This window comes from Schistocerca gregaria, chromosome 3, assembly GCF_023897955.1.
Source record: "Schistocerca gregaria isolate iqSchGreg1 chromosome 3, iqSchGreg1.2, whole genome shotgun sequence".
Taxonomy (NCBI): domain Eukaryota; kingdom Metazoa; phylum Arthropoda; class Insecta; order Orthoptera; family Acrididae; genus Schistocerca; species Schistocerca gregaria.
The window spans coordinates 595,404,714-596,384,488 of record NC_064922.1 but is presented as its reverse complement, the minus strand read 5'-3'; the positions used below and the strand labels follow the sequence as shown (position 1 = coordinate 596,384,488).

The window sequence follows — 979,775 nt, the reverse complement described above, 5'->3', positions numbered from 1 at the left end:
GGGGGGGGGGGGGGGGGGGGGAATGTGCGGTGGCCACTTTTCCCATCATGGCCATTTTACCATCCCATACCTTATCTTAACCATATTACCATCTATCGGTAATCTTCATAAATTGGTGTGTTATATTACTTAACAACAGTAATTGCAATATTAGAAACTATCATAAATGTTTACTAAGTGTTTTGAATGTACATTTTATTTTACTCTTCGCACAGGATTACAGCAGCCTTAATTTGATTTCATACGACTTGCTACAAATATGTACCAAATCTGAAGACTACAGTCTCCACAGTGCGCGTTCATGAATCCATGTTATTTCTTTTTGACATTTACACGATAACAGCCCATGGTTGCTAGTGGCGCACGCTCGTGGGATGTCACCATTGAAAGGCGAACACTGAAATATTCCCCTCGCATTTCTATTAGCACTGCAGTGGCCGCGCTACATACCACTCTGTGCCTGACGTAACGGCAAACTTTACTTAGCTCACGGTCATATCCACCAACGTCAATTAAAATTGAGCATATCTTAAAATATTACTGTCTTTAAGTATTTATGTTTGTTACCCAAGAAGTAAAATACACTGTTAAGAAGCTCTTAATGTTAGTTGACGTTTTGGAATTAGTCAGTTAGTTGCTTGATGCATACTGTTATAAAATACGGCTGAGAGCCGCAGGCCGCACAAACACTTGCTCCGGGCAGCACGCGAGCTTTGGGCTGCAGTTTGACGACCGCTCATCCAGAGGATTTAGATCAGGTGATGCGGGAGGGCAAGGAACTGGCCCCGTTCAACCCATCCATATTTTAATATATTGGCGCGTTAAACGTTGTCTTACACCAGCAGCAAAATGTACTACACCATGCATGTACCACATCTTGGGGGGCAATGGTGAAGTTTGAGGAAATCAAAAAAAAATTTGTTTTTAAAATACACTGCTGGAAGAAATGTGACACCCTCCACTACAAGGCCATTTTATTGACAAGTGAGGTGTACATTTACACCTCAGAGCCAATATCAGTTAACTTATGTTGTTGTTGTGGTCTTCAGCCCTGAGACTGGTTTGATGCAGCTCTCCATGCTACTCTATCCTGTGCCTGCTTCATCTCCCAGTACCTACTGCAGCCTTCTTCCTTTTGAATCTGCTTAGTGTATTCATCCCTTGGTCTCCCTCTACGATTTTTAAACTCCACGCTGCCCTGCAATACTAAATTGGTGATCACTTCATGCCTCAGAATATGCCGTACCAGCCGATCCCTTCTTCTAATCAATTTGACCCACAAACTTCTCTTCCCAATTCTATTCAATACCTCCTCATTAGTTACGTGATCTACCCCTCTAACCTTCAGCATTCTTCTGTAGCACCACATTTCGAAGGCTTCTATTCTATTCTCTTCTTGCCTAAACTATTTATCGTCCACGTTACACTTCCATACAAATACTTTCAGAAACAACTTCCTGACACTTAAATCTATACTCATTGTTAACAAATTTCTCTTCTTCAGAAACGCTTTCCTTGTCATTGCCAGTCTACATTTTGTTGTAACACCCCACCCGTCACTTATCTGGTTCTGGCGTGTGTTCGCCCCCAGCTAATTGACTAACAGATCAACAGAGAGTGCAAAACTGCCGCAATATTGGATAACGCAAAAAAAAGCAATATGGCCCTGTGACTCCTGACTGAACTGTGGTTGCAGTGTTGACATTAATTGATTCAGAATTGATCACTTTTAATTAAAAAGGGGTGCACATTGATGTTGTATTCAGGTATTGAGCACAAGATGCAAATGTTGAAGATAAAATTAATTAAGAAAGTGACTTGGGATTTCAACTACTTGATTGAAAACAAATGCAGTCGATGAGCACAAATTTATTTTAAGTCCCGACCTTCAATCATCACATTACAAGACTCTCCTATCAGCCAGTGGTAATAAACTGCATTTGCGTCAAGTAAAGTGCAATAACTCAAAAGTAATTCCTATCGACTGACCCAAGCGTAATGCGAAGTGCGAGAAGAATTCTACAATATACGGCCCATGAAACCTTCGAGGAAACTTCGTTGACGTGATCCAACAAATTAATCAGTGGCCGGAACGGGCGCAGTATCACCGAATACAGCGTGGCGGAGCGGCGTCGTGCGGCCGTCGGCCGACCTCGTGGTGCTGCAAGGTTGAGCTCGTCTATTCACTCCTAGCTATCTTGCTCAGCACATAGCTGAACCAAAACTTCCTATCTCCAAGCTCAATCGTTCCATTTGCTAAGTCCTAAACTGTAGAGATGCTGATTCTTTCTCAGGCAAGCTGAGTCAAGAACGCCACGTCCGCACTCTAGGCACGCTGGGAACGGAAGACTACTATGGGGACTTCTCTCAGTCCACTCTTCGCCTCGGTTTCCCCTCCAGCAAAATCATTTACGCCAATTGCAGCGCAAGTCCCGTTAATTATGCGTCTCTTCCCAGCACCGACCAATACCTGCTCTGGGAAGTGAACAAATTCCCACAAAATTTCCCTTCCTCTCAACTTCTGCTATTTAGCTCTTCCCAGGCCACCCATCAAGGTTAGCGTTTGCACAAAACACCAATTTCTCCGGAATTCTGACTCCCAGAGAGTACTTCAAATTCCTCGGTCCTATGCTCCCATCGGAGGCCGGCGTATTTCATTCTGTCACTCTTCACCTGATTTACTTCAGACTCTGCGGACCGTGAATTCAGCGTGAAGTTGCTATAGTCACGAACAGGCATATTTTGGCCTCTATTGACCGCTCCACCGTAGCTTTGCGCGGCTTACTCGCATGTTTCATTGAAAACGGGACGACGGACATTTACCAACAGGCGTACAAGTTCTCCGTCTGCTTCCCGGTACACCAGCATGGAGTCAACCACCCACTCACTGTCACTCATGTTAAGGCAGCTGGAGGCCGCGCCCCGTTACCGCTTTCTCAGAGCTTGAGCCCCCCTAAGCTGCCTATTGTCGCTTCCCTTCGCCGCTCCCCAGCTGGCCACGGTCAACTCGAATACTTCCCTGGGATAAACTAGCCTCCAGTAAATCCACGCGTTTCCACAATGTTTTCATGTCATTTGAATTACTTTAAAACCGTCACCCGACATTAATTATTCCAATACGTCCATACTATACCCTCTACAAGATGTATTGTTCCTTGTCAGTCATTTTTGTTCAGCCCTACTGTTCGCTCAACGTGAGTTAGGTGATCTTTAATGACTTCATGTAAGGGGCATAGTTCTTGCCATCTTACATAGCCCCTCTCTTCAAATCAATTTTGTAGTACAGGTGATGACTCCTATGGTGTTGCCACCTGTGGTACAAAATTAATATCACCATAACTGGTATTTTTAATCTGTTCGCGTGATTAGTTACGGGCTATTGATTACCACTGCCTCCTCTCTGATGCAAACTCCCATTCATTCCTAGGCTACCTGCCTTCAATGACTGGATTTACTGGTAAAGATGTGGTCATTATTTAGTCTTAATTTTACTTTAATCTCTGCCGATTCCTGAGACAATTGTTGGTTAGAGTACTCAAAAGAAAACTAAAATTATATTAAAAGGACACACGTTGCAAAGGGTACATACACGTTCAAGCACCTCTGTGCTTGTCATTTGAATTGCAAGACCCACAATTATAACTTAAGGTCCATTCACTCTCAGTTAACCATCCCTACTCGACTTAAATTACTAAAAACATACATGAACAATATTGGTGTAACATTATGTGAAGTTAATAGTGGTTGCTCTCATTCAATTATGTGAACGCCTATTTGACGTTTTATAAATAAAGGTGTTTTTTTGGGACGTTTATATTGTGCATGGTGTGTCATCTTTACACAATTCAACAAGGTCTGGCCCAGTCCAGTGCCTGGATCGTGTACACACATGTACCTTTATATATATAGGGAAACATTCCACGTGAGAAAAATATATATAAAAACAAAGTTGATGTGACTTACCAAACAAAAGCGCTGGCAGCCCAAACTCTTTGCCTTTACAAATCTCTGCTTGTGTCTGGGTATGTGCGGGGTGGATATGTGTGAGTGTGCGTGTGCGCGTAGGTGTATACCTGTCCTTTTTTCCCCTTAAGGTAAGTCTTTCCGCTCCCGGGATTGGAATGACTCCTTACCCTCTCCCTTAAAACCCACATCCTTTCGTCTTTCCCTCTCCTTCCCTCTTTCCTGAAAAAGAAACCGTTGGTTGCGAAAGCTTGAATTTTGTGTGTATGTTTGTGTTTATCTATCGACCTGCCAGCACTTTTGTTTGGTAAATCACATCAACTTTATATATATATATATATATATATATATATATATATATATATATATATATATATATATATATATATATATAACCAAAATGACAAGAATTATTGTGTACTGAGCAACCACTGTTGTGTATTTGTAACAAGGTATAAGTACGAAATCTTATTCTAACACAAAGAGATGTGCATGACAAATATGACATTTTAACAAATGGAACATTTATAATATCATGTTGTTGTTGTAGTCTTCAGTCCTGAGACTGGTTTGATGCAGATCTCCACGCTACTCTATCCTGTGCAAGCTTCTTCATCTCCCAGTACCAACTGCATCCTTCTGAATCTGCTTAATGTATTCATCTCTTGGTCTCCCTCTACGATTTTTACCCTCCACGCTCCCCTCCAATACTAAATTGGTGATCCCTTGATGCCTCAGAACATATCCTACCAACCAATCCCTTCTTCTAGTCAAGTTGTGCCACAAACTTCTCTTCTCCCCAATCCAATTCAACACTTCCTCATTAGTTATGTGATCTACCCATCTAATCTTCAGCATTCTTCTGTAACACCACATTTCGAAAGCTTCTATTCTCTTCTGGTCCAAGCTATTTATCGCCCATGTTTCACTTCCACACATGGCTACACTCCATACAAATACTTTCAGAAATGACTTCCTGACACTTAAATCTATACTGGATGTTAACAAATTTCTCTTCTTCAGAAACGCTTTCCTTGCCATTGCCAGTGTACATTTTATATCCTCTCTACTTCGACCATCATCAGTTATTTTGATCCCCAAATAGCAAAACTCCTTTACTGCTTTAAGTGTCTCATTTTCTAATCTAATTCCCTCAGCATCACCCGACTTAATTCGACTACCTTCCATTACTCTCGTTTTGCTTTTGTTGATGTTCATCTTATACCCTCCTTTCAAGACAATGTCCATTCCGTTCAACTGCTCTTCCAAGTCCTTTTCTGTCTCTAACAGAATTACAATGTCATCGGCGAAACTCAAAGTTTTTACTTCTTCTCCACGGATTTTAATACCTACTCCGAATTTTTCTTTGTTTCCTTTACTGCTTGCTCAATATACAGATCGAATAACATCGGGGAGAGGTAGATGATTACATCTGGTTCTATTAACATGCACTGAGTGCGCTAATTCACGCAACTCCGCATAGCTGTCCACGTCTTATGTATTCAGGGGCATACGAGATGCGTCGGTGCGTCCTCGTAACGGCCTACGGGAATGGCCACTTTAAATATGTTCTCCAGTGACGGAGATACGATTACGGGGAACTTTTCTGTAGTTTACAGAGTTCCTAATCTATATTTTTCTAGTGGTACGCGCAGAAATACTTGTTTTCCATTCTTTAATCATGTGTCTTTACAAAATACCTTAGTGCACCTTACTCTCACAACATATAGAGATATCATTATTAATAATAAAAACGCAAAATATCGGCACATATAAACGAGACATTCTACCACTAAGATCAGTATATACACAAACAAACTAGACACTTTAACAAAAATCCTTATTCTAAGCCTATATTTACTACAATTCCATGTACAAAGTCTGCAGTTCATCATTCCACAAATGCCTTTACATGTGCTATCGGATACACTCCCAGCCATTTTCCTGTTCTTATGGATTCTACTTCCAATGCGTTGGCATGCGCTATTCTCCGCACGCGCACAGGCCCACTACACGCGGCGAAGAATTTGTGGCACAGCTTCCTTTGCTTGTTTGACAGCCGGTGTGTCTTAATGGGTACCTTTCCCCCAAACACAAATTGTCGTACTCGCGCCCCTTTATCCGCTCGTGCTTTGCGCTTCTCGCCCGCACGTCGGATATTTTGTAGGGCTTCCTGCACGACGCTCCCATGTCGCTGCCTGTTCTTGGAGCAAACTCCACTGACTGACGGAGCCTGTCCGGCGGGTCCCGGTTCTCTAGTACGGTAGTTGGAGCTAACAGTGGGGTGCTGTGGGGTATCTCATTAATTACTTCCTGGAAATCTTTGATGAAGATGTCCCACGCGGCGTGCTTCTTACTGCAGTACAATCTGCAAAGGTTTCGTAAATCCTTCATTGTTCTCTCAGAGAGATTAGAACTGGGGTGGAAGCAGGATATGAAAACTGGTTTAATTCCGTGACTTTCAAGTGTTCTCTTCCATACCTCCGACCTGTACTGTGGCCCATTGTCTGACAAACTATACTCTACTGGCCCTACATGTGCCAGGAAATCTTTACGTAGCGCCCTGCTCACCGTTGTCCTGGTTGCTCTTTTCAATGGTGTCAGGGTGACGTACTTAGGCGTTAATTCTAAGACCACCATGATGTATCTATAACCCCTTCGTGTGGTTGTTAACGGACCCATCAAGTCCGTCGCCGCTGTTTGTCTTAATTTCTCAGGAATAATGGGGTACAGCGGCGGCTGCATGGCTACAGTACTTGTTTTCGCCTTCTGACACTTCTTACATAGCGCGAGAACCTTGCTTATTCGTCTCTCCATGTTTTTGAAGTGACAGACGCTTTTTAGTTTCAAGAAGCACTTCCTGGGTCCGAAGTGAGCATAACTGAGATGTGTATACCAGATGAGCTTGTTTATTGCTTCCTCTGGCACACACACGACCCACAACGTCCTACCCGGATTCCTTCTGTAAAACAGGACCCCCTTTCATAACAGATAATGCTGCCTAAGCCTGGCTTGCGTTCTATCTTTCCACTTTTCTTTTCTTTTCTTCCTCTCAGCAGAGGATCTTTGTCTTGTTCTCGCCCAATATTACGCATTGTCACTGTGATATATTTTTCAAATGCCACTTTTCGTAGGAGAAATGTTCTTGTTCCAGTTCTTCAGCCTGATAATCGCTTATCCCCAGAGGGGAACGGGATAGTGCGTTCGCTATTACATTTGTGGCTCCCGGTACGTAGACTATTGTGAAATTGAATTCCCGGAGGACAGCAACCCATCTCGCAAGCCGCCCATGCGTTAATTTGGCCATAAGTAAGAACTCCAGAGCTCTGCGATCGGTATGAACATGTGTCTTACGTCCGAATAAAAAGTACTTGAACTTCTGGAACCCCCACACTATCGTGAGGGCCTCCAGTTCGGTTACTGAGTAGTTCCTTTCGCTTTTACTCAATACCCGACTCCCGAACGCGATCGTTTTGTGTATCTTTACTCCATCTTCTTCATATTCTTGGAAGACCATTACGCCTAGCCCGGGTTTCGCGCTATCCGTGGCCATACAGAAGTTATGCGCCAGATCAGGATGTGACAGAAGCGGCTCATTTTAGCATACTGACTTCGCTTTCTGCCTCATTGTCCCACACCCACGCCGCATTCTAACCGGTTAATTGACACAGTCGTGGTGTCACCAATGCCTCTATATATATATGAATTTTTTGTAAAAATTCACGACACCGAGAAAGCCTCTCAGCTGTTTCCTTGTGGTTGTTGTTGTTGTTGTTGTTGTTGTTGTCTTCAGTCCTGAGACTGGTTTGATGCAGCTCTCCATGCTACTCTATCCTGTGCAAGCTGCTTCATCTCCCAGTACCTACTGCAACCTACATCCTTCTGAATCTGCTTAGTGTACTCATCTCTCGGTCTCCCTCTACGATTTTTACCCTCCACACTGCCCTCCAATGCTAAATTTGTGATCCCTTGATGCCTCAAAACATGTCCTACCAACCGATCCCTTCTTCTAGTCAAGTTGTGCCACAAACTTCTCTTCTCCCCAATCCTATTCAATACCTCCTCATTAGTTACGTGATCTATCCACCTTATCTTCAGTATTCTTCTGTAGCACATTTCGAAAGCTTCTATTCTCTTCCTGTCCAAACTAGTTATCGTCCATGTTTCACTTCCATACATGGCTACACTCCAAACAAATATTTTCAGAAACGACTTCCTGATACATAAATCTATATTCGATGTTAACAAATTTCTCTTCTTCAGAAACGCTTTCCTTGCCATTGCCAGTCTACATTTTATATCCTCTCTACTTCGACCATCATCAGTTATTTTACTTCCTAAATAGAAAAACTCCTTTACTACTTTAAGTGTCTCATTTCCTAATCTAATTCCCTCAGCATCACCCGATTTAATTTGACTGCATTCCTTTATCCTCGTTTTGCTTTTGTTGATGTTCATCTTATATCCTCCTTTCAAGACACTGTCCATTCCGTTCAACTGCTCTTCCAAGTCCTTTTCCGTCTCTGACAGAATTACAATGTCATCGGCGAACCTCAAAGTTTTTACTTCGTCTCCATGAATTTTAATACCTACACCAAATTTTTCTTTTGTTTCGTTTACTGCTTGCTCAATATACAGATTGAATAACATCGGGGAGAGGCTACAACCCGGTCTCACTCCTTTACCAACCACTGATTCCCTTTTCTGCCCCTCGACTCTTATGACTGCCATCTGGTTTCTGTACAAATTGTAAATAGCCTTTCGCTCCCTGTATTTTACCCCTGCCACCTTTAGAATTTGAAGAAGAGTATTCCAGTCGACATTGTCAAAAGCTTTCTCTAAGTCTACAAATGCTAGAAACGTAGGTTTGCCTTTTCTTAATCTTTCTTCTAAGATAAGTCGTAAGGTCAGTATTGCCTCACGTGTTCCAACATTTCTACGGAATCCAAACTGATCCTCCCCGAGGTCCGCATCTACCAGTTTTTCCATTCGTCTGTAAAGAATTCGCGTTAGTATTTTGCAGCTGTGACTTATTAAACTGATAGTTCGGTAATTTTCACATCTGTCAGCACCTGCTTTCTTTGGGATTGGAATTATTATATTCTTCTTGAAGTCTGAGGGTATTTCGCCTGTCTCATACATCTTGCTCACCAGCAGGTAGAGTTTTGTCATGACTGGCTCTCCCAAGGCCGTCAGTAGTTCTAATGGAATGTTGTCTACTCCGGGGGCCTTGTTTCGACTCAGGTCTTTCAGTGCTCTGTCAAACTCTTCTCGCAGTATCGTATCTCCCATTTCGTCTTCATCTACATCCTCTTCCATTTCCATAATATTGTCCTCAAGTACATCGCCCTTGTATAAACCTTCTATATACTCCTTCCACCTTTCTGCCTTCCCTTCTTTGCTTCGAACTGGGTTGCCATCTGAGCTCTTGATATTCATACACGTGGTTCTCTTCTCTCCAAAGGTCTCTTTAATTTTCCTGTAGGCAGTATCTATCTTACCCCTACTGAGATAAGCTTCTACATCCTTACATTTGTCCTCTAGCCATGCCTGCTTAGCCATTTTGCACTTCCTGTCGATCTCATTTTTGAGACGTTTGTATTCCTTTTTGCCTGCTTCATTTACTGCATTTTTATTTTTTCTCCTTTCATCAATTAAATTCAATATTTCTTCTGTTACCCAAGGATTTCTACCAGCCCTCGTCTTTTTACCTACTTTATCCTCTGCTGCCTTCACTACTTCATCCCTCAGAGCAACCCATTCTTCTTCTACTGTATTTCTTTCCCCTATTCCTGTCAATTGTTCCCTTATGCTCTCCCTGAAACTCTGTACAACCTCTGGTTCTTTCAGTTTATCCAGGTCCCATCTCCTTAATTTCCCACATTTTTGCAGTTTCTTCAGTTTTAATCTACAGGTCATAACCAATAGATTGTGGTCAGAGTCCACATCTGCCCCTGGGAATGTCTTACAACTTAATACCTGGTTCCTAAATCTCTGTCTTACCATTATATAATCTATCTGATACCTTTTAGTATCTCCAGGGTTCTTCCACGTATACAACCTTCTTTCATGATTCTTAAACCAAGTGTTAGCTATGGTTAAGTTGTGCTCTGTGCAAAATTCTACTAGGCGGCTTCCTCTTTCATTTCTTAGCCCCAATCCATATTCACCTACTATGTTTCCTTCTCTCCCTTTTCCTACACTCGAATTCCAGTCACCCATTACTATTAAATTTTCGTCTCCCTTCACTATCTGAATAATTTCTTTTATTTCATCGTACATTTCTTCAATTTCTTCGTCATCTGCAGAGCTAGTTGGCATATAAACTTGTACTACTGTAGTAGGTGTGGGCTTCGTATCTATCTTGGCCACAATAATGCGTTCACTATGCTGTTTGTAGTAGCTTACCCGCATTCCTATTTTCCTATTCATTATTAAACCTACTCCTGCACTACCCCTATTTGATTTTGTGTTTATAAACCTGTAGTCACCTGACCAGAAGTTCCTCCTGCCACCGAACTTCACTAATTCCCACTATATCTAACTTTAACCTATCCATTTCCCTTTTTAAATTTTCTAACCTACCTGCCCGATTAAGGGATCTGACATTCCACGCTCCGATCCGTAGAACGCCAGTTTTCTTTCTCCTGATAACGACATCCTCCTGAGTAGTCCCCGCCCGGAAATCCGAATGGGGGACTATTTTACCTCCGGAATATTTTACCCAAGAGGATGCCATCATCATTTAATCATACAGTAAAGCTGCATGTCCTCGGGAAAAATTACGGCTGTAGTTTCCCCTTGCTTTCAGCCGTTCGCAGTACCAGCACAGCAAGGCCGTTTTGGTTAATGTTGCAAGGCCAGATCAGTCAATCATCCAGACTGTTGCCCCTGCAACTACTGAAAAGGCTGCTGCCCCTCATCAGGAACCACACGTTTGTCTGGCCTCTCAACAGATACCCCTCCGTTGTGGTTGCACCTACGGTACGGCCATCTGTATCGCTGAGGCACGCAAGCCTCCCCACCAAAGACAAGGTCCATGGTTCATGGTTCATGTGGTAGGCGTTGCAAATTCTGCGATTGCCCTCATCTGCTCTGGGTCTGGCATAATTCCTTCCCCTGAGATGACATGACCCAAAAGATGTACTTGTCTTCCTCCAAAACAGGACTTTTTATATTTACCGCCACCCCATGTTTTCTTAATTTGGAGATTGTTGTGAGATTCACAAAGGGGAGTCTCTTAAATTGATAGCATCTACCAAATGCGATGAACGCCGTGTACCTTCTACATTCTGGATCCAACTCGATTTGCCAGAAGCTGGATTTCAAATCCAGAGAGCACACACCGAAACTCCATGGAATTTCTGCAGCAACTCATCGAGCCTCTCCGGTCTGTCGGTTTCCGGAACTATGATCGTATTGATCTGCCGGGAATCTAATACAAGTAGAATTTTCCCGTTCCTTTTGTCAACGATCCTGAGGGGGCTGTTACATTGTGACTTTGCTGTCTCTATCACATCCTCCCTCTGCATCCTCTGTAGTTCGATAAAAACACGATCTCGGTACGACCACGGAATCGGGTACGGCGGTACTCGAAACGGTTAGTACCTCTTTATGTCAAATTTATATTGATAGCCCCCTATGAAGCCTGTCTTGGGAAGAAAAATTTCAATATTCCTTCTTAGCACATTGTCTAACCCTTCTTTGTCTGCGTCCCTTATGACCTTCATGCCATGCAATTTCTCGCTTATTTCCTTATGTATTTCTGTGCTTCTTTCGAAGTACTATCTCGATTGCCCTGTCCGCCGTCGGCTTCACGTGTTGACTCCTCCTGGTTTGGAAACTGTAGCCTGAGACAGCTCTTTTGTACCTGCCCTGGGATTGCCTGTTCATCGAAACGAAGATGGATTTTGCCACCCTCTCCTAATGTGACTTCTCCTCGACCCAAATCGATTATGGCTTTGTTCATTGATAGGAAATCCATACTAATGATAATATCGGTGGACAGTTTAGGAATGACAAAAAGATTAGCAGTCAACTGATGTCCCTGACATTCGAATTGTAAACGTGTCTGTTGAGATATTTCTATACTCTTTCCAAGTAATGTACCCCTGACCTTCGTCTTTTGTGTGGAAAGAGTTGGTGGGTTCAGCACATTCTTACATGTCTTAAATACCTCTTCTGAGATCGCTGAAAGCTGGCTTCCACTATCAATTATAGCGGCCACCGTTAAGTCACCTATTTTGATTTTGACTACTGGGTATATTTCTTTATTTTGTTGCGCTTCCTTTTCTTCGAGGAGTAACTCGGTGAAATCCTCGTATTCGACAATGTTTATGTTACTGACTATTTCCGAGGTTACGGACCTTTTGCAACTCCTGTCCGCGCTCTGATCTAGTCATTCGTAATCCTTTCCGTTAAGGTGGGATGGACCAGTCTTCGGAGGGCGGACTTCGACCTCTTCCTGGTTGTTATTTTGGTAACCATAATTCCTGTTCCTTCCCAATTGCTGATTCACACCAGGTCCTTTGTGATTTACTATGTTGCACCGGAGAGTGTCGCTCTTCTTCCGTGTACCTTCTTTTCGAGTTGCCATTACTCTTATTTTGATTGTGACCGTTGTACTCGTAGTTCGGTGCTGGCCTACTATCCCACTGGTGTCCATTATTGCGACGGTTGTTATTTTGTTCACGCTGTCGGCGTTTCTCCCGCGCCTGTTCTTCTTGAAATGCGAAATCCAGTTCGCGCAGAATGCCCCTAAATACCTCAGTATCGCTATCACAACGATCGGCAAGTGATTGTTGATACGAGATGGGAAGTTTCATGTGGCATAATCCGATGATTTCCGCACCGCTACATGGGTTGTCTAGGTACTGGTTCCTTTTTGTCATATTTTCAAAAAATTTGACCGGACTCCGGTACCCTGCCCCTTCCATATCTCTGGACATCATAATTTCTTGTTTGATCCTTTCTTGGGTTTCTTTAGACCAATACTTGCCCAAGAAGGCATTCTTGAATTCTGCGAACGAGACGCTCGTCTGCGCTACATTTCTCATGTACTCAGTGGCCGAGCCCTCCATATGGGAGCACACAAAATCCAGCTGGTACATCAATGGCCAGTGTAGAGGCAAAGATAACTCGAATTGTCCCATAAAAGTTTTTGGATGCAAGCTATTACCTTCATCCTTGTAGTGATGGAACTTTCGGACTGATACAAAATGCTTGTAGTCAAACAGGTCATCATTCCAGTTATCATTTCGCCTGTTCTTACGATTAGTATGAACTTCGGGACGTGGACTAATTGGTTCCGACACGCTAACGTCATCTCTCCCCCTCTGTATGTTCGACAGTTGTTCGGTGCATCTAATCAGCCGACAGCAATTGTGCTCACTGGACTGCTGCGCGCCGTCCGTGTTTACCTCGGTCGTTGCCTCAGAGCTGTGATTGAAGGCGTGGCTCCCGTTGTTTATAGTGTCAACTTTGTCCCACCTTGAAGCGGTTATCTGTGTTATGGCAAGTGACGGTTCAGTCGACGCAGCAATTGCACCCTTCTCCTTTCCTGATGTCTCTGTAATGAGACGTTTTACCTCGTCCTCTAAATTTCTTTTGAATGTCGCCACCTCCTATTTCAACATCACGTTAGGCGTTATGTCTGGTTGCTCCTGTTGCTTTTCTTCGACACGTTTTATCCGGTTTTGTAGCCTTGATAACATGACCCTTCCTACTTTTGCCGTGCTTTTCGTAGAGTCCCGAGTTTCTCTCGCTATTTTCCTTGCACCTTTCGCAATTAATTTAGCTTCAATTGCCGTTCGTTTGATGGTGGCAATCTCTTTCTCTATTTTGACCCCGAGATTCTTTACCTCCTCTTTTACTTGCTCTTTCAACTCCGAATTCGCCTTTTTTATTTCGGCATTAAGTTTGGCGCTCTGCTCTTTCAGCTCCGAATTCGCCTTTTGAATTTCGGGATTAAAGTTGGCGCTCTGCTCTAAGTTCACCATTTGCATCTGTTGCAACAGGTCCGTAATGGTTTTGAGAGTGTTTTTGAGAGTAGCCGCGTTTTGATCCTCGTTCTTTTGTGGTTGAAAATGCGACTCTTCTCCTCTGTTCTGATGAAGTACCGTCTTCGCGCCCCCGTCGGATCACTTGTGAATGAATCGTTTTATAATGGTCGGATACCGTTTTGTTCCAACACACTCTGGCTTCTTAGGCTGGATCTTCCATACTTATGGATTAATCCTGTACTCCCTGCGTCCCCAGAGCCCTCAGTATCACTGCCTGAATCAACGTCCTTGCTATTCAGCGGACTAAACCAGTCGTGAGACGCTGTTACAGGAAGTTGCAAATCGCGTTCGTCATGCTCACCGATAGAGCTTTCCCTACTATAACCCATGTTCTCCCGAGTAACAGTCTGATTACATTCTGCCGTTGTCTTGGCTTTTCTCCTCGTTATCATTTGCATTTTTATGTTACACGAAAACCCAAAACCCAGGTACCCCTTACACTCAGTAATTAGATAACGCAAAACATATATCAGGACACAAATTGATACAGTGGGTGTGAGCAGTGACTCGACAAACAGTTCATGAAGAAATCCCCCAAAAGGGATAGTACCAATAATTGTGTTCTATGTGCTCAGCATCGGCTGATTACGGCACTGCACATCATAAGAACTCCAAAAACTCACAAATACATACAAATACAATGCATAGTCACCTATAAACGTCAAATTAAAAGGACAGTACATGAAGAAGACAATGTAACTTATTGTAACTAATGCTACCCGTTTTTCAATTAAAAATGGCTAAACAATGGTTCACGTGGAAAAATTTCCTTATTCAAGACTACTTCGTAGTAAATCCCAAAGTATCGTATCCTGGCATGCGTCAGCCATACGTAACACCCCACCCGTCATTTATCTGGTTTCGGCGTGTGTTCCCCCCAGCTAATTGACTAACAGATCAACAGAGAGAGCAAAACTGCTGCAATATCGGATAACGCGAAAAAAAGCAATATGGCCCTGTGATTCCTGACTGAACTGCGGTTGCAGTGTTGACATTAATTGATTCAGAATTGATCACTTTTAATTAAAAATGGGTGTACATTGATGTTATATTCAGGTATTGAGCACCAGATGCAAATGTTGAACATAAAATTAATTAAGAAAGTGACTTGGGATTTCAACTACTTGATTGAAAACAGATGCAGTCGATGAGCACAAATTTATTTTAAGTCCCGACCTTCAATCATCACATTACAAAACTCTCCTATCAGCCAGTGGTAATAAACTGCATTTGCGTCAAGTAAAGTGCAATAACTCAAAAGTAATTCCTGTCGACTGACCCAAGCGTAATGCGAAGTGCGAGAAGAATTCTACAATATACGGCCCATGAAACCTTCGAGGAAACTTCGTTGACGTGATCCAACAAATTAATCAGTGGCCGGAACGGGCGCAATATCACCGAATACAGCGTGGCGGAGCGGCGTCGCTGTGCGGACGCCGGCCGGCCTCGTGGTGCTGCAAGGCTGCGCTCGTCTATTCACTCCTAGCTATCTTGCTCAGCACATAGCTGAACCAAAACTTCCTATCTCCAAGCTCAATCGTTCCATTTGCTAAGTCCTAAACTGCAGACATGCTCACTCTTTCTCAGGCAAGCTGAGTCAAGAACGCCACGTCTGCACTCTAGGCACGCTGGGAACGGAAGACCACTACGGGGGACTTCTCTCAGTCCACTCTTCGCCTCGGTTTCCCCTCCAGCAAAATCACTTACGCCAATTGCAGCGCAAGTCGCGTTAATTATGCATCGCTTCCCAGCGCCGACCAGTGCCTGATCTGGGAAGTGAACAAATTCCCACAAAATTTCCTTCCTCCCAACTTCTGCTATTTAGCTCTTCCCAGGCCACCTATCAAGGTTAGCGTCTGCACAAAACACCAATTTTTCCGGAATTCTGACGCCCAGGAGAGTACTTCAAATTCCTCGGTCCTATGCTCAAATCGGAGGCCGGCGTATTTCATTCTGTCGCTCTTCACCTGATTTGCTTCAGACTCTGCGGACCGTGAATTCAGCGTGAGGTTGCTATAGTCACGAACATGCATATTTTCGCCTCTGTTGACCACTCCACCGTAGCTTTGGACGGCTTTCTCGCATGTTTCACTGAAAACGGGACGACGGACATTTATCAACAGGCGTACAAGTTCTCCGTCTGCTTCCCGGTACACCAGCATGGAGTCAACCACCCACTCACTGTCACTCATCTTAAGGCAGCTGGAGGCCGCGCCTCGTTACCGCTTTCTCAGAGCTTGAGCCCCCCTAAGCTACCTATTGTCGCTTCCCTTCGCCGCTCCCCAGCTGGCCACGGTCAACTCGAATACTTCCCTGGGATAAACTAGCCTCCAGTAAATCCACGCGTTTCCACAAGGTTTTCATGTCATTTGAATTACTTTAAAACCATCACCCGACATTAATTATTCCAATACGTCCATACTATACCCTCTACAAGATGTATTGTTCCTTGTCAGTCATTTTTGTTCAGCCCTACTGTTCGCTCAACGTGAGTTAGGTGATCTTTAATCACTTCATGTAAGGGGCATAGTTCTTCCCATCTTACATTATATCCTCTCTACTTCGACCATCATCAGTTATTTTGCTCCTCAAATAGCAAAACTACTTTACTACTTTAAGTGTGTCATTTTCTAATCTAATTCCCTCAGCATCACCCAACTTAATTCGACTACATTCCATCATCGTCGTTTTGCTTTTCTAGATGTTCATCTTATACCCTCCTTTCAAGACACTGTCAATTCCGTTCGACTGCTCTTCCACGTCCTGTGCTGTCTCTGACAGAATTACGATGTCATCAGCGAACCTCAATGTTTTTATTCCTTCTCTATTTATTTTAATACGTACTCTGAACTCTTCTTTTGTTTCCTTTACTGCTTGCTCAATATTCAGATTGAATAACATCGGGGAGAGACGACAACCCTGTCTCACTCCCTTCCCAACCACTGCTTCCCTTTCATGTCCCTCGACTCTTATAACTGCCATCTGCTTTCTGTACAAATTGTAAATAGCCTTTCGCTCACTGTATTTTACCCCTGCCACCTTCAGAATTTTTAAAGGGAGTATTCCAGTTAACATTGTCAAAAGCTTTCTCCAAGTCTACAAATGCTAGAAACGTAGGTTTGCCCTTCCTTAATCTAGCTTCTAAGATAAGTCGTAGGGTCAGTATTGCCTCACGTGTTCCAACATATCTACGGCATTCAATCTGATCTTCCCCGAGGTCGGCTTCTAATAGTTTTTCCATTCGTCTGTAAAGAATTCGCGTTAGTATTTTGCAGCTGTGACTTATTAAAGTGATAGTTCGGTAATTTTCACATCTGTCAACACCTGCTTTCTTTGGAATTGGAATTATTATATTCTTCTTGAACTCTGAGGGTATTTCGCAAGTTTCATACATATTGCTCATCAGATGGTAGAGTTTTGTCAGGACTGACTCTCCCAAGGCTGTCAGTAGTTCTAATGGAATGTTGTCTACTCCCGGGGCCTTGTTTCGACTCAGGTCGTTCAGTGCTCTGTCAAACTCTTCACGCAGTATCGTATCTCCCATTTCATCTTCATCTACATCCTCTTCCATTTCCATAATATTGTCCTCAAGTACATCGCCCTTGTATAGACACTCTATATACTCCTTCCACCTTTCTGCTTTCCATTCTTTGCTTAGAACTGGGTTTCCATCTGAGCTCTTGATATTCATGCAAGAGGTTGTCTTACCTCCAAAGGTCTCTCTAATTTTCCTGTAGGCAGTATCTATCTTCCTATGACCTATGTATCCTGACCGAATGCACTCTGGAACAGGTTGCTCGCCACGTATGTGCCGTACACGTGTGCATCCATGACTCACATACTGGCATCACTGAAGGCAACAGAGGGTCATTACACTCTCGAGTCAAATATTTCACGACACCAAAGTAGCCGGACGCTGTGACCGAGTGGTTCTAGGCGCTTTTGTCCGGAACCGCGCTGCTGCTACGGTCGCAGGTTCGAATCCTCCCTCGGGCATGGATGTGTGTCATGTCTTTAGGTTAGTTAGGTTCAGGTAGTTATAAGTCTAGGGGATTGATGACCTCAGATGTTAAGTCCCATAGTGCTTAGAGCCATTTGAACCATTTTGAACACCAGAGTAGCCGCCATTTGACGGTGTTATAGTGTCAATGGTAATCTGGCTAGAGGCGCACGTGATTTTAATCGTGCTGCAAGCAGACGGCTCGCAGTGGCCCCTGATGCCGCAGCTGATGCAACATGTGCCCGGGTTTCAACCTTGGTTTATGTTCATCCGGCCACCACTGCTCACTCAGAGTGTCAATCTTGATGTGTATCTGTATTTCACAGATATAAAGCATCTTGTCTACAGATGTGGAAATGTTCCACGAACTATTGAAAGCAGCGATACATCACTGATACACTGTGCCCAACATCTACTGTAGTCTGTCGATACGCTAATCAGGTTCTGAAGGCCCACCATGCGAAGTGACTGAAACTGTTCAAGAGTATATACCTGTCAGTGGGGTATGGTTCAAATGGCTCCGAGCACTATGGGGCGTAATATCTGAGGTCAGTCCCCTAGAACTTAGAACTACTTAAACCTAACTAAAGTAAGGACTTTACACACATCCATGCCCGAGGCAGGATTCGAACCTGCGACCGTAGCGGCCACGCGGTTCCAGACTGACGCGCCTAGTACCGCTCAGCCATACCGGCCGGCTGGGTGGGGTATGATTCTCCCCTAGACTGAATCTACCAAACACTGTTCATTTCTAAACTCACCACAGTTACAGCCTGCAGAATCAAAAGAGAGAGTGTACAGTTAGATCCTCTGAGCACCTACTCATCGACTTTGACCATCAAACATAATCCACTAACACTACAATCCCTTACTATGCACGTATTTAACCCAGATACCACTGAACACATTTTATGAAGGTGCTGTATTTTTTCCAACACTGTCCATTTGTACTAACTAGGACAATATTTCATACTGACGCCTGGTGCGCCTCGTAAGCAAACAATCGCAATTATCTCGCAGACAGCTCATTTGCGGACTCGTGCTTACTGGAATGCTTTTGATTCTATGATATTATTTTGATAATAAGCTGCCGATGCAAACAATTAGAACGTATGATGACACTATCTTAACTACGGTCATGGGATACTGTGCGAATGCTTTGGTCCAAAGACTTCTGCTTGTAACACCAGCACAGATACTTAACAGGGCGCCACGTGGAATACTCCTTCGTTTGACAGGAGGTTTTTGCACTACGTCAGTTTAGGCGTTGCGAGTAATACTAAGAGTATGTCCACTTGATCTCCAGATACGGCAGAAAGCGACAATGTAGTGGCTGAAGAAGGAAATATATCATGAAATCCTGATCAGATCTCCCACCTGTGGCAGAAACGGATGATGCCCAAACAGTGAGGCGCACCTATGGCTTTTTGCCAAATATAAAACAGAGACCAGGAATGAGTCACATGAATCCCTCAACAGGCCTAACACACTGGTCATGGGCCCTATGCCACCTGCTGGCATCGAACTGATAGAAGACAGACCTCCTAATGTGCCTGTGGAGAAGACGGTACGTCAGAACTTGTCCGCTGTATGCCAAAGTGCTGATACTGACCAACTGAATCGGCACGGAAGACTCGATGTCAAGGAGGTACTGCATTGCGAGACAGAGTGGCACACCTTGGACAACATTGCTGGCGCTGTTTCAAGAAAGGCTTGGGCAGCGCGTGATCTTATCAGTCAACCGGCGTCTACTACACTACCAGAGGCAGAGGCTGTGACCAAAGTTCGAGAAGCAACGCAGTGAAGGCAACTGAGGTCTGCGGTTGCGGCATAAGAACTGCCAACACTGTATGCGCAGCCTTCGTAACAAGGCCAGAGGGAAACCCAGCCGTGGGCCGTGTCTCGCCATCCAACGAACTAGAGACGGGGTAACTTGGATCGGCTTTGGCTGCGCCCCTTACCAGCAACAATGACATTCTCTTGGAACAGGGAAATCCTTCCCTGTAACCAGGGAGCCAACAAACAATGGAAGAGGCAGATACACCCTAACACCACCCAAGAGCTCAAAGAACCAGCAGGGCATGCCTATGGATCAGGGAGCATGGAACGCATTGTGGAATGTGACAGACAAAAACTGAAGTTATTATGATTGTAATTGATATCGATTTGGTAGTAGATGTAGTTTTTAATCATAGGAGAATAGTATTTTAAAAATATTTTTATTGTTATTAATGGGAGAAATGGTCATGGTGACTGGAAGTAGTGTTGTGTAAGATAAAATTAAGTATTAATGTGTTTTGCATAATTTGTATAAGTATCAATACACCTTGTTTGTAAATTATAGGTAATAGGCAGCCTTAGAATGAGATAAATAAGTGAATGCTTACAATCTCGACAGTAATGTGCAGAACTAATATACAAATATAAACACACACACACACACACACACACACACACACACACACACACACACACACACACACACAGGAAGAGAGAGAGAGAGAGAGAGAGAGAGAGAGAGAGAGAGAGAGAGAGAGAGAGAGAGGGTGGGAGGGAGGGGGGAAATAAAATAATATATTTTGTACTGTCAGTTAATAATGAACATTTTATTTGAAATACATAAGGACTGAATTTATACAGTAATGCTTCTTTTGTGATGCTTTCTCTGGTATGATTTGCGGCGCCGGTTTAGCGCTCCACCTCACTGCATGGGAACTGTTTACATTTTCCCGATGTCAAACCAACGTCCGAAGCTTGGGTGATCCTCTTCTTGACAGCGTCAGGAACAAGTTCGTTTGAGAATATCTCTTCTTTTATGCTGAAAAAGAGACAATTTTTTATACAGTCATTGGTGAGAATATGTAGTGTCCCTTTTGCGATGTTTAAGAATAATGCGTGTGAAGTGCGTATAAAAATATTGAATAACACCAAACAGGCCAGACTGAAAGTCAGTTGTGAAAAAAATATAAAATTAGTTACAAAAAATACACTCCTGGAAATTGAAATAAGAACACCGTGAATTCATTGTCCCAGGAAGGGGAAACTTTATTGACACATTCCTGGGGTCAGATACATCACATGATCACTCTGACAGAACCACAGGCACATAGACACAGGCAACAGAGCATGCACAATGTCGGCACTAGTACAGTGTATATCCACCTTTCGCTGCAATGCACGCTGCTATTCTCCTATGGAGAAGATCGTAGAGATGCTGGATGTAGTCCTGTGGAACGGCTTGCCATGTCATTTCCACCTGGCGCCTCAGTTGGACCAGCGTTCGTGCTGGACGTGCAGACCGCGTGAGACGACGCTTCATCCAGTCCCAAACATGCTCAATGGGGGACAGATCTGGAGATCTTGCTGGCCAGGGTAGTTGACTTACACCTTCTAGAGCACGTTGGGTGGCACGGGATACATGCGGACGTGCATTGTCCTGTTGGAACAGCAAGTTCCTTTGCCGGTCTAGGAATGGTAGAACGATGGGTTCGATGACGGTTTGGATGTACCGTGCACTATTCAGTGTCCCCTCGACGATCACCAGAGGTGTACGGCCAGTGTAGGAGATCGCTCCCCACACCATGACGCCGGGTGTTGGCCCTGTGTGCCTCGGTCGTATGCAGTCCTGATTGTGGCGCTCACCTGCACGGCGCCAAACACGCATACGACCATCATTGGCACTAAGGCAGAAGCGACTCTCATCGCTGAAGACGACACGTCTCCATTTGTCCCTCCATTCACGCCTGTCGCGACACCACTGGAGGCGGGCTGCACGATGTTGGGGCGTGAGCGGAAGACGGCCTAACGGTGTGCGGGACCGTAGCCCAGCTTCATGGAGACGGTTGCGAATGGTCCTCGCCGATACCCCAGGAGCAACAGCGTCCCTAATTTGCTGGGAAGTGGCGGTGCGGTCCCCTACGGCACTGCGTAGGATCCTACGGTCTTGGCGTGCATCCGTGCGTCGCTGCGGTCTGGTCCAAGGTCGACGGGCACTTGCACCTTCCGCCGACCACTGGCGACAACATCGATGTACTGTGGAGACCTCACGCCCCACGTGTTGAGAAATTCGGCGGTACGTCCACCCGGCCTCCCGCATGCCCACTCTACGCCCTCGCTCAAAGTCCGTCAACTGCACATACGGTTCACGTCCACGCTGTCGCGGCATGCTATCAGTGTTAAAGACTGCGATGGAGCTCCGTATGCCACGGCAAACTGGCTGACAGTGACGGCGGCGGTGCACAAATGCTGCGCAGCTAGTGCCATTCGACGGCCAACACCGCGGTTCCTGGTGTGTCCGCTGTGCCGTGCGTGTGATCATTGCTTGTACAGCCCTCTCGCAGTGTCCGGAGCAAGTATGGTGGGTCTGACACACCGGTGTCAATGTGTTCTTTTTTCCATTTGCAGGAGTGTATAACGTCGATACTACGGTACGGATAGACAATAACAATAATTAGCAATATCGCAGTAAATAATACGGTGAAATAAAACATTTATATCTTTGTTTAACTGTAGAAAATGGAAAAGATAAGTTATTCCTCGCTCTTCTGCTGTTTCTGATTCTCATGTTAGTATTGGTAGATAGATGTGGTGGTGGTGGTGGTTAGTGTTTAACGTCCCGTCGACATCGAGGTTATTAGAGACGGAGCGCAAGCTCGGGTTAGGGAAGGATTGGGAAGGAAATCGGCCGTGCCCTTTCATGGGAACCATCCCGGCATTTGCCTGAAACGATTTAGGGAAATCAGGGGTAACCCAAATCAGGATGGCCGTAGACGGGATTGAACCGTCGTCCTCCCGAATGCGACTCCAGTGTGCTAACCACTGCGCCACCTCGCTCGGTGGGTAGATGGAGATTGTGTGTAGCGTTGAACGCTATCAGATGTTTCTTTTGTTCTTTCGACTAGACGATAGAAAAGGTGTGTCTCAGGTTACTGGTGGAATTATATGTGTAACAGTGAGTTCATTGTATTATTTCAAGAACATGCCCGCGACTAATCGTATCGTTTTAATTGAAAAGAGAGAATAATTAGTATTTTTCAGCTATCAAGAAGCCGAAAGCATTCATCGCTGACTAGCAACAATTGGCCACCATTTCGCGGCGGACTTAATGTTAACTTTTTTTACAGCTTTCCACAAGAGCAGAAGTGATAAAATCATTTTAAGACATTATTTAATTTAAATCTGTATAGTTCCATGAGTTAATTTTGCGAGAGTTCAAATACTTGCAGAGATACCATTTGTTGTAGGTCTGTGAACTTTGGCCTTGACTGTAGTTATATGAAAACCAGTTATGATAATCTTGTAGGTAGCCTATCGCTCATTTAAATTGAAAACAAACAATTATTTTCGCCTCCTACAAGATACTCTGCTTCTAACGGTCTCACCAACGTAAAGAGAATAATTAATGCTAACCTGTTATCTTACGTAGCATCAAAAAGCATAAAACCAATACAGAATATTAAAAGAGATCCGATAGAAATGGTGCCCAACCTGGGGTTCAATAATATAATAGTAATTATGTATACCTATCTATTGACTTAAGTGTAAATGTATATTAATACAAGACAAATTTTATTGCATGTATAAACGTTACGAACTTGTGTTCCAGAGAAGAACCTTAATAGATCCTGAGAGGACGGAGAAATATTCATACAAAAGGAAAAGTGGAAAGGTAAGGACCACTAAGCATCAATTCTTGCTGCATAGGCTTGGTATCAAGGTACAGGATAGTAGGTGGTACATGGTGCATAGTGGAAAAGGACATAGTTTGTATGTGTGATAGTACTATGAGTTGAGAGATATTACTGTAAATTAGAACTTGTATTGACAGCAAGTAGTTATACTGTGAAGGATTATCCATAGAAAGTGAATTGCTTGTTAATATGGGTAAAGTTGGACGCGTTATGGAGTCACAACAGAATCAGGATATAGATATGCAGGACAATGTCCAGTGGTATGGTTCGGGATATGGAGATGGTAGATGTTACTAGTAATCATAGGAGTGGTAACGTGGATGAACTATTTTCAAGTGAATCACGAAGATCTAGTCAGCACACGGAAGTAACAGAACAGATAGCCGCTACTAGAGCAAGCAGCAGTATCACAATGAATAGATTGACGACGACGCCTGTATGTTCGTCGATCCCTACCCGTTTACGGAATTTCGTAGGAAGTTGGAAGAAAGGGACAGGTTACGGGAAGAAGAAACGAAAGAAAAAGACAAATCCTTAATAGAGCGTGTAAATGAGCAGTTTGAAAAAGTACAGTCGGAGATAAATGCAATAAAACGAGCATACACTGAATTGCCGAACATAGTCAGCAACATAGCACAAGATGTGCAAACAGCTCATACCGTTATAAAAGACGAGGTCGAACAACTTACAAGCTGTATGGAAAATCTTTAAGTAGTGCAAAAGGAAACTACAAAAAAAATGGTTCAAATGGCTCTGAGCACTATGGGACTTAACTTCTGAGGTCATCAGTCCCCTAGAACTTAGAACTACTTAAACCTAACTAACCTAAGGACACCACACACATCCATTCCCGAAGCAGGATTCGAACCTGCGACCGTAGCGGTCGCGCGGTTCCAGACTGTAGCGCCTAGAACCGTTCGGCCACTCCGGCCGGCAAGGAAACTACAGACCAACATTTATGCGAGCAAGCTAAGAAAGTAGAACAGGAATTCCAAGATTAGCTAACGATGAAGAAAACAGTACCTGTGGGTCACATGAGCCCGTAGTGAACTCGGATAGAATAGACTTAAATGTACAGAGGAGTATAACAGTACAAAATCACATGGGGGCAACTTCTACATTAAGTAACACTATTGACAAAAATCTAATCAAACACCGTCAGTTTGAAACTTACAACGCAGTAAAAAAAAACCGGTACACCCTGTGATATTTATAAAGGGATTCAGAAATGTTTTACCAAGCGCGTGGAACGAACGACAAAAGATTCAATTTATATTAGCGTATATCCAGGGTGACGCTGTCCTGTGGGCGAATGAAATTATAGGCAACTGTCGGAGCGTTGCACAATTTGAAAACGCATTCTTAGACTGATATTGATCAAAGGCAATACAAGAACGCCTTAGGCTGGAAGTATATAATCCACAGGTGTACAATTGAAAACGAGGTACCCTGCGAAAATACTGTGAAAAATACATTAATAACACAATATATTGGGATGAATCCATATCGGCACTGGATGTGATACGTATTCTAAAACTGCGCTTACCAGGTCACATTCGTGATAAATTAATTAATGTTGCAGAAGACGATCTGGAAAGATATTTATCGGTGTTAGATGAGATAGACTTATCACAAGAGGAATGCAGGACGAATCGTGACCGGGAAAACGGGAACTTTTCGCCGAGAAAATGAGAACCGGAATAATAACCCCAACTTTGGAAACAACAACAGTAAATGACGAACAGAATAGGAGAAATGGAAATGGGAGGATGCCTAGAGCAAAAATCGTCGATGTAAAGATCGATACCATCCAGGATATGACAACAGTAACGGTAATCAGGATAACAAGCGTAGGACGAATGAAGCGCAATGGCCTAATCAAAATAATTGTCCGAATAATCACAACTATCCGATACAGTAGATGCATAGTTCAATGCCGCCGCCACCGACAGTAAACCATAACAATTACCACGGCTTCAATCGGAATCCGATTCCAAACGCAAATATAATACCACAGCCGTGGGCGGATAGTAATAGTAGGGCGAGGATCGCTGAAATGACAGGTGATGGAAGTAATAACATTTCGCTTCCGTCAAACGAGAATCGACCGCAATAAGCTCCCAATTGTCGGTCGACGGACGGATCGGGGACACATCTCAGAAACATTTACAAAACAATATCATTCTGCTGAGATATCAAGGAGGCAATACCATGCAACAGGATTTATTAACAGAACCACATTACTGTGATAACAAGAAGATAGAGATAGTGCAAACCATATTAAAAGCACGAATAAATAACACTCCCATAGAAGTATTTGTAGACACCGGAGCTACAATTAATGTACTGAGCTACGATCTTTTTAAAACTAAGGCATAACCGCAAATTGCCTATATACCCAGTACAAAACTGTCATGTTACTGGAGCCGTTTGTGCACAGACACAGACCATTCAATACCGGATGTGGGTGGAATTATGCTTCAGAAAAAACCATAAAATGTGCTTTTCTAGTGGTAAAAGGATTATGAGTGGCCTGCATCCTGGGGTGCGACTTTCGTAGCGAGAGAAAGGCACAAATTGACCTCTCAAGCGGAAATGTTAGCATGTTGAATGAAAATACACTCCTGGAAATGGAAAAAAGAACACATTGACACCGGTGAGTCAGACCCACCATACTTGCTCCGGACACTGCGAGAGGGCTGTACAAGCAATGATCACACGCACGGCACAGCGGACACACCAGGAACCGCGGTGTTGGCCGTCGAATGGCGCTAGCTGCGCAGCATTTGTGCACCGCCGCCGTCACTGTCAGCCAGTTTGCCGTGGCATACGGAGCTCCATCGCAGTCTTTAACACTGGTAGCATGCCGCGACAGCATGGACGTGAACCGTATGTGCAGTTGACGGACTTTGAGCGAGGGCGTATAGTGTGCATGCGGGAGGCCGGGTGGACGTACCGCCGAATTTCTCAACACGTGGGGCGTGAGGTCTCCACAGTACATCGATGTTGTCGCCAGTGGTCGGCGGAAGGTGCATGTGCCCGTCGACCTGGGACCGGACCGCAGCGACGCACGGATGCACGCCAAGACCGTAGGATCCTACGCAGTGCCGTAGTGGACCGCACCGCCACTTCCCAGCAAATTAGGGACACTGTTGCTCCTGGGGTATCGGCGAGGACCATTCGCAACCGTCTCCATGAAGCTGGGCTACGGTCCCGCACACCGTTAGGCCGTCTTCCGCTCACCCCCCAACATCGTGCACCCCGCCTCCAGTGGTGTCGCGATTGGCGTGAATGGAGGGACGAATGGAGACTTGTCGTCTTCAGCGATGAGAGTCGCTTCTGCCTTGGTGCCAATGATGGTCGTATGCGTGTTTGGCGCCGTGCAGGTGAGCGCCACAATCAGGACTGCATACGACCGAGGCACACAGGGTCCACACCCGGCATCATGGTGTGTGGAGTGATCTCCTACACTGGCCGTACACCTCTGGTGATCGTCGAGGGGACACTGAATAGTGCACGGTACATCCAAACCGTCATCGAACCCATCGTTCTACCATTCCTAGACCGGCAAGGGAACTTGCTGTTCCAACAGGACAATGCACGTCCGCATGTATCCCGTGCCACCCAACGTGCTCTAGAAGGTGTAAGTCAACTACCCTGGCCAGCAAGATCTCCGGATCTGTCCCCCATTGAGCATGTTTGGGACTGGATGAAGCGTCGTCTCACGCGGTCTGCACGTCCAGCACGAACGCTGGTCCAACTGAGGCGCCAGGTGGAAATGACATGTCAAGCCGTTCCACAAGACTACATCCAGCATCTCTACGATCGTCTCCATGGGAGAATAGCAGCCTGCATTGCTGCGAAAGATGGATATACACTGTACTAGTGCCGACATTGTGAATGCTCTGTTGCCTGTGTCTATGTGCCTGTGGTTCTGTCAGAGTGATCATGTGATGTATCTGACCCCAGGAATGTGTCAATAAAGTTTCCCCTTCCTGGGACAATGAATTCACGGTGTTCTTATTTCAATTTCCAGGAGTGTAGATGGGCTGTACTGGACTTAGTACGAAAAGAAAATGTACAAGGTAAATATTGCCGAAGTATACAAATTAAATGCGGGGGGCTGCAGATACTACAAATACGCAGCGTCTTAAAAGGACAAGAAGAGTATTACTCAGGCACAGTTCAAGGTGAATTACTTAGCTAGACAAAAATTATTGACAGTAAAGTGCGAGAGTCAGATTTTTTAACAATATCTCAGCGGCAACATCTCATTCAGTTGCTAACACGTTACCGAGAAGTATTCTCAGAAAAACCGGGGATTATGAGATGGTATGTGTACAACATAGAGGTGGTACCCCACGAAACGTACTGTCATGCTTCATACTCTGTTCCGTGGACCAAGAAAGAAGCGGCGAATAAAGAAATACCTTGTAGAAGATATAAACGCAAAAACAAAAGGATTATATCCTTACAAATATTTAAAGAGATTCATTCCAAAAGACATTGTATTGTAGCATAAGAAATTTCATGTGTTATATGTCTAGCATGTAAGTTACGGACAAGTTTTAGTAGGTATTTTCATGTATCTATAAAGAACTATTTAACATTTTGTAGTTGTTAAATAAAGAATATAATCAATCATGTTGAAATGAATACTGAAGTCTTGAAACATTTGAAAACGTAGGAAAGTGTAGAGAAGATAAGAGACCTTAAGTCCACTACTAAATTTTTAATTTTTTCATGTTATTGTGTTACGTCAGTTACTCAATAATAGATTTAGTATGTATAAAATTCTGTAGGGTTCATTCGCAATGTTTAATTGATGATTATCCTGAATACTTAAATGTGACACGTAAAAATATGTGAAAATACAAAGATTTTTGTTTTAGCTTCTTGTAAGCAAACACCATGTGGCATCTATGATGCTGTACTTTGAGACAGAGAATTAGGTATAGTTTTCAAACATGCCATTTATGTGCATGACGTTGCTCACCTTTGGAGCTTTTCAGATAAAATGTTAACGTTAATATAGGATGCGCATTTTCGCTGCTTGTTTATGAAGCAAGAACATGCTTAGCGGTCCTGATCATAATATAAATGAGTAATGCAAATGAATTCGTTGGCTATAAACATGCACCATGAACCACAGACCTTGCCGTTGGTGGGGAGGCTTGCGTGCCTCAACGATACAGATAGCCGTACCGTAGGTGCAACCACAAGGGGGGGGGGGTATCTGTTGAGAGGCCAGACAAACGTGTGGTTCCTGAAGAGGGGCAGCAGCCTTTTCAGTAGTTGCAGGGGCAACAGTCTGGCTGATTGACTGATCTGGCCTTGTAACACTAACCAAAACGGCCTTGCTGTGCTGGCACTGCGAACGGCTGAAAGCAACGGGAAACTACAGGCGTAATTTTTCCCAAGGGCATGCAGCTTTACTGTATGGATAAATGATGATGTCGTCCTCTTGGGTAAAATATTCCGGAGGTAAAATAGCCCCCTTTCGGATCTCCGGGCGGGGACTATTCAAGAGGATGTCGTTACCAGGAGAAAGAAAACTGGCGCTCTACGGATCGGAGAATGGAATGTCAGCTCCCTTAATCGGGCAGGTAGATTAGAAAATTTAAAAAGGGAAATGGATAGGTTAAAGTTAGATATAGTGGGAATTAGCGAAGTTCGGTGGCAGAATAAACAGGACTTTTGGTCAGGTGAATACAGGGTTATAAATACAAAATTAAATAGGGGTAATGCAGGAGTAGGTTTAATAATGAACAAAAAAAAAAAGGAGTGCGGGTAAGCTACTACAAACAGCATAGTGAACGCATTATTGTGGCCAAGATAGACACGAAGCCCACGCCTACGACAGTCGTACAAGTCTATATGCCAACTAGCTCTGCAGATGATGATGATGAAATTGAAAAAATGTATGATGAGATAAAAGAAATTATTCAGATAGTGAAAGGAGACGAAAATTTAATAGTCATGGGTGACTGGAATTCGATAGTAGGAAAGGGAAGAGAAGGAAACGTAGTAGGTGAATAGGGTTTGGGGGGAAGAAAAGAAAGAGGAAGCTGCCTGGTAGAATTTTGCACAGACCACAACTTAATCAACTTGGTTCAAGAATCATAAAAAGGTTGTACATATGGAAGAAGCCTGGAGATACTGACAGGTTTCAGATAAATTATACAATGGTAAGACAGAGATTTAGGAACCAGCTTTTGAATTGTAACACATTTCTAGGGGCAGATGTGGACTCTGACCACAATCTATTGGTAATTAACTGTAGATTAAAACTGAAGAAACTGCGAAAAGGTGGGACTTTAAGGAGATGGGACCTGGATACACTGGTAGAAACAGAGGTTGTACAGAGTTTCAGGGAGAGCATAAGGGAACAATTGACAGGAATGGGGGAAAGAAATACAGTAGAAGAAGAATGGGTAGGTTTGAGGGATGAAATAGTGAAGGCAGCAGAGGATCAAGTAGGTAAAAAGACAAGGGCTAGTAGGAATCCTTGGGTAACAGAAGATATACTCAATTTAATTGATGAAAGAAGAGTATACAAAAATGCATTAAGTGAAGCAGGCAAAAAGGAATACAAACGTCTAAAAAATGAGATCGACAGGAAGTGCAAAATGGCTACGCAGGCATGGGTAGAGGACAAATGTATGGATGTAGAGGCTTATCTCGCTAGGGGTAAGATAGATACTGCGTACAGGAAAATTAAAGAGACCTTTGGAGATAAGAGACCTACTTGCATGAATATCTAGAGCTCAGATGGAAACCCAGTTCTAAGCAAAGAAGGGAAAGCAGAAAGGTAGAAGGAGTATATAGAGGGTCTATACAAAGGCGATGTTCTTGAGGACAATATAATGAAAATGGAAGAGGATGTAGATGAAGATGAAGTGAGAGATATGATACTGCGTGAAGAGTTTGACAGAGCACTGAAAGGCCTGAGTCGAAGGAAGGCCCGGGGAGTTGACAACTTTCCATTAGAACTACTGATAGCCTTGGGAACGCCAGCCCCGACAAAACTCTCTCATCTGATGAGCAAGATGTATGAGACAGGCGAAATACCCTCAGACTTCAAGAAGAATGTAATAATTCCAATCTCAAAGAAAGCAGGTGTTGACCGATGTGTTGCTGAACTATGTGTTTAATAAACCATGGCTGCAAAATACTAACACGAATTCTTTACAGACGAATGGAAAAACTGGTAGAAGCCGACCTTAGCGAAGATCAGTTTGGATTCCGTAGAAATGTTGGAACACTTGAGGCAATGCTGACCCTACGACTTGTCTTAGAAAATAAATGAAGGAAAGGCAGACCTACGTTTGTAGCATTTGTAAATTTAGAGAAAGCTTTCGGCTGGAGTACTCCTTCCAATTCTGAAGGTAGGAGGAGTAAAATACAGGGAGCAAAAGGATAATTCCACTTTGTACAGAAACGAGATGGCAGTTATAAGAGTCGAGAGGCATGAAAGGGAAGCAGTGGTTGGGAAGGGAGTGAGACAGGGTTATTAAATCTGTATATTGAGCAAGCAGTAACGGAAACAAAAGAAAAATTCGTAGTAGGAATTAAAATCCATGGAGAAGAAATAAAAACTTTGAGGTTCCCCGTGACATTGTAATTCTGTCAGAGACAGAAAAGGACCTGGAAGAGCAGCTGAAGCGAATGGACAGTGTCTTGAATGGAGGATATAAGATGAACATCAACAAAAGCAAATGTAGTCGAATTCAGTCGGGTGATGTTGAGGGAATTAGATTATGAAATGAGACGCTTAAAGTAGTAAAGAAGTTTTGCTATTTGGGGAGCAAAATAACTGATGAAGGTCGAAGTAGAGAGGATATAAAATGCAGACTGGCAATGGCTAGGAAAGCATTTCTAAAGAAGAGAAATTTGTTAACATCGAGTATAGATTTAAGTGTCAGGAAGTCGTTTCTGAATGTGTTTGTATGGAATGTAGGCATGTAAGGGGGTGAAACGTGGACGATAAATAGTTTAGACAAAAAGAGAATAGAAGCTTTCGAAATGTGGTGCTACAGAAGAATGCTGAAGATTCGATGGATAGATCACGTAACTAATGAAGGAGGTACTGAACAGAATTGTGGAGAAGAGGAATTTGTGATACAACTTGACTAGAAGGAGGGATCGGTTGGTAGGACACGATCTGAGGTATCAAGGGACCACCAATTTAGTAATGGAGGGCAGCCTGGAGGGTAAAAATCGTAGAGGGAGACTACGAGATGAATACACTAAACAGATTCAGAAGGATGTAGGTTCAGTAGGTACTGTGAGATGAAGAAGCAGCTTGCACGGGATAGAATAGTATGGAGAACTGCATCAAACCAGACTCTGGACTGAAGATCACAACATTATTTAATTTAAATCTGAATAGTTCCATGGGTTAATACTGCGAGAGCTCAAATGCTTTCAGGGATATCATTTGTCGCAGATCTGTGAACTTTGGCCCTGACTGTATTTAAATGAAAACAAGTTATGATAATCTTGTAGGGAGACATGTGCTCATTTAAATTGGAAACAAACATTTATTTTGGCCTCTTATAAGATACTCTGCTTCTAATATAATTAAAAATAATTAATGCTAACCTCTTACTTTACGTAGTATCAAAAAGCATAAAACCAATATAGAATATTAAGAGAGAACCGTTAGAAGTAGTTTGTGACAAGGGAAACAGTGGAATTTCCTGGACAATACGTGCGTTTCTTGCGTGGTGAGTGGCCTGTCAACAAAGCCCACAGTTACGCCTTACCCTGCGAATCACCGTAAAGTGTGCGGCATAGAATTCCTTTTACTGTACTACGTATTACGATATCTTCCTCTTCCATTCTCAGATGGAATATTACAAGAAGAAGTGTGTACATCTCACCTTCTGTTTCCCTTATTGGTCATTTCATTCCTCTCCTTCCCCAAATTGAGAGGGGGCTGGTGCCATACATATTGGTGCTACTCATCCATATAATAATATATAAACGGAAGTTTTTGTGTTAAAAGATTAAAATAATAGGATTAAAATGGAATCATATCATTCCTTTTGGAGATTCACTACAGACCACAGTTAGCGACGGCATAGCTGGTGCTGAGATAATGAGAATGACGACGATGCATGTGGCAAGTCCCTCGAAGTCCCAGAAAATGCCGTGGGGGTAGGAAGGAAGGAAGGAAGGAAGGAAGGGAAGAAGGATGGGGAAATAGGATAGTGACAGATGAGTGGGTTGCTTTGCGTGTGGGAGTGGGGGCGTTGCATTGGCCTGGGAAGTGGGATATGTAAATGTAGGTAGGAACAAGAAGGGGCGCTGGTGGGTCAGGGGGCGGGGGAGGCCTTAATCAAAGGGAAGGATATGGGACTAGGGCTGTAAGCTGGAGGGATGGGTAATTGTTATGGGGGTTTCTGCACTGAGAAGAAGGGGCTGTGGATATTGCCTTGGTATAGGACGTGGAGGGTAATGTACCCCTCTGTGTGAAGTGCTGCGAGAGGTTTTCTTTTTTTTTTTTTTCAACGCCCGATCAGGCGCGAAATTAAAACCACAGTGAAAATAGTGAACATCCGCTGAATCTCCGCACGTATGTATTACTCAGTGTCTCCAGTATGCCCATTTATCGCATCAAGTAACGCTTTTCAGTTCTGAGTGCTCAGTGAACACGCAAAGACGCCGAGGAAATGACGTCTTCCGCCAGGTGTTAGGTGCCTGCTGAGAGGTTTCGCCTGATTTCTCGCAACCCACACCACAATTCTCGGCCAAACACTGCAGGGGCAGTCCTCCTCCTTGCAGCGTTTTCGATGGGAAGTGTTTGATCACCCACGGTACAGCCTGAACTTGGCTCCCTCTGATTTTTATCTCTTCGCTCACTTGACCGTTGGCTATGAGGACTGCATTTTGGCACGGATGATGAGCTGCAGGCCAGTGTAGGGAAACGGCGGAAAGCACAAGTAATTGCTTTCTACGACGAACGTATAGGGATGTTGGAACCACGCTACGACGAATGTCCAAGTCGGAGCGGCGACTATGAAGAGAAGCAGCTGGAAGGTGTGGCTAAATGTTGCAAACAAAACATCTTTTATTTTTACTGCGGTTTCCAAAAAGCAACCAATTGGAGGTTGAAAAAAAAGCCTCCATATTAACTCAATTTTCTTTTCACTCTCCGTAAAAACACGATATATGGCAGGTGAAGAAAATTCGTTGATTTGTCCTGAGTACAGTTTCTCAAAATCTTGTTAGTAGAGTTCCGCAAATTACAGTGTCAGCTGTTTTGTTACAAGCGTCTTCTAGTAAAGATCTTGAAACGTTTCTATACACTTTGTCATGAGTGAAACAGGCTTGTGACTCTTTCGAGTTACCCTTATTTGTGTACACTCAATATCGTCTGTTAGACCAACCTAATTCATTTGTCTGATGTTAGGATATAATTCCGTTGTGTTTTGTAAGCAGTTCCTTGATTACATGTTCCACACGATACTGTTGTATCTCACATCAGTACCCCTGCTGGGTAGTCTGCAGTTCTGAGGTAGCATCGTGTCACCACGCCTATATTGAGGCGAGGACGTCGGCGGTTGTCTCCAAGTGCCACTAGGGACGACCACACTATTTCGTCATGCCTCGTCTCGCACGCCAATCGCGCATCATGATGACCTCACCCCTCTCGTAGTCTGGGCGCACGTTATTGCCTACAGCACCAGCCAGTGCGTGGATGCAGTGTAGTAATGTGTGAGGCTTTATGACACGCCACTCAGCGAAAGTTCATCGGAGTTCATCTTCAGCGGAGCCAAGAGTTGACGGTTTCTCGACAACCAGCAGCTTCTCATCGGCAGCCAGGAGTCTGCCTTCACTAGTACTTGGTCAGATGGCATCAGCTACATAAGCTGGCGCTCAGATTAGCAAAATGCGGAAGAGAGTTGCCACCAGTCCGAAATCCGCCATCCACAATTAAACTCCCCGCGAGGATAGTGATCACCACAGTTTGGGCAGCGAGGTGGTAACTGATTTCGACTAGACAGCTGTTTACTTTTGAAGTGACTGTACGTTTGTGGAACATAGTTCTCGTCCCGGACAGTCTCAGAGGTGTTTAATCTGAACTGGATATACGTTTGTGTGGATGCTACAGTAAACAGATGTTCATGTGCTTGTTTTAATTACTTATGTGTAACGTCATGCAAAAATGAAATGCTCGTATGGCACTGTTGGCTGGAAGGCCCCATTCGGGAAGTTCGGCTACCAAGTTCAAGTCTTATTTCAGTCGACGCCACATTGGGCGACTTGCGTGCCGCTGATGAAGATGAAATGATGATGAGGACAACACAACACCCAGTCCACGAGTGGAGAAAATCTCCAACCCGGCCGGGAAACGAACCCTGCTGTAGGGGAGGCAAGCACGTTACTACTCAGCTTAGCAGGCGGACAACGTGATGCAGAACATATAGCACGATACTGCAGTCGTACGGATTAATGAACTTATGCAACAGTCGCAGTCAACCAGATACTTTGAACCGGGAAGAGCAGTCACTGGCAGCCATTGTAGAGGAAATAGGGTGCATCACACTAGAGATGGGTCGTTCACGAACTATCGGGTCCAAAGGAACGGTTCATCAAGATGAACGGAACGAGTGATGAACGGAACGAGTGATGAACGGAACGAGTGATGAACGGAACGAGTGATGAACTAATTCTAAAGAACGGTCTTTCATAGCTCACTTCGCTCGCGGTTTTCTACTTATAGTTCCCGGAAACGGGAAACGGTCGGCCTCGTTCCCGCAACGGCATGTCGGCCGGTCTCGTTCCAGCCTCGGTCCCGTTCCCGTCGGTCTCGGTCTCCCTCGGCCGGACTCGTCCTTCTTCGCGTGGCCACTCATCGCAGTTCCACTGCCGACTGCTCCTCGATAGTTCAGTAATGAGATGTTTTTCGTTTCGTCCGCTGCTCACGCCCATTCCAGATCTGTTTCAAGTCTTTTTAGAACTCTGAACTTCTTGTTCTTTTCGTATTCTATTCAGCGTCCATGACCGGTAATTAAAAGGTATTTTATAGTTATGTAAATTACATAAAATTACGTTGTATGTAATACATACATCTTTTCAGGTAACAAAACAGCATATCTGCTTGCTTGACTTTTTCGATAAACAGCACAAGAAATACTTGTAAAAAGGCAAGATTTTTTGTTACACATACAAAGAAAGTCTGCACGGCGCGTACGAGTGGCCATTTTCCGACTTTTTTTGATCCAAGGTGAAAGAGCATGTTCATTGTTATGGAAGGCAGACCGACTTACAGCCGAATGAAGTCCCCGTTCCATAATAGAGTGCATGGTATCACATTTTGTAAAGAGAATAATATTATTTCAGTGGTACAGGGTGGCGCACGAAACATCGGCCCCGAGTACTAGACTGCTCATTGTCGCCTACCAATCGTCATCTATTGTTTCGAAGGTAATGTTTGCATTAGCTTATTTGTTGTTTCTTCACTGACTAATTATTACATGTTTATCTGCTCTGCTCGTAGCGGTCAACATATCGTGTGTAATTGGCGAGCAGTCTGTACTCGGGGCTGGTTTTTCGTGCTCCACCTTATTTCACTGCGATCAGCCACATAACGTTACAGTTGGCTAAACTAGAGGTTTTGCAGAATCACGAAAATTACAAGTGTGTGAGAATTCTGTTATGAATAAAAACTCTGTACTCCAGGGCTGAACAAATTCTCATAGCTCTTAAGGCTCATTTTAGAGCCCATGTTTAATAGCGGGGTGAATACTCAAACTTGAAAAAAAAAAAAAAAAAGGTCTCTGAGAATTTCCCCTTTCCTCTAACCTGAGATAAACTACCCATAAGCAGTAGTTTAACCGCAGTTTTTAAAACATCGATAATTTATACGGAATATTATTCATATAATTATTCATATAATTAACACACCTTGAAATACTAAATGGGTTATTTAAACATTTAAGATTTAGAAAACTGAATAATTAAATATCAGTGCAAGGTTACAAACAAAGAATTCCCTGAGATTTCCTTGATATTTCCAGGTAAAATATAATTCTCGGATAATACCAGGTTTTCCAGAAAATCGCTATCCTGTATAGACAAATTTTTCTTATTTTGGCCCATACAACCTCTTCTCAGAATGTGGAAAGCAAAGAGATTGCTGCAGGAGACACCTACTGCCAGAGGTATCAGAACGATTTTCGCTTGTATCTTTCGGCTCGGTCATTTCCGGGCCAGGATCCCTTACCTCAAATTGAGACATTTACCCTTCTCCATAATCCTTGAAAATTTGTAACATAATCATAGAATCACTCTGTATGCTCATTTTCATGCTTCAGACGTAGGAGTGCGCAGTGATTTTATTCGCTTGAGTAATCCCACGTTTGCAGAGTGTTCATCTGTTACTCAAATGTTTGAACAGACTAAGCAAACGAGCGAATTCTCTAACACAGAGGACGTTCAAGGCGGCTCACCTCTCAGTCAAAACGGTCAACAGGACGGCAAAACCTGCCATAGGTCTTAGAACAGCTCCGCTCCTCGAACTGGAGGCCAATCAAAATCCTTGGGACCTCCTAAAGTTAAATTTTGTGTTCAGAGCGTCCTGACCCATGATAGTTCCGTTTTTACAAAAACGTGGAGTACTTATATTGTCAGAAACAATGTCAAAGGCATTGTTTACCGAAACAAAGACGAACTGTCAAGAGCTCTGCTTGTACTGGCGATGAGTTTGAACCTGAGGTTCGCTATTTTGAAAACAGTGTTTTCATATTCTTTTTTACATCAATAAAGCAATGTTAGTAGGCGTTGACTAAATGGGCGCAACATTCAGTTCCAACTTGACACCGGTTCCGCGAAAATCGTCATAAGCAGCCATAAATTTGCTTTTATTGGTGATCCACAGTTATCCAATTTTCACAGCATGCCAAAGAATTATAGTGATCAGACAATTAAAGTCAAAGGGATTTCTATGGTGAATGTCATGTATAAAAACCAAAAAGTGCACAATCCGCTTCTAGTAGCGAAATCATACGTGTGGTACCGCGCACTGCGGAAATTGAATGCCCGCCAGACGTCATGGACGTCTGAGACCCCTAGAGGTCTCTGCACCATCGCGCCGTAAGCTGTGGCGGCACGCGCCTCCTGGCCCGCATTTAGCACACTGGAACACGTGGTTCCAGCTGCCAATAACGGCGCCCCCGATAGAGTATTTAAGCGTCTCTGGTTGTCTCTCTCTCTCTCTCTCTCTCTCTCTCTCTCTCTCTCTCATACTCTACACCTCCCGCCACCTTGATACCCCTCAGCCCCTAGTTGCTCCTCTCTTCTCCCATCCCCGCCCCCTGCCACGTCTTCACTGCTGTGTCCTCCCTACCCTCCATCTCTACACCCTTCATCTTTCTCAAGGTGGCTTCCATCAACTCCCCCTCCCAGATGATGCCCTCTCTCCCTCCATTTATCTCTCCTATCAACTCTGATCCTCACTCCCCCTCCTTTCCTCTGTCCTTTTCCCAGGCTCCCTCTCCCCCCTTCCTTCCTCTTTTTTCCCCACCTACCCTCTCTCTGTCCCCCTTCTCCCCTCCCCCCCAAGTCCTTTCCCATTCCCCTCCTCTGCCTTTTCCCATTCCCTCTCGTGTCTGCCCTGCCCCTCTCCCACCTTATGAGTCCTCTCCCTCCTTTGGTTTCCCCCCTTTCGGTTTTTCCTCTCCTCCCTCCTCGTTTTCCCCCTCATCCAGGTCCCTCCACCCCCCATCTGCCCTTGGTTAGGGCACATCTTTGTGCCAACATTTTCGTGCAGTGTTTTACAGTGAGTGTTTTACAGTGAGTGTTCCATGTTGTGTGTCTTTTGGGAAGTGTTGCGAAAGACCATCATACTGTCGCTGGGTGTGATTTTTTATCTCTTGCGAACAGAAACCAGACTGTCGCCATGTTTTTTAATTGTGTATCTACTATGTTACTTATCTGATTCCTCTGTATTTTATCAACATTGCCAACCCCTTTGCTTTCTGTTTTAACTTTCCACAAGTTTCCGCCGTTTTACAATTTAAGTCACCGTTTTATCGCCTGTTTTTCTTGTTTATTTTCTTCTTACGTTTTTAAAAAGTCTGTAGGCTGTAGAGCAGCGTACTAAGCTGCTGCCAGCCCGCCCCCCTTCAGGGGGGAATCGAAATTCAATAAAGGAAAAAAAAATCTCTCTCTCTCTCTCTCTCTCTCTCTCTCTCTCTCTCTCTCAGCCAACGAGTCTAATCGTTGCATGAGTCTTAACATATTGCCTCGATAAGAGATAGCATGTTTACCATTCTTTGTTTCCATTACTAGTGGACGTCTTGGATTCGTCTGGTTGTCTCTGTCACTTCGTTGCTTCTTGCGTGTTGTCGTCGTGAGGTTTCTTTCCATTGTCTGTCGTTGTTTTGTGTCCGTCCTTTCCGTTTGTTTGTTCACGAGCCGCGCTCTGTTTGGTTCTGCCGTGTTTTCTTGGCCACCCCACGACCGTTCCAGTCGCGGGTACAACAGGTTAGAACAATATGATGTAGCTAATTTCATGGGATTGGACTTCTTCCCGCAACTGAGATTGCGTACTTTGCCTTGGCTTGAGGCAACAGAACCCTGGAGTCGGCTTCAGTTCCATTACACCGTGTGCTGTATGAGAACGAACTGGCTCGTTCTTGTGGTCTGTGGATACCCACACCAATTATTGCTATGTTACAAGGATGAACAGTAAGAGGAAACCTCAAACGGTCTGTGCTCTGGAAGAGATTTTCGCCATGGAGGGTCTCCCTACAGCCATTGTTACAAATTACGCCACACAGTTCATTAGTCAATAATTCGAGTCTTTCTGCATGGCCCTTAGTATACAGCATCTCCACAGTATCATTTCAACAGGGCCAGATGGCGAGGTTGAATGCTTCATTTGGACATTCAAGGAGAAAATGAAAAAATTCATGACTGATTATGCTTTGGAGGACTTTTTACAAATTTCTTTTCGTTTTAGAGAAACTCGCTCCACAAGGACACATTTTGAGAGCATATGTTACCTAGTCGGCAGATGAAGTCCGTCCTGTCCCTCGTGGCACCCTGCCCATGGGGGAATACAGTCATCAGAGGATTTGGCAACAGAAAACGGTCTTCAGGCTAATGCCAAGGTCTCAACTTCAGAGGTACAGTGGAGAAAAGAAGAATGATATCTGGGGATGGTGGTTTGCCATCCAAGCAACCCATGTACTTTGTATTGATGGCAGATGGAGACACACTGTGAAAACATGTCCACCAGCTCTGGACATGTGCCAGTACATCTCTTCTTTCCGAGATCTAACCACATTTCAGTCCCACGTGCCAGCAATGCGACTGTCTCAGAAGGGGAAAGGGAAGCTTCAGCAATGGAGCAGCCTCCCAGTCATGACACTCTGCCACCATCTGAGCCCTTGGACGCAGACTCCAGGAAAGTCAACACAGTGACAGGGTGGAGGTGAACTTTGGTCATTACACCACAGTACCTGCCAAAGAAGAAGAGGCTTCTCCTCCCTCTATTGAAGGGGAGGGATGCTATATCCCACATCGCTACCCCTTCTGTGTAGTCCAAGTGACAGGATGCCAACATTTGGGCAAGGCCAAGGACAGCGAGAGTCACTGAAATTGCCACTGGATGCGGCCAGTGGGGAATGCAGTGTTTCGCTATACTTCGTCACGTCCATCAGTCATGCGCAATGGTTACATTACTCCATCTGCGGAGCCAATGAGCTAGGCACATGTTATCGCTTGCAGCGACTGCCAGTCAGGAAGATTTAGTGTAGTAACCCCAACTGCTTTATTACTTGTGAACCAGCGAGTCAGAACCATTCCTTGGAGGACTTCGTCATTGTCAGAGCCAAGAGCTGAGGAGTCCTCAACAACCAACAGTTTATCATTGGCAGCAAGGAGTCTGAGTTCACCAGTTCTTGGTCACAGAACATCGGCTATGAAGGTCGGAACTTATGTTATCAATAGTCGGAAGAGAGTTACCACCAGTCCGGAATCTGCCTCCCTCAGCTAAACTGCCCATGAAGATAGTGATGACCACAGTCTGGTCAGCGACGGGGTAACTAACATTGTCTCTGGACAGCTGTTTACTTCTGAAAGATACTGTTAATTTGTGGAACTGAGTTCTCAGCTTGGGCAGATTCATATGCGTTTGATCTGAACTGAATGTACATTTGCGTGTGTGTTGCAATAAGCAAACGTTCATGTACTCGTTCTAATTATTAGCACGTAGTAGTGTTGCAGAAGCCATACATCAGATAGAAGCTTGTAGTAAAGAAACGTTATTGATTAAACTATTTTAACTTTTTTGGGATTATTCATTATGAAACAGAAAGTATGAAGTTAGGGGGATGTGGTTGATAGGAAGTCGATAGCAGTGGAGTTTTAAGAGGAGACTGGAATGCCAGAGAGTCATAGGCTTTTTCGATGTCTCGGGGCAGGAAGAGAGAGAGACGGCTCGTAGCGTCGCAGCTATTATGCGACTACAAATTGTTTCAGTAAGCGTGTTACGTTATGGCAAGTTGTTTTGGGACTTCGCAGTACAGTAGCATTCGGTGGCGGCCGGCATGTGGCCTGCCGTATGCGCCATAGCCCCACCTGTCGCTAAAGTGGACCGTGAGAATGATCGCTGTGGTGCGCACTAAAACCACTTATTCACCTCACCTAAGAAACTAAATAACTACGTTAAATATTAGCTGTTTTATTCCAAATTACGTACATGACATTTGTTATTCAGACGAACTTTGTGTCGAAATTTGATGCCACTACCTATAATAGTTTCAGAGATATAAAAAACCAATTGAAAAATGCTTAACTGACACTGAAGAAAATAAATTCAGAAGTAACAATAACAGTTTATATTTCTTTTGTTATTTGAAAACTGTAATAGCACTCTTAGTGTGCCAATTTATTTTATAAAGATCTTCAGTTCTAAACTTTCGATAACAGTTTAAAAGGTAATAATTATATTTTGTGTTAGGGTGAGAGTAAATGGGAGTGAATGTGAGTGTGTATGTGGGACATACGTCAAATTTCAATTCTATATTGTATTACACCTTATATAACTAGCAAGTGTTACGCCACCAGGATGTCATGAAAAAACTGTGACACCCCCTAACTGGCGGATGACATATATCTATGAACGTTTGCCTTTTGTAATAAGGCAGCCAGAAAGGTAGTAAGAGGATAATCAGTTCTAAAGTATATTATAAGTATAGTTTTCCCTTAGCTTTCATGTAGTTTCGTTTGGTGGAACATTTGGTTAATACTTGCAACATGAAATGACGTAGATGCATCTGCGAATGTTGATTGGAGTAAAGCAGATTGAGCGCGAATATGATCATGAAAGATTAATCTGATTGGCTGTTCGTTCTGATCAACCAATGAGAGTAAAGTCTTTCCCACGCATGGGGATGAGTTATATGCCCTGAAAGCAATGGCATTCAGCCAGTCGTGGAACTATTGGCCTTTGTAGAGAATTCTGCATGGCGTATTCAGTATGAATTTACAGAACATTATTGGCGAACATCTTCATTTGAAGAATCCACTGGAAAGGACCGAGTGTGAACTCATTTCGTAATAGAGTATTGACTTTATTAATCTGGTAATATTTGGGGTTGGACTTGGCACATGTCTGGCTGTCCTGTGTGTGGCATAAGCTGCGTGAACTAGTAGTGGTTGTGCCATCGACCTAAATGTGGGCTTGTTGACACAATAGCTAAAAGACAATAAAAAACATTGGTATCGATAAATGGACATTTTCAATGAAGGAAGGAATCATCCCCTTGTGCCCTTTTATTTTGTTACCTGAGTTACATGGAGTATGCAATCGTAAGTATGGACGATGGTTTTATTCGACACTGCTTTTAACGTCGTCTGCATAGTACCTACGAATGCTGAGAAAACGGACGGCGAACGAACGCTATACTGAGGTAGGTGGACATTAATTTTGCAGCTTGCTTCACTCAGTGCTAGCGACCATAGTGGCGAATCGCCCCGCCGCAGGCTTTTGTTGTGTTTTTAATACAGGAGGTATACTAGGTGAAGAACCTGATCATCAGAAGGGAAGTTAGCAACGCATGAAGATTTTTATTTGTTTGAGCTAAATCCTTCTACACATAACAAGAATGAAATGGCAAATAACAGCTGAAACACCAAAGAAAATGCTTCTACCGAGTTGTAGACACCTGGGAGCCAAAAGGATGTTGGGTGTAGTATGTATGATAGTTGCGTACTTACATATCCATGACTCGGCGATCGAGTTCTGGAGCGTCGGGGCGCTGCATCTCGCAGACGAGTCGCTGCAGACAGGAGGACTCGCGCTGCCCTGAGCAGCTGAGCTAGCTGGCCAGTAGGGAGCGCTCAGCCCTCTCCTGGGGGCCCACCTGAGACACCGGAGAAACAATGTGGCTGAAGCATCGGGTCACCGTCTACTGCGCCCCAGTGCTCGATGTATAACAATCGAGGCGGTGGTAGAAAAAGTGAAAAGCAGTCGTGGATCAGTTATCAACGCCTTGCACGACATTTTAAACATCATAAAAGTCACTGCCCACTGGGTCCTGTGAATGGTCATACCCGTTGGAAGAGACCGTCGGACTGCGGCAGCAATATTGCCGTTGTAACAAGCCAGTCCAGAGAATTTTTTCAGCAGCCTAATCACCAAGGACGAGTGCGGGGTGCATCATTACGACCCTGAGACAAAGGAGCGTAGCAAACAGTGGAAACAAGTGGCTCATCACCGCCTAAAATGGCGAAGTCCCAAACATGATTGGTCAAAATGCTTCTGTCGTTTTTATCTGTTGGCGTGGTAGGACTGCCATGGTGTGGTGGTAACACATTACGCTCTTGAGGGACAATCTGTCACACTAGCATACTGCCGAAATCTTCTGATAAGGTTACGTGAAACAGTCAAGACGAAACATTGCGGGAAGCTGTGCAAGGTGGCGTTTTTGTTCCACGACAAGGCCCCAGGTCTTTCTGCACAGGATACTCATACAAACTGATTCTTTGGGATGTTCAAGTATTCTCCTGTCATGGCACGAAGTGAGGTCTTCTCTCGGATGACGAAACCAGACTGTGACAGGCATTTTAAGAATGACATTGAAGTAATTTTCGGGATGCAATGTTAACAGAAAAGCAAAAATACAGTTTTGACAACCAAGATGTCCCCACCAAGTTATCCATCGTTGGGAAGAACGTCTCGGATTGAAGAGCAAATATGCAGGGAGAGACTAACATCAAGTTTCATGGCCGTATCTTGATTTGTCTCGAGGTGATAATTAGAACTTTGTAACTACCACTTGTAATTAATTCACGAAAGAAGTAGCTTACAAAACGATCGTTCAACCTATTCTTGAATAGGAAACAGTGTGGCAAAATTGCCCACTTAAAGACGTAATGAGCGTGTACTCAAGGAAACTACATCAATTATAATAACACTTTAACTGGCATATCCCCTGAGTATACCGAACAATGGGGTAAGAGTGCATTTATAGTGGTGTGAAACTGAGTCTGATTAAGAAACAATTTCATTTTCCACCTTGGCTTTATTATGATCGCAGTCATTTATTTCACACGGTCAACTGATTTTTGCATTTTCAAGTGCTTCCTCATGTTCGTGATAACGTGAAATTATTAGGATATGCGTAATGAGTTGAAAATGGTGCAACTCCGAGATCAACTGATAATATTAAATTATTGATTGTGATCATAACACAGCCAGGGTGGAAAATGGAATTGTCTTTTAATAAATTTATATCTTCTTCTACATTTTACTTCGAGTACAGTGCACCTTTATATAACGTATATTATTTCTCATCATATAATAGTTACTATTAACACAAAATTTGGTTTAATGTACACTACTGAGACTCGTCAACAAGACAGAGTAAAAAATTCAAAAACCTACGAAAATATTCCTGTCAGGGGCAATGCTATTCAACAGATATCACCACTTCAACGACCAGAACCTTCAGAATAGCAGCCAGATCCTTGTCTCCGTCTACATCTGCATGGCTACTCTGCAAATCTCATTTAAGTGCCTGGCAGAGGGTTCATCGAACCACCTTCACAATTCTCTATTCTTCGAATCTTCTGGTAAAACAGCTAATGTTGAGGGCAAGTTTGATTCATATGCCGTGCAGTTGACTTCGTTTAGGCATTGTAATATTGAGGATGAAACTGTATTTTTCAGTAACAAGTATCAGCATGTAATTATTAACAAGGTGAAGACCTATATATATCGTGTGAATGTTAGGATTGAGAGACTAACGTTGGATAACAGTCCTAACAAAAAGTGTTTTGAGGAACAAGACAATACGGAAAAAGTTAAATTGTGTCTCAGTAATAAACTAGTGGTTTTAGCTGTCAAGGTTTCGATTCTACTGTGGTTCCTTGAAAGAGGTATACTGGTAAAAATTCGTATCGTTTTGTTACCTATAGTAGGCCAGAGAAATCAGTGCCTTTGGATAAAGTAACAAACTGGACTAGTATTGAGAAACAATGTGGTGCACGTAATACTGTATTTCAGATTAATTCATTTTATGTTGGAGTACCTGTTACTGGTAGTGAACCTAAAGCAGACGATAATGTTCAGTCGGAAGTTAAATATGTATCATTTATGGCTAAAAATATTGTTACACTAACGTTTTGTAAAAGGAGAGGGAATGTGTCGTTCTAAATAAATGTATATTGTTCCAGCTTATGTCGACGTTATTATTTTTTTACGAATACTGGAAGCACATCAGACACTACCCTGATTCACTCCTGCTTGCATTCCTGGTACCTGACACGAAGGCACGGATTGATATCTTCGCAAGCACTTTTTATGGAAACAAAATAAATGCGTCGGCTGCAGTTATTGTATTAGAAGAGTTGTGATACTACAAACCTAATCTAGAACAGTTGTTAAGACAGTTCAGGGACACATATAGAGAATATGTGTTTATTCCTAATGGTATAAGATGTGCTGATAGTTATTATGATTTTAGACAAGGTCGTTATCGGCCTCTGTGGTATACATATTAGGACCTCTATCTCTCTGTACGAGCTCTGATTTCCCTTATTTGGTTCTCTCCCATATTTCGCGATAATACAAAACTTGCTGCCCTTATTTGAACTTTTTCGATGTACTCCGTTGGTCCTATCTGGTAAGGATACGACACCGCGCAGCAGTATTCTAAAAGAGGACGGACAAGCGTAGTGTAAGCAGTCTCCTTAGTAGAGCTGTTACATTTTCTAAGTGTCCTGCCAATCAAACGCACCATTTGGTTAGCCTTCGCTTCAACGTTTTCTGTGCGTTCCTTCCAATTTAAGTTGTTCGCAGTTGCAATTCACAGTGTTTAGTTGAATTTATGGCCTTTAGATTTGACTCATTTTGTCACCAGTCCTCTCACTCTATACATAGAATCCAATCTTCTGATGATGTGTTACTGTAGTTTTCACTACAGCCTGATTAGTGATATGCTCGTAGAGTTTTCGTCGATCTTTATTTATTACTTCACTTGATCAGAATCAAACGGTTTCCATTTTGTTTTCGCTCTTCCGTGTTTTCTTAATTGCGATTGCAGCTGATTTTTTAATGGGGTCACTGACGCCATTTGTGACGTATTTCCTTTTTTCTGTATGTTTTGGCCTCCTTTTCTTCATTTGGAGAAACAGAGGTACCTGGTCCTGTTTGTGGGTTAATTGTAGATGCCTATCAACTTTGGCTCTGGAGAGATCCAGTTCCAGCTCCGGATGCACAATTAACTCACTGATAGGAAATCTTTCTCGGTGAAAATGCACATCCGTGAGATAAATCATGAGCTTCTTTCTTGCAGTCGTCATTGTAGCCCTGCTTTGATAAGCAGTTCCAAAAATACGACAATACATTCTTGCGCAAATAAATATCCAGATGGTTAATGAATTATGATCCTTCAATGGCTTGAAAAAAGCAGAAATCCGGTGGTATGTGTTGTGGCTGCTATGTGGACTTTTCGGGAAATTCATGAAAACTGAGGTCCCTGCAATAAAAGATAGCGTCCATACTCAAATGTGGTAAGTGATTGTCCAAGATCAACAAAAACTGATTTTCCTCAGTTGGCTGTCTGTATTTCTTAATATATTGTAACCATGTGAGATATGGATCTGAGTTGATGCATCCAGTACGCGAACACATCACTGGTGAATCAGAAGGGATGCCATTCTTGAAACAACCTTCCATCCTTTTCCGAGGAAATATTATTCCTGGAAGGGCGTGTCCTCCCCCATCCCCTGCAGTCCCATAAGACATACGACCATAATCAACTGACCTCTTTCTGTGGCGTATTCCTGATGCTTGTTTCCTGACTGTTGGAGCCCATCACTAGTTTTGTGTGCGATCCTAAGGCTAAATACATGAAATAAGAAGCCCAGTCCTTCCCAGCGATCTAAATGTTTGTGAAATACATTTTCATTTTCTTCCTGGTGGTGGTGGTTAGTGTTTAACGTCCCGTCGACAACGAGGTCATAAGAGACGGATTTTCTTCCTGTCAGAATAATCATAAACTAATCTTCGGAGGTCTTTGAGGGTCACACAACAATATTATCTGTCCAGACATTTGCAGTGTGCCGCGCTTTTCAGTTCCTGCTCATCATTAAAAGTTATTCCGAATCTTCCCAGTTTGTTTTCTCAACTCACTGCGAAAAAAAAACAGACGTAGGAGTTTTAATTGAAAGCTTGAGTTTACATAAGCAAGAAAATAGGAGTAACTAGATCTGAAATGGCCTCGAATCTTTTTAAGCAGGTATCTGTGTGCACCTTCACTTATTTTTACCCCCTCGTTCTTGTCATTGAGACTTCCCTTTTTTCAGGACCTCTTTTGAAGCTTTCAGCATTTGTACAGTCTCCGTTCGTTTTTTCTTTTGTAAATGGAAAAGTTACCTCATAGAAGGTATATAACATCCATTGGTAACGCTTATAGACACTTATAGATTTATACCATGAAAAAATATAATGGTAACGCGTGCAAGATTATGCACTGGGCAAGTTTGACTCACTTGCAACGCTTAAATTTGCCCCGTTTTCCACGACTGCAGTTTATGTCTGCTTTGTAGCAACATTGGTGTGTTAATATATCACAAGAATGACATTGTAGTACATGACAGTATGGAGTTAAATTTCGTAAGCACATTATTGCCTGAGCTATAGCCTATTTCCGTAACACAAAATTTTATATGAAAGTAAAATGAAACGGATCTTGAAGTGTTGCAGAACGTTTAGCGCCAGGACAATAGCCAAACTAGGGAAACAAAGAGACCAGCACAGAAGTCATTTTATTCCCAGAAGAGTAACTAAGTGCTGCGTGATTACAAACTCTGATAGAGGCTTTGTGCAGACTTACCCGCCACTCAGACGTACCCCACTCTGCTCTACCAACACACTCAATTCTTTAAAGAATGGATCTCCCATTCCTAAAGCAGCTTCAAACCACTGATTATTGTGTAAATGAGTTAATTTGTTAAATATCTGATGTTAAGCATGCAAAAGCTTTATATTTGAAGACGAAAAACTCTAATTAAAGTTGTTTTTATTAGTTTCAGATTATTCATTTTGCAATGATATAATTTTTAGGCAGATTCAGTGGTATACGGAAACACGGCGTGCGAAATTTGTTGCGAACAGAGTTAGTAGTAAATAAACAAGAAATTAAAGCGACATGTCTGATGATGAAATTTTAGTGCATGAACAGCGAAAGTGTATAAGAGCGATGAAAAAGCTTCAGTTCGAAGGCCGTACAGCACAGAATCGGTATGCCAATCAGGCAAAATCGCTTTGGGCATTGAGGCAATCATTCCGCTTACGCAGCATGTTGAAGATACCCGTTCGATAAAACACCCTGTCCTGCTGTGTGGGGAAGTCCCAAATTGTCTACTGCACATCCTCGTCCGACAGGAATGATCGTCCATTCAAGGCCTTTTTTAAGAGACCAAATGCTTGACAACCGTATGGAGAGGGATCAGGTCTATAGGGCGGGTGCCCGAGTGTCTCCCAGTTCAGTTGGAGTCACTTCTGGGTTTCCACATTTGCGATATGGGGACGTGCGTTAACAAGAAGCAGTAGCAGACATTGTCGCTCACCATTCCACAACGGTGGTTTTCTACAAACATGCTGTCCCATACCTATTTGTTGTTCTCCTGTAGTTTGTTACCTATGTTTGTCCTTTGGCAGCTAAGAAAAAAATAATAGCACGTTGGCCTTGTGCGGACGCATTTGATAATGACGTCGCCTTAGTTGACGTTTCCACATTTACCGCAAGAGCGTCGGAATGTCACGAATGCCACACTAGTTCCTTGCCTGAATACAGGGCGATTCAAAAAAACGTTTACAAACTGACATGGCACCACAACAAGCACCAGTAATCACATAGGAACCGAGGGTCGCAAACGTCACGAGAGAGCTCTACGGTCACGAGGTCGAAGTTTCACAGCGAGTGTCCTCTTCACCTATGTGCCTGCGTTCTCACTCGGGGGTGTGGCGAACATTCGCAACCCGCATTCATAGTAGGATGTGAACCCACATGCCACACGTACGCATGCCTCACAACACAAATTTACCCTTAACGTGAGGGCTGGCATCGCGGAGACAGTTTAATTTGGCTGTACTTTCTCCCGGACCGACTTGATGGTAGCACCTATCTCATACTCCTGCGGAACGTTCCTATTCGTCGCCGCATTCAATTTCAGCACGACGGAGTCCCCGCGCATTTCAGCAGACGGGTGAGGGCACATCTGCAGGTAACCTTGCCCGACCACTGGATTGGTCACGGTGGGACAGTTGCATGGTCATCACGATTACCTATTCTGTTTGCAATCGATGTTTTCTGTGGGGGGTAGCTGAAGAGCCTTGTGTATGCAGCTCCTGTTACATCGACGGAGGACCTTGTGGGCAGGATTGTTGCGGCAGCAGAATGTTTTCTAGATCCACGAGGTATCTTTGAGATGGTGCGCCGTTCAATGCAGTGTCGATGTCAGGCGTGTCAGGCATCAGGGCGAAACTTTGAACATCTCCTGTACCGCGCGTCAATTTTTAGCATGTTACTAAATAACTGCAACGCTGTCAATGCTATTTAGTAGCCCCGGAAGGCCTTTGTGACTCCCCACCCCCGCTTCCTATTTGATTACTGATCTTTATTGTATGTCGGATGTGGCATGCCAATTTATAAGCGTTTTTTGAATCACCTGTATATCAGCATCGTAGTCGCGTTACGTTGCATATACGCTGTGGCAACAACTTCAGATGAAAATTTTTTTATCTCTCCTTATTATAAGCGATAAACTTTTTTCCTTTCATTATTCTGTGAGGGATGAAAGAGAGGAAAGGTTCCGAAAACGTTTAAAATTAAGTGTGTAATTTTTGGAAGTCGCTACGTTCATTCTTTTCAAATATAGGATGAATGCAGTCTGCTTGATTAGCGCTCTATGAGTTACGCTGGCTCAGAACATATACACAGTTTCTAAATATTTTGCTACGCCTTGATCCTCTTAATGAGTAGTTTATCACGGCATTTTAATTTTTTTTATTATATGATATAATGAAAACCACATATCCGTTGTTGTTAAATAGAAAACCGTCAACTGGAAGCTGGTGACCGTTTTAGACGTTTAGTAGTACACATTTCTTGACAGTCTTGGAGGGTTACCGGGTAGAATCAATAGAAGAGGCAGAGAAGATCCAAAAAAGATTAATTTAGCAAGCACAGGTTGTTGCGATGACAGTCCAGTGCCATACTGTACAGTATAAGAGAAGCACCGTACATCAGGGTGAAGTTGGTTATTGAAATTCCGAGAGCGTTTGTGTCAAGAAAATTCAGACTGCAAATTACTTCGTCCCACATAAATCTTACGCAATGCTCATGACGAGAATATAAGAGAAATACGGAGTTCAAATGGCTCTGAGCACTATGGGACTTAACTTCTGTGGTCATCAGTCCCCTAGAACTTAAACCGAACTAACCTAAGGACATCACACACAGCCATGCCTGAGGCAGGATTCGAACCTGCGACCGTAGCAGTCGCACAGTTCCGGACTGCGCGCCTAGAACCACTAGACCACCGCGGCCGGCTACGGAGTTCATGTGGAAGCATCCAGGTCGCCGTTTTTGGAGACTGGTCGAAGGAAAGGGGTAACGATAGTGGTATAAGAAGTATTCTCCATCACAGATAGAAGGGTGACTTACGTATTAACGTATTAACGTATAGATGTAGGTGAAGAAGACTGCGGAGAACAGCAAGCATGTTAATTTCAGGTACAGAATCCGTAACTGGAGATGGTTGAGCTGAAAGCCTTAAAGTGAAACGTTTTATAGGGTAAACCAGCCAAAGGAATACTAATACCTAGAAATCATTGTTTGTACGTGGTAATGAACTGCATTTGAATCCGAAAAGTAATAAAATAATTATATGATGCAATACATTGTGCTGTGTCGCGAAAGTTAGTTACAACATGTGAAACATTTTGAATAACTTGGCTGTGGGTTCCTAGCATTATTACACAGGGAAACACATTGTATTGCATTTTTCACAACATTTTATTTTACACGTCACAGGTTTCGAGTAACAAGCCAATTTTATACTTTTATTGTTTCATATATCCTGTGTGTAGTATTTTGATACAGCTCTGGACAGAGAGAACTGATACTTTTAGGACCTGAGACATTAATTTAAAAAAAGGTGAGAACGGCATCAGAATAACAACCCAGAACTGCTACAGAACGACCAAATATACTTTTCTTACTAGCCACATCTCGATACTGTAAAGCAAAGAAAAGAAAACCTCGTTCTACTTGTTCCCTCTCCCATTCTTCCTGTAATGTTCTGTCAGATTATTGGTACCAAGATCTTGATCCCTAGATACTGCGGTTATTACTCAAACATTCTTTACTAATTACTCTGTAGTAAATGGCTCCCCATTGTTAATGTTACATAGTGAGACACACTTATTTAATCTATAATCTACACTCCTGGAAATGGAAAAAAGAACACATTGACACCGGTGTGTCAGACCCACCATACTTGCTCCGGACACTGCGAGAGGGCTGTACAAGCAATGATCACACGCACGGCACAGCGGACACACCAGGAACCGCGGTGTTGGCCGTCGAATGGCGCTAGCTGCGCAGCATTTGTACACCGCCGCCGTCAGTGTCAGCCAGTTTGCCGTGGCATACGGGGCTCCATCGCAGTCTTTAACACTGGTAGCATGCCGCGACAGCGTGGACGTGAACCGTATGTGCAGTTGACGGACTTTGAGCGAGGGCGTATAGTGGGCATGCGGGAGGCCGGGTGGACGTACCGCCGAATTGCTCAACACGTGGGGCGTGAGGTCTCCACAGTACATCGATGTTGTCGCCAGTGGTCGGCGGAAGGTGCACGTGCCCGTCGACCTGGGACCGGACCGCAGCGACGCACGGATGCACGCCAAGACCGTAGGATCCTACGCAGTGCCGTAGGGGACCGCACCGCCACTTCCCAGCAAATTAGGGACACTGTTGCTCCTGGGGTATCGGCGAGGACCATTCGCAACCGTCTCCATGAAGCTGGGCTACGGTCCCGCACACCGTTAGGCCGTCTTCCGCTCACGCCCCAACATCGTGCAGCCCGCCTCCAGTGGTGTCGCGACAGGCGTGAATGGATGGACGAATGGAGACGTGTCGTCTTCAGCGATGAGAGTCGCTTCTGCCTTGGTGCCAATGATGGTCGTATGCGTGTTTGGCGCCGTGCAGGTGAGCGCCACAATCAGGACTGCATACGACCGAGGCACACAGGGCCAACACCCGGCATCATGGTGTGGGGAGCGATCTCCTACCTTGGCCGTACACCTCTGGTGATCGTCGAGGGGACACTGAATAGTGCACGGTACATCCAAACCGTCATCGAACCCATCGTTCTACCATTCCTAGACCGGCAAGGGAACTTGCTGTTCCAACAGGACAATGCACGTCCGCATGTATCCCGTGCCACCCAACGTGCTCTAGAAGGTGTAAGTCAACTACCCTGGCCAGCAAGATCTCCGGATCTGTCCCCCATTGAGCATGTTTGGGACTGGATGAAGCGTCGTCTCACGCGGTCTGCACGTCCAGCATGAACGCTGGTCCAACTGAGGCGCCAGGTGGAAATGGCATGGCAAGCCGTTCCACAGGACTACATCCAGCATCTCTACGATCGTCTCCATGGGAGAATAGCAGCCTGCATTGTTGCGAAAGGTGGATATACACTGTACTAGTGCCGACATTGTGCATGCTCTGTTGCCTGTGTCTATGTGCCTGTGGTTCTGTCAGTGTGATCATGTGATGTATCTGACCCCAGGAATGTGTCAATAAAGTTTCCGCTTCCTGGGACAATGAATTCATGGTGTTCTTATTTCAATTTCCAGGAGTGTATTTACCAATTGGCAATATTGTGTAATGAGAGTATTTTTCACGAGCAGTCTGATAGATTGCACTTCAAACTTCTAGGCTGATGGCCACTGGTTGATGCAGAAAACTTTCCCCTAGCGTTTCACCTCCGACTATGGAAGACATCTTCGCAGGTAAAATGGCGAACTGCAGTTCGCCGCTTTACTTCTGAAGATGTCTCTGACGATCGGATGTGAAACGTTAGAGGAAAGTCTTTTGTGCTGACCACCGCGTACCAGCCTGGAGCTTTTAAGTGATGTCAGTACCGGCCGTGAAAGCCTACACTGTATAATCTGTTAGATATTACAAAAACAATGATTCATATTATTATTTAATTTTTTGTGATAAATTGTAAGGTGCTGCATACCGAATTACCCTTATATTTACCAAGACAGAATAAACACAAAGTTGAAAACAGCTTTTTCTGTCAAGAAATAAAATTGTTCAATAAATTGTCCAAGAAGAGTAAAGAGGCTACTAAAACAAATTTAGTTTAAAAATGTGGTTAAAAGTGTCTGTTAACCAATGCAGTCTATACATTGAAGGATTAGTTAGGCACCAAAGGTTCCCTAAAAAAGCAACACATATAAATACTAATAACGTTAATAAAACATATATCATTTCAGCTACCACTTTCACACTGTTTTTTTTGTTTCCTTTTTTTCTGGAAAAACTTGATCCCAAAGCTATCCAGTGTATAATACGCACGCCCTTTTCTCTTTCTTAGGTTAACATTTAACTCGCTATAAAGGAATGCTTACTCAGTTTTTTCAGACAACCGAATGGCAGTTGCAATTCACAAAATGGAAACGGACATCGTCACTATGACCATGACATTAGCTGATAGTGTGTGTAGTGATATGTCATGAAACAATATGTGTTTAGAATGTGTAGGGTATGCAGCAACTGGGAGTGAGAAATGAATGAACAGTGTAGCACTGGTTTTTTTCTTAATAAATAAATTCTTTGTAAAACACTATTATATACTAGGGATAGCCCAAAGGAGGTAGAACTGTTTTAAACATACTGTTCTTACATTCGGGATGGTGTAACTCCAGTCTTCATCTGGCCATCCTGATTTAGGTTTTTCGTTGTTTCCCTAAAGTACTTCAGGCAAATGCCGAGGTGGATCCCAGTATAAGGCCACGGTTAACTACCTGACTCTTGCTTGTCAAACTAGACCTGTAAGTATGTATACAGGGTATACCACAATTAATGGCGCAAACGCATTCAGTTGATACTAGAAACAACAAAATGTAGAAAACACAGACTCTAGAATTCACACCTTAAGAGCTATGAGCACTTCTGCATCTTATGTACTATGAAACAAATCTCGTCTATTGCAATCTCTTTGTTTTCCATACTTTGGGTGGCGGCAAAACATACCAAAACAAGAAAAAACTGTCAAGTAAACATGGGCTCTAAACTGTATACCTTAAGAGCTACGAACACTTGTTCAGTAGAAGGAATATGTTTCACAATAACTAAGATGAACAAATGTGCTCACAACTCACATGGCATGCTCATATGGCCCAGCTTTGTTGGACGTTTTCCTCTTGTTTTGGTCCATACTACCTCTTCCCAAAATATGGAAAACAAAGAGCTTGCAGTAGGAGATTTAGATGAGATTTATTTAAGATGAAGAAGTGCTCGTATCTCTTAAGGTGTGCACCTTAGAGCCCACGTTTTCTAGATCTTTTTGCTTCTAGATTCGTGTATTTTCAAATGTATGCGGTTACGCCATTTGAATTATATTATTACTGCTGTTCTAAAATTGTAGTACCAAAACATGTCCAATATTCTTCCAAAAGTGATTTACCGATGAATAAAACTACTGTTACGGTGTCGTAACGGGAGGAGCGGTGTTCCAACATGGCGCATCCCAGGTTGCGAATAGGGGCTCCTCAAGAGCTTTGCTGGAGGACTTGAGCGAAATAAGAAAGCGCTCACAGATTAAACACAGATCGCATCAATCTCATTTTTCATCCTTCCATATTTCATCCGTCACCGTTCCATATCACATCTGGAATTGTAAGCCCTGACCTTGGAAAGACACTTTAACGTCGATCAGATAATCAAATGAATATGAGGAGCCGTCTATCGAAAGAATCCACCAGTTTGAACAGTCACAACAAAATTACCCAGGTGAAGACACCATTGCGATACAATGGGGCGTCACCTAGAGGACTAAGGTGATTCGGGGCGTCTAGCGACGCATTGAATAAACAAAGAAATATGCAACATATTACATGCAAGAATAGGCTATAACAAACTAGGAAGTTTTTCGTATTTTGCAACAGTAAGAATCATTTCTTTAAGGAAAGTCTGTAAGACGAAACAAGATAGTTACCAAAGCCCTTCAAGAGTTATTCGTGCGTAGCACTGATCAGGACACGATGAAATCGGGAGGATATAGGCTTTATGAGGGACTACCAGAAGAAAGGGTACTAGGAAATGTTCCTCTGTTAGGGGTGGGTACCTTGGTACACAATAGAATTTTGGAATCCATTGAGGGTTTTTCATCTAATCCTCCGCGAATGGAATTGTTAACAATTAAGGTGGACACCAAAATCTACACAGCGACAAATGTTCACGCTCCAGCTAATGTTAAAAACAGAACTGATGAGGATGGAACAGAAAACGTTTGGATGACCTTGACTAATTGATGATGATGATGATGATGATGATAATATTTGGTTTGTGGGACGGTCAACTGCGCAGCCATCAGCGCCTGTAGAATGTCTCAATATCATCACACTCCAATTTTTTACACAGTCCAATCTAGCCACTATCACGAATGATGATAACGATGAAATGAAGATGACAAAACAAACACCCAGTCCCCGGGCAGAGAAAATCCCCAACCCGGCCGGGACCAATTGATAACAAACGTACAGGAAACTGATATCAAAATTCTGCTTGGAGACTTTAATGCGGTAATAGGACGAGAGAAGAAATTTCGAATTGTGGTGGGGCGATGAACAGCACATAAACCTACAAGCAGAAAAGGAGAGCGGTTAACCGAGTTTTGTACTACACATGGGTTGGTTTTGGAGACAACAAGGTTTAAGGGAAGACCACGTAAGTTAATGAGTTGGAAATATCCCAAAGTCAAGCTAGGAAAGTTTTAGATAGAGCATATGGTCATGGATCGGAAATCTTGTACAGAAATATAGAATGTTAAAGTCCCCCGTGGCGTCAATATTGATTCAGAGCAGTACAGGTAAAAATACAAAATCAAAGTGACGTCGAAAAAGGAAAACAAACTTCAAAAGTTAGGACGAAGGAGATCTTATGTCCTAGTTATATTATTAATAATCCGATTCATTACGAGAGATCTAGAACAGCTATAAGTGACAATCTAGCAGCAATTGTCAATTGATTAAAAGTTTTGGTTGAAGAAGTTGCTCCCTTACGGAAACGGAAGAGACATGCTTGGTGGAATGAGAAAAGCGATATGGTAATCCTGCGCGGGCATCAAGCTTGGTTAAGCGACCAACAGAGAAAAACTGAAAGTTTCAGTGAGAAATTAATCAGCGCTAGACGATTCACGGTTATAGAAGTTAGAAGGGTCAAGATGAAATTTCAGCAGGACTCGCTAAAATCTGTCGAGGAGGCATTCAGTCGCCATAAGGAGAGAGATTACTATCAGGTATTTAAACAGTACCAATCGAAATAAACTCCATCTGCTCTTATCATGAAAGATATTAACGGAAATGTAGTAAATAACAATTATGACAGTTCAACGATTTTGGCTGAATACTTCAAACAGTTACTACACTACTTTCCATTAAAATTGTTACACCAAGAAGAAATGCAGATGATAAACTCGTATTCATTGGACAAATATATTATACTAGAAATGACATGTGATTACATTTTCACGCAATTTGGGTGCATAGATCCTGAGAAATCAGTACCCAGAACAACCACCTCTGCCCGTAATAACGGCCTTGATACGCCTGGGCATTGAGTCAAACAGAGCTTGGATGGCGTGTACAGGTACAGCTGCCCATGCAGCTTCAACACGATTCCACAGTTCATCAAGAGTAGTGACTGGCGTATTGTGACGAGCCAGTTGCTCGACCACCATTGATCAGACGTTTTCAATTAGTGAGAGATCTGGAGAATGTGCTGGCCAGGGCAGCAGTCGAACATTTTTTGTATCCTTAAAGGCCCGTGCAGGACCTGGAACATACAGTCGTGCATTATCTTGCTGAAATGTAGAGTTTCGCAGGGATCTAATGAAGGGTAGAGCCACGGGCCGTAACACATTTGAAATGTAACGTCCACTGCTCAAAGTGCCGTCAATGCGAACAAGAGGTGACCGAGACGTGTAACCAATGGCACCCCATACCATCACGCCGGGTGATACGCCAGTATGGCGATGACGAATACACGCTTCCAATGTGCGTTCACCGCGATGTCGCCAAACACGGATGCGACCATCATGATGCTGTAAACTGAACCTGGATTCATCCGAAAAAATGACGTTTTGCCATTCGTGCTCCCAGGTTCGTCGTTGTGTACACCATCGCAGGCGCTCCTGTCTGTGATGCAGAGTCAAGGGTAACCGCAGCCATGGTATCCGAGCTGATAGTCCATACTGTTGCAAAACGTCGTAGAACTGTTCGTGCAGATAGTTGTCTTGCAAACGTCCCCATCTGTTGAGTCAGGGATCGAGACGTGGCTGCACGATCCGTTACAGCGATGCGGATAAGATGCCTGTCATCTCGACTGCTAGTGATAAGAGGCCGTTGGGATCCAGCACGGCGTTCCGTATTACCTTCCTGAACCCACCGATTCCATATTCTGCTAATAGTCATTGGATCTCGACCAACGGGAGCAGTAAGATAAACTGCAATCGCGATACGCTAGAATCCGATCTTTATCAAAGACGGAAACGTGATGGTACGCATTTCTCCTCCTTATACGAGGCATCACAACAACGTTTCACCAGGCAACGCCGGTCAACTGCTGTTTGTGTTTGAGAAACTTTCCTCATGTCAGCACGTTGTAGGTGTCATCACCGGCGCCAACCTTGTGTGAATGCTCTGAAAAGCTAATCATTTATATATCACAGCATCTTCTTCCTGTCGGTTAAATTTCGCGTCTGTAGCACGTCACCTTCGTGGTATAGTAATTTTAATGGCCAGTGGTGTAAATAGTGCGGAATCTGAACATTATTTCGAATTTGACCCTTATCCGAGAAATAAAAGACACTCAGAAAAAAGTTACACCTGCCACGAAGTACAAGCAGCGATTAATTCGCTTAGAATTTATGCGCGAATGGAACAGGATAAGATTATTAAGATTGGAAGAATGATTCGACTTAACTGTCTTCCATTTGCAGACGATTTTGCATTGTTAGCAAACAATATCGATGAAGCAAAGTTTCAGATAGGAGAACTAGAACCATTAGCGGCAAAGGTGGGGTTGCAAATTTATTTTGAGAAAACAGAAATGATGCCCATCTTTCCATTTGGCATACTTAAATGGTTCAAATGGCTCTGAGCGCTATGGGACTTAACTGCTGTGGTCATCAGTCCCCTAGAACTTAGAACTACTTAAACCTAACTAACCTAAGGACACCACACACATCCATGCCCGAGGCAGGATTCGAACCTGCGACCGTAGCAGGGCATACTCCATAATGCTCAAAAAAGTAAGGTGGTGAAAAAGTTTAAATACCTTGATGAGATTGTTATTTGCCATGCCAATGAAAAAGCGTTAATAGGTAATAGAACATTAAAACTACAACGAGCACAGAGAACTACGTGGCCATCTTACAAAAAAGATCTGTTTCGTTAAATGCTACACTTCGGTATTATTCCAACGTTGTTAAACGACAGGCAACATATGCAAGTGAAACGTTATTTAAAGAAAACGCTGAAGCAACAACTGATAAATTACAAGAAGTTGATAGAAGAACGAGTATCAATAAAAAACACAAAGTTAATGGTAAATGGAGATTCTTGCCCAGATCAGTGGTTTACCAAGAAAGTGAATCTATTGCTGATACACTGCGAAAAAGAAGGGTTGCATTTTTCGGACACATTCGTCGTTTACCGAATGCTATACTCCTGAAAATATTTTTAACTACTTCTGAAACAGTGAAACAAAATACAACTGGTTTAAAGAAGTACAAAAGAATCTAAATGGAATGAACATTACCAAATGTCAGATTGAACATAGAGAAGAGAAGCTGCAGCTGAAGAACAAATACAATCGACTTACATTTAAAATATCACAACGTAAGAAGTATGTCACATCTGCAGAAGAGTGAGCCTCCAGATCACTTCGTATGAAGAAATTTTGGGATAGGAATAAAATATTGACTGCTAAGATCTAAACTTATTCGTCAAAGATTATGTTATGTAATCTTTGATTTTAGTGCTCCAATGTGGGCGAAAAGTATGTAAATACATAAACAGTAATAAATATAATCTTGTATAGTATGTGAAACATGTTATCTTGGTTTCTGTTCCCTCAAACTTTGCAGTTACCTCTACTGTAGAAACTTTATGAATCTATTCGCTTCTGCAGATCCTCGATTTGGTTCTTACTTTCGTAAGATTGTAGGATATCAGCCATGAAGAACCAGGGAATTCTGTTTTTCAGAGACATCTATGGCCTATCCAAGTCTTAGGCCAAACAAAAAAGCCGCAATACGTTTTGTGAAAAGAAATGCTCCTAATTTCTCGAACTTCCCCGAGGTGCTCTCTTGAGTACACGGCTCGGAATGTAGCTGCGAGGTAGTCACGTGAGCTGCGTGTCCGCTGTAGACGGCACACAGTAGCGGGCTGTGTGACGCGATGAGAGGCGCTCTGTGGCCGTCATCTCCGGACCGTGACGTGGGTCCTGAGTGTGTCGCGGGAGGGGCTCCACACTCCAAGAGTGTTTCCAGCTTTTTACTGCCGGTAATAACCACTTTTCTTGCCATGGTTGCTGATACCTCACAAAACCTGAACAATCTCGAAATGGCGACACCAAGGAAGAAGCAGTCGAAGGTGACGAGTATTACGAAACTTTCAAAGACGGACTCGAAGCTATAAAGAGCGTGCATGAGTTAAGCAGTGCTTGCTAAAAGACCGTATTAGGCCGATACAGGAAGTTTAAGAAGAAATTCGAACTGAACAGTGGGCTTTAACGCACCGCCTGTGATGAAGTAATTAAAGACGGAGCTCAAGGTCAGAGAGAAGAACGTATAGCTCGTTAACATAATTCAACTCCGTAATAAATGAACTATATGACTAACCTTAGACTGTGGCGAGAACTTTTACCGCAGCTTCATTTGACATCATCTTCTTTTTCTTTTCCCGTTTCTACTGCGGGGTCGGCATTGTTATCTAGGATGAGGCAATGTTAATGTCTCAATGACCTTCCTGACGTTATCACTCCCCCCTCCCATACACACACAGCGCACACATACCGGGTCAGAATCTGTGTACTCCATCTTCCGGCGTCTAGAGTAAATCCATGCTCAAGTGAGGATGTTTTCTAAATGTATGTGTAGCGTGTAACTGCAACGGAACGTGGGTACTAGGCAAGTATTTACCTACTTGCATGTCTGAACCCGCATATAAATCACATCTAGGCTGGCTGGTGAGCAGCCATCGTCATTAATCTGCGAGGCGTCTTCAATCCAAAGTAGGCTCGCCTCCCTGTCTTCTAGAAGCGGCGCTTTAACGCGCTCGGCTATTATGAGAGAGGGTTTCATTTGATATCCCAATGTGGTAGAAATGATCAGCATTAATTATATCAGGAAGCTGTAGCATTCGGCAAGGATTACGGAATGACTTGCTATGTTGTATTAACATGTGCTCTTGATCGGTTTCTGTGTTCTCGGTCAAGTGAATGTAAATCAAGACGAAAATTTACAATTACGTCAGAGAACGCGCATACCGAACAAATTAAAATGGTTTACAAGTATGAAATAGCCAGAGATGCATGGGAAGGGTTTGCGGATGCGGTTAAGAGGCTTGCAAATATAATTTCTCTTACCTGCGCAGATCTATAACTCACAGGTACTGGCCAGTAACCCACTAAAGCGGAGATATTTACCGGCGGTAACATATAATTTTGAAATGGCGTTTAGTGCATCCTACATATCACGGAAGTGGACCTTAACTAGCAAATCACAATGGTTTTGCAAGGGTGACTTGTGTGTCGTAGCGATAATTTTATTTATGGGGTTCAGAGAGCAACGTTAGGCAACTGAACAAAGTCATTTTCACTTATACTTCTGCCATTGACCGCTAGATGACAATGACTTCGTATTCATAGCGCCAGCTGTCTTTAATTCACCGTAGTTCAGCCAATTTGCACGAAATCTTGATAAATTACATACACAAACCTTTCTTGTAAATCAATCTACCTGTTAGGGGGAGAAGACCATATCAAAACCCTGTTTCTCCGATATCCTGAGATTAGTCTGAACATACGCATAAGATTTCCATTTATTGTACATATGTAGAGAAGAAGAAGAAGAAGAAGAAGAAGAAGAAGAAGAGGAGAAAGAATTCTCACCCGTCCTCACCGACATCGAACACCTGCACATTTCCTATTCTGGTTTCAAACTAGATTCCAGTAACCCATCGTTTCATCTCTGATTTCCAACCCTGGTATATTGCATCGTCTTCATAAACACATACACTCCTGGAAATGGAAAAAAGAACACATTGACACCGGTGTGCCAGACCCACCATACTTGCTCCGGACACTGCGAGAGGGCTGTACAAGCAATGATCACACGCACGGCACAGCGGACACACCAGGAACCGCGGTGTTGGCCGTCGAATGGCGCTAGCTGCGCAGCATTTGTGCACCGCCGCCGTCAGTGTCAGCCAGTTTGTCGTGGCATACGGAGCTCCATCGCAGTCTTTAACACTGGTAGCATGCCGCGACAGCATGGACGTGAACCGTATGTGCAGTTGACGGACTTTGAGCGAGGGCGTATAGTGTGCATGCGGGAGGCCGGGTGGACGTACCGCCGAATTGCTCAACACGTGGGGCGTGAGGTCTCCACAGTACATCGATGTTGTCGCCAGTGGTCGGCGGAAGGTGCACGTGCCCGTCGACCTGGGACCGGACCGCAACGACGTACGGATGCACGCCAAGACCGTAGGATCCTATGCAGTGCCGTAGGGAACCGCACCGCCACTTCCCAGCAAATTAGGCACGCTGTTGCTCCTGGGGTATCGGCGAGGACCATTCGCAACCGTCTCCATGAAGCTGGGCTACGGTCCCGCACACCGTTAGGCCGTCTTCAGCTCACCCCCTAACATCGTGCAGCCCGCCTCCAGTGGTGTCGCGAGAGGCGTGAATGGAGGGACGAATGGAGACTTGTCGTCTTCAGCGATGAGAGTCGCTTCTGCCTTGGTGCCAACGATGGCCGTATGCGTGTTTGGCGCCGTGCAGGTGAGCGCCACAATCAGGACTGTATACGACCGTGGCACACAGAGCCAACACCCGGCATCATGGTGTGGGGAGCGATCTCCTACACTGGCCATACACCTCTGGTGATCGTCGAGGGGACACTGAATAGTGCACGGTACATCCAAACCGTCATCGAACCCATCGTTCTACCATTCCTAGACCGGCAAGGGAACTTGCTGTTCCAACAGGACAATGCACGTCCGCATGTATCCCGTGCCACCCAACGTGCTCTAGAAGGTGTAAGTCAACTACCCTGGCCAGCAAGATCTCCGGATCTGTCCACCATTGAGCATGTTTGGGACTGGATGAAGCGTCGTCTCACGCGGTCTGCACGTCCAGCACGAACGCTGGTCCAACTGAGGCGCCAGGTGGAAATGGCATGTCAAGCCGTTCCACAAGACTACATCCAGCATCTCTACGATCGTCTCCATGGGAGAATAGCAGCCTGCATTGCTGCGAAAGGTGGATATACACTGTACTAGTGCCGACATTGTGCATGCTCTGTTGCCTGTGTCTATGTGCCTGTGGTTCTGTCAGTGTGATCATGTGATGTATCTGACCCCAGGAATGTGTCAATAAAGTTTCCCCTTCCTGGGACAATGAATTCACGGTGTTCTTATTTCAATTTCCAGGAGTGTATTTCCGTCCCTACACCTACACACACTCCATATCCCACCCCAACACAACTTCAAACAACTCCTTCTCCCAGACAATGAGATCCGCTCCTACATTTACCCCTCCTAAGAACTTTTCCTCTCAATCCATCCCAATCTCCTGTAGCCACTATCTTAACCACGCAACACACTACTCCTCACGCAGTGTCCCACCGACTGTATTTACCACTATCCACCTCAATTTCTGTCTATTACGTTCACAGTTTTCCTGCCTGACAGCCGGCTGCAGTGGACGAGCGGTTCTACGTGCTTCAGTCCGGAATCGCGCGACTGTTACGGTCGCAGTTTCGAATCCTGCCTTGGGCTTGGATGTGTGTGATGTTCTTTGGTTAGTTAGGTTTAAGTAGTTCTAAGTTCTAGGGGACAAATGACCTTAGCAGTTAAGTCCCACAGCGCTCAGAGCCTGCCTGACAGACTGCTACCTTTTTATCCACAACCCTCACTCTCTCCTCTGACAGAACTTCTCACCCAGTGTAGCAGTTGACGCTCGTGGAGTCATATCACTTGCTCCGTTCGCCGCCACTGCCTACCATCATGGTGTGACGGTCTCAGGATGGTCAAATACCGGCCTAAACTGGTTACCATGGAAAAAGTTTTCGTGGTCGAGACTGCTTATAATCCATTTTTAAAGTACTTTTAATCAGGTAGCTGTTTCTCCAAAAGATAAGTTCACAAAAATTACTTCATATTTTAAGAGAAAGTACAGTGCTTCAGTGCTTTTTTTCGCAAGAATTTCACCTTCCTGGAACGCGTTTTTAAAGTATATATTTTCGGTTTTTAACTGACAGCCCCAAATTTTGTTTCTATATCTCATTATAATTTTTTTTATTCGTTTGGCTGAAGAGCAGGGACTTGTGCCGCTGACAGCCAACTACCACATCATACGGGGCAAGGGGGATGAACTAACAATAAACAACGAAAAAGAACAAGAAGAGGGAGAAGAAGATGCGAGCAGCGCAAGTGTGATCAGTAAGGCGCCAGCGCTGAGAGTTGGCAGCCACGGCCGGTACTCACGGAGGCGAGGAAGTCCTCGAGCAGCCGCAGCTGCTGCAGGCGGCGCTGCGCCTCGGCCCCCGCTGCGGCGTCCCTCCGCCTCCGGCGCCGCCTCCCAGAGATGACGCCTATCTGCAGCAGCACCGGGTTGGCCGCCAGCGCCGCCGCCGCCCCCAGCAGCGCCGCCCCCGCCAACGGGATGAGCAGGCCCTTCAGCACGGACGCCTGGGACCGCACACGGAATAACACTCTAAGGTAAACAGCTAATTTCTGATAATTGTTTTCTGACTTACCTGTACTGCAGCGATGCAGTCTCTGGTACACTCGTTCATTTGTGACCCGTAGTGTGTTCTAACAGAATATAGACTGAGAGTAAACCAAAGATGCGAAATTAACGCTAAACTCAATGTAAAAGTGGGAGACCATTTGGTAGACTTAGTGATGGGATTCTGATACCTTGCAAGGAAATTAACCAGTAACAGAAAAAGAAAGGGTGGAAACAAGAACCAGATTAGCACAAGTAAACGGACATTCCTTGCTAAAAGAAAAAACGTAGGTCTTAATATACAGAAAAAGATTTTGATAATGTAGGAAGGCTAATTGTTTAAAGGCCGGATCGATCGCGAAATGGAAACCAAAGTGATCTCAAAAATGTCTTCTTTACAACATTTATATGCACCTTCCTTCTACTTCTCTACATAGATGTCACTGCAACTTTGACCTCTGCTGTAGTGTTGTACCAACTTTCCAATACTCTCATTATAGAAAGTAGCCTCCTATGCTTTCTGCTCTTTGTCTAGGCTTGTCTTCAGCTTACTGTCTGTGACAAAATGCTTACCTCATAACCTGCCGTTCATGTGAGAGAAGAGATGAAAATCAGTGGCAATAAAGTCGATGCTGTATGGTGGGTGATCAAACACTCTCCATCGAAAATACTCCAGGAGTATCTTGGTGGCAGCTGCAGTGTGCGACCGAACAGTGCCATGAAAGCGGACAATGCGTGATGGTAGTGTTCCTTTAATGCCCTTTGTAGACGATTTTCTCGAAGCACCTGGTCCACTCGCTGAATAGAATCATTAATTGACACTCGCTTCCTTCCCTGAATGCCTGCATCATGAACCTCTGTAGGTCTTGCTTGAAAGTTCCTGTACCATTTCCACACTTTGCCGTCTCGTATGACAGTTACGCTACGCGGGTTGCATGAAATCGAGTGAAACCCGTCATAATGATGAAATCGAGTGACAGCACGCACGTCATAATCGGCGTGGGACTCTATTGCGCTGGGCGTGCGACGACACGCGATCGACGGACACATTAGGGGCACTGCACAATCCGTGTAAAACATCGGCTTTTCAATGTGTTTTTAATTTCGCAAATAATCGGACCTTCAAACAAAATATAGCCGTCGCACGTCTGGAGCACAGCATCGCATCGATATGAATTTGCGGGAAAACCGGGAAACAAAAAGAAACGAAACGTTTGAGGTGTGGTGTTAGAGAAGGACGCCAAAAGTCGAGTCAGCTTATACCAGAAGAAGACGTCCTCCGCGTAATCGGCGAACGTATGAAATATACGATAAACACAGACAAGATGATAGTGCATTTATTAAGACATGGAATAACTTGCATAATTTTAGAGAAATTTGTAGAGGGCAGAACTGTAGAGGAAGCCAGAGATCAGAATGTAAATATCCTAGCGCATTGGGTGCGAGGTTACTCGGAGATGAAGAGCTTGGCGCAGGAGAGAAGCTGTTCAGGCCGCCATCTAACCAGTCAGAAGAACTAAAAAAAATTTAAAAATACATCTATGAAATTTGCCCTGCCACTCCATCCTTTATTGACGTGACTTGTTTCGAAAGGGTAATCTTCCATCTTCAGACATTTGGGTTTGGACAATTATAGCTCCATTGGGATACGGCAGATGGTGTTATTGTTTTGGACGGGTTGTATGGAGTGCTGCACTGCATAACGATTGCACTGTCTCCTCTCTCTGATCCCACAGCACATATCATTGTAGGCATGTAACACATCCTATGACATGTGCTTAGAATTATGCAAAGACAAATGCCTAAAGATGCAAGTGTAATCTTCCGAAAACAGACGCGTTAAGTAGAGGGAAGTGTGCAAGAGACGAATTCTAATTATTGTGTTTTCTGTGCTCCCCGATAAAAAATTCTTTCTCGAAGTCTTCTGAAACAACAGTCCGTGATCATTAGAGATTACAGACTCGAACGAAATCAAATTAAAGACCTCTCAATTGGTGGATTCGTGACAATAAAAGATTTTCTGGAAAAGGTATCTAGAGCTGCTATAAATAAGGAATTAAACAGAATTGATGTCAGAAGTAAAAATTACGCTGTCCAATTTCACAAGGCTATATGAAGAGTGGAAGTGGGAAACGTTCTAAGTGCCAAGTCAAGAGCATCAAAACACAATGTATGTCTTTATGTACATATTTGTATCCAAAAAAAAAATAGAAAATATTCTAATACCGAATAGTTTTGCTATCCACCTCGTCACTGCAAAAACTAATGAGGTAAATTTGAAAACAATTGATTTGTTAAGAACGTTCTAAGTATCTTGCCAGTAAAGTGACTAAGAGCCAGTAAGAGACTTTTTGTTTCAAATGCCATTAATACTGAGGCACTACGTTTTATTTGTGACAATACAAGCACAGGAACACAGCAGAAATATTTGAACTAGTAGTATTGTAGTGACAAAAATCATTTTTCATTTCTTTTACATTTTATGCAAGAGATTAACGGAAGTAAGTTCATGTCAATGCTCCCTTAGTACTGACTTGTGTTTCTTGTGCAACTATATTCTTGGGGTCGGGTGTTACAAATATCATTGTAAAACTTCCTGTGCTGTTGAGGAAGAAATGGCAAAATTGTCACCAGGTCTTTCTGTTAAGCAGCTGATAAACACAGCTTGTCTTTCAGATTAAGAACGGCATGGCAAACATATGTCATGGTGTTCCCTCTTTTGAATTCATTGACATTTTTCAAGTCTGCTGTTTCAGAGTAAGAACTTTTAATTGCTATTCTGGTGGATAAGTATGGCACACTTTCATCGTACTGCATTTGGAGATCTTACACGCGTGTACTGACAAGAAGAGGCCCTATTCCTGCAGCATCTATAAAATGAAAGAAGTCACTTGTGTGCATTGGAATGACATTTGAAACTGCCGAAGGATGCGCTGCTTGGGACAGAGACCACGCACCTTCTGATAACTAATCTTCGAAATGTTTTTCTCCGTGATTTGACACTTGGAACAAATCTAGGGACATGCAACAGAGTACCGAGAACACGACATCACTGAAAACGCCTTTCTGGAAGAAATGGCTCTAGAATATTCTCCATTTTCACTCCTCATATCTTCTACATGCATGAAGATGCAGGGGATGCACGAAGATATGCATGCCTGAACATAAGCCTGCATGTTGCGCTGTTATATTTGATGACGAACGGGTCCTGTGCCACGTCCTGTAACGCGATCAAATTGTTGGTGTTTTTTACAGTGCGTTCTTCCGTAACCAAGGGAGCCGAAATGTTTGGTGTTTCATCAGCACCGTATCTGAGATTTATACCGCATGCTGGGGTAGCGGAAAAACATCATCCGATAAGTCACAAGGCGGACGAAAGTGTGTGTCGAGCGATCATCACAGACGGCCACTGTAGACAGGACTTCGCGAGGACTCCCCTCATCCCTGGTTGTTGCGGAGGTTACGTAGGGTTGCTGTTCCTCCCGTTATCTGCTTGTTGTGTGGAGCGTCAGTACGATGTCCTTCTCAGGTTCATATGTCTTCTCTTTGCCAGCGATGCCGGCAAGGAGCTGTGCTGTCTTCAGTGCTCCCCACCACAGCTCTGCTGGTGTCTCCCTAAGGAGAAAACTCGCAGGCCGTCAGGCGTGCCACCACGACAGCGCTTTCTGGCGTCTTCTTCCACTTCCTGGTGCAGATGCGGTGTCGACGGCCGTGCTGTCCGTCTTCGCAGCCTCGGTGTTCGCTCTCTCCACAGCCTGTGAGCCTGGGAGCGGACGTCGTTTGGAGTGGGCAATCTTCGGCTTGTGCGGCTCGATGCATTGACGAGCCGCTGCAGCTTTCAAGTATTCACAGCCACGGTAGCTTGCCACAGTTCTAGTACTTTGGTTCGTGCGTCCTCGGAAGCGGACATTATTTGCTGGTGCGCTTGCCTGCGCAACTAGTGCATGCGCCGGGCAACGAGCAGTGGTGAGCCACATGCTCCGCCCCTGGCAGTGAAAGTACTGGACAACTCATTTCTGTCTTAGTGGCCCCACTGTGTGATTGCCCTGCGGGTCTTCTCGTCAGCTGAAAGAGCTTCCTGTTCTCCAAGTTGTCCACAGCTATAACTAGGAGAGACGGCAACTCTTTCTGTGATTGAAGATCTTTGACGCGCGAGACAGTAGGCAGCATGGAGCCGAGCTCCTTCAGTTACCGACTGCCGAAACCCCTCGTACATTGCCTTGATCAGTCGTTGAGGCACGGTGGCGTGTGTGTAGATAGGCACCAAAAGATTCGACACCTCCTTCGTCACCCACTGAAAATTCTCCCTTTTGGTCAACTGTATCCTCACAAAGTACAGGCCTGGTGTCTTCACAATGAAGTCCGCTGTTAATCACTGTTTCAGACGAGCCCGAAACCCTTTGTAATCGTTTTTGACTTGCAGGACGATTGGCAGTGGTTTCAGCTCATAACGCCTATTTTCTGTTGCCGGCTAGGAGCTGCTCAGTTCTTCATTTGCAGCTATGTTTTCCTGCTGTTTTGCGGCTGTTCCAGCACGAGATGTGGATCCGTCAACGCAGTAAAGCACTTGTCTTTATTGACGCATCAGTTTTCGCGGCTGGCGCGGAACGAGCCGCATACCCCTTCTTCACTTTTGTCCAGCCATCTTCGCAGCATGTGGCGTTATTGGCTACCACAGTCGCCCATGCTCGCCCCACCACCCTCGTGCCCACCACCGCCCACTTCTTCCTCTAGTCGTCCATAACTCGAGCGGTCCCGGCTTCTCACTGTAGGCGTGTTCTTCCGTCCTCCAGTGGCTTCTCTGCTCCTGGTCTAGGCGGAAGGGCGATGCTGCTGCCTTACTTTTCTTTCACACTTCCTCGGAAAGACTGCAAATGCGGCACGGCCCAGGAGGAGGTTCCTCTGTGTGGCTATTCATCTCAGATGAGTCGTCCACGTACATCGCCGTAGCAGGAAGCATCGTCTTCCTGGGGATTCAGATGGTTCCACCGACGGAGCGAGCCTCGCCAGTAGGCGATCTGCCATGCCATTTAGTTGGTTCGGTGCCCCTGTAAGCAGCAGTCGCACCCACACCACCACTGAGTCAGGACGAGCGGGAGCACACTCCGGAAAGGCACGTGCCACATCGTAGGTGTTGTCGCTTCGGCTGAAACTAAGTCCGCAGTCGTACACTTTGCTCCCGAACTCATTCCCACTCAGATGCTGTGCCATTATAGAGCGGTGTGACCCGTGGTCTAGGGGTAGCCGGCACGGTAGCTCAGCGTGTTCGGTCAGAGGGATAGCTGCCCTCTGTAATAAAAAAACTGAGTTAATCGATCAACAACTACCTTCAACGGATGTCCTACGTCGTCCGCCCTGAGCAGAAGCAACGAACAAAAGCGAACAAAATGAGATTTTAAAAAAAACGGGGGGGGGGGGGGGGGGGGTAGCGTCTTTGATTCATAATCAAAACGTCTTCGATCCCCGTCACTGTCTAAATTTTGAGAAATAATCAGCATTGGCGGCCGAAGACTTCCGGCATAAGAAGTCAGCCTCATTCTGCCAACGGCCTTGTCAAAGAGGGCGGAGGAGCGGATAGAGGTTCAGGGCACTCTCTTGTCCTAGGGGTGGGAAATTGCCCCTAAATGCGGAAGAATCAGCAATGATCAACGACATGAGGATGCAGAAGGCAATGGAAACCACTGCATTAAAGACACGTAACGTGTATCCACAGGACATGTGGCCTGTAGTTGAAGAAGTGTCATGATGATCTCTCCATTGGCAAAAGATTCCGGAATAGTCCCCCATTCGGAACTCCGGGAGGGAACTGCCAAGTGGGAGGTTACCATGAGAAAAAGATTGAATAATCAACGAAAGGATAACGTTCTACGAGTCAGGGCGTGGAATGTCAGAAGCTTGAACGTGGTAAGAAAACTAGAAAATCTGAAAAGGGAAATGCAAAGGCTCAATCTAGATATAGTTGGGGTCAGTGAAGTGAAGTGGAAGGAAGACAAGGATTTCTGGTCAGATGAGTATCGGGTAATATCAACAGCAGCAGAAAATGGTATAACAGGTGTAGGATTCGTTATGAAGAGGAAGGTAGGGCAGAGGGTGTGTTACTGTGAACAGTTCAGTGACCGGGTTGTTCCAATCAGAATCGACAGCAGACCAACACCGACAACGATAGTTCAGGTATACATGCCGACGTCGCAAGCTGAAGATGAGCAGATAGAGAAAGTGTATGAGGATATTGAAAGGGTAATGCAGTATGTAAAGGAGGACGAAAATCTAATAGTCGTGGGCGACTGGAATGCAGTTGTAGGGGAAGGAGTAGAAGTAAACGTTACAGGAGAATATGGGCTTGGGACAAGGAATGAAAGAGGAGAAAGACTAATTGAGTTCTGTAACAAGTTTCAGCTAGTAATAGCGAATACCCTGTTCAAGAATCACAAGAGGAGGAGGTATACTTGGAAAAGGCCGGGAGATACGGGAAGATTTCAATTAGATTACATCATGGTCAGACAGAGTTTCCGAAATCAGATACTGGATTGTAAGGCGTACCCAGGAGCAGATATAGGCTCAGATCACAATATAGAAGTGATGAAGAGTAGGCTGAAGTTCAAGACATTAGTCAGGAAGAATAAATACGCAAAGAAGTGGGATACGGAAGTTCTAAGGAATGACGAGATACGTTTGAAGTTCTCTAACGCTATAGATACAGCAATAAGGAATAGCACAGTTGAAGAGGGACGGACATCTCTAAAAAGGACCATCACAGAAGTTGGGAAGGAAAACATAGGTACAAAGAAGGTAGCTGCGAAGAAACCACGGGTAACAGAAGAAATACTTCAGTTGATTGATGAAAGGAGGAAGTACAAACATGTTTCGGTAAAATCAGGAATACAGAAACACAAGTCGCTGAGGAATGAAATAAATAGGAAGTGCAGAGAAGGTAAGACGAAATGGCTGCAGGAAAAATGTGAAGCGATCGAAAAAGATATGATTGTCGGAAGGACAGACTCAGCATACAGGAAAGTCAAAACAACCTTTGGTGACATTAAAAGCAACGGTGGTAACATTAAGAGTGCAACGGGAATTCCACTGTTAAATGCAGAGGAGAGAGCAGATAGGTGGAAAGAATACATTGAAAGCCTCTATGAGGGTGAAGATTTGTCTGATGTGATAGAAGAAGAAACAGGAGTCGATTTAGAAGAGATAGGGGATCCAGTATTAGAATCGGAATTTAAAAGAGCTTTGGAGGACTTACGGTCAAATGAGGCAGAAGGGATAGAAAACATTCCATCAGAATTTCTAAAATCATTAGGGGAAGTGGCAACAAAACGACTATTCACGTTGGTGTGTAGAATATATGAGTCTGGCGACATACCATCTGACTTTCGGAAAAGCATCATCCACACAATTCCGAAGACGGAAAGAGCTGACAAGTGCGAGAATTATCGCACAATCAGCTTAACAGCTCATGCATCGAAGCTGCTTACAAGAATGGAAAAGAAAATTGATAATGCGCTAGGTGACGATCAGTTTGGCTTTAGGAAAAGTAAAGGCACGAGAGAGGCAATTCTGACGTTACGGCTAATAATGGAAGGAAGGCTAAAGAAAAATCAAGACACGTTCATAGGATTTGTCGACCTGGAAAAAGCGTTCGACAATATAAAATGGTGCAAGCTGTTCGAGATACTGAAAAAAGTAGAGGTAAGCTATAGGGAGAGACGGGTCACATACAATATGTACAACAACCAAGAGGGAATAATAAGAGTGGACGATCAAGAACGAAGTGCTCGTATCAAGAAGGGTATAAGACAAGACTGTAGCCTTTCGCCCCTGCTCTTCAATCTGTACATCGAGGAAGCAATGATGGAAATAAAAGAAAGGTTCAGGAGTGGAATTAAAATACAAGGTGAAAGGATATCAATGATACGATTCGCTGATGATATTGCTATCCTGAGTGAAAGTGAAGAAGAATTAAATGATCTGCTGAACGGAATGAACAGTCTAATGAGTACACAGTATGGTTTGAGAGTAAATCGGAGAAAGACGAAGATAATGAGAAGTAGTAGAAATGAGAAGAGCGAGAAATTTAACATCAGGATTGATGATCACGAAGTCAATGAAGTTAAGGAATTCTGCTGCCTAGGCAGTAAAATAACCAATGACGGACGGAGCGAGGAAGACATCAAAAGCAGACTCGCAATGGCAAAAAAGGCATTTCTGGCCAAGAGAAGTCTACTAATATCAAATACCGGCCTTAATTTGAGGAAGAAATTTCTGAGGATGTACGCCTGGAGTACAGCATTGTATGGTAGTGAAATATGGACTGTGGTAAAACCGGATCAGAAGAGAATCGAAGCATTTGAGCTGTGGTGCTATAGACGAATGTTGAAAATTAGGTTGACTGATAAGATAAGGAATGAGGAGGTTCTGCGCAGAATCGGAGTGGGAAGGAATATGTGGAAAACAGTGATAAAGAGAAGGGACAGGATGGTAGGACATCTGCTAAGACATGAGGGAATGACTTCCATGGTACTAGAGGGAACTGTAGAGGGTAAAAACTGTAGAGGAAAACAGAGATTGGAATACGTCAAGCAAATAATTGAGGACGTAGGTTGCAAGTGCTACTCTGAGACGAAGAGGTTAGCACAGGAAAGGAATTCGTGGCGGGCCGCATCAAACCAGTCAGTAGACTGATGAGCAAAAAAAAAAAAAAAAAAAAAAGTGACGAAAAGAAAAGGTCGCCACCTGCAAAAGTTTTCTGCAGAACTGGATAATACGCTCGGGATCTCTGTCAGCACCAAAGCAACGCGAAGGCATCTCATTAAGGAAGGAACTGCAGGGCGAGTTGGGATAGCAAAACAACTCATCAGTGATGCAAATGCCCGGAGCAGGAGAACGTGGTGCCGAAGACATGAAACCTGGGCTATGCACCAATGGAGGAATGTCTTGTGGTCGGATGACTCTTGTTTCACACTACTTTCAGTTTCTGGCCGAGTTTCCGTCCCAAGAGCAGCACATGGCGGGGATTCGGTTATGAATTTGGCAGCCATATCGTGGTATTCTACGTGCCCCACGGTGACTCTGCAAGATTGCATTACTGCCAAGGGTTATGTGACCTATTTGGTTGATTAGTTGTACACCGTAGTACACTGTTTACTGTACTACTCTCCAATGGTGAGGCTGTGTTCGAAGACGATATTGCCCCTGTTCAGACTGCTCACATCGTATAGGACCGGTTTTGTGCACACGAGGATGAATTTTAGTATCTCCCCTAGGCACCACAGCTACCAGACCTCAGTGTTATTGAGTTTTCGTGATCTAATTCGGAGGAAAATCTGCGCCATCTCTATCCACCTCCATCATCGTTACCCAAACTTGTCACTATTTTACTGGAAGAATGGCATAAGATTCCCTTGAAAACCATGCAGCATCTGTAGTTATCCATTTCGAAACGATTGGAAGCTGTGTTGACTACCAATGGTTTGGCTACATCATATTAGGCATGATAATGTGTCGTGTTTTGCTGTTTCCGTATTTTTGTCCAAACCTCCTAGAAACTTGCATAGATTCTAACTCACGCATTTAAACTAAAACTTTACGTTGACCCCACTCGTTCGATTGTCACTAGGAGTCTCCCTGGTGCAGCTAGCTGACTTGTTCCTTACCCAATTTGAGTCAAGTCGAGGCTGAGGTGACATAACAGCAAAACGTGTTTTGCGTTCTCCGTTTCGACGGGTGCAATTCTCGATTTTCGTAGAGAGTACGGCACTAAACCTGTGGCTGTTATGGGCGCACAGATCTCGCATAGTATCAGTAGCCTTCAAGGTCCTAATTGCAAAAACAATCCGAAGGTTGTATGTGCATACACATAAAACACATACCCTTGTAAAATCAGATGATTCTTTTGAAAAGAAATCTTTGAACCCCTGGTTCAAATGGTTCTGAGCACTATGGGACTCAACATCTTAGGTCATAAGTCCCCTAGAACTTAGAATTACTTAAACCTAACTAACCTAAGGACATCACACACACCCATGCCCAAGGCAGGATTCGAACCTGCGACCGTAGCAGCCCCGCGGTTCCGGACTGCAGCGCCAGAACCGCACGGCCACCGCGGCCGGCATTTGAACTCCTTTGTGTAAGTTAAAATTACTCCACGTATCTACGTACATTTATGTGGAACATACCTGTTGTGAAATCGGAGGGTCCTGTTTGGAGCAACACGTAAGTGTTTTTCGACATCGGCAAGCAGTGATGAAAGGAGTGTTTAGCCTTTGACGCTGGTTCAGAAGGCTACGTTCCTACATCAGGAGTTGTGGAATAAATAATTAAACTATAAAATATATTCTTCTTATGACACCTTATGTCCGGAGCTAGTATGTTGAAACAGGTAGTGTGAAGAACTGATTACGTCCGTGACAGAGGTTGAACATTCCTTTTACCACTGCCTACTCTTAAGCTGCCACGGTGGCCGCCATTTCTCCATTTCATAATTATAACTTTCTGAAAAGTGTCATTGTGCTGTAGAGCGTATTTAATGTTTTTTTTATCTACTCATTGGCAGTGAAAATATTTGGATCATTGCTAGAAGTACATCGCTAAAAGCTTGACATAAAAAAAGAGCGCAGAGTTGGCAGATCTCAAGAATACGTCTGTAGTAGACAACTCGTCCACCAGCCCAGAGTTAATCTAACAATCAGCTGCCGGCCGCCGTGGCCGAGCGGTTCTACGCACTTCAGTCTGGAACCGCGCGACCGCTACGGTCGCAGGTTTGAATCATGTATCGGGCATGGATGTGTGTTATGTCCATAGGTTAGTTAGGTTTAAGTAGTTCTAAGTTCTAGGCGACTGATGACATCAGATGTTAAGTCCCACAGTGTTCGGAGCCATTTTTAACAATCAACTGAAGCTTGCCTTAATTAAGAACTCAGTCCAAGAGCGAAAAACAGTCTTCTAAGAGAAATACCACCTTTGCGATACACTGCCGGACATAAGAAATGGAGCACCTAGAAGACACGGTCGAATATCGATGTATTTGTATACAAGTACACACCATGGGCGCATACGTAAATGAAAGCAGTTGTTAACCTCTGTGACAGGCAGAAAGCCCAGCAGTGTCCATGAGGCTCGACGCACGCGAGCAATTTATGATGGCGAGTGTACAGCGTCGTTTTCTCACGCGTTTCTATGTGAATCTGAAGCAATGGAACCGCGCACATTACGGCAGTGGTGCTGTGGACTCGCCGCGTCCAGCCAGTGCTGCATCGCAGGAGGTCTTCCGGACTGCCGCGAAGCAGCAGTCGTAGGAGGTGAACGGGGCAGTGCGCACAGCTTTTGCAACTCTAGCCGGTTTGAAGGTGTAATTTTTTGATTGAAGAGTTGATGCAATACCCTGAAACGTGGGAGACAACTCGCAAGGAGTGTCCTGATAGAGTTAAGAAGCAATCCGCATAATTTTAAGTCTGTGTAAAGATTTTTAACGGTTTTGCTTCAAAACCGCAGCAAGAGGGAAACCATATAGGTTTAAACTATTTTGTGTTTGTTTTCTAGAGGTGGCGTTTCTGTTCGAATGTGGCAATTTAAAAACTTGTAACAAGCAAATGCCACCCTTTCATCTGAGTGAACAAATCTTCAGGTAATAATAAAAGTTTAAAGTAAATTACTTTAGCTCAGTTGGTTCAAATTAATCGATGCTTTATTGTGTAGCACCCACAAAATACATAATTGTACACATTTAAGTAGTGATATAAACTGTATAGTCTTTCATGTTCAGGAATAAATTTATTCAGTGTGCACTACTATTGTTACCGACCAGATTTAGTTACGTTTGTGTTGCTGTGGTACCTCATCAGAATAGTCTATGAAATAAGCGGAGGAAACATTTGTTCTACTGTTAAGAGAACGTAATTTTTGAGTTCACGGGATTTCATTGTCCACATCACATTGCATTCTTTTCAAATCCCCTAGTATTTTTAAGCCGCTTTTGTTCTGTGAATTTAGGTATGCACTCCTTGTGCAAGACTTCCCTCACAGATCTACAAGATTAGATGGGTAGATCACGTAAGTAATGAGGAAATACAAAATAGAACTGGGGAGAAGAGGAATTTGTGGCACAACTTGACTAGAAGAAGGGATCGGTTGGTAGGACACATTCTGAGGCATCAAGGGATCACCAATTTAGTACTGGAGGGAAGCGTGGAGGGTAAAATTCGAAGAGGGAGACCAAGAGATGAATACACTAAGCAGATTCAGAAGGATGTAGGTTGCAGTAATTCCTAGGAGGTGAAGGGTCTTGCACAGGATGGAGTGTCATGGAGAGCTGCATCAAACCAGTATTTGGACAAGAAGAACACAGAGTTTGAAAGGCGCCTCATTGTGGTTCTCCGTCCGGCGAGCTGGTTGAATCGTGCGGTGCCCACACTGGTGGTCCATATTCGGCACTCGTCGTCAAGATCCCGGTGGACGACGTCTGAGCACCACTATCGAGGTCCGCCACATTGTGCACCAAGCACGTCGTAACGCCTTCACAAAAGAAGAAGGTTAGTGCTTTGCGTTCCGTCGACGTGGAAGTCATTAGAGACTGAGGACATGCTCGGATTTGGTGGAAGATGGGGACGGATATTAGCTGTGCCTTTTCATACGAACCATCCTGGCATTTGCCTGGAGCGATTTAGGGAAATCATAGAAACTCTAAATCGCGTATTTGAACCGGCTTCCTCTCGAATGCGAATCCAGTGTGGTGACCAATGCGCAGCCAAGTTCGGTAACACCTTTACGTCTGCGGCTGTCATTCGACAAGAAGTGGTGGCCTCCCTGCAACATTCTGTCCCATCGTTACTATTGGTGGACACTAGGAGCAGCCGGAAGAGCGAATTGCCGTCCCATGCGCAGACTTGCTAACGGCTGCATTTGGATCGGTTCCGTGACTGAAAAGCATGAACTGCTGATGAATGGCGTCGCACTGTGTTCAGCAATGAATCGCTGTTCTGCACTGCCCCAGGTGGCCGTCGTCAGTAAGCATGGTGGCGAACTGGGAGAGATCCCATTCTTCGAGTGTTCTGAAGAGGCACAGCGGTGTTACTCCTGGTGTCACGGTGTGAGGAGCCGTCAGGCATGACTTCGTGTCACGGCTGGTGCTGACTCAAAGAACTATGACGGCACAACTCGACGTTACATACATCCTGCATCCTCACGTGTTACCCCGCTTGCGTCATTATCGCTGTGCAATTTTCCAACAGAACAATGCCCGTCCATATGTGGCACATGCTATGAACTCCTTGCGTAACATTGAGGTAATCTCTCGACCGGGAACATTCTCAGATCTGTGTCCAATAGAACATGTGCGGGACCACCTCAGACGACATCTCCATCCCAGTGCCTCTCTACTGGGTATAAAGGAACAGTTAAAACAATTGTGGACCAGCTTGCTTCAGGGGAAGATACAACGGCTTTCTGACAACCTTCCCAACCAAATCAGTCATGGATAGGCCACAGGGGATGCAACGCCGCACTGATAAGTGGGCTCATACTGCCAAGTTTTCTGTAAATTGATTCAGTTTGTAATCTCTGAAATGACGTGACATACCATCTAAACCCGTGATGTTTCATTTCTTTTCCTTTTTTGTCAAACAGTGTTCGTGCCGTCTCGTCTGTTTTTTGCAGGTCCATCTAGAGAATACAGAGTTAACCAGATCAGCGCGACATCAACTGTCTTAATAAAACGTCACTTTCTGCTTATCGCTACAGAAGTTTTCATTCCGATATGGCTCAGAGCGAAATGGCGCAGTGGGTAGCCCACTGGTCTCGCATTCTCAAAGACTGTAGTTCATTCCGGCTGTCCACATTGAGGTTTTCAGTGATTTCTCTAAATTGCTACAGACAAATGTCGCAATGGTACTTTGAAAAATGCGCGGACGATTTCATTCCTCATTATTCGCTAATCCGAGCCTGCTCTCCTTTTCTATTGAACTCGTTGTCGACGGGATGCTAAACACTGGTCTTTTTCCCTTCTGACATAGCAGTTTCGGCATTACGCCACTCTCAAGCATAAATGTTCGATGCAATATCACGGCACAAGCACAAGTTATAAACAATTGTACTCTTGTAGTGTTGTGACCTACTTTATAGCAATGGAGGCAGTACATGATGTCATTGACACAAATAACCTAGTCTGTAAACTTGCGACATTTACTTGAGAAGTAGAAATACAACAGTTCGTAAGGGGGCACAACGTCACATGAGGATAGGGGAGGGCGTTATTCTAGGGCACACTTTTCAGACTTTCGTCTCTACCCAGCTCTTTAACGGAATTTTAATTGACCGCATGCGTATCTAATATGTTCCAATCCACCTTGCATAAAAACGGTATTTTCCAGTGGTCTTATTTCAGGCCATATTGGCGATAAAAAGGATTTGGACGCCCCGTGGGCTAGGCACAGATTGTATGCCGAACAGAAGGGTCGTTTTAGTGTCGCTGTCCGTCAGTACAAGGTGAAAGTATGAATATTACACACTTCCTCCTACATAGCAAAATGGAGAAAATCGATTTGTTCTTGAACTTGATGTGGTTTACGGTGAGCTCTATCGGACTTATGGTGTCACCATTAGTTCATCGGCGGTTCCTCTGTAAACCACACAAGAAGGGTTTGCTTACTATATCTTCGCCGTCACCAACGGACCAAAACTCAGCCAAGACGGCTATGCATACCAAATGGTTGAAATCTATACTATATATTCCTAACAGTCCGATCTCGAGAAACTGTGAAAATTTTCTTAAAATCTTTACGCCTTTCCGAAATAGTCTACCTACACACATAAAACGCGCACGTAAAATCCGGTGTGAGACGAAAATTTAGAATATAAAGTGACGTAGCACTTAGAAATGTGCTGTAAGGGTACCCCATGTTGCAGAACTGAAGCACATGCAAATGTTTTTGCACGTAAAATCCGATATGTGGTGTAAAATTAGTTTTGCGCTTTTCCATTTTCTCATAAGTAAACTATCTAAATTTTGCTGACCAATACATTTCTTTCATCTGAGTTTAATGCGCTGCTGAACCGAGGAAAAGAAGGAAAACAGGGGAAAAAATGAGAATACACTCCTCTTTACTTAAAAGACACCAACTGAAAAGTGGGGTACCAGCTTCCTCATTCTACCTTCCACAGCACCTTCAAAATTTTTCCAAGAATTTTGGCATGCGAATGTATTCGCGCTTTTTTATTCCGAGAGAGAAGAAGACAGTGGCAGTGGCAAAAGAGACGGAGAAGTAATAAATACTGGGAGATACTAGATGGCCGGCCGGTGTGGCCGAGCGGTTCTAGGCGTTTCAGTACGGAGCCGAGCGACCGCTACGGTCGCAGGTTCGAATCCTGCCTCGCGCATGGATCTGTGTCATGTCCTTAGGTTAGTTAGGTTTGAGTAGTTCAAAGTTCTAGGCGACTGATGACCTCAGCGCATAGTGCTCAGAGCCATTTTTTGAAACCCGAGCAACACGGTCGATGCATGGCAGTGAGTAAAGCCGAGCTTGATAGTAGCGAGATAGCGGCATCAGAAATCGTTTTAGTTCTCACACGGCGGCATCGCAGCAATAATCGCATAGCATTACTAGATTGGAAGCAACTAGTATGCACGTTGGCAGAAGAAAGCAGGCAGTGTTTGCTTTTTTCGTTTATGAATACATTAAGAAACGGAGCACGAGGTTTTGAACTCATCCAATTATTAGTTCATAGCTGCTGAAAGGAGCGTTCATGACATTCTTTATGGATTGAAGAGAAGGCGAAAAAAAATTCCTTAATTCCCAATGAATGTACAGTCATCTGACGTACTAACAGTAAAATAACAGCTATCTTTTTTCGGATTTCCGGATAGTAGCTGTACTCTAATTGATCTCCTTTCTCGGAACGGTATCTGCAGCACAAGACTGAGTAAAACGGTAAGGAAAGTTGTAGACCTGCGAGGGAGGTCTTAAGCAAGGAGTGCATACCGAAATTCACAGAACAAAGGCGGCTGAAAAGTACTAGGGGATTTGAAAAGCGTGCAATTGGTCTGGACAATGAACTCCCATGAACCCAAGGAGTACGTCATCTTAACAGTAGAACAAATGTTTCCTCCGTTTACTGCATAGACTATGCTGGCGACGTACCACGGCAACACAAACGTATGAAAATCTGGTCGCCGGCCGGAGTGGCAGAGCGGTTCTGGACGTTACAGTCTGGAACCGCGCGACCGCTACGGTCGCAGGTTCGAATCCTGCCTCGGGCATGGAAGTGTGTGATGTCCTTAGGTTAGTTAGGTTTAAGTAGTTCTAAGTTTTAGGGGAATGATGACCTCAGATGTTGAGTCCCATAGTGCTCAGAGCCGTTTGAACCAAATAATAGACGGTGACTGTGTTACAGAAAGAGCGAAGGAGACAATGGCTGTGTCAGAGAAAGAGAGGGATGAAGTGGCTAAGGAACATTGCTGACAATGACAGAGCACTGCTAGGAAAAGAGTCAAGGAGTCATTACCAGGTGGGATGTATAAAGAGAAGGGCATTGTGGAAATGGGCGAGAGTTAGTGACAATAAGAGACAAGATGTATGACAATGACAACCAAAGAGAAAGATAGTAACAATGAGAAGAGACAGCAGCCGTAGCAATGAAAAAGATAGCAGCAGTAAGAGAGAGCAGGAGGGGTACAGACAGTGAGAGGAGACTTCAGTAGGATAGAACAAAAAGTGGGCTTTGGCTGTGACACAGGGGCCAAAGACAGAGAGACACAAAGAGAAAATGAGCATGAGCTGGACTGAATGAGAGAGTGAGAAAAGGGAACTTAGAGTGAATGGCTATGAGCGACTAACAGTGATGGACTAAAGGTTGTGACTGAGTTACAGTTAGCGAAACTTGTGGAAGTCTGAGGTGACATGTATGTTAAAAAAGAGCGAATATGTTCGCATACTGAAATCAGTGGGAAAATTTTAAAGGTGTTGAGAAACATAGAATGAGGTATCTGATACTCCACTTTTTATTCAGAGTCTTTTAAATAAACAGGAACATATTCTAATTTTTTATGCTTCAATAGGAGCATTCCTCCAGTGGTATATTTCTTATTCCATATTTAATTTTTTTGTTCTGCAGTCTTTTTATGAAATTATAACAATTACTTTGTAAAATAAAGGTTTTTCAAATATGAATCATGTTCAAAAGTGCGTGGTCATGTACCTTGGAACAAATATTCTATAGCAATTTAAAAACTTCGCAGTAGAGAGAAAATCTTGTCAATACTGTATTTAATACTATTTTGTTACATTATTGCTCTACTACACACCAACTATCAGCGAGATAAATCAAACTGAGCAGAAGTATTATCAAAAACATGTTACAGGATAAATAAATTTTGAAATAGGAGCTGTAGGGAACTAACACAAAATTCCTTTTTCAAGGATGGTAAGATTCTTAAGACATTAAAGAAATTCATTTCTTTCGAAGTATCATATGCTCCACAGTAAGAGCTTCGTCTGTTCGAAGGTACAAGAAGGCGCATGATGTACGAGGTATTGATAAACCGTCCACAGATCATATAAAATAGTTCTAAAATTATAAACATAGCACTATAAAACATGTTGTTGTTGTTGTTGTTGTGGTCTTCAGTCCAGAGACTGGTTTGATGCAGCTCTCCATGCTACTCTATCCTGTGCAAGCTGCTTCATCTCCCAGTGCCTACTGCAACCTATATCCTTCTGAATCTGTTTAGTGTATTCATCTCTTGGTCTCCCTCTACGATTTTTACCCTCCGCGCTGCCCTCCAATACTAAACTGGTGATCCCTTGATGTCTCAGAATATGTCCTACCAACCGATCCCTTCTTATAGTCAAGTTGTGCCACAAATTTCAATTCTCCCCAATTCTGTTCAACACCTCCTCATTAGTTATGTGCTCTACCCAAATAACCTTCGGAATTCTTCTGTGGCACCACATTTCGAAAGCTTCTATTCTCTTTTTGTCTAAACTGTTTATCGTCCACGTTTCACTTTCATATTTGGCTACACTCCATATAAATACTTTCAGAAACGACTTCCTGACACTTAAATTTATACTCGATGTTAACAAATTTCTCTTCTTTAGAAGCGCTTTCTTTGCCATTGCCAGTCTACATTTTATATCCTCTCTACTTCGACCATCATCAGTTATTTTGCTCCCCAAATAGCAAAACTCCTTTACTACTTTAAGTGTCTCATTTCCTAATATAATTCCCTCAGCATCACCCAACTTAATTCGACTACATTCCATTATCCTCGGTTTGCTTTCGTTGATGTTCATCTTATATCCTCCTTTCAAGACACTGCCCATTCCGTTCAGCTGCTCTTCCAAGTCCTTCGCTGTCTCTGACAGAATTACAATGTCATCGGCGAACCTCAAAGTTTTTATTTCTTCTCCATGGATTTTTCTTTCGTTTCCTTTACTGCTTGCTCAATATACAGATTGAATAACATCGGGGATAGGCTACAACCCTGTCTCACTCCCTTCCCAACCACTGCTTCCCTTTCATGCACCTCGACTCTTTATAACTGCCATCTGCTTTCTGTACAAATTGTAAATATCCTTTCGCTCCCTGTATTTTACCCCCGCCAATTGCAGAATTTGAAACAGAGTGTTCCAGTCAACATTGTCAAAACCTTTCTCTAAGTCTACAAATGCTAGAAACGTAGGTTTGCCTTTCCTTAATCTATTTTCTAAGATAAGTCGTAGGGTCAGTATTGCCTTACGTGTTCCAACATTTCTACGGAATCCAAACTAATCTTCCCCTAGGCCGGCTTCTACCAGTTGCTCCATTGGTCTGTAAGGAATTCGTGTAGTATTTTGCAGCTGTGACTTATTAAACTGATAGTTCGGTAATTTTCACATCTGTCAACCCCTGCCTTCTTTGGGATGGGAATTATTATATTCTTCTTGAAGTCTGAGGGTATTCCGCCTGTCTCATACATCTTGCTCACCAGATGGTAGAGTTTTGTCAGGACTGGCTCTCCCAAGGCCGTCAGTAGTTCTAATGGAATGTTGTCTACTCCTGGGGCCTTGTTTCGACTTAGGTCTTTCAGTGCTCTGTCAAACTCTTCACGCAGTATCATATTTCCCATTTTATCTTCATCTACATTCTCTTTCATTTCCATAATATTGTCCTCAAGAACATCGCCCTTGTATACACCCCTTATATACTCCTCCCACCTTTCTGCCTTCCCTTTTTTGCTTAGAACTGGGTTTCTATCTGAGCTCTTGATATTCATCCAAGTGGTTCTCTTTTCTCCAAAGGTCTCTATAAAACATAGCACTATAAAATTCTGCACCTGAAGAATTAACTGTATGTACCAGATTGCTTTAATATGCACTGAGGTGACAAAAGTTATGGGATAGCTCCTGATATCGTGTGAGACCTCCTTCTGCCAGGCGTGGTGCAGAAATTTGACTTGACATGGACTCAACAAGTTGTTGAAAGTCCTCTGCAGACGTATTGAACAACGCTCTCTCTATAGCCATCCGTAATTGCGAAAGTGTTGCCGGTGCAACATAACCTCTCGATTATGTCCCATAAATACTCCATGGGATTCGTGTCGGGCCATCTGGGTGGCCAAATCATTCCCTCGAACTGTCCAAATGTTTTGAAACGAGTGGAGAACAATTATGGCCCGCCACTGTCATCGATAAGAATTCAATCGTTGTTCGGGAACATGGAGTCCATGAATGACTGCAAATGGTCTCCAAGTACCCAAATATAGCCATTTCCAGCCAATGATCGATTCATTTGGAGGAGAGGACTCACCCCATCCCCTGTAAACACATCCCACACCATTACTAAGCCACCACCAGCTTGCACAGTGCCTTGTTGACAACTTGAGTCCGTGGTTTCGTGGGGTCTGCATTACACTGGAACCCTATCATCAGTTCTTTACAACTGAAATCGGGACTTATCTGATCAGGCCACGGCTTTTCAGTCGTCTAGGATCCAACCGATATGGTTGTGATCCCAGGTGATGCACTGTAGGCGATGTCGTCCTCTTAGCAAAGGCAGTTGCATCGGTTGTCTGCTGCCATAGTACCTTAGCGACAAATTTCGCCATACTGTCCTAACGGATACGTTCGTCGTACGTCCTACATTGATTTCTGCGGTTATTTCACGCATTGTTGCCTGTCTGTTAGCACTGACAACTCTACGCAAAGGCCGCTGTTAAGCGAAGGCCCTCAGCCACTGCATTGTCCGTGGTGAGAGGTAATGCCTGAAATTTGTTATTCTCAGCACAGTTGTGATAATGTGCATCTAATAATATTGAATTCCCTAACGATTTTCGAAATGGAATGTCCCATGCGTCTAGCTCCAACTTCCATTCCTTTTTAAGAGTCTTTCAGTTCTTGCCGTGAGGTCATAATCATGTCTCAAACCTTTTCGTATGACTAACTTGAGTACAAATGACAGCTATATCAGTGCACTGCCCTTTTATTCCTTGTGTACGAAATGAAACCGTCATCTGTATGTATCTACATCGATATCCCATGACTTTTTCACCTCAATATGTTATACATCACTCAAGAATGTAAAGCGGAAATAATTACAAATGCTACACAAAACACAACGTCATGTCTAGCAGCAAGAAAAACAGTAAAGAAATGGTGGAACCCTGCTTAAGGTGGTACCTAGTTCACATTCCTTCATGTGGTTCTAGAATCAGTCACTAGACTGAAGTACCGATCAAAAAACATCATGTGTTCCTAGGATCACTATCCTCTAGATGCAACATTCTTTCATACTGCCGAAATATCGTGTCGCGGTAACGGCAGTGTTATACGCTGCGAGAGCGCCCCAGCCTATTCCACCGTACTCTCTTGACATGGTACCTTGCGTCTTCTCTCTCTCTTTCTCAGGGTGAAGAAACTATTGCGTCGCAGGCATTTCAAGAATGACGACGATGTCATTTTGGAAGTGAAATGTTTCCTGAATATCCAAAATACAGACTTCTGCAATGAAGATCGTTGAAATGTCATCCATCGTTGGGAAATATATGCTGCACTGACGGGTGCCTATGTGGAGAGGGACTGACACCTTCACCAAATTTCATCGTCGGAGCCTGACTTATTCGAGGAGATAATTAAAACTGACGAGTTCTTTATGTTACCCGAAGTGAAGGAGGGCGCTAGACGCTACAGTGAAAATATGTCTCGGCCCATCTGCTATGAAGTGTGTAATACCTAGTAGTCGTGATTGATCGAAATCACACTTTTCTGGACTGACATCAGGCGAATACTAGGGTAGTTCCTGTAACAAGACTCCGTCCGTATTTGTTCCCCCATCCTCACCCTGCAGGTCTAGTGCTCCTTCCGTACTGAAATCTACGTCAGTGGGACGCTAGATCTTGTTTCCGACTCCTCTAGCTGTGCTCAGAGTATTAAATGGGAAAAATTCTTATTATTGTCAGAACCGAATTCGTAGTTGCCCTTGCGAAGCAGTATACATTGATGATACAAAACTTAATAACAGTCTTAATGGCGTGTTGATTCACCTCTGCAACCCAATATAGTCGAGGCCCTGCGTATTCGGCAAGTTCTTGGTAGGCCTTCAGAGGTACGTGGCACCGTATGTGAATGCACAGGTCACGCAGTTCCCGTAAATTACGAGCTGGTAATTTATGGGGGCAGAGCTGGTGTGCATTAGTGGTCCACATGTTCAGATGTGATCCATTGCGTTCAGATCAGGTGAATATGGTGCCAAAAACACCAACGTGAGTTCACTGTCATGCTGTTCAAAGAAATGTAGCACGATTGAGGCCTTAGGACAGGGCCAGTTGTTCTCTCGAAAATGCCATCGATGTAGGGGAAGACATGAAATAGGTTATTCATAATAATGGTATGTAGTCCACAACTGTCGTGGTCCCTACATAATGTGAACTGACGGGTCTATGGTGCATAGTAATGTTCTTATGTTATTTGCGTCATATCTGTCATGCGAAGTGAAAATGATGCTTCTCTTATTGAATGTGCATATGAAACACAGACTCATATGTATCAAACAATGGAAAATCCAGGATGGAATGTAATTGAATTTACCTGTGAAAACAATCATGTGGTCTACAAGCTAAGCTGCAACCACTGTGCTGCATTCTATGTAGGCATGACAACCAACAAGGTGTCTGTCTGCATGAATGGCCACCGACAAATTGTGGCCAAGAAACAAATGGAACACCCTGTTGCTGAACACGCTGCCAAACATGATATCCTTCATTTGAATGACTGCTTCACAGACTGTGCCATATGGATCCTTCCCACCAACACCAGCTTTCCTGAAATACGAAGGTGGGAACCTTCCCTGCAGTACATCCTATCTTCCCATAACCCTCCTGGTCCCAACCTTTGGCAGTCGCTGTCCTCACCCATCCAGCCCCTTCCCTGCTCCCATTGCAGCACTATAGAGCCGTCATTCCACTGTCACACCCAGTCTTTCTCTCTCTCTTTTTTTATTTTTATTTTTTTTTTAAATTTTTCTCTCTCTCCTTTTCCACTAGTTCCCCCGCCCTCTTCACCTCTTCACCTCTCCCCTGCCCGTCGCCCAACCTGCAGCACTTCACTGTCCGCCATCCCCACCATACTATCCCTCCCCCTCCTCCCCCCCCCCCCCCAGCCACCTTTCCCACACCCAGTCGCCACTCCCAACATGCACTGGTGCTGCTCCTCGCAGTGTGGTTTCAGTCAAGTGTGTGAGTTGCGTCTGCGTGAGTGTGTGTGTATGTGTGCGTATGTGTGTTTATTGTTGACAAAGGCCATTGGTCGAAAGCTTTAAGTGCGAAAATCTTTCTGTTGTGCCTATCTGCGACTCAGCACTTCCGCTATATTGAGACTCATATGTATGTTGTTAATGTTGTGAATGAAAAAAAATGCAGTGGTGCAATTAATTAATATTATTGTAACATTCCAGCTGCGAGTGCCAGCAATGATGCGCTACCATAATTGAGATGACATTGCTGTTTGCTATGAAAAAGAGCATCTATGGTTCAAATGGCTCTGAGCTCTATGGGACTTAACTTCTAAGGTCATCAGTCCCCTAGAACTTAGAACTACTTAAACCTAACTAACCTAAGGACATCACACACATCCATGCCCGAGGCCGGATTCGAACCTGCGACCGTAGCGGTCACGCGGTTCCAGACTGTAGCGCCCAGAACCGCACGGCCTCCCCGGCTGGCGAGCATCTATGCCTTTTGTAATTTTGGAGATGAGGAATGGCGATTGGGCATTGTTTTTTGGGGGTCAGATACATAGTTTGCAGGTAGATGTAATTTGAAGTGCAGAAGAGATACAACTTGTATTCGCAGTTATCAAGAATAAAAAATTTATTTTATGGAGAAGGTAAATATCATCTACTAACCTTTATTCGATGTTAGATCCCCGGGCCTTCATAAAACGATTAGTGTGTTTTGCAAACCAGTGCATAGTGATTTCTTCACAAATTAACAATAATCTGCAAATATCACACTCCAAACGACGCGAAATATTTCTCCATCAGGTTGTGTGTTAAAGACTTTCCCTAAGCGACCAATTTCTTAGTAAAAAGATAGCACACTGCTACTGCTGTTCAACCTTCTCATTCTGAATGTCTTTCCAAAAAATCTTATGGCGATGCGAGTACTTTAGCTGTCATGAGAGACGGGGTTTTCATCGCGAGCTGTAGCAGTTTTATCCAACTTTGCCTGGCATTCTCTGAGAACCAGAGAGACCAACTCATCCTGTACCTAACCTGTTCTCTCCTTACAGCAGCCATGAAAAAAAAAACATATTAATTTTTTATAATTGCGTAGGCTTCCGCGGCCAGAGTCAGTTGACATAAAAGTTTTCTGGGTATGGTTCCGTGTCATAATGTAAAAAACTACTGCTGCTGGAGAAAACCAACGTTTCGGCCACGGTTGCAGCGGCCTTCTTCTGGGTCTAATGGTGCATTCTGGCTATGCAGTGTCCTTTGTATTTTATTGTCACTGTTCACTGCGTATGCCATTACGTCATAATTTTGAAAGGTAGTTAGTTTCATTGGTCACTTAATGAAGAAGGAGAGGGAACTTTATATTAATAGGTTATTGCGGTGGAGGGAGAACGTAACCTCTGTTGTCTATTGGCTCTTGTGTTATGTGCCATGATAGGTGGTCACCGTCGAATGAGAAGTTGGCTGCTGTTTACCAAATGCTGGACGTCGGCCGCGCGGCGGCAGTTACTCGCTGGCAGTGCTCGTGACTGGTGTTGACAGTGCGGTCTGTTGGGCTCTGATTGCTGGCAGCCAAGATGGGGCAAGCCTGAGTCCATCCTCCCTGTTCATGTTATTAGGGTGTTTAAGTATTTCGATGGCCTCTCTGATTTTACGTTTCGTCGTAACTGCATAACTGGCTGCTTGGCCAACATCCAGGCTTCGCTGAATTTTATTTCTTTTCCGCAGTCTTGCTGATGTTCTGCCACTGTGGATTTGTTGTGGTGCCCTAGATGAATATAGCGCTCGTGTTCTCGAATGCGCATTGCTATTGGCCTACCAATTTCGCCCATGTATGCCTCTCCACATCCGCATTACACCTTGTAAACGCCTGCAGTGTGTAATGCATCCACCTTGTCCTTAGTGGAGCCTAGCACGTCCTGGATCCTACGACCACTGTAGAAGACAGACTGCACCCCAACGCGGCGAAGGTATTTGCCTATTCGGTCAGTAACACTCTTCACATAAGATAAGCGCACTGTTGGCTGCCGTTTGTCTATTTCTTGCTTATCTTTCTTACTTGTGTTCGTCGACAAGGCTGTGTGGATCGACTTATGGCTGTAGCCATTGGCTAGAAACGTTGTGCGTAGCCTTTTAAGTTCAGGTGTGATGTTTTGAGCATCGGTGTAGGCAATTGTTTTCACAGATTTTTATATTAGACCCCTCAAAATTTTAAAATCTGTGCATCTAGGAAAAAAAATCAAAAGAGAGTTTAAACGCAGTTGCTGTTTTGCCTGTGTCAAATTCAAAGGTAAAGTTATTTAATTATACTTGTGAAAGCCCAAGGGAATGTCTCCCACGGCATAATACTACCTCCACCAGAGTGCGTCTGTGGCACGGTCCACGTTTCGAGCAGCCGTTCTCCAGAATAACGGCGTCACAAGATACGACCATTGACCTGGTATAACAAGAGTCAATCATCTGACCACAGTCCAGTCTCGATGACCCCGTATCCACTGCAACCACAGCTGACGAAGTCGTTGGATTGAGCATAATATTCTCTCGTGGGATATGACACAGATCGCCGCCTCTCCTGCATTACAGAGCAGGCATGGTCCGACCTCCACGTTCTGCAATGAACCGTGGACATCCAACAACCTGTATATAATCTATTCGTGGTTTCACCATCCTTCAGTCCCTTTCCATAGGTGCTGTCTACTGTAGCTCGCGAACAGTCGACCAGCTTTGCCGTTTCCGAAGGGCCCGTTTCCAGATGCCGGGCCATAACGGTCAGTGGACATCTGGCTTGTGGCCCGTATCATCACTAGAATGGTTCTCCACTGGTTTCTGCTCTGCTTGTATAGTTTCCTTAGGGCATCAAGTGCTCGAGGCAGTACTCAGTGTCGCGATGGGTAGTAGCCATAATGTTTGAGGGTCATAAATGTATCTACTAATGTAGCAAAAAACACACATGTACAATAGAGTATCTGAGAGGAGCAGTCACTAAACTAGTTGAAGTGTCGCTTACCGGGTAGTGGGAGTGATGGCTCGGGACGTGAGGATGCGGCAGCGGCAGGGGCTGGTGGTCAAAGCCACCGTGAACGCTGCCCCCGCCCTCCACACCATACGAGCCATAGGAGCCGCCGCCCAGACCAGCGCCACCATAGCCCACACCTGTTCCCGGACCACTGACGAAGGAGCCGCCATGTTCCAGCCCGCCGCTCCCATACGCTCCATAACCGCCAGATTCTGTAACATCAGTACATAGAGTATAGTCAGAGCCAGACCCACATTCAAATAGTGTAGATTTTGAAAAATGAAGGAACCGCAGGACAGCTGCTTAACCCACAATCTTTTACTGTGTACACGCACAGCTTCGGAACACTTAAAGTTCAATCACCTGGTGTAGAAAACTGTTCCAGAACTAGTCGTGTACGCAATAAAAGATTGTCGATCAAGCGACTGTCCTGTGGTTTCTTCATGTTTCAAAATGGACTTGCGCAGTTGCGGCTGCCCCTTAAGAACTCGAAGCAATGTGCGTTTGGGGCAGCTTCTGTCCTGGGCAGGGCCCTGATGGAGATGGTTCGCCATTGTTTTCTTCTTGCGAAATAATTCTGTATCTGCATCACGGGGATGACTTATGCAACAGCAACAATTACAATTAGTACCGTATAACCGAGCTGGGTGGAGCAGTGGTAAGGCACTGGACTCGCATTCGGGAGGACGACGGTTCAATCCCGCGTCCGGCCATCCTGATTTAGGTTTTCCGTGATTTCCCTAAATCACTGCAGGCAAATGCCGGGATGGTTCCTCTGAAAGGGCACGGCCGACTTCCGTCCCCATCCTCCCGTACACCAATGAGACCGATGACCACGCTGTCTGGTCTCCTTCCCCAAACAACCAACCAACCTAGTACCGTATAAACGTTTGTCCCCTTTTCACATATACTATAAAAGTAGAAATAAAAGTGTATGTATGTATGAAACTTTCCTGGCAGATTAAAACTGTGTGCCCGACCGAGACTCGAACTCGGGACCTTTGCCTTTCGCGGGCAAGTGCTCTACCAATCTGCCAGGAAAGTTTCATATCAGCGCACACTCCGCTGCAGAGTGAAAATCTCATTCTGGATGTATGTATGTATGTTCCACATCTCATAAACCACTGGATCAATTTCAACTAAATTAGGTACACATATTACTAACTGTCTGAAAAGAACTCTTGTGGGGGTAAGTATCACCTACCTCTCAAAAGAATGGATCTGGGGGTGAAAAGAACGTAGTTCACGGCGTGTGAATAGTCAGGGTATATTCATCCAATATTGGAGAATGAGAACACCTAATGACTTACAACAAAGTTGACGCACAGTTTCAAACCTTTACGAGACTTTTTCTCGTTGACACCTTTCACTAAATGATGAAATGAAATGAGCGTATGGCATCGTTGGACGGGAAGCCCCATCCGGGGAAGTTCGACTTGCGCGCCGGTGATGAGGATGAAATGATGATGGAGACAACACAACACCCAGTCCCCGAGCGGAGAAAATCTTCAACCCGGCCGGGAATCGAACCCGGGCCAGTTTCTATGCGAGGTGGAAATGTGATGATGAAAGGAAAAACAAAATTATCGCTTACTACATTCTCGCTGGTTATGCAACAAAACTGTTCTATCAGGCATGAAGTTTTAATTTATTACTTCTTTACCACTAACTCTATTCGGGGAAAAATTTGCAGACGGTATTCACATATACTACTGACTGTATTCATGCCATATTGGCAACAAACTTCACACGTAATTTCAAACCTTTACGAGATTTTTTTCTCTTTGACATTCTCTACAAAATGATGAAAGGAAAGAAATGTTGCTTACTACATTTTCGCTGTTCACGCAGTAAAACTGCTGCACCAGACATGACGTTTTAATTCATTACTGTGGGACACACATACATACATATATACATACATGTATAGATACGCACACTACTAAGACGCTACTACAATCGAGTTAATTTAAGGAAATCCTTGACATCTGGCAGGTTTTTCACAGGTTTCAACTGCGGGCGTGAACGGCTCTATGCGAAAACGAAAGCCATCTACAGAGATACGAAGGGGCGTTGCCATAGAGACGTTTATAAAATCGCGTTGTAGACATGCGAAGCAGCTGCACGCAATATACAGGAACTGTCCGAGGTCGTGTTCCTTAATATGGTTATATGGATGCTGTACCTCGTTTATATCACAGCATATTTCTTTTTATGACCGTTTCATAATTTGAAAGGTGTCTTCACGATTACATGACAAAGAATTTTTTACGATGCTGCACTACAAACACTATTCACTTTTTGTTTTAGTTCCTAATGGAAAACTGCCAGAATGAATCCCCGAGCAACCTTGGGTGTGTCAGCTAGTAATCAAATACGTTCAGACATCCGCGGGGGCAGTTTGGCGTTCCTCGTTCGCCCGCTGGATTAAAGTCGCGCTGCCGGGTTGCTCACTGTTGCTGCCTGAGTGACAGCATAGCTGTAGCAACTACAACGTTCTGTGACAGTTTTAACACCTTAGACTCTCTCCCTTTTCGGTAGTTCGTTGGCCTCTGAGCAGTCCTGTTATTCAAAAACCTGGGAAGTAGATCGTATACTCAGATATTAAAAAGTAGGTCTTGGCGGTCGACATAAGCGATTTGTCCCTCCTCTGGTGCAAGGACTACTAGACAGGTCTAAGAGATTCCTATCATGTCATTCCTCTTGCTGTAAAGACTCGATGTTTAAAATCTTCTTGGATCGTCAGAACCTGTGAACAGTCTTCGAGTTTACCCCAGAATAAAAGTTGACAGACGTCAAGTGAGGCGAACGTGTAGGCCAACTTATTATGCCTTTATGTCCTATTTAGAGACCAAGAAAGGGCTGGGCGAGCACTTTGCCAGCCACAAGCGAGCAGTGAGCCGGGCAGCCTCCACCCATCGAACTGGCACCACAACCACTTACATCAAGTATTTCAAGTAGTACTTCCTCCAGGACAGCCGGTAGCACTTCGGTAAAATATTGTGCCTCTCTTTTAACCATTAAAGTTTCTTCAAAGAAGTAATGACCAGTTGCGTAGTCTCAAATAACTCTGTACCAAACATTCAGAATCCACTGGATGTGGAGTTCAAACTCCTCAGCTAGTTTGGATTCTTAGCGGACCGATAACGCATATTTCTTATATCTAGCTTACCATCATTCTCATGGTAACCAGAAAGAATCTATTGTCCTGATGTCGCATCAGAAGCGAGCGACAGAATTCCGTGCATCTTCTGTAGTTACGATGGTTAAGCCTCTGGTGAAGTGATCCGCGACACGAGTAGAAGCTGTCTGAGTGCAAAATGCAACAACGATGGCCTGATTTTGTCTAGAATCAGTCGCCGTTTCCCTGGAGCTAATATAGGGATTATGAGCAGTAACTGCCGGTAAGACAAATTTTTTCGTTCCGCTCGTTGCAGGCTTTCTGCTTAGCCTCAACATTGTGTTCCAGTGCTCTTACAATAACAATTTCCAGAACATTCGCTGAATTGACACCATCTGTCGGGATGTATTTTTGAGTACAACTTAACTGTAGTCTTGGCGTTCCTCTAGTTTCTCTTGTTTTTTTTTTTTTTTTTTTTTTTTTTTTTTTTTTTTTCCAAATTAACCAGCAAGCAACACACATGAACGATACAGGCAGCTCCATTTTTTCTGTGCACCTTTTATGCCGGTATCATCCATTGTGACGTATTTCCTTATTTAGGTATAAAATGACGAACTTCTGCATAAGATAGCAATCGGTTTCATCTTAAAAATAATCAAATCTCATGTTTTAAATGGTGTACTTACTCTGAAACTAGCAATCGGTATTTAAAGAGTGAAGCGCTGTTGAATTCGTCTCTTTTCGAACAACGAAAGTAGCAGCAGAAATTATCAAAGTTCCACTTGAAAATGTGATACTGAACCGGTATCTCTGTAATTAATACGGCTATGAAAAGAGACTATACGACGTTTAGACTATGACTAATAGTTTGCACATAGCGAGCGAGAGAGTACGAAAATCTTTCGTGTGGCTTATGAAGGCCAGCTATAACATTGTTGGTTGCATAAAGCGACATAAGGCGACAGTTGAATCACCCTACGAGGGTTACCCGGATAGTAATGTCCTATTTCACATCAAACATAAACCATCACAGATTTTTTCAAAAAAACTGTTTTATTTAATTCCTTACACGTTACTATATTTTTCTACATAGTTTCCATATTTGTTGAAATATGTGTCATAACGTTTTACAAGCTTTTGCATCCCTAAGTCATAGACGTCTGCTCTTGTAAGGGTAACCAGTCTTTAACTGTTTCCTTCACCTCGTCATCTGATGCGAAGCGCTTGCTGCCGAGAAACTCCTTCAGGTAACGGAACAAGCGAAAATCACTCGGCGCCAAGTCTGGACTGTACGGTGGGTGGACAATCTGCTCCCATTAAGATCTGATCAGATTTTGTATAGTAGAATGGGGTCTGGCGTTGTTATGCAGCAAAAAAACTCCAAATGTCAGCAAGCCACTTGGCTTATTCTGTATTAGACGTCGAAGCTTGCCTACATAAAACCATCAAGCCTCCATGTCTATCCAAAACATGGTTGCCACAACGTGGCATGCTGAGATTGTCTGCCTGACCTTGACTTTGACTGGTGATGGCGTGTGTCGCCTTTCCGTTGACTGATATTTAGACTCTGGGAGTCATGTGAGAAACCCACGACACGTTCCCTGTGACACCGTTATCTAAAAACTGATCACCTTCCTTAAGACATTGGTCCCAAAAATAAAGAGTACAAACCAAGATTTCCATTTTGTTCTTCTCAGTAAGCAGCCTGGCAACCCAACGTGCGCCGAATTTGCAAAATTGCAGATATTGTTCAAAGTTATTTTACCCACATTCGAAAATTCCAATGTTAAAGGTGAGATTCGCCGGTCTTTACGAGTTTCTCATCCAGCAGCTATGACCAAATCTTCTGAGGTCACTGACAGGCGGCATGATCGCGGTTCATCATTGATATTCTTCTGTCCGCCCTTGAAAGCTCTCACCCACTTACGCACTTTGCTGTCACTTTTAGACCATATGCCTCACTTACCTGTCCACGAACTTGCATTTCTGCAACGTTCCTTGTTGTCAAAAATCAAATCTTTCACACGTACTTTACAGTCGGTGGACTCATCAGTTGTTTTAAACATTTTGAACTGACGCAGTTAACAGTACACTTAGACATTACCAACGCAAATGACATCGTTTGCCAAGCAAGGCATACATGGCCTCTGGGCACAAGCGCATTTCAGTGTTGGCGTGACATTCGATTAGCTACAGCGATTTGGGCCCTACTTTCAGAATAACCCTCGTATATACACTCCTGGAAATTGAAATAAGAACACCGTGAATTCATTGTCCCAGGAAGGGGAAACTTTATTGACACATTCCTGGGGTCAGGTACATAACATGATCACACTGACAGAACCACAGGCACATAGACACAGGCAACAGAGCATGCACAATGTCGGCACTAGTACAGTGTATATCCACCTTTCGCAGCAATGCAGGCTGCTATTCTCCTATGGAGAAGATCGTAGAGATGCTGGATGTAGTCCTGTGGAACGGCTTGCCATGTCATTTCCACCTGGCGCCTCAGTTGGACCAGTGTTCGTGCTGGACGTGCAGACCGCGTGAGACGACGCTTCATCCAGTCCCAAACATGCTCAATGGGGGACAGATCTGGAGATCTTGCCGGCCAGGGTAGTTGACTTACACCTTCTAGAGCACGTTGGGTGGCACGGGATACATGCGGACGTGCATTGTCCTGTTGGAACAGCAAGTTCCCTTGCCGGTCTAGGAATGGTAGAACGATGGGTTCGATGACGGTTTGGATGTACCGTGCACTATTCAGTGTCCCCTCGACGATCACCAGAGGTGTACGGCCAGTGTAGGAGATCGCTCCCCACACCATGATGCCAAGTGTTGGCCCTGTGTGCCTCGGTCATATGCAGTCCTGATTGTGGCGCTTACCTGCACGGCGCCAAACACGCATACGACCATCATTGGCACCAAGGCAGAAGCGACTCTCATCGCTGAAGACGACACGTCTCCATTCGTCCCTCCATTCACGCCTCTCGCGACACCACTGGAGGCGGGCTGCACGATGTTGGGGCGTGAGCGGAAGACGGCCTAACGGTGTGCGGGACCGTAGCCCAGCTTCATGGAGACGGTTGCGAATGATCCTCGCCGATACCCCAGGAGCAAAAGTGTCCCTAATTTGCTGGGAAGTGGCGGTGCGGTCCCCTACGACACTGCGTGGGATCCTACGGTCTTGGCGTGCATCCGTGCGTCGCTGCGGTCCGGTCCCAGGTCGACGGGCACGTGCACCTTCCGCCGACCACTGGCGACAACATCGATGTACTGTGGAGACCTCACGCCCCACGTGTTGAGCAATTCGGCGGTACGTCCACCCGGCCTCCCGCATGCCCACTATACGTCCTCGCTCAAAGTCCGTCAACTGCACATACGGTTCACGTCCACGCTGTCGCGGCATGCTACCAGTGTTAAAGACTGCGATGGAGCTCCGTATGCCACGGCAAACTGGCTGACACTGACGGCGGCGGTGCACAAATGCTGCGCAGCTAGCGCCATTCGACGGCCAACACCGCAGTTCCTGGTGTGTCCGCTGTGCCGTGCGTGTGATCATTGCTTGTACAGCCCTCTCGCAGTGTCCGGAGCAAGTATGGTGGGTCTGACACACCGGTGTCAATGTGTTCTTTTTTCTATTTCCAGGAGTGTAGAAGAAATACTGGCTTTTCAAACGGCAAAGGACAAGCTCAAGAGAAATTTATTTCATTCTCTTTGTACTGAAGGTAGTTCTGACTATCCGGAGTATGCAAAGCTATTACCTGCCGTTCACGGGATCGAATCGGCTCAGTGGTAATACATCAACGTGAAGAGAGGCCCTATAAATACTATGGACAGTAATTCCACCCCTCGAAAGGGGCGTTATATTCTGTGTGCCCCGAAGGTGGTATCTGAGAGTCAGCCATATACGACACCACCAAGGTACACTTTCTTCTTTGATTTATCACATATTCAATCAAACCATGACTATCACAACAGTATACTTCATAATCTCAAGTATAACTCTTTTACGCGATAGTCTAATACCGGATGCATCCTCCACGAGCACGGATGAAGGCAATGGCAGGCATATACATCTACGTCTATGCAAACGACTGTGAAAAGCATAGCATAGGGTACTTCCCAATGTGTCACGTATCATGGATTCTTCCTGTTCCATTCATGTACAGAGGTTTGCCTCCGTAGTCGAGGTAGCTCGAGACGGGGTAAGCCGGTTCAAATCCTGGTGGTGAATAAAATTATGTGGCCAGCAAGGAGAGAGAGGAAGTGGCGTAAAGACTTTGGCCAGTGCCTTGGATTAAATACCAGACAACTCCTTGTCATCTCATGAAGTGAGGATATGCGATACTTTTGGCGGTGATCCGTCGCTCGGATGGGGACATTAAGCTTGGTGATCCCCTTGGTACTTTTCGAGAGGAAAAGGCTATTTACCGGCGGAGGGTTTACCCTCTCTCTTCTCTCACCATTTTGATACAACACAAACATACCACGACACAATACACGTATCCATTACATCCTCTCCCACTTTACAAATACACACGAGACGCAGCTCTCACATACCCGCAAGGGAAGGGAGGAACATGTTCGGAGGAAGGACGCCCCATCCGACAGACGAGTGAATCCATCCCGTTGGATATCATAGCCAACAATATCATACCACACTTAACATTTTTACATGTATGGAGCGTGGGAACAGTAGTTGCTTAAATGCCTCTCTGCGAGCTGTAATTACTCTAATGTTCTCTTCGCGGTCCCTACTATAGGGACACGTAGAGAGTTGTCATATATTCCTAGATTGCTCACTTAAAGCTGGTTCTTGAAACTTTGTGAGCAGGCTTTCTCGGGACAGCTTGCATCTATCTTAAAATGGCTGCCAGTTCGGTTTTTCGTTTTTTCTTTGTTTCTTTTCTTTCTTTCAACATTTCCGAGACGCTCTCACATCGGTGAAACAAACTTGTGACCTTCGTTGCGGCCCTTTTCGTACGCGCTCAATATCGCCTGTTTCTTCTATTTGGCATGGGTCCGACACACTTGAGCAATACTCTATGTTTGTTTTTAAAACAGTCTCGTTTTTAGGCCAGTTGCTTTTTCATAGTATCCCACAAATGAACCGAACTCTGCTACCTGCTCTACCTACGACTTAGCCTATGGGATCGTTCCATTTCATACCCCAATAAATTGTTACTCAGATTAGCGAAACCAATGGGGACGCACAGATATTTTTAATCGTATGACACCACATTTTTATTCTGTTTTTGAAGAGCACAGTTTTACATTTCTGAACATTTAAAGGAAGCTGCCAATCTTTGCTCCACTTTGAAATCTTATCAAGATCTAACTGAACGTTTGCGCAGCTTTTATCGGACAGTATTTACAGTATTTAACAAGAAATAAAAATGCTGTCTTAACACAAAAAACGCGAATATGCGTTGGACAGAGTTAGGGATGTAAAAGAAGGGAACTAGCTTTTCGACGTATCTGGAAGCTTCGAAGACATTTAAATCAAAACATTTTGACATATTCGAGCTTTTATAAGAGTTAAACGTACATCTCCAGCGCAGTGAGCCCTATTAGCTGCAAGGTGTTGACACACCTGCATCTTGTAATTTGTAGGGCAAAGCTGATGATCCTATGCCCAAAATCAAGAAGATTCGCCAGCCGTAATAAACAATAAAGATCATATGGCTGATGAGCATATATGGAGTGGATTTGTTCCTGGAGGGTCGTTACCACATTTTTTTTTAATTTCTGGATTGGGGTGGGGGGGTCGATTTTTTTCCCCGAGGGGACCATTTCTACCCCTGTAAACACAAGTTTATGTCCTTCTGGGGAGTGGGTTGCATCTACAATAGGAAGTATCCCAAGGTGGGTGTGCATCTATAATAGGAAAAATACCAGAATGGAAATGCGCCCACGAGATGATAAATGCCATGTCAGATGACATGACGGCATGTGTCATGTTATACGACCTGAGATCATGTATCATTTTACTTCATCTGACACGATGAGTTATATTACGTCACATGGGTACTAATGCAACACTGAAGCAAGATATAGCAAGAAATGTGTAAACTGGCAGAACACGGCGCTGCGATGGGCAACGCTGATATAAGACAACAAGCGTCTGACTCAGTTGTTAGATCGGTTACTGCTGGTACAATTGCAGGTTACCAAGATTTAAGTGAGTTTGAACGTGGTGTTATAGTTAGCACACAAGCGATAGGAGACAGCATCTCCGAGGTGGCTATGAAGTTGGGATTATCCCATACGACCATTTTACGAGTGTACCGTGAATATCAGTAATTCGACATAGCCGCAAGAACGGGACCAACGACGACTGAAGAGAATAATTCAAAGTGACGAAAGTGCAGCCCTTCCACAAATTGTTGCAGATTTCAATGCTGGGCCATCAACAAGTGTCAGCATGTGAATCATTCAACGAATCATCGTCTATATGGGTTTTCGGAGTCGAAGGCCCACTCGTGTACCCTTGATGAAATGAAATGTCGTGTGGCGAGGGCCTCCCGGCGGGTAGACCTGATGGACTGTTGATGATTGGAAACATTTTGCCTGGTCGGACGAGTCTCGTTTCAAACTGCATCGAGCGGATGACGTGTACGGATATGGAGACAACCTCATGAATCCATGGACCCTGCATGTCAGCAGCGGACTGTTCAAGCTGGTGGAGGTTCTGTAATGGTGTGGGGCGTGTGCAGTTGGAGTGATATGGAACCCCGGATACGTCTAGATACGATTCTGACAGGTGACACGTACATAAGCGCCCTGTCTGATCACCTGTATCAACTCGTGTCCATTGTGCTTTCCGGCAATTCCAGCAAGACAATGAGACACCCCACATGTCCAGAATTGCTACAGCGTGGCCCCAGGAACACTCTTCTTAGTTTAATCACTTCCGCTGCCCACCAAACTCGCGATACATGAACATTATTTAGTATATGTGGGGTGCATTGCAACGTGCTGTTCAGAAGATATTTCCACCACCTCGTACTCTTATGGGTTTATGGACAGCGCTGCAGGATCCATGGTGTCAGTTCCCTCCATAGGTACTTCAGACATTAGTCGAGTCCATGCCACGTCGTGTTCCGTAACTTCTGCGTGTTCGCGTGGGCCCTACACGATATTATTTAGTTGTACCAGTGTCTTCGGCTCTTCAGTGCAAGACGAAAAGATAATTCCTTTTTCTACACCCCTAACCCTGCCTCGGACGTATTCACCTTTTTTGTGCTATGATAAGAACGTTTTTCATCCTGGTTCCCAACATTACTCTACCAAAATTTTTACATTAGCCCACCATAGCTTGGCAACCGACATAGATTATTGTTGACTCGAGTGGCGACTGTCTTTCGAACCATATAACTTACATCCTAGCAACGGATAAGGCTCTTACAAAACAACAGGAAGACCATTCATTAAACGTATTTATTTAACTTCTTGCAGAATTTAAACCGATTCGCACAAGTTTGAAACATGGAATTGTGCTATATAAGAAAATCACAAAAAACGTGTTTTTGCACTTAAAATCAGAATGAAACTAGATTTTTGAAAGCGAGTTTTCAATTTTACCGTAAAAATCCACTCGAATTTAAACAGTAATGTGTCGACAAGGGATAGAGATTAAACGATAAAAAAATGCATTCTTACTTTATCCATTTATATACCTTCTGGCAAAATTTGAACCGATTCGTACAAGTTTAAAGTACAGAAGCAGCGGGCTTCAGAAACCTCTCAGAAAAATTGCGTTTTTTGCACGTAAAATACAAATTAAGCAAAATTTTTTCAAACGGTTATGACTTATCTTAGACCAAAGTCAGATACACAGTTGGACCAAATATTAACTCTCAGTCTCGCCCCAATCCGTAGTTATTTCAAGTATTCAAATGGCTCTGAGCACTAAGAGGCTTTACATCTGAGGTCATCAGTCCCCTAGAACTTAGAACTACTTAAACCTGACTAACCTGAGGACATTTAAGGGTGACTGTTTTCGCATGTAAAATCCGAACGAGGGTGACTGTTTTTGCACTCACAATGCGAACAATGCACATACACATGGTGCTGTTAGCTGAGCACTAATTTCAGCAAAAGGAATTAATCAATTCGCACAATTTACATGGTCGCCAGCTGCGGCTGGTCGTTCAAACCTGGCTTAATATACTGTAATATAACTACAGTAAAACAGATGTTCGAACGGCTATAGAAATGGCCGCTGGTCCGGGCCAAACGAAAAACTTTTTAGCTCGTGTTCCTAGCTCACAACCTGAGTACCAAGACCCCCACAAACCGCGATTCTACACGCAGCCTTTTCAGGCATATTTGTTACAGCGCTTCCGCTCTGAGACTGTCATAAATAACTGCGCAATCTGCGAAAAGTCTGAGGATAGCATTAATATTGTCTGGAAGGTCAGTAATGTGCAATATGAACCGTATTGGTCCCCACACATATTTCTGGAGCGCAACTGAAATTACTTTACACCTGTCGATGATTTTCCTTCCAAGGGAACATTATGTGTATTGCACGAAATCCTCAATCCAGTTACAAATTTCGCCTTATACCCGATATGACCGTGCTTTCGATAGCTCAAGGTGTGCAGATATTCATGGGCGCTTGCAGAATATCTACGGAGACCTGGCGGTAAACAAATGCACGGTGAGTTGGTGGGGAATGAAACATGGTTTCATAACATCGAACCGTAAAGAAAACGGCAATCCATTGAGTGAGGCCACATGACGTTTCCTAAGAAAAGAGTTCAAACCCGCACCTTCAGCCGGTAAAGTCGTGGCGATGCTCATCTAGGACTCTGAAGCGGCTATTCTGTTTTATGTCCTCCCTCAAGTTGCAACGATTATCTCTGAAGTATATTGTGCTTCCTTCAGGAATTGAAGAAACTACTTCAACGTGTTCATCGCCACAAAAATGCAAACGAAATTCTCCTTCTACATCTACATCTACAACAACATTTATATTGCGCAAGCCACCCAACGGTGTGTGGCGGAGGTCACTTAACGTACCACTGTCATTACCTCCCTCTCCTGTTCCAGCCGCGTATGGTTCGCTGGAAGAACGACTGCCGGAAAGCCTCCGTGAGCGCTCGAATCTCTCTAACTTTACATTCGTGGTCTCCTCGGGAGGTATAAATAGGGGGATGCAATATATTCGATTCCTCGTCCAAAAACGCACTCTCTCGAAACTTGGACAGCAAGCTACATCGTGATGCAGAGCGCCTCTCTTGCAGAGTCTGCCACTTGAGTTTGCTAAACATCTCCGTAACGCTATCACACATACCAAATAACCCTGTTACGAAACGCGCCGCTCTTCTTTGGATTGTCCCTATCTCCTGTGTCAACGCGACCTGGTACAGAACCCACACTGATGAGCAATACTGAAGTATAGGTCGAACGAGTGTTTTGTAAGCCACCTCCTTTGTTGATGGACTACATTTTCTAAGGACTCTCCCAATGAATCTCAACCTGGCACCAGCCTTACCAACGAATAATTTTATATGATCATTCCATTTCGAATCGTTCCGAACTCATCCACCCAGATACACTCCTGGAAATGGAAAAAAGAACACATTGACACCGGTGTGTCAGACCCACCATACTTGCTCCGGACACTGCGAGAGGACTGTACAAGCAATGATCACACTCACGGCACAGCGGACACACCAGGAACCGCGGTGTTGGCCGTCGAATGGCGCTAGCTGCGCAGCATTTGTGCACCGCCGCCGTCAGTGTCAGCCAGTTTGCCGTGGCATACGGAGCTCCATCGCAGTCTTTAACACTGGTAGCATGCCGCGACAGCGTGGACGTGAACCGTATGTGCAGTTGACGGACTTTGAGCGAGGACGTATAGTGGGCATGCGGGAGGCCGGGCGGACGTACCGCCGAATTGCTCAACACGTGGGGCGTGAGGTCTCCACAGTACATCGATGTTGTCGCCAGTGGTCGGCGGAAGGTGCACGTGCCCGTCGACCTGGAACCGGACCGCAGCGACGCACGGATGCACGCCAAGACCGTAGGATCCCACGCAGTGTCGTAGGGGACCGCACCGCCACTTCCCAGCAAATTAGGGACACTTTTGCTCCTGGGGTATCGGCGAGGATCATTCGCAACCGTCTCCATGAAGCTGGGCTACGGTCCCGCACACCGTTAGGCCGTCTTCCGCTCACGCCCCAACATCGTGCAGCCCGCCTCCAGTGGTGTCGCGAGAGGCGTGAATGGAGGGACGAATGGAGACGTGTCGTCTTCAGCGATGAGAGTCGCTTCTGCCTTGGTGCCAATGATGGTCGTATGCGTATTTGGCGCCGTGCAGGTAAGCGCCACAATCAGGACTGCATACGACCGAGGCACACAGGGCCAACACCCGGCATAATGGTGTGGGGAGCGATCTCCTACACTGGCCGTACACCTCTGGTGATCGTCGAGGGGACACTGAATAGTGCACGGTACATCCAAACCGTCATCGAACCCATCGTTCTACCATTCCTAGACCGGCAAGGGAACTTTCTGTTCCAACAGGACAATGCACGTCCGCATACATCCCGTGCCACCCAACGTGCTCTAGAAGGTGTAAGTCAACTACCCTAGCCAGCAAGATCTCCGGATCTGTCCCCCATTGAGCATGTTTGGCACTGGATGAAGCGTCGTCTCACGCGGTCTGCACGTCCAGCACGAACGCTGGTCCAACTGAGGCGCCAGGTGGAAATGGCATGGCAAGCCGTTCCACAGGACTACATCCAGCATCTCTACGATCGTCTCCATGGGAGAATAGCAGCCTGCATTGCTGCGAAAGGTGGATATACACTGTACTAGTGCCGACATTGTGCATGCTCTCTTGCCTGTGTCTACGTGCCTGTGGTTCTGTCAGTGTGATCATGTGATGTATCTGACCCCAGGAATGTGTCAATAAAGTTTCCCCTTCCTGGGACAATGAATTCACGGTGTTCTTATTTCAATTTTCAGGAGTGTATTTTACAGAAGTAACTGCTACCAGTGTTTGTTCCGCTATCATATAATCATACAATAAAGGATCCTTCTTCTCTATGACAAAGCAAGGCCTCACACGAGTCAGCGCTCCCGAGAGGAGCTCACAAAATTTCACTGGACTGTTCTTCCTCACGCACCCTACAGTCCGCATCTCAGACCTTCCAACTTCCGTTTGTTGGTCCAATGAAGAATGCATACCTCGAGAGTCAGTACGTGGATGATGGGAAGGTTACTGATGCGGCAAGACCTTGGCTCCGACGTCGACCAGCAGAGTGGAACCACTCCGGTATACTGGCCCTCCCAGTAAATGAAAATGTCGTGTGACTAGGGCCTCCCGTCGGTTGGACCGTTTGACGGTTCAAGTCTTCCCATTTGACGCCACTTCGGCGACTTGCACGTCGATGGGGATGAAATGATGATGATTAGGACAACACAACACCCAGTCCCTGAGCGGAGAAAACTCCGACCCAGCCGGGAATCGAATCCGGGCCTTTAGGATTGACATTGTGTAGCGGTGACCACTCAGTTACAGGGGGAGGACGCCCTTTCAGTAAGGTGGTGTAAGGCCGTCGTGTTGAACGGAGATTATGTTGAGAATCAGGGTTCTGTAGCAATAGAGTGGGGAATAGTATGGTATATTGAATTAACCCAACCAGCTTTCACGAAAAAGAGTTGCACTGCATATTGAACGTCCCTGAAAATGTTCATTAGAATCTAGCCCACAGAACACTTCGTTGTTCCACACTCGGGCCATTCACAAGGAATTCTACTGAAATGCCACGTACCTGGGAAGGCGGAAGCGCTCCTGTGCGAGGAGGGGAGCTGCTGCAGTTGGTCCTCGGCAGCCGGGGGTTCGCTCACGGAGTCGTTGGTTGCCGTGCCGGCCACGATGGCGCGCGCGGGGCTCGAAGCCAGTAGTACCGCTAGCAACAGCGCCGCCGGCAGCTTCCCAGCAGCCATGGTGCAGCAGAAGCGCTCCCGCGGCGGCAGGTGGCCCTATATATGCGACAGACACTCTCTCCGCCGCGACAAACAGAGCGGCACCGACCGCCACAATGCACAATGGCAGACGAGGTGCTCGCGAGACGCACGGCACGACGCTGCCCGCCGGGGCCACGCGCTTCCGTGTTCCGCAATCTGCTGTCCTCGGTCTCCATCACTCACCGCGCCTTACCGTGCCTGGTACTTCCATGTATCTCTCTTTTCTACTCTTTTATTTAACTTTGCCCTTCCTGTCATCACGGTCCTCAGTTAACCTACGAGAGGTAATCAGAAAACTTTAATTATCATCTCCAAAATCAAGTAGCAAACATGAGACTTGGTGTTTTATACAAGGTGATTCTGTGATGATGTTACAGACTTTCGGGAATGATAAAGAGGGGTAAATTATTTGAGATAACGGACCCTAGTACGGTAACGATGGCTGCAAGCACTATGGGACTTAACATCTGAGGTCATCAGTTCCCTAGACTTATAACAACTCAAACGTAACTAACCTAAGGACATCACACATATCCATGCCCGAGGCAGGATTCGAACCTGTGACCGTATCAGCAGCGCGGTTCCGGACTGAAGCGCCTAGAACCGCTCGGACACAGCGGCCGGCAGTACGGCAACGACCAAGACGAAAGGTACACGAGAAAAACTAGTTAAGCTCCTCTTTAGCCTCGTGCAGCACTCAAACAGAGGATTCCCACTCCCCAACCCCGATCATGACGTAAATAATTGTCGCTTAATAGTCTCCAATACCCTCAGATAATTTGCCGTGCTGATTGTCTATTAACGGCGCGCATGACTTGTTGTCAGAGTCGAAAAATTCTGAGTGTATGGTACATTAATTCGATTTAACTGCACAAGTTTCAAAAGCTGCAACATTTACGGCAGTTGTTCGAAATGACGTTCCCTTGCGTCAAAGCATGCATGGAATAGTCGCACGAAGTGGCGTAGTACCCGTTCTTATACCTCCGGCGTCGTTTGAACAGTTCGCAGACAGCGAGAATTCTTACCAGTTGATCCCCTTCAGTCTCGACTGGCGTCTCGTACCGGAGACGTGACCCCACGAGAAGAAATCAAAGCCGCGAGGAGTGGCCGCGTGGTTTGAGGCGCCATGTCACGGACTGCGCTGACCTTCCCGCAAGAGGTTCGAGTCCTCCCTCGGACATGGGTGTGTGTGTGTTGTTCCTAGCGTTAGTTAGTTTAAGTAGTGTGTAAGTCTAGGGGCCGATGACCTCAGCAGTCCTTAGGAATGCAACCATATTTGAAGAAATCAAATGGGGTGATACCAGGTGGAAGTGCTGGCCACGGAATAGGATCTCCTTGGTCTATTCACTTTCCAGGGAATATCTGATTTAGGCGCCCACTAACCTTCAGTCCAAAGTGAGGTGGGACTGCATCATGTTGTAACAACATCCATCGACGAATAACATATGGGAAACGTTCCAGGATCATACCTACCCTGCAATCTTTGCACCAAGAGTACCGGTCGTGTATTCCAGTGTCAGAAGAATCAAAAAGATTTTCGCTTATAACTTCCGATTTGGCCGTTTCTGGTCGAAGATCCATTACCTCAAATTGATACACTTACCCTTTTCCATCATTTGTGAAAGTTAGTAATATCATCACAGAATCACCCTGTACATATTTACCCTTATACGCGACATGAAGTCACCTATTGCTGGGAAAAAATCTGTTCTGGACTACTTGGTGGAGACGTCAAAGCGAGCTTTCTGGCCGATCGGGGAAAGTTGCACATCGAAAATTACTTCGGAGAAGGAGGAAGCAGTCGCTGGGTGCCATGGCAGGAGATCACGATGTCGCTGGGGAGTTAGGCGAAGATCAGTAGCACGTTTGACTGAGCAGAGTGAACTGGGGCTTTGTCGTCGGGGAAAACCAACTCCTTGGAAAGCTTCCCTCGACACTTGGTCTTGAAATCCTTTCTTAACCTCGTCAAGAGATTTCCGCACTGCGCTCCTGTGATTGTTTGCCTCTTACAAGCTCAATCTGCAGGGCCTCACCACCGTAACCTCCAAAAAAATACTGAGCGTCAGCTTGCCCGATGCCTGAACCGTCGCGTTTTTAGGCTATGGTACATCCACTTACTGTACTGCTACTTAGCTTCTACGTTTACCCGTGGTGACAGGCAGCGCTAGAGGTCATCAGGCTGCAACGCAGCATTTCCGCTGCTGCCGCGATTCGGCGGGCTTTCTTTGAAAGAGTGTCAGCAGTCGCGGAACCCATCGAGCGGCGACCTGTATCATGCTCAAAATATCGTCTTAGATGCCGATACAAAACTGATTTTTACTTTTTCCACCATCACCACAATTATGACCCTTCGCTCTTCGAGGTCCAGGGTTCCAAACCTCTTGCAATTCGAGATTCTGCCACTGCAGTTCTGGATTCTGCCACATCACTCTTCGCCATTCAGACTAGTCTCACCACAGTGAATTGACTGTGCCACCCAGCCACTGTAACATTTGATTTTGCGTTGTTGTTGTACATTTTTACCATTTCATGGATTACTGCAGCGTCGCTCCCTTTAAATTTAGGTGACGAATTACCGCACGCTACTCCACATAGGTGAGTGTGGACTGCGGGAATTTTGCAGAGCGCTAACACTTTGATTTAAGAATCATGAAAGAAAAAAATGGCTCTGAGCACTACGGGACTTAACATCTGAGGTCATCAATCCCCTAGACTTAGAACTACTCAAACCTAACTAACCTAAGGACATCACACACATCCATGCCCGAGGCAGGATTCGAAATTGCGACTGTAGCGGCAGCGCGGTTCCGGACTGTAGCACCTAGAATCGCTCGGCCACTTCGGCCGGCAGTAATGAAAGAAGGATGTATATGTCATAGAGACCTAGAGACACCGGAAGGTTTCATATTGATTACATAACGGTAAGACAGAGATTTCGGAATCAGATTTTAAAATATAAGACGTTTCCAGGGGAAGATGTGGACTCTGACAACAATTTAGTGGTTATGATCTGTAGATTAAAACTGAAGAATTTGCAAAAAGTCAGAAAATAACGAAATGGGACCTAGATAAGTTTAAGGACCCAGTAGTTGTTGGGACTTCCACAGGGCATTAGGCAATGATTTACGAGAACCGGGGAAAGGAGTACAGAAGAAGACAGACGAGTAGCTTTGAGAGATGAAATAGTGAAGGCAGCAGGCGATCAAATAGGTAAAAGGGCAAGGCCTAGTACAAATCTTTGAAAACGCTGGCGATATTGAATTTAATGGATGAAGGAAAGAATGTAAAAATGCAGTAAATGTAGGGGGTGAAAGGGAATACAAACGTCTAAAAAACTGAAATTCACTGGAAGTGCAAATGGTTAAGCAGGATGAGCTAAGAACAAACATCAGGATTTGAAAGCATATTTCACTAGGGGAAAGATAGATACCGCCTACAGGGAAATTAAAGAATAATTTAGAGAAAACAGAAGCAACTGGATGAATATCAAGAACTTAGATGGAAAACCAGGCCTAAGCAAAGAAGGAAAAGGTGAAAGGTGGAGGCTTGTATATAAGGTTTAAGAGATATGCTTGATGACAATATTACAGAAATGGAAGAGGACGTAGATGAAGATGACATGCGAGGTATGATCCTGAAGAAGAATCTAAGAGAGCACTGAAAGACCTAAGTCAAAACAAGGCCCTGGGAGTAGACGACATTCTGTCAGCTGCTGAGATCCTTGGGAGAACACATCATGACAAAATCTTTCCATCTGGTGTGCAAGATGTATGAGACAGGCGAAATACATTAGACTTCAAGAAGAATATAATTATTCCAATTCAAGACAACTGTAAAAATTATCGGAATATCAGTTTAATAAGTTATGGTTGCAAGATGCTAAAGCTAATTCTTTACAGAAGAATGGAAAAATTTACAGAAGCCGAGCACGGGTAAGGTCAGTTTGGATTCCAGAGAAATGTAGGGACACACGTGGCAATACTGACACTATGACTTATCTTACAAGACGGGTTGAGGAAAGACAAATCTACGTTTTAACATTTGTAGACTCAGATAAAGCTTCTGACAATGTTGACTGAAATATTTTCTTTGAAATTCTGAAGGCAGCAGCGATAAAAATACAGCGAGCCAAAGGATATTCACATCTTGTACAGAAACCAGACGGTAGTTATAAGACAAATGTTTTTTATTCCTGACTTTGATCACAATATGAATTCTTTAGACGATGACCGGTTTCAATCCGTAATTACCATCATCAGATCTTTTTTACACCATGTCCTAAAGTGATAAGTGGTGTAAAAAAGATCTGAGGATGGTCATTACGGATTGAAACTGGTCATTGTCTAAAGAATTCATACTGTGATCAAAGACTGCAAAAAAAAAAACCATTTGACAGTATTGGATCACTGTTTGTATACGCGACCATGTCGCAGTTGGTGAAGGCAGTTATAAGAGTCGAGGGTCATGAAGAGGAGGCTGTGGTTCAGAAGGGCGTGAGACATGCCTGTAGCCTATAGCTGATGTTTCTCAATCTGTACAATGAGCTGGAAGTAAAGGAAATCAAATAAAAATTTGGATTAGGAATTAAAGTTCAGGGAGATGTAATATAAACTCTGACATTTGCCGATGACATTGTAATTGTGTCAGAGACAGCAAAAAGTTTGGAAGAGCTGTTGATCGTACTGGACAGTGTCTTGAAAGGAGGATGTAAGATGAACATCAGTAAAAGCAAAATAAGAGTAATGGAATGCAGTCGAATTAAGTCGGTGATACTAAGGAATTGGATTAGGAATCGAGACACTAAAAGTAGTAGATGAGTTTTGGACAGCAAAATAACTGGTGATGGCCGAAGTAGAGAGGATATAAAATGTAGACTGGCAAGGGTAAGAAAAGCGTTTATAAAGAAGAGAACTTTGTTAAGGTATAATATAAATGTAAGGGCCAGGAAGTCTTTCCTCAAAAGGGGAGTAGCCATGTATGGAAGTGAAAAATGGGCGACAACAGTTTATATAAGAAGAGAATAGAAGCGTTTGAAATGTGGTTCTACAAGAGAATACTGAAGTTTAGATGGATGGATCAAGTAACTGATGAGGAGGTACAGAACAGATTTGGGGAGAAAAGAAGTTTGCTACAGAACCTGACTAGAAGAAGGAAACTGTTGATAAGACGCATTATGAGACACAAACGATCAACTGTTTAGTACTAGAAGGAATTCTGGGAGGTAAATATCGTAGAGGGAGACCAAGAGATAAATACATTAAGCAGATTCAGAAGGATGTAAGTTGAAGTAGTTATTTGGAGATGAAGAGGCTCACGCAGGATAGAGTTGCATGGAGATCTGCATTAAACCAGTCTTCAGGAAACTGCTCAAAGACATGAACTGGATAGATGTTTACAATACTTCTGACTCAAATGGAAAATACAAAGCATTCATTGGTAAAGATACCTTCACTTTTGAAATTTATTTTTCCAAAAAAAGTAACTCAAATCACACAGAAGTCAAAAAATGAAACGCAGATTACACAAGGAATAAAGACATCATGTGGTACAAAAAGAAGACTTTATCTACTATCTCGGAACAGCTCTGATGTTAGAATTGTAATGCAATACAAAAAATACTGCAAAATATTGAAGCAAGTAATCCATAAATCAAAGCAGCTTTATTATGAGAGAAAGACAATAACATCAGGCAACAAAGTAAGTACTGTATGGGATGTAGTGAAGACAGAGACAGGCGGGCCCGAAAAGGAAGAGGAACAGATAGCTCTAAAAATAAATGAGACTTTAGTAACAAGTGTATGTAATGTTGAAAACCTATTAAACAAATATTTCATATCTGTTACTGACCATCTCTGAAGCTGTGGTGGCCCATGTTCCCACCGAACCTATCCACCCCCCTCCCCCCTGTCCTACCCTTCCTCCACAGCCCATCCTGTCTGTGAATCCCACCGGCTTTACCGTTTTTTCCACTGTACTCGTGACCGGTACACATTCCTCTGCCACTGGCAATTAGAAAGACACATTCGAAACCTTCTGACAGCAAAGAAACGCCAGGGATGGCGACATACATGCACATGATTCAACGGCACCCTCCCTGTCAACTCCTCGAAGTGCTGGTGTGAGTCCCCCCACCTTACTGGTAGCCATCCTGCCCCACATTACCCACTCCTCCATAACAACTGCCCCTTCCCTGACGTCAGTAAGGCTAACCATTTTGCTTCCCACTTTCCCAAGTCTTTCCCATGCCCAATGACCCTCACTTTGATTACTCGCTCTTCCCTGATGTCCTTTACCACAGTGATACAACTGTCCCGCCACTGGTTCTTACTTGCTAGTACTTGGACTAGTTATGACTCTCACAACTGAACAGCACACGACATTAAACTCATCCTACACTCCGAATGCAACATCGCCCATGTTCACAACTGCATGACCTACCGCCACCTCAAGGAATGCCTTCACACCGTCCTCCCGGTCATTAGCACTCTGTACAACACTATCCTCTCCATTGGCTTTTATCTTGACCTATGGAAGATCTCCTGCATTCTGTTGTTCCTTAAACCCAATAAATTCCTTTATGACACCTCCTCCTATCGCCCCATATGCCTCACCTCTGTGTTCACCGAAGTCTTTGAATCCATCCTTTGCTGCCGTATCCATCACCACCTAACTCAACACCACTTTTACTCAATCTAGTTTCCGGCCCTCCTTCTGTGCCGACAACCAGCCCCCTAACGTTACCCATCTCCTTTCCCTCTGCCCAAACTCCCGTCTTTCTGCAATTTTTGTTTCTCTCGAAATCCAGAACGCCTATAGCTATGAATGGCGTTCTGGGCTCTATTTCGAGCTGCAGACCTATGCCCTTTCTATCAACTTTATCTATCTCATGCCTCCTTCCTTTCCCACTGTCCTTTTTACATCACTGTTCATAATAAAAATTCCCATACCTTCTACCCTTCACAGGTAGGGTCCATCCTTTCTCCTCTCCTTTATCTCCTGTACACTGCTGATGTGCCCAAACTACCCTTGCCTGTCAATCTCCTTCAATATTCTGATGACACTGTATTTCTTGCCCTCCATTCTTCTCTTCAATGGCCCCAGTGCTCCCTATAAACTGACCTAGACAGTTTACCACTTGGTGCAAATAGTGGTTCCTTTGGATCAATCATTGCAAAATCCAGGCGATCTTGAAATACTTTGGCTTCAACCTTGACCATAACTTCACCTAGGCTCCCCATCTCCTCAACCATCCAACGCAAAACCCACAATAGACTCCACCTCCTGAGCCTCCTGTCTGGCCAGACATGGGGATTGCATCTTCCCATCATCCTTCATAACTACAAATTCTTGAACTGTCCCATCCTTTTTACACCACTGTTGCCTGGATCTCTGCCCCTGCTAAATTGTATAGAGCCCTCCAAATCCTTTAACGCCATGTGCTCTGTCTCCCATTCCCCATCAGGATCCTCTATGACCTCATCCCTTTCCCACATCTGCTCCTCTTCCTTGAACATGTTTTTATCCTCTACACCATCTTCGATCCCCCTCACTCCCTGATGTCTCCTTTCCTCTCCACCCCATGCCTGCTGCTGCACCGCTACTGACGTGTCCCAACCTCTCTCCATCTCCACACCCTTCATCCCCTCTCCAAAGAAATCTAGGATCTCCTCATCCCAGATGATGTGTTTCATGGCAGGAAGTCACCGTTATCCAGCTGCAGTCCTGAAACTTTATGGAATACACTTTACACTGGGAAAATTTCAAGAATAACATCATTATTGGCTGACCACTGCGACAACACATGACAACCTGTTACTACAACATTTAATTCTTTGTGGACGACAACTTCTCACCAGAGTTGAGACATTACTTACGACGAATAAAGTGTAACTACATAAATATTTATTTAAATATAGAACATTTCAGCGGACTGAACAAATTAAGATTTAATCAAAATGTTCACAGCCTAATGTAAATATTCTCTCACATGCCTGGAATGTGAGCCATGAGTGTATTACTGATTATGTCTTTTATTTACTGAAATAAGTCTTACTATAATTTTCTTCATGACATGTAGATCCCACATGGTCTGTAGATGCATAGTAGGCAGGGCATGCGCGGGGGGAGCGGCAGAGGAGGGGGGTGAGGGATTACTGACAGGTGCTTAGAGGAAATGCCGAGCGCTGGAGGGGAAGTGCCGCTTTAAACTGAAACCCCCCCTCACATTTTTCCTAGATATTAAGTGGAGCCCTTCCATTCACACACTTGCATGGTGACCATTCAGAAAGATCTGTCACCTCTGCTTTGGTTAGTACTGTATGTAAAAATAAATTCCACTGAAAATGCAGCTATTTATTTTCGCCTGAGTAGTTAACTATTTGTAACTTTCAGAGAAGCGTCACGAGTGGAAAATTTGGAGTAAAATCTACACGTTTCTATTGTTGCCATCTTAAAATTGCTTCTTTTGCTAAAACGGTGGAGTTTACACAGCCTCACCTCACTAAGATGTTGTGCAGCCGCAATTGCGAGAGAATTCTGAAACAGTGGTTTATTAAGTGAGAAACTGAGGAAATGTAAGGTTAGTAGCTTATGAAAAATCACAACATCGGAACAAATTAAGTTTTCACTTACGTTGTTTCAAATCACCTTACCACTTTTCGTTTCAACAGGTATCGATGACACTTAAAAATTAATTCTTTCATCAAAAAAGTCAGTAGTTGATGAAGTAACACACTAGGTAATTAAGTATTGCATAATAACCTTATGGCAAAATACTCTCCTCTTGGTGTGCTATCACATACTAAAATCTCATTTCGATATGTCAAACAATTTATGAAATATTAAGAATGTTGTGAATATTTCACTCTAGCTGTACCGCTGGCGCAGCGCGTTGGCAAATTAGTGTGCTACATCACATTAATTTTCTCGAGACTGGTGATAGATAGAGACTTCCCCGTAATTCTAAAGAAAAATTCAGTATGTTAGCTAAATATAATACACAGCAACATATTATACAACATGCACCGAACGGAAATCATAGCGACTCCTACTTTTCGCTGCAAACTTTTCCCAATATCGCGCAGTGCCTTACTTCCATATTTATATCTCAGTAACCTTGACCGTTAACGAAATGATGGGCACATCATCATGAATCTGGCATATGAAACTAGAAGTAACGTAAAAACGAAACTTTTTGCCGAATAGTTACTGTAAAATCGTTTGAGAAAGACTGCAGACTGTTCATTCGATTTTGTCATCGTTGACCCACCGAAAGGTGGCAGACACTGATGGTCTCCCCTTCCAAACAAACGAATGAACTCGCCTAGAGCTTTGGACGAAAACTGCTCACTGCACATCGACCTCTGTATACTGCGTGGATTCTGTCAGAGGCTGACTGAATCACTTATCCCAAATTGATGCGTTTTCCCTTCTCCATCCTCAGTGAAATTTTGTAACATTATCAGAGAATCACCCTGTAGGTACTATTCTGACTCCCAAAAAGTCATTATTTGTGAGTATAAAACATATTTTTAAGTTTTAATAAATGATGGTTCTGCTGGAGGCTCCTTAATAATAATCTTTAATAATAATAATAATAAGACAACAAGCAAGAGATGTGTTAACAGGCAGAACACGGCGCTGCGATCGGCAACGCTGATATAAGACAACAAGCGTCTGACGCAGTTGTTAGATCAGTTACTGCTGCTACAGTGGCAGGTTATCAAGATTTAAGTGAGTTTTAACGTGGTGTTATAGTCGGCGCACGAGCGGTAGGACACAGCATCTCCGAGGTAGTGATGAAGTGAGGATTTTCCAGGACGACCATTTCACTAGTGTACCGTGAATATCAGGAATCCGGTAAATCATCAAATTTCCGACGTCGCTGTGACCGGAAAAAAATTTTGCCAGAACGGGACTAACGACGGCTGAAGAGAATCGTTCAACGTGAAGGAAGTAAAACCCTTCCCCAGGTTGCTACAGATTTCAATGCTGGGCCATCAACAAGTGTCAGTATGTGAACCATTCAAAGAATCATCATCGATATGGACTTTCAGAGCTGAAGACGCACCACACGTGTACCCTTGATGACTGCACAACATAAAGCTTTGCGCCTCGCCTGGGCCCGTCAGTACCGATTTTGGACTATTGATGACTGGAAACATGTTGCCTGGTCGGACGAGTCTCGTTTCAGGTTGTATAGAGCGGATGGACGTGCACGGGTATTGAGACAATCTCATGGATCCATGGACCCTGCCTGTCAGCAGGGGTTGTTGAAGCTAGTGGATGCTCTATAATGATGTGAGGCATGTGCAGTTGGATTGATATGGGACGCCTGATATGTCTGCATACGACTTTGACAGGTGACACGTAAGTATGCGTCATGTGTGATCACCTGCATCCATTCATGTCCATTGTGCATTCCAACGGAGTTGCCACTTCCAGCAGGACAATGCGAAAACCCATACTTCCAGAATTGCTACAGAGCGGCTCCAGGAACACTCTTCTGAGTTTAAACACTTCCGCTGGCCATCAAAATAGCCAGGCATTAACGTTATTGAGCACATCTGGGATGCCTTCCAACGTTCTGTTCAAAAGAGACCTTCACTCCGGCGTATTTTTGAGGATTTATGGACAGCCCTGCAGGATTCATGGTGTCAGTTCCCTTCAGCACTAACACTGACATTAGTCTATCCATGCCACGTCGTGCCCTTCTACGTGCTCGCGGGGGCTCTTCACGATATTAGGCAGGTGTATTAGCTTCTTTGGCTCGTCAGTTATATCGCGTCGGAAAGCAGCTGAGTTCTTGCAGTCAAGCTGTGCAGATCTAGATTTACGAGGCTTTCCCAAATCACTAGAGGGAGGTACCAGTGTAGTTCCTTAAAAAGACCACAACTGCTTCGGTCCACCATCATGTGGATTAGAGCTGCGTCACTTTTGATTTCGAGGGGAACTAAAGACCGTAGTGCCCTTAATGCTGTTAGCAGCCTCATTTAACTACTTCGGCATCTATAATAAGCTAGTCTGGAATTTTTCTACTTTCTTCTCTTCATTTGTTCATAGCGCGCCATTTTCTCTGCCATGTAAATTGTATTTGACACTTTATACTTAGTGCGGATTTTTCTTTTCTCTCTCTTGTTTTTAGCAGTTTGCGTTTATTTGGTTCGTCTTAGTCGCGCCAGTTGCCTTCTCTGAAACATTCTTAAGGGCCCTACACACGAACGAGCGTGGCATCGATCCGTCGCATTGGCAACCGAAATCCTCGCAGATCGCAGCAATCGGTCGGTAATCGCTGATCGCATGGAAATCACAGGCAATCTGATGAAGCACGGCGATTCGTGCACACAGTATGGCTGGCTCGCTGGTTAGCAGCGGTTTGTGACAATATGGCTGCGACTGGTTTATTTATTAAGCGTGGATGTGCAGTTCTGCCCACATCGAGTAAGAAATGTACGTTACGATGTATATTTATCCAGAGACCACGAACTACTCTGAGTAGTGAAGTGGAAGCCGGAGTTGCCGTTATAAGATGTAATATAAGATGCACTCTCCAACTTAGCAATGGTTAGCATGTTGAAGCTTGTGCTATAGAAGTAGATTTCATAGTAATAGTCGCGATACAATGGGCTCGCTCTTATGATTTTTAATTATTTATGAAATAATTATATGGATTTTAAAGTCTGTAACTTCTAAACAGAATGACATAGATACACTCTGTAATGTTTAGAGGATATTTTAATTGAAATGTTAAGGGAAAATCTATTACACAGCTATACTCAAGTCCTTTGTTATTTCATATAATCTGGTCCTCCTTCATACAATTTATAACAACAGTTATGGCAATCAGTAGTGCTGCTATTGATATCATCTCTGTAGATATATCGAGTAAACTGTGTAAATACTTGGAGTTAAATTTGAAGACTAATGAATAAAAACAGGAACTGAGGACTAATAAATGTAGAATAAATTGTATTGGCACGCTTTACAGATGTACACAACCCATTTGCTGTCAGAGAAAAACGTCATATATTCTACAAAGTAACTTATAGATCCAGAAAAGTGTTTCAGAACCGGATTAATAAATCATAACTATAGTTTACTTCTAATTTGTGTTTCGCAAGTATCCTCGGGAATACGGAAATCACCTGCAACTGATACTAAAAGCAGAGGTTCATTTTACATAGCGGAACTTCTCGACGCAGTGACATTTATTATACAGTTTGAAACTTCTTGGAAAACTGGCCGTGTTTGGGACGTCCAGGCGAACGACCGACTGCAGGCGATATCGCAGGCAACGAATCGCTCAGATCCGTCGTTCGTGTGGGTGCTCTTAAAGGCACATACACGCAATGCCTGTCAAAGATATTTTATTATTCGGGCGAACACAAAGTGTGTTGTCTCTTTGCCTTTTCGCTCGTTGTTTGTTTACGTCTCACTGTTATAACGGAACGGAGCGATACATCGTCCCCTATCAGCGGCTGTTGCGTCTGGTCAGCATGTGTGCACACATTTAGTGAAATAGCTATTCCTCTCACCTTAAAAGGTTTGTCAAAAGACTGCAACACTTCTACAAGTACATGTAAGAAGCCTCGTTCAATCTATTGTATTTGTTGTGAAAATATAGTAAACAGTGTAATTGATTGCTTCGTAACGTAACGTAGGTGCTGTGTTTCCATTAGCGATTATTCAGTAACAAATTGACAGGTGCTGGAAGAAACAACGCTGAATGGCTATTAATCAGGAAGAGTTTGTGAATACGCTATTATTTGAAAGACTTCACAGGGTGCTGAGAAATAAAGCATGACGCACAAGTAAACAGTGGTTTCAAATATTGAAAAATTAATCGACTGAAAGACAACAGAAACAAAGTCGACCATAAATTTTACAAACAATACAGGTAATACTATGAACATTCTTATCTAGATACAATGAAATTGTAACTAGATATACACATAAATCTGAATGATTTAATAAATGCGAATAGCTAACAAAACAACTTGATCAATATTGAATGCGTCTTACATTGAGTTTTAGAATACTGAAACCGTTAATTTCTTCTCATAATCTGCTTGTTGAACAATAAATTTAGCCTAATGTAAATAGTATTCATAGCTTCAGATGTCTGGTGACGAGTCTTTCGTTTTAGGTTAAATTTAAGTCTTCTCTTGGCTAATTACTATTCCACTGCCACGGAAAAGTAATTGATAGGCAAGTATGATTTAATGAAAAACATTGGTTAAGGAAAATAATAATATGAAATGCATCGCTGACATCGTTTGGTAGAGCTGTGCTGTTAAGGTACGATGTAACAACGTTCTTCGCCTAGGATGAGTAGCAAATGTGATGAGCTAAGATACGATATTGCTTATTAAACACCAAGGACAGTACACTATACGGTGCAGATGGAAAATGACAAAGCATATCTCGAAGGATTCTGGAAATTATCGGTGCATTTCTCGTAAAGCATGCCTTCAGAGACTCGGGAACGTTAAGACACTACTAACGTTACGATTCTGGGGTACTCTTTGACAGTCTGTGGAAACAATAGGGTCGAAATATTTGTGAAATGAGCAGATACGCTGGGTCGTAAATGTAGCTGTGGCCTTTTTTCCACAGGGAACAGCATATATTTAATCTGCAAGGCCTGCCTACAACGCAAATAAACACGAAAAAAATAATCCATTTCTTTTTAGCAGCATTATTAATTAGTGTGAGTAGGAAATAGCTGCACTAAATGCTGTACTGTACATGTTGATGGCAAATTAAATTATGGGCCTGTTAATATTTCACGCATATCTCGTAAAATAAAGTGCAGTGTCATATTGGGTCCTGGCGTACTATGTTTTAAAATCAAAATATAACGGGCGTTAGCTCTTCTTTGCAGGTTACTAGAGGAGGTACAATTAATAACAACAGTATGATAGAGCCTACTCATTTTCTGTGAGAGAAAGATATTTTTTATGTTCTTTGGGAATAAAACTATTTGAATGTGTTGACATATGTAAAGCAGCATGTACTCGATTTCCTTTACGGTAGACTTAAGCAGTTACTATCTTACTAATATATCTCTTCTCAGTCTACATGAACACTAAGTATAAAATTTATTTGTCAGTTGTATGATCCTTCGATCATTTTAACGATTCTTTTACCGAAACACCTTAAAGAACACATAATTGTTATGTCCTAATTATGAAACTACAACTTAATAACTTGCTATTTTACAATCTACCATTGTCTACATAAAAATTCTTCTGTGGAATAGATGAAATTCTCTAGGATAAATTATTTCGGTTAGATTACAGACTTGCTTTGCAACCTGTCAGACATTTTATGGTAATAGGCAAATGATAAAAGATTTTTTTTGCTGCATATTGAACTCCTTTCTGTACACTGACAGCTTTAAAAATAATGGTTAATAAGGGTCAGTATTTACTTTAGTGTTGTAGATAGTGCTCAAATTGTGGTGCATTGTTTTCGACGAGTATCATTAGGGAATAGATGTGTTGTGATGGTGCAGATAAAATGCCTGATTCGTTGAAGAGGTGCCTACATGACGACAGTGGGTGAACACCATATTATTCTTACAGCTCGCGTACATACATATATATACAATAATCATTGTTCCATAGATCATGAATATGACAGTTTGTTATGATGTGGAATGTGTCACTTTAACATAAGTTTTCTTTACACATATAATGAGTGAATTAATTAATTATTTTTTTGCAATTACTACTTCGTATCTTAGAATTCATCCATTGAGTAGAAGGAGTTGTCATTCCAAAATAATTTTAATTTGCTTTTAAATTTTGGTTGGCTATCTGTCAGACTTTTAATACTATTTGGCAAATGACCAAGAATTTTTGTGGCAGCATAATTCACCCCTTTTCCCCAAAGTGAGATTTAATCCAGAATAATGAATATCATCCTTTCTTCTAGTGTTGTAGCTATGCACTTTGCTGTTATTTTTTGAACTGGGATGGATTATTAATGACAAATTTCATAAATGAATGTATGTATTGCGAAGGTACTGTGAATATCCCAAGTTCCTTAAATAAATGTCTGCAAGCTGATCTTGGCTGGGCTCCAGCTATTATTCTGATTACATGCTTTTGTGCAATGAATACTTTCTCTCTTAATGACTAATTGCACCAAAATATGATGCCATATGAAAGGAGTGAATGAAAATAGGCACAGTAGGCTAATTTACTGATATGTTTATCACCAAAATTTTCAATCACTCCAGTAGCATAAGTAGTTGAACCTAACCGTTTCAGCAGATGTGTTTCATCCAAATCAATTTCTCATGAATGCATGCACTGAGAAATTTAGAGTATTCCGGCTTAGCAACAGACTTCCGTTCATAGTCTATATTTATCAGTGGTGTTATTCTATTTACTCTACAGAACTGTGTAAACTGTGTTTTCTCAAAATTTAGTGAGAGTCCATTTGCAGAGAACCACATAATAATTTTCTGAAAGACATTATTTGCAATTTCTTCAGCTGATTCTTGCTTTTGGGTCTTGTATCATCAGCAAAAAAAACTAGCTTTGCATCTTCATGAAAATAAAGTGGCAAGTCTATTGATAACAATAAGGAACCCAAGACTGAACTCTGTGGGACACCATTCTTGATACCTCCCCAGTTAGCGGACTTGCTGGGTTTTGCAGACTATCTATAATGTTAATTTCAACATTCTGCATTCTTTCAGTTAAGTATGAATTAAAGCATTTGTGCACTGTCCCACACATACCACAATGCTTAAGCTTATGTAGAAGAGTTTCATGATCCACACAATCAAAAGCCGTTGAGAGATCACAAAATATCACAATGGGTGATGTTTGGTTATTCAGTGTATTTAATATTTGATCAGTGAAAGCTTGTATAGGATTTTTGTTGAAAAGCCTTTCAGAAAACCAAATTGATATTTTGTTAGTATTTCATTTTTACAAATATGTGATGCTACTCTTGAATACATTACTTTTTCAATAATTTGGAAAAAGCTGTCAGAAGTGAGATTGAGATTGGAAGGTAGTTGTTAGCATCAGATGTATCCCATTTTCAAGCAATGGTTTAATAATAGTGTATTTCAGTCTGTCTGGAAAAATGCCATTTCTGTGAGCTACTACATATGTGGCTGAGAATCATACTTATTTGTTGGGAACAAGCTTTTATTACTCTGTTGAAAATGCCATCAATTCCATGTGAGCTTTTACTTTTGAGTGAATTTATTATTTTGCTTATTTCAGTAGGAGGGGTGGGTTGAATTTCGAATTTATCAAATTGCATGGGTACTTCCTCTTCTATATACTGCCTTGCATTTTCTAATGCATACCTAGATCCTATTTTCTCTACAACACTTAATAATGATTATCAAAAATGTTTTCTACTTCTGACTTCTTGTTAACAAACTTTTTGTTGTGTTTGATAGAAATACAGTCTTCCTGTGCTCTCAGTTGCCCTGTTTCCCTTTTTACAACATTCCAAATTGTTTTAATTTTATTATCAGACATAATGCACATACTTCTAGACTTTTTAATAACTTTTCTTAACACAGTGCAGTAGTTTTTTCATAATGTTTCAGTGTTTTGGGATCATTATTGCTCCTAGTTATAAGATACAGTTCCCTTTTCTGTTTACAAGATATTTTATTCCCTTTAGTAAGCCATGGCTTTTTACATGATTTCTTACAATTATATTACACTGTTTTCGTAGGGAATCTGTTTGAAAATATACTCACAAAGGTATCATGAAATAGGTTAAATTTTAAATTAGCATCATGTTCCCTGTACATCTCAGCCCAGTTTAACTTTTGCAAGATTTCCTAAAATTCTGAATTGTTAAATCATTATGGAATGCACTGTTTTGGAGGACTGTTTTGCATTAATATATGGAGCTATATCATATACTGTAACTAGCTGTGCATCATGATCAGACAGACCATCCTTAACCGGAAAAGGTTTTATTTGATTAAATTTATCTCGGTCTATGAAAACGTTATCTATCAGTGTGCTGCTTTCCTGTACCACCCGAGTAGTAAAATCAATAACTGATGTCAAATTGAAAGAACTAAGTAATACTTCAAGGTCAAGCTATCTATCAGACTCTTTCAGAAAATCTACGTTGAAATCCTCACAAATTTGCTTTCCTAATTGTAAGTAGTACAACAAAGATTTCAAGTTTTTCATAAATAGTTGAAAATTCCCCAGTGGGTTCCTATACATCACTACATTTATAAAAGTGCCATTATTTAGTATAAGCTCAAGTGCACATGCTTCTATATGTTGATATATGCAAAAAATTTTAGTTTCCTAATTTTTGACGATATGACAGATTTTAACATGTATGGGAACTTATCCTCTCTCTATAGTGTCTCTAGTTACATGTGCTGAAGGATTATATTCATGTACATTTACCATTTGGATACCTCTGACTATATGTTGTTCAGACAGGCGTAGTACATCTATTCCACCCTCAGTTTCTAAATCTTCTAAACAAACAAGAAGCTCATCTACTTTGTCTTTTAATTTCCTGATATTCTGATGCTATATATTAACATTATTTTTCACTGTACTTTTGTGTGAATCTTGTGACATATTAACATTATTTTCCACTTTACTGTCACTAGAATCTTGTGATATTTTCACATCTCTAGTACCTGCCTGTCTGAACTTCTCATTAAGCTTAATTTCAATCAATGTGGGACGACTGGACACTGATCTTAGCCTAAAAAAGTACTCCCATGAGTTTCAGTGCCCCCTTAAAGATTTTGCTATCATCCCAGACAGTTTACACTTACATTTCCTATTGAGATGCTGGTCATGTCTCTTGAAGTCCCAAATACCAATAACATCAACGGGAACCAAACTTATGCCTGACAAAGTAGCCACCCAAAGCAGCTGATCTAGCTCCATATTGAGCGTCCTGATAGAGTTGTTCAGTTGGGGCCAGTCATACGGCAATAAAGTGGGAACCAAGTCAACATTTGTATGGTTCGTTGGAGATGCTATTTTTACCAGCTCACATTCAATAATGTAGCCCTGATCCCTATCGATACTGTTTCCTGCTCCACCCACTACCACAACATGATCCTGCTTTGTAAAACATACTATGATCCTACATCCTCTACCAATTGGCTAAGACATGTGCTGGGCTTGAAAATACTCGTGACCTGGGTACCTGTCACCTGTTTTTTCCTGCAAGATCTGGTCAACACCTCTTCCATGGCTAGTGCCTAACAACATAACGTTCCTCCTATTTTCTACTTTTTGCAACAGTTCGTTTCTTAGTGAAAGTCTGTTGACTGCTGACTACACTTACAACTACTTGAGCCTCTTCATTTGCTGACTGAGGTAGCAAGACGAATCTATCGTTTGTGCCAATGATGAAACTCTCTGATGCTGTTCTCTTTCATGCGATCAGTACTTTCTTTTTAAGTGATGAGTTACCCAGAAAATTATTGCATAAGACGTTACTGTGCGGAAATAAGCAAAATGTATGAGGTGGTTCATTCATTGGTTTAAAAGAATAGCAACTATAAGAGGAGTTAAAGCAGCTGAGCTCAACTGTTTGAGCAGCCCAGTAAAATGCTTCTTCCAGTTCAAATCTTTCATAATATGTAAATCTAAAAATTGGACCATTCTGCCCTATTTACTGACGTCTTTTCATGTGTTATATCAGTTGCTGGTGTGCAGCTATTTGTTGTACAGATCCATATACAGTGTGTTTTCACAAAATCAAGCGAGACTCCATTCACAAAAAACCACTCAACAGTACATTGGAAAACTCAGTAACAGTCTCTTCTATTGCTTTCTCCCTAATAGGATTTATTACAACACTAGTATTGTTTGCAGAATGAGTCAGTTCTGCTCGATGAGCTTTAAATTGAAAGTCAGTCATATATATAAGAAATAAGAGTGGACCCAGAACTGCACCTTGCAGAACTCCCTTCACGATTTCTTGCCATTTATTAAAATTTTCTCTCCTTTCAAAGTTGTTTCAGTTATTCAGCATGTGTTTTCTCATTCAGTTTGTTAAGTATAATTCAAACCAGTTTTGTAAATTCTTCAGTTAAGTTTTTCTAAGTTTTTTTTAAAGAGAGTAACATGAACTACACAATCAAACACATTGGCGAGATCACAAAATTTATTATTTGTTATTATTTAAGGATTGTAATATTTAGTGAGTGAATGTATGCATAGCATTCTCAGTAAAGCAGCCCTTTTGGAATCCTAAGTGTGATGTACTTATTAAGTTGTTTCTATTTAAATGCAGGACTACAATACTCTTTCGAATATTTTGCAAAAATACATCGGTAAGGAAACTGGATGATAATTATTTAAGTATTTCTTAGCACCTTTCTTATAAGGAGGCTTAACTGCTGCATATTGTAAGCTGTCTGGAAAAATCGCCTGTGCGTGTAATACGTTGCATATACTGTATTACTAAGGACATTGCTTGTCAATTTAAAATTCTCTTTCAAAATTACATCTGAAATTCTATCAACACTGTATGAGCTTTTGTTTTTTAGAATTTCTACAATTCTTTTAATTTCAGTGAAGGGTTTAGGTGTTTTTATAGTTGTTTAAAGTTATGTGAAACGATATTTTTAATATATTCTCTTGCTTTGTCAATGGAATCATTTAATCCTATTTTTGCTGCTACATTTATAAAATTATTATTAAAAATACTTGCAACTTACGAGTTATCACTGATAACTCTGCCATTTAGTTGAACTCGTTGGTATCTTGTACACTAACTGGCTATCCTGTCTCCCATTTCACAATACCCCATATAGTTTTGATCTTAATATCTGTATTATTAATTTCTTTTCTTATTTCTGAACGTTATAATGACTTTCCTTAAAATATCACAGAATTTTTTATAGAATGCTAGTAATTTCGGATCTTGACTTATTCTGGTCTCTATACAAATTCCCCTTTTCCTCTTACATTAAGGTTTAACCCATTTAGTTATCTATGGTTTAGTTGTTTTCTTAATGTACTTTCTCGATAATGGAAAGCTGTTTCCAAATACTGACTCACATATTCGACGGAATATACCAAATTTCACATCAGCATCTCTTTCTACATATATCTCATTCCGCAGTACCTCTTTTAACTCATTCTTAAAACAGTGTACCCTGTCCTCATTAATAAGCCTCATTGCATTGTATGAACATGTCTCACAGCTGTAAAATCCCACATTGTTTATTTCCATTAACTGTGCATTATGATCAGATAGCCCATTAGCAAATGGGCACACATTAATTGTTTCAATCTGCAGCCTGTGTAAAAAAAGTTATCATTTGGGGTTCTGCTACCTTCCTGCATGCGAAATGGAAAATTTCCAACCACTGAGGTCAGACTGAAACGGTCAAACAATGATTTGAGTCCATTTCTCTTGTCACAATTTTTTAAGAAATCTATAACACATTGAAATCACCACATACATCTAACGATTTCTTCTTGTCTGGCAGCTCAATAATGTATCTAGATTCCTCATAAATAACTGTAAGTTTCCTAGAGGGGATCTTTAGACTGTTACAGTTACAGTGGAAGTATTCTACAGAAACAGTTCACAAGCACATGCTTCTAGGCTCTAATTTTCACAAAAACTGCTTGTATGAACATTATTGACTTTGTGTCCAACATTTACATTGTTACAACTCGTCCTTTTCCCACGTTACTCTACACGAAAATGATGCTAGTCTCTAACCTTGGTAGCTCTTCGAGACGTACAAGGAGCTCATTTACCTTGTTTTCAGTCCCCTAATGTTCTGTTGAGACATACTAATTTTACTTTCCTGGAAACTGTTAAATAATTACACGAACAGACTTCGATGGGATGTAGAAGGTGTCTAGAGGGACAAAATGAGAATAGGAACCCGTGTTCGGAAACATCAACCAACGCCACTACAGAGAGTCGAAGCTATAGGTGCCGACTCCTGTACATGTGTATATATACAGGATAATTCCTTGATCGTGTTACAAACTTTCCGGCATGATGGGGAAGGATAAATGTATCAAGGTCAAGTAAGAGACACTGGTACAGAAACGAATGAGGCGAAAGTTATCAGCGAAAAATTGTTCTCATAACTCTGACACTGAAAAAAAAAAAGGTAACGGTACTGTTGTTGCTGAGATTGTAGGGCAGGCAACTTTCGGAGGCGGTAGTATGGATCAAAACAAGAAAAAAAAAATCTAGTACACATGGGCTCTAAAATGCATACCTGAGGAGCTATCAACACTTCTGTGAAACCCATCTCCTCTACTCAACAAACGCTCATAGCTCTTAACGTAGGTGTAAGTTTTTAAAATGTTCCGCAAATTTTCAGCATATTTAAATTAAGAGACAGTGGGATGTTCTGAGCTGTTTCAGAGTGTTGTTTAAATGGTTCAAATGTCTCTGAGCACTATGGGACTTAACATCTTAGGTAATCAGTCCCCTAGAACTTAGAACTACTTAAGCCTAACTAACCTAAGGACATCACACACATCCATGCCCGAGGCAGCATTCGAACCTGCGACCGTAGCAGTCCCGCGGTTCCAGACTGCAGCGCCTAGAACCGCAAGACCACCGCGGCCGGCTCAGAGTGTTGTACTAGATCAGTGGTTCCCAACTTCTCTGAGGCCATTACTCGTGAACTACATCATATAATAGTCAATACCGCGCAACAGCATTTCGTACCTTATTAAATTTTACAGTGAAAAGATATTTGAACAGTCCTATTTTTATAAGTACTAGAAACATATAATATTTCATTTTCAACATCGTAATCGTGTAAAAAGTTCAGTCGGTTCCTTGCTTTTAGAATCACTACTCTTAAAGCTTTTTCACATGATACTGCATACTCTTCACCAATATTTCTCCTAAATGTTGCTAGTTCTGTTTTTGGTAAACCTGTTTTCAGTCTCTTGTCTTCACATCGTCTAAGAAATTCTGTTTTTGTTTGAACTTCAGTATCTTAAGACCGAGGCAATTATTTGTCGATTCTGCAGTTCATCAAAGTAGTTATCTGTACTGGTAGAATTTCTTACTGCTGATAAGTGATGACTCATTTCATGTGTGACTGAGCATGTTTCACTGTGTGAGCGTCGAGCTTTGCTATCAGTACTGGGAAAATCGAAATGTCCTGAACTTCAGCCCTACGTTGGTAAAGCTCCAATCCATGAGGAAAACTGGGAACTTTGTCCTGTGCTGTCAAAATATTCACCATTTATCCTTGCAAGATATGTCACCTTGGAAATAAATATGTTATCTACTGTTTTTGTATGTGAATCTTTCTGTTTTTCCGACTTCGCCCTTTCCAAAAACAAAGAAATTTCGTGTCGAATCTCGAGAACTCTATGATACAATTTGCCACGTGATAGCCATCTTACTTCTGTGTAGACCAAAAACACATCATTTTGGCTCCAATTTCTTTGCACAACTCTTTCAGAACCTCTGCCGTTGTTACAGTTATTACTACATGAGTGAGTACGTTCAACAGATAAGGAGGAAGTGTTTTCACTGCCAAAGATATAACTACACTCCTGGAAATGGAAAAAAGAACACATTGACACCGGTGTGTCAGACCCACCATACTTGCTCCGGACACTGCGAGAGGGCTGTACAAGCAATGATCACACGCACGGCGCAGCGGACACACCAGGAACCGCGGTGTTGGCCGTCGAATGGCGCTAGCTGCGCAGCATTTGTGCACCGCCGCCGTCAGTGTCAGCCAGTTTGCCGTGGCATACGGAGCTCCATCGCAGTCTTTAACACTGGTAGCATGCCGCGACAGCGTGGACGTGAACCGTATGTGCAGTTGACGGACTTTGAGCGAGGGCGTATAGTGGGCATGCGGGAGGCCGGGTGGACGTACCGCCGAATTGCTCAACACGTGGGGCGTGAGGTCACCACAGTACATCGATGTTGTCGCCAGTGGTCGGCGGAAGGTGCACGTGCCCGTCGACCTGGGACCGGACCGCAGCGACGCACGGATGCACGCCAAGACCGTAGGATCCCACGCAGTGCCGTAGGGGACCGCACCGCCACTTCCCAGCAAATTAGGGACACTGTTGCTTCTGGGGTATCGGCGAGGACCATTCGCAACCGTCTCCATGAAGCTGGGCTACGGTCCCGCACACCGTTAGGCCGTCTTCCGCTCACGCCCCAACATCGTGCAGCCCGCCTCTAGTGGTGTCGCGACAGGCGTGAATGGAAGGACGAATGGAGACGTGTCGTCTTCAGCATTGAGAGTCGCTTCTGCCTTGGTGCCAATGATGGTCGTATGCGTGTTTGGCGCCGTGCAGTTGAGCGCCACAATCAGGACTGCATACGACCGAGGCACACAGGGCCAACACCCGGCATCATGGTGTGGGGAGCGATCTCCTACACTGGCCGTACACCTCTGGTGATCGTCGAGGGGACACTGAATACTGCACGGTACATCCAAACCGTCATCGAACTCATCGTTGTACCATTCCTAGACCGGCAAGGGAACTTGCTGTTCCAACAGGACAATGCACGCCGCATGTATCCCGTGCCACCCAACGTGCTCTAGAAGGTGTAAGTCAACTACCCTGGCCAGGAAGATCTCCGGATCTGTCCCCCATTGAGCATGTTTGGGACTGGATGAAGCGTCGTCTCACGCGGTCTGCACGTCCAGCACGAACGCTGGTCCAACTGAGGCGCCAGGTGGAAATGGCATGGCAAGCCGTTCCACAGGACTACATCCAGCATCTCTACGATCGTCTCCATGGGAGAATAGCAGCCTGCATTGCTGCGAAAGGTGGATATACAGTGTACTAGTGCCGACATTGTGCATGCTCTGTTGCCTGTGTCTATGTGCCTGTGGTTCTGGCAGTGTGATCATGTGATGTAGCTGACCCCAGGAATGTGTCAATAAAGTTTCCCCTTCCTGGGACAATGAATTCACGGTGTTCTTATTTCAATTTCCAGGAGTGTATATAATGTTATAATGCACTGGCTAAATGCAGTGTTTGGTAAAACTTCTTTAATCAATATGCCTAATCTAGAGTGAACGTCCCACATGGAAGGTGCTTCGTCTGTACATACACCTACCAAATTCGGCCAATGTATTTTACTTTTATCAACAAAATTCTTCATTGTTCAGAAAACACCTACGCCAGACACTCTGGGATGATGATGGCATTGAAGCAGAGGATGACACGCGTAAAGCTGAAATACTAAACACCTTTTTCCCAAGCTGTTTCACAGAGGAAGACCGCATAGCAGTTCCTTCTCTAAATCCTTGCACGAACGAAAAAATGGCTGACATCGAAATAAGTGTCTAAGGAAGAGAAAAGCAACTGAAATCACTCAAGAGAGGAAAGTCCACTGTACCTGTCGGGATACCAATTCGACTCTACACAGAGTACGCGAAAGAATTTGCCCCCCTTCTAACAGCCGTGTGCCGCAGGTCTCTAGCGGAACGGAAGGTTTCAAATGATTGAAAATGAGAACAGGTAGTCCCAGTTTTCAAGAAGGGTCGTCGAGCAGATGCGCAAAACTATAGACCTATATCTCTGACGTCGACCTGTTGTAGAAATTTAGAACATGTTTTTTGCTCGCGAATCATGTCGTTTCTGGAAACCCAGAATCTACTCTGTAGAAATCAACATGGATCCGGAAACAGCTATCGTGTGAGACCCAACTCGCTTTATTTGTTCATGAGACCCAGAAAATATTAGATACAGGCTCCCAGGTAGATGCTATTTTCCTTGATTTCCGGAAGGCGTTCGATACAGTTCCGCACTGTCGCCTGATAAACAAAGCAAGAGCCTACGGAATATCAGACCAGTTGTGTGGCTGGATTGAAGAGTTTTTAGCAAACAGAACACAGCATGTTGTTCTCAATGGAGAGACGTCTACAGACGTTAAAGTAACCTCTGGCGTGCCACAGGAGAGTGTTATGGGACCATTGCTTTTCACAATATATATAAAAAACCTAGTAGATAGTGTAGGAAGTTCCATTCGGCTTTTCGCGGATGATGCTGTAGCACACAGAGAAGTTGCAACATTAGAAAAATGCAGCGAAATGCAGGAAGATCTGCAGCGGATAGGCACTGGTTGCAAGGAGTGGCAACTGACCCTTAACATAGACAAATGTAATGTATTGCCAATACACAGAAAGAAGGATCCTTAATTGTATGATTATATGATAGCGGAACAAACACTGGTTGCAGTTACTTCTGTAAAATATCTGGGAGTATGCGTACGGAACGATTTGAAGTGGAATGATCATATAAAATTAATTGTTGGTAAGGCGGGTGCCAGGTTGAGATTCATTGGGAGAGTCCTTAGAAAATGTAGTCCATCAACAAAGGAGGTGGCTTACAAAACACTCGTTCGACCTATACTTCAGTATTGCTCATCAGTGTGGGTTCCGTACCAGGTCTGGTTGACAGAGGAGATAGAGAGGATCCAAAGAAGAGCGGCGCGTTTCGTCACAGGGTTATTTGGTAAGCGTGACAGTGTTCCGGAGATGTATAGCAAACCCAAGTGGCAGACTCTGCAAGAGAGGCGCTCTGCATCGCGGTGTAGCTTGCTGTCCAGGTATCGAGAGGGTGCGTTTCTGTATGAGGTATCGAATATATTGCTTCCCCCTACTTATACCTCGCGAGGATATCACGAATGTAAAGTTAGAGAGATTCGAGCGCGCACAGAGGCTTTCCGGCAGTCGTTCTTTCCGCGAACCATACGCGACTGGAACAGGAAAGGGAGGTAATGACAGCGAAACGTACACTGCCCTCCACCACACACCGTTGGGTGACTTGTGGAGTATAAATGTAGATGTACATGTAGATGTAGTGGCGCCCAGTGATTCCGTGAATAAGTATTATTCTTCCAGGCCGTCGTCTTTTACGCGTGGAATATAGACAAGAAGCAGGGAACAAGTAGCTCAATTCATGTAACAAATCAGTGACCTGATTTTATTTCGTTGAGTATGTGTTCAAAATACCGAATCTCTTGTCTATGATACCTCTTCTGATTGTGTTGTTAGAAAGAAATCCTTGTGTCTTGGCACTAGATGCAAGGTGGCAAGCCCTCTGAGCCCTTCATACACTTATTCAGGCCCCAAAAAAACAGCCTACCTTGCCTTTCTAAAATATGAATTTTCATACATGCGTATTAATGTCATTTCGATGTCTTATTACACTGTTACGCAAAGCATGCAGGAGGTGGGAGGATGTCCAGTCACTGAGATATTGCGCTTAGAGTCACGTCCTCTGGCTAGCGGCTTTCTCTTTTGATGCCTGGTCTCAGGGGCCAGAGAGACGGAAGCTCGCTATTTAACATTGGCTGTGGGCAGTTTTCCCACGAATGCCTCATTTTTTACATTGGAAAGCGCCAACTCGACGACACGGCTGTGCTGTTGTCTGGGACGCTTCAGAGAAATGGTTGCGGAACACCATGGGATAGCCGACAAAAAGGCGCGACACAAAGCACCTCAAATCTCATATTTCGTTGACACTCACCGTCAGTAAGTTTTCCGCGCAAAGCTCTGGCGGAGGCTATGATATGCCTTTCGACGTTACGTCAGCATATGTTAGCAGTCTTCGTCGGTAATTGGTGGGAAGGAACGTTTTGTGCCTAGTCTGGCGGATTACGCTTGTGGGAATCTAGACAGTTTATTGTAAGCGAAAGTTTAGTTTATTGGCGACGACTGGCCGAGTTCTGGCACAAGCAGAGAGCGCGCTGTCTAGGCACGGCGCGGAAGAGGATTCCTGGCCGCTGCAAGAGTCGGTCGCGTGCTCTGCCGCCCTTGCTGCAGAGTAATTTCATGCAAGTTTCACTTATCCGGCCATCGCGACAAACACTTAGGCTTTTTTTTCCTTTCGCGTGCGTGCTTCGACCGGTCTCCAAGGCGGAGACCATCTCCATGCAGCGCAGCCGACGACAGATTGCAGCCGTCGTCAGCACGCCTTCTTGCGCCGTATTGTCGGTAATATACGCAGCTCCTCTAAAAACTCGATTTGAGATTACTCAGCAATGGCATCCATAGAATCACTTTGCCTCATTAGGTCATATCGTGGTACTGCATCCGATTACCCACTTATTCTACATTTCGCTTTTTATACTTGTTATACATATAACTTGAAATGTTATGCATTTCACTTGTTCGTTTTGCTTCCCCTTCTCGTAGTAGAAAAGCACACTAGATCCATTCATTGTCGTTTGCACTAGTTTCTCACCGACACCTCTATCAAATGAGGACTTTTTACATGTTGATTTTACATTAATGTACGTGACTATTCATTGTACGAATTCGTGATCAGTTTTGTGTTCTGTTAAAGTAAAAATAAATGTAATTATAAATTCTTAGAACAGCGTTTATCTATTAAACAGTCACACTCACCAGAAAGCTTTCTCATCGTCGTTTCTGGAGTGAAACTTTGATAATGTAATTTAATGAATAAATAATATGAGAGGCTAGCCACCCCACGTAGGATTTGTATCGGGGCCATTATAAAATTGCATTACACACCTTGTGCAGGTTCACTATAAACCCACTTGGGTGTGACCTGAATAACGTTGCGATTCTGCCCTCTAACTTGCATATCAGTTAAGGGTCCCACGATAGTAAACATGCCGCTAGTTGTCAAGGAGAGACAGAAAAATGGCTTAAGGTCAGTCTGCAATTTCCGAGCATTTAGGAGCAAATGCAGAAAGACAGACTTCCAGTGTATCACTGCCGCAGAGAATGCACGAGAGGCATGGATTTTGGGGCTCGATGGATTACTCGCAGCAGATTCTGAGGACTCAAGTATCTGAATAAATTTACAATTATTTATTTCCTTCAGACTAACTACCACAGTCATCGGCCAATCTGATGTACGGCTCTGTACCTCCCTTGTACCTCTGGCCAAGCATATTCAGATCCCTCACCCTCTCCTACTATATAGATGGGGATGTTCCTGGCTTTTATATTGGCAAGCTTCAAGTTTGGTAACAACAGCATTCAGGTGAAATCTAGACGTCACTGCCCGTCCTATTATGGCTGCCAACAATATTTTTTTTTACGTCACTTGGTCCCATTTGGAGGCCTCTCGTGAGTTGATGCAGCTGTTTCAGCAGCTTTACTCATTTCCTATCTCTCTGTAATCCACTGACGTCGCTGGTTTCCGGAGCAAGTATCAAGCTTGCTGCCTGTGCTACGACGTACCTGAGACCATCTTCTAATGTTACACCTTACAACAACGACCAGGCCGTGTATGAAGTTACCAGTTACGTAATTCTCTGAAGTGAAACTTGTATTCTGGAACAGCTGCCCGGACCGTTTATAGCTTCGCAGGCTTCTGCCGTTACCGTTTACCTCTGATAACCTAACCGCTGTCAATTTTTCCTGCTCTCTGCGTTGTGTCTGATTCCCCAGCTCGGAGTGCCTTCGTTCGTTTCGAACAGCCTCAAGCTTAATAATGCACAAGTCAAGAAGTCATCCTTACATGACAAGACATAATGTTTATTCTTTCCACACGATGCTCTCCTAGAACTAACTTCACAGCAAGTAGTAAGGAAATCTTGATGAAATCCTGTCCTATTGTAAGATGTTTCATGGTTTCAGCGACTTCAACAGCGATGAAACTTTAAGACCACCTTCCGTTGACTGAAAAAAAAAATAGCGCGAAGAATCCATACGTTAACTTTTCAGTGTAATATCTTTGCTTTCGAAGAATTCAATGTCTTCCCTGCAAACTCTGCATGACTTCTTTTTTAAACGGTTTTTTAAATGGTTGCTGTTAGCACCTCACTGCACAGAACATGTAGAGGTTTCTCATTAGCTTTTATAAACTATTATGGTAAAACCCCATGACCAAAAAGTATCTTTCTATGATTTTTTACCCGGTGACATGACTCCTGAAGGAAGAAAAAACTGTCTGAAGCGAGCGTATTAAAGAGCAAGAGGCACATCAAAACACATTTTTGAAAAAAAAAAAGTCGAAAAAATGTAACATTACAAGTATTAGTTAAGATCACGTTATGTCTATTTGCGACTGAATTAATGTAATTTATATTTCGCAATATACGTTTCTTCTCAATTATTATGAAGTACCTTCAGTAGCAGGAAATGTATATATATTTGTGAACTGCTCACGTCACTTATTTAGCTGTACATGAACATAGCTTCAAAATCATCAATATAGTTTTGCTATACTTTATTCAGAGTAAGTCTAACACGGATACCAATATTGCGCTATGTTTTACCTGGCAAAGTAAGAGAAGACTTGAGATAGGTTGCATCACTGTGTTTACTTCCGACAAAGAGATAGCCGGAGATTATGAAAGCGTACCCCGCAGTAGTCTGAAGCCCGTTTCGCACTGCGACGCAAAGCTGCGACTCACTGTTGCAGACCTGCGTATGGATTGCAACCCAGACGAGTTCGTGACATTGCATCTGGAATCTGGTTTTTACGAGACAGTGTTTTGCATGCATTTTGAATCCTACAAGAAATTAGGTTCTCAGAGTCAGTGCCGAGTCCAACCAGAATCAGTGTCTATTTCGTAATCTGCTCCGTGGCTATAGGCGTAGAGGGGTTAGCTTCCTAGTGGCATCTGAATAATACGTAGCTGAAGTAAGTAGATTGTTTATGGCCTCGGGCGCCGTCTTTATAAGGGCACTGTGGTTCTGGCAGTGACAATGCTTGACTCAAAAATATTTAGTGACAGGAGGTAGCAGCACTATTGACATTCTCGACACTGCCGGTATGGTGTGGGAGGTCGTCTACACAACTACATAGTTTAGGTACTAATGGGTCTCATAATCACGTTCCTAACTTAGGATGTATACACTTTAGTCACATGTGTGAGCAGTGAACACATAGCATATAATATAGAATATTACGCGTGCAGGAGAGTGAGTGTTAATGTGTTAGCGTGAAATAAAAGAATAAAGGATACATCTTAGAATGTATGGAATGTTAAAATCCTTGAGGAACTCTGCTTATCATGTTAACTAATTTCTCCATCGGCTTTTGATAGAACAACGTGATTATGAATGAAGTGGCACAATTTTGTATATGTTCTATGGGATTAATTTATTTAGTTAACCGGTTGTCGGCTTACAAGTCCATCATCACATTTTAAGGCTAAAGTCTGATGTTGGTCTTGTAACCTGGAAACCGATTAACTAAACAAATTAATTCGGTAGGACATATCCAATGCCATTTATTAATTCTCCTGATATTTTCAAATATAATGCAATGTTCTGGCTGACTGTCTCATTATTGACCAGCCCAAACACCTTAGGATCGAAACCTGAAATTTTGAAGGGGTGTTAGGCTTATAGTGCAGGCGTTGTTTAAAAAGGAATTTTCAGAAACTCCACCCCAATAGGGTGAAATAGGGGATTAAGGGTTTTTGAAAAATGTTGCTTTTAAAGCAATATTGAATATATACTTACGAAGATTGGTATTTGGTTTCTCGTTAATAAATGAAGAAATACGTGTTTGAGCATTTTTGGAATTTTAATCCCTAAGGGGATGAAATAGGAATTGAAAATTTTTATAAAATCTATGAAAATTGGTACTCCATTTTTCAATTAGAAATTAAAAATACGTGTTTCACTGTTTTTTGGAAATTCAACCCCTTAAGCGATTGAAATAGAGGATGAAAACTTTTATGAAATTATTTCATTATGAAACCGTTTCAGAAGCTAAATCTATGAGAAATTGCATTTGGCCTCTCTGTTAGAAATTAAAAAATACTTTTTTCGTTGTGTTTGTAAATTCAGACTTTAAGACGACGAAATAGAAGATAAAAATTTTATGAAAATATTTCGTTATATTAAAAAATTTTAAAGCTAAATCTATTAAAATAGGTATTTCATCTTTCAGCTAGATATAAATAAACATTTGTTATGGAATGGAAGTTTGTATGAAAATATCATCATGAGAACGCAGAAGCCATGGTAACAAAAACCTTTGACTGCAGCTATAAGGATCACTTTTTGGTCAGGGGTACATTCGGAAAAGACCATGCTCCTATAGCCTTAATTAGCGTGAAAAGCTTAGAAGGTGTTGCAACTTGTGACCAACATAAAAATTTGATTAAAGGAAACTGAATTCAACACAGTCTACAAGAGTGAAACATTGGGTGCGAAGCTAGTGTAAATATAATTTGCATTGAATGACTCATAGTACAAGAAAAAATGGTTACTGATTCAAGACTAGTCTCGTGATTGTGTTCATAATCATAAGATTCATCCATATCCACCGTTCGTTCATAGCTTACCTAGTTTTGCCCCATAAACAATACACCTAATTCAGCAAAACATAGCTACACATAAATTGTTTCCTAATGGTGTTGTTACACACGCTATCGTATGCTGGATATCACTTCTGGGTCATCCCATAATTACGGAATATACATTTGTACAATTTGCAATGAATTATTAACATAGAAATAAAAATCACGCATCTGAAATCTGAATATGACACTGCATTAACGCGACTATACCGACCTTAAATCGAGTATGTACTATAGTCGGTTGAAAAAGTCGTAAATTTTACGCTTTCTTGAATAATTTATTCGTTGTGTTACAAATTTTAGGAATGTATAAGTTATTTTCCATGTAGCTCATAGGTGCAATAAGTATGTGGTAAATGTCTCGCCAGATTCCTGTAATTTAGCTCTTTAGATCAGTAAGCGAGAATCTCATGGTATCAGTTTTTCCTTTTTGTTTTAGGATGGCAAAAAATATTAAAGAATAAATCTTTTAGTCAAGCATAATTTCATTAATTTCTGTAAAAAAATTGCAAATTAATTTTATCGGCATAATATTAAAGTTATTTTGTTATTTGCTTAATAGGATGAGCTCAGGAAGGAACACGCCACATATCCAGGAGGAAGGTAAGCTCTAAAAAACAGGTAACAACTATCGATTTGTATGTTTCTTGCCAGTCTGCTGCAATTAAGTTCTACGTTGAGCTGAAAATATTCTGAAATTTAAATAAGTGTTATTACGTGCGCCACGTGGCATATATTGCTTTGATTAGTTACGTGCGTCCTTGGTAACTGGTCATTCATGGTTGCTTATGTGTTCCACATCAACAGATGAAGGTGATATCGAGCCTGATGCTGTAACACATAACCATCTCATGAGAAGCACAAGGGAAAATACAAAGCACTTAATATAAGAGTGTCGTTGGGCTTACTGCGCACTGTTAAATAACCACACCGATGGGCTTGTAAACTGGACACAGTGCATAACTACTGCCCACACATTTAACGTATTGGCTCGTCATCCAGTAATAGATGCTGTAAATGGATCAAAGAGTCTACCCCTGACCCTATCAGGTGTGGCGTTTGCTGTGTAGTTTAGTTTCTGTCAGCATGTAGTGATGCGTCCCTACACCTGCGTATCAGCAAGGCTGTATCTCTTCTGCTGGTTGCTTCAAGTATGTCCTTACCTCTCTCCTCTTGTTGCCAATTGCTCTGTATTATGATTAACTACTTGTGTTTCTGATTCAGCTCTCGAATTATGTCAATATTTAAAGAATATCTGAAATGCTTGTACAATTTTCTCTTATTTGTTAATTATCTACTGCCATCTTGTCTGATGACATGTGGGTGTTATGAACCAAAAAACCTGTTTTTTGATTTTTATACTCTTACTGTTTTCGACTCGAAACTTTCATTTCTCATTTCACATCATCTCTAAAACATTTCCGAATAGTTTTGTTCAATTCAGTATCGTCTTACTACTGTTATTTTGAAACTCGCGCGTTGTCATTGAAAGACGCCACGTTTTATTTGAAGTTTGTTTCTCTTTTGTGTTCTTCATACCTTCAACATTTCTTGCACTTTTGGATGTCCTTTTCGTCTTTCCAGTACTCTAAGATTGTTGCTTAATTTAATATGGTTTACGTTCTTATTCTTAAATAAATTCTCCTACTCTACATTTTTGACTTCATGTTTGACAAATACATACGCATGTTTCCATCTATTTTACGCTGCTTTAACTGTATCCATTTTTACTCTATGATCTCTTGGAGTTTCTGACATGGTTTATGTCTGTTACATTTTTTCAATTACCTGTACTGTACTGTTTGATAAAATGTAATTAGTTTCATTTTCAGTTTCACTTGGTCCTACCCAAGTTATCTTCCTTTTATCTTTTTCCGAACGACGAGCTCAAGATGAAAAAAAACAAACGAAAATGACGTTTGAATGTAGGAATGTACAAGATATTTTCACTAAACTGAATATATCACCTACAGAACACGACTCATTCGAAATGGGTGTCACTGTATTCTCTGAAACGAAGCGGGACGGTAATGGAGAGGAAGATCTTGATAAACACGTACATATTTTGAGACAGGACATGAAACACTCCCAGGAACAAAGCATCCTGATAAAGAAAATATGGTGAAAAAATCAAGAATTTACTAACGTACGTATTATTATACACTCATGCACATAAATTAAGGATAATTGCAGAATGTGGTGCCACACAATGTGCCACTACACAAAACTGGTACAGATCTGAAGTCCACGGTATTCATCTACATCTACATCTATGTGATTACTCTGCTATTCACAATAAAGTGCCTGGCAAAGGGTTCAATGAACAACCTTCATGCTGTCTCTCTACCGTTCCTTTCTCGAACGGCACGCGGGAAAAATGAACACTTAAATTTTTCCGTGCAAGCCCTGATTTCTCTTATTTTATCGTGATGATGATTTCTCCCTATGCAGGTGGGAGCCAACAGAATGTTTTCGCAATCGGAGGAGAAAACTGGTGATTGAAATTTCACGATAAGATCCCGTCTCAACGATAAAACGCCTTTGTTTTAATGATTGCCACTCCAATTCACGTATCATGTCTGTGACACTATCTCCCCAATTTCGCGATAATACAAAACGAGCTGCCCTTCTTTGTACTTTTTCGATGTCATCCGTCAGTCCCACCTGATGCGGATCCCACACCGCACAGCAGTACTCCAGAATAGGACGTACAAGCGTAGTGTAAGCAGTCTCTTTGGTAGACCTGTTGCACCTTCTAAGTGTTCTGCCAATGAGTCTCAGTCTTTGGTTTGCTCTACCCACAATATTATCTATGTGATCGTTCCAATTTAGGTTATCTGTAATTGTAATCCGTAAGTATTTAGTTGAATTTACAGCCCTCAGATTAGTGTGACTTATTGCGTAATCGAAATTTAGCTGATTTATTTTACTACTTACGTGAATAACTTCGCAATTTTCTTTATTCAGGGTCAATTGCCACTTTTTGCACCATACAGACAACTTATCTAAATCACTTTGCAAGTCGTTTTGATGATCTGATGGCTTTACAAGACGGTAAATGACAGCATCATCTGCAAACAATTGGTGATAAGTCGAGAAAACGGTCCCGAAACACCTGAGTTACAAAACGCAACTGTTTCCTGAGCATGTACCCCGACATCAATATGGGATATGATCACCATGCGCACGCACACAGGCCGCACAACAGGTTGGAATACTCTGGACCAGGTGGTCGAGCAGCTGCTGGGGTGTAGCCTTCCATTCTTGGACAAGTGCCTGTCGGAGCTCCTGAAGGGTCCTAGGGGTTTGAAGACGTGCAGCAATACGTCGACCGAGAGCATTCAAGACGTGCTTGATGGGGTTTTGGTCCGGAGAACAGGCAGGCCACTCCATTCTCCTGATATCTTCTGTTTCAAGACATTCATCAGGAGGAATGTGGAACCCATTGCGCCCATGAAAAGGAGGACATACTGGTGCAAAATGACTTCTCGATACACCTGACCTGTTATAGTTCCTCTGTTAAAGACATGCAAGGGTGTACTTGCACCAGTCATAATCCCACCCCACACCACCAAACCACGACTTCTATACAGGTCCCTTTCAAGGACATTAAGGTTTAGTATCTGGTTCCCGGTTCACGCCAGACGAAAACCCGGCGAGAATCACTGTTCAGATTATACCTGGACTCGTCCGTGAACATAACCTGGAAGCACTGTCGCAATGACAACGTACTGTGTTCTTGACACCAGGCCAGGCGGGCTCTTCTGTGACCAGTGGTCAATGGATTGCATCTTGCTGGTCTCCGGCCGAATAAACCATGTGTGTTCAGTTGTCTGTAGACTGTGTGTCTGGAGACAACTGTTCCAGTGGCTGCAGTAAGGTCCCGAGCAAGGCTACTTGCAGTACTCCGTGGCCGTCTGCGGGCACCGATGGTGAGATATCGGTCTTCTTGTGGTGTTGTACACTGTGGACGTCCCGTACTGTAAAGCCTGGACACGTTTCTTGTCTGCTGTATTTGACCAGCCTCCAGTTTCCCTAGTATCTTACCCCTCATAACGTCATCAATATGTGTTCTTTGAGCCATTTTCAACACACAGTCACCATTAGCACGTCATAAAACGTCTGCACACTTACTCGCTGCACCGTACTCTGACATGCATCAACACACTTCTGCGTATATGGACTGCTGCCAGCGCCACCGTGCGACGACCACAGGTTGGATGCATCGCATGGTCATACCCTGAGGTTATTTAAACACGCAGACCGCCCACCAGAGCGTTGTTTCACCATGTATCAGCATTATCCTTAATTTATGAGCATGAGTGTAGTTGGAATGACATCGTTCACCATGGAAGTTATTGGAACAGAAAAATCAACGAATGATACAAACGATTTAGAAAGATGCTTTCCGGGAAACTACCATATTATAAAATTACCCGGGAAGGAAAGAATTTATGGTGGTAAGGGATGAGAATGCAAGAGTAGGAATAAGGAAACCGTTTGGGATAGTGGTCAAAAACGGTGCGGCACAGTGTAATGACTCTGAAGAAGGGTTGGCTGAAATTGGTGAACAGTTAAATTTACAAATTGCCAACACATTTCTCGAATACAAAGACATTCGTAAATATCCGTGACATTAGGATTCCAGAGACCTACAATCAGTGATAGACTATATTATCAGTAAACAAGCAAGTAATTTTAAGGTAAATGTCGCAACATCTTATAGAGCAGCCGAATGTGGATCAGACAACTATCTAGTAAAACTGAAATGTTTTGGGCGTGGAAACGTATAAACAGTAATAATGGTAACATTGTAATAACAGACTGCACTGAGATGGATCGAAATGATTGTTGTAACATTTGACAGTATACAAGATGAAAATGTGAGAACGTCTTCACTACTAGAATGTAGAGGCTATAGAAAGAATCATCTGAAGTAAATACAGCGGCAGTTTTTGAATACATGAAAGATTTTGTTAAAAACATAGCATTTGAGGTGCTGATTGTCAGTGTAAAATAAAATATCTACAAGAAGACAGTAACTGTGAGGCCAAGATTGTCTCGAGCAGAAATAGAAGTTTCGCGGGGATGATCGTACGCAATCACCATACAGTTCCGATCTCTTCAACTTCGATTTCCATATTTCTGAAGCCCTGAAAAAAGACATTCGTGGCAGTCGAATGGCTGCAGACGAATTGGTGAACGCTAGTGTACAATCACGGTACCGTAGGCGACCGCAGAAGTTTCCCATGAAGGCACTATCACACATTGGGATTAATGTACTAACAGTTTTGGCGATTACTTTTGAAAAAGTAGTCTACTTACTTTTTCCCCATCTGTCTCTTTTTCATTTCGCTGACCTTTTGAATGTGTCTGGGTTGTTGTCTATTTGACTACACTTAGTGTGTAACGTAGTACTCTCAACCCACTGCACCTGGATCTATAATTGGCAAGCTACGTTGTGGTGCGTGGCGCGGGGAATGCTGTGAGGCACGTTCACTTGCCCCCTTTCCCGCTCCAGTCCGGAATAGTCTACCGAAGAACAATTGTTAGACCTCCGCGTGGCTCGAATCTCCCTAGTTTTACCCTCGAGAGATGTGTGTTAGACGAACAATATGTTTGTTGGCTCTTCCAGACCTCAGAATCTTAGCAGTAAACCACACCTTGATCCACAATGCCTCTCCTACAGCTTCTGCTAAATGACGAAACTTGCTGCTTTTCATTCCCTGTTTCCTTTATCAATTATATCTAGTCTTGATCTCAGACGGGAGAGCATTATTCAAATAGCAGTGAAACCAGGCTTGTGGAAGCTACGCTAGTCGAGCGAGTATTTTATAAACTACCTCCTCCGTAGGTGCACTACACTTCTTGGAGATTATTTCAATAAATCTTACTGGCAGATCCTTCCTACGGTTAGTTTCATGTGGTCGGCACACTTTAATTCGCTCCGATGTTCTGCTATCAATAACTGAATTTTAATGATTCTTTCTGTCTAATTATGCACAAGAAGTTACATTTGCTTATGCTGAGGCTCAACTACCAGTCCCTGCACCGAGTGTCGATTCTCTGTAGCCCTCTCTGTATTTCTGTACATTTCTGTAGCTTTGCAACTTGTGTGTATGTAGCAGCATCATCCGCGATAGACCTCACGGAACATCCAACTTCATTCACTAGGTCATTTGCAAATGTTATAGTCCTATAACACTTCCCTGGGTACATTCAAAATTCATTTTGCGTCGCAGATTTCTCTCGGTTGAGAATAACACGGTGTCTTCTGTTTACTAGGAACTCGTCAACCCAAGAACAAAAAATCTGATCTGATATTTTGGTCATCAAGCGACAATGCAGAACTATATCGAATGCCTTATACAAATAAACGAACACGGCATCAGCCTGGCCGTCGGTATCTATTGTTATCAAGATCGCCGGGACGAACGGAGGTTTCATACGATTTTAATTTACGGAATCCATAAAGATTTCTAGAGAGGAAATTTTTAGTTCCCATAAATATCATACATAAGCATAAAACCCTTGAAAAATTCTACTATATACCTCATACCTCATGATTTAAAAAGGAAGAACACATTTTAGTTGTTTATAACAGACTAAAAGTAACAGATATAAACACATTGTGCATGTCACTGGATAAAGGAAAGTTCAAAGCTTTTTTCTTTCCGAGAAACACTACTGAGAAGCTAACTGCAGAACGATTCTGTTGCCTCCAACATATATTGCGCGTAAGGACCACAAAGACGTGCCACGATAAATTAAGACTTATATGGAGGCATATAGATAGTCTTTTTTCCTCGTTCTATTTGCATGTAGAACAGGAAAGGAAATGACTATCAGTGGTAGGGGTACCCTCTGCCACGCGCCATGAGGTGGATTGTTTAATATCGATGTAGATGTCGATATAGAGGTCGTTATAGAGTTGAACCGCTGCAAGGAAAGGTAATGCAGAAGGTGCAGGAAAATTACTGGCGCATTTACCTGCTGCCAGCATTCTCAAAGATAATAGAATCAGTTATGAAAGACGGATTAATGAATTGCTTGAATACATACAACCTCTTAAGTTGGTTTCCGAAGTGGTATATGTATGGAACCAGCCCAGTAGAACCCACAAAAGTGGTACTTGATACTCTTGACAAATGAATATGTCACAGGAACATTTTTAGAATTTTCTAAGGTTTTTGATAATATTGACCATAAGATTGTACTAAATAAGCTATAAACATTATGAATAAGAGGGCTAGCTAACGACTGGTTCCAGTCATGTGTAGCACATAGATTACAAAGGGTAAAGATAACACATACTTCAAACAAGTTTAAACTTTTAATAAAGCACCTATTAGAACCAAAATATATTAATGAGGGAATTACTCAGGGTGGCATTTTTGGGTCAGTACTGTATATGATATACATCAATTAATTTTTGCAGTAGTGTTAGCCACAGGTAAAAAAATTCACTTTTCTGATGACAGCTAGTCACTGAGAAAACAAGTGAACGTATTGTAGAGAAAGCAGTTGAAACCATTAAGGGAATTTACAACTGGTCAAAAAGCAATGATGAACAGAAATAAACCAAATGCCACGAATTTCAGCTTCATGAGGGAAAATTACACTCCTGGAAATTGAAATAAGAACACCGTGAATTCATTGTCCCAGGAAGGGGAAACTTTATTGACACATTCCTGGGGTCAGGTACATCACATGATCACACTGACAGAACCACAGGCACATAGACACAGGCAACAGAGCATGCGCAATGTCGGCACTAGTACAGTGTACATCCACCTTTCGCAGCAATGCAGGCTGCTATTCTCCCATGGAGACGATCGTAGAGATGCTGGATGTAGTCCTGTGGAACAGCTTGCCATGCCATTTCCACCTGGCGCCTCAGTTGGATCAGCGTTCGTGCTCGACGTGCAGACTGCGTGAGACGACGCTTCATCCAGTCCCAAACATGCTCAATGGGGGACAGATCCGGAGATCTTGCTGGCCAGGGTAGTTGACTTACACCTTCTAGAGCACGTTGGGTGGCACGGGATATATGCGGACGTGCATTGTCCTGTTGGAACAGAAAGTTCCCTTGCCGGTCTAGGAATGGTAGAACGATGGGTTCAATGACGGTTTGGATGTACCGTGCACTATTCAGTGTCCCCTCGACGATCACCAGAGGTGTACGGCCAGTGTAGGAGATCGCTCCCCACACCATGATGCCGGGTGTTGGCCCTTTGTGCCTTGGTCGTATGCAGTCCTGATTGTGGCGCTCACCTGCACGGCGCCAAACACGCATACGACCATCATTGGCACCAAGGCAGAAGCGACTCTCATCGCTGAAGACGACACGTCTCCATTCGTCCCTCCATTCACGCCTGTCGCGACACCACTGGAGGCGGGCTGCACGATGTTGGGGCGTGAGCGGAAGACGGCCTAATGGTGTGCGGGACCGTAGCCCAGCTTCATGGAGACGGTTACGAATGGTCCTCGCCGATACCCCAGGAGCAACAGTGTCCTTAATTTGCTGGGAAGTGGCGGTGCGGTCCCCTACGGCACTGCGTAGGATCCTACGGTCTTGGCGTGCATCCGTACGTCGCTGCGGTCCGGTCCCAGGTCGACGGGCACGTGCACCTTCCGCCGACCACTGGCGACAACATCGATGTACTGTGGAGACCTCACGCCCCACGTGTTGAGCAATTCGGCGGTACGTCCACCCGGCCTCCCGCATGCCCACTATACGCCCTCGCTCAAAGTCCGTCAACTGCACATACGGTTCACGTCCACGCTATCGCGGCATGCTGCCAGTGTTAAAGACTGCGATGGAGCTCCGTATGCCATGGCAAACTGGCTGACACTGACGGCGGCGGTGCACAAATGCAGCGCAGCTAGCGCCATGCGACGGCCAACAGCGCCGTTCCTGGTGTGTCCGCTGTGCCGTGCGTGTGATCATTGCTTGTACAGCCCTCTCGCAGTGTCCGGAGCAAGTATGGTGGGTCTAACACACCGGTGTCAATGTGTTCTTTTTTCCATTTCCAGGAGTGTACACTGTTAAATTAAATGTAGATGACACCGCTAGAGACTGCGTAGCAAACGCAAAATTTCGAGGAATCGAAACTGATTCTCAGCTGAGGTGCTAGGAACGCACAAAGATACTTACAAACAGAATGTCATCAGCATGTTATACCCTTAGAGTACTGTTGTCAGTGTATAACAGCCAGTGTCTCTTAGTTTACATACTATTCATATGTCACTCAGTTCTTAACTGTGGCGTTCTTTTCTGGAAACAAATGCACAAAGCATGAACACAGTTTTCAGACTGCGGAAAACGGCCATAAGAATAATAACAAGAAATAGTAGTTCAGAACACTGGGAATTTTAACTGTACCATGTGAATACATTTACCAATCAGTTGTACATATCAAACTTAACCTTGATAATTACTGCACAGACAGCTCTGTCCATAAGCTTAGAACAAGATCTAGGCTGATCTTACACTTGCCAAGAAAGAATAAACATAACCGTCAAAACAGTTTTCTGTCAAGGAATAAAACCATGCAATACATTACCAGGGGAGATTATAGAATTTGGCAGAACAAACTTATTTAAAAAGACAGTTAAAAGGTAGTTGTTAAGCAATACATTATATGAACTGAAGGGTTACTGAGCGAACACAGAGTATGGGTTTGTAAAAGGTGTAACACATATAACTCATAACTACGATAATAAAACATTTAACATTCCACATAACACTTCCATACTAGCACCATAATTTTCCTTTTCTGGAAAAGCTTACTCCCAAAGCTAACACTTTATCCTCTTTTTGAACGCAAACCTCACTCATTATAAAGGAATGCTGATTCAGTTTTTCAGGCAGATGGGAAGTTGGAGTGCACAAGATGGTCTTGAAATCACCTTATAGTGTGTGTAATGTTATGTAACAATGTGTACACAGGGTGTGTAATGTGTGCAGTGACTGGGAGTGAGAAATGAATGAGCAGTCTTTTTCGATATTAAATAGCTTATTTGTTAAGTGGTATTGTACACTAAGGGTAAACCGATTGTTTTGAAGAGAGTAGCCTTGTAAGTGGGAGGGTGGAGGTTCCAGTCTTCATCCATTCATCCTGATTTAGGATTCCGATGGCTTTACTAAATTATTTCAGGCAAATGCCGGAATGGTTCCTAATATGAGGCCACGGCTGACTACTCGTTCCATCCTTGTCATACTAGACCCGTATGTCTGTAAATGTTTATATAACATGCACTCATGTTCAGATAAAACAGAACACCTTGAACGACTAGAGATGCGACGTTCATATTCACAGGGCATGTACATTAGTATGTTCTGCTGAAATGATTAGCATTTGAACCATGTCGGCCCGCAGTTCAAGGTCAACATCGATATCACGGCGCAACATCACCCACTGCTAAAATGTGCCTTTGACTCTCGTTGTCGCTATAAACTGAAGGTAAAGGATCAGTGTGACTTAAGCAGACGTGTAGCATGCCTTGCAGACATATGGGTAAATCGTGCCGTCAAATCAGTGAGTTTGAAAGAAGGTGCATTATTGGCATGAGAGAATGTAGTGCATCCATGAGGAACATTGCCACTCGTGTAGGACCGAGTGTTTCGACAGTACAGTAGAACAACACGAGATGGGTCAGATAGTACCACCGAGACCATCCTCGAAAAGATCGACACCGCATCCGAATAGCATTGCAGGATAGATCTTCTTCCTCTTTGGTTCTGGCGCAGTATTGGAACAATGAAACACATCGTACGCTATTAGGGGTAACAGTCGGTCGCTGTTTATTACGGCACGCGTTACGTGCGCGTCGTCCACTTCTCCGCCTACCTCTGATGGATTTGCAGAAAAATTCTAGACGGCAGTGTTGTGTGGAATGACGTCACTGTGGACAAGAATAGCATCGCATAGTGTTTTTAGACGAATCCAGTTTCTGTTTGTTTGAAAATGAAGGCCACGTTTTGGTTCACCGCTGACTAGGGGAGCGGCATCACAGCGACTGCATTTGCACAAGACATACATCACCAACTCGAGGCCTTATGGTGGGGGTGCTGTTGAGCACAACCACAAATCACAGTTGCTGCGTGTCTTGGGCACAGTGACCAGTGTGACCTACATGAATGACATCTAGCGACCCCTACCATATTCATTCTGCACAACACCACAGACGCCATTTTTCAGCAAGCCAATGCACGACCATATGTTGCTCCATGAACACGTGCCTTCTTGGTGTCACAGGAAGTCAGCCTTTTGCCCTGGGCTGCCAGATCAACCAAAAATGTGTAGGATTTGGTGAAACAACGAGTGCAGTGCTGTGACCTAATGCCGACGACCATAAATGAACTTGGGAACCAGGTGAATGCAAAATGGACGGCTATTCCAAAGGAGGCTGTGTTAAGGGGACATTGTATGTCCTATGCCGCCAATGTTAAATTATCGAATTTTGTGATCCATTATCTTGGAAACTTTTTAGGACTTCAACTTAACAATTTTCCATAATTATTGGATGCACCTTTCAGATACACTGAACTAGAATTATTAATAATATTATATTATGGGGCATGTTATCTTTTTTTTCAAACTCTCATTTTTTGACAGAATTTTGTCAATAAATAAACATAAAAGAAAACAACTCAGGATATTTTAATTATTCTAGTTCCATATGTGTTGAGTCTTACACTTGGCATTCTGTGAAAATTTCATGTCTCCATGAATACAGGACATTTGTTGCAAAAACCGTAATTCAGAGATATTGAGGTTTAAAACTTCTTTATTACAAACCTTTGCCTTTCGCGGGTAGGAGACGAGGTACTGGCAGAAGTAAAGCTGTGATTACCGGGCGTGAGTCGTGCTTCGGTAGCTCAGTTGGTAGAGCACTTGCCCGCGAATGGCAATGGTCCCGAGTTCGAGTCTCGGTCGTGCACACTGTTTTAATCTTCCAGGAAGTTTCATATCAGCACACACTCCGCTGCAGAGTGAAAGTCTCATTCTTCTTTATTACAAATTCTTATTCATACATTACTGCGTCTTTTATGGACTAGAATTTCCCTGGTCCATTGTCTGTGTCTTCTTCAGTGTCACAACAGCCCAGTGCTTGCCTCCTCCTTTTCTTTCTTGATTCTTTTGTAATTTGTTGAGCGGCTAACTCTGCTTCACGTACTCGAAGCTCATCCAGTTCCCGCAGTCCTTTAGCTGTGTTCTGTCCAAATCTTACCCCTAACTTCTCCAGAACCTTAAGTCTTTCATAGTTCCTACCATTAAAAGTCATTACAGCATCAGATACTGCTAACTTTAGACTCATAAGGCCAACAAATACCTTTTTAGGCACACTTCACCACACAATATTACTGAAGGACTGAATGACATTCTGGGTCTTCCCATGTAAACACTTATTTAGTAGCTCAGGATTTTTCAAATTTCTGTAAATAGGTTTGATCGCCTCCATTACTGCCAAAGGAAGATAATGTTTATGTGTAAATTCAAGGAGGGTGCCAGAAAATTCAGCTTGTCTATATTTGCACCAAGTGTTTGGTGGAGGTGGACACAAAGCATGACATGGCTTTTCATCAGTTGATATTCGATGAAAGAAAGTGCTCCACACAGTTCTTTTCATCTTCTCTAAATTGTCACAGTTATTCTAATGGCCTTCTTATAATATTCTTGTCATTCATCAATTACTTTGCCCATTAGTCTTCCAGCACATTTTGTTGTCTTGCAATCAGACAGTTTTGAGTTACCCATCTTGGTTTTTAGGTTTATGTGTAATGCCAACTTCTGAGATGCAGCAGTAGGCACAAAACAAAGCAATTCACAGCCTTCTAGACTGTGTAGTTCCCAAGATATGACTGCTCAACTGTTGTAGTATATGCATAGCCACTAAATTTGACAGTCACACGTAAAGATTCAAAATGTTTTTGAAGGTCTCACAGTTGTCTGATTTTAATGTATTGTATACCAAAATGTTCAGGAAAGTGCAAAGTACATTAAAGAGTAGAAAACAGAAAATGTCAAATTTCAACGAATTTCATGTATAATGTCTCTTTAAGGGTAACAGGAGGCCATTCGCGCCTTATATGCGCCGATGTCATCACACATGGAACAAGTGCCCATTGCGCACCCTGTGCCTACTAGGCAGTAAGACACATGCTGAACCGAGGGGATTGACATACTAATCATTTCTGCAGAACATAATAATGTACATATCCTGTGAATATGAATGTCCTATTTCTAGTGTTCAAAGTGTTTTGTTTATTTCTGAACATGAGTGTAATTTAAAAACAACAAAAATAAATCAATGCACATATTAAGTGAATTACTTAATTTTTGTTGTTCTTTAATTGTAATAACACATGTCCAATATCCTCATAAAAGAGAGCACCAGATGAATAAAACTACTACAACAACTACAACTACACTAGATAGTTCCACTCATCTACTGTCTAGTTGCTGTCTTGTCTTGGGCATTGAGGAGGCACAACTTATGTCTCTCTGCGACCAATGATACTCGACTCAAATTGACCATCACATGCAATTCTCTTCACGATGTTGGCTCCGAAACTGGTTATGGTGGACCTGCATTCACTGATAACAATAATTCCTAGCCATTGTGAAACTGATTCACATTGAGAAGGCCCTGCCAGTTAAGATCTTTTTACGACCACTGTACTCGCACTGTGCTAAATAGTTGCACGTGGTGCTCCATTATTTGAAGATGCTTTGGACAGCCTGGTACACCAACAAATTTGGGATCTTCATTCATGGTGTGGTCATGAGCATGCCCAAATATGATAGCTCCTTTCTGCCATTCTCTCATGTCTCCATTTTGATAATTTTATGGCGCCGTTTCTATATTAACCGTTTAGTACATACACACCACTTCCATCTCTTGAGTTACATCAGCAGCGGCAGGCACATGACCTCTTGGTACCGGTTCTCCAACACCTGCAGCGCACGTTTAAGGAGGTGACTAATGTTTGTTTGTTGAGCTAATCAACTGAACAGTCCCTGTGTTAAGACGATTATTTGTTTTACATGTGTAGTTACCGATTTCGAAGTCGCCTTTTGGAAAAAAACTTCTTGTAGTGGGATTATGCAAGTACTATGTCTTTAAAATTGCACACATTTTTCACCAGCGCTCTGTTTTCAAAATGCTTTCGATAGTTCAAACTTAAAAATGGTAGTAGGTAGGGGCTTTTTCTCTGCAGCAATAAAGAATTGTATAACATTCAAGTCTAGGATCGACAACTTATTTAACAAATTCGGAGATGTGTTTTGCCTTTGCATTATTTCATTGGCGTTAATGCAATGACGTATCACCACACTCGTTGGTACAGCGAGTGGAATAGCATTCAGTGGTGCTCTCTTGCTTAATCTGGGACGTGAGCACGAAGCCTGTGGCACTTAAGAAGCGACTCACCAGAAATTCATGCGACACATGCATCCTACAAGTCAATTTACGGAATGTAAAAGAAAGGTACAAAACTATGGTACAAGGTATGACTTAGGAAGTAGTGGCGAGAGGAGATACCAACACCTTACGATGGACACTTCCGTATCAAGTTTCCTTCAGGTAATAATTTATTTCAGACACATTAAGTTTCACATCCTCAAAAAAGGAAGACTGCAATTTAACAATGTCATTAGAGATGGAGCACAAGCTTATTCAGGAAGAAAATAGGTCATGCCCTTTCATAGGAACCATTCAGGTGCTTGACTTAAGCAGGTTTTGGGAAACCATGGAAAATCAAAATCTGGATTGTCGGGTTTCAAAATACACTGTACGATTCGACACCAAGCTGTAAACTGGTTTTTGTACAAGAAAGATATCTTGTGAAGGATACTGCTGAAACCTTCTGGGAACAGATTCCTTCAGTGCGGATATGTCATCATGATGGATCAAAGGGCATGAGTGTACAAAATGCAATTGAAAGTAGTTACTGATTTCTGGAAGGAAAGTTATAGAATTTTCTGTAATAGATATTTTTATGTTCTGGACCACTAGACCAATCTTATAAAAAATAAAAAAAATTACTCACTAACATGAGCAATTTTTTATTTTCCATAAGATTGATGTAATGATCCAGGACATACAAAAGGTATGTACTATTCCAATAATATAATATAATAAAATAATATAATTATAGCTATAATAAAAAATCATTTATTTTACATACATTTCCCATAGGTGAACGTAATGTAATTTAATATATTAGAGAATTAAGTATAGTTTTTTAAAAATTATATTAAAGAATAAGTATATAAAATTATTTACTTTCTGCTTTCACAGACATAAGATTATTATGAGTTGCTGTTTGTAATTGCTTTTTGAGATAAGACTTAGTTACAGTTTTACCACATTCACAAGTAACTTTAAATTTCTTGCAGTCTTCACATACATAAGAATGTCCATCAGTTCAATATTTATCTTTATAAAATTCTTCAATACTTTTTTTAATCATACATTCACTACACTGTCTTAATTGTGGCTTGGCACAGCCTAAAGACTGCTTTAGCTGTCACTTAGTGTTTTCCATTTAAAGAATATAATTTTTTTCACTATCTGAAAATTGTAAAACATCTAACACAATTTCCTACACATTTTCTGTGTTTCGGACTTCTCTGACCCTATGTACACAGCACTACATGAAGACTAAGTTCTGAATTAACATAACTGCTTCTTTTATTTGGGATGTTTTTAAGTACATAGGCGAGTGTGTTGAATATTTTAGCCAAATGGCTAACACTTTCCACACAAATACGTTATAATGACCTTTGATATGCACACTCTAATTGGTCAATGACCGTGTGAAATTTGGCTGAAATAAAGGAGCTTGAAGAATGTATATATAGTTGGAGTTCTACTAACAAAGTATCTTCTAAAAATCAACTTCTTCATCAATTTATTTGAGGCTCAAATTCATTATTTTCTTAAAATTATTCCATTTTAAAATTGGACAACAAGCCTGAACAATTGATTACTGTTAATCCATTAAATTTTGGGCATGCAACCGCGCAAATATAATTTCCTCTACTGATATTTTGGCTACGTATCGTCCAGCCATCCTCAGAGTGAGTCACAAGACTGACGACAAGGTGGCAAGTGTGGCCTTATATGCTCCACCGCAGTGGTACTGCGCATGCGGGTCACAGATGCTGGTTGGCGGCAGAGACATACACTTACACATGTGCCTCCTGTGGCGAAGGCGTATAGACATTTGATTCGCTTATCAATGTTTGATCAGCAGCGATGACAGGATGACGACTTCTCTGCAGTTTAATTATTCCAAGAGTTGGATTCCATACTTTGTCAACATTAAAACCATTACCTCTGTTTATTAAATTGTTAGCTAATCGAATTTCTATAGTGTCCTTGAATACAGATTCCCAAAAAGAAGAGGTGGATGTTAAAATCTTCACATCATTGTAATTCATGGAATGATCCATATCAATACAATGACTTATCTGGTTGTAATAGGCATGTATATCTTCGATGCTCCACGCACCTCTAATGAACGGTGCATGTTGTTTGACTTATGTATGACTGCTCGCAATTTCTGCAAGGAATCTGGTACACACAAGTTTTATGAAGCAGTAAATAGTCCTTCACAGAGCCAAGTAAAGGTGCAATCTCCATGGGTGGCCGGAAGATGACCTTAACAAAGTATTTCTCAAGAATACAGCGTATCTTTGAAGAAAGAGCACCCACATAGGGCAAAAACGCACTAGATCTGAAGAAATTACTATCTTCTTCCCAATCACATACCTGCTTTTTAGGTTTTGCATCGTATGCTCTATGAATTTGTTGTGGAGAATATCCATTCGATTTAAAAAGTGCTCTTGAGATATGTTAGCTCTCCTTGCAAATTGTCTTTATTGGATATACATTGCGCCTGATGCACTAAGATCTTAAGGACACCTATGGTCTATGGTTTGTGAAAGGTGATGGCAGCTACTGGCATGAAGATATAGATTTGTGTGCTTTGGTTTCCGATATACGGCAAGTCCTTATGTGCCATCACTTTTACGGTCAATGACAACTATTTCCATAGGAAATTTAGTGCTAGTGTGGATGGAATTCAAATGCTCAAGAAATCGATGTAATTCACCCATACCATGGGGCAATACCACGAATGTGTCATTCACGTACCTCCAGAAGACCGTAGGTATAAAACTTGCTGAGTCCAGTGCCTTGTCCTTGAATTCTTCCATGAATAAATTAGCTACCAGAGGGGCGAGGGGGCTTCCCATGGCAACACAGTCAATTTGCTCATAACATTCACCATTAAACTGAAAATAAGATGATCAAAGCATATGGTCAAATAAGGCTGTAACATTCTTATCAAAATATTGGCTGATAAGAGATAAAGAGTCCTTTAAAGGTACAATTCTAATAAATTTTTTTCCATATAAATGGAGCATGTTCAAGTTCAAGAAGTTTGTTCCCCAAAAACTTAAGTTTGTAAATATTGTAATACAGAGAAATCAATAGATAATTTCACTTTACAAGAGTATACAAAAGAAGGCTATAGAACTATATGTAGACAATGTTTGAATAAATATCAAGTAGAAACTTACAATAAAATCGAATTCCTTGCATATGTGGAAAAAGTGTGGCTAAATATTATTTTAAAGAATGTTTAAGATGAAATCCGAGTGAAGAACATACAAAAATAGAAAATGAAGGAAAATCTAAATCTATGATGAATAATGAAGAAGTCATAAGTGAAGAAAAAAAAGAAATGTAAAATTTGTCAAGAAATTAAAGATTTAAATTGTTTTTATATAAATCCATCACATAAAGATAAACATAATAATAAACATAAGAAATTTACTTTTGAATATATTAAGAATAAGAAAACTTTAAGTAATAATCCTTTATGGTTAATTATCTATCCATCTATAAAATAATTATCATTTTATTTAATAAAATTAATTTTTACAAATCTAATGATTTTTTTGTATTAAGCAGAAGAGCAAAATAATTGATTCTTAAATTAAATAATCAACTACTTGTTTAAAAACTGATTGAATGTTAAACTAAATTATAAACAAATTATTTAAAACCTAATTGATTGTTAAATTAAATAATAAACTAATTCTCTTTTTGATTAATAATTTTTAAATAATAATCCTTACCTAACTATTAAATAATTATCATTTTATTAAAAAATATGTTATACAAATCTAATAATTTATTTGTAATAAATAGAAATGGTAAATGGGAAGATACACTGCTGTTCAATTAGAAGAAATTGCTTATCGACTATAACAACATATTGTTGGAAGACTTCGTGAATTTTGTAAAGAAAATAATTTACGAGGATATTCAAATTTATGTAAAGCTGATTTAATTAGATTTACTATTAGTAATAGTTCAATTATTTTAAGCAATCATCCAAATGTTTTTAGAAATAATATAGCTGAAAATAATACAAATATTGTTCAAAATAATACATCTGAAAATGATACAAATAATGCTGTTGAAGTAAGTAAAAATTATTATAAATGAAGCAAGTAAAAATTATAAAAATTGTTGTTAATATTTATATACCTGAGTTCTAAGACTGCGACAGCTGTTACTGAAGAAGTAAGTGATAATCAAACAAATATTGTTAAAAATAATAAAGCTGATCCTAGTGAAAATCTTTGGAAAAAGTAACCATTTTGTGATATTTATGATGATTTTCTCACTAAAGAAGATAAACCATTTAATGGAATATTTCCATTTACTACAAATATTTTTATAAAACCAGAAGATAGAAAAACAATTAAAGATTACTTAGTTGAAAAGACATTTGGAAACAGATTACAAACTATAAATTTAGAAAATAATAATCATGTACTTGATCCTAATCATTTCTTAAATGCTGTAAAAACAAACACATTTTAAATTGTTAAAGACTATTTGAAAAAACATCATGGTGTAAAGATAAAGTATAATTTATATTGTGAATACAAATTACAAACAGGCGAAATAAATGAGAAAGTTCAAGATTTTGGACAGCAAACACCAGACTATACTATTTTAACAGAAGAAGTTTTTAATAAAAAAATTCAAATATGGTAAAAGAAATATTTTAGAAAATATATCTTATTTTCAAGCACAGGGATCTGGGTGGTCATTTAATAGAATTATTGCTTTACAATCAGCAAATAACGAATTTGTTCCACTAAGACCACCATCTTATATTGAGTTAACAGATAATATTAAAAATAAAAAAAGCAAGTGTATATGTGAAAAATAATGATGAAAAATGTTTTCTGTGATCTATAAAATCAGCTTCGTTTTCTGTAGATGATCATTCTGACAGAATAACAAAATATAAAAATGGTGAATTTGATCTTGATAAAAAACTTGAAAATATTGGATTTCCTGTACTAGTTGATCATATTCCAGAAGTAGAAAATATAATTAATGTACCTAATCTTTATTCATATGATGATGAAGATGAAAATTATCAAGTGTATTCATTAAAAATTACAAAATGTAACAAGGAAAAACATGTAAATCTACTTTAGTTCAAGAAAGATAATAATTCACATTACTGTTATATAAAAAATTATTTAGACATGTATGAAGTCAAATTACTAAACATACTGAAGTAAAATTTATTTGTTATTTATGTTTACTACATTTTAATAGTAAGGAAAAATTAGATAATCATACAATAAACTGTTTAACTAACAAACCATTAAAAGTTGAAATGCCAGATGAAGTAGAATGTATATATTTTAAAAATTATCAATATATACAAAAAGTTCCATTTGTTTTTAATGGTGATTATGTAAGTTGACTTTTAAAAATGGATAATTGTGAACTAAATCCAGAAACACCATATACAATGAAATATCAAAAACATGAACTAAGCGGATTTTGTTATTATATTAAAGATATATATGGAAATTATAAAGATCGTTTTATTTATAGAGGACCAAATTGCCATAAAATTTGTAGAATGTATAAAACAAGAAGTTGAAGAAATTGCAAGAATTTATTCTGAAAGTGAGGAAATGAAATCACTTACATTTGATGAATATAAAATGTTTCAAAAATCTACAATTTGTACACTATGTAAATGTCCTTATACAAAAAAGAATACAGACGTAAGTCATCATGATCATTTAACTGGAAAATATATTGCTCCATTATGTAATAATTGTAATTTAATACAAAAACAACCTGTTTTTGTACCTATGTATTTACATAATTTATCTGGTAATGATTCTCATCTTTTTGTAAAAGAATTTCGTTATGATGATAAAGAAATAGAACTAATACCAAATAATGAAAATAAACATTTTAATTTTTTTAAAAACAAAAAAAATTGAAAATTAGATTTGGTGATAGATTTAGATTTATGGCTTCTTCACTTGATAAACTTTCATCAAATTTAAAGTAAAATCAATTTAAAAATATTAAAAAGTATATTTCTCCCAAATTATTTAACTTAGTAATTCGAAAATGTGTTTATCCATATGATTACATGGATTCTTGGAAAAAATTTGAAGAAATACAATTACCAACAATTTTATAGTGAATTAAATGATTGTGACATAAGCGATGAAGTTTATGAACATGCAAAATTAGTTTGGGAAAAGTTCAATATTAAAAATCTTGGTGAATATCATGATTTATATCTTAAAACTGATGTATTATTGATAAGTGATGTTTTTGAAAATTTTAGAAAGACATGTATAAATACATATAATTTAGAACCATCTTGGTGTTTCACATCACCAGGTTTATCTTGAGATGCAATGTTAAAAATTACTAATCAAAAATTTGAATTATTACATGACTATGATATGCTTCTAATGGTTGAAAAAGGAATAAGAGGTGGAATTTCGCAATGTTGTAAGAGATATGTTTTTTAAAAGTAAATAATAAATATTTAAAAGATTATAATAATAGAGAAATATCGAATTATAATATGTGTCTAGATGCAAATAAATTATATAGTTATGCTATGAACCAATATTTAGCATGTGGCGGATTTAAATGGGATGAACCAAATAATTTTAAGGGATATATATTTGAAGTAGATCTAGAATATCCAAAAGAATTACATGATTTACATAAAGATTTCCCACTAGCTCCTGAATCAAAACTTGTTCTAGGTGCAAATGAAAGTAAATTAATAACTACTTTAGATAAAAACATAATTATGCAGTACATAATACAAATCTTAAACAATTTTTGTCTTTAGGAATGAAACTTACAAAAGTACATAAAGTTTTAAAATTTAAACAATCTAATTGGCTAAAGAAGTATATAGATCTAAACATACAGTTAAGAACAAAAGCCACAAATGATATAGAAAAAGATTTCTAAAAATTAATGAATAATTCGGTATTTGGTAAAACTATAGAAAATATTAGAAATATACAAGATATAAAATTAGTTACAAATTGTAAAATATTTGATAAACTTTCAGCTAAACCAAACTTTAAACATAGACCTATATTTACTGAAAATCTAGCTGCTATTCACATGAATAAAACTAAAATAATATTTAATAACCTATTTATGTTGGATTAAGTATGCTTGATTTACCTAAAGAACTTATGTGTGATTTTCAGTATAGAGTTATGAAACCTAAATATGGGGAAAGTATAATATTTATAATATTAAAACTGAAGATTTCTATGAAGATATTAAATCAATGCTTGATTATTTTGCTACAAGTGACTATCCAACAGATAATATATATATATATATATATATATATATATATATATATATATATATATATATATATATATATATATATATATATATAAAATAATCCAAAAGTAAACAAAAAAGTTGCTAGTAAAATTAAAGATGAATGTAATGGAAAATTAATGGAAGAATTTTGTGGTTTAAGAGCAAAGATTAATGCTTATAAAGTTGGTAACAAAACTGAAAAGAAATCTAAAGGAATTAAGAAATGCTTTGTTAAAAATATTTAAGTTGAGAAGATTATAAAGATTGTTTATTTAATAATGTAGAACAATACAGGAAATTTAATTTAATTAAAAGTGAAAAACATGAAATATATACATTTCATGTAAAGAAGAAAGCACTAAGTCCTCATGATAATAAAAGATATGGTTTAGAATATAGAATAGATGCATTACTATATGGTCATTAATAATTACTGAAAAACTAATAAAAATTATTATATATAAATCTAATAAAATTTTTTCTATATAAATCGACACTATAATCAAGAAGCTTAATCATGTTAGTGTCTTGAAAGAGATAAAAAATAGCTGAAGTAGAGATTAATGCTTAATATAATGTTACTCACTATGAATATTTAAATACTAAATATGGATAAGAAATATGTATGGAACTTAATAATGATTTTAAACTTATTTTACCAGATAGATATTACAAATTAATTGGTCCTTGGGAACTTGAAATAATTAAAAAAGGAGAAATGAAACTGAAATATAAAGGGATGAAGAAACTTAAAAATAGAAATAATGAGTTTCATGTTATATAGTCATGATGTGAAATTTTTAAAAATACATTATTTTTCTAATTTATTTTATTTTATTTAAATGCACAACACTAAGCGACAGCTAAATCAGTCTTTAGGCTGTGCCAAGCCACAAATAAGACAGTGTAGTGAATATATGATTTAAAAAAGTATTGAAGTATTTTATGAAGATAAATATCGAACTGGTGGAATTCTTATGTATGTAAAGACTGTAAGAAAATTAAAGTTACTTGTGAATGTGGTAAAACTGTAACGAAGTCTTATCTCAAAAAGCATTTACGAACAACCACTCATAATAATCTTATGTCTGTGAAAGCAGAAAGTAAATAATTTTATATACTTATTCTGTAATATAATTTAAAAGAAAACAATACTTAATTCTCTAATATATTTAATTACATTACATTCACCTATGGGAAATGTATGTAAAATAAATGATTATTTATTATAACTATAATTATAACATAATATAATATAATATAATGTTATATTATATTATTGGAATAGTGGATACCTATTGTATGTTCTGGATCATTAGATCAATATTATCGAAAATAAAAAAAATACTTGTGATAGTGAGTGATTTTATATTTTTTACAAGATTGGTCTAGTGGTTGAGAACATACAGAAAGTATCTACTTGCTGTATCTAGTTCAAATCAAATGACCCATTACAGACGGTCCAGAATTCGATTACGCTCTCTGGAAAGTTGTTGCCGACAGTTATTTGTAACATTCGAGAGGCTGAAGGGCACTTTGGATCAAGAGTTGGGAAAAAGTTTCAGACGCAGCAAGATGATTTGGGCAATGTGCATGTGGGATGCACCAATTGCGGAAAATTAAAGGCAAAGTCTTATGAAAAATTATTTACAATTGTTCTAAAACCCTATTATTTTAATGAAAGCCTAGCAATGTAGATCAAAGAACTCCCATTTCATACGACGAATTGTTGTGCAATCTGGGAGAAGAAAAGTGTCGACCTGTACCAAGAAAGTAGAATCTGCTTTGTGTCAGCTATGCAGCGCATTTTTCAACTGGCGAGTGAGAAAAGGCTGCAGAGTTAATTATCCAAAATAAAGAAGTTACAGGTCGAAAAGATGCAGATACTCTTATTAATTCATCATTAGCTACTATTACCTATAGCTATAGATGGAGAGCATAGATATAATGGTTACAAGAAGGAAAAGAAGAAAAATACTTCTGTGACATTTCAGACGTTTATTGCCCTGCAGAATCGTGTGCACTAAAATGCAGATATAGAGAAGTCTCTTTAGCATTCTGTGCACGCTGTAGTACACTCCATTACTTTACCTGATTTTGATACATCAGCTGACAGTTATCCAGACCGATCTGACAATACCAAATATGCAGGATATGATCACGATCTTTTGACATTAAACAGTTTCATTATGATAGTCGTCTCGTATAAGTACCCACAGTTTAACTTCATTCGCAATAAAATACTGCGAGTGGAAGGTCGAAGCGCTTGGTTTACGCATTGTGTTGACATTTGTCTTCAGAAGCCGAGTCACTCATCCCATGGCTACACGGCCAGCTTGTCGCTCCGTTAATGTCCATGACAAGAAGAAATGACGACTGTCCCTAGACAAAAATATAGTTATTCTTTCTTGTCCATATCGACTAAATCTAACTTTATACGAAAACTCGCGACGAAGTTTGAATTTAAACAATTAAACGTGTCTTGTAAACATATCGATTGTGGAAAACGTCTACGGTTTTGCAGATATGGTGCTTTCAAGATTATCTACATGCGATTCTGTTTAGCATATTTGAAACAGAGGTCACAGTCCAGCAATCCCCTTCTTAGTCTCCAATATTAGACTGAGAGGACAAACGTTATGGGATACCCCCTGATGTCATGTCGGACCTCCTTTTGTCCGCCGTAGTGCAGCAGTTCAGTTGGACAAGAGAACCCAGTCTGTTATATGTAAACACAGTCCACGCAATTAGGGAGCCACCACCAGTTTGCAGAGTGCCTTGTTGACAACTTGGCTCCATGTTTCGTGGGACACTCGAACCGTACCATCAGCTCTTACCAACTAATGTTGGGACTCATCTGAGCAGGGCACGGTTTTCCAGTTCAGTTATCTATGTTCCAATCGATACGGTCGCGAGAACAAGAGAGGCGCTGCAGGTGATGTCGTGCTGTTTAGCAAAGGCTTTCGCGTCGATCGTGTGCTGCCATAGCCCATTAACGCCTGATTTCGCCGCATTGACCTAACGCATAGGTTTGTCGTACGCCCCACATTGATATCCGTGGTTATTTCATGCAGTGTTGCTTGTGAGTTAGCACCGACAATTCTACGCAAACGCCGCTGTTCTCTGCCGTTAAGTGAAGGCTATTGGTCACTGCGTGTCGGTGGCGAAAAGAAATGCCTGAAATTTTGTATTCTCGGCACACTCTTTGCGCTGTGGATTTCGTGACGTTGAATTTCCTAATGACTTTCGCAATGGAATGTCCCATGTGTCTAGCGCCATACTAGCGCCGGACATCTTTTGACATGAATCACTTGAATACAAATTACCTTTCCGCCAATGCACTGCCCTTTTATACTTTGTGTACGCGATACTGCCATCGTCTGTATATGTGCATATCACTCACCCATGACTCATTTCTGTATACAACAGAAATTGGAGATTTGTTATAACTTTCTGTTTCAGAATAAAATTTCAGTCGTCAGTTGCTTTCTCAAGGACGTGAATGGTCTTTCTTTAGGCACAAGATCGTAAATAGCCATTTGTAACCTATTACAGTACAATAATGACTCTACCCCACAGTGACAGGCTTTACCATACGACGAAACTAATTTAACTACCTTTGCTATATGTTACATTCTGTATTGTAATAATTTCGAATACTACATCACTTAACGGGCGCGTTATCGTTATGTGCCAACTGTTTTATGTCACTGACAGAAGAGGACAGCCCCCTCCAAAGGCTGATATAACTCATTATTGGGTCTACATCCTATTGAATAATTCGATGCACGGTGTAGTTTCTCCGATTTTCGTCTCATAATTAAACATATGGTGCAATGTAGACACTGTACATACCTCTTGTCGTTTGTTAACGTTTTAGCATCATACTGGTCACACGTACACATGAAAACTGGAATTGTTTTGGTTCACTGGAGGTAATGAATGACCAGTTTTAAAAGTAACTATAGGGAGTTTGATCGTAAATTGTGTACAATTGTACACTTGTTATTGTGGTCTTCACTTCAAAGACTGGTTTGATGCAGCCCTACATGCTACTCTATCCTGTGCAAGCCTCTTCATCACCGAGTAACTACTGCAACCTACATACCTCTGAATCTGCTTAATGTATTCATCTCTTGGTCTCCTTCTACGATTTTCACCCCTCTCCCACACCTCCCTTCAGCAGTAAATTGGTGATCCCTTGATGCCTCAGAATGTGTCCTACTAACCGATCCATTCATTTAATCAGGCTGTACCACAAATTTCTCTTCTCACCAGTTCTGTTCAGAACCTCCTTATTAGTTATGTGGTCTACCCATCTAATCTATTTCATAGCACGACATTTCAAAAGCTTCTATGCTCTTTTTGTTTGAACTGATTATCGTCCATGTTTCACTTCCATACATAGCTACACTCCATACAAATACTTTCAGAAAGGTCTTCCTGACACTTAAATCTATACTCGATGTTGACAAATTTCTCTTCTTCAGAAACGCTTTTCTTGCCATCTAGTCTACATATTATGTCCTCCCTACTTCGACCATCATCAGTTAATTTGCTTCTCAAATGGCAAAACTCATTTACTACTTAAAGCATCTCATTTCCTAATCTAATCCCCTCAGCATAACCTGATTTAATTTGATTACAGCCGGCCGGGGTGGCCGAGCGGTTCTAGGCCCTACAGTCTCTAACCGTGCGACCGCTACGGTCGCAGGTTCGAATCCTGCCTCGGGCATGGATGTGTGTGCTGTCCTTAGGTTAGTTAGGTTTAAGTAGTTCTAAGTTCTAGGGGACTGATGACCTCAGAAGTTAAGTCCCATAGTGCTCAGAGCCATTTCAACCATTCTGAAATTGATTACATTCCTTATACCCTCCTTTCAATATACTATCCATTGCGTTCAGTTGCCCTTCCGAGTCATTTACTGCTTCTTACAGAATTATGATGTCATCGGCAACAACAAAGTTTTTGTTTCTTTTCCCTGAATTTTAATTCCTACTCAAAACTTTTCTTTTGTTTCCTTTATTGCTTGCTCAATATACAGATTGAATAACATCGGAGATAGCCTACAACATTATCTCACTCCCTTCTCAGACACTGCTTCCCTTTCGTGCTCCTCGACTCTTCTAACTGTCATCTGGTTCCTGTACAAATCGTAAATGTCATTTCGCTCCCTGTATTTTACCCCCGCCACTTTTAGAATTTGAAAGACAGTATTCCAATCAACATTGTCAAAGTTTTACTCTTAGTCTACAAATGCTATAAATGTAGGTATGCCTTTCCTTAACCTATCTTCTGTGAAAATTCGTAATGTCAGTATTGTCTCACGTGTTTCTGCATGTTTCCGGCATCCAAATTAACCTCCTTCAAGGTCGACTTCAGCCAATTTTTCCATTCTTCTGAAAAGGATTAGTGTTATTACACTCCTGGAAATCGAAATAAGAACACCTTGAATTCATTGTCCCAGGAAGGGGAAACTTTATTGACACATTCCTGGGGTCAGATACATCACATGATCACACTGACAGAACCACAGGCACATAGACACAGGCAACAGAGCATGCACAATGTCGGTACTAGTACAGTGTATATCCACCTTTCGCAGCAATGCAGGCTGCTATTCTCCCATGGAGACGATCGTAGAGATGCTGGATGTAGTCCTGTGGAACGGCTTGCCATGCCATTTCCACCTGGCGCCTCAGTTGGACCAGCGTTCGTGCTAGACGTGCAGACCGCGTGAGACGACGCTTCATCCAGTCCCAAACATGCTCAATGGTGGACAGATCCGGAGATCTTGCTGACCAGGATAGTTGACTTACACCTTCTAGAGTACGTTGGGTGGCACGGGATACATGCGGACGTGCATTGTCCTGTTGGAACAGCAAGTTCCCTTGCCGGTCTAGGAATGGTAGAACGATGGGTTCGATGACGGTTTGGATGTACCGTGCACTATTCAGTGTCCCCTCGACGATCACCAGAGGTGTACGGCCAGTGTAGGAGATCGCTCCCCACACCATGATGCCGGGTGTTGGCCCTGTGTGCCTCGGTCGTATGCAGTCCTGATTGTGGCGCTCACCTGCACGGCGCCAAACACGCATACGACCATCATTGGCACCAAGGCAGAAGCGACTCTCATCGCTGAAGACGACAAGTCTCCATTCGTCCCTCCATTCACGCCAATCGCGACACCACTGGAGGCGGGGTGCACGATGTTGGGGGGTGAGCGGAAGACGGCCTAACGGTGTGCGGGACCGTAGGCCAGCTTCATGGAGACGGTTGCGAATGGTCCTCGCCGATACCCCAGGAGCAACATTGTCCCTAATTTGCTGGGAAGTGGCGGTGCGGTCCCCTACGGCACTGCGTAGGATCCTATGGTCTTGGCGTGCATCCGTGCGTTGCTGCGGTCCGGTCCCAGGTCGACGGGCACGTGCACCTTCCGCCGACCACTGGCGACAACATCGATGTACTGTGGAGACCTCACGCCCCACGTGTTGAGCAATTCGGCGGTACGTCCACCCGACCTCCCGCATGCCCCCTATAAGCCCTCGCTCAAAGTCCGTCAACTGCACATATGGTTCACGTCCACGCTGTCGCGGCATGCTACCAGTGTTAAAGACTGCGATGGAGCTCCGTATGCCACGGCAAACTGGCTGACACTGACGGCGGCGGTGCACAAATGCTGCGCAGCTAGCGCCATTCGACGGCCAACACCGCGGTTCCTGGTGTGTCCGCTGTGCCGTGCGTGTGATCATTGCTTGTACAGCCCTCTCGCATTGTCCGGAGCAAGTATGGTGGGTCTGACACACCGGTGTCAATGTGTTCTTTTTTCCATTTCCAGGAGTGTATTTTGCAGCCGCGACTTATTAAGCTGTTAGTTCGGTGACTGTCACGCCTGTTAGCACCTACTTTCTTTGGAATTGGAATTATTATATTCTTCTAGATGTCTGAGGGTATTTCCCTTGTCTCATACATCTTGCTCACCAGATGAAAGAGTTTTGTCATGGATGGCTCTCCCAATGCTATCCGTAGCTCTGACGGAGTGTTGTCTACTCCCGGGGCTTCTTTTAAACTTAAGACTTCCAGTGCTTTATCAAATTCTTCACGCAGTATCATATCTCCCTTCTCCTCTTCCTCTACGTTCTCTTCCATTTCCATGACATTGCCTGCAAGTATATCTTCCTTGTACAGCCCCTCTGTGTACTCCATCCACCTTTCTGTTTTCCCTTCTTCGCTTAGGCCTTGATATTCATAAAGGTGGGTTCTCTTCTCTCCAAATGTCTGTTTAATTTTCCTGTAGGCAGTACCTGTCTTACTCCTAGTGATATATGCTTCTACATTCTCACGTTTGTCCTCTAGCCATTCCTGGATCACAAAGGGAGCGAAAATAATAACTGAATTTATTTAGCAGAATTTATTCAACATTAGTAGTCAGCGCACAAATGACGTGTGTTGTCCGTGGGCGGTGGTACTTGCTTGGCTCAGCACTTAGCAGCAGGATACAGCCAGTGATACGAAGATGCCAAGGCGAACAGGCCACTGCAGAATAAGCGCAGAGATATGTCATACATGCCCATGCCAAACACGCAATGGCAGCAAACGCCGTTGTAGGCGGTCACGCCGTTTGTGCTCGTGCAGCGATCAGCGAGGAGCACCTCTCGGTGTAGGCGACAGACACTGCAAGGCTGCGGTTGACTGTATTTATGGCCGCTCGACCTGGCTTTGTGATGATGTGACGTCCTATGGCCTGTGCACAACAGAAGTCAAGCACCGCTAGGCCCCGGCATAGTGTAATCCAGTTCACCATTTCGGCGGCTTGGCCTTCTCAACATGCTGCGTCGACAATATTCCAGCCGTGGCAGCATGAATCAGGGCCCGGTGTGTGACAACTGAACTCAACCCAATGCCGGAACGAAGGATTCTGTTATGACAGCTCAGCGCATTCCAGCCATTACAGCGAAATGTGGTTGGAACCATTGAAGCTGGCCTGGCTGCAAGTTACGGATGCTGATTTGAAAAGTTATTGGCATATAATATGAGTTGACTGATTCTAACTGACTCATTGATGTTGCGGTCATAAGACATTACATTATTTTGTTTTGTTAAGCGTACACATGTACATTTTTGAACCGTTAAAGCAAGTTGTCAATCTTTGGATGATAGTTTGTACAGCTTTATTCAAATGTATGTCTTCGATATGGATAACTGCATCACCTGTGAATAGCCAGAGATTACTCTTAATATTGTCTGACAGGTCGCTGACTCGAACGTGTAGTCTTTGGGTGTTGGTCGATATAACTGAAGCAGATTAGCAAAGAAGGGGCGACTAACATTGCTCCCTAGCAGGTCACTCACATGCGGATCTTCTGTCCCAGTTGTCAGACTTCGTCCCTTGCAGCAGGTCTTTCATCGCCTAGTAAGGAACTGATTTACAAAAGGTTCAGCAGGGAAGCTACAGACAATGAAAACTAGGATAATCCGGAGAAATATAGATTCAAAAATGAACACGTAAATGAGAGGTAGCCGTGTCACAAATTCCCATAAATCATCACTCACAGAATGTAGCCGCCGGCGAGCAATTAACTTGCTGCAAGCCCAGTCGAAAGTCCAGAAGTTCACACAACAAAATCGTCTTCAGAATAAAGACCAGTCCCCAGAGAGAGCACGCAGAAATGAAATATTTGGTCATGCTTGCGGTAACACTACCAGCACTACCAGGGGTCGGCCAAAACAGCTTACCTCGATCTACAGCGCCAGTATCTTGCGGCGCAGACGTAGCGATAGTACAGTCGGAACCATTGTAGCTGCGACGTGCTTAGTAGCTCTAAGCATCACAAGTGTTTCGCGGATGACTAACTTAGGCTGTTCCCAATATAATCGGAAGCCATAAGCACTAAATGGCAGTAATTGGCGTACAACGGACCTCGCGATGTTGATACCTCCAAAAGATGCAACGAAATGGACTGGAGACTTGCCCCCCAGTTTATTTAAATACTCTGGTGATGAGCTACGGCGCACCTCCGCGGTTCACGAAAAGGTTCTTGTAGCCAACCTTTCCCAATGTCCTGGCTGCCTGGAGTGGCATAGTTCCGGCCCTCAAGCAGGGTGACCCGAAATGGAACGAATTCTCAGAAAGTGGCAGAACTTTGTGTGCCTCCGCCACAGTGTCGCTTGAACGACGATTCGAAATAAAGGACAGAAAACCAAACTGGATTTCACCACCGTGGTCGTTTACTGTATTGATGAAACGGGGATTTAATTTTTCCTGTCCCCTCCAACCACTGGTCCTCTATGTGGACAGTACCTCGGTAGTGTCTGTGGACTTCTGAAAATTACTTTAATAGTATCAATTCAGTAATTATGTTCGATGAACTGTTAATTAATCGACTAGTCTGAGTTAGGCATTAGTTTACTCAGAATTTTATTTGGAGTTCGAACCGGTTTTCAGAATTAAAGGATTAATTTTATTACTGTATCTTCCTTTGTGGTGAGGACTGGTCTGGACGGATGCTGCTGCCTTGACATGTGCGCATTAAGCCAAATGATCGTCGATGCGGTACAGAGTGAAATGCTTTTCGGAAGTCAATAAATATTACGTCTACCTGTCTTTCAGGATGTCACGTGAGAAAAGTGCATGTTGGGTTTTGTATGTCTGTTGTTTTTGGAATCCCTGCTGGTATACATGGACGAGATCATTCTGCCTGAGGTACCTCATTATGTTTGAACTAATAATATGATTTATAAGATTCTACAACAAATGATTTTAAAGATATAGGACATTGGATGGCTGGTATCAGTGATGCAGAATGCCCATTTCGGACTCCAGATTGACATGTACAGGAAGTTGGAGGAAGAATTCTCCGGTAATGCGTTGATTTTGGAGTCAAGAATGTTCTCTTTTTTTAAATACAGTAGTAATTGCCCTGATACAGCACTCTGATGATACTGGTCCAGTAGTCGGTCGAGGCTATTAGCAGTGGGTGACGTCCCCAGCATAATGCTGTGGCAGTGCCGCATAGTCTGGCGCCGTCGGTCCTTCCTGACACAAGTCTTGCATCAGCAGTGTGACAGAGCTAGATTAAGCAGCTCGACTTATGATTATCATGTGCAGCCGAGGTGTCTGGCAGAAATGTGCGGACACCCTATGCTAAACCCTGAACCCTCGGAGACTAGCTGGAGTGTCAGGTGATGGCATCCATTAGCAGCCTCACCTCAGCGGATCCATTTAGAATACTGGAACCACAAGGGCTAACTGATGAGTCATAGTTCAGTGGCTTCGTCTTGCTGATGACGCTGCCCGATGAGGCTGTAGTAGCTTGGATGCGTATTCAACCGATGACGGGAATGGAGACTGCGCCAGTCCAATGCACAGTGCAGATGGAATGCACTTCCAGCTGAGATGGGAGCGTTTATACTCACTTTGGCCGGGTGTGTTACGATAGGAGCTAGGCACCCGTCACATAGAAGGCTCTGGAAGCACCACATTGTGCTCCTGGACGTAGTAATCCTGTCCACCTCCGAGGTGGAACGCCGTGTTGCAGGGTGCTGCTCCAGTACTGTTGCAGCATCCAGCTGCGGAGTTACACTGAGCTGACAAAAGTCATGGGCTAGCAGTACAGATGGCGGTAGTATCGCACACAAGGTATAAAGACGCCATTGACAGAGAGGTAATTTGTACTCAGTTGATTAATGCGAAAAGGTGTCCGACGTGATTATGGCCGCACGACGGGAGTTAAAGGCTTTGAACGCGGAACGGAAGTTGGAGCTAGGCGAATGGGACTTTCGATTTCGGAAATCGTTAGGGAATTCAATATTCCGAGGTCCACAATGTCAAGAGCGTGACGGAAACGCCAAATTTCAGGCATTACCGCTCAGCACGGACAATGCAGTGGTCAGCGGCCTTTAGTTATCGACCGAGAGCAGCGGCGTTTGCGTGGAGTTGTCAGTACTAACAGACAAGCAATACCACGTCAGAAATCAATGTGGGACTAATGAAGAACGTATCCGTTAGAACACAACGGCGAAATTTGGCGTTAACACGCTGCCCCATCAGATGACCGATGCGTGTGCCTTTGCTTAACAGCACGATCCCGCCAGCGCCAGCTCTCCTGCACACGTGCCCCTTTTAGTTGGGTCCTAGATGACAGGAAAACCGTGGCTTGGTCAGATGAGTCCCGATTTCGGTTGGTAGGAGCTAATGCTAGTGTTCGAGTGTGGCACAAACCCCAAGAAACCATCGACCCAAGTTGTCAACACGGCATTATGCAAGCTGCTGTTGGCTCCATAATGGTGTGGGATGTGTTTATGATGAATGGCCTGCCTCCTTTGTTATGATGATTTATTATAATTTAAAGAGGAGCAAATTCAACTAAAAATTCTGTCGAAAATCTAGTAGGATTACATACACCCCTCGAGCCTTTAATTTTAACCATTTCAACTATTTCTCAACGCTATGGCGTGAACAACATTTATTTAATAGTATCAACTCTGGTTCTAGTTACGGATTCCAACTTAATAATTTGTTAAATACAATATATGTCTGTTTTTACTTGATTTCTGGAATCTGGTAAATTTCGCACCTATTTACATTTCAAAATGATTCGTTTTACCTCCCTGTTAGCTGAATTTATATTATGTAGTAGAGGCTAAATGTTCATTGCAGCAGTTGATCGTAATGTTGACAGTGTTGAGCTAGTTATTCCTCAAGAACCTAAAAGGACGCACACGTCGAAAGATGTCTACAAATGTATTATACACGTTCAGCAACAGTGAAACGTCTGTATGCCTTATTTTGTTTTGTTTATTTAACGGAGACTAAAACAAACAAAACTATTCTTTGACTGCTTCTCTATTTTAAGACCAATAGGTGCAGTTTCTATGGAAGTAAAACCATATTTCATAGTGCAATAAGATGGAATAACTAATAAAATTTTGTACTTGATTTTCATGTAACTAATGCAGTACGAAAAATTTTTTGAAGTTTTTCGAAATAAATGATTTGTGATTGATGTTTTCAAGAAATTCTGTTGTGGATTACAGGCAAAGAGTCAACACTCTCTCTCTCAGAAGACCCGCCAGAAACACATATGAATGTGCTCCACGACCCAGCGTCGGAAAATGGTAAAACTGAGAATAGATCAGGGCAAGAAAAGGAAGAACGAAGACAAAGACAAGGAAAATGTAAAGACGAATTGGGACAAAGAAAAGGTGAACAGAAATCAGTATTAGAGAAAGAGGAACAAGAATTAGGACAAAGAAAAGAGCGAGAAAGACAATGGCCAGAAATAGGAAAATGGAGGTTTTTGAAGAAAGAGGGAGGTATAGTGAAAGGTAGGCTAAAAGAGCAGGTCGGAATGCATTGTTCTGTATCACTTTCAGAAGCTGAGCTCAGCATGGGAATAATGGAAAAGTTGGGGATTATAAAACGGAGAGGGAAGAAAATGAACTTAATAGAAAGGGAAGGAGAAGCAGGGGCAAGGATAAGGCAAGAAGAGCGTCACACGAGTCTGGGGCAAAAGGATCTCGAGCTACGGTCGGGACGAGGTGAAGCTAAAGTGGGCCACGGGCAGCGTGTAGTGGGGACTGCCACAGGAGAAGGAGAAATGGAACCGTGTCGAGAGAAGCGAGGTCAGGCAAGTACGCCGAAGGATAGCGTAGGGGCAGTTGCAGGTGAGGAGCAGTTGGTTGTAAACTTAACACAAGAGGCGAGAGCACGTCTACACGAACAGCAGGTGGATGCAGTGGTTAGCCAGACAATCAAGGAGGAAGGACTGGTCCACGGAGAAGCACAGGCAGGCTTTGAGCAAGAAATAGCGGGCACAGAGCGTGGAGAAGCGGAACCAGAAGCATTCGTGGAGAAGGAAAAATCTATCGAACCATTACAAAAGGAAGAGAAAGAGGTAAAAGAAGAAAAAGAACTTCACTAACACAAAAAATAGAGTATTAGGTGCGTCGTTCCTGTTTTGATTCTGAGATACCACACTTGTTTGCAGGGCCGCAGACGTGTCAGGAGTATTCTTAACCGATTGTGGGAGCGAGTGGTTCATCGACCCCATTCCACAGATCAAGCAACAATTCAGTTATTGAGTGAAGATGTTGTGGCAATGGTTTGGGCTCGATGGCGCACAACAAATGTACTGTAGATATAGTTACCCTAGTTCGCTGTCCGCTAATCTTGAGTATCACAAATTATGGCAAGTATAAATATAACGCTAATTAACTTAGAAAACTGTCGTAGATAATGTCGATACAGCGTTCTTGTTCGAGCTGTAGATCAATGACCTATAAATTTAAATCAGACAGTTAAGAATCTAAGAGAAAAGCAGAGGAATAGTATAGCGGAAGCGAAATTGATGTCTGGAGGTGCATTACAGTTAACGATATGGGAGATTTCCGCAAGATAAGGTAAACAAATACCATCCCATGAGCAATATCATACATCCCAAAAATTCACTATTATTATTATGTAGTGTTTTGCCTAGTGGCAGGTCCATGTCTACGTATGGAGAATTTCTGATTCCACTGTTCCCTGTCTTCATCTTCTTCCTTCAGTCTGTTGTATCTCCTTCCATCTTTCATGTCATCCAGATGTTGAATTCTTCTTCTTCCTCGTCCTGCGTTTCCTCCAAGTTTCCCTTCGATGACATCATGTATGAGTAATTTGTGTTTAAGTACATGTCCAATCCAGTTGGCCTTTCTCTGAAGAATTGTACGCAGAATACTTCTCTTCTCTCCTACTGTTCGCAGTACATCGTCATTTTTATTCGATCTGTCCACTTGATCTTTTCCATTCTCCTTCAGCACCACATTTCAAAGGTCTCTAAGTATTTTTCCTCCTCCTTTCTCATGGTCCATGTCTCTGCCCCATACAGTGCAATGCTCCAAATATAGCACTATACGATAATTAAATAGCTGATACAAACAACGTAATACCGCGTGTCCTCTGACTCTATCGCACGCTTGAATAAAATCTTCAAGGTTTTCAAGACGCTTCATTTCGAATAAAATATTCAAGATTTCGACAGCTGTCTCCGCTAATGTCATGGGTGGCACAGTGCTCCGTATATACAGGGTGTTACAAAAAGGTACGGCCAAACTTTCAGGAAACATTCCTCACACACAAATAAAGAAAACATGTTTCAGTCGAAGTGTTCGTACGCTTCTCAACAACAGATTCGGTGACCGATGGATTGGTAGAGGCAGACCAATTCCATGGCCTCCACGCTCTCCTGACCTCAACCCTCTTGACTTTCATTTATGGGGGCATTTGAAAGCTCTTGTCTAAGCAACCCCGGTACCAAATGTCGAGACTCTTCGTGCTCGTATTGTGGACGGCTGTGATACAATACGCCATTCTCCAGGGCTGTATCATCGCATCAGGGATCCCATGCGACGGAGGGTGGATGCATGTATCCTCGCTAACGGAGGACATTTTGAACATTTCCTGTAACAAAGTGTTTGAAGTCACGCTGGTACTTTCTGTTGCTTTGTGTTTCCATTCCATGATTAATGTAATTTGAACAAAAGTAATAAAATGAGCTCTAACATGGACAGTAAGCGTTTCCGGACACATGTCCACAAAACATATTTTCTTCCTTTGTGTGTGAGGAATGTTTCCTGAAAGTTTGTCCGTACCTTTTTGTAACACCCTGTATAGGAGCGATTGCATTGTCTGGAACCTTACAGAGAGGGCCGAAGTGACGCCTGCGTTCGGGAAGGCGTGTTGGGGATCCCATAGTAGCTACCATTTTGGATGATGTTCAGGAGAAAGCCGGCTTGGTCAATCTGTGTGCAGTAAACCAACGCACACTGACAGGTACTTGAACGAAAATAGTTTTCACTACACTGCATACAAGAAGGCGGTCCTGAACTTGTTAGTACACAGAGCAAGGATTATGTCTAACGACCACCATCTACAGTCTCTATTGCAACATTTGAGACTCGTGTTCAGAAAAAAATGGTTACAACAGCGATGAAGGGCGCATCGTGAATTGAGGCAACGACTAACGACATAGTACGCGAGCTGCACTGACACTGCACTAAGACCAGTGCTTTTGTCTGCCTCCAATATACGGGAAATGTTTCTCCGTGTTAAAGAGGACGAAAGTCTTAGAGTGCCCAGAGTGTGTGGTTTCCTCTGCGAATGTGGCAGCGTCTACGTAGGCTGAACTGTTTGCAGCGTTATTGAACATTGTGCTGAGTACACGAGACACTTTAAGAAAAGGGAGCTTGCAAATTCAGCTGAAAAGTGCCTGGAGAACAGACACAAAATACTATTTCGAAAGATGAGACTCTTGACGGATGCCTCATCATACTGTGACCCCATCGCCGATTTCCTAGAAACCTGTGGTGTATGTAGGACTAGAGTGCCTGTTTCCTCTTACAGCACTTAGCAGCGTATACTGTGCTACGCAATGTAGTGATAATTTTACTGACAATTACTAATTTTGTGCCAGTTCCAACGTCTATTATTTTTTATGGTTTAAATGTTTTTCCTTATAAAGTGTTTTATAAGACGAGAGCATTTTGTTCGTAAATCTATTCATTTGTTACTACAGGTAATTGTTTGTATTTTCTGATGAAGACACCCATTGTTGGATTCGAAACGAGGTTAAAGTAAAATCTTGTCGCAACCATTTGGCTATATTATACAATTCAGGAATCGCAGGATTTCTCAAGTTGGGTACACTTGAGGTGAAAGGAGGAGGGGGGAAAGATCACTTTAATACTGCACGATGACAAACCTTCTTCATCTTAAAAAACCTCGTCGTGTAGTTGTGGATTTGTTTGTCTTCCCCAATAGTCAATTGACAGGAGAAATTTGTTCTCCTTTACGTAGGTCTTCATCACATCAGTCAAAAAGTTTTTGTACATGACTGGTTTGGTTTGATTTGGGGGAGGAGACCAAACAGCGATGTCACCGGTCAGGTCGGATTAGGGAAGGATGGGGAAGGAAGTCGGCCGTGCCCTTTCAAAGGAGTCATCCCAGTATTTGCCTGAAGCAATTTAGGGAAATCACGGAAAACCTAAAACAGGATGGCCGGACGCGTGATTGAACCGTCGTCCTCCCGAATGCGAGTCGAGTGTGCTAACTACTGCGCCACCTCGCTCGGTGTACAAGACTGTGGTAAGTTCCCGAATTTTGACGAAGTAATGATGTCATTTCTATACTTTTCCGCGTACTAATCGGCTGTTTTCTGAATCCTCAGTTCCAATGAGGCAGTGCTTATATGTAAGCATACGTACACTTCTGAGAATAATTTTGCAGAAAGGGTTATAACATATTGCGCTGTACCTGAGTGGATTACTTTATCATATTTTAGTTTATTTGTAACATAATAACTGAAAATAAAATAATAAAATGAGTTTACGCATAAGGACTCGAACCTCCGATCCCTAGATATCCGTTCGATGCGTTTCCCTCTGCGCCAATGGATGTCATATAAATGGCTAATGCCTCCTCCGGCCAGCGCCAAGTTATCTATTTTTTTTTCTAAACACTTGGGCGTCCGAAGACCCAACTTTCGTCACTTTAATTTTGGCCGAGTCCTGCATATACCTCAAATTCGGATGAAATCGGTGATGACGAGTGGGCGCGGCCCCATTGTGAGATTAACACAGATTACAACAATTGTAAATGAGGCCAGGGATACACCCCGAGTAGTACATGGGATTGGGCTTTGGATTTCGAGTGGAAGAAGAGATGGGTACCTGATGCATGTGCGGAGGCGGGAGGGACAGTTTCAAACGTGGCGGCGGCCCCTCGCACTACATAATGTCACTTGGTCCAGCCACGGGCCGAAGTTCCTATGAGTTGCTCAGCTCACCTTTCTGCTCATATGTGGAAGGTTCACTCCTGATGACAATGGTTGTCAAAAGCTCGAGTTTTTTATTCGAAATTTCGCTGGTTGAAAACTGAGCTACGAACTGCGTCACATTCGTCCTTCCAGCAACGGCAGTGGCAAATTGATCTGGCGGTGGACCACGCGGAAGATCGCGGGTAGACCGCAGCAAATGATCGGATCACCACCACTGGTCGGGGACAGGCAGCCGCGGTGGAGCGGAGGCAGCTGGGAATCGGCCAGCGAATGCAACGCTACTAGATGCTTGAGGGGTGATGACCGTCCCATGGAGCGACGAAGTGGGAAACGTGTGGCGGAGCAGCGAGGCAGCCTGGCGGACGGACGGCCGAGGCTGATAGGCGTTTGCTGTCAACACGAGGGACCATTGTGGCTGGAGCAGCAGCCAGCAGACGGCGCTGGGCATCGCGGATCCAAGGAATGTCTTGCGACCGGGAGTGAAGAGCAGACTGCAACGGTGTGTTTTCGGAGCAGAGTGCTGCGGTGTGTTTTCGAGCACGACAGCTACAGGAGTGCGTGATTGTGTGATAAGGCTGGCTGTAGTGCATGCCAGTGAGGCAGGGCCCGTCTACTTGTGTTGCCTACCGATTACAAGGTGAAACACAAGGAGGCCTCTACTGGGCCTGGTGTATTCTAGTTGTAGTGAATATTAAATTGTCATTGCTGTTGGACTACATTGTTGTACCGTTCAGGTATTCTGTGAGCTGTGGAACGTATAGATCGTTGCCCTATTGTGAATTTTGTCTCTCTTGTTTCGTCTGTTTGGTATCAAGCACGGCGTCGGCTTCCGTTCGTTATTTTTGGAATTGGGTTTTGAGATGATATCTGTTATTTAGTGCATTGTTCTATCTCACTGTGCATTGTTATTTCTGTATCTTAAATCAGACCCTTTGAGTGTAGCCTGAATGAACTCTGACGGTCTGATTTATTTACATTCTGTCTACTGTATTAGATTCTATTGTTTCGGTAAACTGAATATTCATTTGTGTCCTCTTTTTCTGTATTATGACGATGGTGATGTTTGGTTTGCGGGACGCTCAACTGCGCGGTCACGAGCGCCCGTACGAAGTCCCAATTTTTACACAGTCCAATTGTTCTCACAGTCCAATCGAGGCACTGTCACGAATCATGATGATGAGGATGAAATGATGGGGATTAAACACCAACACCCCGTTCCCGGACGGAGAAAATCCTCAACCCGGCGGGGAATCAAACCCGGGACCCTGTGGTCCTGAGGCAGCAACGCTAACCACTAGACCACGAACTGCGGACATTTATCTATATTAGTGCGCAAGTCATATTTAGTTTTCTGTGTGCTGAGTTCTTTGGAAGTTGTTTATTCTGTATATTTTCTGTATTGTTTGAACTTATTAATAAACTAAATTCCATTTGCTTAAAAAGTTATGAAAACGCTACCCCCCAGTCATGAACCACTCCCATTAGCACCTGCCCCACAATACCGAGACGTTTTTATTCAAGCATGCTAGTGAAGGCCTAGAAAGTGAAAAAAATTCTTGGTCGAATGCATGGTCTCACGACAGTATAAACAAAGTACCACGAGCTTTGGGACGCATGCTCCTCGGCCACTGTCAAGTGGTGACTATCAAAAATACACATGACACTAGGCGTTGTCATGTTGTTTATTTTAAAGTCTGGCTCTCCAACTGTATTTCAAGAATGTACGACCAACATAAGTTTTGAGTGTAACCAAATATGTTCGTTTGAAGTGCTGCGCTATACTCTCAAATATTGTTGCACAGCCGAAATATTGCAGCACAAAATAAAATTATATTCAAATCCAAGTAACGACAGGCATTGAGGCAGACTTTCTTTCAAAAGATGGTTTATATATCTTTCTACGCACATGTTTCAATTAATTACCAATAGGAACAAATACTGGAAGAAACGTTTTTGCTTTTTGTAGGAGATGTGACGTATCTTTTGAAACTGGTTTAAGCATTTCCAACGCATTTACAACTTGTGTCTTCACTTATGTTGTCGAAAAACCCTTGCAACGAATAACACATGATACATCTTCAATTGTCTTCGCAGTCCCTAGATGTGACAGTGACTTGAGTTTTATCCTTACTGTTGGTTGAAGTCGACACATACACTCGAAAAAAATGTACAGATAAACAAATGATTACAATTTCAGAAAAACTGAATGATTTGTTGAAGAGGAAGAGCTTCACAAATTGAGCTAGTCAATAACACGCCTGCCCAACTGTAGCCCTTTTGCGAGGAGCTATTCGGCTTGGCATTGACTGACAGAGCTATTGACTGTCCTCTTGAGGAATATCGTGTCAGATTCCGCCCAGCTGGCGCATTAGATGATTAAAGTCCCGAGTTGGTTGGAGGGCCTTGCTCAGGATGCGCAGGGGGGCATTATCTTGCTGAAATGTAGGCCTATGGTGGTTTACCATGGATTGCAACAAAACGGGGCGTAGAATATCGTCGACGTACCGCTGTGCTCTAGGGGTTCTGTTTTAAAAGAAATGACACCCCAGACCAGTATTCCTGGCTGACGGGCGACAGTCAGGTTGGTGTCCTACCGCTGTCTGGGTCGCCTCCACACCCGTCCTTGTTAGCCATCAGGGCTCAGTTTCAAGCGGGACTCGTCACTGAAGATAATTCTACTGCAGTCAATGAGATTCCAGGCCGAAGATGAATCTGTAGACGCCTCGAACAGCAATGGAATACCAATGCGACGTTCTCCCACTATACGGTCCAACAACATGGAGTGAAGGTTTGGGCAGCCGTTTGTTTTTTCTTAGCGGAACCGCTTTGGTTGTCATTCGCGGCATCCTTACAGCACAGTGGTTATCGACTATATCCCATGTCTCGTTTTGTTGCTCTTCATGGTAAGCCGTCCCGGGCTTACATTTCAGCAAGATAACATCCGACGAGAGTTTCTACTCCTTGTCTTCGTGCTCGCCAAACCTACCTCGGCCAGCAAAGTCGCTTGATCACTGTCCAGTTGAAAACATTTGGAGCATTGTGGATAGGACTCTCCTACCACCTCGGGATTTTGACGATCTAACGCACCATTTGGTCAGAATTTGGCACTTTGTCCCTAAGGAAGACATCCAACAAGTCTGATAATCAAAGCCAAGCCGAATAACTGCTTGCATAAGGGCCAGATTTGAACCAATGCTTCATGATGCGCTCAGTTTACAAAGCTCTTTCTCTTGGACAAATCATCAAATGTTTCTCAACTTGTCATTTGCATTTCTGTACATGTACATGACAAATACGATTTCCGAACCATTCAGATGATTCCTTCGTGGTGCGTCGTGTTTTTATCTCAGAGAGTACTTCTGTGGATAGTTTTTGTACTTAATGTTCTTGGCTAATTTTTATGTCGTGAAATGAGACATTTCTTCACTTCTGAAATCGTCCACTGTCTGTGTCTTTATACTTTTCTAGAAACGTCCTTCCTGTTCTCAGATTATTGGAATTTTCTAGATTTTTTAGATTTATTACTTCAGATAAAGATAGAATGTTCTGGTTATCAGTATTTTCTCAGCTGACAAGGCCCTCTGCATCTTCTACTAGTCAAGTCATGTTCTTCAACCACACCATAATTACCCGTTATAGTCTGTCGGAATCCGTTGACTGTAGTTTCAAGTGGATAGCTTGAATTACGATACATAAATAAAAACGCTCCGTGAAAGAATACGAGACACTCAGTAAGAGCCCTCACCTCGAAACCAAATTAAAAATATCCAACCAAAACCGACATCCTACTTAGTGCCAAAAAGACGAAACAAGGGAGACAAAATTCGCAATGGAACTAACTCTGTACTTGTAGTTCTCTCACACTTGCATTTGTGTTGGAGACCAAACATTGACGAGAGAACAAAAATGTTACGTTAAATGTCTGCTGACCAAGAATGGAAAGCATAGGTATGTCTCCTGTCTAGTCCAATCGACCAACTGTAATTTTCTGATGTTGAAATAGTGTCCACCTAAAATGAGCAGTTGGGCTCCTATTTTGAAGATTTCGCAGTACAAATGCAATTTTTAGGCCACTTGAGGAACAGTAGCCCACTTCAGTCCCAACATAACTGTATCTACTCTGGAGGATCTCTGTGAAGTGGCTTTTCGGGCATAGTTGTGTGTCTTGTCCTTAGCGTAAGTAGTTTAATTTAGATTAAGTGGTGTATAAGCGTAGGGAGTGATGACCTCAACAGTTGGGTCCCATAGGTACGTACGACAAATTGCCAAAAGTGTCTCTCCCTGCACCTTTACTGTGGAAATATTGTCTGAGGAAAATATAGTCGCCTGCAGCAGACGCAAAGGTAATCAACGTGGACTATACTCCCACGTACCGTCTCTAGCCTGATGACACACCATAGCGTCATCTGCACTAAACATTTTTGAGGTTCAAAATATATTTTTTCAACTTCAGGCTTTCAGAACGTAGAAATACCTAGTGTAGTCACTGATATACTATACAGTCGTTCAGAAGGCTGTGAATGACATTTAAAAAGTGGTCCAACCCTAATTTTGGTGGCAGACCATGATTTTCTCGATAAAAGGATATTCAACTGCAAAAGCAATCGTTTCACGTCGGAAAGCGTCAGTTCATAGCAATGCTGTTCCATACCCAAACAGTGTCCAACATTTGCCTTACGTTCAGCGGAAGCAATTGAATTAATGTGGAAAAGTTGCTCACGTGTCCCTCAGGTGCTGTCACAGTACGTCAAAACTTTATAGCCTGTGGAGCAGCATCTGAAAAACAAGGTAGGGGTTATTAGTAAGCTTCGCATTTGTTTACTAAGTTATCTTTGTCATTCGTTAGCTACTTTATAGTATTTCGCTTCCGTTGAGTTTATATACAGATGGCTAATACTACTCTAATAATTACTTTGATTATTGTAGCTATAAGTTTGTCTCCACATTTTGGAAATTTTAGTACCAATAGTAAAATACAGAGTTGTTAAAAACATTTATCAAATAATCGATGACTGACTGTACATCAGTCTACACTCACCTATATGCCCAGTGAAAACTACAATATATCTTAAGAAAAATACAATGCGAGTATAAGACTGTAGTTATAAGAAAGTGGGTCTGTTTCCAGGGCAGTTAGACGATAGTACCCGTTCCATCCCAACATTTAAGTAGCGATGTACAGTTATTAATAGCTAATTAATGTAATTAATGATCAAATACACTACTGCCTTTTAAAATTACAACACCAGGAAGGATAGAAAATAACGAAATTTTATTTTACGTGCATGTAAATAGTGAAACAACCACTTGATTGAACCTGTAGCTGACTGGGTGGAATACAGTCGAATTGAGGTTGAGTGACAGAAATAAACTGATCTGTGCTTGTTCAGCTATCTGGTGCCAGTCTTTCTATTTAACACATCTTCGGTGACTTGAGTGTCTTTGTGATGAAGATGAGGTAAAGCGATTAGAACACGAATACGCAGCCCAAAGCGAAGAAAATCTCCCATCCAGTCTGGAATTCCGGGACCCTGTGGTCTGGGGGCAGCGTCGTACCACAGTAGCGACTGGCCAATGGATACGTGGGAGTCTCTTGTCCTGCCACGTTTTCAGTGGGTGAGAGATCCGGAAAACGTGTTGTTCTGCACAACACCATCTTTATCCAGCTAAGTGAGCAAAGATAGGCAAAATGCACAAATATAAAATTCCGCTTTTAAAAATGTATTCTCGCAAGAGGATGCCACTGTATCGATGTTTCACAGCCGGGTAGACTCACTAATGAAAGCTGTCTATATTAGCAAAATTCACACTAATAAACAATTAAAACCACTTAGCGTAAACAAGACACCAACCCGTGATGTACTCCAGTTAGATTCTTCGATGAATATGCCGCAGAATTATCTCTTTCCCGGCTCATATTCGTAATTACCGAAAATCTCTTGCACAATGAGTAGTTCCGTCTGACAGCAAAAGAGCAACAGGGTAATAGATTGGATAGACGGAATTATTAACATCCGCCTGTTGCAGTATCCTAAAGTATATTCTAAACTAAAAAATCACGACGTTCCTGGAGGAAAACCAACTAATCTTAAAGAATCTATACGGATTAAGAAAGAAAACACTCATGTGAACCACAGCTTCCTGAATTCATACACGACTATCAACGGCCATGCGGAATATCTTCTGAAATATGCGATTGACCCTCTGAGTATTTGGCTAATAGAATCTAGTACTTTAAACTGGACGACGAATATTGCACAGAAAAGAAAATTATATAGGTTGTGCCTTATGGATGCGTAATAGGACCCGTCATGTTTTCAATATAATAAACGATTTGTCAGATATGATCGGCATCACTATTAGTGTTTGCTGCCCGCGCAGCTGCGTACAGGAAAATATTGTCATAGCACAATTGCAGGGATTTGCAGAAACAACTGGACAAAATTAACACTTGGTATAGTGAATGGTATCTTTCTTTAATTGCGGATAAGTATAATACGATGGGAGGTAAAAAAGAAAAAAAATGCTACAGTATCTCATTACAAGAGTAATGAATACCATCTTAAGCACATTACCTATAAATTTTTATGAATATGAAATATGATGATCATCTAAAATATGTATCAGGAAAGACGAATGGAAGAATTATGTTTGTTCGAAAGGTTCATGGAAGAAGCAGTGAATCAGAAAAGGAAATTGCGCTTAGGACATTAGTCAGTGCTACAAGTTTTTTGTCATGTCTGCTTGAGAAGAACTCCATCGGTAAAAGGAGTTCTTTTCAAGCAGACATGACAAAAACATGGATAAAATTTCGAGCCATGCTACTATGATCCTAACAGGGCGTTATAGGTCATAAAAAAGTGTAACGATAATGCTCGGGAACTTAAATCAGAATTCTTGAATAAAAGACATCTCGTAAAACTTTGTTGAGTAGATCCACAGTTTCTCTTCATGAAGAAGACTGATCGTTATACCATTAACATCGTATACATCCCGTAGGGACAACAACAAAAAGATGAGGGAGATTAGGGTCTGAACTTCCCTTATATAAGACTGGAAAAGAAAAGGATACATAGAAGGGTGGACCCACGATAATCGCCTCATTGGACAGTTCACATTTATTTACAGAACTCATTACACTAACAAACCGAGTACAATATTAACTATGCCAATGAATGAGCAACAGGATTTTTTTACAAGTAATTAATTTAAACCACTGATCAAAGGACCCAATCCACAGGCAAGAAATCAGTAATAAATACAAAACTAAGATAATAAGGTAAGACATATCTTAATTAAAACAATTTGGCTTTGGAATAATCAAAACAATTTCTCTTCCAAAATTTGAGAACAAATCGCCATTTATGACTGTAAAAGTGATTTTAAAAATTTAAATTAATTCCAATATTAATCAACTAGCACTTGAAAGTAACATCTGCTCCTGTGATTGCTAATTACCAAATCACAAGTCCAAAATTCAATTTTCGGAACAGACCAACCGTGAATGTTAAGTTACCTGCCAACGGTTACGATCCAGAAAGATTTTCTTCACTTAATGACATAAAACCTTCAAATTTGCCATAACAATCAAACGGTAACGTTACCTCAAATGGCGAAGAGCAAACACCGCTTATTAACATAAAACTGTAAATTGATGACGTAATAAATGTCTCTCCCAAAACAATTTAATTAAATAGAGGGAGATCACTAATCTCAGAGAGTTACTTCTAACTGATAAACAGTCAGTAAGTCACTTAGACTACGCAGCCAGAAACTTGTTTGAGCCAAACTGAAATTTCTATGAGAAACAGAAGCTTACCTCTAAGCGGCTCTCTTCTATGGCACTTAGATTTCAGAGCGATCCAAAACAGAATTTTACAGCGTACATTAGTTCGACAAATTTCCTTAAAACAATGAAAAGGTTAAATAATAATCTCCAAGAAAATATCCCAAGGCGAACAACCACTTAAAAAGCCAGATTTCTCACAGGACTTATAAACAATTTGACAGCACTAAATACCAAATTTCATCAAACAGTAAGGTAACAACATATGATCTGACGGTTGACAGGAAAACAACACTGATTTGAAAGCCTCCAGATTTAAAGTACCAGATAGCTCGTGGCGTAAACATGTAACGGTAAGACAAAAGTTGAGGTAGCACCAATCATGGGAAGGAGCCACCGTTACACGTGTGGAACAAGCACTAATCATTAAATGGATCAAACTCAGACCAGTAGTAATTAACAATTGTTACAAAGAGTGAAAATTTTTTGGGATGCATAGAGGCGGGCATATCACAACGTGAGCGATAACAACCATTGCTACGTCAAGAAGTCGTCATTCCATAATTTGACCTCAATGCAGAACGCCAGCTTCCAAAATTACATAGCATGGACATAAGGGAAAATAATTCAGCTGAAGAAGACTGAAGAGCGTGGTGAAAACTCCGATGCGCCACTAACGGTACTCTCTTGACTACCCTGTCTCCGAACAAACAGAGCCGACGGCCCACACAGACGACGGACCGACCACTGTCGCTGTTGCCCTCTCGCCACGTACCCGGACACTTCCTAACTCCACACGCTCCGGCGTGTTTTCTAGACTCCACACCAGCGGCAACACACAGGAAGCTAAGGGTAATTCGCGGCACTTAACGGCGCGCCAGCAAATGAAGGAGGAAGAAAAGATGAAATGAAATCACCACGGCTCATGGTCTGTGCGAAACTTTTAATATTTTTCTCCTCACTCAGTACACGAATGTAGTAAGAAAGAAATACGATGTACCCTTCGCAGTCCACCGCGCAGTGACTTGCGGAATAGTTACGTGCTCTAGTGTGCAAAACCCAAGGACGAAATAAATTTCGCACGATGTGATCTCTACCACGTAACATAGCTCGATGAGTCTTGGGCTATAGACATGCTATAGTATAGTACAGAATATAACTGAAAGAAGAACACAATGACACGAACAGAAATGACAGTTTTATTAAAAGACAATAATTACATTGATGTCACCGCGATTCATGATGGTCACGCGGACATTACAAAAGGCGGGACATGGGTCTTAATAGGGTGTGTAATCACTACTGACGATAATGCAACGTGCTCCCATCTGAGCCACAAGGTTAGTAGGGCGTACTTGTCGTAGGGCATTCCATTTCTGTACCACAGCGGTTGACAAATGCTGGATGATCATTGGTTCAAATGGCTCTGAGCACTATGGGACTTAACATCTATAGTCATTAGTCCCCTAGAACTTAGAACTACTTAAACCTAACTAACCTAAGGACAACACACAACACCCAGCCATCACGAGGCAGAGAAAATCCCTGACCCCGCCGGGAATCGAACCCGGGGAACCCGGGCGCGGGAAGCGAGATCGCTACCGCACGACCACGAGATGCGGGCGATGATCATTGGCGCATGTGACGTGCTGCCATATGTCTCCCCAGCCTATCCTGCGCGTGCTATATGGGATTTATGTTGGGACACTGCTCTATTCGTTGAATATCCTCTCGTCCCAAGAGCTTCTGTACCTGCGTTATTCGATGGCTTCGCGCATTGTCGTCCATACAAGTTAAGTCAGGAGTGAATGCACCGCTCAAAAGACGCAAATGGGGAAGGAGAACAGTACCATAATAACGTCTAGCACCGACCAGTGAGTGTCAAAAGACGCAAATGGGGAAGGACAACACTACCATAATAACGTTTAACGCCGACCAGTGAGTGAATCGTACTCAAAGACTTGGAGGTCTGAAGGCCCGTGCAACGTTTGCCTTCCCACACCACAACATCTGGACCATCAAAACGATCAAGTTCTACAATTGTGGACGTACCCGGCTGAAGTGGACGAGCGGTTCTAGGCGCTACAGTCTAGAACCACGCGATTGCTACGGTCGCAGGTTCGAATCCTGCCTCCGGCATGGATGTGTGTGAAGTCCTCAGAAGTTAAGACCCATAGTGCTCAGAGCCATTTGAACCATTTTGAACCTAGTACGGCAAGAGCTGTGAGCGCATGATGCACCCAGAAACATCGTCCAGCGTGATCGTTACGGTAGTCTAGTTGCTATAGTGTGTGGAGACATAATGTTGCATGGACGTACTGAAATATAAATCTTTGAACACGGTACACTCATCGGTCAATGTTATTCTGGCACTAAAACCCTTCCAGTGTCTGACTTTTCAGGGGTGCACGCGGCCCTGATGTCATTTTTGTGAGTGACAGTGCGCGACCGCATCGATCAGAGTAGCTCTTGGAACAAGAGGATATTCACCGAATAGAGTGGCCTGTGCGTTCCCTCGACTTAATTCCCATCGAGCACGTGTAGAGTGCGTTGGGGAGACGTATCGCTGCACGTCCAAGTGCACCACTGATCATTCATCGCTGGTAGAGGAATGAGACGCCTGCCACAAGAACTTTCAGCAACGTCGTGGCGAGCATGGGAGCACGCATTGCAGTCGTGATGATGACTCACCCTATTGAGAGCCATGTCCAGCATTATTTAACGTCCTGGGGATCACCATAATCATGCTGACTTCAGTCTAATTACTGTCTTTGAATAAAAGTGTCATTTCTGTTTGTCTCTTTGCGTTCTTCTTTCAGTTACATTTTATACTATACTATAAGGTCTACAGTAAGCTGTGTGATCAATTACCTCCCATCGAAAACGCTGCAGGAGCATCGTTGTTGCACCTGCAGTGTGCGGCGGAGACGTAACTTGAAGAAGGAAACATATGACACTTACACTACCCCTCAGAAGACACTCAACACTTCGCAGAAGACTATTACAAGCGTCTTTACTTGCGGAATGTGTGCTCAGAAATGAAAAGTGCGGCGTTACGCAATAGACGGGCATATTAGAGACACTGGACAACATAGATATGAAAAGCTACATTGGAATTTCACTGTGGCTTTAATTTTTCGACCGATAGAGGTTGAAAAAAAGAAAACGGACTTCGTAAGAATTATATTATTGCTTCCCAAAAGCGAAGGATACATTTGTTGTCTAAATGGGGTGTGATTGTTATAACAAAATACAGCCTTATTCTGACTTAGCTTTCTTTATTCCGGGTTGGGACGCGGTGGCGACCTTAGCATTTTATTATTTCCTGCTGATGTTTATACACATGCTGGAGGTGGAGTCCTAGGTGCATTCATTGTGCGGTATGGCACATAGGTGAAAGTATAGGTTGACCACATTTGTGCTTCCCCATTACAAACCAGATTTAGATCCGCTTGATTACAATGGAAACTACGTGCACTAGCACATCACAGTAACGGCATTTCATTCTTAAATTTCACATGCAACTTATAGCACGGTCAGCTAAGTAAATCATTTCCTAGGAGAAATTTTCAGAAAAATACACTTTCCGATGTTGGATCCTCTAAGCCGTACTGATTATCAAACACAGACACGAATGAAGGTACCATAATTACTTCCGCTGAGAGGTAAATTCCGACGTTTTTTGATTCAAGACGGAAAGCTGTTGTTATGAAACTTTCAACCATTGGAGAAATCATTCATGGGAAAACACAGGGCATGTGTAGATATAAGTTATTGGGGAATACGTCGTTGTCATCAATCAGTAAAGGCAATTACTGGGGATTCTGTATTATAAAGAAAGTGCATAAGGTAGAAGATAGTAGATAGGAAACATGTGTAGGACAAAATACAGGGAGTGTGCAACATGGCATATACACCGTGCAAAAAGTGTAACTTTTCGAACACTCTAGTTGTCTCCCCCTTTGATACGTCTTCGAAATTTCTCTAAGCCAATCACCTGAGGGCATAAAACACAGACCTAGGTGTGGTTGCCTGCCACCAGGCGCTAGAGCAGCAGCAAAGAGCACCACTCAGCTTAATGGGTATCGAAGTTTCTGACAGCACAAAAAGCGGGTCACCCCTGAATTCCAATGTGTAGGCCGCACCTGACGGTATGCAACCAACTATACACGATTGGTACTACAGAAAACCACTAGAGAACACTGCCCTTTACAACAGTCAGACCAGATGTAACCAATACCATACTCCAAATATATTAGAAAACACGTTGTTAGGGATGAGACAGCCCTTAACTCTCGTAAATTAAACTTCGTTGCAGTAAGTGACACTGCAAAAGAAATTAAATGACATGAGTAGTTCCTATTTGTAATACGAATCTGAAACCACAGTTAACCAAACAAAGCTTGTATGTCTGATTGAGCTTGGAGTAGGCCTAAATAGACATAAAATGTCTAAGTCTTCACCGTTACCAGTTTACAAGGCTGAATATCAGAACTTGGAAATAAATGAAGATACGTTTAGCACCGCACTGGGAATCCTATGAAGCTTATTTTGACCCCAATAGGTAACCACCAAAATGTATGTAATAAAGTGGAATGCACAAGTGTGAACTGCCTTGAGGAAAAGTTGTGGGAACATTGCAAATGAAGCAGGAAGTACCTCTATCTATTCTACTGTGTTACTGATGTCAACGTGTATGGTGTACAGCAGTTGTTACTGTTTTGTACAAGTGTCAAATATCCTACCCATAACAACGGTTTCATTGCCACACATGATGTTCTTTGGTCCTTCAAAATGAAACACCATTTTCTCCAAGAAACTGTTATCTTCAACTAATTCCAAAACGTGAATCTCCATACTAGTGTAGGTTGATCCCAAGAGCTTTCTTTTTTAGTTTACATGATACAGTCTGGGAATCTTACAATCTGGACTTTTCCTACGAAATATAAATTTTTAAGCTTCAAATGCTGAAATTTCTCTTTAAACATACTAAGACAAGCACAGTCTTTTCTTCGTGGACTATTTCTCTCTTTAAACATTCGTTTCTTAATCAGCACATCTGGTTCGTTTGGTGGGGAAGGATGTATTTACTCAGGCATGTTTCTTGCATTTGGAATTTTTAAACGGAGTTAGCACTTACTCGAGACGAAATTCACGCACACCGGTTCGTATATTTGCAATGTGCCTTCACGTCAGAGGAAAATACATCAAAGGATATATCCTGCATTCTTGCGCATTTTTGTACATATTTTGCCGCACATCGTGACGTGTAAGTAATTTTACATATAGCAGTTTTTACACAACAGTGTCTTGATAATTGACGATGGGCCTTTTCCTGACAAAAGAAAATGAAGTTTGGTTTAGAAGAACTGGAGGATATCATGTGTAATAATGACAGCAAACTGTTCAAAACAGTTCCAACTGCTGTACAACATGCACATTGACATCAGTAACATGGAAGAATAGACAAAGGTACTTCCTGCTTCATTTACACTGTGACCACAACTTTACTTCATGGGGGTCCACAATTGTGCAATGCAGTTTATTACCGACTTTCGTTCGGATTGAAAATTATTATACATGGGTGGCCACTGGAAACTACAGTACTATACTTCGAACTGGCTACAATAGAAGCTAGGAAACAATGAATCCCGAAACTTCCCATTCTGTCTTCACTTCTCACTTCAGGCTATGTGTGTTTAAGAAAATACAATATGTGGGATTAATGGAGGAATGGATTGATAGAGAAGAAGACCGACAATTTTGTCGCATGGATGTCACAGTGACACACCTTCCACTATACAGAATGATGAGATGTAAGTGATACTAATGAACGGAATGCCCACTGGAGAAAAGGTACACTTGACACAAAAAAAAAGTTCCACTGTTGAATGCAACCAATATATCTGTGTCGCAGGTCCTCGAAACGCTCGAGCACTATGGGGTACAGTATTTGGTTAACACAATGGTTACCACGACAGACCACTAGAGAACACTTTTCATTATGGCAGTAGGTTCATATGTAAACTAATACCATGGTGCAACAAATATTAGAAAATTTATTAGAGATGAGACAGTTCCTGATGCTTGTAAATTTAACTTCATTACAATAGCTGACACTTGAGAAGTCTTATCACACCAGTTAAGTGACAGGACAAATTTTTGTGCACGATTCGAATTCGACCGCTCTTCTAGCTAAACAGGGCTTGTGTGTCTGTTCAAGACTGGACAAAGAGTAAGCAAATATAAAATATCGAAGTTTTCACTAGTATGAGGTTGGGGGTGAATGTCTGAACATGGAAATAAGTGTCTTTATGCTGAGCATTGCACCAACAATCCATGGAAGCTCGTATTAGCCGTGAGAAGGAACCGTCGTAGGTATGTGATAAAGTTCAACGCACAAGTGTGAATTGCATGAAGTAAAGTTGTGGTAATGGATGGGGAATAGCACCCACTATCTAAATGAGTTGTCAACTAAGCTCAATCAGATATTAAATATGTTCACCAATAGTGTCATATTGCAACCTCAAATGGCGATAGAAATGATTGATGCATGGCAACGTATCGAAACACGCACCTTTCGCTACTGTCTTATAGGTACGAATACACATGAAATACTCCCAGTAGTGAGATGTGCACTTGTTCGCCTAGAGAGGCCTGGGACTCGAACCCCACACACATCGTCGTTGTCGACCACACACAAAGAGGTGTCAACTATTAATTTCCCTTTCACTAGTAGTTAGGATCACGCCGTTCGTAGGGACCTGGAGGAGATAATGAAAAACATCTAAATGAAGGGACAGTATCATCTCAAAGGGTTCAAATCAAAAGAAAAATTGGAATTAGAGGTCTAATCTTAGTCCAGTGCCTATAATTTCAAAATCTCAATGTCACATACAATAAGAAATGAAGGTCCTAATACCTTACTTGATGACTGGTTCATGAACTAAAATAACATTATTAGTATAAGAAAGCTTACTAGAGACCGAGTTTCTGCAAGAAGAGACTTCCGCCTCGACAGCCAGAACTAGTCCATCTCTGTTCCAGTCGTTAGCGAAAGGACACGTTTAATGTTGATTTGGAACCGGGACACAGATCTCTGTTCTTTACTTGTCGTTGCTGACGGTGAAGAGGCATATTTGTGGCTGTTAAAAACTGGCAGCACCAGTGGTAATCGAACACACACCTTAGCTGTTACAAGCTAGCCTCAGTCCATCCAACCTCCGAAATCCCCCTGTGTTAGAATCATGTTTTTGTCATAATGGGATACACAGGACAAGGTACGAGAAGTGTTGGCTACCACTTGAGTTGTTGTGAATAATCTGTTTGTGGTCTGGTAGTTATCTTCATACTGAGTGATATCAAATATATCTTGTTCATTTCTTTTTTAGTCGTATTCCGTCTTTATGGTAAGAGCATCAGTCTGTCAGGAGGTAACAGGCGGATTCGTTCGTGTCCTAACGAGTCAGTAATAGAAAAATCTAGTAAAAATATGAAATGATCGTGTGACATTGTTGACCGTGATGTCCCTTTCGGGTTCGGCCCCTAGGTGCAAGTCTTAATTCATTCGGCACCACATTGCGCGACTTGCGGCCGATGATGAGGAAGAAAAGATGAAAAGGACAGCACAACACGAGCAGAGAAAATCTCCGACCCGGCCGGGAATCGAACCAGGCCCAGTGCATGGGAGGCAAACACCAAGCTAAGCAGGCGGACAAAAAATCTTGTGGAAACATGTTTGTAGAAGGCCTCGTGGGTGTCTGTCATGGTAAGACTAATTTCAGCGTCATCACCCAGCGGCTGCTTCATACGGACTGGCGTCCGTCCAGCATCTAAAATGGAGTAAAGTCTAATAGTTGTGACATTGTGTTTTGTATGTGTTTAACAAAAAGATGAAAGCAGTAGAGTCGATTTGAAGTACCAGTGCCCTTTATGGTGTGACTGCTATCGATGAAGTCAAGATGTATCATTTCAAGTACGATCGTTTTGAGATACATTTATCACCACATTCAGAAACACAAACAGGAGTTGATGAAGGACGTTTCTGCGTTTTACTACTAAGGCCAATGCTAGTGTATCCAATAAATGGCAAATGTGACGACCAGTTAACCTTTGTCCAGAAATTCCCTTCAAAAATCACACTGAGGTTAAGAAAAAGGAAGGAGGATTAGGGTACAACGTCTCATCGAAAACGACATAAGATGCGAAGCAGAATCTCGAACTGGGAAACATGCTAAAGGAAGTCGTCTGTGCCCTCTGAAAGGGCCAGTCCATTAGAGGAATGTTATTGTCGTGTAACGACTCCGCCACAGGCCGTGCATTATGAACAGGTGCTGTATCGTGTTGAAAGATGCAGTCGGCATCCCCGAATTGCTGTTCAACCGTGGGAAGCTAGAAGGTGCTTAAAACATCATTGTAGGCCTGTGCTGTGATATTGCCACGCAAAACAAGGGGTGAAAGCCGCCTGTATGAAAAACACGACAACACCGAAATACTACCGCCTCCGAATTTTACTTATGGCACTACATACGCTGACAGAGGAAGTTCACCAAGCATTGGCCATACCCATACCGTATCGTCGGATCGCCACATTGGGTATCGTGTATCCTCAGTCCAGACAATGTTTTTTCACTGCTCAATCCTACAATGTTTACGCTCCTTACACCAAGCGAGGTGTCGTTTGGCGTTTACCGTCGTGATGTGTTGGCTTATGAGCAGCAGCTCGACCATGGAATCTTAGTTTTCTCACCTCCCGCCTAACTGTCATAGTACTTGCAGTGGATCCTGATGCAGATGGAATTCCTGGGTGATGGTTTGCGTATTACACATTACGACCAACTGTCGGCGGTCTCTGTCAGTCACCAGACTAGGTAGGCATGTACGCTTTTGTGCTGTACGTGTCCCTTCACGCTTCCGCATCACTAACACATAGGAAACAGTGGACCTAGGGATGTTTAGGAGCGTGGAAAAAATGGTTCTAATGGCTCTAAGCACCTTGGGACTTAACATCTGAGGTCATCAGTCCCCTAGACATAGAACTACTTAACAGAACAACTTAAACCTAACTAATCTAAGAACATCGCACACAACCATGCCCGAGGCAGGATTCGGACCTGCAACCGTAGCAGCAGCGCGGTTCTGGACTGAAGCGCCTAGAACCGCTCTGCCAGAGCGGCCGGCTAGGATTGTGGAAATCTCGCGTAAAGACGCATGAGACAACTGACACCCAATCACCTGGCCACATTCGAATTCCGTGAGTTCGGAGGAGCGCCCCATTCTGCTCACTCACGATATCTAATGACTACTGAGGTCGCTGATATGGAGTAAGTGGCAACAGGTGGCAGCACAATGTACCTAATATGAAAAATGTATGTTTTGGGGGGTGTCGGATACTTTGATCACATAGTGTATATTGTATTGCGCCATAATCTAAGGATTAAACTAAAAATTAAAGTTGCTTTTCCAAGCTTGTCAGCTTATGCTTCAGTACATTAATATTTAAGTCGTTAAATCTCGGAGTGATCATATGAATATTTTTCCCTAAATACATCGTTTTAATTTAAATACATGTGGTGCCAAATAATAAAGCTGGAAAGTAAAAAATTGGTCAGCATTTTCCTGATAATAATGATAATGAAGCAGTGTCTATCACAAACAGCACTAGGAGCAGTTGACCGGCGACCTCTACGATAAGTTCTCATTAAATGGTCTTTCATCCTGATAATCAAAGTTAATAGGTCCCACAAAAGTAGAAAAATAATATTACCATTTTCCACGGGGTTTTGTTAGCATTACGGGCGGAACACATACAGTTGATTCCGCGAAATCTAAGCGCTCCAGGACGGTGCACAGTGCCTGCGCTTTCACGTCCTATTTGTACCGAAACATGCATTTAGCAGCAGCATAGCTATGACATCACTCGGGCAGCGCGTAAGTCGTCGTCTGACTGACGCGGAACTATTGATAGCTGGATGCGAAGTGAGGTCGTCACTGCCTCTCAGGCCGCGTTTATATATGGGCGCTGCGGACGGCCGAAGGGATCACCTGCCGGCATCCGCTCCATGCCCCGGCAGCAGCATCTAAATGGCTGCTTTCATGTTATTTATGAATTTCTGAATGGATGGGGTTAATCTGGCTTTAAACACCAAAAACGGTTTTAGGTCACGTGAAATCAAGTGTTGTCATCTAGAATTTTTAGAACGGAACTGACAGTGGAACATGACCTCTGAACTTCAGGGGACGCTGTATTGATTGGTATTTGCATCACAGTCGTGTAACTTGCCGCAGCCCTGTTGTTTAATGGGTTTCATCAGATGCTGTAATCAAAACTTTCTGTCATTAATATAAATGATAATCTATTACAAATAAGGACGTCTTTGTTCCAAATTTAGTTTTCAGTAAATTACTTGAAAACTATTAGAGGTAGCTTAATGGAGACTCTTAGTTAATGTTTTTACATCAAACTTAAACTTCATACGAATGTTAATCTTTCTAAGCCTAACATCTAGCGCCTTCGTTTTTTCGTGATAATGTGTATTTCGACTAAAATATTGTTCCGATCAAGTTGATACTTGCAACAGTTGACTTGACATACGTTTGTACAGTTTGACCAATTCTTGGCTTTCTAGCTTTAGCTTTATTACTTAAAGCCACATGTTTTTTTTAAATTTAAAACAATGTATTTTGGCAAACATATTCATTTGATCACAATGAGATTTAACAATTTAAACGTTAAGTACTAGAGCATATGTTGACAATGTTTGGAAAAGGAACTTTAATTTTTAATTTCGTTCTTAGATTTGGGCGCAGTACTTTGTGTGGTATGTACAGGTTCGTGCGTTGTTTTAGTAGCAGTGAACTGCGGTAATTCCCAGCACACTCGCTGGCCTCTGTATCTCTCAAATCATACAGCGCTTGCATCACCACACAAGCAGGAAGATTTTGTTTCTACAGTCAATCTCTTTCTTGAGTGGGCTAACAATTTAAGAGGGCATCTTGTACATCACCGATGCAGTGACTTAAAAATTTTCCTACAACTTCATGAAGAGTGTATTACACTTAGAAAAATGAAAATTCGAATGAAGTTTCAGTTTCATATAAGAACATTAGGTACCTCTAATAGTTACGCTACCTCTAGTAGTTTTCAAGCAATTTACGGGAAAATAAATTTGGAACAAAAACGCACTTATTTCTAATAGATTAAGTATAATTTACGTTAGTGGCAGAAAGTTTTGACTACAGCGCCTGATGAAACCCACTAAATAATATAGATATGTAATATTAACAAAACTGCGTTGCATGTGGTGATATAATTTTTCCACTTTTGTGGCGAGCAATTAACTTTGACTATCAGAAGCCAGGGCGTAAGATGATTTAATGAGAACTTACCGTAGAGGTCGTCTCTGAATTGCTCATAGTGGTGTTTATTATAGAAACATCATCATTATTATTATATTAGGATTATTACTACGTCACACGTGTGAAATTTTCTTAAATACGGGGCGATCAAAAAGTCAATGTAAATTTGAAAACTTAATAAACCATGAAATAATGTAGATAGAGAGGTAAAAATTGACACACATGCTTGGGGTTTTATTAGAACCTCCCCATATTGCTAGACGCGTGAAAAATCTCTTGCGAACGTCGTTTGGTGATGAGCATGTGCTCAGCCGCCACTTCCGTCATGCTTGGCCTCCCAGGTCCCCAGACCTCAGTCCGTGGGATTATTGGCTTTGGGGTTATCTGAAGTCGCAAGTGTATCGTGATCGACCGGCATCTCTACGGATGCTGAAAGACAACATCCGACGTCATTGCCTCACAATAACTTCGGACATGCTTTACAGTGCTGTTCACAACATTATTCCTCGACTACAGCTGTTGTTGAGGAATGATGGTGGACATATTAACCATTTACTGTAAAGAACATCATCTTTGCTTTGTCTTACTTTTTTATGCTAATTATTGCTATTCTGATCAGATGAACGCCATCTGCCGGACATTTTTTGAACTTTTGTACTTTTTTTTTTTGTTCTAATAAAGCCCCATGTCATTCCAAGCATGTGTGTCAATTTGTACCTCTCTATCTACATTATTCCGTGATTTATTCAGTTTTCAAATTTATACTGACTTTTTCATCACCAGGTATAATTGAACCAATTAGAAACCAAAATTTTTATTTATAATTATAGTTTTTGATCCTACTGAGCAAACAGAGAGTCTAAACATTTCTATTGGCGAGTATAAGAACAATGTGGACTTGTTGACTGGAAATTACGGTCAGTATGTTCTCCATCGCTTTCTGGCTGACCGCAAAAATAGTTTTCAGGCTCTCGAAAAAGACGGCGTCGACTCCCCACATATGGTACATCGGCTGGGAAATTCAACGGTGAAAGTGATCGATAGCAAACAACGAACTCGGTAAGCACTAACAGGATGCTGAAGTGAAACAGGCAGAAACCAGCGTGAGAACAGTGCTAGGATTTATTCGCGAGTGTTGGAAGACAAGCTGTGAATGCTTGCCACAGTAACCTTGATCGTGGCGGAAGGAGGGAAGAGGACGACACTAGATCGTGGCTGCCACCGGCGCTGAGGTTGGAAGAAGACGCTTTGCATCATCGCTGAGCTGCGTGGACCTACGAGTCACCTGCAGCTGCTCACCAATACCCAGCCTCCCTGAAGCTACCGCAGTAGGCAATACTCGCCGCGATTCTCACCGCCACAGTCGCTGCTGTTCTTCACATTACGTCGCGATGCGTCGCATGACGTTCGCTGGTACCCAGCACTGGCATCATTCGTCGAGGTCAAGCAATTAGGTCAGGCCAAGAATATTTAAAGTATTTGTTAGTTGCTGCTAATAGGCTACAAGAAATGGAAAATATTGATGAGAATAACGTGAAATGTAAGATGGAACCAGACCATGAGGATGAATACTGAGAATGAGAAACTGAAATTAATGAGCATGGTTCGGCCGAAGCAATAAATCGAAAATCGGCGTGTGATTTGTGAAATGTGGAATCTGAATTGAATTTCAATGTTGCTGCATACTTAGAACAATTTTCTGAGGACGAGGTAAAGGAGGGAGAATTCAAAAAGGAAAGGGTAGAATTAATTCAGTCATCAGGTAATGAAACATACATACGCGGGTGTCAGATCAGAAGACGCACGGTAGGTGTGATTGCCGACAAAGCTCCTTATGCTGTCTTCCACGTCTCATTTGTTACACCACGACTGTAAGACATCGGCTGCAGTGAATCAGTTTGTAACACAAAACACCTTCTGGATGCCACCAGATGTATATCAATAACAATACACTTTGTGGACATGTACACACCATTTTTCAAGGTAATATTTGTTTGGCTTACCCAATAGTTTCTATTTATTAAGTTACCATACTGTACTTCAGTCGCCATCGGGCCGCACTGAACTAGGTTTACGGTAACTTCCTTAAATCTATTACCGCAAATGCCTGCATCAACCCTTCCAAAGGGCACAGACGACTTCCTTCAGCATGTTTCCCAGTTCGAGATACTACTTCGCATCTAATGTCGTTTTCGATGAGACGTTGTACCGTAATCCTCCTTACTTTTTTGTAACCTCAGTATGACTACTGAAGGGAAATTCTGGACAAAGGCCAACTGGTCGTCACACTTGCCATTTACTGGATACACTAGCATTGACCATAGTAGTAAAACGCAGAAACGTCCTTCATCAACCCCTGTTTGTCTCCCTGAATGTGTTGATTAATGTATCTAAAAACGATCGTACTTGAAATGATACATTCTGACTTCGTCGATAGCAGTCACACCATAAAGGCCACTGGTATTTCAAATCGGCTCCACTGCTTTCACCTTTTTGTTAAACACATACAAAACACAATGACACAACTGTTAGACTTTACTCCATTTTGGACTCCGTTTCGTAATGCATAAACTACGCTCTTCGTAACGTCAAAAGTGAAAAATATTGAAGTTGTCATGGCGTAAGCCACACTACAAACTTGAACAAAACGACAGCATAGACAAAGACACTTAGAGCAACATGCCAAACAAACCAGCCATGGAGCATGCTGGAGCGTATTATATCATACACGAGTTACAAAATGTTATATTTGCTAATTCGAAAACAGAAAAGTGCGCTGAAGATGCCCAATCACATGGCCAGAAGCCAATCCGTGCCAAGCACCCTCTGGGTGATGGCGCTGAAATTGGTCTTGCATGACAGACACCCACGAGTCCTTCCACAAACATGTTTCCGATGAACGATTTTGTATGTGACCTTCTGTCAGACTGATGCTCTTAGCAGAGAGAAGAAATATGTCTTAAAAAATGAACAAGATACATTTGATATCACACTGGATGAAGATGATTGCCAGACCACAAATAGATTATTCACAACAACAACTCAAGTGGAAGTCAATACTTCTCACACCCTGTGCTGTGAACGTCATTATGAAAAAAAAAAAACATGATTCCAACACATGGGAACTTCGGAAGTTGGATGGATTGAGGCTAGCTTGTAATAGCTAAGGTGTGTGTTCGTTTCCCACTGGGACTTCCAGTTTTTAATAGCCACAAACATACCTCTTCTCCGCCAGCAACGACAAGTAAAGAACAGAGATCTGTGTCCCGGTTCCAAATCAACATTAAACGTGTCCTTTCGCTAACGACTGGAACAGAGATGGACTAGTTCTGGCTGTCGAGGCGGAAGTCTCTTCTTGCAGAAACTCGGTCTCTAGTAAGCTTTCTTATACTAATAATGTTATTTTAGTTCATGAACCAGTCATCAAGTAAGGTATTAGGACCTTCATTTCTTATTGTATGTGACATTGAGATTTTGAAATTATAGGCACTGGACTAAGATTAGACCTCTAATTCCAATTTTTCTTTTGATTTGAACCCTTTGAGATGATACTGTCCCTTCATTTAGATGTTTTTCATTATCTCCTCCAGGTCCCTACGAACGGCGTGATCCTAACTACTAGTGAAAGGGAAATTAATAGTTGACACCTCTTTGTGTGTGGTCGACAACGACGATGTGTGTGGGGTTCGAGTCCCAGGCCTCTCTAGGCGAACAAGTGCACATCTCACTACTGGGAGTATTTCATGTGTATTCGTACCTATAAGACAGTAGCGAAAGGTGCGTGTTTCGATACGTTGCCATGCATCAATCATTTGTATCGCAATTTCGGTTCACAATGTGACACTATTGGTGAACATATTTAATATCTGATTGAGCTTAGTTGACAACTCATATAGATAGTGGGTGCTATTGCCCATCCATTACCACAACATTACTTCATGCAATTCACACTTGTGCGTTGAACTTTATCACAAACCTACCACGGTTCCTTCTCAGGGCTAATACCAGCTCCCATGGATTGTTGGTGCAATGCTCAGCATAAAGGCATTTATTTCCATGTTCAGACATTCACCCTCAACCTCATACTATTGAAAACTTCGATATTTTACATTTGCTTACTCTTTGTCCGGTCTTGAACAGACACACAAGCCCTGTTTGGCTAGAAGCGCTGTCGAATTCGAATCGTGCACAAAAATTTGTCCTGTCACTTAACTGGTGTGATAAGACTTCTCAAGTGTCAGCTATTGTAATGAAGTTAAATTTACAAGCATCAGGAACTGTCTCAACTCTAATAAATTTTCTAATATTTGTTGCACCATGGTATTAGTTTACATATGAACCTACTGCCATAATGAAAAGTGTTCTCTAGTGGTCTGTCGTGGTAACCATTGTGTTAACCAAATACTGTACCCCATAGTGCTCGAGCGTTTGGAGGAACCTCGACACAGCCGTATTGGTAGCTTCAGCAGTGTTTTTTTTTTTTTTTTTTTCGTAATCCGTTTAGTGGAATCTATGGCACTGCGCCAAAACAATCGGTCTTCTTTATCTCTCCATTCTTCTGATAATCCCAGTTGTTGTGTTTTCTTAAACACACATAGGATGAAGTGAAAAGTGCAGCCGGCCGCGGTGGCCTAGCGGCTCTAGGTGCTTCATTCCGGAACCGCGCGACTGCTGGGGTCGCAGGTTCGAATCCTGCCTCGGGCATGGATGTGTGTGATGTCCTTAGGTTAGTTACGTTTAAGTAGTTCTAAGTTCTAGGGGACTGATGACCTCACATGTTAAGTGACATAGTGCTCAGAGCCATTTGAACCATTTTTTGAAAAATGCAGCCAGAAGCGGATGATTCGGGAGTCACTGTTTCCTAGCTTTAATTGTACTTACTTCAAAGTACAGTACTGTCGTTTGCAGTGACAACGCACGTAAAATAATTTTCTGTCCACAAGAAAGTCATTCATACGTATTTTGGGTTTTGTCTGGGAACAATGCAAATGTATCAGAAAGTAACTTTGTCTATTCCTCTGTGTTTCTGATGCCAACATGTGTGGTGTACACCTTTTGGAACTGTTTCGAAAAACTGTCAAATATCCTGCCCATAGCAACGGTTCTCCAGTATTTCAAAACCAAATACCATTTTGTTTCGTCAGGAAAAGCCCCATCGTCAATTATCAAGACACTGGATAAGACACTGTTATCTTCAGATAATTCAAAAACGTGAATCTCTGTACTGGTGTCAGGTTCATTCCAATAGCTTCCTTTTTCAGTTTACAGGATACAGTCAGGGAATCTCACAATCTGGAATTTTTGCTATGAAATCTAAATCTTTATCCTTCAATTTCTCTTTAAACATACTAAGAGCAGTCACTGTCTTTTCTTTAAGGACTATTTCCCCCATTTATACATTAGTTTCTTAATCAGTAAATCTTGTTCGTCTGGTGGGGAAGGATGTTTTTATTGAGCCATGGCTCTTGCATTTTCAATTTTTAAATGGTCTTGGCACTCACTCGAGTCGAAATGTACAATCACCAGTTCATATACTTGAAATGTGCCTTTGCGTTAGAGGAAATTACATCAAAGGAAAAATCCTGCATTCATGCAACATCTTTCGTACATGTTTTGCCGCACTTAGTAACATAAGAAACTTTGCACATAATTTCAAAACATTATAATTTATTACTTCTTTACGAATAAGTGTATTCGTGACACACTTTACAGACGTTATGCGCACATACCACTGAATCTATGTGCAATATTATATCATTGCACGATACAAATATCAGGATATATGACGCAATAACCAATGAGATGCGTGAAAAACAGCAGCATCATGCACGTCGTTTAAAGTTATTATTAATTTGTCACTAACAAATTTCGCTGAGAGTATCCACTGAATGTATGTACAATATTACTGTGACCAGCCAGAACATTATGACCTTCGACCTACTATCGATGTAAGCCCGTCCAGGTGAAACCAGCGTCTTCTGGCGCGCCGTTAGGCTTCCCCACGCACGATGCTTGTAGTGTCATAGGGCGCGTTGACTGTGTGTAGAACGTGCAATGTGCAACCACCTCCAGACGGCGTGGTGCTGCGCGGTCACCCCTCATTACTGATATCAGACCTCGTAGGGTTGGTTCAAATGGTTCAAATGGCTCTGAGCACTATGGGACTGAACTCCTGAGGTCACCGGTCCCATAGAACTTAGAATTACTTAAACCTAACTAACCCAAGGACATCACACACATCTATGCTCGAGGAAGGATTCGAACCTGCGACCGTAGCGGTCGCGCGGTTCCAGACTGTAGCGCCTAGAACCGCTTGGCCACTCCGGCCGGCCGTAGGCTTGGCAGACTGGCAAGCAGACCAGGCTGAGAACTGCGCCGGCACTAACATCAGATGTCAGACTTTAATACTGAGGAAAGCAGAGGTGTGGCTGGAAACACAGTACACCGAAAACTCCTAAAGATGAGCCTCCGCTGCAGACGACCCATGCATGTGCCATTATTAACACCACGACATTGGCAACTGCTTATAAAGTGGGCAAGTGACCGTCAGCACTGGGCGTTGGCGCAGTGCCAGCACTTTGCATGGTCTGATGAATCGGCAAATCAGGTTCAATCCAATAGCTTCCTTTTTCAGTTTACAGGATACAGTCAGGGAACCTCACAATCTGTAATTTTTGCTATGAAATCTAAATCTTTACCCTTCAATTTCTCTCTATGGTGACCTCAGCAGTTCAGTCCCATAGTGCTCAGAGCCATTTGAACCATTTGAACCAACCCTACGAGGTCTGATATCAGTAATGAGGGGTGACCGCGCAGCACCACGCCGTCTGGAGGTGGTTGCACATTGCACGTTCTACACACAGTCAATGTAGCCGATACATTCTTCATGATGATGATCGGAGGGCGCCAATCCGTCGTCATTGAAAGGAACAGTCGAACTGGCAGCTCCTCGACTATGCTTTGAGGAACATTCAAGTCGGCATCATGGGTGCAGGGGAGCTCGTGCGAGGTACCATGGCGGCCAAGGGGTATCGTACTCGGGTTGCAGACCATGTATACTCCTTTAAGACGATCATGTTTCCAGCTTGCAGTGGCTGTTTTGAACCAGATAATGCGCCATGTAACAAGGCTATGAGTGTGACGGAGTGGTTCAATGAACACAATGGCGTGTCCCAATTGGTTTGCTGCCCCAGAACTCGCCAGATCTGAAGCCGATCGAACACGTCTGGCATGTGATTGTACCTGGAGTAAGAGCTCATCGCTGCCTCCCCGAAAGTTACAGGAATTAGGTACTTGTGTGGGCACATGTGGTGCCGATTACCTCCAGTGACCTTCTAAGGCGTCATTGCTTCAATGGCACTACATGTCGCAACTATTCTGGAGGCTGTTCTACGTGTCACACGTAATGACAACTCCAACCATTTACATACCCGCCGATGGTAGGGAAGGTGTGCCAAGTTTCAATGACAACCAACCATGTTTTCTGGGTGTCTCACTTTCTTTGTAAGCAGTGTGCATAATGCAGGAGGCAATACTCCTAGCTACTTCCTGCGGTTGTACTGAAACGCTAATCGTTTGCATTTCCAGGCACGTCAGTTTGAAATTTGTTATAAGCTGTATTCATCATGTTACAATTTTAACGGCCAATAGTGTAGATTTGATTAACAGGATATAGTTGACTGTGATCATAGAATTAATGCGCTTCCAAGTGTTTGATCTGAACGAGGAACGAGTAATTGACTGTAAAGACCCAAAGTTAGATTTCCATTGTAGGCTGCTAGATTTCGATGTACAGCATCTCCCTTGGCTTTCGTCACTCGCAGTAACCGTCAGACACTGCTGTTGCCCCTCCCAGGACCAGTTTGCATCTAACCGCCGAACTGATCGAGGCCTCCGTTTACAAGCAGTAACAGGTAGGAGGCGGGACTTTGCGCTGGCTGCTGGGCGGCTTAGCGACGACTGCTCCCGTGTTGCCTTAATTAAGCGAACGGGACACGCGGTAGGGGAGGCTTGGCTGCTAATAAATCAATACGCCACGCTCCCTTCACGCCGACAGCCATCAGCCCACCGGCGCCCGCGCTCAGACCCGCATGGGCGCTGTTTGTTGCTAAACAGAGCGCCTCCATTTCCACCAGGTCCTGTGCGCCTGTACCGCAATTGTGTCCGGACGCCAGGCACGTCTGGTCGTAAGTTGGCGGTTTTAGTCTTTGGCAGAGTGACTGTCTCATCCTTTTTTCTCTGGTGATCAGCTAGCCACATATACCTCCCATAGACTCGTAATTACTTCTGCGTCGGATATGTCTCTTCCTGAAACCAAACTTTTAACAACCGAAATAGGAATAGTTTTTGTGTTGAATGCTTGTGTGTGTGTGTGTGTGTGTGTGTGTGTGTGTGTGTGTGTGTGTGTGTGTGTGTGTGTGCGTGTGCGTGCGTGTATGTGTGTTTGTGTGTGTCTATGTTTGTGTGTGTATGTGTGTGAGAAAGACAGAGAGAGCTTGCGTTTAGCATCCCTATAGCTACACGCAATAACCTTAAACAAACAAAATTATTCTTTATTTCAGTGCAAATATTCAGCCTTAAAGCATTACAACCTCACTCGTGTGATCAGATTTTCGTACGAACGCTAAAGACCATGACATTGTGTGGACAAATATCCTGATATCTTATCAGCTGTTGGTGGGGATTGGATTCTCAAAAATATGTTGATACAGAAGGCATTAACTACACTAAAGGGAACAAAGCAGGTATAGGAATTTAAGCTCAGGGAAAATAAATATAAAATTAACGGTTTGCTGATACCCTTGTAATTTTGCCAGATATCGGCAACGGTCTTGAAAGATCATTATAACAGAAGAGAAAACAAGTTATAAGATGAACAAAAGTAAAATTAATGGAGTATGATCAAATTAATCCGATTAAACCCAGAGAATTGATTAGTAGTAGACAGGCTTTGTTATTTGCGTAGCAAAATAACTAACGACGGCTTAAGCAAGAGCATTTGAAATGTAGGCTGGCTATAGAAAGAAAAACTTTTCCTGAAAAATTATATGGGTAGATCGGATAACTAATGAAGATATTCTGAAGCAAACGAGGTACATCCGAGTGTCGTCCAGTAAGTAATGCAACACATTTCTTTGTCGGCCAATTTCCGTTAAAAAATGCGGAATCTGTTGTGGAACAGTGCGGAATATTGCCGCTTCAGTCCCTATAGTTTCATGTAGTTCTGACAGGTGGTGGACCTGTAAGTAGCTCTCAAAATGGCGTCTGTAACGGTGGTAAATTTCAAGCAGAGAGCCGTCATTGAGTTTCTTTTGGCGGAAAACCAGAGCATAGCAGATATTCAAAGGCGCTTGTGGAACGTCATCGGAGACCTGGCGCTGAACATAAGAACCGTGAGTCCTTGGGCGAGGCGTCAATAGTCATCGCAACAAGGTTGCGCGAACATTTCCCATCTCTCTCGTGACGGATGTAAACGAACTTCTCCAGCTCCGTGACAACTCAAGCCTTGACCCAAGTCTGCTCATTCGAGAAGAACTCATAAAACTTCACTGGACCGTTCTTCCTCATCGCCGGCTGCTCCGGCCGAACGGTTCTAGGCGTTTGAGTCCGGAATCGTACTGCTGCTACGGTCGCAGGTTCGAATCCTGCCTCGGACATGGATGTGTGTGATGTCCTTAGGTTAGTTAGGTTCAAGTAGTTCTAAGCCTAGGGGCTGACGATCTCAGATGTTAAGTCCCATAGTGTTTAGAGCCATTTGAACCATTTTTTCTTCCTCACCGACCCTACAGACTGGATAACGTACCTTCCAGCTTCCATCTGTGTGATCCAATGAAGGATGCACTCTTTAGTAAGCAGTACGTGGATCTACATGATTACTTCGCAATTCACATTTAAGTGCTTGGCAGAGGGTTTCCGAAACACAATCATAGTATCTCTCTACCATTCCACTTCCGAACAGCGCGCCGGAAAAACGAACACCTAAACCTTTCTGTTCGAGCTCGATTTCTCTTATTTTATTTTGATGATCATTCCTACCTATGTAGGTTGGGCTCAACAAAATATTTTCGCATTCGGAAGAGAAAGTTGGTGACTGAAATTTCGTAAATAGATCTCGCCGCGACGAAAAACGTCTTTGCTTTAATGACTTCCATCCCAACTCGCGTATCATATCTGCCACACTCTCTCCTCTATTACGTGATAATACAAAACGAGCTGCCCTCTTTTCCACCCTTTCGATGTCCTCCGTCAATCCCACCTGGTAAGGATCCCACACCGTGCAGCAATATTCTAACAGAGGACGAACGAGTGTAGTGTATTTAGCGTCAACTGCCACCTGCTACACCATACAGCAATCTTTTCTAAATCGCTTTGCAACTGATACTGGTATTCGGATGATCTTACTAGACGGTAAATTACAGCATCATCTGCGAACAACCTAACTGCTCAGATTGTCACCCAGGTCATTTATATAGATCAGGAACAGCATAGGTCCCAGGACGCTTCCCTGGGGAACACCTGATATCACTTCAGTTTTACTCGATGATTTGCCGTCTATTACTACGAACTGCGACCTTCCTGACAGGAAATCACGAATCCAGTCGCACAACTGAGACGATATCCCATAGGCCCACAGCTTGATTAGAAGTCGCTTGTGAGGAACGGTGTCAAAAGCTTTCCGGAAATCTAGAAATATGGAATCAACTTGAGATCCCCTGTCGATAGCGGCCATTACTTCGTGCGAATAAAGAGCTAGCTGCGTTGCACAAGAGCGATGTTTTCTGAAACCATGCTGATTACGTATCAATAGATCGTTCCCTTCCAGGTGATTCATAATGTTTGAATACAGTATATGCTCCAAAACCCTACTGCAAACCGACGTCAATGATATAGGTCTGTAGGTCGATGGATTACTCCTACTACCCTTCTTAAACACTGGTGCGACCTGCGCAATTTTCCAATCTGTAGGTACAGATCTATCGGTGAGCGAGCGGTTGTATATGAGTGCTAAGTAGGGAGCTATTGTATCAGCGTAATCTGAAAGGAACCTAATCGGTGTACAATCTGGACCTGAAGACCTGCCCGTATCAAGCGATTTGAGTTGCTTCGCAACACCTAAGGTATCTACTTCTAAGAAACTCATGCTAGCAGATGTTCGTGCTTCAAATTCTGGAATATTCCATTCGTCTTCCCTGGTGATGGAATTTTGGAAAACTGTGTTCAATAACTCCGCGTTAGCGGCATAGTCGTTGGTGACAGTACCATCGGCACTGCGCAGCGAAGGTATTGACTGCGTCTTGCCGCTTGTGTACTTTACATACGACCAGAATTTCTTCGGATTTTGTACCAAATTTCGAGACAATGTTTCGTTGTGGAACCTATTATAGGCATCTCGCATTGAAGTCCGTGCCAAATTTCGCGCGTCTGTAAATTTTAGCCAATCTTCGGGATTTCGCATTCTTCTACTTAACATGTTTTTTTCGCTGCCTCTGCAACAGCGTTCGGACCTGTTTTGTGTACCATGGGGGATCAGTTCCATCTCTTACCAATTTATGTGGTATGAATCTCTCAATTGCTGTTGCTACTATATCTTTGAATTTGAGCCACATCTCGTCTACATTTGCATAGTCAGTTCGGAAGGAATGGAGATTGCCTCTTAGGAAGGCTTCTAGGGACACTTTATCCGCTTTTTTAAATAAAATTATTTTGCGTTTGTTTATGGTGGGTTTGGAAGAAACGGTATTGAGCCTAGCTACAACGACCTTTTGGTCACTAATCCCTGTATCAGTCATGATGCTCTCTATCAGCTCTGAATTGTTTGTGGCTAAGAGGTCAAGTATGCTTTCGCAACCATTTACAATTCGCGTGGGTTTGTGGACTAACTGCTCGAAATAATTTTCGGAGAAAGCATTTAGGACTATCTCGGAAGATGTTTTCTGCCTATCACTGGTTTTGAACAAGTATTTTTGCCAACATATCGAGGGAAGGTTGCTGATGCAGCAAGGCGTTGGCTCCGGCGTCGACCAGTCGCGTGGTACCGTGCGGGCGTGCAGGCCCTCCAGAAAGGCAGCGTAAGGCCGTCTCATTGAAACAAGATTATGTTGGAAAATACGGTTTTGTTTTCAAAATGCTGGGGAATAATATGGTGGATTGGAAACCTGAATAAAACCAAACCGCTTTTAGAAAAAAAAAAAAAACTACTGCATTACTTATTGAACACTCCTTGTTGTAGCTTTGTGGCAAAATTTATTTAAAAGAAGAGACAAGTTGATAGGTACAAGTAGAGGTGACAATGTCCAGTTACTTTGGTAATGAATAGAAGTGGCATGGAGAGAGAGAAAAAAAATGGAGGAGAGAACCAAGACTTGAATAAAGCAAACAGGTTTAAAAGGATGGCGACTGCAGCAGTTAAACAGAGATTAAGAGATTTGCATGCGGGTCATTATCGTGGAAAAAGGATGGAAAATTGGGGTTTAACGTGCTGCCGACAACGAGGTCATTAGAAAGGGGGAACAAGATTGGATTACTTCTAGATTAGAGGAAGAATAAGCTGTGCCCTTTCAACGGAACTATCTCTCAGTTTCCTGGAGCGATTTGATCTAGCGTAGAGAGATACATCGAACCGTTCATCGACCTGGTGGCTACATCAACGAAAACAAATACGTCAATTTAAATATGCTTTAGAAATCACGAAATAGTTGTTAAGTTTTTGGGGTTCGTGTCAAAGGTTAAGTTCGTTTTTCTAAAAGCTGCAAACCTTCTAGAATATTCCTTATTGTGTGAGACCCGTAGCAGATAAGACTAACAGGGGAACTGCACTATACAGAGTTGGGCCGCACGAATTGTCACAAGTTTGCTTCGTCACTGGGGGAGTGTCACCTGACAAATAAAATGAAAATTTCGGAAAGAAGTAGCGATAATTCTACATCTACATCTACATCCATACTCCGCAAGCCACCTGACGGTGTGTGGCGGAGGGAACCCTCAGTATCTCTATCGGTTCTCCCTTCTATTCCAGTCTCGTATTGTTCGTGGAAAGAAGGATTGTCGATATGCTTCTGTGTGGGCTCTAATCTCCCTGATTTTATCCTCATGGTCTCTTCGCGAGATATACGTAGAAGGGACCAAATTACTGCTTGACTCTTCGGTCAAGGTATGTTCTCGAAACTTTAACAAAAGCCGGTACCGAGCTACCGAGCGTCTCTCCTGCAGAGTCTTCCACTGGAGTTTATCTGTCATCTCCGTAACGCTTTCGCGATTACTAAATGATCCTGTAACGAAGCGCGCTGCTCTCCGGTGGATCTTCTCTATCTCTTCCGTCAACCCTATCTGGTGCGGATCCCACACTGCTGAGCAGTATTCAAGCAGTGGGCGAACAAGCGTACTGTAACCTACTTCCTTTGTTTTCGGATTGCATTTCCTTAGCATTCTTCCAATGAATCTCAGTCTGTCATCTGCTTTACCGACGATCAACTTTATAAGATCATTCCATTTTAAATCACTTCTAATGCGTACTCCCAGATAATTTATGGAATTAACTGCTTTCAGTTGCTGACCTGCTATTTTGTAGCTAAATGATAAGGGACCTATCTTTCTATGTATTCGCATCACATTACACTTGTCTACATTGAGATTCAATTGCCATTCCGTGCACCATGCGTCATTTCGCTGCAGATCCTCCTGCATTTCACTACAATTTTCCATTGTTACAACCTCTCGATACATCACAGCATCATCTGCAAAATGCCTCAGTGAACTTCCGATGTCATCCACCAGGTCATTTATGTTTATTGTGAATAGCAACGGTCCTATGACACTCCCCTGCGGCACACCTGAAATCACTCTTACTTCGGAAGACTTTTCTCTATTGAGAATGGCATCCTGCGTTCTGTTATCTAGGAACTCCTCAATCCAATGACACAATTAGTCTGATAGTCCATATGCTCTTACTTTGTTCATTAAACGACGGTGGGGAACTGCATCGAACGCCTTGCGGAAGTCAAGAAACACGGCATCTACCTGTGAACCCGTGTCTATGGCCCTCTGAGTCTCGTTGACGAATAGCGCGAGCTGGGTTTCACACGACCGTCTTTTTCGAAACCCATGCTGATTCCTACAGAGTAGATTGCTAGTCTCCAGAAAAGTCTTTATACTCGAACGTAATACGTGTTCCAAAATTCTACAACTGATCGACGTTAGAGATATAGGTCTATAGTTCTGCACATCTGTTCGACGTCCCTTCTTGAAAACGGGGATGACCTGTGTCCTTTTCCAATCCTTTGGAACGCTACGCTCTTCTAGAGACATACGGTACACCGCTGCAAGAAGGGGGGCAAGTTCCTTCGCGCACTCTGTGTAAAATCGAACTGGTATCCCATTAGGTCCAGCGGCCTTTCCTCTTTTGAGCGATTTTAATTGTTCCTCTATCCCTCTGTCGTCTATTTCGATAACTACCATTTTGTCATCTGTGCGACAATCTAGAGAAGGAACTACAGTGCAGTCTTCCTCTGTGAAACAGCTTTGGAAAAAGACATTTAGTATTTCGGACTTTAGTCTGTCATCCTCTGTTTCAGTACCATTTTGGTCACAGAGTGTCTGGACATTTATTTTGTTTTGATCCACCTACCGCTTTGACATAGGAACAAAATTTCTTAGGATTTTCTGCCAAGTCAGTACATAGAACTTTACTTTCGAATTCATTGAACGCCTCTCGCATAGCCCTCTTCACACTAAATTTCGCTTCGCGTAATTTTTGTTTGTCTACAAGGCTTTGGCTATGTTTATGTTTGCTGTGAAGTTCCCTTTTCTTCCGCAGCAGTTTTCTAACTCGGTTGTTGTACCACGGTGGCTCTTTGCGAAACAAAAATCAAACTACTATGAAAGTATGGAAATACTGGTGTAAGTAAAAAGCCTTTGACACTTTACCATGTATAAGTCTTTAGTGAGGGCTGTTTCTCATCCTGGAACACCGCAGTACTCCTTGTAGCAAGTGCTCTCAAAAGCATACGCCGTCGTAAAGAGTCTCGCAATTGCTCTACTGGCATAAAGTCGCAAGGACGTACCAACCAACGAAAACTGACTGAGCAGTGCAAAACGCCGTTCGCCGTATGGAGGTGTGGAGGTATGGAGGTGTGGAGGTATGTTGTGTTTTCTGATGAAAGTTGCTTCTAATCCGGTGCCAGTGATGGCCGTGTGTTGGTTAGAAGACCATTTGAGGGCCTTCAACAATGTGTCTGCTTGCTAGACGTACCGGAACTACACCTGGAGTCATGGTGTGGGGTGCGGTTTCTTATGACAGCAGGAGCGCTCTCGTGGTTGTACCAAGCTCCCTGAATGCAAATCTATACGACAGTCAGGTGATTCGACCAGTTGTGCTACCATTCATGAACAGCATCCCGGGGAATGTTTCTCAACAGGATAACATTCGCCCACATACCGCTATCGTAACGTAACATGTTCTACAGAGTTCGACATGTCTTGGCCTATTAGATCGCCAGATCTTTCTCCAATCGAGTACATACAGGACATTACCGGACGAGAACTCCAGCGTCATCCACAACCAGCATTAAGCGTACCTTTATTGACCGACCAAATACAACTGGTATGGAACTCCATCCCACAAACTAACATCCGGCGCCCGTACAAGACAATGCACGCACGTTTTCCCGCTTGCATTCAAGGATACACGTGTTATTAATGTACCAGCACTGCACACTTGCGATGGCTTATCTCGCGCTCGCATTAACTTGTGATCTTGCGATTTAATCACTTAAATGTGTTACCTATACAAATGTATTCCCCAAATTTCATTTTTTTATGGTGCGAGTTTTTTCCCGTCAGTTTATATTACTAAACCTCTATCCCGGATTGCAGACTGACTATCTAACGGCTTCCAGGGGCAACAAATAATTTATTTTTAATATGTCATATAATTAGTGACCAAATTAAAATTTTAAAATCATATCAGAATCTACTCATTAAGAGGCATAATCGTATCTCAAAGGTGTAACACAATAAGACAAGTTACAGTTAGAAACTACATGTTCGTATTAAGGCAGCGTAACTGACGGCGCCGTAAATACCCGAACTTAATTGATGCACTATTTGAGATTGAGAGTACTTAGCGACTTCTAACAAATTTTGCCCATAATTTCAAACCTCTACGAATCCTTTTCTCTCTGACGACCCCAACAATTGATGAATGGAAAAAAGTTTATTGCTTACAAAGGTTTCGTTATTCATGCAGTCAAATTTCATCACCATGCATGACGATTTTTTTGTTACTTATTTACTACCATCCATATTGGCAACACACTTTGCAGACAGTAACTGCATGTATCACGAATGTATCTGCGTAAATATATCATTGTACGACACACAGTTCAGGAGATAAGCGTCAAAAACTTTGAGATGCGTTAAAACCTAGCTTTGCTTAAAATGGAACGGACATTACCACGAGTATATTCATCCAGTATTTCATAATGAGAACACTTTGCGACCTCCAAAAAACTTTAAGTATGATTTCAAACAATTCCTACAATTTTTCTCGCTTAGTTAGTGAAAGTCAAACATTTAACATTGTAACAATAAATCACACGTGTGTATCTATTTTATACATGAGATGGCTCGTAATGGCTCTGAGCACTATGGGACTCAACTGCTGAGGTCATAAGTCCCCTACAACTTACAACTACTTAAACCTAACTAACCTAAGGACATCACACACATCCATGCCCGAAGCAGGATTCGAACCTGCGACCGTAGCGGTCACGCGGCTCCAGACTGTATATACATGAGAGTTCGATTATTTAAAGAATCAGGGATTTACTGCTTGGCAAGGAATATTAATCCCAGCCACGGTCTTAAATGGTCAGAGGGTAATATGGATTCCATTATCTCGCAACAACGAGGTCCAGTCGACGTATAATTATCCCTGGCTCTCTCCAAGATCGTTACTAATAGAGACAAAACCGTTCCTGAATTAATGCTAGGTAAGCTGTAAGGAGCTCCCCTGTTCTGAATAGTTCAGTTCTCCTGTTAGTCCTATTCGCTACGGGACCCACACAATTAAGCAATATTCTGGAATGGGTCACACGAGTGATTTATAAGAAATCTCCTTTGTACGCTGATTGGGTTTCCCCAGTGTTCTACCATTAAACCGAAGTCTACCACTTGCATTACCCATCACCTAGCCTTTGTACTAATTTTATTTCATATCCATACAAAATTTCACACCCAGGTATTTGTATGAGTTAACCCATTGCAACTGTGATTCACTAACATTAGATTCATAGGATACTATGTTTCTCGTTTTGTGAAGTGCACAATTTTACATTTTTCAATATTTGAAGTAAGTTGCCAATCACTGCAGCACTTTGAAATGTTATCGAGATGAGACTGAATATTTGTACATTTCAGTTCAAAATGTACTTCGTCGGAGATAACTGCATCATCTGCGTAAAGAATAAGGTTACTATCAATATTGTCTGCAAGTTCATAAACGTCCAGCATGAACAGAAAGGGTTTCAAAACACTTGAAGTTACTTCCATTTCCGTCGATGACTGTCCATCCAACATAACATGTGGCGGCCTTCCTGCCAAGAAATTCTTAATTCATTCACAAATTTCGCTTGATACCCAATATGATCCTACTTTCGATAGTAAAAATAGGTAAGGTATTGAGTCTAATGTCTTTCAGATAAAACGAATTATTGTTTTTCCTGACTACTTTGATCAATAGTTTCAAAGTGTCACGTGGAAAAGTGTGAATTTGGTTTCATATTATTGATGTTTTCAGAATCCATGGCCGCGTGGGGTAGCCGCGCGGTCTGTGCGCCTTGTCACGGTAAGTCGGAGGTTCGAGTTCTCCCTCGGGCATGGGTGTGTGTATGCGTGTGTGTTGTCAATAATGTAAGTTAGTTTAAGTTAGATGAAATAGTGTGTAGGCTTAGGGACCGATGACCTCAGCAGTTTCGTCCCATAAGACCTTATCACAGATTTCCAAATTTCGGAATCCATGCTGGTTGTCCTGTTGGAAGGCTTTCTGTTTGAGATATCACGTTTGAGCCCAGCTTATGTTCCAATATTCTACAACAAATTGATGCTATGGGTATTGGTCGATAGTTTTGTGTATCACTTCTGCGTACTATTCTTCTTGTGCGAGTAAAAGGGTGTGACCTGTGCTTCCTTGTAGCTAGTGGGGACGATTTCTGTTCTGGGATCTACGATGGAATACAGACAGAAGGGAGGGCTAACTGAGCCGTAAATTCGGTATAGAAGCTGATAGCGATTTCATCGGGTTGTGGAACTTTGTTAATTCTAATGATTTCAGTTGTCCGTCAGTGGCACTAACACTTATTTCACTTATCATTTCAGTGGTTCGAGGAATAAATTGGGGCAGTTCCCCCTGGTTTCCTTTGCAAAGGTATGTCTGTAAACAAGCATTCATGCTTTTGCTTTGCTGCCCTCAGTTTCATTCCCGTCTTATCCTCATGTGCCTGGACGTTAACTCTGGTGCCACTATCAGCTACTAAGAGTCTTCCCCATTGCCAACTTTACACATTCGTCGAACCTAACATCGTTCTTGTGATACTCCATCGGCGTATCCGGTCGATAATTATTAGGGCAATCGGAAGACGCAGGCATCCCTGATCCGGGGAAGCGTTGGAATGACGTTCGTCCGCAAAATGCCCTCATAGCATTTACCAGTGATGGTATATGTAACAGAATCCGAAGGACTCATCTCCTAGAAAATATGTGGCCATAGGATAAACGATGCGTTTATCAGCACTACTCAGATACCTCTGCAGAATGAAGCATTACCGGTTGATGTGCGAGATTTTCCGTTGCCCATATTCTGCAATTCTGTTTACTGGCATATCCTTGGAGGCGGAAACAGGCATCATTTGTTTATGGCCGTTCATTGTCAATTTCTATGTGAGCAAGAAATTGCAGAGAAAACGTTGTTTGCGTTGCTGGCAGGTCAGCTGGAAACAACTTCTGAACATGATTAATTTCTTATGGATAACAATGTATGATATTTCATAAGAGTGTATACAACAAATTTACAGGCATGTCCAAAGTTCGGGCTGTTCCCCGTGCACTGCAGATCCCTACACCACCGCCCGACCTCTAATGCAGCGCCAGTGGTCACATCGTCTGCTGAAGTCGGATCACTTGTTTTGCTCCATCTGCCACAATCCACTTCAAAAGAGCCTGTCGTTTCGAATTTCGTATCCATTTTCTCGAGATGCTTATCAGGCTCGCACCAATGCTTTTTTTCACACCCCTGAGTGTCCAAAGCTTCTGCAGGGCTACTGGTGCACAGTCAACGTTCTTGTGATAGAGCCTTACCAGCAGCACGCGATCCTGCGTTTTGCAATCACTCCAAACGTCTCAGACGGAGATTGAAAAACAGAATCGTACCTCGCACTTTTTATTTAGCGTATTCTGCTGTTTACAACACTAGCTAGCGATAAAACTGTCGTTATTTTTTGTTTCCATAACCCTTATTCCTTCTACGATCATATTCCGCTCAAATTTGACGATATTCAGAGCAGTGTATTTGCCCGTTGGATAAAAATGGTGTGCTCTGAATCCGTACTAATCAATACTGCACCGAAGTACACTGGCCAGTGTAACAATGTCGAACTATGCAACACACCCGCTCAGCCAATCCGAAGGTATGCTATACTGAACAATCTAATGTCGCTCAGGTATAATGGAGCGTTAGTATATCTGATCCGCCATAACACATGCACTCAAACAACCAAAACATTAAATTTGCACGTATGAGGCACTAATAAACTTAAAAATTAAAAAAAATACTAAACCCCTAAGTAACTACTGCCTATACTATACAAATAACGCTGCTCAACAGAATTAAAGGATCACTTTTTCGAATCCCCGTAATTACCTCCCATTGCGCCGCATAAATTTAAAATTTCGCTCGAAGGTGGCTAGATACTTCCACTGCAATGGTGCAAAAACGTGGCGTTTGTGACGTCACTCTTGGGCTCGGCGATGCTTCAGACAGCAAGGTCTCGGAACATGCGAAAAATACCAGGTGGCCGAGTAAAACATTTCAGGCACACCACCCCTCATAATCGACACGAAACGACCTCAAGTGATGGCATAAAGGGTATCAATGAAGTCACCCCTTCCCTTGAGGCGTTGGTTCCCACACATTTCGCGACCTAAAACGACAGTTGGCAGTGAGAACGTTCTTGACAACATTGGCACTGCTGCCACCGCCTGGGCGTTTCAAGCGTACTCTAACGATATCGTGAAGCAGCAGCCACAATGAGCGTGATCTCAACCCTCTAGAGCGTAGTGAAAGCGAAATTTGTGGACTGGAATACAGGGTGGAACCGCTAGCGACCGTACAAAACCATTCTACGAAATTTGAATGTGATCCGAAGCAACATAGAGAGTTTTTTTAACCGTCCTGTTTCGCCAGATGTATGAAAACCGTCCCACACCCCCTCCCATCCCTCTCCCCACCTTCGTCCCGTTCCCACCGCGATCACGCTGCAGAAGGGCGCGAAACAGGATGGCTGGATAAGCATAAACACTTGTTGTTGCTTCGGATCACTCTCAAATTTAATTAATGGTTGTGAACGGTCCCTAGTGGTTCCAGCATATATACCAGAGTAAAAATTGCGGTAACACTGCAGGGGCAGCAGCCTCAAGATGTTGTTAGACTTGAAACCCCCAGGGGGCGGCAGCAAGGTCGAACGTTGTCAAGAACGTTGCCCGATTGCTGATCGCACTGCGAGCTGTCGTTTTCGATCTCGAAATGTGTGGGAACCAATGCCCCAAGAGAAGTAAGTGGTGGTTTCATTGACACCCTTTATGTCGTCACCTGAGACACTTTCGTGTCGATTCTGAGAGGCGGTGCGTGTGAAATATCTCCTCGGTTGTCCGTAAGAAAACAGTGTGATTTCAAAGATGGGTGTCGAAAGAAGGGTTAAATGCTGGTAAGACGCGGTGTGACGACCTTCCCGTCATGTCACACGTCGATGGTGGCGTTGAGCAGAATTGTGGTGAAATTTGGTGCCAATGTGACGTCATCAAACCTACCGTACAGCTCGCCTGAACTTTAGAGGTATGGGTGTAGCCCTTTTCTTTTTCTTTTTTTTCCCGAAGCGTCACCAAGCCTGAAGGTGACGTCGCAGCGGACACGCCACGCTTCAGCACCATTACAAAGGAAGTTTGTGGACACCTTGGAGCGAATTTTCAAGTTTATGCATCGCAATGGGAGACAATTAGGAGGTTTCAAGAAAGTAATCCTTTAATTTTGTGGTACAGTGTACACAATCGTCATCTGCTTCCATTTACTGGCGTCGCTATATTTTGTACATTTGGATTTATCTTTGTAGTTTCTTACTTATACCTTAAAAATCAAATGAAAACAGTGTTAATCACGTTTTAAGATTTTTATTCGTTAGCAACCCTTTCCTCAGACCTTCTTAATACTTTCCCCCGCAATAGTAATAATAACACATAATCAGTATAGAGGGATGAAAATATCGCTAACCAGTGTCTAAAATACAAACTAAAATACTTAAAAATACGATGTTATATCCATTATGGCTGCTGGTGTCGCCAGACGGAACGAGATCCTTAGAAGCAAGGATGCCACTTAAACGTTTTACAGTTTTTATGTCCTCATCATATTAGGTAGACTGGTGGCGGTTAAACGTGAAACAGAAATTTCATAACATGGTTTAGTACATAATATTACAAATACTGCATTGTGCATAAATTAACTCAGAAAACACCTCGAATCCGAACACTGCTGGCCGGCCGGAGTGGTCGTGCGGTTCTAGGCGCTACAGTCTGGAACCGAGCGACCGCTACGGTCGCAGGTGGGTATTCTGCCTCGGGCATAGATGTGTGTAATGTCCTTAGGTTAGTTAGGTTTAATTAGTTCTAAGTCCTAGGCGACTGATGACATCAGAAGTTTAGTGGCATAGTGCTCAGTGCCATTTGAACCGAACGCTGCTGTCGTAACCTGTCACTGTGGCCCACTACAACACATATTTATTGCAACTTTACATCCTCCTAAAACTTTGTTGTGTAGTCGAGGCAGGTGAACACACTCACTTGTAAGCAGAAAAAAGATATGGATTACCAGTGAATAATTTAGCCCAGACATGATATTTAACTCACCAGTTTATATTTGGTTCATCAGTACGTAATCCTCTGTAAGTACAAGTATGTCTGCTTCATTGAAAGAGAGAGATGGAAGTGCTACATTTCCGTTTTTATCATTTGTTTCCTTATATAAAGCTAGAGACAACAGTTTGTCTGAATATAAATTACACAGATAACTAACTGATCCGATCTAATTGACTGATCTTCAGTATCCTTAGGTAGCGCTAATTTCTGTTGTTTATTGTCCACGTTTCACTTCCGTACAGAGCCACATTCCAGACAAATCCTTTCGGAAAAGACTTCCTAATACTTAAACTGGATATTAATATATTTATCTTTTTCATGGAAGCCTTTTTTTCTGTTTGCAATTCCAAGTTATATCATCTTGGTTTCGTCATCAGCATTTATTTAATTGCCAAAATAGCAAAATTCGTCTCCTGCTTTTAGTGTATCTTATATGAATCTAGTTCCCTAACTTCGCCTCATTTAATTCTACTACATTCCATAACCCTTATTACTTGTGTTGATGTTCATCTCATAATGTTTTTTCAAGGGACTATCGTGTCCCTTCAACTGTTGTTCCAAGTCCTTTGCTGTTTCTGAAAGAATCGTAGTGTCAGAAGCAAATCTCATCACTCATTGTTTTTTGCACCCTGAACTTTAATTCCTTAACAAAATTTCTCTCTTGTTTCCTTTAGAGTCATTATTGTCTTCTATAGAAATGTTGATTTTAAAACCTTGAGCGGTAAGGACGAGTCGATGGAGGAAATGAAGTAGAGGCCGTTGGCATGAATATTACGTCTGGCAGCTCGTTTAGACAACTCGAACACGACACAGATGCAGAATACTTGACGGAAAGGGTTTCTTTTACTGGTCGCTCAATGTACAGATTATATAAAATGAGGGATAGATAGCAACTCTGCCCCACTGACTTCTCAGCTATCGCCTACTTTTTATGTCCTTCTGTTCTTATAACAGAAGTTTATAGTTTCTGTATATGTTGTAGATAACCTTATGCCCATATTTTATCCATATTATCTCCAAAATTTCGAAATATATAAAGCAGTTAAAATTTTCAAAAATGTTATCGAAACTTATAGATTCTATAAACATAGCTTTGCCTTTTATAAATCTTTTTTCAAAAGTAAATCGTAGATACAGTACTGCTTCGCTGGTTCCTCGATTTCCGTGGCCCACAAACGTATCTTTCTTGACGTCCGTTTCTAGCATTTTGTTCCATTCTTAAAATCATTTAACACTTACGAATTATTATATACGTACAGAAAAAATGACTTTATGCTTAATGAAGTGATGTGTGCGGCCTTGAAATCTGTAAAGATGGTGCTGCTGAGTACTACTGCTAACATTTTTTAGGCAAGAGATTGGAATGCGAATAGGACTGGAAAGGAATCAGTACGAAGAGGGGTGAGGGGTAATTAGTGGGGAGGGTCTAGAGATGGAATGTAGGTCGTGGCAATTGAGTAAGATTGCAGTAATGCAAGTAAAGATTCGGCTGGAGCCATCGTATGGAAAAGGAAGAGGTGTTATAGCAGATAGGATGGATAGATTTTTTCAGAGGGGGAGAGAACTGGAATTGGAAAGGGCAAAAACTGAACAACAGGACAGCATGGGCAACATGTGGTCTTTCGTTATCTTGTAGAAAGCTCACGCAACAGAGAATTCGTAAACAACGCGCAGATGCAAGCCCATAGCATGACAGAAGTGTAATTGCTGATGTCCAAATGACTTACTAAGGGAACTAAGGTCTGTTATAAATCCAATGGCAACAGGCAACATCGCGCCAGGTGCTGGCCCCGTTTCACGATGGCGAATGCAATCCAGCAACGTTTGTACTCCTCCGAACAACAGTGCGTACACTGATACGTCCATCGTGCCGTAATGCTGTATGCAGAGCCGTTACCGTACCACAAGAAATCGTGACACCATTCAGGTGTCTAATTTTGTCTTTAGGCGTACCACCGCTGGCCTACCTCTCTCCGTTGCTGTGTCAAGGGACGCTACAATTGTCGCTGATCCGATAGTCCATGGTAGTCCATAAGTTGTCGCACTGACCATGTGGAAATTTGTCTTGTTGCAAACAAGACCGTTTCTTCACGCAGTGTACGTGATGCGGATTACGTTCCCTCACTGCAAAGCAAACAATACGTCTGCCATCTTGGGTGTTAACTAGTGTATTCTGAAAATAGTTCTCTAGATTGTAGCCATGTGCGGAATTGAAACGTGGACAGAAACAGTTGAAATATGAGGAGAATAGAAGCTTTTGAACTATGGCGCTACAGAAAAACATTGAAGATTAGATAGCCGAGTATCTAATGAAGAAGTACTGAAATGAACTGAGGAGAAATGAAGTCTGAGCTCAGTTTGGTTAAAAGAAGGGATCGGCTGACAGAACACACGCTGACACATTAAGGAAGTGCCTGTTTGGTAATGAAAGGAATCATGAAGGGTAAAATTTGTAGAGAGAGACCAAGGCTTGAGTAAAATAAGCAGGTTCTAATGGCTGTACCTTGCTGTAGTTATGCAGAGATGAAGATGCTCGCACTGTAGAGACTAGCATGGAAAGCAGCATCAAACCAGTCTGAAGCTAGGAATACACCTAGTGTAATACACGTCGTGTAAACAGCGGCGAGAACCAGTTCACCGGCAGTGTCCGAGAATGGAGCAAGATACATAGTGGCTCTCTGCGAATTTAGACCTCTCGTGTATACAGCAACCTCCATATCTCGGTATCTGCTCATTGTGGCTATCGGACAAGAAAAACTATACCGGAATTATCGGGAGAACTGAGAGCACTCGGAGAGCGTTGAGCAGCCATGTTGTGTCCCAGATTTGTGCCATTTTTCACACTTTGTACACTACCATGTGTCTCTAATATATTTTGCCGTCCTCATGCACACATTAAATAAAATTGTCAACGAAACTGCTTGTTTTGAGCCATACCATCTAGCCGTGGCAGCTTTCTGAGCGAAGAGACCTCCCGTCATAAACAAATAGTATGAGCAGTTAGGCTATTTGGAAGGTTCTAAACTTAAACAATGTCACGCAGCAAATAACGTATGAAAATATCATAGACATATTATTTAGAATTAGCAAACAAAGACAAATGAAATTGTCACTGATGAGACTCGGTCCCATGTGAAAGTGAAAATACGAATTTAAGACTTTAGCGCCATCCATTGCACCACTTGAGCGCTATAAGTACTTTCTCTATAAATATGTAGCGGCAATTACGGGACAGGTGAGAGACTTGTTGCGAAGGATTCGCACTGTAAGTGAATGTCAGCAATGTGTCGGGAAAAGAAAGCTGCCAGGAAGTGGATACAAGACGAAGTTTTGTACTTTATTAGTTCTTACACCCCCCCCCCCCTCCCCCCCATGAACCATGGACCTTGCCGTTGGTAGGGAGGCTTGCGTGCCTCAGCGATACACATGGCCGTACCGTATGTGCAACCACAACGGAGGGGTATCTGTTGAGAGGCCAGACAAACATGTGGTTCCTGAAGAGGGGCAGCAGCCTTTTCAGTAGTTGCAGGTGCAACAGTCTGGATGATTGACTGATCTGGCCTTGTAACATTAACCAAAACGGCCTTGCTGTGCTGGTACTGCGAACGGCTGAAAGCAAGGGGAAACTACAGCCGTAATTTTTCTCGAGGACATGCAGCTTTACTGTATGATTAAATGATGTAGGCGTCCTTTTGGGTAAAATATTTGGGATGTAAAATAGTCCCCCATTCGGATCTCAGGAGGACGTCGTTATCAGGAGAAAGAAAACTGGCGTTCTACGGATCGGAGCGTGGAATGTCAGATCCCTTAATCGGGCAGGTAGGTTAGAAAATTTAAAAAGGGAAATGGATAGGTTAAAGTTAGATATAGTGGGAGTTAGTGAAGTTCGGTGGCAGGAGGAACAAGACTTTTGGTCAGGTGAATACAGGGTTATAAACACAAAATCAAATAGGGGAATGCAGGAGTAGGTTTAATAATGAATAAAAAAATAGGAGTGCGGGTAAGCTACTACAAGCAGCATAGTGAACGCATTATTGTGGCCAAGATAGACACAAAGCCCATGCCTACTACAGTAGTTCAAGTTTATATGCCAACTAGCTCTGCAGATGATGAAGAAATTGGTGAAATGTATGATGAGATAAAAGAAATTATTCAGGTAGTGAAGGGAGACGAAAATTTAATAGTCATGGGTGACTGGAATTCGTCAGTAGGAAAAGGGAGAGAAGGAAACATAGTAGGTGATTATGGATTGGGGCTAAGAAATGAAAGAGGAAGCCGTCTTATAGAATATTGCCCAGAGCATAACTTAATCATAGCTAACACTTGGTTCAAGAATCATAAAAGAAGGTTGTATACATGGAAGAATCCTGGAGATACTAAAAGGTATCAGATAGATTATATAATGGTAAGACAGAGATTTAGGAATCAGGTTTTAAATTGTAGGACATTTCCAGGGCCAGATGTGGACTCTGACCACAATCTGTTGGTTATGACCTGTAGGTTAAAACTGAAGAAACTGCAAAAAGGTGGGAATTTAAGGACATGGGATCTGGATAAGCTGAAAGAACCAGAGGTTGTACAGAGTTTCAAGGAGAGAATAAGGGAACAATTGACAGGAATGGGGGAAAGAAACACAGTAGAAGAAGAATGGGTAGCTCTGAGGGATCAAGTAGTGAAGGCAGCAGAGGACAAAGTAGGTAAAAAGACGAGGGCTGCTAGAAATCCTTGGGTAACAGAAGAAATATTGAATTTAATTGATGAAAGGAGAAAATATAAAAATGCAGTAAATGAAGCAGGCAAAAAGGAATACAAACGTCTCAAAAATGAGATCGACAGGAAGTGCAAAATGGCTAAGCAGGGATGCCTAGAGGACAAATGTAAGGATGTAGACGCTTATCTCACTAGTGGTAAGGTAGATACTGCCTACAGGAAAATTAAAGAGACCTTTGGAGAGAAGAGAACCACGTGTATGAATATCAAGAGCTCAGATGGCAACCCAGTTCTAAGCAAAGAAGGGAAGGCAGAAAGGTGGAAGGAGTATATAGAAGGTTTATACAAGGGCGATGTACTTGATGACAATATTATGGAAATGGAAGAGGATGTAGATGAAGACGAAATGGGAGATAAGATACGGCGTGAAGATTTTGACAGGGCACTGAGAGACCTGAGTCGAAACAAGGCGCCCAGAGTAGACAACATTCCATTAGAACTACTGATGGCCTTGGGAGAGCCAGTCATGACAAAACTCTACCAGCTGGTAAGCAAGATGTATGAGACAGGCGAAATACCCCCAGACTTCAAGAAGAATATAATAATTCCAATCCCAAAGAAAGCAGGTGCTGACAGATGTGAAAATTACCGAACTATCAGTTTGATAAGTCACAGCTGCAAAATACTAACGCGAATTCTTTACAGACGAATGGAAAAACTGGTAGATGCGGACCTCGGGGAGTATCAGTTTGGATTCCGTAGAAATGTTGGAACACGTGAGGCAATACTGACCCTACGACTTATCTTAGAAGAAAGATTAAGAAAAGGCAAACCTACGTTTCTAGCATTTGTAGACTTAGAGAAAGCTTTTGACAATGTTGATTGGAATACTCTCTTTCAAATTCTGAAAGTGGCATGGGTAAAGTACAGGGAGCGAAAGGCTATTTACAATTTGTACAGAAACCAGATGGCAGTTATTAGAGTCGAGGGGCATGAAAGGGAAGCAGTGGTTGGGAAAGGAGTGAGACAGGGTTGTAGCCTCTCCCCGATGTTATTCAATCTGTATATTGAGCAAGCAGTAAAGGAAACAAAAGAAAAATTTGGAGTAGGTATTAAAATTCATGGAGAAGAAATAAAAACTTTGAGGTTCGCCGATGACATTGTAATTCTGTCAGAGACGGCAAAGGACTTGGAAGAGCAGTTGAACGGAATGGACAGTGTCTTGAAAGGAGGATATAAGATGAACATCAACAAAAGCAAAACGAGGATAATGGAATGTAGTCAAATTAAATCGGGTGATGCTGAGGGAATTAGATTAGGAAATGAGACACTTAAAGTAGTAAAGGAGTTTTGCTATTTAGGAAGTAAAATAACTGATGATGGTCGAAGTAGAGAGGATATAAAATGTAGACTGGCAATTGCCAGGAAAGCGTTTCTGAGAAATTTGTTAACATCGAATATAGATTTATGTATCAGGAAGTTGTTTCTGAAAGTATTTGTTTGGAGTGTAGCCATGCATGGAAGTGAAACATGGACGATAACTAGTTTGGACAAGAAGAGAATAGAAGCTTCCGAAATGTGGTGCTACAGAAGAATGCTGAAGATAAGGTGGATAGATCACGTAACTAATGAGGAGGTATTGAACAGGATTGGGGAGAAGAGAAGTTTGTGGCACATCTTAACTAGAAGAAGGGATCGGTTAGTAGGACATGTTCTGAGGCATCAAGGGATCACAAATTTAGCATTGGAGGGCAGTGTGGAGGGTAAAAATCGTAGAGGGAGACCAAGAGATGAATACACTAAGCAGATTCAGAAGGATGTAGGTTGCAGTAGGTACTGGGAGATGAAGAAGCTTGCACAGGATAGAGTAGCATGGAGAGCTGCATCAAACCAGTCTCAGGACTGAAGACAACAACAACAACAATAGTTCTTACAAGGAAAGGCCAGCGTTATGGTATGTACAGCTACGGAACTATGGCTACGATAGTAGTTTTATAGGATAGATTAATGAACATAAAGAAACAAGTGAAATTATGTTTGAAAGTAATCGTTTTCGAACTCGGAAAATTGCCATTTCATTTCAAGTAACTGAACCGTATCAGTAATTGTATATGATACATTTACTGATTATGGTATAATATTAGGTATTGAAGAGCAGATCTTCAGGGATTTACGAGTCATTCCTTAAGTCAATACATGTGAAAAAGTCCGAATAAATGCGGGTCCAGCAGTGCTTCATTCATCAGATACCCACCGTAATTGACGTTTGAACGTCTATGGGTATCAACATGAAATTGGTATAATGTCATTTCTTCGTAATTGTTATTTTACTCACTAACAAAGAGACGTAGCCGATGCAACACTTTTTTTTACACTAATGAATAATACTCATACTAGTATCTGGAATGGAAATTTTGGATCCAGTTATAAAGAGTATTTCTTCCATCTCCATCGCTATCATTCTCGTAAAATTTCGTGTTGTGGATTTTTCATCATCAGCTGTGCAATGTGATTCTTGCATGCTCCAAAATAATTCTGCTGCCTAATCCGCTCTGTTATGCAACACGAACAAGGTCGTTTCCGTTTTTCTTTGCCAATAAAAGTATTGAAAGTGCAGCTGCAGCCAAATGGAAGCGCTCTTCCGTCGGATCCCCTTCCTTTACTAACAGATCTACGACAGAAAAATCCCGCGGGAATGATCTCTCAGCTGTCATAAGACACTTTCACACTGGTGTGTGTAAACGCTTCCGACATCCGCTCTTGCAAGACTCTCTGTACTTCAGTGAAGCGCTTCCAAGAAACCGTCAGACAGTAACTACCAGCGAAAATACGCCCCTTGTGTATACTGTCTGCGAGTAATATGTGAGAGTACCACACTGTCTGAGAGTAAGAAACTCTCCCGTGTATCCCTACCAGAGTTGTAAAACTACAGTAGGCTATCGTAGACTGTCGTAAGCAAGCGTAGTCTAAGGTAGTTCTCCTAGTAACACTGGTCATTTAGGAACCTGACTGTGTACCTATCCGTAAGGTGTGTTGCATACTTATCCGGCGTTCTCTCATTGCGATCGCTTTGTGTGCGTACACCATCACTGTCTCACACGATTCCCCTAGAAACCGGAAGTGGTGAACAGTCTAGAAACTGAGTGTGGATGTATGAGTGAGTGAAAAAGGAGTTCACAACTTTGGAATGATAAAGAAATTTATTGAGATTACTTGTAGACTAAGTAGATGTGTCATTTTGTGGCAAACAACCTCAAGTTTGATTCACATAGCGCATCAATACCCCATCCGCCACGAAGAGAGACAGCGAAGTGCAAAGTTAAAATGGCTTCTTTCACTGGTGCGGGGCGTACTCGCTATGCATTTCGACTTCATGAAACGAACTCTGTAACAACTTCTCGGCGTAAATTTCGCACCGAGTTCTCTAGCGAACCTCCAAGCAGGCCTACAATTTATTCTCAGCACAAGAACTTTGTTGATGTGTTTTGTGCCCCTAGCAAATCAGAAGTGTGCGGTCATTTCTTCTTCATGGAGAAAACCGTAATTTTGGTAGAGAGCAACTGTAATCCCAACCATTAGGACTGAAGATCACAATAACAGACGGCATTACTCCTGCTTACTTTATACTACTGCGCTCGTGGTCCTCCCGCCGGAGGTTCGAGTCCTCCCTCGGACATCGGTGTGTGTGTTGTTCCTTGTATGAGTTAGTTTAAGTAGTGTGTAAGTCTAGGGACCGATGACCTAAGCAGTTTGGTCCCTTAGGAATTCACAAACTTGAACATTTAACTGCGCCAAGACACTGATCATTAGCATATTCATTTACGTAGTACACTTGGCGTCAATTTGACGCTTGTTGCATTCGGCATCACGAGTTTGGTTTAAGCAAGGACGGTTTCAGAAAGTTTTCAGTGCATTTAGCTGTATCGAGCCACATTACCCTTCGTATTCTTGTTAATTCTCTGTAATGGAACGGAGAGCAAAACAAGTGAACGCAATGCGTGACGACGACGCGCATCGACTTTGACGGCGCCGCCGCCAGGGGCGCTGGCGGCGCGGGTTGGCGACCCGCGCAGCGGCGGCGCGGTGCGGGCAGTCGGTGTGTGAGGCGCGGCACGTGAGCACGCCTGTGCGTTGTGAGCGACGCGGCCTGCGGGGACCAGCCTGTGCCGTGGGATTAGCCGCGCTGTCGCGCCCTGGCGGATTCCGTCGCCTCAGGCAGCAAGGTGAGTGAACGGTGGGAGGTCGGGCGTCTGGCCGAGCTATCCGACACAACACCGAACTCGCACGGTGTTTGGCAGCGAAGTAATCTGAAACATCCCGCCTGGTCGGTTAACGTGTTAGGCGATCCAGGCCATTTGTTATTCTGCCACGTATAGTTACAACAGAAGAGTTAAACAGCGTACCAGAAACCACCCCCAAACATGAATTAGAGAAGCAGTGTTTAACAGATGTGTTTGAAGGATAGCTTGTAAACCTCTGAAATAATTGGAACCCTAAAATGACTTCAGCTGTATACTGAGGGAACGTCTAGGTGATTTTGCGGTTTTCACGGATAATTTACGGAAGGAAGCGTTTCCGAGGCTTTCTTATGTCAGCTTCTCAGAAGTATGTCAACAACCGTGTGGTAATTGACAGAGACTTTTAAATGAGATTGTTTCACTAAAACATCAACTGATGATGAGTAAAAAGTAAAAGATGGTAATTTTTATTTTTATTTTACCTGACAACACGTTCAAAATGTAACGAACCCACTGACAAGTCTGTTCAAGGATTTTTTCTATTCTCGTATAAGATACTCATAGTCTCTGGTAGTTTGTTACAGAGTAATAATGGAACTATGATAACAGATCCACTCCACTTCCCTTTGTTTCTGTAAAATATCTTCACAACAGTAAAAAACCTGTAATAACTAATCAACGAAACATTCAACGAGAAACGCAGAGTGATCCAACAACCCTCAGGTGCAAAAGTACTGTAACGACGCTGCAGTCGTTGCGGGAACCGTTCAGCATAGCGTCGTTTTGTCGCTGTTATGCTGCATCCAGAGAAACCGCACACGGTGTGTATATAAGCCAACTGTTCATTAATGAGCTCACCCATATATGATGGTCACCATGCGACTAACACTGAATGGAAGCGTTGAGGGTGATGACTAAAGTGGACGTTACTGTTGTCCACGGCATGTCCCACGATTGAATGGAGCACGTTTATCTTCGAAACATGACACACAACGAATACCTTTGACATTTGGACTGTTCTGCAGATACTTTCAATGTAATATAGGGATAAAAGGGTGTATGGAATCGAAGGAAATTAAATTACTCTGTAAAGCGCCACCGAAGGCGATGGGTCCCTTGTCTCAAAGTACTCAGAAAATGCCCCGGACCAACCTTGGAAATTTTGTGGGCGTAATTCTGGTGTACCGTGTATATCACACATACAGACTGAGAAGGATGTAGTTGACAAAGTGTAGCGAAGAAAAGTGTGTATCATATAAAAATACGTGGCTAGCGACGCCAACTGTTAAGTAACTACACTTTCTATGTGGGGTAACAAATATTTCGGTATGATTCATTAAAACACTTTCTTGTGTAGGTACCAGTACGTTATTTCAGTTTTGAGTACGATGGGTCAGAATACGCGTTAACAAAGAGATTTAGCGATTGTGAAATAAGCTTTGTCTACTTTATTAACAACTGTTGGCACTGATGGACGATTTATGTTACGAATAATGATAATATCGGTGTCGCGTTTTTCACATGATGCTGAGGACCGGGTACATATTGGGAGTGAGCGAATCATGTAAATTGTGTGTAATAATTTCGTTAATAACAGAATTATCGCTTCTGTATTACTCATATTAGGCAATAATGTCGCAACCGTTGAACATTATTATTGGCCTAAACCTTGAAGTAATAAGAATTAGCATGTAGAACGTCGTGCATGGGGCAGCTTTTGCACTTAGTTGGGGTCATTCAAGGGCGCCTTTCCATTATTCACTAGAAAGGAACAGAGAGGATATTCATAGTATTTGTGAACTACTGCACGCAAACAGCTGACCGCAATCTCTTTGCTATCGATGCGTTCAAACAGAAAGCGAAAGTGTGTATTTCTGTTGGTCCGGTTTCTCCTCTAAGCTATATTCGGACGCTCGAGACAGGAATATTACAGTGGGATTTTAACATGAACAGCAGTAAAGAGGTATATAGCTAGTGAAGGTAAGTTTGCTAAGGAATTTGGGTTGCTACAAATATGAGGCTGTAAGAACAACACAGCGACGTAGAAACTACAAGTATTGAAAAGCAGGTTAAGTAACGTAGAAACAATTAAATAAGTCATGACGCTAGAAGGAGAGGTAAGATTCTACCGCAGTAAATAATAAAATGCCATTCCATCAGTAGCATATCAATAGGTACAACCAGGAGTGGAGAGAAACCCGGGTGTTGTAAATAATACATGTAACAGAAGTATATACTAATATAACAAAAGAACGTAAGGAGTTAAATCCTATAAAGTTCAAGTTCAAGGCCAACGATCTGCGTTTGACAGTACTTCATAAATTCTTCACGACTTTCGGAGATTTTCTAAGACATTGGAAAACTCGGTGTTCCGGAGACAATGGTGTGTGTGTTTCTGTTGGTGTATTTCTGTTCTGAGTGTACTTCAAGCGTACAGAGACGCGACCATGTGTTTTTAGACCCCCTCAAAGAGTTATTAACACACTGTATGATGTCTGTTGCTAGAGAATTCTCCGTGAAATGGTTTGATCAAGTGGTTTCTAAAGGCTATGATAGTACTGTGTACCTTACGTAGTATTTCCGTCATGGAGGAAGATAATTTTAACTGCTTCTCAGGCTACTAGACACTTATTCCAAAGGAAAAAAAGAAGAAGAAAGTGAACACAACATCCATTAAGTAGTAATTAGTCGCCAACGTCTAGCACGGATGCAGTATTTTCCAGCGAATGTTTCGCTAAAAGGGATGTCCGCCACCGTAGGTGAGTGAAAAGCGCGCCTGCTTGTCATGACGAGGGACCAGGGGTTGATTCCTGGCTCGGTTGTAGATTTTCTCCGCTCCGGGACTGTGTGTTTGTGTTTGTGTCGTATTCATCATCATCATTTCACCCTCGTCGACGCAAAAGTCGCCGAAGTCGCGTCACCTCAAAAGACTTGCAGCAGGGAATAAGGTCTACCCGCAGTGAGGCCCTCGCCAAACGACATCTCTCTCTCTCTCTCTCTCTCTCTCTCTCTCTCTCTCTAAAAAGGGTTAATATTCTTAAAGCTGCGTAGGATTATGTCCATAAATTTAACTAAACTTATAGAGTATATTTGGATGAACAATTTTAGATAGCAAAACGTACCGCATAAATTCATTCAGCGCCGCGCACCTATTAATCACATTAGGATTCTGTTACATCCTGGAAAATTATCTCGTACTCTACGGCGTTAAGTGCTCTGTAAAACCAGTCAGCGACGTACGTTGTATGTGTGGACGTTCCTGAACCTTAAAGCAACGTATCAAGCGGAAAAATCACAGTTTTCTGAGAATAGCTGTAATTTTACGTGTAGTTGGTCTATGTACAACCTGCGTTTCGTACTGTTAACTGTTCGATTACAAAATCGGCTTTAAGGAGATGTACTCTTGATCAGAATTCCGTTGTGCTGCCTCATCACCGCTAATATATCCAACTGAAGCTGCGTGGAACCATACAGTCAAAATTTCTCTGATATTCATGTTCTTTTAAAACGATTCTATTTCATCGTCTCTGAAGAAATTATATTTTTCATCTGGCTTTGAATTTACTTGGCAAGTAAGTAGGAATATAGTCCCAAAGTTTTACAAGATAAAGCTGATGAAATTTTAAGAACATTTAAAAATGAACATACTGTTCTTGAACAATCCATGTTTTTATGGCTCGCATTCGGGAATTTTTTATTTATTATTTAGCCTGACTAGAACAGGGCCTTAAGAGCATTTTACATCTGATCAGGAGCAATACATACCAAAGATATTGCAAAACTTTCCCCATAATAATGTGCAACGTTATCATAACAGGTTAATCCAGCTTCGCAAAATATACAACTCATACTGCGATGAAAATATCAGCAATAAAGAAACAATAGGCGCTTTAATCACATATTCACATGAAGAGTAAAACAGTTGTTTAAACAAGTCATATTCGCATGTTGTTGTTGTTGTGGTCTTCAGTCCTGAAACTGGTTTGATGCAGCTCTCCATGCTACTCTATCCTGTGCAAGCTTCTTCATCTCCCAGTACCTACTGCAACCTACGTCCTTCTAAATCTGCTTAGTGTAGTCATCTCTTGGTCTCCCTCTACGATTTTTACCCTCCACGCTGCCCTCCAATACTAAATTGGTGATCCCTTGATGCCTCAGAACATGTCCTACCAACCGATCCCTTCTTCTGGTCAAGTTGTACCACAAACTTCTCTTCTCCCCAATCCGATTCAATACTTCCTCATTAGTTATGTGATCTACCCATCTAATCTTCAGCATTCTTCTGTAGCACCACATTTCGAAAGCTTCTATTCTCTTCTTGTCCAAACTATTTATCGTCCATGATTCACTTCCATACATGGCTACACTCCATACTAATACTTTCAGAAATGACTTCCTGACACTTAAATCTATACTCGATGTTAACAAACTTCTCTTCTTCAGAAACGCTTTTCTTGCCATTGCCAGTCTACATTTTATATCCTCTCTACTTCGACCATCATCAGTTATTTTGCTCCCCAAATAGCAAAACTCCTTTACTACTTTAAGTGTCTCACTTCCTAATCTAATTCCCTCAGCATCACCCGACTTAATTCGACTACATTCCATTATCCTCGTTTTGCTTTTGTTGATGGTCATCTTATATCCTCCTTTCAAGACACTATCCATTCCGTTCAACTGCTCTTCCAAGTCCTTTGCTGTCTCTGACAGAATTACGATGTCATCGGCGAACCTCAAAGTTTTTATTTTTACTCCATGGATTTTAATACCTACTCCGAATTTTTCTTTTGTTACTTGAATGGAAAAAACAGATAGCTCTGTCAGAAATGTTTTTTAATTATCATTTGCTTCACCCGTCAGTCGGTCATCATCCCATCACCTTTAACAATAACAAAAAATGGTTCAAATGGCTGTGAGGACTATGGGAATTAACATCGGAGGTCATCAGTGCCCTAGAACTTATTTTCTCTGCCTCGTGGGGACTGGGTGTTGTGTAGTTCTAAGTTCTAGGGGACTGATGACCATAGATGTTAAGTCCCATAGTGCTCAGAGCCATTTGAACCATCTGAACCCTAGAACATAGAAGTACTTAAACGTAACTAACCTAAGCACATCACACACATTCATGCCCGAGGCAGGATACGAACCTGCGACCGTTGCGGTCGCGCGGTACCAGATTGAAGCGCCTAGAACCGCTCGACCACACCGACCTGCCTTTAACAACAATTTTCTTTATTTGTACGAAATTTTTGTATTCGTTGCACATACCATACAAGAATACAGTCTTTCTTGCTTTATTAAAACGTATTCTTCGTTTATCTGTGCATCAGAATCTCCGAGGAAATGTGCCGGCCGTAATTTAGAAAGTGTGTACGGAAAATTCGTAGAAAGAGGTTGGGATATTGAAAACTGATTTTCAGTTTTCAATATAACTTTGTTAGTGACATTTAGTTCACTAATTCGAAGAAACCCAGAGGAGGTATTTAGCCATAAACAACCGTGCGTCTTGTTCGTATTAAAATATTTTTCACGATCCAAAATAGTCTCCGCAGCCCATTTTGCAGTGGCATGGAAACTAACAGGAAATCCCAGAAATGTGAAAGTGCTCTTGAGTGACCCGAAGCCCTCCTGGTGCTGCTTTAGCGTGCAATCTTATTTAAGTCAGACACTGAAGCAGCCTATTTTTAGAACATAAGTGCCTTCCAGAGGAAGTTTCACAAATACCACGCCTGTGAACAAGGAATATGGAAGACTGTTGGCGAAGCGTAAAGCAAAAGAGTGAAGGATGATCACGGTTACGCGTCGTGTCTACGACTGGGTCGTTAGGGATGGAGCACAGACTGGGAGCGGGCGAGGCTGGCAGGGGATGTCGCGCGCGTGTTTTACGTGGGAGTCACCTCGGCATTCGCATTAACACGCTGACTACCGCACACCTAGTGACGGATGTTTCACCGCCATGCAAGGACAGACCACAGCGTCAGGCATAAAGCCTCTGCTGTAGCCCTCGGCAGCCACATGGCAGTCAACGTGTTACATGATTTAGAGGAACCACATTAAACTTAAATCTGGATGATAGACGGAGATGTGAAATCACTTCCTCCCGAATGCGAGCGCAGTGCGTTAGTTACTGCGCCACCCCGTCCATTGGAGCAGAAAGTATAAACAGCTCAAACTAGATCTGCGTATAGAAGTTCATTCAATATCTTCATATTTTCCTTGTGAGACAAGTAGGATAAGCACATTACATGTTACCAGCAGAAATACCTTTTCTTCATTTATCCGTATAATGTATTTCTCCACAACTGTACAATAAGGAGCGGTATTATTCTGTTTTAGCAATAAATACATATTAAACTTCAAAATTTCTGTCGAAGACGGGAAAAAGACTTGGAAGATCAGTTGATCGAAACGGATATTTTCTTACAAAAAGTTATCAGATGAAAATTAAGAAAAGTAAAACGTGAGGAATGGCATGAAGATTAATTAAACCACGCAATGCTGAGGGAATTAGACTAGGAAACGAGACACTAAACGTAGAACATTATTTTTGCTGTTTTGGCAGATTTTCTGACAAAGAGAATTTTGTTTACGTCGAATGTAAACTGAAATGTTTCAGAAAGTATTTGTCGTATTTGTCTGAAATGTAGACTTGTACAAAAGTCAATCCAGGATGATAAATTCAGACAAGAACACAATAAAAGCTTTTAAAATGTGGTACCGTAAAAGATCTACTGAACCGAATAGATTGAACTTGACTAAAAGAAGCGACTGGATGATAGGATATACGGTGAGGAATCACGGAATATTCATTTTGGTAATGGAAGGGAGTATGAGGTTTTCGAAATTGTAAAGGGGGACGAAGGCTTGAAACAATAAGCAGGTTCAAATGGTTGTCCGAAATGTTTCTATTGTTTGCTCCGATCCTTGGACTACCTTACCTCGCCGTTTATAGGAAGATCTAAAGTTCTGCAATGTCGCCTAGTTGCGGAAGTGGCGCCCAATAGGAAGACTGCAGCAGGCTGCGCAACAACCCCAGACTGCCTCTCCCGGTCTATAATAGCACACCATCATTTCATGTTTGGAAAAAGAGGAGATTGTGTTTTGCAGAAGGCGGTCTTTAAAAACCCAAATTTATTAGAAAACAGGAGAACAAATTCGTCAACAGGTGCTTCCAACTCAAGTACGATGGTCGATGATTAACTTAATTTGACGCATTCAGGATACGGCAAACGTGTCGTACTATTTGTAATAGTTCATATTATGGATTTTACAACCGGCAGCTAGTTTACTGTAGAATATTACAGTAACAGTTCAGTATTTAGTGAGATGCGAATTCAGAGACAGGCGACTGAAACTTTGGCGAAGTAATCATACCGTTGTAGCAATGTCCTCTTTATTGACAGTTTTGGCGACTAGTTCTGATGCCATACAATGTAGACATTGCATTTCATGTCAGTTTCGTATTTTTCCGACTTGAGAAACTTGTCTAGTTGTAGCGAATAAATATCGTTATTTGTAGGTAAACAGCGCCTTCCTTGATAAACAGTGATTTTTGTTGCTCACTGTCCATTTCAAGCTACCGAAAAGAAATAATCTACGTCTTTGCAACGCTTACGGAGATTACTAGTGAATTTAAATTTAAATTTTCAGTAATGTGACGATGTTGCTTAACTTTCAGCATTGGGAGAAGTGCGGTAAAACGAATTTTTTTCATGTCAAAATATATCTGAAAGTTTTTTTGAAGTCAAATACAGTGTGCGTATCCTACTGATTCGACAGCGTAGGCTGTAACAATTATTCAGCTCGGGAACTTATTCAGAAAATGATTCAGAAGTTTCAGTTCCATTCACGCTTACTCTAGGATCGTCCAGGTATCCTGATTTCAGGAAATACTGAAAAGTAATGCCTTTGAAACTTTTACGTGAAAACTCTTAAAGCCTTTTCAATTAAACACATGTTATTCACATTTAGATCTTTATTCTTCATTTATTCATACATCAATGGAAAAAATCTGAACACCAGAAGTAATTAAAGTAAAGTAATGAAATTTCGGGAATACATTTCAGTATGCAACACTGCAAGATCACAGGTTGATGCAAGTGTGAGATAAGCCACTGCAAACGTGAAATTCTGGTACATTTAATAACAGACGTGACCGCCAGAATGTTGAATGCAAGCATACAGACATGCATGAAGTGTGTTGTACTGGTGCCGATGTCAGTTTGTGGGACGGAGTTCCATTCCTGTTGCACGTGGATGTTACCGGAGTAGTCATCCAATAATGTGTCATATGTGCTGGATTGAAGACAGATCTGGCGATCGAGCAGGGCACAAAGCACTGTGTGGAGACTCTGTGGAACATCTTTGGGTTACAATAGCGATATGTTGGCGAGCGTTATCCTGTTGGAAACACCTCCTGGAATTTTGTTTATGAATGGCAGCACAACAGCTCGAATGACAAGAGCGAGGTACAGATCTGGCCAGGGTGCGTGGGCTAACCACGGGAGCGCTCCCGCTGTCATACAAAACTGCACCCCAGATCATAACTGCAGGTGTAGGTCCAGTGTGTCTAGCACACAGATGGGCCGACAACAGGCTGTAAACGGGCCTGCTTCTAACCAACACACGGCCATCGCTTGTATCGATAAAACCAGCTTTCATCAGAAAAAAACTACAAATCTCGACCCTGCCCTCCAGTGAGCTCTCACCTGACACCACTGAAGTCGCATACGGCGACGGTTTGGGCCAATGGAATTCGCGCTACAGGGCGTCACTCGGAGCTGTCGTTGAAGTAATTGATTTGTTACAGTTCGTTGTGTCACTCAGGTGCGAACTGCTGCTCAAATTGCTGCTGGAGAGGGAGTAGGATGTGCGAGAGCTGTACGCCGAACACGATGGTCTTCTTCCTCAGCAGTGCTGCCTGGCTGCCCGGAGTCCGGTGTTCTGGCGGCCTAACATATTCGTGGCCACTGCTCCTGGAATCACGTACAGTGGCTACATCCCTGCTAAGGCAGAAGGAACATCCCGTTTCTCGTAGCTCAATCATACGACATCGTTCAAACTCAGCGAGGTGTTGATGATGGCCTGAAAAGAATTATCGACTAAACTCACCACATTGCACCCGCCCCGATAGCTGAATGATCAGTTCGGCCCTAGAGGCCGTGCGAAGCGGAGGTCCGATACTTCCGCCTGTGCGGCGTGTGCGAGTGTTTGTTTACTTGTGGACTTAGTCTGCGCGCGGGCTAGTCACAACGATCATGGCGAACAAGTACAGGAAAACTACATTACGATTCAATTTCTGCAAAGACTACGAACGACCAAAGGCTTTAGCAGTGGAACGATTCATTCGAGAGGATGTCAAGATACCGCCAAACGATATTGTCGGAATTCACCTGTCCATCGTTAGTCCCACGGTGTATGTTAAGATGGTAAATGACGCAGCATGTGAGAGAATTCTACAGGCGACAAAAGCAGGTCTCCGATTTTGCCATAGTGACGAGAATGTTGGCACTGTAACTGTAGAACATGCTGGTCTGGGTGTACGGACACTACGTGTTTTTGAGCTGCCTTTTGAGCTCCCGGCTGACGAAGTTCTCGAGGCTTTTAAGCCATACGGTACGGTACATGGTCACACAGCAGAACGCTGGACACAATTCACCACGTACCCCGTTCTTAACGGAGTGCGACAGATCACTATTGATCTGCAGAAGCATGTACCGTCCTATCTGACAATTGGTGGTTGTCGGGCGGTGGTGATTTACGATGGTCAACCACGTACATGTTGTGGCTGTGGCCAGGAGGGACACCTCAGGTCGAACTGTATGCAACGGCGGATTACGCAACTGCCTTCAGATGTGCGGGAGCCGTCGCCGGCGATGACGGTACTACCGATCACCTATGCCAAAGCCCTCACTGCGTCAGCTGATGACCGAAAGGACACAGCCCCGGTGGAAGATCAAGTTGGCATTCTCCGAAACCTTGTAGCAGACGTCGGGATGACAGAGGATGCTGCTCCATTGAGCATACAATCTACGGCGACAACATCAGATGAGACCGAACTCCCACCAAACACACCGATAGTACACGAAGCAGTTCCATCCACTACGGATGCTGTGCCGTCTGGAACGCACTCTGTGACGACAACATCAGTTTCGACCGAACACCCGCCAAGTACAACGATGCGACTCGAAACACTTCCAGTTTCTACGGATGCTTTTCTGTCGGGCAGCCGTGATTCCCTACAATCTGAGGACAAGGAAGGAATATCACGCAAACAACGTTCCCCGAAGAGGAGGAAACGGCGTCGTCGCACGACATCTCCTAGGGATGATTCCCCATGCCCCGACGAAGATTTGCCTGTGGACCAAGATGACACAACAGCCTCTACGAAACAGGATGAGGCAATGGAAACTGTTCGATCAGACCCGCAGCGGTCTGTCACATTGACGGTACCGGGACATGGTGATGCTGAAGAGGAATCACAACCAGTTGGCTCTCCAGACGCAGATGCTGTGGCTATGGACACGAATATATCACTGCCTGCAAAGATGTGGTATGACGATATTGAGGAGGCGCCGGACGTCATACAGAGGCAGCCGGCTCTCACGAAGACGGCCTAATAATTGCTGAAGGTGAAGGGAGAGGGGCGAGAGAACGTCTTCCAACTCACCCTCAGTGCCGATGCACGGAGATGTTGTTGCGCCTCGACAGAGTGGGATTCAACGCCATGCGAGCCGTATTGCGACATTAAATATAAATTACGTGCGTTCACCGGCCAAAATACACCTACTGAAGGAAACGATTTGGGCATCTCATGTGGATATTGCTTTGCTGCAGGAAGTCCACATAGCTGCACTCCCTTACATCGCAGGCTACCAATCCTATTCGTCACATGGAGATCACATTGGAAGTGGGGTGGCACTTTACGTGCGAGATGGCTTCCCAGTGGAAGTGTTATCTTCCGTCGGCCAGGGGAATGGCTTTCACGACGTTTGGGACACGCATCATCAATCTTTATGCACCGTCGGGAAACAATCGGCGGCGGAAAAGGGCGCGATTTTATGCAGAAGACATTGCCCCACTTTTCCATGGACGTTATGAATGTGTAATAATTGGTGGAGATTTCAACTGTGTTCTCAGCCAGAAAGACCAATGGCCGCAAGCAAACATCAGCCAAGAGTTGCGAATCGTTGTCCACGACCTTGTACTTAGTGACACGTTGGAATTACGACATGGAGACGCAACGGGATACACCTATGTGACAAGTCATTCAGCGAGCAGATTAGATCGCATTTATATCTCACGGGCTCATGAAAATGATGTCCAGGACGCGGAACGCTGGCCATTGGCATTTTCCGATCACAGCGCTTACATCTGTATGGTGCTTCTTCCCCGTAGAGAGGTGTGGAACAGTAAGGCCCCGTGGAAATTAAACATTCAACATCTACATTTTTCTGAATGACGTCAACGGATTCTTGAGACATGGACGATGTGCGAGCGAAGGGTTGGAAGGTATGCGACGAAGTTTGATTGGTGGCTGACTTGTGCTAAACCGGCGCTTCGCCGTACGTTCATCTCATATAGCAGGGAGATGGCAGAATGGCGTCGCCGTACGACCGACTTCTATTTTTCAGCGCTGCGCGACCTGGACGATGGTCCGTCCGGACAAGACGTCTGGATCGAACGCAGAAGGATAAAAGCTAAACTAGTGGCTTTAGCTCGGAAACATCTTCAGGGAACCATGGTGCGCGCCAGATGTCACGATACGATAATGCACGAGATTCCTTCCATGCACCACGTCGTGAATGAACGAAAGCACCGACGACGCATTTTGTCAAGGGAATTAATTACCCGCGAAGACCGAAGAGTGACGCGTCAAGCGGACATTGTCTCTGCATTCGTCGACCATTACCAACACATCTACCGGGAAGAAGCAGCCCCTGTCGATGACCTCGAACGTATAGCCAAATACGTCTCCTGTACACTGTCGGTGGAAGCCGCGGGAACCTTACTGGAAGCAATTAGCCGTAAGGAAGTACACGATGCGATCGCAAAAGGTGCGTTGTTTCGGTCCCCAGGCGTTGATGGACTTCCTGCTCAATTTTATCGAGAATTTCGCAACGAAATGGCACCGCGATGGACGGAAATGTACAACGAGATGTTAAATTCCGATGCGGCTATTCCACCGGCTTTTATGGAAGGCCTCTTGGTGCCAGTACATAAACCGAAGCCAGGAATTACGGTCACTCATTATCGCCCCATCACCCTGCTTAATGCCGACTATAAGATCTTTGCACGGTTGCTAGCGTCCCGATGTCGTATGTTAATTCGTAGCGTTCTCTCTCCAGAACAGACGACATCGGGTGTATCGGTGAATGTGCAAACAGCTACTGGCGAATGCCGTGATGTGATAGCGCTGGCGGAGGAGTGCCGGCTTAAAGCGGCGATGGTGGCCGTTGATTTTGACAGTGCTTTCAATAAGGTGCGCCACAACTATCTGTACGCTGTACTGGAAGAAATGGGATCTCCAGACCGTTTTACTGGTCTCATTAGAAGGATTTATGGGGGCGCACAATCCTTGGTACAGGGTAATGGGCGTATAGCAGGGCCCATTCAAATTCGACGATCCATTCGCCAGGGCTGCCCTCTTTCGATGCTGCTGTTCGCGATAGCGTTAGAACCATTGATTGGGAGGCTAACAAATTCTCTTTCTGGGATGGAACTGCGGGGCTACACCTTCAAATGTCGTGCCTATGCGGAGGACCTCCTGCTGCTCGTTCGTTCTGAGGAAGAGGTGAAGACGGTCCTTGAACTGTTGTTGGACCACAGTGTGACGGCGGGTAGCGCAGTGAACATGAACAAATAGGCAGCAATGCCGGTGGGAAGGGCCTTACACCGGAAGAAATCAGTCCGTTTCCTTATGTGCAACGATTCCACTATCTCGGCATAGACTTTACCTCTTCTGTAAAACATACAGCGGCAGTTAACTACCGAAGTATTTTACAGACAACCCGTACCATGGTCCGACAACATCTCCTACGGCGCCTTGATCCTTTGCAGCGAGTCGAATATCTGAATACTTATGTGGTTTCTCGAATGGTGCATATTTTGCAGATCCTGCCCCTACCACTCACGCTCGGACGTCGACTTCAATCAGCACTAGGCTATTTTGTGATGACTGGGTCGCCCCTCAAGGTGCGATACGCAACGTTCACGCTCCCTACAGATAAGGGGGGACTCGGACTTACGAACGTTCACTGCCGAGCGACGGCGCTCCTTCTAGCTACGATGTACAAGCAATGGCGTAGCGGGCGTGATTCCCTTACATCCCGCCTACTCGATCTCTTAGTTCCAGCGTCCCTCACACCTCCGGTGGCGGTGGGCAACATTACGCCACATTTTGCGCATGTATCAACATTTATCATGGAACTTAGTTATATCAGAGACGAGCTTCCGCGCACGAGACCGCCATGCGCGAAGGGTTTTTATGTTTTGCTGCTACGACGGATAAGTCGTAATGTCATTGAACTCAAACACCCCAAGTTGCATTGGCCGCAGATTTGGAGACATGTGCACCAAACATTCCTTCCTACCTTCGTTCGGGCACTGTGGTTCTCTGTCACGTGTGGCAAGTTCAACACCAACCAACGACTCCATGCAAATGGACTAGTGGTCACTCCACTATGCCCGAAATGTCGCCAAGTGGATGACGACCATCACCGCTTAACTTGTATGGCGGTGGAAGACATATGGCTTCTAGGAAGACAGGTGGTGGCTTACTGCCTCCGTGTGAACCCGCAACATATTACACCTGCTTCCTTCTTACATCCGGAGAGTGACTACTTTCCGGCGACTAAATCACAGTTGATCATCTGGGCCAAAGGTTGGACGATCGCGTACCTCTATGGGAATGCTGCAAAGTCGCGACTCGACTTTTGGTATTTCTTGCAGCAAGTCCACAATGAGGTTCATAGATGGTCGCACTATCGGAAAACCTTTGGCAACTATCTTCAGGCAATCTTCCTCGACCCCCCACGCAGTTGGGATGTGCCGGGTGCAGTCGGTGTGCATATTTGACAGCTGCTAATGAACCTCACGCTTCTCTCACCGCTCCATATATAATGCACATACTATACCATGAAATGATCCTTTTAACAGAGTGATCTTTATGGAAAATAAATAAATAAATATATAAAAACAACATACCTGTATCCCTGTTCCTTTACATTTGTGATTTGTTGTACAATGACATTTTTTTTGTTTTTTTCGTTTTTTATTGTTTTTTGCAGAGGCTGGATTTCATTTAGTGTTTGTGAACTGCCTTAATAATAAAAAAAAGTGGCTAGTGGCTATCGCACCTACCTAGTAACTAGGAGACTTGTGTTCGATCCATCGTCTTGCAACAAATTTTCACTCGTCGATTCAGTCTATATACATAAATCTTTGTGATACCAGTAAAGTCACTGAAATTGTGTCATTTCATTTGATAATGATTTTTATGTCTTATCTGTCCATATGTCAAATGAATAAATGCATTGTTGGTTTTGCTAGATGCATCTTTAAAAAAAAAAAAAAAAAGATGGTAGAGCACTTTCCCGCGAAAGGCAAAGGTCCCGAGTTCGAGTCTCGGTCGGGCACACAGTTTTAATTTGCCAGAGAGTATAAGGAAAAAAAATCGTCAGCGTGACGGACTGCCGTCCTAAGGGGCCCGGGTTCGATTCCCGGCTGCGTCGGGGATTTTCTCCCCTCAGGGACTGGGTGTTGTTTTGTGTCCATGACTTCATCGCCATCTGGCGCGCAGGTCGCCCAACGTGGCATCGAACGTAACAAGACCTGCACCAAGGCGGCCGCACCTGTCCCGTACGGGGGACTGCCGGCCAATGGCGCCAAACGCTCATTTCCCTTTTACCACGTCCAGCCTCAAAGGTAACTAACGCGCAAGACTGCTATAGCGTCTATTTAAAGGAAATATCTGATGTGCAACTGGCACCAAATCTGAATAGACATCATTTTTCAAATGTAGAAACACGCCTACCAACTTTCGTTTCTGCCGCACTACTCTGTTTTGGTGCTAATAGAACTCCTAATTGTAGCGTGTAACGTAATTATGTCAGTGCTTTGGAAACAGCTTTCTGTAATCAAATTTCGAACTTTAATGGCTTCGTCCACAAGCGGAGTACCCTCTCCTTCAGTTTGACAATGCCGGACCACGCGCAAGCTCTGCGGCATCTGTAACAATCCGACACCTTGAATTCAGTGTCATCGATTATCCTCCATACAGTCTTTACTTAGTTAAAGAACTTCTTCGAGGACTTAATTTCGATAGGGATGAAGCGGTGCAAGCGGAGTTGTGGTTGTGGATCCGTCAACAAACTTTTTACAGGGACGGTATCAATAAACTGGTCTCTTGTTGGGAGAAAAGTGTTGGCCGCCGGGGTAACTATGTTGAGAAATAAATATGTAGATATGAAGAATAAAGATGTAGAAGGTTTGTTTTATTTATACTAACGACTGGGAGGCATAACTAAAAATAAATATCATTGTGTAAATTGCACAGTAGAAAGGTCAGAGACGTTGTTAACGGATAAAAGACGTTAACAGAAGGGCTGCTTTGTCAGCAGTTGGAGCGCCAGTGTCACCCCAGCTGCTGAACGGTAACAACTTTCAAAATAATGAGCGTCGCGACTACAATAGAGCTGAACGAAAACAGAGTCGTCGAGAGTTGGTTCAAATGGCTCTGAGAACTATGGGACTTAACTTCTGAGGTCATCAGTCCCCTGTAACTTAGAACTACTTAAACCTAACTAACCTAAGGACATCACACACATCCATGCCCGAGGCAGGATTCGAACCTGCGACGGCAGCGGTCGCGCGGTTCCAGACTGTAGAGCGTAGAACCGCCCGGCCACTTCGGCCGGCCGCCCTCGAGAGTAGCGACCTGTGAGTTGGGGCGGACACGATGCTCACGCAGCTGAGGGGAGTGACGTGTGTGGAGCTGCGCCCGTCTCGGCGCCTCCACCGGGATATGGCGGGGCGACACGGCGGCAGCAGCAACGGCTGGCTGGCAAGTGGAGGCCGCTGCTTTCACAGCAGCAGTGGGGGGCGCGACACGGCGCATTCATCGCGTCCCCGTCCGCAGCTCATCCTGCAGAGTGCTGCAGCCGGCGGCCAAGTGGTGCCGGGCGGCCGCAGGTGAAGGCACCAGGAGCCAGCCTCTCTCCTACGTACACGCCTACACTGTGCACGGCGTAGTAGGGGGCACGTGCCAATGTTCCACTTATTGGGGCTTCTTACCATCCCATTAACGAATGGAGTGCGGCATGAAAGTCTCCTTAAATGCCTTTCAGCGAAATGTAATTACTGGAATCTTGTCTTCTCGATTCCAGCGGTAGCGATTGTGACATTATTTCATAATCGACTATCCATCGTCGCAAAAAAGTCGATTGCGACACCTAACGACAAACACTTTGATCCTAACAAAAAATTTATATCTAGTGAATTCTATTTTTTATTATGCATAAGACATATTAATGAGAACAGCGCAACATTTCTCATTGGTCGTTGATTCGATTAATACCACAATATTCTTGTGTTTTAGGATACCTGTAGGAGAAACTGAAAACTTTAAGAGTATAGCGGACTAAAAGGGACCCCGTTTCATCTATTTCACTTAACCTCGTCTAAGAGAAGATCGACAATGAATTTACTAAATTAATCCACAAGGGATCCAACTGCAGGACGTCAGACATTGCTAGACGTACTACTGTAGCATTAATAAGTAGCTGCAAAGCAGAGTTAGTTACAATGATGATAAATTATTACAAAATCGCTGAATGTGCGGGGTTATGTGTTAACGATGAAAAGACAGAATACCTCGTCATAAGTGAGGAAGTCAGGAATGATGCAGCTCTAGCTGTAGATTGTATTGTATTGCATGGAGCTGGCGACCTAGGAACGACGGAGAGGCTTCGTCGCCACAGTAGCCCTCAGTGGATCACAACCCTACAACAGTCCACTCACCTCACCGCGCCCCACACCGAACCCAGTTTATTGTGCGGTTCTTTTCGTCTCATATTGGATTTGTCTGGAACTCTTTGTTTCGACTTTCCTGTTTTTTTCATTTCTGTAAAGGCCAGCGACCTAGCAGTTGTAATGTCAAAGTTGCGTGATGAAGTTAAACATTGCAGTTTCTGTAGATAACGCCGAGCGCCGATTGCGTCAGCATTTCACCTCACACGTCTACGTCCTTCGCAAAGACCAGTCTTGTCCTTTAGATTCTTGTTCATCAGTTTTAGCAACTGTGTTTTAAAGAATACCGACGTCGAGAAATAATACATTAGTTGTCTTAAAAATTGTTTATTAACGCAAATTGTGTGATATTTCTTCACATCTGATATCCCTTTATTCCACTCACACCGTCAGCCACCAGTGCAATCGGACTTCTTCTGTGTGACAACTATACTTGTTTCACACTGTCAAACAGAAAGACTGGACGCAACGAAAGCTCAGAAAGTCGTAAGACTCCTTCACACAGTGAAAGTAAACTTACATTCTACTTCAATTTAAAAAAAACTATTTCCAGTATTTATCGAAAATTACGAAAAAATATAAAATAAAAATATCACCACTCGATATTACCATTTCGATATCTATATATCGGCGAAAAATATATTGCAGATATACACTGAAGCCGTGCGGGATTAGCCGAGCGGTCTGGGGCGCTGCAGTCATAAACTGTACGGCTGGTCACTGCAGAGGTTCGAGTCCTCTCTCGGGCATGGGTGTGAGTGTTTGTCCTTTGAATAATTTAGGTTACGTAGTGTGTAAACGTAGGGACTGATGACCTTAGCAGTTAAGTCCCATAAACTTTCACATGCATTTGAACAATTTTTTAATGCACTGAAGCGCCAAAGAAACTGGTAGGTCTTCGTATTCAAATACAGAGATATGTGAACAGGCAGGATAGTGTCGTACGGTCGGCAAGGCCTATATGAGACAAGTGTCTAGCGGAGTTGTTACACCGGTTTCTGCTGCTAAAATGGCAGATTATCAAGATTTAAGTGACTTCGAACGTGGTATTATAGTCGACGCACGAACGATGGGACACAGCATCTCCGAGGCAGCGATGAATTGGGGATTTTCCTTTACGACCATTTCGCGAGTGCACCATGAATATCAGGAATCCGGTAAAGCATCAAATCTCCAACATCGCTGCGGCTGGAAAAAGATCCTGCAGAAACGAAACGAACGAAGATTGAAGAGAATCGTCCAACGTGACAGAAGTGCAACCTTCCTGCAAATTGTTGCAGATTTCAATGCTGGGCCATCAACAAGTGTCAGCTCGCGAACCATTCAACGAAACATCATCGATATGGACTTTTGGAGCTGAAGGCACACTGGTATACCCTTGATGACTGCACGAGACAAAGCTTTACGTCTCGCCTGGGCCCTTCAACACCGACATTGGACTGTTGATGACTGGAAACATGTTGCCTGGTCAGACGAATGTCGTTTCAAATTGTATCGAGCGGATGGGCATGTACGTATATGGAGTCAATCTCGTGAATCCATGGACGCTACATGTAGCAGGGCACTGTTCAAGCTGATGGAGGCTCTGTAATGGTGTGGTGCGTGTGCAGATGGAGTGACATGGGATCCTTGATACTTCTAGCTAGATACCACTCTGACAGGTGATACGTGTGTAAGCATCCTATCTGATCACCTGCATCCATCCATGTCGATTGTGCATTCCGACGGACTTGAGAAATTCCAGCAGGACAATGCGACACCTCACACGTCCAGAATTGCTTCAGAGTGGCTTCCGCTGACCACCAGACTTCCCAGACATGAAAATTATTAGGCTTTTCTGGGATGCATTGCAACGTGATGTTCAGAAGGGATCTCCAACCCCTCGTACTCATACGGATCTACGGATAACCCTGCAGGATTCATGGTGTCAGTTCCCTCCAGCACTTCTTCAGACATTAGTCGAGTCCGTGGCACGTCGTGTTGCGGGACTTCTGTGTGCTCGCGGTGGCCCTACTTGATATTAGGCAGGTGTACCAGTTTCTTTGGCTCTTCAGTGTGTAACGATAGATTTGGAAAAAATATCGACATATTATTAACAGCCCTAGTGGCAACGTGTTCACGTCGCTTGAGGTGGAGGGTCAGTGTGGAGACTGGTCGAGTGGCTTCGCTCATTCACCGTGTGAGTGGACAGGCGGCCGCTTTTTCAGCAGGGTGTGAGCAGGCGCATGGGGCAGGGATTTACTATTTATCCGGAGCTCCAACGTTAGCCGCATTATGGAGCGCCTTCTTAGCTGAGTGGTAACGTGCTTACTGAACCATTTTCTCCGCCCGTTGACTGGATGTTGTGTTGCCCTCCTCATCATCACCGACTCGAAAAACCTAATGTGACCTCACCTGGGGTAACACTTACACCCGGCGTCCGAACTTCCCCAGACGGGGTTTCCTGCCCAACAATGCCACACGGTCATTTCGTTTGTTTTTCTTTAAGGCAGACTGCGTTCAGGGCTGGAAAGAAATCCGGTGTGGACGCGGAATGTCTGGTGGGGGAGGACCTCATATTAGGTTTAGAGACGGTTGGCCTGAAGCCATCGAGCAGTTATCTGCAAACTGTGGTTCATATCGGCACCAGCGAAACCTGTCGCATGGTTTGTGGGGCCACCCTCTACATCTTCCACCTACCTCATGTGTCTTCCCCTCCTCTTCTCTCTGTCCACTTCCTCCTCCTCATCACTTTGTCCATCGCCTCCTGTTTCATCTCAACCTGTCCACAGCCATGCTCATCGGCTTGTACAGCCCTTAGAATACAGCTCAAGAAAGCAGGTCAATACCACTCCTACACCATAACTGTCATGAAGGCAGATTACATGTCAGGGGTTTGAAAATTGATAGACAGGTCCCATGCAAAGCAGGCTGATAAATCAGGCTGATACTATTAAACCACAACATACCTGACACGCAGAGCACCCTACATGTCAGGGTCCAGAAAGCTGTTTCTTGCCACTGACATGTAGGCTGATCTGCAAAGTGGGTTGCTTTGGCTGGATGCTGTTCCCACTCAATGTTCCTGTCATGCAGGGGAGTCTATGCGCGAGGGCCACCCCCCCCCCCCCCAAAAAAAAACCACTGTTTTTGCCATATCTCTACTCCTTTAGGAGCTAAGAGCTTATATACCCCATATAATTGATACCTGTGAGGCCTGCAGTTTCCGTGCAAAATTTAGTTGAAATCGATACAGAAATTTCGTGACGATCCCAGATACAGATATATGCACTCTGCTTTACATATACAACAGATTAAAGAGAGTTGCCGTTCATTATTCCAAGTGGAAATTTTGTCCAAGACTTTTTGCAACTTCCTGTTGACATACAACCAAAGGCTTTCTGACAGTGCTCCCAGCCAAATGCAGACCATTGTATCTACTGTCCACATTTTAGCTGTAGACCAGAAGGGATAAACAGGTCGAACAATTTACAGAAATAAGGGTAAGATAAAGAGTAACTCGGGAATACAGAGCGAAGTTGACAGAAAAGACGATACTATTGTTAGAGTGAGAATAATAAGGAGTACTACGGTGGCCATACAGCACTGTGCTTACGTCACAGGGGCCCAACAAGAGCGACAAGTTAGAAGGGACTTATCTTTAAGTTAGCGAACTACGTTATGTTGTGAACTGATATCACAATAGATCACTCTCATCTTCTTCTACGAGTTGGACATAAAAATAGTGCTTAGTTGCTCTTACAGGACACTTCCTGGGGAAGACAATGTCATCCTATATGTCGAAAAAGATTCACCTTCACTGGTGAACTGTAAAATTATGGCTATTGCCCACCGCAAGACTGAATGCCATTTGTGGAATTGCTGGCACATGACAGGATAGGAAAAGTTTATAACACAGCAGAGACGTATGGAGAATCATTCTAGCGACGATACTGACTGCTTTGAGAAAAGGGCAGTTTCTTATGGCCCGCCACCTGGGATCGAATATCTCGGAAACGGCGAAGCAGGTCTGCTGTTCGCATACTGTTGTAATTGGCATTTATGGAAAGAAGTTCAAGGATGCTGAAATCACGAGCAGGCGACATGGTGTTAGACGTCCGCATTTTAACACAGAATGCGGAGGTCAGACACTTGCCTGCTACGTAAATTAGGAAGGCGGCGACCTGTGACATATCCGATGATGGAGTACAAAGCTGATGCAGGCATAAGTGTTCCGCTCAGTGCACATTTTGCACATGGTGTTGCACAGCAGACGACTTCTATGCATTCTCATGTTGACCCAATGAATCTGTCAGTTACAATTGCAGTTGGTACAGGATTGTCTAGACTGAACCATGGATCAGTGGGAACGTCTCCTATGGCCTGCTGAATAGCGCTTCTTGTTATAGCGTGTCGATAGTCGTGCCTGGAGGGACGCGAAAACAGACTGACCGAAACTGATACTGGTGTCTTAGCTCTGAGTAACCGATATTTTTCACTTTTTATTAATCATCGGGTAAAAAAACCCGGCATATCAATTTGCCATAGCAGCAGTGATAGGGATGGAAAAAACTGGCCAGCAAAAACCGATACCTCTATTTTACTCTTGAATAACAGATATTTCTCGTTAACCGTTTGGTTTCAATTATAACCTTATACATTTTTACTAATAACTGGGTAAGAAACAGCATATCGTTTTCTCATAGCAGCAGAGGTAAAATTTCTGGTTTTTAAAAACTAGTAAGTTTATTCATATTAATTGATTTGAGTAGATTTATGTAGAGTCCTGCAGTCAGCAGGAAAGAACTGACGATCAAGTTTGAATACAATTCATTTAACTAAAACGTCTTCTTGGCGTGCACTACTTTCCAAACTCAAGAACAACAAAAAAATGGTTCAAATGGCTCTGAGCACTATGGGACTCAACTGCTGTGGTCATTAGTCCCCTAGAACTTAGAACTACTTAAACCTAACTAACCTAAGGACATCACACACATCCATGCCCGAGGCAGGATTCGAACCTGCGACCGTAGTAGTCGCACGGTTCCGGACTGCGCGCCTAGAACCGCGAGACCACCGCGGCCGGCTCAAGAACAACAAGAAACAATAATTCTTGTGGTGGTAAAAGCCAGATAATAGTTACAAGACAATGAAAAGAAATAATAACAACCGAAATACTATGGTCCTCAATTCCAAAGTGGCGTTACCTCCAACAAGATACAAGTTTCTACAGAAGACTACAGCGACAGTCTACTGGGCTAGAGCCGGCGTAGATATTGGTCGGAGCTGTCCCAGCTGTAGGTAAACACTGCTGGTCCGACTCTGCTGGCTTACTTATAAATCCGATTCTACGGAGTGCTACACTTAGTCACGTTAGTTCCAATTGATGGATCTCTGTCACATTGCTTTTCACGAAGCAGTGCCCTTTTTATGCGTATAGTCTGTTAATGTTTACATTCACTGGCGATGTTTTGATATGAGCTCTCGAAAGGAGATCGCCAGCTCACTCTGCTTGTCAGTTGTGCGGGCCCTCTAACTGATAAGGGGCCATTACGACAGATTACATATTATAGAAACTGAGAAAAGCTGTCAGCCCTATTTTAATAACAACGTCTACAGTTAGGAACTGGCAAGAAACGCATGACGTAACAATTGGTGCAGAAGCGCAGTGACGATAATGTACCTACTGCCGTGAAGCGTCGCCTGTTAGACGCAATGGGTGAACGTGATGTGTGAACGACTTGCACCCACCTGACCAATCGAGGTGGTGCAGTGGTTAGCACACTTGACTCACATTCGGGAGGGTGATGGTTCAAAACCGTTTCTGTCCTTCCTGATTTGGATTTTAAGTCATTTCCCTAAATTGCCCACGAAAATACTGGGATGGTTTCTTTAAAAGGGCATTGATAGTTTCCTTTCCCATACCTTAAATATTCAGAGTTTGGGCTCCATCACTGATGACCTCGAGGCTGACGCTACTTAAGCCCTGCCGGCCGAGGTGGCCGACTGGTTCTAGGTGCCACAGTCTGGAATCGCGCGACCGCTACGGTCGCAGGTTCGAATCCTGCCTCGGGCATGGATGTGTGCGATGTTCTTAGGTTAGGTAAGTTTAAGTAGTTCTGAGTTCTAGGAGACTTATGACCTCAGAAGTTGAGTCCCATAGTGCTCAGAGCAATTTTAACCATTTAAACTTAAACCTTAATGTTCCTCTTGCCACTACCTGGTCTATACAGTATCAGTTGAATTGCAGAATGATACCATCCGTAGTTCGGAATATTTTACGAAGTGCGTCAGCAGTGAAGTACAATCCTCCATTTGCTTAAAAAAATTGAAAACACCAGGAGACACAACAAAGTTGTGACATCATATAAGGAAGAAAATCAACTATGTTCTTTGGAAGAGAAGGTAAGTTTGATTGATACAGGTACAATTTTATTGGCTTGCTATAAACTTGGGACAATGACTGAAGCCTTAATTTTGTGGTTGCCACAGTGTGAAATATTGATGCAAGGACGTCATGAAGTTGTGATCTTTTGCTCTCGCTGCCGCCGCTCTCGGTTCTTTCGCGTTCGCAGTTTTTGCTGGAGACAGTGAGACCGATTTCTGCCGCACTTTCAACCCCATGTCGACTGTGGTGTCGCACACCCTCACCTTTCTTATAATTTTCCTGCCTTTGTTCGAAGTCCAAGTTTATTACTGGAAGTAACAACAATAAAAATCCGAAAGTCGGTTATTTCAGAAACCGGTTATTTTGAGCGGTTTAAAAGTCAGGTTAAACTGGAGACAGAAAACCACCGGAACTGAGGACCGGTTGTTTATGCGATGACAACTGTCCCTACTCCGGATACACCGTCATCCAGGCCAATGACTACTCGAACATGGACCGCGCCACGAACGCTGGCAGGTAGAGACAGTGTTATGCTATGGACAACATTCAAATGGGCTCCCACGGGACTTGTGGCAGCAACTGAAGGCGCCGTGACAGCTGTCGACTACGTGAACGTTAATGCGCACCACCTTCATCCCTCCATGCTCGATGTCTTCCCTGAAGGCCATAGCATCATCCAGTAATACAGCCGTTCGTGTCACAAGGCCATAGTACAACTGTTCGTGCCATAAGGCCAGACGTGCCACACTGGTTTGAGAAGCACGATAATGACTTCGTCCTTATGTTTTGGCCACGAAATTCACCTGATTTGAAACCGACGGAATATTTCAAGTGCTTCAAACAGGTTTCATCTCCTCGTCCACAAACCACCGGGCTATAATTTAAGGGAATTGCGTAACTTGGACGTCGACAACTGGTGTCAAGTAGACCTAGAAACCTACCGACGACTTGTCGAATTTGTTTCACTCTAAAACGCTGCTACACTGCTTCCCGAATGTGGAACAACAAGCTATTAAGTATGTGGCCATCATATTTCGACTCATCATTATACGTGGAACACGATCACATCAGCATGTTACTTAGTCTCTTACATGCGTGAGAGAGCCGTGTGCCCATAGTGCCTTACGTGTGTCGTCATTCCTGACCACGTCTTTCCTGAAGCATCTGTCTACATCTCCACTGTACTTTATTTCAGGAGACAGCACTGTTGATGCTTTCCTTTTTCAAGACTCCTCATTATACTCCCGTTTAGCGGAATCGGACTCCTCATCGTGGGTCTGGACAAACCGAATCGTAGACCAGACCGCTGCTGGAGATGGATAGGTGACTAGGTACACCTACGTTCCAGTTCAAATTAGTGCACGTTATTCCGCCGCACAGGAACAGATCTAGGAAAATGCCCCCGTGGACACGTGCGACCCCTTCCTGTTAACGTCATTAACTTTATCGACCAACAGAAAGAGAAATGGATGAAAGTGCTAACGGAGAAGGTGACAGAACATGCGAGCAGGGTAGTGGCGTTGCCCACGTCGATGGTGTGCGAAGGCAGGAGGGACGCGAGGCAGAGCGGGTCGTTGTCAGGTATCTACCCCAATGAGGAAGAGGGAGATCTCCTACAACAAGTATTCCACTGACAGTATTTACTCATTTATTTGTGTATTTATGTGCCACAGCTTTTAAGACTACGGTCTTCAAGCGCTCTCTTACAGCTAGTTAGACATCCTTAGCAAATCTATATCAGAATTTGTGAGTTGCGTGAAATAAAATATAATAACTGTAATAACAATAACAATAATAATAACAATAACAATTGCATCCTCTGCTCTGTTGTAAACTGCAGAAGGGTGTCATACTGAAGACAAACACAATAGTTCGTCCTGTTCTTTGAGAGTGTAGCTGACTTGATATTTAAGTTGTTGTCGTTTTATCAGTACCACGTAAAAGGTAGGGAACCAACAAATGATGATGAAAATGACAATAAAATCTTAAACATGGCTGTAAATTCAGCAACTGCGCTAGGGTAAATTGTGGTAGTTGAAAAATATCAACTAACCAGTTGCAAATAAAGTTTTATTGGAACTATATAGATCAGAGCACATCTGTCATAGCGATGGCGAATTGCTATTATTTCTTTAAGGCGTCGTTAGAAAACGTCATCCTGGTACGTACCAACAATGCCGTCATCTTCCCACGAACACATCAGTGCAGTTAGATTGCACGCACTTCATGTTTTCTCTTTAGTGAAAGTAAATTTTGCTTGCACATGATATTTTGTTGTGCAATCCAGGACAAAGCTCCTATTATTGTCATCACATACGGTGATAAATGCGTCAAAAGTTTTCCTAAATGAACGAAACTAATTCCAATATGGCAGCGGGGCACAATGGCCCAATTAAATAAGGGTAACTTGCTGAGTTTTTTTTAGGTAATTACTCCCATTAACTTTAATAGGTCCAACGTAGTCAAAGTATCGATCGTATCAATGCAATTTTCAAGCAAGTAAATTGTGTCCTGCATTGATTTTAAACCGGTAACATCAATGTGACGTTTGATTCTTTTTCTTTTTTCTTGCAAAACCCATAACTTATATTTAAGTGTTCCACTAAAACGATTGTAATACTAGGTTGAAATTATTTCTTATGAAATATTGCATTATATGTATTTTCAAGTATCAGACCTACGTGTATGTTGGAATATACTAATGTTTTTACTCATTGTCGTTCTGCTGTTTTGTTTTTAAGATGATCCGAAATTATAACAAGGGAAGTGAAAGAGGCAATACTTCTGACGCAGCTACGAGATTAGTACTGACACAAGCAAAACGAAGTGAAAAATCACTTGGAAAAGTGAATAGAGATGGTCCTGTTGGGAGCATAGGTAGCGCCCGTCCCTGAGTGTGAATGACAGAAACCAGCTTCTTGAAATTCGTGCAGCGTTTCGTAATACATGTTCGATGCCCCGAAGACCATCCATATTTGGTACTAATTAATAACGATAGTTCCCTGTTAACCGCTGAAGTCTTGGATTTTTTCAAGGATATTGGTGTCACAGTTTTGCCTTTCCTACTCACTGTAACCACAAACTACAGCTCATACGAAGAAGTGTTTACACCCCATTAACAAGTTCGTAAACTAAGTGTGCTAAGCTTGGGTGACAGCGAACAAACGACCAACGGCAGTATACATCCTCCCAAGGCATTGTGAAAACTGCACTTTCAAACGCAATTACACCCAGAAATATATTGGCCAAGTGACGGGCATCTCCCCCTGAAAAAGGAACTTCTCACCGATAGTGACTTTTTAGCTCCGTACATAACAGATGTACCTGATCCAAATGCTGATTTTTGTGGTATAATTGTTGAAGCTGGCCCTTCAACTCGCCAAGAACACAATGGTAGCCCTATGGTGTCAGAAACAACGCCTGGTAGATTAAACGCCACATCACTTTACCAACCGTGCCGTCCAAGGTCCGAAAAAAAATCGGGCTACTTGAGAAATCGCAGCCAAGAAGAAATACAGCAAACACACGATACAGAACTTCAGCAACACCGGCAGATATTCCTGTAAAAGTCTCGTTGCACTGCGAATAATAAGGCTCCACAGACAGAAACGAAAACGATATAAGGATGAAAATGGAGGTTCCATTTAAAACCCTATTTTCTACAGAAAAGTGTCCGTGGTAAAACTAAAACATATGATAAAACACCTAGAATAAAGCACAGAGGGAAAGTAGGCATTACAAAATTGTTAAGGCTTTCGTGGCCACTTGTTGACAAACTGCCTATTGGCTTCTACCTCGGGTTCTTCGGCTGACGTTAGTCCGATGATTTTACTGACGTTTTGCCAGCACGAGTGGCTGGCATTGTCAAAGCTTCACCCCCCATTGCCGGTGGTGAACTGGAGCCGAGCTCGCGGCCGCTGACTGTATGTTCCTGGTGGCGCGCCAACGTCCGAGGGCTTCTCTGCGGTCATTTCCGGTGCGGTTCTCCTCTTGCTACCTGCGACGGTCCTTCGCTGCAGTACTGGAAGCCATGATCCGTTTACCTTTAGGCTTTCCTCTTTCTTGTTGAAGCTATTCGCGTGTTTTTGTATTTCTACAGATTCTCTGAACAAGCGAGTGTGATAGTGCTTCTCTACAGCCACAACTGAGTCGGCGTATTTTATTACGTTGTCGGTCTCACTCAATGCGTGCTCTTGCTCTACCACGGCCGATTTCTCCACCTGCCCCACCTGCAATGTCGCTTATGTTCTTTGATCCTGGTGTTGACTGATCGTCCAATCATTCCGACATAAACTTTTCCGCTTGTGCATGGTATGCAGTATATTCCCGACATTGATAGTGGGTCCTTTTTCTCCTTTGCCGATCTAAGACACTCTTTGATCTTCCGTGTCGGTTTTAAAATCGTCTTTACGCCATGTTTACGCAGCAGACGGCTGTCACTCTGGGAAAGTATGGCAGAAAGGCCGTACCCGACATTTCTTTTTCTGATTTCTTACTTCGCCGAGTGATTGGCTCTGTTATATTTCTTATGTAAGTTGTGGAGTACCCATTGCTCCTCAGAACACATTCCAGGTGTTGCATTTCGCGTCTGAGGTGCTGCGGCTCACATGTTCATCCTACTCGCGTTATGAGCGTATGAATCATGCCTCTTTTCTGGCTTGGGTGGTGGTTTGATAGTTCGTGCAGATATCGGTCCATGTGTGCCGGTTTTCGATACACGCTGTGTCCCAGGTTTTCGCCATTCGTTATGACCAGCACATCTAGAAATGGCAGTTTTTTGTCCTTTTCTACTTGAACGGCAAATTTTATGTTGGCATGGAGAAACTGAAACTTGCACCCAACGACGTTCTGGTCAGCTTCGATATTGTTTCTTCGTTTACGAAAGTGCTACTCATTGACGCTCTGGAGTACATCGGTTCCTTTTTCCCGCAAAACATCACAAAGATCTTTCATGCATGTCTCACCACGAGCTATTTCGTGGAATGGCGATTTCTACGAACAGCTGGAAGGCGTCGCCATGGGTAGTCCTCTTAGTCCAGTGATGGCCTACTTCTTCACGGAACATTTCGAAGCATAGGCACTGAATTTGGTGACTTGCAGACCTAAGGTGTGGTACAGATACGTCGATGATACTTCCGTTGTGTGGAGCCATGGTACAGAACAGCTCGGTGACTTTCTAAGACACTTGAACATCCACGGCAACATAAAATTTACCATTGAAGTAGAAAAGGACAAGAACTGCCATTTCTAGATGCGCTGGTCACAAGCGCGTATAGAAAACCGACACACACGGACCGATACCTGAACAAATTATCAAACCACCAACCGAGACACAAAAGAGGCATGATTCATACGCTCGTAACGCGAGCAGGATGAACATGTGAGCCGCAGCACCTCAGACGCGAAATGCAACACCTGGAATGTGTTCTGAGGAGCAATGGGTACTCCACAAATTATACAAGAAGACCGCGGAGAAGAACTCGGACGTTGATAGTCAGCGGCCGCGAGCTCGGCTCCAGTTCACCGCCGGCAATGGCGGGTGAAGCTTTCACAATGCCAGTCACTCGTGCTGGCGAAACGTCAGTAAAATCATGACGAACGTCGGCCAAAGAACCCGAGACGGATGTCAAAAGGCAGATTGTCAAAGAAGTCATTCTTAAGAAGGCTCTTCGAGGTGAAGGAGATGAGGATGAGGGGGCCCTGTGTCTTAGGTGTCTTAAACCATTTTCTCACAGCAATCACACAGTTGATGATTGGATTCAACGTACTCTTTGTAAACAATGGACACTTCTGTAACATGTTAAAAATGACTGAAAAGACCTTTTTTATGAATGTTTAAACTGTGAAGATCCTGTCAGGCGTTCAGATGAAAACTGATTAAAGTGTTGGACATACATTTCTGTCAGATTGTTGTTATAACAGTGCTAACTAGAGTGTTCAAGTAGATATATTTTCTGTTAAATGACAAAATTATACGGGACAACTGGCCCCAAATTGCTGGGCTAACTTGCTCTGTGGATGGGGTAAGCTGACCCAGGGGATATTACTGTACTAAATATTTTTTACGAATAGAAAAAGAGTGAGAAGCCTTAATGGCTTAGCGGTAAAAGTGCTGAAACAATGCGCCAATGTCTCTGCATGGAGGATCAATGGGAACCTTTATAGCAAAAGTGAGATTGAAAATCAAGAAGAAAGTATGTCAACCAGCCCCCGTCTCTTCTAATTGCAGATTGCCTAGGCAGCTATTTTCAATATTTATTCCGTTCCAAGGTATGAAATACTCCGCTAAAAATCTGTAAAAATATTATGCTAGGTAATTCTGTTTCTTCGTTCACCATATGGCTTCACTCTCTTGTGCCATGAGTGCATATTTCTATTTCCTGTAGTGACTATTACTTTCTTGCTTGTATGTTGTATTTGTACGGCTGTCGTGGTCTCTGAAACAACCTGGACAGTCTCTTTCAGATGTGCTGCCTCTGTGGAATTACGACTCTCAGTCCCTCTAGTATTCTCTTTAAACCATAGGATTGGTAAAGAACGCTGCAGTAGTTCAAAACAATGGTTTAAGCCCCATGTACACTGCGGGTTAAAAAACAGTACACCCTTTTAGAGGTTTCCAGTTCCCTCATTTATTGTTGCAACAGTGCATATTGAGTCAAGTCAAGTTCTCCTCTGCCCATCTTCCTTCCATACTGCTGCCATACACGTCTTCAATCACATCCGGACATAACGTAATCAGGACATTGTTCAACACAGCATAAAGAAGATTAAGATTGTCTATGTTGTGTGGACGTCCAGATTCTCATCTATATCTACGTACGCGAGAATTTTCACGTGACCACTGATACGAGCATCATTGCACATCTGATGCAGTACGTCCAACTTGTGTGGCAGATCTCCGAAATGACCTTCCAGCCACTCGGAAGGCCACAATACGACCCTTTCAAACTCGCTCAGTTGCCTACACGAAGCATGAGTGCGTCTCCGTGGCATGCTTGCCAGCTTGATTCACACGTTTGCACCACACTGAGCCTTCTGCCTCTATTAAGGGGTAAACATAGATGACGCTCCGGCAACTAGGCCACTACGTTGTCTGTTGGCGGACGACGTAGAAACCATTATCCGTACATCTAAAATCCTTCCAGGTGGCATATGCTATCATAGGATCAAAATCAACATCGTCTTTTCAGGTGTACTATTTTTTCCGGCATGTAGCAGACAGAATTCATGCAGATAAATTAAAGAAAAGTAAAGCGACAGCTGACACTGAAATCACATTGCCCAAAGAAGATGAAGACGTGAAGAAAACCATATACGCCTCGGTGCCGTATATTGGTAAAATTATGCGGCGTTACATTCCATAGATTGACGCGCCAGACAAACAACAAAGTGCTCTGTTTATTGACGTTTGGTATCTGGAAAATTAACTGTGACAGTTGCCAAAATTGTTTTATAGGTCCCATGGAACGTAATTTTAACACCAGATTGAAAGGGCACATTTGGTTGACTCAGAATAATAATTCTACAGTGGCAATATATTTGTAAGAAACTGTCCATACTATTTGATGAGACACCAAAGCCCTGCAAATATTGCATACAAGCAAGAAAGAAAGAGCTATGGATGCTCTTGAGGAAACAGAAATATGCAAGCATGCTAAAAGGGAACAGGAAAATGTGCTGAACCAACAGAATTACGTAGCACAGGGTGTTACAGAATTTTAGCCGAGTATTTGATGGCATGGAACGGTATAAATGTTACAAGTGATGCTTAGGCGGTCTGCAACTATGTATGTATGTTCATACGACAACTTGCCCCTTCGGCAAGCTTGTGAAACCAGGATGAAATTTTCGCTCTGCAGCGGAGTGAGCACCGATATGAAAGCTTGTGAGATTTCAAGCTCGTGAAAATTTTCAGTTTCAGTTGTTGACGATGTTACTTTTAAAGTTTCGACTTAATTTTATGGAATGACTTATTATGTGCCATGATGTAAGCATGAGCATATTTGTGTGCACGAGGTGGAACAGATGTGCAGGCTGATTCAGCAGCTAACCCCAATGGGTTTCATGCAACCCGCAATGCCTTCCAACAACGTGAGCCAAATGATCATATTCTCTCCCTCGCTATGTGTAAATTAGTAGTCCTACAGGAAAAACAGAACATGAACTTGTAGGAAATTTAATGTAGTTAAATTTTGTACTGGAATACGTTTTTCCAGTTACTTAAGAAGAACATACAAAAGTGATCTTCAAACACGCTTTCTTGGATAATTCGAAAACCCAGGGCTCCAGCAAAATCGTATCCCCGTACAAAATTTATTATACTAAATTTTCTGTAAAAAGGTTCTATTCATGTTTTCTACAGGAGTAATAGTTTGCGCATAGTGAGCGAGAGGATATGAAAATGTCGCATGAGGTTTTTGAAGCTGCTGCAGGTTGCATAAAAGTCAGCTCAAAATGGTTCAAATGGCTCTGAGCACTATGGGACTTAACTTCTGAGGTCATCAGTCCCCTAGAACTTAGAACTACTTAAACCTAACTAACCTAAAGACATCACACACATCCATGCCCCAGGCAGCAGTCGAACCTGCGACCGTAGCGGTCGCAGCTGAGTAACCCTGAATAGTAAAAAGTTTAAAGACACCAATAAAAAATATTTAACAATGAGGTACCATATCCCCGGCATATATCGATAGGTGTGACCAACTGGGCGATGGTGACTGTTCGTCGGTATATCTTTGAACAGCTGTTTACTGTAAACTGGGCAGCGTCTCATCAGCCCGGGCACGACAGTTTTCTGTGCGAGTAGTGTGGTGAGTTTTGTGTTCAAGTAAGTGTACCACTACGACAGCAGTTATTTTAGAGCTTAACACAATGGACTGTCGTACGACTGGACGACGGTTCAAACCTGCGTCCGCCCATCCTAATTTAGGTTTTTCGTGATTTTCCTAAATCGCTTCAGGCAAATGCCGGAAAGGTTCCTTTTGGAGGGCACAGCCGACTTCCTTCCCGATCCTTTCCTAATCGAATGGGACCGATGCCTTTTGTGTTTGGCTCCCCCCTCCAAATCAACCAACCAACCTGTTTTAAAGCACTGACGACTGTAGGACATTGTTCTCCTCCGTGTTTTTAATAATTGTCCTTCAGGTTGCCATTTGTCTGAAGTATGGATGAAGGGAGCAGATGCTGCTTATTTCTTGCGGTTTAACATGAAATTTTATTGCTCTAAATTAGCACGTGAGGAAGAAGCTGATTTTGCGACATAGTGCGGCTCCCGCATCCGGTGACGGTTAGGACGGGTCAGTGCGCTGTGCTCCTTCTGCGGAAGTGTTTCCGGCCGCGCCAGCTGCGGCAACCTTGCGGACACAGTCTGCTCGTCTGCTGGCTGTTGGATGTTGCTGCCAGTGAAAAAGATGAATGCCTGTAGATATAAACGTGGTTCACGTCCAAGTCGCTTTTCGTATCTTCCTCTCGAAGGTAAGTGACTACCTCGCCAACATGCGCCACACACACATTCATTTTGGCGTTCTGCGACCGCAGATTTGTGATGCTGTGCGATTCGCACGTGGCTCTTGTGCTCCTCTAGTCGTGTTCTGAAAGGTCGCTTCATCTTTCCGATGTGAACTACGCCGCACTCGCAGCTAGCGTTTTAAACGCCCGGCGTGTGCAGCGTAACGACGGCACCTTCGGTTGCCTCTTCAACAGTCTCTAACATTGTTTAATGCCCTATCGCTGGCCATTTTGACGCCTTGAACGTATGATAAGAGTGCTGCATGTTTGTTCCACCTCTTCGCCTCTCTCGCTATTGTTCTTGGCGGACGTGTGTGTGTGTTGATAGTTTATATGTTGTACCGTTTATTTCTGAATGCATCGGACGTCAAATGCTTCACGAAGATATGCAAATATTTTAATATGTTATTCTACAAGTAAAACTAAAGAAAAATGTTCGTACAAACATAGGTCCGCAAATGTTTAGTTATGGAGTTACGGCTAATAAAAGATTTTGCCTGAAATTTAGCAATTTATCTAATATGAAGCCATCGCAAAGCTGTACGAGGTTACAGTAAAGCACGATTTCCATTTATTTTGTTGTTACTGACCTGTTGAATCTAATAAAACATGTCCTAGACGTGTATCTCAAATAAGCAAAGATTAGTATACAAGTAAATTTGTTTATTTTCCATTTAGAATGTAGAAACGTTTACGTCATTGTTGACGATCGTTAGTGAGTTGTTTCAGTCGTTTCCTAGCCTTGAAACGAGTTAGTTTTCTATATTATTCAGTGAAAGAACATAGTAACAACAGTGTATTTGAGTGAAACCACGTAGTAACTATTGTAGTTTGTAGATTATATATGAAATAGGGATGCCTTTCAAATTGTTAGACAGAGGAATACGCCGATATGGTGTCTATTTATGGTAAATGTGATCGTAATGCTACGGCTACAGTTAATGAATTTCGCGTACGTTATCCATCTCGGAGGATTCCTAATGCACGAACCATTACTGGTGTATTTAGAATGTTACAGCAGACAGGTTCTCTACCTAGCGTTCATAATCAGCACGAGTGCTCGATGTGTGAAGACGATGATGAAATTATGGACGCTGTTCAACGACTTATCTCTAAACGATTAGGCATTTAACAGTCTAAGGTAAGGCGTACGCTGAAGTACAACAATCTGTATCCTTATCATAAACAAAAAGTGCATCATTTACAACCGGGAGATCCTGCCCTTCGCTTGGAGTTGTGCATCCGGTTAAACACTTATCAGAGGTTATACAAATACATTTTATTTACAGATGTGGCACAGTTTATTCGAGAGGGTATAAACAATTTACATAACAAGTATTCGGAAGCAAACCCACATGCAACAGTGCAACGCAATTTACAGCAGCGATTTAGCATAAATGTGTGGTGTGGTATAATCAACAGACACTTCATTGGACCATTCATTTTCCCAAGGCGTCTAACTGGAGAGACGTACTTACAATTCCTTCAAAAAGAAATGTCCCGTTTGCTCGAAGATGTTCCACCTGCTATGCAATTGCAAATGTATTTTCAACATGACGACGCGCCTCCACATTTCACTAACGCCGTTACTAAACATTTAAATGAACATTTTCCCAGAAATGGATTGGTCGTGGTGCTACATGTCTGTGGCCACCCAGATCGCCCGATTTAATACCAATGGATTTTCGTGTATGGGGATTGATGAAAGACATAGTTTATGAGGACAAAGTCAATACACGTGAGGCTTTACTTGCTCGCATTATGAATACCTTAGAAGATCTTAAAAGCAAACCTGTGAAACGGAAACGAGCAACAAAATTTTTTCATACACGTGCAGCTAAATGCATTGAACTCGGTTGAGACATTTTCGAACATTTATCGTGAATGTATTGTGTAATTGTATGTACACTGTAGATCTTCCTTAACAATGAGCTTTATTTTCTCCGGTTTAACATGAATTCAAGTGTGTTATGGTGTTAATAAAAGCAGATTATCTAACACATTCATACAGTTTCACTTAACGTCATCATTTTTCCAGTATTAAATTCTCTACAACTTCTATTGAGAACTTTGTGCAATTGTCTGAAATTTAAAAAAGAATTGGGCCAAGAAGTTAATAAATTAAAAATTTTAGGAAATTACTTCTTTGCTTCTCTGGATGTTCTGGAAAACTACTGCAGATACTCGTCTGGAATATGTTCTTTAGATTCACCAGATCAGTAACAAGAAATAAATGGAAATCATGCTTTACTTTAACCTCGTACAGTTTTGCGATGGCTTCATATGAGCGAAGTTGCTAAATCTCAGGCAAAATCTTTTGTTAGCCGCAACTCCGTAACTAAACATTTGCGGACCTACGTTTGTATGTACCTTTTGCTTTAGTTTTACTTTTAGAATAACATATTACAATATTTGCATATCTTCGTGAATCACCCTGTATATCGAAATAAATGTCCACGGGATAGAAAATCAACTGAAATCACTCACTGGAAGAAAGGCGACTGCTGCTGATGGGATACCTATACGCAGCAAGACCGAAGCGTTCTGAAGTATTGGAATAACGAGCACGTCATTCTCGTTTTTGAGAAATATCGTCGAACAGGAGCACAAAACATTTGGCCTGTATCTCTGACGACAATAAGTAGTAGAATTTTGGAACACGTTCTAGGCTCGAGTATTGTAACATTTCTTGATACAGAAAATTTCCTGTATAGGAATCAACATGGATTCCACAAACAGCGATCGTATGAAACCCAGCTTTCTTTGTTCGTCCACGAGCGCCAGATGGGAGTAGATATCGACTCACAAGTTGACGTCGCATTCGTTGACTTCCAGAAGGCGTTCGATACAGTTTCGCACTTTCGCCTAATAAACGATATACGAGATTATTGAATAGCAAAACCATGTTCATGAACTGGAGTGAAGGAGGTTTTCTGCCAAACAGAATAGAGTACGTTGTTCTCAACAGAGAGACTTCTTCATACATTGTAAAAGTAACTTTGTGGGAACCACAAGGAAGTGTTAGATAGAACCACTACTTTCAAAAATGTAAATAAATGTGCTGTGGAATAACGTCGGAAGTCCTATGAGGGTTTTCACGGATGATGATGTTGTATGTAGGGACGTCGAAACGCTAGAACTGATCCGAAATCCAGGAAAAGCTTCAGATGATTGACGCTCGGTGCAGGGATTGGCATTTGACCCTCAACTAACACAAGTATTGCGTACTGTGCATAAACATATTGACGGAAAAAATCGCAACACTAAAAAATAATTCATCTAGAGTAATGAAATTTTCAAAATATATTGGTCTAGGCAACATAAAAATACAAATGAGTGATTAACACTGCAATATCACGGGTTAATGTAAGCGCGAGAAAAGTCGTTGCAAATGAGAACGCGGGTACATTAATAACCAGTGTAACCTCCAGAATACTAAATGCAAGCATGCAAACGTGCAAGCATTGTGTTGTATACGTTTCGGATGTCTGGCTGTGGGATGGAGTTACATGCCTGTTACACTTGGTCGGTCAATACACGGACGGTGGTTGGCGCTAGAGTTGTCCCATATGTTCTCGAATGGAGACATATCTGATGATCGAGCAGGCCAAGGCAACATGTCGACACTCTGTAGAGCGTGTTGGTTTACAACAGCGGCACATGGGCGAGCGTTATCCTGTTGGGAAACATATACCACGGAATGTTGTTCATGAATGAAAGCATAAAAGGTCGATTCATTAGATATGTCAGAGTGCGTGAAATAATCACGAGAGTGCTAATGCTTTCACATGAAACCGCAGCCCAGGCCATAACTCCAGGTGCAGCAGAAGTTTGTGTAGAACGCAAGCAGGTTGGCTGCATGTCCTCAAGTGGTCTTCTAACCAACATACAGGGATCACGGGCACCAAGGCAGAACCAGCTTTCATCAGAAACTGCAACAGACCTCCACCCTGCCTTCGAATCAGCTCTCGCTACAGACCACTGCAAATAGCGGTGATTTGTGGTTAGCGGAATTCACATTACAAGGGATCTGACACAGAACTGTCTCTGAAGTATTTGATTTGTAACAGTTCGTGTGTAACTGCGGTGCCAACTGGTGCTCAGATTGTCGCTGCAGATGTAGTAGCATGCGACACAGCCATGCACCGAACACCATGGTCTTCCCTCTTGGTAGTGTCACGTGGCTGCCCAGAGCCCTGTCTTCTTACGGCCGGAGATTCTCGTGACCGCAGCTGGCAGCAACCATATACAGTGGCTACATTTCTCGTAGTAAACCTGGTTTGCATCCTTCTAGTGGCGTTACTAGCATCACTCTTGCGCGGCTGGCGCTAAATTTGAGTAGACGTAATCTTTCAGATGTAGAAACACGCCTACTAACTTTCGTTAATGTCGCACAATTTCTTCCTGGTGTTGCGATTTTTTCCGATAATAGCCAGCCGTTGTGGCCTAGTGGTTATAGGTGCTTCAGTCCGGAACCGCGCGACTGCTACGGTCGCAGGTTCGAATCGTGCCTCGGGCATGGATGTGTGTGATGTCCTTAGGTTAGTTGGGTTTAAGTAGTTCTAAGTGCTGGGGGACTGATGACCTCAGATGTTAAGTCCCATAGTGCTCAGAGCCATTCGAACCAATATTCCGAGAGTGTAAATATAAAGACGTGATAACGTATGACTAAACGATTGATGAACAATCACTGGAAGCAGTCACATCCAATAAATAAGTTTCCTTTAATCTACGTCTATGGTCACAAACTTTTTCTTTACAGATTACCGGTTTCGGTCTTTAATGACCATCATCAGTACATTAGGACTTTGTTTTTATTAAACAGATCTGATGATGGTCATTAAAACACGAAACCGGTAACTTGTAAAGAAAAAGTTTCTGACCATAGAGGTAAATTAAAGGAAACTTATTATATTTATATTACATATAATATTTTTTTCTTCAGCAATTCATAGCATGACAAAGCACATACACAATGGCGTTGATTGCATCGCAATATTCCCATTACATCCCGAGATATTAAGATGCGAAGTTGACGCTTGAAACACCGGACATGCGTTGCTAGCGCACGTCCTGAGGCTCAGGCGTGAACCCCATGCTGCCCGTAATCGCGATGTGATTGACATGCGTAATCAGACTTCCATACTTATCAAGAGGTCCGAAACGAGTAATACGGTCTGCTGCCATCCTGCTGTGATTACGGGCAGCATGGGGTTCACGACTGAGCCTCAGGACGTGCGCTAGCAGCGCATGTCGGGTGTTTCAAGCGTCAACTTCGCATCTTAATATCTCGGGATGTAATGGGAATATTGCGATGCAATCAACGTCATTTTGTATGTGCTTTGTCATGCTATGGATTGCTGAAGAAAAAATATAGGAGGTCCATTTAAAAAAAACATAAGTTTGAGTTAAATAACACATATGTTTTCGTTTTAGAATGTTTCCAAATATGTACATTCATGGGCCCCAGCCCTACATTGATACCGGTGAAAATCGTTTTCCAATAGCTGTTATTTTTGCAGAGATATTTTGGGTGGACAAGATAGCTGGGACACCCTGTATATAAACTGAATTGTATCTATAAGGTGACCAATATTCACTGGTAACCAGTCAGTCACTCTAATGGTATAGAATAATCGTAATGCCAGCGGTTGCGCAGCCAGCTACAATGCTGTTAAGTCCTCGGTTACTCTTGCTAAGTCGTGTACTCACTATTCTTTCTACGCGGCTATAGCGCAATTGTAGCAGACGGTAGTTCGCAGAGGAGAGTTTTCAGTTACGTGGGCAGCGACGGAGCCAGGCGAGTACAGTCTGCGAGCGTACTGAGACGACGAGTTCGGAGATGACGTCATAGGATCCGCTGGCGACTTTAAAACGAATACACAGAACTCATCACTGATCTCCAGTACCCACAACAAACAAAAAATTAATTACGTAATTTTATTTTTACGAATTGGTAATTAAAATTTCATGGCTACCCCTCGTGTAACAAATTCTTAATTCTGAGTAGTGATGATGTAGAAGTAATACTAGTAATAGGTGTACGATTTTTATAATAAATGAACATAGATAACTGCGGTGAAGTGTAACGGTGGTTACTTAGCACGTAGTCCTCGTACCTGCCGTGGCCAGGGCGGGGGACGTCGTGTGGGGGAAGCGGTGTGCGGCCCCCACGTGTGGGAGGCGGCCCGCTGCCTCCTCGGTGCAGGGCAGAGTCCTGTGCTCCACTCTGCTCTCGCCGCCAGATCAATAAGCAGCCGGCCGCACACACAGGCCGCGCCGGGCCGCCGGAGCGGGACCCCACCGCTCCATTACCGGGACCCGCGAGTGCTGGCCGCTAGCTAGTGTGGGCAGCACGGAGCACCGCCGGACGAGTGGGTCGGCGCCCGCACCGTGACGCGGCGGACAGCGCAGCCCACGCGTATCCCGCGTATCTCCGCCCAACGAACAAACTGCGAAGACCACTACTAGCTCTTAAAACAGCCATCTCAATTGTTCTTCTTATACAGTATAACTTTATTAAATTTTTAGGCGATTTGGAGTTATAAAGCGTGCACAAGGCTTGTAACGGGACGGCGATGGAGACGCTATAATCACGTCGATACTGCTGTCTCTCTCAACTACATTCATTAAGAGACAGATATAAGCCATTGATTGATGCTTTAAGCAAGCGGATCATGTCTGTATGAGTGATGTCTGTTCTTTCGGACGTGTCACTCATTTAGACACATATGCGCCATGAAGGCTAACATAATTACTCGGTGCAGCGCACTCTTCGCTCGAGCTCGTGAGGAACTTCGCGTGATGCGACGAGCAAGAAGAGGAAACAGGACTAGGGGACGGCAAATGGGAATACGGATTGCGGAGGAGGCATGCTTGGATAGTCCGTGCTGTTGTGGCTAACAGATAAGCAGGTGACCCGGGTTCGAGTCCCAGCAGTGGCGCAAAATTTCATTTGTGGCCAATGAATTCTTTCATTGCCAGAATGGCCGGCCGCAGTGGGCCGAGCTGTTCTAGGCACTTCAGTCCGGAACCGCGCGACTGCTACGGTCGCAGGTTCGAATTCTGCCTCGGACATGGATGTGTGTGATGTCCTTAGGTTAGTTAGGTTGAAGTAGTTCTAAGTCTAGGGGACTGATGACTTCACATGTTAAGTCCCATAGTGCTTAGAGCCCCACTGCCAGAATGCGACATAGGTCGGAATTCCTACTTTCTGAATGCAAGCGGATTATGTCGGCTAATATGAACAACAGTTATTATTATGAGGTTATAAATTGTACTATTAACTGTCGAAAACACGATACGGCAAGTACTGTGAAAGATTCACAATTAATTAATGTTCTTCGCGTCAGTATACGACTTCTGTCATCCCACACAGAAACTATCAAATGACATAAACTGGCGCGAATGGTTATTACCAAACACACTAGCAACTTTAACGGAAGGGGAGGTCACGACGTCTGGATCACTGAGTTACTCCAAACTTTCCACACTTGTAACAGCCCAATAGGACAACGTAATGAGCAAGTAGTAGGGCGTACTACTTAGGTGGTTTAGGCAAAATCACAAGAGAACTTTAACACTTCATTGAGGTATCTGTGCGTTGCGACTCTGAGCACGTCATGGCAGCGTTCATGTGGTTAGGGTTCATTTTATTTGATATCAAATCGCGATTTGCGAGGATCATCGACCAGTTGATCGTTTCTGGACAGCACCACGTACAAGCATTTTCTGTAGTGTTGCACGCCTGGGAATTAATATAAGTGGAATGCAAACAGCAGGGCGCGGTGACGATTACTCGTTCCTGTGAATGCAGCAGTCTGCCGAAGGGAGGTTAGTAAAGAGACTGTGTCATATTCGACTGGGAACTATGTTTTACTGCTCTGAAGAGAAGGGAGTATAGCTAACGATTTTACACGAACGGCGGACGTCAGCTCACACTTCGCAGATCTTCTCACGGGAGACGGCGAACCACGTTTCCCCCCAAAGAGCAGAGGAGTGAATTTAATAATCGGAGTCCATAATCGTAGGAGAAGTTGTAGAATGTTCCACGACAGTCTCCTATATGGAGAAAGAATGCAGGCGATTGGCTGGTGGCTTCTTCACCCACGTACAGGGATCACTGCTTTGTAATGGGCGCGGGGATTCATTGCAAAGCGTGTACTCGCAGACGCCACAAGCGTTGCTGGAAACCAGCATATGGCACGTAAGCAGGAACTCTTCTCTCGGTGTCTAAAGAAGACACAGCGGATGGGGTGCAACTTAGAGGCTTTGCTGATGACAGTGTCAATGAAGAGTCTCACAGTTAAAAGTTTCGAAATGTCGATTTCGCCACTAGGAGCAAATTAAGTCGTTTCTCTGTAATCAGAGTGACGATTCTTTGCTTCTCTGTGGTGACTGAAGCATGCTTCTTTACGAGCGAATACATGAGTTGAGTTTCTGAGCCTGGTTTATGAGCAAACAGAAATCATTAAACGTATTGGTACTGAAGTAATTTCCACTCTAGGAGTTTGCGGACAGTATATTACGCCCACTGTGTAGACAGAATTTATACATGCACCAAGGCTCAACAGGAGTTCCATTTGCTTGTTCTCTATGCTCTTTACTGTCATTACTGTCAATGTCAGACAGGATAGAGGTCTCCTGTTTCTCGGAGCTTCTCGGAGCTAATCAGTATCGGCCAACTTAGTGCGCCAGTCTAATAAACGGGGACGTGATTTCGAGGAAAGTCAAAGATGTTCTCCCAATCTCAAAGCTGGATTAAGAGTGGGATTTAACATTCTGTACCAATATTTTTGGAAATTTGGAAATTTGTCCTAAGGTTTTATGGAACCAAACTGCTGAGGTCATCGGTCCCTAAGCTTACACACTACTTAGCCTAACTGAAACCAACGTACGGAAGAACGACACACCCACCCACGCCCGAGGAGGGACTCGAACCTCCGACGGGGGAGCCGCACGGACCGTGACAAGACGCCGCAGGCCGCGCGGCTACCCCGCGCGGCTCACATTTTTGCATTTTTCTGTTGTCTGTTGTCTGTTGTCTAAGTTGTATCCATTCTAGTAGGAAATCTGTTCAACATTACCAATCTCTTAATTCAGCAAGAGCAGTGTATCATCATGACTAGATATGTCACCTAAGGTATTCCTCTAGATGTACGTTGACAATGGCAGGGCAATTTTTTTGATTTACGAGTACAATCGTGACACTTCCATTGCTGACACAACGTTAGGCAATCACTTATACACACGCCTTATGAAAACCAACACGAGGGGGTTATATTCTTATTACAACAAATGTTATGCGACATCTATTTCCATACGCAAATTAAAACATTACCAAGTGCCTTCACACTTGTTCATATCTGATTGACAACAAACGAGAAGATGCTATTAAAATACATTCGATTGTACATCGCCAATTTTCGGCACTGATATTTAGAAAAATGTTACGTTACCCATGGCTTGCACCGAAATTGTCGGAACAAAGACGCTTCGAAGTGAAGAAGGGCTTTGTTTTTCCTTAGAATCTGAAGACAGCTTGTGCATCCAGGAAAATCCAATCGTTATACACACTGAAGAGCTACAGAAACTGGCACACCCACCTAATATCGTGTAGGGCCCCCGAGAGCCCGCAGAAGTGCCGCAACACGACGTGGCATTGACTCGACTGATGTCTGAAGTAGTGCTGGATGAAACTGACACCGTGAATCCTGCTGGGCAGTCCATACAGTTCTTTGGAGTGGAGATCTCCTCTGAGCAGCATGTTGCACGGCATTCCAGATATGCTCAATAATATTCATGTCTGGGGAAGTGTTTAAACTCACAAGATTGTTTCTGGAGCCACTCTGTAGCAATTCTGGACTTTGGGTGTGACGCATTGTCCTACTGGAATTGCCCAAGTCCTTCGGAATGCACAACGAACATGAATGAATGCAGTTGATCAGACAAAATGCTTCCGTACGTATCGGCCTTCAGAGTCATATCTAGACTTATCAGTGCTCCCCTATCACTCCAACTGCACACGCCCCGCACCATTACAGAGCATCCACCAGCGTGTACAATACCCTGCCGACATTCAGGGTCCATGGATTCATGAGGTTGTCTCCATACCCGTACACGTACATCCGATCGATACAATTTGAAACGAGAATCGTTCGATTAGGCACCATGTTTCCAGTCATCAACAGTCCAATGTCGGTGTTGACGGGCCCAGGCGAGGCGGGAGGTACACGAGTGCGCCTTCGACTCCAAAGCCCATATCGATGATGTTTCGTTGAATGGTTCGCACGCTGACGCTTGTTGATACCCAGCGTTGAAATCTGCAGTAATTTGCGGAAGGGTTGCACTTCTGTCACGCTGAACGATTCTCTTCAGTCATCAGTGGTCCCGTTCTTGCAGGATCTTCTTCCGGCCCCAGCGATATCTTAGATTTGATGTTTTAACGGATTCTTGATATTCACGGTACACTCGTGAAATGGTCGTACGGGAGAATCCCCTCTTCATCGCTACCTCGGTGATGCTGTGTCCCATCGCTCGTTCGCCAACTATAACACCAAGTTCTAATTCATTTAAATCTCGATAGCCTACCATTGTAGCAGCAGTAGCCGATCTAACAACTGCTCCGGGCACTTGGTGTATGATATAGGCCTGTCTACATCTCTCTCTATTTGAATATGCAACACGCCGAATGGACTGCTCAAGATTGGCATCACGTTCTCTACACCGATGAGTGTCGCATATGGCTTCAAACAAACAATGGCCGAAGACGTGTTTGGAGGCAACCCGATTAGGCTAAACGCCTTAGACACACTATCCAGAGACTGCAACAAGGTGAAGGTTCCCTGCTGTTTTGGGGTGCCAAAATGTGGGGCCGACGTACGCCGCTGGTGGTCATAGAAGGTGTTGTAACGGCTTACGAAATGTGAATGCCATCCTCCGAACGAGAGTGCAACCATATCGGCAGCATATTGGCGAGGCATTCGTCTCCATGGACAACAATTCGGACCTCCATCGTGCATATCTTGTGAACGACTTCCTTCAGGATAACGACACCGCTCGACTAGAGTGACGAGCATGTTCTCCAGACATGAATCCTATTGAACATGCCTGGAATAGATTGGAAAGGGCTGTTTATGGACGACGTGACCCACCAACCACTCTGAGGGATCTACGCCGAATCGCCGTTGAGGAATGGGGCAATCTGGACCAACAGTGCCTGAAACCGATAATAGTGGCTAACGGGCAAAAATTCTAACAATCAAGGAAGTAAGGTGCCACTAGGATCTGGCGAGGAAGCAGAGCCAAGTGCTGGTAGAAGTAACACAACACCTTAATTCTAATGCATTTATTAAAACTAGCTAAAATACAATATACAATCTGCCAAGATAATGAATATAGAGAGAATCAAACCTTAAGAACTAGCTCATTCACAATTTAACATTGTACCTCGCAACATAGTACTGCGTATGCCTTCAGGGCTGCAATCGCAAAGAAAGCCTGAGGGGCGAATTTAGCAAGAATACATATAACGTGTTCAGCGTGAAGGGCTAGTAAATTTGCAAACCAAAATTCACTTCAAAATTTAAGATATAAAAGGCCTATACCAGAGACCACAAAGATATTCAAATATAAACGTATGAACAGAAGGTTTGACCCTGAAGGGCCACCAAAATAGTTAACTAGACTTTAGTTAAAGAGCAGATTTTCCAACAGTTTAGGCAAGGCAGTGTGAAACAATAAAGAGGCCTGAAGGGCCATGCAATTTCCAAGTAAGGGGCCTTGAAGGGCCAAATTAACAAGATAGGAAAATCTTAAAAAATATCAGCTGGGAAATAATAAGTGCTTATTAACAACTCGACCTGAAGGGCCAGTTAATAAATGAAATTAGTCAAACAAATTATGTAATAAGTAAGTAGCGGCCTGGAATTTATCAGTAAGCCGGCCTTAAGGGCCAAGTACATTTAGAATCCACATTAAGCATTAAGAACTATCATACAGCGAAGCAATTCCCTAAAACTTAGCAACCTTAAATAAATCAATTGATACTATCCAGCTTAAAACCTAGGGACAACAATACATGCATATACTTCTAGAAGGTAAACTTGCATAAAACCTAAATTTAAAATGCAAACAATCGCACACCAACATGGCCAGCAAATTTAAAAAAGTTTAACCACAGTTGCTGAGTATGAAATACAAGCAGCTGGAAGGCTGCCAATCAGTCATCGTGCGCCAATATCATGATTTACAATCTTCAGGTTGTACAAAACAGGAAAAATACAAGGCGAGCCCCAAAGAGGAATTAAATGATGCCCTTCAATTACAAATCATTAAACCGCAGCGTAAAGCTGCCACATTTCACAAACTGGCGTAAAAGCCACCAGCTCAATCGACAATGTTCATATAGGCAAACATACAAATAAAATTCTCTAACCCTGTCAAATTTTCAGTCTAAAAGGGGGCTGATAATAACATACGGTATTAAAACAATCTTTAAGATAAACACTTGCACCAACAACTTTTAAGGTGTGCACAGCCACGTACTTCACAAATTTCTTTTCTTTCTCTCACATACATAGAACACGTAGGCTTGGAACTGACTACCAAATTGGTCACAAGAATCAATAGATAGCCACCAATCCTTCAGTGCCTAATTAGACAGTCTCCTAGTGTGACATGACAGAGCAACAGTGCACATTCACAGCCTTTGTTTCAACATGTTCTACTATCCTATTGTACAGCATCGACCATGCCCGGAGTGCCTACTGCAAATTTTAACCAAGCAATTCACGCTCACGTCGGCGCCTAACCGAGGAACCAGCCCAGCAGTACAAGAACAACCTACACACTCGAAGTCAAACTCTGCAACGCAGTGCAGAACTAACATTCAACCTTTTCCTTCATAGGTTCAGAACCGGCGAGCTAAACCGGTGAGACAGGCTGGACAGTGAAGGGGGAGGCGTGTCTCAGCACCTGAAGAATAATTTGGAAAATATTTCGAGTAGATTTCCCCACCATGTTATAGTTCTGGGTGGAGATTTTAATTTGCCGGATATAGACTGGGAGACTCAAACGTTCATAACGGGTGGCAGGGACAAAGAATCCAGTGAAATATTTTTAAGTGCTTTATCTGAAAACTACCCTTGAGCAGTTTAACAGAGAACCGACTCGTGCAGGGAATCAGCGATCATAAAGCGGTTACTGCACCGATGATTTCAGCCGTAAATAGAAATATTAAAAAAGGTAGGAAGATTTTTCTGTTTAGCAAAAGTGACAAAAAGCAGATTACAGAGTACCTGACGGCTCAACACAAAAGTTTTGTCTCAAGTACAGATAGTGTTGAGGATCAGTGGACAAAGTTCAAAACCATCGTACAATATGCGTTAGATGAGTATGTGCCAAGAGATGGGAAAGAGCCACCGTGGTACAACAACCGAGTTAGAAAACTGCTGCGGAAGCAAAGGGAACTTCACAACAAACATAAACATAGCCAAAGCCTTGCAGATAAACAAAAATTACGCGAAGCGAAACGTAGTGTGAGGAGGGCTATGCGAGAGGCTTCCAATGAATTCTAAAGTAAAGTTCTATGTACTGATTTGGCAGAAAATCCTAAGAAATTTTGGTCCTATGTCAAAGCGGTAGGTGGATCAAAACAAAATGTCCAGACACTCTGTGACCAAAATGGTACTGAAACAGAGGATGACAGACTAAAGGCCGAAATACTAAATGTCTTCTTCCAAAGCTGTTTCACAGAGGAAGACTGCACTGTGCTTCCTTCTCTAGATTGTCGCACAGTTGACAAAATGGTAGATATCGAAATAGACGACAGAGGGATAGAGAAACAACTAAAATCGCTCAAAAGAGGAAAGGCCGCTGGTCCTGATGGGATACCAGTTCGATTTTACACAGAGTACGCGAAGGAACTTGCCCCCCTTCTTGCAGCGGTGTACCGTAGGTCTCTAGAAGAGCGAAGCGTTCCAAAGGATTGGAAAAGGGCACAGTCATCCCCGTTTTCAAGAAGGGACGTCGAACAGATGTGCAGAACTATAGACCTATATCTCTAACGTCGATCAGTTGTAGAATTTTGGAACACGTATTATGTTCGAGTATAATGTCTTTTCTGGAGACTAGAAATCTACTCTGTAGGAATCAGCATGGGTTTCGAAAAAGACGATCGTGTGAAACCCAGCTCGCGCTATTCGTCCACGAGACTCAGAGGGCCTTAGACACGGGTTCACAGGTAGATGCCGTGTTTCTTGACTTCCGCAAGGCGTTTGACACAGTTCCCCACAGTCGTTTAATGAACAAAGTAAGAGCATACCGACTATCAGATCAATTGTGTGATTGGATTGAGGAGTTCCTAGATAACAGAACGCAGCGTGTCATTCTCAATGGAGAGAAGTCTTCCGAAGTAAGAGTGATTTCAGGTGTGCCGCAGGGGAGTGTCATAGGACCGTTGCTATTCACAATATACATAAATGACCTGGTGGATGACATCGGAAGTTCACTGAGGCTTTTTGCAGATGATGCTGTGGTGTATCGAGAGGTTGCAACAATGGAAAATTGTACTGAAATGCAGGAGGATCTGCAGCGAAATGACGCATGGTGCACGGAATGGCAATTGAATCTCAATGTAGACAAGTGTAATGTGATGCGAATACATAGAAAGATAGGTCCCTTATCATTTAGCTACAAAATAGCAGGTCAGCAACTGAAAGCAGTTAATTCCATAAATTATCTGGAAGTACGCGTTAGGAGTGATTTAAAATGGAATGATCATATAAAGTTGATCGTCGGTAAAGCAGATGCCAGACTGAGATTCATTGGAAGAATCCTAAGGAAATGCAATCCGACAACAAAGGAAGTAGGTTACAGTACGCTTCTCGCCCACTGCATGAATACTGCTCAGCAGTGTGGGACCCGCACTAGATAGGGTTGATAGAAGAGATAGAGAAGATCCAACGGAGAGCAGCGCGCTTCGTTACAGGATCATTTAGTAATCGCGAAAGCGTTATGGAGATGATAGATAAACTCCAGTGGAAGACTCTGCAGGAGAGACGCTCAGTAGCTCGGTACGGGCTTTTCTTAAAGTTTCGAGAACATACCTTCACCGAAGAGTCAAGCAGTATATTGCTCCCTCCTACGTATATCTCGCGAAGAGACCATGAGGATAAAATCAGAGAGATTAGAGCCCACACAGAAGCATACCGACAATCCTTCTTTCCACTTACAATACGGGACTGGAATAGAAGGGAGAACCGATAGAGGTACTCAGGGTACCCTCCGCCACACACCGTCAGGTGGCTTGCGGAGTATAGATGTAGATGTAGATGTAGACGGAAGACACACAACGTCGGGTGCAGCAACATAAAGGAAGTCGCAAACACCACCCTAATACAAGGCAATAGCAAGACAAAAGCACAACTGCAATAGCGAAATATACAGTCCCGGAGGAAAACCTGCCGCCCTCAGTGCTCAAAACATTCCCGGAGTAACTGTCCTCGGCGACTCCCACTATTCTCCGGAACAGCAACATCACAGCTCCTTATTTCGATTCTCTTCCGACACGAACAAGCATAATCGGAGCTAACGGCTTCTCCAAGTCTATGCCGTCGAACCTAACGGTGGAATCAGCCGGCCGACACCACACAAACCACCGCAAGTAAGACAAACAAGCGCTTCCGGAGTCGATGGCGTACTGACCCGCTTCACGATTCAGTCACCCCACTCCACCGACCTAAAGGGCGGGGCATGAGACGAACAGAACAGACGGCGCCTCCACGCGGAAAAGCGCCGGCGGGAAGGCAAGGCGTAACTAGGGCGCGTGTTTAAACGAGACGGACAGAAGCACGTCTCAGTCCCTTGATGAACTTGTGGATAGTATGCCACGACGAATACAGGCATGCATGAATGCAAGAGGACGTACTACTGGGTATTAGAGGCACCGGTGTAGAGCAATATGGACCACCACCTCTGAAGGTCTCGCTGTATGGTAGTACAACATGCAATGTGTGGTAAAAATGGCGGAAATGACGTTTATGTTGATCTCTATTCTAATTTTCTGTACAGGTTCCGGAACTCTCGGAACCGATGTGATGCAAAACTTTTTTTGATGTGTGCATGTGACTGCAGATGGAAGCGTCCAGGTGCGAAACAGTTCTTGGTACCTTACCTGATTGTAGGAATAAGGGTATAAGAGTGGGCAGCAGTCTGCGGTTATCTGCTGATAAAGCTGTGGCGTAGGGTACGGTATTGAAGTCTAGTGACGACAGGAAGATACAGACTGACTTAGACGCAATTCCTAGTTGGTGTGGTGAATTGCAGCTTTCTCCAACTGTAGAAAAATGCAAATTAATAAAGTTGAGTATGAAAAACCAACCCATAATGTTCGGATACGGCATTAGTAGTGTCCTGCTGCACTTGTTTAAATGGATAAGCAGCAGCAGCAGCAAGTCGTATAACCCTAGCTTACTTATTTGTTAGATAGTTTAATTAATTTCTTTGCGTGTTTTTGGGTACTTGCATTGTTTAATTCATATATTTTGGGCGTATTATAGTATTTGACAGTTGTAGCATCGCGCTTTAGTGTTTACTTGGTAGATTCTTATTTAAATTGCGTGTGAGTTTCGTATAGGAGGTGCAATTTCGAGTTTTAGTTACTGTAATCGTAAATTCAGAAGATTGTAGCGCAGTCGTTAGGCATTTGTACAGGTTAGTTGATACATTCCTTGCGTGTTTCGCTTGCGTTATCTAGGCACGGACTCGTGTTTCAGTAACTGTTGTTCAATATCGATTAGAATGGACAGGGACTGCGATTGCTGTGTTCGGATGATGGCTGACTTGGCATCCCTTCGCTCACAGCTGCAATCGGCGCTGACTTCGGTCGCGCAGCTTGAGGCTGTTGCCAATGGGCACCACTGTGGGGAGCCGGACTTGGGTATCACGGGGATGTCAACCTCGTCCCGTCTGTCCCCAGATCGGTCTGCCACTGTGGTTGCCCCGGTTGCTGCCCGCAGTGGGTCTGAGCCCTCGCCTGTGGTTGATTGGGAGGTCGTTCCAAGGCGTGGCAGGCAGCGAAAGGCGTCCCCGGATGCTGATCAGAAAGCCTCCCCGGTGCGTCTGACAAACCGGTTTCAGGCACTGTCTCTGGCTGAGCCAGATGCAGCTGCCTACCCTGTTTCAGAGGATCATTCTCAGCCTTCAAGGTCCGGGCAATCGCAGAGGGTGGGCTTACTGGTAGTTGGGAGCTCCAATGTTAGGCGCGTAATGGGGCCTCTTAGGGATACGGCGGCTAAGGAGGGGAAGAAATCCAGTGTGCACTCCGTATGCATTCCGGGAGGAGTCATTCCTGTTGTGCAAAGGGTCCTTCCCGATGCCATGAAGAGCACAGCGTGCAGCCAGCTGCAGGTGGTGGCACATGTCGGCACTAATGACGTTTGTCGCTTTGGATCTGAGGAAATTCTCTCTGGATTCCAGCGGCTATCTGATTTGGTGAAGGCTGCCGGTCTTGCTTACGAGATGAAGGCAGAGCTCACCATCTGCAGCATCGTTGACAGAACCGACTGCGGACCTTTGGTGCAGAGCCGGGTGGAGGGTCTGAATCAGAGGCTCAGACGGTTTTGCGACCGTATTGGCTGCAGATTCCTTGACTTTCGGGTTCCGCTGAATAGGTCAGGAGTTCACTACACTCATCTGGCGGCTACACGGGTAGCGGAGGCTGTGTGGCGTGGACTGGGCGGTTTTTTAGGTTAGAAGGCCTCGGGAAAGTGCGGGATGGGCTGCAATGTCAAAGGGTGCTTGGTAATTACAGGACGTGCTGGGATCAAGGAACAGTCGGAATTATAGTTGTAAATTGTTATAGTTGCGCTGGAAAAGTCCCTGAGCTTCAAGCGCTAATAGAAAGCATAGAAGCTAATATCGTTATAGGTGCAGAAAGCTGGCTAAAGCCTGAAATAAGTTCCGCAGAAATTTTTACGAAGTCTCAGACGGTGTTCAGGAAAGATAGATTAGGCAAAATTGGTGGTGGAGTGTTTGTGTCTGTCAGTAGTGGTTTATCTTGTAGTGAAGTCGAAGTAGATACTCCGTGCGAATTGGTATGGGTGGAGGTTATACTTAAGTTAATAATTGGCTCCTTCTACCGACCCGCAGACTCCGATGATACAGTTGCGGAACAGTTCAGAGAAAGTTTGCGTCTCGTAACAAATAAATACCATACTCATACGGTTATAGTTGGTGGGGACTTCAGCCTACCCTCGGTATGCAAAAATACTTGTTCAAAACCGGTGGTAGGCGGAAAACGTCTTCCGAGATTGTCTTAAATGCTTTCTCCGAAAATTATTTCGAGCAGTTAGTCCACGAACCCACGCGAATTGTAAATGGTTGCGAAAACACACTTGACCTCTTAGCCACAAACAATCCAGAGCTGATAGCATCATGACTGATACAGGGATTAGTGATCACAAGGTTGTTGTAGCTAGGCTCAATACCATTTCTTCCAAATCCATCAGAAACAAACGCAAAATAATTTTATTTAAAAAAACGGATAAAGTGTCACTAGAAGCCTTCCTAAAAGACAATTTCCATTCCTTCCGAACTGACTATGCGAATGTAGACGAGATGTGGCTCAAATTCAAAGATATAGTAGCAACAGCAATTGAGATATTCATACCTCATAAATTGGTAAGAGATGGAACGGATCCCCCGTGGTACACAAAAAAGGTCCGAACGCTGTTGCAGAGGCAACGGAAAAAGCATGCGAAGTTCAGAAGAACGCGAAATCCCGAAGATGGGCTAAAATTTACAGACTCACGAAATTTGGCACGTACTTCGATGCGAGATGCCTTTAATAGGTTCCACAACGAAACATTGTCTCGAAATTTGGTAGAAAATCCGAAGAAATTCTGGTCGTATGTAAAGTACACAAGCGGCAAGACGCAGTCAATACCTTCGCTGCGCAGTGCCGATGGTACTGTTATCGACGACTGTGCCGCTAAAGCAGAGTTATTGAACGCAGTTTTCCGAAATTCCTTCACCAGGGAAGACGAATGGAATATTCCAGAATTTGAAACACGAACATCTGCTAGCATGAGTTTCTTAGAAGTAGATACCTTAGGGGTTGCGAAGCAACTCAAATCGCTTGATACGGGCAAGTCTTCAGGTCCAGATTGTATACCGATTAGGTTCCTTTCAGATTACGCTGATACTATAGCTCCCTACTTAGCACTCATATACAACCGCTCGCTCACCGATAGATCTGTACCTACAGACTGGAAAATTGCGCAGGTCGCACCAGTGTTCAAGAAGGGTAGTAGGAGTAATCCATTTAACTACTTACCTATATCATTGACTTCGGTTTGCAGTAGGGTTTTGGAGCATATACTGTATTCAAACATTATGAATCACCTCGAAGGGAACGATCTATTGACACGTAATCAGCATGGCTTCAGAAAACATCGCTCTTGTGCAACGCAGCTAGCTCTTTATTCGCACGAAGTAATGGCCGCTATCGACAGGGGATCTCAAGTTGATTCCGTATTTCTAGATTTCCGGGAAGCTTTTGACACCGTTCCTCACAAGCGACTTCTAATCAAGCTGCGGAGCTATGGGGTATCGTCTCAGTTGTGCGACTGGATTCGTGATTTCCTGTCAGGAAGGTCGCAATTCGTAGTAATAGACGGCAAATCATCGAGTAAAACTGAAGTGATATCAGGTGTTCCCCAGGGAAGCGTCCTGGGACCTCTGGTGTTCCTGATCTATATAAATGACCTGGGTGACAATCTGAGCAGTTCTCTTAGATTGTTCGCAGATGATGCTGTAATTTACCGTCTAGTAAGGTCATCCGAAGACCAGTATCAGTTGCAAAGCGATTTAGAAAAGATTGCTGAATGGTGTGTCAGGTGGCAGTTGACGCTAAATAACGAAAAGTGTGAGATGATCCACATGAGTTCCAAAAGAAATCCGTTGGAATTCGATTACTCGATAAATAGTACAATTCTCAATGCTGTCAATTCAACTAAGTACCTGGGTGTTAAAATTACGAACAACTTCAGTTGGAAGGACCACATAGATAATATTGTCGGGAAGGCGAGCCAAAGGTTGCGTTTCATTCGCAGGACACTTAGAAGATGCAACAAGTCCACTAAAGAGACAGCTTACACTACACTCGTTCGTCCTCTGTTAGAATATTGCTGCGCGGTGTGGGATCCTTACCAGGTGGGATTGACGGAGGACATCGAAAGGGTGCAAAAAAGGGCAGCTCGTTTTGTATTATCACGTTATAGGGGAGAGAGTGTGGTAGATATGATACACGAGTTGGGATGGAAGTCATTACAGCATAGACGTTTTTCGTCGCGGCGAGACCTTTTTACGAAATTTCAGTCACCAACTTTCTCTTCCGAATGCGAAAATATTTTGTTGAGCCCAACCTACATAGGTAGGAATGATCATCAAAATAAAATAAGAGAAATCAGAACTTGATCAGAAAGGTTTAGGTGTTCGTTTTTCCCGCTCGCTGTTCGGGAGTGGAATAGTAGAGAGATAGTATGATTGTGGTTCGATGAACCCTCTGCCAAGCACTTAAATGTGAATTGCAGAGTAGTCATGTAGATGTAGAGCATGTGAGGACCGTTGTAGGGTTGGTGAATGGTCGACTTCGGTTTATTAGGAGAATTCTAGGAAAGTGTGCTTCATTTGTAAAGGAGATCGCATATAGGACGCTAGTGTGACTTATTCTTGAGTACCGTTCGAATGTTTGGGATACTTACCAGGTCGGATTGAAGGGGGGCATCGAAGTAATTCATATGTGGGCTGCTAGTTTTGTTACAGGTAGTTCGAACAACACGTAAGTGATTTGGAAATTCTTCTGGAACTCAAATGGGAATTCCTGGAGGGATGGCGGCGTTCTTTTTGGAGAAACATCAGTGAGAAAATTCAGAGAATCGGCATTTGAAGATCACAATTCTACTTCCACGAACATAAATTTTGCTTAAGTACCACGAAGATACGAGAAAGTAGGGTCCATACGGAGGCATATAGATAACAGTTTTTACATCGCTCTATTTGCGAATGGAATAGGAGAGGAAATGACTAGTATTGGTGCAGGGTATCTTCCACCACGCGCCATTCGGTGGCTTGCGGCGGATGTATGTAGATGTTAATGTCATATGTGATGCAGATGAGCAACTTTTAAACGAACATTGCCGGCTCGTACGTATTCTCAAAGTGACAGGAAGAGACACACGACGTCCCGCTGCCTGCTGACTCAGGCTGCCAACTGCCAAACAGTATTTGCGCTCGACAACCGTCATCCTTTATTCAAAACATTGTCAGTCGACAACGATTACTTTAAAATTCTATCTTGGCGGGACCAGAGTTTGAGTCACTGTCGCTAAGCAATTCGATAAATCCACACTCAGTTGTTATAGGTAACAGGAAATAACTCGACAAGTGATGATATAGGATTGTCACAAGCTGCTACATCTGGCAGCAAGAATGAGTCTTAGGTGGTTAGCCACTAAGTGGAAATGAGCTTTAGTGACACGTACCAGAACTCATCAGTCGTAGTGATTAGCGAATAATGACGTGCAACGGCGCGCCAGCCTCTTGGAAACCCATGACAAAATATTTTGAAGGGATGAGAGAGTGTGATGGTACACCTCCTAGCAACCTCTAATAATATGAAACCTAAGAAGATTATGCCTTGGATGCATCAGTCTCGATCTTACTAATACAGTGAATCAATCAATCAATCAATCTGAGCATCGATTAACCAAAGCTTATCATAGGGATACAGGTGAACGGCAAAAACCTTATCGCGATCAGAACAATGGCATTAACCCTACTTTGACTCATTAATTGAAATTTATTTTGTATTTAAAATTATAACCAAACAAAAAATAAGTAATAAGCACTGCAATTTGGCACCTTTGCAAGAGACAGTCTCCTTTCCTTCCGACTATTCAAGCGTAAACCGGATGTGGATTGAATTCAAAGACACACTATCGCCGGCAGTTGAGAGATATATACCAAATAAATTAATAAGAGATAGTACATAAAACCAGACAGAAAAAAAGAGTGCCAACTTTAAAAGAACATAAAACCTCCAAAATTGGAGAAGTTTTACTGAAGCTCGAAATTTAGCACGAACTTCAACGCCAGGTGCTTTTTATAACTTCCACAACGATACTCTGTCTCGAAATCTGGCAGAAAATCCATCCTGTCATACACTGGTGTTCAAAATTAACGCAACAAATCGCTATTTCCGCGTTCTGCGTTTTATTCATGATGTAATCACACAAACTATCAACAGATGTCAGTATGATCGTGCTATGCGCGGAAGATGGCGTTCCGGTCAACGGGCAACCACGCCAACGACGACGTCAGGGCACCTACCAAAGGGGGTAGTGTCTGCCCGATAGTCCAGATGCACAATAGCTCTGTGCACAGACTGTGCAGTATGGCACAGAAAAGACGCGTACCAGACTCTCTGCTGTTGAGAGCCACAGGAAGAATGGAAGCAGCACAGTCACAAGCTGGTGTGGCCCGACGGCTTAATGTGAATCGCTTTCTTGCTTCTCGGATGTAGCGACTGTTTATACAGACCGAAACTATATCCTGAAAACCAGCGCAGAGCCGACCGTGTGTGAGATCAGAGAGAGAGAGAGGACCGATATTCGGCTGTAAGGGTACGACGGTACGGCTTTAGTATTGTACGGCAATTGGCGTCTGATCTCGAACATCCAGTGGACGTGTTGTTTCGAGGCAAACGATGTACAGAAGGCTTCGGCAGAGCAGCCTTTACTGTCGGATACGTGCTGTAGGTGTACCTCTGACGCGTTTTGACAGAACTGAACGTCTAGAGTGGAGGAGAAGGAGATGAGTGTTTAACGTACCGTCGACAACGAGGTCATTAGAGACGGAGCGCAAGCTCGGGTGAGGGAAGCATGGGGAAGGAAATCGGCCGTGCCCTTTCAAAGGAACCATCCTGGCATTTGCCTGAAGCGATTTAGGGAAATTACGGAAAACCTAAATCAGGATGGCCGGAGACGGGATTGAACCGTCGTCCTCCCGAATGCATCTAGAGTGGAGCCGTTAACGTGCCACCCGGGCGGTCGGACAGTGCGCCAATGTTCTTTTCACAGGTGAGTTCCGATTTCGACTGGAGAGTGATTCTTGACGGATTCGCATCTGGAGGGAACGTGGAACACGATTTATGGACCCATACATTGTGGAAAAAGACCGATATCGAGGAGGATCCGGAATGGTATGGGCAAGGATTACTTTGACCACTCGAACAGCTCTTCGTGAAATTTACGGGTGAATCGGCATGGTTTAACTGGTGTTAGGTATCGTGACAGGATCTTGACACCTCATGTACGGTTGCTGCGAGTCTCTGTGGGTGCACATTTCATACTGATGGGCGACAATGCTCGACCTCATAGAGCACGGGTTGTCGATGTTTTCTTGCAAGCGGAAGATATTGCACGAAAGGCGTGGCCTCCTCGCTCTCCCGATTTCAGTCACTTAGAGCATGTCCGGAATGTACTAGGGAGACGGGTTGCATCACGTCAGCATCCACCAACCACTCTCAACGACTTGCGAGCAGCTGTGGAGGAAGAATGGGTGTTATTGCCTCAATGTGAGACTGATGACATCATTCCCCGACGTTGACAGGCCTGTATTGCTGTAAGAGGTCTAAACATTCATGGTGGTGTCTGATTGTACTATATCGTGTCTCCTAACCACTTTCGCGCAACGACGCTCTGAGCGTGTTTTTTAGGAAACTAGTTTGAACCTGGGACCTGTTGCTGGTAAGGAGTCGCCAGACCACACATGACATGTAGAATTCAGAAGAGTTCAGTGAGACTAGCGATGATATAACCAAATACTAAATGATCTCAGCGTCAGCTCCACTGCACTCCCTGTAAAAGAATCTTAATTCTAACTAAATATAGTGGAAAGGGTTCAAGGCTTTCCTATTTTTAGTTAGCTGGTAAAATAACGTCGAAAAAGCAGTTAAGTTTACCATTGGAAATTTATTCTAATCACAAAACATCGTTTATAAATTGCACTATTGATAAAAGGAAATGTTTTAATACAGGATGGTAAAAACCAACAGCGTTCAACAAAAATGTGAACGAATATTCCCTAAATGGGTTCCCAAGTTCTACAAGCGATCGAAGGATGACCTATGCCATATCACATCTATAATCTAGGTTTAATTTAAGTTTCACAAAAGAGAAAACTATCAAAATGGTCTACAGTGACCCTCAATTATCTTTAATAACTTATCTAACTTGTCGTAAATTACAGTGGCTGATGTGGCTTCTCAATAACTATATAAAAGAAAAATCATCGCGTTTCAGATCTGTTCTTCAAGTGGCAAATGTGAACACCATGAGTTTTAATTAACGATCACCATTAGTTTTACGGAAAAAAGGGGTGTAACAGATGAGACTTCTGCAGTTCTGAGTGAAGCCTTTTGCGCTCAAAAATGCGGCATCGCGTGCGTTCATTACCTTGTCGGTGTCTAAGCAGCGTCAGGGCGGCAGCGGCCGCGCAGCAGCCATCCAGCCCGCCGTCTCGGAACTAACTCTCGAACTTCTCCTTACTACAATTTACCGAAGTTAGTTTAAAAAAGCTATCTGGCTGTGTTTTCATCTGACCAATCAGGGTCTCAATGTTAACCTTACGCTCCGCCTACAAAAATTCTGTCTATCCAATGAGAAACGTTATACTTTTCGTGGTGGGGCAATGTTTTTAAAGTTTGCAACGTAACAGAGACGCTAAAAAGTCTCACGCTAAAACCTGCAGCTAGTGTGGTCCTTTTAGCGTTATCGTGAGATCTATACTGCTCTTCTGGAGGGCTCTATCTTTTAACATGGGCTGGGGAGTGATCCTAATGTAACAGACACGCGAAAAAGTCTCACGCTAAAACTTGCGGGTGGTAGTGGCCCTTTTTGTGTTATCGTAAGATCTATACTGCTTTTCTGGAGGGCTCTAGCTTTTAAAATGGGCTGGGGGTTGTCCTTGACATACCTGAGACGCGAAAAAGCCTCACGCTAAAACGTGCGGGTTGTGTAGTTGTACAGGTAGGCTCGTGGCGTGGGTGCCCAGCCCCTCCCCACGGCTCTGCTCTCGGCTTCTGTCCTCGTTTCTCCCCTCGGAACTGCGTCTGCCTCACGGTGGGAAGGTACGACATGCTTTTAGGCATTCTTGTGTTAGTCTGTGGTATTCCATTTGCTCACTCATTACTCGTATTACTTTGGTTAATTTAATGTCACGATTTATTCGGAGCTATGTTACATACTAGTAGATTTGCTTATTATGTCAGGGTTTTCATGTAACGTGTTGGATTTGCCTGACACCTTACATATCACCACCCTTCGAACTTAATTTTTGCACTGAATTTGGCAATGATTGAATCGTTGTCTAAGTCAGTCAAAAATTTTCTAATTTATCTAAATTTTGTTGCATATTGTTCAGCCACGTTATTCTGTTCTATGCTAGTCTGTATTACTAATTTATGTTTTTATATTCTTCCACATTATAATTAAAAATGACAAGAGAAGAATATTTTTATGCTATTATTAATATTTAATTATTTTCTTTCTTTATTTAAGTTTTAAGTTTGTTTTTTAAGAAGTTTGTTATCGAAAGTGAGGAGTCTTTCACATCGATTTTCTTATAAATATTGTTTTTATAAATGCAGTAATTAAGTAAAATCTATTCCTATCACATTTTCTAAATATCATGTACCAGTAAAATGTTTTTGTTTCTAGACACGCATTTCTACATTGTTACACTAACAAATAAGAATTATTTCCAAGAATTGCTCTTGACAAAGAAATATACATACACAACTATTGAGATATTATCCTAATAAATGGTACAAATGTTAAAAGAAATTGCTTTGACAAAGAAATATACATACACACATATTGAGGTATTATCCTAATAAATGGTACATATGTTAAAGAAAGGGAAAACATCCAACAAGATAATTTTTTATTCCTTGTTTTTGTAAGGAGAAAATAAGTAAAATATAGTTATTCTTTTATTTTTATGAGAAGCAAATAAGTGGCATATTGTTTCTTTATATACTGTCCATTTCAGAACTAATGACTTATTTTTATCGATAGTCTATTCTTTATTGAAGTCCATAGTCAATGACTTATTTTTTTTAGTTTATTAGCTGTCTTGTGTGCTTAACTTATTTAGTTTTTCACACGTTTCTTTTACACAATTCCTACATCCTATAATTTGATTTCACGCATTCACACAATCCTATGAATGTTCAAACATGAGGTTGGCGAATGTTTTTGCATGAACGTGATGGACTTGAGCGAGATGGATGTGGGCAAGTATTTGATGTACAGCTTCGTTCGTCGTTCCTTGATGGCTTTGCACGTGTGTGTTGCTGTTGATGAGGTCCCATAATGGAATGGAGCTGTGAGTGCAGAATCTCGTGGTTTACTGGCTTTGTATGCGTGAAAGTCATCGTTATGTGTCGCTGAATGCGGTCGTTTTTCGTTGTAATACTTCGCAGACGACTAGTTTACAATAGGATAGGGATTTGGGAAGGTACGTCGTCTATTCTTCACCCATCTTCTTTCTTGGTCTCAATCTTGCGAATCTTCAACTTCTGTTCTTCCCGCTTTTTCTCTGCTTCTTACTTGCTTCTTGGTTCTTCTCTGGGCAGGATATGGAAATATTTATTGATAATTAGTCGCTTTGAAGTTCTCCTCCTAGTAACAATTTGATAAATTGTTTGGGCGCGTCATTTTTACTTTGTGGAAGTTCTTCTTCAGTTTCGTGCATCAGCGTGCGGTTTAATAGCAGTAGTGTGACTTTTACGCATATTTTTTGCCAGCGGTGGTTTGCCCAAGCGGTCTTCTCGTCCGGCAGTTTTTTGCTCGCTCCGTTCATTCGGGGCTCGGAGACCCTTCCGGCGTTCGCCGTCCCGCCGCGTCTCAGCAGGGGTCTGTCACTGTGCGGCTCGGTGTTCCATCCCTGCAGGGTTCCTCCTAGCGGGCATATTTTTTATTGCCCATTTTCGCTACAAGGGCATTCTGTTACTTTCGATTTTCCCTTCTCTCGACGCTCCTGCTATGTAGGAATCGAGTCTTGCTGATTACGTCCTTTTCTTTCCTGATACATCTCGCGTTGCAACTTCTGGGTCGTTGCATCTCTTCCTTGCTGGAGTTTTTACAATGGTTCTTACAGAAAGTTTTACTTATAATCATCTAACATATATCTACTATCTACTTGTTTTGCGCCTACTTAAAAAACTTTACAAATTTCGGCGCCCTTTCCATGTTACAATTCTAAGATATTCGGAGACTTAACGTCTACTCAAGAATCCTCAAATTCGTTTTTTATTTTTGTGTAGTGTCGTGGTGTATAGCATTTTAGTATTTCATGCTGTTAGACTATCTACGCTTTATCCCTTCACCTTAAGCTATGGTACTATCGTGTTATTATTGAAACTACTTTCTTTTTCCCACCTTCCTCTCTCTTCATTCTTCTTTCACCTGACGATCTTATCTGCAACATAATCTTGAAATATTGTACTGATTATTTACCAGTAATAAAATTAATCTTCAAACTTGTACTGAAAGTGTTTAATACTGCCAGTCTTCGGTAAAAATAACCTCTGCTTTATCTCGTAAAATACCCACCAATTTTCTTTTACTGTGTTCCGAAATACCGTGAACATCTTGCAATTTTTCGTCGATTTCTTTATGGACTTATAACATGAGTTGAGGCGATGCCCCCTTTTGTGCATACCATTCTAATTCTTTATCCTCTTTATCTCGCATCATTCTTAATTGTTTGTTTATAACTGGTATTTCTTCTAATTTTAGCTTTTGCTCAAAGAGAAGTGTGACATTCCCGAATGTTACGCTACCTTTCCCCATATCTATTATCGCTCGTCTCTCATTTAAAAAATCTGCACCTATAATCAAATCTACAGTTAGTTTAGGTATAATCACGAAGTTGGCTTCGATCTTTTGACCTTGGCACGAAAGAGTTAACCTTGTTTGTCTCGTAACTTCCGCAGCATTGTTTCTAATAGGACATCTTACTTTAATCTTACGTGTTTTCAGAACTGGCAATTCCTCATTGGCATTACATTGCGTGAATAAATTTTCTGAGATCGCAGTCAGTTCACTTCCGCTATCAATTACAATATTGACTGGGATATGCTTTATCATGGCCTTCACAATTGGTTGAATTTGAAAGGGTTGGTTCTGTTCTTCTTCTTCTTGGATCAACGAATCCTCCACTGAATCATACATGAGTCTTTTTAGGAATTTCCCTTGTGAATTCGAACTTTCTGTAGGATAAGCTTCGACTGCTACTTCTCTCTCTTTTATTTCCTCTTCTCTATTTCTTCCTCCATTTACGCTTTCTTCTACATCCTCAACTTTTTTCTCATCCTCGTCTATCTTCTTCTTCGTCGCTACTTCCACATAATCGCATCTAAATGCTCTAATTATCGCTTCATAACTTCCTTCATTGTATACGTTGGGTTGTGTGCCCACTCGTAACTTGTTTTCAACTTCTGTCGACTGCACATTATCCTCATTGAATTCGCTTTCCCTGGTTTTCTTCTCAAATAGCTCTGCAATACTCATTACTTCGTCCTTTCTTCCTACATTCGTTGTGCATGCCTCTGGTAATTCATCTTCCTCGTCAGTATTCTCCCAATTAATTTCGTCCCAATACGATATTGTTATTTTATTGTTTTCGTTTTCATCTGGTCCCTGCGGATTTTTTTTTCCTTCTTTTCTTCTCGTGATAAGATTTTTACTTCTCTGTTCAAGGTGCTGCAATTTTCCTGGGTCGATGCGTCATTCTCTTTGGCATGGGCGCTTAGCTGTCAACTCGAACGTTTATTGGGGTTTGGTGGACTTACTTCCACCTCTTCTATCTGCATTCGCTTTTCTTGTTCAGCTTGTTGATAGTGGTTTCTTTGTTGATAATTTGTCGGTCTATTGGTTCTCCAGTACCCGTTCTGGTTGTTGTTATTCCCTCTGTAATAGTTGTTGCCGTTCCTGAGTGAATTATAGTTATTGCCATATTCTCTTCTAAATCCATAACCGGTTCTTTGTTGAAATCTATTGTCGTTTCTTGGTGCGAAGTTATCACGTGGTTCGTAATTATTGTTTCTTCGTACTGTGTCTTGTGGATTCCACTTCTTTTTGCTTTCGTTTTCACGTGCGCTTCGTCTTTTTCTTGCGTCATCTTCCGAAAATATGAACTCTAGTTCCCTTAGAATACCTTTAAATGCTTCGACGTCATTGCCTCCGCGACCTACTAATGATTGCTGGTATTTCAATGGTAGCTTCATCGCGCATAATGTAATCAACACTCCGTCACTGTATGGTACATCTAAGAATTGATTTTTGTTTGCCATTGCTTCGAAATATTTCACGGGACTCTTCTCTCCTGAATTTTCAAAATAAGGGTTCTTTAATAATCCGTACTTCACTCTGTTCTGTGCTTCGCTGGGCCAATATCGTGAGAGAAACTTCTCTCTGGAATCTTCGTACGATCGGCATGTCGCTGCAACATTTTGCATGTTTTCTGCGACTGTTCCTGACATGTGTGCACATATAAAGTCTGATTTGTGTGCTAGCGTCCAGTGTTCTGGTAATCCTACTCGGAATTGATCAATAAAAGTTCGTGGATGTAATGAGTTTCCTTCTCGAAAGTGTTGAAATTTTCTGACTGTGAGGAAATGATCGTTGTCGTACTTCGTCATAGTCCCATATGAAATTCGCGATTCTTCGCCACTTTTGTTTCTGATCATTTCTTCCGTTGTTCTTTCCTGTTGTGGTAGATCCATTGGATATTGTCCACTGTAACTTTCGCGTACCCGCCGTGCAGGCTGTCTGATTTCACGTATGTTACTTTCCACCTGTGATTGGATTCGAAAATGCGTAATATCTTCGTTAATTTCTTGTTTCTCCGGTGCTGTTACAGATACGGACGTGGTTGCAGACTCAGTGCTTGTTCGGTCTTGTTCACTACGCTCTTCAATGGTTTGCAACAACTCTGTTCGCAATTTCTGAAATTGTCGCTTCGTTTGCGCTTCTATTTTGACTATGCGGTTATCATATCTTTTCAGCGCTGCTTTTGTGATACGTTTGTGTAACACACTGTTTTCAACAATTTCACGCGCTGTACTTGCTGCTTGTCTAGTAATTACATTTGTCTGTTTCTTTAGTTTCTTGACTTCTGCCTGGGTGTTGTTACGTAATGTTTTGATCTCGTTCTCAGTGTCATTACGCAATGTTTGTACGTCCGCTTGAACCTTGTCAATGTCTGTTCTCAATTGATTGTGACCTGTTATTAAGTGTCCTATCACTTCTCGAGATTCTTTTGCCTCGTCTTCAATACGACTTAGGTGTAACTGAATTTTTTTTGTTTTGTTCTTTAATCTCACGCATTTGTCTCGTGGTTTCTGCATTCTGAATTTGAATTTGGTTCACTATTTCTTTATTCTGCCTTGTCATGGTTTCCGTAATTTGTTGTAATAATTCTGCCAGATTGGTGGGTCCTATTGAATTTTCTTCCGACGTCCTTCGCTCTGCGTTTTCGCCCAAGTGTTGGTTCGCAACCGATTGCATTGAACTGTGCTGTGACACGTTTCTGCTCGCATTCCTTGTACTCTGTGCTGAGGGGGCTCTGATTACTTGTACTATGGGTTCTACGTATTCAAGAAGCAAGTTAGAATCCTCATCGACTGTCTCTCTACTTTTCTGCTCCTCTGTCGTATGCTGACCTAGGTTTTCTGTGCCTTGGCGTACATTATCCTCGTTATGGTGCGTTATATGTCCTATTTCTCGCGATACTGCATCGTCTGTTGTACTGTCCTCTATTCTCTGTCTATTTTCATGCTGGGTCTCTACCTCAATTCGGTCAAGGTCTCGATATGCCATTGCTAATCTTTCCGAATCCCTTATTTTCTGTTTTAAAAGCAGTTCACGCGCCCTACTTCGCGACAACATGCACTCATACGATCTCACGCGTTTTATAAACTTTTTGTTCACACGGCGCTCATACGATCTCAAGAATTTCATAAATTTTTTGTTCACACAACTTGACACTACCAAGACTGACAATCCATTCACTTACTTGTTGAGACAGAACCAACTTGTCAACGATGTAACCGCCACCTGTGCGCTTGCATTGGAGAGAAAACTTAATTCTAACAATTTTTAAAATTCATAACTTAATTGTGCTATTGCCACTGCTAGAATTCTCACTCTTTCTTGAATACTTTTACTATCTATCTATCGCCGCAGCTACTGTTTACGACTATGTATAGCTTAAAGAAAAAAAATTTTTTTTCAACGAAAATTTTTTAGCAGGATATTTTTCTGACCTAATTACGCATGTGGTCGACCTTCAATCATGGTATTTTACCATCCTGGCAGGGTCGCCATTTTCTAAACATTCATGGTGGTGTCTGATTGTACTATATCGTGTCTCCCAACCACTTTCGCGCAACGACGCTCTGAGCGTGTTTTTTAGGAAACTAGTTTGAACCTGGGACCTGTTGCTGGTAAGGAGTCGCCAGACCACACATGACATGTAGAATTCAGAAGAGTTCAGTGAGACTAGCGATGATATAACCAAATACTAAATGATCTCAGCGTCAGCTCCACTGCACTCCCTGTAAAAGAATCTTAATTCTAACTAAATATAGTGGAAAGGGTTCAAGGCTTTCCTATTTTTAGTTAGCTGGTAAAATAACGTCGAAAAAGCAGTTAAGTTTACCATTGGAAATTTATTCTAATCACAAAACATCGTTTATAAATTGCACTATTGATAAAAGGAAATGTTTTAATACAGGATGGTAAAAACCTACAGCGTTTAACAAAAATGTGAACGAATATTCCCTAAATGGGTTCCCAAGTTCTACAAGCGATCGAAGGATGACCTATGCCATATCACATCTATAATCTAGGTTTAATTTAAGTTTCACAAAAGAGAAAACTATCAAAATGGTCTACAGTGACCCTCAATTATCTTTAATAACTTATCTAACTTGTCGTAAATTACAGTGGCTGATGTGGCTTCTCAATAACTATATAAAAGAAAAATCATCGCGTTTCAGATCTGTTCTTCAAGTGGCAAATGTGAATACCATGAGTTTTAATTAACGATCACCATTAGTTTTACGGAAAAAAGGGGTGTAACAGATGAGACTTCTGCAGTTCTGAGTGAAGCCTTTTGCGCTCAAAAATGCGGCATCGCGTGCGTTCATTACCTTGTCGGTGTCTAAGCAGCGTCAGGGCGGCAGCGGCCGGCGCAGCAGCCATCCAGCCCGCCGTCTCGGAACTAACTCTCGAACTTCTCCTTACTACAATTTACCGAAGTTAGTTTAAAAAAGCTATCTGGCTGTGTTTTCATCTGACCAGTCAGGGTCTCAATGTTAACCTTACGCTCCGCCTACAAAAATTCTGTCTATCCAATGAGAAACGTTATACTTTTCGTGGTGGGGCAATGTTTTTAAAGTTTGCAACGTAACAGAGACGCTAAAAAGTCTCACGCTAAAACCTGCAGCTAGTGTGGTCCTTTTAGCGTTATCGTGAGATCTATACTGCTCTTCTGGAGGGCTCTATCTTTTAACATGGGCTGGGGAGTGATCCTAATGTAACAGACACGCGAAAAAGTCTCACGCTAAAACTTGCGGGTGGTAGTGGCCCTTTTTGTGTTATCGTAAGATCTATACTGCTTTTCTGGAGGGCTCTAGCTTTTAAAATGGGCTGGGGGTTGTCCTTGACATACCTGAGACGCGAAAAAGCCTCACGCTAAAACGTGCGGGTTGTGTAGTTGTACAGGTAGGCTCGTGGCGTGGGTGCCCAGCCCCTCCCCACGGCTCTGCTCTCGGCTTCTGTCCTCGTTTCTCCCCTCGGAACTGCGTCTGCCTCACGGTGGGAAGGTACGACATGCATTTAGGCATTCTTGTGTTAGTCTGTGGTATTCCATTTGCTCACTCGTTACTCGTATTACCTTGGTTAATTTAATGTCACGATTTATTCGGAGCTATGTGACATACTAGTAGATTTGCTTATTATGTCAGGGTTTTCATGTAAGGTGTTGGATTTGCCTGACACCTTACAGAGGTTGTCACACCCCGTACTAAGCACATTAACCAGTTGTCGAAACGTGTGTGCAACTGTCGGAATGTGTGTGCAAATCGGTTAAGTTGGAGAAAAACAAGAACATCTTTGTCTACCATTGTGCATGTTGCAGCTGTTTGCGTTCTGTATTCTTTAAAATGTTTCTGCTACACTCTCAGCTTTTTGCACTGTTTCGTGGCAAAATAATCGCAACCTTGCAAAATTTCCGTTTGTTGCATTAATTTAGGACATCAGTGTATGTAAAGTACGCCAGCGGCAAGATGCAACCAATACCTTCATTGTGCGATAAAGATTGTGACGTAATTGATAACAGTAGGCTAAAGCAGAGTCACTAAACATGGTTTTCCGTATTCTCTACTGGACTCGCATTCGGGAGGACGACGGTTCAAACCCGGGTCCTGCCATCCTGATTTAGGTTTTCCGTGATTTCCATAAATCGCTCCAGGTAAATGCCGGGATTTCCTTTGAAAGGGCACGGCCGACTTCCTTTCCCATCCTTCCCTAATCCGATGAGATCGACGACCTCGCTGTCTGGTCTCCTTCCCCAAACAACCCAACTCAACCCAACCCCCAAGTCTCTTCACAAAAGAAGACGGAGTAAACACTCCAGAATTCGAAGCAAGAGCAACTGTCAAAATTACAAGCAGATATCCTTTGGTAGCGAAGCGGGTTAAAATACTCAAGAAAAGCAAGCCATTCTGTTCAGATTGGGTACCAGTCACGTTCCTTTTACGGTATGATGATACAATAACTCCATACTTAACAATCAAATACCTCCGCTCGCTCGTCGAAAGATCCGTACCCAAAGATTTGGAAGTTGCACAACTCACACCAGTACCCAAGAAACGAAGCAGGAGCGATTCGCTGAATTACAAACCGATATCACTAACGTCGATCTGTAGCAGGATTTTGGAACATACAGTGTGTTGGAACATTGTGAATTACCTCGAAGAAAACGATTTATTGACGAATAAACAGCATGGATTCAGAAAATGTCGCTTTTGTAAAACAAGGCTAGGTCTTTATTCTCACGAGGTAATTAGTGCTATCGACAAGGGCTCTCAAATTGATTCCATATTTCTAAATTTGCAGAGGGCTTTTGATACCGTTCTTCACAAGTGACTTTAATCAACTGGATTCGGGAGTTCCTGTCAAAATGGTTCAAATGGCTCTGAGCACTATGGGACTTAACTGCTGAGGTCATCAGTCCCCTAGAACTTAGAACTACTTAAACCTAACTGACCTAAGGATATCACACACATCCATGCCCGAGGCAGGATTCGAACCTGCGACCGTAGCGGTCGCGCAGTTCCAGACTGTAGCGCCTTGAACCGCTCTGCCACTGCGGCCGGCGGGGTTCCTATCAGGAAGGTCACAATTCGTAATAACTGACGGCAAGTCATGAAGGAAACAGAAGTAATACCTCGCGTTCCCCAAGAAAATACTGCAGGCCGTCTGCTGTTACTGACCTAGATAAATGTTTTAGGAGACAATCTGAGGAACCCTCTTAGCTTACACTAGTCAACAGCCATTTGGCGTCAGGGATGTGATACATTAACTGGTTTGTATTTTGGTGTGTATAATCCGAATATACCTTTCAAAATGTTCTATCAATGCCATTCGCTGTTCCGATGGCGTAGTGTGAGCCTAATGAGCGTTATTCAACTGTTACTTCTGTCTTGCGAATATGTCGAGACATTCAAGCAAAACTAGACATAAAATAAAGTATCCAAATGTATCTTCAGTGCATTTGCCTGTACCCCATGACGGGTTGTCTGTTCCTGTCTGTAACTTGAAAGCCACGGAACCAGACACCATGTCAAGTGAATCAGAAAGTATTGTACACATAGAAGAGTACTGCCTCAATATCGTTACACTTCGCCTCACCTCTTTAATCAAAAGGAATTGAACTATTTGGTTAGCGATCTAAAACTTTCGAAGCAGCAAGCTGAACTCTTGGGGTCGAGACTGCAAGAAAGGAGCCTTCTGGCTCCAGGCACAAAAATTCCCTGTTTCAGATCAAGAGGTGCTTCCTTCGCTCAGTATTTCGATACGCAGGATTCAATGTGTGTATGTAGAGATGTCAATGATCTGATGATGCAGCTAGGTGTACAATATAATCCACAAGAGTTTCGACTGTTTATTGACTCCAGTAAAATCAGCTTGAAAGCAGTACTACTGTATAATGGCAATTCATTTCCATCGGTACCTTTGACTTAGGCAGTACACATGAAAGAAATTTATGAAACCAAGGCTTTGCTGCTAGCGGCAATCAAATATAAGGATCATGAATGGCAACTCTGCTGTGATACAAAAGTTGTTGCATTCCTTACAGGTTTACAGGCTGGATCCACGAAATAAAGCTGCTTTTTGTGTCTTTGGGACAACCGTGACACCAAGAACCACTATACAGTCAAGGAATGACCTATACGGAAGTCACATGTTCCCGGAAACGTAAATGTGAACAATACCTCATTGGTTGAGCCCGATAAAATAATTTTGTCTCCCCTTCACACAAAGCTCTGGCTAAAGAAGGTGAGGCCTTCAATCACTTAAAAGGAAAGTTTCCCAAATTAAGTGAGACAAAGCTGGAAGAGGGTATATTTGTTGGACCACAAATAAGAAAATTGCTGCAAGATCCAACCTTTGATACCCAACTCATAGGTATCCAGTTAGCTGCTTCGTCTTCTTTTAAAGCAATTGTGAAGGGCTTTTTGGGTAACAGAAAAGACAAAAACTATGTTACCACTGTGAATGATCTGTTGGACAACTATAAGAACATGGGGTAAAGAATGTCGCTCAAAATTCACTTTTTACGTTCTCACCTTGATGTCTTCCCGGAAAATTTGGGAGCCGTAAGCGATGAACACGGTGAACGCTTTCACCGAGACATTCACCATGGAACACCGTTACCAAGGGTATTGAAACCCTTCGATGATGGGTAGCTACTGCTGGGGTCTTGTTAGGGAGAGTGATGAAACGGCGAACAAGAGAATAGCTCCGTCGTTGCATTGTCAAGAACCAAATACGATTAAAGGTGAAAATATCTTCTGAACTAATTTGGACCTTTTATTGGTATCATGCCCATATATAGATACAAAATAGTATTGATTGCAAACGTTCGGTGTGTGTATTTTTGTTTGACTTAATTTGGCAATTTTCGCTATTACCATTTTTTATTCTGCTGTATATCTATGAAATGTGACGTCATAGAGAAAAACCGTATTTACCAGTGTATTCAGCACACGAAAATTAGGTAAATCCACCCATTTACAAACCAGAAGCAGAAAAAAGTTTAAATTTGTTAACTAGTTTTATTTGCAGATGGTCCTGTCATTTAACGTCTTGTAAAGTCATCAGATGAGCAAAACAAATTGTAAAACGATTTAGACAAGATTACTGTAAGGTGCGAAAAGTGGCAGTCGACTCCAAATAATGAAAAGTGTGAAATTATCCATATGATTACCTAAAGGAAGCCGCTAGATTCACAATAAACCACACAAATGTAAATTACTTAAGGATTACAATGACGAATAACCAGAAGTGGGAACGATCACGTAGATAATGTTGTGAGGAAAGTAAACTAAAGACTGTGATTTAATGGCAGAACACTTAGAAGACGCAATAAATCCACTAAAGCGACTGCTTATATTACGCTTGTCCACCTTCTTCTCGAATACTGCTGTGTGGTGTGGGATCCGCATCAGAAAGGATCGACGAAGGGTATCGAAAAATTTCGCCGCGCGGGATTAGCCGAGCGGGGTGGGTCGCTGCAGTCATGGACTGTGCGGCTGATCCCGGTGGAGGTTAGAGTCCTCCCTCGGGCATGGGTGTGTGTGTTTGTCCTTAGGATAATTTATGTTAAGTAGTGTGTAAGCTTAAGGACTGATGACCTTAGCAGTTAAGTTCCATAAGATTTCACACACATTGGAGCATCGTTTATCGAAAATTTTCAATGAAGGGCAGCTGGTGTAGTATTATCGCGAAATAAGGGAGAGATTTCCATGGACATGATAAGTGAATTTTGGCGGCAACCATTAAAACAAAGACATTTTTCGTTGCGGTAGTGTCTCCTCGTGAATTTTCAATCACAATCTTTCTCCTATGATTGTGAAAATATTTTGTTGGTTCCCGCCTACGCAGCGAGAAATGATCATCATAACAAAATTAGACAAATCAGAGCTCGCTCAGAAACTTGAAATGCTCATTTTTCCCGCTGGAGAGTGGAACGGTAGAGAAATAGCTTGAAAGTGTTTCGGTGAACCCTCCGCTAGGCACTAAAAAAATTGTGAACTGCAGGTACTCATACAGATGTAGATGATGAAGAACAGTAATCGGGAGGAACGAGTACACAGGTACTCAATATCGGGTCTCAAAAGTGATCAGGTGTCAACTAAAAATAAATACTAAAAAGGGGCTAAGACGAGCGAGAGAAATACTGGCAATGAGGAGCCACAGTGGAGTGTGATAGCGTGTCAGCTAGCCTTTAGATCGCCGTGTCTCGCCGTGTTATGCAGACGGTGGCCGGATTGTGTCATCCGACGACGAGAAAGACGTAGATCACTTACGAATGGGAAACATGATACTGGAATTTCAAACACTCCCACTACGCCAAGTGCGTGAAGCCTTAGGATGCGACTTCTGTCAGCATCGTGCCTACCCTGGTGTCCAGTCTGATGGACCCAGAATATATGGACGCTATGTCTCGACTGCTCGAGGACGCCGATAAAGGTGAGGCTTAGTGACCGTACTGTTTCAACTCGGTCCCAGAAAGGAAACACCAGACTGTCAGGGCAGGTACTATGTTCTATTGCCACCCTAAATGATCGTCACTCGTCTTACGAGAGAGTTCTGAGAGAACTCTGCAGATGTGTTAGGTCAGAATTACGTGGCTGCTGCTAACGGCCAACTACCTTCCCGGAAGTTATCCCTGAGCTCCTGGCTTCCTTCTTCATGCCAAGAAGTCTCTCTAACGGTCGCGGCTATCTCGATGACCAGTAATAATTACAGTCTGAAAGGTGCAGCAGTAAAATTAACCTTACCCACAATTGCTGCTTTACAGAAGGAATGTTGTTAAGTAATTTCAGTCTCAATCTCGTCTCCTCGATACCCAATAAATCTGGAGGCAAGAGTTTCTCAAAAATTGACATATTTCCAATTGGAAGTATGCCGTCTTTGTAAAGATTTGAATAATAATTTGTTATGTTACGATGGCTTATGGACATACAAAGATATTCCCTGTTTTGGCAATTAATTTCCGTCTTCAGATGTGTTTAATCCACCAAAAAGCTTCGTACACTAAATAAACAAATACATTTAGGCATTTTCAATACCATGAAGTTATTTAACATTTCCACGTAATTCAGGCCTTAACTACCTAAACTGATGGTACAGTAGCTACGGGTACTATGATAACACAAATGAAAAACTTCTTAAAAGTTAATCCACAGTCTGTAGCTCTCTTTTGTACACTGTTCAAGGCATTACAACCTTCATGTTCATGAATATCTAAAACGATGCAAGGGCATTTTGCCTGGACCTGGACTCTAAACTGGGGTTCTTGCTTTCATGAGCAGTCCCTCTGATTATCTGGCGTCCTAGTACACCTCCGGAACTGACCCAGATTCTCTGTCACTCGAATTTCCTTTCCCAAGTTCTGGAATTGCATGCACTGAAATTCATCCACCTCGGCAGCAGCACCACTGATTGGAATGATGGCGGAAGGTCCATCTGACAGCTAACGACCATAAAAGTTACATTTGTGAACAATGAAATAAGAATTTCGTGAATCTCTGCACTTGTCTTCACTGCAATAAAAATCTTCAAATGCATAACATTACCGGATCCCTGGCTAACAGATACGCTCTACGCCATCCTTCTTAGCCGCGGTGGTACTCCCGTGATGGAAGGAGCTCTGAGAATGAGTTCGAAATCGAAGAGGGAACCACGTCTGACATTGAGACCATTCCATATGATGTGGTTCAATAACCTTATGTTTAAGATGACAGCTTATGTGAAGCAGGAAACCCAGCTTCAGGTCCTGGTACTCGCACAAACTCACATGTGTCCCTTCAGATGTATATCTTTCCTTTTCCCGTCGGCTCGTAGTTTGGTTTGACAGTTGTTTCATTCTCACTGTTTAATGTACACTTGTGACCGTCAGCTGCTGGTTTTCGTCTCGCGGATCATGTAATCTATCCTACTTACACTCTACGTCCAGCTGATCTTCCCCAGTAGTTAAGTATATTTTCACTAGGTTTAACTTTTAGAAGGCTTTTTCTCACGATAAATTATACATTGTGAGTAATCCTAAACTCATACTGTGGGGCGGTGGGTGGATAATAGTAGAATAAATATTTTGTATTTATGCTGTTGTTTGCTGTTCTCAACACTGGCTCTCTAACTACAATATTGGCAACCAGAAAGTGATTAGCAAAATGTGAAGCCTGTAATTAGAATTCCTAGTGCCCACTTCATCTGAGAAATACATTTATAGCTACAGCTTATAGCTCTGAGGAATTAGGAGATTGTCTGGGACTCATAATCAAAAACCATTCTCTCTAAAATGTTCACTACCTTCTGAAAGTCACAGACCAAAAAGAATCCACACAATCCAACTACCACAGCAGTTCAGAGTATAATGCGCTGATGCAACTATAACTGTTCAAATTAAATGTTTAAGTGAATGCTCGCCATAATTTGATGATAAGGTTCATCAAAAGTCACGCTAAATAATGGTAGAATGTTTGTCCCGCGGCGGCACGTGAAAATACGATATACACAAACTGAAGATAGATCATTAAAGTCATCCCAGAAGTAACACTTCACTCGAAAACGATTTCATGGTTATGCGTGTCACGAGTAACTTATTACGGCATCCGAGGCTGTTTATAACAATGATACCGACGCGACGCGACTCCCGGCACAGGTGCTGCACTAATCAGCGTCTGGGGAGAACTGGGGCCTTTTTTTTTCCGCGCAGCGTTCTTATATATAAAGCCGCGGTGCGGACAGCTAAGGGAACGCCTGATCAAATCCGCTCTCCCGACTAGCCGCTGGGCTAGTAATGCACCACTTTAAGTTATCGAATAAATCATTGCTTCCTTTGCTGATGGCCGATGAAGCTTTCAATTTAAATGTGCAATCAGCAGACACGTAAGTAATCATAATAAAAATATGACGTGGCTAAGTCAAATATTTTGGGCGAGAGAATTAATTTAATTACACTACACACAGTAGATGAGCTCTGAACTTGCCCTTTGGAGATACGCTATCGCTATAGTTTTATAGTTTTTCTGTTGAAACTTCTCACATCTTTATCATTATAGAGGATCTCCATTCTACTTAAATTTAAACATCCTAGCTTTATTTATTCGCCTACTTAATCTATCTTGCTTCCTTAATTTTTTAAGACAAAAACCAGAAAATCATGAATTTCAAGTAAAATTTTAATTTGAGAGATCAATAATACTGTTTCTACTAACTTATTATGAAAAAGAAATCTAAATATAAATTTTTAAGTTTCTAGTACTTTTCTGTTGTGCCAATGATTTTTACAGAAAAATATCCAAATTTCGAAAATGGTTAAAGTTATTGAACTGAAATTCAACACATATTGATTTAGTATTACTCCTGATATGCTAGAAACGTTTCAGGTTATTTACTTAATTGTATTGCGCAACATTTATGACGTCAGAGCTAGTTACAGCGGCCTGGGCTGGCACACAATGGAAAGACTGATGTGAATTTTATACAGCGTGAGTAGGCTGCTTCCCTACAATACACTGATGCAAAGAACTGCTGAACCGAAAAGTAATTAATGCAGAGAAATGAAATTTCGGGATTACATTTTTCTAGGTACCTTATTTAAGTGATTAACATTGCAGCATCACAGGTTAATGTAAGCACGAGATAAGCCACTGAAAATGAGAAATGCTGAGACACTAATAAGAGGCGTAACCCCCAGGATGCTGAATGCAAGCATGCAAACGTGCATTAATTGTGTTGTGCAGGTGCTTGATGTCAGGCTGTGGGATGGGGTTCCATGCCTATTGCACTTGCTCGGTCAATACAGGAACGGCTAATATCTTTCCTGGATGATGTTGGAGTTGTCGCCTGATGTTGTCCCATATGTGATCGAGTGGAAACAGATCTGGCGATAGAGCAGGCCAAGGTAACATGTCGACACTCTGTAGAGCATGTTGGGTTTCAAAAGCGGTACGTGGGCGATTGTTATTCTGTTCAAAAGCACCCCGTGGACTGCTGTTCAAGAATGGCAGCCCAACAGGTCGAATCGCTAGACTGACGTGCAGATTTGCATTCAGGGTGTGCGGGATAAACACGAAAGTGCTCCTGCTTTCATACGAAATCACACCACCACAGACCTCCAGGTATAGGTCCAGGTCAGACAGGTTGGTTGCATGTCCTCAGCTGGACTTCTTCTAACAAACACAAGCCCATTACTGACACCGAGACAGGACCAACCCTCAAGGCAGAAACAGCTTCCATCAGAAAACACGACTGACTTTCACCCTGCCCGCCATTGGGCTTTCCCTTGACACTACTTAAGTCGTTAATGGCCGTAGTTTGGGGTCAGTGGAATGTACGCTACAGAGCGACTGGCTCTGTACTGTATTTGCTGTAACAGAACTGCAACAGTTCGTTGTGTCATTGTGGTGCCTGCCGCTCCTCAAATTGCTGCTGCTGATGCAATACGATGCGCCATAGCCATACATCGAACACGGTGGTCTGCCCTTTCGGTAGTGCCACGTGGCCGTTAGGAGCCCGGTCCTTTTGCGACCGTACATTATCGTGACCACCGCCACCAGGGACAATCCACAGTGGCAACAATCCTGCCAAATGTTTCTGCAGTATTGTGGAAGAAACACCAAACTTCTCACAGACCTATAGCACAGCCTCGTTCAAACTTAGTGAGGTGTTGACAATGGCATATTCGTCGCCTCAAAGGCATTCTTGAGTAACATCACCACATCACATCAAATCACAAAGGTAACTAACGTTCACGACTGCTACAGAGTGTATTTGAAGCAACTGTATCCCTACACAATTTTAGGAGCGAAGGAGCTTCATTACATTGGTTTCATAACTTGTATCATTTTTATTATTATTAAAAAATGTCAACAAAAGATGCAGTACTGCAATACGTCACTTTTTAAAGTGCACATCTGTAAGTGACACACACCACAACAAATCGGCTAAAGATACGAAATAAATGACGATCTCAGAGAAGCGGAGGAGTTACCGCCACCATGGGGCAAGGTAGATAACGGGTTCATTAACTGGGCAGTTTCAAATACACTGGCAGTCAGTGCTGTTCATTGCTTATATACAGTGAGAGACATGAACACAGACGAGGTTAGGGGTCATATATCAGTGTGATACCGATAATACTTAATAAACATTTATTTCGTAAGGAAAATCACCTAGTTTGTTAGCTCGTGTCATGTTCTCTTCGATTTCTTCTTTCGCTGGTATCTCCTTAAGAATCTTCTAGAGCTCCCGGTTAGCACCTCAGCTAATCGCAAAACTGTTTAGCTGATCCTGAATAAAATCCCAGCAGAGGGGTAGAAAGGTCGATCATGTAAGAAGAAACAGAAGAGAAAAATGAAGCGGGCTAACAACCTACAAGATTTTATCTTTTATAGGCGAAGCCTGCATACTTAGACAGTATTCGTTTTGTTGGGAAACTTTGTAATACTGAAATGACTGTTTTTGTTGGTTCTTTTTGTTGTCAAATAAGTTTTTCTGCTGTCAGTCACAATTTTCTTTCACTTACTACTATTAAGAGATGCTTTTAGATATAATTCTGAAGTTAAATAAGTTGAAAGTGCGATTTTAATGTATTATGGGCGTATATTTACGAATGATGTTTGCGACGTATGAGCTTCTGGATTATTCTGTTGCGTTCATTGTAGCATGTAACCACACGAAGTTTTAACCCTAGCTCTACCAATGCTTTTTCTATAACATTCTTTACCAAGGGTAGGGGGGTGGGGGGCGAGGGTTACTTTATATGCGCACCCTAAAAAAATTTAAAAAGCCAAATTTATTAACTGTTGTTGATTACGTTAATAACAAAATTTTTAAATTTGTAAATACGGTACAGGCCCTGAAAATATCCTTTAGAGCACGTTTGGAAATATCGACTTCTGACCAATAACGTGTACTGCCAAGTTGGGGTTCTTCATGACCACCACACAAAATTTAAAAACTACAAATTTCGTTAGCTGTTGTTGAGTTTTACTCTCAACATACTTTTTAGAGATCCTGACGTGAAAGTAAGATCCCGAACTTGAAAATATTGGAAGTAACGTTGATTGTAAGAAACGGCATCTACTACTGAGACTTAAATTTTTGGGATAAGTTTACCCGAAAAATTTAAAACAGTTACGGAATCTGGTAGAAGAATTCATTAAAAACAATAATTTTTTCACATTTTTAAAATATGATGTAACTGACTAAATTACAATAGTTGGAAAATGTAAGCATACAGAACTCCTTCCCTCCTTGGTAATTCGAGGGTTAAAGTGAGTAATGGGTCTTTCTACATAGTAGCGGTAAATTTGTGAAAAAAGCTTTTATTATGGCCCTCTTGTACACCTCATCTACAGAAACTCACACATGTTAAACATCACTTTCTCAGTTCACAGCACACATACACGTTAATTATAGCAATGTACAACAACAATCACACAGATATCAACGGAGGTACGATGCTACAGGTTGTCCACAGAGAATGTTAACTATTGTATAGCTCCAGGGTATTTTTCGTATGTAATGTGAATCGCCACTTGCTAAGAAATTAGTTATTGGGGTACTTATTTCTAATTCCCCATAAAAAATATTTTAAAATTAAGCCAATAGCAATTTTTCATAATTATATCACTTAAGGGAATATTTCTCTTGGTTTGTCTGCCCTCAGATGCGAAGATGGTAGTTAAGCTAACGAAAGTGGTCATCACATGCATAATTTTTTATGTTAAATACAATTAAAAGAATAGATAGAAAAATTTTGAAAGTTTTAATAGGTACTGTAGAAAGATTTTAAAATGTTTATAATTTACAGTTGACTATCACTATTTAACTTGCTTATTTAACGTAGATATCGACCATTTAAAGAAATTTACTGACAAGGAATACCTTGAGTGTGAGGTCACAAACGACCAATAATGTTAACGGCACTCGACGCACCACATATTGTCTGTCGTTCAGACACAATATTGGATGCCAATGGCCAACAGGGGACGGGACTGGAGGTACCGAACGGTGAGCACGGCGTGATGTGACGGAGCGTAGTTGCACTGCATAGTCACTGACAACAGTGCTGCACTGGACGCTACTACACGATATAAGGCGTGATCATGATCCATATCCAAATTCTGGAATATATACTCATATGTACAGAATACACACCTAGGACAAACAAGCCGAGTTTTTCACACCAGGAATACAGAGCACATTAGAGTCTATACTCACTACAGACACACATCAGAAATAGCCACACGCATACACCATAAAGGAAATGTACAGTAAATTGTCAAAGTGCCCCACCAACTAAATAAAGCTCGTAAAACGGATGCGTCGGAAGAACTAGAAATATGTTCACATCACAAAAAGTGTAAAGACAGAAAACTGGCAAATGGTTCACAAGAAACCCCTTGAGTGAGAAGTCGCAAGTTCAATCTTTAGTAAGTCTCATTTGAAAGTGTTATGCTGACAATTATGACAGGAAAAATATTAGCTGCTGGACTCACCATGTGATAGATTACGAGCGCCGGGGAGATCTGTATGTATCAATTACACTTCGCAAAATGGACATCGCCGGCATTTAAGAAATGTTAAAAACAAACCATTAACTTGCACCATGAACACTTAATGAAAAATGTGCTCCACTGTGATTTCAAAGACTCACACCGTCAAGTTCGAAGGCGACTCCTTGAGACTTTCAAACCGTGAAGGATGTTCAGCTAGGTATCCACTCTTAAAGAATGCATGTAGCATCATACTGGCGCATCGGGGTAACGAAAACTGATGGAATGTGATGGCATGCAACCGAATGTGAAGCAGTATGTCGTGGAGCTTACCGTGAAACTGGCTGTCTTTTAAGGCGTAGCTGCAGATAGTACGATAATATGTTTTATAGATAAGGAAACAACAAACATCCAGACGCTGAATTCGTCCAGTGGTTTCAGGTGGTGTGAATTACGAAGACACGCACTTTTCAGAAGGCATATTTTGCTCTAAAGGAGCATGATTTTTATAAGCAGACCAGGAATCAAGCAAAAGCATGTTGTTTTGACCAGCTATTGGCCAAAAGCAGTGTTCATACCATAGTTCTCTTATGCTCATTTTCTCCACTCTCGCTTGCTGTGACGTAAGTACTCCCTACTGCCCTTGCAAGATCACGCACACGAGAAAGAATCGTAGGGGACAGAGCACCTCCAACTTCTCGCAGCACAGTAAAAACTTTGCAGTCAATTTTCCATCCAGATTAAATGTCGGCATGCGTTAAGGCACTGATGTTAGCTGATATTGATACAATTCCTCTAATTTCCAGGGTTTCTTTCATAGGCATTTCCTCTTCAAATCACAACTGGTCGGGGTTCAAAACAGATTCCTTACTGAACGATGAGATAAGTTTGCTTGTCTCATCTGGTCGATTCCGCAGATTGCTATGTATCGTCAAGATGTCACTTTGACTTTGTGACGTGTACCTAGCATTCCGTACATTGACAACGTAAGAGGTGATCAAGAAAATTCCGTTCGAAGGCCACACAAGCCCTTTGCCTCCTTGTCGCTGTTTATATATCCACGTGGTTGCACATAAGCTGCGGCAACTTTTTAATCGCCCCTTACAAAATGGTTTTTATCTTTTTCTTTTGTGGTGTTTGGATCTCGATGTTTCTCTACTTTTTCCAGTGTGAAGCCAATCGTAAAAGCAGTATACTCATTGGTAACAGCAATCGGTTTCACTCTGTTTATTTCCCGTTGTGAGTGTGCTGCACGCCATAAGTTAGTTGTCTTTAATTCCGATACTCATAAGTGTATTATGTGATGAAAAAACAGCGTTATAAAATCGCCAATTCCATCCTTTACTTTTGAAAGACATTACATACTTTTTAAGTAATCACTCATTTCCCATATTGATCGATGGGTGTACTCAGTAACAGGAATGATAATTTATCTACTGATTTTACTTTACTGCGTTTCCCGTATATCACGAAGCCGCGTTGTGACCTCGACCAAAAAGCGTCGATATTAATCCGTCGGAACACAGTTTATTGCCCCATAATTTGCGTGGCCTGCGTCCTCGATTGAGAGCCGATTCATTTAGGGACGCGCGCCGTACAGCGCACTCTCAGCGGCCAGTAATGAATGTGGGATGCAACTAATGGCCAGTGACGGCCTGCTCTCCACCAGCAATCCCTGCACATAAAGGTCGGCATCAACGCGATCTTCAGCTACGTGGTAGCCGCGTTCAAACACGTAGAGTTGATCACAGCGTCAAGAAGTCGTTACAAATAAGCATCTTATTATACAGCTATAAATGCCATTCTAGAAACAAAATCTCGGAACTTCTCCAACGTTTTGCCTAATGTTTTATTTGTTTTAAGAATTATTATATTTGCCGCTGTTTAGAATTGTCTTTAGTGTTGCACACGGACAGAGCGCTTTATTCTGGTGTAACGTTTGCAATAAAACTCGCATTTTGAGTTTTTAAAACTCATTTCTATTCGTCAAATTTTTATTCCTTTATTTCAGTCACACAATGTCTCCCTGAGATGTGGTAATACACATTCCTATATTTACCAACCCTACTACTTATTCCCAGTCCCTGACCTCTCTAGTTCCAGATTGCCTGTCCTTGGATATTTTACCTCATGGGACTTCTACTGAATTCCTTCTTCAGTTATATTCTCTCACAACTTTACATCTCATTCTTTTACCATTATTTAATTTCTATCAAATCTAATTTCAAATGGTTCCAATGTGTTTCTTCCCTGAGGAAAACAGTCACCTCACATCTTAACCACCAACCCTCAGCCCTCTCTCACTTCGTAACTCAGGTTTGTCTCAAAAATCTTGCGCTTATTTTAACTGAGATGTCACATTTACATCGATATGACTTTAGCATCTACATCTACATCACTGCTCTGCTATTCAAACTTAGTTGCCTGTCAGAGGGGTTCATCGAACCCCTTTCGCTCTATTTCACTGCCGTATCACTCTCGAAGACCACGCAGATGAAACGAACACTTAAATCTTTCCGTGCCAGCTATGATTTCTCTTGTTTTATTACGATGATCATTTCCCCTTTGTAAGCGGCTGTCAACAGAATATTTTCGCATTCGGGAGAGAATGGTGATGATTGAAATTTCTTGAAAATATCTCGCTGCAACGAGAAACGCCTTTATTTTAATTATTGCCACCCGAACTCGCGCGTCATATCCGTGACATTTTCTCCCTATTTCGTGATAATACAAAACGAGCTGCTCTTCTTTCATCTTTCTCAATGCCCTTCGTCAATCCTACCTGGTATGGATCCCACAGCGCACAACATTACTCTAGCAGTGGACGGACAAGCGTAATGTAGGCTGCCTCTTTAGTGGATATTTTTTTCTTTGCAACCTGTAAGTGTTCTGCCAAATAAACGCAATCTTTGGATCGCTCTACTCGCAAAATCTGTGTGACCGTTCCAACTTAAGTTGTACGTAATTATAATGTCTAGGTATTCAGTTGAAATGATAGCCTCTCTATTTCTGAGCTTTATCGTGTAAGCGAAATTTAACGGATTCCCTTTAGTATCCATGTGGATGACCTCACACTTTTCATTATTTAGTGCCAACTGCCACTTTGCATACTATACAGATATTTCTTTCGAAACATTACGTAATTTTTTTTATCTTTTGATGACTTTAGTAGACGTAAACAACAGCATTATCGGCAAATAATATAAAGGGACTGCTCAGGTAGTCCGTTTAATTATTTATGTACCTTAGGAACAGCAGAGGGCCTACAACACTTCCTTCCAGAACGCCAGATAGCACTTCTGTTTTACTCGATGACTTTCTCTCATTTACTACGTTTCTGACAGGAACTCACTAACCAGCCGCACAACTGAGACCAAAGTCCATAGGCAGTTTCATTAGAATCTGCTTGTGAGGAACAGTGTCAAAAGCCTTTCCGGAATCTAAAAATATGGAATCAGTTTGACACCCCCGGTCAATAACTCTCTTTACTTCGTGAGAATAAAGAGTTAGTTGTGTTACTCACGAGCAATAATTTTTGGATCCCTATTGATTATATGTCAATAGATCGTTTCCTTCGAGGAAATTCATAATGTTCGGACGAGGTATAGATTTCCAAAATCCTACTGCAAATCGACGTAAGTAATATGAGTCTATAATTCATTGAATTATTCCTATTTCGTTTGTTGTGTGCTGTTGTGACCTGGGAAACTGTCCAGTCTTTAGGTACGGACATTTCGCAGAGAGAGCGGTTGTACGTGATTCTTAATTATTATGGAACTATTATATCATCATATTCTGAAAGCAAAGTAACTGATAAACAATTTTCACCGGAAGGATACTTTTTATTAAGTGGTTTGAGTTGCTTTGCTACACCGAGGACAACTACTTTTAAGTTATTCAGGGTGGCAGCTGTTCTTGATTCGAATTCTGGAAGATTTAATACTTCTTTTTGAAGGAATTTGAGAAATAATATGTAGTTACTCTGCTTTTGTGACACTACCGATAACATTACCGTCGCTATCGCGCTTTGAAGATATTAATTTCTTCGGATAGTCTGCCAATTTCGAGACAGAGTTTCTTTGTGGAAATGACTAATAGCATCTCGCATTGAAGTCCGCGCTAAATTTCGATCTTCCGTAAAACTTCACCACTTTTTGGTTGTTTTATATTTGGCAAGATTTTGCGTTGATTCTGCAATTTCGTTCTGACCTGCTTTGTGTACGATAGAGGATCAGTTCAGTCCCTTATTAATTTATTGGTATATACGAGGGGTGTTCGGAAAGTAGGGTCCAATCGGTCGCGAAATGAAAATCACAGTGAAAATCGAAATTTTTTTATTCGCATCAGTTAGCCACACCTTTCAGCTACCTCTCTAAATAGTCGCCGCTCAGACTTAGATATCTGTCGTGGCACTGTACAAAATTTCCAGTGCCCACCTCATATAAAAAGCCGCCTGTGCTTTCCACCAATTCTTTAGGGTGGTCTGTCTTTCGTTGTTTGTGCCAAAATTCTTTTCGTAATCATCGGATATTGTGAACAGAAATGAACAACGGAGGGAGCCAATTAAGGGCTGCATTGAGGGTGATCAATCGCGTCTTATCGAAAACGCTGCAGTAGTATCTTCATTGCCCCTGCAGAATGTGGCTGAAAATTGTCTTGAAGAAAGAAACGCATGGCATTTATGTTGTACGGGATGCATAGCTCCAGGCGAAATCTCTCACCAGATCCACATATTTGTTAGGTGAGACTGCAGTTTTGGGCATTTCTACGTGAGCACTTTGCGCTCTGAACTGAAAAGAGGCACGTGAAGCGATCGACAGGCACACTAAAGACACTGCCCAACACGTCTGTGCAATGTTTCATCGCATTTTCACAAAGGTTTCCATTTCGCGTATCGCGTATAATCGTACCTAACTTTCCGTATACGATTCGTGTTTCAAAGTCGCTCTCGATACTATTTCCTCGAATACAAGTCACATCCGTTCTACGTTTACATAGTTGACAGAAACGATCGAAAAGTTTCCGTTTGAGAACGTTGCTACAGCTTATATGTGACATAGTAAGACTCCAGTGCGGACATATAAACACCGACTGGTAGGCAAGGAAGTAGTGTGACATTCGTGTCTTTCCGACTTGTATGCGGTAAATGCGGGCACGTGCACTATAGAGACGTTATTACCAAACGCGTACAGATGGCACCAACGTGCTGGCTGCCGAAGGACACACAGCGGTAGACATCCACGTGAGAATGAAGAGTTTTTATGGGGCAGCATGTCTATCGAAAATCTCCATTGTGGAGTGGTACGCCACGTTCTGTCTAAGTCCCTGTACTGAAAATGTCGTAACGTAAAAGTTACGCCAACTCATAGGGGAGATATTTGCGCACCCGCCCCATAGTCCTGATCTCTCTCCACGCGATTATTACTCTTTCAGTTCAGCAAAAAAGATCTTAAATGGTCGACGATTCCTTTGGGACGAGGATGTGCAGTAGGCAGTTAAGGACTTCTTCACGCACAGGACACGGTGTTTTACCAAACGGGTATCTTCAAGCTGATGCGTACGTCGATGGGATGATTGCTCCAATGTTCACGGTGATTTTTCCTGACTGACATACTAATTCTGAGCTATACGACCTTCGAACGGAAATTTTTTCATATCTCATTATAGTTTGGATAGAATGAAAAACGTGTTCTAGGGAGGCGCCAAGCGAATTTTTATCAGCTTTTTTAAATAGGTGTATTTTACGTTTCTTTTTCGTGAGTTCCACACTGTTGTAACAGCTACAGGCAGCAGCAAACATGAACCTATCCCGTTTCTTCCGGACTGATATTGTTAGCTCGGGGGGGGGGGGGGGTTTAAGGGGGACTAAACAGCTAAGGTCATCAGTCCTGTTAGCTCGGAACGAAGTTTATAGCGACGACCGTATATAAATTATTCTGGGTTTTGTTTCTGCGTCAGATCTGGGTAAAACCTCAAGTTTCGACGTTCACAACAATTGTCTTCGAAAGGAACACTTTACTGCCATGACTTCTGCTGTGGAGCAATTTTATTGACAATAGTCAGCTTCTTATTCGGCGGCGTAAGTCGTCATTCGATCATGCAGCCATAGGCTGTGTGAACGTCTGAACTGGTGAAGCTACGACTACCGTGGGTGCGCGAAGAAGTCGGTGAATTTCTCTGCATTTCTCACCGATGAAAGCTCCATTCTATGCACCACTGATATTATGTCTGCTGTACCGGTTGAATTTTTGCTCACATACTCCAACTCTTACAGACTCTTTAATAATACAATCCCGGTATATAGAGGAGTGAGAAAAGGTTGCAGTATTACATTCTTACATATACGGCCGCCTCACAGCTGCTCATTTTTGCTATACTCTGCAAAGCATAGCTGCAAGGGGCCAGGAAGCCACATTTGGTATACGATATCGAATGTCAGCAAATAGTATCATTTATATTGATATGTAACACTGTTTTTATAATGGAGAGCGTATGTAATGCCATAAGAATCGACAACAACTTTAAAATTGCACCATATTTGTCTTTCTTTAGTTTCCTAGGAACCTTAGGAGAATGAAACCGTACAGTACAGAACAGTTTATTTACGATTCTCTTGTAACCTACAGATATTTATTGAAGAATGTAGTTTTCTTTTAAGAACAAAGAAATGGCTAGTAAACAGCAGAAGGCATGACTTTTTGTAGAAAGACGTCGTAAAAACGTGAAGTTTTCTTCACTGTACTTCCTGTCAAATAAGTGAATAACGTAGGAAACTTGTATGGAATACAATACCTACCACAGTTAACGTACCAAGTAAAGCAGTACACCTGAAAGGAAAGCCACACAGACGTGATAATAAAATCCCAAAAGTAATGAAATTCTACAACCGATGCTACATGTAAGCCACAGACGGCAAGTATCTTCAACACATTCGCTTTCGAGGTAAGATTAGTTCAAAAATGGTTCAAATGGCTCTGAGCGCTATGGGACTTAACTTCTGAGGTCACCAGTCCCCTAGAACTTAGAACTACTTAAACCTAACTAACCTAAGGACATCACACACCTCAATGCCCGAGGCAGGATTCGAACCTGCGACCGTAGCGGTCACGCGGTTCCAAACCGAAGCGCCTAGAACCGCACGGCCCCACCGGCCGGCTAAGATCAGTTACATTTACAACAATATGCCTTCAGTGGAAAGTCGAGTGAAGTGTACGATTGTGCGAATCGTTAGACTCTATACAAAACTGTTACATGTCATGGGAAATGTCTATCGAAATAAGAGCAAACAACTGTAATATATGAAAATTCCTGGCAGATTAAAACTGTATGCCAGGCCGAGACTCGAACTCAGGGTCATTATCTTTCGCGGGCGAGTGCTCTACCGTCTTTTCTCTTTTGTTGATCTCAATTTGTTCTACATGGTTTGTTGGCTTCGTTCGGAGCGGACGTCCGGTGACACCCCTTTAGGCTCTTCTTTGATCCATTCACTCAGTTTTTCGTTACAGAGGGTAGCTAACCCTCTGACAGAACTCTCTGAACTACCGTGCCGGCAATCATGTTTGAAACATCCTGACTGTGTGGCGGACCAATACTCGCCCGACTGAGCTACCCAAGCACGACAAAGACCCGTCCTCACAGTTTCAAGTCCGCCAGTAACTCGTCTCCTATGTTCTAGACTTCACAGAAGCTCTTCAGCGAATCTACAGAACTAGCACTCCGGAAAGAAAGAATATTGCGGAGACATGGCTTAGACACAGCCTGGGAGATGTTTCCAGAACGCAGGTTCTTCCATGTTTGCAGAAGAGCGTCTATGAAGTTTGTAAGGTAGGAGACGAGGTACTGGCAGAATTGAGGCTTTGGGGAGCGGTTGTGAGTCATCTTTGGGTAGCTCAGGCGGTAGACCACTTGCCTGCGAAAGGCAAAGATCCCAACTTCGAGTCTCGGTCCGGCACACAGTTTTAATCCGCCAGGAAGTTTCATATCAGTGCTCACTCCGCGGCAGAGTGAAAATCGCATTCTGAAAACAGAAATACATGCTCCTCTGCCTTCAACATGTGGTTATATACCCTTAATTTTAGCGATATAAGCTGCAATTGTACACATATTCTAAACAACTTCTTCATGAATGCGCTGTTGCTTACGGCACTGATTCAGTGAGATTCAGCTGTTTTTACATTTATTTCACATACATTCACATTTGTCGATAATTTGCTAATGCTTGTAACGCAAAACTATAGAATCTATTTCGTTAAGTAGAACAATAATTAAATACAAACGTTAATGTTACCGCTGCTCTCTTTTCACTTGGGGCGCTAGCCTCGTTCCAACTTTCAGCCAGTAACAATTTCACAGCAGTGAGAGTCTCGACTGTATATGTGACACTGTGATTTTAGTTTCATCAAACACTATTTCGTGTGTATCTGAGAGGCTGCGCTCAGCGGCTGTTGATTTCTCGTGTTCCCAATTTTTAACACGCCGTTGGTTTTCTGTTCAGCGATAGGAAATGGCGAGTATGGCCTGATCGATGTACACTCCTGGAAATGGAAAAAAGAACACATTGACACCGGTGTGTCAGACCCACCATACTTGCTCCGGACACTGTGAGAGGGCTGTACAAGCAATGATCACACGCACGGCACAGCGGACACACCAGGAACCGCGGTGTTGGCCGTCGAATGGCGCTCGCTGCGCAGCATTTGGGCACCGCCGCCGTCAGTGTCAGCCAGTTTGATGTGGCATACGGAGCTCCATCGCAGTCTTTAACACTGGTAGCATGCCGCGACAGCGTGGACGTGAACCGTATGTGCAGTTGACGGACTTTGAGCGAGGGCGTATAGTGGGCATGCGGGAGGCCGGGTGGACGTACCGCCGAATTGCTCAACACGTGGGGCGTGAGGTCTCCACAGTACATCGATGTTGTCGCCAGAGGTCGGCGGAAGGTGCACGTGCCCGTCAACCTGGGACCGGACCGCAGCGACGCACGGATGCACGCCAAGACCGTAGGATCCTACGCAGTGCCGTAGGGGACCGCACCACCACTTCCCAGCAAATTAGGGACACTGTTGCTCCTGGGGTATCGGCGAGGACCATTCGCAACCGTCTCCATGAAGCTGGGCTACGGTCCCGCACACCGTTAGGCCGTCTTCCGCTCACGTCCCAACATCGTGCAGCCCGCCTCCAGTGGTGTCGTGACAGGCGTGAATGGAGGGACGAATGGAGACATGTCGTCTTCAGCGATGAGAGTCGCTTCTGCCTTGGTGCCAATGATGGTCGTATGCGTGTTTGGCGCCGTGCAGGTGAGCGCCACAATCAGGACTGTATACGACCGAGGCACACAGGGCCAACACCCGGCATCATGGTGTGGGGAACGATCTCCTACACTGGCCGTACACCTCTGGTGATCGTCGAGGGGACACTGAATAGTGCACGGTACATTCAAACCGTCATCGAATGCATCGTTCTACCATTCCTAGACCGGCAAGGGAACTTGCTGTTCCAACAGGACAATGCACGTCCGCATGTATCCCGTGCCACCCAACGTGCTCTAGAAGGTGTAAGTCAACTACCCTGGCCAGCAAGATCTCCGGATCTGTCCCCCATTGAGCATGTTTGGGACTGGATGAAGCGTCGTCTCACGCCGTCTGCACGTCCAGCACTAACGCTGGTCCAACTGAGGCGCCAGGTGGAAATGGCATGGCAAGCTGTCCCGCAGGACTACATCCAGCATCTCTACGATCGTCTCCATGGGAGAATAGCAGCCTGCATTGCTACGAAAGGTGGATATACACTGTACTAGTGCCGACATTGTGCATGCTCTGTTGCCTGTGTCTATGTGCCTGTGGTTCTGTCAGTGTGATCATGTGATGTACCTGACCCCAGGAATGTGTCAATAAAGTTTCCCCTTCCTGGGACAATGAATTCACGGTGTTCTTATTTCAATTCCAGGAGTGTAGTTACCTCCAAACTCACAAAGAATGTTGTAAGTTCGAGAGATCCTGAGGCTGCGAATGTCCTTAACCGGACACAGCATCTCCGTAATCATTTGAGTTTGTTGAAAAATTGATGTTATGTTCCAGGAACCTAACTATTTTGCTAGATACAGAGCCACAGAAAGGAAGGGGCGCGATAGGGTGACTGTTTTGTATTTTTGCGTCTTTGTTTCTTGGACGGTGCCAACGTTATATCTTTTGGCTTCGGTCGCCATCGACACCAGACGAAGTCAGTCGACGCTCCGAAGTTGTCAGCAATCGCGGGACCGCACCGCCGCTGTGCGGCCGCCTCCGACGCACGCCCGCATCGGCCCGCGTGGCCAAGACTGGCGCACGGCCCTCCTGCCCACTCCAGCTGGCGGTCTACTCCTGGCGCCTCGACACTTAGGCTCAGCTACAACACTGTATATACATGCACTTGGCACGTGCACAGACTTGTACTGTTCAGTGATTTGGACCTGTCACTGGAAACTGAGTTAAGTAAAACAAAGTTTATCACACACTGCTTGTGACTCTCACTCTTCTGCTCTCTGTCATAGTATCGACTAACCCGTTGGCATCAACTGCGGGACGACAAAAATATTTCGAAATCTTTTGCGTCGTCTCTCTGTCACTGTAGGCTTGTAACATGGGAAGCAAGGAGAGGATGTTGTTTGGTGGCCGGTATCCTCTTTCTATAACACAACTGCACACATGGATTAACAGGGTTCACAATTCATAAGAAAGCTGCTTAACTTAACCTAGTTGTTGTGGTACAAGGTCTTCCGTAATAGTCCACGTTAGCCTCACTGCTGGTGAAGTACAAGTCCGCTGTGTACACAGCTCTGGTCGCTATGTGCTGAGTGACTCTGAGCTAGAGGCTGAGCTAATTGCGACTGGGACTGATGACTTGACTCGTTGACCCACTGAATGACTGACTGATGTAACACCTCGGTTCTGTTTACAGTGGTAAGAGCTATAGAAAGAATAATTTAAAATTAAGAATAGAATTTTTAGAGGGGAAAATAATGTAGAATCAGAGTTCGGTAATTTCAGACCAAAATTATAGTATATCAGCAAGTAGTTTAACGTCCAAGTACAGCAAAGCCACGGAAGCTCCGTCATGGAGAAGGCAGTGACGTTAAACTCTTGTGATGAGAAACCTATAAATAGACCTGATCGTCATTATTGCCGCCTTTTTTCCTTGATTGTTTCGTTAAAAGGCAGGGAATCCGTGTCAGTCAGCGAGGCAATAATTAGATTGGACTTTATCGTGTTACGATTCACGACAAACTGTTAGAATATTACGGAGATTAAAAGTGATGTAGTGTACGATCTCTGACTGTTGGTAGCAACGGAGTATTATGGGAATTTTAGGACTTTAGTGCTAGATTGAAACGTTACGGAGATATAGACGACAGAAACTCAAATTATCTGCTGATACTAGTGAATTCAGAGGTACCGGTGTTCAGATATTAACGTGTGGACTTTTGAAAGCGTCGTGTGCCGTTACTTGCGAATCTGGACGCAGAGCGCGTGCATGTCGGCATTTGCGGACCATTTAGATTCCTCCAGGCTAGGAACCTTTTAAATTGACTATCATCCATCACCATCTTAATCCTTGAATATAGAGTGGAAGTGAAATACAAGAGTGTTGTACTTATTTCATTTACCTAGTACTAATCAGTGAAGGTTTTACGGAACCAAAGCTATTCAGCAGTAGGTCAGCACCATCTAGCGGAAAGCGTAGGCATTAACTAACACGCTAACTGAAGTGAACGTTTACGCTTTTTACGGACTGCTTAATATGAACTTTTAGACGTCCCCACTACTCCGAAATGTGGCGCAGGCTGTCTTATTCATAAAAGGAGAGAGTGTTAGCTGGGCAAATTACTAAATAAAAGCGATATTTACAAGACTCGCAGTAATAGCAAAACACAAAGCCCGCACCTCATCGGAGAGTCGTCGCTGTCACGTCGGGAAGTAAAGCCGGAAAACCTACCGACGATACGTATCTACGAGCAGACGTCGACGTGGAGTACCTAAAAAGGGAACCACAAGAGAGTTGGGGATGCTTCACTCCGACCCTTGACGGCAATCTAAATAGTGGCGGACGAGAGGGCGTTGGCGGCGCGTTTCTTGCGAGTCATCAGTCGCAGCCCAGTGAGAGTCGCAGTTGTACTTAGCTCAGCCTCTAGCTAAGAGTCAGACAGCACATAGCGACCAGAGTTTTGTACACAGCGGACTTGTACTTCACCAGCAGCGAGGCTAACGTGTACTGTTACGGAGGAGCCTGTACCACAACAACTAGGTTAAGTTAAGCAGCTTTCGTTCTGGCTAATAAAGAACCCTCTTAATATGTGCGTGCAGTTGAGTTATAGAAAGAGGATAATAGCCACCAAACAACATCCTCTTCTTGCTTCCCATGATATAAGCCTACAGTGACAACGAGACAACACAAAAAATTCCATAGCTGTTCTTTCGGAATGTGAACATCACAGGTTTAATTTCGTTACACAAGTGGTCAGAAACTGTTATACCTCGATATACCAGTGGTTGTCAAATTGCGTAGCCCGAATCAAGTATTCGAAGAGCTCGCGGTTCTCAACATTATTCTATAATAACTTGCATCTAGCAACTTACAGTCGAATCGAGAAATGTCGGCCAACGTTAAAAGCTACTTAAGAGTGTGTTTTTCCTGCTCAGTAACAAATGGCTCAAATGGATCTGAGTACTATGGGACTTAACTGCTGAGGCCATCAGTCCCATAGAACTTAGAACTACTTAAACCTAACTAACCTAAGAACATCGCACACATCCATGCCCGAGGCAGGATTCGAACCTGCGACCGTAGCGGTTGCGCAGTTCCAGACTTTAGCTTGAGCTTTAATACGCGTAAAAAAGTTAAAAGAAACAGAGGAAGTTCAATATTCTTTTGTTAGCTTTGCACTCAAAACTTGGAGCTTAAGTAATGGACTGTACGTTTCCACAGAAGAAAACTGAAAAAAAGTATCTTTCGAACAGGAGGACAAGCCTTCCTGTCAGCAAGAATATCGTTCTCTGCCCGAATTCAGAATGGAGCGTCTCGGAAGGAAGGCCCTGCAGAATTTGCCTGTCTGCTAAGCCAGCAAACTGTCGATAGGGGAACGGGCGCATGAAGAGGCGCCGGCCGCCCTCCGCCCTACGCTGTGGGATTTAGGCCTCCATGAGGGAGAAGTTCCCTCCCTGCTCTGCGCTCTCATTAAGCTGTCATTTGTCCACTGGCCATCGATGGCACTCCTACCGTCTAAGGCAGAAGATCCGATTTGTACAATGGAAGCGGTGGACCAAGTCCTCATCATTCACGTCCGCATGATAACGATTCGTTCTTAGAATTAAGAATGCAGTTCCTACTTCAGTGGTTTGTACGCTCCACAGTATTCTTCTTTTAAGTCATCTTTCCGTGTAACCTATATTTTCTGCCGATACCGAATATGAGATTAGGTCATCCTCAAACACAGAAATCACTTTTTACGGCAAAATAAATCAGAAAGTACATAAGAGATCCAGTATGAAACGTGATGAACGTTTTTATTTGAGATTTAGGGCAGTTAGAGTTTTCATGTAACAATGACGCTTCACGTGCTGTCAGTTCTCCGTCAACCGTAATGCAGCTGATTCCTTGTTCCTGTAGCTAACTATGAGATTTACAGGCTACGTTTACATCCATACATGCACTTCATGGTAGTTATCACCCTCAGTCAGCTTGCATTTAAGCGCAAGTGCGGCAATAAGATCACTAACGTCGTAAATTATGTAACAATGTCGACCTGTTTCAGTTAGTACATGACAATAAGAGCGATTGAACTGAACAGATTATGATGATGTGTAGTGCATGCTGGTTGATGTACTCTGAAATAAGTAATAATTTTTATTGATCAGAAGATGGCTCGTGAATGAGCTGAAACTTGTAATCAGTAAAGAAATTTTAGCGACCCTGACCTGATTTTTATCCACGCATTTTAATAATGAACGTCGCAAAAAAGATAAAGCCAACAGAGAAAATACTATGGATATTGGTTATAATGAAAAATGATTTGTGCAGGTCTAAGCGAAGAATTGTCTACAAACCAAAATTAGTTGCCTTGGGTGCCTGTGAGCTGCACTTCGTTGACAAGACCATTCCCCAGCAATATAAGACTGTATTCTCCATATGGAGTTAGTTTCTCCGAAAAAAATTGTTTCAGATTGGCGTGGCGAGTTTCCAAAGAGAATCACAGGAAGCCGCCATCTACGCTTCGATCTGAGCGGAAGACATCCTTGATGCGCCGCTGAATATGCATGTCGCCTCTCCGCCACCTCGCGCAGCGTCGACAATCGCCGACTTGCCAATACTCTACGGATAACCATCCTGCCGAAACGGCCTCGATAAGGACGGAAAATATACTTGCCTATTCTAAATGGCACATAAACAGGCGCAAGTATATGAGGCAGCGTGGGTGCAAATGCTAGACAGCAAAAATGTTACAATAAAAAAAAGAAAAAAAGAAAGAAACAGGTGCAAGCACCAGGGCATTTGCATTTAGGTGTGGGACTAGTTACCTCGTGTTCAAGACAATATTTCGATTCACTACCCAAGCAGGGGCCCGTCTCTGTGTTAGGAAATTTATTGACCATTGGTGCAAGGGCCGTACGCTGCTAGGGGCTCTTAATGTATTTCAATGCAGCAAAAAGTGAGGGAGGCACATCTGAAACGTCGCTTGATCAACGTAATCCACCTGTAACTGACGACAGGTACGCAAAGGGGACGGCAACAGAGAAAAAGAAGTACATCCAATTGTAAAGAAAAACAATAATGTTCTGACTGTTAGGCACGCCTTTACTTAATATTGGCTCTCCATCTTTGTTTTCTGTCATCCTTTCATCATTACATAACCGATTTACATTTATTTATCTCTGAACTGGTACCTATTCCTCATACATTTATGTTTTCTTGCACCATTCCTTGCAAGACACTGTTTTCTTAAAGAGTGTCTTAAGGAATTATTTTTTCTCTTACAATCTCCTATAAGATTTCTTTCACCGATATTTGTTTATTCTCAACTCTTTCTGTTCACCTGTCTCAACTCTTCTATATCAACACCTCAAAAGTCTCCAATATTTCTTCATCTCCATTTTCCAATGTTCACATTTCGGCGTCGCACACACACACACACACACACACACACACACACACACACACACACACACACACACACACACACACACCTCTACGTAAAGCACTTAATCAGTTGTCTGTTCAGTTTCCCACATAGCAGCTGTTTCTTCCTGTTGAATGCTTAGTTACCCACTGCAATGCTGATTGTAATTTATTGGATGCGGGTGATATCCTGCTTTACTTAGGTGACTCAGTATTTGAATTATTTTATTTGTTCAGTTATATCCAGTCTTAACGTTAGAGATTCGTTCTTTTCATCTGCACTAGTGACCATGCTTTTCTTACTATTAATTATCATCCTACAGTGTTGGCATGCTGCTGCACTCAGCTCATCTATAATTATGTTTCCACCTCATCTACAGTCGAAAACAGCACGGAATCTGCGAGTTTTATAGATTTTACACTTCCCTTGTCGATAAATAAACGCTTGTTCCCTTCAAAAACATTTATTTCCAATTTCCTGGACATGTACAATTCCTCAAAACAAAAAATTGAAGCATTCGGAAGAATGAAGCGAAATGAAAGTTAACGGCTTGAAAATGTATACGATATCATCCCAGTGATTATGAAATCGAGTTAAACTTAGAAAGAACTTGGAAGTATGAGGCCACTTGTGAGTACGTTGCACACACTCTGGCCTACATGGTTGCACTGGTTCGATTGGGAACGGTGTCATAAATACGTTGTATCCTCCACTAAGGCAAGTTGGCCTGCAACCGTGGTAACTGGTCTTTGATATCATATATATATCATATATATCATATATATATCCTCAATATCCAGGGACGGAGTTGACGTAGGAGTTGGTCGCACACACATTCTATCGTGGACAGATGCGGGACCTTGCTCGGCACTGGAGTAACTCAACATCACAGGCAGTTCATAGAGACATGTCCAATGTGTAGACGGGCATTGTCCTCTTGAAAAATGGCACTACGATACTATTGCATGTGAGGTAACACATGAGGACGCAGGATATTCGTGAAGTACTGTTTTGGCGTCAGAGCTCTCTGAATCACTGCCAGCCGTGACTTGAAGCTGTACTCGGTGGCTTCCCACCCCACGACGCTGGGAGTATCACCATTCTGCCTCTCCAAAACGCTGGAAGAATGGGAAGTCTCCCCAGCTGCCTCCTTACTCGCAGACGATGGTTTTCAGGGGCAGGGCAGAACTACGACTCATATATGAAAACAATGCAACGTCGTTGATCAGCAGACCACGCTTACCGTCCATGGCACCACTCCGAAACCAGCCGTCAAGAGGAGACTACGCGTGTGAAGATAGTTCTGTAGTCAACCTCCTGTCAGTCTCCGACCAATAGTGCGGGATAACAACGTTCTCGGATGACAGCTACAGATGCGAAGGTGTTAGCATATGGCGACTGTGCCTTATGGTGATCAGACATGGTCGACCGGAAACTTTACGACGAGTAAGGCTGCCTTCACATCCGCATTTAGTCCAGCTTTGTGCACCGTCACATCCGAATGCCTCACAGATCCAGTAACTGCACCATTTGACCAGCCGGGCAATCGAGACACGCAATAAGGCTCTTTTAAAACTCTCTCGGGAACTGATAAAGCTATCTCATACAAGTAAGTAACATCTCCATCTCTACATCTGACGCTGTTCAAGCCCCTTATATTCCCTACCAGGCATGGTAACGACACTAAACACGACAAACACTAACAAACTCTGGTGGCCATTCTTCCTGTTACACAGAACTGCAGTTCTGATCTTTTACATAGCTCAGCAGTGACATTTGACCGTGTCTTCTTGATGCATAACTTGTTGAATGGTAGAGTGCGATGAGCTGAGAGTGAAAGCGCCAGGTGACCAAATAAACACCATTCCAGTAAAACAACCAAATCTTATTCACTCAAGCCAGGATTGCAGTAATTGAATTAATACACAAACAGCTGCCGAAAGGAGTACAAATAAAACAAAATATGCTGCACGACCGGCAAAAACTTTCACAGTAAGCTGATAATGCACCCAGCAAGAAATCGACGCTCATCACCACTACTGTATGTGTCCCTTACACGGTTTGATACATCTATTCTCTCAGTCACTGGCCCTGATGTAACATTCAGAAAGGAATACGTTAAACTAAACTATATTTACATAATAATGATGGCAATCTCTGTATTCATTCCTAATTCCCCAACATTGATGAGAATTAAAAAGTCCTTGGGAAACACTAGCAATCCACACTATTTTACAATATGATAAATGCACTAGTAAAAAAAGAAACAGTTAACACTGAACACGTTAATAAAATGGTAATATGAATTTTAAGTACAACACCAACTGTTTTGCTTGTAGGGCCATAAGAACCTCGGCAACTTTGTGAAAGCTGCTAAGAGGTTTAAATTAATCTTGAAATCTGTTAGTTGACCTGTAAGGATCCGCAAAACTATGAAATTTGATAAGAATAATAAATTCACAGCTTTGGATCAACACCATGGAATTTAGGTACAATAATCCTCAATATAGAGTAAAATAGAAACCTTCTCACTAATTTCCCTTCCTCCTGTAATTTATTTATTTATTTAATCTGATCTGATTAAGGCAAACAGGCCCTCTCTTATATCGGACCAGGTTTCCACCCATACAGTACCTTTTTTACATCATAGCTACCTAAGAAATGATAATTTTTGAATGACGAATAATATTAAAATGATTCGAGTGTCTGTAGTGACAATGTGAGTAAGTAATTCTGAGTACGAACTAATAGGTTAGTACTGGTAGTATATGTACTACTGCGGCTACTGCCAGTATAGTGATAATATTAATAATAATAATAATAATCACGACAGTAACAATAATGACACTGTCAGGTATACAAAAAGTTTTAGGTGTACAAAACGTATGTTTTCTGATACGGCGGATTCTGGGGAAAAGGAATTTTAGGAGACTGCACCGGCTAACAATATTGAGAAGATCTGGTTGGAAAGAAGGATGTGCAAGGGTAACGAGTACGTAGAGGACAATGGTAACCCTTACTCTTGTTTTAATAGATATGTCATTAAATGCCTTTTGAAACTGGAGATGTTATTCAGTTCTCTGATATAGTGAGGGAGGATATTTCAGAGTTGAGTTCTTGCTTCTGAAAAAGACATTAAGTAAGTGGCCGAATGATGGATTGGGACAGAGAAGATTTTGCTCTGATGGGAGGAGATATTCAGAACATGTTTTTCAGACAAGAGAGTTAAGCTCGAGGAGAGATATGAGGCACTGCGATCATTGATAAGACAGTAGAGAAGACAAACGGTATAGAAATCTCTGCGCCTGGCTGCACGCAGCCAATACAGCTGTGCATATGACGGTGAAATATGATCAATGAGTCCAACATCAGAGATATAATAAACACAGGCATTCGTAATACGTTCCAGGTGCTGAGAGCTTACGGAGAAAGGCCTTGCACAATAACACTGTTTTAATCAATAACTGGAAGAATAACTGTTTGTAGAAGTTCCTTCTTTAAATCAAGTGGGAAAAGCTTTTTTTATATTTTTGTAGGGCAGAACAGTGTGAGCCGAGCACGCTTCTACGTCCAGTTCACCGATGCTTCCAACCACTGCCTGCAGACCGATCGTGCCACCTAGCCCACTGCGAACTGCAGCCACGTAGCGTCCAGCCAGCAGGCCCACCTCGTCTTGTAGCGCGGCACTGCCCCGCACTGAACACAGAACCACCCCAAGCGGCGCGGCGAGCGCTTTCAAGCCTCGCAGGAGGACAGGCCGCGCACTCTCGGGAGACGCTCCCAAACCCGTTGCTAGGCAACCAGCACAGGAAACTGTGCAGAAGGGCCATCGTTATGAGCCGCCACGACGCATGTCAAAAATTATATTTTGATACTCATCGATTTTAAGTTTGGATATATTATTCGCTATAGTGTCAAGTAGTTGCTACTTTTGTACATCACTTACTATGCTGTAACACTATCTAATGTCATACCCACTCTGCCTAAATTCAGTACATGCATCACATTCAAATGAAGTATCTTCTGGTTGGTTTACCAGTCCACAGTTATCCGTTGCGTCCTAATCTTGAACATTCTAAATAAATGCAAGAATATGGGCCAAATTCTGTTAAAATGTACCTTCCATTCAGAAGTGTTTATACAGTGTAGTCACAAACAATTTCAAAAGCTTGTAAGGATGTTGCAGGGTAAGTTGTGCTGAGAATTGGTTGTTAAGAAATAATTCGGTAACTTTACGCAGTTTCCGAGTAAATTAGCAAGGAATTAACCAATCAGGCCGCTGCATGCGCAGATTCAAGCTGCCAGCATGATATAATTAGAGTCAGTTGTTCTCAAAGCGTAGATAATGGCGCTCGAAGCTGATCAGCCTTTCGCTCTGATTCGATCCTTACTGCCGTCCCATGTCCAATATTTGTATCGCTCTCCTGTTTGCTTTTGGGAAACCAAAACGAGGAACTTATGGCGACACCATATCTGGTGGGCCACTTGTATTTTCGCACGTAACAGCCTGACTAACTTCAGTGCTAATTAACTCGGAAATAGCGCAATGTATAGAATGTCTCTGACCACGTTGTATGATGTAGTTCAGGTCTTTCAAAAGAGCTTAGGAAAATTCCATGCACCAACTGTGCTGCATTTCCGATGCCCCAGTCACTTTGGCTGCAAAGCATCCATTCCTTAATTTGAATTATTTATTGTAATTTCATCACAGCTGCGTTTTGTTACGGTTGCTACTAGTTTCGAACTACCAAGCTCGTTTTCAAGCCAGGCATGCTAAAGCTCCATTAACAGTGCTTAGTTAGGCGACAATCAGTTCAAACGTGGGAAATATACACATAATAAATAACGAAAAGGCGTATCAGACCAATTTCGCGATGTAGATGTATTCATGAAGCACAGACTTCATGCATAAATCTACACTGTGAATGTGTATTATGTGCATGCTATCTATGTGTGAACTGATTATCGGGACCGATGACCGCAGCAGTCTGGTCCTTTCAATCCCACAAACCAACCAATCAACTGATTATCGCGTACCAAGAACTATTAGTGCGGCGTTAGACGGCCTGGCTTGAAAATGAGCTTGGTAGTTCGAAAGCATAAGAAAAGTCTACTGTGACGGAATTACAGTATATCTTTTTCCAAGTTGCTGGTCCTATCCTGGCTTCAAGTACGAAATATCATGTTGATGTAGATAGGTACATTCCTTAATTGTACTTTGTCAGTATTGTTCTGGCTAGTTCAGTCTTTTACTTCTGCTGCATTACTTCTATGCAACCACTGACAAGTTCCTAGATACCTTACTTTCATGTCCAAAGCGCTAATTACTGACAAAACCAGTAGTGCTTTGACTGGCGTCGTACCAAAACAACCCATCAGCTTGAGTTATATAACTCTCTGTATGTATTGGAATTTGACTGCGACATGTTCATTTCGTAATTTCGCTCCTCCTCACTTGCGCAAACCTGACTATTGCATTCGAAATGGTACCTTGACGTACTTTAAAAGTTAGTTTTCTGCAAAACAATAGAACTGAAAGCAGCAGCACTTTCATAATATACTATTTTAAACGATTTTATAAACGAGCAAACATACTACGGAAAAATTGCGTCGGAATATGCACCGATGGTGCTCGTTCAGTATCTGATAGATTCCATAGTACACAAGCACTTCCGAAAGAAAAATCTCCACAGTGTGAATGGACACATTGCATGATCCACAGAGAAACTCTGGATCCCAAACAAATGAGTTCACCAAGAATTTTTTCAGTACTTCGTTGTGTATCACACCCCGCGTTTCTATTTTATTGCGAGGGCAACTGTTACAACGTGTTTATGAATTAAGAAATGAAACTGCCATTTCTCTAGAAGAGGAAGATCGACCGGAAGCCGAGCAGTTTATAGATGGTTTATTTGTGCTGAAATTCACTTACTTGGTCGGCATATTCGAGGAATTAAATAGCTTGTATTTTCAGCTCCAAGCAGTAACTAGACATGTATAAGAAACGAGTGATAAAGCTAATAGTTTTAGTAGAAAATTGGGATTTGGAGCAGATATTTAAAGCAAGAAAACATAGAAATGTTTACAAATGTGGAGAATCTCTTAAAATTTAAAATTCTGAAGGAACATGTGTAAAAACGGTTCTTGCAACCATTGAAAATCATTTAACCACGCTCCAAAAGTAATTTAAAAATATTTTGTTGCAAACGAAAACTTGGTAGTACGTTACGAGATTGTTAGCGGTCCATTTGAAAATACTCCTGGAGGTCTCTCAACTACTGAAGAAAAAATCTTCACACACTTCACGACAAGTGGCAAAATCAAAAGAAAATGTATTACTGAATTAAATATTTAACCCCTCTTTGAATTTTCGGCAGTAGTGGATTATCAGTTTCTGTACTGAAAGCAATAGCATTTCCTTTACTAGCACCACTTATCGCGAATCTGTAGGCCAGCACGAAGTCCAAAGTGACTGGAAAAAGTGCAGGTGACTCCTCTGTATAAAAATGGCAAAAGAAAGGACTCACGAAATTACAGACCAGTACCGCTAACATCGGTTTGCTGAAGAATCCTTGAACATATTCTGAGTTCGACTACTTAAATTTTCTTGAGACGAAGATGCTTATGTCCACAATCAACATGGTTTTAGAAAGCATCGCTCGTGCGAAACTCAGCTTGCCCTTTCCTCACATGACATACTGCGAACTATGGATGAAGATCTCCCATATGACTAGATTTTCGGAAAGCGTTTGAGACGATGCCCTGTTGCAGGTTTTTAAATAAGGTACGAGAATATGGAATAGGTTCACATATATGTGAGTGCTCGAATACTTCTTAAATTATAGAACCCAGTATGTTGTCTTCAACGCCGAGCGTCATCAGAGACTGGGGTATCGTCAGGAGCGCCACGCGAAAGTGTGATAGGATCGCTATTATTCTCTATACACATAAATTATTTGGCGAACAAAAAATGGCTCTGAGCACTATGGGACTTAACATCTGAGGTCATCAGTCCCTTAGACAAAGAACTACTTAAACCTAACTAACCTAAGGACATAACACACATCCATGCCCGAGGCAGGATTCGAACCTGCGACCGTAGCGGTTGCACGTTTCCAGACTGAAGCATTTGGCGGACAGGATGGGCACCAATCTACGGTTGTCTGCTGATGATGCTGTGGTGTACGGTAAGGTGTCTCAACTGAGTGACTGTAGGACAATACAAAGTGACTTAGACAAAATTTCTATTTGGCAGATAAGGTGGATGAGCGGCAGAAACAAACACGTAATGTTCGGGGCGTAACGTTGCAAAGCGATATGAAATGGAACGTACAAGTGAGGACTGTGGTAGGAAAAGCGAATCGTCGACTTCGATTTATTGGTAGAATTTTAGGAAGGACTGGTTCACCTGTAAAGGAAACCACATATAGGACGCTAGTGCGATCCATACTTGAGTACTGCTGAAATTTTTGGGATCCGTACCAGGCCGAATAAAAGAAATACATCGAAGCTATTTAGAGCAGGGCTGCTAAATTTATTACTGGTGGGTTCGAAAAACACGCAAGTCTTACGAAGATCTTTCAAGAACTCAAATGGGAATCCTTGGAGGGAAGGTGACGTTCTTTTCGAGGAACGCTGTTGAGAAATTTTCTGCTGACTGCAGAAGATTCTGCTGCCTCCAACATTCATTGCGCCTAAGATTAGATAGGAGAAATTGGGGCTCATACAGAGACATGTAGTTAGTCATTTTTGCTGACAGTCATATTTCTTTCGTTCTGTTGGAGTGGGACAGGAAAGGAAATGACTAGTGGTGGTACGTGTTCCCCCGCCACGCGCCGTCAGCTGGATTACGGAGAACTCATGTACATGTGGAACATCCTGTCCTTGCGAAAACGGATTTTCTGCGTTGGCTGCTTTGAAGACAAATATACAGGGTGTTTCAAAATGACCGGTATATTTGAAACTGCAATAAAAACTAAACGAGCAGCGATAGAAAAACACCGTTTGTTGCAATATGCTTGGGACAACAGTACATTTTGAGGCGGACAAACTTTCGAAATTACAGTAGTTATAATTTTCAACAACAGATGGCGCTACAAGTGATGTCAAAGATATAGAAGACAACAGTCTGTGGGTGCGCCATTCTGTACGTCGTCTTTCTGCTGTAAGCGTGTGCTGTTCACAACGTGCAAGTGTGCTGTGGACAACATGGTTTATTCCTTAGAACAGAGGATTTTTCTGGTGTTGGAATTCCACCGCCTAGAACACGGTGTTGTTGCAACAAGACGAAGTTTTCAACGGAGGTTTAATGCAACCAAAGGACCGAAAAGCGATACAATAAAGGATCTGATTGAAAAATTTCAACGGACTGGGCACGTGACGGATGAACGTGCTGGAAAGGTAGGGTGACCACGTACAGCAACCACAGAGGGCAACGCGCAGCTAGTGCAGCAGGTGATCCAACAGCGGCCTCGGGTTTCCGTTCGCCGTGTTGCAGCTGCGGTCCAAATGACGCCAACGTCCACGTATCGTCTCATGCGCCAGAGTTTACACCTCTATCCATACAAAATTCAAACGCGGCAACCCCTCAGCGCCGCTACCATTGCTGCACGAGAGACATTCGCTAACGATATAGTGCACATGATTGATGACGGCGATATGCAGGTGGGCAGTATTTGGTTTACTGATGAAGCTTATTTTTACCTGGACGGCTTCGTCAATAAACAGAACTGGCGCATATGGGGAACCGAAAAGCCCCATGTTGCAGTCGCATCGTCCTTGCATCCTCAAAAAGTACTGGTCTGGGCCGCCATTTCTTCCAAAGGAATCATTGGCCCATTTTTTAGATCCGAAACGATTACTGCATCACGCTATCTGGACATTCTTCGTGAATTTGTGGCGGTACAAACTGCCTTAGGTGACACTGCGAACACCTCGTGGTTTATGCAAGATGGTGCCCGGCCACATCGCACGGCCGACGTCTTCAATTTCCTGAATGAATATTTCGATGATCGTGTGATTGCTTTGGGCTATCCGAAACATACAGGAGGTGGCGTGGATTGACCTCCCTATTCGCCAGACATGAACTTCTGTGATTTCTTTCTGTAGGGGCACTTGAAAGATCAGGTGTACCGCCAGAATCCAGAAACAATTGAACAGATGAAGCAGTACATCTCATCTGCATGTGAAGCCATTCCGCCAGACACGTTGTCAAAGGTTTCGGGTAATTTCATTCAGAGACTACGCCATATTATTGCTACGCATGGTGGATATGTGGAAAATATCGTACTATAGAGTTTCTCAGACCGCAGCGCCATCTGTTGTTGACAATTGTAACTACTGTAATTTCGAAAGTTTGTCTGCCTGAAAATGTACTGTTGTCCCAAGCATACTGCAACAAACGGTGTATTTCTATCGCTGCTCGTTTAGTTTGTATTGCCGTTTCAAATATACCGGTATTTTTTTAAACACCCTGTAGGTCTCAGCTGAACATAAGGAGAGCTCAGAATGTCTATTTACGACATTAACCTCTCCCCCCCCCCCCCCCCCCCCCTTGAATTTTGATGTGCAAGCCAGGCCCAACTCAGTTACTTAACTTTTTTTTAAGTTAATATCAAAAAGTTAATTATTAAATTCACTGTGCGATGCTCATACAGTCGTTTTTATAAGTGCATTACATCAATTTCAATGTGAATTTTAGTTATTTATTGCGTCAGATTGTGTTTTTCTTTGCTTTCCTCATAGTAAATTAATCATTTTTTGAATTCATATTTTTTTTCTTTTCAGTAAATTCGATCCCCTCTCCCATTTAGTGTTATCGTGCCGGAATCCCTCAAGCTCTGGAGCGTCTCAAAGGTTGAGAATTTCCGAACTAGAGAGCGTCCGAGTCTCGACTCTCCGGCTTTTTTCTAGGGTGACGTTCTTTTCGAGGAACGCTGATGTTCTCAACAAGAAGGGGTGTTGCATTTTAATATTTGTTTACCGCTGAGTGGCTCTTAAAGTTCTGAAAGCCAACGGGATGTAGTGGCCCTGATTCAGGTCTTACCGGTTCCAGAATCCGTCTTCGAAGACGTAAAAACGATATATACACTCTGGTAAATACAACAAAGCTAACAAGTTAAGCAGATGGTTGTTTGAACATTCAGACAAAAGACATAATAAACTGTGGACACTTAATATACACGTTGTCTTTACATTGCAGTCCAAAGCTCTGAGGTACGGGCGACACAACTACTGTGACGTCACAAGTTAGTTACGTGGCGGGGCGTATTCCCCGCGGGCCGCTGTGAGTGCCACAGTGACGGGCCACGTTAAACTCGAGTGCACCGCTGCTGTCCGGCCGTGGCGCTCAACAGGTGCCGCTTCGCTAGGTACCAGCCAAATGGCCGCGTCAATAAGCTAGTACTTGCTGTCCGGGATCAATACAGTAGGCCTAAGAGCCGGAACCGATTTCGTCGCTCGTGACAAATATTTTGCTATTTGTGAAAGCTAAGGCGCCTACAAAACGCTCCTTGTTGACGACATTCCATCACAATTATTTAGATCCTTCCGTATTTGCAAGATATATGTAACGATTTCTATTCCAAAGGCGGCAGACGCTGACAGGTTTGAATACTATAGAATTATCGATTCAGTGAGTCATGACTGCAAAGTACTGACACGGATTACTTAAATAAATGTGGAAAAACTGGTAGAGGCCGACCTCAGGAAACGTGAGTTTGGGTTCCGGAGATAAGTAGGAACACACGGCGCAATACTGACCCCACAATTTTTCTTAGAAGATTGACTAGAGAAAGGCAAATCTATGTTTAAATCTTTCGTAAATTTAGAGAAAGCTTTGGACATGGTTCGCTGGAACACACTCTTTAAAATACAGAGTTAAAAATTTCTACATGTTTTACAGAACCACATTGCATTGTAAGAGTGGAAAGACATGAAAGCAAAGCTGTGGTAGGGTAGGCAGTGAGACGTGGTTGTTGTTTACCCTCGATGTTGTTCAGTCTGTACGGTGAGCCAACTGTAAGGGAAACCAAGAAGCATTAAAGTTTAGGTAGAAGAAACGAAAAGTTTGAGAATTTTTCATGACAATGTAATTCCGTCGGATACGCATTGGTCTCAGTGTAGCTAATAAAAATAAAATACCGTTTCTTGAAAGGAAATTATAAGATGACTATCAACAAGGGTAATGGAATGCACTCGAATTAAATGAGTTGGTGCTGATATAATTAGACTAGAAAACGACAGAATAAAAGAAGTAGATGAGTTTGAATAGCGTAATTAATATGACCGAAGTAGAGAGGATGTAAAATACAGACGGTCAATTTCAAGAAAAGAGCTTCTGAAACAGCGAAATTTGCTAGCATCTAATACAAATGTAAGTGTAAAAATTCTTTTATGTACGTATTTTTATTGAGTGTAGCCCTGTATGGGAGTGAAATATGGACAAAAAGTTAGTTCAGGCAAGCAGGGAATAGAAGCTCATCAGATGCGGTGCAACAGGGCAGTATTGAAAATTAGATAAGTAGATCTAATAACTAATAAGGAAGGACTGAATCTAGTTGGGGGAAAAAGAAATTTCTGGCACAACTACACTAAAAGAACGGAGTCGTAGAAACGACACATCTCGAGGAATCAAGGAATCGTTAAAATGGTAGTGGAAGGAAGTGTGGGGAAGAAATGTAGAGGGATGCAGGCTGCTATAGCTATGCAAATATGAAGAGACTTGCACAGGACGGACTAGCGTGGTCAGCTGCATCAAACCAGTCATCGGACTGACCGCAACAACAATAACAAGAAACCTATTCGAAATGGTACACTAAAGAGAAACCGACGTAAGCCACCGCATTGAAATGATGTATGCTACAAGCAAAACATATCTTGCCCCTTTTGCAGAGAATCCTACGAGCGTAAATACGTGTTCGCCACGCTTAACTTGTGGGATACTGCCCGGAATGGGGTTAGGGAGGATATGGGGGATACAAGTTACGTCTCCTTTTTGCTCGACAGGCAGTGTACTTTAGTTGAAATTACATTGCCAGTGGGTACTACAATGCTTCGGCGAGTTATAGTGTTTAATAGCTTTGGAAATGGGCTGCGGAATATTCTGCAGAGGTCCAAAATCATCTGACTTCCACTGGTTCCTTAGCTTCCAGAAAACTGGCAAGTTATATTGCGAGTATAGTGCGAGTACACATAATTTCATTGCTATGATTTAGTCAGCGGTGAAGGATCACATTACTTACTGCTTGATATCAGTATATTCCGTCTGGTGAACTTATTTTGTGACCAAAATAATGGCGGTGAAGTGGTGTGTGTACATGTTAGCTGTAATATGGGCTGACGTTTATACGTGACAGAATAGCGGAAAGGAGTTAACGTATTTGGCCATGCATCTCACCGTGAATGAAGTGGCCAGTTTGTTGGTACAGCTACGTGGATTGTCGAATGTGTCTACAAGAAATACTTTACCAGTTGCAACCATTAAACACGAGTTGCGCCAATTCAGGCTGCAGTGAACATGAACTAGGACTTTTATTTCAACTTTTAGAGCAGCAGTTATCATCTTGACATCTTGTGGTATCTCTACGACTCTCATTGAGAGTCTATGGGATAGAATCATCAGTGAGAGGCTTCAGCTGGAATTGGATGCTTGAAGAACTTGCGACCTCTCTCCTTCGACTGTTTGAGCCCGTTATCGAGGTAAGGGAAGGTGTTATACGGTATGAGCGTGATGTCTACTGAGTGTGATAAATTTGTCATTCCATTTTCAGCAATACACAGAAAGGAACAAAGGGCGAAACTGATGGTGAATGATTCCACACATGTTGTGATTTGAGCTCCTACAAGACATGTCACAGAGAAACCGCTTTCAGTTTTTTAACACAGTCAGAAGCTGCGAGATCGATGCAGAGCGATTCTACAGATCGTCAGTCGGCATTGGAAATGGTGACTCGTATTAAGTAGAACCGACAGGCAGCCATTCGCCTTGCGTCCAGAGTTAGATTTCCCTGCAACTCTCAAAAATCGCATTAGTCTATTACTACGATGATTCCTACGATAGACAGTCAGTTCTCTCCTTATCCTCACCCAGACGAGCTACTTCTTTACCGATAAAGAGCGCGAAAGAGACGAAACGTAAAAATTCTAGCCGTGTATTTCTTCCTCCAAAGTGGTGTATATACACTCCTGGAAATTGAAATAAGAACACCGTGAATTCATTGTCCCAGGAAGGAGAAACTTTATTGACACATTCCTGGGGTCAGATACATCACATGATCACTCTGACAGAACCACAGGCACATAGACACAGGCAACAGAGCATGCACAATGTCGTCACTAGTACAGTGTATATCCACCTTTCGCAGCAATGCAGGCTGCTATTCTCCCATGGAGACGATCGTAGAGATGCTGGATGTAGTCCTGTGGAACGGCTTGCCATGTCATTACCACCTGGCGCCTCAGTTGGACCAGCGTTCGTGCTGGACGTGCAGACCGCGTGAGACGACGCTTCATCCAGTCCCAAACATGCTCAATGGGGGACAGATCCGGAGATCTTGCTGGCCAGGGTAGTTGACTTATACCTTCTAGAGCACGTTGGGTGGCACGGGATACATGCGGACGTGCATTGTCCTGTTGGAACAGCAAGTTCCCTTGCCGGTATAGGAATGGTAGAACGATGGGTTTGATGACGGTTTGGATGTACCGTGCAGTATTCAGTGTCCCCTCGACGATCACCAGAGGTGTATGGCCAGTGTAGGAGATCGCTCCCCACACCATGATGCCGGGTGTTGGCCCTGTGTGCCTAGGTCGTATGTAGTCCTGATTGTGGCGCTCACCTGCACGGCGCCAAACACGCATACGACCATCATTGGCACTAAGGCAGAAGCGACTCTCATCGCTGAAGATGACACGTCTCCATTCGTCCCTCCATTCACGCCTATCGCGACACCACTGGAGGCGGGCTGCACGATGTTGGGGCGTGAGCGGAAGACGGCCTAACGGTGTGCGGGACCGTAGCCCAGCTTCATGGAGACGGTTGCGAATGGTCCTCGCCGATACGCCAGGAGCAACAGTGTCCCTAATTTGCTGGGAAGTGGCGGTGCGGTCCCCTACGGCACTGCGTAGGATCCCACGGTCTTGGCGTGCATCCGTGCGTCGCTGCGGTCCGGTCCCAGGTCGACGGGCACGTGCACCTTCCGACGACCACTGGCGACAACATCGATGTACTGTGGAGACCTCACACCCCACGTGTTGAACAATTCGGCGGTATGTCCACCCGGCCTCCCGCATGCCCACTATACGCCCTCGCTCAAAGTCCGTCAACTGCACATACGGTTCACGTCCACGCTGTCGCGGCATGCTACCAGTGTTAAAGACAGCGATGGAGCTTCGTATGCCACGGCAAACTGGCTGACACTGACGACGGCGGTGCACAAATGCTGCGCCATTCGACGGCCAACACCGCGGTTCCTGGTGTGTCCGCTGTGCCGTGCGTGTGATCATTTCTTGTACAGCCCGCTCGCAGTGTCCGGAGCAAGTATGGTGGGTCTGAAACACCGGTGTCAATGTGTTCTTTTTTCCATTTCCAGGAGTGTATATATTTCAATCTCATTTTGTTCGTTTTCGTTCGTTGTATCTGCTCGGGGCGGACATCGAAAGGTACCCATTTCATTTCGTTGTTGATCCATTAACTCAGTTTTTTTATTACAGAGGGCAGCTAGCCCTCTGACCAATCACGCTGAGTTACCGTGCCGGCGAATATTGGCGTTCCTCAAGGGAAAGTCCCACAAACTGGACATCTCCTACTGAACATCTCGACCACTTGTTAGCAGCGTAAATTAAAGCACGGGAGCAATGTGTCAGTCATGAAGTTTTATTTCATTCGCTACGCGTTTCGATGGTTAACCATCATCATCAGCTGGCAGGCGTGTTCTACGTGGTTTTTGTTTGTGGAAAACATTGATGATTTTATTCAGTAGCCTATGAGGCGCCCAAGGGATTATGTTGTGATTTTCAAATGCTAGTTAAGCATTATTGTACAGAAACATTGTGTGATTGATGTACTATTGGAAGTAACTATGATTTTTACCGGCTTGAGTGCAGTACAAATACTGTTCCACTTGCGTTTTCAAAACAAAACATCATGGTAGCCTCAAATTTATCCGCACAAAATCATCAATACTTTCCGCAACGACATGTTAAAAACACCTTCTACCTGATGATGATAATTAATCATCGAAAAGCGTAGTGGATGAATTAAAACTTAGGGAATGATGTGAACTACGTCATTTCTATATAACAGCAACAACCTTCAAAATACTGGCCTAGAATCTGTACAAAGTGACATACACTATTGTAGTTTGTGGTCTTTAATTCGTCAACTCTCCAAATTTGGCTCCCCTGCATTCGGCAGGTCTGCTTGAGCTTGAGACGGCAGTAGTGCTTTTTTTCCCTCTGTTTCCTCAGTTCAGTCCAGGCGTGCGTACAGTGCAGTGCAGAGCAACTCAGCAGCACTGTGTAACTGCAACAGGAAGCACAGTGTGTTATTCGGCTTTCGAAAGCTGAGCCAGTTGTAACAGTAATAATCTCCGTCCGAACAGGCCTTGGAAGACCCAACGGTACCGACCAGCCGCCGTGTCATTCTCACCCCACAGGCGTCACTGGATGCGGATATGGAGGCACACTGCTCTCCTGGCTGTATGTCAGTGTACGAGACCGGAGCCGCTACTTCTCAATCAAGTAGCTCCTCAGTTTGCCTCACGAGGACTGAGTGCAGCCCGCTTGCCAACACCGCACAGCAGACCGGATGGTCACTCATCCAAGTCCTAGTCCAGCCCGACAGCGGAGGTCTGACGGGAACCGGTGTTACCACAGCCGCAAGGCCGTTGTCAGTTATAACAGTACAACGTAATTTTGGACGTCAGTATGATGGTGAACCACCTACAGCAAAAACTATCTATCATTGGTAAAGTCTTTCAAGGAAACCGGTAGTGTTTTAAAAGAAAAATCACCAGGTAGGCCGAGAACTTCTGACGATGTTGAACAGATCAGTGTTTCGTATGTTTGCAAAAGGGGCTTGTGTTTTTACGACAAGATGGCGCTCCACCTCATTACAGTAACCATCACGAAGCCCAGACTTATCCCCACTGGACATCTTCTTTCGGGGCCACACAAGAAATGTTGTGTACAGTGAAAATATCAGAGACATCAATCATTTACGGGAAGGAATCGTAGCGGCGTTTGGGAAAGTTACACCTGAAATGTTGGTGAATACGTGGCGAGAAATGGAGTACGGTCTCGACACGTGCACGGCAACAAATGGATACCACGCTGAAGTCTACCAACATTAAACAACACTTGAAGGAATTCTCTTTCATGATATGTACTCACTGATGTAAGTTTTCATTAATTTCCCCATTAATTGATACTTAAAACCAGGGAGCTCTTTTTCAAACACCCTGAATATTCGATAAGGGATATAACTGTCGAGCGTTATTAAAGGGCAGAAAATTTTATCACACTAATCTTCTTTCAAACGTGGAATTTCCCGAAAAGAATTATTATCACGTGCTATCACTGCTTACTACTTTAATTACAAAATATACAAATATGCCAGTCCAATCCCTCCTGTAGCCTCCCACCCATCCACCCACGGTCCCTTGTTCATTTACGGGAAAGAGCGTCGTTACACTTTTCTTGTATTTCTTTCTTTTCGGTATGTATTTTGATATACTAATATCATCGATTCTTGAAAACGTCGTCTTTGGTTGCAGTTCCTTACTTAAACAGATATGCGTATCTGTTCACCTTTCATTCTTATCTGCAAGAATGACATGATGGCTGCCACCTTCAGCTATTGAATTAAATCATTTTATTCTGTATGCTAGTCACCCTTCACAACCATCTTCAGCTAAGATTCATCTCATTGTGTGTGACAGTAGCATGTCACTGCAATAGGATGGATGAAGGAAGGAAAGAAGGAAGAAAGATTGGGTTTAATGCCTCGTCGAGATTGAGGTCATTGGTGACGGAGCACAAGTTCGGATTGCATGAGGGATGGGGAAGGATATCGGCCATGTCGTTTCAAAGGCATTTGCCTGGAACGATGTAGGGACATCACAGAAAATCTGAACCAGGATGGCCGGATGCGGGTTTGAACCGTCGTCCTCCAGAATTCAAGTCCTGTGACAGGCTAGTTATATATTGTAACTGGCCAACGGCTTTGGTGCATTATTATTATTATTATTATTATTATTTGAGTGATCGGACTTTTGGCTGTTTGACGTGGCCCGCCACGAATTCCTCACCTGCACCAGACTTCTCATCTCAGAGTAGCACTTGAAACCTACGTCCTCAATCATATGTTAGATGTATCCCGACCTCTGTCTTCCTCTACAGTTTTTACCCTCTACAGCTCCCTATACTACCATGGCAGTTATTCCTTGATGTCTTAACAGATGTCTCTTCTTCTTGTCATCGTTTCAATATATTCCTTTCTTCGCTGATTCTGCGGAGAACGTTCTCATTCCTTACGTTATTAGTCCATCTGATTTTCGACATTCTCCTGTAGCACCAGATTTCAGATGCTTCTATTTTCTTCTGTTCCGATTTTCCCACAGTACGTGTCGCTGCCATATAATGCTGTGCTCCAAACGTGTACTCTCACAAATTTTCTCTTCAAATTATGACCTTTGTTTGACACTAACAGAATTCTCTCGGCCAAGATTGCCCTTTTGCCAGTGCCAGTCTGCTTTTTCTATTCTCTTCGCTCTGTCAGTCAAGTGTTATGTTACTACTGTAACTTTATCTACTTCGTGATTTCCAATTCTGAAGTTGGGTTCCTGGCTGTCCTTATTTTTGCTACTTCTCCTTACTTTCGTCTTTCTTCGATTTGCTCTTATTAAATATTCTGTACTCATTACATTCAACAGATCCTGTAATTCTCCTTCATGTTCGCTGAGGATAGCAGTGTCATCAGCTAATCTTGTCTTTGATATGCTTTCACCCCGAATTTTAATCCCACTCTTGAACTTCTCTTTTATTTCCCTCATTGCCTCTTCGACCTTTTTCAATCCGCGCGCTTCGTTCTTGGTCTTTCAGTTTTATTGTTTCCTCTTTGTTCTTGTATGTATTATATATTTCCCGTCTTTCTCTAGATCTTAGCACTATTTGTTTAAGAGTTTGTAACGTCACGCATCATTTCAAACTGTCGCACACTTTTACCAAGTCGACAGTTACTATAAACGTCTCTTGGTTTTTCTTCAGTCTTGCTTCCACTACCAACCGCAACGTCAGATCTGCCTCGCTAGTCCGTTTACCTATCCTAAATCCAAACTGTTCGTCTCTAACAAATTCTCAGTCTTCTCTTCCATTCTCCCACACATTATTCTTGTCAACAACTTGAATGCTTGAGCTGTTGAGTAGACTGTGCGATATTTCTCGCACTTGTGCTCTCTTGCTCTCTAGGGAATTGTGTAGATGATGCTTCTCCGAAGTTCTGATAGTATATCGCCTATCTCATACATTCTACACAGTAACGAGAATAATCGTTTAGTTCCCGCTTCCCCCATTGATTTTAGAAATTCCGATGTAGTGTTGCCTATACTTTCTGCCTTATTTGATTTTAACTGTTCCAAATCTCTTCTAAATTCTGGTTCTAATACTGGATCCTTTATCTGTTTCCTATCTACTCCTGCTCCTGCTTCTATCACGTCTTCAGACAAGTCCTGCCACTCATAGAGGCCATCAGTGTACTCTTCCCACCAATCCGTTCTCTCCTCTGCATTTAGCAGTGGAATTTCTGTCGCATTCTTAGTGTTATCACCGTTGATTTTAATTTCACCGAAAGTTATTTTGAAATTTCTATATGCTGAGTCAGTCCTTTCGACAATCATTACTTTTTTCCATTTTTTCACATTTCTCATGTAGCCATTTCGCTTTAACATCCCTGCACTTCCTATTTATTTAATTCCTAAGTGTTTCCCTGAACACTTTTGTACTTTCTTCTTTCGTCGATCAGCGGAAGTACTTCTTCTGTTACCCATGGTTTCTTTGCAGTTACCTTCCTTGTGCCTACATTTTTTCCAGCTTCTGTGATTTCCCTTTTTAGAGACTTGGGCTCCTCTTCAACTGAGCTGCATACTGAGCTATTCCTTACAGCAGTGTCTATAGCGTCTGAGATTTTCAAGCGTATCTCTTCATTCTCTAGTATTCCCATATCCAATTTCTTTGTACATTTATTCTTCCTAGCTGTTCACTTAATCTTCAGTATACTCTTCATCATTACTAAATTGCGACCTGAGTCTATATCTGGTACTGAGTACGCCTTATAATCCAGCATCTGGTACTGTCATCCCTGTGTGACCGTGATTTGTTGTAACTGGAATTTTCCTGTATCTCCCGGCCTCTTCCAAGTATACCTCCTCCTCTTGCGATTCTTGAAAGGAGTATTTGCTATTACCTCCTGAAATTTATTGCAGAACTCAGTCTTTCTGCTCTCACATTCCTTCTACCGAGGTCATATTATCCTTAACACTTTCTTCTACCCCTTCCCGTAAAACAGGATTGCAGTCCTCCATGGCTATTAGACTTTCATCTCCCTTTACGAACTGAATTACCCATTCAGTCTCCTCACATATTTTCTTTCTGTATTCATCTTCTGCTTGCGACGGCTGTGTGTGTACCAAAACTGTTGGTGTCATTGAACTGTTTACAGAAACTCATTCTTCACCTTAAATTCCTATGTATGACGAATCCTACCCCCTTTATATTATTTGTTGCTGCTGCTGATATTACCCTATACTCATCTAACCAGAAATCATTGCCTTCTTTCTACTTCGCTGCACTGACCCTCAATAAATCTAGATTGAGCCTTTACCTTTTCAGATTTCCTATCACGTTCAAACGTCTGATATGCCATGCCTCGAATCGTATAACTTTATACTTTTGTTGGTTATTCTATCTTTTTTATGGTCATCTCTGCCTTGGCACTCCCTTCCCGGAGATCCAAATGGGGGACTAGTCCGAATCTTTTGCCAATGAAGAGATCATATCGACACTTTTTCAATTACAGGTCACGTATCCTGTGGATACACATTATGTATCTTTAATGGAGTGGTTCCCTTTGCCTTTTGTATCCTCATACCGTTGATCATTACTGATTTTCCTCCTTTTAGGAGCATTTCCCCATACCAAGGGCAAGAGAGAGCCCTGAACCTCTGTTCGCTCTTCCGACCTCTTCGTGAAGGCAGTGGGCAGATCGAGGGTGACTTCTTATAGTGTAAGTCTTTGGCTGCCATAGCTAATGATTTTTATTTAGAATTTAAGTAGTGGCGTTGTTCGAAATCAGGAGGTTTTTATTACTAATCAAAGACGCTACCTCATTTTCTTCTCGTTGTTGTTTTGAGCATTTCGTCTGGGCGGTCACCATGTGATACATCTCCACGTTAAACGTTGAATATTTCACATGCTGAACCCTTTAGACCACGGGTGCCTGTTTCAAATACGCTACTGCCATACCACGTGAGGGGCGTTACGACCTAGTATCATGGAGATAAAGTCAGTGCTTCTTTCCCTTTGAAATTATTTACAACAATACAGGGTGCTTAAAAAGGAATAGTAATTTTTTAGGAGTTGCTGGTATAGACTATTTTAAACTAATCACTCCATGAAAAATTTGTCCAATTTTTATTGGTTTGGGAGATACGGCTGTTAGAATGTAACCCAAGTTACTACTCATAGGTGTTATTTCAGCTAACGCAAATGATTAAGTTCAAAGCTAATTTTTATAAATTCAACACAATTTCGAATTCTCTTGGCAACACCCATTTAGATCTTCTGAGGTCGTCTCATCGTTATTTTATGGGGGCAAGTCTTTTCATAATACTAACGAACAATTCGTCCGTTGTGCTTACTTTTTCTTTGTAGGCCTCGGGTCTCCGTTGATAAAAATTTCAAGGGATAGTGCCCTGGGAACAAACGTGACAGTTTCTGCTCATTCATATTCTGGGGATGTTAGGTTTAGATTATGTGTCACCTGATAACTAAAATGTGCGGGGGCCCTGTAATGCTAGAAGAACATATTCATACTTCTATCCAAAGAAACCTCTTCAAATAGTGCGGAAAGTTCGTTTTCAAGAACGTCTAGATGCCAACTGATTCTCCATCATACCATACCACACCGCAGAGGAGTGTTCTTGAAAATGTGTCCCCGTAAACAAACTCCATCTATATCTCTATGATTGCTCTGCATTTCACAATTGCCTGGCAGAGGCACCTTCAAGCTGTGTCTCTACCGTTTCACTTCCGAACGTCTCACCGGAAAATCGAGCAGTGAAATCTTTCTGTGAAAGCTCTGACTTCTCTTATTTTATAATAATGATTATTTCTTCCGACTTAGGTGGGCACCAACAGAATATATTCGCAATCGGAGGAGAAAGTTGATGATTGAAATTTCACGAGAAGATCCTTCTACAACGGAAAACACCTTTATTTTAATGATTGCCACCCCAATTAATGACTAGTTTCCGTAGCAGTATCTCCCCTGTTTCGCAATAATACAAAATGAGCTGCCCTCCTATGAATTTTTTTGATGTCCGCCGTCAGTCCCGTCTGATGCGGATCCAACACCGCAGAATATTCGAACGGTATCTGAAGTAAGTGATCGTTCGACACGAAAATTGGTCTGCTTTGCTTATTTTCATTTGCTTATGTCGTGTGTTGTTATATTTTTGGGTAACTCTCCACATTCTAAAAGGATATTTTTGGCTCAGAAAGGGGCGGTTCGGGCAATGAGTGGTGTAAGTTCACGAACCTCTTGTCGACCGCTGTTCACGAGTCTGAGTATTTTGACATTAGCCTCTCAATATATACATTCCTTACTGTCATTTCTTGTTAACAATATCAGCTTATTCCCAAGAATGAGCAGCTTTCACTCAGTTAATACTCGGCAGAAATCAAACCTGCATTTGGATCGGACTTCCTTAACTCTTGTGCAGAAAGGTGTGCAGCATACTGCTGCATCCATTTTCAATTAGCTACCACTATAATTCAAAAATCTTAGCAGTAATTCAAGCGCTTTCAAACCGAAACTGAAGACTTTCCTCATGGGTCACTCCTTCTATTCTGTCGAGGAGTTCCTTGAAAAATTAAGCTGATTCTTGTTGTATTGTTGGTTGCGTTTACTTAAACGTATGGCTTGACTTTTTCTTTTTTCGGGTTCAAAAACATTTTATTTCTATGTGTTATTACTTTTATGTTGTAATTTCATGTACTGACACGTTCCATGACCTTGGAGATTTGCTCCTCAATCTGATCCTACGGAACTTGACGTGTAAATAAAAAGTAAATAAAGGACCGACAAACATGGTGCAAGGATTTAGTAGACCTGTTGCACTTTGTAAGTGTTCTGCCAATAAATCACAGTCTTTGGTTTGCTTTAACCACAGAGTTATCTATGTCATCGTTCCAGTTTAAGTTATTCGTCTAATTTATGGATTCTTTCGTTAACTCTTGGTAGAACAATACTATATTTAAGGTTGAATAACAAGTACTGATGTTGTTCTACATTAGAACAAAAACAGTGTACGTCGTATGTTTTATTGTAACTGTAATCCCTAAGTATCTAGTTGGATTTACAGCCTTTAGATTTATGTGATTTACCACGTAATTGAAATTTGGTGACTTCTTTTAGTACTCACCACGAGGATGACTTCACACTTGTCATTACTTGGAGTGTCATTACTTAGAGTCACTGCCACTTTTTGCAGCTCACAGACTTCTTATCTAAATTGGTTCTGATCATCTGACGACTTTGCAAGCTGGTAAAATTGTCTTCTATGTCATTTATGTAGATCAGGAACAGCAGAGGGTCTACAACTCATCCGTGGGTAGCACCATACGGTACTCATGCTCAAAAAAGTTCAAATGTGTGTGAAATCTTATGGGACTGGACTGCTAAGGTCATCAGTCCCTAAGCTTACACACTGCCTAACCTAAATTATCCTAAGGACAAACACGCACACCCATGCCCGAGGGAGGACTCGTACCTCCTCCGGGACAAGCCGCACAGTCCATGACTGCAGCGCCCTAAACCGCTCGGCTAATCCAGGGCGGCTAACGTTATCAAACACCCTTGAATCTCGTATTCTGAATTAATAAAATCGTCTACCGCCCTACCGTATATCTTTACATAACTTGTACACAAATACCAATTCGACATTCTCAGCACTAGTATATAAGTGAAACGTGCTTGAACTGTGCAGTGAAATTGGCTTACAAATCACAGTTACATTTTAAAAATTCATTTATATAAACTCATACTTTTACAAACTGTACTACAAAACAAAAATGACCTTCAATAAACAAATATAACAACTGGTGTATGAACTGCAAAATGAAAACCTGTATCTGTGACTAGATGCATCTCTGTAACCCATAAAAATTGCCCACATTGTGTATAGAACGTTATATTAGAATTAGAGGTTACTGCTACCTCCTAGCATATTTATTGTCCTCCCCTCCCCCCCCCCCCCCCCCCTCCTGTATACTGAACGCAGCGGTGAGCCCGGCCACACATGCTCGTAGCTCACGTGCCGCGTCGGCGCTGCGGTTAGCCGCCTGTGTCGAACAACCAGTAGGCGCCACCGCCACCTAATGGGGTCGCGATTTATTGATAGGCCGTGGGCGCTCGGGGCTGACAAGCGGAGGGCAGATCACAAAGGGCGACCAGGGGCCGCGATTCTTTCTCCTGCAGACACGGGCCGCATCACTTTACCCAGGGACTGCTCGCAAAAGGCGTTTACTTGCTAAGTTCCGTGCGCGGCAAAGGCACTGCCCTAACTTCGTCATGACTACCTTATATTGTACACTTTAACGTACAAAACTATCACCATAAGCCTCTTCGTGAAGTACTGCAGTATGTTTTTCTTCTAGTATCTGCCGCTTTTTGTATGATCACCTCTGTGATTTTCTCACACTTCTTAAGTGGACCCATGATGTAACACGCTGGTCGTCTTTAGATTTTCTCCATCTCCTCGATTAATCATACATTGTGAGTGTCCCACACTCAGGAGAATCGGTAGCGAACTCAACTTCTTCCAATTAATATGATGCTGTCAACTCCTCTCCCTACATCTCCCCTACAACACTTCGATCACTGGGTGAGGTTTATTGAACTATATGAAATAAAATCGTCTTAACTTCTGAACGGTTTGCATTAGGACTTCAGACTGCACGGTTGGCTGCGGGACATGATGGGAATTATAATGGTTTGCTTTAGCGACGAAGCCCACTTTCATTGGGTGGGTTCGCCAACAAGCAGAATGGGCTCATTTGGGGGACTACGAATCCGCATTTCGCGATCAAGAAGTCTCTTCACCCTCAACGGCTGACTGAGTGGTATGCAATGTCGAATCACGGAAAAATCGGTGCGATATTCCTCGATGGCACGGTGACTTCCGAAAGGTACGTGAACGTTTTGGATGATGATTTCATCCCCATTATCCGAAGTGACCGACAAGAAGTGGTTCATCAATGCGGAGCTCGACCCCAACGAAGCAGGAGAGTGTTTGATGTCCTGGGGGACCACTTCAGGGACCACATTCTGGTTGGTTCAGACGGCTCTGAGCACTATGGGACTTAACATCTGAGGTCATCAGTCCCCTAGACTTAGAACTAGTTAAACCTAACTAACCTAAGGACACCACACACATCCATGCCCGAGGTAGATTTCGAACTTGCGACCGCAGTGGTCTGGCGGTTGCAGACTGAAGCGCCTAGAACCGCTCGCCAGAATGGCCGGCCCACATTCTGGCTCTGGCCTACCCAGAGGCCACTGGCATTGACCTCGATTGGCCTCTATATATGCCGGATCTGAACAGGTGCGATTCCTTTTTGTGGGGCTATATTAAAGACAAGGAATACAGCAATAAGACCGTTGCTGACCTGAAAACAGCCATTGGAGAGGTCATCGACAGCATCGATACTTCAGCGGGTCATGGAGAATTTTGCTATTCGTTTGCTCCACATCAACGCCAATGATGGGAGGCATATCGAACATGTCATAACCTAAATCCAAACGTCTGTAGTGTCGTTTACATGTTTAATAAGTGCGTGCATTCCGTAGTCTGTAAATAATTTAGGTCTTCTTTTTATATAGTCCAATAATCGCCACACTGTATTTTAAGGTTGTCTCAACCTAGCAATGCATGGTTAATTCTTTAAAGGAAATAATAATGGAACACACTGCGTATTTATGCATAATAATGACATTTGTTTGTATTGGCGGTGAGCTATTAGTCTCTCCAACGGGCGTAATTTAGACGTCTGTCGTGATGTATTACGACCACTTAAGTTATTTCAGTAATTAGATTCGTATTCGGGAGGACTGCCATTCAAATTTAGGTTTTCTGTGATTTATGCAAATCTTTTAAAGCAAATTACAACAGATTTTTGTGAAAAGGTCGAACTCCTTTCCCGTTGCCTCTTGTACTTTACCACTAACGAAATTCTCATCCACAGGGCGTTAGTCTTCCTTTCTGTATTTCGGTACAATTTTCTGTCGTTACGACTTCGTGATACACGATAGCCTCAGCCTTGAACATTCTCATTGAGCATCCAATATTATCCAACAAGTCATTTATGGATATTCTGATTTATAATACCATTAAGAACGTTGTGCTCTATTGAATGCCTTCGAGATGTCCATGAATTCAGCGTCAACTAGAGAGTTATTGTACACTACTTTCTGAATCTCACGGGCAACAATAGATAGTTGATATAAGAACGACGTTTTCATGCTCAATGTAAATTTCAATAAAATCCTTTCGGGCATTAGGTCGCGTCATATTGTTAAAAAAAACACAGCAAAAACTGTGGAAATAGCAGTTTTAATAGTGATTTTTATACAAATTCATAGGGCCCAATTCCCAAAAGAGCTAACTAAGGTTCACGTCATTTTTGTGGAATATTTTGAGTTGGAAAATGCAGATTTTTTTGTGTCCAAAAAATGTTCTGATACGTCTACATCGGTTCGTTGATTCCACCAGGTGAATACCCATACAGCAGAGCGTGCGATGTGTTCAGTGTTACATGAATGTTTAGTGTTTGTTCTTTTGGACGTGTCTGAAAGAACAGAGAACACGTATTCATTTAACTGATTCGCCTAGATGGGCAATGGATCCAAATTTTTAAGTGCGGATGTACAAGTACGTCCGACCTCTGCGGGGATCTCAAAGTAGGAAACACGGAAGAAATGGTCAGCGACTGTGAACAGGTGACGCTCGGTGGGAGTGTGGGTCAGCCGTGAGGCGTGCCGAGATACGCCACGCAGCTGCTGCATCAATGTAGCGCGGATGGCGCAATTGTTAACACACCTGCTTAGCATGCAGGAGATGTTGGGTTCAAATCCCAGTGCGGCATACATTTCCACTCGTCGCCGCTGATTCTGCGTAATGTACCGATGCATCTGGCATCAATCATTCCTTTCCTCCCCCTCCCCCTTCCAAACTGGATTTACGTGTAGTGCTCAATGTTGTCGCCAGATTAGAGCTGCCACCTGGAATAGAATCTGCAAAGTGCTCATAAGGTGTGGCGCCCCTGCGAAAGCCATATTCCCAGATTCAAAGCACAATCTTGTAGGCTACTTTACTTCTTCAGGAAGATTTACGCTCTTACAACTGATGTTTAGAGATGTGTTCGCTAAAGTATTGTCAAAACAGCACCTCTGCCAGAGCCTATAATTCTAAATAATTAACTTATGTCGACACATATCATAATTCTTCAAGCACATATGTCTTGTGCAGAATCGCAACAGTCTCTATCTAGACACGTCCAGTACAAAACTTCGAAAGAAGTTAGTGTTACAAGTAAAACTAAATAAAAATTATCAAGTAATAAAAAAAATCAGCTGACGTTTACGTAGCCGGATAGGAAGCTTCAAGGACAATCATGATTAGTGTAATGCAACCGAAGCAGCTGGTCTGAAATTAGCTGTTGTGAAAGCATAGTATACAAACAATTGGAAAAAGCAGTGAGTTTAAAACAATAGTCTTTAGAAGCAACCGTACGTCCTGACTGTTACTAGCGAGGTAGAAAATTTTGTGAAAGTTCTAGTGCCGGTCGAACTTCTGACTGAGCACGGTGACACAAACTCAGTCATATAGTTTTCCGTTACATGGGTCATCTAAACAATTTATCACAATGATTTCGTCGTTTTACATTCATATTAGACAGTGAAAGGTAAATTTATATTTTTAATTTCTTGTTATACAAATGTGAATTAGTCATTATAATCCTGTCTTTTATTTAATAGACAGATAGAAATTCTTGTGCAGAATAGAAGCGGTTTTACATGAGAAACTTTCTCAGTTTTTGCTCAGATTTAGCTTTGGTGTCTGCAAGGCATTTTACATCAATGAGGAAGTGATCAAAAATTTCGGTGTCAGTATTGTGCACCCATTTTTGTGCTATAGACAACCTTTGTGCGGGGTGATGAATGCTATTTTTTCTTCTGGTAATATTGTTCTGTACGTCATTGTTACTTTTGAAGCGAAGTGTCTTATTTACAACAAACTTATGAGAGGATACACATACTTCTTAAACAGATGCCTTCAAGATCATCATAAGTGAGAACCACATGTTATTCTCACAACACATTCCTGAACAATGAAAACTTTCTTCCTTAAGCCCTCCACTGTACAAGCTGGCTTACGGGTATAGATTCCTTACAACATTATAAAATGAAAATATGCAAAATGTACTAACTTACAGATATCTCTCTCCCCAGGATTGACAATGATTCGAAGTGCAAATATGGCTACACTGATTTGTTCTAGTACTTCAGTTTTTTTCAATTTGAAATCTTCTCAGTATGGAACTTAAAATTACTGAAGTTTCCGTCATACTTATTATTTCCTCACCATGTATAATATTTATTATTGGTGTAGCTCTTCTATGTACGCAGAACTAAACCTGTTTTGTCTCTTTGAACTGGAGAATGAGACCATTTGAAGAAAACAGCTGAATAATGTTTTTAAGAATATTATCTACTATTTTTCTGTTACTGTATGTATGTTCGGATTGCTCACAGTACTGATGCCATCTGTAAAAAGAACTAATTCTACCTGTTGTATATTTGACGGAATGTCATTTACATATAGTGAATAATAGTGAACCTAAGATCGAGCCCTGTGGAATCCCAATATTGTAACATCTCTCCACCAGAAAATGTCATCCGCTTATTTTGGTTGAATTATTATGTACTACTTTCTCCATTCTCTTTGTTGGATATGACATTATCCATTGGATGACTATACCATCAATTCCAAAAACTGTCCATTTAGCTAAAAAGATATTGTGATTCACATAGTCAAAAGCCTTAGATAGGTCACAGAAATAGCAGCCGGTGCTGTCTTCTTACTTAATTCTTGTAAACTTTGGTGAGTGAATATGCAAACGACGTTGCTAGATGAGCACGATATAGGTGTGATGCAGAAGTTGTGAGAATAGTAGGAGGCGTTTACATGTTTCAAAATCGCATTACTCAGTATCTTATTAAATGATGCATTTCTCAGCCAGTTGTTAGTCAGGTGTCCACCGTGCACGATATGGCGTACCACACAGTAACGATACATTATAGTGATTAGCTATTACGTAATAGACTTAGCATACCTCAAATATATTAGGAGAACTCAGTGAATATTTTCCCAGGAGAGAAAGTAAATGTTGACCTTCCGATTTACCTGTTTCACTCATCTGATTCGATTATACTAGTTCTATTCAGCTCTAAGATGTTTGTAGGCAAACTATGAATTTTCATAGTTTCCATGTATAACAAAAGTGGGATGATGCAGTCGAAATAAAGTAAAGATCGTTTGACAGTTCTTAGCGATAATTGAATTACTATGCTCTAAAATCCCACCATGAATGTGTATGAATTCCGGAGATAAAGTGTAATGTTTCACTATTACACAACAATCACATACAACCACTAAAATTAGTTCTGCAACTTATTCTTCCCTTGAAAACGTGATCGTCATATAATTCCACAAACCTAAGCTTTTCTAGGCGGCTAATTTTACCTTCAGAAAATGAAAATGGAAGTAGTAATTTAGAAGACTAAGGAAATAAATAACTGGAAGTGAGAAACTAATTTTCAATAGCTTATTGAAGAATGCTGTGTAATTATCTTCATGGCGACTTGGTATTTGAAACTTTGTACCTACTCGTTACCTGTCTTTGCCTGGGAATCACTTTTTGCAGAGTAACATAAACTGCCACTCATCCACGGCTTTTATTTCGTAAATTTGTATTGAAAATTTCACATTAATTACGTACTTGTATAGGAGTCTCCTTCATCTTCTTTTCAGACTTTTTGTATTTGACACTGTCTTCTTGCTACGAGGCCTCAAGAGGCTAATTTCATTCCTGTTGGGTCATTTTTTGCCTCGAAGGCTAACTCTAAGAGGATTAAACCACTGACATATTTCTAGACTGAATGAAACGAAGAAAATTAAGGTGGCACATGCATCTTGGGCACCAGTTATATTTCATTAAGTGTTTAAGATATCGAAAAAAAGTTTTCAGCCAGCGAAAACATTTTAATGTATGGCAACGCGTATTTTTTATAGAACAACTTATTACGGAGTTTCTTTTACTTGAGGGAAAGATTTAATTTTAACGGAATTCCAGAGCTGCTGAAAATTGGAGTACAGTTACATTGTGCTCGTTAATGTTGGCAGCAAATATACTTTGACTACTTTGTGGACGTGTGGACCCAGGCACCAATGATGGATAACTTGTATGGTGCCACTAGTGTTACCGTTCACGCGTAGCATGTTTCTCAGCTCTTTTTGGGGGTACGTTTGGAGATAAACGACATTCAGTCTATGGAGAAGTGTGACTGACTTGTTATTATAGTTAAAAGAAAAAAAATTGTTTTTAAGGTCATGACTAGGATAGAAAAACAATGTGTTCATTACTGTTGAGACTAATCGTGATTGCGTATCCTGTAAACTGATCTGTCGACATTTCAGTGAAAGATACTGTTAAATGATCTACTCAACATGAAGCTAACTGAATAACTAACTGTCTTCCTTTTTTTTTTATTTTGGACACATTCACCTAATATAATAATTTGACCTTTGTAAGCATGTTGCTAATTTTATGTTTCAATCTTTTATACATTTTTATGTTTTGTACATCAAAGATTTACCAAGTTATGTTTTGCCGTTAGACATTCAAGAGTAAGGGTAGCGAGGCAGCACTTGTTAAAGTCGCGATTGCATCTTTTTTTTTTTATCTGTTTGCTTACCAAATGCCGCCTATGACGTACAGGTATGAGGCGCACATACTTTGTTCTTATTTTACGCTACATAAAAATGGATCTGACAAAAATTTTCCTTACACGAAATACATACATGTAATATTATAAATATTGCGTAACGGAGTATGTTGTAAATAAAACAAATAAACAAAAAAATTTAGTAATCTTGTAACGGAAGTCATGTCTGATTCTAACATAATATCATTTACACTTAAGTTGAGCAAAGGTTAATCAAAAGTTATCTGCCTTTAGCAGAATTTCGTTTACTCTTAAATTAAACAAAACTTAATACAACACAATCTACTTTTAACAGAATCTCATTTACTCTTAAATGAAACAATGGTTAATCAAATATAATCTGGATCTAATTGAATGTCGTTTTCTCTTAAAGGAAACGGAAATTAATCACAAGGTAGTAGTGAAACAAAATTAACTGAACCTCGAATTACGTTAACTGAAAGGGAGGCTAACATTGTGGGAGGAATCCTATAGAAGAAAGACTGCACGGAAGCAAAAGCACCAATATTTCCTTATCTGCACATCTTGCTCATGCAAGATTGAATAAACACCAACGTTACATCAGAAGTGAACTGGTCAAACTTCAGGTCACGTTATTACGGACTACGAAAACTTATCTCTGCTCCAAGTCAGTAATGTGTGCCAAACAGTCCAAGATGGCCGTCAGCTTCCATCTCCCACAATCAGTTACCGTGGCTGTCGAAACTCCATCCCTGGACACCCGCAAAATTCCATCCTCCTGCTCAGTTTCACGCCAACATGATGGCTGATAAACGTCTGAAAATTTTTCGAGAAATTGGGGAAGGAACAGCAAATTTCTACTCTTTGCACACACGACTCACTTTTTACCTTCAAGTGGTTGGCAGTGAATGGAAGCAATGTTGTTTGGATTTGTCGGCTCGTCGGCATCCTATGTTAGGTGACACGATGCTATTTCATAGAGTAAACCAAATGTTTGGAGCGAAAACAGACAACAACTTGTAAGGTGTCAGTCAAATCCAACACCTTCCATGAAAACCCTGACATGATAAGCAAATCCAGTAGTATGTCACATAGCTCCGAATATATCGTGACATTAAATGAACCAAAGTAATACGAGTAACATGTGAGCAAATGGAATACGACAGACTAACAGAAGAATGCCTAAATGTATGTCATACCTTCCCACCGTGAGACAGATGCAGCTCCGAGGGGAGAAACGAGAACAGAAGCGGAGAGCAGAACCGTGTTAAGCTAGAAGGCCCTACGATAAGGGACGGATTGGACACCCACATAGCCAGCCTACCGCTAAGACCACGCCACCTGCACATTTTAGCGTGAGACTTTTTCGCGTCTCTGTTACGTCAAGGACCACCCCCAGCCCATGTTAAAAGCTACAGCCCTCCAGAAAAACAGTATAGATCTTACGATAACACAAAAAGGGCCACTCCACCCGCAACTTTCAGCGTGAGACTTTTTCGCGTCTCTGTTACATTAGGACCACCCCCCAGCCCATGTTAAAAGATAGAGCCCTCCAGGAGAACAGTATAGATCTTACGATAACGCTAAAAGGACCACACCAGCTGCAGGTTTTAGCGTGAGACTTTTTCGCGTCACTGTTACGTTGCAAACTTTAAAAACATTGTCCCACCACGAGAAGTATAACGTTTCACATTGGATAGACAGAATTTTTGTAGGCGGAGCTTAAGGTTAATTTTGAGACCCTGATTGGTCAGATGAAAACACAGCCAGATAGTTTTTTTTAAACCAACTTCGGTAAATTGTAGTAAGGAGAAGTTAGGAGAGAGTTGCTTCCGAGTCGGCGAGGTGAGCGGAGCTGTGCTGCCCGCGGCCCCCTGACGAACACCGACAAGGTAATGAACGCACGCGATGCCGCATAACAGCGCATAAAGCTTCACTCAGAACTGCAGAAGTCTCATCTGTTACAACCCGTTTTTGCGTAATACTAGTGCCGATCGTAAATTAAAGCGCATGGTGTTCACAGTTGCCACTTGAAGTAAAAATCTGAAAAACGATGATTTCTCTGTTATATAATTATTGAGAAGCCACATCAGCCACTGTAATTTACGACAAGTTAGATAAGTAATTAAAGATAATTGAGGGTCACTGTAGACCATTTTGATAGTTTTCTCTTTTGTGAAACTTAATTTAAACCTAGATTGTAGATGTGATATATCATAGGCCATCCTTCGATCTATTGTAGAACTTGGAACTCCATTCAGGGAATATTCGTTCACATTTTTGTTGAACGCAGTTGGTTTTTACCATCCTGTATTAAAACACTTCCTTTTATCAATACAGCAATTTATAAACAACGTTTTGCGAGTAGAATAAAATTTCCAATGGTAAATTTAACTGCTTTTTCGACGTTATTTTACCAGCTAACTAAAAATAGGAAAGCCTTGAACCCCTTCCACTAAATTTAGCTAGTATTAAGCTTCTTTTACAGGGAATGCAATGGAGCTGACGCTGAGATCATTAAGTATTTGGTTATATCATCGCTAGTCTCACTGAACTCTTCTGAATTCTACATGTCATGTGTGGTCTGGCGTCTCCTTACCAGCAACAGGTCCCAGGTTCAAACTAGTCAATTCCCTAAAAAACACGCTCAGAGCGGCGTTGCGCGAAAGTGGTAGGGAGACACGATATAGATCAAACCGACAGCATCATGAATGTTTAGAAACTCTCCCACACTAGCTGGCTGGCATAAGGGTGTCAGAGCCTTTAGAAGTGAGCGCAGAGTACTCAAGTTGTTGTACTCTATTTGTTCCCCAGCGGTAAGGCTTAAGTAGTGCCTGCCACTCAGACTGGCGCCGCTCGCCTACACACGGTGGGCCGTCTTGACTTCCGCCAAGGCTAGTTCACCTCCGAGGAGGCGTGATTAGTGGAGTGAGATTTCCTGCCAGAGTAGCCAAGAGCGCTAACGCGCTGCTTCCTGGACTCGGGTAGGCGTGCCGGCCCCGGATCGAATCCGTCCGGCGGATTGACGACGAGAGCCGGTGTGCCGGCCAGCGTGGATGTAGGTGCTCTAACCCACATGCCACCGAAGACACACGAATTAGGGCGGCTGCGTGGACTTATCCTAAGCAGTCCCCCCCCCCCCCCCCCCCCAACAGATCCACATTCTCAACTTACTCCACACACTCGGAAAGTAGTGCTCCCCGCCCATTAATCTCAACGCTCGTGCAAGGCCTATTCCCGCATGAGTTCTAGCGTGTGTCTGCATCCGCACAGAAATGATCCTCGGCTTCGGATTTCACCATAATTATATGTATATGGTGTCTTCTTTCAGAGCGCGGCTGCCTAGTAAGCAGGAGCTCCCGGGTTCGAATCCCAGTAGGGCACACATTTTCAACTCTGCCGTTGACTTCTTTATCAATGTCCCGTACACAGCTGATGTTTGTAATTAATTGAAATGTCATTATTCACGACTGTCACGATCCACCATGATGTCTGTTCTTTTACATATATTTAATTTTACTTTACATCACTTGCAAGTATGACAAAATTTTTAGTATTTTAGTGTATCCTTTCATTGTACATTTCCTAACGAAGTAAGAGAAGTACCCAGAAGACGTGATGTCAGTTTAACTTCATACTTACAAGGACTATCCAAGCTTATGTAAATGATGAGTGAACTGAATTTTCTCATGTTGAGAAATTGCGAACACTTTGTGACAATGTGTTACTTGCACCAGAGTGCATTAGTGTTATTAATGTTTAGTGTTGATGCCAGAATTTGTGGGTATATAAGGCATGTAAACAGCATCTTATGTTGAGCGATCACTGCTGAGGACACAGAGATGCCAAATACTTGTAAGAGACAAAGTTATCAGCATTTCACAGACTTTGAAAGAGGCCTCACTGTGGGTCTGCATTAGTCCGCATGGTTTACTCATGCGATATCCAGATCTGAGAAACAGTTATATGTGACAGTGGCCCGATGTTGGACTGTTTGGGAAGGCTAGGGCAGGCATACTGTTCGTGAACGTTCCCGTTGCCCACATGGAGCATCTGCGTGTCCTAGCCCTTCACATTTGCACCTGCCATCCGAGAACAAGCAGTGGCATCCCTGCTTCATTTCAGGTTATCCGCCACCATGTGCAGTTTGCTGTTCTCACAACAACAGGAATGGCTACGATTGGAGTGGTGCCTGGAACTGCATGGACTGCTGATAATGCCGTCGCACTGTGTTGATTGATGAATCGAGGTATTGCACTACTCAGGATAACCACAGTCAGTGAGTAGGGCGGTGACCTTGCGAGAAGTCCCATTTCTCCAGTGTTTTGGGCAGACACAGCAGTGTTATACCTGGTGTCATGGTGTAGGGAGCCATCGGGTATGACTTCAGATCACGGCTGTTATTGAATGAGGGGACTCTGACGCTACAACGCCATGTCACGAACATCCTGTATCCTTATATGTAACCCTCTCATATGACTATATCATGGTGCCATTTTCCAGCAGCGTAATGCTTGTCAACATTTGGCACGTGTCTCTATAAACTGTCTCCAGGGTCATGAGGTACTCCCGTAGCTAGTAAGATCCCGATCCGTCCACGGCACAACATGTGTATGATCGGCGTGGACAATCAATTCCATCCCAGCAGCAGTAGCCAGGTTATCGGGGACCATTTACAACAATTGTGTACCAGCTTACCTCAGGAAAAGAAGCAATGGCTTTGAGCACCCTTCCCAACCGAATCAGTGCTCCAGGCCACAGGGGTTCAACGTCATACTGCCAAGTAGTCTCAGACAAGTTCTTTCTAAATTTGACTCGATTTTGTAGTCACTGAAATAACATCACATGCCCTATGATATGGTAAAGTTTCGATTCGTTTCCTACTTCACTCCTGGCTGCATCCCTCTTTTTCTCTGGAAGTGTAGTTTCTGTAGATGGTCAATGCATGGTCAACGGGTTCGATTCCCGGCGAGGTCAGGGATTTTCTCTGCCTCGTGATGGCTGGGTGGTGTGTGCTGTCTTTAGGTTAGTTAGGTTTAAGTAGTTCTAAGTTCTAGGGGACTGATGACCTAAGATGTTAAGTCCCATAGTGCTCAGAGCCATTTGAACCATTTTGTATGGTCAAAAACAGTCACGAACAGAAATGTGTTCTGTGATTGCGATGGAGACTAAATAGAAGCGTCGCGTCGAGTTACTCGTCTTCCCCTGTTCACTCACCATGTCATCTGACTGATAAGACAAACAAGAGTGTCAATGAAGGACGCTCGATGTGATAATGACGTAGAGTACCGAAGTAATTTAGTATCATCTGAACAGCTGCATCGCGACGTTATAACATGCATCAAATTCTACGCCTACCTATGTATTCAGCAAGACTCTGAACAGTGCATGTCAACGGATAAATCGCAGCATTATTAACAATTTTCCGTGATATTCCATTTGTGTACAGAACGAGGGAAAATTACTATCTACCGGTTGTCTAGAAAATAAAAAATGGTTCAAATGGCTCTGAGCACTATGCGACTTAAATTCTGAGGTCGTCAGTCGCCTAGAACTTAGAACTAATTAAACCTAACTAACCTAAGAACATCACACACATCCATTCCCGAGGCAGGATTCGAACCTGCGAGCGTAACGGTCGCTCGGTTCCAGACTGTAGCGCCTAGAACCGCACGGCCACTCCAGCCGGCTCTCGAAAATAACTAGGTATTTAATTTATTGAAATTGATATCATGCGTACAGTGTCCTACAAGAATGTGGATGCGTACTCCAAAATACAATGTAGGCGCCTGTGACGCAGACCAATCGTCTCAAACGGCTGGCTATGAGATCCCCAGTCATCTGAGGGAAGTTGCGTCGGACTTTTCTGATATGTCCAGAAGGTTTCGACCAACACACACAAATTTTTCCCAGCCTCATAAGAATAAGACATACGGTGTCAGGTCTGGACTTGTCACGTACTACTCATGAGGTCCGTGTCTTTCCAGTCAATATCCTGAAAAGTCTCATCCCTGCATCCACGACATTTTGCAGAGCGAAGCAGTGAGCCATCTTGCATAAAAATAACGTCTCCAATGCTATCCCATGAAGAAAAATAATTTTCAATCTTCTGCATGTAGCGTTTTGCAGTCATTTTGTCGCGCAGGTTAAATGGTTCGATAACATCTATGGCAGTCATTCCACAACACAGTATCTTCTGGACGAGACTGCATCTTCTCTACAGTAACATCAGGACCCTGTTCCGACCAATAACGGCAACTGTGTCGATTGATAAAACGTCCCAGATGGAATACTGCCTCGTCACTCCAGAGGAAATTATTAAACAATTGGCGCTAACCATCGTGCTAACCCAACATCGACTCCCCATAATTTATTCTGTGATCATAGTTTTTCGGTGTCAGCCGTTGCATATGATGAGGTTTCCACGTTCGATAATTCAGGGCAGCGTACACATTTTCTGGAGAGTCGCCACTTTATCATCTAATCCAGGAGTGGATTCTTCTTTCATCTTCACCAAGCCTGTGGTAATAAACTTTCTGTTACAATTTACTGTTATGTAGTGACATTCACTCCATTCACAGTATGTCCCCGTCTCTGTACCAGGACGACGGAATTACACACTTGGTAACGTGCAGCAATCAGTGCTCACTGGTAAAAAGTCGAGCGATCGGCCATCTTTTCAAGTGCTGTTTGCAGCTTCTCTCACGGCAACCATCCGTAATGCAGAAAATGTAAGAACAAGAGCTCGCCGAAGGGAAAAAAGAGGAAGTCGAGGGAGCGGGGAAGACAGAAGAAATGTCGAGGGTGGAGCACAAATTTGTCCCGGCAGCCAGATGTTTGCGCATGTATCGGTGCCTATATGGCGATATGACCTCGGAGCCAGTTAATGCATGTACGCGCTGGGACTGCAGAGATCCCAAAAGAAAATTGTTGATGTGGATAAGGGATTTGTGGATGAAGACAGCTGGCATTCAGATGGAGATACACTGAGGTGACAAAGTAATGGAATACGTCCTTATGCCCAGCGAACTGCAGCAACCCAACGTGTCATGGACTTCACGAGTAAGTCGTTGGAAGTGCCCTGGAGAAATGCTGAGTCCTGGTGCCTCTATAGCCGTCGATAATTTCGAATGTGATGCCAGTGCAGGATTATGTGCACGAACTGATCCCTCAATTATGTTCCATAAATGTTCGACGGCTGGCCAAATCATTCGGTCGAACTGTCCAGACTGTCCTTCAAATCAATGGTGAACAATTGTGGCCCAGTGTCACCGCGCATTATCCCCCATAAAAAATTCCATTGTTATTTGGGAATATGAAGTCCATGAATGGCTGCAGATGGTCTTCAAATAGTCAAACATAACCACTTCCAGCTAATGATCAGTTGGACCAGAGGACCCAGTCCATTCCGTGTAAACGTAGCCCACACCGTCATGGAGCCACCGTTAACGTGAACGGTACATTGTTGACAAGCCGGGTCCATGGCTTCGTGAGGTCTACACCACACTCAGCTCTTGACAACTGAAGTCTGGACTCATAGGACCAGGACGGTGGTTTCCAGTAGTCTAGGGTCCAACCGATGTGATCATGAGCCCAGGAGAGCTGCTGCATGCGAAGTCGTGCTGTTAGCAAAGGCACTCGCGTCGGTCGTGTGCTACCATACCACATTAACGCTACATTTCTCCACTCTGTCCTAACAGCTACGTTCGTAGTACGTCCCAAATTGTAAGGTTATTTCAAGCAGTGTTGCTTGTCTGTTAACACTAACAACTCAACGCAAACGCCGCTGCTCTCTGTCGTTAACTAAAGACCGCCGGCTGCTGCGTTGAAACTTTGCATTCTCGGGACGCTCTTGACGCTGTGGGTTTCGGAATATTGAATTCCTTGATGGAATGTTCCATGCATCTAGCTCCAGCTACCGTCCTGCGTTCAAAGTCTGTTAACCCCCGTCGTGCGGCCATAATCACGTCGGAAACCTTATCACATGAATTACCCGAGTACAAATGACAGCTCCGGCAACGCGACGTCCTTTTATATTTTATATATTTGATAACATCGCCATCTGGATATGTGTATATCGGTATTCCATGACTTTTGCCACCTCTGTAAGGGACATGCAGAGGCAGATAAGGGACATGCGCATGCACATAAGGGGCTTGCAGTTGTGGATACGGGTACTGGGCTCGTGGACGCGTCTTCGCAGAGCTCTGTTTACGGGCGTGCTTAGTTGTGGCAGAAACCGCGCCTTACCTGCTGGAATGAATGAGTCACTTTCTCTGCCAGGACCTCCTGGAAGCACTGTTCGCAACAGGTTTTGACAGGAGCGCGGGCGGCCGTGTTTGGGATCGCGTGCCGCCCACTTCGTGACCCGCGGCAGTTTGGCTGCGCTTTCGCTGCTCCAAAGTGGCTGCCCAGATACGGCGAGGGCTCGTGTCTGGCGCTGCCGAGTAGCGAGGGGGAGAACAGAGTGTTCGTGCACGCCGCCTGCCTAGTGCTGCGTCGTCTCGAGACTCCTCTCTATCTACCCCCTCTCAGGTAGCGGGCCTGAAAGCAAACAGAAGAGTAAGCAGGCGAGGCAATTGCGTAACTATGGCATTTCGACGTACTCGACCGCTTACCGACCACCGGTAAGTCTTACATACCTGTAAGAGTAGTGCACCGCCAGTGAATGGCAGAAATCAAATCAATTCCTCAGTAGTATCCTTTCTTCAGTGAGCGATAGTCCCGAAAGTTATGTAAAACTTCTATGAAGTTTGGAAAGTAGGACAGTGGTATTGGCGAAAATAAAGTTATTAGATGAATTAAATGAAGCTACACGATTCAAGAGATCTTTTGAAGTTTCAAACATCTATGACGTGAATATGCAGACTGAAGCAACGAATGAAAATTTGTACGGATGCAGGCCTTGGTACAAATTTTCAGTCTTCGTTTCAGTCTGCATATATACATCAAAGATGTTTGAGGCTCAGAAAAGTCTCTCAATCCATATAGTTTCATTTGATTGAATCATCTATGCCTATCTTTTAGGCAGGACCCCCCCCGTTTCGTTCGATGCTCAGCTGCAATTCCAATACAGTTGGGGACCCTCTGCAATGCCGTTCGAGTTTAGGGGGAACACCAAGTGGGATGAGGCGTGGGTGGGAATTAGAACTGAGGAGGGAGGTGCGCTAGGGTAGTCCGTGGAGCTGTGCGAAGCCACTGTGCCACGGTGGAGTAGCGGTAGGCGCATCTGCCCAGTGAGCACGAGACACGGGTTTGAATCCGGACTTTTACAAATTTTCATTCGTCGCTTCAGTCTGCACATGCATATCAAAGGTGGTGGCGAGTCGTATCTCTATATTATTTTCCCACGAAAGATAAAGATTCTGGGTTGAGTCCCACTACGGCACACAGTTTTCATCTGCTAGAGTGTCAGGGTTCACTGCATATCGACGCAGCTCTAAGCTTACTCTTTTGGAATTAATATATATCAGCGGTGGACCATAGCGGCTTTATGCAAAAGAGATAGTACAAAAGGGGGCTTTGTAGAAGTTGATATACTATACGAGCATTCCGTAATTTAAAACTGCTCTTTGTAATCTACAGACTGTGTAGAAGAAGTGGAAGATTATGCAATTGACAACTCGAAAAAAAAAAAATGGAGTAATCTTGTCTGTAATACAAATAGCCGAATCATCTCTGGAAATTAAATATTATTTTGTTGCAAGAAAATGATGTTTGAATTTACAAAATGGATATTGATTACAGTGTTTTGTCCGTGCAAGTATGGTACACCAGCGGAGACCATCACGCTGAATTATCGACTGTTAAGTACTGGTACAAAGGTTACCGAAATGAGAACACGCGCTAGCACACTAAGCGCTGCCAGGCAGTTTCCATTAAATTTATCAGGAAACAGAAACTTGGGAAATGTAGGCTTGAGTGCACGCAAATATCTACGCGAATCTGGGCGCTTACTCTATCAAGGTATTACCGATAGCGCCATCGGTACGGAAAACGGATGCAAAATCAAGTTTTATCCTGTCTGTAGAGAAGTCCTACGACCGACGGGAGGTCCCCAGCTGTAAGCTGTGTTCGCCTCATTTGTAGGTGGAGAGAGACAGCAGCTTTCACTGTCCCCCGGGTTCGTTCCTAGGTTGGTGTCTTAAATACCTTCCTGCCCATTTGTCACGTTCAGTTAATTCTGTGGTCAAAATGTGATACTCTTGGGAGCTATCTTTAGCATCTCTAGCAATATTTCGTTTTTCCTGGTGATCACATTGTTATAAGGGGAAATACGTAGCTCTGCTTTAAGTAAAATGATGGCCTCGTTCTTCCTAGGTGCTATCCAGGTAGAGGAACTGTGCACCATTTTTCTCTCCAGCTCGAATCTCTTCGAATGAAGGTTTATAAAACGCTACAGAAGATTACACTCGCCATGTTGGCCGTTTGTGTCTTCGGCCAGCCCTGCCCTGTTAAATAACGGAAAACTGATGAATAAGTAAAAGCTTCGAAGTCTCCACTTTGCCCACCAAAATACTTTCTATCGCGAGGACACTCATCTTTTAATGAAACTACTAGGAAAGTGAACGTATTGCGCTATTAAAAATTGCTTTTATATTACACTGTAACAGATTTGCAGGCTCAGCACAAATTGCGTCTAAATTCTGATGTTTGATCTAATTTTTATATTACTGTACCATAACCACAACATCCAGGCTGTCGGGGACGACTTTCATTGTAGTGCTAGTACAACATGGCCGGACCTGCTGACAGGATAATCAGCATCAATTGAAGGAACAGGGATACAAGATGGAAAATTTTTAAAGTAAGGCATTTGTTAATGAAAAGCAGAACTTCTTTTACAAGGAAGGATCTTCTAAACATAGATGGAGGTATTAATTATTACCATATCAGCTATCACAACGTTCTTCTTTAATCCAAGATTATCTTTGCTTCAGTGCATCAGAAGATTTACCCTTCCGCTTCCTTTAGCTATTTAAAGCCAAACGCAGTGGTTATGTAAACATTTTAATTCAATACAGTTAGTAAGTGCTATAATATAAAAAATTCGTGATTGCAGGCTTCCTCTGTGTATTTCAGTGATAAAATCTTGGGTGGTAAACGCAGCGGTGACTTCATACTGTCACAACACTTCAATGAGTTTCGCACCCATCATCTTCAGAACTTCAGTACTTCGCCTGAAGATAATAGGTACTGAAACGTTGCGACAAGTCGATGCCACTACTTAGCTGGTCACCCAAGAAGATGTTATAAAAATCTCACGATAAATAATACCGAGCGGGATGCCACCGCGGTTAGCATACTGGACTCTCAACCGGGAGGACGACAGTTCAAATAGTGGTCCCGTCCATCTAGATTTAGGTTTTCTGTGATTTCCCTACATTACTCCAGACAAATACGGAGATGGTTCCTTTGAAAAGGACACATCGGATTTCGTACCTCACCCTTTCGCAACCCGAGGTTGTGTTTCGTCCCTAATGAGCGAGCTGTCGACGTTGACACTAATCCTCATTCCTTCTTTTAAGATAATAGGGACGCAGTTCACAGCTAACTGCAGTTATGCTCGAGAAGTCTGTTCAGTTAGAAAAAATTACAGCCAGTAGAAAGAAACATTACATTAACATTTTTCTTCCTGAGCGCACCACAGTTTGACTCCAGGTGCCTAACAATGATCCGAGTCTTTGATGTTGATAAGGTACCGCTTGCAAACATTTGTTTCACGGTTCAAGGAGTGCAGGCTATAATACCTTCCTACAGTAGGCGCGTACTTTTATTTGATGTAGCCGCAGCGAATTTTTCTCCTACGCCAAACGTCTCAGAGCAGCTTTGCAGCCTACGTCCTCAGTCTCTGTTTTCCTCTTCAGTTTCTGCCCTCTTCAGCTCCCTTTAGTATCATGGAGATTGTTACCTGATGTCTTAACAGATGTCCTACCATCCATCCCTCTCTTCTTGTCAGCGTTTCTCATATATTCTGTTCTTCGCCAACTCTCCAGAGAATCTCCACATTTGTTACCTTGTCAGTCCATCTAATTTTTAACATTCTTCTTAGCATCATGTCTCAAATGCTTCGATTCTCTTCTTTTCCGGTTTTCCCACTGTTCATGTTTCACTGAGATACAATTCTGTGCTCAAAATGTAGGTTATCACAAATTTACCCCTCAAATTAAGATCTGTGTTTGATAATAGTAGCCTTCTCTTAGCTAGAAGTGGACTCTTTGCCCTTTTTATGTCCTCCTTGCTCTGTTCATCTTGGGTTATTTGTCTGCCTAGGTAGCACAATCCTTTAACTTAACATACTTCGTTATTTCAAATTCTGATGTTACGGTTCTCGCTGTTCTCATTTCTGCTGCTTCTCACTACTTACGCCTTTCTTCGCTTGTTTATCAGTCCCTATTTTGTACTCGTTAGACTGCTTGTTCCATTCATAAGGTCATGTAATTCTTCTTTACTTTCACTCAGGATGTCATGTCATCAGCGAATTATTACTGATATCCTTTCAACTTGAAACCTATTCTTGAACATTTCTTTTATTTCCGTCAATCCTTCTTCGACGTACAAGAATAGAAGGGGAGAAATACTACATCCCTGTCTTATGCCCTTCCTAATCCGGGCACTTCGTTCTTCGTCTTCCACTTTTATTTTTCCCTCTTCGGTCTTGTACATATTGCATATTACCCGTCTTTCCCTGCAACTTAACCCTACTTTAGTCAGAATTTCGAACATCTTGCACCTTTTTACATTATCCAGCGCTTTTTCCAGGCCGGCAGATCCTATGAACGTTCAGTCATCAGCGCCCATACAAAGTCCCAGTTTTTTACACAGTCCGATGTTTTTTACACTGTCACGAATGATGATGATGGAAGGATGAGGACAAGACAAACACCCAGTCCCCGGGCAGAGAAAATCCCCAACCCCGTCGGGAATCTAACCCGGGACCTCGTGATCCAGGGGCAGCAACTCTAGCCACTAGACCACGAGTTGCGGAATTCGGAACTGTGTGGATGATGGTTTTCCGAAAGTCGGAAGGTACATCAACAGTCTTATACATTCTACACACCAATGTGAATAGTCTTTTGTTACCAAATTTCCTAATGATTTTAGAAATTCCGATGGAATGCTACCTTTACCTTCTGCCTTATTTGATCTTAAGTCGTCCAAAGCTCTTTTAAATTCAGATTCTAATACATGATCCCATATCTCTTCCCTTTCGACTCATGTTACTTCTTCTATCATGTTATCAGATAGTCCTTCCTCTCATAGAGGCCTTGAAGGCTTGAAGGTACTTTGTCCGCCTTTTCGCTCTCTCCTCTGCATTTAACAGTGGAATCCCCATTGCACTCTTAATGCTACAGCCTTTGCTTTTAATTTCAATGAAGGTTGTTTTAACTTTTCTGTGTCCTGACCCAGACCTTAAGACAATCGTTTCTTTTTCGATTCCGTCACGTTTTTCATGCAGCCATTTCGCCTAAGCTGCCCTGCGCTTCCTGTTCATTTCATTCCTAGGTTACTCGTATTTCTGTATTCCTGAATTTGCTTGAAAAGTTTTGAATTCCTTCTTTCCTTGATCAGCTAAGAAGTTCTTCTGTAACCCGTCGTTTCTTTGCCGTTACCTTCCTGATACCTACGCTTTTCTTTCCAACTTCTGCGATTGCTCTTTGTAGAGATATTTACTCCTCTTCAATTGAATTGCCTACTGTGCTATTCACTATCGCATTATCTAAAGCCTTAGAGATTTTCAAGTCTAGCTCTTCATTCCTTAACTTCCGCAATGCGCTCCCAGCAAAAGCAGGATATTTACTTTACTTTTTTAGTGTGTGAGCCTTGTTCATGATTTCGCTCACTATTGACAGTATTTCTTCTGAGTGCTTACCGATCAGGTACCTTCTAGAAACGCAACAGTCTCCCTTCCAGAGTCAGTTTTAGCATGATCAACCAATGATGGGTGTTTTTAATGTTGAGGCTCAGATGTAGACAGTACCTCACTCGCACCGTCCGTCCTACTTTGCAATTTGAGAACCAGGCCTTCTCCATGTACACACAAGAGAAACTGATTCTTATACTCCAGAATTTATTTATATTATTCAGTGGTAGCTGCTCTTACTCTTTCTTATCAGAGTCAGCAACAATACAGTTAACTTGGCGCCATCCTTGCAGCAGCGGGTACCGTGTTCTTAAAAACAAAAGAGCCGGATGGCCTCTTCTCTCACCCAGTTGCACCATTCTGGTCCTAGCAACTCCAAGAATACGGGCTTCCTGCAGGACACAGAGAATTTCCATTCTGCGCTTCTCACCGTTAGCTCGTGGCGGTTGCCGGCTGCCCACATTAAAAACAGTACACAATAGCTTTCCATCGTTTAGGACGCAAAAACAGAAGGTGCCCCTCGGGCAGAGCTTAGGCCGCACGCAGTGTACTGGTCGCAACTCCTTTTCCTGCTGTAGTGGCGATGTCAGTCCTTTGAAGAGAAGTGCGCCCCCTCCCCCCGTCCCCAAATGACAGGATACGGATTTGTTGTGATATGTTCCGCTGGCCTTTGCTCAGCATGCAGTCAACGAGGGTCTCAACTACACATTTAACCAATCGTTCAGAATAAGAAATTAACATGGAAATTTAGCAGTTAGATATGGTAATCGCTGACGTTAACTTGAGCGATACTTCTACTCTCATTTCAGACTGGGAATTAATTATATTGGCTGAGTTTATCAATTTAATGGAGTTTGATTACGTTATAAGGCAGTTTTAAGAAAAACGATCAGTAACATAATTGTACAGGGGATACTGAAGAACACTCTTGTGTCTCGCCGGGATAACGATGTCGATTTGCCACAGGACATCCCCTTATCGAATCAAAGCGGTTTGATAAGCAGTGGGTGCGTACTCCAGCGACGCATCTCTCACCGAGTGAAGGCTGTTGACATCACCCTCCTAACACGTTAACAGCTGCTCTCGACTGGACTGGACTGTGGCTTATTATACAGACAATTAATTACTGTGCTGGTAATGACTTTGCCGAGGACTTACGAACCTTCTGGTATAATTGTTCCACCATCAAGTTTGCTCGCCACACCGACCCAGTGCATTCAGGTCGTCCTCAGGATTCCACTGCAACTGCACGTTGTTTTGAAAAGGTGTACTGTATACCGTGCGACCTTGCTTTTATCTACTTTTTTGGGATTCCTAATACAGTGAAAAAGATGAGAATAGGGAGAGAAAAAAAGAGAAAAAATAAATGAACTCGATTCATACCTTCAGGTCATCCATGCTTTCTAAACTTGAGGAAATTCGCAGAATTCACATTTATACAATAACTTTTGATATTTTCGACTTGCACAATCTGACTGTCATAGCCCAAATTGTTATGTATTAGAACTACACAACACACTGTTAAAATGTAATTTGAATATGTTAACGTCTTTAGAATGCGCATTTCTTTCACAGTTGATGAAGCAATGGGAAACAGTAATTAAAAGAAGGTAGTAAAGAGCTAAAGGATAAAAAAGTACAGATTACTTTCTCGTTTGTTTCATTCACGTAAGTTAAAATATTTAAAAAGAAATTATTTTAGAGACTTAATATAGAAGAAATTGTTTTTGTTTTAAATATTGAAAGAAACTGTGATTTTTTGGGCAGAGAAAAGTCCAGGAAAATAACGTAAAAGTCTTCGTTGCTGTTTCTGTCTTCCTTTGCTATACTGCTCTTCAGTTTCAACAACATTCATACTACAACGTGAGCACGAGTATATCGAAATATAATTCTAAATTAAACGACAGTTCCATGCTTTCCTTTAAAATGTTTTGCTTACGTTTCTTTGTGTTTGAAAAGTGTACTTATCCAGTATTTCCTATTCCTTAAACTAGTAGTGAGCAAATAAACCTCAGATCAGTAAGAGATATTTTCTTTGATATTTCACAGTCGCAGTTGACAGTAATGTCCAATTTACGTAAATCGGTGTTTTTCGTTACAAATAAAATTGACAGCAACGAGGCATATCCAACCTACTTCTTCAAAAGAACAGTGGATATTGTTGCTCAAAAGAATCTTAATTCTTATCTCGTTAGTATTTTACTTATTTATTTATACGTGTCCAGAACATAACATATTAAATATAATTTATCATACATAGCATATCATATTACAAGTATAACAGAAAATATGTGCATATTTATATTCCATGTGCTGCCCAGAATTCCGCTGCACAGCCTGCCTTATCATTGGCGATAATCAGATCATCCATGGACACATGTTCCGACAGTTTCCTGCAGTTGAGGAGGTGCTGACTGTCTTGAGGTTCACCACGCTCACATAGTTTGTCCCTTGAAATGTATCCTCATTTCTTCATGTTCTCCTTGCTCCGAGATACTGCAGTTCTCAGTCTATTGAGGACCTTCCATGTCGTGTATGGGAGATGATGACCTGGAGCAAGTTCTTCCTTGGGGTTGTCCCAGTATTTCTCTGATGATGAGCTACGCCTGAGTTGTATGATTTTCATAGACTCTAATATTTATCATGCAATAAATACATAAGCTGTACGATTCTCTTGTCTATAACGGTAGAGACGGCTGCTTTTTGAAACACGCCTTTTATTTTGATTGCTACTGAACAGAAAGTTTTGATATACCGGAACTGACGGTGTTATTACATTCAGACAGAAAGTTATGCTTACCTCTCCTGTAAACAACACCGAAAGGCGACTCCACCTGTAGGAATTTTATTTATTCAAAAAGCTCTAGCTGTACCAAATATAAGGCAATCAAATACTTGTCTTGCGATTATTTTCATGGATAAAATCATAGTGGTGATAAAGTACAACGACACAAAATAACACAAAAGTTGTAGTAATAGAATAACTGGGACAGTGATTAAAACACACGACAAACACGAGGAACAAGTGCCGACTGACAGAACAATGGTACGGAGCGACGGGGAAACAGGAAAGATTAGGGTACCAGCTTCCTTGACCTAAGTCAGTCAGCAGCTGTGCGTGGCGTGACTTACGATTCTTTCAGTATTTTATTAAAATTGACAGTTGTGGCGCGAACGTAAGGCTTTGAACCATTTAAGCCCTACTCTTTTTTCAAATTATTTATCGATTCGATTAATAATGGATTAGAGCTACTAATTTACATCGTGGCACGTTAAATAATACAATTACCTAGGTAAAAATGTACTTTTTTCAGATTGCTGTGAACGTACAGCGCTTGAGTAACCGATAGATATGGATCGATTTGATTTTTTTCTTTTCCTTTCTTTATGTCACTAATTTGCATCTTTTCTGTTGTATTACGATTCGAAAAACGGTTAGAAGATTTTCAGCTCAACCCAATAAATACACTCCTGGAAATGGAAAAAAGAACACATTGACACCGGTGTGTCAGACCCACCATACTTGCTCCGGACACTGCGAGAGGGCTGTACAAGCAATGATCACACGCACGGCACAGCGGACACACCAGGAACCGCGGTGTTGGCCGTCGAATGGCGCTAGCTGCGCAGCATTTGTGCACCGCCGCCGTCAGTGCCAGGCAGTTTGCCGTGGCATACGGAGCTCCATCGCAGTCTTTAACATTGGTAGCATGCCGCGACAGCGTGGACGTGAACCGTATGTGCAGTTGACGGACTTTGAGCGAGGGCGTATAGTGGGCATGCGGGAGGCCGGGTGGACGTACCGCCGAATTGCTCAACACGTGGGGCGTGAGGTCTCCACAGTACATCGATGTTGTCGCCAGTGGTCGGCGGAAGGTGCACGTCCCCGTCGACCTGGGACCGGACCGCAGCGACGCACTGATGCACGCCAAGACCGTAGGATCCTACGCAGTGCCTTAGGGGACAGCACCGCCACTTCCCAGCAAATTAGGGACACTGTTACTCCTGGGGTATCGGCGAGGACCATTCGCAACCGTCTCCATGAAGCTGGGTTACGGTCCCGCACACCGTTAGGCCGTCTTCCGCTCACGCCCCAACGTCGTGCAGCCCGCCTCCAGTGGTGTCGCGACAGGCGTGAATGGAGGGACGAATGGAAACGTGTCGTCTTCAGCGATGAGAGTCGCTTCTGCCTTGGTGCCAATGATGGTCGTATGCGTGTTTGGCGCCGTGCAGGTGAGCGCCACAATCAGGATTGCATACGACCGAGGCACACAGGGCCAACACCCGGCATCATGGTGTGGGGAACGATCTCCTACACTGGCCGTACACCTCTGGTGATCGTCGAGGGGACACTGAATAGTGCACGGTCATCCAAACCGTCATCGAACCCATCGTTCTACCATTCCAAGACCGGCAAGGGAACTTGCTGTTCCAACAGGACAATGCACGTCCGTATGTATCCCGTGCCACCCAACGTGCTCTAGAAGGTGTAAGTCAACTACCCTGGCCAGCAAGATCTCCGGATCTGTCGCCCATTGAGCATGTTTGGGACTGGATGAAGCGTCGTCTCACGCGGTCTGCACGTCCAGCACGAACGCTGGTCCTACTGAGGCGCCAGGTGGAAATGTCATGGCAAGTCGTTCCACAGGACTACATCCAGCATCTCTACGATCGTCTCCATGGGAGAATAGCAGCCTGCATTGCTGCGAAAGGTGGATATACACTGTACTAGTGCCGACATTGTGCATGCTCTGTTGCCTGTGTCTATGTGCCTGTGGTTCTGTCAGTGTGATCATGTGATGTACCTGACCCCAGGAATGTGTCAATAAAGTTTCCCCTTCCTGGGACAATGAATTCACGGTGTTCTTATTTCAATTTCCAGGAGTGTATATAAATGACCTTGTGGATGACATCAGAATTTCACTGAGGCTTTTTGCAGATGATGCTGTGGTGTATCGAGAGGTTATAACAATGGAAAATTGTACTGAAATGCAGGAGGACATGCAGCGAATTGACGCATGGTGCAGGGAATGGCAATTCCATCTGAATGTAGACAAGTGTAATGTGCTGCGAGTACATAGAAAGATAGATCCCTTATCATTTAGCTACAATATAGCAGGTCACAAATCGAAGCAGTTAATTCCATAAATTATTTGGGAGTACCCATTATGGGTGATTTAATATGGAATGATCATATAAAGTAGCTCGGTACGGGCTTTTGTTAAAGTTTCGAGAACATTGCTCCCTCCTACGTATATCTCGCCAAGTGACCATGAGGATAAAATCAGAGAGATTAGAGCCCACACGGAAGCATACCGACAGTCCTTTCCACGAACAATACGAGACTGGAATAGAAGGGAGAACCGATAGAGGTACTCAGGGTACCCTCCGCCACACACCTTCAGGTGGCTTGCTGAGTATGGATGTAGATGTAGTTGTAGAAGAGCCGCCTTGGGCTACTGGAAGCAGTTAATTCCGTGAATTATCTGGGAGTAGGCATTAGGAGTGATTTAAAATGGAATGATCATATGAAGTTGATCGTCGGCAAAGCGCATTCCAGACTGAGAATCATTGGAAGAATTCTAAAGAAATGCAATCCGAAAACAAAGAAAGTAGGTTACAGTACACTTGTTCGCCCACTGCTTGAATATTGCTCACGAATGTGGGATCCGTACCAGATAGGGTTGATAGAAGACATAGAGAAGATCCAACGGAGAGCAGCGCGCTTCGTTACAGGATTATTTAGTAATCGCGAAAGCGTTACGGAGATGACAGATAAACTCCAGTGGAACACTCTGCAGGAGAGACGCCCAGTAGCTCGGTACGGGCTTTTGTTGAAGTTTCGAGAACATACCTCCACCTAGGAGTGAAGCAGTATATTGCTCCCTCCTACGTATATCTCGCGAAGAGACCATGAGGATAACATCAGAGAGATTAGAGCCCACAGAGAAAGATACCGACAATCTGTCTTTCCACGAACAATACTAGACTGGAATAGAAGGGAGAACCAATAGAGGTACTCAAACTACCCTCCGCCACACAACGTCAGGTGGCTTGCGGAGTATGGATGTAGAAGTAGATGAAGTTAAAGAATTCTGCTACCTAGGCAGGAGAATAACCAATGAAGGACGGAGCAAGGAGGACATCCAAAGCTGACTAGCACTGGCAAAAAAATGCATTCCGGGCCAAGAGAAGTCCACTAGTATCTAACATAGGCCTTAAATGAGGAAGGAATTTCTGAGGATATACGTTTGGAGCGCAGCAAGGTAACGTAGTGAAACATGGAGTGTGGAGAAACCGAAACAGAAGACAACAGAAGCATCTGAAATCTGAAGCTACAGAAGAATGTTGAAAATGAGGTCGACTGATAAGGTAAGGAATGAGCAGGTACCGCACAGAATCGGAGAGGAAAGGAATAAGTGGGAAACACTGGCAAGGAGAAGGGACAGGATGATAGGACATCTGTTGAGATATCATGGTCTGACTTCCACGGTAATAAAGGGAACTGTAACGAGCAAAGCTGTAGAGGAAGACGTATATTCGAGTACATCCAGCAGATAATTGAGGACGTAGGTTGCAAGTGCTACTCTGAGTATGGACGGTCTTATGAGTATAGAATATGGATTGAGAGTAAATCGAAGAAAGACGAAGTAATGACAAGTAGTAGAAATGAGAACAGCCAGAAACGTAATATCAGGACATGTTCACGAAGTAGATGAAGGTAAGAAATTGTATCGCCTAGCCGGTCGGAGTGGCCGAGCGGTTCTAGGAGATACAATCTGGAAACGCGCGACTGCTACGGTCGCATGTTCGAATCCTGCCTCGGGCATGGATGTTTGTCATGTCCTTAGGTTAGTTAGGTTTAAGTAGTTCTAAGTCATAGGGAACTGATGACCTCAGAAGTTAAGTCCCACAGTGCTCAGAGCCATTTGAACCAATTTGTATTGCGTAGGCAGCAAAATAACCAACGACGTACGGAGCAAGGAGGACATCAAAAGGACACAACCATGGCAAAAATGGCATTCCTCGCCAAGAGAAGTCTAATGATATCAAACATAGGCCTCAGTATGAAAAAGAAATTTCCGAGATCGTACGTTTGGAGCACAGCATTTTGTGTTGGCGAAATAGGGAAAGAATCTAAGCATTTGGGATGTGGTGCTACAGATGAATGTTGAAAATTCATGGACTCGTAGGGTAAGGAATGGGGAGGTTCTGCGCATAATCGAAGAGGAAGGAATATTTGGAAAGCACTGACAAGAAGAAGGTACATGATGAGAGGACACCTGCTAAGACGTCAGGGAATACTTCGACAGTACTACAGGAAGCTGCAGAGGGTAAAAACTGCAGAGGAAGACAGAGATAGTTACTGTGAGCAGAACGTAGGCTGCAGGCGCTACTCTGAGATGAACAGATTGGCACTGGAGAGCAATTCTTGGTGGGCCGCATCAAACCAGTCAGAAGGCTGGTGACAAAAAAAAAAAAAAAAAAAAGAAAAAAAAAAAAGAAAAAAAAAAAAGAAGAATTGCACGATATCCTTCAGAAGGACATCCTCAGCTCTATCAATCAACGCTAAGCCCAATAATTTGTTGCATAAGAGCCAGAGGCGGTCTAACGCGTTATTGAATTACTCAGTTCGTGAAGCTCTTTCTGTTGAATAACTGATCCAATTTTTCTGAAATCTTAATCATTTCTTTGGTACATGTACATTGCACCTGCATATTTCAGTACCATTCGGATAATTCCTTCGCCTGGCGTCGTTTTTTTTTATGTCTTAGTGTGAATTTCGTGCGCAGGCGGCCGGCAAATAATGGCCCGCTGTACGACAACGAGACAAATGAAGGATTGCGCAGTATGCAACCCCGTATCATATTTTCTGCGCCAATAAACTCAGATTCTGATTGTGATTAAAAAAGGCAAACCGTACCAGCGTAGAAAGTTTCCTCTTGCGAAGTCCGTGCCTCTTTGATCCCCGCGCATTTCACGCGCTAGGGAATTCACCGCGTTTGCAGTCATCGCTTGTGAAGCGAGTTTTCCGTGCACGGCTCGGCCCCGTGCAGTGGCTCGGCAGTCAGAGTGTGGCGCGCGGATGGTTGACGCATCGAGAGCTGAGGCGGCGGGCGCCCCCGCCTGCGCGTTTAATCAGCGCCGCTGCTGCTCGCCCGCGTGGCCCTCGCACTCGCGCCAGCGGCGGTCGCTACCCTTTCAGCCCGCTACGCGTGCCCTCCGCCCTCCACGATACGCCGAAGTGGGCTTTACCGCTGGCATTAGCCGCACCCAATACGACCCGGGGGAGTTGCGTGCACTCTGTTTGAAAACATGGGCCTGGTTTTACGTCTGCATGTGTTTTACGTTAATTTAAAAGGGAAAAAAAACTGACACTAGATTCAAAGATTAATGCCTCATTACTATCGAGGACTCTGTGACGACCGCTTGCTCCATCTGTAAACCGTGGCAAGAAGTGCTACTCGTGGCCAGGTTCGGTATACCAGCACTCATTATCTGTTTACAAAACCTAAGTGAGACATACCAGGCCTAGCAGTGAAACACTGCAAACAGATCGAGATGGTGCATCCAAGGTGCACTCATAAATTTTTAATTATCAGCTCTTAAAAAAAGTTGCATAATTATTTTTTCTTTAATTACGAACAGACAAGACACTGAGACAGTGAGATAATTTTATCTTTGTATAGACCACCACATTACTACTAACCCACAGCTTACAGTGCCTCACTTGCTAATGAAAGCCTGCGGAACAGACAAGCACCTTGCAAGGTCGTGGGCGAAGCATTTCACGCACTACCTCACCCATGGCTTCTGAAAGCTGTCCAATCGCGTCTTTCTGAAGAAATACTCGAGAACGAGCCCAAATCATACAGCGTGAAAAGTATTTAAACAGACAAACTCTGGCCGGCCGGAGTGGCCGTGCGGTTCTAGGCGCTACAGTCTGGAACCGAGCGACCGCTACGGTCGCTGGTTCGAATCCTGCCTCGGGCATGGATGTGTGTGATGTTCTTAGGTTAGTTAGGTTTAATTAGTTCTAAGTTCTAGGCGACTGATGAGCGCAGAATTTAAGTCGCATAGTGCTCAGAGCCATTTTAACCATTTGAGAAACTCTGGGGGGTTGTAAGGGACATCAAAAAAAATATTTTCCTTGATGTTATTTTTTGCTATGAGGAGTATTTAAACCGGTAGAGGAAGATTTCTCTGGCGGCAAATTAATTAAACCAACAAACACTTTTCCATTTTTATGACCAAGAGACGACCCATTAACACAACCCAATTTCAATTACAGTAGATTTTCAAAAATTCCTCCATAGACACGCAAACAAAGGTTACACCGTCCGATCATGTTCTCTCTGACACGGGAAAAAACCCCAGGAGTATCCTGAATTGTTCCTGCTGCTGCTGCTACTATCCGTACAACCAGATCCTCTTCTGATGTAAAAAGAGTTGCTTAAACAATGTTGGGCATCTCTGCCCACACATAAAAGTCCAGAGGGGACATATATGGGGATCGAGCAGGCCATGGTATAGGACCACCTCTGCCAATCCACGTCTCTGGGGCCGGCCAGAGTAGCCGAGCGGTTCTAGGCGCTACAGTCTGGAACCGCGTGACTGCTACGGTCGCAGGTTCAAATTCTGCCTTGGGCATTGATGTGTGTGATGTCCTTAGGTTAGTGAGGTTTAAGTAGTTCTAAGTTCTAGGGGACTGATGACCTTAGAAGTTAAGTCCCAAAGTGCTCAGAGCCATTTCTTGGACGTTTCTGGGAACCTTCCGTGCAGGAATCGACGCACATGACGACTGAAATGTGCCGGCGCACCGTCATGTTAGAACCACATGCATTGTCTTGTAGCGAGAGGGCCGTCTTACAGAAATTCTGGCAATGCTCTGGCGAGAAAATTGTAATAGTGCCTGCCATTTAATGGCCTAGGAAGCAGATGCGGCCAAATTAAACAGTCCCCAACAACACCGACCCATACATTAACGAAGAACCGCACCTGATGAGCGCTAGTAACTGTGGCATGTGGGTTATCCTCACTCCAAACATGCCAATTGTGAATGTTGAAGACTCCATCACGCCCGAACGTTGCTTCATCGATGAACAACACAGAGGATGGAAATGTAGGATGCATTTCACACTGTTCCAGGTACCACTGCGAAAACTGTGCTCTGGGTGGATAATCAACTGGTTCCTGACTGTCGACACGCTGTAAGGGAAATGGACGTAACAAATGCTCTCGAAGGACTTTTCTTACATTCGTCTGATTCGTCCCCATGTTACGTGCAACTGCAGCATTTTTAGCCGGCCGCGGTGGTCTCGCGGTTCTAGGCGCGCAGTCCGGAACCGCGTGACTGCTACGGTCGCAGGTTCGAATCCTGCCTCGGGCATGGATGTTTGTGATGTCCTTAGGTTATTTAGGTTTAAGTAGTTCTAAGTTCTAGGGGACTGATGGCCACAGCTGTTAAGTCCCATAGTGCTCAGAGCCATTTGGACCATTTTTTTGCAGCGTTCTTAACGTGCGACGGCGTCCCTGCCCAGGTAATCTGCTAAATGACCAGGTCTCACGCAGACGTTAGTACACAGCAGCAAAGGTCGTATGATGCGGGATACGGCGATTAGACTATTGTTGTTGATAACCCCGCTGTGCTGCGCGTCCTTTGTGGTGCGCTGCGTAGTACGCACAAACCGTATCAGTGTACCCACTCCAGGTGTATCGCTCCATTAGTAAAGAGACAATGTACTACCACACTGGTGGACAGCAGTTGCCTACAGCTGAAGAACGTAACACGGCCTCTAACAACTGAAGAGCGTAATACCGCTTCCACCAGTTTAAATAATCCTCATAGGAAAAAAATGACATTAGGGAAAAATATTTGTTTTGATGTCCCCTACAACCTCCCAGAGTTTGTCGCTTTAAATACTTTTCACCCTGTATATCTGTTTCTTCAGTGGAATTTGGAGTACAATCTCTACAGCTCCGCAGGTCATAGTAGGGCGCATGGCAGAAGGCACCTAGTTCCACTACTACTAATTTCCTCTCCTGTTCTACTCGCAAACAGTGGGGAAAGAATGACTGTCTAAAAGCCTCCTAACAAGCCCTAATTTCTCGCATCTTATCTTCATAGTCCTTACGCGAAATTTACGCTGGCGACAGGATAATCGATCTCCAGGCGGCCTCGAATGTCGGTTCTCTAAATCTGCGCAACAGTGCTTTGCGGAAAGAGCATCGTCTTCCCTCCAGGGATTTCTTCGTGAGTTCATGAAGCATCTTCGTAATATTTGCGTGCTGATCAAACCCAGCGGTGACGAATCTACCAGCCCGCCTCTGACTCTTTTCGATGTCTTCCTTTAATCCTACCTAGTGCGAATCGCAAACATTCGAAAGGTGCTCAAGAATGGGAGGTACTAGTGTTCTGTATGCCGTCTCCTTCATGGACGAGCTACACTTTCCTGAAGTTCTCCCAATAAGACGAAGTGTAGCATTCGTCTTCCCTACTACCAATGTTATGTGCTCATCCCATTTCATATCGCTTTGTGACGTTACACCTAGATATTTAATATGTGTCAAACTGCACGTATTCGAACGTTGCAATACTGCTTTTTCTACTCATCCGCACTCACTCACATTTTTCTACATTTAGAACAAACTGCCATACTCTGCACCAACCAGAAATTTTGTCTAAGTCATCTTGTATATTCTACAGTCACTCAACGTTAACAGATTCCCGTACACGACAGCATCGTCAGCAAACAGTCGTAAATTGCTGCTCAGCCTGTCCAGCACGTCATTTACGTATATAGCGTTGTATTCTCTTTAGCCGCTTTTATGTCGTCTCGTTGTCTCTGTAGAGCTGTAGCATGGAAAGCAAGGAGAGGATGTCGGTTGGTGGCCGGTATCCTCGTTCTATAACACAAACTGCACGCAATTAATAACTGGGTTCTTTAATCATAACAAAGAGCTACTTAACTTTAGTTTCCATGTTCTGCGGTACAAGCTCTCTTCTGTGTAGTCTATGTAGCCTGAATGCTGTTGAAAGGTTGCTATGTGCTGCCTGTCTCTGTGTTAGAGGCTAAGTCTGCGGCTCCGTCTCGGTGAGACACTGGAACTCCATGGCGTACAGAGTCGAACTCACTGACTAAACTGACTGGCTAAACTGGCCCTCCGGTCCCCAGCGGCGATCCTACATAGTGGCGGCTGATAGGACGTTGACGGCGCGTTTCCAGCAAGTTTTGTCGTTGGCCTCTATCGATACTCCCGCAGCCTCTATGTCGCATGGTGCGCTGGCATCAGCGTACCCCTGGACCTACAGAGAACAAAAGGGGTGCTATCACATTTCCCTGCGGCACTCACGAAGATAGCCTTGCCTCTGATGAATACTCCCCATCTATGATCACTTACGTACGCATGAGTTTCTCCTCGTTCTTACAATTTCTTGGACACGCGGCGTCTCCTGGAGGATGCTACGTGTAGGCTGGATCTGCACAGAACAAATTGGAAGGGAATATTTTGGACTCTGTAGCTACAAACAAGCCTGATCATGTCGGCAATGTCAATAAAGAGACAGGGATCATAATAGCTTCACAGCGACGATGGTTTCTAAAATTTTCAAATCCAACAAAAAATCTAGAAGAGTTTCTGTGGTAAGAGAGCAGATAAGCAGTTGTTAGCATCCTACTTAGACAATGAACGGACATCATTTACTTCCAGTCTGATAGAGGTATGGGAGTTACGGTAAGTGGATTAAGTATCGAAAAGACCCGCCGCAGTTTAATAACAAAATTCGGAAAATGCAGAGGAATCACAGACTGTTGCCCTCTCGGTTCAAAAAGGAAACGCGGAAATGTTGTTATGTGCTGACGGCTCACTGAATATTGCACTGTTAAGCTCGAGGTTGTAGGAAACCAGCGAGGGCACTCCAGGACAGAAAACCAGAGAGAGAATGCAGATGGGCGCCATAGACGGTAGCGTTTAGGTGACACAAGATAAACAGCAACGGGTGGACCCTGCGAACTGCAGTTGTCCCAGGGTAGGACCTTCAGCTCAGGAAATTAATTGGTAGCTCAATACACCATCTAGACATTGTTGTAAGGTGGTGCAGTAAACGTTAATCGAAAAGAGGCACGTCTTAGCTTACACAGCAAGCATGATCCTACCTCTGAGAGAAGCGACGCAGTGACATAGAAAATGAGTAGAACTGCTGGAATAGTGGTCGCCATTCTCGTGAGAGAAGCCTCCGCCCTTCTGTAGCGGCAAACTGACGCAAAACGCTGTTCTGATAGTCATATTAGAAAGGACAGCTTTCAGCTGAATGCTGTTACCACCAAACATTCAATTTGTTAGTCTAAAGTCCAGGAACATTACTACCTATAGTGTAGGAGATGGGAGAGGACCCAAAAGTGATTGGCCAGAAGCACCCTGCAGCACGCCACATAGGCCGAGGTCGTTGAACTGTCATTGAATCGGCGGGTCGACTACGGATGGGAGGAATCTAACGCCACCACAATTCTTAGAAAAACTCCGTATTTTCGTACTCAGGAAGGTCTGTCAGGTCGTTGGGACGCCAACTCCGTACCATTCGAGCTCGGGTAAGCTCACATAGAGTGCTACTCAAATGTTTTGGATCAGACAATAAATCAAGTCACCAAAAACAACGCAAATATCTTAATAGAAGATTTTGATCCCCAACTGGGAAAGGTAAAGAAGTACAGAGATACAATTCGAAAATGGGCTCCACATAAATCAATAATAACGGACAAAGACTCGTTGAAATTTGCAGAACACATGAGCTCTTCTCTAAATCTGCAAATTTTAAAAGAGAACCAAGCAAACGTCTGACATGGAAACATCCTGTTTGGACAATAGGACAGTGGCAGCTGGACCATGTCTGCATGGACAAATTATTTCATAAAGAAATTGTAAATGTTAATGTACTGAGAGGAACAGACACAGGTTCAGATCATTATTTGGTCAAAATCAAAATTAAATTCACCCCATCAATGAAAAAAATGACAGAGAAAGTATGACTCACACAAATTAATGAAAAATAACAAATAACAGAAAAACAAAACAAAAATACCGTAGTAACCGATAATCTTGAGTAACTAATAACAATTTTAAAACAGCGTGCTGGCGAACCGGTCCCACTAAGCTAACGTAAAAAACATGCAAGGTGGACTACTAAATGTGACGAAATTCATGATGCAAGACATCGAACTTGGACAAAATTTCAAACTCACAATACAGAATAAAATGCTACTAACCTGAAAAAGATCAGAAAAAATTCTCTCAAATTACTAGAAAAACAAAGCGGCAATTTCAAAAGGATCTACTGAGAGCCACTGAAGAAAACTTCTACAAAACCAATTACAGAGAGTATTTCCAAGCCTTTCATAAACGGTGACGTAATTACAACCCTACCACACTATTGCTGAGAAATAAAGATGGAAGAATAGCCCATAATAAAAGGAAAACGCAGAAATCATGGCAGAAGCATCAAACAAGCTCTTGAACTGCGATGAACCTGAAAAGCTTTTAACAATAGACACAATCACGCCTTTAAAAACCAAATCAGAAAATATACACCCACCTACAATACAGAAAATAGAAATTGTACTGAAAGAAATGAAAAACTTCAAAACATGTGGGGAAAATCACATGTTTGTGGAAATGTGGATGTATGTTGGTAAAACAACTCGGATTCATTAAATATTATTTTACAAAATAATTGGACAACAGAAGAATTCCCAGAGGAATGGACCACAGCTGTATGTAATTAATCCACTTTGTGACAAAGGAGACAAAATTCATCCAGACAACTGTAGAGGAATCTCGCTCTTGGATTGCACGTACAAGATTTTTTCCATGTATTTACACCGTAGGATCAAAGTACAAATGGATAAGGAACTGGTGGAATGTCAAGGAGGTTTCAGACCTTGGAGAAGCTGGGTCGAACAAACAATTACCCTGAAATTAATCATGGCTTATTACCGCAAACGAAACAATCCCCTCTCAATTACATTTATAGATTTTAAGAAAGCATGTAATTTTATCCATAAACCATAACTGTTAAAAATTTTGAGATGTATTCAATTCTATCCGAAATTAATTAAATTGATAGAGCTTATCTTAACAAATACAAATTCGAGAATTAAGTTCACGGGGGAACTGTCTGAATCATTCTTGGTAAAAACTGGTTTAAGGCAGGGAAATGGCCTCACCACTTCTTTTTAATTGTGCGCTTGAATACATAATGAGGGAATGGTACAAGTACAATCAAAGAACATTAAGACTGGAACACAAAAAAGACGACATAAAATTGAACTGTTTGGAATTTGCTGATGGCGTCGCTCTTCTAGCCAGCAACATTCAAAAAACCAAACAACAAAAACAGTCATTACAGGAAATTGCCCGGAGTATTGGCCTTAAAATACCTTTTGGAAAAAAACAGAAATAATGCTCATGGATCCGCCACTGGCAAACAAAATTAGAATAGAAGAACACGACATAAATATAGCTGAAAAGTTTAAATGCTTGGGAGACATAATAACATACAACCTGAATGAGATACCGTCATGACAAAATAGAATAAACAAATTGATTAAAACACATCATGTTACCAAGAACACATATAAGAACAAATGCCTCTCAATAGCCACAAAACTGAAACACTACAAAACAGTCACACAGCCCCAAATGACATATGCTAGCGAAACTATATTTAAAACAACCAACACTGTAGGAATAGACAGAGTACTCAAAATAGAAAAAAGGATAGTCGATACATTTACATATAAAAAAATGCCACAAAGACGGAATTTGGAGAAATAGAACCAGTGACAAGTACAATACAAAAGAGACGGATCTCTTTCCTAGGACATTTGAAGAGGACAACAGAAAATAGAATTAGCAAGAGAATAATTGAGAACCTATGAAATGGTAAGAGCGGTATTAGATGGATCGCAGAGATCAAGGATGACATAATCGAATTACAGATTAAGATGGAGGATTTGAAAGACTAGACAGACGCACTCGATATACTTCAGGACAAACATATGTAACTATCAATAAAAATTAACACACAGAGGATGGGAAGGGTAATTACGGATGAGGAGGGAAGGGCACGATCTGAAAGAACGAAAAATTATTGGGTCAACAAAAAACAGAAAAACCTAGTTCATAATAATAGTGGTACAAAGAAGGCCATAATTTTTTTTTTAATTTCACTTGTTCTACATGTCATCTCAGCTCCTCAGTTGCTAATAATACACTGCCGGAAAAAATTAGTACACCTGGAAAGAAGACGTCGATTTTAATCCATTGACGGTATATGCCACCTGGAGGATTGTAGAAGTACTGATAATGGTTTCATTGTCGTCTGTCAAGAGATAGAGCAATGGCGCATCTACCATTGCGCCGTCTGTGTCTACCGTTCAATAGGGTATGCTCACAGTGTGGTGCAAACGTACCAAGCAAGCAGGCAACCATGTCACGGAGACGCATTCGTGCTTCCTACAACTAAATTAGAGAGTTTGAAAGGGATCAAATAGTGGCCTTCCGAGTGGCTGGATGGCCCTTGGAAGAACTGCCACACTAGTTGGACGTGCTGCCCCTGTTGTCCAAATGTGCTGTTGTCAGCGGTCACGTGAACATTCTCGGACCCGAGACGAGGTTCTGGATGTCCACGCAGCACAAGGATCGTCGTATTCTAACGGCAGCAGTGGCAGATCGTACAGCTACCACAGGACAGATAATAGGGCTTGTGAGCCCAGACGTGTCAACACGAACTGCTGCGAACCAGTTATTGGCAGTGGGTACTACAGACACATACATCTCTAGCCCATCTTCCACTCATGGGACAGCATCGATGTGGATGGCTCGAATGGTGCCGTCAGAGGTTCACTTGGATGACGTAATGGTGTGCCGCGATTTTCAGCGATGTAATACGATTCTGGCTGCATTAAACTGATGGTCTTTTGCATGTACGACCTGGTGAAATGGTTCAAATGGCTCTGAGCACTATGTGACAACTTCTGAGGTCATCAGTCGCCTTGAACTTAGAATTAATAAACCTAACTAACCTAAGGACGTCACACACATCCATGCCGAGGCAGGATTCGAACCTGTGGCCGTAGCGGTCGCTCAGCTCCAGACTGTAGCGCCAGGAAGCGCAGGGCCACTCCGGCCGGCCGACCTGGTGAGCGCAGTCCTCTACAGTGCATTTGTCAAAGACTCACTGCCCTCACCCCAGATCTTACGCTCTAAGGCCCTAAAAGCTACATCTCTCTTTCATCTTTGGCGTTTCTGGAGAATATTGTTAGACCGCGGCGAACATCGGTCTTCGGTGATGTAAGCTGATACTGCCTGCACGCAAGTGATGGTAATTTACACATAAAACGTAGACTGGTGAGCGTTGTCTCTTTGAGAGCAATCGTCAAAGACACACTGGTCTCATCCTAGGCCTTATGGCGTGAGGTGCGATACACTACAGCTATCGGACACCTTTGATATTTCTGAATGGAACGCTAACCAGCACTCGGCACACGCAGAATGCTGTTAGACTCGTCGTGTTGCTGTTCTTATAACAGGAAGGTGATGTATTCTTCCAGCAGGACAGTGGTCATACACACACTGCCCGTCAAACTCAACGTGGTCTGCAAGGCGTACAGCAACTTCCCTGACTAGCACGATCTCCGAATTTACCTTCAATCGAGCACGTGTGGAATATGATGGGACGAGAAATAACATGTGCTACTCGTCGACCAGCGACTTTTTCAGAACTACGTGATCAGGTCGAGCAGGAGTGGCATAAGGTCAGGACAGTACTCGCCACTTGTACGAGCTACTGGATGCCCGAGTGAGCGCCTGCGTTGCCACTGTGTGCAGGCTACACCACATGCTAACATGGTTGTTTCAGCATGGGACGACTCGTGGTAACCCAAAATCGATTGTGCTATTAATCTATAAATGTAATCATTTCGTGAAGTCTATATGCACACTTGCAACAATAAACCTTGAGTGAATTGGAAACTTCTAAAAGTGTGTACTATTTTTCTCCAGGGAGTATACATGTGTACATTTTATTCATCCCAATCGACAAGACCCGTCTGGAATATGAGTAATGTTCTGAGGTACTTCAGAATCCTAGGTACATCAGGCAAATAGTGTTACGGGCTTGTAAGAGAAGAGTAGTTTTTTTAAGCAGTGCAGGCGCTATGTCGCCTCTCGAGGCAGAGAGCAACTTCGCCGGCGCGGAGCATGTGTTGAGCAGCAGCGGCCGCGGTTTTCATCTCGTCCCTGCGCATCCCGCGGCCCGCACCCCTCCGCTGCGGCCATTACATTACCGCCCCCGCATTTAATCACGTTGTCCCCCCTGCACTGCGGCCGCCTGCGGGCAGCACACACACACAGAGAGGCTGCTATACATAGGTAGTGCCTGCCACGTGCCGCCCCCTGCTAAGTGGTGACCACTGGTGAGCTACCGAAGCTTACGGAACTACGCTTCTAGCCATTAGATACAACTGCTGTGTATTTATAGCTAGCCATCACCATAATGCTAGAGTACTATTAAATGGTATAACTCTGAAAAATTCTCTGGTGAGGATACGCAACATTCGCCAGGAATAACCCCGCCTCACGTTGTGAGATATCTTTTGTGTCGGCAGGTAGTCAATGTTGAACGCTGCTGTCTCAATCACAGAAAAGAAGAGAAGGCTGAAAGATGAAAGTAATATGTGAGACAGAAATAGAAAAGCGATCTCTTGTCGAAAATTTTGGCTTTTGAGCTGTTATAATTTTTACATTCAACGTAAAACTCTGAAAATCTGTAGAAAATATAGTTTTCTATCTTTAGATTTGAATGAGTTATGTTAGGTTGAATGTTGGTGATGGAAAATACGTGTTTTCAGATCATGCGCTTTAAAGTTTCACTTTACTACCATTGTTTAGTTTGAGATATTTGAGGAACATATTCTAAATATATATTACCCTTAAAATGTGCTTCGGCAAATGATACAGAGTTTTTTAAGTTAACATAAAAGATTGAGTGGTTAATCCCTTGAGACCTACAACACATTGTAGTGCAAAAAAACTTAAAACCAAATAAATTAACCCCAAATTGAGAAAAACTGCACAGCCTTTGTTCTGGCAAATATTATTTTTATTCTGTATTAAAGCATCATTTACACCACGTTTTGATTTAGAGGCCATTAACGGTCCCCAAACTACAAAAAATTTTGATTAATCAGATACGATGCTTTATAGCTGCCAAATGATTTGATTTTCTATTTCTAAGAAACGTGTCTCTCTAGGCGTTCGAAGTCGTTCACAAACAACGTGTTCGCCTCTTCTTTGAGTCTGGAATATCTGGCTGGTCACGTTCTCAGTATCCTCATTGTAACTGACTTGAGTGCCAGGTCCTACTTCAGCACACAGATTTTCTTGTTATTCCTCTTTGCAATGGGTGCAATATGTTTGTAAAAAGATGAACATTTCATTGTCTTGTCATTCGTGCTGGACTTACTGCGCCAGGAAACCCAACAGGTCCATTTTCTTCGGGAAAGATGCGGTGTGCAAAGTCATTTCCATCATTGTCCATTTAGCAATGTACTCTTTGTCACTAACGATGAACTCAAAATGGATATATTTAGTTAAGTGAGGTACTTTATTGGCATTACAATTCTTCAAAACATTAAGTCAGTCGTATGTTTCCGCGGAATCTTCACATTTTCCATTTCCAGCAGCAACAGCACAGTTAACAACCGTTGTAGGCTTAGGTTTCTGTTGCTACGGTAATGTCAGCTGTTTGGCGATTTAGGGGTGCCTACTGCAAGCAGCTAACATCTGTTGGCATTTATGACACTCATATAAAAAGGAATCATTTGTCTTGTTTAGTTTTACTGTATGCACAAAACATTCTTTCTACCAAGCTAGTCTGAGCTTCTTAAAAGGCACGTAAAATTTAAGAGACACTATTCTGTGAAGCACTGCACTGGTAGCTGCGAGGTTTAGGAAATGGGTCTCTTGTCTGGCCAGTTTTATTTCCCCATAACGACACATACTTTTTCAGAATACTGACATCGATTGCTTTTTAACGAAATTATTGACTCTTTTTGGATTAAGATAACTTTCAAATAGATGAAGTAAATTACTGCAATATTCACGAAACGAAAATAGATGTGTTAGACATTATCGATCGTTTTTTCTTGTACTGAAAATTTTACTTCTCCGACAAGAGCCTCCTTTCTGCTTTGCATCTCACATATATAGTAAAGCTAACCATGGGCATGGGTTTGACAATATTACAGAAAGCCAAGAGGAAATAGATAGGTGAGATATGATTCTCCTAAAAGAACTTCACGGAGTGCTGAAACGTATCATTAGCTCTGTTTTTATACATGTATCTTGGTAGAGACATAAATGCACGAGCGGATTCACCTGATTGATTCTGGTTCATCAGTTGCAGTCCAAAGACTCGTCGCACACCCCTCAAAACAGTTCCAATTTTTTTTAAAAAGTTTCAAGTTTGTGAGTTATTTGCAGACTTGTTAACTCATTACATATAAACGAAAGTAGCTGGACCTGATTATATCAAATCAACTAGGCGACACAAGAAATATCATTGAAAGTCACTAGTTTATAGTTAAAATATAACTTTTACAGCGGCGCGAGTTATCTCAGTATCTCTAGCTGACATCGAAATTCACAAAAGTGGACTAAAAGTACCCCTCATAATTCATGTATAACTGATCAAACTGTTTATTCTACAATGTGTATTGACACACATCCCTGTGAAAACATTAAAGTTCGTTTACGGTCTCAGTCGCGGAAAGATTCTAAGTCGCGATTCGTGATAGGTTACATACTCTGCTGCCATCAACACATTATCGCTCACCATATTTGACAGAGTTTCCCAGAGCTGACGTACTCACTGTTCACTTTGAGAGAGTCACTGGTGAAAAGCCCGTCACCTACCCCACTAGTTAGAGTCCCATTCGTCGCGCACCCATGATTTGTCGACAATGAGATATGTTGATAGCAGCCGTCTTACTCACGCTACGGTTAACTGTCACGCACAGGTTAGTATAACGTCTGACGACAATCGAGTCACGTGACACGCCAAACTGTTTCGTTCACCGTGCCCACATCGGCGCTCTCTTTCAAATACAGCAGATTTCTCTAATTCAAATTTATTTCATAATACAATAGAGTCAGAATCATTAAACTGTGACACAATAGAAGTGTCCCAAAAACAACTCCACCGGTTGCTCTATATCTAACAAATGTACAAAATAAAAAATAATAATAAAAGAAATGAAATGTTAATTTCTTAGAGGGAATTTTCTATGTATATCTAGTAACCGCAATGTTGTTTTATTTTCAGGTACGAAAACACAGAATTCGAAGAAATATGATAAGTCAGCGGTGGTTTCTCTCCAGTATTCCACTGCAGTAATAACACGTGACAGGAAAGTGGTAAGTACTACTAACATAATCTGTAACGCCGCTGAATGTTCTGCGTGATATCAGAATCTGAGTGTCAGGGGGTGAATTCCCGGTCTCTTACGACGGAGTTCGTATTACTCAGAACGAATACATCAAGTAGTATTTCCACTGGTATGTCTGCTAGAGGTCCTAGTCTCTTACACAAAGACGTCCTTAGGGGCTCAGAATCAACTGCGTGAGTTTGCCCTAGAAACGTTCCCTTAGTCACAACTATGAAAGTGACTTTCTCGGACTATTACTACCTGCTTTACCATAAAGTAGTAGAGACTGTAACCAAAGGTTGTATGATTAGTTGCCGCCCATCTTCCGGGGTCTCTGACCAGTACGTCATGTTCTAAGTCAAATGCTCAATTTACTTTTCATTTTACTCGAGTGTAAAATAAATAATAGAAAAGAATATTGTCAAAGTAGCGACTGTCTGCAGCAGTGCCGATATGTAGACCCAGAGACACAGTAAAGTAAACAGCACAAAAAACTTTCAATAATCTTTTAGAATATCAGGTGCACCACCTGATAATTAGGTAAAAGCCAAAATATACATTCAATCGATTCTTCAGATATTTTAAACTGTTCAGCTTGAGTAATTTTGAACCAAGACTACTTACGAGGAAAGTAAATATTTGACCACAATCAACGAATAATAAATTTCTAAACTACAAAGAGAAAGAAGCTGATAATTTTGCCTTGGTCTTGAGAACTATATGTAAGTAGGCTGTTTAGTTTTTTTTTATTGGTAACGCCGCCGCCACGTAGCGCTCTGTATAAAAATCACTGGCTGTACCGTGTGCAGTCTGTGGCTGGTTTGCATTGTTGTCTGCCATTGTAGTGTTGGACAGCGGCAGCTGGATGTTAACAGCGCGTAGCGTTGCGCAGTTGGAGGTGAGCCGCCAGCAGTGGTGGACGTGGGGAGAGAGATGGCGGAGTTTTGAAATTTGTAAGAATTGGTGTCATAAACTGATTATATATATATATATATATATATATATATATATTATGACTATAAAGCTAAATACATTGTTTGTTCTCTATTAAAATCTTTCATTTGCTAACTGTCCCTATCAGTAGTTAGTGCCTTCAGTAGTTTGAATCTTTTATTTAGCTGGCACTAGTGGCGCTCGCTGTATTGCAGTAGCTTGAGTAACGAAGATTTTTGTGAGGTAAGTGATTTGTGAAACGTATAGGTTAATGTTAATCAGGGCCATTCTTTCGTAGGGATTTTTGGAAGTCAGATTGCGTTGCGCTAAAATATTGTGTGTCAGTTTAAGCACAGTCTTGTATAAATTTTTCTAAGGGGACGTTTCATATATATAATATACAGACTTAATTCGAGTACGTGTAAAAAAGATACTTTCTAGTAACGTGGAACCTATAACAATTCGATTGTTCTGAGCTTTCTGTTTGTAAATACTGTTTCTTCTTTATTTAAATGTCCTGAAACACTCACCGAAGTTGTTTTCGTCCTTCTGTTCAGAAATTCATGTTGAATCTACGAAGTAAAATAAATTTTAATTTTGGTCTCCATATTTAATCGATGTTGTAGCAGCCAAACTTAGTTCTCAAACATTTCACTCGAAATGCTATTTCCTCGTCATCTGCTAATAAGCTAACAGTTGTATAACACATATAATTAAAACTTAACAAAGCTATCAATAATATATCTGTGAAAAAAAGAAATGATAAACTCCTTGGAATAATCTTCAGACAACTGCATTTCATGAGATAACGAAACTTAACTGACTAGGAAATGAAGTTTTGTTCGCATTAAATTCAATACCAGGTCCCTATATCAATTGAGACTTGACGTTATTAACCATGTTATCGTGTCCCCCTTTCCCCACCCTTCCCAGTGGAACCAAACAATAGCATATAACATTATCATTACACGTGTAATTTCTAATAGACGGCGCAAGTCATGTGTCACCACCGGAGATTCAAACTCCTAGGCAATGTGAGCGGGATTGCATCTATGCGGCATACATTGTGAAGAATTTTCCCCTATCAGAAGAATAGAGTAATTTTATTTCAATAAGGAACAACTAAGTGTAGCAATTAAGAATATCTTACTAGATCTACAACTCTGCTTCCGCCATTTTTTCTCGAAGTTCGGGGCTTTATTGTGAAAAAATTACAAAAAAATTATGATTCATAGTATTTCCCATCGCTTCCCACTACATTCTCCCATATTTCGGATAGCATACGAATCCCGTGGCAGAAGGACTGGGCGACTTTTGTGGGGATCCATGAATCGATTCAATTTTGCACTTGTTGATATCATCAGAAGTACTGGTGAGCCAGACTGTATGCTGCCACTGATGAAAAAAAGGTGGTAGTCAGAGGCAGCACCGTATGGAGAACACGGCGGGAGGGATAGGACTTGTCATTTCAACGTTTCTATATGTATTTTGGCGGGTTTTGCGACATGGGGTCGAGAACTGACCTTTTGAAAAATTACCTTTACCTGTCTATCACCGTATTGTGGCAGTTTGTGTTTCAGGACTGGGCTCGAACGCATCAATTGCTTTCGATAATGGTGTCCTGTGACTGTCTTTGTCTGTTTCAGTAGCTACGAAATCGTTATGTCTTCCACCGCCATGCCAGTCTTGCACATCAAAATCACCGTGCTTATGGCGTTGAAAACATTCTCTGCACGTTCTTCCACTAATAGTTCCCTCACCATTGGCCTTATCCAGCATGTTAAGAGCCACAACCGCAGATTTCTTCCTGTTAAAGCAGAAATTTAAAGCTTCCCACAAATGACTAGAAATGGGTACGTAAGTTGACGTACTTAATCGAGAAAATAACCTTATGATGCAATCGCAAATCGACCAGTATTTTTATGGCATTATGTTTACAGATGACTAAGCTTATTGCATTACACCTATGACCAACCACCCGAACCCCACTTGCCGCTACTGCCGTCTATTGAAAAACGGCGGGAACAAAGTTGTAGACCTAATAGAGTGTCATTAATTGCAGAATCTGCGGATTTACTGTAATTTTTGAAGTACCTACTTTCTATGTTGTGACCGTTCTCTCTCTCTCTCTTTCTCTCTCTCTCTCTCTCTCTCTCTCTGTGTCTCTCCCTCTCTTTCTCTCGCTCTCTCTCTCTCTCTCTCTCTCCCTCTCTTTTCCTATAGCTGAGTCGGTGTAATCTGATTCCGATAGTTGCAGTGGGCTGGGCGCAGCAGCTCTGCGCGCCCGCCTCAACAAACCACGTAACGTGATTTTGTAAACGTCTCTGTGGCAACGCCTCAATGTTGTCACGGCTCTATTGACGACTACTGCTTTCGCCTGCAACTGTTTGCGCTTTACACTCGAAAACTGCTCACAGCACTATCAGCTGTCAAGCATCACCTTACACCGACTCAACTACAAATAACATAAACTTAACACTTTGAGTGCCATGTCTGTAATGTTACTTTCTCTTCAGTGTTGGAAAAAAATGTCATGGAAGTCCTCGCTAAGATGATGTGCCTGTAATATTATGGTCATGAAATTTTTTTCTAACATTGACGACAACGTATTAAGGGCATGGTGCTCATAGTGTTAAGACAGTAAATTTTAAGTTTTAATCAAATATGGTTCCTGAGACATTTTCAAGTCTCAAACATTTGTGATGTATGAACCAGTATACACACATGTGTGGTGTATGTATGCAAGCTGAAGCAACGAATGAAGATTTGTACAAAAGCAGGGATTCGAACCCAGTCTCCTGTTCACTAGCCACATGCGCTAACCACTGAGCCACCGTAGAAAATTGGCCTTACACAACTATATGGACTACCCTAGCAGGCCTACCTCCTTAATCCAAATTCCATTCGCGTCTCAGCGCATTTGGTATGCCCTCTAAACTCTTCTCTCTTTTTGTGAATACTGCGTAACTAGCAAGTGCCAGGTAGCGTTATAAACAACTACAGCTATTGTAAGGAAAACGGTGAACTACACAGACTTCAAGTTCACTGGCACTATGGCTATGTTTTCATTCATTTACATTCATTTATTTTCTCTTGGATGGACATAGAAGGATTTGTTGTTAACATTTTTACGTAAAATCTGCATTTTTAAGAAACTGTACAATTTTCAAAAAAAAATTGTGCCCTATATCCCTTCCAGATAAAATTTAACGCTGCATTGACCTGATCTACAGAGGTTTTGAGTTTTTAGGACTAATTATATGCATCATATGATTGTTGGATTATAATTAGCAGATGATGAGGAAATAGCAATTCGAGTTAAATGTTTGAGAACTAGATTTGGTGTCTAAAGCATCGACAAAAAGAAGTTAATGATATTACCTGACCCTAGCAGTTACTGTGGTGTCAGAAAACACTTTTGAGTCTACGATGTTTTTAGCAACAGGCACACTGATTCTGAATTTTCTGGTGTTCTATGAAGTCGACGAGAAGTCTTACAGCATGTGGCTAACGTTAGCCATGTAATAAATATTATGTTATCACCTGCCAAGGATCTTCTGCATGATATTCACACAGCAGGGTACTATGGCAACCTTTATATAGCTACCAAGGCGTATGAATGTCCCAGAAAATCAGCTCCCTGCCTGAGAGACTAGGAAAGCCTCCACATGGGAATTACCCTCCACAGGGGAATTACCAGTGGTTACCTATGACTACAACAAAGGAGCTTCATCCTAAAGCTCGTTTCATAGAGTTGGAATCCACCACCGCCATTAACAAAGTAAGAACCGTTAAAAAGACCGCTGCTGTTTGGTGGACATCCCTCTTTGATTCCAGGAAGGAGTCTATCGAACTCTGCAGACTATGCATTGGCCACGTGGTTTTCGGCCATCGACTTTTTTTTAAGTGTATGAAATCTTATGGTACTTAACTGCTAAGGTCATCAGTCCCTAAGCTTACACACTGATTAACCTAAATTATCCTAAGGACAAGCACACACACCCATGCCCGAGGGAGGACTCAAACCTCCGCCAGGACCAGCCAACATCGATTTCATCTGTAGCGTAAAGACTCGTCCAACTTTTTGGCGCATACCTTAATTGAGTGTGTTACAGTGACCAGTCTTAAGAGGAAGATTAATTGCTGTCCTTCATGTTAGAAAGTACTGTAAATGCTAACCAAGAACACCTACATGTGATGAGGGAAAGCAAGCCTTCGCACTCAGTTTAAACTGGTGGCCGTACGGCGAATTATATGATGAACTAAGCATGGAGAGTACCTGCATCTGCGCTCTATATCATAACGTTTATAGTTAATATGATATGCGGAACATGGAGCTCAGTAACTGTGTATCCTATTAACTGACTCGTTAACATAATGATTTCCCCTGGCCGCATCATCTTGTAGAGAAAAAATCGTAAAATGCAACAGAAAGCACGATTAACAGCATAGTTCATTGTGCACTGGTGTCCAAAATGGAAGCAACAAACAAATTTTGCAAGGTAGCGTTTATTTTGCCACAAAAAGTGTAATCAGATGATAGTAAAGCAGCAACAATATAAAGAATACAGAACGGAAACAACTGGAACATGCATAACGGTAGATAGAAATGTTCTTCGTTTTTTCCAACTTAAACGGACTTATTCGTATGCACACATTCCGAAAACTGGGTAATGGCTCAGAATGGGGTGTAACCACCTCTGGCAGCAATGCAGGCCTGACAAATGACGGGGCATGCTATGAATGATGCTTGTTGAGGCAATAACGCCCATTCTTCCAGCACCGCTGCTCTCAAGTCTTGGAAAGTGGTTGGTGGATGCTGACGTGATGCAACCCTTGTCCCTAATGAATCCCAGACGTACTCGATGGGATGTAAATCGAGAGAGCGAACAGGTCACGCCATGCGTGAAATATCTTCCGTTTTCAAGAAAACATCAACCACCCGTGCTCAATGTAGTCGAGTATTATCATCCAGCAATATGAAGTCTGGGCTCACATCGCCCAGCAGCAACCACGTATGAGGTCCAAAGGTCTCGTCACGATACCTTACAGCAGGTAAACCTTGCTGATTTAGCCTACAATTTCATTAAGAGGTATTCGAGTGGGCAGACATAATCCCTGCTCACACCATTAGCAATCATCCTTCAACATCACCCTCTTTCCACACTGGTTGGGTCCCGAAATCATGTTCCACTATCCCTTCAGATGCGAATACGCCGAGAATAACTATCCAGACCATATCGGGTCCCATCCGTCAAAAGAACTTTGGCGTAGTGCTCGACCGTCCGGGTGGCATGTTGAAGGCCCCACTCTAGATGTCCTCTTCTGTGAAGACGCGTCAGTGGTACGCATTCAGCAGGTCTCCAACAATAAAGTCCACTCTTCCGAAGCCTTCTGTACCCCGTTTGCCTCGACACAACAGGTCCAGTGGATGCTGCGAGGTCAGATGCCAGTTGCTGTGAAGTACTAAGACGGTACCGTTGTGCCCTTACGGCTAAATAACGGCTCTTTCCCATCTTGGTCTTCGAGACAGTTTCGATCTCTAGAAACTGTCACATCCGGAAAACAACAGAACGATTCACATTAAGCAATCGGGTCACATCAGTTTGCGACTGTCCTACTTTCATTCTCCCATGACCGTCCACCACAGAGAACCTGGTAGGCGTCTTCTCTATGGCATACTGCACCGTCAACGGCTGTGTACACACCTATTGTGGATGCTGGGCCACCCAGCAAACACTATCCCATTTGAAAGGCGCCTGGAGTGGTTGTCTGTTGATGAGAACGCCATCTTCCGTGCAGGATACGATCGACACGGGTATCTGTTGACAGTTTGTATGATTATATCGTGAATTAGACACAGGACAGAGAAATCGTGGTTTGTTGTTCTAATTTTGGACACCAGTGTTTTTGTAGAATGAGCTTGGGGGCATTTATTCGGCGGGTAGCCTGCTTTTCGGTAATGTTAGACGGATCTCAATTACTTCTCGGATATATACAGGGTGTACCACCAATAGGTTTACACTGTTTGAACTTAAATAAGTGAAGAGGTTTTAAAAATAACCGGAATGACTAACTACATGTAAGTAACAAGATAGCTGGAAACTTGTTTTGGGGCAAAGGAAGTGGATTTTAAAGTGTTATTGGAAATGTGAATATATGAAGTACAGTAACGATGGGGGACAGTTTGATGCTGTGCCACCGTCACGAAAATATGAGACAAATTTGAGAGGCAAGGAAGTTTGCGCGATTTTAAGAAGGGACGCTGTGCCAAGAAGAAATTAGTAGCGGACAAATTACCGCAAATTACTGGTGAATCGGGTGTTGGCAAATCAAGTGTTCGTCGCATTTTAAAGGCAGGCAAACTGGAAACCAGGCACTTCCAGGTTACTTCACACGATGAATGGCGGATGGGAGCCTCGTATTTTGTGACTGGATTTGCGACAATGAGCAGTAGACTGGGTTGGGTTGGGTTGTTTGGGGGAAGACCAGACAACCACGTCATCGGTCTCATCGGAGTAGGGTAGTATTGGGAAGGAAGTCGGCCGTGTCCTTTCAAAGCAACCATTCCTGGAGTGATTCAGGGAAATCACAGAAAATATAAATCGGGATGGCCGGACACGGGATTGAACCGTCGTCCTCCCGAATGCGAGTCCAGTGTGCTACAGCAGTAGACTACGTCGTTGTTTCGTCTGATGAGACGACGTTCCAATTGGATGGAACCATCAATCACTATAACAGTATGTACTGAAAAAGAGGTAATTCTCATGTTGCGGAAGAAAAAGTCGTCAATATTCCCGGATTATCGGTTTGGTGTTATTGCCTGTCAGAGGACTTGGAGGGCCATTTTTGTTTTGTTTTAAGGGATGTACCTTACCATGTCACAGGTACGAATTATTCCAGCTGTTCAACTGTACCTAGATGAAGCTTGGTTTATTCAACAAAGCGGTGCACCATCACTTTACCATTGTGACGTACGGCAATTCCTGGTTGGAAAAATTGTGAGGTCGATAGGTCGACGGGGAAGTATTGAACTTCCACCTAGATCTCCCGATATAACGTCGTTAGATTTGTTTCTACGGGGATCTCTGAAGGGCATCGTCTATGCCACAAAGTAGCACGACACGAAAGAGGCGATTGTGACTGCCATTCCAATGGTAACCATAAGACATGTGTCGATCTGTTCCGCAGCGATGCAAACTACCTATGGAGGACTTTTCCAACTTCTTCAACAGTAAAAAATGATCACGTCGTGACCATCCAAGCAGTTTCGAAATTCATAAAAATTAAAATGTGTGCGAATTCCTAAGGGACCAAACTTCTGAAGTCGTAGTTCCCTAGACTTATACACTACTTTAACTAACTTATGCTCAGAACAGCCCACACAGCCATGCCCGAGGGAGAATTCGAACCTCCCGCGGGAGTGACCGCGCAATCCGTGACATTTCACCTCTAATCACGCAGCCACATGGCGCCGCTCGAAATTCATAGTTTACATTCTTGTTCAAGTTATTAAAGTGAAGACAGTGTAAACACCTTTGTGTATAGTTATCACAGAGGGTTGATTGATTCACAGCATAACGAGAATTCGCGTATGAATATGGGAACAATCAAGTTAATAGCTGTTTTAAGTGCCACTTAGTAACTATCGACAAGAAAAGCTAGTTCTTTACTGCTCACCGTCCACTCCCCCAAGATCAAAAATTTCGTTTGTTGCGAATAAAAAATAAGTGAAATAGATCATAAGTGTCGAGTTCAATCTAGATTTATGACTTGCATTCGGTACTGGACAGTAGCACTCCGCCCCTCCATCCCCCGGACCCACCCACCGCAAATCCCACACTCGACTCGCGACAAGCGCTCACCCAAGCCCCACCCCTCCCAACCGCCACCGCCCATTCCCCACCTCCCCCACCCCCCACACTCGCCACCAACAGCGCCCTTAACGATCACCCGAGAACAGTGGTTCATCGTGCAGAGGGATCGTGTCCCGATAATCTTCCGTAGTCCTCGAAGTAACGTCCGGCTTAAATACGCCTGCAGCTTTAAGCTTTACGTGCTGAGCGATAAGAGGAGTGTAAATTACCGTGGAAGCCATCCGGATTGGTAAGGAGGGCGTTCCGGAAGAGTGCGCTCTGAGTAGTGGTTGAGCGGTGGAGCGCGGCCAGACAGCGCCCGGCGGACAGCCACGGGAGGGGCTGGCGACCGCGCGCGTCCAGCACGGCTGCCCCTCCCTTCCGGCCGTGCATTCAAATCAGCGCCACCCCAGGTCCGGCTCCTGCTAGGGCTCTCCCCTTCTACCCTCGACGCACGCGCCCGCTGCTGCGCTGCGGCACGCGGCCGGCTCTCTCTCTGCCTGCAACGGTGCACGCCCGTAACAAAGACCGTTCGCTGCCAGCACAGGTGCAACACTCTACCTGCAGCCGGCCTGTGAAGCTATCCAGCGACTGCCGCAACTTGTCCGACGCAGCACGTAAGCAGTCCTCTTAGGGGACGTGATAATAGACGTGGACGAGGAGCTGGTGACTTCACGGCGTGAAATTTCAGGTTCCACAACACTGCAAAGTGTCAAATGAAGAAGCTGGCATATAAGATTTTTGGCTTATGGAGGGGAACGTGGCCAGGCAGACGCGGCATCGGATTTACGTCACAAGCAGAATTTAGGAGGCAAAATATTGTATGGAGTTAAACACCGTATTTGCTGGCTTTTTTTATTATTATAGAGTACATTGTATAAGCTGTTTCAAAGGATCCGCACGTTGACGATATCTCGAAAACGCGAACGATGTGTTATAATAAAACGACAGGAAGCTACATATCGGTAGTTAAAGGTTTACAGTGTTTCATGACTTTAGTATTATAACTTATCTGCTATATACCGATTAAGTGCTACAGGACAATGATAGTCTATCAAAAGCGTGCCGTTTTCTGTACAATTTCATAGTTAAATATCAAATAATGGCGTTGTAGATACAGCTGTTATACAGTTAAGTGTATAACAAGTTTTTTTGTATGGCCATCCTCCTCAGCAAGCATATAAATACTTGTTTGGTAAATACAAATGCCTTTTCAAATGATTCAAATGGCTCTGAGCACTATCGGACTTAACTTCTGAGGTCATCAGTCCCCTAGAACTTAGAACTACTTAAACCTAATTAACCTAAGGACATCACACACATCCATGCACGAGGCGGGATTCGAACCTGCGACCGTAGCGGTCGCGCGGCTCCAGACTGTAACGCCTAGAACCGCTCGGCCACTCCGGCCGGCTGCCTTTTCCTGCTGCTAGTTACTTTACTTATCCCATACGCGTTTCGCCTTCTGCTGTTATAAGGCTTCATCAGTGGGATGTACAACGATACAGTTTTGTTAGTTTTAAATTACTAAACAGTGCACTTCGCGATTTTTTTGTAAAAAAAAGTAATTACTTATAATTTGCTGATCAGCATTTCCTCACATTGGTCTGGAGGTCGCGCTACCACTTTTATCACTGCCATATGATCACATCTTTGTGTTCTAGATTAGATTAGTACTTGTTCCATAGATCATGAATACGACACTTCGTAATGATGTGGAACGTGTCAGGTTAATAAAAGGTGTCTATACAAGATATCCTCGCCTTCCACCCACTGTTCACCATGTTTCTCACTCTTTTTTGTGGTGGACTATTATTCTTTTGTCACTCCATATAACTATTTCTTCTTACTCTGTTTTTCAAAACGTAAATATTGCGATTCCATTACGTGTTTCATCTTCTTTCGCATGTTTACCTATTTGTTGCCAACCTAACGAAGTATACGTTCGAGACTAACTTCTATTTATGATTTTTATACCGTGTGTATGTGTATGAGTGAGAGAGAGAGGAGGATAGAGCCGACGAGTTTTTCTTTTTTGGTGGAGGGGGGGGGGGAGGGTGTACTTCGTGTTAGCGAGTGGTTGAAGACTTTGGTGACAGCTGATTTGACTTTTCGTTTCCATATTTTGTGGAGGGGTTGATGGATGAGTGAGTGTAAATATGCTGGGTTCTATTATTGTTATATTGGACAGTATTAATACAATAATACTTTTATATAATAATACTTTTGGCGAACGTTATTCTCTTGTTTTATCTATTAGTGTAAATAATGAAAAGAGAAAAACTCGTTGGCTCTATGCCCCTCTCTCTCACACTCATACACACACTCGGTATAAAAATCATAAATAGAAGTTAGTCTCGAACACATACGTCGTTAGGCTGGCAACAAACAGGTAAACATACCAAAGAAGATGAAACACGTAATGAAGTCGCAATATTTACGTTGTGAAAAACTGTGTACGACGAAATAGTTGTATGGAGTGACAAAAAAACAATAGCCCACCACAAAAAGAGTGAGAAATATGGTGAACAGTGGGTGGAAGGTGAGAACACAAAGATGTGATCATATGGCAGTGATAAAAGTGGTACTGCGACCTCCAGACCAGATGTGAGGAAACACAGATCAGCAAATCGTAAGTAATTACTTTTTTTTAACAAAAATTGCGAGGTGAACTGTTTAATAATCTAAAACTAGATCCCACTGATGATGCCTTAGAACAGGACAAGGCGAAACGCGTAATAAAGTAACTAGCAGCAGCAAAAGGCAGTTTTATTTACCAACCACTGAGGTGGATTTTGGGGGATCGTTGAGATTTTTGCAGTGTAGGGTAGGGGGCGAGGAATGTGGCTTAAATAGTATACTGTAGCACGTGGAACTGGCTATGCGTCGGTCGGCTAGTTATATGCACGCCCGGCGGAATATTACGCAATCGATTTCCAGGCTGCATGTGACTGGTGTAGGAAAAATAATTCTGTGACTGTGGCGTCCCTGGAGCAACGCTGGCGCAGCAGTGTTGTGCGGAGCTTTCCGTAAGTCTTTCGGTAAATACGCTTATGATAAGTGGCAGAAGACGTGGAGTCCAGTATTCAGCCACGATATTATTCCACTTGGCCTCCTGTGACCATTGTCGCGAAAAGTCAGTTGCATATATACCGTCAACTGTTCCAGCGTGTCCTCGTGGAATATCACGTTAATATTTTACAATAAGCAGATCGGAGTGACCTTACTCCCAAATGCAATAATACTGTGGTCGACAAATAGTAAGCGTTTTGTTATCGGGAATCGAGTTGTGGCGAGACGCTCACCGGCAGGTCAAATGTGTTGCGGTATAGCCGAACTTTCAAGGGGCATCGCACCGGTATGCCACATTACGTGTGAAGTATTTTTATGAACAGTTTTAAATCATTTCCACTTACTATTACTTGGTTGTTACCCTATCTTCTTTAATTCATACTAATATAATATATACTAAAGTAGCTCTGACTGTTACGATTTCACAACTGAACAGCTGAACCAATTTTGATGAAGATTGGTATGTAGCTAGCTTGAAAGCCGAGGAAGAGCATAAGCTACTTTAAAATGTGACTAGTACAAGATATCTATTGATTTGAAGAATATAACGTAAAATATGGAACAAAAATTACTCTTTGAAAAAGATATTTACTCTCTGACTTTTGAAATTCGTCGTGTTTGTGATAATGTTTTTATTGCTTGATACGTTGTACTGAACATAATGCGATTCAGTGTAGTGAATACAATGTTTAGTCAATCCCCAACATTTTTAGTCCTTACTTACTTAGTAATATCAGTCACAAGCCTGTCGCATTTTAGCTGCTGATCGTCGCGCTTCCCTTATGGCTTCTCAGACGCTTGAAGACACACAATGATGGGGTCATTTAAATACTGTACCACAAACAAACACGAGTCGTGGCTTTTATTGTAGAAAGTGAGAGACTTCTACAGGCAGTGAAGCTGCATTTGGTTATGATATGTGAGTGCACCCGCGGGTAACAAGCAGACACGAAACAGCAAGTGACTTTATAGCTCGTGCAAACATTATAATATTTGCTCTTCATCGAACTACCTTCCTTAGCTTACTTAGTTTCGGGCTATTTCATAATTTTAGGAAGTACACTTTTTATTTAGTATCGTCACCATCACTGGTCGTAACAAAACTACTGATACGAGTCAACAGCTCATCGTCTTTCGGTCTGTATTGCATTCAACATGATGTGCATGCATTAGGATAGCCAAAAGAGAAATAAAAAAACAGGGAAAATGCTTTTTTGAATACTGTTTCGGCCGGCTAAAGCTGTCCTCTTGTTCCTCATGCTTTCTGTAGATATTTTACTGTCACACAGGCGCAACGATATGGTTAGCAGCAACATAGGTTGGAGCAGCAACATAGGTTGGAGAGTCGAAACGACTATGGATTGTGGAGGTGTATACATTTATTATCAGAATACACAATTTATTCACAACAGAAATCGCAAAAACAACAACTGATATAGTTCTCTATAGATATAGAATCCTAAAAGAAGTGTTTAGGCAACTCACAAGAATAGCACCTTACAAGTCAGGTTTTCAGGAACAGTCCTAAAGGCTTGCCAAATAACACAGAATGAAAAGAACCAGGCCTTGAATTATTAAAATCCAAAATGAAAACAAGAAGTATAGAGAATGAAAGAGAAATACCAATAATACAAAAAACAATAGAATTAATTTACACTAGGCCACTCCAGAGAATTGCAGTTCACAATGAGTAAAGAAAATTTTATATAGAATGTCAGTACTCATCGTACCAGAGCAGCAAATCTAACTACGCCGGACCCTATCAATTAAAGACACACAGTACTCTGTCGTACTCAAAGGCCCACTGAATGACATAATGAAATGAGCATCGGAGTAACAACATAACCGTCACTACCAATTTACAACCAAAATAATATTATCTTCTAAGTGCAAGTAGGTAATTAGATCACGTATAAAAGATTTTCACCACTTAATGCTGCTGGAAGGGCTGCACAAAATACATTTACCCAGCAGATTCAAAACTAGGAACTACCAATCACACAGGAAATCAGTTAAACGTAGTGCACGAACAGGAGCGAATTTCTACATACCCACTCCCCGTATACGCTGGGTCGCACTAGTGCCGATCCTATTTCCAGTAAAACAAGGTCGGCTGTATTGTAGGAAACGTAAAAAAAAAAAAAACTTGCACCAGCTTTTGTGAAGCATTGTATGCAAGACACACACACGCACACGCACACGCGCACGCGCACACACACACACACACACACACACACACACACAGAGTCAGCCAGCCCAACACACTGCTCCAATCCGTGCTCTCCAGGAACAGGAGAGGACCAACTTTCGGACAGCAAGAAACACTGGGTGACCTGTTGTTGTAACCCTTATTGTTAGTCGCCAATCATCACTCTGCTCCATCAAGCGTCTCTTTAAGTCCGTGCTGTCGTGCTCCAGAATACCGTCTAGAGCAACAGAAAATGGTATAACGGGTGTAGAATACGTTATGAATAGGAAGGTAGGGCAGAGAGCGAGTTACTGTGAACAATTCATTGACAGGGTTGTTTTCATCAGAATCGACAGAAAACCAACACCGTCAACCATAATTCCGGTATGTAAGCCGAAGTCTCAAGCTGAAGATGAATAGACAGATTATGTTATGATACTGAAAGAGTAGTTCAGAACGTAAAGGGAGATGGTTCAGACGGCTCCATGAAAAGTGTGAAGAAATCGAAAAAGGAATGATTGTCGGAAGAACTGACACAGCATATAGAAACGTCAGGAAAAAACATCATCCAGAATCCCAAGATTGCAAGAGCTGACAAGTGCGGGAATTATCGCACAGTGAGCTTAAAAGCTCATGTATCCAAGGTGATGACAAGAAGAAAACTGGGTGTCTGTTAGATGTCGTTCAGTTTGACTTTAGGAAAGGTAAAGTCACCACCAGAGGGAGTTCTGACTTTGCAGTTGATAACAGAAGCAAGACCAAAGACAAATCAAGACACGTTCACAGAATTTCTCGACTTAGAAAAAAGTTCGGCAATGTCAAATGGTGCAAGATGTTTGAAATTTTGAGAAAAGAAGAGGTGAGCTATGGTGAAAGTCGAGTAAGATACAGTATGTTCAAGAACCAAGAGGAAGCAATAAGAGTGGGAGATCAAGAACGAAGTGCTCCGATTAAAAAGGGTGTAAACAGGGATGAAGTTTTCACCGCTACTGTTTAATCTATACATCGAAGAAGCAATGACAGAAGTAAAAGAAAGATTCAAGAATGGACTTAAAATGTAACCGAAAGGATATCAGTGATAAGATTGGCAAATGAAATTGCTGTCCTCAGTGAAACTGAAGAAGCATTGCAGGACCTGCTGAATAGAATGACTAAAGAATAACGATAGAAAGTAAATCGAAGAAAGAAGAAAGTAATGAGAAGTAACAGAAATGAGGACAGTGAGAAACGTAACGTCAGGACTGGTTATGGAGATGAAGTAAAGGAATTATGCTACATTGGCAGGTAGGCGGTTCTGAGCAGAATCGGATAGGAAAGGAATATGTGGAAAACACTGACAAGGAGAAGGAACAGGATGGTAGGATATCTATTAAGATATCACAGAATAATTTCGATGTTACTAAAGGGATCTATAGAGGGTAAACATTGAAGAGGACGACAGAGATGAGAAGACATTCAGCAATTAGGACGTAAGTTGCAAGTGCTGCTCTGAAATGAAGAGGTTGGCACAAGGGGAATTTGTATCGGGTTGGACCAAACCACTCAGAAGACCGATAAATAAAAAAACATTATGAAAATAAAGGGAAGTACCCAGCTGTCAAGAAGAAGCTGTGAGCGCACATTTCAGCGACAGTGTTTTACTGCGAGGTTGCTAATTAGAAATGTGGCGGGGCAAGAAGTTTTCATGGGCGGTATTTACTCGACAAGGGTGGTCGCTTGAAGTACACAATCAGTTGAGACCTTGCAGCAAGCTCGTCAGAGTCTCTTTGGCTGGCGAGGCTGATAGTAAATCAGTTTTTTCCCATTATTTCTGAATGTTGGAAAACTCACAATAAGCTTTGTAACTGGTAGATTACTCGCTCTAATAAAATTTGATTGAAAATGTTGCGGATATTCGTACAACACAAGCACTGCGTTGGTTTTCCCTCCGGCGGTGATTGCTACTGTTGCTGCTGCGCCTACGAGCTGCTCTTGTCTGTTCTGTGGAAACACCCCCGTGCATGTAGTGCGCCGTGGCGCGCTGTTTGAGGTGGTGATTGGGGATTGCAGAGCAAACATCCGTTCCAGAATGGCGCGCCTCCAGCGCACAAACAGGCCGGTTGGCGCCTGGTGGTTGGCGGTTGGCTGCCGCCTCTCCCCTGGAGGATCAAGCTGTTTACTCCGGCAAGGATTTTCTTGCTGAGTTGATGCTGCGGAGTCCCCGAGGGGGCCGGATCAGTGCACTGCCTACGGCGCACCTCTCAGTTTGCGATGCTGCGCAGGTCTGTGCAGTTCTCTCTGCTCTACGGATGGTATGACTCTGTGTAGTCAAATTTCGTCCTCTCTGCTCTACGTATGGTATGACACTGTGTAGTCAAATTTCGTTAGACTGGGAGTCCTGACACCACCACCTTACATCTCAGAAATTTTATCGGTGTTATGCTTCTACTACTGTAATGCCGACTAACGTAGGGCTGAGTGGTTAAATTATAAATGATGGGTAGCAATTCATGATGCTTTAAACGAATATTTATACTGCTATTGATACAGCGGTCGTAAATATTAATGTTTCAGTGGTAGTACCGAGGTCAGCCGCAACTGGGCATTGGAACAATTCAGTGGCGAAAGTTGAGAACCGGAACTCTAAACTTTTACGCGAGCATTCGCTTTATTTGCTTTGGCTATCCGATCACGCTTTCCGTCCAATCCAAATTCTCATACTTGTCAGTTCGATTGCTGTGATATTCTCAGTGCGGATGCACATTAGGGTCTGAACCTCTGACCTGAATACAGGAAAGGCTGCGAGCAAATGAGGTAAATGGACAGGGACTCTACTTCGTAGTGTGCGGTAACTTGGGAATCGGATCGGATATAAAGCGTGATCGGAAAGCCGAAGCGCTTAAGGCGATCACTCACGTGTAGAGGGAAATCCGGTTCGAATGCCAGGCTGGAACAAATTTTTGAGTCACACCAACCAATTATTTTAGCGCCTAATTGCGGCTGGCGTCGGTACCTTCCTGAGGTATTGAATTTTTATCTGTTTCATACTCAAGGTCAAATAGTTGTCGACCAATGTGATCGCTAATATCGCAGAACGACAAACCGCAGTCGCGATAGGCCACGCTCCTGCCACTGTTGAATTGCGAAACTTCCTGGTAGACGTTCCTCCTTCTTACACGAGGCATAATACGATCTTCTCACAAACAACCAACATTGTTAAGATTACCTGTTGCATAGTTTTTCCTTTATATACTAACTGTATATGGCATGGCATTATTTCTGTCCGTGTGAAACAGTTCAAGGCAATTTGGCGTTAATTATATGCAGTCTGCATATTTACCTCCTACGGCGAAAATAAAAACGAAGCACCACAAAGGAATATCCGACTGGGACGGAAATCGATAGATGTGACGTACATGTACTGACAAACGAATTATTACTGTTTAAGAAAAATTCGATGATTCGATGATTCGAGAGAAAGTGCTTCATAAACTGAACAAGTCAATAACACGTCGATTCACATCTGACCCTTATGCAAGCAGTTATCCGTATTGGCACTGATAGTTGTTGGATGTTCTAGTGAGGGATATCGTGAAAAATTCTGTCCAATTGGCGCGTTAGATCTTCAAAATCTCGAGTTAATTGGAGGGCCCTGCTCATAATGGTTCAAACGTTCTGAATTGGAAAGAGATCCAGTGACCCTGATGGTAAAGTAGTGTTTGGCGTTTTAAGGTATATTGATAATTTTTACTTTTCGGACCGTCTGACCACAACTGAATGAAACAGTATTCGTGCCTTACGCGTTTCGCCTTTATTCTCTGCAAGGCATCTTCTGTAGCAGGTTGCGTGGACGGTTTTCTACTTATTACGTTTCTGTTTCATTTTTGGTGCCGTTCCTCTTCTTCTGTTTTGATGCAATGTTTTGTTTTGTGTTGCCGACTGTCGGATCCGATGGTCAGACATGCCATTATTTTTCATAGCATGGCACCTTTACAGCACAGGGATACGTACGACGATATTCTACGGTATGTTTTGTTGCCCTTCATGGCAAGCCATCCTGGGCTTATTTTTCAGCAACATAATGCCCGCCCGCACACAGCGAGAGGCTGTACCGCTTGGCTTCGTGTTTGGCAAACACTAACTTGCCCAGCAAAATCGCTGGACGTGTGCCCAATTTAGAAAATTTCGACCATTGTGGGAACCTCCAACAATCTAGCAATTTTGAAGATTTAACGGGTCAGTTGGACATAATTTGGCACGGCATCCCTCAAGAGGACATCAAACGACTAAATCAATCAATGAAAAGCCGAGTAACTGCCTGCATAGGGGATAGAGGTAGACCAACAAGTTAAAGATTTGTTCAGTTTGTGACGCTCTTTCTCTTGAATAAATCGTCCAGTTTTTCTAAAACTGCAATCATTTGTTTGTCAGTACATGTTCATCACGTCTACCGATTTCTATCCCATTAGAGTAATTCCTTAGTGGTGTGTCGTTTTATTTGTCTTAAAGTGCATATATACATACGGTCCAGTCATATTAATGCAACCACCGCCTATGTTCGACGTCAACGTGCAATAACCACTCGGAGACGCCATGTAGCAGCATTAGCATTGGAGTGATAGAAAGTGTGTCAGGGGAACGCGGTGCATTCGTTTTTGTAATGTGGAAACGTAGCGAGTCATCTGACGTCCAAAAGTGTATTATCATTGGCATTTCCTAGGTGATATAGTCAGTCTGGAAGCTAAAATGGATCTAAATAAGTATGCATCTATGCTTGTGGATCACATCCACCCCTAAATGCAGTTTGCTTTTTCCTCGACGTGATGGCATTTACCAGCAGGGCAATGCAAAGTTTCACTCATCTCGCAGTATACGTGCGTGGTTCGAAGAGCACCAGGATGAGTTTATCGTTCTCCCCTGGCCACCAAATTCCCCGAATTGAGACCCAGTCGTGAGTCTGTGGGACCACCTCGAGCGTGCTGTTTGCAGAATGGATCCTCAGAAACTTAGCGCTGACGGCGTCGGCACTGTAGTCGGCGTAGCTCCGCATCCCTGTCAATACCTTTCACAACCTCACTGATCCTTTCCCCACACGTCTGCGCTGCGAAAGGTTTCTATTCAAGCTTTTGACAGGTGATCAGATTAATACGGCTGGATTTAAGGACAGGAGTTGCTTTCACGTAACGTGTCAGTGCGAAGTAACATTGTTCGGTCAAAATAAGACCTTACATAGAAAGGACTGTTGTTATTTAGCACAGAACGTAACGGAAACAAATACGCTATGAGACGAACGGAAATGATGCTTATATTCAAAGATAGTAATTACGCTGAAGCCATCGCAATTTATGTTGGATCCCTGGACATTACGAAAGGCAGATCATGGTTCTTAATAAGGTGTGTGATCACCATGGTCGGCAAAGTATGCTTTGCAATGTTTATAAGGGGTTTTTATTGTAGGGCATTGCTTCATTCGCGGAAATTCCTCTCGTTTCAACAGCTCCTCCAGTTGCGGTCGTGTGTTGTCATCCATAAAAATAAAACCAGAGCCGAATGCACCCTTAAAACACGTACATGAGGAAGGATAGGGTCACAGTAATGTTTAATGGTGACTGGACCGTGTTCAGTGAGTTGGAGGTCAGTATGCCGATGTCTCCCCACACCATAGCATCTAGACCACAAGACTGGACGTAGCCTAATATGGTGAACACGTCACGCATCCAGGAACATCGTCGAACAATGTCGTTTTGGCGGTCCAGATACTACGTTGTAGGGAGGCCATAATGTAGCATCGACGTTCTGTCTTCCACATCATTGGTCACGGCACATTCACCAATCGACATTATTGTGACACTGCACTTCCTCGTCTTTTCAGGGGTACGCGTGCACGTGCGCTTGCACGTGTGTTTGTATTCTTGAAGAGTTGTATGTAAAACTGCGTAGGCAGCAACTCAAATTGTTGTGAATGACGACTTTCGTCATAGTATCAATGTAAGCAAGATAATGCTCTTGTACAGGAAAAAATTGGTATTTCACGATTTCTATACATTTAATGACACTCTCACATGCACTGAATATCTAGGGTCAATGAAAAAATGTAAGATAAATTCCGGAAATGCTATAGAAGAAATCTTTCTTCTACAACATCTAGAACTTTTTTTGTAAATGTTATTTAAAAAAGGAAAAAAGAAAAATGATAAGCAGAAAGAGGGAATACATAGCCGTAGAAAGCAAAAGGACGTTCTCTCAAGGAGATTTGCTTCATAACGTTAGAGAACTTATATTTTGTCGATAACGTTTCAAAATACTGTTATCTGTTGCGTAGTTTGCAGAAAGCCTATACAACCGAGAAGATGATATAGTGCGCGGTAACGAGTGAGTAGGCGTACATTCAAACATGTTTAGCTCGTGGTCTACCGTAAAGAAGCGGAACAATGTAGTGCCACGCATCCCCCCGACACACACTGTGTGGTCCTTTCTCATCTCTGATGACGGACGCTCATTATTTATATCCGGTTGAGAACGGCGCTGTACTCGTATATCTCTCGCATATCACGGAACCGGTGCTCCTGGTGCGCTGTTTGCGAAGCCATTACGCTTGTTTGGACAGTACATCAAGCAGGAGACACTGCGCTTTACGCAGCACACTCGGCCGGTATGAATGGCTTGTGAGTGGCGATCTCTCACGTCGCCCGTGGGGCTCGCAGCCAACTTTATATGCTGACAGAATACCGCAGTCTATCACAGTGGCCTAACGAATACACGTTGTCGGTTTAAAAACCTGTGCACATTTATCGTGACTAGACAAGTCCCATTTCTCTTGGTTGACTCTCTGTTGTTTCTTACCATCAGAGCTAATATTTGTATTAGCCTTTACAGTTGGTTTGTTCACATTGATCCGCCTCGAGCGGGACGTTGCCACCTTATTTTACGCAAGTTTATTACGTAATCAAATCCGTTATCTCCTTTTTGCACAGTTTTATGTGGAAAAGGCAACAACGACGTGAATTTTAACCTTCCCATTCGAGTTCTAGTTCGTCAAACGCGGTATTGTGTGCTCGCACTGTAAAATCCACTGCGAGAAATGAAGCAGGCATTTTCCCACTTAGTCTGTAGTTATTTAGTTCTCTTCTTCGCCTTATCAGTCGTTTCAGTTTTTTAAGCTTGTATCGAGTGTTTAGCTAGAGTATGATTCATGACAGCATATTCACACACGTGCTTCCTTTCGTATTTCTTTACAAATCGTACAATTTGCAAACCATGTGAATACGCCGCTATTTTCATATGAATAGCACATTGTTCTAGCTAAACACTCGTTAATAGCTTAAGAAGGAGACTACTTTTGGAGCGAAGAAGAGCTCCAGATAAACGCAGCTTGTTTTTACTGCTGTTGATGTTGTTATGGACTTCAGTCCGAAGCCTGGTTTGAATCATCTGCACATGCTAGACAGTTCTGTGCAAGCTGCTTCATCTCTGCTGAACTACTGCAACCAACATAATTTGAACCTACTTACCACATTCAAGCCTTAACCTCCATCTACAATTTTTGCCCTATACACTCCCTTCCATGAACTAATTGACTGCTGCTTGACGCACGACGTGTCCCATCATGTGACCCCTTCTTTTAGTCAACTAGTGTCAGGAATTTCTTTTCTTCCTCTATTGTGCTCAGTACCTCCTCATTAGTAATTCGATCTACCCACGTTACCTTCAACATTTTACTGTAGCACTATACTTCAAAAGCATCTACTCTCTTCTTGTCTAAACTGCAATTCACCCACATTTCGCTTCCGCAGAAGGCTACACTATGTAGGAGTAGCCGCGCGTGATAGCCTCGTGGTTTAGGGCGTCGTGTCACGGTTCGCGCGGCTCCCCCGTCGGAGGTTCGAGTCCTCCCTCCGGTATGGGCGTCTGTGTTGTCCTTAGCGTAAGTTAGTTTAAGTTAGATCAAGTAGTGTGTAAGCTTAGGGACCGATGATCTCAGCAGTTTGGTCCCATAAGATCTTACCACAAATTTCCAAGTTTTTCTGTAGGAGTATCTTCAGAAAAGAGTGGATAAGCTTTAAATTTATCTTCGATGTTAACAAATTTCTCTTTTTCAGAAACTCTGATCTTGCTATCGCCAGTGTGCATTTTCTGTTCTCTCTACTTCGCAATCGCCAGTTATTTTTCTGCCCAAATAATAATACTTATCACCTACCTAACTGAAAACACGCGACTTTCATTTAATGAATTCATGACTGACATGCCCTCTACGAGTAGCATCCGGGAAAAAGTCTCGAATTTATCGCAGAACGTTGACGCGTGATGTACTGTTATGAAATCTGCTGCGTTTTGTCGCTGCTCACAAAACTTGTCACAGTGGTCTTCAGCTCAGATGTCGTCTTGTCAGCTTGAAGTTTTGCTCCCACAACGACCGAAGCTAAAGCATCCTCGGACAGATGTTCATCAGTAAGACGAAATACAATAAGAGACTAAAAAATAAAGAGATTACGTGAATTTTCACAGCCAAACGCACGTATCCTCGAACAACGTAAAATTCAGCGTGAAATTACAGGATTTTTTTAAAAAAAATTTGCACAGTTACTTGTGAAACACACTTCAAATTAGTTACCCAACAAAAACATCAAAACGCGGTTATTGCGTACTGTTACCGTTCTCATCAATGTATGTTGATTGCGTGCGTGTGTGTGTGTGTGTGTGTGTGTGTGTGTGTGTGTGTGTGTGTGTGAGAGAGAGAGAGAGAGAGAGAGAGAGAGAGAGAGAGAGAGAGCGTGTCTGTGCGTGGGTTTATGTATTTAAACATAGCCCATCAGTAGTTTCAGCTACCTTAGTGCTTGTAATGATTTATTCTGGCACAGATAGCTTTATGAGAAAAAAATAGCACCCTACATGTATGTCAGTCTTTTAATTATGTATAGTATTTAGAATTCTGATCTTCCTTCATATCAACAAGACGAAAACCAACCATAATTATTCTTTATTAGGTTATCAGATTTACCGCCTTGCAGAGGACATTGCTGCTTAGAGATTTCACAGTGATGTTTAATTGAATAATACAATCTTATTGTACGTTATTGAAAAGTGTGGACTTTGAAGGATAGCCACCATTCGGAAATAGGGTAGGTTGTCATTTTGTGACAAAATGCTGTTATTATTCTTTTAGTAAGACCACACACAGTGTGTCACTTACCTCTATCACCAATAACACGAGATGCTGTGTGGGTGACGTTGGCAACATACAGTTCCTCCACAAACTCCTGAATGTAAAACTTTTAATGTAACTTTCTATGTATATTCAGTACCATAAATCTGAACTACGTATCTTCGTAATTTTATTAGGTAAGGTATATAAACTAATGCTTTTACCGGAGTACTGCGACAGCACTGCTGGCCATCAATCGTTTGACTACCAACGAGATGTATGTTTCCCACGAGAGGGTATCAGAGAACTGCTGCATGTTACTGCAACGTATGTATCAATGTCCCACTGGTAAAAGGGCAGCCTACTAAAGGTTAGCAGTATTCTTGTAATTACAGACTGCGCCTAAAGGGTGTCAAATTTCATTGTTAATTCTCCTCTCCGTAATGTCACATCGACTTAGTTAGCAAGTGCAGATAGGCATTCCAATTACCAGATTCGCAAAGCGACCTGACTTCGCGCTTCCGCGGACGCATCGTGTCAAAGACCTGACGAACTAACGGTTGCATCACAAACGAATCCCATATTGAGCACCTGTAGTATGAATTACACACTTGAAGAAATACCCTGTCCATTGAGGGTTGTCTGTTTTCAGTTTGTCGGAAACCCTGAATGTACTTTGAATAATACTGTATGTCCTACCCCCCCCCCCCCCCCTTCCCTGTCTACCTGCTAGAAGCCCCTCGGAAAACTAAAAGGTGGGAAATCTTCTTATCGTGTTGTTACTTATGACTAAGACGTTACTTAAAGTAATCATACGTTAATGTTCTTGAAATAAAATTTGTAGTCAGAGGGTTAAAACTGCAACACAATAAAAGCGGCATGCAACAAATATCAAATTGGTACAAAATGTACCAAATGCTTGCATATGCAAATGATTAGGACTTCAGCGCAACCGCGCCAAGTAGGTAGGAGTAATACTACCTACATTCTGTACACAAAGAAGGATTACACAGCGGTTTTCACAATCAAAACTTGGACTGGAAAGTTGGTTCTTTGTGAGAAAATCGTATTATGCCTCGTGTAAGAAGGAGAAACATCTATCAATACATAACAGGAACGACACGGCCACACGAGGCTGCACCGTGAAAATACTGCTCTTGGCGATGGAGACCCCGCGACTGTCATGCGAATGTGAATTGGTGGGCTCAGAAAGTCCAAACACAGCACCTTGCACGACATCAACGGCCTCACACGACTAGCGGCCGAAAGGACAGACATACACCATCTCATCAAAAGTATCCTGGCATCTATCAGAGAGCATCAAAATGGTATGCTTCCACCCTTCGCCTTCATCATGCATGAAGTGATTCGCGTCTCCTCAGTACGAGGGCTACTTTTTTCCAAGGTGCGATCGGTCGTGAAATGGAAACCACAGTGCTACAAGGTCCAGCTACTTCCCTACATAGTTGCGTCTCCGACTTAGACATTGGTCCTAGCGTTGTACCAACTTTTCAATCCGCTTGTCGAAGAAGGCAGCCACCTGAGCTTTCAGCAATTTCTCTACGCTGGTCTGTGCCAAACTCGTGTCCTCATAGCCAGCGGTTCATATGAGGAAATAGAGAGAGACAAGTCCGGGATGTATGTTGGGTGACCAAACCTTCAGCATCGAAAACGCCACAGGAGCGTCTTCGTTGCAGCTGCAGTGTCCTGCAGAGCATTGTCGTGAGGAACGACAGTCCACGACAACATTCCTCTTCGCTTATTCTGAATTGTCTTCATTCACAATCTTCTCGCTGAATAGGATCATCGGTTGACACTAGCTACCTTCCCTGGCCGCCTGCATCTTGAAAGTCTGTACGTCCGGCTTCAAAGTTCCTGCACCGTTGGCACACTCTGAGGTCATGGATGAAACTTACGTTACATGGGCTGCATGAAATCTGGCGGGACGTCTCAGCATAAAGAAATCTAATGACAGCTAGCACTTCACATTGTAGTTCTACACATCTTTACGTTCTTACTGAGCGCCCCGAAATGAAAAGTGTGACGTGACGTTATCAACGGGCATATTAGAGACATTGTGCAACGCATCTGCGCAAAGCGTCACTAGACTTTCATTACATTTTAATTTCGTGATCTATCGGACCTTCGAAAAGACAGTTCTCGTATGCCAGTCGATGATCTAAAATTAACTGTGAAGTCATTGAAATTTTACCCCACTTTGGCGTGAGCACAATTAGCTGTGGATTGATAGGGCCAACCCACAACGAGTAAACAAAAATAACATTTCAAACACCGTTCATTATTAAATAAATAAATTCAGTAAACATTTATTTTAAAAGGTTACTTTACATATTACTTGTAACGAAATTACTTGCGTCTTAAGTGTAAAACTTTTTCCAAAAGAATACAATATCATGTTTAGAACAAGGATCTTTAAATAGGCGACTTACCACACAGCCACAATGCGTCGATCGCAGTGCCCGTAAGAGGATCACCCAACACGACCCACTGGTAAGGGTAGAAGGGCAGTTGCAATCAAATCACTACAACAGACTAAAACCGAAGATTACATTTCAAATATAAACAAAGCCTCAACAATTTTTTGAACCAGAAAGCTACGACGCTTTAAAATCTTAAACTATGGCATAGTAGAAAAGTGATGTAAATATTTAAAAAGAAATTCGCACACTGTGCTTGGCTTGGCAGAAATGGCCACAAATAACTTAAATACTGAAATTTTTAAAATTCCGTCACTTTAATAATATTACAATTTGTTTCTAGAGGGCCTCTAGTTTAAACGACAATTATCAAAATAAATATATTACAAATAACTATAAAGGTTAAGAACAAATACCTGCTTATCTTTGAATAACTATAAGAAATTCAGGACTGTTACGGCTAGCTGTGCCGTAAACTTTATAGTGATTTAGTTAACCACTATAAAATGATAAATGCCGTGTAACAGCCCTTTAGCGGCAACTGCCTTTTGTGAATCAAACTATTTAATGGAACAGGTATTAAACCCACAGCAGAATGCGCTGCATATACTCCAAAATGTGCACAGCGGCTTTGCAGCTTAAGAAACACATAAACTTTCCTAGGCTAGAAAGGTGTTCTAATCAATTTGTACAATATGTAGAAGCCACGCAATTCTTAAGATTACAATAATCAAAGAATGCAACAGCTTTGCTCTCCAAAATGGTAATAGACAATATACCGCGTGTTTATAATTAAACTTTCTCTTTATAACACGGAAACTATTTACCGTACGAGTACCAAACTTGCTAGCATTAAAGTCAAGGACATGGGGAAGAGGAATCAGTTCACTTGAAACACTTTTAATGTGCTGCTACCGTACATCATACCATTATATACCGGTACCATTACTGCTACAGAAGGGACTCAATACGACGCCGATGGGTGTTCAAAAGAGTCTGAAAGCGCAGGATTGCATTCTGAATAGTTGAACGAACCATGTCCGTAGGTATGCTGGCTATCTCTCTTGATAAGCTGCCCTTCAGATCGGCACATATGTCAATGTTCCCCTGGTAAACCCTGTCCTTCAGGTAGCCCCAGAACCAAATATCACATGGAGTGAGATCACGTGATCGTGCAAGCCAAGCATCTGGAAAGGACCGTCTGATAATTCTATCGTTTGCACGTGTGTTTCGGAGAAGCAGCTGACCTTCACGACCGATTTGCGGTGGGGCCCAATCTGTCATGAAAACTGTTGAGCACAATGCGTTCCTCTCCTGTATGACGGGTATGACATACTGGCGAAGCATATGGTAGTAACTCTGGCCAGTCACAATGCACGTCTTTGGTCCTTGTGCGCCAGCCTATTCAAAAAAGACTGGGTCAATGATGAACGTAGCCGCGAAGCACAGCGTACGATGACATGTTCACCATACAGAGGTTCTTCATGCACGGTAAATGGAGGGGAAGATCCGCACACTCGGCGATTCTGTATGTTCACCTCACCCATCAGAGAAAAATGAGCTTCATCTGTCTATAGGATGGTCCAGGGCCAGCCCTCGTCAGCTTCAATCCTTGCGAGAAAGTGGAGAGCAAAGTCAACACGTCTTTGTGCTTCGGGTGGTGCAAGCTCCTGTTCGAAACCGATCTTGTGCTGATAGTCGACCACGGTATGTTGAATTGTCGTGGCACAGCTCACGCCCTACCTGACGATTGGGAACTGCGAGCAGCGTTCTCTGCCATACCAATAGCGATTTCATCAACCACCTGTGGTGCAACGTATCGTCGGTCTCTTCCCCGAGGACGCCCAGTTCTCCATTTGATTCGAACTCCTTCATCATGCTACACACAGCAGGTGGAGAAAGAGAACCCTTCCGTAAACCTTTCAGCCGGCGATATTCTCGAAGTGCAGCTGCAGCATTACTGTTATTCTGATAATAGAGCTTCATCAATAATGGCGTGCTCCTTTTGTGCAAGCTCATGTTGACACATCAACAACTGTACTGCGACTCGTCATCAGACTCGTCATGAGACTGCAAACCACGATCACTGATCACGGCACCTGGTGCCCATAGTTGGAACTGGACGCTGGAGCTGTGCGCATGGAAATCATGCATCCCATACTCTGGACATTAATGCTACCAAGTTTTCTACTCGCACGGTTATTAGTTTCCGTCTTATAACGTGTTAAATAGGGACAATTTAATTATAACCAGGCGGTACTTTCATTGCTATTAGTAAGCACAAAGAAACCTGAACATACACGCTCAATAACTTTGCCTCAGTTCACATTCAAATGTTAGTTACGAAATACCAGAAACGCAAAGGTGCCTAACGTATGCCTTGCGTAGCATTCACCAGAACACAAACGCGAGCAGAATCAATTAAAATTTAAATTTGTAGAACTACTTGAACCTAACCAACCTAAGGACATCACACAACACACAGTCATCACAAGGCATAGAAAATCCCTGCCCCCGGCGGGAATCGAACCCGGGAACCGGGCGCGGGAAGCAAGAACTCTACCGCACGAACACGAGCTGCGGACAAAGGGTGGGTTATTGTTGGACTTCTTCCAATTCAGGGCCATTCTTTTGCGTTAATTATTTTAAGTCATGTTGTCACTGTAGAGCAGTCAGATTGCGTTGGGCTTGTATATTGTGGATAATAAATGAATACGTTAAGTTTGAGCTGTCATTGTCAGTGAAAATTCCGTAGGTCAGTGTTGACACGATAAAAATAAGTAACGAGACAGTAGGTTCAGTTTCACTCAGTAGTTTAACCAGAAGTTTCACCCAGTAACAGTAGTTGCACTCAGCAGTTTCAGTAAACACTAAGAAGTTTCATCTACTCAGTTATTTCAGTGGACACAGAGAAGTTTCAAACTGATGTCTCTTCGAATGCAATACGATTTCCATTTTGTGGAGAATGCTCCGCTGCCACTGGTTTCTCAGGGCACCTAAGGCTCTCGTGTTCTACAAATCGCTGTTCAATAGTACGCACAGTCTGTCCGACATAACCTGTCCGACCCACACGGTATTTTATGTGCTCCTGGAGTAGCGGAGCAAGCTCCAGTAAATTGACATCGTATTGCTTTCGAAGAGACATCATTTATTACACGGACTAGTAGTTTCTGGGATAGCGCAATTAAAAAAACCGAACAAGATAAAAATTTGCGACAACACGCTAAAAAAATGGCGGTCTGCAGCGAAGCACTGCTTGGGGCCGGGCCATCGGAAGGTTGTACCGGGCCCAACGAGAACATTACACTATATGGCGTTGCAGTGGGCACCATTGACCACACAGAAGGAAGCCCGGCTATACTGTATAAGGACGGTAGCAACAACCAAAAAATAGTGACCCCTTCATAATGGCCGAGGAGTATTCGGCCAAAAACTCTTGGTTTTAAATCACTTCACGTGGCTGGATGCTCGAGATAATTTTATCAGTACATATCGCTGCAGAACATTCCATTCATAGAAGATGATAATTTCCTCTAACAATCCGTACAACAGCCAGTCAGCGCGCAAGCAGTTTCTGTTGGGGCAATTTCCCATCAGTGCTGCTCCAAGGTTGCAGCCTGGGTCATGCTTGCCCCATCCCACCATCTACCTTGCTAAACTCGGATGTAATATGTAGAAATAAAGTAATTGCTGCAGGAGCCAGAAATGATACTTAAGGTGCACGCCATTTGAGTGCGACAGAAATCAGGGGACACGGCACACGGGAAGAGCCCTCCACAGAGCACAGAGACCACGCCCGGAGAGGAGCCGCTTGGAGCTCCAAACGAGCGGCCGGGGATTCGGCAATCGATCCCCACGGGAGTATAAATAAAGGCGGCACTCGGGGCGTCGTTCCCGCCACACGGCCCATTGTGGCGCGCTGAGCGGTCCGTTTCAATTTCACGACACCACAGCCTCTCTGCCGGTACGTCGCGGTCATGCGAGGCGGCGACGTCCGTAAACGAGCTAAGTACTGGACACCAGAGTGGGGTCCACAGGCAGCGAGCCGTGGAGTCACGTCCAGGCCCGCTTGTTCAGTCTACACCTAGATTTACATCCATGCTCCACCAACCAACTTGCGGCGTGTGGCGGGGGGTATTTACGATACCACTACGTGGTCCCTCCCTTCCCTTTTCCACTCGCGAACGGCGCATCTGAGCCGTGGTAAAACTGCTGTTTTGAAGAGCGCGCCGCAGCGCGTAGTGTGAAGCAGTCGCCCTCCGTTTCTGGCGGTGGCGCCGCTGTGGCAATCGCAGCTTTGGTGTCTCCCTCTGGTGTGAAAGTGGAAAGGTAGCCTGTTCACGTGCATTTAAGGGGCGCTATGAGCTCGCTAGAGGGCGAGTCTGGTCAGTCGTTCAGCCGGGTCAGTGTGGGGCAGTCAGTGTCTGTCCGGCCCCGGTAGCTGAGTGGTCAGCGTGACGGAGTGTCAATCCTAAGGTCCCGGGTTCGATTCCCGGCTGGGTCGGAGATTTTCTCCGCTCAGGGACTGGGTGTTGTGTTGTCCACATCATGATCATTTCATCCCCATCGACGTGCAGGTCGCCGAAGTGGCGTCAACTTGAAAGACCTGCAGCAGGCGAACGGTCTACCCGACGGGAGGCCCTCGTCACACGACATTTCATTTCAGTGTCTATCTGTCGTCCACAGTGCTAGTATGTGTTAGGCCGCCAGTCTGCTAGAGTTTGTTCAGGTAATGGTCATTGGCGGTTGGATCGATCGGTTGGTCGGTCGCGCACTTGGACACGAGATGACTTGTCCGTCTTGAACGTCGGCGCAGTCTATTGGTCCGCGCCGTAGAGCGAGGGTAGTGGCTTTGCGGCCGCCACGAGAGCAACAGGAGCCAACGCACGACATCAGTCTGGCCGGCGCGAGCTGCGACGCCGTGTGGCGGGAGATCGGCGCACCTTCCTGCGTCCGTTGAAGCGGCTGGCAGCGGACGGTTCGGGAGGGCGTTTCGGGCGTGCTGCGCCAGGTCTTCGGCAGACATCGCAGTTCATTAAAAGTTAAGTGATTCGTGATATGTTGTTTCATTTACTTGTTAAATGCTACTTGTGTGCTTCGTCAGTCTCTCGTCCCCCGCTTGCTCGTCTGTCTCTCGTCCGCATTTGTTAGGAAGTTAGTGTCTGTCTGTCGGTCTGCCGTACGTTAATAACTACCTCTGTCATCTTTGTCGGATTCGGTGTTAATGAATCTATTGCTTAAGGTGTAAAGGCTGAATTCCTGAAATATGTTTTGATCTTGCCTATCATCTTGAGAGGCGGTATATGTGTAATGTAGAGCATGTTTATACATTTTATGTAAGACTGCATTTCATGGGTTTTTATTTAAATGGTCATTTTAGTAGATAAAGTTGCCACCCTTCCACCGTAAGAGTTTTTTTAAAAACAAGTTGCCCTTTCGGTGGCAAGTAATTTATTTTTATTTTTTAATGTGTTTTGTACCATTTCCATCCCTCCTACGGGGTACATAGTTTGTGTGTTTGTGTGACTTGCTAAAATTTTTAGTTTAAAGTAATCTGGTGTGTTGCAGATTTGCACCAGTGTAGTCTTTCAGAGGCTGTTGTGAGCGGTCGTGACTACGGCCGTGTTAAAAGGGAGCGGCAAGGTTCTCAGCCCGAAAGCTCATACTGACAAAAAAATAAAAATATTATTTCTGTATCTGAATAAATTGTAACTAGATATTTAAAGGGTGCTTTCTGATTATAATTTTTAAATCTTTTTTTCTTTGAAAAAAGTTTCTTAGGAATAAAATTTCAATTTGTTGAAAGAAATTTTTCATGAGTTACCCACTGGCAACTACTTCCACGCTCACATAGTGTCATTAAATGTGTTAAAGTTCTTGGTGAATTACTAGTAAACAAAGTAAATTCCTTAAGAAAAGATTTTGAAAGTAAATTTACGGTTCATTACTGGTAGCAGAGTGTGGTTAGCGTTCGTGCTACTACTCTTTAAGTAACTGATGGAATTGTAGTTGTACTTATTTTATAATTTTGTAATATTTCTCTTGGTCAGATGTCGATAAACCTCCGTATTAGTTCTAATTTCTCGAATTTCCTCGTTGTGCTCATTTAGGAAGGAAGGAATTAGTGTGTGGATGGAGGTGGTATGTCATTCCACTCGTCTGCGAACGTACTGTCTCTGAACATCAATAATAGATTTCTCAGTGATGCACATTGCATCTCTTGTAGCGTCTGCCACTGGAGTTTGTTGTGCATATCCGTAATACTCTCGCGCCGCTTAAACATTCTCGTGACTAAGCGCGCTGCTCTGCTTTGTACCTTTCCTATCTATCGTATTAATCTAACCAGGTAAAGGCCAGTGGATGATGTTTAGTACTCCAAAATCTGTAAAACTAATGTTTTACAAGTCACTTCTTTTATAAATGAGTAACATTTACAGATAATTTTAAAATTAGGGCAGACGCAGATAAAGTAGATATGCATAACTGATTGACGACATCGAACAGTTTACATACAGTTGTTAAATCTGTTAAAATATGAAACTGAATGAAAAGTCCAACAGTCGACTGTAGATGCATTTATTTAAGTCTGTAATCCACTTAAATACCGTTGCAGAAGGCTACTGAACTTTTCATTCAGTTCTATATTTTATTAGTTTTAACACCTGTATGTAAACACTTACACACATATGAATCAATTATGTAGACTTACATTTAGTTAAGATTCTTCCGATGACTGTCAGCCTGCATCTTGTGCTAGATACTACTACTACTGATAGTGCTTTGAGATAGACACCTGAATGCCTTACACTGGAAGCTAAGCACGCCTATTATGGTTTGAGGCACAGTCTTGCTGCTTCGTTCAGCAACGTCCAAGTACTACCGTTCATGTGTTTGTACGCGGGATGGGACAGTATTTCTTCAGGTTTCGCGTGAAACGGTCATATCGAATTGAGTCGCACAAAAAATATGTGAACAATTTGCAGATGTTACGAGTTCGAAAATTTTCCGTCTAATGGTAGGGCAACAGTGAGAGATTAATCGGATTATTCGCGGAGGGTGCGCGTAATTACACACGAAATAAGTGAAATAATCAATACCGTCATTCTTAGTTTATAGTACAAGTTGGCGGGCAATGTTATTAGCTGCAGAATTATTAAAGCTGCTGTCAAATGTTATAAATTCATTAATTTGCGAAAGTAATACGACAAACTTCAGAGTGTTTATTGAAAGAAAGTTAATGGGGGTAGACCAGGACAGAAATTTTTAGCCTTTTTTTTTTTTTCATTGTCTTGAAATATTCCTCACAGAATGTATTCAAGATTCATTCATAAAAAGTTTGGCATAAATGTTAAAAATTGCTAAAACAACGATTTAATGCACGGGCTCTGTCGCATCCGAACGCTCGAATTCAATCGATGTAATGTTGTGATAGCTACAGATGCAATAGGGGCCGTGTTAGATTCGGATAGTATCACTTCGTACAGTGCCACACAGGGCATTAGTATCAACTAAAATACTGTTCTCCATAACATTTCTCATCGTACCATGATTCATTTATGATAAACAGTCTAAATGCACGTGCTTCTCTCGCATCTGCTGAACTCACTTCTCGTCCTTTTATACTAAGTGAAACGTGAATGCTTAAAAATTACAAACAAATCCATTTATACGGATAGAAAAGGTTCGAAAAGCAATCCAACAGTGCAAAAAAATGCTTCGATTGGTAAGTGTATACCAGGTAACTGATTTAATTTCATCAGAATGAGGGAGTTTCCACATCGGCGAAGAAAAAGCCCGCTGTACCATACTAGCGATGCCGATTAAAGGTTTGTTCAACTTGAATATTAAATAACACAAATTAAACCTTTAAACGCTTGTATTTTCAAAACAAGAATTTTCAAGTTGTCAGGACCTATAACTCATGTTATACCTTTTTGTATTTTGTGAATCGATGTTTTTTCTACAGTAGAACGTAGAATTTTTTCCGATATATTTTAATTTAGATTGTTGGTGAACAATTTAACGTCTTTTTGTTGGAAAAATTGACTTTTATTTCAGAATTCCACCAATTGGGTAAAACCATTTTTTAAAATATACATACGTTTTACGTTAAGCACTGTCGTCAGTTTCGAAGCAGTTTTTGGAATTTTGTCGTTGGTTGTCAGTTGTGGCGTTCAGAGCTCCCACCAGCCACCCTCGTACTCCGCGAAGGCCTTTCCCCGATTTCGTGTAGTGTTCTCCGGGTGTAATGGTTTTACTTAAAAAATACATAACCCAATCTTAAGGGCCTACTTTAACGCAGAAAGTGATTTCGAGATGACATTCGTTGCAGCAAGGCACTCAGCCGCCTGGTACGGTGGCTGCTAGATGGCTGTTTTTCTCCGCTTTGCTCACAGCACAGCTGACGCTGCCTCTCGTGAGAACTGCATAGCGTAACATTCAGTCAATACGAAGATTCATACCCAATACAAATCGAAACAATCCATATTAGTTATTATCCGATTTTGTTCAAATTTGGTACACAGCCTTTTGTTATTAATGGAATAATGTTGTCAAAATTTCAGATTTTGATTTATTATAGTTCTGGAGATTAAGAGAATAACCTAAAAGTCCTAAAACCTACGCTTGTTTTTTTTTAAAAAAAAACCAAGTTAGGAACAGTAACAGATTGACTTTCATTATCATTTGAAGCCACTCCAAAGTTATCAGGGCATAAAAATCAATTAATTACAATTTTCTTTTTAAAACTGTAGTCACTTTGCATTACTTAATACAAAAATTGGTCAAAATTATTTGATTATATTTTGCCGTGTGAGTGCGTAAGAATGATTGAGAGAGTGTATGTGGGGCATACGTTAAAATTTAATATTTCATTTTACGTAAAACCTTGTACAAACGAAGCGTGGGAAAGTTACGTTACATCCACGATTCAGGTGGTGTATGTCTGTGTGTGCGTGCTTTTGTATAAAAGTAGCCAGAATGTAAGTTAGAGGCAGAGTAAGTTTATTTATCAATTTGACTAATATTTCGCACTTTGTTTTTTTTTTGATTAAACAAAATACAAGAATTTGAAATTTTGCTGACATTAATTATTATCAAATTAGTGATCGGATAAGGCAAGATCTGCCGCGAGAATGATCTGGAAGGAACGTTCTGATTGGTCGTTTAGATCAACAGCCAATCAGAATTAAGCTGTTCCCGTGCGAAAAGAGGAGCGGGCATATACGAAAGTACCTCGAAGGGAGTCGCTTGTTAGTAGGTCTACGGATAACACGGTGTCAGATTGTTCCTAAAAAAAATACTCTGTAAGATGAGGAAATAATGAGAATTTCGGTTCGAATATATCGTGACTGAAGCGACTCGCGTTACGAACATTTTAATGAGTTTGGTGTTTCTAAATTAAATTGTTTGAGGGATATGCGCTTGTGAAATTTCTGGTCATGGTAACAAGTCCGCGTGGCGTGTTTCGTGCTCTGTACGGATTATTTTGGCGAGCACATGAAGACCACTGAAACGACCTAACCCTTAGTTCGCAAATAGTTGTGGGTCTGCGACTGGTAGACCGTGAAAGTCAGTCAGGTCGGACTTACTAAAATTCTGGCTGCTTTTCTAGTGCATATTTGTTACACACAGTGAACTTTGTATAACGTTTTACCATATTAAATACGGACTTGACAGGGGACCATGAGTAGGCCGCTACTTACTGTACTGGACGACCGTGCCTCATCACAGAACCTGGAGCTCTGAGGCTTGCCGGCCGTGTAAAGCTGAGTAAGTGGCGACATGGCCAAAATTGTGCTACACTGGTTTGAAGACAATAATAGTGAACTCTCGATAATGTCATGGCCACCAAATTTGCGTGATACGAAGTCGATGGAAGACGTCTGGGACACTATCGGGAGTCACAAACCAAGGCCCGTAATTTACTGTGCGTGGAGATATGGGTCCACATAGACCCGGAAACATACAAAGGACGTGTTGAACTCATACCACGGAGAATAGCTGCAGTATTTCGTCCTAATATGAACCAACACGCTATAAAACAGGTGGTTATAATGTTTTGACCCAACTGTCTCTTTTTCACGTCGTTCTGATGCAGTTAATTAGTTCACGTCTTCTCATACAAGCAATTCGTCACCAGTTTCTAGATATTGATATAAAAGGCTCGCTACCACATCACTCTAGCCACACAGGGAGCCTCTGTACGCTTCACAGCACGACTGCAGACAGCTTTTGTCGAAGCTGAATGCTGAGCGAGATGCAGTCGTTACCACTGGGTGCTGCTTGGTTTTCTAACGGGGCACGTGGCGGCTACGATACTCTGTAAAGGTCGGCCAGTGCGTCCCTCGCCCTTTTCCATTTTAAGAGCGATGATATTACCAGTGATGCCCTCTACCCTTTGTAACTGGCGATACCGGCAACGAAAAGGAAGAGCTTTCTGTCTCTGCCTTCCTCCCATTGCATTCCCGTCGTTGACTTTTCTTTTACGTTCATTTCATTTTGTTTTGCTGGAATCTGATGTAAGGAGACGCATATCTGAATACCGGTGATTATCTGTGCGCAGACTGATTTCATTCACGAAGTGACGTAATGTTTATCATACTAATCTAGTAACTAGTACACACGGACGGTTCGATCGTTTTAGTTAGCATGCACTGCGTCTTTACTGAGTTTATGCATACTGTCACGTAAAACTCATTTACGATATATTCTTTTGGGACACAATGACATAGTTTCCAACTGGCTGCTATTTTAACACAGCACTTTATTAAGCACTAATAGCTAGTTTCAAGCGTCGTTCATTAGTCACATCCATCTAAAAAATAATTGGAAGCCAAAATATTAAAGCCACGGAATGTTAAGAAGCAAACCTATAATAGTATCATTTATTGATTTCAAAAAGCATTTCATTCGGTAGACTTGAGGCAATAGATAAAAATCATTCGAGAATTTATTGTTAAAGCAAAATAAGCAAACATAATTCAACTCTAACAAAGACGATATCTAACATTAAATATATGGGAGAACTGTTGTCACCGCTATTTCAAATAAAAATTGGTATTAGACAAGGGGATAAGCGAATGGTTTATCACCTTCAGTGTTTAACGTCATTATAGAAAAAAACAGTGAGAATCTCGAATTTGAAGTTAAAGAATCACAGAACGGAACAATAATTCTAGGAAGAAAACCAAATGGAATTGAGGGAAACTGCGTGGAATTTGCAGACGGTTTTTCAATATTTCCACAAAATGTAACAGAAACGGTTATTCAAATAAATCTTCTGTAATAAATAGTCCATAGAACTGGTCTCAGAATTTCAGATGAAAAAATTTGCCGACAAGCATAAAAAATGCACCAAAAGTGATGGAAACACAAACAGATAAAACAGAGGGAATAAATAAATTCAAATATCGTGGAGAAACTGTACAACAGAATGGACTAGAAAATCTGCAGTAGGTGCAAAAGTTAACAAACTGGAGAGGTACTCTAGCGAATGAATGAGAACAGACTCACGAAAAGAAATATTTCTGTATTTCTGGAAGAAGAAATTGAAATAGCATGGATTTCAGATATAAGGAATGATGTAGAAAGGGATAACATCAAAGAATCGGAAATAACAAAATCTTTTCAAGAATAAAATGTTAAATTTAGAAGGCTTTTAATACAGAAGTAAGAAATCAGAAACAATATGGACATAACGAAGGAAAAGACAGCATGAAAGAGTAATGGAAAAATGGAAAAGCAAGGAAAGAAAAGGAATTGAAGTTGTTGCGTGGTCCTACTTGGTCAATAAGAAAATGGCTCTGAGCACTTTTGTACTTAACATCTGAGGTCATCAGTCCCCTAGAACTCAGAACTACTTAAAACTTAATAACCTAAGGACATCACACACATCCATGCCCGAGGTAAGATTCGAACCTGCTACCGTAGCAGTCGCGCGGTTCAAGATTGAAGCGCCTAGAACCGCTCAGAACCGCTCGACCACAACGTCTGTGATAAGAAAAAAGAGCCTCTGTATGTGCAGTGGGTGTAGCATTTTCTCTAAAACACAATAATCAGTTGTGGATATATCGTACATGTAAGCAGAATAAAACTGAAAGTAAGTGCCATCCACTTTTACGCATAGCATGGTTGTCAGTACTCACGGCCTAAAATGTTAATATGCATGGACTAATACTATGTGCAAAACAATGAAGGGATAAGTTTTTCGAAGCCTCACAATTGTGTCCCATTATGACGCAGAAGTTTGAAATTTGAATAAAAGATGAAAAACCGTATCGCCCTGTGACATCACTCCCGATCTCGTCGACACTTCAGACAGCACGGTGTCGGCCCATGCGAAGAAAGGGCCAGAGCTGAGTGGTTCATGCGACCGATGAGGAGGGTTAATGGTGTCATACCAGCACCTGATTTCTCCACAGTTTTGCCCAGCGTCACCGTGCAAGTGTCACACGATGGGCAGGCTGTCACGCCGTCTCTCGCCAACATTTCCCCCCTTCTTTTGACGTCAGAACCGCAACAACTAGCGTCGAAATCGCACGGTTTTCTTATGGGTGGCAGAGGAAAATATTTCAGATGCATCGTCGCCCAGAAGCGACACTGACAGACCTCGAGGCGTTGCATAAAGAGCATCACTGAAACCATTCCTTTCGTGGGGCGGTAGGGGCTCATTGACACACACTTCGCCGTCGAAGACGACAGTTCGCAGTACGACGAGCAACAGGGCGACGCTTTTGACGACATTTGACAGCGCTGACACCTCCGGACGTTCCAGCACTGCTCTTAGGACATCGAACTTTTGAATCCCCATTCGATGTGATCACACACCTTTGGAAAGCACCGCGTCCCAAATTTTTGCTCTCTTGTTCAGATTGGAACCATTAGGCAATATGAAAAACCATTTGACGAAATTTGAACGGTATCCGAAGCAGCGAAGGTTGTGTAACATTTTCAGCCGTCCTGTTCCGCGCCTTTCTGTGGCGTGATTACTGGAGGGTAATTTACTGTCCGTGTTCTGGCGAGATCATCTAAACTCTCTTTCTCTAAAACTCTGCAGCTTTAGCGGCCTTGTCACAGAACAAAAATTGATCTTCCGTGGTGCAAACGAATTCCATCCGTGGGCATATGAGCATATGTTCAGTGGTCTGTGTTTCTCCGTTTTCAAAGCAGTCGCACTTAACCATGTTTACTTTGCATGTTGCGACTTCTTCTCTTAATCTATTCAGTGCTCTCCATGTACTATACTGAAGTTGCTGCCCTTACGTGATTTCCTCTTCGGATGTTTGAATGTAGCGGGGAAGTTAGAAAATCTGAAAAGGGGAATGCTCAAACTATATATAGTGCAGGTTTGTATTTTGCAGAGTGTCCAACCAAAAGATAGACGGCGGGTCACAGATCGAACTTCTAGCGGTAGTGTGTGTTCGGTAGAGCTCTTCCTTGACTAAAGACGAGTTGGAATTGTTTCAAAGTCCTACATGAAATGCTGTGGGTCTATTGCTACTTTTCCTCTCTATTTACCTATTTGGCGCCTGATATTTGGTGGTGCTATGGCAAGTGGATGAATTTTGTGGGCAAGCATCCGGTGACAATCCTGACAGATTTAGGCCTCAGGCATCCGGTGACATCCTGAGACTCTCACTTAAAGCGAATGTAGTGGCTGGACAGCTCTCATACCGGTGCCAGCGTACGGTATGGGGTGACTTCCAAGTGTTTTGGTTTGATACACTGTTGTACACCAACCCCTCTCCATTCCATTTCCAACTATCTTGTAGCTTCTCCACTGCGCAAGTAGGATGCACATACTTGCGTTTTTTCTGTGTTAGGTCACAGGTGATGTTCTTCATAGTAGTTCCCCAAGGTATGCAAAACCAGTGTCAGTTTTCTGTCTAACTCTTGCAATTTTCGTCCTTGCTAAGCAATAGTAGTGTCGCCTTTATTTCCGACGGATGTGACTGATCATTTGTGTACATATTGAACAGAAAATAGGGAAAGAACACTCCCTTGTGGTGATCGCTCTAAGAAGACCCCCACCACCCCAACCCAACCCCCAGTTCAGCAACACCATCCGTGCCACCCGCCTAACTTAAATGATAATTTTAAATCCATGCCATACTGAGACAACCTGTGAAGCATTTGTAGCTCCCTGCTCGCAGGCAAACCCTCGAAAACCCTCCGATCCACCTGACGGCCTGCAGGCGTCTAGGACTACTTCGCAGAACCATTTTTAAAATTCTAATATTCTCAGTAAAGGTGGGCGGGGTACCATCGACCGTTTTGTCGAACTAGAGGGGAGGGGAGTGTTGCCTCAGAGGCACCGTGTACTGTTTCCTGTTTATTTCGTGCATGTGTTAATGTCGCCCCCCCCCCCTCCCTCCCCTCCAACTAGTGAGCACATCACAGGAGTGTGCGAAACAGGAGGAGTGAAAAGAATGCGCACCCTTTGCTGCTTGGGATCACGTTTAGACTTTTTAGAATGGGCCCTGGAGGTTCCAAACGGCACGCGAGAGCGAAAATTGCGGTCACGCTGCTTTCCAGAAGGGTCAGACCACGTTCAGTGAGCCTGCAGCCCCACGATGTTCTTAGAGTACGGCTGAAAGACCCATGGCTGGCACCAGTGTCGGATGTTGTGCAGAACGTCATCCTGTTGCTATTTGCACCGAAAAATGCCGTTCTCAATTGCCAGATTTGTGAGACTCAACTCTCCAAGGGTAGGGTAGTTTCATTGGCATCCTCAGGCGTTTCCGCGTCTATTCTGAGCGGCAGTGTGTCTGAAACGTTTTTATTGTCCACGCATAAGAAAACCGTGTGATTTCAACCCTGGCTGTCGCGGTTCTGGCGTCCATCACAGAGACGTCAAAAGAAATACGAATGAGATAGGGTGTAACGACTGTCACATCGTGTGACACGCCCACAGTGGTGCTGGGTAGAACTGTGGAGAAATTTTGTGCTGATGCTTCATCATCATTAACCCACTTTACACGTCACGTCAACTTCTGAGGTCTGGCCTTATTTTCGCATGGCTATTTCAAGTGTCGTCCCAGGGTGTCCCGCTTTTTCACCATTACACAGGAAGGCTGTAGCCACCTTCGAGCCAAATTTCAAACTTCTGCTCTGTATTGATGGACAACTACGCGTGTTCGAAAAAGTGACCCTTTAACTGTTTCGCGGAGTTAAGTAGCAGGACAACAGCGACAGGAGACAATAAGTGCATGATTAGATCTGAGGATGTTAACCACTTAATATTTCGAAATACATCCTTCATTATACATTTGTGGGGGAGCATATCACACATCGATATAGTGTTCAAGTACCACCGCGCTTTCAGAAGATGACTGCGCAGAAACCACACGACATACTGAAAAATGATCCACATCAGTGGATGGAGCACTACTCCAAGTCTCCACTTGCAATACCCGCCACGGCCTGGCTGGACTGGGAGGGGGGAGGACAGGCGAGTCAAAAAGCGTGCACAAGTTTTCTCCTCCGTATTATCGCATCGAATTAGTTGACGGCTGCAGGTAGGCAATCAGGTAAGCAGTTTCCCGAAGGGGCTGCTGTCATACGTTCCCAGACAGTTCGTGTCAGTGGCTTCAGTGAAATGCAGTGAGGTGTTGACGTTTCCAGCGTCGCAACTGGTGCCCATACTGAACACCTGCAGTGTGAGTTGAGAACTTGGAGAGATGCTCTATCATCTGATGCGTGTCCATTATGTGTATGCCTTGTAGTTTTCGTGCAATAGTCTTCCTTAACTGTAAGCGTATTTACGAATAACCCTGCATTTATGAAGGAGTGTCAAGTATAACAAGTTTGTATCCTGTCAACGGCATATGCAAATCTAAAAAATCTTGCAGTTCTAGCGTGATGCCTGATAAGTTTCTTGTTGGCAGTAAGTTTTTCTATTGACGATACACGACTGGTTCGTCGAAGTTGTGTTGCACGTACGCCACTACAAGAAACAATGAAGAAATTTACAAAAAGCAGTGACTATTTTTGAGTAGTCTACATTACCTTTAAAGTCTATTGAATAATTTCGAAGTGTGCAAACTTCTAGTACAGATAATGATTCCAGGCTTTATCCATTGTTCAATGTCATATGTCTTGATCTTGGCACAGAAGCGGGCGGAGGACCATGGGTAAGACAACGGGGTTCTCCACCCCAGTTGCTGTCAAATGTAGGGCGCGGCTCCTGGGGGGTGGGGGTGACGTCGAAGAGGGTGGGGGAGGGGAAGTCGTACTAACAAACACATTTTCTTTTTTATTCTTCGAACAATCTGTATTGAATTTCGCCTGAGGTCGTTGTTTCGTCAGACCCAGTGGACGACAATGGAACAGCGGTCATAATTTCGACATTGTTTGATATGATCGGCCTAACTGGGTGACTTTGTCGCCGGTGGAATTGCCCGTTGTCGGATGCGTTTTGATTATCCTTAACTACTGCGCGCATTGAAAGCTTTGGCTCATATATCTCGACGCCTCCTTACAGACTTTTCGCGAGGAAGACTTGACTGCTGTACGAAGCGGTTTCTGGTTGGTGGTGGTGGTGGTGGTGGTGGTGGTGGTAAGTTCCTGCTGATGTCCCCTGTCCCTGGTCTTAAACACTACTTAGTTTAAACTAACTTACACTAACGACAATACACACAACCAAGCCCGAGGGAGGACTCGGAAGTCCGACGCGGGGAAGCGTGCGAACCGTGGCAAGGCGAAAACGATAAGGTATGATGAGAACTATTTTTTTACTACGATTCACCAAAAACTACAATCAATGATGAAGAACGTCCGCAGTGTATAATTTAACTATTTTAGCCGCTGCTAGCACGAATCCTGAATTAATGGGAAAACCAGTAAAAAATTTTGTCAGGAAACTAAACGTTTTATTGTCTACGCAGAAGAACTTTGCTAAAAAGACGAATTTGATTTCTGTTTTTATTAGCCGCGTTTGATATAGTATCGAGAATGTTCGGTGAGTGCCACGATGAGCGGCGCGCACCTGAGGCCCGTAGCAGCTACATTCATCTGTGTATTCGTACTGACAATAGAGTGTCATTCCAAATACCACTGTGTTACTGACGCCTCCAGGTGTTGCACCGGGATCCGTAGCAATCTTGGCCAATCCGGGTCGCCATAATATGTCTTCGCAGTTATGGTGAGTTTCTACTATTAGATGAGTTATTCTCCTGAAGTCGACTGCTAGTTGCCGATCGACAACGAGGCAGCTGAAAGGCGGAGAGAAAAGCGGAGATATGCGTGCGCTGCCGCCCTGTGCCAGCCGATACGTGAGCGAGGGGAGGGGAGCAGGCCGCGGGCGGGGGCGGGGGCGGGGGCGGACAAAGGCCGCCGCGTGGCCGCCGGCGGAGTGTAAACACGGGGCCTCATCTGCCTGCGCCTCGCAGCCCCGCCATTCAGCGCCGCCGTCGGCAGGCGTCGGGCGTGCAGCTACGTACATACATCAAGCACTGAGGCCTCGCTGGAGCGTCTCTGTTTCCACCGATTCCTCTCGTCGAGGTTGTGTGTGCAGCTCTCGGCAGGAAACAGGAATGAGGCTGTAGCGTTCCAGAAAAAAGGCCTATCGTTTCTCATTTTCAAGAGGAAAAAATACCTGATAATACTGGGTGGTCATAATTGAAGTGCAGTTACTCAGGGTGGCCAAATTTTGGTTGTATTTATAGTATGGCAGCGAAACTTGGTACACATGCTAATATTAATGCTGGAAAAAAACTAGTTCCAATTTTGGCCACCAAATGCAATCTGGGGCCTTGAATGCAAAAAGAAATATAGAAATGCTTCGGTGCGCAAAGGATTAGGAATGGGATGCTGGCAGGAAAGGTCAAACAAGTGAGAAAAGCATAATTTTGATTTTATTATCAACTGCTCCTTACACAATTTGTTCAAAATGAGCACCTGAGACTTCGACGAGATGGTGTGCAGTGCCATATTTGCATCTGGTGGCCAAAATATTAAATCTTTTCTGTATTAATGCATTAGCATATCTACCAAGTTTCGTTCTCATCCTCTAATTACAGCTCACACCGGATCCCCGTGAGTGGTTGCATTTCAATTACAATAACCTGGTATTTCTGTAGTTCTGTTTTGCAAACGCTTACTCAGCAATAAATATGAAACAGATAATTTGACATCCGACATCTTCCAGTTACGAAAATATCTTTTTTTTTTAAAGACCTTCTCTTTCTCTTCCTCTCTTCGTTTCTGTCTGTCTGTCTGTCTCTCTCTCTCTCTCTCTCTCTCTCTCTCTCTCTCTCTCTCTCTCTCTCTCTCTCTCTCTCTCTCGTCCTTCATGTAAACAAAATCATATCCTTACTGCAGTTCTGTTGACTTGACACAGACTGCCGAAGCCCAATTGTGCGGGTCAACCATTTTTCACGTATGGGCTGTTGAAGCTATTTTTTAGTCTTTTTATAGCAATCACAACACTTCCGTCCATGGGAAATGTAATTTGAGCTATTAGTTACTACCATCAGAACATGACCAAAAGAAGAAAAGCGCACTACCCCCACCCCACCCCGTCCCACCCAGAACGTAATGGATACGTTGACCGACGCCAAATACCACTTGCTACAACATCAAACCATAAACCAACAAAACAGCGATCAAGTACTACTCAAAACAATTCATGACTCACTGAAGGTCCCACCAGAAACCAAATCCACAAAACTGTAGGTTTATATACATCTTAACATAGGAATCAAGCCCACTAATACTACAGCATTAAGGAAACATGTCTTGGAATTAAAATACAAAGATACTTTTTCTCTCAACTAGATGGACTCGCGTTGGTGGTTCACTGATCATCAATGTTATTTCTTCCAGGCACGACAGTATAATAGAATGTTCCTATCCCCTCCGCCCCCCCCCCCCTCCCCCCGCAGTACCGTTCGCTCTTACCTGCTTCCCTCCTGTACGTTTCTGGAGGTGCCCTAACATTTCTAATTTAACCGCAGTGACCTTTTCCCTGGCAGTGGGAATAGTATAGAAGGAGTTGTTAGTAGAACCATCTCTGAAGGCCTTTACTGTACGGAGGGGAACAAAAATATTCAGCTCGAAAGCTGTACTGTCCTTAATCGGTATGCCAGTCAGGCAAAATCGCACTGAGCATTGAGGCAATCACCCCAACGGCTCACCAAGGTCAAGGAACCCTTTTGGTAAAACATTGGGTCCTGTCGTATGAAGAAGTCCGTAACTGCCTGCTGTACGTGTTAGTGCAACAGGAATCGTCGGCTCTTCAGTGCCTCTTTTAAGAGAGAGAAGGCGTGAAAATCGCATGTTGAGAGAACAGAGCTGTAGGGCAGGTGCTCAAGCTTCTGTCACTCGAGTTGGCATTAGCTATATGGGAACGTGCGCCAGCACCCTTTGTCGCAGCTTCCCACAACGGTGGGTTTCGACAGACATGCTGCCACATACCCATTCTCCATTCTCCGATGGATGTCTACCGGTGTTAGCTGTTCAGCAGACAAGAAAAGAATAACACCACGTTGATCCTGTTAGGACGCATTTGGTAATAACATCGCCGAAGTTCGTAGTTCCGCATTTACACACGCACTTCGGAAAGACACGAACGCCACACTAATCACGTTTCTACACGATGGTGCGTATACACCCACATCGTAGTAGCACTACGATGTACATACGCTGCAGCAACGCCCTCAAAAGGAAACCTTTTTTTGTCGTCCCTTATATTTAAGATTTTTTTATTCATTTGGTGCAGTGTAGCTTGACAATCTATTGAACAGCTATGATGGGTGGTATTTACAACTGTTTCCGATAGCACATTTGTATTGCTTGAAGACACGTTAATGTTTCACATTAAGTGCAAATGGAAACTGAACACCATTTTTACTTGTAAAATAGATTATCAGAGAATTTTAAAGTATTAATAAATAGATATAGTTCATATATATGTTTCAATCATCCTTAATAGTTAAATGTTTAATGTTGAGACTGATTTTCATTTCTACGTTCTTGTGTAATTCTCTGTTGGAGATGTAACTGTCGATGCTAATGGAGCAGAAAATTGGCATCGTTTGGTCGTAGTTGTAGCTGCAACATTTGCCTATAAAAAGACAATTAGAAATCCAAACTTTCAACGACTTGAATTCTCAGATTTGTTTTAGAACAGGTGCACTCTGTTGCATACACTTAATAGTTTCACCAGCGCTCTACAGAAATACTACACGCAGTATCTTGAGTAATCCTACCTGTTTCATTCTCGTCTCTACGATTTGTACCAAAAGAAACGTACTAATGGAATCCTGCTTTATTTGCCCCTTCACCGCTAGCTAATAACTAGACTAACAGCTAACTAATGGAATATTGACTTATGATCACAAAAACTTCATTTTGCGGTCTGTCCACTTAATCCTCAAGTCCAGTCTCACATCACATTACACATACCTTTAGTTTTTTTTCTGGTACTCGTATTTTTATCTTCAGTAATTTAATAAGGACTTCATAAACGCTATTTTCCATGTTCAAGAAGGTGTAGTATCTATTTCTCGTCAACAGCGGTGATTCGCCGATGCTACATTAAACAGTCGGACTCTCTTCATATAATGTTATCTAAAATATCACGCATATTAATTCTTTATAACCCGGTTGTGTCTGAAAATGAGAAAATTGCAAGAGATATCGAATGTAGACATCCTAGTTTGTTTGTTCCTCGTAGCCAAATGGTTCAAATGGCTCTGAGCACTATGGGACTTAACATCTGAGGTCATCAGTCCCCTAGGACTTAGAACTACTTAAACCTAACTAACCTAAGGACATCACACAAATCCAAGCGCGAGGCAGGATTCGATCCTGCGACCGTAGCAGTCGCGCGGTTCCGGACTGAAGCGCCTAGAACCGCTCGGCCACTCCAGCCGGCTACTCGTAGCCCTGTCAGATGATTCGCTCTGTAATTGTAGTAGACACAGTCAAAAATCCAAAATCATTCCATATAAACGAACGGATTAGCGCAAGAAAATGAATAGATGATCAGCTTCTTATACAGAGAAGGCTGGTTAAAATGCTTTGACACTCCTACACCTACCGTTTAGGTTGATGGTTTCTTTATCCATTGATCCTGCTTATCTGCACTTACGTTCCATTTTAGATCACTGAAATTAGAACCACAAAAAGAAAATAAACACTAAATTTGAGAATGGCTTTGTCAAAAAAAATACCGGAACGCAATTAGCTTTTGTTGATAGCAAAGGATTTGGACGTGGTTCTTGATTAACCCCTGAACTCTGTCGAAAGTACAGCTGCCATTTTTACGATTTTATCCGCGTTTCGATATTTGCTTCGTGATTGTAGAATACTCTTCCCTTAAGAGTCAAATGAGCAAATAAGTAAGTTATTCCAGCTAGTTGTTCCACATCTATGCTAATGGTATTCTTTAAAGAACCTCACATAAGATCTCACAGACACTGCTGGTGAACTCTTGTGTAAAGATGTGTTACTTGTGTCGCCACTTTAGCCAAGTGCCTTAACCACAAAGTCACCTCTCTTGGTACGAAAATGACAGAAAAGTTTCCAGCAGGATGGGTAACATCTCTTCTTTCCATTAAAATCACATTATCTCAATTAATTCTGCACTTTCTGCACCTAGATAATTGCAGTTGCCCTGAATTCCACTTCTACCGTCCTGACTTTCCCCTAGAGTCCTTCACTGAAGCAATATCTCTTCTCAGTCTCAACATTCACAACCCCTGCTCTTACCTCCTTTCGCCAGACTTCCGCATGTGTTTTCCTTGTTTGAAGTGTTCTGAAATCTCTGAGCTGCTATTGCTGTTAACATTGTATCTAAATTATCCGTTTCACGTATTTGTCCCTTACGGAGAAATTTTAGGTACATGTGAGGAAATACTCGCCTTATGACTTATCTTAGAATGTAAACTGAAAAAAGGCGATGTTACATATTCAACATTTGATTTGAAGCAAGCTTTTGACTGTACTGGCTGTAAGGCATGATTTGACATTCTGAAAGTAGCAGAGATAAAATACGGGAACGGAAGTTACGTAAAACTTGTACAGAGATCAAACTGCAGTTATGAGTCGACGGACATGAAGGAAAGCTGTGGCTCGGAAGGGAGCGAAATATATTTCTATCCTATCGCCGATGTTATTCAATCTGTTCATTAAATAAGCAGTAAATGAAACTAAGGAGAAATTTCGAAAGGGAGTTAAAGTTCTGAGAGAAGGAATAAAATATTTGACATATACTGACGACAGATACGGCAAATGACCTCAAAGATCAGTTGAATGAAATCGATAAGATCGTGAAAGGTTATAAGACGAACGTAATGTAGTCGGATTAAAGCAGGCAGTGCTGAGGGAAATCGATTAAAAACTTGTCCACAGAAAATTGTAACAATTTTTCCATTTGGGCAGCAAATAAACTGACACTGTCCGAAGTGCAGAGGATATAAAATACAGACTGAATATAAAAAAAAGAAGTGCTAGAAAACTTTTTCTCGTGATATTTGTATGGATTGTGATCATGCACGGAAGTCGAACGTGGACGATAAACGCTTCAGACAAGAAGAGAACAGAAGCTTTAATAATTTGGTGCCGTGGAAGAATTCTGAGAATTATACGGGTACATCAGGACAAATTACTGAATGTAGCTAGGGAGAAATGGAATTTATGGCGCAAGTTTACCAAAATAAGGATACATCCTAACACATCCCGAGGCATCAAAGAATCGTCAATATGGTAATGGGGGAAAGTGTGGGAGATAAAATTGTAAAGGACAGCAAGTCTTGAATTCAGTAAGCTCTGGGTGTTGGTTGCAGCGGTTTTGCAGAGATGGTTTGCACAAGATAATGGAGTGGTGAGCTTCATCAAACAAGTCTTCATGCTGTTAGGGAACAGGGAGTAATCACAGAGAGGGTCATTGGGGATTGAGAAGATGTCAGAGAGATAGGAGGCAAAGTGGTTAACTTTGCTCAGGTTGTCAGATAAGGGATGGTAGTTCTGTAGGAGTGGATACTAAGGGATGGAATGACTGTCAGTGGATCAATGAAATACTTTTCAATACTTGAAAGAATGTGGAGTGTAGACCTGAGTCTGTTGCACGTCTGGCACCAGCCCCACTTTTGTCTAGCATTAAATTCCTGAGGTCATCTGTACTTTCTGGTCGTGTGTGAGTGTATCCCAATCTTGAGTCCTCAGGAAGAAGCAATACAGTGACGGGATTCTCAGAGAAGCGGACAGTGGGACAACAAAATACACAGCGCTGATACGGATGTGGGTTTGTATAGCATCCAGTAAGGTCTGTCGCAAGAAGGCCATGGCATGTGGTTGTATCATCAGGTTGCTGCAAGGTTGCGGTATGGCTTAGAATCTGGGTATCTAAGGATACCTTGTAGGCATTCCAGTTGGAGCAGAAGTAGTCATGGATAACTTTTGCATGGAGATTGATATGGGGTGCAGGTAGTGTGTAGGAGACGGTGTGAAGAACACGTAGGTAGTCACTTCCTAATGGACTGAGGACTTCTGCAGTGATGCATCCAAGGAGGCTGACGCATGCTAAGATGGCATCCGGATAGGTGTTTCTTCCAGGATGGATGTTCTGTGGTGGAATGGGTTCAAATGGTTCAAATGGCTCTGAGCACTATGGGACTTAACTTCTGAGGTCATCAGTCCCCTAGAATTTAGAACTACTTAAACCTAACTAACATAAGGACATCACACACATCCATGCCCGATGCGGGATTCGAACCTAGGACCTAGTGGTCGCGCGGTTCCAGACTGTAGCGCCTAGAACCGCTCGGCCACTCTGGCCGTCGCTGTGGAATGGGAATGCTGTCATTTTGGAAGAGGTCTGTAAACTGACTCAATTCCTGGAGTTTTGCAGCGGATCTACATAATTTGGTTGCTGATGTCAGGTGATAAAGTAGGTGAAAAAAATACAGTCTATGTCGGTTGTAAAAGCGTAGAGATTTGGTTACTAAATCAAATGGAGATAGTAGCGGAGGTAACAGTCAGTGTTCGGAAGAAGAGAAGTTGTTCTTTGCGATTACTGAGAAAGGTTTCTGTCCAGACGGGAATGTTCTTGTGATGGCCGATTACAACTCCAACACTGGCCAGGGAAAGGGATCATCTCTATGGTGTTTATGGAGAGAGGTTCAGATGGTTTAATAGGGTCTGAGGGACGTTTCTTTAAGGATGAAGGTTCTACGTTCCGTTGGAACAGGAAGTGTATTAAAAGGGGCTTGCTGGTGTGTTAGGAGGAGGCATCATGAAATACGATGATGTATTCCTGTCGCACAGTCAGGAGAGCCTAAGCAGTGGAATTTGATTGTGCAGAGATTTAAACACGACGGTTGATGTAGGCGAGAATAATGGACCTGGTTTCGGCATTAGGTGACTTGGGTACTGAGTTAAAAAGTGGAGTGGGCGGCAACGATCATTTGTTGCAGGTTATGCGGTCATTGGAAGCGGTAAATATTTTGCTAGATGATAATAAGGACTCTGCTAATTTCTTTGGCAATGGGAGATGGGTAAAGAGAGTTGTTGAGGTGGATACAACGATCAGTAGGATGGACAGGGACATAATTCTGGTTTGAAGAATGGGGTTTCAGCTCTGCATTTGGCGGAGTAGATTGGTTAGAAATCATTGCAGGTGTTGGAGGTGGCAGGTGAGGAAAGATTTGGACATATTTTCAGGAAGTACGAGGCTTTACAGTGAGGACAGTTGGGTGGTCATTAGAAGGGAGGCATTTTTGACAATGGCAGGACGGGGGAATGGATTTGAAAGGTTCGACTTAATGAGAACAGTTGTAAATTCAGGCCAACCCCATGAGTAGGTGATCGATGGTAGAGGGAAGAATTTGTGATGAATCACATGAGGCAAGTGGGACCTTAGATATGGCGGCCTGTGCCACATATTATTCTCTAGAAAACATTACGAGAAAATCTAATTTAACTGACAGTCTGTTTGCATAGTAACAGGCCTTTTAGATATAATCATTTATTTGAAAGACGTAATTTAATTTAATTTGAATGCCGGTGCTAAACAAGTTAAATATTGAAAGAAATTTGATTTTTTAATATTCTGTATCTCGTAGTGACTTTTAGTGGCCTGAAAGATTTATTTTTCTATTCTTTTAATTCAACTAAAATTAGATTAGTGACGTCTATGTACGGACGTGTTAGAGGTCATTTCAATGCTACAGTAATCACTGTATGTTTCATAGTATTCAGAATGTTCTTTCAAAATTATTGAGCAGAGTGATTCAATTATTCTAAATTCAGTAACATCGAGGAATATTTGCATCAACAGTGGTGATCAAAATTGCATAATCGAGCTGTATAACATCTGCAGATTACGTACGGCGACACCCGATCCGCTTTCGCGAGGATGACGGTTCATCACTTCAATGTCAGAAGGCTCCTTCGACAGGGCACAATCTATTTTCTTCCTTCATCCTAGCTCCTTCTCCGTCTCTAATGACCTCGATGTTGACGGAACGTTAAACCTAATTGTCGTTCCTTCCTTACATATGACACTGCTGTAGCAAATTGGTTTTACAATGAAGTGTGATGATTTCAGCTATCGTCCGCCCCGACAGCTGAGTGGTACTGCTTCCTGTAACGGCTGACGACGAATGTCAACACACACATCCGGCACGGCAGCTCAGAGTGTTCGTTCAGAAAACCGGTTGGCCTGAGTGGACGGATAAACAAACGAACTTCAACGGATGTCATATGACTTCCGCAACGTCCAAATACAACGGTCAATAATGAACAAAACTGAAAAAAAGTGATCAGCGTGACGGACTGCCGTCCTACGGGCCCGGGTTCGATTCCTGGCTGGGTCGGAGATTTTTCTCCGCTCAAGGACTGGGTGTTGTGCTGTCTTCATCATCATCATTTCATCCACATCCGGCGCGCAATGTGGCGTCGAATGTAATAAGACCTGCACCAAGGCGGCCGGACCTACCCCACAAGGGGCCTCCCGGCAAATGACGACAAGCGTTCATTTCCATTTTTTTTTTTTTTTTCATTTCAACTGGCGACATTATTATTTCAAAATTATCCAAGTTGTATTCAAGCAACTAAATTATTCAGGCAGTGTAAATATTTATTTCTGTGAAAGGTCAGTACCAACCGTAATGCGAGCCGGCCAGTGAGCCCAAGCGGTTCTAGGCGCTTCAGTCTGGAGCCGCGCGACCGCTACGGTCGCAGGTTCGATTCCTGCCTCGAGCATGGATGTGTGTGATGTCCGTAGGTTTAGGTAGTTCTAATGTCTAGGGGACTGATGACCTCAGATGTTCAGTTCGATAGTGCTCAGAGCCAACCAACTGTAACGCCTGTATTCATTAATATACCCAAGGGAAAAAAAATACAGACGACGCAACACGTAGGAATTATCCAAATGGGACGAAACTCTGTTGATGCGATGTACATGGATGATTTATTCGAGAGACAGAGCTTCACATATTGAGCAAGTCAATAACACGTTGATCTTATCCAAGCAATTATTCAGCTTCGTGCTCATTGACAGAGTTGTTGGATATGCTCTTGAGCGATATAGTGCCAAATTACTGCCAATTAGTGCGTTAGATTGTGATAATCCCGAAATGGTTAGAGGGCCCTACCCATAATGTTCAAAAAGCTCTGTTTGGAGAGATCTGTCGACCTTGATGGTTAACGTAGGGATTGGAAAGCACGAAGACAAGGGGCAAAAACTCTCGCCGTCTGTGCGCTGGCATTATCTTGCTGAAATGTAAGTCTGGGATGGTTTGCCATGAAGGCAAGGTGCCGCGGATGACAACCAAAAGGTTCCTGCAGTGAAAAGAAATGGCATCCTAAACCATCAGTCATGGTTATCGGGCCACATGGCGGCCGACGGGCAGGCCGGTATCCCATCGCTGTCCGGGCTTCTCCACGCACGTCATTCGCGGGGCTCACTTCGAAGCGGGACTCATCACTGAGGACTACTCTACTCCAGTCAATGAGATTCCAGGCACAAGACGTGTCTGGAGAGGCCCGGATAGCATTGGGTTACCAACCTGACTGTCGCCTGCCAGCAAGGAGCAATGGTCTGGGGTGCGGTTTCATTTCACAGCAGGACCCCTTTGGTCGTCATCTGCGGCATCCCTACAGTGCAGCGGCACGTCGACGATATTCAACGCCCCCTTTTTTTGCCCAAGATGTCAAGCCGTCCTGTGCTTACATTTCACAAAGATAATTCCCTCCCGACACGGTGAGAGTTTCTAATGCTTGATTTCGTGCTTGCCAATCCCTACATTGGACCGAAAGTTAGCCGGATCTCTCCGAACTGAGAACGCCTCGAGAATTATGGGCGGAGCGCTCCAACCATCTCGGAATTGTGAAGGTATAACTCCCGAATTGGACACAATTTGGCACGATATCCCTCAGTAGGGTATCCAACAATTGTATCAATCAATATCATGCCGAAAAAGTGCGTGCGCAAGGACCAGAGATGGACCAACGCGCTATTAACTTGGTCAATTTGTGGAGACCTTTCTCTTGAAAAAAAAAAATCATCCAATTTTTCTGCATTGTAGTCATCTGTTCGGCTGTACATGTACACCACTTCAACCATTTTCCGTCCCGTTAGGGTAATTCTTCGTGGTGCGTTCTTTTTTTTTTCCTTAGAGTGTAATTCCTTATCAAAAGTATTACTGTAGTTGCGTGAGCTGTCATTTCGTTTCTCGGCAGTGAGATGTGTACATTTCCCCATATTTACTCGGAAGTTTTCGAAACTCAGAGCCTTGCTTGCGAGATCCTTAGGTACGCGACCACACAGCAGCGTGATGTAACCACTCGTGGGGCGGACATCACAAGCTCTCTTAAAGAGTTAACGCAGATTTATATGATGTTCCCGTAGCTGTCAAGCAAGCTCTGTTCCACGCGACAACCATCCGGGTTAGAACCGGTGTTGCAGGCAGAGCTGAAAACCTTATGTGCTAAATTTCGCACCATGCGTACCTCAAATCACCTACAAATTTAATCACTTACTGTTCCTAGTACACTGTTCAACCACAACAATTAAAATTCCGTTGACACCATTCTCGATGTTGCATTTTCAATAACCAGCAGTGTAGTGTCACGTGTGTGTTTTCTCCTGTCTTGTTGGCTTTTGGGTGCCGGCGAGACGTATTGCGCACGCCGGCGTCCCCTGTCGTTAACAGGTGACGGAGGGGGGGGGGGGGGGGGGGGGGGGAGCGCCTCGGTCCGCGTAATTACTGGCGCCGTCGGCGACGGCGACGCCGAAAGCGCCGGCTGATCCAGCGTCCTCAAACAATCGCCGGCGCCCATCTCCCGAGGGAAGGAGCTCTCCTTTGTTCCAAGCTGATTACCGGCCCTCCGCGCGAGCTTCTCCTGGCGTCGATGGCTCCTTGCCGCACAATACGGAGCTGGGCCTCGTTACGTCTGCGGCAGACTTGTCCTCTTTGGAAGTCAGCATGGCTGTAAGACGCCGTGGCCAGCGGACATCTAGTTCGCTTTTTTAGTTCTCGTGGGCGTTTATCCTGCGTTCGCAGATAATACATGAGACGTTGTCTGGCAAGAGATTACAATCTGCTTCTTCCTGCATCTGTCCTTGAACGATCGTAGGAGCTTCTCTACCGGACAAATATGCCTTAGAAAATTCTGAGACAAGCGGTTCCGTTAGCCCCCAGCTTAGCTCATGCTCACACTCATATTCATTTCTAACTCAGCACATAGACCGCAGAGCTCTCTCCGCCCTTTCATACGCTCCTGAACTAAATCAGTGGTTGTTTTTCACTTGTCAGAATTATATATTTTTCTTCCTTCGCAAACAGCTCGCTGAAGATCACGTAAAATCGACATTTGTCAGACTTCCTTTTAACCTAGTATCCTTTTATGGACACCGCATTGTTTCCGTTGCTTCGTCCTTATCTGTTGTTTGGAGCACCCCTCTTCTACCTTGAAACCCAGTGTTACTTGAATGTCTTGGTTGCTTGTCTGTCCTGTTAATTTGGCGATCGTAATTCGTTAAGGTCTTTTTCTATTTGTTTGTACTCCTTGGGTCTGGTAATTCAATTTTCGTGTTACGTGTGAATCTGATAGTTTAGCTCGTTTGAATTCGTACTTCCTACATGGCCCTTGCGTTGCATTCTCCACAACAAATTATAAACGTGATTTTAGTATTGTTTAGTCGTTCATTTATTAACTTATTTAGCTCCTAGTTAGGCCCTTAAGGTCCTTTCTCACATTTGACCAGGAATAACACAAAAAAATATTACATGTCAGTACAATAATAATAATATACATTTATCGTAAAAATAATAATAGTAGCACTAATAATAAAGAAAAGATAATGGAGCAATTAAGAATGGAACTGATAAATTATTACATAATTATAAACTCTTTCTACGGGGTCAGACAATAAATTGTTCTCCCAACCAATGTCAATAACAAGCGACAAACAACCAGTCATCATTAAAGGTGGGAAAGGATTAATTCGACCCAACGCTTCACTTAAGATTTTGCATTTGTCACACCCTTCAGTGCAAACCACAGAACATGCAAGTGCAACAATGACAGAATATTTGCACTCGTAATATTTGCTATATAACTTAATAAATACTTAATAAACAATAGGACTCTAAAATTATCCCTTTTTAACAAACATATTTATAAGACCATAAACGATAAAGATCAACAGTTAATAAGGTCCCATAAACCTGAGCAAGGATTACCTTTTCAGTCTCTAAATGAAGTCAGTGGGTGACATATGGGATAATCAGACTTACATTAAAGGTTACACCATTAAGGACGATCACTCATTAAGAATTATAAACACAAATTAAAGAAGATTCATTTAAAGCAATTATCATCAATAACAATGGAGGATGGCTCCACCAAGAGGAAGAAACATTTACGCGAAGTAGAAAGGGAACTCGTCTGACACCAGCCACTAGGTTGGACGAAGTGATTCTTAATCATCAACCAAAGCTTGCTGGCCAGTGGACGAAAACTAAAGAGGCAAAGGTAGCTTTATTTGTGCTCACAGGAATTGATAACTTCTGCAAATTAGATTCCGGCAGAACTACCGCCATAGTATCAATATGGGACTTCGGATCTGAGGAGAACAAGTCAACAACGGTCTCTACCAAATATTCCCAACATTTCAGACAGACCGAGCAACCGACATCAGTCGTGGCTAGGCGGATTACCAAATTGAAACTCTAGCACTACCTTAAATAAAATTAAATAGAGCACTTATATGCCAAGGGGACTAAACTCTTTCACACAAGAATATATACACGATAACAACGACTAAAGCTAAATATGCCTACGTACTAAAACGCAACAGACATTGGCGAACATTAACGTAATCTCATTCATATAATTGGCTACAGTCCACTATATCTCTCCGCCAGACAGTACAAGGTTATTTAAAATTTCACAACGTGCTTATCCAAACAGTGACCTACGCCGTCCATGGGAAAACAGCGGCTTGAAGAAGGTCCACAGCCAATTTTTTTTTTTTTTTTTTTTTTTTTTTTTCTTCCGGCGCGCGCCTTAAGGCAAAGGGGCAGTAACACACACGCAAGGCAATTTCCAATCACAAACTCAAAGCAGAGAAACTTCGCCGCACAGTTATTAATAGCTCCCACAACACCGGGAGACTGGCCCCGCCAGCCGTTGTACTAACTAGATGAACAATCTTACTTTCAGCGACGACACCACCTTCTGGAGATTATTGGCAGCCGCAGACTGACTTCATAGCTTCCCCAGCCCATGAACGGAAACCAAACGTTGTCCACAGACTTACGGCCTCTTGTGTCCTCACGCCCCGGGTTTTTGGGCCCATCCAGACTTAGTATAGAGGGACCGAGCGCCTCGCTGCAGAACGGTCGTCCAAGTCCAAACACTCGTCTCAGCTGCCTCGTCCGCCCTCGGCACGGCACACAGCGCCTCCTCCCACCGGACGCTCGCGGAGGCTCCGCAGCGCCCTCTAGGAAAGCGCGGGAACTCCAAACAAGAGAGTAAACCAAGGGAAAAACAGGAACCGTGGCAAACGACGCGCTGCACATAACATACTCATCGCTAATAATCTACATTATTAGTAAATACTGATTGGCAGTAACAATAATAACAATAATAATAACAATAATAATAATAATAATAATAATAATAATAATAATAATAATAATAATAATAATAATAATAATGAAAAGACTTATTAGTCTAACACTTTTGAAGCCTTCTTTGACATTAGATGAACTGGAAGGGATAATGAAAAAGGCGCAGATTGAAATGAAAATGATAATGGCTGCTACGAAAGAAGAGAATTTCAGTAGAGGACTCTGAAGAGAAGGCGAGAGAAAAGTGGTAGATGGGAGAGACTTGACTAGATTGAGCTGCAGAAGAGATGGCTATTGTGATAGGTGGAGCATTAGCTGTCTTTTCAAGTTTGAAAGGGTTTTCATTACTCTAATATTCTAAGGAAGATTGTTCCAAAGTCGGGTCTCTGGTACAGAAAATGATTTAGAGAACATGACAGTCTTGTGTAGTGATACAGAGAGGATTTTACGTTGTCGAGAACGAGTATTTCTGCTGTGTTATTCAGAAAGCAGAGTAATGCTTGAAGGTAAAGAGGAAGGAGTGCAATGATTGAGAAGATGACAGAGAAAACACAGAGTGTAATAATCGCTACCCTTATCACCTTCTAGCTATGGTAACTGTTCATAGGCAGTAGTGATAAGTCGAAATAGCGTACATTACAAATGTATCACACACAAGCATTCATCGCCAGTTCCAACCCACTTGAGCTGGAGAATAGTATCATCATAATCAAGAGTGGGGAGTATTATTGACTCTACTTGTTTATTTTTCCTGAAAATTTCCTCATTGGTCTTTAGGAAATGAATCCCAACTTTTATTCTTGGCCCTTTCATATTCTGTTACTTATAACTGCTGTTTAATGTTTTGTGTTGGAGAATAAATGATGCGTAGAGCGCTTTTGGTTTAATGGCTGTTAAATAATGGTACTCCTGGGTCTTTTGAATTTTTTGCTCAGTTATACCAAAAGGTTATATTTTGATTTTCTGTGTGCCCCTTCATGAGGTTAGTAGTCCTTTGCCCAACTCAAATTGAGTGTATGCTGTTGTAGAGTACGGTGACTCGATCGTTAAAAACGGAATCTTTATAGGATCACTTTCCTGTCCGTCCGTCTGTCTACCTGACTGTCCACAACCATTTTCCTCAGGAATGGGGAAACACATCAAGCTGAAATCTGAGTCACATACTGAGGCCTAGGTCCCTTCGTGCTGTAAAAAAAACTCATGTTTCTACGTCAGTGTAGCCAAAATATACGGCCATTTATGTCACATTTTGACACTCGCAAACGCACTCATCGAAACGTATAGCGTAGTCCCCCTTAGCCTAGGATCATGAAATTTGGCAATATGGAAGGCTTCATAGTACAACCAAAACTATAAATCTGTAATTATATCAAACGAAAAAAAAAATTTTCTCGTGTCTCATCTGATACTTTCTGTTCGTCCGTCATTTAAGACATTTTTTTCAGGAGCGGGTGTACGTATCAAGTTGAAATTTGTCACGTGCTCGGGTCTGTAGTCCCTTGGCTGTATAATAAACTTTAGCTTCTAAGACAATGCAATCAAAAGGCAGGGCCGTTTATATCACATATTTTTATGTTTGCGAACTCATTCATCAAACCTTGCAGAATACTTCCCACTGAGCTACTAATGAAATTTGGCAAGAGGCAAGGTTGGACAGTAGAAGTAAAGCAAAAAATCTGAAAATTATTAAATTGTAACTATATCACACTGTTTTGTCGTTCGTTATCCGACGTCATATTTGAAATTAAAACACTCAGTTCTGTATTCAGGCTGACTGGGTCGCAATAAAAGACAAACATCACGCAACAGCCGGCCTGGATGGTCAAGCGGTTCTAGGCGCTACAGTCTGGAACCGCGCGACCACTACGGTCGTAGGTTCTAATCCTGCCTCGGGCATGGATGTGTGTGATGTCCTTAGGTTAGTTAGGTTTAAGTAGTTCTAAGTTCTAGGAGACTGATGACCTCAGAAGTCCCATAGTACTCAAAGCCATTTGAACCATTTTTTATGCAAAACATGTGTTTTTTTATGGGTGTCCGGATCTTTTGACCACATAGTGTATCTCGATGAGACTGGTATCATACATAGAACGAACTGCTACAGTTAGCACATAAGGTTACTGAAAGAAATACGCAGAAAGACGAACACCGTGCGAAAGTAACTTTCGTTCTTAAGTTTTTCACATTACTGTGTTTCAGTGAATTCTCTAGTTTAAGAATCTGTTCTATACACCGTACACCTCGTTTTCACCCAATAGAGAATCTAGTCGTTGTTATGAAAAAGCTTAGAAAAGAATTTTGTGAATACCAAAGTAGTGTTATCCTTGTTTGAGTCGGTCTTAATTCTCTTTTTTGTGTAATGGCTGGCAATAAGGAAGGCTTCATAGTACAACCAAAACTATAAATCTGTAATTATATCAAACGAGAAAAAAATTTTCTCGTTTCTCATCTGATACTTTCTGTTCGTCCGTCATTTAAGACACATTTTTCTCAGGAGCGTTCTTCAAGGATTTTTTTTTTTTGGTTTGTCAGATTTAATCATGAAATATTATTATTATTATTTTATTGCTCATGTTCTTGTTTCAAATCAGACCAACTCTGAAAAGCGCAAAACAATTTCTTATAGTGTATCCTCTTTCTTTGTGTCTTTTTTTTCATTCTTCGTAACCATTTTTGATTCTTGCATGCTGTTTCTTACCTGTTCCTCTGCTACGCTCCTTTTCCTACTCCTCTTGAAAACTTCGAGAATTATTTGAGTTATATTCTGAATACTTCTATACTTTATATGATTTGATCCAGTACAGATACCTCTTAAATTTTTGAAATTAGACAGGTCGGCTTATTCTTGCTCTCCTCATTACTGAAATACGAAAGAAATTGTTTGAATAACCGGTGTTACACCCAAAAAGCGTCTTCTATACGATTAATTCTGAGGGTTTTTTTGAGATTTCTGCGAAGTGCATCATCTCAATACGGACGTCGTTAGATCTAAATCGCTAATATGTGACAACCCCGCCCGCCTCCCCCGACAGCAGTTTGCAGCTAAGCTCGTCTGGCGAAAAGGCCACTGGGAGGTTGAAGCGCGCCTTATATGGGGCTCGACCGGGCACCAGAGACGCCACATGGAACATGTAAGGATCGTAGATGCAACCAGAAGACATTCACCATTTCTGCTTTCTGAATCTCGTTGGCAAACAAAACGAGCTGCATTTTACACGATCGTTGTTTTCGGAATTCATGTTGATTCCTAAAGAGATTTTCGGTCTCAATAAACATCACAATACACGACCATGAAATGAGTTCCAAAATTCTATAACAGTCCTGTTTTGGCGATTTAGGCCCGTAGTTGCGTGCAAGTGTGAGACTTATCCTTCCTGAAAGTGGGAGTGGCCTGGGCTTCCTTCCAATCGCTACGACGCTGCGTTCCGATAGTGATCAGTGGCACACTTCTGCAGTAAGAGGAGGGAATTGTTCCGCATACTTTATGTAGAATCGTATCGGTATTCCACCAGGTGCAGTGGTCTTTCCTTTGTTGAGCGATTGCCGTTGCTCTTCTACCCCGTGGTGTCTTCTTTCGATATGTCGCTCTGAAGTTCGAGTGACAATTTAAACACAGTGTACAGAATACAAAAATCTTTTCTATGTTAAGTTTTTCGTCTAGTCTGTTCCTGACTCTTTCAAAGAAGGTTGAATGGCTCTAGTGTTATCACAAAATAAGGGAGACAACGTCGTGGACATGATAAGCGTGTTGGGATTACAATAATAAAAAAGAGGTCGTTAGAGAAGAACTGATTAGGGGGAAATCGACCATTCTGTTTTCGAATAATGGAAGCCTTTAAGACTGAAGGAAATAGCGAAAATCCTAAATTCGGATGGTCGGGCGGGGGTCTGGACCTCAGTCGTACTGAACACGAGTCCAGTGCCTTACTATTGCACCATCTGTCTCGCTCTGGCTGTCGCTACGCTAACGTCAGCGAGACAGCGCAGAGTAGAGCAGAAACACACAGTTTATTAAGTGATCTGCCGCTACAGACTAAAATGTTATTGCGCTTCTTCTCTTGCTATCGACGTTATATAAATGGTAGTGTTGTAGATCTTCTTATTTATGGCTCGACAGAAGTTTGGTATTTAGTCCAACCGTAAGCTCCCGTGTGCTCATTTCATACATAATACCAGTTCTCCTATTCTGTCTCGGGTGAACCGTCCGCGAAAGGGGCCAAACACAAAAATCTCCGACCCAGTGTATAAATACATACTGGGGCCCTAACTCTGCATCGGCTGTAAGTTCTTCTATCTCCTACAGTAATAAAAGATCCACCGTTCAGGAGGCATAATAGTGCAAAGAGTAATCCACCACAGACTAGGAATAGTTATCTCTACCTTCATACGAAATGTTCATTAAATAAGAAACTTTATGCTACACTATTGGGGAAATGAAAGTTTACGTAGTTACCAAATCCTCACACTTTCGTTGAAAAACATCAGAAAATTTCTGCAACTAATACCCCACACATACTCTGAAAAAACGTATACACTTACTGCGCCTCGTAATATCTAACTACGAGAACTACTCAGAAAGTACCTTATGTATTAAAAAAAATAGTGAAAAGGAACATATTTTTATTACTTACATTTGAAAAGCCTGTTGCTCTCTCATTTTTCAACATGATCCATGCATATTATAAAAATTATACGTGTGTTTGTGTTTGCGTTCCACATCTCCCAAATCGCTGAACCGATATCAACGAAACTTGCTACACATATCTCATTGTGCCAGGCAACAATTGCTGTGGGGTAAGAACCACACACCTACCATAGTTCAGGAGATATGTCATAAACAATGAGATAGGTGAAAAACGGCTTTATCATGCACCACCTTTAAATTTGTTACTTCTTTACTAATAAGTCTTTTTGCAACGTATTTTGCAGCTGGTATCCACATATATCACTGAATGTACTTAAACAAATATATGATTGTACGGATTGTATTACAAGACATATGGCGTCATAAACACTGAGGGGCCTGAACAAATGTCGCATCATATATGAAGTTTTAATTCCACTAAGACACTCCTACACTCGATTCCAGGAGATCCCTGATACCGGGCAGAGCTTTTGACAGCTTTCAACTGCGCAGCGCAAAGGGCTGTAGGCATAGCCGCCTATAGAAATACGAAGAGGCGTTGCCATAGAGATGCTTACAAAATTGCGTTGTAGGCCCGCGAAGCAGCTGCGGGAACATCTCACACCGAGTCGACTGCAGGAGTACACATAATGTTTCGTTTCTGATAGAAAATTGGCAAAATAAATACTCGGGAAATGCTGGCTTTGTCAGCTACTCTCCGTATAAAGTAAGACTCTTATCACGACGTTAACCAGCTTGTTAACTGCATCGTCACAGAACGTTGCCGCCTGAGACTTCAACCAAGCACAGACGCCTGATTGTAGTTTTCGTCATTGTCGAAGCGCTGTGTTGCGAGCCAAATCTTCTAGTGCGAAACGAATAGAAAATCGCTCAGAGCAAGGTCCGGACTATACGATGGATGATTTAGCGCTCCCATCCGCCGGGTTCGAATGACTGTGTGGACTTAGGCGTTGTCATGGATGAAAAAAAAACAGGGAATGTAAGTTTCCTCGACGCTTGTTTTGTACCAGTCTTAATTTCTCTTAGGTTTCACAATATCTCTATTTATTGTTTCACTAGGTTCGGAAAAGTCCACCCGAATCACACCCTCTGTGTGCCGAAAAGCAGTCGCCATGAAATTTCTTGATGTTCCCTATAAATTTAAAATCTACTCCGTATATTTGCCAACAATCATCTGCTCGCTGATCGCACTTCAGAACTTGCGGGATTTTCTAGAGCACACATTTGAGACATTCCCAGGAACAAAGCAGAGGCAAAACGGGCTACAAATGATCACAGCTAAGAGCGTATTGACTCATTAGACACTGCGAAACCGAGACGGGGACAATAACGCTGTCTCTCGCAACGCAGCGGCGAAAGGTAATAGCCCTAGTACCTTTCTTTAAATGAAAATCAATTTAAATCGATGTCTATTATTCGCGACTGACACATGTAAAAAGTTCGTCAGTCACTAACGGACACAATACAAAGTGTAGCGTTAATTAAGTTCAACTTTTCTTTTTGAGCGGCGACAGCTTCTATACATTCTATGCTGCCCGGACAATCGTTATGTCGCCTGCACCGCTCACGCCTCCCGTGGCCAGCTACCCATTCACCTGGGTTGAAATGCTGAGTGGTGGCTCTTAAACTCAAATGAAACGGAATTTCATGAACAATTAATAAAGCTGGTAACATTTTTTGAGTGAAATGGAGCATGATGTACATGAGAAAGAAACTAAAGCCTATAGGATGCTGAAACAACAAAGGTGAAAGAGATATGGTTCAAATTAACCCCATTTCAGAAAGTGATTGGTTGGACTATTTAAAAAACTATTGACAGGTGATGAGAATGAAAAAAACTGCAGTAAGTGACGAGCTTGTTGGTCTTATATCAATGGAAAAATTAAGGTTGTGTTAAAAACATCTAAAAACAGGAAACCTCAGGGAAGGCAACCTCAAGGTGGAATTATTGAAATACACTTCGGAATCATTACTCAGGAAACCATGGAGTTTTGTAAATACTCTTTGGAAATACAGCAACATACCAGAGGATTGGCAAACAGCACCTCTTATCGCATTATTTAAAGAAAAAAAAAGTCGCAGGAAGTGTAGCAGTTATCGAGGTATAAGTTTTTTGAAACCTGGATAGAAGATATATGCAAAACTAATAACGAATAAACTAAAAGTACTTCCGGAAATATCTCTCACCGGAGAACAGTACTGGTTTCGGATGGGAAGACCTTGTTTAGACACTGTTCTTCCAGTCTGCCAAATTATTGTAAAACAAAGACAATAGAATCATCCCACATACATAGTCTTTACTGACTATGAGAAAGCTTTTGATAAAGTTAACGCACTTAAATTATGATAAATTTTATAAAAGAATGGTATTCCCTAGCATCTAATAAGTGTAATTCAAAGTATGCATACTTACAACAAAATCACGGTAGAAAAAGGAAGTCCGTTTGCAAGAAACATCTGTCAAGCAGTAAGACAAGTGTGTCTTTTATCACCCACATCATTTAATACATACATAGACGACGTCATAAGACATGGCAGAATAAAGTAGAGCACCATTATAAACTTAATAAAAAATTATACATACACTTCTCTTTGTAGACGATCAAAGAATCTTAGCGGAATCAGATGATAAATTACAGAGAGGTTTTTGGTTCCTGGACAAGGTTGCAAGTGATTACATTATGACAATATCTAAAAGTAAAACTAAGACAGTCATTCGATGTTAAGCACCATTGAAAAGTAGAAATAATAATAATTGATAATAAGCCTCTAGAACAAATAAATACTTCTAAAAACCTAGGATGAGAGGTCTTATATAACACACACAATGATAAAGAACACAAACTGCAAAACTTCGAGCAGTTGGTAGCTACTATAAATCGCACTCTCCTCAAAAATGTTAGAAAAGAGACAAATACTAAAATTTTATAATGTGATGACAGAGCCAGTTGTAATGTATGGGTAAGAGACTTGGTCTCTAGCCGCCAGTCGATGGAGGAGGATTGATGCAGAAGATATGAAACTGATAAGGCTGCTATCTGGTTACAAACTCAAAGGTTGGATGAGGAATAGTGAAATATGAAATGAACTAGGTCTCAAAAGCATACTTCAGAAAATAGAGTACAGAAAGAAATGACATGAATAGATTCAAAGGATCCCAGAAGAACGAATACCTAAAATAATATACAAATATATAGCTATAAGCAAAAGGAACGTTGGGCGTCCTAAGAAGAGATGGAACGATCAGCTGAAATCTACTTGAAATTAGAGCAGATAAGAATGCTTAAGACAAAATTGGATATGGTGGTGGTGATGATGAATTACTAACACGATAACCCCCTGCTTGCAGCCCACTCAGCAAAAGATTGTGACACATCTAACTAGCGTAAATACTCAAAAGGGAGATAAAAAAGCAAATGTACGGTGGATGTGCTAGGACCGTCACGAGCGAAACATGAACGTTGCTAATACCGGCTTCAAATATATGCAATTAAACGCGCTCTATAAACAAACCGCTGGTCGGAAACTCCTAAATTTTGCAGTCTCGCTTCGTTCACAGCGCCCTGCATCGAGGTTTTTTTGCCACTCCTTGAAGGCCGATGTCCAAGTCGGAGGCAACTATTGTAAGACTCGTCTGTTTCCGTAGCTACGAACTATCATCACTGACATCGAACGAGCAGACATATTCACGGACGACTTGTATCCAAGCGTTCACAGCACCAAGTACCGAGAGAACTGGATGACGTGTGTAGAACACACGATATCAGCTGCGGCAGTTCTGCCGCGAGACACTCCCCTGGCGGCGAGCAGGCGTGTTTGCACGCAAGCGGTGTCGAGCGCTCGCGGCCGCCTGGTCGCCTGCGCGTGTATCGATCTCTCGACGCGCACCTCTCGCACGGCGGCGTGCCGCCTGCTGGCTTGTATTTATAGCTCACGAGGGGCGCGCCAGATTGCCCGCCCTGTAGCGGAGAACGCAGTGTGGCAAGCGGCTCTCTCGCTTTTCGGTTCCCAAACCCCGAATCCCAGCACCAGCTGTCAGCGCCTCTGCAGAGTGTCAGAGAAGGGCGGAAGTTTCGCTGCTATCACGATGAAGGGGAGAGAGTGGCAAGAATGATAAGCGCATTGGGATGACAGTCAAAACAAATGCACTTTTCATTGTGGTGAAATCTTCCTACGAAATTTCATTCAAAAACTCTCTGGTTAGAGTGGAACAATTTTTACCTGGATGAGTAACGACAGCTATTTACCGGGGTACAAAAACAAAATAAAATCATTCACCGATTGCCAAGTAAGGTCGTTGTTTCAAGTTTGCTGGCGAAAAAATGCGACCACGTCTGATTCGTGCAAAACCTCCAGAGGTGAAATATCGAAAGGTAGTGTCACTACTTACGTGCCTAAGTAAGAGTCACCTGCAATACAATGACTCCCATTTACTCTTTGGTACTGGAGTGCCTGAGTTATTCTGAATTACGATGCAGTCCTTCGGATTTACACATATATCCAAAGGAAGAGGCACTGTGGCGACTACAGCCGTTATGAAATAAATTAAATGTATTTACAGTTGTGAATACTGACAACCTTCAGCTGTAGAACAAAATGACGACAAAAATTTTGTGCTGGACCGGGACAACCCGGATTTCCCGATAATTCCCAGCTGTCGCTTTACCAGTTGGCTATCCGCTGAGTAGCCGCGGTGAGGCTATGCGTCTACAACATGTCCTTATACATTCATTATGCATATTCCCGTGCGAGTGAGACATTTTACTTGATAGCCACTTCTCCAGTATCGGCGGACAAAAACGATATTGCAGCGCCTGTGTTATCATACAAGCATGTCCAAAGGAACTTGGCGTAGTAATTCAGAATAACACTTGCACTGCAGTATGGTATTTATCCACAGACACCAGGCAAGCGACTTTCAAGTTAAATGTCTCACCCATACGGGACTGTACATAAAGGATGTACGAGCACAGGTTGACAACATAATGAACTTTGGAAGTGGCCCTGAATCATGCACGAGTAGCCAAATAGTAAGGTGACCGTTCGCGCTAAGCGAGAAATTCACCTTCACGTCCCGGTCAGCAACAAATTTTCATAGACGTCATTCCATTCTACAGCTGATGGTTATTCATATTCGCAATTGTAAATACATTCACTTTGGTTCTCACTGAAAATCTGTCTACTGTAGGTGATTACCTTAAAGCAAAAGGTCATTATTCACAATGATGATAATGGCTGTGATGTGTGGGCAAACTAGGTGGTGTCCCAGGGATCAGTGTTAGAGCCACTCCTGTTCCTTACTTATATAAGTGATATGCCCTCTAGTATTACAGGTAACTCTAAAATATTTCTGTTTGCTGATGACACTAACTTGGTAGTAAAGGATGCTGTGTGCAACATTGGCTCAGTTTCAAATAGTGCAGTACATAACCTAAGTTCATGGCTTGTAGAAAATAAACTAACGCTAAAGCACAGTAAGACTCAGTTTTGACAGTTTCTGACACACAATTCAACAAAACGTGACGTTTTAATTTCACAGAAAGGGAATACGATTAGTGAAACTGAAAAGTTCAAATTTATAGGTGTTCAGATAGATAGTAATCTGTCGTGGAAAGTCTACTTTCCTTATTTTCATTTGCTTATGTCGTATGGTATTATATTTTAGGGCCACTCTTCCCATTCTAAAAGGATATTTTTTGGCTCAGAAGTGGGCGGGTCGGGCAATGAGTGGTGTAAGTTGCTGCATCCATTTTCAATAAGCTACCACTCGAATTCAAATATCGTAGCAGTAATCCACGCGCTTTCAAATCGAAACTGAATAGTTTCCTCATCGTCACTCCTTCTATTGTGTTGAGGAGTTCCTTGAAAAATTAAGCTGATTCTTGTTATATTGTTGATTGCGTTTAAATAATCTTATGGAACGACTTTTTTCGGATTCATAAAAATTTATTGTTATCTGTTATTACTTTTATATTGGAATTTGATGTACTCATACGTTCCATGACCTTGGAGATTTGGTCCTCACTGAATTACAATGAAATGAACACCCTTAGCTTCTGAAAGGCCTTGACGTACGTTAACGGGGACAGATGAAAATGTGCCCCGACCGGGTCTCGAACCCGGGACCTCCTGCTTACATGGCAGACGCTCTATCCATCTAAGCCACCGGGGACACAGAGGATAGCGCGACTGCAGGGATTTATCTCTGGCACGCCTCCCGCGAAACCCACATTCTCAAGGTATTGTCCTGCACTACATTCGTATTGCCCCCGCCCATTATACTCATTACTCGCGGCGCGTTGCCGATTCGGGCACTGTTTGTGCATTCGCACAGAAGAAGAAGATAGTCAAGTGGCCGGTGATCCTTAGTATATATATATATATATATATATATATATATATATATATATATATATATATATATATATATATATATATATATATATAAGATGGTATCTGCTCTTTTCGGACATGGACGGGGATAACAAAACACTCAATATTTGCAATGCAATATTGTATCTACCCCCTTAAGAGACAGATGGATGAACTAGATCTGGATCGAATTTGCCCATCAGATTAACGACCGTCGTTACTGCACGCTAGCCAATCTGGGGGTAACTTCCTGGCAGATTAAAACTGTGTGCTCCACCGAGACTCGAACTCGGGACCTTTGCCTTTTGCGGGCAAGTGCTCATCTGAGCTACCTAAGCACGACTCACGACCGGTACTCACAGTTTCACTTCTGCCAGTATCCGTCTCCTACCTTTCAAACTTTACAGAAGCTCTCCTGCGAACCTTGCAGAACTAGCACTCCTGAAAGAAAGGATATTGCGGAGACATGGCTTAGCCACAGCCTGGAGGATGTTTCCAGAATGAGATTTTCACTCTGCAGCGAAGTGTGCGCTGATATGAAACTTCCTGGCCGATTAAAACTCTGTGCCCGACCGAGACTCGAACTCGGGACCTTTGCCTTTTGCGGGCAAGTGCTCTACCATCTGAGCTACCGAAGCACGACTCACGCCCTGTACTCACAGCTTCACTTCTGCCAGTATCAGTCTCCTACCTTTCAAACTTTACAGAAGCTCTCCTGCGAACCTTGCAGAACTAGCACTCCTGAAAGAAAGGATATTGCGGAGACATGGCCTAGCCACAGCCTTCTGTAAAGTTTGGAAGGTAGGAGACGGATACTGGCAGAAGTGAAGCTGTGAGTACTGGGCGTGAGTCGTGCTTCGGTAGCTCAGTTGGTAGAGCACTTGCCCGCAAAAGGGAAAGGTCCCGAGGTCGAGTCTCGGTCGGGCACACCGTTTTAATCTGCCAGGAAGTTTCATATCAGCGCACACTCCGCTGCAGAGTGAAAATCTCATTCTGGAATCTGGGGGTAGTTTCCTGTGTCTTTCTTCTTTGGTCCCCAACCTCATCTTCAAAGAATAACACAAGCAGTTAAAATACGGCAACACACAAAACAAAGTTCGCATGATTCACAGACAAATGGAGCACATGACGTCCGTCTTTTAGGTTGGTTAACGACTGTGGCAGCAGGAAGGACATCAGGCCATAAATTAAAGATAAAATAAATTTTCGGAATCATGAAAAACCGCAGAGCCGCATACCATGGGATTAATGTTGTGAAAGAGAGTGTAGATGCATTTAATTCAGTCGTTCATAAACGTACAAATTGCATGGTTCCTCAGTACAATACAGAGGTTATATCTGACCTTACAATAAAATTCTTTGCACCAACATTTGTTAAAAGTTTCTATAATACCTACGGTACGTGATCAAGGATGACACGCAGTGTAATCCAATAAGAACGAATTCTCCAATGTATACATAATATCGTAGTCACGAAGATCACATCATGCTGGATAATGGAGATACCACTAAGACAAACATATGTTATGGACATATATTAACACAATACATTGAGGTGTAGCTACAGTTGTGTCGTCATTTAATTGTTTCGTGATTGATGAGAAACGTTGTCCCACTAAAGTGATACGCAGTTTTGAGCGTTTGGACACTTGTATCTGATATCTGTCTAGTGCTGGCATGCTGCAAGATGCTTACAGAACTCGGAGAAAAATACTGCGAACCGTGAGGTGGGTACATATAAGAATGTGAGTGATCAAATGGGTATGATTGTGTTTTTAGGTGGCACAGTGTGCCTATTTCGCGAAAGCCAAATCAAATCACCAAGAATGGCTGAAGTTACTAACTTAAATGGTCAAATTTGTGTGAAATGTCATGGGACTTAACTGCTAAGGTCATCAGTCCATAAGCTTACACACTACCTAACCTAAATTATCCTAAGGACAAACACACACACCCATGCCCGAGGGAGGACTCGAACCTCCGCTGGGATTAGCCGCACAGTCCATAACTGCAGCGCCCTAGACCGCTCGGCTAATCCCGCGCGGCAAGTAACTAACTGTATTTTCTTATATATCACAGTCAATGTGTTGAATTTGTATGTAGTGGGACGTGTGTGTCCCAGAAAACTTCAAAGAACGTAGAAAACAATGGTATGTGGTATGTCAACGCCATCTTCAAATTTTATGTTGAAAACCTATGTGCGAATTTCGTGTTTTCCGTTGTCAGGACAAATAATGTGTTTTGGTACTGATTTGTTATACTTTTTTCGTAATTGCCATTCTGATGAAATCATTCTAAAGTTAAAAAAATATCTCTGAATATCGTAGGTTAACATGAAAACGTGGGAGTAGTCATTTCACCGATTTTTCGATATGTCACCTAAAAATTTTTTTGGAACTGTATATTTATCACAAATTTTAAACTTGGAAGGACTAACGTGGGTATGAGGTATTCTTAAGTGTGATAACATACACAGAACTGTCCACACCAGACATATCCTAAATACAAATGCGTAAGTACTTACCATGTGAACCGTTTCATCACTGATACCTTTATTATCCACATGCGACACATCCACTCATAACAAATTTTGTTCCCTGTAACAGGTGGTTGTGAAAATGGCCAAAGCTCAAAACTAGTCAAAAAGTAAATAGATAGCAGCTTGGAAGTTAAACATTTCAAAATCTCTTTTCTTGAATATTCGAGAACTGCGAACGGAACACAGTGAAAACGTTTATAAAAGATTTATTTTCTTCCTCAGAGTGTTACCCACTGACATAGTTATATTCGTGAGCTATTCCTGTGTACGCTTTCTTTCCAGTTCATTTTAAATTCTCGTTCTACTTCATATTTCTTGATATAACTTTGTTTTCGACTTCGAAAGAGTATCATTATTCAAATTATTTAGTCGTCTTCGATTTCTTTTTCAGTTTTCACACTGAATCAGCCATTCATCGTCCATCGTCCCTCAATGGGTATGATCGTTCACCAGAGGCTACCGGTGTTATCTGAAACGAAAAGTGAAGCTTCTGAGCTCAGTAATAATATTTTACGCGTTTAGATACGTTATACGCGAAAGAGTCATGGATCTCTCAACCACCAGACATAGCCGCCCCCGCAGATAATTTGATAAACGAGGCTCGTCCATTAAGCAGTCTGCAGAGAGGTAAAGTTTCAGAGAGCACATCCCATTCTCGTCAGCTTCACTCTTCTCCAAAACCAGTCCTAACGGTATGCTCTCATAATACAACGGCTTAGAGCCATTTGAACCATTTGAATTACAACGTACTGTTAGAAACGCCCTCGCGAATCATTGGGGCGGTTAGTCAGAATGGAAACAAATGAATTTTCTATTCACTTGCAATAAACACATGGAATATTTCCCTTAACTCCTACATTTACGTCTGCGTATACAGGATATAGCAGGAGAATCGGACGATCATTCGAAGCAGAAAAGTCTAGTAAGCATGGTCTCTAAAACGCACGAGCAATTTTTTTCATCTTAGCTACTGTGGAAGTGCTTTGGTTTCCATAGTGTGAGCGGCAGTAATAGGGACCAAAATGAGAAAAAGAAGTCCAGAAACATGGACTCTAATGTTCATGACTAAGAACAACTGAGTACTTGTTCATCTTCGCTAATGTGAAACAACGCTCATAGCTATAAAGATATGCATTTTAGAGCCGACATCTTCTAGAAAAATATGGAAAAGCAAAGAGCTTGTTTCACGGTACCGCAGATGAAGAACATAGCTCTTTAGGTTTGCATTTAAGAGCCCGTGTTTACTAAGCTTTGTTGCTTCGGATGATCGTTCCTGTCATGTCCTTAACTATTGACCTGTCCTCCTGGGACAGCCTGTATAATGCACAAGCCACTCAACAAAATGCTAATTACTCCCGTTCTTGTTCCGCTTGCAAAAGTTACAAGTGAAAAATTATTCTCCGTATGCTTCTCTATGCGCCCTAATATCTATTATTTTGTGTTAACAATGCCTACGTTAAGGAAATGTTGGAGGCAATAGACTAGTTCTTCAGTTTTCAGCCTTCAACCTATCTAAACTTCCTCGATAATGGTTGGGAAAAGATCATCTTCTTTCCCCCAAGCTTTACCATCGTGACTGTATTAATATAACAATAATATATTAATATAAAAAATTTGGGTTTTGAGATTTTTACAAAAATGACTTTCAGCAGATCTCAAATTTCAAATCGGATTGTCTTGACAAACAGTCTAATTATTGGATCTGATCTTGTTCAACATTGCTTTTCCTTTGAACTGGCCCTTGCTTTACCATTCCTTTATTTAATCTTTGCACTTGTAGCTAAGTAATGTTCATTGAAAATGCAATGAAGACTAAAAACAATTACATTAGAATTAAAATGCCCCTTTTAGTATGCACTCCATAGAACTGCTATTCAATACATTGCATCATTGCAGTTTATTTCCTCGAGCATCTGACCTGTCACTGTATGACTGCAATGGATCTACTCTTCACGCTAACTACGAGAGCAGTACGAAAGATCCGTAGAATATTCCTATTCACGATGTTCACACTGGTGTGTGAAATTTTGTATGAAGGTTCTTGCCTGACAATCGTTCCCTCTCCATGATCTTCTTAAGAATGTCTCGTTTTAACTTTAAACTTACAAATAATATTAAATAAAGTTTTACATCTAGTTTTTAAACTAAGCGCACACGGCAAAAAATAGTTATGCGCCCAAAAAGGCGTCACAATAGTGCCTTGTAACACCGCCTTTAGCTTTGATGACGGCCTCGTTTCGGCGTGAAAGAGAAACCATAAGATGCATCGGGCATGCCACAGCCAGCTAAGACCACTCATTCTACCCTGTAGATCAGACAGAGTGCCGGGATATTGATTGCTGTACTATGTTTCACTCGCTCTTCCAAAAACTCTCAGACAAGCTCAGAATCGTTTAGTTAAGCGAGCTAGTCGAGATATAACAAGATGATTGAGTGTCGATCAAAACAGAAACAAATGGATGCAATCTTGTGAACACGCCTATTGTTATCTCGGAAGGCAGGAGTGTTCACAGCATAATTATTTCTGTGTTGAGTACGCATAGAATCATACAACGAGATGACAGAAGTCATGAGATAGCGATATGGACATATACAGGTAGCGTACAAAAGATATAAAAGGGCGGTACATTGTCGGACCGTCATTTCCATGAGATTCATGTGGAAAGGTTTCCGACGTGGTTACGGCCTCACGACGGGAACTAACAGACTTTGAACACAGACTGATAGTTGAAGTCAGACGCCTGAGTTATTCCGTTTCGGAAATCGTTAGGAAATTCAATACTCTGAGATCCACAGTGTCAAGAGTGTACCGAGAATACTGAATTTCAAGTATCTCCTCACACAACGGACAATGCAGTGGCCGACGGGCTTCATTTAACGACCTTGAGCAGCAGTGTTTGCATATAGTTCTCATTAAATGAAATAACTGCAGCAAGTACAACGAATTTATCTATTTTTACCGAGTGGCGAAATCTGGTGTTAATGGGCTATGACAGCATACGATGGACGCAAGTGTCTTTATTAACAGCAATATATCGCCTGCAGCGGCTCTCCTGGGCCGGCCTGAGTGGCCGAGCGGTTCTAGGCGTTACAGTCTGGAACCGCGCGACCGCTAAGATCGCTGGTTCGAATCCTGCCTCGGACATGGATGTGTGTGTTGTCCTTAGATTAGTTAGGTTTAAGTATTTCTAAGTTCTAGGGGACTGATGACCTCCAAAGTTAAGTCCCACATTGCTCAGAGCCTTTTGAACCATTTTTTTGACTCTCCTGGGCTCGTGACCATATCAGTTGTACCCTAGACGACTGGAAAATCGCGACCCGATCAGACGAGTCTGGATTTCAGTTGGTAAGAGCTGATGGCAGGTTTCGAGTGTAGCGTAGACCTCGGAAGGCATAAACTCAAGTTGTCGACAAGGCACTGTGCAAGCTCCATAAAGGTGTGTGGGCTGTGTTTTCATGGAGTGGACTCTGTCCTCTCGTCCAACTGAACCGATCTTTTTCTGGAAATTGTTATGTTCGGCTACTTGTCGACCTCTTGCAGCTATTCATAGACTTCATGTTCCCAAACAATGATGAAACTTTTATGGATGACATGGCGCCTTGTCACCAGCCGGCAATTGCTGGCGATTGGTTTGAAGAACATTCTGGACAATTCGAGCGAATTATTTAACCATCTAGAATGTCCGACATGAATCCCATCGATCATTTGTGGGACATAATCGAGAGGTCAATACGTACGCAAAATCCTGCACCGGCAATACTTTGGCAATTATAGACGGCTTTAGAGGCAGCATGGCTCAGTATCTCTGCAGGGAACTTCCAACGACTTGTTGAGTTCGTGTCACGTCGAGGTACAGGGCAAAAGGAGATCCGAAACGATATATGGAGGTATCTCATGAGTTTTGTCACTTCAGTGTTTATTATTTGCATAATGGTTCACAACATTTATTACTGTGTGAAGCATACACAGTACTTTACTCTCTTATGAAGAGCATTCGCATTGTGCACGATATGTGATTAGTAAACATTTTGGTACAAAGTCCTAATGAGGTTAAGCTGCAGTTCCAAGAAGCGCATCCATTCAATGAGCGATGAACAGGGTGCGTGTTGCGGCTGTGGCACCAACTGGCAGGACGTTGAGCCCGCAATTAGACCCACTGAGTCCGCAGTTGAACTGCGCTTGACTCCCTACTTCGCTCTGCTACCGTCCTCTAAATGCTCCGCGGACGGAACGATGCGGAATGATGCTGAGTAAACTTCTAGTTCCGCCCCTGTGACCGGCACAGCAAAATAGTGCTCCACAAACGGCGCTGTGCGTCTTTACTTCGCCCTCTGTATGCCGGAACTGAAGCACGGCGTGGTCCCAGTGCATATGCCTGCTTTGCAGACGAAACAGCTGTCGCTGCTGTACCGCCTCGCGCATCTTTGACCTGTGCATAAAATGCCCATCATGAAGATACAAAGAAATGGCAACGCTTGGTCACCGAGAATGTTGACATAATTATACTGGTCCGTGCTAAGACTAATGTTAATGAGTCGACCCGAGTCATAGTATGACAACCACACCAAAAACATCACAGAACCACACCCGGCCTAAACTTCACACTCCACGTGCTCGTGTTAAAAGCCTCATTCAGGGTCCAATGTCCTCGACACCTTGCATCATTTGAAAAGAGCCAGAATTGTGACTCGCCTTCCCACACTACAGGCCTACAGACAGCTGCTGTCCAGTTCTGTATTTTTGGCCCCTTTATGTGCTGGTGTAAGGAATGGACTTTTGCGAGGCAATCTATAGATGTCAATGCATGCAGTTCTCAGCTTAATGTCCGCTGCAAAACGAACACAAGAAATTTCTGTCGTGTTTGAAACTGTTTGTTGTTAACAGGTCGTGTCAGTTGTCTCCGGTCCCTGGTAGTTAGTATCTTTTTACAACCACTGTTCTAACGCCATGGTACATGGTTACGAATGTTACAACATTCACAGTCGGCACGTTGGACACTAAGTGTTGGTACGCCTACAAATTGGTATACTTAATTAACGGCGTTGTCATTATCACGTCCGAACGCGATAGATCGCGCAACTTCAGTTATCTGACGGGAACCGGTGTTACCATTACTGCAAAACTGCCGGGCACTTTTTCATAATGGCTTCACTAGTATTTCGTCCTGCGAGCTTGTAGGGCTTACACTACATGCAATCATGAGACAAGAAAAGCGAGGTACTCTTATTTCTGACAATACTGAAATATAATATAGATGAAACCTCATTTACCCACTTGAGAAAATATTCTAGATGCTGTCTCTAGGAGGTACTGATACTTCTTTTGATGTAAGGAGGTCTTTCCACCGTCGGCATCTGCGTCTTTGCCTGCTGCCGCATTCTTTCGTGGGATTTGGTTGTAACTGACGATTCAGTGGTAATATTGTATCCGGGCATCTGCAGCCGCCTATTCATATTATCACTGCCTGGACCATCACTACCTGGATCATCACGCAGGAGCAGATTTAGGTCTTTGCTTGAATGTTGATTTCTTAATACATTTAGTACTTCGTGCACCTCACTATGGTTTCGATGTTGTATAGGCTCTTGATTACGAGGAGAGTCTTTTTCCTTTCAGTATTTACGCTCCCATCGTCACATTGAATGCTGTGGGATCCTGATATCATCGTATTTGTGCTGAAATTCTTGCTTATTTTATATAAATGCGGCAGCTATGAGTCGTGTCAAATGATGAAATGTATCATATCCAAGAATGGTTTCGAATACGTGATTCTACAAAAGTCTGTTAAGTTTGGCAAGAACGGATTCCCTTCAACCAGTATTCCTCTAATCCTGTATCTCTTGTCACCCCTTACCGATCCATTTTCTCATATATTCCCATATTCCCATATTGATTTAGGAATTATTGCTTCCAATCAAATTGTTATTTTCTTACATCAGATGTGCGTTGTCACACGCTCCCACAATTTCACCTACGTATATCACATATAACAACAAAGTAAATCTTAAGGCACCGGTTAATCTCCAGAATCTTGGTAATATTTGGCATAGTTGCCAGGAGTACAGGCAAGTAACCATAAAATGGTATTTACACATTGTGTCAACTATAGACTGGATGTTTGACTTCAGAAACCAGTCGTCTGTTAAATTTTACTCTACAAGTGAACTGTTTACCACAAACATCCTGCAAACCTTCCACTTTTCCCCTAAAACACCCACTTTTAGATGTGTAGATTTGGTTCAGGGTAGGTTTGAGTGTTGTAAGGTTTGCAGCCATTTCGTCTCAGCTTCCCTGCATTTCCTGTTTATTTCATTCCTCAGCAACTTGTATTTCTGTATTCCTGAGTTTCCCTGAAAATTTTTGTACTTCCTCCTTTCATCAGTCAACTAAAGTATTTCTTCTGTTGCCAACAGTTTCTTCGCAGTTACCATCTTTGTTCATACGTTTTCCTTCCCAACTTCTGTGATGGCCTTTTTTATAGATATACATTCCTCTTCAACTGTACTGCCTACTGAGCTATTCCTTATTGCTGTATCTATAGCCTTCGAGAACTTCAAGCTTATCTCGTCATTCCTTAGTACTCCAGTATCCCACTTCTTTGCGTATTGATTCTTCTTGACTAGTGTCTTAAACTCCAGCCTACTCTTCATCACTACTATATTGCGATCTCAGTCTATATCTGCTCCTGGGTACGCCTTACAATCCAGTATCTAATTTCGGAATCTTTGACCATGATGTAATCTAACTGAATTCTACCCGTATCACCCGGCCTTTTCCAGGTATACCTCCTCCTCTTGTGATTCTTGAACAGGGTATTCGCTATTATTAGTTTAAACTTATTACAGGACTCAATCAGGCTTTCTCATTCCTTGTCCCAAACCCATATTCTCCTGGAACCTTTTCTTCTACTCCTTCCCCTACAACTGCGTTCCAGTCCCCAATGACTATTAGATTTTCATCCTCCTTTACATTATTACCCTTTCAATATCCTCATACACTTTCTCTATCTCTTCATCTTCAGCTTGTGACGCCGGCGTGTATACCTAAACTATCGTTATCGGTGTTGGCTTGCTGTTGATTCTGATAAGACGAGCCCTGTCACTGAAGTGTTCACAGTAACACACTCACTGTCCTACCTTCCTATTCATAACGAACCCTATTCCTGTAATACCATTTTCTGCTGCTGTTGATATTACACTATACTCATCTGACCGGAAATCCTTCTTTCCACCTCACTTCGGGCCATGTGGCGGGTGAAAGTCAGGTTGGTATTCCCCTACTGTCTGTGGAGTCTCCAGACACGTCTTCGCTGATCATCGGGGCTCCATTCGAAGCGGGAGTCATCACGGAAGACAGTTTACTCCACGTAATGAAATTCCAGGCCGAAGGCATGTCTAGAGATGCCACGGAGAGTGGTGGGATACCAACTGTCGCCCGCCATACGGGCCAAGAACCAGGAGTGATGGTCTGGGGTGCCATTTCATTTCATAGTAGGACTCCTGTGCTTGTCATTTGCGGCGACCTTCTGAGAATAATGTCCTCCCGTACACGGCGAGGATTTCTACTGCTTGTCTTCATACTGTCCAAAGCTTACCTTGGCCAATAAGTTCACCAGATCACCTGCCAATTGAGAACGTTTATTCCATTACGGGCAGAGTCCTCCAGTCTCGGGATTTTGACGATCTAACACATCAATTGGGCAGAATTTCGCACTATATCACTCCGGAGGGCACCCACTAACTCTGTAACCAGTGATCAATGCCGAATAATTGCTTGCACTGCAGACACCTCTGGTCCTTACGCGTAATTGACTTTCTCGATTCGTGAAACTCTTTCTCTTGAACAAATCATCCATTTTTTCTGGAATTATAATTGTTTGTCTGTCTGCATAAGTGCATCACATCTAGCGACTTGCGTCCCATTCGGATAATTACATCGTGGTGCGTCTTCTTTGTTCTTGTCTTAGAGTGTATTATTGCACCCGCCTTGAGTATCGGGCAGAGCACATCAACAACAATGAACGGCCATGCGAAACTCAGCCGAAAGTGAAAGTTAACAAACAGTTTGACGGTAATCACAGGTTCCAATGGTCAAAGCACTGCAGCACACAGCTACCAATCGTCGGTACTGAGCATTGGGAGGCGGGACCAGGTGTAAACGAATTCTGTTTAGTCATCAGTCTTCGAATTGATTTCATGAGGCCTGCAACGATTTCCTCTCCTGCGCCAACCTTTCCATCACAAAGCAGAACTTGTAACCTACGTCTACAATAAGAAACTTCCTGGCAGATTAAAACTGTGTGCCGGACCGAGACTCGAACTCGGGACCTGTGAGGAAGCTGTAAGGACGGGGCGTGAGTCGTGCTTGGGTAGCTCAGATGGTAGAGCACTTGCCCGCGAAAGGCAAAGGTCTCGAGTACGAGTCTCGGTTCGGCATACAGTTTTAATCTACCAGGAAGTTTCATATCAGCACACACTCCACTACAGAGTGAAAATCTCATTCTACGTCTACAATAATTTGCTAGATGTATTCCAATCTCTTTCCTCCCCTACAGCCTCCTCTTTTGCTACGGAGGTTCTTCCCTAATGTCTTATTAAACGTCTTATCATAATGGCCCTTCTTATCTGTGTCCTCCATATATTCCTTTCCTCGACGAATCTGGAGGAAATCTCCTCATTCTTTCTCTTATCAGTCCATTTAATTTTCAACGTTCTTTTGTAGTACCACATCTCAAATGCTTCAGTTTTATTCCGTTTCGGTTTTCTCACTGTTCATGTTTCTCTACAATAGAATGCTGTTCTGCAAACGTACATTCTGAGAAATTTCTTCCTCAAATTAAGGCTATGTTTGATACCAGTAGCCATGTCTTGGGCAGAATGCCCCTTTTGCCAGTGCTAGTATGCTTTTTGTGGCCCCTTTCCTCAGTACATCATGGGCCATTTTGCTGCTTAGGTAGCAGAATTCCTTACCTTCGTCTGCTTCGTGACACCCAATTCTGATGTTAAGTTTATGGCCGTTTTCATTTCTGCTACTTCTCATCCCTTTCATCTTTCTTCGATGTACTCTCATTCCATAATCTGTTAAACTGAATGAACAGTCTAGTGAGTTCACATTATATAATTCTTTTTCATTTTCACCGAGGATAACAATTTCAGCATTTCGTTCTTGGTTTTCCATTGCTCCCTCTTGGTTCTTGTACAGACAAGTTGTAGTTTAACGTTGTTACCAAAAGTCTTGAAAAGTTATTAACCGGTTTACTACAAAATTTTACTGAGTACTCTATTAAAGGTTTGAACGAACATAGGATACATATTTTTAATATACATGGTATATAAGTACGTATATACTATATAAAGGGGAAAGGTTATTAGCGAAACTCGAAAAATTCTTCAGCTAATTACTTCAAATTTCCACAAAATATTTTCGTAAACAGACGGACATGTGTCATGCATTTTCTCAAAAATAAAAATGGAAATGAGCGTATGGCATCGTTCGGACACAAAGTGCTAGTCTTATTTCATTCGATGCCACAATGGGCGACTTGGGCGCCGGTGAAAAGAATGAAATGATGATGAGGACAACAACACTCCCCCGGGGGAGAAAATTTCCAACCCGGCTGGGAATCGAACCCATGCCTGCGGGCATGGGAGGCGAGCACGTTACCACCCAGCTAAGCAGGCGGACACCCACTTTCTTCATCTATATGACATAGAAATATATAGATACTACATAAAACAGAAACGTTGCTATCAAGTATCTTGAAAAGTTCTTGAACGGTTTTCTTCTTATTTTTTTGCAGTACTCTAATAAATCTTCAGACGTACATAGGCCACATGTATTTTCAATATACATGTTACGTAAGGATATTTGAAATATATAAATGAGAAAATCTCGAATAGTTCTACACCGATTTACTTCAAATTTTTACACTATACTCCAATACAAGTTTGGAGAAACACAGACTGCATATTTTAATATATTATTATTATTGTTGTTGTTGTTATTCTGGATTGTTCCCCTTTAGAGGAGCTTGTGAATTTGAGCCAATCATAGCTTCACTTCCTTTCCTTTGTCTTTCTTCTCAAAATCTCTTCCTTAATTCACTGTGTTTGCTTCCTCTCGTCTGTCTTGTTTATTCCCGTTGTTTCTGTCACTGAGACTTGTTCAAGTTACTGGTTTTTCATTTTACTTCTGAACTGTTTTCTGTCCTGAATTTCTTCTTCTGAAATTTTCAATTGTTTCAGGTCTTCTTGTGTTTCTCTTACATTAGTGGTCTTTAATTTGGTTGCATTAACAATGTTAAAAATTTCCTTTGGGAACCTGTTTTCATCCATATTACATAGGTGTCCATAGAAGTACAGGCGTTATTTTCCTAAATTTATCTCTGATGCAGTCTGCGTGTTCGTGGAGTTCCTTTGTTGGTCGTATGACCGTAATTCTGTCTCAGAGAACAGGGCTGTAGGTTTTCCTAAGAATTTTTCGATCTTTTCTCTATGTCAGTCCTATAATAACTGTGGTTTCTGCAACATACATGGCTCGTGGTGAAACATCCGTGTTGTGGTGCCGTAGTTTTGCTTTACGAGATATTGCTCTTTTCTTGTACTGTTTCCTTGTCAGTCTGTACATCTTTTGCTCTTTGAATATTCATTCTGTGTTGGAAATTGCGTTTTTTAAAAACTGCGGCCAGACTCCTTGCACCAGAATAAGAAAAAATGTCCAGCAAACATAGTCTCTAAAATGCAAATCTTAAAGGGCCACGACCATTTGTTAAGTTGAAGAGATGTGCTTCACAAAAGCGAAGACGAACAAGTTCTCATATCTCTTAAAGCATGCATTTTAGACCCCGCGTTTATTAGACTTTCTTTTATTTCTTCAATACTTCTTCCTCCCAAAATATGGAAAGCAAAGACCCTGTGATGGAAGAGATCTGTTTGGTAGTATCGAAGATGAACAAGTGCTCATACCTCTTAAGGTACGCATTTTAGAGCCCTTGTGTATTAGACACACACATATATATGGGTACATGTGTGTGTCTCGTTGTTAGCAAAAATATTTAAACGTTCTTCATCGATTTACTTCGAATTTTCGCGCAACACTTTAATAAGCATCCAGCCGTAGGCTATGTATATATTTTTTAACAATGTACAGGTTTTCTGTTAAAGCCTTTTATTACCCGTCTTTCGCTATAGCTTACTCTTTTTTTCTCAGAATTTCGAACATCTTGCGCCATATTACGTGGTCGAACGGTTTTCCCAGGTTGACAGAGTCTATGAACATGTGCTGATTTCTCTTCAGTCTTGCTTTCGTTTTCATCAGCGACGTCGGAACTGCCTCTCTGTGCCTTTGCCTTTCCTAAAGGCGCACTGGTCTTCACTTAAAAGATCCTCAATTTTCTCCTCCATTCTTCTGCATACGAGTACTATTCTTGGCAGCAGCTTGGATGCACGAGCTGCCAAGCTGACAGTGTGATAATTCTCGCTCTTGTCGGTTCTTGCTATCTTCAAAATTGTGTAGATGATGATTCTCCGAAAGTCTGATGGTGTATCGCCAGTGTCATACATCCTACACTCCAACGTGAATAGCCGTTTTGCTCGCACATGCCACAATTATTTTAGAAATTCTGATGGAATGTTATTTGTCCCTTCCGCCTTATTTGATTTTAAGTAGTCCAAGGCTCTTTTAAATTCTGATTCTGGTGCTGGATCTCGCATCTCTTCCCTGTCGACTCATATTTCTTCTTTTATCACGTCATCAGGCAATTCCTCCCCATCATAGAGACCTCCAATCTATTCTTTCCGCCTATCCGCTCTTCTCTATGTTCAACAGTGGAATTCCCATTGCAGTCTTAACGTTACCACCCTTGCTTTTAATTTCACCAAAGGTGATTTTGACTTTTCTATATGCTGATTCAGTCCTTCCTACAATAAATTCTTTTTGATTTTCTCAGATTTCTTGTAGTCGTTTCGCCTTAGTTTCCCTGCAAAAAAATGGTTCAAATGGTTCAAATGGCTCTGAGCACTATTGGACTTAACTGCTGAGGTCATCAGTCCCCTAGAACTTAGAACTACTTAAACCTAACTAACCTAAGGACGTCACACATATCCATGCCCAAGGCAGGATTCGAACCGGTGATCGTAGTAATCGCGTGGTTCCAGACTGAAGCGCCTAGAACCGCTCGGCCACATCGGCCGGCAGTTTCCCTGCACTTCCTATTTATTTCCTTACAAAGTGACTTGTATTTCTGTATTCTTGAATTTCCTTTAGCATTTTTGCACGCCGTTCTTTCGTCAATGAACAAAAACTTAATTCAAGTAAAATTCGCACCTTACGAGTCATTGCGTAAGACAGACGTAACCGGGGAAATAGTCATAGTTTTTCCAATCCTTTACTAGTATTCTGCATGATCAGTGTTCGGATCCAGATTAATCTATTTCAGGTTCAATGTGGATTTACAGGAGCACTCAGGGCACCTGCCTAGGTGACTTCTCATTTCTCGATATCAGATAAGCGATGTAGGTTGTTCATGCCTAATGATTTCTTCATTTATAAGAAGCTTTAATTTCCTTCCTACAAGACCCAGACGTGAATATGTACATTTTCAGTATTAAAGAGGAAAACATAGTATGTAAAACTTAAAAGAAGCACCAAAACACACAAAAATAAAGTACAGTGCTGATAATACATACCCGAGTAGGAACTGCTCATAACGAGACGTCACAGATAGAAGATATTAAACTGTAAAATATGGTAGCAGGCTACTCGTGACGTGTGAAGTAATAGATCTGTCACTGAAACAATTCAATATATCACAGATAAAAAGTAAAAAAAAGGAAACGAAGAATTAAAATAATAGACAGAAAATAGGGCAGAGCCACGACAAACAGGTGGAACCGCTTCTTTAGGCCACGGCATAACACCGTTGATGACGGCATTTTTATGAGGCTTCCTGTTCGTTAAATTGCGAGTCGCGTGCGGAACACGGCTATCATAATGCTGATTATCGGCCATAGCTAGCTGGGAAGCTGTTACCGAAGCTATTAGCAAGTTGCACCTCATCAATTATAGTTAGCTCTCCCGTAAATACGGTGTTAGAGAGCTGTTCGTGAGCAAAACAGGGGAGCAGAGAGGGAAGCGAAGCGAGAAAATAATAGTATACGTACTGTTTCAATAACACATTTTCCTGAAAATTATTTTGGAATCGGATTTTGGTCAGGTAATAGACTCTTGGAGCTTCATTCTAATATTATATCGATTTCTTCAGCACATAGCAGCTGACAGATATTTTTTTACTGTGTGTTGTTTCCCAGACCAATTGAAAGTGCAATGGTATGCCAAGTTAAAAGAGATATAATTGGAAAATACTTGTATAGTAATGATAGAGCTCTACTGGTCTGGTAGCGACAATGTAAGTGTTACATAAACACTTGTTTTGTCCCTCTTGTGTGTCTAAGCACATGAAATTCTTGTTGTAGAATCCGCTCGTTATACTAAAATGTTTACACACTGCCTGAGAACAAAATTAAAGCAGCAACAAGAGGAAGAGGAAACTAAATGAAACTTCACAGGTTGCGATTGTATGTGATGTTATTTAAGTGATTACAAAGTCGAACCAAGAACTTGGCAATTTGATATTGTACCCGTTCTCGTCTTGATGTATGCACTGATTCGGTTGGGAAGCTGGCCCACAAATGTTGTAGCTGATCCTTGATATCCTGGACACCGAGACTGGGATGGAATTGATGTCCGATCCGGTGCCACGTATGTTTACCGGGGTCAGACGGGAACCTTGCTGGCTACAGGAGTATCTCAACATCACGCAGACAATTCATAGAAAGAAGTGTAATGTGAGAACGAGCATTGTCCTGCTGAAAAAAAGGCACCACGATACTGTAACGAGAGGAAACACTTGAGGACGTACCGTTGTGCCGCCAGAGTTCCTTCAATCACTACCAGACGTCGCCTGAAGTGATACCCGATGAGTGATCAGGGGTAATATCGCAGTCCCTCTCCAAAATTTTAGAAGAACGGAACCTTTACTCCAGGTGGTGTCCATACTCGCTGCTGACGATTATCTGAGGCAGCACAGAACCATGATTGATCTTTGCACGTAATGTGTCGCCATGCACCAGCAGTCCATGCTTCGTGGTTATGGCACCACTCTAGACGCGGACGTTTCTGTTATGGCGTTAAACGGAAGTCTACGCATGGGACTGTAATACCCTAGTCCTTCTGCTACTAGTCTTCTGTAAATAGTGTGGGGTGAAACAGAATGTCGCAGGGAGTCCATTACTTGTTCTCGGATGGCAGGCGCAGATGTGAAGAGCTGACGATGAGCTCGGATACCATGTGCCGATCCTTTGTGGTGGTCAGACGTGCTCGACCAGAGTCTTCCAATGCAGTCCAGCGTAGAGCCGGTGTCGTATCCGAATGCCCCTACCCCTCCTACCCCCAGATCTGATTATTGCACGGTACGATTAGTTGGCCAAATGGAGACCCAGAATCACGTCCCTTTCAAACACTGTCAGCTGTCTCATGCCAGTAAATGGCATCTCCTTCACAATGATCGTTCAACATAAGATGCTGCTCACGTCTCCGAAATACCTGTCGCAGACGTCTGTGCCTCTAATCATTTATATATCCTCGGATGTTGCGCATATTCACAAAGCTACAGTGATAGCCGACAGTGATTTCTGGGTGCTTCACTTTATTCTGGCTTCAAAAGTAGCACACGCCTTTCGCTAGGAATCTGAAGAATAGGAAAGAAAGAGAAGGTGCCCAGCATCATTGCAGTGGCTCAGTTGCGGCAGGATGTGAGAGGAAATTGGAGGTGGTTTGGTTTCAGGAACCACACAGACTATTTTTCAGTAAGGCTGTCTAAATAAGAAAATTCAAATTGCTCTGAGCACTATGGGACTCAACTGCTGTGGTCATAGTCCCCTAGAACTTAGAACTACTTAACCTAAGGACATCACACACATCCATGCCGGAGGCAGGATTGGAACCTGCGACCGTAGCAGTCGCACGGTTCCGGACTGCGCGCCTAGAACCGCGAGACCACCGCGGCCGGCTCTAAATAAGAGCCGTGCAGTAATATATAGCCGACCAGTTCCAATGGATAAAGAATTCTTTACCTATGTTTCAACAAATTTAAATTTGTCTTCTTCAGAAGGTGGCAATTTTACATTAGTAAGTACTAATGTACTATCGCCGTTTTTACAAATTTCGGCGTAGATCCATTTGTCAAAATTAAAATGTAGCCCTAGAAATAGGGTTTGTCACGTAAATATCTACGCCGACATTTGTAAAAACGGGGATGGTACGTTAGTCCTTAGTAATTTAAAATTGCCACCTTCTGAAGAAGACAAATTTAAATTTGTTGAAACCTAGGTAAAGAATTCTTTATCCATTGCAACTGGTCGGCTGTATAGGTGACTATCTTTGGGCAGTACTCTGAGAGTGTGGCCAGCCATTGCATCACACCCACGAATCAATAGTAATAAATATTAGACCCCCGCCAGCTCTCACGTTTATTCAAGGAAATTATTCTGATTTTCTTATTTGGAATGCTGGAGGTTTTAGATGCCATCTAGTCCTTATTTTTCTTTTTGTTTCGCTGTAGCCTCTTTTCTTTATCATGCTCTTTCTTTGAGCTGTGGTATGTAGGGTGAGGCATATTTATGTATACCGTTTTCTGTTTATTTTACCTTTATCCCATCTCACTTCTCTAAATTAACTCACTCGTTTCCCGTCTTTCATTTTGTTCTTCCTGTTGATGGGTTGTTGCATCAGTTCGTAGCGTTTTCCCGTAAGTTTAATAAACACAACAGAAACACATAACAGAGACTTTATTCATCAACAATGTATTCTCCTTCATTGTTTACAACAGTCTCTTTTAGAGTTCACGACTGTAGAAATCACATGGATTAGAGGGAAGAACCTGTCGAGCCATGTCCGGAGCGCATTTTCATCTAAATCTGAGGGCACAAGATCAGGTGAATAAGTTCGTCTGCAACACGTCTCAGTTGTTGGCAATAAACGTCAGCAGTGAAGGTTCGTAGTACACAACATCGCTGTTCCACCAGATCCATAACATCTTTTGTGGATTCGCACAGGTCTTCGTGTGGGGAGTTGCTGCTTTCTTTGGGCCTAACCATTCCTTTCTTTTTTTTATGTTGGCATACAAACAGAATGTCTCGTCGCCAATAACGGTACAGGATAGGAATGGTCGGCGTTATTCGCTGGCAATTTGCTGAAGAGCAAAAAGAGATGCGCATATGACTACCCGCTGATTTTTGTGATTTAGACTGAGAGAAAGAGGTACCCATGCACCTGATCTTTGAATCTCCATTGCATGCAAGTGTCGCACGATGGTGGAATGATCTTAGTTCTTCACATTTGCTAGTTCTCGAGTACACTGACGAGGACCATTGTGGATTAAGCTTTTATACGACATTAATCAAACCCCGAAGGTCTTCCTGAAAATGGAGAGTCAGTAATGTCAAGACGATCCTCCTCTAAACGAGAAAATCATTTTCTTTCCGTACTCCGCCCAATGGAATTATCCCCACCGAGGGCGCAAATGTTCCTGGCTTCTTCCGCTGATGTCACCCTTCTAGTGGATTCAAACAGAAGAGTACATCTGAAATATTCCCATTCCTACACTTGACATTCCGGTTTTCAGCGGTCACAGCTCCATTCACTATCTCCAAATGACAAAAATAGCAAACAATGAACAACAAATAAAAAAAGATATACCCATATCAACCGGAATATTAACATGCAAATAAAACCGCTACGAGCTTATACACCAACTTAATACCTCCAGTACTTCTCTGATCATTGTAGCCTCCAGCGTCTTGTAGATTGATTGAACAATGGTGACGTATTTAGTTGTTTGGTCTTGGTACTGCCTTTCTGCTGTGATGGTGTTGATCCTTTATGTACTGTCCAGCTTTCAATCCACTCCTGTTTCCGTTATTAAACATCTTTTTCAGTTGTTTTGTACCGTTCATTGCAGCCACATGTAAAACTATGTCCCTCACTGTTACATTGTATGTCTTTGTCAGCTGATACATTTATTTTACTGTTTTTTTATCTTCTACCACGCATTTCACGTTCTCTATTGTTACTTAACAACATTTTTGTTGAGCGCTTCTTTTACGGAAGCTGTTTCCTATTATTTCTTTTTTTATCAGTCCCACTACATGATTTTGTGTCTGAATTATTGTGGTTGTAATCTCTCCTCTACTGGCAGTACATCAGATTTTCAACAAGATACCGATGGGTTTGGTTGAGCTGTGAAGCTTAACATGAAGTTTCGGAGTTTAGCTGTAACAGCAGAAAAGCAAATACTTTTGCCTAAGACGGCCGCCGCAGGAAGAGGAGGACTATAATTGAATATCTTATTGGTCACTGGCCAACGATCATTGAGATCTACATCGTTAGTTAGTTAAAATCTTATCAGTCATAATGAATATGCATGTAAAGGTCTCTACATTGTTATCAAAGATATCCGGACGCATACTAGTAAACAAAAACATGGGGTTTCTTGCCCCCACCGTGTTTATGATGACTTGAACCCTGCAGGAGACACTTTCAGTGAGGTATATGAATGTCTTTGATGGAATGGCAGCTCATTCTAACTCAAGAGCGGAAACCAGAGAAAATAGTGATGTGGGACGATGGGGTCTGGAGGGAAGTCGACGTTCTAATTCGTCTCAAATATGTTCCATTGCGTTCGTGTCGGGACTATAGATAGGCAAGTCCATTTGGGGAATGTTGTTGCCCGTAAACCATTATTCACAGAGGCTACTTTATAATTGATACAGCCGGCCGTTGTGGCCGAGCTATTCCAAGCGCTTAAGCCCGGAACCACGCTACTGCTACGGTCGCATGTTCGAATCCTGCCTCGGGCATGGATGTGTATGATGTCCTTAGGTTAGTAAGGTTGAAGTAGTTCTAGGTGACTGCTGACCTCAGATGTTAAGTCCCATTGTGGTTAGAGCCATTTTTAACAGTATACACTGCCATGCTGCTGCGAAGAGTCTACGTCCTCAAACCGTGCCTCAATTGTACACAGTCAGCGGTGGTGTAAAATATTCATATTCTTCCTCATTTACCGCTTTTTAAGCGCAACAAGGGAGGACGTCCTAACCACGGAAAACACCGCTGTACGTAACACCGCTTCCTGAATATACAGTGCATGTCATAACTAATAAGGTAAACATTATGAAAAGAAAGGTTCCAAAAAGAGAACCTCGTGGGTAAAGCGGCAGGGCATCGGAGCTCCTCCGGCTGCCGACGGTGGCACAGGGCAGTCCTGGTGTGCGCTGTGGCTGCGCCTGGAGAGCGACCCTCCCGCCGTGCACCCCACGCCCGGCTGCTAGCGGACCTTTGTCGCTCCCCACTACGGCGCGTCGTTATGATTTACGGCTGCCGTGAAGCGACGCCCTCACGGGGGGGACGCTTTCCGGCCGCTGCGCGCCTTTTCTTGCGACCTAGGGTGGCACTTCTGCAAGGCCTCCTTCTGTGCTCACAGCTTCACAGAAGTTTTTTGTTAATTATTCTAGAGAAAAATATATGAAGACGTGCCACAGTCAATTACGTCTCCAACCATAGTAGCTCTCCCCTCAGGAGCTTCTTCTAGAATACAAAATCATCTTGAACGCAGTGTGCGAGATAAAGAATGTTACCCGAGGCGGTCAAGTGAAAGCGAGGCACATGCGAAAAAAGTAAGTAAACTGTTTAGTATTTAAAACTAATCACCGTAACTATTAATGTATTTGTTCTAATGTAAGACAAGATGGTCAACGCCTTCATGGAATAATGTGTGCGGTCGCCTACAGAACCGTGATTGTAACCAGGCGTGCACCATTTCACACAAAACAAATCGACGGTCACAAATGTCTTTGTGCAATGCTCCAAAAAATATGGAAATTGTATGGCGAGGGATCGGAACTGTGTGGAGGATGTGTAAGGAGTTCCCCAGTGAAACTTCATTGCAACACGTGGGCGGTCATTATCTTGCAACAGAATGAAGCCATTCGGCAATACTCCTTGTCGTTTGATCTTGATGGCGGGCTTCAGTTTATGCAAGATGCCCATGTATCCTTTATGCTGTTGTCGGGTGTTCAGCGGGGTGCAGCCATTTCCATAAGAGATTGCACTCGGCTGGACACCCGACTACAGGACAAAGTTGGCCGCTGTCGTTGAGCGGTTCTAGGTGCTTCAGTCCGAAACCACGCGGCTGCTACGGTCGCAGATTCGAATCCTGCCTCGGGCATGGATGTGTTTGATGTCCCTAAGTTAGTTAGGTTTAAGAAGTTCTAAGTCTAGGGGACTGATGACCTCAGATGTTAAGTCCCATAGTGCTCAGAGCCACTACAGGACTAATAGTTGATTCGCTAGGAAAGCCTAAGATCACATATTCGTCTCCCGCTATGCGTTAATTGTGACGCCGTGTTCCAGAAAGTCAATGAGCAGCGAGCCCTTGCGGTCAAAGAAAACGAACATCATGACTTTTCTGCAGCTGACATTCACAGCTGTAGATTTTGTCGTAGGGTACGGGGTGGGATGAGGGTGTTGATCCATGTGCTTCCATGCTGGTTCTGACGCTTGTTCTTCGGCTCAAAATGATCACACCATGTTTCATCTCCATCGCCAGTACGGGAGAGGAAGTGACATTCTTCATCGTGATACCGTTCCAAGTGCTGCAGTGATGACACTCCGTTCAGCGCCATCTCGTTCGTCAGGCTGTGGAGAGCCCACTCCGCACACATTTTCCTTAACTTCAGATACGCTGTTGTGGTGACGTGAGTGGTAGCGTGACCGATGAGCAACACGAGCTGCCGGCAGGTTCTGTCGACAGCATCCACCGCAGCAATGACAGAAGGGATAATGTCACGATGGTCTGTCCTGGCCGACTGCTGTCTTTCGGTGACACCCCATTTTCTCGAAATCGTTTGTTTCATGCTCATACAAGCGCACGTGACATACGGTACTGCGTTCGCCATGCATAGCAGACATTTGCACACGAGTTTCAGTCCCGACACTCTTTCTGCGGTCCAAAATGGCACTGCACCTCGCTGTACCTTCTTCCCGGCTTCCACAGTGAAGTCGGACACTCATGATTGGTCGAGAACGTCAAACTGACAAACGGCACAGTGCTGAACGTTCGTGCTGTTCCTTACTGATTCCCAACGCTTGCCTGCATGTGTTACCAACGTCCTTGCTATACTCGTTATATAGTATGTGTCCTCTTCATTTGATTGTCCCTTGTACATACGGTTAACAGGCTTTCGTGGTCAGAGTAAATTTCCACAAAGGTATTCTTCGTTACTGACCACGCCATACTGCGAAATCATATTCCAACGTTTCCGCCACTATTGCAAATACGCTTCTCCAGGTTATGTAATGCTACTGTGGAAGTGCAACTCTAGCCCTAATTTACTCTATTCTTTGTGAAAATTACAATACCCCGAAGGAACAGCGTGAATAAGCCGGAGGATATGTAGAACAGTGGAACCATGATAAGTGATTAAGATTTCAGGAAGATGGCGTGTCTGCTGTGTGTAAGGACAGGTCAGTGTTAGGCCACACTTTGTCGGCGCACAGCTGTCAAATGAAGTCGAAACTTGCATGCAAGTGCCTGGGTGCCTCGTGGGCTTCAAGAGACCCAATATCAGCATGTAAATGACTTCGAAGGAGGCAGAATTATGAGGGTAATCCCAAAAGTTAAGTCTCCTGTTTTTCTACAAGTACATAGACCTGTCTATTTCTACAGTGGTTTACATCACTTTACAGCTTGAACATTTACCTATTTTTCGACATAATCACCATTTCTGTCGATGCATTTTTGTAGAAGCTGTGGCAGGTTTTGTATGCCCATGTCATACCAGCTCAGAAAGTTATGAACCAGTTCAGAAAGTTATGAACCTCTTCTTTCACCTCGTCGTCAGAGCTGAATCGCTTTTCCAGCCTAATGTTCTTTTAACTTAGGGAACAGGTGATAGTCACTGGGCGCCAAGTCAGGCCTATAGGCTGCGTGGGTGATTATGTTCCACTGAAACTTTTGCAGGAGAGCAACGGTTTGCCGAGGCATGTGTGAGCGAGCGTTGTTATGGAGAACGTGTACGCCCTTGCTCAACATTCCTCTTCTCCTGTTCTGAGTTGCCCGTTTGAGTTTTTTCAGAGTCTCACAGTACCTGTCAGCGTTAATTGTGACCCTTTGCCCTTTGCATTCAAAGTCGACCAACAATACCCCTTCCCGATCCCAAAAAACGGTTGTCATGACTTTACCGGGAGACTTTAATTGTTTGAATTTCCGCGGCTTTGGCGAAGAAGGATGACCTTCGTGATTGTTGCTTGGTCTCAGGTGTAAACTAGTATCATCAGGTTTCGTCACCCATGATAACTGAGTCCAGAAAGTTGTCCTGTTCGGCTGCAAGGCTGTGAAGAAATGCAGGGGAAGCATCAACTTGTTGCTGCATGTTGTCCTCAGTCAGCATGCGTGGCACCCATCTTGGGCACACCTTCAGTAGTTAAATGTTCCCGTTAAAATTCTGTGAGCCGTGCTTTGTGAAACCTCAGGAGCCAACGTGCAGAGATCATCCAGGGTGAGTATAACGATATGTTTACGTAATGTGTGTACATAAACATACAGTTATAAATGTCCCCGTTCGAAGTCGCTAATTATAACAATATGTTTACTTTTGTGCTGTAACATATAACTATAATCAGCGGTGGAAATATATTTGCGAACGCCGTCTGTGTGCGGCTGTTTCTTGTTGGATCGTCTGATCAGTCGGAAGTTGCATTGCAGAGGAGAGTAAATGCCTATTCAAAATATAATTATTTTTGGATGGCTCAACATGAATTTCCTAAGGGACCGTAGTTTATCATGCATTTACCAGTAGAATATGGCGCCGAGAAAATATTTCGCCGCTTGCAACTTCCGTCCTATTTCGACGAAAGAATTCGTGACTGTGAACTCTCTATTTGGCAAAAACATAAAGAAAATTAAATAACTTCATGAAGGAGTGAGACATAGATTCTATATTAAATAAATAGTCCACACACCAGTTCCATTTAACTCTGAATTAATGGCAATTAATAGATAAACTTACATTGCAATGAAGGATTTAACATGGATGACGTTTTGACTGGCACTTCTTTTCTTGTAATGAAAATAATTCCTTTGACGTTTTCACATACACGTCGCACAATAAATCTACTGCTATGCAGTAGTGCACTTTTAGTATTGCATTTTTACTTTACACTAAAATAATATTATTTTAACAATAATAATACGGCGGCAAGACATCCGCGTCCGACACAAGTTACAAGAGACAAGTGAAGAATGAGTAACTGTTCATCGAGAATATCTCGTACATGAAAAAAATGTGTAAAAGTGTTCTTCTTCTGTCCGTTTTCGCGTCGCGCTTTCCAAAGTGAATAATTCACTGCATCTCTGACGGCGCTTCAACAATAAACATGTTACGTCACAGGTCGTTCACCTTTTACATTCTCGCAACATTATTTGCTAATTGTGGCTGTTGCCGAGCGACTGCTCGATTAGTGAATGATTTAAAATGATAAGACAATCACATAATGTTACATGATCCGCCGATCTTCACGCATGCTTTGCTTAACCTTCAGCACTGTCTCCTCAGAAATTGACGCTCTCCCGCTCCTTTGTTCGTCGTGAATTTCGGCACGACCAGCTGCACACCACTTACGAACATTTTTGACATCCATGCACGACTCGCCATACACTTCCGTCAATTGGCGATGGATTTCAATCACCGAAGTGCCCTTTTCATTCAAAAACCGAATAACTGCGCGCAATTCGCACTTGGCGATAACATCCAACGGGAGGTCCATTCTCAACGGCTGCGACGCCCCAGTGCGGCGTGCGCATGTTTACACACAGCGCGTAAAGCACTCTTCATAAAAGTGTGACCAACTGCCACACAAACAGAGTTCTGTACTTATAAAAAAATAGTAGACCTTACTTTTGGGATTACTCTCGTACTTGTTCCTGAAAAAAGGTTATGTTGTACTGTGACACTGCTGTTCGTACAGGGCGCGCTGCTTTGACATCCATGCGTGTGTAGAAGCACTGAACAAAAGAGGGTCGTAAACACACACACCCTGGATAACAGCTTCGTTCATAGCATTCCATCGATGCCGGAGCATTGAAACGGACGTGTTATGTCTACGTCAACGGTTCAGCGCCGTCTGTTGAGGCTAGACTTTTGGCACGTGTACGGTTGCGTCGGCTTCCACTGACCAGAAACCAGCGTCGCTTCACATTGCAATGGGCTGTGTGGCAGAATGCAATGTTTTCGGACCGTTCCTTTACATCTTAGCCTACAGTGGTGGCTGCTTACGTATTAGACGCTACCGTGACAGACGTAATCCCGCAGACAGCGCCGCTGAGCGGCTTTGCGGACAAACGCCAAGGGTGATGGATCGGGCGCCTCCTACGTACTCTGGATAGCAGCCACTACATCAAAGAGGCTTTAGCGCCCAAGGCACTGCCCCTCATGCAGGCAACTTCACATGCCTCATTACAGCAGGACAATGCCCGGCAACGTGCGGCGACGAATGTGCAAGCCTTCTTCGAAGAACGACGCGCACCGTTAATTCCTTGGCCTGCACCTTCGCTTGACATGTCACCCACCGAACATGTCTGGGATATGCTTGGTGCACAACCTGTTCGTTTTGGTCCTGCTCCAACTTCTCTCGACGCTTTGTGGCCACACATACAAAAGCGCGTGGCTGTGTTTTCTCCAGGAGCACTGATGGCAGCAAATTGTGGCTTCACACCGTATTGCATTCGAGCGGCGAAATTGTATGTGTAAGTCACTAATTCTTATCATTTTCGATTGTCATGTCACTAATCTCTGGAGTAAATTTCATTGCCGACCAGAGTGGCCGAGCGGTTCTAGGCGCTACAGTCTGGAACCACGCGACCGCTACGGCTACATGTTCGAATCCTGCCTCGGGCATGGATGTGTGTGATGTCTTTAGGTTAGTTAGGTTTAAGTAGTTCTAAGTTCTAGGGGACTGATGACCCCAGAAGTTAAGTCCCATAGTGCTCAGAGCCATTTGAACCATTTTAAATATCATTGTAATTGCTCCTATTACTATAATTCCTTACAATGATCGTAAATAAAATTCGTCGTAAGGTCGTATATCGTTTGGCGAATATGAAGGCTTCGTAACATATTCTTGAACTGTGGTACAACATTGTATAATAAGATTCGATCTACAACTCCCAAGAATTTCATAAAACGTGGTAGATCCTTTGCAATGGTTTTCCTGAAACCGAGAAAAGAAGGAAAGACTACGTGAACTAGAAACATGTACATTTCTGGATGTTAACCTTGAACGAATTTCTATGCTACTAGACTCGTTCCTGTGTGTCCAGCCATAGACGACAATATAAATTACGCTGTATTTCGACAACATATCATTCTGTTGTCATCAGTTGACGGGGGTGCGAGACGCAGCTCGAGATTTGGATGACTGACATCCGCCTTTTACTCAAACTGGTACAGAAGAGAGTCAGACCAGCCCTTACGAGATCGAGCTAGGAGGCGTATGGTATGACACTGGATTCACATTCTGGAGAGAAGCAACTCAAATCTCCATCAGGTCATCCACAGTCTGTTTCCCGTGATTTTCCTCAATCACTTAAGGCAAATCCTGGGACGGTTCTTTAGTAATTAGCAGGGCCTATTCCTTCACCACTTTTCCCCAGTTCATGGGACGTTAAACCCTAAACTTCCTTGTTTCTTTGTCAGACGCTGCCGGTTCGATACGTAGTAGAGTAGACAACTATAACTTTAGTCTCTACAAATGTCTGTATCGCATTTCTACTGATATCTAGTAAGTTTTGGCAATATTTCTATCGAAAGTATCTATTTCCAGGCAGGAGTCCCTCCTGATCACTTGTCGCCATAACCTAGCGGATTTTTATTTCTTAGATTATGCTCGAATACACTAAACAATATCTGAGCTAACACTAACTGGGGACTCCTTTTTATTCCGACCTGTTGTAAACAACTCGAAAGCTTACGGGATGAAGGGATGCACCACATCTATAGTGGCGTTCGTAATGACGAGTGGTCGCCACTGTGATGGTAGCTGAGTTGATGCTGAATGGTCTCGCGGGTGCAGATTTGCGGCGTCATCAGATAATTGGACGCGCCTTCGCACCTTGATCACGTGACTACTCCAGTGGCTTGGCGCGGCGTCCTCCAGCTGTGGTCCCTGGAGATGTCAATGTCCGGGCCAGCCAATCAATACGCCACCGCCGCTAGCGGTGCCGGAGTTGCCCGCTGCCGTGGCCGCTCCTGCAGAACTCATCCATCCGGAAGTACACAGTACCTGCAGGAACCAGGCTCCCCTGTACTTTGGAACTGGACGCTTCTCTGCCTTAAGTTGTCTATTACTGAAATCATTGTCTGCCTTTAATACACACCCGTAGTAAGTGCGGCGAACATCAGCTGCCATTCGCTACTAGTGCGCACACTTTTAAGAAATATGCAATGCACAGAGACACCTCAATATTAATCGCGTCCCTGAGTAGCCCTATGATTAATTACACTAAATAAAACTTGATTTGCTAAATTGAATAAATGCCTTCGGCAAGTCACAAAAGAGCAACCCAATACAGATTATCCGGTAGGATACGAAAAAAAAACAAGAACTTAAAAACATTAACGAAGAGATCAAAACGTATAGGAACAAATGGAAAGATGTGTTTAAAGACTGAATGAAAATACTCATAGAATAGCTATAATAATAATAATTTGTCGACTAATAGGGCGAAGATCAGTAGGTAAAACAAGAAAGAGGTGGAGATATGGATTAGAAACTAGAAACTAACCACAGACAGTAGAGGCACCTGACAAGAAGACGTAACAAGGAAATGCCGACACTTTAAGAAAGAAGCAGAAGAAGGAGGAAGAGGAGGAGGACTAGTCACGAACAGATAAGATTACTATAATTTAATAACGGCAGCAGGACTGAGTGTGCTCGAGACTAGCTATCAGCTTTTCTAGGAGGATATTACCAGCTTGAACAGAATGGAACATGAAAAAGTCTACCTCTACACATAAATCCCGCGTTCTCATTGTCCTTTTGCGAGATTCTTCCAATGACACAGCTTCCCTGGGCACTTTTGTTAAACTTTCGTATGGCCTATAGCGGCCTATTGCGATTAAGACAGCCTGTCTCCGATTTTTTTCGATGTGTGTTGTTATGTCTTCTTGATAAAAAAAATCAAATATTAGAGTAGTCGTCTAGACTCGGTCGCATTAGCGTTCTGAATGCGCCTTTCGTTATAGATTGTAAGGCAGTTGTACATGTTACGCATCGTTGGTTCTCTGGTACGTTCGTAGCTGAGCGTGTCTGTTCCGACAGGTGGCACTGTCTTTGTTTCCTTCAACAATGTCCAAGCACTGCTGCTGAGGTGCCCTTTACGCGGGGCGACATCAGACGTTGTTCAGGTTTCGCTTGGAACGACTCGCACTAAAAGTAATATACGTAAAGGTGGCAAATGTTGTTGAATACAGATTTTGAAGTATGCCATCGAATAGTAGTGCAACAGTGAGTGATTAATCGGCTTATCCACGGAGGGCGCGCTTAGTTACATACTAAATCAGCGGTTAAATAGGTGTCGTCATTCTTAATAAGCAGCAGACTTTGGTCGACTATATTAATATTTCCACTTTTACAGTTTTACTATTTTAAACATTTTACAGCTTACACATCTGTTACACTCTTAATATTTTAACGTTAATTTTTACATAATCTTACGATTTGTTTTAATAGCTATTATAATCCAGTATAAAGATTTTCACTCAATCGGAGAGAAAATTTCATTCTGTAAACATCACCTATGCTGTGGCTAAGCTATATCTCCGCAACATTCTTTCTTCCAGGTTAGCTAGCCCCGCAAATTTCGCAGAACTCTGAAGTTTGGGGATGAGGTACTGTGGAGACAGCTCGTGTGTTGTACTTCGGTAGCTCAGTCGGTAGAGAAGGCAAAGGTCCCGATTTCGGATCTCTGTTTGCCACACAGTTTTAATCTGTCATGAAGTTCCAATAATAATAATAATTATAATCATTATTATTTTACTTTTTATTTTAACAATAATTTATTACGTATTTTACTTTTTATAATTTTTTTTTTCTTACGCAAGGTACTATAATGTTTTATCGAATGTAAGTTCGTTATGCTCATGACATCCCTCTCACAGCCCCTCCCTGCATTCTTTCCATTCTCCCAATCCCCCCCCCCCCCCACTCTTATCTTTCCCCTATTTCCCCTCCCCCTCCCACCTTTCTCCACCAGTTACCTATTTAAAGCGTAGACCACAGTTGCATACCACAATATTCTAATGTGTAGTCCCGGTGACACAACTACATAGGTCAATTTAGCAGTTATGTGCAACACTATTCTACTTTTTGTAAAACTGTAGACAGTCTGTATTTAGCTTTACCTGATTTTTAGATCTGAAGGTGATTCACGGAGACGGAAGCTAGTCATACTGCAAAAAAAGTGTGTATTCGAACTGAAAAACAAACGATATAAACTTCTAAAATTTTTAAATAATTACTGTGAACTGCTGTAGCGTAGTAGTTAAACTGGAAGAGCAGAGCAGTTAGGGCAGACTTCAGCGTGGAAGTGGAGCTAAATTTAACTTCTAGCATGAGCACGATTGGGGTCTAGTCATTGTTAGAAAGTGTGTTACTTGTGAACTCAATAAACGATATAAATGGTATGGACTATCATCTTTTCAAAGCATCATTTATCGCTTAAAATTGAAGAACTCTGGTATTCGCAAACAAATGAGTAACATTTTCGTCTTTGGCAACATGGTCAGATTTCATTCGAAGCATATTCTCTCCTTTAAAGGTCCCGTACCCAAGTCCCATCGCCAAAAGAAAACTGTTTCAACTAAAAATTAGCAAAACATAGCGGGAGGAAGGTTACAAGATGTGCTGCACTTTCCCAGAACCTTTCCCAAAAATCTAGAAAATATTCTATTCGCCTCAGAAAGTAATCATTATAGAAGTCCTTCCCATTTCATATCATTTCTTAGTATTATTACTAAATACTTCTAAGAATTTATATACTCGAGGTGTTCCCAATAAATATTGTAATCAGATACTCTCGAGTCCTTTTCTATTGTTACGGGCGTTGTCACAAATTACTCAACATTTAACTAGAGCAACGATTCATTGGACCAACTTCAAATTCTGTCAAAGTTTTTCTGCATTTGATTACGATCGTCCAGAGACGGTAATTTGCTGCAGACAACACCATCTCCATCAAAAAATGTAATAAAGCTGCTGAACCTATCTTATCAGCCATTTAAATGCATTGCTGACAATAGAGCCCCGCTATGATTCCTTGAGGCACACCAGATGTTGCTTTTCCTCCACTGAGTATTGGCCATCCAGTGCAATGTACTGGATTCTATCAATCAAAAAACTCATCTTGACCCGAAAAAATCTCCACGAAACATAATGCTTTAATAATAATCTGACAGGAAAAGAGACGCAAAAAAAGTAAAAAAATAGCAGAACAACTTGTTAGCAATAATGAGCCGAAGTAACACCAGGTGACTCTCAGCACTATAGGCGTAGCAAGAGGGGGAAAAAAATTCATGCCTGCTGATACGTGGGAGTGAATCATAAACATTCATACAGGTGCTTATCAAACCATAGAAATAGTAATAAACAACATTGCTAACAGTTAATAACATTTCAGTCGTGGCTATTTCGTGTTGGTTCCCAGTTTTACACAAACCAATTTAATTATGCTGATCAGGTGCACTGAAGCCTACAAAACAGATTAAACAAATTATCGGATTATCTGAGTCTGCGCAGGAAACTTCAGCATAATTTAATTGAACGGGGCTTTAACGATAATTGCTACTTTGCAATTAAGCAACGGGGAACAGATTTTCAAACTGAACCAAATAAAGGTCCATGACGCTCATATAAAAGGGAAATTTGTAGATATTTTTCAGTTCAGAGTGTATTTTCCTTGGACGATCTGCTTTTATACACAGCCTATCAAAATTTGTTAGATGTTCTACCATCTCAGATGCAGTACAGTTGTTGCTATCGGTGCCAGTTCGTTTTAATGGCGGAGCCTGCAGTTATGCAGCAATCGTATGCGTGATTAATGTGAGCCAATGGAGCAAAGGAGACGGTAAGCCCATCGCTGGTTTTCGTCCTGCACATTCAGATAGGCCTAGGATGGAGCAGGCCTTCCTATCAGGAGTAGACGATCGCCACAGATCTCCACTGTGTGAAGAATATACCGGCCAAGGGGGGAGGGGGTGTACAAGTAAGTACACACACTATTTTTATCTGCTCTAAGAGCATTTTTCTATTTTTTCAAATATTTTGGTGATCATGGCTGGTAACTTAAGCAACGAAAATCGGAAGTGAATAATTAAACAATACTGGAAGAGTAAGAACACTGAACAGTTGCGACAGAAATGAACCGAAGAATTCAATACACTTCCAACAAGTAGGCTACAAATTTACAAGCTGAGTGACAAATTTCATCGAGCTAGGTCTATCTGTAATGATGCACCAAAGAATGGTCGACCAGTGAGTGTTATTACACATGCAAATGAATTGGTAGCTGCTTGGGCACTTATACAGAGACAAAAGAAATCCTGTGTTGAGTTGGACATTTCCAGTAGAATGTTGGACCGTCTAATGCAATGTTTAGTTTTGCAAGCGTATCGGCCAAGGTTACTTCATGGATTAGCAGAGGATGATTCAGATCGCGGTTTAGAAATCTTTGATACTCTATCAAGAAATGCAAGCTGGTGGCGTAATTTGGAAAGAGTGTTGGTGACGAATTACCCAATACGTGGAGCGGCCGACGAGGGCCATTTTAATGCCGCTTCTATCACAGGACCAAGGACTGTTTCCTTTGGGATATTACCAGAGATAAAATCTTTGCAAGAAAACCACGCACTGTCCATGATATTTGTCACTTCATAGGAGAAGCACGCAAAGACATTCGTAACAATAAAAATCTGTGACACAGTATACTTCGGTGTACAAACCAGATACAAGAATATCCTAAAGCTGAAGACCGGCAATTTGAGCATTTAAGAAATTGAACGTTGAAGACGTTGCACTTATTGTGACGTCACAAACCTATTTTCAGTAATTTTCTATACACATTTTTCCTTACTATTTCATTACCAATCTATTTTCTATAATACAAAGTAATAATAATAATAATAATAATAATAATAATAATAATAATAATAATAATAATAATGGCGTACACCTACTTGTGCACCCCCTCTGTACTCCGGTTGTGAATGTTGAAATGAATCACAAACTACGAAGTGAAGTAAAATGACTACACTTTTCATTTTTACATTTTCAACTCTTCAAATATCAGACTGTCAACATTTAACATTCATTCGCTCCATCGAGCCACTAACTCCTACTAAACACGTCTCCTTTTCATTAAGCGTGACAACATGCAACAACTTTCCGCCAGAACAGGAAGAACGACAAAAATTACATTTGAGCGCAGAGGTTAAACGATTCATGTCGTTCTCAAAGACATTGTTTCGATTGGACATAGTTCTGTATCCTGTCTAATCGGCTATTATAGGGTGCCTAGGAAGCTGTTTTCTTGGATCGCTAGACAACAATTCAAGCAAATCATGTTAATGGAGCTTATTACAGTAAGTTAAATAAACAATACTTACCTTTGCGCATTCGCAAAGGTGTGTCGCAACAAAATGCCGATATGCAAATAATCAATGTCCTTCGGTATATACAATTTGAATGCAAGCAAAACAATACAGCTGACAAGTGACTGCTGGAGCGTATGGCGGCTGGTCGCCCACTCTTGGCGCGGCCAGGCGGCTCTTAGGCGTGTACTCTCCTGGTGTAGGGCCCGCTCCTGTCTCGGTGTCGTCGTGGTCAGCGTGCTATTGGTCGACTTCGTCTCACAGCCCTCTCTGCTCTTCCGCGCTTCAGTGTCGTGGTGGCGCTTGTCGTTAGGCCGGAACACACAGTTTAGCAAAACTTTGTAAAAATTAAGTTTACAGATGTTAATGTATGTTAAAGATTCAAAATGAACGAAATACTGATTTTAGAGAAAAAAGTTTCATACTTATAAATGAAGTTACATATACCCATTAGTATCGAAGGTTTCAGAATGTGCATCAGGCTCGATTACATCACACGGACCACTGTATTTGGTTATGTACGTTTCCGCGGATTTCTGCCTATTGTCTGCATTAACAATGTCGACATTTTACTATGACCTACAAACAACTTTCACCTACATAATCTAATATATGCATTACAGTTACACAGTTAGAGTGCAGAGGTCAGTATTAACGACATTCAGAGCGATACGGTTGGAACGAGGAGCACACGTAAGTGGGAAATATTGTGCTATGAAAACCGTATCGGAACGCTAGCAAAATGATTCTCCAGTGTTTCAATGCATATTGGATTTCTCGATTAAAATTTCATTTTTGTGTGAACTTAATTTCAATAAAGAAAAAAGTATAGCTTTTCGTTGTGCTCAATGTTACTGCAACTTTTCAAGTAAAGATCGCTAAACAGGATGCCGAGAGGACGTATACATGCTGCTCATTACCATATTTCAAACTTTGAGAATATCTGGGCGTAATGTTGCAAAGCGAAATGAAATGGAACGACCATGTGAGGATTGTGATAGACAAGACGAATAGTCGACTTTGGTTTATTGGCAGGATTCTAGGAAAGTGTGGTTCATGTTTGAAGGAGACCGCATATGGGACGCTAGTGCGACTTATTTCTTAGGACTGCTCAATTGTTATGGATCCTCACCATGTGGGGTTGGGTGAGGACGTCGAAGCAATTCAGAATCGGGCTGCTAGATTTGTTATCTGTAGGTCCGAACAATACGAAAGCATTACGGGGATGCTCCTGAAACTCAAATGGGAATCGCTGGAGGGAAGGCGACGTTCTTTTCGGATAAAACTCTCGAGAAAAATTTAGAGAAACAGCATTTGAAGATGACTGCAGAACGATTCTACTGCCGCCAGTATACATTTTCCGTTAGAATCACGGAGGCAAGATACAAGGAATTAGGACTCTTACGGAAGCATGTTGTTTTTCCCGCGCTCTATCCGTGAGTGGGACAGGAAAGGATGTGACTAGTGGTGGTACAGGATACCCTCCGCCACGCACCGTACAGTTCGTTGACGGGTTTGTAGATGTAGATGTAGACGTAGACGTATACTTTTATACCAACCTTCTGCCAGTAATCTTCATCAACTGACACAGCGTGTGTTCCAGACACGGTCAGAAATTTCTCAAGATGATATTCGAATGCTGTTTTCTTACACGCCACAACGAACACAAGAGGGTATTCCTGCATGCGTGGCTCACACCTCCCGCAGTGGTTGATGATGGACGTCAGAACCGAATAGAATAAAACTTTAATCGTTTAATATCTTTTATGTAATGAACATCTCCACAAAGTTTGACAAACATCAGGCCAGTACTTCGTAGAGTAGTGTAGTGTAGTGCTTTTCATTGCCGACAGGAGACAAATAAACAAAAATAGAGGTTCATATTTTACAGTAAGTTATTAACACCAGTCTGTACAGCACATCGTTGAGCAACTACTGTGATCGCTTCCCACTCTTGACGGATACAAAAGGTATTTTAGAATTATACGGGTAATAATAAATCTGCAGACATATCTCTCGCTTAGGCCATATTAAGGAGGAAATTAGTCTTGGAATCAAAATCTGATGATGATAAAGCTTTGAGCGAAGTTTGGTGGGTTTATAGAACATTCGTGTCTTCAGACACCATGGTCGAGTCAGTGAAAGAAAGTGGCACTGTAAGGAGTAGCAAACACATTGCGTGAAACTGAAGTGAGGGCTATGCGAAAATAAGAGATTTAATTTTCACATTTCACCTTTATCATTTAGATAGATAAATCTGAGTTACTGAAGTTATTGCAGGTATGTACTGTGAGCTCGAAGATGTTTTAATATTCCAGGGCCTTCTATAAAAAACTTGTCGTTATGCAACGAGATATAACATTTGGGTTACATTCAAAAAGTACTGATATAATCAATCAAGCTTAAACAGAATAAGAAGAGAATCGAAAGTAATGGATATAATTGCAAAATTGATCTAGAAAGAGAGTTGGTGCCGATGATGCTACTATCTTCTGCTCAGAGATGATTTATTATAAATTTTGTCTTTCTTTCTACTGTAAGGTAGCAGATTTTGCACCTTACATGGTGCTAAATCAGTACTAATACACCGAATAATAATTGATAATTGGCCCACCGGTAGGAGAGAATGGACACAGGAAAGGGTGTGTGTGTCATGTCAGACTAACGAGATGGGCTCAGAGGCTGGAACACGGCCGGAACCCCTAAGGAATGTGTTTATGTCACGTCAAACTAGCGGCGTGGCTGCAGCCCGACCCCTTTGTCGGCTGGCACTTCAGACCACCAAAGACGTTCGGAGAGGCTGGGCCACCACAACAAGAAGCGAGAAGGAGCTATATGCGAAAGAGAGAAAGACGATTTCACGCCCAGTGCAAAATTTGCGGAAGACTGTGACGGGATTGGTGTAGAGCACGTAGAGATGCGTGGTAAAAGTTTGGTGGCAACAGTAACCGCGGTAGAATTCTGTGTTGTGGTTGGGTACAAACGCGCAAGCATATATGGAAGTCTGTGTCGTGACTGGCTACCAACGCGCACAGACCCATGCGGCGAAGAACGGCCAGGTTTGCAAAAACTCTGAAGGAGGGCTCTGGGATCGGCTGTGGAGGAGAGCAGTCGCGGTGTCTGGCTGCCCTGCTGGAGGGGAGAAACAGATTTGTACTAACTTGTGATGTTCATATGCAATCTGAAGTGTACCTTTGCTGCCACGCACTTGAGTCGACCAACTACTCTTGGCATAGGTGCAAGTAGCTTGAGTATTGACTAGTGACGGACTCCGAGATTGAACACTTGCGTACAGGAGTTTACGGACGCAAAACACGTCCACGTTGAAGATTAAAGGCAAACTCGCTCACGGGAAAGACGGCATCACGACGTTGGCTGGGCCCACCGTCGTCATCATCACGGAGAATTACGGGGATATTAGCAGTCATCAGCCAAAGTAGGGCACTGTGTAATTCTAAATGAGTTCTTATTCCGCTAGCTCTTTGACTGGAGCTCTCTGAGTCTGTGTCCGTTCAGGCAGAACTTCAATAAAGTCACTTGAGGGTTCACTGTTGACTTAAGTAGTTAGGAAAGTGGACGCATTGTGCCAGTGATAGACTAGTTAGGTTAGCGAGTTTATTGGATTGTCATGTTAGGCTAGAAATATTGCTCATCCTATTTTCTGAATAAATCTTAATTTGGTATCATATGCTAATAACCGCATTACTGTTTTCGTAGGCAGCAGTCATCATATTTTTGTTTAATAATTAGAGTGCAATGTTAATTTCGATGCAAATGAAACTGGGGGCATAACCGCGTGTTTAAATAGAGCCAACTTAAGTCAGATAGCAACTCGTGGTCGACTAAGACTACCAATAAATATTTTTCAATATACTGATAATTTTACAATAAATCCCCCGTACGTTGCACTAGCTCTTTCCAATGGGATAGGCAACCAGAAGACCTTTCGAGCAGCATCGTTCATTTTTATTATGATTTCAATAACTCTACCGAATTAATAACTATATAAGGTTTGTGTCGAATTATTTATTTATTCGAGTCAGAAAACAAACACACTACATGGTAATTACTAATTCGAACAAATAAAAGAAATAATTAATAAGCAACACTACTGCTGACCAAAATCTTGCAACTTCGGTGACTCCCAGTGTCGCAAGGAGAAGACCTTTTATTTGCAACATGCCGGGCATAGTTGACAAGCCAGAAAGTGCTCAATTTTATGTGGTTACTCGCTGTCATAGCTGGTGTTATCCAAAAGAAGTGACATTTCTGGAGGTTACTCCCGGATCTTCCAAGTCCGGAACAAGAACGGTTGGGTGACCTCCACACGATCCCATTTCATTTATGCCCAGGTGGGGAGATTGCCGAAATGAGAGCCCAAGCAGAGTTATTCTCACATTCAGTGCTTTACAATTGTTTTCTTGCTCTATCAGCTGTTGTCTGATGTGTCGAATGAAACCTTAAGCGACTTAACGCTGATAGATCGGGCAACTGATACATCACTTGTTTAAGCACGGTCAACTCGACTCAATGTTTTTTATGGAAACATGAGTGTCATAAGCTTGGTCAGTGTCTGTTCAGATGCTAATTTAATGGATTCTTAGGCACCATTACGGTAACAATATATGACAGTTTAGTAATATCCCAGGCTTACTGAAGCTCTCGTCCAGTTTCCTTCAAATTTTGTATTTTACCAAATAGGACACCTTAACGATTCCAGTCATTCTGCTGAAGAGGACTTCATCTTCACTATGTCTGATTATAAATGGTTTGCGTCCATCTGTATCCAACATATACAAATCGGAGTCGAGATTATCTGTACGTGACATTAGTGACATAAGAGATAATTTTTGTAAAATGTTACGAGTTGAATTCATGTATGAAGACCTGACAGTTAAATGTTGACTGGTACTTTTGTTTTGCTTCTTTACCAGTAGAGGTCCACCGTGTAACGCATGATTCATCATCTCATCAGTGACTTGAATTTTACGTAAAAGAAATAAGGTCTGCAGTACTATACTGGGGTATTTTTTTTCTGGCCCTTTCTGAAATGGAATCACTCAGAATCAGTTTCGTGATTTTTTTCTATTGTTGATGACCATCTCTGTACTACAAAATGTATAATTCCGCCACAGAGTTACTGCTTCTTTGTGTTGTTCGCAACATCGGAGGAACATCCTTAAAGCGAGTTTATGCGCGTATAGAATACTGGTACCACTTAAACCTCAGAACACTATGAGTTAATTAGTGGAACATGCCGCTTAAAGCAGGGCATTGAGACTTGTTAGGGGGTCACTATGCAAGTGTACCAGTGTCAAGACCTGGAATATTAGTTTTAACTTTTCACAAACACTTGTATGCAAATAATCGTGCAATAATAAGTGTATTTTCAAATATGCCATTCCAGGTGGAGAATTAAACCACATAATTTTCATATATTGAACTTCACGTTAATATTTTCCTAGTTATATTTTTTCTCCAACTTCGATTTAAGGTATGACGCTTTCCATTATTTGCTGTATGTAACAGTCATTAGCTAATACCACGCATACGCACTGCCATGAGAAGTTACATGACATATTAATTCCAATTTACAGGCATATTTCGTGAGAAAAGACGGACTTCAAAATATTTAAGATATGGAATCATGACTAGCTCTTTTAACTTTTCTTTCTGATTTCATTACCGTGTTTCTGAAGAACAATGGTATGGGGTTTCACCTCATTGCTAGAGGAAAGGTACGTGGCTCAGATGCAGACCAGATCAGTCCTTAATAAAGGAGCGGTCTATAGCAGTCTACTATCAATAAAAAATTTACGATTCTAGCGGACCACGTGACTCGTATATCACTCCATTGTTCCCGCATGTTCATCCCGCTGCATTATTCGTCGAGATCTCCGGGCAAATTCCGCTGGCTGGGTGTTACGGGAAACGTGACACACATCTTGGAGGGCCTTCCGCTCCCCGCGACCCCCCTGCAGCGTCAATATATTCCAGCAGTCGACGCCCCTCGCAGTCTCTGACATCAAACGCAGCCGCGCTGCGACACGACACCACTCGCTGTGAGCTCTCCAAGGGGTGACGGAGCGTTCAGTTTGACTGTGCGACTCACCTCTGTCGGCAGACACAGACACGATACTCAGTCTGGATCCCATTATTTGATCATTATTTCGTAATCAGCGGAACTGGCCATCAAGAATTCTTTCTGGCCGCATTCTGTGTAACAGCGAAACTTCACGAAAGCAGTAAAAAATCATAAATATCACACTCAATTTATACACTGTTACAAAAGAAATACTTCATAAATCTAACACATCAAACCAGTGACGCTCCATTTCTCCTCTGTCGTCTTCGAGAATAGTCGTAAAACATACAAACACAAATCAAGAGCCGGCCAGGGTGGCCGAGCGGTTCTAGGCGCTACTGTCTGGAACCGCGCGACTGCTACGGTCTCAGGTTCGAATCCTGCCTCGGGCATGGATGGGTGCGATGTCCTTGGGTTAGTTAGGTTTAAGTAGTTCTAAGTTCTAGGGGACTGATGACCTCAGCAGTTAAGTCCCATAGTGCTCAGAGCCATTTGCGCAAATCAAAACACAGACTAGCAAATGTACTGAACAAACAAGGATTACACATTGCATACAGAAGAGAAACACACTCCATTCACATTTACAGACATCAATAGAAAAACCAGACAAAAACAAGGGAATTGGTGTACACCAGTTAAAATGCCAATAGTGCAAATCATTATATCTGGGAATGACAGGTAGAAAATTCGAAATTAGATTTAAAGAACGTATACGAACTTGGAAATATGGAACTACTTTTGATGAACGCCAAATAAAGCAAGTACATGAACCATCTTACATGGAACAGGATATGAAAATTGTTAGGATGAACAATAATAACAAGAGAAAATTCCTAAAATTACAGCAACACTTTCACATATAAAGAGTAAACAAACTAAACGAAACACACTGCTCAGTGGAAACGCGGTATTATGTCGAAATGTGCTCGTAAAAAGCAGAAAAACGTACATCCTGGGTACGCAGGCCATCTAAGTAGACCTCCAGGATGGAACATGTGCACTAATAAGGTCACAAAGCGAAGCAGAAAATAATAATTCAATATCACGAAACGTGTGCTACAAAAAGTGTTTCCCACCTATACATGAATAACATAAAACTGTAATGTAGTTTATTCTCATCTAAAAACAAACGAATCACAAAAACCTGTAATCTAGTAACAAATCCGGTTATTATATAACACAGATTGTTATGCCGGAGCCAAGGTAGCCCCTGAGGGCCGGCAACCCATATTACACCACAGAGGACAGGGTTGTCTATGTCCAAGGCGTTCCAAAAGCACCATGGTATACACCGGCTATTTACATACAACATAATAGAAACAGACATTCCGTGCACTACTTCCTGCAGGGGAAGCTCGAGGCACAGCATGCAGGAAGTATCACTACTCCAAAACCTAATTGGATGGAGACAGCTATTTAGGGGCTAGAAGCAGCCCCGAAGTTTAGTTCACTGTGGCTGCCGACCTCGTGGACTTCTACCGCTGAAGATAACGTCTTCGTCTCCGAATTGGGCTCTTACTAGTGTGTGTGTGTGTGTGTGTGTGTGTGTGTGTGTGTGTGTGTGTGTGTGTGTGTGTGTGTTTTACCATGAACCTTTGTGGAAAATTGGAAATGAAGTTTTGTTTGGCTCAATTAGGAGACTTTTACTGGAATCGTTATTGTTGCCTTTCTTTTGTTGTTCAGTCATCAACCTTGTAAACTTACATAAATAAAAGTTGTGTTTGTGAAAAATTGCTAATTCTCATTCACAACACAGATGTTATAAACAAAAAGCTGTATTGCAGGCCACCAAAGTTGCTTCACAAATAAAATGAAGCGAAAAGCGCAAGGCGCAATAAAAACAAACTTCCATTTAGTTGCACTAAACGAACCACATTAGACGAACCCGTCCCAAGAAGGTACTCAAAAAAAATATTAATGAAATTTTTGTTTGTTTGTTTGTTTGTTTGTTTGTAGGTACAGATATCCATTCCTTTCAGTCCCACCCGGCGGAGTAGTCCTGGAGCTTCCGAAGCAAAATGGCGCCGGATATAGGTGAGGTGCTGTATCATTGGGTAACTGGCTTTCGCCAGTACGGAAGCGTTTCGTCTGTGTCAGGCAGATCCAGACTGTTACAGAAGTCATCCGGTTTGGTCTAGTACATCTGTAAAATTACCGCTGCTGTTGAAAACTAATTACCCAATGATATAGCATCTTACATGCAGCTTGCGCCATTTTACTTCGAGTGTTCTAGTGGTCCTCTGTGGCGCGGGTTTTTCATAGTGTACAGGACAGCAAAGAAACAGAAAATTAATTATGGCCTATAACACTTCCTCGGTGAACACCGGATATCATTCCGTTTCATGCGATGATTTCGCACAGCTCAAGCAATACTTCATAGGCACGCAATTTGATTAGCAGCCTATTGTGAGGAACGATATCAAAAGCGTTATGGGAATCTAGAAATATATGGAAACAATCTGAGATCCCTGTCGATAGCACTCTTTACTTCGTGACACAAGAACGATATTTTCTGAATTCGTGCTGACTATACTCTGAGGTAGCAAAAGTTATGGGATAGCGGTATGCAGATATACACATGCCAGTAGTTGAAATCCCTGGGCTAGCAGGACAGAGCGAATGAGATTATATTTATGGAAAGGGGCCAAAATGAGTTCCTGTCAGTTGCACTCAACATATAAACTCTATTTGTTAAAACACACAATCACACAAACAAGAATAAAAACTCTCAAGCCTTAGCTTAAATTTTTTCCATAGAACTCTGCTGAAGGCCACGCATTAATCAAGAACAATGTTACGGCTTAAGGCCGAGATAAATACTTTCAGTGTTTAATCTACATAGGCTGAAAACTCGGCTGAAGGCCGCATATCAACAAAACAATTTAACGGCTTAAGGCATAGGAAGAAGAGCCTTCAATTCCAAAACGCTGAAGGCCTTATCTTATTCGTGTAAAACTCGGCTGTCGGCCTCATACTAAGGAATAACAATCTTATGATTTAAGGGCAAGACAAGGATTTTGAATTTTTATTTTAAGGGAGATTAAAACTCGGCTGAAGGCCACAGACCATGCAGAAAACAATTTAAGGCCTAAAGGGAAGAGCTTCTAATTTTCAACTAAAATAGGCTAAAGGCTTTATCCTAAAATGCTTCATACAAAACTCGGCTGAAGGAAACATATGAAACCCAAAAAATCTCATAGCTTAAAGCTCAGACAAAAAAATTTCCAAATTTTAATTTAAGCTGGGAAAGTCGGCTGAAGGCCACATACAAATTAGAAATTATTTATTATGGCTTAAGACCTAGACAAAATTTTCCAACTTTGATCTGAAAAGGCCGAAAACTCGGCTGAAGGCCAGATACCAACTTGAAACCAATTTACGGCTTAAGGCTTAGACACAAGAAATATTCAATTTTAATTTTGAAAGGCTGAAACTCGGTTAAAGGCACGTACCAAACAAGAAACAATTTTTTTTTTAGGCTGCATAGAGTACTTAAGACTAAAAAGGAAATCACTATGTAAGACACAAGGAGCGGCGCTTACAAGATTCCAAGGATCGGCCTGAGAAGGTGACACTAACACTCGTTCAGGTGAGACAGGCAGCCAGATTGACAACCTCTTAATCAGAAGGCAACCCAATCGAATGTCAGGCGACGAACCAACCAAGAAGATGAGTTCTGCTCCACCCAATCAGCAAAACGACGACAAGATGTCAATAGCACAACGTTCTAGATTCTGGTGCCCAATTCACCAGTCAGAATAAACTCCCAAAACTACCAACAACACCTCAGCTGTCAAACTACACGCTGTTCTGGACAACATCAACATGACGAGGAAAATACACTGCCGAAAACGTCAATGACCAGGGCAGGTAACCAGAACGCCAATGGCGACAAGACAAAAGATACCGCTGGTACACTTCATTAATGAAGAAATTAATTAAATTAAGTTAAACATCACACAGGAAGACGGCCGAAATTCTAGCCGACTTCAATGCGCACACGTTGTTGCTCGCGAGAATCTCCCAGAAAGCAACAACCAGGAGCAAACGAAGAGATGTGATAGCAGTTGAGGCTTGATAGTACGTTAATTGAGCACTCAACTTTAGTGTCCAGGATCGGTGGGCGACGAACATCGTAACCCTCGCGAGAAGCGCCTCACAAATCCAACCACGTGTGCACGCCACCAGCGGCTCCGGCCATACCATGCGCCACAGAGACTTCTTCGCTGCTCTGCCCCAACCGATCTGCTGCCTCTCACACGGAAATGGTCAAAAGACCAAAAAACACGTCGGCCGATGAGATGACCGACCGGACGACCAACCAACGGTCGTTCCTGCTCCAGTCTCCTTCTGTCGGACAGTACATGTGTGTCCCCAGCGGTCAGCACCTCACTGGCGCTCCATCCCCGACGCTGCTCCGAATCCGACTGCACTCCTGGTCCGTCTCCCACTGATTTCCAGACACACGACGACCCAGAAATACTATCGGTCGCTCCAGAGATGGTAAGACAGTGCACTTATCGATAAGCGTTGCTCCTGCCACTCACAGGCAAGTAAGGCAGAAGTTAGTGACGCCAGTAAATGGAACAAGAAAACGAGGCGACAGCACCGTAAAAGAAGATGACAAACAATAAAAGACATGAACACGAGCTGCGCACGCTCAGTAGTATTGCGTAAACAAGATTTAAAAAGACAGTATATTGGCCGAGCTGTCATTTGTGCTCAGGTGAGACACTTGAGAGGGTGAGACACTTGAGAGGGATGACTGCACGATGATTTTAACACACCTCCAACGTGGAATGGTAGTTGGAGCGAGACGTTACGTTTTTGGAAATCGTTAGGGAATACAAATCCCACGATCCACAGTGTCAAGAATGTCCTGAGAATATCAGATTTCAGGCATTATCTCTCACCACTAACAACGCAGTGGCCGATGGCCTTCGCTTAACGACCGAGAACAGCGGGGTTTGGGTGGACTTGTCAGTGCTAGGAGACAAGCAACACTGCGTGACTTTTAACCACAGAAATCAGTGTGGGACGTACGACAAACGTATCGGTTAGGACAGTGCGGTGAAATTTGGCGTTGATGGGCCATCGCAGCACGTGACCGACGTGAGCGCCTTCACTAGCAGCACGACATGGCCTGCAGCGTCTCTCCTGAGCTCCTGACCACGGGGGTTGGACGCTAGACGACTGGAAAACCGTGACCTGGTTAAGTGGGTCCCGATTGCAGATGGCAAGAGCTGATGGTAGCTTTGGAGTGTGGCGCAGACCCCACGAGGTCATGGACCCAAGTTGTGAACAATACACTGCAATATGGTGGTGGCTGCATAATCGTGTGTGCTGTGTTTACATGGAATGGACTGATTTCTGACTGGAAATGGTTGTATTCGTCTACTTGGAGACCTTTTGCAGCCATTCACGGACCTCATGTCACCGGGCCACGGCTTTTCGGGATTAATTTGAATACCATTCTGGACAGTACGGGCGAACGACTTGGCCACCCAGGTCGCCCGACATGAAGCGCATTGAAAAATTTATGGGAGATAATCGAGAGGCCAGTTCGTCCACAAAATCCTGCACCACCAACACTTTCGCAGTTACGGACACCTATAGAGGCAGAATGGCTCAATATTTCTCAGTATTCCTGCTGGGGGCTGCCAACGACTTTTCGAGTCCATGCCACGTCAAGCTGCTGAACTGCGCCGGCCAAAAGGGGAACCGACCCGATATTCGGAGGTACCTCAGTGTATACATCGACAGACCGTTTTCTTCAGGCAGTTCATAATATTCGAATACAGTACATGTTCCAAAATCGTGCTGCAAATCGAGATCAGTGATATACAGTACGTCAGCGGATTACACCTACCTCGTTTCCTATACACTGGTGCTTCGTGTGCAACTTTACAGTCTTTAGGTACGGATCTTTTGTCGACCGAGCAGTTGTATACGATTGCTGAGTATGTGGCTATTATATCAGCATACTCTGCGAGTAGCCTAACTGGTTTACGAGTACAATGTGGACACGAATTTTGCTTTTATGTAGTGATCTGAGTTACTTTCCTCCATTGACGTTATCTACTTTTAAGTTACACATCTTGGCAACTTTTCTCGATTATAATTCTGGAAAATTTACTTCGTCTTCCTTCGTGAAGAAATTTCGGAAATCCGAGTTAAATAACTCAGCTTCTGAGGCTGTCATCGGTAATATTACCACTGGTGTAGTGCAGTGCAGTGTAGGTGTTGACTGTTCCTTGCTGCTGGTCTTCTTTACATATGACCAGAATCTCCTTGGATTTTCTGTCAGATTTTCAGAAAGAGTTTCGTTGTCGAAGATAAAAGCGCCTCGCACCGATACCCGTGCTCAGTTTCAAGCTTCAGTAAAATATCTCCAATCTTGGAGATTTTTATGGTCTTATAAAATTGGCACGCTCTTTTCGTTGCTTTTGCATCAGTATTCTGGCATGTTTTGTGTACCATAAGGGATCAGTATCATTTTTTATGAATTTATTCGTTATAAATCTCTCAACTTCCAAAAATACTATTTCCTTGCATTTTACCCACATCTGGTGTACATTTATACAGTTAGTATGGAAAGAGGGCAGACTCTTAGGAAGGCGTCAAACGACCTTTTATCTGACTTTTTAATTATATATATATATATATATATATATATATATATATATATATAGCGTTTACTTTTGCTGGATTTGGATATGCAGTGGTCACTCTCGCTACAAAGTCCTTTTGATGTACGAAGAAAAGTCATCGTGCGAAGGAAAAATGTGAAGCTCAGAGCCACGCGGAGTGGCCGCGTGGTTAGACACGCCGTGTCACGAATCGCGCGGCCACTCCCGCCGGAGGTTCGAGTCCTCCCTCGGGCGTGTGTGTCTGTGTTGTTCTTAGCATACGTTAGTGAAAGTTAGAATAAGTAGTGTGTAAGTCTAGGCACAGGTGACCTCAGCAGTTTGGCCCCTTACGAATTCACACACATTTGAACATTTTTTTGGAACTCAGACGATACGAAATAGCTAAATCTTCGCCCTCTGTCGCCCAGAAACTCTGCAAACAATTTAAAACTATGTCTTACGAAGCTAAAAGGATAAGAACGGCCAAGCCCTACAATGACCTCCCGTTAATTCTTATGCAACTGGTACTGGGTCTGACTACTGATGGACTATGGACTACAGATACTTGGGCCTCTAGTCTCTTCAAGCATGGGCCTAATGGGGTTGCTAAGTGATCACAGACTAATTGTAAATTGCCTCGCATTCATAACCGTTCGTAAGACTTGGGTGAATTGTATATTAGACCACAAGGCTTGGGCACAAGAAGTGTATTAAACAGATTAAACAGCAATCAGTTCACTTCAGGATGTTATCCGAACTGAATGTCATAGAGCAGTGATGTATCATAGTGGCTGTGTTTCATTACCTGCTACATATAGTTCCTTGATTTATCGTATTATTTCCATTTTACTAAAACAAAAGAAAATAAATCCTGGTAAGGAGATCATTTCAGCGGCGTATTTTCAGACTTGCCATGAGCCACTGGAAGCTGTGAGTGTTGTTTTGCTGACCTACGTCCATCATAGATCGAATATACCCCCAACAAAGACAAACTGACATTGTCGTTTGAGAAGTTGCATTCGTGTCAAATCCGGATAATTAAGTTAATTATTTGGGTACTCCAAGTAATTATACACTTTTTTGTGATCGTTAGCTTTCCCGGCGTATGTGTCGTTTCCAAGGATCTCGGGTGTCCAACCGGATGCGATCGTTGGCTTCGATATCCTGCGCTGACGGTCCGATTGCGGCCGCCGACTTTCCGATTGCGAGAGCAGACGCTTCGATTTCGGCCGCCGACAAAGAGCAGACGGACCATTCCATCAGAAACACCTTATGATGGCGGAAAGGTTATTCCCCGTAGGACTTCAACGATCGCATCCGGCTGGACACCCGAGAGCCCTGGAAACATAATTATATACTATTTAACGACAATATTAAACAGCATAAAATTATAAAAATGTATAAATTTTCACTTACATGGATGTAAAATACAAGTAGCTAGACACACACACACACAAACATGCTAAGGGTATTTCAGCTTTAAATGAACTAAACTGTATATAATTATTATGTACACACACAAATTCGTTTCCCTGATCTCCGTGGACATCGGATACGATCTGGCGTGAAGCACCATCTGTCCTCATCTTCTAAAAGCTCGCTTTTTCAGATATTACTCCCGCCAGGCTGTTGCGTGTATCGGAAATTACTGGCTCCAAAAGTTAGCAGCCGCAAATTAAATGTTACTTTAATTGCCGCTGTGGAGAGCCTGTAACCAGAAACTAATTAGTCTGCTAACTGCAGTGCGTTGTAAACAACTACTTTGTTAAAAAGTCTCTTGTTTTATACGAGGAACGCAAAACTCAGCGTTAATTATCGCTTCAAAAATTGGTCCTTTTTTTCCTATGAATAAAGTGCGGTTGTTTCGAATGTAGCACTCGCAGACAAAGAGGTCGTAAGAGACGGCCGCTGCCTCGGTTGTGGTTTAGTTTAATGAATCATCCCGTCACTCCCCACGGGGGGTTAGAGAAGAAAAAGGGAAACCTAAATGTGGGAGACCGATAAGGTATTCAAACCTCGCACTGTTACTAATAGCGATCAAATCAAAGACGGCATATAATCTAATTTTAGAATTAATAAATCCATATATCATGTCGGTAATACAGTGAAACCTCTCAAAAAGCGACCATGTTTTTAAGGAGTAGAAATAAACTTCCACAAGTCCCTTTAAGACGACCACCTTTTTTCCGGACCAACGACCACTCCTTAACTAAGAATGTCCTCCCCTTAAGTCGATCACAAACAATCACAGAAAAGGGAAATGCATTACTGTATTACTGTAAGGTTTCTCTTCGACAGTGTTACACAACTATCTCAGAGCTGTCATTGTCATTTGTAATAAACAGTTTCGACAATGTGACACAACAATCTCTAAAATTCCATTGTCGTTTGTAGTGAACAGTTCTGATTTTTCCTATTTAGTGAACAGTTGCAGGTACTTGTAATAAAACTTGTTGTTCTTTCACCAGAACAGCGAATTTCTGCTATTACAGAGAGTGAAAAAGGAAAATCTCAGCGTCAGTTAGAAGAATACAATTGCGAATCACAGCAGGTATGTTAAGGAAACATCGACAAAAAATTCAAAGAAGAGAAGGTGGCAACTATTTGAAGACGTTAATAATGCTGTTTTTGCGTGGTTTAATAGCGCACGTGCCAAAGGATTTCCCATTAGTGGACCGATGCTACAAGAAAATCTCTTAAATCTGCTTCTGTTTTTGGAATTCCTAATTTGAATGCAAGCAAAGGCTTACAACGTGAGTGAAAGTGGTCTATTTTTAAAACTATTCCAGAAAAACACTTACTGCGAACGGTGATCAGTGAGATGATCAGTTCAAACGTGGCAAAATGGCGAAACAAAGGTTAACGATCGGCCTTCGGGCTAACACCTGCTTTGAAAAAGAACAACTACTGGTGATACTTAACAGCAAATCATCCACAGAGCTTCAAAAACAATGGCATTTCCTTGCTTGGTGTCTCTTAGCAAGCAAATAAAAATGCTTAGATGACGTGTGATATTTTTAATTCGTGACTGAATAACTTCAATTCAGAAATGAGTATTCGGAAACGTAAATCCTATTTTTCGTAGATAATGCACCGTGTTAATGCAGCGAATAGTTATCAAAGGTAGAAGCAAATTTTTTTACTGCCGATACAGCATCATGTGTTCAGCCTCTTGACCAAAGTGCGAGGAATGAAGTGATAAACGAAACAATTAGGAAGTGCTTCATTAATTCTGATTTTCAGTCTTCACAGTATGTGGACGCTGGAGAAAATGAAGGTGGGGATCAATCAATAAGCATCCACAGCCACATGTGTGACGCAGTCAAAACTCAATTAGACGTTTCCGAACTGAACGATGAAACTGAATGCTTCAATAGTGATGAGAATTGGGAAATTTCGTTACGGGATTGGACCCAGACACTGAGTACAGTGATAGTGAAGATGATGCAATTCCTGTAGAGTTAACCCCACGGGGCGATGCCTTACATAGTACTGCGATGCCCAAGTTCTTTCCTTCTGAGCTTTCCAAGCAGAAACAGATGTACTTAGTATCTGAGGCGGAAAAGATATATGAAAATGTGACTTCAACAAGTGTATGAAAAGGTGTGCGCACGTGCCAACTTCCGCGTATAATACACTACTGGCCATTAAAACTGCTACACCAAGAAGAAATGCAAATGATAAACGGGTATTCATTGGACAAAAATATTTTACTAGAACTGACATCTGATAACATTTTCACGCAATTTGGGTGCGTAGGTTCTGAGAAATCAGTACCCAGAACAACCACCTCTAGCCGTAGTAACGGCCTTGATACGCCTGGGCATTGAGTCAAGTAGAGCTTGGATGGCGTGTTCAGGTACAGCTGTCCATGCAGCTTCAACGCGATACCACAGTCCATCAAGAGTAGTGACCGGCGTATTGTGACGAGCCAATTGCTCGGCCACCATTGACCACACGTTTTCAGTTGGTGAGAGATCTGGAGAATGTGTTGGCCAGGGCAGCAGTCGAAAATTTTCTGTATACAGAAAGGACCGTACAGGACCTGCAACATGCTGTCGTGCATTATCCTAGTGAAATGTACGGTTTCGCAGGGATCGAATGAAGGTTAAAGCCACTGGTTGTAACACATCTGAAAAGTAACGTCCATTGTTCAAAGTGCCGTCAATGTGAACAAGAGGTGACCGAGACGTGTAACCAATGGTACCCCATACCATCACGCCGGGTGATACGCCAGTATGGCAATGACGAATACACGCTTCCAATATACGTTCATCGCGATGGCGCCAAACACGGATGCGACCATCATGATGCTGTAAACAGAACCTGGATCCATCAGAAAAAATGGCGTTTTGCCATTCGTGCACCTAGGTTCGTCGTTGAGTACACCATCGCAGACGCTCCTGTTTGTGATGCAGCGTCAAGAGTAACCGCAGCCATGGTCTCCGTGCAGATACTCCATGCTGCTGCAAACATTGTCGAACTGTTCGTGCAGATGGTTGTTGGCTTTCAAACGTCCCCATCTGTTGACTCAGGGATCGAGACGTGGCTGCATGATCCGTTACAGCCATGCGAATAAGATGCCTGTCATCTTGGCTGCTAGTTATACGAGGCCCCTTGGGATCCAGCACGGCGTTTCGTATTACCCTCCTGAACCCACCGTTTCCATATTCTGCTAACAGCCATTGGATCTTGACTAACGCGAGCAGCAATCTTGCGATACGATAAGCCGCAATCGCGATAGGCTACAATCAAAGTCGGAAAGGTGATGGTACACATTTCTCCTCCTTACACGAGGCATCACAACAACGTTTCACCAGGCAACGCCGGTCAACCGCTGTTTGTGTATGAGAAATCAGTTGGAAATTTTCCTCATGTCAGCACGTTTTAGGTGTCGCCACCGGCGCCAACCTTGTGTGAATGCTCTGAAAAGCTAATCATTTGCATATCACAGCATCTTCTTCCTGTCGGTTAAATTTCGCGTCTGTAGCACGTCATCTTCGTGGTATAGCAATTTTAATGGCCAGTAGTGTACGTCAACGAGTAAGTACGTACTGTTTTATTATTACGGTTATTAATACATTATTCGAGTTTGTTTTTCATTGTCGCAGTTTTCGTCATTAATTGTGTTAAAATGATTATGTTCAGCGTCTCATTTTACCTTGATCACCCATTAAGAAGAGCGCCCGTGCAGATGACCACTTTCTCACAAAAATTCAAGTGGTCGGCTTAAAGAGGTTCCACCGTACTTTTTTATGAAATCTTTATTTTCTAGTGATTGAAAACTGTGTACCAGAGAATAGTTTATCTCTAATTTTTTACTTTAGAATCGTAATTACGTTGAAATCACTTAGTCATCCATTCAGTCTGCTCCCAATATTCTGAACTGCTATTTCTTGACGTTCAGAAATGTTAATCCTTCAGTGAGCGCTCTTATCGTCTCGTCCTTCAAACCTTTGTAATTGGAACTATATGTATCACACAGTTTTCGCTCGACTTCTCCATAGAACGATAGAAATTCATGGCCGGATGCCAATTTTATGATTCTTGGGTACGGCTCCAATTCTGAAAGGTGGTAAGAAGAAATGAATGTTAGGGTTCTGCGTCCTGACAAGACTGAGATCTTAACAGACGACCATTCGCGATAAACATGTGATGTGCAACGTGTCGTTCGAAACTTAATTTTATCAGAAGTCTTTAAAAAAGCCTTGATATTCCTCATTTACGGGTTTCTAATTCTGTTCAAGAATTGCTATTCAAGGATTGTGGTACAGAAACTATGTTCAAGTAGGAATAGTTTTAATCTACATTTGTAATTACTTCTGGTGTCTGCAAGACGTTTATGTCCGTGAACAGATTGGCAAAGCGTTCTATGTCTGTATATTTCATTTCCGTGCAAACGTTAGGTTCCATAAGGGATAGTACTTGAGAATGACGCCATGTCTCTCGAGCTCAAATTAATTATTGACAACAAATTTTATCAGTGAATAAATAAACAGCGGGAATGTAACATCCACAATTGTGTAAAAAGATGTACACAATGGTTCAAATGGCTCTGAGCACTGTGGGACTTAACATCTATGGTCATCAGTCCCCTTGAACTTAGAACTACTTAAACCTAACTAACCTAAGGACAGCACACAAAACCCAGCCGTCACGAGGCAGAGAAAATCCCTGACCCCGTCGGGAATCGAGCCCGGAACCCGGGCGTGGGAAGCGAGAACGATACCGCACGACCACGAGATGCGGGCAGATGTACACAAGATGTGTGTATGTGAACTATTACGGGTTACTCTGCGCAGTGATTGATCTTTTCCCAAGTCATGGCTTATTATTAATGTTAGAAAACTTGGAATTTCTAAATTACTGATTGCAACTTAATTATTAATATATTTACTAATTTGAAAGTCACGGACATTGTCAATAATTCTTATGGCGAAAATACACCTAACTAAAGATTTTCATCAATATGCACTTTCTAGCATTTTTCTTATTTCTCACTAACTGAAGATCAAATATCTTTTGAGAGTTAAAGGTAGCTTTCTAATGTCAAACAAATGAAAAACTTGCTCGGAAGCATATTGTTTTCTTTACAGATATCCGTTCCCTTTAGTTAACAATTATTGAGTCATCTGCAAAAGTGACAGATTGTGCCTTCTGACTTAAATAAAACAGCACTTCACCAACGTAGACCATTAAGAACAGTGAAGCCCAGACCGAACCTAGTAGAATCCATCCAGCGGTTACAGCCTATGTGGAACTTGCTGTGCCTGTGATACAATACTGAAGAACTGAAGTTCGCAGCTGGGTCAACAGAATGTCAAGGATATTGTTAATATAGGAGATTTTTCCAAGCTCATTTTATACTCCTATTTACCTTTCCTAATGCGTAGGCCAAGATGGGTTGTCAGAGATCCAGTCTCTTACAGAACTCTGTTCATTTCAGCTTGGGAATGGTACATACTGTAAACATTTGGGGTAGGCACTACAGATATTTGTCTTCCGACCAAGGAAAGTCTCGCAAAAATCTTTGTCGCAACCGATGGATTGGAACTATTTTTAATGAGCACCTAGCCTATCGAGGATTTCCCTGTTACTATGGAGTTCTTATACGACGGTTTGATAGATATCTAAACAGTGAGACATTTAGTAGCTACTCAGGTAAGGCATTGCCAGAACGATATTGTCTCTTGTCTCTTTTAGGCTGCGTACCTCACTGGTCAAAACGGAACCCTTATAAGATCTCTTTTATGTCTGTCTGTCTGTCTACCCGACGGTTAAGAACACTTTTTGTCAGAAAAGGTGGAGGTATCTAGTTGAAATTACTGTCACATACTAAGGTCTACAGTATCTTGGTAATGTGAAAATACACACATCAAAAAAAGTTTTGCATCACCTCGGTTCCGAGAGTTCCGGAACCTGTACAGAAAACTGGAATAGAGATCAACATAAACATCATTTCCGCCCTTTTTATTGCTCATCAAAACCACACATTGCATGTTGTACCACCACACAGCGGGACCTTCAGAGGTTGTGGTCCAGATTGCTGTACACAACGGTACCTTTAACACCCAGCAGCACTTCCTCTTACACTGATGCATGCCTGTATTCGTCGTTGCATATTATCCACAAGTTCATCAAGGCACTCTTGATCCAGATTGTCCCACTCCTCAACGGCGATTCGGCACAGATCCGTCAGAGTGGTTGGTGGGTCATGTCGTCCATGAACAGCTCTTTTCAATCTATCCCAGACATGTTCGATAGGGTTCATGTCTGGAGAAAATGCTGGCCACTCCAGTCGAGCGATGTCGTCATCCTGAAGGAAGTCATTCACAAGATGTGCACGATGGGGGTGCGAACTGTTGTCCGTGAGGACGAATGCCTCGCCAATATGCTACCGATATGGTTGCACTATCGGTCGGAGGAAGGCATTCACGTATCGTACAGCCGTTACGGTGGCTTCCATGACCACCAGCGGCGTATGTCGGCCCCACATAGTGCCACCCTAAAACAGCAGGGAACCTCCACCTTGCCGCACTCGCTGGACATTGTGTCTAATGCGTTCAGCCTGACCGGTTTGCCTCCAAACACATCTCCGACGACTGCCTGATTGAAGGCATATGCGACACTCATCGGTGAAGAGAACGTGATGCCAATCCTGAGCAGTCCATTCGACATGTTGTTGGGCCCATCTGTACCGCTCTGCATGGTGTCCTGGTTGCAAAGATGGACCTGGCCATGGAAGTCGGGAGTGAAATTGCGCATCATGCAATCTATTGAGTCGTAACACTCAACACCTGACGTCCTGTGGTTGCACGAAAAGCGTTATTCAACGTGTGGCGTTGCTGTCAGGGTCCTCCGAGCCATATTTCGTAGGTAGCGGTCATCCACTGCAGTGGTAGCCTTTGTGCGGCTAGAGCAAGGCATGTCATCCACAGTTCATGCCATCCACAGTTCATGTTTCTCTGTACCTTCTCCATGTCCGAGCAACATCGCTTTGGTTCACTCCGAGACGCCTGAGCACTTCTCTTTGGGCGGGTTTAGTGGCATCTTTGAACAGTCGAAGGGACTGTGTCTGTGTATCCACAGTTAACGTCTATCTTCAGGAGTTCTGAGAACCGGGGTGATACGAAACTATTTTTGATGTGTGTATTAAGCTTTTAAGTCAACGAACTGAAGAGATACGGCAACTTGGGGCACATAATTTGAATACACACATCAATACCTGTAGGACACTTTCCTTTGATCTAGAATCAAGAAATGTGGCAAGGAGGAATGTTTGACAGTACGAATAAATGGAAAAATCAGAAATGACTATCACATAAAAATTATTTTTGCCATTTATTGTCCTTATGGCTGTCCGTCTGTTCAAAATGGCTCTGAGCACTATGGGACTTAACAGCTGAGGTCATCAGTCCCCTAGAACTTAGAACTACTTAAACCTAACTAACCTAAGGACATCAAACACATCCATGCCCGAGGTAGGATTCGAACCTGCGACCGTAGCGGTCGCGCTGCTCCAGACAGAAGCGCTTAGAACCTCTCGGCAACTCAGGTGGGGTGTCCATCTGTAAAAACTCCTTTTTCCCAGGAACGGGCGTAGATATGAAGTTGAAATTTATGTCAGGTACTAACGTTTACGAACCCTAGGTGGTCTAAAAAATTGTAAGTCAGTGCATTGACAGATACGGCCGATATGAAACTTCCTGGCAGATTAAAACTGTGTGTCGGACCGAGACTCGAACTCGGGACCTATTACCTTTCACGGGCAAGTGCTCTACCATCTGAGTTACGCAAGCACGACTCACGACCCGTCCTCACAGCTTCAATTCTGCCAGTACCTCATCTCCTACCTTCCAAACACAGTTTTAATATGCCAGGAAGTTTCATGTCAGCGCTCACTCCGCTCCAGAGTGAAAATCTTATTCTGGAAACTTCCCCCAGGCTGTGGCTAACCCATGTCTACGCATTACCCTTTCTGCCAGGAGTGCTAGCTCTGCAAAGTTCGCAGAAGAGCTACTGTGAGGGAAGTTAGGAGACGAGGCACTAGCAGAATTGAAGCTGTGAGGACGTGTCGTGTGTCGTGCTTGGGTAGCTCAGATAGTAGAGCACTTACCCGCGAAAAACAGGTCCAGACTTCGAGTCTCGATCCAGCACACAGTTTTAATCTGCCAGGAAGTTTCATATCAGCACGCATTCAGCTGCAGAGTGAAAGACTCATTCTTAAAAGATACGTCCGTGTGTAATGACCGTTTTCTCAGAAACGGGTGGACATATCAAGTTGAAATTGATGTCAAATAGCAGGTTTTAGTGTCCTTGGCTGTGTAAGTAATTTAAGCTAAGTTAATGCGATAAAAAATATGTGGTCACATGCGTCACACTGTTTACGGAATGGACAGCCATTAAATTCCTGCGCTAGCTCTATTAAAACGGATATTTCAGCGTGCATATACCAATCATGTTGTTCTGAGCGCAGTATACATCAATAAGAACTTAAGTGTCCATGAACATGTTACAAGGCAAAAAGGACATCGACTTTTAGAAGTGCCATTACAAATTTCTATGATACAAATTTACAGCGGATCTCCAGATAAGATATAAAAACAGAAATATCATTTGGAGCGGGGGTCGGGCGAGGCGTGAGCCTGTTACGTTCAGCAACGGAAAGAGTGAAGAACGGTAATTCGAGGGTCATGAGGCATGGGCTCTGATCTGGAAACTTTTTTATGTTTTTAATTTTCAGTTGGTGAGTTTACTAGCACTGAAAATAAACGCTCAGTATAATTTATTTATTAATATTTTCACAAAAAGCACGAAAATAAAAGGCAAAGACAAATTTTTGACTGCAAATGAATTTCCAAGAAGTGATTGTAAGGCGTACACGACGACAGGGCATCTCAACTCAGATACGGGTGTACTCACTGTAAAAGCAGCGAAAGCAGAAATTCCCGACGCGCTTGCACTCGACATGAAAGCCGCCTTACATGGCTTTTTAAAGTTTCTGTTTAAACACAGGTGTGGTTCACATTCACAAAAGGCAGTAAACCACGCACAACGCAAAATTTTTCCAAATATTGGCTAGGACAGCTCGTGATTGATAATGGAATCTATTTTGATGCACTCATCTCCAAGTTCAAAATCAAACTAACGGAAGTTAATCACTGTCTCTTCTTGAAATATTATTTACAGAGTCCTTGTGAACGCTGTATGTGCAGATTTTCCTTTGCCTTTGCCTTTGCCTTTGCGTCTTACGAAACTACAACATATTGGTCATTATTTCGCTTTATTTTCGTTGTAAGTAAAAATGGTTCAAATGGCTCTGAGCACTAAGCGACTTAACTTCTGAGGTCATCAGTCACCTAGAACTTAGAACTAATTAAACCTAACTAACCTAAGGACAACACACACATCCGTACCCGAGGCAGGATTGGAACCTGCTACCGTAGCGGTCGTTCGGTTCCAGACTGTAGCGCCTAGAACCGTACGGCCACTCCGGCCGGCCGTTGTAAGTAACGTAAAAATTAAAAGTAGCTTCCAGTTAGGCACTTCACCACCCGACCCTCACATTACCATTCCGTAATCTTTCTACTGCGCCAGTTGCGGCCTAGAAACGGCGCCAACATAACTGGTTCATGCCCCACCCGACCGGTGCGAAAGATGCTATATTTTTCTCGAAATATCGGAACATATGGAGCTGCCACTTCCGTCACTATTATTTCTGACCAGGCCATGCATCCTTCTGTGTGTGTGTGTGTGTGTGTGTGTGTGTGTGTGTGTGTGTGTGTGTGTGTGTGCGTGCGTGTGTGTGCTTTTATGTTCTACATCTCCTAAACCACTGGATCGATTTCAACGAAACTTGGTACAGATATCACTTTGTGTCAGACAACAGTATCTGTGGAATGAGAGCCTCCTGAGGAAGATATGTGTGAAAAAACTGCGGCATCATGCAGGGCATTTAAATTTATTAATTGTGTAGTACAAACTGTTTTCACAACTCATTTCGCAGACAATATCGACATGTGACGCTGAATGTGCCCACATAAATACATCATCTTACGACGCATAGTCCAAGAGGCTGACGTTGTAAACGTTGAGACGGTTAAAATGTTGCATCATATATAAAGTTTTGAAACCTTTATTCTTTACTAAGACACTTCTACAGTCCAGTCAATTTAAGAAAATCCTTGACACCTGGCAGCGCCCTTGGCAGGTTTCAGCTGGGAATCGCAAACCGACAAATGGCTGTAGCCGAAAGCAAAAGCTGCACCTAGCATACAGAAAGTGTCCAGGATCCTCTCAGACCGAGTTTCCTGTAGGGGTACGTACAAGGTTTCATTTCTAACAGAAAACTGGCAGCATGAATACCCGGGCAATACTGGGATTGTCAGCTAGTACCTCATAAATTTGGACGAAAGCGGTGATGACGAGTAGGCGCGGTCCTCGTGTTAAAGTTGATGAACAGTATCCTTCAAATATTTCCTAAGTTCAGAAAATGCAAAAGGTCAAATGACTTAACATTAGCACATATGTAGCAAAATGAAGACGTGAAGCAACAGTAGCGCAATTGGTCTTCTACTTGTTAAGACGATTATGTTCGTTGCGAAAACATTGGTAGTTTGTGAGGAATTGCGTAAGCAGAGTAGCTTGGCTCGCGATCCGCGTTCACGCACGCGGTGCTGGGCGACAACGGCCAAGGAGGTCGCTGCGAACTCACGGGGCTTCTCCGGGCTCCGTGGCGCTGTGTACGGCTTCCGGCGCTCCAGTTGTAGCCGGCGGCGGCTCTGGCCGAGGGCGGCTGCCCGCCGGGGCACCAGCCGCTCAAGGTTCCGCAGAGGAGCCACTTGTTAGCACCCGATAGGACTCGTACACCACCCGACCACGACTGCCCGGGCAAGTAGCCTGCGACCGAATGGTAACGAGACGCAGACTTATTTAAGACTCTTGAACGTGTCACTTGGCAAGGATTAATTAACTATTTCATCTCTAAGTTATGTTGTCTGGGTATAAATTAACAACGTAAGTTTATTCACAGTTATTTCCGGTCTGCAACAAACACATGGAAATGCAGTAGCTATCTCCCACAAAACTCAGTGAGGTAAATATCTCACGGTCCGGTAGTCTCATTGATGTGACCACAGCTGTTATCGACGTCAACGTTATAGGAGGCAAGTGCCACTGCTAGCAGTGGATGTACCTGTATATAAAGTGTGTCGAGGGGGTGCGTATAACATTGCAGTCGTTGTCGTAATGCAGAAGCGGAGCGATTTATCTCACGTATGAAAGGGCATGATCATTGGCTTCCGGATCAGTGTCGAAGCATTTCCGAAACATCTAAGTTCGTAAACTGTTCGCGAGCAGCCGTTGGCAAAATGGCGCTAACGGAAACCGGCGCCGAGGCAACTGTTGTTCACTACGGGCCATAGGTAACAGAGGAGTGTACAGGCGAGTACACGTGCAACTGTCAGCCCGGATGAACCATGGGCCTACAACACTGCCCGTTCAGAGAACGTCGCTGAATGTGTGCCTCCGCAGCTGGTGCCTTGACAATACATCCATGCTGACTGCTGTTCGTCGGCGACGAATGCTGGAATCTGTACGCCGTTATCGCAACTGGACGTCAAGTGAGTGACGGCAGATGACCTTTTCATGATTTATGCTCCATCAGACAGATAGCCATTGACATATACAGCGTTTTAAATTGAAGCCATCTGATAGGTATACCTGTTTAAAGGGAGTCCCTCTAAATAAGGGCTCACTTTTTTCCAACGAGGATGCAGGAGAGCAATAGCACAGCCACAGACAATATTTTTATTCATTCTTCATTACTAGATGAGCATTCTGTTAGTGAAAGGCTGAATAGCCTTTCAGACCACGATGCACAAACTTTAACACTAAAAGGCTTTTGTACTCAGACAAATGTCACATATAATAATAAACCATGTAGGAAAGATAATCCAATAGCAATAGAGTTTTTTAGTGATAGATGATAAATATAATGCTTTCCTTATCATATTCCTCATGCTCTTTGAGAGTTGCTTTCCATTTGAACCTCCTGAACTGGGCGCTATCAGTAATAGGCAGCCCGGGTGGCTGACTAGTGGGACGAGGATATCATGAAGAACAAAGCGGGAATTATATCAAAATGTTAGAAATAGTCCTAATCAAGCTACAGCAGCCCCGTTACAAACAGTCTTGTAAGAAACTTAAAAATGTTATTAGGAAGGCAAAGAGTATGTGGTATGCAAATAGAATAGCTAATTCACAGGATAAAATTAAAACCATACGGTTAGTTTTGAAGTAAGTGTGTGGTCAACAGCACAAGATCGACGATATAATGTCAGTTCGTAGTAAAAATATCTGTTACTGATAAATCGGATATATGTACATTATTTAACAATCATTTTCTGAGCATTGCTGGTGAATTAAATAAAAATTTAGTTTCTACAGGGAATCATCTAACTTTCATGACAAATGCCTTTCCGAACGAGATTGATGTCTGAAATACTCCTCTGCGATACAGACAGTGAGGAGCCGGCCGGTGTGGCCGAGTGGTTCTAGGCGCATGGATGTGTGTGATGTCCTTAGGTTCGTTAGGTTTAAGTAGTTCTATGTTCTAGGGGACTGATGATCTCAGATGTTAAGTCCCATAGTGCTCAGAGCCATTTGAACCATTTTTGACAGTGAGGAGATTGAGTCAATAATTAAATCACTGAAGACTAAGGACTCTCATGGCTTTTATGGAGTACCTAGCAGAATATTGAAGTACTGTGCTGCACATGTTAGCCCTGTATTTAGCCGTATTTCTAATTTTTCCTTCAGCAATGATTAGATTCCTGAACGATTAAAGTACTCAGTAGTAAAGCCCCTTTATAAAAAGGGAGAAAGGGATAATGTACATAATTTTAGACCTATTTCTATGCCATCACGGTACTGCACTGAAGTTACTGAAAAGGCTGTGTATGTAAGGATAATTGAACATTTTATATCAAACGATTTGCTATCAATTGTACAGTTTGACTTTAGAAGTCGTTTAACAACTGAAAATGCTATAGTCTCTTTTCTCTGTGAGGTACTGGATGAGGTAAACAAAAGGTTTCGAACTCTACGCTTATTTTTTGATTTAACTAAGGCTTTTGATTGTGTTGATGACGAAATATTGCGCCAGAAGTTGGACCGTTACGGAATACGGGGAGTAGCTCACAATTGGTTCACCTCTTACTTTAGTAACAGACAACAAAAGGTCATTATTCACAATGTTGTCAACGACTGTGATGTGGGATCTGAGTGGTGTACTGTCAAGTGGGGTGCGCCCCAGGGATCAGTGTTGGGGCCGCTCCTGTTCCTTATTTCTATAAATGATATGCCCTCTAGTTTTACGAGTAACTAAAATATTTCTGTTTGCTGATGATATTAGCTTGGTAGTACAGGATGTTGTGTGCAAACTGGCTCGGTTTCAAATAGTGCAGTTCATTATCTACGTTCATGGCTTGTAGAAAATAAACTAACGCTAAATCACAGTATGACTCAATTTTGCAGTTTCTAACAAACAATTCAACAAAACCTAACGTTTTAATTTCACAGAACGGTCACATGATTAGTGAAGCTAAACAGTTTAGATTTCTAGGTGTTCAGATAGATAGTAAATTGTCGTGAAAAGCCCACGTTCAGGATCTTTTTCAAAGACTTAATGCTGCCATTTTTACTGTTCAAACGAAAATTAGTCTACTTTGCTTATTTTCATTCGCTTATGTCGCATGGTATTATATTTTCGGGTAACTCTTCCCACTCTAAAAGAATATTTTTGGCTCAGAAACAGGTGGTCCAGGCAATAAGTGGTGTAAGTTCACGAATCTCTTCTCGACTCCTGTTCACGAGTCTGGGTATTTTGACAATAGCCTCTCAATATATATATTTCTTACTGTCATTTCTTGTTAACAATATTAGTTTATTTCCAAGAATAAGCAGCTTTCACTCAGTTAATACTCGACAGAAATCAAACCTGCATTTGGATCGGACTTCCTTATCTCTTGTGCAGAAAGGTGCGCTGTATACTGCTGCATTCATTTTCAGTAAACTACCAGTCGAATTCAAAAATCTTAGCAGTAATCCACGCGCTATCAAAACCAAACTGATGAGTTTCCTCATGGGTCATTCCTTCTATTCTATCGAGGAGTTACTTGGAAAATTAAGCATATTCGTGTTGTTTTGTTGATTGGATTTGCTTAAACTTATGGATTGGCTTTTTTCGGGTTCATAAACATTATACTTTTTATTTGTTATTACTTTTATGTTGTAATTTCATGTAATGACGCGTTCCATGACCTTAGAGATTTGCTCCTCAATATGCTCCTACGAACTTGATAGGTAAATAAAATAAAAAATCTGAAAGAAAACATCCTGTAATAATCGTCAGAAGGGTCCAGGCCGGAGGGCTTTCCCTAAATGATATCGACATTCTGGAAGCCACCCTGGATTAAAGCAAGTATTCAGCTATCGTTGGGAACTTTGTGCACCACTACATTGAGTTTGTTTTTCCTCGGCGCAATTGCATCTATCAGCAGGACAATGAAACGTGTCCCACAGCTCGCAGTGTACGTACGTGGTTCGAAGAGCAGCAGAATGAGTTTGCCGTACTTCCTTGGGCACCAAACACACTGGATTTAAACCCAATCGAGAACCTATGGGAGTACCTCGATCGGGCTGTTGGTAGTATGGATCCTCAACCGAGAAACCCAGCTCAGGTGGCGACGGAAATGAAGTCGGCTTGGCTCCACGTCGCTGTCGGCACCTTCTACAATCTTACTGACTGTCTTCCTGTAAGTCTCGCAGCAGTCCGCCCTGCATGTGGTGGTTATTCGGGCTTTTGATAGATGGTCACATTAATGTGTCAGGACAGTGTATGTGGTGGCGCTAGATATTTCACTTTATCAACATCAAAGGACCAAACGAATACACAACGCGCAAGATCGCATCTCAGCTACGACTTCTCATGCCAACACACTATCACTGTTACATTATTACAGCGGTGCTTTACTTTTAACATCGGTCATTTAAACATGTTCAGATCTTTAAAGCAAGGTGGTATTTACAGGAACTTTCCAACAAGAATGGAGATGTCTGTTTCTGTGTCAGCCTTACTCGTCCACAAGTGATCATCTGATACAGTAGGAGAGCACACTGGCTGTCAGGGTCGAAGACAATATCCGTATCGCCCAGGACTGGAGTGAAAATTCGATATTGTTCTCTGACACCATAGCACTGTGTTAACGTGCCCGATGCAGCCCTGCAGCAGGCCACATAGCATTTGATTCACCAGCGATGGGATTCACGAAGTGAACTCCATTGTAAAGTGACTATCGTTTGAATAGCAATAGTTAAGAGCCGTAAACGCAAAAGTCCGAACTTCTGTTTCAGAGAAGACAGTTGTAAAGCACGACTGGTATACTGTCAAACGAACGACGCTTGACTGTCATGTCCATAGGTTGACAGTAATGCCTTGTTGCCTTTTTTCTTCCGGTTGTCGAAAATCCCGTCACTTTCTCTTAACAATACGTCCTAGGTAGGGTAACGGTTTTGAGGTTCATTGTCATCATTAGCTTGAGGTGAACTTCGAAGGCCAAGGAGTTCCCTGTATCGTTGTTTATTCAGCTGTGTTTGTTTCCTATTTTACTTCTTGTGTCAGGCAGCAAGGAAGTGTATCATTCTGCAACTACGGTGACTCAGAATCATGGACAAGTTTAGTTCTGTTTATAATTTAGTCTAGTCCTCAGTGTATTGCGTTTTTCCGTTTCTTTATCGTCTTTTCTATAGTTTCCATGTTGACGTCTTCTTGTAGATCCCTTATTATGGTCTACCTAGTTTCTCTCAGGATTCGCCTGACACCACTGTTCTACACTATTTGTATTTTATTCCTTTGTGTGTAGCTGGACACACCCCTGGAGGTGTTGCCATATACACTCCTGGAAATTGAAATAAGAACACCGTAAATTCATTGTCCCAGGAAGGGGAAACTTTATTGACACATTCCTGGGGTCAGATACATAACATGGTCACACTGACAGAACCACAGGCACATAGACACAGGCAACAGAGCATGCACAATGTCGGCACTAGTACAGTGTATATCCACCTTTCGCAGCAATGCAGGCTGCTATCCTCCCATGGAGACGATCGTAGAGATGCTGGATGTAGTCCTGTGGAACGGCTTGCCATGCCATTTCCACCTGGCGCCTCAGTTGGACCAGCGTTCGTGCTGGACGTGCACACCGCATGAGACGACGCTTCATCCAGTCCCAAACATGCTCAATGGGGACAGATCCGGAGATCTTGCTGGCCAGGGTAGTTGACTTACACCTTCTAGAGCACGTTGGGTGGCACGGGATACATGCGGACGTGCATTGTCCTGTTGGGACAGCAAGTTCCCTTGCCGGTCTAGGAATGGTAGAACGATGGGTTCGATGACGGTTTGGATGTACCGTGCACTATTCAGTGTCCCCTCGACGATCACCAGAGGTGTACGGCCAGTGTAGGAGATCGCTCCCCACACCATGATGCCGGGTGTTGGCCCTGTGTGCCTCGGTCGTATGCAGTCCTGATTGTGGCGCTCACCTGCACGGCGCCAAACACGCATAAGACCATCATGGGCACCAAGGCAGAAGCGACTCTCATCGCTGAAGACGACACGTCTCCATTCGTCTCTCCATTCACGCCTGTCGCGACACCACTGGAGGCGGGCTGCACGATGTTGGGGCGTGAGCGGAAGACGGCCTAACGGTGTGCGGGACCGAAGCCCAGCTTCATGGAGACGGTTGCGAATGGTCCTCGCTGATACCCCAGGAGCAACAGTGTCCCTAATTTGCTGGGAAGTGGCGGTGCGGTCCCCTACGGCACTGCGTAGGATCCTACGGTCTTGGCGTGCATCCGTGCGTCGCTGCGGTCCGGTCCCTGGTCGACGGGCAAATGCATCTTCTGCCGACCACTGGCGACAACATCGATGTACTGTGGAGACCTCACGCCCCACGTGTTGAGCAATTCGGCGGTACGTCCACCCGGCCTCCCGCATGCCCAATATACGCCCTCGCTCAAAGTCCGTCAACTGCACATACGGTTCACGTCCACGCTGTCGCGGCATGCTACCAGTGTTAAAGACTGCGATGGAGCTCCGTATGCCACGGCAAACTGGCTGACACTGACGGCGGCGGTGCACAAATGGTGCGCAGCTAGCGTCATTCCACGGCCAACACCGCGTTCCTGGTGTGTCCGCTGTGCCGTGCGTGTGATCATTGCTTGTACAGCCCTCTCGCAGTGTCCGGAGCAAGTACGGTGGGTCTGACACACCGGTGTCAATGTGTTCTTTTTTCCATTTCCAGGAGTGTAATATTTGTGACTGGATAGTGGCACTTTCGTGTCGGTTGGAAACCACGTATGTATACTGCACGTGTGTGTGTGTGTGTGTGTGTGTGTGTGTGTGTGTGTGTGTGTGGTAGTTTTCTTGCCATCTGATGTCACGTGCCATATGTCTCGTACATGGTTATGAAATAAAAGTTGTCTATCCAACCAGGTATCTAATTTTTGGGGTTGATGAGAGGTACTGTCCTTTTAAATTTTTGGTCTATGCTAGGGTGTTTCTCCCCAAATTTTACGGTTGTTGTCTTTTGGGGATCTCTCTTGATCTTGTTGTTGTGACAGCACTGACGTTTATATTTGCTCTGTGAAGCAGTCTGCTGGTCACAGTGGCCTTATCATTGTCTGACTGTGGCAGCATAATGTTATTCACAATCGACATGTCATTAACGTAAATTGTGTGCAATATAAACGATATGACAGGAGCTTCTAGTTTTCTTCCTCGTACTCTTGTTGCTCCTGATATGTTTCCTTCTTTAAACAGTTGGCGATGAGGCTTGTGGCTCATGTGTCTTCCGTATGTGGTTGGCTTACCAGTTCTAGTCATACGCTTTCTCGACAGCGAGGAATACTGCCGCTGATAACCTGGGAAGATTAAAGTTTCTGGTAATTTCTTCCGTCAGCCTTCGTAGAGACCAAAATGTTCATCTTTGACGAGAGGCTATTGCATCACAGCCTTGATTAATCTTTCAAACACTTTACCTAGACTGCTAAGGAGGCCCAATCGTGAATGGTGCTTGCTGCTGTGTGCCATGCGGTCGCGGAATTTACATAACTTTGTGAGAAACTATAGCGACAACGTCTCGTGCTATTGGCGCTCTTTCAGTACTGTCAGAGTAGATAGTACGTCTGTTCGACAACAGATTTGTCTCTGAACCACTGTCAAAATCCAGATGGTAGTGAAATAAATGAAACCTAGTGCTAAATATACAAACTTATGCATACATGTTGATGCCTCTTGAACAAGCTCCCATAAACACAGTATTTCGATGTAGTGATACTCTATTATATAGGTACAGATTATACAACAGAACGTATATAATTAATTATAGTAAAATAGATTACAGCTTGCATTATAATTCTGAATTAGTTAACTGACATAGTAACATTATCATAATACACATGGTTGTACTGTACTGAAACGTTAACACAGTAGAGCTGGATGATACATTCACCTTTCTGAGAGTAGAACACATGTAGAATTAGCTAAACATTGTAATGAAAAATGAAACGCGACCTGATGTAGCACTACCACAGAAGATTAATATTAACTTAAAAAAAACATATACTGTCTGAAGTGACCAGCCTCCGTGTCATCCTCAGACGTTAGCCGTCACTCGATGCAGATACGGAGGAGCGTGTGGCCAGCACACCGCGTCCCTGGCCGTTGTCAGGTTTCGTGGCCGGAACCCCTACTACTCAATGAAGGAGCTCCTTAATTGGCCTCACAAGAGCTGGGTGCAGCCCACTTGCCAACAGCACTCGCCAGACCCGCACGGTAACCCATCCAAGCGCTATTCAAGCCCAACAGCGCTTAACTTCGGTGATCTGACGGGAACCGGCGTTACTACTGCGGCAAGGTCGTTGGCTGATTTATACTAAATGCCAGGAAATAAATAAATAAAAGTAAGTAAATTGATCATCCAACAATACCAATAGACTGGTTAGGATAATGCGTTAGTCAGAACGATGAATGCTAACATTAAATAACGCTCTTTCATTAAAAGTCGTTTATGACCAGGTTAACGTGGAACCTAAGATATTTTTATTTCTTTTTCTCAGAAGCTGTTAAGAAACTAGTTTTCCATCTACACCATGTATGTACACCGCTTTTCGAAGTAGACGCCATTACTGTCAATGATTTACGAAAGTACCCCTTTGAAAGACATGCACCCTCCAAAGAGGGACACCTTAAGCCATCGATAGCAGACCTACAGGGAACGGGCAAAATAAGTTGAGCACCTGTGCATACTTGGGAATGGCTTATTAATAAGGGGCTGGACTCCCATTTGCCCGTAATACAGCTGCGATTCTTCTTGGAATACTGACATATAATGAGCGTGTAGTATCCAGTGAAATGTTATGCGAGCCTTCGATCAGAGCCTCTTCTAACTCCTGCAGTGACGAGGGAGACGGAAAGCTGCTCCGGAGTCCGAGCTCCAAGGCCGCCCACAGGAGTTCGTCCGGGGCCTGTGCTGGCTAGGGAAGACGCTGCAGTTCAGTTGCATGCTCCTCATACCACGATTGTACTGTCCTGGCTGTGTGAATGGGTGCGTTATCGTCCTGAAATATGGCATCATTGTTGGGGAACAATATTTGAATAATGGGGTACACCTGATCACCTAAAATGTTCACGTAATCGTTGGTTGTAACATAGCCTTTAAGAGTAACTATGGGATCAGCAGAATCCCATGATATGACTAGCCACACCATCACACTTTCACCTCGATGCTTAACCGTTGGAATCAAGCAATCAGGATTGTTGGCTTTTTTTTTCTTGGCATTCTCCAGAGGTAAAACCATCCCGGTGTTAGAAATAACGAAAACGTTGACTCGTCGGACCACATAACGTGTTTCCTCTGATCAGCCACCCAGGATTTATGCTCCTAACACCACGTTTTTCGCTTCTTTGGGCTGGTTGTTGTCGCTAATGGTTCCGGTAAAGCAGCTCGTCCATGAATATTCGCTTATGGAGTTCTTGGCGGATAGTGTCGGTAAAGACACTGGCTATTGAGCTTTGCAGTCATTTTAAATAATTTGTGGTAAGGTCTTACGGGACCAAACTGCTGAGGTCATCGGTCCCTAAGCTTACGCACTACTTAATCTAAATTAAACTAACTTTCGCTAAGAACATCACACACACTCATGTCCAAGGAAGGACTCGCACCTCCGACGGAGGGAGCCGCGCGGACAGTGACAAGACACCAGTCACTTTAGCCGCCGTAGTTTTGCGTTGGGTCGTGATAGGATAAGATGATCTTGGTCATTTAGTTTTGATTTCAGGCCACTATTACGTTTACACTTTTCATGTTTAGCGTAGGCTGTCATGACTGTTTTTGCTCTTGAAACATTCAATCAGTTGGCTGTCTTGGTTACTGAGGCTCCAGCTAATCGGGTCCCCACAATCTGTCGTCTTTGGAACTGTGTTAAGTCTTTCATTGCACGTTAATCTCGGCCTCTGAATACAAATACGAAGTGTGCTCGCTCGTAAACAAGCTGCACTGATGCCTAGTCCGTACTGATCATGCACAGTCCAGCGCGACACTTGTGTTACCTGCGTTGTTGACCATCAAACAAAACCATCCCATTATTAACACTATTCACATTATTTTGCATATCCCCCGTAATCTATGTAGCGCCCAGTGGTCACAGGACACCACACCGAGGCAGAAAACCGCTCTGTGCTTACGTTGTAGTTTGTACGACTCACAATTGAACTAAGAACCAAAATCCAAAATTTTTGTGAGGCTACACACCCCATTTGCCCACTGCCGAGTCTAGGTTTTCCAGCACCTATAATGGACACAGTACAAAGATCAATGCTCGTATTGTATACACTCAGTTGTAGCCCACCAACAAGAAGTGGAGCTTCTTCCACTCTCAATGACCTCTTCGTACTATCTCACTTGGACAAGCCTGCACCCCAGAACCCGAGAACCATCACTCCATCAATAGAGATATCGGTATCTACCATCTGATACATTTCATTATAGCCGGCCGGAGTGGCCGAGCGGTTCTAGGCGCTACAGTCTGGAACCGCGAGACCGCTACTGTCGCAGGCTCGAGTCCTGCCTTGGGCATAGATGTGTGTGATGTCCTTAGGTTAGTTAGTTTTAAGTAGTTCTAAGTTCTAGGGGACTGATGACCTGAGAAGTAAAGTCCCATAGTGCTCAGAGCCATTTGAACCATTTGAACCGTTTCATCATCTTCATATCCTTCCAGCAAGCCGGGTTGTCTGTTTATGAAAAGTTTGCCTCCATTTTGCTCTATTTTAATATACTTCTTGTCTTGCTACTGTTTCCCAGTTTTCTCCTGCAGTCTTCACATCTTAATGAATCTGATCCAATCTTTTCCTGGGTCGCCCTAGTGGTTTTTTCCCCTGCACATTTCTATCCACGTATTGTTTCGGCAGGCATTTATCCTTCATTCTCCTCACATGTCAAAACCCCTTGAGCCGTGCAGTATTCAATCTCTGTCACTGACAAATCTTTCCTCTGATGTCTCCATTCTTAATTTTTTCTCTGCTAGTCTTCTGCAATACATGGAAGAAGCCTGGAGATACCAACAGGTTTCAGATAGATTATATAATGATAAGACAGAGATTTAGGAACCAGGTTTTAAATTGTAAGTCATTTCCAGGGGCAGATGTGAATTCTGACCACAATCTATTGGTTATGACCAATAGATTAAAATTGAAGAAACTGCAAAAAGGTGGGAATTTAAGGAGATGGGACCTGGATAAACTGACTAAACCGGAGCTTTTACAGAGTTTCAGGGAGAGCATAAGGGAACAATTGACAGGAATGGAGGAAAGAAATACAGTAGAAGAAGAATGGGTAGCTTTGAGGGATGAAGTAGTGAAGGCAGCAGAGGATCAAGTAGGTAAAAGGACGAGGGCTAGTAGAAATACTTGGGTGACAGAAGAAATACTGAATTTTATTGATGAAAGGAGAAAATATAAAAATGCAGTAAATGAAGCAGGCAAAAAGGAATACAAACGTCTCAAAAATGAGATCGACAGGAAGTGCAAAATGGCTAAGCAGGCATGGCTAGAGGACAAATGTAAGGATGCAGAGGCTTATCTCACTAGGGATAAGATAGATACAGCGTACAGGAAAATTAAAGAGACCTTCAGAGAAAAGAGAACCACTTGCATGAATATCAAAAGCTCAGATGGAAACCCACTTGTAAGCAAAGAAGGGAAAGCAGAAAGGTGGAAGGAGTATATAGAGACTGGCAATGGCAAAGAAAGCGTTTCTGAAAAGGAGAAATTTGTGAACATCGAGTATAGATTTAAGTGTCAGGAAGTCATTTCTGAAAGTATTTGTATGGAGTGTAGCCATGTATGGAAGTGAAACATGGACGATAAATAGTTTGGACAAGAAGAGAATAGAAGCTTTTGAATTTTGGTGCTACAGAAGAATGCTGAAGATTAGATGGGTAGATCACATAACTAATGAGGAAGTATTGAATAGGATTAGAGAGAAGAGAAGTTTGTGGCCCAACTTGACTAGAAGAAGGGATCGGTTGGTAGGACATGTTTTGAGGCATCGTGGGATCACCAATTTAGTATTGGAGGGCAGCGTGGAGGGTAAAAATCGTAGAGGGAGACCAAGAGATAAATACACTATGCAGATTCAGAAGGATGTAGGTTGCAGTAGGTACTGGGAGATGAAGAAGCTAGCACAGGATAGAGTAGCATGGAGAGCTGCATCAAACCAGTCTCAGGACTGAAGACATCAACAACAACAACAAGTCTTCTACAAGGCTAATAGCGGAAACTTAATTTCGCATGCATGTAGCTTACTCAAATCTGCCTTTCTTTAATTTTTTTTTACTACACAGCACTCAAATCTGTGCGTAATAATTGGCAGAACGTACGTTTCAAACATGGTCTGTTTCGCTCCCACAGGAAATCCCTTGTTCCACAAAAAAGTTCCGTACTTGGTGAAAAAAATTTGATCAATTTTGTACTCTGTTTTGTACTTCTAATTTAGCAGTTCCGTTCCTTAATATTGTACTTCAAAAAATGGCTCTAAGCACTATGGGACTTAACATCTATGGTCATCAGTCCCCTAGAACTTAGAACTACTTTCTGACCCCGCCGGGAATCGAATCCGAGAGCCCGGGAGTGGGAAGCGAGAACGCTACCGCACGACCACGAGATGCGGGCTAATATTGTACTTCTTAGGAAATTGAAAGCCTTTACACATTCAATGTTCTCGCCATCTAGCATAAGGTTTCCCTTAATCATTGATACAGTTTTGCTCTAGCTCTTGCAGTTGGTACTCTTCAAACTTGAAGTTCCATTCATCATACGTGTATCTCTGCAAAGTGCAAGTCACACTGCTGAAAGACTTAGCACTCGTTCTGGTACACCGTTGTTGGGCGGCTTCGTGCCTGTACCTACTGATATAGAGGGAGTGAAACAACTGTTTGACTGACTAGCGTCAGTGACGAGAGGCGATCTTGGTTGCTACTGCAAAGGATAACTATTAGTCTAAAAAATATAAAGTACGTACAGACTGGTATCACCGACGTATTCATCGATACTGGAGAAGCATCGGCGAGCTCTTATTTTAAAAATCTTTGGAATAACCTCAGACTTATCTGCGTGGGCGAATATTTTCGTACATTAAGGTAACGCTAGAATGTAATCAACATATATAGCAACATACTTATGTACAGTAGAACCGTAAAATTCCTTATAATTTCATCTGATATATTTGGAAAATAGTACGTAGTATATAACAGACACCAAGAGTTAGTATAAAACTTTATGCAAAAAAAATTGAAAAGAATATCTAAGCGTGCGGCCGAGAGCTGCCAAGGCTCTACGATTACAAGTCATTTACGCTGTGTTTGCAAGATAACTGATACCCAACTGCACTGTGCCGGAGAATATCAATCTCTCAAGTAGGACGGTTTATTTTCTTTTTTGTGGAAAGTTTTTCTGTAAATAATATTGTATCTCTGTACTCTTCTTTTCAACAACTTGTCGAATGATGTTAAAAAGACACATGCGAAAAATACTGTCGTCGTTTTAGTATCCCAGAAAATCAAAAAAAGTTGCGAGTATTAACGGTGTAGCACAAATCCAGTTTGTATTCTATTATTTTCCAAAAGCATCACTTCGATTTCTCCATCAGAGCATTAAATATTAAAGATGGTATTTATTATTCCACTCACGGCGTGGATAATATGGAAATGGATTTGCGATAGTCTATTATCTAAGTGAAATTAAGCTATCTGTAAATTGAATGTAAACCCGTTGTGGCTGACATTGATTTGTTATGGTGCGTAAAAAAAACAGCAGAACGAAAGACGTCGTATTTGCCGATGTCGAGGTGTTCGGCACATGCATGAGTCGTCGGTTAGGGAGTGTCCGGTGCACTGTGTGTTCCGACGAACTTGCACTCTGCCCAGACTTAAAGCTTGATGTTAGTACCGCCACAGCTCGGCACCTGTTCTGTTTTACCAGTCTGCCCAGCCTACGACGCCCGACATCTGCAACGAGGAATGGCTGCCCAACCCAACGACGTGTGGACGTGGTTTCACCTTTCTCGCTGCGTGCTGAAGACACTCACCACAGCACCGAGAAGTCGTGCAGTTTCCGAAATGCCCATGAAGAGCCTCCGGGCCATCACAATCTGCCCTCGGTCAAACTCTGAGAGGTGGAGCGCCTTCACTATTCTACACTCGGACAACACTCTCACTGATACTATGTACATGCACCGCGTGTGTGCTTGACTGGCAGTCATTCCTCGCCGGGTGACGCTGCTGTCGTCTGGACGGGTTTATATCGATAGTAGGTTGCTGGTCATAATGTTCTGGCTGATCAGTGTAAGTCGCTTAGAAATGAAAACTGTAAGAAGTGCAAGGAGGCTTAGGTGAAATGGTTGCAGGCAAAAATATGAAAAAAAATCTGAATGGGCGTCGAAAGAACGGATGCGATGTACAAAACATTCAAAATAACTTCCAGAAACTAAAGGAGTTAAGATTAAGAACTTCTCTGTTTACTACAGAAGAAGGAGCAGATGGTTGGAAACAGTAACTGAGGGCCTCTGCGACGGCGAGAAATTGTCAGCTAACGAAAGAGATTTTCAGAGTGGAGAACGTAGGTGATCCAATATTAGAGTCAGAGTTTGACAGAGCAGTGGGACTCTAACCTTAAAGTATGCCAATGCACAATTTCTAAACCACTGGTGGGAACTGTTAACCAGATAATTATTCTAGTTATAGTGTAGAATCTGTAATACCAGACGCATGCAATTGGAAGTTATGAAGATTGTCATCCAGACGATTCAAAAGGTAGCAAGACGTAAGTGAGAGAACACAATCATGTTGACGTTCACGCGTCCACGTTACTTATCAGTATAAAATACTGAGTAATGGAAAATAAAGTAGAGGAGTTATTAGAGGTCGACTAGTATGGATTTAGGAAAGGAAAATGTACCAAAGAGGCTGTTTTGACATTATGCTAAATAGTAACAAGAATTAAGAAAAATCAGCACACTGTCATAGGATTTGCCGACCTCGAATAGGCCTTCGACAATGTAAAGAGGTACAAGACATTGAAAATCTTCGAGAAGATAAGTACACTCTGCTAGGAAAGACGGATAATGCATAGTTTTTTAAGAATGTGTAAGGAACGATGAAAAAAATTGCGTTTGAGTGCGTTGCTGCAGTGTATACGCAGCGTAGCTCTACTCCGATGTGGATATATGAGAGCCGACATATAAGAAAGGAATTAGCGTGGCATTGGTGCCTTTCCGACAAGCGGGTGGCAAATGCGGAAACGTGCATTATGGCGACGTTCTGATCAGATGTGTCCAAACATGATCAACGACCTGTTATTCTTTTCTTGGCTGCCGAAGGACAAACATCGCTAGGCATCCAACGGAGAATGAAAAATCTGTATGGGGCAGCATGTCTGTCGAAAACCATCGCTGTGGAATGGTGCTCCAAGTTTCCTGCTGCTTCACATCCCCTTATCACAAATGTTGTTAACTGAGGTGTTAACGCCAACTCAAGTGGGAGGCACTCGAACACCCGCCCTATAATCCTAATTTTATGGAACGGAAATGGTCATAGATGGAAGGAAAAACGAAAAAGAAGAGAATCGAAGTTTTTGAGATTTGGTATTATAGAAGGATACCGAAAATTACGGAAGTGGACTCGTAAGAACTGAGGACGCTCCACAGAGTCAGAAAAGAAAGAAATTAGTGGAAAAGTCAAACTAGAGGAAGGATTAGCCCAATGGGTTATTTGTTAGAACCTCGGGAAAAACTTCCACTGTGGCGTGCAAAACACGTAGGCTACGAAAAAGATTAGAATATATCTCACAGAACTTAGATACGCAGATTGCGATTACACTGTTTGGAAACTGAAAAATCAGAGCAATATCCTACCTACAACAATTAATTCAGGAGAATCACCAAAAGTAATCAAATACCAAAAATAATGACAGCAGGAGTAATTAATTTTACTAAGAACGAGTAAAAACATTGCGTAGTATAGTGACAGAGCGTTTGGCAGACTAGAGGCGACCCCGACTGAAGTTTTCTTATGTGCTACAGCATTTATCGTGTCAGAGAGCTAAGTGGCTTGTTTGAATTATAACGGACCCGTATTGGAGTTGGGTTTGACGGTCCAAATATCCTAGTAAGATTTATGGCGGCAGAAAAGTGAAGGGTTGTAGATCGTTTTGCGGAGATTAGCGGAAAGGGACACGGATAATCCTTAAAATCCATCCTCATCCTTTCCAACTCTCATCATTACCAGAACACACCCACACCCCTTTAACCGTCCACCCCTCCCCCTCCCACACACATACATAAATAAACTCCACAGTTCATCTCCACAGTTCACCTTATGTCTCAATGTAGTGGTTTACCAGTGAACACTAAATCACATGAGTCCACAAAAAGTCTACGAGTTGCTTAGAAACTGACTTCATATAATAATTGTGTGGGAGGTGCTTCTCATATTCTTATACGTATGGATGTTTATTTTTCTTTTCTTGCGAACTGATTTGACTGGATAGAATTGCCAAATCATCTCCTTGTCGCTGTCGATAGTTTCCTTTCTTGTAAAGGACATTAGTTGACGGTTGGTTTACGTCACCATTAGATTCCACTTTATCTTATTCTCCGTTCTCATTCCTTAATCTCCGACCAGTCAATCATTCTACACACATCAAAAAAAGATTTGCGTCATCCCGGTTCCCAGAACTCCTGTAGATGTTTATGGTGGATATTGTATCACAGTCCCTTTTACTGTTCAGAGATGTCACTAAACCTTCCAAAGATGTAAACCACCATGAATGAGCAGCGCCTATTAGACGGAGGGGGTCCGGCAGCCGATCAGTTCCAGTCATTCCATCAGGAAGGAGGTACACGGCTCGTGTTGTCTGCAGTTCATCCATGCCTAGACGGTCAATACCGCGGTTCGATCGCGTCCGCATTGCCACTTTGTGCCAGGAAGGGCTCTCAACAAGGGAAGCGTCCAGGCGTCTCGGAGTGAGCCAAAGCGATGTTGTTCGGACATGGAGGAGATACAGAGAGACAGGAACTGTCGATGACATGCCTCGCTCAGGCCGCCCAAGGGCTACTACTGGAGTGGATGACCGCTACCTACGGATCACGGCTCGGAGGAACCCTAAAGACAACGCCACCATGTTGAATAACGCTTTTCGTGCAGCCACAGGACGTCGTACTACGACTCAAACTGTCCGCAATTGGCTGCACGATGCGCAACTTCGCTCCCGACATGCATTGCGAGGTCCACCTTTGCAATCCCCACACCATGCAGTGTGGTACAGAAGGGCCCAACAACACGCTGAATGGACATCTCACGATTGGCATCATTTTCTCTTCACCGATGAGTATCGCATATGCCCTCAACCAGACAATTGTAGGAGACGCGTTTGGAGGCAACCCGGTCAGGCTGAACGCCTTAGACACACTGTCCAGCGAGTGCAGCAAGGTGGAGGTTCTCTGCTGTTTTGGGGTGGCATTGTGTGGGGCCGACGTACGCCGCTGGTGGTCATGGAAGGCGCCGTAACTGCTGTGCGATACGTGAATGCAATCCTCCGACCAATAGTGCAACCACATCGGTAGCATATTGGCAAGGCATTCGTCTTCATGGACAACAGTTAGCGCACTCATCGTGCACGTCTTGTGAATGACTTCCTTGAGGATATCGACATCGCTCGACTAGAGTGGCCAGTATGTTCTCCAGACATGAATCCTATCGAACATCCCTGGGATAGATTGAAAATGGCATTTTTTTGGACGACCTGATCCGCCAACGACTCTGAGGGATCTACGCTGAATCGCCGTTGAGGAGTGGGACAATCTGGATCAAGAGTGCCTTGATGAACTTGTGGATAATATGCAACGACGAATGCAGGCATGCATCAGTGTAAGAGGACGTGCTGCTGGGTGTTAAAGGTACCGGTGTGTACGGCAATCTGGACCACAACCTCTGAAGGTCCCTCTGTGTGGTGGTACAACATGCAATGTGTGGTTTCATGAGCAAAAAAATGGGCGGAAATAATGTTTATGTTTATCTCTATTCCAATTTTCTGTACAGGTTCCGGATCTCTCGAAAACGAGGTGATGCAAAACTTTTCTTGATGTGTGCATTTCTCCTGAAACTTGTTTACTATTCTCTTACTCCTATTCAGTTTTATTGTTAGCCTGCTCCTCTCTATCTTTATTCTTCTCACTCTATTTCTACTCTACTCATCCTTTGTCCGCATGACGGCCGCAAATCCTATTTCTCTACTTCTGTTACGCATTCTCACATGTATACCTGTTAATGATTTGCGCCACTTAAGACGTTCCCAGTTGTGTCAAGTCTTTGTTTGTTTATGTATTATAGAAATCTTAAAAATTTGTTTGTGTATCATTTTTCCGGAGAGAAGATTTATCTCAAAATAAGAAACAAATTTCGCTCTTTTCTTAAGCAACATTCTTAGTATAGTAATCTGAAGTACTCGCTATGTTTTCATAGTATTCGTATTGATGGGATCCGTTTCTGATAATACCCTTCCTCCTATAACCTTATAACAGCCCTGCCTGTCGAAACATATGTTCCAGAAGTTAAAGTTTGTCGCCGATTGAGTAAAGTAATTCTGACATTTTCTGTTTATTCAGAGAAATCGTGAAAAAGATGTTTATAAACGCAAAGTAAGGAAGAACAGAGTTTAATGGTCTACTGGCGGTGAGGTCATTAAAGGCGGCGCACAAGCAGGCATGGGACGAGATTGGAAAGGAAATCGACTGCGTCCTCATCTAAAGGACCATTAAGCGACTTGTTTATATTCTTGTGTCCCATAGCTCGAATTCACGTGGAGACCGTATAATTTTATTCGACAGACAGTATGTGCTATTTATAGAGTGTACACAGAATGTGTTGCAGTTTCATCTAATTAATTTCCTTCTACTTGAAAAACACTTAGTTGCAAATACATTAGACTGGTGGCTCTTTAGTTCTAGTTTAAGCAGCCGTGCATAAATTTCAGTATAGTTGCATCTCTCCCTAACAAATTCTGAACTGCCATTATCTAATGCCTGTTGATCGTTTTTTCCCTTTCTCTTAAGGTGATTCGAACGTTCCATATTTATCAGACATAGAAATTTTAGAATAAATGTAGCTCTTTGCTATGACATGCTGCTGTTGTATTTGCGTCAGCAGGGGCTGTTCCACCGTATTTTGATAATCTCCCCGTCTTTGGCTGTCCCTGCGAAAATGCACACGAGTGGGAGCCACGTTAGGAGAACGACGTTTCATTCTGTGCTGAACACCCCACTTCGTCCCTTCTCGTCCATCACATTCTTCTCCTTCTCCTCCTCATCGGCTTCCACTACTCGTCTTCTAGTTCATCCAACTCATTAGCCTCATCATCTACTGAGTCACTCCAATTATTCTTCTGACCCTTTGCCTCCAACGACAGTGATAGAGAAGAGGTTACGACACCAGTCTGGCATTTGGGTGGAGCGGGCTTCAAATCCCCGTGCGACGATGAAGATTAAGATCTTTCATTGTCTTCTTAAATCGATTGAAGTGAATTACATGATGGTTCCTAGACAAACGGTCCGCCTGCTCAGCCGAGTGATCAGTGCAGATGGCTGCCATGTGGAGGATCCGGGTTCGATTTTTGCTTGGTGGGATGATGGAACGGCACGCACTCAGTCTCATGATGCCAGCTGAGCTGTTTGACCGAGTAATAGCGGCTCCAGGTGTGCTACCGGTAGGAAGAGCAGTGTACCGACCACACGCCCCGCCACAGGGCAACCAAGTGACACTACTGGCTGATGGACGACACGGTGGTCGGTTGGGCACGATCGGCCCATCTGTTGCCAGGACTAAGGAGCGCGTATATGTCCATAGTAAGGTCAGGACCAATTTCCTATCCCATCCTTGTCCAATCTGTAATGTGTTCCATCTCTAAAGACGTGTCACTACCAGGAAATTTAACTACAGCGCCCTTAGCAATTGTTCTGTACATACGCTGCAACAGTACCAAAGATTCTGCTACTAAACAGATGCGCACTGAATAACAAAAAGCGCTGGAGATTTGTCCAAAAAATTCTGGAACATTGGTACTGCGCGCTAGAGGTGCGTTGGGGCGAAATGCGGTTGGCATCTCTGGACATGCGTGTGTTTAACGTGCGACTGCCGGAAGTTTCCTTGTTGTATGTCTATTAGTTATCACTCTGCAGCGGAATGTGCGCTGATATGAAAATTCCTGGAAGATTAAAACTGTGTTCCGGACCGAGACTCGAACTAGGGACCCTGCCTTTCGCGGGCAGGTGCTCTACCATCTGAGCTGACCAAGCACGGCTCATGACTTCGCAGAAGCTCTTTTGCGAACCTTGCAGAACTAGCTCTCCTGGAAAGTACAAGACGAGGTACTGGCAGAATTGAAGCTGTGAGGACGGGTAGTAAGTCGTGCTTGGATAGCTCAGATGGTACAGCACATGCCCGTGAAAGGTAATAGGTCCCGAGTTCGAGTCTCGGGTCGGCACACAGTTTTAATCTGCCAGGAAGTTTCCTATTAGTTATTGTTCAGTGCTGTATTGAGTAGAACTTTGTGTCGCACAATTTGTGAATTTCGAAATAGCATAGTTAGAGGGGCAATGTATCTGCATTAAATTTTGCATGAATCTCAAAAAACCTTTAGAGAGACACACCAAATGGTGCAGAAAGCCTACGGTGACGATTGCTTAAGCCGTACTCACTGTTACGAATGGTTTACACAGTTTAAAAATGGCCGGCAGTTAAAGATGACCCTCGTTCAGGACGCCCTTCTATGTGTACCGACGACGCTCGTGTCGTCGTGTCAGTAGTGTCAACGAATTTGTGCGTGCCAATCGAAGACTGAATGTCCGAGAGACTACAGAAGAATGTAACATTTCTGTCGGATCACGTCATGAAATCCTGACACATCTTCGAATGCATCGTGTTGCCGCCAGGTTCGAACCATGGCTCATGAGTCAAGACCAGAAAGACCTCCGCTTCGCAATCTGTAAAAGGCTTTTGGATCGCGAAAATGAGAACGAGATGTTCCTTAAGAAAATCATGACCAGTGATGAGATGTAGGTCTACGGTTATGATGTTGAGACCGAGGTCCAATCTTCACAATCGGTTGGGAAACGTTCTCAAAGACCAAAGCATGCTGACAGTTTTCTTTGACTTTGAAGGATTATTTCATCATGAATTCGTGCCACAGGGACAAACTGTTAATCGACGGGACTATCGGGAAGTGTTGCGACGGCTGCGAGAAAATATGAGAATGAAACGGCCTGAAATAATGCGAGAGAATCCATGGCTCTTGCATCGCCATAAACAACCGCACATTCATCCCTGTCGGTGCGTGACTATTGCACAAAAAACGAGATCACTGTGCTGCCTCACCCTCCGTACCCTCCAGACCTGGCCCCTGCGGATTTTCTTTTATCTCCAGAGTTGAAACCCCGTTGGAAGGACGAAGGTTTGCAACGATAGAAGAGATAAAAGAAAATTCGCAGAAGTCGCTTCGCGCGACTCAGCAAGAGGCGTACCAAGACTGCTTCCGTAAGTGCAAACGGCACGGGGAGCGATTTATCAGTTGCGGAGGAGAGTATTGCGGAGGGGTCCATGCACAATAACCAAACGTAAGCGTAGAAAAATTTTATGGCCAAAGTTCCGGAATGTTTTGAACAGACCTCGTAAGTATACAGCCCGGGTGTTGTATTAATGTACAAGTATGTCTCATCCACGCCAGTGAACTTGTAAGTAGGCTGCTTAGGTTTTCTTATTGGTAACGCCACATAGTGCTCTGTATGAAAAATCACTGGCTGTGCTGTGCGCAGTCTCTGGCTAGTTTGCATTGCTGTCTGCCATTGTAGTGTTGGGCAGATGGATGTTAACAGCGCGTAGCGTTGCGCAGTTGGAGGTGAGCCGCCAGCAGTGGTGGATGTGGGGAAGTGAGATGGCGGATTTTTGAGAATGGATAACCTGGAAGTATGTCCATCAGAAACAGTACATTTGTAAGAATGGATCTCATGAACTGCTATATATATTATGACTATTAAGGTAAATACATTGTTTGTTCTCTATTAAAATCTTTCATTTGCTAACTATGCGTATCAGTGGTTAATGCCTTCCGTAGTTTGAATCTTTTATTTAGCTGGCAGTAGTGGCGCTAGCTATATTGCAGTAGTTAGAGTAACGAAGATTTTTGTGAGGTAAGTGATTTGTGAAACGTATAGGTTAATTTAATCAGGGCTATTCTCTTGTAGGGATTATTGAAAGGCAGATTGCGTTGCCCTAAAAAATATTGTGTGTCAGTTTAAGCACAGCCATGTATAATTTTTCTAAGGGGACGTTTCAAACTCGCAGACGAGAGAGGAATCCCATGCAAAACATACCACTGTGAATTACAGCCCCTACCTACCGCGTTTGCGGCTACACAGAACGGTTACCTTCCCCTCCCTTTACGGAAGCAGCACCTCCATTTCAATGCTGTCGTTTTTGTGAGTCCGCGACCTCTATTCGCAACGCTCTCATTAGACGTTAATGAGCTTGCGGCACATTCCTGTGACAAACGGCTGGACGAGTACAGACGCATTGGCAGTCCAGACGGTGACTCCAGGCGCTCAACGTGCCACTTCATTGTGGTCACTGAGCTGCTGGTGAGTGCTGCGACATTACGAAAGCTACAGTAGGAACTGGAAATATGACTTTTTCGCAGCTTCCAATTATGTAGCTAATCATAAGCCGCAAGAGTAAAACATCATGAAATAAAAACGCTCTCGTAGCGAGCCCTTTTCTTGATGATGCTGTCATTATTTCATCACAGTGAAAAAGCTTTTAGATACTTAGGCGTATACATTGCTGCCATATAGTAGTCCATTGCTACTTTCTGTCTGACGTTATTACTATTTATGGGAGTACAGTACGAGATTTACGAGTTCGATGTCACGTTGGCCATGAGTCTAATGCGACACTGTCACTAGTTTGCAGCTCGTACGGAAACCAGACAGCAGTTACAAGAGTCGGAAGTGAAATGGAGGCAGTAGGTGAGGAGGGAGTGACACACGTCTGTAGCCTCGCGCCTGTGTTTTCTGTTTGCAGGTACAACGTGAAATCTCTGCCCCACAGTAACGTAACAACTCAGTGTGCTCCGCGGAGCCCCGGGACTCTGAAGCCCTCTGCGAGGGCTTCGCCAAAATATTGTCAGTGTTAAGAACAAACCACATCAAGTCTTACACACATTGAGAAAACTAACATAAAAATATCTTATCAATGTTGGGTTTGTAAAAGTTGTTTTTCTATCGGTGCTTCGTAGCCGAAAATGAGACGACAAGCAGCATAACAAATCTACAATAATGCTACGATCAAAACCTACAAGTAAAAGAATTTAGTTCATTTTTAGCAATGACTGAAGACACAGGCTTTGGTGAAGATCCCGCAGAGGTACTAAATTAAAAAAATTTATTCGCAACTGCGGAATCTTTCCCACATTAGCTGCATTATGTGTGAATATATCGTTCACTGCTGACACAGTACATTTAATACGGCTCCAGGATCGTCGTCAGTGTCTGTGATGGCTCTGAGCACTATGGGACTCAACATCTGAGGTCATCAGTCCCCCAGAACTTAGAAGGTCGCGCGGTTCCAGACTGAAACGTCTAGAACCGCTCGGCCACACCGGCCGGCTAATTGTCTGTGACTTCAAACGTTTAATGAAATAAGTATTAGGAACCTCGACGCGCAAAATGACGAGAGCAGTATCAACGTTGAATACCATTTGAATTCGAGGAACTTTGCCACGATTTTGTTGCGATACATTAATATATTTTACTTGAAAGAGTTTTTTATCTTGATCTTCAATTTTTTCTTTTCTTTATTGGTTTAAAATTTTTATTCATTTCACTATTTCAGAAGCCTTTTGTATCCTTGGTGTCCTGTGGCGGCAATCCAAGCAAACTTGCAAGCGATGGGGTTGAAGAGAGTACGATACATGGAAGTTTGTGTAGGTCCTGGAAAAGTACGGCATAGCCGATTTGGTTAAGGCGACTGCTCGCGACAATCGGGAAACCTGCGCTCTTATCCCGATCCGGTACAAATTTTCATGTGTCGTCAATAGGTAATATCTTCATACCTAATGCAGCTAATGTTAGAAAGATTTCGAAGCGGCAAATAAATTTCAAAATAATTTAACTAATATAACTTGGAATGTGTGGCCTCGATACCGGGCAGTACACGAGCACACAGCGGCGGCGCTGACGCTTTTTCGCTATCTTGCTTCCTCTCTCTCTCTCTCTCTCTCTCTCTCTCTCTCTCTCTCTCTCTCTCTCTCTCTCTACCTCTCTATACATTCACTCGAAGAAGACTTACTTATGTGCTCACCGCTGCCAATTAACCATACAAGAAGAGATATTTTTAACGTGATTAGCAATTTTTTGAAACAACCATCTCGATTGGAATTATTGTATCCATATTTGTGCGGATGGTGCCAAGGTATAACGGCAGGAGCTGTAATACCAATAAAAGTCACGGGCCAAACTGTAACTTCAGCCATTGCATACTGCACAGACAAGCACTCACGGTAAAGAAGGTGCCTCCAGATGTAAAACTAGTTCCTGACGAAGTAATAAAAATGATCAATTACATTATATCAAGCCCTCTTCAGCGACGGTTGTTTTCCATATTGCGGGAAGATTATGGGAGCAGACAAAATATTACTGCTCCACACGGAGATTAGATGGTTATCTCGGAGTGAGACGTTAGAAAGAATTACAAGCTTTTATCATTGTCATTTCTTTTAAATTAAAAGACGGTTTGAACGATGTGACTTCCTTGTTCAGACTAGCTTTTTTGGCAAATATATTTGGAAAAAATTATGAATTAAATTTATCTTTACAAGGAAAACAGGCAAAAGCTTTTCAAAATAACGGCGTTAAACTGATTAGATTTTTGGATTGTTTGTGTTGGCTACAGAGAACTAGAAAATTGGAATATGATCGCTGGTGAGACAGTAGAATCACCAACTGAAATGTTTGAAGACTTGCTCCAGTTTCTCCATGGTATGTACGCATCTTTTGAGAAGTATTTTCCTGAAGAGCGGAGTACAAAACTGAAAATGAATTCATTGATTCAGAATGATTTTGTATGAAATTTTCAGAAGGCAGAAAATATGTAAAATGACATCTGTAATTCCTTCTTAAAAAGGTCATAAGATTCAAGCATGGAATCGCTGTTCAAAACAATGTTACTTGATGATTTTTATTTCGATGTTCGTGATGAATATCCACAACTTGTCACACAGAATCTGACTGTTCTCCCGAACCCAGGAACATACTTCTGCTAGTGGAGATCTACGAAACTGGGCCCTCGGAATCACAAGTGAGATGAACATTGCAGATTTAAAGGCTTCGTCTACCTGGTGAAGCAGATTCAAGAAATCATACGCCATGGTAAGTTGCAAGAGTATGAAGTCCACATCAACTAAATGCGTGGGTGAGATGTTGTTAATTTGTAGGTGATGTGAAGCCGAAACTTGTTGTTACCACCACACCTGCTTTCCCTAACGCCGATCAGTCAAGTTTCATGAAGAACTGCGAGAAAACTGCACTTTATGAGGCGATAAAAGACTGTTATGCAATCTATTAACGCTATGACACATTTGCATACGACAATGCAGTGATGAGAATGAATGAATTTCTGTTACGGGGTTACATGTGTCTTCAGGGACCTCAAATCAAATTAGGAGCAAAAATAAAAAAAAGGCTCATTAGTGGCAAAAACCTTACACTCGGCAGATGTAAATCTGGAAAAATAGGAAAGAACAATTTTTAACATTTAATTAGTAATAGTTTGTAGCCAGTTGGAAAAATTAATTCATTGCTTTCGTTGGAGTCTTGCCCTGGAGATAACAACTCTTCTGACTTAGAGGAAGACGACAAAAAGACTATTGATATAAATCAGATTCCGCCTGGATCAACCAATGTGACTCAGCCTCGCGATAAAGAAATGTTTCGACTGTGTAAAGTATTTTTAAGGAAATTGTCAAACAACATAACTACCAGTAGCTCCGTGTCATTTGAGGTTTATCTGGGCAACGGTATTCTTAAGTCTGTCATTTTTGCATTACCAGTCTGCATCGGCAAGTTTGACGAATTTCAATTAGTGTGCCTGGTATGCAGCACAATAAGCAGTGCAACGGCCAGGTTCATTCCTTGCTCCACTGCAGTAATGTCTATATAAAACTAGCATGTTTTTGAATGCATCAGTTTTTCTGTTCCTCGTGTAAGAAAAATATTTGTTTTCGTCATTCAAATGATACTTCACTTTAATGTGACGTCTGTGTGGAATAAAAAAGGAACAGTGACTTTGTTAGTAAAAGAGACACTATTAAATAATTGTCGTAAGAAATGTGCTACAGGAATTGTTATAAAATGACGTATGTATAAGAAATATTTCATTTCATCAATCGCGATCGACGAAAGTCGTCTTTAACGTAACATCAATCACTTTTTTGGTTTATTATCCTCCGCTAGTGACCTTTGTAAGACTTACATCTGCAACAGTTTAGTTGTAGATATGAACTTTCTCTTATTCAAAAAATTAATGATACGTAAAATTTCCACATGTCACTCTGGATATTTGCACTAATCGGCGCTATGCTCTCTTGTCACGGCCGATCGTGAGCTAGACAGGGAAGAGCTGTACAAACCGCTGTCAGAAGTGGTTATTCGTGCTACAAAACGAGTAACTTCAACAGTTTAGAAATTGCGTCTTAGAAGCTAAAATTTTGACAGTGCATTTCTTTCGCTGTATTCTTCCCGTGTAAAATATTTCAGGGTGGGATTCGACCTGTCGGATGGGGCCACTCCCTAGTCATGTACGAAGCAAGTTAGGTCACGGATGTGAAAAAAGGTGTCAAAGGAGGTGCGAGAATGATTTGTGCCGGTCGCGGAGGAAGCTGTGTCTGGTGCACAGATCGCAAACCAATGGGGGCGGGGGCGGAGAAGTGTGTGTGTGTGTGTGTGTGTGTGTGTGTGTGTGTGTGTGTGTGTGTGTGTGTGTGTGTGCCGGGGCAATTTGCGACAGGAAATTGGAACGGATCTTGACTGGGGAGCGGTGGAGCTGGCTGTTACTTGCTTACGTCTGTCGGAGGAATACGGCTTTTCAAATCAGTCTTTTTTTTGACCACGTTGACCTACATGCAATGATGACCATTAAGCACGTGGAAGAACAGCAAATAACGAACCTTTACTTAATTGTACGTATATACGATTAAGTTTGTACATGATCAGGGGTGATACACGGTGAGAAGTTAGTACACAGAGCTGGTAGCAACAACGACTGTACACTAGCTGGGCACCGAAGCGAACTGACCTCGGATGTCGCATGCTTGTACACTTTTACATCCTCTTTCTGCTGCTGTCAGCCTGTGCGAACCTGCGATGGTGCTGTTGGCCACCCAAAGGTCCAACATGAAATTGCGTTCTAGGAAAACAAAATGTAGATCTACTCCAGTCACGCACGATTAAACCATTTATTTACTACATTACGCAGTTTTGATAGACGTCTCCAAGTGTGACGTGTTGCGTTCCATTATTCAAAAAAAATCATTACAAGCTAACAATAAAATCTTCTCGGATTACAAGACACGTCACTTCGAACAAAATACACGAGCTTTCGACAGCTGTCTTCATCAACGTCACCAGGAGTTTAAATGAGCTCATGATGATGATGGCGGAGACAGCTATCTAAAGCTCAAGTGTTTTGTTCGAAGTAACGCGGCTTGTAAACCGACAAGATTTTATTGAAGTATGCCACTGCGAAAGACTCCCAGGAGAAACTAGAAGCTAACATTGAGCAGGAACATGTAAGTGGGAGATATGAACCTTATACTACCAAAGGAATATGGCATGTCCAAACGTTAAAAAATCTTGGTTTGTCATTCGAGTAACGTAATAACTCATCTCAAAAATTATTTTCCGTTCTCTCCCCTATTGTAAGTTTGTTGCATTGTTCGCATAGTCTGCAGTATACGGGGAGCGTCGAAGCTGCACCGACAGACATCGAGGGTTTATAGGGGGTATCTTGAGGAATAAATTCATGTATAGAAACAAGTAACCGGAAACGTCGCACAACGACGCTACACAGCGGCGATGCTGCAGCAGAGAACTCGTGCCTCGGCGCCACCCCTTTGGCAGATAACCCTAGTTTAGTACGCTGACGGCCCACAAGCAAAACTGATTGTGAAGGGCCTGGAGCTATTCAGCGCGTTATATGGCGTCGATGCGTCCACACCTGTCACAACATCGCTGCGGCTGCGGCAGCGGCAGCCTACAAGTTACTGTACATTTGATGCTAGGGGTGTGGCCTAGCTGCAGGCGCTCACTCTCTCAACTTCGGCGCTTTGTAGCGTAGTTGGATGACCAGTTGGACGATGTTTCTGGACAGTAAGTCCTACCCTCAATTTGATATTCACGACTCCCTTTACAACTCATCTAACTTTTTCGGTTTCTTTTTTTTTCACTCTGTAAACTCCGGTGATGGTATCGTCCTCGTAAAGTCCAGTGACTGCCCTGAGTCAGTGGTATAATATCAACAACCAGAATGACCTAACCTCGTATGTATCATACTCAATGATGAAAGTGTCGTGTGGGAGCACCTAAACTGTAGCCATGGTCCGTCGAAGTCAGTTGCCGAGCTGACGCGTGGCAGACGCTGTCGGGCTTATCGGCTTTAAGCTGGCGCCGCGGGCCACCCGTCGCTATGGAAACCAGCCGCTCACTCGGCAGCGACCAGCAACCGTGTAAGAGCACAGACAGACGCGCCCTCACTCGCCCTCTGCACTGCGTCCGTTCTGCACCACTACACTTTTCTAGTGAGACTGGCAGTCCCGCCTGACCTGCTCACATGGCAGTAAGATTCTTTATGGAGAGAATGAGCACTCTTTCGCTCTCTCCTTCACCCCACGCCCTCCCCTTTCTTGCAAGCGTGCGTCGGGATGCGTGTGTGAGGGTTAGATAAATTGGAAACTATGTTATGTGTTACGTTAAAAAGGATTTTGACGTCAACAGTTAATTCGTAAGCATTTTATCTCTTTTTTTCTTTTACAAAACGCTTTAAATGGACATCAAACACGAGAAGCTATTGGATGACTATAAGATCATATTACAAAAAAATATAAATACTGTACGTTGATCAGTGTGGGTGACAGGAAGATGATGAAATGAAATTAGCAAGAGTCTGTATTTCTTTTAATGTACTTTTATACACACACACACACACACACACACACACACACACACACACACACACACACACACACACACACACAGACACACACAGTTATGACATATAATACGCTCTTAACCTTTCGTTTCTCTTAGTTCCTCGCTATTGTTGTTATTATTATTATTTTTGTTGTTGTTATTGTTGTTGTTCCTTTCCGGTTAATGGATGCAATGTAAACTGCTCGTCTCTCCCTATACCTCTTCACTAGTCTACCCGGAATACGAAACATCTAATTTTACTTTGACAAAAAAGACACTTCGAAACTTATCTTGGTTCTTTTTAGTTCATGCTACTAATGCGTTGTAAAAACTTCTAATTTCTTCAAGGATACCTTGTAAGGAAACGTGATCTGCTTTTACTGGAAAAAATTCAAAAAACCGTTTAATGAATTGTTCTGCTATATTTTGTCTTCACTAAGCATTTTGCATTATTGACCTAGTTTCAGCTTCATATATATGCTGGCCGCTGTGGGCGAGCGGTTCTAGGCGCTTCAGTCCAGAACCGCGCTGCTGCTACAGTCGCAGGTCGAATCCTGCCTGGGGCGTGGATGGGTGCGATGTCCTTAGGTTAGTTAGGTTTAAGTAGTTCTAAGCCTCAGACGTTAAGTCCCATACAACTTACGACCCATTTGAACCATCTGAAGACAGTAAATTCCGTTTTGCTCCAGTGACAATTCGTAGTGTGGAGTTTTTTGTGCGTCATCATCCTTCTCATTTTAGACTGTGGCCGGGTGGTTTTCAGGAGGAGATGGCAGAAACATGTTGGTTACGGTATAATGATAGTTTGCAGTGCTGCCTTTCCTAATCCCTTGAATAGATTTAGGAGTTTTTGAAAGTATTTGGATTTCTAAAAGACATTTGTAAACTTTCAGCCAGTAATTTTTAGAGATCTAGCCGTGAACAAAGTAGATGGCTTCAGCCTTGATGACTTCTTGATGATAAAATATGTAATGTTCCTCAGAAATAAAATATGCCGTTCTTTAACTTAATTTATTCATCTTTACAGGATATAAAACACACCTAACCGCACTGTATCACAGTGATTCACTTTGTTTAAATTGACAAATTCCAATAATCCAAGGAGAATTCAGCGTTCCTTTTCCAACGAAATATTTCCCTTAATTTATTATTAAACGCTTCGCCCATTTCTGACTCGCGGCACTCTTTAAATCTTCACTCAACTTGGCCTGACAGCTTAGCACGATACCAAGCCCGAATTGTCGGCGCGACTGGACAGTGCCTAGTACGCCCGAAAACGCGGGAGATTACAGAAGGCTCTAGAAGCTTATAGGCTTGCCAACTGACGTCCGCTGCTACGGCCGCGTCCCACGAGCCAACGAGAAGCGCTTCTCTGTAGCGCACGGTGGATTCACACGGCGCTGCGCAGTGCGGCGCTACTGGGAAGAGAGGCGGCTTCTTTGTCATCGCTCTGCACCGCTTTGATATGCAGCCGCTGTGGCATCGGCGTGTTTCGGTTCTGTCATGGAAAATGATGAGCAGGATGCCTCTCTTTTACTTCTCTCACTAAATCCGTAAATGAAAAGAGGTTATGTAAAAGTAAGTCCTGGGAGCCACTAGTTCTCGAAGGAAGCTTACGTGCAGAGGTTTGCTAAAAGGGCAGCCAATTTATGCTGCTGTGTGGCCGCTACAAACGGTTAACGAATATTTATCAAGTCAGGTGACTGTGGTCGGCTTTATTACAACACCAAAAGCATCTCCATTTTGCTGTTGGTTACGTATGTTTCCCACCTCACAATATGTTCATTGAAAACGTTGGAACAAATAGAAGTTCGCCAGATTGATCTGTGTTCAAGAATTGATTGCTTCATAATAAGTTAATTAACATTTCCTCAAAGCGGGCAGTTGCACAAAGGCTACGATTATACACTACTGGTTCAAATGACTCTGAGCACTATGGGATTTAACTGCTGAGGTCATCAGTCCCCTAGAACCTAGAACTACTTAACAGAACAACTTAAACCTAACTAACCTAAGAACCTAAGAACATCGCACACAACCATGCCCGAGGCAGGATTTATAAGCAACATGCCATTAAAATTGTTACACCACGAAGATGACGTGCTACAGACGCGAAATTTAACAGACAGGAAGAAGATGCTGTAATATGCAAATGATTAGCTTTTCAGAGCATTCACACAAGGTTGGCGCCGGTGGTGAAACCTACAACCCGCTGACATGAGGAAGGTTTCAAACCTATTTCTGATTCACAAACAGCAGCTGACCGGCGTTGCCTGGTGAAACGTTGTTGTGATGCCTCATGTAAGGACAAATGCGTACCATCACGATTCCGACTTTGATTGTAGCCTATCGCGATTGCGGTTTATCGTATCGCGACATTGCTGCTCCCGTTGGTCGAGAATAGCAGAATATGGGATCGGTGGGTTCAGGAGGGTAATACGGAACGCCGTGCAGGATCCCAACCGCCTCGTATCACTAGCAGTCGAGATGACAGGCATCTTATCCGCATGGCTGTAACGGATCGTGCAGCCACGTCTCGATCCCTGAGTCAACAGATGGGGACGTTTGCAAGACAACAACCATCTGCACGAACAGTTCGACGACGTTTGCAGCAGCATGGACTATCAGCTCGGAGACCATGGCTGCGGTTACCCTTGACGGTGCATCAAATACAGGAGCGTCTGCGATGGTGTACTCAACGACGAACCTGGGTGTGCGAAAGGCAGAACGTCATTTTTTCGGATGAATCCAGGTTCTGTTTACAGCATCATGATGGTCGCATCCGTGTTTGGCGACATCGCGGTGAACGCACATTGGAAGCGTCTCTTCGTCATCACCATACTGGTGTATCACCCGGAGTGATGGTATGGGGTGCCATTGGTTACACGTCTCGGTCATCTCTTGTTCTCTTTGACGGCACTTTGAACAGTGGACGTAACATTTCAGATGTGTTACGACCAATGGCTCTACCCTTCATTCTATCCCTGCGAAACCCTACATTTCAGCAGGATAATGCATGACCGCATGTTGCAGGTCCTGTACGGGCCTTTCTGGATACAGAAAATGTTCGACTGCTGCCCTGTCCAGCACATTCTCCAGATCTCTCACCAATTGAAAACGTCTGGTCGATGGTGGCCGAGCAACTGGCTCGTCACAATACGCCAGTCACTACTCTTGATGAACTGTGGTATCGTGTTGAAGCTGCATGGGCATCTGTACTTGTACACGCCATCCAAGCTCTGTTTGACTCAATTCCCAGGCGTTTTAAGACCGTTATTACGGCGAGAGGTGGTTACTGTGGGTACTGATTTCTCAGGATCTATGCACCCAAATTGCGTGAAAATGTAATCACATGTCAGTTCTAATATAATACATTTGTCGAATGAATACCCGTTTATCATCTGCATTTCTTCTTGGTGTAGCGATTTTAATGGCCACCAGTGTATTTTCCTCTCGCAATCGCTAGTGAAGAAGTTTCTGTAGGTTACCTTTCTTAATGCGCTAATGCGGAGGCAACTTCTTTCAAAAGAGTTTTCAGACACAGTCTCTGTAGGTCCAGAAGATATGTTTCATGATTTTTGGCACTCTTTCTAAAGGGAGCAGAGTTTTTGATCGGCCTTTTTATCTACATCCAGAACTTGCTGAAGATATGACAAAAACATGCTGTGTGTTGCACAGTTTTATTCGTGACCGTGACAGATAAGGATCTGAAGACACTTTCAGTACCCATGTATCAACAGACCCAACACAAGCGGGAAGAAATAGGAGCATCCAGCGAAAACTTTAATTTTCTGCAGTTTATCTGAATATTCCTCACTCTGCATGTTCCATACAGACAGCGCAGAAGATTTCGTATGTGAAAGAGCTGACTTCCATCTCTAGGTAACAGTATGTTGTATATGACAAGATTACCAAATAATAACGAGCAGCAATCGCAATACTTTACGAGAAGACTTTTAAGGTGGAGTGTTACCCGCTGCTTGGCTGATTGCTGTTGGAAGCAATGTTCCACCAGCGGTGGCCCATTGGCGTTTCTAGTCCGCCAATTACGACCACAGAAGAGAGGGGGCGCTGCACCACTGAAGGCTATATTTTAAACCCACGCTTTGTCAGCGGAAGCACCATTGAGAAGTGCTTCCCAGTGGCTCCGTGTGATTGCAGCCTTAGGCCCCTCTCTGATAAGGATGTAGATTACGGTATCCTTACGTAATGATTAACTTTATAGGGTGTATGCACTGCATTGCATTTGTCTTGAAGGAGTAACTGGTTACGTGCGGAGCAGCTGGCCAGTGTAAAGATGATTTAATTCTGTCGTTGTTTGAGACTTCGCATGTAGCAGCTTCACTCCTGAAACCTTCTTCTGCCCAAATGAAAATCGACACACAACTGGATAGAAGGCTAAGATCACGTCAATGAAGAATAATACAGGCGTTAGTCAGATGAGGACTTGTGCAAAACATTCTTGGATTTGTAGTCGTCATTTCTACAACGGTATGCCCACAAGAGAACCAGACTGCCCAGGATGTGTACCAAGATGGCATACGACAACAAAACTGTCTTGCCTGGGGATTGCAACAATGGTATCACTGCACGATTCGAAAGAATAATAGGGAGCCACAGCAGGAAAGACGAATCTGTCGGGAACTAGAACTACGTACTTTTTGTGAATTTGAAACATCCCGGGCAAGTACCCAGACGGAGTACAGTCATTTAAATTCTTCTAATAGTATAATCATACTCTATCGCGAGGCAGAAGTTCAAAGCAATTTGCAGTTACAACTGCTACATGAACACTGCATGACAGTGTTTTGAGTTAAGACTGGTTTGGTGATCCAGCTGGGTTAATAAATCCAAAACCATTTCGAGGTTACGTGTCTGTAGAAAACAAAAAGGAAAACGTCACTGCCACAGCTCGTGAAAATTTAAAAGTGTTGCATATTTTACTTTCATTGTTACCGTGTGTGTGTTCACCCAAACTATACATTACGCAAACGAACACGCTCCTTCTCTTTTAAATTAAAATTAATTACGATTTGATTTTGCTGTTCTTGTAGCGTTTCTCAGTGTCGAAGAGCTTCAGATTTATTGTGTGCTGCTTGCGTGATAAGACTGTCCGTCTGAACGGGTCTCGGGAGATTCAGCGGTACTTCCTAGCCTAGAGGCGTCGCTGCACGCGGATACGAAGAGGCGTGTGGCCAGCACACCGCTCTCCCGGCCGTTGTCAGTTTTCGTGACCGAAGCCGCTACTTCTCGCTCAAGTAGCTCTTCACTTTGCCTCAAAAGGGCTGAGTGCGCCCCACCTGCCATCAGCGATCGGCAGACCGGACGGTCACCCATCCAAGTGCTAGCCCAGCCCGTGAGCGCTTAACTTCGGTGGTGTGACGGGGACCTGTGTTACCACTGCGGCAAGGCCGGTGGAGCATGATAAAACCAAGGAGTGGAAATTTCGACCTCGAAAATTTACGGTACACTATGCCAGATTCATTCAACAACGTTTTGAAAATTCTTCTTTTATGATAGACTGCAGTGAAATTGACTGTGAAAGGTCCACAACTGTGCGATGATTCACCTTAATATTCTCTCACTACAGAAAAATATTCACAATAAACTTCCATGTTGCTATCATACCATCAGAATTTACATGTATTATTTCCAAATGTTGTTGTGCTAGGGTTAGTGATAGCTATAGAACCACTAATTCTGATATTCTGAAATTATTGAACCAGATGATGTTGTTATATGTGGTAAAGGTTTCCCTCAGATTGAAACTCGCCTAAATGAAAAAAAAAGACTATAGTGGTGCCACCAGTTACAGATAACCCGCAGTTTTCTGAAGAAGAAGTTAAAATAGTGATAATATAACTTCTATACGTATTCATGTGGAATGAGCTATCTAGAGAACGAAAACATTTAAAATTTTAAGGAAAAAAATTGCTATTGCGTTACTGCTACATATTGCTGGACACTTCCTTCACCAATATAAGAGCCGCGAAGGTTCACCGGCATTTTCAACGTTATGAATGGCCAAGGGCTACCGTTTCTTCTACAGTATACGTACTGTAGATGGGTATACTGTGGATTCACCAGCTGCGTGTTCTTGTGTCTACATGGATACGTTCATGGTGTAACGAATAGTGAGGCAGTCTTTCGACAGCCCCAAAATCTCCCTTCTTAATCCCACATATACATTGAAGTGACAAAAGTCAAAGGATACTTTCTAACATCATGTCAGGCCTCCTTTTTCCCGGCGTAGTGCAGCAACGCGAAGTGGCATTGACTCAACAAATCGGAAATCCCCTTGCAGAAATATTGGGTCATGCTGCCTCTATATCCGTGCATAATTGCGAAAGTTGTAAGATGGCAAGAACTATGCTCCTTACATGAAGTCATTACATATCACCAAACTCACATTGAGCAAACAGTAGGGCTGAACAAAAAATAACTGACAAGTATGGGCGTATTGCAGTAATTAATGTTGGGTGATGTTTTTAAAGTAATTCACGCAACGTGAAAATTTTGTGGAAACGTGTCGATTTATTGGAGGCTAGTCTATCCCAGGGAAGTATTCAGGGTTGACCGCGGCCGGGAGGCGGCTCGCAAAGGGAAGTGACAATAGGCAGCTTAGGGCGGCTCAAACTCTCAGAAAGCGGTAACGGGGCGCGGCCTCCAGCTGCCTTAAGATGAGTGACAGTGAGGGGGTGGTTGACCCCATGCTGGTGTACCGGGAGGCAGACGGAAAACGGTATGCCTGTTGATAAATGTCCGTCGTCCTGTTTTCAGTGAAACAGGCGAGAAAACCGCACAAAGCTACGGTGGTGCGGTCAACAGAGGCCAAAATATGGAACTTCACACTGAATTCACAGTCCGCAGAGTCTGAAGTAAAACAGGTGATGAGCGACAGAATGAAATACGCTTGCCTCCGATGGGAACGAACGACCGAGGAATTTGAAGTACTCTCCTGAGAGTCAGAATTTCGGAAAAATTGGTGTTTTATGCAGGCGCTAACCTTGATGGGTGGCCTGGGAGGAATTAAATAGCAGAAGTTGAGAGGAAGGGAAATTTTGTGGGAATTTGTTCAGTTCCAGAACAGGGATTGGTCGGCGCTGGGAAGCGATGCACAATTAACACGACTGGAGCTGCAATTGGTGTAAGTGATTTTGCTGGAGGGGAAACCGAGGCGAAGAGGAGATTGGCGGAAGTCTCTGTAGAGATCTTCCGTTCCCAGCTTGCCCAGAGTGCGGACGTGGCATTCTTTACTCAGCTTGCCTGAGAGAGAGTGAGCATCTCTGCAGTTTAGGACTTAGAAAACGGAACGATTGAGCTTGGAGATAGAAAGTTATTTGTTCAGCTATGTACTGATCAAGATAGCTAGGAGTGAATAGACGAGCGCAGCCTTGCAGCACCACGAGACCGGCCGACGTCCACACAATGACGACGCCCCGCCACGTTGAATTCGGTGATATTGCGCCCGCTCCGGGTTGAGTTAGGCCACCGGTTAATTTGTTGGACCACGTCAGCAAAGTTTCAACGAGGGTTTCATGGACCGTGTATTGACGAATTCTTCTCACACTTCGCATTACGCCTGGGTCACTCGATAGGAATTAATTTTGATTTATCGTGCTTTACTCCATGTAAACACAGTTTATTACCACTGCCTGTTAGGAGAGTCATGTAATGTGATGAATGAAGGTTGGGAGTTAAAATAAATTTGTTCTAATCGACTGAATCTGTTTTCAATCAAGTAGTTGAAATCCCAAGTCACTTTCTTAATTAATGTTATGTTTAACATTTGCATCTGGTGCTCAATAGCTGAATTTAACATCAATGTGCATCTCTTTTTAATTAAAAAGGGATCAGTTCTGAATGAATTAATGTCAACACTGCCACGACAGTTCAATCAGGAGTCACAGGGCCTTATTACTTTCTTTGCGTTATCCGACATTGCGGCAGTTTTTCACTCTGTTGGTCTGTTAGTCAATTAGCTGGGGTGAATACACGCCAATACCAGATAAGTGACAGAAGTCTCCTGCAGAAATATTGGGCCATGCTGCATCTATATCCTTTAATAATTGCGGAAGTGTTGTCACTGCAGTACTTCGAGCACGAACTGACCTCTCGATAATGGCCCATAAATATTATATAGAATTCATACCATGCGATCTGGGTGACCATACCATTCGATCGAATTGTGCAGCCTAAATGTGAACAAATGTGGCCCGCTGATATGGCCTATTATCATCCATAAAAATGCCATCGTTGGTTGGGGTCATGAAGTCCATGAATGGCGACAAATGGTTTCCAAGTAGCCGACTAGAGCCATTTCCAGTCAATGATCAGTTCAATTAGAACAAAGGACCCAATCCATTTCGTGTAAACACAGCCCATATCATTATGAAGCCAACTTGTACAGTGCCTTGTTGACAACTTGGGTAAATAGCTGCGTGAGGTCTGGTCCATATTCGGACCATACCATCCTCTTTTACCAACTGAAGTCGGGACCCATCTGACCAAGTGACCGTTTTCCAGTTGGCTAAGGTCCAACCGGTGTGGTCACGAGCCCGGGAGAGGCGCTGCAGACGATGTGCCTGCCAGCAAAGGCACTCACTTCCGTCGTCTGCTGCCATAGCCGATTAAAGGCAAATCTTGCCACACTGTTCTAACGAACACGTTCGCCATACGTGCCACATTAATTTCTGTGGTTAGTTCCTGCAGTATTGCTTGTCTGTTAGCACTGATACGTCTTGCTAACGCCGCTGCTCTCCGTCGTTAAGTGAAAGCCGTCAACCACTCTGTCGTCTATGGTGCGAGGTAATGTCTGAAATTTTGTATTCTCGGCACACTGTTGACACTGTGGATCGCGAAACATTGAAATACCTACCTTTTTTTTTCGAAATGGAATCAAGCGTCTAGCTACAACCACCGTTCCACGTTAAAGTCTGCTAACTGACGGCGTGCAGTCATAATCACGTCGGAATCCTTTTCGCATGTCTTACCTGGGTACAAATGACAGCTCTATCAACACGCTGCCCTTTTATTGTTCATGTACTGCCGCCGTCTGTATACGTGCATATCGCTATCTTGTGACTTTTGTCAACTAAATAGAAAGCCGCAGGTTATTTGGAACAGCGGATGAGACGTAAGAAAAACTCCCTGCAGCCTGATGGCTCTGGAGTATTTGATCACGGATGAGTGGCTCCGACTAGATATGGCATAGCTAATGAAATGTGAGGATTCTCTTCTTCGCCGAACTTAGACCGTTATGAAGGCTAGAGTCGGTATTACATGGTATTAGCGTGATACGTGCTGTAGTATGGCTGAATAAATAAAAGTAACTCTTTATGTTGGTTGGTACCGATTTAACTCCACAGTCTTGGTAGTATGTGCCATGTTTACTCGGTGTAACATTAAGTGGTGGGAGAGAAGTATGTGGTATGCAGTCTAAGCTCCAATGGCTCTGAGCACTATGGGACTTAACAGCTGTGGTCATCAGTCCCCTAGAACTTAGAACTACTTAAACCTAACTAACCTAAGGACATCACACACATCCATGCCCGAGGCAGGATTCGAACCCGCGACCGTAGCCGTCACACGGTTCCTGACTGACCGCCTAGAACCGCGAGACCACCGCGGCCGGCCGCAGTCTAAGCTTTAAAGTGGATGGCTGTCATCCTAAACCTGTAGTTTGTTTAATTTCACTGTGCATGCCAGACTAATTCCGGCGTGTGGTTGCGATTTCTTTCCTGAATCTTGGTAGTGTTTGCCACGTTTGCACGGAGTAACAGCAAGTGGTCAGTATGAGAGACTCAGTCTTAAAATGGATGATTGTAAAATGTTTCTGTGGTAGTCAGTGTGTGTGCTGCGTACTGCCTCTACAGTCTCCAACTGTTGGACTAAGCGAGCACCCCGTAACTTTTTCCAGTGGCAGTAGGAGCACGGCTACATTTCCCGAAAAACCTTTCGACTGGAAAAAAAAAACAGCGGCAAAAAACGGAGGTAGAGAGTTGCATTATTCCGTGCGGATATCGCGGATTGGATCTCAGATAGGGCACGGAGTTGGGAAAACAACATCCGTCTTCTGTGGCGACGTAAGTGTCGGGGGTGGAGACGGGGTTGGGGAGTGTGAGACGGACGGAAGACAAACGGTCTGTCGGCGGCCACCTTCCCGCCTGCTGCCCCAGCAGGCCTCCGCGCCTGTCCCTGCACAGGGGACAAGTCGTTCACAACGCGAGGACAAAGCACGCCTCAGATGCCCCGAGTGGTGTTCGCAAGACGAGCGGCCGGTCGAGATACTCGGCCGCCGCAGGCATAACAACTTCGATATGATCGTCGTCATCAGCATCATCAACATACTGAAACTGGTGCAGTAGCAAACAACAGACTCGTATCGAGGTCTGGATTTTCTCTGTTTAGACCAAATTCGCTTAAGGCGTAGTCCGGTGTAGCGCCTTTGAAATGGCACAACCGATTTCCCTCCGCAACCTTTCCCAGTCCGAACTTACTCTCCCTCTGTAATGGTATCGTCGTCGATTGCACTTGGTACAGTAATCTTCCCTTCTGCATACGGAGGATCTACTTCTGCTCGTGGGTGATAAACACATTGCGGTTCGCAAGCGGACAAAGGTAAACGCATTATTGTGTACCTTTTGACTGACATACTGGTTTCCCGCCTGGCAACGCGGACGAAGCCGGCCGTATGCGATGTATGTCGTGCAAGACGACTGTGTGACGTCACAGGTTCGTTGCGGGACCCATATTTCAAGTGAGCCCCGGTGTGACCTAAGTTTTGTGCAGTTTTCCCATTAACCTCACCTATTGGATGACAGTAAAGAACGCCATTGAGCGGCACAGCACAGAGCCATCAGCCTAGCTGTTGTGATATCTGACGACGTCCGATAAACCCAGTTTCTTGTATGTGTATGTATGTATGTGTGTGTGTGTGTGTGTGTGTGTGTGTGTGTGTGACTCATGAGATGGACGAGGAAAACGTTAGCGGACAGCAATTAATCGCAAGTATATGTACAACACCACCTCAGCTACTGTCAGGAAATCCTTTGTTTTCCTCTAACGGATACATGAATGAACGTCATCAGGCAGCAGCTGTCACGGACCGTGTCGAGTGCTTTGGTACACGTGGGAACAGTGTCAGCGGCATAAAAACACGTGCTACTCAGTCTCGCCAAGGCCCGTGGAGCCTGCCGCCTGATGATTTTCAACGAAGGTAACTGGCACTGGAAACTAAAACAGAAGTTGAGGTAGTATCTTATACATACCACAAAGTACACGGGTGGGCAAAACTATAGGAAGAAAGTAACTTTCTTGCACGATGTGTTACTGCAAAGTAACATAGTTGCATGAAACTAGGACCTTACGTACAAAGAATTGTTCAAAAATGGTTCAAATGGCTCTGAGCACTATGGGACTTAAATTCTGAGGTCATCAGTCCCCTAGAACTTAGAACTAGTTAAACCTAACTTACCTAAGGACATCACACACATCCATGCCCGAGGCAGGATTCGAACCTGAGACCGTAGCGGTCGCGCGGTTCCAGACTGTAGCGCCTAGAACCGCTCGGCCACTCTGGCCAGCTAAAGAATTGTTCAAAAATGTTCAAATGTGTGTGAAATCTTATGGGACTTAACAGCTAATTTCATCAGTCCCTAAGCTTACACACTATTTAAGCTAAATTATCCTAAGGACAAACACACACACCCATGCCCGAGGGAGGTCTCGAACCTCCGCCGGGACCAGCCGCACAGTCCATGGCTGCAGCGCCCTGGACCGCTCGGCTAATCCCGCGCGGCTACAAAGAATTGCTACCGAACACTTCAGTACGGTATAGAATGTAAACACGCAATGAGACGAACACAAATGACATTCTTATTAAAAGACAATAGTCACACTGAAGTCACACCGGTTTATGATAGTCCCCTAAACGTTAAAAAAAGGCGTGGTTCACGTAGACGTACTGCAAAATGCCTGCCCAACTCATCCCACACGCTTTCGATGGGGTGCAAGTCAGCAGAACGGGCAGGCCAGTACATTCGCCGAATATCCTCTTTTTCCAAGAACTCCTCCACCTCCACTGTTCGATGCAGTAGAGCACTGTCACGCATAAAAATGAAGTGAGGGCCGATTACATTTCTGAAAAAAACGCACAACGGGAAGAAGTACAGCGTCCCAATAACATTGACAGGTGACTGTACCACGTTAAGAGATTTGGAATTCAGTACGCCAATGCAACACTATTCTTGCCCACACTATAACACGTGGACCATCAAAACGAAAATATTATTTCGCAATGTCCGTTGGGGCGTTACGTGTTCCCACCTCTCGTCATATGAGGGTGCTTCCAACTACAGCATCCAACTGCGTAATCAAACAGACTGATTTCATGAAAACAAAAGTAAATTTGGACAGGAGGGGTTTCTACATCAACATATTTGGTACTCAACATTTCATTGATTCACTATAAACTGTTTAACGTTACTATTTATCACCATTAATCATCAACTTAGTATTTCCTTTCATTAATACGTAATGCGAAAGCAGCAAACAATTTATCTAATGTGGTCTCTGAATCTGGCATAACCTTACGTAATCATTTTAACACTGAAAATCATAGCAATGTTAATTATGAAATTCTTATTTATTCTTTCCATCGATTATTTCAGTGATTAATCACTGATTTGCCAACAATATATTAAAGATTTCACAGTCTTGGCTGAATACAGGTCACTCGGAATTTACATTTACCAGGTTAGGATCATGCTTGGTTAATGAGCGAGATGAATTACCAGGTGGACACAATTGTTAATTTAGATGATGGTTATTATTCTTAAAGCACATTTCAACTTCCTGGCACACACTATAATACATAGCTAAAATGTCGTACGTACCCTGTAAGCTGTGATCAGTGACGGTGGCGTTGGTGGTAACAACTGCATTAATATCAGAACGACCAAGAGCAGTTATCCATGTCGGACTTATTTCCTGTTCATAGCGATTATCCATCTTATAATCAATAGCCCGTTTTTCTCCCCATACCAGGCCGTGATAGACTGCACTTTCCAACCGAGGCAAGATGCAACAATATGACGCACTCCACACTACGCTGACGCTGTACGTGCTGCCTCTAACATCACTGGCCACCGACTGACTTTGTTCGCGCCCGCCAAAGCGCGCCAAACGTTTCCGCTCCCACCTTTCCCTACGCTTACACAGATTTTCGTTCCTGACGGAACTACTCCATCTTTTATACTACACATATCTCATACAGCCCTAAGTGAGTGGCAGTAACTATTACATACATAATTACATTATAGCACCTTTTACATTTAATAATTATAACAAATAGATATCTTTACAATATTTAAAAGTTAATATTACACCCTTTTTCTTAATATGTACATTCATTTTAATCTTAGCAAAGAGTTTCAGTATCGATTTCGCTTCAAACAAGATGTCTCTACTTCTGCTTTAACAGTTTCAATAAAACATTTACAAAAATTAAAAAAAAAAGAACAATAATGTCACAGTATGTGCGAGTCGTCGGGAAGAGAGACCAAAAACATGCAGTCGCTGTACCACTGTGAAGCTTGAGACTGCGTGTCATATAGTCCTGTGAAATAGGGTTGCAAGTGCATCCGCGGTTTGGACGTGAGTCCCTTCTTGCGTGTTGCACAAGATAACAGTCACCTGCTTCTGTAGTCGACCGAGCTCTACCAGATCCTCTTCTTCGAGCAGCAGTGCGTGTGGTTCAGAACGCTCCCTCGCACGTGAAACAATGCTTTGAGCAATCCAAACTCCTGGGCTACGCTCCTCACATTTCGTCCTTCTTCCAGTCTCCTGATGTGTCATCCGGGTGAAATCAATCATCTGTTGTCTCCGAGCCATGTTGTAATGAAGAACACAACCACAGCGCATCTTAACTGCTCGCTAGCTGACATACTCTGTCTTTCCCGTTTCTTCAACTGCCTCGTGTTGCGAGCCAGCCGCGCGGGGTAGCCTCGCAGTCTGAGGTGCTTTGTCATGGTCAGCGAGGCTCCCTCGCCCCCCACCCTCCCCCCTCGGACGTTAGAGTCCTCCCTCGAGCATAGGTGTGTGTGTCGTCCTTAGCGTAAGTTAGATTAAGTAGTGTGTAAGCTTAGGGACCGATGACCTCAGCAGTTTGGTCCCATAAGACCTTACCACAAATTTCCAAATTTTTGCGAGCCAGCCCCATTTGGCGCAAGAGTCACGCTGACCTCACGTCATATGAAGCCCAACTTTCCGTGCACGACTGAGAGACCTCTAGCATGCTCCAGTCCTTCCATTTATTTCCACCGAATAGTTAATACTTTATGTCATGGTACTTTATGCATCTCGCCCTCATATTTTACGGAGCAGTATATTAACAACTGTACAGCCACAAATAGGAAAAAATCACTTAATTAAACGATAGTTATTAAATTTCCTAACAAACCTGGTTATTCAACGCCAAAGACATTTTAAAGAGATCGAGAAAGTGTAGTGAGTCAGAAATATGTCGGCCAAACTTTTATAATGGGGGCAATTCTTTTCATTTAGCGTCGATGAGGCATTAGAGACCAACGGACGTAGTCTCACTCGACGCAAATTAAGCATCGCAGTTGGCGCGAAACTGATTAAAGAGGATGATAGAGAGACAGTTGGATGATAGAATAATTGATAAACATACCCAAAAGACTTTGTAGAGTACATGAATATTTTAACTATTGAAAGCTCTCTGAAAGATTTGTTCCACATTCGCTAACACGAGAGGAAACGGACCATTGAAATGAGTCGAAACTTCTTATCCATGATCGATAACACCGACAACATTTTTTATCAATTTTTTTATAAATTAATATAAAATACGATAATGCGTTCCATGCAGAAAAATTATTAAATGTTTTGTCATATTCATCCCATTTATTCAACGAACATTATACATACAGTATTATGTGCTTTATTATTCACGATAAATAAAATATTCTTTCTCGATAGGAAGCTATCTATAATCATTTTGTTTTTGCCGACGCTTCAACACTTGCCGATAATGCGACACAGAATTATCAAGAAATAAATTTGTAGAGCTCGTAGCCAGTGCTTTGTTGGGTGATGATTTTCAGTGTACGATGTAACCGATTCCCATACTTTCAACATTTCCTTTACTGCGCCAGAAGATTGCGATTTTCTGTTACCGCCTCCTCCTCCTCCTCCACCTCCTCTGATAAACTCCTCTCCACAACTTCCTGCTGCGAAACACACTGCAACTCCATAAGCTGTGGGGTGGTCATTTATTGGCTGTAATCTTCCGCAAGCTCACCGATATCATTGTTTTCCACTTTTAGTTCCACGCTCTCGGCTACGGAGACAATCTCGTTGACTATCAACTCCACAGGTACCGACTCAGATGCCTCGGAGACATTCGACATTGCCCTCCGGCCAAAGCTTCTTCCAAGCAGAAGTGAGAGTTCTCTTGCTAGCCCCTTCCCAAGCCTTTTCGATCATCATGACGCAGGCGACGATGTTGAAGCGATATTTCTAAAATTCTCTAGGAGAGAGATTCGTAGCTTGAGTCAAATCATTGCTCGAAGAGTGCTTTAGTGTAGCGCTTCTTAAACTTAGAAATAAAGTGCTGGTCTATAGGCCGGAGTAACGGAATGGTGTTGGGAGGCAGAAATTGGATCTTGATGAATTGAAATTCTTCAAGGGGGCGGTGTTGTAGGCCTAGAGAATGGGCAGGAGCGTTGTCCATAACAAGCAAGACTTGGATTAGCAGACTCATCTCAAGCAAATATGTTTTCACCGGAGGACCAAGTAATTTATTGATCCAATCACAAAAAATATAATGTGCCACCCAAACCCTGTTGTTGGACATCCACATCACATTTCATCTGCTCTTTTGGACATCACAGTTCTTGAAGGCGCGGGGAGTTTCTGAATAGTAAACACTTAGATGTTTATTTCTCAAATCGCCGCTTGCATTGGCTCAGAATAGCAGCGCGAGGCGATCTTTCATTGGCCTGTGATCGGGCAATGCATTCTCGCCTCCTGCTACAAAGGTAAGCTCAAATGATTCAAATGGCTCTAGGCACTATGGGACGTAACATCTATCATCAGTCCCCTAGACTTAGAACTACTTAAACCTAACTAACCTAAGGACTTCACACACATCCATGCCCGAGGAAGGATTCGAATCTGCGACCGTAGCAGCGCGGTTCCGGACCGGAGCGCCTAGAACCGCTCGGCCACGGCGGTCGACAAAGATAAGCTTTCCCCAGAACAGACCCGTCCCGTCACGATTAAAAACCTGTTGCGAAAGATAGCCCTCAGAATCTACGAAAATCTTTAAGTTGCTGATGAAGTTCTTTACAGCCTTTGTGTCAGAGCTAGCTATTTCACCGTGCCCCACAACGCTGTGGATGGCGGTTCTTCTCTTAAACTTCTCGCATTCTCACAAATGATGTCCTCGTTAATAGTGTCGCCTAGCAATTGCTTTGCATTTATCCATATAAAGAGTAACTTTTCGACATCGTCCAGAATACGAAACCGTTGTTTAGATACTCTTGTCGCTCCCTTTAAAAAGTCGACCTCCTTAATCTTGTCCTTGTTTTTGATAGTGCAAATAGTTGATGTAGACCTATCGTATGAGCTTGCTAAATCTGCAAATCACACCACGTTCACGTTTTTCAGTGATTTTACGTTTCAGTTCTAAGGTCACTTTCTTTCTCTTACGGTAGTCTTCTTGTGGCTTTATCTCCAGGGACGTTCTACGAAGGTTATTCAACTTTGCACACAAGAAAACACTGTGTGAACACAAGTTTCGAAAAATGTGTGCTTATAAGGTGCAATAAGATGGTAGCAGGAAGAGCACTAAACTCAGACTTCAGTATGTACTAAAGACATTGCTCATATGCTGCTGTCGACTATGAAAGATTGTCACATTGATGAACGTTTCACCCGCACCGCGCGCCAGAGGCTTGTGACGTCACACTAAACCGTCGTCCCTTGGTATGGTTAACATCGCTCGATCAGCGAGTCATTTTTTTACAATTTGTTTTGTTCGTTATGCGAACTGCGAGTTATGGGAAGTATTCGTTAAGCGAGGTTCCACTGTATAGCGGAAGAACGGAGCAAGTCTTCGACAGTATTCGACGGCTCACCTGAAGTTGGCTGTCAGTTGTATTACACCAAGCTTTGTGGTACATCCATTTACAGTGTGCTTAGTGGAATAATGATGGAACTAGAGAAGTGCCGAAACTGGTAGTTTAAAGAAAAGTTAATAACAACTGATTGGCTCAAATGGCTCTGAGCACCATGGGACTTAACATCTATGGTCATCAGTCCCCTAGAACTTAGAATTACTTAAACCTAACTAACCTAAGGACATCACACAACACCCAGTCATCACGAGGCAGAGAAAATCCCTGCCCCGCCGGGAATCGAACCCGGGAACCCGGGCGCGGGAAGCGAGAACGCTACCACACGACCACGAGCTGCGAACAACTGATTGAAATACAGCTACTGTTTTCTTTCCGTTCTGCATACTAGAATGGATTAATTTGTGTGCATGCTCTGCAATTTGCCTAATAGACTAGAATCTTCTCCTGAATGAATCTCAGCTCAATTACCCGTGACTATACGACCGACGATTGATAACCCTCTGACACTCCATTCCTTTTCACATTTCGTCAGGCATCATCAAAAACACCCTGTGAGTGCTTTAGCGTCACTAGAATAATTACTGAGGTTATGAGTGGACCCTTATTCTATGACAGAGCACCTCGATGTTACCTGCATAAAATTTGTTTAATTTCTGTATTGTTGTCAAAGAAGCACACGGGTTTACATAGACTGTGACATGACAAATTCAGGATAGTTGTCAAGATAACGTATTATGTCCTGATTAGCAGAAATAACACTGAACACAACAACATCAAATTTAAATAGAAGGTTCTCTTTGAGATTTTTCTTACTTCTTGACAGCGAAGCACTGTCTGTTGGTCAATATTACGAGAAATTACCTGATTCTGGTTCTAAGTTCAGTACCATTTAGGATGACAAGCAAGTCTATGGAGAATGGTTAGTTTTTGTGACAAGATGAGCAGAAGATTACTTAAGGTTGCTGAAGTTCACAGTGGACACAAGCTGGGGGTCCAATAATTTTACGCCTCTGTGAGCGGCATTTACGTTTGGTTTCTACATGTACATCCACACTCCGCAAGCCACCTGACGGTGTGTGGCACAGGGTACCCTGAGTACCTCTATAGGTTCTCCCTTCTATTCCAGTCTCGTATTGTTCGTGGAAAGAAGAATTGTCGGTATGCTTCTGTGTGGCCTCTAATCTCTCTGATTTTATCCTCATGGTCTCTTCGCGATATATACGTAGGAGGGAGCAATATACTGCTTGACTCTTCGGTGAAGGTATGTTCTCGAAACTTTAACAAAAGCCCGTACCGAGCTACTGAGCGTCTCTCCTGCAGAGTCTTCCACTGGAGTTTATCTATCATGTCAGTACAGCTTTCGCGATTAATAAATGATCCTGTAACGAAGCGCGCTGCTCTCCGTTGGATCTTCTCTATCTCTATCTCTATCTCTTCCCTATCTGGTACGGATCCCATACTGCTGAGCAGTATTCAAGCAGTGGGCGAGAAGCGTACTGTAACCTACTTCCTTTGTTTTCGGATTGCATTTCCTGAGGATTCTTCCAATGAATCTGTCTGGCATCTGCTTTACCGACGATCAACTTTATATGATCATTCAATTTTAAATCACTCTTAGTTCGTACTCCCAGATAATTTAAGGAATTAACTGCTTCCAGCTGCTGACCTGCTATTTTGTAGCTAAATGATAAGAAATCTATCTTTCTATGTATTCGCAGCACATTACACTAGTCTACATTGAGATTCAATTGCCGTTCCCTGCACCATGCTTAAAAAACAAATTGTTCAAATGGCTCTGAGCACTATGGGACCCAACTGCTGTGGTCATGAGTCCCCTAGAACTTAGAACTACTTAAACCTAACTAACCTAAGGACATCACACAAATCTATGCCCGAGGCAGGATTCGAACCTGCGTCCGTAGCAGTTGCACGGTTCCGGACTGCGCGCCTAGAACCGCGAGACCACCGCGGCCGGCCACCATGCTTCAATTCGCTGCAGATCCACCTGCATTTCAGTACAATTTTCCATTGTTACAACCTCTCGATACACCAGAGCATTATCTGAAAAAAGCATAAGTGAACTTCCGATGTCATCCACCAGTTCATTTATGTATATTGTGAATAGCAACGGTCCTATGACACTCCCCTGCGGCACACCTGAAATCACTCTTACTTCGTAAGACTTCTCTCCATCGAGAATGACATGCTGCGTTCTGTTATCTAGGAACTCCTCAATCCAATCACACAATTGGACTGATAGTCCATATGCTCTTACTTTGTTCATTAAACGACTGTGGGGAACTGTATCGAACGCCTTGCGGAAGTCAAGAAACACGGCATCTACCTGTGAACCCGTGTCTATGGCCCTCTGAGTCCCGTGGACGAATAGCGCGAGCTGCATGGTTACTCTCGCCCTCTGAAAATCCAATTGAAACCTAATCAAAATCTTTACTGATTTCGTTAGCTGAAACCTTCCTCTGTTTCTCGTTAGGCGAGAAAACATGTGCTCATCCCTAGTCTGGAAAATATGACGATATTACTCGTGCATAGATGTGCAACATGTGTACTTCAACGCCCTCTTAGTTAGAACAGTTAACTACGAGACTGTTTAGTTTCTCCGCTGTTGGAGCTCAACGACACTTCATCTAATTTATAGCTGAGTGTCAGCCAAAGTGAAGCAGCGTTCATACAAAAATCCTCTTTTGGCGTCGTACAGAGCGTGATGTGCCCTGTTCTACACTTTACGCTGGTTCAAAGGAGAGTCCTCAAAGTTTTTGGTAATGTGTCTTTGTAAGTAGGCTGTTTAGGTTTTTTATTGGTAACGCCACGTAGCGCTCTGTACGAAAATCACTGGCTGTGCGGTGTGCAGTCTGTGGCTGGTTTGCATTGTTGTTCGCTATTGTAGTGTTGGGCAGCTGGGTGTTAACAGCGCGTAGCGTTGCGCAGTAGGTGGTGAGCCGCCAGCAGTGGTGGGTGTGAGGAAGTGAGATGGCGGATTTTTGAGAACGGATAATCTGGACGTGTGTCCATCAGAAACAGTACATTTGTAAGAATGGTTGTCATGAACTGCTATAAATATTATGACTATTAAGGTACATACATTGTTTGTTCTCTATTAAAGTCTTTCATTTGCTAACTATGCCTATCAGTAGTTAGTGCCTTCCATAGTTTGAATATTTTATTTATCTGGCAGTAGTGGTGCTCGCTGTATTGCAGCAGTTCGAGTAACCAAGATTTCTGTGAGGTAAGTGATTCGTGAAAGGTATAGGTTAATGTTAGTCAGGGCCATTCTTTTGTAGGGATTATTGAAAATCAGATTGCGTTGCGCTAAAAAATATTGTGTTTCAGTTTAAGCCCAGTCATGTATAATTTTTCTAAGGGGACATTTCATAAGTAATGAATATGACAGAGACAATCATAGAAACAGACAATATGGGAACCAAAATAATTATATTCACGGGAGACAGAATAACTTAAGACGCAACGGTCAACCGTGCAGTGCTAATGCAGGGAGAAATTCTCCACCACTTAACCGACAAGAAAGAAACTACAGGAACTACTGACATGACGACAGACAACATAAATCATAACGACAGACCTGAATTTCATCGCAACTGGCGGGATTCAAACAGGGCTGGGCCCTTTCGACAAGGTGAATTTGTAGGAGTTAGGTCTCCTAATCCCAATAACGACCCACGCCAACAAAGAGATAGCAGACAATGACTCGCACCGCAGGCAGCCACGTGCGCAGGCTGCCTCAGAGAAAAATAACATAGACGCTAACCGTCAGAAAAATTTGAGCATTCTTTACCGATGTACCATATACCACACGATAATTCCGTTGAAGCTGGAGCTCTGCATAGTAGAAAGGGTAAAAGATTGCACCACATTTCACATGTAAAACCATTTATTGAGAGACAATCTGGTTTTTAACTTTGTCTTTGCCACATAACTTTTCGCTTTACATTACTAGTATGCTTTATCAGACTTAGAATCTGTTAACATGCAACAATGCTTGAAGTTAAATACCCAGTCAAGAACCAAGAGAACTTATTTAAACAGAAATTACGAATGCATTGTTATTGTGAACAGACGTCGAAGTGTTATTGTGTGTGTACATTGTTGCTTGTTACTTGCACGATTACGTAACGACTATAAGGCTTACATACTTAGAACATATACCGGCACTGCTAATGAGATTTTCATGCAACATTTTGGTTTACTTGAAAAGACATTCTTTATTTGAAGTACTTTCTGTGGGATTAAAGATGACTTAGCATTTGGTTTCTTTGACAGCTACACAATTATATCACGACACTACTAATGTGTGACACAATTTACATGGTTGCTTTTGTGCTGCATCTGCTTTATATCTGCACAGTTTTTCTGAATTCTTCTGGAAAGTAAAACATGTGTTAGAAGTAACTTTGTGGTATAGCTACAATAAGACGGTCTTTTTTGTAGCACAACAATACGTTACAGTGTAGTACTGTCTTGATCACGGTACTGTACATAATACCTACGATATCTATATGCGTAGCATTTCGCTTTTGTTTATTACGAGGTAAGTACATTGACTTCCACAGAACTTTACTTACGGACGACGATAATTACGACACTTGGCACATTTTTTACCCTTAAGTAATGACAGAGATTATGTTACAACAAGACGCACAATTTAGCGCTACAGGACACGCATCTGAGTGATTAATTTTGTACTTAAAGCATTTATTTTAAAGATTTTTGAATTACAAAGAAAGTTTTCCGTGATACATTTCATTCCATTGCTGTAATCTGTAACACCTGAGGGTATAATTACATTAATCCTCAGGGGGGTACACGCTTACTTTGTGTACCATGTGTTTGGCAAGCACAAGGAGCCTATCTAATATGGTATTTACTTATACAACTTTACACGTTGGTAACATATTTCTCTAACATATAATTACACAGCTATATGATCATTTAACTGAGAGAGACAAACATTGTTTTTTTACTACGTCAGTGGCACATGTTTATGCAACTACACAGTTGAATAACTTCACACTTATGAAATTGTACTTTTGTCTGTACTGTGTGATATGTTCACATTCTTTTTGGAACCACTGTGATATCATGAGAGCTTTGAATGATATGTGGTATGGGATCATTATTTTTAAAGTACTTTTGAGGTAGATGACACTATTGAAATGAGCAGAGAATTTTCTTTAGGTTTTGAAATTATTGCAGAAAGCTACGACGTTTCTGAGATTTGACTGAGGTGTTATGATGTTATTATTACGACGAAGATGTGTATTATGCTGTTGAGGTATGTTTATGATCAATAAGCTGATGCTATATGAGGAATTTGATTATGCTATGTATCTGTTATGATGAAATATTGAAGAAGTGTTGACGAATATGTATATGTGTAATAAGGTAAGGAATGATGAGTAGTGGTTAGGGACTCTGACTTGTGAAAAAGGATGTTGGAAACCAAGAATCGTAATTTCAGAGGTATGAAATGTGTGGAAATGCGTGAATGTATCACAATGCCGACGAATAGTTTTTGGACACTGTTGTATTTATAAGATTTTGTTTCTACAGATTTGCAACGCAAATTCTCGACGTGTGAAATTTTTATATGAGCCTGTCACTGTAGTGCAAACTGGTGTCTATATTTCAGTAAGAAAGTTAAGTGACCACCCTCACGTAATGCGTCATGGGCTCCCAGCTGCGCGACAGTCGCCTGGAAAAAAGCGATTAGTGTGTGCCTTTCACAGGCACAGGTGAAAAAAAAGAGGCCATTATCCTTGCTATTGACATTTCTTTGTAGAAAGCATCGCAAGTACAACACTCTCAGACTTAAAAACATATGATTACACTGTGGAGCTCTTAATTTACGATATTTACTAAAATGCCTAATGAAATGATGAGAAACATTTTTACATCTATTGTCTTTCTAGTTGAGAGATTGCTCAATTTGTTTAATATCTAGTTTCTAGTTGCACTGCAGCATTGGTTAAAATAAAATTTAATAGATGTACTAATATAGATATTTTATGCCTACAGATCTAGTCAATAATAATTTTATGATCTACTTCCAAAAAAAAAAAAAAAAAAAAAAACGAGAGAGCACAAAAAGACATTTTCCTTCACAGGAATTGCATACATAATTTCCTTTTCAAGTACTTGGTAATTTTTTGTAGAACAAGTTTTTGTGGTGCACCACTATAATTACATAGACATTAAGATGTGAATATACATTTCCCTTATCTGTATTGTTGTCTTTAGTGTACTATTTTTTCTGCATGTGGGTTTGTCATGGTTTAGATTTAAGTTATTACATTTACTGCTGCTTGCTTTGCCAATTTGCCTTTTTTTGTCATTGCTGTTTGTGTTAATTGTTTTGTGCTGCTGCATTGCCTCGTCCCTTAGTTTAGCATCTGAGCTCAGTAGATTTAAGTTAGCTTAAGAGAGGGTAGACTATATAAGAAACTAACTATGATGAATTGGAAGAAATTCATTGAGAAGCTATAAGAAAATGGTTTGGCCAAAAAAAGTAGTGTACAGTGGAGAAAAACTATTTTTGAAAGAGGATGTGAACAGAATGCAGGAAGCATGCTTGGATTAGATTTTTTTTTGGGTGGAAACAAATGTTGAAATAAGAGGAAGGATCTACAGAATGGAGTTTTTGGATGGACTGCAGTACCAAATGTCACACTGAAAACAAACCCTGTCCTATACTTTTGTGTTATTACGCTATGTGAATTTGTGTTTTTCCTATCTTTATGTGTTTAGTTAATAAGATTTATGTTGCAGAATTTTTCTAATACTCAGCTACATTCACTATGATGAGGAATACTGTTATCCTCAAGTATAATTTGCATTAATAATATGTTATTTACTTTGTAAAGCTGTTTAGACATTATTTATTCTGTTTTGTTTTGTTTTAATACTCATGTGTGAAGTTGATGTTTCAAAAGTTATTCTGATCTTTTATGTATGTACTTACGTCATAATTCCTGTAACACTGATGTATATGTTATTTCGATTCTTTTGTAAAGCCCGTATTACTACAAATGTTATCTCTATTGTTATGTTCTTTAATGATGTATTTTGTACCTTTGTTATTGTATTCTCATGCTATAAAATTGTAATTGACACCAGTTTATCAAATTAAGTAACTTGTAAGCATTCATTTCACTGCACATATTTCTGTTGGTCATAGTATATGCACAAGATGTGAAAAAAAGAGGACTGTTAGTGTTTGGACGTGTTAATAATTCAGCAAGGGACTGATTAACAGCATTGCTGGTTCTAAGGACAAGTGGTGAGTGCACAAGTGGTGGTTTATGGACTTGCTATATTGTCCTCAAGACTCTTCGATGATGATTGTGCACCTGCACAGTCGCAACAGATGGCTGCTGGCCGTCTCTACAAGGACTACAGTGGGTCTGCATCTTTGATGGCCCACCAATACCATTATTTCTACAAGGACTACAGTGGGTCTGCATATTTGGTGGCCCAACAATACCATTATTTCTACAAGGACTACAGTGGGTCTGCATCTTTGATGGCCCACCAATTTCATTATTTCTAGAAGGACTGCGGTGGGTCTGCACCTTTGGTGGCCCACCAATACCATACTCTCTGCCAAGACTATAGTGGGTTTGCTCTGAGATGACCTAACTACCAATATTCTTCAAAACTTCGAATGACTCTGCTGTGGGTTTGCTCTGTTGTGGACCATTACCTGTCTGCATGTCAAGAGTCAGCACTGTCTTTCCGTTGGAAGGACAACACTACTTCTTCAAGACTGCATGGAAATCCACTACTTCCGTGTGCATTTTCTTTTAATGCAATTTTACTGTGATGAATGATCAGGACTTTCTTTATGGACTATGAGAATAATTTAGCTTTTGACCAACATTGTATCAATATGTGTGCGTATTTGGTATCTTTGTTATTGTAATAATGAAAAATTTCTTCAAATCATTATTGACCACTGCCTAAAACAATTTGTAAAATTTTTTATGGCGAGCATGGGGGCTATGTAAGTAGGCTGTTTAGGTTTTTTTATTGGTAACGCCACGTAGCACTCTGTATGAAAATCACTGGCTGTGCGGTGTGCAGTCTGTGGCTGGTTTGCATTGTTGTTCGCTATTGTAGTGTTGGGCAGCTGGATGTTAACAGCGCGTAGCGTTGCGCAGTAGGTGGTGAGCCGCCAGCAGTGGTGGGTGTGGGGAAGTGAGATGGCGGATTTTTGAGAACGGATAATCTGGACGTGTGTCCATCAGAAACAGTACATTTGTAAGAATGGTTGTCATGAACTGCTATAAATATTATGACTATTAAGGTACATACATTGTTTGTTCTCTATTAAAATCTTTCATTTGCTAACTATGCCTATCAGTAGTTAGTGCCTTCCATAGTTTGAATATTTTATTTATCTGGCAGTAGTGGTGCTCGCTGTATTGCAGCAGTTCGAGTAACCAAGATTTCTGTGAGGTAAGTGATTCGTGAAACGTATAGGTTAATGTTAGTCAGGGCCATTCTTTTGTAGGGATTATTGAAAGTCAGATTGCGTTGCGCTAAAAAATATTGTGTGTCAGTTTAAGCACAGTCATGTATAATTTTTCTAAGGGGACGTTTCATGTTTCGTAGCAAACTGTGTCCCACCTGTGTCCTTTCACGCTTTTGCAGACCAATAGGAGCGTTCCTTTCATCTTGTGGAAACTACCCATCCAATTGCAAAGGACCTACGTTTATACTGCGTCGATGTATCGCCACTTTTACTCCTTCCAAGTTTATTTCAGCCAATCGGATATTTTGTGCCCGCTCCTCACGCCTTAAAGTTACAAACGTACATCACAAGAACACCACGGATCTCTCACGTGGTCAGCTGCGTGTCTGGTCTGTTTGTATCCATCTGTAAATTCCCCAACGCTGTTTTCTAAAGAATTCCTCCATCGCAGGCAGCGCTGGGCCGCTACCTGCTCCCCTCGACGTATCGCCCGGCTCATTCGTTGTCTCTCTCGCCGCACGTCACCAACCTCTGTTAGAAGCCTTTCTTTGTCTCCAGGCCGTTACAGAGCATTTCGTGTCTTCCCCCAAACTAAAATGTTTCTTCCAGCAGCTTTTTTCACCTTTTGCTCTTTGCCATGCGGGATTTGGGTTAGGTGTGTTAATACCGTCCAATCGTGTGTCTCCCTTTTGGCATTACATACTATACATTTTGATAAGCAAATTTGCTCACTATCACCGAAGTATGTCAGGTGACATATCCACCTACTTGTTAAGATGTATAAAATCTCACATAAGGTTTGAAATTAACATTCATTCAAGCTGCCACCTAACAACCCCTGTGACCTTTCTAGCATTCTCACTTTCTGTATCCCTTGGGTGATGTATCACCTCCCCCCTTTAAGTGTGAGGTGAACATTCAAATGACTTGTAGGGTTTGGAAAATTTCTTCCTCGTCCGTCTTGTAAGAAGTTCTCTATCATCTATCGCCTATGGCTCACAGGACGTGCTACCTGTTACCTGTTAGCTCTCATTCGCCAATCCATTTCTTATCTGCAGCGATTAAACACTTCTGGTAGCCACCTCATACTGGATGAGTTGTGAACCAAAATAAAATTAATATCAATTAATATTGTACACACATCAGTTTGCCTGCATAGAGCACTGGTCGAATAGATGAACCACAAAGAGCGAAAGAAAGGGATAGGGAGAAAGAAAGAAAGGGATACGGAGGAAGATATAGGCATTCGCAGAAAACGTGTATAGCAACAAGGGAAGGATTTGTGTTCCATTTCCGGTCCAGGAACACAGAATCTTTCAGAAATTTCATAATGTGAGATTTGCAGTCTACATCTGCATTTACATACATACCCCACAAGACGCCATATGGTGAGTGGTGGCCTTTCCTGTTCCACTCTCGGACAGAGCGAGAGGAAAAAGTCTTTCTATAGCCTCCGTACGTAAAATGTACGTTGGTGGCAGTGTAATCGTCCTCCAGCAAGCCTCAAATACCAATTCTGCGAATGTTCTCCACAGTGCTCCTGGAAAATAAAATAAAAAAATTAAGAAAACGTTGCCTGCCTTCCTTCATGCAACAACTAGAAATTTTGTCTAAGTAATCTTGTATCCTCCTACAATCACTCAATTTAGGCACCTTACCGCATATATACCACAGCATCATCAGCAAACAACTGCAGATTGATACCAACCCAGTCAGCCAGACCATTTATGTATACAGAAAATAACAGCGGTACTATCGCACTTCCCTGCGGCAGTTGTCTCTTACGAACACTCGCCGTTACTTAAAAGTCTTCGAGGCATTCACATACCTGGGAACCTATTCCGTATGCTGGATTCTTCGTTAACAGTCGGCAGTGCAGCGCCGTATCAAATGATTTACGGAAATCTAGGAATATGGAATCCATCTATTGCCCTTCATCCATAGCTTGCAGAATATCGTGTGAGAAAAAGGTAAGCTGATTTTTGGACAGAAACTTTTCCCTCTCTAGCAAATTTATTGTATTTGAACTGAGAATATGTTTAAGGATTCCGCAGAAAACCAATGTTAAGGATGTTGGCCAGTAATTTTGCGAGACTGTTCTTTTACCCTTCTGATCTACGAGAGTCACCCGCGTTTTTGTCCACTCGCTTGCGAGTTTGCGTCGGGCGAGCGATTAGCGATAAATGCGAGCTAAGTAAGGAGCCAGTGCTGTAGAGTACCCTTTGTAAAACCGAAATTTGATTCCATTCGGAGCAGGCGACTTGTTCGCTTCCCACTCTTTCAGTTGTTTGTCTACGTCTGAAATGCTCATTAGTGTGTCTTCCACACGGGAGTCACTGATACTGGAGTAAGGTGAGTGTCAGTAAAAAAGTTTTGTGAAATAGTCCAGCACTTTGTAATCAAGAACAGGAAGAGCCACGCGAGTGAGTGTGTGCTGATGTGGTTGTGTTGGCTGTGTTGCAGGTCGGCGCCGAGCCGAGGGCGGCGGTCAGCGCGTCCTGCCAAGTGCATGCGGCCCAGCAGCTCGCGAAGGTCAGTCCAGCCGCACACGCCACCTGCTGTAACCACACCACACACTTCACCCACGTACCCGCCTGCATCCCCTGTGGGCGCACTGGTAAAGGGGCAGCCCATAGTAGTTGCAGGCACACGTGCGTCAAGCCTCAAGCTGTGTAAACGTCTCAAATGAGCTTCCTACGCGCAGCTGAAAGACAGCTATGCTAAGCTGTGCTTGCTTCGTCGTGGTAGCTGTCTGTTGAGCTCGGATGTCGACTAAGCACGACTGTGTGCGTTATGCGCTCTCTTTCGGTGGTCAGCCTACACACGTCACCATACTTATGGCCGGTTCCCACAGAGGGCTCCGCATTCCGACTGTGCTTCGACTGTGCTCCTGCTGTGTCGTGCCGCGTGCATTCCCACATAACTCACCGTGCGAGAGCTGTGTTCAGTCACCAACGAAATAAATAGACGAGGGTGCTGTTGGGGTTCTTGGGGCTTCTTTTTTTAAGGTAAAACAATAGCGGAAAAGAAAGGAACGTTACTGGGTCTAACTGTAATAAATAAATTGTGATCAGGACTGTTTTAATAAGTATTTGTAACACATTGATCACTGTTCACTCCCATAATGTATTCAAGAGTAATTGTTTAGAATGAGTTTTACGATATTCAAGAATTTGTTGAAAGCCCTTCTCCCTGAGCTTCAGAAAAAAACGTGCGTAATTAAGAAAGTGTATTTTAGCTGAGGAAAGACCAGCTGTAAGGCTAAGGTAAGAACGTCCAACTGCATTACCATTAACTCCATATATACTTAGGCATTATTTATTTAAATTTTATCTTTAACTTCGTATTGTTTTGTGCACGCCATTCATTCGTCTCTAGTTACTGTTTTGTAGATATCCTGCTAATGGGGATTTTGAAGTTTCTAAGATCTTCACTTACAGAATATCACCTGCATCTGTAAGCTTATCTGGAAGCTTCTGTCGCCTGTTGAATTGGCCCTGCTAACTGAGGTAACCACCAAAGAGCTTCTACAAAATTAGTCAGTGCAGTTTCCAGACTGTTATCAGCGCTTCTGTATGAGGTCGAAGACTCTTGTCTTCTGTTTACCTGCCAACACCTCTTAATGCTGTACAACCTGCACGAGAGAAGCACTGCGATCCATCGAGGATGGACCTACGTCAACATCCTCGTTTTCTTCTCCATTTATAACATCATCTAGCGAACTTTGAACGTTGTTAAAAGTCTAAAAGTTATGAAGAAACTGAATTTAAAACTGCATTTTATCTTCTATGAGCCATTTCTTCACCTTTTTTACAACCTGGACAGTTATTCTTTTGCGTCTAGCACGAGGTGGAATAAAATACGACCAGAGTAGCGACCATTTCTTTCTGCATTCATCAACAAGTATAGCTGAATGTGAAAAGTGTTATCACTGTTCTCTTCAGCAAGTAAAACAGAAGGTAACACGAACAGGAAAACGAAACCTATACTTACTGGATTTGTTTACCTTCACACCAATGTCCCTCCATATACTGTTTTTGGCAAGAGTTTTGTGCTAATCTTTACGCGACAGATTGTAGTTGTGGATGCTACTGAACAAGTATCACAAGCTCCTCGTCCGTGCTCACGAAAACACGCTGAGCCTAGTGTGACGTCAGTCAGGACTAGAGATTGGTCGTTTGCGAACAAAAGGGACCAAAGGAACGGTCCACCAATATGAACGAAACGAGCGAGGAACGAATTCCAAGGAACGGTCTTTCATAGTTCACTTCATTGGCGGCTTTCTACTTATAGTTCCCGGGAAAGGGAAACGGCCGGTCTCGTTCCTGAACGGCACGTCGGCCGGTCTCGTTGCAGCCTCGGTCCCGTTCCCGTCTTGTCTCGGTCTCGCTCGGTCTCGCTCGGCCGCGCTCGTCCATTTTCGCGTGGCCACAGTCGCAGTTCCAATGCGGACTGCTCATAGTTAGTTCAGTGTCGAGTTGTTCGTTTCGTTCGCTTTGCACGCCCATTCTAGATCCGTTTCAAATCTTTTGTGAACTCTAAACTTCTGGTTCTTTTAGTATTCTATTCAGCGTCCACGACCGGTAACTAAAATGTATTTTATAAGCCCCGTAAATTACATAAAAATTACGTGGTATGTAATGCATACATCTTTTCAGAGAACAAAACGGCGTATCAGCTTATTTCAACATTTCGATAAACAGCAGAAGAAATACTTGTAACAAGGCAAGATTTTTTGTTATTACACATGCAAAGGACGTCGGCACGGCACACGCGAGTGGTCATTTTCGGGCTTTTTTTGATCCAAGGTACATGAGCGTGTTCATTGTTATGGAAGGCAGACCGACTCACAGCCGGATGAAGCCCGCGCTTCGTAATCGAGTGTATGGTGTCACATTTTGTGAAGAGAATGTGGTATATCCGCAATATTATTTCAGTGGTATAGGGTGGCGAACGACAAATCGGCTCCGAGTACCAGACTGCTCATTGTTGCTTACTAATCGTCATCTATTGTTTGAAATTGCTTGCTGATACGTCGTGGTATGGGAAAACTTAACCAAAATGTAAGGTAAGCAGAGCTCAAAGGCTGCAGGACGTGAAAGCGTAGACCCAATGAGGTTACAGTTTCAAACACAATTTAATTTTATTAAAGATTAAAAAACATTATATATATATATATATATTGTGTTTTGTGATATATATATATATATATATATATATATATATATATATATATATATATATATATCACAAAACACAATAAAATTTTTTGAACTCGAGGCCTGAAGGACCGCTGAACATTCACAACTGTAATGTCAGAATGACAACCTTAAGATTCAAGCATAAGAGATAATCACGGTCTGAAGGACCCAAAACTTTTGATTGATTAATTATTGACCAATACAATAAGTTACTAAAAGGAATGACTAATCATTCGGCCAGAAGGGCCAATCAAATAACCACAAATGCTGTTTTGATAATGCTACAAGAATGCAAAACCAACAGTTAATTTACTTTGTCCAAAGGAGCAGTAAAGACCAAAAGACAAATTCATATACCAAAGTTTTTTTTTAATGAAACACGCTAAGAAGATAAAATTAATAACCAAAAAGGGGTAGTGACGTCGCCACTCGACCTGAAGGGCCTGAATATCAGCAGTAATGAATATTTGAGAATGGTTGAAGTTAGTGAGTTAGCACTTAAAACCAGCCCGTGCTCCTCACCACTAGTACTGCCTGCTTTAGCAGTATAGCACAGACCAGCAGAACAACTAGAAACTCCACCAACGTGGTGAATCGTCCACATAGGGCATAACAGCAACTCCCTATAACACATAAAATAAAAATTACTAAACATTAAAACACATGGTTCAAAATATAACGTCTATCTGGGCAGGAACTGCTAACGACGCCCACTGACCTTCGTAAATCTTCGACTTAATAAATGTGACGGCCAGTACCATATTATAATACTACTCAAATGGTAAAATACAAGATCGTTATTGCGTTTTGGTCAGAATAAAATTTCAATCACACACAATATATTAGGTTCAGTTATTAAGGCACAAAGAGTTAACACACTTTTCTAGTGTTAGTTACACTTGACAATATAACAGCAGATCATTGAATCGGGATTTCGGGTACGTGTGAGCCTACTAAAATTGCGAAACAGCATGGCACACGACCGTAGACCAAAACACACCCGACGACACGGGCCGAAATTGAGTGAGACACATCAAGTCAAGAAATTCTCACCGTTAGTCCAGAAGGCAGACAAGCATTCGGGGACAGATTCCAACCAGCACCAACCTGAGTTATGTCAATCGCCCCAGTTCCGCCATAGCAACGCGGACACGCCGCGTCAACAGTTGTCACACCGAGCTTCCTTATCACACGGCCCGTCCAGAACGACTGCCGCCGTCCCGAGTACACACGCTCGCAGTAAGCATGTGCATTCACAGGAAGCTATACCACCTTTCCCCAACATTGCGCTGCCACGAAACAGGAAACTGAACTCCCCGTCTCACTCCGGTAGCAGTAATCAATACTCTCGTCGTCAGCATGTCTCGACCATAACGCAGCGCCCTCCGAAATTTAAAACCAAACAGATCAATCGTGGCAGAGCAAAGCCAACGCTCCGGAAGACGGCACACCACATCTAGGCAAAGATGAAGATGATACGGTACACTTGCATTAGCTTATTTATATCTTCACTGCCTAATTATTACACGTTTATCTATTCTGCCCGTAGCGGTCAAAAAATCGTGCGTAATTGGCGAGCAGTCTGTACTCGGGACCGGGTTTTCGTGCGCCACCTTATATTATTTCACTTCGATCTGCCACATAACGCTACACTTGGCTAAACAAGATGTTTTGCAGAATCACGAAAATGACAAGTGTGTGAGAATTCTGTTATGAATAAAAACTCTTTACTCCAGGGGGGGAGACAAGTGCCCCTCATAGCGCCTTCCATCTTCAGTCACCTATGCTACTAATTTTCAGTTTTTCATAAGAACCATATACCAAGCAAAATGAACGGTGAACGAGTAAAAATGAACGGTTCCCAAAAAAGAGCGATCACCAGTGAACTAGTTTCCAACGATGAACGACTTTTCCCATCTCTAGTCAGGGCACGTGCGTTCGAGAGAGATTCTTAGTACTCGTGGTTCGGGTAAAGCCGGAAGCAGCCGAATACCGAACGACAGCCAGTGGGCGACGTCCCGGCGCTTTGACCTAAGTCCCCGCTGTGCATCCGTCATCTGTCGAGGAATCGCTCTTCCGATGGATAGCTCACAGCACGACAGGAGCACGGCACTGACACAGCAGGCTATGTTGACGCCTGTGCAAAGTGAATAGGACGAGTGCTGTCGCGATTCCACGCTTCGTGACACAGTCGAAGCACAGCCGAAACGCAGCCCGAACACTGTACCCTATGTGGAAACCAGCCCTTAATAGTCCTTTTTGTCTTTGTGTCTGCAGCTAGAACCGTAGTTGCGCTAAGGAATAGGAGCCAAAAGTTTGTGTAGTGTATTTCCTTAGTTAAATAAGTTTAGAGACACCATTTCGTAAATTTAATTTTGTTAATTTTTTAATTAATGCGATATAATTACATTTTCCAGGAGACATTATTAGAATATTAGATATGTTTTTAAACCTTAAAATTATCGACACAAAACGACCGTACACCCAACGGAAAATCATAGGGCAGACTTGCACCAGCCACATAAGCACATGTCATTAACACTATTTTCTGACAATTTCGAGAAATGGAGGTTCAATGTTTCGCGAGTCTGTAGAACGCAATACCACAGCGCCAGGCACCGGGCAGCGGCGTTAGCGCAGCCGCCTGGGACGACAGACTGGGAGTCTGTAGGTACAGAGACCGAGGCGCGTCATTCCTTCTCTGTTCTTCCACCAAACAATTGACCCATAAAACCAGTCCCATTTCTTAGGAGATGAACGTCATAATGATAATCATAGTGGTACATTAGTGGCACGATATAAACGAGGTATAATAAGAAAAGAATAAAATGAACATTTATTTATCGATACACTGGTCCATGTATTAAAAAGTGATCGCAGTGAAGCCTTTGGGCTTTATAATTCTTCATTGTCAGTGGTAGACCGACAGCAATTGGAGTAATATGCATCACAAAACAATATCACAGTGCAGACTTGCATCAACTATATAAGCAATTTTATTAATTATATTTTCAGACACATTTTATTTTTAATAAATATGCTAGAATCGCACTTTTTTATCGCTTGGGAAAAGTGGATGTTAATAAGTAATTTTAGGCACGTACCATTAGGGTGATAAAATTCAATCCACGGTACTGAATGAACGCTTACAGGAAACCAGTGTGACGATAGTCAGTGTCAGGTCCAACAAGAGCTTTGCGTATTCATTCCGCGTGTTCCCATTTGCACCGGAAATTCGGGACGCATCAGGAGCATATTTGTGTTCTGCCGCATCAAAACAGAACACTGAAATTCTTATGTCTTCTAAAGATTTGGTCCTTGCCCCAATGTGAGACTGTGAAACTTACTAGTAAGTTCACTAAGGCTCACTAGGCTACTAAATCCAGAATTGACTGGGATGCCAATGTCTGATATTCTCTGCACATTGAGAGGCTATCTAGTGTGACTATCAATGAAATCTGAGTTATATATATTTTTTAAATGTTAATATATGAAAATTAGAGGTTTGGAGCGCTGACTCAAGTATAATCCCTACATGTCTTGTTATGGTAGCAAATCACGTTATACGAGTACTAAATTCGTCCAATTTCTCATGGAATCGGTACTAACTGTAACAACTGCACCTCACTCCACTTCTTTTGTCACACATCAGCTAATGCAATCCCAACTAAATTTTTGAGCTCCTAAAGCCAGAAATGTTACACCATGCATAGATTATTATCGTTCCTGGTGAAGATCTACTAACGCCTTAACTAATTTAACTGACGACGATTTGAAAGCCACCCTCGTTCCTGGCTCGTGCGAGAACCACATGCGTTGCGTAACAAATGGTCCGTCTCAGTGGTCCACGTGCGATTCTAAGCACCAGCAGTACCCAGACTTCTCGCAAGTACACAAAAATTTCCACGTCTGTATTTACGTGGGGTTGCGATCCAAAACACTCGCTGCTGAGAGTTGCTGGAAATCTACGTCATGACTTTCCTACTAATTCTCTACACGACAAGCTCAACACCAAGATCGTACAGAAAAAGAAGAAAACAAGTCGCCATGCTCAGTCTTAAAGGGCTACTTCAAGTCAGACTAAAAAAATCGCTTTTGCAACATGATCCTAAAACGTTTAACTTTCTGAAATTCAAGCACTCGTTCCCTCCCTACATCATTCTCGAAGCCCAATGAGACTCACTTCACCACAGTCCTCTGGATGCTTAGTTAGTTAATTACGTGTTCTATTGATCAGTCTCACGGTAACCGTTATGATGTGGAACGTGTGACGTGCATAAGAAATGCACATATGAATCAAGGGTTTTCTTTCTATCTTTTACTTCTTTTTAACCCTGGAGATCGTCCGTAGACCAAAGACACAAGTACTGGGGCTGATTTAGTAGTATGATATAGAAAAAAAAGAGATCAAGCAATACTACTTCAAACAATTTTTACAGAACGAGACAAAAATTTTCTACATACACTAAATTTTCAGGATCACAGTGATAAAGTATCAAGAGCTCAAAGAGAACAAGAAGAATCATACGCCGGGACACCAGACCAGCAGGTTTTTCCCTCAGCCGTAAAGCGAATGCCGAGATTCAGAACAAAGAAAACATAAATAAGAACGTCTACCTCCCACCTATTCATCCAAAAAATGTATCACAATTAAATCAACACATATCCTACATGAATTGTGCCACCACTGAGAAAATTACAGCTACTGGCTGAAAAGGGCTAAGCATTCGTTCAACCAACCGCCTCCCTCAGAGATGGAATGAAAGATAAAAAACACATCGAGTTCTCCTAAAGTACACTCCACATGTTGAACAGGTCATCCACTTTATATATGCTTTTACATACACTTAGGGTTCATCTCTTTGTCGCAGACATATTGTTCCAGAATTAAGAACACTTCGCATCTTCCGGTTCCCACGAAGGTATTGTCGGGGGTTTCCTTTGGTTGTAGGACCAATGCCAAAGCTGGATAACCCCTGCTGGTTGAATGAAGAGCTCCAGTCCTCAGAGACTCTACCTAGGGCAGTGGTCCCCAGCCTGCAGATAACTGCTCTCTGAGGTGTACAATGTAATTTTCTGATGAGTAAAAAGAAAACACTTTTATTGTCTTTCGGTCCCGAACACACATTATGTTTGAAAGATCGTTACTACTATTTCGAAATAGTGTAGTGCTGGTTACAAAAATTACCAGTAATTATATTTCTTATAAATACTGAGATTAGCGAATAACATAATGCGGCGTAGGTTACAACTTGTGAAACGTCTGTACGAACGTTTTCTTCCATATATAGTCCATCCACAGTACACATATTTTGTACTCTGTACCTCACCTTAAAAGTGAGACATATACATGACATACGTTTAAATATCCCATTAAAATACTTTCTGCTCTTACAATACGACGATCCTGGGGAGCGTCTGTCCTGAGTTAAAGCCCAGAACCTCGACTACGTATGTGAGAATGTTCACGCAACCACTGATACCAGCATCTTTGCACAATTGACGCAGCATGTCCAAATTGTATGGCAGTTCTCCGAAAGGCCCATCTCGCCATGCAGGAAGCCACAATTTGGACCCTTTCAAACTCGCTCAGTAGGCTGTAGGAATCATGACTGTGTCTTGCGGCATGGTTGCCTGCCTGCTTTACATCCGCCACATTGAGCCTTCTGTCTGTAAGCATTCCCTGTTAAAGGGCAGACGTAAATAGCACTCTTGCAGCTGCCACTTCTCTGTCTGTTGGCGGACCACGTTGAAACCATTATCAATGCGTCTGCTATCTCCAAGATGGCATATACCGTCATCGGAATAAAATCGACGTCATCTTTTCAGGTCTACTAATTTTTTCCGGCAGTGTATTGGAATGTAAGGTCACACACGCAAACAAACATACACAATATAAACGGTCATGCAAGAAAGGCTGACATTTATCTGGGGTAATGGATAACATTGTCCCAAAAATAAACTCTACACTGAAGTGCCAAAGAAACTGGTATAGGCATATGTAATCAAGTACAGAGATATGTAAACAGGCAGAACACGGCGCACGGTCGGTAACGTCTACATAACAAGCGTCTGGCGTACTTGTTAGATAGGCTACTGATGCTACAAAGGCATGTTATCAAGATAATTTAACTGAGCTTTAACGAAGTGGGAATTTTCCGGTACGACCATTCCACTAGCGTACAGTGAATATCAGTGCCCGGTAAAATAACAAATCTCCGACATCGATGCTGTCGGGAAAAGATCCTGAAACAACGGGACCAACGATGACTGAAGAGAATCGTCCAACTTGACAGAAGTACAACCCTTCTTCATATTGCTGTAGATTTCAATGCTGGGCCATCAACAAGTGTCAACGTGCGAACCATTCAACGAAACATAGTCGATACTGGCTTTGGAGCCGCAGGCCCAGTCGTATACTCGTGTACCTCTGATGACTGCACATACAAAGTTTTGCGCCTTGCCTGGGCCCGTCAACATCGACATTCGACTGTTGATGACTGGAAACATGTTGTTCAAATTGTATCGAGCATCCGACGTGTATGAGTATGGACACAGCTCATGAATGCATGGAACCTGCGTGTCAGCAGGGGACTGTTCAAGCTGGTAGAGCCTCTGTAATGGTGTGGAGCGTGTTCAGTTGGAGTGATATGGTACGTCTGATATGACTAGATACGACTCTTAGAGGTGACGTGTGTATATAAGCATCCAATCTAATCACCTGGATCCATTCATATCTATAGTGCACTCCGACGGACTTGGACAATTCCAACAGGACAAGGCGACACCCCAAAAGTCCAGAATTGCTGCGGAGTGGCTCTTCTGCGTTGAAACACTTCCGCTGCCCACCAAACTGCCCAGACATGAACATTATTGAACGTATCTGGGATGCCTTGCAACGTGCTGTTCAGAAGAGACCTCCACTCCGTCGTCTTACTGATTTATGAACACCCTTGCAGGATTCGTGGTGTCATTTCCCTCCGGCACTACCTCAGGCATTAGTCGAGTCCATAGCAAGTCGTTTTGCGCCGCTTCTGCGTGCTCGCGGGGGCCTTACACGATACTGGGTTGGTGTACAAGTTTCTTTGGCTCTTCATTGTAGTTTCAGTCACCTACCTCTGGTCAAGATTGGAGACCCTTCAGCCCTCCCGCTAGCTCAGCTGCTGACTGGTTGAAAATAACCGTGACCTTCACTGTCTAATGGGACGGATATAATTTTTAAAAAAGTGTCACATCTTATACACTTCAGGGAAGCGTCTGTTGAGTGGAGCCAGGTATTGGTCGTTCCATACCAAGTTAAATCTGAAAGTTCAATTGAACACTCTCGTGTGCACAAGTCGTTTGTGGAACATAATTTCTGAAGACTTTGTAAAGCACTGGCTTCACTTTTCCCCTTCGCATTTTGCTATCTCCGGAACAGCCAGGAGGTCTGTGATCGTTATGGTTTCCTGTAGCATGATGTCAGATCTCGTAGACTTCCACGAAGGACAAATTGCCCATGTCTAATAAGTTTCTGTAACGGCAACAGCAGACCCAAAAATCTAATGTCGTGTCACCATAGGAGCTTCATACAGAAACTACTAAATGTGTCGATGGAAAAAATATTAGCCTTCTAGCAGATATTTTAATTTATAATTATCGAATGTTACCCTGTTATAAACCAGACAAACGCAAAGATGAAGCCTAACTTTGGCAACTAAATGAAAATCCTAACAAGTAATCAACGCAAGCCTCTTAGAGTATCCAACAACTTACTGTATATTATTCAATACCGCAAGAGTTGCACACATGTCAAATAAAGTGGGACTAGGGCTTCCCGTCGAGTAGACCGTTCGTCGGGTGCAAGTCTTTCGATCTGACGCCACTTCGGCGACTTGCGCGTCGATGGGGATGAAATGATGATAATTAGGGCAACACAACACCCAGTCCCTGTGCGAGAAAATCTGCGACCGAGCGGGGAATCGAACCCGGGTCCTTAGGATTAACATTCTGTCGCGCTGACCACTTAGCTACCGGGGGCGGACACACACGCCTCCAAGAACTAAGATAACTAAACTACATTTTGTCTCATTGTGATAAAGACTCAGTAAAACTTTTGGAATTTAAATCTTGGTTTTCAGCGAATGCCTTGCTAAAATAAAATGTGTATACCAATATTAGTGAAACCATTTCAGGCACTCATGTTCTTTAAGTGGCGCTGAAATTGCCTCCAGAAGATATTCCAGTCGGGTCACAATGCGCCATTCGTTCGGCTACAAATTGTTCGTTGAGTATTGGTGGAGTGAGATATCTTTCTTGACCCCCCACAACCACAGAATGCAGGAATCGCTGCAGTCTGTAGTGAAAAAACGACAGAGGTACCGTTATTACACTACATCAGTGCATCAGCTCCCGAAGTACTGGGACATTTCCTTCATGAGAACAGATATAACATCCATTAAAGAATAGTGTGCCTCGATTCTCAGCGGGTTGTAGCCCGTTTTAACGTCTTAGGTATCATATTTGGTGGGTGTCGATATTATGTCGTCCATCTACTCCGTTGTGCATGCGCATCACTTTCCAGTCCCTCTAAATGCAGGCTTAGATTACCTGTAGTTGCTGAAGTTAAACAACTGGAAGGGACTGCTTACGAAATATACATCAATAACCACTCGTCAAGATTCTCGCTAAAGGCACACTTCTATGTATACAAAGTGGAGTGCTGACGAAGGAAAAAATACACCCCTGTCACAAGTAAGAATTGAGACCAAATGATTCTGAAACCAGAGATCATTTCTGTCCAAGACTCTTTTTTTTAACCTAGGCATTGCTGCTGGCGATCGTCACTTTGAACAGCTGCAATGACCATAAATTGCTAAGGTATAATTTATTTATGCCAATATACAAATATCTATACATATCCGAATACTATAAGGACAATCAAACAGTTTCCGTTTAAGGGCTTTGCTGCAGCGTATACGCAACGTAGCGCGACTCTAATTCGGGTAAATAAGCACCGAAACGTAGGAAAGAGATCAATTCTTTCTGACGTGGGTCTGGTAAATGCAGAAAGGTGAACCATGGCGACGTTATCACCAAATGCGTACAGACAAGACCAGACTTCTGTCATCCTTTTTTGGACTTCCAAAGACAAACACTGGTAGAGTCAGAAGAATGTGTACGGGGCAGAATGTATACCGAAAACCATCGTTGTGAAATGGTCCGACAAGTGGCGCTGCCACTTCATGGTAAGGCACGGTCCCATAATGCAAATGTCGTAACATCAGTTCCGTCAAATGAAGTGGGCGACAGCAGAGCATCCGCCCATTAGTCCTGATCTCTCTCCAAGCGATTATCACGCCTTCGGTTCCTAAAAAAGTCTCTGAAGGATCAACGATTCCTATCGAACTATGATATGCAGCAGGCAGTTACAGACTTCTTCACGCAGCTGGGCAAGATGTTTTCCAGTCGCTTATCCTCAACATGGTGGTCTGTGGGATGCCCACGACGGGTTTGCCTGAGTGGCACACCGATACCGGACTGCACGGAGTTCGAAAGGAAATTTCATGACCGCTCCTTATATATCTTTATATCAAAACACTCTGATCAGAATCCTCTAACATCTGCGTAACTTAGCCAATAAAAGTTTGGGATATCCTAAATAGCCCTGATGCCCGCTGTTACAACAACAATTGGAGGCATCATTTCATGGGAATTCTGGGTACAGGAAAGACAAACTGCTGCCACACGTTTATTTGTAATACGGTGTAATACGCGACTAGATACACTGAATCCAAATTTCTCCGTTGGCGCCCGGTGAAAATGAGTTGTTGCAGAATATGTACATACATCTGTCCCAAAAGGCGTGCAGTCTTCAGAAAGTTCGAAATCACTTTCCTCGTCGTCTAGGTTAGGCTCATTCTCATTACATAATTCGTCAGACGAGGTTAAGTCCTCTTTCTTTTTCTTCATTGGATTTTTTTATTTGTTTCTCTTGCCTTCGTTATTTGATTTTTGAATCTGCTTGAATTTCTGATCAGGGAAAGTTACCGTCTCTTCCTCTTTACCCATCTGTCCAAGGAACTTGTGAGCTCTTCCTTGTAGGGTGATCCTGTAATCAAGCAAGCTTTTACGGATTTGCTTGTTTTCTTTGCAAATTGTGGGTGGTTGGGAAATGTCAAAAGCGCTAACAAGAGTCGGAGTTTCTGCTTGGCATGTGATGAGAAAGGAATGAGCGGAGGTAATTCAGAAAACGTTCCTGGCTGAGGAGAAGAGAACCTGAGTCTGTTGGTATGTTTGCCGATCAAGGTTCTGTGTTATTCCTGGCTGAGGGTCGATCGATAAGCGAGATGAATGGCGATTTAGAGAAAGATCTGCCAAACTCCTTGCAGATGCGTTAATGGTGAAAGGTGCGTCAATGCCATTCCTCTATGCTAAACAAACACAATTCGTTTCAAATCAGATAAAGATAACCAAAAATCCTCTGTTCCATAGTAAACAAGTAAGAAACAAGCTCTCCTTCGAGACGTGATGTTAAAATAGAACGCCTGCCTAGCTTAGCACTGGTAGCACCAGTTGAAGTGAGATCCGTTTTCTTATTTAAAGTCGGCAGAGTAGAGCGAAGTGCATCATATCGTTTTGCAGCCTTTAGAGTTCCCATTTTCTTCTCCCTCACAGCAGTGATGGCTTCAGCCAAAGAGTCCCGAATCTTCCTTATGCCCTTGGCTTGGTATTTAGGCTTATTACGCGTCATTCTGAAAGACAAATCTTGAGTTGATGTCAACCAAAATTATAAGAATATAAATTGGTCAAAATAGCGGCTAGCCCACAATTACACCCTTCATGGTATCCTATATTTGGACGATACTGTGGTTCCTGTAACATGGCTGTAACGATCATTACGAAATACAGGCAGCACAATGAAAACGGGGAAACATATACTTCAAAATATCACTACCCAGTTCTTCGAACAAACTGCAAGCATAGATAAGTAAAATTCTAAAGAAAAAGGTTAAGCACATACCCGTTGATAGAGTGCAGTCCACAGATTCGAGGTTATCGAGCACAAAGTCTCACTGCAGCGATACAATATGCGTTCGCGCAACCAGTTGTTTACAGTCGTCCTCGGAGGCGGTGTATGGCAGATATACAAGCGCCGCGGCCAGGTGGCAGCACTTTCTGCACTCCCAGGCCCCCTAGGCCATATTTACACAACTGCCCATATTTGGACCTTCTCCTCTACATAAATGTAATTAGCATAAGGAATTTGTTACGAAATATACGAAGTTCTCATTGGTAATTGTTGTACGTGCAAAGACGTGGAAGAAACTGGAGGAAACTTCAAATTAAGATTTAAAGAAAATCTTAACGTAACTGGCGTGAACCTGTCTTCGTTCAGTACACACTTAAAAGAACAAAGTCACACTTCCAGTGACATGACACAGTGCCTATCAGTTCAACATGCTGCTGGAAAAGACAGCTTGCTAAATACTTTGGAAGAAACAGAAATTGTCACATATGCTAACGAAACATCCTGACACTGTTTCAAACGAACAGACCGATCTAAAAGCAGAAAATTCATCGAGAATTTCGTTAGTACACTTTAATGGAAACACATTTCTTGTTTCTGCTAACACAGACAATAAAAATTAGAAGTAGCGTTATATATACATTCTGTCATACACCAAAAATAACCTGTGTATATCATGGAATTCCAATGAGGACTTCATTTATTTCGTAAAAACATGCCTTACGCGGATTGCATTTATGTATATATACATCATGTAATCGTATTCTGACGTGACTGTTACATGAACAATACGAAGTACTGTCATAGAGATACACTAGAGAACAATACATAAAAGGCAAGTCGAATTACAATGAAAAAATCATATGTATAACTCCACAACATACACTGTAAGTAACTTCTATTAAGAAATTTGTGTCTGTTGTGTAATACAGGTATCGCTAGTGATGGACAATACCTGAAACTAGTCCAGTGAAATAAAATACTACCACAAATCAGCTTTTGTCGATAACTAAATTAATGAGATGCCACGTTTATAATTTCTACAAACTGCAGAGCACGTACAAAACATCCTTACCAATAGATCGTTTGGAAGAATCATTACATCTACATCTACATTTATACTCCGTAAGCCACCCAACGGTGTGTGGCCGAGGGCACTTTACGTGGCCCTGTCATTACCTCCCTTTTCTGTTCCAGTCGCGTATGGTTCGCGGGAAGAAAGACTGTCTGAAAGCCTCCGTGCGCGTCGAATCTCTCTAATTTTACATTCGTGATCTCCACGGGAGGTATAAGTAGGGGGAAGCAGTATATTCGATACCTCATCCAGAAACGCATCCTCTCGAAACCTGGCGAGCAAGCTACACCGCGATTCAAAGCGCCTCTCTTGCAGAGACTGATACTTGAATTTACTAAACATCTCCGTAACGCCATCACGGTTACCAAATAACCCTGTGACGAAACGTGTCGCTCTTCTTTGGATCTTCTCTATCTCCTCCGTCAACCCGATCTGGTACGGGTCCCACACTGATGAGCAATACTCAACTATAGGTCGAACGAGTGTTTTGTAAGCCACCTCCCTTGTTGATGGACTACATTTTCTAAGGATTCTCCCAATGAATCTCAACCTGGTACCCGCATTACCAACAATTAATTTTATGTGATCATTCCACTTCAAATCGTTCCGCACGCATACTCCCAGATATTTTACAGAAGTAACTTCTACCAGTGTTTGTTCCGCTATCATATAATCATACAATAAAGGATCCTGCTTTCTATGTATTCGCAATACATTACATTTATCTATGTTATGGGTCAGTTGCCACTCGCTGCACCAAGTGCCTATCCGCTACAGATCTTCCTGCATTTCGCTACAATTCTTTAATGCTCCAACTTCTCTGTGTACTACAGCATCATCCGCGAAAATCCGCATGGAACTTCCGACACTATCTACTAAGTCATTTATATATATTGTGAAAAGAAATGGTCCCATAACACTCCCCTGTGGCACACCAGAGGTTACCTTAACGTCTGTAGACGTCTCTCCATTGATAACAACATGCTGTGTTCTGTTTGCTAAAAACTCTTCAATCCAGCCACACAGCTTGTCTGATATTCCGTAGGCTCTTACTTTGTTTATCAGGCGACAGTGCGGAACGGTATCGAACGCCTTCCGGAAGTCTAGGAAAATAGCATCTACCTGGGAGCCTGTATTTAATATTTTCTGGGTCTCACGAACAAATAAAGTGAGTTGGGTCTCACACTATCGCTGTTTCCGGAATCCATGTTGATTCCTACAGAGCAGATTCTGGGTTTCCAAAACCGACATGATACGTGAGCAATAAACATGTTCTAAAATTCGACAACAGATCGACGTCAGAGATATAGGTCTATAGTTTTGCGCATCTGCTCGACGACCCTTCTTGAAGACTGGGACTACCTGTGCTCTTTTCCAATCATTTGGAACCTTCCGTTCCTCTAGAGACTTGCGCTACACGGCTGTTAGAAGGGGGGCAAGTTCTTTCGCGCTCTCTGTTAGAATCGAATTGGTATCCCGTCAGGTCCAGTGGGCTTTCCTCTGTTGAGTGATTCCAGTTGCTTTTGTATTCCTTGGACATTTATTTCGATGTCAGCCATTTTTTCGTTTGTGCGAAACGGTAATCATTGGTTAGTCTAACACAGAGAAACGTGTATCGTAAAAAAGATGTAATTTTTAATTATAGTATCGGAAAACCCAATTTGAGGCCATGAACGTTGGTGGCAGTGATGTTCCTTATCTGCACATTCTCTCCTCAGTTCTGCTCATTTTCGTCAACGATGGATGACTTAAAGGGGTCTTTGGGTGTAGAGTTTTGAACTTTTACAGCTCAGGAAATACCCCACGTCTAAAATCTCCTCGTCATCCCTCTACTGCAGCGTAATAATTTCCTCGTGCGAGAAAAGGAGTAACTTTGTTGCATGTCAGGAGCTTATGGTGTACGAGGCAAAATGCGACCCCAAAGAAGCAGCATGCGTTACTGTGTGCTGTGCACAATGACCGAGGGGCTTTGTGGTAAAGTATAAAAAACTCGCATAGAAATCTTCATATGACTCTTCTTCCTCACAGCCTCTCGTAATCTGCGAAGACTTTGGCAGCATACTCCTTAGATAGGTTCGCCCTTTACTTTTTTTTTGGTCATCAGTCTACTGACTGATTTGATGCGGCCCGCCACGAATTCCTTTCCTGTGCTAACCTCTTCATCTCAGAGTAGCACTTGCGACCTACGTCCTCGATTATTTGTTTGACGTACACCAATCTCTGTCTTCCTCTACAGTTTTTGCCCTCTACAGCTCCCTCTAGCACCATGGAAGTCATTCCCTCATGTCTTAGCAGATGTCCTATCATCCTGTCCCTTCTCCTTGTCAGTGTTTTCCACACATTCCTTTCCTCTCCGATTCTGCGTAGAACCTCCTCATTCCTTACCTTATCAGTCCACCTAATTTTCAATATTCGTCTATAGCACCACATCTCAAATGCTTCGATTCTCTTCTGCTCCGGTTTTCCCACAGTCCATGTTTCACTACCGTACAATGCTGTACTCCAGACGTTCATCCTCAGAAATTTCTTCCTCAAATTAAGGCCGGTATTTGATATTAGTAGATTTCTCTTGACCAGATATGCCTTTTTTGCCATAGCGAGTCTGCTTTTGATGTCCTCCTTGCTCCGTCCGTCATTGGTTATTTTACTGCCTAGGTAGCAGAATTCCTTAACTTCATTGACTTCGTGACCATCAATCCTGATGTTAAGTTTCTCGCTGTTCTCATTTCTACTACTTCTCATTACCTTCGTCTTTCTCCGATTAACTCTCAAACCATATTGTGTACTCATTAGACTGTTCATTCCGTTCAGCAGATCATTTAATTCTTCTTCACTTTTACTCAGGATAGCAATGTCATCAGTGAATCGTATCATTGATATCCTTTCACCTTGTATTTTAATTCCGCTCTTGAACCTTTCTTTTATTTCCATCATTGCTTCCTCGATGTACAGATTGAAGAGTAGGGGCGAAAGGCTACAGCCTTCTCTTATTCCCTTCTTAATACTAGCACTTCGTTCTTGATCGTCCACTGTTATTATTCCCTCTTGGTTTTTGTACATATTGTATATGACCCGTCTCTTCCTATAGCTTACCCCTACTTTTTTCAGAATCTTGAAGAGCTTGCACCATTTTATATTGTCGAACGCTTTTTCCAGGTCGACAAATCCTATGAACGTGTCTTGATTTTTCTTTAGCCTTGCTTCCATTATTAGCCGTAACGTCAGAATTGCCTCTCTCGTGCCTTTACTTTTCCTAAAGCCAAACTGATCGTCACCTAGCGCATTCTCAATTTTCTTTTCCATTCTTCTGTATATTATTCTTGTAAGCAGCTTTGATGCATGAGCTGTTAAGCTGATTGTGCGATAATTCTCGCACTTGTCAACTCTTGCCGTCTTCGGAATTTTGTGAATGATGCTTTTCCGAAAGTCAGATGGTATGTCGCCAGACTCATATATTCTACACAACAACGTGAATAGTCGTTTTGTTGCCACTTCCCCTAATGGTTTTAGAAATTCTGATGGAATGTTATCTATCCCTTCTGCCTTATTTGACCGTAAGTCCTCCAAAGCTCTTTTAAATTCCGATTCTAATACTGGATCCCCTATCTCTTCTAAATCGACTCCTGTTTCTTCTTCTATCACATCAGACAACTCTTCACCCTCATAGAGGCTTTCATTGTATTCTTCCCACCTATCTGCTCCCTCCTCCGCATTTAACAGTAGAATTCCCGTTGCACTCTTAATATTACCACCGTTGCTTTTAATGTCACCAAAGGTTGTTTTGAGTTTCCTGTATGCTGAGTCTGTGCTTCCGACAATCATATCTTTTTCGATGTCTTCACATTTTCCCTGCAGCCGTTTCGTCTTAGCTTCCCTGCACTTCCTATTTATTTCATTCCTCAGCGACTTGTATTTCTGTATTCCTGATTTTCCCAGAACATGTTTGTACTTCCTCCTTTCATCAATCAACTGAAGTATTTCCTCTGTTACCCATGGTTTCTTCGCAGCTACCTTCTTTGTACCGATGTTTTCCTTCCCAACTTCTGTGATGGCCCTTTTTAGAGACTTCCGTATCCCACTTCTTTGCGTATTGATTCTTCCTGATTAATGTCTTGAACTTCAGCCTACTCTCCATCACTACTATATTGTGATCTGAGCCTATATCTGCTCCTGGGTACGCCTTACAATCCAGTATCTGATTTCGGAATCTCTGTCTGACCATGATGTAATCTAATTGAAATCTTCCCGTATCTCCCGGCCTTTTCCAAGTATACCTCCTCCTCTTGTGATTCTTGAACAGGGTATTCGCTATTGCTAGCTGAAACTTGTTACAGAACTCTGTTAGTCTTTCTCCTCTTTCATTCCTTGTCCCAAGCCCATTTTCTCCTGTAACCTTTTCTTCTACTCCTTTCCCTACAACTGCATTCCAGTCGCCCATAACTATTAGATTTTCGTCCCCCTTTACATACTGCATTACCCTTTCAATATCCTCATACACTTTCTCTATCTGTTCATCTTCAGCTTGCGACGTCGGCATGTATACCTGAATTATCGTTGTCGGTGTTGGTCTGCTGTCGATTCTGATTAGAACAACCCGGTCACTGAACTGTTCACAGTAACACACCCTCTGCCCTACCTTCCTATTCATAACGAATCCTACACCTGTTATACCATTTTCTGCTGCTATTGATATTACCCGATACTCGTCTGACCAGAAATCCTTGTCTTCCTTCCACTTCATTTCACTGACCCCTACTATATCCAGATTGAGTTTTTGCATTTCCCTTTTCTGATTTTCTAGTTTCCCTACGACGTTCAAGCTTCTGATATTCCACGCCCCGACTCGTAGAACATTATCCTTTCGCTGATTATTCAATCTTTTTCTCATGGTAACCTCCCCCTTGGCAGTCCCCTCCCGGAGATCCGAATTTTGCCAATGGAGAGGTCATCATGACACTTCTTCAACTACAGGCCACATGTCCTGTGGATACACGTTACGTGTCTTCAATGCAGTGGTTTCCATTGCCTTCTGCATCGTCATGTCGTTGATCATTGCTGATTCTTCCGCCTGTAGGGGCAATTTCCTACCCCTGGGACAAGAGATTCCCTGAACCTCTATCCGCTCCTCCGCCCTTTTTGACAAGGCCGTTGGCAGAATGAGGCTGACTTCTTATGCCGGAAGTCTTCGACCACCAGTGCTGATTATTTATCAAAATTTAGCGGTGGCGGTGATCGAACCCAGTACCGAAGACGTTTTGATTATGAATCAAAGACGCTACCCCCCTTTTTTTTCTTCTTCATTTTCTTCTATATTGTTCGTTGACTTCGTTCGTGGCGGACGTCCAATGACACTCGTTCAGCTCGTTCGTTGATCCGTTCACTCAGTCTTTTTATTACAGAGGGTAGCTAAACCCTCTGACCTAACACGCTGAGCTACCGTGCCGGCAACCCCTAGACCACGGGCCCTTTGCTATTGGCACATATAAATCACGTAATCGTTTTATTACGCGATTGTTAGGTGAACATTGGGAGACGCTAGAGTAGATTACATGAGAACTTTCTCGATAATGGTTGGGTCTTCGCCTATTTCAGCGATGGTGAGTGCACATAAACCGCCGGAAAGAAAAATATGCTGCATCTTCAAGGGCTGCATTCACTGATACCAGAATATATCATGTGAAATACTGTGGGGTTCATTTTCCATGGTCATCAGCGATTCGACGGCGCTCAGGAGGCCTGTTGGTGAATCCTGTGTTTTGACTCTGCACACAGTAACCTTACTGAGTTTCAACACGAACAGTGTTTGCAACATTCATTCTAGAATAGCTTACAACCATGCTCCACCGACGAGCACATACTCCTATTGAACAGCTTCAGCCATTTGAACAGAGTCGCATTTTGAGCCAGCAGGAAACAGGACAGATGTACCGACGGATTTCTTCACATGTCGTGCACAATGTATCGGTGGTGAGTCCTTTATTTCGTCAGTATTCTGTGCAACATACCAACATCTGTGGACCAAATTTTGGACTTCCGCGTAGTACAGATGCACATCGAGATCGACGAGTTGTGCGAGCAGCGGTCGCCGATCGAATATCATGCAGGGACGAAATCTGGTCTCAGGTTGCACCTGCTGCGTCAACAGAGATCTCTGAGAACCGTCTGCTTGCACCAAGACTAAGAACATCTGGCCAGGCTACAACTGACACAACAAACACTGCCAACCATGGCTACTCTGGTGTCGTGAAAGAGTTGAGTGGAGAGTGGAATGGCACTCTGTTGTCTTCGGTGATAAGAGTATATTCTGGTATGCGGGCGACGAACGTACATGTGTAGGGTGTGGATCTGGGCAGCTGCCTGTTCCTGAGAGCATTCGCCCGCGACACTCGGGTTCCATCCCAAGCTCCATGGTATCTGTGAGGGGGAAGGGGAGGGGGGAAGGGGCATCAGTTACAACTCTCGGTCACATTTCGTGTCTCTGCAGCGTAAATTGACCACCGGCCCCTACACTGCACAGGCCGTTGTCCGTGTGCTAGTACAATCTGTTTTTCCAGCAGGACAATGCACGTCCACATGCGGCTGCTGCGACGAAACGTGCTCTTCATGGCTGGCAAGATGAGCAGATCTCTCACAGGTTAAACATGTATGGGACATGATGAAACGGAATCTTAGTCATTCTGAAGTGTCAACAAGAACCTTTGCCATTGCAGAAAAAGACGTAGAATGCTTGGAAGCCATCGCAGGATGCCATTTAGCACCTTTATGATAGCTTACATGCGAGAATATACGACTACGATGGCGCCAGAGGAGGGGGGCGCCCTTTACAGAGACATCTGAGTTTCATTTGGCCTGAATTTGTTATTATATATTTCTACAATGGTAAACTAGCTGTCATCTCAATTGACAATAAAATGACTTCATCCTGGGAGCGTTACACTTTTTTTCCAGCAGTGTATTTCCACTGCTTGCTTTGATCCTTTATCTTGGGGTCACAGTAGTACACCCAGCAATCGTCATTGGTGATTAGGTGGTTAAAGAAAACATCTGCACTGCCCTGGCTGGGCTGCAATTTTTCCCCTGCTGCCTCATTTCGGCAGGCTTTTTGAATGGGTGCAAGTAGTCGCAGAACCCAACGTGTAACGATTTTTGTCGTTTTCAGAACATAGTGAAAGGTGTTGAAAGCTGCAGCACGACTGATTTTCCCTTTTTGCACTATAGCCACATTTGTAACACGCCTGTCTTCGATGGCCGTGGCCTCTACTTGCGATCACAGAGATGGTGTACCAGTTCGTTTATCATCGTTCAGACTGTTTTGACCAGGCTGCGTCATACCATGGTGTATTGTTCTCGAGCACTTGCACTGACACAGCAATGCTTGTTGCAGCGTTGTTCCCCATCAGATTAAGAAAACGGATTACCGCACGAAGATCCACGTTATCAGTGGGCTGCGACATGTTGTTGAGAACCCTCTAGCGGCGTACTGTGGTAAAATGAAGCAAGGATTCCAGTGTGTACATTCACGTCAGAAGGTACCCGCAACCAAGCAAAAGCTTGTGATTCTTGAGTTTCTCCCGGCGTATTTGCTAATCAAAATATCCACGGGTGTACTGCCGGTCTACAGTGTCCAACGGGCACAATATTTCGGCGATCATACATGTCGCCATCATCAGACAGAGGGTATTTAAATCGGCCGCCGCCGCGACCGAACCCAGTTCCCTCTGAGCAGCCATAGCGTACGGATCTCCGTGCCGGCACGTTCACAGGAGCTCAGTCCGTCAGTTCACCAGCTTAATTGTTGTTGTTGTTGTTGTTGTTGTTGTCTTCAGTCCTGAGACTGGTTTGATGCAGCTCTCCATGCTACTCTATCCTGTGCAATCTGCTTCATCTCCCAGTACCTACTGCAACCTACATCCTTCTGAATCTGCTTACTGTATTCATCTCTTGGTCTCCCTCTACGATTTTTACCCTCCACGCTGCCCTCCAGTGCTAAATTTGTGATCCCTTGATGCCTCAAAACATATCCTACCAACCGATCCCTTCTTCTAGTCAAGTTGTGCCACAAACTTCTCTTCTCCCCAATCCTATTCAATACCTCCTCATTAGTTACGTGATCTACCCATCTAATCTTCAGCATTCTTCTGTAGCACCACATTTCGAAAGCTTCTATTCTCTTCTAGCCCAAACTAGTTATCGTCCATGTTTCACTTCCATACATGGCTACACTCCAAACAAATACTTTCATAAACGACTTCCTGATACATAAATCTATATTCGATGTTAACAAATTTCTCTTCTTCAGAAACGCTTTCCTTGCCATTGCCAGTCTACATTTTATATCCTCTCTACTTCGACCATCATCAGTTATTTTACTTCCTAAATAGCAAAACTCCTTTACTACTTTAAGTGTCTCATTTCCTAATCTAATTCCCTCAGCATCACCCGATTTAATTTGACTACATTCCATTATCCTCGTTTTGCTTTTGTTGATGTTCATCTTATATCCTCCTTTCAAGACACTGTCCATTCCGTTCAACTGCTCTTCCAAGTCCTTTGCCGTCTCTGACAGAATTACAATGTCATCGGCGAACCTCAAAGTTTTTATTTCTTCTCCATGAATTTTAATACCTACTCCAAATTTTTCTTTTGTTTCCTTTACTGCTTGCTCAATATACAGATTGAATAACATCGGGGAGAGGCTACAACCCTGTCTCACTCCTTTCCCAACCACTGCTTCCCTTTCATGCCCCTCGACTCTTATGACTGCCATCTGGTTTCTGTACAAATTGTAAATAGCCTTTCGCTCCCTGTATTTTACCCCTGCCACCTTCATAATTTGAAAGAGAGTATTCCAGTCAACATTGTCAAAAGCTTTCTGTAAGTCTACAAATGCTAGAAACGTAGGTTTGCCTTTTCTTAATCTTTCTTCTAAGATAAGTCGTAAGGTCAGTATTGCCTCACGTGTTCCAACATTTCGACGGAATCCAAACTGATCCTCCCCGAGGTCCGCATCTACCAGTTTTTCCATTCGTCTGTAAAGAATTCGCGTTAGTATTTTGCAGCTGTGACTTATTAAACTGATAGTTCGGTAATTTTCACATCTGTCAGCACCTGCTTTCTTTGGGATTGGAATTATTATATTCTTATTGAAGTCTGAGGGTATTTCACCTGTCTCATACATCTTGCTCACCAACTGGTAGAGTTTTGTCATGACTGGCTCTCCCAAGGCCGTCAGTAGTTCTAATGGAATGTTGTCTACTCCGGGGGCCTTGTTTCGACTCAGGTCTTTCAGTGCTCTGTCAAACTCTTCACGCAGTATCTTACGTCCCATTTCGTCTTCATCTACATCCTCTTCCATTTCCATAATATTGTCCTCAAGTACATCGCCCTTGTATAAACCTTCTATATACTCCTTCCACCTTTCTGCCTTCCCTTCTTTGCTTAGAACTGGGTTGCCATCTGAGCTCTTGATATTCATACACGTGGTTCTCTTCTCTCCAAAGGTCTCTTTAATTTTCCTGTAGGCAGTATCTATCTTACCCCTAGTGAGATAAGCTTCTACATCCTTACATTTGTCCTCTAGCCATCCCTGCTTAGCCATTTTGCACTTCCTGTCGATCTCATTTTTGAGATGTTTGTATTCCTTTTTGCCTGCTTCATTTACTGCATTTTTATATTTTCTCCTTTCATCAATTAAATTCAATATTTCTTCTGTTACCCAAGGATATCTAGCAACCCTCGTCTTTTACCTACTTTATCCTCTGCTGCCTTCACTACTTCATCTCTCAGAGCTACCCATTCTTCTTCAACTGTGTTTCTTTCCCCCATTGCTGCCAATTGTTCCCTTATGCTCTCCTTGAAACTCTGTACAACCTCTGGTTCTTTCAGCTTATCCAGATCCCATGTCCTTAAATTCCCACCTTTTTGCAGTTTCTTCAGTTTTAACCTACAGGTCATAACCAATAGATTGTGGTCAGAGTCCACATCTGCCCCTGGAAATGTCCTACAATTGAAAACCTGATTCCTGAATCTCTGTCTTACCATTATATAATCTATCTGATACCTTTTAGTATCTCCAGGATTCTTCCTTTTAGTATCTCCAGGATTCTTCTTTTATGATTCTTGAACCAAGTGTTAGCTATGATTAAGTTATGCTCTGTGCAAAATTCTACCAGACGGCTTCCTCTTTCATTTCTTAGCCCCAATCCATAATCACCTACTATGTTTCCTTCTCTCCCTTGTCCTACTACCGAATTCCAGTCACCCATGACTATTAAATTTTCGTCTCCTTTCACTACCTGAATAATTTCTTTTATCTCATCATACATTTCATCAATTTCTTCATCATCTGCAGAGCTAGTTGGCATATAAACTTGTACTACTGTAGTAGGTGTGGGCTTCGTATCTATCTTGGCCACAATAATGCGTTCACTATGCTGTTTGTAGTAGCTTACCCGCATTCCTATTTTCCTATTCATTATTAAACCTACTCCTGCATTACCCCTATTTGATTTTGTATTTATAACCCTGTATTCACCTGACCAAAAGTCTTGTTCCTCCTTCCACCGAACTTCACTAATTCCCACTATATCTAACTTTAACCTATCCATTTCCCTTTTTAAATTTTCTAACCTACCTGCCCGATTAAGGGATCTGACATTCCACGCTCCGATCCGTAGAATGCCAGTTTTCTTTCTCCTGATAACGACGTCCTCCTGAGTACTCCCCGCCCGGAGATCCGAATGGGGGACTATTTTACCTCCGGAATATTTTACCCAAGAGGACGTCATCATCATTTAATCATACAGTAAAGCTGCATGCCCTCGGGATAAATTACGGCTGTAGTTTCCCCTTGCTTTCAGCCGTTCGCAGTACCAGCACAGCTAAGGCCGTTTTGGTTAATGTTGCAAGGCCAGATCAGTCAATCATCCAGACTGTTGCCCCTGCAACTACTGAAAAGGCTGCTGCCCCTCTTCAGGAACCACATGTTTGTCTGGCCTCTCAACAGATACCCCTCCGTTGTGGTTGCACCTACGGTACGGCCATCTGTATCGCTGAGGCACGCAAGCCTCCCCACCAACGGCAAGGTCCATGGTTCATGCTTAATTATGCAATTTTATTTTTTCGCGACGATACCTAAAACTTTACGACTACTCCTCGTACACTACTCTAAGAGGCTCCTATGGAGTGACTACAGGTGAACACCATATATTAGGAATGTGTGGAAGTCTTCCATGCGGTCCCCTCTCAGGGAATCAGTTGTCCTCTGCCGGCTCTACATTGGCCATACTTGGCTAACGCATGATTACCTCCCTGTCGCGAGAACCTACCTCGGTGTCGCTGTGGCTCACAAATTACGGTCGTCTACTCTTGCTGGACTGCCTACTTTTAGGCGCTCTGCGGCAGACTTTTAACTTTCCCAGCACCCTACCTTCAGTGTTGGGCGACAATGCCTCAACAGCAGCTTTAGGTCTACGTTTTATCCGTGAGGGTGGGTTTCATCATTTGATCTAAATTTTAGCGCATGTGCTTTGTCCCTCTGTGTCCTCCACCCTAGTGCTTTTAGGGACGAGGTTTTAATGTGTTGCAGAGTGGCTGGCTTCTCCTTTTCATTCTCATGGTCACCCAGCCATTGTAATCTGCTCTCTTGTTTTGATCTCTTCTGTATGTTTCTTGCGTCTCTCTGTGGTTTCTTGTCCAATTTTGTCCATTTTAGTGTTTGTTGCCCTTCTGTCACTCTTGTGGTTTTCTCCCGTCTTCCAGCTGTGTTTTGTATGTCTCGAGTATTTTTCTCCCACCCTTGGCCTAGCAGTTTGGTCCCCCCGCCCCCTCCCCCCAACCACATATTACTGCCATTCCATTTATTCATCTGCTGCAGTCATTGGTTTTACTTTACTCGCTGTGCAAAAATTGATATACTACGCTATATCAGTGTAATAGGAGAGTTCATTTCTAGAAAACGTAATTGACAGCTTTTTTCGGTCGCTGTCTCGCTTACATGACTAATAAGAATAGTGTCATCTGAAAAACGTACGAATTCTGATCGTTGCTCCTTAGGGAGACAACTACAGAGGAATTGCTTTACTAGATGTCATTTATAAAATCCTAGGGAAATGCCTATTGAACAGACTGATTCCAGTAACTGAAGAACTAATTGGTGACTACCAAAGCGGTTTCCGCAGAAATATATACACGTTAAATCATTCATTCATTCACTCTAATAATCATAAAGGCGTCGAAATTCAATGCAGATGGCCACATGTTTCTTCTAGGTTTCAAAAAGGCGTACAGTAGCATACGCGGCAACACTTACACATAGCGCAGGCGTCTGAAACACCATCAAGCTAATCAGATTAGTAGAAATGTTTATAGACGTAACTTCGTGTCGTAGAAAGAAACCTATAGGAGAAACTGGAAATTTTAAGATGTTCACTGGATTGAGACGCCATTTCACCTATTTTGTTTGACATCATGCTAGAGAAGATCAAACAAGTGATCCAAACGCAGGGACTGGACATTACTAGACTTGCCTGCACAGATAACGTAGCATTAATAAGTATTTTCAGAACAGAATAAGAATGAACCAAAATAATTTAAGAAATCGCTGAGAAAAGGGGACTACATGTTAATAACGAAAGTAGGAGAATCCAAGGTGATGCACCTTTGGCTGAAGTTGGATTCAGTTTCAAGACAGTTCACCGCCTAAAGCACTTAGAGATTCTTTTCAGAAATAACAGCAGAATGGATGTAGAAATAGATGCCTATCTAGCAACAGCGAACAAAACATTTTTTGTTTTATCAAAGTTATAAAGAAAAGGTCGCTTAGTACTAACTTCAAAATCCGCTTGTATCAATCGATTATTATATACGGGTAACTCTATACGGATGTGAAGCATTAATATTTAGAAAAAAGAGGAAAATATATTAACATGGGAAAGAAAAATAATAGGAAAATGATGAAAAGAAAATAGAATGGAGGATAAGAAAAAATGAAGAATTAAGAGAGCTGCACAAACACCCTGACATCGTCGAAGTACTAAAGAAATGAAGGTTGAAAAGGGCAGGCCATATGGGAAAAATGTCGGAGAACAGGCTTCCTAAAACAGAGGAATATCCAGAATTATGCGGCGAGATGACACAAGGGAGGACACAGCTAGGATGTGCATCAGCACCGAATGGATAAACAGTGCATTCGACACAAAAAAAAGGAGGTGGCTCGTTCAGCACGCTTTGGCGGATAAGGCCCGTACCACAAGAAAAATAAAGTAAGTACTTTAGGGGGAAATCATACAAACACACACACACACTTTATAAATAACTATTCGAGAAGGAATTACTTAATGACCGTTTTGGAGTACACCGTTAATTACATACAGTAGATGTTTGTCCTTTTATGTAATTTTATCCACGCTGGATCTTGTGAGCTCCGCCACCGTTAATGACAGTTAGTGGATGACTCATTCAATAAAAAACATCTATATGCAGCCAGAAGATCAAGAGATGGGAAGCAATCTTGTAGGTCTTTTAGCTGACATTTACGTTAACCACCTGAAAAGGGATTTTTCAGGCCAATAACAATTTAGAAAGTAAACTGATTTATTACAGAAGGTATATTGATTAAACAGTTATCTTGTTCAATGGTACAGTAGATGAAATAGAATCGTTTGCAAATGCCATGACTAACATGCTCCCCAATATCGAATTTACGGCTGAGCTTGACACAGAAGTGGGTATCAGTTTTGTTGATCTTAGAACAAAACAGTTAAATCAAAACGATCCATTTGAAATTCATAGAAAGCAACCACGACAGATCTAATTATAAATAATTCTTCATGCCATCCAGCACAGTACAAAATGGCACATGTCAGATCCATGTTAGACCGTATAAATAAAATTCCCCTCAGTTCATCCGCCAATGAGAAAGAAATAAATATTATCAAAACTGTAGCTAAAAATAATGGCTATAATACACAAATAATTGACCGTTTACGCAACAAAATTAAAGATAGTAAACCACCTGCAGAAACTTCACAACCAACAGCAAAAACGGAACTATTTTCATGCATTCACTATCTAGGTACAATCTCATACCAAACTGCCAATTTTCTTCGAAGGACAGGAGTTCAAATACGTTTCCGAACCAATAACGCTATGCAACATAACATCATCCACAGTGCAAAGACCACCAGCCTAGGCGTAGAAAAACCAGGAGTTTACAAGACTATTTGTGAAAAATAAGCCAGCTTTTATCTTGGACAGACCGGCAGAATCATGAGCATAAGATATCGAAAACACATGGATGCCTTTAGACGAAAAAATTTAAGTAAATCAGCAATAGCCACTCACATGATGCAGTATGGACACACTGCTTCTAAAATTAATGACAGCTCACATATATCATATACCACCAACAATGGCAAGAAGATGGACCTTTTATATAAACTGGAAATATACACTCCTGGAAATTGAAATAAGAACACCGTCAATTCATTGTCCCAGGAAGGGGAAACTTTATTGACACATTCCTGCGGTCAGATACATCACATGATCACACTGACAGAACCACAGGCACATAGACACAGGCAACAGAGCATGCACAATGTCGGCACTAGTACAGTGTATATCCACCTTTCGCAGCAATGCAGGCTGCTATTCTCCCATGGAAACGATCGTAGAGATGCTGGATGTAGTCCTGTGGAACGGCTTGCCATGCCATTTCCACATGGCTCCTCAGTTGAACCAGCGTTCGTGCTGGACGTGCAGACCGCGTGAGACGACGCTTCATCCAGTCCCAAACATGCTCAATGGGGGACAGATCCGGAGATCTTGCTGGCCAGGGTAGTTGACTTACACCTTCTAGAGCACGTTGGGTGGCACGGGATACATGCGGACGTGCATTGTCCTGTTGGAACAGCAAGTTCCCTTGCCGGTCTAGGAATGGTAGAACGATGGGTTCGATGACGGTTTGGATGTACCGTGCACTATTCAGTGTCCCCTCGACGATCACCAGAGGTGTACGGCCAGTGTAGGAGATCGCTCCCCACACCATGATGCCGGGTGTTGGCCCTGTGTGCCTCGGTCGTATGCAGTCCTGATTGTGGCGCTCACCTGCACGGCGCCAAACACGCATACGACCATCATTGGCACCAAGGCAAAAGCGACTCTCATCGCTGAAGACGACACGTCTCCATTCGTCCCTCCACTCACGCCTGTAGCGACACCACTGGAGGCGGGCTGCACGATGTTGGGGCGTGAGCGGAAGACGGTCTAACGGTGTGCGGGACCGTAGCCCAGCTTCATGGAGACGGTTGCGAATGGTCCTCGCCGATACCCCAGGAGCAACAGTGTCCCTAATTTGCTGGGAAGTGGCGGTGCGGTCCCCTACGGCACTGCGTAGGATCCTACGGTCTTGGCGTGCATCCGTGCGTCGCTGAGGTCCGGTCCCAGGTCGACGGGCACGTGCACCTTCCGCCGACCACTGGCGACAACATCGATGTACTGTGGAGACCTCACGCCCCACGTGTTGAGCAATTCGGCGGTACGTCCACCCGGCCTCCCGCATGCCCACTATACGCCCTCGCTCAAAGTCCGTCAACTGCACATACGGTTCACGTCCACGCTGTCGCGGCATGCTACCTGTGTTAAAGGCTGCGATGGAGCTCCGTATGCCACGGCAAACTGGCTGACACTGACGGCGGCGGTGCACAAATGCTGCGCAGCTAGCGCCATTCGACTGCCAACACTGCGGTTCCTGGTGTGTCCGCTGTGCCGTGCGTGTGATCATTGCTTGTACAGCCCTCTCGCAGTGTCCGGAGCAAGTATGGTGGGTCTGACACACCGGTGTCAATGTGTTCTTTTTTCCATTTCCAGGAGTGTATATTCACATCCTCAGTTCACCCCAATACGTGCTAAATCAACAGCTAGAGGTAGCAAATAAACATTTCCTAAATAATTTCCTTGGGCTGTTCACATAAATCAAACACAAAAGCACCACTAGCACTCGACCATTATAAAATTGTATAAATATAATTTTTAGCTTGTTGCGTTATTCATCAACTATTTTCCTTTTATGTTTCCCACATTGCACAGACTATTTGGAGTAACTGTTGCTCCTCATCATCCCTTAGTTTTATTTTCGGCGCACTAACGAGTGTTATCTCCGTAATACACTCGTCACGAAGACTCCAATCGCATGTTTGCACATAATTTCTGCTAGTGAAAACGTGCACACGAATGACGACCACTGTACTGGGACATAATTTCACGCACCCTTGACACGTCCCATCGCGTCGGTTCGCGGATATGTTGCAGCCTGTGATACGCACATGGCACGCCCTCCCATCTACCACGTTTCACTACACGTGCTGACAGAACCCATTAGCATTCTGACCTGTTTGAACATCGAGCCTTACCCCTGGCGTGACGTCACGTGCTAACAAGCTTCAATCAATTTGTGACAGGGCTATATGAGATCTGTAGCAGCCAGCGTTAAATTAGCCACCCTGTTCGCCATATAAATAAATCACCGCCGTTCCAAAAGCAGCATGCTTGTTCGCTTTTCAGGTGCACACTCACTAAACAGCGTTAGCAAAATCTACTTGCTGCGAACAGTACAAAAACAAAGCACCACTTGTTAATCCGGCTTTCAGCAGATAAAACAGCTACAGCAAATATATGCTCTTTGATTCCGATTTTGCTGGGGATTTATCGCTTGTTTTTTTAATTGGTTCAAACTTCGAAGTACGTTGACCTCTAAACATGTACAGGGTCCAATTGAACGTTTCTTGTAGGAAATTTAATGAGTTTAATTTTGTACTGTAAGAATTTTTCACTAGCGGCCGCTGTTTCCGAGTTATTCAAGAAAAATTTATTAAGTGACTTCAAACGTACTACCACGCCCACACTCACGCACTATCTGTAAGGATTTTTAATGTGTTGTTCATAACATCCCCTTCTACCACTGTGATTGCACGAATTGTTTCCAATATTGCACATTCTTTGGTCTTCATGAACTGAAGTATTGCGCCACAAAATAGGTGGCTATATCATTAAACATTATTAATTTAAAGGACAAATACTATAATTAAAGAAAAAATACTTCTTCAAACGTTATGCAAAAATAGATTTCGGTCTAAAGTGAACCCTTACAAGCATAGTACTTTATTGTAACACGACATGACAAACAAAACGATTTAATTGTTAGTGGTATACTGTTAACATTCACAAAACTGTGAGGCAAAATTTGCTTAAACGTCAATTTCACATTGTGTAAGTGGGCAACTAAGCCAGTGGCTTAATATTCCAGTCAATAAACGATCGAATATAGGCAATAATTCGTGTAGCCGTAAATTTTTGTGCAGTGGCAGGAGGGACTGAACAACATACCAAAACTCCAAATGGTGAGGGTGGGGCTGTATGTAAAGGTGCTTTTGAAGAAAACTCGAAAGCTGCGACCATAAGTGGAAACATGTCACAGCAGAAATTTAACGAAATTTAATTTTCTACAAAGAAGATCCTATTAGCACTAAAAGTGCACAAGGAAAGTGAGGGAATACTGAAAATCTCGCCAGATGAGTTTGCGCTGCAGCTTAAATCAAAAAAGTAAAATTTGACAAATATTTTGTGTAGTTCCGAAATTTTGTACAGTCGTAAAAATCCTGACCGGTAGGGAGTGAAAGTGGGGATGGGGATGAAGATGCTTTTGAAGATCAGTTTTGTACGGCTTCCTTGAGTAACTCGACAATTGCGGCCTGTAGGGAAAGAGTATCACAGTACTTAATTAAACTACAACACATTTGCTATAAAAATACCCTGTTTATTTTTTTTTCTGAAAAACTAATAGTTTGCATGCAGAAAGCGAGAGAATATTAAAGATATCGTGCGACGCACTTGCGCTGTAGCCTACGTGGCTTTCGTAGACCAACATGAGAGTGTTTCCCAACTTCTTTGTCCACAAGTGTACCGTATCGAATTGTTCGTCTCGACTTCCTCTACACCACTGTATATCTCACAGCAATGGTGAAAGTAGCTGCCATATTTCTTGTCTTTCCTTAGAACGTTATTTCGGCGTCATCGCATGTACGCGTTTGTTAATCATCCCTCTGACACATGTTTGTGGTCTGATACTACACCGACCATACGCCATCCTGCTAACATGAAGCGAGTACGCCTTGTGCCTACGACTTATTTGCCGACACTCTTTGTGTGCTGTGTTCCAGAGGAAGCGATGGAGAATAAACAGGGCATTGAGCACATGTCGGATTTATATCACTCTCCTGACGTATCAAGCAGCGTTATAAAAGGAATCAGAGAAGGGATTCGACTGACTTTTTTAATACACTCGTTGACAGTTGAGATCGACACTAACACAGTAGAGTGCGGTACCCCCCTTGTACTGATGAAGGAGCCTAAAGTTTACTAAAGAAGATACCAAAACCGTTTGAAAACCAACCTGATCCACGGACGCCCAGCCACCTCACATAGGTCTGGAGCAGGATCCAAGACACATGCGTCTAGTTCAGTGGCCTCTAAGACGTCCTGAATAAAACTGTTGCCTACGATGCCACAGAAGCTCCCCATTGTCTGCTGACTCTTCCCGCAGTAACTATGCTACAGTTTGTTAGCGATGAGATGGCGCGTTGCTTGTTGCGGTTGTAGATGGCCGGCAGGGTTCTGTGGTCGAGGAAGCGGATCCATGTCATCAAGCATTGGTTATCAGTGAGATATGCTGGCAGATGTACCAGGGACCTCATTCAATATCATATAATACTTCCCCTGACGAAACTCCGTCACCAGCTGGAAAGAGGTCCTGTTGGTAAGTATAATAGATCTTACGTGGTTTTCGCCATTCTCGTATCCTGCCTGCCATTGGTGTTTACCAATGTGTACGGCGACTCCTCAGTCCAGGTGACCATTGTCATGCGCGAGTATCCAATGGGGGTATTTTTGCGCCCATGTTAAGTGCGGATACAGAGAAAGTTGGTTGCCCACGTACTGGATGCCAGCGTAAGACTGTTTGAAACAACGCAAGGAAAGTTTACGTGTTACATTATGCGTTTCCAAGGTGGCAGTCAGCAGCGCACAAGCACTAGCCCGCTAGACTGAACATACCAATCTTTGCCTCTTTCAGTACATCTGGTGATGGGCTAGGAGAATGGAGGAGTGTAGATTAGCTGTTCGGAAATCTTTTTCAGATAATTTCATGGAAATTATTTGGTAAAATTTTTTTATTCTTTCACATACAAAGCGTAAAAAATAGTTAACGTAGAGTAATGAAATTTGGAGAATACATTAGTTTACGTAACTTATTCGAGTGATAAACATTGCAAGATCACAAGTTAATGTAAGCGCAAGATAAGCCATCTCAAATGTGAAATTAATAGCTGGTGTAACAGCCAGAAAGCTGAATGCAAGCGTGGAAACGTGCATGCATTGTGTTGTACATTTTGTGGATGTCACATTGTGGGATGGGCTTCCACGCCTGTCCCACTTGGTCGGTCGATATGGCGACAGATACTGCTGATTGTGGATGTCCCATATGTGCTCGCTTGGAGCAGATCTGGTGATCGATCAGGCGAAGGCAACGTGTCGACACTCCGTAGAGAACGTTGGGTTGTAAAGTGGCATGTGGGTTGGAAAACAAGCCTTGGAATGCTGTTGATGGTGGCAACACAACAGGAAATTTTGGAAATTTGTGTTAAAGTCTTATGGGACCAAACTGCTGAGGTCATCGCTCCCTAAGCTTACACACTATTTAATATAACTTGAACTAACTCACGCTACGGACAACACATACACCCATGCCCGAGCGAGGACGCGAAACCCCGACGGGGGCAATCTGCGCAAACCGTGACAAGACGCCCTAGACCGCGCGGCTACCCCGCGTGGCCAGCACAACAGATCTGACTACCAGATTGACGTACAGATTTGCAATCATGATGCGCGGGATAACCACTAGAGTGCTCCTGCTGTCATACGAAATCACATTCCGGACCGCAACTCCAGGTGTAGGCCCAGTTTCCGTAGGACGCAGACAGGTTAGTGGCAGGCCCTCTAACCAACACAAGGCCATCACGGGCACAGGCGGAATTAACTTTCATCACAAAACAGGACCTGCCTCCACCCTGCCCTACAATGAGCTCTCGCTTGACACCACTGAAGTCGCTGACGGTGGTAGTTCGTGGTCAGTGGATTGCACGCTACAAGGCATCTGGCTCGGAGCTGTCCTTGAATTAACCGATTTGTAACAGTTCGTTGTGTCACTGTGGTCCAAATTGCTGCTCAGATTTCTCCTGCAGGTGTGGCACGATACACCAGAGTCATACGCCAAACACGGTGATCTTCCCTCTCGGTAGTGCCATGTGGCCGTCCGAGGCCCGATCTTCCTGCGACCTTACGTTCTCCTGACTACCGCTGCCAGAAATCATCTGCGACAGGTACATCCCTGTCAAGTCTTTCCGCAGTATCGCTGAAGGAACATCCAGTTTCTCGTAGCTCTTTCACACGACCTTATTCAAGCTAAGTGAGGTGCTGATAATGCCGTCTTGTCACCTTAAAGACATTCTTGACTAACATCAACCCATCACGTCCTGTCTCAAAGGTAACCAATACTCACGACCGTTACAGCGTGTATTTAAAGCAAACTTGATTTGCATCTTCATAGTGGCGCTACTAGCGCCACTCTTATGCGACTGCCGCGGTGTTTGAATAGACACCATCTTTCAGATGCAGAAACATGACTACCAACCTTCGTTCACGTCGCACGATTCCTTCTTGGTGTCCCAATTTTATCCGTCAGTGAATTATAAACTCATATAGCAGCCTCTTTGTGCACTGTCTATCGTTTCGTCAATGGTCGTATACATTGTAATATTTCGAAATTAAGTAATTCACCACATGAAACAAAGGAGTCACTATGAGATAATATTTGGCGCTCGTTAGGTCAGACATCGCTGATAAGAAATGTAGCTAATATATTGAATTTACTTTTTGGCTAGGGAGGAGACCTGTATCTATCTCCATCCCCGAGAAAATGGCTTTTATGTAGCGCACTGACTTGTGCCTGCGCGTGTAACAATACGATGACAGGTAACTATTCTTACAATCCATCATATTTCACCAACAGCTCAAAATATCAAAACGAGCTTTCGGCAGATGACAGTATGCAATTCATATGCCAAACATTAGTATCTTTCGCGATAAGAGTAACTACTGAATAATGTAGTTTCAAAGGGGCAATCAGTTTTCTCTTTGTGCATCTGCAAGCACATACAGTATGACTGCGCTGGTCCACTCGGGGAGCCAGCATGCAGGATTTCTCCGTGTTCTCACGCGTAGCCTCTGTTCCCTGCAGCATGTGGTGAGCGGGTACATGTGTAAGGTGGTCGGTTCCGTACCCTATGAGGAGGTGGTGGATCTGAATAGTATGTAAGTTCTCCATCTTTTGCAACTTCCTGAGAAGTTAAAACTGTTTGCTGGATCGAAACTCAAACCAGGAACCTTGCCTTTCGCAGGTTCACGGCTCGCCCTTATAGCTTTACACCATACGGGACCCATCTCCTACGTGCCAAAGTTCATAGTTCTCCTGCACACGTTACGGTACTAAAGCTCCTAGCAGAAAGAGTATTGCAGAGCAATGACTTAGTCACAACCCAGGGACTTGTTTTTAGAAAGAATCTTTCACATTGTAGAGGGGTGTGCGCTATTTTAAACTTCCTGGCAGATTAAAACTGTTTGCCATATCGTGACTATAATATTTCTGCTGGAAACAGTTCCTTGGGCTGTGACTAAGCCATTTTTCTGCAATATCTTTTCTTCTAAGAGTGCTAGTCCTGAAAGGGGAGACTAGCTACCAGTAATCATGTTGGGCCTAGAGCAAAGAGAAGAAATGTAGAATGGGACAATGTGACATTCCGACGTATCTAACAAAGCTGGAACGTGCTCTAGCATATAAAGTACATTGCCAGCAACTGAAAGAGAAAATAAATATAAGATAAAAGACTGATGAGCTATGGGAGTCCAGATCACAATTTCTGACAGTTAGTAGTCCATCTTACTGATAACATGACCTCCACTAGTGAGGCCCTCAACTTACGGGTATTACAACACCATCTTGTTGATTATAGCCCACGTGTCACTGAAAATGCAAACCTCGCGAACTCTTACAATAATTACGAGTATAAAAAGGCACTGAAAAACACGATAATAATGAGAGAACATAGAGAAAGAATATAGGGATCAAGGACGTCCTTGTGGGCCAGAAAACGTGTCCACTTGCCGCTTAGTCGTCACACATGTTAAGTTTCGTGAAAAGCGACTAATCGAAGTTCTGTGACCACAATATGGCCAGTGTGGCTTTAATCTTGACTGATGACACAAAAAATAGAATGACGAAAGGTTTTTCAAGAAACATGTTCACGAATAATGGAGGTTTCGTTACAGATTAAAAGATTACACCGCAGTACATCCGGAATAAATCACCTCTTTCTAGCGGTCGCGTTTCCAGACAACCGGAAGCTATGTCGAATTCCCCGACCAGTTTAACAAAGATGCAAGTTACTTGTGCCTCATTCCAAAAGAGTTTCCTGTTTCAGGAATATGGATCCTGTCATGATATCTTTGCTTCATCTGTGATGAACGTTCGTGTGATGAATGTTTATTGCCGTATGTAGAGAAACACAGCCAACTCTCACCGGTGCTGACAAGAGATCAGGAACGGAGCGAATACGATGAGAGTAATGGTGAGCTTTGAATAGACTAAAAATCAGTGCATCGCTTTGATGTCAGTGCTTTCCGACCTTACCGCTACATTCCCGCAAGTATGATGAGTCTACGAGCGGCGGCGTTGTAGTTGCTCCCTACGTGAGTCGCTTTCTCTTGGTGAAGTTAGAGCAGTCTAAGACTAATCGTGAATTAGTATGGAAGCTGAGTGCGCGATCTGGATGTTACAGTGCGGATATGACCGACTCTCTGGGTCCATGGCCTTTAACGAAGCTATCTTGTGGGACTGTACAGATTGTAACACGAAAATTAACTTCATGATTTCTAGAAGAAGTTCGTTGCGTAGTCAGCGCTTCAGACGAAAACATGGGTGTAACCTTCGTTTCTCCACCTCTGCCCTCAAAAAACGTGTGTGCTCCATCAAATAAAAACAGAGCACAGAGCAACGTTACTGTTATGATTCTGCCACCGAAAAGTGTGCGCTTTGTTTATTCTTTTGGTGATGGCAACTTGCGTTTATGAGCTAGTAGCAAGTTGTGTAGCTTATCATTCATTTCTAAACAAATTTTGGAGACTGCTGTAAATCACTTTTAATAATTAATCATTACTTGTTGTCTATACGTCACCCTCTCCTGTTTTCTTTTTCTGGCATCAAAGACACGGTAAAGTGTCAAAAGTGTGTATATTAAGGTAATTGAATAAAAATTTCTCAGTTTTCCAGCCGCGTCGATTCGAATAAAATCCTCGAGGTTTCGATGGCCATCTACGCCATCATCGTCAGGAGTTCACTGACTGCCGGGGCTACGTTACGCTACGCAAATTCACGGAGCTATGTACTCCGGTGTGTTGTAGGGTGAGCGGATCACGCCTTTCCTACTTCTTCCTGGGTGTGTTGTAAGTTGTCCTCTTGTCGGAATCTTCCTCACGATTGCGTTGCTTCTTTTAGTTCGTGTGGCTCATGTTGGGGCGTGCCTCCACTCCAGTAACAGGTCAGACTGCCGGGGCTGCTACGGTTTCTCGCTTATATAGGCATGATGACGTCATCATCAGGCAATCAGATCGATCCAAAGTTGCACGCGCGCATAAGTCGACCAGGGCAGCTAGCGGAGCTGTTGCCCGTGGCAGCGCTGGTGACGTCAGGTGGCGTCAGGGGCAGGCGCCACGTTTGAAACTGCCGCTCCCGCGTCGCGCATCTGTCTTTGCTTTCTTTCGATGCCGACGCCCGTCCCCATGCCCTGCTGAGTGTGTATCCCTGGTCTCCGTTGAAATTGTTGTTTAAAAGAATCTCGGCCGCTTCCTTTATAACGGAGTCCCCAATATGTAGACGCATGAGCCAACACTTTTGTATTTCCGAACTGTATTTTATGTCCGTTTTCTAGGGAATGCTCCGCTATGGCCGACATGTCAAGCTCCCTTTCTTTCATGTGGCGCTTGTGCTCAGTAGAACGCTCCGCAACCGTGCGAATTGTTTGTCCAATATACATGCTGCCACATTCACAGGGTACCCCATACACACCGGACACTCGGAGAGGGCGCAACATATCACGTATTTTCGGGGCGGGCCGGAACACTGGTTTTAGCCCATGTTTCTGCAGCAGACGTCCTAACTTACTGCTAGTTGCTCCACAGTTGGCAGGAATTCTTCACGGTAAAGATAACAGCCAAACAGTTGCAGGATTTATCCTGCAATGAAATGGCAGGAATACTATCCGTTTGGCTTCTTCTACTGATTCGCCAGGTGTCTTTCGTCGGCGGCCCTTGAAAGCGCTTGTGATGTCTCTTTTGCTTTATCCATTTTCCCCGAAAAAACGCTTTAAGTTCTGCGTTTCAGACTGTAGGTGGACGTCGTCAGAGATAATCTTGGCTCTATGAACCAACGTGTTCAGGACAGCTTTCTTGTGTACAGAATGGTGGAAACTATTGGCGTTCAAGCACCGATCAGTGTGTGTTGGTTTCCGGTACACTGAGTGACCAAGCTGGCCTCCTGTCTTCCGCTCAGCCAAAACATCCAAGAATGGTAGCTTGCCGTGCTTCTTCATCTCGACAGTAAACTGAATGTTGGGATGGACACCATTTATATGATCGACGAACTGCTATAGTGCTCATCGACGAACCATAAGGCCATATCAGGAAGGTGTCATCAACGTACCGTAGAAAGCAAGACGGCCGTAACGTCGCAGTTTGCAGAGCCTGCTCCTCAAAGTGCTCCGTGAAGAAATTTGCGACTGCTGGAGACAGCGTGATCCATGGCTGTGCCGTCCGTCATCTCATAATATTCATCGCAGTACAAAAAGTACGTTGTCGTTAGGACGTGACGGAACAACTTAATGTTTCCAGATGGAAAATGCTGGATCAAAAGGTCCAGCGTATCTTGTATTGGCACCCTCGTAAAAAGTGACACAACGACCAGGCTAACCATTATGTCGTTTGGGCCTACCTTCATTCTCTTGAGTGTCTCAACAAATTTCTGCGAGTTGACCACATGGTGTTCGCAGTGTCCCAATTTTGGTGCTAATAATCCTGCCAGATGTTTAGCAAGTCTGTAGGTGGGCGAACTGATTGCAGTAACAATGGGCCTCGATGAGACCATGTAGAAAGAAAAATTAAAGTCACACAACGGATAAATATTTCAATTAAACAGAGACAGAACAATTTAATATGCTATATGAGTATCACTACTCACATGCATATATTGACGAAGGTCTCCATCAAGCAACTAAATGACACTTAAGGTCACTATAAAACAAATCCATTGATAGATGGGTTAATGTGATTCTAGCCACTGAATAAACAATATAGATGATTACGAGGGGGTAAGAGGGTGCAAAAACCATGTACAAAACGTCTTGACACAGATATGTGGGTTTGAGATAGAAATATAGAAAAACTGTGTCCATGAAAATTGACAATGATTGCTGAATAAGTTGATAGCCTAAAGAAGTAGATACAACCACCAGTTCCCTCGCATAAACGAATATTAAGTGCAGCTAGCTGCGTGTGTGGATTAATTCATAAAAACGAACCTCTGGCGTTGAACAAATAACTTCGCTATCCCCTCATCACGACACGCTCAACTGCGACCCACGCTTACCACTACTAATATTCACGTACAGAGGATGGCTGCTGCAGCATTGGGTGACAATATTAAGTTTAGCACCTGTATCTGTGATCAGCTCTAAAGCGAAGGTATATCCCACTGTAGTACTTTTACTGTAGTCATCTCTCCCTGAAGATCTAGGGCAAAGTGGTGTACTGTATCATGCCCTGAGATGAAGTGTCTTTCTCCTCTCGTCCCCAAAGCTGGAACTGCCAGCGGCAAGCGGCAGGATATCAGTAGCCGATAGCAGTATAAACTTCCGATCAATGATAAGTTTATAGCAATTGCCACAATTTCCCTTCTCCCCAAGAAATTACTGTGGTTGACCAATACTGCTCAGTCCTCTCTTAGAGTGGGGCAGTAGACGAAAATTCTCTCATTCTACATGTGTGTTTTCACATTTCGTCTAACAAACAGCATGGAGGTGGGGTCCCATGTTCCATACCTTATTCAAGAGTTAATTACGATTGTGTACGCATTTCTGTTCCTCCGATTACAGCGCCATCTGTGGCTTAACGAAGAAAATGCTTTAAACAAAACGTATGTAGATTTTTCCGTAGAATCGTAATCTGCAATAAGAAACGGAGGTTTCCGTTGAAGATTTCAAAGTTGCTCTACGCCACCCACGCACGGGAATGTAAACGTATAGGATCGCTGGCACCAATGTAAATGGGTACGATCCCACTTCTGGTGACCAATTGTAAATGTATACAGGGTTTGGGAAAGGGGGAGGCGATTGTTGCATATGCCTCGTGGCGACAGGGTGAAAGAGGTCGAACGGTCAGGCTTAGAGAGTGGGCATCAGGGCTGCCGTTAAATGAAAAAAAACAGAAATTAGGTATAATAAAGAGGATGTACTTCAATGTACGGTGTACAAGGGGCGCTTCTAGGGTCGGAAGTTACCAGGTTAGGCCAGTCTAGGACGTCGAACAATTAACTGAAATGGGCAACGGAAGGGGAAGCGGTTCATGTTAACCTACGTTGGTGGCAGACGTCTGTTCTGCTCGAGGTCTGGATTACAAGAGAGAGAAGCAACTGTGTTCTGCACCGCAGAACACTCCAGCGTCCATACACGGGATCTGTATCCCACGCACGCTATTGGCTAAAAGCAATGGCGTGAATTCGCTAGCAGAGGGCTCAGGGCATCTGTTTTGAGCAACTTTCACTGGACAGAACTGCCTCGATTTTGAAAGACAAGCGAGTTGTATCACGTAGGCACGGCGTGAGTTACTCGGAGAGAACACTTGTAAAGACTTGATTGGGCCTTTGAAATAAATTTTTTAAACCATTTCTTTGAAATATTCATTGACTGGCTGGCACCGTGTACTGGTAGGAGAGAGGAATGTGAGTGGGGGGGGGGGGGGGAGAGGCATGGGGGGCTGGGGGGGGGGGGGGAGTGATTGAGTATGGTATCGGTATTAGTCCCCATCAGAGACGAACAAATTGTAATGATAATTTTTTTTCATCTTATGAGTAGTTTACGAGATATTTCAAAGCCTTCAGTTACAAAGTTGACAATATATATGTATGAATAAACAGAAGAGTATTCACTGGTGACCGATCAGTCATTGTATTAAGTGTATAACACTTATGATGCCGAATGGTTGTATATGCAGTGGCAATGCCGTGAGTCCTGTGTTATACTTGTTAACTAGTGTGCTCGTTGTCCTTTCTCTAATGGTTGATCCACGTGTATCCAATAGGTGTCTGAAGCGGCGCGTTCTCTGTTAGGTAGGTAGAGCGGAGGCACGGAGAAGGCGAGTTCGGAGAGGACTTGGTGGGGCCCTGTGACTAGTTTAGAGCGAGTGCACAGAGCCCATTTGTGACCCCCAGCGCTGGGTGGCGAGCGCTGACGGCGGCGTGTGGTGCTGTCCCCCAGCCGCGTCGCCCCCTGGCCGCAGCCGCAGCCGCAGCCGCAGCCGCAGCGCTGGGCAGACGAGGCAGCGCCGGCGCCGCCGACCGGCAGCAGGCGGCCGCGCTCCGCCGGCGCGCTATGCATCAGCCGCGGCTGCAACCTCGGCAGCGCCTCGCACGCGCACAGCCGCCGCGCCTGGCCGCTGGCGCCCAGGAGACGGCCAGGTCCGGCGCACCGGCGGCGGCCCACGGTAACTGAGACAGTCTCCACGCCACCGCCTACGTCTGCGCACTGCCACACCACCACACCGTGTCAAACACGCCCGTCTCGCTTCGTAGCCGACTGTCTCAGAAGCTGCTCCATCTCAACTTCGCCAAGCACGCTTTCCGTCTTAGACGAATCCTGCACTCGTCTGTGTAACCACCCTCGAAACGCATGCTTGCACCCGTCATACGTCACTTAGTTAGTCTAAGTCACCAAGGAATTCAGCGTTGCTGATTCCTTCTTTTTATTTAGATGTGGTGCATCAATACAAAACTAATGGCAGCGAAACAAGTTGCTAGTAGCACTACTAAACTTGTAGTTAAAATGTACTAGCTGTAATCTGCTACAACAAAAACTTGCACAGTTATAACGGTGTATTTCCGGTTGTTTTGCCGGTTTGTTGCTTCCCTTTCATACCTTAGCTCGGCAGAACACCCGGAAACACACCATCAATCAATCACGCCGATAAAACCGGAGAGTTGCAGTATTTACTAATCTTGTTGTTGCGGTGGTCTTCAGTCCAGAGACTGGTTTGATGCAGCTGTCCGTGATACTCTATCCTGTGCAACCTTCATCTCCCAGTACCTTCTAGAACCTACTTCCTTCTGAATCTGCTTAGTGTATTCATCTCTTGGTCTCCCTCTACGATTTTTGCCCTCCCACGCTGCCCTCCAATACTAAATTGGTGGTCCCATGATGCCTCAGAATATGCCTTACCAATCGGCCCTTCTTCTTCTCAAGTTGTGCCACAAACTCCTTTTCTCCCCAATCCTATTCAATACCTCCTCATTAGTTATGTGATCTACCCATCTAATCTTCAACATTCTTCTGTAGCACCACATTTCGAAAGCTTCTATTCTCTTCTTGTCCAAACTATTTATCGTACATGATTCACTTCCATGCATGGCTACACTCCATACAAATACTTTCAGAAACGACTTCCTGACACTTAAATCTATACTCGATGTTAGCAAATTTCTCTTCTTCAGAAACGCTTTCGTTGCCATTGCGTCTACATTTTATATCCTCTCCACTTCGACCATCATCAGTTATTTTGCTCCCCAAATAGCAAAACCCATTTACTACTTTAAGCGTCTCATTCCCTAATCTAAGTCCCTCATCATCACCCGATTTAATTCGACTACATTCCATTATCCTCGTTTTGCTTCTGTTGATGTTCATCTTATATCCTCCTTTCAAGACACTGTACATTCCGTTCAACTGCTCTTCCTTTGCTGTCTCTGACAGAATTACAATGTCATCGGTGAACCTCAAAGTTCTCATTTCTTCTCCATGGATTTTAATACCTACTCCGAATTTTTCTTTTCTTTCCTTTACTGCTTGCTCAGTATACAGATTGAATAACATCGGAGGTAGGCTACATCCCTCTCTCACTCCCTTCCCAACCACTGCTTCCCTTTCATGCCCCTCGACTTTTATAACTGCCATCTGGTGTCTGTACAAATTGTAAATAGCCTGCTCACTGTATTTTACCCCTGCCACCTTCGGAATTTGAAAGAGAGTATTCCAGTCAACATTGTCAGCTATTGCTAGAAATGCAGGTTTGCTTCCTTCATCTATTTTCTAAAATAAGTCGTAGGGTCAGCATTGCCTCACGTGTTCCAACATTTCTACGGAATCCAAACTCATCTTCCCCGATGTCGGCTTCTACCAGGTTTCCCATTCGTCTGTAAGGAATTAGTGTTAGTATTTTGCAATCGTGGCTTATTAAACTGATAGTTCGGTAATATTCACATCTGTCAACACCTGCTTTCTTTGGGATTGAAATTATTATATTCTTCTTTAAGGCTGAGGGTATTTCGCCTACCTAATTTACTAATAAAACATCAATAAAACTTGAATCGTCAGATTACTGCGTTTCTACTGAAAAGTGATGAAGCCGCAACTGTCCTAGTACGCATGATCATCACCGCCAAGGAGAAAGTGATAACACAACTTAGCAATACCCTTCGCTAGAGACACAGACCATGTCAACACAGTCCCTATTAGCGCGTATGATATATACAGGGTGAACAATAATAAAACCGACCAACTGCAGACAGGGATTTCTGACCGTGAATGGAGCAAAAAGGTCCTACAAAAATGCTCCGGAAAGTGCATCGCTGCCACGGTAGATGGCGCTGGCGAATGAAAGTTCCCTGTGTGTTGCAGACTGTGTGACTGACGCAGCGTACTATGAGCAGCAGATTCGTCCGGTATTCATGTCAGGAACAAGCCGAGATGGTGCTTGAATACGGTCAAACAGATGGACGAGAGACAGAACCTCGTCCTCCAAATCTGGTGTGCGCACAGTCCCCCACTCCCCTGCACGTTCGTCTGTCTGGAAGCACTCAGGATCACACAAAGGCCCAAAAATAACTTTAAATGTCATGTAATATGGTTGATGTCTGTGAGGGTGCCTGTTTTGGTATAACCGTGCTGCCTCTAGAACGTTTCCATCTGCTTGGCCGTACACAAACACCACCTCGGCTTGTCCCCGACATGAATAGCGGACCATTCTGCTGCTTACAGTTCCCTAAGTCAACCACACAGCCGGCAACATACAAGCAACACGCAGCACACGGTCAAAGGAATTTTTGTTTCGTCAGCGCCATCTACCGCGGCAACGATACATTTTCGAACACATGTTCATAGGAATTTTTTCCTGCATTTCCATTGAGGAGTTCTTCCCTGCAGTTTGTCGGTTTTATTAATGTTCACCTTGTGCAGACTTTCGGCTTCCACAGTGATCAGGATGAAAGTAAAGTACTCCTAACCTATGTTCCGTAGAATGACTGTTGGTTGTGACTCCAAGCAGTCGATACTGTAATACGTAAGACGAATGTTATTTTTCCAGCAGTGCACACTGGGCAATATTCACTGCAATTTTGCTTCGTACGCTCGACCACGAATCTGCAGTGTTATAGAACTCGTGTAATATTTCGCACTGCGAAAACTGCAGTGAGTCAAATTGACACGAAAGAAATCTCAAATTCTATCTTATGTTCGTAATTAATGCTTACAACGAAGGACGATATCTTGCATGACTCGATAACAGAAGAAACATCAGTGCTTTCACTCGTAATAAATGCATAAAATTTCAGTTTATGACCACTACGGTATTTAAGCAGGGATTAATATCCCGTTACACATTAATTAATAATTGGGAAGACTGAATATTAAATTTAAAAACACCTAAGATACATGAACTTTGTTTGGAAAAACTTAAGTCATATTTATACACAGAATTCTGTAGTATCCTACCATTGCCCATTCATTTTACTTTTCCTTATACATTATTGTTTTTGAATGTCTATGAGAGTCCGAAGAAAAATCTAGAGTTAAGAAACGCTTGCAATTAGATACTATTTCATTTATTACAAACTATCATTTTAATACATGTTCCACGACTGGTTGATTGATCTGTGAAGAGTTTGAAATTTTAGCTTAAAATCAAAATTTACACTGTCTCAGGTGCTGCCTCCTATTGGTGGTATCCACAACATTTTTGTATTAATTTGTTCCGTGATGTTACACTGCGCTCGTCCATCGAACGCCAAAAGCTTCACTCAGCACCGTAGTTCTTTACGAATAAAGGAAAAAGGAAAATTTCAGTAGATTTCTCACTATGTCTCATCCTCTTATTCAACCTAATTTTACAGTTCTGATCATGGCTGTGTTTCAGCAACCGCATGTAAGTTTTAACGGTGAAATAACACTGCCAACCGATTGCAAATACACTCCTGGAAATGGAAAAAAGAACACATTGACACCGGTGTGTCAGACCCACCATACTTGCTCCGGACACTGCGAGAGGGCTGTACAAGCAATGATCACACGCACGGCACAGCGGACACACCAGGAACCGCGGTGTTGGCCGTCGAATGGCGCTAGCTGCGCAGCATTTGTGCACCGCCGCCGTCAGTGTCAGCCAGTTTGCCGTGGCATACGAAGCTCCATCGCAGTCTTTAACACTGGTAGCATGCCGCGACAGCGTGGACGTGAACCGTATGTGCAGTTGGCGGACTTTGAGCGAGGGCGTATAGTGGGCATGCGGGAGGCCGTGTGGACGTACCGCCGAATTGCTCAACACGTGGGGCGTGAGGTCTCCACAGTACATCGATGTTGTCGCCAGTGGTCGGCGGAAGGTGCACGTGCCCGTCGACCTGGGACCGGACCGCAGCGACGCACGGATGCACGCCAAGACCGTAGGATCCTACGCAGTGCCGTAGGGGACCGCACCGCCACTTCCCAGCAAATTAGGGACACTGTTGCTCCTGGGGTATCGGCGAGGACCATTCGCAACCGTCTCCATGAAGCTGGGCTACGGTCCCGCACACCGTTAGGCCGTCTTCCGCTCACGCCCCAACATCGTGCAGCCCGCCTCCAGTGGTGTCGCGACAGGCGTGAGTGGAGGGACGAATGGAGACGTGTCGTCTTCAGCGATGAGAGTCGCTTCTGCCTTGGTGGCAATGATGGTCGTATACGTGTTTGGCGCCGTGCAGGTGAGCGCCACAATCAGGACTGCATACGACCGAGGCACACAGGGCCAACACCCGGCATCATGGTGTGGGGAGCGATCACCTACACTGGCCGTACACCTCTGGTGATCGTCGAGGGCACACTGAATAGTGCACGGTACATCCAAACCGTCATCGAACCCATCATTCTACCATTCCTAGACCGGCATGGGAACTTGCTGTTCCAACAGGACAATGCACGTCCGCATGTATCGCGTGCCACCCAATGTGCTCTAGAAGGTGTAAGTCAACTACCCTGGCCAGCAAGATCTCCGGATCTGTCCCCCATTGAGCATGTTTGGGACTGGATGAAGCGTCGTCTCACGCGGTCTGCACGTCCAGCACGAACGCTGGTCCAACTGAGGCGCCAGGTGGAAATGGCATGGCAAGCCGTCCCACAGAACTACATCCAGCATCTCTACGATCGTCTCCATGGGAGAATAGCAGCCTGCATTGCTGCGAAAGGTGGATATACACTGTACTAGTGCCGACATTGTGCATGCTCTGTTGCCTGTGTCTATGTGCCTGTAGTTCTGTCAGTGTGATCATGTGATGTATCTGACCCCAGGAATGTGTCAATAAAGTTTCCCCTTCCTGGGACAATGAATTCACGGTGTTCTTATTTCAATTTCCAGGAGTGTAATTTTTGATACACTGACATAGGTTTAGACACTTCTTGGGATGTCTCCGTCACAATGAAATTTTAAAAACCGTGAAGTTATATTACGAGAAGGCAATAGTCAAATTTTCGAGCAGACACGCTCAAGTCAAAAATTAAAAATGTTGCACTCTTTGGTACGTATACCTTGCAATGAACAATATCAGCCTGCTCATTCTGGTGAAGCCATCTTCCGATATGTCGAAACCTTGGTCACTGTATTAAAAACATTATTTGTTACCGGTTCACTGTGTTGTTTCGTCGTTGTAAGCTAATTTTATTTCTTTTCTACTTTAATATATTATTTCGAAGACATCATTCGCATTCGTGACGTAATACACAGGAGTTAAGAAAAAAGTACGTTATGGCGTCTTATAAAATTTACAATACCATCTCAGTACAAAACACACCCTGAAAATATATTTCATACCAAAAACAAGACTGAAGTCTGCAAGAACATAAACGATGTACAAAAAACGAACACATGAACTTGCAGAACTGCATCATTTGTCACAGGATGCAATCAATGACACTTCACAATAACACGAGCAAATTTCATTGGATATGTAAGGGTTTTTTAAATTACCGCTACCAGTCACAAACTTTGTCAACTGTTGTATTGCCTATTTCTTTAGCAACATGTTTCGAGGGAATACCTCATCTTCAGGCTAAATGGCATTACAAAAACAACTTTACAATATGGTCACATTGATGTTACATAGTCTTTTCGTAAAGGCTGTGGTCATATTTGTTCTTCTGGCATGGCAGTCTCGTTGTGATGCGCTGAGGTGTTTCCATTTCCATGGAGATCGTTGTCTGTTGTAACACTGTATCCTGTTTCTTTTATGTGTTTCGCTTTAGCTGATTTATTCGGTTTGCCAAATCTGAAACAGTTAAAACCCGCTTTATAGAACACATTGACTGTTTTAGACTTGGAAAACCGAAAAAATCAGCTATGGCGAAACATATAAGTGAAACAGGACACAGTTTTACAGTAGACAACGATCTCAAAGTACTACATAATTTAGAAAAGAACTGGAAAATGGACACCTTGGAAGAAATGGGAATATTCATCCATGGCCACATGGGGAATAATGAGACACTGAATGAAATGACAGACTTCAAAAATTCACATTTCTTTTCCAATTTCACTGCAGTACTCCTAAAATAAAAGGTAGATAACATGACAGTCGTTTGATTCTAGCCAAATCAATAGCTTAGAAATATGTAAAATAATTAGTTTATATCACGATGTGTTCAATAATATTGTATCAGGAGGTCAATTTGTAATGTATTTCGTCAACCTACATCTGTAATACGATAACAAGACGTGCAGAAGACATGTAAACATCTGACACCACATGGATCGACAAATCGAAACCAGTTGTATTTCGACCGCCATTTTGTCCACTGCACTACAGAACTGTTTGTGATCGTGTTTCCAAATTACTGCTATGTTAGTGATAACTTGTGAACAGTGACCACGGAAATGAAAACACAGCAACGCATCACAACCAGACTGCCTCACCACAAGAAGAAAGTGAGTGACCATTACAAAACATTTTCGAGCAAACATCCATCTAGCTTCCAAAGTGACATCGGCTATTACTAAGTTTTCGCTTCTTCCACAGGATGACCACAATATTTAAAGACTATGTAACATCAGTATAAACTTATTGTAAAGTTGTTTTGTAATGCCATTTAGCTTGAAGTTGAGGTATTCCCTCGAAACATGTCGCTAAATAAATAAGTAACACAATAGTTGACGGTGTTTGTGGCTGGTAACGGTAATTTTAAAAAAACCTTTACCTACTTCTTGAGATAGTCACCGTCGAAAAATAGTCAAAATGGCTTCAAATTTCATTAGTCTTCGACACCATTTATACTACGGTAGTACTGGTATCCGGGGGAAATATTTCCGAGTCTGTCAGGGGTAGTCGAGAACTGCTGACAGAGCCAAGTCGCGTGTCGTTAAGAGCAGGACAAGACGAGGAATTCGGCAGAATCCTACGGAGCAGAGCGAAGCCGAACCGTGTCTTAATCCGATTCCAGCGGCAGCGGCGTTGAGAAGCGATGGCTTAACGTAGCCGGCGATGAGCTAATTGGCTTCCGGCTGCCCTGCGGACACTTCGACTCCGCAGTTCGCAGCCGGAGGACTCGCGCAGCTGGCACTATACTGGCAGTCACCGCCGCTTGTGGCGGAGGCACTAAGTCAACGATGTCCACAGTCTCTCTCACCGATGTGTCTTCGCTCATCGATGGCAATAATACACCGCGATCGCATTCCACGATGATCGGTTTCAATAGTCTTATCCTGTCATCATCTGTTCTTATGGTACTTGCTATAAAATTGCCATGTTACACGACGTGTGAAATCAAAGCATAAAAGGCACTCCACACGTATACGTCTGTTAAGTTCGATGAGATCAGATTATGGCAGCATGAGACTGTTGAAACCGGTTATCTCGGAACAACAGAAGTGTCAACACTGCGATCGCAGCTTAAAAAGCGTATTCTTTATTTCCAACCTTACAAATCGTCCCACGGCACAGCTTGTGTACCTTGTATATGAGAGAACTCATCAAAGACTGTATTTCAATTAGAATGTTTAGATAAGTGTTACCAAATTAATCATAAGATAGTAAAAGCGGTGACAGATGAATGAACAGCTAAAGTTTATTTTCCTTTAACTGCATTTCCAGACAGAGTTTGGAAACCCTTATGTCCATTATCACTGTGTACGAAGAAAGTAATAGCTGTTACGTCAGTAGCAACAGGTAAAAATGTACATTTTTGAACAATTTCCTTATACATTCAAACAAGCATATGTGTAATGTCATGCCAAGTCATAACGTCATGGTGTTACGTATAGTGAAGCTAAAGAAACTAGACCATCCGGAGTTTTAATGTTAAGTTTGAGTTGTCCTGTTTTCTGGGCCTGCAAACATATGAATGATCCGGTGTAGTTTGTGGTGAGTGTTGAAAGACTGTTCAAAGTATACGTCCTTTTGCTGACTATCTAGAAAGTGCTAATCGTTCAATTATACTCAAAATAATCTTCTTTCATGAGGACGGTTGCAAATTCTCCAATGTGATTCGCTCCTGTGTGACTCGGTGGGCGATTTAAATTCAGATTCCGTCTATTAATGTTGTCAAGTGCAAGTTCCATGGCTGGTCCTTGGATTTGTAGGCCTTATAGCTGATGTCTGCACCTACCACAAAAACTGAATTTTGGACACATACAAAAATATTTTGCAGGAAACAAAAACGATAAATTATCTCCCAGACTTTTTTCATATTGAGAACTTAGGAGTGATCTATATTTCACTTCGGAAAAAGCTTTCAGCATAAATTAATCTTTGTTAATGACAATCGATACCGATAGTTCTAACTGACATCTTCTGGTCTTCAAAAAGTTTTGTTATAAAACGTGTTCCATTGTGGGATAGTACCTCATGTCCTGTTGTCATTATGGTGGATAAAATATAGCACATTATAAAGAGGTTTTCAGCAATAATACCGTTTATAGTTAAAAAGTATCTTATACACGTGGACATGTTGTCATACGTAGCGCCCAAAGAGGCTCCTTATTATTTAAAACGCACTATACACAGTAAAATGCAGACTTGTACATCTGTTTGTGTTTGCGTGACATGTTATTTACATCGAGGATCCACCTTAGACCAAGTATTATACTTTGTCTACGGTGGATCCACGATTTTAAGAATTAACAAGCATCTGTGAGCGCAACGTATGATAACATGCTCATGTGTATAAGACGCTTTTTAACTGTAAACGGTATTATTGCCGAAAATCTCTTTATAACGTGCTATATTTTATCCACTATAATGGCAACAGGTCTTGAGATAATATCGCAGAATGGGACACTTTTTATAACAAACATATTTTGAAGACTATGACAGTTACTGTTGTGGTTGGAAGGAGAGCCAACACCGCCGAAAGGCACGCGTTTTAGCTCACGCAGGCTGGCGTGTGGTCTGGAACAGGACAAGGAAATTAGAATTTAGAAAAACGGACGTAGCTGGTGGAAACTTAACTTTAATCCATTAATGATGAACGTCGCTCTTGATGATACTTGGTTTACAATATCAATAGTACTGACTATGGCGCCTTCCTAGGTCGTAGCAAATAACGTAGCTGAAGGCTATGCTAACTATGGTCTCGGCAAATAAGAGCGTAGAAGTCAGTGAACCATCGCTAGCAAAGTCGGCTGTACAACTGGGGCGAGTGCTAGGAAGTCTCTCTAGACCTGCCGTGTGGCGGCGCTCGGTCTGCAGTCACTGACAGTGGCGACACGCGGACCCGACGTATACTACCGGACCGAAGCCGATTTAAAGGCTACCACCTAGCAAGTGTGGTGTCTGGCGGTGACACCACAGTTACAACTATCGAAACCGTTTGTCAGTAATAAAGACTAATTTGTGCATTCTTGGATAATGAATGTCTTTTTTCCCAAGTGAAACTATCTCTCGCAGTTGTTACATTTAACATGCAATGAGGAAAAAAAACTACTAAAAAGAAAACTTTAAGATTATAGACATCTGTCCAGACTGTAAGGGTTATTATCAAGAGACTGACATAGTATAATATTTGTGACAGTCGGGAGAATCAGCACGACCGTACCTGAGCTGCGGAGTGCGCCAGACGGCTCCCAGGTTGCCGCAGCACCCCCCAGCTTTTTAAATGCGCCCGCATCGACCGTGAAGATCTCAGGCGCGGGGGCGCCGAGTTATTGTTCGGCGAGGACCAAATGAAGTTAAGGTCGCCCCCGCCGCCCCCATTAAGTGCCGCCTCCAGATCAGCACCCCCAACCCCCTTCCCCCCAGCCCCAGGAAACTCCCCCTCGCCTACAGCGCTACCGCTTCATTATTTGCCCTGATACCTTACGGCAGCTTCGACAGCCTCTCTTGACATGAGATGCAGCAATGTGACGCGCGGTTAGCCGCTTCGACTCCACTGCCCTGTTCTGGCAGTTTAGGGTGTGTTTCTGGCAAGATGCCTGCTCTTAATCTTTCGCCATTTATTTCATCCGTCAGAGATACCTCCACGTCACACCACGTCCCAATCACGGCCGTGGCCAAAACCCAAACGCTCTTAGAGATATGGGGCGCGCGAGACAAATGTCTTCGACACGTATTGTTTGCTAGATTTCCTTCACAATGTGTTTTGAACAATACGGATTCATCATCTGCACTATTCCACTATTACGTCCACACATACTATAAAATTGATATATCTATGTATACATATGTATGTAGGGGGGTTGTAACTTAAATAGCAGCAACTATTTATTCACAACCGATACAAAAGAGTTACGTGTTTGCACCTGTTACTGTCCTTCAAAGTAGTCACCAGCGTTGTGTAGAACCTGTTGCCAGCGATGTGGAAGGCTTAGTATACCGTTACCAGAGCCTGTTCTGTTGATGGTGCGAATGGAGCGTTCTACTGCCTAGAACAGTTCTGAAGCGAATGCTACGAAGTGGCTCCTTCATCTTCGGAATCAAATCAAAGTCACAAGAGCTTAAGGCAGGGGAGTACGGTACAGTACTTCCCAGTCCCATCGACCGAACAGAGCAGCCACAGCTTGCGCTGTATGCGCCCGCGCATTGTCGTGAAAAATGATGGGTGGGTTGCGCAGAAAGTGTCACCGTTTATTTCGCAAAGATGGTCGCAGGTGATTCTATGAAAACGAACAGTTATACTGTGCATTGACGGTCTGCCGTGGAGGAACGTAATGCGTTAGGATAACACCATCACAGTCGTACACGAGACTCACCATAATTTTCACCATACTGGGGCTCTGACGCACTTTCGACTTTCGCGGCTACACGTAATTACGCTATTTGTTGGTTTAGCGTTTCGGGTTTCGCTCGTACGATGTGGCCCATGTCTCATCCACTGTCATGATAAGGCGTAACAAAGCCTCTCCTACTCGCTCATAGCGCTCTAAGTGCGTCTGAGCAGCGTCGTACCGCATCCATTTCTGCATTTCCGTCAATTCATGCCGAACCCATCGTGATGCAATTTTTCGCTTGCCCAGGCGTTCCTGCAGCATGCGAAGCACAGTCGTATGCGCCAATCGGGTTTCGTGGGCGAGCTCACTAATCGTATGGCGTCCATCACTGTCCACTAACGCGGCAACAGCATGCACTTCTTCTGCAGAGACGCTAGGACGTCCTCCCGATGCGTGTGCCACTCTTCTGTACGGCAATGCCGATTCCCCTCACTCCTCTTAAAAACCTTGATGACGCTCGTTGCTGTACGACCTCTGGCACATTCAGCCTTGATCCAACTCCGTTGTTCCTGTTTCGAAAACATAGGGACACCATTACGTTAGACCGCTCGCTCACATGTGACTGTGTTTCCCTCGATTGAGCGCACGCCGGTGACGTGGGACGGGCGAGTCCATTTGCTCGGAGGTAAGGCAGGTATGTCAACAACGTGTGCTATCAGCGACAATAGTAGATTCCACTGCATAGTGTCTCCACAGCAGTGTTGCCACTGTTTAAGTTCCAACCTCCTCCTAAACCACTGGACCGACTTCAACCAAACTCGGTACACGTATCACTTACTGTATGGAGAAAATGTCCGGGGGAAGGGGTAAGAACCATATTCCTGTCAAAGGGCTAGGCATCGGTATGAAAAAGTAGTGTAGCTCACAACGCAAGAATCGTAGGATTTATTCGTCCAGTTTTGGTGAATGAGACCTCTTAGTGACTTACACACTTGACACACAATTTCAAACTCTTACAAAACTTTACTCGCTGACAGCTCTTACAAAATGATGAAAGGAAAAAAGGTTTATCATTTACTACATTTTCGCTGTTCATGCAGTAAAACTGCCGCATCATCCATAACGTTTTAATTTATTACTTCTTGGCTACTAACTATATTCAGTGCGCATTTTGCAGACAGTACTGACACATACCACTGAATGTAGCTGCAAAATTACATCATTGTACCACACATATTTCTGATAATATTGCATGAAAAACTACCACACAATGCATCACGTTTTAATTTATTACGTCTTTACTATTAATTCTATTCGCAAAAAATTTTCAGACAGTATCCAAATATATCACTGAACGTACCTGAAAAATTATATCACTATACGACATGTCGTTCAAGACATGTGACGTCATAGAGATTGAGTTGCGTGAAAACGAAACCGCAGGACGAAATTCGCTAGAGATACATGTGAAACATGGTTATAAATGTGTAAAATATGTTTAATATACGTGCAACATGTGTGACTTGTGCGTGCTCTGGCAAAGCCGCTGGTAAGAAGCTTCTCCAGGCAACATGGTATATATACTACCAGCTAAGAAGAAATGAAGTGAGCGTATGGCATCATTGGTCAGGATGCCACACCCGGGGAAGTTCGGCCGCCAAGTGGAAGTCTTATTTCAGTCGACGGCACGTTGGGCGATTTGCGCGCCGATGATGAGGATGCAATGATGATGAGAACAGCACAGCACCCAGTCCTAGAGTGGAGAAAATCTCTAACTTGGCAGGGAATCGAAGCCAGGTCCGCTTGCATGGGACGCGAGCACGTTACCACTCAGCTAAGCAGGCAGACAGATAGGAAGAAATACTGAAGGAATAAGAACCAGCAACCGTCTAGTGTGGTGGGGAACAGACGAGGGAAGGAAGTGATGGACAGACAGAGAGGGGGAAGGAGGATATGGACAAGGATATGATAGAGGAGGAGATGCACACAGTGTGAGGAGGGGGAAATGGGTAGAGAAAGGGAAGAGGAGGAGATGGACAGAGAGAGGGGGGGCAGCAGATGGATGGAAGAAGGAACAAAAAGGTTAGAGAGCGGGGGAGGGGGCAAAGAAACAGAGAAAAGGAGAGGTGGGAGGGAGAAGGGGAAAGGAAGAGGTGGTCGGAGAGTAAGTGTTGGAGAGAGGAGTGGGGGTGGGGGAAGGATGAGGTGAAGGGGAGAAGGACAGAGGGGGGAGGGGGCGGAGGAAACTGATAAAGGTGGAAGGAGGAGACTGATTAGTGCAATGAATACATAGCCAGATAACGTGGGGTACTCAGCTAGTCACTGTAATAAAAATGGTCGCCAGCTTCGCTTTGGCCACCAGAAAGGAATTAACTTCTCTCTACTCCAGTTATTGAGCCCTGTAGTTATCAAACAACTTTCAGAAAGATTGCGAACATCCGACCACAAGGCAGATAAATGGACACAACTAACAGTGCATACGCTGTCTCCAACAGACTCCTACCAATTTGCGCCGATAATCTCCACAATAACCAAACCGGAATATAGTTTAAAGTCAGCAGGAAAGGAAAAGAATCACGCAACAACAGCACATAAATCTCCATTGAAACGAATTGAATTTACTGGCTTCAATTTTACGTGGCTAAATCCGTTTCGTTCATTGGACACCATCCCCAGCTAGCTAGTAGATCCATAACGATGTAACACCGTTGCCTACTCGACAAGACAAAAGGAATTCCACGCCCGCGTATGTGAACACACTTCTCATTGTTGTAGTTCCGTATTTGAAAAGTGTCGAAGCCCTGTCGTCAATCGATGTCGCTACTGTGACTTCAGTACATTGACGACAGCCTACGTGATGCACTGATATGCCTTAGTGACGGGGACAGCGGTGCTACTCCCAGCAAACGGCATCACACAGGCATACACATGAAAATGACAACACTTGAATAACTACAAATGTCTGTGTGTTTTCTTTGGTTTATTCAGTAACACAAATACTCAACTTTCAGTGCCAATGTTCCGTCTAGAAACTAAGTCCGGATCGATGAATACATCTGTCTCCTTCCCGGTCTAGACATTGCTCCTTGTCGATGTTTTGCGTTATTGTTGGGCTGTTCATTTCCTGTCGGCACGCGTGATGCTTCGCTTGGCGTGCAGGTCGGTGCGCCTTGGGGGATGAGCTGCGTTGGAACAGCAGAGCTCGGTTGAACTATACCTTCCTGTTATACCGCGAAATGTGACTCATGTCCTATTTGGGACAATGTTATGAAAGTGGGCACTGCTAATTCCACGTGACTGCTGACGTGCTACATAGTTCCTGTTATTCTGTCGACTTCTCTCGTCGGCCGCTCGAATTGCTAGTGGCTCATTCCGCCTGGCGCTTAGACGACCCCGTGTAATCTGCGCCGCAAGAGGGAAGGCTAACCTCCACTGAAGTTGCCATCACACAACTCGCTGTCGCAATAAAAAGAAACTCATTGTTCACGAAGGATAGCTCCCGATTTCAGATAAATTATCGCCAAATCCGTCCGGAGGGCACAAGATGACTCCTCCTAACACCGCAAAGGCTGTCGCTCAACTCCCTCTCTCACAAGCTCCAGACTCCTCCAAAGAATTATTTAACATTTAGCAATGACAGCTGTTTAGATTTCCTTGCGTAACGTAGATATATTTATGGGGCACTTCCTATTCTCACTGATAGAGCGCCTTTAGAAGACACTGCTTCAGTTAGTCAGGTAGTCAGCTCAGTGTACAACCCATTTAGGGAAAGATTGACGAACCATCTCAACGCTGAAGAAAAAACGCTGTCCCGTCGATAACTGGGGATCGTCTTAAGCAACGACAATAGTGGCCAAGAAGATGCGATAGGCGCGGCCCGGGAAACCACAGGTGGCACTTTGAGAATTTGTAAGATGACGTCTTCACCAGGGTCATAGTGCCTACTTAGAAACTGTTTGAATAAAAATGCAGTGATACTGACATGCAAGACTTCAAAGTGGCGACAAGTCCAAAGTCTGTAAGTTAATTATTACACTGTCTGAAACCACTTGCGTAACACGTTACTCCCTTAGCGAACACGGTAACAATTGCTTGTTGCAATACTCTTCCCAAAACGAATAGTTAGCTAGGTTTTATGATAAGGCATCCAAGGGAACAAAACTGTTCGGCCCAGAAACACTTTGAGCTACACCAGGAACTACTCATATAAACCGCGATCCCCGCGCCACAGAACTGCAGAACACTGCTATAAGAGACAACATAAAGTGGTGCAGTCCTTCTCCGCTTTGTCAGTGGGTTGTGTCATTTTGTTTATCCCTCTCTACCAGCGTACGACGGAACTGTGGCGCGGAGGTTTCATTGTTTACCGAAACTGCAGGCTTGTATCTGCAAACAAAGATAAAATAATCACGTAACTTACGTTTTTAGAGGCGATAAATGAAAATTTATTACTCGTGCGAAAATCACTGTTCTGCATTGTACTTGCACGAACCGCATGCCAGCAATAACAGATTAGCAATGGCGCTGGAACCCCGCCACCAGAAGCTTGAAACACGGATTAAGGTCGTCGATGGGTCATGATACACGTTGATACGCTGCCAACGCCAGAATGGAAATATACATACGTAGGACGCTGCAACCAGCCTGCCATCCGTGAATGTGTGTGTGTGTGTGGGGGGGGGGGTCTATAAACATGGAATGAAATGAGACTCACCACAGTCGAATTACTTAAAAACCCTAGAGACATCCTGCCCAACAGCGTTCGATTACTTATTTTTTTGAGGGGATAGTTAGTCTTCAGTCTGATTTTCAGCCTGTACTAGCAGTCGCGGAGTCCAAAGGAAGGTGAGCGCTCTCATGTTCAAGTTGTCTTTCGAGATGTTGAAAACTGATCCATGTGTGATTTTCATTTTTTTTCAATTATCGTTTCGATTGTGATACGCCGGTATTAGAGCAACACGGCCTTCTCTTGCGATTTCCAATTCTTCACAGAAGTATGCCCTACCACTTCGTTCTTCGTCATTCAGACTTCTTTTATACATTGGAAGTGCCTGCGGCACCTAACCGGCGAGGCGTGTCATGTGCTGGTGCACTACTCCTGTTACAGTGTTGTTCCTCTCCAAATGAAGAGAATTGATTACCGCACAATACTCCGCTTTATCTATGGACTGCACCTTTTGATTTTGGTTTTTCTACCGACGTGCTATGGTACTGTGGAGCGGAGATTTAAACGTATATCAGAAATATTTAGGTAATTTTATTTTTTCGTAGGGATAATTAAAACTTTACAACCACCCCGCGTACAACAATGTTACAGTTCCCTTTGGCTCTCATCAGGACATTGCTAAATTCAGAATTGAAACACAAGTCCGATGTAGAGACTCCACACCACCAAAACCATTCTCAGTAGCCATAAATGAAATTTTGGAATCCTTAAATTCGGAGAGACAAGGAGAAATTCGCGTTGATTAAACATAACTTCGATTGCTGATGCCATTGTTAGGTACTGTTTGAATTCGAAGGAGCAGCGTTCAAATTCTCGATTTACGAGATAAGTGCTGGATGGTTTCTTACGAAAGATAAGCCAGATTTCCTTCTCCATCCTCACCCTGTTCACATCTGTACTCCAACGACCTCTTCGGTTACAAAACGTTAACTCTGATCTCCTTACCTTCTAATGCACGTAAGCTTCGACACTAACGGAAAATCTTAGCAGAGCAAGTTTGAAAGTAGCCCTGAAAGTCGATATCAATAAGGCTAAACTCAAACATAATGAGTACGCTAAATGAGAATTAAACAGATCGATAATGACGCCACAGAATCAATGGACGAGTTCTTGTGTTTAGGTCGACTGAAGACGACTGGATGGACAGGAAAGAAAAACTGAGCACTGAAATAGCCGTAGTGTGCTTTTGTCAAAGTAAACTACACAATATTTACATTTTCTAATTACTGTCCAACTCTTTTCTGAGCTAGAAGTCAATTTCCAGTGGTTGAATGGACTTAATCGACGTTACATTTGCTCACATTAACATAAGAACAGCTTCACGAGAAACTTCCCTCAGGCGGGTTTAATGAAAGAAATTAAGTAGAGAAATAATTTATTTTAACATATTACCTGCATTGGCCACATAACAATTGTCTTCCGCACTGGTGAAAAACTTTCAAGTTTACACTTACATTTCGAATAATTTAGCAAGTTTATGACAGTACCAAATGATTTCAGTAACGTAGGTAGATAGCACTGTAAGTCGTAACGACGATTACTCTCTTGTTTAATAACGACTGTCTCTTAATACCTGAGTTAATTAACTTGAGGTAATTAACTCGTTTTCATTACCCCTCTTTCAAACATATGTATCCCCTCGCCATCTCATTCCACTTACCCCTGTCCCTCACACCCCCACACTCCCGCAAACACCCTCACACCACACTCACTGCTCCGTGCCCCACCCACCAACCTTGTTCCCCCCCCCCCCCCACCCCCCCCACCAACTCCGGTATCACACTCACTGTCGTTTACAGTAAACTGTTTGATTTAATTTATACTACTATGCAACAAACTCAGTAGTACAGAATAAAATTTAACCAATCGGCAATAGGAACAGCAATTTTTAACGACTATTTTGAGTCTGCATCTATTGACCGCAAGCCGCCTCAGCACTCTATGTGTTCATAAGCATATCAAATCTCCTGTTGTATACACAGAATGTGCTAGAAATTTTGAGACAGACTTCGAGGGGTTGTAGAGTGTGTCTTGAGGTGTTGTGACTGACAATTCGCACTTTTTCACAAACACAACTTTTATTTATGTACGTTTACAAGGTTGATGACTGAACAACAAAAGAAAGCTAACAATAATGGTGCCAGTAACAATCTCCTAATTGAGGCGAACAAAAGTTCACTTTCAATTTTTCTCAAAGTTTCGTGGTAACACAAACACACTATTAAAAGTCCAATTCAGAGACGAAGACGTTATCTTCAGCGGTCGAAGTCCACGAGATCGGCATCCGGAGTGAATTTCGGAACTGGTTCTACCCCTAAATAGCTGTCTCCAGCCAATCAGGTTTTGGCGTAGTGATACTTCCTGCAGGCCGTTGGGTCGAGCTCCCCCTGCAGGAAGTAGTGCTCGGAATGTCTGTTTCCATTATCTGGTATGTAAATAGCCGGTGTTTACCATGCTGCTTTTGGTACGCTTTAGACATAGACAACCCCGTCTTCTGTGGTGTAATATGGGTTGCCGGCCCTCAGGGGCTACCTTGGTTCCGGCATAACATGAGGGACAAATCGAGTATGGATACCCGTCTCCGCAAATGTCATTCAATGACGTTTCAGAGCGTCGAAGTTGTAGACGCCAGCGCCTACCACTAGGCGGCCCCTTCAGCAGCAAACGTGACTTATACGCATCGCAATATTGCTTGTTATCCAGTGATAGCGACTAACAGCTACGATCGCCAGTGGAAAAGATGGAGATGGAGATAGTTTCTACGTAGTGTGGCGGAACCGGTTTATGGTCTCGTGACTTTAATTACTTATAAATTATATTTCGGGTAGACCAAAAAAATATATAAAACCAATTACCTATTGGCAGCGTAACATTTCGTTTGATCTCAAAAATGATTATCTCGGCTAATACTTGTCACTCCGCTAAAAAAATCTCCACTTGACGTTGTGTAGAAATGTTATCTGTAAAGTCGTGTGAGTGGGACTAAGTTGCATATAATTTATCAGATTTTACACAACTGTTACTTAAGATGGAAGACCCTTTCTCTAGCAAAAGGAACATTTAGTTACAAAATACTACCGGCGCACAACACTGACGTATGTCTCCTATTATAATATACCATATAAATCGTCCGAAATAATTAGGCTTCATACATCAGCAAATAAGAAATTGATGTTACGTAACGTGCTGTGAGCACTATTTTTAAAGATTCAGTCTGAGTTGAATTCTGTCTTCTAAAGTAAATTCGGTACCACTGGTGCACATTTATTTCCATTCATTTATATTTATGTTTGTTAAAATTCTGAATTCAAAACTGTTAGGTAGGTGAAAGACCGAAGCATATGTAATATAACTTTCTCCTTATGCGAAGACTTAGTTAGTACTAAGATATACCTTTTACTTACACTATTATAATGTCAAAACGACGTATAACTTTGATTTACGCTACTATAATGTCTATACCCATTTACACTTCAGTTGAAACTTTTTGTAACAAAAATGACTTTTTTTTCGCCCCACAATTTCGTGTCCGGTACAACATTCAAGAAATCTAAGCAACGAAAAGGCGAACTGTGGAGGAAATGTAAAAGAGACCAACGAATGATGGACTCTTATGACACAGTCTTTTATAAATCTGTTTAGTAACGTATCATACATACAACTGTTTAGCGTGAGCAACGTTCGAATACAAAGTTACAGTAGAATAATTATTATACAAACATTTAGAAAGGTAGCATATTTCCAATTGGAAATATGTCGATTTTTGAAGGACATACTATTAAGATAAAGGTATGGTTAGAGCAGGCCTAAATCAAAATGTTTGCGTAACTTGTAGTACAACATTTATCACGTGTGTAGCAAAACAGTTCATCTTTGTAAGGACACAGCTCTTATGGGGACAACCCCACAAACATGGCACTGAGTCACGTCTTCTCGGAAAGGTTTCATCGATTGAACTCGCTGTTAACCAAAATCACGTGTGCGTCTTGTTCCTCTATAGTTGACATTGTAGTGGCGCTTTAGTTGCTCCCGCCATCACTAGAGAGTAGAAAAAGATCGTGTCAGGCACAGTCGGCTGGCGGCTACTACCCGACCTTCCCCTGAGTACGTCATAAGTTGAATATAACGTAGAATCCGTCATATAGATATTACTAAGCCATAAACAGAGCAAAAAGACACAGTTGTCCATGATAAGAACAACAGTGAAGACAAATTACAGACAGGTAGATTTCAACTGTGACCGGTAGGAGCATCTGCGTGAGAGATGTGAAAGAAGGAGAGACAGACGAACATGAAAAAACAGAAATAATGAAGATGGTTCAAAAGAAAGAGAGCCTGAATTACTTAATAAATAAAAACAGAAAGAAGGATATATGGGAGAATGTGGGAGCATTTGCTTTACTATTTAACGGAAGCAAGTGCTTCAGCTTCGTCTTAAATACAACACGCAATGAATAGTTCGGAGAGTGCAGAGTAGCTTGTTCCATGGGCAGACAGCAGAACAGAGGAGTGGTTGGAGAAAGTGTGGAAGCAATCTCTAACCAAAAATGGTTCAAATGGCTCTGAGCACTATGGGACTTGGCATCTGTGGTCATCAGTCCCCTAGAACTTAGAACTACTTAAACCTAACTAACCTAAGAATATCACACACATCCATGCCCAGGATTCGAACCTGCGACCGTAGCGGTCACGCGGTTCCAGACTGAAGCCCCTAGAACCGCACGGCCACACCGGCCGGCTAATCTTTGACCAGTAGTAGATGTCATATGGTTGATCATGATGATGATAACGTCCTGCAGGAATACCTATAAAGATTGCAGTCTTTTGTGACAGATGTTTTGCGCTGAAATTTCTCAGGTATCACGAAGGATGTGTGCCAAGTGGTATCACATTTCACTATATATCGCTACAGCATCTGTAAATGTCAGATCACCTGATAACTGCGTCTCGGCTTGACGTCGAAATATCGCGACACACTGACACATCCGGCGTGATACACAGAGAATTTTTTCTTTCGTTATCAGTCGTCTCAAAGCCAAATTATTGACAGTGCTGTCAGTCTAGTTTTCGACGTGAGGTATCGAACTATAGAAGCTAGAGAAACAAGTGATATTTGCTTTCCATGTGGAGCAGCGATCTAAAAAGGAAAAAAAAAGTGCTGTGGGTGCTGCCTCAGTGACAGCGTTGTGAAAGCATAGCGCGAAAGCAGGCGGCACTGATAGTTATCCGGTCGTCCGCCCGCAGCAGCACCGTCAACGGCAGTCTCCACGTGTCGCGGGCCAATGCGCAGACGCGCGCCGGCGTAGCGGATGTTGTGGTTCCATTTGTTTACGTTAGTGTGGTGTCGTGATACACTGCACAGTGTTTGCGGTGTAGTGACTTGCGTGCCAGAATCTAGTGTAGTGACAATTTTCGTGGGTGTGGCGCCTCGGGAGGTACCGGAGTGGAAGGGCCCCGCCTCAAGGTGAGCCAGCGCGGCGTCAGCTGACCGCCGCGCCAGCAGTTTCGCTCGCGTCACGTGCAAGCCGTTCTCAGCTGTGTTGTGTCTGGTTCCGGCGCAGGAGCAGACTGCGTCTTACGTCACTGTGCGCCCTCGCTGATGACAATATGACTAACAGTCTACTGTTTTCGTTTTATTGTCTGGCTGCTCTGCGCCTGGATTAACACTTTCGTTTTCGCTTAGTATGTCTTTCATTTCTCTGACGTTTGAAAATGGCCGTAACCTGCCACACGGAACTGTTAGTGTCCCTGCAGTAAACTAGCTTAGTCACTCGAACATGTCCGGTGACGACGACACAGATGAAGTACACCTTGTCACCTAGCAGCGCAAGAGTGAACAGGGAAAGTGATTGCTAAAAATATTTTCGCAGATAAGTGGGACAACTTTCTATTAACAGGAGAGAATTTTGCAACAGAGAACGTGGCACAGTTAAATGACTCATTGCGGTTGGACACAGTACTAAGAGGAATGAGAATATCTACGCCAAATAAAACATTGTAGCCTTTGTCGTCAGGCCAAGTCACAACGCGAGCGGTCGGTATACACTTTGTAGTATGACATGTGTAATGTAGATGGCACCTGGAAGTTTATGTTGTATTTTTTTTAAATGTTACATGTAGTTCGTATGTTCTGTTTAATGGTCATTTAGTTCTTGGAGATGTGAACTTAGAGTTGTTTACTAGATCTACATATGTATAGAGGAAACGGTTTATATCATGTAGCCTATATATGTTTAACCGAGGTTGCGAAAGTCTTAAATATTTATATGCTGCAGATCTGTTTCGTTTACTAAAGTATTGTTGGTACTCATTTTATTTTAATGAAGGATGCGTTGACAGACTGATCTGAACCATGTCCTGAGGCCTAGGTTAGATCGGTTGTGAGTAATCGCAGTCAATGAATCAGTCATGACGATTTTTTTTACACAACTCCGCATTTCATAGTTACATATACGTCCTTAATGAAGGTGCCTATTTTCCCACCGTTTTAAATCTGTTTGACAGCGTGTATATTATTCCCGTCGAGGTCCCATTACTTCGTCGGTTTTTGCTTTAGTACTGTTTTCGTGATGTTAATGAGATTGTCCATTGGTTGTTTCTTGAGGCTCTTTCTTATCCCGTCTTTGTAAATGTTGCCATCGGACCGTTGGTGCATTGTTGCGTTATTTACTAATAATCACAACCTATGTACATTTAGCAGGCGCTTACATACCAGTTATCGATTAGTGGCTCTGAAAGGCACATTCAAACTGGTCTGTTTGTTCCCTGTGTAGTCTGTTATTCAGTGTAGATGTATTTTTACTTTGATTTAAAAGCATGCGTTTAGCACATGTCAATTAATGTCACTTCAGTGGGAGTTGATGTTGCTTTGTTTGATGTTCTCGTTTCTCTTACGATAAGCTTCCAGCCGCTCTATAAAGGACATTGCAGTCTCCTTTGCTGCAATTTTACGTAGTTTTGGGGCTAAACAGTAGTTACAATGTAGCCGGCTCTTCCATTGCGTGCTGCGTGCAGTTGGTAACTGCGCGATAAGTGATGAAAAGTGACTGATGGCGTTTGTTTCGGATATAGACAGCGGGAAGAAAACTAGATATGGTGACAGACTGATCTATAGCAAAGCCAGAGGTCGAGGCTCGGTTGGAAAGCGACAATTTGAGTGTAATAAGTAGCTTTATCATTACATTTCACGTTATAAGAACATCTATGGGTTTTAAGATGAAAACTGTGATGGAAATGGTGCAAGAAAGGTGCTTAGTAGGTATCCGGTTGCAAATGCGAAAATATTATGTGGAGAGCCTATAAGTCAAAAAGACGCAGACCTTGCCAACGAAATCACCCAAGCGATGGAAAGTGTAGTGATACACACCACTAAACACACTGACCTACTTCAGTCATTCAGCTGTTGACAGAAATAATATTCAACTTTTTTGTTTCTGAGACTGCATTTGCGATCATTAAGAAAGCATTTGAAGAGAGGAAACTGAAAATGTTCGAAGTGCGAAATCTTATATTTGTCAGGAGAAACAAAACACAATGTATGTCTCTTTGTACACTGTTTATTTGTACCCAAATAATTGAGCACCTATTCCGATACCACAGAATTATGCAGCTCAAATCACAGCAAAAAATGAGACATATTAGAAAGGAAATAATTTGTTAACAAAAATCTCTGAATGCTGACCTCTGTTTCATACCCAACACTATTGTTGTGGTCAGATGTTGCAGAACTTACTGTATGGCTGCCTGTGGTGTTGAGGAAGAAACGACTTTATCGTCAACATGTCTGAGGAAGAAATGCAACACTGTCAACAGATGTTTCAGTTTTGCAACTGAAAATCTGGCACGTCTTAAAATGAAGTTCGACATGATATACATCAGACATGGTCTTTCCTCTCATAATGTGTTTCCATCACTCTGTTTCAGAGTAAGAATTTTCAGGAGCTATTTGAGATGGATGAATATGAGACACTTTGATCATACTGCATTTTGTGGTTTTACGCTCTTGCAGAGACCATATCGTTGAAGCAGCTCTTTAAAAGCAAAGAAGTCAGTTGTATCCATTGAAATGGGGACGTAGCTTTAGCTGACAATACATCTTGTATAAATCTATGGGAACAATAGCCTTCGTTAACTTTCTTCGTTTCTTTGTAGTAGAAAAATCACTGTCGCAGCTCAGAAAATAGTGACCACTCAAGAAAACTGGTGTGTTATCTCTCCAAACAATCCCAGGTTAAATGGAGGACACCTTGGTGAATGGTACCTGGAACTCCAGAAGAAAGGAGGCCTGCTATATAGACAGCGAGCTATGCTCTAACGCATGTTGGGAACACTTTGACCATGATTTGACATCTTGATGAGTTTTCGTGGCATGCAGCAGAGTACAGAGAACACAGTAGGACTGAAAATGAGTTTTGTGAAAAAAGTAGCACTTAGGACGTTTTCAGTTTCCGGCCTTCAATCGTAAATAGAAAAGGAATATTTCATACATTTTACAGCACTTTCACGTGGCAGTTTCACTGCGAGACGCGCAGGAAGAGACTCAGACTAAGACAGACTGACATGTTGCATTCTCCTGCTGGTAGGTGCCGGCCGGTGTGGCCGTGCTGTTCTAGGCTCTACAATCTGGAACCGCGGGACCGCTACGGTCGCAGGTTCGAATCCTGCCTTGGGCACGGATGTGTGTGATGTCCTTAGGTTAGTTAGGTTTAAGTAGTTCTAAGTTCTAGGCGACTGATGACCTCAGAAGTTAAGTCCCATAGTGCTCAGAGCCATTTGAACCATTTTTTCGCTGGTAGGTGTCATCATGCGAGGAAAAACAAAATGCACGTAGGGGTGGTCATGGTCTCCAAGGATAGATGAATACTTGTGCTGATCCACTGTGGCTTCCATAATAAGATCACCCAGGGAATGCCACGAGAACATTCCCCACAGCACACAGCTCCCTCCTTTCCGACTATTGTTGCAGGGTATGTGCTTTCGGACTTTTCACGACGTTCACGGTAACGGCCAACTGTCTGATGGAGCATGCAACGTTATTTCTCAGAAAAGGCCGCCTGTTGCCACTCAGTGGACGTCCAGTAGTGTACTGACATCCAAATTCTATCCTTTATCTCTGATGGACAGCTGTCAGCACGTGTGCACGACCCAGGCAGCTGTTGCAGAGACCCAGTCACAGCAACTTTCGCTGAACGGTCGATGAGGAGACACTGTTTGTATCCCCTTGGTTCACCTGGGCGGTCAATTGCTCTGTAGTTGTACGTCTGTTCGCCTGCATACATCTCCGGAACAGTCGTCCACCCTGTCCTCTACGGCCCATGGTGCACCACAATTTGCTCGGCGCCAGTTTTGGATGACGCCTTTTTGCCACGCAAAGTATACTTCAACCACGGCAGAACCCTTGGCCCGAAGCCGGCCGCAGTGGCCGAGCGGTTCAAGGCGCTTCAGTCTGGAACTGCGCGACCGCTACGGTCCCAGGTTCGAATCCTGCCTCGGGTATGGATGTGTCTGATGTCCTAAGGTTAGTTAGGATTAAGTAGTTCTAAGTCCTAGGGGACTGATGACCGCAGAAGTTAAGTCCCATAGTGCTCAGAGCCATTTGAACCATTTGAACCTTGGCCCGAAAGCCAATGGTGGTACGCTTTTGGACGTCAGATAATTCGCCCCGTTCCCGCATTGAGATAAAGACTCAACTGTTCGTCGCGTCCCTCCCCACATCCCCTCCCCCCACCCTGCCCGATACGCTTTATATACCCTCCACTGACACCTGCCGTCTGTTAAAGGCGATTGCATATTGATGGCGAACACAGGCGGTGATCACATTTTTAGTACTGTACCGGATATAGTTCGCTTTCTTTAATGGTGTGCATTGCTCGTTGCTTTCTTATCTGATTGCGAAAGTGAAGTGAAGAGACTAATTCTGGTTCATAAAGGAGTTCGAGTACACCTAGGGTTGCCAGGTCCAAAAATAGGAAAGCCGGACTCGGCGTTATTCAAGCCGTAATTTTTTCGCGAAATATAATGAACAGTTATGTATTCTTTCGGGACGGTAAACGAAAAGATATTCAGTAACTTTGCTCATATCAGTTAGCCTTCTCCTTATTTCTCCTTTTCCTTTATAAGTGTTCCTCGAGCTTAAGTCACTAGCTTGGATCGAGGTTTATGGTTTCTTTTATGTATGCGTTATCTACTTCATCGCTAAAATGTCTATCAAAAATCGGCCAGACCAGACTTGTATACAGGGTGTTACAAAAAGGTACGGCCAAACTTTCAGGAAACATTCCTCACACACAAAGAAAGAAAATATGTTATGTTGACATGTGTCCGGAAATGCTTACTTTCCATGTTAGAGCTCATTTTATTACTTCTCTTCAAATGACATTAATCATGGAATGGAAACACACAGCAACAGAGCGTACCAGCGTGATTTCAAATACTTTGGTACAGGAAATGTTCAAAATGTCCTCCGTTAGCGAGGATACATGCATGCGCCCTCCGTCGCATGGAATCCCTGATGCGCTGATGCAGCCCTGGATAATGGCCTATTGTATCACAGCCGTCCACAATACGAGCACAAAGATTCTCTACATTTGGTACCGGGGTTGCGTAGACAAGAGCCTTCAAATGCTCCAATAAATGAAAGTCAAGAGGGTTGAGGTCAAGAGAACGTGGAAGCCATGGAATTGGTCCGCCTCTACCAATCCATCGGTCACCGAATCTGTTGTTGAGAAGCGTACGAACACTTCGACTGAAATGTGCAGGAGCTCCATCGTGCAGGAACCACATGTTGTGTACTACTTGTAAAGGCACATGTTCTAGCAGCACAGGTTGAGTATCCCGTATGAAATCATGATAATGTGCTCCATTGAGCGTAGGGGGAAGAACATGGGGCCTAATCAAGACATCACAACAATGCCTGCCCAAACGTTCACAGAAAATCTGTGTTGATGACGTGATTGCACAGTTTCGTGCGGATTCTCGTCAGCCCACACAAGTTGATTGTGAAAATGTACTATTTGATCACGTTGGAATGAAGCCTCATCCGTAAAGAAAACATTTGCACTGAAATGTGGATTGACACATTGTTGGATGAACCATTCTCAGAAGTGTACCCGTGGAGGCCAATCAGCTTCTGATAGTGCCTGCACACGCTGTACATGGTACGGAAACGACTGGTTCTCCCGTAGCACAGCGACGTGGTCAACGTTACCTTGTACAGCAGCAACTTCTCTGACGCTGACATTGGGGTTATCGTCAACTGCACGAAGAACTGCCTCGTCCATTGCAGGTGTCCTCGTCGTTCTAGGTCTTCCCCAGTCGCGAGTCATAGGCTGGAATGTTCCGTGCTCCCTAAGACGCCGATCAATTGCTTCGAATGACTTCCTGTCGGGACACCTTCGTTCTGGAAATCTGTCTCGATACAAACGTACCGCGCCACGGCTATTGCCCCGTGCTAATCCATACAGCAAACGGGCATCTGCCAACTCCGCATTTGTAAACATTGTACTGACTGCAAAACCACGTTCGTGATGAACACTAACCCTTTGATGCTACGTACTGATGTGCTTGATGCTAGTACTGTAGAGCAATGAGTCGCATGTCAACACAAGCACCGAAGTAAACATTACCTTCCTTCAATTGGGCCAACTGGCGGTGAATCGAGGAAGTACAGTACATATTGATGAAACTAAAATGAGCTCTAACACGGAAATTAAGCGTTTCCGGACACATGTCCACATAACATATTTTCTTTATTTGTGTGTGAGGAATGTTAAAAAAAATGGCTCTGAGCACTATGGGACTTAACATCTATGGTCATCAGTCCCCTAGAACTTAGAATTACTTAAACCTAACTAACCTAAGGATAGCACACAACACCCAGCCATCGCGAGGCAGAGAAAATCCCTGACCCCGCCGGGAATCGAACCCTGGAACCCTGAGGAATGTTTCTTGAAAGTTTGGCCTTACCTTTTTGTAACACCATGTATAACTGGACGGGTTCGACCGTAAAAATCCGGCCACTTAGTAACGCTGGAGTACAACACTCATAACACGAGAAGGAATCAGTAGCCCGCATGGCCTCACGTGAATGCTAGAGGGTAGAGGGGCTCCCTCCTCTGCACCACTCCCCTCCCATCCCCTTCGCAGCTTCCCCCGCTCCACCACTCCCCTCCCCACCCTTCCTTTCCCCTCGGCCAGGCAAAGTTCTCGTTTGTTTACGCTCGTTACAGTGTGCGCCCTGTAACAACTCACACAAGAGCTGCGGTCTTTGTTTTTAAATGGTAATCAATATCCCCGTATGCTGTCACGACCTTCACATCAGCTGTTCTGCCTAAGCTTTGCCAGAACAGCGGTTTTCTAATAACTTCAAGTGCATCCGTTTCGTCTGCCAAAACGGTGTGTTATCCCAAAACAACCTCCTCCAGTTTGCTCTTGCTCATGGCTGCTATGAGGAAGGATTTCCTGTACACGACACAGTCCATCTTGCAATTCTTGTTTAGCTAATAGCTCTTTATTCTTTATTACAGATGAAGAACAGCCAGGCAAAGTATTTAAAAAGCTACATACACCGTAATAATTGTTACATACAGACACCGCAGCTTTCAGCACATTGCCCCATTTGCTAATGATGGGGGAAGGTTTTATGTAGTTTCCTATTCTGACAGGAGCTTTTAAACGGGTTTTCTTAACGCTTGATACAATCTCGTTCACAAACGTTGTCTTGATGCAGAAAAGTAAAACTCACTATTCACTTAGGTTAGTAAGTGATGCATAGGGTGATTATAATTATAGTTCCAATTTCAGAACGCTGTAAAAAAGGAACCCATGCTCAGGATTACGTCAAAACTAAATCGAATATTTTCTAAGAAGGGGGTAACTTTATGGGAACAAAAAAATTAAGGAAAATTTTAGCACTAGATGCTGTAATCGGCAGAATATGTAAAATAAAAGACATGAGTACACGACTGTTCTTCAATTTGCGTGTCAGGCACTCGCCATGATTGTTTCAATGCAAGATCGCCTGCTGCTGGCAAAGCTCTTTTACAAGAACTGTGACTGTGCGTCAGTAGCTCCGAACACTCAAGGCTATAAAAAAAGGCGTTGTTCCAATATCTGCCAGGCGCCTGGAGAGAACAATTACCCAATTCGAAGGAACAGGTTCTTTTGAATCGCAGTGTGTAAGGCGGCGGAAACCAGCTGATCCGACGCCAGTAGCAGATGTGACTTCAGCATGGCAGGAGGGATCGAGCTGTGGTGTGCAGCCACGCAGTGCGAACTACCTGAACCTCGGACATGCCTTTTGTTGTGTAGGCTGAAGAGCCAACACCATGTTACTAGAGGAGGCCGAAATGCACGCGTTTTAGCTGACGCAGGCTGGCGTGAGGAGGGAAGAACTATACTAACGTGAGGTCTGGAGCATGACAAGGAATTAGAATTCAGAAAGCGGACATAATTAGTTTGATACTTAACTTTAATCCATTAATGATGAACGTCGCTCTTGACGGTACATGAGTCACAATATCATCTGTTCAGAAGACATAGTAACTGAATATGGCGCCTTGCTAGATCGTAGCAAATAACGTAGCTGAAGGCTATGCTAAACTGTCGTGTCTGCAAATGAGAGCGGATGTAGTCAATGAACCATCGCTAGCAAAGTCGGCTGTACAACTGGGGCGAGTGCTAGGGAGTCTCTCTAGACTAGACCTGACGTGTGGCGGCGCTCGGTCTGCAATCACTGATAGTGGCGACACGCGGGTCCGACCTATACTAACGGACCGCGGCCGATTTAAAAGCTACCACGTAGCAAGTGTGGTGTCTGGCGGTGATACCACACCTTTCAGTACGGACCGCATAATTCTACGAATCATCTTGCATTGCTATCTAAAAAAATCGCCCATGTCCAGGAGCCGAGTCATGCTGACCTGCCAGTGAGACAAACACTTGCTCTAGAACTTCTTGCCTGCATGGAAACGGACATCGAATGACCATGTAACATTCTGTCGATAAATGAAGCCCATTTCTATCTTCAAGGACGCGTCAGTGCACAGAGTTGCAGAATTTAAGCAACGGAAAAACAGGTCGCTCATCAACTTCTACCGTTTCATTCTTCAAAGGTAACTGGATGGTGCGGGTTAACGGCATCGTTGATCGTAGGGCCGTATTTTTTCGATCTGATGGGACCTGCGGGTCCCGTTACCTGTACCGTCACTGGTAAACGCCATGAGAGTTATCTGCGCAACATATTCTGAACGTGACTCCCGAGACCACCCGCTTCCCTCCCCCCTCCCCCCTCCCCCTCTTGTGGCAGAATATTACAGAATACTGGACATGTGAATATGTCTTTCGTGCGTCACATGACAATCAAAAACCGATTTCATTGTTGCTATTTATGTGGTTTTTGGCCTCATAACAATTAAAAACCAATTTCCCCCCTCCCCCTCCCCCCCCCCCCGATGTGGTGCTGAATAGTCTTTCCTAATTAAAACGCACACCATAGCCGTCACACAGCGATTAATCTGTCAGTTGTAGCCTAATCCAGCATCATCTTGTCGTAAAATTTTCTTGAAATGTTTCTGTTTCCATAACGTTTCACCCTTATTGGATAATATTCCGTTCAAATTTGACGTCATTCTGAGTAGCGTTTCTTTTGTACAGCGTTTTAAAACTGAAATTTTAGCCATCGTCACCCTATAATTTGAATGTGGTTTCAGGAACAAACCAGTGTGTATAATCGCCGCCAAAGCGACACCGTACAAGTGGTACTGACGAACCGAAGTGTAAATGAAACTGTAGTTATTGTAGATAAACACTTTCTGTTATTTGGGATCCATTTTAGAAATCGAGGGAAAATCAGAGTCAGAAATCAATAAAATAATTTTTAGCTGACGGAGGGTCATTGGGATGCTTAACTCAGTCTTATGGAGCAGGAATGTAATGAGCAGAACTAAAAAATTAATATACAAATCCATATTAGAGAGTGTGGTTCTGTATGGAACGGAGACCTGGCCAATTAACATGAAGCAGATAAAAAAATTACAAGCTCTAGAGATGGACTTTCGGAGAAGATTGGCAAGAATCTCCAGGAAAGAAAAGATAAGGAACACCAAAGTACTAAGGAGAATGGAAATAAAAGAAAGAATATATGACGTAATGGACAGGAAGAAATTACAGTGGTACGGGCATGTACGACGAATGGAGAAAACCAGAATACCAAAATTGATACTGGAGTGGGAACCGGAGAGGAGGAGAAGAAGAAGAGGACGACCTATGACCACCTGGCTCCAAAATGTCAACTTTATTGTGACGCCCCCTGTGCGTCTTCTCGGGGATGCATTCGGCTTTGACTTCACTTTTATGGACGACAGACCGCCACCGCATCGACCGGTGCAGTTGGAGGAGCTCTTGGAACGTGTGGATATTTTGTGAATGGACTGGCCTGTCCGCTCCCCCCGACTTATATGCCATCGAGCACGTGTGGGACGCATTGGGGAGACGTTTTCCAGCACATCCATAAGCACGAACGACCATCCAGCAGTTTTCAACCGCTCTGGTGGAGGAATGGAAAGTCCTCCCACAACAACTCCTTGCCAACCTTGTGGCCAGCATGGATGGACGTTTCGGAGCACTGCCGTCCATGGTTATCAGGCAACGTATTAAGAACCACGTCCAACCTTTTTGAATGTGTAATCGCCCATCGTAAATCGCGGTGACTTCTCTGTAATTATTGTCTTCGGATGAAAGTATTATTTCTGTTCGTCTCATTCCGTATTTCTTTCAGTTACGTGCACTATACTGCTTGGCAGTGACACATCGTGCAAACGTTCCTTTCGCCCTGGAGTTTTGCGCACCGCTGTACTTGGTGCGATTCACAGTATGATAGCTGTGTTCGCAGCTAACCAGTGAGAGCACTACGCGCCTTGCTAGAATACCCGTGCCCGAAACAGCTTTGTACCCTCGAAGACAGTACGCGGCGTTATACATGTTAGCCTCTTTTCTTCGTACCTAAGACTAACGTCCGACCGAGGCAGAAGTTGGCTGCCGTACTAAGTACAATGGGCGCTTGCTGACCCTGACAGTGCTCACGTTCTATGTGACGAACTGGCCGAGTTACGGCACGTTACGCGCGCGACTTCCTCTTACGGATGGCTACGATTCCGTCGCAGTCAACAGGTGTTGGCTAGGCACACATTAAGTTACCGGTACGGCAGCGGAGGAAAAACTATGAGACACAGTGTGAGCGCGAAGTGGGAGGACAGTTTTTTTTAGGCAGTAAAGGTCAAAGCGGACACAGGTTACGCTCCTATTGGAGGGGCAGATAAAAATTCTAGTACTGTCCGAGGATCGAATCCAAGACCTATAGATCTTTCCTGAGCCAATGTGCCGCCGAGCCAAATACGTAAGGATCCGGATTTCCTTGTGAAGCAATGATCGAACTGATGGATGCTAACGGTACTTTTTAAACTATATCGTTGCCGACTTGTGACAATAGCGTTTATTATTTATTTATTTCACTATCGCGATTTCGGCTACAGAGCCATTTTCAAGAGCAACATGAAAACTGAAAGCAATCAAATGTATGGATAAAGAAGAGCACAGTATAATGCAGTATCTCGCAAACACAATTTAAGGAGTAAAACTTATAAAGTCATTAAATATCAGTTTGATGTGGCCCGCCACGAATTCCTCTCCTGTGCCAAACTCTTAATCTCAGAGTAGCACTTGCAACCTACGACGTCTATTATTTCCTGGATGTATTCCAAACTCTGTCTTCCGCTACAGTTTTTTCCCACTACAGCTCCCTCTGCTACCATGGAAGTAATTCCCTCACGTCTTTAATACACGTTCTATCACCCTGTCCCTTCTCCTTATCAGTGTTATCCACATATTACTTTCCTCTCCGATTCTGCGCAGAACCTCCTCATTCGTTACCTTATCAGCCCACCTAATTTTCAACATTCGTCTGTAGCACCACTTCTTAAATGCTTCGATTCTCTTCTTTTCCGGTTTCCCATAGTCCATGTTTCACTACAAAACAATGCTGTACTCCAGACGTACATTCTCAGAAATTTCTTCCTCAAGTTGCTGCCGATATTTTATATTAGTAGACTTCTCTTGGCGAGTAATGCCCTTTTTTGCCATAGCTAGTCTGCTTCTGATGACCTCCTTGCTCCGTCCGTCATTGATTGTTTTACTGCTCAGGTAGCAGAATTCCTTAACTTCTACTTCGTGACCAGCAATCCTGATAAGTTCCTCGCTGTTCTCATTTCTGCTATTCTCACTACCTTCGATTTACTCTCAATCCATACTGTGTACTCATTAGACTATTCATTCCATTCAGCAGATCATGTAATTCTTCTTCACTTTCACTCAGGATAGCAATGTCATCAGCAAATCGTATCATTGATATCCTTTCACCCTGAATTTTAATTCCACTCCTGAACCTTTCTTTTATTTCCATCATTTCTCCCTCGTTGTGCAGATTGGTCGTTTACTCTTATTATTCCCTCTTGCCTGTTGTACATACTGTATATGGCCCGTCTCTACCTATAGCTTATCCCTACTTTTCTCAGAATTTTGAACATCTTCCACAATTTTTAAATTGTCGAAAGCTTTTTTCAAGTGGACAAATCCTATGAACGTGTCTTGATTTTTCTTTAGCCTTTCTTCCATTATTAAGAGCAACGTCAGAATTGCCTCTCTCGTGCCTTTACTTTTCCTAAAGCCAAACTGATCGTCACCTAGCGCATTCTCAATTTTCTTTTCCATTCTTCTGTATATTGTTTTTGTAAGCAACTTGGATGCATGAGCTGTTAAGCTGATTGTCAGATGGCATGGCGCTAGACTCATACATTTTACACACTAACTTGAGTAGTTGTTTTGTTGCCACTCCACCCCCCCCCCCCCCCCCGCATGATTTTAGAAATTAGGATGGAATGATATCTATCCCTTCTGCCTTATTTGATCTTAAGTCCTCCAAAGCTCTTTTAAATTCTGATTCTTAAACTGGATACCCTATCTCTTTTAAATCGACTCCTGTTTCTTCTTCTGCCATATCAGACAAATCTTCCCCCTCATAGAGGCCTTCAATGTATTGTTTCCACCTATGCGCTCTCCCCACTGCATTTAACATTGGAATTCGCGTTGCGCTCTTAATGTTATCACCCTTGCTTTCAATGTCACCGAAGGTTGTTTTGACTTTCCAGTATGCTGAAAAAGTCCTTCTGACAATCATTTCTTTTTCGATGTCTTCACATTTTTCTGCAGACACTTAGTCTTAATTTCCCTACACTTCCTATTTATTTCATTCCTCGGCGACTTGTATTTCTCTATTCCTGAGATTCCCGGAACATTTTCATACTTCCTCCTTTCATCAATCGATTGAAGTATTTCTTCCGTTACCCACGGTTTCCTCCCCAACTTCTGTGATGGCCCTTTTTAGAGATGTCGATTCCTTTTCAACTATACTGCCTACTAAGCTATTCCTTATTGCTGTATCAATAGACTTCGAGAACTTCAAGCGTATCTCGTCATGCCTTAGTACTTCCGTATCCCACTTCTTTGCGTATTGATTCTTCCTGACTAATGTCTTAAACTTCAGCCTCCTCTTGATTACTACTATATTGTGACCTGAGTCTATGTCTGCTCCTGGGTACGCCTTACAATCCAGTATCTGATTTTTGAATATCTGACTGAAATCTTCCCGTATCTCCGGCCTTATCAAAACTACCTCCTCCTCTTGTGATTCGCTACTACTAGCGGTAACTTGATAGAGAACTCAAATTAGTCTTTCTCGTCTCTCATTCCTTGTCCCAAGCCCATATTCTCCTAAAACCTTGTCTTTTACCCTTTTTAGTCTCGCATGACTATTAGATTTTCATATCCCTTTACATACTGTACTATCCTTTCAATATCCTCATATACTTTATCACTTAATCTTCAGCTTGCGACGTCGGCATGTATACCTTACTACCGTTTGTTCGTGTTCGTTCGCTGTCAACTGTGATAGGAACAATCCTATTACTGAACTGTTCACAGTAGCACACTCTCTGCCCTACCTTCCTGTTCATAACGAATGCTATTCCCGTTATACCATTTTCTGCTGCTGTTGCTATCACCCTATACTCATCTGACCAGAAACTCTTGTCTTCTTTCCAAGTCACTTCACAGACCCCTAACTATATCTAGACTGAGCCTTTGCAATTCCCTTTTCAGAATTTCAAGTTCCCGCTGATTATTCAATCTTTTTCTCATGGTAATCTCCCCCTTGACAGTCCCCTCCTGGAGATCCGAATGGAGGACTATTTCGAAATTTTTTGCCATTGGACAGATCATCGTGACACTTCTTCAATTACAGGCCACATGTGCTGTGGGTACACGTTATGGTCTTTAATGTAGTGGTTTCCATTGCCTTCTGCATCCTGATACCGTTGATCATTGCTGATTCTTCCGCCTTTAGGGGCAGTTTCCCACCCCTAGGACAAGAGAGTACCTCGAACCTGTGTCCGCTCCTCTGCCCTCGTTGACAAGGCCGTTGGCAGAACGAGGGGTAACTTCTTAAGCCGGAAGTTTTCGGCCGCCAGTGCTGATTAGTAATCAGAATTTAAGCAGCGGCGTTATTCGAACCCGGGACCGAAGACATTTTGAGTATGAATTAAAGACGCTACCCCTAGACCACGGGTGTATCAGATATTAAATAAAAATTTCTCGGTTTTCCAGCCGCATCACGTGATTAAAATTGCACAGGCTTCCGGCCAAGCACTCCTTGGCCATTGTCAAGTGGTCTGATTGCCAGTGTGCTGCTAGTACGCCCCCGTACACGCATTAGCTGCCGACTGTGACGTCACCAGTGCTCGTGGCATCGCCATATATGGGTATCTGCGTTGGATGTGTCGACTTCTGTCATGCAACCGCTGGTGGATCACACGCCGCAATGAACGGCGGACTGCTGCCTCTACGAAGACTGTTATCGGTGATTTTTATTTAATGGATTCTTTAATTACACAGACTCAGAAGCCGTTAGTGTGAGCCACGAAAGAGGTTTTGTCAAATTTTATTTTGTATCCGTTTCCTAAAGCACGCTCAGCTAAAGCGAATTTCTCGGACTAGTTTATATGATAAAGCATCTCATAATTCTTCCTGAGTTGTTCTACAGTGCATACTGTTTGTTCGACGTAAGACTGGCTACTCTCGCAAGTTATCTTACAGACCCCAGGTGTTCTGAGACCTGCTGCATCTTTAACTGGTTACAGTAATTCTCGGTCTTTCGTCGGAGGTCTGAAGTTCGATTTCATCTTTTCAGTAGGCGGCTTACCTTGCCCGGCACGGAGACACAGTACGACACTAAAGCAAGTTTCTTTTCTTGCTCCTCGTCGCTCGTCTTATTGTGATTCTTGCTTGAACCAGATTCATTCATCTGATGAACGTTGAAGCCGTTTTTCCTGAAGATCTTGCGTAAGTGGGGGAGTTGACCAAAGTTTGATGTCATTCTTGCATTATGCACCAATATCTGTAACACAACAAAAAAAAATGGTTCAAATAGCTCTGAGCACTATGGGACTTAACTTCGGTGGTCATCATTCCCCTAGAACTTAGAACTACTTAAACCTAACTAACCTAAGGACATCACACACATCTATGCCCGAGGCAGGATTCGAACCTTCGACCGTAGCGGTCACGCGGTTCTAGACTGTAGCGCCTAGAACCGCACGGCCACCGCGGCCTGCTCGTCAAGATTCTCACGTCCTTGAAGCAAAATGATGAAAGTATCAAACGTACTGAAAGAAGAACTAGGAGTTAACGGCGCCGTGTCTAATGCAATACCCTCTAAATTCTCTAGGAAGATGTTTGCAACAGGTTGAGCTAACGGCCTTCCTACCGCAACGCCGTCGTAATAATGGGTAGTATAGGAAGCAAGAAGACGTAAGACTGTGCCTAAAAAGTTCGATTACGTAACTCACAAAGAACTGGGATACTAGGTCTAAAGATTTTGACAGGTACGTTCATAAACAGTGCTACCATATCTAACCTTTCAATAATAATAGTGAAACAATGTAGAAGTGAGGCAGAATGGCGTCCCATCCTTGCCGATCTTCGGTAAAACACAGGCAGTAGGCAGTCTAGGTGCCTGAGAGAGATTCTCGATCACGCTGTCAACTAGTAACACCGTTAGTAGAGATGGGTGCCTGAGGCTCAGCGCGGCCTGAGATCCAGCGAACGTGCTGTTGAAGCGGGCACATCGAACGCCGAGCCACCTTAGGGCTAGTGACGTCACAGCCGGCATCTAATGTATATAAGGACGTACCAGCAGCCCACTAACAGTCCTGTCACTTGATAATGGCCAAGGGATGCCTGGCAGAAAGCCCGTGTAATTTTAATCACATAGTGCAACTGGAAACACGAGAACGTTTTATTCAATACGAAACGCTGCGTTCTTACAATATCAGACATGTCTGAATAACATGTCGTCCTTGATTATAAAACATATTTATATATACCAGTCGTTTCATCATATGATATGAGTGCCAGTTAAAAATACGTGAACCGGAGCGGAATGAATCAGGATTTTATACAGTGACATGTAAACATAATGTTTTGTGACTATGATCTGTTTAATTTACAATGGTTATATGTAAGGATAAGGGACGCGTTTATGGCACAAGCTTCTCTGAGAAGCTAGTACGATTATGAATTTATAAGCGTCAGTCGAAGGCCAGATACTGTAAATAACCTGTTTCCCTTGCTCAATGCGGCTCTAGCCCTCCATAGATTATATAGCGGTTTTTACCTGGATAGTAATCTCTGAAATGGTGCAGACGAATATCAGTGTCAGTTCCTGTCTCGATGTGGTTTATGTTTACAGCAACACTTCGTTGACCAACGTTATCACAGCACACGGCGTTAAAGTGTGTCTGTCGTGACCAATATTAGCTGTAGTCCCCGTTTTTTAATTGGTCCTTATATAGCATGATGAAATGACTATTAAATGTATCCACATATGTTCCGTAATATTTCGACATCGACATGCCATTCAGACATGGCTGATATTTCCTCATTTTGTACGTAATGCTCCTTAAATTGTGTTTATCAAATGTTGACATGTTATGTCTTGCACTCATCGTACATACGTTTATTGGTTTCAGTTTTCAGTTTTTGTTTGAAAATGTATCTACAGCCAAATCGTGATAGTGAAATAAATACATAACAAAACTTTGAGTCAAACAGGGGCAATGATGTTCACAGTGGGATTTTGGTGAGGAAATGGACATGTTATTTTGACTCTTTAAAGTGGAAGATATCAGAACGGGAAATCGGAAACATCAACATAAAAACTTTCTGAAAATTCGTTTTAACACGTGAATTATGTGTTAAACGGTTCACTAACTACATTTGATTACATTAGTGTCAGTTCCACGAAGTTTACGAGCTTGTGCAGAAATATATTTTTCTGAATATTGTAGTGCCCGAATACCAAGGCGAGAAGAAAAGTTGACTCTGTTCTCTAGATAAGTTTCATTTAAATTTCCTAACAAAAATAACGTAAATATCAATCTACTTATTCTTGTAATTATGTAGCTCGCAAAGAAAGGAACTACGTAAGGAAATGAAAGAAATTGTAGAAATTTTTTTTGAGGTGAGCCTGAGGTCAAGCAATTAAAGTTGAAGCCAAGTCCATGGACTTACTGAGAAGTATCAACTATAAACCACTGTCTTCTGTAGAGCGACAAGGAACAGTAACATCGTGGAACTGAGGAGCTTTCGAATCTTGAGGACGAGGAGACTGATTGGCGAGGAGATGTGCTTCAGTCTGCGAAACTACGTGACACTCGCGCAATAACCTGTTTCTTGGACGGTGCGTGGCGCAGGCCGAAGCCACTGTCCTGCCCGGTGCCCGAAGCGCGGTATTACACGAGAGGCCTCTGGACCACGGAAACGACCCTGCGACATTTGTGCCACAACGTGCACCTAGTCTTAAGCCCCTTAATCACGAGCCGTTGATCTGTAAACGGAGGCGACGTTTTGCTGCGGGGCCTCTGGCGTATTATGTCGTATTTATCGATTTTACTGGATGTTGAATTCCTTGGCTGTGGAATATATTATTATTTCTTCCCTTTCTCAGACGTTATGTCTGGTTAGAAATGGAAAGTGACGCGGACCTTGATCAAGCGTGACTTCCTTTTAACTGTACGGTATATGTTACATTGCATTTAGGAACTTTCGGGTAATTGAACATGTATCAATAATTACAGATTTCTGTAGTTGTATATATACGTTTGGATGTAGCTGTATTGCACTGATGTACTGGTGGATATTGTGTGATGTGACTCCTGTAGTTGATAGTATAATTGGTATAATGTCAACTTTATCCTGATGCCACATGTCCTTGACTTCCTCAGCCAGTTGGATGTATTTTTCAATTTTTTCTCCTGTTTTCTTCTGTATATTTGTTGTATTGGGTATGGATATTTCGATCAGTTGTGTTTATTTCTTCTTTTTATTGGCGAGTATGATGTAAGCTTTGTTATGTGGTGTTGTTTTATCTGTTATAATGGTTCTGTTCCAGTATAATTTGTATTCATCATTCTCCAATACATTTTGTGGTGCATACTTGTATGTGGGAACGTGTTTTTTTATTATTTTATGTTGTATGGCAAGTTGTTGATGTATTGTTTTTGCTGCATTGTCATGTCTTCTGGTGTATTCTGTATTTGCTAGTATTGTACATCCGCTTGTGATGTGATCTACTGTTCTATTTGTTGTTTGCAAAGTCTGCATTTATCTGTTGTGGTTTTGGGATCTTTAGTAATATGCTTGCTGTAATATCTAGTGTTTATTGTTTGATCCTGTATTGAAATCATGAATCCTTCCGTCTCACTGTATATATTGCCTTTTCTTAGCCATGTGTTGAATGCGTCTTGATCGATGTGTGGCTGTGTTAGATGATACGGGTGCTTGCCATTTAGTGTTTTCTTTTTCCAATTTACTTTTTTTATCTGTTTTTGTAATGTGATCTAAAGGGTTGTACAAGTGGCTATGAAATTGCAATGGCGTAGCCGATGCATTTATATAAGTGATTGCTTTGTGTATTTTGCTACTTTCTGCTCATTCTATAAAGAATTTTATTAAACTATCTACCTGTTCATACTGTAGGTTTTTTATGTCGTTAAATCCCCTTCCTCCTTCCTTTCTGCTTAAAGTGAATCTTTCTGTTGCTGAATGTATGTGATGTGTTCTATATTTGTGGCATTGTGATCGTGTAAGTGTATTGAGTGCTTCTAGGTCTGTGTTACTCCATTTCACTACTCCAAATGAGTAGGTCAATATTGGTATAGCATAAGTATTTATAGCTTTTGTCTTGTTTCTTGCTGTCAATTCTGTCTTCAGTATTTCTGTTAGTCTTTGTCTATATTTTTCTTTTAGTTCTTCTTTAATATTTGTATTTTGTATTCCTAGTTTTTGTCTGTATCCAAGATATTTATAGGCATCTGTTTTTTTCCATCGCTTCTATGCAGTCGCTGTGGTTATCCAATATGTAATATTCTTGTTTAGTGTGTTTTCCCTTGACTATGCTATTTTTCTTACATTTGTCTGTTCTAAAAGCCATATTTATATCATTGCTGAATACTTCTATTATCTTTAGTAATTGGTTGACTTGTTGATTTGTTGCTGCCAGTAGTTTTAGATCATCCATGTGTAGCAAATGTGTTATTTTGTGTTGGTATGTTCCAGTAATATTATATCCATAATTTGTATTATTTAGCATGTTGGATAATGGTTTCAGAGCAACGCAGAACCAGAAAGGACTTAATGAGTCTCCTTGGTATATTCCACTCTTAATCTGTATTGGCTGTGATGTGATATTATTTGAATTTGTTAGGATATTAAGTGTGGTTTTCCAATTTTTCATTACTATGTTTAGGAACTGTATCAATTTAGGATCTACTTTGTATATTTCCAATATTTGTAGTAACCATGACTGAGGTACACTATCAAAAGCTTTTTGGTAATCAATGTATGCGTAGTGCAGCGACCTGAGTTTAGTTTTAGCTTGATATGTCACCTCTGCATCTATTATCAGTTGCTCTTTACACCCTCGTGCTCCTTTGCAACAGTCTTTTTGTTCTTCATTTATAATTTTCTTCTGTGTTTTATGTGTCATTAGTTTCTGTGTAATGACTGAAGTTAATATTTTGTATATTGTTGGTAGGCATGTTATGGGGCAATATTTTGCTGGGTTTGCTGTGTCTGCTTGATCTTTAGGTTTCAGATAAGTTATTCCATGTGTAAGTGTATCAGGGAATGTGTATGGGTCTGCAATGTAACGCTTAAATAATTTAGTTAGATGTGAATGTGTTGAGGTGAACTTCTTTAGCCAGAAAGTTGCTATTTTATATTTTCCAGGGGCTTTCCAACTGTGCGTAGAATTAATTCCTCGGGTGATTTCATGTTGCAAAATTATCACTTCACGCATTTGTGGTATCGTATTGTTTGTGTCTGTTTCTGCTTGTATCCACCGTGCACGTCTGTTATGTTGTACCGGGTTTGACCATATGTTGTTCCAGAAGTGTTCCATGTCTGTTATGTTTGGTGGATTGTCTATTTTAATGTGTGTGTTATCTATTGTCTGGTAAAATTTCCTTTGGGTTTGTGTTGAATATTTAGTTTTGTTTCCTTCTGTTTTCACTTTTTTTGTATCTTCTAAGTCGTTTGGCCAATGCTTGTAATTTCTACTTCTTTTCATCTAATTGCTCTATCGCTTCTTGTTGTGAGATTTTACCTAACCTTTTTCGTTTTTTGTCTGATATTTCTTTTCTTATAAACTGTGTTAGCTGTCCGATGTCTTTTCTCAGTTTTTCTATTCTGATCTGTAGACTGTGTTGCCATGCTATTTTTGTGGGTTTCTTCTGTGTGTTGGTTGGTTCTGATCTCTGCCTAGTGTGTATATTTAGTGTAGTGAGTGCTCCTATATTATTATTATTATTATTATTCACAGGTCAGCTGTAGCATCCAGTTTGCTGGCGATTTTGTAACTATTTGCTGACTGAAGGCCAAATATGTACTACGCTAACTGAATATGGGTGAAACCTCGGAACGCGTATTAACTTAAATAAAAATACAAAAAATAGTTCTGCTTGAGTTTTATGAATGGAGAAGCGGTATATATTTGAACGAGGATAGTTCTAGGGTGTCTTATTTGGGGTGTGTTTCATAAATACCCCCTTTTCTTACGATTTGGCATTAGCTCGTTGCTATACTCATTTTAGATTTTTAGCCTCTAAATTGAGGAGACTTATCCTACAAGATTGAAGTTGCTTATGTATCTTACATGAAAGAGGAAAAAAGTGAAACACTGTTAATTGAAGTCACGCTTAATAAAATACCGTGATTAGAAATACCGTGCAGACAGTAGCGCAATTACTTCGAATCGAACCCATTTAGGTTCTTGTGTATCAGCCCCACCGCTTCGTAACTTGAGCTGTCTGGAAGAGCGCTAGGCGATGTTGACTCAGCTGATAAATCAAACGTAATGTCTGACCGTAAAGGACAACGCTCTTGCGAATAACCCGCGCACTCCTCGTGAGCAAACTCATAGATTCAGCCAGCCATAGCCTTTCTCCTACGGTGCCTACTTAGTTATACTAAGGCGATATACTAAGTACTAATGTAGAAAAGATATATTATTATTGTTTTAATAATACACTTGAAATATTTTATTGTTATTTTTAAACGCAGTTGCATCTGTGGCGTATTAAAAGTTTGAGTGACTGCAATTAATATATCCGAGGGTTGGCGGGTGGGGGAAAGTAATAGAAGGAGACAGTAAAAACCTGTTACCGCCGCCCCCATTCCCCCCCCCCCCCTCCCCTCATAATCAATCCTCGATCCGCTTGTCAGGATTGTATGGAAGCGACTTAGCTTTCTTGTTGCTGTCCACCTTTAAATTGTCGGGTGCATAACCACAATGAAAATCTGTTGATATCTACTATAATAGACGTATAGCCTATCGCAAACACTTCGTTGCCCGCGGAATTTTGACTCTGCCATCCGTGTACACACATTCCATCAAGGGACATGACCGAGCGAGGCGGCGCAGTAGTTAGCACATTGAGTCGCATTCGGGAGGACGACGATTCATCCTGATTTATGTTTTCCGTGGTTTCCCTAAATCGCTTCAGGCAAATGCCGGGGCTGTTTTTTTTTCGAAAGGGCACGGCCGGTTTCTTCCCCATCCTTCCCTCATCCGATGGGAGCGATAACCTCGCTGTTTAATCCTTTCCCCCAGTCAATCAACCACTCAACCAGCCAGTCAACCAACCAATAAGAAATATATCCTTGACGATACTGACTTATTCAAAAGAAATTGCAACATTCATCATTGAAAACCGCGGGACCGCTACGGTCGCAGTTTCGAGTCCTGCCTCCGTCATGGATGTGTGTGATGTCCTTAGGTTAGTTAGGTTTAAGTAGTTCTAAGTTCTAGGGGACTGATAACCTCAGAAGTTAGGTCCCATAGAGCCATTTGAACCATTTGAGCCATTCATTGAACACTAGGCGGGAAAGACTGCTTAATAATTATATAGAAAGGCTTGCGCTTTTCAGCAGGACTCGTTTTCTGTAGGATTCCGAAAAAAAATTAGTGATAAACCCGAAGTCCACAAATTTTAGATGAAAGATTTCTCTGTGCCACTCTCCTTCCGTTCGTACAAGAGTTCCCCGTAGTAGTTACAACTTTCCTTTGTAATGTGTTATTTATTCGTATACTCTTTAACCATTTATTTTCGTGTTTTGTTAATTCTTCTATTTATAAATTTTATAATCAATTTTCTGTAAACATTGACGTGTTCCATAAGAACGCAGCTTGAGCTAACATGGCCCTACAGAACGCGGTAAATAAACCTGAACCTAGTGGGGCCGCTTACAAATGACACGTAAGTAGCTCAGCGCGAGAGTCACACTGCCTCTCCCACCACCTTTCTTTTTTCCTTACTGACATCTCTTTCCCCAACAAAGGAACTATCTTCAATCCAGCAGAACATGAGCGTATTGCGGTGCCGAAAGCGGAAGAAGGTTGCTGGCTTACACGAAATTTCAATTTTGAGACTCATTTTAGTTGGCATAATTTGGAGGGAGACACTTTCTACGTTGAATGAAATGTCGTCCCAAGTCAAGGTTGGTACTTCGTTACGGAAACACAAGCAAGCACATTCGTTGCCAGACGCAACGGCGAATGAGACACTTATGTGTAGACATATCCTCAAGAGTTCCATATATCACCGCTCCAACAATCTTTGTTTACGTCACAGCGGAATGCCGCTTATAAGGGACCTTATGATTTCCCCTCACCGATTTGATTCATATTGACAGGCTGTGTACTGCGCGACTAGGATTGCACCACATGTAAACAAGAAAACACAACTCTCGACTGATTTCGAGAAAATCGAAGTCCAAAATTTTGGGCGTACTAATGTACTTTGTATGGTCGCTGGTTATCAACGAATTTGCAGAAGAGGCAGCAAGTATTTCATGAGCGCTAGTTTTCTGTATCGAACCTCGCTGCTGGTACTTTTTTTTTCATTCCCACATAATTCTAACAACAGATATGTATGGTACGCCACGAAATTATGCGATGATCGGAAACCGTTTATGAATGTAAAAGAAGTTTGTTTTGCAAATATACGCACTTGAAAAACTAAGTGCATGCAAAAATTCGGTGTTCATTACATGTGTTGTAGCAAGTAAAGTTGTCTTCAATCCGAAGATAGCTTTGAACACTACATGCTTTACTAAGTACTGTTCTGTTTGAGATAGTAAGCGTTGCGTTACTCTGACATTCGAACTGACTTACCCAGCCGGTTACAGCGGAACCTACAGCTTAACTTGTATTACGAAGTACAGCGATGTATGTAGCAATAATTATTGTTTTCTATGTTTTCACGATCAGCATTATCCTGATTCACGCAGTGCTCCATAGGTTACAAACTATACTTGTTGCTAATGTAAATATAATAATTTAAATAAAATGACTGAACTGATTTGATTGAAGTTCTTCTGTATTACTTTTTTATTTCCCGTCTTCTTACGAAGTAAATTTTCGACATTTTTCAGGATAAAGATTACGAAAATAATAAATGAATCATTAAATACTGCTGCTAATCTGCCCAATCACGCTAAATCAGTTGTTAGATTTAGGAATGAAAAGAAAATGCCGGCAGCGAGATTCAATCCAGAGACCTCGTGCTTATGTAACTAGCTCTTTCTTGGTCAGCTGCGGACTCCTTGAACACTAGCGGTCATAGAAAGTATATTAGCACACTAAAAACTCGATTTTCTCGAAAACGGTGGCGAGCTGTGTCATTCTGTTTATGTAAGCAGAAGTCCTAGTCGTTCCCTACACATCCTGTCAGTATGCATTAAATCGGTGAGAGGAATTTCGTACGGACCCTTGTCTGCCCAGTCTGCAATCATCCCAAAGGCGACAGCATCGTCTCACTACAGAGCCAGCAAGGCGAGACTTGGATGAGGCAGAACTATGTAGCACACCTTATATTCAATTGTACGTTGAGAGAAGAGATTTATCTTATACTGTATAGGTTGATACGTTCGTGTTCAGTGATACACATGACATTCCTGTGGCCATGAGTTGTTACAAAACTAAGTACTTTATCTTTTTCTAGTTCTAATAAAGTGACCGAACTTTTGTATGTGTTATCGTATCAACTCGGCCTCCTACAGAAGTAATCTGAGACCCATCACTGTGCCGACGAATGTTATTTTGCTCGACACGACAAAAACAATGCGAGTTACATTGCAAATGCACAGTTTTCATTTAAAGGATCCAATCATAAGAGAGACGCTACGTGTATTGCACTCAGCCTTTACATACTGTCTTAAAATTAGTCCCTTCATTGAAGCAGGTTGAGCACACGTAATGTAAATAACATACAGGTTTCCCCTTTCTTCATTTTCAAGAGTCAAACTAAGTATTTGTAATTGTGATTGTGGTGACAAATACAGCGTAATAAAGACAAATACAATCTTTTAAGGTAGATGGCAGTAACGCATTCTGTAAATTCTTTTCCCCTAAATAGATTGGTTGGCTCCTTTTGTACAAAGATTCGTGACGGAATGTGCTCAGCTGAAAACAGCCGAAATAAATACATTCGTCACGACAGCTGCGGTAGCTCTGTTAACCGAAAAGAATGCCCGATCCGGATTCTAACAACGGGCGTCTTATCGCGCCGCAGTGTTTGCAGGTGCTGCCTGACCGCCGAAAGTCACCACTATCGTGAGATAGCCTGGGGCCGCTCCAAGCTGTACTGCTGAAAGCACAGGCATAGAAGCTGCAATAGTCCTCACTTTTTGTCTTGGACAGGAACACGTATCTGGACCTGCCACATACTCAGCTGCTTCGCAGAAGTTGGCCTATGGAGCAGTCAGCAGAATTTACACGGGACAAACGTTGTCCAGCCTACAGTTAAGATTCTACGCAGCAACTGAGGTGATACTTGCAATCTAGTGAACACAATAAGGCATGAGACACAGAACAAAATAGTAGTCAACCACTTAAACGACCACACTGGTCGCAGAGGAAAACTGCGGACAGCCCGATGTATTGCGGAATTGACCACTGGACGTCAAGAGAGGTGGATCCTCCAGTATAAAGGGAGGGTGGGCTTATTCTTTTGTCAGTATCAATACAATGTATCGGTCAGGAGAGGTCAGTGACGTCGAGCATGAAATGGTCGTTGCATTTCACCTGAGTGACAAATCAATCAGAGACGTTTCAAACCTTCTAAAGCTGACCTTGTCGACTGTTGGTAATGTTCTTGTGAAGTGAAAACACGAAGGAACAACTATAGGGAAAATTAGACGATGCAGACCTCATATACTGACGGACAGGAATCGTCCGATGCTACAGAGCAGCCGTTTTGTCCGGAGCATGTGCTCATGTTTGACCTCACAAAAGTCTACAGATGTAGGTGGGCTTTTTAGGATAGTCTTTGTAAGAAATAGGTGAATGTTATATATGGTCTATTACAGTTGCTCTCTATTCAACGAAGAATTTCCGTCGCAACACCTTTCTTACACCAGGTTACACTTTAAATGATTGTTCCGTTCTGATGTTAATTATTATCGATTTTCTAAGTTTTATTGCTCTCATTTACAATTTTGCTGAAAGAAATAGGTTGATAGGACACAGCCTAAGGTATCAAGGAATAGTTATTTTGAGTGGACGTCTGTGAGGGAAATGTGGGGCTAAAAATTGTAGAGGGAGAGTCAGACTTGACGACAGCAATCAGTTTGAGAGGGATGCAGCTGACGACAGCTACGCAGAGGTGAAGAGTCTTCAGAAGAATAGATTAGCGTGGAGAGCTGCATCCAACTAATTTAGGACTGAAGACTACAAGAATCACATGTCACATTTTCTGTGCGGGATCTCTGTTCCTGAGCTGGTAGCAGTTATAATTAGATTTCGTAATGTTTGCTAACACATTAACTCATATACAATGGTCTGTTTTCTGTTTACTTAAAACGCAGTAATGTTATTCAGTGTGTTACTGAGCTTTCCTGGTGTCTTTTGTTTCTGTTTACTGTCAGAAGGGGCTGTTCATCCTCTGTTGTCATTAGACTGCATGTGTGTACAGTGTGCATGTACTCGTATGCATGTATGCGTGTATGTGTGTGTCAGGAGAAGTTTTTTACGACGGCTGTACGGAAAATGTTCTCCGTTATGCATTGGAATAGATAAGTCATAAACAAAAACTTCGTTATTTCTCTATATATTTATCATACAGATTTAAGCGTTTAAAAACTAATTATGTTAACTTTAAGCCTCCAGTTGCATAAGCAAAGAAACTTTACCTAGGTTTCGGCTATAATAACGTAGCCTTCTTCAGAAATGTCACAATATAAAATTAAAACATGCCAGATATCGGCCTTGTCAAACATAATTATATTTTACAGTTGCTGACTCTGCAGCACCATGCAGTTGTCAAATAGTCTCTGCATAAGACTGCATCCAGCCCGTAATACCACCATGAAGTTCCTCATCAGAATCAAACCGTCGATACCTGCGCCACATTTCCAGACAGCCAAAGAGGTGGGAGTCAACTGAAACCAAGTTTGCGGTGTAGGGCGGATGTTCAAAAACGTCCCATTTGAAATGACGCAGCAACTCTTGTGTTTCCGGTCATCACAGGACCTCATCGCTCGTTTTGAAGGTCTCTTCTCTGTTTTCGATGTCTCACTGTCCAGTAGGGCTTTTCCTCTTGAATTAATGATTCCAGTTACTCGTTGAGTTTTGTAGTTCTCGGAAATGAATTTTAGAACCCAATGAAATCGGACTAACTGCTTAGTCACTGTTTCATACAAAACGGAGAAATCTGCGGTTGTTGTCCGACAGATGAGATACCGTTAATCACCAATTTTCAAGAAATTTTTTTCGGCAGTTCGCTATGCCACTTCGTTAATGATTGCAGATGGACGACCACTTTCGTGACCATTATGAACATTCGTCCTTCCATTCTTGAAGTATATCGTTGACACACATCACTTTCATTTATCAAATTTGATCCTTATACTGGTCAAATTTCGTGATTAATAAGAGTTCTGATGTTTCTGATACCAAAAACCATATTAGAAAATAGATATCACATTTGGCCAAATTTTGAGTTGTAACCTTCATTCCAATGGGTTACTGTAAGCGAAAGAGAAGCCACGTGGCCTTTTCGCGGTCATAAGTGTTAGCACAGTGACCTAATCCATGAGTGAACGCAGCGACTGCTTCACACACCGCTCTCTTACACTACCACCTCTGCTACTTACGAAACTAGAAGAAAAGAACTTGCTTTTCAAATATTCATCGTATAACGAGTGGAATGTTGGTGCAGTTACTATATAAATCTAATAGATAATTTACTAATAGAGACGTGTGTGTGTATGTATGACGGGACCACGAAGAGCAACGCAGTAAGTACTGACAGCCTGAGTGAAAAAATACCGCCTACATTCAACAAATTTATTTCTGTGGTGCCCACGCTGCAGAAAATGTAGTAGAATTCAAACGGTTCAAATGGCTCTGAGCACTATGGGACTTAACACCTATGATCATCAGTCCCCTAGAACTTAGAACTACTTAAACCTAACTAACCTAAGGACAGCACACAACACCCAGCCATCACGAGGCAGAGAAAATCCCTGACCCCGCCGGGAATCGAACCCGGGAACCCGGGCGTGGGAGTAGTAGAATTAAATAAGAGTTTACAGAAAGGGGAATTTACACTCCAGCAGCTATTAAAAGCCTAAAAAGAAATGCATCTGTAAAAAGTAAACGTTTTCAAGTGCTTCAAACCTACATTTCACATACCTATTGCCTACAGTGATACCTACATAGCGTGCAGTCCTACATACCCCTTACGTTTCACAGAAGATTCAAAATATCTGCCAATGATATTGTGTTGCTGTATTGCTTAAGCCTGTAACTAAAGCAGCTGTGACATTTTAAATACTACAGTGCACATTTTTAACGTCTTCTAAAGATTTCAGAAGAAATACGTTGGGATGACACACGTTAGTGACCAGAAAATGTAACCCCATCCTAGGGTCATGAGTGGGACGGCGGCTGGTTGATGAAATGTGATAATACTCTGCCAACAGCCGTTATTTTGATATTGTTTTATTAGTCAACCAGTTTCGACGTTACAGTCACGTCGTCTTCGAACTTGATGAGCGTGTGTGCTCTTCACACATGTGACCATGCACACTTATTCATGAAGTTTAGATATCTATCGAACCAAATACCAATATTTGTGCCCTGTCTCATACACACACGAGTGGTACTTGGTGTCATTCATGCGACAGGCCTGAAGACGACGTGATTGGAACGTCGTAACTGTTTGCCTAGTAAAACGATATCAAAATAACGGTTTTTGACACAGCGTTATTACATTTCACGTTAATAATAGCTGTTCAGGTTTTTCCAGAAATATCTGTCATACTCGCTACGTGACCTTGAACGACGTAGACACAGTACAGTTTCAGACTGGCGTTTACGAAGCACAGCGTACTAAACTGTTGTGCACTTCCAGCCCTGATATTCGGTTTTGCCAAACCATGTCACTCGACACGTAACAACCGTTGGTCCACTTACATTATTTGTCTGAAGTGTTTCAAGCAGTAGCATTAAAAGAACTATTATTGCTTGAAATTTAAGTAAATGAAAGGCTACTCGTGTCGGCTCTGTACCGACATACCGAACCCTCACGTCGTATCGCTCGCTGGAAACATTGTTTCGATCTTTTCAAGAGATAAAATATGTGAGCGACCTGTGTATTAATTCCAGACATGTCCGTTAGGGCACGGAAGCAATAAGTAAAGCAAAACCTACTACAACTAGAGACCATTCTTTGATCTACTGCAGTATTTATCATTTTATTGCGCCGCAGGAGAAGCGAAAACGAATTAAGTAGTACATAGTTTTTTCTTGATTAGTTCGTTGATTTGGGGGAGTGGGCCAAACAGCGAGGTCATCGGTCCCATCGTTAGGGAAGGGTGGGGTAGGAAGTCGGCCGTGCCCTTTCAAAGGAACCATCCCGGTGTTTGCCTGAAGCGATATTGGGAAATCACAGAAAACCTAAATCAGAATGGCCGGACGTGGGTTTGAACGGTCGTCCTCCCGAATGGAGGTCCAGTGTGCTAACAACTGCGCCACCTCGCTTGGTGATTTTTCTTGTTGCGCTCAAAATCCTTGCTATACGCAGAAGCCAAAAGTACGAGGTGGCTTAAAAAAAAATTGTGTCATAATTTATTATGGCGGACCTAGTGTCTTTTCTTGAACTCTGCACTACACTTCAAAGTGACACAGCTACATGTCACTATTTTTCGGCAGCCATCAAACACTGCAAACAACGGTCGGAACGCTCTACCAACATTTAGTTCGACGACAGAAATGCGCTCCCCGATCACGGAGGCTTTGGAGAAGCGCTTTGTGATCTAGTAATCGTTGGATAATCTGCAGATGCTGCGAATCAGTTCGTCGACTGCCTGGAAATTGTCGTCTGCAGCCGATGTCGATGGCCTTCCTTCCCGATCAGCATGGCCCACGTCTGTGCCACCTTTGCAAAACTGTTAACACCATTTCACTACACCTGGACGCGACGTTGTATTTAGTCCGTACGCCGACAGAATTTCACGGTAAACCTGTTGGAAATTTAGACGTTTTGTGCACAATAACCGCGCGGTTTCGCGTACTAGTACGTTTCCATTTACGGCGCCGTTTCACTCGCGCGCTGTGATACATCTACAGTCCGCAGCGCAGCACAAATGTCTCTGTAGTAAAGCCAGAATACCTGTTCTCCTCTGGCAGTGCGCCACTGCTGTAGCGTAGTGGTCTTAGAGTGGAACGGCAAGTCCGACAGTAGTTTTCAACAGGGATTTACCTCCAGACCAGCCCACGTATAGGTGAAAAGGAGCACGCGCCGTCTCCATCCGCGGGCCACTGCTTGAGGCCGCGCGCACCGCCAGCGCTGTCGATAGCAGCCTCCGGAGAGCGCCCGGCCTCGTCTGCGTCTGACAGGGCGAAACGGTGGAGAGGGTGGGGCGAAACGCGTACTGCGGGGGCGGCAGGGTGGGAGTGGCTGCAATCGCTTCGTGTAGGACGCTCGTTACAGGGTGCGGACTGCAAATCTACACAATGATTTTCGATGAAAAATGAAAAGTAGGCGCTCTCTTGTCTCACAGCGTACATGCGTACATGTTTTTATTTCTTCTGTACGCAAGCACAGTGTGCTGCCACAGGAGATCTCTTATTTCTGTTGTCTTTAAAGGCGCTGATTTTTATATTGGACATAACAAAGTTTAGCCCCACTAGACCTCAGAGTAATGTCACAGTGTAACACACAGTCACGATACTCCTGCTCATTTTTGTTATACACTGTGACAGCTGCGCTGCAACCGGACAGAAGGCTACACTTCTTAACACGATGTCGAATCAGTGCGAACTGTGTCCCTTGCATTGATCTGTAACTCAATTTTTACAGTAGAGAGCGTATGTTGTGCCTTAAATGTCAACACTGACTTAAAAATGACACCATATGTGTCTTTCTTGTGTTTCCTAAGGACGTTGGAAGGTACGAAACGGTACGTTACTGGAATGAAAATGCACACATTACTGGACAGTTCACTTATGATTCTCTTGTGACCTACAGATAATTAATGAAGAATTTCGTTCCCTTTTAAGAACAAAAATAAATATAGTAAAAAGCAGAAGACTTTAACATTGCAGAAAGACTTCGTATATCTACTGAACAACCTAAAGTTTTCTTTACTGCACTTCCAGTCAGTGAATGTGGAATATAAGAAACTGGTATGGAATGCAATACCTATATTAGGTAACCTTCCAAAGAAGCCACGACATCTATACTGATGAGCAAAAAAAAAAAAAAAAAATTATGACCACTTGCTTAATAGTTTGTTTGTCCATCTTTGGCACGAGGTACATCACTGATTCTGCATATCAGGGATCGACTGTTTGGTGATAGGTTTGTGGAGGTATGTGGCGTTGGATGTCTACGCACAGACCATGTAATTGGAGTAAATAACGGGCCACTGATTTGGGTACACGGTGATGGCACCCGACAGCGACCCAGATGGGTTCCATAGGATTTACACCAGGCGAATTTGGTCGCCGAGACATCAACATGTGTTCACTATAATGTTCACTATAATGCTCCTCAAACCACTGTAGGACAGTTCTGGCACCGAGACACGGGCAATTATACTGCTGAAAGATGACACCGCCGTCGGAGATGAGATCAAGTGTGAAGGGATGCAGGTGTTTCACAACTGTCAGTGTGTGTTCGGTTACTACCACAGGTCTCATGCACACAGAGGAGAAAGTCTCCCGTAGCATAACATTGCTCCCACTAGCCTAGGTCCGTGATGTGCTGCGCGTTTTGAGCCGCTGTGCACCTCGACGACGGCATTTGTCGAGATGACTATCGACCTAGTATAGCAAAAATGTAATTCGCCCGAAGAGGCGACAGGTTTCCAATGATCGACGGTCGCATGCCGATTGTCCCGTTCCCACTGCAATGGTAACTGACGATGTCTTTGGGCTAACAAGTGAACGCGTGAGGATGCTCTGCTGCAGAGCTCCATCATCAACAATGTGCGATGAACGGTATGCTCCGAAACACTTGTGCGTGCACCAGAATTGTGCTCTATCTGCAGAGGTGCCCCACACCACCATCTGTCCTACTTCACAGAGCAGAAAAGCTTCAGGCTCTCACATTCTGTGAAGAATCGTGGAAGACCAACCATTTAGCGCCTAGTGGTAGTTTCACAGTTCTCTTACCTCTTTCCGTAGATGCTTACGGCAGTAGGACGTGAACATTCGACGAGCTAATAATACTACTAATAATAATTTGCCCTTTGTCTTATCTCAATAGATTTCCCCATTGTCAGCCCATATCTTCGTTAGGGTAATCCCTCATCCGTGTCTGCTTCTCTTACATATTTTTGAAACTGCGTCACGTGGTCGCAATGCCACCAGACGGATGCGATTAAATAAAAAAAAAAAAAACATTAAAAGCAATAAAACTGTTTGTCAACACAGAAGAAACAAATTCCATACTCATTGCTTCATATGAGCCACAAACGGCGGGAATCTTCGACACATTCTCTTTTGAAGCTATAGTAATTAAATTTTATGTATTAAAAAGTCGAGTGAAGTGTAAGAATGTGCAAACAATTGGTTCGAAACAAAATTGTTACGTGTCAACGAAGTGTTTATAATAGTAAGAACAGAAAACAACAAAACATATGCTTTTCGTGGACCAGCTGGTGTATGTGTTTATACACTCTTGCTTTCAGCAGAGTAAGCTGCAAATGTACACGTATTCGAAAGCATTTCTTCTTGAATAAGTTGTAGTTTATGTCATTGAATCAGTGAGATTCGGCTATTTTGACATTTATTTCATGACCATTCGTGTCTCTTGATAGTTTTCTAAAGCTCTGAACCCAAAAATATAATAACTATTTCTTTAATTAAATAGAGAAGCAAATAAACATAAGCATTAACGGCTGGCTAAGACTCTACTCTCATTCCGAATAACAGATAATATCAATTTACACAGCAGCGTCATGATTGTACGTATTAGATTGTGGTAATACCATATACAATCACCTCCAGTTTTTGTAAGGGCCCCAGTGCTGCCGAAGTGAGCGGACGATAACCGCTATGTTTCATCTGCTGTTCCATAGTTCCAGACTTTTCTATGAGATTAAGATCGCATAAATTAGCAATCCTATCGGGGTGCAATGGGGTGCCAGGGTGTTCACAAACCAGGAACGCATCTACACAGCCCTATAAACACGGCTGCTATTATCTTAGACGTCAGAAATGTCCATAGCACAGTCCTCATTAAGATTTCAGAGAAATGGCAACATTTGATAATCAAGAATGTTGAAATAAACATCCTGTGTCTTTTTTTATTTTTTATTTTATTTATTTATTTATTTTTTATTTTTATTTTTATTTTTATTTTTTTTTATTTATTTTTTTTTTGTCATCAGTTTTCCGACTAGTTGATGCAGCGCACCACGAATTCCTCTCCTGTGCCAACCTCTTTATCTCAGACTAGCACTTAAAACCTACGTCGTCAATTACTTGCTGCATATATTCCAATCTCTCTTCCTCTACAGTTGTTGCCTTATACAGCTCCCTTTAGTACCATGTAAGTCATTACCTCATGTCTTAACAGATGTCCTATCATCCTGCCCCTTCTCCTTATTCAGTACCGGCCGGGATGGCCGAGCGGTTCTATGCGCTACAGTCTGGAACCGCGCGGGGATGTGTGTGGCGTCCTTAGGTTAGTTAGGTTTAAGTAATTCTAAGTTCTAGGGGACTGATGACCTCAGCAGCCAAGTCCCATAGTGCTCAGAGCCATTTGAAACGTTTGACCCTTATTCAGTGTTTTCTCCATATTATTTTCCTCTTCGATTCTGCACAGAACCATCTTATTCCTTATCCTATCAGTCCAATTAATTTTCAACATTCGTCCTCAGCACCACATCTCAAATTATTCGGTTCTTTTCTGTTCCTTAGATTCTCAGAAATTTCTTCTTCAAATTAAGGCCTATGTTTGATACTAGTAAGCTTCTCTAGAAATGCCCTTCTCGCCAGTTGCTTTTGATGTCCTCCTTGCTCCGCCCGCCATTGGTTATTTTGCTGCCTAAGTAGCAGAATTCGTTAACATCATCCACTTTGTGATCATAAATCCTGATGTTAAGTTTCTCGCTGTTTTCATTTCTGCTGCTTCTTATTACTTTCGTCTTTTTTCGATTTACTCTCAATCCATATTCTTTACTCATTAGATGGTTCATTACATTCAGCAGATCATGTAATTCTTCATCACTCTCACTCAGGACAGCAGCGTCATGAGCGAATCCTGGCTCGTGTTCAGTGTAACCTAATGAAGGGGTCCAAGTCATGATAGGACAAAACCTCAGACGCACGCACAACCACCTCTGGCCTGTGATACATTCTTCGCGCACTGCCGGTTTAACGCCTTGTTGGGCTGCCGTGCACTGGACGCGTTGCATTTGGAAAAGCGGCAGAACCGTCCGATCATGCTGCACCCACGAGTCAGTTATCGCCAGTTAGTGTGTTGCTTGGCCCACTGTCGAACTGCAGCTTTACGTGGCCCTATGAGCAATCGCCTTTTGCAAGGTAATCGGTTTCAAATACCCATTTCCTTCATTTCCCTTCCCAATATTCAGTAGGATTTATTGTCGTGTACCATTATTTCAAATTACATTAGTGAACATAAGCTAAGAATAACATTCATAAACATTTAGGTAACTGCTTCAGATGGACCTGCTACCACTGACAGCAGCAATTTCTGTAATATCTGGAAATAGTAATTGACATGGCATGACACTTCTGTCTGTTCTTTGCTCATTGGAATCTTCTCACCTGGACTGTTCTCGTACCGTGTTTCATTGCTGTGAGTGGTCCACGGTACGTTGTATACTCGCTGGACAGTCGACGTTGATAGACCAAAACATCGGCCAGCTTCGTTGAAGGTGCGGTCATGGACAAGTCCAAACACAACAGCTCCTTTCTACCATTCTGTAATGTCTCGACCTGTAACACTACAACACAGCAAGTTAAACTTGACACCGTATTTCTTTTGTGTGTTTTAGTGCTGTTCTTCAATCACAAATGCATATTTTTTGCTGTGTCTGATTGAAAGATAATCAGCTGTAATATTACGAAATTCTATTCTCATAAACAACTGAAGGCAGTTGTAAGCAGACACGCTGGAAATGTCGGGGACCTTGCTTTGTATAAATTCAGAGATATATTCTGTGTGGTGACAGCATCTGTGGCGTACAAAAAGAAGTGAATAGAAAGTGGGACTGCTAATACTTTTAAAAAATACTATCGGCTCTATATTTAAAAAATATCACTATCGGCTCCCGATATATCGAGATAAAGTGTAGATATACTGATGGAGCAAATATCGAAGTATCGACCCATAAAAGTTGTACTTCAGATTGTACTTATACTGCCGGTTTTACAGAAGTGTATTTTAGTAGACATTTATTGGTTCAAATGGCTCTGAGCACTATGGGACTTAACATCTTAGGTCATCAGTCCCCTAAAACTTAGAACTACCTAAACCTAACTAACCTAAGCACATCACACACATCCATGCCCGAGGCAGGATTCGAACCGGCGACCGTAGCAGTCCCGCGGTTCCGGACTGCAGCGCCTAGAACCGCACGGCCACCAAGGCCGGCTGGATTTATTATTAGATATTCTGTACATCAACAAACTTGGAGCCTGCCTATCCCCCTTAGAACACAAATTGAAAGGAAAACGATGCATGTTCACACTTAGCGATAACCACTGTGTTAACAATGCTGTAAGTGGCACAATGAAAGGTGTCCGATAGTGTCACATATCAGATTCATCCAGAGCACTTCTTGTGTCACCTTCCCTGTTTTTTCATTGCTGTCAACGCTAGCGACCTAGCAGAGTCAAGACTGCGTGGTGAAGCTGAACGTTGCAATTTCTGTTAGTAGCGCCAATCGTCGATTACGTCAGCGTTTCCCCTCACACGCCTCCGCCCACCGCAAAGACCAGTCTTCTCATTTGGATTTTTGTTGGTCATTTTCAGCGTCTGTTTTTGAAGAAAGCCAATGTGAAGAAATAGCTCACTAGTTGCGTCAAAAATTGTTTCTTAATGTAACTGGTGTGCTATTTTTTTCAGATGGGAAATCTTGTTATTCTATCCACACCGCCACCACTGAGTCCAATCGGACTTCTTTTGCACCACATATACTTGCGTCACACAGTGAATTTATTGATTTTGTGTATCGACTGGGGATCTGTGTTTTCGATTTCCGTTATTAAATTGCTGGTAATTGTGACGCCATTTATACTTAATCATTACATTTATTTTGATTTCGGAGAATTTGTTAGTTAAACATAGCGACAGTGACCATTGTGAGGTCACGCTTCTTAATCATTGTCGCATGAGCTGAGCCAACAAGTCGATCAATTTTGATTTTAATTAATTCCAAGGTACTGAGTATAACATTAACTGCCTATCGAAATTTTAGTCATCACTTGCATACTTAGTTTACCTCTCGCGTGTGTAATGACCGTTGTCACCCAAGTATGTGTCAACTGTTACGCAATCAGTATTAAAACTGTTGCCCACTTTACTACTGGGGACCGTATTATTTCACTTAATAATCAATTTACCTCTAAACTGTAGTTCAGGAATTAGTAAGGAACTCAGCTGACTAATCAAAATTCATCTTAATAATTACACTTGGCTGTATCCGATCATTATTTGGGCATCACATTTCTGTGTTATAGTAATGCTCATTTGTCAGCTTTTCTCCATTCTTTCGGTTCTTATTTTACGGAATCGATGCCTTATGCAATAAATGGTTACATGCAGTCACAGTCGGCTGCTAACGTACCAAGGAGTGTAGGGAGATTACAAACCGATTGACATTCGTTCGATCAATGCTTGAATATTGCTGTCAGTATGGGATCCGTACCAGACAGGAATGCTAGAGGAAATGGAGAAGATCCAAAGAAGAGCAGCACTTTTTGTTACAGGTTCATTTAGTAAGTACGAAAAAGTCACGGAGATGCTCAGCCAACTCCAGTGGCACACGCTGCACGAGAGGCGTTCTGCATCACGGTACGGACTGCTGTCAAAGTTTCGAGAGCGTGCGTTCTTAGAAGAGTCACCCAAGATACAGCTTCCCTCTGCGTATATCTCGCGAGAAGACCGTCAAGATTAGAGAGATCCGAGCCCACAGGGAGGATTACCGTCAATTGTACGTCATGCGAAACATACAGGACTGAAACAGAGAAAGGAATGATACTGGTACACACAGAAGCCTCTGCTACACACCGTTTGGTGATTTGCAGAGTGGATGTAGAAGATACAGCACGACCGTGAATTAGGTCACCTGCGGAGGTTCAAGTGGCTGCCACTATGTAGAGTGCTCCTAAGTGACCAGCACGATACAGGTATTTTAAGCGGGTGGTAAGTATTGAAACGTCCCCTTAGAAAAATTATACAAGACTGTGCTTAAACTGACACACAATATTTTTTAGCGCAACGCAATCTGACTTTCAAAAATCCCTACAAAAAAATGGCCCTGACTAACATTAACCTATACGTTTCACAAATCACTTACCTCACAAAAATCTTGGTTACTCGAACTACTGCAATACAGCGAGCGCCACTACTACCAGCTAAATAAAAGATTCAAACTACTGAAGGCACTAACTACTGACAGAAATAGTTAGCAAATGAAAGATTGTGATAGAGAACAAACAATGTGTTTACCTTAATAGTCATAATATATACATAGCAGTTCATGACATCCAGTCTTACAAATTTCAAAACTCCGCCATCTCTCCCCCCATGTCCACCACTGCTGGCGGCTCACCTCCAACTGCGCAACGCTACGCGCCGCTAACAGCCAGCTGCCCAACACTACAATGGCGAGTATTACAACAATGCCAACCAGCCACTGACTGCACACAGCACAGCCAGTGATTTTTCATACAGAGCGCTATGTGGCGTTACCAATAAAAAAACCTAAACAGCCTACTTACAGTATCTTAGCTCGTGACGTAATTTACATAGCTGATCTTAGTTTTATGTTCAAAGTCAGCTTGTTTTGTTGGGAGTGCAGGCGGACGGCGTAGATAATCTTCAGTCAGAAAGATTCCCAACAGTTAGTAATAAAATGATGTTTATTAAATATGAAGAAGTATTCCACTTAAATGATGCTCCTTCATGTGAAACGTGTGGCACAATTAGACATTTGAAATTGTTATAAGTCCTCTAAAATATTAAAGTCCTGTCACCTTACCTCTGAGTGATGCCTACGTAGAGTCGAGGGATGGCCTGCGCTGCCTATGGAGCCTAAGTCTCAGAGACGACGGACGAATACTGCAGCTTGTAGACCCGGCGCACCCAAGGGAACCGTCCACCGTAGCTCAGTGCTCCGGTGTTTAACGAGGGATGGACCAATCGCTGTCCACACGCGCCATGCCCATGGATTGGCTGCTGCGGGCCCTGGCGGACCTCGGAGTAGTTCGTGCTGCCAACCCATACAGCTGCTGCGCTACGAGAGTTTCGAGCGTGGCTTATCGATTGTGATGCGCTACTCTCCGGAGTCGTGAGTACCGTCATCACACTTTCACTGTCGTCTTTTATTTTTGTAAGTGTTTAATACTACCGGTGACTGCCTCCCCTCTTTAGCATAGTAAAACAATCAACAATGTTGGCTAAATCGAAGCGCGTAAGGTAGGTTCAAATGTTCAAATGTGTGTGAATTCCTATGGGATCAAACTGCAGAGGTCATCGGTCCCTAGACTTACACACTACTTAAACTAACTTACGCTACACACACACACACACACACACACACACACACACACACACACACACACACACACACACACACACCCATGCTCGAGGGAGGACTCGAACCTCCGGCGGGAGTGGCCGTCCGATTCGTGACATGGCGCCTCTAACCGTGCGGTCACTCCGCGCGGCCCTTTAGGTAGGAAAACAGCCAAGTGTGCTAACACGCTACATTCCTTACTCATAGTAATGTCCAGCCACACTGTTGAAAGCCAAGCGGAGTTATGCCTTAGATCCTGTCGAACAAAGCTAACAGAACATCAAGACTTTTTGTTGGCAATGCAATTGTGAACAAGGCAGTTTACCCTTTGGAGCCATCAGCTGTATCGTCATCAGTATCCTTACTCGACATCAGCAAACCCATTTCGAGGTTTGAAAGATGTGTGGTCTCACAAGCCAAATCGCAGCGACAATCCCCAGGAATCTATCGATTTTATCAGTTATGATCCACATGTCTGTGGCGATGTAGTCCGGCATTCTGGAGAACATTGATTTTGAACGCTCGGTATTCAACAGCAGTTTTCTTCAGAATGCCGGGCTACATCATCACAAACATGTCGATCGTAACGGATAAAATCGACTGGTCAGCTACCTCACCATGTATTAAAACTCAGCAATGGTTTGAGTTAACGTCTTTATGCCAAACTATGAAACACAGAAGTTTTCCATCCAGACCGTGTCGTCGTAGTTGAACTACTCGTGACCTGAAATGCTAATTAATTGGACGAGATATAGCTGAACAAAAATATGCTAAAAGCAACTGTTATGCAAGGTGAAAAGTAACTCCACAAAAAATTGTCAATGGTTGCTCAGGGATACCGTCTGAATTATTAGATATAAGGGTTGCACAGTCTCTGGTGGCTAACTATACAGTAGTAATGTAATTATGATTTACCCTGTTTGTTACATTAATTACTATTGATTTGCTGGAATTACGTTTTCCTGGAGGCGTAAGAGTATCAGTTTTACCTTCCACAAGGATAGAAGCGGAAGTAATGAATTAAAATTTGTGCCAGGGCCAGGACATGAACCTGGATTTCATGCTTAGTAGATAGATGTGCTAACCAGCACACAAATGTCACTCCAGCTTCTGTCCTTATCGAAGATAAAGTGGAGAGTTCTGTGTCTCCAGGAAAATGTAATTCCTTCGGATCAATACATGACCAACGCTTGAAGTAAAGACAGAATTTCCCAATTACGTACAAAGTAAGGGTGCTATACCAATATCAGAGAGCCTCAGCAACAGTGACGATTTAAGGAGGGGACAGTGGGCTGAAAGAGTGACTTGAAGCTTGTGTTGGGCAGGACACTGGACTAGGGCAGTCCATGCAGGTGTTGCATCAACAATGCTGCAGTGGTGTAGTGGTCACCATATCTTTCTGGTAAGCAGCAGACCCAGGTTTAAGTCCCAGCTATGGCACAAATTCTATTTCATTACTTCAGATTCTGCCGTGACGCTAATTACCTTTATTTCTTTACAAATGCCGTTACAACAATACTAAAGACTGTAATATACACCGAAGAGCCAAAGAAACTGGTATAGGCATGCATATTCAAGTACGGAGGTATGTAAAAAGGCAGAATACGGTCGACAACGCCTATTTAAGACAAGTGCCTGGCGCAGTTGTTAGATCGGTTACAGCTTCTACAATGGCAGATTGTCAAGATTTAACTGAGTTTGAACGTGGCATTGTAATCGGAGTACGAGCGATGGGACACAGCATTTCCGATGTAGCGATGAAATGGGTATTACGCCGTTCGAACGTTTCACGAGAGTACCCTGAATATTAGGAATCTGGTAAAACATCGCTGTGGCTGGAAAAAGACCCGGCAAGAACGGGACCAACGACGACTGAAGAGAGTCGCTCAACGTCAGAGAAGTGCAACCATTCTGCAAGTTGCTGCAGATTTCAGTGCTGTGCCATCAAAGAGTGTCAGCGTGCGAACCACTTGGGCAATTCCAGCAGGATAATACGACACCTCACACGTCCATAATGCTACATAGTGGCTCCAGGAACACTCTTCTGAATTTAAACACTTCCGCTGGACACCAAACTTCCCATAAATGAAACTTAGGGAGCATATCTGGGATGCCTTGCAACGTGCTGTTCAGAAGAGATCTCCAGCCCCTCGTTCTCTTACGGACTTGTGGACAGCGCTGCAAGATCTATGGTATCAGTTCCCTCCAGCAGTACTTCGGACACTAGTCGAGTTCATACCACGTCGTGTTGCGGCACTTCTGCGTGCTCGCGGGGACCCTACACGATATTAAGCAGGTGTTCCAGTTTCTTTGGCTCTTTAGTGTACACTCACCAAAACGTGTAACACATTCGACTTCTCGCAGCAGCCTATCTGCAGATGCAAAATTGTTGGGATGTGGTCGCCATCGCTGCGCGATCACCTCCGCATCGCATCGTTGATCCTCTCTTCCACAGCATTTAGTGAACCGACATACAAGATGCAAATCGACCAGCTCTGCGTCACTAAACCTACCCATACAAGCTTGAGGGTGAAGAGAAACCTGGGCGCTATTTTTGTGACCAGAAAGTACCGCAAGGGAATGGAACAAGTTTGTTTCCAAAGCAAGACACACCACATACCGTCGACAGTTGTGCTGTTGTGCACTGTGTTCAGTGCAGAATAGCTACAAAGGTAAGTGGGACAAAAAACTAAATGACATGCAATAAATCAGTAACGAGCAGCCGGAGACCGTAGTTCCCTTATAGCAAAATACTGACAAGGTATCACTGAGCAACGTCTGAAAGTTTGTCGGTGAAATTTAGTCACGCTGCATATGGATGGTTGACCACTCACTAAATTACGAGGGCCAAGCAATACACTCAGGACGGGTTAAAGTGGTTTACAATAATTGTAACATCCTCGGATGCGGATGAAAAACTGAGCATGCGGGTACGGGACTTGCGAATGGGGTTGAAGCTGCGGGTAGCATTTCTCTTATCTCTGCACACCCCTAATTGTAACGTTTCTTGTTTTGACGCGGCGGCACGCGGCAGCCAGAACCGCCAACGGGTGAACAAAGAGGCGCCTTCCGCAGAGCGGCTACGGTTCACCGCCTGACGGCACGTCTTCCCGTGGCATGCGGTCGCGTCCCGCGTCCCTCGGAACTGCCACCCGCACGCCCGTGCTCTTTCCTCCAGATGCTACGCCAGCGTAACAGCAGGCACACCTTTACGCCCCAGAAAACTCGCAGTACGCGGCACACGGGAGCGGAGGCTCCTCGCTCCGCTAGCCGTCTCCTGCCGCGCACTCTGAAGGCAGGAGGCGACTCGTAGCGCTGGCTGCACGCGAAAGCGAACCTGTAATTAGCCACGCGCTCGCCTCCGTTCACAGTGTCCGCTTTGAAAAAGATGAAAATTCTTAGTGGCTTCAACTGCGCTGGCGTTGCGGTCCTTCGATGACAAAAGGGTAACGAGCTACTGCTTTCGTTGTTTGGCATGCACAGACAATATTCGCATACATTCGTGTTCCTTACTGAGTGACCCGCATTGAAAACAGTATAAGCCAATCTTTAATAAAGTTTGCATTGAGTGTGTGGAAAACCGAAATTAACACCCTTTGGGTTTCGACACATTTCCCTATACGGGGGACTTTGAAAATCATCTAAAAAATTAAGTTTGTACCACTTAACTTACTGATGGTTTTACTCTTCCAATAGTTCCACAATTTTCCCAGCTTTAGATGACTTGGCGGGAGCTGTGGTTGTAGATGTCTGAATTTTTGTTGTTCGTCAAAAGGTTCATCTTGAAAATTATGTCAAATTGTTGGTTCAAATGGCTCTGAGCACTATGGGACTTAACAGCCATGGTCATCAGTCCCCTAGAACTTAGAACTACTTAAACCTAACTAACCTAAGGACATCACACACATCCATGCCTGAAGCAGGATTCGAACCTGCGACCGTAGCAGTCACACGGTTCCGGACTGTGCGCCTAGAACCGCGAGACCACCGCGGCCGGCGAAAATTATGTCGTCTTCATTCCGGCAGTGCTTTCTCCCAATCCTATCCTCATCCGTGAAAAGAGGAAGCAATCTCTGGGTCCGATGCCAGTAGAATAGACTGTAAGCTAAACTTCGATAGCTGAAAGAAGCAGCATGTGTGTATTCTGTGTATAATGAGTCGAGCTACTGATCTTGAGCCACAGTACATCTTCATCTACAAACATACTCCGCAAGCCACCGTACGCTGCATGGCAGGAGGTACGTTGTTCCACGTGGCTCATTTCCTTTCCTGTTCCAGGAGCTGGGTATGCCTTATTTCTCTTATTTTATATTCGTGGTCCTTAGGCGAAATGTACTTTGGCGGCAGTTCTTTTTGCAGCCTACTTCAAATTCCTCGCGAAAAGCACACAGTCTTCCGTTCAGGGATTCCCGTTTGAGCTCACGAAGCACCTTCGTAATGCTCGCGTGCTGACCGAGCCTCCCGGGAATAAATACTGCAGCAAGCGTTTGCATTGCTTCGGTACCTTCCTTCAGTCCGATCTGGTGGCGGCCGCAAACACTCCAGCAGTACTCGATAATGGATTGCAGTAGTATTTACACACGGTCTCGTTTACGGATGAACAACACTTTCATAAAATTCTCCCAATAAAGCAAAGTTGACCATTCGCCTTCCCTATTATCATCCTTCCGTATCGTTCCGCGACTTACGTCTAGACATTTAATTGATTTGATTGTGTGAAGCAACCCACTACTGACGCTGTGTTAGAAAATTTTCGGAATGATTTTCTTACTCAACTACATTAACATACATTTTTTTTACATTTACAGCAAGCAGCCATTCATCATGCCAACTACAAATCTTGTCTAACTCGTCTTCTATTCTCCTACAGTCACACAACGACAACACCTTCCCGTACACCGTAGCGGCATCAGCAAACAGCTGCAGATTGCCGCTCACACTGTGCGTCAGATATTTATGCGTAGAGAGTAAGAGTTATCTTATCACACTTCCTTGGAATACTGCTGACGATAGCCTTGCCTCTGATAAACACTTTTCGAACCACTCACGTACCTGGGTACCTTTTCCGTGTACTCATAAATTCCTTAACCGTCTGCAGTGTGGCACTGTGTCAGACGCTCTCCGGAAATGTAGGAATATGTGATCTGCCCGTTGCCGTTCATCCAACGTTGGTAGTATATCATGTGAGAAAAGGGCAAGTCAATTTTCGCACGAGCGATGCTTTCTAAATCCTTCCGATTTGTAGACAAAAACTTTTCCGCCTCAAGGAAATTTATTTTGTGAGGACTGAGAATATGAGAATACGTTCAAGAATGCCGCAGCAAATGGATATTAAAGATATTGATCTGTAGTTTTTCTGGTCCGTTCCCTTACCTTTCTTATGTGCACTAGTCACTTGCCCTTTTTTTCCATTGGCTTGGGATAGCACTGGGCGAAGGATTCCCGATAAACGCAAGCTAAGTAAAGAGCCAATGCAGTAGAATGTTCTGTGTAAAACCGAATTATTGTCCAAGCCTCACCTGGAGATTTATTTGTTTTCAGTTCTCTGCTCTATGGATGTCTGTTACTATGCCCTCGATATGGAACGCTTGCGACGGTCAAACAACGGTATGGTTATATGATCCTCCTCCGTGAATCATTTCTGCATTTCTTTTGCTGTCTTCTATTACCACACCGGCCTCGTCAACAAGTGAGTGGTCAGAAGCCTCCGATCCATTTAATCATTTTACGTAGGAGCAGAATTTTTCCGGGTTCTCGGCAAGCTCTATTGCTAATGTATTGTATGCTTCGCATGTCGATCGTTTTACAGACGCCCAGATTCTAAATTCTGTCAGTCGAGATATGCGCGTTCTTTTTTGAACAGGGAGTGCAACGGTTTCTGCTTCCCAGAATTTTCTGAATTTTGTTATTAAACCACCGCGAGCCTTTTCCGTTCTTTAATCCACATACTCGACGCATATACCAGAGCGCGATTTACTACCTGTTCAAACTTTGCCTATAATTCCTCTACGTCCATCTTATTGGAACTAAATGATATTCATTCATTGTCTAAGTGCGATGATAACAACTTCTTATCTGTACTTTCTAGCAGAAATAATCTCTTAGTTTTCTTTTTGAGTTCATTAACTTTAGTAACAATCGTCGGTACGATATCGTAATCACAGATCCCTTTCTCTATACTGATACCGTCGATAAGATCAGGCCCATTAGTAGTGTCCAGGTGTAAAATATTTTCTTTTCTTGTGGGCTGTTGAACTAGTTTCTCAATACAGTTTTCGGCAAACGTGTTAAAAAGTACTTCACATGACTGCCTGACCACACCCCCTGCAATCAATCCATAAACGTCCCGCTCTCGATGGGTTAAGGTCGTCAATGACTAATATGGCATGACCTGGATATTTCAGCGATACTGAAAGTTGATTTTCTTTGAATGATTCTAAAACGATGACGACGATTACCGGTAAAAACATCCAACAGTTAACTTCATTTCCGCTAGACGTGTTTCAAGCGTTCAGGTAAGTTCACAGTCACAGTTACGACCTTGACAGATACAATGTTTTTGTCAACTGCAATGAACACTGGCCTTCCTACGGCGTTTAATCTGTCTTTTCGATATTTCGTTATACGTCCATGCCTTGCAAAATATTTCAGAGCTTTATACTCCGGGTTTTATAGAGCTCTCGATTCCGAGGTTAATTTGAGGGCGACCTCTTTCGTAGAGGAAATACACCCTGATTCAGCTTCGTGGGACACTTCGTCTTGACCGCCTCCCGTAACCTCCTCGGAATATCCGATACGGGCGTAATGTGTTAGCACCACCCCATGGCAGTGCATCTCCATGCCAGATGACGGCTGAATCTTGGTCTTTCTTTAACTTTACCGAAATCACTTGTTTCTGCTTCTTATTCTGCTACTTCACCTCAGAGTCATAGTGATACACTCGCCAATCATCCATGGTGATTAGGAGGCTAGAGGTATCATCTGGACTGGCGTCAGACAGCCGCAACATTTCCACTGCTGCCTCGGTTCGGTGTTTTTTTGGATGAGTTTGAACAGGCTGGGAATCCAGCAAGGACGAACTTTGCGATGTTAAGTATTTGTGAACGAAGTTAAAAACTGATCCACGATTGATTTTCAGTTTTTCCACTGCTACCTAGACTGTGATTATCCAGTCTTCGAGCACTAGGGGTCCTATTTCTCTTGCGACTGCCGTCTCTTCAGTGAGAGATGTTCTGCCGTATGTTTCTTCGTTCAGACATGTCTGGCGCCTGCACAACCAATCACAGTGTCACAGGATGGTATCTCTTGTCGTACACTTCCACCAATTCGCCATGCACTGCTGCAGCGTTATTCCCCTTCAAATGAAAAAGTCGAATAACTGCAACACACTCCACTTCATCAACAAGCAGCGTCATGTGGTTTTAGCTTCCGTAGCGACGTACTACCGTCCTGCGGTGCTAGAATCTACACTCCTGGAAATTGAAATAAGAACACCGTGAATTCATTGCCCCAGGAAGGGGAAACTTTATTGACACATTCCTGGGGTCAGAGACATCACATGATCACACTGACAGAACCACAGGCACATTGACACAGGCAACAGAGCATGCACTATGTCGGCACTAGTACAGTGTATATCCACCTTTCGCAGCAATGCAGGCTGCTATTCTCCCATGGAGACGATCGTAGAGATGCTGGATGTAGTCCTGTGGAACGGCTTGCCATGCCATTTCCACCTGGCGCCTCAGTTGGACCAGCGTTCGTGCTGGACGTGCAGACCGCGTGAGACGACGCTTCATCCAGTCCCAAACATGCTCAATGGGGGACAGATGCGGAGATTTTGCTGGCCAGGGTAGTTGACTTACACCTTCTAGAGCACGTTGGGTGGCACGGGATACATGCGGACGTGCATTGTCCTGTTGGAACAGCAAGTTCCCTTGCCGGTCTAGGAATGGTAGAACGATGGGTTCGATGACGGTTTGGATGTACTGTGCACTATTCAGTGTCCCCTCGACGATCACCAGAGGTGTACGGCCAGTGTAGGAGATCGCTGCCCACACCATGATGGCGGGTGTTGGCCCTGTATGCCTCGGTCGTATGCAGTCCTGATTGTGGCGCTCACCTGCACGGCGCCAAACACGCATACGACCATCATTGGCACCAAGGCAGAAGCGAGTCTCATCGCTGAAGACGACACGTCTCCATTCGTCCCTCCATTCACGCCTGTCGCGACACCACTGGAGGCGGGCTGCACGATGTTGGGGCGTGAGCGGAAGACGGCCTAACGGTGTGCGGGACCGTAGCCCAGCTTCATGGAGACGGTTGCGAATGGTCTTCGCCGATACCCCAGGAGCAACAGTGTCCCTAATTTGCTGGGAAGTGGCGGTGCGGTCCCCTACGGCACTGCGTAGGATCCTACGGTCTTGGCGTGCATCCGTGCGTTGCTGCGGTCCGGTCCCAGGTCGACGGGCACGTGCACCTTCCGCCGACCACTGGCGACAACATCGATGTACTGTGGAGACCTCACGCCCCATGTGTTGAGCAATTCGGCGGTACGTCCACCCGGCCTCCCGCATGCCCACTATACGCCCTCGCTCAAAGTCCGTCAACTGCACATACGGTTCACGTCCACGCTGTTGCGGCATGCTACCAGTGTTAAAGACTGCGATGGAGCTCCGTATGCCACGGCAAACTGGCTGACACTGACGGCGGCGGTGCACAAATGCTGCGCAGCTAGCGCCATTCGACGGCCAACACCGCGGTTCCTGGTGTGTCCGCTGTGCCGTGCGTGTGATCATTGCTTGTACAGCCCTCTCGCAGTGTCCGGAGCAAGTATGGTGGGTCTGACACACCGGTGTCAATGTGTTCTTTTTTCCATTTCCAGGAGTGTAGTTTCGTAACTTCATTTTTTGAAGGTGCTAATGGTTTCTTAAATGCATCTAAACTGTTAATCTTATAAAACGATTAGACTTCCTATCCTGGAGCACAGTAAAAATGCTAATGCAACAGTGTGTAATTAATTTTGTTCAGACACAATGTTTTTCCGTGTGATTTTTTTTTTCTTTGAGCAATACTTTGTATCTTAGTCACAGCTACTGGTATTTGAAGTTTTAGCGGCAATATTACGCGAGATCTGCAATTGCGTCTATTGATCAATGCTTATGATTAGAATAAGTGCATGTATTGTAGCTGTTGACTCACAAGGTGTTCAAATGTGTGTGAAATCTTATGGGACTTGACTGCTAAGGTCATCAGTCCCTAAGCTTTCACATTACTTAACCTAAATTATCCTAAGGACAAACACACACACCCATATCCGAGGTAGGACTCGAACCTCCGCCGGGACCAGCCGCACAGTCCATGACTGCAGCGCCTAAGACCGCTCGGCTAATCCCGCGCGGCTGTTGACTCACACTTAGGCAGTGAGTAATACTAGGCCTAAGACGCAATTGGAATACTATTAACGCACAGATGTTGTCTTGAATGTCACGCCACCTGATAGGTATGGGAAATGATGCTGTAGTGAATAGAGCGCAGTTAAGGTAGTCTTAAATTACACAGCCAATACTACAGTGCCTAGGCCTTAGCCGAAGTGACCAAACGAGAGATAGTCATTTAAATCACAACGTGGAATAATTCTTTTTTCTTCGTCAGGTACTGACCGTCAGCTGGGGAAGAGGAAAGTAAATTATCTCATCATTGGACTTAGCCTCAACGTCCTGCATTAAATTCTAAACCTCTGTCCATTGTGTCACGGGGTAGGTTAATTCGACGCTGCTCATTTTGTCCGTCCGTCGAACGATGAAGTTAGGCTGCCTCCTTGGTGCTGGTTGAAAGGTTTGTTGTATGTGACGGCAATGGTTTTCACCCTTCCCCTTCTCCTTCACCAACGCCATCAGTAACACACACACACACACACACACACACACACACACACACACACACACACACGCTATCGTTTCTCAGGGGAAAGTAGCCCAGTGAATGCTAATAAAGAGAGCTTCTTCGATGTGGGCACATGAAGCCCTATGAGATATCCAAGTTAATAATGGCAAACGACATGATCATTTTAATACCACATTAAGGTACTTGAAGTGAAAAAGGAGCGTAAATAAAACTGTAACAGATGAATGTGTCGTAGCTACAACTCTATTTCTTGGCCTCTGGGAGGAGCAGTGAGTGCAGGTGTGATACAGGGACGCAATCGGGCAGACCCCTCCGGTGCCTCCGCTAGCCCAGGGAAGCGAAGTCATCACGAGGATCGATAACACGTGCACACCTGACGAGTTCTACATCTACATCTATATGGATACTCTGCAAATCACATTTAAGTGCCTGGCAGAGGGTGCATCGAACCACCTTCACAATTCTCTATTCTTCCAATCTCGTATAGCGCGCGGAAAGAATGAACACCTATATCTTTCCGTGCGAGCTCTGATCTCCCTTATTTTATCGTGGCGATCGTTCCCCCCTATGTAGGTCGGCGTTAACAAAATATTTTCGCATTCGGAGGAGAAAGTTGGTGATTGCAATTTCATAAGAAGATTCCGTCGCAACGAAAAACGCCTTTCTTTCGACGATGTCCATCCCAAATCCTGTATCATTTCTGTGACACTCTCTCCCATATTTCGCGATAATACAAAACGTGCTATCTTTCTTTGAACTTTTTCGATGTACTCCTTTAGTCCTATCTGGTAAGGATCCCACACCGCGCAGCAGTATTCTAAAAGAGGACGGACAAGCGTAGTGTAGGCAGTCTCCTTAGTATGTCTGTTACATTTTCTAAGCGTCCAGCCAATAAAACGCAGTCTTTGGTTATTCTCCCTCACAACATTTTCTGTGAGTTCCTTCCAATTTCAGTTGTTAGGAATGTAATACCTACGTATTTAGTTGAATTTACGACTTTTAGATTAGACTGACTTATCGTGCAACCGAAGTTTAACGAGTTCCTTTTAGCACTGATGTGAATGACCTCACACGTTTCGTTATTTAGGGTCAACTGCCACTTTTCGCAGCATTCAGATTCTTTTCTAAATCGCTTTGGAGTTTGTTTTGATCTTCTGATGACCTTATTAGTCGATAAACGACAGCGTCACCTGCAAACAACCGAAGACGGCTGCTCAGATTGTCTCCGAAATCGTTTACATAGATAAGGAACAGCAAAGGGCCTATAACACTACCTTGGGGAACGTCAGTAATCACTTTTGTTTTGGTCGATGACTTTCCGTTAATTACCACGAACTGTGACCTCTCTGACAGGAAATCACAAATCCAGTAACATGAGACGATATTCCGTAAGCAGGCAATTGCACTACGAGCCGCTTGTGTTGTACAGTGTGAAAAGTCTTCCGGAAATCCAGAAATACGGAATCGATCTGAAATCCCTTGTCAATAGCACTCAACGCGTCATGTGAAAAGAAGCTAGTTGTGTTTCACAGGAACGATGTTTTCTAAACCCATGTTGACTGTGTGTCAATAGACCGTTTTCTTCGAGGTAATTCATAATGTTCGAACACAATATATATTCTAAAATCCTGCTGCATATCAACATTAACGATATGAGCCTGTAATTTAGTGGATTAATCCTACTATCTTTCTTTAATATTGATGTGACCTTGGCAAATTTCCAGTCTTTGGGTACGGATCTTTCGTCGAACGAACGGTTGTATGTGATTCTAAGTATGGAACTAATGCATCAGCATACTCCGAAAGGAACCTAATTGGTATACAGTCTGGACCAGAAGACTTGCTTTTGTGAAGTGATTTAAGTTGTTTCACTACTCCGAGGATATTTACTTCTACGTTACTCATGTTGGCAGCTGTTCTCGATTCTAATTCTGGAATATTTACCTCGTCTTCTTTTGTGAAGGCATTTCGGAAGGCTGTGTTTAGTAACTCTACTTTGGCAGCACTGTCTTCTATACTATCTCCATTGCTATCGCGCAGAGAAGGCATTGATTGTTTCTTGCCGCTAACATACTTCAAATACGACCAGAAGCTCTTTGGATTTTCTGCCAGGTTTCCAGAGAAAGCTTCGTTGTGGAAACTGTTATAGGTATTTCGTCCACATTAGACAACGCTAGCGATCACCAAAAACATACGGACTTTTTTTGTATGACTCTGGACATTTTCACGGCGTGCTGTTTCGGGTGTCCGGCTGGTCGTTGTCTCGTACCTCCAACTGTAAGGTCTGGGCACCTGCCAAGCACACTCAGGTGAGCCGCCGAAGACTGATATCGGCTACCCGCGGCGTACAGCTTATTAGATGGCTGTATGCGATTCGCGCTTGCGTCGTCATCAGACTGATAAAAGACAACGCTTTTGACGGTGATACGCGACACTCGGATGTGTGGTTGGTTCCCGGCAGCTATGACCTTCAGTGTACTCTGGCGTCTTCGCTCAGAGCAAATCCTCTAAATACAGGGATTCCATGCCTTACCCAGATGATAACCACTCTTCCGTTTGATATGGTTTTCCACCATTTTCCATCTCCATCGACTGTTTAATAAAGGAATCCAAAATAAATTAACAATAGCCAAAATTTTCTATGGGGTTCCAAGCCCTGCACAGTTAAAAGCCGCCGTCTCGTTCCATAAGCTCTTGAGCTAGACGTACACCTGAAGATAGCTGAGCTGTTGCCAGCCGAAATATTGTGCCAAGTAGTCGACACGACGAGGCTGCAAATCGTGAAACCTCATAGAATATTCAGTACTCCGAGAAAAATTCAAGAATCACAGTAATCAAAATTGATGCTTTGTCCTATCCCATTGTGTGCACGATATATTTACAACGTTCAGAAATGGCATACTCCGTGGGTTGCAGAAGGCGAGTGCAAAGCTAATTTTCTACGCAACGCTCTTTTACTTTGCGTGTGGTGTGTTATCTAACCCATGCCACTTTAGCGGAGTATTTTATACATTCCTGCCTTCCCCAGTAATGAGCCGTGCTTCACAGAACCGAGAACGATTGCTGTCTTAGAGGCTGGACAGAAAACTGCCTTCTTGATCCGGAAATTTGAAGCGGGCAGGTTCCCAGATAAAACGTCGTGTGTGGTAGGAAACGACAACTGGCTGCACTCACAAAAAATCATTAAGACAGTTTTGTTTCCACCTTAGAGAAACCACACTTTTGCCCTGACTGAACTGTCGCATAATGCACTTTATAGAATATCGACTTGTTCTCCACAATAATCCTTGATGTTGGTGTAATGCGGTTCAAAGAGCTGTGTTCTGTGCTTGCGCATTGTCGTAGTGACGTCTTGTTTCCTCACCATTTTGGTAGAAGAGCTTCTTTTTATCTTGTGCTGCAGCTTCGGCCACTTTGTGGTCGAGAGAAAGTGGATCCGGTTGGCCACGTCTCGCATTGGTATTTTGCTCGAGTGTTGCAACCTGTTATGAAGCAGGCGCGCAATGGACGGGGATCGTCCTCGGTGCATGGTGACACAGATGTGTTCGTGAAGTTCCCGCGTCGGATACTCTGGAGGCAGGTGCACTGCAAGCTGTGAGGCCGGCCCTGTTCTGCGCCCCCTCGAGGAGAAGGACGTGGACGTTGCGGCGTTGTCCGCACCACGGCAGCAGGCGGGCCAGTGGCGAGTACTCCATGGTACCGAGGTTTGCAGGCAGTGTTGGGCGTGGAGTAGCAGATACGTAGCCGTCCCAGCGCCTAACCATTGACGTCACCCGCGGGCTGCCTCCATACAGGGTGTTACCGAAAGATGCGACCAAACTTTCAGGAAACATTCCTCACACACAAAGAAAGAAAATATGTTTTGTTGACATGTGTCCGGAAATGCTTACTTTCCATGTTAGAGCTCATTTAATTACTTCTCTTCAAATGACATTAATCATGGAATGGAAACACACAGCAACAGAACGTACCAGCATGACTTCAAACACTTTGTTACAGGAAATGTTCATAATGTCCTCCGTTAACGAGGATACATGCATCCACACTCCGTCGAATGAAATCCCTGATGCGCTGATGCAGCCCTGGAGAATGGCATATTGTGTCATAGCCGTCCACAATACGAGAACGAAGAGTCTCTACATTTGGTACCGGAGTTGCGTAGACAAGAGCTTTCAAATGTCCCCATAAATGAAAGTCAAGAAGGCTGAGGTCAGGAGAGCGTGGAGGCCATGGAATTGGTCCGCCTCTACCAATCTATCGATCACCGAATTTGTTGTTGAGAAGCGTACGAACACTTCGACTGAAATGTGCAGCAGCTCCATCGTGCATGAACCACATGTTGTGTCCTACTTGTAAAGGCACGTGTTCTAGCAGCACAGGTTGAGTATACCGTATGAAATCATGATAACGTGTTCCATTGAGCGTAGGTGGAAAAACATGAGGCCTAATCAAGACATCACCAACAATCCGTGCCTAAACATTCACAGAAAATCTGTGTTGATGCCGTGATTGCACAATTGCGTGCGGATTCTCGTCAGCCCACACATGTTGATTGTGAAAATTTACAATTTGATCACGTTGGAATGAAGCCTCATCCGTGAAGAGAACATTTGCGCTGAAATGAGGATTGACACATTGTCGGATGAACCATTCGCAGAAGTGTACCCGTGGAGGCCAATCAGCTGCTGATAGTGCCTGCACACGCTGTACATGGTACGGAAACAACTGGTTGTCCTGTAGCACTCTCCACACAGTGACGCGGTCAACGTTACCTTGTACAGCAGAAACTTCTCTGACGCTGACATTAGGGTTATCGTCAACTGCACAAAGAATAGCCTCGTCCATTGCAGGTGTCCTCGTCGTTCTAGGTCTTCCCCCGTCGCGACTCATAGGCTGGAATGTTCCGTGCTCCATAAAACGCCGATCAATTGCTTCGAACGTCTTCCTGACGGGACACCTTCGTTCTCGAAATCTGTCTCGATTTCCCCGTGCTAATCCATACTGTACATCAAATGGGCATCTGCCAAGTCCGCATTTGTTGTAAACATTGCAATGACTGCAAAACCACGTTCGTGATTAACAGTAACCTGTTGATGCTACGTACTGATGTGCTTGATGCTAGTACTGTAGAGCAATGAGTCGCATGTCAACACAAGCACCGGAGTAAACATTACCTTCCTCAAATTGGGCCAACTGGCGGTGAATCGAGGAAGTAAAATACATACTGACGAAACTAAAATGAGCTCTAACATGTCCACATAACATCTTTTCTTTATTTGTGTGAGGAATGTTTCCTGAAAGTTTGGCCGTACCTTTTTGTAGCACCCTGTATAAGGAGGTGATCCAGCGTCACGCCTCATACTTTTCAGGACTAATGATGCTGGCTTTTTGCAAGTTATACGCTATAAAGCTGCAGCTTGCCTGAAAAGAAAAGTCTCCAATTAAACTGTGTTAACAGATTTGAATTACGGTAATGGGACTAATAGAATCCAGTACGTTATACTAGATCCTGTTGTTCCATAGAAAGTAACATCGGGCTAAGCGCAAGGGAGCGTAATGGGGCCTCCAGTGTTCTCAATATGCCAGGGAAATTCCGAAATTAAGTTCCGATCGGTCGCGAAATGGAAACGACTGTGAAAATACGATGCAGCTTTGCACAGATGTGTCTCTCGTATACCCGTCGATCACGTCAAGCCGCTTTTTTCAGTGCTACTCACCCCGGCGGCCGCGGTGGCGGAGCGTTTCTAGGCGCTTCGGTCCGGAACCACGCGACTGCTACGGTCGCAGGCTCGAATCCTGCCTCGGGTATGGATGTGTGTGATGTCCTTAGGTTAGTTAGGTTTAAGTAGTTCTAAGTTCTAGGGGACTGATGACCTCAGATGTTAAGTCCCATAGTGCTCAGAGCCATTTGAACCATTTTGAGATCACCCCTTCCTTTGCGGCGTTGATTCCGACAAATTTTGCAGTCAAAAACGAAAGCAACCGGACGACATTTTTGCCAAAGTTCGACACTACAGCCACCCCCTGGGCGTTCCACCCAAACTGTAAGGACATTGTTGGGCTGCAACTCCACCGAATGTGATCTGACCGCGTTGGAGTGTAGTTCGACTGAAATTTTTGCTCCAGTATAAAGGGTGCAACCACTAGAGACCATAGACAATCAGTCGAATAAATATGAACATGATCCGGGACAACAAAGTGTGTTTATGGTTTTTCAGCCTTCCTGCTTCTGATTAGGTGGAGGGGGTGGGGGGAAGGTACAACGTCAATACGGCAAAAGGTCCCTTTGAGATCCTCCAGACCGCCAGCACTCTCAGTGCCACCCACGCACATTTTTGAGCACTTTACAAATTTGCCTGTCAGAAACTTGGAAGCACATTCATACATCCCTAGCGCCCGAAGGCAGCCAGGGTATGGAAGGGGTTGCCCAACCCTCAGACGCTACAGCAGCCATGGGGCTGAAAGAGTGTGTGGAAGTTTCTGACCACGTACCATGTGAATGTGGTACGGCATGCATCGGCCAGACGATCGGGACCATTGACATCAGGTGCACAGAGCACCAAAGGCACACCAGACTGAGACAGGCAACCGAGACAGAGATTGCCGGGCATTGTTTACAACTCAATCATTGTATGAGGTATAATGATTCCACGATATCATCACAAACATCGAGATACTGGGAGAGCGTCATCAAAGAATCTGTTGAGATTAAGGTTGCGCAGAATCTCATTAGCCGGGACACCGGTTTCCAGCTGAGCTCGGCTTGGAACCCAGCACTCGATCTCTCGATCTTCTGAAGACGCAACGTAGGGAACAGCCAGACCCTATGGGACACAAGTATAAGGATGGAATTAACCAGTACATGTAACTAAGGACGTATGTGAAGCGGCACCTCAGACAACAGACCCAGTATCTGAGGACGCTCTTCCGAGTCTGGAGAAACGCAATCGGTCTGAAAATAACACTGCATCCGCTCCTAGGCGCAAGAGCTTCGGACGGAACGCCTAACACGTCACAGCACAGAACAGAACATCGCAATTCACAGGACTCAAATGACGACAATCGGAAGATAAAACGTCTAGCACAGCTTGGACGCCATTCAGAACTTAATTCAGCTATACTGACATCGTATAATAAAAGCAAAGTATGCCCAGAGCGTTCGGAACTCCCGCGTCTAGAAGAAAACGCTACAGCCGTTGCTATTGGTCGGCGTAAAACCCGGACAGAGCGCCAGACGCGGCGCGGACCGCAGAAGGAACGCCTAGCACAACGTAGGCATAAGTACCGGACTCGTTCCACTCTGGAATCAGTATCAGACGGCACCTGAAGAAGACTGCGAGTCACGCAGTTGAAATATCGTGCAGGAAAGACGCGAATACCCGGCAGAAACCCGATTAATCAACATGAAATGCAGGAAAAAGGAATTAATATAAGATACTCGACTGTATCAACGGTCTGCGCCATTTTTGCTACGTGTGTATGAGGACAGCAGACATGCACGTCTGGTGGAAGAGCGGTTGCCGGCCTACCTGGCCGCCAGAGTGGACGATGAGGTCATAGAAGAAATAGCCGAAGAAGAGGTGTAACAGCAGCTCGCCCTCCTGCCAACCAGGAAGGCGGGTGGTTTGGACGAAGTAACCAGTGAGCTGCTGAAGATATTGCCGCCTGATGCAGTCCGCGTCCTGACTGCTATTTTTAACGCCATCTGGAAGAGCTGCAGCTACCCCTTGGCGGGGAAACATGCTGAGGTGGCCATCCAGAAAGCAGGGAAAGACAACAGGCTGGCCCAGAACTACAGGCCAATCAGCCTCCTGCCTTCCACCTCAAAGGTGTTTGAACGCCTGTACGCGAAAAGGTTGCGTCGCCACGTCAAAGAAGGTCGGCGGTGGTCTCGCGGTTCTAGGCGCGCAGTCCGGAACCGTGCGACTGCTACGGTCGCAGGTTCGAATCCTCCCTCGGGCATGGATGTGTGTGATCTCCTTAGGTTAGTTAGGTTTAAGTAGTTCTAAGTTCTAGGGGACTGATGACCACAGCAGTTGAGTCCCATAGTGCTCAGAGCCATTTGAACCATTTTTTGAAGAAGGCCTGCTTCCCGACGAGCAGTTCGGGTTCCGCCGAGGACTCTCGCCACAACAGCTGCTGCGACTCGTGGAGCAGGCGATGGAGGCGCTGGAGCGTCGTGAGTACCTAGGGGCGGTGCTACTGGACGTCGCTGGCGCCTTCGACGGTCTCATGTACAAGTTGCTTGTGCAGGGGGTGCCAGTGTCACACATCCACCTACTCTAATCATACCTCGAAGAACGCCCCTTCCACGTGCGAGCCGACGATGGGAAGTCTACAGCACGCCCCGTCAGAGCGGGGGCCAGTGTTGGAGTACGCTGCCGTAGTCTGGGGAAACGCTGCCGACACTTCAGTGAAGATGCTCCAGACCGTGCAGGACAAAGCCCTCAGGCTCGCACTGCACCTGCGACGCGATTTCGCAACGAGGCAATTGCACGAACCTGCCGGAATAGCGCCGCTTAAACGGCGCTTCCGGCAAGCAGCGGCACGTTTTTACGCGGCAACAAGATGACAACCAACTCGTCAGGGGACTTGGAAATCAAGTCCACTGGCGACCGACCACCTGCTGACCGGACCTGCTGAGCGAGTAGCGACTACGCACCAGCAGCAAAAGAAGGAGAAGACCTCACTAATGACAACAAGGCGACAATTCAAGAAAGAGATAGAAGAAGAACACATAGGAAGCAGTAGGAACAGCAGTGTATGCTGCTTAACCTACGTATGAACTAGGCAAGAAGCCTAATAGAAATCACGGCAGGCGCACTGGAATCAGTATCAGACGGCACCTGAAGAAGACTGCGAGTCACACATTTGAAATACCGTGCAGAAAAGACGCGAATAACCTGCAGAAACCCGATTAATCAACATGATATTGCTATGTCGTTCCCCTTAATATGCAGAAAAAAGAATTAATATACGATACTCGACTGTATCAAAGGTCTGCGTCAGTTTGTTTTGTCTCTAGTGGAATGCTAAGTTATTGTGGCATTGTGTATGAGGACAGCAGACATGCACGTGCAAACAAACAAAAAAAATGTAAGTGTAGGCTTCCGCTTAAGTTCTCACTGTCCATAAAATTCTTCATTGTGTGTGATAGCATTTTCAACATGTAACATTCTCCGACGTTTAGGCCACTATTACAAATGGCCTTGATCAGAATACCCCGAGGAGAGCCATTTGCAAAAGTGGCCGAAACGTCAGAGGGTTCTCTATATACTGACAATGCGATCACATACGATGAAGAATTTTATGGATAAACCAAACATTAAATTCGTAAATCCATTTTTTCGAGTTGTTGATAAAACTTTGTGAGCACCCTTCATAGAATTTCAGATAATACCAGCGTGTGCTCATCGTTCGCTCTTAGGATGGTCAGCCTGTCTGAGTGGCGTGTGCTGCTACGGACGACCACTGCAGTGGCAGCACCAGCCGCGCCTGCCGCAGCGGCGGCCATCTGCAGCGCAGCGCGCTCCGCTCCCCGCCTACCCCCGCGCTATCTCTCTGCTCATTCCTCCTGATTTTTCTCCGCGGGAAAGCCTCCCCTCCGGCTAGGGGCGGCCTCGCCTTTCATGACTCTGTCCCGTTCCCTTGCTGCTGTGGCATAAGGCGTTGTTCCCTGGGGAAATGTAACCTGCTTGGCGAACGTGTTACTCAAGGTTCCAGAAGCGTACCCAGCGCTGCGCCCTCGCAGCTGCGGTTCCCAATCTCTTCCCCACAGACGGGGCTGTCGATCGTCCCTGTTCTGCGGTGATGGTGCATTAGGGCAATACAACGCTTCAGTGACTCTGTTTCGAAAGATGATCGACAATGGCCATTTATTCGAAGAGTAAGGTAATTCAAAATTGACTACTTCCGTACGAGTACTGAACGAATTCAGGTACCGGCAGATAACAACCACTGTGTAATGAAATGTGTGTATGGCATCCTTGGGCAGGTGTCACCCGGCCGGCCGGTACAAGTATGTTTATTTGATGCCACTTCGACGACTTAGGTGTTGACGATGTTGAAGACAACAAACACACAGCCCCATGGGGAGAAAAATCTCCCGCCCGGCTGCGAATCGAACCCTGACCCTCGCGACCGTGAGTCAGCAGTATTAGCAATAAGGGCACGAGCTGCTCACGCCAAGTATCTAAAGTTCACAGCGCCAGAAGAAACGCACAGTGGTAATCGCCTAAATCGAACTTCAGCCGTGAAGAGAAGAACCGTTTTAAATAAACGAAATACTGAAATTAACAGTGCGTTCGCCAGAACACAAGTTTTTTCTGTACCAGAAATAAAGTGAGTGTGCTGGTGCAAGGTACCGGGTGATCAAAAATTCAGTATAAATTTGAAAACTTAATAAACCACAGAAAAAGGTAAATAGAGAGGTAAAAATTGACACACATGCTTGGAATGACATGGGGTTTTATTAGAATAAAAAAAAACAGAGTTCACAAAATGTCCGACAGGTGACGCTGGACAGCAAAACGTCAGTGATTGCGCATGACCATCGTGTATAAAAGGAGCTGTAATGAGAGAGAGAATCAGATGCTCCATCAGTCGCAGCATGTTGACGTTACCTGGAAAGACGCTTTTGGTGAAGTTGTATTATCAGAATGGGGAATGTGCCAGTTCAGCGTTACGATCCTATCGCCATAGGAAGGGGATTCGAACGGGTAAACGTCCGTTGACAAATGCAGCTGAGGCGAGGATGATTTCGAACTTCGAAGCCACGGGTCGTTTAGACGATAGACCACGTAGTGGCCGACCGAGCACAAGGCGTAATGCTTCAAGAAGAAATGGAGACTAGCGGTTTCGTCTATGTACGGGGAAGTCAGTGCTCGAGCAGTCGCACGTCACACCGGCATTCCATACACTACTGTTTTGTTGGCACTTAGGCGTACCCTCCGATGCTATTCGTACAAAATCCATCGGCATCATGAACTGTTACCTGGCGATTTAGTGAAGCGGAGGGCATTTGCGGTGTGGGCGTTTCAAAAGATGGCGGAAGATGACGTCTGGTTGAGTAACGTGTTGTGGACCGACGAAGCTCATTTCACGCTCCGAGGGTCTGTCAACACCCACAACTGCAGGATTTGGGCCACCGAAAATCCTAGAACTGTCGTGGAAACTCCATTGAACGACGAGAAAGTCACGGCATGGGTTGGATTTACCACATCTACCGTTATCGGGCCTTTTTTCTTCGAGGAAATGCGTGATTCTGGTTTTGTAACTGCTACCGTGACGAGCGAGAGGTACGCCGATATGTTACAGAATCGCATCATCCCCAGCCTGGCTGATAAACACCTGCTGGAACGTACGATGTTTATGCAGGATGGCGTTCCACCCCATATCGCTAGACGCGTGAAAGACCTCTTGCGCGCTTCGTTTGGTGATGATCGTATGCTCAGCCGCCACTTTCGTCATGCTTGGCCTCCCAGGTCCCCAGGCCTCAGTCCGTCCGATTATTGTATCGTGATCGACCGACATCTCTAGGCATGCTGAAAGACAACACCCGACGCCAATGCCTCACCATAACTCCGGACATGATTTACAGTGCTGTTCACAACATTATTCCTCGACTACAGCTATTGTTGACGAATGATGGTGGACATATTGAGAATTTCCTGCTGTTCTGATCAGATGAAGTGCCATCTGTCAGACATTTTTTGAACTTTTGTATTTTTTTGGTTCTAATAAAACCCCATATCATCCCAAACATGTGTGTCAATTTGTACCTCTCTATCTACATTATTACGTCATTTATTCAGTTTTCAAATTTATACTGACTTTTTGATCACCCGATATAAATGCCAGCCTGAAATGATCAGCTGAACTGAGATTGTCGTGACGTATTCAACATCATTAAATACGGAGCTATTGTGATACGGGGTTCACTAGAAGTATCTATGCGGTTGCATAAAAGAGAAGCAATCTGCTCCTCACAAACTTCATAAAACGCATCCATGTTTAAATAAGATTTCACCATCAGCGCCTCACACTAAGGGTTAACCACTTCCGCAGGAAGTCAGGTTACAGGGAAGCATGCTGATATATGTTTTAATAGAAACTACCCGACTAGCAAACTTACAAATAGGTGCATGAGAATATTGTGTCATCACTGTATGAACATGTAATATAGTTCCAGACAAATCTCGTGAACTTCGTTTTTTCTTTATTTACGTGACAAAATGACAAGCTACGCTGTTATCTGGAAAAGACTAAGTCACCCGCGTAAGTGCAATGTGGTGCTCCGACTCGAAAGTACATCCACTTTCACAGTCACTCCATAAAACAAATCTTTCCAACAACAGCACTTCCAGAAGCGTCATGCCAGAGACCGTTTGGTTCTAAAATTAATCTGTTGCAGTTACACCAAACCCAAGATACTATACACACTCGTCATATTCGGGAAACACCCCCCTTAAGAAAGCTATAAATTAAGTTTTTCAAAATAGCAAGCTGCAATCTGGTGAATAAATAATAGCGCTTTTCAGCAACTTATAGCGTATTGCAGCACAGAAATTATAAGGCACCCCACACTTTATGGCCAAGTATCTTAGTAGACTTTCACGGTTTTTCTTCACCATTAATGACGTAAACAATAAATTTTGTTGTGATTTTACCTTAAGCATTACTGAAAAAAAAATTTTCGCTGCTCACAACCCCTGTATACAGCTATCAGATACCATATTTAGTAGTATAGCTAAAAGATTACAGTATTATGAAGTCAGCGAAGCCACGGAATTAAACTGTTCAAATGGCTCTGAGCACTATGGGACTTAACATCTTAGGTCACCAGTCCCCTAGAACTTTGAACTACTTAAACCTAATTAACCTGAGGACATCACACAACACCCAGCTATCACAAGGCAGAGAAAATCACTGACCCCGCCGGAAATCGAACCCGAGAACGCGGGCGTGGGAAGCGAGAACGGTCGCTAAAGATCTTCACGGTACACATGTGATGTGTTACGACAGCAAAAGGAACCTGTGACCACTGAAGGCAGTGCCACAAGTTCCTCCAAAAATCGTAACACAACGCACACACAAATGTAATACTTACTAATGTAAATCCACCCGATGATGGAGGTTTAAACCTTCGAAACGCGTCGTCGAAATAAATAAAACGGTGACTGGTAACAGTGAACTTATTGTTTCATTTAAAATGTTCAAACTTAAATTACAATACTTTTCGTGTTGAGGAGACACTGTTTATCTTATGAAAGAATACATGGAGGTTGCAATTTAACTTGCAAATCCTAAGCAAAAAAAAAAAAGAAAAAAAGAAATCGCTGGAAGTTAATTCAAAACTGAAAAGACAGAACAGCAAACAGAACACGGATAATCAAAAACACAAAATCCAAAAGTGTACACCAACGTCGCTGCACATACAAAGTAAGCAAGAAAATCAGCGTCAAATACGAAAATAGCTGAATAATTTTGACCGCAATGGCCCTCTGTAGCTGGGAAACAACCAAGAAAAAAAAAAAAAACAATAACAAGAAGCTCAAATGTATAAGTAAAGAATTCCTTTTGGACCTCCAAAATTTCTTTTTTACGTTACTATAAGCCTATGAATGATGTTATTACCCAGTAAAGCGGTGTACGCTTCATGATGAATAGATACTCATCTACATCTACATGGTTACTCTACAATTCAAAATTAAGTGCCTGCCACTGGGTTCATCCAATCACATTTCGGCTACTTCTACACTCCTGCAAATGGAAAAAAGAACACATTGACACCGGTGTGTCAGACCCACCATACTTGCTCCGGACACTGCGAGAGGGCTGTACAAGCAATGATCACACGCACGGCACAGCGGACACACCAGGAACCGCGGTGTTGGCCGTCGAATGGCGCTAGCTGCGCAGCATTTGTGCACCGCCGCCGTCAGTGTCAGCCAGTTTGCCGTGGCATACGAAGCTCCATCGCAGTCTTTAACACTGGTAGCATGCCGCGACAGCGTGGACGTGAACCGTATGTGCAGTTGACGGACTTTGAGCGAGGGCGTATAGTGGGCATGCGGGAGGCCGGGTGGACGTACCGCCAAATTGCTCAACACGTGGGGCGTGAGGTCTCCACAGTACATCGATGTTGTTGCCAGTGGTCGGCGGAAGGTGCACGTGCCCGTCGACCTGGGACCGGACCGCAGCGACGCACGGATGCACGCCAAGACCGTAGGATCCTACGCAGTGCCGTAGGGGACCGCACCGCCACTTCCCAGCAAATTAGGGACACTGTTGCTCCTGGGGTATCGGCGAGGACCATTCGCAACCGTCTCCATGAAGCTGGACTACGGTCCCGCACACCGTTAGGCCGTCTTCCGCTCACGCCCCAACATCGTGCAGCCCGCCTCCAGTGGTGTCGCGACAGGCGTGAATGGAGGGACGAATGGAGACGTGTCGGCTTCAGCGATGAGAGTCGCTTCTGCCTTGGTGCCAAAGATGGTCGTATGCGTGTTTGGCGCCGTGCAAGTGAGCACCACAATCAGGAGTGCATACGACCGAGGCACACAGGGCCAACACCCGGCATCATGGTGTGGGGAGCAATCTCCTACACTGGCCGTACACCTCTGGTGATCGTCGAGGGGACACTGAATAGTGCACGGTACATCCAAACCGTCATCGAACCCATCGTTCTACCATTCCTAGACCGGCAAGGGAATTTGCTGTTCCAACAGGACAATGCACGTCCGCATGTATCCCTTGCCACCCAACGTGCCCTAGAAGGTGTAAGTCAACTACCCTGGCCAGCAAGATCTCCGGATCTGTCCCCCATTGAGCATGTTTGGGACTGGATGAAGCGTCGTCTCACGCGGTCTGCACGTCCAGCACGAACTCTGGTCCAACTGAGGCGCCAGGTGGAAATGGCATGGCAAGCCGTTCCACAGGACTACATCCAGCATCTCTACGATCGTCTCCATGGGAGAACAGCAGCCTGCATTGCTGCGAAAGGTGGATATACACTGTGCTAGTGCCGACATTGTGCATGCTCTGTTGCCTGTGTCTATGTGCCTGTGGTTCTGTCAGTGTGATCATGTGATGTATCTGACCCCAGGAATGTGTCAATAAAGTTTCCCCTTCCTGGGACAATGAATTCACGGTGTTCTTATTTCAATTTCCAGGAGTGTATATCGTTCCGCTCCAGAATAGCACGCGGGCAAAACGAACAGTTTAAACTTTCCGTGCGATCTCTGAGTTCTCTTATTTAATTATTATGATCACTTCTCTCTATGTATGTGGGCACCAGCATAGTATTTTCAGATTCTGTGGGGAAAGGTGGTGATTGAAATTCCATGAGAAGGTCCCGCCGCAGCAAAAACATCTTAGTTTCAGTGACGGCCACCCCAGTTCGTGTATCATATCCGTGGCACTCTTTCCCTTAATTCGCAATAATACAAAACAAGCTGCCTTTCAATGAACTATTTCTATGACATCCGTCAGTCCTTACTGATGCGGATCCCACACTGCACACCAGTGGTCAAGAAGAGGGCGGGCAAGCGTAGAGTAAGCAGTCTCTTTAGTAGCCCTACTACATTTTCTAAGTGTTCTGCCGAAAACTCGCAGTCTTCGGTTTGCTTTCCCCACAACATTACCTATGTGATCGCTCAAATTTAAGCTATCGTAATTATAATCCCTAAGTGTTTAGTTGAGTTTACAGCGATTTGCGCGATTTATCGAGTAACTGAAATTTAGCTTATTCTTTTTAGTTCTCATGAGGATTACTTCACACTTTTCAAGGTTTACATTCAATTCCAGCTTTTGCACCACACAGATATTGTCTAAAACATTTTCCGATTCGTTTTGATCATCTGATGACTTAACATGACGGTGAATGACAGCGTCACCTGGAACAATCTAGGATGTTTGCTTACATTGTCTCCTAAATCGTTCATATACATTAGGAACTGCAAAGGGCATATAAACTTCCATGGGGACGCCAGATATTACCTCTGTTTACTCGATAACTTTCCAGCAGTTATTAGGAACTGTGACCTTTCTGACAGAAAATTACGAATCCAGTCACATATGTGAGACTATACTCCACAGGCACGCAGTTTAATTAGAGAGATATGCGTATGGTACCTACATTAATGATAAGAAAGAAATTTTGTTTACTTCATTTGTGGCATCCATGGAGTTAAGTCTCCGTATTGTTAGAGACTGAACCAAATGTGGTGAGCTTCGATTGGTGTTAAGAGGCTGGAACGTCGTTTACTTTCCATTTGATTGTTCCTTGGGCCATGAACTTCTTTTTTTTTATTTCGTCTGTGCCGTTTCCCCTCTCTTGGAGCCCTGTAGAAAATCTTTTGTCCATGTATGCAATTACGACATTAGCTTAGAGCCAAGCACAAATTGCAGTGTGGTTTTCGACTTTCGTTAGTGGTAGTGATTGCGTGTTTTTCAAACTTTATAAGAGAATAGTACAGAACAACTTGACGAAGTATTGTGTTCTGTGAACATACAGCGATATCTTCGCAGTAGGTGATCAGAAGTCCAACTAAATAGACGTGGAACGTTTTCACCGTAGGGTAGAGCTCACGCACATAGTCATATTCAAATCAGTTGGCATATCACAGCGAGCGGGCTGGACTGCCCCGCCAGCAATATACCAGAGTATGGGCACTACCCCCGCGCAACACATTGTGCGTGCCAGTTCTCAAGTAGGAAACTTCTTCAGCAGACAAGGAAATTTCAACTGTTCCGAGAACAAACATGCCGTGATTAAACCTAAAAACCAGATGTTTGACATTCTTAAAGACATTCACTTCTCTAGCGTTGGCGAATTTCAGAATTTTAAGCTATTTTTGTAGACTTTAAACTTTATTCCTGTTACGAGTTATGTAATGACAACAGTGTAAAAAAATCGTTTTTCGAAGCTTAAACATAGCAAACGTAATGGCATTCGAAATCTTGCAATGATCCATTGTGATTTCCTGAAATCTGCTATTTGTTCAATATTTCATTTTTCCATATTTGACCGTGATTGAATATTTCCATTTTCTCGAAGATGTCAATCTTTCCGCTTTGCCCTAAAGCATTTAGTACTTGAAAATCCTCATATGTTGTATAAATGTGTCTTTTTTGGTCTATATATTTTGCTATAGCTGATTTGTTGCATTTGTTAAGTCTAAAACGGTTAATATGGTCTTGAAAATGGGAGTCGAAATTCCTTCCCGTTTGACTCATGTGATTTTGTTGCAATTATTGCACATCACTTTATAAATGCCTGACTAGCGAAATTTCTCAGTTGCCTGTAACAAATTCCAAGAGCACATTGTGTGTTCCAGACTTTGCAAATATAGCAAATCAACTGTAGCTAAACAAATAGGCGAAACAGGACACCATGTTACAACAGATAGCCTTCCTCAAGTTCTACATTACAAAAGAGCTGGAAAATGAGCATCTTGAAGGAAATGAAAAAAAAATCATTCATAGAGAAAGTAGGAAAAATGAAATCCTGAACGAAATGAAAGATTTTAAGAACTCAATGTCCTTCGCGAGCTTATCTCAGTACTGTGTAATTATAAAATCCATAATGATGAATAACATCTATGAATCTGTACATTCAATAGCTAAATGTCTGTATTTTTAGAGTAGTTTTTACGTCGTCATTATAAAAGTCAGATACGTTCTCTCTTATTCGTAACAACTCCCGTCTAGTAACGTGAATGAAACTTCGCCAAATACTGCAGAAGAAATTAAAAAGCGACACATAACACCAGGGTCTATCCATCTATACTGAGGTCGAACCATAAGCTTCGTTTTGGCTGCCATCTTGTTTCTGCTGCAAAGTTGTGTCGACCGTAATAAACAAAGAAATGGAGAAGTAGTACATAGAAGGCCATTTCAGATAAACAGAGTGAAAGATTATTTACGTTTTGTGTGTTAGTACCAAATCAGTAAACGAAGTAAACGCTCTCTTATAAGGGTGGGGGGGGGGGGGGGGGAAGTGTGCCTATCCATTGTATGCTGCTTTTGGTAACTGTTGGTGCGATGAATGACGTGAGTCGGTTGTGCGTCCATCGATCTATTAGGACAGTTGTAGACCGATCAGCCAGAACGTTATGACCACCGACCTACTATCGATATAAACCTTACCAGGCGATAGCAGCCTCACCTGGCGAGGAATGACTGTCAGGCACACGCATGGTCCATGTACTACCAGTGAGTGTGCTGTCCGTATGTAGAATCCGAAAGGCGCACGATCTATCGGAGTGTGACCCAGAGCAGATTGTCATGGCCCGAAGGCTCGGCATGAACATTTCGCAAACTGCACGACTTGTCGGGCTGGGCAGACTGGTAAAACAGTACAGGATGCGAAATGTGACGGGACTTACATCACACTTAGGTGCTGGGCAGAGTACGAGTGTGTCTCAGCAGACAGTGCACCGAACACTCCTAACGACTGGCCTCTGCTGCAGCCGACCCATATATTTGCCAATGTTTACACCACGACATCGGCAACTGCGACTGAAATGGACACATGGCCATAGGCACTACACTTCGGTGCAGCGGCAGAGCGTAGCACAGTCTGATGAATCCCGATACCTTCTTCATCATGCTAATGGGAGGGCACAAATCCGTCGTCTTCCAGGGGAACACCTACTTGATACCTGTACTGCGGGACTTACACAAGCTGGCAAAGACTCCATTGTGGTCTGAGGAACATCCAAGTGGGCATCCATGGGGTCAGAGGTGCTCGTGCAAGGCAGCATGACAGTCAATGAGTATGGTACACTGGTTGCAGACCACGTAAACCACTTCATGGCGATCATGTTACCCGAAAGCGGTGGCATTTTTCAACAAGATAATGCGCCGTATCACAAAGCCAGGAGTGTGATGGAGTGGTTCGAGAAAGACAGTGGTGAGTTCCAATTGATGCGTACGCTTCCAACTCGTCAGAACTGAACTCGACCGAACAGATCTGGGACGTTCTTGAACGTGGCGTCATAGCTCATCGCCCTCCTCCCGGAAATTTACGGGAATTCTATGACCTATGTGTGCAGATGTGGTGGTAGTTCCCTCCAGCGACCTATTAAGGCGTCATTGATTCTATACAACGACGTGTCGCAGCCAAAGGTGGACGTACCGGCTATTAAGTAGGTAGTCATAATGTTCTGACTGATCAATGTATTTTTGTGTTGAGATTTGTTGGGTTCGCCAACTGTCATCAAAATTGTCGCGTTACAACCTAGCCTGTGGCGAGGGCTTCGCTACAGGTCAGTCAGTCTGACAGTACATCTACTTTTCCTCCATTCACATTCGTTAGCTTCGCCAACTCACAACCAAACTGTCACATTCCTATTAGGTCTCGGGCTACGCTGCAGGATAGTCTGCCGGCACACCTAGTGCTATTTCCGGTCTCTGTATCGGATATTAACCAGTTCGTATAATCAGCAGAAAGGAACCCATAGATTCAGACATTCCCATTGGCTGCCGTATGCTGCCACCCGCTTGGCAACATACGGAAACAAATTGTGTAAAGCAGCGGAAAAACTGGTACACCATAAGCGCACATTAGTCCTTTTATCTTCAGGCAGGGCCATTACGATCTCCGATTGTTGAGAGATATTTCGGAGCCACACCAGCATAAGAGCTGAAAGCTGTAGTAATACGATCAGCAAAATTATTAGAAGACGCAGGGCACGTACGACATGCATAAACATGTAAAATCACACCAATTCCGGAGGGGCGACTGCAAACCGAGAACTTTTTTCCTTCGGGCAAATAACATGAACGAGGAACACCCAAGCTAGCTGCTAATACAGTTTCTTGTGCATGATTTCCATCGGGATACCATCAAACTGATTGAAGCCAGAGATTTATCGAGCATTCGTTCCGCAGGGAAATCGACTGCCTGTAGGTTAAGAGTGGCCACACATTTATGGAGCCAGCGGGAGGGCACATCCGCTCCTCTCTGCGGCCACAGCGGCTCATCTCCGCCGAAATCAGTAGACGGCTGTTCTCATCTCCGGTGGCAGTAGCACGTCGCTCGATATTCTGCCATCTGTACAAGTGCAGGTGTTCTCTTCTCCCATTCTGTACGTGACTCTGGTAGTCTTGCGTCACAGTGAGTCACGCTGTTCATACAGTTTAGTAGTAGCAGGAGCACCAGCAGTAGCAGAAAGAGTATTAATAGTTGTAATAGTAGTAGTAGTACTTTGTTGTTGTTGTTGTTGTTGTCGCTGTGGTTGTGGGATTCAGCGGGACACATCTCCGTATGCTAGACTATATTGTCCAAGTCTACTCGTCTCTGCAACTTACGTCCATTTGAACCTTCTTACAGTAGTCAAGCCTTGGTTTCCCTCTACAGTTTTTACCCTAACAGTTACCTCTGTTACCAAACTGACGACTGCTCGATGCTCAGAATGTGTCCTATCAACCAATCCTTCTTTTAGTCAAGCTGTGCCATAAATTTCTTCTCTCATTAGTTAGCCAATCTACCCATCTAATCTTTAGCATTCTTCTGTAGCAGCACATTTAAAAACTTGTCTTCTTGCCTGAGCTATTTGTCATCCACATTTCACTCCTGTACAAGCCTATAATCCAGATAAATACATTCAAGAAGGACTTTTTAACATTTAAAGTTATTTTGGAGCCCAAATAGCAAAACTCATCCACTACTTTGAGTGACTCATTTCCAGCAGCAGCAGCAGCAGGAGCGATGTTGTTGGGACAGGCACCTAACTACAACAGGATATTTTCAGCATATGATTTTTTTATTTATTTAACCTCATCTCATTAGGGCTACCAGGCTATCTCTTACGTCGGACCAGGGTTTCGTACATACAGTGCAGTGTAGTTACCTAAGAAATAACAATTTTGGTGTGACAAATAGTATTAAAACGATTTGAGTGTCTATATATTGACGGTGTGAGTAAATAATACCGACTATGAACGGTTGTTGTTGTTGTTGTTGTTGTGGTCTTCAGTCCAGAGAAGGGTTTGATGCAGCTCTCCATGCTACTCTGCCCTGTGCAAGCTTCTTCATTTCCCAGTACCTACTGCAACCTACATCCTCCTGAATCTGTTTAGAGTATTCATCTCTTGGCCTCCCTCTACGATTTTTACCCTCCACGCTGCCCTCCAGTATTAAATTGGTGATCCCTTGATGCCTCACAATATGTCCTACCAAGCGATCCCTTCTTCTAATCAAGTTGTGCCGCAAATTTCTCTTCTCTCCAATTTTATTCAATACCTCCTCATTAGTTATGTGATCTACCCATCTAATCTTCAGCATTCTTCTGTAGCACCACATTTCGAAAGCTTCTATTCTCTTCTTGTCTAAGCTATTTATCGTCCATGTTTCACTTCCATACATGGCTACACTCCATACAACTACTTTCAGAAACGACTTTCTGATACTTAAATCTATATTCGATGTTAACAAATTTCTCTTTTTCAGAAACACTTTCCTTGCTATTGCCAGTCTACATTTTATATCCTCTCTACTTCGACCATCATCAGTTATTTTGCTCCCCAAACAGAAAAACTCATTTACTACTTTAAGCGTCTGATTTCCGAATCTAATTCCCGCAGCATCACCCGATTTAATTCGACTACATTTCATTATCCTCGTTTTGCTTTTGTTGATGTTCATCTTATATCCTCCCTTCAACACACTGTCCACTCCGATCAACTGCTCTTCCAGGTCATTTGCTGTCTCTGACAGAATTACAATGTCATCGGCAAACATCAAAGTTTTTATTTCTTGACCATGGATTTAAATTCCTACTCCGAATGTTTCTTTTGTTTCCTTTACTGCTTGCTCAATATAAAGATTTAATAAATCGAGGATAGGATGCAACCCTGTCTCACTCCCCTCCCAACCACTGCTTCCCTTTCATGCCCCTCGACTCTTACAACTTCCATCTGGTGTCTGTACAAATTGTAAATAGCCTTTCGCTCCCTGTATTTTACCCCTGCCACCTTCAGAATTTGAAAGAGAGTATTCCAATCAACATTGTCAAAACCTTTCTGTAAGTCTACAAATGCTAGAAATGTAGGTCTGCCTAAACTCTAAGATAAGTCGTAGGGTCAGTATTGCCTCACGTGTTCTAACATTTCTACGGAATCCAAACTGATCTTCCCCGAGGTCAGCTTCTACCAGATTTTCCATTCGTCTGTAAAGAATTCGCATTACTATTTTGCAGCCGTGGCTTATTAAACTGATAGTTCGGTAATTTTCACATTTGTCAACACCTGCTTTCTTTGGAATTAGAATTATTATATTCTTCTTGAAATCTGAGGGTATTTCGCCTGTCTCATACATCTTGCTCACCAGATGGTAGAGTTTTGTCAGGGCTGGCTCTCCCAAGGCTATCAGTAGTTCTAATGGAATGTTGTCTACTCCCGGGGCCTTATTTCGACTTAGGTCTCTCTCAAACTCTTCAGGCAGTATCATATCTCCCATTTCATCTTCTTCTACCTCCTCTTCCATTTCCATAATATTGTCCTCAAGAACATCACCCTTGTATAGACCCTCTATATACTCCTTCCATCTTTCTGCTTTCCCGTCTTTGCTTAGAACTTTGTCTCCATCTGAGCTCTTGATGTTCATGCAAGTGGTTCTTTTTTCTCCAAAGGTCTCTTAATTTTCCTGTAGGCTGCATCTATCTTACCCTTAGTGATACATTCTTCTACGTCCTTACATTTGTCCTCTAGCCAACCCTACTTAGCCATTTTGCACTTCCTGTCGATCTCATTTTTGAGACGTTTGTATTCCTTTTTGCCTGCTTCATTTACTGCTTTTTCGCATTTTCTCCTTTCATCAATTAAATTCAATACCTCTTCTGTTACCGAAATATTTCTATTAGCCCCCGTCTTTTTACCTACTTGATCCTCTTCTGCTTTCACTATTTCATCTCTCAGAGCTATTCATTCTTCTTCTACTGTATTTCTTTTCCCCTAATGCACTCCCAGAAACTCTCTACAACCTCTGGTTCTTTCAATTTATCCAGGTCCCATCTCCTTTAATTCCCACCTTTTGGCAGTTTCTTCAGTTTTAATCTACAGTCCATAACCAATTGATTGTGGTCAGAGTACACATCTGCCCCTGGAAATGTCTTACAATTTAAAACCTGGTTCCTAAATCTCTGTCTTACCATTATATAATCTATCTGACACCATCCATTATCTCCAAGCTTCTTCCATGTATACAATCTTCTTTTATGATTCTCGAACCAAGTGTTGGCTATGATAAAGTTATGCTCTGTGCAAAATTGTACTAGGCGGCTTCCTCTTTCATTCCTTAACCCCATTCCATATACACCTACTACGTTTCCTTCTCTTCCTTTTCCTACTATCGAATTCCAGACTGTTAAATTTTCGTCACCCTTCACTATCTGAACAATTTCTTTTACCTCATCATACATTTCATCAATCTCTACGTCATCTGGGCAGCTAGTTGGCATGTAATTTGTACTACTGTCGTAGGCATGGGCTTCGTATCTATATTGGCCACAATAATGCGTTCGCTATGCTGTTTGTAGTAACTTACCCGCATTCCTACTTTTTTATTCATTATTGAACCTACTCCTGCATTACCCCTATTTGACTTTGTATTTATAACCCTGTATTGGCCTGACCAAAAGTCTTGTTCCTCCTGCCACCGAACTTCACTAATTCCCACTATATCTAACTTTAACCTATCCATTTCCATTTTTAAATTTTCTAACCTACCTGCCCGATTAAGGGATCTGACATTCCACGCTTCGACCCGTAGAAGGCCAGTTTTCTTTCTCCTGATAACAACGTCCTCCTGAGTAGTCCCCGACCGGAGATCCGAATGGGGGATTATTTTACCTCCGGAATATTTTACCCAAGAGGACGGCATAATCATTTAACCATACAGTAAAGCTGCATGCCCTCGGGAAAAATTACGGTTGTATTTTCCCCTTGCTTTCAGCCGTTCGCAGTGCCAGCACAGCAGAGCCGTTTTGGTTAATGTTATAAGGCCAGATCAGTCAATCATCCAGACTGTTGCCCCTGCAACTACTGCATAGGCCGCTGCCCCTCTTCAGGAACCACACGTTTGTCTGGCCTCTCAACAGATACCCCTCCGTTGTGGTTGCACCTACGGTACGGCTATCTGCATCGTTGAGGCACGCAAGCCTCCCCACCAACGGCAAGATCCGAGGTTCAATAAAGTTAATACTGGCAGTACTTCTCTTGCTGCTGCTTCTGACGCTGCTGCTGCGAATGCTACTACTAACAATAATGAAACTAATAACAGTAATGACAGTGGGGGATATAACAATTATTTATAGTTGTACAAAATAGATGTTTTGTGATATAGCGAGTCCTGGGGAAAAGGAAATTTAAGGAGACTGCACCAGCTGAGAGAACTCTGGGAATTGAGAAAGATCTGGTTAGAAAGAATGGTGTACAGGAGTAATGAATGCATGCAGGGTCAACTGTAGTCATTATTGTTGCTTTAGTAGATATGTCATTAACTATCTTCTGAAGCTGGAGATGTATTTAATATAATGCGAGAGATTATTCCATAGTTGGGTGCCCGCTACCGACAAGGACTTCGAGAATGTGCCTGATCGATGGAGTGGCACAGAAAGGATTGTATTGTGATGGGAACGGGTGTTGCTGCCGTATTGTTCCAGAGAAGGCCGTTAAGGTCGAGGAGAGAGATGAGGAACTGTGTACGTTGGTAAAAGAGTAGAGAATACAAAGAGCATGGAAATCTCTACTGCTGCGTGCGGGCAGCCAGAATAGCTGTGCATATGATGGTGAAATGTGATTAAAGAGTCGAACATCATAGATATAACGAACGCGGGTATTCATTAACAGCTCCAGGCGCAGTGAGCTTTTGCTAGAAACAAGAATGTGGCATAGACAAAATATCTTTGGCGTACATTGAGAAAAGCAAAGTTCGTTTTTATGTTTTGTTCCTTTGTCGCCATTGCAGATTTTCTGAACTTCATTTTTGACTTTTCCTTTATGGCATTGTATTGGAGATGGAGTTGTTCATCAGCAGTTACGGTCGCGGGCGAAGAGCTCTCAGGAAAAGTGAAGGGGTGGGGGTGTTATTGTTTCGCTGTCCCTGCTGCTCCGCCACCACCCCGTGACGACAGGTGTGAGCGATGGCGCTGCTCCCCGCTTCGCCGCACCTGCTCCACCCACGTCACTCCGAACTGGAGGGCCGGCCTTGTGTAGCGGCGTTGCGTCACGTCCTTTTCGTCTCTTCCGCTACCCTCGCTCGTGTATATGCCGTAGCGCGGCTTAAAAATTTATTTTTCTCAGTTCACTGGCTTCCTGCGACAGGGGAAAACAGAAAAGTGGACCGACGTAAGTTCTTAATCCGCGGCTTAATAATGTACTCTCCCTACGTTTCTTGACGCATCAGAACTGTCTTGTGCCAGAGAGCAAGAGTAGTGAAATCAGCTTAAATGGAGTGGTAATGTGGTAGTTAAAATGTATTCACACACGTGCATACATCAAACACATTTCAGTTACGCAACGGAAGCATTATTTAATGGTGGCGCATGATTTGTATTTCTCAGCCAGATTTGCAGAAAATTGTAGCACCTACGGTAAGGAAAAAACTATAAAATTACTTGGAATGCATCACTTGTTCTACGCAGGGTGTGCGACTGGGTCCCACAAATATAGCGGTCCCATTCTATTGTTATTTTGAATAAGGTTTGACATGGTCTAACATAATTGGAGAACATTGAAAATGATAAAAAATGCTTATTACAGTGAAATATTGAATAAATATAATTTCTAATTAAACAGTAAACATTTGTTCACAAAAATGGAGATGAGCGTATGGCGTCAGTGGCCGGGAGTTCCCAGGCGGGAAGGTCATCCGCCAAGTGCAGGTCTTACTGAGTGCGACGCCACATTGGGCGACTTGCGCGTCGGCAGTGGGAATGAAATGATGATGAGGACAGCGCAGCACCCAGTCCCTGAGGGCAGAAAATCTTCCTCCCCAGCCCGGAATCGAACTTGGGCCACCACGCGTGGCATTCCAACGCGCTGACGTTTTATTTCTGTAAAATCTCATTTTGTTCGTTTTCGTTCGTTGTATCTGCTCGGAGCGGACGTCGTAAGACGCCCGTTGAAGTTCGTCCTTGATCCAATAACTCAGTCTTTTTATTACAGAGGACACCTACCCCTCTGACCGAACACGCTGAGCTACAGTGCGGGCGCCCATTCCTCTAATGGGGCGGACATTTGTTCACAAATGCAATTTATGCTTTGTTACTAGACGTTGCATGAGATTTTGCTAGCGGTATTTGAGCAAACTAACAGTTATTATTTTATAACAGAAAGGGCTGAATCAGATCACACAGTACTATATCCACACGTGTGTTCTTGAGCCACTGTTAACAGCGCAAGTTCGGTTGCATGTTGGATGCAGTGTGCCTATGTATTTCAGAACCTGTAAACATTGGAGGAAATTATACGGACTGTAACGTGTTACTGCACTGTGCACTGAGGTGACAAAAGTCGTGGGGCGGAGACATGCGCGTATACAGATGACAGTCTGCAGCTAAACGGGCTGTAAAGCTGTTGAATCACTCCGACAAGAGTATCAGCTTTGTGGCAACTCTCGGCTCCATGTACGCCACATAAGCTAAGGTTATTACAAGCGAAAATTTCGCAAGAGAATTCCACTGGAAAAAATGTAACAGAGCTCCTTTATAAGCCCCATTCATATTACTCCCGTTATCATAACCTTGTCCACGCCATTTACTGATAGGAATTTAATGTTTCAAAAATGTTGATCGAATTTAATATCCATTAGCAACCTTTGTTTTCTGATTACAAGCTACGAATTCCAAAAACCGTTAATTTATTTCGTATTCCTCAATTTCAGTATTGAAGTAAATGTAACAGAGGCTGAATAGTGTCTGCTCAACATGATGTGACTGAGGAGTTGAATAACAGTTCGCATTTTCTCTCTGTTCCAAGATGACGCTCCCGACGTGAGGACAGTTAGAAATAAATTCGTTCTATCACTAGACTGGTAATGCATTGCTAAACGTTTTCGAGCTTATTGCCGTCTATGATTTTACTAATGTGTTTTGCAAGACCTGAACCATATCCGAAAAAAGTACCGCAGACAGGGAAAAACTGAGCGAATGAGGGCGACACTCGCGCCTCCTACAGGGAAGCCAGTCAGAGGATCCAAAGATAGCACAACGCCGCCACGGCTCAAAAATGTTCAAGAGAACCGTCACTCTCCCGTCTAACAAAAAAATCGTGGAATGGGAGACAACTATCTTTTTCTAATTCCATATGAAATCGAATGCTCTCATAAATGGTAATTCGATGATGTAAAAATTCCATTAACTTATCTTCTCCGTGAGGCCACGTTATGAAGCTATCATCCACGTATCTCCAAAGAACAGTTGGTTTAAGAAGCGCTGATTCAAATTCACACTCGGGCGATAGTTGACTGGATGCGTGTAGTGTGGTCCGACAGCTGGCAGTTTAGCATGTTTGTGTGATGCGAGGCATCGACTGCACCGACGGTTCAGTCAGGCGTTTAACCCGCAGTGTGTGGAGGGTGTACTTCAGGCATGATGTGGCTCTCTGATGTTTTGCGGTGCTTTTCTTGCCATGACTTTGGTCCACACATTCACGTTACTGTAAACACGAGTCAGGATGCTTATTTTAAAATTCTCGGTCACCAAGTGTTTCTCTTTCTACTACATCTTTGTTATGATTATGCTGTGGACAACCCCGCCTTCCAAAATGACAACAGCGGTATTCAGAGGCTGTATCCTTGTGTTCTGACTGAACACTAAGGCACCCTATCGGGCCTAATTTTATTGACATTTTGTACCATTATTCATGACGTTTAGTGCGCATGTAACCCCCCACCCACACATCACTCGTTTCTTCAATACACAGTTTCACTTCATTACTTAATTCCCAGACACTATGTTTAACCATCTGTTCTGTAGCACGTAATATTTTTTTTGTGTCACCCATAAAATTTAGTTCGTGTGATATGACACGTCTCGAAATTCACAAATTCATTTATATAGAAGATGGCAACTTAATCGTCTTGCTCCCCCCACACCCACCTCCTGCATACATCTTACATTTCTGCGGTCTGCCATGCATGTAACTAGTGTTTAAGCATTATGACGAAACTACTCCGCCGGAAAAAAATGAACAAGGGCATTTTGCTGTCAAGTGAGGTGGAGGTTTACAGTTTATCGTTGTAGCAGTATATGATAACGCTTTCAGACCAGATGAAACATATACGGCACATTAAAAGATGCCCAACAGTTGCATCGATACACAACGTACTCCCCCCTGGCAGCAAAGCTTTCTTGTATTCTCACATCGAAACGTTCGAAAAGGCATCCTGCGATAGTGTATCCCAAGCATCTTGCACCTTTTCTTGCACTTCGGTAATGGTTCTTCCAGGCCTTGGAGAACGAGTAAGTTTCTGTTTTATCATGTTCGATATGCGTTCAGTTGACGAGAGATATGGAGATCTTGCTGTCGAGGGCAGTTGTTGCACACCACGAAGAGAACGTTGAGTGCAGCAGCCGTAAGTGAATGGGCGTTGTCCTGCTGAGAAATCACATCGCCTTCCTGACGAAGAAATGGCTGTAACTCGGGACTACCAATGTAGCGCGCACTGGCTAATTTGCCCTGCAGAAGCACCAAACGTAACCGCCAATTGTAAGTGATATCCCACACGCCATGAAGTCTGGGACAGGACTGCGTGTCGTTGGCTTATACACTCTGGAACAGGTAGTTCACCAGGAATACACTATAGAAGTGTACGTGCATCACTCGCGTATAGACAGAACCTACTGTCATCAAGCGAACGTCATTCCAAACTCCAGTAAACTCTTTCGTAACACCAATGTAACCACGCTTTGCCGTGTCGTGATGTCTCGTAGCCTCGCGTGATCTTAATCCTGCTGCAAGCACACGGTTCCCAATGATCCCTGATGACACAATTTGTCCCTGGATGATGTCGACCGACCACCGCTGTTCGCATAATGCTTCGATCGTGACGTGCGTCTCTACTAGGCGGAAGTCCGGAACATGGTCTATAGAAGTGGGAACGTTCCACAGGTCTCCGCTAAAAACAGCGACACATAACCGATGTGCAGCAATCGGTCGGTACGACCATCCAGTTTCCCGCAGGGAAACGGTGCGACCCCGTTCAGATGACCGTAGCTGTTCAACAGGAGTACATATGTCAGTGGGACATGGTTGTATCCTACAATGGATGCTGCAAACACTGTTCACCCCTAAACTCAGCACAGCTACTGCCTGCACAGTCAAAACAGAAGGTGAAAACAAAGGCCTCCCAAGCGTCAGCTGCCCGTGACAGATGAATAATTAACACCTTAATCAAATGGCTCTGAGCACTATGGGACTTAACATCTCAGGTCATCAGTCCCCTAGAACTTAGAACCATTTAAACCTAACTAACCTAAGTATTCTAACCTGCAACCGTAGTGGTCGAGCGGTTCCAGGCTGAAATGCCTAGAACCGCTCGGCCACCAGCGTCCGGCAACACCTTAATCCCTCATGCTGGTGCCACAGAGCACAGTCCTCGATTGTGTTGCTTTTTTCCTGCAGTGCATTTGTGTCTTATTCTCAGATCTAAAGAAGGCAATTAATATGTCGAAAGCGATAATGTGAGTGTTTATAATAATTAGTAGCGATCTTGACATATTAAATTATTGATTGATGATTAAAAATGTCCTTTACATCCATCTGATAATATGCCAGTTCTATAAAACACCACAAAAAATGGGAGGGGTAATCGGCGACAACGCATGAAACGTAGCAGCAACATATCCGCAGTTTGTACCCTCTACAGATTCTAATCACCTGTGAATGGCTTTACCTGGATACAGAAAAAGTTGCGAACTCTCTTCCTTGGCGAACTGAGGCTATTGCCAACTCTAGAGGCGGTACTACTCCACGTTAGTGTGTCGTCCCCTGGGAGTGACTAATATGTTATCCTGTGAGCTTACTACTTCGTTACCGCATCTAGGGACCACAGTAATCGTATATCCGACAGCTGAGATTTCTCATTGTTACAAACAGTAGTCCCATCGCCCCTTAGTGAAGAAGATCTGTATAGCTGTACAGCATCAACGTGATGTGATTTCCCCGTAGCTCTTCACATAACTTGTTGTTTGCTTTCATTTCGACGCAACTCACGACCTTCCTTCTTCCCGACTATCCCACCGTTTGGTGAGACTCTCCCACAGATTTTTATAGGTATCGACATGTCGTTGCAATAAAGTACACAGACACAGCATTATAGGTTGAAATCCCAGCTGTATCGGCAGATCCCCTTTAGCTGTGGCGGCTCTTGCAGGGATCAACGCACGCCAACCGCCGCCTGTGGAGGGAGGTTGAGCTGCTGGAGGGCGGCGATATGATACGCACATAACTCGGGCGTCGGGCGACAGGGCTGCGGCTGCTGCCGGATTACGTGTCGATGCTCGGGGAGGCAGGGGACGGGTGGAGGCAGCGAAGCGGCATGTAGCAGCATCGGCCGCTTCGGCGCGTTCCATTTCCTGCATCGAGGAGGACCGGCTGTGGTGGCCGTCTGCCCACAGGTGCTGTTACACGAAAATTTACGCTTTGATGAGTTTCGCATTTCGGGAGCAGTAAGGCGAGCCTTGCACAGTGCTTCGTGTTTCATATTAAGAGGCAGTGCGATCAATTTGCATAGTGTATACCTCCACACACACACACACACACACACACACACACACACACTCAGCAGTGCGGTCAATTTGCAAAAGGTATACCTCCCCCCCCCCCCTCCCTCCACACACACACACACCAAACACACACTGCAGGACAAGCCCACCGGACCTTCTTCTTTATATCCATAATATTATAAAAATATATTTATGTGTGTATGAATCTATACATACTCGTACGTTCTACAGCTCCTGGACCAATTTCAACCAAACTTGGTGCACGTATCACTTACTGTCTGGAAAGAATAGCTGTAAGGATAGGAACCTCCTACCTATCAAAGGGGTGCGGGTCGAGGTGAAAAAGCAGTGTAGCTTGTTACGCGCTTTAGACATCCAGTATTTGAGGTCCAGAGCACTTAGTGACTTGTAACTACACGCGATTTGAAACCAAGAAAGTTTCTCTTACTGAGAAGCCCCTACAAATTGACGAAACGCAATTGTTTATCGCTTACCACATTTTCGCTGTTCATGCAATAAAATCGTCTCATGAAGCATGACTTTTTAATTTATTACTTCCTTACTACTAATCCTATTCGCAAAACATTTTACGGACAGTACTCATACATTCCGCTAGTGTACCAGCAAATTTATATCATTGTACGACATATATTTCACGGGATATGACTTGCAATACTGAGATGTGAGACAACTGCGGTCTCATGTATTTATTGCTTATTTACTACTAACTCTATCCACAGACATTTCGCCGACAGTAGCCACACATCCACTAGATGTAGCTGAAAAATTATATGATTCTGCATTTCATACTTCAAGAGACACGTGATAAACATTGAGCTGCGTGACGACGAAACTGCAAGGCAAAATTCGCAAGAGATACACGAGAAGCGTGCATACAAATACATGTGTTAAATATATATTGCATATACACTACTGGCCAGTAAAATTGCTACACCAAGGGGAAATGCAGATGATAAACGGGTATTCATTGGACAAATATATTACACTAGAACTGACATGTGATTACATTTTCACGCAATTTGGGTGCATAGATCCTCAGAAATCAGTACCCAGAACAACCACCTCTGGCCATAATAACGGCCTTGATACACCTGGGCATTGAGTCAAACAGAGCTTCGATGGCGTGTACAGGTAAAGCTGTCCATGTAGCTTCAACACGATACCACAGATCATCAAGAGTAGTGACTGGTGTATTATGATGATGCTGTAAACAGAACCTGGATTCATCAGAAAAAATGACGTTTTGCCATTTGTGCACCCAGGTTCGTCGTTGAGTACACCATCGCAGGCGCTCCTGTCTGTGATGTAGCGTCAGGGGTAACCGCAGCCATGGTCTCCGAGCTGATAGTCCATGCTGCTGCAAACGTCGTCGAACTGTTCGTGCAGATGGTTGTTGTCTTGCAAAGGTCCCCACCTGTTGACTCAGGGATCGAGACGTGGCTGCACGATCCGTTACAGCCATGCGGATAAGATGCCTGTCATCTCGACTGCTAGTGATACGAGGCCGTTGGTATCCAGCACGGCTTTCCGTATTACCCTCCTGAACCCACCGATTCCATATTCTGCTAACAGTCATAGGATCTCGACCAACGCGAGCAGCAATGTCGCGAAACGATAAACCGCAATCGCGATAGGCTACAATCCGACCTTTATCAAAGTCGGAAACGTGATGGTACGCATTTCTGCTCCTTACACGAGGCATCACAACAACGTTTCACCAGGCAATGCCGGTCAACTGCTGTTTGTGTGTGACAAATCGGTTGGAAACTTTCGTCATGTCAGCACGTTGTAGTTGTCGCCACCGGCGCCAACCTTGTATGAATGCTCTGAAAAGCTAATCATTTGCATATCACAGCAATCTCTTCCTGTCGGTTAAATTTCGCGGCTGTAACCCGTCATCTTCGTGGTGTAGCAATTTTAATGTCCAGTAGTGTATTTTACATGTACGTACGCGGGCAAAACAACGGGTAAAAAGCTAAGCCTAAACTCCTGGAAAAATCTACTGAATTCTGTAAGATATTAATTTCGATCTGGGAAGAAATATTAAAAACCACCAGCCCCCAACCACGGTGAGCTTCATAACAGAGAGAGAAGGTGAGAAAAGGAGATGGACAGAGAACGGAAAAGGAGAAGATGAACAGTCAGGGAGAGGAAGAGATGGACAGAGAGAGGCAAAAGGAAGAGATGAAGAAATTCTGAATGGACAGATGGAAGACGAGAAGATGAACAGAGAGAGGGGAGAGGAGGAGATGCACAGAGAGAGGAAAGAGGAGGAGAAGAACAGGGAATGGGACAAGGAGATGGACAGAGAGAGGGGGAAGCAGAGGATGGACTAACAGAGGATTGGAATAAATACGTGTCCGGACAATGCTGGGTACTCAGCTAGTTCAAAATACAAAGTAAGGTCCGTGCTTTTCGCGTGATACGGTCATGACTTCGGTTCTATTAAGTAACACATCATAGATGATCTTAATATGATGTGTTATTGAGAGTTTTACACTGCAATTCGCAGGTGTCCGGACGGATTAGAGAGAAGCATTGTGTACAAATGAATTGTTAGTAAGTACATCCGGGTCTCAGAGAAGATGGCACGAAAACGGCAAGATATACAGAAAATACATATACATCAATGGATAGAGAATCTCCCTACAAGTTTTTATTTATTACAGGTACTCAATACGGACACCGTATGTGATGCGCCGTATGGGCGATAGTAAACCTCTTGTCATTTTGTCGACGATATCAGCGACCACTTTAATTATCCTGTCTTGCAACTCTTTCAAATTAAGTGACAGTAGAGGGAGGAACACATGATACCGGTAACAAAAAATCACACGGTGTTAAGTCAGATGACCACGGAGGCCACTGAAGAGTAGAATCACGGTGGCAAGCACAGCCGCTCCAGGACTGAGGCAGTTGGACACTGAGGTAGTCACGAACGTCTGAAGGAAAGCGTGGCGGAGCACCTTCTTGTTGCAATACGAAGCCTCTAATGTCCGGTTGTAATTGTGGCACAAGCCGTTATTGCAGCATGTCCAGGTGCACGAAACCAGTCGCAGTGTTCTCCGCAAAGAGAAATAGTTCATAATCTTTTGAAGAGGACATTGTACAAAAGACAACTTTAGGAAGCTTAACGTATTCCGTAAATTCGTCTGGATATTATGTGCCCTAAACACGCTCGTTATGACGATTCACCTTTCCTGGCACATGAAACGTAACTTCGTCGCTGAAAACCAACCTGTGTGGTAAGCCGTTTTCCTCAGTAGTCACTACAAGTTATTACAAAAGTCAGAACATCGCTTACTGTCCTTAGTAGTCACAGGATGCAACAACTGCAGCCAGTATGCTGTTACACGCAGACGTTTGCTTGGATTGCGCCAGACAGGTGACTGCGGTATCTATAATCTTCCGCTGAGACCTCAAGTCGAGTTCTCGGAGCTCCTGAGAAGTGAATCCGCAAACGCTCCACCTTCTCTACTGGCGATCCCGGCCGGCCTGTATCTTTCGCACCACATAAGCAGCCGGTCTCACGGGATGTGTTGTCTCAGTCGAGGATTGTTTTGTCTATTAGAGATTTCACTTGCTGTTGTTTTTGTGGTCTTCAGTCCAAAAACTGGTTTGATTCAGCTCTCCATGCTACTCTGTCCTGTGCAAGTCCCTTCATCTTCGTGTAACTACTGCAACCTACACCCTTCTGAATGTGCTTAGTGTATTTATCTCTTGGGCTCCCTCGACGATTTTTACCCTCCACGCTTCGCTCCAGTATTAAACTAGTGATGCCTTGATGCCTCAGAACGCGTCCTATCAACCGATCCCTTCTTCTAGTCAAGTCGTGCCACAAATTCCTCTTCTCCCCAGTTCTATTCAGTACCTACTCATTAGTTACGTGATATACCCATCAAATCTTCAGCATTCTTCTGTAGCACCACATTTCGAAAGCTTCTATTCTCTTCTTGTCTAAATAGTTTATCGTCAATGTTTCACTTCCATACATGGCTACACTCCACACAAATACTTTCAGAAAAGACTTCCTGGCACTAAATCTATACTCGCTGTTAACAAATTTCTCTTCTTCAGAAACGCTTTTCTTGCCATCGCCAGTCCACGTTTTATATGCTCTTTACTTCGACCATCATCAGTTATTTTACTACCCAAATAGCAAAATCCATCTGCTACTTTAAATGTCTCAGTTCGTAATCTAATTCCCTCAGCATCACCTGATTTAAGTCAACTACATTCCATTCTCTTCGTTTTGCTTTTGTTGATGTTCATATTATATCCTCCTTTCAAGATACTGTCCATTCCGTTCAGCTGCTCTTCCAGGTCCTTTGCTATCTCTTACAGAATTACAATGTCATCGGCGAACCTCAAAGTTTTTATTTCTTCTCCATGGATTTTAAAACCTACTCCGAATTTTTCTTTTGTTTCCTTTACTGCTTGCTCAATACACAGATTGAATAACATCTGGGATAGGCTACAACCCTGTCTTACTACCTTCCCAATCGTTGCTTTCCTTTCGTCCCTTCTACTCTTATAACTGCCATCTCGTTTCTATAAAAATTGTAAATAGCCTTTCGTTCCCTGTATATTACCCATTCCACCTTCAGGATTTGAAAGAGAGTATTCCAGTCAACATTGTCAAACGCTTTCTCTACGTTTACAAGTGCTATAAACATAGATTTACTTTTCCTTAACCTCTCTTCTAGGAAAAGACTCAGGGTCATTATTGCCTCGGGTGTTCCTACATTTCTAAGGAATCCAAATTGATGTTCCCTGAGGTCGGCTTCTACCAGTTTTTCCACTCGTCTGTACAGAATTCGTCTTAGATTTTTGCAGCCGTAACTTACTAAACTGATAGTTCGGTAATTTTCACTCCTGTCAGCACCTACTTTCTTTGGAATTGGAATTATTGTGCTCTTCTTGAAGTCTGAGGGCATTTCGGCTGTCTCATACATCTTGCTCACCAGATGTTTTGTCTTGGCTGGATTTCCCAAGACTATCAGTAGCTCTAAGGGAATGTTTTCTAATCCCGGGTCCTTGTTTTGACTAAGGTCTTTCGTGCTCTGTCAGTTTCTTCACGCAGAATCATATCTCCCATCTCATCTACACCCACGCCCTCTTCCACTTCCATAACATTGCCCTCAAGTACGTACATCGCCCTTGTATATATTCCCTCCACCTTTCTACACACCTTTCACTTTCGATCTGTTATGAAATCGTTGCTGAACCGTCACAGCTGACTCACATTCATGATACGAGATGCACACTTCACTTCATTACACACTATGTTCTGGCACATCTTCCCATAGTGAAGCGCTTTGCAACAGCGCCACGAGGCATCTTACCGATCGAAACTCGCAGAATTGCCCTGTACACCGATACGTGCTATTTTTATGTGTGTCTTCAACTATTCGTGCAGTCGTCCACTGAAATCCCGGGGATACTTACGAATAACCCTGTATGTACAAACCTATGAATTAGACAATGTAGAGTTTGAGATACTTGGAAGATCTATGTAGAGTACAGTTTCTTTAAATGTTTGCCATAGTAAAAACAAAAAATAAAGCAAAAACACACCAGGGGAAAAATGGAATAAAACCTTTTACATGAGAAGCATTAAATACGTAACATCTTTTCTGATTTTTTTCTATATATTACTGTCTTTCGCTGTATTAGCATGTGCTGGATGTTTAGAATAAACCATTAAGTACACATAGCATCTTTCCATTTCAAGTTCTACAATGGATTATCATATGTAACTGATATACAGGATAGTCAGAAAATGTTTGAAACGCTCGTAGGGATGTTGCAGGGCAGGTTGTACTGAGACATAAATGTTCAGAAACAAAATTCGGTACGTTGCCCCGTTGCCGAGTCATTTAGCACTGAAGTTAGCCAATCGGGTCGTCGCGCGCGCAAATTAAAGTTTCAGATAACCAAACAAAGCACGCGGTCGGACAACACCGCCGCCGGAAGGCCGCTTGAATGTGGACGTTGACGCCCCGATTGATTAACTTCAGCATTATCGAATTTTTTCTTAACACTTGTGTCTCAGTGCAACCTGCCCTGCAACATCCCTACGAGCGTTTCAAACATTTTCTGACGACCCTGTATAATGAATCCGACGCCGGTTATGGTATCCCTCTTAAACAGAAATCGGACTTCAATATTTTAGCGCGTAATAAACACGTACAGTAATGTCTCACCAAGATATATTTTCTTTGTAGAAATTCGGTGTTGATAATACAGCAGTATTACGTGTACAACAATATTACACGTACACTCGGACATTCTAGTAAACAAGGTTGCTTTCTGCGAGGTTTCAAGCTAGAATTTTCTTGATGTACCTCAGTTTCGTACTGTATCTTCACGTCTTTCTATACACCCAACGAAATAATAGAATCAGTGTATGCAATACGGGGGTCACTCACGTCTGAAATTTTAGACATATTCATATTACACTTTCATTCACATAAATTTATTTTTCTTGTTTGGTTTTAAAATCAGAACTGTGTAGCCAAAACCGCCTTCTGGGGAACGAAGAGGTGCTGCATAATAATGCGGTATTGATGAATTCTTTAGCAAGTCTAAAGTAACAAGAAAAATCACATCTGCATAGTTTCTCTTCTGGTTACTAGATGCAACTGCGAAGGCATAAAGTTCTTTCTGTGTGAACTCTCACCATTGATATACGTCATAGAAACTGGGCAAACATCAACTGAACTCTTTTTTCCATCAAGTGAAGGACGGAATGAAATTGTGCTAAACGTTGTTGAAGTTGCACTCACGAAAATTGCAAACTCTCGTAATTATCGTTAATAGTATTTCCCATGTCTTCACATCAGGAACTTACAGCTTTTTCATATAATGGAGCCGGCCGCGGTGGTCTAGCGGTTCAGGCGCTCAGTCCGGAACCGCGCGACTACTACGGTCGCAGGTTCGAATCCTGCCTCGGGCATGGATGTGTGTGATGTCCTTAGGTTAGTTAGGTTTAAGTAGTTCTAAGTTCTAGGGGACTCATGACCACAGATGTTAAGTCCCATAGTGCTCAGAGCCATTTGAATCATATAATGGAATGATAGTGCCATGATTTCATGACTGCTGTTGTAAACTTCTTGGATACTTTTCATGCCTGTGTAGAACTTTACAGTCATTCTCCTACATACTATATGTTCTGTTGCTACGATTCTTTGTTTGATCAAAATGCGAAGAAATTAATGACATTTAGCAGACATTGACTATTGATTTACATGAATAGGAAAGTTGAAAATTTTTGCCGTACTGGGATTCGAACCTGCTAGGCTTATTCTGATGCCATTAAAATATATAATTACCATTTTGTGATCTAGTTCTTCAGAGGCTGACTAAAAAACTTCTCCATGAAATATTCCAGGTACAACGTGTAGCTAATAATAATAGGTCGTTATTTACTTCCATGCAATGCGTCGACAAGTCTTTCATTCTGGCAAGTAATAGATCAACTACCATATCGAGCTTCCTTCGCCGGTAATGGCTCTAACGTTCCCTTAAAACCTGACAAGTCTCTCCGTTGATTGCTCGTGAACAAGGAAGTTTCCCACGCTTGTCCACGGGAAGCCCTCCATTGTGAATGACGTTGCACAAATAGCATGCACGGAAAACAGTGAGTCCATGAAGACGGATTTTAGTCTTTTTCATAAACTGGAATGCGTTTGTTTCCAGTAGCAAAAATTATCAGAAACAGTTATTTCTTTCTTTGTGACATTAAATACAAGTAGGGATTTAAAAAAAAAATGGTTCAAATGGCTCTGAGCACTATGGGACTCAACTGCTGTGGTCATTAGTCCCCTAGAACTTAGAACTACTTAAACCTAACTAACCTAAGGACATCACACACATCCATGCCCGAGGCAGGATTCGAACCTGCGACCGTAGCAGTCGCACGGTTCCCGACTGCGCGCCTAGAACCGCGAGACCACCCCGCCCGGCAGGGATTTTTAAGTTTCACATTTCAGTGTAAAATATTTCTTTCATTTGAACAAGCCTTATGTGCCCCACATAAAAAATATTCAGATTTACAATGACAGCTTCATGACCAATACAGTACGACCTAAAAGTAAGGTACTTATGTGCACGAATATCTTCGCTCCCTTGCCGCTATAACTTTCACTCCGTATTTGTGTGTTGATGAGCTTTTACTTTATAACACTTCATTCTCTCTTTTCCAGACCCGTTCTTAACAAGTTCTTTCCTGCGTTTTCTAATCTCCACTGAGTTTACAGAACGATCTCCGCTACAATCACTCATATTTCCACACTTAGACTGTTCGGTGAGAGTACAAACATCTGCGTTCAATACAAACTTCGGTTTACTGTGAATTCAACACATTTTAGTATATATACCATTCAAACCCGTATTGTTATAGTACGAAGTAGGGCGTCTACACGCGCTGATTTCTGTTGTACCATTAGGTCACCTTTGGAAAAAAAAGTGTTGATTCATGGGGTTTCACATGAAGTGAAGGTGTAACAGAGGTCAAGTGGAGCGCTGTCCATCAACACGTATTTGCTTGACGCAGTTTGCTCTGAGTGTATGTATTTAAATCTTTCAGTAGCAAATGTTATGTATTTTCTGTGAAGCGCTGAGTCACAAAGGAGAATAACACTGTAACTACTGACCGCCCCGAATGCCGTAGACCGTGACGCTCCCCTCCCAACTAACTCAAGTAATGCAGTGATAAGGCCTTTCAATTATTTCTTTGTCCATTTGTACAGTACCTGATCAGAAAGGTCAGGATACGCATTAGTGGCATTAATATGGGTTCAAATGGCTCTAAGCACTGTGGGACTTAAGATCTGAGGTCATCAGACCCCTAGACTTAGAACTACTTAAACCTAACTAACCTGAGGACATCACACGCATCCATTCCTGAGGCAGGATTCGAACCTGCGACCGTAGCAGCAGCGCGGTTCCGTACTGAAGCGCCTGGAACCGCTCGGTCACAGCGGCCGGCCATTAATATGGGACGCGTCCACTTCAAGGTGGCTTGAACTATGTTGGGGACTGTTTCAATGATCTGTCTGAATATCTGAGAAGGAGCGGAAGTTCGTCCTTCCTCAAGAGCCGAAAGCAGAGAAGGTATTGATATTGTATCCTGGGGTAAGGAGCGAATTCAATGTTCTAATTTGTCTCATAGGTGTCCATTTGGGGCAGGCCGGGACTCTGGGCAGACGAGTCTGCCTCAGGTATGTTATTTTCCACAACCCATGTTGCTTTATGACAGGGTGCCCTGTCATACTGATGCTAATAGTTATCGTCTTCGAACTGCACTGTACGCAGTACACAATGCTGTAAAGTGTGTTCACATCCTACCGCGTTTACCGTTTTCTCGAGCGCAATAAGACGAATACCTCCTATCTATAAAGAACACCGCATACTGGCACTACAAAATACCAGAGCAGATGGCAGATAACGTTCTCCAGGCATTCCTGTAACACAACCCCCCCCCCCCCCCCCCCGCCCCACAATCGGACTGCCACAGGATATGGTGTGAGTCACCTCTCACCTCTCCAAATCACTCACTTCCACCCATCTGCTGACCAGTCGCGCCGCTCTTTACATCACCTCAGGCGTTGCTCAGAACTGGTTACAGAAATGTGTGGCTTATGAGGAAACACTCAGTCAATGTACCCTTTCCATTCTGCTACATGGACAGCCGGTAGCTCTTTGTAGTGATTCGTACTGCGGATTTCTTGCGGTTTTTCACAACCACCCTCCACGATTCTCGACAGTCCTTAACCGTCAGTACATGAGATCTGACTAGTCGTTGTTTCGCTGTGCTTGTACCTTCGCATTTCCACTTCGCGATCACACCCTCAGAGTTGAAAAGTTCCCGACGGATCTTTAACTCAGGTAACATCCAGTGACTAATGCTCGTCCGAAATTACTCAGTTTTTCAGATCGACTAATTGTGCTGTTGCTGCCTCCGTACTGACAACACAATACTCGCTGCCTCCTTTTATACTAGCAGGTACACCTCTAGTATCATCCAGTCGTCAGCTGCGCCTTACATAGGGGTGCCTGGATGCTTCAGATCAGGTTGCATGTACCGTGTATGTTTCCTCTAGCAGGTTATAGACGCTGTACTACTGATTTCTGAAATTCTGACTTGGAACGCGAGACAGAATATCGATTATTCACACTATGTTAAGGAGTCGGTTATTTACAACTTTTAGATATTTTTGAAAAATCATGCTTGGGTCAGGTCACGATTTTTCAAAAATCGGATTTCACATAGTCGTAGTTCGCTCCACAAAGAGTGCTCTGCTGTTTTTTAAAACTCTTGAGTACACGATGGGTTAAGATATCTGAATCGCTGTAGTTATTTCATTCGGACTCCTAATACAATCAGATTACGTGATATTACCTGATTAAATATTTTGTCTACACTTCCTATCCCGCACCGCCACACCTACCGCTACGGCTCACTCTTCATCAGGACTATTATTTTTCAGCCTAGCAACGGCGGATATTACGAATCCGACACTGATATTCATTGGTTTTGACCACTTTTATGTTATTTCCTCCCCAGTAATATCTCCACAACCACATGGCTTGAAGTGCCATCGGAACGGTTACGTATCATCCTAGCTACGTAAAAGCTACAGATTCGACACTGATATTGGTAGATCTTGCTTATTTCTGTTTGTCACGGCTCTCCCTCCCACCCACACCTCCACCTTCCCCACCCCACGACTCACTCACCACCGCCGCGCGGGGTAGCCGTGTGGTCTAGGGCGCCTTGTCACAGTCCGCGCGGCTGCCCCCGTAGGAGGTTCGAGTGCTCCATCGAACATGGATGGCTGTGTTGTCCTTAGCGTAAGTTACTCTAAGTTAGATTAAGTAGTGCGTAAGCCTAGGAACCGATGGCCTCAGCTGTTTGGTCCCATAGTCCTTACCACAAATTTCCAAATTTTCCTCGCCACCATTCACACACATTTTCCAGGTAGAAAATCGTAATCGTATTCGTACCAAGTTTGTTTGTAACTGCTCCAGGAGTTCCAGAGCTATGCCGAAACATATAAGCCACACATAGGCAGGGATATTTATTACCAGTGTGCGTGGTCTTACATTTGAAGCGTTGCTTCACCAGTGGATAAGTCACGAGTGTCGTCGGGAGAGAACGTAGTAACCTGCTGGGGAAACGGTTCTGCAACAGCGGAAGCTGCCTCTGATTGCGCCGTCCCGATGGCGCCTACAGGACGCAAATCAATATGGCGGCGCCGCCTCTGTTATCTGCTTCTCTGCCCGAACGACGCGTCATCGCTCAACAGATAAATGCGACCGGCCATACGTCGGCTCCCACAATACAGTCAACACGTCAGATATGAGCGGATGAGCACGTCGGTTCAGGTCCCGTACAGCTGTTCAAGACTTACCGAAACAGACGAATGAAACTGCACAAAATAATTCTGCCACGTTTGTGTATCAGCGACGGTGTGTGGGCTTAGATTCAAGGAGAGCAGCTAATGACAGAAAAGGCCACGTTAAATATCGACATTTTAGAAGAACTGAAGATTCACATCGCAAAACGCAAGGAACTCGATAAAATCCTCAATGAGCATAATGAGTTTGCAATCAATGCATGTTTTAATATTTACGATTTAGCTAACTGAGTTAGTCGCTGCTTCCTGCATATATGCTGCAGTTGTTGATGGGGCCTTCATGCGAAAACATCCGACATCGGAAAATATAGTATAAAGACTGATGCTCTCTCTCTTTTATTGTAAAGACCTCATTCGGTTTTAAATAGGTTTTACTGTTTTAACGATCTGCATTCTTCATATTTTATGAATAACTGATGAAATATTACTACAATATTTGTCATATTTTATGATTTTTGCGATTGAAGATTGTCTTATACAGGACGTAGTATAAAGAATACGGAAGAAAAAGTATACTTGGTTCTATGTAGACAATTCCCTGATTTTATGTTTAATTGACAACCCATGAGTACTGGTAGTGATAATAAGGTACAAACAGACAGCTGCGTATCATGCATTTCTTAAAATACTTAACAGCTGTTGCAAATCGGCTTCAAAAAATGTTTAACACAATGTTCAGTCTGACACACTTGAATAAATATTTCTAACACATAAAAGAAGAGCTTCTTACGCACGGTCCGAGGAATCCTTATCTTAATTTCCTCAATCAAACACAAACGCTAAAATACCAGTAGTAGCAACAGGGCTCTTCCGGGTTGTATGGTCGAGATCCAAAATCCTTTTCGTTCTTAGCGTTTCCCCAAGAGCTGCGTTGGGCGTCTTCAGAGGCGCTCCTGCCTCCGCTGAGTCGGCAGAATTTGTCTGACGATCGTCGCAGGAGTGCGTGAGGCAGCCAGGTCAGTCATATTTGGGTCCAGGATCATGTACGACTGTCAGACGCCTCTCGACGCTATGAACGGTAATTTGATAGTTGGGCAGTCGGAAAGTCAATATTTGGCGACGGGTTTTTCTTTTCAGAAGTTAAGAGTGCACTGCACCCACCTCGCTAAAAGCTTTCACTAACATGCGAGGATCTAGCGAGTGGAATGACCCGTGGTACCTACTGGCATGAACGTGGCATGAATACAACCCGCTGAAACTTGCAGGAAACATCTTCACACAGTGGATGGCGTCAGGACGACAGCCGCCGTAGATGGGACAGACTGAAGCAGTAACGTCTAGACCATATAATGGATAATCCAAGTTCGTTGTAGTGCTTAGGGTTGAGCAACACGATACTGGAATTACCCAACAGCAGATTTTTATTTGGACGATATTACAAGATGTACACTTTCTACATCTACATGGTCTGAGGTACCCGGACACCTATTTGTGATCATTAATGTGGCTTGTGTCCATCCTTCGCCTTTACGACTGCTTGAACTCTGCTGCGGGTGCTTACAATGGCATGTCTAAATTTTGGACAGAACAACAGTCCACTTGCGGAGACGGTGACTAACTTCAACTGTATGGTATTACTTTTTATTTTTCATTTTTGGCACAATCTCTTTTCTTCTAATACAATCATAATCGATTTCGGCCTATTATGGTCATCTTCAGATGCTACAATAGAGGTAAGAAAAGCTTTTATTGCGACCTGGAACAAGTGGTATTATTTTCGCTAGGTTTATTGACATGCGTACTCTACTAGTGTTTATTTTTGGGTATGTGCTGAATGGCAGGATCGCTTATATAATCGGCTGTGAATTCTACCCTTTTTCCGTCAGGAGATTTTTATAATTGTTTTCCACTCCTTCATAGAGATAAAACTCTTTCTCGCATCGTCTTTATGTTGCGTTCGCGTACCTTTGATTACTTTCCATGCGTTATTTACTTTGGTATTGTCTGCTTCTAGGTTGATGATATCGGTACGCACGTGACAGCATGCGCTACCTAATATGTTCCAAAACGCCGCGCACAAAAGCCGGGTTTTCCGAAGCTCATACGTCGTATTATATTGATGATAGGAAGAAAAGGTCAAGTGTCTTGGGTATCCCTTTGGCTTGGGGCTATTTGCATACCCGACAGAAGTATCGTCGTACTACAGTCATCCTACATTACAAACTGGAAATTTGTGGTAAGGACTATGGGACCAAACTGCTGAGGTCATCGGTCTCTAGGCTTACGCACTACTGAATCTAACTTAAACTAAGTTACGCTAAGGACAACACACACACCCATGCCCGAGAGAGGACTCGAACCTCCGACGGGGGAACCTACATTAGAGTGCCAAAGTTTGAATATTACACATTCCCTCCAGCTTAGATAAATGGAGCATATCGATTGGTTCTTTTTGCATAAGATGTGGTCTACGGTGCCCCATATTGGCTTAGGGATGACCATTTATTTCATGAGCGATTCCTAAGAAAAACTAAAAAACATGGCTTTTGGATAGGCGCGGATTCCAAGACGGCTTTGCACAACAAATGGCTGAAATTTTTATGATCTATTTTCAAGATCTCGATCACGAACCTTGGAAATTTTCTTGATTTCTTTTTCCATTTCCGAGGTACAGAGGTTCAAAGATAGCCTACATGTACATGTGAAATAGGTGGTGCGAGGCCAAAATGTAGTTTATAAACTGACATAGCACGGAGAAATATGCTGTAGAGTCGCCGCGTTATCATCAGAAAGGTCCTGCGAACCCCATGTCTTTGTAGTACTGATCCAAATGCAAAATTTTTGTATACATTAAATCCGGTCGGGAGTGTAAAATTACATAATTTTGCGTTATTTCAATTTCAAGTAACTTAGCTACCGAAATTTTACTGACCCATAGGTTTATTTTCATATGACTGACATGCCATCTGCAACAGTGGAAAAAAGGAGCACAAAAAAGGTGAATATGCTCTTAGTTATTAGAGGACTCGAATCTGGGGTTCCAGGTGCCTCATAGTACCTTCCTCAGTACTTTTAAAAATTTTCCCAGGGATTTGGCGAGCGAACGTATTCGCGCTTTTTTATGCTGAGAGAGAAGGAGAAAGTGACAGTGGGAAAGAGATGGAACAATAATACTTGAAGATAGTAGACGGTGGTTGTTGTATAGAAAGGGAGACGGAGACAATGGCAGTGCGAGAAAAAGAGGACACAGTGGCAGTGGGATATAGTTGACAATGACTTGGCGGAAAGTGCTAGGGAAAGAATGAAGCAGACAGTGCCAATGGGAGAGGAATGAAGACAATGAGAAAGTAGATGTGACTGAGAGCCAGGGAGACAGTTTATGACAAAGACACCGAGGAAGAAAGAGGTAATGACTGTGAGAAGAGACAGCCACAATGGGAAGGAATGAGAGACATACTGGAATAAGAAACAGTCAATGACAGTGAGGGGAGGGGGGGGAGCAGTAGTAGTAGTAGTAGTAGTAGTAGTAGTAGTAGTAGTAGCACAGAACGAAGGAGGCTGTGAGTGCGAGACGGCAGACACTGACAGTTAGAGAGACGCTAAGAAATAATGACAGTAAGTTGGGCTGAATGAGTGAGTGAGAATGGGCAAATGGATGTGGACGGGTATGAGCGACTTAAAGCAATGGACTAGAGGGCTTGAGCGAGTTGCAGCTAGTGGAGCTTGTGGGAGTGAGATGTGAATTGAATGTTAAAAAGAATTTTCGGTCAAATTTAAACAGGAGCATATTCTCCTTTTTTGTACTCCGAGGATATTACATTATTGTAGCCTTGTTGGTCACCTCTAACTCAGGAATGGCGTGTACAGCACCGATGGGTCACGTAGCACCAGCAACACGGTGGTCGTGGAATCAGGAGAGCTCAATTGCCAAATGCATTCCTAATTCAGTAAGACACTCGTGCAGTGGCAGATGGCGGCCAGTCGATGGCGTGTGTTAACACCCTGGCGGTAGTGGCTGCTTCAGCGTAGAGCAAGGCATAGTGCTTCGCCGCGGCAGCGTGTGGACTCTTGACAGAATCTCTGGCTCAGCCAAGTGGCGGCTGGTGGTGGTCTCGCAAATGAATGTGAGGCTGGCGTCAGACGCCGGCAGCAGTAGGCGCACGTGCGCCGGACAGTCGGCTGTTCCGGCCATCGGTCAGTGCAAATGGTTCAAATGGCTCTGAGCACTATGGGGCTCAACGTCTAAGGTCATCAGTGCCCTAGAACTTAGAACTACTTCAACCTAACTAACCTAAGGACATCACACCCATCCATGCCCGAGGCAAGATTCGAACCTGCGACCGTAGCGGTCGCGCGGATCCAGACTGTAGCGCCTAGAACCGCTCGGCCACCTAGGCCGGCATCAGTCAGTTGTGTGGTGCGCTGCCCAGAGGGTCTTCCTCTTACAAGGGGACCCTCCATACTGTAAATCACGGATTTTGATGAGCTACAAATATGTTGTAGAGGCACTTACCCTGAGGACCTGGCATCCGGCTTTTTGGCGACGGGCCCTGGTTTTTGAGAAAATCGATTTTGAAGTTCATTGCGTGCTTTGTATACCCGTAACAGTACATATATTCCGAGCAAGTCAGCGTAGCGCAGCGGTTAAGGTAAACGGCTACCGCTCTGAAGGTACCATGTTCGAAACGTGCTCGTGTACCTTTTTTTTTCAGAATTACAAAGTTCGTCAGCTCTAAAGCATTTGCGACGATAGACGAAGTTTTAGCACCTGCCGAACAATTCCGCATACAAATGAAAATACTTATGTAGAATTTCGACCTTGACTTCGTAATCAACACTGATCAAACTGGGTGCCAGTATCCGGGAACGTATAATAGATCACTTTCGGAAAAAGGAACAAAAACCGTTCTCGTCCGAAAAAAGATGTACTCGTTCTTATACGGCCCAGTATACCATAACAGCCTCAGGGAAGGTGATCCCATATGTTTTTTTTATGCATGCAAGAATGGTCCTAACGTTCAAAAACGAGTAGACGAATTAACTGGGAAATATAGAAATATAGTCGTGTCCTGCACGAAGTCCGGGAAGTTCACGAAACTGATGTACGAAGTACTTCCGTACGTGGGACAGAAACATTTTTTGTAAATTATCGATTCGTGGGGAGGGCAAACCGATTCAACTTTATACGATCATCTATTCACTGATGAAAGGAAAGCGGTAGTAGTTGGAGACAAGACACTGCTATCGTGAGTGGTGAGTGTTTATAGCGGTTCTGCCCAACTTCATTGTGACAGGGTCCCACCTTAGGTTGAGTATGGGACCAAGGCAGCGGAACATGAGGAAATCTGGAATCTTATTACCAGCCCTGCGATGTTTATTTTTACCGGCAGCTGAAAATCTTCGCGAAAATTATTCAGAATGCTCCCGACTTGATGAAAGATAATAGAGAGATCGCTTCTAGGGGAGATTCGATAAAACTACATTCGCTAATCCTACATCAATTCAGCGCACCTGATTTTGAAAGCATGATTAGATATGCATGGTTCGCATCGAAATTAGCAGAAGAATTGTGTTTTCCGGGCCGGCCAGTTTGGCCGAGCGGTTCTAGGCGCTTCAGTCTGGAACCGCCCGCCTGCTACGATCGCAGGTTCGAATCCTGCCTCGGGCATGGATGTGTGCGATGTCCTTAGATTAGTTAGGTTTAAGTAGTTCTAAGTTCTAGGGGACTGGTGACCTCAGATGTTAAGTCTCATAGTGCTCAGGGCCATTTGAACCTTTTTTTTGTGTTTTCCGGTATCGCTCATGAAGAAACCGTACGCCTGAAAAACGGTTGCTTTCATAAAATGCGCGTGGTGCTGCAAAAATTTGTGCTTCGGTTGTTTCTATGTTAAGTATCACCCACAATATAATTCTGGCACATTGAGCAATGAGGTCGATGAAAAATAAGATTTTGTAATATTGTGTGACAGAAAAAATTAAAAACTGAATATACCTTTATAATTTCGCACACGTTACACTGTTTGTTGATACTTTTTGAAATAAGATTGAAAAATTCGGACATTTTTTTTTTTTTTTTTTTTTTTTTTTTTTTTTTTTTTTTTAAGAGAAGAAAACTACATGAGCAGAATTCGAACACTGTACCTCCAACACGGTACCCGTGAACCTTTCCCACTGCGCTACGCCGACCTGCTCGGAATAATTGTAATGTTACGGAATGCAAAGCACGCAACGAACTTCAAAACCGATTTTCTCAAAAACCAAGGCCCATCGCTAAAAAACCGGATAGCCAGGTCCTCAGGGTAAGTGACTCTACAACATATCTGAAGCGCATCAAAAACCGTGATTTACAGTATGGAGGGTCCCCTTGTTAGTGCCTCCGGCTAGCTGTGGCTCGTTCGCCAGCAGCTACCCGATAAAGCGTCTAGACATAGACGAAGATGTGGAACCGAATGGCGTGGAGTATGTCTCGGTATCGGTAGTAGTCAGGGACGAGACGCTGCTAGCGTGTGAGTGGTGACTGTTTACAGCGGCTCTGCTCCACTTGGTTGTGACAGGGCCCCACCTTGCGTTGAGTAGGGTGCCACGGCAGCGCAACGTGAGGACATCTGGCTCCGCTTCTCACCCTTCCCCATCGCGCACGCCCTTGAAGACGTCGCAGCTGGCTGTAGCTCAAAGCTTGAGCGCCTCACTGTTCTTATGCTTGAGTGAATAGGCAAGGGCGGCCTCCGGCCCCAGCTTTGGCATAAAGTGGAGCTGTGCGGTGTGCGCAGCGGCGCGCGAGGCGAGTCGTCCGCTGGAGACGTGTGGCCGCCACAAGCAGAGCCAAAGCCCACGCACGGGCATCGATCAGCTGGCGGCGGAGAGGCGCGGCGCCTTCGTGTTTGCTTGGGGCCGCCGAGACCTATCACGCTGTTACCTGCACTGCCCTTCGGTCACGCTGCGCAGCTCGGGAGTTGGGTGAAAGCGTTAAGCATTTTCCGTAGCACTATATTTAACACAAAAGAACTAGTACTGATTTTGCAGAATAGAAACATGAAGCAGAAGAATGCATGAAAGAAACAACTGCTATGTTGGAGAGATACATATCCTCTCGCCTGGGCAGATGACAGTGCGTGGCTGGAATTACTGTCACATTCAGTATGGGTGAGATGCGACGGTGAGGTGGAATTTAGCCTCATGGAAGCAACTGTCACATTTTTTTTAGATACGTTCAACTGAGAGTTTGATGGCCATTTAATGCATGCCAAAGGATACTGTGTCTCGTGAAGGAAGGGACAGCTCGATCATAAGATAGAAACTATGAACTAATGTGGGGAAATAGCTCTAGTATATCTCAACTAGTACTTGTATCCGAAGTTGAGTGTCAAAAAAGGAGACCCAGATCTAGGACGTCTAGTCACGCAGCTATTGATACGGGAAATATTCCAGTACACAGTCCACTTACCTTAAGATGTGGTGTCTAGAGCGAGTACGAAAGAAACTCTTGGATATAACCATCGCCACCGAGAACCGTACTTGAGAACTGACAGTGTTAAGAATGTAAGTTGCCGCCTCCATTAATAATATTAGCATAATTCTGACATATTCTTTCAGTTTACGCCCTTCTTTGTGTTTTATTCACTGCTCACTTACGGGAATATGACTTCGGTTATCTGAAATACTACATCCAGCAACACTTGAGAATTGACTATGTTAGCAAGTTATATATTCATCTTTCCATATTAAGTACACAAAGAAATATCATTACATCCTCGTTCATTTACGTGACAAGAACTGAAATGTCCAACAGGCGTCCAAACTAAAGTGGAAACAGCCATTCATCCCGTCATCCTGGGCGCTTTTAATTAGACTTTGAGAGCTTCAGTAACTTGTACGGCCTTCGTGGACGTTCATCACAGCGTGATACCTCGGTGTAAGTCTACGGAGGTCACCCTGTGACATCCGTTCTCATTGTTCAATAACAGCTCTTCAGAGTTCTTAGAAAGTCTTTGGTGGAAGACGATGAACACGAACGCATCTGTCAGCAACGTCCCATACATGCTCGATGGGGTTTAGGTCAGGACTAATCGCTGACAATTACATTAATTCAATCCCTAGTGATGCCAGCGACATAGACCTTGCCAAAATCGTTTATGAGAAGGAATTGAGGGCCACCAACGTATGCAGCAGCCACCACATGGTTCAGCGGGATCTGTCCGACGCACTGCCTGACGGTAAGGCGACCATGGACAACGACAGCTGTCAACACTGATGCCTCCCCACACCCTACAGAACCTTGGCCAAATCTGTCCATTTCCTGGACAACATTTGGCAGGTACCGCTCACCATGACGTCTCCACGCACGAACATGGTCCTCACCTTACGTCGGACGAAATCTGGACACGTCTATGAATAAGCCGTTTCGCCAGTGATGAAACAATTGATGGGAGCGGCACGACTGCAGGCGAGCTGCGAGATTTTGTGTCAAGCAGCGTACTCGAACACGAAGTCTGGGTCGTAAGGTCTATTCTCTTATCTGTTCTTTACAGTTCAATCGCATACAGCAGCTCCACCTGCCTTTCTGAGCTCGTCTTGCATACTCTGGCGGTAGTCGTACGACGTCGCAATACAGAAATGGCCAGATATCGGTCTTCACGTGGGTTTGTAAAGCGTCGCCGATCTTTTCCAACTTGCCTTGTGTTGTACTGACCTATCTTCTTGTAGCGTGTCCCTGACCTATTAACAGATGTAGAGACATAGGCATGTGCAGCAACAAGAGGGAAATTATATCCTTCTAGGGGCAAACAGACTACCCTTCAAAACTTCACTGCATTAAGATATCGCATTACAGTTGTTTGCTTAAATAAAACGTTCACAAATGACAACTGACGTCGGTGAACTTTACTAGAGAACACGGGACACCGGTATTCACTTTCTTCTTCTCAGGGCTCACCTGATACTGTCATACGTGACATAGCCAATAGATAGCGAATGACTAGTTGTTGCATACTCGTACATTAAAAGCGAAGATCTCAGAATACCGCTCCATCAAAATCCAGGGTGCTTCAAAAAATATATACGTATTACAAAGTATTATTTTGTCCAAACTACTGATCGCTGGGTCTCGGCTCGGTTATTGCAGGAACGAATACATAATCTAGTTTATATTAATAGCGGCCGACCAGAGTGGCCGAGTAGTTCTAGGCGCTACAGTCTGGAACCACGCGACCGCTGCGGTCGCAGGTTCGAATCCTGCCTCGGGCATGGATGTGTGTGATGTCCTTAGGTTAGTTAGGTTTAATTAGTCCTAAGTTCTATGGAACTGATGACCTCAGAGGTTAAGTCCCATAGTGCTCAGAGCCATTTGAACCCTATATTAATAGCCGCTAGATGTCAATTGTCTTCTGGTTTGCTTGGTAACCGTCATATGTTTAAAATGGCTACTCCGCAGCAGAAATCATTTTGTGTTCTCGAGTTTGCGAAGTGAAATTCCGTGATTACACTGCAAAGATTTAGTAAGTGTCAGCTGGGCTCCATGGTCACCGGATTTGACACCCTCTGACATCTTCCAGTGGGGTTTCATTAAGACAACGTTTGTGTACCACCACTCCCACAGAACCTGGCGTCCGTAGCTCGTGATCTAGTGGCTAGCGTTGCTGCCTCTGGATCACGGAGTCCGGGTTCGATTCCCGGCCAGGTTGGGGATTTTCTCCGCCCGGGGACTGGGTGTTTGTGTTGACATCATCATCTCAACTTTATTCATGGAAATGGCGACATTGGACTGAGTAAACATTGGGAATTATTCGGGCGCTGATAACCGCGCTTTTGAGCACCCCACGAAGGAAACATCATAATTATCACAGAACCTGGAAGAATTGAAGAGCCGAATCTGTACAGCCATAACATCAGTGACGAGGCACATGCTTTCCCGAATATGCGAGGAATTCGAGTATCGATGTGATATTGTTCGTGTCGCTGATGGAGGACATGTTGAACACCTGTAATCTGAAATTGAGAGGTTCGTAAATATGTGTGTAGAGTTTCATATTCGTATGTCGTTACGTTTAATAAATATAAGCATTCGAAATACGTACATTACTTTTGAAACATCCTGTAGATTTAATGTACAAGGTGTTGATAAAGGTGTTCCCCTAATTCTTTGGAGCAGTATATGTTTTTCATAGTTTTATTTTTCTTTGAAATACTAGATGCTTGTTTATTACAAAACTCAGATTACTAGGTATTAATACAATGACGGTCGAACTTATCTGAAGCGACCCAATTGCTCATTCGGTTGTAGCGTCGAAAATAGTTTGCGTGAAAAGCGTATAGTTCATATTACTAACATCGGTGATGGACCAAATTTACAGATCCATAAAAGAATGACAACAGTGGGTATATTTGATTAGAATATCGCGCTATTCATTGACAGCAGAAGTGAAATGATTAGAATTTATAAGCGACCCTGAATGTCCGAGGACATCGGAACATTCTATTGGGCAAATTACAACAGATACCCACACGAATATCGTAAGCGGTATAGCTCGCGTAGTAAATATGTCGCTTGTGCGAGATGGCGCACACTTTCTTGAAGGTTTGTGTGACTACTCTCACAAACCTTCAGCGGATAACGTTTGACTGAAGGATTGGTGTGCATTTTCGTTTGTTTGCGTTTCCTTACTGTCAACGGTACCATGTGAAGAAGTTTCGTAACCGGGGTTCCTGCAGTGTGTGCTTGAACGGAAGAGTCACAGTCACTTTTATATCACGTTTTTAATAACGTCATGTTTACGTGAATCGTGCCTATTGATACGTTGTTGAACTCGTTACGAGGAAAGGAAATTAATTACCGAATAAAAAGACGTATTGCCGTTCATGTCTTGTTCATGCTATTCTTGTCCTCCTAGGAGATAAGCAGTATTTACTTGTTTTTTTTTTTTCTCCTGGACAAAAAGTTACCTTGTGCTGTGAAGATAAATGGGAGTGCTAGCGTGATAGATAGAGCTTCAAGGTGCAGGCCACGCCGATGTTTCGCGTGTGTGTTATCTTAACTCGGCAGCACTACGCAGTCAGTTAAGCTGTGCGGGCATGGTGTCGCTGTGACGTGGCCCAGCACTCGCCGTCCAGTTTCTGCTCTCTCGAGCGCGAGAGCAGGAATTGCACAGTGATCCGAAAAACGCGGCCGCCGTACAAAAGGCGGCCAGCCGTTCGCGGCCGACCCACCTACCCCGCGCAGTACGTGATTAAAGCGCGCCGGAGCGGAGCCGCGGTGCGTGACAGCCTGCCGTCCCACGGCGACTGGCGCTCCACGTGCGTTCGTTACCAGTTTATTTGAACTCGCTTTATTTATCTTTCTTATCTTTCGTTATCGTAGTGCTCGTGCTCACCGGAGTGTAAAGCGGATTGTACAACACACGCCACAGTTTCGCAGCGTAAGGAGTGTTCCTAGTGTCGGGCAAACAAAAAAACAGAGGACTGCGAAGCTCTTGATTGCAACGTTTTCTCGGAGTTTTCGAGAACCGACGCAGCTATTAGTTGTCGGTTCTCCTCTTGTTACACGAATTCAGATAATGACTTTCACTTGTTCACACTTCATGCGAAAATAGTACATGGCCATTATTAGGAATAGCGTGAGGATTCACTCGCGCAGAACGGAACTTTTTTAGCCAACGTACATTGCGTGAAAAGTTACGTCAGCAACGACGTAAGGTTTACCCGCAAATTTTCAGAAAATGTGTAATGTCATTACATCGCAAATATAGATAAATCTTACCCGAAAATACTATGACCGGCCCGTTTGGCCGAGCGGTTCTAGGTGCTTCACACTGGAACCGCGCGATCGCTACGGTCGCAGATTCGAATCCTACCTCGGGCATGGATGTGTGTGATGTCCTTAGGTTATTTAGGTTTAAGTAGTTCTAGGGGAGTGATGACCTCAAATGTTACGTCCCATAGTGCTCAGAGCCATTTGAACCAATCGAAAATACTATGGATGTCTCACAAGATTTTCAAAGGCATTATTATTCGTATTTCCTATTTAAAATTAACTTGATTTCTTTGGAGAGAAAAATTCCTTGTTTGCATCAGGTGTCACAGCTCAGTGGTTGCTATATTTTCTTCCTGTAGGTAAAAACGAGATGGCCACCATCATCTTCTTTTAGGTTTCGTATTTCACTTAATCGTATGCCTAAGTCATTGTTTAGCAAAGTTGAAATGGCACAGCAGCGAAAGCGTCGTGAAATCTGTCTAATGTGTACCTATAACGTGCAGCTAATTAGCGATTTATGACACACTGAAATACTTTTAGGGACGCAAGCCTTCCCTTTCTTTTTTCTAATGCCATAGGTTTGGTTATCACTCATCCTTATGGAAAGTATTGTGTTCGCAGAAGAGCCAACACCGTCTTATTAGAGGAGGCCGAAATGAACGCGTTTTAGCCCACGCAGGCTGGCGTGAGGAGGGAAAAACTAGACTGACGTGAGGTCTGGAACATGACAAGGAATTAGAATTCAGAAAGCGGACGTAGCTAGTTTGATACTTAACTTTAATACATTAATGATGAACGTCGCTCTTGACGGTACATGATTCACAATTTTATCTCTTCAGAATTATAGTAACTGAATATGGCGCCTTGCTAGGTCGTAGCAAATGACGTAGCTGAAGGCTATGCTAAACTGTCGTCTCTGCAAATGAGAGCGCATATAGGCAGTGAACCATCGCTAGCAAATTCAGCTGTACAACTGGGGCGAGTGCTAGGGAGTCTCTCTAGACTAGACCTGCCGTGTGGCGGCGCTTGGTCGGCAATTACTGATAGTGGCCACATGCGGGTCCGACGTATACTAACGGACCGCGGCCGATTTAAAGGCTACCACCTATCAAGTGTGGTGTCTAGTGGTGATACCACAGAAAGTGTTATATTAATGATATAAACACTTGGGTTGGCGTTGTTTGGGGAAGGAGACCAGACAGCGAGGTCATCGGTCTCATAGGATTAGGGAAGGACGGGGAAGGAAATCGGCCGTTCCCTTTCAAAGGCACCTACCCGGCACTTGCCTGGAACGATTTAGGGAAATCACGGAAAACCTAAATCAGGATGGCCGGACTTGGGATTGAACCGTCGTCCTCCCGATTGCGAGTCCAGTGTGCTAGCCACGCGCTACCTCGCTCGGTTATAAACACTCCCTCCAAATCACAGGTACTAGTATTACAGTGTCTTAATGTGCCTAATGTTGTGTCCGGCTACTGCGGGAGTCAGCACCGGCACGAACAAGGAAGGAGAGAAGTTGTGTCTACAAAACACTTTCTAATTAATATTTCTATTAAGGAAAGAAACATAACTCAACTTGACTCGTGCCCTTTCTGTGTGTCCTACATACAGGCTAACTAACGTCTTCCTATTACTCAGTACTGATTCTCTCGAGGTCTGCGATCGAACTGGGCCGCCCAGCTACGGGCGGCTGGTCAACTCAGCGTTGACAGGGGGCACTGAACTGGAGGTGTGGCTCTACTCTCTCTTTGCCTTGGTGTGTAGGACAGAGCTCTCTTGATGCCGTTTCGCGGCGCTGCGCTGTTCGTCGTGCAGCCGATGCTTTAGGACTAGAACATAGTGTAAAGTAGGCATAATGTTTAGAAGATATCTAAACTGCCGGAAAAAATTAGTACACTTTGAAAGTGGCATGATGATCCTTTCAGAGAACTGCCACACAAGCTGGAAACGCTGTATTAGTTGTACAATGATGCTGCTAACAGTGATCTCGTGAACATTCTCACACCCATACATCTACATCTACATCCATACTACGCAAGCCACCTGACGGTGTGTGGCGGAGGGTACTAAGAGTACCTCTATCGGTTCTCCCTTCTACTCCAGTCTCCTTTTGTTCGTGGAAAGAAAGATTGTCGGTATGCCTCTGTGTGGGCTCTAATCTCCCTGATTTTATCCTCATGGTCTCTTCTCGAGATATACGTAAGAGGGAGCAATATACTGCTTGACTCCTCGGTGAAGTTATGTTCTCGAAACTTCAACAAAAGCCCGTACCGAGCTACTGAGCGTCTCTCTTGCAGAGTCTTCCACTGGAGTTTATCTATCATCTCCGCAACGCTTTCGAGATTACTAAATGATTCTGTAACGAAGCGCGCTCCTCTCCGTTGGACCTTCTCTATCTCTTCTATCAACCCTATCTGGTACGGATCCCACACCGGTGAGCAGATTTCAAGGAGTGGGCGAACAAGTGTACAGCAACCTACTTCCTTTGTTTTCGGATTGCATTTCCTTAGGATTTTTCCAACGAATCTCAGTCTGGCATCTGCTTTACCGACGATTATTTTTATATGGTCATTCCATGTTAAATCACTCCTAATGGCTACTCCCAGATAATTTATGGAATTAACTGCTTCCAGTTCCTGACCTGGTATGAAGTAGCTAAATGATAAAGGATCTTTCTTTCTACGTATTCGGAGCACATTACACTTGTCTACATTGAGATTCAGTTGCTATTCCCTGCACAATGCGTCAATTCGCTGAAGATCCTCCTGCATTTCAGTACAATTTTCCATCGTTACAACCTCACGATATACTACAGCATCATCCGCAAAAAGCCTCAGTGAACTTGTGATGTTATCCACAAGGTCATTTATGTATATTGTGAATAGCAACGGTCCTGCGGCACACCTGAAATCACTCATAATTCGGAAGACTTCTTTCCATTGAGAATGACATGCTGCGTTCTGTTATCACTCTGGACGACCATCCGTCACAGACGGCCGCCAGGATCGTCGTACTGTATGGGCAGCAGTTGCAGATCATACAGCTACCACAGCTCGATAAGACGGCTTGGGAGACCAGGCCTGTTGAGAACTGCCGGCCCCTGTGGCCGACCGGTTCTAGGCGCTTCAGTCTGGAATCGGGCGACCGCTACGGTCGCAGGTTCGAATCCTGCCTCGGGCATGGACGTGTGTGATGTCCTTAGGTTAGTTAGGTTTCAGTAGTTCTAAGTCTAGGGGACTGATGTTAAGTCCCATAGTGCTCAAATCCATTTTTTGTCGCGAACTGATCATTAGTAGAGGGACTACAGGCACGAGCAACCTCTAGCCTGTCTTCCACTCGCGACACGGCATCGATGTGCACGGCTCGACTTGTGACATCAGAGGATTACTTGGAATATGGAATGGCGCGCTGTGGTCTTCAGTGATGAAGTGATGGTCGTTCTTACGTACGACATAGACCTGATGAGCCCTGTTTCTTAGAGTTTGTCCAAGACACACTGGCGACACCCCAGGCTCTATGGTCTAGGGTGCGATAAGGTACAACTCTCGTTCATCTTTGCTCTTTCTGGAGAGGACACTAACCAGTGCTCGGTATCTGCTGAATGTTGTTAGATCCTGTCACAACAGGAAGGTGATGTGTTGTTGCAAGAGGATAATACTCACCCATACATTGGCTGTAAAAACTCAATGTGCCCTGCAAGACGTTCAGCAGTTTTTCTAGCCAGTACGATCTCCAGGCTTATCTCCAATCCAGCAAACGCGGGATACGATGGAACGAGAAGCGATTCGTCCGATTCGTCAACCAATAACTCTTACAGAACTGCGTGAACAGGTTCAGCAGATGTGGAATGACGTATCCCAGCACAGTATTCGCCACCTGTACAATCGACTGGACACCAGAGTCAGTGCCTGCATTGTCGCCCGTACAAGCTACACTGCATACTAATATGGGTGTTTCAGCAGCGGGAGATACATGGTACCGCAGAACCGCTTGTGCTGTTGATCTGTAAATATAATCATTTCATGTACTCCATATGCATTGTTGCAACAATGTCTTCAGTGAATTGGAAACCTCTAAAATAGTGTGGTAATTCTTTTCTGGCAGTGTATAAATCTTAGCTAAAGACCAATTCGTACGTTAATTGTATATTTCATAAGTATACGTTCGACTCATTGACTGTGCTGTAACGCACAACAATAAGTAAACACTTTTATAGTTGATATATTTATTGGTCTTCAAGCACTAATACAATTCTACTTAAATCGTCGATTCCTTTTATCCAGAAGAAAGTAAAGACTACAACAACATAGTTGGAACAGAAGTACCTGAAGATAAGGATTTATTGCTTGATACGATCAGTGGTCTTGACAATAATGTGAGCAAGTTACATTGTTCCGCAGCACGTAGGTCACAGCAGTACAGATGTCCTGAGGAACTGTTTCCACCACATGTGGTCGAGCATTGCTGACAAACTCCTGCAGCAGTACAGCAGAGCGGGAAGACGGATGTGGCAGAGTCCAGTAGAACAGTGTGATGTCCTCAGACTCCAGCGGCAGTGACGGTGAGATAATGGTCCGTCGTCACGCAATAGGCAAATGTCCTGAATTCGAGTGTCAGTCCGATCACGTCTCCGCAATATCCTTTCTTCCAAGACTGCTAGTCCTGCAGATTTTGTGGAGAAATGTGAAGTTTCGGAGGTAGTAAATGAGACAGTGGAGAGAGTAATGTTGTGAGGACGGGCCCAGATTCATGCTCGTATAGCTCAGTCGGTAGAGAGCACTTAGCCACTAAAAGCAAACGTTCCGAGTTCGAGTCTCGGTCCTGCATATAGTTTCAATGTGCCACGACGTTTCACATCGTCGCACACTCCGCTGCCGAGTGAAAATATCATTCTCGAATCAGTGATAACAGTGTGCATAAGCCAGTTCGTGAGTCCGAAAAAAGACAAGGGCAAATCAGTCTCAAAGGTATCGTCCGTGTAACGACAATCAGTTTTAAAACCAGCAGTCGTCTGGTAGATAATACACTAACGAAAAAAACTGCAAAACCAAAAAATAATTAATGGAAACTGATGAAATTTCTCGTACACATTTTTTTAGGTAACATATTTACGTGATTAAGTCTGGAACATCACAGGTATCGTAAGCGCGAAATAAGCCATTGCAAATGTGAAATTCTGGTACATTAATAGCGGGTGTGACCACCAGAAAGTTGAATGTAAGCATGCTAACGTGCATGCGTTGTGTTGTACAGGTGCCGGATGTCAGTTTGTGGGATGGAGTTCCATGCCCGTTGCACTTGGCCTGGCAGTACAGGGACAAATTTGCAGTCAGGCTACGTGGGACAACCACGAGAGTGCCCCAGTTGTCATACGAAATCGCGCCCCAGACCATTACACCAGTTGTAGGTCCAGTGTGGCTAGCATGCAGACAAGTTGCTGAGATGCAATACGATGCGCCAGAGCCATTCGCTGACTACGATGTCTTCCGTCTCGGTAGTGTCACGTGGCCGTACAGAGTTCTGTCTTCTTGCGACTGTACGTTCTCGTGACCACCGCTGCCATCAGTCATGTACAGTGGCTGCACTCCAGCCAAGTCTTTCTGCAGTATCGCAGCTTCTCGTAGCCCTATTACACGACCTCGCCTTAAAGGCGTTCTTGACTGTCTTCGACTCTTCACGTCCGCTCTCAAAGTTAACCAACTCTCACGACCGTTACAGTGCGTACTTCAAGTGTAACTGATCTGCATCCCCATTGTGGCGCTACTAGCGCCACTCATGTGCGACTGGCGTGAAATCACAGTAGACATCATCTTCCAGATGCACAAACACGCCTATGAACTTTCTTTTATCACACAACGTCTTCTTGGTGCTGTATTTTTTTCCGTCAGTGTAGGTAGTTAAATTTCATTGCTATATTAGTGTAATATAATACAGATCTACATCTACATCTACATCCGTACTCCGCAAGCCACCTGACGGTGTGTGGCGGAGGGTACCCTGAGTACCTCTATCGGTTCTCCCTTCTATTCCAGTCTCGTATTGTACGTGGAAAGAAGGACTGTCGGTATGCTTCTGTGTGGGCTCTAATCTCTCTGATTTTATCCTCATGGTCTCTTCGCGAGATATACGTAGGAGGGAGCAATATACTGCTTGACTCTTCGGTGAAGGTATGTTCTCGAAACTTCAACAAAAGCCCGTACCGAGCTACTGAGCGTCTCTCCTGCAGAGTCTTCCACTGGAGTTTATCTATCATCTCCGTAACGCTTTCGCAATTACTAAATGATCCTGTAACGAAGCGCGCTGCTCTCCGTTGGATCTTCTCTATCTCTTCTATCAACCCTACCTGGTGCGGATCCCACACTGCTGAGCAGTATTCAAGCATTGGGCGAACAAGCGTGCAGATTTAGCATAAGGAACTGTAGCTTAATAAACCTTCGCAACAGCGTATCAAAAAATTACCTTAGCCCTCATGATTACAGCTGCACGCAACCATACGTGAGACGTATATTTTTCCATCTCTGAAACACGTTCCTTGGTGCAGAATTGATCATTAATTACAGAACACAGTAAACGACTTTGCTCGTCCACGGTGTCCGTGCCGGCTACGGTCGCAGGTTCGAATCCTGCCTCGGGCATGGATGTGTGTGCTGTCCTTAGGGTAGTTAGGTTTAAGTAGTTCTAAGTTCTAGGGGACTGATGACCTTAGATGTTAAGTCCCATAGTGCTCACAGCCATTTGGACCATTTGAACGGCGTCCGTTCAAAAGATATTTGGCTCTAAGCACTGTGGGACTAAACATCTCAGGTCATCAGTCCCCTAGACTTAGAACTACCTAAACCTAACTACCCTAAGAACATCACACATATCCATGCCCGAGGCAGGATTCGAACCTGCGATCGTAGCAGCAGCGCGGTTCCGGACTGAAGTACGTAGAACCGCCACAAAGCCGGCAAATATATGTAAAGGACTGTGTGTACCGTACTGCTATCGCAATTAGTTCAGTAATTTAGTAATTATTTAAAGCAGAATACAGAAGGAAACATGTCTGATATTAATCTAGTTCAGTAATTAATTTATATCGGGCCTTTACCAATATTTTATTTATCGGAACGTAGTAATTAATTTAAGTGGCTTGCCAAACAATAATAGAAGCTTGCGCTCATACGGTAGTTGCAAACACCACTTCTCTTCATTTAAACCTGCCAAAATTTTCACGTTACGTTTACAGAACGGTGACAGCAGCAATCAAGGCATTGCAGACTTAGTGGTTTTATTTTTTTATTTCGGCTAAATACCAGGCCAGGTAGTGAGCAGGAGGAGCCCCAGCTGGGAATACTTGGGAGGGGGTTTCCAGTTCCATCATTTCCTTTACAGTCGTGGGGAACGTTCCGAAAACCTTCATCAGAACTGTAAGTATTCTAATTACAGGTTAAAATGCACTACTGAACAATATGATAGCCTACTCTGTGTGTTAATGTATATGTCCATACGTCTAAATGACGTCAACATTTTTCGGAAAGAAAGTTTTAATGTTTCTACGGCTTCTTAAAAGTCTTTGTATATTTTGTTTTCATGACACATCGGAGAGCTTCCACGAAGACTATGATATTATTCCTGTAAGATTCTGCATCGAGATACGGTATAAGTCCTTTTTTCAATTTTTTAAAAACGTTTTGCGACTGGTTTGATGCGGCCCGCCACGAAGTCCTCTTCCTTGCAAAATTCGTTTCAGAGAAGCACTTGCCTCAATTATTTGTCCAGGGATAGCGTCTCTGATCAGTAATCAAAACCTCCTCGGTTGCGGATTCGAACACAGCCACCGATAAATTTTAAATGACAATCATCAGCATTGGCGGCCGAAGACCTCCGGCATAAGAACTCATCCTCTTTCATCCAACGGCCTTGTCATATACGATGGTAGGATACCAGGAAATAACTTTCATGGTACTAGAGGGAGCTATATAGGGTAAAAACTGTAGAGGAAGACAGAGATGTGCTACTCTGAGATGAAGAGGTTGGCACAGGAGAGGAATTCGTGGTGGGCCACATTAAACCGGTCAGCAGATTACCGACTTAAAAAAATAAATAAAATAAAAATAAAATTCGGTTGACAGGACATCCGCAACTCAGCATCGTGGAATCAGATAACAAGCCGCTTCAATTGTATAAATTTTATTTGTCAATAACGACTACTACCGCACGATTAGAAGCCCAGTTTCAGGTGAAACGATGAGGCCTGCGGCCGATGCACACTAGACTTTAGGCTGCGGGCTGCTGACAGCCGCACGTGAAGGCCACAAACGGTATCAATAAAAAAAAAAAAAATCCAGTCACTGTCTGCCCCTACAATTTTCACCCTCTACAGTTTCTGAAAGTACCATGGCAGTTACTCTTGATGTCTTAACACATGTTTCATCATCCTTCCCCTTCTTCTTTTCAATGTTCTCCACGTGTTCCTCTCCTCACCGATTCCGCGGGGAACCTCCTCATTTCTTATCAGACCACCTAATATTTAACATATATCTCAAGTGCTTCGAGTCTGTTCCTTTCCATTGTTTCCACAGTCCGTGATTCACTTCCACACAACTCTGTGTTCCAAACGCTCACTCTCAAAAATTTATTTCTCAAATTAAGGCCAAGATTTTAGAGCAGCAAGCTTCTTTGGGACAAGAACGCTCTCTCTCAGCCGTGTTATTTTACTTTTTAGTCCTCTTTGCTTCGACCGCCATTTGTTATTTTGCTTCCAAGGTAGCAGAATCCCTTCACTTTGTCTACTTCGATTACCATTATCTCCTTTCTCCTGCTCCTCGTTACTTTCGCCTTCTTCGATTTCCTCTCGGTCCATATTCCGTGCCCTGTAGATTGTTCATTCCATTTATTATGCCCTGTAATTCTTGCTCGCTTTCACTGAGGATACAATGGTCATCACCGAATCATTGATATCCTTTCATCTTGAATTTCAATCCCACTCATGAACCTTTTCTTTATTTCTGTCATTGCTTCTTCGATGTATAGACTGAATAGTAGGAGCGGAAGACTACTTCCATGCTTACAACATTTTTAATCCGAGCACTTCGTTTTTTGTCTTCCACTCTTAGCCGGCCGCCGCGGCCGAGCCGTTGTAGGCGCTTCAGTCCGGAACCGCGCTGCTGCTATGGTCGCAGGTTCGAATCCTGCCTCGGGCATGGATGTGTGTGATGTCCTTAGTTAGGTTCTAAGTCTAGGAGACTGATGCCCTCAGATGTTAAGTCCCATAGTGCTTCTAGCCATTGAACCATTTTTCCATTCTTGGTTTTGCCTCTTGGTTCTTGTACAGAAAGTACATGACCTGGCTTTCCCCCATCGTTTATTCCAATTTTCTCACAATTTCGAATTTCTTACATAATTTTCCACAGACGATCGCTTTTTGGAGACCAACAAATTCTGTGACTGTGTCCTGATTTTTCCTAGGTCTTGTTTCATTATAAAATGCGAAGTCAGATTTGGCTCCCTGGTGCCCTGGCATCTACACCTACATCAGTAGTCCGCAAGCCGCCAGACGGTGTGTGGCCAAGGATTCTTTTCGTACCATTAACTGATTCCCCAAGAGGTTAAGTGGAATCATTTTGCGAGTCATAATACTGTAACTATTACTCCAGTTCTGCTGCTCCAATTTCTCGAATTTTCTCTCGTGCTCATTTCACGAGATGTAATATGTTGTTCGACTCTTCCCGGAAAGCTCTTTCTCGAAATTTTAATAGCAAACTTCTTGTAGCGTCCGTAACTGGAGTTTGTTGAGCATCTCTCTGACTCTCTATCGCTGACCAAACAATACCGTGACGAAGCGCCTCGCTCTTCGTTCGATCTTTTCTACGTCTTCTGTCAGACCTGTTTGGCAAGGGCTCCATGTTGATGAACAATACTCAAGATTCGGTCGAACAAACGGCTTGTAAGCCACTTCTTTCATGCATGAGTTACATTTCCTCAAGATTCTTTCTATGAATCTCAATCTGGCACCTGCTTTTTCTGGTATTTGTTTTAAATGGTCATTCCATTTATGGTCGCTCTGGATAGTTACTCTGAGATATTTTACGGTAGATCATCTTCCCAGCAATTTCTCGTCAATAGTGTCGCTGTATTGTAGTCGATTTCTTTTCCTATTTATGCGCAGTATGTTACATTTATTCACATTTAGCACCAACTGTCAGAGCCTTCACCATTCATCAATCTTCGGCAGATCATTCTGCCAATCCATACTGGCTTCTGGCGTCGCTACATTCGTGTAATATTTTTTACATTTCCGTATATTTCTGTGTATTTTATTAATTCGCAATTCTAGCCAATGCATAGACTGGGCATGAAAGCAAACGTGTGCGGCTCGAACCTCTGACATTATGGAACTATTCCTTTTAAACAGAACCGTGCATAGTCCAATTACCTAAGGTGCGAGCAACATCAGTTGAATTTGCAATAAGCTGGTTAGAGAGCAGTTGCTCAGCAGAGTAACCGTTAGGCAACGTCACAGTATCCGTGTCATAGTGTGTAAAAGACTGAATAAAGTCTCAAAAATACAAACAAAAACATTCAGTAGTAACTGACAAAGAACAAAGAGAGACCCAAAAATTAGAAAAATACGGGACTGTGGTGCTACTGAAGTCCGCTCTGCAAAGTTCTCGCTGTACATAAATGAATGAGTAAACTACAGAGGACACAGGAAATTAAAATAAGTCTTATTAGAAGTTGTGTCAAGTCACTCCACGCGCTGGGGCAGGAACGGAAACTACCACTGAACTGAAGGATCTAATAACTTTAACTCGCCCGTCAAACAAAAATGAACGCCTTTCGCGGTGCAAGCAGCGGTACTATGCACTATACATCTGTTAAAACACATAATTGTGGGTAATAAATACACAAACACGGAGGAAATAAGAGCTTAAACTAGAAAGAACACAGGTAATTCAAAATTAGACACTTCTTATTAGAAGCCATGTCAAATCACTAACGAGCTGCTGTGCTTCGAAGGGTTGTTACAGGGACAGATGATACCATTCAACTTCCTAAAGCCAATCTGATCGTCATCTAGCAGAGCCGCTGTTTTCTTTTCAGTTCTTCGATGCCTTAACCTGGCGACACCTAAGGGCTGAATTAGGTGTGTGCCCGCTTCCTGCAGCGCTATTACACTGTAACGCCGCACATCGATGGCGTTCGGACAGCTGTTCCGGCGGCTCCCTCGTCGCGTGCGAGGGCGTTCAGCGCGTAAGAGCGTTCGCATGCCGCCCCCTGCTAACAGCTCTACTGGGAATTAAAATTAATTATGGCGCAGGCCGCTAGAGGGAACGCGAGCAGCTGCTGGCGCGTTGGGGAACCCTCTCCAGCGTACCTATTGCGTAACCACGGAACTCCAACGACTAATGAGCGTCGAAAGCCGGTCTCACATGCGTATCGTGCGATACGCGCTCAGTTATCGGCAATTAATGGGACACTGCGACTCTTAACCAGCTAGCTCTCCTCTCTTCTTCCCCTCCGTAAAAGCACGCCTCTGATATCGGGTGCTATTCCACTGTGGTTGTGCGAGTTACTGCGCTCGTCACATCTCTAACCCGCTAGCTACCTTACATTCTGCAGTGGCGGATACATGATCTCCTGTTACCCTTCCAACCTCGTTTGTGATCATTTGCAAACTAACACACCTGAATTACTCTCGGTTCTTTGTTTTTCTAATTCTGCTATCGTGGCTGTCATGTGAGATGCACACTGACGGCAAAAAATAAAATAAAATGAAGAATAAATAGTACACCTAGGAAGACGAAGTCGATTTTGATCCGATGTCGGCATGTGCCACCTGCGGGATAGTAGATGCACTGATAACCGTTTGAACGTCGTTGATCGGTTGGTTGGTTTGGGGGGAGGGGACAAAATAGCAAGGTCATCAATCCCATAGGATCAGGTAAGGTTGAGGAAGAAAATCGTCCGTTACCTTTTAAAGGAACCATCCCGGTATTTGCCTGAAGCGATTTAGTGAAATCACGGTAAACCTAAATAAGGGTAGCCGGACGCGGGTTCGAACAGTCGTCCTCCCGAATGTAAGTCCAGTGTGCTAACCACTGCGCCACCTCGCTCGGTTTTCAGTGTCGTCAGCCAATAGGAAGCGTAGTGGTATAGCTAGCTATCAGAGCACCATAAATGTCTGCCGTATAACAGAGCATGCTCACAGCCAGAAGCCTCAGTATGGAGTGCAGACATGTGAATCAAGCATTCAACCATGCCACAGACACGCACTCGTGCTTCCTACAGCCAACTAAGCCAGGTTGAAAAGTTTCAAATTGTGGTCTTTTGAGTGGCGGAGTAGTCCTTTCGGAGGCTTACCACACAATTTAGATGTTCTGCGACCGTTGGGCAACTATTCTGGTATCAGTGGTGACGTGAACATTGTCACACCCGTAGAAGAGTTTCTGGACGTCGACGAAGCACAAACGGGCTCCAGGATCGTCATATTGTAAGGGCAGCAGTGGCAGATCGTACAGCTACCACAGTACACCTAAAAGCGCTTGTAAATCCAGACGTGTAAACACAAGCTGTTGCGAAACGGTTATTAGCTGTGGGAATAGGGGCACACACACCTCTAGCCAGTCTTCCCTCATGCCACAGAATAGATGTGCATGGCTCCACTTGTACCGTCAGATTATCATTTGGAACGTCCGCCTCGACAGCTGAGCAATCAGCGCAGCGGCGTGCCATGCTAAGAGGCCCGGGTTCGATTCCCGGTTGAGTAGGAGATATTCTCCGCTCAGGGCGTTGTGTTGTCTTCATCATGATCTCATCCCCATCGAGATGCAAGTCGCCGAAGTGGCGTCACCTAAAAAAAGACTTGTACCAGGCGAACGATCTACCTGACGGGAGGCCCCAGCGACACGATATTTCGTTTCATCATTTGGAACGGCACGCTATGGCCTTCAGCGACAAGAGTCGATTTATGCCTGCAGGCGAGTGATGTTCGTTTACGCGTACGACCTTGACCTGGCGATCGCTCTCTCGTAGAGTGCATTCGCCTAAGACACACTTGACCCACCTCAGGCCTCCTGGTCTGCAGCTGTCGTTCACGTTTTGTCTTTCTGGAGGGGACGCTAACCAGTGCTCAGTACGTGCAGAATGTTGATAGAACCGTTATTTTGCCGTTCTTACAATAAAAAGGTGATATGCACGCCGTCGCCCCACCTTTTCGCTAGAGGGGATACCTTTTCGCTGGAGGGCGTAGTTTTGGAGCTATTCAAGAAAAACGTACAAAAATTATCCTTAAACGCACCTCCAGTCCCACACAGCTCCCATCGGTGAGGATTTCTCGTATGTTTTTCATGGCTCTCCCTACTACCACTGTACAAAAATTGACAACTACATTAAATTTCCTAAAAGCTGTTCATTTTTTCTGTGGGACTAATACACTCCTGGAAATTGAAATAAGAACACCCTGAATTCATTGTCCCAGGAAGGGGAAACTTTATTGACACATTCCTGGGGTCAGATACATCACATGATCACACTGACAGAACCACAGGCACATAGACACAGGCAACAGAGCATGCACAATGTCGGCACTAGTACAAGGTATATCCACCTTTCGCAGCAATGCAGGCTGCTATTCTCCCATGGAGACGATCGTAGAGATGCTCGATGTAGTCCTGTGGAACGGCTTGCCATGCCATTTCCACCTGGCGCCTCAGTTGGACCAGCGTTCGTGCTGGACGTGCAGACCGCGTGAGACGACGCTTCATCCAGTCCCAAACATGCTCAATGGGGGACAGATCCGGAGATCTTGCTGGCAAGGGTAGTTGACTTACACCTTATAGAGCACGTTGGGTGGCACGGGATACATGCGGACGTGCATTGTCCTGTTGGAACAGCAAGTTCCCTTGCCGGTCTAGGAATGGTAGAACGATGGGTTCGATGACGGTTTGGATGTACCGTGCACTATTCAGTGTCCCCTCGACGATCACCAGAGGTGTACGGCCAGTGTAGGAGATCGCTCCCCACACCATGATGCCGGGTGTTGGCCCTGTGTGCCTCGGTCGTATGCAGTCCTGATTGTGGAGCTCACCTGCACGGCGCCAAACACGCATACGACCATCATTGGCACCAAGGCAGAAGCGACTCTCATCGCTGAAGACGACACGTCTCCATTCGTCCCTCCATTCACGCCTGTCGCGACACCACTGGAGGCGGGCTGCACGATGTTGGGGCGTGAGCGGAAGACGGCCTGACGGTGTGCGGGACCGTAGCCCAGCTTCATGGAGACGGTTGCGAATGGTCCTCGTCGATACCCCAGGAGCAAGAGTGTCCCTAATTTGCTGGGAAGTGGCGGTGCGGTCCCCTACGGCACTGCGTAGGATCCTACGGTCTTGGCGTGCATCCGTGCGTCGCTGCGGTCCGGTCCCAGGTCGACGGGCACGTGCACCTTCCGCCGACCACTGGCGACAACATCGATGTACTGTGGAGACCTCACGCCCCACGTGTTGAGCAATTCGGCGGTACGTCCACCCGGCCTCCCGCATGCCCACTGTACGCCGTCGCTCAAAGTCCGTCAACTGCACATACGGTTCACGTCCATGGTGTCGTGGCATGCTACCAGTGTTAAAGACTGCGATGTAGCTCCGTATGCCACGGCAAACTGGCTGACACTGACGGCGGCGGTGCACAAATGCTGCGTAGCTAGCGCCATCGACGGCCAACACCGCGGTTCCTGGTGTGTCATCTGTGCCCTGTGCCGTGCGTGTGATCATTGCTTGTACAGCCCTCTCGCAGTGTCCGGAGCAAGTATGGTGGGTCTGACACACCGGTGTCAATGTGTTCTTTTTTCCATTTCCAGGAGCGTAGTTTGCGTGCAGCGATCAAGGGAATATGAAAGCAATGCCCGTGGTTTCTGAAGGCGAGATATAGCATTGCAGGTTACATAAACGACAGCTAAATTACCCTGTGTAATGCGTAAGCAGAATAAGTAAAGTTTCGTTATTTGTTGTCCCTCCTAGAAATACAATTTTAGTGCCCAGCAGTGCGCTTTCAATACTCGGGAATCTCTTGAACAACGTGGACGAACTCTATCAGACAGTAAATGTCTTGTCATGCAGCTAAGAGTGCTGTGCCGACGGTTTCCCTTGCACTTCCAACATCACGACTCATGTCTTGAATACTGTACTATTCGCCTTTTGTTCTGCAGATCCAGTCCCCAAAGGCATCCTTTTGCGAGCGCTGCAGTACACGGAGAGGAAAGAAAAGGTTTTGGCGGGGAGTAATAATCTGAGTGGATGAAAATCCTCACTGAATCTTCTGTTCAACTTGGGAGCGGATAAAATTGTTAGGAATCATTTATTTCATGTTTTCTTGGTTGTTACTATCAAATGAGGTTATCCTGGATTGCTGTTAGAATGTGTGTGTTACCCTAAATATCGCTTGACGAGAAACGGAGCTACTTATCTTCTCATCCTTTACAGACTGCAGTGAGCGGAAAATATCGAAATGAAGTCGATGACTACACAACGTAGGTATACGGGAATCGAAGAAAGAACTATTTTTTAATGACTTACGAATGCTCTCGCAGAGAGTACCACACATAGAAATTAACAAAACTTGATATTTCCTAACATGCGAGAAATTTTTTCTGTAAAAATAACTTTGCGGCGGCCGAGCTAGGTGAACGTGCACTGCAGTGCTTTCGGACTTTTATGTACTGCTACGCCACTTTGTGTAGAGTTTCGCAGACAAGAAAGATATAACTACACTGTTCCGACGGGATTTGGCCTTAAATTTCCCTTTTTTACAAAACGTCTCATCATTCAGTTAGTTTTTAATCATTTTTTTATTCCACATTCTTCCATTTTTTCCTTTTTTTTTCAAAACATTGTGATGAAACATGCTTTCATATCCAGTTTTCTTAAAGGCGTAAACCATCGCATCGTCAAAATACTTCATCTGTTTTTTGTAACATAATTTGATATGTGTAGTATATTACATCGTTTTATTAATAACAAATACAGGATATTGTGCGAGATGATGCAAGGAATCCCTGTGTGTAGATAAATCAAAACATTTGAAGATGAATCACAGGATCAGAAATATTATTATACCCGTCCTTGATAGAAATAAAATTACATGTGACTAAAACTGGGATTCACGCTAATGAATCAAAACATTATGAGCAGTGTTCAACACGAGACTTGAGGATGCTTGATGGCGATGCGGACCCGTGCCGCGGTAAAGGAAGTACATAGACGCAGCAGACATTTATGTGTAATCACTGAAGCGACAATACGGCAAGCAAATGGGAAAATCCGTTGCCATATGCGACTCTGACGATGAGCAGATTGTGATGGTCCGGCTCCTGGGTACGCATCTCGGAAACGGTGAAGCTACTCAGATGTTCGCTTGTTAATGAGGTGAGCGTCTATGGATGGTAGCTCAAGTAAGGCGACAGTACGATTAGACGAAAAGGCGCTAGACGTCCGCGTCTCACTACAGAACGCCGAGATCGAAGACTTGCTCGCTCTGTAAAGCAGGATAGGCGGCGTTCTGTAGCAGATCCGGCGAGGAGTACAACGCTGGTGCATGCACAACTGTTGATCATGGACTCTGCAGATGATGACCTCTACGTGTGCCTTTGTAGACCATCAACTACAATGGTAGTGGGAACGGGATTATCGAAATTCGACCACGGATCAATGGAAACATGACTCCTGGTCGGACGTATCACGTTTTCTATTACACTAGGTCGATGGTTTTGTCCAGATAAGCCGTTGTCATCCCGGTTGCTCGGAACATGCACTGTGCTACAGAAGCAGGACGATGGGGACTGCGTCATGTTATGGGAGACATTCGCATGGGTTCCCATGCGACCTGTGGTAATAACCGAAGGCACCACGACAGCTATGGACTACGTGAACATAACTGCGGATCACTTGCATCCCTTCATGTATGTTGTTCTCCTTGACAGTGAAGGTGTCTTCTAGCAGGAAAGGCCAGAAGCGTGATAGCCAAGTCACATTGATGTCTTTTGTAATTTACGGGAAATGCGTGATCCTTGTGTAGACATACCATGTCTCATTCCTCCGGAAACCTAACAACGACTTGTCGAATCTACGCTACGCAGCTTCTTTGCTGTACTGCGTTCCAAAGATGGACTCATACGTTTTTAATCAAGTGGTCATAACGTTCTCATTGGTGTACATGTACTTTCGCTACTGCTTGGCGTATGTAATGGGCGAATAAAAGTGCTGACAGGCTCCTTATTATGATCTTTGTATTAGCCTGTGTGAACAGTTCACAGTGAACCGAGTGAGATGGCGTAGCGGTCCGGAGACTGGACTCGCACGCGGAAGGAGTAATATTTTTAACCATCAAGATTTTGTTGTTCCTTAGATGTTTCCTTAAATCTCATAAGGCTGCGAAGTTCTCAGTAGCTAGCGCGGAATCGCACGAACAATTTTTCGGTCGGCCGATTTTACTTGGCGCCGGCCGCAGTGGCCGAGCAGTTCTAGGCGCTTCAGTCTGGAACAGCGCGACCCCTACGGTCGCAGTTTCGAATCCTACCTCGGGCATGGATGTGTGTGATGTCCTTAGGTTAGTTAGGTTTAAGTAGTTCTAAGTCTAGGGGACTGATGACCTCAGAGCCATTTTACTTGACTGATAACAAGCATCGTGCTTTTATAAATCGAGACACGACTGATTTATTGACAGGTCAGTAGTTGACGTAAATATGGAGTTTGAACTAGTTGCAAGTGTTTGCAAAAGTGGCTTAAGAAGAAAAGGCATACAATCAATTCAGAACATAATATGAAGAACTATGATCAGATCATTTAAAATGCAAGGGATACATCAGAATCAGATTCGATAAATTACTTCCAATTATTTCACCTCATATTTCAGTTTAGAAGTCCTTCGTGATCCAATTTCAAGAACAGAAACGAAGTTGGTGAAGAAATTTGAAGAATTTATAATAAAATGACGCATTGTCATTGCAGCAAGTACTACATTAGCCAAACGCTCAGAAATTTTAAAACCTGTGTTAAAGAACATATTGACTTTTTCAAATTGGTCAGAGCTAACAGTCAGCTGTAGTGAAGCATGCAGACCAGACAGGACACAGTATTATAGTAGATCTTAAAGTACTCTACACTTTAGAGAAGACCTGGAAAATGGACATCTTAGAGCTGACAGACATATTCAGCCCTGAGCAAAAACGGAAATACGAGGTCTTAAACGGAATTACATTTATTCACCAACATCTCTTCAGTACTCTTAAAATAAAGCAATACATAGCGATTAAGAATATATATGAATCTTTGTTCCAATATCAATATATTTGTAATTACTTAAAATTATATTTATGCTATCATTATCAACATCAAAAGACAGTGCAATTGATAGACTATACCAGAAATGACACATAGATTTTTAAATCGAAACAATCTTCGTTTTGACTGCCATCTTGTTTCTGCTGCACAGTACAGTTGATTATGATGAATTGTTGTAAGTTTCCTTTGCTAGTTTATGAACAGTAGTTAACGAGATCCAAGGAACCAGAGCAATGGATGTACTGAACACACCACAAGAAGGTAGCCATTTCATATGCACAAAGTGAGTAATTATGTAATTTTTTTATGTGAGCAGCAAACCAAAAAACAAGTAAATCTTCCCTCATATTAGGTTTTTCTTCTGTATCTGCGCAGAATGGCCACAGGATATGCTGAGACTGCAAATAACAACTGTAATATCTGTGTGCCCTTTCTTTTAATCGTTTTATATTGCCATTGTAATCAGAAGATGAAGTTTGTGCCCCGATACACATTGTTTTATTAAATAATTAGGTAACAGAACAAAAATTTTTAACTGGAAGCAGTCTCGAAAGATCTTATCCTGTCATGTAAAGTTATCGTTTGTGTCTAGAGTAACCGGTCACGTAGACAGAAATCTTCCGAAGAGTGGTATATCGACCGCATTTTTCGATCAGTACAGCCCTACAATGGACGTGCCTCACCTCTTTCACGCAGCAGTTGTCTATGAAGTGACGTGTGGTCGAGGCAAGAAATAGATTGTCGAAACTGGCAAGACAATAAAAGCACGCCTTAAAAGTGAAGAACACTACACATGTTTAAGGTCAAATGTAACATCAGTGTTGGCGGAGACCAAGAGTAATGTAAACTCTTAGTGGGTTTTAAGGGTATACTAGTGAAAGAAAATAATATTCATAGGACGAAAATCCGAAAAGTAGTGCAAATATCGGAAGATGTGTGCAACTGCACTAGATTTGTCGACTGCAGGCTTCCGGTTTCGTTTCTACCCGCTATCAAATACGTAAATGCCCAATCAAGGCGATCGAGAAACATAAACAACTATCAACAAACCATCAAGGCGGCACAGCAATAATATTATTTTGTATTTCCCCTATCTTTCAGTATGCACGCAATTAACATCGACTCTTTCGAATGTGGTTTATAGGTCTTATATCGGACCTATTAAGGACCAAGCTTGTTCTGGCCAGAAAAGACTCATGTCATCGAATTCTAGAACAACGCACTTCGACCGATATATCGCGTACTGAGGAAATTTGTTGCAGAGTACCACCGTATGTTACGTACACAACTGGTAACGCTGTTGTCCATGTTCTACCTCTTCACAAGGATTTCTGAAGATGGAAATAACTCCGAAAATCGTCGTGCATACTTCGTGGTCAATGAAGTTATTCTTCATCTGCTGTATGACTTTTGTGCGACCTAGCCAGCTTAACTACAGATCTACCTATATTTACTACAATGGTCGCTAGCCTCCTACTTAAGTCACACCCTTATTACCATGAAGACCTTCATGACGCAGCAGAAGAAACACTCGTGTTCGGCAAGTTCAAGGAGGAAGCAAACGAGAATTATGACTAGACGAAGGACTCCGAAATTTCCTTCATTTGTCACCTTGGGAAGGGGAATTAATCCACTAGAAGTGGACAGACAGTTGGACCGCAAGAATCTGACTAAACAGTCATTACTTTAAAGCATAGCACCACGCAGATACAAGAAAATACGCAACTAAACAAATAAAAACGCAGACTAGCAGACAATAACCTACTGGTAAATACTGCACCATAAGTAGAGGGCAATATACCGTAGAGAAGAAGCTACAATGAGAAATGAGATTCGTTCGATATTTTTGTGCTGACAATGAGAGCTTTTCGGTCCGAGTGTTTTTCAAGTCAGCTAGGAGTCGGGGTTTAGGGGTGGAAAAGTGAGCCAGAAGGCAGCGTCGCGAGAGGTGATAGGCAGAACCAAAGTGGAGCAAAATTACATTGAAGACTAGGGAATCTAAAAACGAGATAAATGACAAGAGATAAAGAAGTGGGAGAGCAGTAAGAGGAATCAGATTAATTAAAGAATTTAAGGGAAAATAAGTCATTAAGCAGGTTGCTTTCGGATTGAAGTGGTTCGACGTGTTTGTGATTATCAAACGCGTGCGCATGATCAGAAAAAGTGATCCTACACGAAATTTGATCCAAAGTTTAGAAATATTTATGGAGAAATTTCCTGAGCGCTCTAACCTGTGTGAATTAGTAACGACTGACTGGAGTATAGGTTGAAACTATCTAATGAAATTGACTGCAAGTGTCGTTCATCAAAATTATTGATTACAAACCTTTTTCATCCTACCATTTATGAAACTGGAATATAAAGAATTTGTATTTAAACGGAAATAGAGGCGTGGGATGTGTACTACGCATACGCTCACGGCTCTCAATCTCTCCTTGTCTGCCTGTATCCGTGTTCATCATCCGCAACCAGATAATATCCGATTGTCTTTTAATTAAATTTTCGATCGCTAACAATCACTGAAATATAGTGAGAGGGGGTGGAAACTTATACCAGGCGGTTCCTCTGTTTCTCCATTCTGTAACTCTCCGCCTGGAGCCGGCCACTGTGGTCGAGCGGTTCTAGGCGCTTCAGTCCGGAACCGCGCTGCTGACACGGTCGCAGGTTCGAATCCTGCCTCGGGCATGGATGTGTGTGAAGTCCTTAGGTTAGTTAGGTTTAAGTAGTTCCCTACGTCCAGGGGACTGATGACCCGAGTCCCATAGGGCTCAGAGCCATTTGAACCATTCTCCGCCTGGGAGCTCCATAGAAACTCAAGAACATTAAGTTTGCCTTCAGAGTACATCTTGGCCGTTTGCTCATCTTGATGGTACTGCCGTGTTGGATAATGAAAGTTGGTAAATATATGTACGGCCTCCACTTGGCTCATCGAAATGATTCTCGTCGTGACGATACCCATTGAAATTTACAATACCCCTGTTCATTTAGAGGTTAAACGCATTCTTAGTTGCATTAAAGACACGGAGGCTAGAGTGGCGAGTAGTGAGGCAAACACGTGTAGGTTTTGCTCAACGGGAATGCCTGGATTGTTCCCTCCAAAGGGATACAGGCTCTTCGTCCCTCATCCTTGAGGAGTCCGACCTTGTGCCCAATCTACAATCTCGTTGCTAATCGTTCTCTGACTGCGGTATTCCACTTTTTTTAATAGTCCACCCGCTGGCAGTAAAAATTTACGTCCTCTGTTTGTCGGATGTGGTATCAAGCAGAGTGTGCCCACTAGTGCAGGCCCAGACACACCACCTGTGATTCTCACTCGATTAGCCACCTTTCGGCGCCGCTGCTCACGCCTAAATAATGCAGCAACGACGGACCGCTCCCTGGGGCCGTATACGTACAGCAGGAAGCTCCGTGCTCGTGTCTCCAGCAATGCTTACTTGCGCCACAGACACTACTCTGCGGAAGGCGCTTTCTACGGGAAACAGATCCATGTCTTATATAAGACGGAGTTGTAATCACACGTGCGGTGTAAGCCGGATTTCTAACCTAGATATGGTGGAAATACAATATTCCCATTACTCACGCTTTCATTTCCTTCCAAAAGACTTTAAATGATAAATTTAAAGGCGTTTTAACCTGGTGTTACAAACGGTGTTACAGTTCTGTGCTCATAAATAGCAGGGCAGTGAAGGGGAGGAGATGCCAGTAACCTTACAGTAGAGCGTCTCCTGCTTTCCGGAGAACGCATTGAGTATTTAGCTTTGCATAATACACTTCTGGAAATTGAAATGAGAACACCCTGAATTCATTGTCCCAGGAAGGGGAAACTTTATTGACATATTCCTGGGGTCAGATACATCACATGATCACACTGACAGAACCACAGGCACATAGACACAGGCAACAGAGCATGCACAATGTCGGCACTAGTACAGTGTATATCCACCTTTCGCAGCAATGCAGGCTGCTATTCTCCCATGGAGACGATCGTAGAGATGCTGGATGTAGTCCTGTGGAACGGCTTGCCATGCCATTTCCACCTGGCGCCTCAGTTGGACCAGCGTTCGTGCTGGACGTGCAGACCGCGTGAGACGACACTTCATCCAGTCCCAAACATGCTCAATGGGGGACAGATCCGGAGATCTTGCTGGCAAGGGTAGTTGACTTACACCTTCTAGAGCACGTTGGGTGGCACGGGATACATGCGGACGTGCATTGTCCTGTTGGAACAGCAAGTTCCCTTGCCGGTGTAGGAATGGTAGAACGATGGGTTCGATGACGGTTTGGATGTACCGTGCACTATTCAGTGTCCCCTCGACGATCACCAGACGTGTACGGCCAGTGTAGGAGATCGCTCACCACACCATGATGCCGGGTGTTTGCCCTGTGTGCCTCGGTCGTATGCAGTCCTGATTGTGGCGCTCACCTGCAAGGCGCCATACACGCATACGACCATCATTGGCACCAAGGCAGAAGCGACTCTCATCGCTGAAGACGACACGTCTCCATTCGTCCCTCCATTCACGTCTGTCGCCACACCACTGGAGGCGGGCTGCACGATGTTGGGGCGTGAGCAGAAGACGGCCTAACGGTGTGCGGGACCGTAGCCCAGCTTCATGGAGACGGTTGCGAATGGTCCTCGCCGATACCCCAGGAGCAAGAGTGTCCCTAATTTGCTGGGAAGTGGCGGTGCGGTCCCCTACGGCACTGCGTAGGATCCTACGGTCTTGGCGTGCATCCGTGCGTCGCTGCGGTCCGGTCCCAGGTCGACGGGCACGTGCACCTTCCGCCGACCACTGGCGACAACATCGATGTACTGTGAAGACCTCACGCCCCACGTGTAGAGCAATTCGGCGGTACGTCCACCCGGCCTCCCGCATGTCCACTATACGCCCTCGCTCAAAGTCCGTCAACTGCACATACGGTTCACGTCCACGCTGTCGCGGCATGCTACCAGTGTTAAAGACTGCGATGGAGCTCCGTATGCCACGGCAAACTGGCTGACACTGACGGCGGCAGTGCACAAATGCTGCGCAGCTAGCGCCATTCGACGGCCAACACCGCGGTTCCTGGTGTGTCCGTTGTGCCGTACGTGTGATCATTGCTTGTACAGCCCTCTCGCAGTGTCCGGAGCAATTATGGTGGGTCTGACACACCGGTGTCAATGTGTTCTTTTTTCCATTTCCCGGAGTGTAGATGTAAAACAAGGCATAGACGTATTTATAAACAAATGAAAGTCTAAACGAACCGCGTTTTGTTATCGAGAGGGTAATGTGCGAAGCCGCCAATGACTACCATCACATAATGTTATCGAGACGTCTTTCACAAAACTCAAAGCAGTCCTCCTTTTTTTTAACTGTATAGGGACTGTGGGACTGCAGTTAGTGGCAGACACTCATGGATGACATAAGATCTCGAATATCGGGTAGCGGAGCAAAGGTATAAATGTTGAACTCTGTTTTTACGTATCCTTTTACAGAGTTTGCAGCGTTAGTTTCCACTTTAACCATAATTAACAGTAGATCCCTTGGACAAAATACTGTGCGCAGTGACTGGAAGAAAGAGAAGAACACGCCCATCTACAAGAAGGATAGTAGAAATAGTCCACGACACCTACCACCCAGTCTCACTGACATCCATCTTCACATCCTAGTACACATTCTAAGCTCAGACATAATATGATATCTCTAACAGAATGATCTCCTCCGTGCTAACCAGCATGCTTTCTGAAAATAATCATCATGTGAAACAAATTACGATTTTCTTACGTGACATTCAGTAACATCGTGGATTTTATTTCATTTAAACGTCTAGTTTCGTAGGACCAAATTGAGGAGCAAGTCTCCAAGGTAATGGAAAGTGTTCAGTACATGAAATTACAACTTAAAAGTAATAACAGACAAAATGTTTATGAATCCAAAAAAAAGTGAAGCTATGAGTTTAAGTAAACGCAGTCAACAATATAACATAAGAATCAGCTTACTTTTTCAAGAACTCCTGAACAAAATAGTTGGAGTGACCCATGAGGAAGACAGAAAGAACGAGAGGGTTGTACAAATATGTTACTAATTGGTATTCGTACAGGTATCGACGTAAAATCCAAAATTGAAAATTCTGGCGGTGTAATCAGTTTGGAGCAGTAGTTCTTGATTTCTGAAAAGCATGTAACTCGGTACCACATAAACTTTTATTAATAAAAGTATTGTACGATTTTATGCTATAACGAACATATGTTATCGTGGATGGGGTGTAATCGACTGAAGTCGAATATCTGGCGTGCCCCAGGAAATGTAGTGACACTCTTGTTGTTCATCTATGTTAACCAATTGGCGACAAAGTTAATAATAACTTCAGATTCTTTGGAGGTGATGCAGTTACCTCTAATTAAGTACCATCTGAAAATACATTCTAAGACAAAAAGAATGAGAGAGTTGTGCAAATTGGTTACTAATTAATATTATACAGGTATCGACGTAAAATCCAAAACTCAGAAAGATCGTTGGAGAAATGTGTGTCGCTGCAGCTGAATTTCACCCCCCAACTGGAAAGGATTGTACACAAAGTCTTTGCGAATTTCATTCCGTGTACTCAGTTGGACAGCAACTATCCCTCGCAGACAAGTGGTTGAACAACACACAGATATCAGCATCTGAGACAGGACGCGTAGGTGGGCTCAAAGAAATCTAATGGAGTAATCGGCGAATTGCTCAACATTTGAATAAGAGCGGTGAACCATGGCCGAACACAGCGTCAGGAAGGAAGCGATCGACATAGACAAGAGAACATGAGGACCGAGCAGTCGTCAGAGAGGCGCTTGTATCCCCGGAGTCATCATTATCACCCAACCGCTGTGCAGCTGGTACTTCAGTGAGCACGAGGACCACTAATAGGCGGCTCTCAGAAAGGAGGCTGAGCTCACGAAACCCCTTGTACCGAGTACCATTGACGTCGGTACACCCTCAAACCCTTTTGCAGTGGTTTCGGGCACACTCGGCTTGGAATCTCGTTGACTGGAGTGAAATTATTTTCAGTGATGAGTTCCAGTGTAAGGAGACGCCGCGGAAGTCATAGGATACAATTCTGACTCTCGCCCGCCATACGGCAGAAGTGGTGGCTGAGGGTGCCATTTCTGTTCATAGCAGGATCGCTTTGGTTGTCATTCGCGGCACCCTTACAGCACAGAGATACGTCGACGATTTTGTACGCCCTGTTTTGCTGGCCTTCGCTGGAATCCGTCCTGGGCTTTCACTTCAGCAAGATAATGCCCGCCCGCACACGGCGAGCGTTTCTGCTGCTTGTCTTCGTGCTTGCTGAACCATACCGTGGCCATCAAGATCGCCGGATCTCTACCCAACTACGACGGCTTGGAGTATTATGGGCAAGGCCCTCCAACCATCTCAAGAATTGGACTATCTAACTCGCCAATTGGACAGAACTGGGCACGATATCCCCCAGAATGATTTTCAAGGGCTCTGTCAATCAATGCCGAGCCGAAACACTGCTTGCATTCGGGCCAAAGGTGGACCAACGCGTTACTGACTTGCACAATTTGTGAAGCTCATTCTCTTGAATAAATTATCCATTTTATCTGAACTTGTAATCATTTGTTTGTTTGTGCACTTCCATCACATCTACCGATTTCCGGCTCATTCGAATAATTCCTTCGTGGCACCTTTCTTTCTCTCTCTTTTTTTGTGCTTAGTGTGCATTTGCAGAGATATCTAAGCAGCTCTCAATGAGATTCCAAAGTAGCGCTAAATTCGGAAACCCACACAATTAAAGACATATATCACCGACGTCAATATGGTGTTTATTGTGGTACATATTTTCTGCTCATGTATTATTATTTTCTTTTCTACCAAAATCTTTTATATATAAATCAACTTGAATACCACAAACAGAGGTCGTGGGTAACTTGGTTTGCTCTGTTCGTCCATCAGATGCAAAAGCTCGTGCAAAATGGCACTCAGGTTGACGTTGAGTTTCGGAAGGCATTCGCTACGCTTCCGTACAGCCGTTTGGTGACAAAATACGATCTTACCGTGTAACGTTCGAGATTTGTGACCTTATTCAGGACTTCTTTGCAGACAGAACTCAGCACATTGTAGTTATCGAAATAAAATCGACACATGTAAAGATAGCTTCCGGAGTACCACATGGGAGTGTGTACAGTTTGTGTTAATGGCCTACTGGATAACGTTGTAAACTCCACCAGGTTGTTGAAATAAGATACTGTTCAAACAAATTTCGAGCTTGCAGCCGGTTGTCATTTAATTCATTGCGACATTGGTGCAATGAATTAAATGACAACTGGTTGCAAGCCCAAAATTTGTTTGAACATTCAGTTAGCCGAGAAAATTTTAAAATTCACGGCATAAGATACTGTCGTTTGTAGGCTGGTTGCGACGCTAAAAGACTATAATGAAATGCAGGAAGATCTGCAGTGGATCGATGATTGATGCGCAGACAAGAAATTGACCCGGAACGTAAATAAATGTAATGTATTTGGCATGTGCAAAAGAAATTGCTTACAAAACAGTTATTCGGCCGACCCTTAAACATTTTTCTTCTGTCAGAGATCCTTATCAAGTGAGATTAATAGAAGAGACAGAGAAGATCCAACCAGTGCTGCGTGTGTGGTCACGAGATCCTTTAGTCGGTGCTAGAGGTTACGGATGTGCTCAACAAAGTCCAGTGAATGACACTACAAGAGAGGCTCCTTCATCACGGAAAGTTATACGGTTGAAATTCCGAGAGCATACGTTCAGTGAAGCGTCGGGAAACGTGTTATTTTATTCAATCTGACTTTCGCCTCACCAAATGACAAAAACCAGAAAATCAAGTTATACCTAGTACTGTGTTTTGCCGGAAATTTTTCTTCCCGTGTATCATGAAATAGTAATTGTCCCAAGTACATTTCGCCGTATCTCAGAAGGTGGTTTACGGAGTACAGACGTCGTTGTGTACTTTAATAAACGTGCATACTGACTGTCTGCTTTAAGTGACAATGTGCAAAACTACTCTTAGCTGTCTTAACAGGAACGTTCTAGAACTGGAATTGGTGTTTCGCCATTGTCGTAAGCTGACCTGTTGAAGAAGTGTCAAACTTTCACGTCTGATGCCAGCTGTGATGAGTGATTTGTATTGTAATGAGTATCGAAATAAAAGGAAGGTACGGGATAAAACTGGACACATCCCCTGTAATGCACGAAGAGATTCTTCAGACTTAACTTCGTCATTCCACACACTGCATACCTAATATATCCTCCAGATAAATGTTTTGATGAATTGCTTTCCTGTTTCTATACTAATGAGTAGAGACCTGATTATATGCAACATAAAAGCCTTAAAATAAGCAAGGAAATATTCATGAAAAATGCTTAAAAATGAAAGAAAAGTGCTGAAATATGCAAGATCAAATAATAAAAATACATGGTAGTTACTGCGTGTATTATATCTGAAAGTCGAACCTGTGCATATCGGTTACGAGAAAGAGTGCCGCCCACTCGAATTAAAAAGCTGATATCATTTTCTGAATACTTCCTGGTAGAGGTTGGAAGGGGGCCTTTCTGGGATTATTTTCTAAAACTCTGCTAAATGGGGACGCATACCATATTTCAAGAATTGTTCCTTGTTTGCTATTGTTGTCGGTAACAATGGGATGCGAGTGAGTCGTAGCGAAACTGTCGATATGTACAGGACCAACTTCGATATATATCACACGCAGAGAGGCACGCTCAAAAACTCCGTAACATTTTATTTAAAAACAGCATACAATCATGAATTTTTTGTACATCATTAACTTTTAATTAATAATATTGGATCAAAGAATAATTTACAATTTATCTTACATTCTTCTAGTATTGTAAACATAAACGACCAAGTACCATTCCAAATGTTCGGTAATAAAATTGTGTCTTCGATCACTCAAAGCATTTTTTATAAGCAGAGAAGGACCGTTCTGCATCAGCTGAGGTAACTAGCCACTATTTGAATTTGGGTTCTATGTTGTCACTTATTTTTCTGACAAAAGTTCACCTGTCCCATTAATGAAACTATCAATTTGACACAAGAGTTCAGAACCTGGGTTATTGTTTAAAATGTTTTCAAACTTTTCCTGGGAATACCTCCGGCAATGAGGAGTTTACTAGAATAATTTTATTCGTTAAGTGAATAGATTCATTCAACGCCAAACTTTGAGCTTCAAGCTTTTTAATATTTGCAGGTGTATGGAAAAAATTAGTGCTAATCACAGAAATGTCTGTTTTAATACCGAAACCATTAAAAGCTTTCTTGCACTAGCAAACTGCCAAAGTCTCTGAACTATTGAAGTCGTTTACCATTCCTCTGATGGCCTCGAAATGTTCACTGTAAAACAACACAACTTCGACCTACGTACTCCAACGAGTTACCACTGGTTCGGGAGGTAAAGGTACGTTTGGTAGTTTTTCTTTGTAGGTCTTGATGCGAGCAGGAGCCTTTACAAACACCTTCTTTGTAGATGAAATCAATGTATTTAAATTCACAAACGTGGAACGTACTTCTTCAGCAAGGCGATGTACTCCATGAGCAAAGCATTCACATGAATCAAATTGGGATAAAATACTCGGAGGGCTTTTCCTTCTTTGATCATACAGGGAGCAGCATCTGAAATAAACACCAACACCTTTTCATCTGCATAAGATTCTGGAAATATTTTTCTAATACCATCATTCACAAATCTGGCGATTGTAGAATAATTACTTTGTCAATTTCTTTGCAGGTCGCTAAAAAGGAAGAAGAATGCTATTCTTTTAAAGCACCAACAATTAAATTTGCAATGTAGCGACTACAAGTGTATGTAGTTTCGTCAACTGAAATCCAGATACTGCTGTCCTTGAGTTCATTGCGTATTACTTCCAGAACATTTACGTAAATTACATATGTAATTTTTACGCAATGTTGATTCATCTGGTATATTTTGATTTAAGCAATATTTGCGCAGGAAATTTTTGAGGTCAAAAAAATGGTTCAAATGGCTCTGAGCACTATGGGACTCAACTTCTGAGGTCATTAGTCCCCTAGAACTTAGAACTAGTTAAACCTAACTAACCTAAGGACATCACACACATCCATGCCCGAGGCAGGATTCGAACCTGCGACCGTAGCGGTCTCGCGGTTCCAGACTGCAGCTCCTAGAACCGCAGGGCCACTTCGGCCGGCTTTGAGGTCAGGGTTTGTAAGTTAATGAAGAGGAATATTGCTTACACTGAATGCTTCACATATATCCACTTTTTTGGTTACGTTTGGACAAATCCCCGCTACAGAGGATGTTGCCGTGGTCCTTTGCTCTGCATTCCTGCGATATGAAGACTTGCCCTGACATGCTGCTCTATTTGAAACTTTTTTTTGCACGAAATCTTGCAAACTCGACAGTATAAAAAGTTCCGTGATATGTAAATGTTCCAGGATGGTCATCTATCCATGAAACGACGTTTCATTTTTCGGGCGGCATGGCGCACAACACATCACATCCTACATGTCGCAAACATGTTCAACTAAGTACAAAGAAAGCTACTGAAACCTAATCTTGGACGTGCGTCTAAAAGCTTGCGTAGTACAATTTAATTGTTGCCGACGGGTACGGTATGAGAGCGGAGGGGTTAACCGGGGGCGCCGGCGCAGGAACATTGACTGTGTCTGCCTGCTCCTGTTCCACTTCTGTAATGTGTGTGTAAATTCCTAAGGGACCAAACTGCTGAGGACACCGGTCCCTAGACTTACACACGACTTAAACTAACTTATGCTAAGAACAACACAAACACACATGCCCGAGGGAGGACTCGAACCTCCGGCGGGAGGGGCCGCGCAATCCGTGACATGGCGCCTCAAACCGCGTGGCCACATGGCGTTGCTTTCTGTAATGACTTCGCTAGGCAGTAGCCTCAGTTGTAGGTCGCGGTAACTCAGTGAGATATCAAAACTAGATCGAGTGAGAGACTGCTCGTGTAAATTTTTGAAATATTGTAAACATAGAACGAAAATATCCATCGTCACGAGTTTTCATTTTTAAAATGCAATAACCGGTGAACAGGAGCCAAATATGCATGTGCGTATAATCCGGTCTCTACTAATGAGCGAAGGCAATTGGAAATGCCACTGGTTCAAATTTCCGATGAAGTGCTGCTCTTTACTTACACATCATCATAGTGAAAGGGGGGAGGGGAGAAGAGGCTAACTCCATTGGCGGCCAACGTATAACGTATTCGAGAACCAAACGATTGCCGGTACAAGGATTCTCCTTCCTCATAAACACCATAAGAAAGGACAATCTCTTGCCATGTGGTTGAGAAGTTACTCCGAAGGCTGATGAATCTCACTGAAGATCGATTTTAGGAGAATGCAGAAGAGAGGGAGAAACCATCGGGTTGAAGATCCTTAAGGACATCTCAGGTGTAGTATCGTAGCGTATCGATACTGCCGGAGCCGGTACTTCAAAGATTCCTGATGGTGGCCGCGAGCGGCCATTGTAGAAACCCCAGGCCGCCAACCAAGGAAGACTGCCGGGACGGTGTTATAGGTGTCGGGTACCTGACCACCAGTCTTCCAGTCGAGACTACTTGCGTGTTGCTAGTTGGTGCCAAATGTTACACCAAGGTATTGCTAGTTAGCTCTACCGCCAAACACTCGATGGACGTAGACGCATCCCGGTGTCGGGCATCTGCGTATAGCTAGCCACGGATGCCTCAAGTTGTCAACTGTTGCGTTTCTGCGCCCACAAATTGAGTACATTACATTGATTTAAAGTGCACTAATATCAACTAATATTTTGCTTGCCTGTCCACATTCCTACATTGACAGATTCTTTGGCTACCTTACATCCATTTATCATTACGTATCCAGAATGGTCAGAAAGAAGGAAATAAATCAGGGAACTTAGACATAAAGAAGCTATAATCTGGTGTACCAGAGACATGGATTTTGAAAATAAAGCAAGGCTCTTTAATCGTTTGTAAGGTGGCTATAATTTCGAACCTTACACGCACTCATCCATGTACTTTGCCGTGATCTACAAACACAATTAGGTGTCATGTGATAGGTTGTACATCGTATATATGAATATATAAAGGAGACTGACGTTGTCACGCACGCCTTGTAAATAATTATTAATGCTTATTGCATGAAAGGTGACGATGACTCTTTATTATCAGAACGGCGTAATGAATAATTACCTATACTAGTAGCGGTTGAAACGCCAGTGGAGATGAAACGGTTGGCAGAACTCAAGGACTGAGTGGAAGGCCTCCACAGGTGTTGGTCCTGCTTTAAAACAGGCAATAGCTTGACGGACGTCGTGGCACCTGAGGTCTGGAGCACAATAGCGTGATGGCCGGCTATTGTAGTAGGGCCGGAAGGATAACCGGATAATACTTCTGAACTCTGCAAATCTTGGATGCAGGTGACAGGAATGAAGAAGCGGCACCTCAGAAACCACACAGAATGGGTTATTTCCAAGGATTTTTACTCAGAAGCGTACCGTTGTACGAGTATAGGCTTTTCCTCGCAAACTTTCCGCGCTGGACGACAAAAGACTGAAATATGGTTGTTCGACGTGCGGAAGAATCTGTAGAGAGGGAGAATATTCCGTGGTTTCGGGAAAATGATTCGTTTTCGGAATTACGAGGATGAGGAGCCGAGAGCCTTACCGGGAAAACAGCGGTGCAGAGACGAGGTCTTCCATTGTGATCGCCGGTGTGTGACGGTCGCTCGGTATCAGCTTTGTTGGTACAGACGGACTTGGTGTCTTTGCTCTCAGGAGATTTTATAGTTAGAACGGTTAGGCACTGTACTGTTGCGAACTTATACGATTCTGGACTTCGCCTCCGCGTTGGAAGTCGTCGTTGAGTACGCAGCGTTCAGTGATTGAGAGCACTTCCTCTGCCTATACTTAGACGTTGATACGTTATCTGAACTCCGTCCTTGTGGCTGGGAGGTTCGCCTTTCTCGAGTGCAGAGCACAGAGAGGAAGAGACAGTATTAAAGTATATTAGTCAGAGGGCGGCCTTCTGCCGTCCTAGTGTTTGAAAGAGTTTATTTGTGGCTGGAGTTCTTCCATCGTCTCAGACGAGTATGAAACCATCACTTCGACGGACCGAACGCAGTACATATCACGATATCGCAACTTGCTTAGGCTTATTAGAGCTACTAAGCTAAACAGCTGTAATCACGTTAGTGTATTTCCACTGAGGTTCCATACCACCATAGATCATCTTTGAAAGTAGTGTCTCCTAGTGTTCGTACGTAGATGATGTCAGTCATTTCGCGTTATTGATATTAGATGATGCAGTTGTAATAAGGGGCAGAGCTGAGCAACTGATTAATAATTTTAGTTAGCAAACATAGACAATTGTACTTAAAGGGTTGATTTTAATCTATAATAAATGAATATATTCAATAACAACGTTCATCACTTAGTAGTATTAGTTGCCTTCATCATTGATTTATGTTTATATTGTAATTTATAGAATTAAGAGACACTAAGATCTGCTTCAGGGGGTATCAGACAGGGCCAAATCATCATTTTAGCGTTTATTATTTTCTGTTGCGCACATTCATTTTACACCCGCCTGGAGTAGCATCTTGGACGTTATATGTATACTATAATTTAAAATTGCTTTGCGTCTAACGAATGGTATTCAGTTATACAGCTCCAGTAAACTCAGAAATCTCGAGGCAGGGTGTGGAGGTAAACGGTCGATTCGCACTCGATTAGCGTTCTACCGCTACTACGCAAATAAAGGAGCAGCGATGTAGGGTTCCCTCGGGAAACATGAGACCACAACCTGCGATGCTTCCTTGCCTCCAGCCCTCACTAGGGGGGAGGGCTACACTGGGTGTTAACATAGTCGATACCGAGCATGTGGAAAGCTCCACTGCAGTATTTAGATCGATCAGCGATTCCTGTCACTGAGTAATTTCTTCGTCCACAGAAGTCTGTCATGGTTCCCACATATAATTCCTTTGTGACAGGTGAAATACGGAGAACCTAAGGTATTTAGCTTGTATGGCATCAAAGAATGCTGTTCACAGAGGATTAGGGCCGTAGGTAGTATATACTGGTTCACTATACATTGGGTATCTTGACCTAAGCTGAATACCTGGAGATCCTACAGATCACAGAGGGAGTATAGTTATCTCAAATCTCCCTTAACTTTCGTTATTTTGCGTTATTCCTGAATTATGCACCGACTTTAGTGAACTATGCAGGATCTGTTGCTTATGTGAGGCTGAGTCAGGTTGAACAGGCGAATAGCTAGATCACTATGACTTTGTTTATTTATTTTTATTATTAGTATATCGAATCAACAGCAACCCACTTTCATTGAACAGCCATTTACCAAGCCACACGTTGTCAAATAGAAGATACGTCTTAAGAAAAAATGAATACGTATATAATTCTGTCAAGCGTACACAACGTTTATTCTGAACTTCATTCCTTTCATTACATGGCTGTGGCATCTATTACCCGTTTGTTTGGGACAGTGGAGTCTTGTCTTGTCTGAAAGCAGCGCAGTTCTTACAGTTATACCCTTCCTGCAACCAGCTGAAACGCTGGTTATTTTAGTCACTTTTACCTTCTGTATACACATGTTCCTATTGCGTCCACTTGGCAATGGACCTCCTTCAGAAGTAAATTGATACAATGATGCTGGAGCTTCTAAATTTGCATTGATGATAAAGAGTACAGCCTGTTTCTGGACATCTAAAGAAATTTGTCATTTAATGCTTGGAAACACACAGCGATGGACGGATATAGGAAGGGTGATAGTGCGCAGTGACCACTTTAGGTACCTTTACTACACACAGTTCTGAATTAGTTGAGGAACCGTCACTAGCGGAGAAAAGTCAGTTATAGGTTGAACTGCTTTTTTTTTTCATAATTGCTGTTCCCGTTTCCGGAGATTTTGCTGCTGCAGATATGACAAAGTTTAACCCCGTGGTGCATAAGTCCACAACAGTGGAAAGCTGCCGATAGTCGCATCTTTGGTGGTTTCAGTCCAGTGAACCGAGATGCACGCAGGGCACAGCACCATTAGGGAGCGTCCACTGCAGTGGACACGTGCATTTGCACCCTCACGACTGAACACGCCAAATAAGTGACATTAACAGTCGTCCATTGCAGTGGAAAAGTGCACCACAGAATTAATGTCGCCGGCCGCTGTGGCAAAGCGGTTCTAGGTGCAGGTTCGAATCCTGCGTCGGGCATGGATGTGTGAGATGTCCTTAGGTTAGTTAGGTTTAAGAACTTTCTAAGTCCAGGGGACTGATGACCTCAGATGTTAAGTCCCATTGTGCTTAGACCCATTTTGGATTAATGTCAAGTCCCGTTTTCCGTTCAGGAAATCAACAGAGAAATTGTCGCTTTCTGTTGCAGGCGCTTGGAGAAAAAATGTTCAGCTTTTTAATTATATACCACGACTTAAATGCGATAAAACATGTGAAAACCAAAGTGAAAACAATAGTGAAACTTCCTGTCAAATTAAAACTGTGTGCCGGACCGAGACTCTGCTGCAGAGTGAAAATCTCACTCTGAAAACAATAATGGTTTGTTTTTGTGGCATCACGGTAATAGACCGTAGTGTATTTGCTTTCCCAAGCACCACAGTTGCCCAGCATTAGTATCTTCAAATTTAAAATCACTTCTGACAGTAAAATCCGGAAAAAATGGTTTGCATTCGATTTGCTCCCTAGTAGTACGACACTCATAGTCATACAGCGAGTGTCGAGCAGTTTTGTGATCAAAAACGAAATAAAACAGCTTTGCTCTCTCCTTCCCGGCCCCCTCTCCCATTTCTTTTCCTCCTTTTTACACGGAATGGGCTCCACCCACCCTTACAACTATGAGTGAAATGGAACCTACAAGAGAAAGAAAGATGGAAAAAAATGAGTGTGTTTAACAAGCAGCACAACATTGCTTGACTTAAAAAACTATTTCATTCAAAGGGTGAAATGTTCATAGATTAGGTGATACCACCTGACGGTGTGTTTGCTCCGTTGTATCGGGATTATAGTGGTGAATTAAATACTGCAATTTTCCATGTTGTTTAGGTGGATGAAGAAGTCTTCTGGGTTGACTTTACACAGCTGTGAAACTGCAGATGCTGTCGCAATTCGGGGTGATTTTTCAGTGAACGGTGACCATTATCATGTCATGCAAGATATTGAAAACTAATGCACGACCGATTTTCACTTTTTCCACTATCGCCTTGGTTGTGACATGGCAGTCTTCGAATACAAGGGTTTCCACGTATCTTGCTGTCCGGTTATATCTCTGTTAGGTGGGCTATCACTTTGTTCTTCATCATTAAGACTTGTCTGCGCACACTGGGAGCGCCTTCTGCAACGTGTCACACAAGGTGTGGACAAAACCATGGAAACACCACAAACACAGTACATAATAAGTTACGCGGCGTAGAAAAATCGTCTTGGAATGGATCCATACAGGTCCTGTATGGTTTTCTAGCCAATCTTATACCATTATTTCTGCAAAATAGTGGCAAGTTCAGGTAACGATGATGGAAATGGAGTCGAGCAGGTAACTTTCTCTACAAAGTACACCACAAAGGTTCAATAATGCTGGGATCTGGTAACTGTGGTGGCCAGGAGAGGTCGAGAAATCTTCCCTGTGCTCACAAAACAAGACCTGGACGATGTGAACAGAGCCCTGTTGTCTTCGAACACTGCATGACCATTGGGGATCAACTGTACCAATAGGTAGCTCTCATCAACCAAAATTGTCACATAATCCTTGGCAGTAATCCGGCCTTGCAGAGTAACCATGGGAACCATGGAATACCACGAGATGGATGCGCAAACTATCAACAATCACCCGCCATGTTTCACACTTGGTAAGTAAGCTTTGCCAGACGTTGCAAACAGTGCGAACCAAAACTCGTCCGACGAAACGGCTTTTTTTTACATTGCACCATAGTCTAGATTTTATAGATTCAGTGGCACGTTTTCCTGTTACGAGCGTTTGCATTACAGATGAGTGGTTTTGGAATTCCAACTTGCCCTGAAGTTGCCAACTTATGGAGGTCCATTCGTGTTGTTTTGGTGCTGACAGGATTCTCGAGTGCGACAACCAATTCTGCTGTGACTTTTGCAGCTGTCGTCGTCCTACTTTTTTTGTCACAATCAGCTGGACGCTGTAGCCGAGCAGTTCTAAGCAGTCCTGAACCTCGCTGGTGCTCCGGTCGCAGGTTCGAATGCTGCCTCGAGCGTGGATGTGTGTGATGTCCTTAGGTTAGTTAGGTTTAAGTAGTTCTTAGTGTAGGGGACTGATGATCTCAAATGTTAAATCCCATAATGCTTAGAGGCATTTGGACCATTTTTTGCCGCAATCCTCTCCAATGGCTGTTTGTCAGATTCACTCGGTACAGATTTTCCTCCGCGTTGTTACTTAGCGGAAGATGATTTTCTACGTTCCCTATACGTGGAGAAACACTCGAAACACTAAACACTTCGGCTACGTTGGGTACTGAACTTCCGAGAAAACGAGGACCAACAGCTTGCCCACGTTTAGAAGCACTAAACTCTGACCGAATGACTTCACAGTTACCCTAAACACAATTCAGACCACGACTGACAATTGCAACTTATTGATATTCCACAGGTGCTGTTCGTGGTTAAACACAACTGTGCAACCTGCAGGCTTGGTTAGTATCTGCGTTTTTCTTCAAGCACGCATTACTCACTGCGTTTCCATATTTTTGTGCAATCCGTGTTGGTGCATTATTGCGCTACGCTTCCACCAGCTCAGCGTGGACAGATGCAGCGATGTTCCTTTCAAATGCAAAAAAATGAATAACTGCATGATACTCCGCATTATAAATTTGTTGCGCCATTTTATTTTGGTTGTCCTTGCTGTGTGCCGCGCGGGGTAGCCGCGCAATCTAAGGCACCTTGCCACGGTCCTCCCTCGGGCATGTGTCTGTGTGTGTGTGTGTCCTCAGTGTAAGTTTGTTTAAGTCAGATTAAGTAGTGTATAACTGATCTCAGCAGTTTGGTGCCATAGGAACTTACCATAAATTTCCAAATTTTTCTTACAGCGTGTTACGGTACCTTGTTGCGGGGTTTTCAGTGCGTGCTCGGAGCTGTACCTGCAAGAAAATTACGTAACTCAGTTTTTTCGAAGTGATAATTACAACTTTATTCTGAGCCCTCGCATTTCGGCTGGTCTGTCTTAGATGGATAACCCTACATAACAGCGCAAATCGCGGCAGTCATTGCTGTTACTCCTGATGGGGATGAAGGGGAGAGCTGTCCAAGTCACTAGAATTTTATTCTAAATAACGTGGCTTGAAAACCATTCCGGCGCACCCCTGGTGGCTGGCGTCGTCCTGTCTCACGGAGAGCCCGCTCCGTCGCTAGCTGTGTGGCCCGGCGGCTCTGAAGCGCGCGCAGCAGACCCAACGCCAGCCAAGCGGCGTCTCCGCCGCCGGACAATACGCCGTCTGGCGGCGAGCTGGCGCCGGCGCCGGCGTCGCTTTTTATTCATGAGCAGCGCCAGTAACGACGCCGCCGCCGGCAAATCCGCCGCTCCAGCTCTCACTGGCGCTGCCGGCCGTTAATAATTCTCTCGCGCGCTTGTGCTCCTGCATCTCGCAGCGCCGCCAGCACTCACTCGCATCAGCGTTCTCGTCGCGGCGACGCTTATACCGAGGAGAAGAGGCTGGGAAACTTCAAACATTCGGAACGTCAGTCGCGATTGTTCAGTCTTCTGACTGGTTTCAAGCGACACGCCGCGAATTTGTAGAGAGGAAATGTGAAGCGTTCTACACGGTCCACTCACATCGATGTGACCACCGCCTATGTTCGACGTAAACGTGCAATAACCTCTCGCAGACGGCAGATGGCTGCGCTAGCAGAAGTTACATAAAGCGAGTCCAGGAGGCGGCAAACAGTGCAGCCGTTGTCGTAATGCAGAGATGAAGCGATTTATCTGACGTTCAAAAGGGCACGATCATTGGCTTTCGGGCCAAGGGGGCAAGAAATTCCGAAACGGCTAAATCTGTAAACTATACGGGTACGACTGTGGTTAAAGGATACTGTGCATGGCAAAATAACGCTGTCCAAATTCGACGCCGTGACAACTGTGTCGCACCACGGGCCGTAGATGACAGGGTTGAATGATGGCTGCAGAGATGTGTACGAGCGAAGAGATTTGCAACTTTCGATCATCTGACCACCCAGATGAATCAAGGGGTTACCAGTTGCATCTCCTCAACGACCGTTCAGCGGACGTTGCTGCGTATGGGCCTCTGCAGAAGGTACCTGGTTGGTGCACCCACTCTGGCTGCTGTTTTTCGGCGACGGAAACTGGAATTTGCTCGGTGGTGCCGCAGCTGGACGTCCACTGAATGGCGGCACGTGGGCTTATTAAATGAATCGCGTTTTATGCTCCATCGTCTTTGGGGTGTACGGCGTGAAACATCTGAAAGCGAACAAGAAAGGAGCATTATAGTCTGTGGAATGTTTACGTGGCATTCCCAGGGTGATGTCGTCATTCTGGAAGACACAGTGGAGCAACATGGCTATCCTTTCAGTCTATGTCCAGCCTTTCATGCTCTTCGTTTTTTCTCGGCATGATGGCATCTGCCAGCATGACAATGTAACGTGCCACACAGCTCGCAGTCTACGTGCGTGGTTCGAAGAGCACCAGGCCGAGTTTACCGTACTGCCCTGGTCACCAAACTCCCCTGATCGAAACCCAATTGAAATCTATAGGACCACCACGATCGGGCTGTTCTCGCCATGGATCCTCAACAGAGAAACCCAGTGCAGTGGCATGAATCCACATCGCTGTCGATACCTTCCAGAACCTCACCGACTTTCTTTGTGCAAGTCTCGCTGTAACAGATGGTTATTCAGGCTTTTGACAGGTATTCACATTAACGTGACTGGACGTGCAGCTGCCTAATCTCGCATTTGTCAGGAGACTGCATACACAGTATATACCTTTATCTACATTAGTTATTTATATCTAAACAATTATAGAATTATGATGCTCACCTTATCACTGCAAAAAAAATGAAACAAATTAGAAAATAAATAATCTATAAAGAACGTTGTATGTGGCGCAGCAGAGAACTGGTACGAAAGTTTTTGTTTCAGTGCTGTTAATACTGAGGCACTACGTTTTATTTATCATAATATAAGTGCAGAAATACACTACTAATATTTTGACTAGTAGGAATGTAGTCCAGAAAACCCATTTCTTAGATCTTTTAAATCTTGTAACTCCAGAGGAAATCACTGCGTGGCACAAGGGCCATGCGGCATCGAGTAACTAAGTTTGAAACTTGATTTGTCATTTGAGGCAAGTCTAGAGACACTCTACAGAGTGCGGGAACACGACAGCACTGAAAACACGTTTCGTGAAGAAAAACGGCACTTAGAACGTTCGACAGTTCCACTTTTCAATGGTTCAAATGGCTCTTAGCACTATGGGACTTAACTTCTAAGGTCATCAGTCCCCTAGAACTTAGAACTACTTAAACCTAACTAACCCAAGGACATCACACAACACCCAGTCATTACGAGGCAGAGAAAATCCCTGACCCCGCCGGGAATCGAACCCGGGAACCCCGGCGTGGGAAGCGAGAACGCTACCGCACGGCCACGAGCTGCGGACCTCTTCGGTTTATTCTCAAAGCAAAGTGTACGCTCATTATATTGTTCATTCTGTCCGGCATCTTCTGTAATTCTTCCTCACTTTCACTAGGAATAGCAATGTCATCAGCGAATCTTCTTGTTGTTATCCTTCTGCCCTGAATGACTAACTAGTCCAGTTACTCACCGTGTTTAGCCACGTCTCAGGAACACAGACGCCTCTGAGGCTGAGGTAACGAAATGTATTGTGGCATACAGCACCACCACAGTTCCTTACTATAGTACTACTGTTTACCTCGTAATTTGCGACTACATAAAGCGCAAACTAAGAAGCAATGTACAGGTCAACGGCTGCAAACAGCCATCCTATTTGGAAGGTCATGTTTCTTCGAGTGTCGACAATTTTTTGGAATTCTTCGTGACCTGGAAACGACTCCGTCTTCGCCCAGACGAATCTGTTTTGTAACAAATGAAAATTTTATCGGGTTTGATTCCATGTGGAAACAGACGTGCACAGGGGTAAAGCTGTACTCTTTCCCACTTGATAATTATCGGCAACAACTGAGTAGTTACACGGGGTATTTGCGAAAAAGATCATTAATGTCCGAATGAGCCTGTTACCAATTGGTTTTTGATATCGATGTCCAGCAGGCTTTGAACACAAGACCTTCACACCTTCTCGCAAGCACTTTGTCCGTAGCGCGGAACGCCCGATGTGATAGCTCGCACTGGCCTCGTTTGCAGTCACCCCAAGTCGCCTCCTGGAAGTGTGTAGGGGAGCTCAGCACGAGGCACGAATGTGTAATTGTGTGTGGTGGAAGGCTCCTATTCGCTCTAAGCTTGTTCTGTGACCATTACATTCTATTTTTCTACGAACTATTCTTAACATTTGTGGTGCTCAGCAGTGCAACGTAGAGACCACGACAAGAGTAATGGGAAGATAATGAAATTATTCCGAGTGAAATCTATTCCGTTAAAAAGTAATACATTGAAGCAACTGGCGCGCCTCATGCAGACATCTTTTGGAAGTATCTCCAAATCTGCTATTTCAGTATGTATTGTTATAGTACCAATTTCACGAAATCCACTCTCTGACCACAACTGTTTCACCTCTCACGAGAACAATATTTTCAACAGATTCATTGAAGGATCTAAAGAGTCGCCGTCCATAATTTTATTTTTGACGCATATTTCGTGCTAAGGTCGCAGGTTCGAATCCTGCCTCGGGCATGGATGTGTGTGATGTCCTTAGGTTAGTTAGGTTTAAGTAGTTCTAAGTTCTAGGGGACTGATTACCTCAGTAGTTAAGTCCCATAGTGCACAGAGCCATTTGAACCATTTGAACATATTTCGTGTAAGGATGTTGTAATCTATGCAAGGAACTAAGCTACAGCCGATTTAGTTGTGAAAATTCTGTATTTTCTAACAGTGCCCTGTCTGCGCTCGATATTACGTTATAAGTGCATTTCACTAGGTCGCAATTACCAGAACCGATCGGTAGTGCAGAATAAACCAAAAACCTTTATTCCAACTGAATTGACTGAAGACTTTGGTGCCCAACTGTAAGAAAACAAAATTGTGCTCTCTTCACATAATGCGTTACGGAATGTAGATACCAATGTCAGAAGGATTGATGAAAAATGCTATTGAATGGCGGCTGTGGTTGTTTGCAACATATTGTGGCGTCATGACGACAGAGGTCGTTAATCTGTACGCAGTCAACTGCTTACCAAAACTCCACCAGGTTTATACAAATGGAGCAGGTAACTGTAAAACGATCCGTTAACCGACAGCCGTAAAATAATGACCTTGAGCTGGTTCCTACAAGTAAACTTAACGGCTACTTACGTTTTGTTCACGAAGTGTAGTTCCTGCTGAAGTTTTATTCAGAGAACAAAACTGACCCGTAACGGCTTTATGAGCGCCGCTAAACAGTCACTGCAGTTCACGGAAAGGCAAACTTTACAATCCTCTTCCTCCTGGTTGAAGATACTTTTACGACTTAGATCAAGCCTTTTAACACAGTGACCGAGAACAAAAGTTCCCTTCTCTGATTTATGAGCTCTTTCTTTCAGGTACTGGATCCTCTTATGTACTTTGAAAGTCACTTTCCATTTTCGCTTGAACTGTCGAAATTCAGATGAGTAACGGCCGACACGGAGTCAGTCGCCACGGCTGCTTCAGTAGACCATGTACGGCTACTTGTACTTTCTAGAAAATCATAGCTCATCATCGAAAGAATCTAGGTAAATCGAAGTGATTCAATAGCATAACAACCAAACGAAGCAGAATAGGAAACATTATTTCAGCGGTCGGGCAGCCGCTGCCAAAATTGCACTTGGTGTATAAAATCTTCCCCACCTGCTGCTGAAATGCTTTAAAAAAATAATCCTGTGAGTAGTCGGCTCTCATTTATATAAGACGCTTTATGGTAGAAAACATATATTTTTAAACCCACTGTAATTCTTTATGGAAAAAGTTTCAATTTCTTGCACATATCACCTGAAGATGCATCTCCACTGATGCGAAACAGATCGTGATTTTTTTATTGAAAGTATTTTTACAGCCAGTGCGGAAGATTTTATTCAGAATAGGATACACTCATCACCTACATGAAAAACTGAAATGCCTAGTACAGGTTGACCACAGGAACACTTCAGTACAATGTGACATCTATCACCCAGTTACGTAACGATCGAATTCTAGAGTAACGATACCACCTATGGAATGTATGGCTTTAACATTATTAGCTGCAGATATAGTTAGCTTCAAAATATTTAGTGAACACTAACATATGCATCTGTCAGCTGGAATCGTGATGTCAATGCAGCGTAGGCGATTCGAGAGAAATTTGTGACACTGTTGCACATATAAACTTCGTGAGAGACTAAATCGCTATGCAATCCGGGACTCGAACTTGGAACTTTTGTCTTTCGGGGGCAAGTGATCTACCAGCTAAGCTTCCAGAGCACGACTAACGGCTTTGCTTCCGCCAATACTTCATCTGCATCCTTCCAAATTTCTCGGAAGTTCTCTTGCAAACCTTGCGGGACTAAATTTCTAATCAGCACACACTCCGTTAAAACGTGAAAATTCATTCTGGAAACAATTCGCTAGGCTGCCACTAATTCATTTCTCCACGGTATCCTTTCTTCCGGGAGTGTTAGTCTCGCTAGGAATGCGGGAGAACTTATGTGGAGTTTGGGAGGCAGGAGAGGAAGTACTGGTGGAAGTAGAGATGTGAGGGTGGGCCGCGACTCCTGCTTGGGTAGCTCAGTGGGTAGAATACTTGCCCGCGAGGTGTATAATTCTAAGTTTCGAACTTAGGTAAGGCACACGGTTTGTATCTGATTATTTGTTTCAAACATACACTATTTCAAGTTTGTTTGATTTTGTTGTTGCTTTTAGTAAAATTCAGATACATATGGAAAATATTTCATTGCGCAAGGTTTGTGTCTGATTATTTGTTTCAAACATACACTATTTCAAGTTTGTTTGATTTTGTTGTTGCTTTTAGTAAAATTCAGACACATATGGAAAACATTTCATTGCGCAATATTATTATCAGTAGCTTATGTCTAGCGTCTCGACTTATTTACCACGCTGATGTTCGACAACTGTATTTTCATAATATCGGGGTTTTGGTGTCTCTGATATTGTATAGTGTGACGCACAGCCGGCGGCGGTGGCCGAGCGGTCCCAGGCGCTACAGTCTGGAACCGCGCGACCGCTACGGTCCCAGATTCGAATCCTGCCTCTTGCATGGATGTGTGTGATGTCCTCAGGTTAGTTAGCTTTAAGTAGTTCTAAGTTCTAGAGGACTGATGACCTCAGGTGTTAAGTCCCATAGTGCTCAGAGCCAATTTTGTGACGCACATCTAAAGATGACCAGTAGATCCGCGCCAAAATATCGCGACAGGAAGTTACCAATATTCGCTAGTTCTCCAGAAATGTCATGGGACTGTCCCAAAGCAGCATGTTCACACTCAGAAGTCTTGCCAGCTTCTCAGCATGCGCCGGCCGCTGTGAGCGAGCGGTTGTAGGCGCTTCAGACCGGAACCGCGCTGCTGTTACAGTCGCAGGTTCGAATCCTGCTTCGGGCATGGATGTGTGTGATGACCTTACGTTAGTTAGGTTTAAGTAGTTCTAAGTCTAGGGGACTGATGACCTCACATGTTAAGTCCTATAGTGCTTAGAGCCATTTGAACCATTTCTCAGCATGCTTGATAGATAACCAGATATTAAATAGAGTCTGAGAGTAGCAGCATCAGGAACGTAATCCCGTTAGGACCGGCTGCACCTGACTAATCCCACTGCACTGCAATCCATCCGACTGTCGGCCGTATTCGACCGAGTTGGTCGTAGATAGTATACGCTGATCGTTGCTTTTACTTGTCTTCGACTTATCTTTAGCTCTCTCTGCATCAGCTGTCTTCCCATGAGACGCCTGCCATACGTGTCACTAAACTGCATGTGAAACAGAGATCATCAGTGAACTGAGGAAGAACTGCATGGCCTGCCGAAAGGGGAGTTGTAATGAGTACACATAGGAATTGTGAGTAAACGGAAGAAATAGGAGAGTAGTGGGGAATAGCAGAAATCACATTGGTGATCAAATTAATATCAAAATTGAGTGTCATGGAGCAGATGGAATGAAGGAATTCTTCTACCTTGGAAGTAAGGTAAGATAAGCAAGTACATAAAAAGCAGACTAACGCATGTTAAGAGGTCGTTTCTACTAAGACCAAACGCTGGCCTTAATTTGAGGAAACATTTACTGAGAATTTTTGGAGCACAGTAGTGTAAAAAAGAAGGAAGGAAGAAATATAAGGTATAACGTCCCGTCGACATCGAGGTCATCAGAGACTAAGCACAAAATCGGATTGTGTCAAGGACAGGGAAGGAAACTGGGCGTGCCCTTCCAAAGAAACTATCACAGTATCTGCCAGGAGCGATTTAGGGAAATCACGTGACGACTAAATCTGGATGGCCGGACGCGGGTTTGAACCGTCGTCCTCACGAACCCCATGAAAGAACAGTTTCGAAGCGTTAGAAATGTGGTACTATATCATGGTGTTGAAAATGAGATGAACAGATAAGATAATAAATGGGGCTCTCCGCAATATCGGCGAGGAGAAAGACTTGTCGAAATCATTGACGAGAAGTAGGGACAGGTTGACAGAGCACTAGTTACGGCAGTAACGTCGATGCTACTTGAGGGAGCTGTACAGGGTAAAAACTATAGCAAAGGCAAATAGATAAATATATCCAACAAAGAAGTGTAGGCGCAAGTTCTGCTCTGAGATGTGAAGTGTGGCACAGGAGAACAGATCATGCTGGGAAACGTCAAGCCAGTCAGAAGACTGATGACCAAAAAAAGAAAACAGTTGTGGTCCAATAAGCTATAAGTGCGAGTCCAGTGTAATTCATTTTGAAAGTGCAAAAGGAACACCATCGTTTACATTTAATTTTCTCTAAACGCGGCATACGGCTATTTCAAAAATTGAAACACACTGCTGGTCATCAAAATTGCAACACGAGAAAGCATAGCAAGAAACTAAATTTTATTTATTGTGCATATTGCGTACTGTAGAAAGCATAAATGTGTAAGTGATTTAGGAATGTACAATGTGCTAAATTTAGTAAAAAGAGCTGCCACCTCAGGCAACCTCTGGCAACAACAATGGCCTTAACCCGGTTGAGCATCAACTGAGCTTAGATGACAGATATGTGCAGGTTATTCGACACTTCTTCAGCTCTGTGTCAGAATTCATCATTTATAGTAGCTGAGGAGCGTTGGCGTGCCTGTCTGACTGCAATCCTTGGCCAGTGGGTAAGAGATATAGAGAATGTCTTGGCCAGGCCAACGGACGGACCATCTGTATCGACGTAGGTGAGGGCAACACGGGCAACATGCGGGATTGCATTCTGTTGTTGAAAGAAAACGTCACAGAGACGTCAAAGATGCAGCACAGCTATCGCCCTTAACATATCAGAAATGTAGGCACTGCTGCCCAAATTACTGGTTATGCGAACCGGAGGTGATCGTGAAGTGCGCGCAATGGCACCCCCGTATCATCACGCCAGGCGCTGGATCCATAAGAGACGACGAATGCGTCTGGCAATATTCGCTCTCTTTAGGATACGTGGCAGCATGGTGACAGCAGTTCAGGGTGTCACTAAGAGATATGAAACCATTTCACGAGCACTTACTCAACAAAGATGGAGAGAATTCTTATAAGTTTGCAGAAATTATTAAAATTCATAAACACTTTCCACTACCTTCACTATAGCATATGGGAATTTTGCACATAGACGACAAACGGTGCAAAGTGAATCTTTTAGTATAAGATAAATTTATAAACATTCCCGCTTTAACTCTGAGGATTTGCTGAATAATCAACTGGACTGAAAAACAGATTGTTTTTCGTTTGTATAGCTTCTCTGTTAAATGTTTTACAGTATCCTATTTCATGTCCAACTCTAGTTGTGTATGATTACACATTCGAAGCTATCTGCTCACAGATCTTAAAGTAATTTTATTTTACCGTTTCTATCCAATATGTACTGACAACTCTTAAGTAACATAGACTTTTTTACTTGATGATGATGTCTTCTTGGTACCCATGAACTACTTCGTTTTTAATGTGTAATTGTCATACGGTGGCTTGCTAAAACGCCTACCAATATTTATTAGTTTTTGTTCAGCTGCGTTTAGATACTAATGATGTTATTTTTTATACCTCTGTTTCCTTGACACTTGGTCCACGGTTTATTGTCTGTTTACATATTATTGTTAATATTTTTCATAGTTTTATAAGGTTTAATGCATACTTGTGCTTCAGCTCTTGCAGATTTTATTACAGTTTATACGTATACTAGCGCTCCTACTTTGTATATAGGCGTCACCAGTATGTTGTTTGACTTTCGTTGCATACGCTAAGTACGATTTGTGATATGACAATTGATTGTTTGTTGCTCATCGCACATAACATATATTTTTAGGGACTTCACTATTTTATCGATTCTGTAGCGAAGGTATGTTGTGGTTCTCAAGCTTAAGTATTTTACATTTGTTTCAACAAATTTGTTTTACTTCTGCTATTCCACCTTTGTTCGTTTATTTTTAGCTTACTTACTTTACAAATGGATGTTCCGCCAATTCTTTGTACGACACTACAGTCCTATTCTTATTCTGACGTTGGCTTACCAATGATTTGAGCCTTTTCACTTTTGAAGATGCCCGCCCCTGGTAGCTGCGTGGTTAGCGCGACGGAATGTCACACCTAACGGCCCGGGCTCGATTCCCCGCTGGGTCGGTGATTTTCTCCGCTCAGGGACTGGGTGTTGTGTTGTCCTTATCATCATCCTTTCATCCCCATTGACAAGCAAGTCGCCGAAGTGGCCTCAGCTCGAAAGACTTGTACCAGGCGAACGGTCTATCCGACGAGAGGCCCTAGCCACACGGCATTTCCATAACCATACTTCTGAAGATGACAGTTTAAACTGTTGAAACCGGTAAAGTGAATCAAATAAAGGTTTTCTTGTGCAGCTGACGACGGACTTTTTACCTTTGTTGAAATATTCTACTGCTGCCACTACAGCAATGGTCAAAATAATGTTTGATTTTGTAGACGGAATCGCGAGCTCACCTCTGTTTGCACCGCTTCGTCACTAATCCTCGAAGGTATTCTGTAAGTTTTGAAAACAGATGAAAATCGGATGAGGTCAAGTCGGGACTTTATATAATCCAAGGCGTTGGATTGTTGCAAATGTCGCAGCATTCGTATGTGGTCCGGCACTGTCATGATGAAGGTGTGGGCGAGCCCTTCGAATCTGAAACTTGATTACAACACACTGTTTCTCGCACACAGCGACATAATTACGTAACTCACCGCCATGCTACAGGCTACAATTCGGATCCCTGTAGCGGTAGACGACTTCAGATATGTAGACAATGTGATTAAAGATGTAGAATGTTGATATTCGCCGGCCAGAGTGGCCGAGCGGTTCTAGGCGCTACAGTCTGGAGCCGCGCGACCGATACGGTCGCAGGTTCGAATCCTGCCTCGGGCATGGATGTGTGTGATGTCCTTAGATTAGTTAGGTTTAAGTAGCTCTAAGTTCTAGGGGACTGATGACCTCAGAAGTTAAGTCCCATAGTTCGCGGAGCCATTTGAATCATTTGTTAATTTTCAGCACGCCCTCGTATGAAGCATTACAGTCTTGTAACGGATAGATCAGTATAATCTCATTTTTGAAGATGTATTTTCTATTACTGCTAGAAGGCTGAAGAGGGTAAGGACAGCACAGAAGCAGCTGACAGTTAAGTAGCACACGGTTATTCTGGACGTTGAATCAATAAGCAACAGTTCAGAATTAAAAAGTAACGACAATCGTAATCTAAACACACGTATTCTCAAACACGGAAGACTTAGGTCTGTCTCAGTTCCGTGACAGGACTGAGTGACACTTAAGCATTTAATACACTTGACTTGTTTGCATGCCGTCTCCATGGTGTTGCTAAAGGCCAGCAGTTGTATTTCATTTACAAAATAGTCTACGTCGATCACTCATCATTCGACGTAATTATGCGTTAGCTGTGCAGATGACATTGCCTGTGGCATTTCTACAGATAGTTGCAGCTTCTTGCTCAGCGCAAGTAATCTTGTTCGTGTGTCTTGCGTTCTCTCACGAAAATGGAGGTGCCACCTCTTCGTGTCACCAGCGCGCTGTTTGAGCTGTCATCGGTTTCGCGCAAAACAGGGTTCCGTGGCGTATCTCCCCGCCCCCCTCACTCAGCGGTATCTCCGACTTCCCTACCGCTGCCCCTGCCTCCGCCGCAGCCGGCGCTGTTTGCACCACCCCCTCCCCTCGTTGCCCTCTTCAGCCCACCCTCGTCCACCACCCCTACCCAGGCGCCACCCTCGCGCTTATTAAACTCATGCATTTTAAACACGGCGTTTACACGGCAGCACCCGTACAAAACGCCTTCGTTATCTCTGCCACAGGACAAAGGCTGCGGGGCAAGACGGGCTGGGCTAAAAAAGGGAGAAAGTCAATGCCAGAGAGGAGTGGAGGGGAGCAGAGCGGCTGAACGCAGGTATCAGCAAACGGACCGTTTTCCACAAAATTCTGTATGGGTGCACGGGTCTGCTGGCGGTCGTATCGTATTTCAGCGCAACGCTTCAGTGAAATTCTCGCTTTCGATTTTTTACGGTACTCTTTTTACTACCTGCCCTCTAGTTGTCTCCAACGCACGCTAGGGAGACAGATTTAGACCAACACACAGCTGTTCGAAGTACACACTCCACAAAAAGTTCACGGAATCCAGTTATTGATGGCTCCGGTTATGCATCCATCGATGTATCTGATTCTCTATACATATGGAGCCTGAAGATAACATTAATGAGATAACGAAACTGATGATTAATATAAATAACTTCTGAAAACATACGACTGTTGGGTGATTTTTCTTTGCTAAATATATGATTGGCCACTGTCCCATATACGTGAGGGATCAACAGAGAGCTCTTGTATGGTCTTGATACATTTCTTCTTCCAGTGCATTTATAATTGAGAGTCTTTACCGGTAGTCTTTCACCACCGATAAGGTCTGGATGTTTCTTCCATTTTGTACTATTTTGCTTTATTTTTCGTTTAGTATATAAATGTCTAAATCCTTCCTTACATCCTCATTTCTTTCACGATGTTCTCTTTTACATTATTGTTCATTTCTCTAGCCTGTATTCTACTCTCTTGGTGTATCGTTTTCTTTTTTTAAGATATTTTATTGTTAATTGTTCATTTATTTTACACAATCATGATTTCGGCATTGTAGCCATTGGCAAGTGCATGGAGAAACTTTAAAATCTGTCTGACCTGTCTGCGACATGTTACCTTATCCTCAAAAAAACATATTATTGCTCTTATACAACAGTTGTACTTTAGTGTACGAGTACATATCGAAGGTACATAATATGAGTGACTTTGCGCACAGTGAAAACCGTTAACACACAGTACGGCGTATTTTACAGCTAATATATCACTGTTACCTGTATTCGTCAATTATGTTCATCAACTGTTCATGAACGGAAGTCACGAATGCATGTCACACGAATATATTAAGTGTTAAATACGCCATACTGTGTGTTAACGACTCGTCATTGTGCTCAATGTCATGTGCCTTCGATATGTACTCGTATACTGTAGTGCAGCTGGTCTATTAGACCAAAAATGTGGTTTTTTCGACGATGATATAACGTGGCACAGACAGGTCACAAATATTTTAACATTTGAGCGTTCTTTTGAGAATAGCTATAAAGCCAAAATCACGATTCTGTAAAATAAACGAGCAAATTAACAGACAAAAGGCGGAAATTTCTTTCAAATAGTTCTATATGACTGTTGTCCCACACGAAGGAAGGATCATTTCTAAGATCGCTCTACATATAGAAGTAGATTTAATTTTAGGTCCTGTCCAGGTTTATATTCATGCGTGATCTCGCGTCCTAGGTATTTACGAGTAACATGTCTAATTTCACCAATATTTTACTGTTCATGAGTATTTTTTATCTTACTTGTGGTACACCGTGAAATGCCATCATTTTCGTTTCAAGTTCTTTAATGAAGTTTACTTCGTAATGAGTTTTGGTGATAACACAAGCTTAAGACGATACGTAGAATTTTACATTTGTTTGTTTGTTTGTCTTATTTGGCTCCCAGAGTATGTACTCCATGTAGCCATCAAAAACAAGTGTTTACATGCACTGCATAATTGTACAGGAAAAACACAGAAATGCATATTTACAGAATTGAAAGCTCAAGCCCTCATTTTTTCCTTATCAGTTAACATTACCTCTCAAATTTAATAGCAGGTGATAAGGATAATGAAAATATGAGTCCTATTGAAATCTACAAGTTTTTTCCTATTGTCATAAAAATTTACAATCGCTTTATACGCTTATTTCTCGGAAACCAAATGAGAATATGGTGATTGAGGGACGAGGTAAACCATATTAATCAAAGTATTCATAAATTAGATCGTTCATTGTCAGATTTGGAACACGAGAGTAAGATGTGGTTCACATCAGCATCTGACTCAGAATCACACACACATGCAGGGCGATCGTAAATTTGATTCTACACAGATGTATAGTAAATAGGACACGGTTAAACCGGAGTCGAATAATGGTGGAAATCGTAGATCGCTCGAAATGCCTCGCAAATCACGGCCTTGTAGGAATTTGAGATTGTAATGCCGCATACTATACACTTCTCTTTTCGTCGGACACGTACTACATCTCTTGCCATTGCCTTATTTTACGTAAGTAGTCTGAATAAGGTAATTTCACATCGAGAACAATTATTGTAGATACAGCTTGCTTCGCTAAAACATCAACTTCCTCGCACCCATAGCAAGATAATTAGATAATTGTGTGCCCTCTCCGTTTACAGCGAATATATCCCAATACCACATCTAAAATATAACAAATGGTTGCTTTATTCGACCTTCGGCGTTTAATACTTTGCAGAACTCTCTTGAAGTCGGACACGATCAATTTTATATGCAACATGTCAGTTTTCTTTCATTGTTGAAGTGGCCATAAGTTAAAGATACGACCATTCCTCCTAGCGCCTATCCCCCCCCCCACCCCACCCCCCCCACCCCCCGGTGCGCACTGCATTTTCCTTCAAAGTAATATTTTCTCGCACCATCAACGCCGAGCGAGCGTTCAGCACCGGCGCCCCTAACAGGCTATTCCGGTGTCGGTGGGAGCAGATTGCCTCCCGTCACGTTCCGAAGCTGTGGCTCGGCTGTTTCCGAGACGTGTACATGACGAACAGCTCGTGCAAGCAGAGCCAGCCCGTAATCTGGCCCGCGCCACGGTCTGTTGTCCTCCCATCAGAGCGGCTCAGCGAGCGTGGGATGAGCGGCGTAATGAGAGTCAACTCGGGGGTCAGCGGCCGCCCACACTTCTCAACAGGGCGGAGCAGGCGCCCGCGGGAACGCACGCGCCTAGCCTTCTGACCAAGCGTTTCGTTGTACTGGCAGATGCGGACCTGGTGTTGAGACAGGTCGTCTCATTAATGTCACTCAACAGTGCATTAATTGCACTAAAACGTGCCCGCGTAGGCAACTTCTTATTAACCGTGTTGAAATCAACCTTTCTTTGGAAGAAATCTGTGAAGATCTACTCACCGTTAGAAAGTTATAGTAAGGTACAGGTCTGTCATCGGCCTGAAGGTTGGTTGGACACTACTACGTTTTACCAGGCGTGGTCCTATCGAAAGTGGTATGCTTTGCTTCTCTCCGATCTTTTGCCTGAATTAGCCATGAGGTTTAACATGGACTCTAAATTATGGTGGAAATCAGCATTTTTTCAAGTGAACAAACTTTACTGAGGTTAGAAGAGTCATAACTGAGTAAATCGAAGAAAGATGAAAGTAATGAGAAGTAGCAGGAATGACAACAGTGAGAAACTTAAAATTAGAATTAGATAAAGTTACGGAATTCTGCTTTCTAGGCAGCAAAATAAACATGACAGACGTAGCAAGGAGGACGTCAAAAGCAGATTATCACTGGCAAAAAGGCATTCGTGGCCAAGAGAAGTCTACTAGTATCAAACTCCTCAACCTGAGGAAGAAATTTCTGAGAATGTAATTTGGAAGCACAGCATCAGATGGTAGTGAAACATGGACTGTGGGAAAATCGAAGCATTTGAGAAGTGATGCTACGGAAGAATGTTGAAAATTAGGTGGACTAATAAGGTAAGGAATGAGGAGGTTCTCCGGAGAATCGACGAGGAAAGGAATATACGGGAAACACTGACAAGAAGAAGGGACAGTATGATAGGACATATCTAAAGAGAACACTCAATAATTTTCATGGTACTAGAGGGAGCTTTAGAGGGTAAAAACTATAGAGGAAGGCACATTGAGGATGCAGGGTGCGAGTGCTACTCTGAGATGAAGAGGTTGGCACAAGAGAGAAAGTCGTTGCTGGCTGGATCAAACCAGTAAGAAGGCCGCTGCCTCAAAATAAAAAAGAATAGAATTAAAGGTGAGTTGCACAGTACGTGACAGATTATTTTATTTGACGTGCGAGTGTCTCAGAGACGATCAACAAACTCCACTGGGAGACGTCAAACGGCAGGCGTTATGCACTGCGGGTAGCCGCAATGTCATTGGTTAGATTACACATTTCCCGTTATGGGAACGTTAGAGAAGTTCGGCCTTGCATCGACAATAGGTTAGCTGTGTGCGAAACGCAAGTGGAGTGGAAGCAAGTGGATCTGCCACACTATTTACCCTCTTACAAAAGCCATACTATGGTTTACGGAATCCAGACTGCTGCGTTCCTGTGATCAAACGACGATTTGAATCTTCCCACCCCGCCTTCCCCTCCTGTCGAAAGTAAGTCCAATTTCTTCAATAGACCCCTGCCTTATTGAATGTTTAAATACACGATGTGTCTTTAAATTACACGATCACACGTAGGAAACTATTATGAGATATAGTGTAGATTGAAAATTCCTCACAGTTGTGATTTAAAAGTAAATTAATAATACCTCTTTCACCTGACGTTGCTTATAATCTATCAAATCACAGAAAAATACTTCTTTAGTCAGTATGTCAAGATAGTGTGTTGCGTCCCATCTATAATGGCCGTCCCTTGATATAGCAATTATAATTAAGTTCTTTTTCTTCAATATGACATTGCAAAATAATGTGATACACTAAACAGGCATATCGTTTCATGTTTAAGGTTCAAATGGCTCTGAGCACTAGGGGACTTAACTTCTGAAGTCATCAGTCCCTAAGAACTTATAACTATCTAAACCTAACTAACCTAAGGACATCACACACATCCATGCCCGAGGCAGGATTCGAAGCTGCGACCGTAGCGGCCAGAACCGCTCGGCCACTCCGACTGGCCATGTTTAAGGAAGGCTACATCACATAAAATGTAAAAAGGTTTACTGAACTACAAGATTGCTTCAGTTCATCTAGGGGTCCGTATCGTATTAATTCCAACGATAACTCCTGGGTTGCTATTGCGACAGGCAAGAAGCAGTCATATATATTTCGCAATATGTGATTTTATTTTCATTATAAGTAAACCAACCCACAGTCACAATCACTGTTCCATGCCACATAAAAATACGAACTCAAAACCATAACTCCACAGAGCTTTACTTGACGATAATTCTTTCAACAACAAAACGAGTCTAGACGACTCTGACGCAAAAGACGCCAAGCGATAATACTAAAAGCTCTGCTAATTATTCTCTAATCTTCCACAACATTCTATGAGTCAAAACAGTGCTAGTATGACCTCCGATTTTATATTATAATATAATTTTATTTTACGAAGATCAAGAGTGTCGATTCCTTTGAGGATTTAATGTTGAAGTTTTCAGAATATTGAAAATATTCTTAACTCTGTTAATTTTATGTTATAATGGAACATCATCTGAGTGTCAATAGAAGTGCAGTAAAAATTCGAACATAAAGTATGACTTGTCTGATATCAAAAATTACACGGCAAAATAATAATAATTGATAGAGTTTTGTTTTATTATAATTGCTGTCATTTATTTACAAATTAATTTTCATAGTTGATCCTCGCAGTATGTGACCATATCGACACAAAAAGGAAAATTATATTTACTGCTAAGTTGCGCCCGATGACTAGAAAACTTTATGAACATCCACAGCTTTGGATTATATAATTTACGAATGAAAATGGATCCAAATCTGGCCCATAGTTCCTGTTTTATTACACATCCCGAGGGAAGCGGTTAGGGACAATGTTCTACTGTGAAAGGATCTCTTCTGCTGAAGATACTCCTGTTCATTCGCAGACACAGATAAAAAGGGGGATGGGGCGACTGAAATAACTGCTGTGTGGGGGAAAAAATTTGAACGCAGTGGTGGGTTAGAAGAGTAGGAATGAATGGGAAGGTAGTCGTGAGCCGAACAAAGACGAGAAATACACCTTGGACAAAGCGCCATGCGTGTGCTCTTCATTGGTATTCACGAAAGCATTGTGAGGACGCGTCTCTTTTTGAAGAAGACACACACACACACACACACACACACACACACACACACACACACACACACACCTCGTAACAGTCAATGCCCAGCATTCTTATTTTCACAGGAAACTTGTCTGGCGCTGTTGTCCGGAAAAAGTTCATCGTTACTGACTTATTCAACTACGATGCGATTCTCGTCTTCAAATACGAGGGTCAGTCAAAAAGTAATGCCTCCTATTTTTTTTTTCTACGTTTAATTGTCAGGAAATTTAAATGCAATTACATAGGTTGAAAACCACAACATTGAGGATCATTTTGTCATTTTTCAATGTAATCTCCGCCCATCTCTACAGTTTTGGTCCATCTTTGAACAAGGGCATGTATCCCAGCACGGTAAAAATCACAGCTCTGCTTCCTAAGCCATTGACGCACGGATGTTTTGACGGCCTCCTCATCTTCAAAATGAATCCCACGATGAGCTTCTTTTAGTGGCCCGAACAGATGGAAGTCTGATGGTGCCAGGTCAGGGGTGTATGGGGGATGAGGCAAAACTTCCCATCCAATTTTGACAATCTCGTCAGAGGTGTGACGACTGGTGTGTGGTCTTGCATTGTCATGCAAAAGAAGAACATCTGCCATTGATTTTGTTGGGCGAACTCGCTGAAGACATGCTTTAAGTTTTTTTGAGGGTTGTGACGTATTGAACAGAATTTATTGTGCATCCCTGCTCCAAAAAATCAACCAGAATCACACCCTCTGTATCCCAGAAAACTGTTGCCATAACTTTCCCTGCCGATCGCACAGTTTTGAATTTTTTCTTCCTCGGCGAGCTTGTGTGACGCTACTCCATTGACTGCCTCTTTGATTCGGGTTCAAAAAAATGCACCCATGTTTCGTCCCCGGTCACAATTTTTTTCAGAAACTCATCTCCCTCCAAACGGAAGCGCTGCAAGTGTTGGAAGGCTATTGTTTTCCTTGCCTCTTTATTCTGATCGGTTAACATTCTTGGAACCCACCGTGCACAAACTTTTGAGTACCCCAATTGTTTAATAATCGTGATCACACTGCCTTTACTAAGAGAAATAATGCGACACACTTCATCTGCAGTCACCCGACGGTCACCACGAATGCTGTCATCAACTTGCTGAATGTTGTGTGGAGTCACTGCACTCACCGGCCTGCCGCTCCGCTTTTCGTCAGTCAACGGTGTTTGCCCTTCAGCTTCCTTACAACGACGAACCCATCGTCTAACAGTGCTGACATCCACTGTCACAACACCATACACCTTCTTCAGTCTTTCATGAATGCGTATGGGCGTTTCACCTTCTGCATTCAAGAATTCAATCACACAACGCTGTCTCAAACGAACATCGATGTCGGCCATCTTACAAACTTCTGCTGTGCTGCCACCTGTTGACACAGAAAGTTACTACTGCAGTGGATTGCAGAAGAAGGTTTGAGGAATGGCGCCAAATTCAAATTTTTCACTTAACTTAATTTTTTTAAGTAGAAAAAAAATGGGAGGCATTACTTTTTGACCGACCCTCGTATTTATCTGTCCAGTACCATTTGTATCGACTATGAACAAGATACTGAAGAACGGCATAATGGAACCATTAGAGAAGCTGTAGTGTACACTTGTAGATAGATTACGGTTGTTTTCAGCCCTTGTCTAACGTTAGATAAAGTACTTTAATTGGAATCTTTAATTAAATATACTAATTTGGCCCTGTTACATCTAACACAAATAAATCATCACCAACGAAATCAATGATAAAGAAATTCATATGACAACGAAATTAATGAATAATCTCAATGAACTAAATATATTACACGTACGTACTCAGATTTACAAGAAAAAAATTGAACGATCAGTGAAATGAGTGAACTAATGCCTTGGAAAACTTAGAGAGGAGATCTGGAATGAGATTCATGCGAACGTACATCAAGAAAAAACATTTACATTCGGGGAAGTCGTACTGTTAGTGCATAGAAATGGAAAATAATTCAGGAGGATATGAGTGTGCATCTATTGCCGGAGTTGCAAGCATGTTGAACCGCTATCTGGAAACAGGTCTTCGTAACGAGGACTGAAATTACTGACCGTCGGTTCAAATGATCCGGTTTCCCCTATAGTTCGTTTCGCTGTTGTAGCTGGATCTCATCATACTTATAATCTGGAAGTGGCACCTGAACCGGCTATATAATTGGTGACTGGCTCGGCACCAACAATGCTTTCCTACAATTTTGCTTCTGTGTGGGGCCACGGTCTCCAGAAATTTTATGAAGGAAAGCATAGTTCCTAGTAGGCTGTATTGTTATTTTTTTATTGATTGTGCTGTCGACCGATTTAGACAATTATCTCATTATCAAGCACATGTGAATGAACATTAAATGATGTAGCACTTAAGATGTGGTATGTAATTAAAATTTCTGTACCACACTTGAGGCCACATTTTACGTAGTTTGTATCCAATATTACATGTGATTGGAAACATGTTATTACACCGGCATAGACGCATGACAGTACATTTAAGCTGTAGCCACTCAGAATGTACGAGGCACGTGTCTTACACATACTGCTCATTCAGCTGTAATGATATGCTTTCATTCACGGGTAATGTTGGATATGAACCGTGTAAAATGTGGCCTCACGTGCGGTATAGAAATTTCAATTACGTGCCACATCTTACGTGATGCACCATGTAATGCTCACCCACATGCCCTTGATGATGACGTAATTGTGAAATCGGCCAATAGCACATGTGATAGAAAAAATATCAATGTAGCTTACTACAGACTGTTCATTGCTTCATATAATCCACACTGTCTGCATCCAAGTCACATCACATTATCCGGCGTAGATTAATTTATTCCGATATAGCTCCCTACTCCGACCATTTGTCACATTTGGATCAGAGGTATGGACATTGACAGAAGATGAGAAAAACACTCTGAATACCTTTGAGCGAATAATAGTATGCGAAATCTGTGACCCAATAAGGTAGGAAGAAGGTTGGATAATACTCTATAACACCGAGATACCAGCATTAATAAGAGATACAGTAAAATGTGTTAATCACAACCAATACGATGGCTAGGTCACGTGGAGAGAATGGCGGTGGATCCAATACTAAAGAAAATGATTAAAGGTATGATCCATGCTGCTAGATGGAAAGGAAAACCTAGAACAAGATGGACTGATGATATAATTGAAGATCTAACTAGAATTGGATTCCAGGGGTGGAAAAAACTGCAAAAATCCGAAATTTAAGGAGGAAAATAGTTTGAAGAAGTCAAGGCTCACCAAGGGCTATAGCACTGTAGAGAAATAAGAAGAAGGAGGAGGAAGAGGAGGCTTGATTTGACTCTTTCTGACATCTAACCTGCATAACACTGTGTGTGTGTTGTATGAGCGTCAGTTTCAGTGTTATATAAGCCCTCAACAGATCGTTACATGAAAAACTTCAAACTAACATTTGGATAAGCTCTCCGATTGCGTATTTGAATAAGAATTTTCAACTGATACAGAATGTGACTTATGCAACGGAGTCCACTGGACTACAGTACATGACATGTTGTGGTGGGTGAGTGTGTCTGTTTTGGCCAAGTTTCTCACTCACCTCTTTACATGACTGCCTTTTTCCATGTGCTTTACAGCAATGCACAGCAGCATGGAGCAGCAGCGGCTAAAGCTTATTGTTACTAAGAATGAATTTAATATAAAGGTGTTTGCTTGGGTCCTGTTAACTACTAAATAGCTTTTGAAAACAGATTTCATTAATTAAGTCTATTTAAAACTTCAGAATCATCATGAACAAATATTAATAATGACAATGACAAATGACATATGTGTCAGTAATGGCTGAGTGCCAGGTTAACAAATTATTTCAGTTTCAAAATTGCATTAACATTTATTAATCACAACATATTATTTAGATGTGGAAAATAATAATTATTATTTGGAGAAAAGGAGGGTTCTTTCACTGACAAGCAAAACACAGGATTATCGCATACTCGGACTAACAATCACGAGCCTAACCCTGCAACTGCTTTTGCGCTATGCTTGTGAATTTTACGTTGAATTCCATCTTTAAGCGTAGTTAAGCCATGTAAATCTCTCCTGGCCATATAAATGAAATCAGGCCTTGAGCGCGGGTAAGATCTGCCGTCACCGACGTGAGGGCAGCGTGACACGTCTCCTGTCGCCGAGCTCTCGATCGAACTACTACTTCCAGCCACTCTCGCAGACTGACTTCGCCTCACAACAATGCTTCGAATCACACTCCCATGTTCCGCCCTCAGATTGTTACTATTGATATCTGAGTGCTTACACAGTGCAATGGATAGTGTTAAGTTGGACGTTTTGTTTTATATAATGGAGAGCTCTGACACACTCATTACATCTAGTCCATATCGTAGTCATGACAGATTATGCATGGATGACAATATGAATGGATGACAATAAGGAAGGAAAGTGATGGTAGCATTTCTTAAGGAGCCATCCAAGCTTTCATCTGAAACTAAATAGGTAAATCACGAAAGACCTGATTCTAGGTGACCGGAAAGGGAATTTGGACCTTGGACCTCAAAAAGGCTCCTTTATCATCTCAATCTTCTGTTGCAGAAGTAGGCTGTCATAGGAGAACGTCTATTGTTGGTCTATGTTTGTGTTTTACTTTGGATTACATGGCTCAACTATCGTTTGAAACGGTGGCAACACCGGTGTTCCGTTCTTTTTAGGCTATCTTCCGTCCTCTTTAAAAGATATTGACCATTTTACGGGTTTCAGTAACTTTCAGAGGTGTAAAGAAAGCCGTCCGTGACAGTAACAGTGTGCGAACGGAAGACAAACACCAGGGTATGTCTAATACACGAGAGGTAGGCCTTTCCGTGGGTATAGCACCGTTGGTTGCTGAGCAAGGCATCACCACGCGGACTGCGGTGACGCCGACTTCGAGCCTCGTATATTGTGCTCGCACTCGTCACATTATTTACAAGCATATTTCTGCAACTCGGCTCGCAAAATACCGTTTATTTTGTCATTATTCTCAATTGCGAATACATATAATACATTTATTTTCCTCTTGGATAATAAATCTATATCAAATAATCGGAGGCGAATTGAAAACGCATGGCTTTACTTTGCCCTTCTCTCGTTAATTCCGAACATTGTCAGCTTGAAGAAAATATGTTTTTACAATTACAGTTTGCAGCTGGAAGCTATATTCATTATACACATATAAGAAAATATGACGACGGTGTATTCCTTACCACACAACAGTCGCTCTGCAAAGTTAACCTGTGCAGAAGCAGACTGCATCTTTTTCCTGCTCGCATAGTTGAACAGATTTCAAAGAAGCTTCAGAAGTGTCTTTTCGTCCTTACGAAATCTCGGGTTAGTACATAGAAAATATCATTTACTGATTCTAGAAAATCAGTCTCCCGCTCTTGAGGACAAAACGTACAGGTTCTGCGATACGCCTTGAAAATAATTCAGCAGCAATTCCGACCTTTGGACGAATACGTCCAATGACATTCACATTGGTTCCCTATATGTGATGTGCTTATCAACAATTGTTTCATCGGGGACCGAAAATCCTTCAATAAGTAACGCACGTCATTGCACACACATATTTTCCGATCACTGTCCACACGATTTGAGAAATATGTTTAGTCTATTGTTATGTTTAGCAGTTTTCATACCCTTACAATTGTGGCTCCTATAACGGTAAAAATCCGCAGTCTAGCTTTTTAAAGGTCTTTAATTATTGTCTGCGGAAGCTCCTTTGACATCGTTACGCCTTAATCCTAATATACAGGCTGCTTCCAGGTCGAAACTAAGCAGCCGACCATCACGACCGGAATATTCTTGAATGGACCGAGTATCACATCATCTGATGAATCGTAACTAATTTGTCCGTCAATGTTCTTTCGTCGAAACAGAGAACAGCCATCGTTTCACATGTTTTAAGCAGAACTGCTCTAGACTTGATCAAATTTATCACGCCTTTCAGCATTCACAAATCGTGTAAGATCGAATCGGCAACATCCGAACAAGAAGACACAACATCACTACACATTTACCACGGATAACTGGTGCAGGCAGAAGGATCTATCCATATAGTACAGAGGCAAATCCATAGGAAGGAATTTTCACAAATGAAATACTAACAAGAAGTAGAGGTGTACACCAACAGTAAGTTGCAAGAAGTGAGAAGCAGACTGAAGAAGACAAACCAGATTGAATATCAAGGATTGAATCTTGAAGAATTGAAAACATTTATAGACTTCTGTTCGTTTCAGCTATATTTGAATCGAACCATGAATTAAAAGCATTGTTTGCAACAGTTGATGCAGTTCAGGAGATACTGAAGTGTATAACGTCCTTGAAACGTATAAATGTAGGGCCTAATTTTAGTTTGCCTTAGTTTCGATGATGCCAGAAATTGAAGAATTTGATAGAACAGCGGCCATTTCATGGGTATTCCAGAAGGTTGTGAGAATTGCCAGGAAACATATTTCATCGGCAAATCTACATGCACAGATAGAACGCAAAATGGATTTCGAGGAAGATGTAGATTTAGGGTGTACATGTCGAAAAAGCCCAGAATTATGCAGGAACATGCCACTTTTTAATAGATACATGTATAGTGGAAAAGGCATCGATTGAGAAACTCTAACCAAAGAAGAAAAGCATCTAGACATCCCAATACAGTAGTAACTGATCTGTCTTCAGTGCACTTCAATCCTGGCAAATTTCAGTTGATCTGAAACTATTACCCAGTTAAGCAATACGCCTCCATCCCCACCTACCGGATGAGACATCCATGATAGAGTCTTAAAAAAGTAGACAGAATTACGAACATCGGAAATATTCCTGAACGAATAGCGTCAAGGAAAGACGGCCTGTCCCAGTAGTCGGAGTTGGCAAATTGATGAAGCAATATGACCACGTCAGTCAGTCTGCCTGATGATGTGAAGGTGTGTGTGTGTGTGTGTGTCGGAATTTTGACTTTTAGAATCGTTCTCAACCTTTTACCTGAATTGCTATAGTAATAATTATAAAAGGTGGCAATTTTATTTACGCACTGTCTTTTAAATAGATATGATGGTATCTGATACTCAAGCACTAATGCAAAGAAACGTAATGATGCTGAAATGCTTTAAATTCTTGCTATGATTTCATCTTTAAAATTTAATAATTCTCTTCCTGTTAATATTTAATTAATTAACTTACGTCGTACAGATTTCGTAACGCTGACGGCGCTAAAATTTAAAGTTGTTCAGTCCCTGTTTTGTTTTCTTTCAATTGTTGCGAGCTAGCGATGGTGCAATGCTGTTCGATTTCAAGTCTCTACATTTAGAAAACTCAGGTCCAGGAAACACTTTTGTGATCACGGTTGCGATTTAGACGGTATTCGCGTAATTGTACTGATTAAGAGTTATCGTTTCCGAAAGATGCAGGTTCGATTAAGGCTGTGTTCACTTTTGCGCGTGTAATGAAAATATTCCTAACACATCACGTAACAAAAAGTAACATGCGAATCACAACCGTGGTCAAACGAAGAAAATATATGATGACATAAATGTTCTTCGCTGTTATTCGGGACAGGTTTAGAGTAAACACCACAATTTTCAGACTTTAGAAATCACAAGACGATACACTTTAGAGATATTTGTTTTGAATAACTTTCTTATACAATATGGTGATCGTCCGCAAGAATTATCTCTCTCTCTCCTTTTTATAGCCGTTATACATTCACATTACATACATCGATTAAGAAACTTTTCTTTCTCTAGCGACCAGTACGAGAACAAAATCCGCCCAGACAAAATGTCTTACATAGAATCAGTTCTCACTTAACAATCATATATAGTTTCCTAGTACAAACAATGCTAGTTTATACCGTGCACTAGAAAGTCTTTGATTCACTGAGCACAAAAATTAAAATTATAATTACATTTTTAATATCGCCAATGCTTCTCTATATCATGAAAATAAGGTTTGACATCGTCGTAATATTATTTTTCATCATTGTAGCACTATATACCCAAGCTCAAAAAGACAAAGGGTTCCATCATTAATTCTCATTACTGTCGCTACTAATATCAAATACAGGCCTTAATTTGAGGAAGAAATTTCTGAGGATGTACGTCTGGAATACAGCATTGTATGTTAGTGAAACATGGACTGTGGGAAAACCGGAACAGAAGAGAATCGAAGCATTTGAGGTGTGGTGCTATAGACGAATGTTGAAAATTAGGTGGACTGATAAGGTAAGGAATGAGGAGGTTCTACGCAGAATCGGAGAGGAAAGGAATATGTGGAAAACACTGATAAGGAGAAGGGACAGGATGATGGGACATCTGCTAAGACATGAGGGAATGACTTCCATGGTACTAGAGGGAGCTGTAGAGGGCAAAAACTGTAGAGGAAGACAGAGATTAAAATACGTCAAGCAAATAATTGAGGACGTAGGTTGCAAGTGCTACTCTGAGATGAAGAGGTTAGCACAGGAAAGGAATTCGTGGCGGGCCGCATCAAATCAGTCAGTGGACTGATGACAAAAAAAAAAAAAAAAAAAACTGTCGCTACCTCACCCCCACCCCGTCCCCTCACCTCTACCTTGTGGTCCGAAAGCAGTGCCCTGCTGCTCCCTGAAGGGAAACGTGTGTGATGTTCTGTAACATTTCCGCGGTCGACGGCTTGTGGAGTGCCCTAAAGAGTTACGGGGTCGCCCAGTTCGTTCCAATTAGGCTCACGTAACGCGGCCTTCGGAAAGAAAATTAGTGAGCCGACACTCGTTAGCGGAAAACCGATAACCCCGGGGTGTCTCTTGCCGAGTTATTTCTCCGGCGGGCATCGATAGGATTTCCTGTAACCGGCGCGGCGTCAGGAGCCCGCAACGTCAAGTCGCTAATTGGCACGAGGCGAGGAGACGGTACAAAGCGGCTCTGGCCACGCCGGTACCCGGCTGACCGGCCGGTGAAACAACGCCCTCAGTGCTGACCGGCGATGTCTTTCTTGCTGGCATCTCTGACGAGCTTCGAGGCGTGCAGGGTGGGCGCTAGGTGCCTGCTGCTGAGGACACGCCGGGATCAAACACCACTGCTCTCTACAGGATGACCTTAAGGAAACCACCTCCATTTAACGTCAGTCATCATCATCAGTATCATCACATAACCGTCATCTGCTGCTGGATAAGTGTCTCCTCTAAGCTTTTTCAACGCATTAGGGTCTACAGTATTGGTGCTTCCGTAATCTTTTCCTACCTCTTGCAACGTAGCAAAGTATGGTGGAAGCCAAAAAGTTTCACAAAATTGTTAAAGCCACGTGTTGACAAACTGCCTATTGGCTTCTGTCTCGTGTTCTTCGGTCGACGTTCGTCTGATGATTGTACCTACGTTTCGCCAGCACGAGTAGCTGGCATTGTCAAAGCTTCACCACCAGCAGTAAACAGTTTGCCAAAAAGTTTTAATTATTACCTCAAATAAAATAGGTTACGTCATTTTGTTTTAGCTCCACTAGAGGCATTATACGGTACTGTTGCATGGAGATTTCAGTGTGTAGCAGAAGAGAAAGTGCATCTGCTCACGAACAGAAAATTAATTACACAGCTATTAAAAGATAATTCCGTTTTCCATCGTCGCTATTATACAGGACGAATGAGCTAAAACTTACAACATAAATATTACCGAAATGGAAAAAGCTGTTGATGGTCAGTTTTTGCAGAATGATTTCACACTCGGATGCTCGTATTGTTAACCAATCAACAGATTGTAATAACACGTAAAAAGTGTAGTTTTTGTGCAAACATAGACTTTTTAAACGGAACAGTGCCTAACGATCTTAACAAACTAAAAGTAGGGTAAATTAGAACGCCATTGGTGTTTTTGCAGGGTTGTAGTGCGAGTTACTTACGAGTTATCGTTTGTTGAAAACCTGCCACACCGAAACTTGTACAACACCTGTGTCAGCATACACTAAAGGACAGCACAAGAGCACACACTAGTTATGTTGATTCTGACCAGGAACGAGACAACTGACCATCACAGACTGTGTTCAAAATGACCACCGGCAGCGCCAATACACGCTTCCAGTCTGGTATGGAACGACTGCTGTACACGAGCTTGCATTTCAGAGGAGATTTCCTTGCAGACTGCAGTAATATGCCGTTGTGTAGCACCGGGCGTAGTTGTTATGTGGTTGTACACAGCGACTTTCAGCTTTCCGAACAGAAAAAAGCCTACAGGCGTCAAACCCGGGGGAACGGGCCGGGCAAGGTACACGTTCTCTGCGTCCAGTCCAAAGGTTTGGAAACAGTTCGTGAAGACATGCTGTGGTACTTCGCGCACTGTAGGCTGGACAGCCATCCTGCTCGCTGGACAGCCATACTGCTGGCTGGACAGCCATCCTGCTAGTGCCACAGGTTCTTCCCAGTCTGCATCCGCGGAAGGCAGTCTGTTAGGATGCTGCGATAGTCGTGCGCATCCAGTGCTCTGGCTTACAAAACCGGGCCTGCTGAGCTGATGGTTTACTATCCCATACCACACGTTCCTCCTGACGAAGGCCACGGTCATTGTCAGTGCCTGTTCCGGTGGTTTACCTGGCCGTGATTGGTAAATGTGGCTTCATCACTAAACAAGTTTCGTGATACATCTGGAGTAACCTGTCTCAGTGCCCAGGTACAGAAGTTAACGCGATTCCGATAATCGTTTTCACGTCTGTCTTAATGGAGGAAGATGTGATGGAGACAGAACCTACGTCGATGGAGAATGCATAGGACACTTGTCTGATTCATGCCTCTTACTCGTGTGATTGTGTGGGAGCTAATGTGCGGATAAACTGTAATAGCAGCAAGGACATTAATTTCACCCCTCTTCTGCCCTTACTTGTCTCCTGTTAAGTTGTCCAGGTGTTACACGACCACTTTCACTTAACTGTTTGAGGAGACTGATAACTAATAGACGAGATGGTTGAGGTATATTGCCGCAAACACCGTACAAGAACGAACTGCTTTCTTCCTACTCTCCATACTCCATGAACATGTCGGCGTTTTCTGCATTGATAAATCTCATCGTCCACTCACGACATACTGCCTGGACTGTTACACAATAACCGACTAGCAAGTCAAGTGTCCTCAAAGAACATTCAAGCACACTGTAAGCAAACATAACAACATCGTAGCTTGCAACTACGCACACTGAAAGGCACAAACAAGTGTTGGTGAGAAAACATTTCAAAATATGATATCTCGTACACGACTCGTATTAGAATCCTGCAAGAAACATCCCTGACAATCTAATTTATCCTACTTTCAGTTTGTTAATGTCGTTAGGCATTGTTCCATTTAATAAATGTAAGTTCGCACAAGATATACATTTTCTAAGTATTATTACAATGTGTTTGTTGTTTAACGATACGAATCGTGAGTATAAATTCATTCTGCGAAAACCGTACATCAACAGCAATTCCCATTTCTGCATCAATTAGAGATCCGATGTTGTGGGTTGCATAACCTTAAATTCAAGGCGCTGGCGCTTTTTTTTAAATGTGGAATTGCTAGGGCTAAATGATCGATTGTCAGGATCAAAATGGTTCAAAGGACTCAAAGCACTACCGGACTTAACATCTGAGGTCATCAGTCCCCTAGACCTAGAATACGCAAACCTAACTAACCTTAGGACATCACACACATCCATGCCCGAGGCAGAATTCGAACCTGCGAGCGTAGCAGCAGCGCTGTTCCGGACTGAAGCGGCTAGAACCACTCGGCCACAGCTACTGGCTTGTCAGGATCACATCGGCTCTAACGAAGCAGGGTTATGTGAGGCTGTGGAGGATGGAAGACGAAAATTAAGTGATTCAGTGCGTACAATACAAATGTGCAACCGAAAAGCAGGCTCTTTGTGTATTCATTCAGTCATGTCAGCATGCGTTTATGCACTAATAGCGAGTTGTGTAGCTTATCATTCATTTCTGTAACGTTATCGAAGATTGGTGTGAATTTATTTTAATAATTAGTGACCATTTAGAGAATACATTTAATCCTTCTATGTTCTTTGCTTACGTAGTCGCCTCAGACTCGGTAACATCTCAGAAGTGCGTGTGGAACAATGTACATAATGGTTAGAGTAGTCTGAATAGATATTAAATAATAAAACATCACAACAGTTGTCCAAAACATTTACACACGACATACACTGAAGAGCCAAAGAAAATGGTACACCTGCCTAATATTGTGTAGCCGCGAGCACGCAGAAGTGACGCAACACGACATGACATGGACTCGACCAATGTCTGAAGTAGTGCTGGAGGGAGTTGACACCATTAATCCTGCAGGGATGTCCAAAAATCCGTAAGAGTGCGAGGGGAAGAGATCTCCTCTGAACAGCGCGTCACAAGGCATCCCAGATATGCTCAATAATGTTCATGTCCAGGGCGTATGGCGGCCAGCGGAAGTGTAAACTCAGAAGAGTGTTCCTGGAGCCACTGTGTAGCAATTATGGACGTGTGAGACCTCATATTGTTCTACTGTAATTGCCCAAGTCCGTCGGAATCCACAATGGACGTGAATGGATGCAGGTGATCAGACATGATGCTTACGTACCAGTCACTCCAACTGTACATGCCCCATACCATTAAAGAACCTCCAGGGGCTTGAACAGTCCCCTGCTGACATGGAGGGTCCACAGATTCATGACGTTGTCTCCGTACCCGTACACGTCCATCCGTTTGATACAATTTGAAACTAGACTCATCCGACCAGGCAATAAGTCTCCAGTCATTCACAATCCGATGTCGGTGTTGATGGGCCCAGGCGAGGCGTAGAGCTTTGTGTCGTCAGTCATGAAGGATACACGAGTGGCCTTCGACTCCAAGAGCTCGTATCGATTATGTTTCGTTGAATGGATCGCTTGCTGACACTTGTTGTGGCCCAGCATTGAAGCCTGCAGCAATTTGTGGAAGAGTTGCACTTCTCTCGTATTGAACGATTCTCTTCAGTCGTGATTGGTCCCGTTCTTGTAGGATCCTCTTCCAGCGGCAGCGATTTTGGAGATTTGATATTCACGGTACACTCGTGAAAATGGTCTTACGGGATGTCCCATGGCTCGCGCTCTGACCATAACACCACATTCAAACTCACTTAAATCCTGATAGCCTGCCGTTGTAGCAGCAGTAACCATCTAACAAATGAACCAGACACTTGTTGTATTACATAAGGTTCCTGGATTATAACGATATTACCTCGGTTGTGGCCGATTGCAAATCTTTGTGCGGTGGGGCACGTACCGAGGGAAGGAGCGTATCGTATGCTTCGGTGAGCGACCGGAACTGGAGGCGGGCGGCGAACCGCCGCTGTGTCGAAGTCCGCTCCACACTCTCCTTCCTGGATTGCTATGCGGATTGTCTGGTGACCACACTCTCCTTCCTGGATTGCTATGCGGATTGTCTGGTGACCACACTCTCCTTCCTGGATTGCTATGCGGATTGTCTGGTGTCCACACTCTCCTTCCTGAATTGCTATGCGGATTGTCTGGTGACCACACTCTCCTTCCTGGATTGCTATGCGGATTGTCTGGTGACCTTCGGATCTGGTTTGTTGGATGCGAGTGAGCTGAGCATCGACTGTAACCATATCTACAATTATTTCCTGTACTAGTGATGTGAGTGCTTAGTTCGGTAGTTTTCTGGTTGCTTCGACGAGGTTCACGCCTGTTGACATATCCGACTTCTGGTCATTGGTCCTGCTTCTGTCTCTAGGCAGGGAAGTTGCGTGTGCACTCTTATAAAACTACTGGAGTTGTTTCTTTATTTAATGCTCCAGTTTGAGTGTTATTTGCGAAGATCGGTTTGAACTTCCTAGTTGACTGCTGTAGGGTGTCGAGTTGGTGGCGGCGCGCAATTGTATGTTAAGTGAGTTCATTTCATATTTTACGCCCTGCATGTACTGTCATTGTGACAAACAGTTTCATTTACTGTCGTATTGGGTGTTTATACTTCCAAGTTTGACTGTGTTTTTTTGTTGTTTGTGAAGGTGGGGCCTCTTTATCTTAATTATTACGTCTCTCTCAGTCAGGACTTCGTTTGATGCTACTACCTTATACGTGAGTGTAGCGTTGTTCAAAATGTTTTGTTCTATCTACTGTCGGTCAGGGATTCGTTAGTCAACCGAACGCGTTTGCATGGGTCTTAGCGCTCCGCTACGCCTGGTGGTTACTTGTTTACCCCTCGATCACGTGGAGCGAATTTGGTTAAACTTCGTGCTTGGTAACCGTATTTGGCGCAGTGTTTAGACTTTTGCCAACTTACAAGATTCACAGATTTGACTCTGATAACTCACTGAAAAATTATTTACTTGTTTCTCTTGTTGCTGTAATTTTCACTGCCGTGCGGCGCTGTTCGGTGTGTAGTAGGCGCCTGGCCCAATTCCTATACTAAATTCTGTAATGTTTATTAGGCTACCATTAGTGTTTCTTTTCGTGGGACTTGGGTGAAATCTGCCTGTTTCTTAAAACAGGCGCAGCAACCGAAAGCGGAGCCGAGCCGAGTGAGCGCTCGACCGAATGGCCAGCCGGATCACCTGCACCACTTAATCTTTCCGAGCCCACTACTGACTGCGCCTTGCCAAGACAGGGTCGTACAGCATGTCGTTGTATTTATTTGAGTCTTAATAACTCCGTGCCCACTGCAATTCTCCTTTTAATTTTATTATTTCTTACTTATGTAAATTGTTGAAGTGTTGGAGGGGGGGGGGGGGGGGGAGGGAGGAATGTTTTGGGGGAAGAGACCAAACTGTGAGGTCATCGCTCTCATCGGTTTAGGGAAGGACGGGGAAGGAAGTCGGCCGTGCCCTTTCAAAGGAACCATCCCGGCATTTGCCTGGAGCGATTTAGGAAAATCACGGAAAACCTAAATCAGGATGGCTGGACGGGGGATTGAACCGTCGTCCTCCCGAATGCGAGTCCAGTGTGCTAACCACTGCGCCACCTCGCTCGGTGTTGAAGTGTTAACCAGCTGCCAGTTGAGTAATTGCTAGCTTTATTTACTTAAATGTGTTTATGCAAGTGTGGCTCGGCCAAGTGAATGGTTGTTAATTTTACTCCTTGTATGCAGTGTTGGTTTTTAAACCGGCCAAGCGCTAGGAGATTTAAACCTGTTAATTTCGTGAAGATTCTCACTGACTATTTGTACCATTCAGGACACAATATTTAACATCAGTTTTGTCTAGATATTTGTCTTGCGCGCCTTGCCCATCTCCGTTATCCTGCGGTATGGTAATTTTCTCATATGGTGCTTATCTGCTTAGTATACTTCCATTCTGGATTATGAATTCTAAAGTTTCTTTCAAGAAAGAATTTTTACGTCTTTCATTGGATTGCTACAGTTTTCATTATTGTATTTAATCTTTTTGCTATTAATCAGTTTGGTACAATTTTATGATTCTAATTGTAAATTATTCTGTTTCTTGATAGCCAATAGCACTGGAGGTGTTTTTCCAAAATATTTTTAATAAATCTAGAGAAAGTTCACAGGACGAATGATGTTTAGTCTCCCTTTGGCCGTGACCTTCTTACCAGAGACACCTTGACTCGGGTACTGCATACCACTCCGAAGATTAAACTGTAAAAGCTTTTCATCAACCAGTCAGTCACTGTATAGGTTTATAATAATCGTCATGACCAACAGTTGCTAATGCTGAGAATTCTCGGTTGTACTTGCAAACTCGTACGCGCATTCTTTTTTCTATGCTATTAGAGTTCACTTGCACCCCACAGCAGACATGTGACGAGTGTGCTGTTGAAATTGACTGGTTTCGGAGACTTGCGAGTCTAGTGTCCGAGGGTATGGAGATGGTGATTCAGGAGATGACGTCACAGGATCCGTTGGCGATTTTAAGGCGAGGATACGAAGCTCATTTCTGATCTCAGGTATACACCCCCACAGGAGTAGCATCTGAAAATGGTGAAGTGCCAAAATCACCTACTCGTGATATAAGTGACAGTGATTATCCTCCTCAATCCTGTGCTTAGGTTTCATGAATGAAAAGTTTTTATTGGTGGTCAATGCATTTTTCTGGGACAAAATAAGATTAAAACAAGAAAAATTTGTAAAAGTCACCAAAATTTTAGAACACGTGCAATGTGAATACTATTTAATGTAGAATTTATTTCATAGACTTCTGGCTAGTTGGTACACCAAACATTTGGAATTACTTCAGACTGACAAACAGTTTGCTATGCAAACTTATTTATCTCAACAACACATTTCATCCTTTTTGGGCGTCACGAGATAGTATAAAAGGAACTCGATACATTATAGAGTCATATAGATTTAGAGGTGAACCTTAATCACACCTAGAAACTACGCCATGCAGCACAGCACAGGTCCACGCTTACGTAAGTATAAACACGGCACAACAGGTCCATTTAGCACTGACGCAAGCAAGACGTATAACTGCAGGGAAAAAATTAGTACACCGTCAAACACAATGTCGATTTTTATCCAATGACAGGATATGCCCACTGGGGAACAGTAGACGTACTGAGGTTGGTTTCAACGTTGTCCACCAACAGATAGCTTAGTGGCTTAGCTGCCATCTGTGGCTACCCTGTAGTAGGGGATACTCGCAGCCAGGAGGCCCAGTGCAGTGCAAATGTGCGAAGTAGGTATCCATGCCATAGCGATGCACTCACGCTTGCTACAGCCAAATGAGTGCGTTTGGAAGGCAGTGAAATTGTTGCCTGGCCAACAGATCCGGATGACGGTGCACGCGGTGCCTGGCATGCCCGGCCAGCAGACATGGAGGATAGTGTGCCACTGGCTGGTGGCACATGGCCAGTAGATTCAGATGCCAGCATGCTTGATGCTCAGCAGTGCCCAGGCAACGGACAAAGATGACAGCATGCCCACTGCGTCTGGCTTGTGGCTGGCTCAACACAACCAAACTTGCTGCTAATATATTGCACTTCATTTCATTTCTTGGTGCTTACAGCTATTACGGCATGAAAGCGTGGGCAGTGGAGGGGGGAGGGTGCTGACATAAGCTCTATCCAAGTGGAGAGGAGATGGGAGCACTATCTCCTGCAAACTGATTCAATAAATGATATGCAAAGTGAATTGAACAATATATTATAGTGTCGTCTCCAATGCAACCGACAATAATTTGAAATTCATGTTTTGAGATCCTTCCTCTCCAGCAGCACAGTGCACATTCAGCCTTTTTACTGGCAATTCACAAGTGGAGAACTGGAGGAAAACTGAGGGACAAAGGGGGTAAGTGAGGCTGAGGGATATCCCTGGAGGAAATGTGGCTCAGAACTGATCTGGGGTGAGGACGACAAAAAATAATGTCTCTTTTCCCAGAGCGGGGTGAGAAGGGGGATGGGAGGGGTGATGGGTTCCTCAGAAGGACAGATAACCCCCAAGGGATCATAAAGCAACTCCTGCGTGTCATTACGTACTTGACTGAGCATAATGTTAAGGTCATAAATCAATCAACTATCACAATTTAATTAATTGGCATACCAACTTGATATCAAGAGCCGCATACCTGCCTTACCCCACTATTTCTCAGGGAAATATTCGCCATCTGTTCGACCAAGCCAGCCGGAGTGGCCGTGCGGTTCTAGGCGCTGCAGTCTCGAGCTACGGTCGCAGGTTCGAATCCTGCCTCGGGTATGGATGTGTGTGATGTCCTTAGGTTAGTTAGGTTTAATTAGTTCTAAGTTCTAGGCGACTGATGACCTCAGAAGTTAAGTCGCATAGTGCTCCGAGCCATTTGAACCATTTGTTCGCCCAACTGGGTTCCAGAGTCAGCACTTGCTTTGAGACTGGATACGCGACACCACGTACTGACGGATGTTTCAGCTTGGGTCTATTCCTCATCCCTCAGAGCCACTTGTGCTATTGATCGGTAAATGTAATCATTTGATGTACTCCATATATACTGTTGCAACAATAAATCTTGAGTGAATTGGAAACATTGAAAATGATGTACTAATTTTTCTGGCAATGTGTATCATAAAAAAAACTGAAATATGTTCAGAAAGCCCTTTATCAAACACCTAAAAATTATGAAAACAGTGCTACATCGAAAAAATTATCCACGTATTTTTGTTATGAAATTCCGCATTTATTCAATAAATAGGGTGTATCACTATCTGAGTAAATACATTCTAGCTCATAATTAGTAAAAACAAACAAATAAGCTTTATTTCCTGAAGGCATTTTGACACTGTGATAAATAGGTAAAAAAAACGAGGGAGGTGCTGCAAGTTATATACTGAAAGCACATGGCGAAAAGTTTGTGTTCAATCAGATAGAGTGACTTTAGATTATTTGGAGGGCCCGCAATTTCCAAGAGTCGGGTGATCTGCGCGCAGACATCTCGCGCCACATCTCTAAAAACCTACTAAGAACGTGTTGAATCCAGAGTCGCAGCTGTATTGCGTCCCATAGGTGAGTCGACACGCTCTTAATCAGCTGGTGGTAATGTTTTGATTTATCAGTATATTTTAGATCAGCAGTTAATTTTTCTTCGGTGCGTTTGATCGGTTCAGATCATCTGTGCTTGGCACTAACAGTCCCAGGCATGTCGAACAAGTATGTTATAAGAGGTTTTACGTATTGAATAGAGGCTGACGTTAGAAATATTTATGGCATAAAAAATGGAAATCATAGTAGCTATAGCACAAAAAGCATCAAAAGTAGGACCAGAATGGTAAATTACAGCCAGATAGGTTTAATCTATGAGCTATGGGAGCAATGGACTTTAGGAAAGGAATGGGAGAAGGCGAGAAAGAAGAACGTGATGGAACGCTAATAATGAGGACAGAAGAAAGAAAGGGGGGTGACTGCTTCAGAAATTTTTTAAGGAACGTTACAGTCGTCTCTTACCATAAAAAACCATTTGTGCATTAAATCACTATTTCATTTTCAGTCACGTATAACAAAAATATTTTCGCAATATTCAACTTGATAAAAGTTTGGACATGCTGCAGCACAATTTTGCAATGCTCCACTTCGTATTGGCCAAAAGGCCGAAAATTCAGATTTTTTTTTTTGTGAATAATTAGCCTTTACAGTCAAAATTTATCATAAGGCCCTTTGAAAAGGTTTACTTGGCTATGAGTCGCTTAAAGTCAGGTGACTGAGAAATGTAAAGCGAAAGAGAAGAGTTACTGGGAGAAAATCCCCATCTTTTTTATTTGACAGAAGGGGATTGGCAATATTGCCATGTCACGAGTCGTCTGACAGATCCCAGTGTTTGGCCTGATCATAAGCTGTAAACTCACTGTACCGCTCAAAAAACACATCGGAGAAGCCACTGAACGTTAGACAGTATAGCACAGCACGTCAACAACAAACAATTTTGCTCGTCCCATAGCTCATAAGCTGTCTATTTAGCCGAACAGAACATAAGAGGGTCCTTGTAAGAAGATATCTGAGAAGGAAAATTGCAACCGAGAAATGCCAAAGCAGATAACACAAAGACTGACGTTTCGGAAGTAGGTTAGACGCCCGCCTAATGGGCTTGGCGGAAGCCTTGTGGAGGTGGCGACGGCACCAGTTAGGCTGGGCCTGAGACAAAGAAAGCGGCGGCCGCACAGAGCACTGGCGCCAGCAGGCACTAATGGCGGCAGCGACACCCCGCCGGCGGCTCGCCAGCTCAGCGAGCGCTTCGAACACTCACTACCGCCCGTTAAGCTGCTTTTCCTTGCTTGTACGGTACGACGACGTAAAATACGGTGAAACATGTAAGCTACGATTGGGCAGCCTTGGGTGACCGGCCGGTCTAATTCACACAGTTACTGAAACTCACGGGTCGCCTCGTAACTACACCTACATCTACATTTATACTCCGGAAGCCGCCCAATGGTGTGTGGCGGAGGACACTTTACGTGCCACTGTCATTGCCTCCCTTTCCACTTCCAGTCACGTATGGTTCGCGGCAAAGACGACTGCCGGAAAGCGTCCGTGCGCGCTCCAATCTCTATAATTTTACATTCGTGATCTCCTCGGGAGGTATAAGTAGGGGGAAGCAATATATTCGATACCTCATCCAGAAACGCACCCTCTCGAAACCTGGACAGCAAGCTACACCCTAATGCAGAGCGTCTCTCTTGCAGAGTCTGCCACTTGAGTTTGCTAAACATCTCTGTAATGCTATCACGCTTACCAAATAACCCTGTGACGAAACGCGCCGCACGTCTTTGGATCTTCTCTATCTCCTCTGTCAACCCGATCTGGTACGGATTCCACACTGATGAGCAACATTCAAGTATAGGTCGAACGAGTGTTTTGTAAGCCACCTCCTTTGTTGATGGACTACATTTTCTAAGGACTGTCCCAATGAATCTCAACCTGGTACCCGCCTTACCAACAATTAATTTTATATCATCATTCCACTTCAAATCGTTCCGCACGCATACTCCCAGATATTTTACAGAAGTAACTGCTACCAGTGTTTGTTCCGCTATCATATAATCATACAATAAAGGATCCTTCTATGTATTCGCAATACATTACACTTCTCTATGTTAAGGGTCAGTTGCCACTCCCTGCACCAACTGCCTATCCGCTGCAGATCTTCCTGCATTTCGCTACAATTTTCTAATGCTGCAACTTCTCTGTATACTACAGCATATTCCACGAAAAGCCGCATGGAACTTCCGACACTATCTACTAGGTCATTTATATATATTGTGAAAATCAATGGTCCCATAACACTCCCCTGTGGCACGCCAGAGGTTACTTTAACGTCTGTAGACGTCTCTCCATTGAGAACAACATGCTGTGTTCTGTTTGCTAAAAACTCTTCAGTCCAGCCACACAGCTGGTCTGATATTCCGTAGGCTCCTACTTTGTTTATCAGGTGACAGTGCGGAACTGTATCGAACGCCTTCCGGAAGTCAAGGAAAATGGCATCTACGTGGGAGCCTGTATCTAATATTTTCTGGGTCTCATGAACAATTCAAGTGATGTGAAGCGAGAACAGCGCTCCTGCTGTATAAAATCAAAAGAATAGCATCTGTGACGTTAATGTTCATTGGTAACGCAGCGACATGAATGGTACCCTTTTCCCGACACGCTACGCCAGCAAATTATGCCTTGAAACTCACATGTTCACCCAGAATTTCTTCAGTGTGCCGGATTGAGAGCTATCACGTACCGGTTGCGGCCCGCGGGCCATCAGTTGCCCGTACGTGACGTAAACCACGCACCCGTTTTATTTCCTGAACGGTTCGAGACAGCATGAACGCGAAATATGTGTGCATGTCTAATACTCTTAACTCTTAAATCAACTGTCATATATTGAAGACAATGTGGTTTCTGTAAAGGAACGACATAGGCCTACCGTTTGTAACTGCATTCAGAATGTCTTTTAAAGACAAGTACAGCGATACAAATTTCGTTACTGTTTACATTGAAACGTTTTGCAAATGTATATGAAAAATGTTAAACTTGAATAGCGAGGCGGCGTAAATCAGCTAGTACTGTGTCAACTTCGCCAAGTAGGGCTCCGTGCGAGGATCCGTCACATATAGGAAGAAGATAGAACAACGCTACTAAGATAAAACGTCATTCCGCTCTGTCTTACTTTATAAAATGTAGATGCAGGCTCAGCTAAGGTTTTTTTGTAAATGAAACTATGCTAATTTCTAACGTACCAGAAAAGTCTTAGGAAAAGTGTTTCCAGTGTTTTGTGTAGCTGGTGCAGAGAAGCTTTTAGGAAAGCAAAAAAATGCGATATAAAGTACACATCTGTACCACTTTTTTTTATTGAAGACAATCGATTTCGGTTCAACATCAGACCACCGGAACTCACAAGCAAATCAGCTAGCAATCTCACTTTTCCGTTACCAATTCTAACTCAGAGAGTATTCCATTACTCCACTCCTGGAAATGGAAAAAAGAACACATTGACACCGGTGTGTCAGACCCACCATACTTGCTCCGGACACTGCGAGAGGGCTGTACAAGCAATTATCACACGCAGGGCACAGCGGACACACCAGGAACCGCGGTGTTGGCCGTCGAATGGCGCTAGCTGCGCAGCATTTGTGCACCGCCGCCGTCAGTGTCAGCCAGTTTGCCGTGGCATACGGAGCTCCATCGCAGTCTTTAACACTGGTAGCATGCCGCGACAGCGTGGACGTGAACCGTATGTGCAGTTGACGGATTTTGAGCGAGGGCTTATAGTGGGCATGCGGGAGGCCGGGTGGACGTACCGCCGAATTGCTCAACACGTGGGGCGTGAGGTCTCCACAGTACATCGATGTTGTCGCCAGTGGTCGGCGGAAGGTGCACGTGCCCGTCGACCTGGGACCGGACCGCAGCGACGCACGGATGCACGCCACGACCGTAGGATCCTACGCAGTGCCGTAGGGGACCGCACCGCCACTTCCCAACAAATTAGGGACACTGTTGCTCCTGGGGTATCGGCGATGACCATTCGCAACCGTCTCCATGAAGCTGGGCTACGGTCCCGCACACCGTTAGGCCGTCTTCCGCTCACGCCCCAACATCGTGCAGCCCGCCTCCAGTGGTGTCGCGACAGGCGTGAATGGAGGGACGAATGGAGACGTGTTGTCTTCAGCGATGAGAGTCGCTTCTGTCTTGGTGCCAATGATGGTCGTATGCTTGTTTGGCGCCGTGCAGGTGAGCGCCACAATCAGGACTGCATACGACCGAGGCACACAGGGCCAACACCCGGCATCATGGTGTGGGGAGCGATCTCCTACACTGGCCGTACACCTCTGGTGATGGTCGACGGGACACTGAATAGTGCACGGTACATCCAAACCGTCATCGAACCCATCGTTCTACCATTCCTAGACCGGCAAGGGAACTTGCTGTTCCAACAGGACAATGCACGTCCGCATGTATCCCGTGCCACCCAACGTGCTCTAGAAGGTGTAAGTCAACTACCCTGGCCAGCAAGATCTCCGGATCTGTCCCCCATTGAGCATGTTTGGGACTGGATGAAGCGTCGTCTCACGCGGTCTGCACGTCCAGCATGAACGCTGGTCCAACTGAGGCGCCAGGTGGAAATGGCATGGCAAGCCGTTCCACAGGACTACATCCAGCATCTCTACGATCGTCTCCATGGGAGAATAGCAGCCTGCATTGCTGCGAAATGTGGATATACACTGTACTAGTGCCGACATTGTGCATGCTCTGTTGCCTGTGTCTATGTGCCTGTGGTTCTGTCAGTGTGATCATGTGATGTATCTGACCCCAGGAATGTGTCAATAAAGTTTCCCCTTCCTGGGACAATGAATTCACGGTGTTCTTATTTCAATTTCCAGGAGTGTATTATTAAGTGTCTATGCGCAGTCTTTATGCTCTGACAACACCACAGACGGTTGTGTGTGCCCACTTACCACGTACTGTGCTGGATCAGTTGTTAGCGAAATATCTCGGCTAGGCTTTAGGCACGATCGGCTGGCAGCCTGCCTCGGCGTATGGCGGCCACTGGGTGGACTACTGTACTTGTTGGGAAGGCCTCAGTTCGAACCTCAGCCCATCGGTGCTGTGGCTGGACCCACAGGCATGCACCCCTGTCAAGATGGCAGCTACGTGATGAAGGCGTCACAGCGAAAGCGCACTCTATAGCAAACGCCGACTCGATTTGTTGATTCGATCCCCACTCTCGCTAGGCGGTCTTAGCTATATGCATGCCAGGGCCGGCCTGCTTTAGTAAATCTCGTCGAAACAAGGCCCGGGAATAGACAACATTCCATTAGAACTACTGACAGCCTTGGGAGAGCCAGTCCTGACAAAACTCTACCATCTGGTGAGCAAGATATATGAGACAGGCGATATACTCTCAGACTTCAAGAAGAATATAATAATTCCAATCCCAAAGAGAGCAGATGTTGACAGATGTGAAAATTACCGAACTATCAGTTTAATAAGTGGTGGTGGTGGTTAGTGTTTAACGTCCCGTCGAGAACGAGGTCATTAGAGACGGAGCACAAGCTCGGGTTAGGGAAGGATTGGGAAGGAAATCGGCCGTGCCCTTTCAAAGGAACCATCCCGGCATTTGTCTGAAACGATTTAGGGAAATCACGGAAAACCTAGTTTAATAAGTCACGGCTGCAAAATACTAACACGAATTCTTTACAGACGAATGGAAAAACTAGTGGAAACCGACCTCGGTGAAGATCAGTTTGCATTCCGTAGAAATATTGGAACACGTGAAGCAATACTGACCCTTCGACTTATTTTAGAAGCTAGATTAAGGAAGAGCAAACCTACGTTCCTAGCATTTGTAGACTTAGAGAAAGCTTTTGACAATGTTGACTGGAACACTCTCCTTCAAATTCTGAAGGTGGCAGGGGTAAAATACAGGAAGCGAAAAGCTATTTACAATTTGTACAGAAACCAGATGGCAGTTAGAAGAGTCGAGAGGCATGAAAGGGAAGCAGTGGTTGGGAAGGGAGTGAGACTGGGTTGTAGCCACTCCCCGATGTTATTCAATCTGTATATTGAGCAAGCAGTAAAAGAAACAAAAGAAAAATTCGGAATAGGTATTAAAATCCATGGAGAAGAAATAAAAACCATAAGGTTCGCTGATGACATTGCAATTCTGTCAGAGACAGCAAAGGACTTGGAAGAGCAGTTGAACGGAATGGATAGTGTCTTGAAAGGAGGATATAAGATGAACATCAACAAAAGCAAAACGAGGATCATGGAATGTAGTCGAATTAAGTCGGGTGATGCACTTAAAGTAGTAAAGGAGTTCTGCTATTTGGGATGCAAATGGTCGATGGGATGATGGTCGAAGTAGAGAGGATATAAAATGTAGACTGGCAATGGCAAGAAAAGCATTTCTGAAGAAGAGAAATTTGTTAACATCGAGTATAGGTTTAAGTGTCAGGAAGCCGTTTCTGAAAGTATTTGTATGGAGTGTAGCCATGTATGGAAGTGAAACATGGACGATAAATAGTTTGGACAAGAAGAGAATAGAAGCTTTCGAAATGTGGTGTTACAGAAGAATGCTGAAGATAGATGGGTAAATGACATAACTAATGAGGAAGTATTGAATAGGATTGGGGAGAAGAGAAGTTTGTGGCACAACTTGACCAGAAGAAGGGATCGGTTGGTAGGACATGTTCTGAGGCATCAAGGGATCACCAGTTTAGTATTGGAGGGCAGCGTGGAGGGTAAAAATCGTAGAGGGAGACCAAGGGATGAATACACTAAGCAGATTCAGAAGGATGTAGGTCGCAGTAGGTACTGGGAGATGAAGGAACTTGCACAGGATTGGGTAGCATGGAGAGCTGCATCAAACCAGTCTCTGGACTGAAGACCACAACAACAACATTTGAAAGTCTTGTGTTAACATTAATGAGAGGAAAAATATTCGCTGCTAATGACTCGCCATGTGCATCAGGAGGTTGACATAAAGTATGTCGGGGATGTACAAGAATCACCGTCTACGGGATGTACGTATTATATTTCACAAAATGAACGTCGTCGACATTCACGACATTTTCAGAACGATTAACTTTACCGAGAACAGCGAATGAAAAATGGCGCCCCACAGTGATCACGAGGGTTTTCACCATCTAAATCGAAGGCGAACTCCTTGAGACCACAAACCGTGCAGGACGTTCAGCTAGGTACCAACTCTTAAGGAACGCATTTGAATCGTGTTGGAGTAACGCGTTATGAGAACTGATGGAATGCGATGGCATGCAACCGAATACGAAACAGTCTGTCGCGGAGCTATATTACGTTTTATACGCAAGGAAAAACAGACACCCAGAGGCTAAATTTGTCCAGTGGTTCCAAGTGGTATCAACTGCGATGTCACACACTTTTGGGGCGGAATAGTTAGCTTTAAAGGAGAATAATTTTTAAACACAGACCAGTAGTCGAGCAAAAGTAAGTTATTTTGACCATTTTTTTGGCCAAAAGCAATGCTCATATCATAGTTGTTCTCTTACGCACATTTCCCCACTCTTGCTTGCTGTGATGCAAATATTCCTTACTGCCCTTGCAAAATCACGCACACGAGGAAGAATCGTAGGAGGCAGAGCACCTCCAACTTATCGTAGCATAGTAAATAATTTTCCAGCCAATTTACCATCCAAATTAATATTCGGTATAACTGTATAAGAATACGTTAAGGCACTGATGTTGGTTGATCTTGATACAGTTCTCTTGGTACCTCTAATTTCCAGCGTTCGTTTCATATGCATTTCCTCTCCAAACCCTGATTGATCGGATTTAAAGAACGGTGGGACAGGTTTCTTATCTCATCTACAAATTTTCGGCCAGATTCTGCAGTTTGCTGTGTATCGTCAAGTTGTCGCTTTCTTTAAAAATTTCGTTACTGTACCTCTTCCAGTTCTGTAGCACTGGTTGAAGTTACGCAACCATCCACTGCTTCCCTTGAAATCAGTGTAATCTATGTAGCATGTAATTTCATAGTAGGCCACTATCATATACATACCATAATTTGTATCGAGGATCCTTGGAAAGCGCAAATAGCCTATCAGTTTTTTTAATAAGTGCGCCTTGTTGTCCCTTGAATATACACCGGTTGAGTATACACACGGTCATATTGCACCTGATTTATTCGAAATCTGTTCATAATTTTTTTTACTGTGTTGCGGATGATCATTCAATGTATGTAATCATGTTTAGTACCCGCTCCTTAGACAACGATTGTTTTTTACTACTTTTCTCTGGAAACGGCATTTGTGAGTAGCTGTCCGATAGAGATTATGAATTACATCACTCGACTTCAGTTTCAGTTTTTTTTTCGCTTGTTAAGCACATACCATCGTTAGTGCAATCCTCACGTACACTGTCCGCTCATTCGAGCATATACGACGCCACACATTCCACTGACTCATCCTGCAGAAACGCTCTGCTTTGTATCCAGACCACTAGCATTGTAGCAGTTCAACTACGCTCCGCAGTCCCACGCTGTTCCCACAGATGGACGCCTCCTCTCTCAACCCATGTTGCCATTAGCGCCAATATTGTGGTTGCACGGTAGGAAATATGTGGGGCGTCGAATGCCGTAAACATCATTGGTTCTTTGCGACCTCGCACTCGAGGGGTCGCTTGTGACACAAGCGTGGGACGAAATGCTGCGCCAAATGGCTACATCAAACATCACGACTGTGTCAACGAATCGCTGCCTTGCTTATGCCGCTATGTAACCAGTCGAAAGGATTGATACCACCATGAAGACTGGCAAGAAAGCCATCCCTGGCAGAGTTTTCATCACAATAGCCGATTGAGGCCTCTATGCCATTCAGCTTCAGCATATTTCTCGGACTGTTCTGCAAAAAATTTCAACGCAAACATTAACAACCATTGCAACAATGTACTCGTGTTATCTGAGGCTTTTGGATGACATTGAAAAGTCCATCGATACATTTTTTTTAAAAAAATACTTGCTTCAATATCTCGATAGCAATGCGATATCGGCTTCGTACAGACCGCCGGAACCAGCCGAGGCGTATGCAGGCCAGTCACCCACACTAAGGTGACAGAAGTCATGGAGTACCTCCTAATATCGGGTCGGGCCACCTTTTGCCCAGCGAAGTGCAGCAGCTCGACGTGACATGGACCCAACAAGTCGTTCGAAGTCCATTGCAGAATATTGAGTGACGCTGCGTCTAGCTGTCCACAATTGCCAAAGAGTTACCGATGCAGAATTTTGTTCACGAAATGACCTCTCGATTGTGTCCTACAAATATTCGATGCGATTCCTGTCGGGCGATCTGTGTGGCCAATCATTCCTTAGGATTGATCAGAATGTTCTTCAAATCAATCGCGAACAATTGTTGCCCAGTGACATAACGCACTATCATCCATAAAAATTTCATCGTTTTTTGGGACCGTGAAGTTCATGAATGGCTGCAAATGGTCTCCAAATAGCCAAACATAACCATTTTCAGTTAATGATCTGTTCAGATGGGCCAGAAGACCCTGTCTGTTCCGTGTAAACATAGTTGACACCATTATGGCGCCATCACCACCTTGCACAGTGTCTTCTCGACAATTTGGGATCATGGCTTCGTGGGGCCTGTACCATACTCGAACCCTACCATCTGCTCTTACCGAGTGAAATCGGGAAGCACCTGACGAGGCCAGTGTTTTCCAGTCGTCGCGGGTCCAACCCATATGGTCAGCAACCCCGGAGATGTGCTGCAACCGATGTTGCGCTCTTAGAAAAGGCACTCGCGTTCGTCGACTGCTGCCATAGCCCATTAAGGAAACATTTCGTCGCACTGTCATAACAGGTGCGTTCCTCGTACGTCCCACATTGACTTCTGCGGTTATTTCACGCAGTGTTACATGTCTGTTAGCACTGACTACTCTACGCAAACACCACCGCTCTTGGTCGCTAAGCGATGGCGGTCGGCCACTGCGTTGCTAATGGTGATAGATAATGTCTCAAACGCGCTACTCTCGGCACATTCTTAATACTGTGGTTCTCGGAATATTGAATTCCCTAACGATTTCCGAAATGGTCTAGCTCCAACTAACATTCCGCGTCCTGAATCTGTTGATTCCCGTCGTGCGATCCTAATCACGTCGAAAACCTTTCCACATGAATCGTCTGAGAGTACAAATGGCAGCTCCACCAATTCACTGCCCTTTTATACCTATTGCACGCGTTATTACCACCCTCTGTATACCTGTGCACATCGCTATCCCATCGCTTTCGTCACCTTAGTGTGTGTAATCTGGAGCTTGGCTCTGTAGTAATGTTGATGCAGAATTCTGAAACACATCCTTCTACTGTCAGCGATGAGCTAGAATGATACATGCTGTATCACAGCGCTGCTTTCTGCAGCCAGCTACGTGACGTGACCTTAGATTTTGCCGTAACACACCCAGTCGGAGCGAGTTTAACCGCTCCCTGCTCAGTCACTACTGGCATCCCATCGACGTCTCCATCCCACCGGTGCCGTCTCCACTCCAGTCATTGGTCGAACGCCTCATCGAGCAGCGTTATCTAGGCGAAGCCGCTGTTCTATGGCCCTGATGGTTGCAGGCTCTGAACCGGATCTGCCGAGGGAAGACTGCCCAGTGGTTGCCATCATCTGACACTCCAGCAAGTCTCTAAGCACTCTAGAATCGACCTCGGCCAACTGCTCTGGGCTGCGTACAGTGCACGCCAGTCCAGCCGCAAACTCGCTGTACTGCGTCAGGAAGATCTCCGTCGTCGCCATCTGCTGTTATGCTCCCTCAGCGTAAGAGTGGTTCCTGGCCCGCACTCGCCCATCGTCTGCAGGGAATAACTAATAAAGAATGTTGTTGTTGTTGTTGACTCTTGACTCCACACCCACTGCAGTACTGGAAATCCTATCCCACAGCTCACCGTTCGTGCCACGATGGAGAAGAAGTGACAATCCTGCAACAGGGTGTCAGTGTAGTGGTCATAGCACAACGTTACCACAATTGATACTGAAATTAAGAGTATCACATACACCTCGGTATTACATGCTCTACTGACTACTATCGCCTGCCGGAAACCTCGTTTTAATATCTTAAACATTCTCAAATTAAAGGGGTGTGTGTTGTAAGTGTTGAGCCCCATATAATACGAGTAGTTTTTTCTGGCAAATGCAAGACATGGGAAGGATTCTTACGTCATGCAATCCATCTGCGGAAGAGGGAGGTTGCTAGGACGAGCGCTACCTGTCCACGGTATTAATCCCTCTGGCTCCGCTCGGTATTATTTAAAAAAAAATGTTAGAAGAATTGAGAGATGCGCGTAATTTTGTGCTTGGCACGTGAACGTCCCACAGACACCCAGTGCCCCTCCCCCCCCCCCCCCCCCTGCTGTTTAATAAGTCATTCCATAACAACACGCGAATCAAAATAGTACCTACGACAAACATTTACTTTTGTACCTCCTGGTGTGACCTGACAAGCTGCCGCCAGCTTAGGGAGCTGTCAGAGGAGAGGCTTCACGCAGGCCAGGCAAGTGGCACGTTACTGTCACATTCTGGCGAGTAAAGAACGTCCCCGTGTTGGCCATCTGAGCACACATTAGAAGCATGTTACTTATCTGATTAAAGCGTATCTGCCATGCGAGATACAGAGAATCCGAATTTCATTTATGGAACTCGACGCACTAAACATTTCGACACCACTTACCTACCAGAACCATATTGCTGAGGTTCGCTAGGATGAAGAATATGGTAACGGTCTAATTTTAGAAAATTAGTAACTATTTAGCAAAGGCTCATACAATATCAATCAAGTTGTCAAAGACGTTGGAAGTATAATTGTTGGTAACATCATATTGCGCCAAGAATATTCAATTTATTTAAATACAATCAAAAGTATTTAGTCAACCAAAGAAGACAGCTACACATAATACCAATCTGATAGCTGCTAGGACACTTCACTCACTATTTATAGGACATATATTTTACATAATTTATTTGGTTACTTTCAGATTATTAAATTTAACAATAAAAATCAATCTTCATTCAAATTCCATTTAAGTCACATGGAAACTGATTGCACAAACAGGAAATGAAGGTAAACTCCCATTATAATAATTGCCATTTATCTGCCAGTAATAAATTTTAGAAACAAGTAATTATTATTATTTTGCTAGTTGTTTATAACTCTTGAGGTCATTTCTTGCAGCCTCGTATCCAAACCTTTCGATTCCTGTATAAACCTTCTTTCAAATTTTTTAGGTTGCTTAGCTTGTTTCACTTGATGTTTCCATTCTGCACTGGGTTCTCCTCTTTCTATATTGTATGTAGGATGACACAAAGCACTTTTTTGGCCATCATGCATCACGTCTCGTCATATGCCATGCCATTTTAAACGCCGTTTGTCCACCTCTTCGTTGATACACGTGGGAATTTTCATTCCAATCTTGATTTCTTTATTTGGGGTCTTTTCTCGCCTTCAAACTGTACAAATTCTTCTCAAAAAGACCATCTACATGATTGCATGTATTCTTCAATATTGTTTCGTCGTTTCCTAGAATTCCACACCATAAGAACAAATGCTTCGTATTATTGACTCATATTAGTTTTCGCGTTTTTCTAAACTTTATATGATCACAAGATGGAAATGAGCTTATTGGTTGCTTGTTTAGCTTGTGCTCTCCTCTGCCTTATCTCGTTTACTGGGACACTGATCTCAGATGATAGCTTTCAGAAATTTATACTTTTGACTTGCCTCAATAGTTTTCTTTTCATCTGTGATAATCTCATGTTGTTTTTTGCTTCCCATAGAATGTTATCTTGTTTTAAACAATTGCTGTATGTGTCTAAGTGTCGAGGTCCGGTGTGCCGGCCAGCCTGTGGATGGTTTTTAAGGCAGTTTTCCACCTGCCTCTGCGAATGCGGGCTGGTTCTCCCTATTCTGCTTCAGTTATACTATGTCGGCGATTGCTCCACAAACACTTTCTCCACGTACGCGTACACCATAATTACTCTACCACGCAAACATTGGGGTTACACTCGTCTGGTGTGAGACGTTCCCAGGAGGGGGGAGGGGGAAAGGGAGGGAGTCCACTGGGAACCGAACCGTACAATAACCCTGGGTTCGGTGTGGGGTGGCGGTGGGGTGAGTGGACTCCTTTGGCCTGTTCTTTGGTTGTGTACCACTGCGGGCTACGGCGTGGACGCAGCCTCTCCGTCGTTTCTAGGACGCCAGTTCCATACAATACAATGCAATACAAGTTTTTCACCGTGTGCTTTGTATAAAACTTTGAATGCTTGGTGCTCCGCCAGTTTTAGACATTAAAACATCTTTTAAACAGCATGAGCAGCACTTAAAATGTTTATTAGCTAAACAGATGTTCAGGTGTATAACCGATCATCAGTGCCATCTGATACAGAGGAACAAACAACTGTATGTACATCAGCTCCTACAACATGACGACTGTATACATAATAGCAGAAATGTATGTCTGCTTACATTTTGCATCTCGACATCAATGACATGTGTGTCAGTTATAATTTTTTATGATGTTCAGCTTGATGTGTATCTATAAAGCGAACAACCATTTTGATACCTAAAATCCTGTGTACTATAAGGTAGGATGAATTTCATCCTATCCTACAAACGCAGACATGACTGTAATTGGGTTCTAGGTATCCACCTGGTTGTTTTCTATCTGAATGCACATCAAGCTGAACATCATAAAGTATTTACATCTGACACATGTGTCACTGATGTAGAGAGACATTATGCAAGTACTTTTAAGTTTCTAGTTTCTTGTATATGGTTGTTATGTAGCAGGAATTGATGTACGTGCACTGACTTGTACCCTTTTATCAGATGCTACTGACGATGGGCTACACACTCGAATACCAGTTTGTCTAATAAACATTGTAAGTGCCGCTCATCGTGTTTAGAACATACGCTTCAACATGTTTTTATATCATGTCGTCATCTGCAGCCAGTATTATCTGATCATCAGTGAACAGTAAACTCGATAGATAATTCTCACCTGTGTCTAGTCCATTCCTCCACATTTCTTCGCCCATTCTTTAAGAATCTCATTCATATAATATTTCAGTAGAGGAGGTGCTACACAACACCCTTGTCTCTGAGGCCTTTGGTCTGCCATATCACTATGGAGATTTATTTTTTTATTTTAAATCTTGTCACTAATCCTTCGTGACCTTCTTTACTGCAGCAACAAATATCTCATTTATTATGCTCTCCTCAAGATATCGGTATATATTCTTTATCAGTATGGTGTCATATGTATTTTGTAAATCTATGACGCTTCTATTTTCAGTTATCTCTTTTATAGTAAATATATTGTCTATATATGATCGGCCTGCGTTATATTGTTGACTGCGTTTACGTAAACTTATGGCTTGTCTTTTTTGGGTTCATAAACATTTTCTTTTATCTTTTATTACTCTTATGTTGTAATTTAATGTGCTGACAAGTTCCATGACGTTGGAGATTTGCTCCTCAATTAGGTCCTACAGCACTAGATGTGTAAAATAAAATAAATAAAAAAACACTCTGTTCTCGTATTATAATTTCATTCTTCAGAAGTTCTTTCGTAATTGGTCCTTGCAACCTTCCCAATGCGCAGTTATGTTACCCCCCCCCCCCCCCCCCAGTAGCTGTTCGATATCTCTTTCTTTCATTCTTTCTTATGAAATGGTTTCAAATCTGCTTTCTTCCATTTTTATTTATTTATTTATTTTTGGAAGGGATATTCTTGTGTTAGCAAACACTTGTTAAAGATAAGTTAAGAAGTAAGTTAAATTGTGAAACCACGTTATTTATATTTTTACTGACTGTGGGTGAACTACCTGTCGCATGACTTACTGCAATCTCTTGAATTAATCAGCATGAAATCTTGCATCCTACTGTGATATCAGATTTTAGCTAGCATTAATGACACAGAAATTGTAAAATTCTAGACATGATAACACATAGGTATAGGAAGTCAACCTGTGGGTATACATGTGTTGCAGGAGCAATGGACAATATTCGGGGATATGATAGGAATGATCATTCGAAGCAGAAGCCTCTTAAACATGGACTCTGAAAGAATACCTTAAGAGCTACAAGCATTTTGTCATCTTCGACAATGCGAAAAAAAAAATCTCTGCTACTCCTAGCTCTTTGCTTACCAAGTTTTGAGAGGTGGTAGCATGGACCAAAATAAGAGAAAGTTCTCTAATAAACACGGGCTCTAAGATGCATATCTTCAGAGCTACGAGAACTTGTTCATCTTTGCTACTAACAAGCACATCTCATCTAATGACCAAGTGCTCATACTTCTGAAAGTATGCATTTTAGAGCCGACGTTTATTGCACAGTTTTCCTTGTTTTCTGTCCATACTACCTCCTCCTAAAATATGGAAAGCAAAGAGCTTGCACTTGTAGGCATTTGTTTCTCAGTATCGCAGACGAGCTACTACTTGTTGTCCTGGGGAATTCACTTTAGAGCTCATGTTTACTAATATTTTTTGCTTTGAATGATCGTGTCATATCCCTGAATACTGATCATTCCTTCTAGCACAGCCTTTATAAGAACCGAATTGACTGTTTGAGCTCGCCACAAACAGAAGCTGCCTTATTCCCTGTGGCGTATAGGCACTCATCTCTGGTGGGAGGGCCCTCAGCACTTGTGAAAATTTGGGTGTTGAGTTGCAGTTTCGAATCTAACTTATGCAGTGGTTGCGTGACTTTTCCGATTTCTCGATTACAGTTCTAAAAACTGTTGTGGATGCTAGACGAGTGTTAGAGTTTCTCACGAGCTATCAATGTCGAGAGATATTTTTGTTTGTGACCTGATGAAGCGTCGGGGCTTTTATTTTTTGTGCGGTTGGTGGTTCAATCGCGACTTATAATTCTTTATGTTAACTATAATTAGTATCTGTGTTTGTTTTGTGAGGAAACGAAGAGTCGAGACGTCGTTTGCCAAAAATTGATTTACCTGGAGCATTAGCGCTCAGAACTTATGAATGTTAAATGTTATCTACATTAGTTTTATAAAGTGAAACGACTTGTTCTTGCTGCAATCTATAGTAATTTATTTATGTTCCACATCCATTTACGTTTTACACTGAGGCGTATTCAGTGGGTTTAGTCTGAAGAATACAGTTTTGTTTTTATTTGCGATAATTGTTGATTAGAAAACAGTTAACGTTATATTTTTGTGCTAATATATTATTACTTACAGTAATTAGTTTTTCAGGACGAAACCTGGGTTTCCTCTCATCTGATCATAGGTTAAAGATCTCACTGCCATTTCACTTGCGAAACTTCGACACATTTTCACGGCACAATCTTTTTGTTTTGCAGTTTTCATATTTAGTAAGCAAATTGCTGAGAACACCACTGGCACGAACTGTGGATTTCTCTTACGCGAGCTGTGAGACACGTCTTTCGTAACTGTGTGTTCACTTGGTGTCTCCCTTCTTCTTTTTTTTTTCCTTTACGCAAGTGTTGCCAATCTATCAAGTAAATCAGGCGAACACCTAATGACTGTTCATTTCTGTTTGCTCTGTCTATCTTGAGTGTGCGCGTGTGCGATGTTATCATTGTGCTAACACAGAATTTGGAGTGGGGGGCGGGTATAGTAAGGAAGGGGTTACGAAAATTCGAATTTGATTCTGTTGATTCTGATAACTGTCACGTAGTGGATAAACCGTTCTAGGTGTTCGAAAGATTGAGTTATTCATTTAGATCCTATTTGAGCTGGATCACGGAAGAGTGAGAGGAAAGGGTTTGTACGGAATTATTCTGATGATTATGTGTGGGCTGTTGCTATATTGCTTTAATTATTAATATTCCAATGGCTCTAAGCACTATGGGACTTAACTTCTGAGGTCATCAGCCCCTAGAACTTAGAACTACTTAAACCTAACTAACCTAAGGACATCACAAACATCCATGCCCGAGGCAGGATTCGAACCTGCGACCGTAGCGGTCGCGCAGTTCCAGACTGTAACCCCTAGAACCGCTCGGCCACCTCGCCGGCAATTATTAATGTGAATAGTGAGTTGTTTGGTCATCCAAAAGGCTTTTCTTTTTAGCCTTGTTTTTGTATACAATTTTCTTGCAAGGTCATGAGGGACTTTATTATGATTATTTTCGTGTCTTCTTCTACAAAGCTTAGCTTGTGATTGTGTCCTCTGACAAGCTACACAAATGTGGAGTGATTTCTCCTATACTTCCAGGCTCTCATGTGTTATTTGTTTCGGACTTCGCAAGTTATACCTGTTAGCCTCACAAACCTCCTACAACATGTACATTGTAACTGTTACATTCCTACTTTCTAGTAGAAGTCCTCGTCTCTTGTCAGTTTTTTTCTGTTGTGTGTGCTATGTTTATGCCTTGCCTTTTTAAAATATTGATGATCTTACGTGTGCGTTTGTGTTGATATGTCATTGTGTAGCATCCTGCACCATCTCTTACATCTTCCTGATCGTTCACTGCTGTTGTTATGATATTGAGTCTGTGTGTTTGTGTTGGATTACGTTGCGTTTTGTTTGTGATTTTGTGTAGACTTGTTTGGTTTTTAATGTGGTTGTTTAGCTTTGTGATGTTGCTATTGTATCCCTTGTTTGTGTGGCTACTTGCATTATGATAAGTAGTTTTTTTACAATTTTCTTTGGTCAGCGGCGCTGTCTTTGTATCTGTGGAGCATGTGCTGAAGTTCTAATTGTTTTCGTTAGTTTTGATGGTTCGAGGTTTAGTATATGATTGTGTTAGTTATTGTGTGTTTATCATAAATTTCAAATATGTGCTTGTAAATAAGTATGTGCCTGAACATATCGAACAATATTTAGAGAGTAGTTAACTGAATGCCAAATAAAATAAATTTTAAAAACAGAAGGTAGTAAATAGCTCCTTTATTCTTTCTGTAATTTTTTTTCTTTCAAATGCTGCATAACATCGAAAATAATTTTTCTAGATAAATAGATAGCTAAATAGATCCACTGTCTCGTAGAACAAAATGGATAAATTAAAGACCGAATAAGCATATCCAATTATAATGGAACAGGTATGTAATGAGGTTGCAGACTACAAGAAGAACCCTAATAAATTTGGAAAGAGCGGTGGAAAGGAAACGTCCATTAGGAAGACCCAGAACACAGTAGTTGTATATGATCATGGAATATCTCACCATCAGAGGAAGAATAATGGTGATGTTTTCTGTGACTGCTTGTACATGGACAGAAGATGATGGAAGATACTTATTAACAGTGCATGGGGAACGAACTATACGATGATCCAGATGATGATAATGATGATAGATTTGACTTTTCAATTGTTGAATCAATTCTCGTTAAGAAAAGACTATGTGTTTACTTTCTTATTTATGCACAGTGTAGGCTTTTTCTTTGCTCAGGAGTAGTAAAATCTAAATACTTTCTGGTTTTGAGACAACTGGTCTCTCTTGCGAGAGAAAGCTAGCAGTAAAAATACCACGTTTGCATTGTGTCACTTAAACAGAGGAAACAACACATTAAATATTAAGCAGACCCAAGATCACAAAATCCATTACTGTAATAGCCGTGAATTCGTCGAGAATAGGCGAACTTTCAATTTTAGCATACAACTTCGTAATTCCATGTTTCAGTGCCTCCACAGTCTGCAGCCTACTCAAGAGCTTACAACTACGCACTCAGCGCAGACTTTTGCTCACTGACTTCACTGACTCACCGGCATAACTGGCGGTTGATTTACGCCTAAGCAGTTGACACAAACCACGAGTAGTCTATTTTGATCTGAAAGTCACTCGTGTAGAACAGGCTAACATGTTTCACGGGTTGTCGGAAAACCAGAAAAGCAGACAAGCGAAGCGTTAGGGTATAACAGAAGGATGTTGAAAATTACATGGAGTGAATCGGTGAAGGAAAGAATATGAGAAACACAGACTAGAAGTAGAGACAGGATGACAAGACGCGTGTTGAGACATCAGGGTGTGGTATTGGCGGGAGCAATGGAAGGCTTCAACTATAGGGGAAGACAGAGGCTGGTAGACATCCAACGAAAATTGAAGAAGTTATGTGTATGTGTCTCTCAGAGACAATAAATATAAACAAGGAGAGAAAGTCGAGGGAGCCGAATTCAAGCGAGTCAGAAGACTGAGGAACAAAAAAGAAAACTTTACAACTACCTCTCGCGGGGAGAAATGACAAATGTGTGCTCTGGCCCTGGACAGCTCTTCGGCGGCAAGAGGTTTCATTGACAGAGACACAGTGAAAACAGGAAAACGCATGTTTTTCGGCAGCGTTCCTTTCAAAGACGGTGCCGGGTGCGCGTGCCGAAAAGCTGCGTGTCGGCAAGTGCGTGTCCGCGTAATTAGCCGGTGGTCCCCGGGGGCGGGGGCGGCGGCGGCAGCGGCGGCTTCATTAGACGGCGCGGGCCGTGTGAGTCGGCACCTCGCCTCTGGGTCAAGTGGCTGCTGGCTCCTCAGCCTCGCTGCTCCGCCCCCAGCGCCTGACGCTTGACACGTGACGCCTGCCGACCCCCGCGCCGCAACCCGCCACGCACGTGCTAGCCCGCCCCCCACTGCTGACCTGATTTCGTAAGGACAGTCGCTAGCTTTTCCACAAGGGAGCTCTGGTCTATTTCTCCGTACGTCGTAATGAACGTAACACAAAATGCAAACCGCAGTTTTATTTTGCTTGTCACAACAACTCTGTCCTGTTGATGTGTTGCTATCTCTGCATATAAAAGGCAATTACCCTATTCACTCACATTCATCATCGTCCAGCCAAACCATTAACGATAGAAACTTCGGATTTGGATAGGGTGTTGATCAGGCACCATGGCATCGTTTGATAAGGGATTGCTCGAAGTTCCAATCCTAAAGAGGCGAAGTAGGGGATGGAAGGTTTTCTTGAGAATATGTCGCTATAAGGGCAATTTTGAAGCCAGAGTTACAAAAGTCTGTATTTGCATTCACATCAGAAATTAGAGTACATGCTTCAGGATTTCTGGAAATTCAGCAGCTAAGAGGGTGAAATATGGGATGAAATTTTTTTATGAAATATTTCAGTATGAAAGAGTTATTTAAGCTAAAGCTAAGAAAAATTCTGTTTGACTTATTGGTTAGGGAAAACAATTGTGTTTGGAAACTCAACACTTAAGGGGGTAAAATTGGCCACGAAAATTTTTATGAAAATATTTCTTATACTAAAACATTTTTAAAGGTAAATCTATGAAAATTTGTATTTCACTTCTGAATAAATATGTGTTAGTGGATGAAAGTTTCTGTGGAAATATCACCACAAGAACTCAGACCGCAAGGATTAACAAAGCTCTCCGGCTCTAGCTGCCAGAGTCGCTTTTTGGTGAGAAGTAAATTATCAAAAGAACATATTTCTATGGCCTTAATTAGCATGCAAAGTTTACAAGATGCAATTTGTGAAGAACTTAAAAATTCGATTACAGGAAAACAAAATAAATTTGTGCATATAATCAACGCGAGCAAAACTGCGGTCACTAAGCTAGTATAGGTATATAGAGTGAATCAGAACTGCACCGACAAACTTTCGCAGATGATAGTATAGACCAAAACAAGGAAAATGAATACCGTAGCCCTATGAGCTCTTTTTCATCTTCGCAAGTGTGGAACATCTCTTTTACTGAAAGCTCTTTGTTTTCCATATTTTGTGAGGTGGCAGTATGGACCAAAACAAGAAAAAACTTCCCATTAAGCATGGGCTATGAAGTGCAGACCTTAAGAATTATGACCATTTGTTCATCCGCGATACTGTGAAGCACAGCTTACCGCAAGATGAAAAAGAGAGTTAGGGAGAGACAGGGCGATATACAAGTGCGTAGGATAAACCCTTTCCCTTGGAAATTTCTCTCTTTCATACCTCCTCTGTGTCACCACACATAACATGTCACTGATCTCATTTGCACTAAGGATGCAGCAGTACGTGCGAGGTGCCTATTGCTTCCACCGCCCTGAGTGGAATGCATAAGTTATAATTAATGCTCGCCAACCTGCAGTCTTCTATAGTTGTTGTCCCTTGCGCAGAAAAACAGCACGTAGGTAGTGAATCCATTATATTGAGGCTGTAGTAAATTCTTAGCTTTTTAATAGCAGAATACGAGAAACTGCACAATTATATTCCACTTTATGAATCACGAATAATTTCCATACTTCTTCACACGTTCATAAAAAGTAAACGAACCCGCCATCCCAGTTAAGGGCGATCCAAAGATCTCCGAAGTGCTTTGTCTGCCTTTTCATTAAGCAAATGTTTATTATTCTGCTGAGAATTTATTTATTTATTTGTTTATTTATGCATTTATTTTACCTGGCAAGATTAAAGCCTTCAGGCCCTCTCTTACACCTAACCAGGCATGCTCAGATTGAACGAATTTCAGTTTGTACAGAACATTAAGGGCATATAACGTGTTATATAGTATTAATGTTAAAGAAAAAATAGAGATTATAATAGTAGTACAATGATAATTATAACAATCAAAAATAATTATAACAATCAAGAATAATAATAATAATAGTAACGACTATGTATATGAAAGTAAATATATTTTTCTTTTCTGAATGTCAGTCCTATTGCTAGTTGGGAATTTTGTCGTTATGTTCTTGCAGCTTGTGAGTTATTCTCATCGAGCAGAGACATAAGACGATCGAATGGGGTGAAAGAGATATAGAAGAAGTAGCTAGGTTAGAGGAAGAGAAACAGAATGGTAAAATTCGAAGCTATGATGCAGAGGAGAAAGAAAGAGATGAGAGGGGCACAACAATGGTGGCTATACCGTCCCTAATATGTAAGTTTTGAATTAACGATTTTGAAATAATGGAATGATAGCCCGCTAACGAGAGATGCTGTTACATGAAATGCAAGTAAATACACGTTTATTTTTTCAAATATTAATAGCACAAGATTATCATTTTGGCGCGCTACTCCCGAACGCAGCAACCAATTGCGGGCAAGGACCGAATAAACCATGTGTCTTCGGTACTTCACACCACATTACGTCATCTTTCCATTGCTGCTTTCTCATCTGCTCCAAGGAGAACTTCTTGATGCCAAATATGATGGCTGTAACGCCAGAAATATTAAAATCTCTCCTACTGATGTTCTCATAGCCTTTAAGGTTTGCATTTGAGAAGCCATGTTTATTGGGCATTTATTTCTTGCTTTGGTCCATATCACCTCCTTGGAAAATATGGAGAGCAAGGAGCTTGTAATATAAGAGATGTCTTTCGCAGTATCGAAGATGAACAAGCCCTCAAGACCTGTTCAGAAACTTGTCGCAGTGTATCATTCACGTAAACAAGACGTTATTAAAAAGGTAACACAAAATTAACTTTGAGTCTTCTGTGTTAGTACACAGTTCAGGTACTCGAGATAACGTCAACCGTCTTCTCGCTGAAGTTGACAACAAAGGAAAACACACACCAGTCACTCAGTTAACCGTCCTCAGTTGAACGTTTGAGTAGAATGTACACCAACGAAGAGAATGTACAAATGCCACTCATGTATGGAGAACGTAACTCTGTATTTTTCCTTGTGTCCATTAATTTACTGTCAACTCAAGCGAGTAGATGAGTTTTGTTACAACTGATACCTACACTGCGTACTAACACACAAGAGCCAAAGTCAGTTTTGTATCACGTTTTCAATAGCGTCATGTTTCTGTGAATGGTGCACTTTGAAACATTTCTGAACAGGTCTTGAAGAGAGGAAATGTCTTATCGAATAAAAAAATATAGAGTGCTATTTAAAGAAGGTGTACTGATGATCAGATCTTCGTAACAAAGTTCCAAGCAAGGTAACCATGCTGGTTAGTATACCTCAGGAAGATAAACAAAATTTGCTTGAAATTATTTGAGGTGATCGAGATAAATGGGATACCGTGTATTTAGACGTAAGCGCGCCCAGTAGTGAGTATTATTATTTATTTACTGCCTGACTAGGATCGGGTGCACTTGCTCATTATCAGCAGCACCTGCATTACAGAATACAAGATAGTTTTGAAAATTGATTTATCTTTAGCGTATAGTCTAACTACTATGAGCTTTTTTTCATATATGAGTGGCGTTCAATAACTAATGCAACACATTTTGCCACGGCCAACTACCGTTGAAAAAACGCGGATTTCGTTGTGGAAAATCGTGGAATATCCCCGCTCCAGCCACTAAAGTTTCGTGAATTTCCTACAGGTGGCGGCGCTATATGTATCCTTCCAAAACGGCGTCTTTAACGGAGGTACATTCCAACCAGAGAGCTGTCATTGAGTTACTTTTAGCGGAAAACCAGAGCATAGCAGATACTCATAGGTGCTTGCGGAATATCTACGGTTTACTGGACACTCATTCGAAGTGATCTACTGATCACCATCAAGCACTTCACTCCACAGTTGGACGTCTCTGTTGGTAACGCTGACACACGCATCCGCAGAGTACTCAAAGGTGTGTGCCTGTGGGTTCCTTGCCGCCAACAGAAGATAATAAAGAGCAACGGAAGATCATCAGCGCAGTTGCTTGCGTGTTACAAGGCTGATTGTGACAGTTTTTTTTTTTTTTGTCGAACAACGTCACAGGAACATTTGTTTATTGTTTCGAACCGAAACCAAGCGGTAATCCATGGAGTGGCGCCGCACCATCTCTCTTCCGAAGAAAAAGTTCCAAGCCCTAGTCTCAACCGTAAAGTCATGGTGATGGTCTCCTGGGTCTCAAATGGTTCAAATGGCTCTGAGCACTAAGGGACTTGACATCTGTGGTCATCAGTCCCATAGAACTTAGAACTACTTAAACCTAACTAACCTAAAGACATCACACACATCCATGCCCGAGGCAGGATTCGAACCTGCGACCGTAGCAGTCGCGCAGTTCCGGACTGAGCGCATAGAACCGCTAGACCACCGCAGCCGGCTCCTGGGTCTCTGAAGCGGTTAATCTGCTCGTTGTCCTCCCTCAAGGTACAATGATCACCTCTGAAGTGTATTGTGCTACGCTCAGGAGATTGTAGAACCAATGTAGCGTCTTCGACGGCATAAAACTATAGACGAATTGCTCCTTCCCAATGACAACGCAAGGCTTCACCAAAGTTTGCGAACCCGGGAGGACCGCACAGGCCTTCACTGGACTGTTCTTGCTCAGCCACCCTACAGCCCACATCGCACACGTTCCGACTTCCGGCTGTTTGGCCCACTGAAGAATGCACTCCGCAGGAAGCAGTAGGTGGATGATGAGGAGGTTACTCATGCAAAAAGACGTTGGCTCCGGCGCCGACCAGTACAGCGTTGCCATGCGGGTACACAGGCCCTCTCAGAAAGGTGGAAATTTTGTGGTAATATGGTAATATCTTATGGGACAATGCTGAGGTCATCGGTCCCTTATCCTACACACTTCATTTAACGTAAACTAACTTACGCTGTGGACAACATACACACACACACACACACACACACACACACACACAAATGGCCGAGGGAGGACTCGAACCTCTGACAGGGGGGAGCGGCACGGAGCGTAACAAAGCGCCTCACACCACGTGGCTACCACGCACTGCCCAGAAAGGTGGCATAAGGACACTGCAATGAACGAAGATTAAGATAGGGTTTTGAAGTCAAAATAATGGAGAGTAGTATGATGTATAGGAGTCCTGAATAAAACTAATCTGCTTTCATGAAAAAAGGGTTGCATTACTTATTGAACACCCCTCGTAATCTAACTTCTCTTATACATACCGGTTTCTCGGCAAAAGCGAAATACGTTTGCCATTGACATTCATACCGTAATTATCTCACTGCGGTATATGATACTGAAATAAAATTATAAATGTTGGTATTTCGTAATTGCTAATGCCGATGTGATTTACATAACCTATAATGTAAACAACGCAATCATTATCTTTGGATATAATACACACCTCCATTGAAACTTTCTGGCAGATTAAAACTGGGTGCCGGACCGAGACTCGAACTCGGGACCTTTGCCTTTCGCGGGCAAGTGCTCCAACTGAGCTACCGAAGCACGACTCACGCCTTGTCCTCACAGATCCGCTGCTGCCAATGTCTCGTCTCCTACCTTCAAAACTTCACTGAAGCTGTCCTGCGAACCTTGCAGAACTAGCACTCCTGGAAGAAAGGATATTGTGGAGACATGGCTTAGCCGCAGCCTGGGGGATGTTTCCAGAATTAGTTTGGAAGGTAGGAGACGAGATACTGGCAGAGGTAGAGTTGTGAGGACGGGGCGTGAGTCGTGCGTGGGTAGCTCAGTTGGAGCACTTGCCCGACACACAGTTTTAATCTGCCAGAAAGTTTCATATAAGTGCACACTCCGCTGTAGAGTGAATATCTCATTCTGCACACCTCCATTGATATTTACACAATATCTTAATTTTTATACTGACTGTTAGCGTACCTGTTATCGGCAAACATATTTTGAGTGTACTACGAAACTAGAAAGTGTACAACCTAATTTAAATTATATAAAAAATAGGTGTCACCTAAACTAATAGGAAATATGTGGGACCGACGTACGCCGCTGGTGGTCATGGAAGGCGCCGTAACGGCTCTACGACACGTGAATGCCATCCTCGTACCGATAGTGCAACCATATCGGCAGCATATTTCCGAGGCATTCGTCTTCATGGACGATAATTCGCGCCCCCATCGTGCACATCTTATAAATATCTTCCTTCAGGATAACAACATCGCTCGACTAGAGTGGCCAGCATGTTCTGCAGACATGTACCCTATCGAACATGGCTGGGATAGATTGGAAAGGGCTGTTTATCGACGACGTGACCACCAATTTCTCTGAGGAATCTACGCCGAATCTCCGTTGTGGAGTGGGACAATCTGGACCAGCAGTGCCTTGATCAACTTGTGGATAGTATGCCACGACGAATAGAGGCATACATCAAGGCAAGAGGACGTGCTACTGGGCGTTAGAGGTACCGGTGTGTATAGCAATCAGGATCACCACCTCTGAAGGTCTCGCTGCATGGCAGTACAAGATGCACCGTGTGGTTTTCATGAACAATGAAAAGGGCGGAAATGATGTTTATGTTGATCTCTATTCCAATTTTCTGTACAGGTTCCGGAACTCTGGGAGCCTAGGTGATGCAAAACTTTTTTTGTATATATTCTTACTACATGACTTGTATTCTGTAACCATCGTATAGTATGTCAATTGCCAAGACTTCAGAAGGAGAACATATTCATCAGTGACCGGAAGGGAAATTCACAAATGTGTGAAAAAATTGTTTATGTGGGGCCGGAGGGAGGTTTGAACACGGATCTCCCGCTTGCTGTCCTACACCGTGACCACACAGCCACGACGCCGGGGTTCTTGCCATTCATTCGATGTTGCACACCTTAAGCTTGGACCGTTCACTGTTTCTATTTTCCTTCTTTTTTCGCAGTTCAGTACACCTTCTTCCTGTTTTCATGCTTGACCTATGTTCAGGTCTTGACGGACTATCCACTGGCCCATTTTACCACAAAATCTGAGGGGTTGCGATAGGGAGTGTCCCATGTGAGAAAAAATAGCTTTATCGAAGAGCAAATTAATAAAAGCTTGGGCGGTACGACGTCCAATATTCTGATGTACAGTCAATAAAAGTGCATTCCTTGCCTGAGGAGGTTGTAGATTGGCACCTAAGATAAATGTTAAAGTCGAGTTTAAACAGAATTTAAGTGGACTAATTGAAGTGCACGGAGATATTAGGTAGCAAAAATATGGCAGAGATATTTTTTACCCCGCAGTAGATGCTGTTTGGGAGGGATAAAAGTGATGTTTTAAATTACTTTTGTGCGAAATGTTAACTGAAAACAGAACATGAAGAAATCGTGCATATATCTGTAAAGAAGTGTAACATCTCCTATAATCCACTCGGATTGTGATCCACGTTCACGAATTCTTTATACGATATTTACAAGCGTATGTAATTATATTTCCTGTCTGGTTAGTTTACGACACCAGCGACATAAAAAAATGGGAAGATCGTTAAAGATTTAGATGTTTCCCTCATTTCTCTCCCCACAAATGAAGAGCAATGGTTCCTACGTACTGTTAAGCTTCTTTATATAGCTCACACCAAGATAGACACTTCTAAGTTATTGAGCTGTGCAAAAGACTCATTTCACACCAGAGGCCATGAGGTCATTTAGACAGCTAGTGCTCCGCCGTCTTTCATTTACTTGCCATCAAGAGCTGAAATAACGGTGCAAAAGGCGGGGTAGTCATATAAAGCAATGTCTGGACAGTCAAGTCTGTGATTGACCTACAGGCAAGCTGTATACTGTCCTATAAATTTTATCATAACACGTCTTTACTGTGTTGGTCTCACGCGGTTTGTGTAGCAGTGAAATGCACTATGTTAGTGATTCATTTTGATAGGAATTCCACCGACAAAACTCCCAGCTGGAATAAAAAGACCGCTAGCTTTCATTGACTGGGAAATTACATACTTTATTGGCAGGAGGTGATTGGCAGTGCCTCTAGCCTCCTCTACCGTGCTGTAGGGAGAACATCGTGAAAAAGGCAACACTATTATGGTACTCGATCATTCGGTGAAGCACTCGTGCATACATGTGGTCAATAGATTTCTCCCCCTACAAATCCTGAACCAGCTCTTCTACTTCAGGCCAAGGATAATCACACAGTGATCTTCCAGATTACAGCTACCATTTAACGTATGGTGACCGTGTCAAACGAGGACTCTGACCGCCCAAGACAGAAAATGAAGTTCGACTGCGTTTGAATTCTATGTCATGCTTCTTTATTTCAATTTCTGTCGTCGTTATGCGTAATTTATACTGATAACTAGTTTGGAGCTTAGAAATTAATTTTCAAACTAAACCTGCACTAAAAGTGCTTACCAAACTGAAATTCCACTGTCTTATTTCGGAAACGTCCACATACAACACAGTCGTATATCAGATATTGAGTGATGCATTGGACAGATGAAACAGCACTCAATACTTGTACTGCATGCAGGCATCCAGTGCAATTTCATCTGATGAATGCCTCACGCATGTGACAAGATCGCTCCATACCTGTTGTATGACTGTGTGGTGTGTGGACGTTGCCCAAATATAACAGAAGAGTTTTGCTTCGGTAAGCATTTTTAGTGCAGGTCTGGTTAGTAAATGAAATAGTCACCAGACGCAGACGCAGTTGTGACAGAAATGTAAAGAATTATCAAATGTAAGTCGTCTGTCCTTACCCAACAAAATGCTGGAACTGCATAAAATTATATCCGTTTATTCTGTAAGCTGCTTACTCATTCTCACCTCATCAAACGCCTTTCATGCAGTTCATTCATATAAAATAGAAACGGGCTGATTATTCGGCAGTAATGAACTGTCTCGAGTTCATCCCGGTAGCTGTAAAATAATTTACTTTGCCTTATTTGTCTTGTGTGTAAGTGTACGTCAGCAGCGTGCGCTAATCACAAGTGGTAGAGAGGAGAGTATCATTGATATTTTGCTAAGCGGCGCCATGCGTTTGCACACACTGGGCCCGCGGCTGTGTCTGAGACGTGCTTTGTCGCTGCAGGAGGCATGTGGAGCGCGGTGACGGCGGCGGCTGACGGCTCGGCGCCCGCGTCCCGCGCCAAGCACAGCGCCACGCTGCTGGGCGCCCACGTCTACCTGCTGGGCGGCCGCAACGGCAACCTGCCGCTCAAGGACCTCTGGCGCTACAGCCTCGGTGAGTCCAGTCGCCAGCCCGGCGTCAAAACCAGTCACCAACCCCAGCATTAAAACTGTGTGCCTACCTTATACCAATCCAACATCAGAATGGTACTGTCACCAAACACCAGTCCAACGTCAAAATGATATAGTCACAGCCTCCAAACCAGGATCAAAATGGTATGGGTACCATTACCAATATATCATAAAATGGTATGGCGACCAGTCATCAAAGCAACATCATACAGCAAGTAGTCATCAAAATAGTATCATCATCAACCACCAACCCAGCATCAAAATGTGATCCCCAGCAATCAGTCCAATATAAAAATCGTATGGTCAGCATCCACCATTCCAAAATCAAAATGGTATGATCACCAGCCACCATTCTAATATCAGACTGGTATGACCACCCATAATCAATCCAGCATCAAAATGACATGAAACTTCCTGGCAGATTAAAACTGTGTGCCGGACCGAGACTCGAACTCGGGACTTTTGCCTTTCGCGGGCAAGTGTTCCACCGTCTGAGCTACCCAAGTACGACTCACGCTCCGTCCTCGCAGCTTTATTTCTGCCAGTACCTCGTCTCCTACCTTCCGATCTTTACAGAAGCTCTCCTGCGAACCTTGCAGAACTAGCACTCCTGAAAAAAGGATATTGTGGAGACATGGCTCAGCCATAGCCTTGGGGATGTTTCCAGAATGCGTCGTGCTTGGGTAGCTCAGACGATAGAGCACTTGCCCGCGAAAGGCAAAGCTCCCGAGTCCGAGTCTCGGTCGGGCACACAGTTTTAATCTGCCAGGAAGTTTCATATCAGCGCACACTCCGCTGCAGAGTGAAAATCTCATTCTGGATCAACATTATATGGTCAGCAGTTATTAATCCAGCATCAAAATTACAACATCATCAGTCACCAACGCAAAATCAAAACAGCATCATCACCAGTCAGTGTCTCGACACCAAAATCGCGTCATCATCCACCACCTACCCAGCATCGAAATGGCGTTATCACCGTTCACAAACTCAATATTAAAATGGCATTGACTCCAGTCAGCAACCTAACATCAAAACAGCATCATCGGCATATTTCCGAATTTTTTCTCGAATGGGAAAGTTCAGAATATTCACTCAGGCTTGTGAATCCAAGCTGAAAAAAATTTGTTATCAGACAAGCCACATTCTATCATTGCCAGTAGCCGTTCTGATACTGTAATATCTCTGCCAATTGTCAATATCATGTTACCACATCACGCAAGGCAATAACATAACATCGGCATATCACCTACAATCAGCCTACATTTACCAGCTGTCAATATGAGTTATGTAAGTTCAGTTCCATCAGCCATCCTGGCAGACAGTCAGCAGCATAATTGCCATCAACATTTATGGTCAGCGTGTCCGACAGTAGTTTTAAAACGTAAAATCAAGTCAATACTAACGACACAAACACTTTCTGTACGCCAATGTCACAGCAAACCACACGCCTCCATAGCACAGGACACTAGTACGCCATCAGCTCCATGTGAGCAGTTAGATCAGAACTGCCCATCACAAACACCACAACATTCGTCAGTTTGCCACCAGGCCAGCGCAGTCACCCTCCATTCGCCACCAGACCAGTGCCACTATACATCAGACCAGCATCACTGGTCGACCACCTTACACAAGTCTGCGTTGTCTACTGTAACTAATCCGCTTCCATAACATTGTGATGATAACCATACCGTTTACGTTAAGATTCCACTCATCTTATGATAGAAAGAAAATATCCATGACCAGTCATATCATTTTTGTATTAGGATAAAGGTGTTCTTGTAAACGTAACATGTTACTTACATTGTTATCTACAATTAACATAAGAAAATCTGACAAGTAATTAGAGATGATTCTGCTTCAAATATTTCGGGGTAACGTATAACAAGTTTGAAAAAAATGTTCAAATGTGTGTGAATTCCTAAAGGACCAAACTCCTGAGGTCCTCGACCCCTAGACTTACACTCCTTAAACTAACTTACGCTAAGAACAACACGCACACCCATGCCCGAGGGACGGCTCGAACCTCCGGCGGGAGGGGCCGCGCAATAAGTGACATGGCGCCTCTAACCGCGCGGCATAACAAGTTTAGCAACAACCTAGGCACACAAGAATGTCAGTTTAATGAGAGCGGCGGTAAATTTCAAAGGCTCAGCAGGCTTTTATTAGTTACTAAGCTTTAATGGCACCAAAAGGGAGAGAGAGTCGTAATCATCAGCTGTACATCTCTCAGGATTAAAAATGACAATGAAAGCGGGGAAACTGCGTCTTTGCATACTGACTTTTTTTGCACTTCATTATCTCTAGAATATGAAATTAGTGAATAACTAGAACGTAAATGCAGACTGTGAGACATCATCATTAATATTTTGAAAATTAAACTGTAAAACTGTATTCTGAATCTGCTCAAGTTCTCAGCTACAATAATTCTTAAAATTACTTCCTTAATTAGTATCAGTCTTATGTATGTGTGCTCCGGGGTTTCCAAAAATTATTTAACGGACTGCTCGGATCTTTCCTTTGGTAGAGGCAAAGCTTATGTCCTGCTCTATTCTTGCTCCATCGGATACTGTGACCCGCCTCTAATGGTCTCATCGTCAATAGGGCATTAAACTTGTTACATTCTTTACTAGGTCTATAAATGGCTTTTAGGGTTCTAAGACTTCGTTTTACTCGCTCTTTGTATCGAGATAGGACGCGGATGCTCCACAAATTTATTCACATATGTTTTCCGAAAGCCGTATTGGAAAAACTGCTCTAATTCTGCAGACCGCGCGGGGTTAGCCGACGGTCTTAGGCGCTGCAGTCATGGACTATGCGGCTGGTACTGGCGGAGGTTCGAGTCCTCCCTCTGGCATGGGTGCGTGTGTTTGTCCTTAGGATAATTTACGTTAAGTAGTTTGTAAGCTTAGGGACTAATGACCTTAGCAGTTAAGTCCCATAAGATTTCACACACATCTGAACATTTTTTTCCTAATTCTGGAGTTCCGTACATCCACTCATGTATTATTTCCTTGTTCTTTTTTTCCAGTCAGAATATAATTCCTATGATATTTCAGTGTGACAGTGCCGCGGTTTCTTCATTTATTCACGCTTTTATCAAAATGTTCCCCTTATTTGTACTTGTAAGCATATTTGAAAATGTAACTTCGTCAACAGTGAGACAGAGTGAGAGTATATTGGCGGTAAGGTTTTGACTCGTAACTTGATACCGTAACAGAATAATTATACAGATAGCACCATTCAACATAACATACCTCCTACTTTTGTAAAAAAAAAATATCATTTCAATAGTTTAGCACATAGTTTTTAACGTATTTCTACGCTTGTTCAGAGATCAAAAAATATAAAATGGTTTATTGGTTTCAGCTCTTTAGCATTTACAGTGACAGGCACCTGAAATAGTTGTATCTGTCACGTTACTAAAATAGGACCTCTGCTGCCTCGACAAATATAACAGTTGAACGTGGTAACTGCGTTGATCTTGCCAGAATTTGATCTGATTGCTCCAGCGATACTCACCCACAAGGTGACGAAGACACGAGATCATATCACGTTTTATCGAGGGCAGATCAAATGAAACACTGCATGCGGAAGATCGTGTAGGCACAACTTTTCACAAACGCCAGCGCGTAAGTATCTATAGTCCGGGAGAATCGTCACCGCTAACGTCAACTGTCGTGGTCAGCAAGAGGCAGATGCCGGCTGGTCAGAATCAAACGAGACAGAGGTGGCAGTGCCTGCGACCAGTCAGTCAATGCTGAAGAAAAATTGGGGCATACAGAGGGCAGGCTTCATTCACAACATCCTCTATTATCTATTACCATCATACCAGGTCACTGACATTACAAAGGGCACAGAAACAGGCATGTTGGGACATGGAACTAGTCGCTTAGGCTCATGACTCACGGTAAGTATTGACGCACAGCTCTCTCAAGACATGATGCATCGAAACGCCAGTCATTCATTGGGTCTATGTAGTACAGTCAGTCTGGTGTAGACATACTCGTATATTCCCATTTACCTGTGATGGAATGTAGGCTATTATCGCTCTTAGACGAACGGGCGAAGGCTTTCGTGCATATTATCGTTCGGCAGGAGCACTTGGATGAAGAACTGGTCGTGCGGTAGCGTTCTCGCTTCCCCCGCCCGGGTTACCGGGTTCGATTGCCGGCGTGGTCAGGGATTTTCCTGCCTCGTGATGACTGGGTGTTGTGTGGTGTCCTTAGCTTAGTCAGGTTTAAGTACTTCTAAGTTCTAGAGGACTAATGACCGTAGGTGTTAAGTCCCATAGTGCTCAGAGCGATTTTTGATGAAGACCTGTTCATTCAACAAGATACTGAAACAGTGCTGTGCTCTGTGTGACATAATTGTTGTAACTGTGTATTACGCGAGACCGGTACAAAGTAATCCAAATATCGCTTGCTTCTCGAAGCTCTCAAATACAATGGAAAACAAACTCCCGTGAGTATATTGATGTGAACGGCACCTTGGAAGTACAGAGAAGAGGAGCCAGTTAGCGCTGATCTGCGCTTATATACACTACTGGCCATTAAAATTACTACACCACGAAGACGACGTGCTACAGACGCGAAATTTAACCCACAGGAAGAAGATGCTGTATATGCAATGCTTTTCATAGCATTCACACAAGGTTGGCGCAGGTGACGACATCTACAACGTGCCGACATGAGGAAAGTTTCCAAGCCATTTCTCATACACAACCAACAGTTGACCGGCATTGCCTGGTGAAGCGTTGTTGTGATGCCTCGTGTAAGGAGGACAAATGCGTACCAACGTGGTCAAGATCCAATGACTGTTAGCAGAATATGGAATCGGTGGGTTCAGGAGGGTAATACGGAACGTCGTGCTGGATCCCAACAGCCACGTACCACTAGCAGTCGAGATGGCAGGCATCCGCATGGCTGTAACGGATCGTGCAGCCACGTCTCCATCCCTGAGTCAACAGATGGAGACGTTCGCAAGACAACGACCATCTGCACGAACAGTTCGACGACGTTTGCAGCAGCATGGACTATCAGCTCGGAGACCATGGCTGCGGTTGCCCTTGACGCTGCATCACATACAGGAGCGCCTGCGATGGTGTACTGAACGCCGAACCTGGATGCACGAATGGCAAAACGTCATTTGTTCGGATGAATCCAGGTTCTGTTTAAAGCATCGTAATGGTCGCATTTGTGTTTGGCGACATCGCGGTGAACGCACACTGGAAGCGTGTATTCTTCATCGCCATACTGGCGTATTACTAGGGCGTGATGGTATGGGGTGCCATTGATTACACGTCTCGGTTACCTCTTGTTCGCATTGACGGCACTTTGAACAGTGTACGTTACATTTTAGAGGTGTTACGACCCGTCGCTCGCCCCTTCATTTGATCCCTGCGAAACCCTACATTTCAGCAGGATAATGCACGACTGCATGTTTGCAGGTCCTGTACGGGCCTTTCTGGATATAAAAATGTTCGACTGCTGCTCTGGCCAGCACATTCTCCAGATCTCTAATCAACTGAAAACGTCTGGTCAATGGTGGCCGAGCAACTGGTTCGTCACAATACGCGAGTCACTACTCTTGATGAACTGTGGCATCGTGTTGAAGCTGCATGGGCAGCTGCACCTGTACACGCCATCCGAGCTCTGTTTGACTCAATACCCAGGCGTATCAAGGCCGTTATTACGGTCAGAGGTGGTTGTTCTGGGTACTAATTTCTCAGGATCTATGCACCCAAATTGTGTGGAAATGTAATCACATGTCATTTCTAGTATAATATATTTTTCCAATGAATACCCGTTTATCAGATGCATTTTTTCTTGGTGTAGCAATTTTAATGGCCAGTAGTGTATGTGTGATACACCAACAGATAGCGCGATGCAGACGTCGTAGCGTCCACGGATCCCACAAGCGGCCTTCAGTGACCGGCCCTCGGTGATACAATTGGCGGCCGATTCGAACATGCACGCTCGGCGACACCACACTCGGCGCGCACACAGTAGTTTGCAGGACATATCACATTTCCCAACTGCAAAGTGGACGCTCAGGTGACAGAGGAGACCCTGGTGGCCTGACAAAAGACACATCCGCCGACGGAGGGGGCGGGACGATGTGCCGGGCGGGCACAGGAGCAAAAGACCATAAGGCGCAGGAACGCGGGCTCTCCCGAGGCCGAGGGGCGCGCGCGGCGCTCGACGACAGCACCGAAGAGGAGGGTGCTGACGCCAGCTCGACGTCATCAGCAGGCAGGTCCCAGCGTGGAGGCGGGGTTGGGAAGGGGGGGATAGGGGGGGGGAGACTAAACCCATCAGCGACGACGGCTGATCTGATGGACAAGGGGGGCCGGTGGAGGCGGCCAGACCAGAACTGCAGCAACGGACCCAAGGCCAGGAAGCTGGAACCCAGAATGCCACACCGGCAGGAGGCAGCCAGTGGGAGGGGGGCGCCTCCGCAGCAGGAGACGACGGGCTCGAGGCAGAGCACAGTGGGGCAGGCCGCGGCGATGGGGCACACAGCCGCAAACCGGGAGCTTCCGGTGACAGTGGGTGCACGTCTGGTCAAGGCGGCACGCCACGGGCATCACACAGACGGCAACCCCGACTGCGGATAACAGTAGCCACTATCCACTTGGGCCAGCGACCAAGCCCAGTGCGAAGCGGCTGGACGAATCTGATCGCGGCAGAAGGTGGAGGAACATGTGTGATGCCCGCCGTGAAGCATCTCAGCCGAGTACCGCTCCCCCATAGGCGTGAAGTGATAGGGGCGACGACAGGCGAAAAATCCACAACAAACCTTTTCATTTAGGTCTTGAATGTACGCACTAGTCATTCTGCCTCGCCATTTGGTCGACTGAATGACAGCGCCGTAACATGACGAATGCCGGGACAAGAACAAAACAGTTGAGAGGTGTGAGAAACGAATTGGGCTCATTATCGGAAACTAAGGTGCAAGGCAACTTCTCTATAGAAAAAAACCCTCAAAATAAAACTAATTGTGACCCCAGCTGATGTCGATTCATATCGGAGAATGTAAGGAAACCGGCAAAATGCATCCACAAGCAAGACCCAGCAGGAATTCAATAAAGGAGCTGCAACGTCTGCGTAAATGCGTTCCCACGGCTGGCATAGAGCAGGCCAGGGGGACAGAGACTCCCTGGGAGCCGCTTGTTGTCGGGCGCACTGCTCACAAGCCGCAACAAAATGGACAATTTCGCCATCAATCCCTGACCAAGAAACGTGTGGCCCAGCTAACAGTTTAGTGAGAGAAACTGCGCAGTGGTCGTGGTGGCGAAGGTGTAGAACCTCGCGCCGTAGCGCAGTGAGAATGCCCTGGGGGAGAGGTCTTCTGTAGACAACAGCAAAGCACCGCCAAAAACAGAAAGAAGATGCCGTAACGAAAATTAGTCGCACAGAGGTCTCGAAGCCTGACTCGGCGGTTTATCTGGCCAGCCCTGTTGAACAAACCGAACTACCCGGTGGGGAACGAGGTTGGCGGCAATGGCAGCCGCTTTGCCCGAGCTTGTACTTGGCAAACCCTCGAGCGCAGCCTGCGTTTCAGTGTCAAGATGGGAGCAAAGTAGTTCTTCACGATCAGTGGGAACAGGTCTCAAAGGAAGATGAGATAAGGTGTCCGCATGAGATGTTTAGACGTGGGTCGAAAATGGATTTCATAATTGTAGCAGGACGGTAACAGCGCTGAGCGTTGGAGACGGTGTGCTACCGTGTCAGACAAGGGGGTGCGAGGGTTAAACAGGGAAACCAAGGGTTTATGGTTAGTAATAAGGTAAAACATGGAACCATACAAAAAGCCCCGAAATTTCTTGAGAGCATAGATGCTGGCAATAACCTCTTTATCCGCCTGAGAGTGACGCTGCTGGGCCGCAGTGAGAGATTTAGAGGTAAAAGCAACAGGTCGTTCAGAGCCCTCGGCATATCGGTGCATTAGGACCGCGATGAGGTCATACTGTGAGGTGTGAGTCGCCAAAACTATGCGCTGGTCCGAAGAGAAATAGCAAAACAAAGGACCGTAAACGTGGATATGTGTTCTGGCAGAGGACGAAACTGAGCCCGCGAGACATCGATCACTAAATAAATAATAGAAGGCTCAAAAAATGATTTTGCGAGTTTATACCGTAAACTCGTGGACTGCAAGACAGAAAACATTGTCCGCAAATTTTGCAAGTGATCAGCTGTGGAGGAAGGAGCCCGTGACAACAATATCATCCAGACAATTAATTCAACACGGGAAACGCTCAAAAAAGAGGTTAGAAAATAGCAGGGGCGCTAACCACACCAAAACGAGGGCGCAAATGTTGACAGAGATCAAAAGGAGTATTAAGAACCAGAACTCGCTGAGAATCTTCGTCCGCAGAAACCTGCAGATACTCTTTAGACAGATCAGTTTTAGAAGGTACTGGCTACCCGACAATTTCGCTAACAGTTCCTGCTGGCGTGGGCTGGATACGTATCCAAGATTGACTGTGCATTGACAGTAGTAATGAAGTCCCCTACGGTTTCCGAACTACAGCGAGCGGAGACGACCATTCACTAGCCACAACAGTTGGTCCACGCCTAGAGATTGGTGTCTGTTAGTTCCGCTTTCAGTTAATCTTTACGGCGACAGGAATAGGACGTGCACGTCAAAAACGAGGATGAGGCGTGGATTTCAAAGAAATATGATCGGAAAATTTCGTATCGCACCATGTGCCTTCCGAAAACTCCTCACACAGTGTCTCCAACTGGGAATAGGGTTCCTGATCGGAAGCAAGATGAACGGCGTCGGTGACAGAAAATCCAAACGCTTGAAATGCCTCCATCCCGAAGAAGTTCTCAACACTGGGATCAGCAACCACTGAAAATGTAACTGAGCGAACCATTGACATGTATGAGTCAGATGCCGTAAATTGTCCCAACAGCACAATGTTCTGTTTATTATAACTGGCCAGCTTCCACGTGACCGGTGTCAACAGCGGGGAGCCTAAACTCACATTCCTTCACGTCGCTGTAGCACTTGTATCGACCTGTATCCGGATCATTTAACTCGATAAACAATTTGGGAGAAATCAAGAGCATTGGAGTGATACTGTTTACATCAATTTCCATATCAAAAAAATGGTTCAAATGGCTCTGAGCACTATGGGACTTAACATCTGTGGTCATCAGTCCCCTAGAACTTAGAACTACTTAAACCTAACTAACCTAAGGACATCACACACATCCATGCCCGAGGCAGGATTCGAACCTGCGACCGTAGCGGTCGCGCGGTTCCGGACTGAGCGGATTTTCCATATCCCGGGTAATCGTCGATGAAGGACACAGAGAAGCGATGTGGCCTTTCTTCCAGCAAAAATTCCAAGTGGCTCCGCGTTTAGGGCATTCCGAATGTTCGTGCTGGACGAAACAGAAAGGATAAGATGGAAAGAGATAACGCTGACGCTGGATTTGTGGAGGTTGCCGTTGCGGCTGCGGCCGCTTTGCCCGGCCTCGGTCAGCTCAGCGCCGGGCCCGCGTGTCTGCCGCCGCCACGTCCGCTTACCCGTGCAAGCTATCTGTCGTCCTAGTGGGCACATCTTGTGACACGACTGCCAGATCGCACCACGCTTCAGTTTGTCAACCACTGCCCGAGAAACTAAAAAGATTGTGCTACATGCAAAACTTGAGCCAACGGGAGTATTCACAGAGTAAAGCCTTCTGGCGCATTCCTTGTTCGGAGCCAAGCAGATAATTGCGTTGCACACCATAGAGTCTGCACAAGAGTAATTATGGGCATCAGTGACGAATTGACACTTACGGCTAAGGCCGTGAAGTTGGGCTGCCCAGGCCCTGTATAACGGGTTTTGTTTCTTGCGTCATCAGAAGAACTCAACTAGCGCCGCTATGACATGCGTTTGCTTGCGATAATAGTTGGACAAATAGCACATATGGTCAAAAGTAAGGGTGCCGGTTCTTGTAAAGAGGCAAGTTGACACATTAAGTTATTCACCTTAGATAGAATCCACCAGAGGTACAAGTCTTTACACAAATTCGAGTCTGTCACACCGAAAGCCAAAAAATGCCGTCTGAGTGTGTTTTCGTAAGCGTCCCAACTCTCGGATGAATTATCATACGGAGAGAACGCGGGTGGATTGACCGGTGGAGTGGTTCCCTTTCAGTTAACGGGAGCCGACGAGGTGGGGACAGCCGAAGTAAGCTGTTTAGTCAAGGCCTGTAGCGGGCATCCATAATAAACATGATGAAACCGCTGTAAAGAATGCAAACGTGGAAACTATTCCAAACTCGTCGCCAATAGTGTTGTAACTATGCAGTACAAAATAATTCAAATTTGGCTTTATTCATGAAGCACTCAACTACAACCCTAGGTCATGGGGTGTATCGAAAGACAACACACACTGATCTGTATTTGCACGCAGACAGCTGCCACCACCCTTCACAGAGGAATGGGGTACTTAAAACTCTAGTACATAGGGCGCGCACTATCTCTGACACAGAGAGTCTACCCCAGGAATTGGAACATCTGAGAACTGTGTTTCGAAAAAATGGGTACTCAGAGTGGCAGATCCAACGTGCTCTCCGCCCAACCACTGCAGCACAACCTGTTGAGATGGATGAAGTCACGAGGGAGGAGGTAGGCACTGCATTTATTCCATACACAGGCGCACTCTCGGGGAAAATCGCCCGCATTCTGAAGAAACACCGGGTCGGAACTGTGTTTTGTCCTCCGAATAAAACTCGTGCACTGGTGGGGAGCGCCAAAGATGACCTCGGTTTGAGGAAGGCCGGCGTGTACCAGATTCCGTGTCAACGTGGCAAGTCGTATATTGGTCAGACGATGCGTACCGTCGAGGATCGATGCCGTGAACACCAGAGGCACACTCGACTGATGTATCGGAGCAAGTCGGCGGTCGCTGAACATTGTTTGTCGGAAAATCACGCTATGGAGTATGACCGCACGAGGATTCTGGTACAGACGTGGAGATACTGGAACAGCGTTGTTAGAGAGGCCATCGAAATTCGCACCAATGACGACCTCACAAACCGTGACTGTGGCTATAATCTTAGCAATGCTTGGGAACCAGCGATTGGGTTAATCAAGAGTAAATCGAGCAAACGCATAGTTGTGACGACCACGGCGGACAGAGCCATCACACCGACGTCATCTCAGCCGCCGTCGCAATCTGTTCCACCGCGCTACCGTGGCGCGGGGCGCGGACGGCGGAGGGAGCGCGCCGCGGGCGGAGGGTATTTAAATCGGCCGCCGCCGCGACCGAACCCAGTTCCCCCTGAGCAGCCATAGCGTACGGATCTCCGTGCCGGCACGTTCACAGGAGCTCAGTCCGTCAGTTCACCTGATGATGGCGACATGTTTGATCGCCGAAATATTGTGCCCGTTGGACACTATAGACCGGCAGTACACCCGTGGATATTTTGACTATCAAATACGCCGGGAGAAACTCAAGAATCACAAGACACAGTATACTCACGTGAACGGCACAGTGTGTCCACAGCTCGTGGTCTAGCAGCTAGCGTTGCTGCCCCTGATTCGATTCCCGGCCGGGTTGAGGAATATCTCTGTCCGGACACTGGGTGTTTGAATTGTCCTCATCATTTCATCATCATCATCATCATTATCATCATATTTCGTGACCGTGGCTCGATTGGACTGTGTAAAAAAATTGGGCTGCGGTAAAAATTGGGACTGTATACGGGCGCTGATGACCGCGCTGTTGAGCGCCTCACGAACCAAACATCATCATCATCATCAAGGCCAGTGAACACTGCTCCGCCCATGCATATGAATGAGTCACCGGTAAATGGTGCGGTGGAGACCTCACCGCTCGCGCGTCTCCCACAGGCGGCATCCAGCGGCCGGCCAGCGCTGATACAGTTGGATGCCGATTGACACACGTACGCCCGGCGACACCACACTCGACGCATGCACACACACTAGTCGCAGGATAAAACAACTATAAAGGGCTGTCAAGTCAAAACGAGACACTTGCCAAAATGTAAACTTGTAAGCGAACGTACGTTCCATTGGGGTTGAGAGTGTTCCGTTGATAGTGACCGGCCGAAAATATCTCACGAAACTCGTGTAGCTTGAAGAGGGAAGCCAGATGGCGCTATAGTTGGCCCGTTAGATGGCGCTGCCATAGGTCAAACGGATATCAACTGCGTTTTTTTAAATAGGAACCTCCATTTTTATTACATATTCGTGTAGTACGTAAAGAAATATGAATGTTTTAGTTGGACCACTTTTTTCGCTTTGTGATAGATGGCGCTGTAACAGTAACAAACTTATAACTACGTGGTATCACGTAACATTCCGCCAGTGCGGACGGTATTTGCTTCGTGATACATTACCCATGTTAAAATGGACCGTTTACCAATTGCGGAAAAGGCCGATGTCTGGCTATTGTGATATAAATTCCCAACGGACGTGTGCTATGTTTGCTACTCGGTATCCTAGACGACATAATCCAAGTGTTTGGACCGTTCGCCGGATAGTTACGTTATTTAAGGAAACAGGAAGTGTTTAGCCACATGTGATACGTCAACCACGACCTGCAACAAATGATGATGCCCAACTAGGTGTTTTTCCTGCTGTCTCGGCAAATCCGCACACCAGTAGCAGACACATTGCGCCAAAATCGAGAATCTCTAAAACGTCGGTGTTGAGAATGCTACACCAACATCGATTGCACCCGTACCATATTTCTATGCAGTAGGAATTGCATGGCGTCGACTTTGAACGTCGTGTACAGTTCTGCCATTGGGCACAAGAGAAATTACGGGACGATGACAGATTTTTAGCACGCGTTCTATTTAGCGACGAAGAGTCATTCACCAACAGCGGTAACGTAAAGCGGCATAATGTGCACTATTGGGCAACGGAAAATCCACGATGGCTGCGACAAGTGGAACATTGCGACCTTGCCGGGTTAATGTATGGTGCGGCATTATTGGAGGAAGGATAATTGGCCCCCATTTTATCGATGGAAATCTAAATGGTGCAATAAATGCTGATTTCCTACGCAGTGTTCTACCGATGTTACTAAAAAATGTTTCACTGCATGACAGAATGGCGATGTTCTTCCAACATGATGGATGTCCGCCACATAGCTCGCGTGCGGCTGAAGCGGTATTGAATAGCATATTTCGTGACAGGTGGATTGGTCTTCGAAGCACCATATCCTGGCCCGCATGTTCGCCGGATCTGAAGTCCCTGGATTTCTTTCTGTGGGGAAAGTTGAAGGGTATTTGCTATCGTGATCCACCGACAACGCCTGACACCATGCGTCAGCGCATTGTCAATGTATGTGCGAACATTACGGAAGGCGAACTACTCGCTGTTGAGAGGAATGTCGTTACACGTATTGCCAAATGCACTGAGGTTGACGGACATCATTTTGAGCATTTATTGCATTAATGTGGTATTTACAGGCAATCACGCTGTAACAGCATGCGTTGTCAGAAATGATACGTTCACAAAGGTGCATGTATCACATTGGAACAACCGAAATAAAATGTTCAAACGTACCTACGTTCTGTATTTTAATTTGAAAAACCTACCTGTGAACAACTGGTAGTCTAAAATTGTGAGCCATATATTTGTGACTATTACAGCGCCATCTATCACAAAGCGAAAAAAGTGGTCCAACTAAAACATTCACATTTCTTTACTTACTACACAAACATGTCGCAAAAAATGGTTGTTCCTATTTTTAAAAAAACGCAGTTGATATCCGTCCGACTATGGGAGCGCCATCTAGCGGGCCCACCATAGCGCCATCTGGTTTCCACCTTCAAGCTAGACGAGTTTCGTTCTTTGTAGATTTTTCGTTTGACGCTTATTTCGTGAGATATTTGGCCCGGTCACGATCAATGGACCACCCCGTAAATAGTATGTATGCCTACTTCTCACTCGCTTTGCACTGTTCAGACTACGTTCGTTTCGTCCCTCGTAGTACTGTATTGCAACGATGATGGAACGTCCTTGCAATGTTCAAAATAAGTATAGGGGGAATGGAGAGGGTTGGCGAGAGCGGGGGAGGGATGTTTCACTACCGAATGACGTCACACGAATCTGGAAGAACTTATTATTATTAAAATTTGTGCACTTTACAGGGGTCCACTGCTCACACTCTGAACAATGTTATTCTAGAGGTCACATTCACACCCAAAAGGCGACGTTCGTGCCATGTAGTTAATCAAGACCTGCCTTAGCGAGGCGCGGGAGGTGCGCGGCAACGTCAGTTCGTATTTCACGCGTTTTGACTCAATTCACTATTTTTTCGAGCTACTGCTGCCTTCGGGTGGTGTGCACTAACGACTGCACATCGATTATACTACTTTTGACACAATTCTTATAAATTTCTTTGGCGACCCAAAAGTTCTGCGGTTCCGTTGCCTTAGAGTGCCAACCACACACTCCTCATCACTTGGCGCCAACCGTTAGCAAGACGTGCTCTCGCACTATCCATAGCAGCAATGCTTGTGGATATAAGCTTACAAACTGTTTACTATTTCAAACTTAATCTCTATTAACTGATAATACATTTATCCCACTGTGAGGCAAGAGGGTCAGTACCTTCGCGCAAACGTGTTCGCGGTTGCCCACTGAAACGTGATTGTACCCGGGCGTGCACCTCTTAGTCCGCAGTGGGGTCACATTTTGTCAAGGTGGTTTCTACTACGCTGCACAAGTTTCACTGGGAAGCCCTTACACATCCTCCTTGCAGTCCCGACCTCTTCCGATGAAATTTCCATATTTTTGGCGCCCTGAAGGAATTCATGGCCATCGGTTTTCTTCTGACGAACAGATGCATTCCTGGGTACAATCATGATCCCTTAGGCAACCACAAATGTTTTTTCCATCAAGCCGTTGATCATCTTGTATCATAGGGGGTTCAAAATGGTTCAAATGGCTCTGAGCACTATGGGACTTAACTTCTGAGGTTAGAACTACTTAAACCTAACTAACCTAAAGACATCACACACGTCCATGCCCGAGGCAGGATTCGAACCTGCGACCGTAACGGTCTCGCGGTTCCAGACTGTAGCTCTTAGAACCGCTCTGCCAACACGGCCGGCTCATAACAAGGCCGCGCAAATCTGTACAAACTCTTGTGATCAGGCCGGCCACACACAGTTACGACTCCTGCAGTGTTGGGGCGTGCAGACAGTCTCATTCGAGGTGATCGACGGATGACACTCCAACACCTCGCTGCACAACTGGAGTGTCTGTTGGTAGTGCTGACATACTCGCCCACCAGTTGGGGTACTATAAGGTGTGTGGCCGTTGGGTTCCTCGCCGCGTAACAGAGGACTATAAAGAGCAGCAAAGGACCATCTGTGCGGAATTGCTCGCGCATTGTGAGGCTAATCGTGCCAACTTTTGATGCAGCAAGACGTTGGCTCGAACGTCGACCAGTAGGGTGGTACCACGTGCCCATTCTGGCCCTCCTAGTAAGGTGGCATAAGGCCGTTGGATTGAACGATGTTGTAAAGTAGCGTTTTGAGACAAAATAGTGGGTGATAATGTGGTGTATCGAACCTGCTTTCAGAAAAAAATGTGTTTCATTACTTATGTAACGCCCGTCGTATTAATATTTATGGCGATTACTCCTGAAATAATAAATAATTTTCTTACTTGTTTTCCATCTGTCTCGTTTGAATTTGACTGTCCGTTAATGTCTGATGAAAATACTAAGGACAACAAGATACCATAATCGCCCACGATCTCCCATCAACTGATTTCAATAGTACTGAGAAAGTATTTAGTACTGTTAAGACGGAGGTGCACTTTTTGAACTATGGCTTGACCGAGAGTTAAGGCTTTCTGTTGAAGGGTCATGAACTCACAATGGCTACATATTATATAATCCATAACTCACCATCTAAAATTAACAAGATCTGACAAGAGATCTCGCAGCACAGAATATATACATAATTCTATCACATCAAAGTTCATTCAGGTTGTATATTTTCGTATTTTTGCTACTTTTTGTACTATAATTTCAAACAGAATTATTTACCCAATTACGTTAAAAACTGTAACTACTGTGCAATACTAGTCAATACTCAGAATCACAACTAGACGTATAAACGTAATCATAATAAATTTACGAGTCATAATAAATTTACAGCGGATAATAAGTTGTTAGTATTTTCTATGTTATTGACAGAGAGCATCAGCTAGCGCATCACATTAAACAAAAAATTTCTACCAGTCCTTTAATAAGAGCGTATTCGAAATGTTGACTCCTAGCATGTTCTGGCGCAGCCATCGGCCAAGAAGTATTTATGGTATATTGATAATGATCAAACAATCGAAACTAGTTGAGCCATTAAATAATTTGTGTGAGCCTTTCACTGACATAATCTGTATTGCATTTAGAAATATCTGTGACAAGGGAATAAGAAATAAAAACTTCGCGGTTTGACGGTAAAACTGTAATTCTATCAGACTGTGGATTGGATAGTGTTTTGAATGATGTATATCAACAAAAGAATAGCCGGTCGATGTGGCCGAGCGGTTCTAGGCGCTTCCGTGTGGAACCGCGTTACCGCTATGGTCGCAGATTCGAATCCTGCCTCGGGCATGGATGTGTGTGGGCTAGTTAGATTTAAGTAGTTCTAGGGGAGTGATGACCTCAGATGTTAAGTCCAATAGTGCTCAGAGCCATATGAAGCATTTTTGAACAAAAGAATAACAAGGGTGGTGAAATGTAATCGAATTAAATCATGAGTCATTAAAATAGGTAGATGATTTTTGTGTTTGGTCACCAAAATAACTAACGATGGGCGACGAAAGGAGGATAGAAGATTCACAATGTCAACAGCGAGAAAAACATTCCTGAAAACAGAAATCTGTTAAGGCTGAAATAAAATTAAGTATTGAAAAATACTTTGTGATGGTATTTATCTGGGGACTAGCAGCGGGCGATAAAGAGAAGAAGATAATCTAAGCTACTGAACTATGGTGCTGCATAAAAATGCTAAAAATCAAATGGGCAGATTGAATAATTAATGAAGAGGTACTGAGTCGAATAATAAAAAAAGACATTTATATCACTACATAACTAAAAGAATTGGTGTGTTGATTTGATACGTCAACAACATCAAGCTGAGGTGCATGTTTTTTAAATACTCGATAGCGAACAAAGAATGTAGTGTTGTAACTGCGTTAATGAAGTAATACGCAGTAATACGGCCGGGAAAATGGCGGAGGTTGTAGAGCGAGAGCGGGGTATTCACGGAATTAGAGTTCTCCTTTTCGCTGCGCACCAAACCAGAAATGATCCTACCGGGAACGAGCTTGGGCCTGTTGGTGAGCTGACGTCACTGTCGCCATGACAACAATTTCCGCCACAGCATGCGAGCAGCATGTTGTGGTTGGCAGGAGAGCCAACACCGTGTTACTAGAGGAGGCCAGGCACGCGATTTAGCTCACGCAGGCTGTCGTGAGGTCTGGAACAGGACAAGGAAATTAGAATTTAGAAACAACGGACGTATCTGGTGGAATACTTAACTTTAATCCATTAATGATGAACGTCGCTCTTGACGGTACATAGTTCACAATATCAATAGTAACTGATAATGACGCCTTGCTAGGTCGTAGCAAATAACGTAGCTGAAGGCTATGCTAACTATCGTCTCGGCAAATGAGAGCGTATTTAGTCAGTGAACCATCGCTAACAAAGTCGGCTGTACAACTGGGGCGAGTGCTAGGAAGTCTCTCTTGACCTGCCGTGTGGCGGCGCTTGGTCTGCAATCACTGATAGTGGCGACACGCGGGTCCGACGTATACTACCGGACCGCGGCCGATTTAAAGGCTACACCTAGCAAGTGTGGTGTCTGGCAGTGACACCAAAGAGCAGACTTCAAATGCGTTCGCTGTGGATTTGGCTGTGTAACTTCATGCATTATATTCATGCGAAGTCTTGCTGAAAAGTAATGCCTTCGAATTTTTTTATGTGAAAACTCTTGAAGTATTTTAAATAAAACTAACTTTATTAATGTTCTGTACCTTTAGTCTTCACGTCTAGATATTAATTTCTCAACATAGTCACACTGGCGGCGAACACACTTCTCCCGACGAGAGATCAGTCTGTTGATACCGCCACTGCAGAATGTTTGACTTTGTTGATGGGGCCACAACCGCACCTCTGCTTGCACCGCTTCATCATTATCAAAGTTAGGTCTTCGAAGGTCTTCTTTAAGCTTTGGAAACGGATGAAAATCTGATGGTATCAAGTCGCGACTGTATGGAGGGTGATCGATGATGCACAGAACCCAAGGCGGCGGATCGTTGCAGATGTCGCAACGGTCGTATGTGGTGTGGCACTATCGTGCTGAAGGAGACGGTGCTCCACATGTGAACTAACTCTTCGAATACGTGCTTTCAGTTTTCTGAGGACATTAAAAACCGCCGCGTTACACGTACGATTCGCAGCTCCCTACAAGCAGAGGGAAATCGGCGCAGTAATACGCTGGACATGAAATACCTCAATTGATATTGAGAACAGAATAAAAAAATTCGGATGCATTACTTTCCAGGACGCTCTAGCAATATTCATATCTCCTAAAATAACATCATTATTAAATGCAGCTGGAACGACAGGGTTTTCTCCCTCAGGATATTTCATAAATTGGTACAGCAAAATACCCACACTTTCATACGACAGGCCCACGACTACCTGAGTTTCTCTCTCCCTTTTTATACACATCGTAAATTTATTCCGAAAAAAATGTCGTATTACGTTTGCATGCCTAGTTGTGATTCTTAGTGTTGACTGGTCCATATATTGCACAGAAATCACAGTTTTCGACCGAACTGAGTAAGTAATTCTGTTTCAAATTATACTATAAACAGTAAGGAAGACACAAAAGTACACACGCTGAGTAAATTGACGATTGACTACTTTTTCTGCGCTATGAGACTTCTTGGCAGGCTTCGTAAGTTTTAGATGATGAGTTGTGGACCATACAATAGATGAACAATGTGAATGCAAGTCCCCTGACAGAAAACATCAACTCTTGGCCTAGGCATAGTTCCAGAAGTGCACATCCCTCTCATCAGCACTCAGTTGATGGGAGGTCGAGCGCGATTATCGTCAGACAGGAAGGAACAGTCAAATGAAAACGAGACAGATGGATAAAAAGTCAGTAAGCCGTTTATTATTTCAGAAGTAACCGCCACATTTATCCCAGGCGAGCACCTCTTCGTCCCAAGCAAATCGACGGCCTCGTAGTAGGTCCTCCTGAGAGACAGAGAGAATGAATTTTCGTTACCATGAAAATGTTCGTCTTGCCGAGTAGGCGATGGAGCAGTGACATTTGAAGTATGAGTCTATTTTGAGCCATGTTCGAGGTTTGTACCGTCCTATCGCACTAAGTAATGTTTATAATACGAACTGAGTTTTTTTGTTAAATTCACTATTTAATGTCTTCTGACTAACGTTCTGTCACAAATATATAATTTTCAGACAGCTGTTTGACAGAGAAGCCAAATTTGTCGTCATACCCCGTACTGCTTGGTGAGAGCAGACTACTGGCTTCCTACATTTCCAGATTCCGCAATATTTCTAAATTGTGTTATTTAGCGACTTCTCACATCATTATTTCCATTCAGAGTCTTCTTCGTTCTCTTTTTATTCGTTCTTTGTGTGTGTGTGTGTGTGTGTGTGTGTGTGTGTGTGTGTGTGTGTGTGTGTTTCCTAAATAAGCTCTACAGATTGCATTCAGAGGCTGTTGTAACGTTATGGCATAGTTATCGAGTGGAACGAAGTTATTCGCAAACCTTAAAATGTTTTATTTCACTAACTTTCTATTTCTCTTATTCCTCTCTTCACTATTGTGGTGTAAAGAACTAGCCGGTTCGGTACCGGCTCGCTTGCCATGTGGAGGTCCCGAAAGCTTTGCTAATTGGGTTGCACTTGACTTGCACGAAACCTGTTCGTTTTCTGATGGTGGTAGAAATTTCAACACCAATAACTGGACGACAACGAGTGGAGATGTGTTCGTTATGTCCGGATTAATTTTTGACCCTTTTCGCGGTCGTTCGTGCAGTTAAAGTTGAAGGGACAATGGGGGAAGGATCGGGCGGGGTGGGGCGGGGCGGGGGTGCAAGGAAGGGCGGGGGAGGGTCTAATAGCGATCTACCCTTGTGTGAATGCTCTGAAAAGCTAATCATTTTCATATCACAGCATCTTCTTCCTGTCGCTTAAATTCCGCGTCTGCATCACGTCATCTTCGTGGTGTGGCAATTTTAATGGCCAGTAGTGTATGTTTCGAAGGAAATTCAGTACCATGTTTTCCTCTTACGAGTATTTGCAGTATTGACTAGTGGGTTTGAAATTCTAGCTCGTCCTTTAATTCCCTGCTTATGGGGCTCCCTTCGTGTTGTTTTGGTGCTGAGAGGATTCACGAGTGCAACATTCACTTCTGCAGAGACTTACGCAGCTGTTTCTCCTTTTTTTCGTCACAATCCTCTTCAATGACTGTCTGTCACGATCACTCAACATACACATTCGCCGGCCGCGGTGGCTAGGCCGTTCTAGGCGCTCCAGTCCGGAACCGCGCTGTTGCTACAGTCGCAGGTTCGAATCCTGCCTCAGGCATGGATGTGGGTGATGTCCTTAAGTTTAAGTAGTTCTAAGTCTAGGGGACCGATGACTTCCGATGTTGAGTCTCATAGTGCTCAGAGCCATTTGAACCCAACACACACATTCGTCCAGGTTGTGACTTAGCAGAGTGACGTTTTTCCACTTGCCCTGTATGCCGTATAGATGTTCGATATGGTGCCTCTTGGAACACCAAGCACTTGGGCTTCTCTGGTTACGGAATCACCCATATACGGATAGCAACAGTTTAGCCACGTTCGAAATCACTTGCAATCTATTCAGGACACTGCACACGTGTTGTTCCTGGGAGAATAGAACAGCGTCAATTGCAGACTTGGCAAGCATCTGCTTCTAATGTAGTGCCATGAATGTGACCACCACCTATGTTCGACGACAACGTTCAACAACCACTCACAAACGGCAAGGGGCAGGGCTAACAGTGAAAAGTAAACAAAGCTTATCGGAGGGATGCGCAGAAACAGTGCATTCCGACTTCCAAACGGGCATGACCATTTGCTATCGGCCCAAGGGTGGCAGCTTTCGGTAACGACTAAATATGTAAACTTGGCGTGCCGCCGTGGTTGAAGTTCAAGTGGTTCAAATGGCTCTAAGCACTATGCGACTTAACATCTGGAGTCATCAGTCCCCTAGAACTTAGAACTACTTAAACTAACTAACCTAAGTACATCACACACATCCATGCCCGATGCAGGATTCGAACCTGCGACCGTAGCGGTGCAGATGTTGAGAACTGACCGTCCAGATGAACCAAGCGGCAACCGTTTAGCGAACGTAGTCACGTCTGGGCCTCCTTAGCGGGCGCCTGGTTCATGCATCCATCGGCGACTAAGGCTCGAATTTGCACAGCAGTGCCGCATTTGGACGTCCACTGACGTGGCAGGTAGTCTTTTCAGCTGAATCACTTTTTCTACTTCATTGGAGTGAAACGTCTGAAAGTAAACACCCCGCTACAATCATTGCAAGGGTCCGGTCAGGAGGAGTGGGAGGGGGGGGGGGGGGGGGGAGGGGGAGCGTTATGTTCTGAGGAATGTTTTTGTGAAGTACCCTGGTTGATCTCGTCATTCTGGAAGGCATAGTGAATCAGCACAAGTATTCATTTATCCTTGGGAGCCACGTCCACATGCAGTTTGTTTCTCCCTGGCGCGACAGACTTTACCAGCAGAGCAATGTAAAGTGTCACACAGCTCGCAGTGTACGCTCATGGTTCGAAAAGCACAGGGTGGGTTGGCCGTAGTTCCCTGGCCACCAAATCCATCCCAGCCCCCTGACCGGATTTAAACCCAACCGAGAATCTGTGGGACCACCGCGATAGCATCGTAAGCTTCATGGAGCCTAAGCCAAGAAACCTGACGCAGCTAGCCACGACGCTGGTGTCGGCATGGCTCCATGTCTCTGTCAGTACCTTACAGAACCTCATTGACACTCTTCCTGCACGTCTGGCTGCGGGCTGCGTTGCAAAAGGTGGTTATTCAGCGGTTGACAGGCAATCACATTAATGTGATTGGGTCGTATTTGTTCAAGCACGCATTTTTCACCATATTTCCACATCTTTGTCGAACCCCTTTATGCTAATACAGCGTGGCGTAGCAATCTGCATGTTCATATTTTAAGTTTTGGTTTGAAAACATATGCGGGACGTGAAGGATGAGCAGATGCAATCCCTTTTCTCTAGGTGGGTGAATACTTGCTAGTGACTCTAAGACAAGCGTGAGTTGTTAGTGAAATCTGAAAGGATTAGCGAAATTTTTTGTTGATAGCAAAAGTCAACATCTTGCTCTGTGTTTTTGTGATTACTATCTCGTGCTTCTCAAATCGTTCAAATGGCTCTAAGCACTGTGGGACTTAACATCTGAGGTCATCAGTCCCCTAGAACTTAGAACTACTTAAACCTAACTAATCTAAGAACATCACACACATCCATGCCCGAGGCAAGATTCGAACCTGCGACCGTAGCGGTTGCGCGGTTCCAGACTGAAGCGCCTAGAACCGCTCGGTCACAGAGGCCGGCTCTCGTGCTTCTGACAGCACGTGTAGAGCGAGTGGTGTTCAACTTTTCTGTTATTTTCTGATCGCATGGTAAACTCCAAATAAGCGCACCGTACAAGAAAATTAGCCACCTCCAGCAGACGTCGTGTAACACAGCCTCTGGTCTTGATAATAGTTTCAGTAGAACGAGGAAGAGTGTCCACAGATTTCTTCAGCTGTTCCGTCACCAGTTGAAGCCATTCACTGATGACTAGATCCTGTAGAGCTATCGAACTACGAGAATGTTGATTGCTGTTTCAAATAGTCACGTGTTTCCCTTCTGTAACGGTTCGTGTTTCCACGGACACTGTTCTAACGCCGTGTTAAACGACTGCAAGTGGTACACCATTCTTTGCAGACACATTGGCACAGTCCGCGATAATATACCAACAAATCGGATAACTTCTTTCAAGGTTTGACCGTAGCTTCTTTCTGACTTCCTGTTCCACCTCATCTTAATGCGCTGGTTTCGTACAAGCGATTGGCACATACAGATCACTTCAGTGCCATGAATGACGCAAGCAGTGGAGGGTCGCATGTCTGCCTGAAACCAAAGTTATTACCAGTCTGCAGCCCTCCGATATGACCAGCGTACTATTTTAATTGTGAGACTAATATTTTGTCCAATGAATTTATAATAAAGCATGAATTGTAAGCTTATAATTACATGATGTGTGATAGAGGTATGATAACTTATTTTCCAGTACAGACATGTTTTGCGCACGAGCTGATGAAGTTGGGAAGTCGAACAATTGTAGCGAGAGATCAGCGGGGAGCAAGAGGAGAAGTGGCTGACTTTGACAAGGACATCTTATTTGATAGAGGACGGAGATTTGATTCCCGCCGTAATCACATCAAAGGACACAACGGTGTGGCAAGTGGATTACAGAGCAGATGAGAGACCGGGCAGGGAACAGAGCATGCATGAGGTCCCCTGACAGCGCCGCTGTGTGCGGCGGAAACCCGTGCAATACGACACAGGGGGAGACAGTTCCGAAGAAGCCAAAATAACGTGCCTGCAAAATGTTAAGGCTGCTTTCGTAGATACTGAGCGTAAGGGGGCACGATACAGAGGTGGCTGACATTCGTTGATATCAACGACAAAGAAGAAAAATTAAATCCTCATTACCACAACGGAGGGGTGTCTGTTGAGAGGCCACACAAACGTGTGGTTCCTGAAGAGGGGCAGAAGCCTTTTTAGTAGTTGCAGGGGCAACAATCTGGATGATTGACTGATCTGGCCTTGCAACAAAAACCAAAACAGTCTTACTGTGCTGGAACTGCGAACGGCTGAAAGCAAGGTGAAACTAAAGCCGTAATTTTTACCGAGGGCATGCAGCTTTACTGTGTGGTTAAATGATGATGGCGTTCACTTGCGTAAAATATTCCGGAGGTAAAATAGTCCCCCATTTGGATCTCCGAGAGGGGACTACTCAGGAGGTAGGTTAGAAAATTTAAAAAAGGAATTAGTGAAGTTCGATGGCAGGATGAACTAGACTTCTGGTCAGACGAATACAGGGTTGTAAATACAAAATCAAATAGGGGTATTGCAGGCGTAGGTTTAATAATTAATAAAAAAGTAGGAATGCGGGTAAGCTACTACAAACAGCATAGTGAACTCATTATTGTGGCCAAGATACACTCCTGGAAATTCAAATAAGAACACCGTGAATTCATTGTCCCAGGAAGGGGAAACTTTATTGACACATTCCTGGGGTCAGATACATCACATGATCACACTGACAGAACCACAGGCACATAGACACAGGCAACAGAGCATGCACAATGTCGGCACTAGTACAGTGTATATCCACCTTTCGCAGCAATACAGGCTGCTATTCTCCCATGGAGACGATCGTAGAGATGCTCGATGTAGTCCTGTGGAACGGCTTGCCATGCCATTTCCACCTGGCGCCTCAGATGGACCAGTGTTCGTGCTGGACGTGCAGACCGCGTGAGACGACGCTTCATCCAGTCCCAAACATGCTCAATGGGGGACAGATCCGGAGATCTTGCTGGCCAGGGTAGTTGACTTACACCTTCTAGAGCACGTTGGGTGGCACGGGATACATGCGGACGTGCATTGTCCTGTTGGAACAGCGAGTTCCTTTGCCGGTCTAGGAATGGTAGAACGATGGGTTCTATGACAGTTTGGATGTACCGTGCACTATTCAGTGTCCCCTCGACGATCACCAGAGGTGTACGGCCAGTGTAGGAGATCGCTCCCCACATCATGATGCCGGGTGTTGGCCCTGTGTGCCTCGGTCGTATGCAGTCCTGATTGTGGCGCTCACCTGCACGGCGCCAAACACGCATGCGACCATCATTGGCACCAAGGCAGAAGCGACTCTCATCGCTGAAGACGACACGTCTCCATTCGTCCCTCCATTCACGCCTGTCGCGACACCACTGGAGGCGGGCTGCACGATGTTGGGGCGTGAGCGGAAGACGGCCTAACGGTGTGCAGGACCATAGCCCAGCTTCATGGAGACGGTTGCGAATGGTCCTCGCCGATACCCCAGGAGCAACAGTGTCCCTAATTTGCTGGGAAGTGGCGGTGCGGTCCCCTACGGCACTGCGTAGGATCCTATGGTCTTGGCGTGCATCCGTGCATCGCTGCGGTCCGGTCCCAGGTCGACGGGCACGTGCACCTTCCGCCGACCATTGGCGACAACATCGATGTACTGTGGAGACCTCACGCCCCACGTGTTGATCAATTCGGTGGTACGTCCACCCGGCCTCCCGCATGCCCACTATACGCCCTCGCTCAAAGTCCGTCAACTGCACATACGGTTCACGTCCACGCTGTCGCGGCATGCTACCAGTGTTAAAGACTGCGATGGAGCTCCGTATGCCACGGCAAACTGGCTGACACTGACGGCGGCGGTGCACAAATGTTGCGCAGCTAGCGCCATTCGACATCCAACCGGTGTGTCCGCTGTGCCATGCGTGTGATCATTGCTTGTACAGCCCTCTCGCAGTGTCCGGAGCAAGTATGGTGGGTCTGACACACCGGTGTCAATGTGTTCTTTTTTCCATTTCCAGGAGTGTAGATACAAACCCGATGCCTACTACAGTAGTAGAAGTTTATATCCCAAATAGCTCCGCAGATGACGAAGAGATTGATGAAATGTATGATGAGATAAAAGAAATTGTTCAGATAGTGAAGGGAGACGAAAATTTAATAGTCATGGGTGACTGGAATTCGACAGTAGGAAAAGGGAGAGAAGGAAACATAGTAGGTGAATATGGATTGGGGCTAAGAAATGAAAGAGGAAGCCGTCTGGTAGAATTTTGCACAGAGCATAATTTAATCATAGCCAACACTTGGTTCAAGAATCATAAAAGAAGATTGTATACATGGAAAAATCCTGGAGATACTAAAAGGTATCAGATAGATTATATAATGGTAAAACAGAGATTTAGGAATAAGGTTTTAAATTGTAGGACATTTCCAGGGGCAGATGTGGACTCTGACTACAATCTATTGGTTATTAACTGTAGATTAAAACTGCAGAAACTGCAAAAACTTTGAATTTAAGGAGATTGGACCTGGATAAATTGAAAGAACCAGAGGTTGTAGAGAGTTTCAGGGAGAGCAATAGGGAACGGTTGACAAGAATGGGGGAAAGAAATATAGTAGAAGAAGAATGGGTATGTTTGAGAGATGAAATAATGAAAGCAATAGAGGATCAAGTAGGTAAAAAGACTAGGGCTAATAGAAATCCTTGACTAACAAAAGACATATTGAATTTAATTGATGAAAGGAGAAAATACAAAAATGCAGTCAATGAAGCGGGCAAAAAGTAATACAAACGTCTCAAAATGAGATCGACAGGTAGTGAAAAATGGCTGAGCAGGGTTGCCTAGAGGACAAATGTAAGGATGTAGAAGCATGTGCCACTAGGGGTAAGATACATACTGGCTACAGGAAAATTAGAGACCTTTGGAGAAAAAAGAACCACTTGCATGAATATCAAGAGCTCAGATGGAAACCCAGTTCTAAGCAAAGAGTGGAAAGCAGAAATGTGGAAGGAGTATATAGAGGGTCTATACAAGGGCGATGTTATTGAGGACCATATTATGGAAATGGAAGAGGAGGTAGAAGAAGATGAAATGGGAGATATGATACTACGTGAAGAGTTTGACAGAGCACTGAAAGACCTAAGGCGAAACAAGGCCCCGGGAGTAGACATTAGAATTACTGACAGCCTTTGGAGAGCCAGCCCTGACAAAACTCTACCATCTGGTGAGCAAGATGCATGAGACAGGCGAACCGGTTTTTTTTCACCCTTACTAGTGTAGGAGCAGCCTGTTAATACTTTTGTTCGCCATTAGATAATGTGAGTGCGGTAACTGTTCCACACCCACCTTCCATAGACCCCTCCTACAACGGTACTATCGCGTTCTCGTCAATACGGTACCAGAACGTTTAAGTTCTACCACTGTAAAGACGGGAGATCCGCGATTCGGAATGTCAGAACTATGCCGTAAGGAGCAGCAGGAACACCACCACAAAATCTCGCAGCACTAACACTCCAAACCATTGACTCTGGGAGAGATATTTTAAACGTGTTCAACCCAATGGTAAAGTATCGAACTATTTTTCTCCGAATCATACAGTTTTGGGGAAAAGCCGTGAGAATAATTACTTTTGGAAACCTTTTATCAGACAAAGCCTGTTATAACAATAAACTGTTTCGCTTAATAAAACGACCGTCAGCCCAAATCTGACACAGTGTTTACACAAAAAGATGAAGTCAATTTTCGTCAGTGAATAAATAACTACTTTCACTTACTACAGTTACTTCGCAGTAAGCACTATTAATCCCAGTTTCTGTTACTTATGGAATTTATCACTATACTTCAGTAATTATTTTACGAAGACACGCATATGTTTCTACAAGGAAACAAAAAATATTAAACTTATAGCTATCATTCATATGACCGAAACTATTTTTTAACACGACTAAATTTCATTTCTTTAGGACTGTTATTTGTTAACGTTTTACTAACACCAATAGTTGTCTGGCTTTCTTTGGCATGGAGAAGAAACACGAACAATTACTGTTAAGGCTGTTGCAGTTAAACAATTATGTTTCTTTACTTTCAGAAAAACTATTCAAAACTTATGCTCACGGTCACGCAAAGCGGTGGCCCTTAAATTGATACGTGCAAACTTCAGTATTTAATAATGATTTTCAGAATTTACTACCAAAACAGTACTCTTGCCAGTAATTTACTATTATTCGAACTTCAATAAACACGAGGATACTCAGAATATATTCGTTTAGGTAAGGACCCTACTGGGGTAAATGACATAGGAAAATCACGGTTAAACACAAAGGTACATTTAACACTTATATTCCATTGATTGAAGATGGATGGTTCCTATTGTGATACAGTTCTAAATAAAGTACTTTGCCTGTTGCTGATGTCGAAGGCGCCGTGAGGCGGTGCTGCGTAGTAACATTGCGCAGGTACGGTTCTTGATGTACATAGCTCTGTCTTCCCCTTGGTGGCGACGATAAAATTACAAATTTCTGAGCCATTAATTTATTGCCGTACTGCCGCAATCATGTAGAACACGTCCGAGGCCAAAAACACAGTCTTGCAGGTAAATTCCAAACTGAAGCGCCTAGAACCGCTCGGCCACACCGGCCTGCGTTTAAGGTTCTCTGAGGCTATAGACACAGCAGTAAGGAATAGCTCAGTAGGCAGTACACTTGAAGAGGAGTGGACTTCTCTAAAAAGGGCCATCACAGAAGCTGGAAAGAAAGTTATAGTACAAAGAAGGTAACTGCGAAAAAGAAACTATGTGTAACAGAAGAAACACTGCAGTTGAGCGATGGAAGAAGGAAGTATAACATTGTTCAAGGAAATTTAGGAATACAGAAATGTAAGTAACTTAGGAATGAAATACAGGGAGTGCTGGGAAGCTAAGGCGAAATGATTGAATGATAAATTTGAAGAAATCGAAAAAGAAGCGAATCTCGAAAGGACTGACTCAAACTATAGAAAAGGCAAAACAACCTTTGGTGAAATTAAAAGCAAGAGTGGTAACATTATGAGTGCAATGGGAACTCCACCGTTAAACGCAGAGGAGAGAGCAGATAGGTGGAAAGAGTACACTGAAGGCCTCCACGAGGGGGAAGACTTGTCTGATGACGTGATAGAAGAACAGGAGTCGATGTAGAAGAGCCGGCCGCGGTGACCGAGCGGTTCTAGGCGCGCAGTCCGGAACCGTGTGGCTGCTACCGTCGCAGGTTCGAATCCTGCCTCAGGCATTGATGTGTGTGATGTCCTTAGGTTAGTTAGGTTTAAGTAGTTCTAAGTTCTAGGGGACTGATGACCTCAGCAGTTGAGTCCCATAGTGCTCAGAGCCATTTGAACCATTTTTTTATGTAGAAGAGGTAGATGTTCAGTAGTAGACTCAGAATTTAAAAGAGCTTTCGAAGACTTAATATCGAATAAGACACAAGGGGTAGATAACATACCATCAGGATTTCTAAAATCATTGGGAGAAGTGACAATAAAATGATTATTCACGTTGGTGTGTGGAATGTATGAGTGGCGATATACCATCTGACTTTCGGAAAAACATCCACCACACAATTTCGAAGCTTGCAAGAGCCGACATGTGCAAGTGCATCCAAATTGATACAGAAGTATGGATATAGCAATACAGAATATACAGAAGAATGGAAAAGAATGTTTATGTTGTGTTAGATGACGATCAGTTTGGCTTTAGGAAAAAAAGGCACCAGAGAAGCAATTCTGTCATCGCAGTTGATAATTGAAGCAAGACAAAAGAAAAATCAAGGCACGTTCATAGGATTTGTCGTCCTGGAAGACGGGTTCTACAATGTAAAATGGTGCAAGATCTTCTATATTGTGAGAAAAATGAGGGTATGCCACAGGGAAAGACGGGTAATGATATGTACAGGAATGACAAGGAAAAAATAAGAGTGGAAGACCAAGAACGAAGTGCACGGATTAAATGGGATGTAAGACAGAGATGTAATCTTTCGCTACTACTGTTCAGTCTATACATCGAAGAAGTAATGACGGAAATAAAAGAAAGATTGAAGAGTGGAATTAAAATTCAAGGTGCAAGGATATCAATGATAAGATTCGCTGATGACATTGCTATCCTCAGTGAGTGAGGAAATATGACAGGATGTGTTGAATGGCGTGAACAGTCCCATAAGCACAGAATATGGACTGAGGGTGAACCGAAGGAAGACGAAAGTAATGAGAAGTAGCAGAAATGAGAACAACGAGAAACTTATGAGGATTGGCGTTCACGAAGTAGATGAAGTTACGGAATTCTGATACCTAGATAGCAAAATAAACCATGATGGTTGGAGCAAGGTGGACATAAAAAGGAGACTAGCGCAGACAAAGAAGGCATTCACGGCCGAGAAAAGTCTACTACTTTCAAACAAAGGTATTAATTTGAGGAAGAAAATTCTGAGAATGTACATTTGGAGCACGACATTCTATAGTACTGAGACGTATACCTTGTTTCGAGGAGGTCGCTTGTTGGAGAACCACTTCTGGAAAACGCGTGGGCCTTTAAACATACCGTTACTGTGAGTGTTCTACATCGCATGTGGACCTGAATGATACAAATGCATTCGTATGTGTGCTGGAGAGTACCATGAAAAATATTCTTCCAGTGAGTTAGAACGTAATATTAAGAATTCATTGGTTTCAAGTCTCGTGTGTCAAAGCTGGATGAGTGAATAAAAAAGAGAGTAATATTCAGTGTGTTTAATGCCGGTTATAACTGCTGTACGTGTCATTGTCACGCTGAAGCTGATCACGAACCGAATTCCTGTGCCATTTATTGCAAGGATTACCATTCACGTCGAACAGCTGCAATTGCATCCTTCTGAAGGGTACAAAATCAACAAGCGACGAGTTAAACACCTTTTCAATTGCTACATACAGACTCGTAATGTGTTGTCTCCGAACGTGGTCGGCCGGAGTGCCCGAGCGGTTCGTAGGCGCTTCATACTGCAACCGCGTTACCGCTACGGTCGCAGGTTCGAATCCTGCTCGGGCATGGATGTGTGTGATGTCCTTAGGTTAGTTAGGTTTAAGTATTTCTAAGTTCTAGGGGGCTGATGACCACAGCTGTTAAGTCCCATAGTGCTCAGAGCCATTTGAACCATTTTTTTTCTCCGTTTTATAGTACTGTGTTGTTACATAAGTCCGTAGCAATTTTTTCCTTTCATCTTGGTATTCCGGTTGCAATTGGTTTATTTATCGACTGTCTTTTTTTTGTTTGTAGTTCACTGTTGCTGTTTGAGCTTCCATGTTCTCAGTTTGTCATTTGTAGATAGATAGTGGAGCTGTGAAAGCTAGAAAATGGAGTGACAATTGGAAATCGGAACATTTCCGACATACTCTTCTGTCTGAGTTCAGTAGAGAGCTAACACCAGCGGAGGCAGCCAGAAACATCTGCACCGTGTCCAAGAATAATTCCGGTGGACAGAGCACTCGTTTTAAGGAGGGTCATTTTCAATTAGTGACTCAACACGTTCAGGAACACCTTTGGGGTGTGATTAAGATTGTTTAAACACATTAATCCACAATGATCCACATCACTGTATTCGAGAACCGGCAAATGTAATAGACTGTGACGATTCCACCATCGTGCGACATTTGCATGCAAGAGGGAAGCTTCGAAGATTGGGTGTATGGGTACGGGACTCTCTAAGCCAAAATAAAAAACAAATAAATAAAATAAAATAAAAGACCGGGGGTGGGCCATATGACCATTCTCCTTTCTCGTCATCATTTCCCTGGCAAACAACATCGACCACTCCTATCTTGTATTGTTACTGGTCTTTAGGTTAACATGGGAAACAGAAAGGAATAGTTGAGCCCAAACAAAACAGCAATTCCCCATTCAAAGAACTGCGTGCATCCACAGAAAATAATGTTATACATCTGGTGGAACGGCGACGGTGTTATGTTCTACGAATTGCTTCCACGAGGTGTAATCATCACTACTGATATTTATTGTCAACAACTGAGCGATCGCGCGGTTGAAGAGGGCACGTCGAACGATGACTCAAAACATGCCCATATATGGCAATGTCACGGGCACCAGTGACGTCACAGCCGGCAGCCCACTAGCAGTCATAACACTTGACAATTGCCAAGGAGTGCTTGGCCGAAAGCTCGTGTAGTTTTAAGCAATTGACGCTGTTGGAAACCCGAGAACATTTTATTCGATATTATCACCGCGAGACTCTACATTCATACATTACGTACCTCTACGGGGAGGAAACGTGGCGCAGCGTAAAACGTCTCGGAGAGCTGCGTGTTAAGACGGCAAATTTGTTAAGTTCGCTAGCCTTTCTACTACGCTGCCGCGACGAGAAGACTATTCCACGATTTTCTGTGGTATCCCATCATATCAACATCGCTACCACCAGGAGGATATTTCGTCGTGCCAGCTTTGCATTATTACGAGAAAGGATTCACAACACAAGGCAACAACTGGATGCAAATGGACGTGCTCTTATGGCCTCGCACCTGCAGTTATCAGGAACACTCACAGCTTTGGACTGGGAATGGGTCCACGCTGCTACGGTGTCAGCACAGAAACGAACTACAGAGAAGCAGAAGGTGAAGTTCGGCCGCCTTTCGCAACAACAGCATGGTGCGGACCACAGATCTTCAGAACGCACCGTCATCAACTTGACGGAGAGAGATACAGACACGGGTGCAATGAAGTCACTTCAGAAAGGACTTAATTTCGCACCTTCACCGCGGAACATTCCTCTCTGCGAAATAATAATCGGTTTTGAACAGGCAGTCCACAAGCTCCCACATGAACCAGCGGACGAAATACGGCGAGAAACCAGCCGTATCCTGACAAAGGCGAAGTTACCAGCATCCAGCATGACTAGGGCTGAGCGCAACGGCCTTCGAGCACTACGTAATGATGAAAGCATCGTGGTACTTCCTGCTGACAATGGCAATGCCACCGTAATTATGGAGTTCGAGGACTATGATAAGAAGATCTGTGCGCTACTGAACGAAGATATTTATCGGAAGCTCCCACGCGACCCGACATCAAGAATAGTAAGAAAAACATCAGAACATCTTAAGCGATCTTCAGTGGAAGACAGTGTGGTTAAGAATCTTCTCCCACAGGCGCCTAGACCACCTACTACTTACGGTTTACCGAAGATACACAAGGACGGGACGCCATTTCGCCTTATTGTGTCCACAATAGGTCCTCCAACATACAAGCTGGGGAAGTACTTGACCAAGCTCATCGCTCCACATGTGGGACACTGCCAACATCATATAAAAAACTCAACCGAATTTATCAGCAGAATCAACCGTTTACGCCTTAATGAGGATGATATTATGGTCAGTTCTGATGTAGTGGCGCTGTGTACGAAGGTGCCTATCAAAGACGCTTTGGACCTAATTTTCCAGTACTTTGTAAGTGACGTGGTCGAGCTATTTAGGCACACTCTTACATCCACCTATTTCGTGTACAACGGCCATATTACGATCAAACAGACGGCGTAGCAATGGGTAGCCCAGCTGTTGCAAACCTCTTCATGGAGAATTTTGAGGATATTGCCATAGATACTGCGCCATTGAAGCCGAAGTGTTTATTTCGATACGTTGACGACACTTTCTTCATTTGGCCACACAGATACGAGAAACTAGACGAGTTTTTGGAGCACCTCAATGGCACCAACAGTAATATCCAGTTCACCATGGACGTGGAAGAAGATAATGCATTGCACTTCCTCGACGTCCTTGTCCACCGTAAACGAAATGGGTGCCTCGGCCACACCGTCTACAGAAAACCCAGCCACACAGACCTGTACCGGCACGCCACCAGCCATCATCATCCGGCACAGAAGCGCACAGTATTACAAACATTGGTGCATCGTGCAAGAGTAATATCAGACGACGATAACCTGCCCCATGAGACATCTACTCAAGGTTTTCAGGAAGAACAGCTACAGCACCCATCAAGTGAAAGAAGTGATTTCTGGGAAATATCAGAATAAGACCACCGACGAAGAGCAGGAAAAGAAACTTGCTTTGCTGGCATTCTGTGGCTCTGTGTCCTGTTGAAAAGACACAAGATTAAATCAATCTTCAGGCCTCCAACCAAAATCCGCCAATTACTGAGACCAGTTAAAGACGCAGTAGGTCTCAGAACACTTGGTGTTTACGAAATACCTTGTGTGCACCCTGGAACAACGCAGGAAAGAACATGAGAGGTATTATCGCCTACGTTATCCAGAGAAATCTGTGTTAGCTGAGCATGCGTTAGAAAAAGGTCACCACATTAAATTTGACGATACCTCTATCGTGGCTCTCACTAACTGGGTGCGTTTTTTAGTTTTTTACGGCAAACTGAATGTCTTGCCTTGCTTCCAACCGGCCTGCAACGATCGTGCAGGTTGTGCGCTACGCGTTTCTCATGTTTATGTTGTCATTCGGCGCCAACAAATTGTAGCACATGTTGTTTAAGTTGATCGAGAAGTGAGCATTATGCCGGCGCCTGATTAGTAGCTCATAATTAAGTTAAATTGAATTGCTTCGGCGATTTGCTGGATCTGGTTATTTGTAATAGTGTGTACAATGTTGTGATATTGATAATTATTAGTAACTTCATATCTTTGCACAGTAATTGTGCGTTAAATTTGTACTAGCACAATTGTGAGGGTTAGGTGTTGACTGTTTAACTTCATCCTCGAGTGGGTGTTGTTGATTGTGTCATTGGCCTCCCGATATTAGTGCTTTTCATACAGTTTTGAATGGGAAGATTTTTATGCACATTCCCGTTATTGTATGCAGGTTTATCAGACAACCAAATCAGTTCTGTATTAGAGGATTCGGATTTGAGTGGCATTTCGTCAGATGAAGACGACGAGTTTGTTCCTTCTCCTTCAAATGTTCAGCAAGCAGACGACTCGTCTGACGAGGATTTGAGTGCCGAAGAAGTTCCTGAAGAGCGCAGGAGTTCACACAGTGTCACAGAAGGTGTCAGACCACTGCTTTTTCGGAGATCAAATTTTGTTCAGAAGTTTCATCCACCAAACATTAATTACAGTGCTGTTGAGGTCAGTGACAAAGAGGTGCGATCTGAGTTACCTATTTCGTGTATCATTCCCATTTTCTTACTAAAATATCTTCTTTTTAATTCTAGAGTCCTTCACCAATTGGAGCTGCTGCTGAAGATGTCTATTAATATTTCAGTGAAAAGTGTTTTGAAGAGGCAGTGAAATATACAAATATGTATAGTGTTGCGAAAACAGGGAAATCCGTAGGGACCACAGCTCATGAACTGAAGGTGTTATTTGAGATAAATTTAATGATGGGGTGCATGAGGTATCCTAGGCTACCCATGCACTGGGAGAAATCTATTTCTTTATCGGCTATTAGTGACACTATGTATAGAGACCGGTTCCTTGCACTCAGGAATAATGTGCACTTTGTTGATACTATAAAACCACCTGAAGAGGCTAAAACTAATAGACTGTGGAAATTTCAGCCAGTGATCGACACAGTAAGAAGAAGATGTCACAGTTTGCCTCGTAGCTTTACCTACTACTGTACTGAGAGCTGAAGAGTTTGAAACACCGTTAGATGATACGTTAAGCACCTCTACAACGGCAAAAGTTTACAAACCCCATCCGAAACCAGCTTTGGACAGGCGACATGACGGGTTGATCACTAGCCGACAGTGGATGATATTTTGTCACCACTAACATGTCAGTATGAACGCTGCAGTTCCAGAAAAAAAGACAAAGTGCATAAAATGCAATCAGTACTTACGTCTTGCAAAAGGAAAGGATTGTTTCAAATTATTTCACGAAAAGTGAAGCAGTCTGAACCATGACTGTGTTACAAAATAAATAAATAAATAACAATTATTATTAATTTTTTGCCACAGAATATGATTTGCAATCTATGTAATATTTTTTATAATAACTAATAAATAAAAGTAATGAAAGAATAATTTTTTATTCATAACTGTTCCTCAGGTAACTTGTAATATCAAACAAATAGCAGGAAGTCAGAGAATAATTTTGGTGAAATAAAACCTGACCCTCACCATTGTGCTAGTTGTTTTCCCGCTACATTTTTTATGGAAGAGTTTTTTTATTATTTTTCCCAGTGTCTACTATGCCCAAGTATACAGAGAATTCAACTTTATACACCATTTTCAAAAAAAAAAGAAAAAGGTGTTCAGGGTGGAAAGGGATAAAGGAAGCTATTTGAACCGGAAACACCTTGAATAGAGACGGTGGCTGGCAGCTCAAAGCTGCGTGGGATCCAATTTATTTATTTATTTATTTATTTATTTATTGCATCAGTCTTCTGACTAGTTTGATAAGGCCCGCCACGAATTCCTCTCTTGTCCAACGCCTTTATCTCAGTGTAGCACTTGCACCGTAATTCCTTAATTATTTGTTGGATGTATTCCAATCTCTGTTTTCCCCTACAGTTTTAGCCATATGCAGCTGCCTATACTACCACGGAAATTATTCCCAGATTTCGCAGCGCATGTCCTGTCCCTTCTTCTAGTCAGTGTTTTCCACATGTTCCTTTCCTCGCCGATTCTCCGCAGAACCTCCTCATTCCTTATCTTATCAGTCCACCTAATTTTCAACATCCTTATGTAGCACCTCATCTCAAATGCTTCGATTTCGTGCTGCTCTGGTTTTCCAAGAATCCGTGTTTCACTACCATACAACGCTGTGCTCCAAACGTACATACTGAAAAAAATTCTTCCTCAAATTAAATCCTATGTTTAATGCTTTAAGGCTTCTCTTGACCGGGAATGTCATTTTTGCCCGTGTGTGCTTTTTGTGTCCCTCTTTGCTCCGTCCATCACGCGCTATGTTGCTGCCTAGATAGCAGAATTCTTTAACTTCGTTTGCTTCGTGATCTCCAATTCTGATGTTAAGTTTCTCGCTGTTCCCATTTCTGCTACTTCCTCTTCCTTCGATTTACTCTCAGTCCATGTTCTATAATCAGTAGACTGTTCATTCTGTTCAGTAGATCATGTAAGTCTTCTTCAATTCCACTGAGAAAGCAATGTCATCAGCGAATCTTGTCATTGATATCCTTACATCTTAATTTTTAACCCCACTACACAATGGTAGCCCAAAAATCACTCATCACCATCTTGCTAGATGATGATTGGTTATTGGCCTTTAGGGCGGTGGTGAATCCACTTGTTCCTACTGCCTGCTTTGTTCCTTTGTCTCGGGGTCCTACTGATGTACTCTGCACTTGTTTACGGTGTTAGGCGGCTGCAGAAGTCATCTGAATTGCCTGAGCTACATTTCCGCTGCTGCCTCAGTTCGCCAGACTTTTTGCTGTACTGAGATCAGTCGCAGAACGCAGCTGTCGGCAAGTTTCCTCGTGTTCAAAATGTCGCGCGAGATGTTGAAAAATAACCCATGACAGATTTTGATTATTTCTATCATCATCTTGATTGTAGTATGCCGGTCTTCGAACACCATGGTGTTTATCTTGGTATTCCTGCTTCGTCACAGAGCCACGGTCTACTACTTCGTTTTTTCGTCATTCAGACTTGTTTGATGACACTAGATGCGTCTGTAGCACATTACACTGTGTCATATGATGGTACATTGTTGTACTAGACTTTTACCAACTCGCCATAAATTGTTACAGCGTTGCTTTCCTGTAAATGGAGAAAACGAATTACCGGACGATAGCTATTTCACATTATCAGTGTTCCGCGTCTTTTAATATCGTGTTGTGGTACTGTGACGTACCTGCAAACAAACAAAACTTTAGTTACATATCTTTATTTTTACAAGGTGGAAATTACAACTTTGTGATTACCCTTCACATATACGCGAACACAGGTGGAGCAGAAATAGTGCTTTTCGCGGACGATACAAGTGTTGTAATTAATAGTCTTGTTGTAGTTAATCACAATTCGGAAGAAATAGAAGTATTCGAAAATACGATACCGCAAAAAATAGACTCCATTACTGTTCACAAAATCCCTCTTTGGCTTAGTGGGATATGAACTGATAGCCATCAGAATACTTGGCTCTAAGCACTATGGACAACATCTGAGGTCATCAGTCCTCTAGACTTAGACCTACTTAAACCTAACTAACCTAAGGACGTCACACACATACATGCCCGAGGCAGGATTCAAACCTGCGACCGTAACATCAGAATAGTTGATCGTTTATTTAGTAACACAAAATAGATAAAAAACCAACTTTAAAATTAAACTCCAATCGATTTTTCTGGTTAACGCCTGTTCCGCAAAATATTTTTCTGTCTTTAAAGTAGAGGCATGATGTGTGTGTTTTTGCTATGTAGTTTTCATTATGGTATTCACTAATCTGTGAACGGCCTCGGCGTGAATGAATTATTTACAGGTATATTGGTATTAGATTTTTCTCGCTTAATCGCGATACGGTAAGTGCAAAATGATGTACGAAACGTGGAATCAGATGATTAGACACGTTAGTATACAGAGTAATTTTTTCCACTGTGTACAAAAATAGGGACTGATCGCTGAGAGGACACGAAACGAAAAACGTCTAATGAACTTACGTCTGGAAATGTATGTTCCAGTGCTACAGACCATTTATTCAGTCATACAGTGCGACAGAGCCTGGTTCTAATACTCGTTGTGCAACCACAGTTACAGTATGTGTTGAAAATGGTTTCCAGTGCATCAAAGCATGTGTGTACGCGTCGTAGCAAATTATGTCTCACACGTTCACATCGGCCAGGCTGCATCCGAACAGTGTCAGAGGTAGCAGAGGTAGCTGCTCCGTTGTCTCCACATGCATACGCGATACTTTTGAGACGGCCTCATAACCAGAAGTCGCACGGGTTGAGATCCGGTGAACGAGCAGGCCATGCAACTGGAACTCTTCGACTGATCCATTGACCAGTGAAGACAAGGTTGAGATGCACCCAGACGTTAATGGCACGTAGGAGCCACATAACCTTTCGAATCATCAATGGCATTTCTTCCAGCAGGGGAGGCAAACGCGCGTAGTTCCGGCATGTTAGGCGACATTGAAGGAAAACTGGTCTGTAAATACGGTCGCCAACTATATTAGCCTACACACCCCGGCTGCACCGTTGCTGATAATTAGCTGCCACCATACCATGGGGGTTCTGCATACTGTCCTACAGATGACTGTTATGAAAGCTGAAGATACCACTTCGCGTGAAGGTGGCTATTATCTATGAACGGCAAGGATGACATAAATCCTGGAATCGTGGTTTCCTGGTGAAGAAACCAGTGACATAACTGCTCCCCGATGCGGACAGTCTGTCGCTAGTAAGCCCTGCACACTTTGTAAGGGTAGTAACAATTATCATGGAGATATTTGCACACGGTCGTCCGGCTTGCGCTGTGCTGGCTGGTCAGCTGCCTGGTACTGACACGGCGGCCTCCTCTCACATTCTCAATCACATTTTCCTCCAAGTCTGTTGTCCGAACATTTCGGCTGCGTCCTTCATGATTTCCTGCTTCCTGCAACGACCTTATCTGAGACAAACAGCGAAGCACTGTTGCAGACATTGATCGCTGTGGTTGTTGTCGGCGGGGATATGTCTCCTGGTACAATCGCGCTGCCCGTCGCCCGTTGCCATTTGCCTTTCCGTAACTAAGCTCCATTTCAGCAAGCTCTCGATTCGAAAACGGAGGCATATTGTACAACGCTGTATCACATCCACTACAATATGAGTCAGCAAGAGAAGTGAATCGGACACAACGTTACCAGTTACTACGGCAGGAGAGGGCTTGACGTGTGAGGAACAGTACCACCATCTAGTAGGAAACTATACATACTGTAACTGCGGCTGCATGGTACACCGCAGTCTCTGTAACAATGTATGATTGAATAAATGGTCTCTAGCATGGAAACTATGAGTTTCCGGACATAAGTTCATTAGACCTTTTTTTTTGTTCCGTGTCCTCTCATCGATCAATCCCTAGAGTTTGTACTCGATGGAAAAAAAATCACCCTGTATACGGCACCCGCTTACAAAGCCGGCATTTCCCGGGTGTTCGCTTTGCCAATTTTCTATTAGAAACGAAAAGAAAAAAAAATGAACTCTGTTTATAAATATCCCGGACAGTTGGACAGTGTCTATACGCTGCACGCACCAGTCTACAACGCGATTTTGTAAACGTCTCTATAGCAACCTCTCGTCATAACTCTATAGATGGCTATTGTTCTCTCTACAGCCGTCTGCGCTTCGCAGTTGAACGTTGTCAAAAGCGCTGCCAGATGTCAGTAATTTTCTTGACTCGACTGTAGGAGTGTCTTAGTAATAAAGAATAAATGTATTAAAACTTCATGCATGATGCGCCATTTTTTCACGTATCTCAGTGTTTATGACGCCATATCTATTGGACTATATGTTTTACAATGGTATATTTCTGTAGGTACATTCAGTGGCATATATGGATACTGTCTGAGAAATATGTTGCGAATAGAGTTAGTAACAAAGAAGTAATAAATTTTAGCGTCATACACGATGCGGCAGTTTTTCACGCGTCTACTTGTTCGTGACGTCATATCTGTTGAATTATGATAGGTAGGTGGTTCTTACACGAACAGTGATAGTCGCCAGACAGTAAGGGATATGCGTGCCAAGTTTGATCGAGATCAGTCCAGAAGTTTAATAGGAGATGTGGAGCACGCGCGCGCGCGTGCACACACACACACACACACACACACACACACACACACACTCATATTTGTACAATATTTACGGATTTCCAGTGTGATAGGTGCATGCACGGATGCGGACAACAGTGAGTTTCGATTCCCATATTGTGCCTGCTGACAGTTTCTCAATGAAAGGGACAGACTCTGTGAGATCAGTTGCTGACGTCAGCCACCACGCGTTTTGGGGATTCCCCTTCGCAGCGCCAGTGTTGAAGTTGGGGCAATTTATGGTGGAAAAATTCCAGGCACCCCTCGCGAGAGAATCATTGTGGGGGAGAAACGTTCTACTGTTTGGGAGTAGTGCCTGAAAGGGAAAGGAACGAAATTATTAAGGACTTTAATTGAAATTCCATTCAACGGCTTTATTTACGATCACGAATGCTCTGTATTGCGTTGCTCGCTTTCCACAGTAGCCAAAAATGCTGGGTTTAATTTTGGAAATAAACGTCTGTACTTAGAAATAAAGTGGAAAGTTAGTACATCTATAACCCGCAGGCCACCGTACTCATAGTGGTGATTCTCGCAAGGGTAGGAAGGAAGTGAGGTCCTATGGGACGGAGCTGAGGTTTTAAAACTAATGTGTGTATGAAGTCACGAGTGAGCGATCCTCAGTGTACAGTATAGCTTTTTTACTGTTTTTATGACAGAGGTACCAACTTCATCATCGATAATTCGCTTGGTGCACAGAGCCTCTTATTAGAATCTTGAAATAGGTTCGCAAGCGATGAACTGGAAGTGATTAGGTGCTACGCCACAAAACATCATACTTCATCCAAAAAAGACAAATTTATTTTTAAAAATTTCAAACTGTTAGTGAATTTCTTTTAAGAAATGCATTTTCGCAAGCGCAAGCAAATGCAAAACCATTATCAATAAATCATTGATATTTGGAATTTAAATGATTTACAGTTAAGGTTTGAAAGACCGACTTGCGTAGAGCTTCGGATAAAATAATTTCAACAAAGCACATTATGAAATTCAGACATATTAGAACAGACACAAAAAGATATCAGTTAACATACGCTCTAAAGGAAAGTACAAAGCCATCACTCAACAGTCAGGCAACACATCAGTTGATACCTGTAAGCCCACAAAATCAAACTACAATGGACAATTATAAAATAATGCGAAATATAGGACTTACCTAGATCAGAGAAATATTATGTGAACTCTTTAAGTAGAATGCAGATCTCAACCTACTTCTATAAAAGAATGAATAATTTTTTTAACAATAACGCCCAAAGGTTTCAGCTAAAACAGCAAACAGTAAAAATAATTATGGCTATAAAACTAAATTACACAAATCCAACTCAAGTAACATTCGTAAATTACAAATCGGTCTCAAACACTACGGGGAGGAATTACTGTGGTATAGACAGACAGAAAGCCTTAGCAATGTAAGGTAGCTAAGCTGGAACCGGTAATTTCTATGGATAAAATCGGGATTAACTCAGACCTAAAGCACATAATATAAAGAACCGTGTGTCACAGCTGATAGCTCTGAATGAGTGTTCATACTGTCTGTACACTGAGGTGCTCACCAGATAAGTTCAACAAGTGCCAATGGCTACTGCTCAGTGCTCCCATTTGATCCACGAAATCTGTAGCCACAAATAACAGTCTAAGTCTGAGGACTGTCTTGCACCAAATGTGAGCGACATGCATCTTGAGCATGACTAAATTGGTAGGATAGTGACACACACTCACTCAAAATTATATTCAATTTGGGCAGTTGATCATAGCGTCAATGTCCCAAACGATAACTGTGATTGGGCCAATCAGGCTGACTTGCGCCAAAGGGTGGTTGGGTTTCGCATTCCGCTGAATAGGGCAGGTGTCCACTACACGCAGGAGGCAGCAACACGGGTAGCATGGGCTGTGTGGCGTGGACTGGGCGATTTTTTAGGTTAGAGGGTCTCGGGAAAACACAAGAAAGGCATCAGTCACAAAGGGTGCAGGCCGAACACAGGAAGAACGTAGACACAGAAACCATTAGTATAACTGTTGTAAATTGTCGCAGCTGTGTTGGGAAAGTACCAGTGCTCCAAGCGCTGATAGAAAGCACTGATGCTCAAACCGTTATAGGCATTGAAAGCTGGCTAAAGCCGGATATAAGCTCAGCCGAAATTTTTGCGAAGGACCTAACGCTGTTGCGAAAGGATAGGCTGAACACGTTTGGTGATGGCGTGTTTGTTGCGGTTAGAATTAGTTTAACTTGTCGCGGTCATTGCTGGCAACCGGAATAAATTAATAATAGGATCCTTTTACCGACCTCCGAATTCAGATGATACAGTTGCTGAAAGGTTCAAAGAAAGCTTGTTTTTGATTTCAAACACGTACCCGACTCATACGATAATAGTTGGTAGTGACTTTAATTTACCCTCGATATGTTGGCGAAAATACATGTTTAATTCTGGAGGTACGCATAAAATATCATCCGAAATTATGCTAAACGCATTCTTTGAAAATTATTTCCAGCAATTAGTTCATGAGCCCACGCGAATAGTACAGGGTTGTGAAAACACACTTGACCTGTTAGCAACAAATAATCCTGAATTAATAACGAGCATCAAAACCGATACAGGGATTAGTGAACACAGGGTTGGCGATCCCCAAGTCCTCCCAAAATAAGCGAAAAATATACCTATTCAAAAAAGCAGATAAAAATTCACTTGACGCCTTCCTGAGAGACAATCTCCACTCATTCGAAATCAATAATATGAGTGTAGACCAGATGTGGCTTGAATTCAAAGAAATAGTATCGGCAGCAATTGAGAGATTTATACCAAATAAATTACACTGGGCTCGCATTCGGGAGGACGACGGTTCAATCCCGCGTCCGGCCATCCTGATTTAGGTTTCCCGTGATTTCCCTAAATCACTCCAGGCAAATGCCGGGATGGTTCCTTTGAAAGGGCACGGCCGACTTCCTTTCCCGTCCTTCCCTAAACCGATGAGATCGATGACCTCGCTGTCTGGTCTCCTTCCCCAAACAACCCAACCCAACCCACCAAAGAAATTAACAAACGACGGAGCTGATCCTCCTTGGTAAACAAAACGGGTTAGAACACTGTTGCAGAAACAACGAGACAAATATGCCAAATTTAAATAGACGCAAAATCCCCAAGATTGGCGGCCTTTTACAGAAGCTCGAAATTTAGCTTGGACTTCAATGCGAGATGTTTATAACAGTTTCCACAACGAAACTTTGTCTGGAAACCTGGCAGAAAATCCAAAGAGATTCTGGGCGTATGTGAAGTATGTCAGCGACAAGAAACAATCAAAGCCTTCTCTGCGTGATAGCAATGGAGATACTATCGAAGACAGTGCTTCCAAAGAATCACCGTTACTAAACACAGCCTTCCGAAATGCCTTCACAAAAGAAGACGAAGTAAATATTCCAGAATTCTAATCGAGAACAGCTGCCAACATGAGTAACGTAGCAGTTAATATCCTCGAGATAGTGAAGCAACTTAAATCACTTAATAAAAGCAAGCAGACTGTATACCAATTAGGTTCCTTTCAGAGTATGCTGATGCATTAGCTCCATACTTAACCATCATATACAACCATTCGCTCGACTACAGTTCACACCAATATTCAAGAAAGATAGTAGGAGTAAACCACTAAATTACAGGCCCATATCATCAACGCCGATATGCAGCAGGATTTTGGAACATATATTGTGTTCAAACATTGTGAATTGCCTCGAAGAAAACTGTCTACTGACACACAGTCAACTTTGGTTTAGAAAACATCGTTCCTGTGAAACACGAAATGGCTCTGAGCACTATGGGACTTAACTTCTGAGGTCATCAGTCCCCTAGAACTCCGGCCGGCTGTGAAACACAACTAGCTCTTTATTCACATGAAGTGTTGAGTGCTATTGAGAAGGGATTTCAGATCGATTCCATATTTCTATACCACACAAGCGGCTAGTAGTGAAATTGCGTGCTTATGAAATATCGTCTCAGTTATGTGACTGGATTTGTGATTTCCTGTCAGTGAGGTCACAGTTCGTAGTACTTGACGGCAAGTCATCGAGTAAAACAGAAGTCATATCTGTCTTTCCCCAAGGTAGTGCTATAAGCCCTTTGCTGTTCCTTATCTATATGAACGAATTTTACACAAATCCTGTATCCAAATAGTTAAATGACTCGGATGGGCATGCACCCGAAATAAATGAGATTGTGACTATCCTGAAGTAGGTTTATAATGTGTTGCACACTGGCGACAGACTTCAGACTAACAAAAATGTTTGACTTGCCTCACTCAAGAATGCGAAGATGTTGCGCCAATTCGCTCACGCTGCCCTTGACCGCCTGACTGTAGATTTGTAATTCATGTATCAATCTGTTTTTCTTCAGATGCCTAGTACTGACCTCATCTCTTACAGCTATAGTTGAACATGGAATCACTTGGGAACAAAAGCACCTGAATGGTACACAGTACCATTCAGCATTTTAATGCCTTTTCTGATATGACACGTCACAGACGTCCCTGTCACTGTACTCTGATACCACTGTAACAGATTTGAAGCAATGAGCTGGGAATGGTAAGGTGTCAGGCCATGAAAAACGTAAGAAATGCGGAGATGTCAGATAACTGAAGGTAGTGTTTGATAACAAGAGGCATACTTGGTGAGGCCTTATAGAAGACATTAAATTCCATTCGTTTCAATGGAAACTTGCGGTGCTTTTGTGTGTGTCCTTTACTCTTTTAATATTAGACTGTTATTAAGGCTGTATCACAGATCAAATTTAATGGTACGCAGGATGTGACGACAGCTTGTAAGATGACTTCATACGATTTCCCAATGCTATGGAAACGTTCCAGCCGGTCGCGGTGGCCGAGCGGTTCTAGGCGCTTCAGTCCGGAACCGCGCTTCAGCTACGGTCGCAGGTTCGAATCCTGCCTCGGGCATGGATATGTGTGATGTCCTTAGGTTAGTTAGGTTTAAGTAGTTCTAAGTTCTAGGGGACTGATGACCTTAGATGTTAAGTCCCATAGTGCTCAGAGCCATTTGAACCATTTTTGAAACGTTCCAATAAAAATTCACAAAACCAGTTTCAGTAATTACGACAGATCAGTTACGGAATGTAACAGTATTGTGAGAGGCTTCTTTTTATGAAAACTAGCTGAATAACTAGTATTGCCCAGGTATGTATTTATTCTAATTCTGTAAGCTCATCTCCTAGTTCCCCCTCTCTCTCGATCCATCTGCTCTCTCCACTCTTTCTGTCCATCCGCTCCTTCCCCCTCTCTCTATCCAGCTCCTGCTGCCCCGTTCTCTGTCCATCACCTCCCACCTACCTGTCTCCATCTTTTCCTTCCCCATTTCTACTTGTTTATCTTCTAATCCGCTAATCTCTCTCCACTTTATCACCACCACCTCAATAGGAGGTTATTGGTTCTTACCACCACAGCATTTCCTTCCAAATAGTGAGTAATATGTGAATCAAGTATAGGTGAAATCGAGCGAGCGGTTTAGGATGAGCATTTTACCAATGTCCTTGATGGCTTTGTCCTTGTAGATATACGTCACATATACTTCATGTATGTTTAAGATATTTCACACATATTTGTACTCGGATTTCACCTGCATCTGTAGCGAAGTTCGCATCTCAGTTTCGTATTCAGGCAGCTTCCACCTTGCGGCTGTGAACTGTTATTGCTGTTTTGACATGGATCTCACACGTTGGTCACATTAATGGGACTGGACGGTGCATTATTCTTGGGAGTAAGTTGAATGCATGAGCTGCTACGTATATACTACAATTATATGAAAACTGAGCTCGTTGGCATCCATTACTACACTAGAAAATTATCTGCTTCAGGTAAATGATGTGCTTCCGAATTAAAGATGTAATGCCCAGGACATTTTCTTCTAATTTGAAGCAGATTTATTCTTTCACGGAACTGTAATCACACTGTAAGGGGAAGCCGGGAGCGCGACGAATGAACACAGATATATCTGGGGCAAGGAGCGCCGATGGGGTCCGCCGAGCCTCCCCTTGTTTTCCTTCCGCAGCTGCGGTAATTTGACAAGTCGCGCCAATCAGCCACCGCGTTGCCAGTCAATTCTTTGCCAGGACACGCCGCGGCGTGTTCGCCACAGCAGAGAGGGTCCCCGGCTAATGGAACACGGAACGGGGGACGGCGCTGCAGAATAAATAAGGGGCCGGCTGCAGCCAGGCGCAGCCAAAGGGCGGCGAGCCGGCGCCAACGCCGTCTCCGGCTGCTTCACTTGTCAAAACAGGGTGGCGCGCCACCGCGCGTCTCTGTGGATAACAGAAATGCTGTCCCTTATCTGCATCAGTATCTCCAACACTTGTGCCTGCAACAGTGGATATTAGAATTTTGTAAGCCACTGTAAGCCGTTCAATACACTACAAGTCCGACAGCAGGCTGGCACATGATCTGAATTTTTGTCTGCTGAAATTGGACCTCGAAATTTATAGTCCGTAGACAAAAATAAAGTAGAAGCCAGACATGACCAAATCCATACATATTATAATAAAAATGGATGTATGTTTGTTCCAAATCTCTTCCTAAATCACTCAATCGATTTCAACCAAATTTGGCACAGATATCGAATACTGCTTAGAAAGAAGCACTGGGGATGGTAGGGAGGCTATGGACCACCCAACTTTCAAAGGGGTGTGGGTAAAAAGGAGCGTAGCTCACTACGTGGTAGCAGCCACATTATATTCATCCAGTATTTGAGAATGAAAGCGCTTGATTTACAGCAAACTTTACACATAATTGAAAACCTTTACAACACTTTTCTCGCTGACACCCCCCCCCCCCCCCCCCCTCACACACACACAAAATAAAGAAAGGCAAAAAATTCATCGCTTACTCTCATCTCTCAGTCCATTTACTCCTCCCCCATCTCGCGAAGGCTGCATCCCGGGTTCAGGTGCCGGTGCGATACACAGCCATGTTTCATTCTATAGTCTCATTTTAAAGTGGTAAACTACCCAGACATTTAAAGGATGACATCGTTTCCACCAAGCTGTTGTTGCAAATGAGTTCTTTATTCAGTTCTTCTACCTAGTTTCGAGTATGTGCTCATTCACAAATGCACGACGGATATGGGTAAAATTTCTCGTAAGTGGCCTACAAAGTAAATCACGAGTCATGCACAGTTACGACTATACCATGCCACGAGCATGGCGTGTGACCTGTGTTTTCTGCTATTTATGAGGATAATGTAGCCACAACCATTGTGCACTTGAGGATGGGCACATGTTCGAAACAAGTTAGTAGTGCTTAATAAAGAACTCATTTAAAATGACAGCCTGGTGCAAACGGTGTGTTCCTTTAAAATTATCGGTAGTGAAGTGTGACTTATTTAATTAAGGGCACGGTTAATGTAATACATTTCCATAAATAATGAAACGTCCCCTTAGAAAAATTAATGAGTGACTGTGCTGATCAACCTCTTACATTATTTGCTTTTCAAACAGCTGAGCAAAACTGAACATACTCAAACATTACTCTCTTTACTTATTCTGATCAACACTAAACTGACACACAATTTTTTAGCACAACACAATCTGACTTTTAATAATCCCTACAAAAGAATGGCCCTGACTAACAATAACCTACATCTTTCATAAATCACTTACCTCGAATAATGGCCTTTTTTTTCTCCTCCTAATGGCTTTCTTTTTTTCAGGCGATTGGCACAGCTGGGCGTCCACACCGCATTACGTCAAGGCTACTTAACTTTCTTACCGAAATATTTACGACAGCAGTGACAGTCTCATATAAAAATTTTCACAGGTCGAAAATTTGCGTTACATATGTCTATAAACAAATTCCTATAAATATAACAGTGTCCAAAAAATTTTCGGTGGCATTGTGATACATTCGCGCATGCACACACATTTCATAACTCTGAAATTACGATTCTTGGTTTCCAACATCCTTTTTCACATATCATCGACCCACCTTACCTTATTACACAATAGATAGTTGTCAATACTTCAATATTTCATCATAATAAATATGTAGTATAATCAAATTCCTCATATAGCATCAGCTTATTGATCATAAACATACCTCAACAGCAAAATACACATCGTCATAATAGTAATAATATCATAAAAACTCAGCCAAATCTAGAAAATGTCATAGCTTTCTGCAATAATTTCAAAACCTAAAAAAAATCTCTGCTCTTTTCAATAGTATCATCTACCTCAAATGTACTTTAAAAATCATGATCCCATACCAAATACGCCATTAAACGCTCTCATAGTATCACAATGGTTCCAAAAAATATGAACAGTTCACACAGTGCAGACAAAATACAATTCCATAAGTGTGAAATTATCCAACTGTGTAATTGCGTAAACATGTGTCACTGACATAGTAAAGAAAATGTTTGTTTCTCTGTTAAATAATCAGATAGCTGTGTAATTCTGTGTTAGAGAAATATGGTAACGATGTGTAAAGTTGTATAAGCAAATACCATATTAGCTAGGGCTCCTTGTGTTTGCCACACACATGGTACACAAAGTAAGCATGTAACCCCCTCCCTCCCCCCCCCCCCCGGAGGATTAATGTAATTATACCCTCAGGTGTTACAGATTACAGAAATGTAATGAAATGTATCACAGAAAACCTTTGTATCATTTTAATTCAAAAATCTTTAAACATAAATGTTTTAAGTACAAAATCAATCACTCAGATAGGTGTACTGTAGCGCTAAACAGTGCGTCTTGTTGTAAGACAATCTCTGCCATTGCTTAAGGGTAAAAAATGTGCCAGGTGTCGTAATTATCGTCGTCCGTAAGCAAAGTTCTGTAGAAGTCAATGTACTTACCTCGTAATAAACAAAGTGAATTGCTATGCGTATAGATATCGTAGATGTTACGCTTATTGCCGTGATGAAGTAAGTACTGTACTGTAACGTATTGTTGTGCTACAGAAAATGCTGTCTCACTGTAGATATACCACAAAAGTTACTACTAAAACATGTTTTCCTTTCCAGAAGAATTCAGAAAAACAGTGCAGATATGAAACATACACTGCAAAGCAACAATGTAAAGTGTGTCACATATTAGTAGCGTCGTGATATATTCGTGTAGCTGTCAAATAAACTAACCACTGTGTCATCTGGTATCTCTCAGAAAGCACTTTAAATCCATAATGTATTTTCAAGTAAACCAAAATGTTGCAGTAAAATCTCGTTAGCAGTACTGGTATATGTTCTAAGTATGTAAGCCTTATAGTCGTTACGTAATCGTGCAACTAACAAGCAAGAATGTACACACAATAACACTGTGTCGTCTGTTCACTATAACAATGCCCTCGTAAATACTGTCTAAATATGTTCCCTAGGTTCTAGACTGGATCGTTAACTTCAAAATATTGTTGCATGTTAACAATGTCTCGGTGTGACAAATTGTACTAGTAGTGTGAAGTGAAAAATTTTATAGCGAAGACTAAGTTAAAAAGCAGATTATCTCTCAATAAACGGTTTTACATGTGAAATGTGGTGCAATCCTTTACTTTTCCAAGTGGGCAGAGTTTCAACTCCAAAGCAATTATCATGTTGTATACGTCGGTACGGAATACCAAAATTTTTCTCAAGGTTAGCATCTATGTTATTTTTCTCTGAGCCAGCCGGCGCACGTGGCTGCCTGCGGTGCGAGTCATTGTCAGTCTCTTTGTTGGCGCGCGGGTCGTTATTGGGATTTGGAGATCTAACTTCTACAAATTCACCTTGTCGAGAGGGCCCTGCCCCGTTTGAATCCCGCCAGTTCTGATGAAATTCAGGTCTTTCGTTTTGTCGGTAATTTACATAGTTTCGTTCTTGTCTGTCATGTGGTGGAGAATTTCTCCTGGAATCGTAACTGCACGGTCGACCGTTGCGTCTGAAATTATTCTGTGTCCCTTGATAATAATTGTTTTGGTTCCCATATTGTCTGTTTCGCTGGTTATGTCTGTCATATTCATTACTACGGAAGTGCGGTCTTTCTCTGTAACGGTTGTCGTAAGGGTGGTGTCTTGTTTTGGTCACGATTTGTGTTGTGCGAATAGCCTTGTCGTGTCCAGTTATTATTTCTTTCATGGCGGAATTGTGACGGATGTGACCTGCAATTGTTCTGTTTCTGTTTTCGCGTCCCGCGATTGTCAGTGTCGATTTCCAATTCTTGTAAGAGTCCCTGAAAAGCTTCAATGTCGTTTTTGCAACGTCCTGCCAAAATAATATGTCGTAAATGTTCAGGCAATTTGATTAAGCAAATGCGGATGAGTTCTGAAGGGCTGTATGAGTTTGACAGGTACTGATTATTGTGCAACATGTCTTCAAAATATTTTACAAGACTGGAAAATTCAGGTTGTTCGAACTGTTTCATTATTATGATGCTTTGTTTTACTCGGTCTTGTGTAGCTTGAGATCAATATGCTGAGAGGAAGGCATGATAAAATTCTCCTTCACTGTGACAATCGTGAATGACCGAACGCATTCTTACAGTAGGTTCATTCTCTAAGTAGCCACACATAAATTCTAACCTGTGCTCCAATGACCAGTTGGGAGGAAAAAAATGAGAGAATTGATGGAGCCATGCTTGTAGATGAATGTCGTTGCCAGAATTCTTAAATGTTTTGAATTTACGTGTAGTAATGAACAGCTTATAGTCAAAATCATCATGTCGCCGAGACGCATATCGGTCATTGTTACTTCGTTTCGGCGGTTCCATCTCAAAATTCGGTGTACCTTGCCAATTTCTTTCGTAATTTCCGAAGTGTCCTGTGTTATTATTTTATCGCTGTTCCGTATTTCTATGTCCCTCTTCCCGTGTTGGAGCGCGAGTGTCCTCTGAAATATGTAATTCTTGTATTACCTGTGTCAACTGATCTTGTACTTCCCGGATTTCTCTTTTGTACTGTGTGTTGATTTGATTTTGACTTTAGTTGAATTTTCTAATTTGTTCATACTCTTCTGTGTCAGTGAAGGCTACGGGTCGTGTGTCATTCAGATCATCATCTACCATTGTAGATAAGTTAGTAAACTTTCTCCGATAGTGAACTGATTTCCTCGGTGTGTTTTTCTGAACCAAGTTTCAGAGTGTCCATTTGTGTTGAAATCGTATCTACTGTGTCCCTTAAGTTTTCCTGAGTTTTTGCAAGTTGCGTAACTGAATCGGTAGATGCAACTGAGTCAATTTTAGTTTGCAAGGTGTCGTGATTTTCATGAACAACTGTTTGCAATTCTTTTATGGCTGCTTCGTGATTCTGTAATGCATTTTCATAACGCGAAAAAATAGGTTGAAAATGCTCACAAATTTGTGTTTTTACGTCATTACTGACTTTGACATTTCGATTCGATTTTAAGTAACTCTGCAGTTGAATCTTCACGTGTTTGTTCAAGCGTTTGTTCCATTGAGTCTAGCTTTTGAAGCTGTTGCTGTGTTTGTCTCTGGTGTTGTTCCATTGTATCTAACTTTTGCTCTGTTTGTCTCTGATTTTGTTTCATTTGTTGCATTAATTGCAATAATAATGTATTAGTGTCTGGAATCTGTTTCTCTATGCTTTTTGGCAGTGCATTTTCACCGGCAACATTCACATTTTGACAAGCAGAAAACGTGTCCCGACTCATTTGAGAAAATGGTGAGGATCCAAAACCTGAATCTGCAGTATTTGCATGATTGTGTCCTATCATTTCGGATTCTGAGGCGAGCTGTTGCCGACCGATCGATCGATAATGTTTCACTGTTCACTAATTGTTTCACTGTCTACACCATTGTTTGCCGCCCGCTCCATTTCCCTACGCACAATTACCAAATTTCTACTTTGAATGTCTGTTAATTCATTACACGGTGGTGCTAATAAGCTACGCTCGTCGTCACTATTATTTCTCAGTTTACTTTGGAGCCTAGTGTTACGTTTTTCACACGTCATTTTTGTCACAATATTTCACACGATAACACAGAAAAGCACAATTTTAAGAGTAAAATATGAAAACACATTAACATAGCATTGAAAATATTATGTCATTAATTGCGCAGCTGCGAAATACTTGGTGCAAATCTACATGCATGCCACACCTGTTTTATTGTACAACAATGAAAAACTACTACTACAAAGGAAATTCTCTCTATAATTACGCGCTAGCAATAAACAATAGCTACACTAATTACACACACTACAAGAAAATTCAGAAGATTCCAGTGAGGTATCCTCGGCTAAGGGTCGACATATGAAACGTCCCCATAGAAAAATTAATGAATGACTGTGCTGATAAACCTCTTACATTATTTGCTTTTCAAACAGCTGTGCAAAACTGAACGTACTCAGAGACATTACTCTCTTTACTTATTCTGATCAACACTAAACTGACACACAATATTTTTGCGCAACGCAATCTGACTTTTAATAATCCTTACAAAAGAATGGCCCTGACTAATAATAACATATACCTTTCATAAATCACTTACCTCACAAAAATCTTCGTTACTCAAACTACTGCAATACAGCGAGCGCCAATACTGCCAGCTAAATAAAAGATTCTAACTACTGAAGTCACTAACTACTGATAGGCATAGTTATCAAATGAAAGATTTTGATAAAGAACAAACAATGTATTTACCTTAATAATGTTCAAAAGTCGTTCATGACATCCAGTGTTACAAATTTACTGTGTCTGATGGACACACGTCCAAATCATCCGCTCTCAAAACTCCGCCATCTCTCTCCCCACATCCACCACTGCTGGCGGCTCACCTCCAACTGCGCAACGCTACGCGCTGTTAACAGCCAACTGCCCAACACTACAATAGCGAATATTCTAACAATGCTAACCAGCCACACAGAGCGCTACGTGACGTTACGAACATAAAAACTGAAACAGCCTACTTACAATAAGAGCAACGCCTATTACAAATTCTCCCATTTCGTACATGAAGTAGCTTCCATTGTAAATCCCTTCCGTGTCGTTATACTGAGAGCTTCCATCATATACATTAGCTCACTAAAAAATGGCGAGAACTATCAAATAAAGGTTCTAAACCATGAAATCAGCAACGTAACAGTGCAGACGATATTTAAAAAAATTTATTTGTTGTGCCCAACTAAGGAGCACGTTTAAACTAAGTTAACACTTTTTTCTTCTTTTCCTCCACCTATCTTTTCCATCATTTACTATGTTTTGTTTTACGGTCTTCTGTCAATCCTGAAATACGTCGGATACGCTTCTAAGCAAATTTGTATTTGTGAATTTGGGTCCCATATTTCTTCGTGACTGTCCGTTTCTCTTAGGTAGTCTTTATTTTCTATTAACCATTTTGGTTTCTCGTTGATAAAACTAAGACAGAATTTCTTAGTGAGCCTGCTGTTAACCATTTTATATGCCTGTAAAAATGTAATCGCCCTTTCTTCATGGTATCTGCATTTTTCTTCTGTAACTTGATAGATCTACTGCAATTTTTGTCATCCAAATTACATTTTCAATTTTTTTCCTAACATTTTTCTGAGAAATTTCCTTTCTTGTCTTTTCAAAGATTTAAGTTTGGGCTCTGTCACGAAATATCATGGTTTCAAATAGGTAAGGAGGTTATATTTTAACAAATGTGTTATAAAGTCGTGCTCTCTGTAGTTCTGCAGACTTTTGTCTGTTAGCTTCCTGATTTAGCCCCAACCCAACGGTTTAATAATATGGCCTAGGTACGTAACTTCGTCTACTTGAGATATTTTCCTAAATTTGGTTGATAAAAGAGTTTGTTGAATCTGGACCTTTCCGTACAGAGCGTCTTTTTATATGGAATCTGGAGCTTAGTTTTATGCCTTTATTTTTTGGAGTTTCTCTAAAGATTTTATTTCTTTTTTTCTTATTGGAACAGATTTGTAGTGGCGTTATCAAATGCTAGACAATGAAGCTGAACTTTTTTTTGGAGGCTTCTTCCAATATTCATGTCTTTAGTTTCATTTTTACGTTTCCTGGTCATTTTCTCCAGAGCCAAAATAAACAGTCATGTCAATAATGCGTTCCCCTTCTAGCTCCTGTTTTATTTCTAAGTGTTCATTAAGTTCTCCCAGTAATTTAACTTTTTATGTTATATTGGCCGTAGTCTATTTCGTCAGTTACCTTGTTTTTTGTCAACTTGGAATTCCTCTAGAACGTTGAACAGTGTCCGGTATCATATGCTTCTTTTAAAAAAATTGACAAATACGGTTACCTATTATTTAGCTTCCTGAATTTGAAGGATGATTTAGGATCTACTCTATACGTGACCTGCCCACTAGTCTCCGACGACCTGGCCTGTTTGTTTTCTAACCCAGGCTCGCCCAAACTGTGCCCCTGGGGCGCTAGCGCCAGCGATCGTCCGCGGCCAGCTCCCCGGGAGAATTCGTGTTGTTGCAGTGGCCGAGCCGTGCCGCTTAGCTGGCCGTGCGGACCGCCCGAACGCCAGCCGATGTATTTTTCACCCGTTTTCCCTTCGGACAGGAACACTTCTCACAAGTGCTTCTACTAGAGCTGATTGACCTACAGTGCCATATCAGCCTGAAGGACCGCTTTCTTATGTGTAAATCTTTGGATGAGTTTTACAGCTGTCTTCCAAGAGAGAAATATCCTCTTTCGCACAAGCACGCGGCCAAAGTTCTCTCAATGTTTGGTTCTCTCTTTTAAAGCTTGCTAAAAGTAAGAACCGTTCATTCCTTGGCGATAAAAATTTGACCAATTCTTTGAGGTTAGCAGTCTCACAGAATATTGTACCAAGCGTAGACAAAATCGTTTCCTCGAAAAAAAAAAAAGTGTAAAATGTTAATTGTCTTCTTTAACTATGTTGACTGTAAGAATTAAAGAGCTTTATAACTTTAATTCTATTTTAATAAGTTTTCAAACTTGGTCAGTTAAAATTATTACGTAAAAAACAGCAAACTAAGGATCCGATTTGTTAACTCTGAAAATGGATACCAAAAATTGTAGCACGAAGTATAACAAAAAATACTTAGTTGTAACTACTAACAGTATGAATGAGACTCTACATTCCTTACATAAAATTAATTCTAAAATAGAATATTTTGTTTTCGTTAGATGTGACCGCGGGACAGGCCAGCGCAGAGCAGTGCTGTGCGGTCTCTCTCTCTCTCTCTCTCTCTCTCTCTCTCTCTCTCTCTCTCGCTCGCTCGCTCCTATGGCGACACTAGCGACACACGGTCGCGGACGGGGCGCTCAACTACACTGTCTTGCGCCCGCGGGGCGCGGGCGCGCCCACCGGGTGCAATTCTTGAATGAGCCTGGTCTAACCTGTTAAGTAGAGCCATGTAGAAGATTTCATAGTCGATTGAAAGTAAGGAGATTCCTCTGTACTTGTTTGATTTGTTCTCGTTCTAATAAAGTGAGAGAGCTAATTCACACTTCTGTTGTTTGACGATTTCTTCACTACATCAGATGTCCTTCAACATTTCTCGAAAAATATGAGACTGTTTGCTGTCACCAATTTTCAGTATTTCGGCAGTCTCCCAATGCGTTATTATTTTTTTTCAAGCTTAGGATTATTTGTTTGATTTCTTGCAGTGTGAGGGGGGCGCAGGCTGAGACCAGATTTGGGCTGTGTTTCTCAGAACTAATTTGGTCTTTGGGACTTAGTGAGATTTGAAAATAGTGTGCAAGAAGTTTGCAGTTTTCTTTGTTACTTGTTCTAAACGACCATCCCATAGCGTCACTTATGTTCCATTCCATATTCAGTCGTTTTTAGGATTACGTCTTTCAGATTTCTCGGTTTCTGATGTGGTCTAACCTTCGTCTCAGGTAACCCATTTCCATGGATAGCAATTTATCTTTTTCTAGTTCAGTTTTTTCCTCTCTTTTTATTTCCCGAGACTATAAAGATAGTGGATGTTTCCCATAAGAGGCTTCAGATGCCTTTTCTCTGGTATTTCGGCAGATATTTGAAATTTACTTTTTGCAATATGTGGATGGAGTCCGGCCGAACAAATGCTGCTCGTCAAGTTTATCATGAGACGCCCTGTGCCTATTTCCCGTCACAGGCAGAATTATTGTATTGAATCGTCATGTTTGACACTGTATAACAAAGCTTGCCAGAGACTATTATAAAATTTCGACTACTACGAAAGTAGCGAAAACAATATCCAATACGACAACAGCACCCGTCTTCTCTGGCGGCACCTGGCATTGGACGAGGTGTCTAATTATTATAGGCTTTAAACTTTTAAATTTCGCACTAGTAGCAGCTTCATCAGTCAGCAAAATAAAAATTCGTCTGAATAGCAATTATGAAATTCTGACGTTCCAGTTAATACCACAGAACTTATCCATCTGTTATGAATTAGTTCAAAAATGGTTCAAATGGCTCTGAGCACTATGGGACTCAACTGCTGTGGTCATTAGTCCCCTAGAACTTAGAACTACTTAAACCTAACTAACCTAAAGACATCACACACATCCATGCCCGAGGCAGGATTCGAACCTGCGACCGCAGCAGTCGCACGGTTCCGGACTGCGCGCCTAGAACCGCGAGACCACCGCGGCCGGCTATGAATTAGTCACAGTTGAATTGCTACTAGTGTTTCTTAAGTACTGCAATGATAACTATCGGTAAGTAATTCACAGTTATAAATGTGGTGTGTGTACTGTAAGACCTTGTCACTCTAACGAAGTAGGTGAGTGTCAGCAATATGTCTCGTGGTCTTATCGTGGCGTGTTTACCTTCTGCCATTAGGTCAGACGATAGAAATGCCACTTGCACAGTTAGAGTAGCAGATTGAAGGTGACCAACTTTAAACAGAACTTGATTAATTTTCACACACATTTATTAAAGCAATAATAATCATAAAAATTAGATAACTTGGTTCTGGATGCTATTTGCAATTGGCAGTCTGAAGTTCCTTTGGTATTGGTACATTAATCTTATTCTCACATATATCTCGGATACTTGACAAAAGTGTCTATACATTTATCTTCATGGCTATGTACAGTAATATGATAATCTTATTACGCGCCGACTGAAACATGAGTACAGACTGATACAGACAAAGTAGACTGACTAATCGGAGGTCTGTACATTCGTTATAATACCTCTTACGTTCATGTATCACTGCGCGAGTGTGATCCGCGAGGAGAAAAGGTTCTCCGTTAGCAGCAATCTCATTGGCTGTGTTACATATTAAAACGCGGATCGGCGGAAGCAGAATTTGGTCCGTCACTATGGCAGCGCCATCTCGTAGTGTGGAGACGGACGAGCGCTGCGCCTGCGCTGTTGTGCTTAGCGGAGCGCGCTCTAGTGGGAAAGTTGTGTACGCGCTGACTACGCGGAACTATGTACATAACTATAAATAATCCCGCACTAAGGATTTCTTTACTGATTCACAATTACATTATCATAGAATGTTTTCAGCATAACTGCACTCACAACTTTATCGTATAATGCTTCTCAATATTCGTGCTAATTAATCGACACAGTCGGCGCCAGTGGTGTAGTGAACCCTAAGCACGATCCATCTCGCAAGTCGGCTATCGCAGAAGAAGCATGGTCCCCAAGGATAGGTGCTTACTTGATTTGACCCATGGAGCCTTCCAGAATGACGAGATCACACAGGGAACGCCACAAAGACATTCCCTACATCATAACACTCCCTCCCGCGGCCTGAACCCTTCAGACGATTGTTGCAGCGTGTTTTCTCTCAGACGTTTCACGCTGTACTCGCCAACGGCCATCTGTCACCTGAAAAGCTCACCTGAAGCAGCTCAGAGGACGTCCAGTTGCTGTACTGTGTACAGAGTCCAGCCTCCGTCGCTGATGAATAGTAGTCAGCATGGGTACCTGAACCAGGCGCCTCCATATGCAGCAACGTTTGCTCAACGGTCGTTGAGGAGACACTGTTTGCAGTCCCTTTGTTTACCTGGGCGGTCAGTCGCTCAACAGTTGCACATTTATTCGCCCGTAAACATCTCCGCAGCCGTCGTTAGCCTCTGTCACCTAGGGTCCGCAGTGCACGATAGTGCCTCGGCGCCGGTTTTGCCAAGCACTGTATACTTTAACCATGGCAGCACGCGCACAGTTTACAAATTTCACCATTTGGGATATTCTTCCACCCTTGACCAGAAAGCTAATGACCATACCGTTGTGGACGTCAGATAAATCGCTCCATTTACGCATTGCGACAACGACTCCACTGTTTCTCGCGTCTCCCCGACACGCTTTATATACCATGGACTACAATGCTCTTTTTCACTCTGGCCAGGCGGTTCATGGTCATTCGTGCCGCACTCTACACCTCACGTCATGTCTCCCTCTGCAATGGCTTTTCTGCTCTCTCCCAGTGCAATATCCATATCTTCTGCAGTTATACAACAAAAGTGCGGGAGTGAGTCTATGTGTTTACGTTTAAATTGTGCGTAATGTCGAATCTGAGTGGTATTAGGCGACAGTCTAAGGACAGCGTGTATAAAGTGTGTAATTCTTTCAAAGGGCTGGAAAACTGCCAAGAAAAGATTTGTGATTTTTTCCTCTGGAGAAAAAAAAAACCAGAAGCATGTCAAGTGTCGATAAGAACAGTGTAACGCATGTGTAAGGAGGCCAATAAAAGTGTGACCGGAAATAAAGGTGCGCTAGGGCCGAGCTCTGCCTGTCCAACAGAAAACACTACACGCCGTCGCTCAGTTCATGAAATTTTGTCATAATAGCGATTACCCAACGCTTATAAAACTTAAAGCAGTTTTAAAAGCAAAAAATAGGCTGCGCAGGAGGTATTACTTCTTACGCCCCAAAAACCTGTTAGAGCGTTAAAGCCGGCCGGTGTGACCGAGCGGTTCTAGGCGCTACAGTCTGGAACCGCGCAACCGCTACGATCGCAGGTTCGAATCCTGCCTCGCGCATGGATGTGTGTGGTGTCCTTAGGTTAGTTAGGTTTAAGTAGTTCTACGTTCTAGGGGACTGATGACCTCAGAAGTTAAGTCCCATAGCGCTCAGAGCCATTTGAACCATTTTTAGAGCGTTAAATGATTTCAAGAAAGACGTAATCCGTCGCTCAGTTCAGGAATTGTATGATAAGGGCGAATACTCAGCACTTTAAAACTCAATGCTGTTTAAGCTAAAATAGACTATGCGTGAGATGCTACTTCCCTGTATACGCTTTTAAGAAAACTTGGCGTTAGATGTCGAAAAGCTAATAACGGATGGAGATTTTTGATAGAGGGAAATTATACTGCAGCCTCAAGTGCCTCGTTCTTAAGAAGAATGTATGAAATAAGGATTCGCGTCGATGAAACTTGGGTCAATCAAAAACATTCTAAGAATTTTATCCGGCAGGATTCTGAAAGAAACGGTGGTCTAAGCGTCCCGTTCGGTAAAGGATCACGTCTCATAATCTGCCATGCCTGACCGGTCAAACACAGTTTCATAGAGGGAGCAGAAGTGGTGTTTCAATCTAAAAGCGGTGTTGATTATCAGCAAGAGCTGAATGATGTGTTTAGGGAATGGTTCACCGATCTCCTTCGAAGCCTGGAGGAAGGATGTGTGATAGCCATGGACCATACATGCTATCATTTCATGCTTAACGAGAAATTTCCCAACACAAATTTCAAGCTGACGATTTAGAATAGCCTTGTGTGAGTGACTATCAAAATACCAGAGAAAATGGGTCTGACGACTCTTGTTTATAATCTTATTATTCTATAGTGTTTAGTTTAACTGTCGAAAAATCTGTTTCCCTGCCCTAATGTTATTTTTAATTTATTCTTGTACTAGTTTCTGATAATGTTTTTGTGGCTTCTGCATCAATTTGCTACTTGGGTTAGCCAGGTATTGCACACGCGTCCAGCGCTGGAATTTTTTATGGTGGTGTTGTGTCGACGTAAGTTCTACGAGGCCAAGGAGACGGAAATTGTCAGCTGCGCGTAATGAACGAGACCGGCGACAAAGCCGTTGCCCGTAATCAGTGTGTGCGCTGACTCCGAGGAACGGCGGACTGGCGATGTCAGATAGCGCGCGTCGCGCCCTCGGCAGGAGGTGCTTGACCTGTCTGCAGAGGAGGCGCCGTCTCGGAGACCACCGGCGCTGCTATTGTTCCAGCTGTAGAGCCCGGCGGACGTCGCGCGCCCCATTGTCCTCGCCAGACTTGGTTCAACCAACACTCTATTCTGTCCACTCTTCTCCTCTGCGCCTCAAAGCAGTAAGCGAGAAAAATGCGAGTTGTCATTGTTAGAAATGGAAAGTTTTACACTATGTTCCTGTCAGATATTTATCAAACTTCGTTGAGATGTTCATCACATAACGGACAATGAACCCTTAAACCTTCATTCCATTGCTAACTAATGTCCACAATCAACATATGTATGAAGTATGACCCCTTTAAAGTTACAGACACTGATACAGCTGAAGGCGTATCGAATCTTACCCATACCTATCTGTGCTGCATCCAAGATCACAGGTGTGCGTGTTCAAAAAAAAAACAAGCCTCTTTTCATAGATATATTAAATATGATAAACTCTCTTTCACAAATATGATACCCATGTTCAGAAAGTGATTGTCGTCGGATTGGCAAGTGGAATGGCCAAGGATATCTCAAATCAATGGTAGCCACTACGTACTAATTCAACTCACGATACCAAAGTGTCGTGGTACGTTAAGCCACGAACATCAAGGAGCTTCACGACAGTTATAGCATGGTTGAAATTTGATCATTCGAAGTTTGACAAACACCTCAACCTAAGCTCCACCCCTCAAGTGTTTACGGAGAAAAAGAAGATCCAAACCATATATCACTACCGTGTCCTCGGAGCATGTATCACATCAAAGTAATTACATGTAGTCTCAGGCTCTTGGTCAACAGTTCACAAGAAGCCTCCAAAACTTGTTAGTATCCAACGATAAAGCGATGTATAAAAATACTGTACCAGTCCGTCAACAGTGCCAACATACCGATAGCTGACTGCGCTGTTACTCTAAAGCTCTTGATAGTTGGAACGCAAGGGGAAGACCAAACCAGTGTGGCCGAGCGGTCCTAGGCGCTTCAGCCTGAAACCGCGCAACCGCTACGGTGACAGGTTCGAATCCTGCCTCGGGCATGGATGTGTGTAATGTCCGTAGGTTAGTTAGGTTTGAGTAGTTCTAAGTTCTAGGGGACTGATGACCTCAGATGTTATGTCCCATAGTGCTCACAGCCATATGAACAATTTTTTTGAACCTAGAAATGTGTGTCACTATTTGTATGTGCCTCCTATAAGTATGTGGCTGAATACTGGTGTATCTATACGTATGGCTGTAACACCCAAATCTGTTTCTTGTATACTGTTCTCAATTTCTGCGTAGAACAGGGGTGTTGCACCCTTTAGCTTATGTGGACCACTGACACTAGAGGAACTCACTCAGCAAAAGTTACGTTTTCATCTTGTTTATTCGTTTCTATATACTTTGGATGTAAAATTTAAATGTCTTCAACATTTCGTGGTCTTGTCAGCAACTGTATAAATATTAATTTTAATTTTAATAACCAACAGCCTAAGTTACACCGTAAACCTAGAATATACCTAGGTTTTAGTCAGGTTAACCCAACCTTCTTCAGAATAACAGTAATTATCGATTGTCCATAGTGGACATCGTCAAGCTAAAACTACAGATCCATAAATTAACGCCAGACTGTAAAAACGTATCTGGAACTGCCTCGTCCCCACTTCACGACCGCGATGCGGCAGCCACGAGTGCTGTACTGGAACTCAAAAATTTGTTTTATATCGAAATCTGTCCTTCGTTAAGCTCATGTAACTTCGTACCAAAGTACGTCTTAACTGACGTATACTCTGAATTGTCAAAATAAATTATAGTACAACATTTTCAGTGATGAGATGGCCGTATGGGTACATTCCGAAAGCCAATAAATTAAAAAAAAAGAGAGAGAAAGAATCACAGGTGGCACGGGAAGCCCCATGACGTAGGGGTTGGGGCGAGCTTTCGGCGGCTGTGGAAAACGCGCTCAGGCAGTTATTCTCAGGAGTCGGATCACGAAGTGAACAACTACGAGTCGGGGTTCAAAAGATGTTGCCGCAAATAGGGGGGTGAAGTAGTTACTCTGTTATGAGTACTGTACAATATTGGGCAGCATATTTTTCTTTACGGCGACCGGACGGAACCAAAAAGGGTAATGAATAGCTCAAATGGAAATGTGAGTAGTGTGCTTATTCATATAACCTCGCTGGTTTTTAAATCGACGTACTGACCTTAAAGTGAACTCAAGACGTTGTAAATGCAGCGTTACTCAGTATAGTGGGTAGAGCGCTAGGCTCCGGGTGCAACTCACGACGCTGGATGGAGTTCTCCTCGTCATAGTCCGGCAAGGAGCGCTGCAGTTCGACTCACCCTGCTATCAAAAGAGCACCGGAGACCTTTCCCGCTGGTAAAAGACGGTCAGGGTAAAGAAGAGCAGACAGGCCAATAGTCTGGTAGTAGATTCTGTCTATGCCCGAGTGATGGACGTAAAAGTGTTTGCCGTAGACCTGGTGAGCTGCCCATTCCAGAGTGTATTCGCACATGACATCCAGGTCCATGGCGTCGGGAGCCTTCAGTTACAGCTCGCAGACACATTTGATCTTTCTGCAGGGTAAAGTAACCACTACCCCTGCATTGCACATTTAGTTATCCCGGCACTACTGCCATTTCTTCAACAGGGGGGTGATTCCTTTTTCAGCTGGAAAACACACGTCCACATACGCCTGCTGTGGCGCAACCTGCTCTTCATGGTGTACATCTGCACTGGCCCAAGATCCCCTGATGTCTCCCCAGTTGGTCACGTATGGGAGATAATGAAGCTGGAACTTATTCGTTCTGCAAGAACCGTTGCAACAAAAGGCGCAAGATTCTTGGAACAATTTATTAGGCACCTTTATGATCGTCTGCATTAGAGGATACACACTTGCGTTGCCGCCAGGTGGATGCACGATTACCTTGTGTATTGATGCGACGGTTTGGACATTGTTTACTGCGACATGTGTGTTTCATATAGTCTGAATTTGTTATCACATACTCATACAATGACGAATTACATGTCACCTCACTTGTCAATAAAATGACCCCTTGAAGGTGTTGCATTTTTTACCAGCAGCACTTCAGTAACAAAACAGCAGCAAAGAGCAATATTACTGCACCAATGGACGGTGTATAAAATGGTCAAAACGACCTGGCAGCTTACACCCCCATATATATGAATGCACACTTATATTCGTTGTGGCGTGGAAGCAAACAGACCCGAATGTTACTGAGAGCAATTTCTTGTCATGTCCGAAATAGATGCTGTGTCACTTCATCAAGATTGCGGGTTAGAAGTTGATATGGGAAGATACATGTCTTTTCCTCGCCTCTTGCACATGATCTACGGTTTGGAAAATCAAGGAACCAAGCTGACCAGTCAAAGATCTGTACACCCATCAAGGAGTTTGTGGTTTTAACTGTAGTGTAGGGTCTTGCAGTATTCTGCTGAAATTGACCATTTGATACCATGTTTGCCTACAGAGTTTACCGATCTTACCACATACTGGCGAACATTCCTCCGCCCTTCAACAATTACCAAAGGAGTTCTCCTGTCGTATCCAATAGCCCCACACACCACGATTGCAACAACTGCAGAGGCAAAAATATCGAGAATCGCTACCTTCTGTGACCTTCCACGAGGACGTCCACAAACACGTTCGCATCGATCTGACCTCCACAGAAAGAAGCTAAGTCTATCGGTGAACACTGTATAACGTAGTTCAGTGGCCCAGCTGATTCTGCGTCTGCACCATGGAACTGATTGTTGTACGTTGTACGTTGTATGTTGTTGTCGGGAGACGAAGCATGCGAACTCGAGATCGTACCTCCCAGTAACCTGCTCCCGACGATTGGTGGTGACACTCAGCTTGAGCCTCTGCCTGTATTTCAGCTGCTGTCATCCACCTATTGGTTAGAACCTGTCGAACAAGCCTACGATCTTTCGGCATTGTTTTCTTTTGCAAGGACCCGTGTCTTCTCTCCTTGACTCACAGCTGTCCTTGGTCAATCTCGTCGTCACTCGTGATTGCACATCAGTCAGCTGTCTCTGCAATTTCTCGGTATGATGCGTAGTCTATCTTCACTTCATCAAAGGGATACGCCATTTTATTTTGGCCCGTCTAGCGGCGTGCTACGCTACTATGGAGGCGAGATTGTAATGTGTACCACAAATGCAGATATGAACACAACAAATAAAACATGAGTTATGTTAACGTTATTTCTTCGACAAGATGTGTAAAACTTTATTATTATTCCTCGTTAAGTTCTCTACGGTTAATTTTATTACTTATGGAAATGCCGGCCGCGGTGCTCTCGCGGTTAAGGCGCTCAGTCCGGAACCGCGCGACTGCTACGGTCACAGATTCGAATCGTGCCTCGGGCATGGTTGTGTGTGATGTCCTTAGGTTAGTTAGGTTAGTTAGGTTTAAGTAGTTCTAAGTTCTAGGGTACTGATGACCACAGATGTTAAGTCCCATAGTGCTCAGAGCCATTTGAACCATTTGAACTTATGGAAATAAAACAAGAAACTGCACGAACAATACTAGAAATGGTCGGCTTTTGTTTCGTGGCGTCTTCTTGATATTGGAATTATAATTTACAGCAGCATATTTTTACCTTTTCCGTCACGGAAAATGTCACTGAGGCTACGTCTTCAACCTTTTTACTTGACATGATTAACTTTCTCACACAAAACCGGCCACGATTAAAGTTTCACTTCGCGGTATGACAATAGGTGCGTTATAACTAATAAAATATGTGCGGGAGATGCCAACGCCCCAGCGCAGCGCAAGTAAGACGTCCGCCCACTTCGTTCTGAGACAGCGACAGTGCCTTCACCAGTCTCAGAAAATTATCGTCCCGCTTATTCTAAACATTCTGGACTTCCGGACTCGTCTCTCTTGCCACCTCGGCCGCTAGGAATGTTACCCAGAGCACAGACCCAGTAGCGATCCGCCCACTGCACAACTTACGGAGAATCAGCTCTCTACCAAAGCGATACAGAGCCCAGTGTTAAGGATAAAAAAAATGTCGTGTGACTAGGGCCTTCCGTCGAGTGGACCGAAGCAAAAATGAAATAACATTAGACCTGAAGTATTAGAGAATAAGAATTACTCTAACTTTCCTAACTCCTACCTACGTTTCAGCTTCCAAATTCCGTGCTGTTTTCTTTGGCCTTCGTTTCCATTGTGCCCATCACAGATTTAATTAAGCTATTCTGACGGTTGCCAAGCCCTACAATAATTTACATTCAGCTGCAGAATCTCCAGAAACGCCTATTGGGGCATTCGATCTACGTCGGTGGAGGCGCTATGCGTAGTGCTCGGGATAACCCGATAGATATAAGTATTAAATACCATATGGCAACATTTTGGCCGAAAACAGGAAGACCAGACAGAGGGAGAAGATACAGACATTGATAGAGCTATAGACCTGGAAAGCGATTTGTGACAAAGTGTGTAGGACAACTATGAAAAGGCCCCTAGGGTAAATGCCTTCTTCCCCAACATCAGTTAATCAGCTAACGGTTGAGGATGATACATGTCAATCCCAGCCTATGCATCGTTCATTTATTAACGGCTGTGGGTCATGCGCCAGATGCATTTGCTGCTTGTAAACAACGATCAGGAGCCTAATAGTGACTGCGGAGAGAGAGGAACCTCGTGAAGACATGCTGCTGCACTGTGGCTGTTGGCCGCACAACAACGTAACACAACCACTTGGAGACCTGGCCTTGGGGGGCGATCTTAACGGGTGTGCAGGCAGAATATCTAGAGCACTGTATAAAGAGTACCTGCAGCGACTAGAGTACAGGCGGCAATCAACACAGGCGACACATGATGACTCCACAGACAACACTAGCGAGACAAACGACAGTGGCACAGGAGACAAATACAGCGTGAGGACAAAATGTATAGTCACCAGAATGTGACGAAAATAGCTGTTCATTAGTCAGTAATATGAGATCGAAAGAGAAAAGTAAAAATACGCTGCCATGTAGAGTAGCCTAACGCAGATGTAAGATCACGCCATGTGAGGGCGAGAGGCTCAAAGTTTTGCTGAGGTCCTCAGCCCTCGTATGGTAAGTATTGGTAGTTTGGGTGATGACTGCTTAGAAGAGAGAGGATCAATGTTCTTGTGAGGTACTGTCTCCTGTACAACATCAGTGGTGGCAGTCTGTGAACCTAAACTCTTTGCCGGCCAGAGTGGCCGAGCGCTTCTACGCGCTACAGTCTGGAACCGCGCGACCGATACGGTTGCAGGTTCGAATCCTGCCTCGGGCATGGATGTGTGTGATGTCCTTAGGTTAATTAGCTTTCAGTAGTTCTAAGTTCTAGGGGACTGTTGACCTCAGAAGTTAAGTCCCATAGTGCTCAGAGCTGTTTGAACCATTGGAACCTAAACTCTTTCCTGACTTCCTATCGTCTTAAAACATAAAGTGTTAATTTTAAGCATCTTCGTTCCCTATTTAGTACTTAGTTTCCAGGTATTAAAACATACAACATTTTTAAATAATATAATCATCATACTGTATATACAATTTAGTAATGTAAAAACACGGCCTGTCTTAGTAACTAGGTGGTAGATCACTTGTAATTGGCAGCAAATAAAATAAAAATAAATGAAAATAATAAATATCCAGAAGCCTCTTTTTTTCCTATCACGCAACAAATCTTCCTTATGATATCTTGGCAGATATGACGCCACCAAGTATCCATAAAACTTGGACTTCTATCTAAGTAATAAGGTCTGTACCTCAGAAACGAATCGAGATCCCTCTGTTTCTTTGCCATTTGCCGATGGTCTTACTTCAGCTTTTCGTAGTTTTAGAGAATATGGATTATTTAAAACGAGGAGGTAACGTAGTCGCTAAGAGAGTGGTCTAGTAGCCGGGAGGACAGAGGTTCAGATCCCTGTCCGGGTTTTCAGATTCAGGTTTTCCGTGATTTCTCTAAATCGCTCCAGGCAAATGCCGGGATGGTTCCTTTCAAAGGGCACGGCCATCTTCCTTCCCCGTCCTTCCCCAATCCGATGAGACCGATGACCTCGCTGTCTGGTCTCCTTCCCCAAACCAACCAACCAACCAACCAACCTCTAAATCCCTCGAGGAAAATGCTTCGATGGTTTCTTTGAAATGGATGCGGTTGGTTTCCTTCCTCATTCTTCCTATTCCGAGCTTATGCTCTGTCTCTGACGAAATTATCTTAGATTTCATCTCACTTCCTCAACTCTGTAAGAGTGATTTGGTTGTACTGATTTGATACATCGTTCACGTGTACCATTATTGTGGAACCTGGTCTTCTCCCGAGTATTTTATCTTCAAATAACAGACTTACGGCAATGCAGATAGCTAATGTAGATATATTTTCAAGGATATTTTCAAGAAACATTAGTTTTACCTATTTCTTCCCTACTCACGAGAGTTGTGTGGGATGTAGAACAACTGTTTTCTTTTCAGCCAAATTCCCAGAAGGTGGAGTAAGGCACGGAGTTTCCAATTAAATGACTGAAGCGAGTGATGGCTGTACACGGCAGTTTAAACCATTGGTGGGCGGAGGTACGCTAACAAGGAAACCAGGAAGACAACACACGTAAACGTTCACAACACTCAAGCAAAGACGGCCTCGAAACCAGGAGGAGAATGCCTTGGAGTCGTTAGCGTAGAACTCTGCAAAGTTGCTCGATACGTATACGACACTTTCGTTATTTGAACCCATGGAACTGAAAATTTGTGCAGCTTTTTTAGAGAATCTCGGTTGAACCCACTTGAATATTCGCTTCACTATGGAGGTGAAGGACTATGGCAGCGTCTCTTTCCTTGATGTGCCGGTCATGACGAAGGATGATGGCGCATTGGGAGATGCTGTTTATTGGAAGCCAGCTCACAGTGGTTTGTATCTTCAGGCACTTTGTTTTCACCTCCCGACTCAGCTTGCAGAGGTGCTTCGTTCCTTGGTCAGTACGACCCACTTTATCTCAGTAAAGTTTATGTACTTAAGTTAGACTACTTTAAGGTTATCTGTCACCTGAAGTGTATAGTGAGAGACAGATTAGACGCACGTTGCGCTTTCGACCAACCGCGATTCTGGTGAGTTCGAATAATGAGGTAGCGCCCAAGTCTACAGATTTTTTAGCCTTACACAGTGTGCTATTTAAAATAGGATTGGTATGAAATGTGTTTTCCGACCGTCTATTATTAATTACCTTCTCAGCGCTCCAAAGAACGGTCTTTGCATAAGGCAGGTGCCTACCTCACCCCATGCATTTGTGGCATGTAATACATCGGTTAAACCATCAAACCTGAAGATGACTGGTGCTCAGAACAAACCTTCAGGCACTTTTATAACAACTGGGTAAATCTGCTATTACAAAACATTGCCTTGGTACCAGTCATCCAATGGAATATACCAACACAGTGATTATGGCAGGCACTTTCAGTCATTGGGATAACGCTATTAAAGAAACTTTCGAAATTGAACTAACAAGTAACGTTATAAATATAGATGAAGGTTTTTCATTAAATTCAGCTTTGAACTCTTCTCTCTGTCTGGTTCAGCAACACGTACCACCAGTTGTTGATTAATATTGCGTTATCGTTGACGCTTGACATTGGTCACATATGGTGGTGTGGTATTGCCGGTCGTTTATTGTCTGTTTTATCTTACTGCAATCGTCGCCTTTAGGTGTCTTGGCTACTGTAGCCCCACTTAACGGGGAATTAAATTGCCACCGACAGCGATTTCCGCCTCGAAAATGACGGACTGTTAACGAGACGAGAAATTAACGTTACCCTGTCGTATTCCAGTTATCTTTGCCTCATTATTTATTCGAGCACCTTCATTCTGTTTCAACGATTTCTTCATATTGTTCCATTTCTTTTTCTGTTAGAAAAAATTTATAAAGAAGAAAGGTTAATCGCATTCATGTGTGCCAAGCAAACATGCAGAAGCCCAGCACAAAGTCTCAAATGACGGGAATAAAGCACTGGTGACAGCAGTACATATCAGGGTAAAAGAACGGACCCACAAAATTACAGACCGATATTCCTAACTTCGGTTTTCCGCAGGATCCTTGAACATATTCTTAGTTCGAACATATTAAACTTTCTTGAGAAGCTTGTGTTCACGAATCAACATGGTTTTAGAAAGCACTCCTTGTGCGACACTCAGCTTGCCCTTTTCTCACACGATATACTGTGAACTATGGATGAAGGGCAACAGTCAGATTCCATATTTCTAGATTCCGTAAAATATTTGACACTGTGCCCCATAGCAGGCTGTTAACGAAGGCACGAACATCTGGAATAAGTTCACATATATGTGAGTGGGTCGTAGACTTTTTAAGTAATAGAACCCAGCATGTTGTCCTTGACAGAAAGTGTTCATCAGAGACAAGTGTACCGTCGGGAGTGTACAAGAGAAGTGTGACAAAACCGCTGTTGTTTTCTATACACATAAATGATTTGGCTGATAGGGTGTGCAGCAATCTGCGTTTTTTTTTTTTTTTTTTTTTTTTTTTTTTTTTTTTTTTTTTTTTTTTTGCTGATGATGTTGTGCCGTTCGCTAAGGTGTCCAACTTGAGTGACTGTAGAAAGATACGACCTAGACAATACATCTAGTAGGTTGATGAATGGCATCTAGCTCTAAATGTGGAAAAATATAAGGTAATAGGAGTAATAAAAATATAAATATATAAAAAATATAAATATAAATATAATAAATAATATAAATATATAAAAAATATAAATATATAAAAATATAAGGTAATAGGAGTAATAAACCTGTAATGTTCAGATAGACTAGTGTCCTGCATGACAGTCAAGCGATGTGAAATGGAACGAGCATGTGAGAACAGTGGTACGGAAGGCGAATGGTCGACTCTGGTTTATTGGGAGAATTTTAGGAAAGAGCGGTTCACCGCATATAGGACGCTGGTGCGACCTGTTCTTAAGTACTGCTCGAGTGTTTGGGATCCCTACCAGGTCGGATGAAAGAAAGACATCGAAGCAATTCAGAGTCGGGCTGCTAGATTTGTTCGAACAACACGTAAGTTTTAGGGAGAGGCTTCAGGGACTCAAATGGGAGTCCCTGGAGGGAGGGAAGGAAGAGTTCGTTTCCAGAAACAGTATTGAGAAAATTTAGAGAACCGTCATTTGAAGCGGACGGCAGAATGATTGTACTGCCGCTAACATACATTACGTGTAAGGGCGACAAAAATAAGATACGAGAAATTAGGGCTCATACGGAGGCATATAGGCAGTCGTTTTTCCCTCGCTCTATTTGCGAGTGGAACAGGAAAGGAAGTGGCTAGTAGTGGTACAGGGTACCCAATGCGAAGCACCGTGCGGTAGCTTGCGGAGTATCGATGTAGATGAAACTGAAGGAGATGAGACGCCCCGATAGCGCTCTGGAGCACAGGGGCCTCAGCAAAGGGCGGTCCGCCCTTCCGCGCGTTACTTGTTATTCACGTGATAGCACTCCTCTGTAGAAGTTTCCGGCCCTCTGCTCCCCACCTCCCAATCCCCCCCTGTGCAGGTGACAAGGACACCATCTGTTAAGATCGCACCTTCCAACTCCCCATAATGATGTCCCCACATAGAAGCGGTTTCTCACCGTCAAGCACCTCAAACAAGGTCGCCAGCACAGTTGGCCCACGCTCAGAAACGCATTAGTATATCCACACGAAACGTGATCCTCAGCGTGATTTGCAACCGTAGCGCTTTCCTGCAGCAGTTTTCAACCATGTCTGGTGGTCAAATCACATAGTTTGTTTACGAAAATGGATACGCGTAAAATGTCTATTTAGCTCTGTTACCGGTCGTCGAAGATGAGCAGAGTAAATCACGTTGAAAATTCTGAACAAGTCGATAGACGGAACAGCGAATTTCTGATAGAGGAACTAAGAAGTGTCGCACCCCGTTCATTTCTGTTCACCTGCCCTAAGAATGATGTTACTAATATGTTACAGTCACTACGTACTGCAACGCCATAAGAACTGCCACCCAGAATAAATTGAGAGCTCTACATGGATATTACAAAAATAGGAAATTGAATTCGACATCGTGCCTTTCCGTCATTTGAACGACAACGCCAAGCCGTGTCGTGAATTATGTAAGACATAGGAAGCGCTGGGAAGGAATGGTGACCAACGCATTCCTACCGACCAGAACACAGGCATACTGATCAGCTTAAGGCCAATTCACACTGGTCGTCACCCCACCATCACACTGTCGTAACGTCACGGCACGTCAAGTGAAATTGGGTGACGTGGTCTCTACTCGCATGCGGTCCTCGACCCTTTTTTTCTGTGGTCTTCGCAAGCGGATTTTCAATAGTTTTAACGCGTGAAGTTCGCATACACAACGCGGTTGCTTATATACGTGGACGCTGCAGTCAACATTTGTACGAAAATGGCATTTATTGGACTCAAATGGTTTGCAGCTTACAGGGATAGTTTGTTTACTAGAGAAGGAAGAAAAGTACAAAACAACGCAAAAAAAGAGTGTGGGGGCCGGAAAATTCCATTACGTGGTACAGAAGGGGAATTTCACACACTGTACAAAGAGATCGGAGAAGAGGAATCTGCATTTTATACGTATTTTAGAAAGTCGAAACACCATTGTTTTCGTTTTTTACGTCAAACTGTAGCCAGAATTAGTGAAAGGAACACAGTGTTACGAGCTGCCATCACATCTCGTGAAAAATTGGTTTGTTTATGGTTAAGTTTAGTTGTCAGTCTAGTGCAATTTATTACGAAATAGTGTATCTCCCTCAATACCTCCCCCTTCAAGGTTGTAAGTTTTCTTTGCATCTTGTATTTGGCTTTTAATAGCCCAAGTGCCTTATGTGTACAGGGATTAGTTAGTGAAACCACATAAATACTGGCCACTGATGCTTCTAGAAATGTTTCACACATAATCTAGAGAGCTGCTTAACAAGGAATAAGCCTGGCACAAAGACATATTTAAACAAAAACTCTAATACGTTATCTGACGTAGTCTTCACACTGTTGCAGTAACTGGAAGTTTCAGCCAATTGCTTATGAAACATTACAAATGCCAGGAAACATACAAATAAATTCCACTTACTAATCAATCTGATTCTACCTACAGTACTTTTTCACTTCAAGTTGCAGCCACATTGGAATCCATTTCATTGTAAAAATTAAATACGGTACCGGTATATATAAAAATCCACTTTATAAATATAGTAGAGGGCAAGCAACTTAGCACGCTCATGTCGTAGATTTCAGAGTACCGCCTCAGTGCTTCCATTAATCTTCATCAGTTATTATAAATTTTAACGTAAGAAATAATGAAGTGAAACAATTTGTAACAAATAACAAAAATAACGAACAACAAACAAATAATATCTACCACGAAAATCTCGACGAAACGAAACATGGAGATGTGCGCATGGCCGTATTTCGGCAGGAAATGAGCTTGAGGGCTACGTGATCAACAACGTACGATGACGTTAGCCGTCAAAACTTTCTTCCCGAGAGATCTTGGCGCTGTCGTGATGTGACGGAACCGAACAGCCACTTTGGATGCCATCATTTGAAATGCATTGCAGACTGTTTTGACGTCACGTGACGTGACGGCCAGTGTGCTTGGTCTTCAGTGCGCAACATACACCTCCTGCACCACAGCATGACCAAGCACTCGGCAAGTGTTTCGCTACCCAGTGAATATATTTCCACTCAAGCACGCAATCCTTAACCGGCTACGTAGGGGGAGCTTTAGCGATGACCTTGCACCAGCAATGCCTTGTCACTTCCAAAATTGCGCGGAGATCGTCAGTAGCAAAATAAAGAAGAGGATGCAGTTGGAGTGATACAGGACCTCTGATACGTCTAGATACAACTCTGGTACGTAGGTAACTCATACGTGAGCATCCTGTCTGATCACCAGCATCCATTCATGTCCATTGTACATTCCGACTGACTTGGGCAATTCCAGCAGGACAATGAGACACGTGATACGCCCAGAATTGCAACAGAGCGGCACCAGGAACACTCTTCTGAGTTTAAATATTTCCACTGGCCACCAAACTCCCCAAACATGAACATTACTGAGCATATCTGAGATGCTGTTCAGAAGAGCTCTCCTCGTACTCTTACGGATTTATGGACAGCCTGCAGGATTCGATGGTGTTAATTGCCTCCAGCAGTACTTCAGACATTAGTCGAGTCCATTCCACGTCGTGTTGCGGCACTTCTGGGTGCTCGCGGGGGCCCTACATGATATTAGGCAGGTGTACCAGTTTCTTTTGCTCTTCAGTGTACTAGCCGTGAGTACTGACACCGCACACGATCCATCCATAGCGCAGGCGCGGAATGAAGCAGACTGGTGAACTGTTTAAACCGGAAAAGTTGGAAGTAGCAGCGCAGAAGAGACTCAACAAGATCAAGAGGGAATAGCGTCTGTACGTTTAAAGAAGCCAGGATCTGTACATTAAAAAGACAGGAAAAATTTTACGTTATATGGACACCTTAACCTATCTAGATAATTCCATAATTAACTAAAATATTTTGTGATATAGGTCAGCGCATTCATTAATTGTACTGAGATGATGGGACTTTTTAAGATATCAATTTCTTCCAGGATATTGAGTACCCAATTTTTCTCTGCGGCGTGAAGACAGTGCAGCTAACCTGCTGCAGCTGATGCTGTTTGTTAATCAAATGCATTGCCAGAGCTGAGTATAAACTGGCCAGGTCTTTGTGCTCTTTAAATATCGTGTAATAATTCCTGCCTGTCTGGATAATGTAACTGCTCTTACACAACTCACTTTTATCGCACTCAGTACAACACACACTGGCGTAGGAGAAAGGATCCTTTTTAAAGACTTCACGGTTTGTTAACGTACTGTTCAAATTTTTTTGGTATGAAAAACGCCAGAGCTATGTTGGCTGACATCATTTTCATTCCAGTCCTTTGTGATACGAATCAATGATATATCACAAAACTTGTTATCTTTCTTTTTCTTTACTGGCTTCAAAATGATTCCCTTCCATGCTCCCGCTTCACTAGTGTTTGCTTATTAAGTTTCTCAATTATAAACCGTTGGTACTCATTACGCGTGGTTATATATTTTATCTATCTTCCTGGCAGATTAAAACTGTGTGCCTGGACCGATACTCGATTTCGGGACGTTTGCCTCCCGCGGGTCGGTAGAGCACTTGGCTGTGAGTGGCAAACGTTCCGAGTTCGAGTCTCGATCCTGGCACGCAGTTTTAATCTGCCAGGAAGTTTCATATCAGCGAACACTCCGCTGCAGAATGGAAATTTCTTTCTGGACATATTTTATCTGTCGAGGAAGCAGTTTTATATTTAAAATGGTTGTTCGATGCTACATTCAGTTCATGTTTTTTGAGGGTGTTTAGGTGTTCAACGGCAAGGTTATCAGCGCCCACTAAACTCAGAACTAAATAGCAATAGAATCTTTTCTGCAGATGTCAAACTCCACCTTGCCGTCATTTAAGGTGATCCTAAAGTCCACATATGGTAAGGTTCCGTCAATCTGTGGATTAAGCAATTGTTGAGCGGTTTCTTCATTTTACAACTGAGCAAGTTCTTACTCAGTTGCAGCTGCCTCATAAGAAGAATTATAAGTGTAAATGGTTCTGTAGATTGAAGTTACAATTCCGTTAAGATAGAAGGTCTAAATCTAAATGTCGTACGTTCGTTTTTTGAGGTGTGGCCGTCATCTTAATGTAGAAGGTAAAGCTGTCACCAACCGAAGATTGGCTTAAACACCTCCGTGTTTTAGTAGGCATGGTTCTATTCGAGGTGGTATGCTTGTGCCTTCCTCCGATTTTCGAACTGACATACCGAGCCAGAAGTAAAAGAAGCAACTAGGGATCAAACCGCAGACATTTGGATTGGTAGTCTGTCAGTTAATCACTAATCCACCAAGACTCATATCGTCCTGAGTGCTCATAAAGTAGATAGTTCTGCCATCTACTTACTATATGTAAAAAGATAACACAACGGTCTTCTTATTGTTTGTTTGTTCTTATTGTTTGTGAGATCTGGCTATACCTCATTCAAGAAGGGGATATGTCAACCAGCACTTAAAGGAATTCTGCACTGGCAGGATGGTGGTCTCAGATTGTGGTTTATCAGAATGCGATATTGCTGCTCGCATTGGTCGGTGTCAATGACTGCCATGCAAATATGGAATCAGTGGGCTCTACACACGACCTCAGTGGGCCCACGCAACTAACGCTCGAGAGCACATATCTATGTTCCGTCAGCCGTGCAGGATCATCTAGGCAATCCAGCCATTACACGCACTTTGAGTCAGCAAACGGGCTGGTTGACGGAAAGGTAACCAGCTAGACGCAAAGTGCGGCTGTCCTTGTGGCAACAGCGAGAGATGCTCCGAAAGCTGGACGCCCAACAACACTGGACACAGGAGCGGCACCATGTTCTGCAGACACCAGACCTGTGGAGGCTCCGAGGAGGACGAACACTGCCAGGTGGCATTCCTTATCATCGTACCTAGTCATTAGATACACACACCCTCACCTCTGGTTCGCTAAGCCAGTCTTTTGGACAATAGGCAATACATTTCTGATATGTAAACGCTGGTGTCTGTGACCTACCTTCGTGGCCTCCCTGATATGCTAACACAAGACCTCATGGTGCCCGTTCTGTTCTGACCTGCCTCGATGCAGAAGGCCTTCGGCTGTTGCCTTGGCCAGCTCGTTCTCCAGACGTCTCGCCCACTGAAGACGTCTGTTCATTTAAATAACGCCTCCGGCTGTGCTGCCGAGTTCTTTCCATTTCATGCAGAATATTTCGACGGCAGGCGCACCGGTCTCTCCATTCGTTGCGGGTCCTACTATTACTCGTACTCGCTGCCTGGACTCCAACCAGAATATGAACTATTGTTGGTCTCACGCCGCTATTTATAGCCGATTTTGATTCCAGACACGACTGCGCCCTTTGATGCTCTTTTGTTTTTCAGATCTCGCACTGGTAATCAGTGAATTGCAAATTCTCTCAGCGTTTTCTAGTTCTGGTGCACATGATAAACGACAAGATTTTAATAAATTAAGTGCCAGACTACAAGTGTTATGTAACCTGTAACTTCCATCCCTGTTAATAGGTTCCTGACATCTTTATTACCATGGGTTCCTTACTTATGCTGTCCCACAAACTCGTCGTTTGCACCACAATACTGGTCTCATTTCACGAGGCAGTGCTCAGCGACAGCTGATTTGCTTGGTTGCTTTAGTCAGGTGCGTAGCTGATGTTTCTTGCATGCGTCCTCAAGTGCTCTGACGGTCTGCCCCACGTAAGAATGCCGCATTCGCATGGAATGCGATATACACTCGGATTTCGGAGACCTAAATCGTCTTATATTTTAGTTAAAGGGAGCGAAATACACTGGATGCCATGTTCCCGTAGGAGTCTACAGATAATTGCGCATATTAGGCCAGCATAAAGTAGATAAATTTTTGGCTCTTCTTCATTGGTCTTAGTCTAAACCTCTTTCTCGGGCGTTCTTAATTTTGGCTGCATCGCCTGTTCAATTTGTTGAGCTGAGTATCCATCAGTTCGTAACAGTATTCGTAGGTGTGCCGACAATCTTCGGCGAGGCTCTCCTTGTCAGAAGATGTAAAGAGTTCTATGGATCAGAGTCTTTAGCAATGAATTTCTTTCAGGCGGTTGATGATGCTGCGAGATGTGGTGATAGAGGTCAGCGTGCGTAGGTTTTCTGTATACACTGTGACCCTTGGATCCGTCCGTTCCCAACAAACACCTCGAGGAAAAGTAACTAACCCTGTTTTTCGTATTCCAATGTGAATTTTATTTACGGTAGTTAGAGACATCGTCATAGATGACATGTGATCAGTATTTGTCGAGAGAGTGGCACGGCAAACCATCACCATTGAAGAAATTTGGCATGGAGTAGCATGCAATGACGTACTTGTATCTTTCAGCCAAATTCTGTTCGACTCATTGTCCAGACAGGATAAAATCATTATTGTTACCAGACGTGACAGAACTACGTACTAAATTTTACACCTTGTACCCTTAGGAAGGGACTTATCTGAAACTGGTCATAAATGTTGAAATTTTTTGCCACCACATAGTATAGCTCCGTAGCATGTTAGAAATATTGTGTCTAATTTTCAGAATTTAGTTGATGCTGCAAATGATCTAAAAGAAATGTAATTTGAACCAATGCGCGGTGCCACGACACTCTTCTACGCGATCCTGTCTTTGTTTGCGGTATTTAATTCTTTTCTGCCATGAGAGAAGACAGCTGTATAGTATAGTCGGTTGTGAACCCGTTTACGATTTGTTAAAGAAACGCACACATGATGGAGAGCAAAATCTGAACGAAAACTTTAATAACCTCGTTTAGAAAATACGCCCTAAGACAATACTTTGCTCGTCTGCTGTTGTTAAAATTTGCTCATATGATGCTTGTCTCGTAGAACCTACTGAAGAAGATTGATGATGTGCGTATTACTAGTTCTGAAATGCCAGACACGTCAGAATTGTCAGACTAGAAGAAAAAAGCTACACGAATAAAGAGCTATATGGAGACCAGAAAGACCATATGTTTGGTTATGGCCAAGATTAAGAACTTATTTCTGTCATAAATGCCAGTAAAATATTTTTTCTGCGTTTGCCGCAACTTTAAATTTTGAGTATATAAGGAACACTTTCTGCTTAACCACTGCAGACAAAAAGGCCAAATTTGCTACAAACTTTGTATAAACTATAACACAACTTCCTGTGGTACAAAAATTTGAAAGTGCGTTACTGTCAAATTTATTTAAACTCTTGAGAAATAAAAATTGCTACGTATCACACATACAAATTTAAAAAGTTGTTCGAGAGTTCTAACACTGATACTAAGAAACTGGTCCACAGATTTGTTTATCTAATTACTAAAAATACCTTACCACATTTTGAAAGCGAAAAATAAAGTAAAATTTGAGAAAATGTTCCACATGTGATAGTATGTGTTCTAAAAGTATCCAACAACGTCGTGACCAAATTATTTGACAAAAAATTGAAAAAATAATCCAGATTATAGCCAATAACATAATGACAACATGTACAAAATTTGATTCAGTTTTTTCTCAGACAGGAAAAGCTACATTAATATATATATATATATATATATATATATATATATATATATATATATATCGCAGTTTTGATAGCCAGCATTACAAGTTCGGTAGTAACGCTGCTTGTCTGTGTGTGTGGTGTGCAGCAGAGGGCCGGTGGACGCAGCTGAGCCCTCGTGGGGAGTGCCCGCCGTGCCTGCAGGAGCACACGGCCGTGGCGCACCGCGACTCGCTCTACGTCTTCGGCGGCGAGCTGGGCTTCTCAGGGGGCACCGAGACGCCACTCTGGGTCTACCACGTCAAGGTGAGTCCGCGGGTACGCGAGAGCCACGCCTGCGTCGCCTACAAACTGCTTTCTAAAAGAGCACAAAACTTTCTTCGGTCGCCGTTGGCGTAGCTTCCCTAGTACGAGGACCCTATTCCTACAAAATCCCGTTTTCCAACCTCACCTCCATTCAGTGCGACTGCCTGTATGCCCGCATGGTACCACTCTACTGGTCGACGTCGGAGCATCAGCAACGTACGCGTCATCCACGTACTGCTTCCTGTGGATTGCATCCTTCCGTGACGTCTTGCGTTGTCATGGAGAATGTGAAGTTTGTTTGCACTCTTGCGGCGACGAGCACATTGCAGAAGTCGCACTTGTGTGCGACCGGCCGGCTCGTAGGAACTCGGAAAGGTTTGCGCGGCCTTGTTGCAATGCTGAGAGATGCCTCACTCAACAGTTCATCATTCTTCAGTTCACTGTCTGGTCTCTGTAATCATTCTCCAAATGCCTATGAATATAAGCGATGCTCTGATTTTCCGCCAAAAGTAACTCAATGAGAGCTGTTTGCTTGGAACGCACCTCCATTACAGACGCCATTTTGAAGGCTACGTATAGGATCTCCACCTATCGAAAACGGAAGACCTGAGCTTCTGCAGAAAGATGTCGTATATCTACACAAAACTGTGAACTTTTGATCGTTACACTTCCAACCAGATCAGTGAATGTGACACGTAGGAAAGTTTTTTGGAATACAATACCTACATTATTTAACCCTAGATTACTAAACCCTCGCAAAATTACGATTATAGTTGGTACCTCTCAGTGGGTCCCGCCAGTCTGGGCACATGGGTGACACATGCTGTTGAGTACATTTATGGCAAACATAGTTGTTAACAGTAGCTGTATTCTTTATTGCCTGTCCCCAGCAGTTTGCTGACGCTGATGCTCTTGTAAATATTATGAATGTTTAGAAATAGTGAGACTGTTTTTTTTTCTAATAGTAGGCATGTTTGCTTTGTTGCTTAAAATCTATCTTAACGTGGCATCTTAGGTGAAATATCAAGAATCAAGGTTAAAAGAGTATTACTTTATATAACAAGGCCTCTCAATGCTAACCTCGCCTTTTGCTACTGTAGTCAGCACAATATGGATGGAGCTGAGTTTGAATTTGACACTAATATGTTGGAATGTCTCCTGAGTAACAGCAACAGAGCCTACAACTACCTCATTCTGTCTAAGTAAATGAAGAACGTTTATTTTGTAACCGCTGCTCAAAAGCAATTTGTGCAGAACACTGAGCTAGATCTCGCGTAGATTATAATAATATTGTCTAAAGCAGAAGAATATACTGCTTTTTCATGCAGAATACGGCACTTTAACTTGTACTAGTGCGTAACACAAATTATGACTTCTTTTCCGATAACATTCTGAGCAGTAAGACTGTTGTTATAGGGCACATTTTGTACTTACTGGAGATCTAATAACTGTAACTAGTGCATATCCTACAAATTAAGACTTCGTTTGAATGAAATTTGGAGTAGTAAAATTTACGATGGTTTGGTAGCAATGTAACATATTCCACGTTTTAGTGCTCCATAGTTAACTTACTAAATAAGCCAGGGCCGACCACGGCGTGCCGAATTTCACGCGCGCAGCGTGTGCGGACCAAGCCCCGTCCTGTCACTCGGCTTTACTCGGTCCTTGTTGGAAGTACTCGGAACAGCGCGCCGTTTCAGTTAGCTTTGCAGTACGGCATGTTTCGGTTGGCGAAACACTGAGTTCGGCTGAATCGTCGTATCATCGTTGTTTACCCGTTGCTGTTTGTTCGTGGTGTGAACGACGTTCACAGGTTCAGAGGCTGTTGGCACAAGTAGAAGCAGTCTAGTGATATATCGTCACAATCCTTTAAAGTGAAAGGAAATGGCAGAAGAGAGGGGTAAGATTTCTCAATTCGCATAAGGGATGGGTACTGCATATTTGCTATGAAAAGACATTACAGTACCATGCTGAAAGAATTTGAGGATTTAGATGAAAATGAAAGAGCCAAAATGTACACCAATCGACAGTCGGGACTCATTGTTCTGTACATCAAGAAGTACTTTGTGCTACATTTGCTGGTATGGAGCACGTGCAGAAATTGGTGCTACTAACAGCAAAATTTCTGAAGTCGCTCGCATTATTCCATTGTCATTTCTAACAGTTTTCAGGGAGACTTCATGTATTACTGCTGTTGTGGCTGGCAGGAGAGCCAACACCGTTACTACAGGAGGCCGAAATGCACGCGTTTTAACTCACGCAGGCTGGCGTGAGGTCTGGAACATGGCAAGGGAATTAGAATTGAGAAAAACGGGCGTAGGCGGTGGAATACTTAACTTTAATCCATTAATTACGAACGTCGCTCTTGACGGTACATGATTTACAATATCAATAGAAACTGATCATGGCGCCTCGTTAGGTCGTAGCAAATAACGTAGCTGAAGGCTATGCTAACTATCGTCTCGGCAAATGAGAGCGTAGAAGTCAGTGAACCATCGCTAGCAAAGTCGGCTGTACAACAGGGGCGAGTGCTAGGAAGTGTCTCTAGACCTGCCGTGGGCGGCGCTCGGTCTGCAATCACTGATAGTGGCGACACGCGGGTCCAACGTATACTACCAGGCCGCGGCCGATTTAAAGGCTACCACCTGGCAAGTGTGGTGTCTGGCGGTGACACCACAACTGCAAAGGACATTGGTTACGTCAAGGGACACGCCTGAAACGATTTTTCGATCTAAAACTCGCTATTGTTGAGTTCATGAAGGAAAGAGGAGTGCAGGAACGAAAATTAGAACATGCAGAATGGATAACAGACTTCGTATTTTTAGTGGGCTTGCCTGCACACTGCCCGCAATAACACGTTGCAAGGTAACTTTTCTGTGATTTTACGGGGTTGCATTTAAAAGGAAAATCGTGTTGTGCAAAGGACACGTTCTGACAAAGTTCAGTTCCGTAAGCTCACAAGAGTTAAAGAAAACGCAAGGTTTGAAGAAATCATTGTGGCCTAAGGAATGACAAGGATAGTTTTATAAAGATTTTGAGGACACAGTGTTGCATCTGTTTTCAAGCTGTTTTAGAGACCGTTTGCCACTTCAATTGAACGTTCCCCTGTGCACAAGCGAATATGACCAACTGACCTGCAAGGTAATTCCAGTTTTAATGACAAATATTTTTACATCTAAACTGTCCACGACGTCTACGTCGCTTTCCTCAGGTAGTCTCCGTAATGAGTTTACAAAAGTGCTGTAATATTGCGATCTACATATTTGTGTGAACGACCTTTTTTCTGTTATAAAACTCAATAAGTCTCGATTACGTGCAAACTGAGTGCGAAACTCTGGGAAGTTTTGTGTGTCTGTCCGTATCCCGACGGTTCGTATCAAATAAAAATTATGTCTTCGGCACATCAAAAGTAATTAAATAACACTGAAATTTTATTTTATCTATGTTGTTGAGAAATGTGAAATATAAAACAAAGTCGTATGGAATGCGACTGCACTACCTTTTAAATGCGCCACATTCGCAGATGTTCCCTCCTCCCCCTCCACGGGCTCGGGAAGTGCGGCGTGGCGGTGGGGGAACCATGCCAGTCAGTCCGGGAACGGCCCGCGAGCCGAAATCTTGGCCGTCTCTCAAATAAGCCAAAACGCTTGTAGCGGAGTGAAAACCGTACAGACTTGATAATACACTGAGGCGACAAAAAGTCACGCTATGTGATATGCATATATACACATTGCGGTCGTATCGCATTCACAAGGTATAAAAGGTCAGTTCATTGATGGAGCTGATATTTCTTCTCAGGTGATTCATCTCAAAAGTTTTCCGACAAGATACGGACGCACGACGGGAATTGACGGACTTCGAACGCGGATTAGTAGTTGGAGATGCTTGTCAGTGCCAACAAACAAGCAACACTGCCTGAAATAACAGCAGGAATCAATGCGGGGCGTACGACGAACGTATCGGTTAGGATAGTGTGGCGAAATTTGGCGTTAATGGGCTGTGGCAGCAGACGATCGAGGCGAGTGCCTTTGCTAACAGCACAACATCGCCTGCAGCGCCTCTCTTGGGCTCCTGATCATATCGGTTGTATCCTTGACGACTGGAAAACCGTGGCCTGACCAAATAAGTCCCGATTTCAGAAGGTTAATAGCTGTTGGTAGGGTTTGAGTGTGACGCACACCACACCAAGCCACACAAGCCCAACAAGGCACTGTGCAAGCTGGTGGTGGCTCCATAATGGTGAGGGCTGTGATTACATGGAATGGATTCGGTCCCTTGTTCCAAATGAACCGAATATTGACTGGAAATGGCTATTTTCCGCGACATGGAGACCATACGCAGCCGTTCATGGACTTAATTTTCCCAAATATAGACGGAATTTTTGTGGATGACAATTCGCCATGTCACCAGACCACAGATGTTCGCGACTGGTTTAAAGAACATTCTCGACAGTTCGAGAGGCACCCAGATCGCCCGACATAAATTCCGTCGAAAATATATGGAACGTAATCGAGAGGTCAGTTCGTTCACAAAATCCTGCACCGCCAACATTTTCGCAGTTATGGACGGCTATGGCCCAATATTTCTTCCAACGACTTCTTGAAGCAATGCCACGTGCAGTTGCTGCAGTAAGACGGGCAAAAGGAGGTCCGACACGATGCGAGGAGGTGTCTCATGACTTCTGTCACCTCAGTGTAAAGCGTCGAAAGCAATAAAACTGTTTCAGATCACAGATGAAACCAATTCTGGAACTGTTACTACGTCTGCGCCACAAATGACACGAATCAGCAACACAATTGTCCATCGAAGAAAAAGTAATTCCATTTACAAAAATATTCATGTGTTTGAAAGTAAGAATTTTCGAAACATTAGACTCCAAACAAAATTCTTAGATGTAAAAAAAAAGAAAAAAAAGTGCCACTCATTACAAGAACAGGCCGCTAAAGAAATACACGCTTTTCATTAGTGAACTACTGTGTTTACACGCTCTCGCATTCAACAGAGTAAACTGAAATTGTACATATATTCGAAAGTATTTCTTCATGAGTCAGTTGTAGTTTATGTCACTGAAACGGAGAGATTTGGCTCTTCTTACATTTATTTCACGATCGTTTATGGCTCTTCATAATTTTTGGTGTTTTGAACGCAAAAATATAATAGTTACTTCTTTAGATAGAAACTTAATAAAAACAAACAAAAATCTCACGGCTGGTACTGCCGCCGGTAGGGACGCTAGTGTCGTTCTTTCAAGCTTACCGACAAGGGAATGGTCCAGTCCGACATGTCGAAACATACTCTGAAAGTTTTCACACAGCAACAATACACCGAAAGAAATGCGATTTCAAAATTTTAGTTGAGCTAAAGCGCACTGCAAGTAATTTTTATGTTACAGTTACTCATTTTTGCCGCACGAAGAACCGCTTTTAACAGCAATTTGAGCAGCCCTTCATGCCTAGCGCAACAGGGAGTTTCCCTTGTTATGAAAGGCTCTCGTGTCGGTCGTCTGTTGCCCTAGCCCAATAACGCCAGATTCCGCCGTACTGTCCTAACGGATATGTTCGTCGTACGACCCACACAGATTTCTGTTGTGTTACTTGTCTGTTAGCACTGACAACTCTTTGTAAACACCGCTGCTCTCGGTCGTTCTCCCCTGTGAGGAGTAATGCCTAAAATTTGGTATTCTGGGCCCACACTTGAGCTGTGGATCGGGGAATAGTGAATTCACTAACGATTTCCGAAATGGAATGTCCCATTAGCTCCGACTACCAATCCGCGTTCAAAGTCTGCTAATTCACGTCATAAACGTTTTCACTTGAATTACTTAAGTACAAATGACAGCTCCGCCAATGCACTGTCCCTTTATGCCTTGAGTACGCGATACAGCTATCCCACGAGTTTTGTTACCTCGGTGTAGAACGATGTTGTCGAGTATCGACCGGGTTGACTCGTGGCGCAGAATGTCGCTGGTGTCTGGTGTTGCAGAAGCAGGAGACGTGAGACGTGTCGTCGTGTTGCAGACGAACACGTGGCGGAAGGTCCGGGCGGCGAAGGGCCAGGCGGCGCCCCGGGGTCGGCGCGGCCACACGGCGCTGGTGCAGCGCGACCACATGCTCGTCTACGGCGGCTACCGCGACCTGCGCGGCTCCTCGCCCGAGCTCTGGGCCTTCCACTTCGGTAAGGCGCCTCTCCACTGCCCGCACTCTGCCGGTGCTTCGCAGGGCTCTGCGTCTGTCGTGGGAGGTAGTACTGACCAACTAGCGGCCACGTGACAATTAAAGTTCCTTCTTATTTGCTCTTTTCTTTTCTTCCAACTTTTCACCACGTCTTTTCTTTTTCCTTTTTCTTCTTCTTCCACATCACCTCGTTCCTGTTCTCTTACCACTCCTGCCTTAGAAATCTCCTAAATTTAACACTTGCCTTCTGAAAATATCTCGTTCTGCCACTTTTCCACCTGCTTTTATGTTGTGCACTAGCAGAAAAATGCTCCTATCAAAGAAAAAAAATGCGATTCTGCTCCTGTTTAAATTAAAAGACATTGACCAAAAAGTGGAGTACTAGCTCTCTCGTTCTGCCCTCCTCGGCACCTTCCAATATCTTCCCAAAAAATTTGGCATGCGAACATATTCGCGCTCGTTTTAACGTGCAACTCAGCTTTCACTCTCACGAGCGCCCCTAACTGTGGCTCGGTCACACCCACTAGTGCATCGCTGTGTCGCTCATACCGATCCACTTGTCCATTCTCACTCACTCATGCAGGCAAACTCATTGTCATTATCAGGTTACCTTCCATTCACAAGGCTGTTGCACGCACCGACTGTTATATTGACTTGTAAATAATAGGTTTCAGCTATCGGTCGCCCTTTTTAAATTTTATTGGCAGATCTAGATTTCAGTTAGAATCTAGCCATTTTCAATGCACTATCATTTTTTGTCAATGCGTGTAATACCTGTTGGTCTGGCTTCATCCACAGTTCATTAAATACTCATTGAGTATTCAATGATCTGTGGCTGAAGCCCGACCAACAGGCGCTGCATTCGTTGATCAAAAATGATACTGCATTAAGAATGGCTAGTTTCCAGCTGAAATCTAGATCTGCCAATAAAATTTAGAAAGGACCACTGATAGCTGAAATCTATTATTTGCAAGTCATTGTCATTGCCTCTTTGTGTCAAACTGTCGCTGTCTTCTGTCTCAGTTACAGTATCCTTCGTTCTGCCCTACTACTGCTGCTGTCTCCTCTCACTTGCTGCTGCTATCTCATTCATTCCTTCCAACGGCTACTGTCTCTTCTCACTATTACTATCTCCTTCTTCCTCGTTGTCATTGCCATGGTCTCTGTCTCTCATTATCCATGACTCTCACCCACTTCCTCTTTCTCCTTCTCTTTAGTCCTCTCCAACTGGCACTGTCTTATTCAGCTCTTTTCCTATCACAGTTCTGCCACTGTCAAATATGTTCCACTACCACTGTGTTCCTCTCTTTCTCTAACAATGCCACTGTCTCCTTCGCTCCTTCTATGCCACAACCACTGTTTACTCTCTTCCAGTATTTATTAATTTTTCTTCTCTTTCCCACTGCCACTGCCACTGTCTCCCTCACAATAAAAAAAGAGTGAATATATTCGCATGCCAAAAGTTTTGAGAAAATGTTTAAAGGTGCTGAGGGAAATAGAATGAGGCAGCTGGTACCACACTTTTCAGCGTCTTTTAAACAGGAGCATATTCGCCTTTTCTGTGCCCCGATAGGAGCATTTCCCGCTGGTTCCCTTCTTTCCCTCTTACAATAGGGCTTGTCACTAATCTTAAAAGTACTTTATCCAACAGTGAAATTTTGATAGTTGAATTATTTTACACCTCAGACCTGATTTTACAGATACAAAAATTTTGTGTGTGCTTCAGTAATGCAACACGGGGTTCCCAGAACCCTTCCGATGATAATGGAGACACTTTACAGCATAATTCTCCATGCCACGTCACTTTGCAAACTAAGTTTTTGCCTCACATCGGATTTTACACTCGTAATTTACGTGTACAGGTAAGGTAACTTTGAACCTCTGTATCTCGAGCACGGAGAAAGGTATCAAGAAAAGTTTCAAGGTTATTCGAGATCAGGATCTTTGGAATGTATTGCCAAAATTACAGCCATTTGTTATGCATTCCGCGGCTCGGTTTTGGTACCCAAAACCATGTTTTTGCGGTGTTTCTCGATGGCTATTTTTGAAAACGTAAAGGTGGCACTTCTTGATAAATGACTAGACAGTTTGCCGTTAAAATTTGAGTAATTTACTGCAGTACGTTATTCAGATATCCATTGCTGAAGGCGAGAAAATGGTGAGAAACGCTTCTTTCGAGTTTTCTCAAGAACCGCCCATGTAGCAAACGGCACCTCCATAAGGCCCTTAAGGCGCACCGTTAACTACATCAAATGCAAAAAGAACCAATCGATCTGTTCCATTTGCCTAGGTTGGTGTAGGTGTACAATATTCATCGTGTAGGATAGTTACAGTAAGACGATCCTTCTGTTGGGTATACAAATTGTCTCTGGCCCAGTGGATATCCAAAACACTTGACCCTACCTCTCCATCATCAGTAGTACCCGAGATATGAGCACCGGAAAAATTCCGTTTCCAGACGCGGCGTTTGGAACATATTGGCAGCGCATGCTGTCCCATTTATGCCAATTTCTAAATCTTTTTTATAACTTCCGGTATCCCGCTTGTTGTTAATTTATTTTCCCAGAGATATTTGACGACTTTTTTCTCACCCTGTTGCAATTTCCCTGTATAAAAGTTCAAAAAACAGCAGTATTCTTTGCCGTATTGTTTTGTCATTTTTTATGTATTTCATGAATGTTTCTTATTTGCAGGCTTCTTTGTTTCTTATTGGACTTACAGTTTTCCTCGTGATTTTTCTCTTTAAAATTTCTAATTTATAACTCATTCCTTGGCATTCAGCTGCTTTCAGAAGTGGCATTCAGTTGCGTTCAGGCATTGTAAAGCATTTTTGCATATGTTGATATGCAACTGTGTTTAACAACACAGAGTGTTTCAGTCAGTGATCACGTAAACTGTTTAATAGCCTTGACCGATCAGTCCTCGACATAGGGGTATTCATGGGTCATTGATGGTAACTGGTTTAAAGGCGGGTTTCACTGTTAAACGTTTAACATGCATGGCTGATTAGAGAATATTTTTCCACACAAGCGACTTATAATTTCCCCTCTCTCTCCCCACACACACACGCAGACACACGCTTACACTTTTCCCACATGAATGCTGTCTGGCCCTGCACACGAGGCGGTTGGAGGAACGAGAACAGACAGTGTGTGTCAACCAGTGAGCAATTACGGTGCACTGCGGTGGCGTTCTTCATTGTAACATGGCCTGTAGATGACATCTGTATGACTTCACATGGGGAAGAATCATCGTGAAACTGGTAGGCAGATAAAGTATGACGACTGTAGTACAGAATTTTGGTGTTCTTCACAGTACTGATTCAGTGCGTGGGGAGTATTCCGAACCGTAGGCAGTGGTGCCCAAAGGAGAGGAGGTGGTCGATCACGGCCAGCTATAGCAGCAGATGTTGTACAGCAGGCAAGAAGGGATCCACATCAAACAGAGGGTGCACTTGCAACCGTATGTAACAGGACTGCAGGGCGCGCAGTCTCACACTCCACAGTGGACCGCTGACTGCAAGGAGGTGGTCTCTTTGCCCGGGCCCTGTATGTTGTGTTCCGTTGACCACCCGCACATCGGTGGCACCGTTTACAATGGTGTCAAGAGACAGGGGCCAGACCAGCGAGGAGTGGCGTCGCGGGCTCTTCTCGGACGAGAGCAGATTCTGTCTGAGTGGTGATTCTGGACGTACCGTCATATGAAGAGATGTGGAAACTCGCAGTGCACCCAGGAACATTGTCGAAAATGATAGTTTCGAGGGCCGGCCGCTGTGACCGAGTGGTTCTAGGCGCTTCAGTCCAGAACCGCACTGCTGCTACGGTCGCAGGTTCGAATCCTGCCTCAGGCATGGATATGTGTGATGTCCTTAGATTAGCTAGGTTTAAGTAGTTCTAAGTTCTAGAGGACTGATGACCTCAGCAGTTAAGTCCCATAAGATTTCACACACATTTGAACATTTTTTGATAGTTTCGGTGGTCCAGGTCTGGGGAGGCAACATGCTGTATGAGCGTACTCCATATCTTTGAACACGGTACATTCACCCTCCCTGCGTGCGTCTTCACTTCTGTAGATGACATTGTTCCTCCGCGTCGGACAGCGCAAGTGGAGGAGCTCGCCCAACGACAGATATTGGGTGAATGGACAAGCCTCGCCTTTCCCTCGACTTAAATCAGATCCAGCACGTGTGGGATGCAGTGGAGAGTCGTATTTGCAACATGTCCACGTGAACCAACGGTCAACCACCAGCTGCAAACCGCTCTAGACGAGGAATGGAGCACCCTATTACAGGGACTCGTCATTAAACCTTGTGGACAGCGTGGTAGCATGCTGCAGAGCGCTTAATAGTGTCTTTGGTAATTATACACCCTATTAAGAACGCTGTCCCACTTTTTATTATTTCCAGGGTACATCATGAATCGGACTGACTTCAGTGTAATTATTGCTCTTGAATAAAAGTGTCGTTTCTGTTTGTCTCCTTGTGTATTTCTTTCAATTGTCTTCTGCACTGCACTACACTATACTGTAGCAGCTCTTTCTCTCAATGGCCCAAGTTTCATCGAGCATGTTACCTGGCAGTGACAGATCATGCGAAGGTTACTTTCATCAAGTTTTGCATATCAGTGTGGCGAACGTTAACAAAGCCGTCAAATTTCAGGGACGGATTTCTGACTGGAAATAGAGGAAAAAATGTCGTATGAACAAGTGTCCAGAAATGCATCGTTCCCACGGTAGGCGGCGCTGACAAATCAAAGTTCCTCGGACCACTTACCGGGTGTTCCTTGTGTGTTGCAGGCTTTCTGAATGACGCAGCGTACTGTAATCCTCATGATTGTGCGGTATCCGTGTCGGAAACAAGCGGAGATGGTATTTGTGTACGGCTAAGCAGGTGGAAACGGTCGAGAGGCAGCACCATTATAAGGAAACAAATACTCTCACAGACACCAACCACATCACAACATTTGAAGCCGGCTTCGAGCGCTTGTATGGTCAAGGGTGAATTCAGACAGAACACGTGCGGGAAGACGGCTGACTGTGGGTACATCTGACTTGGAGGACCGCGTTCTGCCTCTCGACAGTTTCCTTCAGCTTGGGCGTGTATAAATACCATCTGCAGTTCCGGACACATGTTCATACCACCTTGTTTCTTTCTCCATTTCCAGTCAGGTATTCGTCCCGGCATTTCGTCGGTTTTATTATATATACGCAAATGTCTACTGCAGCAAACGATCCTTGAATGAATAAGAAGGAAAACAGACAACATGCGTTCTAAGGGAGATTACCCTCTCGAATGTGAAGATATTTTATCTTCGCCATAACAGCAGCACGCTCACATGTCGGAACTGGGGGACATCAGCTTCATCGCTGTAACTGACTCATTCTGTTGTGAATTTTTGTTGTGTGGGGCAACGCTGAGAGATGATGGCCCAGTATAGCAACCAGGAACAGTCTTACATGCTGTTTACATAGGGACAGCAAATGGCAGTGTGCTGGGGGAGGGGGGGGAGGGGCACGGACATGGTTGTACGAGCCAAAGTACCGCCGCCAACCGCAACCGCACCATAAAATAAACTTTTTGCAACAGCGTTTTATCGACTGTGTGAAACAGGCTCTTTTGCGGGAATGGATAACCATGAAAGTACGGTGCACCCAGTGCGTACACTGGCCTTGGAGAAACAGGTACTGAACGTTTTAAAAGATTGTCCCGTTCTCAGTACAAGGCGGGTGGCCTTCCAGGATGGAGTGATCCAGGCGGCGGAACATTCTCCACGACAACAGCCACTATCAGTACCACAATTCCTGCAGGCCTTGTTATCTGTGTAGTCGCCTCCACGGCGACAGTTTTGGCGAGTCTTCGTCGCATAGGCCCCCCACGGTGCTAGGATTTCTGTCATCCATCCTACTCATACAAGAGTAGCAGTATCGTCAACCTTCACAATACCCACCTATGGACTACGGAGATTTCTCACGGTATGGTGGCAGCGAAACATCACCAACGGTTCAGCTTCAATGATGGGCGCGAATTATCGGCGACCGTCTCGTGGACCCATTCACCCCTCCATAATGCCTCAAAAATGGTTCAAATGGCTCTGAGCACTATGGGACTTACCTTCTGAGGTAATCAGTCCCCTAGAACTTAGAACTACTTAAACCTAACTAACCTAAGGACATCATACACACCCATGCCCGATGCAGGATTCGAACCTGCGCCGTAGCGGTCGCGCGGTCCCACACTGTAGCGCCTAGAACCGCTCGGCCACCTCGGCCGGCCCACAATGCCTCCCAGGAAACACGTGGATGTGTTCCATTCTCTGCCTTCCTCTACATTTTTTACCCTCTTCAGCTCCCTCTAGTGCCATTGAAGTTATTCCCTGCGTCTTAAAGATGTCCTATCATTCTGCCGCTTCTTATTGTTAAATTTTTTCAAGTATTCCTTTCCTTTTAGATTCTGCGGAGAACCACCACTGATAACAGTCCACCTAATTTTCAAAATTCTTCTGTCACACCACATCTCAAATGCTTCGATTCTCTTCTGTTCCGGTTTTCCGAGAATCTATATTCACTATCATACTACGATGTGCTCCAAACGTACATTCTCAGAAATTTCTCTTTGCTTCCGCTTGCCTGCTTTTTTTGTTCTCCTTCCTCTGTCTGTCATGGGTTATTTTGCTGTCTGTGAAGCAGAATTCCTTAACTTCGCCTACTTCGTGATCCCAGTTCTGATACATAGCATCTCTCTGTTCTCGTTTTTGCTGCTTCTCTTTCTTCGATTTAGTCTCAACCCGTATTCTGTACTCATTCAACACATCGTGTAATTCTTCTTCACTTTCACCGAATAACACTGTCATCAGCGAATCTTATTACTGATACCTCTCGCCTTGAATTTTAATCCCACTCTCGAGCATTTCTTTTGTTTCCGTCATTGCTTCTTCGATGTATAGGTTCAACAATAGCGGCGAAGCACTACATCTCTGTCTTACATCCTTTTTAAGCCGAGAACTTCGTTCTTGAATTTCCAGCCTTACTGTTCCTTTTTGGTTCTTGTACATATTGTATATTACTCGTCTTTTTCTGTAGTTTACTCCTATTTTTCTCAAAATTTCGAACACTTTGCAACATTTTACGTTAGAGTAGATTAGTTTTTCGTTCCATAGATCCGTGATGAGGAGATCCTCGTGGATGTGGAACATGTCAACTTTTTCTTTTTTTCTTTTTTCTTTTTTTTTTTTTAGGGCGAAATAACCATACTAATAGTATGAAATAAACAATTGTTTCTATTAAAAAATTCGTCAATGTAGTAGAAGGAGTTGGCCACTAGATGTCGAACGCTTTCTCCAAGTCGACAGCTCCCATGAACGTTTCTTCGATTTCTCTTCAGTCTTGCTAGCATTATCAAGCGCGACATCTGAGAATTGCCTCTCTGATGCCTTTACCTTTTCGAAACCCATACTGGCCGTCAGCTAACAGATCCTTCGCTGGTATGAAGGATAAGGTGACTATTACATGACGATTCTCCAGGTAACTTCCACATTTCTGTGTGAAGGCATCTCGAAAATATATACCGTGGCCTGTGGATCGGGCGAGATAATCTATTGGCTTGGCTCGCCCGTTCGCCAGATCCCTATTCTTTAGACTTCTACCTGTAGCGACACCTGAAACAAGTGTATGTGGAGCCCAGCCTTGACATGCAGACACTATAACAAGTATTCATGCTGCTTGTGTCGCCATTCGGTTATAGGATGGTGTATTTGAACGGGTGCGTCAGTCGCTGTTGCGTCGTGTTGGCGCATACTTCATTTTTTTTCCTTTGAGGGGGGGGGGGGGGGGCGGTGGCGAGAGGTGAGTAACACGTCCATGTAGGCGCGTATATTTACACTTAATGTACGGGTCTAAAAGCAGCAGGACAAAAAAGAAAAAGTCTATTTTCTGCGCTAAAAGAGAGGAGAACGAAGTATGAAATCTCAGGGTCTAAATGATTCTCACTCCCGGAATTTGTACCTTCTCAAACTCTACGGTGCGCAACACTAAGACACATATAGTAAAAGAGGTACAATTATGCTGTCCAGTTGGGTTACTGCATAGTAATGTGACAAACTGGAGAGACGAAGACTGCCATGGTGCAGCAGTAGGATGTTAACAGTAGATTTTTATTGCCCACTTTTAGAGTGGTTTTGGGAGATTTCCCACGTTCGTCTAGTCATATACTGACTCTGGACTACACTCTACATAACCACCCCACAAATACAGCGGTAAAAACACTTTTTGTTCAACTTCAGTTATGGCAATCAGCTTTGCAGAATAGCAAGTATGAAAGCAATGCAATAAGTCGATTATCGTGATCAGATATGAAGACTTGTGAAGAAGGAGAGTGTTATGTGCGAATTTAGATTTTCTCGGTGAATCTCGATGAAGTAGTCTTCTCTGGTTATCAGCCGAGTGAAGGCGCCGTTCTGTGGCAACGTTTCAAATAGTTTTCTACTTGTGATCGTCAGGCGAAGTGTTGGGTTCGTGTCCTGTCTGGGTCTTTATAGCCGCCACTCTACGTGGCGTCGTTGCATGGAAGCCATGAGCCCTTAGTAGGTCGCTGGAGAGACGTGGCACCACATCTGCACACGCAAGTCACCAAATTCCCGAAAATTCCAGGGAGAGGGGCAATGAGCTTTGACGCCACGTTCAATCACATTCCACATGCGTTCGATGGGGTTCAGATCTGGTGAGGTGGGGGGGGGGGGGGGGGGGAGCAGCACTTCAATTGGAGCTCGCCACTATGTTCCTCGAACCACCACATCACAGTCCTGCCCTTGTGACATGGCGCATTATCTTGATGAAAAATACCACTGGCACTGGGGAATGTAGTAGTCATAAAAAGGTGTACATGGTCTACAATCAGTGTACAATACTCCTTGGCCGTCCTGGTGCCTTTCATGAGCTCCATTGGCGCCATGGATGCCCACGTAAATCTTCCCCAGAGCATAATGGAACCGCTGCTAGCTTGTCTCCGTCCGACTGTACAGGTGTCAAAGAGCAGTCTTCCTCCCATTGCATGATGAAGAAAGTAACGGGATTCATCAGACCATTCAATGCTCTGCCACTGCGCCAACGTCTAGTGCCGATAGTCACGTTCCCATTTCAGTTGTAGTTGTCGATGTTTGGCGTGTTCTGCAAGAGCAGCTGGCACACCCTAGCCCCAGAAGGTGTAGGCAATGCAACCGCAGGATGTTGTGTCACGAGCCCACTGCTGCAGGTCGTTCTCGCACCTTTGTGTGGACGAGCCTGACTTCCTAGGCAGATCCTTTTCAAGGAGAAACCATGTTAACCAGAGAAGGTGTTCTCAATTCGCACAACAGTCGTATGTGGGCTGATGAAAGTTCGAGTGCTGTGCGCCCCCATGGATTTCAGAATAATACGGTCTGAGCATTTAATCTAGTTTTTCTGGATGAACGTGCGACCGGGCCATATCTTCTTCCATCACATCTCACATGTGCCGCGTACTTGCGATGCGTTGACGGGATGCTGCATGGGCTCCTGAAAGATGCGCCGCTGCATGTGCATCAAAACGTGGTTCTGGTGCGATGGCGCGCCACCTTATTTTTCACGTGTGGTCCGAGCTAATATGGACCAACGATGAGGGAAACAATGGATAGGTCTTGGTGGCCCGATTGTTTGGCCTGCACGTGTCCCAACTTGAACCCGCTATACTGCACATCAAATCCTTGGTTTACGAGACCCCGTGGCGTCCAAGGAAGACCCACTGGCGCATGTTACAGCTGCAGTGGATGCTGTAGGATCAGGGATTAGTGATCACGTGTACGAGGAAATGCCGCGGAGGTAACGTATCTGTGTTGACATTTGGGTCGTCCATCGAGCCATACTTGTGAGTGAACCAAAAGACAAGCAGCAGGGGTCAGAGACCAACTTGTGTTGAGGTACTTTGCGATTAGCGCGGTATGTCACCTATTCTAAAAATAACTGCTTTTATTCCCCACTACAAATGCTCAAAGACTGTAAAGGAATTTAGTAACATCCTATAAATGCAACGTACACTATCGACGCGGCACAATTCAACTGACTCTGCACTTGTTAGCACTTCCCCCTTCCTCTGCTAACATGCAGCAACAGCCAAAGGTGAGAGAATCCAGGCAACAGGAACTAGTTAACCTACCTCCACTGTACCAATAATACTGTCGCTATCGGATATAAGTGTCTCGTTGATATAATTACGCAATTCGTTCGTGTTTTTTGCGCTACAGAATGAGTAAAGAAAGTAAGAACTCGGTGGTTCCTAATGGTTAACACCAACAGTCTCCTAAGACATAAGCTGTTGGACTTCCAGGGTCATCCGAAAGCATTTTAGGACTAACTCTGAGTAAGCTTTCCGTACTTTCTCGATTAGGGACGCATGCAGGGATGCGCCGCCCGTTGTGTACAATGTGTGCGGCGCACAACGGCGCCAAGTGTGAGGGGCGCCTCGAGGACCCTTCGACAGTGGATGGGTAAAACTGTCGGCGCCTTGTAACAAAATGAAATGTTTTGAAATGGCATAATCCGAGTAGGGGCATTAGCAATCATTAGTCAAATGCATGCTATACGAAGTTCAGAAAAATGCCTATTTGAATACACACTTATAGTTGGGGCAAGAATAGTTGTGCAATGGACCCGTAGTTCTGTTTCGTCGCATATCGATCCCTTTTTGACCACTTCTCATCGACGGTCCTCTATCTTGCTATTTCTGCCAAGCCCAGAGACCTACCAGTTGTAGCACCATACTTCCGTGGCGAAGTAACATTGTTGCGTAGTATTCTGTTCCTCGCTACTAAAGAGTATCGCATTTGAACAGGAACGTCTTTATAACACGTGTTCACAAATTTATGTTACTTCCGTGTGACATCTATACCGCAGCAATCGATAGGTACAAGTCGCGCTTGGCGTCGAGCAGTGTCCCAATGTGGGTTGACCGCGCCGAGCTTGGATTACTTCAGTATCTCCTCACGCACGTCTTTCCTTAGAGGTTTAAGGCGTCCATCGAGTTACTCCTTCCACCTCATTACTCCCCATTGTAACCGGACATTTTCTCTTGCACCATCTATACTGAAACAAGAAGAGGCCCACAATTCTTATATCGGCTTTTTTTTTTAAATGCTATTATACCACAGTGATTACGGTATACGTCACGTTATGTAACATCAGAAAGACAAGCCGTTCTTATCGCTATGATTTAGTGAGTTGCGAGAAAGAGAAAATTGAAATCGGTAGGAGTTCGGGATTGAGGTGAGAGTTAATTCCCTATTTATTTCAGTGAGCGACAGGGGAAGATGATCATCCATTTGTTGGGTATGCTTTCTTGTCTGCCTTCCAGTGCTGATGAATCATGGGTGTATGCTCCCTGCACTGATCAGCTGCTGTGCTATAATTTTCACGCGGTAGTAAAACTAATTCGTAATCATGCATATTAGAATCAATGAGATGCATGTGCAAGGGATGACTGATTGAGACAGTCACATTCAAATGAGGTTCCTCGTAAAAGGAATATGAAATTAAATCCAAGCTGTTAAACGTAGGCCCTAATGCACTGAGCAGAATAAAAACTGACAAAATCATGAGCTTCAGAACAGTCGGCAGGAAGGGTTCCGAACGGCTTCGACAATGGAGCGGCTGGTCGCCTGTTTTGTGCCTTTACAGCACACACGGCTTTAATATCCAGGCACAACAATCAGATCGTATTCAATAAAAAGTGTTGAAAGAGTAAAGTTGTACAAGGCATCCTCTGTGCATTGACTACACCTGAAATAAGTTTAATTCAGTTGTGGTTTGTTACCGGTCACTGAAAATGTGCGATGAAGATAAGGAAAAGAAATTATCAGGCTATCAAAGTCGTACAAGAAAAAGTCAAAGAGAAGAAGAATGAAATAGAAATTCAACAAAATTGGTAATTATTATAAAACTTTACTGTCTCCTTCCAAACAATTTTCTGAATCCTTTGGGAATGATAAACCAACTCTGGATGTTGTGGGGACTTCAAAAACTACTTTATGAAATAGTGTTTCCTCTGCTTCATGATAATGTAGCTGTGTTGTTTAGCTTTAATCAAGGCCACAAAAGACAACAATGCGAGAAAAAACAGCAAGAAACATTTTGCTATTTACATATAAGGATATAACTCTTTTATTATTTTCTGTCAAAAAGCAGTTGAGAGATCTAATATTTGTCATGATCCTCTAAATACGTATACAACGTCGTGAAGCATTATGGTTAAAAAGACAACTCCAATAAATATATAAAAAAATAAAATCTTTAATCTCTTGTAATTTATATTTCAGATATATTAGCATATACATAATAAGCAATTGTTATGTAAGATGAGTTTTCTTTTTGCCATTTCCTTGTAAATTGTGGTAAAGTGCTTCATCCAGTTACAAAATTGAAAGCGCTCTTCCTGCTTTCGCTCACAAGCATCCAAGGCCGTCACGCCACCAGAAGCATCTACATCTACATTCTGCAAACCACTGTGAGGTGCATAGCAGAGGGTACGTCCCATTGTACCAGTTATTAGGGTTTTTTCCTGTTCCATTCTTGTTTGGACCATGGGAAGAATGATCGTTTGAATGCCTCTATGAACGCAGCAGTTATTGTAATCTTATCCTTCATGAGCCCGATGTGAATGATACGTAGGGGGTTGTAATATACCCTTACAGTAATCATTTAAAACCATTTCTCAAAACTTTGTTAACAGACTATCGTGAGATAACTTACATCTGTCTTCAAGATTCCGCCATTTCAGTGTGTCTGTGACATTCCCCCACGGATCAAACAATCCTGTGACCATTTGTGCTGCCCTCTCTGCATACATTGTATATCCTCTGTTACTTCTATCTGATATGGGTCCCACACACTTGAGTAATTTTCTAGAACCGGTCGCTCGAGTGATTCGTAAGCAATCTCTTTTGTGGACTGATTGCACTTCCTAAGTATTCTAGCAGTTAACCGAAATCTGCCACCTGCTTTACCACGACTGAAACTATGTGATCGTTCCACTTCATGTCCCTACAGAGTGTTACCTTCATGTGTTTGTATGAGTCGTCCGATTCCAGCAGTGACTCATTGATATTATGATCATAGGATATTACGTTTTTTCGTTTTGTGAAGTGAACAATTTTACATTTATGAACATGTAGGGTAAGTTGCCAGTCTCTGCACCATGTTGAAATCATGAAATGAAATGTCATGTGGTTAGGGCCTCCCGTTCAACTTTAACAATTTCAGCTGTCTCTCTACACCACTGTCACTAATACTTATTTAATTCATCTTTTCAGTGGTACGAGAACTCAGATGGGGCAATTCTCCTGCGTTTTCCATTGTGCAGGAACATTTGAAAACAGAGTTAAGCATTTCAGCTTTTGCTTTACTACCCTCAATTTTGGTGTCTGTCTCATTATCTAGGGACTGGACACTAACTTTGGTGCCACTAACAGCCTTCAGATACGACCAGAATTTCTTTGGATTTTGTGAAATGTCATTTGACAATATTCTGCTGCGGTAGTCATTGAAGGCATCATGCATTGCTCTCTTGACAGCCAAACGCGTTTCACTCAGCATCTCTCTTTCTATAGCCCTACACTTTGTGTTACACCCATTTCTGTTTCTTTAGAAGTTTCCTTACAGTCACCGTATACCGTGGAGGTTCCCTCCCATTATGAACTGTACACATCTATCTAGTGCCTTGTCAACTATTCTTTTAAACTTGAACCAGAGTTCCTCTACATGCTTCTGACTTGTACTGAAAGTTTCAAGTACCTCATTGATATATGGCATTACTGATTTTTTATCCAATTTATTCAACATATATGTCTTTCTGGTAGTCTTAGTTGCCCTTTGTGCTTCGGTAACCATTGTTGCCACAATCGCGCCACGGTCACTGATATCAGTTTTGATGTGGGCATCCTCAGAGACGTTAGGTCCATTTATTGCCATTAAATCCAATATATTTCCATCACGAGTGGGGGTCCTAACCACCTGTTTTAGGTTGCTTTCAGAGAAGGCAGTCAGTATAGTTTCACAGAATGTCTTATCATGCCCACCACTAATAAAACTGTAATTTTCCCAATTAATTGTTGGATGATTATAGTCTCCACCAATGATTGAACTTGCGTACAAGTGAAATGAAGCTTTCTCTGAGGTTTTCAGTTACATCAGGAGATGAGTCTGGTGAACACTAGTTGTCATTTTATGCCCACCCCAAATGCTGAGTCTTCCAGCAACAATCTCACATGCAACTCCAATTTCTATCTCAGTGGATTTGAGTTTCTGGTCTGCAACAAATATACCACCTCCATTTCGCATTTACCTGTTCTTTCGACTTACACTTAAATTTTTACCAAAAATCTCACTGTTATCAGTTTCAGGTTTCACCCAGCTTTCTGTATCTAGTATTACATGAGCTTCAGTGCTTTTCATGACCGCTTCTAACTCTATGCTGTTACATAGAGCTTTGGGATTGAAAAATTGCGAAAGATACAAAGGCTTTAATTAAATAAGAGAGTTAATAATATTGCAGCACAACAGTTACTTTTCTAAACGAGGAAGAGTCGAGAGACGGCTGAAAGACTTTTTCTCCTTTTTACACCAAATGAAACTATTGCAACGACGTCTTACGAACTACAGACCTATGTAAATTGTTGTTTTAAATGATGTTATGACATAAATAGAAAATTTATTGTTGACGTCATTTGGGAGATGAATCTACCGTTGAATCACAATACAGGTATTTGCCCAGATCTAGAGAGGAGCTGACGATTTGTCAATGTTTGCTGAAGAAGATCATGATCTGAAAGTCTTATATCGCTACCCTAAAATGAAGACGATTTCAGAATATACATGGAGCCGCTATCCTCTTTGCATGTGTAGAATGTATTCTCTTTAGTGTTCCGTAGTGGCAAATCTTGAGGTGTTTAAAGAAAAAGTTGTTCTGAAAAGCAGTTTAAATGCAACAAAAAATACATTTGTTTAGTAAATGACAAAAAAGTGAAGCTATGAATGTCACTGGATTTCAAATTTATGTGCTATACATAACGATTTTTATGCGGAGATGGGAGTAAATTTTTTTATTCGTGTAAATGCATAATGCTAAAAAAATTATTTATCTTTCACGAATAACAAATTGTAATTTTTATCTGGATTCGTTATTCATCAATCGAATAAATTTTGACCAGCTCTGCATAAGAGTAAAGTGTCACAGACATGATCAACGGATGGCAGGAATCTAATCTAATCTAATTGTGCACGCAATATGCTGCCTGGCTGGTTAGCAGCGGTGTGTGGTAATATGGCTGCGACTCGTTTCTCTGTTTATCAAGCATGGTTATGCTGCTGTGTTTTATTTCGCTTGGCCCAAGTTGAGTAAGAACTGCACGTAAGAATTTATAGTTATGCAGAGACCACGGACTACTCTGAGAAGTAGAAGCCGGAGATGCCACTTATATTGACGAGTAATACAAATTGCATCCTCCGATTCAGCAGTTGTCAACAGTTTAAAACTTATGGTAATCTAAGAGAATATTTTTATTTAAATATTCAGGGCAAATCTGTTATGCAGCTATACTCAAGCCCCCTACCATTTCTATAATCTAATTCTCCTTCATACAATTTATAACAACAGGTATGGTAATCAGTAGTGCCACCACTGACAACATCTCCATAACACATCGAGTAAATTGTGTAAATACTTGCGGTTAAGCTATAAGACTAATTAATAAAAAAGGAATTGAGGACTAATAAATGTGAAACGAATTTTATTGGCACATTCGAAAGATGTACACAAGCCATTTGGCGTCAGTGAAAAATGTAATATATTCTGTAAAATAGTCTAGGATTCTCCAGAAATGCGTTTCAAAACAGTTTAATAAATTATATTCCTCGTATCTTTTATATTTTGCAAGTAACCTTGGGGATAAAGAAGTCAACTGCAACACTAAAAGCGCAGATGTATGCTGAGCAGATGAGGCAATCTGGTAGTGTTACCAAAACAATGTGGAGCATAGTAAATAAGGAAAGAGGAGGGAGCGACAGTGCAGTGTGCTATAACATAATAGTAAGTGACAATGAAAAATTGCTGAGTGACCCAAAGGAAGTATGTGAGAAATCCATAGAGCAGTTTAGAATGATGAGTAGGGAGAATGTGATCGACCCCAAAAGGTGCTAAATCCCAGTAACACCACTAATTCACTCTTCTTGAGGTGTGTTACAGAACTGGAAATCCTGAAAACCATTTCCAACTTAAAAGCAAATACATTCAGTGGCTGCGATGACACCTCAGCGAAATTTCTGAAAGAATGTAGAAATGAATTAATCTAGCCACTACGGCCTTTAACGAACAGCTCTTTCAGTCAGGGGTCATTTCCTGACGTGTTAAAAATCACTGAAATAAGACCGGTGCATAAAAAGGGAATAATTACAGATACACAAAATTATACATCTATTTCATTGTCATTAATACTTAGTAAGATATTGGAAAGGCTACTTCTTGATCAACCTGAGTCATTTTTCTGTAAGTACAATCTATTAAAAAACTGTCAGCGTGGTTACAGGAAGGGCCGGTCTACAATAACAGCTGTAGATACATTTTTGCAAGCGATATTGAATAAACCTGAAGATGGAGACAACGTTATTGGCGCCTTTTTAGACCTATCCAAGGCTTATGACTCTGCAACTCATTCTGTTGATATATATAAATTAGAAACTTATGGAGTCAGAAGAGTAGCATTAAATTTGTTAAGGTCCTACCTTGCTGACAGGAGACAATGTGTAAAGCTGTATTATACAACTGGGAAGCATTATTGGGCATTTTTTGTTCATTGTGTACATCAATGATATAATAATTCCACAAAATTCAAACCTAGTAAATTATGCTGATGATATCTCCTTCATAAGTTGGGGCTCTACAAAACATTTAGCACTGCGAAATAATGCAGAGAACATTAGTCTCATCACAGAATATCTCACCAAAAATAAATTCGCACTAAATAAGGACAAGATAATTCTGACTGAGTTTCTGATAAATTATAAATCAAGACAAGTGGATACAGAACCAGAGCTGTTGGTTGAAACGACTGATAAACGTAAATTCCTGGGTACTACAGTAGGCGAACATCTTACATGTGTAAAAAATCTCCTGTAGCACCTACCTGCTAAAACGCCTTTCTATCATAATAGCGCAACCTGTTTTAAGACGAATCTATTTTGGAATTATACACACCCTCCTGCAATATAGTATCAAGATTTGGCACGGGGCACCAACGGTATATATGGACAGGACTTTTAGAACCCAGAAAAAGCCATTAGGATAATAGCTAATATTAGTAAGTGTCAGTCCTGTAGAGAATATTTCATTAAATATAACATACTAACAGTGTATTCATTGTATGTTCTCAGAACTATACTGTTTGTAAAAGAAAATACGCAGGTAGTGTAATCAATAGTGAAATCAATAATTATAATACAAGGAAAAGAGGGGAATACCACATAAAACTTAGTAATAAAAGAGCAACATATCACAGTCCATTTTCTGCTGGAAGATATTTTTGTAACAGATTGCCAAATAGTATCAAATTGTTAAAAGGAAATATATTTAAGACAAAATTAAAGCAGTTGTTGGTCGATAAATGTTTGTACTCCATCAAGGATTTTTAATGTTATTGTGTATAATTTATCTTTACTTCTAAATGTTTTTTAATGTTCTTGTGTTTGTAAACTGACTATATCCATGACTGTTAAGTTATTATTGACAAATAATTTATTTATTTATCTATATTTAAACATAGCAGTTCACTTTTCAATAGCAGAACTTATTAACACAGTGACGGTAATAACACTTATTGAAATTGCTTGGCAAATCGCTCGTGTGTGGGGTGTCGAGGCGAGCGACCGATTACAGCCGATATCACATGTGACGGATTGCTACAACCCGTCGCTCATTGGTGGGGCCCTTAAGCATCCTATCTAGAAGCCACTATTGAGTAATCGATTGTTGCGTTTGTCTACCACTAGTTGACGATTCAGAATCACTGTCCCCTGGGGAACATGAGATTCATATTCAGATTCAGATTCAGATTCTTTATTGGTCATTCAGCATTATTACATGCAATAGACTTCGTCAGTTCACTTAACCTAATATTTTTATTAAATATATTTAACACATTTAACTTAAGTTGATATTGGGTATTTCTAAAAATTCTTCTATTGAATAGAATGGGTTCATTAACAAGAAGCTGTGTAGCTTTTCCTTAAATAATTTGATTGGCATGCTTGTGGCATATTTGTACAATTTGTTATATATTTTAATTGACATGTACTTATGGCTATTGTTTGTTTTTGCTAATCTATTCTGTGGCAAGATCAGAGAAGTACAGTTTCTTGTATTGTAGTCATGTCTTTGATTCATTACACTTAAATTAGGTAGTTCCGCAAGTATGAAGTTAACACTATCAAGAATATATAGATTAATAACTGTTAAAATTCTATATTTAATGAACAATGGTTTACAATGTGTCCTATTATCTACCTTTGCTATTACTCTGATTGCTTTCTTCTGGATCACCAAAATTTCATTTATTTTTTTGCTATTTCCCCAGAGCATTAGCACATACCTTAAAACAGACTGAAAAAAAGCAAAGTACGCTGTCCTTACATATTCCGATGTCACACATAACATCAGCCTCTTCAACAGGTATATAACTCTTGACAGCCTAACTGCTATGTGTTCTGCATGAGAGTCCCATGTTAGTTTGTTGTCCAGGATTATACCTAAAAATTTTGCACTTTGTTTTTCTATTTTTGTAGTCTTTGATAGACTGAACCACATGTTCTGGGTCTTTGTCTCATTTAATAGTAGCCCATTTGCATTAAACCATGATGTTGCATTTTCTTTTGCCAAATTCATACTGCTTACAAGTTTATCAAAATCATGGTTTACAGACAGCAGAGTTGTATCATCTGCATACATATATGTCTTTACATTAATATTTGCCGGTAGGTCATTTATATGTATGAGGAATAGAAGTGGTCCTAATTTAGATCCCTGTGGCACTCCGTGTTGAACCTCAAGTGTGTTTGACACATTACTTCCTGAGCTTACCACTTGCTTCCTATTATTAAGGTATGATTTGACGAGTTTTAAACTTTTGCCACATATTCCATAATATTCGAGTTTAGAGAGTAAACAGAGTGGTCAACACAGTCAAAGGCCTTGCTCAGGTCACATAAGGTTACCTGTATGTGAGCCTGGTCCTCAAATGCTGCTAAAATGTCACTCACTAAGAGTTCTATGGCATGTATGGTTGACCTTTCTTTCCTGTAACCAAACTGTGATGTACTCAGCATATTGTTTAGTTCTAGGTACTCATAGATCTGCTGATACATTATGCCTTCAAAGACTTTGGCTAGTGTTGGAATTAGTGAAATTGGCCTGTAGTTAGCAGGCTCAGCTTTGCTTCCCTTCTTAAAGATTGGAGTCACCTTGGATAGTTTGAGAGAATCAGGAAAGACCCCTTCTCTAAGACACAAGTTTATAGAATATGTTAATGGTGCTGCAATGTAAGGTATTACTTCTTTCAGTAAATTGTTTGACATATCATAAATATCTGTACTATGTGAATTTTTTTTCGGTTTGCAGTCTTAAGATAATCTATATGCGTCACATTGGGTTTACTGATCAAGTTTTTTATTTCATCTGCACAGCCTACAAAATATTTGTTGAATGTATCTACTGGTATTGGGACTGTCTCATCAAAGTTTCTTATTTGACCTATAACAGTCTTAATTATTGTCCAGGCAGTTTTGCACTGGTTTCTACTACTTTTTATGAGATTAGTGTTGTATCTTTGTTTAGCCAATTGTAGCTCTTTCTTATACAATTTTTTTGCGTTGATTTCAAGATCCTTAATTTCTTTAGAATTAATTACTTTGCCTAGGCGCTTTAACAGCATTAGCTTATTTTTTAGATTCTCCAACTCTTTCGTGTACCACATTTTACCCTTTCTTGTTTTGTGATATTTCTTTGGTACAAGATGAGCTTTAAAAACCCCTATTAAGTAATTGTGGAATGTTTCATACACTAACTGCGCATTAGAACCACATGTTTGAAATAATTTGTCCCAGTTAGTTATGTTTAGTTGGTGTGTTAGTTTTCCGAGATTGTTTTTTGTTAGTATAAAGGTATTGCATTTTGATATTTTTTGTGTGGCCTTGTTCCCATTCCTTTTCATAATATGTCTTAATTCTACTGTTAGGATAGAGTGGTCAGAGAAAGCAAATTCCTTTACATTGGTGGAGTAAATATCACGAGTACAGTTGACAAAAGCATTGTCCAGGCACGCTTTTAGTCTTGTCGGTTCAGAATTTACATGATGGAAGTTGTGCTGCCTTAGCATGTTTAGTAACTTATTTACACTTGGTTTGTTACATGTTACATCAAAGCCTGAATTAAAGTCTCCCCCAATTATAGTTACATATTGTTTCCACTTTGTTATGTGGCAGAGTATACTGTCTAACTTATCTAAGAAAGTTTTTTCATCTGAGTCAGGGGTATGGTATATACATACTAAGATAAGTTTCATTACATCACATATGATTCCAGCAATTTCAAAGTGTTTCTCTTCACATGCCCAACTAAGATCTAGTGGTCTAAACTCTATTTCATTTGAAACGAAGATAACAGTACCTCCTTTGCGGTACTGAGATCTGCAAAAACTGTTTCCATGTTTATAGCCTTCTGGTACGTAGTATTCAATTTTTCCTGGTTTAAGCCAATGTTCAGATAAACATAGGAAGGAGTACTTATTATGTGGCATTGCCTCCTCCAGTATTTCAACTTTACTTTCAAGACCCTGAATGTTTAAGAATATGATACTACTGTTACTTATCTGTGAGTTTGCAGGCAGTTTTTTCACATTTTTGTCTTCTTTTTGGCTTGAAACCATAAAAAATTATCACTAAGTGGCACAGATGTATTTTTCCTTTGGCTCCTCCTTAAGCTGCACTGTACTTCTACTGTTGCTTCCTTTTCCACTGCTGTACTTGGTGATGTGGTTACTGTTGCTGGTGAAACTTCTGCTGGTACTGCCATTTCCACTACTGTTACTGGTGATGTGGTTACTGTTGCTGGTGAAGCGTGTAATTTCGGATATAGCGGTGTATGGCGTATAAGAGCAGTGTGGCGTGTTTGCCGCAGACAGCGAGACGTGGTCGCTGTTGAGCCCCGGCGAGTCGCCGCCGGCGCGCCACAAGCATTCCGCCGTGCTGCACGACGACGCCATGTGGGTGTACGGCGGCATGACGGACCTCAATGAGCGCGCCGACCTCTGGCGCTGGGACACAGGTGAGCTGCTCTTCCTCCCAAGTGCTTTGGCTCCCAGAATGACAACTGAAAAGCTTATAATTGGGCGCGATGGTCTGCTCGTTCTCATGTGTTCGACGGATATATCCACTGCTTGATTTGTGACGGAATGCACTGGTATTCCGAACTGGTACTTTTGACGAGAAAAAATAGAACTGCAGGTTTTGAAGTGTGGTACGGTAGACCTTTATTTTTATCTGTACAAATGTTGTATTCGTACTTTTAAAGTACTCAGAATAGCGCTGTCAACTGGATATAGCAGTCAGCTGCTTTCTGTGGCTTGTAGCTAATGGAAATGACGAGTTTCAGGTCGGCCGGTGTTACAATGCTTAAAGTCAATGCTTTCTCCGGTAGATGATGTCTCTCGTCAGTCATGATTAGAGAAAGAGACAGAGTGAAGTTCTCGAAAGTGTTCTTTAAGTATTGAAAACATGAAAAACGGATGAGGCCAAGTCGAAACTGTATGGTTGACGATTGATCACAGTGAATGAGAGAGAGAGAGAGAGAGAGAGAGAGTAGCCAATGTTCGTTAGACCATAAACAATATGGACAGGCGACCGCCATTTTTTGCCAGAATTCGCACGAAAAATACTGTCGCTTGTTGACTTTAACAAATCATAAATTTTATACATTATAGCAGAAATTCTAACTTGTTATTTAGTATATGACTACTGTGCATTTAACGTGGAGAAAAGAAAAGTGTGGTATGATCCATTGTGTACTAGCTATTTATTATAACATTCCTGAAAAATGGGAATGGACCAGGGAAAAAAGTTTCATGTGTCGTGATTTAGACATAACTGAAGCGATTTCACTGTTCCTAGTTTTGTTATTCATTGCTGAAGTTAGGATGTAAGCCTCATACAGTTTTTTCCTCCCCAGCTAATATGTTTTATACCGAAAAATTCAGAAGGGATACTTCTGTAAAGGACGTTTACGATAGCTAAATCTTGGTGAAACAATTTCACAGTAGCTGATTTTCGAAAATGAAACTTCTGTTGTTACAGATATTCGAACTTTAATGCGATAAATAATTACACATAAAAAGATTACAACCCAGTATTTGTTGACATTTCAGTTAGATAAGTAAAATTGAAATAAAAGTTTAAAAAATAATCTGGCGACAGGGAATCAAACTGTCGACAGCATCTTGAATGATTCTGAACTACATGCATCGTTGCGACAGGCAAGCGAAATGCTCAGTAAATAATAGTGCCCAGAAATTTTGTAAGTCAGCTCATTTCTTCCCAGGTCGCATTTCATCAGCCAATGACGTGCGATGTCCACTACGGTCTCTCTCTCTCTCTCTCTCTCTCTCTCTCTCTCTCTCTCTCTGTGTGTGTGTGTGTGTGTGTGTGTGTGTGTGTGTGTGTGTGTGTTCCAATAGACTCTCTAGTCATGATAAAGCGTTCTCGTTCATTTATGGTGCGAACCATGCTGAAAAGTAGTGACTGAAAACTATTTATGTGAAAACTCTTAAAGCCTTTTAGGTAAAACAAACGCTATTAACATACTACATCTTCAGTCTACATGCCTATGTATTTATTTCTCAATATAATCATCATGACAACTAACAGATTTCTCCCAACAAGAGATCAGTTTGCTGATACCATCAGTGTAGAATGTTCGACTTTCTTCATGGTGCCACAACCTCACCTCCGATTTCACCGTTTCATCACTGTCAAAGTGAAGTTCTCGAAAGTGTTCTTTAAGTATTGAAAACATGAAAAACGGATGAGGCCAAGTCGAAACTGTATGGATGACGATTGATCACAGTGAAACCTAGGTTATGGATTGTTAAAATTTCACAGCGCTCGTGTGGCAAGGAAAGTAGAATGGGGTGTGGTCCAGCATTTTTTATGCTGAAGGAGAGGGTGCTGCATGTGAGGACAAACTCTTCGAATTCTAAACTCGATTAAAGCATGCTGTTTCTCATGCCCCAACATAGTTATGTTACACACCGCCATATTACACACTACAATTTAAAGCCCTCTTGCAGTAGAGGGCTGCAAATAAGTTGATATAGAGAATAAAGACATAGAACATTAATAAAGTTTGCTTCATTTAAAAAGATTTAAGAGTTTTTACATAAAAAAATTGGAGACACTACTTTCAGCACACCTTGTACAACATTTTTCTTTGTTTACGCTGATAAAGACATAATTTATGGCTGTTATTATCCGCAAGAGCATATAGCCTCTCGAATTGATTTGGAATTTGCTCAGCAACAGTTATTGTGTTTACCTCACTAGTCCAGATTTGACCGACAAACTAGGAAGTAAGGACACCAATGCTGATGACACAATGTGACGAAACAGGAAGGTGTTCCCTGATTGCATGAAAAATGGAAAACTGAAGAAGGGCTAATATGTAACTGTCTACAGAAACTAGCAGTTGTGTCTGAAATGGGAAGACAAGAGAGCATGTTTGATGTTGACACATTTGAGGAGTTAAATTCAAAGAAAGGTATCATGCAAAAGCCAAGCATTGTCAAGGGTTATAATAAGAATGTGGAAGACGCGGGTGGAGCAATTCAGTGTTGGAAACCAACAAATGGCCAGGAGCAGGCTGAAAAAATATTATAGGAATAGGTTTCACCTTTCACGGGCCATTTCTTTCTTCAGTGTATGTGTATTATTCATGCAAACTAAGTTGGCACTCGGTGCAGTGGCTGGTGGGAGTGACCGTAAATGGGAAATACCTGTATGGTGACTCCCATCGGTTGCCGCCCCAAGTGTCAACTTAGTTTGTGCATGTAGTACTGTATGAAACACATGACTTCACTGTATGATCTCCACAACAAAGATCATCAATTTGAATGCTCACCTTGAATATCAAAAGTGACTCATACCACCCAGTTTCCTGTATTTTTGACTAGTGCAACAAAAACCAATAACAATGTGTCAGGTAAGAGCAGAGGCCTTCAAGAAGATGTATCGTATCAATATGTAGAATGTAAAGTTCCTCTTCATATTTTAAAATATTTCACTCAGAAACAGAGTTGTAATTATAGGAAAATAAAATTTAATTCTTCTCTTTAATACATTTTATTTCATCATAATCCACTTTAGTTTTAGTCAGTGAACTAATGTTGTAATCTTTATGAGTGAACAAATACATGATGTGTGAGGAAATTACCCACTGAGGCAGAGGAGCAGGCACAAAAAAATACCCCCTTCAAGGGTTAAATGTTTATCGTGTGTGTGTGTGTGTGTGTGTGTGTGTGTGTGTGTGTGTGTGTTGGTCAATAAACTAATGTTGTAATCTTTATGAGCGAGCAAATACATGGTTTGAGTGGAAATTAGCCACTGAGGCAAAGGAGCAGGCACAAAAAATACCCCCCTTTGAAGGGTAAATGTTTATGTGATTTTTTGTGTGTGTGTGTTTTGTGGAAAACTGTTCTCATATAACATGTTAAAAACAGTTTTATTAATTTATACCACACTTACAAACTTCAAGTAAGCGCTCTCAGGAACCAGTTGTCAAGCATCTCACAAATTATCGCTATGTGCAGCCTAATGCCTGTCTGTGTCATGCCATACAGTGTCGCATGCATGGAGCCTGGTGCGTGCCAAGCCGGGCCCCGGGCCACTTCACTCACATGCTGCCTGCCGGCTGCCTTCGTCCATGCTGCTGTTTGGTGGAGAGCGGGACGGACATCCCACCAGCGACCTCTGGAGGTTCCACTTTGGTAGGGATGCACCGCCTGTGCACTCATTGTCATATTATCCATTATGCCAGCCTTTAGCATCCCTACATATGAGGAGACCATACAAGAGTAAAAATGCAAACTGCATAAAACTAGCTAATTTTCATGAATTCCATTGTGTTGATTACAGCCATCACAGATAAATTAAATCTCATCTCTGTTTAAAGATTTTTATCCATAAAGTAAAAACGAAGAAATTTATTGCCAGTGTATATGTATAATAGCTACATATATGATGACAGAAATAATATAATAAACATATTATTCAGTGCACAGGTTATACCAGTTCAGCACCATACTTCAGTTAGTACTAAAAGTCATAGTGAATGTAGTGCATGTTTTTGCTGTTAAGTTTTTTGATATTATTTCTGGAAATTTTTTAAAAAATGAATAACAAAGGTGAGGCTTTAAAGAACATGATAAAAAATTTCCAAAACTGAGAATCAAAAGTCAAACAGGATATCTTCTTTGTCCCACAGATAAGAGAGGTTTTCAGAAATAAGCAGTCTGAGGGAAATTAAATGATCGTATGTCAGGAAGGCCCTTCTAGGGTTGGTCAGCCACTTGGGGAAAGTCTTTCTATTTGATGCCAATTCAGCAACTTGTGCATTGATAAAAATCAGATGAAATGATCAGAACAACACAAGTACCAAGTCCCTGAAACACTCTGACCAGCTGGGAATCAAATGCAGGGCTTAGAAATCTAGAGGCAGTGAGGCCAACAACTATTGTGTCATGAGCAGTTTGATGACATTTTACATTGCTTATGAGAAGGTTGCCTGGGAAAGTTTCATATAGATTAAAGAGTCTCTTGGGGAACTGTTTTCATGTTACAAAAAACATTAAATGTAATGTCTCTCTCATACACTTTATTCATATTCACCTCAATTTCTTCCCTAAAGTTTGCAGACTGGTTTCTGATGAACATGGCCAGTGATTTCATCAGTATGTTGCACACATTGAGAAGCAGTATGCAGAGAAGCACTTTGTGCTATTTTGACAAACTATTGCTGGGCTATTGTTGGGGTGCTCAAGTTGTAACTTATAAGCTACAAATTAAATAGAAATAGGCAGCTAATTTACAGTTTGATCAAATATTCTTCAAAAATTCATCAGAACACTGATGATAGTGAGAGTACTGAAAATTTTGTATTCTAGCAGTACCTACTTTTTTCTGTATTCATTATAAATTAATGAATTGTTTCTGTATGTTTGATATTTTATATAAGAAGCAGTAACAAAACAGGTGAATAATTCTACAGTTTCTTTTGGTTTAATTTAGTAATTTTGTGCATTGATATTTATTGAAATTTAAAAGTTCAAGTGCGTCATACTGTTAGAGTGAATCTTCACCTCAAGGAGTCACAAATGTTAGTAAATTACTATACTAAAAAGTTCTTGGGTATACTGCAGCACGAAAAGATATGTATATTGATATTATGAAACTTATTTTAACAGTTATTTTCATTATATTATGTCTACTTAAATATAGAAAACCTAAATATAAGTAAGTTACAAATTTTCAGTGATAATTGTGTTGTGACACTGTTTGATATTTAATCCTTCTGCCATTCATTAACCTACTCCTAAACTGAGATGTAGTTTTGGTAATGGCAGTTGGGCACTACTGGCTTTCACAATGAATTCTTTCATATGGTATGTCACAGAGACCCACCCTTTGTCCTCATTACTGCCATGTTTTTGTCTCCAACCTCCACTCTCACTTTTTCCAATTGTAGAGCCAGCCAAGACAACGAACAACTTTTGCCTCTCCATGGTCCATGTCTTCTCAACCACTGTATCATTCTGCAGCCTTCTATCCACATGCAAATTGCAATAGAATCCTCAGGACTCCATATTTATAAATAATTATCATCATTTTCTGTGTTAAAAAACTCTATGATAATCTTTCCTTCATAAACCTCTTTGTTATACAATACTGGAAGACTGTGTAGAACTGTCTCTAATAACCATGCCATCGATGGAAGGCTTTGCTATCCTGTTCTTTGAATTAGATTATGATTTTTCAGATATATAAAATATTCCGAGGTGCGCGCCATGAGGGGGATACAACGCATCCCTAAATGAGGACATTGTGTTCAAGTGGGTGCAGTATAAGTCAAAATGTCAAAGTATTTTATTTTATTTCACCGAATTACATAAATTACACAAAGCTTACTTAATGATTATATACATTAACTATGGTTTTACACTTGTGAAGAATGATTATCAAAGAAACTTTTTTTTTCTGTCCAGACATAAAATTTGGGTTTGCCTTTGCAACACGGTTTCTTGCACCTGTCAAATGGTTTTTGATCACTGACCATTGGAAGATGTCCAATGTTGTCCAAACAAACTTCAGCTTCTGGACGAACTTCCGCATTGGCTCATTTGGAAGTACTTGGACTCTCATTAGTGCGACGCCCCCCTTTTCCTGGCAGCTGGATTACCTATTATTGTCAGTACTTCAGCCACACTTGCCCTAAAGTGAAGCAAATCAAGGGTCTTATTTTTAGGAGCACCTAATTCTGATCCGTTTTCCTTGTACTCTATCCACGCATTTACACAAGCAGTATCAGTTGCATGAAGAAACATGTGTCCACTTTCACGTTGCAAAATCGGCTATAAACCGTCAAAAATGGCTGTTGAAGATCATGTTCAGTTTCAAAAGCAGCTAACTGCACATTATCTACTTCTGCAAAGCCTGCTAAAAGCCCAATAGGTGTGGCTGGGGCCGTGCCATGTCCAGATACAAAATACCTCAACAGACATCAGACTTACCAATCTGGACATTCAAAACTACCTTTCAGTCTGTTATGATTAGCATGGATATTTTTATTATTCAGGTTCGCTGAGCTGTAACAAATTCATATGCAACAACAACATTCTTGCTGCCAATGCATTGTTGTTTTGATGGGACAAGGGTTACGTGATTATCTCTGTGTCACTTATCATGCAGTTATCAGGCTTTGTGTCTAGGCTATTCAGCTTACAATATACCATATGATATAAAAGTCTAACTTTACCTCCATCATTGTCCTCTCGTACAAAATTATCACACGGATCATCAGATAGATCATAAATTTCAGATGAATTAAGGAGCTCTATGACTTATCCAGTAAGTGGCTTTCGTCTACCTTGGACACGTAAAATGACTTAAAAGACAGCGAAATGATGTCCTAAATTTCTATGCTATTACAACTTTTCAATCACAATGTCCTCATTTGGAGACATGTATAAAGTTATAAATATGTTACTTACCTTTCATTCTGAAAGACACTTTTAGTTTTCATCTTCAAGAATGCACCTCTCTAGGCACAATTATTATTATTATTATTATTATTATTATTATTATTATTATTATTATTATTATTATTATTATTATTATTATTTACCTAAACTCAGAAGATATTAACTGGTTGATGGGAGGTACAAAGATTACTGGGAAGTGTCCATGTGGCTGCACACTTTCAGTTTTGTTTTGTGGTACAACAGATTGACAGGAGATGTCAACACTGTTCTCAAATGTACTCTCTGCTTGTGATAATGTGAGGACAACAATTACAAATGGTAAAATTTAAATAATATTAAAATATTGAGCATTTGTTTGGTAATTGTGATCAAAAGTATCTGGACACCTGGCTGAAAATTACTTACAAGTTCGTGGCATCCTCCATTGGTAATGCTGGAATTCAATATGGTGTTGGCCCACCCTTAGCCTTGATGACAACTTCCACTCTCTCAGGCATATGTTCAGTCAGGTGCTAGAAGGTTTCTTGGGGAATGGCAGCCCATTCTTCACGGAGTGCTGCACTGAAGAGAGGTATCGATGTCCATCAGTGAGGCCTGGCATGGAGTCAGCATTCCAAAACATCCCAGAGGTGTTCTGTTGGATTCAGGTCAGGACTCTGTGCAGGCCAGTCCATTACAGGGATGTTATTGTTGTGTAAGCGCTCCACCACAGGCTGTGCATTATGAACAGATGCTCGATCATATTGAAAGATGTAATTGCCACTCCTAAATTGCTCTTCAACAGTGGGAAGCAAGAAGGTGCTTAAAACATCAATGTAGGCCTGTGCTGTGATAGAGCCATGCAAAACAACAAGGGGTGCATGCCCCCTCCATGAAAAGCATGAACACACCATAACACCACCGTCTCCGAATTTTACTGTTGGCACTACACACACTGGCAGATGACGTTCACCAGGCATTCACCATTTCCACACCCTGGCGTTGGATCACCACACTGTGTACTATGATTCGTCACTCTACACAACGTTTTTCCACTGTTCAATCATCCAATGTTTATGCTCTTTACACCAAGGGAGCCGTCGTTTGGCATTTACCAGTGTGATGTGTGGCTTATGAGTAGCTGCTCGACCATTAAATCAAAGTTTTCTCACCTCCCACTTCACTGCCCTAGTACTTTCAGTGGATACTGATGCAGTTTGGAATTCCTGTGTTATGGTCTGGATAGATTTCTGCCTGTTACACATTATGACCCTCTTCAACTGTTGGCTGTCTCTGTCAGTCAACAGACGAGGTCGCCTGTACGTTTTCGTGCTGTACGTGTCCCTTCATATTTCCACCTCACTATCACATTGGATACACTGGACCTAGGGATGCTTAGAAGTGTAGAAATCTTGCATACAGACGTATGACGCAAGTGACACCCAATCACCTGACCACGTGTGAAGTCCACGAGTTCTGCAGAGCACCCCATTCTGCTCTCTAATGATGTCTAATGACTACTGAGGTCACTGATATCGAGTACCTGGCACCAGGTGGCAGCACAATGCACCTAATATGAAAAACATGTTTTTAGGGGGTGTCCAGATACTTTTGATCGAGGATGCCATGACTGAAAGGGTTAAACTCTAACCTGAATCCATCAGTAGTACACACTCAAAATGTCTTTATTAGCAATTTCCCACTTTTCATAGTGTCTCAGAGAAGCTCAGAATGTTCTGAATTCATTTAACCTACTTCTTCAATACATTTACTTTGAATTTCAACAGCACACTCTTGAGTAATAAATACACTTAATGATACTGTACATTCTGTAAATCACAGTAATTATTAAAATGAATCTTTCATTTAATGCTAATAAAAATAACACTGTTATACTTCCAATGAATGTCATCATTTATACTTTATGGTACAAGGTTCCAGATGGTGTGATTTACTATGAAATTTCCAAGAGTGTGCTTTCATGGAAGAGTCTACCAGTATCTTATTTCCACCTATGTACATCTTGTGAAAGACCATGAACGCAGAGAAGCATGTGTTAATGTGTCCTGTGTAGAACGAGCTGACACATTGTCATAGAGCAAAAAAGACCTCCTGAGAGAGCTTACTATGATGCTTCACATTTGATTGCTGTCAGGAGATTTCTGTGGTTCTCCTGTGTCAATTTGCTCCTTATACGCATAACCTATAAGCACCACACCTGGCATTCTGAAGAAGCATTCAGGATCGCCTTATCTGGAGGTGTTAGTCCTTCCCATTGTTCAGTAGTGCTGAATAAATATATCTTCACTGCCTGCAACTCTCCTTTGTCTTGGGACCATAGTGACACCAGCACTCAGCCATGGCAATTAGGTGGCTGAAGAAGTCTTCTGGATTGACCTAACACATCTGCAACATTTCCTCTGCTGCCTTTGTTTGGTGGACCCTTTCAATGGATATTAGCAGTCAAGGACTCCAATGTATGGCAGCCTTTGCTTTGTTCCAAATGTTGCGGAAGATGCAGAAGACTGATCTATGACTTATTTTCAGTTTTTCCACTATCACCTCGATTGTGAGCACGAGGCCCTTCACTTCTCTTCCAATTTTGAGTTCTTCATAGAAATATGGCCTGCCATTTCATTCTGTGTCATTTAGATTTGTCTAAACAAACTGAAAGCATCTGCATTACGAAACCATGGTGTTATATGTGGTCATTTGTAGTCATACGTTTCCACTAACTCAGAATGGGTTGTTGCTGCGTTGTTTTTTTTTTCCCCCTGAAAAAGAAATCATCACTCAATACTTCACTTTATCAGTGGGCATTGAACCACTGAAAACTCACTGAGACAGACTTAATACTGTGATCTTTTTCAAAATTCATGGACATTTCACTTCTCACTAATAGTGCCCCCCCCCCTTTTTCTTGGACAAATGAACTAGTGTTTTATCTCCACTGATCTTAAGTGTGATAACACATTATGCTCCGGTCTTCCATCATTCATTTTTTCTAATCATCATGCACAAAATGATGTGATTACATGAAAAGGCATGAACCTTGTGGCGAGTAAAACTGGATTCCGTCCAGATTTACATAATCATTTATTTTACTGATTACTAGCATTTAATGATTATTAGCTGAAATATCTGATGATGCTTGAGGCTATGGAGGCATTTTATTTATTTATTGTTGTTTATTGAATTATTTATACCTGAAAGATTGGAGCCACCAAGCACTCTCTTACACCTAACAAGACATTCAGCATACTTTACTTTATGATGACATAATGACATGGGTGCTATGAAAAAAGTAAGATTTAATAAAGGATACAACACTCAGAAGTAAATGTAACATAAATATTGGGAATCAGTAGTAGCTATAGTAGAAGAAACCTGAGTTCATATTAGGAGAAGGAAGCATAGCTCTGAGAAGGCATTTCCTTTATCTTTTGCAGTTTTTTTTGGGGGGGGGGGGGGGGGGGGGGGTGAGAGAGAGACAAAGGGAAGTGCTTGAACTTTTTTGTAAATGCGACTGGCCACTGAATGATGTGCAGAACACAGGGCACCTTGTTCAAGAGTTGAAGAGCACCAACAAACTTGGGCATGCCCAGTGTACACAGACAGAGGCAGAACATGAAATGGATACTCATAAGTAGTAAGTGTATGGTACCTGATACCCTGAACAATTAATTTATCATGAAATAGAAAAATAATTTTATCATTCCCAGAGGCACTGACATGCTGAACTCAACCCCCCCCCCCCCCCACTCACACAAAGAAAAGTCAATACAAGTCACAGCCTTCATTTAAGTATAATCAATAGTTTAATCTGTGGTCACAGATAAATTTTAAGTTTCAGTAGGCTAGTGAATGCATCCTTTTTCATAGGCAGATGGTTCAATCAATGGCTGCAGAAAGATTTCGACAAAGCTAGCAGCATGACTGTCTCTTCCTTGTGGCCGTGAGGGAAACGTGTGTATAGTGTAGTAACTAACATGTTTTTTTTTAATGCATTCAGTGTGAGTGGAACTTTACTTAATGTGCCACAACAGATATTCAACAATTTGAAAATGTTTATTCTTGTTATTTGAAAACACCATCAGAGCCCGTAGCTCAAGTCTTAGGTGCACTCTTCACCAACAGAGGAAATAAAAAGCAGAAGTAAAGAAAGTAACTGATTAATTCTCCTGCAGAGTGTGGTCTTATGCAATTTGTGTACTATTACAAATCGTGGAGTGTTGAGTAATGTGTGTGCTTTACTATCTGCACTTTGTTTTTGAAATTCCTCGTATTGCAAAGATAAGTGGTAACATCTCATGTTGGTTTATTCTAGGAACCGAAACATGGGAACGACTCACCGTTCTTTCAGGACCTAAACCACAACCAAGGGCAGAGAGTGTTGCTCTGGCAGTGTCTGACCTGCTGCTACTGCCACCTAGTGATGGCCACCACAACCATACTCAGCATACAACCCAGCAGCAGCAGGCTGCACCAGTGACAGCAGCAACAGCAGCAATGGTGCATCACCAGCGTGGTGGCTCTGTGGACCGCAGTGTGCGCCACAACCGTGTAGCACCTTCAGAGGCACGCAAATATGCCTTCCGGCCTACAACAGTGAGCTATGCGGCAGCTGACACTAGTGCTGGAGGAGCGGGTAGCTTTCTGCGCGAGATCTCCAAGCTATCACAGATCAACCTTTCACGGCTAAGCCACCACAAATGCAGCTACAGTGTACTCAGTCATGAGGACAGCACTGAGAGCCTACTGCTGTCGAGTGCTTCCTCATCTGCCACTGATGACCGCCGCACCGCCATGGTCAAGTCGCAGAGTGCCAATGTGATTGCACGCAAAAGTGAACCAGCCAGCAATGGCTACAGTGACTCACCTGAAAAGGACGACTGCCAAGACACTGCCATGGAGACCATATGTGGAGACTACTTGACTACTGACTACGATGAGGGCAGATCCTGCATCACGTCTTCCTGGGGAAATGGTGGCAATGGTGGCTATTCCATGACCAGAGATCCTGTGTCCGTCCCCAACTTTGGTGCGTTGACTGCTATCCCGACCCCAGCGCTCACACCTGTGGAAGTCACTAAACTTGTCTTCATTGACCCAGAAGATGAGTTTGATGCTGACTGTGTATCGCCCAAGGAGCCTGCCACGATTGTTAAACACGTGAAACCGGTGCCGCCAACAGTGGCAACTCCCACAGGTGACTTTCCAAGACTGCACCGCCAGTTCCAGCCACAGACTCCCGATACAAGTGCCACGCCCACTGCAGTGGATGGTGCAACAAGGTTTGGTGGCGTCTGTGGTCCAATACCAAAGTCAGCATCTGTGCGCTTTAACACAGGGCCCAATGGGGGCACCACAGATGATGATACAGGTGCTCTGCTGTCAACATCTGACTATGCCAGTCTAGAGACTGTGAACCGCAGCAGCTATAGTGTCTACACCAACCGGCCCAGTCCTGCTGAGGGCCACCACCCATGCTGTCCCCAGCAGGGAGACTCCCCACCAAGTGAGTATCCACGTCCGGCCAGTGCCAAGACTGGAAAAGCAAAAACCCCAGTGCATGATGGGCCTTTTGGTTTCTGTAATCCAAACTACCTTGGTCCAGACATCCAGACAATACTGGCACAGCGTAAGTCGTGGCACGATGGAACTGGGAATGGTTCGGGAACCTCTTATGCGCGGCTACTCAACAGTCCTCATGACAGCCTGCTGGAGGAGGCTTCGACATCACCCTGCTGCCCCGCAGCCACCGCTACTGCCACTGCCACTGCAACCACCACCTCTGCTGCCAGCAGCAGTGGCTTTGAGGCACTGGAGATGCGCAGCCTGTCACCGCCCCCTGCACTGGCTGCCACAGAGAAGCGCCGACTTCAGGCACCGCGAGCCAGCAGTGCAAGTCGTGCCCAGCAGCAAACCAGTGGCTTCTGTACACCAGAGCCCCATGTCCCACTCTCAGTCTTTGTGCTTGGAGGCAAGGAGCAAGGCCAGGTTACAGTTTTCAAACGGCCCATGTCCGTCTGGAGACTGCATCTCACTCCGGACATTTTTTGAACATTGACATTGTGCTTTCTGCAGTAATTTCAAAGAAAACCTCACCCTGTGTGTGGAGTCCAAAGAGTCTCTTACACAGCAAGGAGCATGTTCCATTATTACACTGAATAGCAAGTCTGGGTTTACACTTTAGCTACTGTTTGTTCACAACTTTTTGAACCAGGGCTCTCTAGTTCTACAATTGGCAATCTAACAAGGCATTACCCCTGTCTACCATGACCTTTACAAAGTAATTTTCATACCATGCCATGCCAAATAAGTAAGCACATGTGTAGGTGTTAACAGTACATGATAAATGAGTGGCTTGGTTCTTCCATTCTGTCCATTTGTTCAGGAATCTGTGAACAAATTACAGGTAAGAGCACCAAGAGACCTCAATCGGCAATTGTGTTTTTGGCAATCTTGGTCACCAAAAAAATGTAAATAAAAATTTGCAAGTAAATTTGAAAACATGGATGGCAAGCCAACAGCACTGCTGTTAGAATAGCATTTGCTTCATTTTTGAGTAAAATTGGAGTGTGATTGTTAATATCCCTGATTGTAACATCTGAATAGCTGTGTTTCCCATCAATTCATCCACAAGGTGACACTGCTTTGGTTGTTACCTGCCATCATTGTGTGTGTTAGACTACTTAAAAAAAAAAAAGAAAAAGAAAAAAAAAGAAAAGAAAAGAATAGCTATCTAACATGAGTGGTGTAAAGAATCTAAGTCATGTACAAAATAGGAAATGCACTCTCAAACTAAAATGGAAGGCACCATTCAAGTTAAAAAAATATGGCAAATATAAGTGGGGAGTCCTTAATATGTTTGTTTCAAGTAAGTCCCCTAATTAATTACATCTTTTGTAATGCTGAAAATTAATTTTCTAGGAGAACTAAAATGTGTGAAACTTATAAATGTTGACTGTCAAAAACAAATGAGAGTTTTTTTCTGGGAAAACTGGTTGGACAGGCGCATTCTGCAAAGACTCTTGTCTAGAATTGTACTGTGTGTAAATCCAGCCTACCTAATATTTGTAACTGTCATTGTAAATTCTCTCCGAAATGTTTTATTCTTTCTACTGTTTAAATATTTCATGACAAATTAAATACTGTCCAGATCCTCAAATGTTCTGTTGGACACAGCATCTGAAACTACACAATACTTCGATGAGAATTTGTATGACATGTTGAGGATGCTTCAGTTACTTCAAGTCTATGTTCAGTTGGATTCAGTGCTTTCCATCTTTGCCACGTTTCTGAGGCCTTTCTGGAGTCTTCCATCAAACGTCATCAGCAGTGCCTGAGTATCTTGGACAATTTTGGAGAAGCATCAATTGCAATAAACCACATGTCTTAGACAACCCTGGCTGTTCCACAAAAGTCCATGAACCACTGTAACTTTCATTGAGGCCAGCAAAAACAAAGTTCAACAAAGAAGACATTTCAGAATGCCTGCACTGTGTCTTGAAGCCCTCATCATAATAAAGATGTGCAGTATATGACATTTTTATGTATAATCAACATAAAGCTACCAAAATCTGCAATGTTCTGAAATAGTTTTGACAGTAAACCATCACCTGGAATTTAATAATTTTAAAATGACATATGTCATATGCTCCTAATTTTAAATTATGTTATAAATCTTCTTAAAACTGTGAAAGTAGGTAAGTCTAGATGTGGTATATCATCTAGCCACAACGCAGTGCTGTGGTATATGTGTATGTACTATGCCAAATGACAGTCTGAGCTTTTGGACCAAAAGCAAGCACTCGCAGAAAGCAGCTAGCTCCAAAGCCTAGTAGTACAGTTGCAGCTGACTGTCTGTTAACATAAAAAACCCAAATTTCATTCCTGGTGACTACCTAATATTATTCTGAGGTATGAAGTCAGGAACAAGATATGCTTAGACTACTGAGGATTTATGAACACTGAATAAATGAAGCATTGTAATTAAAATGCAAGTCACACAAGTTACATTAGATGAAACAATTTACACACAAAAGGGAGTCACATGACATACATGCAAGCAGTTAAGGAAAGTCTGGCAACTATCTTGTGGTGATTCCTTCCTTTCCTAAGATAAAATGGAATATTTGTGAAAGCAGTAGTAAAGATTCTTTTCCATTCACACTACTTGTGATCAAAGAATTTGTTTACTCTTTCTTTAATTTTTATTTCATGTCTAATGCTTAGAAGATACAGCAGAACCCAGTCAGGTATACATGACTACATCATGATGTAAAATTAAATAGTAATGAACATTTCATCTATTCTCCCCCCCCCCCCCCCACACACACACACACACACACACACACACACACACACACACACACACACACCTCCCTCCATGTAGTCATGTGATGGGATCTTCTTGACATACAATTTGTTGGTTGGGCAACAGAATTAAGGAGTAGGGAGTTAAAGAACATTATTGATAAACATTTTGAATCTAGTTGTTATTTGCTCAAATACATATACAGCTCCACTTCTACAACACCTAGTTATCATGATGGAGACAGCTTGCAAAAGTAGTCAGATCATATAGTTCCCACAAAAAGCAGTGACAGGAGAAAACATAAAGGTTAAGGAAAAGTGCAAACTTTCAGAACAATTGGCTCCTTCTTCTGGTGGAAGGGTCGAAGGGGAATGAAAAATGATGAAGGAAAAGGGCTGGTGAGGTATAGAAAATGGCAAGAGTTCAAAAAACTTGCCGAGGGGAGACTAACTGGACAGGATGAGAAGAAAAAACTTGACTGTTGAGGACTACACCATAACATTTGAGAACGTGAGAACTTAAAGGTGGCAGAAATTTCTGACAAAACATTATGCTAGAGTTAATAAGAGTGGAAAGCTAAGTGTATTTAATTTGGTAGAGGTGGGGGGGGGAATAGACAAGTCAGAAAATAAGACATAAAAAACTGAAAAGGAGTGGAGAAAGGAACAGTACACTCTCTTTTAGTTTTATATAGCTTCTATTTTCTGACATGTCTAACCCCCTCCCCCAACATGTCTACCACATGTAGCACACTCAGCTTTCCACTCTTTTAAACTCTTGCATGATGCTTTGTCCATTCCATAATCTCAGTCTTGCTTATTATCCTACCTTAAGCTCTCAGTTTTTCAAATCTCATGGTGCAATCCCTAATAATCAGTCTTTCCTTATCATTCCGTCCAGGAAGTCTCCCATGAGCCGGCGACCTGGGCAACTCTTTCAAACTCTTCCCCTTTCCTAAACCTCAGCAGTTATTTTCCTTCATTCCTCTTTGTTCTCCTTCAATAGTCCTTCCAGAAGGAGGAGCCACTGTCCCAAAAGTTTTCACATTTCCTAAACCTTTATATGTGTTTCCTCCTGTTGCTGCATGGTAAGTAGATTTTTTATCTATCCAATTATATTATATTTTCAAAAATTGGTTACTCTGGTTAATATATTAATTCACAGAAAAAGAATTGTTTTACCAAATCACAGAAAAAAGTCTTTAACTAAATGCTCAAAGATTTTTTTCATAACATGAATGTCTCATGACAGATGTATTTTCTGTTATGGAAAGCAAATCAAACCCACATTCCTTGTCTTTGGATGTCAGTGCCTTTCCCAATAATTTCTTTCAGAACACATCTGCTACATGTTAAGTATCTCGTAGTATATTGTTGGCATGCTCTCTTGATCTGTGCAGCATTTGTTTGGCTTGTGGTTCACATTAATCGCAACTGGAGTGCTTATGAATAACAGCATGCCCTCTGAAGCTAGTCTCATCAATATTCAAGCCAAAAGTCTTTATTTCAGTCTCAATTCTGAATGGAGTTTTAATTAACAGTTAATATTCATATCAGCAAACAACCTCTGTTAGGTAAAATATATTCTTCAGCGACGCACTTACTTTTTTGCTGGAGCCACTCCTTTCTGATCTCTATTGTGGAATGAATGTATCAAGACAGTTCTCCTCAGCCTGATAGATTAGAAATAATGAATATTCTTAGAAGCACCATGAAGTATTTTCTGAAGCCCTTTTGTAGAACACAGATTGCGAAATTCAGGAATCTTAGTTCACATTGGACTTAAAGATTTCTTTTTACAGTGCTAGGAAAGTAAAAATTTGAATTGGCTAACAGTGGCTTTGAGCTGGTCATAGACTTTTTATGAATGAAATATTTCCTTCAATAAACTTTTGAATATATGTACATTCCAAGGAAGATGGCAAGAAACGAATATCAAAATAAACATAGATCTAAAAGCAACCAGTAAGCAATTGTTAAAGTTAAAACTACTGAGCATCTTGGTGACACATTAAATTTCAAGCTCTTGAAATTAATATGGAGTAGGAATGTAATAAGTAAAATGAAAAGGTGCGCATGTAGTGTTGTGATTCAAATGGCCCTCAGGATTCTGTAAAAAGAGAGACATGGGCTCTTTAATTATAAAACTTTTCTCTCTCTCAAACTGAGGCTGAGTAACAACGTGTACCTACATTTCTTACGTGCTTTGTTTTTTAACTTATGTTCTAGCTTCTTTCTCCTGAAAAAAGACCCGAAAAGATATAAAGAAAGATGATGCTTGCATTTTTAACCAAGGTGAACATTATTACTGTTGCTGTGTAAAATGCAGAATGTGGGGAAATCCGGAATCCTGCTTCTTCTTGATTAAGGACAGTGAACACTATACAACCCAGGATAAGAGAGACCCATCTATTGTGCCTACAAGGAAGATACTAATAGTTCCAAAAGCTAGGAAATTTCATGTACTTTTGCATGTTTCATTGGCAGTACTAACAATTTAATATCCTGATGGCATATTCTGGTCAGTAATTTTGTCCAAAATTTTACAGTTTTCTCATGTAAATTTTCCTTTCGATACAGTAAACAGAAATTTATATTGTAATTGGATATAGTTTGTGGTAAAGAGATTATTATTCAGCAGAACAAGAGAACTTAATTAAAAATTAGTCACCATCTTGAGATTCCATGTCTTTTATTTCATTAGAGCACAAGAATCTTCCCAAACAAAAATATCAGGTACTATATAAAAATATTTTTAGAACTTTTGCTTTTTATCTCTGGAGAACGTACAGGGTACAGTAGTGTTAAAATCAGAATGCTATGATAGTCACAATCAAAACTTACAATCATTTGAGGTAGGGGTTCACACAAGTAGCTCAAAAGTGTCTTGGACCTCTAAGAAATGTTTAGAGAGTAGTTTTTGTGCCCTCTGGAAATGCTTATTTCATATTTGCCAGAGGTTTCCGCCTGTGATCTCCAAAAAAAACTGGGAAGTAATCTTCGTAATTAAGAGACAAGGATAACAAAAGCCAAAGCAGTGTCCTTGTTCCTATATTCTGCACATCAGATATGTTGTGCACATACAGTAATTAATGGATTTCATTATTAACAAATCAGTATCTTATTTTATACTGGTATTAGTTTTATTGTTATTATTATAGTTGTAACTCTCTGTTAATATTATTAGTTTCTTTAATGATTAAGGCATTTCCCATAGAGTTATGTGTATAAACATTGCCTTGAAGCAGATTTCTGTGAAATATAGCTTGACACATATGGAAACACAGCTAGTTTTTTCAATTATGTTTCATCATGTAACACCTTTTCAAAATATTTTCAGTGCTACTTTTATTCAGTGAAATTAACTGAGCAAATTGCCATGATTAGGGGGGTGACTTGAAGATTTCTATTGCAGTTTTGCATGTAGATCCAGTTGAACATTACAGGTGATACGTCACAGAAAAGTGTTTGGTGCCATTCATTTGAAAAAGAAACATTAAATGACAGATCTTATAATTTCAGTACAGGTTATTTGAGGTAGAAAGCTGAACTGAACTCAAAGAAGAAGCCGTAACCAGACTGACATGTGCAGTCAGTGAAATTATTTGCATGGTTTTTGTATCAGGTTTAAATGAAAGAAGATCACTTCAAAAGTATGAAAGAGAGAAGGGCAAAGAAGTTGCCCACACTATGTCTGAACTTAATCTGCAGAATGTGGGGCAGGACAATATCAAATAATCTTTTTCATTTCAACACATCTTTCATCTCTTACCAAGTCAGAAAGATTCAGTCTTCCTTTTCCCTCTTCTTCATTCTAGAGAGGATTATTTCTGTCAAACCTTAGATGTTCTGTGTCCTTTCTTTATAGAATACTAATTTCTTGAGCTGGTAAATACTTTAGGAGAAATGTGTAAACAGGGTGTTGACTTTGTGTCACCAAAAGATATCCAGGTTTCTCATTTCTCATGTTAAAATACGAAATTTTGCTGAACCAGTTTTTGTTTCACATGAGAGCTAGTATTACCTTACTAGTTTTTGAGGTTGCACATCACTTATTAGTGATTATTTCAAGTTTATTTAGGACTGAAAGAAGATACATGTAAAACTTCTGATTTTATTGTCGTTCAAGGAACACTGTCGAATCATAATATTTTGTGACACAGTTACATTAGTATGAGGGTCATTTTTAAAGTAAGAACCAATTTTTAATGGAGTAAGGGAGCATAATTGTATCACAGACTACAATATGCACATTTTTTTCACTTTTCAACATAGTCACCATGAACATGAACATTTAAACAATGCTCAAGTCTTGGCACCAGCTTTTGGATCCCAGTATCAAAGAAATCTGCCACCTGACCATTAAGCCAGTTAGTAACAGGTTTTTTCAACATGTCATCATTTTCCAAGCACTTTCCACCAAGAAATTGCTTTAGTTTTCAACACAGATGAAAGTCTGATGGTGCTAAGTCAGTGCTGTGTGGTGGAAGCTCCAGTAATTCTCAGCCAATCTTGTCCAGTTGCATATTTGTTCTTGCCATAACATGAGGTCAAGCATTGTTGTGAAGCAGAATGATGCTGCTAGAGAGCAGTTCCCACCGGCAATGTTGAATAGCACACTTAAGTTTTAATACTGTTTCTCAGTCCCTCTCAGCATCTATTGCTATTCGTCTTGGAAAAAAGTCTAACAGAAGAATGCCTTTTTGGTCCCAAAAAACTGTGGCTATGATTTTCTTTGTTGAAGGGTCTTGCTTTAATTTTTGTGGTTTCATCAGGGAGTTTGAATGGTTGCCACTTACTGGATTGATGTTTATTCTCAGAAGTGTAGTGCATAATCCATGTTACATTGCCTGTCACAATGTGACTCAAGAACTCATGACCATCCTTATGATAGCACAACAAAATGGACAAAGAATGTGACACTTGCTTTGTTTTGTGTTCTTCTGTCAAAAAGTTTGGCACCCATCTCATACACCTTTTTTTGTAGTGAAGCTTGTCAGTAACAATGTGAAAACCTACTGATCTTCAAACTTGTGGAAATTTCTGATGAAGCCTATCAGTAGTGAAGCACCCATTTTGGTGAATTGCCTCATAATCTTTTTGTGTCAAGTCTTCATTCACAACTGTAGGCCATCCAGATCCTTCTTCATTGTGAACATTTGTCCTTCCTTCAATAAACAGCCTATATTGTTTATGCACATTGCCATAATTCATTACACCTGCTCCATATACTTCAAAATGCTGCTGGTGAATTTCAGCAGGACGAACTTGTTTTGCAATTTAAGAACCAAATAACAGAGCATACTTCACAGCTATCAGTTCGCACTTTAAAAATGACCCTCATAAAATCTTCTTCTCTATTATCCACAAAGAATGCTTGACAAAAAGAATCAATACCCAGGCCTAATTCAAACTGGTGACTTACAGTCTGCCACCATGGTGCTTGAAACAAAGCAGACATCTGATGTTTCAAAATAGCTGTGTGAGGCACAGCAGTAGCTAACCTGTTCTGAATATAATACAGATTTATTTCTTGTTAAATGAAGTGAAGGTAACCCTTCTGTTGATAAATGTAACTCCACTCATTCTACTGTGGAAGAAAACAATACAAATATTAACACCAACAGTAGATGACCTTTTCTTACAGAAAAGAGGAAAATGAAGAATCATATGCAATTTCCAAAATGAAATACTTTCTGCAGCTGAAATAGTGAAGTAAGCACTTGAAAACATGCGACAGATTTCTTTGGCCATCACTTAGTAAACTGAGCTTGTGGTCTATCTCTAATGACCGTGCTGCCAACAGGCATTACACTGCAAGGAAGTTGGTAAAATAGTACTTGAAACCAATCAAGAAAGAACTGATGCCCGAATGTTCAGCGCTGATCTGCAAAACATGTATGTTCAAATATGATTCCCTAATTGTTGTTCAAAATTAAGAAACCCAACTTTGCTTTTGCGGCAAATTACAGTGCACACATTACACCTCACACCATGCAAAGGAAACCAGACAAGGGGCCCAAGAACCCAGAGAAGATAACAATGGTGCAAGATATCAGTGAGTGCACTAAAGGTAGCTGTGACTGAACAACAAACATTACAAAAATTCATTGCACATCTTCCTCTTTCCTTATGTGACTCTGCAACAATTGTTTCTGAAGCAAAATCAGAGTGACCCATAACAGTAAATTTCTTTCCACTTGGAGTTCCTTAGAGTTCTCTGAGACTTTCAGAATATTTTTAGATTTCTTTGGCTGTTCCAATAAATTCAGTGTACCTGAGGATTCCCAGTTTTCCAGACAAGTCACCACACTGGTAAAGGAAATGGCAACTGTGCTATTATGTAAACAATGTAGGTAAATCTAATAAATGGCGCACCTTTAATGTAACTGGGAACTACATCAAAACCTTGGCAATTTGATTTTTCTCACACTACCTTGTCCAGAATTTTTTTCTAGTGACTGATACATAACATGGTGTATTTTTAATGCAAACCAGCACCCAGACACAATATAATTTTAATCAATTTATGTTAAAATAGTATGTCCCTATTCCTAAATTTGAAATATTGTGTAATAATTGATTACTAGAGCAACATAACTCAATCTATGATTATTTCTATCATAATAATACATTTACAAACAACAGCTAAAGAGTCAGGTAAAAGATTTTGTATAAGGTGAGATATAGAAATTTGAGAAGGTGGACTTTTTATGACTTTAAGGAGCTTATGTAGCCAAAGCAAAACTACCTTTGCTAACTATGAATGACAGTTTTTTTTTTAATCTTATTAGTGAGAAATGAGTTTCTATCTCCGATCCTGCCTTTTTCTGTTCAGATATCTCTGAGAGAAATATCTACTGCAGACTGCATAGAATATTAAATAAATGTCAAGCAGTGTAGTAGAACTTTATAACTTGATCTTGCTCTTGTGTCTGAATGTAATGCTCAGACTGTCACACTATGTGCAGCAAATGAAAAAGTAATAAAAAACTGAAATAAATAACTTTTTAATGGACATAGTCTAAGAATCCTTGTCAGAAACCCTTCAATGTTGGGGTGATAAGTTAATTTTGATTATGAGGCTTGCAGTGTTTTTCATTTTCCAGCATTTTAATTGTAAAGCAGTATACTGACTGAAACTAGATAGTAATGCTGTTAATGTGAAAGTATACTGAACTTTTAATGGACTGGAATGTGGTAAAAATGCAGAAAGTAGTGAAATAGAGACTGATCAACTGAAAGCAACAACTTTTGTACTATTGTTATGTATGGAAATTTACAGTGAATTAGTTCTTCTTCAGCATGAAGTAGATAAGGAAATTCAGAGTAAGAAACCATAAAGGAGTAACTATATGTGGCATCTTATTAATAAAGTGACACCATATTAATTTTTGCGGCTATTTTGATGGTTTTCTTTTACATTTGTTCTGTCAAAAGTGTGTTAAAGGTCATTCCTGTTCAACAGTTTTGACTGTCATATGTGGATAGTTCACTTTGTTCTTTCTTTTTCACTCTGTGCCACAATGAAAATGATTACATATGGGTGAGATATCTTAAGCTTTAATGACAAGAACCAGTTGGGAATCTTATTGTTCTTCTATTAAACTTGAATCCCAGGAATATGTAGCAGTTACATTGTGTACTAATCAGTCCGATGAAAAGTTAGGTATAATGGACTGCATAACTTGTACTTGAGATTCCTTTTATTAGCCATAAATTGCTGATAACAGATTAAACCTGGGAATATCTCTCTTAAATAATTCTGAACACAATAATTTGGACACCAGAGTGTCTTATGATGACAGATGCCAGCTTTCTAACTGAAAAGTATGTCTTAATATTATGAGGCATTAACACATTATGTTAAGTCACATCAGATCTGAACACAAAAATATGTTTGGATGAGTCTTGTATAACTAATAACTGAACATCTAAATCAGAAGTGTTGTAAAGTGATTTTGTTCCCAGTTTAAATTTAAAGACTCATAAAATTCCTCAGTAGATGTTTCAGAGATGTTACAGCTTCCCTATCCACATGAACTCATTAAAAAAAGGGCATGTATTAAGTTTTATTCTACTTGTTTAAAAAACTGGTTTATATCAGTGTGGTATGTGCCCTCTTACAATCCCAATCTTGCAATCCCAAGTGAAGTTCTGAGCAGTAAAATATGTTAAGCTAAACATAATGGCTAACTATGAAAATGGCATTTGGAGATTCAAACCAAAAGCAATCTTTCAGACTGTAGTATCAGGACACAGATTGTAATTGTGAATTTCTGAATTAATCTTCATTTATTCAAAGCAATTAAACTAATTATTTTGTTAATGCATCAGTATGTATTATTGTTCTTAACAGAACTTTAATTTCTTGCCTGGAAAATTATATGATAGTCTGACTCTAGCTTACTAATATGGTAGACTGAGACTAGAATGTACCTGGCCATGGTTATGAGGAACTTATGGCTATTTTAGTGATGAATTCAGTGAGAAAATTATATTTTTAAAACTATTGAAACTGCTACTAAGCATGAAAAAGTACAAGGATTTATTTTACACGGAAGTGTGGAATATGTAGTGAATGTGGGACACTCTCCTGATGTGTGTAGCCATACTGAATGGGACATTGAATATACTGTAGTTCTACTTTAACTTTCAAATATTTTCAACTGTGAAACTATTCTGTATAACATTTTGTACAAAGAGCTTATTTCCTTGTGTACAAATGTAGGTTTATATTTTTACAATTTTAAATGGTTACATGAGAGCAGTCTGTTTGCACTTCTGTTATCGAAATGAATTTTGAAACTAACTGCTGAGAATTTAGCACATCTCAGACAGTTTCTGAGGAAGAAAAATAATAAGGGCTTTACAAGTCACTTGTATCAAAATAAAATATTGTAAATAGAAACAGATGAAGTCAATAACAAGCTGTCATAAGAATGTCAGAAATGTGTAAACACCTTCTAAAAAATATAAGCATTACAGTAAAATTGAAAAAATGGTAGTAATAGTGAACTAAATAAAATTAACTCGTATTTTTAATGAAATGCTCTCTTCAGAAATCACTTGGTTTTCATAAATAATGAATCCCTTCCAAACATTTAACTTATTGATAATGTAAAGATAAAAGAAAATATTGAAAAATGTGAATATATGATATAATTAGTTACTATAACATTAAATTTGTTAATGTACACCTACAGCCAACTAGTGCTCCCATCACTTTTCTGTGGGTCCCTTTCCAGACATTTTAAAGTGGAGCTATTTTTCAATATTACAGCTATTTTTCTAACATATCAGCAGAAACAAAAAATATTGTATTGCTTAATGCACTGTATTCTGGCTGAGTGATTGGCAAGGATCTTAAACGCCTTCATTGCTGTGAAATTGTCAATTGATACAGTTGTTATTGCTAAACTGGGGTTGTTTAGTTGTATAAACAGATCGTGCCATAAAAGCAAACCTCCACAACTAGTAATAGAACATTCTGGAGTACATTCAGTCTTGATCATAATGTGGTAAAATGACTGAAAAAGTTCATTGCAACAGCAGAGCTTTCTTAGTTTGCAGAGCAAACATTTAATCCCTATTTTACAACATAATTTGTCTCCTTAACCCTGAAAAAGATGACTATAAAATCCTAACATTGTCATGGATGACACCGGTCCTTCATGTTTAAATTGTTTATTGGCAATATTAACATTTTTTAGCATCCACCATTCTGAGCGAGAATTAAAATATTCAGTTGATATGAAATATTGAATCTTTTCAAATTTTGGGGCTCATGTTTTACAGAAGTATCCTATTTGATAATCAGTGCTATCAGTGAAATTGTGCTTTCTAATTATATCTGTGATCTACTGTCTCTCCAAAAATCCACTCATAATAGCTTGTACAGGATGTCTGATGGCAACCTGTTGCCAGTTCCTCTACTTTTGGTCCATATGGTTGAATTGGCAATCAAACAATAACCATTATAATTTGTGCTCTTCATTCCATAATTTTTATTTTCCTGTTTAAAATCAGAATTCCTATTTACAAACTCTGGACCTCGAGAAACTGAAAAAGCAAGTGAAGTGTTCAAATGTGTAAAAGTACACAGCAATAAAGTACTTGATTCGACACCTTTTGTGTGTGTGTGTGTGTGTGTGTGTGTGTGTGTGTGTGTGTGTGTGTGTGTGTGTGTGTGTGTGTTACAATAAAAATGAAAAAATCTAATTTTAGCATTTAATGTTCAAGTTACATTTAATTTTTTTAAAAAATTTAATAAGAAATATTAGGCATACAAATGTAATTACAAGCCATGTCATCAATTGTCTGACACTGTGAGTATTTGTGATTCTCTGTACATTTAATTTTTTTAAAATTTAATAAGAAATATTAGACATACAAATGTAATTACAAGCCATGTCATCAATTGTCTGACACTGTGAGTGTTTGTTATTATGTGTATTTGTGATTCTCTGTCATTGTAATTCTATCTTTCCCTGTCTTTTCTATTTTGTGTTGGATCATAAATCTTGCCTGTCAGTGCATTTATTAATTTTCTGCAGAGGAAACATTTGATCAAACAACCTCTGAATTCAGAAATAACTTTTGGCTTTTAACTATTCTTATTTTTCATCTTAGTGATTATTTTATTAATTTTATAGACAGATTAGAATTAAAATTCTGTACCTACACCTATAATAATGAATCCAGTCATTTTACAAAATGAATAAGATGTGTTTACAAAACTAATAAGGTGTGTGTACACTAGCAACAAACTTCCACAAGTGAAACATCTGCAAGAACTTCCTGACATGCTTACATTACAACAAAAAGTTGAGAAAGTTTACATCTGCAAGTCACTTGGGCAAGTATGTTTCAAAACATGCTACAAGTACTTGCAGGAGTGTTTCCACCAGAATCGCATTACCACCATTGTTGCATTCTTGTTACTGAATAAAAACTGTGATGAAGAACAAAAACTTAAGATGAAAGAGATGTTTAGGTGAAGAAGTGGGTACAGAGGCATACATATTTAAGTTATCAAGAAACACTACTGAATGAATTAAAATCTGAGTACTTTGCTCAGATTAAAAACTTTCTGAGAACGTCATATGCAAGTTTTGAACATTTCTTGTCTATTGTACATTCCAATATTCAATAATAATACATAAAAATGTAGCAAGCTATATCACCAGTCCCTTGTAATTAACACTAAAAAAATCAGCTAAAATTTAAAGATGTCTTTACTGCCATTCTATTTCCCCTTCTGGTGAAAATCAGTAGATTTGTTTCATATTTCCTTGGCTGACAGTGGAAAGTTATACATTTTTAGGGGTTCCAACAGTAAATTAGTTTTGGCTTATCCATATCTGCAACATTCTCCTTTTCAATACTGACATTTTCATATGGATACTGAAGACCCATAACGCCTGCAAGTTTGTATGAAACTTCCAGCAACTGGCAAGTTCAACAAGTGATTTGTGGAAGTTTACTTTCTAGTGGATAAACATCTTCATATTTAATCAATCCAAGCATGCTGAAAGCAAACTGAAAAATGTTTTCAAAACAGGAAAGTCGTGGGTGGAATATAAATAGTTGAAAGAATAAACATAACTGATCACTGTATAGCTCAATCATTGAGTGGCTCACAGGCATATAAACAACATTTAAATCATTGCTTAAACTTTCAGACAATGCCTTTTCTCAGTGCTAATAACTTAAAGAGTGCACACAAACACACACACACACACACACACACACAAAAAAATGAGGTGCAGCAGTAGTGAAACGTTTGATCTTGTAATTGTGCCTGTCAACCACTCAGCATCACAGGTGTTTTTTAGTTCATTGCCCGGGAGTCTACTTTAACAAGAAAAAAAAATCATGGCCCTCTGTTCCTCTCATTACTATTAGAACTACATTGCTCTTCATTCTTAACAAACTTGTAAATTTAATTTACTGACAGTAAAGTAAATAAGGATTTGTATTTAATAACTGTGCTTTGTAGCAAATTTCTTTGCATGAGGAATTTTAAGTTGAAAAAGTAAATGTGAATACTGTTTGTGGTTACTGTTCACACTTGACATTGAGTCAGTTTATTGTTATACTGAGAGTTTATTCAGTTAATTTTTGTAATTGAAAATGTTATTATTTACTTAATCATTGTGATCATGATTTCAAAACAAGAAAATATTCAAATATTTGGTTCTTGTAAACAAAAATTTGAATGTTTTTTGTATTTCTTCTTGTTGTAGAGGAGGAGAATAATGTGACATGTTAGAATAATAATCTCTTTTCCCTGTAAGTGTGCTACCATTTTGTAAATGTGTAAAATTTTGTACTGATCTCATGTTAAAATGAGTGCACACTTTCCACAATGAAGAGACACTTTAAATTCAAGAAGATATATTTTAACATTACCCGCTGTTAATAAATGTTAAATAATTGACATGTGGCACATTTGTGTTGTATCTGTGGATTTAATTACTCTCAAAGTGTGATGTTCTTGAAACTGTATGTGATATATAGCAGACTAATTACTCCTTTTGTAAATGTAAAATCATACTATGAACTCGACATGATGTCAACAAATGCAGGATGTTGAAATTCCATCCATGAAGCTGATACAAGTACTGCCAAAGTAGTGTTTGTTATGAATAAATGCTTGAAAGCAGTTATGTAATACAAACAACAAAAAATGAAAAATCTAAGTGCAATAGATCCTTTGTAGACATGTTCATTCAGACTTTGTCCTGGTGAAATATTTATGACTTTCCTATATTAATAAATCATTGTGAAGCCCTACAAATGTCAAAAAAAAGACATAAAAATCTGTTGTGCTTTATTAAGAATTTAAAAATTCATAAACATTGATTTCAGTGACTTTTACCAAATGTAAGGCAAACTTGTAAATTTCCTGTATCACTTGTTGTAATGATTAGTGTACATTTAACAGATCAGACAACTCCTGTAGAAGGAAAGTATGGTAAGATGGTGTGACACAACATAAGATGATATCATTATCTGCAGCAGTTTTTATTCACTGTTACATGAAAGTTTATTTCAGACACGCATTAATATTCATTTCATACATCAAATATGGACTTCCTGATAACATAAATAATCTTTCATTATGTCTCCATCTAAGTCATCATTAGGATGCCAGTAAGAAATTTTTAATGCATACTCTGTTAATTCATCTGTTTCTATTCCCAGTGTAACTCCATTTCAATTTTGCAACAACTATGGCACCATTGGTGCTTGCCTCAGGGTGCAGAGCAGATTGGTGGGAAGAATATTCCAGCCAAGACCGTAAGTATAGTAGAAAGGAAAAGAAAAGTCATGCTGTTAGGCAGTACTAATGGAAAATGTGTAGTCCAACAACTGCAGGAAAATTTAGGATCTGAGTATTCTGAGAACAACCAATTTGAAACCAAATCCCATACCCATGCTTCGCCAAGTCATAATGAGCATTGGAATACTTCTAAACATAATATAGATGAGTATTAAGTCAAAATTTCAGTTCAAAAATATTAATTATTTGCAGTGTTCATATCATATCATCATGATTTTTGTAAAATGAAGAATGTTTGCTGGAAAATGATACAGAAATAATTTGTTAGTGTTATGACTGAATTGGAGGTGTTGCAGATCATTAGACACACACACACGCTGTAGAAATCCTGAGGTGATTTCTTGATATTTTTTTTTTTTTTTTTTTTTTTTTTTTTTTTTTTTTTTTTTTTTTTTTTTCATGTTCTAGTACCTTCCGCCGCGGAAGTTGAACACGTGCCAGAACAATTCGATGCAGTCAGCCCATAGAGGGCTCCGCCTCCACAGCAGCTATTTCACGCAGGGGCTCTTGCGCAGCGAGGGCGCCACTGCTACGCCATGTACAGACAGCAGCCAATAGCCACTCCCTCCAGTTTCGTATATAGGGGCCCGCTCTGCCCTAGTCCAGTCAGACTGGTACTCACTCTGGATTATGTTTCTATCTCAGTGGTACTGCGTTTTGGTCATTGCTAGTTGTTGACATTTGCCTGGCTCTGGTTTCGAGTGGATTTACTGTTGGTGTTTGGTGTTGTGGTTTCCACAAGCCTCCGTTGTATATCTCTTCCTTGTTGTGTCGGTCATGGTTGGTTGTTGTCAGTTGTTGTTGGTCTGTCATCCGACTCGTCCATGTGTTTACCCAGTGGTGCATGCTCCACTGCCGGTGACTTCCCCGCCTGGCGGCTCCGATGCGCAGCCCAACGCGTTCCCGCAGTTGGTTTTGGTTACTACACGTATTATGATGTTGTTGCAAGGATTTTGCTTAATGAAAAGTCTTGAAATACACTCCTGGAAATGGAAAAAAGAACACATTGACACCGGTGTGTCAGACCCACCATACTTGCTCCGGACACTGCGAGAGGGCTGTACAAGCAATGATCACACGCACGGCACAGCGGACACACCAGGAACCGCGGTGTTGGCCGTCGAATGGCGCTAGCTGCGCAGCATTTGTGCACCGCCGCCGTCAGTGTCAGCCAGTTTGCCGTGGCATACGGAGCTCCATCGCAGTCTTTAACACTGGTAGCATGCCGCGACAGAGCGGACGTGAACCGTATGTGCAGTTGACGGACTTTGAGCGAGGGCGTATAGTGGGCATGCAGGAGGCCGGGTGGACGTACCTCCGAATTGCTCAACACGTGGGGCGTGAGGTCTCCACAGTACATCAATGTTGTCGGCGGAAGGTGCACATGCCCGTCGACCTGGGACCGGACCGCAGCGACGCACGGATGCACGCCAAGACTGTAGGATACTACGCAGTGCCGTAGGGGACCGCACCGCCACTTCCCAGCAAATTAGGGACACTGTTGCTCCTGGGGTATCGGCGAGGACCATTCGCAACCGTCTCCATGAAGCTGGGCTACGGTCCCGCACACCGTTAGGCCGTCTTCCGCTCACACCCCAACATCGTGCAGCCCGCCTCCAGTGGTGTCGCGACAGGCGTGAATGGAGGGATGAATGGAGACGTGTCGTCTTCAGCGATGAGAGTCGCTTCTGCCTGGGTGCCAATGATGGACGTATGCGTGTTTGGCGCCATGCAGGTGAGCGCCACAATCAGGACTGCATACGACCGAGGCACACAGGGCCAACACCCGGCATCATGGTGTGGGGAGCGATCTCCTACACTGGCCGTACACCTCTGGTGATCGTCGAGGGGATACTGAATAGTGCACGGTACATCCAAACCGTCATCGAACCCATTGTTCTACCATTCCTAGACCGGCACGTCCGCATGTATCCCGTGCCACCCAATGTGATCTAGAAGGTGTAAGTCAACCACCCTGGCCAGCAAGATCTCCGGATCTGTCCCCCATTGAGCATGTTTGGGACTGGATGAAGAGTCGTCTCACGCGGTCTGCACGTCCAGCACGAACGCTGGTCCAACTGAGGCGCCAGGTGGAAATGGCATGGCAAGCCGTTCCACAGGACTACATCCAGCATCTCTACGATCGTCTCCATGGGAGAATAGCAGCCTGCATTGCTGCGAAAGGTGGATATACACTGTACTAGTGCCGACATTGTGCATGCTCTGTTGCCTGTGTCTATGTGCCTGTGGTTCTGTCAGTGTGATCATGTGATGTATCTGACCCCAGGAATGTGTCAATAAAGTTTCCCCTTCCTGGGACAATGAATTCACGGTGTTCTTATTTCAATTTCCAGGAGTGTAATTCATTTCCTTTCTTAAAGAATATTTGTTTACTCACACAAAACTGTAATGAATTCTACAGCATTACTACTGACAGATTCATTCCTTTCTGGCTGACTGATTCTTCATGATTAAGCCACAATCCCCTTTTATAAACTCAACAATGCTTGGTACTTCACTATGGTTATAATTAGAAAAATTTGTACAAAATTATTTAAGCATAATATCACACTATGCACAAAACATTCACATATCTTTCATAATAAGTTACACTCAGTATAAAGATTTTCAATGTTTAACCCCCCCATGCACACACAAACATGCATACTCACATGTCTGTGCCCCTACATGGTGCCACCTGGACTAATACTGACAACAATATTTTCCATCAGGCAGACTGATTGTGTTGGAGTAATGCCAAATTTGGTAAGTAGAAGCAGAAGGAGGAAAAGAGATTGAGAGAGGGAAAGGTGAGTGGCTGGTGGGTCAGGTGGACGCAATTGTCTTACTGGCTAGGAATGTGGGAGGAAGGGGTAGCAGATACATGGACTGGCACTGCTGTAGTGCCTGGTGGGAAGCAGCATACACTGAAGGTGACTTGGGGATGTGAATTGGGAGGGGATGACAGGACAGAGGAAGGGTAAACTGTTGGCTGGATGGTGCAGGAACAATGGGTTACCTGCGACTGAGACTAGGATTTTTATACGAGCAGAGAACGTGTTGTAAGGATAATGCCCATCTGAGTAGTTCAGAGAAGCTGATGGTGGGGGAAAGTTTCCAGGTGATTTGGATAGTGAAGTGGCCATTGAAATTATACATGTTGTGCTCAGCTGTATGTTGTGCCACCAATTGGTCAACTTGGTTCTTGGCAACAGTTTGGCAATGGCCATTCATCCTGGTGGACGGCTGATTGGTAGTCATACTAACATAAAAAGCTGTGCAGTGTTTGCAGCAGAGTTTGTGTACAAAATGGCTGCTTTCACAGGTGGCCTGGCCTCTGATGGGGTAGGATAAGCCCACGAAATGACTAGAGACAAAAGTACTGGGTGGAGGGCAATGGGCAGGTCTTGCACCTTGGTCAGGGGGATATGACACCTGTGGCAATGGATTGGGAGTGGGAGTGGTATAGGGATGGATTAGGATGTTGTGTAGGTTGGGCGGGTGAAAGAACACTATTTTAGGAGTGGTGGAAAGGATCTTGGATAGGATGTCCCTCATCCCAGGACAGGATGAGAGAACGATATGGTTCAGTTGCTCCTGTCCATTGTGATACTGGGTGATGAGGACAGTGCTCCTTTATAGCTGATTTTGGGGGTTGTGAGAGGATATAGCAGGGGAAATCTGTTTGTGGACTAGATTTTTTTTTTTTTTTTGGGGGGGGGGGGGGGTAATTGCCTGCCTGTGATGACTTTTGTGAGGCCTTAAGCATACTGGACAAGAGAGCTCTCATCACTGCCGATACATCATCTACTGGTGTCTAGACTGTATGGGGTCTATTTTTCAATGCAGAAGGGATGGCAGGTTTCGAAAGGCAGATACTGTTGCTGGTTAGTGGGATGGACAGAGGTGTGGATGGAGCCATTCGGGAGGGGGGGGGGGGGGTGGAGATCAATGTCCAGGAAGGTGATGCATTAGTTAGAGGAGAAAAGGTGTTAAGGTTGTGAAGGAATGTGGAAAGGGTGACTTGGCCCTGAGTCTAGATCATGAAGATATCATCAATGAACCTGAACCAGACTAGAGGGTGGGAGTTTTGGGAGCCTAGCAAGATTTCCTCTATATGGCCCATAAACAGGTTGACATAGGAGGGGGCCATGCAGAAGCCCATGGCTGGCCACAGATTTGTTTGGAAACCTTCCCTTAAAAGGAAAAATAGTTATGGGTCAGGATATAGTTGGAAAGGTGTATAAGGAATGAAGGGTTGTGTTTGAAGGCCAATGGACATTGGCAATGTCAGGAGCATGACCGATGTTGGTGCATAGGGAGGTGGTATCAACAATGATGAGCAGGAATCCAGAAGGTAAAGGTGGAAAATCAGTGAATAAAGTGGTTTGTATCTTTGATGTGGGAGTCTACGGTTCAGGCAACTGATTGGAGATGTTGTTCAACAAAGGTGGAAATTATTTGAGTGTTATCACGATAGCCATCTCTAATGACGTTTCCCAGATTGTTGCTTTTGTGGATTGTGGAGAGCATACATGTAGGAGGTGTGTGTATGGAGGGGTGGTTGTTGGGGTGAGGAGGAATATGGAGGGGGGGTTGTTGGGGTGAGGAGGAAGATGGGCTCAGGAGAGAGGTTCTGGAAAGTGTCTACGGATTTCAGTAGGGATCAGAGGTTGTGTTGGGCTTCTGGGATGGGATCATTCTTGCAGACCTTGTAGGTGGAAGAGTCAGAAAGTTGGTGGAGGTCTTCTGTCAGATAGTCACTGCGACTCTTTGTGACAGTAGTGGAGCCTTTCTGCAGGGAGGATGATTAGGTGTGGATATGTTTTCATCTTGTGTAAGGCTGTCCTTTGTTCTGCCAAAAGATTCAACAGTACCTGCATCTCAATACCAAAAAAAATCTCTCCCATAAAGCCCAACCACCTGTCTATGACTTATCTGCAGTGACAAGAATTCCCTTGACCAGTGTGCCAAAGGCCTCACAAATGCCCTCACAGCTGGTCAGTACCCCAAACTTAATCCACAAATAGATTTCCCATGCCACATTTTCCACAGCCCTAGTCTTCCCACAAGCCTCAAGAATCAGCTACAAAGGAGTGCCCCCTTGTCACACATTACCACCCTGGACTGGAACAACTGAAACATATCCTTCGACAGTCTTTGATTATCTCTCATCCTGTCCTGAAATGAGGGATATCCCACACAAGATCCTGCCAACTTGGTGTTCCATCAGCCACCCCACCTTCACAACATCCTAGTCTACTCTGTGACACTCCTCTCCCAATCCCTTACCACAGAGATCATATGCCTGTGGCAGACCCAGGTGTAAGAATTTCCTTGCCCCCACCCAGTACCTCCTACTTCAGTCTTGTCACAGGCTTATCCTACCCCATGAGAGGCCAGACCAGCTGTGAAAGCAACCGTGTCATACACTAACTCTGCTGCAAGCATTGTGCAACTTTTTATGTCGGTATGACTACCAACCAGCTGTCCACCACAGTGATTAGCCACCACCAAACTATTGTCAAGAACCAAGTTGACCAACCAGTAGCACAACATACAGCTGAATACAGTGATACATGGGTTGCCATTATTGGTTGCCTTGTGATCCAAAGGACTGGACCAGAGGGGTATTGAACATCAGTCGTGGCACCAACAAGTTTTAAAATACATTTATTGAACATACAACAATCAAATCAGTTAAAACACTACGCTTTCCTCCACAATTATTATAAGGACTGACACAATGAGGATCTCAAATACAGAGTAATAAAAGTGTGTTTCATATCAAATCATAAAACCAATGCTTTGATGTAAAACAATTATTAAAGGAAAATTACTCAAAATGTTACACTTTGGTGAACAACTAGCATTGTTGACATTTGCTTAAGGAAAATCACTGAAAACATTCTGTAACAAACTGTCAAACTTAGCAAAGCACATAGCAACAATGGGAAAAATATGTACATAAGTAAACTCTGGTCGCAAGTAAGCCAGTCAGTGGCAATTAACATGGGCTGATGCCACCCAAACTTTTGGGGCATCTTACAGTCACCAGATAGTGAAAGGAGGCGAAAATTTAATAGTCATGGGTGACTGGAATTTGATAGTAGGAAAAAGAAGAGAAGGAAATGTAGTAGTTGAATATGGAATGGGGGTAAGGAATGAAAGAGGAAGCTGCCTGGTAGAATTTTGCACAGAGCATAACTTAATCATGAAAGAAGGTAATATACATGAAAGAAGCCTGGGGATACTGGGAGGTTTCAGATAGATTATATAATCATAAGACAGAGATTTAGGAACTGGGTTTTAAATTGTAAGACATTTCCAGGGGTAGATGTGGACTCTGACCACAATCTGTTGGTTATGAACTGTAGATTGAAACTGAAGAAACTGCAAAAAGGTGGGAATTTAAGGAGATGGGACCTGCATAAACTGACAGAACCAGATGTTGTAGAGAGTTTCAGGGAGAGCATTAGGGAACAATTGACAAGACTGTGGGAAAGAAATACAGTAGAAGAAGAATGGGTACCTTTGAGAGATGAAATAGTGAAGGCAGCAGAGGATCAAGTAGGTAAAAAGACGAGGGCTACTAGAAATCCTTAGGTAACAGAAGAGATATTGAATTTAATTGATTAGAGGAGAAAATACAAAAATGCAGTAAATGAAGCAGACAAAAAGGAATACAAATGTCTTAAAATGAGATCGACAGGAAGTGCAAAATGGCTAAGCAGGGATGGCAGGAGGAAAAACGTAAGGATGTAGAGACGTATATCACTAGGGAGTAAGATAGATGCTGCCTACAGGAAAATTAAAGAGACCTTTGGAGAAAAGAGAACCACTTGCATGAATATCAAGAGCTCAGATGGAAACCCAGTTCTCAGCAAAGAAGTGAAAGCAGAAAGGTGGAAGGAATCTACAGAGAGTCTATACAAGGGTGATGTTCTTGAGGACAATATTATGGAAATGGAAGAGGCTGTAGATGCAGATGAAATGGGAGATATGATACTGCATGAAGAGTTGGACAGAGCACTGAAAGACCTAAGTTGAAACAAGGCTCCGGGAGTTGACAACATTCCATTAGAACTACTGATAGCCTTGGGAGAGCCAGCCCTGACAAAACTCTACCATCTGATGAGCAAGATGTATGAGACAGGCGAAATACTCTCAGACTTCAAGAATAACGTAGTAATTCCAATCCCAAAGAAAGCAGGTGTTGACAGATGTGAAAATTACAAACTATCAGTATAATAAGCCACGGCTGCAAAATACTAACATGAATTCTTTACAGACAAATGGAAAAACTAGTAGAAATCGACCTCGGGGAAGATCAGTTTGGATTCGTAGAAATTTTGGAACACATGAGGCAATACTGACCCTATGACTTATCTTAGAAAATAGATTAAGGAAAGGCAAACCTACATTTCTAGCATTTGTAGACTTAGAGAAAGCTTTTGACAATGTTGACTGGAATACTCTCTTTCAAATTCTGAAGGTGGCAGGGGTAAAATAAAGGGAGCGAAAAGCTATTTACAATTTGTACAGAACCAGACGGCAGTTATAAGAGTCAAGGGACATGAAAGGGAAGCAGTGATTGGGAAGGGAATGAGACAGGGTTGTAGCCTATTTCCGATGCTATGCAATTTGTATATTGAGCAAGCAGTAAATGAAACAAAAGAAAAATTCGGAGTAGGAATTAAAATTCATGGAGAAGAAATAAAAACTTTTTGGTTCACCGATGACATTGTAATTCTGTCAGAGGAAGCAAGGGACCTGGAAGAGCAGCTGAACAGAATGGACAATGTCTTGAAAGGAAGATATAAGATGAACATCAACAAAAGCAAAACAAGGATAATGGAATGTAGTCGAATTAAATTGGGTGATGCTGAGGGGATTAGATTAGGAAATGAGACTTTTAAAGTAGTAAAGGAGTTTTGCTATTTGGGGAGCAAAATAACTGATGATTGTCGAAGTAGAGAGGATATAAAATGTAGACTGGCAATGGCAAGGAAAGCGTTTCTGAAGAAGAACAATTTGTTAACATCGAGTATAGATTTAAATGTCAGGAAGTTGTTTCTGAAAGTATCTGTGTGGAGTGTAGCCATGTATGGAAGTGAAACGTGGACAATAAATAGTTTATGACAAAAAGAGAATAGAATCTTTCGAAATGTGGTGCTACAGAAGAATGCTGAAGATTAGATGGGTAGATCACAAAACTAATGAGGAGGTATTGAATAGAATTGGGGAGAAGAGACGTTTTTGGCACAACTTGACTAGAAGAAGGGATCACTTGGTAGTACATATTCTGAGGCATCAAGGGATCATCACGTGGAGGGTAAAAATCGTAGAGTGAGACCAAGAGATGAATACACTAAACAGATTCAGAAGGATGTAGGCTGCAGTAGGTACTGGGGGATGAAGAAACCTGCTCAGGATAGAGTAACATGGAGAGCTGCATCAAACTAGTCTCAGGACTGAAGACCACAACAACACAATCACCACCAGTTCCCAGGCTCCCTCTCTATTGTGAATTGTGTTTCACTCATCTCATGACGTACAATTGCAATCCATTTGGTTTGTGGATAGGAAACATTTCAAAAATTTATAATACAGTTACAATGATTTTTATGTTAATAAATAATACCACTACAATAAATAATAACACTATAAGGATATTTCTTGGAATACATAATGTAGTGTATCCAGTTCAAATTTCCAGTTTGTCCTGCATGAATTCATCCACTGAGTAATAACACTTCAGTGTCAGTACATCATATAGCTTTCTTTTAAGTGAACCTAAAATCATCTCATCATCTTATTCCCTTTTAATTTATTACAAATTTTCATTCCCATGTATTGAGGTCCCTGGGCATACAGTCTGAGACAGTGAGTGGGGAATACACAATTTTCTTGGTTTCTAGTCCCATGTGAATAAACAAAATGATTGCCCTCAAATAATTCATGCCTGATGCACAAAAATATAACAATCACATATATGTATAAAGATGGCAGAGGTTTTTTTTTAAGTTTTCTAAATAATGGTTGGCATGGTTCTTTGTGATTTGCAGTGCACATATTTTTCAATGAATTTTTTCTGTATTTTAAGCATCTGCACTATGTTTGTCGGGTTACTCCAAAAAACATAACCATACCTAATAACGAATTTGAAGTAGTT

At 43.0% G+C, this 979,775-nt stretch overlaps 3 protein-coding genes, 1 non-coding gene and 1 pseudogene across 6 annotated transcripts; 2 read left to right on the top strand and 3 right to left on the bottom strand.

Moving 5' to 3' along the window:
- Positions 1–20,621: 20,621 nt before the first annotated feature.
- LOC126355488 (POU domain, class 4, transcription factor 1-like) lies at positions 20,622–105,303 on the bottom strand. The gene is made up of 5 exons (XM_050005805.1): positions 105,129–105,303; positions 90,204–90,424; positions 64,252–64,455; positions 42,951–43,096; positions 20,622–20,842 (listed from the first exon to the last, which is right to left on the bottom strand). Exons 1-4 carry the CDS (start codon positions 105,301–105,303, stop codon positions 43,052–43,054), a joined length of 645 nt encoding a protein of 214 aa, XP_049861762.1. The 3' UTR covers positions 20,622–20,842; positions 42,951–43,051.
- Positions 105,304–117,739: 12,436 nt separating this feature from the next.
- Positions 117,740–171,527, top strand: LOC126354201 (cilia- and flagella-associated protein 251-like). 2 transcript variants are annotated; one of them, XM_050003657.1, is made up of 5 exons: positions 117,740–117,901; positions 117,984–118,219; positions 137,138–137,178; positions 170,339–171,198; positions 171,292–171,527. In XM_050003657.1, the coding sequence occupies exons 3-5, from the start codon at positions 137,139–137,141 to the stop codon at positions 171,439–171,441; spliced, it is 1,050 nt and encodes a 349-aa protein (XP_049859614.1). In that variant the 5' UTR covers positions 117,740–117,901; positions 117,984–118,219; position 137,138; the 3' UTR covers positions 171,442–171,527. The 2 variants fall into 2 exon arrangements, with proteins under 2 accessions (XP_049859614.1, XP_049859615.1); XM_050003658.1 differs by having other exon boundaries at positions 117,757–117,901; positions 118,027–118,219.
- Positions 171,528–225,243: 53,716 nt separating this feature from the next.
- LOC126354200 (uncharacterized) lies at positions 225,244–956,104 on the top strand. 2 transcript variants are annotated; one of them, XM_050003656.1, is made up of 8 exons: positions 225,244–225,372; positions 567,284–567,352; positions 835,434–835,586; positions 914,278–914,435; positions 920,453–920,609; positions 941,829–941,975; positions 945,538–945,684; positions 953,261–956,104. In XM_050003656.1, the coding sequence occupies exons 3-8, from the start codon at positions 835,439–835,441 to the stop codon at positions 954,994–954,996; spliced, it is 2,493 nt and encodes an 830-aa protein (XP_049859613.1). In that variant the 5' UTR covers positions 225,244–225,372; positions 567,284–567,352; positions 835,434–835,438; the 3' UTR covers positions 954,997–956,104. The 2 variants fall into 2 exon arrangements, with proteins under 2 accessions (XP_049859613.1, XP_049859612.1); XM_050003655.1 differs by lacking the exon at positions 225,244–225,372 and adding an exon at positions 510,000–510,859.
- On the bottom strand, positions 451,453–451,526 carry Trnat-ugu (transfer RNA threonine (anticodon UGU)). Its single transcript has one exon. It is a non-coding gene; the product is annotated as a tRNA-Thr (tRNA).
- LOC126356738 (5S ribosomal RNA) lies at positions 518,112–518,230 on the bottom strand (annotated as a pseudogene).
- Positions 956,105–979,775: the final 23,671 nt, after the last annotated feature.

What these genes read in the sequence shown, in the direction of transcription:
- LOC126355488 (XM_050005805.1), bottom strand. Translation starts at nt 105,303, where the DNA reads ATGGCTGCTGGGAAGCTGCCGGCGGCGCTGTTGCTAGCGGTACTACTG. An exon ending in GCCATCACTCCCACTACCCG is followed by an intron (nt 64,456 to 90,203) that starts GTAAGCGACACT and finishes GTGCGGTCCCAG; the next exon opens with GCGTCCGTGCTGAAGGGCCT. An exon ending in TCGAGGACTTCCTCGCCTCC is followed by an intron (nt 43,097 to 64,251) that starts GTGAGTACCGGC and finishes CCGGTGTCTCAG; the next exon opens with GTGGGCCCCCAGGAGAGGGC.
- LOC126354201 (XM_050003657.1), top strand. Translation starts at nt 137,139, where the DNA reads ATGAGCTCAGGAAGGAACACGCCACATATCCAGGAGGAAG. An exon ending in GCCACATATCCAGGAGGAAG is followed by an intron (nt 137,179 to 170,338) that starts GTAAGCTCTAAA and finishes TGTGGATTACAG; the next exon opens with GCAAAGAGTCAACACTCTCT. An exon ending in TACAAAAGGAAGAGAAAGAG is followed by an intron (nt 171,199 to 171,291) that starts GTAAAAGAAGAA and finishes ACTTGTTTGCAG; the next exon opens with GGCCGCAGACGTGTCAGGAG.
- LOC126354200 (XM_050003655.1), top strand. Translation starts at nt 510,709, where the DNA reads ATGAACCATGGGCCTACAACACTGCCCGTTCAGAGAACGTCGCTGAAT. An exon ending in TCTGGGTCTACCACGTCAAG is followed by an intron (nt 914,436 to 920,452) that starts GTGAGTCCGCGG and finishes GTCGTGTTGCAG; the next exon opens with ACGAACACGTGGCGGAAGGT. An exon ending in CCTCTGGAGGTTCCACTTTG is followed by an intron (nt 945,685 to 953,260) that starts GTAGGGATGCAC and finishes GGTTTATTCTAG; the next exon opens with GAACCGAAACATGGGAACGA.